The 1,153,433-nt window shown below is 45.1% G+C and overlaps 2 protein-coding genes across 4 annotated transcripts; both read right to left on the reverse strand.

The window, feature by feature from the left end:
• Window positions 1-137,470: 137,470 nt before the first annotated feature.
• Window positions 137,471-625,998, reverse strand: RHBDF1 (rhomboid 5 homolog 1). 3 transcript variants are annotated; one of them, XM_078663071.1, is made up of 19 exons: window positions 625,764-625,998; window positions 625,321-625,719; window positions 438,971-439,103; window positions 390,623-390,753; window positions 288,424-288,637; window positions 281,377-281,583; window positions 278,031-278,153; window positions 249,274-249,434; window positions 230,875-231,126; window positions 225,903-226,014; window positions 177,687-177,761; window positions 175,757-175,918; window positions 174,498-174,601; window positions 172,925-172,988; window positions 164,730-164,824; window positions 158,546-158,621; window positions 153,421-153,521; window positions 141,663-141,816; window positions 137,471-138,671 (listed from the first exon to the last, which is right to left on the reverse strand). In XM_078663071.1, the coding sequence occupies exons 3-19, from the start codon at window positions 439,079-439,081 to the stop codon at window positions 138,252-138,254; spliced, it is 2,562 nt and encodes an 853-aa protein (XP_078519197.1). In that variant the 5' UTR covers window positions 439,082-439,103; window positions 625,321-625,719; window positions 625,764-625,998; the 3' UTR covers window positions 137,471-138,251. The 3 variants fall into 3 exon arrangements, with proteins under 3 accessions (XP_078519197.1, XP_078519198.1, XP_078519199.1); XM_078663072.1 differs by lacking the exons at window positions 625,321-625,719; window positions 625,764-625,998 and adding an exon at window positions 535,062-535,168; XM_078663073.1 differs by lacking the exons at window positions 390,623-390,753; window positions 438,971-439,103; window positions 625,321-625,719; window positions 625,764-625,998 and adding an exon at window positions 353,948-354,051.
• On the reverse strand, window positions 498,990-499,536 carry LOC144784052 (small ribosomal subunit protein uS5). The gene is made up of 2 exons (XM_078662747.1): window positions 499,528-499,536; window positions 498,990-499,445 (listed from the first exon to the last, which is right to left on the reverse strand). Exons 1-2 carry the CDS (start codon window positions 499,534-499,536, stop codon window positions 498,990-498,992), a joined length of 465 nt encoding a protein of 154 aa, XP_078518873.1.
• Window positions 625,999-1,153,433: the final 527,435 nt, after the last annotated feature.

Consider the following 1,153,433-nt stretch of genomic DNA (forward strand, 5'->3'; position numbering starts at 1 on the left):
TGCTTCGCCCCCAGCTACGCGAATTTATTCGTGGGTTGGTGGGAGGAGCAGGTAGCCTGGGCGACAGAAAACAGCACATGGACCGCGAAAGTAATTTCGTGGTACAGATACATTGATGATCTGTTTATAGTGTGGGATGGCACAGTGCAGGAAGGAGAACAATTTATTCAACATTTGAATCTTAATAAGAACAATCTGAGATTCACGGGTCAGGTCAGTAGGGTGTCAGCCAACTATTTAGATCTCCAAGTAAAAATCCAGGATGATAAAGTAACATGTTGCCTTTATAGAAAACCAACAGCGGCCAACAGCACGTTGCACGCATCCAGCAGCCATTCTCCCAGATTAATAAACAGCATACCCTACGGAGAGTTCCTCCGGCTGAAAAGAAACTGCTCCATGCAAGCAGATTTCGATGAGGCGGCCAAAGAGAGCCTCAATAGGTTCCTAGTAAGGGGCTATGATGAGAAATTACTTACCAGCACTCTTCGGAAAGTATCCAACATCCCTAGAGTTGATCTTTTTAAGAAGAAGGATAGAAAGATCGATGATGGTAGATTTCGCATAATAACCACCTTCTCACAGGATGCGAATTGGTTCAGGGGTATGGTGAAGAAACATTGGAACATCTTAAGAGCAGATCATATCATTGGCAAAGATGTTCCGCCCAATCCTCTGATTACCTTTAGAAGGGCATGGTCGTTGAGGGACAATTTAATCCACAGTCACTTAGATCCAGTGATAAAAAAGAAACAAGGGACACTCCGTGATGCCAAAGGGTTCTTTCCATGTGGAAGGTGCAAAGCTTGCTCTGCAAGCAAACGCACTCTGTCCTACGAAGTTAAGGGTCTTGAACATGGCAAGAAGATTAAGAAGTTCATGTCTTGCCAAACCACCTTCGCAGTTTATTGTTTAAAATGTCCCTGTGGGATGAGATATGTGGGTAGCACCATTAATTGTGTAAAACTGAGGGTTTTGGAGCACATGCGTGCTATCGCAAACAGGGATTTCACCTATCCAGTGGCTCGCCACTTTTACATAAAGCACAAGAGCGACAGGAATCTGCTACAATATTTCTGTCTTGACTATGTACCAGAAAATGCGAGAGGAGGGGATAGACTGCTTAAACTCCGCAGGCTTGAGTCTAGATATATAGTAGACCTCCAGACCAAGAGCCCGGAAGGCCTCAATGGGGGAGAGGAGCTGTCAGTACATCTGGGTATATGATCAGATGAGGAGGCAATGATAATGAAATGTGGAAAATGTACTTTGGTAGAATCTGTATGGCCTACTAGTTAAGGTTCTGATCTTCCAGCAGTGTTTAGCTGCACCGTAGCTCCATTGAAAAAATCAGGGTTATAATGTAATGCTATATCAGCATTTGATTTTTCGTTGGTTGATGTTTGAGCAATTTGTTTAATTATGTTATTCGAATACCAGATAGGAAACTATTGTAACAGGAACATAGGGCAACCGGATGGTTGCCATTGCCGATCCACGGCAAGATTTGATATACCGATATGGGTTTTCAGAAAATGTTTTGAACACTAAGATTGTGTTAAATCGATATTGTGTAGAAACTGTTGGACAAACAAAACAATGTTCCAAGATGGCGCCCATAATCTTGAGGGTCGCATTAGTCCTGTTTTTGTTTCCATGAGTAAGAGTTACAAATGACGCCCCGCTGCGATGCACGGGTTGACACAGAGGAAGGGAATTACCGAAACGCGTCTGTTTTTGTTGTTTAAATAAAGCATACTGCTTACTGGAAGCATCCCGTGAGTGCTGTCGTTTGTGTCCCTGTAACGGGGAAAAACTGGAGCAAGAGATATTGCGCGTCTGCACTAACGCGTGACAGCACCCGTCTTGAGAGTGACTCGGTATCTGGTGCGTGTGGAGCAGTAATATATATATATATATATATATATATTTGTGGAAAGGAATAATGTCTTGTACTTTAGTTGTGGGTAATTCTGTTTAAGATTGTGTGTACTTTTAAATGTTGGTAATGTATTGTTAATGTTCGTTTTGTCTATGATTATTGCAGCCCTGATGAAGTTCCCTTTTGGCACAACGGGGAACGAAATGCGTTGGCTGTGTGCCGGTTTTTAAGGATTGACTTAATAAAAGAAGTACTTTTGGAACTACTGCTTACGTGTCTAACGTTCTTGGTACATGTCCTGGGAACCAGCTGAACATCCGGAAGAATCAATGGACAACTGAAAATTGTATACGTTGTTGTTGGTAAAGTTTGCAACTATGGGTGGGAAATAAAGCTTGGGAGAACAAATTAATGGGCAGGAACTTAAAACAATGAATTAAAGAAAATTATTAAAACTTAGCATGGTGTGATGATCATCCCCTTGGTTTGTCCAATCAGAAGTAGGGGTTTCCTAAAGTTTAGACATTTAGGGGTGGTACATGCCATTAGGAACGTAAAATTGAGGTAGTTTAGATAGACCGGTGTTGGCAATCGTATCAAGAATGCTGAGATACCGAGATGCTGTCCGAATGCTGATCGAATACCTGAAGAAGTAGACTTAGAATTTTAGTGCAAAACAATTAGAAGAAGATCTTGGAAGACTCGAGGAGGTGATAGAATTAGTAGAAGATCGCGGAAGAATCGAGGAAGAAGTTAGTGTCAGAGAGGGGTGAGACGCAGGCGTCGAATCCAGAAGAGGTCATCTAGCCTGTCCTGAATCCTGTCCTGAAGTCCCTGTCACCTGTTCTTTCCCAGAGGACTCATTTAACTCTTTGTCAGAGGGGTCTGATTTTCACACCATACTAGGTAAATATATCTCCGTGTATTGTGTCAATGTACTTCTCTCTCTATCCTCTTTTTCCTGAGGTTCTGTTGTTCAGATGATTTCATTGAAATAGAATACAAAATTTCGGTAAAGACCTTTCATCCTCTGAAAGATGGAGTTAACACTGTGATTTGTTTTGCTCATATGGATTTAGATAAACATTTAAAACTTTACAGAGTCTGTGGTTATTTTAATAAGCTAAAGATAAAACAACTTATGTCATGCCATCAGTTACTATTCAACTAAATAGGTCCATTGACTCAATGAAAAGCTTTATGATCAGTGGAGATTAGAGAAATGATAGGTAACTGATCTAAATTAAAGCATTTATAACATTTATTTCCTCCCCCCAGTGGTGTTAGCCAGCCTATGAGTGAATGTGTATATGGGCCCAGATGAATGTATGGTGATAGGTTTACGCAGGTAGGTAGCCTGCTGGATCAGCGGTCACTGGGCATTTTCCCAGTGGGCCTAAAGGATAGGGGCTGGTTTTGGACCGGTGTGGGCCTGTTTTGGTACAGGGGGCCGCTTTTGCAGCAATGCTGTAATATCGGCCCCTTGTACCAAAAACAGCAGCAGTGTTTCCCACCAGCACCCCCTCCCTTCGTTAAAAAGTTACATTTTCTTGTCACATATGGAGGTTCATACACGTACTGCAAAACATATATTTGTTATGACAGAGATTGAGAGTAATAAGAGGAAATTAGTATAGTACTAGCCCTCTCTCTATTTCATCACTCTTTGACTTTTGGGTAAGTAGACGTATAATCAATAAAATTCAGGGCAGCACCCCGATATTTCTTATCTTTCTAGTCACTAAAGCAAGCAAGCATTGCGTGTTTGTGTTTTCTATTCATAATGAGTGAAGCAGGTTAAAAACCAGGGGCATAATTATAGGATTAGTGACGCAGTGCAGCAAGCCACCTTACTGCGCTGCACTGCATGATAGGGAAAGGCAGGAATGCACCGTCTTTAAAAGAATATAGCGCATTCCTGACTTTTCCATATGCTGGTGCCGTTTTGACTGGCTAGCACCAACGCAGGCACCATTGCACCACAGTGCAAGGGTGCCTGTGTTGCATGCAGGATTGCTTTTGTGCCTTCCTGCACAAAAATAATCCTGAGAAGCATTTTTCTCTATCTATGTGTGCTGCAGAATGCATCACAGATAGAAAGAGGGGGTAAGAAAGAGAAATAAAGATATTTGTCCTTGTTATGCCTCTCCTGGGAAGGCGTATCTTTTTGGACACATTATCAGGTTTGCTACTTCTGGTAAATCTGGGAATGTGTCAAAAACCATGGCAGTTGCGTGGGAACACCCACGCAACGCCCAGGGAATGCCTCCCTAGCATAGAGTAATGCAATGCAGTGATTTGGAGCCCTCAGGGCCAAGCAAAGTGGCCTTGCTTGGCTTCATAAATCTTATTTTTCTTTTGCATCGCGCATGTACCATGTTGCTTGGTGCAAGTGCAACGCAACTGGGTCATAAATATGGCTCCCAAAGTCTCCTTAGTCATAGCTCTAGATATGAAAAATAGCTTTGAATATTACCCCACTCAAATGTACACACTTTTCATCTTTGAAATAATAGAGACTAAATTGGCCCTCCAGGACTGAAATCTGTGATCTTAGCTGGACACACACATCTCGGCGTAAATGGCAAATCTCAACCGTCTGAGCTATATAATGAGGTTTAACTTGTAACTTGCAATTTGGGCAGTTCTCTGCAACATATTTTCAGCTTCTTGACGTCTTACCAGTTGTTCTTTTTACTCTCAAGAATGGGGTTATTAGTTCATGGTGTAAATGGAGTAACGGAATTTAAGCTCCACCCTTACCCATCACAATAGTGCAATATAGACGTGCACTTAGCACCATATAGTCTGTGTGTCGTAACATTATTAATGTGAAGTGAAGCATTCAACATATTACTGAAGTGCATTCACTGAAGAAACTAGAGATTCATAAAACGTGTGCACATTAATGTTTAGCTTAACCATGAAGACATGCATTTCTCATACCTATTTACACTTATATCTCAAGTTATGTTGCATTTATTTGAAAGCACATTGCATACGTAACCATGGATTCATTTATTCACGTTTTTCATTTTATCCAAGGTACACCTGCACATATAATCACATATTCGAAGTGCACATTGAAAAGCTTAACACAAGTTAACTTGACCAGGTCTTAATTTTGAAATACATTTTGCTTGTTGTGCATATTCTCTCCTCTGCATAGGCGTTCTCAGTGTTTCATAGCTAGAGAAAAAGTATGGTTGCATTAGTGATAGGGAGTGCTGGGAGAGAAAATCTTGGCAGAGACGTGAAGAGCTTATGAGCAGAAGAAGCCTCCTATATATTGCGTATCAGGAATGGAGGGAGCCAAGGCTGTCTGAGTTTGTGGAATTGGAAAGTCTAGGTATGTTGCAATTGCACCTGTGATGTTGAACAATATTGGTGACTGGAGGGGTGGTGTGAGATATGGCTGATGATGAAGTATTGGGTGTGTTTTAATTAGTGTACACACTGTTAGTAGTTAGAGCAGATCCCTTTTGACTTTGAGAGGTACAGACCTCTTGGCATGCTCTTATTCTTGCATGTAGCTATATGCTAGACATCTGTTCCCAATGTAGAAGACTTGTACTGGCGTTTTCAATACACTGACACAGCTTCCTACAATTTTAAATGCTCAGTTGACCTTTCCTATGACCAATTCTTAGCTTATATTCAAGACAGGTTAAATGACTTTAGTATCTATTCATGCTTAGGAAGGAGAATTATAGTTGTTGTAAGGAACACCAATTTCCTTTTCACAGTATCTATATTGATGTGCCTGTGTTCATTGCATGTCTTATGTAATCAAGCCTAAACCTATTTCAATGTTTCAGCTTGCCATTTTAATTCTGTATCTCTATAGTATGGTTTTGATCTGCATACAGATTGGATTGACTTTTAATTTGTAATAAACCCACTTAACTTTATCCATTGTTTCCTGGTCCCGATTGTATGGCCAAATGGGTTACACAAGAGTTTAAATTGTTTTTGTAAATGTTAACTCCTTTTGCCTCTCAGTCAAATAAAAAGATTCATGGTTGGAGAAATGGTAACCTCTTTCCAGCGCACCTGCAGATGGTAACATGGTTGGATGGTTAGTTACTGAAGCTAGAGGATTTAGGGTCTCCCATTCTGAATTTGCCCAAACCCAGTCCAAGCCCCTAAAGCCCTTGGTTCTATTTGGAATATCGGCAGAGTTCCAACACTTTGTGAGAGAGTGGCAACAGTGGAGTAGGAGTGTTAATAGGTTCACGCATTGCAATTGCTTATGCCTAGTTTGCAGTGTTTTGCAGAGATTGTGTGGTGTGATGCAGCAATGTTTTAAGTTGTTGTGCGAGTGTAGCACTTAATGTAAAGAAGTTGAAGTTGTTAGCAGGCCGGATGTAGCCTAAGATACCAGGATGACTAAGTTACCAATGTAGAAAACACTGTGTTTTAATTGTTTGCTAAAGTTTTGTGGTGCTTTTTGTGAGTTGTCCACGGCACAATTGAGATAGGGACATTTATCTTAGTGTGAGCGTAAGGTGTGGTTAGTGCTCTATATTTCTGCCACCTTTGACACTGTGGCTGCAGCGCTGCCTGGATGCCTTAAAGCTATGGCAGCTGTAGGTGTCAGCATAGAAAGGTGTGAGAGTGTTGTGATGGGTCATTCCCTTACTGTGTTTGTGCCCCATTCAGTTGAAATATGGTTGACCCCTACCCAACATTTACCTGAAGATGCCTGACCAGATATGAACAGATCATACTGGCAGCAGAAAAGATTAATTTGAAAAGATGTGCAGTGTTGAACCCTGCTACACTTTTACCCCTACCTGAAGTTGAGGGTGAGGAGGGGAAAGTAGAGTATCACTGTCTCGATGTCACTGAACTGTGCACCAAGCCAAAACCAAATATTCAAAATGGGCTACTGCCGGAGTCCGATTTTGTGCTGTTTGTTGACTGATCTTGCCTATGAGACAATGAAGGAAACTTGAAAGCTGCTTATACCGTTTGTACAGTCTCAGGTGTAATCGATGCTTCCTGGCTTCAAGGAGTAACATCTGCACAAGTGGCTGAATTGATTGCTCTTACTAGGGCACGCAGTGTTTCTGCACAGCTGAAAGTAAGGATTTTCACTGATATCCAGTATGGCTTCAGTGTTGTTCATGACTTCGGACAGTTATGTCCACAAAGGGGATTTATAACTTCTTCAGGTTCCCCTATTCGGAATGGTGAGGATGTAAGGCTGCTTCTTGAGGAAATACAGCTGCTGGCTCGGATTGTGATTGTGAAATGTTCTACACACCGCAGTGGAGATGATTATGTGGCGTAGGTAACAGATATGCTGACCACGTTGCATGATACTGTGCTCATGGTGCTTGCACATATAATGGTAAATATTGTAACAAATGTAAAGATGAGACCAATCACAACCTTTTGTTAACCACAGCTGATATGTGAGAAGAGGTTAAGATGTTACAGAAAGTAGTGTGATTGCGCGGGGACTACCAGCTCAATTTACCATACTCACCTGGGCCCATAAGCATTCATACTTTGAACTGGAAGTCCTGCTTTCTACTTCCAGCCTATCAGTACTTTGATTCCTTTTAGGACTTATGCCTGTAAACCATGACTTACCAATCCTTTGTCACCTATGCTATAAGTCCTAGGGATCGAAAGGGTGTTAGCATAATGGGTAGCATTTAATAATTTACTTTTCCTGTAAAAACCACAGACTCTTTATCTATGCATAATTCTATGAGTCAGGGGCCACAACAGAGTGACTAGAAATTTTACAAGTAAGAATATGATTAATACAACATAAAGTTTGCAAGAAACAACAGTAACACCTTTAGACATTGGTATCTGGGAAGAGTGAGAAAATGAAATAGCTCAAGGACATACCACATGGATTATATTTACCTAGAATGCTGTGAGGACCAACCCTGGCCACGGGCTGGGGCAAAGATAGGGCTCCCGACTAATCAGGTGCCAACAGGACAGGACAGGTGCAGAACAGGACAGGTGACCTCCGCTAAGTGCAACGCCAGCGTCACACCCTTCTCTAAGTCAAATAAGTTACCACGATTGGGTAATCGATAATTCTTCTCCAGCAACACCCCGATTCTTCTGACACAGTGCTCCACCAGCATCTCTACCCTCTATCTCCTATAGCATGCGTTGGGTCAGTGACAGGTCAGCTACTCGGACAAGTCGGACAATTTTCTTTAACTAAGCCTATCTTAGTTATACTATTCCCAGGGCAATGTACCACCCATAAATGTTGCAAATCTATGTGTTCCCCTTTCAGAAGATGAGATAATTTTCATTGACTTATATTGATCAAGTTACTGCCCATAATTTATTTTCTCACAAAATTATTCCACCCAGCAATTTTAATATACAAAGTTTAATAAAGTAACAAGTCTTCTTCCTTTCCCAGGTTTATAGGTTGTGGTTTGCAGGCTAATTGCCGGAAAGACGATTCACTGGCATTGGTTCAATGCCATTGCTTGAGGTCTCTCAAAGTTTTTGGCACCTGCGCAATGCTGATTCAATATGGAGATGCAAGGCTCTCTTGGGCCCAAATACGAGCTATTAATGAAGTCAAAGAAGGACACATTAGAATACAAAAACAAATGAATACACTGTATACCACTTATCTCTATTCTAACTCCATTACTTTATTTATACTATGGCATTAATAGTTAAGCAGAACAAACAAAGTTTAGTACAGGCAGCAGCATATGCGTTAGTATGAATAAGTATGAAGCGGCCATCTTGGCACTAGTGCGCAGAAGCAAGAAATTCCCACCAAGCGAAAGATACGTCACACCACATAGATGTGGCAAACGCATGCGCAGAAGAGTTCTCGCGTTTTCGGCGGCCTTTTTAGGACACTCGGGTTACTGTTAGTAAAAGCACATAGCAAAGCTTCCCCTAGATACTCAATATGTTGTGTACTGCAAATATTAGTAAACAACACATGTTGATTTAATTAATTATATGTTATTTCGAGAGGACTGAGTCAAAGCAAGTTTCAGTACATATGAAACCTTGCTCCATCAATCCCCACTTTGATGATATTTTATATCATCACTAATTACGGAACCAAATGCCAACTTTAGCACTCTCCCAGTTCAATTTCTTCAATTACTATGGGAGTTCTTTTTCCATTCTTACTTTGGAAAACTTTCATTCTTTTATACATATCCCCTTTTAACTCTTCCATTTGAATTTCATCTATGTTTCGTTTCTTACTTTTCTCATTTACAGTGTACCTTTTTCTGTATCTGCAGCAATTGCACCAACTCATTTTCACCAAAATTAATAGTGATATTCCCATTATTGGCTGCTGTACTTTACATACAATGCTTCTACCAATATTAGAAAGCCAACTACCTAAGAGGAGAGACCATCAGTTAGTCTCTTCAATGTACTATCAACCTCCAGTGGTTTCATTTCTTCTTCCAAATGAGTAATATTTCTTACATACCTTCCAATTTCAACACTTTTATCAGGTATGTAACTGCAACAATGTTATGCCTTCAACATTATACAGACTCCGTCCTCTTTCGCCAATAATATATCAAGAGCAAGTCAATTTTCTAAAACCATTGATATGATCGCAAACAATTCAGTATTGATCAATAAGAATCCTCCAGCAGTGTCAGTCGATAAGCGATCCACCACTGTAGATAATTTACAAATTCTGTGAGTGTTCAGAATTACTCCCACTGACGGTATCAATGCACTAAATATATCACCTACAATTTCTGAAAAACTAGCTCTTTTATATTAGTGATTCTCTTTACATGGTACACCTTTGGGAATACTATTCCGAAACAGCAACTCCCATACCGATGATCAGGCTGCTTAAAATAAGCTTTGTTTCCACAAATATAATAGATTCCAGGAAATACTGGATCAGTTCCCCCTATTAGTCCCCAACCCCCAATTATGAGGAAATTGTGTTCACATTCACTGGAACCAATGAATACATTGTTATACTCAGTTTTCTCTCTATAGAGACAGATTTTCCCTTTCTTTTCAAAATCCAGAGACATAGCAGCATGAGTCTTGCCAGTTGCCATAAATTCTTCCCTTTCAGCCCATTTGGGTATCTGGGGTTTCGGTTGAGTGGCTTTTCTATGGAAATCCTGTCTCCTTTTCTCTACTAAATTCAAAAATATTTTCTCTTCTTCATATAATCTACAAGTTAAGTTGCTTAGATGTGCTTCAGCTATACCTATTGTTTTCATTGTTAGAAATAATTCACCAAAGTACTGGGCAGATTTTGCACTAAGGACAGGGTTACTTTTTACACGTATAGGAATTTCAGGAAAAATGACATCTAGGATAGAATAATAATACTGTAACCTTCCTGTTCTATAAAACAAACTAGTTAATATACTACAGGTAATACCATAAGTCAGTGGTAAATGATGGTAAGTAACTCCCTCAGCTACTGATGTCGGTAATTTCATACAGACATAGCAATCACTAACTTGCATTGTCTCTACATAATGTACTAACAGGTTAGCAAATATATTCAAATCTGTTTAATTTCTATTTCTAAAGTGATGGAATTCTATCTCATCTGGTGCTTCTAAGTCTACTCTATCTTGTTTGTGGTGCGCTATCTTTCCGTGTATACTAGTGTCATTATGTTTAGCAGCCATTAAATAAGGTATTGCTATTGGCAGTCCTAACCATACCATAAGCACTATTAATACACTACATATGCATATTCTACAGCATGTCTTTATACAATTTCTTTTCGAGTTTCCAGTAACTCTGGTATCAGCCATTTTGACTAAGGAGGCTTAGCCCCTCTTTGAAAACTTTACACAGAATATAACTGTGAATTTATCTCAAGTTGGTCTCACTTCTTAGACAGAGTGATCAGCAATCAATTCTTCATCACTATCATCACTGATTTCTAGATTCTCGAATTCTTCGAGAATGACGTAAGTCCATTCAGGGCCTTTGAATTTATTGTTTATCTTTTTCAGGCGTGGACTTCACAGTCTTTGATTACTTGTTGATGGTTCAGTTTGACTGGTTACTTAATCCACTTGTTCGGGTTCTTCATCTATTGTGACTATGCGATATTTCAGTCTTTTAACCCCTTGCATGCGGCCGCGATTCTGCGCCTGTGCGGCAAAATCGCAAGTGGGCGGGTTGATGACGGCCCCCAGCCGTCATCAGCACACGAGCGCCGTAGTGCATGAAGGCTGGGGGCCGTCATCAGCGTGCAACGGGTTAAAAAAGCAGGCAATTTATCGCCTTTTCTGAGTCTTTTAGCTGGCACTGTGCTTTCAGTTTCTTCAGATGCTCTTTTGTTTTCTTTGAGTTGTGGCACAATTTGATTTTCGTTGTCTTCAGGTATCCTCTCTATCTGACCTTGTCCAGGGCTTATTATCATTGACGTTTATGCCTTGATGGGTTCTTCTACACTTGTCTGACTTCGTTCAGGATATTGCTCTGCTGGGCCTGGAATTTTTTCTTCATCCTGAACCCGTTTTGCTAATCCTGTGTGGTCCTGCACAGGTCTTGCAATTTCTTGATTTTCTTCAGCCTGTGCGTTTTTTCTTGTACCTATCTGTCCCTCCTCAGACAGAGGTGTTTTGGTGGGTGTGTCGTTGGTCTGAGTATATTGCTATTTCCTTATCTGGTCCTCCTCAAGATTACAATTAGCTTTGATTTCTGTAATCTGAGTATGTTCTTCTATTACAGTCTTGTCCTCACTATCACTCTGACTATCTAGATACATTTGCCATCTGGTTCTTATTCTTATTTCAGGTATATCGACCACTGGAATCCATTCATCCTGACTGGTGCTCGGTTGTTCTTCGTCAACTACTTCAGGATCAACTTCTTGAGACCCTTCAGCTGTGCAACCGTCAGCCTCAACTTCTTCAGATTCTGTTACTCTTTTTGTGTGGCTGGCGTGGATCCAATGTGGGATTCCCTTGCACTTTACAGCTGTGGTGGTAACCAGTATCACTTAACTTGGCTCTCCCACCTTGGTGCAAGGCAAGATTCCCGGGTGTGATTTTTTTATCACTTCTGAATCTCCAGGGTTCAAATCATGTGCTGGAGTTGATTGTCTGGCTAAAGCGTTTCCCCCAACCTGGTGAGAGATAGAACGCACTTGGTCAGCCAACTCTTTGCAGTACTCCAACACTAAATCATCAGATATAGTTAACAGCTTGTGCCCTGGCACATATGCTTGCCTCATTGCCCTTCCCATGAGTTTTTCATGGGGACTCAAGCCTGTTTTCTTGTCTGGAATTCTTCTGAGTCCAATCAGGACAAGAGGTAAAGCATCAGGCCATTCCAATTGGATACATTCACACAACTTTCCCAATCTTGCTTTTATCGTGCCATTCAATTGTTCTACAACTCCAGAAGCCTCTGGGCGGTATGCACAGTGCAGCTTTTGCTCAATTTTGAATGCTTCACAAATCAGCCCAATTATTTTATTATTAAAATGAGACCCTCGGTCTGATTCAATCGTTACCGGAAAACCGAACCGAGGAATGAGCTCTCTTAAAAAGAGCTTGGCTACAGTTAAGCTGTCATTCCTCCTAGTTGGGTATGCTTCTACCCATTTGGAAAATAAGCAAACGGTGACTAAAACATATTTTAATCCTCGACAAACAGGTAGCTGAATGAAATCAAGTTGTAGTCTGATAAGTGGGCCTTCTGCCTTCCCAATTTTCCTGGGACAAACCACAGTTTTCTTACTAGGGTTCATTCGCTGACAAATTAAGCATCTCTGGCAAAGACTCTCTGCTATGTTTCTGAACCGTACATTAAACCAATCCTGTCTAAACAATCTGATCATAGCATCTCTACCTATGTGTGTGTGTCCATGGTACATCCTGGCCATTGGTGCAAGCATACAATCAGGTAATACTGGTCCCCCATAAACTATGACACCATCTTCAGGTCTTGTCTGACACCCTATTCTCTCCCAGTCTTCCTTTTTTCTTTTGGTTCTGCTTCATTTTGCAAATCTTTCACTTCCTCCCATGTATTCACTCCTCTCAACAGCATAAGTTGGCAGCTGATTCCACATGCATCGATTTTCTTGTTTACTACCATTCTGTATAAGGCACAATGTGGGCCACTTGGTCAGCATAACGATTATCAGCTGTCACTTTGTCATTTCCAGATTGGTGAGCAGCACATTTGACCACAGCCAATTCTTTAGGCAATTGAATTGCTTCAAGTAATTCTTTTACAAACTGTCCATTTTTAATAGGCGTTCCTGAAGAAGCCATGAACTCCCTTTGCATCCATAACTGGCCAAAGTCATGCCCAACCCTGTAACCATACTATCAGTGTAAATGGTTACTCTACAATTTGTCCCAATTTTGCATGCTTTTATTAAAGCAATTAATTCGACTACTTGTGCAGACTTGACTCCTGGTAAATAGCCAGATAATGTGCACACAGCATAAGCAGCACTTAATCCTCCTTCCTCATGGCGCATACACGAGCCATCTACAAATAGCTCATGTTCTGGGTCTTTTAAAGGTTCTTCTTGTATGTCTAAGCGTGGTTTAGTACTGAATTCAGTGTGGTCGATACAATCATGTACAACTCCCTCTCTTACTTCCTCAAAGTGGGAATCCAGCAACAGGGTTGCTGGATTTAGAATAGTACACCTGACTATTGTCACGTTTTCTGAACCAATCATAATTCTTTCATAATTAGTCATCTGACTAGTAGTTAAATATTGGGATCGTGTTCGAGTTAACAGAATCAGGACTGCATGTGGGACATACACAGTTACAGGGTGTCCCATGACATTGGATTCACTATGTTCAAGACTCATGCAAGTCGCACCTACTGATTTCAGACAACCTGGCAGTGCAGATGCAACTGGGTCCAATGTGGCAGAAAAATATGTTACAGGATGTCGCATTAACCCATGGGTCTGGGTTAGGACTGAAAGAGCACTATTGTCTCTTGTGTCACAAAATAGTGCAAATTCTTTTGAATAGTCAGGCATTCCTAAGGCTGGTGCTTCACACAGGCAGTTTAGGAAAGCAGTCATGCTTTCATCATCCCATTCAACTGGATCTTTTGCTCATTTCTTTGTTAGCTGAATCAATGGTTTGGCTAGCACTGCAAATTGCACAAACCACTGCCTGCAGTAACCTATAACCCAGAGAAACATCCTGATTTCTTTCTGAGTTTGGGGTAGCTTCATGTTCTGAATTATTTTGATTCTTTCGGATGTCACTCTCCTGACCCCTCTTTCTATCTGGTGTCCCAGATACTTAACTGAGGTTGTACAGTATTGCAATTACTCAGGAGGCACTTTGTGTCAGGATCAGCACTCTGCAGGATTCGTTCGCAGCAATAAGCTCCACCTCCGGACCTCCCAAACACCCTGACTGTACATACACAGGGTGTTCGAGCGATACGGTGAGGGAAAAACCCTGAAAACGGGGAAAACCCAAGGAAGGAAAGGAGGGGACAGCAGGGAAAGGAAGCTGCAAAACAAAAGAACAGATTAGCACACTTCCTATGGCTACTCTCAGTAAGGTCTCACTAAAACGGATTATCACCTGCATTAAGTAAGAATCATTCTCCGCACGACGGCCTTCATCCCTTTTCCTCCTATACCTACATAACACAAGGGACACAGTTAACATACATGGTTATGATAACACCCTGCACATTCATCTGTATAGGTTAGGTTGACTTCACATACCCCCAGAGTGGTAACACTCCTTCAAACGTAAATCCTACTGCCAATGAAGTCTTGCACAGTGTACTGCTCCTACTATCCAGCAGGTCAGGAATGTATGTAAAGAACGCAAAACTCTGCAGAGGCTTAATCCATTTCCAATGATAACAATTACAGCATTGAAATCCACGAATGGCATCTAAACCTCCACAAACCAAGACCAACCAAATACGGTGAGGTGTAGCCACAAAGCCACTGCCACCCGCTTTGTGAATTGTAATCCAAAACAAAAGGACAAACACTTGTCATGCATTCATGACGGTAATGAGGAGGTTGCCTTCCCCCTTCATTCCGCCACTTGTAGGAACAAGCCAAGTAAATGGTGAAGCAAACAAACACCAGTCCCGCCCTAGCCAGGGACGTTAAGAATACGAAGCACCACAGTAATAGTTTGAGTCAAAAGCGACTCGCATTGAATCCAAAAGGTGAGCGCTCGGCGCTCCTAAGAATCGGAAAGCACATCATGAAAATAAACGTTCCCAGTACAATACCAGTCAGGATGACTAGCGCGGGCGATTTCCCCAACCGCACTAATTCCTTGGAATATGCACTGGATCGAGAGCAGCCGCTCCCGCGGGGACAACAAGAATCACTAGCCCGAGCAACCCGCCCATCAGCGCTATATCGCGATGGCCGCAAGGGTTCATGGGAGTTGTAGTTCCCGGCCCGTGATAGATGGGGATTGTAGTTCGTTGAGCAGGCGCGAGGGCTAAGTCCTGACACTTTGGGCCAGATGTAGGTAGGCGAATACCGGTCGGTAACGGCCCAAAATCGGTAAAATCGGCCGTTACCGACCGGTATTTAGAAAATGAGATGTAGGTGTCAAAAATGTACCGAATCGGAAAATAAGAATCTGTAAAATACCGAATCTGTATTTACGATTAGATATTTTCCGAATCGGTATTTACCGATACCTTATTTACCGAGTTCTTATTTACCGAATCGGTAAATAAGAAATCGGAAAAAATGCCCATCGAGATGTAGGAAAGGAAAAAAATACCGAATTCAATGAAATTCGGTATTTAAGAGTCGGTATTTACCATGGACTGAAAGCAGGTGGTAACCAGGTGCAGGCTATAAAAAAGGGCCCAAAATGCAGCAGTGTTGCAAGAATGGCGGCATTCTATGTGATTGCGAGGAGGCAAAGGCTACAGGCTGCAGGTGAGAGGGTATGGAGAAGGGAGGAGCAGGTGTACAGGCAGAGGATCACCCTGTTCCAATTGACTGAGCCTGAGATACTTCAGAGGTACAGGCTACACCCCAGACCCATCATGGACTTAATAACGGACCTCCACCCATACCTGGATCACCCAACACCCAGGGCCCACGCCATCCCACCCCATGTGCAGGTGCTGTGTAGCTTACACCTGCTTGCCTCTGGGAGCTACCAGAGTGTGATAGCTGCAGTAGGTGGTGTATCCCAGAGCTGTCTGTCCCGTTTTTTCAGGAAGTTTCTGGATGCCATGACGCAGAGAATGGAACATTACATCCGGTTCCCTGACACACCTGCGGAACTTGTCAAAACAAAAACTGACTTCTATGGACTGGCACACTTCCCACATGTGATAGGCTGCATAGATGGCACCCACATTCCACTATGCCCACCTGCAGCCACTGAACACATCTACAGAAATCGTAAGTCAACGCACTCCATCAATGTGCAGGTGATATGCAATGCTGGCAACATCATCACAGACATAGTGGCCAAATTTCCTGGGAGCACGCACGACTCCTACATTTTCCAGAACAGCAGAATATACACACGGCTTGTTGCTGGACATTTTGGTGATGGATATCTGCTAGGTAAATAAGTGTAACACACCCTGAAATGAATGGCAGATGAATGTGTCATGTGAATGTAACTCATGTACCTCTCATTCCCTCCTAGGCGATAGTGCATATGCCCTGCATTCCTTTGTGCTCACACCGTACCTCAACCCAACTAACAGAGGCGAAAGGCGAAACAATGTGGCACACAGGTCAACTCGCAACGTAGTGGAGCGAACATTTTGACGCCTCAAGAGCAGGTTTCGCTGCCTCCACAAGAGTGGAGGTGCTCGACAGTACACCCCCATCCTGTGTTGCAAGATAATAGTGACCTGTGCCATTTTGCACAATCTTGCCACCAAAGAAGGCACAGAGGTGGAGGTGACACATCACGAAGACATTGATGATGACCAAGAACATGCAGACCCCCAAGCAACAGGACCAGCAGCAACAGATGGAAGATTGAGACGGACAGAAATTACACGTCGATATTTCTAGGTAATGTATGACACATAGACAGGTATAGTGTTTGACAAGTGTAGTTTAATAGTCACTACATCATCATCACATAGGAAAAGCCATTGTCCATCAAAGCCTATGTCCATGACTGCTTGTGCTCAGTTGCCGTCACTGTGTACAGTCGTGTGGCTCTGCGGCATTGGTCAGTGTTTACGTCCACGCACTACATTGCGCGATTGATGTGGCTGGGTATCAATATCTCGGCCGGGGCCTGACTCAGCATGGCTGCGCCTGCCGCTCCTCTGGTACAGGTGTACTGGAGCCACTCCTGCCGGTTGACTCCTCTGTCTCCTCCACACCCGTGTCACCAGCATTGCCTGTAATAGTGGTTAGCATCTGCTCCATCGCAGAGGTCACTCTTCCCATGCCCCGTGTCAAGTCTGTGCAGCAGTGCACAATTGCATCCTGCATGGATATAGAGCGTCGGCACAGTAGTGACGTAGCTGACGCAAATCTGTTCATTGCCTTTGTCTGCTGCCGCATATACTGCCGCTCCCTGCCACGCTGTAGTTGATCCCTGTCCAACTTATCCGACAGTACACCCATGTATGTGGAGATGTCTGTTATCCCCTTTGATATTGCCTCCAAACTACATGCTATGTGGCCTATTCCCTTGTCCATGTTGGTCATTTTATTGTTCATGCAGCGAACCTGCCTATGCACGGCTAACAGTGCTTTGGCCTGCACACGCTGTACTTTGACCATTGTGGCCACCAGGCCACAGAAGACGCTCTCTCCTTCCTGCCCCTCGCCACCCTCACGTGCCCTCCTGCCAAGGACACTGGTGCGCGCAGCGCCTGCTGTAATCTGTGGTCTAGCCTTGTCAGCCACAGGTGCAATTGTTTGAGGTACAACATCCTCATCCTCCGAATCAGAGGTTTGCAGGATCCTCTGAAAGGGCACATCAGGCCTACTTGCCCTTCGCTGCATGGCCAACCTGGACTTTGCTATGGTTGTAGGCGGTGTGCGTAACAATTCAGGAGATCCAAACAACAACGGTGATAGCGGGACAGGTGTTGTGGCTCGCTCTGGTGATGAGGCTTCCTGGGTGGTGTTGTTGCCTCCTTCTACAGCGCTGTGACCTGTTTTTTTCTTCTCTTTTTCCCTTCTCTTAGTTGCTGGTGCCCTCTCCTCCCTTGCTGGTGCTGGAGTGCGTGAGGACTCTCCTGTGGAATCAAATTGACATAGGGTCAATGTTGTTGTTCACCTGTGTGTATTTCTTGATTAAATCGTTAACACACCTTTGCACAGTGTACATTGTGTGTTTGGTGATGTGTGTGGCATGCCTTGCTGATTCTTTTGGTGTATGCATTGCATGTATGTACTCATGACTACGTCTGCCATGATGCATTGCTGGCACCAAGTATGAGCTGTTCTGCAGTGTAATGAATCTACACAGTGGGGTACGGGTTCAGGTTAATGGTTGTGGATTAGGGTACATGCCTCTTACCTTGTTTCTTTGTTGCTTTTGCTGTACTGTCCAGGTCTCCAATCCCATGGATGCATTCTGGCTCCATGGTGGTTTCAACAAGCTCCTCCATCTCAGTCAGCTTTGGTGCTTTGCCCCTGCCACCTCCTGTCAGTCCAGCATCCTTTTTTTGCGCAGCAATCTTCTCTTGGTTATTATGCGCAGGTCATACCATCGCTTTTTGATGTCCTCGATGTCCCGGTGGGTCACACCAATGGCATTCACTTTGCCCTGTATGCCAAGCCATATGTTCCTCTTCACAGTCTCTGCAACATGCAGAGACTGTCTCCCGAATATTTGGTTGTAGTGACTTACTATTTCTTCTACTGCCACCTGAAGTTCTTCTTGGCTGAACTTTATCTTTCTTTTGCGCTCCCCACCATCCTTTTGCCCTTCATGAGACTCCATTCTGTAGCACTGCTTGGCTGTGGATGCTCAGCTCCTCTCACCTCAGCTCAATTGTTTGTTCAGTTGGTGTGCACCTGCATGGGTGTGGCCACTCACAGGTACTGGGGAGGGGTGCTTCATTCTGATTGGTTGGATTCTCTGGGCCTTGGTTGTTGGGTGTGTAGGGTGTCCCTGATTGGTTGGCAGGCTCACATGTCGTTTTTTAAAGTTTCCGAATCGGTATTTACTGAATCGGTAAATTCCGATTAGGTAAATTCCGATTCGGTAAAACCCATTCATTCCTATGGGCCAGGAGGCCCATAGGAATGCATGGGTTTCACCGATTCAGCATTTACCGATTCGGAATTTACCGATTCAGTAAATACCGAAATGAAATACCGAGTCATTCCGAATCGGTAAGTTTTAACACATTTTTACCTACATACCATTTTCCGATTCTGAAATACCGATTCGGTATGAGTCGGTATTTAAGAATCGGTAAATGGAAATTACCTACATCTGGCCCTTTATGTCCACCCTTTGCTAAGTGGTCCAAAAATGCAATGGAATCAATCATGCAGTCATTTCTGGTTCTCAATGCTAATAATAGATCATCGATATACTGCACCAGAACAGATTGTCAAGGCAGTACCAGTGATTCAAGACATCTTTTCAAAATCTGATTAAAGATGGATGGGCTTTCCGTGTACCCTTATGGAACACGATTCCAAACGTAAACATGCTCATCAAATTAAAATTAAAATAAAAATTTGCTATCTGGATGCAATGGAATGAAAAAGAAAGCATGGCATAAATCAATTACAGTGAACCATCCTGCTCTCCATGGTATCTGATACAGGATCACAGCTGGGTTCCGTACTACTGGACAACATGGGGCGACAATTTTATTAATTTTACGGAGGTCTTGGACCACCCTGTACTTTCCATTCGGTTTCTTTATGCCAATTATAGGTGAATTGCAAGGACTGATAATTATTTCTTCTAGAATGCCTTGTTCAAACAGACGCTTTATTTCTTTTGCGACACCTGCTTTTATTTCTGGACTCATTTTGTACTGTTGAATATTTGGATAAACTGCATCTTCTTTTACTGTCACTTTTATGGGATCGACATCTGCCATCAAACCTATTTCTTTTCCAGAAAAATCCCACAAATCAGGATTCACAAAGGTTTTTAATTCTTCTGCTAAATCTTCTAGGCGCATCTTTTTAACTTCTGTTTCTTGTTTGGCTAACATAATTTTGTACACTCTGTCTTCATCTGGAGTCTGAATTTCAACACCATTGGGTGTGCAAAAGATTGTGCAATTCATTTTGCACAGTAGATCCCTCCCTAGTAAGTTTACAGGGCTAGAGTCGCACACTACAAACTTGTGCATCTCTCTAAAATTACCGATACAAACTTCCATTGGTTCTGTGACAGGGGTCCTAATTTGTTTATTAGAAATGCCCACTATTTGGTTCGCTTCTCCCGAGAGGGGTAGGTTTGGGATGTCTGCTGTTCTCACAGTAGTACCGGTAGAACCAGTGTCCAACAAAAAAGTAACATCATTGACCTCCACTTTTCCCTCAATGTAAGGACTTGACTGATCTACCGGTAAGGATGCGCCAAGTCCGCATTCCTCTTCCCCCCTTTCAGGCACCGTCAATAATCTTCTGTTTCAAAAAATGTGTCCTGCAAAAGAAACTGTGGTGTTGCCATATTTTTCTTACCACTTCCCTCTCGAAATCTGGTGTCCACTCTGTATTTGGCTTGACTCACTGAGGGGCCTATTACGATGGCGGATTTCCCGCATCCACCGGGCCGGCGGAAGCCACCGCCGGCCCGGAGGATGCGGGAAATCCGCCGCGGAGCCTTGAAAGACCCACCGCCATATTAGGATGGCTGGTGGGTCTTACAATCTGTCCTCCGCTTTTCTGCCGTGGGCGGATTCCGCCTGCAGCGGAAAAGCATTAACATGGCTGGCGGTGTCTATCAGACACCGCCATCCATATTATGATGGAGTACAAAGTATGCTTTTCCGCGGCGGCTTTTCCGCCGTGGAAAAGCATACGGAGCTTCACTTCGGGGGCCCGTTGCGGGCCCCCTGGGTGAAGGGGGGTGGGGGGTGCACATGGGGGGTACCTATGGTACCCCCCTGCATTTGCGTGGACAAAGCGGCAGGCACTGCGCGGTGCCTGCTGCTTTGTGCACGCAAATGCCGTGCATGCACTTTTAACATTGCGGCGGGTGCAGCTTGAAGCTGCACCCGCCACAATGTTAAAGATTGAGGATGTGACCGCCAGGGTGGCGGTCACATCCTAATTGCACAGGAGGGAACTCCGCAGGCAATGCGGAGGTTCCCTCCTACGCTATGGTGGCGGACGGACTCAGGTCCGTCCGCTCATAATATGCATGCACAGATTCATCTTTATTTTGAGTGATTCTCTCTATTTCAGCCCAGTCTGTTTCTTTTGGGGGAATCTTTCCCTTTAAATAGGTTATAACTTGATTATATGTCATGTTGTTGTTATGTTAGAAACATTTATAATGCACTCAGTTACTCGTGAGTGTCCCGGCGCAGAACCAAGAGGGATACCAGAGGGCTTCACATGAACAAATGTGTCTTCAACTTTTTCTTAAATATACCAACGTCCTGGATGGAATGCAAACGCAGAGGAAGGGCATTCCAAGCAACTGCCACTTTAACTGAGAAGGAAGAGCCCCCTATCCTCTGACGCTTTAAACGGGGGACCTGGGCCAGAAATAAAGATGAGGAGCGCAGAGAGCGCGTAAGCGTGTAAAAAGAAACGTGCTTCTGAAGATAGATAGAGCCATGCCCGTGAAGCTCACGGCTAAGCATGGGCGGATTTTGCGAATTGGCAATCCGCGAACTTGCGTATTTACGGATTCGCAATACGCAAAATCCGCAAACTCTCGCGAATTTGCGGATTTTTTTTTGTGTTCGCAAGGATTTCTGCCAGTTCGCGAGGGTTCTGTACCAGTTCGCAATTGCGAACTTACTTGTTGGCTCGCAACGGCCGCGACTATGTTGTTTCTACATCTGGTTCATCCTCACAGGTTCACAGCACCCTCTGTTTCACCACTGCCACCCTCTGGTACACCCATGCCACCCTCAGGTACATCACTGCCACCCTCTGGTTGGTTTATCACTGTAGAATATGGGGGTGAAAAAAAGCAAGCACACCTGCCCTGCTTCAACTGACATGAATTAATTTGGGGTTGATTAATGTGTCACTGAATTTAAACTTCCAGTCTGGCTGGCACCTGCTTCCTTATCTGTAATTTGCTTTCTGTTGCAGTGCACTTTTTTTTCACAGGACCTTTGTGGCCTATAGTTGCAAGTAGGCAACTGACCTCTGAAGGGGCCCCTCAGGAAGCACTACAGGGAATGGTTACTAATGATAAGATTGAACGTTTGCACCTGCTGAGTGCTTTCAGTTTGGTCTGTAATTGCTTTCTGTTGCAGTGTAATTTTTTTTACAGGACCTTTGTTGTATACTTGTAGCTATTCTCTGAGCCTGCTGTGAGGGTCAGAGCAGGGTCATAGAATAGTTGCAAGTAGGCAAATGACCTCTGAAGGGGCCCCTCAGGAAGCACTACAGGGAATGGTTACTAATGATAAGATTGAACTTTTGCACCTGCTGAGTGCTTTCATTTTTGCAAAAATCCAAATATCCAGCAGCATCCACAAAAAGTAGTCCTTCCAGGTCAAGATCCAAATCAAAGTGACCAGCACATGAAGAAAGCACTGGGAGGAGCCTGGTGGACAGGAACAGGAAGTTGGAGACTGTGGGGCACTTCCTTCCTCCCACCCCACCCCCCAAAATGGACTCCTTGCAAAGAAAAAGTGCAGGAAAATGTCAACCTGAGGAGTTATTCTGATAAAAATCATAATTTTCAAGGTTTATGCTGCCTGCTGGTGGATTTCTTGTGCGAAATTGCGAGATTGTCGCTGCCCGCCGCATCTACGTGTTCGCAAGTGTTTACTTCCGCGAAATTGTATAGTATTCTAGTTGGCAAGTGCGACCAAGCAAAAAAACCGCTTCGCACGGATTTTACGAATTTTCGGCAAGTTCGTGAGAGTTCGCCGATTGCGAATTTACTGAAAATCTGCAAAATCCGCGAGCGGAACGGATTTTACGTCCATGCTTACTCACGGCGTGCCATGACCGATATCTTGAATTTTACCCTGACAGCCAGGGGCAGCCAATGATACAATCGCAACTGAAGATGGACACTATCCCTGGATGACAGGCCCGATAGAAGTCTGGCAGCAGTATTCTGCACCACCTGAAGCCTCCTCAACCGATAGCCATGAATACCGGCGAAAAGGGAATTCGCGTAATCCAGCCGTGACAGGATCAAGGCGCAAGTAATTGTTTGCCTTGCTACTAGAGGCAGGAGGGGAAAAACACATCTAAAAGATTTCAGTAGGGCAAAGCAGCCGCCAGCCAACTTCTTGATGTGGTCCGCGAAAGAAAGATCTTCGTCGCACCAGACCCCGAGATTTTTAGTTGGCTGCCATGTAGAAGTGGGACATGAGAACTCAAGGGGCCAAAGCTGTTCTCTAAAATTTAGAGGAAATGTGCCGAAGAGTAAGATCTCTGATTTCCCCTCATTACATTTGAGCTGTGCCTCTGCCATCCATTTAAAAATAGATGACAGGCAAAGTTGGGCCCGGAGCACAGAATCTTCCCCCTTTGCCCAGGTGAAAAGCAGCTGGGTGTCGTCCGCATAGGCCAACACCTTAGCCCCCATCGCCTCTGCTAAATATAGCAGGGGAATCATGTAGATATTAAATAAAAGGGGACTTAGGGAGGAGCCCTGCGGGACACCTGTTATGACTGACTGTGGAGCGGAGGAGCAAGGAGGAATCCATACCTGCTCTGACCGCCCCCTCAAAAAATAGCGAAGCCATCCCTGCACAGCACCCGATAGCCCTATACTGGCCAAGCGTGACAAGAGCAAAAAGTGAGGGTTCTTATCGAATGCAGCAGAGAGGTCAAGCAAAATGAGTGCCGCCCTCCCGCCTGCGTCCAAACAGTCCCGTATGGCCTCTGCCACCTCGACCAGTACTGTTTCTGTGCTGTGCGACTGCCGGAACCCAGATTGTGCTGGGTGAAGCAGACCCTCCTTTTCCACATAGTCAGTAAGCTGTTTGTTAGCAACCTTCTCACAAACCTTAGCCAGAGCAGGGAGAAGAAAAATAAGCTGATAGTTCACTGGGCAGCGAGGGTCAAGAGACTGCTTTTTCAAAAGAGGCAAGATCTTTGCCTTCTTCCATGCCTCAGGGACCACCGCTGTCTGAAGGGAAAGATTAATAATGATGTTCACTTCCTCAATGACAACCTCAGTCGAGGATGCCAATAACCTCGCCGGACAGGGATCAACAGGTGATCCTGATTTTAAACTTTTCAGCACTTTCAGGCAATCTGAACACTCAAGGGCCTTAAATTCTGACAATGAGTGTCCCCCATCAGCCACTGGACCATCCACAGGGGTGTCCAGATGGCTACTACAAGATGTAAAAGTAGATTGAATGGCCAAGATCTTATCTCTGAAGAAGCCGGAAAGTGTATTGCAACAGGAGGGCGACATAAAACTCTGGACAATTGCATAGATTTCTCGAGAGTTATTATTGGCCGCTTCAATATGGGCTGAATAGAATTGCCCTTTAGCAAGCTTAATAGGGGCATAATATATATTTTACTTATGCCTAAGCTTACACTTAGCAGCTAGACAATAGCCACTTTTCCTCCATGCCCGCTCCAGAGTTTTGCAGTCATGCTTCAGGGCTTTAAGGGACACGTTAAACCAGGGCTTAGATGGCGAATCTCTAGCCCGTCTAACAGAGCGGGGAAGAGCCACCGGCGCAGCAGTAGTGGCGATCCAGCTAGAGAGCCCAGCGACCTGGTCCTCGAGCTCTCCAACTAGCCTGGGTCTGGAAGCAGCCAAAGCCGTGTTGAACTCTACAGGATCAATCCTGCCAAAGCCTGAATCATGGCTCGAGAGGGGTAAAGGCTCCGCCTTGGAAACCTCCCGGGAAAAATAGGTAATAAAGTGATCCGACCAAGTAACTGGATGGGGATCATCTACCTGTATAGGAAAATTAGTGCAGATAGGATCAAGAACATGCCCTGCATGATGAGTGGGTAGGCTAACCTGCTTCTCAAGAAGAGCCAGTTGTAAACCTTCAAGCAAGTCCTGTGTATCCTTGTTACCAGCCTGGTCCAAATGTATGTTCAGGTCTCCTAGGACCATATAATTGTATTGTATTGTATTGTAATTGCATTTATATAGCGCTTACTACCCCTGACGAGGCGTCGAAGCGCTTTTTCGGCGGGTAGCACGCTACTCCGGGACCCACAGAGGATTAGTGTTGAATTAGTATAGTGAAACATGCAAGTACATTTTAAGTGGTGGATAGGTTAGTCAGTTATTTGGATTTGGAATTATAGCAGAAGGATAGATGAAATATGAGGTAATTTCAGTGGTGTATATTAGTCTGTTACTTGGAGTGAGAAGGATAGCGGATGGATAAAAGGAGAAGAAAGATTTGCATTCATATAGCACTTGTTACCCCTGATGGGTGTTGAAGCGCTTTTTGGCGAGTAGCACGCCACTCCGGAACCCATAAAGGATTAGTGTTGAAAATTAGTATAGTATAAATATGAAGTAATTTGAGTAGTAGATATGTTATTCAGTTATTTGGGCAGTATATTAGTATAGTTGAACATGGAACATGGAATTTGAGAAGTGAACATGTTAGGCTGTTAATGTTTATAGAAAAAAGGATAGTGGAGGGATGAAAGAGTGAAGGGTTTTTTTTTTTTATGAGAAAAAGGGCAGCATTTCTGTCCCTAGTCCCGATCAGTCTCGAACAGGCCCAAACAGGCAACTACCCTTGTCCTCTCCACCCTTAACAGGCCCAAACAGGCAACTACCCTTGTCCTCTCCACCCTTAACAGGCCCAAACAGGCAACTACCCTTGTCCTCTCCACCCTTAGCCTCGACGCCCGGGCTAAGACACCCTAAGCCTGGCCTTTTTTGTAGCCCTAGTAATCAGGTGACCCCTTCAGCCAATGGGAACCCTAGCCCTAACATTATCCAATCACAACATTAGCCCTAACTTCTAGAACCAATAGGAGACCAGGACCTTGCAGCCAATCTTAACCCTAGTCCAAGCACCCAATCAGTTCAAAAACCCTGATCTCTACGTCCAGTAAAGGCCCTAGCCCTACCACTAGTCCCAATCCAAGTCCAAGCAGCCAATGGTACAGGTAGCCCTAGTCCCTACTTCCAATAGCAAGCCTAACCCTACTCTTAGTCCCACACCTGGTCCAACAACCAATCACACCAGAAGCACTAAATAGCTACTTCCAATTGAAGTTCTAACCCTAGCCCTAGTCCCACCCTACTCTCAACAACCAATAACATAGGAAGCCCTAGTCCCTACTTCCCAATAGAAATCTGAACCCTAGCCCTAGTCCCAACCCTGCAATGATTAAATCACAGACCGAGAAACCAGTCAGAACCCTCAAATACCCAACCAATGAGGATACACCAGATACAACCACCAATCAGTGAACACATGTGCCAACCACCAGCGCACCATATAAGGTCCCAGCAACCTCAGACAAGGTTTGCTGGCCAGGGAGTTGGAAGCTGCTTGCTCCTGTTCAGAATCTCCTAGGAGACAGACAGGCTCAATCCACAACTTTGGACTTCAGCAGGTAAAGGCTTCACTAACCCGAAATCTAACAATACTGTTTGAATAAAGCTTTACTCCCCCTGCTGGCCAAAAAACGAAGTGCACAGGCCCCAGTAAATACAGCTCACAGAAGCACCCTCTGATGTAGAAAATCCCTGTTGCTAGGGGGGGGGCAGGGGGGCTGGCCTCACTGGCTTGTGAACACAAAATGGTGGCTGGGGGTGCACTGCTTGAGCACACAGGTCTAAGCACAGAGCAAAGGAGAAATTTGGAGGGAAAACAGATTTGTCACCAAGGAATTAGAGGGACAAACTACAGAGGTTGGACTGCAAATCCCACAATTCAACACACTAAATGAAGGCAATCATGGGCAGGGAAAACCACACATTTAAAACAAAACACAGGTGATAAAATATGCAAATTACAGGCAGGCTAAAACTACAATTTTTAACTGTAACAACCACAGGCATAGACAGTAAACACAGAAAGTGAAAATCGTTTTTTAAACAACTTTTTGTCTTGGGAAGAGACAGCACTAGTCTGTCTCCTTACCACTTCCTGGACTCTGCTCAAAGCAATCTGGGGCACATGTGGGCTGCAACTCACAAGATGGAGGAGAATGATTTGGGATGCACCCAGCAAGGCCTTCAGGGGCCTGGGCAGGTGTGAGAGGAGGGCTCAGACTTGCCTGGTAGCTGAATAGCCAATGGTCTGCTGGCCTGGGGGTGGGGTTTGGGCAGCTGCTTGCTCCTGTTCAGAATCTCCTAGGAGACAGACAGGCTCAATCCACAACTTTGGACTTCAGCAGGTAAAGGCTTCACTAACTCGAAATCTAACAATACGGTTTGAATAAAGCTTTACTCCCCCTGCTGGCCAAAAAACGAAGTGCACAGGCCCCAGTAAATACAGCTCACAGAAGCACCCTCTGATGTAGAAAATCCCTGTTGCTAAGGGGGGGGGGGGGCAGGGGGGCTGGCCTCACTGGCTTGTGAACACAAAATGGTGGCTGGGGGTGCACTGTTTGAGCACACAGGTCTAAGCACAGAGCAAAGGAGAAATTTGGAGGGAAAACAGATTTGTCACCAAGGAATTAGAGGGACAAACTACAGAGGTTGGACTGCAAATCCCACAATTCAACACACTAAATGAAGGCAATCATGGGCAGGGAAAACCACACATTTAAAACACAACACAGGTGATAAAATATGCAAATTACAGGCAGGCTAAAACTAAAATTTTTAACTGTAACAACCACAGGCATAGACAGTAAACACAGAAAGTGAAAATCGTTTTTTAAACAACTTTTTGTCTTGGGAAGAGACAGCACTAGTCTGTCTCCTTACCACTTCCTGGACTCTGCTCAAAGCAATCTGGGGCACATGTGGGCTGCAACTCACAAGATGGAGGAGAATCTGGCAATGGGCAAATCTGACCGCTTTAGTGGTGACTGCATCCCCTCAGGCCTGAAGAAACGGCCCTGCCGGACCAGGGGGCCTATAAATCAATGAACCACCCAAGGTAGGGAAACATCCTTTACAACAAAACTTTTACAACGCAGTGCTTTTACAACGCAGGTTTTACAACGAAAACCATTACAACGCATTGCGCTGGGGGGCGCTCTAGGATAGGGAATAGATTTAATTTACTATCCAACACCTTCCCTAGTGTCCACGGGGACTGGAGTTGGAATAGTAAATTAAACTATTCACTATCCAGCACCCCAAAGTGCTATGCGTTGTAAAGGTTTGCGTTGTAATACTTGCGTTGTAACAGCATGCGTGGTAAAAGCATGCGTTGTAAAGTCATACATTCCCCAAGGTAAAATGTGCTGAGAGCCGGACACTAAAATCTATGGCTTCGCAGCCACCCCAGGAAGTGACCTCTTCCATCCTAAGTGCCCACCTTTTCCTATAAACAATTGCGACTCTGCCCCCCCGCCCCTTCAAGATTTTATAGTTCGTCGGTATAGCCAGAGTGACAATCGGGTCTGCTGATGGGCAGAGCCAGGTTTCAGTCAAAAACAATGAATCCAGAACGTGGTCCTCTAGGAGCTCGAAAAACTTCAGCATGATGTTTCTTAAGCGAGCGCACATTAATCAAAGCAGCCCGGATTAGGAGGGCCTGTGACCGTGGCTCAAAAGGTGGGCCGGGCTCAGCTGAGGTGCCCAAATTCAGAGAAAGCCTGAAACCACATGCGTGACAAACATTTTTAGGTACCCTAGCTAAATTCCAACAACCAGCATGACAATAGAAACAAGGATCTAAAGCCCACAAAACAGCCGCCGTATATCTCCTATCCTACCAAACCCTGGAAGCTTCCAGGCAGAGTGGCTGGTGCTGGCCACTTCCGGGACGCTGACCGGCGCAGACGGGCTTGCCTTAGGCGCGCCCGTGGGGCGCATCCACTGCGCGCCCGAGCCACACGCATAGAAATAGTGCTAAAGGCCTGAGGGACTAAATCGCCAACTCTCCAAGATGGCAGTTCCTCGTGGCACCAGGGGGAAAGGCAGGAAGAGTACTTGGCTGAAACGCTCGAGTGCAAATGTATTAATTCAATTTTAAGGTGCAAGTATGTGACGAACAGCTAAAAACACATTCTCTATTTAAAAAATATCAGGGGTCAAAAGCAGCGTTGTGCAGCAATTATTAAAGTGCAAACAATTAGAAATATCCGGAGTCAAAAGCAGCGTCATGCAGCAAGTGCCCAACACATCTGCCCCCTATAGCTCTCCGCTCCGACTCCCAAGCGATTAAAATAACCCCGGGTGCGCGAGGAACTAGACCGCCAACTCTCCAAGATGGCGGTTCCTCGTGGCACCAGGGGGAAAGGCAGGAAGACTACTCGGCTGAAACGCTCGAGTGCAAATGTATTAATTCAATTTTAAGGTGCAAGTATGTGGCGAACAGCTGAAAACACATTCTCTATTTAAAAAAATATCAGGGGTCAAAATCAGCGTCGTGCAGCAATTATTAAAGTGCACGTAATTAGAAATATCCGGAGTCAAAAGCAGCGTCATGCAGCAAGTGCCCAACACTCCTGTTCTAGGATCTCTAGGATATTCATCATTTGGCCAATCTACTGTAATTTTACACTTGGTCCACAAGGCAGCTGGAACAACAATGTCAAATAAACCATCTAAATCTTTTAATAGTACCTTTGACACTTTCACAAACCTTTCAACTTGCCGGTACCATTCAACAGGTTTTTCTCTAAACTTTGGGAAGTCATTAGTAAATGATAAAATATCCTGTCAGGATCATGGGCATGTACATAACCTCATCCTGGCACTTCTCTCATTGGACACAACCTTTCGTCTTTCTCTGTTTCTTTTAGTAAATACTCAGATGTAGTTTTATTTGCCTGTGCCTCTTCCGTTTTCTTTGCCCATCTAGGTTTCCATTTGTCTAAATCTCCCCATTTTTGCAACAACGACAATAATTCCTTTATCTGTAATTTACGTCCTGACACATTCATGTTTTCCAAATCTTTGTCAGAAAATTCAGCTCTATATGGTTTCTGTAATACCTTTGATTTGCCAATGTCAATCCCCATTTCAGAAGCCAAATTCATTAACTTTTCATGGTTTATTTTCGTATTTCGAGTAATACTTCTGCATATAAACAACAATTCATCTTCATTGAAAGAATTTTGTCTTTCCAATCCCACATTTCCAGCTACCATTTCTTCCAATTCTACTCTTAATTTGAATATATCCAATACATTTGGCTATGATTTTGGCTTTTCTAAATCTCTGGTCCACCTTTCTAATTCATCTGGGCTTACTACAGTTGCAGTTCTCGTTCCTGAGGATGTTTCAATCTGTACTTCCTTTGAACATCGGGGAGTAATTTTCCTGATCGAGTTACCCACTGGTTCTCGTATAGGTAAATCCATCAAGGAAATTACTGACTCGCATTCACTTGCTTGATCATCAACTATTAGGGTTTCTTTCAAAGGCTGTACTATGGGTGTAGTCTGAACGGGAGTTTTAGGACTAGGTTGCTTATCTCCATATAGAGGAACTACGGGACCTATAGTTACTGGTATTGTCAAGGCTTCAGGACTAGTTACTGGTATTGTCAAGGCTTCAGGACTAGTTACTGGTATTGTCAAGGCTTCAGGACTTGTATTTAATTGGGTGATCTTCTGAATTAACTCACTACGCTGTTTGTTTAATGCTTCTTTCTCTCTTTCTTGTAGTACCTTTTCTAATGAGGTTTCATGTATAATGTGCGGAACCAAAGGTGGGTGTAGAAATGGAGCACTAGGAATAACTTTATTAGTTTCTTCTTGATAAGGTGGCGGATTTTTCATTACTAAATCATCTAAATAATCATCATCTGAATCACCACCACTAGTCATTAAACATTTTGTTTTCTCTGTACTTTTACTTCCAGTCGGTTCTTCTGTGGTAAAAACAGGATATAATCCTTCCACTAGCATAGACTGTCTCCATTGTTTCATGTTTTTCTCTCTAGTGTCTTTTGGAAATCTAGGATAAAATCTGCTAAAACTTCTATCACCTCGAGATCTATCTCGCTAATAAGCTTCTGTCTCCCATTCTTCTAAAGCTTCATACTGTCAGAACCCCACAAGGCTTTTCAGGGATGCTTGTGGGGCTATCTCGCAGGGATGACGCGAACAACCTCCACCCTCCCCCTCCTTACCCTATCAAGATGGATATACTGACCAACGCAAGGATGGGACCAGGGGAAGAAATCAAAAGGTGGTGGGAAGGGACCTCATCCGTGAAGACCTGGTGAAGAGTCCCACTAGACTGAGGGCACTTGTCTCGGTATCGCCAGCTATATAAGAGAGGAAGCAATCGGTTAGTGCATCTGTCCACCCTTCTAGCTTGGTCATACACACAGCACTCAAACCATTACAAGGAACGTTGAGTAATGGTCAGTATAGTCACCTGAAACAAAGGCTTGAGAAGGAGCAACTCGAGGGCAGGCACGATATACCCCAGTTCCAGAAGCACTGTAAGAAGATGGCACCAGCGATCCCAATGTCAGTGAAGGGAGAGGGAAGGGCGGTCACGCTCACCTGCGTGGTAGCAGGGTGGAAATGTAAAGAAAAACAAGGAAGACTCCTGGGTGGTGAGGAGAACAAAGGAAACCACAATCACGTGTTCCCTGTGCGTGACACGGTTCATCAAAGGACAAGGCGCTCCTGCGTCGTGAAAACAACAAGTGGTACGATCACGCATTCCCTGTGCGTGTTGCGGTGTCACTAAGCAAGGTGCTCCTGCGCCGCAAAGGCAAACAATATGTGGCAGATAAAGGCGCTCCTGCGCCGCAAAGAAAAACAATATGTGGCAGATAAAGGCGCTCCTGCGCCGCAAAGGCAAATAATGTAATTGTGAACATGCGTTCCCTGTGCGTGTCACAATGTAAAAGTACAAGGCGCTCCTGCTCCATGGTGAATCAAACCAGAAGCAGCTACCACGCGCTCTCTGAGAGTGTCACGGGGCGCTAGTAAAACAAGGCGCTCCTGCCCTGCTGGGAAAAGTAAAAAAAACGTGACCACACGTTTCAGTGTGTGTCACGTTCCAAGTGCCTGAGAACCTGCGTCGGCAAGGGCAGCGGTCTCGGGCAGGTCGGGATCTCCAGGGCTTCCGTAGGCGGGTTGTGGGTCGCAGTGGCAGGCTCATGCAAGGTACAGTACTGAAAGCACCGAAGAGTTAGAGTACCGCAGCTTTATGCGGTCTCACCCGGTAGTGCATCCCACCAGACTGGTTGGAGCACTGGACCACTGACCTGCCCTGACATCCTGCGCACCAACCAGAGACCAGAAATTACCAAACATACCACCACACGCACTGCTACTCTCCTTGGCTGGAACCATGACACATAATGCGTTAAACTTGGTCTAGGGTCTAATTCATTCACGCGGGTACGTAAATTGTGCAGTATTCTACCATTAAATGTACCATGTTCTGGAACTGCTAATATGCCATCATCATGGTGTATTGCATCCAATTTTCTAACCACACACAAGTGTGATAGCCTCTTTCTATCATCATGTATGATGTGAGCGTTTTTGGGGGTGGAATAATAACTCCTTCTCTCGTTTTTACTGGTTTATCTTCTTTAAAGTAATTCTTGATTTTCTGCATAAAGAACATTTTCCTTTTCTCTCTGTACATGTTATATGGTCTTCCTCTAATACTCTGATCTCGGGCAAAACCTAAATAGCTTCTATCTGGATGATTTCCTACGATTGCTGGATCTAAATGCCACAAATACCGCTCTACAAAAATTTAATTTATTCAATTATTTATTTTGTTTAATTTGCAGAAATATTTTCTCAAATACCAGCGTGTCTCTTATTTTTAATGACCAATGAGCTTTTAACTTACAAGCAGTGTTAACCAATGCTTGCGCAGCTTTTCTGTGACGCGAATCTCGCTCTCCTGCACTCACCCCTCCTTTACAATTTTCTCACGGCTACAAACCAGCTGTTTCTACTAATCCCAGCGCGACTCTCTATGACGTCAGTGCAGCATCCGCGACTACTCCTCCTTTGCAAGGTAATACAACATTTCTTTTCACTTTTCAATTACACATTTCATTAATCAACAACATAAAAACATTCGCTACTGTGCCTGATTGACTACATTCAAAAGAAAAGACAATTTTTTTCTTTCACAGCGAGTAAACCCAGTTCCGTCTACTCTTCATGCACTGCAAGTAAAAACAACCTTCCGTTTACTCTTCATTTAAGCAAAAAGAACCTGTTACTCCTTCAGAATTACCCTTCTAGGTGATATAAAACCAATATTTCACCAGGGAATTCCTTTGATACTAATCAGTCTCACTTTGATACTAGAAAAAAAATCCCTAACTTGTGCTTCAAGCCTTACCTGACTTTCTGCACTTACTTCATCAAGGCAAGTAATCTCACTGTAGTGTGGCTTCCATTTACCACCCACTTATTCAATATCCCAGGATTTCCAAACAACAAATAACAATACAAACGGTTTTTGGTTAGTTCATAAAATCAATAATCAATAAAAATCAATACTCAATACACAAACTACCTATCTCTAACTAAACCCTAACCGTCGCTTTGCTACCAGAAAAGTATACGGATGGCGCGCAGGACTACCAGCTCAGTTTACCATACTCACCTGGGCCTATAATCATTCATACTTTGAACTAACGGTCCTTCTTTCTACTTCCAGCCTATCAGTACTTTGATTCCCTTTAGGACTTATGCCTGTAAACCATGACTTACCAATCCTTTGTCACCTATGCTATAAGTCCTAGGGATCGAAAGGGTGTTAGCATAATGGGTAGCATTTAATAAGTTACTCTTCTTGGAATAACCCCAGACTCGGGTGAAGTTTTAAACACTTTATCTATGCAAAATTCTATGAGTCAGGGGCCACAACAGAGTGACCAGAAATTTTACCAGTAAGAATATGATTAATACAGCATAAAGTTTGCAAGAAATCACAGTAACACCTTTAGACATTGGTACCTGGGAAGGGTGAGAAAGGGAAATAGCTCAAGGACATACCACATGGATTATATTTACCTAGAATGATGTGAGGACCAACCCTGGCCACGGGCTGGGGCAAAGATAGGGCTCCCGACTAATCAGGTGCCAACAGGACAGGACAGGTGCAGAACAGGACAGGTGACCTGCGCTAAGTGCAACACCAGTGTCACACCCCTCTCTTAGCCAAATTAGTTACCCCAATTGGGTAATTGATAATTCTTCTCCAGCAACACCCCGATTCTTCTGACAGGGTGCTCCGCCAGCACCTCTACTCTCGATCTCAATGCATGCATTGGGTCAGTGACAGGCCAGCTACTTGGACAAGTCGGACAATTTTTTTCTAACTAAGCCTATATTAGTTATACTATTCCCAGGGCAATGTACCACCCCTGAATATTGCAAATCTATGTGTTCCCCTTTCAGTGATTGGTCAGAAAGATGAGGAGAGGTCATCACACCATACTAAGATGAGATCATTTTATTGACTTATATTGATCAGGTTCCCGCCCATAATTTATTTTCTCACGAATTTATTCCACCCAGCAATTTTGATATACAAAGTTTAATAAAGTAACAAGTCTTGTCCTTTCCCAGGTTTATAGGTTGTGGTTCACAGGCTTTTTGCCGGAAAGACAGTTCACTGCCATTGGTTCAATGCCATTGCTTGAGGTCTCTCAAAGTTCTTGGTGCCTGCGCAATGCTGTTTCAATATGGAGATGCAAGTCCCTCTTGGGCCCAAATACGAGCTATTAATGAAGTCAAAGAAAGACACATTAGAATACAAAAACAAATGAATACACTGTATATCACTTATCTCTATCCTAACCCCATTACTTTATTTATACTATAGCATTAATAGTTAAGCAGAACGAACAAAGTTTAGTACAGACAGCAGCATGTGCATTAGTATGAATAAGCATGAAGCGGCCGATGGCACTAGTGCACAGAAGCAAGAAATTCCCACCAAGCGAAAGATACGTCACACCGCTTAGATGTGGCAGACGCATGCGCAGAAGAGTTATGGCGTTTTCAACGGCCATTTTAGGACACTCGGGTTACTGTTAGTAAAAGCACATAGAAGAGGTTCCCCTCGATACTAAATATGTAGTTTAATGCAAATATTAGTACACAAAACATGTTGATTAATTAATGATATGTTATTTCGAGTCTGAGTCCAAGCTAGTTTCTGTACATATGAAACCTTGCTCCATCAAGTGTCAGAGGCAGAACAGCGATTCTGGGTCAGAGAAGGCTGTGTCAAAAGAAATGATGACATTTGGGTTTTGGCAGATTGAAGACCTGTATTTACTAAATAGTTTGTTACCCCCAGTGGCTAGACATTATCATGGTCTGGCTCATGTAGGGAGGGATGCTATGATACGATTGTTCTGGTGGACATGGTTTAACCCTAGATTCAGACTGATGGCTGAAGGATTGTGTCATAGATGTGTTGTGTGTCAACAAATGAACATAGGGAAGAGAACTGCAGTGATATTACGCCACATTGGAAGATCAGGTGGTCCATTCAACAGGATGGTATAAAAGTATACTAGCAAGTAGGGGAGCAAAAAAAAGAAAGCGGATGTAGAAATAGAGGAGAGTCAGTGTAGATACTAAGATGAAATGAGACATCTGAAGGAGTCCAGTCAAAAATCTATGAACCCATGAGGTTTTGACTGGTCCATCCGATAAGATCTATATCTTGATTGTGATGGCTATATTTGCCATCAGAGGGGGATTGGAGTAGTGTAATTTAAGCTTCACCTTTACTCGTCCCAATAGCATAATATATACATGCACTTAGCACTATATACCCTTTGTGTCTTAACTTTATTAATGTAAAGTGAAGCATTCAACATATTACTGAAGTGCATTCACTGAAGAAACTTGAGTATTTTTCCTACCTATTTACACTTATGTCTCGAGTTATGCTGCATTTATTTGAAAGCACATTGCATTTATAACCATGAATGCATTTATTCATGTTTTGTATTTTTTCCCAATTTTTATGTGCATGTATAATCATTTATTCAAAGTGCACATTGAAATGCTGCGCTAAAGTTAACTTGACTAGGCCTTAATTTTGAAATGCATCATGCTTGTCTTGCCTGTTCTCTCCTCTGCTGGGGCATTCTCAAGGTTTCACAGCTAGAGAAAGAGTACTGTATTAGTGATAGGGAGTCCTGAGAGAGAAAATGTTCACAGAGATGTGCAGAGCGAATGAGCTGAAGAGCCCTCCTATTCATTGAGTATCAGGAACGGAGGGAAACCCACGGTTGCAGAGGCTTTCCGAGTCTGTGGGAAGGGAAAGTCTGGAGATGTTGAAATTGCACCTGTGGTGTTGAACACTATTGGTCCCTGGAGGGGTGGTGTGAGATACGGCTGATGATGAGGTATTGGTGTGTTTAAATTAGAAGTTAGAACAGAGTCCCTTTTACTTTGAGAGGTACATACATCTCGGCTTCCTCTTTTTTTTTTTGTAGAGTATTATATAGCGCGAACTAGACCCGAACCGAATCAGGTATCAGAGCGCTTTACATAGCACCAGTTACGTTACATGAGGGCACACATTACTTCAGGATGCACACAATTCATTCTATCAGATTTGGTACAATACACTGCTGTATCAAGGAGATTAAGGCTTTTGGCCAATGGCAAAAGTACCAGCCTACCATCACATGGCCTAAGGAACTCGAAGCCCCCCCAGCAACACCAAGAGAAGTAAGAAACCTAGAAGTAACCATGGACGCAGACCTATCCTTGAAACCGCATGTTAACATTACTCTTATTCTTGCAAGTGTGTGGCTATATGTTAGAGTCCTATTACCAATTTAGAAGACTTCTACTGGAGCTTTGACTATGCTGACACACCTTCCTGCAATTCGAAATTCTCACCTGACCTTTCTAATGACCCATTCACAGCTTAGATTCAAGTGTTAGGGTAAATGACCAGAATCTATTCATGTTTAGGAAGGAGGATTAGAATTTCTTTAAGGAACACCAATTTTCTTTTCACAGTATCTGTATTGCTGTGCCTGTGTTCATAGCATGTCTTATGTTATCAAGCCTGGGCCTATTTTTACGTTTCAGCTTGCCATTTGTGATTCTATATCTCTACAGTATGGTTTTGATCTGCATACGGTTGGATTGTTTATTAAACTGTAATAAACCCACTTAACTTTAGCCACCGAATCCTGGTCCTTATTGTGTGGCAAAATGGGTTACACAAGGGTGTACTTTTTTTTGTTAATGTTAACTCCTTTTGCCTTTCAGTCAACAAAAAAGATTATTCAAATGGAAAATTGGTATCCTTTTTCCAGCGTGCCCGCACAAATCAAGGTATAACAGACTTCAGTACCCATCAAAATGTCTCACTACTTGCACAAAAGGCACAACAGTACATGTACTCAGTACACCTATCAGTGCTTCAGTACGGGGATGTCACTGCATGGCTTAGGTCAGAAGAGCAGTACATTGGGTGAGCTGTTGGTTTCTCAAACGTGGATAGATATGTAGGTTTCAGACCAGAATGTCTGTGCATTATGAGAGGTCTGTGAATTTCTCAAATTTGGAGTGACAGTGTATATACAAGAGAATAAAGAGTGGCTTTGTGAATACCCTTTGAATATCTCCATAGTGGAATAGTAGTGCAAGACACTACCTGAATGGAGCTGCTTCTTGGGGACCATGCAAAGGTCCCCATAATGAGACATCAGTGCATTGAGCTTGTCAGTTTCGAGGGATATTGCAAGAGATGTGTGAATAGTTTGGTATAATTGTGCAAACAAATGTGCATTTGAAAGTTCAGTAGATGTTTCATTACTTCAAGAGCAGTGCATACATTCGACCAGTTCACAAAGGGCCTCTAGACTCGTGGCAGAGGCCCGCAGTTGTGGGGGGGACCCAACACTCGAGGCGGAATCTCAGCAATGAGCATTCTCGAAGGCAAGAGTGCATAGGCCCAGTGGATGTTTCAGTCTAGACATTCTAAGAAGAGTTGCAGAGATCACTCTCATTCAACGAGTTGGGATTTTCACCATAAAGGTACTGGGGGAGATTCTTCTTCTCCTATTCCGCCTTCAAATACTGGGAGGAACACCCAATTGAGACCACAGTCCATCTGTGTCTGATGCCAGATTGTCAGCTCCTTCGCCTTCTGCTCCTGAAAATCCTCCTCCTTTGCCCTCTCTTCCCAAGGTGTTGCCACTGCAGTAGTTTTGTTAGAAATAAAATAACAAGCATGAACATTGCCAGCGCCATCTTGCCTAACAAGAGCCTCTGCGTGCGCGTAAGCGGCAACCATTTTTGACATCACGGCCATATTATACTCTGCTGGTCACCTATGTTTCACTCTGACCTCGCTATCATCCCCCAGTGCTCTGACTAAGCCTGGCCAATGTACTGGGGTCATAAAACATTGTAATCATGACAAAACCTTGGAGCCACTTCCCACCCTAAACCCGTTTGTCCTTTCATCCTCCATGCACAGGCAAGCCCCTTTGATAACCTCCTTCCCTGCACCTGGCCACTCAGTCTGGTCCCAGGCACTAACCGACCCCTGTGGACATTGTTTATTGCCTACACACGGCAGGGCTTGTTTCACTAACAAAGGGGCCTGACTTAATCAATAACCCAAAACCCTTAGATCTGACCGATCCCACATGTTTTTAGATCCTGTCGGAATGTCCAGCTGCGAGATAGCGATCATCTGTTACATCTGGGTGGGGGACGATTGCTGCTGGGTCTGTGTGGGAACTAGCTTGAGGCGGGGATTCCAAGGATGTTTGACTATGCAATAAACTGATGCCAGGAATGTTTGACTATGTAATAAACTGACGAAAAAGCATATAAAAGGCCAGGCCACAGAGATGCAATAAGAGCACCTCCTGATGATAGCCCCGGTGTCTGATGTGATGTGTTCTCCTCCTGGAGTAATAAACCTGTTCTTCGCTTTCCAGTGCCAGCGCCTGCCTCGTTATTTTGATATCTAATATTAAGGTGAATTAGAGGTGGTTTGCACCAAGCGGCATCGAAAGTCTTGGGAGTCACGCTGCTTTTCATCAGTTTGTGCCATAATAATGGTAAGAACTTTCTAATGTTCAACCAGAAGCAGACAATGATGACACTGTGGGCAAATAGCTGAAGCAGGAAGTCATGGTTGAGGTTTTGTTACATGTTAGGAGGAATTTTGATCCCCATGGAATTCCTACACCTGCAAACTCTTCTATTACACCAGCGGTTGAAGATGCTTTCAGTGCCAGCCGGTATCCGACCTGATTGGCATCCAGAAGTCCAATGATGAAAGTTATACTGCACTTAACAGCCCCCCTAATAACCAGTAGAATGAAAATGGACCACATGAAACCACCCTTACTAAGAATCTTTACTTGCTTTCCCAAAAGGCTTGGATCTACTTGATCACGTGCTGCTCAACGTATAACACTTGGTATCTTTGGAAACAAACTATTAATTGGGGGGATGTTCTCCTAAATTAGCAGCAAGTCCTCCACTGATAGAAGCAGAGTAACCCCAACACTTGTCAGTTCAGCTTCACTAACGCGTAGAGGGTTGATATCCTCTTCATACCTATTGGACAGGATTATGTTTCCCTGTTTTAATCTTTTATGAACAAAATTAATCCTGGATAGGTCCAATATTTGAAAGCCTCCAGCTCAATTTTTCGTTTAGCTTGTGTTTTGATCACATAGCCCATTGGCACCTGGCAGCAAAAAGTCCAAAAAGGTGTGTAGATGAGCCCTGCTTTGTGATGGCACAAAGTTGTGCAAGCAGATCAATGCGATATTAAGGAAGAATGGCCGCTGCCGCACAACTGCATGGATATCATAGGTTGTGAAATTATCACAGATCAGTCCCTGGTATTATACATAATAAAAACTTGATCCTTGAAAATAAGGCAATTGTGCACTTTTTTTTTTTTTTTTTTTTTTTTTAAAAGACCTTTAATGCACACTCAAATCAAGACACAGTTGAATGCCTACAACCTCTGGGGCCGGCCTCAAACATTTCAGCGATAATGGTGGAAAGTGGAAATTTACACAGCCGTTTAGCCGGCATCCCTGAGGCCCGGCGGCAACCATTCCCATGCGTGCATCTTTACGTTGGCAATTTTGTCGGAAGTCACAAAGGTCTGCATTTTAACCGTAGAACCAAACAATACCAAACAACAAGAGCACAGCCATCAAATACAACCACAAAGTGTACCCAGAGGGTAGACAGATCCAAAGGCGTCATCAAATCATCTGAACATTAGTGACGTAGTCCATGACCCCTCCCGGCTCCCCCCTTTCAAGCAACAGCAGGCGTCCACCAAGGCTAGCGAACTCATCAGCACACACTCCCTCGTTAAAATTCTAAAACTCAATCCGACAAACCCTCATCCAAATCATCTCCCGGAGGTTCGCAGATGTCTCCCCTGTACTTGTTCCACGCCCCCCAGATCAGACCCCATTTCCTGGGGCAACCTCTCCGGACAAACACCGCCTTCTCCGCCACCATTGCGTCATCCATATCGCTGCACCAATCTCTCAGCCTGGGCACCACAGGTGATCCCCACAATTTAGCCACATTACGCTTCGCAACCATCAGGCCCAACACCACCCAGTCCCGCTGCTGATGGGTCAAGTCCGTGGCCTCCCAAATGTTCAGCAAGCAGCAGCGCGGGTCTAACCGCAGGGAAACATTCACAGTCTGGGAAATAGTGCGGAACACTGCTGTCCAATACCCTGCCAGCCTCCCGCAATCCCAAATGGTGTGGAAGAATGTCCCCCGTTCTCCGCATCCGCGGAGGCAGTACTCCTGATCAGCCCTTCCTATTTTGTACAGAACCGTCCGGGTATAGTACGTACGGTGCAGGACTTTCAACTGCACCAGCTTAAGCCTGGACGGAATCGCCGATTCGCAAGGTGATGAGAGAGCCTCCTGCCACTCCGAGTCATCAAGGTCCCCTATGTCCGCTACCCAACTGGAGCGCAATTTGTACAACAAGTCAGGGAGATTGTTAACTAGTTTCCTGTACGTGTATGAAGTGGCTTTTTGGGGCATGTGCTCGGTCAGCAGGCGGTCCTCAAGAGGGGTAGATTCCTGCAGAGTCGCATCTGCCGGAATGGCCGCCCTCAGTGCGTGCCGTATCTGCATGAATCTGTATCGTTCGGACTCTCCCATACCATATTTGGCCTGCAAGAACCCAAAATCCACGATTCTGTGATTTTTCCAGAGGTCCCCCACCACTGAAATTCCAATGTCGTCCCATGCCTTAAACCCTTTGGTATTGCCCATGTAACCCAACCTGTGTGAGTCCCATAGGGGCGTCATCTGTGTAACAGTGTGTGCGCAGTGCAGGTGCCTGTGTGCTTTATACCAGAGTTGGATCGTGTGACGTGTCGGGCCCTGTAGCCCTGATGGGACGTTGCGGCTATAGAGGTTCCTCAGCAGACCTCTGGGTTCGATATTCTGCCTGTCCGCCATGTAGGCTGGGTCTGTGTGTGGGACATGTAACCAGTAGTTGATCTGTTTAAGGTGGGCAGCCCAGTAATACAGTTCAATACTAGGGAGCGCTATCCCCCCATCGTACCAGTCCCGCACCAGCTTGCTCTGCGCAATGCGGCCGGCTTTCCATCCCAGAGCAGATTAGAAATTGCCGCCGAGATGGCCTTAAAGTAGGCGGGGGGCACCGGAAACGGCGTATTCTCCAGGATGTACAAAAAACGAGGCAGAGCCATCATTTTAAACAGGGCAGCTTTGCCCAAAAGAGTAAGTGGAAGGGAGCGCCGCACCCTGACATCCCGAACAAACCGCTCCAGGGGGGGTCTCAGGTTCAAAGTGTGGAATACGTCCGGACTAGGAGTAATGTAGACCCCCAGATATTTAAAGGGGGCAGCAGTGTACGCTAACGGACAGCCCCTCGGAAGTGGGGGGGGGTGGCCAGCAAGAACGAACAGCACCGACTTCGCCCAGTTAATCCTATAGCCGGATACCCTCCCGAACTTCTCGCAGACATTGAGCAGTTCCGGGACAGATTTCCGCGGGGCGGTGAGGTAGAGCAGGACATCGTCGGCGTATAGCGATATCCGATCTTCCCACGTTGGTGACCACTGGATACCCTTAATTGAGGGTTCCCATCTCACCCAAATCGCCAACGGCTCAAGGACTAACGTAAACAATAGAGGAGACAACGGACAACCTTGTCTCGTCCCACGCCCAAGCGGGAAGGTCCTAGAGATGTGGCCATTTGCCACAACCTGCGCGAGGGGGCTAGTATACAGAAGGCGGACCCACGCACAAAAGCGGGGCCCAAAGCCCATGCGTCGGAGCACCGCGAAGAGATAAGGCCACTCCACCGTATCGAACGCCATAGTGGCGTCCAGGGAGAGCAGTACTGCTGGTTCCCGTATACTCTCCCTGCGAGCCAGGACCGCCTGTAAACGCCGCAAATTATGCGAGGTATTGCGATTCTGCATGAAGCCGGACTGGTCCGGGTGAATTAGAGTGGCAAGGTGGGGGGTCAATCGCAACGCCAATAACTTGGCGAGTATCTTTGACTGCGCGTTGAGCAGGGAAATGGGGCGGTAGGAAGTACATTCCTCCGCCGTCTTACCGGGTTTATGGATCGGGATGATAGCGGCCAGGCGCTGTTCACTCGGCAGCATTCCCAATTCTAGGCTGTCCTCGAGCATGGTAAGAAGATGGGGGGCAGTCGTCTGGGACGTTTGTTTGTACAATTCCACCGGGATGCCGTTGGGTCCCAGGGCTTTCCCAGACGCCAACGCCTCAGTCGCGTCCCTCACTTCCTGCACGGTAACATCGGCCTCCAACAAGAGTGCCTCTTCCGGCGAGAGACAGGGGATCGTCAGATCCTTGATGTAGTCATAGGCCTCCTCCGTCGTGAACCCCGCCTGAGGAGCGTAGATAGCTTCGTAATGATCCGCCAGCAGGTCGACAATAACCCCGGGGTCAGAGGTCGCCCGTCCGTCAGGCAGTGTCAGTTGAGCAATAACCCTGCCAGCCCTCTCCTTTTTATCGAGCCAGGCCAACATCTTTCCCGCTTTATCGCCCAGTTCGTACACTCTATGGCGGGTGGCCTGGAGTGACGTCCTAACCGATTCCCGCTGGTACGCCATCCATTCTACTCGGCACAGCCGGACCGCTTGGGCAGCTCCCAGAGATGGATTGGATTCCTGTCTAGAGATGGCCACTGTGAGGGCCTCCTCCAGGGCGCTGAGTTCTTGCTGTTGTGTTCTCCTGTGTGCCGTCACCGACGCAATCGCTTGCCCCCGCAGCACTGTTTTAAACGCTTCCCACAGAGTACTCTGGGAGGCCACTGAGCCCACATTCTCCCGAAAATAGTGCTCGGCAGTAGTGGTGAGTGATTTTTTTAAAGGGGCATGTTGTAAATAACTTGCATGGATCGGGAACGTACGGCACCTGTGCGCGCGGCGACTCGTGTACGTGAGCAGGAGAGGGGAGTGGTCGGAGATACCTCTGGGGCAGATGGCCACTTCTTCGACCCCACCAAGCCCTTCACCGGACATGAGCACATGGTCAATCCGTGAGAGGCAATTATGTGTTGCCGAGTAGTATGTGTAATTTCTGTCGAGGGGGTGTTTGTAGCGCCAGCAGTCCGTCAGTCCCAAGGCGTCCAACAGGCCGGAGAGTCGCCCGCCTCCCCGCACCGTCGCAGCCTGTGGGTGTCTGTCAAGGGTATGGTCCACCACGTCATTGAAATCTCCCCCTACAACCAGTGTCGCTGTCGGTAATGCGAGGAGGAAGGAGGCTAGAGCAGTGTGAGCTTCGGTGTGTAAATTAGGCGGGATGTATACTGACACGAAATTAAAGAGCTGGCCTTCCCACTGTACTGTTACCGCTGCGAAGCGGCCCTGAGTGTCCACCCTCGTGTGTGTGCATACCAATGGGAAATTTTTCCGTATAAGGATTCCAGTCCCTCTAGAACCGGACGAGAAGTCCGCATGGGTGACGAATTTGTATCCCCACCTGTCCATCGCTCTAGAGGCCGTGCCCACTAAATGGGTCTCCTGCAGCATAACTATCGCCGGTTTACAGCGTTTCAAATATTGTAACACTAGGCCTCGCTTCACCTTATCACCCAATCCCCGAACATTCCATGTGAGTGCCGTCAGTGTCATAGAGCGGGAGGGGCTTGTCATGTGGAACTCAGGTGTATCCTGTGAGTGTGTCGCCATCTGTCAGGGTGAGGTATGAGTCCAAGAGGAATGAACGTAGTGGAGCAACGTCACCTATGACCAGGTCACCCTCATTCAGTGCAGTGAAGCTTGTGCTGTGCCAAACATAACAACAAATAAACCAAACAATACAACAGGTAAACAAAAAATCTAGAGCCAAAACAATCAACCATCCCCCCCCACCCCCCTCCCTGCCTCCCTGCTGTACGGGTCTGAAACCACCCGCCTCCCCCAACTTAGCAGAGCGCTTTGCCCCATCCCAACCCATTGTACTTGCTTGTCGGGGGTGTGAAGCTCCTCAACCCGACGGCAGCTCCATACGATCTCAGCTGCTCGGCCCTGTACAGGGCCCAAGTGACCACAAGCAATACATGACACACGATCGTCAGTCCTCACTCCTCGGAACTTTCTCTCTCCTCCAGACCCGGCTCCGCAAACAGGTCTTGGCTATGGCCCTGGGAAGGCTCCTGGTCCGACTGTTGCTGGGAGCCTCTGTCGCGTTGAGTTCGTCTATCTCGCCTCGGCGCCTCTACTCGCCTCCATCCGTCCAGCCATTCCCTCGCCGCATCCGGTGTGTCGAAGAACCATGCCCTGTGATTGTCCACGACCCTCAACCGTGCCGGAAATAACATAGAGTATGGTATGTCCTTGTCCCGCAGGCTTTTCTTGACGTCCATAAAAGTCTTACGTCTTCGGGCCACCTCAGCTGTATAGTCAGGGAAGAACGCTACAGTGGAGTTCAGCACCTTGATTGGGGCGGAATTCCTGGCCGATTGGAGTATGGCATCCCTATCCCTGAAGTTGAAGAGTCTGGCCAGCACCGGCCGCGGAGCCGCCCCAGGTTTCGGTGTCTCCCCCGGGACTCGATGCGCCCTCTCGACAGAGAAGAACCGGGAGAGGCCCTTCGGCTGTAGTTTTGTCGTGATGAGCTCCTCCACATACAAATCCATCGAGCATTTGCCTTCAGATTCTGGAATGCCCAGGATGCGAACGTTGTTTCTTCGCGACCTCCCCTCCTGATCATCCAGGCGGTCTTGTAGTTTCTTGGCAATCGCTTCTAAGCGCTCAGTGGCCAGCTGTAGTTCAGAGGTGTCCTCCACCAGCGATTTAGTGACCACTTCCACCTGGGCCACCCGCTCCGTCATTTTGTGGAAGTCCGCCCTCAGCAGCCCACCGTCACTAGAGATTGCTCCCACTGTCGCCTGCACGCTCGTGAGCATCTTCATCAAGTCCTCCAAAGTCACTTTCTTAGTGCCCTCACCTTCCGGACTCTTGCCCCCCGGGGGACGACTCTCTGAGAGATTTGCGGCGCTTTTTTCAAAGGCATATTTTTCTAGCTTCGCCTGTGCAGCTGCACTTCTGTGACTTCTGTTCGCCATGACTGCAGGCCGTCAGCACGTGAGGGGCCGCTTCAAAGGACTTTCGTGACTGAAAAATGGCGCCAAACGTGGAAGCTCCCCCACTCCTCCGGGTGTGTTGCTCAAGAGTGGCGTTGGGCAGGGGGCAGCGGTCAGAGTGAACTTTTCCGGCGTGCGAGGGTCTCCGGTGGATCTCGAAACCCAGGGTCCTGTGTCTCTCCAGTCGACTGCTGTCGTTACCGCCTCCTCCCTCCCACGGCCAGAAACAGAGCCGGGCAGCTGCAGGCGCGGAGGCGCCAAAGAGGGACCAAGTCCTGTGGCTCAGGCCAGGGGGGGTGCTGTTCTCGCGCCCAAAAGTCCGGGACTCTGGCTCAGTGCCAGGAATTGTCGTCACTCTCAGCCCTGTTGGTCAGAGGCACCACACGCTCCCCCGCACTGCCAATCTATTGCGCCCTCCGTCTATGGACGCTCTACCTGCTGCTCTGCCATCCGGTATGTAGGCGCTGTACTGCCACCAATGTCCGCCGAGTACTCAGCCCCACAACTCCTACACGCAATGGCGCACTCCGCGCTCCCGTTCTCCCGGCCCCGTACCTTCCGCCGGGCTGGTTACAGTGTACTCACGGAGCCTCCACGCGCCTGGGCAATCCGGACTGTGAGGGGGGTCACTCCGTTGGGGAATCCCCGTTCGCTATGGCCCAGCACCGGTGGGGGAGCAGCAGTCACTTCTGGGGAGGGTCGTCGTCTTGATGACCTCCTTCCGGTATAGCTGCCCGTCTCGCGGCCACTTCCGGGCGGGGGGCAGTGTTACGGCAGGCCGGTGCTTTCTCTCCCGGCAGGGCCGCCACCAAGCCACACTCGCCCCACCGGCAAACCGAGTCCAATTTCAGCCGGGGAAACGCCAGCCGGCGTCGCAGGATTGCCTCACTCCGAATCCGTCGACAGTGGTACGCTGGAGGCGGATTCTGTATCGGATTACTGTCGCAGGAGCTGCCTCGGTGCTAGAGCTCTCTCGCTACACAGCCATCGCGGTCGGCTCGACGCAATTGTGCACTTTTGGTGTAGCATTAAATTAAACAGTGTGGTAAGAATTCTCCACAAAATAGCTTTTTTGGTTGCTGATATACAGCACTTGTTTAAACAGAGATAAATTCAGCTTTAGCAGTAAAGTTCTTCAGACCAGGACATCGTGTTTTCTTTTCACAGGGTGGCATTTTAATAACCACCATGATCCTGTCCTTCAGTTTTTCTTGATAAGACCTCAGGCAGTCTTTTCGAAAATGCTTTGCATAATGTTGATGAAAGCAAAGTTCAATTTTTCTCCAACTACACTCAAGAATTCAGTAAGTCGTCTCAGAAGTTACATATGGAGGTAGCCTTCCATGGAAAAAGCCTGCCAATCCCTGTAACCTCAGTGAATCAATGATGTAAAATAAAAAATAAAACCCCAATTGTGTCGGGAGGAGCTTGGCGGGCATCCGAGATGGCCGCTTGAGCACAGCGCTCTCCGGACCCTCGCCGCTCCCGACATTTTATCCTGGCTGAATCCTGATTTCTTGCAAGAATTCGTGTAGGGGACGTTTGGCTGATTACCCTAGCACTTTTCAGAAATCGATTTGGATCTCGTATTCCTGAGATATGGTGCTCTGAACTTTTGGGCTCCGCCCTCGAGGTGCGCCCGGGACGGGGTGCGGTACTGTAGCCGTCCTGCAATTGAACAACAACGGCAGGAGATCTGGCCTTGTGGGTCCCCCCTTCCTAAGTTTCGGTTTCGATTCCGTTCCGACTTGGGCCACGGCTGTGGATGTCGTGTTGCGACTGAGACTTGGAGGCAGATCGGCTGTTGGGCTTTCATGTGACCTATTTGCTGGTTTGGCGACCTCTACCCGAGTTGTGCCCCCTTTTTCTGTACTTTTGATCCTGTACTTTGGGTGTCGGGCCCGTCGGACCTGGTGGCTTGTCCTGTGACGCATCTTCAAAATGGCGGGCAGAGGGGACAGAGAGACGCGCAAGACAAAAACACCTCTGCGCGGAGCTCCAGTTCAATCAAATGTCATGGACCGTTATACCCATTCTAAGGGGTCCCCCGGAGCTGCCCTGCCTGGTTCTAGTATTGCGTCTGAACGAATTTTGGAAGAGTCGGCGGAGCCCTCCTTACAGGATATCATGGGCGCCATCTCGGGTGTGAGGGAATCCATCGGCCTACAGTACGAGGCCTTGGCCCACAAACTTGACACCGTGGCTATCGAGGTGAATCTGATTCGTGCTGACCTCGGCAAGACGAATGAGAGGGTACAATCACTGGATATTAAATCCTCTAGCCTTACGAATGACGTCTCGGAGCTCCAAACAGAGATTGGAAATCTCCGTCGGGGGAACGACTTCATGACCCGTCGCCTGGAGGACTTTGAAAACAGGGCGCGTCGCTGCAATGTTCGCCTGGTTGGTGTACCGGAAAACCCTGAACCCCACTCGGTGGATCTCCTGGTTGAGGATCTGGTCTTGAACCATTTGGCCCCTTCTGGTCTCACAAAATTTTTCACGGTGGAACGTGCACATCGTGTTCCAGGGGGCAAAGTCAAGCCGGGAGCCCCGCCGAGACCCATTGTAGCGAAGCTTTTTCATTATAGAGACCGGGACGCTATCCTGCAGGCCTCGCGGGCGAAGGGCCCGGTGGCCTTTGAGAATGCTACGGTGAACTTTTACCCGGACTTTTCCCAACAGGTTCAGAGACAACGTATGGAGTTTCGTGGTGCCAAGAAACGTCTCCGGGATCGGGGCCTACGTTACGCCATGCTCTTTCCCACTAGACTCCGGGTTGAATACAATGAACGTACCCTTTTCTTTGATCGGCCAGATGCTGTTAATGACTGGCTGGACTCATTGCCTGACTGTCCTCCTGAGACAGACTCCGCCGCCCACCCTGGCGGTGCCGAAGGTGGTGTGGAGATCTAACTGTTCGGCTCTTATGTCTTGTTTTGAATACATTCTCAGGAGTGTTGGCCGGCGTCCCTCTACATTGTGGTCATTCTGTCTTTTCGTTTGTTATTTTTGTTCTTGCTGAGGTCGGGGGGTGGATGGAACGGAGACCTTTCCTCCTCCGGGGTCTTTGTGTAGAATAGGGGTTCTTGGGCGACAGGCACACTGCAGGTTGGGGTGGCTCTTTAGCTTTTTGCAGGGGTGCAGGGTGGGGGGTGTTTCTCTTCAGTTTGGGGGAGGGGGGTTGGGAAGTTTTTTCTTTTCTGTGTGTTGTTTTCAAGGCGAGTTGCTCCTGTGTTTGCTGCTGTTCCTGATGTCTAGCTCATGGACGAGGGGTCTTGGCTCGGGTGGTTGGGATGGGGGGTAGAGGGTTGAAATTTCTTTCCTGGAACGTTAATGGCCTGGGAGATCGTATTAAGCGCAGTGTGGTCTTAAAATGTATACGACGTTTGTCACCGGACATTGTTTTCATGCAAGAAACCCATTTGATTGGTAATGTTTGTTATGCGATGAATAGATGGGGCTACCGCCTTGTGGCGCACTCAGGGTTTACCTCCGGATCTAGGGGTGTGGGTATTCTTGTTCGAACCTCCCTCCCCCTGGCTATCGATGAGGTGATTCATGATGACCGTGGGAGATATACTGTCCTGGTGGGTAGATATGAAGGCCGCACCCTATCTCTCTTCAATGTTTATGTTCCCCCGGGTTTGCAGGCCTCTACTTTTACTGACTTGGGCCGTGTTCTGTTGGATCTCCCTGATAGCACTCTTTTTCTTGCCGGTGATTTTAATTCGGTGCTTTCCGGCCTTCACGATCGCCATCCCCCTAGAGATACCCCGCAGGCTCAGCAGTGGTTGGGTGGGTTTTTAGATACCTTTGGCCTTGTGGACTGCTGGCGACTGTTGCATCCTACTCAGCTCCAATACACCTTTCATTCTGGGGCCCATGGCAGTCTGTCCCGGCTAGATTATTTCCTGATGCCCGCAGCCCAATCATCGGCGGTTCGTGAGATTCTACACTTGCCGAGGGGTATTTCTGATCACTCGCCGCTCTGGCTCCGTTTCGAGGTTGGGGTAGAGGCGGCGGGCCGAGTGGCTCCCATTAACCCTTGGTATCTTTCCTCCCCTGAGACTCGTACCCTCTTGCTCAAGTCCATGGATGCATATTTCCTGGAAAATGAGGGGTCGGTCTCTTCGGCTGTGTCCCTGTGGGAAGCTTTTAAAACTGTGATTCGTGGACAGGCCCTTTCCTTGATTGTTGAAGCTAAGAGGGCAGGGAGGAAGGAGGTGGTGGACCTTGAGGGGGAGATCTCTGCTTTGGAGGACGAGTTGGAATCTGGTGTCACGCCTGACAAACTCCATGCCCTGGGTCTAAAACAGTTTGCATATAAATCTCTGGTCACTGACGCTGCAAAGGTGATGTTTCGTGAGCAGCAGGGCAGATTGTACGATGTGGGTGACAAGGCGGGCAAACTCCTAGCGTGGTTGGACAAGAAAGAAAGAGTTAATCGTGTGGTGCCCGTGATTCAGTCTGCGAGTGGTGAGAATGTGATTGATCCGACCGCCATTGTTGATCGTTTTGCAGAATATTTCCGTGTGGTATATGCTCCCGTGTCTGTGAGGGATGTTGCCGACTCCCGCCTTCTTCTGCGTGATATCACTTTGCCCTGTGTCACCGACTTGGACCGTATTGCTTTGGACTCCCCTTTTACGAATGATGAGATAGCCAATGCAGTTCGATCGCTCCGTTCGGGCAAAGCACTGGGCCCGAACGGTTTGCCTATTGAGTTGTACAAATTATGCCCCGATAAGGTGGCGCCGTATCTCCGCGCCATGTTTCTAGAATCTCGTGAGCGGAACATGCTTCCCTATGATCAGCGTCTGGTGACAATCGTCGTCATTCCCAAAGAGGGTAAACCGCGTGACCTCTGTTCCTCGTATAGGCCCATATCCCTATTAAATGTTGAACCTAAGGTGTTGGCTAAACTTTTGGCGACCCGTCTCCTTTCGGTTCTTGGGGAGTTGGTCCATCCGGATCAGTCTGGCTTTATCCCGCATCGCAACACTGCTCTGAATTTACGTCGCCTCCACGGCGCGCTGGCGAGGGCGGGGCTTTTGACTGAACCGGCCATTTTGGCGTCCCTGGATGCCTCCATGGCCTTTGATACTGTGGAGTGGCCCTATTTATGGGCGACACTTGAGAAATTTGGATTCGGGTGCGAGTTTATTAGCTGGGTTAGACTGTTGTACGCGGAACCTCTGGCGCAAGTTGTAGTGAACGGTAGAGTGTCGACCCCCTTCTCCTTGGGCAGGGGTACCCGTCAGGGTTGCCCCTTGTCCCCTCTGTTGTTCGCGCTCGCTCTTGAACCGTTGGCGGCCTGGCTCCGTTGGGAACCGTCCCTTAAAGGTATTCGATGGGCCCCGGACTTCGAAGACCGCGTCTCGCTTTATGCGGACGACATCCTCTTGTATCTTACTTCCCCTCGCAAGTCTTTATCTGTTTTATTTGACGTTCTTGCGTCCTTTGGTGCTAACTCAGGCCTCGTCATCAACTGGTCTAAATCCTGTGTATACGTTTTATCTGGTATCTTGCCTCCGTTGCCGAGTAGACTTCCTCTTCAGGTGGTCCGGGATGGTTTCAAATACTTGGGGGTTTTCGTTACCTTGGATCCGTCCCTTCGTTTTGATCGTAATCTCCTTCCCCCGTTGCTTAGGCTCCGTTTGGACGTTGCCCGCTGGCGCAAACTTCCCCTGTCTCCACTGGGTCGGGCGGCCCTGTTTAAGATGATGTCACTACCGCGGTTTCTCTACGCTCTCCAGAATTATTATGATCCTATCCCCAAGACCTATTTTCGGGAGATTGAGAGCCTTCAGAGGCAACTTATTTGGGATGGGCGACCGCGCATTGCTCTCGCGAAACTTTCTATCCCGTGGTACGATGGGGGCATGGCGCTCCCCGATATTAAGAGATACTACTGGGCTTCCCATCTGTCCGCTATTAATCACGCTATGTTCTCTCCGGGTCGTAATCCGGCGTTTGAGATGGATAAACTTCAGCTTCCGGGAGGTGACTTTAATAGAGTACTCTATTCTCGCTCCGCTGGGCGCCATCTTGTGGGACCTACTTTGACTGCTTTGACAGTGTGGCGTGCTGCGAATGTGAGCCTGGGCTGGGAGGATCGCTTGACGTTGGCGACGCCTCTTTATGCTTCGGAACGTCTGGGCGGTCTTTGGTCTTCCAAGGGTTTTGACCGTTGGGACTTGATTGGGATCTCTAAAGTGGGGGATGTATATTCTAAGGGTTCTGTGCGCCCGTTTCAGGCCCTCCAGGCTGACTATGGCCTGAGTAGTCGGGAATTCTTTCGTTATTTACAGATCAGGCACGCTTTGGTTTCGGTGTTTGCTCCTGGTGAGATTCCGCCTGACTCTTCCCCACTTGAAGACCGTATCCTTGACGGACATCTTCCTGATAGCACTATCTCCCTGATCTATAAAAAGTTGATCAACAATCGGACTGACTTATTGGCCCGACTTCGGGAACAGTGGATGGGAGATGGGTTGGAACTTGATGATGAGGATTGGCAATCGGCCCTCTCCTCTCCGAAGGAGGTGGCTATACCGGCTCGACTCCGTCTGGTCCAATTGAAGATCCTTCATCGGGTGTACGTGACGGGACCGCGACTGATGGTGATGGGCTTTTCCTCTGATGGACTGTGTAAGCGTGGATGTGGTTTGCGTGCTACTTTCCTGCATATTCTTTGGGAGTGCCCGATGGTGGCTGCTTATTGGGTGGCCGTGCTTGATCTGATGACTGTGGTGACGGGGATATCCTTGCGACCGGAACCTCGTCGCTGTCTTTTGAATGTTTGGGAGCCCACGGACTATTCGGTGGCACAGACTAGATGGGCCACCCTGGGCTATATGATTGCGAAGCGAGATATTGCGCAACTCTGGGGGGCCTCCAGGCCCCCTGCCCTCGCGCAATGGGAGGATAATATGGACTGGTCCATGTTCCGTGAGAAAACTGTTTATGTGGCCAGGGGTAGACCCAGGGCATGGGTGAAGGTGTGGGGTCAATGGAACGAATACCGTGGCGACATTTGTACTCCTCCCCTTGTGGACACTATCGGGATTACCCTATCTCCCTAGGCTAGCGTTCCCGGAATCTTCATATGGGGTCTGAGCTGGTGTCACCGGCTCTTCCCCCCCTTCTCCTTCCTGATATCTGCCCCCCTCGCCCCCCCCCCCCGCTCCATACTCCCTAGTGCTTAGGATATTATTACTGCACCTCCGCTGCTGTCCCCCCCTTGCGTCCCTTGGGCTGACCTTCAGTGATACACTCTCGCCTTTTTGTATGTTTGTTCTTTCATATATATAAAACCTGTTTTGGTCCTGTATTTAATGTGGAGTATTGCATTGTTGATTGACGGTTACCTCTGCGGGCTTATGTGATATGTGTCTACTCCTTTTTAGCGGCTGGCCCGTGTGGTTGTAGGCCCATCCTTGTACGTTTCTGCTTGCTCAAATAAAGGTTTTTAAAAAAAAAAAAAAAAAAAAAAAAAAAAACCCCAATTGTGACATTACAACAAACAAAATGGTTGTGGACTTGCAACATTATAAAAAAAAATGTTTTATGAAGCTATGGTTAGGTGTGTGCTGAGACCTCCCTTGTTTCAGCAAATCCATTTATGAAAAACAAAAGGCGCGTCCAGATCCACCCAGATAAATGTTTGTTCCACCGTACAAGCAGCGCTTGATTCCTCATGCCAACACATAAAAAAGCCCATCAGCACTGGAGCCCAAGGTGATCTTGCATTTTGGGGGCTTCTGAGCAGTGAGTGCCCTGATCATCTGTCGGCTAATACCTCAGTAAGATAATTGGGGACCACTTTAGTGATGGGGTTTTGGGGATATAAAGCTGCTCTCCACTTTGGTAGAACTCCTTCTCCTTGCGGCTAGGCTCACCCTGGTATTCCTTTGTTGCCTAGTATCAGCACCTTGATTTTGCAGGAGTCAGAAGTACCTGTTAACCTCACGCTACAAAGTTATTGGCAGAACTTGTACCCTTTCCCCGGAATCTCAGAAAAGTTCCCTAGAATGGATAAGATTGATTCTCCTCTCCCCAGTACAATGAGCGATAAAACATGCTGAGGATGCAGAACTATCAGAGAAGAACACTAGAGATTGCTTCAAAAGAGTCCATTGTGCAACAATCTCTGGTCTGAGATCTGAGGTTCATGCGTTATATACAGCACAGCCCCTTCTGTGTGATTATCAAGCTTTGATGATTGCCCTGGAGGAACAAGAGTACTGCAGGCCACTAAAAGAGTTCATTGAAAAGCTTACAGTTGGCTTCAGACATCAAAGCAGATGGATTAAGTCATGCAGTGTAAACTAAGGACAAAATAGAGTTTATTAGCTGTCTAGAGGGCATCAGCTGCTCTCTCCATCCCCTCTTCGATGGCCTCTTGTTTCCGCCCCACAGTTGACCAGTCTGTATGTAACAGCTTGGAAGTTGACAAGTTAGGGCTAGAACGTCTGGGTGTAGTTTTACTTATGGCTTTGATTTTATAATGGTCTAGTCGTGGTTCCATTTATCTCTGCCATTTCCAAACAATGGATATCTGTTTGTACGTGAAGTGATCTATATGTACTGACTAGTGATCCTTTGTGCATCCTAGATTTTTTAAAGGATGGCTTTAGTTTAGGTTTGGTTACTTATTTATGAGCCCCACTCGCTGTTCTTTGCATATTGTACAAACCTTGGGGTAGCTTATACTCTATCCAAGGTTTCATATCTCATTGCCATATCACAACCTGAGTTTGGGCTGTACGCCTTCATGGCCCTTACCTTTTATTCTGAAGGCTTAATGCACTTCACCATTTGAACCCTTAAACTTTTGACTGTTAAGGTGGAATTTTTAGTCACTGGAACTCCTGTAAGGAGACTTCGAGAAATGAAGATCTTTCTGTGCAGATCCATATGTACTGTCAAAGTAAACTTTATTGTGCTTTTGATTAATTAAAATCATTACATCACTGTGATGACCTGCAAATTCTGCATCTGTAGACTAGTTGATAATTTTGTCTCACCGGCGTTAGAGCTTGCACAAGGGGCTTAGAGCCCGCCAATTGGTTCTCATTCGCGAGCTTCATTGTCACTTTCATTTGCTGCCTTCTAATTGGGCAGTGCGAGTTGGCTTCACTTACTCCTCTTTCGGCTGGAGCACAGACTAAGTACTGATTGTTTCATCTGGGGCTGAATCTTCTTCTCCTGTTGTCCTTTCCCATGTTGCTTCTTCCCCTCCCACCCCATGTGTGTTGCTTCTTCCCTCCCACCCATTTATGTTGCTTCTTCCCACTTTCGCTCCCACTCCCTTTGTCCATGTTCCTTATTCCCCTCCTATTTCCCTTCATGTTGCTTCATCCCCTCCCACACCGTACGTGTTGCATCTTCACCCTTCCACCCCCTCTGCCCGTGATGCTTATCCCCCTTCCTCCCTCCCTCCCCTGTCTTGCTTATTCTCCTCCAACTTCCACCGCAAGATCGCCGACACCCACACAGCTTCAATGTTACGACCGCCTGACTACCACTGAGACATCCGCCACCACGACCACCACTCGCACCAACCACCTGCTCTCCTGGACCTGCATCAACGATGAGGACACCAGCAAGACCATGAACACCATTCACTCCGGATCACCGTTAGACCCATGCCCACACCACGTCTTCAACAAAGCCAGCACAGCCATCGCACCCCATCTCCGGAAAGTAATCAACATCTCCTCTGAGACAGCAACCTTCCCGGAAAGCTGGAAACACGCCAAGATCAACGCCTTACTCAAGAAGCCCACGGCGGACCCCAAGGACCTCAAGAACTTCCGGCCCATCTCCCTGCTCCCGTTCCTGGCAAAGGTCAGAGAGAAAACCGTCAACAAACAACTGACCCGCTACCTCGAGGAGAACAGCATCCCGGACCCGTCCCAGTCCGGGTTTGGCAGCAACCATTGCACCGCAACCGCCCTCATTGCCGCCACCGACGACATCAGGACCCTGCTAGACAACGGAGAAACAGCGGCCCTCATCCCCCTGGACCTGTCAGCCGCCTTCGACACGGTCTGCCACCGCACACTACGAACATGCCTACACGACGCTGGGATCCAAGAGAAGGTTCTGGACTGGACCACCTCCTTCCTCTCCGGCAGAACACAGAGCGTCCGCCTCTCCCCCTTCTGCTCCAATGCCACGAGATCATCTGCGGCATACCCCAGGGCTCATCCCTCAGCCCAACGCTGTTCAACATCTACATGGCACCCCTCGCCCACGTTGCCTGACAGCACGACCTCAACATCATCTCCCACGCCGACGACACCCAGCTTATCCTCTCCCTCACCAAAGACCCTCACACCCTCACACCACCAAAACCAACCTCCACGAAGCAATGAAGGCCGTCGACGAATGGATGAGGAACAGCCGACTGAAGCTGAACTCAGAAAAGACGGAGGTCCTCATCCTAGGCTATACACCTTCAGCTTGGGACAACTCCTGGTGACCGACAACACTAGGAACAGCCCTGACACCCACCGACCATGCACGCAACCTACGGGTCATCCTCGACTCCACCCTCTCCATGACTAAGCAGGTCAACGCCATCTCCTCATCCTGCTTCAACACCCTCCGAATGCTCCGCAGGATCTTCAAGTGGATCCCAACCGAAACTAGAAAAACAGTCACCCAGGCCCTCGTCACCAGCAGGCTGGACTACGGAAACACCCTCTACGCAGGAACGTCGGCCAAGCTCCTGAGATGACTGCAACGCATCCAGAACGCCTCAGCACGTCTGATCCTTGATATCCTCCTCTGCAGCCACATCACACTCCACTTGAGAGATCTGTACTGGCTTCCTGTCAACAAGAGGATAACCTTCAAGCTCCTCATCCACACACACAAAGCTCTCCACAACTCCGGCCCAGCATACCTCAACAGACGACTCAGCTTCTACACCCCCACCCGCCAGCTCCGCTCCGCCGGCCTCGCCCTCGCCACAGTCCCCCGCATCCGAAGAACGACAGCCGGCGGCAGATCCTCCTCCCACCTCGCCGCCAAGACCGGGGACACCCTCCCCACCAACCTACGGCAGACTCCTCAAGACCTGGCTCCTCGATCAGTAGCAGCGCCCCCGCCAGCGCCTTGAGACCCTCACGGGTATGTAGTGCGCTTTACAAGTGTCCTGATTGATTGATCGATTGATCTGTGTTGCTTATTTTCATCCCACCCTCCCATCATTGCTTCCCACCTGCCAAACTCCTCCTGGCTGTGTTGCTTATTATCCTCGCACCCTCTTTGTGCATCATGCTTATTTCACTCACAGGCAACTGCCATAAGCAAAAAAAGTGTTCTTAGGAGACCAGCACTGGCTGATTAATGGCACTTTTTTTTACCTTCCGATTCCCTCCTCTCACCCGCCCTCTGGTTGTCGACTCTTACCCAATTGACAAAGCCAATACTTCGCCCATAGGCGAGACCTATTGGCTCTGCCGAAGCTTGTTTTTCAATGAGTAGTTTGTTTTATGACATTGAATTGTTTTACCTTATGCAGCACTTTGATGCTGTGCAGACTCTTTGTGATTATGAAACTTTTGCCTGTAAATATTTCCATTTTAATACTCTGTGTATTATCAAATTGAAAATGCGCAAAAAATATACACATTTTCTACTTTAAAAAACACAAATTCCAAAATATATATACTAAAAGCTCATATTATGCTTAAAATGTCCTTTCTTTTTGTACTGTCCCTGATTACTGAATGTGAAATAAATGTTAGTCATTGAATTTTGCCCGACCCTTTTTTATTTTCTTGATTTACAGATACATTTGTATATTGATCAAATTAAACAATATAAACCTTGAAACTATTTCTGTTTTACTGAAAGTAAAGCATGTCAGTCGTGTTCTGCTAACATACCTACATGTTTCTCATGAAAGCTTAATTCTATGCCAATCTTAATTTTTCATCCTTTGGATATTGGGAGAGCAGTAAAGATTCACCAGTTTCATTCTCTTCGTTTTCGTCTACTGGAATATTTGTTTGTTTTATTTGGTCATGGTCATTTAGGTTTCTTAATTTGTGTGCCCATCTCCTTGACTAACATTTTTTCTTGGGTTCCTCTTCCCAAGAGATCAAGGAGAAAATAGGGTTGCATCTTGGACTGTGAGCAAAGCGGTATTTACTTTAGATATTGGTAGAACTTCTACATAGGTTTTCCCTGACACCTTGAAATTAATTTTTCTTCAGCCTTATTTGGCACTGCAATCCTGAATCCACTGAGCTCTGTCTCTTCTGTTACTACTTATCCATTTTACTGCTCTGCTTTTATGTACATTACTTTGATGATTTTTGTATGTGAAGTACAACATGCATGAAATCTTACATTTCTGCATAGTACTTGGTTGGTGTACGTCGTTGTATTAATTTGTGCGCCCTCTATTTCTTGCTATACTGTCAAGTGTTAAGGAGTATGCTGAGAAACAGGTATAAGGAGGTAAAACCAAATTACTTACCAGTACGAATCAGTACTCCAAGTACTACTCTTCCTTTTCAGAATCCTTACTCCCACCCACCCAGACACTTTTAGGTCGGTGTGCGTGGATTTTGGTTACATCTTACTAACTGGGAGTGCAAAAGGTGAATCTGCCTTTTATAGCCAGGGTTTATGTAGGGGTTATAGATTTATATAGCGCAGCTTCTCACCCATAAGGGTGTCCATGCGTTGTCCACAGGCACGGAGAGATTACGTGATTTGCCCAGAATCACAGGATGTTGCGCTCAAACCCGGATCCCCAGCTTCCAAGTCAGCAGCTCTGGCTGCTGTTCCACATCCTCATGGATAACTTAAGGAACAGGAAGCTTGCCAGATGCCTTTCAGGAGTGAGATGAACCTCAAGAGTTAAGGACTGTGATTAGGAAGAACAGGATCTGGAGCGATGGGGATTATGGGAATTTGTCTCAAAAGTAGGGTATAGGGGCATGTTTCAAGTCAATTTAGAGGGACATTGTGAAACTATTCTACAGATTTAAAATGCAAAAGGATAACTGTGTGTAATCCAAATTCAGGTGTATTCTAACATTTTAAATTCCAAATACTTTGTTTTAAGAGTACAATAAATTAGTAGAACATCCGATTTTCCAAACTACAGACCCCACATTTACCTCTTCAGCTGCTTCTCCTCGCTTTCCCATGCACTTGTTTGTCACAGTATCCTTTTTGGGTTGTATGACATTACAACGCAGGCTTTTAAACCGCGTGCCATTACGATGCTGTTTTTACAACGCAAGTCATTACAATGACTTGCGCTGTAAGCGCTGGATAGTGGAATAGTTTAATTTTCTATTCCAACTCCAGCCCACGTTACAGTAGGGAAGGTGTTGGAATAGAAAATTAAACTATTCCTTTTCCAACAGCGCCCTCCAGCGCAAGTCGTTGAAACGACTTGCGTTGTAAAAGCAGCATCGTAATGGCAGCGCGTGGTAATGCCCGCGTTGTGATGGCTGCTCACCCCTTTTTGTTGGGTGCACCTCTGGGGACGCATCTTCAAGCTGGGACTCTTCAGGACTGAGCATTGTCTCTGCATGGGCTGCATATCAAAGCCTGACAACTTTTCTTGGCTTCCCTTAGCAGAAAAGAACTCCTCTCCCAGAACATTCACTCATCAGACAAGTCACAGCCCTACAAGCACTCGACCAATCTCTTACTTAGCTTCAGGTGCTGTCACTTACACAAGACTCGGCTCCTGCACACTGCCCGCAGAACCTTCTGGCAAACCCTGAGGTCACTGAACTCCCACAGCTACATTCATACACTCTCAAATCCATTGTGAAGATGCCCCTACATAATAGTGAACAAGAACCCAATTTTTACCGCTCAGCGACTCTGACTTTGTTAAATGCAAGGACTGCAACAGGACTATATACTGTGTCCTTGGAAAGGTTGAAGGTGAGCAGTGGATACACAAAGGCCATTTTGGAAACTTATAGCTCTGTTATAAATCGGATATTGCCCAGAGGTGGTCTCTGTCTAAGTTCTAGGCTCCTCTGCTTCTCAGGATAATCCCTTTGAGTGACAAGGAATATCTGTGAAAGGTGTAATCCTGATTTGGAGTGTAGTGAGTGTAGTCGAGAGAGAAGAGCGCTGTTTCAGATTTTAGAAATGTGTCCATGTTGGATTTAACTGGTGCAAGTGATCTTGGAAATTAGACGAGGACAGGACATGTAATACAATGAAGGGGATATGAAAAGAGTGCCTATCAGAATGCTAAAGGTATTGCACCACGCTCACTGACAATGACACTTGGTAGACCTTTTAAAAATCTGCACTCAAAACGTTTGGCCTTTAGACTCAGATTAGAACTAAAAGGAGGAGGAAGATTCCTCTCTACAAAGCCTAGTACTTGTTTGAGGGACAGTGGCAGAACATTCCTCTAAACAGGCTTACACCATACTGGGAACAGAAATTACCTTCCTGGGGGAACTTCACTCAGGAGAAAGTAGAAGTTCTTTGGAGAATCAGAAGGTTCAGAACCGGAGGTATCTGCTGGGCCTAGAGAGTTTTTTTCCCCCAGAGTTTTATATAGCGCAAACTTGACCCGAAGGTATTGGGTATCGGAGCGCTTTACATGACCACCAGTTACATTGCACAAGGACACATTACTTTTTGTTAGGCACAGGGAGATTAAGTGATTTGCCCAGAATCACAGGATGTTGAGCTGCATTGCCGAGACTTGGACCAGGTTCCCCAGATTTGAGATTGACCGCCCAAGCTCGTTCGGCTTGTGGATTTGGTTCTTGTGGAAAGAACAATCTCTTTAAGTTTATTCAAGAACACTGAAATGTTTGTGGCTTGTCTGGAAGCAACCTGCAAACTTAAGAATGAAGTGCCAGGCTGAATATCACAATGCCTTCAAGTTCTTGAAAGACAGAAAGCCTGAACCACTGAGATACCGGTTTTGCCCTAGCTCTCCCGTCCTCTAGAAACACTCTTTGGCTGATGTTTTCTATTGACATTTAGTGTATTGCTAAACTAATATGCACACCATTGTTACAAGACACGTTTTGAGTTATTGCTAGTGTGTCTCGCTATTTTTTACTCCATCTTATTTTCTATTGTAGCTTTATATTTGTTCCTTCTATTTCTCTTTTTGCTTTACTTGGTGTGGATTTAAATTCTGTATTTCAAGGCCAAATGTTTAACTGTAGCGACATACGGGGCAGGTGTGTGGGGCTATGAAAATACAGAAGCCCTACAAATGATCGAAAACAGATTTTTGAGGTATCTTCTCGCAGTTCCTCGGGGCACTGCGACGTATTCATGCCACCTGGAATTGGGCCTCTCTTATCTGGCTGATATCATTAAAATACAACCACTTCTTCTATGGCATCCTATATGGACATCAGACAGAACCACTTTTTCCCATGGGTTTATTATGGATTGTATCTCTCTAGAAAACGCTAATAGGATTGGGTGGTTACGTTACATTAAAGCCTTTTTGTACGATATAGGCTTGGGAAAATATTTCCATTTACCCACCTTAATTCGTGAGATACCCAGAAAAGCATTCCAGGCGCGGTGCTTAACACACCTAGACGAATTGCGAATGGCCAAAGAGATCAGCAAACCATCAACTGTGCATAGTTTGTCCATAAAGACCACATTTTCTATTCAACCCTATCTAACTTTTAACACCACTAGTTATGAGAGATTTTTGTTGACCCAGTTTAGATTAAACTTTTTCCATCGACTGGTTACCTTCCCGAAAAGAAATGACTGGTCAACAGCCTTACCACCTTGTCCATGTGACGACCTCTCTACTCAGGCCACCATTCACACAATTCTATTCTGTAAGTTCTATTGTGAACCTAGAAAGTCATGGCTTATTCCGGTATTAAAACACATGGGAATTAGGAGATGCCGTCCCGCAATGTTATCCTTACAGTTTTTGGAGGAGGAATGGTTAATAAAGATCGTAATTAAATTTTTAAAGTTCATTGTTCGCCATAGATCAAATTTGGAATAGAGTACCATCCTCCTGCCTAGGATCCCAAGTATTTTTATGTAAATATGAAGTAATGCTTCTTCTTTTTACATTTTATTATATAACAGGTTTTAACTTATGGAATCTTTTTTACGAGATGTTAAGCGGAAAAAAAAATTTAAACTGTACTTTTATGGTTTTGTAAATAATGAAAACCGAATAAAGTTATTTTTGATTGATTGACTGTAATTATTATTTGGTTGTTACACACAGAGCTAAGCACATTTTCAGAAAATTGTCTTATTGCTCATTTAAACCTGTTAGACTATCAAGGCTGCTCTATTGTAGTGTGGGTGCTCAGTCATGGTTCACATCAAGACTGTGGTCTCTGTCTACCACATAGTTTTTAAAAACAATTTCATAAATAGATTGTAATGCGCTAAGTGTCAAATACAATGCAGAGCTCTGTAACCCAGAAACTATCTGCTACAGTCTAAAATACAAAAAGTTGGCATTGACATTTAAAATATACCTTTTCGACAATAAAGCCATGCCATGAATGAATGAGAACACTATAAAATGTGTGCTTTGTCTTAATGAGTTTAAAAGACAAACTGATTTTTAGAATTGTTAAATGACCGAAATACAATATTCTTTGTACCAAAATTAATTTAAAGTATTTTTTGATATTGAATAAATATATGTGTCAATAATTATGGTTGCTTCTAGCACAATTTATGACCATTAACATTACTGTGTATATATCATGCTGATTGTTTGGGTCCAGTTTTTATTCCCTGATTCCTAAATGCTTTTTTCAAACTGATTGAGTTACCCCGATTTAGGATTCATAGTTGGGGGTTCCTCTATTTCTTTACACACACAATCTCCATATTACTACTTGTATTAATTGTTTATAGCTTTATTACCATGTGAACTATGAAGCCTATTTGCTGAGGAAAAATACACATGAGGAAATCTACATGTGTGAGTTTACTCTTTTTACTCTTACACGTTCGAGTCACTTTACTATTTTTGGATAATCACCACCATTTAGTAAAGATAATCAAAAGTGTAGACTTACATGACTCCACCTCCTGAAACAGGGGGAGGAGCCAAATGTACAAGTGTAAAGTTAATACAGTCAAAAAGCAGCTGTGAAGGGTCCAGGACCGCATGTGGCAAATTACTGATACTGTAGCATTCTTCTATAGAAAATGTGTTCCATTTGTAGGGCAAGCACCTTAACACTTTATTACCATCATCTATGAGCACATACAGTTGTATCTGTGCCACATTCTCAATCAGAGGCTTTATCTACCTGCCTCATATTGTTCATTGCTTGCCCTGGCATTGCATATTCACAAATAAATGCTATCTTAAAACCAATATTACGCACACTTCTTAATTAACCATCACTTCTCGCTTACTTCATATTAAAGTTATTTGCGAAGTTGAAGTCTTGCAAAATAGGGCTCACCTTGAGTATTCTGCATCAATGATCAGGAAACATTCAGCAACTTATTTAAAGCTATTATATAAGATTTTGTGTTTTTTGATCCTATTGATAGATAAACAGTACTCTGGCGCTGCCTGAATGGGCAAGGTCTATTTCCCTTCAGCTGGTTTTTAGTTGCTCATGTAGGTTTTCTTTGGTGGACATTCCTAATGGTGAGGCATCTATATCAGACAGGTTGCAGAAACATGGCATTCGGGATCTAAGAGGAGTGATACTAATATCCTCACTTCCCCGTACCCACTAATGGCCATGCAAAGGATTTGTATGCCGATTACTAATAGCATGGGGGAAAAGGGGAATGGAACAAGTGAGAGGGAGAGAAGCATAGACACCGTACATCTTCACCTGGCTTACTCTTCCTGGTGAGCAGAAGGTATCTAAAACAAAATAATACTCTTTAGGGTTTTGAGCAGTATTACAGGTCAATGATTTTACTGTGTTATATCCTATACCTTGTTATAATCTATGCATAACTGACTCGCTGAGATTGATGACAACTCTCTAAGAGCTGAAAGAAAAGAATAAACAGTAGACATAAATAAAGAACCACCTGCAATCTAATACACATTGTAGTGCATCTACTACCTTCAGTAGGTTGGAGTTAAATCTGTGGTTTGAATAATCTGTATCACACATAGTTGATCATCTGAAACATAAGAAGTATGAATTAATATTATGTTTTCTCTTCTGACAATAGGCATTGCCTACTTCACCGTGGGCAAATTCTTAATATCATACGTGAATCAAATGAAGTCGTAAAGGCTGTAGAGTAGAGTCATGAGCCTGAAAGGATAACTCCAGTATACAGTTCATAATAATAAACAAGATGACACAAGTCTTTAGTTTGCCTTCTCAACAATAGTCTCCAGTGTTGAGTTTGTAATTATAAAAAAGATCACACTAGTAGTTATGTTCATAATCCCAAGCACAAAGAGTTCATGAAGACAAGATCTCTCTAGTATAGCATTCATCATACCAGATAATATGGATCCAACATACATGTCATATAATAATTGAAATCCCTAGTCTATATATTAACTAGCATGCTTTTATGCATATAAAATCATGAATCACAATAAAATCTAACATTTCACAACATGAGTTCCAACGGCAGCAATTGCATAATTGATCGTCTAGTAAGGAACGCTGTGAAACAGTAGAATTTTACAACCAATTGATCAAGATGGCCTCTGCCTCTTCAAATGTCAAGCCCCAAAAAGGCAAAGCACGAATTGGAGGAACAACTTGTTTATAAATAAGCTTATACTCTTGAATATATCTCTTTCCCAAAACCCTTCCAGATACCTACAGTTCCATAGCATGTGCTCCCATGTACCTTTTGATTTTTGTCCGTAGAGTCATGAATTGCTACTAAAATTACATAGTACGCTTTATTGCAGAAAGGTTTCTAATCCACAGTGTGGAGAGAGCACCCGGCTTTTTATCCCAAAGTGTCTCTACTGCCCTTTTTTTTGTGTCTTACTATAAACAATATCTTGTAAATTCTCCATTGTTTAGCAATATTCGCTTGATCAGTGCTATCACAATGATTCTCCATGCCCTCTTTCAAAAAGCCACATATCTGCAGTTAGTTAAAAAGACTATCTCCGTGAGAGGCCAAACTCATGATGTACTAAAGATCAGGCTAATTCACACCAGAGTTTGACCCCAGTGTTGCTTCCTGCACTATTTCACCAGTCTTGAAAATTAATTCTAGTAGCGTTGGGAGCTCCACAGTAACTTTCTAGTATGCAAGGATGAAGAGCTAAAGGAATTGTACTATAAATGTAGGTTAAGTTGTGGTTGTCAACATTCATTCAGAAACCCTTTCGCTGGGTTGAGTGAATTTCTTTTTTGAATTTTGAGTTACGAAACGCCTTCTCAGTTTCCAGACCCAATTATCTCTTCAAATATAAAACGCGGGGGGGGTGTAATGTATAGTCAACTTAGATAAGACTCAACTACCATCTCATCTCTCAGACAGGTAAATTTCTTATAGCCTAAATCGATCTCATTTCCCTGCGCAGAAAAATATACACAATACATTGGTTTACATGTGTGAAGAATCGTCTCGATGGAAGACAGGATATTTTGAAACAAATCATTACTGAGGTAGCATAACCATTTCCATTAAATGTATAGACCATTCTAGTTGGGGGCAGCAGCCTCAAACCATGTAGATGCTTGGCTACCTTTTGCAGTACATGTTTAACTTTAGATTACATAGATATATCCAGTTCTTTGAGGTACTAACTACAAAATATGGCAAGGAATTGTGACTTTAAATTATGGGGATTTGTGAGCTATGACCCAACTCCCAAATAATCCTTCTGAGAGAAAAGACACCATGACTAGATTTCTTAGCCCAAGAGAATGGTAGGTAATTGACAACCATTTGAATAATGAGAAAAGTAAACCCCACAGGTGTATATTTTCATACTTTCGTTTACTGTTGAACAAGCCATTTTTACCTGCATAGAGCTCACTAGTTTTTACGCAAGTAACCGCAAATACGGTGACTTTGAAAATAGGTGCACACAGCAGCAGGTTAAAAAAACTTTCCATGGTTGGTTTTTATCTTAAAACACTAAAGCCCTCATCAAACTAGACTATATCCCAGTTATGTGTTAGTAATATCACTTGTCCAAGGCAAACAAATACCATGATGCAGAGGACTCTCAGTCTAGATCTTCCCACAAGGGACACAATATTACTCTTCTGAGATGTGCTGCTAAGTTTTCTGGCTCTAGCTTTAAGCACCCTGGCAAGCTGAAAGATGCAGGAATGCAGAATTCTGTGGTGTCCTGTGGGCTTTGGTCCAGCAGCATCCTTTATCTGCTTCAAGGTGTCTCTTCCAGCTTCCAAAAGCAAGGAATTGTGTTGGAGATTTGCCATACCATTAACGATGAAGGCATAACCTCCAGGTGTGTCAGTGGTCTGTTACAAGTATGATGATCTCACAGTCACATCTGACTACATTAGAAATTGAATCAAATCACCTCTTGCATCTGCATAGGTCTTTACATTTCTTCTTGACTGATAGAAACCTCTGTGTGCGAAGGTCCAGTTAAAATAAGAAAATATAACCAAGTGTTATCTTCTTTGTTCATCGTTACCTTTGTGGTTCTGGTGGTAAAGCCTCTTACCCGTGTTATATCAACACGTGCAATAAATCCCAGAATCATAAGATGCTCTTTGTACATAAAGATGCTTCTAGCTTGCTCTGGACATTGGGAGCCATTCAATACCCTTGGATGGGAGAGTAGCATCAAGCAAGCTCAGTAAGGAGTAAGGATGCTGCAAGGGATAAGCACAGAATAAAAATTTACCTCTGAATCATTTTCGTTCTTAAAACTGAAAACCATTAATATTGTAATGATAATAGTAAAACTACACCATTTTGTCTTATATGTGAATACATAATGGACTGATATAAAGAAATATTGCCCCAGAGGACTGAGGCAGATCCTGATGTATTGGGATGTCTCATTAGTCAACTTATGGACTACTTGCTAATGTATAGCTGTTAGGTGATATATTCAGAAGTTGCGCTGTCTTTATATTTTGTCAAGTTTTCTTAATGGGTGGGCATTCTCGGCTCCTTAATTCCCTGCGAAAAAATACCAAGACCAGCCTCACTTAGATGCCAGTGTCGTCCAAAATATGGCTGATATGATTTTTTTTTCCTAGCACTACTTTTGGTTACCAGTCCGGTGCTGCTATGATGGGAGAAAGAAATAAACCCAATATGTCTCAGAAAAACACATCCTAAAGTCCTAAATGATGACTGAAGGAGGGTCAAATTTATTTAAATGTAGAAGTGAGAGTTTAACTTCATTCACTTGCAACAAATGTAATTAGCTATAAGGAATAAACAATTTACTGGTATGTGATTGTCAAGTTGTTTTATTATATTTAATTAATATTTAGGATGTTGTGTTTAAAACAATCTCTCTATCTTTGACGGCCAGTTGAAGGAACACTTCTGGCTACTAGCTTAGAAAAGTAATTGTGGTTCTGAAATAGTCAGAATCTTAAGTTGACCAGGTATTGCACGTAAGATTATATGCACAGTCTTTAAACATCTCGAGAGAAGACCGTAACTCCTATATATGCCAGCATTATTTTCTCGTTCTTTGTTATTGGTTGTAAAATTCCTGAAGTTGTTTGCAACAATTTTAAAAGTGTATTTTGCAGGTTTTCAAATTGTGGTTGCTCCTAGACTACAGTTTTGTGATAGATTACTTAAAAATCCAGATGATCATTGTTTGAGTCCGAACAATAGCTCAAATATTTTCAAATTTGAATCAGGCGGCATTCTTGGTCCTTTATATTGGTTCAAATAAATGTGTTAGTTTCCCCAATGAATTCAGCAATACTTTTAGTATCTAAACAGATCTTCATAAGCATTTTATAATATGCTATGACTGTTTTTGAAGGGTTACCAATAGCAAGTGGTAGGAATTAACGCTGAGACCTCTTAGCATATTTAGATATGGTAGGATGACCACTATCAGCTTTCCTGCATGATTTAGGTCCTCCTGTGCCAGCCGTGCCAGTAATGTGGTTCCATGCTGCATCGGTCAAAGTGAAAATGCCTGATTGCTCATGTGCTTTTCCGACATTGGCTATAGGTTAAATCCGGGGCCGGCCAAGAAGGACTGTAAAAGTGTCAGAGATTGGCCCACATCCTGATATTTTAGTGAATTGTGATCAACGCCTACCATACAGTAGCTCTTAGTTTCCATAGGAGTGGATTGAAAACATTATGACAGAGGTGAAAGCTCACCTAAAGCTTCTTGAGAGAGATTTTCCGAAGGAAGTCCAGCCTTTTTTCCCAGATCAAGAACACCCCTTACTCTGGGTGTTTTATGAGCCCCTCTGACTGGGAACCTCATGAGGTGTGAGCAAAATTTGATGTGCCTGAAACTTTGAGATTTGAGGAGGGAGTTTTAGCACTGAAAGACCTGAGAAGTTCTAAGAATCATGCAAAAAGCCAATAATCACATTGGAGGATCTGCCACCCATCTGGAAACGCATAGCGAGGAATCTTCAGAAGGGTTTGAGATGCTGATCTGAAGAGCCCCACTGAAATATGTCACACAAATCTATGATTATAATAAATAGGTCTCTCAATATTCAGGGCATAATGCAAATACTGAGAGATTTGGACCCTGTCCATCTGAGAAAGCGTGTCAAACATCCAAAAGGATCCAACTGTGGTGCTTTGTGATGCAGTCTTGTATCCATTAACATAAGCCGCTTCCCAATTCCTTTCCCCATAAAAATGTATCAAGGCTTCATTTGCGGAGATTTGGGTTCTAGGGTGGAACTTGTTGTTAAGGCACTTCTGAAAATTACAAAACTAAAAAAAATTGACTGCTTCAGATTGCTAATATATGTGCTACTTCCAATAGTTTTAGTTCAGATAATCTTTACTTTACTTTTGAAACTTTATTTGATCTTTACATTTAAGATCATAAAAGTACATAACAACAATTTAATCAAAGCCATTAAAATAGACAACAAATTATTCTCAAATTCATCCTCGATCAGATATCAGAACAGTAGACATTTTAAAATAGACAGTTAGGAATACATTGAAACATAACATTTTGATTAAATGCAGCTTACTTAAAATATATAAATTAATTATCTAAGATAATCACTTTTCATTACCCTTATCTAAGTCTGTTCATTTGTAAGTCCCAATCAACAACCTTTCTTTGCATGCCCTTTGCATGACTCTTTGCATGACACCTACTAAGCAAATGAGCAAATACCCATCTCTATGTTTGCCGTCTTTCACATTTTCTTCAGTGTTTCCTGCTTAGAGTCTCACACAGGAAAATCCTCCCTCCTCAGGCCCAGCCCATGGCCAACAGCCTGTATCTCCCATAGGTTTTTCATAATTCTGGCCACTTGTCTCTCCCAGCTTCCCCTTCGCCCAGCTCCCAAAGACCTGTTCTAATATCCCTGGCAGACTCTTCCCTCTGAGCCTCAAATATTCACTAAAACACAGTGGGAACTGACTGTCCAGCCACCCTTGGTAACCCTGTAATGAAACAAGGGCCTGCAATGTGGGTCTTTCAGGTTCTTTCCGCCTGAATATACTTTCCAATTGTTCTCTTTGAATTGCCAGAGTCCCCAGCATCTGAACGGGCCATCTTCCTGTTCACAGGCTGCCACACAGTCCTGTGGGAGCCGCGAGTGTGAAAGAAGATAATACAGCATGCTGGGTGCAGAAAGTGGATGAATAAACTGCTGCTGCAAGAATATCGCGGTGTCAGGAGGACCACTGTGCAACACAACCAATAGGGTGATCATGTTTTGGGTGGAATCAGGAAGCAGTGTTTATGGTACACTTGGACTATATTGGTGCATAGTTATCATGATAACAGCTTTAGTCACTTTAACTACAGCTGTTGGTGACAATTCTTGGTTGTTTTGCTCTGGAGATGTTAGTTACTCATCTATTACCACTTTTTATTCTAGCTATTTTGTAAATCATTTTGCAGCTACAGATCATACTGCGGTGGATATCTTAACCCACCAATGGGTGCCTTCATATCAAGAATAACATTTTCCCAATCTGCGCATGTTAGATGTGAAAATCACTGTGTCGGACGTCACACAAGCACTGCAGGCGCTGGCTACATGCAAAGCGCCCGGCCTGGACGACTTCCCGCTGGAGTTTTTCGTACCTTCTCTATACAATTGGTACCGCAGCTGGTAAACCTATAACAGTCGGCTTTAGATGAGGGAGAGGTACCACAATCCATGTGTGAATCGGCAATAGTTTATTTTCCTAAACCGGACAGGGACCCCCACCTTGTTGGGTCATACCGCCTATAGCCCTGTTGCCAGCAGACTATAAAATATTTGGGAAAATACTGGCGGAGAGATACTCTACAATACTCCCAACCCTGATACACCCGGATCAGTGCGGGTTTGTGCCAGGAAGAAACACCTCCTACAACATTAGACACATTTTTCATGTCCAGGATCAGGTTCCCAATAATTTCCCTCGCCTGGTCTTGGACCTTGAGAAGGCCTTTGATACCCTGCGTTGGCCCTACCTCCTCCAGGTCCTACAGCAGATGGGAGTGGGATCCCGCCTGATCGCATACACTCAGCTCATATACACTAGACCGACTTCCAGAATAAAACTGGGGCCCTACCTGTCGTCATCATTCCCAATACTCAGGGGCACGAGGCAGGGCAGCCCGCTCTCCCCCCTGCTTTTTGCGATGGCGATGGAGCCACTCGCGATCCACCTCCGCGGGGAGGGAGAAAAGTGGGGCATATCAATTGTGGGCACGGTCCATAAGGTGTCACTATATTCAGATGATGTGCTTATCTACATCGGTGACATCACATCAGACCTCAACCCTATACTTGATACCCTGCGAGACTTCGAAATGGTGGCAGGTCTACGGGTCAACTGGACTAAGTCCACAATATACCCACTCTCAGGTGACCTCCCTCCCCAGCAACTGCTAATAGGCAGGCACCACATATCATGGAGCGCCCAAGCAGTTCGATACCTAGAAGTACGGCTATACCACACGCCACAAGATGTGTATGAGGGAAACCATTGTAGGGCACTGGCCGGGGTTCGGTCCTCTGTGAATTTCTGGAAGGAACACACACTGGCTCCCATAGGAAAAAATGGTGGTGGCCAAGATGATACTGTTCCCACGGCTGATATATTACTTTACCAATCTCTCCGTGGTCCTCCCGCCCCTTCTTCAGAGAGCTGGGTGCCCTACTTGTTACCCTCATTTGGGGAACAGGAGGAAGACGAATAGCCCTCGCCAAACTACAGCTGCCTATGGATCAGGGAGGACTGGGTGCTCAACCCTTCGAGGCATAATTCCTGGCGGCCCGCCTGCTGTGGGTATCACTGTGGACCACAGGCCCATCAATGATAGAAACGCACACAAGTGTGGGACCGGTTACAGTCCCAACCATACATCGTATGCTGCTACCAGGTGCCGGGTGTATTCAAGACTGTCTCACAAAGTGCAAAAACCGCAGACACGCTGGCTGCAGGACGCGGTCTGGACACGGCTCCATCGCTACATCACTTCAAATACGGGAAATCGTTTTTTGCACTTTGTGAGAATCCTTCTCCACCACAAGAACTTCTCATACTCATATCAGAACGGCTAATTCTCTCCGTTCTAGAAATTACTTATGAAGAACTTACCTTTCACTATAAACATTTTGCCCCGAAGAAGCCCTGTTTGGGTGAAACGCGTTGGCTGGTCTCATCATTTGCATACTAAGCACAACTGGAAATAAAAGACCAATAACGGTACTAAAAATTATGTCGTCTCATTGAATGTTTATACTTATTTTGTATTTATATGTTGCCTCTTATCTACCTAGCTCTTGCAATTATTTCTGTGGTCTACGGGCAGCAGACCACTTGAGGTGGGCAATACACTGCACTAATATTGTGACTAGTTCTGGTAGTGAAGTCTCCGAAAACCCAGCTGCTTAGTTCTGTACAAGTATGTTTTTAGTATTATAAAACATTTGCTGCACTTTTATTTCTTTGTGAGACATGCTCCCCTCTTAGTTCAACAAACCAAAAAGTTTCTCTTTCGCCTGCTTACTTCTTTCCAGATGCACCAATCTTGAGGTTTTCTTGGCATCAACCCTTACTTTTACTTTTCTTTCTATTTCTGTCTGCAAGTAACTCACTACACATTTCTTTTTTCCTTCCAGTGGTGGACTGGGAGCTCAAAGAAGCCCTGGAAAGATGCATGTATTTCACCCCAGGTTGTACTGAGTTAACTTAGAGTGTGAATTGGACTTTGTATAGGAGAATTTGGGTGCAGAGGGCAAGTTATATCAATGTCCAGAAACAAACCTTGTCTGTGCCCTCAGGGCTGTTTGCCACCATACCTAGTTGATGCCCTCTCAATGTGTCAACCTCTAAAAGCAGCCCCCCGGTCCTCAGGCTTTGGGGGATTTTTCTCTATCTCCCAGTCCAATCCTGCACCCTTCAAGTTCAACTCAGGCCCACTCCTGAATTCAATTTTCTACCTCTCAGTACCTAAAAAGGCACCAACTCCGTGTTAGCTTGTGGAGGTAGGTTGTAGTCTTCGCCCGCTCACACAACTTCCAATGGCAATCCCTTCCACTCGTTACCCCAATCTTCATCCTTCCCTCGAGGCCCTATTAGATCTCTCCGCTAACCCATTCGTTTCTAATATTGTGAAAGTGGTTTGGTTCCTGAATTCAGAGTTCAGCCCAATCTGATGATAACGTTAACAGGACCAGAGAAGTAAACACGTCAGCATTTTCAAAAATTCTATTGTTACTACAGTTTTGGAGATAGTGTGCTTGTTCTCAACCATGCTATTGTTTTCAATTGTGAGAAACTACTTCCAAAATGTTCTCCTTTTAAGGCCACCCATGGACCCTTTTGAGAACCCACTCTAGTCTTTCCTCTTCTAGCATCCAATACTGGCCAAGGTGTATTTAGTACCTAAACAGACAAAGGACAAACACTAAAACATACATGCTGCCATTCATATCTGTGTGCCTGCAGAGCCCCTTGTCAATTATGTGCCCATTCCAGCAAATTAGGGCTCACAAACTGGATGCTGTTAACTAACACTGAGCTTCACCTCCTGGCTCTATGCACCATTGGATCCCCAAACTCTGTCCTACTCAACCACAACTGACCAAAGAGGGCTGACCCTGCCAGCTGACAGCTCCATGTGTCCAAAAACCATGAGGAAAGCCCTGGTTTCCTTTCCTGTCTTGAACAGCATAGGAACTGTGAAATCCACTACTGTAATTTCAGTATTATTATATATACACACTCAATCCCTCAGTCCCATCAGGGATACCAGGCTCTTTAATTGTTCTTTAAAGTCAGCTGAGGCTCCAGCTTGCTGGAAGAGGGCTTAAGTTATCCCTCTTCTAAAAAAGCGTCTGCGGATCCTTCTTTTTTTGTCCAACTATCGTCCCACTTCTCTATTGCCTGTGGTTTCTTAATGCTCAGCTTTTCAATTATTCAAAGACAAATAACTATGTAATGGTACTCATTCAGGCTTTCACCCGCAGTACAGTACTGAAACCGCCCTCCTTGATGTCAGAGGGAACGATTACATTCATTTTGGATGAGGGTAAAAGTGCGGCTCTGATTTTGCTTGATCTGTCTCTGCCCTTATTACTACCTGAATTATTACTGATTGTATGAATTTTTATTGTCTAATCTATCACTGATTGTATAAACTGTACTGTTTATTGATTGAATTCTTATTTTATTGTTCAATGTATTAGTGATTGTATAATTTTATTATTTATTGACTGTATTCTATATCTGATTTTACTAATTGAAATTCAAATTATGATTGGAATGTATTATGTTTTCTGTTTTTAATTAGCAATGTATTAAAAATATGACATTTATTTTTATAAACATTTCCTATTGTCTTTGATTTTTGTGATAAAGTCTGCTCATATATTTGTATCCACTAGGATTGCCTAGGAATTGTTTTTTCACATATGTTATTCCCTGTCCTAGGAATCGCACGATTAGAGTTCAGGGGGCCCTTGTTTATTCCCTACATGTCTGCCCTTTGACATACATACAGTTCTTTTACAGTGGATGGCTCAGCTGGATATTGGTGGCTCGGCATGACATTGGTTTAAATCCTTCCTAGAAGGAAGAGAACACGAGATATGGCCTGCTCCCGATTGAGGTTGTGCATGGAGTGCTAGAGGGTTTTTCTTTGAGTCCTACTTTATTCAACATCTATATTTTTTATTTATTTTATTTTATTTTGAAGGTTTTGTATCGCGCGAACATGACCCTTGTGGGTATCAGAGTGCTTTATACAGGGAAACATGGGGCAAAGTATGATGTATACCATTATCTTGATATAGATATATACAAAAGTGTATGCATAAAGACTGAAGATACAAAAACATCAAAAACAGTGATGGCCAACATCCACTTGGCGGGTCCCATTGTTGTTCATGTAAGTTTACTTATGAGTAGAGACTTTACTTCTTTCTTGAAAGAGGCAGTAGAGGGATTCAGTCTGGTTTCTGGGGGCAATGCATTCCAGATCCTTGGGGCGACTCCAGAGAAGGCTTGGTTGTATTTTTTCTTTTTGGAAAATCTTTGTGGTTTCAGAAGAAGAGTGCTGGAACACCTGGAGGATCTATCACCACCCAAGAGCAACAATTTCTGAGCCAGATATCTCGAGGTCTTGTAGTAAAGGGCTTTGTGAGCTATGCAAGCAATTTTTAGTTGAATTCTTGCTTCACATGGGAGCCAATTGAGAGTTCTAAGGTCAGAGGAAATGTGGCAGCATATTTTAGAACCCATGACGAGCATGGCAGCCGAATTGAGGGAGGCTTTCAGAGGGGCCATTGTAGACCTGGGAAGTCCGCAAAGAGTTGCACTCCCATAATCTCATCTGGGAATTACTAGAGCTTGTACTGCCAATTTGAAGTCATTAGAGGGAAGGAAGGGTTTTAATTTTCTCAGAATGCTCATCTGTATGGTTGCTCCTTTTGTGGTGGCACTCATATGTTTATGCATATTTAGATTCCTGTTGAGTGGTATTCCAAGAGATCTCACTGATAACTTGAGACTGGCAGTTGAGCGATGTAAGTTGTTCAAGCCATTCCGCTATGATGGATGTTTGATTGGGAGGAGGGATTAGAAGGAATTAAGGGTGTTTAGTTTAAGATAGTTTTCAGCAAGCCAAAGCTGCGTTTTTTGTAGAGTTTAGTTAAGGGAACTGATGTCCTCCGGAGAAGAGACCTTCAGGTACAGTTGTGTATCGTCCACCTACATGTGATAATGGATGTTGGAAGAACTAAGAATTTCGGTAAGAGGTTCGATGAACAGGTTAAAAAGAGTAGGTGAAAGGGAAGAGCCCTGCGGGACTCCCAATATGACTGGGATGGACTTAGATAGAGATTGATCGACCTTGAATGTTTGGAATCTGTTTTGGAAAAAAGAGGTGAACAAATTTAGGATGGATCCTGATAGACCCATTCTATGTCTCAGGAGGTCTAGAAGATTGGTGTGTTTAACGGTGTCGAAGGCCAAAGGTATGTTGAGCAGGATTAAAAGGCATGCTTAGTTTTGGTGTAGGATTTTTAGCGCATCATCCACTATGTGTGTCAGAGCTGATTCAGTACTGTGCCCCGCGCGGAAACCGGATTGGCACTAGTCCAGCAGGTCTAATTGTTCGATGTGGTTGCAAAGTTGGATGTGTACACATTTTTCCAGGAGTTTAGCCAGAGTTGGAATGTTAGAGATTAGGCAGTAATTGTTTAAGTCTGTGTGGTCCACAGATTTGTTTTTTAGGATGGGGGACACCTTCCCTGATTTAAGCTTTTCTGGTATAATGCCTTGAAGCAGAGAGGCATTGATAATTATGGTCCATAGTAGCAATATCAAAGATTTTATCTCATTTAAGAAGTTAGAGGGTAGAGGATTGACAAAGTGGCTAGAGGGATTCAATGTTGTGAGAATTTTTTAAGATTGCGCCTCCATGGAAAGGTTTGAAGGAGGACTATGCAGCATTGTTTTTGAGGGTGAGTCTTGATGGGTAAATGGTAAAAGTTGCTGGAGAGGGGGAAAGAGCCTCGTTGGTATAGAAAGAATGATGCTCTAAAGCCGTCTGAATGTCAATCTTCATGTTTTCGATCTTCTCACTAAAGAAGGAGGCAATTCCTCGCAACTAGGTAATGAGCTCGGTCCAGTTTGGAGGGGGGGGGGGGGCGTTGGTAGGCCATTTGGCTGTGCTTTAGCTAATTCAAATAGGTTTTTAGGTCGGTTTTTAGCTTGGTCTAACTGTTTCCCAAAAAAGTTTGCTTTAGACCTTCTGATATTTTTGTAGTAGAAGTTCCTGGTAGCTCTTAGATACTGAAGGTGGTCGAGGGATAGGGAGACTGCCTTCATACATTGGTTTGGAATCTTTGGTAGAAAGTCTTTTCAGTTGTAGCTGTGCAACTGAATCTAGTACCGTAGTCATGGAACTGAAGTAGTGGTTTGTAAGACCATGTACATCTGATAAGTCATCAGGGGGAGGCAAGAGGTTGCTGATGAGAGATGTTAGTAAATTGATGTTAGCATTTTTTAGGATCCTTTTCCATATTTTAGGTTTCATAGGTTGGGCTGAGTTTAGTCTCACAGATTTATTAATGAGGAATATATTGAAGTGTTTCAATGATATACACACTCAGATGGTAAAATATGCACTTGTAAGAAAATATGTACATTTTAGTATCAAAGTTGTGCAAATCTATTGCTGTTTAGGGCCCTTTACTAAAATCCCTATATTTTTGTAATTCCATTGTCTGTCAATCTGCACAGCTATTGGTCTGGCAGTCATGATTGACAGCATTTAGAATTACTCAAAAACAACCCAATTTCCGTTTTTAGCCACATTTAAAAATAAATACAGACAGGAAAATAAATAGTTTCTGTCTGTATTAATCTGTAAAAAAAATCAGTAAAAACGGAAAAAAGGGAGCCTTAATCATAATCCTTCCAGAACTCTGCTCACGGCTGTGGTGCTGCATGTAGAGGCACCTAGATTCTGTCTGTCTAGGGCCGATGGACGTTCCTTCTCTGTACTTGCCAGTAAAGCTTGGAATCAGCATCCGCTATCTCTCTGCGCCATTTCACGAGAATCGCTTTTCAGGAAAGGGCTTAAAACTCATCTTTTCTACCTTAGTTTGTAGCTTGGCTTCTGAGCATGCCTGTACTGATGTAGCACCAAAACACTCTTTGGAGTAGCTGTGCGCTTTAGAAATTGCCTCATTCATTCATTCATGCTTCTGGTGGGGCCGGATTTAGTAATTTTTCAAGCAATGCAGTGCAGCAACCAGGTTTGCGGAACTGCATTGCTTAACCCCATGGAAGCTCATCATATTCTGCTGCTGCGCTGGGATTTACAAAAACCCATTATTCATGACGAGCTGGGCTCGTCATGAGCGTGCGAGGAGGCTACTTCATGACGAGCCCAGCTCGTCATGAGCGTCGAAGGGGTTAAGGATGAAACACAGTGCAGAGTCATATCTACTAATATTAAGCAGCTGCTGCTGTCATTCCCTATCCTGTTGCAGTAATTAGCCTTCCTTGGGCTATGGAACGACACTCACCATGGTGCAGATATGAGTGTGCTAATCACAAGAGAGGGTTTTCTGTAATAGGAGATAGTAGCGCTCAGCTAAATTTGCGTGTGTGTATATTTAAGTAGAACACCTCTAAAGGTGAATATGGTGCTAACCAGGTAGGGGAGACCCCTGTAACCCCTATATCTGTGTGTGATAATCCCACGACAATAAAGTACAAGATATGAGTGTGCGCTAGCTAGCATAGGATGTATACTGAACATACATCCTTCCAGTACAGACTTCTTATGCCTATCCAAACTTTGAAGGATCGCATGCATTGGATGTGTGCTGTGCAGGTCAGCACATATGCAATGCTTCGGTTTTTCAGAAAAATTGTAATGTCTAGAGCGGACTTGACCGTCCTTCATGAGAGACGGTGGGGGAGGATCAGGATGGGGAAAAGGAAAGGAAAAAGAAGGAAAATTGAAATATATTGGAAATATGGGGTGATTTCATGAAATGAAGCTTATGGATGGTTTTGGTCAAAACAGTTACAATGGAATAAAGTGTGAAATGAAATATAAGGTTTTGGTTTAAAGTTAAAAATTGTACGGTTTCGAAGAAAGTATAAAAACATGAGTTTATATTTATGATATTAGAAAAATTGCCTGATCTTATTAATGAAAGTGGCCTTTTATGCTATCAGTGATGTTGTTTTGGTTTGTTGTGGTCTGGATTATTTTGAGCGACACACAATGATGCCGCCCCCTGCAGAATGGACTCAATAGGGGGGGCCTTAACAGTTGGCCCCCCCTACACTGCAGGAGCCTGCTCGGTAAGGCAGAGTGACTTTCACAAGTTTTTAACTATTTCTTATTCCATGCCATGGCACGCCTTCTGGGAGGCATGCAATGGCATGGTTTGAGGGTGAGGGCCCCCTCCAAAACAAGAACCAGCCCTCTTAAACCCCCTTCCAAGTAATGCCTCTTGACACAAAGGAACGCAAAGCAACATAAAACAGACCAGTTAGCACCTTCCGCGCTGGAAGTACCCAAGTGTTGTGCTACTTTGAGTCACTTTTATGTCACATTGCGAAGTACAAAGCCTTATAGTAAATCTCGGACACTATAGTGTGATTGCACACGTGTTGCTAACGATAAAAGCAGGAGGCAAATGTGCACCTAAACAGGCTTGTAATAGGAAATCACAACAGGAAAAACTGCACCCTGTGATTCTGCGCCCCACACTTAATTCTCCTTTCAAGGCTCAACAACTGGGCAATGGCTGTTGATTGGTGTGGGTGGGGATACTGCCTGGAATTAGAATCGTCGACCTGGCTCGACCTCTATTTCCAGTCAGACTCGGAAACAGAGCCAGGGTGAATTCTTAAGCAATATCTGTCTGTTTTTATGCCCAAAACATCCGTGGGTAGCTACTGTTCTTGTGAATGTCAGGATGATTCAGCACAATTCTTCTCAGATCTGAGAATGATGCTAGGCAGAACAGTGCCAGCGCTGTAATAAGAAAGCACCCGTGACCCGTGAAATCTTAACCGAGAGTCCCGAGGGGGGTACTGTGACCTGAGGAGGCCTAGCAGGGCAGCTTGGGACAGAGGAAGGGGCGGCAGCAGCTGGGCACGAGGTTAGATGAAAGGATAACCGTAGTTATATGTTCAAGTTCGAATATCGGTCAAGTGGAAAAACAAAAAAACAAACAAATCGAGCTGTGAGTTGTGGTTCCCTCTTTATGCAATTGTACAGTTTTCCCAAAATAACGAACACATGGAAAATAAACCTTGTCAGGGTGCAACGGGAATTGACATATTTTGATGGCAACAATGAAACCATGACATGACAAAGCCAATAGGTGTCACCTATGAAAGAGCTAGAGGTTTTGCTAAAGTTTTTTGCCATGAGGAGGGCCTCGTTTACAAGATTTTGCCGTAGGGCCAGCGCCGCAAGCCTTCTTCCAGTGCTGCCTTACGGCAAAAGAAAAGGGCAGGAATGCGTTGTATCCAACAGATAAGATGCATTCCTGTCCTTTACCTCTGCGCTGGAGCCCAATGGGCTGCTGTGCACCAATGCAGGCTCCTTTCAACATCGTGAAAGAGCTCTCCAACCCCAACGCCGGAAACAACGACATCACCCCATCGCAAGACCTCTGCAACTCCCTCGCCTCCTACTTCCACAACAAGATCGCGGACATACACAACAGCTTCAGCATCCAACCGACGCACGCCATGACCGCAGCAACGCCACCCACCACCACCCTCCGCGCCTGGACTCCGATCAGCACCGAAGACACCGTACGCACGATGAACTCCGTCCACTCCGGATCTCCGACCGACCCCTGCCCTCACCACGTCTTCAACAAGGCCGACGCTGTCATCGCACCCCACCTGCGGGACATTATCAACACCTCCTTCGACACCGCCACCTTCCCTGAGAGCTGGAAGCACGCCGAACTCAGCGCTCTACTCAAGAAACCTACAGCGGACCCCACCGAACGCAAGAATTACCGTCCCATCTCGCTCCTCCCCTTCCCGGCCAAAGTCATCGAGAAGACCGTCAACAAACAGCTGGCCGCCTTCCTCGAGACAAATGGATCCCTCGACCCCTCACAGTCTGGCTTCCGAGCCAACCACAGCACCGAGACCGCCCTCATCCCTGCCACCGATGACATCCGAGCCCTGATGGACAACGGAGAAACAGCGGCCCTCATCCTCCTGGACCTCTCCGCGGCATTCGACACTGTCTGCCACCGCACCCTAGTGCAGCGCCTCGGCAACGTCGGAATCCAGGAGAAGGCACTGGAATGGATCACCTCCTTCCTCGACGGAAGAACACAGAGAGTCCGCCTACCACCGTACAAGTCAGAGGCCACCGAAGTCATCTGCGGCGTCCCTCAAGGATCCTCGCTGAGTCCCACCCTCTTCAACGTCTACATGAGCCCCCTCGCGGCCATCGCACGCCAACACAACCTCAACATAATCTCCTACACCGACGACACCCAGCTGATCCTCTCCCTGACCAACGACCCCGCCGCCGCCAGAGCCAACCTGCACGAAGGGATGAAAGATGTAGCCGAGTGGATGACGACCAGCCGCCTGAAACTGAACTCAGACAAGACGGAGGTCCTCATCCTGGGCTCCTCGCCCTCCGCCTGGGATGACTCCTGGTGGCCCCCCGCCCTGGGCACCGCACCCAAACCGACGGACCACGCACGCAACCTGGGCTTCATCCTGGACTCCTCCCTCTCCATGACCAGACAAGTCAACGCCGTCTCCTCGTCATGCTTCAACATCCTGCGCATGCTACGGAAGATCTTCTGGTGGATCCCCACAGAGACCAGGAAGACTGTCACCCAGGCCCTCGTCACCAGCCGACTGGACTATGGCAACACCCTCTACGCCGGAACCACCGCCAAGCTCCAGAAGAGACTCCAGCGGATCCAGAACGCCTCAGCCAGACTCATCCTCGACATCCCACGAAACAGCCACATCTCCGGACATCTGAGAGACCTGCACTGGCTCCCCGTCAACAAAAGAATCACCTTCCGTCTCCTCACCCACGCACACAAAGCCCTACACGATCAAGGCCCGAGCTACCTCAACAACCGAATCAACTTCTACGCTCCCAAGCGCCACCTCCGATCAACCAGCCACGCCCTCGCCGCCGTCCCCCGCATCCGAAGAGCGACAACAGGAGGAAGGTCCTTCTCCTACCTGGCCGCCAAGACCTGGAACTCCCTCCCGACCGACCTGCGCCTGACCCAAGACCACCTCTCCTTCAGGAAGAAGCTCAAGACCTGGCTGTTCGAGCAGTAACGGCACCCCCCCCCCCCCCTAGCGCCTTGAGACCCTACGGGTGAGCAGTGCGCTCTATAAATGTCTTTGATTGATTGATTGATTGATTTGCACCATGGTGCAAGGGTGTCTGCATTGCAGGGATGATTGTTTTTGTGCACCTTCTTACAAAAAAACAGTCACAAGAGGCTTTTCACTTCCTTTACTTCTTGGTCCTCAAAAAGGATGAATGTCTGAGACCCATTCTGAACCTTCACCTCATATCTTTTCATTTGGCAGGACAAATTCAAAATGCCATCCCAGAGCTATTTTTTGGGGCATTTAATGCAGGGGATTGGCTGGCATCCCTAGATCTCAGGATGCCCACCATCCTCAAAGAATCCTCCACCACAATCCTCTGACACTATGGCTGCACACTTGGAGATTGAGCAGTACCAGTTAAAAACCCTTTCTGCTTGCCAATGGCTACGTTAAGAGGCTATTTGACTGCCTTATTTGCCCACATGCATCTCCAGACCAGCATTATTTAATTACAAGAGTAAGTCAATTGCATTACTTTGGGGGTGGTGACATGTGACTTATACTTTTTTAGTAGGTTTACACTTTGGGGCACATTTACTATTATTTCATGCAATGCAGTAGAGCAAGTGAATTCCTGCACTGTGTTGCACAAAAGGGAGAGAGCAAAAATACTCCTCTTCTTGCACTGGCACACAGTGTGCTGCCTAGTGCCAAAGCAGGCACTCTTGCACCACTGTGCAAGGGTGCATGTGTTATGGGCAGGATTATTTTTGTGCAGGAAGGTACACTTTCCTGAACAAAAACAATCCTTAGAGGCATATTCTTCTTTCTGTGTGTGCTGCAGAATGCAATACACCTGGAAAGAGGAAGTGAAGGGGAGACTATTATTTTTCTTCGTTTCGTCTCTGTTGGTTAGGTGCACCATTTTGGCGAAGCCCAATGTAACAAGTCTTTGCAAATCTGGGTTTGCAACAAAATACATGCGTCGATACATGGGAATGCCCTTGCTCCACCCATATAACGCCTAAGCAACACAAAGTAATGCCAGGCAGTGCTATGTGCTGCCTGTGTTATTTTGTATCTACTAAACCACGCAGAGCTGCACAAAGTGCGTTTGCATCGCTTAGTAAATGCCAAAAATTGTTTTGCATTTGGCTACACCACAAAAGTGACACAACATGATGCAAAATCATTGTAAATCCGGGCCTTGGAGTTTGGGAATACCGAAAGACGTAAACTTACTACAAAGTGTAACTTAACTTTGAGAATTCATTTGTAAGTGTTAAGGAGGCAAGCTGTGAGGTTGAGGTTTGAAGGCTCTAGTTGGTAACCTGGACCCCTGCATTATTAACAAGTCATGCTGAAGTAGCAACCTCATGAGCCTGAATGTGCCATCTCCACCATATTTGAAAACCATGGGGCATATTTATGAGCAGGTTTGCACCTTTCTTGCATCACACAAAGCTGTGCAAGAGCAACGCAAACCTTAAGTCTGATATGTGGAGCCATGCAAGGCCACTTTGCGTGGCCCTTAGTGGCTCCATAATTCTGGAGTAAGGTGACGCAGCACAAATCGGTGCCCTGTCTTACTCTGCCCTGGGAAGGTGTTTCCTCGGTGTTGCGTGGGTGTTCCCATGCAACTCGCTTGGTTTTTTATACAATCCCAGATCTGGTAAACTTGGGAATGTGCTCAAAAGAAAAGCCTTCTGAAGAGCGGTGTAATGAAGAGAAATATGTTTATTTATCCTCATTACTCCCTGTTTCTGAGTGTGTTGCATTCTGGAATATGCCTCTCAGGATTGTTTTTGTGCAGGAAGGCGTGCACAAAAGCAATCCTGCATGCAACACAGGCACTCTTGCACCATGGTGCAAGGGTGCATTTGTAGGCGCCAGGCTGCCAAAAGGGCACCAGTGCAGAGGAAAAGGAAGGAATGCTCAGCATTGCCTTAAAGATGGCACATTCCTGCCCTCTCCCTGTCAGGCAATGTAAAATTGTAAATTGATACTTGTATAGCGCACTACTCACCCGCAAGTGTCTCAAGGCGCTTGTACGAATACCGCTGTGGAACCCATCCTGTCTTTCCCTGTGAGGTGTCCACTCCTGGGCACCCCCAAGGTGGAGGCCAGGCATCCTTAGCGTTGTGGGGGCCGTTGTGGAGATTAAGCAAGCTATTGCCCAGAGTTGCAGAGTGGGACTCCATGATTGGAATAGGCACAGAGGCGAGACTTATCAGGTCCATGGAATTTTGAGCCCAAGACCCGCCGAGGCGGGGAATTGAATCCTGGTCCCGGGCTAGACCTCTGCATCAGGGTCTGCCGCTCTAACCATTGAGCCACACTTCTCCACTCCAATGTAGTGCAGGAAGGTGACTTTCTGCACTGCACTGCATGACTTTTTCATAAATAGGCCCCATGTCTCTTTGGCCCACTGAGATTCAATTAGGGTTAACGTCATGGACACTTGACTGCATCTGTTTAGCACCAGATGCATCAGTGGGGCTGTGGAAAATGCATTTGCAAGCATCACTGACCAGTCTATTTTATTTCCCCTCTGAATATCCCTGACCAAATTAACAGGGCAGTCTCCTATGAGTATTTGTGGTGTTAGTACCTGGACTCACAGTCTTTGCACTTTTTGTTCCTTTGGGTCTGTGTTACGAATAGGTCTTCTTGTGGTTTTCCCATTTGTAAAAGACACCTTCTAACAGTTGTTGTATTAGCTCACACTTGCTTGAGGAATTTGTTTTTCACTTAACCTTTCTGCTATGTTTTTGTCTCCTGGTAGGTGGATGGCTACTAATGTTATCCTTGTCTAGATTCCCCATCTCCTTATGTCCTGTGCTAACTAGGACAGTGTGTGTGACCTTTAACCCCCGTTAGTTGTGGCTTCATAGGCCCCTGAAATTCAGTTTCCCTGTGTAAGTCACCAACCCCATGTGGGATGCATCTGTTGTGATCGTCGCTGAGGGGGCTGGGTATTGGAAAGTGTCGCCCCACTGCTCCACCGCCTGTTGCCTGTGACCATTGGCACTACAGCCATTCCTGCAGCAGCCTCATATGTAACCTTGCATGTGGTATTAGAGGTATGCACAAAGCCACCGTGGTCTCTGAGCAGTGTAAAAGGAAAAATAAAATGATAATAAAACAAAGTTAATAATGTTAAGTTATTATAATTGTAATTTTAGTATGGAGCCAGGTTAGGGTGAGGCGGGGCTGGGCTATGTGATGGGGCAGGGAGAAGGAGTGGTGGTAGGCACCATAAGTGTGCATGACGGTTTTTCTCCCCGTCTTTGGCTGGCCAAAAGATCATGTGCGCTCAGCATTTCGCCATCTGACTATGTTGCACAGCTGGGTGGAGAACAGTCCCAGGCACTTTCTGAGCATCCAAACAGGCCGCTCAGACCAATCACGATGCTGCTGTCGTGATTGGCTTAAGGAAGTCTCTGAGCCTGTGTGATGCTGGGACCCAGGAACAGAGGGAAGACGGAGAAGAGGTGGCGGCCGTACTCAGGGAAGTGAGCTTTTACTTTTTTTCTAACCCCATGCCCACCCACTATTTCTCCCTATCAGCCGCCACTGTGTGTGAATGACTTCCCCTTTACAAGCAAGGCATCTAAGTAAGTATAGACATGTATCCCCGGTGTGAAGTTGTTGAGCTGCATTGCATGAATTAATGATACTGTTTTTTACAAAGCAACGCAAATAGCCACTTGGTTAATACCACAGTATTTTGCCGCGGGTCGGCATGAAAAAAATAATGCTAACGTAGCACAAAATCTTTGAAAATCTGTCCGTTTGTGACCTCCCTTGGGGCAGGCTTTATTCCAAACGGCAGGACCCTGAACTGGTTGTGCACCTTCTCCATACAAACCTCAGGAACTTCTAGTATCTGCTGCTCATCAGCACGTTCAGTTTGGCGTCCTTGAGGTTGATGGTTACTATGTATTCTCCCTTGTGCAGGGATGGGATAACCTCCTACAGTGGCATAGTTTTGAACGTTTCTATCTGTATGAATCTGTTCAAGTGTCGCGGGTCAAGAATGGGCCTGGGGGTTTGTCTGGTTTTGGTATCAGTAAACAGATAGATTGGACCCCCTGATTTTCCTGTCCTTTCAGACCATTTTCTTTTGTGTGTTTGCTTAAGTTCTTGACCTCTTCCTGCAGCTGCAGCATCTCCTCCTTGTTCCATGACCTTATTTTTGGTCTCATGCTTGGTAGAGTTTTTAACAATTCTATGTGACAGCCATGATAAATGATGTTTAAAATCCACTTGCTGGGTGTGATTGTTTTCTATTAATGGAGGAGGCCTCCAATTTTGCCTCAAAAGGTGTTGTGAGCAGGATGGGAACTGGTGGCAAGTCACTTGCTTCGATGAGTCGCTCACAACAGACGGGCATCTCCCCCTACCTCGATCTTGAAAGGGCTGTCTTGGTGTCCTGTGGTATTGCCGTTGAGAAGTTGCACTTGGAAGAGGTGGTTTGTCGCACAAAATGAGTTTGAGGTGTGATTGGTTGTCATTCTCTCCTTCTTGAAGATCTTTTCTTTGTAAAGATCCTCCAACGACAGTACCCCTGAATTGGAGGACTTCCATGGTTTTGGTGGTTCCGCTGTACCTTTTCATCTTCTTCAGTGAGTAGTGAACTGTTCTTTCCTGTTAACAACATGTTTAAGATCACTTCTAGCAACTCCTGTTTGAATCCTGAGACTCTAAGCCGTGCATGCCTCCTTAAGGTGGTGCCCTCACACAGTCGTCTGTAAGCTGTGTCTGCTGCGTCTAGTGCCAACTTCAGGCACTTCTTGGAAATTGTTTTTCTTTTTTCTCTTGGATAAGTCTATTTGCCCAGCTTTGATACTGTTCTGGGGTAGGGGTGCTTCGTAAGCCCCTCCTTTCTTCCCATTGCTGGTGCCCATTTCAGTACAGGAGAACATCAGAGTTGCCGATCTGCCTTTGGGTGGCCACCAATCTCTCCGTCTTTCGCCCCACCATCTCCATATTCTTGCTCTCTCGGTAAGGCAGTGGGCCAATGGTGGAGGGAGCATTGACCATTTTGCCCGCAGTGGCCACAATAATTGAGTCTATCCCCATATTGCCTTTGATACTGGGTCGATCTTTAAATGAGTGTTTTTTTCTATACCCTGTGTGTCACAGCTTTTGAGGCTGCTGGTTCCCTGAAGGCCTCACATCCCAGATCTAGGACACTCAGAAGCTGTGGGAGGAACTCATTCTTCATCTGCCTCATAAGAAGGTTTCCAGGAGGAAATAGGACTCAGTTTGTTCCTCCTCTGCTTGCACCCCACACATTTCTGCTGCGATGTTAACCAGGTTAACACACAGGTGAAACCGGATGACATTTACAGTCTGAAATCGGCAGGAGCAACACCGCTGCGAAAGAACTTAGCAGAAACAAGTAAGTTGATATTGTGGTTGCCTTCCTTTTGAAGGGATTTTTGAATCACACGAGAGCCCGTAAATATTTAAATGCCTCACATGTTAACTGGGCTGACCACCAGTTTAAACCTGGTTCGGGATCATTTATGCATACCGTTTCTCGTATTTCTTCCATTATTAAACCTATCTCTTAACATTTAACATTTAAATGCCTCACACGCAAACCCGGTTAACTACCAATTTAAACCTTGTCCGGGACCAGCCATGCACAACGTTTTTTGTGTCTCTTTTCTTAACGAGTCCATCTTGTATGGATAAGCTTGCCTATGGAGCATTAAAAACGTCCGGGACCAGTCATGCACGACGTTGTTCGTGCCTCTCCCACTTAACTGCTGACCTGGTTCTCAGTCAGTGTCAGTCAGTCGGTGTCAGTCAGTCAGTGTCAGTCAGTGTCAGTCAGTCAGTGTCAGTCAGTCAGTGTCAATCAGTATCAGTCAGTTAGTCTGTGTCAGTCAGTGTCAGTCAGTCAGTATCAGTCAGTCAGTGTCAGTCAGTCATTGTCAGTCAGTGTCAGTCAGTCAGTGTCAGTCAGTCAGTCGGTGTCAGTCAGTGTCAGTCAGTCAGTCAGTGTCAGTCAGTCAGTGTCAGCTAGAGCATCTCTGCTGCCCTGGTTCTCTGGCTCTAAAGCAGCTCTGTTGATCTGGTTCTCTCCATCTAAAGAGCTCTGCTGACCTGGTTTTCCTGGCGGCTCTACAGCAGCTCTGCTGACCTGGTTCTCTGGCTCTACAGCAGCTCTGCTGATCTGGTTCGCTGCCTCTAGAGCAGCTCTGCTGACCTGGTTCTCTGCCTCTAGAGCAGCTCTGCTGACCTAGTTCTTAGGCTCTAGAGCAGCTCTGCTGTCCTGGTTCTTAGGCTCTAGAGCAGATCTGCTGACCTGGTTTCTCTAGCTCTACAGCAGCTCTGCTGACCTGGTTTCTCTGTCTCTACAGCAGCTCTGCTGATCTGGTTCGCTTCCTCTAGAGCAGCTCTGCTGACCTGGTTCTCTGGCTCTAGAGCAGCTCTGCCGACCTGGTTCTCTGCCTCTAGAGCAGCTCTGCTGACCTAGTTCTTAGGCTCTATAGCAGCTCTGCTGACCTGGTTCTCTGGTTCTAAAGCAGCTCTGCTGACCTGGTTCTCTGCCTCTAGAGCAGCTCTGCTGACCTAGTTCTTAGGCTCTATAGCAGCTCTGCTGACCTAGTTCGTAGGTTCTATAACAGCTCTGCTGACCTGGTTCTCTGGCTCTAAAGCAACTCTGCTGACCTAGTTCTCTGGCTCTAAAGCAGCTCTGCTGACCTGGTTCTCTCCCTCTAAAGCAGCTCTGCTGACCTGGTTTCTCTGGCTCTACAGCAGCTCTGCTGATCTGGTTCGCTGCCTCTAGAGCAGCTCTGCTGACCTGGTTCTCTGGCTCTAGAGCAGCTCTGCTGACCTGGTTCTCTGCCTCTAGAGCAGCTCTGCTGACCTAGTTCTTAGGCTCTATAGCAGCTCTGCTGACCTGGTTCTCTGGTTCTAAAGCAGCTCTGCTGACCTGGTTCTCTGCCTCTAGAGCAGCTCTGCTAACCTAGTTCTTAGGCTCTATAGCAGCTCTGCTGACCTAGTTCGTAGGTTCTATAACAGCTCTGCTGACCTGGTTCTCTGGCTCTAAAGCAACTCTGCTGACCTGGTTCTCTGGCTCTAGAGCAGCTCTGCTGACCTGGTTCTTAGGCTCTAGAGCAGCTCTGCTGACCTGGTTCCCTGGCTCTAAAGCAGCTCTGCGGGCCTTGTTCTATGGATCTAAAGCAGCTCTGCTGACCTGGTTCTCGCCCTCTAAAGCAGCTCTGCTGACCTGGTTTCTCTGACTTTACAGCAGCTCTGCTGACCTGGTTCTCTGTCTCTAGAGCAGCTCTGCTGACCTGGTTCTTAGGCTCTAGAGCAGCTCTGCTGACCTGGTTCTCTGGCTCTAAAGCAGCTCTGCTGACCTGGTTCTCTGGCTCTAAAGCAGCTCTGCGGACCTGGTTCTCTGGCTCGAAAGCAGCTCTGCTGACCTGGTTCTCTGTCTCTAGGGCAGCTCTGCTGACCAGGTTCTTAGGCTCTAGAGCAGCTCTGCTGACCTGGTTCTCTGGCTCTAAAGCAGCTCTGCTGCCCTGGTTCTCTGGCTCTAGAGCAGCTCTGCTGACCCGGTTCTCTCCCTCTGAAGCAGCTCTGCTGATCTGCTTTCTCTGGCTCTACAGCAGCTCAGCTGACCTGGTTCTCTGGCTCTAGAGCAGCTCTGCTGACCTGGTTCTCTGGCTCTACAGCAGCTCGGCTGACCTGATTCTCTGGTTCTAGAGCAACTCAGCTGACCTGGTTCTCTCCCTCTAAAGCAGCTCTGCTGACCTGGTTTCTCCGGGTCTTCCGCAGCTCTGCTGACCTGGTTCTCTGCCCCTTGATGCACAGTGAGTGTGTGTGTACATCAGGGGGGTCTCATCTCCTCCAATCGTTAAATACAGCACTCAGCTGCTGCCCGACAGTGGGTCACTATAATGTACACAAAGGCCGAGTACCCTCCAGGCGCCTCTGTTCCCGCAGCCCTGCTTCCCGCGGCCCTGCTTTTGTGTGCACAGCACCAGGGCACAAGCACGTAGTCACAACAGACGCACATGCGGGGTGCACAAAAAGCACTTGTTTAATTCTGTGGTGTATCTGCATCACCTCTTAGCGGTGAGTGTCCCACTGAGGCTCATTGCATCCTTGCCGTGCAAGATCCAAGAGGACGCTGCACTCCCTGTGCGACGAGAGCCCACGTTTCTTCCAAGGTCTGGCTAACTACCCTGAAGACCACTGGGTTCATGTCCGCAAACCAGAACATGTATTATAAATATGCATTGTATCCTTAACTAGGACCATTCAAACATACCTTTGTAGTCCAACCCCGCCTCACACGAAATATACTTGTCAGCTCATCAGAATGCGCAGATGAATGCATGAATAGATTGCTTTAAAAAGCTAAACAACAGAGAGATAAGGTGTGTTGATGATGCAGCAGAATTCCACATTTTGCAAGGGTGGGGGGCTGAAGCAGGAGAGGCTGTCAGCGGCCATTACAAGCGTGTGGACGGTGCTGCAAATCAGAAAAAAAAGTACTTTGAGTCCTTCAAAGGAAAGAGTGTCAATCTGCCCGTAAACAATCTAATCCCAGTGGGCATGTCTAAAATGAGACAGGGTGGCAACAAGGAATGATTGGCATGCCTTCAGTGCAATCATTGCACTGCCTTTGGCATAATTTGTGATGCCAAACGACACGCACCAATAAAAGCTGAAGGCAGTGCTGGGACGAGGCTTCTGGAATCGCATTGATTCCAAGAAGTCTCGTATGACGAGAGCAGCGCATGCGCTGCTGATGTCAGGCCGAGACCTAAAAGGGCAACCTTTCATGCTATACTTGATGTGAAAGGGGTGGGCAATGGGTGTTGCGATGGCCATTTCACCACAACCCTCATTGATTTTGACGCTGCCCCATATTTCCAAGGGTGGCTTAAATATGTCGCGGGTAATGAGGGTGTAATTTATGCGCCTCCTGGCACTCCTACGCGGTGTGCGGCTTCCGGCCGCGATGCTCTCTGGGACCCGTAGTCCCCACCAGCCCAAGCTCTCCCACAACACTGCAGCAGCCTCACAGGGCTCGGCGGCGGGAGGTGGGAGGCGAGCGCAGTCAGAGCCGCGGGTCCAGCGGTGAGAAGGGGAAGCAGGCAAAAGTTCACGGAGCCCCCTCAGGTGAGCTGCTAGCTCCAGAGATGGTCCCGCGCTCCTCACAGTTTTCGGGAGGTGCGGCGGCGGGCGGCAAATGCAGGCAAGCCGCAGGTCCAACTACAAAGGGGAAGTAGGCACAAGGTCACAATGCCCCCACAGGAGCACCACTAGCTCCAAAGACAGTCCCCAAAGCCAAAAGAAGTGCTATGACCGCATTCAATCGTTTGTGAGGTTTAATGTCCTTACCGTATTTCAGGAGAACATTTGCGGTGATATGCAACATTTATCAATCCTGACATTGCATTTGTAAATGTAAATGTGCTGGATTTGTAGAGCGCACGGCTGCCCGTAAGCGTCCCGGCGCTTGCTTAGGGAACCCGTCCTGGTATTCCCCTGTGAGAAACCCCGGCAGGGTGTCCACAAGGTGAAAGCCAGGCATCCCGCCGCGAGGGGCCGTAGTGGAGATTAAGCAAGCTATTGCCCAGAGTCGCAGAGTGTGAACCCCGTGAGTTGAGTAGGCACCAGAACGAGAATTGTTGAGTCCGTGGAATTTTTGAGCCCGAGACCCGCCGAGGCGGGGAATCGAACCCTGGTCCACGGTCGATCTCAGCTTCCGGGTCTACCGCCTCTAACCACTGAGCCACGCTTCTCCAGAAGGCAAAGACCATTTTCCTGAATGTCGCCCCCCCCACGGACACAGTCACCCAGGTGTTGGTCTTATTGCAGAGACATCTGTGGCATCTGGCATTCTCTGTTAACCCAATCTCTCTTATTCCAGTTGGGGATTAATAACATTGTTGAATAAACTTGAGGTGAAGGAGTCTATGTCTACTGTTCAGGAAGGATCCCTTTATTTGTGAACAGATAGTCCACTGTTCTTCTGATATGGTGATCCAGAGGGTCCTCTCAGTAGCTTATGGCCCATGTGGGCCCGAATGATATGTAGCCAATGCCTCAAGGTGACTACGAACAATTTGATTGTGAGTTGCCACCTCCATAATAATAAAAGCGAGTGCTGGGAGTGGCTTTGGCTCCAATTGCCTAATACAGCCTTCTCCAACAAGCAGCTCGTAAGCTACTGGTAGCTCTCCAGCTACCTGGAAGTAGTTCTCCAGTGTGCAGCTCAGCCTTTGAAAAGGGTGTATTCAAAATGAAAATGTGTGGAGAAAGATGTTTGGAGAAAAATAGATTTCCATAATGTATCTCATTTACATCAATGTCCCTGCTGCTCTGAGGTGATCACTGTTGGCATTCTTGCATGTGGGGGCCACTAATGTAATCCTATCTAGCGTGATCATCATTACAACACTAATATTAGTAGTCCGGTACAATTTTTATTGAAAAAAAGGAGCTCTTCTTACCGAAAAGTTTGGAGACCCCTGGCCTAATACAACCAACAGTACATAATCAATTTCTTAAGAACAAACTCCTTCCAATATGTGCTTACATGAACAATGAGACAACTATTCTAAACACAGCGACAAGTGTCATTGACTTCTCATTTGATCATATGAAATATGATTTTCAAAGACTTGAAACACTGTACTATTGCAAAAAACATGGAAAAATAAATAGTTTTTTGGGAGTAACAGCAGAGATGAGTCACCAATCTACATTTTCAGACTGCTGAAGAAACAAGGGAAGCATTTTGAAGGTGTCTCGTCCTACCTCATGCCTCTCGGTGCTGGTACTGAGAGGAGACAAGGCATAAGTAATATGTGCGCTTTTGTACGTACAAAAAGGTGTGCCTCAGCTTGTGGCTAGGAATCTCCCTGGTGGACATGGATCAGCTAGGAGCCAAAGAAAATGCAGGATTGTGGTATTGTACACCTGATTTACAATGCAGTGCAAATCACAACGTTTGGTAATGCTTTTCACTTATCGGTACATGCCTCATAGTTCCTGCTATTTTATACCAAGCTTACTTGTAATTAATTAGATGGATTTGCTATTTCTTTCTGGGGAGAGGTTTGGTCCTGGATACAGCAATGAAAGGAGATTAGGAATGCACTGAAACACCAGGCCAAATTGATCAGCACGTTGCACTTTTGGGATTTACTTTCTGTTGGACTTGGCCTTTTCCCCCCAAATTTTTCGCTTTTGCCCCCCCAATTTGAAATGTCTCCCCCATGGGATTAAACCTGTGTAGGCCATGAGTGGTGTGAGACACCTTGTTAAAAATGTAATGTCATGTAATGGTGTGAGCACTTGTAAATTTCCCCATTTTAAAAATGCACCTGACTAAAATGTACTGTGTTTAAAATGGATGCCATGGCCATGGGTTTTGCCACTGTACTGCCATAGGTCAGCAGTCTAGCTATTATTACCCAGCTACCCCTAGCATTTGGAGGGAAAGCCTGGCACCCAGGGTGCTCACCCCCTCCCCTTGAGCCAGTTTAGGCTAGTTTTGCCAACATTCTAGAAGGTTCTGCCACTGCCTGGGAGGAGGGTATAAGTAAGGGGGATGTGCCACCAGAGAGTCAGTCAGAGCTGGGACAAGAAAGAGAGGGGATCTGCTGCGTGAAGCTACCGCCACATGGGCCTGTGAGCTGGGCCCTGCACCCCTAAAACCCCCCTACTCTGCTGTCCCCTGGGCCCCTGAATTATGAGGGCCCACCCAGGTCCCTGTCACTATTAAGGGACCGTGAATTACGCCAGCACAGCGCGAAAGGAGCACACAGGAGGTGAGGAAGGGGCCCCTGAGGATCTGTACTGGGACTGTCCGCCCCCCTTGGGAAGTTGTGGCCCCTGTGGAAGCGCTGGAATGGGAGGAGCTGCCCGGGGAGGATTGTGCCCCCGAGGAACTGTGTCTCTTAATCTGCCCCTGGACTGCCTACCAAGCGCTGTGGGGAGAGTAGCGCTGGGGCTGGTGTGGCCCCCGGAGTGCTGTTGGCCCTGGAAGTTGTGTGGGCCGAGGGAGGAGCGGAGCGCTGTGAATAGCGCCGTTTTCTGAGGAGACTGTGGCAGCCTGTGAATAGCGCCGTTTGTGGAGGCGCGCTTCTGCCGATATAAGTAAATAAATAGAAGGGAGCCTACCCCTTATTGTTGCCATCGTCATCGCCGCGGCCCGGCGCCACCAAGGAAACCCCCGCCGTGTTTGGCATCGTTGCGGCGGCCCCCGGTACCAGGAGAGGGCCGCCGAAGTGAAGAAGGGGCCGCGTGACGGGGGCGCCCGGCCGCATCATCGGCCCGCCCCGCCAACACCGCGCAGGGATTGGCTACCGGCCCGGGCGGCCGGGAAGGCAGGAAGAAGCCGAGTGGGTCCCCGTGAGGTAGGAGGGGGACCCGGGTGAAGCTTCGGTGCGGGGCTCCCGTGGTCGTGAGGGAGCCCCGTGAAGAACGACCGGAGCGGGAGTTCACCCCGCCGGTCGGTGGCCCGGATCGAGGAGGCCGCGAGGAGAGACGCAAAGCCCTGGGTCCCCGTGAGGGAGGGGGGACCCAGGTGAAGCACCGTTGCGTGCCAAGAAGGGAGCCCCGAGAGAAGCGACCGGAGCGGGAGGCCACCCCGCCGGTCTGTGCCCCCACGCGAGGGGCCGGTGAGGTAGGCGGGGCTGGGGCACACTGTCGGTGCCAGCCCCGCCTCCCGACCTGAGGCGGCCAGAGCAGAGTGCCGGCGGGGCTCCCGTGAAGACGAGGGAGCCCCACTTGGACCGCCCAGAGGTGTAGTGATCCCCCCCCCGGGACCCCGAGAGGAGGAGGGGCCCGAGTGACGCCACGGGAAGGGAGGGGCCTCGAGGTACATTGCCAGTACCTGCCCCCTACCCCGGAAAGGAGCCCTGCGTCCTACGGTGGAGAGCCCCGGGACCCTGAGAAAGGAAGGAGTCTAGAGTTGTGTAGCTGGGCCCCCATAGTGAAGAGGGAGCCCCGGTTGCAACGCTGAGGCCTGAGTGAGGCCTTGTGGGCCCGAGTGACCACGAGTGATCACACAGATCACCGGAGAGTCCCGCGACTCGAGGCACATTGTCGGTGCCTGGTCCCCCCCTGCAGAGGAGACCCCAGAGGACGCCTGCAGAACCTACTGAGCCCCCGCAGGAGCCATCGAGGAGAGCCCAGTGAGTGGGGCCTACGCTTAACTGTGTGGGGGACGGAGAGGGCAACGGGGTACATTGCCGGTGCCCGCCCCGGGGACTGTGTTGCCTTATCAGGTGCCCGTATGGCAGAGGGCACCTGTGACGTGGGCTCCAGATTTGTTGAACTGTCCTGACTTTCCTGCAACTATCTGCCCTACTAGACAACTCGGGAGCAGGCCGGTTGCCCTTGTTGCATATTTTGGGGTAGAGAGTCTTATTCCCCCTTATTGCAAATATGGGTCCCTACTGTATGGATTGCCCTGAGGTCCCCAGTTATTAAGGAAGTCTGAGGAAGGAAATGTCCAAGGGAGCCTAGAAGTAAAGAGGGTTGGCTGCTGTGTACACCCTGATGTTTGATACCCCTAGTTTGATGGTAGAGGGAGCCTAGCTGTTTCCTTACAGGTGTTCCTGGTCTATGAGGAGGGCCCCTACCTGATATTACTGCTGGGTGAGGTATGTTCTGCCTAATGTTGGTCACTAGGTTGGCCTGACGTGTTATTCCAGGCCCTTGGTTATGCCCCAGGTTAATGGGCCAGCCGTGCTGATTTATTACAGGTGCTCCTATTTATGATGTACTGTGAAGCCCTGATGTTTTTCCCTTACAGGGGTTGGGTTGGCGTTATTGTGCATGAAGTATATCTATGCTAATGTGGTATTTTGCAATTACAGCCCTCCCCTAAGGATGAGAGTCTGAGTTGGCCCCACCAGATTGGCCCCAGATCTAATGTCATTTTGATCCCATCCTTTTTCCTTTCAGCATGGACTTATAGACTCAGCCCTTACTTCCCATGTAAATAATCCCCCCCTTTATACACTTGGCTCTGGCGCCAATTGGCGCCCTGTTGTGACACTACTGTTTTGCATTTTATTTTGCCTTGCAGGTTGGAAACACTACTAAACTACTTATCTTTTTCCAACTCAAACTGGTGTCCTGCCTCTTTTGTGGTGTGCCTGGTGTGTCGTCCGTGGGTACTGCGTGAGTGCTTCACATGTCCTCGAAGTTTGGCCTGCCCGCTTGGCCCCTTGGAGATTTGGGTAACCCCATTTCTTACATTGGTGGCGAGCGGTGGGATAGGACTTGTGTTTGCGCAGTACCACAGCGGCCACAGGTTACACCACAAGTAGAGCTTTGAGAGAATTCAGAGCCTTGTTGTGGGGATTATTGTTGGCTGAATATTGATTTTCAGATTATCACTTCCTCCTGAAAGTGTTTTTGTGGAATTGTGTCCCCTTGTTCCACTGTGGTTGTGTCCCGAGAAACCTCACCACGATGGGGTTGGTTTATGAGGAGGTGGAACTGAGGGAGTACACCGAACAGGAGGTGATAGGCTTCCTCCTAGAGAGAGGGATACCCCCAGTAGGGAACATTAGGAGAAAGCTGTTTCGTTATGAGGCCCTCAAAAGGGGGGAGCCCTTAAAGATCGGTGGGGACCTGTCTGATTACCCCCCCGAGTATTTGAAGGGTGGATTCGGTAGAAGCCAGTGGGAGGGCTCCCAATCTGCAACCCTGGAGGGTAATTACCTGGATGGAGAGGAGGAAGAGTTTAACAGGGCAGAGACGCCAGTAGCTGATGAGGACACCGTAGATAGGGAGTCTCGCACTGCGTCCTGTCCCGGGGGCACTGCCCCATCCCTTTCCCTGCCCCCAGAAGAGTGGGTAGATAGGAGGGAAGAAAGGGAGCATCAGCTAGTGCTGGAGAAGCTCAGATTTGAGCAGGCCATGGAGTTAGCGCAGCTGACGATTCAACAGCAGAGGCTAGAGACAGACATGGTCCTAGCCCAGGAGAGGATGGCAGAGGCGGAGAGGGCCTTTGCCAGGGAGAGAGATGCTCAGGTGGGTAGGTTGTCCCCTGAGAGTGGTTTTAAGAGCCTGGATACACCGGAGAGGGTGGGATCCAGTGGTGGCAGCGAGTGTAGGTCCAGTGCAAGGAGTCCCATTCCTGAAGCCCAGGAGACCGTGCCTGATTCCCAGGAAGAGGGGGACGGGTTAGTGTTCAGGGGCAGGGGAAAACTGTCCCACCAGTCCTGGGGAGAGTTTGAGGAGGAGTGTTGGACTGCATTGGAGGATTGGGTGGTGAGGAGAGCAGTAGAGGATTGGGAAGGGCTGTGCCATGCCGTTATTCGGGAGCACATGCTGAGGAGTTGTGTCCCAAGTCTGCGTCACCATCTGTTGCAGTACGGGTTCTCAGACCCCAGGGAACTTGCACGGGAGGCAGACCTCTGGGTAAGTGCCAGAGCGTCTGGGAAGACATTGGGGAGTGATCCAGAAAGGAGTGGTGCAGGGATCTTCCGACCCAGCGTGGCGGGAGAGGTGAGAAGCCCAGCTAGGTCCCAGGATAGTGGGCGGGTTGTAGGGCCTCACATCCCATCTATAGGAGGGAGTGAGACGGGGAGGTGTCCCGAGGTGCCCCAACTGCAGTCACAGGGCCTGGAGAGTTCTTTTAGGGAACCCCAGGTTGGGAGCCTAGGCTGTCCCGATGTGCCTTCTCATGAAGGGGATCCCCTAGTGTCAGGAGAACCCGGAGTATCAGTAACCAGAGCTCCAGTGGTTCGGGGGTCTGACCAGTCACAGGGTTTAGATCCTGGACTGGGGTTCCAGGTTCAGGGGTTGCCTGACCTGGAGGGTGGGGTACCTGTAACCAAGGTCCCTACCAGTTTGACTCCCAGGGGTACTTCTCCCGGTGGAAGGGTGCGGAACTCTGGGAGGGGGTGCAGAGGGAGCAAGGTCTCTCCTCTGTCACCGGCTCAGCCAAAGGGCGCAGATCCGGGGTTGGGAGGCCAGGTTGAGGGTTTTACGGACCTGGCGGGTGGGACATCTGTGTTCAGAGTCCCCCCAAAGTTGACTCTCAGGGGTACTACTCAAGTTAGGAGGGTGCGGAACTCTGGGAGAGGGAGGACTCGCGCCTGTCACCGGTGCAACCTGAGGGTTTCGACTCCAGGTTGGGGAGAGAGTGGTTGTGTGAGGGTGTCCCCAGGAGAAGGAGATGGAGGAACCCTAGGAGGAGAAGTAGGGGGAGGAAAGCCTCGCCCCTGAGAGCTGGTCAGCTTGAGGGTGTAGACCTCAGGTGGGTGGACCAGTGGCAATTTGGAAGGAAGAGAGTGGTCCAAGAGCATTACAAGCCTGAGGCTAGAGCCTCCCACTCTAGGAAGGAACAAGGGCCAGAGATTTCTGGATGGCCTAGAGGCCAGTCCTGGCCACATCCCTCTAGGGAACACCAGTGGGGTGGTTTGGTTGGAGAAGGGAGGGTTGCGAGAGAGAACCATTAGGTTCCAGAGTGGAAAAGAGACTGCAGGTGCTCCTGTAGTTGCAGGCCTGCGTCCACCTTTTTCCGCCCCAAGCAGGGAAGCCCATCAAGGTATTGATCGGTCTACCCTGGCTTTTGGCTGGGGGGGAGCTGTGTTGGACTTGGCCTTTCCCCCCTCAAATTTTTCGCTTTTGCCCCCCAATTTGAAATGTCTCCCCCATGGGATTAAACCTGTGTAGGCCATGAGTGGTGTGAGACACCTTGTTAAAAATGTAATGTCATGTAATGGTGTGAGCACTTGTAAATTTCCCCATTTTAAAAATGCACCTGACTAAAATGTACTGTGTTTAAAATGGATGCCATGGCCATGGGTTTTGCCACTGTACTGCCATAGGTCAGCAGTCTAGCTATTATTACCCAGCTACCCCTAGCATTTGGAGGGAAAGCCTGGCACCCAGGGTGCTCACCCCCTCCCCTTGAGCCAGTTTAGGCTAGTTTTGCCAACATTCTAGAAGGTTCTGCCACTGCCTGGGAGGAGGGTATAAGTAAGGGGGATGTGCCACCAGAGAGTCAGTCAGAGCTGGGACAAGAAAGAGAGGGGACCTGCTGCGTGAAGCTACCGCCACATGGGCCTGTGAGCTGGGCCCTGCACCCCTAAAACCCCCCTACTCTGCTGTCCCCTGGGCCCCTGAATTATGAGGGCCCACCCAGGTCCCTGTCACTATTAAGAGACCGTGAATTACGCCAGCACAGCGCGAAAGGAGCACCCAGGAGGTGAGGAAGGGGCCCCTGAGGATCTGTACTGGGACTGTCCGCCCCCTTGGGAAGTTGTGGCCCCTGTGGAAGCGCTGGACTTGGAGGAGCTGCCCGGGGAGGATTGTGCCCCCGAGGAACTGTGTCTCTTAATCTGCCCCTGGACTGCCTACCAAGCGCTGTGGGGAGAGAAATGCTGGGGCTGGTGTGGCCCCCGGAGTGCTGTTGGCCCTGGAAGTTGTGTGGGCCGAGGGAGGAGCGGAGCGCTGTGAATAGCGCCGTTTTCTGAGGAGACTGTAGCAGCCTGTGAATAGCGCCGTTTGTGGAGGCGCGCTTCTGCCGATATAAGTAATTAAATAGAAGGGAGCCTACCCCTTATTGTTACCATCGTCAACGCCGCGGCCCGGCGCCGCCAAGGAAACCCCAGCCGTGTTCGGCATCGTTGCGGCGGCCCCCGGTACCAGGAGAGGGCCACCGAAGTGAAGAAGGGGCCGCGCTAGGCCCTGAGGCCGCGGCACTCGCGTCACGTGACGGGAAGGCAGGAAGAAGCCGAGTGGGTCCCCGTGAGGTAGGAGGGGGACCCGGGGGAAGCTTCTATGCGGGGCTCCCGTGGTCGTGAGGGAGCCCCGTGAAGAACGACCGGAGCGGGAGTCCACCCCGCCGGTCGGTGGCCCGGATCGAGGAGGCCGCGAGGAGAGACGCAAAGCCCTGGGTCCCCATGAGGGAGGGGGAACCCAGGTGAAGCACCGTTGCGGGGCCCCAGTGCCAAGAAGGGAGCCCCGAGAGAAGCGACCGGAGCGGGAGGCCACCCTGCCGGTCTGTGCCCCCACGCGAGGGGCCGGTGAGGTAGGCGGGGCCGGGGCACACTGTCGGTGCCAGCCCCGCCTCCCAACCTGAGGCGGCCAGAGCAGAGTGCCGGCGGGGCTCCCGTGAAGACGAGGGAGCCCCACTTGGACAGCCCAGAGGTGTAGTGATCCCCCCCACCGGGCCCCCGAGAGGAGGAGGGGCCCGAGTGACGCCGCGGGAAGGGAGGGGCCTCGAGGTACATTGCCAGTACCTGCCCCCTCCCCCGGAAAGGAGCCCTGCGTCCTACGGTGGAGAGCCCCGGGACCCTGAGAAAGGGAAGGAGTCTAGAGGAGGCCCGAAGCCATCAGGAGTTGTGTAGCGGGGCCCCCATAGTGAAGAGGGAGCCCTGGTTGCGACGCTGAGGCCTGAGTGAGGCCTTGTGGGCCCAAGTGACCACGAGTGACCACACAGATCACCGGAGATTCCCGCGACTCGAGGCACATTGTCGGTGCCTGGTCCCCCCCTGCAGAGGAGACCCCAGAGGACGCCTGCAGAACCTACTGAGCCCCCGCAGGAGCCATCGAGGAGAGCCCGGTGAGTGGGGCCTACGCTTAACTGTGTGGGGGACGGAGAGGGCAACGGGGTACATTGCCGGTGCCCGCCCCGGGGACTGTGTTGCCTTATCAGGTGCCCGTATGGCAGAGGGCACCTGTGACGTGGGCTCCAGATTTGTTGAACTGTCCTGACTTTCCTGCAACTAACTGCCCTACTAGACAACTCGGGAGCAGGCCGGTTGCCCTTGTTGCATATTTTGGGGTAGAGAGTCTTATTCCCCCTCATTGCAAATATGGGTCCCTACTGTATGGATTGCCCTGAGGTCCCCAGTTATTAAGGAAGTCTGAGGAAGGAAATGTCCAAGGGAGCCTAGAAGTAAAGAGGGTTGGCTGCTGTGCACACCCTGATGTTTGATACCCCTAGTTTGATGGTAGAGGGAGCCTAGCTGTTTCCTTACAGGTGTTCCTGGTCTATGAGGAGGGCCCTACCTGATATTACTGCTGGGTGAGGTATGTTCTGCCTAATGTTGGTCACTAGGTTGGCCTGACGTGTTATTCCAGGCCCTTGGTTATGCCCCAGGTTAATGGGCCAGGCGTGCTGATTTATTACAGGTGCTCCTATTTATGATGTACTGTGAAGCCCTGATGTTTTTCCCTTACAGGGGTTGGGTTGGCGTTATTGTGCATGATGTATATCTATGCTAATGTGGTATTTTGCAATTACAGCCCTCCCCTAAGGATGAGAGTCTGAGTTGGCCCCACCAGATTGGCCCCAGATCTAATGTCATTTTTATCCCATCCTTTTTACTTTCAGCATGGACTTATAGACTCAGCCCTTACTTCCCATGTAAATAATCCCCCCCTTTATACACTTGGCTCTGGCGCCAATTGGCGCCCTGTTGTGACACTACTGTTTTGCATTTTATTTTGCCTTGCAGGTTGGAAACACTACTAAACTACTTATCTTTTTCCAACTCAAACTGGTGTCCTGCCTCTTTTGTGGTGTGCCTGGTGTGTCGTCCGTGGGTACTGCGTGAGTGCTTCACATGTCCTCGAAGTTTGGCCTGCCCGCTTGGCTCCATGCTACCCCCTTGGAGATTTGGGTAACCCCATTTCTTACACTTTCCAAGACTGGAAAGTAGTCATAAAGGGGAAAATGCTAAATATTATGCTCTTCTTTGCTTTCCGGGGGATACTACTCTGGGTGGTACATGGGCATTCCCATTCAACCACTCATAGACTTTGAGACAAATCCTTATCTATGACATTGGTAGACAGAAATGTACTCCTCCTTGAGGTAAGAGTAATGTTAGTTTTATTGTCTCAAAACCTTTCTAACTTTGCATGTATCCTATATTGTACAACAAATATAAAAGTTATAAAAATTTTAAACTATGTTAAAGCCTAGTATTTTGTGCTAGAATGGTGTCTCCTTGCACTATGGTGCAACGATGTGTGCATTGACACAAGACAGCCTAAAGTACGTCAGTGCAGCGAGGGAGAAAACAGCACAATTTCTTAGAGGATATGATGTTCTGCTCTTTCCTTTTCATGCAATGCAGTTTGGTTTCTACGCTGCGTTGTATGAAAAGATTATGTTACTTACCCTGTAAGCATCTGTTTGTGGCATGTAGTGCTGTAGATTCACATGCTCTGCATACTCCTGCCATCTAGTGTTGAATCCGGAGTTGTGCAAGTTGTTTTTCTTCAAAGAAGTCTTTTGAGCCACAAGATCAAGTGACTCCTCCTCTCTAAGATAATGCACATGGACTCGACTCCATGGCTGGATTGTTTTCTCGCAGTTGGATGGGAAAGGAGTGTAAAGTATGTGTAAGTAATGCGATGACCATCCTAAATGTATAATAACTACAACGATCAAAGGCGTCCGGGGAGGAGGAGGGTGTATGTGAATCTACAGAACTACATGCCACAAACAGATGCTTACAGGGTAAGTGACATAATCTGTTCAATGGCATGTGTGGCTGTAGATACACATGCTCTGCATAAACTGTGAAGAAGTCCCTTCTTAGAAGCTGTGGCTAGCCTGTGGGTGTTGCAGTGGTTTGAAAAAGGGTACGTAGCATTGCCTGTCCTACATTGGCTTATTGGCATGCTAGAACATCCACACAGTAGTGTTTGGTGAAGGTGTGTGGTGTGGACCATGAAGCTGCCATGCAAATGTCAGCTATGGGGATGTTTCCTAGGAAGTCCATGGTTGTGTGCTTTGGGAGAAACTGGTAAAGGTATTTTGGGTTTAATGTAACAAGTTTGAATACATTTGACTGATTTGGATATTGGGTTGCCCTGAAGAGTTGTTTAGATTTTCTGAAAGTTTTAGTTCTATCTATGTAGAACACAAATGCTATCTTGACATCTAGTGTATGAAGAGATCTTTCCGCAACTGAATTAGTTTGAGGGAAAACAACTGGCAACTCAATGGACTGGTTGAGGTGGAATTGAGAGACTACTTTAGGTAGGAATTTAGGGTTGGTGTGAAGAACCCAGATGTCTCTATGCATTTGAAAGAATGATTCTGGAGCTTAATAATATGCCTGAGTGACGTAATGGCAACTAAGAATGCCATTTTCCATGAGAGAAATTGAAGGGGGCATGAGTGTAGAACTTCAAATGGGGGACCCATGATTCTAGTGAGCACAATGTTAAGGTTCCAAGAAGATGCTGGAGTAACCCTTGGTGGACTAACTTGTTTGAGACCTTCCTTGAAGTCTTTGATGACCGGAATTTTGAAAAGTGACAGATGCAGTCTATTTTGGAGATAGGCAGCAATTGCAGCTAGATGTAACCATATGGAAGTGTATACTAAATTTGCCTTTTGTAAATGAAGCAGGTAGCAGACAATGTCTTATACTGAGGCTTTTAGAGGATCAATTTGTTTAGGATGGCAGTAGCGTACAATGCGCTTCAATTTTGCTGCATAACAGGACCTAGTGGTTGGTCTATGTGCTTCCTTGAAAACATCCATACATTCTGTTGGTTAGTGAAGGTAACCAAACTCAGGAGCCAAATTGCTAGGTTGAGAGTTTTCGGGTCTGGGTGTCCGATTTGTCCTTGATTTTGAGTAAGTATGGCCGGCCTTCTGTTGAGCTTCTCATGTGGAACTACAGAGAGGTCCAGGGGGGTTGTGACCCAAGGTTGATGTTCCCATGTTCGAGCTACCAGGATCATAGTAAGAGAAGTCTGCCTGAACTTCCGCACTAGGAAGGGAAGAAGTGAGGGAGGCAGAAAAGCGTAGGCAAATATCGCTGACCAACTCATTCATAGTGCTTTGCCCTTGGGTAGTGGGGGTGGGTAGCTGAAAGAGAAGTTTGGGCATTTTGCAATTTCTGCTGTGGCGAATAAGTTGATCTGTGGAAAGCCCCACTTTTGGACTTGTGGGTGGAGTTCCCATTTGAGGACTTGTTGCGGCATCCTGCTGAGGGTCTGCAAAGCCGTCTATTCCCGGTAGTTTTTCCGTCAGCAGGTGAATGTTGTGATGGTGAGCCAGTTTCCAAATTGTTTGAGATAGCTGTGATAGTTGTGAGGACCGTCTCCCCCCGCCCCCTTTTATGTAAATAATGCATGGCTGTCATATTGTCCGTTCATACTAAGACAACCTTGTGTGACAGGTATGGAAGAAAAGCCTTCAGTGCTAAGTAGTTTGTTTGAAGCTCTAGGTAATTGATGTGTAGGGACTGATGTTCAGCATACCAAAGACCTTGTACTGTTAGGTCCTATAGATGAACACCCCACCCCACATGTGATGTGTCTGTGTTGAGAGTGATGTGGGGAACAGGGTCCAAAATAGGCTTATTGGTGTTTCACCATTGCAGAGCAGGATGAGTGTGGTGGTCTGTCAACACTAGATCCTCCAGGTGCCCCTGTGACTGAGACATATGGCGAGCTAGACATTGCTGCAGAGGACGCATACGTAACCTTGGATGAGGAACAATGGCAATGCAGGAAGCCATCATTTCCAGCAGATGCATACTTGTCCTCACTGTGAGTATCTGGTTTGCTGGAATTGAGTCAAGATTGTCTGAAAGTGTGATCCTAAGTAAGTTATAGAGGCTGGAGGTGAGACTTGGGAATATTGATAGTGAAAACTAAGCTGTGAAGTAAATTTATCGGTATCTGAGTGTGTTGTTGGCACTGCTGATGTGTTGTGGCTTTGATATTCCAATTGTTCAGGTAGGGAAATATGTGAACCGTTTGTCTTCGTAGATGTGCAGCAACAACTGCTAAGCATTTTGTGAACACTTGAGGTGCAGTAGTCACTCCGAATGGAAGAACTTTGAACTAGAAGTGTTTTCTTGCTACCACAAATCTCTAGTATTTGCGGTGAGCAGGATGTATTGGTATGTGGAAGTAGGTGTCCTTTAGGTCTGAAGTTGCCATACAGCCACCCCGTTGAAGAAGGGGAATGACATCCGGTAAGGTGACCATATGGAAGTGTTCTGAAAGGCTGTAGTGGTTTAAAGGTCAGAGAACTAACATGGGCCTTAGAAATATGTCTTTTTTGGGTATTAGGAAGTATAGAGAGTATACTCCTGATCCTTGATGTTGATGGGGAACAGGTTCTAGAGCCCCTTTGAGAATGGCTTGGACTTCCTGCTCTAAAAGTGTCTGATTTTCCTGAGATAACCCCTGAGAGCGGGTGGAATATTGGGCGCTGTGGCAATGAGCTCCAGATAATAGCTATGTTGGATAATGGCTAGCACCCATTAGTCTGTGTTGATGGTATCCCAGACTGGGTGAAAAAACTGTAGTCTGCCCCCGACAGGTGTAGTGTGGTCTGGGGGAGAGGATAGGGTATTCACTTGTTTTGCAGTGTGTGTTGCTCCATGAGTGGAGGCACCTCTGCCTCTACCCTTTTTTTTATTTTCCCTGAAGGAACCTCTACAGAACCATTTGGTATAAAAGGTTTGGGGCTGTTTTTGTTGGGAGGTAGATGCCTCTGTGGACATGGACTCGTATGTACCCCTGCAGCTTGGGCGCTGAAAGAAGCCCCTAGGAGTGACACTTTGTAATGCTCCCATTGCTTTGGCTGTGTCAGTGTCTGACTTCATTGTCTGTAACATAGAATTTACCTTTAGACAAAAGAGGTGTTTTTTATTAAAAGGGCATTTTTAAAACTGCCTATTGAACTTCCTGTCTGAGCACTTCAACCAGGCGTGCCACCTACGTAGGACACTGGTATTAATTCCTCTAGCTGCCTTATCTGCAGCATCAAGAGTGCAGCAAATTGAAGTGTTAGTGATGGTCTGCCCCTCTGTAACAATCTGTTGGCCTATATTCAGCAGGGAGGTGCTGGAGAAGCTGCTCTACCTTGTCCCAATGTACTCTATCATAATGAACCAATAGGGCTTGAGAATTGGCAAACGCCAATGATTAGCAGCCTGTGCTGCAATCCTCTTTCATGCAGGGTCTGTATGCTTACTTTCTTTTTCTGGGCGAGGGATATCCCCAGTAGCTTGGGAATTTGCCATTTTACGTGCAGTAGTGGTCACGATGGAGTCTGGTGGTACTTGACTCAGAATAAATAAAGGATCTGATGGTGCTGCCTTGTATTTTTTATCTACACTAGGGGTGATAATTCAGGCCCTAACAGAGTCCTTAAAATTTTTATTTGCATGTCTGATCATGCCAGGTAAATTTGGCAGCTACTGGGTATGTCTGTGAGTTGAAGTTAAAGTATCAAAAAGAAAAACCTGCTCTAGGGGTTCCTTATGGAGCTGTATGTTTTAGAAAGCTTCTGCTCTCGCAATGAATTACTGATAGGAGGCTGTACCCTCAGGAGGGGAAGGATGATCTGGGTACAGGTCGGAATAATTTGGTGTAGTGGGATCCATGTTACACATATCCCATGGGTCAGGATCCCCTAATGGGCCCTCAAATCAACCAGAGTCTGATTGTGGTGACCCCTGAGGGGAAATGTCCAGCATATCATGTTGTGGCAACAATGACTGAGGAGAATGAGGAGAAGTTGGAGGAGGTGGTGAAGGGGAGAGGGTAGGAGGTGGCTGATGAGTGGGACTAGTGGCCTTGTCCTTTGTTTTTTTCCTGGGAGGAAGAGAAATATCTAGTGCCTGCTCAAATGACTATTTTCTTTTTGAAGGTGAAGAAACAAGGATCTGACCAGATCCCACTTGTATTTGAAATTTTCTCTGACGAATGTCCATTTTTTCCAGAATGGGTTCAACAGGAGATGTGGAAGCCGATTATGTGTTTCAGTGTTTTGACTTTAAAGGTTTCGGAATCAAGATTTCTGGCTTGGAAGTGTGGTGCTTTGTCAGTGCAGAGGGAGATGTGGACGGCTGCCGAATCAGTTCCCGAAGGTTGGGCCAGTACTGAAGTATATTCTCGGTCTGCAGAGGTCGATGCCGAAGGCTTGGCTTTGGTAGGAATTTTCAGCATTGGGCCCGAAGGCAGGGCGTCAGTGAAAGAACGCCGATGGTAAAAGTGAAAACGATAAACAATATTGTCAAAGACAACAAGAACCGAAAGATCATACTGAACGGAATCGAATCACAGACCCAAGGCACACATGTCCGAACCCAACGGCAGAGAGAAAACAATCTAACAATGGAGTTGATGCCCATACACATAATCACAGAGAAGAGGAGTCACTCGAACTAGTGACTCGAAAGACTCCTTCGAAGAAAAACAACTTGCACAACTACCGACCCAACACTAGATGGCAGGAGTATGCAGAGCATGTGTATCTACAGCCACACATGCCATCAAACATTAGTATATTTGTTCCACTATTTTCAACCAAATGTTATCGTGGGAACTAAGAGAATGTGAACAACCAGTTCTGGGCCCTTCAGTTCAACTACTGAACAATGCACCTCTGCCGGTGTGAAGCGAAAAATCTGTCTCAGACAGTGGAGCCTTACAACTCGATGTAGACAGCTCCGGAGAAGCACAATGCATAATCCAATGAACTGTAGTTACTGTCCAGGAAACAAACACAAGGACCTTTCACCTGTTTAACAATAACTTACTTTTTTGTTAGGTAAAGAGTGTTGCTCAGTGCTAAAAAATGGCTCAAAGGAAAGTGACTGAATAGGACAGTAAACAAACTGGGGGCATATTTATCAAGGCAATTTATCTGAGGCAAGGAGGCATCCCATGGGTGGGGCGTAGGTGTTTCCACACAGCTACCCAAGAATTCTGACACAATCTCAGATTTAGCAACACAGACAAGCCACCCTGGGTCAGACTAATAACAGCGAAGTGCAAGGGGGTCCCTTTTTAAAGGCCGAATTAGCAGGCTTACCACACACTTCCTTGAGGCAAGACATGATGCCAATGATTTTAAATGGGTCATTTTAGAAAAAATCCAACATCACCCAGCCCATCGCCAACAGGACTCAGATCCTATTCAGAAGGGAACAACAATGGGATTTTAGACTGCGCACTGATGCAAATGGCTTGAATGATGAGATCCCCTGGTTCAATCTTACACACACATGATTGGCTCAATGTGTCTGGTTCTGCACTAGCTACCTATATTTCTGGACGCCACAAATTCTGGTGTGAACATGGGCTTCTATTGGAATTCTCCAGGGCATAATGTCAAGCCCATTATCGCCGCTTTAGCTGCAGTTTTCTGCCACTAAACCGGCGATAATTTTAACGCCGTTCTTGATAATATGCCCCTATGTTTTTTGAACAACGACTTTATGATCATATGGATTGACCGCTCGCCAGCACACCATCCCCACGACCCAGCATCACCTCCTAGGTTTACCTATGACATGCTGTGACTCCACCAGGTGTAGCACTGCAGGAGTAGCTGGCTATTCCTATCCAACTTGACCCAAGGCGCACTGCCTAGCCATTCTTTTTCCTCTGTGTTTCTGTTACTGTCCACTCCCTCCCACCATGTGGGCGGAGATGTTACATGGGCCCTCTGCTGCTCAATCTCCATTCCATTTTGTACACCAGGGACTACCTTGCAGTTGCTGAGTACCTTTCCATCACCTGGGGAAATGCGTATAATCCCTGATATTTTCTAGCTTATTGTGGAGTGGTGTGGCTAACTGGTTAGAGGCGGCAGACCCGGGAGCAGAGGATTGCCCGGACCAGGGTTCAATTCCCGACGCGGCAGGGTCTTGGACCAGGGTCAACGGACTCGATAATTCTCGCCTCGGTGCCTACTCTAACTAGGGATCACACTCGGCAACTCTGGGCATTAGCTTGCCTCATCTCCACAACGGCCCCCCACCTACGCCGGGGATGCCTGGTTTCACCTTGGAGATACCCAGTAGGGACCATCTCACGGGGAAAGCTAGGACGGGTTCCCCAGCGGTCTACAGCGCAGAGATACTCCTTCGGGAGTCGATTCTAGCGCTTTAGAAACTCACAATCAATCAATCAATCATTGTAAATGCTTTTTCACTCATCACCTGAGAGAGTCCAAGTTTTAGGACACTATAACATTCTCTGTCCTTGGGTATTCCCATACCTCTAGAAAATATGTCCACATGGTATTTTTGGACAGCTATCCATGCACCTGATTACTGCTTTTGCGTACGGCCAACTATGCAGACTTGACTTTGTGGTCATGCGCATTATGCATACTAGCAATCTACTGTGAGAAGTTGGCCTGATATATGATGCTCACTAGTTCTAGTGATCACCTTGTATCAGTCCAAACAACCCTTATGGTGATTGGTTGTAAGTCAACCTTATAGACCAGCTATCCTAATGGTAGCATGGACAAAGCAGTCTTAGGCTAAACTCTTTTGGCATGTGAAGCCAGCTGTTTTACCACAATATAACCCCTTGAATACCAAGTGAAAGGACACCACACAGGTTGTTATGAAAATAAACAGTCTATTTATTAATACCAACACCTCTGAACTCTTTATGAGGTCAGAGGGCTAAGCACATGACAATCTCTTACGAAAAATACTACAAGTTGCACAAAATGACAATGGTGCCCTAGGGGCACGACAAACCATATACTAAGTAAGTGGAAAGTGAAAGTCGATAAAGGAAATGGAGCTGTCCAGAGGCTGTAGGATCGATGGGACCACGCTACACTAACTTCAGGTAAGTAATAGGAGGCCCACGGAACGCGTGTGCAGAGTGTGAACTCACACGCGAGATGCGTAACAACGTCTATGGACAGTACAGTTCAAGTTAAAGGTGAGTACGGACAATCATGACTAGGTAGGACTAAAACGACTGTGGAACTGGACACTAGGACAGTTAAACTACCCTGGAGCACCGAAGTGCCCTTGTTACCTCACCCACGGGCCGCGGGTGCATAGGGTTCAAAGTGCGTCAGGTTCTCGCGTTGAAGTCAGTGGAGCCTGAAAGAAAAGATGCTGCAGGCGACCAGGAGGAAGATGTCCGGTGCAATCCAAGGGTGGATTGTTGAAGAAGGAGACCTGAAAGCATAAGGGACAATGTTCACAGTCACTAGCCAGTGACTGGAGTGGAACCAGGAAGGAATCAGATGTCATCGTCGTGATCAGGTGAAGAGTGGACGCTTGACTCTGCAGCCACGTGGACCAGGAGGTGTCTTCGACAACCAGGATGGAGGCACGAGCTGCCCCACGCAGGCTCTCGCTGTCGGCGGTGTCGGATCCGGGCTGGGACTCAACAGGCCTTGGCAAAGGCATCCCACGCGGTGAGTGGAAAAGACGTCTGGTGCGGATTAGGAGAGTCCGGGGTGCCCCTCTTTTGGAAGGGAGCAAGGGCCAGTCTGGAGCAACCAGACCAGCAGTGAAGATTCAAAGGTTCGTCGTCTAGGAGGCCACTAGCCAGCCGGCAAGTGACCAGACAACGCGTCGAGCAGCAACAAAGCAGAAGGGCCCCACGCAGATCTCATGGATGCTGGAGGGCTGATCTTCGGTGCAGGGGCTGCTCGGGGATGGGGCTTCTCAGTCCCCAAAGCACTTGGTCGAGTTTACCTCGGGAGTCGTGCTGGAAGCGAAGTGCAGGTTCGTTCAAGATGGCCGGTCGACGTGTCTCGTCGCACCCACGGGTCTCAGCTTTGCTGCAGATGTGAGTTGAGGTCGGAGAGGTCTGGGAATCCGGGTCTCGTCGGGCTCTGAAGTCTGGATCCTCGAGGGAAGACGACAAAGTGAAGCCGCTGGACGCTTGATGGTGCCTGCAGTTGCAGGGTGGACACTCCTTGCCCACAAGGGAGATTCTTCAGTCTTCTGTGGAGCATAACGTCGAAGGCCAGAGTTTCTTCTTGTTGAATAGTTCAGGATAATCTAATTTGGAATGGGACCAGCTCCTACCTTTATTCTCCTAAAGGGGGCTGCACTACTGACTAGGTCCCTCCCCTGGGTGGGACCAGGAAGGGGCGTGGTTACACCCCCTATCCTTTGTCCGGTTTCCCGCCAGCGCTGGGGCAGGGATGCCCCAGCAGCTGGTTTGAACCGGTGTATGCACAGGGCACCTTATGTGCCCCAGGCATGTCTCATTCCTTTCAGGCCTCCCTACCTCAATACACAAAGTCCTGTCTGGGGTGGTGCTAGCACCTCCCAAGGCAGGAAACCCTTTGTCCAAGCCATCCTCGCTGGAAGGACTCCCAGCAGCAGAAGGTCAGACTTGTGTCTGTGGTGGCAGCATCCATTTTGTGATGCTGAGGCTCGAGTTAACTTTAACCGGGGTTCACAGTTACATACATGTCGTGTCCCTCTAGAAGGGTGGAATGCTACCCCCGTCGCCAGAATTGACGAGAGGGTAGTATTCCAAATCGTATGACACCTTACTCGACATGTTTTGATAATGCTATACCAGAGTTAGCATTTAACCGCGAGGTTGATAATGCACTTAAGAGTATATGGTATAGCTTTATCATGGAACAGCTATTAGGACTTGGTTCCGCAAGCTGCAAACGGGCTCAGCTCATGCCAGAGCACCATCTCACATAATTCCTAGCACTCTGCCTTCAGGATTGATAAGGCCTGCCATAGGAGTAACTGATAGGAATATATGTGTCCATTTTAGGGTTAGATATACGTATACTATATCTACAGCAAAGGGTGTTTACACCACCTTGCCCCAGCTGTCATGCAGCCAGTTGTGTCAGATTTAGATGGCCAGCCAGGGGTGGCATAATACATGCTTCAGCCCCTGGTAGGCCCTGGGTACACCTATGCCCTGGATACAGGGACTAATAAGGTGGCCCAGTACCAATTGGTAAATGCACCTAAAGTACATGGTTGTCAATTTAGAGAGAGAACAGCTAGGCTGTGGGTCTGATTAGCAGGCCCACAGCCAGGGAAAGTCATAAACCAGTGAAGCAAAAAGCAAAAATCTGGGGTGACCATAGGATTGCAGACCCCACTCTCCTACATAACCCCCCCCCAAACTTAGGGACATTAAACTAACCTTGACCAGGTGAGTCTTCCTGTTCTAAGTGGAAATACCTGGAGAGACCATCTGCATTGCCATGGTCAGTCCCTGGTCTGTGCTCCACTGTAAAGTCCATCCCCTGTAGGGAAATGGACCACCTAAGAAGTTTGGGGTTTTCACCCTTCATCTGATTTAGCCATAAGAGGGGCTTATGGTCGGTCTGAATCTTGAAGTGAGTTCCAAACAAGTATGGCCTCAACTTCTTCAGGGCCCAAACCACAGCAAAGGCCTCCCTCTCTATAGCTGGCCAACGTTTCTCTCTAGGGGTCAGCCTTCTGCTTATAAAAGCAATGGGCTGGTCATGACCATCAATATTCAGTTGAGAAAGAACAGCTCCCACACCCAACTCAGATGCATCTGTTTGGACAATGAAGGTTTTGGAGTAGTCAGGACTCTTGAGAATAGGTGCAGTACACATGGCCTGCTTTAGGTCATCAAATGCCTTCTGACAGCTTACTGTCCACTGAACTTTCTTTGGCATTTTCTTGCTTGTCAAGTCATTAAGTGGTGTCACAATGGACCCATAATTTTTGACAAACTTCCTATAGTAACCAGACAGGCCCAAGAAAGCTCTGATCTGTGTCTGGGTGGTTGGAGGAGCCCAGTCCTTTATGGCCTGTATCTTGCTCTCCAATGGTTGAACCTGGCCTCCACCCACAAGGTGGCCCAGGTACACAACCTGACTCTGCCCTATCTGGCACTTAGTAGCCTTGATAGTGAGGCCTGCCTTTTGCAGGGCCTCCAAAACTTTCCTCAGGTGGATCAGGTGATCCTCCCAGGTGGAGCTAAAGACAGCAATATCATCTAGATATGCTGCACAGAAGTCATCCAACCCAGTGAGAACTTGGTTCACCAACCTTTGAAAAGTGGCAGGTGCATTTTTCAAACCAAAGGGCATCACCACATATTGGTAATGACCTCCTGGGGTAGAAAATGCTGTTTTGGCCTTGGCATCCTCAGCTAACCTGATCTGCCAATAACCAGCTGTTAGGTCAAATGTACTTAAGAAAGTTGCAGAAGCCAACTTATCTATCAGTTCATCTGCCCTAGGTATTGGATGGGCATCTGTCTTAGTGACAGCATTGAGACCCCTGTAGTCTACACAAAACCTCATCTCTCGCTTACCATCCTGGGTGTGAGGTTTAGGCACTAGAACTACAGGACTAGCCCAAGGGCTCTCTGAGGGTTCAATGACTCCCAATTCCAACATCTTTTGGACTTCTTTCTTTATGCAGTCCCTGACGTGGTCAGGTTGCCTGTAGATTTTACTCTTGACAGGCAGACTGTCACCAGTGTCCACCTCATGGGTGCACCAGTTTGTCTGACTGGGGGTCAGTGAAAACATTTGCCTGAAGGATTGAAGAACCTGTTTACAATCCTCTTGTTGATGGGCAGAGAGGCTGTCAGAAAAGACTACACCATCTACTGACCCATCATCAGGGTTCTGAGTGAGCAGGTCTGGGAGAGGGTCACTCTCTTCCTCCTGCCCCTCATCTGTGGCCATGAGCAAGTCCATGTCCTCCCTGTTGACAAATGCTTTGAGCCTGTTTACATGAAGCACCATGTGGGGGCTCCTGGGAGTTCCAATGTCCACCAAGTAGGTGACTTCTCCCTTTTCCTCAATGATGGTATGGGGTCCAGACCATTTGTCTTGGAGAGCTGCTGGGGCCACTGGCTCCAACACCCACACCTTCTGTCCTGCATGATACACAGTTAGGACAGCCTTTTGGTCATGCCAAGCTTTTTGAAGTTCCTGGCTGGCCTCAAGGTTTTTAGATGCCTTCTCCATGTACTCTGCCATCCTGGAGCGGAGACCAAGTACATAGTCCACTATGTCAAGTTTAGGCTTTTTGAGAGGTAACTCCCATCCTTCCTTCACGAGACATAGGGGTCCTCTTACAGGATGCCCAAACAGAAGCTCAAAAGGGCTGTAACCAACCCCCTTCTGTGGGACCTCTCTGTAAGCAAACAGGAGGCAGGGTAAAAGCATATCCCATCTTCGCCTGAGCTTCTCCGTTAATCCTTTTATCATCCCTTTGAGGGTCTTGTTGAATCTCTCAACAAGCCCATTGCATTGTGGGTGATAGGGTGTGGTGAATGTATAATTGACACCACATTCCTTCCACATAGCAGTCAAGTATCCTGATATGAAGTTTGCACCTCTATCAGAGACAACCTCCTTAGGAAACCCCACTCTGGAGAAAACTCCAAGTAGGGCCCTGGCCACAACAGGAGCTGTAGTGGTCCTAAGGGGAATAGCTTCTTGATACCTGGTGGCATGATCCATTACCACCAGTATAAATCTGTGCCCAGATGCTGTTGGGGGGTCCATTGGTCCAACAATGTCAATCCCCACTCTTTCAAAGGGAACCCTCACCACAGGTAGTGGTATAAGGGGGGCCTTTGTTGTGCCACCTGATTTGCCACTGGCTTGACAGGTGACACATGAGCGACAAAACTCTTTAGTGTCTTCAGACATATGAGGCCAGTGAAAGTGTGGGGCAAGCCTGTCCCAAGTCTTGTTCTGGCCTAAGTGACCTGCAAGGGGAATCTCATGGGCTAAGGTGAGGAGGAAACCTCTCAGAGACAAGGGGATGACCAGCCTCCTGGTAGCACCAGGCTTGGGGTCTCTTGCCTCAGAGTATAGGAGTCCATCTTCCCAATAAACTTTATGGGCACCTGTAGCATTCCCTGCAGCCTCAGCAGCAGCCTGCTGTCTGAGGGGTTCAAGAGAGGAACAGTCTAATTGGGCCTGCCTCAAGTCTGCCCTGGAAGGTCCCCCTGTCCCAAGAAACTCAACCTGTTCAGGTTCAAGCTCTTCTAGGACAGTTCCTTCTGGGGTCTTGGGGTCAGCCTCCTGAGAGAGCTGATCCTCAACCTGAGGCAGGGGGGAAGGCTCAGCCTTACCTCTACTGCTCTTTCTCTTGGATAGTGTCTGGTCCATTCTTCCAGGATCCAGCACTTGTTCAGCTGGGCATTTCTTGGCCTGTGACCTAGTCACAGCAAGGACATGTGAGGAGAGACCTAGCATTTCTACATGAGTCCTGTACTCCACATCTGACCACAGCGAGGATTCCAAATCATTGCCCAAAAGACAATCTACTGGGAGGTCTGAACTAACTACAACCCTTTTGAGGCCAGTTACCCCTCCCCAGGAGAAATTAACAACTGCCATACTGTGATTGGTAGTGACATTGCTAGCATTGGTCACTAGGTAGTCTAAACCTAGCATGATCTGGTCAGGGTCCACAAATGTTGGTGTCACCATAGTGACACTGGCACATGTGTCCCTGTAGGCCTGAGCCATCTTTCCATTTATTAAAGGCGTTTGTCTGTATTTGCCTAGAGTACTAGGACTTACAGTAGGGGTCATATCCATGTCCCCAGTACAAACAAGAACTGCCTGAGTAGGAATTCTAACTAAGTCACAACCCACCTCAGTTCCCAGGGTTAACCCAACTATAGCCTTGGGAGGTACACTACCACTACTAACTGTACTAGGGGGTGCAGGTGTCTTAGGGACAGTAGTGGTAGGAGTTTGGCCTTTCTTGGTGCACTCACTAAACCAGTGAGTCTTACTTTTACAGTATTGGAACCATGGTTTCTTAGGACCATCATTCTTCTTCTTTTGGGAAGTTTGGGACCCACCCTCCTTAGGTTGTTGGGGCCCTGTTGAAGACTTCTGGTCATTTTGCTTATTCTCATTACCCTTCTGGTCTGCTTTCTTCTGGCCACCACCTTGGTTCTGGTTCTGCTGCTTGACCCTTGTCCTGACCCATCTGTCTGCCTTCTTTCCCAATTCTTGGGGAGAGGTCAGATCTGAGTCAATCAAGTGCTGATGCAACAACTGGTTCTGACAATTATTTAAGATTTGTTCTCTCATAATTAGATTATACAATCCTGTGTAATCAGTAACTTTACTTCCCAGTAACCAGCCCTCCAGAGCCTTAGTGGCACAATCAACAAAGTCAGTCCAATCTTGAGCCTGAGTTTTCTGGGTATCCCTGAACATCAACCTGTACTGTTCAGTGGTTAAGCCAAACCCATCAATCAGAGCAGTTTTCAAGACTTGGTAATCATTTGCATCCTCATCTCTAACAGTGAGGAGCTTGTCTCTACCTTTACCTTCAAAGGAGAGCCACAATATAGCTGCCCACTGACTCTGGGGTACCTGCTGTACTTTGCAGGCTCTCTCCAAAGCAGTTATCCACTTGTGGATATCATCTCCTGTCTTATAGGAGGGCACTATTTTACTCAGGTGTCTATTATCAAAACTCCTGTCTCTATCCCTAGGGATATTGCTGCCACCAGTGGGGACTACCCCATTTAACTGTTGCTCTCTAGCAAAGGCAAGCTTCTCTTTGGCAAAGGCAAGTTCTTCCCTCTGGATCCTCAGATTAGCCTGTCTCATCCTTGCTTCATGCTCTCTCCTCTGAGGGGAAGTCATTCTCCTCTGGGGAGGAGTCATTCTCCTCTGAGCAGAGGCATGAGAGTGCACAGATCTATTGGAGTCCCTAGAATGAGACCTATCTCTTCTAGCTCCAGGGTTAGGCCTGCTCAGGGTCAGTACTGGGGGTCCCCCAGATCCTTCCCTATGTAGGTCTAAGTTGGCCCTTGTGAGTCTGCTGACTATCACAGAACCATTGTCTGCCTCATCCCCAGATGGTTCTTCTTCTTCCTCCTCCTCTTCTACATTCTCTGTTTCAGGGAGGTCTGGATCTCCAAGAGTACCTTCTAAGGCTGGCATGCTCCCATCTGTGTTAGAAGCCTTTCTAGCATCATATGTCTCTAAGAGACCTAACAGAAAAGGAGTGGTAGGGTTAGAACCCTGTTTCAATTTCCTGGAGGTACACAATTGTCTCATCTCCTGGAAACTGAGAGCTGCATATCTGGAAAGGACCTGTGGAGGGTCACTAACCACTAGGGGAGTCTCTGAAGACTCTCCATGGGTAGACATGCTTTCTAGTGAGGTGCAAGTGATGCACTTACCTACACTATGGGTTTTCCTACTGATCCCTTGCTAAGAGTTGTAGTCAGGGTGTGCTAGGCCCTTTCTACTACAACAGCTGGTTCAGTAGAACTCAGAGTATTTCTAAGCTTGTTATATGTACCTAGGTACCTTATGTGATCTTTCAAATGATATTTCAAGATTATATGTGGCAAAAACAACAGCAAGCTCAAATCCCAACCGCTGCACACCAATGTGAGAAGTTGGCCTGATATAGGATGCTCACTAGTTCTAGTGATCACCTTGTATCAGTCCAAACAACCCTTATGGTGATTGGTTGTAAGTCAACCTTATAGACCAGCTATCCTAATGGTAGCATGGACAAAGCAGTCTTAGGCTAAACTCTTTTGGCATGTGAAGCCAGCTGTTTTACCACAATATAACCCCTTGAATACCAAGTGAAAGGACACAACACAGGTTGTTATGAAAATAAACAGTCTATTTATTAATAACAACACCTCTGAACTCTTTATGAGGTCAAAGGGCTAAGCACATGACAATCTCTTACGAAAAATACTACAAGTTGCACAAAATTACAATGGTGCCCTAGGAGCACGACAAACCATATACTAAGTAAGTGGAATGTCAAAGTCGATAAAGGAAATGGAGCTGTCCAGAGGCTGTAGGATCGATGGGACCACGCTACACTAACGTCAGGTAAGTAATAGGAGGCCCACGGAACGCGTGTGCAGAGTGTGAACTCACACGCGAGATGCGTAACAACGTCTATGGACAGTACAGTTGAAGTTAAAGGTGAGTACGGACAATCCTGACTAGGTAGGACTAAAACGACTGTGGAACTGGACACTAGGACAGTTAAACTACCCTGGAGCACCGAAGTGCCCTTGTTACCTCACCCACGGGCCGCGGGTGCATAGGGTTCAAAGTGCGTCGGGTTCTCGCGTTGAAGTCAATGGAGCCTGAAAGAAAAGATGCTGCAGGCGACCAGGAGGAAGATGTCCGGTGCAATCCAAGGGTGGATTGTTGAAGAAGGAGACCTGAAAGCAGAGGGGACAATGTTCACAGTCACTAGCAAGTGACTGGAGTGGAACCAGATGTCGTTGTCGCGATCAGGTGAAGAGTGGACGCTTGACTCAGCAGCCACGTGGACCAGGAGGTGTCTTCGACAACCAGGATGGAGGCACGAGCTGTCCCACACAGGCTCTCGCTGTCGGCGGTGTCGGATCCGGGCTGGGACTCAACAGGCCTTGGCAAAGGCAACCCACGCGGTGAGTGGAAAAGACGTCTGGTGCGGACTAGGAGAGTCCAGGGTGCCCCTCTTTTGGAAGGGAGCAAGGGCCAGTCTGGAGGAACCAGACCAATAGTGAAGATTTAAAGGTTCTTCGTCTAGGAGGCCACTAGCCAGCCGGCAAGTGACCAGACAACGCGTCGAGCAGCAACAAAGCAGAAGAGCCCCACGCAGATCTCGTGGATGCTGGAGGGCTGATCTTCGGTGCAGGGGCTGCTCGGGGATGGGGCTTCTCAGTCCCCAAAGCACTTGGTCGAGTTTACCTCGGGAGTCGTGCTGGAAGCGAAGTGCAGGTTCGTTCAAGATGGCCGGTCCCAAGTGTCTCGTCACACCCACGGGTCTCAGCTTTGCTGCAGATGTGAGTTGAGGTCGGAGAGGTCTGGGAATCCGGGTCTCGTCGGGCTCTGAAGTCTGGATCCTTGAGGGAAGACGACAAAGTGAAGCCGCTGGACGCTTGATGGTGCCTGCAGTTGCAGGGTGGACACTCCTTGCCCACAAGGGAGATTCTTCAGTCTTCTGTGGAGCAGAACGTCGAAGGCCAGAGTTTCTTCTTGTTGAATAGTTCAGGATAATCTAATTTGGAATGGGACCAGCTCCTACATTTATTCTCCTAAAGGGGGCTGCACTACTGACTAGGTCCCTCCCCTGGGTGGGACCAGGAAGGGGGGTGGTTATACCCCCTATCCTTTGTCCGGTTTCCCTCCAAAGCTGGGGCAGGGATGCCCCAGCAACTGGTTTGAACCGGTGTATGCACAGGGCACCTTGTGTGCCCCAGGCATGTCTCATTCCTTTCAGGCCTCCCTACCTCAATACACAAAGTCCTGTCTGGGGTGGTGCTAGCACCTCCCAAGGCAGGAAACCCTTTGTCCAAGCCATCCTCGCTGGAAGGACTCCCAGCAGCAGGAGGTCAGACTTGTGTCTGTGGTGGCAGCATCCATTTTGTGATGCTGAGGCTCGAGTTAACTTTAACCGGGGTTCACAGTTACATACATGTCGTGTCCCTCTAGAAGGGTGGAATGCTACCCCCGTCGCCAGAATTGGCGAGGGGGTAGTATTCCAAATCGTATGACACCTTACTCGACATGTTTTGATAATGCTATACCAGAGTTAGCATTTAACCGCGAGGTTGATAATGCACTTAAGAGTATATGGTATAGCGTTATCATGGAACAGCTATTAGGACTTGGTTCCGCAAGCTGCAAACGGGCTCAGCTCATGCCAGAGCACCATCTCACATAATTCCAAGTACTCTGCCTTCAGGATTGATAAGGCCTGCCATAGGAGTGACTGATAGGAATATATGTGTCCATTTTAGGGTTAGATATAGGCATACTATATCTACAGCAAAGGGTGTTTACACCACCTTGCCCCAGCTGTCATGCAGCCAGTTGTGCCAGATTTAGATGGCCAGCCAGGGGTGGCATAATACATGCTTCAGCCCCTGGTAGGCCCTGGGTACACCTATGCCCTGGGTACAGGGACTAATAAGGTGGCCCAGTACCAATTGGTAAATGCACCTAAAGTACATGGTTGTCAATGTAGAGAGAGAACAGCTAGGCTGTGGGTCTGATTAGCAGGCCCACAGCCAGGGAAAGTCGTAAACCAGTGAAGCAAAAAGCAAAAATCTGGGGTGACCATAGGATTGCAGACCCCACTCTCCTACATCTACCACCACCATTTCGTAACTGGTACCTGTTTACATACATCACAGTAATGGATACAAGTAATCCACCTTTAAACATTTTAAGTCAACTGTTTGATATATTTCCATATGACTGTACATCATAGTCTACTTCCCCCTTCTCTGATCCCTTTTTTCTTGGGTTTTGGAAACAACCTCGAGTGCGTGCGCCGCGGGTGATTTTGCAATTTGCGCTCCCGGCAATACGGGTAAGCACCTAAATAACAATTTGTCTGTCAATCTATGTAGCCACACCACAGAGTTATAATACTACAATTATATGTGGCACAATTTCAAAGGAGTGCATGTAGATAAGTGTATTAAACCTTTATGTATAACACTGGGCTCTTTACAGGGACGATGCTGAACAGCAATATTCTTCGATTGATGCACCAACCCACCAGTTGGTTGTATCCTTTTTCCCACCACCACACTCTGTATGGTGGCAAAATTCCTACACTCGTACTAATCTAACATCTCACCTGGTCCTAAGGAAAGCCACGGCATCTCTTCGGAGGGCATTTAGGCTGAAACATGTCTACCAATTGACCACTTTGAGACCATGATAGGTTGAGGGACGCGCTTGTTATTTCCTGGCTCACCTGACTATTGGAAGAGGCTCCGACACCGCCATAATCGCGCCGTGAGGGGAATGGCATTCAGCATTCTTGACGAACGCTGTGAGGGGAAAGGCCATCACTCTCACTAACTCTGGGCAAGAACTACATTACCCAGAGGCCCTATCCCAGGCGCCTGGCAGCAGCGTCGTCAGGCGGCGCCTGGGCTATTAAAGAGCAGCCGGTGCCCCGCAGCGCGGGACGCGCTTGTTATTTCCTGGCTCACCTGACTATTGGAAGAGGCTCCGACACCGCCATAATCGCGCCGTGAGGGGAACGGCATTCAGCATTCTTGATGAACCACATGAGGGGAACGGCCATCACTCTCACTAACTCTGGGCAAGAACTACATTACCCAGAGGCCCTATCCCAGGCGCCTGGCAGCAGCGTCATCAGGCGGCGCCTGGGCTATTAAAGAGCAGCCGGTGCCCCGCAGCGCGGGACGCGCTTGTTATTTCCTGGCTCACCTGACTATTGGAAGAGGCTCCGACACCGTCATAATCGCGCCGTGAGGGGAACGGCATTCAGCATTCTTGACGAACGCCGTGAGGGGAACGGCCATCACTCTCACTAACTCTGGGCAAGAACTACATTACCCAGAGGCCCTATCCCAGGCGCCTGGCAGCAGCGTCATCAGGCGGCGCCTGGGCTATTAAAGAGCAGCCGGTGCCCAGCAGCGCGGGACGCGCTTGTTATTTCCTGCCTCACCTGACTATTGGAAGAGGCTCCGACACCGCCATAATCGCGCCGTGAGGGGAAAGGCATTCAGCATTCTTGATAAACGCCGTGAGGGGAACGGCCATCACTCTCACTAACTCTGGGCAAGAACTACATTACCCAGAGGCCCTATCCCAGGCGCCTGGCAGCAGCGTCATCAGGCGGCGCCTGGGCTATTAAAGAGCAGCCGGTGCCCCGCAGCGCGGGACGTGCGCGGGCGAGCGCCGGGCTAAGCCCGGGCAAAGGGCGGGCCCTCAGAGGCCAGAGGAGGCTGGGCTGGGCTTACATTCTAACACGTTATCAAGGACCTTTCGTTTGTATTTTTTCCTAGCCTATCATGGCCTTGAACCTTGAAAAACTTGTACCCGTGAAGGCAGGGGGAATTAGTAAAGGTATATTAGATAGCTACTTTACAAAGGTTGCTCCAGATATAGAAAGGGAGAGTACATTGGCTGAGCGCCGGGCTGAGCGACGTCGCTCTGTTGAATGTATGAAAAATAGACCTCCCTTGGACCTTTTGAAACAAACCACTCCACTTGATGTAAGCTCCCATATTGAAAATGAGGATCCTCGATCTATAGATAGCGTTCCTATGCTCTTGCGAGATATATCCCCTCCACTTGATATGTCCAACGATCTGTATACGAATGTTATATCTCTTCCTAGTAATGCTACCATAGGAGCAGATGTGGCAGTTGAGCCACCTTTACTAGTAGGTGAGACTATTAAAAAGAAGGCCAAGAGACTAGTGATGCCCAAAGTTCATGGTCCACCACCAAGAAAAAGAAGAAAGAGGGGTGGTGATCCGCAAAGAAGCAAGATTAGTCATTCCGACTTTGGTAAAACTACAAAGGCTATTGTAACAACTGTGCCAATATTAACGGCCCCTATAGCAACTGTACCAACTCCAGAAGACCCTATAATAACTGTACTAACTTCACCAGGTTTAGTCACTCCTTTACATTGCCCGCCAAAGGAAGCACTGTCTGCTGCTCCTTTGGAAAGTATGGAACATTTAATTAGGTCATTCATACTACCTATAATAGAGAGGCTGAAGAGGGTCGAACAACGGCTAGGGAACTTAGAGCTGGCTATTGGTAATAATGCTGGGTTAATTAAGGACCTTGTGAAGCCGGCACTGCCCCCCGCAGCCACAGTGTCATCTTCCACTATTGTTGCCCATAAGGGTGCAAACCAAACTAATAAGCCTATAAACTCTAAACAACACAGGGCAATACCCCCCAAATTAGTTCAACAATCGGCACCGCTTGTTGCTGGTGAAGTTCAGAAGGGAGAAAAAAAATCTTACATAGGACATATGCAAGATGAGAGGGGAAGTACTGGCCCCGTTAGGGCAGTGAACCATAGGGGGCGTCAAGTCGAATTACCTCCAGAAGCGGTTCCTCTTGTGGTTGTCCTTACGGTAGTCCCTACATTAGCGGATGGCAAGAGGGAAGGGTTCTCTCAGTTAAAAAACAAAACCATTCACTGGCTCAGTCAAAACCGACCACTTCCTTATAATATTAATGGCGATATCCTGCATGTCCGGCGACTCCCCTGGTTGGGAAGCAGAGCAAAAGACATAAAGGGGGACCTCATTGTTATCAATTTCAGAGACCCTAGAGCTGTTAGATACATTCTAGATTGGTCTCCAGGGAATGTCGGCAACTCCATCGTTCCCTGTGAATTGACTTATTTTTATCCGAGATCTCTAGTGACCCCTATAACGTACCATGGAGCTTTACTTTGCCCCCAGACTAACCCTTCTATACCTTTTAATAATCGGTATATGACGCATGCATCTAACTCTATGACTTTTGAAAATGTACCTGGGTGGGACACTGTACCATTTAGGAGTTATAGAAACAGAAACAGGAGGATGGATCACTTGTTACCGTTTACCCAGCTGGAAGTTGCAAATAGCTTTGATGCCTACTTGGGCTTCGATGATTGCCATTGACAGACGGGGCCCCCTATCAATACGCTACCCACTACTGACAACCTAGTTGCAAATGCAAAACTAAGCCCTTTAGTAAAAATCTTGGTAACTGAACTAACCACTCAGTCTGCAACTGTCTCCTCTCCCGATGATCGACACCCATTGAATTGTGAGTTTGAGCAAGGTGTAGAAGCCAGTTCTTCTGCTACTATTGATTTTCCCGGTTCCTTGGAATGCGAACCAATCAAGCAAGATCTGGTCGTTCCCCAAGTTAAAATCTTATCCTGGAACGTCGTGGGACTTAAGAGTAAATTGCCTATTCCAGAGTGGGGCTCTTTTATGGCTTCGCATGATATTTGTATGTTGCAGGAAACCTGGGCGTTAGAAGAAAGTATAGCCCAGGGATTTGCAACATACGATATCCTGGCGAGCATGGGTGTTAGGGGCAGGTCCTCGGGCGGGTTGTCTATATGGGTTGGCACGCACCTGGGAGTAAAGGCATCACCAATCTTAACTAACTCATTGGATGTCCAGTGTGTTTTGTTGACCCTACCTAATGGGCCAAATATTGCTTTGATTAATGTATACTCAAGGCCAGTTAGGCGGGGCCTTGAGTCAGAGGCTGTTGAAACTCTGTTAACCCTCATACAGTCGATTGATCCCTCCACCGTGTTAATTTTGGGTGGAGACTTCAATTGTCATTTTGAGCCCCTCATGGACCCGAATTTTGGTGACCCGGATGATGTTGATTTGCTTTGGGCCATCCCAGAGCCATTGACTCCTCAGTTCAAGGTATGGACCCCTCTTGTTTTGCAATTGCAGTCATTTGCGTTAGCTACATCATTACGAGCATGCAATGGGAGGGTGGAGCCTGATAGACCAGGGAGAGCCACGTTTAATCGATTAAATCAGACCTCAGTAATCGATTATATCTTTATTGAGGCTAGGCACTGGGACAGGCTGTATGAATTTAGGGTCATTGAAAGGTTTGACAGTGACCATAATGCCCTAGTTCTGTCCCTTACACCGGGGAGTTTTGGGTTGAAAGGCTCAACCCCGGCTGAACACTGCGCTACTGTGCCATTAATAATAACAAACTGTAGGCGAAGGGTTAAATGGCCAGACTTACAAGCGTCCACTAGTAAACTTGCTGAATTATATGACACTATTATTCCGCTCATTGAAGAGATGGGGAAATCTGGCCATTTGGGCAGGGCAACTGAAATACATAAACAATTGGTTGCCATATTAAAAGATAGTCTGTACCCTGTGAGAAGGGCAAATCAGCACCGGACCATGATCCTTTGATGGTTTAATACCTCCTGTCGGAAGGCCAAAAAGGCCTTGCTTACAGTAATAAAAACCAATGATAGTGAGGCCATCAGGGTGCATCGCACTATATATAAAAAGGCAATCTGTGATGCTAAGAAGGAATGGGAGGCCACAATGTGGGAGGAGTTGGGATCTGCACTTAGGTGTAAGGATTCCAAATTATTCGGGTCCATTGTTGCAACTGGACTTAGTGGGCATACCCAGGCGCTTGCCCCCAATATTGCCCCTTCAATCTGGGAAAGCCACTTTGGTGCTCTATATGGCACCTCTGAGCTTGATGGCTCGCCTGTTAGTACTCTTGAACCTCAGCAATTCCAAAGCGTCAACGGGGCTGAAGAGCGTGGATGGTTGACTGTAGTCCCTACATGCCTCGCCCCAGTTGAACTCTTTACCTTGATTGAAGTTGAGACAGCCATAGGTAAATTGCTCCCCAATAAGGCTCCAGGATTGGATAAATTGCCGGGGGACTTGTTTAGGGCACAACCTAAAATCTGGGCCCCTTACTTGGTCGTTCTATTTAATGGCATTTTGCAGGGAGACGACCTGCCCCCTACTTGGCTAGGAGCAGAAATTGTCCCTATTTTAAAAAAGGGCTGCCCACTAACCCCCTCTAATTATAGACCCATCAGCTTAATTGATACATCACAAAAGCTGATGGGGAGGGTTATCCTTGACAGGATTCTTGGGTGGATTGATGAGAATGGGATCTTGTCTATACTCCAGGCAGGCTTTAGGCCAGGCACATCTACCCTCGATCAGATATTTCGCCTGCAGGTCCTGTATTGGAAAACAGCAAAGGTAGAGGGTGGCAGCCTGCGTGCGGCATTTGATCTGGTTCCGCGTAAAAAATTGTGGAAGGTGCTAGCAGACCTGGGACTCCCGCCATATTTATTAGCCGTTCTATCTAGGCTCCACGTAATTAACTTTGCCCAGGTCAGGTGTGGTAGGCATGGCAAACTCACAGATCAATTTCCTGTCCAAAAAGGAGTTCGCCAAGGGTGTGTGTTGGCAACCACACTATTCAGCCTCTACATTAACGGCCTTGTGGAACATTTGAATGGTGTGGTAAACAATGATGCCCCTAAATTGGTTACGGGCAGAGTGCCCGCTCTGATGTTCGCAGACGACACTCTGTTGTTGTCTAGAACATCATCGGGCATTCAAAAAACACTTGATGGATTCGTGGAGTTCTGTGAGCTTTGGGGATTAGAAATCAATCTGGGAAAAACAAAGTTTATGATTTTTAACCCCCCTAAGCGGGTACGCCCAAACCCGGTTTTACATGGTACCCCCCTTGAAAGGGTTAAAACATTTGTATATCTGGGTGTTACTCTGACTGAGAACTTTGACTGGAACACGCAGATTGCTAAGTCCACACTTAAGTTATCTCAGCTTGCTGGGGGTATAAGCAAAGTTTTTAGGGAGTCAACTTTTAGGCCGGTGTCCCCAGCTCCGGAGATATATTGTCGCCAGGCTAGAACGGCAGCAATTTACGGGGCTGAACTTTTGGGCCACAAGCAGATAATGAACCTCAAAAAGGTAGAGCAGTCTTTTGTGAGAAACTTAGTTGGGTTACCGCCTAGTACGCCTTTGATCTCTCTCAGACTTGATCTTGGTATGGTCCCAATAGAGGAGATCATAAGTGCAAGACCAATTATGTACTGGAAGAGGCTGTGGTCAGTCCCTGAACTGGCCGCTTATAGAGCGGAATTTTCTGAGATTTGGTCTCTTCTTATATACAAAAAGATCCCTTGGCTTCAGTATATTCGTACTGCCAGTACCCGGTTAGGTCTTTTGGAATTGTGGGAAACTCCTGAGACGTATTGCCTAGGGATATCAAAGAATGAAATTCTTTCTCATATACGTATACAGAACGTTCAAACGCTATCGAGCTCTGCAACATTGGGTAGGTTGACATCTGAGTTCCTCCTAGTTAAATTAGAATCCAAAACTGAGGAATTCTTGGATTTAATTGAACCCCCGCTTGCTCGAGAGCTATATCTCCAGTTAAGGTATGGTACTCTACCTATTAGGTCTTTTACATCTAAATGGCTAAAACCTAACAACGAAGTCTGCCCTGCATGTAGTTATAAAAAAGAGAATGTAACTCATGTACTGTTTTTTTGCCCTGCCTACTCTGCAATTAGAAAATGTTGGCTGATTCCTATTTGTAAGAATTTGGGATTCTTGCATTTTACACAGGCCTGCAGGATACTGACCTACGATACCCATCCTCCCATTGTGTTTGCTGTTCTCGTTATTTATTCAGTATGTGGCGTAGGAGGCAAACCTTTTTAACCTAATTGTTGCACTTATTGCTTTTATTTCTCGTACCCAGATAACTTGTAGTTTAATTCTCTTTTAACCTTTTATGATTATTTATTGTTTTATTGTGCTGATGTATTTTATGTGCACTTTTATGGTCATTTGACCGAAATAAAGTTATCAATGAATGAATTATATAGTTTTTAATCCTGACCCTTGGGTGCTCCATGAAAACTAATCTTTAACACACCAGGTAGTCAGTTTTATTTGCACTGTCACTCTCTTCACACACTCCCTCCTCGCCCAGCTCATCTGAAGGTTTTAGTATACTGCCTTATCATCACAAACAAAACATCCCCTGAGCTCCTCCCTCACAGTGAGGGGGTTGTAGCCCACACTTCAACCAGGTTCACAGTGCGAGGAGATTCCCGATGATGAAGCATGCCACCTGCGGGTGGGTGAGGGAATTCGTCCTTTCAAAAGGGTCCCACTTGCACTCCGCTGTTATTAGTCCGACCCTACGGTGGCTTGTCTGTGTTGCCACATTTGATACGAGGGAAGTCACCCCCTACAGGTCGTTAAACCTCCTCAGGTCTTTTTGGTGTGTTACAGTCTCAGATTTACCAACATTGGAAGACCTGGGAATTCGTCAGCATTGTACACCTCCCCACCAGAGGAGCAACGAGGAGAAATATTTGTATTCCTCCTCGAAGTTTCCTCTAGGTCTGTGATATTTCTCCTCAATGTTTCCTCTAAGTGTGCTGCATTCTACTGCACACTTAGAAAGAGGAAAATGCCTCTGCGGATTGTTTTTGTGCATAAAGGTGTCCCTTCATTCACAAAAAAAATCCTGCCTGCAACTCAGGCACCCTTGCAATATGATACAAGGGTGCTTCTGTTGGGGCTATGTTGCCAAAAGTGTGCCAGGAAAGGACAGGAATGTGCCATATATTGGTAAGTACGGCACATTCCTTCCCTTTACCTTTCACGCAGCACAGCGCAGTAAGGTGGCTTGCTGCACTGCATGAATTTTTTTATAAATCTGGCCCTGGACGTTAAAAGAAACTAATGACTTTAAGATAGCCAGCTACTGTCTGCGACAAAAAGAAAATTAGACAGCTGCTGTGCTGGAGCACACAATCTTGTCTATTTCAGTGTGGTATTTAAACTTATTTGATCAGCTCAGTTAAATGTATGCTGCCAGAACTTTTTCATGGCGATGTTCATTTTAATAGATACCCTGAACCGTACAAAATGTATATCAATTCTATAGCCATATCACTTGTATTTTTTTTCATTTGTAACGTCTCTTACAATTTTATTGTTCACACATGGGCTCTTTCTTTTTTTAAATATTTTTAATGGCATATTTAAATAGCCATTTTACATATGATGTGCTTTTGAGTTTAATGTTGTAATGACTGTGTATTGTATGACAGAAAGGTGACAAAACATTATTGTTCTGTGTTATATATACTAAACACTATGGGGTATATTCACAAGAACGTGTGATAACTACCGCAAGAGTAGCGTAACGCAACTTTCAACATCGCAGCCTATCACGGGAAAACAACTTTGTGACAACATGGAATTTACAACACCGCGGTAGCATGCGACAGTGTGCCGAAACCGTGCCCAATGCTCGAGACACAACCACCTCGACGGAGATAAAAACATAAACCCCAAAGCGAAAAAAACCTGCAATGGGATAAAGCACGATAAGAAAACATGACAACCAGCGCGAGGGCAGCAACACTCACGGGCAATGTGGGGAAAAGCACAAGAACAGCATATACGGAAAATGCCACAGAACAAAATTAATCAACAGCGGAGTACCACAGATGCACCCTGGCCAACAGCAGAGGACAACATGTACACCACAACATCCAAGCACCGTGGAAGAACAGAACCGACAGGCACACTGCATGAAAGAGACCAGTGGCAGATAAATCAGAGCCGCTGGAGCGACACACCCACCGTGCAGCATACGCACATAAACAGGAGTGCACCTCTACATTGACAATGTCCCGGTACAAACAGCAACCCCTCCACAATTGAACACAGGACACAAATGGTTCCGCAAATGTGCACAACCTGGCAAATCACATCTGAAACTGCATGGAAATGTAACATGACAATGTACAGGTACAACCTGTAAACGCGAATATGTTTTAATCACACATGCAGTGCAGTTGGACATCTTCTACTGTCGCATGATTGCCATGGACGGTCACAATGTGACGTGCTCATGAGAAGTAAGTGTCAATTATGGTATTCCTACCGGCCATTCCTGCCGCTGCTGCATCACCACGATCATCGTCCGGTACCTCTGGAACTGGGATCCATGGGTCCCTAGTGCAAACACAGATGTTGTGCAACACACAACATGCAACGATCATCTTGCACAAGATGGGCTGTACAGGACCTTCCCACCTGTGGCGTCCAGGCACCTGAAACGTGATTTCAACACGTCAAATGTGCGTTCAACGATGCCCCTGGTGCATATGTGGACTGCATTGTACTGCCTCTGGGCGGGTGTGGCCGGGTCTCGGCGGGGTGTCATCATCCAATGGCAGAGTGCATATCCTTGATCACCTGTGACAGTGCAGGGAGAAAAGAGTCAATACTTGGTTCAGCAGGATGTGATGGCAGGTCCACCAATCCAGTGACGTCTGTGCTGGCTGTGTGAGGGGTGAGTGTAAGCCAGCCCTCAGGGAGTAACTGATGCTGGCAACTACAGTCATCAGGCACTGAGAAATGCAATGTCTGAACTACAAGGGGGATGACTCGAGTCACACAGGGCTAGTGACCCCGGATGCACAGCGGCCGCCACGGGCCCACCGCCACGGGATGCTGACATCGGGAGATTGGGGTAGGGTCATGTGGGCAGAGCTGCATTCCGCATCGCCACACGTTCAGCTGGTGTGTGGCTGTGGTGCCATGAAATGTCTGTATTGGGTGCAGGGGTAGCCCAGGATGACCATGGAGTGGTGTAGTCCTGTCTGGTAGGTGGTCGTGTAGTTTGACATGTTGAACGTGGTTTGGTCATGTGTGCATCCCCACAGTTGTGCCTTGTGAGTTGGAGGCTTTGGGATGTGTGGTGTGTTGATTAGGTACTTACCAACAAGCAGTCCCGTTCCATATGTTCCATCCTGGAAGCGCTGGTTGATGATGGAATGTCGGAAGATGACGGAATCATGCACACTGCCTAGGTAATTAGCAACGACATTGGTGATTAGTCTCCGGTGGTCCACTATTGCCTGCACATTGATGGAATGTGTGTGCTTTCTGTTGCGAAAGTGGTGTGCAGTATCTGCAGGGGGCACAAGATGGACATGTGTGCAGTCGATTGCCCCCAACACGGCCGGGAATCCGGCTATGGTGTAGAAGCCTTACTTTGTCTCCAGCTGTTCCTGCGCAGTGTTGGGGAAGTTAAGGTACTGGGGTATGAAGCTGAAGATGGCATCCAGGACAGGTGTGATGAACCTTGCTAGGGCTGGCTGCGAGACCCCTGCGACTCTGGTAGTTGTTGGTTGGAAGGTACCAGAGGCCAACAGGTGCAGCACAGCCAGCAGCTTTGTCTGCGGACGGATGTTGGTTCTCCACTGTGTTGGGACCATCAGCCAGTGGGCGATGTGGGTCATGATGCGGTGAATTGTTGTTCTCTTGAGCCTGTTGTGGGCAATGACTTCCTCTGGCGTTAGGTCTGTGAGAGTGGTGCGTTTTTGGTAGGTCCGCTGTCTCACTCTGCGCTGCCTCTCTGGTGGTCCGGGGGGGCAGGTCTGGGTCCTGGGGATGGTGGCGGTCCTGAGGGTGGTAGCAGTGGGTGTTGTGGCCCTGTTGGTGCTACGAGCTGCATGACGAGTAGCTCCATGGCGTCGTTTGTTCTTCAGTTGTGTGGCTGTGTGCGGGGCTCCGTTGCCTGCTGCAGGTAGTCGTCCATCTTTACACATGCTTGAGGCAGGTGTTAAATACCTGCGGCTACCGCGGGTTATCGCCTATTTTTGGTGTGCTTCGCGGATCTGTCAGTTCGTTGTGAATGTGGTGTTGTTGTTTTTTCGTGTGATTCTGCAAGGGAACGCCTACTCTGCATTAGGGTTAGTTGGTGGAGTCTGCCGTGGTGTTAGGATTTGGGGCAGTTATAGCGGGAATACTGACAATGTCTGCTGTTAACACCAGCTTGTGAATGGGTAGGTAAATTTATCACGACTTTGGCTGCGATAAAGTGCTGTTAATTCGGAGATAGCTCCTTCTGAATATGCCCCTCAGTTTTGCTCATTTCCCCTTAAGTAGTGCCACGCTGATTTATTTAAAGTTACAAATGTTTTTTAACTTTTTGAGGAAGTCCATTTTCAATGGGCACTGAGGTTGTGGAGGTTTGAAAGTCTGGATGTGCATTTTATTGTTTTGCTGAATTATATATGCCTATGCAGCTGTCATGAAAATATTGTACCACACAGCAATGTAGTTGAAATTACTCACAGTATGACTCCTCTGTATCTTTTATCTTTCTAGCAAAGAAGACACAGTTTAATAGGAATCTGAAGTAGTTTCCCTTTAAGTTTGCTCTCCAGTGTCTGTAATACTATGATGTCATTGTCATGACAATGGAATGCTGTTATTTGAATCCCAGGAGGGTCAGTTCCTGGAAGCTGTGGAGACGAACAGTCAATAAAGTATGTGCTCTTACTCCTACCTTGTCTGGCATAATCACTACAAATTTGGCGACGAGTTTGACTAATCCTCTCTCCACCCATGTGTGCAGCAACGGTTTCCTGCATTTCCAGTCTTCCTAACTCATCTTTGCCGTCTCCCGTGTGGGTATCCTTCTTGTTGAGACGTTGAGGAAGAGGTTGTCCTTCATGCCTGTTTGGCGTATGCCCATGAATTTATTTTACCCTTACGGTCTGTGTTACGGTGCTGGTGAGCCATCTTCAGCATTGTATTTCCATCTTCAACTGTGCTGTTAGCCTTCAACCAGCGTTTGGGGAAATTTCTTTTGGTGGCATTAGCAGGCGTAGCTGTTAAAACTATAACAGATTAAAAAAGAATTAAACAATATATCCATTTTGTCGCTACTAGACACTCATAAAATGTCATTGTTAAAATTCAATAGCCATAGGTTTGTCCATTTTTCTTTTACCAGAATTCTGGCCCTTTTAACAAAGCTCTGAAAAAACTTTGAGGAATTTGATCAGTCTACCGTTCAATTGTGGGTCTGAAGGATTTAGACACGCAATGATAGCAGCTCTACAGGACCTAATGCCTCTCACATTAAAACTTTTTTTGAGCAGAATGGCTCGTTCATTGTAAAGTTTATTGCAAGTGCAAATTATGTGGATAAAGTCTTCTTTGTAGTGATCACAGAGCCGGCAGGATTTAGGACCAGAATGCTCCCAGGTCGGCTGGTCTGCTATGGATGGTAATTTTCCAAAACGTAATGTCATTAGTTGTTTTTTAACGTCAATTGAAAATGTAAAATTCAAGTATGACGCCGGTGCAAGAGACTTGTAATTGTTTATTACCATCCGAGCATGCAACCTTAACCTGAAGATGTTTTTGTCAGTTTGTGCTGAATGGGTTTTAGCTACTTTGTTTATAGCTTGTTTGAAAGACTGGTACGGCAGATTTTTGTTCCATAAATCAGTTGTACAGGTTATTGAGAGAGATTTACACAGGTATTGATTAAAAGGAGAGTTTCTGTCCTCGTTTACTTCGGTCCATAGGGCCTCATTGATTTGTGATGTGGCTGCATTTTGTTTCAGCCGGTACCAGGTTTTTACTGTAGCATACATTCTCCCTATGTATTCATTCATTAAGCCGAATTCAAGCTGGACCTGTGCCGGCGAGGCCGACCTTTGTTTCTGAAATACTTTTTTATAAATGGATGCCATTAGTTGGTTTAAAACCTCTCCGTCTTCTCCATGAAAAGCAGCACTGGCATACGTTATCGATGGAAGGATTCTGAGGATTGTGTTGATCCTATAGTGGATGTGTTGGTCGATGATAAGTGTTTGCAATTGTTGGTGGATTCAGGAGCACAAATGACCATGATCACAGAGGAGTTATTTGAGAGTACCTGGGAAGACAGACCTCTCAATCCCCCTGACAGAAGTCCTGTTTCATATGAAGGGAGGAGAATTAACTTAACTGAGTTTTGTGTTACCTCCCTCGTCTTCAAAGATAAGCACATCCAAGGAAAGGTATATGTGGCCAAAAAAGGGCTTAATATTCTCGGTTGGTATCACCAGGGGCTGTTCGGAAAGACTCTTAAGCCTGGCACGTCTGAACAAGTTTCTGTTGTAGGTGAACAATCCGAAGGTGAGAATCTTGTTTACTGGTCAGGTAAATTCCCTAAGGTCTTTGGAGACAAGCTGGGCTGTATTAAAGGATTCAAGCACTCCATCAAGGTCAAGGAAGGGGCTCTCCCAGTTAAACATAAATTGAGCAATGTGCCATTCAGTATTAGGGATGATTTATCGTTGGAACTCAAGAGAATGTGTGAGTCAGTAGTCTTACCCCCAGATTCATCAATGTCCCGATTTGCGAGTCCTTAATAACCGATTATTAAGGAATCGCTATTAAAGACTCGCAAAACGGGATTCATGTAGAAATCGCACAATTAAATGCGATTTCTACTGCTTCCTTATTTGCGATTCGCTAATTGCTAATCGCAAATAAGGAATGACTCCCCATTCATTCCTATGGGCCTGTGGGCCAAAGGCCCATAGGAATGAATGGGGAGTAATTCCTTATTTGCGATTAGCAATTAGCGAATCGCAAATAAGGAAGCGATTTCAAGGATGCCAACCCTGTAGCACCCCTGAAATGCAAATGTACACAGGTGTTGCGCACACACATGTCCAAAGGACATGTGTGTGTGTAACATACAACTTAGAAAAATGCACTAACGTGCATTTTTCTAAGTTTTCGCTATTTACCACGAAGTTACACTTCGCGGTAAATAGCGGCCCCATATTGCGAATTCGCAATTTTATAAAGGTTCATGAATAGCATTTAAGGAATCTCTAATTGAGATTCCTTGAATGCGATTCTTCGCAATTAAGCGATTTCTGTCATTGCGATTTTTGCATTTGGGATGATGAATCCCAAATGCAAAAATAGCGCTCGCAAAGGGCCGGATTCTCAGAATCTGGACCTTTGCGAGCCGATTTTACATTGATGAATCTGGCCGTTAGAGCCTATCGAATCCTCACTTTGGTTATCTCCCTAGGGGGTGGCACACAAAAAGAATGGTACTCTTAGGGTATGCATTGACTTGCGCAGCCTGAATAAGGAGATCTGGATAGACTCACATCCTCTTCCCCGTATTGATGAAATTCTTTCAAGGTTTGCTGGTGCAAGGTACTTCTCCAAGATTGATCTTGCATCGGCATACCATCAAGTTGAGCTGGATCCGAGTTGCAAGCACTTGACTGATTTTGTCTCACCTGTTGACACTTTTCAGTTTAGGAGGATGCCGTTCGTGTTAGCCTCGGCGGCCTCAGTCTTCCAGCGGGTCATGGAGAAGGTCTTGGAGGGTGTCACAGATACTGTTGTTTTTCAAGACAACATTTTGGTGGCTGGGAAGAACAAGGAGTCACATGACAAAAATATTGCGAAAGTTTTGGAGAAATTAGAAGGCAAGGGGATAGTGGCGAACAACCTCAAATGTGGTTTTCGTGTTGAGTAAATTGAATACCTTGGAAGTCGTATTTCTGGTGATGGTATCGTTCCGATAGAGGGTCTCATTGAGGCAATTTTCTATGCGCCATATCCCATATCCAAAGAACAAGTCTCTTCATTCTTAGGTTTGTGTGAATTCTACACTAAGATTATATCCAATTTCGCTGCCAAGACTGCTCACATGAGAGATCTTCTCAAGAGAAAATCTACATTTCTTTGGGATGATTCCTGTCAAGAGGAGTTTGTGCAAATTAAAAACATTCTCACCCCTTTTGACCCCCTCTTCCCATGTACAGTGTCTGTGGATTCTAGTCTAGATGGTCTAGGGGGAATGATTTCACAAGTCAAGGAAGGGAAAGAGTTTACAGTAGGGTTCGCCTTCAGAGCGTTACACCAGAGTGAAAAGAACTACTTGGTTATTGAGCAAGAATTGCTGGCGTGTTGCTGGGCTGTTGAACGTTTTAAGAGTTTTTTGTTGTGGGGAAAGACGTTTACACTTCTTACAGATCACAAGCCACTCATTCCTATACTTGAGGGTCGGATTTTCCATACTCCCAGAATTGCCAGGCTGAGTTATAAGTTGCTGCAGTATAACTTTAGTGTCGCATATATCCCTGGTGGGCGCAACACACAAGCTGATTACCTGTCAAGATCTCCTCTTCCTCTAAACAAACATGATAGTGATGGTGATGCAGATGAGGAGTGTCTGATTGCTGCAGTTGATGTTTGTGGTGTGGGGTTTTTCACGGAACATGACTGGTTTTCTGGAATGGAATATGATCTTGTACTTAAAAAGGTGAAACAATTCATTGTGTCTGGTTGGCCAAAGGAGAAGCACTTAGACAGTGACTTACATCCCTTTGCCAAAGTCGCTGATGAACTTACCTTAGAGGGGGGAGAGATGATAATGCGTGGGGATAAGTTTGTCCCTCCTGAATTGCTCAGAAGTTGCATCATTGATTTTGGTCACAAAGGTTATATCGGTCAGACAAACACAAAAAAAGGATTCGTTCTGCTTATTGGTGGCCTTCCCTGGACCGCCAAAACAATGATGTTGTGGAGGGTTGTATAACTTGTTGTTCTAGCGATAAGGTTATAAAAATTGTCTCACCTTCAATACAACAGGTGGAGGTACCGAATGGTCCTTTGTTGAAGTTGGCCATTGATGTTGTGGGACCTTTTAATGTGCTGCCCAATAAATATAAGTTTGTGCTGGTTGTTGCCGACTATTTCAGCAAGTGGTGGGAGGTCCATTTTATGGCAGACCCTAACTCTCATGAAGTCATCAAGTTCCTTCAAAGTCTATTTGCCAGGGAGGGTTTTCCCAAGGAGATGGTGTCTGACAATGGGGTACAGTTTACCTCCAAAGAAATGTCTGAGTTCCTATTCCAGTGCGGCATCACCCACCGGCGTGTGGCCTTATATCACCCACAAGTCAACGCTTTTATTGAGCGTGTGAACCGTATTCTTGTTGAATGTGTTCAGTGGGCTGTTTCATCCAAAGTTGACATCAAGGAAGCGGTCCAAAGTATGTTGGGGGTACATCGCACCACACCGAGTGCTGTCACAGGTTCCAGTCCTTTTGCTCAACTTAGAGGTAGACAAGCTTCCTTTCACATGGGTCCTGCTTGAATGAAAAAGTGGGCTTTGCAGTTAAGATGTTGGGAGACACAAGTGACACTATGTCATTACCTGCTGTTCCTACACAAGGAGGTCATGGTCCTCGTTTACAACCTGTTGCCCTAGAAGGGAGTGATTTTAAGTCACCTGTTTCAGTGGGGGATTGGGTGAGGATCAAGTCTCCTCTCAATGATCCCAAGGGTCTGTCAAAATTTGGTCCTCCAGTTAAGGTAGATGCTACCTCGCGCTTTGCTGTAAGGGTCAATGGCAAAAATGGGTGGAACCTGTCCAGAATCTATTACATTTCTACGAAGGTGTTGATGCACCTGGGTCTGGATTCAGAATACACTGTTAATAAAAGTACTCTAAAGTCCTTCCAGCCTTCCCAGGTTGGGAGATCTTTTTGAAATATGTCCCTCCACGGAGGAGTGGAAGGACAAGTGTCCCACCAAATCGCTTAAATCTTTAGCCTGTTTCTGCTTTTCTAGACCAAGTCTATTTTCCTTTTATTGCTTCTCTATCTTTTGATTGCTAGCAAGTACGCCTTCTCCTCTTCTCTCTTTATTGTTTTTGGCTTTATCTCCCTTTCCCATTCTCTTCTGTTTTAGTACATTCCTTTTTTCTTGTTGTAATAATGGAAAGAGAGGAGATGTTGAAGTAGTTTCCCTTTAGGTTTGCTCTCCAGTGTCTGTTATTTGAATCCCAGGAGGGTCAGTTCCTGGAAGCTGTAGAGATGAACAGTCAATAAAGTATGTGCTCTTACTCCTACCTTGTCTGGCGTCATCACTACAGAATCACTGAGAGTTTAATGTCAGATTACATGCTGTGTCACATTTTACTTCCACACAACTACCCATTTCGTGAGTTTATTTTCCACAACTGTACAATAACTTAGCATGTTTACATTGACTGTGTGAAAGAGGCAAGCTCTATTCCTGTTTACCAACTGCACCATTTCCTACACCCACCTTTGGGCATAGCAGCTAGTGAAAAGCTTGTTCTAGGTAACAGTGTGACACCAAAGGCAAATGTATTTGCCTTTGGTGTCAAACAGACACATTCTTCAGACTTCATCCATACAATAATTGGAAGATTGTAAAGCTGTGTTGAACACATAGAATAAGCTTACATTTCTGCTCACTAGCAGCTGGGCTTTACTAACAGGCAAAAACAATCCAGAGATGAAATAAGAAAGGCATGTGACCTTGGATTTATGGTTGTCTTTTGATACAATCAATCTAAGAACAAAACATGGCTAGTTACGTTGTGCATAACACATTCTTTTTACATATGCACAGCATAATTAAACAAACACTAATAAAGTTAATAGGTTTGTCACTGGCTGACAGCCTCTTGGCTTTTTCAGTGCTTTGTTTTGCCATGGTGTTGAAAATGTTATAGTTGTGAAGCTGCTAGCTCCTTGTCAATGTAGAAAAAAATTATGGCTAAAAGCAAAAATATTTTTTGGTCGCAAAAAGCACACATTGCTATAGCAGTCCCTAGCACCATAGGCAACCTCTATGTGTGTACATATGCTCTGGTGAAAGAGCAGAATAACATCACTCACAGAAAAGTTGGCTAAAGGCTGCAGTGGCTGGGCTCTTTGGCCCATGCTCTAGTGGGTGGAAGAACATTTTAAATGACACAATCACAGACCAATGGATGAAGAGGGCTGGCTGAAAGCTCTTATGAATAGGTATATTATACATATCAGTTTAGTAAAACCAAAAGGTCTCCGCTACCGACAGACCCAAAAAACCATGAATGTGTGTTTTTAATTTCAGAATCCTCAGCTCCAGTTAAAGTTTTGTAATTGGCAAACATTTTTGGGAAAAAAACATACATCTTTTCACAGCATATTTATCAAAATGTAAAATGTGCAAACTGCAGCATCATATACACTGACTCTATGTCTGTTCTGATTTAATAGTCTTAGTCACATGATGCCATGGCTACTTTTGTATGTATAATCAACAGCATTAGGTACTTCAGATCACATTCTAACATTTGAACAGACCTTTGGTTATGCTGATGAGCAAGTACATATTTAACATGCAGATTGGTCTTGTGATCAATTAATTATCAATGCAAAGTCGAGTGAAGGAAGCACTTTGAAGCTTGTCCTTGTATACTTTGTGATGTCATTTATGTGATGAGCTAAATAGCGCCTGAAAACATTTGGGCATCAAGGTGTTACTTGACGTTTTCAGTCTACTGCTTATAATCTCCAGAAGTATATCACTAAAGAAAATTAATTAGGCTGGCGATCCCTTCGTTTTCAAGTATGCCTTCCTTTTGCGATAAAGCTTTCCAAATTCTGGCAGAAACATTTCACAGGTGTGGTCATCAATAGTATCACAAATATTTTAAAACAAAGGGGACACACTTGTAAAAATGTTATTTCTTTAATAACCTGGAACCTTATTGTTTCTGGAAATGTACAGAATATTAAACAACCATATTGCAAGTTCTTCAATTACAAGACATTGTAGGATGAAATAATTATTGTTTTAAAAGAAACCTGTATGCAATAGAATTTGTTGTGGTAGCTGTCGGTGCTCAATTTTCATTCCTTCAGCTGATTATAGAACCAGCACTGACAGTGGCAAAGTACACATTGTTCACTTTTGACCAGGCAAAGAAGGATGACAGACCTAAGTTAGGAATGGTATATTTTTGTAACTGCTGACCCCCAAAAAAATACTAAGATCAAAAATGGCCAAGACTGGTAATTCTACTGTTTCCAGAACAGTTTAAGGAATCACAAAAGAAATATTCCTTGGGTGAAAATAAATAAGACAAACAGTCGTACACTTTTCTTTTTTGTTTTGCATCAGTTAGTGGTAGCTAAAACGCTACTTCGTAAATTTAATCACCACCATAGCAGTAGTAAACACAACTGGTTACAGAGTACTGAAATTAGTATTACAAAAATATGGCAACACAAAATGGTTCAATAAAGTGAACTACAGTAAGGCACAATTGTTCTGTATTCAGAAAAGTCAGGTGTCTTAAGACAAGGCACAAATGGCTTTGTCAAGTGCTAAATATTGCATTTTAATTAAATGTCAGAGTTGATGATCAAACTTTTCAGATAATTAAAAACTGTTCCGGGATTTATAATATCATAAAAATTTCACTTTCCAGCATAGAAAAGCAGGTCCATTTTTTTAATGAAGCTGAGCGTCAAGATCATATTTCTCACAAAATTTATCGGTAAATGGAATACAAGTGAGGTACTCGCACCATTCACACTTGATTGGGTAAAAATAGAACAAAACCACTAATCCTGAGAACAGTCCAAAAAATATAAGCAGGAATATGATAATCTGGCAGCGTTTCCGATACAGGTCAAACCTGCCAAAACTAATATATGGTAAGAAGGCAAAAGATAAAAAAAATCCACTGATGAAGCCTGAAATGTGTGCAAAGTTGTCGATCCAAGGAAGAAGGCCAAATGCAAACAAGAAAAGTACAACTGCCAGCAGTTTGAAGAATGCACGCCAAGGACTTGCCAGAATCTGCCAACTCTGAAAGAGTTCCACAAAGAGACACGCCAGAATTCCAAACTGAGATCCTGCTGGGCCAACCTACCAAGGGACAACAGATTAATAAACTAAACAGATGGCACATTTAAGCAGTTCATCATTATCATTCATTTAACAACAAACATAAAAAAGGCATACACTTGGTCTTTCAGCCTGCATCCACAAGTCTCATATTAAAACATCTGCAGTGAAATGAGCTACATTTTCTTTTGTTGAGCACTTTTGCAAGATCAAAACATCGACTTTACATAAACTTTGAGAGCTTACTAGCACATTTCATTTCAAAGATATACTATGAAAGCTTAGTAAACAATTCTCAAATCGTGAAATTTACACAGGTACCAGGTCATAAAGATTGCTCGGTTTTACATTTTCACATCCACTTTTCTATCCTTTTTAAAGCCATCATCTTGTTTGGTTATCTTTGAATATGTGATATAGCATGTTTTTTTCTATTTAATGGAAGACCCGAGCACCTCCCATAATCCCTTATCCTGTTCTTTTTAGGTCTCGCCTAGGCCGCGCTTGAGCTGTCTCTTCGAGACATGCTGTATTCAGGTATGGACTTGAAAATCCGCCCATGTTCCGCACATCTTTTCAATTGGCTCCTGTTGCTGTCCTTTCTAAATGGTTGCTTTTCATTCGTGAATAGGCTTAGTAGTCCCTCCTTAGTACCTCCTGTTCTCCTTTTATAACCTCCCATAAGGACTGGCCCTTTTACGTGTTGTTACTCAATGTGTTTTATTTACAGTCTGTGAGCAATTTTTTTTTTAAATGACATTCTACTATTGCACATAGTAGATACTTTCCTGCAGGGGACCAATTTTCAACTCTCTGCTCCTCATCGCCCGGGAAACAGCTTTTCAACTCTCTGCTCCTCATTGCCCGGGGACCGCTTTTAAACTTTCTGCTCCGCTGCTCCTCATTACTGGGGCACGGTGCTTAATGTTTCAGAAAAGCACAGTGCAATACAAACAATGGCGGACGCCACTTTTATTTTCACCGCAGGCTCCCGCTTTTGTAATGCACAGCACGCCACAACTAGCATGGGCGCAATATAAACAATGTCAGCCACAGCTTTTTTTCCTCACAGTAGGCTTGTTTGGAAATTAACTTTGTAATCATTTAGCACCGCACGCCACTCCTAACACAGGCATATTACAAACAATAGCGGCTGCTGCTTTTTTTCTTCACAGCAGGCCCTTGCTGCTTTTTTATCTCACAGCAGGCACCGGAAGCGGGGGCCGCTTTTTCCCCTCACAGCAGGCTCCCTTGGATTTTAATTAATCTTGTTTTTTCCAACTAGCTCCGCACTTGCACTTCAGCAAAGACGCCGCTGCTCAAGCAATGGCGGTCACTTCTAGGGGTCACTAATAAGTGGCGCATCCCTGCATATCAGCAGGGATGCGCCACTTATTGTGCGCCATGCCTACGCCAACATGGTTGCGCTGCATTTATAATGCGGCGCACCATGGGGAAAAAAACGGCACAGATACTTCACGCATCTGTGCTGTAAAAGTGTTGCATTACTGGAGTTGCGTCGAAAGCACGACGCAGCTCCAGCAATGCTGGGGGGCCCTATTATTCTAATGCTGCGTCAATCCTTACGCCTGCTTCAAGCAGGCGCAGGGTTTTGACGCAGCATGGGCACCAAAATGACTGAGTGAAATCTTGTAGATTTCACTCAGCCACTTTCAAGAGGCGTTCCTGCGCCGGAACGCCCCCCCCCCCCGCGCAGGAATGCCTCCTTCTGGCGCAGAGCTTTACAACGTGACACATCTCCCAGATGCGTCACGTTGTAAATACCCCACACCTTGGCGCTTCTTTTGCGCCGTTGATGCGTCACAAAAGTGACGCAACGCCGGCGCAAAAGAAGTGAAAGGGGCTTGTAAATATGCCCCCTTGTGTTTATTTTCAGTGCGCTTTAAGTTTCACAAAGGCAGCACTCGCCTTTCTTTCCACACAGCTTGCTTTTTTTTTACAACGCGGGACAAGGAGTAGAGACAACGTCGGCTCCCTCCTTTGGGAGGAGGCAAAGCGGGGCGCACGCAGTTTTCTTGGCTCCCATACTGCTCTCAGGACCCCACCACTGCTGTTTTGCTTGTTATTAAAAATGACGGATTTGCGGTATTTTATGTATTTACGAATCTCGCTTAAATTCACTTATAAATCATTCTTTTTCTATTTTCCAACAGCACGCCATGCCACACATTAGCGAATCTCGCATAAATTACCTGTTTAATCATTATCATTTTTTATTCTTTCAACAGCGCGCCATGCCGCTCATTAACTACACAAAGATTTAAACTGTAACAAATGAAAGTACTGCAAGCAAAACAAAACAAAAACATTTGCAATGCAATTGGTCTCGTATTTGCGAGAGTTTGAGCTTTTGGGATTGTAAATATTAATGCCTTTTATTTATGTGTTTACAAAGCCTGCAAGCAGTGTTTAGGCACATAACTGCAAGACCTACTGCATTGCAAATGCTTGTTTTAAGGTTTTACCAGGTAGATTTTGTTTTTCAACTACACCTATTCCTTATTCCATGGTTGTCCCAAAAGAGCTGAGTCAAAGAACGATTTTGAAGATATCCACATGAAATAAATGCACATACAGTGAATCAAAATTTAACTGTTGTGCATAATCAGTGGTTATTCTGAAAACTTGCCTAGATTTGACACCTTTTTTCTTATGTTGGCACCCCTGCCTCAAGCAATACCTGTCACCCACCCTAACCTTATGTATGTCTCCTTTTCCTTCACCCTATGACTATCACTACGTTTCCCTTATTTTTTTATTCAAACTCTAACTTTAACCCTTAACACTATACTTATATTTTTCTGTCCCAATTTTTCCCTACTACGATGCTGTAACCTGAGATTTTTAAGTTCCAAACCTTTTCTTCAGTAAAAAAAGACGAGTCAACGGTGAAAACATCTATTTAATTGAGAACATATTTTTCATTCTTGACATTGCTTTTAACTTCGTAAGGAAATGTCCCATGTTATATGAAGTTCAATAGATATTTACCTCCGCTCTGTAGGGCAGGAATATAGAACTGGTGAGATTCCCGGTGATCCCGCTGAGAAGGTAGATGATGGAGATGCGGTGCCAGCCTGCTAATTTTTCTAAGTCTCGTAAAATAGTTAACTGGAAACACACGGACACTAAACAGTGAAGGATTCTGCAATGGAAGAATGCAAAGACAATAACACAATTAATCAAATAAGGTAAAATATTTAAGGCCACTGCTCCTCATTAGCTATTTAATATTTGCTTCTTTAGATTTACATGTGAGCCAGGATACAGTCAAGGGTGAGACGCGTGCTTTACAAATAATCATAAGAAAACATAACTCCTTATTTTGGTGAAAGGGAATCCAAATCTGCCAAAGAGATGTAGAAAATCAAAAAACACTCAGAGGCTGCGGTCTGGGCCAAGAGCTATAGGGAGGGGTATTAACATTTGGAATGCCAGCACGTGCATATATAGAATATCGCCATACATACAGGCAAATAATTCCTTTCTGTCTCAGCAGTGCCCCACAACAGACTACAGCTTTTTTTTTTTTTTAGAAGAGAAACTGCTGACCCATAAGGATTTGTGAAGATGATGCCTTGACGGCTTATGTGCGTAGAAGGAGCTCACTGCCGGAGTCCATGTTTGGTTAGGATTTCTATATGTATTCTGACTGGTGAAGACCAAGACCAGGGGTGTTGTCCTTCTACCTTTCCGGGGTGCTTTCTACCTCCTCTTGGGGTATTGCATCAGTTGGCGTGCCAGGCGGAGCTACATGTGTATGGGGTTGAGGTTTTCACCGTGTTTGTCTTCTTTGCCATGCTACTCTACTTAGTGGAGAACTGGACACACTCTACAAGGTATTACTTAGTCTAGAATTGTACCATCAATATGTATTAAGGACAGAGGTGTGTAGGCTCCTTCTGCAGGGTTAGTAGCGTCTTTCCTGGTCCTTGGGTATATATACCCTGTCAAGTCCTTTAGGCTCTGGGCCAGACCCTGCTTCAATATAATTGACGAAGAGCATGTTTTAAGTATGTGCAGTGTGAAAGTTGGGTCTTGTCGAATTTCACTGACAAACTGTGCATTTCTAGCTTTCTTCCTTCTTGATTCAGAGATGAGTGACTAAGTTCCCTTTATCTTTTTCATGAGTATGCATCATTTCAAGATAAATCACGGATGGATGTTCTTGGTGTGATTAACCTTAGAGTGTACTTTTTAAATTGACGTGTATTAGTCCTGTTTTTTGTTTACTGAAAATCCACGCTATAGCATGGATTTTTTTTAGTTTACTGGGAGACAATAGTATGGAATGGGCATTGATGCTGGCGCCTGTACTTTTATACTGGTTGTGTGTGATTTGTGTGCACATCTTCCATTACAGTAAATATGATGCCACAGCTGTCTTTTAGCAGAGAATACTCATTTGATGTGTGCACTTTTTTGCTTGCAATGTTCGTTTGTTGTATTGTATTGCTATCTGCATTTGCTTTGCTCTTAACAAAGGTTATGTCTTAAGCAACCTGCCTGTAATTGCTGTTTGTTCACCATTGTAAATCACATTGTAGGTGTTTGAATATTGGATGTGACTGACCTGCTTTTACTATCAATTAAATAATGCAGGATAGTCCTATTGTGAGAATCAGTGATTCAAGTGATAGTGCATTGTTTCTCCCAACTGCTGTGATCGCTTTGTTTCTGTAGGTATGATCACTGAAATATGTAGGTAATTGTGGAACATGGTCTCCCATTCATTATGGGGAAGATGGTTCAACAGCTACAGGCTAGTGTGTTTGCCTGAAGTGTTCAACACTTTGGACCTGATTACAACTTTTAGAGGAGTGGGAGTGGGCAGTATGCAACCGATGCGCTCCCGCTGCACAAAAGCTGTGGTCAGGCCACTCGCAAGATTAGGAGTTTTCTCCTGTCTGGCAGGCTTTTTTTTTAGTTCCCACAGCGGTGCCTCTAAAAATAGGCACTTCAATGGGAACGCCAAAAATTGTTTGTAGAAACTGGTGTGCATGCACACAGGGGGACATATGTTGTGTGCATCCACATGGTGTGAGGCACCAGGGGGCCCTGTAGGTCCCCTTTTGTTTACTCTCTGCCACGGTTATGATTGCAGTTGAAACTCGTAACTTGTAATATGTGTGGTGGTACCCTGGTGGTCCCACCAAGAATATTGCAGCCTCAGGACCATGGCGCCACCGCCAGGGGACTGCGGTTTCCTGGTGCGTTTGCGTCTCATGGTGGTCTGAGGACTGCCAGACTCTTAATTAGGCTCTTTATGTTGTAGAATATGGAGAGTGTCATACCTTTACCCAGGATCCCAGCTCCATCTTTACTATTTCTGACGATTTAACCTTTGCTAAACCACTCCAACACCTCATGGCCAATCTCAAACAGCACCTTCTATGGCCCAAGGGTTGCCATTCCCATGAGTGAAAAAGCATGTATTCATTTTTTGGGAATTTATAGTTTTGGCCCCTTTTTACTCATGTCCAGTATATTCCAGCAATAGCAACTCTTAACCCTTGGGTTTGCTCCCATGTCTTAATACCGCTTCGGGTTAGCCTAAGGCTCCAGCTTTACTGAAAGAAATATTTTTGGAATTCTTGGACTACTGCTTAAATGGCTAACATGTATGCTTGAGAGAATGGCTGACAAATTAAAACTTGGTTCGCCGCAAGGGGCTCTCAACTATTTCTCCTTCTAAAACAATCCTTTGCGAAGTGCACCACAGCCCTCTTACAACAAATCAGCATTTGCATTTGAATACCGATGTATTCTCTTATCTTCAAATTCAATTCACTACTCTCCTTTGCACCTGATCAATACCGCCCATCAACACCACTGACAGCACTTTATTAAAGCGCCAAAACCAAGGGCAGTGTTTAGCTTTCCTAAGGGAACATGCTGGAAAAAGATGACAAACTTTGCAGAAAACTTCTCATCCAGCTCTGTGCTGCCTAATGAACCCTTGCTCCATGTACAAACATGAGGAAGACAGTGGGAGTTAACCGCCCTATGCCTGGGCCTCCAATGAAGCCAACAGTAAATGTGGACTGGAAGACAGAAACGTGTGTTGCCTTATATGTCCGATGATGCTACAAATGCTCAACATAAGCAAAACAGGTATTGAGAATATTTAATTCAGCCGCAGGAGTTCACTCTCATTGCCTTATTCCTCTCTGAGGCCTCCATTATCATTTAGGTCAATTAGTTGGTCGAAATACTCCATCTTTAAAGTGAATACATGCAAGGCCACCCCAGTACATGAGAGCCCAGATTGTACAAAGTGAAAAGAAACCTGGACAGGGAAAGGAAACTGAGGGCTTACAATTAGATTCTGTCAATGGTCTCTAGACTCTTGTGATGTCTGCACCCCTACTAGTACTTCTACAAAAAGGCGACTATTTACTACTTTTGCGAATCCCCAAACCTTCCCAGTAGTAGATGGGGAAGCTCCCTAGAAATGTGATGGGGCACATTTCCGCGCTCTTTCATTTCTGCATATAATGTACATTAGGCACCGGAGAAGTGTAACCCAGTGATAAATGTACACTGTGCATTTTCAGTTTTTCTAGTCTAAAGGTGATCTGTTCTCCATTTCTGTAGTAGTGAGTGCTGCGTTGATGTTTCAGTCACCCAGTGGGACTTGTGGAACCATTGTGTTGTCTCACTCCTTGTTGGAATGTTTAAGCATTACCTTTGTCAGTTGCTGCAGAGTCGTTGACTCATTAACACTGCTGCGCAGTACCTGTATCATCTGTACATTGATTTAACTGTATTTGTAGCTACTAACTATTTTATTTATTTTGAGAGTTTTATACAGCGCGAACAAGATCTTTGCAGATATCAGAGCGCTTTACAAGTAAAAAATACAAAGTAGAATATACAAAGTAAAAATACAAAGTAAAGAAGCGAATATACAAAGTAATATATGAGGTAGTTAGGTACAAGGTGCTAGTTACATAGGTAGGTCAAAGGACATGAGGTAGGTCATAGGTGTGGTAATGTAGGTACACTGAGTATAGACAAACAGTTGTGTCAATAGCATAAAGTGCAATAGCAAGGAGCATATACTTGCTTAAGCGTCTTTAGAGTATCTAGAGTTTAAAGGTGGGCCTAGTTGAGGTGGGTGTGTGCAGGATGTAAAGACCCACAGGTGCGAGTAGAAGGGAAGTAAGGATCGTTGAGGTGGAGAGGGTAAAGTGTGCAAAGTCAACCAGGTGCGTCAACAATATAACAGTAAACATAATCAACCAGGTGCATCCAACATTATAACAGAATACAAGGAGTGAGCGTATACAATACGTAATTCGTTAATACAGGGTACAATAGGCCATGGACGGGCAGGACTTACAGCGCAGATTCATGAGTGATACGTAGAAATAGGTCATGTGTATTTTGCCATGAGGATCGCTTTAACTTCCTTCTTAAAGATAGTGTTGGAGGTGATGAGCCTTGTTTCAGGAGGGAGTGAGTTCCAGATCCTGGGCGCCATTCCTGAAAAGGAGCGTTTATACGTTTTTTCCTTCCGAAATCTTCGGGGTTTCAGCAACAGATTGCTTGTGCTCCTAGTAGTTCGGGAGCCACCCGAAATTGTCAACTTTTGAGTGAGGTAGGCGGGTGAATTCAGATGCACAGCCTTGTGTGTCATGCATGTGATTTTCAGTTGGATTCTGGCTTCAAAAGGTAGCCAGTTCAGTGATTTAAAGTCCGGGGAGATATGTGAGTGTTTTTTTGAGCCTGTGACGAGTCTCGCTGCGGCGTTAAGGGACGCTCTTAGGGGTGCCGTCGTAGTTAGGGGGAGCCCGCAGAGGGCGGTGCAACCGTATTCTATGTGCGGGATGACTATAGATTGTACTGCAGTTTGGAAGTCTTTGGCAGGAAGGAATGGTTTAAGTTTTCTCAGGGTATTGATTTGGAAGTTCGCTCCTTTGGTTGCCTTGCTGATGTGCTGCTGCATGTTGAGATTGGTGTCAAGTGTTATGCCTAAAGATTTTGCAGAGTCTACTACGATGGGCTGTACATTTAGAGCCGTTAATTGCTTAAGCCATGTTTGAGCCGTTGATATTTTAGCGGGAGGTGAGATCAGGAGAAACTCGGTCTTCAGAGCATTGAGTTTGAGGTGATTCTCTGCAAGCCAGGATTGGGTGTTACTGATCGTGGTGTTCAGCAGCAAGATGTCCTTGGGAGATTGTATTTTAAGATAAAGTTGGGTGTCGTCGGCATACATGTGAAAGTGCACATTAGAAGCCTGTAGCAACGTGGTGAGAGGTTCCATAACTAGGTTGAACAGTGTTGGGGAGAGGGAGGATCCTTGAGGGACGCCTAGCGATACTGGAACCGGAGATGACAGCAGGTTGTTGCTTTTGATTCTTTGTGTCCGGTTGTGTAGAAATGAGGTGAACCACTTTAGCACAGTCCCTGATATGCCCATTCTTGTGTTTAACAGTTCGAGTAAGTTCTCATGTTTAACTGTATCGAATGCTGAGGAGAGATCCAGAAGGATGAGGAGACAGGTATCGTTTTGGTCTAGGATTTGGAGGGCATCGTCCACTATGTGAGTCATGGCAGTTTCGGTGCTGTGCCCTGCTCGGAAGCCTGACTGATGAGCGTTTAGGAGATTAAACTTATCTATGTGTTTAGTCAGTTGTAGTTGAACGCATTTTTCCAACAGTTTAGCGAGAGTGGGAATGTTTGTAATAGGGCGGTAGTTGTTTAGATCAGTGGGGTCTGCTGTTGGTTTTTTTAGTAGCGGTGTGACTTGGCCTACTTTGAGGGCGTTGGGGATGGATCCTTGTTGAAGAGAGCTATTGATAATCTTAGACCAGAGTGGGAGAAGCCAAGGGGAGAAGTCTTTTACAGTGCTAGCAGGAAGGGGGTCAGAGAGGTGATTGGAAGGTTTCAAGGCGCTGAGCAGTCTGCCAATTTCTTCTACGGAGTAAGTGTCAAAGGAAGACCAAGTAGCATTGTTCTTTGGTTGAGGTATTGCTGAGTGTCGGGGGTTGGAGTACAGGATAGCGTCATTGAGGAGATCGCTTCTTAGTCTCTCAGTTTTTTGGGTAAAGAAGGCAGAGAAGTCTTCGCAGGAAGGAGTAACGTCCATGGAGCTGATTGTCTGGGGATGCTCTTTGGATTGAGTTCTGACTAACTCAAACAGTTTTCTTGGACGGTTTTTAGCTTGGGCGAGCTGGAGGCTGAAGAAGTCTCTTTTTGAGCGTTTTATTTTCCTGAAATAGGCGTTTCTCTGTTTCTTTAGATTTTTTAGGTGTACTGCAGAAGGGGCTGACCTCCAGGTGCGCTCTGCCATTCGCATCGCCCGTCTATCCTCATTGAGGCTTCCGTCATACCATGGGTTGGAAGTCTTTTTGGACGAGACTCTTTTCAGTTGCATGGGCGCCACCTCATCGATTATTGTGGACATAGTATTGAGATAGTGGTCAGTCAGAAGTTGAACGTCTGTAACGCCAGGAGGGGGAAGTAGCCGATTGCAGCTATTAGGTGGTAGGGAGTTTGGGTTGAGTTTCTTCAAGTCTCTTTTCCACACTTTGTGCTTAGGGGGTTGAACTGAATTAAGTCTGGTTTTTTCCTTGATGATGAAGGAGACAATATGGTGATCTGACCAGTCACAAGGTTGGATTGACTCCAGTTGAATAGCGCCCTCTTTGGAGATGATGAGGTCAAGGGTAGAACCTCTCTTATGGGTCGGGCTGTTGCATATTTGGTTGAGATCAAGTGCGTTGAGAAAGCTTTTGAGGCTGTTTACCACTGTGTCACTGTTGTCATTCCAGTGGAGATTGAAGTCACCAAGGAAAATTTGGGTGTGCTGACGTCCTGAGTTGGCTGTAATTGTGTCCATGAGTTGTTGGAAGAAGGAGAGATTGTCCCCAGGAGGGTGGTATATAATGTGTAGTGAACATACCGGTTTGCTTTCGCTGATGATATCAAGGCAGAGGTATTCACAGGAAGTAAGAGAGGAGACGGTCACTTTGGAGACTGAGAGGTTGCTTCTGTGAATGCAGGCAATTCCACCGCCTATCTTTTTGTCCCTGTCAAGTCTAATGATACAGTAATTGGGGGGGACTAGGATATCCAGTATAGGTGTGGAGGTGTCAGACAGCCATGTTTCAGTCAGGATGGCTAGGTCCAATTCCAGGGACATGATGAGTTCGGCGACCTCCGTGGAATGTCTTTGGGCCGATCTGCAGTTGAGAAGTATGCATTTAAGGCTAGGGGTGCATAGGGTGGAGGAAGATTCCAAAACGAGGGGTACATTAGTGAGGTTGTTGGGGACAGCGCCTCTGTTGTTATCCTTTAGGTGCCTGAGGTCGTTAGATATAATCGTTGGGATGGACATGTTGTTGGTAGCTAGTGGCTTTTGGGGAGCCGGGTCGTAAGAGTGGAGAAGGGTGTGTACGTCAAGGTCAGAGATCGTGTTGGTGGTGCGTCTGGGGCGATTGGTGGTATTGCAAAAAGGGGTAGAAGTCCAAGTTGGGGAAGGATGTGTGATGAGGCGAGAAGGAGGTGTGGAGGAAGTGTTGTTAGGTGTAGAGGAAGGAGGAATATTGCGCTTGGTAGTAAAGAGATTGCAATTGTTATTGCGATTGTTGGTGTTGCGAGGGGGGATAGAAGTCCGGTGTGTGGAGAGTTGTGTGGTAGGGCGAGAAGGCGGTGAGGGGGACGTGGTGTTAGGTGTGGGACGGGTGGTGATGGGGAGGGGGTGTCTGATGGGGTGTGTGATGAGCAACTCTTTAATGGAGTGAAATTCCTCTTTCAGTTGGAGGAGGGTGGACATGATAATGTCCAAGGTGATGATGGGCGCGGTGTTGGGGGAGGGTACTGGTGCTGAATCGGCGAATACGTTGACAGGGGGCAGTCCGGGTGGAGAGGCGGGGCTGGTGTGGGTGTTGGGGGCGTTAGCGAGAGGATAGGTGTTGTTGGGAGGCGCATCCGCGCTAGGGGGGAAGGGAATAAGGGGGCGATGTGAAGGCTGGCTGTTGTGGGGGAGGAGGTGGAATATTGAGGAGTGAGCGAGGGGGGTGGGAGGTTGAGGGAGGGATACAGGCTAGGCGTGGCGGGAGTGCTAAGTGTGGGGGGGGCGGAAGTCGGAGAGAGAGTCATGATGTGTGGGGTGCCATTGGGGGAGGAGGGGTGCTCTGATAAAAAATGTGCGGGGGAAGGTACGGGAGTGCAGAGTGTGGGGGGGGAGACAGGAGGATGAGCGGAGGTAGGGAGGTTAGTAGGGGGGCTGGGAAAGAGAGTGGTGTGTGGAGGGACCAGGTCTAAGTCTGTGTATGAGGGGCGGGGAGGGGTAGCTGGGACGGGCAGGTGATTGATTGTGGAGCAGGGTGTGAAGGTGAGGTGCGTGTCTTCTTGCTGCTGCACTGGGTTAGGAGTGTTGAGGGTGGGAGCTGTGACGTTAGGAGAGGTAGGACAGGGGGTGATATGCGTGCAAGTCCGAGGATTGGAAAGGTGCTCTTTGAGAGAGGGGAACATGTTGTCAAGTAGTTCCAGGTTTCTGTCTGTCGCTTGAATTAAGACAATCCCGTTGTTGTATATAGTGACTGTGGTTCTGCCTGGGAGGAGTTGGGACGATGTGATGGAAAGTGTTACGCCATGTGCGGATTTCCGGGAGATAGAGACGGTGAATAGGGTGAGGAACACTTTTTTCCATTGCGCTCTGCGTGTGGTGTGGAAAATGATGTCGGTGTTCAAGGGTCCATTGACCGATGAGAAGTAGGTGTCGGCAAAGGGTATTTCTGGGTGAGACCTAAGGAAGTCGTGTTTAAAGCGTTTAGTAGCTTTTTTGGTGAGCACGGGAGGGTAGTTTATTTTATATGTGTGTTTGCCGCTGAGCTCCATGTTGGTATGGTGGCAGTATAGCGCAGGGGTTAGTGGGCCCTAGTGATATGCCGGAGCAAGATGCACATGCAAATACCGCCGGCTATCAGGATCAGGGATGGCACAGCACTAGCGGGCAGAAAGATACACTAGTGAGACGACAGGCATATGTGCAGTCGGTGCATTACATGAAGGATAGGTAAAGTGAATACTTGTGGTAGTGCAGTGCGGTTGCAGAGTTGTGTAAAGTGGTAGTGCAGAGTACAATTGGAGGAATAGTTCAGGGACACTATAGACCACCAATGGGTGCAGGTTGCAGCATTATGTAAGGTAGAGCAGGGTATACTTGGGGGAGTAGTTTTGATAAAAAATATAAACCTACATTATATGAGGTAGCAGTAGTGTAAAGTAGTGCAGAGTACAGTTGGAGGAATAGTTCTGATAAAATGCAAATCTATGGATAAAATATACAGATATAAAAATAAACAGCAGAATACACATGCAAGCAGTCGGTTACAAGACACAGATGGGCGTGCGCCAGAGTAAAGTAGTTGGGCTTAGTCTGAGGTGGTAAGTTCTTAGTGACAGTTTATAAGGTGAAGTGAAGTGAATCAGTTAATAGCCCAGCGATATTGACTAGTCCAAGATGGCGGCCCGAGAGGAAGAGAATCGTCAAAATGGCCGCCACATAGAGGGGGGAAGAAACCTTAGTCCTCTGTTTATTGTGGTTGCTTTGTGAGCCGGGAGGGCAGTTTCACTTTCCTGCTCGAGGGAGCCTTATCTCGAGGAGCCTCGTGACCACAGGCGGTGATTTATTGCCTTAGCTTTTTGAAACTTGGAAGCCCGCCATTTTAAGCAATGGGTTTTTAAATAGGACTGATGGCAAAAGCACAAAAACAAAGTACCTTTTCGCTGCTCCTCGTTCAGGCGGAGCTTAGCTCACTCAGGTCCGCTGCCAGAAACTGTGTCACCCCTTGTTGTACTTCCTCAGCTCCATTTGTCACACTACACCCCTGCGTGTCGGGTGGGGCGTCCACAGCCTCCCGTGACCTTCCGCTAGGTCCGTAGGGCTCCCGGTGCATCAACCCGCGGCCCCTCTCAGCCCTCCACACCGCCAGGACTCCTCTGCTGCAGGGGCGGCGGGAGTCGGGCGGGAGTCGATTCCATCCGTCACCAACACTGTCCGCCTCCTCCGGCGTCGCTGTGAGGCGCAGGGCTCAGCTCGCAGTGAGCAGTCAGGCGTAGAGCACACTTATAAACTGGTGGTGATATGGGCTCTTAGTCCTTCCTGTCCTTGGGTACAGGCTCCCCGGCTGCCAGCATGCCCTCGCGTGCACCCCTAACCACACGCAATATCATGGGGGGGGGGCACGCAACCAGTGTCTGCTGTGCCATGAGAGCACGGGGGTCCCGCACCGCCAGGCGTCTTATACTGCTGATTGTTGCCAGGCGTCTCAGTGGTGGCTCACACCGGGTGTCTCACGGTGCCTGCTCCCGATGCTGCCCATGCAGCCCTGCTGATCCACGCAGCGCCTGATGCCAGGCGTCTCAGGGAGGCTCACCCCGGGTCTCTCACGGTGCTTGCTTCCGCTGCTCCTTTTGCAGCCCTGCAACCGCGCCTCTAATCAGCGCAGCGCCCGAAGGTCCGGATCTCCGTCCCGAGGGGAAACGTGGCAGCACAGTGAAGCGGGGCAGGCTCTAGCCGCGGTCGACCAGGCTTGTGAGAGTCCCCCAGCAGCTCCACAGGCTCCAGCCAGCTCCGACCCTCCGCACCGACCCGCCGAGCAATTCTCCGTCCCCGAGCACCAGCCTCCCAGTCCCGGCGAGGTGATGGGGGTGTCTGCAGGCGAGCGCCCAGGAGGAATCCACAGAATTGAATCGATCCCAAGGCGTCCAGGAGCAGTCCGGCGAGGATGAGGGGAGATCACAGATCCTCGCAGGCTCCCGACTACGTCAAGCAGGTAAGCGTCAGAACCAGTTTCTTTTTTTTTTTTTTTCATCCAGTTACTCGGCAATCCAGTTACTTTTGGGTAGTAGATCTCCCTGACTGGTGGGTACTTAAGAGGGATAAAGCCCAGAATTGGGATCCCTAGTACCGGGAGCTCTCACAGGAGCTCCTACCAGGCGGCCATCTTGGTTCTTGGTCATACCTTCTCATCTTGGGAGAGAAGCCTTGGCTGAAGTAAAACTATGACTATTTCCTGAATGGGAAAAGGGCGGTGGGGTCGAATCGGAGTTGATGAATGTCAACAAACTCAGGAGTTGATAGGTGCTCACAAATGTTCACAGCAAGTATGTCTTGATCCACCCACTCCCACACTTTGGGATCCACTGCTGCAGATGGTTGTATGACAGTACAACGTGGGCTATTACCACGCGTGCCATTACAACGCTGTATTTACAACGCAAGTCGTTACAACGACTTGCGCTGTAAGTGCTGGATAGTGGAATAGTTTAATTTTCTATTCCAACTCCAGCCCACGTTACAGTAGGGAAGGTGTTGGAATAGAAAATTAAACTCTTCCTTGTCCAACAGAGCCCTCCAGCGCAAGTCGTTGAAACGATTTGCGTTGTAAAAGCAGTGTAGTAATGGCAGCGCGTGGTAATGCCAGCGTTGTAAAGGCAGTTCCCTGCTGCAGATTCTCGGCCTCCGCTTCGGGGGCAAACCATTCATGCCCGTCAGCCCTGGATTCTTCTGTCAATTACTGCCTGGGCGAAACTAAGCCAATCTACGAGGTAAACATATGTGTCACGGCTGAAAAATGGCTCTGAGAATCAGGCTCTGAGGTGCAACAATTTGTGCTGTGAAGTATGGCTGTACTTAAAGGTCAGCATTAACACCCGCAGGGCGCTAAACAACTCTTGTCAGAAGCTACTGGCTGTTTGTGGAAAAGTACTCGTGTCAATGGTCAATACTTGCCCTGCATGGAGAAACAAGGACAGCCAAAGCCTGTAGAACTGATCGGGAATCTCAGGATTCAGGAAGGGAAGGAGTCCGCATACGTCATCCATACAGTGCACCTGAAACATACAATGTAGACAAAAAAATGAATCGCGTTTTAAAAAGTCACATGGCGTGCTTGATACCTTGGGGATAATTTAGCATGTTTGGTTCCATGCAGAGGTTACACCAATCGTGCAGCTCCGTTAGGCGATTACTTCTAAAAGTGAAAGTGGAAAATAACTTCTCTGATTTTTAGAAAAAAACTGTTCCCACACTTGTATAGTAAGAATCATATTTGTTTATTTTTATTTTCTGCGATATAGCACAGAATCCATGTATGTCACCTTTGTTAGGCTTTGCGATACATACTTGAAACACTCAACAGGCTGGGGTGAGCTTAACTGGTTACTGAAGGCAAGACAGATGGAAATAAAGACCAGTGGGAATGGTAGTAAAGATTTTTTCTGCCTCACTTACTCTTAGCCAGTCACTGGCCTGCACCATAATTTCCTGTCGACCCCCTCAACCCCACACACCCTCTGTAACTACATCCTCCCTTGGTGCATGGCTTGACCATCTGCCTTCCTCTCTCATGTATTATTTTCCATTTCTTCACTCTCAGCGCAGACACTCCCCACTAGCCCACCTTCCTCTTTAGAGACCTATATCTAAGTCATCATATGGCTGCATCAGACATCCATCTAGTTACAATCCATTAATGAATATCTGTCAAATTGACATTCTCTTTGGCACCAATTACCAGGCTGCAAGTAAACAATGATGAAAATCCATGTGCCTTTGGGGCAAGTGTCAAAAACCATATGCTAGGGAGAGAAATGACAGCCTGACTGATGACCACTGTGAATCACTCACTTTAAATGAATGGTGCAAGAGAACTGGAAAATAGTGGAGGTCAGTGCTTAATTTAAGCCAGTGGTGTCCGGTGCTCAGCACTGGCACTTAATCATCAACACCAGTGCTTTTCATGAGCACCAGTTGAGTACACATTCATTTATGGTAGGCACGGGGAAAATAAGTGATTTGTTCAGAATCATAGGATGTTGAGCCGATGCTGCGACTTGAACTTGGTTCCCCAGCTCCAAAGTCGGCAGGTCAGGCCATTACGCCACATACTCTCCACACTTTCATGGTTAATTGTTGGTTCTGTTTTAGGCGGATCTAACAGGAAAAATGGGTTAGTGCAAGCTGACTCTGCCTACAGATCTTAGGCTGTGCCAGCACTCAGGCCTAACTATACAATGTCAACCAGTTGAAGGACGGCTGTGTTTATTTTACATTCTTATTTTCATGCTGGACATATCAGGGCCTGATAGTGAGTAGTGCTGGAGTAAGATTTAGGACCCAGGGCACAGAGGTGAAGAACTGAAGCACTGAGGTATTTAGCTCATAAATAAGTACTGATCAGCTCAATATTGGAGTTTGTTTCTGAACACTTATAAATGGTAGAAGATTGAAATGAAAAGTTACCTTAATGATTAATATTTAAATGTTCTCCCATTTGAAAGCGTTGCATTTACAAACAACAGGGCTCTTGCTCCCAGAAGCCAGTAGATACTGTGCCATATTTATACCTGAAAAATATAGTCCTCTTTTTTAAATGGGAAACATTTGAAGTGAAGAAAAATATTTCTATGAAACATTAAGCCTGAATGTTTTTCCCCACTTTCAATTAAGCCAATTGCATCTTAGGGGGTCATTACGATGTCTGGCGGATTGCCTCCGCCAGGCTGGCGGTAGCCACCGCCGGCCTGGCGGAGGCAATCCGCCCAACATCCACACTAGTTTCCCCCCCCACCATATTAGTATGGCGGGGGGGGACCTTAGCGGACGGAGAGACCGTCCGCCGCTTTTTCGCCCCGGTCACCTTGCGGCCGGGGCAGAAAAGGAATAATATGGTGGCGGTGTCTATCAGACACTGCCAGCCATATTATGATGTGTGTATTTAGGTGCCTTTCCGCGGCGGCGATGCCGCCACGGAAAGGCATGCGGTCTTCACTCTGGGGGCCCCCTGCTGGCCCCCAGAGTGAAGTATAGATGGGGGTGCACATGGGGGTACCTGTGGTACCCCCCTTCATTTGCATTTACAAAGCGGCAGGCACCGCGCTGTGCCTGCCGCTTTGTAAATGCAAATGCTGAAATGCATTTTTAGCATTGTGGCGGGCAGTGCAGAGAGCACCGCCCGCCACAATGCTAAAAATACAGGATGTGCCCGCCACTGTGGCGGGCACATCCTAATACCCCCCACGGGACCCCCGCCCTTATGGCGGGCGGTCCCTATTACCACGAGGATGGCGGGCGGGCAAAGTCCGCCCGCTGTCCTAATGACCCCCTTGGTGTTTTATGAAGCATGTTTCTTCACTTTAAATTCTTCCTATTTAAATAAATGGCTGTACTTTTCTGTTATAGACATGACAGCTTGTCAACAGGCCACTGGCAGCAAGATGCCTGGGGTTTGTGAATGTGACAATGGGAAAAGGGATTATTTAAATGAAGAGTTTTATGGAATCCTTATAAACATAAAGTTAACTCTTCAGGTTAATTTTCTTCCATTTCAAAGTGTAGCTTTTACACACAGCAGGCATCTTGCTCCCAGTGGCTGGTAGACACAGTGTTCTATTTATAACTCAAAAATACAGCAATTATTTTAAGTGGGAGAAATTTTAAGTGGCGAAAAATTTTCAAATCATGAAAAAAATGTCAGAACGTTTTTTAGGCTTGAACTTTTTCCCATGTAAAAAAATGGTTATTTGTTTGTATTAACATGTAACGGTACCACATATGACGAAAGGTATTCCAATGCCACAAGTGCATACGACATAGGCTCTCAGTCACCCATACACATTTATCCCAATCACAAGCACACACGTTCATACACCCCCAAAGGCAACACTGTCACTGACACAAATGGCAGTCCTTTCACAGTACCCCTAGCCCAAGTATTTTGTTCCAACCCTAGTCTTAGGCTGTAAGGACATTAGGCTTACATTCAAATAAACTGGACGTGGGGGTGTCTGGTAACATTGCACGAGTGGCTTGGCCTTCAGTTGCTCACAATGATTTTCAGTGACCAGATGTAGCTCTCACTACAGAAAAGGTTGGAGACCCTTGCCAAGACAAAGTTACATTAGAGCCTCGGAGCTGGAGCAGAATCTGTAACACACATCAGCATGATAGTTCTGGCGGATGACAAAGGGAGGCATTGAGACTCCCACAGGCTGTGTTATTTGCTAAAGATATGCTTTCATCAGTTTTTACCTTAAAAAGAGGGGGCCTGATTCACCAACTGCACTTTATTTTGTGGTTCCGTGGTACTACTACAAAACATACTACAAAGTGCTATTCACAAACTGCACTTTGCAGTAACTTACACTTTTGAGTAAGTTTATTACCTTTCGGTATTCACAACTGCACTTTCATAGTAACTTACAATTTTTGCAGTATGTCTCTACCACCATTATTTTCTTTGGCAAGATGTTGCAGTAACAGTGGTTGGCTATGTGTAGTGCTGCACTTACTACAAAAATGTAAGTTGTAAGCTGCTGGAAAAGTGCAGTTTGTGAATACTGGAAAGTAGTAAAATTACTAAAAAGTGTAAACATACTTAAAAGTGGAGTTTACCTTTGTGAATCAGGCCTGCAGTGCGTGGACATGGCTTGAGAGTTCTTGTAATCATTCTGTAGGTAAGTGGATCACAACAATAAGTTCCAATTTTATTTCTTAGAGCACTTGAATTGGAAATGTTCATTTACTGCCACCTACTGGCCAAATTTTAGTTGTGCGGTAACATGTTTATATAAATGTAAAATTGGTAACAATGAAATGCAAAAAGTGGATAAAGACTTTATTTATCATAAAGTGAACTGGTGTAATTTGTATTGAGTATAGTGCTGTTAAGGGCAGTGCTGCAGTGTATTTACAAAACTTATGATAATAAAAGAAATTAGGAAAGGCGATATAGGGGGACAGAATGTGGCTAGAGGAGTGGCAGGAATTCACTTGAGTGATAGTGCAAATAAGAAACTTCATATTATTTTCTTGGAATTGTACACCTATTTTAAAGATGACGTGTATTGTGGTAAAAGTTGTTTTGAATACACTTTTTTCATATACTGCAAAAACCAAGTTTGTGTGAATGGAATCGAGTGCTATATTTTGGGATAAATACTATCACTATTATATCCATAATATACATGGAATAATTATCTTTCTTGAAGGGACACCAACGAGTGCACATCCTCTTTTACAAGACATCAAACATTATTTAGAGTCCCCGTGATTTCAATATATTTCTTCATTGTCACTGACCACGTAATGTCGTGATCCCCCTCCGGTCTCACTTCCGCTCTCAGGCTATGTCCTGCCTGGAAGTGACACAGTCCCTTTAAGTGGACCATTCCTAGCGTGCATGGCGGAACAGTAGACTGTCAAAGGATGCATGGTTGAACCATGGCAAACAACTGATGAGGCACATTGCATCGGATCTCATATTAAAGAAGACCGAGTAATACTAAACATGGATTGATCTCATACGTAGTGACGTAAGGAGTGTATTCAAATATTTCTCATCTTTAAACATGATTAAAAAAAACGACTTTTACATAGAAAATCGTAACACATTGTTAGAAGAAATTCACTTAGAATCCAAAATATTTTTACAGCACATCATTAATTCCATTGTTTTTACAAAAACATACATAGTTCAATTTTCCATTTTAATTTTTTTTAGCTCAGAAGATGGACATCAACCCAACTTGCTAAAGATTTGTCCTGCGGCCACTAAGATTCACATATTAAAACTGTAAGTGCCAGCTGAGCTGCCTTGCAGGAGTGGGGAAGAGGAATGCTATATAGGGACTATTTTCATACATGATCCGTGCAGCCGCTGTGCCTAAGTGAGGTACATGGGTATAGGTCTCTCATGGCATACGAGCAACTGCTAGATCAAAGTTAATATATCTTGCTATTCAGCGATATCTGAATGGTTTAAATGAGGCTCCAGGATTTGCATTGAATGTGCTGCACAGCTGTGATTTGGAAACATTGAAATCAGTGACTGAACCAAAAACATACAAAAGTTTACCTGGGAACAGAGCGTTGCCTCTTCGTGGAAATATCCTCTCATAAAATCACAGTATTCTCTGGATGTAATTTCGCACCTTTAAAAGAATCATATTTGTTTAAATGTACCATACATTATAAATCCTCATTTTAGGAAAACATTAAAAGCTGAAAACAAGCTGTCTGTATTTGCAGTATTTACACCATGCATTCTATAAGTACAAGCAGGTATCACTGCCGCATGCACGTTGCATCAGAGGTGTTGGTTAGAGGTGGGCGAGCCACTGAAAGCTCGAGCTGGGCTCCAGTCAGACGCCGGGCTCTGGCTCAGCTCGAGGTCCTCTTGGAACATCGAGCCCAAAATGAGCTCAGTTTTCATGTGTCTTCTGCCTGCACCTCATGCACCACGAATTAAAGACCGAGCATTAACATCGCATGTGAGAAAGAGAAAGACCGAGATACCCATTTTAAGTGGCTGAGTTGCACAAACTGAAACTAGAAAAAGAAGCTCAAACCCAGCTTTTCCACTTAACCAAATGATGTGATCCTAGACAAAAACTTTAGTTAACGGAGTCTCCTTATTCATTCATGATCACATATGAGAGCACCGTGAACACAGGATGCACTATGCAAAAAAATCTTGTGTTTTGGTTTAATACACTGTAATATTGCCATGTATGATAAGAATCTAGCCCGGATACAGGGAACTTAGGATAAATAATGCCACTTAGTTCACTAATGACACTGTAGTTCGTCTGAGAGCAGGGTACTTCTAAGTTCATGTTTAAAAACGATCACTTTCAATACAGTGATCTAATCCGATGTACTAAGGTGAAACACTGCCACATGTTCAAGAAATACACGTTTGTACTCTGAAGAGACGTTCTCATACTTTACATGATGTTTGTTGCAAGATTTAGGTGCCAAATATTTTCAAGGCTCTGCTCGTGCGTGGACTGTGAGAGCCAAGCCAAGCTCTTGGCGTGGCTCTCGCTCCCCCATCCCTTGGAAATGTGTTGGTTTGCCCACCCCTAGTGTTGCTAATGATTTGCACTAACATGTACACACCAAACCTGATACTTTTGCACATTTCACGCCAAACCCCAGAATGCACCAGTGCCTGACGTAACACTGCACACATTGCTATAGTACTGCTGGATCAATCTTTTGATATACTATGGCTGTAAGGAACAATGGCTATGCTGCAGCGGGGCGTACAAGCAATGGGGTGTGCAGGGTAATGAGGCTCGTGCTCTGCAGTTCCACAGCAGCCTTGGAGACTCGTGAGAATCAATGCTCACAAAGGTCCATTTCACTAAATGGATAATAGCTCCCCGACGTTCTTGGCGTGTCAGAAATTGGGGTTGCGGTTATCGTTCTGTTCAAATTGGGCACATACACTTAAGCATTGAAGCGAAAAACCTTTTCTTATAATATTGAAAAGGGTCATCCTCTCTATAAACTAGATTACTCTAATGAGTTGACTGCATCCTTTAAATCTTGTTATATGTTTGAGAAACCCATGTGTTTGCCCTGATAACGCAACAAATGATTTACGAGGTCGCGAAACACATGTTGGCTTGGCTTCAGTTTTTTGTTACGTTCCTAAGTATTAACTAACAAAATATCTGAAGTTTGAGCATCACGTCTCTTAGATGCAAACTTCGGAATTCTGTCTAAGACAGATAAGATCCTGGTTAGCTCTGTCTGCAAGGATATGGTCTCCTTCCAAATGTACAGGAACACTACTGGACTCTACAGCAGATTATGTACCACAACAAAGGTCTATAGTTGGCAGTGTGCCTCAGGATGAGGATGACTGGTAGAAGTATAACAGATGCTGGGTGGAATCACGCTTATGGGACCATGGGCTGGCCTATCAATTGAGACCGACCCTATGAATTCCTGTGATTGCAGAAACTAAGTCATGCAGCTGAGATATCATGCAGGAAGAGAGAATATTGGTCTGGTTCCCTATCACTGCATTTGAAAAAGCTACATTCCACCGAATGCATTTAAGAAAATCTCCTAATATCTCCAGCGATATCCCATTATCTTTGCTTCAGGAAGACGCGGAACACTTTGATTTTTGATTGCTAAACTGAGTTTGCTCTCGGGCCTTCCTTCTTTGTGCCGAGAGGCTCTAGAGTGAACAAGAGCTGATAAAACTTTATTGAAATAGCATGGTGTACCCCTCAAACCTCAAGCACTAGCTGTTACGAAAATGATCAAATAAGCTCTCGGTTCAGTGCTCTTATCTGAGCTTTTAACAAATAATTCACAATGAAATGGCTCAGTAGGTTCAATGCGGTACTTTCATAGTTAATTCACCCCCCCCCCACTTCTTTAAGAGGTTCTGTGCGAGTCCCAAAGCACAAAGAGCTCTATTATCAGTTTGGTCGGAGGAGGCCGCTTCTGGGAACCCACACTAAACTCATGGGGGAATCTCTGGCTATGGGATGCCACTCAAACACCAGGTGAAGACCAGAGCCTTCTACTTTCTGTTCAATTCTAATGATGGTGCAGTTGTCATTGGTCGTTTGTGCCACCCTCCTCAGACTTCATAAACTCCTAGGAGTTCCATCTATGTAGAGCCAGAGAGAGAGGGACAGTGGATACCAGGATTCATGGGCAATCGCATGCTTTCCCTGTCCTAGAAATCCATAGGAGGCCTTGCAAATCTCACAGTTCCCTCATGGTGAGAAGGTGCTCGTGCAAACGCAGGAGTGTGATCATCTTTATAAACCATGGCCAAAGGACTGAAGGAATTTTTTTAATTTTTCAAACACCTTTATTGAAAAAGAATTGCACTTCAATGTTACAGAATATGCAGGCGGAGAGTCCCCAATCAACGAGGAGAACCATAGTCGTTGCATACATCAAGTGACACATCATGAACAAATGGCTCATTGCAAAACACAGAGAGAGAGAGGTACTGAGGCAAAGCTGAGAGAGCGGGTGAGAGCGTCTGGGAAAACCCTGACGCAAATTGAGGAGGACTTGGGGGGCAAGAGGAGCGCGTGGGCAGGGAGGTAGTGCCTTACTGGCCAACTCCGGCGGCCGACACGCAGTGCCAGCAGGGAGCGCGGGAGAGGTCGCAGAGTGCAGGGAGTTCAGGCACAGGAGGTGAGAGACAAGTGGACCCCCAACATCAATTGGGTGGGAAGTGGCCGGTATCAGGTCCCCGAATTCGGACAGAAGAGTCTGACAGCCCAAAGCATCCTCAAGCCAATCGCTAACCTTGGGCACAAACCTTCGGCCCCAGCACATCGAAACCATGCGCCGCGCGAGAACAAGAAGCATCGCAGTCAGCCGACGTGTAGCGTCTGGGCAGAATTTCACAAAGCCTAGGAGGCAAAGCAGAGAATCCGGCTGGCCAGCGTTGAGGTGATCTCAGTGATGGTAGCACATACTTCGCACCAGTATGCTGAGACTTTGGGGCACAGCCAGGCAAGGTGGGAGAAGTCTGCCACGGGGGCAGAGCATAGTAAACATCTGTCGCTGGGGATGAGGCCTTTTTTGTGCAGCTGAGCGGGGGAGCGATACAATATATGCAAATATTTAAAGTGAATGAGGCGCAGGCAGTAGTTTGGGGATAAACGTTTGGTCTGTTTCAGCAGTAGAGCCAGACCTCTTGAGAGAGGTCAGTGCCCAAATCTTCACTGCATGCCGCACGTGCGGGGTCAGAGGAGATGGGGGACTCCGCTGGTGCAAAGGCGTAGATCTTGGAGACCAGCTTGTGGGGGGAGGGGGATGTGTAGAGAAAATTGAGGGCAGCCATCGAGGGGGGGCTGAGGAAACAAGGGAAGAAGCTACCTACCAAGAGCCCTGAGTTGATAATAAAGCAGAGTGTCCATGGGGCCGGACTCGGCAGCGAGAGTAAAGAAAGTGTTGCTGGGGTAAAGGTCTGACACCGTGGAGAGCCCCAAGCGGGCCCCGTGTTTGGCCATTCCGGACATCTGTAGAGGGGGGAATGTCGTGTAGTGTGCAATGGGCATGGTGTTTGCAGAGAGCATACTAGAGGCGGAATATCTCCGGAGCCCGTCCCAGGCCCATCGCAAAGTCTCCACTGTGTCGATCTCGCCGTGCGGAGGCTTCGCCAGGGCGAAAGGAGCGGTCAGGAGCGGCCAGGGGGCAGCGAGGTCAGCCTCCACCATGACGTGTGGTTGAAAAGGTGTCAGGTGGAGCCAGAAGTGGAGGAAGCTGACTTGGGTGCTGAGGGCGTATAGTTTGAAATCTGGGGCAACTGACTGAAGGAATTTCTGGGAAGAGTTCACGGCAAAGCAGGACAGGGGCCAAGGTGGAATCCTAGGCATTACCTAGGCTGTGATGTGCCACTTACTGCAAGCCCTTTCAAAATTATTTGCAAGACATCAGCACGGTGGCAGCCCTACCAACAAGCTGTTGTTTGCCAATTGTCGAGTGCCATTGAAATCGAGAAGTAGGGTCACTGATAGCACTGGAAGTACAGTGGGTGGGTGGTGACATTGGCGAGCCAATACCTACACTCAAGTCAAAACAGGGCGTTAATCAACTGTGACTTTATGTGCCTGAAAGCACAGCTATCCCGTTTCCAACAGCAAAACCTTACCAGCAAGCAAAGTCTATCTCATATCCATAATGCAAAGGAAAATCCAGACGGGAAGGTGTTTTTATCTGAGATGTATGCCTTTTATCTTGTTAAACAATCTTCCTGGCCAAATGAACAGCTATCTATCATTCTGCAGAGTTTAGAAGTGATGATAGTTATTTGCATTTTAAATGTTAAGCATAAAAGGAATCAGACTTTCAAAAAATGGAATGACATGAAACCTTTTATACGTGGAATGTTCTGACTTTCCATCTAAAAGAGTAATTTGAAGGGAAGGGGCTTTTCACATAATACTGCTAAACACTGACAGTCATTTCAAGGTCACACTACTGCTGAGTTGTAATAATTCTTTCCTGGCCCATGGCTAGCTTTAATGTCTCTCCAAGAGAAACAACTGACCCACTTACAAACAAACATTCAGATAATTTAGGTTGAACCATGTTGTATCATAGAAGGTCTCCTATGGCCAGTGTCTGGGAATTCTCTTGAAAGCACAAATAACGTGTTTGAAGAATGTGGAGAGATAACATTGAACCCATTTTCACCTTGATGCTTTTTATGCTCGGCCCGCTCGTTTGCTAATCATCATATGGCGAAAGCACCTTAAAACGGAGGATATCTTTTTTGTTTAAGCATCTGTACAAAATATGTATATGTAAAAAGCAGGCCCATTTTAGACACAGAAACTGTCTTGGTCCATAGCTGACTTGGTTCTACAATAGCGAGTAGGACAAACAGAGTTACTGTGAGCGTTTACTGGGCGAGGGGCGGGCAGTAACATTACTAAAGCCGTTAAAGGCTCAGATATTATAAACCACTGTCTTAATCATGATTCACAAACTAAGGGGGTCATTACGATGGCGGAGAGACCTCCACCGACAGGCTGTCGTTGGCTGTCTCCCCGCCATCTGAAGGCCGTTCCCCACCCGTCACATTAGGATGGCAGGCGGTTCCGCAGCATTGAGAAACTCCGACTGCCCCGCATCCGACGGGCTCCTTAAGCCCACTGGTGCGTAGACGGGCCTCCCAATTCCTAAAATGGTTGCGGTGCCTACCAGGCACTGCCGTAGGGATTATTGTGTACCTTTCTTCCTGCCTGTTCATGGCAGTTAACCCGCAATGAACAGGCAGGTGGAAAGGGACTTTTGGGGACCCTGAGCTGGCCCCCTTTATCCACTGGCCCCCAAACGCAGGACCTGGGGCCACCTATGGTGCCCCCATACATATGCCTGCGCCATGTGGCAGGCACCGCATGTTGCCTGCCACAAAGTGCCTGGGAAATGTAATTTGTCCCTTTTTTGCATTGTGGCAGGTGCTGCAGTCAGCAGCACCTGCCACAATGCAAAACATCGGAAATGCGACCGCCTAGGCGGCGGTCGTATTGTAATTCGTACTGTGGGACTGCCACATTGTAGGCGGGTTTTCACATATACGATACAATGGCGGACGGACGGCTTCAGTCCGTCATTCTAATGACCCCCAAAGTTTTGATGTCAAGGGCAGTAATATAGTTTGGATTGCTTGCAAGGAACAAACAGGAACAACTTTACGTTTAACTTCATGCACCCACGATTGAGATTCATTGAAGGGTTCTACCGCAACAGACATATGTTACCTTCCTTTTGTGCCAATACAACAGGGCCTGCCTGTGATGACACAGTCCATGTGCAGATGATTCGGGTACTTTCCGTAAGTGGTTTTGGTGCAAATCTGAAAAAAAGCCAAAAAGAAATTCCATTTTTAATGCCTCATTTTCAGTCCAAAAATTATATTTCTATGTTAGAAGCATTGTAGTCTTGAACTACGTGTTGTGACCGCTGATAAACTAAATTTGGCGGTATACTACTAAGTAAATTATCAAATAATACCCTGTTCACATGGACCCATTTCAGTAAGCAATTCTTTGTGCTAAAACTACTCCCCTCCTATTTTACCTATTTATTCAATCAACACATTTCTGACCAGTAATGGTGCCCTAGAACTACAGCACACTTCAAGAATCCACAAAACCTTTACCTAGAGGAATAGGTATTTAACCTTTTTCTAAATCGCAAGATGCCCGGTTCTAAGTCCATTTCAATGGGGTGGTCATTACTGAACATGCATCCCAGCATGGTGAAAGACCGTCACCTGTTGCAGTTTGCTTTAATTTTGTGTTAGCAGTTAACCTTTGGTAGGTGATGGAGAGCTCCTGCTGTGGTCTAGGCCTTAAACTCCTGTGAGCAAGATGTGCAATTTTGAACGATATCTCTCCGGTGCTACTTTTGCAACTGCTGTTGCCACAGATTTTAGAAGTCCCAACAATAAATTTTTAGATTTTTCATAATAAAAAAAATATATATATATTATACAACCAAGATGAGAAGCTGTGCGCCATGTGCGACAGAGGTTCAAAGTAAAATACCACATTTAGCACAACAACAAAGCAGTGTGACGACAAACTCATAAACAATTCCTGAACACCAATCAATATTATAAGAGGGCCTGGACCGATCCTCCTGTGTATGCTTCGAAAGTGAACAAATGGCCACGACAGACGGCCCCCCCATTAGACCATGGCCTGTCCGTACAAGGCTCCATCAGTATACCTCTGTACTCTGCCCAATCCTTCCAAATCTTTCGTGTTTCTGGAAGAAACCCCTTGCCAGATATATCAGGCATTCCAATTCCATACAGTGATCCATGCCTTTGGCCCATGTTTCCACGGGGGAGGGAGGGGCTGCTGACTCTTTCCAGGCCCTAGCAATGTCTCGTTTGGATACAATCAAACCCAAGCAGAGAGGCGCCCTATGGTATTGTGTTCCCCCAGATCATGGTTTTTTAGATATTTTGGCAAGCCTGCATATAATGCACTGCTGATATCTAGTCTAGTTTCTATAATGTATAGGTAGGTGCAATTGTCTGTGGCGTTATTGACTTGCTGCTTTTATGAACACCAAATAGTCTAGGATCATCCGCAAAAAGCAACTCAGAGAAATGTTCGTAATGAACAACCTTTAATACAGAAGGTTTTATAATGTATGGTGGTAGGTTTGATTTTTTGGATCGGATATCATCGTTTGAATTTGTTGTCATTAGGATCAAGCCAGTTCTCACCCATCCATTATTTGGTGGGTACTTAAAGGTTATACAGTGTTTTGAGATGTTTCTTATAACTACCAGAGCAGTGCCAAGATAAGTGATTGTCACGATAATTGTTATGCAATGCTATGAGTCTACATAAGAACAGCTTCTGCAAGAGAAGCATGTAGATAGACAGTGAATAAATGAGGAGAGGGGGGATCCCTGTGGGCCCCCAGAACTTGCCCTGTACCTGGAGCTTCAAAAGCCTCACTCCAGAATTGTGAACTACTAATTCACAAAGTAGGCAAGAACCAGCCAATGGCTTCCTCCATAGCCTGTGCAACTGATCTGACCCTGTTCAGCAGGATCCTATGATCAATAGTAGTGAAGGTGCAAAACATGAAAATAATAACCATTAATCTTGATGGACTTAGTCCACTCTCATCAATAACTGCTTTTTAACAGCAATCATGGCTCACACTGTACCCTACCTCAGCAAACAGTGGATTCTGATTCCCCCAGTGAGCGTTCTGTTTCAATGTAAATTCAATATTGGGCTGTACCAACTGTCTCCAAAACCCTCAGCGGCCAGTGTTCCTTTCCTATTGGTCTGAAGCTAGCCACACTTTCAGGATCATGTGGCTCGTTGGGGAAAATTTACTTTCAATGCTTGGTTTAATATTTCTTAGGACTCTTTAAATGAAGTAATAGTGATTTGGATTTTAAAAGGGGTAAATGTCACATCATTTTCGATGGCAAACGTACATTGCCTACACACTAAGGGGCATATTAGCAAGAACCTCGTTAAAATTATCGCCATTTTAGCGGCAGGAAACTGCCGCTAAAACGGCAATAATGGGCTTGCTAATATGCGTTATAGAATTCCAATAGAAGCCCAGGTTATATGTCCTGCACATCTAACCTGGGCTTCTATTGGAATTCTATAACACATATTAGCAAGCTCATTATCGCCGTTTTAGTGACAGTTTCCTGCTTCTAAAACGTCGATAATTTTAACGAGGTTCTTGCTAATATCCCCCTGTGAACTTACAAACACAGATGAGACGAGCTCTGCAACTGGGTTCACCTTTAACAGAGTCTTTGTGGGGTTCCATATAGGGGTATTGGCCCTACCATACCTGTTGATGTAGAACTCTTTTAAGGGAGACTGCTGTCAGAAACCAGTGAAACAGAGGGTGGCAGATCTGCAATCCAAACTTCACCCTTGAAGAGATTGAGGGGATGGTCGTACGAGAAGGCCAAAGCAAAACAATATTCATGAAAGACCCTACCTGCCTTTCCCAGACACCATGGATCTCATTTTGAGTTACCCGATTTTTAGATGTAGGAGATGTGCCAGAATTACCGATTATGGCTGTTATCCCTATCCCCCCCAAACTCTGGGCTTTCCAAGTTTTAGTGCCTGGAATGGGGAAGGAACATGTGAATGTGGGATAACCAGGTCTTATTCTGCAGGTTAACCTTGATTCCAAGCTTTGTTCTGCTCAGATTCACCACCTGCTGAGAAACAGTGGCAAGGTTAAGAGATCTGGCCATGGTGGAACATGTGGGCAGCCAAGACATGCTCTGCAGTAGTGGGGGAGAGTTGGATGATCAACCATCCTGTGGCAAGTGTTCACGTGGGGTTCAAATATGGTCAATCTTTCTGCATGGCCTGGAGATCCAGGAGTTTTCCCAGTTGCATTTCTGCACCTGATAAATCCAGCTCCAGTATTCGTACTCCAGCTAATCCTGAGTCATGAACTCTGGTCCATTCGAAGTTAGACTAGGGATGCCGATCCGTCTGACTCCGAATAAGGGCCTCAAACTGCCAAAAAGAAAAGACCAAGAAGCAAGGGGGCTACGGCAACCGGGAACATCTTTTCAAGCACAAAAGCTCTACTGCACAAAACTGTGGAAAAATCAAAATGAAAATAGATTTCAACTAATGAAAAAATCAAAACAAAAGATGTTCATCTTACTTAGGTCAAAAAAATATTTGCTTAAAATAAAGAAAACTAAAATTACCTAATTACATTTCAATTGACTGTGGATTTACCATCTGACGGACATTTATAAATATCATTAGGGAACATCATTCATTGTAGGGCCAATTCTCTAGGGTGCTCCATAATGATTTTGTGCAATCATTCAATATTTGTAACAATCTCATTTCACTGCTATTACCTTAATAGACCTGGGGCCTGATTACTAAATGAGATGTTATAGCCCCTGATAAATAAAGATACCACGGGGTACATTATTTATCGGGTGGAATATGTAACACCTATTTTTAGTATACGGGGAATAACATGCACATTTTTTAGTTTAATGCACCAAAATCTGCATGATACAGTAAGTAGGGTGTTTTCACCTTTTACATTTCGGCGAATGTTGGGTTATTTAATGCATCTGATAATTATTAAATACGTTAAATAAAAACAAACTAGTAATTTCGACCCGTGAGTAAACAAGGGTTTACGCACAGCACAGAATTTAACAAGCCACTCATAATTAGGCCATTACTGTCCACTGAAACGTTTAAAGTTAAATGGTTGTTTGGCAAAACAGTGTGCCACTCTAGATATAGTCATGTTGCCTCTCAATTTTACAAATGATAGAAATGCACCTGGCTGTGGATTGCTAGTCAGGAGGGGCAGGATGTTTTAATTTTGGGCAGATGCGGCCGGCACAGGTAACAGCGGTGGGGTGGGGTGGGAGGGTTGGAGTGGAAAGAAGACGGGATAGGTATAGAAAAATAAATAAAACCACTTACCTTGCTCCCGAGTCGGCCTTGGGGCGTGGAGCGCAAGGTAAGTGTTTTATCAATTCTTGTACTTAATTTTACCTATCCCGATGCCTGTTGACTTCCCCCCACCGACCCCGCCTCACCGCTCTTACTTGTGCCAGCCGCGCCTGATTTCAGTACTCTATTGTCATCTACTGTTAACAAGCATTGAAAATGCAATAGGTCTCGCAATAGAAGAGTTTAACTTTTTTCGTTTTGCAAATGGATGAGTGGCGTTGCGTGGATGAGTGGCGTTGCGTGGATGAGTGGCGTTGCGTGGATGAGTGGCGTTGCGTGTGTGAGTGGCGTTGCGTGTGTGAGTGGCGTTGCGTGTGTGAGTGGCGTTGCGTGTGTGAGTGGCGTTGCGTGTGTGAGTGGCGTTGCGTGTGTGAGTGGCATTGCGTGTGTGAGTGGCGTTGCGTGTGTGAGTGGCGTTGCGTGTGTGAGTGGCGTTGCGTGTGTGAGTGGCGTTGCGTGTGTGAGTGGCGTTGCGTCGATGAGTGGCGTTGCGTGTGTGAGTGGCGTTGCGTCGATGAGTGGCGTTGCGTGTGTGAGTGGCGTTGCGTGTGTGAGTGGCGTTGCGTGTGTGAGTGGCGTTGCGTGTGTGAGTGGCGTTGCGTGTGTGAGTGGCGTTGCGTGTGTGAGTGGCGTTGCGTGTGTGAGTGGCGTTGCGTGTGTGAGTGGCGTTGCGTGTGTGAGTGGCGTTGCGTGTGTGAGTGGCGTTGCGTGTGTGAGTGGCGTTGCGTGTGTGAGTGGCGTTGCATGTGTGAGTGGCGTTGCGTCGATGAGTGGCGTTGCGTGGATGAGTGGCGTTGCGTGGATGAGTGGCGTTGCGTGGATGAGTGGCGTTGCGTGTGTGAGTGGCGTTGCGTGTGTGAGTGGCGTTGCGTGGATGAGTGGCGTTGCGTGTGTGAGTGGCGTTGCGTGTGTGAGTGGCGTTGCGTGTGTGAGTGGCGTTGCGTGTGTGAGTGGCGTTGCGTGTGTGAGTGGCGTTGCGTGTGTGAGTGGCGTTGCGTGGATGAGTGGGGTTGCGTGGATGAGTGGGGTTGCGTGGATGAGTGGGGATGAGTTGCGTGTGTGAGTGGCGTTGCGTGTGTGAGTGGCGTTGCGTGTGTGAGTGGCGTTGCGTGTGTGAGTGGCATTGGGTGTGTGACTGTGCTGCCTGTGGCGAGTGCAAACTACAATCAATTGGCACAGAATAAAATAATATTTTTAAAACATGATTTTATTATGCCAAATCACCTATCCACAGCAATGTGGCCGTGCAACAAAATCTGCAATGCAGAAACTGTGATGGATGAATCACAGCTGCAGACTGGGGTTTGAACAGAGCGCCAAGACGGCAAGGAATTGGTGATCCCGCTGTATAAATATATAACAACATAATATAACACTACAGCAAACACTACACGAAACCATGGAAGGTGTCTGTCAAATCCAGGCATTTCTAGCACAAAAGTGAAGTGTATAAAAAGAGTGTGAAGATTTCCTTTGTACCCCTAACAACTCGCTGCTGATTTGTGAAATATCTTTTGGGGGAGAAAAAAAAACTGACGTTAAGTCGTCATTGACCTAAATCAGCAATGTCATGAATTAGACGAAGTGGCTTGATTGAAGAGATTACATTAAAATGCTTAACTTCCCTCAAATTGTCATCTTGTTATTTGTTTTCCAAGACAAGTCTTTCTATGAATGATGTGATGAATGATGTGACGCAACTGTGAATTGAACTGGCACTAGGGAGTTATTGCCTGATGACAGGACCCTTTGTTAGGTGTTGTGTATACTTCCCAGCAAGCGGGAGGGCCGCCCCGACCCGTTCGTAAATGCGCTTTATAATGTAAACATATTTACTGCTCCTGAGGCGCCAGCGCATTTGACAAACAGAAGTTCTGGGCGTCTTTAATGTGAATTTGGACCCGGTCCACCGGGGCGGGGAGGCGGGGGGAGGGATGTTAGTAGCAGCTGAACTTTCAAAAATGCAAAACGTGTCTTTCTGCGTATGGCATGCGCCTGGAAACGGGCGTCGCGGCGTGTATTTAGGCGCAGGGGTCGTGTCAGTGTCCTGAGAGGGGCTGAAATGAACTGGGCTATCTATGTCCACATTGGGAGACCACGGAGCCGGATGGTCCCTAATCCCGCCTTCAGCGCCTAGAGGCTGGCCTAAAATAACAACAAGCGCTATACAACCACCAAAATAATGATTTAAAAAAAAAAAAAAAAAAGCTAACCTCTGGAAGTCTGTGCCATGGCAGGCGAGGGTCCCTGTGAATTATTTTCATGCTGCAAAACAGGCCTACTATTCTGGTGACAGGATGACGCAATGTCCCCCGGACAGGCACGGGTTGCACAAGTGCGCGTGCAGCGGAAGTTGTGTTGTTTCTGTGGTTGTGCAGGGATCCTCTGCCCGCGAGGTTACCAGGAAGGACGTATTTATTCATTCACATTTTTGGAAAGGAAGTGCTGCGCCCCAGGGGGTGTGAGTGGAGGTCACAAACGCCACGGGTTGTTCGACCACAGGCTACAAAAGTTTTTTTTCTTTCTCTAAATAGCGTTTGCTTCCAAAGTGTATTTTTGCTTTATTGAACTGTAAAAGCCAAACTATTTGAACTTAAAAAAGAACTGTAAATACCACGTTAATATTACCTGCCTGTGTGCCTCACATCTATCTCAGAAGGATGGATGAAAGGCGGAGCAGGCCCTACTGATGGTACACATCTGTGACCAGCAAGTTTAACGCAAGTCTTAATAAATGTTGCATCAATCAATCCTATTAAACTTGGAAGCTCTTTGCTTTATGATGACGTCACCGCGAGGCTTTTCAGACTTGCTTATGGCTGATTCCCACATTTTAAGTTTTACTGAAAAGCAGAATGTGTTTACGAGTCCGGACCACAAGATGGTTAAATAATGGACAACAAATGAAGCCACAACAGTTAAATCAGCAAAACTACTAGAACATGTAAATGAAGGGTTTCCAACTTTAAATGCATTACTTTGCTTTTACAGTATGAATAAAATATGTTTTCAAGTTTTTTGAATATTTTCACATGCAACGAACGAGTGTGAAAGCGGGATGTAATTAGGGGGAGGAGAAGTCTGGGCAGGCAGGATGACTCAGGGGAGGGGGCTGAGCGGGGCAGAGCGGCATGTGGGTGTGAAGAAGCCGGGCCTTTGAAGTGAAGCTAAGCTTCACTTCAAAGGTGTCGGAGGAATGCGGGCGGCTGTGCACGCGCTTTTAAGCTCAATGCACATGCGCATTGAGCTTAAAAGTCACGGGCACTGCAAGGAATCGCCACGATTCCTTGCAGTGTGGATAAAGAGTGGATAACTCGCAATACTCTCGCCTTGCTCGATGCGCATGCGCATCGACAGGCGAGACCTAAAAAGCAACAATGAATGTATACAAAATGCTTTTTTATGCATGATACACAGTTTAGGGCTGGAAAGGGTTACAAAGGTGGTAATGACGTCCGAAAAAACAGTGCTGTATAATAAATTCCATGGTTCCTCAACAAAATTACAAATATTAAAATAATATGTGGGTGATGTGAAGGAGGTTTGTCCTCCCTTTTATTTTTAAATGCTAGGAAAGAATTGTACAACATTCACCCCCCTTCATTACTTTTTTCATGCTTTATTCTGCCCAAATTAAAGAGTAGCCTATAATTTCCTTGCTCTTTTTATATGTTTTATTTCAGCTGTCTGAACTTTTGGCTCAAAGTTACTCTCCTTGTGCCAGCAGAAAATATGTTATGCACTTTACCACCCAGCTACAGCATTATTACCTGTAAAGCAAAATGTTGTTTGTAGTACATCATTTTCTGATATTTTATTTGATTGTCACGTTCTGTATTATTTTGGTAAATAAGCCTTGTTTAAAACTGCAACTAGAAAATGATGTACTATGGCATTTTTTACTATCATATTTTAATGCAAATTTTTACATATCACCTTACCGGCCACTTTGTGATATCGTCAGGCCACTCATGGAGGGCATTTGAGGCAGGCTCATCACAGAATCTGAAAGAGAAAAAGGAATATTTTGTGTCTTCCTATCTTTTTATAAGATGACTAAGGTTTTTTAAAGCTGATCAATACAAATTAAATTTTCAGATTTGAATAAATTGTCTTGAATTGTGTAACTGAAGTGGTGTGGTGTACTGTTTGGAATGATGTCACTCAGGTAGTGCGGTGCAACACAAGAGTGTATTACAAGCTCCTGGATTTGACTGCAACAAGATACTTGTCCTAGCACATGCTCCATCATGCAAATGCCCACTGCAAGGGAATGGACAACTAGCTTGGCTGTTCTTTGACCGGAAGAGTCAATCCACATTAAATGTCAGTACTCTGAGCAATAAAGCCGCCATCAGGATGGCTTCTTTAACTTTTTTTTGTTGTTAAAAAATATCTTGATGAAGTGAATGAATCCTAGGATTGCCATAGTTGGAAACAATGACACTGTCATTCTTCCTGTTTTACTTTATCACACTTCTTTTATTAAGGAATCCAAACTTAGGGGTCCATTAGGATGGCGGACGGATAAAGTCCGTCCGCCATCCTATCGGGGGCAGGTACCATCCGCCACACGGGCGGAGGAACCGTGCCCCCAATTAGGATGCACCCGCCACAGTGGCGGGTGCATCCCGCATTTCTAACATTGCGGCGGACGGTGCTTAAAGCACCGGCCGCTGCAATGTGAAAAATGCTTGTTGTGCGTTTCACAGCACAACATGGCAGGAGTGCCTGCCATGTTGTGCTGTGAAACGCAGGGGGGTACCATAGGTATCCCCCATGTGCACCCCCCACACCCCCCTTCACTCTGGGGGCCCGAACGGGCTCCCAAAGCAGGAACCGTATGCCTTTTCGTGGCGGCAATGCCGCCACGGAAAGGCATTCCTCCCAGACCATCCTAATATGGCTGGCGGTGTCTGATAGACACCGCCACCATATCAGGCCTTTTCCGCCGCGGACGGTCATCCACTCCGCCACGGTCCCCCCCCGCCATTGTAATATGGCAGGGGGAAGAAAGGTGGCGGACGGGCAAGGATGGCGGACTGATCGCCACCGCCTGCATGGTGGTGGCGATCCGTCCGCCATCCTAATGGACCCCTAAGTGATAAGGGATTGATTAATCAGTTTTGAATTATTTGTGCTTGCAGAGGGGTGCCTCAAATAAAAAGAGACAATGCACAACACAGTAGCACCAAAAAGCCCTAAAAACATGTAAATCTTCAACCATCAGAGGATGACAGTTTTACTTGTGCTCACTTTGTACCTGTACATTTTCAATACCACAGGCATTGAAACATCATCACGTGGGTCCTGGGCTCACTGTACCCAGGAGCATCAATTCAGGAGTACAGAAACTTTTTAACCCAGACCATTATTTTCCTGCGCTCTGAACTCGCAAGGGAAGAAGTACCTGGGTCTAGGCACAAGGACCCAGAAGGAGCAGCCTCCTGCCACTATTCCTTGTTGCCACGCAATAAACATTGGCAGCACACTTCTTTTTAGAAACCAACATACCTTGGGTCTTGGTGACAAACGGATCCAAACTGTCTTTTGCTTCTGTTTGAAAACAGCGGTGTGCTGTTGTGGTACGGCCACTTCACCCACACGGCAAGAGTAGACTGAAAACACAGACAAGGAGAGTTATGAAAAAATAACCAATGGCGGCATAGGACTCACAAAATGCCTTTTTTAAATTTATTTTTACATAATATTCTTTTAGGTTTCTTGACCGAAATCATTGCTGCAGTTGCCACTGGATGCTATATAAAAGCAATAAAGGCATTAGATAATCCCACATACAGCTGATCATAAATCTGAATATTAAAAGGTATAGGCAAGTTTTGACTTTTTCCATGTTTACCTCTATGGATATCTGACTCCAGCACGTATGTCTTTCTCTCCCCAGGAGAATAACTGACCACTTTATAACAGGCAATGCGCTTGCATGTGCGCCTGGTGCATGCTAGGGCTCCCCTAGACAATCTACTTTGGCAGATTGTCAGACTCCATCTTTTAGGTTTTGGTGAATATATTTATGGGGAGGGTAAGCCGGGATCATGCGCCACAGTATTAGTTTGTGAAAAGGATCAAACTACCAGCACCACGTTTTTTACATCCATGAACGTTACAGCTCATATTTTCTGAAATGATGAGTGAAATATTGTTAGATTAGAATGAGCTAAAATGAAAAGCTGGTTCATGATGGTGGTGCTACAGTTCGGTTTGGCCAAGTTCGTTGTTCATACTGAATTTGCATCAGCAAGGTGCAATTTATGTTTGTTGGCAATCCAGTGGGGTTGCACTTGTAAGGTTGGCAAATTGGCAAATGGAAAGTAGCACATTTGTGAGCATTCACTCATGTTTTGAATGTAGTATGCACCATAAATATGCTTTAAAATGCACTTGAGGATGGGAATGGGGAGTTAAGCCCCTCCCCATAATTTACGGCGGTGCAGGGGAGCTGGTTTGTTAATGGGCAATGTTTTTCCCTAAAGAATCCAGTAGAAAATGTAAACAGTGCAAGTGAATATTGATATACCATTTCTTCATGTGGTAATGTAAACCTGTACATTTCCAAGTAAACAGACACATGAGCACCCCTGTGAATCTGCAATAGTCAGAAAACTCCTGGAATTGCTTTAGAATTCTATAAAGCAATGCATTTAATGAAAATAGAAGCTTACGCCTATGTGGCAAGTATCCAAAAGAAATGAATAATTCCAAAACAAATAATATTCTAAATAACTGTACTTTACAGCTGATAAAAGACTTACTGAACATTCTTCCTCCGAGGTTTGCAAACAGCCTGACTTGTCATTCCTCACACAGCAAGCAGACTGCCTCTCTTTTCCTCTTGCAGCAATAATGAAGTTATGAACCTGCTGATCTTGTCTCATACAGGGTGAAAATTTTGCGCCAAGGTGGATTAGTGCTTCCTGTAAAAACAATGCATTTGGTAAGGTTAAGTAAAGATGTACGGGGGAAGGTTACTGGCAATTACAACCCTGTTTGCCTAGCTATTATTACTGTAATTAAAATGTAAAGAAAAATGACTGTGAGTTACTGCCTTTGCCAAACCCATCAGCGATTCTGGCAACATACACTGGAATGTGAAGAGGGGATGGAAAGTACGAAAATAATGGGTAAAACAAATTGGACCTGGGCATTTAAATCTTTTTTTGTTACTGACCGGTATTTTGGATTTGGCATGTAGGGGGCATCTTATTTACAGAATCGGTATATTTACCGATTCGGTAAATATACAGAATCGGTAAAATACCGAATCGGTATATTTACCGATTCTGTAAATCAAGATGTAGGTGGCACTTCAAAGAGTGCCACAGGCCCTTTAGGAGTCGGTATTTACCACCCAATCCTATTGGGTGGTAAAATACCGATTTCCAGTGTACATGCACATCTGTGCATGTACACCTATGCCATGTGACACACAGACATGCCCTTAGGGCATGTGGGCATGTCTGTGTGCCACATGGCACACAAGCCTGCACTTGGGGTGCTACAGGGTGTCAAAGTGACACCCCGTTCCCCCTGCCAGGATTCGGTATTTACTGATTCGGTAAATACCAAATCGGTTTTTCCCATTGATTCCTATGGGCTTCAAAGCCCATAGGAATCAATGGGAAATACCGATTCGGTATTTACCGAATCAGTAAATACCGAATCTTACAGATTCGGTAATTGTAAATTAAGAATTACCTACATCTGCCTCCTTCTAATTTACCGATTCATAAATACCGAATCGGTAAAATTCGGTATTTATGAGTCGGTAAATTAGATTTACCTACATCTGGGCCTTGAAATATCCGGCATGTGAAGCATTCCAGAGGCATCTCACTGGGCAGCAAAGCAGGTGATCAATTCTTTGAACCAGAGAATTTGTGTCTGAGACTTGCTGAAGTTGGAAAGGCTGGTAGCACCAGCACCTTCAAGTTCTCTGGGTGAGGTGGGTAGGAGGTTGAGACTGCAGGATGCAGATGATGTTAGGGAGGTATGGCTGATAGAAAGAAACAGGAAACATCCACAGCTGGATTTCATAACTAAAATGAAGACCTTGTCAAGAGGCTACTTGTAAACCAGCGAATCCAATACAATGGTAAGCATAACAAGAACATTTTGTAATGACGAATCTGAGAACCACTATGCTGACATGTGAGATACGATGTTCACATATTGTAGGCGAATGCCACCAGTGATGTAACTGATGATGCCGCTGGCACAGGCATATATATTTTTATCATTGATGCCTGCAATAATGCCATTTTTTTGTTAAATGTGTTGTCAAGTATAACTTTATAAGCTGGGCTTTGGGCTTCACAATCATTAACCTGGCAAATAGAGACTTTTGATGTTTTGTATGCTAACCTCAACCTCATTTCAACTCACGTCTTTATTGGAATTTCTAAGGCTTTTCAGCTAGGCAGGCAGCATTCGTTTCTGATTAACTAATGCAATATCAGGAGAATCAAGGCTTCTCCTCACTGCACCTGATTCAGACTAAATATCTAAGAGGTTTCCCTGATCCAGCCTAATGACAGTCAAGATAGAGGAACGCATAATCGGGAAAGCACCATGACGCTAATAACTAAGTCCAGGTAAGTACATCCTCCTGGAATGTTGTAATTTTATCAAACAAAATTAAGTCAGTCACTACGTATTGAAAGGAAATAAAAGAATATGACTTACAGAACTTGGTCCAATCCAAAAGTTTTCTTGTTGCACGTATTTTACACTTTCGTACACACCTCTGTTTCTGAGGACCTTGAAGAGAAAAAAGTAACTTTTTACAGGATTCTATACAGTACTGTTTCACCACTTGCGTTGCAGTCAAAATATTTAAGTAAAACTGGCACTATCCTTCCAGAGTCCAGCTATTTGCTAACAACCAAACCTGATACCGAACATTTTAAGATTTGATGTTTCACTCAGATACCAGAAGCTCCATAATGGCACTGGGTTGGCCACAGAAAACATGTTGTAACCCATTTAAGGACAGAAGCTCTTTTAGGAAATATGGATAAGTTAATTATTTGGAGGTTGGCAAATCAAAGTTTGAGTGGAGAAAGTGGGTTGATCAATAAAAAACCTGGGAGTGGGCTGCCAGCCTACAAGGAAGCGGTCCCACACGGGGTATTAGAATGTGACCACCACGTGGAGGGCGCACTCACCATATTTTGCATTGCAGAGGGTGCTGCAGCAAGCAGTGCAAAAAAGGCACTGTTTACATTTCCCTGCACCACGAGGCAGGCACCATGCAAAGCCTGCCACATGGGGAAGGGAAATGTATGCCCCCCAACCCCGAAATGAAAGGGCCTGTGATGAAGGGGTACCCGCTACAGCCCCCAAAGTCCAACCCCGCCAGCCTTTCCATGGCAGGTGAACCGCCATGGAAAGGCTGGCAGGGATGGACCAGGGATGGACCAAGATAATCTCAACGGCGGTGCCTGGTAGGCACCGCCGCCATGTATGTATGGGATTGTGAGAACCTCCACATCACCGGCAGGCTCAAGGAGCCCATCGGATGCATGTCGGTCAGAGTTTCTGACCGCCACGGACCCACCCGCCATTATAATATGGCAGGCGGGAAATGGTCTCACAATGATCGTAATCACCCCTTACGTTCTTATGCATAGAAAGTAAGCTTAGAAAAAGAGATTGGTAATTCCTTGGGCTGTTCTTTACCATGTGCCGACAATCGACATCCAGTTCCAGTGTACGTAAAATCTTTTTTAAGCTATTGGCATTGTAAATGAGAATGCCTTTTATTTATGTGTTTTAAAACCCAAAACACATAAAAGGCATTGTTATTTAAAATGCCAATTGCTCAAACTCTCGCAAATGCGAGGCCACTTTAATGGTGGCCGCGCCCCTGTCTTTAGACGCTGCTCGCAGTATTCTGGTTACAGTGAGCAGCGTCTAAAGAAAGGGGTGCGGCCAACATTAAAGTGGAAGCGCGGTATGGGATGCTTTCACCCCCCCCAAAAAAAGGTTCTGTAGCGCTGTAAAGTTAGGGAACTGCACTGAAAATTAAATAAATTAATAAGTGCAACTGCTATAGTAAAAGCAGACTGTGCTCAAATTAAATACATAAATAAGCTCCACCGCTATAGTTAAAGCGGACCCCCAGCTATTACTAATAAAAATATAAAAGCGGATGGCGTGTTGCCTTGTAGGAAAGCACGTCATGGGTGGAATACTGGAAGATCATTGAAGAACATAGTGCTCACAGAGTAGATAAAGCAGACAATGTAACAATACAAGTAAAAAGTCCATGCCTTATGGGAGGTTACAAATGCAGACAAGCCGGTACCAAGGAGGGACCACCAAGTTTTTTTATCAATCAAGAGCAATGATTTTGAAAGGACAGTAACGAGAGCCAATCGAAAAGATGGGCCGGGAAATGGGCAGAGCTTCTATTCCATACCTCAATACAGCATGCCTCACAGAGCTGCGAATGCGCTGCCCATTTTCGACCCAAAGATACATCTACCAAGATGGTTTCCGTTGCTCGTGTATTTTTCATTCATTGTATACTATCTGAAGAACTTTTAAGTGATACATTAAACTGTGAATGCTGATTAGATAGCATTACATTGGCTAAAAGAATCAGCCAGCGAGAATACAGAGACACGTTCATTGGAAATTCCAACACAACATTCTCACTGAAACAATGTCATGTCTGTACCAGAGCATAGTGAAAACAATCTGTATTACAATTGGAGTTACCGATTAATACAGAACGCCACATAAACAAGCAGGATAATAAGAAACAATGGCTTCTGCTTAGATTAGAAGAAGATCTCAAGGACCAGAAAGGTATTCATTAATTACAGTTTGAAAACTAATTAAGTAACTAATTCAAAATAAAGACTGACCACTTGCTTTCTAGATACAAGTTTAAGGACCGGCTGTTTCTTAAGATGGCCCAAAGTCTTTTATGCATGTAGAAGCGGCTACATTTGCCCATAACCGCGGCACTAAGTATAAAGTATTTGAACGTAAAGGGAAAATAGTCCATTACAACGTTTAATAACTCCACTAGCGTTTACATCACTTCCACAGAAACAAGTTAAGCTATTGAAATTTGTATAGCGTAACATCTGCCATTGACGTGCCACTGCAGAACCTTTGTAACAGCAGCAACGATTTTTCAAATCATGCCAGTATGCCTTGATTTAGTTAGGCAGTGCTGTGGAATGCTTAAAGCGAGGGTCGCTGGTAATTTCAGGACCAGCAAAAATAACTGTCCATTACACCCATAGACTATCCACTACAACACCTCTGTGCCTCAGCCAGCTCTTTTGCATGTTGCAGGGTGACACTGAGTTAGTGAGTATCTTAAGAAAGGCAACTTAGTCAAACATCTGATGATTCCTTTATGCACGAAACCACACTGACCTATCAATCAAGAGGAAATACGACACTGTCATAATGAATTTTTATGAATATATTCGGATCTAAATTTGATAATGTGTTTAGAGATGTGACCATGTCTTTTAGTCCATTGCTATGGTGATGTATTGGTCATTGTTTTCATCCTGTAATGTTTCCTAACAGTAGGCTAGCATATTTTTCAACCAATGGTGAACTAAGTCACACAGTTAGAAGACTATTGTTACGGAGTACTTAAATCAAATGGATAAAGGACATTTTGACTATTTTGTTATTTTCTTTTTTCACTAGTCTCTACCAGTTAATATAGCCTAGATTGAATGGTGAAAGGTGGTGAATTAACTATTTGTTATGCATTAAATGGAGTAATCACTCCATAGATATTAAATTTATGTCGCAATAAATTTATCATATTAATAAAACATATAAAGTTGAGTACCACGCAGCCAGTCCGTGACTCAGTGCTCTTCCAAGTAAAACCCACCACTATAATGAAGATGTAAGGTATGTTTATTTTAGGTTCACATATCTAAAACCCTACAGGAAGTTGGAAAAGCAATAAGTGAATTTAAAAAAACAAGTTGTATGAATGGACTAGGAGCAGCAACAATGGTTCATTGCATCCTAGGGCCGTCCTGCTTCCCAGTCAGAAATATCTGTCTGAAAAGGAAAACACTACTGAAGCATGTTTCATTTTGCACAAGTTTTGTACAAAGGGACTGGTTTGTGGAGAGGTAGGCCTTCCGGTGGCCTGGAGTCCAGCTGACAACTATGCAAAGCATCTTCTAGGTTATTTCTGTGAAGGTTTCTACAAAGGGTCCACGTTCACAAAATTCATACACAGGGTAACGCTTACGAAGGACCTTGCTGGGCTATCGGAACAGCCTGATTCCCAATCTGCCAATCTTGCGGTCTGACCAAAGTCCCTGCAATTTGCTTCAGTATCTGCCAATAGTCCTACTAATCTTTTCCTGGCCCTTGGTTAAAATCAGCGACTGGGCTAATCTGAGGTCAACACATATTTCCTAGTTCTCTGAAGATATAGGACGCTTTTCAAATTTCCAAAAGATTCTTTCGCATTTTGGAGATTACCTACAGAATTCCCATCTCTTTATTCTCTCTAAGAGAGAGAGCATGTAAAAGAATTAGAAAGGAAGGAGGAACGGCTGGAGCAAATAAGGCAGGGCCACATTGGCAACTACTGGATTAATCATAGGAACCCACAGGCAATGACTAAGAAATGTTTTAACTTTAATAGACGTTCAGCTGAGTTCTAGCAGTGGGCTGGCCATCAGCAGAGAGAGTCTTTAGATATAAGCCACTCAGCCCAAGTCACTTATTAAAGGTTTTCTCTTTCCTCTGATAACTGCAGGCATCAAGCATGGTTGTGCTGTTAGGTTTCCCAACATGCAAAGATGAGCTTGAGAAAAGGTATGTAAATGTGGAGTTAGTTATAGGAGATCATGGTACCTAAAATTAATCACAAATTGTAAAGTACTATCATACACATATTCCTGCATTGTGAAGACATCAATCGTAAAACTGCTTGAAACATAAGAATTATTTTCTTTTTGTTCTTCTTATTTCACTTTGTGGTGTAATTTCTGTACAGATTTTCTTGGCATTGTTTTAACTAAGCCAACATGTCTATAACCAGGCTGATCTGATATGCCTGTCGCTTTCTAAAAGCTAAAAAGTAAATAGTAATGCTAACACGAGAACATACTGTAATAGTACCAATCATGGTTAAACCTTTCTACTGAAACTTAGCAATGTACACAGGTGAGGCACGGCGAATTGGAAGCACACAATTAATAAAGAAAAAGTGAAAAAATGCTTAAAGTATAAACAATGCAAATACAATTTTAGTTACGTTTGGTATTCATCCATATACAAATTTAAACCGGCTGACTGGTAACTATGTATATAAAGTAATTTTCAATGCCATAGAGGTTGTACAAAATTCAAAACCCTAAACTAAGGATTATTCTTCAATTGTAGAAGGCTGGAACTACCTTAGCCAGCCCTGTAAAAAGATAACATATATTCTGATGTGGGATATAAGTCTTGTTCTAGCACTAGTCTTTGTGAAAGGAGGGAAGAGGGTGTGGTGAGATCCATGTCCCATCAGCTCCATCAATAAGCCAGGAGCCTACCAGGATAAGATTTTGTGTATGCACTTTATTTGGAGAAGGCATTGTTGGAAGAAGGGAAAATGACTAATACAAAAACTTAGAGCGAACAATGGATGGGCCACGACGCTAGGTACGAGGAGAAAGTAGTTACCTGTAATTGGATGTACACAGTGCAACCTTTTCATTTAGCCAGATAAAAATGCAAGTCTGCCACAAAAAGAGTAAACAAACAGATTGGTGTGGAAATTGCAGTCTCATATATTCCGGCAGGTATTATAAAAATACATGGCCCAGTCTCTTACCTTGCAAGATGAAATCAAGGTATAGGGCGGCACAAGCATCCGTGTTGGGAAACAGTCAGGGCAATAGTGCTCTAGTAACGGCCGCCATGGCCCACGTTCGCGAGCAGAATGGACTAAGTCTGGGAAAGTAAGAGCCATCTGTTAGAAGCATGGCTTTCGAAAACCAAACGTTAGAAATAATAAAGGGAGTCTCTTCCCTAACATACACTGCTATTAGTCTCATGTGGCCTCTGCATCGGAATCGGCCACATGGTGCAACCATAGTGGTCTGAGAGAGGCACATGTGGGTGTGGCAACTGATGCCATGCCCATATCGAGAACGGGCTAGTTTGCAAGTATGTTATGCCCTAGACGGAAGTGACGTGACAGATTTGCTATCACGTTACATGCTGTGTTGCAAAGGCGTCGGCTATACTGGAAGGGAAAACATACTGTAATCAATATAACTAGTTGGTATGCGGTACTGGAAATTCCTGCAGAAATATGTTAAACTTGTGCGGTGTCATCCTAGAATATAAGGATTGTTTTTTAACATGAATAAGTAAAGTGTGAATGTATATATCTCTGTAAATCCTGTCCCTGTAGGTAAAAGCATAAGGGGCTGCCATCTTGTAAAGATCTAAAGCTATTTGTGAAGGTATGTGGTCTGGTAGCTACATAGGGTGTGGGGTGCACCACCCCAATATTTTTTGTTAGTTCTGATAGAGTGAATGGTAAGAACTATTGCATTAGGTGTGCCCCCCTCCTCCAAGGTCGTGGCAAGGGCTCTCAAACATCAGAAGAACAGGAGCCCCACCACATATACCAAATGGATCAGTATTGAAAGATGTTCCTTAAAATTAATTCAAGTTTTAATTCAGTGTACCTGGTAGTTCAATTGCAAGGTGTGTGGTGACAAAGTTTACCTTACATCATACCAAACACAACATCCCCAAATACTAAAACAGAGGTTCACAGTAATAAAAACAGTCTGGGAATCCAGACTTCTCAGTCCAAATGCTATAATGCCAACCAAACGCCCATGTGGACAAAGCTCACCCATTTGTTTGCAGCCCAACCAAATTAAACGAATGAAATATCCACAGATTATACTCATGTTTTAGGTTGGTCACCACCATTATGGTCTGCCAACTGAAATGTACTAGCGTGTTTGTGCCTGTTGCTGTGGTCAGTCAACTGACATGTGCTAGTGTAATTGTCACCTGATATGGGCTAGTGTATTTGTGCCTGCTTTTTAATTTGTCAACTGATATGTGCCAATGTGTTTGTGCCTGTTGTTACGGTCTGCCAACGTATATGTGCTAGTATATTTGTGCCTGTTGTTATGGTCTGTCAACTGATAAGTGCTAGTTAGTACATTTGTGTCTGCTGTTATGTTCTGTCAACTGATATGTGCTAATATGTTTGTGTCATTTGTTATGTTCAGTCAACTGCTATTTGGTAGTATATTTGTGCCTGTTGTTATATGGTTTGTCAACTGTTATGTGCTAACGTGTCTGTGCCTGATGTTCGTGTCTGTCAACTGGTTTGTGCCTGTTGTTACAGTCTGTGTCAACTGATATGTGCTAATTTGTTTATACCTGTTGTTATGGATTGCCAACTGATATGTGCTTCTGTGTTTGTGCCCGTTGCTTTGAATTGACAGCTGATATATGCTACTATTTCTGTGCCTGTTGTTATGGCCTGCCAACTAACCTGTGCCAGTGTGTTTGTGTCTGTTTGGTAGCGGCGGGTCTTTTCACCAGGCACTTTGTGCGGGGAATAAGTCTGGGTCCAAAAAATCTTGTTAATATCCTACTAGCTTGAAGGCAAAAACTCTGGCGATGGGTAAACATCGAACTGGACAATTTGATATATGCTTTTATCTCCAATCTCCGCTCCTAGCAGTCCTGGCTACTCTCTGACATTTCCTTTTTTGCGAGATCAGAGTGGAGGAGCGCTGGTCAAGAGGGGGCCTGGGTCAGGGGAGGGAGTGCCACTGATCCCATTCTCGTCTGGTTTTTGTTGCAGTCCAGTGTTTGGATTAAAAAATGTGAATGGCAAATATGGGCGGAGAGTGGGCGGGGCTTCTATTCCATACTCCACTACAACAGGTCTTGCAGGACAGCACATGCTCGCGGGCTCTAGGCTCAACCTAACAAACAGATGTAGGTGTTGCATGCTTTTAGTTTGAATCGGGTATTCCTAATTCGAGTCTGAATACTTGAATCAGACGTTCTCGCAGCGAGTCAATCACTGATCCCTGCACTATGTGACAGCAGGCGATGGGCCTGTGGGGTGCTGCCAGGTTTGTGGTAATCTCAGCACAGGGTACACGATTATGATCCCTCTTAGATAAAATAACCCGTTTAGCCAGAAGACGACATATAAATGATTATGTTTTCATAATAACGATTCATCATAGCTGCCAAATTTCTGTGCCAGGCCTGCTACATGCCACAGGGTTATTGTGGAGTGCTATAAATAATGGCAGTTACTGGTCCTGAATAACGTGGATGGTCAATGTTGGTTACCAGATTTTGAATATCAAAAACTGGGAAGTTCCACCACTACAGAAGGAGGGATACAATTTTGTATTGGGCGATGTGCACAGAATGCCTGTACTGATACTCCTCACCAGCACAGAAACCACAGAAAAAGAGTGAAGATATCTTTTACATCCAGTGTTATAAATGCTTCTTTGCCCTCTAAAAAGGGATGCTAACTAACTATACACTGGAAGACAAGAAACTGTGCCACCTTCTGTGTTCATTCGAACCTTTCTCCAAAAAGTCACATATTAAATTTACTGAAATCTGCCGGGACAGATGGTGAAGAACTGGGTCTCTCAAGGCAAATGCAGGACCCTAGATCAGTGGTCAGCAAATTTTGAAAATTGTGCACCCCCTCATGTAAAACAAAATATTTTTAAGAAATGGGGAGGAGGGACTTTAAAGGTTATTTATAGCTCCCCATCCCCTTTGACATGGACTAACAGCCACAATATATATATTTTTCCACTAAAAACACAGCACTGCCTTTCAGCATTATGTTTCTCTTAAGCGGTGCCATGTCTCACTCTGAGATCAATTCATGCCCCCCATCCCGCCCCTAAAAGAGGGCCTGTACCTCGATTGTATCCATCTGTCTTAGATTAATGCACATGCTGGTTTCTCTTCTTTGTGCAATCTCTGGTCACTCAAAGGTTAGCATCTTCATACAATATCTTAGAGGGTTAATGTACCAGTTTGGGAGTATTATCACTAGGGCACAGACGTGTTTTCTAATAAAGTAACTCAGTACATTATTGCCTTTATTCCAAAGACCTTGTGCAACCCGTGAGTCACCAGTGAGAAACCCGGTAAAGTAGCTCAGTCATTGAGGTGTGCACAAACTGCAAACTACAAAATCGAACACGCAAGGCTTTAATTTGGATCCTTGCAGGCCTAAGTTCAATATTTCATTGTTCTAAGTTTTATAAAATTGGTTCAGTCTAGAGTTTGGCAGCTGGTTTACTCTGCCACAAACTCCACATATATCCTTCTGCCTCATTATAAATGTCATAGGATATAATGCACTTATAATAAGGTGGAGAGGATATCTGTAACATTTGTGATGAAGTAAACCTCAACCAAACTCTAAATAAGGCCCCAGGTATCTAAAAATGCATTATTATTATTATTATTGGTTATTATTAGTGTAATAGAACTCTGGAGAGCTTGGGTGGGCTCTTTTCCCAGGTTGCCTCCACAATTTGTGTGTGATGCCTCGGTTTTCCTGTGTCTGGTCTAAGCATGGGTGGGGAGAGTCATATCACACTGTCATTGGATTGAGACAAACCTGCCTCATTTTCAACATTTTATTTTATTGGATTTGGGGTGAGTGGTGTAGTTCTCCTGTATGAGCTGCAGAGTGAATAAGACCCAAGTTCTTATTGATAACTTCTGCATCCACTTACCCCACCCATCGTTTCTACCTGAGGGTCCCTAATCATGTACAGCAAAGGGGGCAGGTTGGCGGGTCTATTGACTTGGATTCAGCATCTACCATCTTTCAGTCACTTTTACCCTTCTTCCTGTTATCTTATGAATAGGATTTAAGGATCCCATTGCATACCTGCTCCACTGCCTGCTGGTCAGGACCTGAATTATAACTATTCCAGTATAGTTTGTTTGGGTATGTCTGTGGGAGAGAATGTCAGGTGTAAAGAAACAAGTAGGTAGGCAGGTGAGTGTGTCTACTGGCTGGCTTCTGTATACATATATACACACACTTGCCAGCATCCTGGATTCAAAGGTATTGGGTGGCCTTCAGAAGGTTATTTGTCAATTCTCTTTCCTCTCAGGTGGTTGGGTGTATCCTTTGAGAATGTTAATTTGCAGTTTTCTGAAAACAGAAGGATATCTCCCAAAAATTCATAGTTTTCCAGATAGGAAGCAGTACCCTTCAGTATGGTTGCATTATCTGTGTGCATTGACAAAGTAACATTCTATGATTAATTAACAAGGATGGGACTAAATGAGCTGTAATAATGAAACCAACTCTTGAATTTCAATATACCCTATCACTCGATTGCAATGTTTGGATTGCCTCTCCTAGTGTTTCGATAGTGAAGATGGTCAACAAAGGATTGAAAGTCTGAGGTGGGAGTGTGATGTTCATGGCACTCTTCAGTTAGATGTTTCCTAGATCATACTGGGTTTTGGTGGGCTACTGCCATGAGAGGGACTTGCTAATTGGTTTGGAGTAACACTCTTTCAAAGCTGTTAAGACAAACTTTCTACTTTCTACATCTGCTACTTTTTGAATCTTCGACCTCCCTTGAAGATTACCAGCCCTGCTTGGGGCATGGGGAGGGATGAGGAGTTATGAAGCAGCTGTTGGCAGATCGGTCCTGCAGGTCGGGTTTCCATGTTTTGAATGAACAACAATTAAAAGTAGGCCATCCAATTTCAGGTTATATATTTAATCAATGTTTGCTAATGTTTTAATCCACCCAAGTGACTGATGTGGGAACTATGCATCTTAGAACACAGAGTTTGTATTTTCCCTCCTATTGCTTCTCTCCGAAAGGTCAGCTCAACAGCTAGCTGATCTTTGTAAGCCAAACACCTGCACCATACTGAAAGTACACTTTTCATGTGAACACAAACTGCTCCAACCCATCCAACAAACTAAGAATTCCCACTTTAGCAACACATGAAGATCAAGCTCAACTCACACATTATCAAACAACAATTCACATTAGACACAGCTGCGGGGTCCCACATGCGAATGTCACAGCTCCGAGTCATCTAGTTGCCTTGTTGACCTGTGTGGTGGCTTACGTCTCTATGTATCTATTAAAACTACCAAGAGATTAAGAGTATGGACTGGTGTATGTTCAGGGAAAAGACAGTGTATACTACCCGAGGCTGTCCTAGAAAGTGGCCCCGCATATGGACACAAAGAAAATCGTATTGTGGAGACATTTGCCCCCCCCCACAGAGTATTGAATTGGATGACCTGCTACCACCCTGAAAAGTCCTCACTGTGTATAATGAGAATGATTGTTGTCTCAAATTGTTATGCCTCGATTGACATTGAGTAGATTTTGGAATTGCTTCTATGTCGATGGTTGTTAAATAAAAAGATTTATTAAAAAAAACTACCAAGACAGTCATTTTCCAAATATTTATCGCCTCTATCCCAACCAGTTACTTGTGGTACACTGTTGGGAAAACTCGAATTCACACCCCCCAAAATTATTGACTAAGATACACCCCTGTAGATACAATACATATGTATACATATATAGTGATAACACAATGGATCAAGAAGCCATTGGAGTGATACATATATAAGGATACTAATATGTGTCCCCTAATCAGTTTCCATTTGTTCCTGAGTATACATGTAAACCATATCAAGTTTTTCAGCTGAGTGTGGCTCAAGCTAAGCGCATTCCCTGAGGCATTTCGAGATCGGAGGTTGCAAGAGAAAGATAGAACGGGGGTATTATACCACCCACACCATGACCGTTCCTCATGAAGATATTGGATCAGGGAGAAGACTACACAGCAATCAGAAATTTGACACTGATGCAAAACACAACCCTGATGAAGTCTTTAGGGACAAAACACGTCTGCTAGGCTAAATGGAAGAACCTCATACACAAGACTCCTGAATGTTTGAAAGACATTGACTTATCGATATTGGATATGCTGTGGACAACACTATGTTTAAACTATGTTGAATAATCAAGCAAAAATGTATATATAATATTTTACGCTCCTTTTCAATTTTTGAAATCCATTTGTTCTTGAGTAAACATTTAAACCATATCATATTTTTCAGCAGAGTGTGGCTCAAGCTAGAACCAATCATAATATGTAATTTACAATGATGCTGTACTTTCTGCAACAGCAGTGGTGATAAAAATGATTATGGCTTTATATTAAACATAAGTTACAAAGCAAATATGCACATTTATTGAGTTAACATTATGGTATCGCGGGAGAAAGTAATTGTACCATTATTTTGAGGCACGTTAATTCTACTGAGGTGCCATAAGCAGTTATATATGTAACCAATAACTGTGTGATCGCTTCAGAGTTGGAAGGGCTCTTCACTACCACAAATGTGATGTTTCCTATCTATAATGCATTTTTTAGTGAATGGTCTAAAGCTGTTCTTTATGTAAATTATGCATATATATTTGGGTGAATGATGTGGAGTAGTTTTCTGGTGCATTTCTGCCAACCTACTAAGGCCATGTCTGGCTGTGTCTAGACATAGTATCTACTCGCTTCCCTTTCTCTGGAGTTGTAGCCTTTAAACCAGGGAATTTCCATATGACCAATGCCATAGATTGAAACACTTCTTGTGTTCAGGCTTACTTAGGAAATGTTCTGTTAGGAGCATTTTTTGGTCCATTTTGAAAACATTTTAGTAGTATTCATGGATTTTGTTTTTGAGGGGAACATTGTGCTCTGTATGTGTATCATATTGCATGTGCATTCTATCAGATAAGACTTCAAAGCTGATACTGCAGTATATCCAATGCCATATTCTGTTACACATTGAAAGAAAAATTATGTCCTTGTTTTCTTACCCAATTTGCATTTATTGTAGTCGTGGCAGGTGTAAAATCCCTGAGGTTTGCTAAAGAATGTCGTTATCAGTTTCCTGTGGTCAGTATATTCAGATCGATAACGTTGCATACATTTTTTTATGTCTGAATCCCAACTGGATGTTGGTGACAAACAGCCAAAATTATTGGATAGGATTGAAGGAGGTACCAATTATTTTTCAATGCCTTACATATGTGACAATGTCCTAGGAAACTGGTGATAACTTTATTAGTTCTTTATAATTGGTATTTAGGTATTGTTGAGTAATTCAATCCTTTTTGCTCTGCTTATGCTTTTGGAAATATTTACTTTTTCTTCTCTTTTGCTTTATTTGGATGGTCTTCTTTTGATTCTTCCTATCATTTCTTATGAATTCTCCACATACTGTTTGTCTTTGCTGCTGTTTCTCCTTAATTTCAATCATCTCCCATTTATATTTTTCCACACTTGACAGATCTGCTCATAAGTTGATCTGACCAAAATAAAGGGTCCTGGGGAATCAGTGAGGCGATCCACACGTGCGTGAGGGCGAGTAAAGGAAGCCCATAAGCCAAGCGAGGAACATTTAACCATATCCAATGTGTGAAGGAAGCATCTATAGTTATGGTTTAAAATTACAATACTGTCAAATATTTGAAACAAAGTAAAAAAGTAATAGAACAAAACATCTGTTGGTTAGTCAATGTTTTCCTTTGCTTTTCTACAGTTTCTTTAAAGTCTTCATCCAAGTCAGCTTTTTTACGTATGATTAGATGGCCATTTTAAAATCAGTATGATTCTGCACGCACAAGGAAACACGTACACTATATTTACTTGTTGGCTCTTTTCTGCTATGACTAAAAAGACTGCCTTCTCCAACTCCTATGCGATGTCTGTACTGCAAAATATTTTGGGATGGCTAAATACATCTACAACAAAAGAAAAGATTGGTAGAATGGCTACTCTCATTGATCAGAGTTCAAGCTACAAATCATGGGGGGGGGTGATAACCTCATGGGTCAACAGCTGTTTTGAAAACTGGAGATGTGACTTTAAGTGCCCCTTTTCACCATTACAGTACGTTGCCTCTTCGTATTATAAGGCGTAGCTAGAGCTTGTGGCGCCCGGGGCTATCCCTCAGATTGCCGCCCCTTGGGGGGCGGGGCGTGGAGGAGTGATGGGTGTAATTTCTGGAATTCATATGACTTTCCTTCATCTTTATTGAGTGATTTTAATTTTTGCCCGTGAGAAAGTGTGACTCCTAGACGTTGAAATGTCACTCATAATTACAATGACATTCTGAAAGTGCCACACATAGCAATCTGAAACCTTGGCAGCTATGGATGAGCCACAGACTCAGCCACCCACCCCTCTGAACTTGCTGCTGCTCTCCTCTTACCTCACTCGCTCCAGGCAGGGTCTCTATGGCAGGCAGGGGTGGTTCTGTTCGAACTTTGATCCCCTAATAACTTCTGCTGTACTGAGTTTGCAGTGCAGCAGCCAGACTCTCAGTCCAGAGAGCCAGCAAAACGATGCCCAAAGCTGCAAGCACCAGGCCGGAATGGACTCCTCACAAGAGCGTAGTGGTGAAGCGCATAACAGGTCACTGCTACATAATCAAAATGTCACTACAAGGCCGTCATAGCTGCCAAGGTTTCAGATTGCTATGCGTGACATTTTTTTAATTTCAGTGCTATTATATGAATGACATTTCAATGATTATGAGTGACAATTTCTCAAGCAAAACCAAGCAATGAAGTCCATGGGAACGGATACATATTACAAATTATACTTTTTTGAGCTGTGAGAAACTCTAAAAAGATCTTGAAACTGCTGCAGAGCACCTGAAATTAAAGTTTCCTATTGATCACCAAATGTCTGCTTTTTATACCTAGGTGTTCTTTGTATTCTGGGGTTTGTATGCCCATGCATTATTATAGGAAAGGAGAAAACTATTAATCTCAGATTCCAAAGTATGTAGGATTAACAAGTCAGGATTCCCACTGTTACAATTCACATGAAGCACAACAGGAAGCAGCTATGGATATGTCACATTATAGTACTTGGTGTCAGGTGACACAGAGAGCCAGCCACCCTTTGACACAAATGTAACCTGATAAGTAATGTAAACCCTTCTCCCCACCATAATAACAAAAAGATACAACCAGGCCTGGACTGGCCCAAAAGCAGCAGCAAATGCTTCTCAGTGTGCCCATTTACCCTCCTGCCAATAACAAGGATTACTGCCTTCACTATTGCTATCTGGTACAGTAGGAACTACATGTGATCTGCTGCAGAATAGTCACTTACTTTCAGGATTACCATCAGTCTCTGTTTTACTGGCATGACCAGTATTTAATTGTCCTGGCTGTTACAAAAATTCTGAGAAGCCATGAAAGTCGATTTTTTCCCCTCATAAGCGCATATTTTAAACAGTAAAAATAAAAACTCTTTGCAGTGTTCTGGAGCTGCGATGTTAATAACTGGCTCATAAATAAAGTGAAGACAGAAAGTAAAGTCCCTATATACACTTTACAAATACATTTTTTTTATAATACGCTCATGCTTGAGCCTTAAATCGACATGGTCTGTGGTGCAGAGCAGAGTGAAGTAGCGCAATGCTGTCTTTTAAAGCCAACTCGTGGAACCTAGTCACAGCGTGACCGGACAGGTGTGCCCCAGGCCCAGCAGAGCGGACCGGCAGACCATTAAGTAACCTTCCCCGCTTTAGCCAGCCTTTGCCAACTGGGCCCCTCTGGGTACTCCCTGGCAATCAATCAAATGCAGAGCAAATGTGCCCTGCAGGCCACTCTGTCCCACGTTGGACCTCGCCAAAATAGGATGCGAGGCCCCAACAACATGGATCTTCTTCGTCAGATGAAGTAATTAAAAAGAAATAGTCAACAGTCTGCTGACTATCGGACTCGACAGCCGAGCATCGAAGCCTCAGGCTGAAGCGCAAAACATACATAGGTCACAACCAAGGTGCACGCTATGCTATCTCAATCTTTATTTAAATAATGACTCGACCCTAAATCATTCACCCCGAGACCTGCGATCGTCCAAGTCAGCGCGCAGCCACCAGTATGGTACAGATGATGACGCAGCTGAAAATGAAGTACTCGCACTTAGTCTTCAGCTGTAAACACAGGGCAGGCAGGCAAAGATAACCCACATGATATAATATAATTGAAACCACATTTTAGAGGAGAGAGGATATCTCCCTCTACTTACTTTCTGAGGTGAGCTTCAGCAGCTGAAAACTGGTACGGGCTCGGCCTCCTCGTGAACACAACCACTCCAGCTGCATGAAAATTCAGCAGCCCGGGCCGAGTGTGTTCTGGGATGTAGAAGTCACCGCGCCGTTCCTGTGCTTGTTGGGGTCAGGTCGGGTTAGCTACCGATCGTGTGGATGTCGTCGTTGGTCACATTTAAAAAAAATATTATTTCTGCGGGGTGTCGGAATTATTTGGGCAGCAGTCAGTGGCTTGTTATGTTTTGGGCTCATAATCCGCCCCTGGCGTAAGGGGCGTGTAGTGTGGAAGTCATGTGACCGCCTATAATAAAGAAAGGCTCCGCACGCACGTACGCCATTCTGAGACGGGCGCACGGAGAGCCAGCAAGTTATTTCCCGTGTCTGCATCCTTTATTCCTAGGGCCACGTGTCAGGCCTAGTGCCGATTAGCTAAGTTGGTCCAACCTGTCTGAAGGACACAATAATTGGCGACGAGGGTGGCTGCTGGATCCTCGCTGGGTGAGAGTACCTGCCTCCTGCCCCGTGTGGCGGCCGCGAGCCTGTCCCTCGGCTCGTGGTGCTCGTGCCGTGCGGCGTACTCCACCTCCGCGCAAGCGCGCCTGGGAGGATGGCGACGATTCCGCCCATCGAACCCTTTGTGGTGGAGGGTGCGCCCTCAGCGCTCGCTCCCAAATGGAAGGAGTGGGTGGATAGACTACTAGTGTTCTTTGAAGCTACGAAGACGCACAAGGAACAGAAACGGGCCATGGTGTTACATCTCGGCGGTAAGGACATACACTCCATTGCTCGGACCCTCCCGGAGGCGACCCCCAGAACTCATCACACGCTGATTAATGCCCTCAATGCCCATTTTGAGCCCATGGCCAATCAAGATTATGAACGATTTGTGTTTAGACAAGCGCGCCAGCTGCCCGAGGAATCGCTGGACACATATCACACCAGGCTCAAAAGGTTGGCGCTCACGTGTGGGTTTCAAGATACCACTGAGGAGATTCGGGGGCAAATCATACAGGGATGTGCGTCGGCCAAATTAAGGGAACGGATTCTGGAGGAGTCTGGCAAGCCGCTGTCGGACATCCTAACTCTTGGCCGCACGAAAGAACTCTCCAAAGCTAGGGCTGCGCACATGGAAGCTGCGTTGCAGGCATCGGTCAAAGTGGAACCGGTCAACAAGATACAGACACACACGCCCACCAAGTGGCCCAAGAGACCGCCCATTCAGGGTGGAGCGTCGGGACAGTCATGTGGGTATTGTGGAGGTCCGCGACACCAGATGGCAGAATGCCCAGCACGGGGCAAGCGGTGTTCGGGATGTGGCCGGCAGAATCACTTTGAAAAGGTGTGCCGATCGAAGAACTTCCGTAAACCACGCCCCGCTGTGCAGGCCATAGTGGAGGGGGAACAGAGTCACAGTGACATGGATGACGACGAAGAAGAAGAACGGTCGGTGCACAAGGTGCACATGATTGGCACCGCTGCCCGCCGCACCAGGCCCCTGCCCCAATGCGCCATACAGGTAGCGGACCAAGATCTTATAGCCGTGGTGGACACGGGCGCATCCATAAACTTGATGAGTGTTTCCCTCTACAGGACCATGACCACGCCTCCAGCACTGCGTCCCACCCCCATCACTGTCTTCGCGTATGGGCAAGACACCCCTCTCGAGATTAGAGGAAAGTTCAAAGCGGTAATCCGCCATGGGAACAAGACGATCAAAACCAATGTCTTCGTGTCAGAAGAAGGCCAAGGCATGCTGCTGAGTTGCAGAGCGGCTGAAGACCTGGGAGTGGTGACATTCGCCTTCGGGGTCCATGAGGAATCTGTCCAACATCTCCTCATGGAGTACCCGGACCTTTTCGAGGGCATTGGCAAGTTCAAAGGCCGAGAAATTCATCTGCACATTGACCCAACGGTGCAGCCGGTGGCTCTGCGACACCGCCGCATTGCGTTCCATCTACGGCCGCTGGTGGAAGACGAACTGCACAAACTGGAAGCGGCAGGCATAATCGAAAAAGTTTCGGGTCCCACCCCATGGGTTTCGCCCATCGTGGTCACCCGGAAACCGAAGCAACCCGGAGCGGTCAGGATATGCGTGGACATGCGCCTCCCGCATGCTGCCATAAAACGGGAGCGCCACATCACACCCACCATAGATGACCTCATCGGAGAGATGGCAGGTGCCCGTTGGTTTTCCAAGCTGGACTTGCGGTCAGGGTACCACCAGTTGGTGTTGGACATGGAGTCGCGCAACATCACTACTTTCTCCACTCACATCGGCCTTCGAAGATACACTCGCCTCAGCTTCGGAATCTCCAGTGCAGCGGAGGTGTTCCAGAATGTCATCCAGGAGCTAATCGCTGGAATACCTGGAGTGATAAATGTCAGTGATGACATAATGATACATGCCCGCACCATCCCGGAGCACAATCAAAGGCTGGCCCAAGTGTTTCGGAGACTCAAAGACGCAGGACTAACGCTCCACCGAGAAAAGTGTGAATTCCTGCGGGACCGGCTAGGGTTTTTTGGTTACGTCTTCTCAGCCGAGGGTGTCAACCCGGACCCGGATAAGGTGAAGGACATTAAAGATGCGCCACCCCCGCAGACCGTTACTGAAGTCCGGAGTTTCCTGGGCATGGTCAACTATTGTGGCCGGTTCATCAGAGACTTGGCTAACCTCACGCTCCCCCTGCGGGACCTCACCAAAGACTCCACTCCCTGGCACTGGGGACCTGAGCAAGAGAAAGCTTTCCGAGACATCAAAGAGTCTCTGTCCAACAACACCACTCTCGCTTTCTTTGATCCCCGCAACTTCACGCTTATTGCTGTGGATGCGGGGCCTGCTGGACTGGGAGCGGTTCTCCTGCAAAGGAAGAGAGACGACATCGACTGGACGCCTGTTGCTTTTGCGAGCAGATCTCTCACGGACACGGAACAGAGGTACTCGCAGATTGAGAAGGAAGCGATTGCCATTCATTGGGGGTGCCGACATTTTCACCTCTACATATATGGCAAGCCATTCACTGTGGTGACCGATCACAAACCCCTGCTGTCCCTGTTTGCGGGAACCTCATCCAAACCCCCGCCTCGCATAGAAAAGTGGCTGCTTCAACTGCAGGAGTACAACTGTACAATCGAGTATCAGCCCGGAGCCAAGAACCCGGCAGATTATCTGTCCCGACATCCCAGACCAGCCACGGCTGAGGAGATGGAGGAAGCTGAAGAAACAGAGGCCTATGTCAGGTGGGTGGTGGCGCGATCGTGCCCTCGTCCCATCTCTCTCAGCGACATTGTGAGTGTCACAGCGCAGGACGCATGCCTCCAGAGGGCCAAAGAACTTGTTCACACGACTAACTGGAATCGGGCCAAGGAGGGGTGGAAGATGCTCACGCCCGAAGCTCAGAAAATAATGGAGAGTCTGTACCATGTCCGAGAGGAGCTCAATGAAGATGAGGCCGGATGCCTTCTGCGGGGGCATCGCTTGGTGATACCCTCAGCCCTCACTGATCAAGTCATACAGTTAGCGCACGTAGGTCACCAAGGCATGGTTAAAACCAAGGCACGCTTACGGACAAAGGTGTGGTTTCCTCTGATGGATGACATGGTGGAGCAGGTGGTGAGGGCATGCGCTGCGTGTCAGGTGACGGGGGAAGCTCCTCGGGAAGCCCCGATTGCCGTGGAACCTCGTCCACAACAGCCATGGGACAAGGTCAGCATGGACTTTGGCAGCCTCCCGGATGGGAACTACACGCTGGTCATGATTGATGACCATTCCAAGTATCCGGAAGTGGAAATAATAGCCAGCACCAGCGCAGAGTGTGTGATCCCGAAGGTAGAGAAGATTATTGCCACCCATGGAGCTATGTGCGAAATCCGCACAGACAATGGACCCCCATTTCAAGGACAGGAACTGGCCACCTATCTGTCATCTCTGGGCATTCGGCATCGACGCATCACTCCCCGATGGCCACAAGCGAATGGGGAAGCGGAACGCTTCATGAGGACCCTTAATAAAGTGATTCGCATTGCTCATGACAAAGGACAGTCCGTGGAAATGGCCATTTTCACGTTTCTTCGCAGCTACCGACAAACCCCCCATTCAACTACCGGGATAGCCCCGGCGCATCTCCTGATGGGACGGATTGTACCTGATTCCATTCCTCACCACCCTCAATGGGCCCCTGCCCCCGTGAATGAAGAAATAATTGCCCGCAAGCGAGAGACTGCATTTGCTAAAATCAGTCACAAGAGAAGAGCCATGGTGACACAATTCAGCAGAGGAGATGTGGTGCTTCTCCGTAACCGGGTGACGAGCGGAAAGTTTCGTTTGAATTATGAGAGAAGACCCTGGCGAGTGGTTGGTGTTAAAGGAACACGCATCACTGTGGTCCGCGGAAGGGAGACTGTAACCAGGAATGTGTCGCACTTTAAACATTTCCATGGGGGTTTGAGCGCCTCGGATTCACCACCTCTGGTAACAGAAACTGAAACTGCCCAGGACTTGCCAGGCAGGGAGCCGACGCCCAGTCTCGAGATCACACAGAGTAGCACTCCGAGGGCGGTGATCAAGGAAACAGAAGGCGGTGCGGAGGCCCAGGAAGGGGTGTCAGATCCGGAGGAGCCCGACATGGAGGCGCCTGAGACCGGCTCCGCCCCAGAGACAGACTGTTCAAGCCAGAGGGGCGTGGATCAAAGGCTGAGACGTAACCCGACGCCTTCCTGTCGACTGCGCGATTATCTCACGTAAGACTGTTCTATGTATCTGAGTTAAATACAATGTTCCGTAATGTGTACTACGGGTTGGGAGCAGTTTTTGAAAGTGAACTTGAAGTCTATGAAGATTAGTACAATAGACTACCCCTCAAGACGGAAGGGTGCAGCTGTCTGCGAATTATTGTTTTGAGTTTTTCTTGTTTTAGGAGGAATGTTATGTTTTGGGCTCATAATCCGCCCCTGGCGTAAGGGGCGTGTAGTGTGGAAGTCATGTGACCGCCTATAATAAAGAAAGGCTCCGCACGCACGTACGCCATTCTGAGACGGGCGCACGGAGAGCCAGCAAGTTATTTCCCGTGTCTGCATCCTTTATTCCTAGGGCCACGTGTCAGGACTAGTGCCGATTAGCTAAGTTGGTCCAACCTGTCTGAAGGACACAACATGGCTCAATGTGAATGACACTAGCCGCGCAGCCGGCGGGAATTTCGCAGGGAGCAGGGCAAATAATGTAACATTGTAGGACTAGAGTCAGAGCAGATCTTTAACTGTTGAGCTGCTGCTGCTCGCAAGTGAAGTCTTCTGCGGCCCGGGGTGCACACAGGTGGCGCCGGAGCGTGCTAGCAACTGGCGTAGGCGCGGCCGCCTTTATAATTTATTTGGGGACACTGTGTTCATTCCCAAATAAATTATAAAGGCGGCCGCAACGGGCCTCTGGTGCCGTGCGGCCCCGGCCGCCTCAAAAATAGTGCCCCCCCCCACCCACCTACGCGGGTGAAGACATTTACAAATTCAATGTTCCTGTTACCATATTTTTAACATGAGGGCTACATTACAAAAAAGGGAACTAGTTTTGCATCAGGAATATTTGGAAATACAACTCAAGTGCAGGCAGTTGTAAGTGCCCTCTGCGGAGTGGAGTCTGAGATCTACTTGAGACCACTGTCACAGGGCCAAAAGACTCTACTTGACACATTGACTGCTGATATGATATTTAGATGCAGTCAGAGATATTGTATCGACAGGAGAGGGAATTACCCATTTGCTGCCCAAAGTCAGAAAGACATTGCTGATGCCTAGAACTACAGCAGCAGTGACTAGTGCAAAAACACAAAATGTAGATGTTGGTAATGGAATGCTATGGTTAATACTGAAATCACTATAGGCACAGGAACGTATACAAAGATAAAACACATGATTTGGAAAGTAACTGTAACCACTTCTGAAGGAGGTATTTTATAGCCTGTATGGATGAATTCATCTCACAATGTACATTTATTTCCTTTATGTTTTAGGCAATGAGGTAGCAATATCTTTCCATAAAAAACTGAAAACGGTGCTTTCTACGTCAACAAGGATATCAGCAGAAGGTAACCAGAATTTGTGGAAAATAAATTATTTCATTGCTCATTTGCAGTATAAACAACTTGCTAAGGTTATGAAACTAAGACTAAGTTAATGGCTTTTAATGCTCGTAAGGCCCATATGGAGGGCTTCAGAATGAAGGATGGTCCGCTAGAAACAGTTAAGGAGTTCACCTATTTAGGGGTGAACTTCCAAGAAAACATGAAGTGGGATCACCAGATCGAACTAGCCTCCCTTAAACACAGGCAGATCTCAGGGATTCTTCTACAGGAACATAATCTCTCCCACTCCAAGCCCATTAGTCCAGCTTTAGAAAACTATAATCTGAAGGCTGTTAGCTCAGCTCTATATGGCTCGGAACTCTGGGGGTGTGAGAACCTTGTAGCTCTTTCCTCCTCAGAAAATAGGTTCCTAAGAAAAATCACTAAGGGGCAGATGTATCAACATCCTGATTTGTGAATCCCAAATAGCGATTTTTTAGAAATCGCAATTTGAGATTAGCAAATAGGGATGTATGTAGAAAATCACATTTTGTTTGCGATTTTTTTAAAATTCCTTAATTGCGATTAGCAAATTGCGAATCGCAATTAAGGGTTATTTTCCCATTCATGTCTATGGGCCAGGAAGCCCATAGGAAGGAATGGGAAGTTATTCTCAATTTGCGATTCGCAATTTGCTAATCGCGAATTGAGAATAATTTCAAAGGTGCAAGGGTGTCTTAAGGACACCCTGCTGCACCCCTGAAACTTACATGTGTGCGCATATGGCGCACATAAATGCCCCAAGGGCATGTATGAGAGCCACATGGCACCTTTACAAATGCCAAAAAGTGCATTTGTAAAAGGAATCGCAAATTACCACCAACTACAAGTTGGTGGTAATTTGCGATTTCTTAATGTGAAATCGCAAAACTTGATTGCTTCTTACATAGCATTTAAGGAATCGCTTTTTGTGATTCCTTAAATGCTTGCGCAAAATTAAGGAATCGCAAATTTTGCGATTCCTTAATTTTGCGATGCGATTTTCTTCATACATCACATTTGACGATTTTTCTGTCGCAAACGCTGCTTTTTTGCAAATCACAGCGTTTGCGACAAAAAAAACGGATGATACATCTGCCCCTAGATTACCCCAGAGTACCCCAATGTGCCCATTATTAATTGATCTAGGTATAAAAACGATTGCAGCGGTAGCCAAACTTCGAACCCTCCTGTATTGGAGGAGACTTTGGACCACACCAGAACTTGCAGGCTACACGAAATGTTTCCTAGACATAATAAGGGCCGATAAGTCAAATCGTATCAAATGGCTATGGGCGGTCAGAGATCTATTGGCGGATATAGGCATGATCTCGATTTGGGCAGACCCTGAAAACTCTCACTTTCTGTCAAAAGAGGCATTGAAGGCGAAGTACTGGGATTGGTTCCAGGTTAACAACATCAGGAAAAGGGAGGCATCTACCCTCACTGGCCTTTTCCTGGATCATAAAGCCACACCGAAGCTGGAATCTTACTCGGACATAATAACTAAACTATTGGACCGTAAGTTGTACTTCCAGTTCAGGGTGGGAACGCTCCCGGTGAGATCATTTACTGCAAAATGGTCAGCCCAGTAAGTATCTTCATGCCGGGGTGTAGAACCTGTAACTAATCCCTGGCTTATATCCTTTTTGTCTGTGCTGCTTATGCTGTCCAGCGACGGGCATGGTTGCTCCCAATTTGCAGGCTCTTGGGCTCGAGGCGTACAGCAGAAGCAGAACGCATCCTGCGGACTGACACCTCATTGCCCATTTTAATAGCAATGGCAACATTTCTAGGGTGGTCATGGGTTTTGAGGGCTCACCTGATAACTCAGAGCGAGGGTAAACACTGAGACACTCTAAATTAATGATCATACCACTGAGTAGGTTAAGGTGGAATATAGCGAGTGATCTTCTGTGCCTTATATAGTTGCATATTGCAGAAATAAATTAATTTATAATGGTACAGTATCTAGCGATGAGTTTTGTACATATCTTAATTGTTTTAAGTTGTTCTCTAATGAGATTTTAATAATTAGGTTAAGAGAACTCGCTATACTAGATACACGACCAGCCCCTAAAGGAGGTTTGCTTAAGAGCGTGATCTACTTTTTTAATTAACGAATCATAAAAACTTGGTATATGAAGCAGTTTTATTGGGGAACATCCTTTACAACGGAACTTTTACAACAAACTACCGTTACGGCACAGGTTTAACAACGAAAGTCATTACAACGACTTTCGCTGGAGGGTGCTCTAGGATAGGTAATAGTTTAATTTACTATCCAACACCTTCCCTACTATCCACGGGGACTGGAGTTGGAATAATAAATTAAACTATTCACTATCCAGCGCCCCCCAACGCAAGTCGTTGTAACGACCGCGTTGTAAAACCTGCGTCGTAACGGTACGCGTTGTAAAAGCACGCGTTGTACCGTCATACATCCGTTTTATCCATGTGTTTTAATGCATGTCTTTCTATGACTCATGTTTTTATATATAATTAATTGCATTTGTATTTTTTGTGAAATGCTTTTATGTCTGTAAATTGACGAATAAAGCTGTTGAAATGAAATGAAGCTAATACATTACTAATAACAATGACAAAGACTGCACTAAAAGCATTTCACTGCATGAAAAATGTATAATAAAGCACACGGTACCATTAACTATTTTTTGAGGTTTATCAATACCCCTGTAAAATGTATCTTAAAGTATCATTTGCAGAAAAATTAAGGCAACATTTATTATATATATTTCTTTTGAATGCAGGGCTATGACTGGTACGGTGTTCCCCTGATAGGAAAAAAACTTTACTTTTTTACTTCATTTTTATGTCAACGTGAAGAGAATTTTTTTTTGTGGGGGTCAGTACATTATAATTTTCATTTGTCCATTTTTATGATTAGTTTAGGTTGACGCTCATCATCGGAGCTTCCTTACCTGACTAAAACTTTTTTCCTGAATGGAATCGTATTAGAATGTGTGTGCTCTTTTGTTTAAATTATTGTTCTTTGCATAATTCAGTGGAGATCTCAAGCTGCCATGTCAGGTGTAAGGAATTAAACTAGTTAGGTAGGTACTTTTAGTTTTCTTTTCCCGTCATAAATTCAGATCAACAAATGATGGAATGCAAAGAAAAAAATAACTTACTCAGTTAAACAGCTGGCATGGAACAACTTGTGATCTCAGTATCCAGGGAAGGAAAAGTAGGCTTTTAAAGTATACTAGGGCTGAGGTTCAGCACACTTCCTTTGGCAGGTTCCTTCAAGAAAGTTGCAAATTGTGCATTTTGTTAATGACTCTTGTTAGCATAGGGAGCATCAGAAGGAAACTAAAGTTTATAAACGCTGTGTCTTCTGATAGATTTAAAAAACTTACCTCCAGCATACAATAGTGTCCCTTAAAACAAGTTGTCGATTTTTAATTTTTATGATTGTGGATGCTCCTCACTGAACATTCTGGATGATAAGTAGTAGGATGAGGGTTGCATGACACTATTATGAAGGTCAATTATGTTGGCCTACATTTATATTGTGTCTGCCCCTGCAGAATTGCAAATATATTATTAGTGTTTTTACCTCTACATTGTCTTACTAATGCTCTTAGCTATTGTAATTATCTATAATACTTACCAAAACGTACCTTGCGATGTAGTGGTTAGGTTAAAGCAGTGATGCAATACAAATGTCATGCAATATAATGCTTGGGCTAAAGTGGGGTGTACCAGTATAAGGAGAGGTTATATGGTCATAGAGACTAACTAATCTATGGTCACTTGACTTTTCTACTTATATCTTTTAGTTTTCTGATTGACTTTTTTCTTTTGAACTATATTTCTTATATCCTTCATACACTCTACTGTAAAGAAAAAATGGTCAAATTAGCACAAGTCTTTAACTTGTGAGCAGTAACGCCACGTCACGGCTTTGACCTTGTTACTGTCCATTCATACCTTACAACATCTTCAGTCACTTCATTCTTTCTGTGAGTGGTCATGAGTAACACATACTGGATAGACTTCTTGTTGAACATGTTCAGTGACTGAAATCTGGATAGGGAATGTTAGGCGAGAGGTCTAGAAAAATATTTATAAAATGAGGGAGGGCACTGTAAAGAACAGGCATAAAGTAGAACATGAACTTACAGAGATCTCAAATTGTCCCATGTCAGGCATGAAGAGTTCATAAAGTTCTGTTTTATTTAGTCTTTCTTCTGGTACAAACTGAAAAACCAACTCTGCAAGTACCAACATGGAGCTTCTATTCCTTGACCTATGGCAACCTGAGATTGCTGAAATGTATAAACTTTCTACGGATGCCTAAATTAAGAGTTTTAAAAAATGTTTCCTAATTGCTGGTGCAAGGGAAGTTTTATGGCACTATATCGAAGCAAATGATACTGACCTGCAATTAAAGTTACAGCCAGTACGTTGCCTACCACTACATCGCCATGGTAAGTATATTATTATTATAAATAATGTTTACATCATCTACCTAACTCTTTTAACTATTTCGTTAATTTATTATACTTTCCTACACTTACCTTATGATGTAGTGGTTAAGTTGAAATAGTGCATGCGATAAAATTGTCATACATTTCTATCAATATATAAGGGATAAACCATACAAAGTAAAAATAAATAACGTTTTTTAAACCAAAGGCAACAATTATGAGATCGATAAATGAAAACAAAAATAACCCCTCATACATGTCAAAAAACAGTGGTTATTTAGTTACGAGTAGTGTGCCGGTGATTCAAAATGTAAAATGAAATATACCTTTCATAGCGTGTAGTCTGTCACATTCTCATATCTATATAAGACTGATGCACAGCTTTATCACTTTGTATCCCAGAAATCATGGTAAACTTCCAAACTATTCCTATCAAAACTCCAAATAAGTTTATAAATTAAGTGCATGAAACTAGGTGAATATAAAATTATGCTACAGTAGAAAACAAGTTTTTTTTTTTATTTAGACCACTGTGAATATGACTTGCAGGAGTGTTTAGTGCGCAAGAGATGTGTTTGGAGACCAGTGGAATCTGAAATCCTTTGAAAGAATGTTTTTATTTTTGTGTGTAAACCTGAGATCCATTAAAACAAAGTTAGATTAAATCAGCAAATCGGAAGATTATCAAGTTCTCACCTCCCATTTACATGTACAAGTATGCACAATGAATAATTTTGGCGATAAGCACATGTAGCACACATTTTAATTGTTCATTAAGAAGTAATAAGTAAACTCTGCCACAAGCACCTTCCAGTGTAGTGGAGAGGAAATTAGCAAAACGGCAAACGAAGTGCTTTGAAATGGAAAACGTGGTCCTCGCCAGATACATAATTATGGCTGTGCATGCAATCACACCAAAAGACAATAAACAAAGTTTCACTGCAAATCGCATTGAACTCAAGTGAAGTGTTGGAAATATTGTGCGAATTATCTTTTGCAACTAATCGGGTCGGGCACAAATATAAAATAATTCACAAGGTTGTGAAGCCCCCTATCATGCTTACATTCGGTATGCGTGTGTGTAATTTATAAATGTATTTGCATTTTTAGAAAAAGAATTGCAAAAAAACAATTTCCGTGTTTATCAACATTTCAAAATAAATACAGACAAGAAAAGAAATGATTTTCTGTCTGTATTTACCCGAAAAAATCAGTAAACATTGAGAACAGAGAGCTTTAGTTCTAAGCTTCACAGAAAGAAAAAAGCATTGGCAAACACACCAGGTCTGTCGTTATTTGCCCTTTTTGCTTTCTCAATGCCTTTTTTGTTTTATCATGGTTTTTGCAAAACTTTGTTTTGATCTCAGAAAGCACATATTACTATGGTAGTCTCTGGCCCTGAAAGGAACCAATTTTTGTGTGAATGTGCTTTAGCTAAAGAGCAGAACGCAACCTCTCACAGTAAAGTAAGCCAATGGCTAACGTGGGCTGACCCACTGCGCCGTGTTTTATGCTGTAGTGGGTAGAAGAAAAATGTGAACAATAGTAGAACAGATCAATGGATGATGGGGTCAGGGTAAAAACTCCTATAAGAATATTATATATGTCATTTTAGGAAAAACAAAAGGCGTTGGCTAACGCAAGATATAATAAACACCCTTGAAGTATATACATATATGTATATCATATTCCTATAATGTGAACCTAGTCAAAAAGAAGGAGAGCTGTACATTGTCAACAACATGCATAAAGTCAAAAGGCAGGGAGAGGAAGCTGGGTTGTGGGTGGTTAATGCATTGTGATTTGTTCTTTAAAGAGACGAGTCTTCAACTCTTTCCTAAATTGGAGCAGCATTGAGGCAGTCCTGAAGGATACTAGGATATTGGTCCAGATTCTGTGTGCATACATAGAAAAAACCTGCTGTCTTATTCTTTCTTTTACACAATTCTTAGTCTACAGTTTGATAGTGTCTTGGCTGCAGGGGTGCAGAGAAATGGTGAACTTGCCTGCAAGATAGCAGGAGTGCTGGTCATGATGACTTTGTAAATGATACAGCTGGTTTTGAGGATGCTGCATACTGGCATTTGGAGACAATGGAGATTCATAGGGCTGGATGAGATGTGCTGCGGGGTGTAGGAAGCCCCATAATGGTGCCATTGTGGAGTCAGGGAGAACATGGAGTACAACAAAACCACCATCCAGATGTGAGAGTACAAGAGCTTGAACAGCAGTTCTGAATTCATTTTCTTGAATAAACTATTTTAGTTTATTTGAAGAAGACTACTAGCATCAGACTATCTCTGTGTTTTTCACATTGTATTTACTGAGGGTGAGAGTGGTGTCCAAGGTGAATCTAAGTGACTTGGCATATAGTGGTTGGTAGTCCGGGTTTGAAGCCCTCGAGGTTCATGTCATTCAGCCAGGTTTGTACTGTTTCTTGTTTGTTGTTCCGGGCAAATAGCAGGAATTCTGTCTTGGCTGGGGTGAGCTTCAAGTAGGTGTTGGATATCTAGGTCTGGATGATGTACAAGCAGTGTTTGAGTTGTTGAATGTGTAACAAAGAGGAGACTTTTAAGGAGAGTTGTGTATAGTCAGTGTATTGATCAATCGTGAAGCTGTTATCTATGTGTGGAGCACCAAGCGGCTGCATCTTAAGGCTGAAGATTGCACAAGACACTATGGAACCCCGGGGAACTCCACAGGTGATAGGAATCGTTTGTAAACAGAAGGTGCCCATGTGAACAAACTTGTTTTGGACGGAAAGATAGGAGGAGAACCAGTGAAGGACATTGATAGTGAAACCCATTCAAGACTTAAGGGTGCGTCTGAGGATGGGATGGTAGACACTTTAAAGCATCCGAGAGGTCCAGCAATATCAGTATGTGGGTCAGCTTCATCTATGTTCAAGAAGGCATTGTCTACGATCAAGCTTTCCTGTTTTCAGTTTCTATATTATTCTGGTGGAGTTTTTTCAGTTCTTTCAATACCTTGAAAAAATAGTGGTTATCAGTTGTTACACATTTTCACGCAATTAAAAACAATAGAAACTGTGTTTTTCTGGAATGTTATGCTTTAAATTATTGCTTGCTTTCTGCACTGATAGTACATGTTCATAGACAGCATGTGTACAGGGTATATGAGGTCCACATACATTTTTACAAATCAAACTTATTAGAGTACACCGTACAATACTTCTTTAGTGAGTCTTTCAATCAATCAATCTTTCAGGGTTTTATATATGTAGCATGCTACTCACCAGTGAGGGTCTCAAGGCACTGGAGGTGGGGGGCAGCTCCGGATCAGTTGAACAGCCAGGTCTGAGGTCCTTCCTGAATGTGTGCAGGGTCGGAGAGGGTCTGATGTTCACAGGGAGCTCGTTCCAGGTCTTGGCTGCGATTTGGGAGAAGGCTCCCCCGCCTGTTCTGTTTCTGTAGATGCGGGGCACCTCTCCCAGGGCGAGGCCGGCGGATCGGAGGTTCCTCTTGGGTGCGTGGAAGGATAATCTCTCGTTGAGGTCTTTGGGTCCAATGTTGTTGAGTGATTTGTAGGCGTGGGTGAAGAGTTTGAAGGTGACCCTCTTCTCAATGGGGGGCCAGTGGAGGTCTCGTAGGTGTTGGGTCATGTGTTTGTGACATGGTGTCCCGAGGATGAGTCTGGCTGTAGCGTTCTGGATGTTTTGGCGTTTGTGTAGAAGAGTTCTGTTGATACCGGTGTATAGGGCGTTGCCATAGTCCAGTCTGCTGGTTATGAGTATGTGGGTGACGGTTCTTCTGCAGTCGGGAGAGATCCATTTGAAAATCTTGCGGAGGATACGTAGGCAGTTGAAACCGGTGGAGGCGATGGCGTTGATCTGGTGGTTCATGGAGAGGGAGGAGTCGAGGATGACGCTGAGGTTTTGTGCGTGGTCTGAGCGGGTTGGCGGGCTCCCAGACGGAGGTGCAGGGTCCGAGGATGAGGACCTTGGTCATTTCAGAGTCTTTGGTCATGCATGCTCGCTCTTTCCTTCCTATGTCAACCTTTATCTGTGAAAAGGCCCTCTCAACATTGGCACTTGGGGCGGGCAACACCAAAACAACCAGCTTACAATTTGCTAACTTTGGCCAATGACATAGCGTTCCATGCCAATACTTATACACTTGAAGATTGTGATTCTCTAGGACATGGTCTGCAACATATGCCTTGAATTGGTCACGTATGCCTTCAATTATTGAAGTGGTAAAAAATGAAGTAGTACTTTTCAAATTCTGAAAAAAATTCAGAAGGTATTTAGAAGTTGTGCAGAATACCTCAGTGAGGCTTTATTAACTTCAAATGCCTTGGTTGGTGAAGGGACGTTTCTATGCATCATTGCAAGCCATTTCCCAAAGACTGTAAAATAAATTTTCCTGAATTTCGCCCCAACATTTCTTTGCTTACCAAGTGGCAAAAATTCTAACAAGGAGCATGTTGCAGTGCCAAGGTCACTAAAAGTGTCGCCCAGTCTACTCTCAAGGAGATGTTTCACATCTACACCAATTACGCTGAACACTTGGTAGACAAGTGTGTATTCAGCCTCTAGTATTTTGATTATGCCCACTACATCAGTCATGTTTTCCTGTAAAACCCTAAGCATGCAGTACACTGCACCTATTCACATCACTATCAATACATGACCAAAGATCATCACATTTCTTGCCTTTGGCATCATCACTATGCAAACATTTTGTAAGCAGTCGCCACATGGATAATATAGCATTCACAGCTTCTAGGACTGGGAAATACCGCCTAAATGACACAGTTAGGATGACTCTTTCTTTGATGCCACACAAAGCACAAAATGAGAAATATTTGAATTTTAGTTCCCAGACATAACGAAATGTTGCACCAGAATGGACTACAAAGCCAATAGCTTCATTAACTGAAGATTGTAAAGATGGCGTGCTCTCTGAGCAAGACACAAAGGTGTGGCGAGCAAGACTGGGACCCAGACCATATCCGCAGCAAGAGTGGAAGTGGCAAGGAAGTCGGCAGCAGCAGGGAGGGGGGGGTACTGTTAGACTGTTAATATTGTCGAGAATCCAATGTGGCAACCATCGCCAAATGTGATAGTCAGTCGAAGGATAAGTGGAAGCTGGGAAGGGCAGCACCTGAACACATTGCGACTAATCCTGCGGTAGAATTTTGGATGTTTACTGCCCGAGAGGATAATGTAATTGTATTGTGCTGAATGATAAATGCCAATAAAATCTGTTTTTAAAAAAACCAAAAACTGAAGATTGTAAAGATGCTTTAAGCATACCATCTAGCAAGTAATAAGGATCTCTTACAGGGAAGCACTTCAGATCAGGAATCGATTTTGACGGACCATCATTCAACTTTTTCATATGTGTAGCTGAATTACTGCAAATACAAACAATGTCACCCCAATCATTATTGAACTTGGTAGAACTTTTTGCAGCGGCATTCTAAGTGACACTGCGTTCTATGTTTACCAAACGTCTGGTTTCATATTTTCACCACTATCTCAGGTATATGTGAAAAGAATGTTGTCACCAAGCATCTGTCACTGCACCTTACATTGAATGTCTATCGCCTGGGGTGTTTGGCAATTTGCCAACAATCAACACTGACTGCGTAGAAAAGGGGGCTGATGTATCAAAGGATTTCACCCATTCTCTGTCTGTGGGTAAATATATGATGGTACACATTGGGAATGATTCGTATGAAACCAGCAATTTTACCTATCAGTGAAAACTAATGTAGCCAAAATATCAATTATGATTTTGATATTTCCTGATTCTCTACTGTTTAGAAAATTGCAAAATAAGACCTAAAACATGCTTCTAAACACTACATCTTTAGAACAAAGGCCACAAACCTGATAAAAGCAGAAGGGAGAAGAGACAATATTTTAGTGACATTCGTAAACAAAAAAACTCAAGTAGAATAATGTTAGCCCAGTCTTTCGTGCTGATGTCCTGTATAACAAAGTTACATTGTATTGGCCCCTTCGGGAAGAAATAAAAATTACTCTTTCACTCATCTTTTCCTTTCTTTGAATGACACTTAGTTTGTGGTTGCGGAGGTGTTTTTTCAGTGTTTATATGTTTACACTGGTGATAGCTATTTTCGGTGGAGTTTTATTATTATAGGTTTAAACCTAAAACCAGTTAGCCTATCTACGATGTATAAGGTAGTGGTCTGCAGCATGATCTGAAGCTCGACTAGTAGTCATGCAGGAGATGGTTAGCATTGATGTGATTGTAAAATTAAACACGGGCTGCTTTTCAATCATCTTGCTGATCAATGGTAGGTGAGTGATGGTCCAGTAGTTAGTGAAGTCATCGGTAGCTAGTGTAAAATTATTTAGGAGCAGAAGGATCTGACTTGTTTTGAGCAGCAGCGGTGCGTCCATTGGGGCGTAGGGGCGTAGCCCCTCCAGCCCATGGACCCGCGGCTGCAAGTATACTGTGGTATTTATAAAATATATTTATCAGGCAGGAAATACATTTTACATTTACAGGATTCAATATTGACCGGCGGGAATCCGGGCAGCACCCGACTGTAACGGGAGTTCGCTGCGCAGGGGAATGGGCTGGGCCGGGCGGCGGGGCTGGTGTGTGAGTGACAGTCGAGTCCACGTCACGAGACACTGTCTGCAGGATGAGGCAGTAGGCACGCATACCAACCTATTGCGCAAGTGATGCTCGGGGCTGCAACTAGCCCGAGCATGCGCATAATAGTTCCCTCAATATGTACACTAGTGACAGGGGGGGTGCAGGAGCCCCGGCGTTAACATGGGCGACAGGGCGAGCAGGTAATGTGCCCCCCCAAGCCACAGGATTGGCTGTTCACCTTGCAGCAGGGCAGGGAAATCCATTATTGGATGCCGCCAGCCGCACTGCACAATGGCCAATCACTGTCTGACTTCATGTAGTCACTCATGCAGTGATTGGCGATTTGCGGCGCTGCTGACGTAGGATCCGGTTCTTGGCTGGGCCCTGTCGGGACTTGCTTCGTGGTGTGCTGAAGTCTTCTTTTAGTGAGTATTGTTTGTTGCTTAGGAGGTTAAAAAAATAAATTTCATGAGTCAGGCGCGTTATGTGTCCAGCAGAGGGGCAGTGCTTATCCAGCGCAGCCATGTGAGTATTAATTTGGTCGGGTAGAGTTTTTACCCGAAATTCATTTCCGACATACTGTAGCCGATTTTTCTGGATTTATATCTATATTTAGCACATATCCTCTCAATGAGCACGGATTGCACCCCCCTGCTGCCTCCAGCGAAGGCTCTCTTGTTTTGAGTGGGTTTCGGGTGGGAGAGGTAGGCTTTACAAAGTATCAGAGGCCCTCAGCCAAGGGTTTCCTTAAGAAGTAGCTTTACTCCTTTCCTTTGGAGGTTTTTATGCCCGTGTATCTTCTGTCTTTTACCATGCTTGCTTTTTTCGACGAGTGTCCCTCATTTAGTGGCAGGATGGCTGTGGAGGGTGGGCACAGTGTGTGCAAGGTTTGCCTCCCTCACTCTCACTCTATCACGGAGTGTGGCAAAGGTCAAATGATGTGTCATAGAGGAAGCTGATGGAAAGACATGGAGGACTGTCAAACACAGAGAAGTCACTCCTACTTGTAGCTCAGCTCAAGAGTAAAGCTGCCCAGTTTCCTCTCCCTTCCCTCTTGAAAACACCAGATCGGACCCTTTCCCACCTAGTCGAGGTAAGTGTGCAAGCCCATGTGGAGGCACTTGATGGGGTATCATTTGAATATCATGGCGTTACAGGGATCGGAATACCTTCGGACACTCGAGAGAAAAAGTGAAAGCAGCTATTTTTTTCCGGCACCGAGAGAAGGCAGGCGTTAAACAGTGCGCATGAAGGGATGCGAGCCACCTGTCCCCAAGACGAATGATTGTTTGAACTTACCATAGTTACTTCTGAAACACAAACCTTTCGGTCATCAATCAGTCAAAAGTGGTAGGCAGTGACCATTAGGCGCTTTCATTACCACCCTGCAGCTCCCTGGTACAGGGTGACCCACATCTGTCTTCATTAGAAGTTCTCTAGCTGTAGGTAGCGAACAGATGGGTCATTATTGCATACACTGCCCTCTGGGCCAACCTGGAGGACAGGCAAAGTCATCCTGTGCAGGACGCGCGTGTGTGCCTTACTTCAGAGCGTGCCGAATGTTGGGAGCAGCAGTGATTTATTAAAGCCTCTGTTATTTTTACCTCATCCTAGAGGGACTGTATGTGTAATTAAGCAAGAAACCGTGCCCATGCCAGGATTTAAGAGACAAGCTGGGTTTGCAGAGATGGTAAGGGGTAGCAGTGAGGACTTGAGGGTTGCAGAGAAAGCACAATGCTCAAGGGGGTTGCGAGCATACTGGTTTGGGGGAAAGAGAAAGCATGGGGGACAGCCCAGATAGCAAGGATGCTGCTCCCATGATAACATCATGGTTTTCAGTGTAAGGCAAGCTTGGATTTTTTAGGCGATTGTGTGTATAAAATATGCAGGCAACCGAAGGGCTGAAGTACGTAATCTGCAAGTGAAACGGCCGGGCTGGCGCGTGGTTGCATTATACAAATCTGAACAAACGTTTTTGCTGTAGTCTTCACCTGGAGAAGTCAAGTTTAAATTATGTCAAGCTGATTAATATTCAGATAGCATTGCCTTCCCTCATCTTGAGTTTAGTACTTCTAGTGTAGTAATTTAGTAACCCATGGTTGTATGTGTTTGCCTCCCAACCCTTTGTTATTTGGTTGGTTTGAAAAAAGATGTAATTGTCTCGTTGCTGTTTCCTGAAGATGCTTTTATCACCCTATTCGTGGCAGTATATCCAGTGGTATCGATCCGAAGTATATGATTATAATTACTGTGTATTTTTTCATATTTGCAGTTCCCCTGAAGAAGAGATATTTATCTCGAAATGCATTGGGATTTATAGCAATTTGAATGCAACCATAATCTGGCTATGTATTTGTATATTTTTGTGTTTAAAAGTTAAATGCTTACAATAATGTAATTTATGCGAAAAGTACAACAAGGTACAGACATTTGTGTTATACAAATAAATGTGATGAATAATTGAACAACTTATTAAAAAGCGAGTGTAGAAGATTATTATTATTTTTTTAAACTGTTTACAAGCAGCCAACCATTGAGGTTAGCACCAGCAGTGCAGAAAGGGTTAGTAATAATTTTGTCACTTCTTTAGATTTTCCTCATTAATTGGAGGTTAGCGCCCTCCTCCCGCCCTAGCACGCCCAGTCTAAAACATATTAAAAATTGAGAATACTAGAAATAAAATAGAGTGTGCAGTACAACCAACCATTTTCAGTATATCCAGCTGGGCATATCCTGGAAGTGCTCCCAGGTTGACCGCCCTCTGCCTCCCATGGCCCCTTCACCCACAAACAGGTTGCAGTTGAGGGGCATTGTAATGTTTACGCAGACACATCCGTCTAGTGTAGGGAGTGTTGTGGAGTGGAAGTGCAGCTCGAAAGGAGCGCCACCCAGGGCCTGGGGCTGTGTCAGAGGGGAACAGCGCGTACGGAATCACGATATTTATTTTCCTTTCTCAGGCAATCGAAGTAGGCATTTTATTTCTTGTCTCACAGCTTGATGCCTGTGCTGTGAAAGAAGATATTGTAATGTTTACTGGGTCTGCTTACATTAAATAATGTAAGCAAAGCTATGCCACTGTTGATAAACGAGGTCTATAATCAGAGCCGTCTCCTTTTTCACCCTTTCCGTTTGAGGGATTATTAGACTGCATGGGGAATGTGGCAGACTTTGTCTTCATTTCTCGCTCCGGTACAAGCTGTCAATTTTTCTCCCTTAGTAAAGCTGCTTGTGGAATGACCTGCCCTCCGCAAGCATGTGCTCATATTAGCTTGCCACCGTCCTTCTTCTGGCAAAGCCTCGTCTGTCAGTCCTTCAGGGCTCCCTTTCATTTCGCTCCTGCTTTTGCTTTTTGGGATTAAATGGGGTTATTTCCTTCTGTCGACTTTGGCCATTTTGCGGGATATGTTCCAATGTGTAATAATGGTTGCGTCTGGGCAGCAGGGTCTTAGTGGGGTAGAAAATAGGCCTGGGCAACAAAATAAAGTGGGCCATATTTATGAATTGGTGGTAAAAAAAAAAATGTGGCCCACATTTTCAATACGAGCACCTTTCGACTGTTTAAGGCATAATGTCTGGGTGGGGGGTGGGGAACCACATGTTTTTGTGATTGCTGCAGGCAATGTGGGTGATAATATTCAAGAAATGTGACAGTCAAATCCTTCTCTACCTAAAGGATAATTTCATTGTCACATCCCTGCCCTTCTACCCTCAAAGTGTGACTGGTCTATCCAATCATGCCACGAGATAACAGCAACCACAGCTGCACACTACTACCTATTACTGCCTTCTTGTCCTGATTTCAAGATGTTTACAATCCCAGCCCAGTGAGCCCACACACAGCCACAAAACTGGCCCACACACTGACCTCACTCTAGGCCGTCTTGAAAACCCAGCCCTTTAAATGGCGAAGCTGTATTTGACTTATACTAAAGAATTTTGTTAGTTTTTAAAGACTGTTAGGTTTCACGTTTCAATCGAGAATATTTATTGTTTCAAGTTACATCCATGCAAACTCTTGGATGTTGATATTTATTTGTAAATTGCATTTTCGGTGCACAAAATAGATGTGGGGTGTACGCAAGCGAGTCTATCTCTGCATAATACTACAAACTCTGTTTTATGCATGTATACGTTTATACGTGTTATAGTAATTTTTAAAATGTGTTTGACATCAGCTCCAGTAGGTCGCTCTGTACGTCTTTGTATAAATCAATGCCTCGTGCATCGGGCCCCAGATACACTCTCTTTGGCACTGGAGTGCGCTTCAGTTTTCTGCAGCCGATAGAGCGCACTTGAGGCTGAGTGCAAGGTCTTATGGGGCGATAGAAGCTCATGGTGACATGAATTCCTCCCAAGAGCAACTCTCCACTCAATATGTCCACAAAGTCAAAACTTGAAGAGTATATACATTTTTTATGTCTTTTTATTAAACGTATAATAAAGCATCACAGCAAATTTCGCATCTGAGTAGCCATGTATATACAATATGTCAAGACAGCGGAGCTCTACAGTTATTCCTCCCTTGACCTCATATCTCATTTCAGATGTAACTATCCAACCCCTCATGGTCATGGTCGGGCATTCTTGGGTTCCCCTCCCCTAACATGGAAGATTGAGGCACGCATATGTTTCCCCTGTAGGTGTTCCATTTTCCCGAGGTCTTCTCCCATTTCTTAGGGCGCACTCTGCCTTCGTAAATGACTTTCTCAGACATCATGCACCAATCCATGTCTTTCTTCCATTCTGCTAGCGTTGGTGGTATAGATGCCCCCCCATCTCCGGGCCACATTCCATTTAGCGATTATTGTCCCCAAAGTTGCCCAGTTGGGCCTGCTCAAAACTATTCATTACATTCCCGCCACCCCTCCCTCCTTTTCGCATCCGCTCGCTTCCAAAAAGTAAACAATCTGTGAGGCTTTAAAATCACCTTGCATGCTTGCAGCGTGTCTCTTTTCGCCGACCAAAAACCAATTAACAAAACAAGATGCTGACACACTCCCTTTCCAAGCTACATAAACCATTCAACCCTAAGAAACATAAGGCACGCTCCCTTTCAAATATGTGTAAAGCATACAATAAATAAACACCTATAACTAAGACATGCAGCCGTTCATCTCGTATATCCCCACATTTATTGTCCTTTAAATATAAAATTCTCTACAACATGGCTTAAAAACATTAAAAACATTGGCTGTGCAACTTCTTCTACTCCTAGAGCTGAGATTTCTATGAAAGTCTTACAGTCTGAATTCAGCACCTGAGCATAATAGGACGGAATGTATGAAGCTCTGTGGTTATACTGAATCAGAAGCTACCTATGTTATACCATCTATTAATGTAATAACTGCACTTTCACAATTGCTTTATTAACCTTCCTGCTTTCTCAAATTTGCTTGAAAATGCACGATTTTTCTTCTTTTTTTTCAAAATTTTCTTGGTGGGGGTTATCCCCCCAAACCCCCCTTTTGGGGTTCGGGCTCGCTCGCTGCGCTCGCTCGCTACCGTGCTGTTTGCAAATCAGTTGGCGCCCCACCGCTTTAAAATCTCACCCACCGCCCCTGGTTTTGAGAGCTTCTTGGAAGATGCCTTGAGTGAGGAAGCCATTGACAATAGTAAGCAGGTATAAGAGAGCATCCTTAGAGGGAGATTGGATGAATGGTGCTGGTGAGACATCATCTTTACAGGAGGATGCATTTTAATACTAAATTATGCATAAAAAGCCCGTCAGATGGAAGGTCAGCAGAGGGTGAAGTCTACTGATGTCATTTTCATTCAAAATTCTGTAGTTTTATGCACATACTTATTGTGTACTTCGTCTCTATCCTTTCTAAGAGTGTAGTTTGTGACTGAATGAAAGCTGCCTTAATCAGCATGAAAACCCTCATTTATGTACAGCTGCCTGAAAAGAAGTCTATGGAAATTAATCCTTCATCAGGTAGGACAAGCACTGGTACATCCATGAACCATTTGTTAGGAGCGGTCTTGTATTCCCGATCCTGCCAGTAAAAGACGTTACCAGCCAAACCAAGAATCAAAAGTGATGCAGGAATACCACACCTGGTATTCCCAAGTGGGTTAATCTCAATTTTTTTTCCAATGGGGTAAATACTCTTGGTCATACTTGGAGGACTTTGTCTGTGGTAAAATACCTGGGATTAGCGGTTTACATGTGCGGAAACACCAATGCCCACGTTATTCACAATGCACAGGAGACTATGGGGAATCAAACTGTGAAACCCCCAGTAATATATCCCAATATTGGTAGCACTGGGCGCAGATATTACCACCCATTAACATCAGGTTACTTTTAATGGGTGACTTAGTGTTGATAATCACACATACACACACACATGCGGTGTTATTTAGGGCCCTATGGGTATTTTTCTTAATTGCTCTCTACTCCTCAGCCAGTGGGTAATAATCAAGGTCTCATTCAAATCCATCATTTTTGTGCCCACTGGTCCACTTCAGACAGAGATCAGGCATGTGCAAATCAGACATGACTCTGCTTCAAAGGGAACAGTCCAACTGAACTACCACGCCATGTTCTCTTTAGGTAGGAAAATAACCAACTAACTTTTATGCAGAAGACATGACTAGCTGAGTACTAGACCTAGGCGATATTTTAATTACTCTGGCATAAACCACATACTTTTGGAAATTGTGCATTACCCTTGTTACGCAAAATTCCTGATAACGCACCATTATACTACACTGCATAATTATGCCACATTCCCTGCAATATTGTACAGCAGGAGAGTGGGAAAATGTGAACTGCCAGAACACGAGTGGCTTTTGATCACAGTATACGTTTTTGGTGCTATTCTTTTTTCATGAAAAACAAGTCACAGGACGCATTTTATGCTAAAATACAGAACTTAGGGGCAGATGTATCAAAATACCTATTTGCGATTCTCAAATAGCAATTTTTTGAGAATCGCTATTTGAGAATTGCAAAATGGTATGTATCTAAAAAAATCGCATTTTTTTGGCGATTTCTTATTATTCCTTATTTGCGAATAGCAAATTGCGAATTCGCAATTAAGGAATAATTTCCCATTCATTTCTATGGGCCAGGAGGCCCGTAGGAATGAATGGGAAGTTATTCTCAATTTGTGATTCGCAATTTGAGAATCGAAAATTGAGAATAATTTCAAGGGTGCAAGGGTGTCATAAGGACACCCTGCGGCACCCCTGAAATTCACATGTGTGCACATATGGCGCACATACATGCCCTAAGGGTATGTATGTGCGCCACATGGCACCTTCACAAATGCAAAAAAGTGCATTTGTGAAAGAAACCGCAAATTACCACCAACTTCAAGTTGGTGGTAATTTGCGATTTCTTAATGAGAAATCGCAAAAATAGAATGCTTGATGCATAGCATTTAAGGAATCGCAATTTTCGATTCCTTAAATGCTAACGCAAAATTAAGGAATCGCAAATTTTTGCATCATACATTCCATTTTGCAGATTTTTAGTCGTAAACACTGCTTTTTTGAGAATCGCAGCGTTTGCGACTAAAGATTCCTTTGATACATCTGCCCCTAAGAGACATATTTGCTATTTGCGTAATTAGATGTAATTTCCCCAAAACTCTGCATAATTAACCAGAAGCAAATTACACGAATTTCACACACCCTTATTTAATACACGTTGAATTTTAGAACGGCTGCGCAGTTTCTGATTATGACCCTGTCAAAAAGACATTCAATTGTCTTCTCACAGGAGACAGGAAATACGCATCGGATGCTCAAATGTTAATCAGCTACAAGCATAACCATTAATACTGTCTTTGTCAACATAAAAGGCTGCCAGAAGGCCAGAAAGCGATTCATGATTACTTCTTTGGAAAACAGAAGCGCACGGTTTCCTTTTCTTTTCTAACAATTGGCTTCCTATGAAAAAACTTGTTGGAATTTCCTTCTAAGTCTTCAGTATAGCCAAAACATGTCCCTTCCACGGAGTTTGCATTATGTGAACAAAACTCATAAGTTGAATAGAACGAAAAAGATCAGCTTTCCTTTAAAAATGCATGTGCATAACAAAAATGTCAGAATTGCAGTGTTTCGCTGATTTTGTACACACAATTGTTCAAAACATGCGGCGCTGCCACATGATTAATTGTAAAAGATGTTAATACGTTTTACTGCTTTTTTCAGGAGAGTGGTATTGTGAGATAAGACTACAATCACCTAGTGGGATGTCTCAGCGAGGTGAACGCTTGTTTCTGAAATACGTACTGATCCACAGGCAGACGTTTGAAGAATGACTCAGCCTTCCATCGTTCCAAGGTTGGTAAAGTATATATATTGAATTGAATAATAATAACCATTATTTACAACACCTATAAATGGCAGAATACGAAGTAATATGTAAAAACAAGGGATTTGCTTGAGCTAATGATAACAGGTCGTAGTAAAGTAAAATTCAAAAAGCTTTATTCGACAGTAAGTCATAAAAGGTAGTAAATATTAGCTTAATACAGATCCTAGACGTAGGTGCACTGCAGACACAGTTAAAGCATGGACCTATCCTATTCGTTGTCATTTGAGCCTTGCGATCAAAGGCCATTTTGACCACATTTGTCCGGTCCAAAATGCCTTTCAGCCCGCTCTAACGTCCTCAGATAGGACAAGCCTTCATATTCCTAAACAGTGGCGGCCACTTTTTAGAGCGGAGGAGTGCCGCTCCCCCTGCCACCACCAGTAAATAAAACGATAATAAAATGGGTTTTAAACCCATTTTTTTGTTTTATTTTAATCCCCTGGACTTGCGGCCAGGACTATGACAAGTCTAGGGGGTGGCTCCAGGGGATGACACTGCTGGTGGGGGAGTGGTGGGCACTCCCTTCACTGCGCATCAGGGTTTGGCCGGCCGTCTCAGGCCCCCTAAACCCCTCATGCGCAGTGAAGCTTGCTCAAGTCTCAGCTGTGTTGCTGGGGCTTGAGAGTGCAGGCACAGACTCCCAGTCTGCCTGGGAGCCTGTGCCCCAGAGCCAGGAGCAAGAAGAGCTGGTGTGCAGGAGAAGGTGGTGGTGGCAGCATTAAGGTAAGTTTAGGTTTATTTTTATTATTTTTATTTTATTTTCTGAACTCAAATCCTCCCCACCTCCCTCTTCCCCACCTCCCGCCTACCCCCTCGGCTTCAGCCCAGCCCCCTCTCTTTGGCACGGGATGGGCCGCTACTGTACTTGAAACATTCTAGGCCCTGTTGTACATTGCCTCGTAAAAGGTATAAATAAGTGAACAAAACCTATGTTAAAATAAATGTATGTGACTGACTAAAAGAAAAATTGTAATTGTATTTGAGGCTGATGGAGCAAGGATTCACATATTCCGAAACTTGCTTGTATTCAGCCCTCTCTAAATACCTTATAAAATATTAACCAACATGTTTTGTTTACTAATATTTACATATCACGACATTTCTAGCATCTAGGGGAAGCTTGCCTATGTGCTTTTACTAACAGTAACTCTAATGCATTAAAATGGCAGCCGCAAACGCGGGAAACCTTCTGCGCATGCGTCTGTCACATCTACGTGGCATGACGTACCTCTCTGCTTGGTGGGAAAACTTTGCTTCTGCGCACTAGTGCCAGAAATGGCTGCTTTAAACCTCAAATGCTAATGCTTATGCTGCAGCTTGTACTAAACTTGTTTGTTCTGCTTAATCATTAAAATAAAGTAATGGGAATAGAGTAGAGATAAGTGGTATACAGTGCATTCATTTATTTCTGTTTTGTACCATGTTTCTTTTTGAGTTTGCTACTAGCTCGTACTTTGGGCCTGACCCCTGATACATCTTCCATCTTGGATGACTCTGCACATGCGCACCCTGACTCTGAATTTGCTGAAGCACTGGCAATGAACCCCTGCCAGCCCACTTCTTACCCACGATGAGCCTGGGAACCTGCTCATCTGATCTCTAGAAAGAAAGCTACCAATTACAATGTATTCAAAATGTGTACCAATATTGTTGTTATTGGAATAAAATCATGGGAAAAGTAAATTGTGGGTGGGGATTCAATATGAATCAAATTGAAATTACATCATCTTAGTATGGTGTGATGACCTCTCCTCGTCATTCCAACCAATCACTGAATAATACTGTGGTATGTCCTTGTGCTATTTCCCTAACTTACCCTTCCCAGGTACCAATGTCTAAAGGTGATACTGTGATTACTTACAAACTTTATGTCCTGTTGTTATATTCTTGCTTGTAAAATTTATGGTCACGAGATTGTGGCCCTTTTCCATTTGACTCAGAAAATCTCTCATAGATAAAGGTTTTAAAACTTTCCCCGAGTCTGTGGTTATTATAAGAAAAGTAAATGTATTAAAATATTACCTGTTTATGCTAACTCCCTGATCCACAGGATTTATAGTAAGGTGACAAGGATTGGTAAGTCAAGGTTTCAGGTATAAGTCCTAAATCGGACCTTTGGGCAAACTGATAGAGTGATTAAATTAGTAATTTGGTTAGGCAGGACTACTAGTTCAATATGTGAATGTTATATGGGCCCAAGGTGAGTATGGTAAAATTGAGTTAGTTGGTCCCTGCGCGCTCTATCAAGTCGGTTTGGTGTATTTAACATACTACACAATGCAAAAAATGATTCCAACCAATGGTCGTACAATAATGACTTTCTCATAAATCCTTGCTTATTCTCTTCCAGTCGTCACTTTCCGTAATATGGGCACACTATCACCTAACTCCCAAATGCCCCACAGCTTCACCCACCCGTCACACATTTTGTTCATCTTATGCTCTAGTTTTCAGATGAGATATTTGTCTTTGTTCCCTCGGCCAGTGATCTCAGGGCCCAAGCCTCGTTTCTCTAAATTCCAATTTTACACACCACCACCTCAGACAAGCCTATGGGGCACATTTGTAACACCTGAGGCAATTGGAGGGTTGAACGTGGTTTCGGGAATGTATGGCTGTGTATGGCTTGGGCGTGAATGTGCCACAAAATTCAAATTCAGATTTGTAGTTACAACTCAAAAAGTCTAAACATGCTGCTGCCTATTTTAGTCTACACCCAGGTAGAGCAAAATATGCACTTCTACTTGTAATCTTTACACTACAAAAGTACTTTAATTAAAACAAGCATTAGCTAAGCCAATAGATCCAGTGAAACCGTCAGCCATTTGGTTTTGCCAGAAATTGTTTTAGCCTAGCCATGATTTTTTGCAAAGCAATACCAAAGGGGATGATGGACGGAGCGTTTGAGCAAATCAAACACTCACCCCCAGTCAACTGATCTGGGTTTAATCCATCATTATTCTTTAGCTCACTCCACCACCCCAGTTCAGACATGGTCATATGCAAATCAGTCTGACCCTGTGCCTCTTGGGAACAGTCCAGCCCGAACTGCCAAGCAATGTCTTCCCTGGACCGGAAACAAGTGTTTGATTTGCTCAAACGCTCCGTCCATGATACCCTTTGGTATCGCTATGATTTTTTGCAAAACTGTTCTGTGGGGGTGCTGCAGGGGCCTCATCATTATAAAAGTAATAAACAGTGGCTAAAGACAAAAATATTTTTTGATCTTAAAAAGCACATATTGCCATAGTAGACCGTGGCACTAAAGAAAACTACTTTGTTTGTGGACGTTCTCCTTGAGGAAGGACAGAAAGCCATCACTCACAGTGGTTAGCCAATGGCTGAAGTGGGCTCACAGTGGTTAGCCAATGGCTGAAGTGGGCTGACCCATTGTGCCAAGTTGAATGTTGTAGTCAGCTGAAGAAAAATGTGAATGACAAAGCAAGATGAAAAGGGCTTGCTGAAAACCCCTATACGTATATTACACATATCATTTTAGTAAAATCAAAAGCCCAGACCTAAACCACATAATTTAGCAATACTTATAAACATTCAATTTTATGGACGTAATACTGCTTATAATGAGCATTACTTTTCAATGAGGTAGCTCAGGGCTGAGATGCTTTTCGATACAACTGTCCTTATAAAATGTTTGCTTTATCCTTCTTTTATGTATGTATTTGTTCCCAGTTGTGCAAAATCACAATGAAGTCAGACAAGCATTAGTAATCTGAGGGGATTTTAAAGTACAACTCTGCCATTTCCACATCAGCCTACCCTGGATTTGAGAGAGGGAGTAATGTAGGTGAAATGCCCTGCAAGCAGTGCTTAATTTGAGATTGTGGTTTCCGATGCTCAGCACCAGCACTTAATCAACACCGACGCTTTACATGAGCACTTGTTAAGGACACATTGATTTATGGGGAGAATACATGATTTGCCCAGAATCACAGGATGCTGAACCAATGCTGATACTCGAACCAAGTTCCCCAGCTTCAAAGTCAGCAGCTCTATGCCATTTTGCCACAACCTCCCCCCACGTTCGTGGTTAGTAGTTGGTTATGTTTTAGGTGGCTATAACAGGAGACATGGGCTGTTGCAGGCTGCCTCCTGACTCCAGCCCCGGCACTTATGTTTTTTTTTTTTACAAATTAACCACTGCCTGCAAGTAGGAATTCCACATTTCATGCATTGAGGAATTCACGAAGGCGGATTTGTGTGCTGTTCTGCACTGGTGGTAACATCACTAGAAGGAATGTACTTAATGACAGAGGATACCACCAGCAAAGGTAGCAGTACAAAGGTACTTGAAGCAGAGCACTTAATTCAGTTTTAGCCTGATTAAAATAATATTTCAGGACTGTACTGAATTAGATTCTCTATATAATTTCGAGAACCAACAACAAAAGGAAAGGAAAGAAAAAAAGAAAGCAAAAGAAAATTTGAAAAGTCGTTATCATGGTAAATGAAAAGCTCAGTCTTCACATAGGTGCCACACTTCCTTTAGCAACCGCAACCCTTGATGCCATATTTGCCATGCTGAGTACACTGAAGGTGTATGAAAACACATGCCATGTACAACATTGTCAACTTGATGCTTTGGCAAACTTTTCTTTCCACAAAAACCTACCCTGTGTATTTTAGGCTTAAAAGCCATCTCTAAATATTAACTGCATACATTTACTACCAGATTAGGAACTAGTTATGTTCAAGAATGTAAAAACAAATTATGATAAAATTGCTACTTTCACTAACATTTAATTGTTATAAATATTGGTGGAAGAAAAGTGCGTGCTCAAGTTCGTATTTCGCGATTATTTGAACTTTTGTATTTATGAGGTCGCTGGACGGCAGTTTTCAAAGGCACTGTTGTTCTCTTGCCAATATGGGCATACACATGTGTGACACCTTCAAGCACGAAGACACTGCTCATATTTTCACCTGGAATCCACCAAGCTGCATACACATTGTCATGAAACCGTGTGCCTTTAACTTGTAAATATGCACAGAGGCAAAAATACATGTATTGTTTTTTTTAGTTATTTAATTGAAAATACTTGGAGAAACCCTTGGCGTTCAGTGCAATCGAATGCAGGCATGAAGGTCAGATGTCCCCCTCGGTCCTCCTAGCCTTCATCGCAGCCACTTGCAGCGCTGCACACAGATTCCTGCCTAAGAAATATCAATGAGGCTGGATTGTTTGTGAATCCCTGGGAAAGGGGATTTTATTTGCGCTGTGAATGGTGAGCGCATCAAATGCAGGCAGTTTAGGACTGGCCTACAGTACAGGGCAGTCAAATGCAAATGTAAAAGTTCTCTGCTATGAAATATTTGGTATATTTAAACAAGTAGTGGGTCAAAAATGAGGATGTTCAGTATTGTATTAGAAATAACAAATCAATATTTCGAATACAACACTGAGCATTCTCATTTTTGTGGATTCTTTCTTCTTGGAAATCGACCTATTACTTTTTCAAATATATCAAATAATTTCTGGCAGAACACTTTTACATTCGCATTTTATGACCCTTGTTCTTGGGAATGCAGGGTGCCCTAGTTGTTGATACTACAGGGAAATCAGGCAGGGCCTGACAGGCTGGTCTGACAGGTCAGTGTGTGCGTCTGTTTTTTGATTGTGGGCCTGTATTAAGGCCCTTTTACTGTTGATTTCCCTGATATTAAAACAAACATTGCCTTCAGAAAGCACAAATGCACGCAGTCTCTGCTGCCATACAAAAAAAATACACAGCGTGCTTCACAAGTTCAAAACTACTCCGATCTGCAAATGTGGGTTACTTTTTTAGATTTGATTCACTAATGGGGACCACTTTTATGATGGTGCCTGGACCTATTTTGTCTCCCTGTCCGACCTAAATTGCAGACAGCACAAAATGAAGGTGAGGTCGCCATCCAGACGGTGTGCACAAAACACCACCTGGTTAGTGACCTCGTCTTACTGCATCCGACCTTTAGTCTATCGTGTCCAGGCTTGTTAAATAAAGGAAGACAGGCCAAGGTACTGCTCAAGTTCAAACAAGACAACAGTGGTGATGCCATACTCCTCTGATGGAGCTATCAAAATTCGTACCAAAGATTTCATTTGAAAGTAATGTTGGGAGATGATCATTCACACCACTGGAGTGCCCACGAGAAAAAATACAAGAACAATGAAGTTTTGATTCAGGAAATAATCAGCTCGAGTAACTATTGGAGAGTTTCTAAACTTCAACGACAGAAGGGATTGTGAGAACGAGAACGCGGCATATATCACAGAATTAAGGTGAGTTTTTAAGGCTGCACTACCAAATTCTGACAGATACTGTTTGATGAATTTAATTTTTTGTCAGTAAGTAAGGGCCCTGCTCAGTTTAAATGTATGCCACAGCGGAGACTGCCTAAGACAACAGAAAATAGAAAGGATCTTTGCTACTTGCAAAAAAAGTACCCCAAGTCAGCCCCAATAATGGAGAAAAGTTTACAGTTTGCTTCTCTTTTCTTCCAACTCTTCTGAAACTAAGACTTTTTTTCCTTCTCTCTCATGAACTCTATCTTTCAGGCACCTGTCCAACTAATTTCTGCCACTAACAACCTTTTCTTCCGATCCACTCACAAGCCTGCAGTTTTAGTTAAGTCTTACACATTCTCCCTCAAAATTTCCCACGTTACTTGCATTTTCTGTCACCAACTACCTAATCGCTGCTCCATTTTTGCAATTTCTGAGTTTTGGATTCTGCCATGATTCTCTCTGCCACTCACGCCTTCCACAACTATTCTTTCAGTGCCTAATTTATGCAGTGGTTGCAGGTGGTGCCCTCATTTTTGGCAAACAGGATTTTTTTTTTATCGGTCTTTAAACCAGATGTTAGAGAGTGAAAGGGGAAAAGGGAGAAAGAAGGAGACATAGAAAGAAAGGAAACAATGACTGAAAGCAGGGATTAAAAAGCAGAACTAGCAAAAGTGACATTAAGAGACAGGAAGCATAGGATGTGGAAGATAGAAGCATAATGTGGAATCAAAAGTAGGCACCCTTGGTATTCGTCAACTCTGGCAGTCTGCAAAAAGAGCTGCAGACAGACCCCCAAGAAAAACTAAAGACCCATGCGCCTATTTTCTTACAAATTACACTGGCTATCCTAATCTATTTTGACTGTTCTTAAATGTGCTCAGAAACATTAACAAATGCTTTAAAGGCTAATGACTAAAGAGAATTTTGGTCAAATTGTTCATTTAACAACATTACGAAATATACTGTGTTTAAAAAATGTAAATTACTCACAGATTCTACAGTTTCGTGTTGGGAAAATCCAACAGGCGCGATCCCAAAGATGCACACAGCCAGGATTGTGATGAGTGAATGCACAAAGATGATCCAGTATGTGAAAAAAGGCCTGGTGCAAAACAAAAGGGTTTTGTGAAAATTGATTCATAAAACCTGCAACTGCAAAAAAAAATTCTAAAGATCAGCTTTCCAATGTAAAAGTCAGGCCTTGTATCAAAACATGTTCAGTGTCATCGATGACGCACACCTTGACATAACACTTCTATGCTTGTTGGAGTCAGGGCAGTGAAATGGGAGTAGAGGAGATCTTTCACATGTTAATTGAGGGAAACTGCATTTACAGTGTGGGCTGAGCCACGCGTTCCGTTCAACACAAGTGGTACATTGCTTGCCTGAAACACGCATATGCTTTAAACATGCATAGGCCTTATCCACACATATGGTTGGTTAGGGCAGTCAGCGGTCTAGAGGCAGAGCGGATGGGTGGGGAGAGGAACAGGAAAGATCAGGAGAGGAAGGACCAGGACGTGGCTTGTGAGACAGAAAGTCAAAAACTCCTTGATTCAATGCATTGACACAGGTTGAGTGTAGGCATGGACTGTGTGATTTAAAGGAGGTAGTGGAAGGGATTTGTACTGTACCAAGCAATTTAAATGGGGAGGGATTGGGAACGCTTTGCATGATACCAGAGGGTAGAGAATGGGATTGTGCTTCTTCAGTATTGCAAGGGATGAAAATATAAATGGGATTGCAGCTTCTCAAAAATAAGATATCACAGAGATCCCACAAAATCTGAAAAGTGATAATGAGAGAGAGAGAGAGAGAGAGAGAGAGAGAGAGAGACGGAAAGAGAGAGAGAGAGAGACAGATAGATAATTGTATGGGTCACATAAGCTACCACAAGAGGATGTGGACTGTACTCTACTAAGAAGAAGAGGAAGGGGTGTAGATTCCACACTTTCAAAAGATCAAAATGCAACTGATGCAGGGGGCTATGGTACCAGAAGAAAGAGGATAAGATGATTAATATATGCTTCAGCAAGGGAAGGGTGATGGAACCGTGACTGTACAAATAAGGAGGATAGAATGGTGAGTCGAGACTAGTGGAATGATGGGGACCAAGACCGTTTCTATGAGTGGACAAGCATGGGATAAGTACCAGGGAAGGACACTGCCGGCTATATTCCATCTATCTAAAAAACATCCTACCAACAAATCCTAGGGTAGCAGATGTACCAACTTTTTCAACTTCCTTTGGAATAATTACAACGTTCATTATTAATTTCTTTACTTTGGTAATCAAACAATTCAGTCAGTATTAGTGGCTTAGTAAAGAAAAGCATTTGATTTGCTTTGTGGTTTCATAATTTTGTAAAATATACTTTTGAGTTATCCATATGAAGGAATGTCTCTGAACATTGTCAGCTACTCTCAGCCTGGCAGTCCGAGTTTTGGTTAACACAGTACCGTTGTTTGCTAATAATCCTGCTGAGTTGTATATGTCCACAGTACCTGATGCAAGCCTTTTGTTGTTGTTTGTGAAAAGCCAACATTGATCTGTTTCCAACTTTGTATGACCATGTTATTTCTGGGTTGACAACGTAACATTGCTTTTGATGTTTAATAAAAATAAGTTCATTTTATCAAGCAGCCTGGACTTGAAGCTCCACAGTGATGGAATTGATAATGTTACAGGTGAAACCACATAAAAAGATGTCATTCATGTCATCAACAATATCACTGTTAAATCATGATGCTACATATGAGGATATCATTACTGTCATTGACAGTGGTGAGCTGATGAGGCCACATTACAAGAACATTACTAATGTCATTGTCAACATTACTGGTGAATTGGTGAGGCCAGATACAAGGATATAATTGACGTCATCGACTATACCACTGGTGAAATAACAATGCCATATTCTAGTGCATCATTGATGTCATTGAAAATATCATTGGTGAATTGTTGGTCGCATATTACGAGGAAATTATTCTCATCATTGAAAATATCATTGGTGATGCCACATTGCAAAGTCATCAGTGAAGTCATCAATAATATAATTGGCGATACTACATTATGAGGACATCACTGATGTCATCGACAACATCACTGGCTAATTGGTGACACCATAGAGTGAGGACATCATTGATGTAATCAAAAATATCACTTGTGAATTGGTGATACCACTTACACAAATATAATAGATCGATAATATCTGTGATAAATTAGTTATGCCACATTATGAGAACATTGTTGGAGTCACCAGTGATGAGGGCTTCATTGATGTCATCAACAATATCGCTGGTGGTGCCACGTAGGAGTACATCAGTGATACCATTGACAGTCCTCACTAATAATTTGGTGGTGCTGCATTACGAATACACTGTTGATGTCATCCATGATGTCAATGATGATGCCATATTATGCAGCATATAACTGATGTCATAGACAATGTCATTAGTGACGTTTATGTTCAGGAACAGAGAGAGCCTGTACAATTTCAGAATACCAGGGGACGGTAATTATGTTGTAGTATAACTTAGTATCAGTCGACAAACACATCGAACTTTATAACTCTAATATTGAATGTAATACATTCGGCAGAAACTTCGACTAGAATGCTTGTTGTTGGTGATGGTTAGCAATGCTGGACTCTGTAAAGAGAATAGTGTTTTTTTCTCTACCCAGGATAGTCCCTTTAAGACTGGCATTTAATTATGCTTGACGTTGTAACCTTAACATCCTGTCACATACAAAAATGTAATCACATTTTGAAAGTTTAATAATAATTATAATTCTTTGATTCAGCAAGCAAATGCCATTTTCTCTTAATGCATTATTTTCAGTACTTATAACTTATAATAATATAAATATAATTAAAGCAAGTACTAATCTAGGCCACCAGGAGAAGACTTGTCGTTTAAGAAGTACCTTACCTCATCCTTATCTCAGACGAGGCTGCCTACCATGATGCACTAGGTTCCACTAGGACACGTTTCTGAAAAATATGGACAGTCAACAATGGCATGTACAGAAGGACAGGGCCACTGGTGATTTTCAATAGGTTGTGGTGATCCTATAAAAAAGTGAGTTTCAGTGCACCATGGTCGGAACATTCCAGATGTGAACTGTTGAGTGCTAAAAACCAATGCCATAGCCAAGCCGAGAAAAGCCTCAAAGTGATCCAGAGCAAAAGATACAAGATGTATAGTCAAAGGCAGACAGTGAAGGGGCCAACGGAGACATTTGTGTTGAGAAACCAACAAATAGGCAGGCTCCATGAAGATTTTCAGTCAGAATGATACTAGGGGTTTATTATTCCAGGCCATGTTACATGATGTTCCGCTAGGACAGGAGTTTTTTCTCTACAAATTTGGTGATCCCAAGTTCTACAAGAAGGTCCGACTTAAGATCTTGGGAGCAGCACTAAATAATTGGATTTACATCAGAAGGGTTCTGAAAATTGCGTACTACACAGCATAGACCCCAATCTGGGGTTCCCCCGGCACCCCTGAATGTCTTCAGGACCAACTCTGCCAACCACTTAAACTAGCTGGTATCAGATTTTGGGGAGATCTTCAGAAGTATTCGCAACTGATTAGCTGGGAGTCAATCTGCAGTCTGACTTGCGGGACACTGACAAGATTTAACTTTTACCAGCTATCCGCATGGTGGGCAACGCAGTCATGGGGCAATGATTATGTAAATCTGAAATTCGATTCAGTCTCCAGAACGGGTTCCTGGAAACGTGAAGTCTCATTCTGGTACTGGGCCCTTCTGGAAGCTGGGGATTGTGTGAAACTGGAAGTTGGGAAACTCTGGGGCAGTGTTTTTGGAGGGGATGTGGAGGGAATGTGGAAACTCTGGTGTGACTCCTTCATTATGTTACAGGCAGTAGTGAAACCAGCTACACTTAGGAGGAATCATCTTTATACTGCCTACAGAGCTTACTGGACTCCTAGGAAACTATCTAAAGTAACCGGGAGGGTTTATAACTGCCCCAGATGTAAGTATCCAGCAGCAGACGATTTGCACGTTTGCGGACTGCCCAAGAATCAAGCTTTTCTGCAGTGAGGTATGCGGTTTTTTAGAGGATGTGCTGCTCCAGCAGATTGAAGTCAGCCCAAGGTTAACCATTTTTGGTCTTATCTTGGATTATCGTACGAACGCTCCAGCTTCGAAACTTGTGTTCTATGTGATAATCCTCGCTCAAAGGAAAATTGTAGAGCTTGGAAATCTGAAACTCCCCCCTCCCCTTTGCGGACTGTTTGAAGCATATTATTTTGACTAGTCAATTCGATATGGCCTGCGATAAAACCAGCATACGTAAAATCTGGGCGGCTTTAGTGGCTTGGCGGGAGAAGTAAAATCGGTCCTATGATTATGCCAGGGTACTGTTGGTCCGGTCCTCCCTAGTAACATACGGTCTCCCAGGTGCTGTGAACGGGAGCGGGACTAGGAAACAGTTTTATCTTGAGGGAGAACTCTGTTCCCCTTTCCATAGGCATCATACAGGGGTGGATATCGAAGTTGCCTGTTTGGAAGGTGTGGAGGAATCCCATCTTGAGCGTTCCTGAAGGCATGTATGAGGACAAAAAAAAAGAATGATACTAGGGCATGTAGAAGAAGATGTTGAGAAACCATTTTTCAAATGAGAAACGTGCCTTTGGACTAAAGGTTCAACTTGAAGAAATATTTGATTTCAGAAAACCCAAGATGCAAATCAGACGACAATGCGCTTTCACATTTTAGGTTACATATGTTTCTTAAAGTCAACTAAGCTCATATTTTTTGGTTTTCACCTACAACTATCTTCATATCATGATGCCTGGAAATGTGAAGTAAAACCTGAGCTCCAACTAGTTGATCAAGACAAGGACAACTTTGTCTGCAGACTAAATGCAAACTAAAATAGGAACTTGACTTTATAGCTGATAGCGCTTATATATTTGAGGTTATATTTACCTGTGATCATCCATGTCTTCTATTTGCCTCTTCACGTAGCTGTCGATACGCTTGCGGTATGTCCTATTTGTCAACTTTCCCACCATTCCCAGTCCATACGGTCGTTTTTCCTTAGCGAATAGCTTCTTGACTGGTATAGCAATCCGCTGTCCTCTTTTTTGCGTATTTACACTAACTACTTCTTGTCTTAATCGGACCTTTGGTTGTGTAAATGCCCCTTCTTTTGTTTTTCTCCACCCTCGCTCCAAAGGGCTAAAACAGAAATTGAAGTCATTGATTTTTTGCAATATCAACTGTTTTTAAACATTAAGACATGTCTTGTAATTTAAGATTAAAAACCAAAAAGTTCTAAGGTAGGCAGAAAATGAACTCTCTGGCACAGAATGATGCATTATGGGGTAATTAAGAGAATAACAACTAACAAGCAGTGTAGAACGTCAAAGATCACACCAGTGTGTGTAGTTTACATATACATTCAAACTAATGCGCTCAACTTCAGGTAACCATACTGCTTAGCAATCACTAAATCATACATATTTTACACAAAATGAAAAGTAGCACTAATAATCACAATTCGTTTATCTTAATCCAGTGATCAATGTTCAAAGAGAAGAAAGTCTTTTTTTTTCTTTCATCAAGAAGTTGTAGACAGCATCCATTCACTTGAATTCAGTCCAACAGGAGTCGTGTGTTTATAATCAAATCGAGTATTATTGATTCTTCTATCAACAAGTTATTCAGCCCAGCCATTAGGACGTAAGCAGGGTTGGTATCTCCATGTGCCTGGCATCACAGTGTAGCATGTAATTCGTCCTATTACATGAATTATGAGGGAAGCTGTCCTAATATTAGGTGGTTTGGTCTCCCCATGGGACCTTTACAGTTTCAGATGCAGCACCAAACGCAGGAAATCCATCATAACTAAGAGATTGGCTAAAATGAGGTATTGGGCAAAAATTGGCAGAGCCCATTTTATTAAGCACTTACTGACTTCTCCTGCCTTATTTAGATGTAGAGGCATCACTATGTTTTAGATGTTAGCGAAGCCTCTGGCAGCAGAAAGTCTAAGGAAGAAAAAATGATCTATGTCCCCTACAAGCTGGATGAAAACTCCTAATGCATCAGAGAATTTTTGATTTAAGGAAACAACTTGTTTTGGGAGTTTGCTTTAGAAAACAAAAAAGAATGTTAAAGGTCAGCCAGGCTAACATGATTTTGAGGTCGGGTTGGCAGTCTGAAGATTCACTGAAATAGCTCCCTCTGTGTTAGAAGGACTATCGGCAAAAAAACAAAAAAATAAATCACTGCTTAACGGGTTGAGAATTTGTCATGTGGTGAGAGTGCCACCTCTGCTGCCCATGCTGCCTGAGGGTCCACCTATCGACCTTTAAATGAGGGCCAATCACTGTAAGTTAAATACAGAATGTCAGATGTAATGTATAGTGATGTCTCTCTCCCCCTCAGTGCCTGTCCCTACCTCTTTTTTCACCACTTACCTTTCTCTCCTTCCCACCTTGGAACTCCCCTTCTTACTAGTGAGTTGCTAATCCTATTTTGCGATTTCTAAAGACAGAGGTTCCTAGACAAATTCAGATCAAGTGTGTAGTAAATATAGACTAAATAGATTCTATATTCTTTGTCCAGCTGGACAGAATTTAATATTCAATAAGCAAAATAGAAGCAAGTTATTACAGAAAATTCAAGTGGGACACAACCTTCGTCCTACTAACACATTTAAACAAACAACATGTAAGAAAAAGTTCAGGCAAGGAAAACGGGTCTGCGAACCATACTATATAGCAGACTTATCTAACGAGAGTATACCATTGCTGAAGAGTATATACAGTGTATTTACAAGCATATAGTGTATATATTGTCGACGGTGTTTCGATCCCTACGGAGGAATAGAGGAATCATCTTCAGGATGTTATATTCATGTCTGTATACATCACATTTAGGACAGTACAGAGATTTCTGTCTAAGACCATTTTGGCAACAAGTGCTAGTGAGCATCTAGTTATGGCCATTCACGGTGGTGGGGCTTGGTTAATTAACCTGCTGGGATAACGGACGTGTCATCCGGTGAAAGGTCCGTATTGGAGTTTAAAATAGGACTCCAAATGAGTCAGTTGCAAGGCTCGATTAGTGAACGGCGGCTGTATTCACTATGGGGAACCGAGTGAAATTCGGGCAGGAGCCAAAGATGGGGTCCTGGCAACGGGGCGAGACGCTGCTCGTGGTGTCCTATTTTGCGAGTCGCAATTTGATTTGCAACTTGTAAAATAGGAATAGTACATGGCCACACAGTTTTTGCAGTCGCAAACGGGTCTGAAACCCATTTGCGCCCGCAAAAAAACGTTAGTACATTTGGCCCTAAGTGTGGTGGTCCAGATTACCCCAGTAAATCATCATTTTTGAAGGTACACCCGAGGAACTCTTCATCAATGCACAGGACTGATCCAGGAGAATACCAGGACAAACATCCTAGGCAGCTGTGATCATGCCCTTGCTCTTATAACAGCAGAGCTGAACAGTTTTTTCTTTATTTATCTTTGTCTTGTTGTCTTGGTAGAAGGTTCAGTGGTTTTAATCAATTGTATGCAGTACCCCTGAGACTGTGTGTCTAACACCTACCCGTGTGATGTTATCTTTAGTTAGACATGTGAAAAGTACTGTAACTGTCCATGAATTAGGGTGCTGTGATCAGGGCAGATGTTTGCAAGCCATTGTTTTTGGCTCTTAGTGTCTCTTCTGGGTCCTCTCCTGCCCCTGCTTTTTTCAGCGTATCCCTTTATCCTCCACTAAGGGGTGGTTGAATTGTTGGCCATTGCAAAGCAGTCTGTTGCTGGTGGATGCACCTCTGCTGCTGAAAGACTTGTCTTTTTTGAGAGAGAAACAAAACATAAATGGTTGCATCTCTTTGGAGAACCCTATAGGTAAAGATACTATTGAGCGTTACAATTTATTTTCTTATTTGCCTCATCAGCTTCACTCTCAAGTATGAGCCACTAAATGGAAAATGTTAGATCTCTAATTGAAACTCAGGTGTAGCTGTAGAGTCTCAGATATGCTTGGAATCTTAGTACTGCACAAGTAGAAATCCACTAACTGCTTTATGCGATTTTTCCAGAGATCTCGTGATAATGCTGTAAGCCAATTTTGCTTTGTCTTTCTGTGACACTATGCAACATTGTTCAGTTCACTGCACTGTGGCCTCTCATAATGCGAGCTGCATGGGTACATTAGTTAATGCCATGCTGTAGGAGGTGGAATCAATCTTATGCCATTCTGTCACAAGCATGCTGTTCTTCTTTTTCATGCCCCCTTGCTGCATATTGCACTCTCTTGGAGCTCACACCTTTTACAGTGATACCTGGACCTCACATCGATAGACTGCTCTCAATACATTCCTGTTGTTGGAGGGAGAGAGATGACTCAAAAACAAATAACTCCTTAAACTGCAGGTTTCCAGACCCACTGAATGCCAGAAGCTTTTAAGGGCACTGGTGTCTGTGTCTGCTTTGGAGGGTAGACATTGCATTAGTGCCTCCAGCACATCAGTGAAGATCATCTTAGAGCAACTTGATGCGAAGCATAACTTTATGTCCACAAAAAAGGGCAGAAAAATAATTAATACCAGTTATATGTCTAAAAATTGGCAAGTTCAGGAAGTCGACAAAAAGTGTATTTAAAAACTGATAAATTCTAGTGAGCACTTGCTGACCATGTACGATACTGGAGACCAGACCAGTGAGTAGTTTTTGTGCTGAACTGGTACCTGAAGTGTACAGCCCTCCTTGCTGGGGATCTCTGAGACCCCATATGTATGCTGTCTTGAATGTGTGCTGACTCTGTCTCTCAAGGCTTTGATACCTGTCTGGTCCACCTGCTCTACCCTGACATATACTGCAGGTTGGGAGATGTATATGAATGTACTTAATGAGCTATGCTGCATTGTTATCTGCCTTTATGTTAACATAAACCTGAATAAACAAATGTACACTACAAAAAACTAGATACATTCCCCAAATTTGTGTTTCACAGGAGAAAAAATAGGAACATTCTTGCATTGTGTGAGAAATAGTATGGGAAAATGTGTAAGGGTTAAAACACTCCTACAAATGTTAGTTGTAAATATTACCTACAAGCTATTATTTTTGTGAGAGTGAGAAACTGTGCAACTTCTTAAAAAGTTTGTCACATACACACATTTTCTCCGGTAGAACTATTATTGTGCACACATATATGCACTGCCAGTGTGCAAGAGTATGCAGCTACAGAAGCATGCCCCGCCTATCCCAGAGAACATGTGAACGCGGAACGGAACATACATGCATTCGTCTTATGTATAGCGTAATACCGTTTGTTAGCGGTCCGAGTCCAGCTTCTGCCTCTTTTTTGGGCTGGGAGGCATGTGGGGGAAACAGCCTTTACAACTGCTTCGTTACATTGCATGTCATTACAACGCATGTTATTACAATGCAAAAGGCTTGATACAGGTCGTTAACTCCAACACCTTCCCTACTGTTGCACACACTGGAGTTGGAATAGTAAATTTTACTATTCCAACTTCCAGCGCACCCCTGACAGCAAGTCGGGGTAAAGGTATGCGTTGTAATGGCATGAGTTGTAATGTCATACAACCGCATGTGGTGTTAAAACGAATTCTGACCTTAACTAATACCAAGCCAAGCCTACATTTCCAAGGAAAACTTTACTGTCTGTCAAATAAAGTTTGCCTGTCGGGAACTTTTTTTATCTGGCTTCTTAAGGTTTATGAAATGCATGCTTGACTCTTGCTTTCATGAAAAGGAGAACCTCTGAGGACCCTGCAAAGTCAAGGCTTATAAATGAATTCAAGAGAATATTGAAAATAGGCAGTTCATTGTGTTCTGGGTTACTGGGTTTCAAACATCACTTGCAGAAAGGGAGACCTCTTGAAATGGTGCTTAACTTGAGTGTAGAACTCTCCCACCCATTGTACTGCCCCACCCACAGCAGAGCATTATTATTGTTTGCATGTTCCTTTCCGTGATCACTTAATCGTCTTCGGTGACAGAATGATTGGTAATTAAGGTGGTAACTGATCACTGACAACACTAGCTTTTACTTCCAACGATGTAGCAGAAGGACCCCCGTTACCCACCACTTTTTTGCTCTGCTGCACTTGCAGTCTCTTTGACTGAAGGCCTGTGCACTCAAAAAAACATCAAATGTCTCATATCCAGGGCACAAGTCGTGTACAAAAGCAGTGGGGGGACTGACAATATGCAAATGATTTCATGACGTCACGTGCTGAACGCGTCCCACTGTCTGAAAATTACACAGGCTTATTTCTGTGGGGCCCAGCTTCTTGGCAAGGGGGACGGCGTCCACCCTGTGAAAAGAGTGGGGGGACACCATGTACCTGCGTGCACCCCCTACTCGAGCTCTGCTCATATCTGTTTAATTCATGATCTAAAGCCAGGCATTTGCACGTATTTAGAATATCAAATATTTTAATTAATTAGAACCATCGACATTGGTATAGATAGCATTACATTTCACTGTTTGTTGCTCAAGTTGTAATCATAACAAGGGACCAACCATGTGTGTCTTTACAGAAAATTGCTGCCGGACTTCCACAAAAGGACTTTCACACACTTTAAATGTATTTTTTTATTGGCTGATCTAAGTGGTGCCCGGTATCTTAAATCAGTCAATCAGAAATAAAAGAAAAGGTCACTTTTTTATTCTGTAAGTGCATGCATGATGTATGATGACACACATGCATGCCTAGGAAACTGGGAAACCCCCAATAGCGGGTGTAATTTTACCTTTTTCCTGATATTTAAAGAAATTGCCAAAAACCATTGTGCTTTTAAAGATGCCAGAAACCGGTCCTCGGAAGCTTGTTTCCGGTCCAGGGAAGGCATGGCTTGGCAGTTCGGGCTGGACTGTTCCCATGAGGCACAGGGTCAGACTGATTTGCATATAGCCCTGTCTGAACTGGGGTGGCAGAGTGGGCTAAAGAACGGTGATGGATTAAACCCAGATCTTTTGACTGGGTGTGAGTTTTTGATTGATTCAGATGCTCCGTCCATCACCACCCCCTTTTGTACCGCTTTTGGCCACCATAAGTGTGGCAGGGTATGCTCAGACGTGAGTCCCTTGCTCACTTTGCCACTGGATTCAAGCAAGCCGGGCTGAAGACGGCTGGAATGCCAGAAACCGGTCCTCGGAAGCTTGTTTCTGGTCCAGGGAAGGCATGGCTTGGCAGTTCGGGCTGGACTGTTCCCATGAGGCACAGGGTCAGACTGATTTGCATATAGCCATGTCTAAACTGGGGTGGCAGAGTGGGCTAAAGAACGGTGATGGATTAAACCCAGATCTTTTGACTGGGTGTGAGTGTTTGATTGATTCAGATGCTCCGTCCATCACCACCCCCTTTTGTGCCGCTTTTAAAGATGCTGACAGCATCCCCAAAATGCAATGGCAAAGTCAGCTGTTCCCAAACACTACACCTGTTGGCTTTGCCAATGCTTATTTAACATGCCTCAAGTGTAATTTTTAACACCCTATCAGCCCCCTGCCTTCCCTTCTCTTCATCACACCCCTCCCGCACAACAAATTACTTAGTACCAGTCTTAAGGAGCTAACCTGTTGATTCAGTGGGTTGGGATAGTTGCGGAGATGCCTGTGTTTAGTAGTCCTGGGCGGTAAATTCCGATTCGCTTGCGGAATTTGGGTAATTTCGCATTCCGCTGAGAAGGCAGAATTGCCAAAAATTCGGCGATCCGTGACTTCGCAGAATTTTTAGCGTGTTTGCGCTTTCAAAATGCGTGTTTGTGAGATAATTCCCCCCAAGCACGCAACAGCGTTTGGGAACAGGCAAAAAGCATCACGAACAGGTGGAACAAGCAATTCGGCGTGTTCCCGGGACTCTTAGCGTACTCGCGGAGATTTTTTACTGTTTCGCGGAGCTTTGCGTAGCGCGACTACGCAAATTCCGCTCACCCCTAGCCGAGGCCAATTCCTGCACTGATGTAATCATCCATGCCAGGGGCTGACATGTGAACACAATTTTTTGCAAGACAATTCTAATGCAAATATTTATAAGGGAAATTTCACCTGCAGGGTTATTGTCCACATACACTTACACTCTTGGTCCGCTTCCTTTTACACTCATCCTAATGCTTTCAAGTTTTCTGTGGACCTTTATTAACGACATTTCAAACTTCTCTTAATCTGTTTGATTCACTTAAATCACATTTGACCCAAACTACTCAATGACTAGATCACAAAATGAAGTAAACGCACAAGAGTTTTTGGGAGAACACGAGAATTAGAAGGGCCTTCTTTTATTCTTAAAACAGCCATTCCACTTTCAGCCATAGGGTGTCAGACAATGCAAGCAAGAGACTGAATTAAAGATCCTTGCTGCAGAAGAACACCTATCTTCGACGTTATTCTCCCCACTTCCATTTAACCCCTTCCGTGCTCATGACGGAGCGGTTCCCTCATGAGCGCCGGTTGGGCTGTGCTCATGACGGAACCGTTCCGTCATGACCACACCCGTTTTTAAGAACGTTCAGCACAGCGCGAAAATTCACGCCACGCTGAACGGGTTAAAAAGTAAATGCGTACTTACACGGTGCTCGTACAAGTGATTGGAGAGAATGCGGGGCATTATCATCAAGGGGCTGCTATGTAATTATCGCTTCTTTAGCGTCCGTTTTCGGGCGAAAAGCGGCGATAATTATATCGCATTATCAGCAAGGTCACGCTATCGCGTGAATCCTTGCCTTAGCACCCTTTTCCTAAACGCCCAGCTTTGCAAATCTAATGACATGCAAAGTGGGCGTACCATGCCAAACTTACATGGAGAATGTCGCTAAATGACATTTCTCCAATTAACAAGGAAATCGCTAACCTGCTCAGCGATTAATAAAGAAGCGCTAACCGCGCTTAACGCAGGTTCCTGTACGCCTGCTTTCAATCTGATTTAGCAATGCAATCTAATGGGAGGTGGATTACATGGCTAAGTCCACCCTGCCCTATCAGCAAGGTATCGCCTGTCGCAGTGCGATTATCACTGGATTTCCATGTATAATCTTAAAGAGAGTCAAACCACGCCGATATATTTTATATTGTTGGGAGATTTTAATGTACATTTATGTCAACAAAACTGTCAGTTAAAAGATACTCTGAATTTAGATATGTTTCAACCCCCACATTTTGAACATTCTGGTAAAGGGACAGCTTTAGAAGATCTTCTCCTTCAGAACGATCTTTATGAACCAGAGTTCTTTGATAGCAATGAAAGGGTCCCAAACCTACAGAGCTAGGGATTGTAACACTATCATTGATTACATATTTATCTCACCGGTTATGTTGCAGAATGTTATTTTTTATAATGCTATACACACCACACACAGTGATCACAACCCAGTTGTGTTGAACATGGAGGATAATATTTTATTTTTATTTAATAAAAACTCTGAAGTAGACATCGCCGTAGATATAACCTTAAAGGATCAAGGGAGACGTGTGAAATGGAGTAAAATTATTCCTGAGGATTTCCTTTACTCCCTTAATGAGAAAGTGGGCAGTGACATTAATGTCTGCAGGGAGCCACTGAAGTTCAAAGGGAATATTATTGGGTCCTTTGAAGCCATCTGTCGTCAGGTGGCAGATGACCTAAAATGTAAATCTACAAAGAGAGAGAAAAAGGTAGAGGGGTGGTTTAACAACGCATGCTCCAAATCACATCGAGAATTACATAAAGCACTGAAAAAGGTACCCCGTGATAGATTGGAGGTGGCTAGGCTTAGGAAACAGTATAATTTGGATATTCTAATGAGGAAAAGGGAAATTAAGAAACAGGCCTGGGAGGATCTGTATGAGAAAGCAACCCTGAGGGATAGCGCAAAATTCTGGACCATTGTTAATACCCCTCTGTTCAATGGGAAAGATAACGCACCACTGGAGGTAAATATCCCTGAGAAGGAATGGCTGGACCATTTTCAAAAAATCTATGGCAGCAACCTCGATTTAGGACAATCAGACCTAACATCGATTGACACACAAGACCCCCTCCCAAGTTTTACCATTAAAGAAGTACAGAGTGCAATTGAGGATATGTCATCACAGAAGGCTCCCGGTCCAGATGGCGTAAACAAACTCAGAAATGTGGTCAGTTGTACTTACTAACGTTTTCAATGTAGTTGGTATAGACAAGATAAGACCTCCAACTACCTGGTCACAGTCAGTCATCATCCCCATATTTAAGAAGGGTCAAAGGGGGGACCCTAGATGCTACAGACCCATATCTCTGCTAGATTCCTCATTTAAAATCCTTGGTAAAATAATACTAGAAAGAATCTCAGCCTGGGCTACTAATAAAAACATCTCGTGTGAAGCTCAGTATGGCTTCAGATCTGCCAGAGGTACAGAAGATCAATGCCTTAATTTACACCTTATACTGAGCAAATATACTGTAGCATCAAGGGGGATGATGTATTTGGCCTTCATGGACTTGTCCACAGCTTTTGACCTAGTCAATAGGTCAAAGCTGTGGACAATACTCCTTGAAAAGGGACTGGACCGTGCACTTGTGGATTTTTTGGCGCGTCTCCACAGTGATTTAAGGGCAACTATCCGCATGTCTCAAGAAGGGAACTGCACCGCTTTTTTTAAATCGGGAAGGGGAGTGCGCCAAGGGTGCATTTTGGCACCTATGCTCTTCTCCCTTTATATTAACTCACTGGGTGAGTCCCTAAAAATTGCCTCTACAGATGTGCCTCGCATGGGTGGTTCCGTGATGCCGGTACTTTTATATGCCGACGACACGGTACTGATGTCAAGGACCCCTAGGGGTCTTCAACATCTATTAAACACATTTGGGGCTTTCATGCAAGATCTGGAATTAGTGATTAATGCAGGGAAATCACATGTTATGGCTGTGGGTAATTGCAAGAGTAATTCCAGAACCCTGTCCTGTAATGGTTCCGCACTTACCAAAGTTAAAGCCTTTACATACCTGGGAGTGGTGTTCGACGAGAAAGGGACATGGGCACCACAAATCCAGAACAAGACCGCTGCAGTAAAACGATCGTCTACTGCTATACTGGGGTTCGCAAAACGCCTTGGCGGCAAACCTCCAGAGGCTATACTATCCATATATAAAGCTAAAACCCTGGCAATAGCCAGATATGGAGCCTCTATTTGGGGTTATAAGAACACAACCCACATTCAAAGAGCAGAGAATATATTCCTGCGATCCGTTCTGGGCTTATCAAAATCCACACCTGCTTTTTCAATCCATATGGAACTAGGGATGGGTTATATTGAAGATATGTTGTCCCTGGCACCATTAAGGGCATGGATTAAAACTTGGCTTAATCCCAACTTAACACTTAATCACAAGATTATCAAAGACTGCATGGGGCGGGATCGTGTGGCAGAGATTGAGTGGCTTTCATACATTAAAAAAATAGCAGGATATCTGGGCCGCCCTGATCTATATACTAACCCTGAAGGCCTAAAAAAAGATGACATTAGTTGGGTAAAATTGGAATATACAAAGAAAAGAGAAGCTGAAAGAGAATCATGCGAAATTACGAAGCCAACCGTGAGATCACATTTCCTGACAATTACATCTTTAGCTATCGAACCATATTTGGCGATAGTAAATAAACCTTTCCACCGGTGGCTTCTCACTAAATTTCGCTTCAATCAGGCTCACCTTTTGCTGGGTGAATATAGTAAATGGTGTAAGCCCCATGAGAACGTCCCGTGCAAGTGTGACGACTTCTCAGACCAGGATTCTGTGCATTTTTTCTTTTTTTGTCCATTATTCAGAAATGCTAGAGAGAAATATATTAAGCCTATACTAAAAGATCAAATGTTTACCCAAGTCAAACCGGCTTTTCTGTTCTTACAGCTAATGGAAACACCTTTAATTATGTATGGGGTGGGGGGCGGAGCTAGCCGGCGTCAATGGTGGACGCTTAAGAGCGGAGCTCCGAGCCAGCGCCGACAACTATCCGGCATAGATCCTCTCACAGCGGTGCAATCTACGCAAAATCAGCGGATATCGCCGCCCCTACCCCTAACGGATCTCCGGCTGCAGTTTGGGCGGAAAACGGGCTGGGGAAACCTTACTTTGCCCGACTACCCTACGGACGCCGGACCAGGCCCCAATCCCCGGTCTTTCCTAGCTGGCGACGCCGGGCGACGTCACCCGACGTGCGGCAACGACGAGCGGTCAACTAGGGGTCTGACGAAGCCCGGCGGAGGCTGACCCCCCAGCTGCCCCACGCTGCGGAATCACGCACCGGAGGTGCTACACGACACCTGAGAGCTGAAGAGGGCGGCGGGGGAGGCACCGGTGCAATAACAGAGCCGGTTGCGGACCACGTGGCGATGGCGGAGCACCCCCGAAGGTAGGATCGGCCTGAGCGCCAGATAGACGGGCATACCCACGTCTGAGGAGAGAGGGGCTTTGGCGTGGGGGCGAGTGGCATCCGGAGGGCGGAGGATCCTCCCCACGAGAACGGACCTTCGTCACCGTCCTAGGCCATTCCGGGGGTCTGGAGGGCGATTTACCGATCATACCTAAAGGGGCCTACGGACATAGGTGGCGTCGACGGGCCCTAGCAGGACACACGCACTACGCTGCCCTGTCTACGGCACCCCTGAGGCCACTTGCAGCCAGAGTGGGTGCACGCACAGTGCTTCGGTCTCCAGTGGGGCCTCCGCCGGAGTGGGACACAGCCTCCCACCGAAAAAACATTCACAATGGGCAAGGGAGACCGCACGCAGACGAAGCTGACGTTTGATCAGCGAAGGCATAAGGACTCAGAACAACCGGCTGCCCAGTCTTCAAGCACGGCTACTGACCCGGGTCCCTCACTGTGTGCCGAAATAAAAGAGATGCTTACCACCATGGAGAAAGGCCTACAGGAGGGCATGTCGGCCATTGGAAACAAGATTGATGCGTTGTCATATCGGATGGACCGTATGTCAGAAAGAGTAGACAAGCACTCGGAAAGGCTGGACATGGCGGAACGCAGACTGACAGAGGCAGAGGAGGCGCAAACTGAATGGGACACTGACCGTAAACAATTTGGTAGATTGCTTCAGGTAATCCAGGAGAAGTCGGAGGACTTGGAGGCGCGGTCCCGGCGATCCAACATCCGCGTCACGGGTGTGGCCGAGTCAACCCAAACGGGCAAGATGGAACTGTTTATTGAGAAGCTCCTGAGGACGATGCTAGGGGACGACACCTTCTTGCCAATGTTTATAGTGGAACGCGCTCATCGCACCCTCGGACCAAGGCCTCCCCCGGGCGCCAACCCTAGACCGATTATAGCGAAATTGTTAAATTACAGGGATAGGGACGCAGCCCTCCGAGCAGCCCGTGAGAAGTCCAGGAGGAGAGACGAAGATTTGCCCCGTACAAACAGCAACTTAGAGAACTGGGCCTGGACTACGCCATGTTATACCCAGCGAGGCTGCGCATCAACAGGCAGGGTCACTCGCATTTCTTCACTGATCCCAAAGAACTGCAAAAATCCCTAAAGGTTTGGATGAAAGATTCCCGGGGGAGTCCAGCACCACACACGGCGGAGCGGACCAGCAATGGGGACCTAGAGGAACAAGACTGAGGAGTAGAGGGCGGAATGCAGTACACTAAGGACCTCCGTTCGCTTCAGCACCACCGAATCCCCTCATTGGACTGATGGGGAATGGCCTCTCGGAGTAACCTGAAACAGGCCCTAGACTATTGCAAGCTGAACTGTGAGTGAGATCTGTATGTTTTGAATTGGGGCCGCTGGGGGGTTGCGTTTACACTCCTGGAAATCCCATAGGCGAGACTTGGCTCCCAAATGCACGATATGGGAGAGAACTAAGGACATTGAGAGCGGGGGAGTGGAGGGGTGAGACCTTACACACAACGGGGAACTATTGTGCTTAGCGGACACCGCTGCATTTTATTAACGGGGCGCTGGCGAAGGGGCAAGCTGAAGGACACTGTCTGGTAGTCCCGGAAGGGAAGTGGTCGGCTAAAGGATTACACAGGCTACCTCTGCCCCAGCGCTCACTGCGGCTACGGCTCGGATAGAGCTGGTATGGGGAATTGTTGCATGGGTTTGAATGTGGGTGGGAGGGAGGGACACGGGGGCTTCGGTCATACCAGGTTGGGGTTGGTTGACTGTGGGAGGCGGGGGGAAGCGGGAGTTTGGGGTTCAGATATGTTTGAGGGGGGGTTCTTAGCGTGCTCCGCAATGTTACTACTCACTGTGATGTTTGGCAGTTGCTGTCTGCGACGAAAGGCAGTAAATACACTTGCGACGCATATGCTATGTTGCTGCACTACATATGGCAGACACACCACATGAAGATTTACTGAGTGACACAGAGACACTGAAGGCCCTGACGTGGAATGTGAGGGGATTAAACGACTATCGGAAACTCCGTAAGGTGTTACACTATCTCCAAAGGCATCATATAGACCTAGCCCTGCTGCAAGAAACTCACTTACCCAACAACAGCAGGATGCTCACGCATAGGGGCCTTCAGGGTAATTCTACTTATGCTGGCTTCACCTCACATGCAAGGGGGGTACTCACTTGGGTCAATCCAAAGTCTAAATTGTCCCTCACACTGTTGATAGCTGATCCGGAAGGGAGGTTTGTACTCAGCAAGTGTACGGGTAAGGGACATACTCTGCTGGTCATGAATGTGTACGGCCCGAATTACGACTCCCCGGACTTCTACGCAGCAATCGCGGGACACTGTGCTGAGTGGCCCTCAGATAGAATGCTGTGGGGGGGAGACTTTAACTTTGTTTTTAGCCCGGAGCTGGATAGGTCGGCGGGGTCGCCTCGTCGCCCGGCCGCAGCTGCGCAGCAAATGCAAGCTGAAATGGTGAGACTGGGGCTGGTGGATGTCTGGAGGGATAGACACCGAGATAGAGGGGGATACACACATTACTCTGCGTACCATGACATACACACCAGAATAGACTATTGGTTGTCCACTCCCCCGCTGCTGGCGCAGGTGAAGGGTTGTAAGGTGCTCCCCCGTACGCTATCGGACCACTCCCCTATATTGTTGGTGTTTAACACTCCCAGGCGGAGGATACCCCCGTTCACGTGGCGCTTCCCACCATATTCCCTGCTGGATGAAACGTTCAGGGCCGAGCTAGGGGAGGAAATAGATGTGTTTTTCGATACTAACCTAGGCACGGTCGACAGCTTCGGGATGATATGGGAGACTTTTAAGGTGTATATCAGGGGGATAGTCATGGCTAAGCATTCCAGGGTCCTGAAGGACATCAGACGCAGGCTGACACATCTAGAGGGGCAATTAGCAGAGCGCGAGCGACAACAACTGACGGGTCAGACCCCCACAGGGGATGGGACACTGCAGGAACTCCTGAAAGAGTACCACGAGGAGGCGGACAGAGAAGTTAAGCACCTAGGAAAGTATGCGGCGGCGCGCGCTTATGGTGAGGGAGATCGACCGGGCTCGCTGTTAGCCAGAATAATGAAGGGCGCCAGGCGTAAGCAGGTGGTTACAGAGTTACAATCGGCGGAGGGTACGCTGCTAACGGCGGAGGAGGACATTCTAGCGGAATTCAGGGGCTTTTACGAGGAGCTCTACACTAACAAGGTTTCCGGGGTAGAGGATCAAATTGACAACTATTTAAGCTATATTAAAATGCCGTTTCTCGAGAACTGGCAGCGAGACTTCTTGATGTCTCCCATCCTCCGGGAGGAGATATCGGACGCCCTGGATGACATGAGGTCTGAGAGCGCCCCCGGGACAGATGGGTTAACTGTGACCTTCTACAAGGCATACAAAGATAAGTTATTGCCCTACCTCTCCAGCCTCTTTGATGAAATTTGTGAGACAGGCGCCATGCCGCCTTCTCTGAGAGAGGCCCTCATCGTTACGATATTGAAGCCGGGCAAACCACATGATCTTCCGGGCTCATACCGCCCTCTGTCCCTTCTCAATGTGGACGGCAAGCTATATGCTAAGGTGCTGGCGACCAGGTTGGCACTCGTGGCCCCTGAATTGGTGGCCCCAGAGCAAGCGGGATTTATTCCTGCTCGGAACCTCACGTACAACATTCGCACAGTGATGGGAGCCATCCAGCACACTAAACATGACACCAAGGCCATAGCAGTCTTTCTAGACATGGAAAAGGCGTTCGACTCTGTGGAGTGGGCATTCATGCGTAGGGTGCTTGCGAAGATGGGACTAGGAGATCTCTTTCTCCAGCTCCTGAGTGCGCTTTACCACAAACCCACTGCACGAGTCAGGCTGGGCGATGCAGTTTCGGAGCCGTTTTTCATCAGCAGAGGCACGAGACAGGGATGCCCCCTCTCGCCGCTACTCTACGCTCTGGTTGCGGAGCCTCTGGCGTGCGCGATCCGGGAGTATCACTCTTATGAGGCCATCAACTATCCCACATACAAGATCGGCATCTCCACATATGCAGACGACACTCTGCTGTATGTCAGGAATCCCGGGAACAATCTTGCGTCGGTACTGAGGGAGGTTGTATGTTTTGGAGCGCTCTCGGGGTTGAAAGTCAACTGGTCCAAATCAGTGGCCTTTCCCCTGACCCCTGTTACCGAACCCTTCGAGATGGAGTATCCGCTTCAATGGTCCACGGAGCCGATACGGTATCTGGGCATTTGGATACATACGGATCCCGAAATTATGCTGAGGGAAAATTACGGTACTGCCTATAGCAAACTCGCAGATGACGTGGAACTCTGGATTAAGCTCCCGCTGTCATTGATGGGACGAATTGCTTTGATAAAAATGGTGGTTCTGCCGAGGTTTTTGTTCCTCTTTAATAATATCCCGATTGTCCTCTCCAGAACCTTCTTTAAAACCTTAGACAAGCTTCTAGTGCGTCTGGCCTGGGCCGGGAAGCAACCTAGAGTGCAGTGGAAGGTCCTCCAGCTGCCATACGAGCAAGCGGGGCTGGCGGCGCCTGATATGGAGCGCTATTACAGGATAGCGCAGGCCTCGCACCTCCACACTTGGATTCATGGAAAACAGGACATACCGCATGTGATTCTGGAGAGGTTATTTGCAGACCCCACCCCGCTCCCAGCGACGATCTGCGGCCCTAGGGACCGTAGGGTGGGAACACTGGACTCCCTACTGTCTACTAACCATGCCTGGCACTCCATAATGCAGAGGCAAGATAAAGAGCTGATGTACGCACCTAATATGCCGATACATTGGGCGCTATGGCTCCCCACGCTGACGGAACCGGGCGTTCACAGGGCCCTTAGTGAACTAGGCGCACACACTCTGGGAGACCTCTTCAAGGATGGCGCGGTTAAGACATGGGATCAACTGTCACAAGGGAGGGAGAGTCCCTCGTTACTACAGCGCTTTCAGTATCATAGGGTTCGTAGTGCCTTTCTAGACCTTCTAGGCCCCGACATGGCGGAACCCCCTGAGATCCCAGAACTGGTTTATGTCATCGCCACCGAGGCGCCGCAGAAAATGATCTCTAAACTTTATAAGATAGGGCATGGACACACGGCGCTACAGTACACGAGGGCACGCTTGGCCTGGCAAACCGACCTGGATGCCCACATAGATGACGGTATGTGGGCATACTGCTGTGCGGCCTCAAGGCGGATATCGCTGAACGGGCGACACCGCCTGGTCCACTTTAAATTTTTACAGCGAGTGTATTATACGCCGGAAAGGCTACACAGGTACGGTCTTCGAGACACGCCGGGCTGCGAAAGGTGCCGCGCCCCAGTGGCTGACTTCTTACATTTAGCGTGGTTGTGCCCGGGCATTCAAAGATTTTGGTCCGGGATCTTTGCGGAAATGAGCACTATTGTGGAAGTGAACCTAACCATGGACCCGGCACTCGCCCTGCTAGGATACACAAAGAAGGTGCCGGTGTCAGTGAGGAAAATGGTCAGCATGGGCATGTTACTTGCCAAACGTGTCATAGCATGTTGCTGGATGAGGGGCCCCCTCCCGACATTGAAACGTTGGGTACATAGCATGACGTTCTGCAACACACAAGCAGAGATTTACAGTGAGCTGCTACCGCCCCGGAGTCGACCCAAGAACTTCTGGGGACTGTACCAAGTTTACTTGACTTCTAGGACGGACGAAGATGACCCGGCAGCAGAGGAGGGGGAGGGGCAGGGGCGCGACCCGCACCTGGACCCGGGGTGAGACAATCAGGGTAGTCACTTACACAGCAGCGCGACTCAGTTAGGTGGGAGGAGCGGCACCCCCGGGTGCGTGGGGACCTGGGAGGGATCACTTGGAGCCATGAAAGGTAGCGCGCAACGTAAGCCACAACACATCCTTAGCCTATACACTACCACACTTGAGGAGCACTGATTGGGGAATTGTTGGGGAGGAGTGGGGGTTTTCGGGATGGGGGGAAGGTTGGGAGAAAAAGTTAAAATTGGTTAGAATTGTCCATGTATCAGCAACGCACAACACACTATCGAAAGTATTGGCTAGCTGGAGAGGGCCTGACCCTGGCTGAACGCTTGGTTGATATGATGTCGGCTTTATTCTGTTGATCTAGGCCAGGAATCGCTGATAAGATAATTTGAACTACTGCCGGCCCGAGAAGGGATGTAGGCGAATGGCTGTTTACGATATGTACTTTGCTGTTTTGTGGTAAATAAAATAAAAAAAATAAAAAAAATAAAAAAATAAAAAAAATTATGTATGGGGTAGCAAATTTTCTTACAACGTCTATTAGGTCCAGACGAAAAAGACTTCAATCACCGACTACCTGATTTAGTTTTTGTAAAAAACCGTACGCCCTGTCAGGGTAGCACTATAAAATGATTGTATTATAGGCTTGTAAATATTACTATAAATAGATCATCCAGCAAACCCCTTAGTACAACCTGTGTAAATGAAGTGAAATTTTGTAGGAAAATATAGACAGTGTAAATATGATGTAAATTCTTTGTAAAATCCTTGTAAATATATCTTGGTACTATTGGAAATTTGCACATAATGTCTCTTGTTTTAACGTTGTTTATATAAAAATTCTTTTGTATATCCCAGTGATCAACTTTGAATGTATAGCATACTTTTATGATTTTAATTTAATCGAATAAAGTGTTTTTGACTCTGACTCTGACTCCCACTGGATTTCCAGCGATAATCTCACAGTTTTGTAGCTAACGCTTGGATTTCTATCGCTTTGGAGATAAGCGTTGCTGATAGCACGCTATCTCCGCGATAGAATCCAGCGATAATTATCCTAGCGCTAAGTGCGATTAGCGATAATTATTGCCGGTTGTTGCTGATATGCCCCATGGTATTTAAACAAACTTAATGCAAAAGGTACATATTGTGGCATGCCACCACTGTAAACAGACTTACAGCATTAAGTGACTTTTTTCAAGTTCACTTTTTTCCAAGGCACTTCCAGTCAGTTCAATCTGATCCTTTATTGTTAACTCGGATTCCTTGATGGCGGCCTCAGACGGAGATTCAAACACCTCGTCCGGGTAAGTCGACAGCTCCTCGTGTAAGACGCCTTCCTAGTGAGATACAGAAAGAGACGCTGAGTAACAAAGGATTCGACCCAGTGCACTGGGCTGTAAAGAAATTAACCTGAAAGTGAAGTTTTTTTGAGACCTGGAATATGTTCTACCAGCAAATAAAACTAACAGTCATTTGAAGAAATGGATCTGTCAAAGCCAAAAGGGCAGCCTTTTGTGTAATGAAAGCAGACAAGAAACACACAGTACAGAGGAACACCTTACTGAATAAGAAGCAACATGCCTACAGACATCCGTGCACAGATCAACAGACACCTTGCACAGCAACATAGATTTATACCCCCTAGCACCAGTCATTAAGGAAGGAGAGGGTCGCCCGACCCTTTTGCAAAGCTAAAAGAGTGCCTCTCAGGCTGAGAAAGGTCATGCGCTAAATGCGCAGGCGCCTGTCTGTCTGACCCAAACTTTGCTGGGCTGAAGATTTCACGGCCCTGGGGGCATGCCACATTCAGCTCTGCAAAGCCCCTTACTACGAGTGGGCGCATCACCATAGACTCAGACTTGGGAGCTTCAGTTTTAAGCTATGAAATGCCCCCAGCCGAGTGTCAATCAGTGACGCCCTGTCACAGTATGGGGTGGGGTCACCAACTCTCACTGATCCCATCAAATTCAGTGATGAGGTAGGGAAGGCCTTCTCCTCATTGGCTGACCCATGACAAGGTCAGTCATTGACAGGAGGAGGCTGGATCTTCCGGCAGTCCCTTTCTTCCCTGAAGTCTGAAGGAACCACTAAGGCTTCTGCTTCTTCTCCCACCACCCGATGTCAAAACCATGGCAGGTAAGTTCCTATTGAATGTTGGATGCATGTGTGTGTATCTGGATGTATGTATATGTACGTGCTGTGAATGGATGTGAGCATGTGTATGTGTTTGTGAATGGTGGGTGTATGTGTGCATGCTAGTATATTGTGGGTGTGAGTGTGCATGTGGATGGGTGAGACCATGTGTGTGTGCTTTTGTGTAAGACTTTGCGAGTGCCCGCCCCTACTACACGTTACAAGGCACCACATCTAAGCACCTAGACTAATAGGCATATTGGCATGCACATAGGGCACAACACAAAGGCACACAAACATACAGAGAGGCCACATATGCAGGGAGACAATCACAGACAGCACACATAGGTGGATGCACAGATGTGTGGAAACATACGTTTGGTTTTAAATATGTTGACAATATGAATTATTGTTTTAACTAGTGGTTAAAACAATAACCACGTTACAAAGTTCGGGCACCCACGTCTCAGCACTTTTCACAAAATCTGTTAAAGAAAATGGAGCAATATGTTAATTAAGGTGTTAGAATCCCCAGCAACAAAAAGAAGATTGCACATGTTTCAATGTGTCAGACGTCAGAACATCCAATCGGAAGCAGTCATTGGTAAACACAATGGGTCTCTTATTAGCCAGCAGCCTTTTGACTCTGTCAGGGATTGTTTTGTCATGTTTTTTAGCAAAGTTGTTTTGCTATTGCTGGAGAAGCTTCCAGGTCCTTGTAAATGTAAAAAAAAGACCCCCACTGTCGTGTTTTGGCAGCTCCTGAGTTAGCGTTTAGCGCAGCTACACGGTCTTTTCTGTTAACTTGACCAAAACGAACGGGGGCCATTTTGAATCCTTCTGCCTTCCGTTTCCTATGAACATGCTGCCTCGTGGTCAGTGTGCCCTTTCGTCCTTTCTCGATACCCATGGTCACTAGTTTGCTCGGCAACAGGCTATTTTTAGTACTGGTCAAGCGCACATGCGCATTTCGCACCAATTGGTCACTCTTCAGGAATGTTCACGCTAACTGACCAGTGCTGTTGAAACTCCTCCCACATGTTGGCTGTGTTCCAAAAATGACCTTATATGTACCTAAAATGTGTAACTTGTAACCGCCTATCTTTTTATTGCTATTAAACCATATAAAAGAGGTCGCGCACCGATGTTCGGTGTGCTACTTCTTACATTACCGAAGGGTGCTGTAGGAATGTATCACCACCCCATGGGGTCTTAATAAAATTGTCTTTTACCTTTTCCAGTGTCCGTGCCAACTTCTATACTAAGGTGTTCGAGAGTTTAGCAGAGTATGTAGGCCTGATTTGAACCCAACACCAGAATTGGCGACCACGAAGGGACTCATCGGCGACTCGGAGGCCCGAAGGAGAGGTCGTGACGAAGGTTAGGAAACTCGCCATGGACGCGATCGCTGCCATTGAGTGACCCGAGTCTCGGCACCCACGGTGTGTTTTCCCTTCCTTCCGATCTGACCTTCCAGGTGGCGCCGGTCTTCGACTGAGATTCTGATCTTGGATTGTCGTGATGTGCCGTTTTGGCTGATTCGACCACAGAACTTGGCAGTTGGACTTTGGACGTTTGAAAAGAAAATTGGTAAGCTTTTGAGTGGTGAGGTAGTCTACTGACACTTACTGTGTTTTTTGAGACTTTGAATTTTGAATTTGAATCTGTTAGCTAACGTTTTGAATCTTTGAATTTTGAATTTGAATATGTGAAGTGCACCTCACATAGGCAGGCATGTAGGGATATTTCTCTGATTTATTTGATTTGAATAGTGCACCGTATTAGGTGTCATTTTGTAGTATCGCGGTTTCGTGGTACTTTTTGAAACATGCCTGTTTTTAGCACACTCCGTAGGATGTGCTGTTCTGAAAATGGTACCAATTATCGATTGAGTGAAAAACAGCCGGCTCCCCCAGAGGGGACTCCAAATCGTGAAATGTATGTTAAATACGGTATTCCACCTATAATGTATAGTACATTATGGCATAAGTATACTAAGACTGATCGTGAATTACAGTGGCCACTATATGGGTCGTTTGACCTTCGAAAGGTACAGTATGTCGAGCAGTGTTTGTTTCAGCGAAGGTCTAGACAAGATATGTTTGATTGTGTGCGTACGTGAAAGAAAGAGGTGCGTGAACGAGCGAAGCGTGAGGAAGCCTTGGCGGAGAAAGTGCAGCGGAAGGCTGCACATGACAAAGCTTTACAGCTACAGGAGAAGGAGTTACAGGAAAAGAAAGAGAGGGAGAGACGAGAACGTAATCTACAGGTTAATGGTCAATTCCCTATCAGGCGTCCTCTCTATCCAGTCCTTACTAATGAAACAGATGATTTTTCATTACTAGATCGTTGTCCGCCCCCGTACGTCGCACCTACGGCTCCGAACGAGGACTCGGACGAGGATAGTGATCGAACACAGCGTACCAGGTTATATACGGAACGAGCTACGGAATTGCGCTCGATTGCGCGAAAGCTAAATAGTAATACTGTTACTGTTTCTGATGTTACTAAACAAATGGAACAGTGGTCTGATAAGGAACGACTGTATTTTTTAGATCATTTTGGAGATGAAGTTGTTGAGCGATATAGAAAATATTCTCTCGAGTTAGAACCTAAGGAGATATCTAAGGCTCGTGAGAATTTTCGTAAAGGTCTTTTTGTTCTTTCAGATGCGGACGACTTCTTCAAGCGTTTGCTTGAACTGCGTAGTGAGACGACACGGCTACGGGAGTTGGACAAATCGAAGAATTCGTCTACGTCCGGAGCGACGGGGATATCCAAAGAATGCCCTATCTTTGAAACAGATAAGATCGCTGCGATTAATGTTAGACCTATGCGAGAAGCTGCGCCTTTATATGTCCCTCATAAAGGGGATGGCACAGATGATGATAAAAGCTCCAAAGACGCGAAAGGGTATTTTGTATATAATTGGGTTTATACGCCTTGGAATAGAGCAGATGTTATGGCGCTTAAGAATGCGTTACCTGATCCCCGTAAAAACCCTGCGGCTTTTTATGAAAATGTTGAAAGTGCAATTTCTTCATGTATCATGACGTTAGTTGATATTGATCTATTTTTCGGGTTGATATTGCCCCCTGATATGTGGAGAGTAATTTGTAGGTTTGATGACCAGACGACTCTCGGGGCCACTTGGAAAGATATTGTTCAGGCTGATTTAGATAGAGAACCAGCATGTAAACCGTGTCAATTAATATTAGATCTTCCAGGTGCCATACTAACAAAACTAAAGACTCTTGCTCCCGCTAAAAAGATTGATTGGACTATATTAGCCTCGTGTAAGCAGAAAGCGGATGAATCAGTTTCTGATTTTTTCTCTCGCTTCGAGGAAGCGTTCCATGATTACAGTGGTCAATTATTGACAGAAGATACTGGCAGGCATCTATTCGTTGATAAGTATGTAGCTAATCTCCTACCGGAGATTGCGAAACGATTAAAAGCGAGTGAAAGTTCATGGACCACAGCAACCCCTGCTTCTTTATTGACTATGGCTCAATATTATGAAAGACAGGAATTAGAGGCGAAAGAAAGTAGTGATAAGAAGGCGAAGGATTTGAAGACGAAGGTAATGTTAGCTCAGGTTCAGGCTACGAGAGGGAACAATAGAGGAGGGCGAGGATCATACAGTAATGCTCCTCCCCCTCGTTCTGACATTTCTGTGAATCAATGTGCATACTGCAAACAGTTTGGGCATTGGATTGCAGACTGTCCGGTGTTTCGAGAGCAGCGTAATTTGAGGGGACGAGGAAGTGGGAGATCTAGGAATTATTATGGAGGGTCAAGAGGAGGTTATGGCACGAATGATCGAGGAGGTTATGGCACGAATGATCGTGGAGGATATGGAGCAAGGGGTCGTGGTCAGTCAGATTATAATACGTTTGATAATCGCAATCAATATCAGATAAATGAGGGTGGTCCTGCTGAACTACAGGATGAGCATTACGCATAGGATTGCGTAGGATGGGGTGTGGAATCGGTTGAGGTACCAGTTGATCAGAGGGGTCCATACATAGAAGCACATGTTTTGGGTTCTACTGACCAATTTCTGGTCGATACAGGAGCTACTCGTAGCGCTTTGTCCAAATACTTGGTTCCAAGGGCTCCCCTGTCTGGCGAGGTAATTACAGCAATAGGGTTCGATGGAACACCTACTTCTAGCCCACTGTCTCAACCAGTAGCCTTTCATGTTGATAAATTTGCTGCCCCTTGTCCCTTTTTGTTGTCTCCAAATACACCCGATAATATTATTGGACTCGATATGTTAAAACACTTTCGAGCTACCATTCGCTGTGCCCCAGAAGGAGTGCGAGTTGTGCTGAATGAGAATTACCCAGATTTTGAGCGAGTGTGTTTTGTCCATGAATCTGAAGTTCTGGCCTCCTTACCAAAAACATTGTGGGCCACTTCTGACACGGATGTAGGACGAATGATAATTCCCCCAGTGCGTATTACTGTAAAGGAGGGAGTATCTCTGCCACGTGTCCCGCAATATAAGATTTCTAGAGAAGGTGAACTTGCTTTAATACACATTGTAAATGATTTGATTTCGGCAGGAGTAGTCGAGGAAGTTCCTTACAATGTTTGCAATAGTCCAATTTTACCGATTCTTAAAAGAGATACAGATGCCAAGGTTTACCGTTTCATTATTGATTTGAGGGAAATAAACAAGATAGTAGTGCCTCAGTACCCAGTGGTGTCTGACATCACCACGTTGCTTACGTTGGTTCCATCGACGGCAACTACTTTTACAGTTATCGATTTGAAGAATGCCTTCTTTTCGATCCCTGTACATCCTGACAGTCGATATCTATTCGGCTTTACATTAAATAATAAATCGTACAGATTCTGTCGAATTCCTCAAGGCTATACTGAAAGTCCTAGCATTTATAGTCAGGCATTAAAAAGACAGCTTGATTCTTTTGACTTACAAGAGGGAGTGGTTCTCATTCAATATGTAGACGATATTTTACTAGCTGCAGACACGCCAGAACAATGTGAGAAGAGTACCTTTTCTTTGCTTTCCTTCCTGGCCAAACATAATCATAAAGTTTCGAAGAAAAAGCTGCAATATTGTAGACCAAAGGTGACCTACCTCGGTCATCTTTTGTCTAAGGAGGGCCGTGCATTGACACCAGATCGAATTCAAGCAATCCTAGATACTCCAGTCCCTCGCACTCAGAAGGATGTTCGCGCCTTTATAGGTTTGACGTCTTTTTGTAGGCAATGGATATTGGGTTTTTCACATACCGTTAAACCATTGTTGGCATTGTTGTCTAAAGATACACCGATTCCCATTGAATGGACGGATGAATGTCAGAATGCTTTTGAACAATTGAGACAAGCTCTTTGTTCTGCACCAGTGTTGGGTACACCTGATTACACGAAGATCTTTACATTATATGTACACGAGAAGGATGGGTGCGCATTGTCAATGTTAGTGCAGACACACGGAGACAAACAGAGGCCTTGTGCATACTTCTCGGCGGTACTCGACCCTGTGGCTCGAGGATTGCCTGGATGTTTTCGAGCAGTTGCAGCAACAGCAGTTGCGATACGACAAAGTGAGGGAATAGTTTTGTCACACAAATTGTTGGTGCTAGTTCCCCATGCGGTAGATGCGTTACTGAATCAAACGAAAACACAGCATCTAACCAGTGCCCGTCTGACAGGATATGAGCTAACATTGTTGGCGCCGCACATCACACTAAAGCGATGTGCAGCACTAAATCCTGCTACTTTATTGCCGGATCCTGTTGCTGAGACCCAGAAGGAAGAACAACATGATTGTGTTTTTCTGACTGAGGAACAGACAAAGGGTCGTATCGATTTACAGGATACGCCATTTCCAGATGTGGATGGGGAACTGTGGGTTGATGGGTCATGTGTGAGGCTACCAGATGGTACGACTTCCGCAGCTTATGCGATCACGACACTTAAGACTGTGGTAGAAGCAGCACGGATACCCCAAAAATCAGCTCAAGCGGCTGAGTTGATAGCCTTAACGAAGGCATGTGAGTTAAGTGCTGGACTATGTGTGAACATTTACACGGATAGTCGTTACGCTTTTGGAGTAGTGCATGATTTTGGCCTACTTTGGAAGGAACGAGGATTCCTGACTTCACACGGAGTACACATCATGCATGGAGAGTTGGTGCGCGATCTCCTGAATGCACTGTTATGCCCAAAGAAAGTTGCAATAGTCAAGTGCAGTGCACATAAAAAGGTGACGGACAAAATAGGGCAAGGCAATGCTTTTGCAGACCGCATTGCGAGAGAGACCGCTATGCTGCAAAATAATTTCCCCATGTATGTGGTGAAGTCACAAGCTGAGCGGTGGCATGATGCTAGAGAAGAAATATTCGATATACAGAAGTCAGCATCAGAAGCAGAACTTGTGAAATGGGCCACCGAGGGAGTATTGGATGATGAGGGTTGCTGGCGTAGTAAAGATATGGAGAGATGGAAACTACCCATGGCCTATTTACAAACAATGGTGCAAATGACACATGGACTGGCACACATTGGAGCTCTCGCAATTACTAAATTGCTTACACGAGTTTGGGAAAATGCTGATATTGCTAGCACGGCTAAGAGAGTAGTGCAGACCTGTCTGATATGTTTGCAGCACAATCCTGGACAAGGGACTCATACTCCTAAAGGAGGGTTTGTTCCACCTACTGCACCATTCGAAGTACTACAAATGGATTACATCCAGCTGGAACGCTGTAATAATCTCAAGTATGTCCTAGTAGTGGTGTGTGCCTTCAGCAAATGGATTGAGGCTTACCCTACGAAAGACAATACAGCATTGACAACAGCTAAGATGCTACTCAAGGAGTACTTCCCGCGCTATGGTGTTTGTAAACTTATGTGGAGTGATAATGGCCCTCATTTCATTGGAAAAGTAGTGGAATATGTCCTGAAAGGTTTGGGAATCAAACAACGATTCCATGCTGTCTTTCATCCGCAATCAGCAGGTTTAGTGGAGAGATATAATGCAACTCTGAAGCTGAAGCTAGCAAAAATAGTGGCATCGACATCTCTGAAATGGCCGGACGCTTTGCCTCTGGCATTGCTGTCCATTCGATCAGTGCCCCATTCTCGGTCTGGCCTCACACCCTATGAAGTAGTGTTTGGAAGGCCTATGAATATCTGGGGAGTTCCAAAACCTCGTTTGATACATGATATGCCTTGTATAATGATGAACGATTATCTGGCACGATTAACAAATGATTTGCTTTCTATTCATCAACAGGTTCGAGAGGCGCTCCCTGATAACTCCGCTGGTGAGGCTCACGATCTCCGTCCTGGGGACCACGTGATGGTCAAAATATTTGAGCGATCCAGCAGTTTGGAACCGAGATGGCATGGCCCTGAGCAAGTGCTGCTGGCCACGCGAACTGCTGTGAGAGTCACCAACAAGAAGCGGTGGATTCATTCAACGCACTGCCGACGTGTCTCTCCGGATCTGGTGAGCCCTGTGGTGCTATCTGACTACAGAAAGATTTTGGATACAGAAAAGAGCCCAGCTGTCACGCCTGATGAATTGGAGGGAGCCTTCCCGGACCACGTTGTTTCTGATAAAGTGAAATATAATCTACGCCCCAGGAAATAAGATTTCTTTTGTGTTCTTTTTGAAACTGGTTGGTAACCGTTCTGAGGTTTGTGAAACGGAAGCCGGGAATATCAAGGGGGGGGGATCAGTTCTGCCCAGTGTAGCGACACCCGTCTTGAATCCCGGAGAACAAATCAACGGCAGCCTCGGTTCAGAACCATCGTTTTTTTCCCGCTTAGTGTAGTTTTCTTGAAGAGTATTGTTTTGTGAATTATGGCATCTCCTTCGACACGAAGAGGGAGAATCCTTGGTGCTATTTTGTTTGTCTTGACCGTAGTGGTGATCGCAGTATTAGCTTGGACTATAGAACTGTTGTTTCCTGTACGAGAACATTTACTGCCCACCACTCCGAGTCCATCTGAACATTTTCATTTTACTCTGCCTTTCCACGAAGAAAGACATAGGCAGACTTATTTGAACAACAGTTTTATTAAGATTTTGCATCATACTCATAACATGACCAATACGTCCAATTGTTGGGTATGTGGAATGTTGCCCGGACATCAGAAGAAGGGAGGAACACCACTCATTCCTCTCCCGTTTTCTCATAATGGTTCTTGTCATGCTTGGTACACTCTTCTTTTTACTTTGCGATGGCCAACGAAAGGTGGATTACTTTTTCGGTTGAATAAAATATGCTATAACGATAAAGATGGCTATCCACATGCTGAAGGAACTAAATTTGAATGGGAAGAATATCGTCCGGACAATGTTTCTACACCTCGTGTGTATACGAATCAAAGATTTATAAATGTTACGAACATGCATATAATAACCGTCATCGATACAAAAGCAGATTTGTGTATTAGAAATAAAGGTACAATCCCCGTAGGTCGCAGTGAATGTAATATTACACTTACCTTTGATACACCAACTGGAATTGCATTTGTAGCTTCGCATAACACATATTTTATTTGTGGAAATAAGGGATATCACCGTCTACCTTTGGGATGGTTAGGAACGTGTTATGTAGCATTTGTATTACCACCTGTGTTTATTGCTCCTCCCATGTATCACAATGATTATGTTTTGTACCATGATTTCATATTGAATAGAGCGAAACGGTCAATAGATCTTGATGAAATAGACCAGACTGATACCACTTTACAACAGTATGTAGATTTCAATTTGGGGTTATTTTCATTCGTAGGAGCTGCATTGAATAGCAGAAAGATAAGGCGGCTTACACGTGTGGTGGAAGCTGTTGCCAACGAAACTGCCTCTGCTTTAGGGAATATTACTGAGGAATTGCAAATTACCAGAATTGTGGCGCTCCAGAATAGAATGGTTCTAGATGTGATACTAGCTGATAGAGGTGGAGCATGCCGCGTCATCGGAAGTAGTTGTTGCGTGTACGTACCAGATAACTCACCTTCTGTATATGATTCGATTACAAAATTACACAAGATAGCTGCTGAGATCCACCCAGAGAATGGAACATGGACCTTTTCTGGTTGGTTCTGGACCCTGCTTAGTACTTGGGGCTGGAAATTGCTAACGATTCTCTGTGTTTTTATTGGAGTACTATTTTTCCTTTGTCTATGTATTCAATGTGGCCCTACATTATGTTCTGTATGTATCACAGCCTGCATTCCGTCCAAACGAACTATTGTCAAGCAAGAGAAACTGAGCAATGATGAAGTATTAAAAATTATGGCTATTAACATTGAGGATGAACGTTCTGACTATGTCCACTATGAGGTAGCTTTTGCTAAACGCTAAAAGGGCCGTCTGTCGTGTTTTGGCAGCTCCTGAGTTAGCGTTTAGCGCAGCTACACGGTCTTTTCTGTTAACTTGACCAAAACGAACGGGGGCCATTTTGAATCCTTCTGCCTTCCGTTTCCTATGAACATGCTGCCTCGTGGTCAGTGTGCCCTTTCGTCCTTTCTCGATACCCATGGTCACTAGTTTGCTCGGCAACAGGCTATTTTTAGTACTGGTCAAGCGCACATGCGCATTTCGCACCAATTGGTCACTCTTCAGGAATGTTCACGCTAACTGACCAGTGCTGTTGAAACTCCTCCCACATGTTGGCTGTGTTCCAAAAATGACCTTATATGTACCTAAAATGTGTAACTTGTAACCGCCTATCTTTTTATTGCTATTAAACCATATAAAAGAGGTCGCGCACCGATGTTCGGTGTGCTACTTCTTACATTACCGAAGGGTGCTGTAGGAATGTATCACCACCCCATGGGGTCTTAATAAAATTGTCTTTTACCTTTTCCAGTGTCCGTGCCAACTTCTATACTAAGGTGTTCGAGAGTTTAGCAGAGTATGTAGGCCTGATTTGAACCCAACACCAGACCACCCCCCAAAAACAATTGACTAAATATATAAAAAAAAATCCTTTCCGGCAATTAAAGGAACTAATTAGTGTGTGGATGTGCTCCTTGTGAAACAGCATAAGCCTGTCACTGTCAATGACGTTAGCCAATGGCTGATGTGGGCTGCCCATGCCATATGCTGCAGTGGGTGGTAGAAAAATGTGACACAATAACAGATTAATGGATGAAGAAGACTGGTTGAAAGCCTCCTATAAGTAAGTTAGTATATTACCAAATCTAAAAGCACAGCCAATATGTCTCGCCTAGGCTAAAAGGAATAACCTTTAAAAAAAAAAAGTGATATGACATTAGAGCCACTTCCCTTTGTAGGCGGGCGCATCATACAGGGGAGAGCCGGAGTTGGGAAGCAAGCAACACAAAGGACCAGGCTGGGCACGGGGAGCAACAAAGCAGAGGGTATGGGGGAAGCAACGTCAGTGGGACAGAGGCAAAACACGTAAGGGTGAAGGGGAGGAGAAGCAATGGGCGAGGAAGCAGAAACGGGCGAGTTAGAAGCAAGGCACAGTTGGGGGAAAGCAACATGGAGACTCTGCGGGGGGAGAAACGAGTAGCGAGAGAGCAATATGAAGTGGGCATGGGAGAAGTACACGGTGAGAGAGACCAACACAGAGCACTGGGATAGGAAGAGAAGAGTACACTAGGTAGACAGGTAGAAAATACATGCACTCTCATGGGGTGCTTAAGACAAAAGGAAAGAAGTAGGTCCCTAAAAGAGAGCTGCAGAATGATACAAGTAAATTGGAAATGCTCCAAGGGCAGGACAGACACGGATGTATGACGTTATAACGCATGCTTTTACAACGCATGCCTTTACAACTCAGTTTTTACAACGCATACTTTTACAACGCATAATGCTTTTAGGCGCTGGATAGTGAATAGTTTAATTTACTATTCCAACTCCAGTCCCCGTGGATAGTAGGGAAGGTTATTGGATAGTAAATTAACCTATTCCCTATCCTAGAGCGCCCCCCAGAGCAATGCGTTGTTATAGTTTGCGTTGTAAAAGTTGCGTTGTAATGGTATGTCGTTGTAAAAGTTTCATTGTAAAGGCTGTATACCGACAGACACAAGATGCACAAGGCAAGACATGGCAAAAGAAGCAAGCACATAAGAGTGCCAGGAAAGCCAACAAATGGTAAGCAATGGGTGGTCTCAATCCCCTATATGTTCTTGATCAGCTCACAATATGCCTCAAAACAGTCTAGATATGCGTTGTTTAGAAGGCTTGACCTAATTAGTGGAATTGTGAGAAAAACAGCCGTTGGGAACAAAAACAAATGCCACACACTTTCAGCCATCCCTTTTCTGAAAAGCACTCCGTCAATTACTGGTATCACCTTGCAAAGACTGTGGATCACAGGTTTGAAGCTACTTGGTCTAGTAACATAATATACCAAAACAGAGACTAGTGCCACGTGTAAACTGCATGTGTAGAAGGCCAAGGGGCGTGGTTTCGGCGCCGACCGGGATGGCGGCGTGAGCGAGTTGCTCCGCGCCGAGTCCCGTCCTTACTCCTGAATTACCTTGCCCCATGCTACCTGGCAGCTACAAATAAGGTCTTGGCGGGTCGCTGACCTGGTGGCGACCGTCTAACCCCCGTCGGGACCCTGGAAGCCGTGTGGACCGGACCTGGCGATCGGCCCGGCTCGGCAGGACAAAGGAATCAAGATGGCGGCGCCGTCGGAGTGAAGCTCCGGAACCTGTGTGAGGAGCGGTGCGGGGCCGTTTGGAGGCGCCTGGAGGTCCGTCGCGTGGCGGAGAACCAAGGAACAGACAGCGGGTGCGGGCCCAGTGCGGCGGCGGAGAACAGTGCGGAGGACTGACGGTAGCGGCGCCCCCTCCCCCACCGGCTCCTCCGGCCGACTGGAGCGCTAGAGCTGGGCTCGGGCAGTGCGGCCGGAGATCCCACAAGTGAGAAGGGCCGCCCGGCTGCTGTGTGTGCCGCAGGGGGGGCCGCCGAACTACCGCAGTGAGCGGAGACTCATCAGGGCGCTGGTGGAGCAGCAGACCACGGCGCTTGAACGCCCCGGAGGGTGAGCGGGCTGAGTAGCGGCTGGAGGGTCGGTCGCCGGGGGGGCCCCGCTTGGTGACCAGCGTGGGTACACAGGATTGGAACTGTGGGGTGCACTGTGACCGGGGTGGCCGGCGCATTCCGGCCCACTTAGGAGCGTCTCAGGGCACTGCAAGGAGGGCTGCGTCTGGGCTTGGGGTGCTGGACGTGATTGCTGGCAATCCCTTTGGAGATGGGCAAGAGCACCATGGAGAGACTGCAGTTTCTGCCCGGTACATTGCCAGTGGAGTGACCTGCTTGCTGGCGGAGGCGGCTGCCGGTCCCTGCCTGGTGCATCGCTTCGGGCGCCTCCCGCAGCTCTGGCTTGATCCTCTCCGCACCAGGGGCCGTGTGTTGCCCGCTTGCTACTGGCTGAGACAGCGGGGTACCGTGGGGCCCGACCGCACACGGCGGAGAGGCTTGGTCGCCCTGGCTGCGACGCACGGAGTCAGGGGCTACTAGGGGCAGAGGGCTTGATCAGCCACGGGACAACGGACTCACGGCTGCCCGCCTGCTCGGTGGGGCTTACGACTTCTGGACCAGAGGCTGGCGGCTGGGCGAGGGCGTGGGACAGCTGGCTCCACATGACCACGCTAGCCCTGGGGATAAGAGATCTGCGCCTGCTTGGCTGTCTCGTCGTTGGTGCTGGGCGGGCCCGGGATCAGTACGTTCGGAGGAGCTGTCGCCACCGGCCACCTTTGGTGGAGGCTGCACGCGAGGCGGGCGTCCCGCGCTCGAGATGGCCGCGCAGGGGACTGGAGCCGCCGCGACACCGGCGCACAGGGAAGGGAGGTCGGAGGAAGCTGAGGACGGTTTCACGACGGAGCCCTCGTCGCAGGAGCAAAGGCTGAATCTCCGCCTCGATGCGATATTGGCCGCGATCACTGCCACGAAGGACGAGCTGCACCAGGACATAGCGCAGGTGGCGACGGGGCTCGGCCTGCTGAGAGAGGACCACGCCAAGCTCTCTGACAAAGTGAAATCCAACAAACAATTGCTCCAGGAGCTGAAACCGGCCGTGGTCACCGCGGAGCATAAACTTGAGGACGTGGTTCGTCGCCTGGCACTCCTGGAGCGTAGGGCAGAGGATGCGGAAGGACGCAACCGCCGGAACAATGTGCGGGTGGTGGGGCTCCCGGAGAAAATCGAGAAGGGTGACGCAGTGGCCTACATGGAGGACTGGTTTCGGACGGTAGTGGCGCCGGAAGGTCTGTCACCCTTCTTCTCGCTGGAACGAGCGCACAGGGTGCCCGCCAAACCGCCCCTGGAGGGTAGGCCGCCCCGACCGATGGTGGTCAAACTGCTGCACTACAAAGACCGGGATCTGCTGATCCAAAGGGCGAGATCCCAAGGGCCCTTCCAGGTGGACAACAGCAAGGTGACGCTTTTTCCGGACTACACGCAGGAAGTGCAGCGGGGCAGGGCTTCTTTTCTGTCGGTGAAGAAAGAACTGAGAGGAAGGGATTCAATACTCCCTGCTCTTTCCAGCCAAACTGCGGATTATCGTTGATGACAGAACTCACTTTTTCCAAACACCGGATGAAGCATGGTCCTGGCTGGAGCTGTATCGTGCGGGGATGGATCGTGCACACAGGCCCGCCAGGGATCGTGTGCAGCCGGTCAGGGTCAGGAAGTCGCAGCGCATCCGCTCCCGGAATAGGCGCCAACGGGCCGAGCGAGAGGCGCAAATGCTGGCCGATAGACAGAGTGCGTTGGAAGCCACGGCGAACATTACGGGCTCGCAGCGAGATGACGCCTCCAGAGGTTCGGCTTCGGAAAGGGAAGGGGAGAAGACCGGGGATGAAGACTCGGAGGTGGGGGGAGCGCAGGGGCCGGAGGTTACCCCACAAACGTCAGATGGTATATTTAATGAGTGAAGCTCGTGGCCGCTGAACTGTTTGTACGGCCTGGACGTTCATGACTTCTACTGGACTGCCAGGTATGGGGCTGCATTAGCAGTATGGGGCTGTGGGCGCGGGGTGGTTGCTCTGCCGTCCTGGTTTGGGGCTCCATTGTCCTCACCAGACCCTTAAGGTCTTCTGTGGTGTCGACTACAGACTAGTGTGATGTGTTGGGTGTTTGAGGTTTGGAACGGGGCTGAAGCTGGGTTACTAGGCCCTGTCCTGGGGAGGGGGTGGAGGGGAGTTGAGGGGTGTGTTTTGGAGGGGTTGTACGATTGCTGTGATGCGGGTCACATTTATTGGCGTGGGCCACTGTTGGGATTGATGCTCTATGGGGACGTTGCCTAATTTGAAATGTGTCACATGGAATGTCAGGGGTATTCGAACTATGGTTAAGCGCCACAAGGTACATGCATACTTGGTGAGGCGGGGCATTCAGATAGCGATGCTTCAGGAGACTCACTTGACTCAGCAGGAATGTGGGGCGTTACAGAGGAGGTGGCGGGGTCAGGTGTTTGGCACGACTTACTCCGCATTTGCTAGAGGGTTGTTAATATGGATCAGAGCGGGCACGCCATTTCAAGCCACGAGTCAGAGAATTGATCCGGAAGGTCGTTATGTGGTGGTGGAAGGACGGCTGTGTGGTAGGGAGGTGGTGCTGTGTAACGTTTATGCCCCCAACACTGATCAAGCGCATTTCTTTGAGGGTTTGTCGCGCTCACTGGCGTATTATTTAGCGGGCCCTATACTGCTGGCGGGGGATTTTAACTCCATCTCAGATGTGCTGTTGGACAGGTCACACCCGCCTTTGGTGGACTCCCCAGTGCGCAGACTTGCGACCCATAGGCGGGACTGGCAGGAGAGGTGGGGCTTGGTGGATGTGTGGAGGGCGCAGCACCCCGAAACTCGAGATTACTCCTACTTCTCAGCACTGCATGATCTGCATGTTAGATTGGATTCGGTGCTGTGTTGCGAATCTCTGGCGAATGTGGTGATTCACTCTGAGTATTTGGCTAGGACCATCTCGGACCATAACCCACTGCTGATTTCTGTGGAATGGCAGCGGGCGAGATCGGCGGTCCCCACGTGGAGACTCCGTCCGGAGACGCTGGATGACCCGGCGTTCTGTGACACGGTCCGACAGGGCATAGACGACTACTTCACGGTCAATGCTGGATCAACAGCGACTAGAGCGAATGAATGGGATGCGATGAAAGTGGTGGTGAGGGGGGTATGTATGGGACGGTTTCTGTCTGTGAGAGGGACGGTGCTGAATGACCTCGCAAAGGCGGAGGAAGTGCTGAGAGAGGTGGAACAGCAGCGACCCGAGAAGCCGGAGCTGCAAGACCGCTTGTTGCGTGCTAAGGAGGCGGTAGCGACTGAGACGGAGAGATTGCGGTGCTATGATTATAAGTTGTATGCGGTGAAAGTGCATGAGGAGCGAGATAAAGTGGGCACGCTCCTTGCGAAGTTGGCTGATCCGAACCCTAGAGGATGTCCGGTTATGAGTGTGCGACAGGAAGATGGGGAGGTGGTTTATTCGCAGACAGCGGTCCTGGGGCGCTTTCAGTCCTACTACACGAGCCTGTATGCCAGCCACCTCGAGGTGGAGGCCGCGGACATTGGTAATTACTTAGATCGGATCCCTTTGCCGGTATTGGATGAGGAGGAAGCCCGGGACCTGGGGGGCCCCGTCACCTCAGCAGAAATAAGAGGGGCGATCAATCATATGGCGCGGAACAAAACCCCGGGGGTGGATGGATTGGCGATTGAATTTTACGCTAAATTTATGGACGTGTTGGCGCCCAGACTGCAGGTTGTGTATGCGGAGGCGAAGCAGTTGGGGCGGTTGCCTGACTCTATGACGGAGGCGCTGGTTGTGCCCCTGCTGAAGCCGGGCAAGGATGCTTTGGATGTCTCTTCTTTTCGTCCGTTGTCTATGCTAACTGTAGATTACAAGATTTTGAGCCGAATCCTAGCCACCAGGCTCCTACCACTGATGACCTCTTTAGTGCATAGGGATCAAGCGGGATTCATCCCCTCTAGGAGCACTTCGATGAATATCCGTCGGCTGATTGGGGTCATCGATAGTGCTGCCATGGCGGAACCTGGCCCGGTAGTGCTGACGGTTGATATTGAAAAAGCGTTTGATAGCTTAGAATGGGATTTCCTAGATGGCGTGCTATTGAAGTTCGGGGTTGGGGAGGGGTTCCGGGGCTGGACGAGAGTGCTCTATGCTTCGGCTAAGGCGCGGGTGCGGCTGGGGACCTTGGTCTCCTCGGTTTATCCGGTTTGTAGGGGCACGAGGCAAGGCTGCTCGCTGTCCCCTCTGCTCTTTGCCCTCGCAATGTTACCGCTGGCGGCGCAGGCGAGAACGGGAGTTGTTTTCAACGGGATTGCACAGGGACTTGACTCGCATTATATTTCGCTGTATGCCGACGACTTGTTACTATACCTAGCGGACTCTGGAAGGGCTCTGGAAGGCGCGGTGGACATGTTGGGCAGGTTCGGGAGGCTTTCGGGTCTCAGAGTGAACTGGACTAAGACTTGTGTGTTTCCGTTGCGGAAGACCACGCCCTGCCCGCAGCTCACGAGGCCGGTAGTGTGGGAACCCTCTTGTTTTGTCTACCTAGGAGTGCGCATCTACCACGACGCGGCAGACCTCCTTGAGGGGAATGTGGGGCGCTGTATTCGAGCGCTGAGAGGCAGTATGGACTTCTGGGCTTCTCTCCCGCTATCGGTACTGGGCCGTGTGGCACTGTTGAAAATGGTGCCACTCCCGAGGCTCCTTTATTACTTTAGAACGTTGCCGGTGTGGATCCCGCAGGGTATCTTTCGAGAGCTGAGGACGTTGGTGACAAGCTTTCTCTGGGGCCTCGGTCGCAGACGGGTGGCATTGGCCACCTTGATGCGACCCAAATGTGAGGGAGGGATGGCTGTCCCCGACTATGAGTTATACTATCTGGCGGCGCAGCTCCAGGTCCTGACGCAGAACGTGGCCAGAGAATTCAGGGGGCCTGAAGGTGGCCGGGGGATCGGCATTCAGAGGCATGTCTTGTCGTCTATCGTGATGCAACAGAGACTGGCTAGTAGGGATCTCACGATGGAGGAGAAGACATTTAGATTGTGTTGGAACAGGAGTCTGAGGAGGGCCGGGAAGCGCCGGCCTTATGCACCGGAGATTCCGCTGGGGATGCTCACCGCCTTACCGCACGGTGGTGATTGTTCCCAATTGCTAGAGTGGGAGGATCTGGGTTTGCAGATGGTGGGAGACCTCTATGTGGACGGGACAATGGCCCCGTTCCGGACTTTACAGGAGCAATTCGGCCTGCCGAGCGGTACCTTCCTGTTGCATGCGGCGGTTGTCGCGGCTATGCAGAGGCATTGGGGGGGTGGATTGGCCGAACCGGAGGTGACAATGGTGTGCCAATATGTGGTGATGGCTGCGGGCACCATCAAGGCGGTGACCTGTCTTCACAATAGGCTGTTGAATGAAGGTCTGGCCCCTTTAGCTGAGTTGAAGTCGCGTTGGGAGACCAGCGTCGGTAAACAAATCCCGGACTCCGTATGGGGTCAGGTGCTACTCAGGGCCTGGAAAGGGACGAGGAATGCGAGATTCCAGCAGGTGCATTTCTTTGTGCTCCATAGGGCATATTTGACCCCGGAGAGGTTGCGCCGACACTTCCAGGTGCTTGATGCCATGTGCCCACGATGTCTTGAACCTGAGGTGGATCTGGACCACATGCTGTGGGGGTGTTCGAAATTGGGGGACTACTGGTCTGAGGTAGGGGACCTCTTGAATGCTGTTACGGATCGGGAGGTAGATTTTGACATGGCCGCTTGCCTGCTTCTATGGTTCCCGCACACCAAAAAGACCAAGGTAACTAGCAAATTCATAGGGCTGGGATTGATACTGGCACAGCGTGAAATCACTTGGCATTGGAAGTCCAAAGAGGGGCCGTCTGTACGGAGGTGGAGGAATGAACTGGTGAAGTGGTCGGGCTGTGAGAGTGTGTTACGAATGCGCCAGGCGACTAGAACTGGTAACGAGAAGAGTTTGGAACTGGCACGGTCCTGGGAGCTGGTGGTGCAGGCGTTAAGGGACTACCTGACTGAAGGCGAAGAAACTGATCAGTTATAGGCTGGGATTCCCTGTGACTACTTGCTTGTCGAAATTTCCTGATAGTTGTCACCTTAGAGCAGGAAGGGGATGGTGGGACCCGCATTAGCAGCAGTTGTGGGGGAGGGAACTGGGAGGAATTTGTGGGAGGGGGTGGTTTGCCGGCTAGCGGCAATCTCCCGAAACCGGGTGGCCCAGGAAGGTAATCGTGATGTTTCAGTGACCTGATATTGGAGTGGCCTAGGACTCGATGGTGAGGGTGGGTTGGTTGTTTTGGGGTAAAAGCAGAAACGAGGTGCTACACCTGACCCGTGCCCCGGATGGGGCACGCACCGAGGTACCTCCAGTGCACGGACTCATTGAAGCGCCGCCCAGCCTCCGGGATGTGGGCTAACCGGCTGTGTATTGTGTTACTATCGCATTGTGCGCTGGGTGCCGTCGGTGTATAGGTCGGCCTGTTGAAAATGTTTATTCCTGATTCTGCAATAAAAATATATTTTAAAAAAAAAATGTGTAGAAGGCCAATATAAACCCTGAATACTTTATTTGATTTTCATAGAGGAACCATTTTATGCAATCCTCGCAAGTTGCAGGTGGCAGGAATGCTCTACCCGGAAGACCAGAAGACGGATGCAACATGGAGAACACTTCAGATGGGAACAAATTATTTGTGGCCGAAAAGATGAATAACACTTCGATTTGGTTTCACACTCTTTTTTTTATCAAAAGATGTAAAACCTGGGACCTTGGTGAGAAACGCAGAGAAGTCCCAAGCCAAGTGAAAGTATGGGATATAACTTCTGATATAACTTCTGGTGTGCGCAGGAGAGAATTCTCCTTTGGTACAAATTTACCTATGCAGGTATTTTACCAAAACTCAGCGGCGTCACTAGGGGTGGTGTCACGGTGCGGGTAACTCATGGTGTCACCCCCTCATGACTTACCCCATGAATCCATGATGGACCTCCTCCGAGTCCGCCAGTGTCAAATAACGGGACCATACAGAATGGTTTCAGTGCTAACTCCCACATTGCCCCATCCCTTGTCACCCCCAGTCCCCACCTCTCATTTGCCACTATTCCCTCCAAGTCCGGGACCTGACAGCTTCATTACAGTAATGCTCTGCAGTCTGCGCATAAACCCCCTTCCCTCATCTGATAAACAGCCTCGAAAGTCGCAAAGCTCTGACCAGCCTATGGCTCGCGTTCTGATCTCTGCACTTCCTTTAACCCCTTCCATGCTGGTGACGAACCCCAGCCGTCACGCTCCGCGTCGCTCGTGTGCGGATGACGGCTAGGGTTCGTCACGGCCCCGCCCTGTTCGTTTGTTTACCGCACAGCGGCGGAAACGGGCCAGCATCGAAGGGGTTAATGAAATGTGTTTCCATTATTCTCCTTGTGCCTAAAAAAAATAAATGGATGGAACCATGTGTTTTGGAACTGGTGCTCATGTATAGCGCTCCAATACCTTTGTGTCGAGTTTGCTCTATATAAAACTACAAACAAAAAAATAAAGCGCCTTATATCTTTTTAAATGACCTATAAACAATGATCAACCTAATTTGTAGAAAAAGCTATTGAGTCATGTCTAAAGGTCAGCAACTGACAAACGGTGGCTCTACACTCTGCATCACTCTGGATTATAAGCCATACAATACCTTCATCTAGAAAACAATACCCGTTCTACAGTACCGCGTAGTGATAGGGCTTCAAAGCTGAATGATCAAAAACACAGCCTATCACCCCTCCGAGCCTTGCTTCGAAGAGTTCAATGTGCCTCCTTTCTGTTTCACTGGACTCCACTGCGATTTTCTTCATCAGAGACCCTTTGGCGCTAAAAAATGTTTTGTTTTCAATTCTGTTTTGCAAACTATCTAATATGCTAACCAGTCCATAAGAAAGTAGCCAAAGGGGCACAATGGGAAGAGAACCATCTCTTACGCAGCGAAAATGGGATAGATCAGGCGGTTGAGGACCTGCTGAAAAGGTCTTAGAATAGCTTGGGGGGGTCAAGGTTCAACAATCAGCTGAGTCTTCCGTCCTTACGAGATAAGCAGACATGACTCCTGTACACTGCTGACGACCTACCTGGAGGGTGCTCACCACCTAGCACGGCCGCCGTGGGGGGAAACTACAGCTCCCAGCGAGCTCGACACTTAGCACCGCCCACTTCCTGGTCAGTCGCGCCCGGAGGCGCATAAACAGAGAGAGCTCGCTCCGCGTCGCGGACGCGCGCGGGCGGCGCCGGGCTAAGCCCGGGCAAAGGGCGGGCCCTCTGTGGCCCTCAGAGGACCTGAGGAGGACGGGGCGGGCCACCCCACTTGGTCCTATCATAAGAGGTACAGAGACATTATACCTTATACATAATTATGTTCAATTGCCCAGTGTCGTAATCGGGCCTTACGTAGTCCACCCATGATGACTATTTGGGAAGACCTTAATGCCGTGTGCGGCACAAACTATGTCCCTGATATACTAACCCCCCCCAGAGTGGGGAAAGACACTGATCTCATAAACTGTACCACCCAGGCTGTACCCGTATCCACCGATTTAATCCTGTTTAACAACGAAGAGAATCCATTAAATGTCGATCTGATGTGTTGTAGCTCCTCATCCTTCCCTGCCAATCCAATTGTATTAACGCCATCTAAAGCAGGGACTACATTAAATAATCCTGTTCCCCCCTTCAATCGACCCTATTGGCCCAATTTGAGCGATTGCTGAATGTAGCTCTGTTACCCCTGGTTACTAAAATTAAGGAGTTGGGAGACAGGTTGACCAGTGTTGAACAAATAGTAAAAAGGATTTACCCACCGACTGTAAATTCTGCTGTTTCCCCACGTTCCACGCTCTCTACAAACCCTGACAAGCCTACTTCCACTGAACACAGGAAAGCACGAACAATTGACTCTTCCTTGAGCATACCCTTTCCAAGGGGCCGTAATAACACTCCTAAGCCTACTAGTGCCCCTTTCAAAGCCTCTAGGTATCCTCAAGTAAAAAGGCATCGAATAAATTTACCCCCTGAAGCTGCCCCCTACGTGTCCGTTCTTTCCGGGGTGCCTGAACTTGGTCAGGGCAATCACGAAACAAGCGAGGATCTGCTAAATAAGACCATCTTTTGGCTTAACAACAACAGACCGCTGCCGCCCGCCTTAGATGGCGGGATTTTGAGCGTCAGGAGGGTGGGGTGGTTAGGCAGATTGCCTAAAGACATTTCGGGAGACCTGATATTAATCAGATTTAAACACAGGAACATTGTCCCCTATTTAAGACTTTCTCAACCAAAACCTGGAGATGGCCTTATTTCTACTTGGGATTTGTTTGATTTTTACCCGGGCCCCAGAGTACTGAACAATAACACTTGGTGAAAGGGGACTCTGTTGACCACGTGGTATTACTCTGCACCACATTAGTTAGTTTTTAAACAACTGTTGAGTCTTATACACAGGCATGTAAAATGGAAAAAGCCCAATATGTTCTTAATAATTGTATTTCTCTATGTATCAAGGCCCTAATCGATTGCTTCTTTTTTTTATTAACTTTTAATCATGCTAAGATTGGTTCTCTTGATCTTGCTTTTTGAATGGTAATGATTTCTCCGATACATTTTTCCATTTCTATTTACTTATTTTAATGAATTGATCAGACTGTTTGTTTTAAATTATTTTCTGTATTTGTATGCTTGTATGATATTTTAGGAAATATCGAATAAAGCTTATTTGAATTTGACTCCTGTACAGCTAAAATCGATAATAATTTTGCCATTTAATTAAGAGAATAAGCGCCAACACATGATTTTTTGCAGTTTTATATAGTGCAAATTTTGCCCGGGAGCATTAGAACGCTTTACACGGAACTAGAACAAGTTATACTTTTTTTTTCAGATTTAGCGTGCGATGTGGCTATGCTGTACAACAAGTCAATTTTATATAGCATTGCCAAAAGCAATACAAACTCCAATGGGACGCGGGTCCGTAAAATTAGAAAGCGCTGCGCCTGACTCTGAGCTCGCAGGGCCCAGTCTGATTACAGCGCTTGTCTTTCCGCAGGCCCCAGACTGACAAGCCTAAGGCAAGAGACTGCAGCTTTCATACGCCAAGAGCAGTGGGCCAGCTATCCGACAGTTGCACAGAAAAGTGCAGGCTAGCAGGCAGGATAGGGCACTGCTGGGACGCAATGTGCCCACTCGCTCTATCTCTCTCTCTCTGCCGTTGGCTACAGCCACAGAGGAGTCGTGCTCCGCCCTGTTCCCACCCCACTCCACTTTTCCTTACCTGCTGGTGATGATGAATGAAGAAACAGCAGTGGCAGTGCTTACATTTTAAGCACGTGTAGTGGTGGGCATGGGCTGATGAAAACGGCGGGTCTCACCCCATGTGATGGTGTCACCCGGTGCGGTCTGCACCCCCCACACCCTCCTAGTGATGCCACTGCCAAAACTCATCTTTAAGGGAAATTTGGCTGAGTAGAATCGCCTGCTGACTTCAGCACCAGATTTAAGACAAAAAACAAGGACGTAGAAAGGGTGCTTCTCGCAGGCTGATCATTTACTCCACCTTGCCACATATCTGATTTCCTTAGTGAAAGTAACATTTCAAAGCCTGTTTGTCTGTCGCAAAAGGAACGTGAAAGTAGCCCAACTGATTTCAGGTAACTCCATGTCATGAGGCTGGATGGGAATTCAAAATCAGCCCGGGTGTTTTGTACAAAATATCCACACGCAGCAAGAGGGCTCAACAGAGGGGCAGAACAGGAGCATGATTGAGTTAAAGCAGTCTATCCTGCTCTGAATGCAGTACCCTGCCCTGCAGACCACCCATAAAATGCCAGAGTAGCAGAATGGCCTGTCTGGCGAGGCATACAAGATACAAGTGGAACAAGCATTTGCAATGCAATAGTTCTCGCATTAGGAAAGTTTGAGCTATTGGTATTATAAATGACAAATATTTTATTTATGTGTTGGTTTGAAACTAGCGATATTAATAGCTTTGTCATTTACAATGCCAATAGTTTTAACTTTCGCAAACGTGACACCTATAGCATTTGTAATGCAATATGTGTTGTATTTACATGACTTAGATGTATTAATATTACAAATAACAATGGCTCTTATTTTTTTAAATAATTAATACTTTAACAAAAGTTATTGTAATTTATAATGGCAATAGCTTAAACTTTTGTAAATAACTTTTGGGAAGATTATGTTCAGTGTATTTTATTGTGATGAAAATCCAAGAACAGAAGTGAAATATTAACATCATTTAGTGACATTTGTAATAAAGCTTGAAACATTGAGAGAACATATTAGAACCAGTTGTTGTTGAATGGTTGCACAGAGTGATGCTGTGACGTTCAGTGATGCTGTGACGTTGAGTGATGCAGTGGCGTTGAGTGATGCTGTAGCGTTGAGTGATGCTGTGGCGTTGAGTGGTGCTGTGGCGTTGAGTGGTGCTGTTGCGTTGAGGGGTGCTGAGTGATTCTGTGGTGCTGAGTGATGCTGTGGTGATGAGTGGTGCTGTGGCATTGAGTGGTGCTGTGGCGTTGAGTGGTGCTGTGGCATTGAGATCGAGCCAACAGGGGAAAAGGAGTTCAGGAGGTTATTATGAGAAGTTAACCAACACCTCTTACACCCAGACCATCAAGTCATCTTTGATCTGTAAGGTGATTAGACATTAGTGTGTTTATTCCAGTATGGCTGCATTTTTTTAGTGCGTTTGTTAGCATGTGAGCCCTTCGGTGTTGTCCGTGGGTGCTAGCCGAGCCTCGTCGAGCAAGTATGACACCGCAGAGTCGCATCACTAAGGGTTATTCCAACCTGGACCAAACAGGCAGGCCCCTAAGACCACAGCACCTTGTGACGTGGATTATTAAATATTAAAGAGGAGAACGTATAACAGGAAAGGTCAGAGGGAGACTTCCGGGAGGTGCCTAGTACAACGAAACTGACCAGAAGTAACTTGTACACTCGGCTGGCTCACACGAGATCTCAGTGGGTTCTTCATTTGAGAATCTCAGTTTTACATGATTCTTGTTTTTCTAGTCTCATACACACAACTCGCTCCCCTCTACCAACGCATGCAAACCTTACTGTTACATAGATGGGGTACACGTGTAGTCTAGATAGTGCGAATGTACTTCCACGTGCTCCTACAGCCCACACGAACAACACCATCAACTAGCTGACGTTTTGGGCTCTGTTTGTACAAGGAGAATAAGTAGGTTACAACCACGCTATGTATTCCGTCTCAACCTTGATGAGCAGACGTGACCTCTTCCCCCTCAGCATCTGACGGACCTTCCTACGGAATGAACACTCAAGGCCACCCCTATAAACCGTGTGCCCGGAGTAAGTGTATTTTGGCCTGTGACCCTCCATAAAAAAGCATGTAATATAATATTCCCTTTGTTGTAAGGCGAGGTACCGGGAATCATACAATGAAGTATGTTCTGAACATAGCAGAAGTTGTCTCTGTTATTATGGTATTCATTTTCAAGGGCCTAACTATAACGAAACCACGCAATCTGCAGTGAGGTCGTGTGTTGATTGTGATTTCGACTGTGAGACCACGTTTGGCGATGCTGTGACCAAGGAATGATGTTCAGTGATGTCATGAGCAGGGAGATAGTATATTGTGAAATGTTGTCTACAACGTGCTGTCATCTGCATTGCAACATTGGGATCGGTGACATCACCAACACCGGAGCAGCGGCCAATGGCGTGCTTGCAGGGCGGAGCCCTTTAGGCGGCCGAAGGGCAGGGGCTACGAATCCTGCGCAGCCGCCGTCCTGCTCCGCCTGTGCACCGCAGCCGCCGTTCCTGCAGCACACCGCAGGTCCCGTCGGAGCAGCAGAAAGTTAGCAGGCTGGAAGTTGTCAGCCTGTCCCTGGTCTGGAGTCCCTGGCCGCGTCGCCCCGCCCGCCCATCCATCGGGAGCTGAGGACCTGGCGCTCCCTGAAGGATTGTCCCCAACAGCAGCGGTGAGAAGCGTGTGTGTGTGCCTGCGCTTGTGTGTGTGTGCCTGTGCACGTGTGTGTGTGTGTGCATGCATGTGTGAGTGTGGCTGTTGCGTGCGTGTGTGTGTGTATGCGTGAGTGTGGCTGTGTGTGTGTATGTGTTATTCACTTGCTGAGAATGTGGGATAGGAGATGTGCACGGCACCGGGCTGGCAGTGCGCGCCCATGAGGTGAAATCACCGAGGGCTTGCGCGTGCACATCCCCTGTCTCAGATTCCCAGAAAGTGGCCAACAATAGATACTTCGCTGGACGCAATGCTTCGCATTGCTACACCAGCTCGACCTAAAAAGCACTGACTCAACCTAGCATGGTAACCCCTAGAGAATACTGTTTTTTGGTAGCTGTGTAATGGATTTGGTTATCAGCCATTTTTGTTGTACCCATTTTACTGCATAAGGATGAAAGACCTAGGTTTTAGCCTGCGCCTGGGAGACACTTCGCCTGTGGCTGTTCATTTTACCAACACAAAGTTATACGTTTTGGTTCACTTTCAAGGGGTACAAGGGATCATAAGTTAAATTCTTCAGGTTTATTCTTGAAAACCAGAGACAGAAACTTGCAGAGAAACTGAGAGGAACTCACAGCAAACAGCCGTTCTTCATAGGTGAGGAAACTAGACTGTTGCTTTGCCACTTCTGCCCCCTTCCACCATTCTTTTTAGATTCTTCTGCAGCTGGTGCGCAGATGCTAATCAACCTCTGGCAGTTTCAGGACGCTCGGTATGACTTCTTCTCTGTGCATCCTAACTTGTAGTACAATTCCAGATTGTAATTGTTTCCAGAGTTGCCTTTTTTCTGCATATACAACTCAAGGTTGTATCTATTTCTGGAAGCATGGCCCCTTCAACTGAGTCTCCCTGCAGTACAGTGAAATATCCAATTATATACTTTCCTAAAATATAGACATCTTTCAGAAGAGTGCTTCTCTAGTGCAATGGAACCCTCTCTCTGATTCCCATGATTAGAGTGCTGCTTCCATATGAGAATATGATTGCTTAGTTACTACATAGCACCCAGTCACGGTTCGATCCCCAGCTCCGGGGGCAGCTCAGCTCAGCACCGTGTGACTCTGGGCAATAGCTCACTTAATTTTCACGACAGCCCCCAGCGCCTTGAGACCCATAAGGGTGAGTAGTTTGCGCTTTACAAATACGGATTTTACTGTCAGTAGGCACAGGAACCAAATACTTCCAAATGGCACTTTCTAGAGCATAGTACCTCCATTTACTTGACAGCCTCATGCTCTTGACAAAGACCTCCACTCAGACCCCATGTGGTGCTCCCTGACCAGTCAAGGACTCATGCTAAATTGCTATGCTGATGACACCAACAACACAGACCACTATCAAGGTAAAAATAAAAGAGGAGTCAGAGGAGCTACAAGTCTATTTATAGGCCAATCGCCTTCCCTCCCTACACAAACTCAATAACCCAAAAAAGGATGCAAGACCAAAAGTCATATGTCACAGCAGATAGGCCACGGTAGTGTATTTTTTGTCACTTAAGACTTTTGGCCTTGCATCCTTTTGGTGCATTTACTGACACATTCAGTCATGATTCTCAGATATCAACCTGGGAGGATTCACATGCTATATCTCTTAGTATAAATACCAACCTGTCTCACGAGAGACATGCCACGAAAAAGAACCAGATAGCAGGTTATGATCTTTTTCTGCTCTGCAAACTGAAGCGATACGTACCACAATCAGACGTCATACCCATCTCTCCAACCCTTTCTTCTCACACATAGATGACACGAGTGCCCTTCATATTTCACACTACCGAGAACCCTTGGATAATATCCTACATGCACAAACTTACATCCTGCAGGGAAAATGGGATTTTGATCACATCACTCCTGTTTAGATTTACCTAGTAGAGCTAACCTTGCAAATCCATACACTATCAAGACATACAAAGCTGTAAAGCAGTCTTAACAGAAAACTTTGAAGAGAAAGTGGCCATCTCTTGTATGGAATGTAACTCAGGAATCCAAGGTATCACTTGACTATTTAAAAATGCAAGAAGGAAAAAAAACACAAAACCAAACTTTCTCAAATCGTGCTCTGAGGCCACAGAACAATAATCCTCCTCCTCCCAGATGTGTCACTTTTCCTTTGAAATTCACAAAGGAGACTAAACTCCATCCCATTGAGGATGATTTCTAATGTGGCTCTTAACAACATTCTCCTTAGACCCTATCAATTAGCATAACTAAGCAGGGTCCCTTTGTCTCCTTTTGAGAACAGTCCTCCTCCCTATATTCTGCCTTTCAACATGTTCTCTCATTTGTTACCCTACATCCTCTGACCCACAAGCAATACCACTACTGTGGCACTACTCAGCTCTTGTAGCTAGGTTTGTGCGAGAAGGCACAGAGGCAGCAAGGATTTACAATAGCAACTAAAATAGTATTCCAAGTTTTCTGCAATGGATGTGTTAATCTATTGATTTGTCTTACCCACTCATTAAGTATACATTAAAAGACTCTAAAGCTCTATAGTGGATACTAAATCATGTGTGCATGATAAGCATGTGGTAGCGATGCAGAGATAAGCAGCAAAGTTATTTTGCAAACATATAGTGGGAATTTCACTTGATTAACATTTGGCCAAACACATCGGGATTCTTAAGGTATGTGCAATGCTAAGCAGGCACTAATACACTGAAGTGTTAGAAGGCGTGCAGGTCAAAAGGCAGATGGTGGTTCTCCTATTTTTTAGATTTCTCACCCTTGCGAAAAATGAGGTGTCTAGCTCATCCTGGAAATCAACGGTATCTTCCTCCATGAAACTGGCTGGTGTAAAACTCCGTCGCTGCGCCCTTCTCAGAGTACCTTCCTTTAAAGGACGACCCTGAAAATAAAATGGGGCAAATAAAGTATTCAGCAAAGTACATCTAAAAATAGTAGTCTAAGGTGAGACATCAAATCTGAAGGCGATTGTACATTTTCATAAATATGAATACATTTTGAAATGTTCAATCTCCTACATATGTTTTTGAAATGCTTCACAATCTATGAAGCAAATCACACCAAAACAAACCTAGAAAGCAAACATACAACGCTACTGATGGGGATAGGGCTTATTAAAAAAAGTGTGTATTCTTTTTATTGTAAAAGGTGCGCCATATCCTTTTAGCACAACAGTAGAGCGAGAGACGGGGGGGGGGGGGGGGGTGTACCAGCTGCTATTACCTCATTATTGCCCTGTCAAAGGGACCAGTGGTTTTTCCACCCAGTTTAAAAAGCAGCTGGGTCATGGTGGGCAGAACGAAAGGCAGTGGTGGATACCAGTTTGGGGTAGTGCTACTGCCATGCTGATATCTCGTTCATCCAGCTTCAAATCGGTCTTCATGGTCTTCCACAGTGGTACCAGTTGCATCCCTCGTGTATAAGCAGTGGTACGGAAGGAGGAGAGATGCTTCTAGGTTTTACCTAGGGCATAGGCAAAAGGGATTATCTTCCTCTGGGTGCCCCTCTGCCAGTCTGCTATGATTTCAATGAGACCCTCTGTTTCTTAAGTTGTAAATCTTTATAGTAGGATGATATTTGAGTGTTACTCTTCTATTTATCAAATATAGATCTAATAAATTCAAAACTATCTTAATAAGTAACATTTAGCTGACACGTTTCGTTCTTCTGCATTTTAGGACAGGTGAGCTTTTTCAAAGCGTATTAATATTTTCATGTATCATCATTCAAACATTTTATCTGTAAAACCATTTGTCTTTGTCTCCAATTTCTGGACAAGTCAGTCCACAGACAGCAGTCTTGGTCATTTCAGAGTGTTTGTCCATCCTGTGCCTTTTCTGATAGAGCTGAGGACACAAAGACAAATGGTTTTTCAGAGATGTCCTTTAATGGATGTCAAATGAAAATATGAATTACAAGCACAGCATAAGCAAAGAATCAAAGATAGTAGCTAGCAATTGTGTAAGTTGCAAACAGTGGAGGATAGCTGCTAGCAAATCTAAAAATATTGGCCTACACCAAGAAAGAACAACAACATTGTTTAAAGACGTGTGCCTTGTTCAGCTTGGCACCAAAACTGCCCTATATTACACTTAGGAGGCTGATGAAAACCTCCACAAAATGAAAAGGTGCACCCTAAAAAGTGATGCCCTGGGCCAGACCAAGGTGGCAGCTAGAGACAGCCCTGTCAACAAGCTTTCTGCCTATCAATATTAGACTAGGAATAAATTACCAACAGTATGCAGCAGCATGGTAGGTGTGTACTAGCAGACTTCATGCTCCTTGTGTGTACTGCCCTTCACTCTTAACACCAATAATGTCACCAATTCCATGTGCAACACATTTAAATCTGTATTTAAACATAGATGAAGTATTAGGATGTTTGCTGCTGTAAGAAAGTGGGACACGTTCTACAGCCTCGTTCTTGTTAAGTGTGAGGAACTACAGACTAACAGAAGGGAATGTCTTGAGTGCGTGTCAGCCATCACCGCAAGAATAAATCCCTAAAATGATTACAATGCAATCAAATACATTTGGTTGATTTTAATGATTGTTCCACTGTTTGTGCAGTAGACACAATAAACATTGCCTTTTCTACCATTTTCATACGACTGCATTATAAACAAGCGCAGTTCACACTGCACCTGCAACTCCAGATCCTTTCCTGTCCATCACCCTGGTTTCCTTTCCTAACCTTGAGCTGTCCCGATATTTTGCAAATGTTTTCAAGTGGAAGACATTGTGAGAATCCCCATATACTAAGATGGCTTCACACTCTTTATTTTAAAGTTTCTAGTCTGCCCTCTCTCCAGTAGGGACTTGTTCCAGTCTGTGAAAGTCCTGTTCGTATTTCATTACTTCCCTTTTCCTAATTATTGGTTTGGCCAACCCCAAGAGTAAAAAGAGGTAAAAGAGCCCAGGCCCCATCCCACAAACCACTGGTGAGTGAGAACCAAGACTTGGCAAGGCGCTCGCCCCGCCTCACATGGAGAACCTCTAAAGAGGCCTATACCCCCTAGCATCATCCCAGTGATGGCGGTTTGATCCATATGCTTTTTCCTAACTTAGATCAGGATATGGATGCATGTACAAGGGCAGCAGCAGTTTTCGTTGTTTTTCTTCTTATTTATAGTCATACATTTCTTGTGCAATGGAACAGCATCTAGGGTTTTCAGTTGAGGTTCAGGGAGTTACTTTGCTGGCTCACCATGACCTCGACAGAAAGATACAGGCACTTTTAGTCATTTCTCATTTAAGAATTGAGATCCCCATCTGTGTAGCAGCCCATACATTTCATCTACTCAGGAAGGTCCCTTCTAGCACAGGACCCCCTCAACTCCTGTGCCAACAAGTAAAGCCAGGTCATAAAATGGAATGGATGTAGTTCTTGCTAATATAGCTTCAGATGGTCTATCAATCTAAGCTGCAAATTATATCTGGATTCTTTGGCAGACATTATATAAGCAACTGAGTGCTCAATAGATATTCTACCAGATAATCAGGGCTCAATTAACACTATTTATATTTATCAGGGTTCAACACGCGGTCCATAGTAGGGAATCCGTTTTCAAGTTCCATTGATTCTCTCTCATAATTTCGACTTAGTGAAAAGTCTATCTGGAACAAAGGGTTCCTCGAATATTACATCAAACAAACTAACGCTTAACACATATTGTATCATTAATTCAATAAAACAAATACTCGTGTTAGAATATAACAAGGGTATTTCATCACTGATGCACTGTAAACTGACTGGCAAACCAGATATAGAAGCAAATAGGAAGAATAAAGCAAAGTATAGTAGAAATATTTGTCAAATTCTTGCTTTAATGGTACCAGTTTGCACGGTGGCATTATTCATTATAACTCATCTTACTACTCATTTGTGACAAGCCTAGTTTCATATTTTATCTACCATTTAAGATGGTACGGTTCACAAGGTAGGTCCAAAGCCGCCATAAGCTATCTACTCTCATGGTGGAAACTCTTGAGCTGCAAAATGTTAAATTGAATATTCATTCAAAAGCACAGATTTTTTTAATCAAATTACGATTTTATATTACACCATTTTATATTTTCTATAAGTGACAAAAGAAACCGTTTACCTTGACAAGTGCTGCTGCGGCTCTGAAGCTCATTTTTGCAACGGACTCCCTTTTTCGTCTTCTTGGTAGGCGGTTGAACCCAGAGCGAGAGCTGGTGAAGGAGCAGAGGGATGCTGCACCAGGAGTGATCGGAGTGTGTGGCATGTTGTACCCATCGTAATCTTCCACCATGCGGAATGCTCGGCCTCGTGCTAAAGGATCTATAATCTGCATTCAAGGAGAGAAACAAGCAAAACCACGTCAGATGCAATGGTGAGTTAACAAACTATTGTAATAATCAGACAACATAAAAGGTTTATTTCTCCTGAACAATAATCAAAACGTGATTTTTCCTGTAATTGACTTTGAGTGAAATAAATCAGAAACCGTATCTAGTGGCAATTCAGGTCTCTGTGTGGCCATTGTGAGAGTCATCAGTCTTAGTTTGGTACCTCAGGTTTCCTACAGCATCAATAGCATTGCTATACATTTTTAGATGACCATCTCAAAATGCTGAATTTCTTTGCCCAAATTCGAGTCCACGGGTCAAGGGCTATGTAAAGTGCACAGCTGTACAACCAAGTGCTGCTCAGACTATAACACTGCTTAAAACTAGCATCACCCAAACTCAGCTGATTCACACAGTTCTCCCTAATAAGCAAGTACACTGCATCTTCTGGGGGGGAGGGGGGTGGGGGTAAAGAAACACTGCTGCTCTTGTTACCTGTAGTAAGGCAATGCAGTGCTAATCGCTGCACTGCCTTACTCTGCTCACGGGAGGTGTCCCTGCGCAACTCACATGGTTTTTGATGCCTTGTCAGATTTACAAGAAACTTGTAAAACTGGGAATGCGCCACAATCGTACGCCTTCCCAGGTAAGGCGTAATAAGGAAAAATATATGTATTTCTCGTTTCTTCCTCTTTCTACGAGGGTTGCATTCTGGAGCACACACAGAAAGAGGAAAAAGCCTCTCAGGATTGTTTTTGTGCAGGATATTGCCCCTTCCTGCACAAAAACAATCCTGCATGCAACAGAGGCACCCTTGCACTATGGTGCCAGAGTACCTGCGTTGGTGCTATGCTGCCAAAACGGCTTCGGCGCACGGGGAAAGTACAGGAATATGTCTTATTGAATAAATAGGGCGCATTCCTGACCTCTCCCAGTGACGCAGAGTAGTGCAGTGAGGAGACTTCCTGCACTGCCCTGCGCTACTAATTTCATAAATATACCCCTCTGTTGCACATCCAATTCTACATCACAACTGTGACATTTGCATCTACAAAACCTGAAATTTTGTACAATGCAAGCTGTGCAACTGCAAAAACACAATGAGTGTACAAGGCACTTGCTCCACGACTAAACAATCTCCAGTGCTGAAACCATTTGAAATGATATTCTTTACTGAAAAATCCCTCATCTAAAAACAATTAAAAAGGATAATATCCATAATTTTCTAAACCCATCAATATGAAATGTCCCATTTGTAATGAAAGGTATGGCAAAATGTATTTGTATTTCAGGATCTCTCCAGATAAATATTCATGTTGTCTAGTTGCGCCCTCCTTATGAAACCAACTTCCCACAGTTTTAAGGCTGTGCCCAGACCATCTGAAATTCAGGAAGGCTCTGAAAACTGCCCTTTTTTAGATCGGTCTCATTGTGACAGCTTCCTTTTGTAAGTCTGCGAGCGCTGAGAGACCCCTCTGCGGTTAATTCAAGCTATATACATATACATACACAAATCAAATCAAATCAAACAAGTGACTTTTTCCCTAATAAGGGAATATGCACGATATTCCCACAGGATGACAGGTCTGTAAAAGGCAAAGGATAGTCATATACTAACATTTAATTTTATAAACAATTTTCTAGGAATAGCACTAAAATATTTAGTTTTAAGATCACAGCAAAATGTAGCAAAATAAGAGGTGCTTGCCTGATGTAAAATTGCTGAGACCTGATCTCCTGATATAATAGAAATCCCGAAAATATAAATGAGTACTGGGATACAGTCATCGACCTTTGAGCGTTATAAGTTATGTGTTTGATAGAAGATTTGAGTAGGTTTCCATTCTAAGCTATTAGATGCTTGGGGGGGGGGGGGCAGGTTTCTTGTAGCTAGTATTTGAATATCAGATAAGATTTGAGAAGACTGATTTCAGCAGGAGTGTCATTCTCGGCCTTTAAAGCTGCTTGTGTAGTGGAACTTACCCACAGCTGCACTATATTAAACACCGCGCACTGTACTGCCATGTAACTCCTCAAACCGATGTAATGTTTCTGTCGGATATGCCTATTAGTAAATATTAGAAAATAATTTGAATGAATGGCACTGTCCGATAACACACAGCAGGAAAATAATTAAATCAAAGAACCCCCTCTTTGACTTTGTGAAATAGTAATTTAATTGACTAAACGGTTGATAATCACGAATGTGGTCAACAGGTTCCATTCATCCCCTTCAGTCTACCCATGAATTCACTAGTACAGCAAACATTTGACAAGGTGTCCAACACAAGCCCTATAACAATATGTTGGAAGCATTTTCTCCACAATAAGCAAGAATAGATAACGATTTGTCTTAGTCTCTCACTATGTGAATCATGATTGCTACTTTGTTGGTAAACTGAAAAAGCTGCATCCCCAGAGGACATATGGACAAGTTCAGAATCACACTGAGCAGTGTGATTAATAGCAGTGTGTGGAAGTTGTGGCTGTAGGCCAGCGCTCTAGAATCTCTCATTCCATAAAAAAGTATTAAATGTGTCTAGTAGTATTTCACTCAACGCCCGAGTTTCTTTTTTTTTATAGATAATGTCTCCAAGGCGGTCTTGCCTTGGAGCGTTTCCTTTTCCCAGGTAGTTAATCGCAGATTTAACTCCCTAAATTGTCAAGTGTCAGCTGTTCTGTCGCCGTGGTGTCTGACAGGATCACTGGTTTTAGGAAATGGAACAGCAGCTCTGTAATCATATTCCTGCTTCGAGGAAAACATTTCACCATAGAAGTTGTAAAAATGTTTTGTTTATTAGATCTCGCTAGAACATTGCATTAAATATAAATGCAATCTTGTCTGGATTCTTTTAGGCAAGCCTGAAAAAGTGCCAGTGTAATTCCTTTTTTCCTACAGATACACTGGTGTGGGCCTGGTTGCCACTATCAATACCCATCTCAGCTATTTTACCTTTCTGTGGTGGATTTCCTAGAAAGAACTGTCACAACACATGCACCGCACTGCAAAGAGAATAGACATGTGAGAAGTCTCATGCTGATAGCCCTGGGTTGTATGGGTCTGGTCTAAAGGTGATGCATTCTACATGCCTTTCCAAAGATAATGCATTTCCTATTGCAGGAACATATCTGAAGCTGCAGCCCTTTAAACATTTTCACAAACACATTACTCCATATAAACTACCAAAGATGCTATTTTTCAAACTATCACTCCACAAAGAAGCAAAGTGCCACATGCAATTGAGTTCCACTCTGAAGACATGCTTGCTGCAAACACAAAGACACTATCTGCTTACCAACCAAATACCGGCCATCTCAGCACTGGTAAAATTCGGACGTATGGGAAGTAATCAACACAACTCATTAAGGGCCCAATGTAGGAAGCCTACAACCGGTCGGTAACAGCCGAAATTACTGAATTTCGGCCGTTCCCGACCGGTATTAGGCGTTTCTGATTTAGTGGCCTAATCTAAGGATTCGGTAATTTAAGGAATCGGTAAATTATCAAATTCTTAAATACCGATTTGGTAAATTACCGAATTCCTAATGGAGGGAGCACTTAAATGAGTGCTTTTGCCATTTTAGGATTCGTTATTTACCACCAACTACAAGTTGGTGGTAAATAACAAAAAAAAACAAAAAAGCAATTTCATGCAAAGTATTTCAGTGCCATGTGGCAGACATACATGCCCATAGGGCATGTATGTGTGCCGCATGTGCACCCATACACAATTGAGGGGTGCAACAGGGTGTCAAAGTGACACCCTGCCACCCTTGAATGTTTTCCCCCTTTTACCGAATCGGTAATTCCCATTCATTACTATGGGCCTCCATAATCTTAACGATTCGGTAATACTTACCAAATTTTTCCCTACATAGCATTTACCGATTCTAAAATACCGAATCAGTAAAATTTGGTATTTTAGAATTAATAAATGTCCCTCACCTACATCTGGCCCCAAGTACCGTACTTCCACACCCGCAGTTCTTCATTCCCAAAGGGTCTGCTTCTGTTTTTTATTACTTTGTTAACTTAGCAGCTTGTGCCCCAGCCTCAAAAGGAGGGGTAAGAAACGAGTAAGGGGGACTTGGACTAAAAATAGAAAACCTCCCAACTCCATTTTGGTTTTACATATGCAAAAGTGCACCAATGATGATTTAATCCAAATATAAACTATGTCGTTCTCAAATAAGACTCAAAGAGAAATATGCACCACAAAAGCTCTCTTTAGGTGCACATCAGAATCACTTACAACAAAGATCTCAAACTGCTCTCTTAGCCGAATAAAGTAAAAAATAAACATCACTTGATAGGGACCAAAAACCTTCAAGCAACGACAAGCTGTGCAGGGAGAAATATCACTTAAAACTCTAATAATAAAAGATACCCCTGCAGTTTCAGCCTCTTGTTTAAAGGAGCACAGACCTAGTTTCAAGTGCAAGCGCTTAAATACCAACAGATCGTACCATGGAAAAGGCTCACTACAGGCTTTTACCTTTAAGTGTTTTGAAATCTGGTGGTGTTTTCAGATACTAAAGATACAGCTCCAAAAAGAGCGACTGCAACAACTTGTTTTACTATAACCATTATTAGTGGTTTCTCGGACATACCTTCAGACAGTGCCCTAAACCAAAGCAGCCATTCATGCCATAAGATCATCATATTTAGCACTTTCCCTGTTGCATTGCCCAGATATGTCTAAGAAACAGCTGTACCAAGTTTAAAGTCATCCATTCTCCATTCAAACTTAGTGCACTTTTTTCTTAAGACCTTAATTTGCTATTTCATAGTGTTGATGATGAGCTTACTTCTATTACAGTACACATTCAAGCCTGATGCCTGACTCTGCAGTCTGATCCGGGTTCATTCCTGTATGAAAAGATAGCCAGCATTCACCAGCTTATTAAAGGCTTATATGTCAATATACCATATCCAAAATACCATTTGTCTGTAACATCTGGTGCAATACCCATTCATATATTGCCCACTGAGTTTAAGGGGAAAACTAAATATGTATGATTGGCAGGTTTGCCGCTGGTAAAGTGGCCCTTCCCTGAATATAAGTATATTTGGCAGAGTCACTTGCCCAATATTACACCTGTTAGGCATGGACCATATTCGAAAAGAAGACATCAGGGAAGCAAAATATTTGCCAGTGTGGGCACTCCTGTTCAACCTCCCAATTAGATTCTAATATTCTAGAGTTAAAATCTCCTGCCATCTCTATTTGTATGTGCCATAAACAAGTCAACTGTACTGTAATTCGTTCTTTAAGCTCCTGTTGGCATTCCCTAATCCAAGCTAAATTGTAAGTTTTTAAAGTAAATGTTACTAATTGTGAAAGCATGAACGTCTTCCTGATTCCTTAGTTTTACAATGACAACCACACCAGAACAAGATTTAAATGTAATTTATAAGCATGAAGTGTTCCATGTTAGGTTGACAAACATGGCCAATCCACCAATGGAGCAAACTTTAGGGAAAGTCTCAGCTCCTAGGTTGATAACTGGAATCCACTTAAATACAGTGGGATGATTAGCAGTGCCTCCTGCAACAGAAGAACCGAAATGGCCCCTACAGCGAGCCAACATACTGATCCAAAAACATCCCAGATTACACAATAGCTCCCTCAGACCCCCATCGTTTCTCAGGAGAAAGTTAAAGATGGCCAACCAATTTAGCAGCCCCAAACAGAAATCACTGATGCTGTGATCTGCTCTTTGGGCAATGTTAAGAAAGGCTGCAGGACACAACAATCTTGATCTTTTTGCCGTCTGCATGGCCTACAGCTCAGATGTCTCTTTATTAGATAGAAATTGCGATCATTCTGCTCCTGTGTAAGGCCCTCCAAGTGGGCATTCCAACATTTACATTCAGGGTGGTCTTGTATTAATCAACACTTCCACAGCATGTAGCTCTTATCAGACATTAGGTCTCTTTATTCTACGTCTATTCTACCAAAGCGCTTATAAGACCTGCCTCCTCACACCTCTTCTGCCCAGGGAACAAAAACCTCTCCATGGAGTGGACAATACGCATAATATGGATGTTTTGAAGACAGCAGACATGGCCGGCTTAAAGCACCTCACTGAAGCCTTGGAGACTGTGGTGTGGGTATACCAGCAGGTGATGACAGATGTTGATAGGAATGAGCAGGGGAGTCACTCTTCACTGGTTCTAGTGTTGGAAACTGCCTGATCCACGATTTTCTTGAGTTGAAACATGGGTGATTTTTCTGAAGGAATTCTAGCAAGTAGTGTTTCTGTTTCACATTAAATGTGAGACTTTTCGGTTTGTGCTTGTGGTCATTATATAAAATGTCCTAGAAAAAAGTTGCTGGTAGTGGCAGTGATTACTACGGTAGGTTCCCTTTAATCACACAGTATATGACGCTATCTAACATGCAGTTCATATTTTCCTTGGGACACGCAACAACCCAAAAACCCGGTACCAATATATTGTGAAAAATCCACATGCGTTAGGTTAGGTTAAATGCGAAATTCTAGCAGATTGTCCGAAAGAATGTCATAATTCCAAACCTCTTCACATACTTCAAGCTCCATTTCCAATGGTCTCAAGTTTTGAAGTGTATTTATGTGCCGGGAAAGCATTTTAATTATATTTGAAAACCCACAAAGTAGGCCTTTGAGGGACTTCCTGCCACCTGTAGGATCCACTACTCTACTTCCAAACCTCATGGTGTCCTTTCCGATGCCAGAAAATTCCACCCACCCTGTAGATTTTCGGCAGTCGTGAGTGATGCCTGTTCTATCACACTCGCTTTCCCTCTCTCATCACAGCCAACATTCTAAAATGGCCACTTCATGAACGTGCTTACCTTCTGCATGCCAAGCTGTGCCGATCCCACGTAGAGAGGAGGCGGCGTCTCAGTGCTGGTCAAAGAAATATTATCCTGGCTTGGGAGATCCATTTCTCGGATGACCTGAGGTTTTAATTTTCCATACCGCTGGCTGCAGTGACGTAGGCTTTTTCTTTGCCATTTCTGAGTAGCATCACTGTCCTTGCTTACACCAAACCAGTCCGCCGTCCCCCTGGAATAGGCCGCAATGTCAACATTTTCATTATTTGGAAAAGAACAGATCAGAGAAAATTTGCAGAAAATCAACACAAACACTGTGCAAAAATCTTCGTTTTAGTAAATTCGAAAAACATTCACATACAGTTGTTTCCCACACCGAGTTAATAAGAGACAGTAAACGGAGAGGCATGAGCTCAAAAGAGCATAGGTAAACAAGAAAACATTTCGATTTGTCTTTCCCTGGTACCTGTTGCGACTTGAAGTCTATTAACATTGTTTAATATCACACATTTTTAAAAATGTTATTCTGTCCATATGTATAACTACTGAAATAGGAATACATTTACTTTTTGTATGCTCATTTTACTGATGGCCTGCTTAGCTTACTGCCTTGTTAATAATTGGCAGAGATTGAGGAGACCAAAAATAACCACCAGTAAGAGAAAGGTATGAGACACCTAGAACCAGTGCTTATTTTGAGCCGATGGTGACAGGTGGAGCCCACCAGCACATAATTTTCACAAACTTTGATCCAGAGCAAGATGGAAAAACATACAAGGTAGAAAGAAGGAGGAAGAGAAAGATAGAAAAGCAGTAACAGGGGAGAAGATAGGGATGGAAAAGAGCCTGTAAGAGTGAGATGAAGAGGCAGGGAGTGTCTGGTGCAAGATTCAAGTGGCATCAGTTTGAGAAAAGACTACGCATCTTTGGTATTCGGCACCCCAAACTTTGATAAAGCCGGCTGCAGCATTTGGGTAAAACGTTGGGCCCGGGCACTAATTCTTTTACAAATTAAGCACTGCCTGGCACAGTTAACTTTTCATGCATTGACAATGGGTTTAAGAAAAACAAAGACACTCCAGCAGTCAGCTGATAATCTGTATGAAAAGCTGAATGGAGTACATGTCTTATGAAAACAAAATCTCTGTCATCATGTTCCAAAACCTTTTTAAGATTAAACAATTAAAAAAAAATGTGTAAGTCTGAAATATGGTTTACAAAGAAAAAACGGCACTGTTTCTCAAAATGTTTATTTTATTTTATATATTGGTACTTAATGTTGGAAGTTGCATTTATTTTTACACTGCTGCTTGCTTTTAAGGGATTTATTTTGCTTCCTATGTTTACATTTTGCTACAGTGCATTTTACAAGCTGCTAATGAAATGACACTTTTGGAAAATGTATACATTTTTCTGTAGGGTATGTTCGCTACATAAACATCTTCAATTGTATTCTTTACATTTACCAAATGATATGAATTTTCCCATACAACAAATAATTTAAAAGTGGCATCCTGATGGTCAGTAGGCCCTATTCTTTAAAATTCTTTACACACACACTCACACACACACACACACACACACACGCACACACACACACACAGACACATACAAACACACATACACACAAAGACGCACACACACACACACATGCACGCACGTGCACACACACCAATTAAGCGAGGTAAACATATAGAAATGCTATAATGCAACAAGGAAATATTTCATACATCATGAATGACGTGCATTCCTGTGCAGTTCTTGGCAGCCCAGGAAGAAAAGGCTATTGGCCTCGAAAGGCGTTAGCAACATGAATGCTGTATAGATATAAAAAGCAGACTGAATTACAGAGCCGGAGGGCGGAATGTTGTTGTGTGCCCTCTCGCTGCTTCAGGGCGATTTGTTGAATATATATGTATAGAGTGCGTCTCCAACAGGTGGGAACCTTGGAGCTTTGATTTATACGCGGCCTCCCAGCCGCGGGAGATGCACCACCCGGAAATTTGGGGCCACGGAGCTCCGAATCACAGAGTCTCAATGTGGAGGCATCCATGGAGGATTGACAAGCTGAATATGCGAGTGGAGGCCCATTGGTGGGCTTGAAACATCTCAGACAGCGGCACATAACTGAAGCACACACTACAAGACCCACAAACCAACGCGGACTCATTTGAGTCGCCCATTGGAGGGCTCATATTTTAAGTGGGAGGTGTGGCCTCTATGCCAAAATGACTGTCGGGCCGCTGAAGAGTGCAATGAGCACAAAACGCGTCTGGCGTGAATCGACAGGCATGCTGTAAACTGGATCCGCCCGCCAATCCGGCTTTTACCTCATGAAGGTTGCTGCAGTGGATGTCAGAGTGCGTCTCCAACAGGTGGGAACCTTGAAGCGTTGATATATATATATATATACAGTTTCACGTACTTCCAAAGTACCACGCACTCCGCACAGGAAATAAAGATTAGTACTCCGTCTGTGTAGTCAAATTCAAGGTTTATTCATAAACCATAAGCCTTCAAAACCCTACGCGTTTCGGCGGATAACCGCCTTGCTCACGGGTATATATATATATATATATATATATATATATATATTGGGGTGGACTACCCCTGTAAACTTGTCAGTCACCAAAAAGATAACGTTGCACTCGCCATACAATACAGCTAGTAACTTCATTGAGTTAAGCAGTAACTCAGCCCAACTCTCAACCTACGCGTTTCGACCACACTGATCTTGATCACGGTACATGGCTAGTCCATCAACACTTTCACCTTTTATACCTTTTTCCCACTTGGTCCATTATGCGGCTTTGTGGGAATGGTAGTTCTCACACATTTAAAATTCAAAAGCAAAGAAAAGAAAAAATATTTTTATACACAAATGAGTAAATCATATTGTATGATGTTACACATTATTCCTCCAACTTAATCAAGTATTGTTATAATTTACAATTGTGACATGCAAAGCGAGTTAGGACCTGGGTATGTTTGTGCTAAAGTCTGTAACTTATGAATGTTCACAGTGGTAATCGAGCTATTATGTGAAGTTTTATTACCATATTTGTGTGCTTGAGCCTGTGTTATTGACTCCACTATAGATACATGTCTCGACTAAGTGTCTATGAGATAAACCCTCAGAATTGTTGAGGATCATAGTGATCCTTGCCTTATTAAAAATTCTGAGTATACATGATCGATTTGATTTATATGTTGTATTGGTCTACATCGACTAAGTGTATATGTATATACCACATTCCAGTGCTTCAAGTGAATGATAGAAGTGTGTGATGCACAATTTACTGGGCATAAAATACACAACGTATATAGAGTATTGTACAAAATGTCATATACGTGTGAGTTGTTTGGACGCACACGCTTACTTACTCCATATTAACAATGTCACAAAACGTATTTTAAAAATGTAAGTCCTAATCTTGTTTACAATTTCCTTATTTGGGTAAAATGTAATAAAATTGAAAGTACGTTTCTTCCTGGAACACTGCTAAAATAGCTTACCAGTCTTTAGGTATTTTCATCAATGTTTGGCCTAAATAGCTAGACTCTTCCTTGAATCCACATTAGGTGATCCTGTCAAACACAAGGCTTAATGTGAACTTATGTTTCTTCCTATTCATTATGAAATCTTACATCAATTGAAAAGCCTCGGATATTCACAAGAATAAGACGGTACAAATCCAAGTGTAATAGTGTCATATTAAGAGGTTTCTGGACGTCTCTCCACTTAATTCACTCTGCCAGGGGGCAAACTATGAATATGCGGTTTTTAGGTTTAAATCTTTTTATTGAATTCAGTGCATATAAAACAAAACATTCACCACCTATGCTATGTGGTCCGATATTGGTATGATACATCATACAGGCAAATAAGGCCCAGGAGAGGGCGTGCGTAGCACACAGAAACCAACCAGACCATAATAAATTGCATAAATATACAAAGATGTAGCAAAACGACCCCCCAAAAAGGAACCCCTCCCCCCAACCGTCCGTCCCCTCTCCCCCCCTCGCTCCCCTGTCCAGTGCTCAAGTCCACCCCTAATTGCCCCGCCTCTCTAGCCTGTGATGGACTCTCCGTCCGAAACCTCCTCAGGGGTCCGAATCTTTTGGCTCTGTGAGCCGCAACAGCCAGAGGTATCTCGGGCAGGTGAGTTCTCTAAATTCGGTGATCAATAGTGATCGAAATGGCAGCCAAAATTCCTCATATTGTTCCACATCGCCGGCCAAGGTGAGTGACAGCTTTTCCATTCCTAACACATGCTACATCCTATGTAACCAGCCCGTAGTGGAGGGAACCGTAGTAGTGCGCCAGTGTGTAAGGATGTTTTGTACTACAGAATCTAGTGTGATGGCCATTTGGCGTCCCCTGCGGGAACGTAAGGGGTACGTTAGTGGGTTAGGGAGCCCCAGCAGGACATATGCAGGAAAGCGGGGCAGCTCTGTTTGGAAATGTTTGTCTACGTCGTCAATTACCTGCGTCCAATATGAGTGGAGATGAGGCCATTCCCATAATTGGTGTAGTAGGGTGCCAGTTTGACCACAACCTCGCCAGCAATTTTTGTCTCTATTGAATATGCCAAGGAAAAGACTGCTACAATAACAAGCATTGGCATAGCCAATAGGTCTCGCCTTTGGGACCTTTTAAGTGTTTAGCCATGCAACAGTTGAGGTTGTTGCACCAAGTATTGTGCTGGATAACTAAACCCTTATAAGGTCCCAAAAGCGAGACCTACTGGCAATACCATTTAATTAGGTATCAATAACTCCTGTTATGTAACGCGCATAGACAAGGCTGTCCAGTGAGCGCTAAGAGCTATGCTAGGAGCGGCAGTTTGCAGAGGACACCTTTGTACTCGCACACATATTTTGATGTTTGCTCTTTAGAACTGTGCTCGGGTGTGTACTCACAATATTCAAGTGGCCTCCTACCGGAAGCAGAGTGAGCTCGGCACCTAGAGAATTAGAAGCGGCAGAGCCGAGGTTGAGGCTTCTTAAAACGTTTTTATTTTTGCACATTTTCTATGACGCTTTATTCAGCTTCATAAACTGAAGAGAGGTGGAATTAGTAATCTTCTGTTGAAGCAGACTTTGTGTTCAAAGAGACTAATGAGTATTAACGAAGGGTTCCTTAGACATTGTAGTATCTGAGAACGAAATTAAGGATAGTATCAACTTTTGTCAAAATGTAAAACCTGCGACCAGAGTGCCACACGTTCAAACTAGTGAGTGTGCTTCGGCACAATGCGTAACTACCTTACCTCAGCTTCTCAAATATTCCGATGCTGTTACACCTCCCAAACAACCTCACACGTACTTGCATTCTTACTTCAGCCAGTAAAATACAGTAGCTACAATTATTAAGCACCAATATAAACGCTGGCAAGTGGGCTATGCAAAGGAAACTCATCTCTGCGATCTACAATAATAATGCAAACAAAAAATCATTTATAAGTACACCTTGACCTCCAGTGATAATTAACGGCAAGGTCAAACATAATAATCACAATTAGAATGTAGCTTTGGTCGATACTGCTCTTTTTGCTGCCTGCTGCTGTTCAGAGTCAGGATGAGCCATTGGGTTTATTTGCGCAGCATAAGATGTGCAAGTCTGCCATCAACTGACGCCCAAAGCCAAGTAGCATTTTCCTTTTTGAAGTTCAGAACACGGGAGCCATGTAGTGCTCACTTAAAGAATTGCATTGTTCCGCTCTCAAATATACATGTCAATACAACATCTCTTCAACACATAATATGGAATGGAAAAAAGTAGTTTAGCTTTTCCGAATGCACCGCACTTTAGTTGATCACACAATGGCAGTCTAAGTGGAACTATATCTGGGTCTAAACGTAAATATATATGTATTGTTACAATAAATCACTGAACGCCGACGCGACGTTCAATCTCGGTGCGATGTGTTCACATATATAACATAGACGAAGCATGGAAACTGGTTTTCCGGGAAAAACTATTTAGTGAAAGGAGACAGCGGTGTTACGACTTAAGAGACAACATTTATTTTTCACATCGCTCAGTAATTTACTCTGTCAAGCTTGACAGAAATGAATACTGATCCCTTCGCCTAGCCGGCGAAGGGATCAGTACACCTACTTGGTTTACTACAGCATCAGTCTTTTTGCGCCGCGCTGACGTATGGCTCCCACAAGAAGCCGCGGGCGACAACTTCAAATCATCCCTCACTCCTAACTCTGAAGTGACAGTTCATGACAACGCCATGGATGTGTGGCGCGACAAAGCCCCTGAGAGACAGCCCTGAAGGTAAGTCTAGGACATCGACTCACCTCACTGCCGACTCTGACCTCTGCTGTCACCACCTCATCAAGCCGTCCGCCAGAATTCCACCGGGAGTGGGTCACCTCGCGTAATGTGCTGGAGTGACATGAAGCTTGTGACCAGCCAATGAAAACAAATTTTCATAGTAGCTTGAAACAAGAGCTGAAAGAGCAGCGCGGCCCCGCAGCCACAAAAGTTACAACCGCGACTGCTATTTAAAAACAAGCGCTGAAACACAATCGCGAAAGTGAAAAAGTACTTGTGCATGTAGTGGGGGGAGTACGACCAAGAGCACACACAGCGTTTCCCTTGCGGGAGCGAGCAGGGAAATAATCTGCTTGCAAGTTAATTACAAACAGATGTTGTCAAAGCTCGCTTCCACAAGGGCATCGCCAAACGCGCATGCGTTGCCATTGAAAGCAATGCAATGTGTGCACGTTTTTGGCCTAAAAACTGAATCAATTTCAAAAGGTCTCCTTCTATGCAGCACATGTGCGCTGTGTAGGCAAGACCTAAAAAGGCCTGTAGTAAAGTGGATGCTGTGTCAGCTTAATGTTACTTCAGGTAACCAAATACATATCAGAGGAAACACAACAAACACCGTACATATCTCCATCTAAACATTTGTTCAAGGAAGCAGTCTTTGGTAAAATAGGATGTGAAAATGAGTTTAGCCATCTTTTTGGAACTGGAATCTTTCAATTTAATTTAAGTAACGTTACCAACAACCATTGCTTAATACCATATCTGGGTTTTTTTCAATTTAGAGAACCTGGACACTGGACAATGAGGTGATATATTGAAGTACTGGGTAATTGCTTATATTACACTTGTTAATTAAAGTTTGTCATTATTATTAGTAATTGACCTTAGCTGGCAAAACTTAGTGGTTATTCAAGATTTGATTTTTGGGGTAAGGGCAGGTGAAGTGTAGAGGAATAATGAATGAGAAATGGAGGACGGCGGGGAAAAAAAAGAACAAGCAAATCAGAGACAGTCGGAAGAGAGTCAGATATGGACTGCAAGAGAGAGGAGAGAGAGGGAGAGAGTAAGGAGCAGTGTTTTAAGTAAGGCAAAAGGTCGGATGTCTTTCAAAGGAATGTGGACAAAGAATCATAAATAACAAGGAATCTTTGAAAAGAGGCGTGACCTAAAACATCACAAGTAGAATTCTGAGCACGACACAGCTTGCCAAGTGATCAGTATTTCATTGCATCGCTATGAGTTTTTTGAGTGCATCCAAACAACAACACACACATACACCTAAAACAAGTGAGACCTACGGGCTCAACCAATGTTGTTAGAACCGAATTGTATTCAATAGCAGATAAATGAGTAATAACTCCCTTTCTTCCCTTTAGATAACTTTCCACTGAACTCCCCTCCCCTGCATTCATTGTGCCGGTTTTCTTCAAATACATCTCTTTGTCATCTTGAGGTAACAAATATTATCACCTTCCTCTCCAGCGCAGCCTTTTCACATGTTCCTACTGCTGGTAGTTCCTTTCGTCTCCTCCACTTCACCATTCCCACAGATATATTCACACACCCACACAAGCTCAAGCGCTGTATTTTCTTTCCCTCTTGCGCTGTCAATATTCGACAGCTGTGTACCTCGTTCACGCACTCTTTCAGAGAATGGCAATTACACCTGCCACAATGTGACCATTGCTTTGTGCACTATGCAGAGAGGCCAATGACTGGATGAGCTAGCAGTCACTCATGACACAGTGGCAGGCACTGTCACAAACTCTCACTGTCTTCAGCCTCAACCCAGAGCTCCTCATCATGGCCCTTCATGAACACTCATTCATCTGCTGCATTAACTCAGGCAATATACGTGACCCAGTTTGCAATATGCCCTACACGACCCATATGCTGCATGAAAAATAAAAGTTTAGAAACGTATCTGGTAACAAATACTCCTAGGAAATAGGGACACAAATACCAAACAACATGAAGTAAAACGTGTGCAATCTAACTGGGACTCCAAAGCTGACTTGGACTCTCTAAAGGGGGTTCTTGCACTTATTATCGAGACATTAGACGCTGTTTTTGCTTGCAAACTTATGGTCACGAATATCATGTCCTGTAGGGACTAGTTTCAATTTCTGGGTTTTGATAGGGCGACTGTCAAACAGACCCTTTGCTTACAATATAACCAGAAGGGGCTTTGGGTCAGTACCTTTAAATCACTGGCTTTCTTTGACCAGCCCCATTCAAGCCCAGAGGAGTATCCATCACTCATCTACTGCTGCTTGCTGTTTAGGTGCACCCTTCAGCCTCCACCTGAGTGCTTGCATTGATCTGCATGCGGGACTACTTTACAACTATAGCTTCTCTGTCCAACCCTACTGGCTGGAATGCACTTATACGGCATGCGTTAGCACATTAAAACCAGACCTAACGATTTTGCCAATGCTTGTTTGGAAAACTGTTGGTGCAGAGCACTGGCTGAACCCACCCCACTTAAGGCCTTGGTGAAAGATAGGGACAGAGTGAGAGGGTGTGGCGAGGCAGAGAGAATGATCGAGGGATCAAGAGACAGTTCAATAGACCCCTGCCATAATCTCGCCCAGCCATATCTCGTCTAGCCATATTACCCCCAGGTCCCTTATGTCCTCGGCCCATTCATTACTCATGGAGATAACCATCTCCCGACAGAAATTAAAACAAGAGGAATGCTGGGATATCCCTACTGCCCCTCCCCCCGGGAGTACAAAGGTAGGACTTACCCAGCAGCCCTCCTGTTCTTTTTTTCTGTCTTCGACAGAATGACTGTTGGATGCTGTTGGTGTTGAGGGGCTGCACCGGCGCCTGCTGGGCTTGCGTGGCGTGCAGACTCTTCTGGCTCCTCCTGCCCGGCTGCCTGGCTTCGCGGGCAGGGGTGGGATTTCCTGATGTGTCTCCCCCCCCGGCCTGCCGGGCTTGCTGGGGGGTATGACTTCTTCGCGGCCGTTTTTCCGGGTTTCCGGCCCTTTGCGGCTGGTGCGCCGCCTCCCGGTTGCTTCCGGGTCGCTGTGCGAGTCTCCCCGAGCCTGGCCGGGTGGGAGACGCGCTGCGCTGGATGTTGCTTCCCGGTTCCGGCTGCTGGTGTGGGGGCCTTCCTCATGCTGCTCGGGCCCCCGCTCAGGGTGAGTCCCGCTTTTGCGGTATTTATGTTCCCCTGTCTGGCTGTGCTGTTCTCTGTATCTTTGCAGGTTTTGCTGGGTTTCCTGGTGCTGCTGCTTGGCTCTCCTGCCCCGGATGTCTCGAGGCTGCCGCTGCTGCTGTGGCCTGCTTCGGTGCGAGAATGCTCGGTCTCGGGCTGCATTTACTGGCTGTCCCCCCCGGGGGGTGCTCAGTTGCGGCATCTCTTCGTGCGGAGTGTTCATGAAGTCATACGGTGCAGTCTGATTTATGCTGCTTGTGATTACTGTGAAGTCAGCGTTTGGATGCCTACTGTTGTTAGCCATATGTTGTCCAGTTGCTGATTTTTTATGTCTGTACTGGCTTTCTGGTCTGCCCTCTTGGCTTCAGGCTCTGGTCCCGGAGGTTTTGCTGGTGTCCGGTGCTCCTTTCGTATGGGTGATGCGATGCGTGCTGCCCTGCGCCCCCTCTGCTCTCCTCGTCTTGGGAGTTCGTGGTTGGGGGTGTGCGACGGTGGGTTATTATGGCACCTACGTGACTGCTGGGCCGCGCTATGTCCCGTGCTCTCTTGGGCCCGGGTCTGGGGGGGGGGGGGGTGCTACCTGCCGCTGTGGTGGGGGCTGCTCTGTCCCTGGCGCTCTGTCGGTCATGCCCTCTTGTCTTGGGCTCTGCCGACTTTGGTTCTGCCTCCCTTGGTTCGGGCCTCCTGTCCGCTCGCCACGCTTGCGTTTGCGGCACGGGAGTTTGGGTCACAGTTTCTGGTGTGCTTCTTGGGCCCGGGTCTGGATGGGTGTGTGGGCTGCTGCCTGCCGTGGTGGCTCATTGGCAGTTCTTTGGCGTCTGTTTTGTTCTGGGTCTGGTGGCTCTGTGGCCCTCTTCCCTTCTGGGTGTGAGGTTTCCTTTGGCCTTGCTGTACGCTTGTTGTGCAGGGGTCTGGGTGAGTCACTGTGCGGGGTACGTTCCTTGTTCTTGTTGACTGGCTGTTTGGCTGCGGCTGGGTGTGGGTGCCTTTGTCCTTGTTGTGGGCTCCTCGCTGCCGTGCTGTTGCTTGTCCGTGTGCCTCCTGGGTTACCTTGGCCGGCTCTTCCTTTTGCTGTGTTGGTTGGCGCTTTGCCCTCTGTCGGTCCTCCGGTCCCCTGTGCGGCGTTTGGTTGCGCCTCTGTTTGGTGTCGGGGCTTGCTTGCGCTCTGTGCTGCCTTCCCTTTTGGGGTTTCCTGCTGCTGCTGTTTCGGGGGTCCGCGCTGCCTTCGGCTGGACCGGGTTCTCCGGTGGTGGGCGTTCCGTGTGTCTGTTCCCTTGGTTCTCTTCTTCGGGGTGTTCCACTGCTCTTGGCGCCTCTGGGGGTGTTTGCCCTTTCTGTTTCTAGCCTGCCTCGGGTTGGCTTGGGTTCCGGTCGCCTCTGTGGTGGCTGGTTCTTTTCGCTGCTCCTGCCTTTGCTTGCTCGTGGGTTCCCTGTGTGGTTGGGGTTTTCCTGCCTGCTTGCCTGAGCCTTGCCCTCTGGTGCTCTGGTGTCGGTGTCGCTTCTTTTTCTGCTGCGGCGGCCTGATTGGGTTGCCTTCTGCTTCCGGCTCTCTGCCCCGTCTGGTGGTGGGTCATTGTTCCTGCTTCTTGGGCCGCTGCGCGGTGGGGGGGGGGGTTCCTGTGGGCTCCCCTTGTTCAGGTGGGCCTGACGTGCTGTTCTTCCTCGGTGGCCTTGCCTCCGCTGCGGGCTGGATGTTGTGGCCTCTGCCCTGCTTGGGGGTCCTGGTTCTTCCCTTCCTGGCCTCTGTCTTGTTGGCCGTCTTTTGGGGCGACTGGTTCCTGGTCCTGTTCCTCCTTTTCCTTGGCTGCGCCTGGTTCCTCTCGTGGGTACCGATGGTTCTTTGGGGTGCTCTCTCCCCTCTGCCTCTGCTTGGGTGGCTTGTGCTGCCTTGGGTCCGGCTGTTCTGTTCCTCCCGGCCTGCGCCTGTTGTCGGGCGTGGTGCGTGGTGGGGGCCTGCTTCAGTCCTTCTGGTGCTGTGGCCTTCCCTCTGCTGGGTTCTGCTGTTTCCTGGCATCCCCTCCTGTGTCTGCTGTGTTGCCTGACTGTGGCCTCCTGGCGGCTGCCGGGTCCTGTCATGCCTCCTGTTCTCGGGGTTGGTGTGTTGTTCCCGCGCTCCGTTTTCTGCTCGGTGGTTGTGCTTGGTCTGGCCTGGTTGGTTTCTGCCTGGCCGCCTGAGGCTGCGGGGTGCGATTGGCTTCTTCCTTCGGTTTTCTTCCCTGCCTCTTCTGGTTTTGGTGGTGGTGCGGGGTGGCCGTTGTTGTTGCCTCTCCTGGGCCTGTGGGTTTTTCTCTCCCCGGGTGTCTGCTGGGTCTGCCTCCCGGCCTGCCGGGCTTGCTGGGCGGCATGGCTTCCTCATGGCTGGTGTTCCGGTTTCTCAGCCCTTTGTGGCGGGCGCACCGCCTCCCCGTTTCTTCCGGGTCGCTGTGCGCGTCTCCCCGTTGCTTGGCCATGTGGGAGGCGTGCTGCGCTGGTTGCTGTGGCCTGCGTTTGCTTCTGCTTGTCCTTCGGCTGTGGCTTTCTGTGGTGGCCTGTTGCCTTGGGCTTCCTCCCTGTTGGCTCCTGTTCTGGGCTGGTCTGCTTTTCTGTTTATGCGTCCTGCTCTGGGTTGCCTGGTTGTGCTCTTACTGCGGTCCTGGACTGCCTGGTTGAGTCTCTTCTGGGAGTTTCTTGGGTGGCTTGGTGCTTCTTTGCGGGTGCCCTGTCTGCCTTTGGGGTGGCTGGTCCCTGTGTCGTGGGGTTCCGGTTACTTGTGGGTATGGTGTGTTCCGGTCTTCTTCTTGTTTCTGGCCGTCACGCTGTTGCCTTCTTGTTTTCCCTTCTTGCCTCTTCTGGGGTTCGTTGGGGCGTCAGCGGGGCTGTTGGCTCTCGGGCCTGTGCTTTGTTGGGGTCTTTCCTTCTTTGGCCTTCCCTTGTTTTGGGTTGGTTCTGCGGGTTGCCTTTGGCTTCGGCTTTGGCTTCCTGTCTGTGTCCTCGGTTGCGGCTTCGCCGTGCGGGGTTCGTCCCCTGTGCGTGCCCTGCCTTGGGTCTTGCCGGGCTGTGGGGGTGGTTTGCTTGTGCTTTCCTCCCTGGCTGCGGTTGTTTCTGTGGGGTCCTCTGGGGTGGTTTTGCCTCGGTCTTTCTGGCCTCTGGGTTTCTACCCCGGTCCTTCCTTGGGCTGTTTGGGGTCTTTGTGCCTGGCCTGTCTCTGGTTTGGCTTGGCTGTGGTTGTGTCCTTCGTGGTTCCCTTGCTGTCGTCTTGGGTCCTCCGGGTGCTTGGCTCGTCCGGTTGCTCTCCTGCTTTGGTGTTCGGGTTTGCCTTCTTCGGGCTGTTGCTTCCTGCTCCCGTTTCCTCCGCTTTGGCTGGTGTTCTGTTTCGGGGTTCCTGGGGTTCCTTCGGTTCCCTTTTCCTCTTTTTCCGGGTCTCTTTGTCCTGGTTGGTTGCCCTTGTTGGTTATTCCTGCTCGGGTTTCCTGGAGGTGCTGGTTCCCTTTGCCTTGTGTCCTCGTTTTGCGGGTCCTGGTGGCTTGGCTTCCTGGGGTTTGATCTTCGTTCCCTAGTGTCTGGGTTTTCTCTCTTTCCCTGGCCTTGGGCTCGGTCTTGACTTCCGGGTTGGGTTCTGGTGGGCTTCCGCTGTTCTTCTTTTGTTGGGCCTTTGGTTCCTCTGTCCGCTTGTCTCCTGCCTGTTCTTGCCTGGGTTGTCTTCTTCTGCCCGTTTCTGGCTTGTTGGCCTGGTGGGTCTTGGCCTTTCTCTTTGTTTGGCCTCTCTTCTGCTGTTTGTCCTCTTGCCTGTGGTGGCTTGGGTGTCTGTGCTCCCCCTGTCGCTGGTTGGCTGTGGGGTGTTCCTGCGGTGGTCTGGTTGGCCTATCTGGTGGCCGGTCTGGTCATCTGGCTGTGCGCCCTTGCTCTTGTTGGGTGTGTGCTGGTCTGGTGGGGTTTTTCTTGTCGGGGGCTCTGCCTGGGGTTTCCCCGGTTCTTCCTTTTTCCTTCTGCGGTTGCTGCCTTGGTGTGGTTTCCTGGGTTGGCTTCTGTTTGGTTTGGGAAGGCCGGCTTTTTCTGCTTTGGTATTTCTCCATGAGTAATGAATGGGCCGAGGACATAAGGGACCTGGGGGTAATGCTCTATTACTTACCGGTAATCTTCATTACTCCTGGTCCCGTTGTCCTCGGCCCATTCATGCGCCCCTCCCTCCCTCCCGGGCGGCCGGCCTTCCTGTCTGGGCTTGGTTGTACAGGAGGGCTGCTGGGTAAGTCCTACCTTTGTACTCCCGGGGGGAGGGGCAGTAGGGATATCCCAGCATTCCTCTTGTTTTAATTTCTGTCGGGAGATGGTTATCTCCATGAGTAATGAATGGGCCGAGGACAACGGGACCAGGAGTAATGAAGATTACCGGTAAGTAATAGAGCATTATGTTTGATTATCAATGGCGGTGCAGTTGGGGCCCAGATGAGACCCATGCCCAGCTATATTTGTTCTGCCAACTCCCCTTGTGCCTCAAAATCGAAGCTGATGAATGTGCCAATCGGAAACACAGAAACAAAACGACACTGCACCTTTCCATGCACGTGTCCATGTACATTTCACTGCAAAGCAGTGTTTGAGACAACACACGAGCCCGCATGTTTGCCTTAAATGATCAAATATGACTTTGTGTATGTGTGGACATAGAGAGAGATAAAGACACGCATTAATACAGTCAGAATTAAACGTTTTAGGCAAACGTTCACATATAAGTATATATTTGTGTACACAAACACCTGAGCATCCACTCCTTACAATGACCCTTTACAAGTGGCCGCAGCAGTTTAATTTGAGTCACCGTGTGTGCGGCCCTCTCCTTAAAATAATTTCTAGAGAGACTAATGTTGTTCATAATTAACACATGTGTTAGAAAATTGTGCCTGAATCACCATTCTGTGTGTAGACTACGTTCTGGTGTGTAATAAAAAATACTTCTCTTTTTCTCAAAAGAAATACAGAGGCCAGTGAGGGAGAATGGAATGTTTGATTGATTCCTTGAACTTGACACCTTTACTGGAATCTACGGACCCTGACTGAGTAAATATTGAAAGCCAGGGGCCTGGGCGTAAGCATTTCCCATGATTTAAACTGTAAACAATACATACAAAATTCAAAAACAAACATTCATCAAAGTCGCAAACGTTAAAATATTTTTCTATTTTATTTAATTCACAAATATAACAAAAATAATCAATGGGAAAGTTGGAGCGTTTCTAAATTCAGTTGAGGCCACTCATCGTCCATACTATATTCTGTTTGATGCCCTACACTGTTCCCACAAATCATTCTGATGCCATTGCATGCATTCCTGGAGGGGCAGTCTGCATCCCAGATTACAAAAGCTTTCAATGTGGCTCCCAGCTACTACCTCAGCTAGCATCAAGTAACTAACTCAATAAGTAAGCCAATGTAGGACCCATGAAGACCTGCAGACCAACTGACTAGTACGCAGAAACAAAGTGTAGTAATGTTGTAGTGTTTAAAGTGCTTTTGCTGTACATAGCCTATTCTCTATGATGTCACCTGTAGAATCTCTATGGCACCTAGGCACTGAATGCTTGTTGTCAGCTGGTTCTTTTTGCTGAGCCTGGTGGAGCTGTTTTCCATGTACTTTATATAAATACTCTTAGGTATTTATATCTGTTTCCTCCTCAATTACTACAAATTGATTGGCGACGATTCTTTCAACTACATGGTCACCCTATCCTGCGTGAAGGAACAATGCTTGTTTTTCCACTTGGACGAGAAAAGAAGAATCAAGCAAGTCAACATATTTCAAGCTTAAGAAAATATCGACTTTTCTCATCGGCCGTTTGGGAGTCAAGGATTTTGTGGCCAGTGCATTTCAAGTGGAGCTCCACCCGGAATCCAGACATCTCACTGCTTTCGTCTCTCCTTTAGGGACTTTCCAGTACCGTTGCATGCCCTTTGGGTTAGCCTCTGCGGTTTCGTCTTCCAGAGTCATGAATAACATCCTTAGAGAGTTGGACTCTGTTCTGGTGTTTCAGGATGATGTTCTTGTCACTGGGCAAGAATCCCATGCTCATGACGTTGTTCTTCACAAAGTTGTATCTTTATTCAAAGAGCATAGTGTTGTTTTGAAATTGGAAAAATGTGAATTAATTGTGACAAAGTGGAATACCTAGGACATGTTGTGTCCCAAGAAGGTGTCAGTCCCAAACCAGGTGTATTGGAAGCCATCACAAGTGCTCCTCCTCCATCAGACAAGACTGGTGTTAAGTCATTGTTAGGGCTTTGTGAATATTACTCAAAATTCATTCCTGACTTCACCACCATTGTTCGCCCAATAAGTGCCCTGTTAAAAAAAAGGTGTACACTTTGAGTGAAGTGAAGAGTGTGTTCTTGCATTGGAACGTGTGAGATCGTTGTTGTCTAATTGCAAAGCTCTTAAACCTTTTGATCCCAATCATGATTGTTGTGTCACTGTTGACCTAGCCAAGTTGGTCTAGGACCTATGTTAACTCAAATTGTTGAAGTTGTTGAACAAACTATTGGATTCGCCTCTAGAGTTTTGAGAGCAGCTGAACACCAATATTCAGACATTGAAAAGGAGTTGTTGACTTGTTGTTGGGCCATAGAAAAGTTTCGCCCATATGTGTGGGGTAAGCATTTTTTACTCCTTACCGATCATAAACCCCTTGTGAATTTTCTGGGTGACAATATGAGTAAGTGTTGCACGCCCAGGATTCTCAGAATGGTCACCAGACTGTTACAATAACAGTTTGATGTCAAACACATTGCGGGTGGTAAAAACTTTCAGGGCAGACTTCCTTTCTAGGTTTCCTGTTAGCAACAATGAACAAGACAACATTAAATATAAAGATCTTGTTGACGAAGATTGCGAAGATTGTTTTGTTGCAACTCTTGACATCCCTGAACTTAAAGTAGGTTCAGAAGAGGAACGGAGATCCGCTTTTCTAGCCGATTCCATTCTTCGTGATCTCTGTGATTTAGTTAAGAATGGTTGGCCATGTGAAAAGGTTCTCTCTCCATCATTACAACCTTTTTACAAGATTGAAAGTGAATTATCCTTGGAGGATGGTTTATTAATAAGAGGTGAGAAATTGGTTCCTCCTTCTTCTCTCAGGCTTAACATTTTGAAAAGGGCTCACAATGGGTGATGGCCATTTAGGTTCCACACTCAGCAAACATCGTATTCGAGATGCCTTTTGGTGGCCGTCAATGGATACTGCCGTAGAGGACATGGTTCGAGAGTGCTGTGTTTGCAAGACTTCAGATAAGTCTCTGAAGGTGTTTAACCCTCCTTTATTATCCATTGAATGTCCGGAAGGACCATGGGTTAAAGAAGGGATTGATATCTAGAGGCCTTATGATGTTTTATGTGGGCAGAATAAGTACATTCTTGTCCTTATGGATTATGCATCAAAGTGGCCTGAGATTAAACTTGTCAAAGAAGCTAATGCCAAAACTATCATTGATTTTCTCACTGAAGTATTTTTGAGGGAAGGTTTTCCTGAGTTAGTGGTGTCTGACAAAGAAAGCAATTTGTCAGCAGGAACGTTCAGCTATTTCTGCAGTCTTCAAGTACCAAACATGTTAAGAGCTCACTTTATCATCCCCAGAGTAATGGTCTGGTAGAGAGAATAAATTGTGTTGTTGGTGATTGTGTCAAATGGGCCACAGTGGGACATCACAATGTTGTACATGCTCTTAATGACATGATTTAGTTTTATAGGAACACACCGCATTCTTCAACTAAAGTTGCACCTTTGGTTCTCATCAGAGGTAGAAAAGCCAATAGTCTGTTTAGACCAGGGTGGATGTCGAAATGGGTTAAATCTGACACTAGTGTTGATAATCTCATGTCTCTTGTCAAAGAAAATGTGTCGGACACACAGTCTAAACAGAAAAATTGGTTTGATTCCAAGAGAGGTGTCAAATTGTCTTATCTTAACGTTGGTGACTCTGTCAAAATTAAGTCTCCTATTTATGCCAAGAAAGGGGAATACAAATTTGGGAAGCCTCTTTGTGTCGTTAAGATTTATGGCAATGCAGTTAAAGTCGAAGGTGGGCACTGGTGGAACTTGTCAAAGGTTTCTAAATTTGTTAAGTGCTCTAGTTCTTCCAAATCTCACAATCCTGATGAGGTGTCAGATGCTTGTATTGAAACTCAGAGAAAATGTATTAAATCTGATTCTGAGGTTCAGCAAGTTCCCATGCCTACCCATTCTGTGAGAAGGAGTTCAAAACTTCATACACTACCTGCTCATTTTCGATAAGTTTTCTTTCCTATTGTTTTTTTTTGTTTTTGGGACAAGGGAAGGTATGTAGTAATTTTGTAGTGTTTAAAGTGCTATTGCTGTACATAGCCTATTCTCTATGATGTCACCTGTAGAATCTCTATGTCGCCTAGGCACTGAATGCTTGTTGTCAGTTTGTTCTTTCTGCTGAGCCTGATGGAGCTGTTTTCTACTGCCTCCACGACCATGTAGTTTTAATAAATTCTCTAAAGTATTTATATCTGTTTCCGCCTCAATTACTACACAAATACAAAAGACTCACAAGTGAACAGTGACTCTGCCTTGCAAGCTTTACTTCATGTCTCTTCCCATTGAAAGGTCTGCACACTTTTAGTAATGATCCTGGGGGACTCACAATGTGTTAAGTATCAAACTCCTAAACTCCCCCCTTTTCTCGGGCACCTGTTTCACCAATTCCTGAGCCCGAGAAGACTACTATATTCTCTACCTTCCCCCAAGTACTTCGGGTCCCTTTCTTTCACTGTGTGGATCTGGACATGTTAAACACCGACCATCACTTCTGTATACATATTTCCAGAGTCAACATGGCTAACAGCTTTACTGTTCCCTTAACCCTTAATCAGGACATGATGCTGCCCCTGTCCAAGTTGGTGATACTTTCACCCATGGACGCCCCTGTATATCAGGGTTATCCTAACATAAAAGAATCCTGATTGTGACCAAATGTTTTTGACAAACAGTCCCCTTTAAGTTTTTGCCAAAGCAGTTGAGTGTCAACCACTGGCCCTATCCCATCTCTCAGCACTTTTACCAAACTGGACACTAATTTTGAACAATTCCAACAACAAGAAGACATGTTTGAAGACTCCTGGGTGCCAGTCCCTACCAGGAGTCAAGTGTTTGTTCACTGACCAACCTCTCTGAAATTATTTTGAAGGACTGCATTGCTAGCTAGTGCACTCCCATTGGGAGATTAGATCAATTTCTATTGTGGAGGGTGGAAAATACTACCGCTGGGCAAAATCTGCTGAGCGTTTTGCTGTGATCTGCTTCTAAAGCATGCGGTGGGGGAGAAAGTATGCAAGTGGAGACACATTGTTGCATGTCTATGATGTTCAATGCAATCTTCCCTGAGTGCTCCTGTCTTTGGTAAAGACATCACAACAACCAGTCAGGTTTATTTTCAAGGGTTGTACAAGTGATGAGTGTATAGCATAACCAAGGGTTGCGCGCAAGATCACCAATAAAGACATGGACAGTGACATTAAGTTGAAGTGCATGCTACATCAGACATTGTTCTCATCCTTCAACGCCAACCTGATGGTTGTTCCCAAACTTAACCAATTTCAGTTTGGTGGAAGAAAGATGTCTACACAAGGTCTCTTTTTGTTGGCTCTTTTACTGAAAAACATGCAGGGAGAAGTCATCTTAAAACCTAGAAACTCCAAAAAACACTGCTGGTCCTGACAGCAGACCAGTCCAAATTCTCAACCCTTGCTACGGTCAGTCTCTCTTGTGTCCCTTCGGCTTACTTCCACTAGTCTTGCTCCCTGGCCACTCCTCTCTCTCTGTACCTACCAAGCACAAAGTGCGAAGCCACCTCACCCCAGCATCAGCATCTAAAAAGCACAATATTATAATATATAATATTATATTAATATCAACAAAAACACATCTCTCGTTTTCATTTAATTATATGCAGGTTCAATTGAACTGGCATCAAAATAACACACAACTGTACACGACTGGCTAACCAAACACCTTTTAAATACAGTGTAAGGTCGAGGTGATGACAGAGTACCCATGTTACAGCATTCAATTACCCTAAAAACATAAAACTGATTTACACAAGCTCTTTAATGATCAGTAAAAAGTTGACGTCAAAAACAGATTTTAGAACATATTGCATCGGTATGCCCGAGCAAGCACTACTTAGGAGCTTTTCTATTTACTGTCAAAATGGCTTGTCTCAAATTAGTGGAAATAATACACGATACAGGAACACAATGGCCCGACCGCTGATTTAATGTAAGCAATTTAATATGGCCAGGACAAATCCTAAATTGCCTTTTGGGCACTTCCCCCTCCATTGTAATAAAACAATATGTTGGGCTGTTTCTTGCAAGGTGGGGCCTTCATATGTTCCATGAAGAAATGGGCTACAGCTGCACAAATGGTTGTTTCATGGAATGTTGAGCCCAAGCACAGTGCTATCAAGAATATCAACTACGTTCTGAAGATAGCGCTTTCCTCTACTTTCCTCAGCTCCATTAACTATCATTAGTCACACAAGGGCATCTATACAGCTTCTTTTTTTAAGTTTCACTTTCTCTTTCAGTTTGATATATCTGTTATTTAAAAGGTTAAAAACCTAACATAAAATACACATGCAAAGATTCAAAAGTACTTTATTCGGTTAAAAAGGGAAAATAACCATAAAAGTAGCATGTAAGGTGCAATTTACAAAAGGTCGAGTAAGTATTTTTCCTTTAAAATCACAAAATAAGAAAAACAACAAAATTAAATCCATATCAACAATATTAAATTCATATACACAATAAAAAAGATCAATCCATTTGCATTGATTTACGACATTTAAAAGCCAATTTTAAAAATTCTGCAATAGAGGCAACCATAAAAACAGTATCCATTTTCTGGCACTCTGTAAACGCTAGGCGGCATCTGTAAACATTTAGATCTTTAAGAATAGGAATGATAAGTTTCTTTCGGAGGAAGGTATAAAATTTACAAAAAAATAAAATATGTATATCCGATTGTTGGGAAACATCATCGCATGGACAGAAACATAAGTCCTTCAACCAACAATTCATCACGGGGAATGATAATGTCCTAAAAACTATATTCAATCTAAATCGGGTCAAAAGGTACCGTTCATGATTAGACATATACAGTGAAAGATATGGCTGCAAATTCTCTCCACATATAATATCCTGGTGGGCAGAGACAGTCTTTTTTCTTGCCTCCGTTATACTTCTCTTTTCCTTGAGGTAGGTCATACACAAGTATTTCAAATCGCTTCTGGATATACATTCCATTAATTGTGGATCCTCAAAGTATTGGGGGCAATTTATTTTTTCAAGAAAGTCTCTGACATAGCCTATCCATTTGTAATCCCTGATATTGTCCAATACCATGATGTCCTTAAGAATGGCACGATTAACCACACATTCTTCATTTGTCCAGACCCTATGCCAAAGAAGAACTGGCTGAATTCTAATAATGTCGGTGACATAAGATATTCCCAATTCAACATGGCATATCATTGTTGCAGTACTTTGGGGTACAGACAATATGTGACATAAAAACTTATTTTCCAGGATTTGAATTGGGGTGATATTTGAATAACCCCATAATCCTGCCCCGTAGATGGCTACAGATATACAAGTTGCATTATAAACGGTTAAAATCTCTTTTATGGGTTTTTTACCTAATTTCTTCATAAAACATTTTAGGGCCATAATGGTCTTAGAGAATAACAGAGATCTGGCATGAATTGCTGTGGTCCATGAGCCGCTTTCATGAAACAGTATCCCTAGATAAGGGAAGGTGGGGGTCCTTTCTAAGGGATTGGAGTTCACAAAGATTTGCTTCACATGCTTGTTTGTTCTGGACCCGCAGTACATAGATAAAGTTTTGGAACAATTGATTCTCAAATCTAAATCAAGCATAAAGGTGTTAAAGGCTGTAACCAAACCTTGTAAAGCCATTGGGGTTCGCGCCATTAGGACAGCATCATCGGCGTACATCAGTGCAGGGACAGGCCTACCTCTCACCATAGGCATGTCCCTGCCCTCCTACACGAGATGCTTTTCCATTCCATTTATGTACAACAGAAATAGGAAGGGGGCTAAGACGCACCCTTGGCGCACACCCCGACCAATCCCAAATTGTCTACTGCACTCACCATTTTTCCCAAATCTGACACTGGCAGTGGCCCCAGAATACAGCTCTCTCAGAAAACATATAATGGCATTGTCTACTCCCAAGTCAGCCATAATTGACCATAACTTAATGTGTGACACACAGTCAAAGGCTGATGATAAGTCAACAAATGTGAGGTATAGACGTTGTTTTTTGACCATTATATACTTCTGCTGCAAGGTAAAGAGATTCAAGCCTTGCTCTATAGTCCCTAGGCCCTTTTGGAACCCAAATTGAAAGTCACTTAACACCCCAGTTTCATTGGCCCAGCTTTGTAGTTTAGCTAAAATCACTCTTCCCAAAATTTTTATAGAAGAGTCCAATAGGGAAATTGGCCTATAGCATGTACAATTAAGCCTGTCCCCTTTCTTAAATATTGGGACGATTGTTGATGTAAACCAGGTGGGTATTGGGCTGTTTGCCAAGACGGCATTAAAGAGCTGAACTAACAGTGGCCCCCATAATTCGATGTTAGCCTTATAGAGGTCAGCTGGTATACCGTCTGGTCCCGCTGCTTTGCCCCCCTTGGTCGCCTTTAAGCTTGCTATAACTTCGGGAAGGGTTACAGTCAGGGTTCTAGACGTGTCTAGATTTGGCAGCCCCATCTCCTGGCCTGCTTCCGAGGTTAGTTCCACAGCCATATAAAGGGAGGAAAAATGGGCCACCCACTCATCTTCTGAGATGGCAATTTCCATGCGTGCTTTTTGTTCATATAGGAGGGGGGTGTTAATAACCCTCCAAAAAGCAGCCGGGTCCTTCGATTTTGATGCATCGCATAGGTTGTCCCATGCCTCCCTTTTTATCGAGGTCTTCCTCTCCCTTAATGCTAGGTTATAGTCCTTTCTTGCAATTCTAATTTGATTTACGTCCTTTGGTCTATTATGAATTGCATATCTAAGCTTTGTTAAGGCTCTAGTGCACTTCCTATCAAACCATTTCCTATTGGGCTTTAGGGAATTTTTCCTATTAACCCACAGTGCTTCCTTAATTTTACTAGAAATAATGCTAAAATGGGTTATTATTTCACATTTCTCTGCATGTTCATCTAAACAGATGGAGAAGCTACTCATGCAGTTAGTCAGTATTTTTTGCAGAAAATCATCTGGGACCAATCTGCTCCATTTAAGATTGTAACCATTTTGAGCACCCACCCTTACATCCTGGACCATTTGGTTCTGACATTCTCTAATGTCAGCTACGGTAAATAGATTTTCCATTTTTAATACCTGTGGCAGATGATCACTCAATGGTAAATCCATGATGTTTGCTCTAATCAATCTGTTTGCAGAGCTAAATGTGCATAAGCTAAAATCAATAATGGATGAGGCCCCCCGCCCAACAAAGGTTGGGGCAAACATCGTTGTGTGGTGTGCTAATTCATTTACAAAGCCGAGGTTAAAATTAAAAATCATTTCATTCAGTAAGTCGCCTAGTAGGGTGTGTTCAAAATGCGTCAAATTGACGTCTTGTTCCAGCATTAGACCACAAATACCCTTTTGGCCCTTTTTGCAGAGAGTACAATTAAAATCACCCCGCCATAATAACATAACTTCCGCCCTCTTACTCTTATCAAATTCATTTTGCATTTCTAGGGCTAGTGTATCAAGTACAACCTTAATCATGCTATCTGAACAGTTATTATAGAAATTAAAAAGAACCATCTTTAGACCCTTCCTTGTGTATATCACAATTTTTTGGTAATAGCTGGATCCAGGGGAAAAAACTATTTTATCATATACTAAAAGATTAGATATGTATACAATCAACCCCCCCTTGGGTCTTCCGTATACTCCGCCCACCGCAGGGGTAAAATATGTCTTGTAGCCATTAAGGTGTATCGGCGTGGTAGCCCAAGTTTCTTGAAGGGCTAATATTCCCACGTCGGAAATAGCCTCATCCCAGCTTGGATTTGTAATCTTTTGTTTTAACCCAGCCACATTCCAAAATAATACCGTACAGGAATCTTTATCCACAGAGGACACATCTACAGTATCCCCTAGACTGTTGGCCTGGCTCTCTTTTATGAGCTCATTCCCCCCCTGTATTTCTATGGATTCCTCATCCCCCAGACAGCTTGTGGGATCTAAGACTGCGAGATTAATAGGTAACCGATCATCTACCTTAATCTTGGGGAGTCAGTCCACTGCATCCAAGCAGTCAAACCGATTATAACATGGGAAAAACGGGGGAATTTGGGCATTGCCTATCCATCTTGGATCGTAACCCTGTGGGTGAAAATAAGGAGGCCTGCCTTTGTGTTTAACAATATTCCAGCCATCATCCTGCCTCCCATTCTGCAGTGTATTGTGGTAGTTATTATCAGGGAGCTGGCCAGTATTACCACCATGGCGTCGATTTTCCCTGGTCCAGCTCCACCTATTATCCGGCTGTTCACCCTCCGGGTAAAAATAGGATAATGGCCTGGCCACAACTGACAAACCGTAATTTCTTGGGGGCCTTGATGTAATAAATTCTGCGGTGCGGGGATTCTCAAAAGTTATTACCACACAGTCACCTTGTGACCTTTTTTTATTATTATTGTACCCCACCCAGGGAGCCCTTTCAACCATAAGGATATTGCTTTTGAAGGCCGGGGGGAGAGGATAGTTATCATTTAACCAATGTATTGTTTTATTTACTAGTCCCCCATTATTTTCATATGATTTATCAGCAGGTTGGGGTACTCCAGTAAGAACCACAATATATGTTGAGGCTTCTGGTGGTAAATGTATATTTCTACGTGTCTCCCTCTTTTCTTCATTAACTTTCTCCTTAGAAGTTTGCATGGGTGGCGCTGTTTGGTCAATTACGGAGAGATTTTTAGGTGTTGGTATAACTTTTGGAGGTGGGTTAGTAGTGAGTTTTGGAGGTGGAGTAGAGGTAGTTATTAAAGATAGATTGGTATTACCATCGCTTTTAGCGGCTGTGGGTGGTCTATTTGTAGTTGATTTCTTTTCAGGAACTTTATTGTTCAGATTAAAGCTAGGGGCGCTAATATCTTTATGAATGTTAGACAAAATTCTTTCCAGACAGCGTAGCCTCACCTCGATAGGTTCTAAAAGAGTTTTTAGCATAGCATAGATGTTATTATTATCCATGCTTAGGCTACTAATGTCCTCATCCCCTTCAGCTTGATTATCAACTACCCCGCTTTGTTCCAGGATCTCCTCCAAGCTACTATCCAAAATGGTTTCATCTGGCAGACTTAGGGTTATACCCACACTTACACGTGGCCCACCTACGGTGTCATTAATAATGGGGTGAGCATCTAAATTGGTGCTCACATTCAAAGGAGTTGGAGGCAACTGAATAGGGGCATGAATTTTGCTAGGCTGGGCTTTTTTCCCATTTCGGGTAGTCATTTTAATGGGCTGTTGTTTAGTAATCTTTTGTTTAGGGATAGCCCCCTCCTTCCTCCCCCTTTCATTTAGGGTACTAACTGTCTGTTCATTCTCTGTTACGGTCAGCCCGTTTTCCAGCAACAAGGAAAGATTTGGGGTTGCCTCCAAGCCTTCCTGCGATGCTGGTAAGTCACAACCCTGGTCCTTATGTACCATTACAACTGTTTTTAGATCGGATGCGCTGTTAGGTGTCCGAGCATGTGCAATGTGACCCAGAGAAGAACGCTTTGCCCTGGCTAAATCTTGGGACACCCTTCTGTCCATCAGAACGATCCCTTCATCAATAAGCGCATTTGTGCGTACTATAAAATCGTCCAAGGTCCCAGTTAGTTTCTTTGCCCCCGCGGCTGCCATGCTTCTGGTCTCTGGATGGTTCATGACAAGACCGCTAAATGAACCACTATACAAGAGATAATATTAGCGCCCAATACCCAGGACTAATCGCTGTGCAAGGAGGGACTCAAGGACTCACAGGGATATACAATAACAAATTTAGCCAACTTACGCTTTTACAGTCTCGATGTCCTTTGGCTAATAACAAACGGACAGGGTATCTGGCCCAGGCCAGGCTCCTCGGGCCTCTGAGGGCCTAAGAGGGCCCGCCCTTTGCCCGGGCGTCCCGCTCGCGTCCCGCGTAGCTGGTCCTGCCCGCTTTAATCGTCCTCCTCTGGCGCCCTCGCGGTGTCACAGCGCGCGCCGCCGCGTAGGCTGCCGGGATTCGTAGTCCCGGAGCGGCGGCGCGTCCCAAATGGTGGAAAGATGACTCTTGGCGGTGGCGGCGTGGACAGGGGCACCGGTCAAGCTGCGGCGTCGTTTCAGGTAAGTTTTATGGCGTTCCCAATGCTCCGCCGGTCCTGCCCGCTTTAATCGTCCTCCTCTGGCGCCCTCGCGGTGTCACAGCGCGCGCCGCCGCGTAGGCTGCCGGGATTCGTAGTCCCGGAGCGGCGGCGCGTCCCAAATGGTGGAAAGATGACTCTTGGCGGTGGCGGCGTGGACAGGGGCACCGGTCAAGCTGCGGCGTCGTTTCAGGTAAGTTTTATGGCGTTCCCAATGCTCCGCCGGTCCTGCCCGCTTTAATCGTCCTCCTCTGGCGCCCTCGCGGTGTCACAGCGCGCGCCGCCGCGTAGGCTGCCGGGATTCGTAGTCCCGGAGCGGCGGCGCGTCCCAAATGGTGGAAAGATGACTCTTGGCGGTGGCGGCGTGGACAGGGGCACCGGTCAAGCTGCGGCGTCGTTTCAGGTACGTTTTATGGCGTTCCCCAGCAAAGAAAGAATTCCTCATCAGGGCAAACATAACCAGCCCTAGTTAACCAGCCACAAGCATCTTACTCTACTTTACTTGATTCAAAGACCTGCATTTATATCATTTAGCATTCTCAACACTGGTTGCAACTCACATAAGCCCAATCTCACTCACATAGTACTGCTTAGATAGATGCTAGGTCGCTCACACTGGAGCGCAAAGGCAACAGTTTCACCAATCACCTCCACCCTTGCCAAGAGAAATAACATAGCAAGCAGTGTTGGATCCACCATGCTGAAACATGGCTCAAATGCAAGGTTTCCCAATGACCCACAATGTTCCTATCTTCTTTATTACTAATTCAAGCCCTGGCAAATTTCAACAAAAGTCGTGATACAGGGAGCCACACATGTATTTTTCCAAAATGCAAATGTTGCTCTGCTCTACCAGTTGTGAAGGAATGCTTCTTCCAGGTCAAAAAGCATATCCAAGAGAAAGTGTCCAGTATAATGGGAAATAAACCTGAGATCCTGCTCATGCACCTGCCAAACACAGCCTCTCTGATTTTGACTGATCCTCCATCTTGACTGCAGACAGGCGTGACAAGTGAAGAGAATCAGAAATGTGTGGTGCTTCTTAATTTTCTCTTTCTACACCTCTTCTAATTGAAAGTTTCTTCAATTCTAGGCAAACACAAAAGTACTCACGTGTCTGATAGTCTTTAGTAGAAATTTTATACATATCACAAAATAATCCATAAGAATTCTTGTTACACAGAGTGGGTCTACACAATTGCTTCCAATACAAGTGCAAATCAGCAGTAGTGCACCATGTTGAACTGGAAGTAATGTGGTGGGATCTTAAGCTCAACTTCTTAATTCAGCAGAAAAAGTGTTTAGCCAAAAATTTCAACTAGCATGTTTACCATTTACACATTGTGTTCTGCAATATGTATTGTGACCATGAATGCAGACAGTGGATGGTAGGCAGACGTAACTCAGAACTGTCATAAAGACTCTCCACATTAAAACTGACTACCAAATGTCCTTGTCCTTAGAACTTGAGTTTGAAATCAAAGCTTCCCACTCAAACTCTGTGGAAATTAGCATAATTTCTATTCACATTCACAGAGTAGCACTTCCATTATATCTCCACGTAAATCAATGATTTAGAGGAACAGATCATATCTGGGAATAGCATTCTCTACTGGGGTGAAATCTTCTCACTACTAGAATCCAACTTCGTACGAGCCATTCCTGAGGGACAATGACTTAGCTTAACACTGCAAAATTCCCACATCTGACGCCTTAACCTCATCATCTCCCAAATGTTCTGCCTCTTGTTGAGAATCCAAATCGTGTTGATGTTGATCACTTATAAATGCTTGACACTCTAAATATTGATATGAATTGAACCTAGGCTCTCACTAAAGTCTGAAAATCTGTTTTCGAAATCTAGAACACATAGATTTATCCAAAATATACATTCTAGCCACCCTGAGTGGACAAAGATAGGGATGTGAATTCCCTTATATAAGAGTACCATAACACAGGGACATGAATTATGGAAGAGATGGCTCCAGTAAATCAGAAGAGAAGAAAAAACAAACAATCTTATCCTGGTACTTGAATACTATAAACTGCAAATGAAAATCCCTGCAAACAAAAGAAGGGCATTGGCATCAAAGTCCTGGTCTGGTACACCCAATCACCACATTCATAAAAAGCAAAATGTATATAAAAATATTAGAAATTGTAAAGTCTGTTTTTTTAAGTCAAACCAGATACAGGAACCACCTTACCAAACATGCTGGTTGTGATTGTTAGACAGATATCAAACCCACTCACACCCTCAGTGATCTTCCTCTCAGCTGAGAATGGTTGGAGTTTTCTGAATCTCTTGCAGATAAAATAAAACAAGGAATTTGCACTCCACAGTGCACTAATGTAACATGTTCGCTCCTGCAAGAGTGTGAAGCATGTTGACAGGTTTCTTCGTTCTCCATGTAGCTGGCCAATATATTACAATAAATGCTCTAAACCGATCTTGCTATCTATAGCCTGTATCTGCTTCTCTAGTAGAAAAAATAATAACATTTAATCATTTCGTTTTTTGTGAAGAGTTAGTTTACCAGGAATCAGGCGGAACGTGGCCACCTAGCAGTCTGCAAGTAGGCAAAATGTACATCAAAAAGTTAGAAAAGGACCATAGTGCATTTAAATGATCTACAGTAATGGATGGCGAGAGACCAAAAGTAGCATGGACGGACAGTGTGAAGTGTTGAAGGACCTGTTATCTGGTGACTCTGTATGAAGTCTGGGTAAGATACACTTTCAGAACCATAGAACTTTGGAGCCTTTGGGCTTGTATTACTTAAATCTCTTAATGACATCCTCTACTGTAAACGGCACATATTAAAATGAAGAATATTCAGGGGGTCGAGCAATCTGTGTCAACAGGGAGGCGTGAACCAATAGCAGTGGACCAATATAGCAAAAAGAATGAAATGGTGTCAGGGGCACATAGAGCCAGTTGTAAGCATTTGTTGAAGACATAATTTTAGGTGTAAGAGCAATAAAGGGCATATAATTGATTGTTGCTGAGCGGACTTTCAGACCAGGTACCAAATGAAAGACACATAGCAAGCAAAAGTTTAAGTCAATCAGAAATCAGCTGAATATGTGGAACAAATGAAGGTTGGCTTTGAGACATTCTACTGTTAGGGAAGAAGGCATTGGGGAGATGGAAACACGAAGGTGGAGACTGTTCTCAGAAGTGACATGATCATATACATGGTCATATCTTTAAATATGAGATGTTTTCTTTTTAAAAGAAGGTATCCGAGTTCTTTCTAGAAAGGAATGAACTGAGGTTTTGAATGAGGACAAGGCAGAAGATTAAAATATCTCCAAGGGACTATGATGGACTGATAACGAGTTTGCAATATTTATTTTTAAAAGTACAATAATAGAGCGTGGTTTCCTCTTCCAATGCTACGCACAAGTGTCCTACGCAGTCAACGTTTATCAGCCAATCAAGCAAATTGAAGTGCAGGGTTTTCAAGTCAGATGAGCCAAAATAAAAATGAAGCCATTACAATGGGAATCCAATATATGGAATTGAATACTGTGCAATATGAAAATCATGGGCCAGAAGTGTGGATCCGCCTAACAGCAGTCATTGAAAACATTTTGTGTGGCAGCACTTCAAAACAGATTTTTTATGCACTCTGGACATAGGTACTGTTACACCCACAGCACAAATTTGTTTTCCAGAATATAGTCATTAATCATTCCTGGTGTAGCTGTCTTACTTTCTTCTTGTATTTCATTATGTGCAGATCCAGGTAATGTCTGCTGTCAACAATATAAACTAAGAATGTATCACTGGTTGCTAACTTTGTGGCGGTTGCTTCTGTTGCCAGCAAACAGTTCCAGTTCTTTATAGTGAATTGGGATGCAGATGAGTCTTGGAGTAAAAAGTCAACTTTGTGGATTCATGAAGTATTACCTACCAGACAGCGCAAGCTGACTGGCTGCGGCAGACCTTTGGTGAAATTACAGTGGGCCTACCGTCTGCCAATTGTTTACCATTGGTTGGCTTAATTGTTACTCTCATTTTTCTGCTACTATTAATTTTTTTTATTTACTGATCTAAGTGGCATCTTGGAACTGTAAAGAAAAAAAAGGAAAATGCTCATGCATCATTTTGCACGGTGCTGCACAGGAGCGTCTACAGAATGACATGACTAGCAACAGTGATTGCGTCATCGCTCCACTTTTCTTCTGTTTTTTTAGGTCGAGGACCGAAGGCTGGCTTGCCAGCTTCCGGGAGGAGATTTAATGTTTTTTAGATGGGGCTTGAACCCGCTTCTCTCCTCCATCTCTCCTCCATTGGCTGGCTTCCTAAACGGAGGCCAGCCATTGGAGGAGAGAGGCGTCACTCCAAACAAGCCCCGTCTCTTTCGGATTCGGGGGCGTGTTTTTGGCGTTCTTTCGCCCTGTGACGTCACCCGTCACTCAGAACGCCAAAACATGCCCCCGAATCCGAAAATGCTTGGAGCTTTGCGGCCGCCATTTTCCTGCTCCTTAAGATGAGGTAGGCCGCTGCTGTCCTCGTTCCCCGCCGTGTCTTTTTCCTGCCCCCCGCTGGAAGTGGAGTCCGGGGAGCAAGCACTGTTCAGTCCGGTCACTTGCATGCAGCGGTCTAACTGGGGTTTCGAATAGTTTTGCAACACTTGTTTGTGTCTCCCTTCCTTTGTTTGCATATTCCGTCTGGGGGAGCCAGGTGCGGACAGGAGCTCGGAGGTATCTTTCAGGTGAAACCAGCGAGCCGCCGAAACTCTTGCCAAAAATCTTTGAGGATGAAAACCGATTTGAATGAAGTTCCAAGGCTGCAGCTTATCTGAAGGAGTATGCAAGTAAAATAATGCCCACTCTGTAGACACAATCTGCACGCTTCCTTCGATGACGCAAGAGGCCACGAACCCCTCATTTGTTTCCACTCGGAACAAAATAAACGCTGCGAGATACGCGATTGATTCTTGCAACACTGGGATCAGAGCGCCGTGCCCTCCTCAGTCCCGCTCTCGACCCCCCCCCCCACTTCCCTCCGCCCGCAGCTGTACATCAACATAATGCCCGCAATCTGTCTCTGATCGAAGCCATGCAACATATGGAAGATTCAAAATCTCGCCTGCCCACTCGGAAAAAAATAGACGCTGCGAGATACGCGATTGATTCTTGCAGCACTGGGATCAGAGCGCCGTGCCCTCCTCAGTCCCGCTCTCGCCCCCCCCCCCTCCGCCCGCAGTTCTACATCAACATAATGCCCGCAGTCTGTCTCTGATCGAAGCCATATATTCCCCATTATGCTTGGGAAGCAATTTAAAAATCGGTGAATAACTGTATGGTCTGCAGGCACTTCAGCAGTTAAGCTTCGCATGCAACATATGGAAGAATCAAAATCTCGCCTGCCCACTCGGAACAAAATAAACGCTGCGAGATAAGCGATTGATTCCTCCCCGTAGCCCATTCACATTGGCAAACGTCGACACAAAAGGGATATTCAAGTACTTGCAGCCTTTCCTCTCGCTCATATTAAAAAAACGACCTCCCACAGAATCAGAGGTTAAGTGCTGTGCCGGGATAAGACATTCTGTTTGGCTAATGAGGTGAGAGTGATGTTATGTTTGTACTGTAAGGTTCTGCTTCTAAATCCCACTACTATTACCTGTGGTGAATGCTGAAATAAAATCTTGTTAATGTATGGAAGTACAGTTCTCTGGTTTTTGAGCACTAATTACAGGTAAAAGAAGTTAACGGTGAGGTAATAAGAAAGGCAAATCTCCCTGTAGAATGATATATTGGGTGCACATATTTTGCAAATAAAGGCATTTTCCAATTGGCCTAATCCAAAAAAGTAATTCTTTGCACAATTTGTGTTGCGTGTCTAACTGAGTTTGAACTGACAAAAGCGTACATGTGCAAAGCTGGCTCTAGAAGGCATTCCAATGACTGTGATGGGCGCGAAGACAGGCACAGTGCTGATTCACTAGGTGTGTGCCTGCTTCTTCTCTCGTCTTTCCACTGACTACTGTCTACCTCAGAGTCTTTCACAAGGGCATGGGGATTGACATCTAGGCCTCAGTGGCATTGATATTATCACATAATGTAACATCACAGAAAGTGACACCACTCACACTTTAACACAGTGACTTTACAGAAAGTAAAATCCTATGACCCTGTGACTGTGAAAGGAAGTGGGCAGCCTTCAAAGGATTGGTGCTAATTCTCAACCTGATTAGACATTACCCTAAAATATCATGGCACAACGTGAAGTGAGACAGTTAAAGCACTTATAAATACAGATAACTCTTCTTCTAATTTCAGCACTAACACTACTTACATACATGACTCAATGGCTCATGACATTTATTTACTGGGAAAAGGGATTTTTTTTTATTGACAATGTTTCAATCAAACTTAGCCCCAGGTTGCTTGTGAATTTTATTAATGAATCATTCCAAACCCTACTTAGTTATCACTGGAAGAGGGAACACAGTGTCTTCAGATGAATAACTTCCAACAGTTCTTTCCAATTGTTCATCCGGTATCAAAACCAACTGCTACACACCCAAACTGCACCTCCTTGTTCTCCTTACCCAGCTCCACATCCTTTTCTGTTCACAGGACCAGAACTTTCTGAGGCTCAGGCAGGACAGAGCGTCTCTAGCCTTGTGCTTGCTTGGGCTGGCCAGCTCCCCTCATGGTCCATCACACACCTGGCTGTGCTTGCTCCCCTGCCCCCTGGCTGTGCTTGCTCCCCTGTCCCCTAGTTCCCCTGCCCCCTGGCTGTGCTTGCTTCCTGCCCCCTGGCTGTGCTTGCTTCCCTGCCCCATGGCTGTGCTTGCTTCCCTGCATCCTCGCTGTGCTTGCTTCCCTGCCCCCTGGCTGTGCTTGCTCCCCTGGCTGTGCTTGCTCCCCTGTCCCCTGGCTGTGCTTGCTTCCCTGCCCCCTGGCTGTGCTTGCTTCCCTGTCCCCTGGCTGTGCTTGCTTCCCTGCCCCCTGGCTGTGCTTGCTCCCCTGCCCCCTGGCTGTGTGTGTGTGTGTTTGTGTGGGGCTCTGTGTGTGTGTGTGTGTGGGGGGGGGCTCTGTGTGTTGGTGGGGCTCTGTGTGTGTGGGTGGCTCTGTATGTGTGTATGGGTGGCTTTGTGTGTGTGGCTCTGTGTGGGTGTAAATGGAATAGGTCATGCATTTGCGAGCGATTAACCTATTGGCATTGTAAATGACAATGCCATTTATTTAACGATTAAGCTATTGGCAATGTAAATGACAATGCCATTTATTTAAGATGTAAAAAAAAAAAAAAAGATCATGTGCAATGCCAATAGCTCTACCTTTAATAATGCCGAGACCATTGCATTGTAAATGCTTGTTGTTGATGCAGTGCCGCTTCGGTAAAAAGCATTTTGCATCTTGCTGATGTCAAGCGCTCTTTTCAAAGAGACTTTGTCCGTTTAGAAATTCCCTTATCCAGATCACTCAGCACCAAACTACTATAAGCAGGCTTCATTTAAAGCTATTTGAACGTTTCTATGTTTGCTAAAATGAATTTTATGTCCCACTATTATATTTTTCGCTGAGACTTCTAAAAAAAATGTTATCCTTAATTTCAACTACCAACATACGGTCAACGTAAGTAGACATAATAAAGTACAGATTTACAATACTAAATATATGTTCTTACCTTGACGACAAGTGGGTACTCAATACTGTGGATGCAATATATTTGTTGATATAAAGACAGGCTATAGAGGTATAACACCCTAGATTCAGTTACTTGGCCTGGAGTCCTTGGGTAAGGGATTGACAACTTAACAACTCTCTTTACACACAAGTGCTGTAATCCTACCTTTTTTCTCCATTGCCGACAGGCGGGCTTTCCTATTACTGATATCAAACTATTGTCTGTAATTCAGACAGAGGTTTGCTTCTTGCATTCAAACAAGTCATCTGGAGAGGGAAGTTAGTATTTCGATATAATGTAATCAGTAGCTGGAATATGTTCTGGGTTGTTTTGCCACTGTCAATTCACCTAAATCTAACACCAAGAGGCGATTTCTGTCACATAAAAATAGACAGGACAAATAAAGTAGTCCTTTGACAACATAAGGTAAAAGAAACATCGCAATCTGTATTTTAATGAACCTGTGAAAGTGGATCTGACGGTTCAACACTACTGTATGACCGTTCTACCACTTAGGTCCCATAAGGGCAGGGCTCATGGAAGTTTAGTATAATACATTTGATACATTGGTGTGGGGAACATTTAGATATGATTACTTTTAATGAGGATTGTAAGCTTGTCTGCCATTTTTTAAATCTGGCAAGAATTTACTATTCAAAGTCCCAACCAACCAAGTCCTGGCTTTCAACCAAACAAAACCATTACGGCTCACAACACGTAAAGTTAGTATTATAAGTGATTAGATGACTGTGAATTTAGCACTTAAAACGGCTTTGAGGACAGAATGATGACATTTGCATTAGAGGTGAACGCCTTTCAAATACCACAGTGTGTCAGGTACAAATACTTTAAGCTGATTGACTGGCAGGTTATGGAAGACTCCGGCCTTGCTATTCACAATGAAAGTTTTGTGCACCATCTTCCGGGGAAAATTCTAAGACAACCTCAAATAGAAGGATTTGTTCTTCCATACAAAAACTACACTTCAGAGCACTTGGATACTAAAACATGTGCCAGAGATGACTGAGTTAAATCTGCTGCATAAGTTGGAACACATGGGACCGGTATTTCAGAAGAGGCCCGGCTTTATGCCGTTAAAACCAAGCACAGCTACAGAAGGAGCAATCTAGCCTGAAGTGCTAGGGGCTGCTCCACCCCTCAGAACAGGGGCGGCCTTAGGCATGTGCAAGCTGTGTACCTGCACAGGGCCACCAACCCCCAGTGGCCGCCACGCCAATATATATATATCCTTAATATAATAATCCTCTGAGGATGGATACATATTTGCGTGGCGGCCCCTGGCAGGGATTTGGCGGCCTCCGGCTCTGTTCCACTTCCAAACACCCTGAACCCCCCCCCCCCCTCTTCACTGGCATCCGCGCCTGTGTTCCTACTGGTTCCTGATTGGCTTCTTTTTTTCCCTACCCACTGCTGGCCACGTCGTGTGTCACAATACCCTCCTCCACCTAAATTTTATCATTCTGAGACAAATTCGGAAGGGTAGGAGCAGCTGCAGGTACTGGTCATCAAACGCATTTTCTGGACGTTTTATTAAAACACCTTCCTGAGCTCCGGGGGGCTCTGCCCCGCCCGGACCCCCTCTTCCGGGGCCCCCTACCTACGCTCCCTGCCCAGGGCTGCCATGAGCCTAGAGCTGACCCTGCTCAGAATTAATCAAGTGTACATTTCTTAGGACCACACTACCCCAGATTAGGTTTTTGGGAAAAGGCTAATTGGGGAGGGGAGTCTAGAATAAGTAGGATTTTAGTGCCGGATTAAAGTTGGATAAAGTGGGAAGTCTGTGAGCTGTTGGGGAGTGGGTTCCTGTTACTCAGAATGCTATACCGACCCTGAATTTAAGTTTGTACTTTGTGAGTACAGTGAACAGTAAAGGCTGGTGAGTAGGGCAAAAATGTGCCAGTTGGTAACTGATATCCAATTTGGTGGAAACCCCCAAACATTCAACAAGCCAATTAAAATATGATCCTTTCAGCCACTGGAGGCCTGTCTAGCTTGGCCCACATCACGCATCTGACTAAGACCTACTGTGGCTTGTGCTGCTGCTGTTTGGGCCTTTTGGTAGCCCAATGACAGCAGAGATTCTAATTGAGACACACAGACAATTACAATAATCAACCATAGAATTGACCACTGCAGCCTCTAGCAGATCTCTGTGCTGCAGGGACATTAATGGATGAACGTATTTTACCTTACCCAGAGAAAAGAAGAAATTACCTTCCAACTTTTATATTTGCAGATCACAAGCCATCCCACTATCAAAGGTGAAGTCTAAATACTTTACTGAAGTTGATAGGCTGAAAGATTGGTTCAGGAAAATAGGAAAGTATAGGGTGGTTTAATACTTGTTTAAGGGAACCTTGTGCATGTTTTAACTATTTATCCTAATGTGTTGTAATGGACTCATTCTATTGTTGGATTGTCTTTTATGATTATATAATCGAAATAAAGACTCTATGAATTGGAAAGTATAGGGCTTTGGGATCTTCCAACTGTTTCCTTTTTAAGAAAATAAATTCAGTTTTGTTGATGCTTAACTCAAGTTAACCTCGCTGCATCCAAATATGGATCTTAGAAGGTTTTACAGAAGATACAAGGCATCGGGAGTATTACCGAAAGCTCTAATGTATACGTGCATGGCACTTGCATAGGACTGAACTTTACATTAAGAGTCCATTATGAAAGCAGACATAAAGGTCATGCAGATGTTAAACAAGACAGTGGAAAAGGGGAGAGCTCTGCAGAATGCCACACTCCGGTGAGACAGGAGAGAACAGAAAGGTCGTAGCCAAACCCTCTGTAATCTGTTACATAGGAAGGAAAGTTGCTCTGTCAAAACCCACCACAGTTTTGACACAGAGCATTTTAGTGAACAAATCGAGGCTCACAATAGAAATAGAGTACATGTGGAGGGAGCTGCTTATTTCCACATTTGTGGTTAATTATGATAAAAACAGTCTTTTTCATACTCATTTGTTCTACCTTTTTTCAAGTAAGCCCCTATTGGGCTCATTTACTCATTGCTTTGGGTGAATGAGGAAAAATCTGAAAACCAGGTTTTTCCCTTGAACCTCACAACTCTTTTCAGTACTACTTGTGTGGTTTACAACTCTCTACGGTACTGCTTTTATGGTTGATTACCACATGCTCTTTTAAAATGTGGCTATTATGTAGGTAATGATCAAACAGGATCAATACAAGAGGCGATTTTTGGGATCTTTCCAAATGTGATCAAATATTATTGGTAGGGTGTAACCTGACGCTCCTGCGGCATGTGGGGTTCCACCGTTCAGGAGCAGGAGGGAAGAAGTCCAGATCAAGGCCTATGTAGGTGTGTGTGCTTGCATGCCGAGGCGTGGCTTTCCACTCCCGGCTGAAGGGGGTATAATTGAAGAGCACGAGTCTCAGGATGGTACTACACTAAGGCAAATGCACGTTGATGCACAGAGGCCGATTCACAAATATATTGAGGGAGTATGGAAGGTGCAATATAATACAGAAAGCAGGTGTGGTAAGTGAGCTTCTACCTGTCGGTGAATACCCCTAACAGTTATTACTTTGTGAGTTGTAACCTAATCTACGATTTTATCTGGCCATTGCCCTGACACTATTCTGGGATATAAGCATTATTCTAACGAGTAAAAACATGAGTGCGTGTCATATTTACATGTGTTGTCTACATGATGAGGCTTACAAATAAATGACTCGAAAATGCACTAATAAGAATGTCATGTAATTTACACTTATGTGTTTTGCCTGAAAAAATATATTTTCTAATCGGCAACTATTGAGTTCTGCAGGTTTCCCGCTCAGCCGCGAGCTGTGATCTTTATCGAGCTACGGGCAGGGAATGCGGGCAGAATTCCACACCCTCACAACAATACGCAATTGTTTTGTGGCCGAGATCAGCTTGCCCTCTGTAACCTGAGCTCATTGTAGCTCCATCCTTGGTGTGTTGAACCGGAGGGGCCTGGTGATAACTCAGCTGTAGCTGACAGGGCCTCTCAAGCGTGCCGTGGGCACTGACGCCCTGTGCGTCTCCTCACTAGTCTGTGCTGAAGTAGGTTCTGCGTCATGGAGCACCTCCCACCCAACAGCTGCAAGATAGGGCTTTCTTGAGACCTGATGCCCACTAATAGCTATACGTTTGCCTTTATTAAGTGCTGTTCCTATAATCTAATGGAACTCAGCCCGCTAACCTTGGATAACAAGCATGTGCAATGCAATAGGTCTCGCATTTGCGAGAGTTTAAGCTATTGGCATTGTAAATGGTAATTCTTTTTATATATCTGTTTTGCTAATTAACACATAAATAAAAGGCACTGTCATTTACACTGCCAATAGCTCAAACTCCTGTAAATGTGAGACCTATTTCATTTCAAAGAAGCGGCCGCCATTGTCTAGGGTTGCTTTGAAAGTGAAAGCACGCATGGTGTGCTGAATGTTGCAGCAAAGTATGTCGTGCCTGCAGTTGGAAAAACTTATTAAAGAAAATAGTGCTTACAGACTAAAAAAGACGTACCGTGAAACAACCAAAGTAAAAGGGCCAGATCTCATGGGAGGTTACAGATTAAGACAAGGCAGTACAAAGGAGGAACTAACAAGCATATTAACCGAATGCGCGCTAGCGGTTTTCCCGCTGCGCGTTGCGTTTTTAAAAAAAACGCGTTACATGACGAGCTCAGCTCGTCATGAGCGTACGAGCGTCGTCACTCATGACGAGCTGAGCTCATCATGAGCGGGGAAGGGGTTAAGGGATCAAAAGGCCAGCATTTACAAAGTACACTGACACAAGCCAATGACAAATATGGGCGGAGAGTGGGCGGGGCTTCTATGCCATACTCCAATACAGCATGCCGCAGAGCAGGGCATGCGCTGCCCAGGCGCGACCAAAAAGTGGGACATCCTAGACACATCTCTTCGACAAGATGTGCATTAGCCCACCAAGCCGAGGGAGCACTAATCTTAAAAAGTACATTCAAGAGAGAAAGTGGTGGATCACAAAACATGTTTATGACTTAAGCTGTTACAAGTGTTTGGTGGGAAACAGCCTGGGATTTTACCTCAATATTATGGAAGTGTAATGGATGCTGCGCTGCTGTGTGCACACAGCGTTCATGCAAGGTAGACTGCTGTTGTACAACAAACAGTACACCACAATACAACAATAACACAGCCAACTTTACAACAGAGCCCTGCAGACCACAGCACAATAAACCAACAAAGTACAGCAAAACTTGAATACAACAAAAACACCAACACAATTTGGACATAGGAACTAAACCACAACACAACACATCAACACAAACATAAAACAACATACCAGACTAAAACAATTGAGCACAACACAGCCAGACAACAACAAAACAGAAACACAAGACAAACCCAATAAAAAAACATAGCAGTACAATATAGTTGTGTTAGACCATGTTATGTTGCGTTTTTGAATTGTGCATTTGTGTTGTTAAGGTCTGCTATTTTTGTCTTGAGTTTTGTTGAGTTATTTTGTGGCAGTGTTTTGGCATGTTGCTGTTTGCTGTGCTGTATTATCTTGCAGGAGTGCAGTCTGCTGTTACACTGTTGTATTATTGGTTTATATTGCTGCATTATGTTATTATGTTGTGCTACTGTTTTTTGGTATTGTTATGTAAAATGTTATTACTTTTCATGCCAAAAGGCAGGAAATTTATAACACGCATTGGTAAATGCATTAGGTTTCGCCTATGTGATTAATAATAAGCTGTTTTTTGTTGTAAATTGCAGCTTGCTGAGTAGTTGTACAATAAAAGTTACAGAATGTCTGTTAAAGGTTTATGACTTGTTTATGTACAAAAAGGCAATATATTATGCTGTTACTGGTGGTATAGTGCGGGTACATAAAAGCAGAATTTTAAAAATGAAATGAAAGAGGGAAATAATACAATGAATTGATGTAATAACAATAAAGTGTTTAGAGGAGTTCTGACAACTTTTGGGCCTGGTGCCACAGCATCTGCTGCACCATTTAAATCAAGCCCCTTTTAAATGCAAAATAACTGCAATTGTGTCTGCCTGTATAGTAATAAAATATAGCAATATTAGGTGTTTATAGGAGTTCTGGCAACTTTTGGGCCCAGTGCCACTGCACCTGCTGCACCATTTAATTTGTGACCTTGTTGTCTGCAAGGTAACTGCACTTGTGACTGACTGTTTAGTACTAAAATATAGCAATTTTAAGTGTGTAGTGGGGTGCATAGCGCTTTTGGTCCTGGTGTCATTGCACCTGTTACCCCATTGAAATCATGACCCTGTTGTCTGCAAGGTAACAGCACTTGTGGGCAGCCTGTTTATTTTTAAATGTTAGCAATTTTTTTATTTTAGCAATAAGCAAGGGCTCAGTGGGGTCCCTAGAGCTTTTGGCCCCTGTGCTATTGCACCTGCTATGCCATTCAAGTCCCTTTTAACTGCAATGTAACTGCAATAGGCCCTGCCTGTTTAGTAGTCAAATATAGCAATTTTATGTGTTTAGATGAGTTCTGACAACTTTTGGCCCAGTGCTCCTGCACCTGCTGCACCATTCAAATTATGACCCTGTTGTCTGCAAGGTAACTGCACTTGTGACTGCCTGTTTAGTAGCAAAGGGTAGCATAGCTCTCCTATATTAACTTTATTTTTAATGTGCAATGTTTATTACATTTAGAATTTGATCACAATGATCAAATATGTTAAGATGAAAAAATCAATCCAATAATGTCTACAAAGCGCAAAGAAAGGTGCTGAGGCTTGATAAGGAAATGCCACAAACGTTCTAAGGGTAAAGCATCTGCTTAACACAACTAAGTAATAAAAAGCAAGCATTCCAGCACACTTTTAGAAGCTGTCTGTCTTGTATGTGGGAGGAGAGCTTATCTTGACAGTGTATGGGGGTTTAACAGTCTGAACAGCTTTAGTAGAAGTATTGTAAATGCATGCAGCCAGGGGAAGTTAACAAAAACAAAGTTCCACACAAAAGCGAATGAACACAGTAATTTGGCTTGGGAACTGATAAGAGCCTCCTTTTAAGATATATTAAATACAAGAGATTTCGCAAGCACAGCGAAGGCCCTGTGGAGGCAAAACCTAAAACAGACAATCACCACTGCCAATTATTATTATTAGGTGAGCTTGTATAGCGCAATAGCTGCCTCAGCAAAAGAGGCGTCCCGGCGCTTGCAGCCATGTCAGAAGAGCGCAGAAGCTAGACCGTAGGAAATAGAAAAGTTTTGATAGCTTTACGGAATGACAAAAGGCCATCTAGCCGGCGAATCTGCACCGGGAGGGAATTCCATTGTTTGGTGGAAAGTACCGAAAGGACCGACCACCAGCGCTGGTGCGCTTCACCCGGGGGACCGTGGCCAGGAGTTGCTTGGCCAAGCGCAACTGGATTGTGTGGGTACATAGGGGATCAACAGATTACACAAGATCACAGGGGAAGACCATTTTAAGATTTTGAAGGTCAGGCAGAGTGCCTTGAATTGAATCCTTTGAGGCATAGGCAGCCAGTGCAAGTGCAGCAATGCGCCCGCCGCAGAGCACGTTCTAGGGAGCTGCAATAGGACACGGGCAGCTGCGTTCTGAACCCCGTGACAGGCGCATAACTTCTGCCTTGTTGGCTCCTAACAACAGTGAGTTAGCATAGTTTAACCTAGACAGAATAGTGGCTTGTACTATCAGCTGGCGGGTGGGTGGGTCAAAGAAGCCTAGCATAGGTCTCAGACCCCTGAGGAGACGAAAGGAGGTGCCAGCAATCTTCTTGGTGTGCTCCTGAAACCCAAGTTTAGAGTCGAACCACACCCCTACGTTTTTTTTACAGCCGAGTTAGGGGTTGGGGCACTGCTCAAAGATGCCGGCCAGGAATGCTTACTCCAGAGCCCCTTGTCTTTTCCCACAGCAGCACTTATGACTTGCTGGCATTGAGTTAAAGACAGTTGGTGGTCATCCAGCGTGCGACCGCTGCAAGGCCAGCCTGAAAATGTGCAGCGCCCCGGGTATGATCTTCAGAGAGGGCCACCACCAACTGCGTATCATCAGCGTATGATATCATGGTCAAACCAGAGTCCCTTGCCACCGCGGCCAGGGGTTGGACATAGAGGTTGAACAGGACAGGGCCTAATGCCGAGCCCTGAGGAACTCCGTGCTTGATGACATGAGTGTGTGAGAGGAAAGGGGGGCCGACACCTGAAATGACCTGTCAGAAAGGAACGAGCGGAACTACTCCAAGGCCGGGCCGACCACCCCCACCTACTCTAGGTGGCGCACGAGGATCTTATGGGAGACCGTGTCGAACGCGGCGCTGAGGTCGAGCAGAATGAGGGCCGCAGTCTGTCCCTCATCCAGGATGGTCCGTAGATGTTCACTCACTGCTAAAAGCGTGGTCTCAGTGCTATGACCCGGGCGGAAACCATTCTGGGAGCGATCTAAGGCGCCAATGTTGCTCAGATGGCCCGAAAGAATGTTATTAGCGTGGGCCTCCGCAATTTTTGCTACCCAGAGCAAAAGAGATATGGGACGAACGTTTTCCGGTTTAGTTGGGTCCAGTGTAGGTTTTTTCAGCAAGGGAACCACCCTAGCTTGTTTTCATGGCGGGGGCACCACCGCCGTAGTGAAAGAGGCATTTATGATACAGCATAATGGTGTCAATAGAACAGGTAGAGCGTCTCTAAATTGGGCAGGCCTTATGGGATCAGTGGGGGAACCAGATTTAACCCTCTTACTTAAAGTAAGGAATTTGTCATGGGAGATAGGAGGGATAGCAGCCAGGCTGATAGTAGGCCGAAGAACTGTCTGAAATTAAACGGGGAGAAGACAGAGGTGGTGATATTGGGCAAGAATAAAAATGTATGGGGCCCCCAACATTGGCCTAGTGATATGGGACCACTTCCACAACCAGCCACAGTGGTTCGCAACCTTGGTTTCCTTGTTGACGACAAGTTATCTATGAGGCAGTAGGCTACAAAGGTTGCTGCGATCTGCTTTTCCACCTTAAGATGGCTCCAGAAAATGTTATCTAAGCTGCCCCTATGCACTCAGAGAACTGTTGTCCAGGTGTTGGTTGTTTCCCGCCTGGACTACGGTAATGTTCTCTATTTGGGAGCTGATGCTGCAACCATTAAGATTCTTCAGGTAGTCCACAATGCGGCTGCCCGCCTGCTTCGGAAGGTTCCTAGGAGAACTTCAGCATCTTCTGCTCTGCGTGACTTACACTGGCTTACAATCTCAAGCCGGATTAAATTTAAAGCCTTATGTTATCTGTTCAAGATAGGCAGGGCACCGCCCCTAAATACCTACAGAACTTAGTTCAACCATACAAGACTCATCGAACCCTTAGATCTTCTGGGAATGGAGACTTTATTATCCCAAGATTTAAACTTGCCAGAATGCGTGGGCGGTCTTTCGCTCATCTAGGTCCCAAGCTCTGGAACGCTTTACCAGTTGCTCTAAAATTGGAGAATAACTTGCTGCGGTTCCGGAAGGGACTTAATACCTTGCTTTTTGAGTGATCTGCCCGTTGTCCTGGTCTGCTTGATATTACCTGATACTTCTTTCTTCTTGAGTCTATCCCTAACGCCGGGAAACCCACTGCGGGTAGCTGTTGCGCGTTACAAGTTAAATAAATAAATAAATAAATAAATAGGCCAAAGAACAACAGTGGTTGCAGAGTCCGTAGCGCCAGTGACAAAGGATTTATAAATAGTTTCAACTTTTTGGACAAAGAAAATGGCTAGGTCCTCACATTGTTGTTCCGATGTGATCCACGGAGTGGAAGGATCTTTCCTGGTTTTAAAATCATTAAGTATTTTAAAGATGCTTTTGACAGGGTTTTTGCTGGACTTAATCTCATTGGTAAGGAAGGCCGTACGTGATTGATGTATGGCCGTATGATAGCGTTTAATTGCATCCTGGTACATCTTTTTTTGCCCCAGGGTCGTAGGCCCTTCTCCAGGCTCGTTCTAGCTTCTTACAAAAACTACGCAAAAATGCCAGGGCGTCATCAAACTAGGGGTTAGACTTCGAGCACCAACCCTTTGACCATTTGCCTGGAATCAAAGAGTCTAAAGCATGGAGTATCCAGTCACAGAGTGCTTTATAAGCTTGCTCGGGATCCGTGACTAAAGTAGGAGGGGAGGATGCCAGGGTGGAACACAGATCGTTTATATTCAGTTTATGCCAGCAACGTCTCAATGTAGCTTTGAGGTTAGTTCTAGGTATGGCCTTGGAAAGCAGGATGAAGAAAGTAACTAAAAAGTGGTCAGTCCAACTCATCGGGCTAGGTGTCTTAACCAAAAGTGATGGGATGTTGAAAAAGACCGGATCAAGCAAGTGTCTGGCCAAGTGGGTAGGACCCACACCAACTGTTTTAATTGGCAAGCAGCGAAATCAGCAAGCAAGCTGCTGATTTCGGGGTCATTGGAGTGGTCAAAATGAAGGTTAAGGTCCCAGATGAGGCAAAAATGTGACGCCTTAAGCGCCAGGGAGCTAACGGCATTGATAATAGCTGGCTTAAAATCAGAAGTGGATCCTGGGGGGCGATAGACTAGTAGGCCAGAGATGGAGGAGTGTGCATTAAAGGAGATAGAGAGAGAGGGGCGTGGCTTGGGCGCCGATGGCGATGGTCGCCTGAGAGCTCGGCTCCGGGACTGAGCCCGGGATTATTCTGTTAATCGGAGGCCGCGGGGCACCCTAGCCCCCGCAAATCGTTGTTCAGCCCAACTGGACCCTGCTGGGACGCCTGGCACAGCCTGGACGGGTGGTGATCCGCCCGAAACTTGAAGTTTGTGGTCCCGCGGAGAGCGACCCAATATGGCGCCCGGACCCCTTGGTCCCCTTAGACGGGACCATTAGCCTGAGAGAACGTCGTTGGTCATGGCGTGCCCTCCGCTCTTGTGTTTTCCTGGAGAGTGAGGAGCTGGACTTTGCACTGCTGAGACTCTGATATTGGTAACTGCGCCCGGGCGGTCGGAGGCCCCTACCATAGTGGACCCCGGCACACGGACGCCTGGAGGGCCTGACGGGGGTGCCGACCCCCGACGCGGCGCTTGGCTACATCCCCCGTTTGGCCCGATCCCATGGGAAGCACAACCCCCTGGCGTCAAACAGACTCTGGTGGTGTGGGTGGCCCTCGTTCCAGATCCTCGTCAGCCGGATGGGCCTACCCGGCCTGGCGCCGAGTGTCTCCGCCTCCTCCTCGGCGCCCTCAGACGACACGGGGGTGGCGCGAGCCGAAACTGAGGAGACCCGCCTGGCCCTGGAGAGGAGGAACACCGGCCCTCACCCCGAGGGCCTGCATTCTGGGGAGTTATAATCGGCGCCCGCACTGGGTGGCACCCTCCTCTGAGTCCACACTGTGCACTTCCAGCGGCATGGGGAAGCCGAGAGGGGCCAAGGGGGCCACCCCGGCGGCCTCTGACTCGGAGACTACGGACAAGGAAGGCCATGGAAATCCGGGGAGTGCTGATGGCGCGCCGCTGCAGCAACAGTTTGATCGCGTCCTGGAGGCGATTGCGACCACACGCTCGGCCCTGCAGCAGGACATTGCCCAGGTGGCGACGAGCCTGGGCCTCCTCAGGGCGGATCATGGCAAGCTGTCGGACAGGGTCAAAGAAGTGGAGGGCTCGGTGAAGACCTTGGAGCCGGCGCAGCGCACCTTGGCCGCGGCAATGAAAGATGCCCTGACCCGGATTTCTGCCCTGGAGCAGCGAGCGGAGGATGCGGAGGGCCGTAACAGGCGCAACAACATCCGTGTGGTGGGCCTGCCGGAGAAGATCGAGGATGGCGACATGGTGGCCTACTTGGAGGCCTGGCTCCGAGACACGGTGGCCCCGGAGGGCCTATCCTCTTTCTACACCCTTGAACGAGCTCATAGAGTCCCAGCGAGGCCACCGCAACAAGGCCGTGCGCCGCGCCCGGTGGTGGCGCGCCTCCTCCATTTTCGCGACAGGGACCTCATTCTCAATGCCGCTAGACATAATGGCCCCTTCAAGGTGGAAAACAGCCAGGTGAACATCTTCCCGGACTACACTTATGAAACCCAACGCAGGCGGTTTTCATTCTTGGCGGTCAAGCGCGAGCTTCGGAGCGAGGGCATCCAATACTCGCTCTTATTTCCTGCACGGCTCCGCGTCGTTGTCGATGACAAGTCTCAATTTTTCGATACCCCGGAAGATGCCTGTAATTGGCTTGAACTTTATAGAGCTGGGAAAGATGGCTTTGCCTCCGCATCTCAGCCAACGGCGGAGCCAGGACAGCGACGGCGTTCCACGAGGGTGCGGGGTCGACGGGGCCGGTCGGGCGGCCCTTCTACTGCGGAGACATCGACGGAGCGGAAGGGGGTACTGGAGGTGCTGTCTGCGTTGTCTGGTTCACGAGATGATACCATCGCGGAAGAGGAGAACCCTGGTGGCGAGGGGGCATCGACGGACTCGGAGGACTCGGTGGCAGATAGCACCGGCACACCGGAGGTCACGCCAAAATCGGCTGAGGACCTTCTTGATGGACAAGGTTGACGGGGTGAGCTGCATCCTTTTGGGTGGGGGCCCGTAGCGGGGGTGGCGGGAGCCGATGGTTCAGCATGATCCTCGAAGAAGCGGGGGGTGGGGTGCCTTGCCTTTGCCCCGAGGGTTTCCGTTGCTGTTTGGGGCTTGCATTAGTCCTGGTAGCCAGGGCGTCGAGGGCCCACTGCCACCACCCAGCCCGCACCCGGCCCTTAAGGCCTTCCTACGGTGGCGACCGTAGGATTAGTTTGGGACGAAGGGTTTTTTGAGGGCTTGGTTTGGATGGGAACTAGATGGAATTATTTGGGTCCTGTTCTGGGGAGGGTGGGCAGGGGTTTGGTTAATGTAAGAGTTGTTGAGTTCTGGTTGGGGGGAAAAGACCGCCATCAGTGCTGGGGGGATCGTTGTATGCTTTTTGTTGAGACCCAGATGGGGAGACTTTGCACGAACAGTATGGGACAATGGCTGACGTTGCTAATGTGAAGTGTATTACTTGGAACGTGCGGGGGCTTCATACCATGTCTAGGCGGCACAAAGTCCACGCTTATTTAGTGCGTAGGGGAATACAAATGGCGCTGCTGCAGGAGACCCATTTGACCAAGGCGGAAGGGGCGGCGCTACAGCGCAGATGGAGGGGGCAGGTCTTTCATACGTCGTACTCAGCGTATGCCAGGGGGGCGCTAATCTGGATTAGGGCTGGGGTTCCCTTCCAGGTCACAAACTCAGTGGTAGATCCAGAGGGGCGCTATGTGGCCATCTCGGGTACTCTGGGGGGGAGGGCCCTGAACGTTTGCTGTGTTTACGCACCTAACATGGACCAGATTGCCTTCCTTTCTAGGTTATCGGGCTCGCTGGCCCACTTTTTCACGGGGCCCCTCCTGCTCGGTGGGGACTTCAATTCGGTAGTGGATGTGGAGACCGATCGTTCACACCCGCCCCTTCCTGATTCTCCGGTCCGACGTGTGGCCAAGGGCCGTAGGGACTGGCAGGCACGGTGGGGTCTGACGGATATTTGGAGAGCGCAACACCCTGAGGCTAGAGATTACTCCTATTTTTCGGGTCTTCACGAGTTGCACGTTCGGCTGGACGGGTTTCTTGGCTCGACTGAACTGGTTTCAGCGGCCGTCCGTTCCGAATACTTGACTAGGACCGTTTCGGACCATAATCCCCTCCTGCTGGCCCTTCGCTGGTTTCCAGGGACGCCGGCGGTGCCCACCTGGAAGTTACGCCCTGAGACCCTCGAGGACACTGTATTCAGAGCAGACTTAGGTGATAAGATCGAGGAGTATTTCGCGTCCAATGGGGGCTCTGCGAGCTCGAGGGCACTGGAATGGGACGCTTTTAAGGTGGTGGTAAGGGGTTATTGCATCTCCAAGAAGGTAGGGGTGAGGCGGGTTATCCTTGAGGACTTGGACGTGGCTGATCGGAGGCTCCGTGAGTTGGAACTCCGCCGCCCCGGGCACCCTGAACTCCAGGGACGCACGGCGGAGGCAAGGGAGGCGGTGGCGGCTGAGGTTGAGCGGCTGCGCTGCTTCGACTACAAGGCCTATGCGGTTCGGTCCCTTGCAGAAGGGGATAGGTCGAGCGCATTGCTGGCATGGCTGGCTAGCCCTACGCGCCAGACCTCACTGACGACGTCCATGCGCATGGCGAATGGGACCATGGTGCACACTCAACCGGAGATTTTAGGCTGCTACCGGCACTACTATAACCAGTTGTATCGCAGTCGTGCTGCCAAAGACCCTGACCTTCTCGAGGACTATCTGAGGCCCCTGGAGCTCCCAGTAGTGGAGCCCGACGTGGCGAAAGCCCTGGGGTCCGATATTGAACTAGGGGAGGTCCGCAGCGCCATTAAGGAGATGGCGCGGAATAAGACCCCAGGCCTGGATGGTCTTCCTGTGGAATTTTACGCGGCCTATGCCGACCTTTTGGCTCCAAGACTGGTGACTGTTTATAGAGAGGCGAAGAGGCTTGGCCGACTGCCTGGCTCGATGCGCGAGGCCCTGGTGGTTCCCCTCCTCAAGCCGGGGCGGGACTCGACCGATCCGGCGTCCTACCGTCCTTTATCGATGCTGACGGTCGATTATAAGATTCTGAGCAGCATCTTGGCCTCGAGACTGCTGGGCCATATGACCTCCCTGGTGCATGAGGACCAGGCTGGGTTCATCCCCAAGCGCAACACAACAATGAACATCCGTAGGTTGTTCCGCTTGCTGGGGGACCCGCTGGTGGATGCCCCGTGCCCGGTGGTCCTATCGGTGGACTTAGAGAAGGCGTTTGATAGCCTGGAATGGGACTACCTACACGCTGTGTTGCGGCGATTCGGTCTCGGCGAGGGCTTCATCAGGTGGACCGCGGTCTTATATACCTCCGCATCGGCCAGGGTTCGGGCGGGTCCGTTAATCTCCTCGGAGTACCCAGTAGAAAGGGGTACGAGACAGGGCTGTTCGTTATCCCCACTTCTCTTCGCGCTAGCGGTGGAGCCCCTCGCATTGCTACTCCGATCGGGGGCGCATTACAATGGGTTCTGGACACCTTCGGGCCCGCACCACGTTTCGTTATATGCCGACGACCTGTTGCTCTTCCTTGAGGACCCAGTCGGGGCCTTACATGGAGCTGAGACGGCGCTCACGGCGTTTGGGGTGGTCTCGGGCCTACGAGTGAATTGGGCCAAGACATGCCTTTTCCCGGTTCGCAGAGGCACCCCTAGTCCGGTCCTCAATAGAGAGCTTAGATGGGAACCTGACTGCTTCAGGTACCTGGGAGTGTACATCTATCATGATCCATCTGACCTCCTAGACGGAAACATTACCAGATGCAGTCGAGCTTTACGGGGGAATATGGACTTCTGGGCTACGCTTCCGCTCTCGTTGGCGGGGCGGGTCGCTCTCCTCAAAATGGTGGCCCTTCCTCGGCTGCTGTACTATTTCCGGGCGCTACCGGTTTGGATCCCGCCAGCCACCTTTAGGCTCCTCCGGTCGATGATAGTCGGCTTCCTCTGGGGCTCGGGCCGCCGTAGAGTGGCCCTTAAGACCCTGATGAGGCCAAAAGCCGAGGGGGAACTCGCGGTGCCGGATCTTGAGAAATACTATCTGGCGGCGCAGCTCCAGACCCTCACCCAGGAGATTGCCAGGGAATTCCGTGGCCCGGAGGACAGGAGGGGTATGGGGATAGCCAGGCATGTCCTATCCTTCATAGCTCTACGCCAACGCTTGGCCTTGCGGGATCTGACGTTGGAGGAAAAGACCCTTCGCCTATGTTGGAACCGGGCTCACGCCAGGGGACAATTGCGGATACCGTATGCGCCTGAAATACCGTTGGGGATGTTGACGGCCTTGCCCCATGGCGGCGATTGGTCGCGTTTGGCGGACTGGGAAGACGCGGGGTTGCAGTTGGTGGGGGATCTTTATGAGACTGGGGTACTTTTGCCCTTTCAGGAGCTCATTGACCGCTTCGGGATTCCCCACGGTGACTTCCTGTTGCACTCGGCCCTGGTCCGTGCGATCCAGGCACATTGGAAAGGCGGACGGGAGGAACCTCCTACGTCTCCGGTGTGCCAATACGTCATGATGTCTGCGGGCACGGTGAAGGCGGTCACCTGCCTTTACGGTAGGTTGATCAATGAAGGGCTGACCCCCCTTACGACACTGAAGGCCCGGTGGGAGGCAGACATAGGCAAGGAAATCCCGGAAGTGACCTGGTCTCAGCTCGTACGACGGGCCTGGAAGGGGACGCGCCACGCCCGTTTTCAGTTGGTCCACTATTACATACTCCATCGGGCATATCTGACCCCGGCGAAAATCCAACAGTACTTCGCCACGGGCTCAGCAACCTGCCCCAGATGCCCGGCGCCGGAGGCGGACCTCCTACATATGTTGTGGGCCTGCCCGGGTTTGTCCTCCTACTGGGTGGAAGTGGAGAGGACCCTGACGGAGGTGACGGGGAGACCACTGTCGGTCGATGCGGCGGTGGGTCTCTTGCATTGGTTTCCACATACCCCCAAAAACAAAATTTCCAGTAAATTTATTGATTTAGGGCTTTTATTGGCCAAACGAGAGGTGACCAGGAACTGGAAGGCACGTGCTGGTCCGACTGGGAACAGGTGGCATAGCGAACTTTTGAAGTGGGCGGCGGGAGAAAGCACGTTGAGATACCAACTGGCTGGGAGACAGCGTAACGAAAAAGCACAGGAGGCAGCGCTAGAATGGGAGACGCTAGTACAGGCCCTCAGAGACTATTGCGCCCCTGGCGACTCTGATGGTGAGATTGCAGCGCGCCCTGAGTCCCGATAGGCGAGTGCGTTTTCTGTTTCTGATACGCTCATCTTGGGTCTCTCACGAATCCCTTTGCGGCTGCTACCATACACTGATGGCGGGGGTGGGTTGGGGAGGGAATTTTCCTTTTTTTGTACTGTAGTGTTTTATGGGTGGGACTTTCTTTTGGATTTTGGGGCTTGTTTAGAAAAGCAGATGACGGACAGTGGATCATCCGGACCAGCCTTGCGCTCCTGCTGAGCTCCCGCTGGATTTTATCGCCCAGCCTTTGGACTGTGGGCTGAATGATTATGTATGAAAATGTGCTGCGGAGGGTGAGCGGGATGTGGTTAGTTGATTTCAGTGGAATTTTGGTGATGGTCATATATGTAACAGTTTGCTGATTCCTGCAATAAAAATATATTTAAAAAAAAAAAAAAAAATAAAGGAGATAGAGAAGCGGGCACATTCGCACCCGGCCACCTCCTCCTTAATGAGTGAGCAGCTGTAACACGTTTTAAAGATCACAGCTATGCCCCTGCCTCTGGACTCCCTATTGAGAGTTAAAATACTATACCCCAGGGGAAGAGCGAGGCCAGGTTCAGCCACTGAGGCATCAGTCAACCAGGTTTCGGTGCTAAAAAACACGTCAGGGGACTCGTCCTCAATGAGGTCATGGATCTCCATATAGTGTTTTACCATGGAACAGACATTCAGATGAGATACTGCCATCTCAGAGATACATCTCTGTGTAGCTGTATGACATCAGTCACTCTAAAACCATGGACCGCCATTGCCTTGGGAATGACAAAGCTAGAAGGCAGGGGTTGAGATCGGTATGTGCAGAGCTCTGTACCTGCTTGGAAGGCTGCATAGCGGGCGGAGCAACAGTGTGCTGGTCTTTGCAGTTATTCCTCTGCTGAGGCTGGTCTCAAACCTGGGTCTGTGTCGTCTGCCAACACTGGGGAAAGCAAGAACAGCAGTAGCGCCTGCCCACATTCAGAAGGCGCTGTTCCGTGCTGCTGAGCAGCAGGAAGGGAGGGGTTTCATCCCCACCAGAGTGCCAAGCTCCAAAGGCCTCACTTCAAGGATTCTTTTTGTACGACTTGCGTCCTGGCTGACAGCAGGTGGCAACTGTCAGACACTGCAGCAGGGCACTGCCACGCCTTGCAAGTTTGCCAAGTGAACATTTGAGCTCTGAAATCATTTTACTTTCTTAAACCTCAGAAAGTATATAAAGTATGCGTCTAATTACATTGATAATAATCGCTTAAATAATTGTGAGCTGTTAATTTCACCACGAAACTCATTGGCATTATCACATTTGACAATACTATGAGAAGGAAAGATTGAGTTAACATATGCAACTATTCAAACTCATTTTTCTAAAGGATGCGTGCAAATGTATACAAAAAAGTGATGGATGGAATGCTTCAATTAATCTCAGTCGCTGGTAATTACTCAGGGCTACTTTAGTAGTACTGAAACCTTTTTCCTGCAAATTACACAAGGATCTCTGGAGAAAGATCATTAACACACGGAGCAAATTTTCTTGTTAACCTATGACCTGAATGTTGCATGCAATGGTCTTAAGAAGGGGCACTGAAACTCCAATTAATTTTAACGATTTTTCTTAAACTGTTAAATCAAAATATTCAGGATGACTGACAACTACCATTTGGTGTAAACTAAAGTACAGAATGTCTATTTTTGCGTTTGGCATGCTTTTTCACATATGCAAATGGCAATGATCATGAAAATAATTTTTCGCTGTTGATTTTTTCTACAATGGTTGCATCAATATTTTTTTCTCTTCAACATGCTTACCTTGGGTCTGGTTAGACAGCACAGAGCTGTGTGCAGACCAGTGGCGGCTGGCATGTCTTGCCGGTGGGGAGGAGGAGGGGAGGTGTTTAAGTAAAATTAAAAATAACCTACCTTCTCGGGTACCGCGCCGCCTCGGCTCCTGGCCGGGTCCCTTGTTTTCCTGCTGCTCGCCTGCTGAACAGGTAGCAGCCACAGGAAGCCTCCCTCCCCTCCCCATAGCCAATCACAATGCTGCAATGGCAGCGTTGTGATTGGTGCGGACGGCGCCCAGCCGGGCGCCTGTGGGGACGCCATTTTTTCTATGTAGGCTGCATGCAGCCTACATAGTGAAAAGGCAGAGTGTGCATGACTGGTTTGGTCGGCCCCAGAGGGCTAACCAAACAGTTAGAGCCCAAAACAATGGGCAAGCCACTCCTCCACGACCCACCCACCCCCAACCATGCATACCCTTCTGCTTTCTCACAGTGCGAGAAGCTGAAACATAAAGTGGGATTTAAAATACCATTTTGTGTTTATGCTTCTCGCACTGCGAGAAAGCAGTGGGGCGACGTTCCTCCGCCCTAATGGAGAAGCCACCCCTGCTGCAGACCTGTTGTTACCAATGCTTTAATATATAATGTAGAATGGGCTTTGGCCCTTCTACAGTGAGTATTTCTCTCTCAATTCATACCATTGGCTGGTTAGTGTATCATCTCACCTTTAATGGATTGATTGCATTAGAAAGGATGAGGGAATTTTTAGATCTCTAAGGTACACTGAATCATCAGGGGCTACATCATTATCTCATAGATGCATTGCATGCAAGAAGACAATTGTAATTTGATTTGTTGTTTCACTGCAGCATGTTTTTAAGCGTTTTAGCTTAGACTTAAAATGCAAGCCAGGCCGATTGGCCGTGCCAATGCTTGCTTTGAATTGCAGTTTCAAGGGTTACTCCCCATTGACCCTTTTCCTCTTCAGACTTACACTTTTTATGCACACTTAATCTTTCACATCCTCTTTCCTCCCTCACTCTCACTCTTTTCTTAGGGACCTCTTCAACCTTTCTCCATCATTTTTAAATGTATTTTCCCACTCCCCATTCTTCTCTTTTTCCCACGATTTCTTCAGAGCGCCCTTGTACCATCATTCACCCTCTTAACTCTGTGATACTATGCCTTCTCAGGTTTTTGTGCTTTAAACTGTGTTCTCTAACTGTGATTGGCTATAGGGTTCACATTTTTTTGTTTCTTCTAAAAACAAGGGTTTTATACTTCCTTTTTAGTAAATAAATATCACTTTTCACTGTCCTTGGGATTTACTTGTTAATTTGCAGCCAAACTGTGTTTTCATTGATTTGCTTTTCCACTGAATACATTTGCATTATTTGGGGGTGCCAAAATAGAATTCTAGAATGTTGCTCTTCTGTGAATTTACATACAAAGTTTGAGCGGATATGATACGGACATTTGGCGCTATATACCTGATCTGTAGTGAGGAAGGGTCTCTTACTGTGGAAGTGGTAGAGTGGATGCCAGGCGCAGAACACCATGACACTCTGCCTTCCCCCTTCACAGTCTTTGTGTGACTCCTCGGCTTGTGATATTGTCTAATGGTCCTCCATGAATATACTTAAGCAATGCCCTATGCGAGTCGGCTTGAAAAATAGGAGAGACCCGATGAAAGATGTTCCAAAAAAAGCTAGAAGCAGAGAGATGATGAATAACTTTGGGAAATTATGAAGTTGATCTTTGGATATTTTTTTGCTTTTTCCCTTGCTCAGGGATGTGGAATTCCAGTAGCCCGACGCCCAGGACATATTGTTTGGGGTCAAGGGCAACAAGTTTAAATGTGTATTTTGTCCTTAGGACAAGTAGGCCCAACCCCCTGCAGCACAAACCCTTTGGCTGCCAGTTTGCAGTACCACATTAAAGGTCAGGGAATGGCACTGCCTGCAGTTATGTTAATATTTGTGTGCATATGTTAATGCTGTTCACATTTGTATTTATGGTTCATTAATTTAAAGCCTTTATTATTAGGGTGAACACTCTAAATGAATGTAAATTCTGACTGCACTAGTGACTGGTTCCAGTATAAAAATGTATACACACGGTTTCAAAGTTTAGCAATATGAGGCTATGCATAATGCTCCCAGAATGCTCCATGATTAGATGCAAATATTTGCAGAAGCTTGAAAGCAAGATTAATGATTCTTAGCTTTCAATATAAAATGTTCCTAAATGAAAGTAGGGAAAAACAACATTTTGCTAAACTACTGTAAAATTTCAGGTACCATTTATTTGCAGCATCATTTAGTAAAATGTGTTGATGCATGCTAGTATTTCCCAAAGATATTCATATTGGAAAATCAGAGTAACCAGTATCAATAAGATTATGGAAAACATAAAAATAAACAAGCATTGGCAAAGCCAGTAGGTCTGAAATTGCTGGTCAGTGTTTTAGTTTTAGAAATACGTGACTTGTTTTGCCATTGTTTTTGTAAAACCTTATTGATGTGAGAGCTGCCGGGCCCTCACCATTACAACAAACATTGCCAAAAGCAAAAATTGTTTTTTGTCTCAAAAAGCACACACTGCCAAATTAGTTATTGGCACTGAACAAAACTATGTTGTGTGCCGATATGCTCCTTGTCAAAGAGCAGAATGCTGTCACTCATAGTGAAGTCAGCCAATACAGAGAGAGGGAGAATTTCAATAAACCCAAAAGGTCATGGTTAAGGCCATACAAAATTAGGGGCCCAATTATTAGAGAAAGTCTCAAAAGTGCACCCTTGGTATATGTACTTAAGTTTAGCTATATGGTTTTCGTGAATTCACAATAATTTACAGAAGTAGGACAAGAAATTGTAGTCCTAAAAAATATTTGTGAACTGCATTTTAGCATGAGCAATATGTGCATATGTAGATTTGCTCATGCGAAAACCTGAATGTTTGCAAGTTCATTTTCCCTCCAACCACTTTTGAAGGTTTGTGTCTGCCATTATCTGGAGTACATTTCCAACATTTCTCAGTATGGAACAAGATTAGAGAAGAGTTGTTGAAAACCCTTAAACATGCAGGTTAGTAGGTGTGCACAGACTCAAAAGGGCATTCCAACCCTGAAACTGTTGCTTACCACTACCTTCAGGCCCAGTATGTAGATCTGCCGAAACATGGCAATATAAAGGGATTGCTAGTATTCAAACACTACCATGGTATGAGCCCTGGAATAATCAGAGAGGCTATATAAAAGCTCTTATATAATAAGATCGCTGCCATAATTTGTCGCCGCACTACATGGCACCAAAGGGACAAGTGGATTTTGAATGTACAGGTAGTGGCTCTTGCTGGCTTACCCTATCTGCTACGTAAGTTGACTTTGGAGGATTCATTCACTAGCTATGAAGCATGTAGGGGTACTCCAAGGCCAAAGACCTACAAACCTGTGAGCAAATGTCAACAATTAGGTTGCATTGTGCTGTGAATAATAAAAATTTACCTATTCAAATTTCGGTCCAGCATGAGGTCTAAGTATAAATGCTACATATATGACTTTTACTTGATAATCTAAGTTGGGCCTTATGTAAAGAAAGCCACTGTTTATGAGAGTTTGTCAAGTTTAGAAGTCTAATGTTCATATATTAGGCCACACCCTTGCCACATCCTTTGCTTCGCAGGCCACACTTAAAGCGTTCTTAGTTATTCTTCTCAGATCACACTCTCTCTGTAGAGACCCTTTTATATTCAGTTAAAACATTGACCACAGCACAGACATTGTCTTAAATCTTCACTTTCCATATTTGCTTTTCTTTTATCCACCCTAAATATCTGTAAGCGAATGTCAAGATTCCTCAGGCACTCACTATTCACCAGTGAATGCAGCATTTGGAATCGAGGCAGGTTAGAATTTGGACTTTAGCATGGGGTGTTTTCCATTCAGCAAGTTACAGATTTTCATGAATGAAAATGATGGATGCACATGTTCATGTCTAACCCTTTTGTTGGGTTCAATACTCGGTAAACACGTTTGCATGTGATGTCTTTGAGAAGCTTTTTCTACGATATTTTTGTTGATTGAATAATGGGACAGCTTTCATTTCAGACATGTTGGATACTCTGCCCTAGCTGAGATGTTATAAGATTCTAAGGCCCTCATTACAAGTCGGTCAGAATATTTCAACTTCTCCCTATATCTATCTTTGTGTGGGGATGGAATTCTGAGTTGAGTGGCATTTACCATATCTTTTGATTACTGGGTACATGAAATATCTTATCCTTTGTTAAATTTCAGCAGATCAATCCTGCCGGAGGGGAACATGTGCGATATTTACTGCACCAAATGGGTTTTAGTGTGATAAGCACCACAATCGGTATGCCATTGCCCAAAAACGTGAAGATGGAGCTATTTTTACACTGCTAAATATTTATTTATTTTATTTATTTATTTAAAGAGTTTTATTTAGCGATTGCTAGAGCCGGGGGTATCAGAGCACTTTACAAGAGAATCAACAATGTAACAGAAAAAGTTAAACAATTACACAATAAACCCCCCCCCCCCCCCCCCAACAAAAAAAAATAGGCAATACAATTAGGAGAGGGGAGAAAGGAGAGAGAGAGGTAGTGGAGGGGGCAGGGGAGGTGAGAAAGGGAGGATAGGGGAAGAGACAATATGGAGAGACAAAAAGAGATCTGTCTAAGGACCGACAGGGTAAGGTGAAGACCAAGGAGAGAATCCACGACCCATCGCACTTGTACCCAATAGTATCATTATTCATCAGGTGTCATAAATTCTATCTTCATTGTGACAAACCCTAAATCGGGGCCTAAAATGAAAGCTATGTACGCTAATATTCCTTTAATATGTGAAGAAACAAACTGAACCTACCTCATGGCTTATGTTACAGTCAACTCAAGACGTATTTACCGTCTGTTCACAGTGCTTAAGGTGTGAGTGAAGCTGGTGGGGAAAGGGAGGCACTTAGCAGTTTTCTTAAAACAGTATTTGTTTCACCTTTGATCAGACTCTAAAATTCTTGTGATTACTTTGGACAAGTTAATATCCTTAAAATTCAACTTTAACTCCAAGGCGGAAATTAAACTGAGCGTTTCAAAATTAGCATTCTTTCTAGGATAGACAGGGACACCCTTGCAAACTTGTAATGAGAAAGTCTTGAGATCAATGATATAGCAGTTTTGTTCTCTACAAGGACCTGTGATTAAACCTTTCAGTGCAGTCCTAATCAGCAGGCATACCTATCTGGAAAGAGGTTTAGCAAAAATACACTCTAGTCAATCACAGTAACAACTGTGTATAAACTAGTGCATTACCTTCTCTAATGCAATATATTTCTTACACTTTTCACAACACAATAGCACAGAAGCCACAGACCTACCAATGAGCTTGTTGTTGGAAAATAACTATTGTGGGCTTACCAAGAACTTACAGAGCTTACAGCCCATTCATTGCTAACCACTGGTTGGCTTCATTGTCACTCTCATTTGCCTTCCTATTTGATGGCGTTCCTTGTCCTAGCTTGTCAATCGTGTGTTTGTCCCTCCCCTAGAGCATATCCACGTTACCATATCTCTGACTGGTTGGCTTCCATCCTTCCACTGCTCACTTTTAGGGAACTGTACTTTTTCTTTTTGCTCAAGTACTGCATGAGATTGCACATGTTTTCCAGCTGTCTCCCTCATGTGTCCCCCCCCCCACCTAATATTATTCACCCTGTGCTTTGTGTCGCTGTCTCCCTTGGGTTGCAAGCTCTATATTGTGTGCTTCTCCCCTTGCCCATCTCCTTTCCTCTCCACTGCTCCAAGTTGCTTTCTCAATTGTGTGCTTCTCCCCGCCTTCTGTGTTACTTTCCCTTGTGTGCTGCTCTTCCTTTCCCATGCCAACTCACTGTTGCTTTCAATCTACCAGCTTGTCCATTATCCTCCTGCCTACTATCTTTCTTTTATATTGTATTTATTATTTTTGGAAGAGCATGTGCAGCTAATTGCTGTCAGCCTCTCCAAAAAGCTTTGGAAAAAGCAATAAGAATCAAAGGGGCAAACTACTGGCTTTGCCAATGGTTATAATGATGAAGCTGGCTGACTACAGTACCTCCTAAATAATGAAATCCCAAACCAGCAGGACATACCAGAGAGAACACAAGTATCTAAAACCCTCTGCCAGTCTCTGCATGGTCACTAAAACAATGGCAAAACTGTGTCATCTATTGCTACCGCCTAAGTCCACCATAGAAATCTCCAAAGAAACTTTAACCTAATTTTGTTACAAGAAAAAACACTGTTGCCATGGTTGAGGATTTCTTTGTAACATTAGTATTAGCTGTCAAACTGCGGAGCACCAGCAGCACAAAAATACTTTTCAGTTTGTCGGTAAATCGATTCCAACACCCTAATTAATATCCAAAACACATTATTCAAAATGTAACAGGTAATCAGATTTCAGGCATACTGATGTAACAAGACTTTTCTTACTCAGCACTTTCAATTTCTCTTGATCATACAGAAAATGTTCTGCAGTCTGATTACCCAGTTTCTTGGGGGAATATTGGGCTGCCCTTGTGTGGTTATAGATTGCTTATGAAAGGTGCGATAATCAAATACATTTCCACAGTAGCCCTTCCAAGAATTCAGCCCCTCAACTCATTGTCAACCTGGCGCATTCTGGAAATTCCCATCTTTGGGCTCACTGCCTGAGTTTTTCTCAATGTTTAGACACACGTTATAGGCAGAACAAATATTCAGAGTAATCTTCATGGAAGGTAAGATTTTGGTCTGTTTCCCAGAGGAATTCTCCAGAAAATGAAGATTGTATGAAATAATACTAGAGTAGTCTTGCTAACACATCAAAAATTCTGGATAATTGCCACAGTAGGCCTTGCAACGTTTTTACAATCAAGGCAATTTATTGAGGCAGCTACCTGTAGTTTAGAGCATCAAGCTAACTGAAAAGAAGAGCTTTGGAATGCCACAGCCTTCTGAGATAAGATTCGTAGCCAGAGGAAACCTTTCAAAATGTCAGATCTTAACGCAAAATGAGTCCCTGTGAAATATCAAACTTTTAGACTCACTGTCAGAATTTGAAAAGAAATTCAGTCTCATTGATAGAAGTCTCGATGATAACAAAACCTATGACCAACTGCCAGAAGAGCAAAGGTTCAGCCATTCACTACACTTGACACAATATGATATTTTATACCTCAGAGCTTCCCGTGAATCAGAAGAGGGAGTTTATACATTCAAATTTGTTGCCAAATGAATCAGCCTAAAAAGTAATTTGTGTGTTTAATGTCAGAGGAGGCCATCAGAAAATTGTAAACTTATCAACTCATTCTTGGAGGTGGCCTTCTGAAAATGCATACATTCTTAGCTCATTGCCAAAGGATGCTGTGTGAAATATCAGACCAAATATTCATTTTGATATAATGCCTTCTGAAAATCTGCACAGTGGTAATCATTGGCTGATAAGTACTTTTCTAAATTCAGACCTTCAGACAAATGTTGAGCAGGGCCTTTTTTAGGTCTTGCCTAGGCAGACAAACTGTATTCAGGGTATGGGCATAACGCTCCGCCCACTTTCCGCCCATCTTTTTAGCTGGCTCCTGTCCCTGTCAGTGGTGAAGCTAGCCCTATGGCCGCCTGTGGTGGCCCCTGCAGTAGCCGCCCAGTGACGGCCGCATTAAAAAGTGGTAGGGTTTTGCTGGCGAGGTTCGGCACTGATTGCCGCCCCCGCGACGTCTCCAATTTAAAGCAGGGGAGGGCGACTGCCACCCCGTAGACGGCTGGTATGAAGGGAGCAGGCCACCTCCCCCAAAGCTCCTGCCGCCCGGGGCAGACTGTGCCCCGCACCACCTTGCTATGCCACTGGTCCCTGTCCTTTGTAAATGGTGGCTTTTCATTGGTCAATAGGTTTAGAAGTACCTCCTTAGTACCACCTTGTCTCTTCTTGTAACTTCCCATGAGGGCACCCCTGTTACATGTGTTGTTACTCCCTAGGTTTTAATTTCAGCCTCAATGCACTATTTTCTTAAAAGAGTTCAGGCAGGACACACACTTGGGGTTTTAATTACAGCCTCAATGCACTATTTTCTCAAAAGGTTTCAGGCAGGACAAAGACGTGGTCCTAAGTTAGGCTGGCAGTGGTTACTTCACTCACTAGAACATCTCACATTTATATGAGACCGTCTATAAATTTCCCTTCATCGGCTCCACACAGAGTACAACCTAATCAGAAATTAATGCAATTATTATTTTGTCTCATTTCAAAGCTACTAATTGTATATATGGACATAGCTATTTGAATGTACTCGTAGTACCGTCTTGCATGCAATGCATTATAGGTAGGGTGGATTTACCATATCTTCTGCAGGGTGCAGTACCATATGTGACCAACGAGGTCCCCTTTTGGCCAAAAGGTACTGCACCCTGCAACATGGCTAGGTAAATAAAAAACATTGCCATTTATAATGCCAATAACTCCAACTTTGTAGACATACAGTGCTGGTGCCTTGCTCACTAGGGACCTCTAGGAGCAGCCTGCGGTACTGCACCTAGACATGCAGTGCTTGTGCCTTGCTCACTAGGGACCTCTAGCAGCAGCTTGCGGTACTGCACTGTGACATACAATGCTGGTTCCTGGCTCACTATGCAAGAACTTGCAATGCACTGGGTCTCACATTACTGAAAGTATGAGTTATTGGCGTTGCATTATTATTTGCCACACCAATACCTCAAACTATCAGTAATGAGAGACCTGTTGCATTGCAAATGCTTGTTTAAATTGAATCCATTGGACATATTTCCAAACTAGTTATCCTGAAAATACATTTGAACATTCAGTCTGTTATCATGAGAACGCCTTTTTCAACTCCGATTGCAGTACAGGTCATCAGCCTTATTGCCAGAGAGATTCTTCTGAAAGTTCAGACATTCTCTGAAGGAAAACTTGTGCAAATTCAGATCTTTATTCGCGCTTCCAAATTAGACATTTACAAATTTCATACCATCACACCAATCTCAAGGAATATTTTTGAGTATTCGGATCTTCAAGATTATTGACAGAGCAGCCCTTCCCAAAAAAACTTCATACTTTCAGTATTATGGATTAAGTAAGCTTTATGACAATTCGGACTAGAAAACCAAAAACCAAAGGTGGATTTCTGCAAATCTATGCTTTCAGTCATGCTACCAATAAAGTTATTTTGCATGTTAAACATTTAGACACATTACCAGAAAGAGTCAGATTGATAGTTGGAGAAGTCTTTTTTTTAAACAGACTTCCAAAGCTCTTTGCTGGGTGAGGGAATTTTAAAGCTGAGCGCGTCAGACTCATTAGGAGAGGGGTACTCCTGGAAGAAAGACTTTTAGAATCATTGAAAAGCAGACCCTCTGATCATTCAGAACGTCAGACATGCTGCCAGAGTAGCCCTTTGAAAGATAATAATACCTTTAACTCACTGCCAGAGGTATTCCTTTGAAAATATATATATATTCAGACTTATTGTCACATTAGCCCATTTGAAAATACAAAAAATTAGACTCTTTGCCAGTTTGGTTCTTCAGCTTTCCTAGACTTTCAAAATACTTGCCAATGGGATTATTATGAAAGTTCCGACTTTTGCACTCGTGAACAGCGGGTGCAATCATTTTGAAAGGGCATAACTTGTGACTCATTATCAAAGTTCTGAAATGTAAGACCTTGCGAGTGATTGTTGGAGGTCTTCTATCTCGTTTGCAAAGGAAAATGTATGCCATTAAGTAAATGGATGATGGTTGGTGATACTTGAATTAACCAATAATGAGTGAGAATTCAATTGGGAAATCTATGATTTTTAACTTGCTTGGACCTTTTACTGAAGGGGACCAACTATATGCAGCTCACTCCCTATCCCACACCCACTCACTTAGAGGGAGGAATGTAGCAAATACAAAAGAGGTGGAAGGTGGTGCTTTAATTATAACCACTGGGAATTTCCACTGGTATTACATCGCTCTAAATCACGTTTAATATAGCAGTGCATTACAGAAAGGAACCAAACAATTGCAAATCAGCCATACTCCCACTCAAAACAGGTAGTGTAGTCTGAACTATCAGCCTTCAGGAAGCTGAGACTTTCAGCCTCACGGCTAGACGAGGTCTTCAGAAAGTTCTGATCTGTTGATTTGTATCCAGAGACCATCTACTAGAACTCATACCAGCAATAGCAACATTAGAGGAGTCCTGAGTGTTCCGGGCTTCAGCCTTATGGCCAGACTATATCCGAAGAAAGTTAAGCCCTTAGAATCATTGCCTAAGGAGTGCTCCAGGAACATCAGACCTTCAGATTCATTGGCCAAGGGGTTCTTCTAAAAGTTAGGACATTCAGATCCATTGCCCAAGGAGGTAGTCTAAAAGTTCTTGAAAAACACAAAGTGACTGCGGGTCTAAATAGGAAAGTTATCGAGAGGGTCTGACCACCAACCTTATCCCAACTAAACCGTAATCCCAAATAATTAATGATACTTCCAGGGTGTAAGAGCACCCATCAGTTATCGTTCGGTGCCGCCCTTGTCATCACTTAGGACTCCTTACACCGAGGAGGATGTTGCTGCATCCAACATAAGTATTGAGAAATTGAGCGGATGCCTCAGTGTAACTAAGGGTGTATGAAAGGTAACCTCACAAAGATAACTGAAAAGCAGTGCGTTGTAGGGTGAGTGAAAAAACATTTGTGAATAATATAAAATTGGAGAGTGGAGAGGAAAAAAGATTTATTAGATACCTCTCATACTTCCAAGAATTAAAAGCCAGTGCGGGAACATAGTAGTTTTCAAGAAATAGCTACTATTTAGTTAGAAAATGTCGACATGTTTCAGCAGTATGAGGACCTTGTGTCCACTGCTCTCTTCAGGACCATAATTTCGCTACTGCATTATAGTGAATAAATCAAAAATCACCAGTGTGTATAAAATCCATAAGTGTCACCTGGACGTCTTGGATCTGTGACAGTCCTCAAGATTCGGAAAAAGGTAACGTCCAAATGGAATAGGTCAGCGTGTCAGACAAACACAACGACACTACTCGGTAGGACGTAGGTGCTGCGCCTCACCTGGCTGCGGCTCAGGTAGGTAGAGCACCGCTCTGCCCGTCGGTACTCCGGGCCTCCCTCTGGGCCGTCTCGGGAGGTGGGTACTCGCACATGATGTACTGAGCCCAACATCAAAGCCGTCGTCCACTTACCTACTCGGTAGGATGTAGGTGCTGCGCCTCACCTGGCTCCGGCTCAGGTAGGTAGAGCACCGCTCTAGTAAAAATAAACAGGAGTAAGTCATGGACAATTCGTATATATTATTGTCACCTGGTCTACATTATTCAAATAGGGAGTGCATCTAGGTAGAAATATTACGGGCTTGCATCACCATTTGTAGTACAAGTGTGCTTGCCCTGCGTGTCTCGGTTGTAGTTCGAAAAGTTCTGACATGTTGATTTATATTTACAGACAGCCTTGTAGAATTCCTGCCTTCAGCTTCATTACCAGTGGAGGTCCACAGAAAATTCAGACCATCAGACTCATTGCCCAATGAGTTCTTCAGTAAGTTAAAAAATTGAGACTCTTCACCGGAGAGAGCTATGAAGATTCGGACCGTCACACTTGCATATTGAGGATTCGTGAGCTTGTACTAGTCCTGGTCAAACTAAAATCCTTTACCGAATCTAATATGAACCTACAACGGTCTGCTTCCTCTCTTGTTGGCTACATTAAAGTGTGAGAGACAGCGACCCTAAACATACCTGCACTATCCTATTATGCTGCTGCTGTTCATGTAAATGTGTATGTGAGGTTGTATAGTTCTGCCACAACTATTCAAGCGTAAGCCACAATGACTGTGAGCATACCTGCACTGTCACGTTAGACTGCTGCTGTTTACGTGAAGTTGGAAGCGCTCTTGTAACTCATACAGCTGCAAATAAGCTGACTTTAAATGTGTATTTAAATATCTTTAATATCGTTATCAAGGAGGAAATGTTCACGGCAGAGAGTTCAGAAAGAATCATGTTTAAAAGTGGCGTTAGATTGTAATATCTTAGAGGATACAAATTACATTCAGAATTCTTTCTTCTTAATATGAATATTTACTGTATATTTTATCATTCTGTTAAAATATTATTTTATATAATTTTTTATGAATTCATATTTTAATATTGCACGACTGTCATGATGCTTTTATGGTTTTAATATAATATAAACCGAATAAAGTTTATTGAACCGAATCGACATTCAGAGTATTTGAAGCGATGTGTTTATATCTTTCTATAGGTCTTTCAAAACTACATTTCTTATTTTCAGCTAAGCTTGAATACAATTTGCCCAAAATTAAAAGTTCATTTGACACAATTGTTGACATGTCGAGTATCTAAATATAAACATATGTTCATTTTTTTCAACCATGTATTACAAATGTATCTTTTTTTTTTCAACCTCCCTTCTATCCTGAGATAACCTTTGTAACAGTTTCTGGACACGTGTGTTACGCGGTAACAGCCCCCGCATGCTTCCTTCCAATGTGGGCCTAATAGAGCACCTTTAAATTCGGTTTCAATAACACCTATTATTCACAACAGCTAGAGGCTACAGAACTAAGATCCGCAGCGCTATGTGATAAAACGCGTTATTATCTTAAACGCTTAGTTCTTTGTAAAATCTTGAATGCCAAAAAGTGTGCTTTTTGGAAAAAATATAATAGTATTTCAGACATGGAAATTCTTTTTATATGTGTGTCATTCATGCGGAAAACAACATGAAATCGAGACACATTCTATCGCAGATGGTGATGCATGAGACGCTGTAAGTGACACCAAATAAGGGTCATGACCTCGAATCTGCCTTCAGTCCAAGGCGTGCAATCTGCTAGGCCATGCCCAAGTGCACTCCACCCTCACCTGCACTAACTCTGGAATATTCCTTGCCACCCTTCCTACCTTTTAGGACCGGGTGTGGACTTCTAAACAAGTGCCTCAACTTCACTGTCTGTCACCTGCGCTGTCACAAAATATCCGAATTGGTGCAACTAAGAGCACCGAAGCAGCCACACAGAGGCATATGCAAAGCAGCCGAAATAAATACGCAAAAATAAATGAATGTATAACTAACGGAATGTGTGCGTAAACTAATAAAAGTGCATGTTACTATTATAGCTTATCAAACGCAGAGCGCACTCCTCGTTTACACCTGCAGTACAGCCCTGCACTCTAGAGAAAAGTCATTCCAAACGCAGCTGTGCACTTCCTAAAATCGTTCAAACTGTATAACTCCACAGCACAACTCTCATGAACCAAAAGTGGAATGCGTGGCGCTGTACATACAGCTGCCATTATATAATAACCAAGCCGAGGTTTCTCGTCTACAAACGCGAGAGTGTGAGGGCAGCGAGGTACCTGTCCAGCTCTTCCCAGGTGGATAAGTAAGTCATCCCTCCTCCGGCACAGCCTGCTCCACGGCTCCGGCTGCAGCCCGCTCACCGCACCCCCCTGTCCTTCATGCCTTGGTCTCTTCCTGCTGACAGGGTTTGTAAGAGCACGCACGCGGCTTTGTTGCACGCACGCGGCCGGGGGGCAGGCGAGGAGCCGCTCACTAACCTTTAGTTGGCGGGCCAGCATGTGGGGCCGCGAGCCCGGTGCAGCCAGCCGGTCACCTGACCCCCCGCGCGCTGCATTCCTGGCATGGCTGGGGCGGGTCTGGGGGGTCAGGGGACGAGTCCCTGCGTGCCAACGCCGCACGCGGGGGTCCCACGAGCCTCTGTTGTCACGTTTCCGGAGCAGGCGAAAGTGTGCGTGGAGGAGCGCGAGCGCGGGCTGCGGATCCCTTCCTCGCAGTGAGGGGGCTATTTAAAGGAGGTGTGCGTGATGTGCTCGGCTCAGATGCCTGGCGTGCATGTTCGAACATGTACCGCGAGATTTGTTGGTGCGCTGCTCTTTGAACACACAGAAACTCGCCCCCGTGCACAAATTATGACACTTCTGAACCGTAAACATGACTTTTTTTTTTTTTTTTTACATTATACACATCTGTATATCCATTGTCGGTTGCGTTGGAACTTCACTTTTTTTGGTTTCTAATTCAAAGTTTTTGGAGAAGTACTCTTCTATTTTTTAATTTCTAAATTTAATTATTGGGAGTAAAAACCTTCACTTATTGAACGGCAATATTGCGGGCCATTTGTCACAGTCTGTGGCAGCAACTTACATTAATGGCATCCTAAATCACACCTCTTCGTTTTAAATCCCGCTGTAGCCATATTTTAGGTTATTTTACCCAACGTGAAATTCTAGAGTCTGTTCATTGTAACACAATATATCAACAGGCTATCCTATCCTACATCTGCGGTGCACCGGAATTCTGTTATCACTCGCACAGATGTGGGTGCGCGCAAATGTGCCCACATCTTCCGACTTCTAGAGGCAATGTGATCCCCTCCAACTCCCTTCCCCCTCCCCAGCATGTAGAGCTGATTTCCACAATTTGGGTGGGAAAAAGGAAGTACAGTAATACAAACATGTCTATTGCACTAACCCTTAATTACAAACCATAAAGCACAATTAAGAATAAACAACAGTGCTGGCATCACATTAGTGTGACCATCTTTTGAGAAGCAAAAACAGGGATAGGATATATATATATATTTTTTTCTCAGCCCCCACTTCACGAATCCCCCCGAAACTTTCAGGGAAGGAGCAGAGGGGAGCTGGCCTAAATTTTGGAAAATTACACGCAAATTCCTCAACCGGCGCCAAAGTTATTCCCAATAGAATGTTGCGGATTTCCTATGGTAGCTAGGTCCTAACTATATATACCTACTGGCTATCGCCAGTAGGTAATATATCAACAACACTTCCCATCCATAACATGCAGAGACAAGAAGGCAGACCCAAGGATAGTGCAGATGACTGGTTTATTCAAAGATCGCCCACACCACCGCCATAACGCGTTTCAGCCTCCTCCGAGGCCTTGATCATATATATATAGATATATAGTTAGATAGAAAGAAATATATGTATATTTTTGTTTTTTTTCACTGAAATAACGAAAGGTTAAAGTAATGTTATATAAGGTGAATTCGTCAGTGCCAACATTCATGCTTGAACTAAAAAAACCACAGAAATTCACCAGTTATAGTCAGCAGCGCTAACCATAACTTGCGCCCCTCCATTCACTGCTCCTGATCTCAAATATGACTTCACTCATAACATGTTCTATGACATCATTTATGACATCAGTGATGACATCTGAAATGACAGCATTGATTAGATCACTAAAGACATAATTGATGACATCATTCAAGCTTCGTTTTCCCGCATATTGCTGTATATATTACTATGGCATTATAGGTCTGACTGTAAGTACAAAATAGCTCAGGAGAAGATCAGATATCATTACTACCAAGACAGAAAAACAACTCCCTTAGGTGTCAAAAACAAGCATAATGTACATCATTAACCTTACAGAATACACTTTATAGGTAGCATAGTTCACATTAACAATCAACCATAGATAAATGGGTGACCCTCATTGAGTGTGCTGTTCAATCTGTTCAGAGAAAACCAAATAGTGAATGACAGTGGGTTGGTAACAGTGGTACGCAACGGCACCTCTTCATACAGGTATATGTGGATAGCATCTTTAGAAACACATGATAATTTCGGGTTGGTGCTATGCTGATACTCAACACCCTACTACCTGGGGTGCCAACACACACTGGACCAAAGGATCCCCTGGGTATATAGCATAAAATGAAGATGTCATAGCGCTCAAGTAGGCGCCCAAAACGTATAGTCAGTCCATAAATAAAGGATTTGCGTAGATATTTAAATTCCATAGTTTACTGCAGAAAAAACAGGTTCTGAGATCTTCTATACATTGCTATTGAAAGACAGCGAATAACAGCTGACATGTGCTTCGTCACGCAGTGAATTCCTCAAAGCTAGCACTGGTAAGATAAACTCGTAGTCATGAAATTCTCCCAAAGGGGTGGTCTCATGTTGAAATTATATATAGAAGAAGCACCCCACAGAAAGGTAAGTTGATGGTAATTAGATCTGGAAGGATATCATCATAATGATAGTGTTGCATGTAATGTCTGATGCAGTGGACCTATCTACATTGGGGTACCTACATTGATGACTTACTCTTTTTCCTTCAAAGACAGTCCATTTTACACAAGAGTTCATTTTATGGTTCATAAAAACTTAAGTTACAGTCAATAGGCTGTTTTTGGTGATATTAAAAGGTTACTAAATACCTCACCATTAACTGCAGACTACAGTAGGTAGTTATGGTTACTATCAAAGTTTCCATAGGAAAAGCGTTTTTTGTTTTGCCAATAACTTGAGAGCCGCTTGGCGAACCTCTGCAAACTCTATCTATCTATCTATCTATCTATCTATCTATCTATCTATCTATCTATCTATCTATCTATCTATCTATCTATCTATCTATCTATCTATCTATCTATCTATCTATCTATCTATCTATCTATCTATCTATCTATCTATCTATCTATGGTAAAAAATGGTAATTCTTTGCTTACCCGTAGAGACTCACCATCACAATAAGCTGGTAGCAAAGGGATGATCATTCTGCAGAAATGCTGTTGTGCTCCCTAAGACATCACTGTGAGAAGGTGGCCTGGTATATGCTGTCCGCTAATTAAAATGGGCACCCTGTACCAGTCCACACGACCCTCATGATGTATGAGGTCATCCTACGAGCAGGGTTCGCGCCGGCTGCCCGGCCCTGCGCCTCAGGTGTTCTCCACTTGCCTGCCATTCTCCACTTGCCTGCCGTTTCTTTTAATTTGAACTTTAATTTCCACTTTTAATCACCACCTTATTGCCTTGTGTTATTGTATTTTTGTGTTTCCCCGCTGTGTTGCTGGTCACTCGTTCCCACCTCTGCCGACACAGCCCCGCTTCTGCCTCTCTACCGCTGCTCCCACGCCCTCCCATACTTAATGGAGAAGCAGCGGACACACACAGCGGGCGCGCCTAAGGCAAGCCCGTCTGCACCCGTCCGCGTCCAGACTGTGGCCAGCGCCAGGAACCCTGGTTCTCCTGGGCTCCACCCCTGCGATTCCGCCACCCTCCACGCACTCAATCCAGGAAGACACACCGCCTGCGGAAGATCCTCGCCGACCACCACCCACGGACAGTTCTTGTGCAGACCCTTCTGCAGATCCTTCACCATCCACAAATCCCCTACAACAGCCGATGGCCCGCCTGAGGCACGCTCCGCCGAAACCCTGACATGCATCCACCTCAACGTACACTCCCTGAACTGACATACCATAGAGATCTGGGACCTAATCAACACCCTTTTGCCCGACGTCGCCTTCCTCATGGAAACCTGGACCAACGCCACCTCCGGCCCGACATCGCCACTGTCAACCCAAACAGCTATAAGATCCAGAGAAAGGACCGCCTCCACCGCCCAGGGGGAGGACCCGCCATCGCACACAAGCCCCCCTTCAACTCTCCACATCCATCACGAGTGACCCCCACTCCAACACAGAACACCTCCACTTCCAGATCCAGACCTGCCCCAGGACCGTGGTTCTCACCAACCTCATCTACAGACCGCTGGAACCTCGCACCCAGTCCGCATCTACCATCACTAAGCTTGCCGCTCCCCACGACATCACCTCCATGGACTACATTCTACTCGGGTACCTGAACTTCCACCTCGACAACTGCAGTGACCCCGACTCCACCACTCTACTCGACAATCTAGCTAACCTCTGACTGAAGCAGCTGGTCAACATGCCCACTCACAGAGCTGGACACACACTCTACCCTATCTTCGCGGGAGGGACAAACATCCGCTTCAGCCACACCACCCAGCCCCTCTGGACGGACCGCCACTGCATCCACTTCACCTTCAACTCCACCCCCGCACCCAAGCCAGCCATGCGCTCACCATGAAGGAACTGAATCAAGATCACAGAGGACCACCTCAACACCACCCTCCTCCAAGACCGCCCCACCACTACTACCGACACCAACTCCGCAGCCATGGAATTTCACCGCTGGATCTCCGCTGTGCCGACAAGCTACCACCCCTCCGCCACCCCGCCAAACAATGCCCTCTGAAGGCCGCGTGGTTTACCATGGAATTGCAAGAGGCCTGACAGTCCTGCAGATGCCTAAAGAAAACCTGGTGAAACCAGAAAACGTCGGCAGCACGGAACAACCACAGGAATGCCCTGAAGGAATACCAACAGTGCATAAGAGACACCAAACGGCCCTTAATAAGAGACAAGACAAAGTCCATACCAATGCGACCAATGCCAAGGAATTGTGCAACGTCATACAGCAGTTTGCAAAACCCCCAGGGAAGCCACGGACGTCACACCTTCCCAGGAACTCTGCGACAAGCTCAGCACCTACTTTCATCAGAAGCTCAAGGTCCTCTACAATAACTTCAGTGAACAGAGGCCGGACCCCCCCAAAACCGTTGATAAGTCAACCATCATGACCTGGAATCCCGCCACCGTCGAAAACATCACCGCGACCATGAAGAAAACCCACTCAGGAGCCCCAACATACCCTGCCTACCGCACATATTCCATAGGGCCGCCACTGCCATTGCATGAACTAGGACAAACCATCAACTCCTCCTTCATATCCGGCATCTTCCCAGATGACTGGAAACGGGCGGAGGTGAAACCTCTCCTCAAGAAACCAACAGCCGACCCAAAAGACCTGAAAAACTACTGGCCCATCTCTCTCCTCCCCTTCGCGGCCAAAGTCACTGGGAGACTCTTAAACGCCCAGCTGACCACCTTCATCGAAGAGAACTCCATCCTAGACACCTCCGAGTCTGGATTCCGCCGCCACCAATGACATCCGCATGCTACTCGACCAGGGACACACTGCGGCCCTCATCCTTCTAGACCTCTCCACATCCTTCGAGACCATTTCACATCACACTGTTGCAATCAGACTGCACGATACAGGGATAAAAGGAGCTGCCCTCGACTGGATCCAATCCTTTCTCTCCGGCAGAACCCAGAGGATCAGACTCCCTCCCTTCCTCTCCGAACCCACCAATATCTACTGCGGAGTACCCCAAAGATCATTGATCAGCCCCACGCTCTTCAACATCTACATGGCCCCCCCTCGCCGCCAACGTCAGACAGCATGGGCTCAGTATCGTGTCCTATGCCGACGACACCAATCTTATCCTCTCACTCACGAAGAATCCTGAAGACACCAGACTCTGCTTCCAGGAAGGAATGAAGAATGTGGCATCCTGGAAAAATGACAGCTATTTGAAGCTCAACTCAGAGTAGACCGAGGTCCTCATCCTCGGACCCTGCACCTCTGCCTGGGACAACACCTGGTGGTCCTCCACCCTCGGGAACCCACCCACCCCTACAGACCATGCACAAAACCTCGGCATCATCCTCGACTCCTCCCTCTCCATGAACCTACAGATCAACGCCGCCACATCCACTAGCTTCAACTGCCTGCGCATCCTCCGCGAGACCTTCAAATGGATCCCCCCGACTGCAGAAGGACCGGCACCCATGCACTGATAACCAGCAGACTGTACTACGGCAAAGCCCTCTACGCCGGAATCAACAGGACTCTCCTACACAGGTTCCAGACATCCAGAACGCCGCAGCCAGACTCGTCCTCAGGACACTGCGTCACGTACACATGACCCAACACCTTCAAGACCTCCACTGGCTCCCCATCGAGAAGAGGGTCCCCTTCAAACTCCTCACCCACGCCAACAAATCCCTCAACAACATCAGACCCAAGTACCTCAACAAGAGAGTATCCTTCCACGTACCCAAGAGGAACAACCGTTCGACCGACCTCGCCCTGGCAGAGGTCCCCAGCATCCGCGGGAACAGAACAGGTGGGAGAGCCCTCGCCTACATTGCGGCCAAGACCTGGAACGAGTTCCCGGTGAACATCAGATGCTCCCCAACCCTGCACGCGTTCAGGAAGGACCTCAAGACCTGGCTCTTCGACTGATACGGAGCTGCCCCCCCCCCCCCGCCCCCCCAGCGCCTTGAGACCCTTGCTGGTTATTAGAGCGCTTTACAAACCCCTGATTGATTGATTGATATAAATCCTTACTCAAAATGCATGTTACCGGACTGCAATCAAATACACTTCACTCAGTTATGCAACCATGTCAACCAGCTCATGCACTAAAGCTGTAATATCTAAGGGTGTATTAAATTTGCAATCATTTTATAAAACTACAGCTGATTTTTGAAAAAAATGGGTACTATGCAAAAACACATTCCAGTAGTAACTTGAGTGACATTCTCTGCGAGGGTGTACTTAACTCCGCACAAAAACGTCAACTTGAATTATTTTATCTATGGATATTCTGTGCACAATATTCTTTTACATCGACATTCTTGGGTCAGTATTTAGCAGTTCAACCGTTTTTCAGCCAAAAATGTTCTACTAAAAGAAAGGCTTTCACAGGCCTAATTCACATAACATTTTGCATTACCTGAAGTGGTAAAAAATGCTCATATTTGAACTCATGCGAAATTCTCAAGATTACATCTGTGCACCAAAAATGTAGAACAACCCTAGTGATCTACAGAGCGTTTTTGTTTTTTCACTGCAGTTCAAACTCAAATTTGTTACCATATCAAAGCAAACACATGCATGTACACGCACATCACGCATACACACATGCACTGTGCATGCATCTACACTCGGATGCGTCTGGTACCTGCAGAAAAACTGGGACAAAGACTGATGCTTTCTCAGAGGTACTGGTCTCCTGCCAGCTCGTGGCCCCTTTATGGGCATGGTGCTGATTCTCTCGAACCGCACCCGTCTGCTGCGAAACAAGCCCAAAAGACAAAGGAAACATGTGAAAAACAAGCGCAATGTGCGTACGGCGTATGCATAATTACAGCTCTTCGATTCATGCGGCCATTCATTGGGTGAATGCTTGGATGAATGAAACACCAATTAAGTACCATTCTTCTACACACCTTTACTGAAAACAAAAGGTGCTAGTCAGTACAGCCGGATGCTTATTAATTTCATATTGCACAATAACCGGATGTATCAATGTTACTACCCTGTGAGGTCTTCAAATATTTATTTGTGTATTTATTTATTTTGTGTGGCAGCAGCATGTTGCCTTTCGGCCATGGCCGATTGTGCTGAAACCATAGAGTAGTGGTGAGGAAAGTGTAGTGGCGTGCACTAGTCTATGCACGTCACGTAGCCACGTGACCTGCGGCGGCCATTTTGGGGATGAATGCGCGCGCATCTCATTAGGAGTCGCGGCAGCCGACGGAGAGCAGCGCCGGCTCGGCGCTCTTTAGGAAAGCATTCAATTTGAATAAATAGCTATTAATTAATAAATCTGGGTCAGCGGTTTCATTGGAAACAGTAACGTTACAGTGGCGACGAGGTCGGGATTCGACCAACACATCGAAAAAAAAAAAAAGAAAATTGACTGGCAGCACACCCACCACGTGGCAGAGGGGGACACAGCAGAACCCCATCCACGCAGGCACAGGGAGCCAACAGAACCCCAAGCCACCAATCCACGGCCAGGCAGAAGTGGCCCAGCACAGCTGAGTGACCCAGAGCAGTGCACGCCGGAACACCCAGACTGCGTGCACCACAGGAGGTACTGTAACCTAAAGAGGGCGGCAGAGCCATTACCACACACGACAGAAAGAGGGCATAGTGTTCCTAGGACTACCAGACAGCGCGTCACACCCAGTCCACGCTATCCACAAGGAGGTCCGCACTGGCTACCTTAAAGGAGGGTGAGGGGACTGACACGGAGAGTCCCCAAGCACAACCCAAGAAAGAAGAAACGGATAGCACCCCAGGGAGCCCCACAGGAAAAGGGGACAGAGCGATGACGGTCAAGGAAGAGAAAATGAGTGCACCGGCGGGATACGCTATAGCACCAGTCCAGTTCCTACCGAAACCAGGAGAACCACTGATGAAGTGGGAGGACTGGCGTGAATACATAAACAATTTCATAGAGGTCCTAGAGGACGAAAATGAAGAGACCTTCAAACCCAACAGGAAAAAACGCATACTATTACTCAATCTGGGGCCAGAAGGACTCAGAATATACAAAAGCCTGGTGCCCAAACAGAGAGGAGATTCAGACGATGATGTATACGCCCATGCGATCGACGACCTGAACGAACATTATCGGCCCACGGTATGTGTGTCAGTCGACAGATTCAACTTCCAGCAGAGGAAACAACGGGTCGGAGAGTCGATTGAGGAATACGTAGCGGCCCTGAAGAAGCTAGCGGCCACGTGCAGGTATGGTCTGTGGGAGGAAGAGTTTATCAAAGACCAAATAGTGATGCACACCTCCAGTACGAACGTCCAGGACAAGTTATGGGCAAGCGGAGACACCACACTCAAAGATGTAATGGTCATCGTCAAGAGGGCAGAACTCGCACGAAGGTGCGCTGACGCAACCAAGAAGGAACCGCCCACCGCAGCCATGGTGAACAGGATACAGGAAGAAGAACCTCGCAAGGATCAGAGGTACAGAGGCCTGCCGCCAAAAGGATCCAACAAATGGCAGGGCAACACTGGATTGCAAAGGAAACAGGAGGGTAGTGGCAACAGGAAAACGTGCTACAGGTGCGGAAGCTGGTCCCACGAGGCACACGACAGAAGGTGTCCCGCGTTCAGGGCCAAGTGTTTGCACTGCGGCATCATCGGCCATTACGAGAAAGTGTGCAGGAAAAAAATGTCCAAGAGCGTGGTGAAATACGTTGACCAGGAAGAAGATAACCAGGAAGAGACAGCGGAGGAAGAAGTCATCACCGTCTTATGCATATACGACCAGATAATGTGTATAGACGGGAAAAGAACAAACAAGCCCGTGTTGGAAATGAAGATTGGTGGAGTAACCATCAGTGTAGTGGCGGATACAGGCTCCCCCTACACGATAATACAAAGAGCAGTGTGGGAGGAAACATTCAGACCAAAGATAGGACCAGAGCTGGAGAAATTGGACATCCATCCAGTCACATATAACAGCGATCGCATCCCAATGGTGGGATATAGACTCTTGAAGTTTGAGTTCAGAGGCAGGTCAGCGTTATGCAAGCTGTACATCTCGGAGAGAGGACCGTCCGTCTTGGGGTGGCTGGACCAGGGTGACCTGGGAATCAAGCTAGACCCGGGAGGTAAAGAACAGATTTTGCTCACGGAATCAGAAACATGGCCCAATCTTACCAAATGGAACAGAAGACTACCCAAAAGTATTTGGAGGCACGGTGGGGAAACTTGAACGATTCCAACACAAGATCGTGCTCAAGGAGGACGCCATTCCAGTGGCCCACAAAGTGAGAAATGTACCCATAGCGGTAAGAGAGGCAGTCCAAAAGGAGCTTCAAGAATTGGAGAGTAAGGGGATAATTGAACCCATCACCTGCGCAGAGTGGCTTGCACCATTGGTGGTAGTCATGAAGCCGAACGGGAAGGTCAGGCTCTGCGTTGACCTGAGAGAGTTAAATAAGAACATTGTCGTAGAGAAATTTCCCCTCCCAAGGATCGACGAAATGTTAGCAAAGACCAGGGGGGTCAAATGGTACTCCACCAGCGATTTGACCTCCGCGTACCACCAAATAGTATTACACCCGGACAGCAGGAAACTTACGTCTTTCATCACCCCATTCGGATGCTACCAGTTCTGCCGCATGCCGTTCGGACTGGCCTCGGCAGCTGCAGTGTTCCAGAGGTTAATGCACCAGCTGTTCAGGAACATAACAGGCATTCAGTATTTCCAGGATGACATTCTGGTAATGGGGCGAGTAGAATGGACCACGATCTGAAGCTCGGAAAGGTGCTGAAAACTCTGGAAAGTAAAGGCCTCACAGCAGAATGGACAAAATGCCGTTTGGGCCTGGAGTCGGTGACCTACCTAGGTCATGAAATCAGAGGGCAGGGCATCACACCAAAAGCAGAAAACGTAAAGACTATCGCTGAAGCTCCGCCACCCACCAATAAGGAAGAAGTGAGGTCATTTTTGGGTATGGCGGAGTATTACAGTAAGTTTGTGGTGCACTTTGCTTCCAAAACACACTATATGAGGATGCTGACCAGGGAAAGCACCTGTTTTGAATGGACACCAGAGGCACAAAGTGAGTTCGAAACAATCAAAAAGGATATCACGGGAGCAGTGCCATTGAAAGGATACGACCCACAGGGCTCTACCGTGCTCACAACCGATGCCAGCGACAAGGGCCTGGGAGCAGTGCTCATGCAAGAGAGCGGACAAGGACAGATGGAGACGATCAGTTTTGCGTCCAGGGCACTGACAGCCACCGAAAGCAAGTACAGCGTGATCGAGAAGGAGATGCTGGCCGTGGTGTGGGCCACAGCGAGATTTCGGCAGTTCTTATGGGGGACCCGATTCCTGCTCAGAACGGATCATAAGCCGTTGGTAAAGGTACTGACATCAAGTGGACATGCCAACGCCACTCCCAGAATATCTAAGATGTCTCTGAAACTACTCGAATTCAGATATGATGTGGAGTACATCCCAGGGAATCGCAATCGAGTGGCAGACTATCTGAGCAGGGCAGCAGCAATGGAGCCTGGAGAAGAAGACCCCACAGACCAAAAGGAATTGGTGGCCCTGGTGGAGGATCAGGAGAAAATCATCAGCTACCAGGAGTGGACCGAGGAATACGAGGAGGACAGCGTCATGACGGAAGTGAAGAAGTACATCGTAAAGGGGTGGCCTGACAAAAGACATGTGAGCGAAAATATCAAGCCCTACTATGAAGTAAGGGAAGAATTGTCGGTAGGAGACAAAGGAGTATTCACATACAGAGGGGACAAAGTGATCCCTCCGAGAAATCTCATAACTAAGTTACTGGACTTGTTGCATGAAGGCCATCTAGGCATTGGGAAATTGAAGTTAAGGGCTAAACAAAACTACTGGTGGCCAGGAATGGACATAAGAGCGGAGAGACACGTCAGAGAATGTCCGCAGTGCCAAGGAGCGGACAAAACGCTCAAGCCCCTGCGTCCTGCACTAAGAAAGTTCGAAGCCCCGCAGAACCCGTGGGAAGAATTGTCGATAGACATATTGGGACCCATCCTCGATGACCAGGGCACTCAGAAGTATGTATGTGTCCTCATGGATCGATACTCCAAATGGCCGGAGTTGAAGGTGGATGAGACCATGGACACTGAGAACATTCTAAAATTTCTGTCGGACACTTTTGTGCGAGAGGGTATCCCTAAGTCTATCTTGAGCGATAATGGCCCCCAATTCACGTCAGAAAAATGGAACAAGTTCATGCAGAGAAACGGCATAGCCATCAAACACACAGCGATCTACCATCCTGCTGGGAACGGCTTGGTGGAACGGTTTAACCGAGTCGTGATGGGTGCCGTACAAGCGGCGATTTCCTGCAACAAAGATTGGGAGAAGGCCATAGAGAACATGGTATGGGCCTACAGGATCACTCCAACTGGGACGGGATACAGCCCTTTCCAGATTCTAAGAGGACGAGAACCTTTCACACATGACAATCGGATTTGGAAGGAGAAGGTTATCACCAGCGAATGGTCCCCTGCGGTGGTGCGTGCCAACCTAGAAAAAGCACAGTCCATATATACAAACCACTACAACAAACGGAAGAATGTAAAGGGGACAAGCTTGGAAAAGAATGATTGGGTAAGAGTAAAGTTGGCAACGTTACAGAAAAAGGGAGACAGTAAATACAGCAGGCCCATGCAAGTCAAGGAGGTGTACGACCGGGCGGCCTTGCTGAGTGATGGCAACATGTGGTCCCAAGATCGCATGGCCAGGTGTAACAAAGTCCTACAATGGGAACAAACCGGAGCTGAATGGGACGACAGAGAAGAACCGAATGTAGAGCGGGAACAAAGCACTGGCGAGCAACAAGGAGAAGGAAGTGCCAGAGATGAACTAACAGAGGACAGGAGAAGTACGGAGGAGGACGCGGCTGCGCAGAGAGAGGAAAGAAGTGACGAGGTGCAGAATCAAGGGACCCGGGAGACCTTGACCAAGGTGACCAGGAGCGGAAGGGCTGTGGTGAGACCATCAAGGTTTCGTGATTTTGGAATGAACAGTGAACTGTAAGTGACTCTTGAACTGTTTGGAAAAAAGGGAGATATGTAGTGGCGCGCACTAGTCTATGCACGTCACGTAGCCACGTGACGTGCGGCGGCCATTTTGGGGATGAATGCGCGCGCATCTCATTAGGAGTCGCGGCAGCCGACGGAGAGCAGCGCCGGCTCGGCGCTCTTTAGGAAAGCATTCAATTTGAATAAATAGCTATTAATTAATAAATCTGGGTCAGCGGTTTCATTGGAAACAGTAACGTTACAGAAAGGGAGACAGTATCTTTTTCATAAGGATATTTTGCACGTTGTTTAGGTTACACATACAAACAGCTTGATTCATGACTGCAAATTGAGGTCCAGAATTCAGAAAACAAGAGTCTAGAAAGGTACATTTGACAATGCTTAATTTGAGCCGGTGGTTTCCAGTACTCGGTATTGGCGCTTAATTATCAACACAACTGAATATAAATTAAAATGACCAATACCTACTGCCCAAGCCATTCTTATAACTTTGGGTATTGTCATTAGCAGCACTGGTAGTGGCAATTGGTGGTACAATGTCAGTGCCCTCCTGAGAATTGAGATTCTTCAAATTAAGCAGTGGGCATATCCATTTACTCAGACGTAACATTAAACCGCTATAATGGAATGTTACATGGATTTACATCTGTTTTTTTTTTAGGTCGGGAGTGTATAGCCATGGCATGGGTTACTCTGGAAAGTTTATGCTCATCCATAACCTTATGAGTTTCTCCGTATTTTCAAAAAAAAATTCTCAGCCTGTTCCAACTCTTAAAGTTTAATGTCCATACTGGGAAATTATTTTCCTCCAGGAGAAAAATCGATCAAACGTGCTTTGGCAAGGACACGCAGGTGCGTAATCGTAATATATGTACAATAATAAAAGTACTGAAGATGGTGGGTACTCCTGAAAAGTAATTATCCAGCTTCCAAGGCCACACCTAAAATTCTTTGACAATTACTTAAATATAAAAACCCGCACACAAACGTAGGTGTAAAAAAAAGCAGTGTAGAGTTTCGGATGTTTCTGTGAATGATCGGACAGAGAGCTGAGGCTTGGGAATGGATTAGCAGCATCAAAATAAGTATGCTAGGTTTTCCGATGACTGACGTGCTGTGCACATCATCTCACTAAAATGAGTGGTTTTGCCAACACGCCTCCCGTCATGGCTCAAACAAGTGCTAATTGGGCGCCATGTTTTTGGAACGTTGCAAGGATGGACTCGGATTGCAGATGTGATTTCTGGTAACCCTAAACGATACCCCATCCCCCCAAAAGTTACTGTACAAACAAGACTTGTAGGAATTTGAGTCCCTGCCCGGAGTAAACAGATTTGTGACCGTATTTTTTGCTTTTCTGTCCGAACCTGTCTGATTTTACACAGAGGCAGTGGTTATTTTTTAAATAAATAAGTACTGGGGCTCTCCTCAGCAGGGAACCGCACCAGTCCAAAAATAGAACCAACTGCTAACTATTAAAGTAGGGAGAGGATGTGGAGGAACCGCACAATTTGACTGGGCCATAGCTTCCTGCCAGCATCTCGGTGCTTAATTTGTAAAAAAAAAATAAAAAAAAATAAAATAAGTGCCAGGGGTCTGTCAAGAGACCACAGCAGCTTTAACCACACATTGCCCCTGCCAGCGCTGCCAACCATGGTAACAACACAACCACTAACCATCACACTCCTTACAAGTGTGACAATTCAGACTATTCTAGGCCCTCAAAGCTATAAGAATGGCTTGGGCGGCAGGTTATAGTAATTTTTGATGTATATTGAATTAATAATTACCTGTTTTTGTGGTTATCTCTATATTAGCCAGACTTTGTGGCAGACTGTCACAAGCACCGTCAGCGCCGGATTGAGAATCAAAACCGCCCCTGGCAAAGTGCTCGGCCGGCACACTGGGGGTGCGACCGAGCTCTTTGCCGGGGTCGGTTTTTGGACGATTTTGTTACAGGGCCGATTTTGCAGCTATGCTGCAAAAACGGTCCTGTAACAAAAACGCCCCCCCAGGGCCCAAAACCGGCCCCCACCCTTGCGGCGCACCGGGGGTTTGCCCGGTGCCCGCAACGACCAGTCCGGGCCTGAGCACCGTGTCGAATAGTTTTCTAACCTGTCGGTGTAGTTTTGCAGCTTGAAGATCTTTCTGGATTCACTATGCTGTGCATTATTCCGCGGTCTTGTGGTTGGGTCCGGATTCGTAGTCTTTTCTTTTTTTTTTTTTTTTGTAGCCCAGGTGGGCGTCGGCGTCACACCTCCTTGGGTGCATTTCCGGTGACGTCGGCATGCTTCCTGCGGAAGCCCCCACTCTTGGGCGCCATCTTCGGGTTCTTTTTTTCCGTGTTACTTTTGTTTCCGAAGTAATGGCAATGTTCTACTTTGGTGATATTTTACCGCTTTGTACTTATAACTCCTTTTTTTTTTTTTTTTTTTTCAACCACCTCTTCTCTTTCCAGCCTCATCTTTCTGGCGGAGGTGGGTGGGTTCGCTGGTGAATCCAGAAAGATCTTCAAGCTTCAAAACTACACCGACAGGTAAGAAAACTATTAGTTTTGCAGCGTGAATCTTTCTGGATTCACTATGCTGTGCATAGATTTTGTAGCGGTTTCTCATCTCTGTGGCGGCTGGGTGGAAGATGAGCGTGGTTATTGAATATGTGCTGGAGCACCTTTTGTCCTACTTGTGCTTCCTTGTTCATCTGTATATCCACACAGTAGTGCTTCGTGAACGTGTGCACCGAAGCCCATGTTGCCGCCAGGCATATGTCCTGTATGGGTGTGTTAGCCAGGAAAGCTATTGTAGCACCCTTTTTCCTAGTGGAGTGGGCACGTGTCCCCTCTGCTAGCTCTTGTCCTGCACGTTTGTGGCAGAGTTGAATTGTCTGTTCGATCTATCATGCAATAGTCCTTTTGGTTACTGTCTTTCCCATGAAACTGTTGGCGAATGACACGAAGAACTGTTTTGTTTTCCTGTGTCCCTTCGTCCTCTCAATGTAGTGCATGACTGCCCTTCTGGCGTCCAGGGTGTGCAGAGCTCGCTCTACGCTAGTTGTTGGTTTTTGGAAAAAACTCGGTATCTGTATAGACTGGTTCATGTGAAATTTGGATACCACCTTCGGCATGAAGTGTGGGTCAGTCCTCATCACAACCCTATCATTGTGTATTTGTATGTAGGGTTCTTGTAGCGTCAGCGCCTGAAGCTCGCTTACTCTGCGTAAGGACGTTATTGCCACCAGGAAAGCTGTTTTCATAGTTAGCATCTTTAGGGAGGCCTTGTGAAGTGGTTCAAAGGGCTCTTTCATGAGTTCCGTTAGGACTATGTTCAAGTTCCATGCAGATGGCGGCACCCGCTTGGGTGGTGCGATCCTTTTCGCTCCTTCTAGGAATCTCTTCACCACCTGTGATGTGAAGAAACTCCTGCACGTTTCTCCCCTTGTGTAGGCGACTATCGCTGCCAAGTGAACTCTTAAAGAGGATGAGCTAAGGTTCTTCTCCAGCAAGTGCGTCAGGTACTTTAGCACTGTGGAGTCCTTCTTCATTTTAGTGTGAAGTCTTTCCTTTCTGCACCACATTGTGAATCTTTTCCATTTCGCAACGTAGCACTTCCGAGTGCTGGGCCTCCGTGCCTCCCGAAGGACCCTCAGGGTGCTTTCTGGCAGTCTCAAATGTGCGAACTCTATGTCCTCAGGAGCCACGCTACTAGGCTCGGGCTCTCTGGCTCTGGGTGTAGCACCTCTCCGTTCTGCATGGAGAGTAGGTCTTTCCTCTTGCCGAATCTGTGGGGTGCACACTGTGTCATCTCCATGATCTGCGAGTACCATGTCTGTCTGGCCCACTGTGGAGCGACCAGTATCAGGGTCATGTTGCTCGCTCTGCACTTGCTCAGCACTCTGTGCATCAGTGGTATCGGGGGAAAGGCGTAAGCAAATGTCCTTGACCAATCTATCCATAGGGCATTCCCCAGGGACCCCTCCTCGGGCTGTCTGGATGCGAAGTTTTGGTATTTCGCATTCCGGCGTGTGGCAAACAGGTCCACTGATGGTGTTCCCCATCTGTCGAACAGCCACCTTGTCTCTTGAGCATTGAGCTCCCACTCGTGGGATGCCGATGTCTATCTGCTGAGCCAATCTGCTTGTATGTTGTCCTTCCCTGGTAGGTGTATGGCTAGCAGGTCTATCTTGAGAGGAATGGCCCATCTCCATATCTCCTGCGCCAGCGTTGAAAGCGGGGCTGACTGTGTGCCACCCTGCTTGTTGATGTAGAACATCGCAGTGGTGTTGTCTGTTTGTAGCAACACCTTGTGCTTGTACAGTCTTGTTTGGAAAGCTTTCAGTGCAAGGAAGATTGTCTTCAATTCTAGGTAATTGATGTGCTTTGTCGCATCTGCTGGCGTCCACAGTCCCCTCACCTTGAGCTCCTCCATGTGAGCGCCCCATCCCTTCAGGGATGCGTCTGTGGTGATGGTCACTGTTGGCGTTGGGGGCGTTAGAGGCTTTCCCCTTGTTATGTTCTCCATGGTCCACCATGTCATCTCCTTCTGCACTGCGTGCGTCACAACCACTAGATCCTCCCAACTGCCTGTAGCTTGTGACCATTGCTCCTGTAGCCATTCTTGAATGGGTCTCATGTGGAGACGTACATTCGGTACCAGGTGGATGCATGATGCCATCATCCCCAAGATCTTGCTCGCAGTCCTCACTGTCCGAGCTTGTCCCTTCCGGTAGAGGCGAGTTTCCTTCACCAGCGCCCTCTTCTCGCTGGGGAACACCTTGCCCTGTAAGGTGTTGATCTGTGCTCCCAGGAAGATCTTCACTTGTTCCGGCTCCATTGATGATTTCTTCCAATGGATGGAGAACCCCAGGCTTATGAGCGTGCTCGTCACTGTGTGTGCGTGCTGCTTGCATTTCTGGTATGAGTTTGCTTTCACCAGCCAGTCGTCCATGTAGGGGTATACGTGTATTTCCTGCCTTCGTAGGTGCGCTGCGACTGCTGCGAGGCACTTTGTGAAGACCCTTGGTGCTGATTTTAGCCCGAAGGCTAGTGTCGTGAACTGGTAGTGGCTTTCTCCGATGGTGAACCTGAGCATATGCTTGTGCTTTCTGTTAATTGGGATGTGCAGGTAGGCGTCCTTGAGGTCTATCGTGACCATGAAGTCCCCGATCTGCAATTGCGGGAGCACCTCTTGCAGGGAGGTCATTTTGAATTTTTGTGTTCTTATGAATTTGTTCAGGAACCTTAGGTCCAGAATGGGTCTCATTGTTTCATCTACTTTTGGTACCAGGAAGTACGTTGAGTATATTCCTTTGTTTCTTTCCTTGAAGGGTACCCGTTCTATGGCCTGCTTCCGCAGGAGTTCCTTTGCTTCTTCCTGAAGACACTCTAGCTGCTTGCTTGCTAGTGGTTTTCTTTTTTGTTTTCTGCTTGTTGGCCTCCCCTCTAACTCTTTGCAGTATCCGAATTGGATGATGTTGAGGATCCATTTGTCTGATGTGATGTCTCTCCATTCTTGGAGGTAAAATCTTAATCTTCCTCCCACTGGTGTTATGTGGTCGTAGATGTCTAGCTTGTCTTGACCCCTCCCTACGTGCTGCCGCCTGGGATCTTTTCTGTGGGTAGGCACACGGAGTTTTTTTAAGTCACTTAGAGGCGGGCTGTTGTCCCCCTCTTCTATTCTGTCCACGTCCATTTCCTCTCCCTCGAAAGGACTGGCCTCTTTGTTGGTATTGCCAGGACTGCTTCTGCTGACCCTGCTGAGCCTGCAAGTCTGCCTGGTGCGTTTGTTGGAAAGCCTGGTGTGATGTACCTGGCTGGTTTCCACCTCTCCCGCCAGGCCTCCGTGACGGGGTGCCCCTTTTGTTGCCTCTGAACTGCAATGCTCCCATGGACCTTGCTGTTTCGTTATCCTTTTTTAGTTGACTGAGCTTCTCATCAACTGTTGTTCCGAAAAGCGTCTCGCCGTTGAACGGTGTGTTCAGGATGCTGTGTTGCTCCTCTGGTTTGAAACCTGAAATCCTGAGCCAGGCGTGTCTTCTTTCAGTCAACCTATCTTAAGTGCCTGTGACGTTTTCTACGATGTTTTTTTGACACCTTGTACATATTGCTGTTTTGTTTTCTGTCTCATTTATGACTGAAACAATAACCCATACACACTATTCATTTCACAGGCCCCTGAGGAAGAGCTCTATTGAGTTCGAAATGCATTGGGCACCAAAGACAAAGTCATCTATTGCTAAAGTTTAAAATTGTAACAATGTAAATTTTATTTCATTGTATAATTATGTATTGATTGTTAATATTTTGTGACTGAGGAAAGTTACTGAATATTCATCATCTTTTGATCATTTTTTGATAAACTTTATATCTTGCAAACTAATTACTGTGTCTAATTGAGTATAAACCAAGGCGGAGTGTTTGTACTACAACCGCGCAGAGCGACAGTGCGCTGAGGTTAAGTGTCACAGGCACTTAAGATAGGTTGTCAGTTAGTAGGCACGGATAAGACAAACGTGCTACCTTAGCAGCACGCTGAGAAGAAAAATATAAAAAACACCACACCAGAAAATTCAGTATAATTTGTTGAATCGCGAGTGCTCCTCCTACCCACCATTCATTTTGAGATTGTGTCTTCTTTCAGTGACACCCATCATCATGAGCCTGCTGGAGGTGTCTGCTCCATCCAGGGCCGTCTTAAGGCAAGAATTTGCCGCGTTCTTCCCTTCTTCAACCAGCTTTTCGGCCTTCTGTCTGGCATCCTGGGGCAGGTCCTTCACCAACTGCCCCAGCTCCTCCATGATCTGGTACATGTGTCTGTTTATCAGGGCGTTGGAATTAGCCATGCGCCAGTGGGTCGCGGCATTCCGTTCGATCCTTCTGCCCACCAGATCCATCCTCTTGCTCTCCTTATCCGGTGGTGGTCCAGAAGTAGTGGGTACGTTAGCCCTCTTCCTTGCTGTGGCCGTGATAATGGAGTCTGCAGAGACCGTGCCCTGAATGTAGGGTGGGTCTTTTGAGGAATGTTTGTATTTCTTCTCTGTTCTGGGAGTTACTACCTTGCATGTTGCGGGCTCCCTGAATGCTTCCTTCCCTTGAGCCAAGACGCTGTCGAGCATTGGCAGGTACTGGCTCCTTGTTTGTGTGGGAAGCAATGTCTCTAGAAGGAAGTCTGCTTTCTGCTTCTCTTCGTCGAGCTTGAGTTTGAATGCCGCTGCGGCAGACTTTATCACCGAGTTGTAGGCCCCGATGTCGTCCGGCGGCGAGGGCCGCGAGGGATATGTGTCGACCGCCTCCTCCGGGCTGTCGGTGTCGACATCTAGGTAATCCACCTCCTGTAAGTCAGAGGGGGCCGACTCTGCGTCCGTCCTGCTGTCCTCTTCCTCCCCATAGTTGTAACTATCGTAGGGATTCTCGTCCTCTTCCTGGTCGTCGACCACCTCGACGTCTGGGTCTTGTTCCTCGGCGACCTCGTCTTCCTCCTCGACCACCTCCACCACTGGTGGCTTGGTCTTGTGTGGGATCGTGAAGGTTTTCATCTTTGCGTCGAATTCTTTCTTCCGCTGCAAGATGTTTTCCATTTCAGCCTCGAGGCGCCTTCTCTTTTTCTCCATCTCGGCCGCGTGTTCCCGTCGGATGGTTCGGCCGCTCTTTTCGGCGGTTGGGTCGGCGCCGTGCTTTTCGGTGCCGAAGTTTTCGACGTCGACGTCGATTTCGGGTCTCTGGTCGGCGTCGGTAGCTTAGGGTCCTTCTCCCTCGGCGTCGATCGATCCTTTTTGGGGACGATTTTCGATGACTTCTGCTGTTCAACAGCTCTCGGCGCCGGGGACTCCTTCTCAGCGGATCCGCTGGGCCTGTGAGTACTCGCGGACGCCAGGTGTTTTGGCGTCGGCGCTTTCGGGGCCTTGCCCTCGTTTTTTCGAGACTCAGAGTCTCTCGGGTTCTTGGGGGCCGGAGAGTCTCCTACCTTATCAGAAGTCGTCGTGTAATCGGTCTCTACGACCGTGTAGCTGTCGTCTTCGGCGGCATCGTTGTCCTCTTCCTCGGAAGACATCCCCAGATCGTAGAGGGACGGAGTCGGGGCCTTCCCCTGCAGGGTGGCTTGCGCTACCCTCTGTCTCTCTCTCACACGAAGGGTCTTCGGGGCGAAGGTGGAGCAGGCGTTGCAGTCCTCGCTTTCGTGATTTACCGGTAGGCAAAGGTTGCATACCGGGTGCTGGTCCTTCTGCGCGTACTTGTGGTGGCAGTTACGGCAGAACTTGAACGGCGTGTTGTCCATCATCGAGCGCTCAGGGCCTCCCTGGTCGCGTGTTCGTCGACGTTCGTCGAAGATCTCGATGAATTCTCTTTCTCCTTTGCTGACTCCTCGTCGATAAGGTCTCCTGGAGTCTTCAGATGACTTTTCTTTGTAATTTCTGTATTTTTCTTTCTTCTTTCTCCAAAAATGTCTGGAGCCCAAACGGGAACGATCCAGACCCGACCGCGGAAAAAAAGAATCTGAAGATGGCGCCCAAGAGTGGGAGCTTCCGCAGGAAGCATGCCGACGTCACCGGAAATGCACCCAAGGAGGTGTGACGCCGACGCCCACCTGGGCTACAAAAAAAAAACACAAAAAAAAAACAAAGAAAAGACTACGAATCCGGACCTAACCACAAGACCACGGAATAATGCACAGCATAGTGAATCCAGAAAGATTCACGCTGCAAAATGACAATTAAGTGCCGAACACCGGAAAGCACCGGCTCAAATTAAGCACTGCAGCATCTCCATATTTAGGTAGCTGCTGGCTGCTGGAGGAAGAATTTTTCATCAAGTTGGATTTCAAGAAGCAGTTTGGTGGCTGTGCCTACCTCTTAGACTAAACAACAAGGCAATGGCTGCTCCTTCATATTCAGACAGTGAGCAGCTTATCTGTCTTAAGATAAGAGGACCTGTACTGACCAAGAACATGAAAAATGTAGGCCTAGCCGAGGAAGCCTGCATCAATGGCCCATTCAAGGACTAAACTTCCAAGGGGGGAGGAGGTGGCACAGCGGCCAGAGCGGCCATCTCTCGACCTGGGGATCCGGATCCAGGTTTGAGTCTCTGCGTCAGGTCAACATCCTGTGATTCTGGGCAAATCACTTAGTCTCCCTGTGCCCATGGACAGTGCCTGGATACCCTCACAGGTGCTAAGCTGTGCTATATAAATCTACAAAAACAAACAACAAAATATCTCTCTCTCTCTCTCTCTCTCTCTCTCTCTCTCTCTCTCTATATATATATATATATATATATATATATATATATATATATATATATATATATATATCTTCCCCAGAAACAACAAGGGCCTGCAGCACAGCTAACTTGAAGTGAAACAGATGCCCAGTTACCTCACACGAGGGCGGAGGACATGTCAGAGACAACAGAGTCCTGGGTATCTTGATGGGTCCACACTGCCCAGTCAATCTGCTCCCTGATTTGGTCGCACGCTGCCACTAGTGGATGTCTGTGCATGTTGTGCATTGGACATGAGTGCAGTGTGAAAAGGACATTTTAATCAGTTTTACATCCTGGAGGCCGTGGATGTCCTGGTTCTTAGGTTATGCGGAGCCTTGCATTTTCCATCCAACACTAGGCCTGGTTGAGCTGAACTTGTGACCATTTAGACAACATTTGTGTTACCTACCAATCATTCGAAAGTTATCAGGGGGAACATTTTTTGTGTCACACTAACCGAGGATGCTATAGCTCCCAACTATCTGGTGTGTTCCCAATTCTGGAAAATCTTGACCATGATTAGCTGTTTGGGATTAAAAAGGCTAATCTAATTTTGCAATAATCCTGGGAAGTCAAGCATCAGTGCTTTGCCAATTCCCAGCACCAAAGACAATATGAACAAATGGCTGTGGCCGTTTGCAATACAGTGGACACTACTGAAAATCCCAGGATTTACAACAACTGGTATGCAACCATTACCAGTTTACTGGATAAACCTCACATAAATAATTTTACAGGGTCTTTGGCTAGTCGGGTGGGTGAGTTTTTTGGTCTGGTGTTTGAGACAGCATATAACTGAGCATGTCACTGCAATCTCCAGCCTGGACTCCCACACCCTGCAGGACATGGACCGCCTAGCAGCCGTGTACATAATGGGGTCACCTACAAAGCTTGAGAGAGGTATTTAATTATCACCAATTATATGATACTGTGGACCATTTCCTCTGTAATTCCCAGGACATTCCTCACTCATATAGGCTCTTCAAATGTGATGGCCAGTATATACATTTTCGCTTTTATGATTTTGAGGCAGCATGACTTACCATTCGGTCCTGAAGAATGCCCCTGAACCCCTGCTGGGTCACTAGAAGTCAGAAACATGTTGACCTATTGTAGGGGTATATTTGCTGATAACCCCTAGTCCTACCTCTTTCTTTAATCCTGTCCTAGGAGACCACAGAATAAAAGACATTTGGCCTCCCAGAAACAGTTTTAACCTTCTCTCTTTGCACTCTGCCCCTCACCATCCTCATCGTTGGTCCCTTCCGTAAAACACCCCAGCTCCTCTTCTAGCCCAGGAGAGTTGTAGCTCACACTAGTCACCTTGCAGCCCTGGTGTGAGGAGGGAATCCTATGATGAAGCATATCTCCCTTTGGTGAGTAAGAACTTGTCCTGACAGAGGTCTCCTCCCATGCAATAGGGCACTTTCTGAGCCGGGACCAGTAACTTCATTACACTATAACCGGGGAGCTTTTCTTCCTCTTCTCCACCTCCCCTTTTCTTTGCGACTTGTAAGACGTACTTCTAGTGAGTTCACATTCAGACAGGGAATAGTGCGGTCTCCCACACAGACTCCAACAGGAGGGTTTGCGACACTATTCGCACCTTTTGAGGTTCTACAATGGACTACATTCAGTTTGAGAGCTGTAACAATCTTAAATATGTCTTAGTAATAGGTTGCCCCTTCACTAAATGGGTGGAGGCATATGCTACAAAAGGACAGTACAGCCCTTACGACTGCGAAAATACTCCTAAAGGAGTTCTTTCCTCGATTCGGTGTTTGCCGAATATTATGGAGTGATAACGGGCCAGGATGTAGATTGGACAGGTTGTAGATTATGTCATGAAAGGGCTAGGGGTCAAGCAGAAGTTCCATGCTGCTTTTCACCCACAGTCAGCAGGCCTGGTGGAATGCTACAACTCCACACTGAAAACGAAATCGGCAAAAATACAGGCTTCCACCTACTTCTCTGAAATGGCCTGATGCATTGCCTTTGTCACTGCTTTCCATCAGATCAATACCTCATACACGCTCTGGGCTTACCCCCGTATAAGATCGTGATTGGCAGGCCCATGAATATTTGGGGGGGCCCCTAAGCGTCGCTCTATACATGATGTGCCTCACGCATTTATGAGTGATTATATGTCTCAGTCGACTGACAGCTTACTTTCTATTCATCAGCAGGTTTGAAAAGCTCTCCTGAACAGGTCGCAAGGTGACGGGCATTACCTGCGTCCGGGAGATTTTGTAATGTGAAGGCCTTCCAGCTGACAAATTGCCTGGAACCTCGCTGAAGGGCAGATCCTCCTCGCCACCCGAACTGCGGTCCGAGTGACCAACAGGAAGAATTGGACCAACGCCAGTCACTGCAAGAAAGTTCCATTCGCCTTGGTGGATCCTACTGCGCTGAAGATCATCGTGACATCTTGGTCACAGAGACAGGATGAGCAGCGTCACTTGAAACAACTGAGGAAGTTTTCCCGGACCACCGGATCCCCAGTGCATTCAGGTATCTATTCCGACCCAGGAAGAAAAGCGCTCCAGGGCAAAACAAGACAGGTGAAGCCATTGTCCTGAGTGGTTAAGTCTGACTACAAAGGCGGGTAACCTATTAGTAGTACTCATCTCAATGTCAGTGAAGAAACCAACGTCCGCTCAGGACTCTTAGGGAGCTACATGTCTTGTTGTTTGCTGATGAAAATGAGTTCGCCTAAGAAGAAGGAGATCGCTGCGACAATGTGTAACGGCTGTTCAATCTGTATCCTTGGTTCGACTTTGACTGCTGCCATCATCGCTACAGTAATGTGGGTAGTGGAGGAAGCAATGCCTGGAGCCTCCTTGCCTAACATTACTGTTACATTGCCTGCTACAAAAGAACACCATCATTTTGATTTGCTGCAACATGAACAGGTATACCGGCAACATTTGAGAAACAATTCATTTCTTCAAATGTTGCATCAGACACAACAGCTAAGCAATGCTACTAACTGTAGGGTTTGTGGCAAGATTCCTCCTCAGCAGAACATAAAAGGAATCCCGTTGTCCCCATTGCCATTTTCTCACAATGGTTCATGCCAAGTTTGGTTTAAACTTCTATATGCTTCTTACAAATGTAACCTCTCAGAAACATGGGATGTGGGCGACCTCAACGCCAAACTGAATAAAGCCTGCTATCCCAATGAAGATGGGGATCCACAAGCAAAATGAACTGCCTTGGAAATGGAAGAATACAGCAGAGGAAGTGCAGCAATGAACTATGTGTATCCAAACTCTAGGTCGGCTAAAGGAAATGGGCCACCTGTTATCTCTGTTGCTCTGACTACTGGCCCCCTTTGTGTACAGAGTGCAGGCGATGCACCAGTGGGCCACAGTAACTGTACTACAGTGTTGCAGATGTCTACAAGATGCCGAAGCAGCTTCCTTGCATCACGTCATACTTATTTTATTTGTGGAGCTAAGGCATACTACTTCCTGCCTCCAGGCTGGTCTGGTACCTGTAACTTAGCCTTTCTCTTACCACCTGTGTTTCTAATTCCCCCAACATACCGCCAAGATTTGCAATTGTTTGATCACCACGCTGGTAGTAGGGGAAAACGTGTAATCAATGTCTCTGTAGTCGACCAGACAGAGACCATATGGGAACAATATACAGACTTTAATAAAGGATTCTTCTTCTTCGTTGGCCCAGTACAGAACAGTAAGCTGGTCTGTCACCTCACCCGTACAATGGAAGCAGTGATCAATCAAACAACTGCCGCCTTAGGAAATGTGACAGAAGAACAAGCATCGATCCGTATGGTTGCTTTACAGAATAGACTTTTTTTAGATGTTGTTCTAGCTGATCGAGGTGGAGCATGCTGCATCATCGGATTCAGCTGCTGTGTCTTCATTCCCGACAATTCACCTTCTGTCTATGCGACCATCTCCAAACTGCACAAATTAGCCACCGAAATACATCAAGATCCAGGAACATGGACTTGGACTGGGTGGTTTTGGAACTTACTTTCAGCTTGGGGGTTTAAAAGCACTATCAGTCCTGTTTACATTAATAGCTATTATCTTCTCTTGTTGCTTGTGTATTCATTGTGGCCCAATGCTCTGTTCCCTCTGTATTTCTGCCTGTACAGCGTTAATACCAACTAAAGTGAATGTCCAAAACGTAAATGCCTGTTTAGCAATGGAACAAGAAATATATAGATTTATGGCAATAGACGTTGAGGACGTATGAAATGCCCCATATGAAGGAACACAACTGTCTTAGCTTATGCTAAAAGGGTCGTCTGTGGAAAAGTGTAAATTTTACGTTAACATAAGCGGCAGCCATTTTGACTGTCACATCCATTTAATTTCTGTTGTGTTCTGACCATGTCTCTGCTGTTCGTCTTTTCACCCAGCCTGTGTCCTCTAACTTTAGCTGACCTCTCTGACATGGTCAATCTGGTGTACGTGCCGAGAGGTTGCAGCTGCTGGTGCACCTAGTCTCAGAGGTTATCGATTGATAGCTTATTACTGCCATAAACATTCCTTCTTCCTTTCCTCATCTTCTGACCATCTGGTCAGGCTTTGTTCTTGTTTGCCTATAGCTATTTCCGTGCTTAAACCTGTTCCCTCCAGTTTTCCTTCTCATGAGATTGCATTATAACAAACAGTATACAAGGACAATAGTTTTTGCATTAGGTGTACTTGATCCCACAACACTTGGGTTTTTCGAAAGCAGTCCTGCTCATGAGCATTTAATAAACTTGGTTTGTTTTACTTCACTCCAATGCCGATCTCTCTTTTGTTAGTCTTTGGACCCGTGGATGAGAGAGTGACCCTGCACCAGTGTGCCCTCACGTGGTACATTTCCACATCGGTACACAGAAATCTCTTTACCAGAGGGTGGGATGGGTTAGGTGGGAAAAGGGTGATGCATGAAAGGTAAAACAGCTGAGCACACATTTGTTTGAAGCCCTGACAGGCCTTTTAATTGACTTATAGTAATAATTATTAGACATTTCCAAGTATTTTGTATCTAAATGCTATAAATCCACAGTTCTAACCTCAGCTCCAAGAAGTACTTTGTGGTTCATCTTTTTGATAGCCTACATTTTTTTTAAAGCTTCTCAGATTGGATACTGGCTTTCATTCATTGTGTGTGATTGCTGGGGCGTCCTGTATCTGAGTTTGAAACCCTTCCCACCTCATGTAACCTGGACTGAATCAATTAATTAATTTATTTTATTTGAAAAGTTTTATACAGCGCGAACATGAACAGAAAAGGGCATCAGAGCGCTGTACATCAGAAAAAGGATACTATTAGTCACTATGCAAGTAAACATCCTAAGCATTTGTAGTGAACCAACCCCAATACAATAAGAGCGAAACCAAGCATGAGAAGCATGTAGCGAGAACATAAGTTGCATCCCAAAAATGTCTCAAACTAATGAGATAGCCATGTTTCCTCTAGAATATAAAAAGATTTGTTATATTGTCTTTAGGACAGTTGTTGCAGCTGGTTATTCAGGAGAAGTCCTGTGACTTGTATTTTGAATGAGGAGGTCGAAGAATTGGAACGGATATCGGGTGGAGAAGCGTTCCAAATTCTAGGGGCCAGACCCAAGAAGGCGCAGTTGTATGTTCTTTTCTTTTTGAATGTGTGCAATTTCAGCAGGAGAGTGCTGGAGCTTCTTAGGGACCGAGACATACCAGAGAGTTCGAGGTTGTTTGCCAAGTAAGTGGGAGTATTATAGTGGAGCGCTTTGTGCGTCAGGCAGGCAATCTTGAATGAATCCAGCATTTATACAGCGCATGTGTGTGTCACTCCCAGGGGAGCATCCTGGCACTAGGCCGTAGAGAAAAATCAAAAGTCATAACATTTAGTAAGAAGAATCTAGAACTTATATCAGCGAGACAGGCCTACAGCGGAATCATTGAACTAATGAATGAATGGGGCAAGGAGTCAGAGACTGCTCTGCCTTGGCACCCATGCCTATTCTAGTGCACAAGGGTAGTTTGGGTTAGCCGTAGCCACTGCAATAGTTCTATGGATCGGGCACACTAGTGGTATAGATGATGCCCACTGACTATATTGCTTATAACCCAGTAGCTTCCCTGGGACCCAGATTAAAGGCATGTAATGGATCGTGTACAAACGAGCCTATATGTCCCCTCCCTCTGGTGCTAGTGAGAATGAAAGCACATATGAAAATAGAATCCTAGTGGGCACCTGCAGTGCCTTATTTGCAAAAATAAATAAGCACAAGGGCACAAAGTTATTCTGAGGAGCTCCCCACTGGCATTGCCGGCTGCTGTGGTTGCTGAATAACAGGGATGCTTAGTATTCATTCCCCAGATGCCTTTCTCTTTCAACCACCCACACTTCCTGCCACTTTATGTCTCTCTCGCAGGTTGTTTTCACGCCCGCGTTCTCTCTTCGTCGCCGTTTATCAAATTTTCTATTTCTTTTATCTTCTATTCTGCCTTTCTAGCTCTTGATCTTTGTCAAAGTTTGAAAAGTGTGTTCCGGTCCCAGGAATGACTGTCAGGGCCCACCACTTGCAACCACCGGCACAAATTAAGCAATGGCTTGCTAGGAATGCTGTAAGGAACAGTTGTGAGAGCACAAGGGTTCCATGTACGGTTGTCTCCCCCTTTTCACCCATGCACAGATCTAGTGTAATGTATTCCACAGAGAAATGAGGCGTGGTATGAAACAGCCGCAGAGGGAGGGTGAACAGTAAACCATTCTACAGCACACTAACATTCCAATGATTCTCCGGCCACCCACTACATTCACAAATGTTTTCCTAGATTTGGACTGTGCACACACCCAACTCAATCAGCTGCATGAACCGCTCCACCCACGAAGAGTGAGAGGTGAAACGACAAACTCTGCAAAGTACCCTGGGAGTGTGCTGGGCCTAGAACGCAGCCCAACATGGAAGAGGACGAGCACTAGGCTGCCAAAAATAAATGGGGTGGATTTTGTGAAAGCAGAAGGAGAGCACAAAGCAAGGAAGCGAGTCTGGAAGAGACATAGAAAGGAAGTAAAAACAATAGATAACATATTCTGCGTTCACTTGTTTTACAACGGGGCAAAATGCATATAATCCAACCAACATATTTCATTATATACACAGATTAAGCAAAGAAAATAAAAAATTTAGCTGCATGCATCAAAAGATGTACATTTTATAGTGTACCAGGAACAGCGTGTAAAACAACATTAAGGATTCATGCTGGTTCAATTTTGCATTAATAGTTGACCCGACCTCAGAACCAGCAAAACGATACAAATTGTCGTTTCCATAATTGCAACAGTTAGTTTAGCACTTGTCAAAGGGATGTAAATGTTGGTGCAAAATTGCACCAGCACAAATGCAATCTATCCAGTCTGGAACTGTTAGTAGCACATGTCTCCAGTACTAGTGTGATCTATGTAATCCACAAATGACAGTGACACATTGCACCAGTACTGGTGCAATCCATATAGTCTGAAACAACTCAAAAATACAAGAGAATCACCCTTCTTTAGAAAAAAGGGACAGGTCCGTGTAAATTCTAACACAAAACAACTTCCCCTTTTCCTCCTACTTATATAAAAATATATATATTTGTACATAAGTGTTTTTCTAAATGGGGCAAAAGAATCAAAACAACTGGTGGCTAAATATATCCCAAAGTTTACAGATAACAAAAAGATTTACAAAATGTTGACGCAGCGTTTCGGTGAAACGAAGGATTGACTCCTCACCTTCTTCAGGACAAACAATGCATGCACAGAATGTAAATTCCAGTGTCACGCTGCACCAGCACTAGTTCAATGTATGTAAATAGGAAATATCAGTGCACATTGCTCAAGCACCCGTTTAACCCCTTGCATGCTGGTGACGAACCCCAGCCGTCACGCTCCGCGTTGCTCGTGTGCTGATAACGGCTGGGGTTCGTCACGGCCCCGCCCTGTTCGTTTGTTTACCGCACAGCGGCGGAAACGGGCCAGCAGCGAAGGGGTTAATCTATGTAATTAGGAAATGTTAATGCCTCATGGTACCCGAACTGGTGCAGTCCATGCAATACATAAATGAGTTTCACACTGCACCAGCACTTGTGCAATCCATGTAGTCAGTAAATGACGGTGACACATTGCACCAGCATTGGTACAATCTAAGTAGTTCATAAATTACATTGACACATTACATAGATGAAGTCAATTTAATCAGAAAATCCCAGTGTGCATTGAACCAGCATGGGTGCAAACCATGTAATCCGGAAATGTCAGTAGGCATTTGTGCAACCTGGAAATGTCACTGCCCCACCACCAGTGTAATATATATAACCTTTTAAATGTCAAGGACACAATGTGCAAGCACTGCTGAAATCCATGTAATCTGGAAAGGTCAGTGCCAGATTGCACCAGACCCGTTTCAAAATTTGTAAGCCCAACACACAGGTGCATTTAACCTATACAGCCAAATTATATACAGTGAGCTGGGAACACAAATTAGAGCAATACAATAAAATGATGGATGGAATGCTGAATATTGTCAAATATTCACCCCCATTTGCAGATCTGGGTTACAACCATAGTTTTTGTGCTCACTATGCCCCCCCAGTTTGGACCCAGCCATATGCAAATGAGTCTTGACCCTCCTACCCGTGGGAACAGTCCGAACTGCCAACCCAGGCCCCCCTGGACCGGAAACAAGCACCCCCGGACTGGTTTCAGGGTATCAACTCTCATCAGCCAAACTAGCTTAAATCCAGTGGCACATAGGGCATGGGACCCACGTCTGGGCATACCCTTCCCACTTAGGGCAACTATAACAACACAAAACAATGACAGATGGAATGCTAAACATTGTCAAACATTCATGCCCAGTCACAGATGCAGGTTAAATCCATAGTTTTTTGCTCACTATGCCACCCCAGTTTGGGCCCAGTCATTTGCAAATCCGTCTTGATCCTGCTACCCATGGGAACAGTTCAGCCTGAACTGCCAAGCCAGGTCCTCCCTGGACTGGAAACAAGCATCCTGGGACCGGTTTCAGGTATCACCCCTCATCAGTCAGGCTAGCTTGAGTCAAGTGGCACAGTGAGCACGGGACTCATGTCTGGGTAAACCCTCCCCACTTAGGAGAACTATAGAAACAAAAAAAGATGATGGAACGAATCCTGAACATTGCCAAACATTCACCCCCAGTCACAGACCTGGGTTAAATCCATCGTTTTTTTGCTCAGTATGTCTCCCCACTTTGGACCCAGCCATATGCAAATCGGTCTTGACCCTTCTCCCATGGGAACAGTCCAGCCCGAACTATCAAGCCAGGTCCTCTCTGGACCTCAAACAAGCATCCTGGGACCGGTTTCAGGGTATCAACCCTCATTAGCCAGGCTAGCTGGAATCCAGTGGCACAGTAAGCACTGGACCCACGTCTGGGCATACCTTCCCATGTAGGGCAACTATAGCAACACAAAAAGATGAAGGACGGAATGCTGAACATTGTCAAATATTTATCCCCAGTCATAGATCTGGGTTAAATCCATTGTTCTTTGCTCACTATGCCACACCTGTTTGGACCGAGCCATAAGCAAATTAGTCTTGACCCTGTTCCCCGTGGGAGCAGTCCAGCCCAAACTGCCAAGCCAGGTCCAGCTTGTCCCAGAAGCAAGCATCCCAGGACCAGTTTCGGGGTATCATCCCTCATCAGCCAGGCTAGCTTGAATCCAGTGGCACAGTGAGAATGGACCCACATCTGGGTATACAATTCCCACTTAGGGCAACTATAGCAACACAAAAATGTGATGGACGGAATGTTAAACATTGTCAAACATTCACCCCCAGCCACAGATCTGGGTTAAATCCATTGTTTTTTGCTTACTATGCCACCCCAGTTGGGACCCAGCGATATACAAATTAGTCTTGACCCTGTTCCCCATGGAAACAGTCCAACCCGAACTGCCAGGCCAGGTCCTCCCTGGACCAGAAACAAGCATTCACCAGGAAATTGTGGCTTTGGTATTGATGGATTTCATGAATGCCACTTCTAACCACCTGGACTTCACGTCAACCACTGTGTATCTCTCATGCTCAGGAAGGCACCCAAATGGGCCAATAAAATCGAAGTACAGTTTCTCCCACTCATGATCTGCCTAAACAACATGCTGATTGTGTTCAGTCTCTCCCAACACAACTCTAAATCTTTTTTCCAAATTTTTACACACTGCACACATTTCCACCCATTCTTTCACCTGAGTGTCCATTTTTGCAACCAAACCCTCTCTTTCATACTCTTAATGATGAAGGTTTGGCCCAAATGTCCTTCATGGGCTAATTTTATATGCTTTTCTCTCATCGCTGCTGGTGGCACACATTTTTCCCTTCCACATAATCAGACCATTGCCCACAAGGGATAATTCTCCTAAAACCTTATGAAACTGTCTAACTGCCTCAGGAACAGTGCTTTCCCTTCTCAATTCACCCTTGAGCATTTTGTTGAGTGCTTCAAGAACTTCATCTTTATCCATAGCTAACTTCCTCTGGGTCATGGCCACACAACCATGTAATCCTTCAATAGCATCCTATATATCAGCCACCACTTCTTCTGAATCAAAAGTGTACTCATACGCAGCCTTATCAGGCAAAAGTAACAAATAATCCGCCACTTTGCTTCTCCATCCCCGCCGATATTCAACTTCACAATCATACTCTTGCAGTCTAACTACGAACCTTGCCAAGAGACCAGATCCTCTGGTTGTGCTATTCGGCCCCAGTACTTATACAAAGGTATATGGTCAGTCCTCAATAAAAACGTCCCGCCCCAAATAAAGACTGAAAAATTATTTGTGGCCCAGGCTGCTGCCAACTTAATCACAGAATAGATTTTCTCTGCATCAGTTAATAAGCGAGAGACAAAAGCCACAGTTTATTTCTGTTCTTCCATGTACTTGAGACAGTAACGCTCCAATGCCATTAGCACTTGCATCAATTGTTTTTAGACTGAATCTGAACGGAACTAAAATGTTAGCATGTGAAATGTCCATTTTAAGTTGAGCAAAAGAAATTTGTTGAAAATTTCTATATTCAATTTATTTCCTTTTCTTTAACAAGGCCCCCACTGTAGTTGACTTACCTGCAAAATCCTTCACAAACATTGAGTAGTAAACTAGGAGACCCATAAACTCTCTACTTGTCTTTGTCATTTTGAGAGAAGACCAAATTACTTATTCCAGACAATAAATGTGCTAACAGTCTAAAACACATTGGAGGGCTAACGAGAAATCAAATGGTAACCTGTTAAATTGAAAAACGCCCTCAGTGTAAAGAATACCGTCAAATGTTTTGAGTCTTGATGCAATATTTCCTGGTACAAAAGGGGGTGGTGATGGACGGAGCATCTGAACCAATCAAACACTCCCAGTCAAAAGATCTGGGTTTGATCCATCACCGTTCTTTAGCCCACTCGGGCACTCGAAAGGTCCAATTTAGAAAAGTACTTGCAATTGGACAATTGAAAAATTAACTCATTCATGTTCGGCAATGGGATAAAGTCCATGACGAAAGCTTGGTTCAGGCTCTGCAAATCTACACAGAACCACAGAGAGGAGACTACTCCAATAATGTGCAGGTCACACTAGTGAGACAGCCCAATATTAGGGGACCATCGGCTGCTACATACACTCTACCCTTAGTGATGCTTTTTTACATTCAATTTCTACCGAGTATCCTATCACACCAATGTCAGCTCCCTGATATCCTTTCAAGATCACATCAGAAACATGTGCTTTGGAATAATCGTGTACAAGGAACCTGAGTCGACAATTAAAACATTTTCTTTTTACTATAACGCTGATCCCACCCACTTCGCCAGAAAGTGTTGTATTGACAACACAACACTTATTGAGGTAATCTTCTTCAAGTTTAATGACAAAGCAACAAGGTTAAGGGTCAGGAAATGCTCATCAATAAGTACAATCCTTAGGTCAGCTTGTGTCATAATGAACAGCCATGGGCGGTTGAGGCCTGCATCTTTATTTATAGACTCTGGCAACTGCACAAGAAGAGAGAAAGTTGCAGAAGTCTTATGGAGGATAACTGGTCAAAGCTTAGAAGAAACTGGAGTCACTCTTCCGATTTAATGCACAATACAAATTCAGGCACGGAAAACAGACATTGTTCCTTTTTACCTGATAGGGTCACAGTGCCCTGTTCTGTGCTCTTCAGCTTACATTTAAACTATACTTCTTAGTTGACAGTTTAAATTTACAGAATGGCGTCTTTGCAGTGCTGATATTAACCTGTTGTCAAGCCATTTTAGGTCTCGACTCCAGACTTCCTTAGCTGTTTGCTGTTGAAAGGCCTATTGTATACAATACTAATACTACTAATGAGTTTGGGTCAGCTCTTTGCTTATTTTTGGTTGGCTTTCTGTAAATCTCGTTTGCTTGCTTCTTTCTCGATGGCTTTCATTCACCTTTGTGTGTTTGTCCCTTCCCTGGAGCATAGCTTCTTCACTATCCTTTTAATTTTGGCAGCTTGTATCCTTTAACAGCTGACAACAGAGAAGTACTTTATTCTGTTTCTTTCAGCACTCCACTGGAGTACATGTGTTTTCTTGCTTCTGCTCCTCAGTGCTGATTCACCTTAACATCCCTGCCCTCTTGCTCACCGTGTTACTCATCCTAACGTCTCTGTTGCCTTCTTCCCTCTCCCTTTCCATCCCACTCGAGCTTTGTTTTCAAAGCCCCCCTCCCCTGCAGCTCTTCCATTGAGCCCCTACCACTTCCAGGTGACTGTTGCTCCCTGACATTTAGGAGGGCCTGAAGCTGTAATTTGATTCCAGGCTACACCTTTCTGTTTAACACACTTTTTTAATAGATTTTTGATATACCAAAATGGGTGCCTGCATTTAAGAATGGTAGATTAAAAGTGAAAAAAATCATAATGCCGCGCAGCATCACGACACATACGTTAGCATGTGTGGTGATGCATGTGGGCATCTACATCGTCACAGTAGTTTTTTCCTCAATGCTGTTCAGCATTCTCAACAAACATTTTTTTTATCAATGCTGTTTAGGACATCCCCCCCCAAAAAATCCACAGCAGCATCATGACACATATGTGAGCATGCGTGGTACCCATGCAGGTATATAAATCATTACGCTGAGACCTGCCCTTGTAGGTCATTTTAGTTTAACCTATGTTGTTCAAAATTGGCTATAGACAATTCTTTCTTCTCACAAGCCTTGGCAAAGCCAAAGGGTCATCAAATGCCTTTCAAAGGTAAGACCCACTGGCTGCACAATTGTTTGATTTATATTGTTTTTCTCAAAAACGATGATATACTGTTACTTCTTGGTTTGGTTCAGTTCATTTTTTATTTCCTTTTGTCTTCAAAATAAATTGTAATTTCTACATGCTTTGTCAACCATTAGTACTGTTGATATTATCCTTATTTTACACTTACATAGTGCACAGCCGGCCATTATTCTGGCATTGCAGTGCATTTGCTAGTCCAAGGATATCTTTTCAAAACATTTACAGGTTACATTCTCAGTCCTGAGGCTGAATACCTTTGGGGAGATGTGCTTTCTGTAGGGTAAGGAATGTGCCTTTGTTGAGTTAGTGTACCAGCCTTAGGGGCTCATTTAGAGCCTGGCAGATATTTAGATTCAGAGAAGGACCAGGATTCTTATGGCACACCTGGTGCAGGCTCCAAGAGCAAAAACCTTTTTTTTTCATTTCTCTTAGTTTTATATAGCGCAAACTTGAGCCGAATGTATCAGAGCGCTTTACATGAGCATCAGTTGCATTACAGACGGACACATTCATTTTTGTTAGGCACAAGGAGATTATGTGATTTGTCCCGAATCACAGAATGTTGAGCGTTGCTGCCAAGACTCAAACCCGGGTCCCCAGATTTAAAGTCGACTGTTCTAGCCGTTAGGCCACATCCTCTCCTTTAATGGATGGGCGACATCAGACCTCCTGCCCTGTCTAGGGTGAATGCACATTTTTTTCTAATTAGGAATGCCAGGGAAATCCTTGCTGCCCTGAGCAGGAACCCAAAGAAATGACCCTCACACGTTGGGAGAAATTACCAGCGCATCAGTGCCATTTGTTTTTTAAATGCATAAGTGGTACAAAAGGGGGTGGTGATGGACGGAGCGCCTGAACCAATCAAACACTCACACCCAGTCAACAGATCTGGGTTTAATCCATCACGGTTCTATAGCCCACTCTGCCACCCCAGTTCAGACATGGCCATATGCAAATCAGTCTGACCCTGTGCCCATTGGGAACAGTCCAGCCCGAACTGCCAAGCCATGCCTTCCCTGGACCGGAAACAAGCTTCCGAGGACCGGTTTCTGGCATTTCAGCCGTCTTCAGCCCGGCTTGCTTGAATCCAGTGGCAAAGTGAGCAAGGGACTCACGTCTGAGCAAACCCTGCTTGGCAAAACATCAGTGCACTCAAGTCATAGCTGCAACCACTCAGCTCAGGGCACAGAGAACCCTACCTTCCTGGCAGAGATCTGTGAACCCTGCTTTATCAATTGGCTTCGAAGAAGTATTAAAAAATAACCAACAAGTAATTGTACATAAATGTATGTGCAATGCGATTAAGAGTAATACAAATCATTTGTGGCATGGATACCTTTGGAGATACATTATTTTGACAATAGACACACCGATATGGAAGTTAAAGATAAAACTTGGATTACCTTTTGATAGTTTGAGTAATTGAGGTCTGTCGTTGTAACACTGCTCTTCTTGGTTCATTTTGAGGTGAGGGAATTCTAATATTTTCTACAGGCATACTAACACTTCTTAAATACGTTTGTCGTCTGATAGGCTGAAAAATATGAAAAATCATAATGCATGAATAAAAATGTACTGTGAGACTAAATTTCGACATTGCAAATACAAATATCTTACGGATGTATGTCAATACATTGAGCATAACCACACTGGGAATCACAACTTCGCGACCACCAAAATGGCCGTCAGTACATCAGGAGACTGACCCATAATCATATACGCAGGCTCATAAAAGACACAAACAGGCCCATGGAGCTTGCCTTGGGTTCCCGTCTGATGACAAAGAACTTGTAGCGGGTTTGCGGTCCATGTAAACAAAAAAGAAACAGGGCCTGGCCGAAGGGGATTGACCATTGAAAACTGTTGGCGTGTTATATGTTAAAAATTTCACATAAAAAGGCAAATGTTAAAGTGAAGTTATGGTTAGCTTTGGTTATAACACCTTAATGAAGATGAAAAAAAACCTCAGATATTCACTGAAAAAAATAAAGTTAAATCACTGTTATGGTTGTGAATTAAAATAAAAAAAAAACACTTAAATCCGCAAATTATGGTTAGGAACGCAATTCATAACTTGCAAACAGCCATGGAAGCCACAACTCGCACATCATATTTATAACAATCAATGACTACCTAAAAGCACAATATAATTACTCAACAACCCTTCCTTACATCACTGAACATTACTAGGTCTGTAATGTAGTTGTTGCTAAAGTAGAGGATGTATGCCAAACATAATCTGCCTTTACAAGCTGATAGGGGTATTTTACAAATGATATCTGTACCTTTATTACTGCTAACGTGAGAGAAACAACTGGTTGTGCTGTGGTTGGTTTCAAATCCTATGGACAACCTGTCACCCAGAACTAGCTTTGTTGCTAGACATATGGGAGTGCCCAAATTGCTAAATATCCTTCAACTTGGGGTCCCGAGAATCCTTGCACAGAGCTGCTTAACAAGCTTTGGGTCTCCTTATAGTGGATCAGGGCCGGACTGGCCGTAGGGGGCACCGGGCTTTTCCCCCGTGGGCCGCTAGGGTGTGTGCCGATTTTGTTACCGGGGGTCGGCAATATCGCCCCCCTGTAACAAAATCAGCCGAAACTGGCCCTTGCAAACTACTCGGCTGCACCCCCCCCTTACCCCAGGGGGTGCCAGCCGAGCAGTTTACCAGGGCCAGTTTCGGTTCCCAGTCCGGCCCTTTACTGGATACGCAGTACCGTTGGTATTATTCTCCAAACACGGTGTCCCAGCTATGGAGGGATATGTGGGTGAGAACGTGGGAGGCTCAGGAAGTGCAGGACTGGAGATGCAGAGGCCTAGGTCTTTGCTCAAAATCTCCACTACGGCATTATTTGAGGCTTCAGCACTGACAGAATAGACGAGGTGCACATCACTCCGAAGATAGACAAGAACATACCACCTTCTGCAGTGCTTAATTTGTGCTGATGGAAGCCCGTGCACATTGATGTTGGCTTCTTCAAAGTGTGCTTCTACTTTCCGTACAATTCTGATTTCTGGGCATACCAATGTGGGAAAAATTACTTTCGCCACAGTACGAATCGAAAGGCGCAACTGGGGCAGCTTTCCAGAGGTACTAGCAAGGATGTGTGTGACCTACAAAAAAGTGCAAAATTATGTTCAAATGGAGAAGAAATCTTGAAATGTACTTTTGCGCTTTTTTTGTGAATCGAGTCTTATGCAGTGGCAGCTGCTACTTAACGGCAGTGGCGGGGGTTGTGGGGCGGGAATGAAAGAAAAATTCCTTACTTGCCTGCCAGCCGCTGCCTCTTTATCCTCTTGGCCCCCTTCTGGGACTTCAGGGGCAGGAACAGGAAGTATCCAGGCTTCCAAACTCCCCTAGCGATTCATGGTGCTGCTGATAGCAGCGTTGTGATTGGTCTGAGTGTTGTGGTTCGGCGCTCAGAGAGGGACTGGGAGGCTGTGGATGTTCTCCACCCAGGCTGTACAATACAACCTGGTGGAGAACATGCAAAGTGCACATGACTGCTTGGCTGGCCCAAGACGGTTTACTAAACCGTCATGTGCACTTAAGCGAGTGCTCACCATTCCTCCCCCTCCTCCTCCGTGACAGCCTAACCCCGCCCTGCCCTTAAACTCTTACCCAGCTAAGCAACGACGGAAAAGTGAAATGATAATAACAATGCATTATTATCATGTTATTTTTTCCTTTTTGGCCTGCTCTGAGAGCAATGGGGCGACGCTCCTTTGCCTTAGCGGAGGAGCCGCCCCTGCCCTGGCCTTTTGAGTTTGAATCCTGCAGTAGGTAGTTCAGACTTCCATTTTTCAATGGTCTGTAAGTATCATATATTTTGGATTAGTAACACCTGTTATTTATAGTGTTTAGAAAAGAGAGAAATCCAAGACAATGCAGTGTATAAAAAAACATCATCAGGTCCTTCCATGGGTGCATACTCAAGTGGTACTCGTTCCTTCCTCTTAATTTTGTTATTAATTGTTCTAAGACAGGTACACTTGTGGTTGTCCACAATCGTATTGAGTCCCACCACAGCTTTCCTAATCCACCATTGATGTATTCCTATTGTGCTGATTACCACTGTGAGATGCTCTGTATACGCATTGTGGAATTGACTCTGAAACCATGTTGTGTTTTAGTTCATTATGAAACTTTAATAACATATATTTAGCAAAAAAGAATGCTATCAGTATTACGAAACTGTGTACACTTTGTATGTCATACTCTAAAGAAACTGCGTAACCTAATTGCGATTTCTTTAGGCCAGGTAAACGTTAAACAGTGGTGGGCTGGATTCTGTCGTTGGACAACACAAGAAAATTCATCCTGTGGTTATCAGTGTGAATAGTAGTATTAACTAACAAAGGGCGAGTAACGCGTGCATGCTTTTCTCATCCAATCAACTGTTCCAATTGCCTTATCCAGGAATTTAAGTACAGCCTGCCCGGAGCAGAAGGGGGACTGTAGTAGGTCCAAAAGGTTCTAGTTGAGCAGAGAGGTTTGCTAATGGAGCACAAAACATCTGCAGGATTGTGTATCTGGTGGTAATGTCAGAGCTGGGATTGCCTGTAGTGCCTAAAGACTGTTTGAGTTGAGTCATAGCAACACCAAGCTGGATCTGTGAAGTGTGTGATGGATATGACTAAGATGTCTGAACACTCTTTAAGGTCATCCAAGGGTATGTGATGCCTGTAGGTGTTTCTGCTGTAATCTGAGAATGGCCTGATTGAGAATCAAGAGTTTGCTTCTGTCTATGTCTGTTAGCCTGGGCCATTCTTATTCTGAGACAAAGTTTTTAAACACATATCTCTTACAATCATGTGAGTTTAATAATTCCACTATTTGCTGTTCTTAGAATGAACATCTCTCTATTATACATTGTTTATCAAAATATTATATATGCTTTTATACATAAATACATTAATAAATTCTCTCTGTTATTTGTGTCAGTACCAGAAACTCGATTCTGATGAATGTATTTGCTGATTTGGCTGAAAGAAAGGTTGCACTAATTTCAACCAATCTCGTTATATGTGAAAGTCAAGGATAGACTGTGTAGCCTGATGACTTACGGCTGACGATAAATCACTGACGAGACAATCGTCCAATAGTGGGTATGACTTCCCAAAGTAGGTTCCTAACTGTAATGATGAGACACTCGGGGCAGATTTATGCTTCCTGGCGCATCCCTGCAAATCAGCAGGGATGTGCCAGGAAAGATGCGTGACGCAAGTTTACCCTTGCGCCACCACTGATGCGCCACATTTACAATGCGGCACATCATGGTGCAAGGATAAACAGATGTGTGTCGCATCTGCCGGCGTAAGGTTAGCGCAGTGCTGGAGTTGTGTCGCGGGCGCGTTGCAACTCCAGCACTGTTCGAACACTGCCTATGTACAACATGGTGCGTCAAGCCTTATGCCTGCTTCACAGTGGCGTCGGCAACGTGACTGAGTGAAATCTTGTAGATTTCACTCACGCACTTTTCGGAGGCATTCCTGCGACGGAACGCCAACATGAAACCTGACGCAGGTTTCATGTGGCACAGAGCTTTACAACGTGACGCATCTCCCTAGATACGTCACGTTGTAAATAGGGTGCAATGTAGCGCATGGTTTACGCCGCCGCTGCGTCACAGAAGTGACGTAACTGCAGCGTAAATGAGGCGCAAGGGGCTTGTAAATCTGCCCCATGGTGTTCCCCCTGAACACCAAACACAGAATATTGTGGTTTAGCAATATCATGAGCAAAATTTCGAAACCAAATTCGAAAGGTAAGTATCGATTTTCTATACTTAACTCAGCTTAAACATACCTTGATAATATATATATATATATATATATATATACAAGGTCCGAAGATGTAGTGCTAGGAATAGTAGACCTACACTTCCTCTATATGCACATATCATTCGATATTTTGGTCTTCATTATTTTGTCCACAATATCCTTGTATCGCGGTATTCCTATCATCGAAGTTCAGTGACACAATCAATACTTTCTGCAGAAATCCAAGGTAAGTATTAAATGGCAAGCAGTATGGTACACGCTTGAACTGGTAATGGAGTCCCACTGCCATCAGCTGGAGGAGTGCTCTGTGGTGAGGATGAACATGATGCAGGGGTGCAGGTTGTGCATTTGTGAACGATTGCCGTAAAACAAATACCAATCCAGAGAGGATGCAATCTATTGCAGAGCAAGCATCCCAAAATTCAGTTTAGATATACAACTGTAGGAACAGTAAAGATTCAAGGTCAGACACAAACTTTGGCAACCAAAATGAAATGTGTTGGAAAATCTTCTATTGGGCAGGAGCATGGCTATTAATGATAAGAAGGAATCTTTGCTAATGCTTATTATTTTGATATAGGAGCCATTCTCTGAAAAAGAGAAGTGAATTTAAACTGGAGGAAAACTAGAGTGTGAGAATTCAAAGAAACAGCATCTCCTTATAATGTATCTAACAGTCCCTACTAAATAACTTCTAACCTCTGAAAACATCCATAATCATTATCATGACTTCATCATTTTAATTAGGTCCAGAACTTGCCCTTCCAAATTGATCTTCTCTGGATAATATTTATTTCAAATTATTTTATTGTTCATTTCTGCTTTAGTAGAATTTGTCCGCTATGGTAGCAACATTGTTCGAATAAAAGGGGAGCTGATAAGATTGTTGGGTTTGAATCCATTATTTGAAGTAGCAACTGTAACATCTTAAGTCATATCAATACCAGTGGACTCTCCCCCCACCGTACCCCAATAGTAACAAACACTGTAAAAAGCAAAGATGGATTGAAATGAAAAGTTGTGCCCCTCTACGTACCCTACCCAAAACTCAGATATCTCGTAATCCGGCACTTCGTGTGTTGTTCATAAACAAAAGATTGTTCGGATTGCCACTGTGTCCCTGAAGCTTGAACAGCGTGTAAATGATTGCTCAGTGGGTCTGTGTCACAGTTGTGGTCCAGCTGGTTTTCCTAATTCAGTGTTGGTGCGTTGAACTAAGTCCTTGCATTAGAGGGTTAGAAAACCAACCTCTACAGCTCAGGGGGGACCTCCCAGATTTCTAACACCCTGACACCCCCAATGTTCCTGCTGCAGTAAACCCAGGGGAGCTGGAGAATGTGATAAATGCCTTCAAAAAACGCCCTCTAGTGTCTCAAGCCGTTCCCCCGGGAGTATGACTGAATGATGAATCAACATTCAGGACCATATGTATCAAGGCCAAATGGGTTCGCAAATGCCGGAATTCACAGAATTTCGGCGTTTGCAAACTCATTTTCGCAAAATGGTATGTATGAAAGAATTTGGGTGCAAAATAAGGAATCGCAAAAATTCCCATTCCTTCCTATGCCCTGGCCCATTGAAATGAATGGGAAAGTATTCCTTAATTGCGAACTCGCAATTTGCAAATTCGCAATTAAGGAATATCAAGAAATCGCAAAAAAATTGCGTTTTTCTTGATACATACCATTTTGCGATTCTGAAATAGCGATTTCTTAAAAATCGCTATTACAGAATCGAAAATTGGTTCCTTGATACATAGCCCCTCTGAGTCAACCTGTTGTTAATGGATTCAGAATCTCTCTTCCTAGTGGTCTGTTCTCTAACTTTAGAGTTCACATAACAATAATACTTCAATCATTTAAAAATATTGATAAAATCAGAAGCAAGAGCGTTCACCTGTAAAGGCGAGCCATGTAGTGGTTCCCTGGCCTTGAGCTTTGGCGTGAGGCTGGCAAATAATAGGGCTACTGCTCTTGCCAATGTGGTAGCTGTTACGACGAATGGATACAATTTTGGAATATTCGATTCGTTTTGCCAGTCAACCTTGTTAAACATGGATCTTCTTTAGTGACCATCTCTTTAGTAACATGCCTTGCTGCCTCGAAGTCTCATCCTTCATTCAGATGAAAACTGAAAAAGGAAGTTCACCAGTATGTCAGGCTCCCTAAATGAAATGTCATCCATCCCTAAATGAAATGTCATGCAGACAGAAATCCAGTGGGCAGCTTTTTATAGGATTTTTTTAGCTCCCCAAGGTTACCTTAACTGCGCCCTTAAACCACTAATGAAAGAGGCATTCAGCGTCTGAAAAAGCCTGAAAACTGTATATAAGCATTCCACTAGAATTCAGGGGCATATTATCAAGCACAGGCGATAAAACATCAGAACCTGGGCTGCTATGGGAATTCACAAGGACATATTATCAAGCCCATTATCGCCGCTTTAGCGGCAGTTTCCTGCCGATAAAGCGGCGATAATTTTATCACCTGTGCTTGAATATATGCCCCTCTGTTCGTGCAACTTTTTCATTACCTGGGTAATAGCAGAAGCTTTTTTTAAACTGTTCCAATATCAACCAGTAGATGGCACTAAATGCACACACTGGAATCTATGAAAGTTGGCTTGCCGGAGAACTGTTAAAATAAAAGCACGAGCTTTTTTGCATGCTTGCTTGTATGTCGTGTCAAAACTATTAACAACCTCCCACCGAAACACTCTCTAGCTGAGACACTGTTTTTCTTTTCTAAGCAGGGCAGGTTTCAGGTTTGGCACGTAGCCCAGTCCCACGTCTCCCACCTCTTCTCGGCACATAATACTCATAAATGAAAGTACGTTGACCACATCAGAAGGTTGCATGAAACATCTTCCTGAGGCAACAAGTTTGTGAGGGCTTCTAACCGACAATAACAACGTTGATCTGGGCGCATTTTATGGCTGATTCCCTAACCATAGAGTTTGCACTAAATTCTCCTAGGGCTGGCACCTCCAATAGATTTTCTGTTAACATAGTTTTCTTTTATTTTGTTTGAAAATGAAATACATAAATAAAGGAATGGGAGCTTAAGAGAAAGAACATTTTCAATTTTTATGGTACTTTTTTATGATTTGAATGTAGGTTACAAAATACACTAATTCCGTCCAGTAATAAAAATTTAAAAAACAAGTCTGTTCAATACGCAAAGTGCACCCATAAGTATGTATGGTGGTTGAATATGTTGTTCTTCATTTTTAATGTATACGGAGCTATCACCTAAAGTTGCTGAAAATAAAGATCTTGGCATGTGAACGCTGCACGATGACAGGAAAAGAAACAGTTTATCATATGATATCACATAGTCAATTTCAGGTAATCTAAATGTGAGAATTGAGCTGATTTAAATCTTGGTGGTAGAGATATTCGGAGTACCTATACCACAAAGACTGTGGTCCGTCTGCCAAATATAAATGCAGGCGGAGCTTAGGTTTAATCACGGTGGAAGCTACTCCGTCTTCAGTGTGAATAACCCCTTCCCTGCGGGGCATATTCCCTCGCTGTGCTGGGGGGAGGCGGGGCGCGCGCAGCGCCCCGGTGGAGCCACGGTTCTCGTGTGGCTCGTCATGACCAGACCCATTTGTGTAAAACGCTCGCACAGCAGGGAATTAGCCCAGCATGCAAGCGTTCCAACGGTCATGACGAGGAGCACACGAGCACCGTGGCTCATGACGGGCTCAGCTCGTCATGAGCATGCAAGGTGTTAAACCCCTCTGATGGCCCTGCGGATTAAGGGCCACTGGAGAGAGACCACTAATTCCACCAAACAAATTTAGATGGGTGGAATTAGAGGTCAGTTTTCACTATTCACCACCAGGAAAAACCCCTGTAGTAAGGGGCCGTGGAAACGGCTAAATGTTCTACTCGCTTTTGGGAGCGGACTCCCATGGCGAGGGGAGCATTTCATTTTTTTATTTGCCAAAAAGAAAATCCCGGTTTGGGATTATATTTTAGAAAAAGAAATAAAGAAAACAGTTTGGTGTACAGATCCATCATGTTAACGGAGCTGTGCATCAAACTGTATGCACTGACAGGAACCGCTGGGATGGACGCTCCTGCCAATGATTTAGAAATAAGCGCCAGCTTGGCGGTCATTTATAAATTTGGTGCCAAAACATAAATCAGGCCCTATGGTACTTGTGAGAGTCTTGTGTGTCTTTACTTAAAGCCTAGAAAAATCTCTTGCGGCGGTATAGTGAACTCTGTTCCAGAATGATTATTGACCGTTTATTGAAGTGAGAATAAAACAAGCATTTGAAGTCTGACATATATGGATCTAAATGTGCACTATAAAACAGTGCAAAGATTGTGTTGAAAATGCAATATAAGAAAATCTATGGCTGTATACCATCGTTAATTTCTGTTGCATAAGAAGTGAAAAACAACTGCTAAATTATCCTAGCCAACAGCTATGGCCGGTTGAAATAAATATAAATCCATACTTGTAAAGCGTGAACTTATCACCCCTTAAGGTTTCAAGGAGCTGGGGACATTCAGGGAGCTGTTGCCCAGAGTCACATGATGCTGAGCTGAGCTGCTGCCGTGACCCACACACTCCGGAGTCAGCCGCTCTGGCCACTGCGCTGCTGCACCATACCTCTCCCTAATGTCTAATTATACATTGTAACCCGCGCCAATAATTTGTTTTACGAGGCTAAATGCTGCAGTTTCCATGCTATTATGAACGGAGTGGGTCGTATATTTTGCGTGTGCTACACACCAAGTTACACACACAACTGTTTTTAAGGGTCAGTATTTATCTTAAAACAAACTTTTAATGCACTGTTTATTTAAAAGTTGCAGCTTGCCAAACATTTGTCAGTGGCAATGTTTTAAAAAATTTAGGGGTCCATTAGGATGTCGGGCGGGATGCCCCCGCCAGGCTGGCGGAGGCTACCGCCAGCTTGGCGGGGGCAATCCGCCCGGCATCCTTCCCTGAATTCCCCCGCCATATTACAATGGCGAGGGGGACCGCAGTGGAGCGAAACACCGCCCGCCACTTTTCGGGGCGGAAAATGTTTAACATGGTGGCGGTGTCTATTAGACACCGCCAGCCATATTACAATGGGCTTTGTGAGATGCCTTTCCGCGGCGGCACTGCTGCCATGGAAAGGCATGCGGGCCCCCAGAGTGAAGTACAGATGGGGGTGCACCCTACATTTTCATTTGCAAAGCGGCAGGCACCGCGCGGTGCCTGCCGCTTTGCAAATGAAAATGTGAAAGTGCATTTTCAGCATTGTGGCGGGCGGTGCAGAGAGCACCGCCCGCCACAATGCTGAAAATACAGGATGTGCCCGCCACTATGGCAGGCACATCCTAATGGCACCCCCGGGACCCCCGCCCTTATGGCGGGCGGTCTCGATTCACGATGGGATGACGGGCGGGCAAAGTCCGCCCGTCATCCTAATGGACCCCTAAGTATCAACTAAAGCTGGAAAAAAAAGTAGGCCTTAACTGCTACTTTTCTTTGCAAACTTCATAACATCAGCAACATGTAACATATAAATGCAGAACTTTATGCTGGGATATAGTTAGAACCTGCAAGTTATGTACCTTTGATAAAACAGTACAAACTGCAACATTATCACCACCCAGCACAAGTTATGGAAATTCACCCAAGAGTTACAAGAAAAAGACACATGAATGTTCAGAGGTGTGGGGTCAAAGGGTTTGATTAAAGCTAAAAGAAGTCAACGCTGCTGCTTCCTGAGGTCTATTCCATCCTTAAACATGTTCAATTGAGAGAGGGTCTGACCTGGCTATGGGGCTTTCACAGCTCCCATATGTTTGTTGTAGCGGGTATTCCAGAGACAGCCAGCGGGGGTGTGACCATTTACACAGTTCTTTCAAATAGTTGAAAAAGTGAGGTATCTTGGCGCTCTCTGATGTCTTCTGTTTCACAAATTACTCACAGTTTCAGTGATAGTGGATTAGACATCCATATTTAATCCCCTGATGATGCATAACTCTATAACCACAGCAGACACGTTTCGCTCCAGCCATTTCCATGGTACTGATCAGAACATTGATGTATCGCTCTCCCAAATGCAATGGATATTTTTACTGGCCTGGGTTCCACACTTCATTCCTTCTAGTACCCTCAAAGAACAAGCATCACACAGAAAGAGACTTTTGCCTGTTGCGTGGGAACAGTGGGAGGTAAAAATCACTCAGGTTGTGGTTTTTCCCCTGAGCAGTTTTTCATCCTTCCACGTTTTTGGACTAAAGGATAACATCTGGGTTTCATTTTATCACATGGTGCAACTGCACATTTTCCTTTGTCCCATGCTGCAAAACTGGGATTTTGACCATTTGACCCGCAGGCAAAGCTCGGACGGAGAAAAATCTAAGCCGTATTTGTGAAAACTGAGAATGTCAAATTAGGCACAACACCTGATTTGACATTTACTGGTCACTTAAGAATGAATTGCTTCACCAAATAAAACCACTTTTCAAACACAAAGGTACATTCTGAAATGCACACCTAAGGGCCAGATTGCAAAATTTTACGCTAGTGCATAAATGGACCAAACTGCTATTTGCACTGTTTTTCTTGACTGCAATTATGGGTGAAATGAAGCAAGTACATTTTGTTCTATCACGGCTGGCTTTAGCGCTGGTGGCGCCCGGTGCAACAATCTTTTTGGCACCCCCATCCCATATGACCTCCTTCTCAGATTCCCTCACTACCACCCGGCAGAAGTGCCCTTCATCTCTCCATAGCCCCTCTCTCAAATACATTTAATTTGTTTTAACCCCTTGGGCGTGGCCGCGATTCTGCGCCTGTGCGGCAGAATCGCGAGTGGGCGGGTTTATGACGGCCCCCAGCCGTCATTAGCACACGAGCCCCGTGATGCATGACGGCTGGGGGCCGTCATCAGCATCGAAGGGGTTAAAGCACTGGTAAAGGCTGGCTTTACTCATCGACTCAGCTATCCACATAAATTACAGATCTGTTCTTTGCAGGCATATTAACCCTGAAAGCTGACTGCACAAGGAACTCTGCAGCAGGTACTTTTAAATCCTTTGTTATTGATAAACACAGCGTCCCCCCTAAGATGAGTGCCCCCCCCCAGGTCAGCGCTCAGTGCGGCCTCACCGGCCCACAGCCCTAAAGTCGGCTCTGTATTCTAGTCCGTACTTGTGAGGAAAGCGACTTATTAGAAGTTGTGCGAATTCCCCATTAAATAAACTCACAAATTCCTCTTGGATCCAGTCAGGCTCATTTGGCTTCGAGCAGTCAGGCTTTAACAAAGGAGCAAGTGCAAAGCATTCAGAGACACCAAAACAGTTGAATAAGAAAGAAACACAACACAAAGGAAATCCATCACTAATTTATAACGATAGATCATATTTTTAATGATTTTTTAGACACCAAAATTAACAAAATCCACCAGAGGGTTGTGCAGATATAAATTATTAAGCAATTAGAAAATCATTGTTTTTCACTCAAAACGTGGACAAGCATTGGCAACTGTTGTGGTTCACAGTTACTCAAGCAGGGAGCGAGTCTCATGGGTCAATAAGGCTTGGTAGGACAGTTACCTTACTGTCAAAGCCGTCTCTAAGTTCAGTTCAAGTTTCTCTGGGCGAACAGCTGAAGACTTCAATGGAGTGGCCCTGATGCTAGGGATATTGGATGCTGAAGATGATAGAGGATACTGAGGGTGCTGATCCGGTAACAAGTCTTCCTGGGTGCCTCTGGCCACAGAAGTCAATGTCCCTCGAAGTCCAGCTGATGTCCAGCCAAAAAACAGTTGCCACTCTTCCAATGGTTTTCAATTTACAGTGAAACCAGAAGTTCCCTTTAACTAGTGTCCATCTTGGGTGACCAAAATGCACTCTGATAACTGCTTCACTTCCAGCAGACTCAGTGCAACTTTTGAGGGTTGGTACTCGTTCTTGCAGGCTGCGCTTCAGCAGTGGTTAAGCGATTGTGGCTACCAACTCACCAAGGTGGGCTTCTTTAGCCTTTGTTATCCCGTAGATGTAACAGGAACTGACTCTAGGGGTTCCTTCTTCTGTTTGGGGTGTGGGATGACTTTTCATTGAGCAGGGAACCACAGGCACAGCCCTCTCTTTGCTAGCCCAAAGTCCAGCACGTTCAGTCCTGTCTTTGGTCCAGCCTCTCTTTGCCGGGTCCAGGGCACTGCAGGGCAGTCCCCTTTTGGTGCCAGTGTCCAGTACAGAGATGATCTTAGGTCTAGGGCCCAGAAACCTCCCTCAGGGACACCGTGACTACTAGCCAATGGGCTAACAGTTCCCCTCCCTACAGATGATGGATCACTGCAAAATGTGGCATCTAGCTATCCCAGAATTCAATATTGTGCCCACTACCAAGATGGCCGAACCCTCCACTCGGTGTATGGAGCTTTGCAGCCCTACCTGAGGACTACATGCTCATGAAAAAAATTGGTTTCACAACTGTTTTCCCCTCTCTGTCCCCAACCCCAACCTGTCTATCAGAACTAAAGAGCAGCCACTCTTGTTTTGAATTCACCATTTGCCCTTCTAAGGGGGCTTCCCCTTTGAAGCTCACCTATTGGGCTCAGAAACTATCTGGCCCTTCCTGTCGGAGAGAGGTAACACCTCTTCCAACAGCAGGTCCTTTGGGCTCCTTCATCAAAGTTGTTCACCCTTCCCCGCAGGAGGGAAGAAGGCTGTCTTGTAGCCAGCAACTGTAAACAGTCACTGGAAAAATGTGAGCAACAGGGTGGCAGTGTCTAGAGTTGCCTTTTACTTAAAAGTAGCATGAAATGTCACTTAGGCATCAAGTCGGGATTCATGCAAAAATTCCTTTAATACCTTAAAGTACCAATTTTAGTAATCCCATTCAGAACTTAGTATAGCTGAGTTGTCAGACTGTAACCCTGTACTAGCCAATGGAGCTATTAGCCTTTCTACAGCAAAAACAATAATTTGGGAATTTTGCTGTTAGAACATGTACACACAAATGTTCAGCATTGTTATTATATGGTATCCTGCCTTAGGGCTCAATAGGCCTGAAGGTTTGAGCAGTTGCAGGCTGGGAGTCTTACTTTGCTTTGTCACACTTTTGGTGGCACAATAAGTGCTGCAGTCTACAAGGGATACTTTTACTTAAAAGTCATGGGTACCATATACTAGGGGCCTATAAGTAAGTCAACTTATGAAGACATACACATTTTAAGGGTCAGAGCACTGGCACTGAGGCCAGGTTTGAAGGACTTAGTGCACTCTCAGAGCTGTAAAACCAGCAGCACCAGTCCAAAACTTTGGGGTGATCATGAAAAAGGGACATTTCCTTACAGAACTGCCTAAACATTTTTGCACCAGGCCCAGCATGAAGAAAAGTGATTGTAAATTATTTCTATGGAAATATCAGACATATTATTTGCTCATTCATTATTTGATGTTTATAATAATGATATTTAACAAAGAAAAAATTGATAAGAGAGTAAAAAAAATATGCGGGAAAACTGATTTTGCACTATTTATGCTACAACGGTCACAAACTGAGTAGATTGAATTGCCACTTAAATTAGTTCAGTTTTCCGCACTTTAAAAGAAGAGAAAACTGCAGTCATTCACTGTTAGATATAAAACATAAACAAAAAGAAAATACATCTTGCTTTTTATTTATTTTCTCGGGACGACATGTGTATATAATATTGACCTGGGCAAACCCTGTTTGCTCAATTCCCTGCCATGCATTCAGAACTTTTCACAAATCATGTTTGGTATTAGTAAAAAAAAATAATTGCCCTGAAATATATGTGAATTGAAAAAGTATGCCAAAACGAATATATATATATTTTTTTACATGAATTCCTCCATGGGCGTTGATTCACCAAGAGACCGGCAGTACAGGAAGTGACATCATGCACCATTTGATCCCAATGACGTTACATGTTTGACCCCTTTACTACTTCCTTGGCTCCAAAACAGCCGCCCATTTGCTGCTTAAAGTATCGAGAAGGGTAAGCAGGGGAAACTACAGAAAGTAACCATGTCTCTTAAGAGTCCTCTTTGCCACTGTCTCTAGGGTTCAGGATACCAGGAGAGCAAGGGCATGTCAGGGGTACCCAATGGCACATCAAGGGGTAGCAGTTGCTGCCCTCGGCTACCCCTCAGTGATGTCTTTGGATCTGGTGTTCTGAGTGAGGGGAGTACTGCAGTTTTGTTTGCAGTCCTACCACATTTACTAGTATTGAAGCTCATCCATAGTATATTGCAGATGGCTTCAGTTCTAAGTAAAGAGGGACCATGAAAGTGGAATACAATGAGCACCAGATGTGCTTGTTAGCTCTGTTGAAATGCCTTAAGGTATTGGGTAACAATCATGCATTTACGCTTACTCGCCGTGCACTCCTTGCCGCAGGGGTTTATGTGAACCTTTCATCATATACTTAGGAGTTTTTGTAAAATGCCACATGACAGGTGAAACCAGCACAGCACCAGTTGGATAGGAAGTAATCTACATAAAAGTCCTAATCCACAGCAGGGCAAGGTGGGCCAAGTGCCAAGCGACCATAACAGAAGCAGCTTGGGGAAAAGGTAAAAGAGTGCAGTTGTACCACCAGGAAGGGACAATAGTCAAGTTTGGTAGCTTATAATGACCGCTTTCCAAAGACGTTTAGTGGTTTTCAAATGAATATCAGGGAATTTACTGACAAATTGTGCATTTGTAAGAACAAAAGTGTTGTGTGTATTAAAAAAAGATCATTTTCTATTGGGGACAGAGTTCTTCTGATTTAGCTTTTTTTGCAGATGTGTCATACAGGGTGGAACATATCTATAAAGTCCTGGCACTTTTCAAGGAGCCTGGATCCAGATTTATTATAAGTCATGCAGCACCAAATTTCCAGATGATGTAACTGGCTGTACTAACACAAAAAAATGCTCATTTTAATGTGACGCCAAGGGATGGGCCACGGAGCAAAGGCGAGCCAGCGGGGTCTTGCATGACGTGCATGCGAGGCACACCCAACAGAAGAATTTCTATCCAACCAAAGCCACCCACGGGTAAACAGCATCAAATATGTAATTTCATAAAAAAATATCTTTTATCCTTGGGATTATCACATAAGATTCTGATTGCCTGTTGTTTGTGACTGGTTTCATTCCACACAGCCATGCTGCTTTTCCCGCCTCGTCGTCCAGACTGTGCAATTTGATGGGTTCCGAAAGGTCTTTTGTGGTCTTACACAGAGTTGACAGTCTGGTCATTGCTTACCACTGGTTGGCTTGAATGTCACTCTTATTTCTCTTGCTTCTAATTGGATGGTTTACCATAGTTTAAACTGGCTGATTTGTATCATTCCACTGCGCAACTTTAGGGAAGTATGTTTTTTCTTTCAGATGAAGTACTCCATGAGAGTGCATAGGTTTTCCAGCTCTCTCTTGTGTGCTTCTCCCACCCTGTGCAAGAGTTGCTCCCTACCTCCTGTGCTGATCGTTCTCTCTTGTGCATGCTTCTCTCTCTGCTAACTCACCCGCCCATGTTGCTCTCTTCCTTGGATGCTTCCCCCAAACCCTCTGTGTTGCTCTCACCCTTGTGTGCTGCTTTTATTCTTCTCATATTCTTCTTTATTTTTATTTTATTACCCCACCAGCTCGCCCTTTGCCTCCCCAACACTGCAGTCCTTTCTTGTTATTATATGGATTTTTTTTGGCAGGGCTAGGCATCAATTTGCTTCTGATGTAAAAAGACGCTTTCATGCTAGACAGATTTTGTTTTATTTAGTGTCCCATCTTGGGTCAGTGAATAAAATAAAATGACACCTGCGTCATTTTATAGGCACGTACATGCATTTTGAGGAACACCCACACATGTCATCACGCATGCGCATGCCTATGAACTGAAGCACCCAGACCCTTTTTTTATTTTTTGCAAAACTTTTGTCTGATACTGTATAGCATTTGGAAAAAATGCTTTTTGCTGATGCTGTACCACTTATGCAAATAGTATTGGCAAAGCCACAAGGTCCAAAATTAAAGACAAATGGCTCTGCCAATGCTTGTTTAAATCTGCCTTTGCATGAAAGTCTAGGGGTACTTGTACTGTTCCCACCCCGTTACGCCACCTTTGCATTTATAATATTAGGTTTGGCATCACACAAAGCATATTCCATCTTTTTGCAAAACTTATACTGGTCACATATGCTTCCATTTGCACCTCCTTGAGGCTTGCAATCGCCTATGCGAACACATAAGGTTCTCACAAAAGGATTATTAACGGTTACTTTTAAAACCACTCAGAAGTTGGCACAAGTGCATATACAAAATAATTACCACAGCACATAATAAACTGTACGTGAACAGAAACAATGAGCTCACTGTGTAAGATATTCAGTTTTTAGAACGTTACACACTTGACATGCCAACATTAAACTTTCAAGTACTATATACCTGAGCTGAAAATGTGAGTCTCTATGAGGAGCCATTATAACATTTGTTGCATGCTTTCTAAAGCAGTACTTATTAACCTGCGTTCCGGGGACCCCTGGGGGTTTGCAACGCCTACTCAGGGGGTCCGCAACTATTTAGAAATGTAAATAATATTACCATATTAATAAAGTGTGCTTGTGTTTATTAATCTGGTAGTATTACTTACCTTTCAACATTTTTAATTTTGTATATATATATATATATATATATATATATATATATACAGGCTCAATCCCCGCCGTCCCGGGTGAGAAAATAAAGACTGCACACACGGGGATCTTCAATTCCAAACAGCAACTTTTACTCGCACAGACGCGTTTCGGTAGCCACGCTTCCTTCCTCAATGTTGTTACATTGCAACGCGCGCCAGGGCGTTATTTTATTTCAAAAGGCACACACGGGTTTGAGTATGGGACATAGAGAGAGGACAGGCGCGCGAGCGCCATCTTACTAGTACATATAAACCATAACATAGCAATGAGTTAATATCATTACCACATTGTCTTAATGGCGGTTCTAAAATTAGAACAAACATTTAAAACGAAATGATGAAAAACTTTGTTCTCAATTAGCGCCGTGAATCGGCAATTAACCTCTCGTATGTTCTTACGTGTGGGCAGGGAGTAAAATCTTGCCGTGGATCGGCCTGTGGCAACCAACCAGGTTGCCTTTTCAATTACCAAAGCCCAATACATTAAGCTGTCCCAAAGATACCCCGTGTCATTCATTGCATGTATATAAAAAATTACTGTATAGTTAACAAAATCTTACAAAATCCAGAAGTACACATAGATCAAGCATTATATTCATTTGATCAATTGATCTCGTCAATTTATCCGATAATGATACCTCATCAATTGCAGAAAGAAAAGCAAAGCAAATAACAAATAAAAAATTCATTTTCAGTTTTTCTGTGTATATATGTGTGGCCTCAGCCAGATTGAACGCTGCCCTCCATTACTTTTTCCGTGTTGTTTAACTGCCTAAATGTACTGCTAATTCTTCTCCACAGTTAAGTCCCTCAGGGGTCTTAGTCTGACAATCTATAATATGTCGAGATTCTAATCTGCGGAGTTTCTGTAGCTTGTCTCCTCCCCTGATATTTTCAGAAATTGCGTCCAAGCAATAGTACTGCAAGAGACTTCTGTCGCTGTTGTGTTTGATGGAAAAATGTCTTGCGACAGGATATGAGAAGTCCCTACTGTATAGTTAACAAAATCTTATAAAATCCAGAAGTACACATAGATCAAGCATTATATTCATTTGATCAATTGATCTCGTCAATTTATCCGATAATGATACCTCATCAATTGCAGAAAGAAAAGCAAAGCAAATAACAAATAAAAAATTCATTTTCAGTTTTTCTGTGTATATATGTGTGGCCTCAGCCAGATTGAACGCTGCCCTCCATTACTTTTTCCGTGTTGTTTAACTGCCTAAATGTACTGCTAATTCTTCTCCACAGTTAAGTCCCTCAGGGGTCTTAGTCTGACAATCTATAATATGTCGAGATTCTAATCTGCGGAGTTTCTGTAGCTTGTCTCCTCCCCTGATATTTTCAGAAATTGCGTCCAAGCAATAGTACTGCAAGAGACTTCTGTCGCTGTTGTGTTTGATGGAAAAATGTCTTGCGACAGGATATGAGAAGTCCCTATTGACTATGGCCCTCATGTGTTCCAAAATACGCAATTTTACGGGATTGATGGTACTCCCTATGTACTTGAGCCCACATGGGCATTTCAGGCAGTAAACTGCAAACGGCGTGCTGCAAGTTAGGAACTGATTGATTTTCTTTTTCTGCCTATACCCTGTAATGTCATATGTATAAACCCTTTTGCTGTTGGCACAGGCCTTGCAGCGTCCGCAAGGGAAAAAGCCCTTCACATCTTTTAGTTTTCCTGTCTTCGTTGGAATTGGTGACAGGTGGCTCTGTACCAAGATGTCTCTCAGAGAACGAGCTCTCTTAAAAGTAATTAGAGGGTTGTCAGGCACGTCATTCCCTATGATATTGTTATTTTTCAGAATATGCCAATGTCTCTTCAGAATTGTTCTGAGTTGTTGGCAGTCTTGGGAATAGGGAGTGATCATTCAGAATTTCTCTGTGTCAGTCATGGGTTTATTCTTTTTGAAAAATAGGGTGCTTCTCGATGGTATCCTAACCCTGTCTAAGGTATTTTGCAACAATTTCGTACTGTACCCCCTAGCTTCAAATCTCTCAATGCTCTCCTTAGCAGCAAGCTCGAAATCCTCATTGGTTGAGCAATTGCGCTTCAACCGCAATAGCTCGCCATAGGGTATACTTTTGATACGTTTTTGGGTGTGATTCCTAGACGCATGTAGCGTGCTATTTCCTGCCGTTGGCTTTCTGTATAGTGAAGTTTTAATCTTATTGTCCGTCACCTCCACTTTAAGATCTAAATACACTGCCGCACTAGTGCTGACCTGGCCAGTAAAGATCAGGTTACAATCATTATCGTTCAGCACTGCAATATATTGCTGAGCTGTCTCGGTTGAGCCATTCCATACTATAAAAAGATCGTCTATGTAACGATACCATGAGACGATACAGTTAGACCATTGCTCTTTCTCAGGAGCCCAGGCCTCCTGCTCCTCCCACCAGCCCACGAATAAATTCGCGTAGCTGGGGGCGAAGCAGGAACCCATGGCTGTACCGGAGAGCTGTCTAAATAAGGCATCCTGAAACAAAAAAGTTTTATTATGAAGACAGAATGCAATTAACTCCATCAGCATGATGTTATGTTGGGCGTATTTCAAGGGTCTCTTTCCTAAAAAATAATCAATCGCCTTCATCCCTTGTACATGCTCAATGCTCGTATAGAGGCTGGTGATATCAAGTGTCAATATACAATAACCTGGATGCCAGTCAATAGATTCAATTTTTTCAATAAAATCAGCAGTGTCACGAATGTATGATTTCAAACCCAAAACAATTTCAAATAGAAAATGGTCTAGAAACTTCGAGAGATTCTCGGTGAGGCTGCCCATAGATGAAATGATAGGGCGCCCTGGTGGCTTGTCCATCCTCTTATGTACCTTAGGTAAATAATAAAAGGTGGGGGTAACCGGATGTATTGTCTTGAGGAAAAGATATTCATCGGTCTCAAGCATTTGTTTGTCACACCATTTTTTGAGTAAATCATGCAGCTCATCGATACTTGATTGGTATCGTTGTTTAGTGGTTGATTCATAGCAGGTCTCGTCTTGCAATTGGCGCATGGCTTCCTGGACATATTCCTCCCGTGATAATATGACCACGTTGCCACCCTTATCTGAGGGTTTGCAGACTATGGAAGTGTCTGCGGCCAATATTTTCAATGCCTCTGGGTCAGAGTTTCTGTTGGTGTTGGCATTGCCATTGCTGCGCTTTCGTGTCGTAGTTCTTCCAGCAGTTCCAGGGATGTCAAATCATTGACCTTTAAAAGATCAGTGTCTTTGAAGCGTGACCGGATCAATTTGGCTTCATCTATAGTTGGTTTAGTTTTGAAGTATTTATGCAAACGGAGCCTTCTAATGAATTGAAATAGGTCGATTCTGGTCTGAGTATACTCAAGATTGTTGTCCGGGCAGAAGGTTAATCCCAGTTTAAGTACTGATTCTTCTTCAGATGAGAGGGTTCTTGCAGATAGGTTGATGATTGTGAGGTGATCTGTGTGTCCTTCAGATCCTACCATCTTGCTCCTCTTTTGCCCCTTGCCTTGCGCACTGGAGCCTCCGCATTCCCCGCTTTGCCTCTTCCCCTTGCTTTTCCGACCACCCCTTCTGATTTTCCTCCGTTTTCTGGGGGTTTGTTCTTCCCTCCTCTTAGCCAGTTCATTCGGATTACTTGAAACTCTTGCTGAAAAGGGGTGTCCTTGGTCTGTTTCGGGGTATATCTTATTTCCTCTTCTGATTGCTCTCCCTCTGTGACCTCAGACTCAGATGTTTCCACATGTGCTGGTGCAGCCGCACCAGCCGCTTTGTTATTGCTGATCAGATCTTTCCGCGTTTGATCATCCTTTTTTGAAAACGTAAGGACTCGCCCCATGGCATAGTCCCTTTCGTCCCTGTCAAATTTTTCTTGCTTCCGTGTACGGATTTTCACCTCGTATTTCTCCAGTCGTTTCTTCATCTGAGCTCTTAGTTGATCCTGCTGGTCTTTATCATCATTGAGTGCTAGTTCCGTTTCCATAGTTTCAATTTCCTTGAGGACCTTATCCCTGTCACTCCAAGCGAATTGCACCAGGATTTCTAGCATCCCTTCACAGGATTTGGCAATGTGTGCAGCCCATGTATCCAGGAGCAGAGGGTCCGGGTTCTCATAAGCGGGGATTGTAAATATCCGCAGACCCCTCGGCACTCTTTTGACTTCTATATATCCTTGAAGTGATGTACCTTCCCACCACTTGCGGAGCTCACGCTCATATAGTTTTTCAAGTTTCCCATATTGCGTGGCTAATGGGCTGGGAGCTTCAGTTGGTTTTGTCACGGCTGGAGTGGTGATATCAGGATTCTTGTTTTTAAACTTTCCAGTCGCCAGATCGCGGCGTTGCGAGATGTTAAACATAGTTCTGATTTGTTGTCGAGCCCCCCGCTCCCGGGTTGCCCTTGACGTTTCTGTATTTGGAAATAATTCTTGATCCCCTCGTCAAAGCCAGCCGCCCGTTTAGTGAGGAGCCCAGTTGCAGGTTCAATCGACAAATGCGAGCAGAGTATATCACAGATTACCCTGTTTCAGTCGGGGTGCGCCGGGTACTTCTCTGTCCGTAATGCGGTTGCGGGAACCTCAGGTTATGTGCTCCTCCCAGGATTTCTCCCCACGGGTAGTGGCGGTGCTCAGCGTAAATTCAATCCTCGCTCTCTGCCCCAAGATACGTGGCACTCTTGTTGACGGGTGCGGTCCAAGCGCGTCGGAGCCTCGCGCTCTATATATACAGGCTCAACCCCTCCCGGTCCCGGGTGAGAAAATAAAGACTGCACACACGGGGATCTTCAATTCCAAACAGCAACTTTTACTCGCACAGATGCGTTTCGGAAGCCACGCTTCCTTCCTCAATGTTGTTACATTGCAACGCGCGCCAGGGCGCCATTTTATATCAGGGGAGGAGACAAGCTACAGAAACTCCGCAGATTAGAATCTCAACATATTATAGATTGTCAGACTAAGACCCCTGAGGCACTTAACTGTGGAGAAGAATTAGCAGTACATTTAGGCAGTTAAACAACACGGAAAAAGTAATGGAGGGCAGCGTTCAATCTGGCTGAGGCCACACATATATACACAGAAAACTGAAAATGAATTTGTTATTTGTTATTTGCTTTGCTTTTCTTTCTGCAATTGATGAGGTATCATTATCGGATAAATTGACGAGATCAATTGATCAAATGAATATAATGCTTGATCTATGTGTACTTCTGGATTTTGTAAGATTTTGTTAACTATACAGTAATTTTTTATATACATGCAATGAATGACACGGGGTATCTTTGGGACAGCTTAATGTATTGGGCTTTGGTAATTGAAAAGGCAACCTGGTTGGTTGCCACAGGCCGATCCACGGTAAGATTTTACTCCCTGCCCACACGTAAGAACATACGAGAGGTTAATTGCCGATTCACGGCGCTAATTGAGAACAAAGTTTTTCATCATTTCGTTTTAAATGTTTGTTCTAATTCTAGAACCGCCATTAAGACAATGTGGTAATGATATCAACTCAGTGCTATGTTATGGTTTATATGTACTAGTAAGATGGCGCTCACGCACCTGTCCTCTCTCTATGTCCCATACTCAAACCCGTGTGTGCCTTTTGAAATAAAATGGCGCCCTGGCGCGCGTTGCAATGTAACAACATTGAGGAAGGAAGCGTGGCTTCCGAAACGCATCTGTGCGAGTAAAAGTTGCTGTTTGGAATTGAAGATCCCCGTGTGTGCAGTCTTTATTTTCTCACCCGGGACCGGGAGGGATTGAGCCTGTATATATAGAGCGCGAGGCTCCGACGCGCTTGGACCGCACCCGTCAACAAGAGTGCCACGTATCTTGGGGCAGAGAGCGAGGATATATATATATATAAATATATATATAAATATATATATATATATATATATACACACACACACACCAAGTTTCTCCTTTCTGAGGGGCCTCCGACCCTACCAGGGGGGTCTCGGTTTCGGCAGGAATGGAGCTACCTGCTTAATGTACACCAGCACAACAAACAGCCAAGACTCGAGCATAGGAGACAGAGCGCGCTTTAATGGACATGAAGCGGCAGGTCAGAATCATTTTCATTTCAGACCCGTTTCGGCTAATAAGCCTTAATCATTGTGGGCGGGTTACTGTGGCCAAGTGGTCTTGATTAAAGGTGCATACCTCGAATTAATACATGTAACGGTCCTTCATTGCCCATAATGCACCAAAATGAAAAGTTCAAATATGTTCAGGGTGCCGTGCTTTCTCCTGTGAAATACTTTTACAAATGTTCAAAATACGTGCTCCTGAGGTGCCCCTGATTCAGCGTTGCCACAAAAGTGAAAGTCACCACGAGCTCCAGTCTATATATATCTTCAGGTATTTCCTAAAAGGCAGGTCCTTAAAATTCTCACAACATAATGAAATGCTGATTGAATTCTTGGTCTTTTCCCTAACTAATAACATCTTTACTTTCCAAAGACAGCTCTACAGACAGACCAAAGGCACAGAGATGGGCACTTGCTTTGCCCCCAGCTACACAAACTTGTTCGTAGGCTGGTGAGAGAAGCAGGTGGCCTGGGCTGAGGGTAACAGCTGCTGGGTCTCGTTTGTAGTAGGCTGGTGTCGTTATATCGATGATTTATGTATTCTTGGGAAAGGATCGTATTCAGAAGCAGAAGCATGCATCAGAGAACTCAACACCAACACAGTGAACCTTCACTTCAGCAGTCACATAAGTGCATCTGAAGTAGATTTTCTTGGCCTTAAAGTTTTTATAAATGAAGGGTCAATTTGCACTAAACTCTTTAGAAAAACCATGGCAGGCAACTCGATCTTGGAAGCCCATAGCAACCCTCCCAAATCTCTCAAAAAAAGCATACCTTACGGGGAGTTCCGTAGGCTTAAGAGAAATTGCACGAACGAAATTGATTTCCTGCAGGCAGCCAAGGAATCAATTGAGAGATTTGTAGTAAGAGGATATGCCCCTACTCTACTGAATGACACCTTAAGTAGGGTATAGAAAATTTCTCTGCATACCCTTCTTAATGACAAATCACCTCAAGTGAATACAGCAGAAAACACACTGAGATTCATAACTACATTCTCGAGTGACTCCAATGACATTAGAACTATTCTGTCATGCAATTGGAAGATTCTTAAATCAGATGTTATAATAGAAAAGAATCTAGCTGAACGCCCCAAATAACATTTAGGTGTAGTCGATCGCTGAAAGACTCTCTAGTCCATAGTCATTTTGAAGGGATCACCCAGAACCCAAGATTAGGTAATTTGACAGGATTCTGTCCAAGTTCCAAATGCAAAGCCTGCAAGAATAGTCCAAAAACCCTCACTTATGAAATTCCAGGCAGGAGAGAAAAGAGGACTATTAACAAATGTTTAACTTGCACTACCCCATTTTGTGTATACTGTCTACATTGGAAGTACAATTCACCCCACCAAAACGAAGGGTTTTAGAACACGCTAGGGCCATTGGAAAACGTGATTTTACCTATCCTGTCGCAAGACATTTTGATCAGTTTCATCAGAGCGATAGGAAGTTGTTGAGATTTTTCTGTATCAATCATGTAGGAGCACACGAGAGAGGAGGGAATAGAGAGCTCAAGTTACGCAGGTTAGAGTCTAGGTATATAGTGAATCTACAGACCAAAGCTCCTGATGGATCAAACACTGAAGAAGAGCTAGCAATCCACTTGTGAAAGCTGTAACTTATAAAGTCAGGCTAAATACATTTAAGTGATGGTCCGTAATTAACCAGTTTTTTTGACCGTAGTCACTATATTTGCTGTATGTGATATGAAGGATACGACTGAAGGTTAAAATGAGTAGAAATGTAAAAAAAAACTATGGTGACTGAAGTTCTTGGGATGAAGATTCCCAATACCTATGTAAATAGACCCTAGAACATGAATTTCAGAATAATATGATTGCCCATACAGGGCACCATTGTACAGATACTCCGATTACTGTCGCACATTCAGGGATTAATGATGTAAGACCACGCAATATTGTCTGCCGAATTTCAGGTCTCCATGGTCATGAGTTTCCGTTCCTTTTTTTGTTGATCATGTGTATATAATTACTAGTACCTATGAATTCTGGAAACTCTGTAAAAATGTGTTTCTAATTTGATGATCACCACATGCCATTATGAAATTAATATGGCCTTAGGCATCTGCCTCAAAAGATAATGAATTGTTTTTTTGAACCTGAAATGTAAATATTTGTACATTTATCTGATTCGTCTTATAGTCCATTCAGGACTCTAACAAATTGCCAACAAATATGAACGCGTAATAATATGTATTGGATCGTAACCTGAGAGCTTTATTGAAATGACAATTTCATTTGGCACAGAAAGATGGCGTATAGCATAATGTCCTTCTCTTATGTTAACGAAATGCACCAGGAGAGAATACGCGGTCCTCTTTCGTTGTTCATGTTTTGTTTTGTTTAAAAAAAGCACCCTTCTCCATTTCCACCAACAGTGGAAAAAGGCACGATGTCAAAACGCGTCCTGTCCCGCTTCATGATTTTCAGTTTTGAATAAAAGAACTGAACTTTCCACTGCAAGTTGTGTGCGGTCATCCTTGTTTTCGTGAGACGAGGTGGGAGCTGATATATATACCCGTGACCAAGGAGCTGGGCTCCGAAACGCGTCAGGCAGGACTGCCGATTTATGACTTAATAAATCTAATTCACACGCAAAAACGGAGTTTGGGCTCGGTTCTTTCGTTCTTTGTTCACAAAGGAATTCACGAAGGAAGTTGGTGTCACAATATATATATATATATATATATATATATATATATGTATATATATATTGCCTACTGGCGGTCGCCAGTAGATAGTTATAGTTAGGACCTAGTTTCCATAGGAAAAGCGTTTTTGGATTCGCCAATATCTTTGGCGCCGTTTGACGAATCTTCGCAAAGTTTTCAAAACTAATGGGGCGCTCCGGTCAGCTCCTGCCTTGAAAGTTTCGGGTGATTCGTCAAGCAGAGGCCGAGAAAAAAGGGGGGTCTCAAAAAACGTTTTCCTCATGTTAATTTTCATAGGAATTTTGGAACAGGCTAGAGCCTGAACTGCTGAACGAAATTACACCAAATTTGGCAAAAAGTCAGGTCTTGGTCTAGAAAGTGTGCTTTTTTAAAAATGGTATAAATACGTTCAATAGTTGCTGAGAAATAAAAAAAATAAAAATATCGATATCTGAGCACCGAGGAGGGTTTGCGAACCCTCCGGGCAGTAGCTTCATTCTGATCGGCTGCCAACACTCTAAACTAGAATGTGTTGGCAGCCATCTTGTGACTCAGTAACCGAGGCACATGAAAAAGGTAAAGAAAAAAGAAAAAGGGGCAGGGTAGAAACACCACCTAGACCTGCTCAGGGGGGTCCCACACGGACCCCCCGCCCAGAAATAGAATTTGTTTTTTTTAAACGGCTGAATTTGCGCTGGGTGCGCGAATCCGGCTGAGAAATAAAGAAAACGAAGCGCAGGCTCCCGCACTTCCTTGTACTTAAGCCCCTGGGCGGGCCAGGTCCCGGGGGCAATCACTAATTAATTTGCGGGGGCCCGCAGGGGCCCCCACAGCCATGGGGACCATCACCTCCCCGGGGCTTAGTTAATTGTAAGTGGGTGGCACGCGGCGTCTCCACAGCCCTGGGGACTGCCACCTCCCCGGGGCTTGAAAAATAAATGTGTGGGGGGGTCCCAACCCCCCACGCTGCCCGGGGACCGCTACCTTATTATGGAGGCGGGGGGCCTCACAGGCCTCCACAAGCCTCAGGGTCCTCCACCTCCCGGGGCTTCCTTGATTAATGACGGGGGCCTCGCGGGTCCCCCAAGCCAGGGGGACCACCACCTCCTTAGGGGTTCTGTTATTGATGAGGGGGACCTCACGGGCCCCCCAAGCCCCTGGGACCACCATCTCCCCGGGGCTTAGTTAACTGTATGCAGGGGCACGCGTCCCCTCCGCAGCCCCAGGGACTGCCACTTCCCAGGGGCTTGAAAAATAAATGCATGGGGGGTCCCAACGCCCCACGCTGCCCCACGCTGCCCCGGGGTCCGCCCCCTCCCCAGGGCTTTATCATTATGGAGGCGGGGGCCTCGTGGGCATTCCCAAGTCCCGGTGATCTCCACCTCCCCGGGGCTTCGTTGATTAATGAGGGGGGCCTTGCAGGCCCCCCCATGCCCTGGGGCCCCAAGCCCTAGGGACCACCACTGCACCGGGGTTTCCTTCATTAATGAGTGGGGGCTTCGCAGGCCCCCCCAAGCCGTGGGCACCACCACCCCCCAGGGCTATGTTAAATGTTGGAAGGAGAGCCGCGTGGCCCCCCTCCTGGAGCCCTCGATGGCCCTGGGGACCTCCAACCCCCAGGGCCTGCTCCTGCAATGTCCTGGGGTGCTCAGCCCCGGGACAATGCAGTTTGCAATGACAGGGCGGGAGCCGTGCGGCTCCTGCCCTGTCATTGCAAACACTGCTTTGCCTCTTGGAAGCGAGAGCAGGAAACCTGCTCTCACTTCCAAGAAGCAAAGCAGTATTGCTTTTGGGCAACGGGAGCTGCACGTTAGCAGTTCTCCTTGTCCAAAAGCAATGCCGGCTTCCACAGGAGGCGGGGAGCCGGCAGGGACTGTGGGGGCATTGGGGCTCCCCCCACGGTCCCCATCAAAGAGGCCAGGCCTCGGGGGATGGGTACCCCGGGACCAGGTGTGACCTGTGAGGGGGGCCACGCAGCCCCCTGTTTAAAAACAAATCCAGGCTGGCCATGCCCCGGAGGATGGGGTTCCTCTCCTTATTTCTTTTTTTTTAATGGTGGCAGGCTCCAGGGGATGGGGTCCCCGGGCGAATACTAAATAATTGCAGTGGATTAGTGGTTTGTTTTTCAAGTTTGGAGTCGCGACTCCAACGCAGCTCTCAGCGCTGCCCCCCTGTGTAACGTCGCATTGGATTCACAAATTCATCTTAAATAAATAGTTAAGTAGTATATAATGTAGATGGTAGTGTCTTATTTGTGAAGGTGGAGGCTAAAATTTAAGTTGGTATACTCAGCTTGAAATGTGGGAGCAGTCAAGTCCCTCAAACAATACAGTATGGGCAACAGATGGCTTCAGTTGAATTTAAAAAAAACTCCAATCTTCCCCCATTAAAAATAAAAGAGTGATGTTTTATATTTGTGAACTAAATACATTATTTTATAAATGTGTTTGAAGAATTTCGTTTCTATATTTTTGTGTATTGTTTTCGGTTTTAAAGCATTGAAATTGCTAAGGCCGGGATCTTCGGCTTCCAGGATTGATTCAGTGGGGGTCCCCAGATTCCGATAATGATTCGGTGGAGGTCCTTGGATTCCAATATTGATTAAGTGGGGGTGCACAGACATCAAAAGGGAAACTCTTGTAACTGCGAGACCTATTTCATTTCAAACATGCAGTCGCCATTGTCCTGGACTGCTTGGAAAGTGAAAGTGCGCACGGCACGCTGAATGTTGCAGGAAAGCATGTCGTGCCTGCAGTAGGAGAAACTCATTAAAGAAAATAGTGCTTACAGACTAAATAAGACATACCATGTAACAACAAAAGTTAAAGGGCCAGTCCTCATGGGAGGTTACAAATGAAGACAATGGGGTACTAACGAGGGACTAACAAGCATATTAACGAATCAGAAGGCAGCATTTACAAAGGACAATGACACAAACCAATGAAAAATATGAGTAGAAAGTGGGTGGAGTCTCAACTCCATACTCGAATACAGCATGCCTCGCAGAGCAGCGTAAGTGCTGCACAGGCTCGACCTAAAAAGCTATTTCACACTTTACATTGCCTGTCCTTCCAGATGGAGAAATGAGCTCTCGATGAAGGTTAACCATATGATGTAATATTCACAAAGGCAAGTAGTGCTCAGTAATGCCTAATAATATTCCAGTGTTGCACGGTTCTGATAATGTGGTTATCAAGAGGGGTCTTAAATTATATTCTCAAGTTTCGCTCTTTACAAGCAAATTCTGAAGTTGAAATCCTCAAATGGTTGAATGATAATCCACTTTTTAGAAACATGCTCAGCAGCATTCAGAGGACAATACTGAGCCATGCATCAGAGGTTTTTATAATAACATGTTTTATTTATGCGACACTTAATTGTGCACTTTTGGCATTTCTAAGCACTGTAAATAACAGTTATTACTCCTACCTCATTTAGTGATACTCAATTTACTGACTCAGAAGCATGAAAGGTTGAACCGGTCTTGCCAGGATTCCAACCCATGACCTGCAGATCACAGCAGATGCCAACTTTCAGTTCACTGAGCCATCCTGCCAATTGGCAGTAACTGGACTTGAACAAAAGAAGGAGGTTACACAAGAAGGGATATTCTGTTTAGTTAGGCAGGCAGCCTGTCAGTATTCTTATCCTGCCCCACTTGCTCAATTTCTAACAAAATGTGCTGTTGCCCAAAGCTGTGCTCAGAAGCCCACTGCCCTTGCAATTAAATGGCAGTGTCCCAAATACCAAGGCTGTCTAGTCTTCCATCCACCTCATGCCTCTTTAATCCACCACCAGACATTCCCTACCACTTGATCTAACTCTTGTGGGTTCTTTCTTTATAATTTCGAGACTTTTTTTCCATTTTTCTCTTTCTCCTTTTTTCCCCTTTGTGTATTATTCCCTCTCTTGTACTCTGGAGATGTCTGGTGAGGGGGAAAAAGTGCTGGTCCACAGAAATGAGTGCCGGTGGACCCTACCGGCAACTAGATGTGCAAATTAAGCACTTCTGCTCCAAGAAAGGATGCACCTGTATGGCGGGTAGGATAAGCAAAAACAGTAGTAAATTAACAACGCAAGTGCATGCTCTAAGGCTTGGGATGACAATTCTCCAGGCCTTACCATTGGGATACTCCCTCTGACTGTGGGTAACTACAAAAGATTAACTAGTGACCTTTCAGCTACTGATTGCTGTATTCAGATGTTAAACTGGTGCTAATGAGGCGAGGCTGTTGCCCAGACAAAATTAATGTGTGTTAGAAATAGACAGTGAAAAAATACTGCTACTGAAGGTGCCACGTTCTGCCATATAATGTGGTCCCGATTTGCCACATAATTTAGAAGGCCCTAATTACAATCCGAGTTGATGCCAGCTATATTCCCTTATCTGGTATTTCTCAGAAGCTGCTCTAAGTCTACGATCATTGGCCAGCATGAAGAGTTCAGTTTCCAGGAGTCTCTTTAAGCAAAGGTAGTTCAGTTTTGCACTCAGGTTCTACAGTACTCTCCCCTGAACTCCCAGCGACCTGCCTTTACATCAACGGGCTCATTGCTTTTTTAAACAACATTAAAGATGCGGATGCACCGAAACTGGCCACTGGGAAAATACCTGCGTTGATGTTCGCAGGCGATACTTTGCTATTGTCTAAGTCACCACTAGGCATACAACTCATCCTGGATGGGTTTGCCCAGTTCTGCAATATGAGAGGTTTGGAGATAAATGTATCCAAGACCAAATTTATGGTCTTTAACCCTCCAAAGAGCACGCGCCCTAACCCCTACCTAAATGGCATTCTCCTTGATAAAGTAAGGACATTTGATTATCTGGGCATAAAATTGTCCGAACAATTCGGGTGGGGCCCCCAGAGTACTAAAGCACGGCTTAGGCTCACCCAGACATCAGGGGGGATAATGAAAATGCTTAGATCATCCACCTTCAAGCCAGCTGCCCCTGTGGTAGAGATATATAAGGCTCAAGCCAGAGGGGGCAGAGCTTTGGGGGCATAGTTCTACTACAGAACTTATGAAGCTAGAAAATAACTTCATGAGACAGCTCATAGGTCTGCCACGCAGCACCCCACTTGTGCCCCTCCGCATGGACTTGGGTATGAGGCCAATTGATCAAGAGATCGCCCTCAGGCCCTTGACATTTTGGAGGAGGCTATGGGTAACCCCCGAGCTGAGTGTATTTAACCCCTTGCATGCACAGTGAATTTTTCGCTCTGTGCTGGCGTATTTAAAAGTGGGCGGGATTATGACGGCCCCCGGCCGTCATCCGCACACACCAACTGTGACGCATGACTGCCGGGGGCCGACATGAGCATGCAAGAGGTTAAAGAAGAGCTGAAAGAGCTCCTCCCCACACTCAATCCCAGCAAAACCCCATGGTTGGCCCACATTAGAAGCCTTGCCAATAGGATTGGGACACCGGATCTTTGGCTATCTCCTGAGATATTCTGTCCCACGATATCCAGGGTGGATCTCGTGAAACAGGTCAGGCAATCCAGTCTGCGGCTATTACAGGAGAGCACCAAAGAGGGCAGGTTGACCAAGGAGTTTTTACAAGTAAAGGAGATGTAGATAAAGGAATCCTTCCTGGACGCAATCCAGCCACTGATGGCGAGGAAATTGTATGCGCAATTTAGATGGGGGAACCTACCTCTGGCAGAGTACACTAGTTCATGGGCTCCGGAGAATTCGAGTATGTGCCCTAGTTGCAAATCAACGGTTGAAACTGAGTTTCATGTCCTATTTTTCTGCCCGGCATACGTGCTACCCCGCAAACGCTGGGTAACCCAATTATGTAAAAATGTTGTGTTTACCCGCTGTGCTGAGGCCTTTAGAGTTTTAAAATATGATAGCGAACCCCCAATTGTATTCACAGTATCACGGTTTTTAAATGCCATGTGGCACATTAGGAGACGTCTTTTAAAACTTGCGTAGGGTAGGATTAACTTGAGATACCCCATTTTCTGGGTTTTTTGGTGTTTTTTTTATTATGTCATAGTGTATTTTAATGATTGTCCGGGTCATTTCTTCTTTTTTAGAAAATTGTATTGCGTAGCAAGTGCTTTTTAACCATGTGTATATTATGAAAATGTATTTATTGCATAATTTGTGTACATACGCTGGAACTGTTTATATTACACTTTTATGGTGTAATTGGCCGAAATAAAGTTTTTACAACAACAAAGAAGGCCCTATTTACAATCCAAGAGGATGCCAGCTATATTCCTGTATCTGGTATTTCCCAGTAGCTGCTCTAAGTCCACGATTATTGGCCAGCAGGAAGAGTTCAGTTTCCAGGAGTCTCTTTAAGCAAAGGTAGTTCAGTTTTGCACTCAGGTTCTACAGTACTCTCCCCTGAACTCCCAGCGACCTGCCTCCATGTTTCTGATGTTTCATTGATATCTCATGGTTCAATCCTGAGGTGGGTGAACACCTGTGGGCCAATTCTGAAGTCTCACAAACTTAAATAAATAATAATTTAAAGTATAATAATACTGGGGGAACAAATATATTGTAAACAAAAAACGGGGGCTATTGTGTTCTCCTTTCATAAAATTAAAAAAAGGAAAGTCCAGGTGTTACATCTGATTAATTGAAGAAAGAAAAATGAATAAAAGGCAATTTAAAAGATGAATTCCAAGATGAATTACTCCAAGATTAAATCCCCATGATGAATCTCAAAGTGAGTTTTGAACCAGTGAATAACAGGTACAACCTCATATAACAGTGATACAGGTATAGCTGTCATTGGAGCCAGTTGGACCCTGAAACCACTCAGTTCAGGGTCGTCACGGCCAACTGCCCCCCCTCCAATCATCACCTCCTTATACTATCCAGAAAGGCCTGTTTAATTTCCTTGTATTAGGTCCCAGGGTATCCTTTACATGTCACTGGATAAATAACCTAATAACTTTTTAGGTCTTCCAAAGGCAGCGCTTGTGCTGTCGCTTCTAGACATGCTGTATTTAGGATATGGGCATGAAGCTCCGCCCACTTTCCGCCTATCTTTTTAATTTGTTCCTGTCACTGTCCAATGTAAATGGTGGCTTTTCACTGGGCAAAAGGCTGAGTAATCCCGCCTTAGTACCACCTTTTCTCTTATTGTAACCTCCCATAAGGATACCCCCATTATATGTGTTGCTATTCCTTACCTTTTAATTATAGCCTTGAGCACTATTTTCTTAAATGCCTTTTTCCTGCCTACTGTTGCAGGCAGGACACGTTCTCCCGCTACGTTTTTTCTTTCAAGTTAACCAGCGCGGCACGCCTTGGCGGAATAATGGCGGCTGCTCCTTTCTTTTTTATGTAATTGCGATCACTGAAGCGGCCGCATGCCTTTTTTTCTGTTTTTTTACTTTTGTGACAATGGCAGCCCCAGACATCTTAAGCTAAAGCGCTGTGCTGTGATTGCTTCAAAAGTAAAGCATTAGAAAAAAAAAATGTTTTCTATTTCTTTACTTTTGGAGCAATCATGGCACCCGCGCTTTAGCTTAAGATGTTTAAAGCTACAGCGCGAGTGCCACGGTCCACGCATTTCTGGATGTTTGAGCTATTGGCATTGCATTATTATTAGCAACGCCAATAGGCCAAACTTTCAGTAAAGCGAGACCTATTTATTTATTTATTTATTTAGGCTATTTGTTAAGCGCTCAATTACCCTTAGGTATCTCGGCGCTGAGTGAAACGAATTAGCTCATGAGGAGATTATTGCTTAAACAGCCAGGTTTTTATCTGTCTGCGAAAGGAGAGCAGAGAAGTGGAGATTTTGATGTAGGAGGGTAGACTATTCCAAAGTTTAGTGGTAGTATTTACTATTGCATTGTAAAGGCTTGTTTTCTCTGGTATTGAAGTTCCACCCTGAAACTAACTAGAGAGAAATGTCAGCACGTGTTAGTTCTCTCTTCCGTTGCTTCATGCCTTTCTCTTGCTTCATCTTTTCCTGGTTGGCAAGATTCAATCGCATAACATAATCTGGCTCTCGTAAAGCATTCTCCAAATACCTCCGGTGGCGCATATGTGGCAAGGCTACATTCCCGTAACATACAAGGAAGTCGACGAGTTCATGTTACAAACTCTTTATTTGTTGTTTTTGTAATCCCTTTTTTAATATTTGTTTGAGAATTTGGACCAAACAGTGTAATACTATACGATTGGCAAAACTAAAAGTCAGACAAAGCAGAGAAGATTCAGTGGGCCATGCAAGCCAAAACATGAGAGATCAGGCAGTTACCTCATTAGGAAGTCTTAGGAAAGCATAATGGACCTCAGTACAAGTCCCCTGTGTGTGGGTACTAATTCTGCACTCTGAAAATTAACAATATTGGGTGTCCTGTTAAATCCACATGTGTGAATTAACTGGGATTCTGGGTTGAAACCTACGAATCCCTGAGAAATGAGGAATTAACTGGGCGAACTGCTAATTACAGATCCATTTAACCTGGTAATTGTAAATGTAAATGTAAATGTATTGCGACTTATATAGCGCACGTATCACCCGAAGGCATCAAGGCGCTTGCTTGGAAACCCGTCCTGGCTTTTCCCTGTGAGATAGCCCCTACTGGGTATCCCCAGGGTGAAAGCCAGGCATCCTGCAGCGGGTGGGCCGCCGTTGTGGAGATTAAGCAACTATTGCCCAGAGTTGCAGCGTGGGACCCCATGATTAGAATAGGCACCGAGGCGAGAATTATCGAGTCCGTGGACATTTTGGGCTCAGGACCCTGCTGCGTCGGGAATTGAACCCTGGTCCCGGGCCAGACCTCTGCATCAGGGTCTGCCGCTCTAATCAGTGAGCCACACTCCTCATTCTCCACCACAGTCTACCCGAGATTTCATTTGCTGAAAACTCTGAGAGAAACATGGCAGGTCTGTGGTGTCATTGTAGATTTAGGAATACCAGATAGGACCGGAAACTCTTCTATTGGTCCCATGTGGGATTCCGAGGCATTCCTAATGACATCCCATGAGGTGGCACCAAATGATAATGATGAAACACTAACGTTGCCTTTTAATCAATCTTTGGGGAGCACTTAAGAACAAAATGCAGTTTAGTCTAGTGTGCTTAAAATACATGCACCAATCCCGAATACAGAGTGAAGGCATTTTAGGCACTGTGCTTAATTTGTGCCACTGTTTGCCAGTGCTCAGCACTGGCACTTATTTCTACACACCAGCACTTATTTGTCAGAGTACACCACGTGGTGGAGCTCTCTGTCTATTTTTGAGAAGAGTACATCAGTAGAGCTTAAAAAGTAACAAAACTAGTATTTCCAGGTCATCCAAAATAGCTTGAGGTGACCTAGCATAGTTCAACATGACATACTTTGTTTAAGAGTGATAGTTAGTAAGCAATGCTGGCATTTGTATTTGACAGCCGGGGCAGGAGCTGTGGGTGTTGCCAGTTGCAGTGGAATACCTTGAGCCTTGCCATTTATAAATATTTTTTTATGAATTAAGCACAGTCCAGGCAGCCGTGTTCCCTAAGATTTCTAGTAGGAAGAGGAAGCATAGTAAGACCAGGAAAGGCACTGCTGATGCTATATGTATATGTCCAGACAGAGTTGTGTTTGATTAGTTGGTTAAGTTGTGCCTTTGATGCAGTCTGGGGTGGTACTGTGGATAAGGGCTACTATTTATGGGAAGGTGGTAACCCAGGCACCTGGGGGAAATGCAGTGAAGAAGCTACATACAAAGGCAGGAATTCTAAACTGCAGCCTGACAGAAGAAGGAATTGCTGGCACCTTCACAAAATGACATTTTTGTACCAATGCTATTGAATCACGTTCAGCCAAGTTAGTCTATTGGAGTTTCAAGGACTACAAAATGGCTGCTTGGTGTTTACGTTTGACTTAGCATGGATGGCGTTTTTCATGTGCTATGAGCTCTTAAACTATTCCATGAACAACTGAACAACTAACAGGTTAAACCAGTAGCGGCTGTTACCGATCAGGGGTGGTAGGGCAGGGGGGCATGAGAGAGGGGGAAATAATAAAAACAAAATTGCACGTACCTGTGTACCACCTACTGCCGCTTCTTCTTTCTACCTCTCAGCAGGAAGCACACAGCCTCCCAGAATCCCCTGACCAATCACAAGACTGCCTTTGCAGCGTTGTGATTGGTCTGAGCGCCGTGGTTCGGTGCTCAGAAATGGGCTGGCAGGCTGTGCATGTTCTCCATCCAGGCTGTAATACAGCCTGCGTGGAGGACAAGCAGAATGCGCATGACACTTTGGACAGCTCGAGATGGCCGGCCAAAGCGTCATGCTCACTCTAGGTGCTGCCACCACTCCTACCCCTGTGACGCGTGTAGCCTAGCCCAGTGCCACCCGCCTTCAGATGCAAGCTGAATACAAAACACGAAATTATAATAACAAACGTTATTATCATTTTATTCTTTGTATTCAGCTTGCAGCTGAAGCAGCGAGGCGACACTCCTCTGCCACGGGTTAGCTACATACAGGGAAGAGCTGTTGAGTAACTCCATCTTGTAATGTGGAAACTTGCTTCTTGTTGACCCGGTTCCGGTTATTCCTTGGCCGTGGTTTGCTGGGCGCAATGTTGCTGTTAACTGATTCAACATTTCTAATGGAAGAAGACTTGCTACACTAAAGTACTTTAAAGGCACTGTGGCATCATCCTGCTTTCATGTATCTAGGTTTCATGTATATGAGATCACGTATCCACAATGGTATTATGTGATCATGGATACTTCGAACAGCCCTAATCGTATTTTCTTGAGCATGAGTTGCATTTTATTGCTTGTTAATTTAGGCCATTGAAGTAATACTGAGTTTTTTGTTTCGCAGGAGGAGCTCCGGGGTGATCAGGGTTCCAGTATCCGTGTATTGTAAGTACTCATCCAACCAGTATAATCAACGTGGAGTTGGAACCGAGCTATCTTGTTGGGTTAGCCATCATCTTCTGGGTGTCCCATGTGAAAGAAACCTACAGTCCACTACATCCTGGTTGAATCCACAAAATGTATCCATTAATAAAGTATGATCACAAAAATCTGGCAGTAGCCCCCCTCCCCTGTCAAGCAGAGCATTACAGAGGGTTTTCAGAATTAGGTTACATAGCGAAAGTATTGCTACTAAGCTGTAGGTACCTCATTCATGAGTAGGAGAAGCAGTGAAACTGGCATGAAGCGCTCTCGAGTTGTATCTAAACACAAAGCTCTTGGTTCCAGCATTTCTTCATCCACAGCAACTTAGAAACTCAGGTCTTAAGCGTCATGTAAATAAATAGCCATCTCTCGGTGGAGCAGTGGGTTCTTGTTATTACATTAATTGTCCTAAGACAGGATGGATGCTGAAGTTTACAGAGTTAAACGTTAGCTCAGCTAAAATGTTGTCACCTTGAGTTTGAAAGGAGCAACATTTAACATATTGTCAACTAGTGGGCAACAGGGTCTCACTGTTGCTTTTGTCTTTTTTTTTTCTTCATATATCTTTATTGGCATTTTATACACCAAAAAAGACATTATCTAGTTTGTAAATAAACTTAGAACCACACTGACGTCTTACTATACGTATTCTCTAAGGTGGCACCTAAAGATTTACCCCTTTGCACCACTTTCTAGTCTTCCAACAAGGAAAATGCTCCTAGTGTGGCTCTCAACTCCTGCCTTATACCATGCTGACACAGTAGAAGAACAGGTATTGGCTAATTTGTGAGAACATCTACTGAACTTAGGGAAGACTGAAAGATGCACTGGTCTTCTTCAATGAAGATGTAGCTCACTCTTACCCTGTACCATATGATAAACGTAGGTTCAGAGGCAAAGGTGCTCCCATGGATGCACTAGCTTAGTGCCGCAAAGAGACAGCCCACAGTCAACACACCCCAAGGGCACTCCTTGGAATGGGAAAAGGGAGTCATATGAACACCCTAGACACCCCTTTAAGTTGTGAGCAATCACTCACTGCATCTGTTTGCAGGGCTATGTCTTTGCCTGCCTTTCAAATGCAAGCCAGTTTCCTCCGGCAAGAAAAGACAGAGCAGCAGCTTCAAGCAGTTGGTCTGCTCTTCACTAATGCACTGCTCCAGAACAGGCATGCTTTCAAAGTTAAAATTGAAAGTGCAATCATTGAGCTAGGCCGCACTGACCAGGTTTGTGACAGCACAGTGAGTTAAAAGCACGCCTTGGAGCAGATCAGGGCAGTGCACCCTATTTATCTAATAGCCCAATTGTTTGGGGATGCTAATGCCCTCTTTGCCTTGGGAGTACTTTTTAGTGGGAATCAGGTTTACATGTGCTGGCACACTACAGCCAGATCTTTTGTGTTGGACCTGGCCCTTTTGGCAGGTTCACCCCGAAACTTTTTGCTTTTTCCTAGCCTGTTTCTAGAACCTGGTGTTGGTGATTTTAGGCCTCTGCGCACTTTTTCACTGTGGTACAGTGTAAAGTGCGTGAGCTCTCTGTGTATGTATGGTGAGTGACCTGCCCTCCCATAGGAATGAATGGGGAATATGTATGCCCATGGTAGTCCCTGATGTGTGGGGAGTGCAGGGTCGAGTTTGATATGTGTGAACTCGTGAGATTGAATGCTGCGTAATGGTGTATGCGGCATGATTGTGTCTAGTCTAGAAGTGCCACTTTTAGAAGTTGGCATATTTGTGTAGTCTGTGGCTGGCGTGTGATTGGCTGGTGAGCCTGGCCCAGGAGTGCCTGGGCCTGCTTGTGGATTGACTGTCTGGTTTGAGGATGACAGGGGCTGGGGAGCCCCCAGGAGGTTGTCTGAGTCAGCCCGTGGATGAAAGGCTGCATCTGCTGCCAGGGAAGTGGGAGGAGATAGCACCTGGGAGTGAATGAGGCTGTGCCTGCCTGCCACAATGCTGGCTCCACCTCCCCGCTGGGCGACTGTCACCTCTGTCCCTGATACTGAAAGGAATTCCCTATAACCAGTTCTAGCTGGTTCTCACACTGCCTGCACCCTTTAGACTTCAAAGACTTTTCTCTGTATAAGAAGAGGCTGTGTCCCCTTCCAAAATGTTCTTGTTTTCTAACTTGAATCTGCCAGGGGCGTGCTGCTGCTTGGGCCCAGGGGAATCCCTGGGCCCTGCCCAGCCCCTGGACACCTGATGGACTTTCCTGGATGCCTGGAGGACTTCTGGGGGACCCCTCTGCCTTGACTGGGCTGATTGGGGGGACTTTGCTTAGCCCCTTGGAATCTCTGGGATCATTGGCAGCATGGAGAAGCTGTATTTTCCTTCAAGAGGCCTTTTTCCTGCTTATAGCACTTGAGAGCGCTGCATTTCATTTATAGCGCTGAGTGCGCTTTATTTTTGCCCCCAAGCGCTAGTAGCGCTTTTATTGTTGTTATCGAGGGTGCCCACCCCTCATGTTGTGCCTCGAGTGGAAATCACCGCCGACGGCCCGGAGATCGTGTGAGGGGGCGCTGTGCCCGCCTCCCTGCCCAGGGCCGCACTGCCATTGGCGGCCCTGCGAGACAGGAAGCCAGGCAGGTTCTGTGGTGACGTGGGCGGGCCTGAAGAAAGCAACTTCCGCTTCCCCCTGCCCGGGGGAAGCCGGTGTCTCATTGCCGGTCTCCCATGCGATGGGGGGAGACCGGAGATATGCCCCTGTGAAGCGGAGGTCGGCGTGAGTTTGCGCGGGGCTCCCATATGGAAGGGAGAGCCCCGCAGTGATTGCGGCAATGTGGCAGCGGTAGAGGCAGGCGGGGCTCCGGTGTCGTGGAGAGCCCCGCGCTGCCCAAAGGAGAGGTGCCGCCGCTGGAGGAATCGTCCATCAAACCCTGGAGCGCCGCGTGATTGCCCGCCTGCACCGAGGAGCCCCCAGTGAGTGACGCCCGTAGCTGAGCATCGGTGAAGAGGGCGTCGGGGCACATTGCCGGTGCCATCCCTCCTCTACAGTGTGGAGAGCCTGTTGAGGCTCAGGGGGCAGTTTGGTGATCGAGCTCCGAGAGGCTCAGGGCCCAGATTGTGTTTAGAGCCACGGAGGCTCTAGGGGGCACATCGTTATTTAGAGCCCAGTGAGGCTCTTGAGGGCAGTTGTATTTACGAGCTGGTGAGAGGCTCGTGGGGGCATTTCTTTGTATAGAGCCCTGAGAAGCTCCATGGGGGCGCAGGTCGGTGCCCGTGTAGGCACAGCGTCTGGGGGCACGTTTGTTTAAGAGAGCCCCACGGTGGCACAGCTGTTTCAGAGCCTGAGGGCTCCATAGAGCATAATTGTTTAAGAGCCTGTGTGGCTCAAACAGTTGGGGCATGTGATATGCCCAGAGCCTGTGTGGCTCCAACAGTGGGCGCAGTTTGCGCCTAAGGGTCAGTGAGGGCCCTGTCGCAGTTTTTTGATGATTCCCAGATGCCCAGCAATTAGAGGGCAGCTGCACCGTTTAGGTCTTGGGATGTCCTCAGGTGCCCAGCAAGTAGTGGGCACCTGCAACGTTTAGGTTTGGCGCCAGTGGCGCACCCCTGACTGGCGCTGCATGGCAGCGCGCCCTGACATTCTGGACACAGGGCTCTTTAGTCCCTTTATTAGATGGGGGCTGGTATGCGATTTTATTTAGGCGCAATGTGATTATCTATGTGATGGTAATTGCCTAATGTGAGTTTTGTGCAATGTGATATGGTGCTAGGAAATGTAATGCATTTAATATGATTATGCACCTTGATCTTACACCTCTGAATGTTTTAGGCATCATGTGTTTTTGCGCTATTGAGTTGTGTTCTGGCACCTCTGAATGTTTTTATGCATCATGTGTCTTCCTTGTTCTGGCACCTCTGAATGTTTTTGATGCATCATGTGTCTTGTTATTACACCGCTGAATGTTTTAGGCATCATGTGTCTTCTTTGATTTTACACCTCTGAATGTGTTGGTTGATGCATCATGTGTTTTTCTTTCCCTGCACCTCTGAATGCTTTTAATGCATCATGTGTCCTCCTTATTATTACACCGCTGAATGTGTTTTTATACATCATGTGTTTACCTTTTTCCCTACACCTCTGAATGTTTGATGCATCATGTGTAATGTGTTCTTGCTTCTACCCCTAAATGTATTTTATTCTTAAGTGGTTGTGTTTTGCCTAGTATAGTTTATACTAGAGAGGTTATGTGTCCATGCGTGATCTAGGCCTATGGTTATTAGTATTGCGTAGTGTGTACCTACCTTTACCAGTAGTTACTGGTTGTGATTTATAACTGTTATTTTGTGCTACAGTGATTTTATACCCTTTTATTCTAATTTCTGACAGTATTTCTATTTCTAAAAGTGTTGATTCTGACAGTGGCCTATGTGGCCCTGTCTTGTAAATAATACCTTATGAATATTGCCCGTGCCAGTTGGCACAATGTACATGTGTGATTTTTATCTGATGTGTTTTGACAATACAGAAGTTATTTTTATAAAACTTTGTGTGGAGTTCCTTTTGTGGTGTGCCTAGGATGTTGTTGCTGTTGTGTGCTGGCGCAAATGCTTTACACATTGCCTCCGAGTTTAGCCTTACTGCTCGTGCCAAGCTACCAAGGGGGTGAGCAGGGGTTATCTTGGCGTGTGACTCCTTTGCCCTGACTAGAATGGTGGTTTCTGCATGGCTTTGGCGTCAGCCTTAGCCTACCAGAAATAGCCAGTTCTAACATTTTGTTTTTGCCAATGTTTGTTCCAATTGTCACAGAGATGCGTTTGAGCCACTCGAAGAATACCCCAGTGCTGTATTTCAAACAATGGGCAGTAAAGAAGGAAGCAGCTGGAACCTATGGAAGCCTTACATGTCCTAGCTTTGGTAGAGATGGTTTTTCATTGTCTGCTGAAGTATCCATAAGGTAAAGTGATTCCTTTTGTACACCTAGATGCATCGCCGTCTTAACACAGGAGCCATTCTAGCCCCCAGCATGTGAGATTATTTTAACAACTACGAGATTTGTAATGCCCTTTCGGGAAGTGCACCCCGAGAAGACACATTGAGAAGTTGTATTCAGAGAAAACAGACTGGGAATCTGAACCGTGAGAAGACAGACTCAGAATGTGCACCCTGAGAAGAAAGATTACGAAGGTGTACCTTGAGAAGACAGACTGGGAAGGGTCTTGCCCTATAATCACAGGAACCCACCATGTGCCCTAATTGACTTGCGATACAGCTGAGAACTCAGCCTTTTGGGCAAGCCAGGAACATTGCTCCTGACACTTGAGCATTTAATATCCTCTAATGCTTTTGCCTGTATTGGGGAAATTTGATGGTAGCCCAGCCCCCTGCGACCATAATAAGCAGGGTATACCCTACTGTTCTTACATTCTTTGGCACAATTGCACAACTTTTGATATCCAACTCTGCTTCAGGGGAGCGCTCAATTACTTGAAAATGCACCTGCCAATTAATTGAGGATGTAGCTGTCCAAGGACCGACTTCGATGGCTCAGTTTTACGCCGGCTGCCACCTGCACGTCTACACCTTTCTTTGTTGCCTTTCCAGATCCACCTGCCTGGACATATTTGTGTCCTGATAAACTTCAAAACAGAATTTTTTTTCCACCTCTTAGGTACATATCCAGCCATTAGTTGCAAGTATACCCATTTATTTCTTATTGTTAAAGCATGTTTGCAAGCATCCCTATACTTGGTGCATAAAGAAGTAGTGACACATACAGATAGTTATTTGCTTAGGATCCCACAATTGGATATGTGGGATGAGAAACAAGGTTTCTAGTGGTGAAAAGAAATGCCACTTTGTTGAGCTCTTTCACCATGGAAAGTCCAATTCTGCAATACAGGACAGATCTGCATCAACAAGTGCATTACATAGGCCTCCCACAGCTATACAAAACTGCTACCCTTCAAGCATCATAATGCCTTGCATGACAGCAAAATGAAGCAAGTTACTTCACATCACTTTTCTTGCTTAACTGCCAGTCCGACCGAGCTCATACAAGTAAGTGCACCTCCTGTAGGTGCGCAAAGTAACCCCATGACCAGAGCCGCTGCAGTAGCTGAAACCTTGTGTACAAACAGTACAACCTGCTGCAGGATCCAGAAACCTTGTGGCTCGCCGAAACAAATCACCCATTTCGCCTTAAACACACTTAATGGCTGGCCCTGCTTCTTGCTGAAAAGCTATCATGCATGGTGATGCTTAAGATCATTGTGGCTGCTGTGGGTAGGGTGAACTACAGGGGAGGGAGGGGGGACAATTGATGGGAGGCAGGGAACCTGCTCCTGCCACTATATGTTATTTTTATGAAACACCATTGCCACTAGGAGGAACAGGACAGGAAGTAATGTTGCTGAAGCATGTAGCTGGTTCCTGTGGGATGCAGCAATCTAGCCTCCAAGGCATCTGAGTTCATGGAATATGGACCAAATGGAAGAACAACATGGTGAGCCATAGTAATTAAAGGGCGCATTGCGCTGCCACCCAACCAGCAATTTACTGCTAGGGATATAGGAAAAGCAACTAGGTTGAAGGAGCTTTATTCTGAGCTGCTGAGGAATGCTGTGGGAGGTAGGAAGGAAGTTACAGAGACCACCATTCATAAGTTAGTGACGACATATGGCAACTACCTCATCTACAGCAGCGGCTGTTGTGGTACCTCTGAGTGACACATCAAACCAAAGACCAGGCTACAACACTATAGGTTTTTCCATTATGAGTCTCTTGGTGAAGAATGTTACTGGATTTTAAGAAACCACTGCTGAAGAAAATACTGAGGCAGTAATAGTCTCTGTTGCAAATCCTAAATTTAGAGAGAGTCTAAAAGATAACAAGATATTGAAACTGTTGCAAAGAAGAGATACGAGGTAGCCCTTAGTGGTGGGTGGAGGAGCTAGTTGTATCATTTGTTGGCCTGCAATGTTAATGTCTGGGTGCGAGGTTGAGATGGTAAGATTCAGCACAGAGCCAGTATTTCCTAGGTCTGCAGCAGAGTCTTCCCGTTCTCTACACCTGTAACTAACCAAGACACAGAACAGGCCTATTCTCAGGTGACTTCCTGTGATGTGGTACCCTCAGCTGGGCCGGAGACGGCAATGCAAACTGTAGCGATACCTGTAAGTGACCTGCCTTGACTTTGGCGTGGTTGGTACAATGGCTCTAGATGCACCTATGGGTCAACTGGCCTCTTATTTACTAAACCCAGGCAGAGTTGCCAAGAACTACAGTTAGCAATTTACCTCTGATAAACAAGCTAGGGAGGGAATAAGACCTGGGAAGGAGTCTGTACAGTTAAAGACCAGGGAGACAGGAAGTGAAATGTATGGAGAAGCCCTTCCAAAGACCTCTTCGTAGACATGAGGACACACAGGGCCCTATTTATCAAGGAGTTGAGTTGCTTTTGAACCACGCAACGTGGTGCATGTGCGATGCAACCTCAAAATAAGATTTATCAAGCCACGCAAGGCCACTTTGCTTGGCCCGAGTGGTTAGATAAATCAGGAGTAGCGCAACGCAGCGCAAATCACTGTGTTGCGTTACTCTGCCCTGGGAAGGCATTTCATGGGCGTTGCGTGGGTGTTCCCATGCAACATCCATGGATTTTGGCGCATTGCCAGATATACCATGGGAGGTGTAATGAGGAGAAATATCTTCCTCTTTCCATGGATGCTGCATTGTGCAGCACACATTGATAGAGGAAAATGCCTCAGGAGATTGTTTTTGTGCGGGAAGCTGCCCCTTCATGCCCAAAAATGATCCTTTATGCAAAGCAGGCACCTTTGCACAAGGGTGACTGCATTGGTGCTATGCAGACCACTGCGCGCAAGCACTGGGGATAAGGCTGGAATGCGTCGTATTGTGTTAAATACGCAACATTCCTACCCTTTCCCTGTAATGCAGCCCAGCAGGGTGACTTGCTGCGCTGTGATGCGCTATTTGTACATAAATATGGACCAAAGATTGTAGAGGTTGGGTGGCCAACCCAACTCTAGCTCCTGCTTTCGGTACTAGCAGGAGTAGAGATTACGAATCATAGTAAGAGGAAAACCAAGATCTTGAATTATCTTCAGAACAGCTTTCGTCAATTAAGTGCGCGTACTGAGGGAGGGTGGTGTCGTACTGTGGCAGGGTGGTGTTGTACTGGGGCATGGTGGTGTTGTACTGGGGGAGGGTGGTGTCGTACTGGGGCATGGTGGTGTTGTACTGGGGCATGGTGGTGTTGTACTGGGGAGGGTGGTGTCGTACTGGGGCAGGGTGGTGTTGTATTGGGGGAGGGTGGTTCGAACTGGGGCAGGGTGGTGTACTGGGGAAGGGTGGTGGTCTACTGGGGGAGGGTGGTGTTGTACCGGGGCAGGGTGGGATCCTGGGGGAGGGTGGTGTCGGATAAAGAAAGTGCAAGGACAACAGCTGACAACAGAACAGTGGAGCAGTGCAAACAGGCCTACAGATCACTGAACCAAATCATGTTGACACTGGTCTTAAATGCACAGCTGCAGTTGCATTGTGGATCATGCTCAAAATTTGGGCTGTACACTTGGCATCATTTAACTGGATGCACAGGAGGCTGCTGGTGTGTGATGGGGAGTTTTTAATGATGACAGATGAATAGAACGGATATTGCCTCTTTAATTGATTTGATCTGCTGTGACTTAGCTGCTCTGTATATACTTGTTATCTATGTTGCAATTCCAGTCCAGATTCCCCAGCAACTTCTCATTTCCCCCAGAATTTCATCCGAAATTTTGGCTGCTTCAGCAGCTGTAGTCTCCGGGTGGAAGGGAGCGAGTCTGCAGATTTCCTGTTGCCCTTAATTATAATGGGACCAGTAACCTCATTTACTGGCCCTATTGGAATGAACGGGGAACTTTTAAATGTGGCTGAATTGTTACCCAAAGTCCAAGTAATACATGTTTAACTCCAAAAATGATGTGCACCCTGGATATTGAAAAGAAAATATTAAAAAAGAATATATCGAGTGGTAAGTTAAGATTTTCTATACCTAACTCCACGTATATATACCAGCACTGTACATATAGATTAAAAGTATGCAGATGTGGGGTTAGTAATAGAACATCTGTACTTTCCTACATCCACTTACCTCTCAATATTTTGTCTCTAGATATTCTGTCCCCAATATTCTTTTACCACGATATTGTTGGTGTAGATATTTAGTAATACAACCTCCCCAAAATGTTCACTTTCCTCGATGGAACGCTTCAGAGAAAGTGACAATATTAGCTCCATTTTCCCATCGGCTTGACAATATCTACAATGTGGAGGAAATTTTTTATGCTGTTCCTTACTTGCCACTTGTTCATGAAAACATGTGACTTTTATCAAGTTCTGTTTAGGTCGAGACTGGGCAGCTCATGCGTTGCTCTGCGGCATACTCTATTGGAATATGGAATAGAAGCCCGCGCACTCTCCGCCCATATATTTGTCATTGGCTTGTGTCACTGCCCTTCGTAAATGCTGGCTTCTGGTTTGTTAATAGGCTTGTTAGTCCCTCCTTAGTACAGTCTTGCCTTCATTTGTAACCTCCCATAAGGTCTGGCCCTTTTACTTCGGTTGTTACACAGTACGTCTTTTTTAGTATGTAAGCTCTATTTTCTTTAATTAGTTTCTCCTACTGCAGACACAACATGCTTTCCTGCAACATTTAGCGTGCCATGGGGGGTTTCACTTTCCGAGCAGTCATGGGAAATGGTGGCCGCTTCTTTGAATATATTTCGCATTTACAAGAGTTTGAGCTATTGGCATTGTGAATGACAATGCCTTTTATGTATGTGTTAATTAGATAAATAAAAGGATTTGTCATTTACAATGCCAATAGCTTAAACTCTCGCAAATGCGAGACCTATTGCATTGCAAATGCTTGTTATTACACTATTGCTCAGTAAACAAGAAGCATGAATAAATATTACATCCAACGAAATGACCGCATTTTGAAACAAAACATCATAGATATGACTTTGTCACCGTGGAACATGATGAAACATTGTGCATAGAGGATCACACCTACAAATAGAAATGGAATTGTTGAGTCTCAAAATCTCCAGGAATGAAATCCTGGCTCCCCCCCCGTCCAATCCCTCAACCGCCTCTCTATATCTGCACCAATTGTCACATTCTTTCTCCCACTTCTTTGGGCAGCCCCTACTATGGTAGACCACCTGTCCAATTCTTTGGCACCAACCTACATCTGCCTCCCAGTCTACGACCCGCGGTGTTTCCTCTGGCCCCCATGCTCGGGCTATGTTTCTTTAAGCGGTCCCAGATGCTAACTTAAGCCATATCTTCTAGTATTTAGACCACTCCACGTCTCAATTCTTCATTTTTTTTGCTGATATACATTAGATCAAAAAGGACACATACATCTGCAGAGCTTCATGCTCCAGTTATCTAAGCTGCCAACCGTGTGTCACACATTATCTCTGCAGTAGAAAAAGTGCATTCCCCATGACAATTTAACAATGACTTGGGGAATGCGGTATTTCTCCAGCACATTCCAGCGGATAGCTTTCCTCGTTTTTGCATACCACAGCATGGACGTCAGGGGGTGCTTGTTAACACTGATATCAACTCAAAATTAGATTTAACACAGAGCTGCAGAGCTTATCACGCGTTCCGGCATTCATTTTCAATGATGCAAATGCCACCTGTGGTTAATAAACAAATCAAATTGTGGACAGTCTCCACTACATAAACGCTGCCGCCTGATTCACAAATGAATCAGCGAAAAGTCAAAAATATATGTTTCCCGCTACAATTTGCTTTGGACAAATTTCCAATATTTAGGGAAATCATTAAAATCCCAGAGAGTATTGTGACCAGGAGCATTTGCACATTTACGTTTTTTTATTTTCTTTCTCTAAATAAAAAATAATTGTCCTTCCGTCCTCTAGGCCTCCTGAAAATACAGGGGTCTTAGGTGAACTTTCCACCAAGTTTGCATACTTACACAAATAAGTTTTAGGAAACAAAATCGTACTTGGATGTAGACAGACTTTGTAAATGTTTCTGATTCACCACAAATCTCTGATTCAGTAGGCGCATGAATATTTAGGTCCGACCCCGGGGCAAAATGACATTTTACCATTTTGGCCCTCCCCATTCCCTACCTGCAGGCCCTGTTTGATATCTTTAGTTCCAATTGTAAGTCCTGTATGGTGGGAAGATCAGGCCGCTTCCTACAATCCCCTCAGTATGCATCTCTTACTGTGTGAGACCTTGGGTTCCAATTGTAAGTCCTGTATGGTGGGGCTATTCATCAAGGCACTTATGAATCTTTGAAATAGTGCAGACAAATATAATCAAAGTATTTCATGTGTGCCAAAAGAGTGATCGGAAAAACGGGAGCCAGCAGCCCCAAAACATTAATTTAAGTTTTCCTTAAAGATTATGGGGCAAATAAAAAAGAAACTGGGTATGTGAAATAGTCCTACAGGGGTACTACTTCACATATTCATTTTATGAATTGGCACCTTTGTCTTTCAAGTTGAAAAAGTTATTTCACACTAGAACTTGCCTTCTATAATGCCTATTTTAAACAGAACCCCCCAAAAACAATAGTCTAAAATGTATTATCAAAGAATCAAAAGAAAAGGCAAACTAGAGATTCAGAGGCTGGTAAATGATAAAATGTGAATACCGGGACAAAGATGGGCTCTTCGGGTGGGGGCACCACCGCTGGGATGTCCAACTTCAGCCACGGGGGCTTCTTCCTCTGTAAAGAGGTGCTGTCTCGCCGCGCTTCAGTCATCTTTTCTCGTTTTACTTAAAATCTGCAATAAAAGGGAGACGATGAAATATGATTTGGTTGTAATATGAATGTTGATTATGATAATAATAATACAGTTGACGTTAGTTGTACTTGACACTGTAGCAAACATTCTATTAGCAGTGCTAACAACATTAGCAAAGCATTTGCAATGAAATAGGTCTCGCATTTGCGAGAGTTTAAGCTATTGGCATTGTAAATGACAATGCCTTTTATTTATCTGTTTTGATAATTAACACATAAATAAAAGGCATTGTCATTTTCAATGCCAATAGCTGACACTCTTGTAAATGCGAGACCTATTTAAAGAAGCGGCCGCCATTGTCCCAGTATGCTTGGAAAGTGAAAGCGCACATGGTGCACTGAATGTAGCTGGAAAGCACGTTGTGCCTGCAGTAGAAAAAACTTATTAAAGAAAATAGTGCTTACTAACTAAATAAGACTTAGCATGTAACAACCGAAGTAAAAGGGCCAGTCCTCATGGGAGGTTACAAATGAAGACAAGGCGGTACTAAGGAGGGACTAACAAGCCTATTAACGAATCAGAAGCCAGCATTTACAAAGGACAATGACACAAGGCAATGAAAGATATGGGCGCAGAGTGGGTGGAGCTTCAAGTCTATACTCGAATACAGCATGCCTCGCAGAGCAGTGCATTTGCTGCCCAGCCTCGACCTAATAATATATATTTAAATAACTCAGTGATGTAAAAATATCTGTTAACCATAAATAATAAAGTCGTAAACTGCATTTATTTATTTTTTATTTATTTTGAGAGTTTTATATAGCGCGAACCAGATCTTTACAGATATCAGAGCGCTTTACAGTGCATACAAAACAGGCCATTAGATATGGCGAAATTGTAGGTAATAAGTGGGGTGGGGAAGGCATAGGAGTGAGCATAGTAAAAACAGTTACATCAATAACGCAAGGGGTACAAATAAGTGAAAGCATAGATCGTCAGGTAAATCAAAAACACAAGTACCACAAATAATCGACAGGATCTATCAGACAATACCGCCTGGTGCAGCGACTTTGCAAACCGACGTAAATGGCTCAGGTGTATTTAGCCATGAGGATAGCTTTTACTTCTTTCTTAAATAGTGTGATGGATGATATGAGCCTGGTTTCAGGAGGGAGTGAGTTCCAAATCCTGGGTGCCATTCCTGAGAAGGAGCGTTTATAAGTTTTTTCCTTCCGGAATCTTCGAGGTTTTAGCAGAAGATTGTTTGTGCCTCTAGTGTTTCTAGTGCAGGCAGAGATTGTCAGCTTCTGGGTGAGGTATCCGGGTGAGCTTAGGTGTACAGCCTTGTGTGTCATGCAGGCGATTTTCAGATGTATTCTGGCTTCAAAAAGCAGCCAGTTCAGGGATTTCAAGTCAGGGGAGATATGCAAGTGTTTTTTTGACCCAGTGATGAGCCTCGCTGCAGCGTTTAGAGAAGCTCTTAGGGGTGCAGTGGAAGTTAGAGGGAGACCGCAGAGAGCGATGCTGCCGTATTCTATTCGGGGAATGACTAGTGCTTGTACTGCAGTTTGGAAGTCTTTGGCATGGAGGAAGGGTTTAAGTCTCCTCAAAGAATTGATTTGGTAGTTCGCTCCCTTAGTTGCCATGCCGATATGTTGCTGCATGTTGAGATTGTTGTCGAGTGTTATGCCTAAAGATTTTGCTGAGTCCACGATGGTGGGTTGGACATTGAGTGCAGTTAGGTGTTTAAGCCAAAGTTGAGTGGAAGAGATCTTCGCGGGAGGTGAGATCAGAAGGAACTCTGTTTTCAGAGCATTGAGTTTGAGATGATTATCGGCAAGCCAAGATTATGTGCTTCTGATCGTTGAGTTCAGGAGTACAATGTCTTTGGGGGATTGTAATTTGAGATATAGTTGGGTGTCATCGGCGTACATGTGAAAGAGTACATTGGATGCTTGTAGCAAGGTGGTGAGAGGTTCCATAACTAGGTTGAACAAAGTTGGGGATAGGGAGGATCCTTGGGGGACGCCTAACGATACCGGTATTGGCGCGGACATCAGGTTGTTGCTCTTGAATTTCTGCGACCTGTTGTGAAGGAAGGAAGTGAACCACTTGAGAACAGTCCCAGATAGACCCATTCTTGTGTTTAAAAGTTCGAGTAAATTCTCATGTTTGACGGTGTCGAATGCTGAAGAGAGATCAAGAAGGATGAGGAGGCAGGTATCATTCTGATCTAGGATTTGAAGGGCATCGTCTATTATGTGAGTCATAGCAGTTTCTGTACTGTGTCCTGCTCGGAAGCCTGATTGATGAGGGTTGAGGAGATCAAACTGATCAATGTGTTTGGTCAATTGTAGTTGTGCACATTTTTCCAGGAGTTTGGCGAGAGTGGGAATATTGGTAATAGGACGGTAATTGTTTAGATCCGATGGGTCGGCTGTAGGTTTCTTTAGTAAGGGTGTGACTTGTCCAACTTTGAGGGAGTCAGGGATGATTCCTTGTTGGAGTGAGCTGTTGATAATTTTAGTCCAGAGTGGAAGGAGCAAAGGGGTGAAGTCTTTGACAGCGTTAGCAGGGAGGGGGTCCGTGAGGTGATTGGAGGGTTTCAAGGTGCTGAGCAGCTTGCCAATTTCCTCTTCAGAGTAGGTGTCAAAGGATGACCATGTAGCATTGTTTTTTAATTCAGTGGGTGCTATGCAGTGGGGTTTGGAGTAGAGGTTTGCGTCAGTGAGGAGATCACTCTTTATGTTGTCAGTTTTTTGGATAAAGAAAGCAGCAAAATCTTCACAGGAGGGTGCTTCGCGCCTAGTGCTGAGAGGTTGGGGTTGTTCCTTGGATTGAGTTCTGATTAGCTCAAACAGTTTTCTCGGGCGGTTTTTTGCTTGATCGAGCTGGAGGCTGAAGAAGTCTGATTTTGAGTGCTTTATTTTCCTGAAGTAGGCGTTTCTCTTTTCCTTCAGGGTTTTTAGGTGCAGTGCCGAGGGAGATGATCTCCAGGTGCGCTCTGCCATTCGCATGGCTCGTCTATCCTCATTGAGACTCCCATCGTACCATGGATTGGAGATTTTAGCAGAGGCTCTTTTTAGCTGCAAGGGTGCGACCTCATTAATTATTGAAGTCATGGTGTTGAGATAGTGGTCCGTCAAGGATTGGGCGTCCGTGGCGCCGGTAGGAGGGCGTAGGAGGTCGCAGCTGCTGGGGGGTAGGGAGTCTGGGTTGAGTTTTTTCAGGTCTCTTTTCCATACTTTAGGCTTGGAGGAATGCACCGTGTTGAATTTGACCTTTTCATTGATGAAGAAAGTGACAATATGATGATCTGACCAGTCACAGGGTTGGATAGACTCAAGTTGGATAGCGTCCTCTTTTGAGATGATAAGGTCGAGGATAGAGCCTTTCTCGTGGGTCGGGCTGTTGCATAATTGTTTGAGGTCAAGGGCGTTGAGGAAGTTTTTAAGACTGTTTACAACCGCATCATTGTGATCGTTCCAGTGGAGGTTGAAGTCACCAAGGTATATTTGGGTGAGCTGTCGTCCGGAATTGGTTGAGATCATATCCATGATTTGTTGGGCGAAGGTGAGGTTGTCCCTGGGTGGGTGGTAGATGCCGTGAAGAGAGCATATCGGTTTGCCCTCACTGATAATATCGAGGCAGATGTATTCACAGGAGGTTGGGGAGGGTAGGGAAGGTGCGGTGACTTTCAGAACAGAGAGGTTGTTCCTGTATATGCATGCGATTCCACCACCTATCTTGCCAGACCTGTCAAGTCTGATGATGTGGTAGTTGGGGGGAACCAGAATGTCCATTATAGGAGTAGAAGATTCGGTTAGCCAGGTTTCAGTTAAAATGATTAGGTCAAGGTCCAATGTTAAGATGAGATCAGCGATGGCGGAGGAGTGTCTAGAGGCCGATCTGCAGTTGAGGAGAGTGCATTTGAGACGGGGTGTGTCAAGGGTAGTAGAGGGTACTAGTGAGAGGGGGACTTTCCTAAGGTTATCAGGGACGGAGATTCTGTTGTTTAGTGTGGGGGGTCTGCGGGGATTTGAATGTATCGTGGGAATGGATAGGTGAGTGGCGGTTGTGTTGTTTATGGGGGCTGTGTTGTAGGAGCGGAGGAGGGTGATTGTGTCGAGGTCTGAAAGAGGGTTGCGTGATCGGCGGGGGCGGTTGTTAGAATCCTTAAAATATTATATGCATTATTATATGTCTTAATCTTTTGATTTTATGTTGTAATTTTTGTGTCAAGCACCAGTCCCAGATTTATTAATATTAAATGGTTCTCATGCTGAAAGCAGGGTGCCCTGTGCAGTATCGGGGTGCATGGGTGTTTGTTACCCTCCCCTCAGTGATGCTGATTCTTAATACTAACAATCTCCCACGCGGTTCCATGTCCCAGATGGTGAAGATCCCTTTTCAGGGTTAACTTGATATGATTGGATTAAATTGTTCCATATGGAGTTTAGCAGTAAGGATCAAGGATACAGAGACATCTGTTTTTGTGGGAGACGGATGTCCCCCTCATTGTGTGCCAGGGACGTGATGTACAGCTGGCACCATTAGACGCTGCATTTAAAATTTTAACACAATTGGTTTAGACTCAAGCACAGTCACTCACTAAACAATACTTCTCAAAGTTAATCTTAAAAATTAACACTCTGAGCTGAACCGGCTTGATTTCTCATCAGACTGCAGCATAATAGGTAAGATCTGCCTACTTCTTATTTTACACAAAAGTGGACCTGATCTTTCATTGCTAAACATGTTTTGAAAGGAAACATTATTTAGAGGCAAAATGTATGTCACATATTCACAAGAGGCTTCATAATTTTGTTGCCAAATTGGTACCTTGGTGCAATACTATTCATATAAGGGGTAGATAAAAAACTGTTTGGTCCAATCCATATTATGATGCTGGCAGAAACTGCACAAATGGCGAAAAGTCACCTGCCCATGTTTGTGTAATGCAGAGTTTATGTATCCTGTCCCTATGTCTGTCAAATTAGCAACACCGCTAAACACAAACAGAGACTAAGGGGCTCATTAGGATGACGGTCCTGTCGGAATTCGGGACTGCCCGCCATAAGGTCGGGGGTCCCGTGGGGGGTATTAGGATGTGCCAGCCACAGTGGCGGGCACATCCAGCATTTTTAGCATTGTGGCGGGCGGTGCTCTCTGCATCGCCCGCCACAATGCTAAAAATGCATTTCAGCATTTGCATTAACAAAGCGGCAGGCACCGCGCGGTGCCTGCCGCTTTGTTAATGCAAATGAAGGGGGTTACCACAGGTACCCCCCGTGTGCACCCCCCACCTAAACTTCACTCTGGGAGCCCGCAGGGGGCCCCCAGAGTGAAGACCGCATGCCTTTCCGTGGCGGCATCGCGGGGGGGAAAACGAGTGTGGATGACTGGCGGGGGAAATCCGCTCGACATCATAATGGGCCCCTAAGAATCTAAAGTATGTAATGTTTGAACACATTAGGAACGTGTCAACGGTATAGCATATTATTCCAGTAACCTTGCATTTGCATGCATATAAAAATAAATGCCATCCCTGGGTGTGGAGCGTTCTTCTTATATTCACATAGTGTTCATTCAGGCTTCCCCAATTATCTTTGAATGATAATCTATTTTTTAGGTTTTGGATCCAAAGTTATGTTTTGGGTGATGCTTGTAAGATTTATAAACTGACTGCATTTGACAAATGTCTGTAGTTTCCATAAACAGATCGGTTGGAAACCTTTGTTCCACAATAAGTACTGCATGAAAGTATTGTACACTTACTTGTATTTTTAAAAATTTTAAATTTGATTTCGAGACTAAATTGCATTAAATTATGAAATGAGTTAAAGAATTACTCAAATTATATAATGATTACAAGTGTCATTTTCAGTATTCCTAATGTAGTAGCGATGGGCCAGTAGCACAATATGGTAATTCCATATTTTATTCCGTAAAATGTTACCTAATTCATATTACAATGTAAAAATATTTGCATATGATGGGTCCACGTGGGGCCCCATAGTTATACCTTAAAGTTTTTTAATGGATTGCTATTTGTATTTGATATATTTGTCATTTAAAAAAAGTATTAGGGCTTAGGCTAATTAAACACTGTCCTGGAATGGTTCAACTCTTACCTTGCCAACTGTGACAATCTCATTCGGATAGGAACTGTAAGATCTCAGAAACTCACCATCTCCTGTCGAATACCAAAGGGTTCTATTCTATCTTCCTTTCTTCATCTTAAATCTCCATCCGGAGCCCTCTGGATCTATACTCACTGCCAACAGCATCAAGATCCATCAACATGCTGATGACATTTAAGTCCACCACAAACCTGACACAACCAATAACATTCAGTGACCCAGATCCTGCCTCTAACTCATCCAGAATTGGGTGTCAAGTACATAGTTGAAGCTCAGCTTCTCAATTACAAAAATACTCATTTATTTTGTTCACTAACATTTCCAACTATCCACTTATTCAAGTCTGGCTCTCCGACTTGCCTCTATACGCTTCACTGATAGTTGCCGGACAATGCAAAATCGCTTGGATTCATCATCAAAATAGGCCTGACATTCAAAGGACAAATCACCAGGAAAAGTATGACAGCACAGTACCAGCACCCATGGTGAAGAAAGTGAAACCATTTCTTACAGAAACCAATTTCTGAACAATAATGAACGCCCTCACCCTCCTGCATCTGGTGGAGGCAGTGTCCCCCTTAAGGCTCTCCTAGACACCAATTTGGGCCCCCAGGATGCTATCATGCACATATGTGGCATGTTTTATCAAGGGACTGAAGACAATCAACCTCACTGCCCCAATTCTGACATAATTACACTGGCTTTACTTCCAGGTCAATATCATATTCAAGACTAGCTGTATCACCTACTAGGCCACCACTAAGGATACCGTAGTATACCTTGCCAAGAACTTGGAAGTTTCTGACTTTATTCTGATTCAGCAGCTAGATCTGCTTTTTGTGACAGATACATGGGCAGATGACCGCTCAGCCACTTGCACAGAAGGGGGCCCCTGAAATGACATGTAGACAGGGGGAACAGGGGAAACTGAGAAATACAATCAGGAGGAGATCCCTCTGCCTACAGGATATAAAACATACTTATCGTCACTGATAGATATACACATGGACATGAAGCTGGCCTTCACAAAAGAAAAACACAAACGTATTGGATACAAAATGTATTTAATATATTACAGAAAATACAAATTGTTTGAGGATTGATATCTAATAAGCAATAAATACCCAAGCGCAACCAACAAAAAACACACACTAACGTTCATTAGATCAGTGCATATGCACACAAACACATACGTCCTAAAAAATGAGGGTTCAAAACATTTTGAATTCAAATATATACAAAAAGCCAACAACACCCCCTCTGATCATCACAGTTAATGACACTGTGGAATCCACAATGGTCGAGTACAGGGAAAGATGGTCAATTCAGCAAAATCAATTTCTGAAGGCCAGCTTCATGTCCATGTGTATATATACAAGTGCCGCTAAGCATGTTTTATATCCTGTAGGCAGAGGGATCTCCTCCTGATTGTATTTCTCAGATGACCGCTCAGGCCTTGAAATCATTGCAGCGATGCCTGCTAGATATTCCTTGTTCCATCTAGATAGGCCTACTAACAGGGGCGGAGGCTGGTGATATTTTATAAAGACCATTTGCAAACCCTGTCCACTCCAGTTATCATTGAAGGTATACAGGCATTAAGCTTTAATATCTAAGTCTCAAAGACCCAATCACTTAATGGTCTGCTTATTTATAGCCCGCCTGGGGCAAAAGCATTATTTATAGAAAAAATCTTTCACAAATTGGAAACACTTTTGTTAAAAACTGATTTCACAATTTTGGGGGATTTTAACTTTCATCTGGAAAATCGGTCCGACACTGTTACTGAACATCTTGTAGACACATTGGAGGGATTTGGCCCAGCCCAGATAGTGGAAGGGCCCACTCATATTGCGGGCAACCTACTGGATGGTATTGCTACTAATAATCCCAACAAAATTTTTACTCATACTTTGCCTTTAATCTGGACAGATCATTATGCCGTAATGTGGAATTTAAAACTACAGAATATCCCTCTTCCCAGGGCCTGGAAATCTTACCAGGTGAATCGCACATGGCAGAAAATCCAAATCCCCGACCTTGATGTTCTTCCCTCTCAATCATCTATCATCAAGGGGAGCAGAAGACTACCATAACTGGCTCAGCTCAGCCCTTAACAATGTTGCTCCGGTTAGGGGTTCGAAAATGAATAACACAAAGATCTCTCAGCCCTAGTTTAACAAATCTCTTAGATTAACCAAACAGGAATGCCATAGACAAGAGCGCAGATGGCGGTCTGAGTATAACAAAGAGGAGAGAGATAAGTATAAATCCTGTCTAAGCAGTTACAAAAAATCGATACAGGTGGCTAAAACTAAATATTATACATCAAAAATAAATGCAGCCAACAATTGTTCTAAAATTCTCTTTCAGACAATAAAAAAACTGACTACCCCAATGGGATTAGATAATCAATACAGCAATTTTTAATCAAATTTCTACAACTCCTTAGCCATTACCTTCCAGGAAAAAGTCATGAATATCCTGAAAGTTTTTAACGAGAATAGCTTGTCACACAGATTCACAAATCCAAGCACTAAGCTAGCTAGCTTTGAACACTTTACTATTCCCTCAGGGGCAGAGATTGTTGAATTTATCCCAAAGATCCAGGCAGGATCCCCTGACAACCCTTGCCCCCTAGGATTGTCCACCTGGTCCCAGACGTCATATCTCATCATCTTTCCACTATCTTTTCCATCATGTTCAACACTGGCATTTTCCACACCACGTGGAAAACAGCGTCAGTGCTCCCTCTTATAAAGAAATCTACTCTTAACAATTTAGACCCCAACAATTACCGACCCATAGCAAGACTTTCCTGCCCAGCCAAACTAAGAGAAAAATGTATGAATCTCCAACTCTCCTCCTTTATTGAGGCGAATCATCTGTTAGATGATACGTAGTTTGGCTTCAGAAAAAAAATCACAGAACCGAAACTGCTCTTCTCACATCCACGGCGGAAATTAGACTATCTATTGACAGTGGGGGCAAGGCAGTTTTGATCCTGCTGGATCTCTCAGCGGCTTTTAATACCATCAATCATGAACTACTGGTTGACCGTCTGCAGGATTTATGGATTGACAAGGCTGCACTGGTGCTAATTTAACCTTTTCTTTCAGGGTGCCAACAAGCAGTAGTTCTGGGTACTTTCAACCCAGAGCCTTATTGTCTGCCTTGTTGGGTTCCACAGGGGTCCTCATTGTCCCTCACCCTGTTTAACCTCTATGTCATGCCTCTAGCCGCTCTCATCAAATCTTTTGGTCTCTCCCTGACGTGTTATGCCGATGACACACTAATAATTGTCTTACTGTCAAAAAATGAAATTACTCCGGCAATACGGTTAACACCTGCATGAGTGCTGTGAGTAGTTGGATAACCAACAATTGCCTGATGCTTAACTTCTCAAAAACAGAGGTTATTCAGTTTGGTGATAATCCAGCCATCTGGTCTCCTAGCTGGTGGCCTTCTGACTTGGGTACAGCGCCTATGCCCACATACAAAGTGAAAAACCTGGGATTTCTGTTGGAAAGTGTGCTAAAATATAGCGAACAAGTTAACCTGATCATGTCATCCTCCTTTTACTGGCTTAAAATAGTTTTAAAAATTCAAATATTTCTTCTGGCTGATCTTGTGAAGGCGGTGGTGATCGCCGTGGTTCTATTGTGACTAAACTATTGTATTTATTTATTTATAAAGTTTTATACAGCGCGAACAAGATCCCGAATGATATCAGAAAATAGCCTTTACACCAGCCTTCTGAAAGGGTCACAGAAGAAATGGAAGACCATTCAAAATGCGGCTGCACGTTTTCTGTTAGGGATCCCTAAATTTCAGTCAGTCAGGGCCGCCATCGGACAATTGCATTGGCTACTGGTCAACCACCGCATCACCTTCAAGGCTCTTTGTTTAGCATATAAAACACTCCATAGAAAAGCCCCAGTCTACCTCAAGAAGAATTTTATGCGGTATATTCGAGGCAGAACATTGCAGTCATGTTCAGCCAATCTTGAGAGTTGCTCCCTTCAGACGCGTCACCTGGAGGGAAATACGTTTTATCAGAATTACGGCTCTTCATTGGAACCTTCTGAGACTTGAACTGAAAGCAGCTCCTTCATTCGGGGTCTTTAGGGAGAGCCTTAAAACCTGGTTATTTAATCAAAGATCTTTATTGACACTACTCAGCTTGTTCTGCTCCTTTTTGATCAGTATAGCACCAAGACGCCTCCGTGTATTCGTGCGCTTTATAAGTTGCATCATACTTTCATTCAAGAAACTGACCACCTCTTGTGGGCAGCACCACACCAGCAGCAAGGACTTTGCCAAACTGGAGACAAAAAAGTGAAAGAAAAAAAATAGAACACAGGCCTTCTGCATCTGCACACAGAGCATCTGGAACAACATACCTCCATGCCTTCAGAACTGCTCCGTGCCTCAAGCAATTCAGGAACTGAAGACATATCTCTTCAAGGAGCACTGCTCTCCAGCATAGTACAACCTATCTACTGCCTGTCTCGTGTACACAATTCCTCGTGCTCATAGCCGTGTTCAGTGCTCCCTGCAACCCAGCTAGGCTGGCTCTTTGTAAGTATTACTAAATACATACATACATATGGAGTTAGAAATGCACACTTACAGCCGCATGCATCAAGCTAAAAACCGGTCGCAAACGGGCAGATTCTCAGAATCTGCCCCTTTGCGACCGGTATTTTTGCATTTGGGATGCATCATCCCAAATGCAAAAGTCGCAATTTAAGGAATCTCTAAATTGAGATTCCTTAAATTGCGCTTGCATTTAAGGAATCCCAAATTGAGATTCCTTAAATGCAATGTATCAAAGTCAAAAAATTAGCGATTTCGCTAATAGGAGTAGCAAATTACCATGAAGTTGAACTTCATGGTAATTTGCAAAAACTTTGAAAAATGCACTTTTGTGCATTTCTCAAAGTTTTATGTTGCGCACACACATGCCGTATGCACAACATATGTGCACAGATCAATTTCAGGGGTGCAACGGGGTGTCCTTTTGACACCCTGGCACCCTTGAAATTGCATTCTCAATTTGCGATTCTCTAATTGAGAATCGCAAATTGAGAATGTCTTCCTATTCATTCCTATGGGCCTCTAGGCCCATAGGAATGAATGGGGAGGTATTCCTTAATTGCGATTCGCAATTTGCGAGTCGCAATTAAGGAATGTTTAGAAATTGCTATTTTTAAGCGATTTCTACATGCATAGGCTTTTCCGATTCCTTAAAAATCACAATTAAGGAATCGCAAAAGCCAACATTGATGCATGTGCATGTTATATTTCACTATTTAGTCATTTCGGCTCTTTAGGCCACATTCTTTCAGCATAAGAGAAATTCAGTCACGTTTGAGAGCTGTTATAAAAATAATCACCAGTTTTCATCAAATGCCTTGCAGTCTTTACAAATTCATATAGAAAAAATCCTAAATATTCTAGAGAAGCTGACATGGGCCACTAGTCAAATTACTCATAGGGTGCTATCCAGAATTGCGCAAAGTGTAGTGCACATTCAGGAATAGTTATAACATGCAAATCGTTTGATATTTCTGAAGCAAAATCAACTTTCCATGTCTATTAATCCAAAGTTTCTTTGCAGAATCTTTTATCCCCAAGACTAAGCCCCGATATTCACTGGCAGGTGCCACTCTGAAATCTCAAATAGTTTGTTTTACGCTCTCATGCAAATTGATCCCGGTCCTTTAAGAACATGTGGCCCCTTCATCATCAGCCATTTCACTATGCCTGTTCGTGCATGGAGTTATTTAATTAATTTAAGTTTGTTACTTGTCGGATAACCATTTTTCTTGAATAATTTTGACGATTTTCTATATTTCAGCTAGTAGAGAATATTCTACTTCTAGATGTCGGATCTATAAATTTATAAAAACTTTTCCCACAGGATTTTTTTGTATTCACAAAAAACTACACTTGTTGTCACCATTTCAGTAGCCTCTTTCTTTGAATATATATTTTTAATTTTGGGGTATTTTTAAATCTATACCAACCTTAAAGGAAAATAATTAAACTAGTTTACTAGCTTCAATTGTTGTAAAACCCTCTCAATTGTTTAAAATGTCTTTACTTAAGAAACGTTAGAAATCAGTGAGATATTACCTTTGTATGCTTTCCTCTGCCCTTATTCCTGATTTTCAGAATGTTTTTGGAGCGCTTGCCCTGTAAGCATGAGGGACTACTTTACATGAGTATAACACTCAGTCATCTCACATTCGTTCCTTTTTGTCATGCTTGCATAAGATACAGAAATAAATCTTTTGCTGTATTTTTATTTATAGCAGCGAGTTTTTTTAACATGTTCTGTCGCGTCTGACTTACACGCCATTATCACACCACCTTTTTTACCACCATCACCACCACTCCAGCCACCGCCATTAATGCAACCGTTACAGCAAAGTCACCATTACATCCATTGTAACCATCCTTACCAACACCACCATTATTACTCCCACAGCATTTGTGCATTCCTGTGTTTACAAGCTTTAAGACATAAGGGCCGGGCCTAAAGGATTTGCCAGTGCTTGTTACTTCAGCACAAGCAGGAAAATACTTGGTTAACACAACTGCATTTTAATGGCATTCTTCTTCATTATGCCACACACTCCTTTTCAGTATTGGTAGGCGCAGCCGCAACATCTGAAAGGAAGTTGTTTTATTGTTGTCAACTGTATGTCCTCTTCAAACAGGGCCGGCATTAGCGCTTTTGGTGCCCAGTGCAACAGTCATTTTTGCCCCCCCCCCCCCATGGTTGTATGTCAATACAACGCGGGCTTTTACCCCGCATGCCATTACAACGCGGGGATTACAACGAAAGTCGTTACAACGACTTTCGCTGGAGGGCGCTGGATAGTGGAATAGTTTAATTTTCTATTCCAACTCCAGCCCACGTTGACAGTAGGGAAGGTGTTGGATAGAAAATTAAACTATTACCTATCCAACAGCGCCCTCCAGTGAAAGTCGTTGTAACGACTTTCGTTGTAATCCCCGCGTTGTAATGGCAGTGCGGGGTAATCCCTGCGTTGTAATGGCAATGAGGGGTAATCCCCGCGTTGTTATGGCTGTTCTCCCTCCCCATTGCCCTCCTCCTCGGATTCCCTCACTACCACCCGCAAAAGTGCCCCTCATCTCTCCATAGCCCCTCTCTCAAATACATTTCATTTGCTTTAAAGCGCAGGTAAAGGCTGGCTTTACTAATCCACTCAACTATCCACATAAAATACAGATCTATTCTTTGCAACAGGCATATTAACGGTAAAGGCTGGCTTTACTAATCCACTCAACTATCCACATAAAATACATATCTATTCTTTGCAGCAGGCATATTAACCCTCTGCACTACTTTATGGCGAGTCAAAACTGCCACTGCTAATCACTCTCTCTCAGGAACATTAATAGCAAAAGCATCATCTTGACATTTTTACTGCTGCCCGAAAGCTTGACACACAGGGAACTCTGCAGCAGGTACTTTTAAATCTTAAATTGTAGTTATTGCTAAACACAGCGCTCCCCTGAGGTCAGCACCCAGTGCAGCCGCACCAGTCCCACTGCCCTAAAGCCGGGCCTGTCCTCAAAGATATGATACATACATCCAATTAATGTGGCATATCTGAGGGTATAGTGTCAGTTTTCCAATCTGCCTGTTACAATGCGAACTCCCAGTGCTCAGCCTTTCACCCTTTCAGTGACAACGGAACTAGCATCATTGCCTTGTGAAATAGTAACACCTGTTACATACAGCACTAACGCAAACATACAGCTGGCACGGGTGCTGTATACAAAACAGGTTGTTAAAGTTCCGGCTGCTTTGTGACACTGTAATACATATGTGCACATTAAAGAGGTGAAAGGAAACGCCACTGAAGCCCTCCACTGCTTATCTCTCAGCAGCTGCAGGCTGATTTATTGGGACCAGCCTTACAAGGACAGCATGATCCGAACTAAGACCTTGTCCACAGCATTCCTGAATTATTGCACTGGGTCCAGAAAAATAGGATGATCAAGTAACTGGCTGTTGACAAGTACTGCAGTCTAAGGGGCTCATTTACGAGCCCTTGCGTCACTTTTACGCCGCTGGTGCGTCACTTTTAGTGACGCACCAGTGGAGTAAAAAATGTGCCTTGTTGCACCACATTTACAAAGTGACGCATCTAGGTAGATGCGTCACTTTGTAAATCCATGCGCCACATTATACCTGCACCAGGTATAATGTATGCAAGGGGGGCGTTTTGTCGCAAGAAAGAGTCACAGAAGTGACGCAATGAAATCTATAAGATTTCACTGCGCCATTTCTTGGACGCTACTGCGTCAAAATCTAACGCCTGCCTCATGGCAGGCGTAAGACTAATGCAGGCCCTTTCACATGGGGCTTGCCCCATGTGAAAGTACACATTGCTGGAGTTGCGTCACTTTTGTGACAAACTCCAGCAATGCGTTACTTTTGCGCCTACAGATACGTCAGAAATACTGACGTATCTGTAACTCCTTGCGACATGATGCGTCATACTGTAAATATGATGCATCATTAGTGTCGCAGGGAGAGCGCAGTGAAAAGTGACGCATCGCTGTTTTCACGCAGCGATGCGTCACTTTTCATAAATGAGGCCCTAAGAGCTTAGGGTAAGAATCTGTCCTCCGGCACATGCGCAAGATGGGGCAAATATAAAAACTAAAAAGTCTCGCCCTATTAAAAGATTTGGGATTGTGTATCCAATTTGCATGGCCTTGTCCCTACTTAAAGCAGCCTAGGGGTGCTGTATCTGATGAATCTGGCCAGGGATTGTTGTCGATTGTAAACTCATTGCGGCCTGTATCACTGTGTAGGGGCTGTGTGGCGCTGAATATCTTCAGTGATGATTTCTGTTGATACACCAATAAAAAACATTGTGGTCCTTACTGAATTCTTGGCGGTCTGTCTTTGAGTCAGAGTGAGACACTGTAGGACTCTCTTGTATCACACTCGCATGGGGGAGCGGATGCCTAATCCTAGGCCTAAGGACCTGATTTAAGGTCTGTCGAGTGGCTGTCATTCGTTAGGGTGGTCGAAAACATTACATTGGCCACCCTGACAGACAACTGTCCACCACATCTAAAGATCGCCGCTGGCTAAGCAATGATCTCTGTGCCTTCAGCAGAGCTACCGTCACCGTGGCGCCTCTGAAGGCACTGCAAGTCAAGCGTGTGGCCACAGTCGTTCAGGAGGCTGGTCATCAAGATTTCAAAAAAGAAACAGAAACACAAATTAATGACCCCCAAACCCTGGAAGGAATAGAACTCGTTACAACACATGCGTTTTCTACGCATGCCATTACAACACAAGTCGTTACAACGACACGTTGTTACATCGCATGCCATTACAACACAAGTCTTTACAACGACTTGCTGTAGGGGGGCGCTGGAGTTTGGAATAGTATAATTTAGTATTCCAACTCCAGTGTGTGCAACAGTAGGGAAGGGGTTGGACTGAAAATCCAACAAATCCAACACCTTCTGCCCCCTACAGCAAGTCGTTGTAACAACTGGCGCTGTAATGGCATGTGATGTAACAACGCGTCGTTGTAATGACTTGCGTTGTAAATTATGTTTTCCCCTGGAAGCTTTCAAGTAGAGAGAGTAATTTTTAATTTGTGTATGTTAGAGGCCACCAGCCTTTTACTGCCAGTGACAGACAGAATAAAATGCACCAGACTGTCCGCTCTAAATAGGGTGGGTGGTCGGATGTTCTTACTCTGACTGCCCCAACTATGTCAGCCCCTCAGAGTAAGCTTTCCCATGGCAGAGCCAATGGGGGCACCGCCATCAGAAAGATTTTGGTTTGCAGGACTCATAACAAAGCGGGCGGACTGAGGGTCTGACAGACAGGGTACTCTGCCACATGTGGTATCAGAATGTGCTTACCTTTAGCACCACATTATGGGGCACATGCATCATTGAGACATTTTGCACTTCTTAATTTGCGAAAAATACAGAATTGCAAATTAAGAATTGCAAAATGCTATGCATCATTTTTTTCGGTATTTATTTGTGATTCGGTAAAAATCGCAATTTTTACCGTATCCCAAATAAATACCGAATTCTTAAGTGCATTTTCGCAATTCCCATTGATTCCTATGGGCCAAAAGGCCCATAGGAGTCAATGGGAAGGCATTTACAAATTCGCAATTTGTTGATGCATTCCAAGGGTGCAGGGGGGGGTCCAAATGCACTTGAAAGTGCATGTTTCACACACACATGTCCTAAGGACATGTGTGTCTGTAACATGACAGTTTAAAAAATGCATTTTTTTGCTTTTTGACAGATTTTCGCAAATTACCACGAGGGTCAACCTCGTGGTAATTTGCACTTCCAATTTCAAAATGCGCATTTTTTTTTTAAATTGATGCATTGCATTTAAGGAATCGCATAAATGCGATTCCTTAAATGCATTCGCATTTTTAAGAAATGCAAAAAAATGCGAATTCTGGAAAAGTGTTTGATACATCCCAAAAACGTATTTAGGAAGTGCAAATGGCCGAATTTACCGATTCGCACCGTTTGCACTTCCTAAATAGGTCGATGCATGTGCCCCTATGATCCCTTTCAACCATTTTCAAGCATTTTTCCCTGGATACATTTTTTCTTGTAACATACCTCTGGGGAGCAGTGTTGATGTGTAGTTATTGTAACAAAATCAAAAAACCCTCCTTTGGTGCAACTCCTGTTTGTGCCCAAACTGGCTTTTACATGTGGGGTCAAGAAGCAGACTTTATCTTATTTATTGTGTGAGGACACACCTCCCCCGTAGAATAATCACTAAAACACTGAAACATTTACAGTTCGAATTTCAGGAATAATACACATTTTATTTCCGGTATAAAAGGTCTGGAGACATCTGTAAAATGTTTGGTCCAAAAAATGGGTAATTCTTTGGAAGTATTTTATGGTCACATTTGAGCCAATAAAAATGAAGTGGCATTGATATTCATAAAGAAAAATAGAAGATATGATTCAAAGGAAAATATTTGGCCCGTAACTGTGCTCCAATACTTAGTCGGTGGTGAGGGATTTAAAAAAATCCACAAAGTCTTATTTTGAGAAAGATGTTTACTAAATTAAGGCATGATAATCTCGGATTGATATCCAAAGAGTGATGCTAGAAGGACTCCAAATGGATCTAAATACCCTGCAGATGTTGTTAATAGAGAACACCAGTTTCCTTTTCATAAGCCCACGATACGGAGATCGGAGAGAAAAATTGAAGTAAGCCTTCTCATATGATCTCAGGGGAATTTGTTAAAGGAAGCATTATACTTCAACACCATAGAAACATTTGAACTATTGAACCTCCATTAAAGGCTCCCATAGACATGGACCAGAAATAATCAATTTCATATTGTTCTATTCATATCAACTGGAGGTTGTATGTCACTATATCCAGGTTGTTAACACTGACCTACAAAAATTCACATGCGCTATACTGACAAGGTAAATGTATTCGAGGAATTATACATTTTCATTCTTAACTCTTTATCTTCTCACCCTGGTGACATTACATCGCTTATATTGCTTTAATACGCGCTTTAATGGGTGGTGTACCGTGCAGTACACCACCTAAATGACAAGGTTAAACAAGCATTTACAATGCAATAGGCCTCACATTTACGAGAGTTTGAGCTATTGGCATTGGAAACGACAATGCCTTTTATTTATGTGTTGTTTTTTAAATATATAAATAAAAATAAAAGGCATTGTCATTTACAATGCCAATAACTCAAACTCTCGAAAATGCGAGACCTACCGCATTGCAAATACGTTCGGCGACTGTGCTATAAAGATTCTTTTGTTAAACGTTAGGAGAGAACGTGTCCTGCCTGCAACAACATGCAGGACAAAGCTATTTCAGAAAATAGTGCTCAGAGGCTGTAATTAAAGCCTACCAAGTAAATACACACGTAACAGGGAGTGTCCTCATGGGAGGTTACAAAATAAGACAAGCCGGTACTAACAAGGGACTGCTTAGCCTATTGACCAATGAAAAGCCACAGCTTCCAAAGGACAATGATACAAGCCAATGAAAAATATGGGCGGAGAAAGGGCAGAGCTTCAAGTCCATACCTGAATGAAGCATGCCTCGCGGAGCAGCGCATGCGCTGCCCAGGCTCAACCTAAAAACGCTGACAGTGTTTATTGTTGAAAAAGGCAATGGTTTGCATTGATATATCAATGTGGTAACCCCTTGACAAAGCCAAAGGGCTTGTTTTGTATATTTATGTGGTTAGCCTTTAACAAACCCAATAGGCTTGTTTACTAAAATAATGTGATGATCCCTTGACAAAGCCAATAAGTGTGCCTTGTATGTTAATATGGTTACCTTTTAACAAAGTCAATAAGCTTGCTATTTATATAGTTATGTGGCAACCCCTTTGGAAACCAGCATTATTTATAATGGCACCCATTTGCACTGTGATGAGTGTTCTAATTGACTAATCATGGGTTGCGGAGGTTGGGGGCCTGCAGGGGTTGGCCGCAGAATATCTTAGGTTAGGTTATGTAAATTATGCGTGTTTTTCTCTCTCTTGCTCTCGGTCTAAGTCTGATGAGTGCCCGTCCCCAAAAATAAGTGCAGATAGGCCCCACGTGCAACCAACAACTTCAATTAAACACTGTGCAATTATGGTAAATCCATAATCATGTGTGAAAAAACGTAGTCACAGAATTACATAACTCCACTCTCACCTCTGTCCACCGTTTTATCAACATCGTAGTGATGAAAAGTAAACAAAACCTAACCATTCTAATTATACAGTTACCTGAAACACAATGTGGCAATAAAGTACCATATTATACATGGATCTCGTTTTGTATTTTTTATATTACCTGATTATTTTAAGCCAACTAGCTTGAAAAACGCTTTTTTCCAAAGTTCAGCTATCAATAGGCACTAACTGGAATTACAAATGTTTAGGATTTGTTTAACTTTCATTAATAAATTGTGACTAAAGCAATGGGCAGTGGTGAGGCTGATGGATTTAGGCATTTCTGTGGCTGCAGCATCTATTTAATAGTTATGAATTTATTTCAATTGTCATATAATTTGCCACATAATATGTAAAATTCACAGATTCCACCAAATTTGTTGTTTCTATCACAAAGGGATCAATATAAAAAATAATACTGACACAGAAAGTTTGCATAATTTCATTTTTTTGCCACATAAGGTTATGTTCCATGACACATAATCCTAGTAGCCCCAACCACGTTAAAGCTCTGCAGAGTGGGTTGAGTGAGGGCTCTCACTATGATGATGAAATCCATTTTTTCACAAGCAACAGTAAAATATGTCTTGATGGCCCCGTGAAATATTGGATTTTATGCCACTGGACTGTGTGCAAATAAAGCACTAACACATGATATATCTTTAAATCCTATTCTACATCTATCAACAAAATAGTGTTGTGCACTTTCATGAATGTAATCTATATTAATAGTTAAAAGGCACATTTCTGATTGCAATCAGACAGAGGCTTGTTGAGTGATTATGTGTCCCAACCTTGACATTTCTACAAAGAGTAATGCCAAACTGAAAGGAAGGAAAACACAGACAATCCTTTAACACATTTAACACTGTCCTGCAGATTCTCACTTATTATGCTTTTTAATTAAAAATTCATTAGCAATATTACATAAAATGCAATTTATATGGTCTCCTTGTCTTTTCAGTAAGGAACACAATGATAGTTGTTCTCCAAATACTCTATAGTACGAAAAATCACGGTTCTATTTCTCCTGATGGGGTATCTTCAAATACAGGTCAGTTTATGTATCGCAGAACTTAAGATGATGGGGCATATTATCAAGACAGGCGATAAAATTATCGCCGCTTTAGCGGCAGAACACTGCCGCTCAAACGGCAATAATGGGCTTGATAATATGCTCAATGGATTTCCAATTGAAGCCCATCTTAGATGTGAAGGGCATCTAACCCGAGCTTCAATAGAGCATATTATCAAGCCCATTATCGCCGTTTTAGCTGCAGTTTTCTGCCGCTAAAGCGGCGATCATTTTAATCGCCTGTCTTTTATTACCTAATGGAGATTTGTCACATTCAAGTTACTTATCCCATATCCTCTTTCAATATAAAGATTTGAGTGGTTTGTGTCTTGGGCATAATGAAGGAACCCAGCTAAATGTTGTAATATTGCTTTTTTAAAGATGTATTTTTTCAAACAAAATTGTTTTATTCTAACAATGTTCTTCTTTTTTTGTAGCAGTAATCCCATAACATACAAAGATGAAGGTGAAAGTTGCCTTTATGAAACACACTGGGGCAGGTCACCTAGAGGGCAGCATCTTCCTGGCAAACCCAAGCCCTGCAGGAGCTACCAACCTTTTATGGGAGATCGAGTGGTACAGGCAAAAGAGCTGCCTTTGTAAAAACTACCCCCTATCTTCATTGATATAGGTAGACCGATAGGTGGCAGCAAGAAATGAAGTTATATTTTTTATGTGGAAATCTGACTCATTTGCAAGAGGCCATTTCCTGTGGAAATGAGGGAACTTCTCTTTGCTGATGTTTTGATTGGAAGGCTGAAGTGGGTGGGCACACTGCATTTTTTCACACTGCATTTTTCTAAAGCTAAATGGGAGTAGTCTTGTGAGGCTATGCCTCTCAGGTGATGTTTCTATATCTATGAAGTAAAATAAATTCTCCCCCCCCCCTTTGCAAGCTATATTTGGCAACCTATATTTGATCAGCTTTGGGGCAACTATGGGGTAGATACTGTGACACACAGTGCCTCGATGAGTTGCATACCCTATGATGCCTGGTGGCAGCGCACCGTACCCACCGCAGCTGTTCCGAGGATGGCAAAGAGGGCATCTCATCCTCACCCATTGGACAAGAACTCACCAGTCGATGATATTAACAAGCGTACAAAGCAGCCATATCATAAGGAGCTAGTAAAGTCCATTCTCCATTGTCCCTGCTGACCTACCTGCAGTGGTATCCAAGGATGGTTGGTTAGAGGAATAGTGAAGTACACAAGAATAAGAGTACATGTGCGGTGGGCTGGGTAAGCCATGCTTCACTCTTGAATACTCACTGTGGCGATTTGCAGGTATATTTATTTGTTTGGTTTTTATTTGGTATTTACTCTCAGAGCTCAAGCAAAATTAGAAATTGCTGGAAGAGGTGTCTGCAGTCTGCAGAGTCAAATACACTGGTGCCCTGTCCTAATGCAAATACATTCATGATGCAAGATTCCTACACTAAATATTTAGATTCTGCCAAAGCTCTCTCTCTCTCTCTCTCTCTCTCTCTCTATATATATATATATATATATATATATATATTCACTGAAAAAAACATAGGTTTCAGGCGTGTTATAGTTAGGAATTAGCCTTTAAAAAAACCTTAGAAATTCACTGAAAAAAACGTAGGTTTTAGGGGTGTTATAGTTAGCGGGACATTTCACTCGTACAATACCATTGAAATTCCTCCGATATAGTTAGCTGTACTAACTATATCTCGCGCACCCGCAATCCACTGCTGATGATGTCACATATTACATCATTCATGACGTGGTCAGTGACATCACTGATGACATCTCAAATGACATCACTGATGACATCATCCATGTGACAATCAGATACACTTCATCATACACTAGCATAACCTTTAATCACTCTCGCAAGATTTACAGCGCATCCATTCCTGCAAAGACCGAACGCTGCTGATGAAGAGATTTTACATCCAGAAACGTGTCCAGCATCTTAAGACTTTGATGTGGTTTCCTGAGTGAGGGGATTGTCTGCAGGCTGCCGAGCAATAAAGCATAAGTTGAAATTAAACTTCCTGGGCCTGTCTCGAATTGGGTTCCTGTTACGTTGAAAAAAAAAAAAAATATATATATATATATATATATATATATATATATATATATATATATATATTTCACATTAACCTATGCTTTGTTTCAGGGTATATTTATATATATATAAATATTCCCTGAAACGAAGCATAGGTTAATGTGACATTATAGTAAGGTGAAAACTTCAGTGACAACATAAAGTTTTAAACTAAAAAAAACACTGAAATTCATCAGTTATAATTATCTCTAGTATCTATAGCTTGTGCCCTAAGGTACCTATAATTTGTCCCCACCATGCAGGCTTGTTATTAATGATGTTATTTCAAATGTTGCAGTGATGTTATCAATGACGTCATAGAACAATGAGTGATGTAATATGTGGGATAATTAGCTATGCATGGCAAGGGTGCGAGTTATATACCTTAGGGCCCCCTCCAAGCGGCATCCGTACCCAAACCACTTTCAACCCTATGGAACCCTGGGGCCTTTCTTATTTTTATAGGGAAGGGGTGTGCAGCCCCCTTGAGCCAATATTGGCCCTAGGGACCCTATCCCCAAGGCCCTTTGTTATTTTTTAAAGGTACGTGGGCTCTCACCTCGCTCTCCAAGCCACTTTGGGCCCCAATGACCCCATCCTCTGGGACATTTCTTTTTTTATGGGGAGGGGGCGCACATTCACCCACCCTGAGCAAGCAGTAACACAGGGGACCCATCCCCATTATTTTTATAGGGAAGGGGTGTTCAGCCCCCTTGAGCCAATATTGGCTCTGGGGACCCTATCCCCAAGGCCCTTTGTTATTTTTTAAGGGACGTAGGCTCTTGTCCTGCTCTCCAAGCCACTTTGGGCCCCAATAACCCCATCCTCTGGGACATTTCTTTTTGATGGGGAGAGGGGCGCACATTCACCCACCCTGAGCAAGCAGTGACACAGGGGACCCATCCCTCGGGGGCCTCAGGTGGGTGCCTCGGTGCCCATCCTGGACACCTGCAAAACACTATGGGTTTAATTACGATGTCGTTAGGAAACTGTCCGGAACTAATCGGTTCCGCACTAGTTTCCAAATGAATCAGGTCCTGCGAGTCCGGACGACCAATTACGATGCTTCCCAACATCATTCGGTCGGACTCGCATTTAAGCAGCATCATAATGTGGCAGAAGGTGCCTGCTAGGCACCCTCACCTTTCTATGCATGGTGGGGGGTCGCCAGGCAATCGGAACAATTGGCTGTGGCGGACCCGTGTTGGGCGGTCTTTGCGTCTGCCAGCACACTGCCCGCCATCTTGATATGGCGGGCGGAGAAGTGCTTGGTGATGGCAGTGAAACCACCACCGGCAGCCTGCGGTGGCGGTTTTACCCCCATCGTAATCGGCCCCTAAGTCCCTGAGTCCTGTAATGGCTGTCTGGAATATTTTTCCTCATATTGCAGCTCATCCTCACCCATTGGACAAGAACTCACCAGTCGATGATATTAACAAGCGTACAAAGCAGCCATATCATAAGGAGCTAGTAAAGTCCATTCTCCATTGTCCCTGCTGACCTACCTGCAGTGGTATCCAAGGATGGTTGGTTAGAGGAATAGTGAAGTACACAAGAATAAGAGTACATGTGCGGTGGGCTGGGTAAGCCATGCTTCACTCTTGAATACTCACTGTGGCGATTTGCGGCTATATTTATTTGTTTGGTTTTTATTTGGTATTTACTCTCAGAGCTCAAGCAAAATTAGAAATTGCTGGAAGAGGTGTCTGCAGTCTGCAGAGTCAAATACACTGGTGCCCTGTCCTAATGCAAATACATTCATGATGCAAGATTCCTACACTAAATATTTAGATTCTGCCAAAGCTCTCTCTCTCTCTCTCTCTCTCTCTCTCTATATATATATATATATATATATATATATATATATATATATATATATATATATATATATATTCACTGAAAAAAACATAGGTTTCAGGCGTGTTATAGTTAGGAATTAGCCTTTAAAAAAACCTTAGAAATTCACTGAAAAAAAACGTAGGTTTTAGGGGTGTTATAGTTAGCGGGACATTTCACTCGTACAATACCATTGAAATTCCTCCGATATAGTTAGCTGTACTAACTATATCTCGCGCACCCGCAATCCACTGCTGATGATGTCACATATTACATCATTCATGACGTGGTCAGTGACATCACTGATGACATCTCAAATGACATCACTGATGACATCATCCATGTGACAATCAGATACACTTCATCATACACTAGCATAACCTTTAATCACTCTCGCAAGATTTACAGCGCATCCATTCCTGCAAAGACCGAACGCTGCTGATGAAGAGATTTTACATCCAGAAACGTGTCCAGCATCTTAAGACTTTTTTTTTTTTATTTCTGAAATTCTTTATTGTATATAGAAAAATATAATTTTACATACATGGAAGAGGCTTATACATGAGTGGAAAGAAGAAAAGAGAGAAAAGAAGAGAGCAGCATCTTAAGACTTTGATGTGGTTTCCTGAGTGAGGGGATTGTCTGCAGGCTGCCGAGCAATAAAGCATAAGTTGAATTTAAACTTCCTGGGCCTGTCTCGAATTGGGTTCCTGTTACGTTGAAAAAAAAAAATATATATATAGATATATATATATATATATTTCACATTAACCTATGCTTTGTTTCAGGGTATATTTATATATATATAAATATTCCCTGAAACGAAGCATAGGTTAATGTGACATTATAGTAAGGTGAAAACTTCAGTGACAACATAAAGTTTTAAACTAAAAAAAACACTGAAATTCATCAGTTATAATTATCTCTAGTATCTATAGCTTGTGCCCTAAGGTACCTATAATTTGTCCCCACCATGCAGGCTTGTTATTAATGATGTTATTTCAAATGTTGCAGTGATGTTATCAATGACGTCATAGAACAATGAGTGATGTAATATGTGGGATAATTAGCTATGCATGGCAAGGGTGCGAGTTATATACCTTAGGGCCCCCTCCAAGCGGCATCCGTACCCAAACCACTTTCAACCCTATGGAACCCTGGGGCCTTTCTTATTTTTATAGGGAAGGGGTGTGCAGCCCCCTTGAGCCAATATTGGCCCTAGGGACCCTATCCCCAAGGCCCTTTGTTATTTTTTAAAGGTACGTGGGCTCTGACCTCGCTCTCCAAGCCACTTTGGGCCCCAATGACCCCATCCTCTGGGACATTTCTTTTTTTATGGGGAGGGGGCGCACATTCACCCACCCTGAGCAAGCAGTAACACAGGGGACCCATCCCCATTATTTTTATAGGGAAGGGGTGTTCAGCCCCCTTGAGCCAATATTGGCTCTGGGGACCCTATCCCCAAGGCCCTTTGTTATTTTTTAAGGGACGTAGGCTCTTGTCCTGCTCTCCAAGCCACTTTGGGCCCCAATAACCCCATCCTCTGGGACATTTCTTTTTGATGGGGAGAGGGGCGCACATTCACCCACCCTGAGCAAGCAGTGACACAGGGGACCCATCCCTCGGGGGCCTCAGGTGGGTGCCTCGGTGCCCATCCTGGACACCTGCAAAATACTATGGGTTTAATTACGATGTCGTTAGGAAACTGTCCGGAACTAATCGGTTCCGCACTAGTTTCCAAATGAATCAGGTCCTGCGAGTCCGGACGACCAATTACGATGCTTCCCAACATCATTCGGTCGGACTCGCATTTAAGCAGCATCATAATGTGGCAGAAGGTGCCTGCTAGGCACCCTCACCTTTCTATGCATGGTGGGGGGTCGCCAGGCAATCGGAACAATTGGCTGTGGCGGACCCGTGTTGGGCGGTCTTTTTTTTTTTTTTTTTTTTTTTTTTTAAAAACCTTTATTGGAGTAAGCAAGAAAATACAAGGATGGGCCTACAACCACACGGGCTGGCCGCTAAAGAGGAGTCGAAACACAAGATACCTGCCCGCAGAGGCAACAATCGACCAACAATGCAATACTCCCCACGAAATACAGGACAATACAGATTTTATTTTATATGAAAGAACAAGCACACAACAAGGCGAAAGTATAGTACTGTCAGTCAGCCCAAAGGACGTAAAGGGGGTATAGCAGCAGGAGAACATAAACGGAGCTCCAAGCTCCAAGGAGATCGGGGGGGGGGGGGGGAGGGGCGAGGAGATCAGAGGGGAGAACCGGAAACACCAGCACAACCCCTGTATAAAGGGTTCCAGGAACGCTCGCCTAGGGAGACAGGGTAATCTCAGCAGTGCCTACAAGGGGAGGAGTACAGATGTCGCCACGGTAGTCATTCCATTGACCCCAAACCTTCGTCCACGCCCCGGGTCTGCCCCTGGCCACATAGACAGTCTTCTCACGGAACATGGACCAGTCCATATTATCCTCCCATTTCGAGACGTCAGGGGGCCTAGAGGCCCCCCAGAGTTGCGCGATATCCCGCTTCGCAACCATATAACCCAGGGTGGCCCATCTGGTCTGGGCCACCGAATAGTCGGTGGGTTCCCAAACATTCAAAAGACAGCGACGAGGTTCCGGACGCAAGGACACACCTGTCACCACAGCCATCACTTCAAGCACAGCCGTCCAATAAGCAGCCACCATCGGGCACTCCCAAAGAATATGCAAAAAAGTTGCACTCAAACCACAGCCACGCTTGCATAACCCGTCGGAGGAAAAGCCCATCACCACCAGACGCGGTCCCGTAACGTACACCCGATGAAGGATCTTAAGTTGAACCAGACGGAGACGAGCCGGAATAGCCACCTCCTTCGGGGAGGAGAGGGCCGATTGCCAGTCCTCATCATCAAGTTCCAACCCATCGCCCACCCACGCTTCCCGAAGTCGGACCAGTAGGTCGGCCCGATTATTAATCAACTTTTTATAGATCAGGGAGATAGTGCTATCAGGAAGATGCCCGTCAAGGATACGGTCTTCAAGGGGGGAAGAATCAGGCGGAATCTCACCAGGAGCAAATACCGAAGCAAGGGCGTGTCTGACCTGTAGATAACGAAAGAACTCCCGACCATTCAGGCCATAGTCAGCCTGGAGGGCCTAAAACGACCGCACAGAACCCTTAGAGTACACATCCCCCACCTTACTAATCCCAATCACATCCCAACGGTCGAAACCCTTGGTAGACCAGAGACCGCCCAGACGTTCCGAAGCATAAAGCGGTGTCGCCAACGTCAAGCGATCTTCCCAGCCCAAGCTCACATTCGCAGCGCGCCACACAGTCAAAGCAGTCAATGTAGGTCCCACAAGATGGCGCCCAGCGGAGCGAGAGTAAAGCACTCTGTTAAAATCACCTCCCGGGAGCTGAAGTTTATCCATCTCGAACGCCGGATTACGACCCGGCGAAAACATAACGTGATTGATAGCAGACAGGTGGGAGGCCCAATAATATCTCTTAATGTCGGGGAGCGCCATGCCCCCGTCATACCACGGGATGGAAAGTTTCGCGAGAGCAATGCGCGGACGCCCATCCCAAATAAGCTGTCTCTGAAGACTCTCAATCTCCCGAAAATAGGTCTTAGGGATAGGATCATAAAAGTTCTGGAGAGCGTAGAGAAATCGCGGCAATGACATCATTTTAAACAGGGCCGCCCGACCCAGAGGAGATAAGGGAAGTTTACGCCAGCGGGCAACGTCCAAACGTAGTCTAAGCAACGGGGGAAGGAGATTACGATCAAAGCGAAGGGACGAGTCCAAAGTAACAAAAATCCCCAAGTATTTGAAGCCATCCTGGGCCACCTGAATGGGAAGTCTACTCGGCAACGGAGGCAAGACACCAGATAAAACATATACACAGGACTTGGTCCAGTTAATTACAAGGCCCGAGTTAGCATCAAAGGACGCGAGAACGTCAAATAAAACGGATAAAGACTTACGAGGGGAGGTAAGATACAAGAGGATATCGTCCGCATAAAGCGAAACACGGTCTTCAAAGTCCGGGGCCCAACGAATCCCTTTAAGGGACGGTTCCCACCGAAGCCAGGCCGCCAATGGTTCAAGAGCGAGTGCAAACAGCAGCGGAGACAAGGGGCAACCCTGGCGGGTGCCCCTGCCCAAGGAGAAGGGAGCCGACACCCTACCATTCACCACAACTTGCGCCAGAGGTTCCGCGTACAACAATTGAATCCAGCTAATAAACTCGCACCCGAATCCGAATTTCTCAAGAGTCGCCCATAAATAGGGCCACTCCACAGTATCGAAGGCCATAGAGGCATCCAAAGACGCCAAAATGGCCGGTTCCGTCAACAGCCCCGCCCTCGCTATCACGCCGTGAAGGCGACGTAGATTCAAAGCAGTGTTGCGATGCGGGATAAAGCCAGATTGATCCGGATGGACCAGGTCACCAAGAACCGACAGAAGACGGGACGCCAAAAGTTTCGCCAAAACCTTGGGTTCAACATTTAACAGGGATATAGGCCTATATGAGGAACAAAGGTCCCGCGGTTTACCATCTTTGGGGATGACGACTATCGTCGCCAGACGCTGATCGTAGGGAAGGATGTTCCGCTCTCGGGATTCTAAAAACATATCGCGGAGATACGGCGCCATCTTATCGGGGCGTAACTTGTACAACTCAATAGGCAACCCGTTCGGGCCCAATGCTTTGCCCGAGCGGAGCGAACGGATAGCAGTAGCTATCTCATCAGCCGTAAAAGGGGAGTCCAAAGCAATTCGGTCCAAGTCGGAGACACAGGGCAGAGTTATATCACGCAACAGAAGACGAGAATCAGCCACATCCCTCACAGACACGGGAGCATACACAACACGGAAGTATTCGGCAAAACGGTCAACAATAGCAGTCGGGTCAGTCACATTCTCACCACTCGCAGACTGAATCACGGGCACCACACGATTAACTCTTTCTTTCTTGTCCAACCACGCTAGGAGTTTACCCGCTTTATCACCCACATCATATAACCTGCCTTGTTGTTCTCGAAACATCACCTTTGCAGCGTCCGTGACCAGGGATTTATAGGCAAATTGTTTCAAACCCAGGGCGTGAAGTTTCTCAGGTGTGACACCAGAGTCCAGTTCGTCCTCCAAAGCCGAAATCTCCCCCTCAAGGTCTACCACCTCCCTCTTCCCGGCTTTCTTAGCTTCAACAATCAAGGAAAGGGCCTGTCCACGAATCACCGTTTTAAAAGCTTCCCACAGGGACACAGCCGAAGAGACCGACCCCTCGTTGTCCAGGAAATACGCATCCATGGACTTGAGCAAGAGGCTACGGGTCTCAGGGGAGGAAAGGTACCATGGGTTAATGGGAGCTACTCGGCCCGCTGCCTCCACCCCAACCTCAAAACGAAGCCAGAGCGGCGAGTGGTCAGAGATACCCCTCGGCAAATGCAAAATCTCACTGACCGCCGACGACTGGGCCGCGGGCATCAGGAAATAATCCAGCCGAGACAAACTGCCATGTGCCCCAGAGTGGAATGTGTATTGAAGCTGAGTGGGATGCAACAGTCGCCAGCAGTCCACAAGGCCAAAGGTATCTAGAAACCCACCCAACCACTGCTGAGCAGCCGGAGTATCCCTAGGGGGATGGCGATCGTGAAGGCCGGAAAGCACCGAATTAAAATCACCGGCCAGGAAGAGAGTACTATTAGGGAGATCTAACAAGACGCGGCCCAAATCAGTGAAAGTAGAAGTCTGCAAACCCGGGGGGACATATACATTGAAGAGAGATAGGGTGCGGCCCTCATATCTACCCACCAAGACCGCATACCTCCCTCGGTCATCTTGAATCAACTCATCAATTGCCAGGGGGAGGGAGGTTCGAACAAGGATACCCACACCCCTGGAACCAGAGGTAAACCCCGAGTGTGCCACAAGGCGGTAGCCCCACCTATTCATTGCATAACAAACATTTCCAATCAAATGAGTTTCTTGCAGGAAAACAATGTCCGGTGATAAACGTCGTATACATTTCAAAACCACACTGCGCTTAATACGATCTCCCAGACCGTTAACGTTCCAGGAAACGAATTTTAACCCTCTATCCCCCATCCCATCCACCCGATCCAAGACCCCACGTCCATGAGCACGACATCAGAAACAGCAGCAAACACAGGAGCAATCCGCCTTGAAAACAACACACAGAAAAGAAAGAACTTCCCAACCCCCCTCCCCCAAACTGAAAAGGAACACCCCCCACCCTGCACCCCTGCAAAAAGCTAAAGAGCCACCCCAACCTGCAGTGTGCCTGTCGCCCTAGGACCCCTATTCTACACAAAGACCCCGGAGGAGGAAAGGCCCCGTTCCACCCGCCCCCCGACCACACCAAGAACTAAAAGGAACAAACTAAAGACAAAATAATTATGCTGTAGAGGAACGCCGGCCAACACTCCTGAAAACGTGTTCAAAGTAAGACATGAGAGCCGAACAGTCAGATCTCCGCACCACCTTCGGCACCACCAGGGTGAGCGGCGGGCTCGGTCTCAGGAGGACGGTCAGGCAAGGAGTCCAGCCAGTCATTAACAACATCTGGTCGATCAAAGAAAAGGGTACGCTCGTTATACTCGACCCGAAGCCTGGTGGGAAAGAGCATAGCATAGCGTAGGCCCCGGTCCCGAAGACGTTTCTTGGCACCACGAAATTCCATCCGTTGTCTCTGAACTTGTTGGGAAAAGTCCGGGTAAAAGTTCACCGTGGCATTTTCAAAGGCCACCGGGCCCTTCACCCGCGAAGCCTGCAGGATAGCGTCCCGGTCTCTATAGTGGAAAAGCTTCGCCACAATAGGTCTCGGCGGGGCTCCCGGCTTACCTTTGCCCCCCGGAACACGATGTGCACGTTCCACTGTGAAAAACTTAGTAAGACCAGAAGGGGCAAGATGGTTCAAGACCAGATCTTCAACCAGGAGATCCACCGAGTGGGGTTCTGGGTTCTCCGGTACACCAACCAGACGGACATTGCAGCGACGTGCCCTATTTTCAAAATCCTCCAGGCGTCGGGTCATGAAGTCGTTCACCCGACGGAGATTCCCAACCTCCGTCTGGAGCTCCGATACGTCCTTCGTGAGGCTGGATGATTTAATATCCAATGATTGTACCCTTTCATTCGTCTTGCCGAGATCAGCACGAATCAGATTCACTTCAATAGCCACAGTGTCAAGTTTATGGGCCAAGGCCTCGTACTGTAGGCCGATGGATTCCCTCACGCCCGAAATGGCGCCCATAATGTCCTGCAGGGAGGGCTCCGCCGACTCCTCCAAAACTCGATCGGACGCTGTAATAGGACCAGGCAGGGCAGCTCCGGGGGACCCCTTAGAATGGGTGTAGCGGTCCATAACATTTGATTGAACCGGAGCTCCGCGCAGAGGTGTTTTCGTCTTGCGCGTCTCCCTGTCCCCTCTGCCCGCCATCTTGAAGACGCGTCACAAGGCGAGCCACCAGGGTCAACGGGCCCGACACCAAATCGCAGGACCAAAGGCTCAAAAAAGGGCACCACACGGGTAGAGGTCGCCAAACCAGTAAATAGTCCACAGGAAGGCCCAACAGCCGATCTGCCTCCAAGTATCAGTCCCTGCACGACACGCACACTATCGGCCCAAGTCGAAACAGAATCGAAACCGAAACTTAGGAGGGGGACCCACAAGGCTCGTTCTCCTGCCGCTGTTGTTCAATTCCAGGACGGCCACAGAACCGCACCCCGTCCCGGGCGCACCTCAAGGGCGGAGCCCAAAAGTTCAGATTACCATATCTCAGGAATCCAATGTCTAAATCGATTTCTGAAAAGTGCCAGGGTCATCAGCCAAACGTCCTCCACATGAATTCTTGCAGGAAATCAGGATTCAGTCAGGATAAAATGCCGGGAGCGGCGAGGGTCCGGAGAGCGCTGTGCTCAAGCGGCCATCTCGGATGCCCGCCAAGCTCCTCCTCCGTGTTGGGCGGTCTTTGCGTCTGCCAGCACACTGCCCGCCATCTTGATATGGCGGGCGGAGAAGTGCTTGGTGATGGCAGTGAAACCACCACCGGCAGCCTGCGGTGGCGGTTTTACCCCCATCGTAATCGGCCCCTAAGTCCCTGAGTCCTGTAATGGCTGTCTGGAATATTTTTCCTCATATTGCAGGTAGCTAATCAGACCGCTTGCTCCTGCAGGAACCCGACTCCTGCAGGAGCAAATTGGCCCAAGGAAAAAAAGGCCGCCTGGGCCAATCAGAATGGTATGTTTTTTAAAATCACCAAAAACACACCTCCAAGATCTAGATAATTTTGTTCAGCATTTTTTACGGTAGCGCTGTTCAATAAAGTCAATGGAAAATGCATGCAGATCATGCATTTTAGGACCCCTCCTTTTTCTCGGCCTGCTTGATGAATCACCCCGAAACTTTCAGCCAATAAATTATGTAAAAGAGGGCACCTTTTTTTGGAAAGTTTTGTGAAGATTCCGCAAACTGCAGCAAAGTTATTAGTAGGTAGTTAAAGTTAGGACCTTGTTTCTATCAAAAAGGTGATTTTCAGTTGTCTATTCCTTTGGCGCTGGTTGGATTGATGGATCTTCATGAAATTTCCCAAAGCAAACTGTCCGTTACTTCAGATGCTGTCTGGAAAGTTTCGGGGTGTTTCGTGCAGCCGGGCCGAGAAAAAGAGTGCAAGACTTCAGCCCGAACCGCTGGACAGAATTACAACAAATTTGGCAGAAAGCTAGCTGTTGGTCCACGGATCGGGCTTTTTTGATTTGGTGTAAATCCATTCAGAAGTTTTGGAAATATTAAGCAAAATCCAAATTTGGCTACATAGGGATGCGGATCTTCCGCAGATTCAGCGGTCAACGTGTTGTTATCTGATTGGCTGCCAACACTTCAACCAGGAAGTGTTGACAGCCATCTTGGGACTCGGCTTAAGCTAAGTCTCACAAAAAACATACAACATTTTTTCAAGGGGAAAAGGGGAGGAATACCCTCACCTCCTAAGAATGGTAGAGAGGGTGTAACAGGGTCCCCACTGGGGGATAAAAAAAATTGGGAGCGTCAATTTTGCTGCGAACACGTGGTTAGTGATGTCACTGACCACGTCATGAGTGAAGTAATATGTACGGTCATAAGCAATGCATTGCGGGGCACAAGTTATAGTTAGCTCAGCTAACTATAGCTGCTGAATTTTTCTGGGTTTATACAAGTGAAATCTGAGCACAACTATAATGTCCCTGTAACCTTTGTTTTTTTCAGTGGAAAGATAAATATTTATATATAGCTTTCTGCAGACGTAGCCGCTACTGGCTCCGTTGATAGAATGGTTCATCCGATGGCATAAGGGTCATCAGAGGAAGGCCCTGTTTACAGTGGATGGTTTAATGTCTTTTTTCTGTCCATCACTGCCAAGAATAAACCGGCAGCACCAGTGAGGGACAGAAAAAACAATAATGACCCCCACTCACTGGGGGGAAACTCCAGTGTGGGGGTCATTAGGCTTTATTTTTCAGACACAAGCGCCTGTTTGGGAGTTTGTGTCTGAAAAATAGAGGGCTTGGAAAGGTTTGGCGAATAGCTGCCTGATTTGATAGCGACCATGCACCAACATTTTTTAATATTTAAAGAAACAATCATAACAATGATTCCTACAGAGATGGCTGTGTGGCCAGCAGTCGTCTCTAAATTTGACGAACAGTAGTCCATCAGGGTGGCGGTAATGTCCTCCTAACTTTAATGTCTGCAGTACCAACTATTAAAATAGAAATCAGAATCTCAGTGTCCATTATGGATAAGAAACAAGTGAATCTGGGTGTGAGCTGCTCAGCTCTTCAATGGATTACAGCATGACCCTATGAATCAAGTTCATTTGGCTGTTTTTAAAAATAAGTAGTCACCAAGGCCTTGATGGGTTGCCCTTCCAAGCAGGGGCAAAACACCAAACAAACAAGAGCACCAATGTCTGAAAATGACTGCCTCAAGCCCACTTTCCATCTGTATATTTTCTATTCCAATTTGAAGAATTGAGGATACAGTCTCCCTCAGACGGCTGAAAACTAAAAATGAGTGTAGAGTCATGCGAAAACCATGAGACGGCTGTATTAAATTGCTGTGCACCATGCTAAAATAGGCCATTTAAAAATCATATTTCAAAGACATATCCGGTTGCTTTAGACAAAAGTGCTTCACGTGATGGAGTGGCACACGTGAGTGAGAGTCAGCTGTGCATTGCACAGGGATGGTTGAAATGATTACTAGAGCCTTAAAGCTATCCAAGGGTTGCACCTATGTTGCGCATTTACAGCGGGTGACTTGTTTACATGAAAACTCAAGTTATAAAATGGTGTCAAATTTGATATAAAACAATAGGGAGGCAGTGAGCAAAGGCAATGATATTGAGACTAGATTCCTTTTTATATTTATTTTCTCATCAAAATCCCTACAATAGGTCACCATTTTATCTTTTAGCACATAGGCCACACTGAAAGTCATGTCCTTGTCAAGTCCTTTTTGGAAAACAGCATGTAGTAGAATTTGTCCTGAGCGACAGGAACAACTCTCCATGTGCAGCAGCAGGTTTTTCTCCAAAACATCCTCTACGAGGGAATAGGTTTCTGAATAATTTTATTTTTTTGTGCCATATATTCAGTTAACTGAAAAGCTACAGAACCAAACAGAAGAACATTAGATGTTCCAGACTCTGCGACCTGCATGTCATTTAAAGCTGTAAGCCTTTTAATTTAAAATTCGATGGGGGTGTGGTCAAAAGGGTCCTCTATATTAAAGTGATCCCTCTGCATAGGAGCCAAGGCGAAATGATCTGCAAGTACAAGGCACAGTAAGAATTATTTTATTCTGGAAGGAAGAGAGCAAACCCAGGTCACCTTAAAAAATAGATATGCTAAAAAGGAATCAGATATTGGTATAATAACCCAATATTTATGAGATCTTATTCATGAGCGCTCATTACAAACATCACAGGACTCTGTGGTCGGAGTTGACTAGCAGGTAGTTATGCATATTTCAAAATTAGATATTCAAAAAACATTGCAATGTATTCCAACATTTACCAATTTTTCAAAATTGCTAACTATCAGTCAAGGTCAAGGAAGGCAAGAGGATGGGAAAGTCAAATCCCCTCTGCATCGAATGTGAAGCATACACTTTTCAAGGTTGGGGCAACGTTGTTGACAGTTTGGACAATTCAGGGGGATGCGCCTTATGCAGAAAGGGTAGTGAAACACATACATAGTTGGACACTGGAAAATAAAGTAGAATTCCCCCTCCCAATCAGAAAGGACAGACTCTTGATTTCCCCCAGATCACAGTAAAGTATTATGTCATTTTGCATGATTGGAACTTTGGGCCATATGTACATAAGTCTTTTTGGGGTCGGCAACAGCCCGATTTGCAGATTACACACTTGTAAAAAGAAACAGGAAGTAGGCAGGAAAAGTTACTTATTCAGGAACATGTTACCAGTATAGAAAACTCACCAAGAGCACCAATGTAACTAGCTCTGCCTCGAGCTGTTGACTGAAACTTCAACGGGCACTCCAGGGATAAACCCTGAGACTAATGACGTCACGCGTTCAACCTGACTCACAACATTCCACACCGGGCTAGAGCAGTACTGGTTTATACATAGGTTAGGCCCAGAGTTTTCTAAATCTCCCTCTTTTCTGTTGCCAAATATTGACATGTATGATCTTCAAGCAGACCCGCGGAGCAAACGCCCCTTCTGTTATTTTTGCACTGCCGCTGTGTTACTTTTTGTGACGCAGCGGCGGCATATTAATGCGGCACATTTACAACGTGACGCATCTAGGGAGATGAGTGACATTGTAAAGCCCTGCATCACATTATACCTATGTCAGGTATAATGTATGCAGGGGGGGCGTTCCCAAGCAAAAAAAGCCTCGTAGAAGTGATGCAGTGAAATCTACAAGATTTCACTATGCCCCTTCTAGGACGCCACTGCGTCAAAACCTTACACCTGCTTGGAGCAGGCGTAAGAAGTGACGCAGCACAATGAGGATAGGCCTCCCCATGCATTTCTGGAGTTGTGTTGTGCTTGTGACACGACTCCAACAATGCGTGACTTTCGCGCCAACAGATGCGTTAGAATTTCTGATGCATCTGTCAATCCTTGTGCCACGGTGCGCCGTATTGTAAACACAGGTGACATTCACTCTTTGATCTCTGGACATCCTTCATAGTGGTAAGCGGAGGTGCTTCTGGGTGTTGTAGTGCCCGTTAGATTCTCTCTTTTTTAAACAAATGTATACATAGTGTTTCTCTTTTCTTTTTTCTCAGAGCAACCTGGCCCTGATGAGAATCCCCTCCAACCCCTAGGGATTCGAAACGCGTAGGCCCTTCCACGCTTAGCGTCTGCTTGCCTTGGTTTTGCCCTAGTGTGAACAAATTGTCACACCAGCCGCTTTGAATTTTCTATTGACTCCCACTTATTGTCTATTTAAATTGTTATGATGGTTTTGATTTAAACCAAAAAAGAATAAGTTTACCTTACAATTCATTGTAAATATTTTTGCATTTATTCAGCAGACCGAATACCTAGCCCGCTTGTTTATTTGTACTCAATTGGGCTAAGTATTGTGACATGTATGTGAGAGAGCGCAAACTGACCTAAATGTATGAGTGCATCACACTTACCTGTAGTAAGCATAAATCATGAGGAGAAATGCCATGAGTGCTAGTAGTATCTGAAATTATATTCTGAATGTATAGCTAATGTAGAGATTTAAGTAGAAGTGGAACTAATACAGAAATGTGTGACACTATATGATTTTATTAGATGTGATTATTCCTGAATTCATGTCGTGTAGCTGCTAAAATGTAAGATGGCATGTGGTAAAGCGCAGAATGTGGTAGGCCTCAGGGCCAAAGCTAGAAAGTGTTTCTTTTCACGACATAGATTGAAATAATGTTTTGGCCATTGCATTAATGGGCCATGATTTATAGATGTGTTTACTGAATAATAGAATAAGAGTATTAACATGCTTTAATTAATGAAGAAGTTGAATGCTATAATCATTATGAGAAATGCTGTGGGCCTGAATTATTTTAAACATTGATTTATACGTACATGTCTGGGCTGAGAAATGTTGCAAGCCTTTTTGGAAGTCTATGAGAGTTGGGTTCTTGGCTGCAGATATCTGTCTGCAAAGGAAAAGGGGGGATCCAATTATAAATGAATGAATAGAGGTCTGTTCAGTAGACGGCCCAGACATGGAGGAGGGTTCCGGAATGTTTAAGGGGTATCAGCGGGCCGGAGAAGAGTCTGAGAAGCAAGGTCAACTCCAACGTACGAGGCCCAATACAAAGCAGCATGGAAAAAGCCAGAAGCTACACCACGTGAGAGGCGTCTCACGAGGGGCGTCTCAAATGTTGTTGACTGTTTTGTATTAGGGACAGCACCCCTGGGTGGAGTTAGAGCAGATACCTGAGGACCCTTTAGAGAGCGGATGGGTAGGCAGAGAGGGGTCATGACTGGAGAACTATAGGTTTTCACCAAGAGACTTAGAGTGAGTGACTTCCCTTGGGGGTCATTCACTGCTGACACCTTCGTTAGGTTGGGATTTGGTTAAGTAGGGATACCATCTAGAGCAGGGTAGGGACAGCCTAACCTGTGCGTTTTCCTCCAACTTAAATGAAGGAGAGATATGCGTCAATGCTGATAGCTTTATTATTCTTAGAACTTGTGTTAGTGATTTCCGTTGCTCGTCTGAGGGCTTTCAGAGAGCACATGTATGTAGTTGGACCTGTGTATCTCGTGAATCTCATTCTGAGATGCCTGTATTTGCAGCTTATCATATCTTTACAATAAACTTTTGAAAGCTAGAAGTTGTTTGTGATCTTTGGGAACAGAGTCCTTTATTGGGTGAACTAACTTGCAGAGAGGTGCACTTTCTTCCTCAAAGACAGGCAATAAAGGTTCAGTCGACCAGATCGAGGTTTGGATCAATAGTGATAAGGTATCGATCAAAATCTCGCCCTTCCAGTTGGTAGCAGAGGATGGTTGCCTTCTTGAGGACGGTGACCTAGGCCAGGTTAGCTTACCCCAAGGCCCCTAGCAATCGATGATCGGAAGAACCGCCCGCCGAAGAAGATCCGGATGACGTGAGACAGAAAAAGCAGCAGTATCAGTCGAGAGTGAGTATAAAGGGTCATGCGTGTTAGATTGCGGTGTTTTTGTATTGTATCTATGTTGTAATGTCTGGCGGAGTTGAATGTCTGTAGAGTGACTGTGGAACAGGTTGTGAGCGCGCGCAACCGGTGGAAATCTTAAGTTCAAGGAGAGCTTAAGTGGTTCGGGTGTATCGGACACCCAGAGTAATTGTCAAATAGTGTGAAGGGGGTCATGAGGTACCATTGATCACCCGAAAGACCGAGATAGGGGGAACGTAAGAGTGAGTGCGTGAGTAACGGACGCTGGTCGGAGGTTACTGTGTGTGTAAGCAACCTATCAGAGAGACGATAGACATTTCGTCAGTTGTGTTGACAATTACATATAGACTGTGGACGTACAGTCGAGGGAAGTGACCGCTTGGTCGGAAGTAGTCATTTTTCGGTGTATGAATGGGACGCATGCATGACCGGGAGACGAGTTGAGAAAGGAGGGGTGCTGCTGCGAAGCGGAGAAAAGTGACGTCAGGTAGTGTCGCGCAGTGATTGGCTGACCGAAGAAAGACCGCGCCGTGATAGGCCAGCTAGAAAAGACGTCAGAAAGTGTCGCGACGTGATTGGCCGACCGGAGAAAGACCGCGCTGCGATAGGCCAAGCTAGCAAAGCCGCGACAGGATTGGTGGATTGTCATCAGGAAGTAAACAGAGTAGCGAGGCTGGATATTGTGCGCATAATTATGAAGTGTTTTAAATGGCTGAGAGCGGTGTTTAAAAAAGAGAAGCGGGGATCGTATGAGGGGGAAGAAGCCCCGCCGGAGGGTACGCCAGCTCGTTACATGGCAGTGAATGTTGGGCTGCATACGATCCTTTGGATATCAGAGTGGAGTAAGATTACTGAAGGAAATGAGGAACTGACGTTCCCGAAGTACGGGACGTTCAGATTAGAGGTGTTACATCGATTAAAATCAGTCATGACCTCAATGAGACCCTTGCCTAGACCGACCCAGTTTGAAGCTCTTGAAGCATGGATTAGGGCAGCGCATGAAAAGAATATGAACAGACGACAAGAAAGGGTGAAACGATCGGTAAGGGCAGTGCAGGATGCCAGGTGGGATGCGGATGCTAAAAGATGGAGAGTGCATAACATGGAAGTAAATAAACTGTACCCAGTGTTAGAGGTGCCCGTAAATAAAAGCCCCCTAGAAGAAGATGATGAGAGCGAAACAGAGGACAGCCTGATAAACAGATTATTGACAGACAGGCCACCCCCGTATAATAGAGCAGGGGGAGAGGTCGAGCATACTGAAGGAGAAAAGGGGGGCAATGCAGGAGAGCATAGACCGCTTCCCAGTTCAGAGTGGGATCCTGAGGCAAAGAAAGAGCTGTCCCAGCCTAGTCAGGTGCAACAGGTAGTCGGGAGGTTTGTGGTACAAAGAGCGCCGGAAACGGAGTGCGCCACATCCTACGGATTACCAGATGCACTACAGGTACCTGTTACCATAGGTCCTATAATATCGATATATGACCAAGAAAGAGCAAGAGGGGAAGAACGGGTACGGAAGGACAGAGAAAGAGCAGAGAAGGCAAGGAGGAACGATACGATCAATTCCCCAAGTCAGATGCCGATACCGAGAGAGTGGAGCACCCCGATGCACACAGCAGGGGACCCAGGAGGGGATCCTGGGGGCCCTAGATGGCCAGTGGATCTGAGGGGATCCGGACGAAAATCCTTTCAAGAGCTAAACGAGTACATGAAGAAGTGGGATGAGGCAGTGGAGGCTCACAAGAGCATCATAGCTGCAGAAGCTGAAAGGGAAAGTCAGGACAGCAGAGCTCGGACTCACTGCGGGGCTGGGGAGAGCAGCCCGGAGTGGGACTGTAGAGAGAGGGATAGTAGGGGAGTCACCCATTGGGCCCGGAGTGGGAATAGAACAGATCTGGAAAACGGGGGCCCCGGGAGTGGAGGGGTGGCGTGCCCAATACTCAGTGAAGGGGAGAGGAGAGCGCAAGAGTACAGAAACAGCTTTAAGTGTCCACACTGTGTGCCCGGCAATAGAGAACAGAATGGGAGTTGTGAGAGGTCGCACCATAGTCCCTGTGATGACGGAAATGAGCGCAGCCCAGGGAATATGGGGAACCAGGAAGGATCGTATCGGATACTGAGCGATACTAGGCAAAGGGAGAGTAGCGACCAGAGGGAAAATAACAGAGAGGCGTACGGTGAAAGGAGAGAAGCAGAAGAGAGTGGGCAGAGTAAGAGTGGGGGTAACAGGCCCGTGTTCCATCACCTTCCAAGATCGGATGGCCGAGCATGGGACCTGGAGAGATGGGAGCAAGGGAGAGTACTCATTAACTCTCCCGAGCCCAAACGTAGAGCTCGAAGTTGGGATGGTAGGGAGACCAGTGAGCCCCCTTCGAAAGACATATTGCGAGCTGAGATAAAAGCTAAGAGACTCGATGTCGCCAGCTTAAGGTCAGACCTGGATGACATGATAGATGGTACCCTGCCTTTAGAAAGAATGGAAATGTATGAGCAGGATGAAATACTGTATATGGCAAAGGATATCACTCGAAAGGCGAGAGCAATCCATGAGAAGTTAGTCGAACTAGCAGGCAAATATATGGTGGATCTGTCAAGAACCAAAGCATTACAGGGTAACCACAGGCTACATTACACAGATCGAGACCTAGATGAGAGGAGAACGATTGGGCTGAAAACGCATATAAGGGAACTGATCACTGGAATAAGGACATGGAGGGCACTAGATAAGTGGGAAGAAAGGTGGTCCAAGAAAGGGACCGGTAGGAGAAGCACGCTTGGGACGACACCAGGAAGGCTGCAGGGAATAGAAGCATACCCTTTGCGTGAAGTCGCCAATGGGAACTATGTGCATGTCCCTTGGAGTAGGGGAGATTTAGCTGCTTTTACCACCTCCTTCCCCAAATTGCGGGAAAACCCGGTGGAGTGGTACAAGCAAGTTGAGAGATTTGTAAAAATCTCAAAGGTCCTATGGATAGATCTGAACACGCTGTTCGACATTGTAGTACCGGGAGATCTGTGGACAGCATGCAAGGTTAGCGCTGAGTGGCCCACAACGGAGCCAGAGAGAGATGCTAAGACTAATGGGCCGTCCGAGATTGTGATGGCAAAATTCGAGAGAGTGATGAATTGGCTGAAAGAGAAAGTGCCAATGCAAGACATAGATTGGGTCAGAATAGACCGAACCAGACAGGAACCCAAAGAGACCGTCCACGAATATTACGAGAGATTACTGAAGGCGTTTAAACAGTATAGCGGCCTGGATGTAATGGATCCAAAAGACATAGGGCAATTCGTGTCCAAGTTCGTCCTGGGACTGAGACCGGATATTAGTTTAATGATTCAGCAACACTCGATTTGTTGGCAAAGTAAACCCCTAGACGAAATACTGAGGTATGCCAGGTACTGCTGTGATGAGATAGACTCCAAGGCTAAGAAACTAAAAGAAAAGTTGATGGTGGTACAGATGCAGGCAGCAGGAAAGGGGGGACAGCAGCAACAGCAGCAAGGAACAGGTACGGGAGGAAAGAAGCAGTACAGTCAGAACAAGGGCAATGAGGAGAGTTCCACCTTTAGACCCAGATTAGACATAGCTGCCTTGAAGAAAACGACAAGGTGCCACCAGTGTAACGAGGTGGGGCATTGGAAACGCGAGTGTCCCTACAATGTAGAGATAGGAGAACAAGAGGAAGAGGAGGAAGAGGTCCAGAGAGCGCCTACGAAAGGGGTGACGCCATACCAAGGAAAGGTGCTCAAAGGGGGGGGGGCTCCTCCCCGAGCCCAGTTCCCGCAACCTCCTCGAGTAGGGACCATGGGTAAGACCTATAGACAGATGCCCCTGTTTGTAGAAGGAGAAGAGTGCTATTATGTGGACCCATTAACCGGACAGAGAGTGGAAAGAGAAGACTGCACCCTCGGGGCAGCCTTGGAAGTGGATCAGAGGGGACCCTATGTAGAAGCAGAAGTAGCAGGGTGCCCCACGACATTTCTGGTGGACACAGGAGCCACTAGATCCACGATCAGATCAGCTGCAGTTCCAGACCTGCCCATGTCTGGAGAGACCATACAAGTGGTAGGGGTCGCAAACAGGAGAATAACCAGCCAATTGACAGAACCGGTACAGGTGAAAATAGGGAAGTACAGCGATGAGCACCAGTTTGTGGTTTGCGATTCAAGTCCTGTGTGTCTGCTAGGAAGAGACCTGTTGTGTAAATTGAATTGTACTATATACTGTACACCTCAGGGAGTGGAGGTATTGACCAATGATGATGATGCAGACTTCAAAGTTGCAAACTCAAGAATATGCGTGGAGCTGTACCCTACTTTAACAGTAGATGAGCTCCCCTGGGACTTGAGAGAGACAGTGGCACCAGAAGTATGGGATTTCACTGGGGAAGAGATAGGATTGGTCAAAGGGGTGGACCCAGTGAAAATTGTAGTGAAACCGCATGCTGAGTTCCCAAGAACACCCCAATATAAATTGACTCCAGAAACGATTGCAGGCATAAAGCCCGTGATCGAGTCCATGATTAAACAGGGAATACTGAAAGAAATCGTGGGTAGTCCATGCAACTCCCCGATTATGGGTCTGCAGAAACCAAATGGGAAATTTCGGATAGTACAGGACCTTCGAAAGATTAATAACATAGTCGTTTCATGTTGTCCAGTGGTACCGAATCCATCAGTGATACTGTTTCAGATTCCATTCCAAGCTGAGTGGTTCACTGTGATTGATCTTTGTCAGGCTTTCTTTTCGATCCCTCTGGACGAAGAAAGCCATTTTCTTTTCGCATTTAAGCTGGAAAATCGCGTCCTAACATGGTGTCGTATCCCTCAGGGGTATACAGAGAGCCCATCGATCTTTAACCAGCTTTTGAAGAAAAATCTTGAAAGTCTAGTGCTGCCCCAGAAGTCAGTTCTGGTCCAGTACATAGACGACCTCCTTGTGGCGTCAGAAACAGAAGAAGCTTGCAGGGAGGACTCCATTGCTTTGTTAAATCACCTAGCTGCCAATGGGCACAAGGTGTCCCCGGGAAAGTTGCAGTACTGTCTGACAGAGGTGCAGTACTTGGGACACAGAATAGAGAAAGGCAAACGAAAGGTGTCACCAGACAGGATAGAGGCGATCATGAAAATGAATGCGCCTAAGACACAGAGAGAGGTCAGGATGTTCCTAGGGATGGTGGGTTATTGCCGACAGTGGATCGCGAACTTTTCACTGAAAGCAAAGCCCTTGCAAAAACTGACGCACAAGGAGGTGAGCGATCCGGTACCATGGGACAAAGACTGTTTGATGGCATTCCTACAGCTGCGAGAGGACCTGTGTCGTGCTCCGGCATTGGGAATGCCTGATTACAATAAACCATTTTTTCTTTACTGTTGTGAGAGAGAAGGTTGCGCGTTGTCTGTGTTAGTCCAAATCCATGGGAATGCCCGTAGACCAGTTGCTTATTTCTCGGCTACTTTAGACCCAGTAGCCGCAGCGTTGCCCGGATGTCTCAAATCCGTTGCTGCAACGGGTGTCAGCATTGAGAGATGTGAAAATATCGTCATGGGGCACCCGTTAGAGGTGTGCGTGCCCCATTCTGTTGAATTGTTGATGACCAGGACCAAAACACAGCATCTGACCAACAGCAGGCTCACGCGCTATGAGCAAGTTATTCTTGCTGCAGAGAATGTGACCCTCAAGAGATGCTCTGTTTTGAACCCTGCCACCTTGATGCCACTCCCAAATGATATCGAGGATGATGATGAATGTACAGACCATGACTGCCTCGATGTGACTGAACTATGCACCAAACCCAGACCCGACATCGTAGATGAGCCACTGACTGACCCAGATGAAATTTTCTTTGTCGATGGCTCATGTGTAAGAGACGAAGTTGGGCAGTTGAGAGCAGCTTATGCTGTTTGTACAATTACTGGAGTTGTGGAAGCTGGGTGCCTGGAAGGAGTACACTCCGCTCAGGTAGCCGAGATTATTGCCTTGACACGTGCTTGCTTGGCAAGCAATCAAATTCGAGTCACCATATACACCGACAGCCAATATGGTTATGGGGTGGTTCATGATTACGGGCAGTTATGGTCTCAAAGAGGGTTCATGACCTCTTCAGGCTCTCCCATTCGCAATGGAGAGTTTGTGCGCCTGTTGTTAGAGGCGTTGCAATGCCCAGCAGGTATCGCAGTTGTAAAGTGCACCGCACATACCAGAAATGAGGACTTCGTTTCGAAAGGCAATAGATATGCTGATGAAGTTGCGCGGTATTGCGCAGAACAAGGGTACTCTTTCACAGAGGTGGAAGTGGGTGGAATAAATGTAAGAACTGAATTAGCCATGATATTGGAAACTGTTGATACTTGGGATGAACTGTCAAACATGCAAGAAAATGCTCCTGATTTTGAAAAAGAAACATGGGAAAAGGCAGGATGTGTAATGGGTGAGTCCCATTTTTGGGTCTCAGCAGACGGCAGAGCAGTGTTGCCCAATGAGATGGTGAGTCCAATGGCCAGACTCATACATGGTCCCGTACACTTAGGGAGAGATGCTATGCTGAGAGTGTTTAGACAGACTTGGTACAATCCTAAGTTTCGAATAGCAGCAGAAGCAGTGTGTCAGCGTTGTGTGACCTGTCAGCAGCTGAACGTAGGGAAAAGAACACCAGTTGCACTGAGTCACATAGGAAGGTCTGGAGGTCCATTCAATCGAATGCAGATAGATTTCATTGAAATGCCGAGATGCAACCGCCTCCGCTATGTCCTGGTGGTTGTTTGTGTGTTCTCCAGATGGGTTGAGGCATACCCTACACGTAGGTGCGACACCCTCACAGTGGCCAAGTTACTGCTTAGGGAACTCATTCCGCGCTTCGGGGTGCCGGCCTCTTTGGAATCAGATAGGGGAACGCATTTCAATAGCGAGCTTGTGAAGATGATTTGTGCAGCTTTAAATATCGATCAGAAGTTGCATTGTAGTTACCGACCAGAAGCCTCAGGAATTGTGGAGCAGATCAATGGCACGATCAAAGCCCGAATTGCCAAGGTGTGCTCCTCAACGACCCTGAGTTGGCCTGACGCCCTGCCATTGGTTCTCATGAGCCTTCGTAGTACCCCAGACAGAAGAACGGGGTTGTCACCCCATGAGGTGTTAATGGGGAGAGCAATGAGGCTGCCATCTGTCCCAACTACTGCACTGTTAAATATCACAGATGATATGATCCTGGACTATTGTAAGGGGCTGTCTGACGCCATTCGTTCTGTGTCCCTTCAGGTGCAGGCTGCCGAGGTTCCATCGTGCCAGGGCCCGTGCCATGACCTGTATCCTGGGGACTGGGTCCTGGTGAAAAAACATGTGAGAAGAAGCTGCTTGGATGTTCGTTGGCGTGGGCCCTTCCAGATCATCTTGATTGCGAATACGGCTGTGAAGGTGGGAGGCCTGCCCAATTGGATCCACGCGTCACATACGCGAAGGGTTCCAGCACCTCGGGAAGAAACAGCTCCTCTCTCGGATAGACGTCCAGCAGAGGACCGAGAAGCCATAGAGGGGGCTAGCCAAGCTGAAGAGGTGCCAGCGGAAGCAGGGAACGAGTCTGACCAAGCTGAGGACGGTCAGTACAACAGCGAAACAGACGACGCTACAGAAGGAGAAAGTAGCTGGGAGTACGAGTCAGACACTGACAGGTCTGACAGAGAGCGAGAGCAGACAAGAAGGAGAAGGAGTAGAAGGGCACGTGGAGAAGCTAATTGGCCGCAAAGAAGGAGTTCTAGCCTGAGGTCAACTCCAGAGGTAACCCTTCCTCCGATATCAGAAGACTCAGACCCGGAAGAAGGTGCTCAGGGCGCTGAAGCACCGGACCGAAGAAGGTCGAGAAGAGTGCGTGTGCCTAACAGAAGATACTCCACTCCTGAGTGGACATATCTGGCGACAAATGTCTGTGAAACAGGAGACAGGGAGGATTCGAGCGGTGGTGGTGTCCAGTTCTGAGCCCATCGTCACCGTGGAAATACGACTGTTGGTACCCGGAGTCGAACAAGAAGGGTCACTAACATTCATGCTCCCCAGACCTCCCCGCCTCAGCAAGTTAAAACACATGTTTCTTTCAGAATTGCAATTCCCCGACTTTGGTACAACGATAACAGCACATGAAGAGCACAATCTTCGTTTGGAAATACTGAACTTTGCTATCGAAGCTGCAGGCACAGGCTTGATAGTAGACTGTTAAAGGACTTTGTAAATAAAGTGAACAGAAAAAAGAAGATTACCTAGCGCCCAGGAAGCAGAGAATTTTAGGGAACTTCCCTTGAGTTGATGGAGAAGGGCTAGGGTTGTCTTTATTGAACTGTTAAAGGACTTTTGCGAAAAAGGTTGTCAGCTTCCAGTTGTGTGGATTCTAAAGACAAAAAGGGAAAAAAAGAGACTGTAAAGGAACGAGAGGAAAAGAACTTTTTGCTAAGATAAGAGAGAGCCATATTGTCTGACGAAATGGAAGCCGGCACCCAGAACCGCAGAGCTAAATGTATAATAGGTACACTAATAGTAGGAGTGATAATATTAATAGCTTTAGTGGTAACAATTTCTTATGTAAAGGGACATGAGGAAGAGGCGAAGGTAACTGATGTGAAATCTGTAGAAACGCTTACACCCACTGTTGCTGGTGAGAAAAGGGAAAACATTCAAGAGAAAGCGTTATTAGCTGCAGAAGCCCGCAGGTTACACGTAGATGAGTCCCAAGGAGACTTTAGGTCAAATGCTTATGCTAAACTCTTATATGAATACGTGGATGCCATGGAGGTTAAGGACTGTTATGTCTGCATGCAGTTGCCGGCGTCTGTAGATGAAGGCATTAGATACCATCACCTCCCGCTGACATATGGCATTACATGTAGCTTATTGCTTAGTATATTTTATGAGAGAGATAGTTTTGAATACTATTTCTCCAACTATGATTCAGTGTTGCCAGAAGTCCCAAATTATAAGCAGATGAACAAATGGGACTACTGGAAGAGTGAAGACAGATTGGCCAAATTCTTCATTCCTTGGATTACCTTAGATACTTCACATGCCCGTAGAAATAACCTGACATGCAAGGTGTCAGAAGTCGAGAAGAAGTTCATAGGGCAGGTGGATGATCGTTACCGGAGACAAAAGATTTTGAAAAAATCAGGACAATGGAAAACAGATTGGACCGAGGAAGAGAAGGCACACAAGAGAAAGGGTAGTAGTGGTCCAATAGCTTTAGATAAGACGCAGAGAGGAAAGCTATGTCTTCACCGAGCCAAAACGTATTATGAAAATGTATACGTGGGAGAAGTCGACTGTGAACATGCTTTCAATATAGAGTACTATACTAAGGATTTCCTGAAGGGAATGCAAGTGATTCCAAATGTGTATTTTGTATGTGGAAGAAATGCTTACGTGCGACTACCTGACAACTGGTATGGATCATGTTACCTAGCAATTGTCTTCCCCAAAATATATCATGCACAAGACTTAGTGATCATCGAGGGCAAGACATCATCAAGGGGAAAGAGAGATGTAGGAGATGCAGAAATGGTTGGAGATGTCTTTTGAGCTATGTTCCCTCTTTTGGGAGTAATCCTTAATGATGTTAAAATTAGACGACTGGCAACAGTTGTCGACAGGTTGTCTGCCAGCACTGCTCAGTCCTTAATGCTGGTAGAAGGAGAGATGCAATCGATAAGGGCTATGGTTCTTCAGAACCGTCTTGCGTTAGATGTCCTACTAGCAAAAGAGGGCGGAGTCTGTAAGGCTTTGAAGGTCCAGGAATGTTGTACTTACATTCCAGACAATTCAAAGCCCCTTGAGAAAGTTATTAGGAACATAACTAATATTCACAAGGAGATCGAAGACTTGAGTAGAGAAAATGTCTGGGAAAAGGTGGGCCACGGAATGAGTGAAGTTGGAGGGTGGATTTCCACCATAGGCAAAAGCTTTGTGTGGTATATACTAAAACCTATCATCATAATATTGATCTGTGGGATTATATTGTGGGGATTGGTGAGGGTATTCAAATGGTACAGAGCAAGAAGGTCAGAAAGGGCCCAAAGAGAACAGCTGCAGAGATTGGCTGCCATACAAGATAATCAGTACAGGAGTCTGAGGGCTCTGGAAGCGCAGAGACAAATTATGCCAGCAATAACTGCAGTTTAAATGTTAGTGATGACCCCGAGAGGTCATCAAAGGGGGGAACTGAGAGAGCGCAAACTGACCTAAATGTATGAGTGCATCACACTTACCTGTAGTAAGCATAAATCATGAGGAGAAATGCCATGAGTGCTAGTAGTATCTGAAATTATATTCTGAATGTATAGCTAATGTAGAGATTTAAGTAGAAGTGGAACTAATACAGAAATGTGTGACACTATATGATTTTATTAGATGTGATTATTCCTGAATTCATGTCGTGTAGCTGCTAAAATGTAAGATGGCATGTGGTAAAGCGCAGAATGTGGTAGGCCTCAGGGCCAAAGCTAGAAAGTGTTTCTTTTCACGACATAGATTGAAATAATGTTTTGGCCATTGCATTAATGGGCCATGATTTATAGATGTGTTTACTGAATAATAGAATAAGAGTATTAACATGCTTTAATTAATGAAGAAGTTGAATGCTATAATCATTATGAGAAATGCTGTGGGCCTGAATTATTTTAAACATTGATTTATACGTACATGTCTGGGCTGAGAAATGTTGCAAGCCTTTTTGGAAGTCTATGAGAGTTGGGTTCTTGGCTGCAGATATCTGTCTGCAAAGGAAAAGGGGGGATCCAATTATAAATGAATGAATAGAGGTCTGTTCAGTAGACGGCCCAGACATGGAGGAGGGTTCCGGAATGTTTAAGGGGTATCAGCGGGCCGGAGAAGAGTCTGAGAAGCAAGGTCAACTCCAACGTACGAGGCCCAATACAAAGCAGCATGGAAAAAGCCAGAAGCTACACCACGTGAGAGGCGTCTCACGAGGGGCGTCTCAAATGTTGTTGACTGTTTTGTATTAGGGACAGCACCCCTGGGTGGAGTTAGAGCAGATACCTGAGGACCCTTTAGAGAGCGGATGGGTAGGCAGAGAGGGGTCATGACTGGAGAACTATAGGTTTTCACCAAGAGACTTAGAGTGAGTGACTTCCCTTGGGGGTCATTCACTGCTGACACCTTCGTTAGGTTGGGATTTGGTTAAGTAGGGATACCATCTAGAGCAGGGTAGGGACAGCCTAACCTGTGCGTTTTCCTCCAACTTAAATGAAGGAGAGATATGCGTCAATGCTGATAGCTTTATTATTCTTAGAACTTGTGTTAGTGATTTCCGTTGCTCGTCTGAGGGCTTTCAGAGAGCACATGTATGTAGTTGGACCTGTGTATCTCGTGAATCTCATTCTGAGATGCCTGTATTTGCAGCTTATCATATCTTTACAATAAACTTTTGAAAGCTAGAAGTTGTTTGTGATCTTTGGGAACAGAGTCCTTTATTGGGTGAACTAACTTGCAGAGAGGTGCACTTTCTTCCTCAAAGACAGGCAATAAAGGTTCAGTCGACCAGATCGAGGTTTGGATCAATAGTGATAAGGTATCGATCAAAATCTCGCCCTTCCATATGTATGTATGAATGATTGAGGTACGACTGTGATATAATTGAAGTTAGAATGCTTGATTGATTTTATTGTTTTCTTTTTGTGTCCGATTTTTCGATTTTGCACTGAAATGTTCTGTCCTTTAAACAATGTATGTTGATATTTGACCTATATGCATTTTGAAATGATTATGTAAAATAAAAAGAGTTATTGAATAGCTTGCCCCATCTTTGATAAGATTTCCTTGTTTTGGGTGTTAGAATGAGAAGATAAATAGAGGATCAGTATTGGCACCTCTCCTTGTTGTTTAGTTACTCCGGCTCAGCCTTACTGATTAGAGCCAACCCCAGTTGTTTTGTATTGTAAATACGGCGCATCCATGGTGGCGCAAGGGCTTCTCAGGGTGGTGCAGGGAAAGTGACGCATCTCTACAGATGCATCACTTTTTTGTAAATCTGCCCCTATAAGTCCAAAGGGCAGAAGAGGGAAAGGATGTGGCGCAACAGTTAGAGCAGCTAACTTTGGAGCTGGAGAACTAAGTTCAAGTCTCAGCGTTGTCTCAGCTTCCTGTGATTCTGGGCAAATCACTAAATCTCCCTGTGCCTACTAAAAATGGATGCGTCCCTAGGTAACGTAACTGGTGTTCATGTAAAGCAGTACAATACCTTCGAGTCAAGTTTGCACTATAGGAAAATTGTTTTACAGCCAATGCACCCAAAAGGAGGAGCCTCCCCAAAAAGAGGCTGTAGCGGTGAGCAGCCTTGTCTGGGTGCCATTTCTAGTAATATCAAGCAAAAGCTGTCAGCATGCATGTGGTAAAAAGTAAGCCATATTATATAAGCATAATAAGTCTCCCTTTCATGCTTCTCTTCTCCTCATGCTCCATGTTGCTCTCTGTTGCCCGTGTACTTTTCCCCACCGCCAATAATCTGTATTGCGCACTCTCTCATGTGTTTCTCTCCTCGCCCTGTGTTCTCTCGCCCATGTGTATTTGAACCAGTCATCCATGTTGCTCCCTTCCTAGTGTACTTCTTGTACTCTCTCCCCTGCCCGCCTTTAGTTTTATTTAATTTCCCTCACTCCCTGCCCACTACCCATCGCTACACCCACCGGGCCCTCTGTGGCACCAGAACCCTTTGCGGATGGATTGCCTTTCTTTTATATTTAGAGGTCCCGGCAACTGCTCTTTGCTACTGGTCCGCTTCACAGTGCCTTTTAGCACTTTCCATCTTGGATCAGTAGATTAAAGACCCCAAAGAAAATGGCTCCAGCGTCTCCATAAAAGAGTTTAGTTCAAACTCTTATTGACAACTTTTAGAGCCCATCGTCATCTAAGGTCCAGGATATCTTTCAGCAAGATTTAGGCCTCATACCACTGTAAGAACACTAAGGTCTACCACTGCAAATTTTCTCAGTGTTCCAGCATTCAAATTAGCCACTAGAGGCGGAAGATCAGCAACTGTCTTGGGAGCAAAAGCCTGGAACAGTATGCCTATGGAGATCAGAGCTATTGAACAGGAGGGGCAGTTTAGAAAACTGTTAAAGATGTGGATATTTGGACTATCAGATGCTTGCTGTCAAAAGCTAATTTAGGTTTATGTCATCCATTTGATCTGTTGTTGCCTATAGCACCAGGAGACTCCGTCAGGAGTGGCAGTTCGCGCTCTACAAAACTACTTTTCATTTCATTTCATGGTGCTAGCATGCATATGCATTGAAACATAGGCACACATACACCACCACGCATGGACTTGCCGGCGTCATGATGCAACTTCATTATTTTTTTCCCCCATGGTGCTGCACAGCATCGGCGAAACCACTTCTCTTTTTCTTCAGCTATGCAGCATTCAGGGAAAAGCTTGGCAAACCCTATATATAGGTCAACTAGGTGATACCTATAGGCTGGGGTTAAAGTGGGATGAAAGAACTGGGGGGTCTCTCAAAGGTGCGTGGTCGATGTAATTAAGTGTTTGGCTTAAAAACACCTGCATAAAAATCTGTGCTTAGTATAGTATACTGCCCAACTAGTATTTTGCTGCTTCTGTCATTCCATCCAGAAAGGGTCGGATTGGTAAGGCGGGCACTCGTGCAATGGCTGAGGGGCCAGTTTCCGAGTTCCCGCTGTGGGCTGCTTTTTTGGGCAGCCTGGGGCCGATTTGGGCGATGTCTGTGTTGTTCGGATGTCGTCAGCGGCCCAGTGGGTGCCTGAGTGGCCTTTCTGAAGGCAGATGGGCGTCCATTACTTCCCTTTTATCAAAGGGCAGAGGTGTCACTTTCTTTCTCTCGCTGGGCCGGCCTATTAATGTATGCATATTGAGCGGAGGAAGGGGCCTGAGCAGAAGTGGCTTTACTTGTTTTCAGATGTGTTTCATCAGTGTGAACTAATCTGTGCATTTTTTTTATCTAAGTAAAGTTAAGAAAATATACCTCTGTTAGAGACGCCCCCCCCCCCCTTCTTTTTATAAAACTTCACCGCAGAAGTGTTTTGCGGAGAGGCAATATGCAAATGAGGGCCACTTTTTTTTGCGTGCCCGGGGCCGATTTTTAATCCCAATCCAACCCTGATGATCCAGATATATAATCCAACAGGTAACATTACACCTACAACAAGCCATGACTATTCACTTTGTCGATGGTTGTTAGTTGCATAAGATAAAAGCAACAACTATGGCTTCGTTGTATATAACACTGAAAATGATTCAGTTCTGAAATAATGAGACTGTGCAAGACCTATAATGTGTCTCTTTGAAGTTACGTCAGAGGCAGTGAAGGGTGGTGCTGATGCAAAGTTAGGATTTTTTTCACCCTGCCAGTGAGGGCAAAGTTGGAGAGCCTGATAAGGACCCGTCTCAGCACCTGCTTTTTAGAACTGCCGTTGCTGAGGACCGGCAGGATCCGGCCCACTTAACCACTTCCGTGCTGATGACGGAACCGCTCCGTCATCAGCCGCGGTAGCGCTGTGCTGATGACGAAGCGGTTCCATCATGGCCCGCCCGACGCGCCTGCGCGGCGCTGATTTCGCGCCTGCGCGGCGCGTTCTATTGAGCGGGCGGGGCCATGACAGAACCGCTCTGTCATCAGCACAGCTCAACCGAGGCTGGTGACGGAGCGGTTCCGTCACCAGCATGGGCGCGCCGCGCGGGCCCCCCGCCCCCTTAGCGCTGCGGCGGAATAGCCGCCGCAGCGAAGGTGTTAAAGCCCTGCCTCTAGGCTTTGCCAATACTTGTTTAAGGGTGGTGTTCCCCTTTAAGGTATTAAATATTAAGCATGTTTACTCCTGCTCGAACATCTCGGCAAGATGCGTTTGAATTTAAGCCACGCTGAACTGAAACAAATGTAACACTGTGTACACCCATTTATGCAAAGCTTCCTGTGGGACTTTTCTTGAGAAACCTTTAAGTGGCCGTCTTGAAAGTAATTAATGTAAACAGAAGAACCGGCTCTGCGGGTTTCAGGGAAAGCAAGGCCGCGCGCAGAGGCTCTGCCAGCCTCCTGTGATCTCCAGCAAACACCAGGTTATTAAGAAGCAAGAAAAAAACACATACTGAGCCGGTTCTGTGAGAGACGTGTGCGCTGAGAGGACTTGTAGACATGCGTAGGTTTGTTTTTATTAAAAAAATGCAAATGTGGCGATTTAGAACTTGAACAACGATGAATATGCCTAATTCATTCATCTTCTCCTGAATACATCTGGCGTTTTCCTTGTTTCCTGGGGAAAGGTGACGGGATTCGTGCACCAATGACATTACGAGGGCTCGCCTACTTGTCTTTTATGATATATCACCCCTCCCCCGCCCAAACTTAAGAGGAACTGTTTAATAAAAATGTTATTGTCCCGATCTAGAGAATAAGACTCTGGAATTTGGCCGGGTTATGCCTGAGATCATCACCCATAGGCTCCTCACCTTCTGGGGGCAGTGAGGGGGCCTTTCTTGTGGCATTTTTTAGCCCCCCCCCTCAAATTAAAAAATATGAGTTCGCTTTCGCATTACTGGGGTGCCACTGGGCCTGTCTCCTCACATAAAGGCAAATAGATAATAGGTGTTTAATTTTTGGGGTTGTTCACCTACAGCTCTCTGGGAAATGGAAGGAGTTACTGAGGGACATAGACTGTGGCAATAGCAAGGAAGTAGCAAACAGACAAGATGATGGACGGAGTGCTGAAACTTTTCAACCACCCACCACCAGTCACAGATCTGGGTCTATTGCTCACTATGCCTCCGCACTTTGGACCCAGCAATGTTCAAATCAGTCTGGACCCTGCTACTCATGGGAACAGTCCAGCTCGAGTTGCTAAGCCAAGCCATCCCTGGACCAGAAACAAGCATCCTGGGACTGGTTCAGGGGTATCACCCCTCATCAGCCAGGCTAGCTTGAAAGTGTTATATGTACCGATGCTTAAGTTATATGTATCAGAAAAGATAAAATGCAATAAAGATATTTAAAAAAAAAAATAATCAACCAGGCTAGCTTGAATCCAGTGGCACACGAGCAAGGGACCCACACCTGGGCATGCCACTTACGGCAAACTTAGCAAACACAACAAAATGATGGACTGAGTGATGAAACTTTTCAACCACTCATCCCCAGTAACAGATGTGGATTCAGTCCATCATTATTTTGCTCACTATGCCTCCTCAGTTCAGTTGCAGCCATATGCATATCAGTCTTGACCCTGCTCGTCATGGGAACAGTCGAGCCTGAACTGTAAAGCCAGGCCCTCCTTGGACCGGAAACAAGCATGCTGGGACTGGTTTCAGGGTATTACCCCTTATAAGCCAGGCTAGCTTGGATCAAGTGGAACAGTGAGCAAGGGACCCATCTCTGGGCATAGCAAGCAAGTTGCAGGCTGTGCTCTGCAAAGTTTATTTTCTCTACCTCAGGGTCTGATTTGGTATAGGTGCCATTTTGTTTAGGGAACTTGCTGGTAGAAAAACATATTTGCGGGTACCCATTTACATTCTTTTAGATTACAGTGGGCTTAGAGCCTGCCCATTTCTTGCCATTGCATGGTTTCCTTGTCGCTCTCATTTGCTTGCTTCTAATTCATCCAGTGGCGTAGCAAGGTCAGGTGGTACCCTGTGCGGAAATTTCTTGTCGCCCCCGGCTTGACAAAATGGCAAACATATGTCTATATTTTTGCCATGTTGTCCCCCCCCCCTCCCCCCCCCCCTCAGTGATGACACTTGTCACCCCTGGCTTGACAAAATGGCAAAACTGTGTTTAAAAACACTTATTTTTACCATTTTGTCACCCACTCAGCGATGACACCTGGGGCGGCCTGAACTCACCGCACCCCCTTCCTATGCCACTGAATTCATAAGCTTTCCTAGGCTTCCTTTCCCCTTCTCTGGAGAATGGATACATTACTGTGATCGCACACTGCTTGTTTTTCAGGTGCTACTTTTTTTTGTTGATTTAAGCACTCTACAAGAGTGTGTGTTTCTGCCTCGTGTATCCACTACAAGTTTTTCCCCATTTCCTTTGTGCCAACCCTATGTTGTATGTGTGCTTCTCCAGGCCTTTTGACGGCTCCGTTGTCCGCGTGCTTATCCCTTTGCTTGCCCAAGCACCTTTCGTCTACCCTCACATACCCGTGATCTTGCCTCAGTTCCTCCTGCCCACCCTCTGCTGTCTACACGCCTGCTCCAGCCCCTGCTGCCCACCCTCTGTTGTCCGTGTTCTCCCCATCCCCTCTCACCAGTCTTTTCCCTCCACCCATGCTCTTCTCTTCCGTACTCCCTCCGTGTTGACACGTTCCCCAGTCCACACCTCCTTTGTTTGGGGAATGGGTATGGGTATGAAGCATGGGTGGCAAGGACGGACGAGAGGGGAAAGGGAGCACATGGCTAAAAAATGTTTTAAAAATACGCTATTACCCACCCAGCGCATTAGAGCACTTTTTTGTTATCTTTAGCCATGCTGCACAGCAACCACACTGCTGAGCTGCATGGCTACACATCATTGCTAAAGTCGGCAATGCCCATGCTGTACAGGCTTTGGCAAAACAAGTAGGTCTCAATGGCAAGACCTTTTCTCTTTGCCCAGGACTTTAAGTGGGATGAAAAAACTGGGGGGGGAGTCTCTCATAGGGGCATGGCCGACGTCATTAAGGACGTTGCTTAAAACACAAGCTAAAAATCTGTTCTTAGCATTGTGTGCTGCCCCACTGGTATTTTGCTGTTTCTGTCACTGCATCCAGATATATAACACAACAAGTAACATTACACCTACAACAAGCCAGGACTATTGGCTTTGTCAATGGTTGTATATTGCATAAGATAAATCAGCAACAACTATGACTTTTGCATATAATATTGAAAATGCCTCCGATCTTGTGAGTGAGGATGTGGCATAAGTCTAGATCTGCCGACTTTAAAGCTGAGAAAGCAGGCTCGAGCCTGACGGACGTCGGCTCAACATCCAGTGATTCAAAACATGAAAATATCCTTGTGTAATATAACTTGTGCTCAGGTGAAGTGTTCCAAGTTTGCGCTATATAAAACTGAAAAATGAGTCTATTTGAAATTACATCAAAAGCAGTGATGGCTGGTACTATTCCAGAGCTGTTTTTTTTCCACCCTGAGAGTAAACATGGAAAGCCCAATAGGGACCCATTTCGGCACCTGCTTTTAAGAACTGCCGGTGCTGAGCACCGGCAGGACCCGGCCCACTTAAAGCCCTGGCTTTGCCAAACTTTCTCTTTATTTACCCACCCCCACTTCGCCCCTCAACACATTCATTTCTACAGCCTTGCTATTACTATCATGCCTTCCCATAGTCATTACACATCTGCTAGTTTTATAACACTGAACACAGGCTAGGTTAAGACAGTGCTAAGCCCATGGTTTATCGAGCTGCTCAAATACGTAGCCTGGTCCTGCGTGCCTTTCTGTCATCACTTCCACATCCGGGATTTTCTGACAGCGGTTGGGCGCACTTTTTCACACGTGGAATCATTTTAAATACATCACGAGCGCCAGCCAAATACCTTGCATTTGCCTACCCTTTGAACGGCCGCCCAGGCAAATATGCCATCCAAGCGATTCGGTCGGAGCCTTAATGTCTGGCCATTTCTTGGAGACAGAGCGCTGTGGAATCACACGCTTGCTTTTCATCACCTTGGCACAGAAATGAGAGGCAGAGGTCATCCGATTTTGTCCTTGGCACACTGGTATCCCAGATCCATGGTCAAAAGTATATCTTGTGTTGAATGCAGGGCATTTTAGTTTCAGAAATGTGCATTTCTGCCTAAAATTCCATGACCAATAATAGTATACATGACATTTTAGAACCGGAAAATGGGAGATTTCGAAAAAGAAATTGTTGAAATGTCGTTTCTCCATTGACGCTCATTGAACTAGAGAACATTTTAGGCGGGATCCAGAAAAAATGAAGCAATTTTTGGCTTCAAAATGGCGAGCCTCCTGTCCGAATTTGGGGCCAGATGTATGACCAATTTTAGCATGCGCAAACGTGTTAGCGACTCGTTTGAGCACGCTAAAATTGTTATGGCCATGTACTAACACAATTTTACGGGTTGCAAATGAATTGCAACTCGCTAAAAAGTGTTTAGAGACTCGCTATTTAGAAGGGGCGTTCCCTTCCAAATAGCGACTCTCTAACCCATGTACGAATGATTTGCCACCACAATTGCACTCACAAAACACTTGCAAATTACCATTCTCTTCAAGAGGGCATTTTGCGATGCAGTGCGCGCTACGAAATTCGTTTTATTAATTAAATTGTGTACTTACCTGCAATTATCCATAAGCTGGTTTTTAGCACCCTCCGCCCTGCCCCTCCCCGCCTCCCTGCCTCACCGTAACTCCCTCCACGGGCCGCGGCTGCATAGAGTAATGGGCCATCCCACTTCGGCCATTGGCTAACTTCATAGTGAGTGACAGCATTCTGCCCGTTTTTAAGCCGCGCATTCACACATAAAGTAGTTCCTTTCAGTACCTAGGATCACCACAACATTGTTTGCTTTTTGATATCAAACACATATTTTAGCTTTTAGCCAATGTTTTCTTAAGATTGATGAGGGCCTGGCAGCTCCTCCAAAAATAATGTTTTACAAAAAGATGATAAACCCAAAAGGTTGGTAGCGAACACCAGATCTATTGGCTAATCCAAAGCTTCTTTAATAGTTATTTTTAGAGCCTTCACTAGCAACAAAATGAATAGTAAAACATACAAGCAATCGAGGGTAAAGCCAAAAATAACAGAGTGAGTTGATCAAACTGTAGAAGAACTCCATCATTTCAAATTACTGCAACGTAAACACAGCTGTATAAACTGAGAACATACAGGAATACATAAGATGCATCAGACAATATAAATGACGCATCGCAGTATAAACAATCATTTAGTAAACATCTATGACTTTGCTTCTAGGATGCTGAGGCTCAAACAAACCACAGTTGCTGGTTGCTGGATTTACCATATCAGGCTGACATATGTATACTTTTAGAGTAGACGCAAGAGTCCCAGTTTACCCTCAGTCACAGCCCTAACAAGCCGCTTTTAAATAGCTGCTAATGTTTTTAAGTAATGAGACATCAATAGATGCCAGTGGAGAGGAAGGGATGAAAGCTTTTAGGTCTCACCACTCATACTCTGAGCCGCAATGCTGTATTCAGTGTACTACACAAACCAGTTCCATCTCCTTTACTTTCCTTTTAAGGTCTCATCTACAGACAGCTTCGAGCTGTCTGTCATGGAAGACCTATAGTACACACTACTATTACTTTTAGGGGGTGTTCTGGCAGCCCACTGCTTACAAGTGGTAGGCTTTATTGTTACTCTCATTTCCTTGATTCGTATTCAATCAGTTTCCTTCCTCTCCTTGAGTTTATTCTTCCATCATCTGTTCTTTTGACTTTTGTCGCCCAACGTTGCCAGGGTATGCCCAGACGTGAGTCCCGTGCTCACTGTGCCACTGGATTCAAACTAGCCTGGCTGATGAGGAGTAATACCCAAAACCTGGTCACACAATGCTTTTTCCGGTCCAGGGAGGACCTGGCGTGGCAGTTTCAGGCTGGACTGTTCCCACGAGGAAAAGAGTAAAGACTGATTTCCATATGGGTGGGTCTAAACGGGGGTGGCGTGGTGAGCATAAAACAATGGATTAAGCCCAGATCTGTGACTGGGGGTAAATATTTGCATTGTTCAGCATTCCATCCATCATCTGTTCTTTTTGCTTTTATCCCTCCCCGGGAGCATTACTTCTTTACCATCCTTCTGACTGTACGGTGTATATCCTTCCTCTGCTCACATTGAGGGAACTTCTTTTTTCTTTGCCTTTTACCGCTTCAAGGGAGTGCAAGTGTTTTCTTTGTTTCTCCCTCATGTGCTGCTTCTAAACTCAAATCTCAGCGCTCTTCATGTTGCCCCCTCCCAGTCCAGCTTGTACTTTGCCTTCACCACCCCTTCCTGTCCTGCTTGTTTTTTTATTTTTTCATTTTTACTTTTCCTACACAGCTCCTCTGTTGGTCTGCTGCTACTCCACTGCTCAATGGCACTTTACCTCTCTACCCCACTGACTATACCTGTGCTCCTCCCCTCCCTCCTCATCTTGTTCTTTTTTTAAAACATCTTTAATGGGCCCGCAGCACCAACTTGTTTGCGATATGCTGCTAAATGTACTTTTCACATTTTTCCATTTTTTTTAACTTAAAGCTCCATGATGGATGTCAACCATCTTGGAACGGTAAATTGAAACAAAAGACAAAACAGCTGCCACGTTATGGTGCATGTACATGCATGTGTGATGATGCATGTGAATGAATGCACAATAGCGCTCCCGCTATTGATGAAGAATATACGCATATGCATCATCACACGTTTTTAATTTGTTTGATATTTTTTGCCATTATTTTTCTGCATTAGTAATAAACATTTTTTTTCTTTTTGTCGATACTCAACATCATGAACAAAAAAAACATTGGCAAAGCCAATAGGTCTCCATTGCCAAAACCAATGGTTGTCCTGCAATGGCAGAGTGAAAACTCAGACTATTAAAGAGACAAAATCATTAAAATTAAGGCTTTCTCATATATGTTTCCAGGGCCACAGGTATTATGGGATTCTGTGGCTGTTGTGTTTTGGCATGATTATGGATTTACCACACTTGGCACATACCTGATTCAACACAAAAACTGTTTCTTTCTCAAAGGATACTTTTTTTTTTTTTTTTTTTAACAGTTCCAACTACTTTATTTTACAGCATAACATGTTATGTGGGGGTTGCGCCAGGAACAGCTGCTGCTTGGGTGTTCTGCACAGACACTCTGGTGTGCGTCTTGGCCAAGTGATTGGTGTATTCCTGGTATGGAGACTTGGTAAAGACAGTCTCCTTCCAGAGATCTGGGGTCAAGTAGCTGTAGGTCTTTGAGATAGCATCAAAGGTGGCCTTTGCAAAGTTGCCTAGCGTGGCTGTGCAGCCCCTAGCTGAGGTGTAACAGTCATCGATACCAGCCATCATCAGCAGTTTCTTGGGGACCGGCGCAGACACAATGCCAGTACCGCGGGGTGCAGGAATCAGACGCACAAAAACAGAACCACAGCGTCCAGTCACCTTACAAGGCACTGTATGGGGTTTGCCAATCTTATTACCCCAGTAACCTCGTCGCACAGGTACAATGGACAACTTGGCGAGAATGATCGCTCCACGAATAGCAGTAGCGACCTCCTTGGTTCAAAGGATACTTTTAAAAAGAGCACTGTAGGGGATGTGGTGCCGCCTCAACCCTTTGCAAATATTAACTGATTACCTTGTTCATTGTTCTTGTTAAACACGATAATAATGTGTTAAAATGGTAAATGAGCAAAATAATGCTGCCTCAGAAAGTGACAACAATAAGTGCTTAATTTGCATTTTCCAATTGCATAATTTAGTCACCGCTGCCATATAATTTGGTTCTCCGTTGCTAAATAATTCCTGTGGCCCTGTGTATCAGACCTCTTGATCAATCTAACACAGGTTAAGGGAAGACAGTGCTAAAAAGTCACATGATTTACTTAAGGATGCCAACAAACTGCCCAAATATTTGCTGGCAAATACTACTTTGTGCTCGCAGGGTTATCTGTAATTTTTTTTAACAACATAAAAAACATGAAAAGCCTACTGAGCATCAGATCTATGTTAGAAGTCTTTCATAAACATTTTCAATTTTACGAATAACACTTTTTTCCTCCTTCAAGTCTGGAAACCAGGGAGCTGGAGGCATAAAGTTGACAGACCATCTGTAACTATTGCTAATTTTGTGATCAAAGCGAAAAGAGAATGAAACATGTTTGGATCTAAAAATGCACTGGCATAAACTTAGATTCATGTTCATAAAACGGCTACAATTTTGAGTTACTCAATTTAGAGACTATAGGCCTTATTTATTAAAAGAGTTGCATCGCTGGGTGAAAACAGCAATGAGACACTTTTCATAGCGCTATCCTTGCGACACCATTAATGCTCTGTATTTACTGTATGGCTCTCTATATCACAAGGATTTACAAACACAACAGTATTGCTGACATACCTGTAGGTGCAAAATTGGCATATTGCTGGAGTGTGTCTGAAAACAGACGCAACTCCCATGTGAAAAGCCCTGCATCACTCCTTCTGCCTTCTTCAAGCAGGGGTAAGGATTTGACATACTGATGCCTTAGAAGTGTTGCAGTGAAATCTCATCCATTTCACTGCGTCACTTCTACGTGGCTTTCCTTCGTCGGAACGGCCACCCTGCATACATTATACCTGTCACAGGTGTAATGTAGCACAGGGGGTTTACTAAGTGGCGCATCTGGCTAGATGCGTCCATTTGTAAATACGGGCCTCATAAATGAGGACCTTTGTGTTTAAAATGCCTCTCTAATAACTCTATAACTTAGATAGTGTTAGATGCAGGGTAAAAGGTTGGAGTTTTACAAAAAAAGCTAAATCAAATGAAAATTGTAGCTGTTGAGAAATGTTCTTACAAAAGACATGAAGTGTGTGGTGGTGGAAGAAAGAGGCATGCGACAGAATCATGACTAGGCAGCCTTAGTAATTGGTAACCTGGCATTTGGCAGCACAAACAACGCGCTCCTAATACAAACAGTGGCCACTCCACTTTTTAGGTCTCATGGCGTCTACTGCACACATGCGCAGTCTCGCTTGCGAGATTTTATGATTTAAAGGGAGATTCACAAGCGGGCTTTAAGCCCTGCCCCTCTTTCCCATTGGCCGGCGTCACCCTTTTTTCGTAAATGGTGGCCGGCCATTGGGAAAGAGCTTGTGGTGACGTACAGTTTTACAGGTCCAAACAGATGGCCCCATAAAGAAGATAATAAACCTTTTATGCCAGCAGGAAGTCCGTCCAAGTGGGACGGCAGAAAAAGAGAAATGTCTACACGAGCGGTCGCATGGCAACATCTTTCCGAATCTAGAGGGAGGCTACAAAATGTGGCCCTCGAGTTAAATCATCCTGAAATCCGACTGCACATCTTCTCTGCCGACTCAAGTTAACTTTGTGCGGAAGAGAACAGGTAATGGGAAAGTCTGGCTCTGTACCCAGATGACATCATGAAAATAAAACACACGAGTATCTGAGTTACCGCTGAGCATCTGACCAACTTTAACCTCTGTATCGTTTCTTCACCAGTGACGAGAGCAGTGCAGCTGTCGACAGGAATGCATTGGGCGGTACCATGCGCCTTTCGAGGGGTCATGGTGCTTCTGTTCAGGGAGGTGGATATTTACTCAAAACAGGAAAAAACACAGCAAAACAACCCACTGTCAAAAGCAACAGGATGACTAAGAAATCTGTGGGCAGTTGCCCACCGTTCTAAATCTGTATGAGTCAAGTGTGACACCCACACTCGCCGCTGCACAGCCCGGCACCTCCTACACGCACAATATGCCACGACAGCCTCGTGCATCACGTGACACTCTCTCCGCATGCCCTTGCTCTGCCCTGGGCAGCCTGGGTGCATGTACACCGGTCCCCGGCACAGTTCGAGGCAGGTCCGAGCAGTCTGCCCATCCTTTGAGCACACAGGCCTGCCCCACCCATCTGCTCGCCCCTGAATGGCGCGTGGGCGCCGCCTGCGAGGGGGCAGAAGCCTCTGGGCTCTCCCTCCCCATGAGCTTCCATTGTATGAGCCATCACGCGCAGGCCTGCAACAGGAGAGGCGATCACGGCCCGAGCGCGGAAGGAACTGGATGCAGTGATGGGCAGTGAAGACCCCACTCACCTCGTCAGCCGGTTACCAGCCCCATGAGTGCAGAGTCGACTGTCAGTGCTGGACTCAATCCTCAGGAATCTCGTCTTCAGCAACACACAGTCTACAAATCATGCATTCCTCCATATTAAGGGCTGCCTCTGCAAAGGGTTTAAAACAATGCTGACTGGCTTGCTGAACTCCTGCAGAGACCATCTCCAGCATAGGGTTCTATTGTGGTCTTTAATTCATAATAGGAAAAACTGGGCTGAGACTCCTCACCAGAATACAACAGGTAATTCTATCCACACTAAAAGTTAAATAACGAATGTGTGACCACATGTGTACCTCCCTCCCACCACCCCTGAGCTTCAGGTCCAGGCCAAAGCAAATTAAATTCAACTCTCGCCTCCCTACGACCCTCACACCTTCCAGAAGTTCTGCTTGTTCTGAGGAGCAACAGGACTCATACAAGCCTAATCAATCAATCAATCAACCAAATTTGTAAAGCGCGCTACTTACCCGTAAGGGTTTCAAGGCGCTGGGGGGGGGGGGGGGGGGGGCTGCTACTGCTCGAAGAGCCAGGTCTTGAGGAGTCTTCTGAAGGCGAGTAGGTCTTGGGTCTGTCGCAGGTAGGTGGGTAGGGTGTTCCAAGTCTTGGATTGATTGATTGATTGACCAGTTGCAGTTCACAGCCAGTGCTGGTGTCAGTGGTGGTCTCAGGAAGCATTCTTGGTTAAAGCTATACACCAGAAAAGCCAGGCACAAGTGCACTGTGACAGGACAAAAGGATGCAACATAAGCAAGAGCGCCTGGTATTAAAGCCAGCTGGCAAAGATGAGAAAGGGAGATGCAAATTTGATTAGGCTTCGAAGGAGGCCACCTGCTATCCAATGGAGAATGTTCTTCACATTCGTGGTAAAAAGCCTTTCTCCTAACACAAATGCACACCTTTCTGCCAGTCACTCTTTGGTCATGACAGTGTAAAGCTTGTGTTCCTTCAAAATAAATGTAAAACAGATACTCTGTTTATAATTTACTTACAGTGGGTTTTGGATATGCCTGCTTCAATTTATTTTCTTTTTTCAGCCGTAAGCTTCAGACTTAATCAATCACATCTTGTCTCAGCTCTGTTGAATATTTCTTTCTGACATTAATGCTTTTTGGGTATATCCTTCTGCCTATAGCCGACTCATTGCTTTGCACAGCAAGGGTTATTACCTTACAAAAAAAGTATATTTTCTTTCTCCAATTTCCCTATATGCTGTTTCTTGTTGGTCCGCCCCACTCCTCCCTTCCACTTTCTCCTTTCTGTTGTACCTTCTGCTCCTCCCTCTCAGAGACTTCTCAACAGCCTCTGAAAAGAAACCTGGTCTAAAATGAAGGCTCTCTTCTTGCCTCCATTATAGTAGTGTTTTTCTTTCTGTTCGGGTTGGAGGTCGGATGGCAATGTAGCCTTTATTGTCCTTCAATTCTTCCAGTGTCATAAAAACGAAAGGAGAACTAGAATGACGGCTCCATTGCCATTAGACTTTCACTTCACACTGAAATAAAAAGGGGATGAGAAAAAGGCAAGGGAGCCTTCAACATAGTCCAGTTTTAATTTCTTAGATTAGTGGGGGTTTAATGTGCTAACACTGTTTCTCCATGCATTCGCATATTACAGCCAGACCTACAGGCTTTGAAAATGCTTGTTTTAGTTTAGTCAAAGTACAAAAGTCCACCCATCAACCTTTTGAAAAAACATTTGCATTTTTTATGGTACGGATGTACCAGTCAAAGGGTACATTATGGCCAGTTTGTTCTCGAGACAATGAAGAGCTGGAAGGTTGCCCTTTCTTCTAAGCCTTTCTCGTAGATAAAGTGAAACAAAAGGGGGTGGTTATGGACGGAGCATCTGAATCAATCAAACACTCACACCCAGTCAAAAGATCTGGGTTTAATCCATCACCGTTCTTTAGCCCACTCTGCCACCCCAGTTCAGACATGGCTATATGCAAATCAGTCTGACCCTGTGCCTCATGGGAACAGTCCAGCCCGAACTGGCAAGCCATGTCTTCCCAGGACCGGAAACAAGCTTCCGAGGACCGGTTTCTGGCATTCCAGCCGTCTTCAGCCCGGCTTGCTTGAATCAAGTGGCAAAGTGAGCAAGGGACTCACGTCTGAGCATACCCTGCCACACTTATGGCAGCCAAAAGCGGTACAAAAGGGGGTGGTTATGGACGGAGCATCTGAATCAATCAAACACTCACACCCAGTCAAAAGATCTGGGTTTAATCCATCACCGTTCTTTAGCCCACTCTGCCACCCCAGTTCAGACATGGCTATATGCAAATCAGTCTGACCCTGTGCCTCATGAGAACAGTCCAGCCCGAACTGCCAAGCCATGTCTTCCCTGGACCGGAAACAAGCTTCCGAGGACCGGTTTCTGGCATTCCAGCCATCTTCAGCCCGGCTTGCTTGAATCCAGTGGCAAAGTTAGCAAGGGACTCACGTCTGAGCATACCCTGCCACATTTATGGCGGCCAAAAGCGGTACAAAAGGGGGTGGTGATGGACGGAGCATCAGAACCAATCAAACACTCACACCCAGTCAAAAGATCCAGCAGTTCGGGCTGGACTGTTCCCATGAGGCACAGGGTCAGACTGATTTGCATATAGCCATGTCTGAACTGGGGTGGCTGAGTGGGCTAAAGAACGGTGATGGATCAAACCCAGATCTTTTGACTGGGTGTGAGTGTTTGATTGGTTCTGATGCTCCGTCCATCACCACCCGCTTTTGTACCGCTTTTGGCTGCCATAAGTGTGGCAGGGTATGCTCAGACGTGAGTCCCTTGCTCACTTTGCCACTGGATTCAAGCAAGCCGGGCTGAAGACGGCTGGAATGCCAGAAACCGTTCCTCGGAGGCTTGTTTCCGGTCCAGGGAGGGCATGGCTTGGCAGTTCGGGCTGGACTGTTCCCATGAGGCACATGGTCAGACTGATTTGCATATAGCCATGTCTGAACTGGGGTGGCAGAGTGGGCTAAAGAACGGTGATGGATCAAACCCAGATCTTTTGACTGGGTGTGAGTGTTTGATTGGTTCTGATGCTCCGTCCATCACCACCCCCTTTTGTACCGCTTTTGGCCGCCATAAGTGTGGCAGGGTATGCTCAGACGTGAGTCCCTTGCTCACTTTGCCACTGGATTCAAGCAAGCTGGGTTGAATACGGCTGGAATGCCAGAAACCGTTCCTCGGAGGCTTGTTTCCGGTCCAGGGAGGGCATGGCTTGGCAGTTCGGGCTGGACTGTTCCCCTGAGGCACAGGGTCAGACTGATTTGCATATAGCCATGTCTGAACTGGGGTGGCAGAGTGGGCTAAAGAACGGTGATGGATCAAACCCAGATCTTTTGACTGGGTGTGAGTGTTTGATTGGTTCTGATGCTCCGTCCATCACCACCCCCTTTTGTATCGTAGATAAAGTGAATGCTACAGGGGGAGGGGGGAGAAGGGGTAAAAGGGAACCTGTGAGGCCACTTTGGAAGTGTATGCAATAACATTACAGTGATTACACGGGAGACAAACATTCAAAGTATTACAAGATAGTGACTGGAAAATAATAAAACACGGTTGATCTTGCAGCTGGAAAAGTGCTGGGAGGGTCTCACCAAAAATACATCACTGTCAATAGTTGTATGTCACAACATTGAGTGAAAAAATATCATCCTTACAGAATTTCATGCCCAAAATAACAACAACCATAATATCGTGAAGGTAAGCATCTACAGGGAAATAGAAATGTATTATTCTTAACACCACATGTATGTACACTTAGGATATACATCCATTGTCAAGGTGCATGCATGCAGATTTAAGTAATCAATACTTACCAGCCTATACTTAATTTTACAATGTTATGGTAGCCAATATTTTTACCACAATATTCTGGGAGGACAACATTTTGAAAACAAGTAGTCCCACAGGCAATGCCTTTTATTTACGTGTTGGTTTTTAAAACATAAATGAAAGGCATTGTCATTTACAATGCCAATAGCTTAAACTCTCGCAAATGCAAGACCTATTGCATTGCAAATGCTTGTTTTTGTATGTGTTTTGTTTTTTGCAATTCAAGTAATGAAAATGCTAATTTATACTTTCCAGTGTAGCTTAAATTATGCATTGATCCATCTATGTTATTGTATCTTGTCCAGTTTAATTCCCAGGATTGCAAGATCCCTAGTATTCTCATGGTTGATATGACGACAGGGAAGCAAACTAACCAGGAAATAAATGACGGATAATACCAAACTGCCAATCCCCTGCTCGGTTTATCAATCTGATCTGCTGCCAGTGGTGCACATCGCTGTGCCTAAATTAAATTAAGTTAATTAATTTGTGGCTAATTTACAAAATGTAGTAACCATCACTTGGATGCTTTCCATGGCAATGTTCCACCTGTTCAAAACACCACTGGTTTATGAAATAGACTGAAGGAACTGAGATCTGGACCCAAGCCATGTTGGTATTTAGCTCCTCCTCCCTTGTTCTTCAAAGCCACCATCCCTATCAGTTGGGATTCTATTTGTTTTGCTTTACTCACAACTTCTGCTGGCTGAATAGTCATTGGTTCTCTTGATGGAAGGGTTGTGGAATGTTCAGGGAAGCTGACCCATTTTAGATGATCCCAAAGTTCAGGGTAGCACTAAGGTGTGCTAGATTCACTGTGCAACCAGAGATCCCAGTGAAGATGCCAAATTAATAATTATGCGCAGTTTGGCGGAAGCTTCAGGACTCTCAAAATCAAACAGGTTCACCAAAAGCTGGCCGCCCTGTTGCAAACTTGCAGGAAGGTGGTTTCGGGGACTGCTGACGCAGCAATACTCTTTGGAGTCCTTCTCCACCTTTAACAACCTCACTTAAATACCTCAATACAGCTTGTAGCAACACAGAAAAAACTGCATTTTAATATTTGTCCCCAATTAGAAGAGATGCAGCGTGAGTCCCAAAACTAATATTAGTGAATTTAAGTGGGATTTAAAAAATATATATTATCATTAGTTAAGACATTCTACACTGCCCCAAGTGGTTTGCTAAGTCTGAGTCTATATCACTCAGTACTGCCATGTGACAAGAGAAAATTCTTGAATTTCTTGTTTCAACTTTAAGAAAAAAAATGTTTTCCATAAATACGGAGGTTACGTCCCGAGTGGGACAAAGAAGCCAGACCTTGGCCATTAAAGAAGAATTTGAGACAGTTTTGTGACAGATACAACATTAACAGACCAATCAGTTGCAGTGTGCTCTGTCTGTACCTTTGACAACTCAATATTCATAGAAATGCACACATACACATTTAAAATAACATTTACAAACAACAACCCATCTAACTCACAACCCACAAAAAAACAACCAGACAACAGGCCTTTTTGATCTATGCATCCAGGATCACAATCACCCCAAAGCTGCTCCTATTTAGAAAGGAGTTGAACACTTACCTATTTAAAGAACACTACACCACAAAGCATTAACCATTCACAATCCACCTTCCTCTCCTCTTACTCTTTGACTTGTCTTTGACCATGTACAGTGCTCCCCTGCCTTTTAGGTAGGTTTGTGCTATATAAATACCATAAATATACATACATACACACTTCCATAACTGAGTCCTAGCAAGTTTGTGCATGTATTTCCTAATCACAAATAGATACCTTCCAGTTGAGTTACCAGAATACCTGTGGTCACAGAAAGGATTTCAGGCACTCTTGGGTCCCCTGTGATGTCACAGGGTTGAGTCCTTGTTTCAAACTTTGGCTCTCAATGTCTTCTATTTATTGCCCCAGGCATCCATGACAAATACCCCCAAAATGTCATATAAGCTACTCTAGTATGAACGTCTGCACTGTTTGAAAGTGTAAAATGATTCCCCTGTTATGAATTTGTTATTTAAAGCCCCTGGAAGGTTTGAAGACTTTTTCCATTGTACATTTTGGGTGTGGTACCAGAATATCATAGAATAAAGTCTGACAAAAATATTGTATCCTGAATAGTTTCTACAGAAATGTCACCACTTGGAAATTAAAAGGGCTACCCAGAGTAGGGAAAAAACAATTCTCTTTACTCAGCGCTGCACAGCTAACAACCACCAGCAATACACATTCAAGAATGCTCCTTTGTTTGATGATGTCAGCTTGAGGCTTGTAATATAATTCATTGGCTATTTTGCTACACAACCCAATCCTGTAATCTTGCGTTCAAGCTATACGATAGCAACTGGTTAACAGAAGATGGTAGGCAATAAAGAAACCAATAAATGCATTAAAAGGGGCAAGACAGTAAGTGCAGTTAAGGTGGTCAGCCAACTGTGGTCTAGTTCAAAGCTGGACTTGCCATGGCCGACTGATCCATGCCATATTTTCAACAGATCTAGATTCAACCTATTTGTTTTCAATGATTTTGAATGGGAAACAGCTACATAGCTGGTGGAAATCCTGAAAATCAGGCAAAGACCCTCACTGGACAACTATGTGGACTTGAACTTTCCAAAAATAAACAAATCCTCATGTTCCCCTTTGCTTTTCTCCTTAATATGATTCCATTGTGATAGTGGTAGACAGTTGATGAAAACTAATAGGAATATAGGTATATAAACAAACTGTCAACATTGCTTTGGAATCTTTTGTAAATATACAATAGATTGGTCTGTAGAATCTGGAGTGAAGATATAAGAACAACAATATGGTACATTTTGTCCTCAATACCTTAGGTCCTAGTTGATATGGGGAGCAGTTAAGAAAATTTTTGTTTCAGATTAAACTAGACACCATTAAAGATGAAGACGTTGGAATTTTTTTGATTATATGTTATGCTTTAATTATGAGAAAAGGGTATGAGGAAAAAACATGATATTTGCGAGCGTCAACAATTTACACTTCTAGAAATAGGTCATGAAAAGTGTTACTCTCATAGAGGGTGAAACTATATGTGTTAATGAAAAGTTTTCTTTTGTAAATTATGTCTGAAAGATTTCTCCACAGAATCCTATATGAAGATTATGGAGCCAAAAGGCTAGTATGACCTGGAAGAAGCTGAATCTGAAAGGACACCCATTATGCTTACATTTATGACTGGATTAATGAGCTTTTCAAAAGAGCTATACTTGAAAAGGTAACTAATTTGACTGGAAATAGGGAATATGAAATTTAAAAAAAAACTTTTTATGCTTATGGGAATTCAGGAATGCATCAGCATGTGAGAAATGGGGAATGCAATATATTGCCTCGTCTCTGTTACCTTTTTTCCAAATTTCAATCACGTCTGAAGCAATGCTTCAATGCAATTGATTGCGTGTGATAATACACTGTAGTTCACGGTATAATGGTATTTACTGTTTTAGTGCCATGATTGGTAAAAAGTTAGATTTAATTGTAAATTAGTTTTACAATCTATTACAAGATGATAATTAACAGTATGTTTGGATGGGTAGTGGAATACTGCATTACCCTCTTTTTCATATACTTTGACTAGGAACGGGAAACCATCCTTCAAATTCTTTGGCTACTGGTTTCAATAGCACCCAGGCACTAAACAAGGAAACCAAGCACAGCAAAAGGGCAAAATCAAGATTAGCTGTCTTCCCACCCCAAAACATAGTTTAAAGTAAGATGGCAATGTTGAAATACAAAAGTTCAAGAGCAAAGGTTGAAACAAGATGTGACTTAAGTGCACTGCATTCAGGCAGTGCTTTGTGATTATCCACAAATGTGTTTTAGTGATGGTGTAGACTGGTTCTACGTTTGGAAGCATGATTGGATCAGAAGATTTGTCACACCATAAATAGATTATGTGCAACAAAACTTAAAAAGGTTTCACTAAAGTAGTTTTTATTAAACCTGAATTCTGAACATTACAAAAATGTAAATGTGTGTGCATCGGTGTATGCATAGGTGCAAGCTTGAGCGTTACAGAACAACTGAAGAAGCTAACAAAATGCAAGCTTATCTCAAATATATTTTTCCAAATTCTTGGTGAAAAGAGTACCAATATCAAGAGATATTACGATAAGAGATTGCCATAATTGTTTATTGCCTACCCTGCAAATCATTAACTTAATTGCCTCTCTGTGTGGAGCTAATTACCTTCAACACTGTCCATCAGTTTTTAGAGATGATAGCAAATGGAGGGGGGGCACGTTAAGCGGTTTTTAGGCCCAAAAATATTCAATATATATAATATAAAATACGATGTTCATTTTTCCTCTTCTTATATCCAATTTCAACAACATCCAGTCAATGTGTTTCATTCCAGTTACATTTAGAACTTCATCAGGTCTTAATATTGTAGAGCGCTAATACATCTGTTTGTATAAATATCGGATGTCTAAAATTCCATCCAAATCATAAAGTTTTTTAGTGAACTGGTGTATAATATTCAGTTGGATAACTTGGTAAGTATCCGTTCTCCCATATAATATTGTGACTGTAATGGTACCAGTTCCTTTGAATGGTTTCCCCTGACTTTTTGCCTTCTGGCCCCCTGTTTTGCTGACTTCATTTTTGTTGGCTTTGGGATCCTGGGCACTTTACCACTGCTAACCAGTGCTAAAGTGAATATACTCTGTACTCTAAACAAGGTAACATTGGATTAGCCACCATTGGCATTTTTTATTTACTTATAAGTCCTTAGTAAAGTGCACTATATGTACCCAGGGCCTGTAAATTAAACGCTACTAGTGGGCCTGCAGCACTGATTGTGCCACCCACTCAGTAGGCCTTTAAACATGGCTCAGGCTGGCCACTGCAGAGCCTGTGTGTGCAGTTTTAAACTGCCATTTTGACCTGGTAAGTTAATCTACTTGCCAGGCACAAACCTTCATTTGTATTACAAGTAAATCAACCCTAAAATAGGTCCAAGGTAGCCCAAAGGGCAGGGTGCAGTGTAGTAAAAACAAGGACATGTACTTTCAAGTTTTACATGTCCTGGTAGTGAAATACTCTTAAATTCGTTTTTTTCTACAGCGTGGCTTATCTCTCCTGTAGGTTAACATTGAGATTGCCTTAAAAACCTTTTCAGTGTCATTTTCAATTGGAAGCAGAATGAAATTTGGAGTTTGGTGTCTCTGGACTCACAATTTAAAATCAACATTTATAGGGAAGTCGGATTTTAAATTGTAAGTCAGAAAATGTCACTTTCAGCCATTTGGAATTTTCTTACTATAACCATCTGTGTCTCTGCCTGTCTCAGAATACATGTCTGGGTTGGGAGACAGCTAGGCTTTGTGCATTCCGTCTAGACAGTCACACAAAGGGATAAAGGGTGTGACATTTGCATTCTGATGGTCCATCACCAGGCTGATGGACATTTTCAAGGTAGATTGGGAGGGAGGAACTCACACGTGCACCTGAATAGGGCTGTGCCTGTTCCCACACAAAGAGCTGCATACCCCCTGTAGTGAGTTTGGAGCCAGGGTAGAAAAGGCAGGAAAGGCAGGGACCTTGTGATCTAAAAAGGCCTCTTTGATGTCTCCCCCACTTCAAAGGCACATTTGCGTATAATTATGCCACCAGTGGCGGTGCGTCCATTAAGGGCGCTGGGGCGTTGCCCCACCAGCCGTCCGGACCGTGCCCTCAGCTCCCTCCCTCGGCTTTTGTGAACTTAAGTAAACTGAACTCTCAGTCAGTTTACTTAAGTTCGGTCGGAGATGCCCTGCCTATGTAGAAGAACTGAAAATGCCTGTCAGTTAGCATGACGTCGGGCCGCCCACCCCCTTCAGAGGGGGCGGGCGGCCCGACGTCATGCTAACTGACAGGCATTCACATTGTCAGACATGGGGCACAAGTGCACATGAGTGGGGACGGAGGGCGATTTTTTTCCGTGCCCACGCATGCGCACTAGTGCCTGCTGTGGCTGGTGCATGTTGAGCAAAGGCTCAAGCCTCCGTCTTCTAATGGGCTGGGCGGGCAGAGAGTAACTGTGCCCTAAAGGCGTCAGGATTGGCTGTGAGGGATCGTCGGTCGGCGGAAGTTCCTGTAGGCGGCTAGGCGCCAACAGCAATGGGACCTGGACCCCGGAGCACAGAGGGCGCGGTCACGGACTGGTAAGTTTTACAACTTAAAATGTTTTATTTGTTAACCCCGGCCCAGCGCGACATGACCCATTTTGTTTGCAAAGGGAGAAGGCTGCGGCGTGCATTTAAACTGCTCAGGTTATTGTGCGATTTTATAAAGCTTAATCTGATAAAAGTAATTGGGTGGCAGTGGGTGGGGGGTGGTGCCTGACTGAGGTGGTCCACGCGGGGCTCCGCCTGATCTTTGAAAAGCAGAGCTTTCTATTTGGATGGCATCCACTACCCCTGGCGAGCCTCTAGCGCTCTAAATCTGGTATTAATTTATCCACATGGGAAGGGAAGGCCTAGTCGGCCTCACTGGAATCATGAAACCTGGTGGCACCTATGCACACGTGTCAGCTGCAGATGCATTAACCTGTCCAGCTGTATCATACCTTGGCAGCTGATCTCTCTCGCGTGCGCGTGCAGTCTCCGTGCCCCTACCTGGTGCTCTGGGCAGCCTTTGGTGATTAGGGGAGTCAGTGTAAGCGCGCAGCTGGGCCTGCACCCTGCCAGCTGGCTCACCCAAGCAGACGGGAAACTGTGAATTGGTAGCGAGTCTCTGGGCTTCGCTAATCCACTGGGCGATGCCTGAGGGAGGGGGAGGAGGGGGAAGGGCACCCCGTTAGACCGGTGAACCATCTGCTGGACGAGTATTTGCCTTCTGAGGGCAGCAGCCAGACCACCACCTGACCCCCCCCCCCCCTTATTCAAAGACCACCCTTTACCCGCTGTGCCCCAATTGGGGCCTGGCACAGAAGGGATTGTGACTTTTGAGGAAAGTGTACCGCAAGTCTCCCGCTATTGTTTTGATGTCTTTCTAGCTGCCCGGGCTACATAGGCTCGTGTAAAGTTTGCATAGAGCATGTTACTAACTTCCGCTCCTCCTCCATGTGGGTTACGTGCAATTTTGACTTTCCATTAGCTGTGAAGGGTGCTCTGTGTCGCGACGCATAGGATTCAGCGCATGTGCGTCAGATGTAAATTGAATGCGCACACTCGAGCCTACAGCAGTTCATGCTGAGGTGAGTCACAGCCAGGTGCCCCGCGGGTGCCCAAGGCGCTGTAACAAAGCCCGGAACGCAGCACAGAATTACTTCAAAAGTTTAGAATCTGGATTTGTGGCAGGTGAGATGAGGCAGACAAAGGGTACTTTGAATGAAGATTCTGAAAGTGTCAGTTTGTCACACTGAGTACTATTGTGCCTCAAAACAGCTCAGATACGTGAGACACGTCAGTTTAGATGTTATGCCCATTCATTTTTTGGCCCCTCTGCTGAGATTGCCCATAATAACGTCGTTTTGTTGGTAACCTACTGGTCAAATAAAATAGCCGTATCCCTTTTAATAAAATATACAATGTTGCCATGACCCCCACGGCACGACCGCGAGTATTGCAAGAGGCTGAGCATTGTGCCTGTGTGAGTCCAGGGTGAGTGATGTCTGTGAGTGCAGGGTGAGCAGTGTGCCTGTGTGAGTGCAGGGTGAGTGATGTGTGTGTGAGTGCAGTGTGCCTGTGTGAGTCCAGGGTGAGTGATGTCTGTGTGAGTGCATGGTGAGCAGTGTGCCTGTGTGAGTCCAGGGTGAGTGATGTCTGTGTGAGTGCAGGTTGAGCAGTGTACCTGTGTGAGTCCAGAGTGAGTGATGTGGATGGGTGAATGCTGGCTTAGTGATGTGTCAGGGAAGGGCGTGTAATGGGTCTATGAGTGCAGGGTGACTGTGCCTATGTGAATGCAGGGAGAGAGATGTATCTGTGCAAGTGCAAAGAGACTTGTCTGGCTACTCCCAGAGATGTATTCGCAAAGCCACCTCTTTCTCAAATGTGCTTCAGAATGCACCATTTGCCCACTCTTTTTTTCAAAATGTTCTCGTGGGAGAACCCCCCGAACCCCCCAAACCTCCCATAGGTGGTTCGGCCTCGCTTGCTGCACTCGCTCACCACAGTTCAGTATTTACGCCCAACTACTTTCAAATGTCACCAGCCGCCACTGTATGCCACTAAATCAGAACTCTACTTGAACCAAGGTCATCCTGCCTTGAAAAAGAGCTGCTGTGCTGTAGGAGGGACTGCTTCTTAGCTGTCTGCATTGCTGGGTTGTGCATTAGCCTGCTGCTTCTTGCCTGGTTGGCCTACTCTCTACATCCTTGAACCCAAGATTCTCCAAGGGCTTGCTGACTTGCCTTATGAAGCCCCAGGGACACAAAGACTTCTTGCAACTCTGCTTGTGCTGCTGGACTCCGCAATCTGTGAGCCCTACCCTTGCCACAGGTGCCCCCTCCAATCCTAGGTATCAGAAGTGGGCTGTGCAGCTGTTTTCTTAACAAATCGAAGAAGTGGCCCCTTTGCGCTGATTTGAACAGCAGCAGTGTCCTCCGACGCTGTACCGCTTCGATCACAAAGTGGGTCCCGACTGCGAGGTTTGACAACGACACAGCACAGATCCATCAACACCGTCTGTGAGGCTCAACAATGATTCAGAGTTGATCCTTCACCGTCTGCGAGTCTCGACACCAATGCATAGACCTGACTGCGTGGAAAAGGCTGGTGCCTTGTGCTCTGTACGTCGATGCTTTGCTCCATACAAGGTACTTTTTCAGCAGACCCTGCATGGGTTCTGTAGCTGGCCTACCACTATTCCAGTCAGCCTGAACTTTGGATTTGTACCAGTCCCTCGCGACCTAAAGGAACCTTTTGACTGCTAGCGACTTCTAAGCACTGTTTTACCATTTAATCTTTAAATATTCATATCTCAAGTTCTACTTATTGGATTTAATGGTTGTTTTGGTCTTGTTTTACACAGATACATATCCTCTATATTTCTAACCTGGAGTCTATTTGTGGCGGTTTCACTGTGTTACTATAATTTGAGTGTGCACAAATATTTTACACAAAGCCTCTTAAGTTAAGCCTGATTGCTCTGGGCCAAGCTACCAGAGGGTGAACACAATTAATTTAGGTTGTGTATATGACTTATCTTAACTAGGATTGTGGATCCTGCGTTAACAGGGTGTATACTATGCCAACCAGAAACCTCAATTTCAAACATTTGCATAATCCAGAATGCCTTTGAGAATAGGCACCAAAGTGTGTGGAGATGGAAGAAGGAGGCATACGTTGGAATCAAGACTAAGCAGTCGTGCTATTCAGCAACCAATCCCGGACAATGCCAGCGAAAGGCTCCTAAGAAGAACTTTGGTCCCATGACATCTACAAAGTAAGATTTACATTTTACACCCTTACCCTTAACTTTTGGCTCAATCTATAATCTATATAAAGCCCTTGCTTGATATTGTGCTTGGAGTGAGAATTATTTTATGAATCTGAAGCACTTATAGGACAGGTCGATTAACAGGCCCAAACTGAGCGTAGTAGCTAAAGGATTAAGCTGGACATCAGTAGGTATATTTGAGAATTGTTCTTATGCTTTGGTGCAGCGGTTCTTTAATCTGAGCTCCATGGACACCATGGGGTCCACAACAGCTACTTAGCGAGTCTTTGACTGTTTAGAATATTAAATAATATTAGCTGATTAATAAAAGTATAAATACATAAAAAGCAATATTTCAAGTTTTAAAACTGCAAATGTGAAAGGATTTGAAATTGGAGGATAAAATTAAGTTAGTATCTTTAACCTGAATAGGGGGAGCGCACAAGTTCAATAAACATATATTAAGGCCCAAATTTACTAAACGTTCATACAACGCAGGAAGGGATCTTGCTGGACAGCATTGCATGGAAGGGAAAAAGCAGAAATGTGCCATATTTACTAGGATAGTGTGCACTTCTTCTCTCTCCTTCCGCTGGAGCACTTGTGGCAGCCTAGCGCCAATGCATGCACCCTGGCATCATGCTGCAAGGGAGCCTGCTTTGTGGGAAGAACAGTTTTTGTGCAGGAAGGAATACTTTCATTAGAGGCAAGTTCCTCTTTATATGTGTGCTGCAGATATTTCTCCTTGTTGGTTGAAGGACGTTAAGTGCACCATTTTGGCACAAACCTAGGTTTACTGACTTTAGCAAATCTGGATCTGCTTTAAAATACATCAATGGACGTACGTAATCGGCCATACTCCACCGATGTAAAGCCTCCCCGAAGCAGGGTAATGCAAGGCAGCGTGAGGGGCTGCATTGCGTTACTTTTGGGGTTCTCAGTGACACAACCCTAATTAAATATCGATTTGAGTGGCTTTGTGAATGTCACTTAAGCACTTGCATATCCTTGTGTTGCCTTATGGACAACAACGCAAGCGTTTAATACATTTGGCCCCTAGTATGGACAATTGGTGGCCTCAACTGAAGTACTGTTATGTGTCAGCTAAAAAACATTTATTAGGAGCAAAAAAGTCAAAGTAACATTCTCGAGTCTAGCATATTGTTTACTCTTTTAGAAATTAAACCAAAGTTTTCAAAAGGGAGGGATGTGGCCTAACGGCTAGGGTGGTCGACCTCAAATCTGGGGAACAGGGTTCGAGTCTTGGCAACAATGCTCAACATCCTGTGATTCTGGGCAAATCACGTAATCTCCCTGTGCCTAATGAAATATGAATGTGTCCGTCTGTAACAAAACTGGTGCTCATGTAAAGCGCTCTGATACTTTCGGGTCAAGTTCGCGCTATATAAAATTCTGGAAAATAAAATAATAAAAAACGTGAAAAACTCAATTTCTACTCAAATTTAAATGACTGTATTTGTATATTTTTTACTTTGAGAATTCAATACAGCATTTCATAATTTGTGAATTAGTCTGATGTGTACTTGTTTCCACATTTTTGTGAGCTATTTTGAGGTTGGTTCATATTGTAGAAACTGCTGAGGCCAGGGTCTCTGTCTTCTAGAAGTGAGTCACAGGGATTCCACAAAAGTCAAAAGGTTAAGAACGGCTACTCCAGAGTGTCAATGTAGATCTGTCTCACAGATCATACAAGAAACTCACAATGAGGTTAGAGAAGCAAGAGGAAAACACAGACTCTTATGTTATATTGTAGTTTAAAGACCGCAGGAGGAATCAGGCAAGGTCCAAGAAATGGGCTGGTTTCTGAGAGTCCAGTAGATGCTTCCTAACTTCATGCATTTCTATAGGTCCATCTCCAGGGGATGTATGACATTACAACGCATGCTTTTACATCGCATGCCTTTACAATGCGATTTTTACAACGCAAACCTTTACAACGCATAGCGCTTTGGGGTGCTGGATAGTGAATAGTTTAATTTACTATTCCAACTCCAGTCCCCGTGGACACTAGGGAAGGTGTTGGATAGTAAATTAAACTTATTCCCTATCCTAGAGCGCCCCCCAGCGCAATGCGTTGTAATGGTTTGCGTCGTAAAGGCACTGCATGGTAAAAGTTGCGTTGTAAAGGATGTTTCCCATCTTCAGGTCCTCACGATGCCAGTTTATATTCCAGGAGGCAGCTGGCAATGGTCTTTATTTAAGGGGCTGAGAAATGCACTGCCGAAGACACCACTACCTGGAATACCACAGGAATAATGTGCAATTTGACTCTTTGAGACCTCAGAGCATGCTTAGGGGAGTCGTTATGTCTCTTATGCTCTTGCACAGGGTTCTCCAACTCCGGTCCTGGAGGGCTGGATCCTTGCCAGATTTTCATGGTAATTAAATTTATCTAAATGTGGATATGCAAAAGATCTGGCATGGATCCGGCCCTCCAGGACCGACATTGGAGAACCTTGCTCTTGCATAAATAAACACTTCCAAATGAAAGCCTCTCAGTAGTGGCAGAAATGGGAACTAAAGCACAAGGCTATAAAGAAATGTGTCTGGGAGCACACCATTTGGTAAAATGAAGAAGCAAGGACATTAGAAACCTAGTATTCTATTTACAACCTAACCGATTCCCATAACGTACATACACTTGATGTGGTGAGAGCCCACTTTCTGCCGAAAGTCCTCTGACAGCAGGATGGAAATTAAAATGTAAAACAGGGTACATTTAAATATGGTTGAAAGACTCTGGGGCATATTAGCAAGAACCTTGTTAAAATTATCGCCGTTTTAGCCCATTATCTTATTGGTTCTGCTGCTTAAAGTTCAAAGTGGAACAAGCGATTGTGAGTTAAGATTAGCTTCTATTGCAGGCTTGACATTGCAGGACTTCAAAACTGTAAGTGAATTTGCTTAGTCATAAAATTATAAATATGGGCACCAGGACGGGGAGATAACGCCTCTAATATGGCCCTGTCCATCTCTCCAATTATTCTGGCAACAAGTGATTTCCACTATGGGCTCTTTCAATGCCTTAACTTTGCAGGCTTCCCCAGAAGCAATTGTCCTACACAACACTATTGACGTCCTTGATCTGAACCGACTCTCCAAGAGATGGATTGATACAGCCCTGGTGGTTGCCAAAATGACTATTCTCCATCAGTGGAGGCAACATGACCCCTCTTCACGAAAGACTGCATGAAGGAGATGACAATGACAGCACCCCACGAAATAGTCCAATGTCGCCTGCTGGATCAGACTCCTGTTTTTAATCACATGTGGAGTCCTTATGTGTCTATTAGAACCTCGGCCTGAGATCAGCCTTAAAGATTTCCCAGTTGCAAATCCCGCCTGAATACGTTTTCCTATATTCTAAGTATTAGATTTGATTGTCTGCCTGACGTCAAACCTCTGTCTCTCCGCCCTGTGTCATTGTCGGCTGACTTATGGTGATTTGGTAATCTCTTTGATTTCTCCCAAAGTTCTGAGTGTGTATTTATAGTGTATTTTAAAATTTTGCTGACTGTTAAACAGATATTCCTCAGTTGTGATTTCAGAGACTTTCAAAAAGCAAATCTGAATATAGTCGACATTTACACATGGTACAGTTGTACATATTCTGATGTGCTTAAAATTGAAATAAATAAATTTGGAGAAAAAAAAGAAAGTGTATTAAAGACCGCTTTTTCAGAAGGAAAGGCAGAAAACGGACCAACCAAAAATGAACTGAAGAATACAGGTCAAAAAAATGTTTTTTGAGAACGGATATAACAGGGGAGATAGCATGAAATAAAGAGAGAAAAATTGAAATAGAAGGTGTAAGATAAGGAAGGAGAATAGGAAAGATCCCTTGTCAAAGGAACAGTAGGACTTGCACAGTGAAGACAGATAAAAAGGGAAAGTTCAGAGGTGTGGATCACACCAGAGATTGCAAAAGAAGTAGTACTGGAGGAAGCAGAGACAGTAGGAGGAAGGTGTCAAAAGAAGCCAGAAACATGTAAACTATATTATTATAGAAACAGAAAATAATATGAAAGGTAGTGGTGAGGGGAGTGGGAAACACAGTATCAGGAGAGCAGGGAGTGAGAGAATCTTGAGCAGCAGAGAGAAAGAGAGATGTCAGGCGCAGCCGGTACAGGTAAGAGTGGTGAGGCAGGCGGGAAGAAGTCAACATATGACGGACTAGGGAAAATAAATAAATAAATAAATAAAACCACTTACCTTGCGCTCGCCGTATCTCTGAGTCGGCGATGCAGCGAGCACAAGGTAAGTGGTTTTATTTATTTTATTTTTCCCGTCCTGTCATATGTCAACTCCCCCCACCCTATCCACCCCGCCTCACCGCTCCTACCTGCACCAGCCACGCCTGGGATGGGGCGAGAGCTTAGTAAAGAGTTAACAATAATACCGTTGTTTGGTAGACAGAAAGTATGGTTGCAGTGGAAGACCAAGCATGTTTTGTCATCAGGCCCAAGTTGTTGGTAGAGAGCCTGAGAATATTATTTATTGTCAGTATGAGTTGCATGAATTACCTTTTGTTTGCCAGCTCCACCTTTCACTTTAAAATAAAACATGTTGACATTATCTAATGATGCCTGGGTTTAATTACAATACATAATAATGTCTTGCATGTTAACTGTTATATCGAATGTAATCTGTTTTGGGGCAAACACTCACCTTGCAGGCAAGGTGTGACTCTTCTTCTTTAAACCACTTGTGCTTTTAATTGAAAAAATTTATCTTGTGGAAACACACTCACACACTAGCTGTGGAATCTTGCCAACACAGAGAGAATCAACAGCTTCTTAAGACCTGCAGTGTGGGATTGTGCTGATCACCCTGAAATATATGGAGCCTGATTCACAAAGGTAAATTTACACATGCATTTACTCACATTTTAATCTGCCATGGCACCAACATGTGAAGCTATACTTTCTTGCCATCCAACATTTAATACAAGTGTAGATTTACTCTGAAGTGTAGACTTACATGCCTCAACCCCCTGGTAGAGCCTCCTACGATAGGATTTATGAGTATAAAGTTACTACCATTAACTTTTCACATGTAGGAGAAAGTATATCTAATATATTAAAGTTTATTATTATTATTTTTAAAATTCAAATATTTTGATAAGAACTATAAATCTAAAATAATAAAAATAACTAATTAAATTAAATATATGTATTTCATTTATAAACATTTCTCAGAGAATAAATAAACGAAATAAAATTCCCATCGACACTCATTAAAAAATTATTGCTCACAACTTTGTGGTTAAACAGATTATGCAAAGTATGATTGTTTTAAATCCTCGAGTCACAAACGATTATTCAACTTGGGATGTAAACTTGGTGTTGAGTGTCACTGAGAGTTGGAGCGACACTGACTATCTAAGTTTTTCGAAACATTTCATAGAAATGACTATGTTGCTTTTTTGTCATTTAGAAGGACTTCTGATGTGAGAGCTTTAGCTGCCAAAAGTAGAGCTTTTCAGCCTAACAGCGTATTTTTATATTAAAAGAAGAACAAAAACTGTATAGAATGATATTTTATCCTTTTTGTGAAATTAATGAATGATTGTGAGTAGTGAGTTGACTGAAGGAGTATGAGAGGAAGAAAGCTAATTTAAGATGTTGCAGGGTGGGGCAATTTTTGATCTCATAAAGAATGTAAACCAGTTTCGGCAGCAACGTTGGCAAGATAAGTAAAGAAAGTAAAGAGAGCGGCAGGTACGGATGTCAGTAGATTAAGAGTGCCCTTACTATGGGGACCTCCTGTCACAAAGGCTTTTGTAATGCTTGGAGCTTTGGAGGATATTTTGACAACCGCAGATTAGTAGAATGAAAATATGCTAGTAAACAGTATTTTTTATCTGTGGTGAGCATGTTAGATAATGTGTGAGAAGGACTTTGAACTTGCGTAATGTAAGTCTCTATTGCTTGACATAAAATGTAGATTTTCCACAGCATGGCGGGCAGAAAATCTGGATAGACACAGAGGGCAAGATTTTCCCACCCCTGTTAAATAACCCATCCAGATATAAAATGGGTTTGAATTACAGAATTAATTTCCGCTTTTTGATGGAAGCCGTCTGGAAGGCAAAAAGGAAAACATATGGTTTAAAACCATGAAAAGACTCATTAAGTTAACAAAGTTTTATCTTGTTCTTACCATTTAAAAGAAGGAAGAGAGCTGAGAGTTCTTCGATTTTATAGCTACAGAGTGCTAAAAAAGTTCTCAATTCTTTGTATTGTTGCTGCTGTGAGTGGGGCAATAAAAGGATAGTCCTCCTCAACACCCGCTCCGCTCGCAAACACGGCATCGAACTCTGGGACCTCCTCAACTCAACCGCCCCCGACAACGCCTTCATGACGGAGACCTGGCTGAACACCACCTCAGCACCAGACATCGCCATCGCCATCCCAGAAGGCTACAAGATCTCCCGCAGAGACCGCACCAACGGAGTGGGAGGGGGAATCACCATCGTCCACAAGAACACCATCAGAGTCTCGACCAACACCGACGACACCCTCAACACCGCCGAGCACCTGCACTTCCAGATACACACCGACCTCAACACCACCCTCAGAGGAATCCTCGTCTACAGACCACCCGGACCCCGACCACAGTTCAGCGGCTCCATTGCTGACCTCATCAGCACCCACGCCCTCGCCTCTACGGACTACATCCTCCTCGGGGACCTGAACTTCCACCTCGAGGACAACAACAATGCCAACACCACCACCCTAATCGACAACCTCGCCAACCTCGGACTCAGACAGCTCGTAACAACACCCACCCATGCCACCGGACACACGCTTGACCCCTTCTTCTCCGCAAGTCCCCACGTCTCCTTCAACCACACCACCGAACCCCACTGGACTTACCACAGATGCGTCCACTTCACCTTCAGGAGACCCACCATGCACCACCGGACCCAACAGATGCCACACCGCTGCTGGGGCAAGATCACCGAAGACCAACTGACCACCACCCTCGCCCTGAGACCAACCCCTGACCCCACCGACCCTGACACCGCCGCCCTCAACCTCAAACAGTGGATCAACGACTGCGCCAACACCCTCGCTCCACTCAGGACCCCCGCCGCCAACCACCCTAGCAAGAAAGCTACATGGTTCACCGAAAACCTCCAAGCCTCCAAGCGCACCTGTCGAAAACTGGAAAAGAACTGGCTCCGCGAACTAACACCAAACAGCTACACGGCCCACAAGAACGCCACCCGCAGACTCCACCAACTCATCAGGACCGCCAAGAGGACAGCTTTCAAGGACCGCATAGACAACAACGCACACAACAGCAAAGAACTCTTCAACATCGTGAAAGAACTCTCAAACCCCAGCTCCAACACTAACAGCATTCCCCCCTCTCAAGACCTGTGCAACTCGCTGGCCAACTTCTTCCACTGCAAAATCGCCGACATCCACAACAGCTTCAACGCCACGACCCCCACATCGACTGCCGAGCCCACCACCCCTGCGACCACCATGCGCACCAGCCGCCTGACCGCCTGGGGCAACGTCAGCGACAAAGACACCATCAAGACCATGAACTCCATCCACTCCGGATCCCCGTCTGACCCATGCCCACACCACATTTTCAACAAAGCCAGCACAGCCATCGCCCCCCATCTCTGGAAAATGATCAACATCTCCTTCGCGACAGCAACCTTCCCGGAAAGCTGGAAGCACCCCGAGACCAACGCCTTACTGAAGAGACCCAAGGCGGACCCCAAGGACCTCAAGAATTTCCGGCCCATCTTCCTGCTTCCGTTCCCGGCGAAAGTCATAGAGAAAATGGTCAACAGACAACTGACCCGATACCTCGAAGACAACAACATCCTGGACTCATCCCAGTCTGGCTTCCGCAGCAATCACAGCACCGAAACCGCCCTCATCGCCGCCACCGACGACATCAGGACCCTAATGGACAAAGGAGAAACAGCCGCCCTCATCCTTCTGGACCTTTCAGCCGCCTTCGACATGGTCTGCTACCGCACCCTAACAGCGTGACTCCACGACGCCGGAATCCAAGAGGAGGCCCTGGCCTGGACCACATCCTTCCTCTCCGGCAGAACCCAGAGCGTCCGCCTCCCACCCTTCCGCTCCAAGACCACCGAGATCATCTGCGGCGTTCCACAGGGTTCCTCTCTCAGCCCAACACTGTTCAATATCTACATGGCTCCACTCGCCCACGTCGCCCGCCAGCACAGCCTCAACATCATCTCCTAATCCCGACGACACCCAGCTGATCATCTCCCTCTCCGAAGACCCTCTCACCGCCAAAGCCAACCTCTACAGGGGAATGAAGGCCGTCGCCGAATGGATGAAGGACAGCAGGCTGAAGCTGAATTCTGACAAGACGGAGGTCCTCATCCTCGGCTCCACCCCCTCAGCCTGGGACGACTCCTGGTGGCCCACCTTGCTGGGAACAGCCCCAGCACCCACTAACCACGCACGCAACCTAGGGGTCATCCTCGACTCCACCCTCTCCATGACCAAGCAGGTAAATGCCATCTCCGCATCCTGCTTCAACACCCTCCGAATGCTCTGCAGGATCTTCAAGTGGATCCCCTCAGAAACGAGAAAAATCGTCACTCAGGCCCTCGTCACCAGCAGGCTGGACTACGGAAACCCCCTCTAAGCAGGAACAACAACCAAGCTCCTGAGACGGCTGCAACGCATCCAGAACGCCTCGGCACGACTGGTCCTCGACATCCCCCGACGCAGCCACATCACCCCCCACCTGAGTGACCTACACTGGCTCCCCATCAACAAGAGGATAACCTTAAAACTCCTCATCCACGCACACAAAGCCCTACACAAAGCGGGACCAGCATACCTCAACGAACAACTCAGCTTCTACACAGACACCCGCAGCCTCCGCTCAGCCAGCCACGGTCCCACGCATCCGGAAAACGACCGCCGGTGGCAGATCCTTCTCCCACCTCACCGCCAAGACCTGGAACACCCTCACCACCAACCTTCGACAGACCCAAGACCTGCTGACCTTCAGAAGACTCCTCAAGACCTGACTCTTCGATCAGTAGCGGCTCCCCTCCACCCCCCAGCGTCTTGAGACCCTCACGGGTATGTAGTGTGCATTAAAAATTCCTTGATTGATTGATAGTATAGTCATTGTTGGAGCAGTGGCCTCTCAGTCATCTGGGTGTCCGAGGTCTGGTGTACCTTGAGTAGTTCTGAGGTTCCCAAATATCACAAAACATCATAGGAAGCCTACGCTGTGGGCTCTGAGTCCCACTCACCTGGCGCTGCCTTTTCTCGTGCTCCTTGTCTTTTGTATGGCAAACAACTAGGTCAGAGATTTCCACTGCCTTTTAAAGCTAATCTGCAGCTAGCTAAGTACCGTTTTTTGTTCCTTTTTCTTTTCCTTTTCCATCATGGCTATCTTTTCCTTTGTTTCTTCCTGATCTTCTCAGACCATTATGGTTCCTGTCCTGTGATGTTGGATGTTGTTTTCCTCTTTCTGTTGTTTTGATATATAAGGGCTTGAGTTTGGTTGGTGGGTGTGGCTCAAATAAAGTTGTGTACCTTTGATTGTCTACTTACTCTCTTCACTTGCTAATCATGACTCTTTGCTCTGTCTTCACCAAGCAAAAGTTTTTTTTATGCCTGTGGCTTTTTCCTTCTGAGAAGGTGGCAGCCTCTCGAGGATACTTCCCTACCCACATTTCAGTGTATGTTGACATCGTGGCTTCAGGAAATGGTCACCATTAACTAGGTAGTTGAAGAACCAGATCGGTTTGCAAGTGTCGAGCCCAGAACCGAAATGTTTTCAAATCTTATTTAATATGCAGTACTTTTTGTAGTATGTTATGTGTACAATTAATTAAAATGATGTTTAGTTTTTTAAAGAAGGTTAAAACTTGAATACATTTTTACTTTTAAGTTTTTTATTGACTTTTAAAATAATGAAATAAATATCCAATTAAAAAATATATATATTTATATATATATATATATATATATATATAGGCAGCTGTGGAATGATACAAAAATATGCACGGAAGCACCTTCTGTGAGTGCAGCTAACATTCTGGGGGAAGAGTAAAAGTTGGGTGCGTGTGTCATCTCCCTGGGGCTAAATTCATTGAAAGCGGGGGGCCACGCGGCCCCCGCAGCTCCCGGGACCACCACCTCCCCGGGACTATCTTTAAAAAATCAAGCGTGGGGGGGGGGCTCGAGCCATCCACACTGCCCCGGGGACCACTGCCTCCTCAGGGCACAAATTAAGTAAATGAGGGGGTCCGCTGATGCCCCCCCAGCCCAGGGAACCACCACCTCTTTAGGGCTACATAGAAGATGGGAGGGGGGCTGTGTGGCCCCCCTCCAGGAGCCCTCCATGGCCCTGCGGAATGCCAGCCCCCAGGGCCGGCTACAGCAAAGTCCCAGGGTGCCAACCCGCGGGACATTGCAGTTTGCTATGGCTTGGCAGGAGCACTGCTCCCATCATGCCATAGTAAACAGTGCTTCGCTTCATGGAAGCAAGAGCATGGAAAATGCTCTCACTTCCTTGAAGCGAAGCAGAATTGCTTTTGGGCAGAGAGAGCTGCATGTTAGCAATACAATATGCAGTCCCTGCTGGCAGGGAGCCAGCAGGGACTGCGGGGGGCCTTGAGGCTCCCCCCACAGTCCCCAGCGAGAGGTCAAGCCCCAGGGGATGGGGTCCCCGGGGCTGAAAATGGCCCAGGAGTGGGGCCACTCAGCCCCCTCCCTTTTAAAAAAACATGTTTTAAATGGCCAGGCACCGGGGGATAGGATCCCCGGGCCGAATTCGACCTGGTGAGGGGGGCAGCAAAAAATGAAAAGAAATGACCAAGCACCAGGAGTTGAGATCCCTGGGGCTAAAAATGTCCTGGGGGGAGGGTGGGGGGGGGGCGGGGTGGAGATCGGCCTCCCTCCCTTAAAAAGATGGGTCAGGCCCTGGGGGATGGGGTGCCTGGGGCCCAAAAGCACCAAGAGAAGGGGGCCACACAGCCCCCTTTCGTAAATAAAAAAATATATAGGAACCAGCAACTCGCTGGAGGCCCTGCCCCCTTTCTGCACTACTCTACAGACGCGCCTCCTGGCGCGCTCTTGGTTGGGGGTTGAAGTCCCCACTGCTGCTGTGGGCCCTTAGGGGCCAACTAGCCCACCAGGTACCTCCACTAATCCCCACATAGAGGGATTGCTGAAAGGTGCTGTTGGGGGGGATGAGGTCCCCTTGTGTCCTGAGGACCTCAGGACTAAAGTGGACTTCATCCCCCAAGCAGAAGTGCGCCAGGAGGCTCGTTTGCAGTGGTGGAGAAATGGGGCATGGCCTCGGACGACCTCTCAGCAATCCAGCTGTGTGGGGCTTACTGGGGCTAACAGGAGAGCTAGTTGGCCCCCATGGACACTTAAGAGGCATGGGGACTTCCTCCCCCAATCAAGAGCACGCCAGGAAGTGCGTTTGCAGAGTAGTGGACAAAGGGGGCATGGCCTGCTATCAGAACTCAGTAATCCTGCTGTGTGGGACTTCCTGGAGGGTAATAGGAGGGGTAGTTGGCCCCCAAGGATGTCCTTGGGGCCAACTACCCCTCTTTGGAAAAGTAAAGAAACTAACGGAAATGAGTGTAATGGATTGAAAAAACAAAGAATAAGAAGAATAATAATGGTTAAAATTGTGGAATAAATTAATGGTTGAATACGAATTTAATTAATTAAATTCATTTATAATAAGCTGTGGAGCCTGAAGGGGACCAGAACGCGGTTCCCTTTGTGTTCTTAATAAGTAGATTTATGTCATGACAGTGCAAATAAATGTGGTCAAAAAAGGGAAAGTTTTCTAATAAGCACACAATCACACTTTTATTTGTACAGTGCAAAGGTCAAATGTCATGCTTTTACCCTAGTACATAGTATCTTATGTGAGAAAAAATTGCTTACTGGAAAATAGTTTACCTGCTAAAATCTGTGTTCAACTGTAACCATAATTATAATTTGCAGTGATCACTTTAGCTCACTGCAAGAAAATAACCTCTTTTGCTGTGAATTATGGTTTGATACTTCAGTTTAAAATGACTGCACATGAAAAAACAGCACTGTGAAAACTGTGTGCATACTGGTGTGCTATTTATTACTACTGTTGAGGAGAGGACCATGATGACCCATTTGAGACTTCATCTCTTGTGCGTAATGTCCCCACACCAAAATTAACAATGAAAATACTTTGCATATTATACACTGCACATCTGGTTATGCACTATTCACAGAAATGTGTAGCCTGACACATCCTAACTGGTTCAACATTTAAATAATGCAATTAAGTCATGTCTATAAACATTACATTGATTCTTAGTGTGGCTATGCAGTAGTATGAGATGTACTGTAGCAACAAAAACAGGGCAGACTCATTTTAACCCATTTGCTCCCTATCTCATAGAACATGTGTGTAGAATTTGATAGAATATCTACTTTCCCAAAAAACAAGATACTTCAGAAATGTAATTGTTGTGTGAAAAAACCCTTATCCTATTTTGGTGGCATGCAGTTAGGTAAAACATGATGGCAGGGTTCTCATAGTATCAGAGGCATGAAAAAAGCCTCTCTGGTAATGCCAGGGCTCAAATTAGGTCGGCTTTACATTTTAGTAAGGATTGTACACTGTCTGATCACACCAGCTCTGAACATACCAGCACTCTATTTATCTCAAATCTTTAATATTCACAGGATCTACACATATAGACGCTCTGTTTATGAGTGGGATAGCATTTTTATAACGCAACATTTCAGATTACAGCAGTTTAGGATACATCATTGCTACCTTTCTTCCCTAAATTTCTGTTGAAGTATCTTGTAAATTGCTCAGACAAATTAACTTTTAAAACTCAATTTCACAAAATATTATTGTAAATAAACTTGGATTCTACTTTCAGCCCAGTGCCTTAGGTTGCCAACTGAAGATCAAGGACATTGCCACCAGTGTCTCATTCTCCAATTAATGACTTTGTGTAATTCTTGGACAGATCTTTTCGCCTCATTGTGCCACACTTCCCTTGTTTGCCATTATTCTGAGCACATATTAAGTGGTCTATTATTTACTGGACTTTTACATGTCATAACTAGATAAACTCTGCAAAGTCTTGTCAGGTGCACTTTTTTTGGGTATATACACATGTAAGTTTGGCTACCCATGTAAACTTTGGTCTTTACTCATAAAATGATGTACTAGTATGAAGTATGAAACCAATATACACTCACTAAAGCTGGAAGTAGGAGGGAAGTATCCGTTCCGAGGCTGGAATGCCTGTGAGTTTGTGAACACCCATACATTTACAAGATATTAAATACCTCTTTCCAACCCCTTCTTACCCTGGAAAATGCCTACTTGGCTTTAAACAGATTCTCCATTTTTTCTTTAAATATTGGCATGCATCAACTAAATCGAATTAACTAATGCTTTAAAAGATGGTATTTAAACCTGTTTTTAAAAAAAAATAAACTGCAGTTTGGTCCCTTTCCAGTTGCAAACATTTTTTGGGGAAATTTTATTTTGAAAGTCAACAAATTACAAATTAGTAGGCCAAACATTGTGTGACACCCTTGTCTCTTTTTCATGTTGCAAATAGTTTTTAGTACATTCATATCAAAGTAAATCACCAATCTTTTTACACTTTTCCGCATTATTTTAATAAAATAAAGGAACATTCTGGAAGTATTATGAATAGACAGAAATGGTAAAATTTTCCAAATGTATGTGCACGTTTTTAAATTGGAATCACTGCCATTAATGCAAGCTGAGCTTACAACTCAGTGTAGTTCTTACAGCGCTCATCCTACCAGCAAAGGCTTTTTGTTAATGAACTTTGTGTATACATTTTGAACCTCTTATACATATGGATGCATTTGCAGCCTTTGCAGCAGACAAATCCCTTCCCCAGACATACTGCGGCTTTCTTAAATGGCCCAAAGAGTTTATGTTGCAGTGGGTTGACCTAAAGCAACAAGCAAAACTTTATTCCCTAACCACAAAAAAGGTGTCCTCGGGCAATGGGAATTCCACATCTTTGCAGGAAACAGGACAAACGAATTTGCTCCAAACTAACATTTTTGTATTAGGATAAAACATTAAGCAAATTGATTTCACTCTGCTTTGTCTGAGTTTCCATACTCAAAGATAAAGAAAATACACGTTGTCCACATTTTAAGTGTTAAGCATGGGATATTTTTTAGGGGAAACCAGATTGTTTCATTTTTTAAACCCATGAGTAGGAAACATAGTGTAGAATCTGTGTCCCCTATTTTTAAAGAAACGGATTCATTGGTTTAGATGTTAAAATCTATGGTCATCATTTACAGTTTGCAGACAGGATGCTCCGTCAAAATGTGACATATATCCCTTCCGTCATATTACAAGTGCCACCTGCTAAAATGTACTTCCAATATGGCGGACAGGGTAGCTGGCACGTTCACAACCAGTGTCCTGTCTACCCTACTCTAAATAAGGCTCTAAATTACAGACACAGAATGATTAGTAGGCAGTCTGTGGTACCACCCATTATTTCCTCAGTTTTATCCATTTCTGCAATAATGAAAGTAGCCAAATCCCTTTCTCAATTCCCTTTTTCAGAAAAGGCACAATAATAATTAGTGTGTTTGTTCTCTTTTTTTACACCAGTACAGGTTATCCGTAAAAATGGCTAAGTGCCACTTCACATCTTGTTTTTTTTTTCAAAAAAGGAACACATCTAATTAAACAGTTTTTAACTGTCTGTTTAGTGATTAATCATCAGTCCTGTTGGACAATCTGTGATATTTTAAATTTGGTATCTGCTGAATGCTAGCAGCTTGTTCGGCCACTTTTCTACCGTCCCGCAGATTAAGAGCGGTGAACGGCAATCTTGTTTTTTAATTCGACCCCACCCCGCCCTCCCGACTCCTCCCCCACCGCGTCACTGCCTTCTTAGGCGCTGCCCAGTTTCCTCGCGCGCTGTCTAAGCCCTGTGGCAGAGGGCGGAGGGCTTCGCGCTGAGCGCTTTAACTACACTTTGGCAACTTTTTAAATTTGGTATCTGCTGAATGCTAGCAGCTTGTTCGGCCACTCTTCTACCGTCCCGCTGATCAAGAGCGGTGAACGGCAATCTTGTTTTTTAATTCGACCCCACCCCGCCCTCCCGACTCCTCCCCCACCGCGTCACTGCCTATATAGACGCTCTTCATGCGTCAGCGCAGCGGACGAGCGCAGCGGGCGCGACGTAGGCGCGCCGGAGTCGCGCCAGAGTTAAGCCCGTCTGCGCCCGTCCGCGCCAGCACGGGCCCAGGGACCAGTTCTCCTGCCCGTACTTTTATTTCATATTCTCGCACTGCCTTACTTCAGTTGCGGGGAGTATCCTGTCCCTCGGACATTTCTCTGAACTGCCAATACGCGCCCATTATATGTCCTCACTGTTCCCTTGCCTTGGACTCTTCCAATTCAAGTATTGATTGTATCTCCTCTACCTTTTGGAATATTCCCGCCACCAAGCTTATCTCCCCTACTACTTTGCACAATCCCTGCACCCCTCTGAGCTTCATCAGTATAAACTGCCGCTCTCTCTCGAAACATAAGAGAGATATTTTTGATCTTCTAGAGACAGCTGGTCCAGCTGCCATGTTTGTCACGGAAACTTGGTTAAATGACAGCTCTGGCCCTGACATCGCCATGGCTCTCCCTAATGATTACACCTATGTAGGGCGTAACCGAGTTCTTAAAGATGGCGGGGGAATTGCCATTATTTTCAAGAGAGAATTCTCTTGCAAATGGGAAGACCTTGACTTTCCTAACTGCGAAGCCGGTTTATTTAAATTGACCCTCTCTCCTCATTTTACCTTGACCGGTTTTTTGATTTATCGTCCACCGGGATCTGCTAGTAGCTGGGCTGCCTCATTTCTTGAATTTATTGCCCCGTTTTTAGTGCAATCAACTAACTTCATTATTGTTGGTGATTTAAATATTCATTTCAATTCTGCTTCTTGTGCGATTTCTAAGCGTCTTTTACAGGATCTTGAAGCGCTCGACCTACACCTCCATAATTCTGACCCTACTCATAAGGCTGGCAACCTTCTTGATCCCATTATATCTAACCTTACAGACATCTCCTATCAATCTGCAATTCCTGTCCTCTGGTCTGACCATTTTATCGTCAACTTTTCCATTAAAATGATGGAATCTAACTCCTCGAGTTCTGTTCTTCCCCGTAAAGCCAGTAGGAACTGGAAACGTCTAGACATAGACAAATTAAATTCTCTTCTTGCCAACTCAAAACCCACGGTTTCCGGCATGACCATTAAAGAGCTACCTGCTGTTAGATCATGGTTGACAACTGCCCTGGACTCATGCCTCCCCACTCAAAAAAATAAAGCACAAATTCATCATCCACCGGCACCTTGGTTTACTGACTCCCTTCGCTTAGAAAAATCCAACTGCAAAAAGCTGGAACGTATATGGCGCTCCAACTACAACCCAGATCACAAAGTAAAATATAAGTCTGCCCTTAAAGCCTATCACTCGGCCTGTGATATCGCCAGAGCCAATTTTGCTAATAGCACCATACTTACAGCACAAAATAGACCTAGGGCCCTGTTTAAAATAGTCAAAGAGCTGTCGGGTGCGTCCTCGGTACCTAAGGACCCCTGCTTGGACACGGCCCAGTGCAATGCTTTAGCCAATTTTTTCCTTGAGAAAATTGATAGGATTTATGACACTCTCAATTCCATGCCCGCAGCCTCCACTCATTCTGCTCAAGTCCTGTGCAACTTTCCCCTTATTCCCATCCCCTGTTCTGAGCCCGTGACTCCCCTACTCCAAGCGTGGGATCCCATTTCCTTTGTGCTCCTAAAAAAGTATCTTCAAGACATCAAATCTGGTTCCCCCCTCGACCCAATGCCCCCTCAAGTTCTGAGTTCTTTGGACTCAGCCTCACTCCATATTATTTTGGATGTCTTGAACGCTTCGTTAACAGAAGCTATTGTTCCAAACGAATGGAAGCACGCTATGGTGGTCCCACTACTAAAAAAGGCTAATGCAGATCCCAACAACCTATCTAATTTACGCCCCATTTCTTTGCTTTCATGTTTTTCCAAGATCTTGAAGAAACATGTCAACTCCCTGCTTAATTCATATGTTGAAACCTCCAATTTTTTACATGGTTCTCAATCCGGGTTCAGGGCTGGTTTTTCTACGGAAACCACTTTGCTTGGTGTGTCAGAGACCATCAGACGTCAGGTGGACAATGGGGAGACGGTGGCACTCATCTTGCTTGACTTGAGTGCCGCATTTGACACCGTCTCCCACTCCATCTTGTTGTCCACCTTGAAGGATGTTGGCGTTGGAGGTTCCGCCCTGGCCTGGATTGCTAATTTTCTTTCTGATCGCACGTTCCAAGTTTTCTCTTCCACATCTGTTTCATCCATACTCCCCTCCACTCACGGTGTTCCCCAAGGGTCTATCCTTAGTCCCCTTTTCTTTAACCTGTATGTGAGACCTCTTGCTTTTTTGGCAGAACAGGCTGGTCTCACAATTTACTCCTATGCTGATGACACTCAAGTCATCTACTCACTGTCTACCAATAAAAACCTCCCCTCTTCTTCTCTTCAATCCGGGCTGAAACAAATATCAGACTGGATGTTGAAGCACAAATTAAAATTAAACGGGGACAAAACAGAACTGCTCCTGTTTGGCTCAGACACCTCGCTCTGGGGCCCACAACATTGGCCACCAGAGATGGGCCCTTTACCTACTCCCACCATGTCAGCTCGGAATTTAGGGGTTATCTTTGATAACCAACTATTATTTAAACAACACGTGGTGAAAGTCTCCGCCACCTGTACCACCATCATCAGGTGGCTGAGGAAAATCACGTGGATGCTGCCTGCCGACACCCTGAGAACTGTAGTCCAGGCTCTTGTCACCTCACGCCTGGACTATGGGAACATCCTACTCCTGGGTGCCTGCAAGGAAGTGACCAGGAAGTTTCAGGTGGTACAGAATATGGCAGTCCGCCTTATCTGTCACCTCCCTGCTAGATCCTCGGTCTCACAGCATAGGCGTAAACTGCACTGGTTATGTATCGAGAGTAGAATTAAATTCAAAGCACTTTGCTATATGCACAAGATTATGACAGGAAGAGCCCCTCATTACCTTTCTGCTTTGGTTCAGCTATACATTCCCCCCCGTACACTCAGGTCTTCCACTCAGAACAAATTCAGGACTCCCCGTGTCAACAGAGTCAAAATGGGAGGACGCTCGTTTTCCCTGTTGGCACCCTCTTTATGGAACTCCCTACCCCAATCTTTGCGCTCTGAACTGTGCTTTCTGAAATTCCGTAATGGAATTAAAACTTGGCTTTTTGATACCTAATCTCCTGGTCTGACATTCCTCGTATTCTTTATATTGTTCAGCTTGCTTTAGCGCCGGGAAACCTCCGGGTAGCTGCGCGCTTAATAAATGTAATTATAATAATATGGTTGTTGTTTTTCTCTTGTGTGTGCCAAACAGCAGAGATAATGTAAATACATGAATCATCTCTGATTTGTAAATTAGTTGACAGTCAAGATGTTCAGAGTAAATGGAATCAATCTATAAACATTCTAGAGGACTCCCTTTACTTAACAGTCAACACAGTAACATGGCCATATTAGTTGGCTTAACACTGCCAAACCAACAGCAGTGTCATGCCTCACAGTAACAACCACCACATAACCACTCCGATTAGTCTACCATAAACACACCACAACATCCTATGTGCAACATCACATCACAATTCACAATTATTTATGTGGACTGTGATGCATAGGCAGACAATACTTTAATCAAGTTGAGCAATGGACAATTTGACACGCCCATCAAGAAAAAATGTTTGAGTCCTTTGGTTCACACACACACACAGAAAATTCAGCAAAGATCTTTCAAGATCAAAGTCAATTTATCTACACAGTAATTTACACAAACCAATTATAAAATGCCCTAAACTCACAGGGCATATTAAAGTATGGCCAGGCAGGCCTCCTGCAATTCAGGGCAGTGCCCCATGCATTCATTTATTTCCGTATATAAAGATAACTAATCTAGGTATTAGTATGCTTCAGTGACATGAAGCTATCTGATCAATTTGACATTTACCATTGCCTTTGCTATACGCTTTGATGGCGCCATTTCCTGATGTAATTAGGAGATGAATGGTCATGCAATATCATGTAATTTCCTATGTCAATTATGTTCCCAAGACAGGGGGTTGGGTGGATACTTAAGATGACTAGCTGAGCAAGAAAAACAAAACACTGTGAACAAGGAGAGGCATCTTCCTAACAAGGAAAGAATGAATGCTGCAGGGATTCTCAAACCCCGCCTTAGCTGAATACATTTGTCTTGAGTAATACATGCTTCTAACCAGGTTAGTGAAAGGCCAGTGTTTCATGTGAGTCATCAGGGACCTGGTTTAACTCCAGAGAACTGAGTCAGGCTGCCATACCATGTGACCTCAGGATCTCCTGGCTGCATCTTTCAATGGTATGAACAACCTCCAACTGGCTTTGCTTTTTGCTTTGCATTGAGGGTATTTTACATAATTCCTAACCAGATGATAGCAAGTGTAGAATGCTGTTTATTACCAATGTTGAGTGTGAGCAGTGGGGATGCCTCATAAGAGAAACAGCCTTGAGTGGGTCTTTATGTCCAACTTCTCCCTCAACAATGGTAATACATGGCATATTACTCAGAGTCTATAGGAATCAATCAACCAATCAGGTTCCTGTAGAGTGTGTCTACTCACCCGTTAGGGTCTCAAGGTGCTGCCTTGGGTGGGGGAGGTGGATCCCTGTTGTGCCTGATTTGCTGTGCTGTCGTGTTGTAGTTATAAACATATGCATTTATCCATATCTAGGATACAAAGAATCAAATCCATGCAGTGAGAAAAAATAATAATAAACAGGCCACGATTAGAAGGGTTGTTTGTCTCTGTCACTTTAGTGTAATGTGCATTCTGTGAGGCAGTAAACCGCGTTTGCTCGCGTCCATTACTTTGTACAGTGTTGATTGATAGCTTTAGTCCGGGAAACATCCTTTACAACGCAACTTTTACCACGCAGTGCTTTTACATCGCAACTTTTACAATGCAAACCATTACAACGCATTGCGCTGGGGGGCGCTCTAGGATAGGGAATAGATTTAATTTACTATCCAACACCTTCCCTAGTGTCCACGGGGACTGGAGTTGGAATAGTAAATTAAACTATTCACTATCCAGCACCCAAAAGCGCTATGCGTTGTAATGGTATGCGTTGTAAAAACCGCTATGTAAAAGCATGCGTGGTAAAAGCATGTGTTGTAATGTCATACATCCCTTTAGTCCACCATTTAAAAACAATCATAAAAGTGAACAAGGAATACAAGCTTAAATATAAACAGTGGTTAAATCCATGAATTACACAGATATTAAGTTTAAAAATCATGAATCATCCAAAAAATAAAACTTACAAGCGGATCAGTAACAACACTTTTGACCTGAGACAAAGACCAGACTTTAAAAAAGAACTGACACAGGAGCACACATGGGATGAGCTGAGTTGCTGGAGAAATAACAGAGCAGGCCTAAAAGTAACAAAGCCAAGACTTCTCAAAATGGATATTAAAAATCATTTAGGATATGTTACATAAAATTTACACAAAGAAGTAAAATGCAGTAGGCTTTGGGTGGAGGACTCATCACATGAACAAGTCACAATAGACGACAGATCAAACTGCCCAAGGAAAACCATAAATAACATAGAATAATGCCAAATCGGAATTTGTAAAGGAGGATCCAATCTCAGCTATTAGTAACCATATCCAGATGTGGTTCTGCTCCCATAGCAGTGCAGATCATAAGGTGCTTTAAGTTTGTGCCATTGGCTAGTTCTGCAGTTTCCCTCTCTTCCCTCCTAGTGGTACATAAATGTGCTTTTAGCCGGATTTTGTCTTTGGAAGATAAACTTCGAAGATTTGAAATAAAATGAGTCTCAGCCCAGTTTCTTAGCAACTAATTAGCAGGCAAGCCCAAGAGACGTCTGCAGACCCTATTTACAGCATTTTTTCTAACTTGTCCTTTTGTCCTGGATATACATATTTATGGAAAAGTTCCACCTCTTCAGGGCATTTTGAAAGGATATTGGTTGTCACCACCTAATGCAGGGCTCTCACATCCTTATAGCCCCACACCCCAGGACCATATGTTAAAACAGGAAAACACTTCGCAGGGGGGCCAATTGGTTTACTATTGATAGAGAAAGCCACGTTAAATCGAAACCCAACAGAGTACATTGCCCGTTTAGATAGCCGGCCTTGAAAAATCATAAATATTTCACTAGACCTTCAGGTCTGGTGACTTAAATAATCAACCTAATTGTAAGGCTCTCAACCCATAAACTGGTTTCAAATGAAGTGATCCTGGGCAAATATTTTAATTCCCTGAGCCGCCATTTTCTTCATTATCACATATGAGGGCACCTTCAAATATGCTAGTTGAGCATGTCTGCTGTACCAAAAACTATTTTGTTTGATTTGATATACTAAATGTTTGCTCCATATATAATACAAATCTAGCCATATAAAGGAAATACATGACCCCCGGCTTGTGTCTTAATTCATTAACACCTTGTCATCAGTGCGGGGGTAGGCATGCTTCTCACATCATGTTTAAAACCTATCACTTTTAATAAATACATAACTAAAGCATGAAGTTGCAGCACACAGTCATTTACAATCAGTAGATTTTAAATTGAAATGGTCCCAAAATGTCCCACTGACATGCAGTTTTACTGATAAAATGATATAGGGCCCGATGTAGGTCGGTCGGTAACGGCCGAAAATCGGTATTTTCGGCCGTTTCCGACCGGTATTCAGTAATCGGTATGTAGGGACACATTATTTTACAGATTCGGTAAATTTACCGATCGGTAAATTTACCGAATCTGTAAAATACCGAATCGGTATTTATACCTATTCGGTATTTTTGATATGTAGGTGGGACTCTTCTGAGTCCCACAAGCCTTACAGAATCGGTATTTTACCATGAAATCCAACTTCATGGTAAAAAACCGATTCCGGTGTGCATGCACACCTGTGCCATATGACAGGCAGACCTGCCCTTAGGGCAGGTATGCCTGCCACATGGCCCCCGAATCTTTTTTGGGGGTGCTAGAGGGTGTCAAAGTGATACCCCCTGCACCCTTGTCAAAATCGGTATTTACCGATTCGGTAAATACCGACCGGTAATGCCCCATTCATTCCTATGGGCTTCAATACAGTAGAACAAGTCGAGACTTTTGTGGTGTGGGCAAGGGAGGCCGGCAAATCACACTCCTGGGTGTGTGGCCACTTGGCAGCAATAAAGCATGATACTCAATTGAATGGCGGACAGGATCCCACATGCTCATTCCAGATCAGGGCAGCACTGAAGGGGTGGGCCAGGGACGAGGTGAGGATTCCCGACAAAAGGTCCGGAATAGAATTCCCAGCCCTCCAACGCATGTTGGACGCAGTACCGGCCGTCACGAATTCGAGTTTCGAGGCCCAGCTTTTCTCGACAGCCTTTTGCTTGGCATTCTTTGGGGCCTTTAGGGCCAGCGAACTGGTGGCCAAATCCAAAACTGACATATCAGGGAGGGCTTTAGCAATGATCGACGTCTGCGCCAGGGATCCTTTAGTACTGTGGCTTCGAAAGTCCAAAACAGATCAGGCAGGGAAGGGCGTGTCAATTACCTTACATGCATTCGAGGACCCCAGGTACTGCCCGGTCTCCTTGGTTAGGGAGTACCTGAAAATAAGGCCTTTGCTAGCAGGCACCTTTTTAATTCATGCAGACGGCTCGCCATTGACCAAATTTCAGTTAGAGCGAGTGATGGCCTCAGTAATGGCCAGAGCAGGTTTGTCAGCCTCCAGCACAGGGCAGAAATTTTCAAGCCACTCCTTTAGGATAGGGGCGGCCACTGCTGCTTACAGGGCTGGGTTGGGCGAGGAAGGGGTCAAGAGGGTGGGAAGGTGGTCATCCTCTTGCTACCGGCGTTATGTCCGCCTTTGAGTCCGGTGGCCACAAATGGCCGCACTTTCATGAGTAAGGGAAGAGGGTCTGTAGCGACGCAAATACAGTCACAAAGCGTTGGAAGTACAGCAATTAGAGTAGTGTCAGTATCACCGACAATCCTGGCTGAAGTGCACGTTTAATTTGTAGATGTGAGAACCAGGTTTGCAGTCAAGTGCTCGTTTAAATTGTAGATGTGAGAACAATGTTTGCAGTGCAGTGATGATTGTAGAATGGTAATAAACTTTTTGGAGTGCAGTGTCTGTAGATATGGTAATAAACTTTTGGAGTGCAGTGTCAAACTATGATTAAAAACAGGGAATGCCAATAGTGTTGCAATGGTTTGCAGTGCAGTGGTTGATCGTATGTGTAAATAAACTTGGAATACAGTGTCAAACTATGAATAAAAACAGGTAATACCAATGGTGTCTTTCCTTGCAGCTGATTGTCGCGTGTGGGTGATGGGCCATTCCTACGTCACAAGGTTGGAGCAGTGGGCGAGGCTTAAGAGATGGGATCTGAACTTAGCGAGGACGCAAATTCTATGGCTGGGTTTCCCGGGAATGAGATGGGGCCAGCTGAAGGGCAGACTGCCGCAATATATAGCAGAACGGGGCGGTCCTCCCAGCATCCTGATTATCCATCTAGGGGGAAATGACCTGGTAAAGGTGGGGAGGAAAGCCTTATTGGAGGCCATGCAGAAAGATGTAACGGCAATTACTAACGAATTGGGAACCACGGAAATTATTTGGTCTGAGATTGTGCCCCGCAGGGCCTGGAGGGGAGCACGATCAGGAGTGGCGATAGAGCAGGGCCGGAAGAGGGTTAACAGGTCAATGCAGAAATTCCAGGAAAAAAGGGGCCTGGGTTGCATTAGGCATGCGCTGATACAGGACAGGACTGAGGGGTATTATGAAAGCGACGGAGTACATTTGTCTGAGCTGGGAATGGATGTCTTTCTACTGGACTTACATGAAGCCCTGTCGGCGGCAGGGTGTCGGTAACTGGGTAGGTGGGGGGGCTCTGTCATCGACGGGGGCCTCCTTCAGAGCTGTGGCGGATTACAGGGCGATCTGGAAGCAGATGGACAGTAGGGGTACCTCTGCGGCAGAAGGATACAGTCTAAATACCTCTGCCTGGCACAGTAGGGTGCCCGAGCCAAGAACCTGGAGCCGAGGGGGTTCCAGGAAACAGCGTCGGCGCCCCGTTAGTCCTTCGGGCGGTCGGGGGGCCTGAACCGACCGGGGGTGTGCCTCATCTTCCGCCCTGACAGGGGGGGCGGGAGTCTAACAAAATAAAGTGAATGTACTGCACCGTCTGAGCATCGACTCGCCGTGCAAGATGGCTCCTTGGGCATGCGGGTCAGCGAGAGGCTGCCGCTTTGGATCGCCTGTAAGATGACCCACCTACCAGTACCTGTGTTGTACGAAATAAACCTGCACCACTGCTTTCCCACAAATATGTCTCATAGTTTCTTTGGTATGTAAGTTATGCACGCAGGGCGAAGTAAGCCTGATGGTGTGGGCACTATGCCGCTGGCACCACGACACGAAGGGGAGTATGGGGGGACAGCGCCCTAGTACCACACATCTGGTGAGCGCAGCCTGCAGCGCGCCCCCGGTGCCCCCCCCCCCCGGACAACAGCCAATGGGGAGGGCTTGTTGTGGACGGGGGAGGGCGCTTCCTAAGTATATCCTTGGCCAGCAGCGTGGCTCGGCCTTTCTCTCCCGCGCCGTGGCTGCTCTGCGCTGTAACCCACCCTGAACCCTGACCCAGCTGCAGAGCGGTTGGCACAGTTTGGATATTTTAATGATCATGTTTTATGTTGCAGGCGGAGTCACAGGGCGATCTGGAAGCAGATGGACAGTAGGGGTACCTCTGCGGCAGAAGGATACAGTCTAAATACCTCTGCCTGGCACAGTAGGGTGCCCGAGCCAAGAACCTGGAGCCGAGGGGGTTCCAGGAAACAGCGTCGGCGCCCCGTTAGTCCTTCGGGCGGTCGGGGGGCCTGAACCGACCGGGGGTGTGCCTCATCTTCCGCCCTGACAGGGGGGGCGGGAGTCTAACAAAATAAAGTGAATGTACTGCACCGTCTGAGCATCGACTCGCCATGCAAGATGGCTCCTTGGGCATGCGGGTCAGCGAGAGGCTGCCGCTTTGGATCGCCTGTAAGATGACCCACCTACCAGTACCTGTGTTGTACGAAATAAACCTGCACCACTGCTTTCCCACAAATATGTCTCATGGTTTCTTTGGTATGTAAGTTATGCACGCAGGGCGAAGTAAGCCTGATGGTGTGGGCACTATGAAGTCTTCACATTGAAACAATGGCCTTAAAATATCAAAAACAAGCGGGAGACTTAACTAATGAATTTAGAACATCTCTGACAAAACCAGTAAGTCCTGCACTACAGATCTACAACTCAAAGGTGGTGAGTTCAGTTTTGTATGGGTCGGAGCTATGGGGGTTTGAAAAACTGGCAAAGCTAGCATCTGCAGAAAATAGGTTCCTACAAGCACTCACTAGTCTCCCCAAAAGCACTCCCACTCTCCCATTGCTAAATAACCTAGGAAAGAACTCACTGGTTGATTTAGCCAGGCTTCGTTTCATATTATACTGGCGCAGATTAGGGAACACCCCATAATTGATCACTTATGCAAGTGATCTTAGAGATGTTATTGAGGCCGACCGCTTTCATAAAATAGGCTGGCTTAGAGACAACAAAGGGGCATTAATGGGCATGCACTTGTCTAACCTGTGGGATAAACCATTAATCATACAGTCTTTATGCAAAGAAGCTATTGGGGCAAAGTAATATTCGATCGAGTGATAGTGCTACATTGACAGGAAGCTTTATTTCAACAAAATCCTGTCCTTGCTTTGAACCCTATTGGGATATTATAACAAAATCCCTTGATCGCAAACTCTACTTCCAATTTAGAGTGGGTACCCTGCCCTTAAAAATCTTTACAGCTAAATGGTCACCACTGGGAGATAACAAGTGCCCCATCTGCATTGTGCACCCAGAAACTTACCTTCATATTCTGTTTGTCTGTCCTGCTCATGCAGCTCCCCGCAAGGTCTGGTTACTACAGATTTGCAAGAATCTGGGTACCAGACAAAGTAGTGCGGCCTTAAGAATGCTGTCATCGGAATGTTGTCAACCTGCTATGCAATCCCTCTTGCTAAATTTCTATAGTGGTTGTGTGTAAAGGGGTAGCAAGAGGTTCATCCTCGAGTGACTGGTGAGTCGCTGATACTGCCTCCCCTCCTTCCCTTCAGAAGGAATGGGCTGCCTGCCCTCTACTCCTCGACGTCGAGGAAAAGGAGGAAGGCACCTTTAACTGGGCGTTTGAGGATAGCGAGACCACGCCCCCATATGACGTCCGAGGAGCCGGAGAGGTGAAGAACCAGAAAATCCTCTACACAGCGTGTGACGTCACCCCGGTGGAAGGAGAGTGGAGAGAGGAGGTCGGGAGAGAAAGTAGAGAGAGCGGAAGACGGAGAGAGGAGGTCGGGAGAGAAGGCGAGGAGTACGGAGAATCGAGAGGAACCGGAGGAGTCCTGCCAGGGGAGGCCAACGACCCTGTGGAGCGCCGTGCCACACTCCCGAGGGAGGAGTGTGGCTTAAACAGGTACAGCGGCGTTTGTCGACCTGGGTTGGGAGAAGGGGAGACGGCCCTCCCGTGTAATTATCTGTACATATCCGATCCCTATTTTCCCAAGTCCTTCCCAAACCCCCGCTTCCTACACCCGTCCCTCACGTTAAACCCCTGCACTGTAAATACTTGTACAGCACTCTTCAGCGGTGTCCCCTGCACCCCGGTTTCCTCACGGGTCTCACTTATTCAGATTGTGCAACCGACGGCATTCCCTCTGTTGGTTTTCTTTTGGGGCTGAACGACGCCGGGAGCCAGAGGGTCATCTCCGGACAGATAGCAGCCGGAAGAGAAGAGGAACCACTACGGACACGGAAGTCCAAAACCGCAGCCACGGATCAATCAGACTTTGCTAGAGAGAGACTGACCTCCCGTAGCAGGAGAGCACTGTTAAAAATAAAACCTTGCCTACCAAAGAAAAGTCTCCGGTCTGTCCCTACACCCACGCTACATTGTGGTGCATAAGATCAAAATTTGTTGCAAATAAGACCAATCAAGCATTTAAAGCCAACGGCTTAAACTGACAACTGACAACATCTTTTGTACCACATCTGCCTCTCTGGGAAGCCAGTTGACTGTCTCCTTTGAGTCCAGGTCCTGAACACCCATTGCAATTTGCACATTAACTAATTCTCGCACAGTGTCATTTTACCAACAATAGGATGTGACCTCTCCATAGTCTCTGGATGTGTTGAAACCGGATGTATGACATTACAACGCATGCTTTTACATCGTATGCCTTTACAACGCGGTTTTTACAACGCAAACCTTTACAACGCATAGCGCTTTGGGATGCTGGATAGTGAATAGTTTAATTTACTATTCCAACTCCAGTCCCCGTGGACACTAGGGAAGGTGTTGGATAGTAAATTAAACGTATTCCCTTTCCTAGAGCGCCCCCCCAGCGCAATGCGTTGTAATGTTTGCGTTGTAAAAGTTGCGTCGTAAAGGCACTGCGTGGTAAAAGTTGCGTTGTAAAGGATGTTTCCCGTTGAAACCTTATAAACCATGACTTTTTTTTGCTTCCTTATGGGGCGCTATTTATACGCTTTCTCTTTTATCAAGCTCCGGTGCTGTTCATCTATTCGAAACGTTTATATTACTTACTTCTGCTGGTGTTTTAACTTATTAGACCCGGTTTTAATTAATTGCCCCTGCTAAATTGTTATTGACATCTGTATGACTATTGGCTGTCTCCCTCTGACTTGTAGTCTCTTACTTTAATGTTTTTATTTCCTACACTTACTGTTTCCCGGTGTTTTACCCTATGACTTAACTTTTAGACCGCGTTTTTTGATGAATTGACAATTTTAGAATGAATGTTCAAGCCTATAGTGAAAACATTTTTATTGTTAAACATTGTATTTTATGCTGCAATGCTTTTTATGACAAAAACTATTGAAGTAAAGCTATTTTGAATTTTGCAAATTTGGCTAACTGTAGAAGGAGAAAGAAAAATAAACTCTGTTTACCAAGCATCAGTTAGTAAAAATAAAAACAGACATTTGACCTCTTTCCTTGAACATACAGCAAATGTGTCAAGATACAACCAAGATTTAAAGACATCTTTATTGCTAATTCACATTCTGAAATGAACAGAACACCTGTTCCTTTCGAGATCATGTTCACTCACCAGATGGGACCAGTCAGTGCTAAAAATAGGAAAATATGATAAAATCTGAGTCGCCATTGTGAGTGGGCAAGTAGATTTTTCAAAGCCTGGACAGGCACAGACCGCCAACTGCCTTTAGAATCAAAAGTGACATCTAGGTAAGTGAATTTGTGCGCTCTGATATTGGGTTTTCCCTGTGGGGCCAAACTACAGCACTTGAGGTTCTTGGAACCACAGGCCACGGCAATAGTCTTAGTTGGATTCGTTTCAATTTGGACATTAAAAAAACAAAGGCATCCAGCAACATTTTAAGAACTTTGGAGTTTCTTTCCATTAAGATGTCATCATCAGCTTACAGTAGGACTGGAACCGCCTTTTTCTTAACCTTTGGCATGTCCCTACCCTCTTGACTCTAAGCAGCTTCTGGCCCATTAATTTATAATAAAAAAAGTACCGGGGCGAGCACGTAACCCTGTCTCACTCCCCGAGATATGCTAAAGGGATATGTGCTTACACCATCAATGTCTAATCTAACAAAGGCTTCCAAGTCAAAGTGCAGTAACTGTAAAAAAAAAAAGTGGCAATGCTTTGGTCGACCCCCAGGCCTTCTAGGATTCCCCAAAGTTTAGATCTAACAATGCAATTAAAGGCGTAGGAGAGGTCCAAGAAGGCCAGGTAGATGGAGTCACACTTAATGATGGCACAGGCACTAATCAGTAGGTGGAGATTAAGACACTGCTCCATCGTATCAAGGCCTTACAGAATCCATACTGCACCCAAGAGAGGATTTGATTTTTGTCCATCCATTAAATCAAATGGTTAAGCACCGACTCACCCATGACCTTCACAACCAAGTCCAATAACACATTTGAAGGGTAACAACTAGGGCTGGTACAATTGCCTTTCTTGAAAATGGGAAAGATAATGGCACAGTGCCAAGAATTCATAACCCCAGAAACACATGCAGCATACATATAGTTGGTACGTAGAAGAGCCCCCGGATCTGGGTTGGTCTTGCAGAGATCCAAGGGGACGCCATCTGGCCCCAGGCCTTGTTGGCAGGGCTTTTAGAAATAGCCTCATGGACCTCCGATAAGGCAAAAACTATGTCAGTGGAATATGAAGATCCGACCACTGGCTTGAACTAATATTAGTGCACTTACTAGGCTTGTTGCCGGCCAACAAGTTATTGTCGTTAATAATTCACCTCAGCATGCCAGTGTTTCTACTTTTAAATGCAGACACCAAGTTATGCCAAGTATCGGGTTGAATGTCTAGCTTTGTCTCACGCAGGGCCTGTTTATTAAACCTGCGACAGTCAGCAATGAAATCCTTGGGCCTCATTTATGAAAAGTGACGCATCGCTGCGTGAAAACAGCGATGCGTCACTTTTCACTGCGCCCTCCTTGCGACACCAATGATGCGTCATATTTACAGTATGACGCATCATGGCGTAAGGAGTTACAGATACGTCAGTATTTCTGACGTATCTGTATGGCGCAAAAGTGACGCATTGTTGGAGTGTGTCACAAAAGTGACGCAACTCCAGCAATTTGTCCTTTCACATGGGGCAAGCCCCATGTGAAAGGGCCTGCGTCAGTCTTACGCCTGCTGTGAGGCAGGTGTAAGAAATTGACGCATTTGTGTCCTAGAGGTGGCGCAGTGAAATCTCATAGATTTCACTGCGTCACTTCTATGACCCTGTCTTGCATCAGAACGCCCCCCCCTGCATACATTATACCTGGCATAGGTATAATGTAGCGCAGGGGTTTACAAAGTGACGCATCTACCTAGATGCGTCACTTTGTAAATATGGTGCAACAAGGCACACTTTTTACGCTGCTGGTGCGTCACAAAAAGCGATGCACCGGCGGCGTAAAAGTGACGCACGGCCTCATAAATGAGGCCCCTTGTGTTTTGGGACGGAGTGTAGGGCCTCCCTAAGTTGTTTATTTGCTTACCCACAGATTCCATCAAACCAAGAGGGTTGTGTATCATGCTGGGCCTAGTTAGTTTAGTAAGTGCTTCCTTGATTACGGAATTCAGCCCAACATAATCCTGTACACCTTTCTGGGACTTCTGAGCAGACTAGAGACAGCTAAAAATCAAGGCCAGGTGTTCTTTGCACAATTTCTTTGCAAATGTGTTTATGTTAACAGAGTGCCAGGCTACTCTTCTCCCCTGATCATGTGTAGAGTAAGGCCCAGAAAGGACTGTCCCCAAACCCCTCTAGGGAGATGGTCACAGCATTGTGATCACTAAAAATGTAATGTTCGGGTGGTGATGGCTGCGTACAGTTTTGGTTTACACTTTTGTTATATATACCAAATGTCCATACTTGGTAAATTGTCACTATCCTGTTTCAAAGTGGTATATATTGGGCAATTGCCCATATGGTATTATGAAAACTCAATAAAATATGTTAAAAAAAATGTAATGTTCAACGAATCCATCAGTAACATAATTCAAAAGGAATCTCATAATACAAATATACTCAATAGTGGTGGTATGCCCCGCTCCCATGTAAGTTACAGCAGTAAGATGGGGTGGGCCAGCTACCACCATGGCATGACAGAGATCAAAAGCAGCCAAATAAGAGTAGAGCTCACGCCCCCTTCAATCTTGATTTAGGGATACCCCTTCAACCCAAGAGGGCTCAAACAAATACATCTAATTGTCCAGAGGGGAGTTCCCCAGTTTGGGATTTAAACCCCCAGCCAAAAATAGATCAAACCTGAAGCCAGCCTCTTCATGTCTGCTGATGAGTTTTTTTTATAAAAGCGAACAAAGTGGTGTAGTTGGGGTTGTTTGTGTGGTTCAAATTATCATTATAAAAATTGATAATAAAAACACTGAATTTTTGAGGCCACCCTAAATGAAAGGCTTGGATCAGACTACAATCAAAATGGATAGGGTGAATACTACAAGGAAGACTTGTCTTGAACCAGGCAGCAAAGCCTGCTTTGGCACGACCAGAGGCACCAGGCTAGCAGCAACAAAAAAGCTAGATAAACCATCACAAAAAAATGTGGTTGTAACCCAAGTTTCCTGCAAAAAGACAATGTCATATACCTGAATAAACTCCACCCATTTGTCCATGACTAGTTTGGCTTGGATGCCAGCTATGTTGTAACTCAATAGTATGACTTTGTCTGGAGTCTCAGGAGTGACCAAAAACAGAAGCCTCCTTTAAAATGGCAGACCCAGAATGGTTACTTAAGTCACAGGAACCGATGGGGGCAAAAGATTTAGACTGATGGTGGCGCTGCTGATTCTCTGCATCAGAGGGCCAGTCCTCCTGGAGTTAGTCAGTGCCTGGTAAGTCAAGCAACACTAAACACCTATTAGTGGTAAGTAAAATACAGCTTTGAGGGACATGTGAATGTGCAGCCATTGGTCAACTTAGCTCAAATGAGAGACCCAGTGGCATGACCTTAATCCCAGAAGCTGCCAGAGGGTCAAGGCGTGGAGCCTGTAGGATGTTGGCCACGTAGCAGGATTTTTGAAGTTAACCATAATGCAATGCCAAGCACTTTTGTTGGTCAGAGGGCCCACCCAATCCACTTTACGGCAAAAAAATGTGGTTAAACAACCTGTCCTTACATATAAGGAGGGTGTGAGACCAGTGTGTGACTTTCTCAATCAGCTGGCCTGTTGTCCCTGTGTCATGTTGGCACAAGCTCGGAACATTGGTCAAAATTACTATTACTTTTACTATTATTATTGGGGTCAACAGCACAGAATATCCATGAGGGGGGCTAGCCACCTACGGACTCTGACAGGTGCTGATGGGCCCGCTCTTGGCCCGGTAAAAGCCCTGGTGTGTCCCAATCAGAGGGAATCTTCGGTGTCCTAAATGCGCCCACCCGCCGAGTGATTTCCGCACCTCCTGGTGGCTTCGCTGTTACTTGGGACACGAAGTTCCTGACACGGCGTCCCCCATATACAGTGGTGATAATATGGAGTTTAAACTTCACATTGTAGTAATATATGTGTTCTTTAGTACATATGCTCTAAATCATTGATACTCAAAGTACGGCTCGGGGGCCACCTGCGTCTTCCTGACCTTCATATGCGGCCCCCGGGTTCACAGCAGCTCTGGGCTGCTGTTTACTTCAGTGAGTACTAACATTCAGCAAGATGTGAAATACATGGGGATGGTTATATTTACAAGCTAACTGAACTCAAGCAAAATATTCTAACGAAGTATCCTGCAACATTTAACCACCCACAATGCCCCACTCCCATCCGGCTACCATCAATGCGGCCCTCGGGCTGCCCACAGAACACATATTGCGGTCCCTTGGACAACATTTGAGAGTATCTATTCTCTGAATAATGTGATATGGGCCACATTTGTTTTCACTAGCATGGCATAAATGTATATGTTTACAGAAGCATGTGTAGCAACTACGACAACTTCATATGCGTTAGGACAGGACACTATGTACAGTGATTACAAACTAAGGGGCATATTACCAAGGGCCTTATCGCCGCTTTAGCGGGAATTTTTCCCGCTAAAGCGGCGATAATTTAATCGCCCTATTACCTAGCTGTCGCTAACAACAGTTAGCGATAGCTAGTAGGAGATAGCGAGCTTCTGGGGGCCCACTTTGCATGTCAGCGATATATATCACTAATGACATGCAAAGTGGGCGTGCCAAGATGTTAGCGACTGGAAACAGTCGCTAACATCGCTAACTCCTATTACCAACTTTTGGAAATAATCGCGCTAAGCGCGATTATCTCCAAAAGCTAACGCCTGCCCAGAGCAGTTCTTAGCCATGTTATCCAATGGTAGGTGGATAACATGGCTAAGAGCATTTGCTCGGTAATGCATGAATATCGCTGACTTTTCAGCGATATTCATGCATTTCGGCCGATTTTTATCGCTTAGGAGATAAACCTTGATAATAGCAAGGCTCCTAAGCGATAAAAATGAGCGAAGCACGGCGATACTAATATAGCCGCTAACCAAGCATAGCGATATTTTTCACTTATGCTTGGTAATATGCCCCTAAGTTTTGGAAAAGAATTGAAACTAGCCGCAACTTATAGAGCAAAATAAAAAATAAATAAAGTACAGCTGCCGTGGAATCCCTCCCTGTCACTGTGTGAAGCAGTACTACCAGTGTGGCTTCTGCCTCCAACCCTATCTATGCCTCTATCCCCCAGCCAGAGCACATTATGGGACTCATTTTGGTTGACTAGTATCTCTCCACCTACCCTTGTTCGGATTCTTATTGGTATTGTGATCAGGATACCTAAAATGAGGATCAATGAGATGCTGTTAAGAAGAAATGCCTTTCACTTAATGTTTTTTAAATTGTGTAACTGATGTTATAAATACTGAAGTTGTTATTGTGTGTAAGATTTTAAATTACCAGTGCTATTGATTATTATGCATTATGAATATTAACCCCTTCGGTGCTGATGACGGCTCCCGGTCGTCATCAGTTACGGTGGGCGTGTGCTGATGACGGCCGGGAGCCGTCATGACCACGCCCGCAATCGGAATGTGCCGCACTGGCGCAGAATTCCGGCTGCAGCCAGGGGGTTAATGAAAGAACAAAACAATAAACAAAAAGAAAAAGTCAGCTTCGAAGAGTCGCTATGGGATGTAAGAGAGCAGAGGTACAGAGTAGTATCTTTGATCCAGGGGCCCCAAAGTTATGGAGATGCCAATACACGGTCCACTTTTTTACCCCTACTTTTGAGAAGAAAAAGGAACTGCATTCCGCCTACAAATGGGGAAGGGCGGGCCTTGGAATTCCCAACTGGCCTATCTCATATTGATAACAACAAAAGTAAGGGTACATGTTGGACCGAATTTTGAACAAGGATCTTATTTTTAAGGGATAGAGAAATGCAGCATGTGAAAATCTATAACCCTAAATTTCATTCGACTGATATGACAGAAGTGACACACAGTCCAAGAGGACAGGAAAGGGGGCCTAAAGAAAATGGAGGTGCTTATGGGGAAACTATGATACAGATTGCTTAAGGTTTATTATTATTTTGAGACCTAGAGGATTAATCAGAATTTTAGATGCAGGAGTCCTAAATGCGCCCATCAAAAGTGAGAGGTCTGGTATAAGAGACAGTCACCGGTAGGCCACATTTCCAACAGGAAACTGGTCAGCCTGTAGAAACTGGCATAGTGTAGTGGTTTTAACTGGAAACTGGGTGCCAGCTGTCAAACAGTGAAATGTCAGTCAGGTCGGGGGGCTTAGTGGAGTAATTCGTCCACTGTGGGGGAATGTGTTTGATCTCACTATCACAGGTTCAAATCCCACTGGGTCCACTCAGCCTTTTGTCTTTCTGTGAGCGATAAAATGACCTATTGAGTTGGGTTACAATAAATATCTGTTATTCAGCGCCAAGATGCCCTCATGGGTGAAGGTGCTCTTTACAAATATACATGTTATGTTAAAGCAACGGGTGAGGGCACTGACAATGCAGCTACATGGTTTGCTGGGCTGGATAACTGAAGAAGAGGAAGCAAGTGACATAAGTGGGAGAGGATGTAGCCTTACGGCTAGAGTGGTCGACCTCGAAGCTGGGCAACGGGTTCGCGTCTTGGCCACGACGCACAACAACCTGTGATTCTGGGCAAATCATTTCATCTCCAAGTGCCTAACAAAAATGAATGTGTCCTTCTGTAACAAAACGGGTGCTCGTGTAAAGAGCACTGATACCCGATGTTTCGGGTCTAGTTTGGGCTATATAAAACTAAAAAAAAAAATAGTGTTTGCAAAATATGAAATATTATATATATCACGCCATCTCTTTATGTACATGGCTGTATTATGAATATATACGACCTATTCCATAATGTTTAACTAATTTTACGTGTTTCACAAATTATTAATTGAACTGTAGAACTTTAAGGATGCGTTTCCAAGAAAACCTATAAAGAAATTATGAATCCTGGCTGCTAAGCACAATTATATACAGCATATGTGTACCTTCAGTAGCTCACGCCGCGAAAGGAATGTACAATCCGCACATCTGGGATCCTGTAAGGTTCCATTTCATGGCACGAGCTCAAAAACCTTTTCCCTTCAATAAGCTTTTCATTGGAAAGTTTAAACCGCCTTTACTACTTCTCTTCCTTCCCAAAGTAGCTGTTTAAAAAAAAAGACCAACTAGCAAATTAATAAAAGTCAGGAAAATGTTATGGATGTTGGGCATAACGGAAGGAAAGTAGAGCCTCCAATCAAAACAGGCCTTTCACACATAATTTAGAGCAGCTCACATGCACTGTTCTTATGGTAAGCTGGGATCACTGGAAATATTGAGTTTGCTCCCGCCATGGTCTCAGCAACCGAAGGAGGTTCACAGCCATGCCAGAATCCACATCCAGAGTTAAAGGGACATAAAGCTGCCAGAAATGCCGCAACGGTTTAAAGACACTGAAATCATGCGGAAATTAAACACAAAAAAATAATGTTTCGGCCATCTTGGTTCCAGAAGAAGGCCAACAGAGACACCTCTCAGCCAATGGAATGCAGTCTAAGCTGTAAAGAGAAGCTGACAGGTCACTTGGGAGGCACTGGCATGCCATTTAGCCAAGAGTCTTCAATCTGGCAGCAGAGACAGAGTAAAACAAGCACTCGGTCAATGGATTGCAGACCAGTGATAAGAAGAAGGGACCATGTCCCCCTGCCAAGGAACTGCTGCTTAGCAGCAAGGAGAAGCTGAAATACGATTTGGCCAAAGGACATGAAATCCAGCAGTAGGACCAGTCTGCCAAAGCACTTAGCCAAGGGAATGCATATTCTAGCAGTAGAGAGAAGCTGAAATATAAACCAAGAAAGGCTCATATATAGATCACCCAGATATGGGAATGTTACCTTAGAAAGAGAAGCTGACATGTCAGTCAAGAGAAATTGACATACTACTGTCCCAAAGAGCCTGCAACCTAGCAGTAAGAAAATGATGACGTATCACAAAGCCGTGCTGGCAACGCCACCGGATTCATGCTAGCCTGGCTAATGAGGGATAAAACTCTGAAACCGGTCCCAGGATGCTTATTTTGGGACCAGGGAGGACCTGGCCTGGCAGTTCGGGCTGGAACGTTCCCATGGGGAGCAAAACTCAGATCTGGGACAGGGGGTGAACTCCAGATCTGGGACAGGGGATGACCTTTTGATTGATTCAGCATTCCATCCATCATCTGTTCTTTTTGCATGTGTCACAAAGCCACAGCACTGCACTCTGGCAGTTGGGGGGATCTAACATGTCACCTAGGTAATGCTGACATGCCATTTTTGCCAAGGGCGTGCAGCCTAGCAGCCAGGAGAGACTGACATTCTGATAAAACGGAGAGGATCATATGTCATTCAGGAGAAGCTCATCCTAATTATCCAAAGATTTACTATTTAGTAGTAACAAGAGGATCACATTTTTTTTCAGTCTAGGCCTTTACTCCAGCAGTAAGGAGAATCTAAAATTTCACTTGCCTGCATCCATGGGGTGGACAGAGTCTGTGAAAGATATATATGATTATATCCCAATGGGTAGGGAGCTATGAAATAATAAGAACTGTTTCTTACTCTAATATGAAAAGAGAGCGGTAAAATCTCTTTTTTTAACTTGTTTTTATTCGTTTTTTTACAGTACAGGTGCATTCGTGTTCGCATTTGTTAGACTTGTACAGTGTTTATTGCATCATCATATACCCATTTCTACATTGTTCTTGGTTTGGGTCTAGAATCAATACATTATCTCATGCAGTTCTTTTTTTTAGGTCGAAGCCTGTCAGACACTGTAACTGCCGAGTTGCAAAAGACTTATTGGGGACCTGTCGGTAGCTGACCTGGAAAGCAACTCTGCACATTGCTTGCCATTGTTTATTTTTTTGTTTTATCATTCTTATTTTCTTGCTTTCCATTTGTTTTATTCATATTAACATGTCCATCTAGTCTTTGTCCCTCCTGTGGATATAGCCTCTTTCCCATCTCTCTGACTGGCTCCTTGTATTTTTCCAGGAGTGTCTGCTTTTTGGGAACTTTTTTTCTTTTTCCAAAAGCACTCCTTGAGAGTGTATGTGTCTCCCCTGTTCTCCGTGTTTCCCACTTCTCTCAACACATTTCTTTTCATAACATTATAAAAATGTAATTTACCACTACCTTATATGTTGAGCTGCTCTTACAAAAGTGTTCCCTTTTATACAGCTTCACCCTTCGTGACACTCTCCTGTGTGCTTTAACTCCACATTGCACTCTCGCCAGTTCGTTTACTTCTACCCACCCTCCCCCTTGTACTGTCTTCAGTTGCGTGCTTCCCCATGTCCTTCTTGTTGCTTCTCCCGGCCCGTGCTCTCTGAGCTGCTCCCTGTCAGGGGCGGCTCTAGGCGGCCCTGGGCAGGGAGCGTAGGTAGGGGGCCCCGGAAGAGGGGGTCTGGGTGGGGCGGAGCCCCCCAGAGCACAGGAAGGTGTTTGGAAGTGGAACAGAGCTGAAGGCCGCCAACTCCCTGCCAGGGGCCACCACGCAAATATGTATCCATCCTCAGAGGATTAGTATATTAAGGATATATATTGCAGTGGTGGCCCCTGGGGTTTGGTGGCCCTGTGCAGGTGCACAGCTTGCACATGCCTAAGGCCGCCCCTGTCCCTGTGCACACATTGGTTGTTTCCCCACCCTCCATGATTATGCCCTCCGTATTGCTTCCCCCACATGTTTTCTTTCCGCCAACGTGCAACCTTTCTTCTACCTGTTTGCATAACTTTATTTATTGTTTACCAGTCCAACTCGGACTGGCTACAAAAAATGAAGAAGAAGCATTGGCATAGCCAATAGGTCTCGCCTTTGGGGCATTTAAGTGTTTAGCCATGCAGCAGATTTACCACACTATATCTACCACCCAGTGAAGTGATTATGTACTGACACCTGTACCTCCTCTGAGCAGAAGTCAATGCTCAGAGCATCTTCAACAGAAACGCAAAACAGAGGGTGCCTACAGCAGCACGTACTTCAGGTAAATAATGAATAGCAAACGGATAAGAGCACGCCCATAAGGAAAATGCATATGACTGGCAGTTTTGTGGTATGTCAGCCGAGCCTCCTCATTTTAAAGACATCCTTAGGCCCAAAAAGAATTGACATTGGCTAGCGTTTTCTCTTTTGATAAAAATTAAATGTTGCACCATTAAAATCAGAGGAAACTATGATAAGTTCAATCCATTACTGAGAGACTTGAGCCACATGGGGGTACTTCCTCCCCCCTCTACCATGCCCCTTTTATCCTGAGGCGTGTATGAGGAGCAAAGGGAAGAAAGCCATCTCAGCAACATGGGACCCGGCTGCTTAACCTACTATTGCTGCTGGCGCCAATTGTTTACATTAAAGGTATATTCAAGGTAGTATAAGGGGGCAATACACCGCGGTAAGGAAAGGGGGGGTGCATTTCAGAAGTGGTTGTTCAAAATAAGTGTGCATTGAGACCAAAGGGGAATACGATTACTTTAGTGCTGAGCCTCCCTCGTTGTAAGAATTTTCAATGGTGCGTAGTTTGAGCTTTTTCATACAAATTGTTCAGAACTTTCAGCCAAGCGAAATAGAAACAATTGAGATATTGTAATGTAGAAAGTCGTTGTGGTGCATTTCATACATATTATTTCTTGTTCATATACATGTTTGTTATTTTTCACCTTTACTTCTCGGCGGCAGTGGGGTTAGCTCAGCCCACTCCAAAACCGTGCGGAAACATAAAAGCTGCGCATCCTCCAAAATCACACACGCTACCTCAACAATTACAGTCCTATTTGCATAAATGAAAGTCAGACCTCAGAGTGCCAAAAAAACTCCAGGGCTGTGTCCAATGATGTTGTCCAAAGGAACAATCTGTGTGGCAAGGACAGGAGTGACTCGCTGTGAGCAACTCTTTAAATTGAAGTAATGGCAGAGCAGAGTCCTGAGCAGAGCACTGGAAATGCAGTCTATTTGTGTAGTGAATAGATAGCTCATGACCCGTTTTCGCCAGAGGGCGGTGTGTGTTTGTGTCAGGGTGTAGTAGGCAGCGCTGAGAGCTTGGAGTTCTAGGTTATTCAATAAACAAGCACAGCAAACCTTTTATCAAGCCAGCAAAAACAAGAGCAGAGGAGTGATGCATGCGTGTGATGTGAGCCTTCGAGTGGTGCGTGGCCGCGCTTGGGAGAGCAGGCTGCTCAATTTCCAAGCACTGCACTTGTGCTTTGGCATGCCCCTGCGCGCTCCCGCAAGGTGGATGCTGCCTCAAGCACGAGTATGTGCTTGGTAAAAGAGCAGAACGACAGCTTAGGGTCCTCCTATGCTCCGCATGCGCGCTGTGTAGGCGAGACCTAAAGAATCAAATGAAAAATGAGAGCCAATTCAGAAAGGCAAGAAGGGGAGCCCAGGATGTGGCATTTTGGTTAAAAGCAGCAAAGTGGTAAGCCAATTTTCAGGAGACAGAAATCCTGAGAACGCCAACAATAATGTTCTTAGGGTTCATATGTCTGATGTGACAAAAGCAGCTAAAGAATTACACAAAACCATAATGGGGACAAGACAAATTTTGGGTAAGCACAAAAACAGATAATTCCAAAACAAGCATTGACAGTGGCAATAGGTCAGGCTTTTTGTAGGGGAAGAATTTTGTAATAGTTGGACAACTTTGTGAGTGTAGCCACTAGAGGTCATAGAAAGAAATTTTCATAACAAAGCAGTGCCGCAGGCTACAACTATATGGAAGCTGTTAGTAGGGCCACTCTGCTGAACAGACTGCATTACCGAGTGAAGTCCTACCTTCACAGAAGAAAGTTATAAAATAAAGAGTAGAAAAAGGAAGTTTGTGTTGTAAGTGGTGAACCAAAAAGGCATACACAGGTAAATATTGCATGAAGACACGTTTGACAACTGCCAGAATGTATGTTACATTTCTATTAAAGCATATGAGTGCCCAAATCTTTACTTTGTGATAAAAAAACTTGTAAATGCAACATGTAATCATGACAGTAAGGTAAAAAAATGAACACCCAAAGGCAGTTAGTGAAAACACTGTGTATTTATGGCAGCGTAAGGCCTCCAAACATCACACACTTCCTAAACAAAAACGCCATAGCACAGCATATACATTGTTGGTATTTCATCAAAGTAAATCAAATAAAGGACACACACTAGCTCTCACAGATGCACTACAGGTCATCTTGCATCAGCATTCACAAAAGAAGTAGTCACGCCATTAAACCTAACATAAACACATATTGGGCAATCTAGCCAATTTATGAAATCCCCTGGCCTTAATGGACATCCCATTCAACAAATGGCAAGCCATAAAAAATCTGAAAGGGAAAAGCTTATGGTGGTTAACCCTAAGCACACTTTCTCTCTGCACTTTGTACTTTTTTTGAAGAATTCAAGACATGAGGTCGTTCATACAGCTAAAGTTGTCTGTGGCTAGACCTGCCTGTTTCACAGTTAAAACCTCTTATGGAACATTAGATCCAGAGCTGGATAAACAAATAATGAACTATTTTTATCTAGGCTAAATAGTGAAAAGCTAAACTTAATGAGCTAAGCTCATCAATTTGAATATTGAGAGCCTGAATAACAATAAATACAGAGGGCCTGCTTGAAAATGTTTAGTTAAAAGACAGAAATCTACACATTGTAGATTTACTGTCTCACATGGTGTTATATGTTTTAAAGGGCTAACTGAGCACGTTTGAGTGGGTGGCATATAAGTCAATTAAATTCAGATTTATAAAGCGCATGGCCACCCCAACTGAGTTTCCCAGCGCTAGCAGAGAAAAGAAATACTGGACCAGATCACAAGAAGGGCCATCTCTTAAGCATCTTCTTATACATCATGTAGGAGCTACAAGAAGGGGATAGAGAGAAAAGCAGAGAATTCCATACTTTTGGTCCTAAAAATGAAAAGAACCCCCTGCCCTTCCTTGCCAGTCTAACTTTTCGAATAGTGGCTAGATTGGATTTTCTTGACTGGAGCACCTGCTTGGGAACATAAGGGTAAATCGTGGAGGGAATACGTCCTGGCCGGGCCCAGCTTTGTGCAAAGCTTTATAGGCCAAGCATAAAGATGTAAACTTCATGCATTTTGCTATAGGAAGCCAATGGAAATGATGAAGGTGTTAAGAAACTGAGGCCCTGCGAAGAATATGGCAAAGTAATCATGCTAGAGCATACTGAACAATTTGCCGGCCAGCTGTTTGCCAAGGCCGGTTTCGTCTGATTTTGTTACAGGAGCCGATATTGTAGCAATGCTGCAAAACCGGCCCGGTAAAAAAAATGGCCCGCTAGGGGCCCAAAACCGGCCCCCACCCTGGTGGCCCACCGGGGAAATGCCCGGTGCCTGCTACGGAAAAGACACACAATTGATGGACGGAATGCAGAACAAATCAAAACATTCACCCCCAGTCAAGAGATCTGGGTTAAATCCATCATTCTTTTTCTCACCATGCCACCCCAGTTTAGACCTGGCCATATGCAAATCAGTCTTGACCCTGTGCCTCATGGGAACAGTCCAGCCCGAACTGCCAAGCCAGGTCCTCCATGGACCAGAAACAAGCATCCTAGGACCGGTTTCGGGGTTTCACCCCTCATCAGCCAGGATAGCTTGAATCCAGTGGCACAGTGAGCCCGGGACCCTCGCTGCGGCCAGTCCTGCCCTGATCCAACGTGGCACTTAAATCCAACAGAATAATAGCCGCAATACCTCCTCTGTCCAACTCCTACCTCAGATGTTCCGTCAAACCTAGCAGTGCGGAGTACCACGCTTTATTTGGTACTTCGCTGCAATCCTGTGTAAGTAGCATTTAAGCATCATTGAAGGAAAGCAATATTCCTCTCGGAAGATTGGCAAGAAGCCCGAAACACATGTTGGACAATTTCCATCAAACAACAAAACACACTGAATTATCAGTAAACTGAAATAATTCTACCATAATGCATTGCAGGAGGACTGGGGCAACAAGGATGTAAGCAACCACGCGCTATGAGATGTTTGGATGGTCTTCATTTGAGCAGGAAAAATATATTGCTATCAGCTGTCTGAGTTGGTCCACGCAGCACGCTTTGTTGGTATTTCACTTCAGTAATACATAAGCAGCATATAAGCACTCCCTCATGGAATATTCTCCTCTGAAGACTGGGGAAAAAACCTGAAATATATTTCTAGCATGATACAGCACGTTTGAGACTGCAAAAAGAACTCACATGTGGGGAAAGTTAAATGGAAATACGTAATATATCACAGGAAGACAATGCACAGGAAGTACACCTCATGGAAAAATACACTAGCATTTTATTTTTGTTTTACCTTTTTCTCCAGAAAAAATACTTTCCTTTGACACCTGTACAGGGCCGGACTGGGAACCAAAACCGGCCCTGGCATAGTGCTCGCCCCCCACCCACAAGGGGTTGGGGGTGCCGCCCAGCTCTTTGCCAAGGCCGGTTTTGCTACAAAAACGGCCCTGTAACAAAAACCGCCCCCCACCCATGCGGCCCACCAGGGGATTGCCCAGTGCCTGCTAGGGCCAGTCCGGCCCTGCACCTGTAAATGCACTTCTCATTTTTTCAGAAGTCGTTTTCCATGCATTTTCAGAGTGGAAAAGATCTGGAAAATCTTTGTGCATCTTTGTGAACACTCAGACCCTTATTTACAAATTTTTAGCATAGGGCAGCGCCGCAAGCCTTTCTGCTCGCTGCCCTGCATTAAAAGAACAAGCATTTACAATGCAACGGTTTCGCCTTTGCAAAAGTTTAAGCTATTGGCATTGTAAATGACAAACTTTTTATTTATGTGTTGGTTTTGAAAACAGATAAATAAAAGGCATTGTCATTTACAATGCCAATAGCTTAATCTCTCGCAAATGCGAGACCTATTGCATTTCTTAAAACACAGCACGAAGAGAAACAGAGCTATCCGGAGTAGCACTGGATAGAAAGATAGGTTTCAATGGAGCCTTGGTTGAGGCAGCCCCTTGAAGGTTTCACTCACGCGATGGTCCACTGATGGAACTGGGCCTTGCTGGGGTGGAAGAGAGAAACAGCTCCTGGACGCTAGGTCCAGGGATGTCTTGTGTGTGTCCAAGGACCACCCAGACCTTTAGTCAAGATTGGGGGTCTAGAAACACAACAAAAATCTACTGGTCACAGTAGAGATTCTGCTAGTGCCCTGAGGATCCAGAGCTCGTGGCCCCTCGTGGTTAGAGTTTGGAGCCCGTGACAAGTAAGAAAGGCACGTATCTCCAAGTCTGTTAGTGGCATAAAAAGAACTCTGTCCACCCTGATCTCGGCTGGCAGGAGGAGACACCGGGATGGTCCATGTTACTGTAGTGACCTGATGGTCACTGTTCTAGTTGTTGTTGTGCCACCCACTCCCAGAGGCTGCCTTACACCTCATCCCACACCCATGGACTTGTGACCCTGCGACCCATGTGTCCTGGGCCAGTTCTACCCACTAACTTCCTGTGTCTGTGTCATGATTATATATGCCTGTCCTAGGGCCCCAATACATTCCAGTTACCACCGGCAGGCTCTGTTTCAAGCAGGTCCTCGCGCTAGAGAGAGCAGCCCCGGTGTGGTGGGTGGTGGTGTGGATTTGGACTCCGGGTAGCTCCCAACTGGACTTTTTCAACTGTTCGGATTGTTTATGTCCTGGCTACACTGGCGGAGAGCTTCCTAGCAAGTTCCCACCGGGCAAACTTGGAGAGACTGTCAGAGCTGCAGGGGTGGGGCGGGCACAGGGTTCAAGTGGGAGAGCACCGGAGTTATCAACCCAGCAGCAGTCGAGGTCTCTGCTATGGAACTCTGGCGGCATCTAGTGGCCAAAGAACACAGTGTGGGAGTGCTGACGTATTACAGCCACTTGAAGGCTGGATCCACGTCTGGCAGAAGGGCACGTGGAACCACTGGCATTCTAGAACATTCGCCACCCCTGTACAAGGCAGGTGCAGGGTAGTGCCACTGTGGGCAGTCGCTATAAAACGTGTACAGTTCTGCTGTACTGAGGTTGGAGGGGTAGTGCAGGTTGATGGCATCGCTCTCCCTCGTACCCCCGCGGCATTGCCACTATGCAGTAATCACGTAGGGAGGTGCAAATTGAGGACTTTGCCCCTAGGAGGCAGTCCTTGCATCGGGAACAGGTACAGTTCTCACCAAAGGAACCAAAGGGCTCTCGCCAGCCACGAGGTGAAGAAGACGCAGACACTGCGGGCAGAGCAGACAGCGAGCGGGGGCTCGAGTCAAACTACAAGGCTTTGAGTTCAAGTCACGGCTCTTCTCCCCGATGTTGTGTAAGTCTGGGCAGGCCATTCGCATTGCTCTTCGTTGACTCACTCCCACATACATGTAAGGGGGGCTGCAAAAGAGAGGGGGTTGGTGCGATGGGCGTATTAACATAAATAACCAAGTCACCCAGAATGTGCAGTGCAAACGAGTCGAAAGGGTTTGGGAGTAGCATTATAAAATTAATCTAGCACCCACTTCTGTCGCACTGCACCTCAAAGCACTTTTAAAACATGCTGCTTTGTCAGCTGGCTTGCTAGCTTAACCAGGAAAACATGCAAATAGGGTGTGGGGGCGAGAGCGTTAAATCTACGCAGCATAGAAGGAAAATGAAATTCCACCATGGTGTTTTTTTTCGAATATATCACCTCGCCTTAACTCGCATATAGCAATGTAACTTGAACAGCATTTGAGCTTATAAATAACTCCATCTGGCAAACGCCTCTTTCGGAGACTCCTCGGTTTTTCATCCCACTTAAAGCCCTGCCTAAATCTATAGGAATCAAAGCTGCAATATTTAAAATAATACAAACCGCTAAATAAATAAACGTTCAAGCCCATGTCTTTTCTTTAGGAACCAACATTTACTTGCATGATTTAATTTAAGATACAAAGAAAAACTCAAGCAATTCTGCCCTTGATATTGCAACTTCATCTGCGAGAGTCATCATGTTTGGCACCACTGGGTAAAACAAGACTGCAAATTATAACCCACTGAATGCTTGACCTATGCTCAGATGGATATTAATTGCAGATAAAAGTGTTTTCACTGCTTTTAAGACTCTGGCCATTGCAAAGAGGCTCAGTCAGAACAAACATCATTAAAGCGTTAAGGTACAGTGAGCATGTAATTTACAGGTCAGCAATCTTCACGCCTGCGTTCCCAAAACATACTAGCAGAAGACCTCGGAAAGTTGTTGTCGTCGTCTGCGCCATCGCAGTCAGTAGTTGCAAGGCAACAGTGCCCGGCATATCCGATCTATAATGGTGAAGGGGGTCGTGTTAATATATGAATGAAGAAGCAGGGGGCTGTGTTAAAAACATTTCTATCATTGATGGAAAGACACAAGAGGCAAGCGGGTGCTATCCAATGTATGCAATGATTATATTACATAGTTTGCAAATCCTCCTCCTGTGCAGAGACACCCGAGACCTAATTGTAGATCAGAAGAATGCAATGCTATAATGGGTGTAATCCCAGACCTAACAAGCAACGGAGAGTGAAAGGGGAGGGGGCGGTAACGGGGAGGGGGGCGGAACGGACACACGGGGAGGGGGGCGGAACGGACAGCGGGAGGGGGCGGGAACGGGGCACAGGACAGCGAGGGGGGGGGGCGGGAACGGGGCACAGGACAGCGAGGGGGGGGAGGGCGGGAACGGGGCACAGGACAGCGAGGGGGGGAGGGCGGGAACGGGGCACAGGACAGCGAGGGGGGGGAGGGCGGGAACGGGGCACAGGACAGCGAGGGGGGGAGGGCGGGAACGGGGCACAGGACAGCGAGGGGGGGCGGGAACAGCACACGGTCAAAAACAAGCACTCACCCACCTGGACTTCCTCCAACGTCGGTCGGCCGCAGAATGAGAGCAACATGGCGCCGAAAAAAACAAAAACAACTCCGCCCACCGCCGCATGACTCCACAGAGGGAACGCCCAGGGAAAAAATCGAGGGAACGCCCACGAATCTGGTCCGTGAATGACGGACAGATCTCTGTTCCAATGGCTAGCCTCCATTTACGGAGCTAGCCAATGGGACAGGGGGGCGTATTCCATTTTCCTTACTGAAATCAAGAGATTTCTCTGGAGGCGGAGCTAAGAGCTCCGCCCTCCAGCGAAACCTAAAAAGGCAAGCATGCACCGTATCTATGAGATACGAATCATTCCTGTCCTCTTCTGCTGCGCTGGCGCAGAAGTAGCTGCCTGGCGCCAACACAGGCACCCTTACACCATGGTGCAAGGGTGTCTGCATTGAAATCAGGTTGCTTTTGTGACCCTTACGTCAGTCCCCCCTGGGGAGGTGTAGACTTTTAACGCATTCCCAGATTTACAGCATGTTGTAAGTCTGGGAATGTGTCAAATGTCATGGATGTTACATGGGAACACCCACCATAACAACTATGCCACGCCTCCTCATCACGGACGTCAATTCACCGAAATGCCAGGGGTAGTGGAAGTGACATCACATGCCCTTTGACATCCACTTTCACTCTCACACATACTTACACATACACACAAATTCACACATATACACTCTCTCACACATAAACACACTCTCACCCACAATCACACACACAACATACATATAAAAGCATGTTTTACTTACCTCAGTGGGCATGGAAGGGCTTATTCCAGCTTATTGTACTTCATTTTTTATTAAACTATTAGTGAATAATATATTGTATTTACTCATTATTAGTGTAATAAACAATTGACAGAAAATAAAGAGAAAGTTTAAAGTTTGTAGATTTATATAGCGCAGCTTATCACCCGTGAGGTTACTTAGGCACTGTCCATGGGCATGGGGAGAATAAGTGATTTGCACAGAATCTGTGCTGACTTCAAGACTCAACCCGAATCCCCAGCTCTTGAGTTGGCAGCTCTGGCCACTGTGCCAGAGTGGAGCCCCAGCTGCCCCAGTGTTTCTGGCACTGAATTTGCCACCTCTGAGGCCAGGGGTCGTAAAGACAGTGCTTGGGGTAGCAAAGAGCAAGCCAGGTTTTGCAGCTACGACCCCTAGAGACCCCTAAATGGCATCTATGCTCCCCTTCGCAGTGTGAAGCAATGCAGCGACTTGTGCTGCATAGTCTCACATCAAATCTACGAGGCCATGAAAAGCTATGCATGGTGGTTTTACGTGGCCTCGTAGATATGGCTGTACAGTGTGCACCACCACGTGGCCTCATAGATATGGCTGTACAGTGTGCACCACCACGTGGCCTCGTAGATATGGCTGTACAGTGTGCACCACCACGTGGCCTCGTAGATATGGCTGTACAGTGTGCACCACCAGAACGTCATTAAAAATGATGCTCCGGCGGTGCATAGGGCTCGTAAATGAGCCTCTTAGTGCTTAATGTGAGCCGGTGGTTGCTGGTGGCGCCCACAGGCACTCATTTTTGGGGACTGGCACATATTTTTTCTAAGCAGACTTCAACCCAGAGGAAAAGAGAAAAACTTACAAAGGGGGGAGTAAGAGAGAGATGGAAAAACAGTGACAAAGGAAGAAAGCACTGATGGAAAAAAAAAGAACCTGGAGAAGTGAGATAAAGAGGCAAGGAGACTATGGCGGTGTATTAAAGAGGCATATTGTGGAAAAGTAAATTTTGCCATGTTCTGTGTCCCTACGTGTTCCCCATCTTATGTTATGTGTGCATGATTAATATGCATATGTATTCCCCATGTTCGATTAAAGACGCAATTACAGTTGTGTCCATCTCTAGTATGCCAGTTTCCAGTTCTCGTGAATACTACGAATGTTGGGCCTATGTAAAGCTACGTTGCCACGTTTCCCAGTGTGCACGTTATTCCATTGTAAAGTCCCCGTTTCTAGGCCTCAAAAGGGCCTGGACACCAGATTCAGCTCCTGTCTCCTGAGCCCTCGCTGAGGAGCGATACAGCCCCCACCTGTATTCCTGACCCTTCACTTACTTCCTGCCTCACAGTGCCCGGTTCAGCCTGGCTCTGCCTGTTAGTCTGCCAAGAGTATGTTATGATTCTAGTTATCAGTCCAGTCCTCCTTCTCTGCATTCCTAAGCTACTGAATCGCATCAATAGTTTCCGTCATTGTCTAGCCTTTACGTCTCCATGTAAGGGAAATACTGTATTTATGGTCATTCAATACTCTTCAACACGCACTACATGTAGAATAATGCATACACCAGTCTTAGAGTCTGTTAGCCTCTCCCCTCCTGACTCTTAGTTTATATCAACATGTTCTCTAAACATCAGATACTAGATAGGGTTTAGGTACATGTCGCCCTGACTCTCCAGACTTCAGTCTCTGCTCCTAGCACAGAGTTCATAGCCCCCAGCTTCTCCTAGTAACACGTCATTGTCAGTTTGCGCGCACCATTAGGTTAGAGGTCCCGGCTCCTCAGGTAGCCCCCTCCATGTTTCCGCCCCATTTATGACATATTCTGTTACGTTTACATCACATGTCTATGTACACGCCTCTTGTTACACCCACTTTCACCCTTATCTTTCGCGACTGCTATTGACCACACCCACTGCTCCGCCTACTGTATTCATTGTAATGCAACTGTTTTAGTATATATGCTTGTGTACTGTTATTAAATGTTAGCGGACTCATCCCATATCCAGCCCCGGCAGCTGCCGGGCCCTGCCATCCTATTCCTATGCAGGTTGTCCTGTTCCTGTCCTTTATGCTGTATTAAACCTGCAACTACCTCGAATCTTGACTCTTATTTATTGAGCTATCTGTTATTACTATGTCCAGTAAAACCTAGATCCGGTATTATTTATTTATATACCACATAATGGCGCCCGAATAGGGACTTGCCCTTTCCCCACGCGCCGGTGAAGCCACGTATGCCCCCTGACCCTCTGCAGCCGTGACGGAACTCTTCTGCGCACCGGCAGATATTTCTGCTTCAAGTATCCCTCAGGCCCACGGAGGAGACGGAGGTTGCGGTCCAGCATCCAGACGAGGCGGTGGAGGAACGCGGCGAGTCCCGACCAGAGCCCAAGCCGAGAGTCCAAGGTCCGAGGTATCCGGAGGCCCACCCGTAACAGAAGTCCGAAGTTCGTCCGTCCGGCGTCGAAGCAGTCCAGTCCAGTCCGAGGCCTTCCGTTCTTGCTGCCCGGTGAGTACCGTTGCTGGGGTAGTATCTAGACAGGGTCAATCTAATTGTCCCTGGTCCGTGGGGTTTGGTGGTACACAGATCCCAAAACGAAGTGTCCACTTCGGTGGATGCGGGTCCTGACGTGTCTCTTTATGAGACCGGTGAGTTTCGTACTGTTTTAGCAGTGCATCTAGTTTCTGTTCTAGTCAGTTCTGTTCTCGAGAAAATTCATGTATTCTGTTTTCCGTATTCCAGGTAATATTCTGTTCGAACTGTTATTTTTAAATGTTCTTCATGTGTTTTAATGTCGTGGTATGAATGTGGAGTAATTATCGTGTTCATTGTGTATTGTAATTACGTATTGTGTCTAGGTTACAGTTCAGTCATGCCCTTATTTTCTAAACTACGTCAGTTAAAAACCAGAAAAGGTCTGCTAGAAGCAGCAGTTCCTGTCCCGCCTAGGGACAGTCCAGGTCATTTTATGTATCAGAAGCATGGCATAAGTGCCATATTATATCTAGATTTATGGGTAGAGTATACCAAACAGTTAGAGGAAAAGTATAGATGGCCCGTATCAGGTACGTGGGATGCCGAGTGCATCATGCGAGTAGAAGAAGCATTATGGAAAAAGAAAGCCAGACAGTCACAGAAAGATGCCATCGAGTTATGGCGCAAAGAATCTCATAAACGAACCGAAAAAGAAATCAGAAAGTCAGAATTAAGTAAAGAATCCTTAGAACGAGCCCAAGAAAGGGAATTAATCGAGATAGGTGAACGAGTCAAAACCGAACAGTCAGATAGACAGAGGCATGCCCTTATTAAGGGTATGTATCCTCTTCTTGCCGAGGGCTTGCCAAAAGCAACCCCGGAGGCATCCAGTAATTTTCCGCCACCCTTAGTTCCGACCAAGCTACGTCACAAACCGACCGCAGCTGATATTTTCATCTCGTCCTACTTGGACGACACAAATCCAGAATATGCAAATCCTGTTCCGCCAGTCCCTGTAAATCATGTAATTCCTGCTCCTCCAGACACCGGAGTACCTGTTACGGTACCCCCGGTCCAGCCTACATTACAACTTCCCGCTGCGCCAGCACGAAGAGTATCAGTCGACGATTCCAGTTTAGGGGCCGCAGGAGGAGGTCCTCCTGGTACCCCGCCACCACACCAACGTAGAACGTTAGTCGAGTTACATGAATGTGCGTTACAGCGTACGCCCAAATATAAGTCCGTTGCAGATATCCGACGAGCTCTTACTGAATGCCGCTATGATCCAGTCGCAGGTGATGATAGTACAGTTATATATTCCATCCGTGTAAGACGGGTGACCGGGTATTTGGACACCCTACCAGATATGAAAGAAGATCTAGACAGAATATATCGTTTCATCCGTACAGGGAATGATCCAGAAAGTATTAGCGAAGCCATGTCTCAAAGAAAAGCTGAAATCCAGCTCATGCTATTAAAGTTTCTGATTAATTGTTTAATAAGAGAACAAGATTATCCGACCAAAGATCCGGCCGAAATGAGAATCCTGACAAGGTGGAGTGATAATATAGCCGAGGGTAAACACAGAACTATCAGTAGTATAGAGAGTATGTACAAGAAAATTCGTAAGGAAATAATAAGGTTACACGAACAACGTAAAGCAGCACAAGTGAGCGAGAAAGAGAATGACTCTCCTACGGAAGAGGTAGAGGACGAGAATCCCGCCAGAATAGCGTATGTAGGAAAATCTAGATTTCCAGACCGCCATTTACGCCTAGAACGCAAGTCAGTTTTTCATCATCCAGCACCAGAACAAGGTTCTCTAGAACAAGTATTTCAAGCTACCGATCACATTCTGAAATCACGAATCGGTTATAGTGAGTTAAGTACTATGCATGAACAAGAACTAGTCCGATCAGCAGTCCGATGGATTACTGATTCTACCACTTTTCCAGATGAAATAGTGGCACAAATGTTTCTGAAATTGCCCCCAACCGAGCAGCGACTGGTGGGTATGTACATGATCCAGTACCTCATTACATTGTATGAGGGTCAACATTCTGATCCAGGTCCGTTACACGATGTCCTGAACGAGTTACTCCAGTATAAATGGAAAGGTTTAGGTACCGATTTAATTAGTGTCATTCTAGAACAGCGCCACAAATATAGTATGTTTTTGAACCCGCATTTTGTTCATGTCTCACCCCCAGAAAATAAACCGTTTTACATAGATAGACAGAACCCGTTACGAGAAGTACACCCAGTCAGGAAAACAGATGGTGAAATGCAACGAGTGTTTGTTTACACCCCGATTACAAAGATGGAACTCCTAGAAATGAAGAAATTAATTCCTTGTCATGACAAAGATCCAGCAGGGTTCCACCGAGAATTAAAAGACATGCTCCGTATGGGAGAATACACGTATCCAGATATTATTAAAATGCTAAAGGTCCTGTTGCCCGCAGGGGTATACGAGAAACTCAAGGAAAAAGATTGGGAGGTGGGAGAGAAAAAGATCGATTGGGCAGTTCTAGAAGCTGAAGATAAGATACGCGTACCAGGTACCGGTCTTGGAGATAAATGTAAAGAATTACCAGAACTGTTGATACAAGTTTTGCCCAGATTATTAACCACTAAAAAGGAAGACTGGGATGCAATCTCAGCCTGTAAACAGAAACAAGATGAAGACACTAGTGATTTTTATTCTAGATTTGAGAAATGCTTTCTTATAAACAGTGGCCTCAAGACAAGTAGTGAGTCATACCCTCATCTTTTTGTTACTAAATTAGTCGAGAATTCAAGTCCACAAGTTAAGAATCGAGTTTTGAAAGTCGAAAGTACGTGGCAAGCTAGTACTCCGTCCCAGATGTTACAGATGCTCCAGTACCACCAGAATAGAATCAGAGAAGAGCAAGAACACGAGAGAAAACGTATGAAAGACACGAAAATGAAAGTACTAGTTGCACAATCTGTTCCACAAGACAGTCAGAAGAGGGGTCCGATTCAAGCAAGTCATCCTGCAGCTCCCGTTAAAGGGACATGCAATTATTGTAAACAGCCAGGTCATTTTATAAACGAGTGTGCAGTTCTGAAACATAATATAGCTACTGGTAAGACTAAAGAAAGACCACGTCCGCCTAGACAAGAACAGGTTTCACAGACTTCTCAGCCACAGAATGCACAACAGACAGTTACAGCACCGCAGCCTATTGCTGCAACACAGCATGTTACACAGCAGATGTACCAGTATGCACAGTCCGAGTATCCAGAATATCAGCCATATTCATGAAACAGCCTAGAGAGGGAGGTAGGCTTGCCTCTCATCGAGATTCCTGTAGATCAAGAAGGTCCCTATGTTCATAGTCAAGTACTAGGGAAAGACAGAAAGTTTCTGATTGATACAGGGGCAAGTAGGACGACCATCAGTCACGCCGAAGTTCCAGGGGCTCCGCTCTCAGGCTCTAGAAATGTTTCCCTTGGATTTTCAGGAAAGCCTATTGTAAACGAGATATCTAAGCCAGTTACTCTAGAAGTAGGTCCATTGTCCCGCACTACTGATTTGTTACTTACAAAGTCATGCCCAGAAAATGTGTTAGGTATTAAGACACTGAAAGAATTAGGTGCAGTTATTTGCTGCTCCCCAGAGGGAATACGATTGTTCCTACGTGACTTCAAGGGTCACTATGTATTACGAGATTTTGATCCGAGATTGTCCAATGTTCCGCAGCATCTATGGGCGCAAGGTCCGACTGATGTTGGTTATATGCAAATCACACCCCATCGTGTGACCCTCAAGCAAGGAGTAGTCCTGCCACGAATCAGACAGTACAGACTGCCACCCAAGGCTGTAGCAGCCTTATCCAAAATTATTGACGAGCTCATGGCTCAAGGAGTAGTTGTAGAAACTGACTCCAATGTATGTAATTCTCCAATCATTCCAGTCATGAAACGTACTGATCCAAATGCACCCCCAGTATATCGATTAGTGATTGACCTTCGAGAACTCAATAAATGTATTATTCCCCAGTACCCAGTTGTCCCAGATATTTCTTCCCTATTGACAGCCATTGATTCCGAAGCCTCATTTTTTACAGTCATAGACCTCAAGAACGCGTTTTTCAGTGTCCCCATTCATCCAGACAGCCAGTTTCTTTTCGGATTTTGTTTAAATGGAAGAAGCTATATGTTCACACGAGCTCCTCAAGGTTTCACAGAAAGTCCTAGTATTTACAGTCAAGCACTTAAAAGACAACTAGACAACATTAGCATGCCAACTGACACTGCCCTGCTCCAGTATGTCGATGATCTACTGATCACAGCCCGTTCTGAACGTGCTTGCGAGCGAGCATCACTTACAGTCTTGTATTTCCTTGCCGAGATGGGGCACAAGGTGTCCCCTTCGAAGCTTCAATTCTGTGTACAGCAAGTGATCTACTTAGGCCACTTACTGTCCAAGTGGGGTAGGCAGTTGACACCAGACCGTATCCAGTTAATAGCGAGTCTTCCTCAGCCCAAGACACAGAAGGAGGTACGTGCTTTTATCGGCCTTACTTCTTATTGCAGACAATGGATTCCTCAGTATGCATTTCTAGCTAAACCACTGATACAGTTAATGACACAGGAGGCAGCCGTATCGACTGTCCTCCCTTGGACATCTGAACATACACTTAGTTTCAATGAGTTAAAGAAAGCTTTATGCCAAGCTCCAGTTCTAGCTACACCGAACTACAGTAAGCCTTTTACACTTTTCGTCACAGAACGTGAAGGTACAGCATTATCTGTTCTCACACAAGATCAAGCAGGACAATACAAGCCTTGTGCTTACTTCTCAAGCACATTAGATCCTGTAGCCCAGGCTCTGCCTGCGTGCCTCAAGTCAGTTGCAGCCACAGCACTAGCTATCAGACAAAGTGATTCCATAGTATTAGGACACTCCCTGACAGTACAAGTTCCACACTCCGTGGAAGTTCTTTTAAATCGAACACAAACTCAGCACTTGACAATTGCACGTTTAACAGGTTATGAATTGACACTGTTCCAGCCACACATAGAAATCAGACGCTGCAACGTTCTAAATCCTGCTACACTGTTACCATCAGTTAATTCGAATCCTGCCACACACGACTGTGTGGAAGTAGTTAACATTATGACTAAGCCAAGACAAGATCTGACAGATATTCCATTACCAGATCCCGACCTGACACTTTATGTGGATGGTTCATGTATGAGAACAAGTACAGGAGAACTAGTAGCCGCGTATGCAGTGACTACTGACACTGAAGTTATTGAAACACACCGTATTGACACCCTGTCTGCTCAAGCAGCAGAGCTAGTTGCTCTGACACAAGCCTGCATACACGCTAAGAACCTGAAAGTTAATGTTTACACAGATTCACGCTACGCATTTGGAGTTGTACACGACTTCGGAGTGCTCTGGCAGGAGAGAGGTTTCATGACTTCTCATGGAACCAAGATTCGGCATGGTCTCCTTATTCAAGCTCTGTTAGATGCCATACATTTACCGACATCTATTGCTATCATGAAGTGCAAAGCACATACGAAAGTTACAGACATTATTTCTCAAGGTAATGATCTAGCAGATCGCACAGCCAAGCTTACAGCACAGACTCCAGACATGCCAGTTAATCCGACACAGACACATACTCCAGATCCGACTACATGTATGACAGTTAAGGACCCTACTCAAGATGTCATAGATATCCAGTTACATGCTACTCCCGATGAAATCAAGAAATGGTCCGAACAAGGAGGGGTCCAGACAGATCAGGGATGGGTAACGAAGGGTAGAGCCACATGGTTTCTCCCCGACTCTATGGTTCAAGTCATTATCAATACCGCACATAGTCCAGCACATTTAGGAGAAAAAGCTATGTTAGACAGTATCCAGAACATTTGGTTCAACAAGAATTTACGAGCTGCAGCCAAGCAGAAAGTCCGTACCTGTATGATATGTTGCCAGTTTAATCCAGGTAAAAGTGTCCCGGTGGAACAAGGTGGATTCCAGCCCCCTGACCACCCTTTTGAAGTCCTCCAGATGGATTATATTCAGATGGAGCGATGTCGAGGTTTCAAGTATGTCCTTGTAGTTGTATGCGCTTTGTCCAGGTGGACAGAGGCATATCCAGTCCCAGATTACACAGCCGCGACCACTGCCAAGCAGTTGGTTCGTGAGTTCTTCCCCCGTTATGGACTCCCTAGAGTCGTATATTCTGATAACGGCCAGCCATTCTCATCTGAGCTTATGAAACACATTTCCCTTTTGTTAGGGTACCAGTGGAAGTTCCATTGTGTACGCCATCCAGAAGCAGCCGGTCTCGTAGAGAGACATAATCAGACCCTGAAAATCCGCATTGCCAAGATTTGTAAAGAGAAAGGTGTGGACTGGCTAGTAGCTCTGCCAGTTGCTTTATTTTATATGCGCATGGTCGCACATTCCAGATCAGGTCTGTCCCCGTACGAGGTCGTATTCGGCCGCCCCCCTAATATGTGGGGTACACCTAGACCCCGAAGTATTACCGATGTTTCAAGTAATATGCTGACAGATTACCTAGCTTCCTTGATGTCTGCCCTACATTCTTGTCGTTCACAGGTTGCCGCCGCATTTCCAGACAATACCGAGGTGGCACCGCATGAAATCGTTCCCGGATGCATGGTTCTCGTGAGGAACTTTGATCGTTCAAGTCCGCTGGAGCCTCGCTGGAAGGAACCCAGACAGGTCCTCCTGGCCACCCGTACTGCCGTCAAGCTGGAAGGCAGGAAGGGCTGGGTCCATTTGTCTCATGTGAAGAAATTTTACGGACTAAAGCCTGTTTCTAAGAACATTTCCGAGGATTTTAAGGATTGCCAAAGTACTATTCTTAAGGACTGTCCCGCAAAAGACAATGATACTAAACCCTCCCTGTTAGAGAAAACTCCGCAACAGGAGTATAAGAAGAAATTAAGGTCTAGTAAAATAAGTCAGCCAGTTTGATTGTCTAAGTCCTCCCCTAGGTGAAACGGTTAGACCGGTTTCTGACATGTATAAAATAGACCCCCATAGTGAGAGAGTTAGTCAAAACTCAATCCGATGTATCGTTTTTCTAAGTTTCATATTGTTTTTCAGCCTTATGACTACCTGCACAGGTTATGCTTTTTATTTGTATTTTCCTATTTCACATGTAAATAAGTCTTCTATTGTTACAGTAGAGCACACGTTTAGTGATCTGCCTCCTCATGAACTATCTTATCGTCTTGCTATGCGTAATAATTCCTTTATCCGCATGTTACATTATTCACACCAGACCAGCAATGCCACTAATTGTTGGGTGTGTGGTCGACTCCCCCCTTTCCAGACACCGAAGGGAGTTCTGCCACTCTTTCCTTATCCATTTTCACATAATGGTTCGTGTGGAGCATGGTCCACGTTAACGTCATCCTCAACAGATATGTCTTTTCTTAACAGTACATGTTTTCCAGACAAGCAAGGTCTTCCCCACAGAATAGGGTTAGATCTAGAAAATGAAGTTTATAATTTAGGTAATTATTCTTCGAATTTTATGGTCCTGAATGTTCAGTCTGATACTACTCCAGACTTACCTGCTATTTCAGTACTACCAGTTAAAGGCGAATTATGTGTCCGAAATAATGGTTCCATACACGTAGGACATAGTGATTGTACTACTATTGTCAAGTATAGTGACAGTAGGAAATCTATTTTCAAAGCTTCAGGTCATTCTTATTTTGTTTGTGGTCAGACCGCATATGTTCGTCTGCCCCTCGATTGGGAGGGAACCTGTTACATTGCCTTCCTACTGCCACCAGTTTTCCTAGCCCCATCTGATTATCACAGAAACACACATCTAGTACACATTAGACATAGAAGGGAGATCGAGTCCCCAATTGTCGATTATACTGAAACTGCTCTAGAACAGTATACAGATTTCAATAAAGGTTTCTTCTTCTTTATAGGACCTGTCCAGAATAGTAAGTTAATACGTAGATTGACCAGAACCCTCGAAGCAGTAGTGAATGAGACTGCCTCTGCTCTAGGTAACTTAACCGAAGAACAATCTGCTATGAGATTTGTCGTGCTCCAGAATCGTCTCGTCCTTGACGTCATACTGGCCGATAGGGGCGGGGCATGTAGAGTCATCGGATCTAGTTGCTGCATTTTCATTCCTAATAACGCGCCGTCTGTTTATTCAGCTATAACCAGACTCCATAAAATTGCCCATATGTTACACCAAGATCCAGGCACCTGGACATGGTCCGGTTGGTTCTGGAATATAATTTCCGCCTGGGGATGGAAAATCTTGTCTTTTCTAGGTATTGCAGTAGCGATCATATTCAGTTGCTGCCTCTGTATACAATGTGGCCCTGCGATTTGTGGCATTTGTGCTACCTCTTGTATTCCTAGTCCCAAGTCCCGTTCTAAATCCAGTTCCAAGAAAATCCGAGACGAGCAAATGATACTGTATGAAATGATAGATGGTATCATGAATATTGATGTTTCCTGATGGAAACGTAGTGACAAGGAGGGAATGTGGAAAAGTAAATTTTGCCATGTTCTGTGTCCCTACGTGTTCCCGATCTTATGTTATGTGTGCATGATTAATATGCATATGTATTCCCCATGTTCGATTAAAGACGCAATTACAGTTGTGTCCATCTCTAGTATGCCAGTTTCCAGTTCTCGTGAATACTACGAATGTTGGGCCTATGTAAAGCTACGTTGCCACGTTTCCCAGTGTGCACGTTATTCCATTGTAAAGTCCCCATTTCTAGGCCTCAAAAGGGCCTGGACACCAGATTCAGCTCCTGTCTCCTGAGCCCTCGCTGAGGAGCGATACAGCCCCCACCTGTATTCCTGACCCTTCACTTACTTCCTGCCTCACAGTGCCCGGTTCAGCCTGGCTCTGCCTGTTAGTCTGCCAAGAGTATGTTATGATTCTAGTTATCAGTCCAGTCCTCCTTCTCTGCATTCCTAAGCTACTGAATCGCATCAATAGTTTCCGTCATCGTCTAGCCTTTACGTCTCCATGTAAGGGAAATACTGTATTTATGGTCATTCAATACTCTTCAACACGCACTACATGTAGAATAATGCATACACCAGTCTTAGAGTCTGTTAGCCTCTCCCCTCCTGACTCTTAGTTTATATCAACATGTTCTCTAAACATCAGATACTAGATAGGGTTTAGGTACATGTCGCCCTGACTCTCCAGACTTCAGTCTCTGCTCCTAGCACAGAGTTCATAGCCCCCAGCTTCTCCTAGTAACACGTCATTGTCAGTTTGCGCGCACCATTAGGTTAGAGGTCCCGGCTCCTCAGGTAGCCCCCTCCATGTTTCCGCCCCATTTATGACATATTCTGTTACGTTTACATCACATGTCTATGTACACGCCTCTTGTTACACCCACTTTCACCCTTATCTTTCGCGACTGCTATTGACCACACCCACTGCTCCGCCTACTGTATTCATTGTAATGCAACTGTTTTAGTATATATGCTTGTGTACTGTTATTAAATGTTAGCGCGCTCATCCCATATCCAGCCCCGGCAGCTGCCGGGCCCTGCCATCCTATTCCTATGCAGGTTGTCCTGTTCCTGTCCTTTATGCTGTATTAAACCTGCAAACTCCTACTACCTCGAATCTTGACTCTTATTTATTGAGCTATCTGTTATTACTATGTCCAGTAAAACCTAGATCCGGTATTATTTATTTATATACCACAATATGGACCACACAACCCTGGTATCTGTTACCCCGACCTTCACTGGCTGAGGGCTTCTGAGCAAAACTTTGGGCCTTGGCACTTATTTTACAAATTAGGCGCCATATGAGCTGCAGTTCCGGCAGGAGAAGAGTCCATGGGTGCGCTTCAGGGTGATCCGGCAGCAGGTGTGAGATTGGCCGGTGTTGAGTGCGTGGAGGGTGCTGGCATCGTAGTGGTGTCGGGCTTCGTGGCGTTTGTGGGGGATAGGGGGTCTGGGGCTGGGCGCGATCCAGGCGCAGACGGGCTTGCCTTAGGTGCGCCTTCGATGCGCCAGCGGCGCGGCCGCGCGGTGGCCGCCATTAAGAAGGGGAGGTGGGAGGGAGGTGAAGCTTGGAGGCCCGTGGGCTGGAAAATGGGCGAGCAAGGGGGGCGGGCCGCAGGGGACGCAGCGGCAGGAAAACGGAGTGGAAGCAGGGAAACAAGTGGAATTACAGAGAACAAGGGGAATAATCAGACAAAACAAGTGGAAATTCAGAGAAACCAGGGAGAAATAAGCAGAGAAAAAACGAGTGGAATCACAGAGAACAGTGTTTAGGACTTTTTTGCGCACTTCCTGATCACTGAGGGGGCCAAGTTTTATTAATCCAGCCCCTACGTGTGTCACTCAAGGGAAAGAGGGGAGTGTGGAAGTGGCATGATAGAGGTGCTCGTATCCCTTGTGGAGAAAAAAAATGTGAAGTACCAAGAATTGTTTGTTGTTTCATTTCAGTCAGTGAGAACTGAAACTGGTGGCAGGTGCTCACAATGTGAAACGAGCGGCAGGGGTTAGTTGGTGGCAAACTTACAAAGAACTATTTTTCATCGGGTGTAGCTCACACTTTCAACAGTCTCTCATCAGAGATAGTGATGAAAACCAATTAGATGAGTTTCTGTGTCCTCGAATAGAACTAGGACATCAGTTGTCTCAAAAATGTAAGTCTGGATACCGGGTAGGGTGTGTGCGTAGAGAGTAGGAGAATGACCTGGCATTTGTCGTCTGCAGTCAGATTTTTGTATTTTTAGGTTGTTTTTTTTGTTGCAGTTTTATATAGCGCAAACTCGACCCAAAGATATTGGAGTGTTTTACATAAGTGCCCGTTACATTACACAAGAACACATTTATTTTTGGTAGGCACAAGGAGATTAGTGATTTGCCCAGAGTCACAGGATATTAATCAGATGCCCGAGACTCGAATCTGGCTCCCTAGCTTCAAAGTAGGCAGCTCTGGCAATTATGTTTTGATTATTTTGATGTTATGATTCTATGCAGTGTTCGAAGTTGAGCTTCAAGACCCATGACATTGGCAGAAAGTCAGCCGCGGCCCATGCAGGAAACAGTGGTGAGGCAGTGGGGCCATGTTGGGGGAGGAGGGATTTCGACAGACGATAATCGTCCCTCGAAATCCCCCCTTACCAGGGGCGGACTGGGAACGAAAACCGGCCTTGGCAAACTGCTCGCCCCCCCCCCCCCTGCTGCAAAAACGATCCTGTAACAAAAACGGTACCCAGGGGCCCAAAACCGGCCCCCACCCTTGCGGCGCACCGGGGAATTGCCCGGTGCCCGCAACGGCCACTCCGGCCCTGCCCCTTACCCTGCCCCACCGCTCTTACCGGCAGGGACCACGGCTGAGAAAGTTTAGCACCCAGGACCAACGCCCACAAAGGGAGAAAAGTTAATTGAAAGAAAATCCTACCTCGAGAGCCCTTAGAGAACCTCTTCCTAACACCATCCACACTTCCTGTCTCTTTCTCTCACCCGTTGTATTTCATCCCTGCTGTCTCCCCCTGTCTCTGTTTTCCTATGTTTCTCGTCCTCCCTCTTTATCCTTAGCCTGCCTCTTTCTCTATCTTGCACTAGGTCCAATATGGATGATAAAAAGTCATGTCGCGCCGTCGCGGTCACCAAAAACGAATGCCAGTGCCCACCCCCACAAATTCAGCACCATCACCAGACCCGACTGAGCGGTTTCGCAGTTCTAAAGTCAGCAGCTCTGACCGTTTGGCCACACGTCCTCCCTCAAAGACCAATTCAAAGTTGTGGAATTTAGTGAAAGGAGATTAAATAGAAATTAAAAGTAAAGTTGTATAAAATAATCAGAATATATTCAGAAAATGATCTGAGCTTCTGTGAACAGTTAGAGATCCTTCAGGTTCAGGGTCTCTTCTTCTATCGGGAATACAGCTAGATTCCGAGATTGCAACTAGAAGTGGCATTCAAAGGCAGACATTAATGCTTGTAAAAAGTTTGTTGAATGGATGGATGAATGAGTGGAAGGATGGAAACAAGAATGGATGAGTGTGAGGATGGATGGATTGATGAGTGAAAGGGAGGGTAGACAGATGGCGGGATAAAAGGGTGGATGGATGGGGAGTGAAAGGGTGGATGGATTGGCAGATGAATGAAAGGGTGGATGTGTGGATGAGTGAGTGAAAGTATGGCTAAATGAGTGAAAGGGTGGATGAATGGATACATGGATGAATGTGTCAAAGGGTGGATGGATGAGTTAAAGAATGTTTGGATTGCTGAGTGAAAGGGTGGATGGATGGATAAATGGATAAGTGAAAGGGAGGATGGATGGGTGAATGGATGGACGGATGGATGGATGAGCGAAAAGGTGGGTGGATGGATGACTTTAAGGATGGATGGATGATTGAATGGACTAAAGGGGATGCATAAGAGAAAAGATGGATGACTGAGTGAAAGGATGGATAGATAGGTTTGAAGCTGGATGGATCCGTTTCGATATGGATGGTCAGATGGATGGATGGATGGATGAAAGGACTGATGGGCGGATGGAAAGTTGACAGACTAAATGATGGATGAAAGAGTGAATAGATGGCAGAATATTAAAATGAAATAGTGGATATCAGCGAGTGGCTAGAAGGATGAATGGACGGATGCTTCGATGGAAGAGGCAAGCAAGCCGTGCAGAGGCCGCTAGGAGTAGGTCAGACTCTGTCCTTCCCGCCAAGCAACTAATATGTTGCTTTTATGGCAATGAACCTACGCCCTGCCCGCTGAAGCTCCATAGAGCCCATAATTGAGTCTCTTTTTTCACTTCTTCACATGCTCACTTATTTTATTGAGCATTAAATACCACTGGCCATTTTGCCAGGAGGTACACAGGGGATCAGGGTAGGGTGTGCTTTTTAGGGAGCACACACCTTCTGTCCACCTGTTTTTTGGTCCTGAAGAATACCGGGCAAACGCCCTATTGGTAGAAACATGTTGACCAACCAACATAAACACATATAGAGATCCCTTGGTCGTAACTCCCCTACCAGGATCTCGCTCACTTAATTTTAATATTGTTCAGTTGCTCCATAATAAAAATTATATTTTTGAGTACAACCAGGACAATTTTTAACATTTAATTTTTCACACCCACAGTCACAACCCGCTCCACTGTAGTACAGGTGTCGTAGCACACCCCGGTGGCGCTAGGCCGCCAGGGTGGACCCCGATGATGAAGCATGTCACCACTAGGTTGGTGAGTGATGGGGTTTTAAACAAAAGGATGAATATTCTCCTTCTTGCCAAAAAACCTGCCCTCCAGACACGTCTGTTCTTTATCTTCAAGGGGGATACTCCTTTCTTTGTTCTGATATAATTCCTCCCAGGGGAATAGGAGTGATCTCAGGTTCACATTTGAGTGAACAAACTCCCTTACTCTCTCCTTTGATTGTAGCAGTGTTTACATTTTCTGCCTACTCACTTGCCTGCCGGGATCAAATATATAATCCTGCCTTAGTTACAGTATTTATAGTGGCCCCTGTCTGACCATTTGAAACAAGCTTTTAAAATTTCTGAAACTGGGAGAGAAAAGAAAAGGGGGTGAAACAATTCTTTGACAGTGTTGGTGAACAAAAGATCCCAGCACCAATGTCTTCAGCTAACAGGACCAATTGCACAAAACCAGGTCACCCAGGGTCTAGGCGGCCTTACAACCAGTCTGAATGAACGCATGCATCAAGTGTGGCCTAAAAACAGGACCCCTAACTTTAGTCAGAAGCCTCCTTGTTCACTGTCTCTGACCTCTCACCGCATTTCAAGGTCATTTGGCTCAGTTGGTAAGGTAGTGGAGTGCAAGGCGTGGGATAAGTGTTTATGTTTGAAGAACTGGAAGAGTGTGTGCTTAGTTATTTAACAATGAGCACGAACTCTGTCTTCCTCACGGGTACTAGACATTGGAATGCTGGGAGCTCCACTGAAGACAACAGAGTAGCAGTGGGTCAATAGGGCCTGGCTTAGGCCTGCTCTTAGGTCGTATGTCAAAACATCCAGAAACAAAATTACTGTCTGACATAAATATCATGTACTAAATACTGTTCACAAACATACTGCTCCTGTATGCGCAGACCTTCTATTATCAAGTCCAACAGGGGTGTATTTATGATATATGGTTGTAAAATATATCACGGCCAGGACATTCTGGTACAACAACTTCTGATCTAACATTCCAATATTTGCAATATTGTTTCCCCTGTTTTATTTAGATCATTTTACCCTGAGCGGGTGAAATGCTTTACAGCTTTACAACCCTTTTGCGCCAGGCTATACCAACCATTAAAGGCCCTCTCCCTTGTGGTCCTGGTCTGCGACTCAGCCTATAACTTGAGGGGAGGGCCTTTACCCAGCAGGGGAGCCCGAATCAGTTGCGCAGTCGCGGTCACCAAAAACGAATGCCAGTGCCCACCACCACAAATTCAGCACCATCACTAGACCCGACTGAGCGGTTTCGCAATTCTAAAGTAGGCAGCTCTGACCGTTAGGCCACACCTCCTCCCTCAAAGACAAATTCACAGTTGTATAATTTAGTGAAAGGAGATTAAATAGATATTAAAAGTAAAGTTGTACAAAATAATCAGAATAAATTCATAAAATGATATGAGCTTCTGTGAGCAGTTAGAGATCCTTCCGGTTCAGGGCCTCTTCTTCTGTCGGGAATACAGCTACATTGCGAAATCACAACGAGAAGTGGAATTCAAAGAGCAGACATTAACGCGTGTGAAAAGTTTGTTGAAGTGGAAGGATGGAAACAAGGATGGATGAGTGTGAGGATGGATGGATTGATGAGTGAAAGAATGGACTGTATATTAGAAGTGGCCTGGGGCAGTGCTTAATTTGTATTCAGTGCTATGTCCGAAAAACAGAGCTCAGAAAAACAGAAAAAAAGCCTATGATAAGAAAAGCCATGTTTTAACGATTTCTGGAATCGAATAGGAAGGCTGCGTATTTGCTGCTTCTTTAATCCACCACCAGAAACCCACTGCCCCTTTGCCCCTCCATTTAAGACCCCTGCTTCCCCCCCTTTGTAACGGTTTTTTAGTCTTTTAGATTTCACTTTGTGTGTCTTCCTTCTCTTGCTCTATATAAAAGTCTCTGAAGAAAAATAAGTGCTGATCCCTAAAAATAAGTGCTGGTGGACCCCACTGGCTCAAATGAAGCAGCTGACTACAGCAGCTTTAACCTACGTGCCCCTGGTAAATTGGTGGGGCTGTCAATTAAATTCCAGATTTGTAAAGCGCAACTTATCACCCCTAAGGGTATCCAGGCGCGGTGGACCCTCAGGGAAATTAAGTGAGCCATTGCCCAGAGTCACATGATGCTGGTCTGCCACAGGGAATCCAATTGTGAGCCCCACGCGCTGTAGTTATCCACTCTGGCCGCTGCGCCACACCTCTCCCTAAGCTGTACATAGAACATTACCTCCCGTCCCTCCCTCGCCTTCCTTCAGCACAATTGAGGCCCCGCCTCCCACCCAGACCCACCCCCAGCATAAAAACTCTGCCCGCCCCCACCTCCACCTGTTTTTTTCTGTCTCCCTAGTGTGACTTACCTTTCAGCTCCTCTCTGTGGCGGTGCCGGGGAGTCTTCGGTCTGGTTCTCTGCTACGGCGGTGCCCTCTGCAGCGTTCTCCTGGCTGTGCCTCCTCTCCTCGTCTCCCTCGTGGTATGGGGGCGGAGCGGTGGTTCAGGAATCCTCGGCGGTGTCCGGCGGTCCTCCTGTGGCTGGGGCTGCGTTTCCGGGTCGGGCTGTGTGGCTGCCTCCTCCCGGTATGCTGTCTTCCCGGAGGCCAGGTAGGGCGGGTTTCTGCCCGTTTTCTGTTGTTTTTCCCCTTCCATTCGTTGGCGCTGATGCGTTTTCCTGGAGGCCGGGGTTTGTATCCTGCCTGTGCTCCTGATGCTTTGGCCTGTCTGCCGCTGGGTCGCTTGGGGTTGGTGGGGGCATGCTGTTGTCCTCTTCCTCTGCGGCTGGGACTCCGGTCCCCCTTTGGGCGCCCTGGTCGCCTGGGCTCCGTGGGGGTTGTTCTGCCTCTCTTGTCTGGCTGGTGCTCTCCTGGATTGAGGCTGCTCGGCAGGGCTCGTGTCGGGGTACCACGTGGGTGGTCGCCGTCCCCCCGCTTTTTTCTCTGGGGGCTCGTTTACTGGAACGCCTGGAGCCGCACATTCACTCTTTGGCCTCTCTGGCGCGAGTTCGGGGCTCATTCGGACCGCTGCTCGCGTGCTGGCTTCTCTGATGCAATCGGCGTCCCCCCTCTTCCTTCTTTAGGACTTGTGCCCTGCTGCTGTCCTGTGTTCTGGTGTGTGGAGGTTCTGTTGGTGCCTTCTATCCCCTCTTCGTCCATCGGTTCCTGTGGGCGGCTGTTTCCCGTCTGGGTGCTTGGATGCTGTGGATCCTTCTCCCGCCTCTGGCTCTGTCTGTGGCTCCAGGGTGGTGGGCGTGCAGGACGTGGGTCTCTGGGCTCCTGTGCTGGTCGGCTGGGTTTTCCTCTTTCCTGCTGGGCTGGGTCTCTGGGTTTCTTTCCTTGGTGTTCCCGGCCCTCCCGGTTGGCCTTGCCCTTTGGTCCCGGGGTGGGGGCTGGTGCGATGTGTGTGGCGTGCGTTGCTCGTACTGGTTGTATGTGCTTTCTGCTTGTGGCTTTGTCCACTGTGGTACTGGCCTGCTGACAGTTGCTTGTTGGTTGCCTATGGGCCTGCCGTATGGGGTCTCTCCTCTGCCCTCCGTGTTCCTTCTGCGCTGTGTTGCTCCTGGAGGGTTTTCAGGTTTCTTTACACGCTCGGTTGGTGTCTGGGGTTTCGCTTCTGTGCTGCTCATCCCTCTCTTCCTCCAGTGGCTTTGCTTCTTGGTGGGGGTCGCCCCTTTCCTCCCGTTGTGCTGCCGGACTCTGTCCTGGCCGTGCTGCTTGGTGGGTCTGCTGTTCTGCTTGGCTGCTGCTGTTGCGCTGGGTGGCCTGTTCTCTGCTTCTTCTGTGCCCTCCTTGATGTGGGGTTTCCTGGATGGGGCGTCCTGCCTTTCCCGCGTGCCTTTCACTGGGGCCTCCCCGTTCTCCCCGCTGTGGGTGTCTCCTCTGGCTTTCGGGTGTTCGTGGTTTTGGCCATTTGTTCGCCCTGGCTTGCTGCCTCCTTTTCTGGGTGCCGTGCCCTGTTGGGTTCCTGTCACTGCTGTCTGGTCGATTCTCTGTCTGTGGGTGGTCGTCTTTGGCATTTCCTCCTCTGTGGCTGCGGGACGTTTCTGTTGACGGGGTCCTGTGTGCGGTGGTTCATGGGTGCTGGGTCGGCTTGGTGCCGGTTCCTCCGGTTCGTTGCGGGTTCCTCTGCCGGTGCCCGTCTCCGGTTCCTGCTGGGTGGCTCTCCTGGACTGGGTGTCCTGTTTGCTTGCCTTTTGTTCCCTCTGCTGGGTTCCTGTCGGTGGGGCTCGGGTTTTGGGCCCGCACCGTTATGTTGCTGGGGCTGTGGTGTCCGGTGGCTTTGTGCCTGTTCCGGTTCTCCTGGGGGTCTGCTCCTGGCTTCGGCCAGTTCCCTTCCGTGTGTTGGCCTTTCGGGTGGCTTTTCCGCAGGCTCTGCCTGGTGGTTTTTGGCGTGCCCTGGGTTTTGGGGGGGGGCGCTTCTCTCCGCTGACGCTGCTTCTTTTCTGCGTTTCCTGTGGTTCTCTGTGTGGTACCCTGGGTGTGCGTCCTTGCCCTTCGGCCTCGGGCCTTCGACTGGGTCTTCCGGCATGTCCGGTTGCTCTCGTGGCTCTCCTTCATGCGGCAGGGGTGTTCCCTCTTCCTTCTCTAGTCGGCCTCTTGCGACTTACGGCTGGGGTGTCTTTTTGCTCGGTCTGTTCGGGAGATCCTTTGTGGTTCTTCTGGTGGTCGGGTTTTTGGTGGCCCGGGGTGTGTCTTCGCTGATCCCCTCTCTGGGCCTGGGGTTTGTCGGGGGCCGTATTCGGACTGTGCTCTGCCCCGTTCCCTTGTCCGGGGGGCCTGGTCTCTCTTCCTTCGTGGGTTTGGGCCTTTTTGTCCCGGGCTCCTCGGGCGGTCCTGTGGCTGGGGGTGCTGGGGCACCTGGCTTCTGTGGTGTTCTGGTTCTCTGGGCTCGTTTTCTTCTTCTCTGCCTGTTTGTCTGGCTCCTGTTGGGTTGGTCTCCGGGGTCTGTTGTCCCTGTTGCCCTTGTCGGTCCGTCCCCGGGGGTGCTCTCCTGGTGGCTCGGCCTCTGTTGCCTTCTGGTTGGGTGTTCGCTGGCTCTTCCGGCTCCGCTTGTGGTGGCTTCGGTCGCCGGCCTGTTCTGGGCTTGGCTGGGGTCGGTTCGGGTTCCGGTTCTGGTTCCTGCTGCTCTCCTGGGGGTCCTCTTGCTGGCGGCTGTTGTGTCGTTGGGGCTTGCCCTGGTGCCCTTTCGGGGGTCTCTGCGGTTCTGAGGACGTTCCGGTGGCTTGGTCCTCTGCCTCGGTTGGATGGGTCCTGTTTCTGGTCCTTGTCCTTGGTTGCCTGGGTCCTGTTTCTGTGGGCTGGGGTCTGGGTGCTGGGTTTGTCAGCTCTCTGCCTTGGTGGGTGACCTGTGTGCTGGCTGTTTTGCTTTGCTGGTTTCTTGCTTCGTCCTGGGTTTTCTCACGATTTCCCTTCCCGGCTTTTCCGCTGCTCTGGCCTTTCCTGTGCGGGCTCCCTGGGTCTGTGCTCGGGGGTTGCTGCTGCTCCCCGTTGGCCTTAGGCTCTTTGTTTTTCTCTCCTGTCCGGGCTGTGTTGCGCTCGGTGGAGGTTCCTTCCGGTGGCTCTGTGCCCGTTGGGGTTTCAGGCTCTTCCCCTGGGTTCTCTGCGGGCTTTGTGCCTGCTGCCTGGTGGTTGTGCGCCTGGATTCGACTGATTTGGGGGTTCCAGTCTGGTTGGCGGTGGCTTGCGGGCTTCCCGTCGGTCCTCCTCTTGGCTGACCTGTGCTTGGTGTTTGTGGGCCTTTTGGGCCTGGTGTTCTGCTCCGGGTGTTGTTCCCGTGATGCTGGCCTCCTTTTGGTGGGGCGGTTCCCTCCTGCTGGGGCTCTTCTGGGGTTGTCGGTGGCCCCTCTGCGAGTGCGGTGGGCGTCTTTCCGGCTTCTTGGTGCTCCTGTCTTCCTTGTCTGTTGCCTGGTTGTTTTTCCGGGTCTGCTGTGTTTGTTTCCCTGCCTTGTCCGGTCCTTCCCTTCGGGGTCTTTGCTCCTGGGGTTGGTTGTCCTGTCCGGTCCTCCCTCTGGGCCCCTTGCGGGTCTTGGGTTTCGGCTCTTGCCTTTTGGGTTGCCTCCCGCGTGGGCCTGGTCGGGGGGCTGCCTGTCCTGCTGTGCGCACTGTGGCGGCCTGTGTTCCGTTTCTTGGTCCCGGGTTCGTGTCCTCTTGGCCTTTCCTCCTTGGGGTGTCGGCGTGGTCAGCGACTCTGCTTTGGACTGTCGTCGCCCCTATGGGGTCTTGTGGGCCCTGTCTGGGCCGTTTCCCTTCTGTCTGGGCTGTTCGGATCTGTTGGTTTTGGGTCTGGTTCCGTCCTTTGTCCCTCCGGTGACTCGCCGTTTTGGCTCTGTCTCGGGTTGGTTTTGCCTGTGTTCGGTCCTGCTCCTTCCTTGGCTGTGGCTCCTTTGGTTGGTTTGTCTGTCAGGCCTCTTTTTCTGTGGTGCCTGCTGGTTGTGGTGGCCTTCCAGGTGGAGGTCTCTGTTTGTTCGCTTTGGTCCGGCTCGGGTGTTTGCCTTCCCCGCTCCGTGGGGTTGTTGGTTTCGGTCCCCTGTCTTGGTGGCTTTTCCTCTGGTGGGGGTTCGGGCTTCGGGGTCTTGTCCTCTTTGCGAGGCCAGGGATGTTGATCTGCTGGGTTTGGGGCACTGTTTGTGTTCTTTGTCACTCAGTTGTCCGTCTCTGTGTTTTTCTGCTTGCTATGTCCTCAATTGTGCTGAAGGAAGGCGAGGGAGGGACGGGAGGTAATGCGTCCATTTCTTACGATAATGGCATTACTCCTAGTCCTACTCCCTCGCCTTCCTTCAAGGACCCTCCCTCCCTCCCGGTGCGGTTCAACTGAGTGCTAGCTCGGCTTGTTTGTGTACAGGTGGAGGTGGGGGCGGGCAGAGTTTTTATGCTGGGGGTGGGTCTGGGTGGGAGGCGGGGCCTCAATTGTGCTGAAGGAAGGCGAGGGAGTAGGACTAGGAGTAATGCCATTATCGTAAGAAATGGACGCAGTATTGATTATGGGTCAAGTTGAGAGGTCTAAATTCGCTTGTGATGGCAGGGTGGGCACTGAAGTATGAAAAGCCTAAAAAACTGTTTTTCTCCCATCACACATACTAAAACATTTACATTACAGTACACACGTCTGCTTTTTTTGTGGCACAGGGAAGTAACATGACTTGTCCAGGATCACACGGTTTTCGGTAAAGTGAGGAAGCCGAGATTAAAGGCTGAGACTTCAGAATGAGGGAAGTAATTAAGCCACGAGATCTAATCACATGGGACGCATTGCGGTCGCTCTTCTTTTAGAACCCCCCCCCCCCCCCCCCCCGAAGTCCTTTGCATACAGTTTATTTTCCTGCCAATGAGCTCAGCGTCTTGCAAACCCTGAGACCGAGAAACAAACAAAAATAGGACAGCTGTGGATGTATCTTCTAGGACAGAGGTCATCACGAAGCACTTCTCATCACACACTAACTCTTCTGGAAAGACCTATTCTAAGAGGCAGCAATGTTGGCTCTCAGGATGCGACTGTGATAAAAAGAGCTTCACACAATGTTCCCCGAGCATCCATCATCCGCTCTTTAGAGCTGTTACTGATTATATCTAAGCGGAAGGATGAAAGACAAGAGTCGTCCTTGCTGAGAATGTGACATTATGACCCGGAAGTATGTGCAAAAGTTTTTTTTTTATGGCAGCGTTTACGTGTCCACCAGATGACATTATACAAGGTCAGATTTTTTTTTTAGGGACAGGGAGATCGCCCATAATCCCAGGAAGAGAGCCCAAACCAGGACTCGAGTCTGGTTTCAACAATTCCAAGGTCGGCATCCCTGGCTGTGAGGCCACCCCTCCTCTCAGATGAGATTCTGTACCTGACGTTTTAATGGGATCCCAAATCAAGTTTTTTAGGGGGAGCCTGCGCTGCTCTGTGAGGCGTGCTGGATTCGCGTATAGTCTTGAAGCTCCGCCCACTCTCCTCCCATATTTGTCATTGGCTTGTGTCAATGTTCTTTGTAAATGCTGGCTTCTGATTCGTTAATAGGCTTGTCAATCCTTCCTTAGAACCGCCTTGTCTTCATTTGTAACCTCCCATGAGGACTGGCCTCTTTTACTTCTGTTGTTATCCGGTACATCTTATTTAGTCTGTAAGCACTTGTTTCCTTAATGAGTTTCTCCTGGATGCATGACGTTAGAACGCATACATTTACAACGCGTACCTTTACAACGCGTTCGTAACAACGAAAGTTGTTACCACGCATTGCGCTGGGGGGCGCAAAATTGATTAATTTAATTTACTATTCCAACACCAGTCCCCGTGGATAGTAGGGAAGGTGTTGGGATAGTAAATTAAATCATTTACTATCCTTGAGCGCCCCCCAGTGCAATGCGTGGTAACAACTTTTGTTGTTACGACCGCGTTGTAAAGGTATTGCGTGGTAATGCTTGCTTTCTAAACGCTGCATACCGTTTCTCCTACTGCAGATACAACATGCTTTCCTGCAACATTCAGCGTGCCACGTGCGCTTTCACTTTCCAAGCAGGTGGGACCATGGCGGCCGCTTCTTTGAAGTGAAATAGGTCTCGCATTTTCAAGAGTTTAAGCTATTGGTATTGTAAATGACAATGCCTTTTTTATATGTTAATTATCAAATCAGATAAATAAAAGGCATTGTCATTTACAATGCCAATAGCTTAAACTCTCACAAATGCGAGACCTATTTCATTGCAAATGCTTGTTGTGATTAGTGGTCAGGCTCCACATCACTCTCACAGGGCATTTTATTGTTTGAAGCCCAATTTATTCACACAAGTGAAAATATCCTGCAGGAGGACATGAATGTTAAGTCATTTGGAGTTTTCTGTGCTTGTGAGGTTCATATATTGCTGAACTTCAGGATCGGACCGGCCTATATGGCAATCTGGTGATGCCAAAAGGACTGGTCTGACGCGTCAGTGCGTGGGCAGCTTCTTTTCCTGTTTGAGGGCATGTTTTGTGTCTGTGGGCCGTTTTTTCCTGCTGATTATTTCAGATATTACCACAAACATTGCCTGCAGCAAGAACACATACACGCAGTCTCCCATAGCTGAAAATCACTAATACAGAGTGCCTTTACAAGTTCCCCAGTTTTCAAATGTGGGATTTTATTCGCTAATAGGGGCCACTTTTACTGCCTATTTTCTGTCCTAGTGTGATCTTCTGAACCCAGCAAAGTAGTATGCCACTGGAGGTAGACGGGCTGCCTCAAAGTGCAGCTGTATCATTTAACTCACGGCCGTCCTGCTTTCATACCATGGAATCCGTATTCTCTTATTTTAAGCTTGTTTGTGACTTTAGAAAAGATGACCAGTCGCATACATACTATGCATATCCATAACTTCCACACTATGCTTACTCCGCCCAGAATTACAGGTACCCCGGTTACAGGTTTCTCCTTCATTGTGCTTCATACCTGACGTGACGTCTATACCAATAGGGTAGAGTTTATCGCTGATGTTGAGGAGAATTAAGGAAGTTGCCTTCCACCTAGTGGTGGCACCAAATTACTGCAAAAGATCGCAAAAATTGCCTTTTTCAGCACTGGGCTGAGTTCACAAGCAGGGTGAGGCCTTAAGAGTGACATATGGTTAGCCGATTGTCTCTTGAATATACCAAGTGCTTTGTCTCTTACTCTGGCATGTGCAAGATGGCAGTCTGACTAGGGTCTGAGGCATGCAATGACTAGGGTTCACCTGGCTGGTGGGCACCCACCTTTAGGAGCTTCTGGACCATGAGAAGGGCTTAGGGTCCTCAAAAATGTGGTCTCGCCTAGCTTAGCAAAAGTAGGCCTTTTAAAGATCTGTAGTCTCTGCTCACAGTGCAAACCTTGATTGCTCTTCCACTTCCTTCTTGCTCAAGAGATGTATTTGTACAGCGGCTGGCAGTATCCCTTCCTTTCAAATGCATGGCTACCGCTCACGTCACCGCTCCTAATCTTGCTTGTCTGGCATTATTTAACTAATCTGACAGCATCTCTACCTTGGATTACTTGCCCATCACTCATTATCCCATTTTTTGGTGCACACGTAGGCAGCCCTCCACTGCCTCTCTGTCTCGGTTGGTGCTGTGTAGCTGCTGATATAATTTAACCTCATGGCTGCTGGAGCGATTCCCCTGCAGTGCTGGGCCGTAATAAAACCGGGTGTGGTCGAGTACCTGAGAGGTATATGCCATGACGAGCTGAGCTCGTCATGAGCACCGAAGGGGTTAATCTCCACCCAGATCCCTCATCCGACCCCAATTGGACAATCTGTAAAGCAGACTATCCTGGCAGATTCTTCCCTCTTTCCCCGGCCTCTAGCATAATAGAAGCTTTAAACATAACAGGGGCCCTGCAGAGTTAATTATAACCGTTCATCTCATTATAATAATATTTTGCACGCCTGTCTCTCACACCTCTTCCTCCATCACACTCCCAGGACCTTTGCCCCAAGAAAGGATCAGAGCTCTCTGATCCCTCATGCATGACACATAACCGCTTCACACATAGGATCACAACAAATACAACACTCTATGCACTCCCTCAAAGTGGTGTGAGCTGTATGAACATGGTACAGGTACAATACAAGTATGAAAAGTAACCACCTAGGCAATTGTATTGTTGTATCTGTACAATGACAACTAAGGGAGGCAACACATGAACAACTAGGGTAACACAAGGAAAGCTAAGGTTCTGTTTGTTTATTCACAAATTTACATAAAAAACAAGATAATTAATAGAAAGAATTGTTGTATATCAGTTGGGAGAGCAATATATCGTAGTCTCTAGATAGTAAAAAGACGGCATCATAACATTTTCCGTCCAGGTACAACGTGGCAATTCCTGAAGAAGGCGCTGGTCGCCGAAACGCGCGTCGAATTTGAATTATTTATTCTGCCACTTGCTATGTGTTTTTAATTGTGTAATTTTGTGAATTTGTTTTTACAATTGTCTGAATTGATCTACATTATGTAGAGAAACAATTCTTTCTATTAATTATGTTGTTTTTTATGTAAATTTGTGAATAAACAAACAGAACCTTAGCTTTCCTTGTGTTACCCTAGTTGTTCATGTGTTGCCTCCCTTAGTTGTCATTATACAGATAAGACAATACAATTGCCTAGGTGGTTACTTTTCATACATGTTTGTCCCTGACCTAGGAATTGAAGGAATTTTGCATTCAGGGGGTCCTTGTTACATACATTACAGGTACAATACAATGCACACCTGTGTCCGGTCTCCTTTCACCTCCTCATAACTTGACAAGCTGCCCTTCAACTACTACTACCTCTGCTCTTGAGCTACAATCCCATGGAGGCTGCGAGTAGTAGCCCTATGCCAAACAGACAGAATTTTTGTGCTCCCAGTATGATTAATTGTCTAGATTAAATTGAATCCCAGTGCTCCCTTTGGGGATCATACTTTTTGCTCTGGACCCATTGTGGCCAAAATTGAACCATTGTCTTTCCTAAACATACGAACAGACAGAGTTAGCATAGTTAAGCTGTACCCTCAAAGAAGAGTGTTATGAATGGAGTCAAAAGATGAAGTGTCTCTTGTTAGCGGTGGGCTTAAAAGGAATACACCGCTAAATATTGCATGGCAGAAACTTTTGACAAAGCCAAGTGTTTCCTTGCAGCTTTAGTAAAGTCTATGTGTGCACATGTCTTGAGTACATGTTATCATGGCAGGAAAGTATGACAAATGAGCACGGTTTAGTGACTAGCACAGTGCCTTTATGACAGGTTAGGGCATCCAAACAGTATGCACTGAAGAAACGAATACACATAAATGAGCAATAAATGACTCTCATGTCACACGCCATAAATGAATTGCTCATCACCAAAACCTATTAGGACTATATAACCATCATCAAGAGGCCATGTGCTTCATAGACCATCCATTGAAGCACCAGCAAAGCATGAAAAGCACATGAAAAGTAGTGATTGAAAGGGGTTGACCGAAGGCCCACTCTCTTTGTATTTCATATCGTACTTTTCTAAAAAATAAATTAAAAAAAAATAAATGAGGTTACGTCTGTAGTCAGACTGAATGCCAATGACACCTACCCTCCTTAAATAAACCCCAAATGCATACAAAAAGTATGGGGTTACACGATTTTTACTACTTACATACATTTTGCTATGAAATGTTGTCCAAGTCTATGCCGCACATTCTGCATTGTAATTATTCTGCAAGTGTTGCAAATTCATATCGATGCTGAAAAAGCAGTGGGTGCACAATCAGATTTTTTCAGTAGCCCAGTACTTGATATAATAACAGCCCCACACACTCAAACACCTCTCCTAACGGGAAGCAACCTTTACAACGCAACTTTTACAACGCACTACCATTACAACAAAACTTTTACAACGCAACATCCATTACATCGCATGCCATTACAACGCAACCATTACAACACATGACACTACAACGCATGTCATTACAAAGCATGGCATTACAACGCATACCATTAAAACGCATGACATTACAACGCATAGTACCCTTACACTATCCAACACTTACCCTACTGTTGCACCCCCTGGAGTTAGAATAGTCATTTTTACCCCTACACTATCCAACACTTCCCCTACTGTTGCACCCTCCTGGAGTTAGAATAGTAATTTTTACCCCTACACTATCCAACACTTACCCTACTGTTGCACCCCCCTGGAGTTAGAATAGTAATTTTTACCCCTGCACTATCCAGTACTTACCATACATGCAATGTAATGTTATGCGTTGTAATGGTATGCGTTGTAAAGGTAGTATGTGTTGTAATGGAATGCGTGGTAAAGGTAGTTTTTAAAAATTCGTTGTAATGGCATGCGTTGTAATGGAATGCGTTGTAATGGATGTTGCGTTGTAAAAAATGCGTTGTAACGGTATGCGTTGTAAAAGTATGCGTTGTAACATCATACATCCCTCCTAACATATCCAAGAAAAATACTTATAATAATTCATATTTGTAAAGCGCAAACATATCACCCCCTTAAGGGTGTCAAGGCGTTGGGGCGGTCGGAGATTAAGTGAGCTATTGCCCAGAGTCACACAATACTGGTTGTGCTCCAGAATCAGCCGCTCTGGCCGCTGCGCCACACCTCATGATTGCACACTGTGGCTTGATTTTGGGGTGAGACGCTTAGACAGTTAGAAACTGGCCTGCTGAGGAAGTGAGGGGACGTGTGCCCTTTATAGTGAGTTCTTATTTCCTTTCTGTAGGTGTAGGAGAGATTACTCAGTCTTTTCTTTGAACACAGCCCACTGCTTCTGTTGCATAAACACTATGAATTACATTCTTTATACCTGCTCCTGCCACAGAGGCATTCTTTGTAATGTGTTGGTTACAAAATGGAAAGCTTTTCAGACACTGTGGTTTTTCCACTGACTCACTGACATGAGCAGATTGCGGTAGGTTCAGGCGAACTTGTCTTCCCTCCCTTCCTATGACCCACCCCATGAGGAAAATGTCACCCAATGGGTGAGGCGAGAGGATGTGGGGGTGGGGGAATGGGAGTACTTGGTGATACTCAGACAGACATCTGTTTTGTTATGATCGAAGAGGTGATCAAATGAACCACGCAACTCCCTCAGTGGAAAAAAAACTAACTAGAAGTTGTTTGCACAGTTTCACTATCCTGGTCACTTTAATACTGCAGACACCTCACTGCTGTGTGTGAGTCTCACACCTTTGTGCATATATACTCTCATGGTTACTGCAGTAGCGTTAATGGTTAATTCACTTTAATGGAAAGGGGGCATCTTACATATAGGCAGAAGTGTCCCGTCAACGCCACAGTACAACGCCGGGTGTATGTGCGTGGTGCAGGCAGGGACACTGCAATCAATTATATGGAAAAATGTGCTAGTCTCAGCACAGGCACAAAAAAGTATGTGGTATGAAACTGCAGCCCTGTGATTCACTGCCAGTGTCCTCGTCTGCCTTTTGAATAGCGGACGGGGATCCTACCACAGGCTGGCAGGAGGATTCCTTGAGGTTCCCTGGGACCTCCATGTCTCTGTCCCAAAGGAGTTGCCTTGGTGGTCAAGCATGACTGTGCACCACTATGAATGTGTCAATCAGACAGATTCACAATAGCTTCTTTGCCTCTGCACCAGCATCTGTAATATGTTATGAGTGCAAATCCTATGTGCCCTTGGATCCCACTTAGAATAGATCCACACTTTTTCTTCAACAAATAAAGTCCATGTTGGCCTTCTTTCTGAGTTATTTGGAATTCTGGATATGGGCAGAAATTAGAGTTTCTGCCTGATTTATGACTTCTGAGTAATGCTGCAATCTTGCACACTGCAGTACCTCATTCATAATCACTTTGTGGTTAGGGGGACATATTCACCAGGAATTTGTTCACAGAACATTTCCCAGTTATAAAGAAGTGTCAATAAAAATTGTTGTGTTATCAATGATTTTCACTGTGACTCCCAATTCCCCTGTGGACAATTGAAAATTCTGACGTAACTTTGTACCCCGAAATTACAGATAACACAGCTTTTAGAGAAGGGGTCTCCAACCTTTTCTGTAGAAAGAGCTACTCATGTACAAAAAAAATCATAACGAACAACGAATATTATCAGTGTGCTAATAGTGACCACATCACGCAAGATTACATTAGTGGCCATGCCATGCAAAATTGCCACCAGCGATCACATACGTCATCAGGAGGGGTTGCCAACAGTAAAGTGAAGAAGGCTTTATCAATCTGAAATGCCGCCTCTACATGGTTAACACCTGACAGCCTTGGCGGTGATGCCCGTAGCACGGAGGTTATAATTTCATTGATAGGTTTCCACATGCCCTCATGATTTATCTCTCAAATATCACCTTCATTATATATTTTAGAAGTCCATCCCTTATTCATTAAACATCAGCTTATGAGTTCTGAAAATACGCACAGTCATGAATACACACTTTTCAAGTTTGCAATACATAGGTTAATTCATCCAAGCAAAAGCTTCTTATTTAGTCGGCTCGGGTGCACACAGGCGAGCTACTTACAGGTAGCTGGAGAGCTAACAGTAGCTCACGAGTTACTCCTTGGAGAACCCTTTTTTAGTGCAATTTCCAATGCACAACAATGACACCTAAATTCACATCATGGAATGGCCTGGTAAGCCAGGCGACAGTACTAAGGGCCCGATTTACAGTTTGGCAGATTTGTGTTACTCAGTCACAAATCACGGATATCCCATTCGCGGTATGACAAGTGCATTATTGCCTATGGCACTGTTATGACGCAGTACCTGTCCGCCATAGTCTAAATCAGGCTATAAGTGTCTAGACTATGACAGGCCAAAATTGAGATGCTGGATTGTGAGAGCAGAGGAAAGCACACCCAGTAGGTGGCATTTTAAAAGCTCCACTAATGAACCACACTGAAGAAAGCAAGACAAAAGTAAATTATATTTGGGGCAGATATTATAACTCAGATAGCTGCAAGTGGCCTACCAAAAGTGCAAATTTACATCTTCGGGCTCTGGACGTCCCCTCAATCCTTCGATCATGGGGTGGAGCTGAGGAGAGCCATGCGATGGTGCACTCAGATTACTGCTCTGTAATCTACACTAGGGCCTCAAAAAGACATCATGCACTACAAAGACCTCAAAAACAGACAGTCAGAGTTTGTTTTGAACTAATCAAATGGGATCATGTGGAACTAGAGTTGAAGGAAGTTCACTGTCTCCGGAGGGAGTCTAAGGACAATGTTAAAGCACCCTTGACTATGTGTAAGGACTACTGGGGTAAAGGCACTGGGTGATTGGAAATATGCAGAAACTGACAGTGTTTTACAGAAATATTGAGGGTTTTTTTCCAATTGACCTGCGCTTACATTGACTGCACAATATCACCTATCTATATATATAGTCAAATAATGTAGATGTGGATTTAACAATAGTAAGTCTATATTTCCCGATGTATGCTCATCTTGATGACACATTGGGAGTCAATATTCTGGGTTCAATGTACGTACGTGGTGGTTGATAATACTGACCTAGATATTTTGACCTACAACCAAACGTACTCCACATTACAAGGTAGCAATGAATCTGCACTTACTCACCTCATCCCTGCCTCTCCAACAAACTTTCAAGACTCAAAAACAAGGCAGAATGAATGAATGAATTAAAGCATTTATAAAACGAATTGTTCACTGCGAGGAGCATCTGGGTGCTGTCGGAAAAGGTGAAGTCTGAGGTGAGAAGATTAGTGAGTCCTGAAGGGTGTAGGGGTCAGATAAAGTATAGTACTTTGTGATCTAGGGCAGCACAAATCCAGGTTTTTAGGAGTTTCCTGAATATAGGTTCAGACTGCGCCAGTCTCAGCTGGGTGGGCAAGCTATTCCAGGCTTTTGTTCCTAGGACTGCCATTGACTTTCCCCCTCTGGATGTCAGGTGAAAGGGGCTTGCTAGAAGGTTTTCCGACGATGATCGCATGAGCCGTTGAGTGATATATGGTTTAATTCTGGACCTTAGGTATTTGGGTTCCATTGCCCTGATAGCCTTGAAGATGTTTACTAAGATTTTAAAAAGAATCCTTTAATGCATGGGCAACCAGTGGAGTGTTCCAAGTGCTTCTATGGACGAGGACCCCCTAGGTAGTTTTAATACCAGCCGGGCTGCCGCTTTTTGGACTGTCTGCATTCTTTTCAGAACTGCCTTTTTTGCACCTGCGTAAAGGCTGTTGCAGTAATCCAAACATGAGAGGATTAATGCTACTGCAACTGTTTTCCTAGCAGTGACAGGGAGGAGATCAAGAAATTGTTTGAGGGTTTTTATCATGTGGAAGCACGTGCCCGCCACAGTGAGGGCTTGTTGGTGGAAGGATAGTGCAGAATCGAATCTAATCCCTAAGTTCCTCAAAGTGTCTACTATATTAGGAGGTGGAGCCGTATCAGTCGGCCACAATTTTTTGAGGGTTTTTATCATGTGGAAGCAGGTGCCCGCCGCAGTGAGGGCTTGTTGATGGAAAGGTAGTGCAGAATCTAATCTAATCCCTAAATTCCCCACAGTGTCTACTGTATTAGGAGGTGGAGCCGTACCAGTCAGCCACCACTGTTTGGGGATAAAGAGGTTAGATTTCCCAAGCAGCATGATTTCCGTTTTTTGTCTATTACAATTGAGATAGTTTGGTTTCATCCAATTCATGACTGCAGATAGACAGCGCTGGAATTTTTCTTCAGCTGCTGTAGAATTTTTGTCAAGAGTGAAGATGAACTGGGTGTTGTCCTCGCATGAGATAGACTCGATGGCAAAGGATGCAATCAGGTTAATTAGCGGTACCATATAGAGATTAAAAAGAGTTGGACTCAGGGCCAAGCCCTGTGGGACTCCAGATGGCAAATGTTTTTCTGTTGATTTGTGGCTAAAGTTACTATTTGTCACCTGTTTTCCAGAAAAGGTGTTATCCAGGCCAGCGCCTTGTGAGTAATGCCACTATCCGCTAGCTTGTCTCCCAAGATGTCATGGGAGACTGTATCGAATGCGGCCGATAAGTCCAACAAAACCAGTACTTCATCTTTTTCCTGAACTAGGTCAAATTTGAAGGTTTCAGTTGTATGAAGCAGCACCGATTCTGTTGAGAGACCAGGTCTAGAAGAGCTCTCTGCAAGTTCAAGATCTCGGAGTTTCCTTTCCTTGACAAATGCACTGTGTGTACATATATATATTATACTGAAAGGATGTACATCTCCTTTTTAGGTCTGGCCTGGATCATAGTTATCGGTCCTCAATTCTCATTCGTTTTTTTTTATCTAAATAAAATTTTAATTTAGAGAAAATTCTGACCTTTTATGCAAATTACGAGTCCTAAAGAGCAGGTTATGAAGATGAACAATAAGTGGAATTGGCAAAACGATTCTAAGAAGTGTTTTATGGAAGTTATTAAAGAAAACATAAAAAGAAATGTATATAGGAATAAAACAAAAGAGTTCGAGTTATTTTTGTGTATTTTTATGATTACTGAAGTATTATTTTTCCGCTTTTATGGATTGCTCGTTGTGATGCTGTGAAAGCTTGGATTCAATAAATAAAAAGAAAAAAGAAAAATATAAAACAGGAAAAATATAATGTATAGATTACTATTACAAAGCATGGCGTTGCCTGGCATAATATAAAAGAACCTCGACCCTTGCTCTGTGTGATAACTTCAACGTGTGCGTCGGGAAGAGTTGTGTGAAAACTGCCCATAATGCAGAAAATGAATAAAAACGCTTGCCCATTGGCTCGCGGATTCGTTGGACTTGAGCAGTGTATATTCATGCATGCCAGCAGTTCATCTCGGTGCACGACGACACGCACTTCCTGTCCCCCCACAGCCATAAGACACAGCCATCCATTTTAAAAGCCACGTCTCGGGTTACACAAGGGAAGGAAGGCACGCTTCTAAATTTAGCAAGGGATTTCAAAAGGGGGATTTTTTTTCTATCAGCCCTTCTCAGTTTGGGATGAGAAACCACAGACACCAATCAGCAAGCACGCGCCCTGCACGTACGAGGGACCTGAGCGAACCGGAAGTGCACTGAGCCCTATTGTTATGCATCCTTCAAGAATGCTGGCCGTGTTTAGACTACCTCGCAGGGGCTTAATTAACCATGTTAGCTTTCTGTCTCAACGCTTCGTGCTGCGTGTTTACAGGGCAGTAACGCTGCCGTTTAGTGGAATGGTTCATCTCTGGGTAGGGGTGGTCCCCCCCCCCCCCCCGAAAGTTGCTATCGCTTTGATTTATTTATTTATTTGTTGCGATTTTCTATAGCGCGAACATTACCCGAAAGTGTCAGAGCGCTTTACAAAAGAACCAGTTGCGATACATAAGGATTTAGGATTACATGAGTTACATAAAAGATATAAACAGGAAAAAAAATAGCAAATGTACAAGTTGTAAAGTCACACAGGGATGAGATACAAATAGAAAAAATTGCAAATGTACAAGTTGTAAAGTCACTCAAGGAAGAGAAACAAATGGATAAACTCTAAGAATCACATTGGAATGGTAGTGAGTACAAAGGTCTACAACATATACTAGTGGCTTTAACTTAATAAAAGGTGAGACCTATTGCATTTTTAATGCTTGTTTGTATTGTTGTTTGTCTCTGACACCGGAGTTAGTCACAACTTAACCACCAAGCACTCTCATCAGAGGCAGCTATAATAATGTTGAAATGACAATTAAACACTTTAAAACAGTGACTTAAAAAGGAGACAAAATAAATACCAGCCTAACTGGACAGTCAACATTCAAGGAAAATAAATAGCCGAAATGTAATGCTAAAATGAAAAATAAATAAATAACAGGTTTTGAACAAGCTTTGTCACTGAGGAGATAGGAACTATTTTTTGGAGGATGTGAACAATATGTGCAGGCGTTGTGCAGTCTCTCAAAGTGAACGAAGCCAATGAGTAAAGTAAGCTGGCACGTTGCTTTGTTAGGACAAGGCAAAATGGGAATGACAGTTTGACTGAAGGCTCTTGATCTCAGAGGGGATAAACAAAACAGAGAAAACACTATAAAGCTCCTAGCAATATGATGTTTAATTCCCGTCTGCATTTATCCATACCCGTTGTTCTCATATCATCCATATGTAAGTGTGTTGAATAAAAAATTATGTTGCAAATGGTATAATCCATATTTAACTGATAAATTTGCTCTCACTCTTTGATGTGTGTTTGTTTTCAGTGCGCCAAACACAAATTCGTAGTAAAGCAGTATAATTGCGTAAAGACATTATAAAGCTATTTAAAACTCATTTGAAAATATCGCCTTTCTGTTTTAAGCCTCTCCTACCAGATAGCAAAAGTAGTCTGTTTTCTAAACCTCTATTGTGGGCTTGCCATATATCTACGGTGGGTGGGCTTAAACCCTGCCCATTGCTTTCTATTGCTTGGCTTTATGGTTACTGTCAATTGCTTGCTTCGTATTTGATAGCTTGCCTTGTCAATTGTACATTTCTCCCCTCCCCCTGGAGCATTACCTCTTTACCATCCTGTTGATTGGTTCACATGTATTCTTCTACTGCTTGTTTTTAGGGAACTTCTTCTTTCTTTTTCTTTCCGCACTCCATGAGAGTGCAAGTGTTTTCTACCCCTCTCCTTCATCTGCTGCTTCTCTTCAAATACCCCGACAGCCCCAAGAGGTATACACCCGTTACAACGGATCTTTTACTCCGCACTACCATTACAACGCGACCATTACTCCGCATACCATTACAACGCATTGCGCTGGGGGGCGCTCTAGGATAGGGAATAAGTATAATTTACTATCCAACACCTTCCCTAGGGTCCACGGGGACTGGAGTTAGAATAGTAAATTATACTTACCACTATCCAGCGCCCCAAGGCGCTATGCGTTGTAACGGTATGCGGAGTAAAAGTCGCGTTGTAATGGTCTGCGGAGTAAAAGTATGCGTTATAACGTCATACATCCGCCCCAAGAGGTCTGTGTTGTTCTCTCCCTCATATGCACTGTGCTCTCTCTCCCTCTCTCTCATGTGCTTCCACCTGTGCTTGTGTGCTCAGTGTCAGTAGCCGCTGATGTCACGGCAGAGTGGCAGGGCGGCAGGGGGGGACTTAACGATGACGATGAAAATACATTTTAAAAAATAACGTACCTGTCACCAGCCGCATTGCCGCTCTTCTGCTCCTCTCTGGTTCCACACAGGCGTCCAGGCTCCCCTACGGCCAATCCCGAGGCTGCTCTTAGGATGAGAGCAGCCTCAGGATTGGCCTGAACGGCCTGGATGTAAGCTTCCAAACAGACTGGGAGCTGTGCCTGCTGTCTTCAACCCGGCAAAGCCGCTCAGGTTGGAGACAGCTCAGTGCCCATGTTGGTTTGACTGTCCTAAGACGGCCGGCCAAACCTACATGCGCACTGACAGCAGTGAAACCACGCCCCCTCTGTGACTGTCATCCCCATGCCCGGACCCCATGTCTCAGCCCATAGAACTTGAAAAAATAAAACAATAATAATCCCATTTCATTATCGTTTTATTTTTCACCTTTCAAGGCTGCCGACGGGGGAGGGTGATGTTCCTCTGCCATAGCGGATGAGCTGCCCCTGCTAGATGTGCTCCGTGTTACTCTCTCCATCATGTGCTGCTGACTCTCATATGTGCTTCTCCCCCAGGGCCCGTACTCCATGTTGATCTCTACTTCATGTGTTGCTTTTCCCCTCCTCCCCATCCAGCTTTATTTTTATTTTCTCCTGCCTTCCCTGTTCCTTCATCCCATCCATTCCTTTGTTGTTCCCCCACCCCTTACAGGAATTATTTTTCTATTTTTGTAGGGCCTTGCAGCTGCCATTTTCTGCTGGGCTTCAGCTACACAAGAAACCCTTTGTGCATGTAACATTTCTTTATTTTTAAAGTTCCACTCTAAGTGCCATCTATCATCTTAGAATGGTCAATAAAAAAAGAAATTAGCTCCCTCATCAGTCTGTTGGCATCTGCATGTGTGGTGACACATGCGCCCGCCTACAGAGTGATGCAAGCAGTAGCAGCAGTTGCGTTATCACATCTTTGGTATTTATGTTTTTTTTTCTGATGCTGCTGAACTTCCAAACAGCATTGGAAAAGCCAATTGATCCAAAACACAAGGCCTACTTGCTTTGCCAATGCTTGTTTTACTCAATGCTATCAATAGGCACAGTTATTGACCAGAGGTTATGCTTTACTGTATGGAGGGATACTGAAATGAAGTCCTAGTGTAAGCAGATTTTTGATTTTAAAATATGAATGCAGAAGGGAAAAAGACTGTTTTGTGTTTGGATTTCAATTTAAAAATCGGTAACAGAGGAAATGAATGGGACATTTAAACATAATAAACAGAAACCTGCGAACACAGTAGAAAAACATATTTAGCAACAAAATGTACTTCAAAAATACATTGAAAATGAGAAAGCACAGAGACGATGCCCTTGCAGGGGAGGCTGATGACCCTGAGATGCTGCTAAGATAGCAGGGGGTGACGTCACTGACACCCCTCGAGCCCTGCCGGCCTATCAGAGACCAAGCACCCAATTAGGGGGTCAGAGGTTCTAAAGACTAAGTCACCCCAAGTAAAAGATTTTTTGTGAAAAGGCCCCAGGCTTTTTAGGAAACCTCGAACTGTGCTTCCGAGGGTCGTCACGTGCAGTGTCTGACTAAAACGAAAGGTGAATATACAGCATTGTACTTTGCCAATTACTATTAGGACTCCCGGTTTTATGTTATTTATATTTTTGTCATTTCCGTCTGTATTTATCCATATTTATTTTTTGCTAATTTTACCTGTTTTGGGTTTGTGAAAAAATGAAGCTGAAATGGGTATATTTCGGCTTTTATTTAACCAGTTAATGTGCACTTGTGCCTGAACGCCTGACAGGTTTCAATGTTATATACACACTCCGATGTTAACATACGCACTTGTAAGAAAATATGTACATTTTAGTATCAAGGTTGTGCACATCTACTGCTGCTTAAGGCACTTTGCTAAAATCCCTATATTTTTTATAATCCCCTTGCCTGTCAATCCGCACCGCTATTGGCCTGGCAGTCATGATTGACAGTATTTAGAATCACTCAAAAACAACCCAATTTCCGTTTTTATCCACGTTTAAAAATAATTACAGACAGGCAAATAAATGGATTTCTGACTGTATTTATCTGTAAAAATCAGTAGAAACGGAAAACAGGGAGCCTTAATTACAATCAAGATAATTAACATGCAAAGCTTACATTCCAGATGGGCATCACAGACCACCATACGGGGGGGGGTTACTGGCCAGGTGCGGCATGTGTTTTTTTGTGACACTGGACAATGTGGCCAAAAATAAATTCACTGGTAACTACTGTAATACGGCTAGTATTAATACAACAGCACTCCAGTAATGCTACCTACTAGTATAGCATTACTACATTAGCATTACAGTTGTACTACTATGTAGTATTAATACATTACTACTGTTACTATGTTAGTACTTCATTACTACTAGTATTACAGTACATTTATTACTACCACTACTGGTAGCTTTACCAAATTAGCGCTAAAATGCTACTACTGCTACTGTTTTATTTATTTTTATTTATATATTTCTTCTATAGCGCAGGAATTCGATCTCCAAGGAGATATCTCCGCGCTGCGTTGTTCCAAAGGTAGGCAAAGACAGAAAGCTTGTGTGACATATTTATGATTGCTGGATAGGAAACAGGTGCGTCTTCAGACATTTTCTAAAAGTAACAAGATTAGAATTTTGTCTTAGAAAGAGGGGTAATGAATTCCATAAAGTAGGACCTCTGAATGAAAGGGCTCGGCCTCCTTGTCTTTCTTTTTTGATCCTAGGGATCTGAAGCAAAGCTTGATTTCCAGATCTTAAAGTTCTTCCTGGTTGATAAAGTCGAAAGATTTCCGTCAGATACCTAGGACCAGTCCCGTACAAGCATTTGTGAATTGTACAACATATTTTAAATTGTACTCTCTGACCCACAGGGAGCCAGTGCAGCCTATTCAGTAAGGGATATGAAGGGGATCTAGCAGGAACATTAAGGATCAACCTAGCGGCGGTGTTTTGAACAACCTGTAGCCTCTTCAGTTGTTCTACATTAGCAGATATTAGCAATCCATTGCAGTAGTCAAGCCTACTCATGACTAAAGTCTGCACTAATGTTCTCCGGTGATAATCTGCTAAATAAGGAAATACCCTTCTGAGTAAGCCAATGACTCTCATGCAGGTTCCTGTAACCTGTGTGGCATGGTCTTTTAGCACCAGTGATCGATCTAGCTTGACACCCAGATTTTTCACACTTTCCTTAGGGGAAGGAGCTGCACCCAGTTCTGGAGGCCACCACTCAGGGGACCAAAGAAGTGGGGCGTTTCCAAAGAGCATGACCTCCGTCTTGCCCACATTGCATTGTAGGCAATTGGAGGTCATCCATCCAGCTATTGCTCTCATTCCAGCAGCAAAGGAGTTCCTTACTGCAGGGGTCATATTTTGGAAAGGGAACAGCAGCTGGGTGTCGTCAGCATAGGATATTGGTGTGAACCCATATTTCCTTGCCACTGTCGCCAGGGGGGCCACATACACATTAAATAATGTGGGGCTTAGGCACGAGCCCTGTGGCACCCCCTTGGTGAGCTCCCTGAAGGTGGAATAGTGGGAGCCCAAGCGAACATTTTGGGATCGGTTGGAAATAAAGCTTTTTAGCCATGATAGAACAGTTCCCCGCACTCCTATTCCCTCCAGACGACTGATCAAGGTGTCATGAGACACCGTGTCGAAGGCGGCGGACAAATCTAATAGCACCAGAATCATAGAGCCTCCTCTATCCTGTGCCATTCGGATGGTATTGGTCACGGAGAGGAGAGCTGATTCTGTGCTATGATTTGGCCTGAACCCAGATTGAGAAGGGTCCAGACCGTCCGCCGCCTCGATGAATTTAGAGAGATGAGTATTAACGTGTCTCTCCGTCATCTTACTGATGAAAGGTAGGAGGGATATGGGACGCAGGTTATTGAGGTCTGACCATGGTAACGCGGTGTTTTTGCGTATTGGGTTCACAACTGCTCTTTTCCAGTTGTTAGAGATCCTTCCTTCTCTGAGCGAAAGATTGATTAGTGCTCTAAGGCTAGGGGCCAGGATGCTGCCCAATGGAGCAATCATTTTAGCTGGTATTAAATCAGTCGGTGATCCAGATTTAATTAGATTAAGAAGCGTATCTACTTCAGTAAGACTGATCTCTGGAATCGAAGTCAAAGTAGGTCTGCTTGTTCCATTATTGGTAGATTCGTATCTGGGACTATCTATCATATCTCTATTATATGGTGTTTTGGTGATTTTCTCATAGATTAGGTCTATCTTTTCCTCAAAAAACATCGAGATCTCGTCACACAAGTTTTGATTAAAATCATCTGGACTCTCACATGCTATGGGTCTAACAAAGGATTGTAGAACTTTAAAAAGTTCCCTAGTGGAGTTTCCAGCCTCTGTAATTTGCGAGTCAAGTTTATGCCTCCGAGCTTTTTTTATATTTTTAAGGTAGTTGGAGTGGGCTTCTAAATAAAGAGTTTTACTCATAGGAGTGTGAGTTTTTCTCCATTTTTTCTCCAAGCTTCTACATTTTTGTTTTTCAGTTCTTAGGTCCTCTGTGTACCATATTTCTGTTTTTGTCTTAGCACGTTGTTTATGTAATTCTAATGGAGCAAGTTGATCGATGGTCTCTAATAGTGCTTTATTAAACTTGGCTAATCCTACTTCAATATTATCCTCATCAAGAAAGATAGGTTCTTTCCATATTTGCTGGAACGCTTCTGCAGTGATTTTGTGCCATTTCCTTTTCCAAATAGGTGGGATAGGTTTTTGGGATCGTGAGTGTGAGCCAAGTAGTTGAAAAGATAATAAATAGTGATCTGACCAATGAATGAAAGTGGGTGGGCAACATATTATTTTAGGACAGTTGGTTAGAATTAAATCCAATGTATGGCCTCCCATATGTGTTGGGCCATTATTCTGAATTTTGAGCCCTAAACTGGATAGATCACCAAGTAGGGATATGGTATCGGGATTATTTAATACATCTACATGAATATTAAAATCTCCAAGGAGAATAAAATCTTCATTGACTCTGAAATGTGGGGCCAGTAGTTCCATAAGATTTAAAGAGAAGTCAAGACAAGAACCAGGGGGACGATATAATAATGCCCCTTTCCACCGTGATTTGGGGGAGGAGGAGAATCTGAAAATCATTATTTCCATCTGGTCATTGCTATATTGATCAAGTACTGAAACCTTTAAGTTATCTTTATAGACAACAGCCACACCACCTCCAGTTTTAATCAGGCGATCTAGATGTAAGATCTTATATCCAGTAGGAATCGCTAGCATGATTGTGGGGATGGTATGAGGTTTTAACCACGTTTCTGTGAAGAAACAAATATCTGGTAGATCAGAGTTAATAAGGTCCCACAGTTGTTGGTGATGTTTGGGTAGCGAACGTGTATTCAATAGAAAGCATTTAAGTCCTGGAGGTCCTTTCCTGTCAGCATAATTAGTATTGTCTGCCCTAACAAACCCAGGTGAGGGAGGGGTCCGAGCAACATGTTTCGTTACAGATATAGGGCCCCTATCAGCAGGGATATCTCTAATTAGGCAAGTGTTTGTGGCCTGGAACTGGCAATTAGCACAGGAGAAAGGGCCTTCAAAGTTAGGCCACGTATCTCGTAAGCATGTCTCGCCAGAAGTCGTGTTTAGGCTGAGAAGCGTTTCTCTGGAATAGCATACAGTGGGGCTAACCTGTGTATTCAGTGATCCAGAGACCCGCGCCATGTCCCTTGTCCCGGTCTGTCGCGGACGGGCGCAGACGGGCTTTTCTTCGGCGCTTCTTAGGCGCGCTCGAAGGCGCCCCCTGCGCGCAACCGCTGCGCGCTTGTAGGAAGGGCGTTACTAAATAGCCCTGAGGGCGGAGACAGCTAGAGCGCTGACCTCCGCTCTAGCGGAAGTGTAGACAGTGGGAATAGTTATGCCTGGTTCTTACCTGGCCGCCCTCCGCTCAACGGCAATAATTGCCGAGTCGGACCGGGGCGGACAGGCTTCACTATCGAGCCAGACAAAGCGGGGGAGAGTATTAGGAACTTAAGGCAATTGGAATAGCAAATGTGGTATTTTTAAAATCAATGCCACCGAATATTAAAATTTGACATTAATACACGATAAAACAGTTAAAATGCCTCGCATATCGTTCTCTTTCCTAACTCCTCGCAGCCCTCGCAGTCAGGACAAGCAAGCAGTCAGTAGGCTTTACCTTTGTTGCAACAGCGGATCGGGGGACGCTGCCACCACCTCCCTACCGCAGCGGCTCCAAGTTCTGACCAATCTAAATAGCCCTGAGGGCGGAGACAGCTAGAGCGCTGACCTCCGCTCTAGCGGAAGTGTAGACAGTGGGAATAGTTATGCCTGGTTCTTACCTGGCCGCCCTCCGCTCAACGGCAATAATTGCCGAGTCGGACCGGGGCGGACAGGCTTCACTATCGAGCCAGACAAAGCGGGGGAGAGTATTAGGAACTAATACTGTTAGTATTACTACAATAGTACTTCAGTGCTACTATTGCTATCAACTACTTTTACACTGCTAGAACTACTTCGGCTACTGTAGCATGGTAGTAGTACTACTGCTACCTAGCACTATTACACTACTAGTACTATTAATATTACCGCAACAGTAGTATAGTACTACTACTAGTATGGTCTATTACTATTACACTACTATACTAATGCTACTACTGCTGCTACTAATAGAGTGTTATTGCTACTACTTCATAACTACACTGTTACCGCAGTTCTACTACTAGTGCTGATACTAAACCATCTAGAAATTGAGAGAGCGCAAACTGATATAAATATATGAGTACATCATACTTACCTATAGAGAGCATAATACATGAAGAGAAATGCCATGAGTGCTAATAGTATTTGAAATTATATTCTAAATGTATAGCTAATATAGAGATTTAAGTAGAAGTGGAATTAATACAGAAATGTGTGACATTATATGATTTTATTAGACGTGATTATTTTGAATCTATGTCGTGTAGCTGTTAACATATAAGATGGTCTGTGGTAAAACGCAGAACGTGGTAGGCCTCAGGGCCAGAGCTGGAGCTAAAAGGGAAGGTGTTTCTTTTCACGACACAGATTGTTTAACGTTTTGGTCATTGCATTAATGGGCCATGATTTAGAGTAATGTTTTCTAAATAATAGAATAAGAGTTTTAACATGCTTTAATTAAATGAAGAAATTGAATGCTATAATCATAATGTGAAATATTGTAGGCCTGAAATGTTTTAGCATTGATTTACACGTACATGTCTGGGCTGAGAAATGTTGCAAGCCTTTTTAGAAGTCTATGAGAGTTGGGTTCTTGGCGGCAGATATCTGTCTGCAACAGGAAAGGGGGGATCCAATTATAAGTGAATGAATAGAGGCCTGTTCAGTAGACGGCCCAGACATGGAGGAGGGTTCTGGAATGTTTAAGGGGTATCAGCGGGCCGGAGAAGAGACTGAGAAGCAAGGTCAACTCTAACGTCTGAGGCCCAATACAAAGCATCATGGAAAAAGCCTGAAGTTGCACCACGTGAGAGGCGTTTCGCAAGGGGCGTCTCAAATGTTGTTGACTGTTTTGTATTAGGGACAGCACCCCTGGGTGGAGTTAGAGCAGAGACCTGAGGACCCTTTAGAGAGCGGATGGGTAGGCAGTGAGGGGTCATGACTGGAGAATTTTAGGTTTTCACCAAGAGACTTAGAGTGGGTGACTTCCCTTGGGGGTCATTCATTGCTGACACCTTTGTTAGGTTGGGATTTGGTTAAGTAGGGATACCATCTAGAACAGGGTAGGGACGCCTAACCTGTGTTTGCTTTCCTCCAACCTAAATGAAGGAGAGATATGCGTCTATGCTGATAGCTTTGCTATTTTTAGAACTTGTGTTAGTGATTTCTGTTGCTCGTCTGAGGGCTTTTCGAGAGCACATGTATGTAATTGGACCTGTGTATCTCGTGAATCTCATTCTGAGATGCTTGTATTTGCAGCTCATTATATCTTTACAATAAACTTTTGAAACCTAGAAGTTGTCCGTGATCTTTGAGAGTAGAGTCCTTTCTTGGGTGAACTAACTTGCAGATAGGTGTACTGTTTCCTTCCAAGACAGGCAATAAAGGTTCAGTCGACCAGAACGAGGTTTGGATCAATAGATATAAGGTATCGATCAAAATCTCGCCCTTTCAGTTGGTAGCTATAGAGGATGGTTGCCTTCTTGAGGACGGTGACCTAGGCCAGGTTAGCTTACCCCAAGGCCCCTAGAAATCGATGATCGGAAGAACAGCCCGCAGATGAAGATCCGGATGACGTGAGACAGAAAAAGCAGCAGTATCGGTCGAGAGTGAGTATAAAGGGTTATGCGTGTTAGATTGCGGTGTTTTTGTATTGTATCTATGTTGTAATGTCTGGCGGAGTTGAATGTTTGTAGAGTGACTGTGGAACAGGTTGTGAGCGCGCGCAACCGGTGGAAATCTTAAGTTCAAGGAGAGCTTAAGTGGTTCGGGTGTATCGGACACCCAGAGTAATTGTCAACTAGTGTGAAGGGGGTCATGAGGTACCATTGATCACCCGAGAGACCGAGATAGGGGGAACGTAAGAGTGAGTGCGTGAGTAACGGACGCTGGTCGGAAGTTACTGTGTGTGTAAGTAACCTATCAGAGAGACGATAGACATCTCGTCAGTTGTGTTGACAATTACAGATAGACTGTGGACGTACAGTCGAGAGAAGTGACCGCTTGGTCGGAAGTAGTCATTTTTCAGTGTATGAATGGGACGCATGCATAACCGGGAGACGAGTTGAGAAAAGGGGTGCTGCTGCGAAGCGGAGAAAAGAGACGTCAGGTGGTGTCGCGCAGTGATTGGCTGACCGGAGAAAGACCGCGCTGTGATAGGCCAGCTAGCGAACACGTCATACAGGGTCGCGACGTGATTGGCCAACAGGAGAAAGACCGCGCTGTGATAGGCCAAGCTAGCAAAGCCGCGACAGGATTGGTGGATTGTCATCAGGAAGTAAACAGAGTAGCGAGGCTGGATTTTGTGCGCATAATTATGAAGTGTTTTAAATGGTTGAAAGCGCTGTTTAAGAAAGAGAGGCGAGGATCGTATGAAGGGGAAGAAGCCCCGCCGGAGGGTACGCCAGCTCGTTATATGGCAGTAAATGTTGGGTTGCATACGATCCTTTGGATATCAGAGTGGAGTAAGATTACTGAAGGAAACGAGGAACTGACGTTCCCGAAGTACGGGACGTTCAGATTAGAGGTGTTACATCGATTGAAATCAATCATGACCTCAAAGAGACCCTTGCCTAGACCAACCCAGTTTGAAGCCCTTGAAGCATGGCTTAGGGCAGCGCATGAAAGGAATATGAACAGACGACAAGAAAGGGTGAAACGCTCGGTAAGGGCAGTACAGGATGCCAGGTGGGATGCGGATGCTAAAAGATGGAGAGTGCATAATTTGGAAATAAATAAACTGTACCCAGTGTTAGAGGCGCCAGTAAATAAAAGCCCCCTAGAAGAAGATGATGAGAGCGAAACAGAGGACAGCCTGATAAACAGATTACTGACAGACAGGCCACCCCCGTATAATAGAGCAGGGGGAGAGGTCGAGAATACTGAAGGAGAAAAGGGGGGCAATGCAGGAGAGCATAGACCGCTTCCCAGTTCAGAGTGGGATCCTGAGCCAAAGAAAGAGTTGCTCCAGCCTAGTCAGGTGCAACAGGTGGTCGGTAGGTTTGTGGTACAAAGAGCGCCGGAAACGGAAAGCGCCACATCCTACCCATTACCAGATGCACTACAGGTACCTGTTACCATAGGTCCTATAATATCGATATATGACCAAGAGAGAGCAAAAGGGGAAGAACGGAAGCGGAAAGACAGAGAAAGAGCAGAGCAGGCAAGGAGGAACGATACCACTAATTCCCCAAGTCAGATGCCGATACCCAGAGAGTGGAGCACCCCGATGCACACAGCAGGGGACCCAGGAGGAGATCCTGGGGGCCCCAGATGGCCAATGGATCTGAGGGGATCTGGACGAAGATCCTTTCAAGAACTAAATGAGTACATGAAGCAGTGGGATGAGGCAGTGAAGGCTCAAAAGTGCATCAATGCTGCAGAAGCAGAAAGGGAAAGTCAGGACAGCAGAGCACGGACTCACTGCGGGGCTGGGGAGAGTAGCCCGGAGTGGGACTGTAGAGGGAGTAGGGGAGTCACCCATTGGGCCCGGAATGGAGGTAGAACAGACCTGGAAAACGGGGGCCCCGGGAGTGGAGGGGTGGCGTGCCCATTACTCAGTGAAGGGGAGAAGAGAGCGCAAGAGTACAGGAACAGCTTTAAGTGTCCACACTGTGTGCCTGGCACCAGAGAACAGAATGGGAGTTGTGAGAGGTCGCACCATAGTCCCTGTGATGACAGAAATGAGCGCAGCCCAGGGAATATGGGGAACCAGGAAGGATCGTATCGGATACTGAGCGATACGAGGCAAAGGGAGTGTAGCGACCAGAGGGAAAATAACAGAGAGATGTGCGGTGAGAGGAGAGAAGAAGAAGAGAGTGGGCAGAGAGAGAGTAGGGATAAAAGGCCCGTGTTCCATCACCTTCCAAGATCGGATGGCCGAGCATGGGACCTGGAGAGATGGGAGCAAGGGAGGCCACCCATTAATTCTCCTGAGCCCAAACGCAGAGCTCGAAGTTGGGATGGGAGGGAGACCAGTGAGCCTCCTTCAAAAGACATATTGCGAGCTGAGATAAAAGCCAAGAGACTTGATGTCTCCAGCTTAAGGTCAGATCTGGATGACATGGTAGATGGTACCCTGCCTTTGGAAAGAATGGAAATGTATGAACAGGATGAAATACTGTATATGGCAAAGGACATCACACGAAAGGCGAGAGCAGTCCATGAGAAGTTAGTCGAACTAGCAGGCAAATATATGGTGGACTTGTCAAGAACCAAAGCATTACAGGGTAACCACAGGCTACATTACTCAGATCGAGATCTAGATGAGAGGAGAACGATTGGGCTGAAAACACACATAAGGGAACTGATTACTGGAATAAGGACATGGAGGGCACTAGATAAATGGGAAGAGAGGTGGTCCAAGAAAGGGACCGGCAGAAGAAGCATGATTGGTATAACACCAGGACAGCAGGGAATAGAAGCTTACCCTTTGCGTGAAGTTGCCAATGGAAGCTATGTACATGTCCCTTGGAGTAGGGGAGATTTAGCTGCTTTTACCACATCTTTCCCCAAGTTACGAGAGAGCCCCGTGGAGTGGTACAAGCAAGTCGAGAGGTTTGTAAAGATCTCAAAAGTCCTATGGATAGATCTGAACACGCTGTTTGACATTGTAGTACCAGGAGATCTGTGGACAGCATGCAAGGTTAGCGCTGAGTGGCCCACAACGGAGCCAGAGAGAGATGCTAGGACTAATGGGCCGTCCGAGATCGTGATGGCAAAATTCGAGAGAGTGATGACTTGGCTGAAAGAAAAAGTGCCTATGCAAGACATAGATTGGGTCAGAATAGACAGAACGAGACAGGAACCCAAAGAGACAGTCCATGAATATTACGAGAGATTGCTGAAGGCGTTTAAACAGTATAGCGGCTTGGATGTAATGGATCCAAAGGACATAGGGCAATTCGTGTCCAAGTTCGTCCTGGGACTGAGACCGGATATTAGTTTAATGATTCAGCAACACTCGATTTGTTGGCAAAGTAGACCCCTAGATGAAATACTGAGATATGCTAGGTACTGCTGTGATGAGGTAGACTCCAAGGCTAAGAAACTAAAAGAGAAGCTGATGGTGGTACAATTGCAGGCAGCAGGAAAGGGGGGACCGCAACAACAGCAACAAGGGACAGGTACAGGAGGTAAGAAGCAGTACAGTCAGAACAAGGGTAATGAGGAGAGTACTACCTTTAGACCCAGAGTAGACATAGCTACCTTGAAGAAAACGACTAGGTGCCACCAGTGCAACGAGTTGGGGCATTGGAAACGCGAGTGCCCTTACAATGTAGAGATCGGAGAGCAAGAGATAGAGGAGGAAGAGGTCCAGAGCGCACCTATGAGAGGGGCGACGCCATACCAAGGAAAGGTGCTCAAAGGGGGGGGGGCTCCTCCCCGAGCCCAGTTCCCGCAACCTCCTCGAGTAGGGAGTATGGGTAAGACCTATAGACAAATGCCCCTGTTTGTGGAAGGTGAAGAATGCTATTATGTGGACCCATTAACCGGACAGAGAGTGGAAAGAGAAGACTGCACCCTTGGGGCAGCCTTAGAGGTAGATCAGAGGGGACCCTATGTGGAAGCAGAAGTAGCAGGGTGCCCTACGACATTTCTGGTGGACACAGGAGCCACTAGATCCACGATCAGATCAGCTGCAGTTCCAGACCTGCCCATGTCTGGAGAGACCATACAGGTGGTAGGGGTCGCAAACAGGAGAATAACCAGCCAATTGACAGAACCGGTACAGGTGAAAATAGGGAAGTACAGCGATGAGCACCAATTTGTGGTTTGCGATTCAAGCCCTGTGTGTCTGCTAGGAAGAGACCTGTTGTGCAAATTGAATTGTACTATATATTGTACACCCCAGGGAGTGGAGGTATTGACTAATGATGATGATGCAGATTTCAAAGTTGCAAACTCAAGAATATGTGTGGAGCTGTACCCTACTTTGACAGTAGACGAGCTTCCCTGGGATTTGAGAGAGACAGTGGCATCAGAGGTATGGGATTTCACTGGGGAAGAGATTGGATTAGTCAAAGGGGTGGACCCAGTGAAAATTGTAGTGAAACCGCATGCTGAGTTCCCAAGAACACCCCAGTATAAACTGACTCCAGAAACGATTGCAGGCATAAAACCCGTGATCGAGTCCATGATTAAACAGGGAATACTGAAAGAAATCGTGGGTAGTCCATGTAACTCCCCGATTATGGGTCTGCAGAAACCAAATGGGAAATTCCGGATAGTGCAGGACCTTCGAAAGATTAATAACATAGTCGTTTCATGTTGTCCAGTGGTACCGAATCCATCAGTGATACTGTTTCAGATTCCATTCCAAGCTGAGTGGTTCACTGTGATAGATCTTTGTCAGGCTTTCTTTTCGATCCCTTTGGACGAAGATAGCCATTTTCTTTTCGCATTTAAGCTGGAAAATCGCGTCCTAACATGGTGTCGTATCCCTCAGGGGTATACAGAGAGTCCATCGATCTTTAACCAGCTTCTGAAGAAAAATCTTGAAAGTCTAGTGCTGCCCCAGAAGTCAGTTCTGGTCCAGTACATAGACGACCTCCTTGTGGCGTCAGAAACAGAAGAAGCTTGCAGGGAAGACTCCATTGCTTTGTTAAATCACCTAGCTGCCAATGGGCACAAGGTATCCCCGGGAAAATTGCAGTACTGCCTGACAGAAGTGCAGTACTTGGGACACAGAATTGAGAAAGGCAAACGAAAAGTGTCACCAGACAGGATAGAGGCGATCATGAAAATGAACGCGCCTCAGACCCAGAGAGAGGTCAGGATGTTCCTAGGGATGGTGGGTTATTGCCGACAGTGGATCGTGAACTTTTCACTGAAAGCAAAGCCCTTGCAAAAACTGACGCACAAAGAGGTGAGTGATCCGGTACCATGGGACAAAGACTGTTTGATGGCATTCTTACAGCTGAGAGAGGACCTGTGTCGTGCTCCGGCATTGGGAATGCCTGATTACAATAAACAATTCTTTCTTTACTGTTGTGAGAGAGAAGGTTGTGCGTTGTCTGTGTTGGTCCAAATCCATGGGAATGCCCGTAGACCAGTTGCTTATTTCTCAGCTACTTTAGACCCAGTAGCCGCAGCGTTGCCCGGATGTCTCAAATCCGTTGCTGCAACGGGTGTCAGCATTGAGAGATGTGAAAATATTGTTATGGGGCACCCGTTAGAGGTGTGCGTGCCACATTCTGTTGAACTGTTGATGACCAGGACCAAAACACAGCATCTGACCAATAGCAGGCTCACGCGCTATGAGCAAGTTATTCTTGCTGCAGAGAACGTGACCCTCAAGAGATGCTCTGTTTTGAACCCTGCTACCTTAATGCCACTTCCAAATGATATTGATGATGATGATGAATATACAGACCATGACTGTCTCGATGTGACTGAACTATGCACCAAACCCAGACCCGACATCGTAGATGAGCCACTGACCGACCCAGACGAAGTTTTCTTTGTCGATGGCTCATGTGTAAGAGACGAAGTTGGGCAGTTGAGAGCAGCTTATGCTGTTTGTACAATTGAAGGAGTTGTGGAAGCTGGGTGCCTGGAAGGAGTACACTCCGCTCAGGTAGCCGAGATTATTGCCCTAACACGTGCTTGCTTAGCAGGCAATCAAATTCGAGTCACCATCTACACCGACAGCCAATACGGGTTTGGGGTAGTTCATGATTACGGGCAGTTATGGTCTCAAAGAGGGTTCATGACTTCTTCAGGCTCTCCCATTCGCAATGGAGAGTTTGTGCGCTTGTTGTTAGAAGCATTGCAATGTCCAGCAAGTATCGCAGTTGTAAAGTGCATCGCACATACCAAAAATGAGGACTTTGTTTCGAAAGGCAATAGATATGCTGATGAAGTTGCGCGGTATTGCGCAGAACAAGGTTACTCTTTCACAGAGGTGGATGTGGGTGGAATAAATGTGAGAACTGAATTAGCCATGATACTGGAAACTGTTGATACTTGGGATGAACTGTCAACCATGCAAGAAAATGCTCCTGATTCAGAAAAGGAAACATGGGAAAAGGCAGGATGTGTAATGGGTGAGACTCATTTTTGGGTCTCAGCAGACGGCAGAGCAGTGTTGCCCAATGAGATGGTGAGTCCAATGGCTAGACTCATACATGGTCCCGTACACTTAGGGAGAGATGCTATGCTGAGAGTGTTTAGACAGACTTGGTACAATCCTAAGTTTAGAATAGCAGCAGAAGCAGTGTGCCAGCGTTGTGTGACCTGCCAGCAGCTGAATGTAGGGAAAAGAACACCAGTTGCACTAAGTCACATAGGAAGGTCTGGAGGTCCATTCAACAGAATGCAGATAGATTTCATTGAAATGCCAAGATGCAACCGCCTCCGCTATGTTCTGGTGGTTGTTTGTGTGTTCTCCAGATGGGTTGAGGCATACCCTACACGTAGGTGCGACACCCTCACAGTGGCTAAGTTACTGCTTAGAGAACTTATCCCTCGGTTCGGGGTGCCGGCCTTTTTGGAATCAGATAGGGGAACACATTTTAACAGCGAGCTTGTGAAGATGATTTGTGTTGCACTGAATATAGACCAGAAGCTCCATTGCAGTTACCGACCAGAAGCCTCAGGAATTGTGGAACAAATTAATGGCACGATCAAGTCCAGAATAGCGAAAGTTTGCTCCTCAACGACCCTGAATTGGCCTGACGCCCTGCCATTGGTACTCATGAGCCTTCGTAGTACCCCAGACAGAAGAACAGGGTTGTCACCACATGAGGTGTTAATGGGGAGAGCAATGAGACTGCCATCTATTCCAGCTACTGCACTGTTAAATATCACAGATGATATGATCCTGGACTATTGTAAGGGACTGTCTGACGCCATGCGTTCTGTGTCCCTTCAGGTGCAGGCTGCAGAGGTTCCAGCGTGCCAGGGCCCTTGCCATGACCTGTATCCTGGGGACTGGGTCCTGGTGAAGAAACATGTGAGAAGAAGCTGCTTGGATATTCGTTGGCGTGGGCCCTACCAGGTCATCCTGATCACAAGTACAGCTGTAAAGGTGGGAGGCCTGCCCAACTGGATACACGCGTCGCATACGAAAAGGGTTCCAGCACCTCTGGAAACAGCTCCTCTCTCGGATGGACGTCCAGCTGAGGACCAAGAAGCCATAGAGGGGGCTAGCCAAGCTGTAGAGGTGCCAGTGGAAGCAGGGAACGAGTCTGACCAAGCTGAGGACGGTCAGTACAACAGCGAAACAGAAGACGCTACAGAAGGAGAAGACAGCTGGGAGTACGAGTCTGACCCTGACAGGTCTGAAAGAGAGCGAGAACAGACCAGAAGGAGAAGGAGTAGAAGGGCACGTGGAGAAGCAAGTTGGCCACAAAGAAGAAGTTCTAGCCTGAGGTCAACTCCAGAAGCAACCCTTCCTCCGATATCAGAAGACTCAGACCCAGAAGAAGGTGCTCAGGGCGCTGAAGCACCAGACCGAAGAAGGTCAAGAAGAGTGCGTGTGCCTAACAGAAGATACTCCACACCTGAGTGGACATATCTGGCGACAAATGTCTGTGAAACCGGAGACAGGGAGGATCCGAGCGGTGGTGGTGTCCAGTTCTGAGCCCATTATCACCGTGGAAATACAACTGTTGGTACCCGGTGTCGAACAAGAAGGGTCACTAACATTCGTGCTCCCCAGACCTCCCCGCCTCAGCAAGTTAAAACACATGTTTCTTACAGAATTGAAATTCCCCGACTTTGGTACCACGATAACAGCACATGAAGAGCATACTCTTCGCATGGAAATATTGAACTATGCTATTGAAGCTGCAACCACAAATCTAATAGTCGATTGTTAAAGGACTTTGTAAATAAAGTAAGCAGAAGAAAAGAAGATTACCTAGCGCCCAGGAAGCAGAGAATTTTAGGGAACCCCTTGAGTGGATGGAGAAGGGCTAGGGTTGTCTTTTTGAACTGTGAAAGGACTTTTTGCGAAAAAGGCTGTCAGTCTCCAGCTGTGTGGATTCTAAAGACAAAAAAGGATTGAAAGAGACTGTAAAGGAACGAGAGGAAAAGAACTTTTTTTTGCAAAGAGAAAGGGAAAAGCTAGATTGTCTGACGAAATGGAGGCCGGCACCCCGAACCGCAGAGCTAAATGTATAATAGGTACACTAATAGTAGGAGTGATAATATTAATAGCTTTAGTGGTAACAATTTCTTATGTAAAGGGACATGAGGAAGAGGTAAAGGTAACTGATGCGAATTCTGTAGTAACACTTACACCCACTGTTGCAGGTGAGAAAAGGGAAAACACTCAAGAGAAAGCGTTATTGGCTGCAGAAGCCCGCAGGTTACATGTAGACGAGTCCCAAGGAGACTTTAGGTCAAATGCTTATGCTAAACTTTTGTATGAATACGTGGATGCCATGGAGGTTAAGGATTGCTACGTCTGCATGCAGTTGCCTGCGTCTGTAGATGAAGGAATTCGATATCATCACCTCCCGCTGACATATGGCATTACATGTAGCTTATTGCTTAGTATATTTTATGAGAGAGATAGTTTTGAATACTATTTCTCCAATTATGATTCTGTGTTGCCAGAAGTCCCGAATTATAAGCAGATGAATAAATGGGATTACTGGAAGAGTGAAGACAGATTGGCCAAGTTCTTCATTCCTTGGATTACCTTAGATACTTCACATGCCCGTAGAAATAATCTGACATGCAAGGTGTCAGAAGTCGAGAAAAAGTTCATAGGGCAGGTGGATGATCGTTACAGGAGACAAAAGATTTTGAAAAAATCAGGACAAGGGAAATTAGATTGGACCGAGGAAGAGAAGTCACACAAGAGAAAGGGTAGTAGTGGTCCAATAGCTTTAGATAAGGCGCAGAAAGGAAAGTTATGTCTTCACCGAGCCAAAACGTATTATGAAAATGTATACGTGGGTGAAGTTGAATGTGAACATGCTTTTAATTTAGAGTACTACACTAAGGATTTCCTGAAGGGAATGCAAGTAATTCCAAATGTGTATTTTGTATGTGGAAGAAATGCTTACGTGAGACTACCTGACAACTGGTATGGATCATGTTACTTGGCAATTGTCTTCCCCAAAATATATCATGCACAAGACTTATTGATCATTGAGGGCCAGACATCATCGAGGGGAAGGAGAGATTTAGGCGATGCAGAAATGGTTGGAGATGTCTTTGGAGCTATGTTCCCTCTTTTGGGAATAATCCTTAATGATGTTAAAATTAGACGACTGGCAACAGTTGTCGACAGGTTGTCTGCCAGCACTGCTCAGTCCTTAATGCTGGTAGAAGGAGAGATGCAATCGATAAGGGCTATGGTTCTTCAAAATCGGCTTGCATTGGATGTCTTATTAGCAAAAGAGGGCGGAGTCTGTAAGGCTTTGAAGGTTCAGGAATGTTGCACTTACATTCCAGACCTTTCAAAACCCCTTGAGAAAGTTATTAAGAACATAACTAATATACACAAAGAGATCGAAGACTTGAGTAGAGAAAATGTCTGGGAAAAGGTGGGCCACGGAATGAGTACAGTTGGAGGGTGGTTTTCCACCTTAGGCAAAAGCGTTATTTGGTATATCCTAAAGCCTATCATCATAATATTGATCTGTGGGATAATATTGTGGGGATTGGTGAGGGTATTCAAATGGTACAGAGCAAGAAGGTCAGAAAGGGCCCAAAGAGAACAGTTGCAGAGATTGGCTGCCATACAAGATAATCAGTACAGGAGCCTGAGAGCTCTGGAAGCGCAGAGAATGCCAGCAATAACTGCAGTTTAAATGTTAGTGATGACCCCGAGAGGTCATCAAAGGGGGGAACTGAGAGAGCGCAAACTGATATAAATATATGAGTACATCATACTTACCTATAGAGAGCATAATACATGAAGAGAAATGCCATGAGTGCTAATAGTATTTGAAATTATATTCTAAATGTATAGCTAATATAGAGATTTAAGTAGAAGTGGAATTAATACAGAAATGTGTGACATTATATGATTTTATTAGACGTGATTATTTTGAATCTATGTCGTGTAGCTGTTAACATATAAGATGGTCTGTGGTAAAACGCAGAACGTGGTAGGCCTCAGGGCCAGAGCTGGAGCTAAAAGGGAAGGTGTTTCTTTTCACGACACAGATTGTTTAACGTTTTGGTCATTGCATTAATGGGCCATGATTTAGAGTAATGTTTTCTAAATAATAGAATAAGAGTTTTAACATGCTTTAATTAAATGAAGAAATTGAATGCTATAATCATAATGTGAAATATTGTAGGCCTGAAATGTTTTAGCATTGATTTACACGTACATGTCTGGGCTGAGAAATGTTGCAAGCCTTTTTAGAAGTCTATGAGAGTTGGGTTCTTGGCGGCAGATATCTGTCTGCAACAGGAAAGGGGGGATCCAATTATAAGTGAATGAATAGAGGCCTGTTCAGTAGACGGCCCAGACATGGAGGAGGGTTCTGGAATGTTTAAGGGGTATCAGCGGGCCGGAGAAGAGACTGAGAAGCAAGGTCAACTCTAACGTCTGAGGCCCAATACAAAGCATCATGGAAAAAGCCTGAAGTTGCACCACGTGAGAGGCGTTTCGCAAGGGGCGTCTCAAATGTTGTTGACTGTTTTGTATTAGGGACAGCACCCCTGGGTGGAGTTAGAGCAGAGACCTGAGGACCCTTTAGAGAGCGGATGGGTAGGCAGTGAGGGGTCATGACTGGAGAATTTTAGGTTTTCACCAAGAGACTTAGAGTGGGTGACTTCCCTTGGGGGTCATTCATTGCTGACACCTTTGTTAGGTTGGGATTTGGTTAAGTAGGGATACCATCTAGAACAGGGTAGGGACGCCTAACCTGTGTTTGCTTTCCTCCAACCTAAATGAAGGAGAGATATGCGTCTATGCTGATAGCTTTGCTATTTTTAGAACTTGTGTTAGTGATTTCTGTTGCTCGTCTGAGGGCTTTTCGAGAGCACATGTATGTAATTGGACCTGTGTATCTCGTGAATCTCATTCTGAGATGCTTGTATTTGCAGCTCATTATATCTTTACAATAAACTTTTGAAACCTAGAAGTTGTCCGTGATCTTTGAGAGTAGAGTCCTTTCTTGGGTGAACTAACTTGCAGATAGGTGTACTGTTTCCTTCCAAGACAGGCAATAAAGGTTCAGTCGACCAGAACGAGGTTTGGATCAATAGATATAAGGTATCGATCAAAATCTCGCCCTTTCAAAATAATAGCAATCAAAATATCAATATTATTGGACCAGGCGGTCCTTCTCAGGGCAATATCCGTTGTTAACAGCACGCCAAGACCTTCCCAAACCGAGGTCAGCGGTTTAAATATCATTCTGGAGATGGTTTGTACACACCAGACTTGGGAAAAGGCCTACTCCATTTTTAGTTAGACACTGATGTATAAACTGCACTTGGGACAACCTATGCTAACCCTGTAACAGAATTGCCAATGTGTTCTTGTATAAAACATAAATGAAACATGTTGAAATTGGGACTAGAACATCTTCTAAATTAGGGTTTTTTACGAAAACCATGCATTTTTTCTTTATGAAGTGCTCTGGATAAAGCTCCTTTTGAACTCGGTTGCCTCTTGGCGCTAGCAGTGGCGTGTGAAGGTGTCTTCTGGTGTCATGGGGTATGTTTTCATTAGCAGCACCATAATTCTTGTTGAACACAGAGTCTAGTGCCCACAACACTTTAGCGACAACTGCCACCCCGATCCACCTATGCCTGTTGAACTGGAATTTCAGCATATTTCAAATACTTAAGTCAGGGTTGGCGCGCTTTGTGAACTAGCTCAGTGGGTTAATGCGTCTCTTGCAACAAGAAGGGTCAAGGGTTCGCGCCTTCGCCAGAGAAAGCGCGGTGAAACGGGCTCATTGCAGCGGAATACTTTGTGAGGTAGTTCACCGGGTTAATATGTCTCCAACAGCCTACAAGCTGAAGGTCACGGGTCACACCCTCCGCCTTTCATCCCTCGCAGGTCGATGCAATAAATGCCATGGAGCTGAATGATAGCGACACCTGCGCCTTTTGGGTCCACATATGCTTTAAGGCCTCACAAGATCAAACAGTCATCGCTGTTTCCTTTTTTTGCCCTTTGAAACTTTCATCCTCCATTGATGTCCAAACGTCGAAAAGGCGTTACACAATCTGTGACCAAGCTGCATTTTTCGAAAGTTAATGACTGTTTTGATGACTCTGTGTACAAAGTTACCGTTTACTTTACTCGCTCGAGTTTCCAAAATAGCTGCTTCCTCTTGGAAACCCATCCTGCCGCCTCCCACGGGACACCGAGCCCACGGACCCGTGGAAGAGAGTGACGCGTCCGATGACGTCATCTCTGTTTTCGCCATTCGTTTCTATATCTACAAGGCTAAAGCCTACCCCGCCATACATAGCAACGTTTTCTGCATCACAGATCTGGTGTTAAAGTTCCTTTACACCCACGTCCTATCTTCAAAGGAAGAAAGTGCCTTATATAAACCTGTATAACATGACATAACATACTAAAATATAGCATAATATATGGGATAAAGTAGCCCCTGGCTGTACATTATAAAACAACTTCAAATCACAGAAGAATTTCATGACCATATAGAGGAAATAAGAGAAAGGCCGAGTTCCTATATAAGGTTATGTAACTCCAAGGTGACTTGTAATCCTTATAATGTATAGCGGGGTACTTTATTTCTTACAATACAAGGTAACAGCATCTATCTTCCCACAAACTGTTTAAATCCATAGGGGCTTATTTACAAGCCCCTTGCGGTACTGGTGTGTCACTTTTTATGTGATAAAAAGGGACCACAGTGCAAGGGCCTTGTAAATGAGCACATTAGGCCCTGATTACGAGTTTTTGGCGGGGCGGTGGAACAGCGGTGCAAAACGCCACACCACAGCTCCACCAAAGGTGGCGCTGCCTGCCAGATTACGACTTTTTAGTAGTTTGACAGGCGGGCGGCGTGGCGATCACATGGTGGTGCCTCTTCTAAAGGAGGCTGTAGCATTTAAAAAGGCACCGCAATGGGACCGCACTACAAGGTTCCTGCATGGCATGGATACGAAAGTCCATGCCCAGGGCCGGACTGGCCGTAGCGGGCACCGGGCAATCCCCCGGTGCGCCGCACGGGTGGGGGGCCGTTTTTGTTACAGGGCCGTTTTTGCAGCATAGCTGCAAAATCAGCCCGGTAACAAATTCGGCCGAAAACCGGCCCTCGCATAGAGCACGGCGGCACCCACAACCCTCCCCAACACCCCGCCCCCCCAGGGGAGGGGCCGGCCGAGCACTTTGCCAGGGACGGTTTTATTTCCCAGTCCGGCCCTGTACAGGGGAGCACATGTTATGCCCCCCTGTGTGCATCCACATATGTTTGAAGCACAGGGGACCCCTGTAGGGCTCCCTTTGTTTCCTCTTTGCTAGGGTTTCATGGCGATTGAACCGCCATGAAAAGCCTGGCTGAAAGGAAACACGTAATATGCTTTGCGGGACCGTGGCAGTCCCGCCGAGGATATTGGGGCCTCTGACCACTGCTCTTACGGCAGGAACAGCAGTTCCTTTGCGAAGTCGGCGGTCCCAGGGCAGTCCGACTGCCCGAGTCGTAATCGGGCGATCAGACCGCCAGTGCGGCGATGGCTGGATCCGCCACTTCTGTGTCACCATAAGTCTGTTGGTCCTTGGACTGCCGGACTCATAATAGGGCTCTTAGTGTTTTGTTCTTTCATATGAAAAAGATAGGATGTTTGCATGTATAAAGCATCTTTAGGCAAATTAAACACAGCAAAAAGCAGTTCAATATTTCTTGCAAAAAGATATGAGAATCAGTTTAATCTAAGTCAGATTTTAATAATGCTTTAAGTTAGAATGTGTAGAACCCTACACAGAGATGCTCTCCTTCCTACAATTACCTAAAGCGTGCAAAAAAGAAAAAACTTGCCACAAATATCTCCTTTCTTCTCATCACTATTTATTTCGAAGAAAAAAAAAGAGCATATGACGGTAAAGACAGGTTTCATTTTTGTGGTTTGAATGGTAGCTTTAGTCAAGGTTCATGCCCTCGTGGCTGCTGGGTTTGGAAGCAGGCACTATGACGTCAGAACTCAACTGAAAGTTTTTTTGCATTTGAGCACGTCCATAATTTTTTTGTTAGATGTCAAAAGTCGCTATAATGCGCTATTACCAAAGGTAGGGCTGGGAGGGGCATCATTTCACAGGCTCCACCTCTCTTCCCACATTAAACAAGCGTTAGCAATGCCAATAGGTCTGGAGTTTGCTGCCAGCCTTTGGGCATTGGCAGAGCTACTTTTGCTATCTCATTTTTCGTAAAATTGCATTGTTAGGGGAGCTGCTAGGTCTCCACCAACGTAAAATAAACACATTAGTTCAAAGCAATATTTTTTGTTCTTAAAAACACACACATTGCCATAGTAGTCCCTGGCACTGAAGGGAATGATTTTGTGTGCAACTGTGCTCTTGTGAAAGGGCAGAATGCTGTCACTCGCAGTGAAGTTAGCCAATGGCTGAAATGGGCTGACCCATTGTCCCAGACTGCATGATGCACTGGGTAACAAAAAATGTGAACATAGAAACTGACCAATAGATGAAATGGCATGACTGCAACCGGTCCTAGGAAGCTTGTTTACGGTCCAGGGAAGGCATGGCTTGGCAATACGGGCTGGACTGATCCCATGAGGCACAGGGTCAGACTGATTTGCATATGGCCATGTCTGAACTGGGGTGGCAGAGTGGGCTAAAGAACGGTGATGGATTAAACCCAGATCTGTTGACTGGGTGTGAGTGTTTGATTGGTTCAGATGCTCCGTCCATCACCACCCCCTTTTGTACCGAAAGCCCCTAAAAGCATTATGGGGAGAGGATGTTGGCCTAATGGCTAGGGTGGTCAACCTTGCATCTGGGGAACCGGGTTCGAGTCTCGGCAATGACGCTGAACATCCTGTGATTCTGGGCAAATCACTTAATTTCCCTGTGCCTAACAAAAATGAATATGTTCTCATGTAACACAACTGGTGCTCTGTAAAGCGCTCTGATTCCTTCGGGTCAAGTTGGCGCTATATAAAACTCTGTAAAAAAAATATATATATATATAAATATATATATATATATATATATATATATATATATATATATATATACATATAATTTTAGTAAAATCAAAAGGTCTTGACTAATACCGCACCTAAAAATTGTGCAAAATAGCATGTTACAACTTACAACAACGTTTCAACCGTTCCCAAAAAACGTAGGAGGCTCTTATGTGAAAAAGGTAAGTGTATTTAAACACAACTCTAGAACTCTGAAATCTTGCTGCCTCACTTCATTCTGAAGCACAGGCATAGGTCTCCTGCGACAACACTAGAACACATCTGCAGACCTCATGCACGACACATCCCAAATCTATCCACATGTGCCAAACAATAAACCCACACAACCAACCACGTACAACAAACGGATTAGCCTCTTATAGGACCACCCTGAAGCGCTTCTGGGGCTCAAAAGGGGAAAGAGGCACTATACAAATGCCTCAAAGCATATATATTACAGAGTTTCGCGGGAGCAGCTAAGTAGTTTTGATTACATCAACCTCCCCTACACACACAATAACTAGAACGTTGCTAAAAATAGTTGTGAGAAGCTAAACATGCTGCATTTCTGCCGAGACATCTAAGCACTATAGAAAAGGTGCTGCTATTTGTGGCCTGTTGCAGTGTAAAGTGAGGTGATGACAGGAGTCAAACCAATGTGTCACGGTTTTTAAAACTGCAGCATTCATTGGCAGGGCCAAACAACCAAGCTGTGTTTGTTCTGGCTCTGCCCACTTCTTTTTTTTTTTATCTCACCGAGTCAAGGCCTGTTCTCGTTTTTTTTCTCTAAATCCGGTTTCACTTGCTGTGTGTACAAATGAGTCAGCGACAACACAAGCGACCCTTGTACTGTTCATGGGGCGGAGTCCGTGGAATCCCCCTCTCAAGTCAAGGCACAGGTGTTTGTGACTCATTCATATTTTAGGTGTTTCTGGCACATGCTAAGGGGACGGGTGCGTGATACTGGCCAGTGTGAGTAAATACACGAACACAAACCACCTCCCCCATTCGTCAGTAGAAAGCAAACAGGTAAGCCAGCATTGTGGGTTAACGCCCCTGCTGCTGAGACTTGTGAGAGGCCTGCCTGCGAATGGTCTGAATTTGTGCCAGGGCCCTACATGGCTTTCATTCTTTTTCTGAGATTGATAAACTAGACTTTCGGGCTGTTCAATGACACCTGCTACATTTCGCAGATATGTTGCCTTCTGATTAAGTGCACCTGGTCAAGGGCAGCTGAGAAGCTAACATCAGTCTTTGAATATGTGCTCACAACAGCCCCATCTTGCATTGAGTCAATGTGGCAAGTTATTCCAGCCATCTCCAAGTGGATAGGGGGGCACATTTTACAAGTTTCTTGCAGAAAAAACGGTGTGTTCCCTGAGGGCAGTTTGTCGGACTGGACTAAAAGCAGCTCTCGGGCCCTCTGCAGGGGGTTTCCCATGCGCCCTGGAGCAAGAGTCCAGACTGGCACCTGGGGCACCAGTCCAGACTGGCACCTGGGGCACATAGCCGTAGTCACGTACTTGACTGACGAGGCACCGCTCAGAAGTTTACCAACATTTTACAGGCACTGTCTGGTGCCCACGGTCCGGATTGCTAGGTCCTTCCACAGGGGACCGAACTTTGTCCTCGGAGGCACGTTTTGCTGACGCACTGAAATGCGCATTATTCCTGCCCCCTGCACCACGGCAGAGAACCCCTTCAGCGGGCAGGTTCCTCCCGGCTGCTCTGCTGCACAAGAGCTCAATGGAGAGAGAGGCTGCTCAGCCGGAAGTAAATCAAACCCACTCAGAGTGATTGTGTGTACGCGCCTGTGCGTGTGGGCTTCGGTGTCTGAAAGAGAGTTGGTGTGTGTGGGGGCGCGCGCGCGCGTTTGTGGGTGTGTCTGAGTGTGGGCTTAGGTGTCTACACACATTTTGTGAGCGTGTGGTTTGCATAGGTGTGTCGTGTGTGTTTGGATATCTATAGGTAGTTCGCGTTTGTGTGTCTGAATGCGTGGGTTTGGGTATCTATATAGGGAGCGTGGGTGTGTGTGCCTAAGTTTCTATATAGCGAGTTAATGGTGTTTGTATACATAGTCCTGTGTACGTTGTGTGCGCGTGTGAGACTACTTGTGTGAAAAATCTGTGACTGTGGGTAGATAGGTGCTGGCATGTGTCTGTGTGCGGAACAGGATGCGCCTAGGTGTATAGGTTGTCGGCGGGAGTTTATTGTGTGTGTGTGTAGTGTTTCTTTTATGTCGAGGGGCATGTGGGTACGCGTGCTTGTATGTGTGGAAGGCTGCTTGCGTGCATATATATGTGCGTGAACATGGGCGAAGGTTGTGTGTACGGGGCATTTGTGTGAGAAGGGTGGGTGTATCTGTTGGAGATGCGTGTTTCAGGAGACGAGTGTTTGTGTGGGATTGCTCGGGGGTGTAATGTGGCGCTTCTGTGTGTTTTTCTCAAGCCGGTTATGAGTTTGTGTAGTGAAAGAAATACATTTAAAGAAGAGGCTGTGGCGGGGGGATATCTCGAGGTTGGAGTGGGCAGCTCTCCTTCCAAAGAGAGCTTCATCGAAAAACACTTTCTAAGAAACTATTTTGAATCTATACTAAATCGGCGGTACAGGCATGGGAAAGCAAAAGCGGAATTCAACGTGCAGCTCTTACAGATGCGAGGGGCTGCGTTCCTGCGGAGGAAAAATGCACACCTTACTTTCCTTGAACGAGCCCGTCAGAAGCCTGATATTCCGGACAGAACAGAGGGACAGACTCTGCCCCCCCCCCCCCCCCGAATACTAGCACAGGACATATACATACATTGCAGAAAGAAGTGGCGTAAAAAAGTTCTCCTGTCAAAGTTTGCCTTCCTATAGGGCTGTATGGAATGAGAGGGGGCGCTGAATGAGAACATCACCGCCTCAAATGCAACCCCCCCCCCACACACATACACAGACACACTTGTGAACCATGCTCAGAAACAATATCGTAACATATAGTTCCCCAGATAGAAACATATTAAATAATACAGCTCAGTAAACTTACCCCGGGGACGCCTGGGGCGGACAGAGGTTCCACGAGCGGTCAGCTGGTATATTCCATTGGGGGCTGCGGCCCGCGGGTAAAGTCCGAGTGCATGAAGAGGCGCCCGCATCCAGTTCCGTCAAAAAGTCACCCAAGTGCCGCTGCCGGGAAAGTGCAGCCGGTGACAAGTTTCGACAGTGCACGCATGGGCTGGTCCCGGAGCCGAGGGCCGGCCCCTCCCGGAGCCTGGTTAGTGCCAGGGAACTGTACAAACAGAGGGCGGGGCGCGCTGCGTGCCGGAGAGGCGGGGAGGAGCCGGAGGGGCCGGGAGCCGGGCGGAGGGGCCCAGAGACAGGCGGAGGGCCCCAGGCGTCCCGGGAGCTCCCCTCTCAGTCCTGACTCACGCGTGAAGAGTGCAGGCTGGAATGTGGGGTCCGCGGCTCTGTAAATGTGGGGTCCGCGGCTCTGTAAATGTGGGTCCGCGGCTCTGTCAGGCTCACAGCCACGGAAGCGATGCACGCACACATGTCCACAAGCACGCCGCCTGCGAGCTGCAGCAGGCAGGAAGAAGGCGAGCAGCAGGCAGAAGGAAATAGGCGTTATTCGTAACCGGAGCCTCGTAAAGTCACTCACTCACCTGCAGTTTTCTCAGACAGAGCCCAAAGTATAGGCGGAGCTCTTAACAGTGCAGCAGGTGCACTGGCACCGGTGCAAAAACAACAGGTGATGGACAGAATGCAGAACAATGTCATACATTCACCCAGTACAGAGATCTGGGCCTAAATCCATCGTTTTTTTTGCTCACCATGCCATTCCAGTTTGAACCCAGCCATATGCAAATCAGTCTTGACCCTGTGCCCCATGGGAACAGTCCAGCCCGATCTGCCAAGCCAGGTCCTCCCTGGACTGGAAACAAGCATCCAAGGACCGGTTTCGGGCTTTCAGCACTGGCACCGGTGCCACGGGGAGCGAGGGGTGCCCTCGGCCCCCGACTGGCCACTGTGCCACTCTGGCATTTCTCCGGTAGGCTGCGGCCAAGGGAGGTGCGTTCAGAGTCGGACGGGCTGGCACCCTGGCATGGCCCAACAATGAACCCATGGCTGATGGCTTCATCCCTGCCACATCCCCCTGCAGACTGAGTGGAGGTAGATTGAACATTGTTGCGAGGGTGGATTTTCGATTGGAGGCAAATAATGCCTGCCCGCTTGAGTGCGAGATAATTTGGGCATTGCTAGTGTAAATGTAAAAAAATACTTTTATTTGATCTGTTAAAATCATAAAAAGAGTGGAACATACCACCATGATGAAAACGTCACAAAACATGTACAGATAAAAAATGACATTAAAACATTTTTAGTTATCGTAACCCTTGTGTGGAATGGAACCAAAGAGCAGCGGATTATCATAACAGCAATGAAAACATGTCCATGGTTTCTGGTGAAATTAAAATGTTGATGCCAACGGAAAATCGAGAGGGAGCAAAGTTCGAAACTGATAATAATTTTCTGTCCAGTTTCTTAAGTCACTATGTTTCCGTTTCCCGGAACATTTACTGGGCATTGCCAGTGTAACACTTGCACTAAAAACTGGCACATGCACCAAAATGAAAGTGACCCCATTAGCGCATCAGTTAGTCACATTTGCATTTTCCAAATGAACGGTAAATGCTGCATGAACAGACTATGAAGCAGACCCACAAATACACAAGCATCTGGCCCACTAATTAGCCTTTCAGAAGAGAGCTTCTGGCACTCATAGACTGGCCTGTAGGTCAGCATGGTAAGGACACTGCGAAGTTATGTTTTTCAAATGAGAAACCTGATAAACAAAGACCTTGAATGACAAACGCTCCTCCCAGGGAACCTGTTCCCTCCTAGAGTCTTTTTCCAAAGGTTGGAGCAAATATTTTAGGAATTCACACAGAATTCCTGTGATATTCTTTGGAATCTGCAAAAGTCGCAGGTCCCCAAGAGAACTGACATTCCTACCAGTCCATAAGTATCTGCAGGGAAAATATTCTTCCTTGTTCAGAATCCCCTTCTCCTACCTTCAAAATAGCCTTGAAGGGGTTTCCTCCATATTCTCACCACCCAACCACTTTTACTCCTGATTTTGACATGAGTACATTTTCAAGTTTTTAGGAGTGGTAAACGACCAGTAAATGCTGCTGAGTTTTTGCAAACCTTTGAGTTTGTTCAGAAACATTTGCTGGTGGGCCCACTGAGGCGCACAAATAAACCTGCTCTGGCAAAGGAATTTAATCGCAAGGTAATTTCATAAAACTGGAAGGATTTCTGTGTGAACAAATTCCATTTGCAAGGGTAAATTCCTACCATTCCTACTTCTGGGAATCAAGAATGAGATTTTGTAATTGCACTTTGATGCACAAAGAGCCCTGTGAACTTGATACATGGAACAAAAACTCAGGGAAGAAACAATTCAGAGTCAAATTTCAACAGTGGCCAGCTCAGGAAAAAAATGCACTTCTTTCAAGTGCACTACATCGCTATGCAGTAACAGTGCACTTATGCTCACAGATTCCAACTACAGCTCCTGTCACTCATTGACTATGCTTGCCTTTGACCCTGTACAACGCTCTGCTGCCTTGTGGCTAAGTTCCTGCTGTTCAAATACCTTCTGTAATCTATTTGTTTCCAGGAGTGCACTACAACCCACACCCAGATGGCACTCTTCTTTGTGGGTCTGGTTGGTGTTGACATGTACAAAAGTGTGCACAGTTCTTAGTCTATGTATTTAGCATGTTATTGACTCATGGCATAGCTTATGTAAATCCAAGGGCTTCTATTTAGGTGTAAAGTACACAAAAAGTGATGGATGGACTGCTTGACTTAATGTAAGCCGCTGGTAATTACTCCCAATCCATTGTTATTTTGCACACCAGGTCACCTCAGTTTAAACCTCGCTGTGTGCAAATAAGTCTTGACCCTGCTCCAATTGGAACAGTCCAGCCCTAACTGCCAAGCCAAGCACTCCCTGAACCGGCACACAAGCAACCCAGAACCGGTTGTGCCCTAGTAATGGGCTCATCAGTTGGGTACAGCTTGGTTCCTGCAACACAGCGTGTAGTGGACCCACACCTGGGCATACCCGCCCCACTTAGGGCGACACATAAAGTACACAAAAATAGTGATGGGTGGAATGTATTAATTAATCTCAGCCACTGGTAATTACTCGGGCCGCATCCCAATCCACCGCTATTTTGCACACAAAGTCGTCATCACGATCATCATCATAAATCTTTATTCGGTTATAAGTACAGCCATAAAAAAGAGCATAATAACATAATACATACTTATCAGAAGGATAAGACAATAAACATGCAATATCAATAAAAAACATAAAAATGACAAAGACAGCTAATAAAAAGCCCCATAAAAAGAAAGAAGAGAGACAATCTTAATATTACTTTGAGGACCCTCATAGCAGCCAGCACTTTCACTTTTGCCCAATCCCTGGGAGAGGCGTGCCCAGAACCAGGACCGTTTGTGCAGGAGCGCTACATTAACAGCAGAGCCATCCCGCAGCGTAGGACACGTGCGGGGCGTGCCCAGGCTCGGCCCAGGTAAAGACCGGGCTAATACGGGCCCGTCTGAGCCTGTCAGAGTCCGGAGGAGGCTGGGCTGAGCCTCCCCTCTTGGCTATTTGATCTTTGGGGCATCTCGCAGACTTGGCTTTATTTGCGTGAAGAGACTGTGGGCACATGGATATTAGAGGCGAATCACTGACAGAATATCGACGTCGAAAATATCGGAGGCGGAATATCGACGTCAAGAATATCGAAGTCCTATCTACATTAAGGTGAGTACAAAAATATCGAAATAAATATATAGTTGTAAAAATATCGTTTTTATATGTTTGAAAATAATATAAAATTAAATAAATAATACATATAATTAAAATAAACATAGTCTAAAATATATTAAACATTATAAGTAATACATATAATGTAAAACTATTTTTAACATATACATATAAGATATAATATATACTTACTTTATAATATTTACAATTAATTACTCTAATAACTGTTAAAATGCATTTAATAAATTATAAATACATACATACACATAAACAACAATATAAATAAAAATATCAAAACTATATATAACCAATTAAAAAAATATTTTTAAATAAATTGAACACTACATTAAATAAAACGGTAAATATTGGATAGCGTAGGGGTAAAAATTACTGGTCCAACTCCAGAGAGTGGAACAGTAGGGAAAGTTTTGGATAGCGTAGAGGTAAAAATTACTATTCCAACTCCAGAGGGTGCAACTGTAGGGAAAGTGTTGGATAGCATAGGGGTAAAAATTACTTATCCAACTCCAGAGGGTGCAACAGTAAGGAAAGTGTTGGATAGCGTAAGTATAAAAATTACTATTCCAACTCCAGAGGGTGCAACAGTAGGGAAAGTGTTGGATAGCGTAAGAGTAAACATTACTATTCCAACTCCAGAAGGTGCAACAGTAGGGAAAGTGTTGGATAGCGTAGGGGTAAAAATTACTATTCCAACTCCAGAGGGTGCAACAGTAGGGAAAGTGTTGGATTGTGTAGGGGTAAAAATTATTATTCCAACTCCAGAGGGTGCAACAGTGGGGCAAGTGTTGGATAACGTAGGGGCAAAAATTACTATTCCAACTCCAGAGGGTGCAACAGTAGGGAAAGTGTTGGATAGCGTAGGGGTTAAAATTAGTGTTCCAACTCCAGAGGGTGCAACAGTAGGGAAAGTGTTGGACAGCGTAGGGGTTAAAATTACTATTCCGGGGGCGTGGTCTAGCTGGCAATGCAGTAGGACGCACGCCGAAGGAGCTCCGGCCAGCCGCTGCCAGTTAAAGCAATTTTAGCGGAGCTGGGGTCCACTGACACCGACCCTGGGGGTGTCACAATAGCAGACGGCGAGGGGCATCTATCGAGGAGCGGAGGACCGATCGGAGGTGGCGGCAGAGGTGTAAATGCCGCCGCACATCAGCCTGCAATTAGGGGCGCCTGACATTTTACGGCGCCTGGATCGGGGGTCTCCCGGTGTGCAGTAGGGCCTGCTCCTGATCCCTCAGGGACCCCCTGGACATATACCGCTCCTGAGTAGACGGCGGAACAGCAGGGGCATCTGCCCCAGAGAGAAGGGCACGTGCAATCTGCCCAGAGCGCACAAATGGCCTTGCAGTGAGTTCTGAGCCACCATTTTATAAGCCGCGCCGGAGACGTCCCCCGGACCGAGACACCTCAGGCTGCCTCTTCAGGCCTGGGGGGGCTCTCCTCGGAGTTATCGGAGCCAGCGGCATTCGGACCCAGGAGGGGGACGACGAAGAAGTGGCGGTTGGCAGGTGGCACCTCTGGAGAGCGGGGGTCCGATAAGAAGTGGTGGCAGAGGTGAGGACGCCGCAGCGCATTGGCATGCCGGTGGGAGCACCCGCCGTCTTACGGCAACCAGACCGGGGGTGTCCCTGTGCGTTCAGGGACTCTCTGATCATACATAGCTTCGGAGAGGATGGCGGAGCAGTGGGGGCATCTGCCCTGGAAAGTGGAACACATGCGACTGGTCCAGAGAGGGCGCCTGGCCTGGTAGCTGACTCTGAGGCGCCATTTTCTGCACATTGCCCCGGGGACGGCTCCCGGCGTGGGACAATACAGGCCGTCTACCCTGGCTCAGCGGGGCTCTCATCAGAGCTAGCAGGTGATGGAGGCCCTCGGATACCGGCGGGAGTCAATGTGGAGGAACTCATCAGTGAGTGCGGGACCCATCCCTCCGGGAGTCTGCCGTGGTGGTGACCGCCATTATGCCTGGAACGATCAGGAAGACCCTGCGAGTAGCTAACGTGGGGTGAGGCACGCAGCCCTTGGGAAATACTGTGGGCTCTGTGGGGGTTCCCGGGAGCATGCACCCACACTGCCCTGTATAGCGCTACGCCCCCGCGTGATTGGGACCATCACCTTGGGCCTTACTGGCCTCTCTGGAACTGGCGTGGGGCGGGTGGAGTGTGTGAAGGCGCTGGCGACACAGTGGCTTAGAATGGCATCTTCCCTGACTGACCTGCTGCTGGGCGCCTGTAACGCGGACATACAACGTGGGGGGAGTGTGGAGGACGGGGGCTCTTGCTGTTGGCTTGCCCATCCGCGCCCCCACTCTTGGATTCCGCATCCTGCTGCACCATAAGGCACATACGCTCTGCACCTGCCACGGGCCTGGGCTGATGTATTGAAGATACGAATGAGCGGACATTGGGGGGGCCGATGACTGGCAGTCCTGCCGTTGGTGTTTCCCCGGGGGGCCTTGGTGGAGCTGGCAGCCTGCTATCTCACCTGAGACATTTACGTATCCATCTGCTCGTGGGCTGCAGGGGGCAGATGCAATGCATGCATAATCTTACCCTGGGAGCGAGGACACGGAATATACACGCTCTAGGACCCTTATTGTACGATCCCCACTGCGACACCCCATCTACTTGACCATTGTGGTCTCTGGATGCCCTGACCAGACAACATCTTGACAGTGCACTGCATACTGTACGGGGACGTGTGATGGGCTAGAGGGGGCAACTGTGAGCTGTTAGCCTTGGGTGGGAACGGGCTGATACATATGGCCCCTGACCCCTGAGACTTACGCCTCCCACCTGAGCACTGGAGTAGCTGCATACGACCCCACACCAATCCTGACTCTGACCTTCTTGGTCTCCACCGCCCTGCATGACAGAGCGCCTCTCGAAAGGGTGGGGAGCGCCGACGAGACTACACAAGCTAGAAGTGATCTGACTCACCTCGTCGGACAGACACCGCAGTGTTGCTGCTGACCCTGAGGCGGCTCACCCTGATTCCCGACCACTGCTGCGAGGCAAGTACACTTGTCACCCAGGCACACTCTCGTGCAACCTTACGATCATCCATTGGCTCCTACAGTTGTCACTGTTGACGGACAGACCTCATTAGGAGTTGACATGCACCAAAGTGGGAAAAGACTCGACTGCGGCCCCCAAAGACATCCCTGTAACTGCTATGTGGGGCAAGGCGGGCGCATCGGCCCCTACGGAGGTGGCTTCGCAGACTGGAGGGGACTCGCCACCTGTCACACAAGCTTTTATGGCCGCATTCATGTCAGAGCTCAAAACTGAGATAGGCTCTTGCGCACTGAGGTCCACTCCGGAGTCCTGGAGCTTAGGAAGGAGGTCACAGACCTTGGAGAACGTGTAGACGGGTTGGAAAAGACCGTAGATGCTCGAACTGAGGACCAGGAACAACTCTGGCAGCGCCTGTCCACCATGGAAGAGCAGCACATAGAGTTAAAACTGAAGCAGGAGGACCTGGAAAATCGGAGCCGCCGGAATAACCTCCGCATCAGGGGGGTTCCTCTCGGGGCGGAGGGGAAAGACATTATGACCTACGTGGCACAGCTTCTGCATGAGGTCTGGAGAGACGATGATGCATCTCTGCCAGCCCTGGACAGGGCTCACCGGGTCTCTGGCCCCCCAGGCAGGCCGGGCGTCCTCCCGGACATCTTAACTTGGGTCCATTTCTTTACGGAAATGGAGGCTATTCTCAGGGCGGCGCGCGCCAAGCTGGACCTCATTTATGGCGGAAACAAGATACAGATTTTTCAAGATCTCGCACCCAACACCTTACGAAGACGTCGAGATTTTAAACCTGTGACAGACAAATTGCGAAGCATGGACATCTCCTACCAGTTGGGCCACCCTTTCGCCCTCATCTTAAAGTGGGACTCCAAGCGTCGGGGGCTACGGTCCTATAAAGAGTGGGCTAAAGAACGGTGATGGATCAAACCCAGATCTTTTGACTGGGTGTGAGTGTTTGATTGGTTCAGATGCTCCGTCCATCACCACCCCCTTTTGTACCGCTTTGGCCGCCATATATGTGGCAGGGTATGCTCAGACGTGAGTTCCTTGCTCACTTTGCCACTGGATTCAAGCAAGCCGGGCTGAAGACGGCTGTAATGCCAGAAACCGGTCCTCGGAAGCTTGTTTCCGGTCCAGGGAAGGCATGGCTTGGCAGTTCGGGCTGGACTGTTCCCATGAGGCACAGGGTCAGACTGATTTGCATATAGCCATGTCTGAACTGGGGTGGCAGAGTGGGCTAAAGAACGGTGATGGATCAAACCCAGATCTTTTGACTGGGTGTGAGTGTTTGATTGCTTCAGATGCTCCATCCATCACCACCCCCTTTTGTACCGCTTTGGCTGCCATAAGTGTGGCAGGTATGCTCAGACGTGAGTCTCTTGCTAACTTTGCCACTGGATTCAAGCAAGCCGGGCTGAAGACGGCTGTAATGCCAGAAACCGGTCCTCGGAAGCTTGTTTCCGGTCCAGGGAAGGCATGGCTTGGCAGTTCGGGCTGGACTGTTCCCATGAGGCACAGGGTCAGACTGATTTGCATATAGCCATGTCTGAACTGGGATGGCAGAGTGGGCTAAAGAACGGTGATGGATCAAACCCAGATCTTTTGACTGGGTGTGAGTGTTTGATTGGTTCAGATGCTCCGTCCATCACCACCCCCTTTTGTAACGGTCCTATAAAGAAGCAGCGCAACTACTTCACTTCTCCCCAACGCTGCCTGTCAGCCCCACACGTCTCCCGCCTCTCACACGGGTGCCTGCCAAACTATCCTGGTCTACTGTGCGCCGTCACAGATGCTCACCGCCTCTCGATGACCAATCAACCTCACAAGCCAAGCATGATATCATACAACACAGCAGATCCTTGGAAGGGGAACAGTTGGCAGCAAGCTCACAATCTACAACTCCTTGATGGATTGACCCCCACATTTGCAACTGACTGAAAGTGCTGTTCTCGTAATATGTCCCTGGCCCGTCGGGGCCGGTGATCACCCCAAGGTTTTGTTCGCACCCCAGCTCCCTACATGCAGGATTGATGGAGCCAGATCTTCCATTCGGACGACTTTGGGAGCAGCTGACAACCCACCCCCTATCTGTTCTTTAGAGAGTGACATCTCTGGGATCACCCGGGCACTGTGGTGTAGGCTGACCCGTGACTGGAACAGAACACTTTGGCCCAGTCGGCCAATGTTGAATATTTGTTTTTTGCCTATACATATCTCTGCCTATCTGTCCTTCTTTTCCTACTTTTTTTCTTCCTCTGACTCTGGCGGATGGTGAACCCCCACTCGACGGTGTCCGTACTTAGGGGCCGATTATAATGGCGGACGGACCTGAGTCCGTCCGCCACCATAGAGTAGGAGGGAACCTCCGCATTGCCTGCGGAGTTCCCTCCTGTGCAATTAGGATGTGACCGCCACCCTGGCGGTCACATCCTCTATTTTTACCATTGCGGCGGGTGCGGCTTCAAGCTGCATCCGCCGCAATGGTAAAAATGAAAGCTGTGCATTTGCATGCACAAAGCGGCAGGCACCGTGCGGTGCCTGCCGCTCTGTGCACGCAAATGCAGGGGGGTACCATAGGTACCCCCCATGTGCACCCCCACCCCCCTTCACTCCTGGGGGCCCGCAACGGGCCCCCAAACAAGAATCCGTATGCCTTTGCACGGCGGACATGCCGCCGTGTAAAGGCATTGAAATTCAGACATCCTAATATGGCTGGCGGTGTCTGAGAGACACCGCCACCATATTAGGCCTTTTCCTCCGCGTTTGTAAGCCAACCGCGGCGGAAAAGCAGCGGACTTAAACCAGGACCCACCAGCCATCCTAATGTGGCGGTGGGTCTTTGGTGGGTCCGCAGAGGATTTTCCGTATCCGCCGGGCCGGCGGTGGCTTCCGCCGGCCCGGAGGATGCAGAAAATCCTCCATCATAATGTGCCCCTTAGACGGGAGCGGCAAGCCCCTGCACCTCCTTCCCCTTACCCCAGCTTGCTCTCTATGGTGGCATGATGGACTAATCTGGGTCTGGATACAAATATGGCTGTTCCCTGCCCCTTAAAGATTATGGGCCATATGTAGGTAATTGCCAAATACCGAATTCTTAATACCGAATTTTAACGATTCGGTATTAAGAATTTGTTATTTGTGATGTAGGTAAATATTCGGTAAAAAATACAGAATCGTTAATATTCCTTATTACCGATTCGGTAATACCGATTCGGTAATAAGGAATACCTAGCCATTCATTCCTATGGGCTTGGAGGCCCATAGGAATGAATGTGAAGACATTCGGTGTTACCGATTCGGTATTACCGAATTGGTAATACCGGGAGGTATTTCAAGGATGCCAGGGTGTCCAAAGGACACCCTGTTGCACCCCTGAAATGTGCATGTGTGCACATGTGGCACACATCCATGCCCTAAGGGCATGGATGTGTGCCACATGGCACTTTAAAAAAAGCAAAAATGTGCTTTTTTAAAGGAATTCGGTCATTTCCACCAACTTGAAGTTGGCGGTAATTAACAAATTCCTAAGGCCCAAAAGCACTCTTAAAAGTGCTTCCTACATTGCATTCAAGGATTCGGTATTACAGATTCCTTAAATGCTAGGCCAATTAGGAATCGGTATTAAGGAATCGGTATTTACCGATTCCTTAATACTGAATCCTTCCCTACATCACGAATGCTTAAATACCAGTCGGTAACGGTGAAATTTACCGAATTTCACCCTTACCAACCGGTATTTGGGCCACCTACATCGGGCCCTATATCCCTTAATGTTAAGGGGCTTAACTCTCCCAACAAACGGCAACAAACATGGTGTTCTCCTTCAAGAAACCAACTTTTTAAAAGCAAATACTCCCCGCATGGCGCACCATAAATATCCTCTCCAATTCTGGGTTACGGCACCCACTAAAACGGCCGGAGTAGCTATCCTTTCCAGAGCTGGTATCAGGCAGGGGGAATCCAGGGTATTCCGTAGCTCGGATGGTCGCTTCATCAGGGTAGGGGTACGGATTGGACAACGCTTCTTGACACTGTGTAATGTGTATGAACCTAACCAGATGCAGGACTCCTACCTCTGGATGACTTTGTGGGAACATGTGCCACAGGATGGCTCCTCGCTGATCTTGGGGGGGATTTTAACTTGGCGTGGGACCCTAAGATGGACCGCAGTGAAGCTTCCTCACACGGGACGGGGGCTATGTCCTCTATACTCAGGAGACAAATAGCGAACCTTGGTCTGCTGGACTCCTGGCGTTACCATTCCCATGAGGAGTGGGATTTTTCCCATTATTCTCACGTCCATCATTCGTACTAGCGCATTGACTACATTTTTATCTCTCACGCCCTGATAAAGGATACGTGGCAGTCTCTATGTCCGCCATATCGCTCTCCGACCGTGCCCATGTTGAACTTCTGCAGGATCTAGGCAAGGCGGGCGCATCGGCCCCTACGGAGGTGGCTTCGCAGACTGGAGGGGACTCGCCACCTGTCACACAAGCTTTTATGGCCGCATTCATGTCAGAGCTCAAAACTGAGATAGGCTCTTGCGCACTGAGGTCCACTCCGGAGTCCTGGAGCTTAGGAAGGAGGTCACAGACCTTGGAGAACGTGTAGACGGGTTGGAAAAGACCGTAGATGCTCGAACTGAGGACCAGGAACAACTCTGGCAGCGCCTGTCCACCATGGAAGAGCAGCACATAGAGTTAAAACTGAAGCAGGAGGACCTGGAAAATCGGAGCCGCCGGAATAACCTCCGCATCAGGGGGGTTCCTCTCGGGGCGGAGGGGAAAGACATTATGACCTACGTGGCACAGCTTCTGCATGAGGTCTGGAGAGACGATGATGCATCTCTGCCAGCCCTGGACAGGGCTCACCGGGTCTCTGGCCCCCCAGGCAGGCCGGGCGTCCTCCCGGACATCTTAACTTGGGTCCATTTCTTTACGGAAATGGAGGCTATTCTCAGGGCGGCGCGCGCCAAGCTGGACCTCATTTATGGCGGAAACAAGATACAGATTTTTCAAGATCTCGCACCCAACACCTTACGAAGACGTCGAGATTTTAAACCTGTGACAGACAAATTGCGAAGCATGGACATCTCCTACCAGTTGGGCCACCCTTTCGCCCTCATCTTAAAGTGGGACTCCAAGCGTCGGGGGCTACGGTCCTATAAAGAGTGGGCTAAAGAACGGTGATGGATCAAACCCAGATCTTTTGACTGGGTGTGAGTGTTTGATTGGTTCAGATGCTCCGTCCATCACCACCCCCTTTTGTACCGCTTTGGCCGCCATATATGTGGCAGGGTATGCTCAGACGTGAGTTCCTTGCTCACTTTGCCACTGGATTCAAGCAAGCCGGGCTGAAGACGGCTGTAATGCCAGAAACCGGTCCTCGGAAGCTTGTTTCCGGTCCAGGGAAGGCATGGCTTGGCAGTTCGGGCTGGACTGTTCCCATGAGGCACAGGGTCAGACTGATTTGCATATAGCCATGTCTGAACTGGGGTGGCAGAGTGGGCTAAAGAACGGTGATGGATCAAACCCAGATCTTTTGACTGGGTGTGAGTGTTTGATTGCTTCAGATGCTCCATCCATCACCACCCCCTTTTGTACCGCTTTGGCTGCCATAAGTGTGGCAGGTATGCTCAGACGTGAGTCTCTTGCTAACTTTGCCACTGGATTCAAGCAAGCCGGGCTGAAGACGGCTGTAATGCCAGAAACCGGTCCTCGGAAGCTTGTTTCCGGTCCAGGGAAGGCATGGCTTGGCAGTTCGGGCTGGACTGTTCCCATGAGGCACAGGGTCAGACTGATTTGCATATAGCCATGTCTGAACTGGGATGGCAGAGTGGGCTAAAGAACGGTGATGGATCAAACCCAGATCTTTTGACTGGGTGTGAGTGTTTGATTGGTTCAGATGCTCCGTCCATCACCACCCCCTTTTGTAACGGTCCTATAAAGAAGCAGCGCAACTACTTCACTTCTCCCCAACGCTGCCTGTCAGCCCCACACGTCTCCCGCCTCTCACACGGGTGCCTGCCAAACTATCCTGGTCTACTGTGCGCCGTCACAGATGCTCACCGCCTCTCGATGACCAATCAACCTCACAAGCCAAGCATGATATCATACAACACAGCAGATCCTTGGAAGGGGAACAGTTGGCAGCAAGCTCACAATCTACAACTCCTTGATGGATTGACCCCCACATTTGCAACTGACTGAAAGTGCTGTTCTCGTAATATGTCCCTGGCCCGTCGGGGCCGGTGATCACCCCAAGGTTTTGTTCGCACCCCAGCTCCCTACATGCAGGATTGATGGAGCCAGATCTTCCATTCGGACGACTTTGGGAGCAGCTGACAACCCACCCCCTATCTGTTCTTGAGAGAGTGACATCTCTGGGATCACCCGGGCACTGTGGTGTAGGCTGACCCGTGACTGGAACAGAACACTTTGGCCCAGTCGGCCAATGTTGAATATTTGTTTTTTGCCTATACATATCTCTGCCTATCTGTCCTTCTTTTCCTACTTTTTTTCTTCCTCTGACTCTGGCGGATGGTGAACCCCCACTCGACGGTGTCCGTACTTAGGGGCCGATTATAATGGCGGACGGACCTGAGTCCGTCCGCCACCATAGAGTAGGAGGGAACCTCCGCATTGCCTGCGGAGTTCCCTCCTGTGCAATTAGGATGTGACCGCCACCCTGGCGGTCACATCCTCTATTTTTACCATTGCGGCGGGTGCGGCTTCAAGCTGCATCCGCCGCAATGGTAAAAATGAAAGCTGTGCATTTGCATGCACAAAGCGGCAGGCACCGTGCGGTGCCTGCCGCTCTGTGCACGCAAATGCAGGGGGGTACCATAGGTACCCCCCATGTGCACCCCCACCCCCCTTCACTCCTGGGGGCCCGCAACGGGCCCCCAAACAAGAATCCGTATGCCTTTGCACGGCGGACATGCCGCCGTGTAAAGGCATTGAAATTCAGACATCCTAATATGGCTGGCGGTGTCTGAGAGACACCGCCACCATATTAGGCCTTTTCCTCCGCGTTTGTAAGCCAACCGCGGCGGAAAAGCAGCGGACTTAAACCAGGACCCACCAGCCATCCTAATGTGGCGGTGGGTCTTTGGTGGGTCCGCAGAGGATTTTCCGTATCCGCCGGGCCGGCGGTGGCTTCCGCCGGCCCGGAGGATGCAGAAAATCCTCCATCATAATGTGCCCCTTAGACGGGAGCGGCAAGCCCCTGCACCTCCTTCCCCTTACCCCAGCTTGCTCTCTATGGTGGCATGATGGACTAATCTGGGTCTGGATACAAATATGGCTGTTCCCTGCCCCTTAAAGATTATGGGCCATATGTAGGTAATTGCCAAATACCGAATTCTTAATACCGAATTTTAACGATTCGGTATTAAGAATTTGTTATTTGTGATGTAGGTAAATATTCGGTAAAAAATACAGAATCGTTAATATTCCTTATTACCGATTCGGTAATACCGATTCGGTAATAAGGAATACCTAGCCATTCATTCCTATGGGCTTGGAGGCCCATAGGAATGAATGTGAAGACATTCGGTGTTACCGATTCGGTATTACCGAATTGGTAATACCGGGAGGTATTTCAAGGATGCCAGGGTGTCCAAAGGACACCCTGTTGCACCCCTGAAATGTGCATGTGTGCACATGTGGCACACATCCATGCCCTAAGGGCATGGATGTGTGCCACATGGCACTTTAAAAAAAGCAAAAATGTGCTTTTTTAAAGGAATTCGGTCATTTCCACCAACTTGAAGTTGGCGGTAATTAACAAATTCCTAAGGCCCAAAAGCACTCTTAAAAGTGCTTCCTACATTGCATTCAAGGATTCGGTATTACAGATTCCTTAAATGCTAGGCCAATTAGGAATCGGTATTAAGGAATCGGTATTTACCGATTCCTTAATACTGAATCCTTCCCTACATCACGAATGCTTAAATACCAGTCGGTAACGGTGAAATTTACCGAATTTCACCCTTACCAACCGGTATTTGGGCCACCTACATCGGGCCCTATATCCCTTAATGTTAAGGGGCTTAACTCTCCCAACAAACGGCAACAAACATGGTGTTCTCCTTCAAGAAACCAACTTTTTAAAAGCAAATACTCCCCGCATGGCGCACCATAAATATCCTCTCCAATTCTGGGTTACGGCACCCACTAAAACGGCCGGAGTAGCTATCCTTTCCAGAGCTGGTATCAGGCAGGGGGAATCCAGGGTATTCCGTAGCTCGGATGGTCGCTTCATCAGGGTAGGGGTACGGATTGGACAACGCTTCTTGACACTGTGTAATGTGTATGAACCTAACCAGATGCAGGACTCCTACCTCTGGATGACTTTGTGGGAACATGTGCCACAGGATGGCTCCTCGCTGATCTTGGGGGGGATTTTAACTTGGCGTGGGACCCTAAGATGGACCGCAGTGAAGCTTCCTCACACGGGACGGGGGCTATGTCCTCTATACTCAGGAGACAAATAGCGAACCTTGGTCTGCTGGACTCCTGGCGTTACCATTCCCATGAGGAGTGGGATTTTTCCCATTATTCTCACGTCCATCATTCGTACTAGCGCATTGACTACATTTTTATCTCTCACGCCCTGATAAAGGATACGTGGCAGTCTCTATGTCCGCCATATCGCTCTCCGACCGTGCCCATGTTGAACTTCTGCAGGATCTAGCCGCTTGCCCCACCCGCACTCCGCGGTGGAGCCTGCCGCCGCACGTCCTGCGCGATCCAGTATGTGTGGAAAGCATATGGACTACCATTGACTCTTACTTCGCGAGTAACGATATCCCCGAAACACCCTTCCCCTAGTGTGGGATGCCTTTAAGGCTACAATCCGCTGTCACATCACATCCCTGTCGATTGCACGGGCGCAAGGCCCCTTTTTTTGAGGATAATCTCACCAAAGATATTAAAAACTCGGAGAGGCAGGATCAGGAACGCCCCATGCTCGTATCTAAACGACTTCTTCCGAATCTTAGGGGACAACTCTGCTCCCTCCGCACCAATAAGGCAGAGAGAACCCGGTTAGTGCTAAAACAACCGCATTTTGAGGAGGGGGGACAAGGTGGGCAGACTGTTGGCGAAATGCCTACGAGCTCGCACTGCAAAAGCCCACATAGCCAACATGCAGCTCCCCGACGGGCAGAGGGCCACCACAGAAAGGGCCAAGCGCAAGGCTTTCCGGGCCTATTATTCAGCTCTCTACACGGCAGACGAGCCATTCCAAGACCAGATCAATTATATTCTAGGCCAATGCCCCTGGATCCCACTACACCCCCATCACGCCAAAGAACTGTAAGAACCCCTCACTGCGGAAGAGCTGGCGACAGCGCTAAAGGACCTTCCCCTTGGGAAAACGCCAGGACCAGACAGCCTTCTGCTGGTCTTTTATCCCCTGTTTCTGGTGCAGCTTCAACCTCCTGAGGTTGTACAACTCTTTCTCCGACATGGAAGGGCCAACGCCCTCCATGGGCATGGCCGAAATAGCCCTTATACCCAAGCCGGGGAAAGACCCCACGTTGTGCCCATCCTATCGCCCCCATAGCTCTGTTAAATACGGACCTTCAAAGCTACACTAAAATGCTGGCCAAATGCCTGGACACCCACATGCCTGGCCTTGTAGAGCCGGACCAGGTCAGCTTTATTCAAGGCCGGCAAGGAGCGGACAATGTACGTAGAATTGCACACCTTGTGGGGAAGGCACAGCACTGGAAGATACCAGCGTGCCTTCTCTCGCTCGACGTGGAGAAGGCGTTTGACCGGGTGGACTGGTCATTCCTCTGGGCAATGCAGCAGAAAATCGGATTGGGCCGGAACATGATAGCTATGATCTTGGCCCCCTATCTCTCTCCGTAGGCCAGGGTACGGGTCAACGCACAGCTTACGGACCCTTTCCCCATTTACAGGGGTACACGGCAGGGCTGTCCCCTGTCCCCCCTGCTGTTTGCCCTCGTAGTAAAGCCTTTAGCAGTGCTAATTAGGCAAGCGGAGGATGTACATGGCCTTTCCCTGGGGGGCTGCAGAGTAAGGTGGCGCTTTTTGCGGATAACCTCATCCTTACACTGTCACATCCACATATATCTCTCCCAGTGGTCCACTGTCTTGGGCTTTGAATCTTACAATTCCTGAAGAAGAGATACCAGTTCTTAAAACACTTGCGCCTTGTCAGTGGGCCGCTTATCATATTCAATATCTAGGACTTCAGCTGACTCCCTCCCTCGACACGTGGACCCAAATAAATTGGCGGGAATGCAGAAGGACAGTTTTGGAGGATCTGAGGGGATGGAAATTTCTGACTCTTTCCTGGCTGGGTCGCCTCAATGCTATAAAAATGTCGATACTTCCAAAAGTACTGTATTCGTTTCAATGTCTTTCCACCCCTATCCCGCAACATCAGATTCAGAGCCTATAACGAGATCTCACAAGCTTCATATGGGGCGGGCGTAGACCATGCTTCTTCCAAAAAGACCTCGTGCTCCCGCGGGACAGAGAAGGACTAGCATGCCCCAACCTCCTGAAGTACTATTGGGTCGCCCATCTCCGTGTTGTCTCGGAGTGGACAATGACTGAGAGTGAAAAGCTCTGGTTCCATATGGATAGGACGATAACAGGACGAACCATTTGGGATCTTGCTTGACTGCACCAGACTGCGCGCTCTCGCAGCGCCTATATTGCAGTGCCCACAAAGACAGTGCTAGATATTTGGGACAAAGTGGCCGTGCACAAGGGACTCACGACCTTTCCATCCCCCCACACTCCCACTGCGGGTAACCCGCTATTTCCCCCGGCATACAACTCCCAGGCATTTTCAAAATGGCTGAAAGGTAGATGCAGAACGATCAGCGACCTCTACGAAGGGGGTACGTTCAAAACGTTTACTCACTGCAGAGAGGAGTTCCAACTTCAGGCAGAAGCAGAGCTCCAATATGCACAGCTGGGACATTGGTTATCTTGCAGCAGGCGGCCACTCGCCCGTTCAACCCCTTTGAACGATTGGTTTGTTCCTTTGATGAATCAAAGAGCCTTATCTCCCGGACGTACCAGATTTTGCAGCACCCCCGCTAGTAACCACTCATCCATATCAGCGCCAATGGCAGTTGACGCCCCCCACTGAAATAACACCTGCGCAGTGGAGTTGCCTGTGGCAAGACATTCCAAAGGTCTATCGCAGTTTATCGCAACGAGAAACTGCGTACAAGATCATGACGCAGTGGTACTACATGCCCTCTCGATTGCATAAAATGTTCCCTGCAACCTCTCCATTGTGCTGGAGATGTTCCAATGTGTCTGGAGACTCTATTCACATTTGGTGGGCATGTCCTACTCTGACCCTGCTCTGGAAGGAAGTTCTTAGTCACATAAAGGAGGTGCTTGGCTTCCCTCTGCCTGAATCCACAGCCACAGTCCTTTTAGTCCTTAAGCCCGACAACTTAAAAGCACTTACCCGTAGCGATTGGTACATAGCCCTTGACATGCTCCGAGCTGCTAAGCAACTCATAGCATTATATTGGAAGAAAGCTGAGACTCCCCCAATTGCCGCCTGGTTTGTGCACTTATGGCATGTAGTGACTATGGAACTCTTCACAGCACGACTGCAGTCTCGCGACACTCGCTTCACCACAATCTGGAAGCCACTAGTCACATATCTTTGTTAAGTAGAACATGCATGCCAACTCCACTCGAAACTTAGGGCCTAGGCTTATTTGAAGATGTGTTAATCCCGGCTGATCCGAACAGATTAATTACGCAATCACATTAACGCTGCCCAACACCCCACATGACACACACTCAGACTCCTTGTCTAGCTAGCATATAGCATTGGTTCTTCTGGCCTTCCCCCGTCGTTCGCCCGCACACCCCCTGCATTGTTGCTGCTGCATAGCTTCTCTGGACGCAGGGGCCCTCCTTCTCCTTACCTCCTCCTCTCTTTCTAGACATCTACTAATCACTACTATCTTCCTGTAGGCCTCTTGCCTACACCCTCTGTTCCTCTCTCTACTATGGTTTAATGTTTGTTTCTTAAGGGTCTTGAATTCACCCACAATCATGTTCCACTGCTATGCTTCATGTGTCACACGACCGGCCCAATAAGGGTTGTAGGCTACATGCTGTGTCTCAAATGTTCAATCAAGCCTCCCCGAATCCCCTTGAGGATCTCTAGAACTACGCGGCCGGCCCTGTGTAGGGTTCTGGTCCTGCCGCTGTGTACACTTATAACCTTCCTTTGTTCTTTATATAGAAAATAAAAACAGATTTACACACACAAAAAAAATTACTATTCCAACTCCAGAGGGTGCAACAGTAGGGAAAGTGTTGGATAGCATAGGGGTTAAAATTACTATTCCAACACCAAAGAGTGCAGCAGTAGGGAAAGTGTTGGATAGCATATGAGTCAAAATAACTTACTAATAATTAAAATAATTTTTTTCTCAAAAATTACAATTTAATTACTAAATTACAACAATGTAATTAACAATACCAATAAATAATGATTTTAAAATAATTACAGATGATGTATTAACAAATAATAATAAAATGCAAAATAAAAAAATGTAAATACCAAAAAACATTAATTATTAAAAAACATTTAACAATTAATAATTAATTAACAATACATTACTGATAAATACCAATACATTATAAAGAATCAAATTTAATCATCAATTAATAATTAATGAACAATTATTTAATTTTTTTTTTAAATGTATTGCCAATTAATAATTGATTAACAATAATTTAATTAACAACACTCAACAGTGAAAAAAAACAGTGAATTATAATTAAATTACTTCCCACCCTATTATCCTATTATCCTATAACCTCACAACACACTTTCATAATAAATTAATACACTTAAAATAATGACTAATTAATCAATTAATACAAATGACTAATTAATAAAATTCGATTACCAATTAATAATTAATTAACATAACAATATTTATCAATACCAATACTTTTTTTTTACTTAATTACAATTAAATTACTTACCACCCTATTACCCTATAACCTCACAACACACTTCAATAATAAAATAATACACTTAATATAATTACCAATTAATAAATCAATAACAATTCATTACCAGTTAATAAAAATTAATTACCAATTAATAATTAATTAACATAAAAATTCTTATCAATACCAATAAATTAAATTTAAATATTTACTTAATTACAATTAAATTACTTCCCACCCTATTCCTCTATAAACCCACAACCCACTACAGAACTAAATTGCAAAATGTATTTAAAAATATTTAATAATTCCTAAAAAATATTTAATTATTTTACTATAATTAAATTACTTCCCACCCTATTCCCCTATAAACCAACAACCCACTACGGTACTAAAACACATAATTTACTTAAACTTATTATTACTAACTTCTAAAAATGTAATACATATATTTAAAAACTAGTACAATAATTAACAAAAATTATAAAAACAAACGTATAAAATATATAATAAAATACATAACACTAATATTAATATCGATATTAGTAACATCAATATTTTTGCTATAGATATTACTAACTTCGATATTAACAAAAACGATATTTCTTACCTTCAGGTCGATATTCTGGTCGTCAATATTCTTGATTTCGATATTTTGTCCCTCTGAAATTTTGAACTCGATATTCTTGTCTGTCGAAATAAAAATATCGATATTTAGACTGTTTACCATTAGAGGCCACAAATAAATAAAGACATTACCAAGTCGAGGTGTTTGAGGATCTGTAAGTGGGGCGTTTCTTAAGCTCCCCCTTAAACAGAGTCATAAGACACACCCCAGTTGTTAATGGGCTAACAGACTACTGCGCAAGCAAAAAAGTGACTCCTTCGAGGGTGGAGGCATTTTACTGATGGGGACGCCTGGGTACTCCATTCCCCACAGCCCCTAGTGACCAGAGCCAAAACTGTCACTGGGTCTGCGCCAGGTGGCGCATTTAAAGCAGCTCGGAGCAGAGTAGAGTGGCCCTGTCTCTTGGTCTGGTGATACAGTCTCGTCCTATGGTGGGCTATCTGTTACTACAGAGAGGAGGGGGCAGCTGACATACCGGCCAGGCCTACAAGCCCCAGCAGTCTTTGTGGCCGTCGCCGCATTCTTCCTGCCCCAGGAAGAGGCAGAGTAGGGCCACCCCCTTTTGCGTTTGATTTCAACGGCTCCAGGTTTCAGGGACTTAACATCGCTACACAAGGTACTGGAACTTTTTCTTGTTCATTTAGTTAGACTTGATATAGGCTTGGCTTCATAACCTTGCTGCCCAAAATGTTCTCCACTTTCTTGCCGCCCTTTGCTTTCATATCTTGATACTGTGTGAGACTCATTGTTTGCTTTTTTCTGGTTATCATAATTCTGTGGCATGTTTTGTGATTGTCTAGCCATTTCGGTATTGTAACTCACAATTGGGTGAGGTAAATTGCTGTGGTTTTGCTACTGTGGGCTAATTACAATCTGGTTGCTGACCAGGTTTAGACCTGTTGTTTTCTGCTGGTTGCACACTAGTACTCCAGCAAGCTCAAGCGTAGCAATGGGTAAAAGAAAATCCAACAAGCTTGGGTGTGGAAATGAGAGCATGGGGGTTCAGTCAAAAACTACCAAGGCAAAGCAAGGCCGTAAGCCTAGAGTGAACCACTGTGTTTTAGATCGTATTGATGATTGTCCAATTGAATGTGAAGAAATTCTTGTACCTTCGGATCACCCAGTTGCACAAAAATCCCCCATGCCTACTACTTTGCCCAACCCCGGACCTACTGCTAAGGCTAATATGCAAAAACGTATCCCCTAGATGTTTAATGAACCTGCAACATGGAGCTCACTTAGCACCACTCATCCACATGGTGGATTTCCATCATCATCCCCCACTGTTGATGAAACTGAGTCAAGTACCAGTTCAGGGCCTATCAGGGTTCTAGGTCAGGACCCTGCTGTCATTGCCAGCTCGGACCATGTTCTTGCCTTATCCAATCGATTCCTACCACTCCAGAATCTGAGTTGTGTCCCTGCAAGAGTAGGGGGGGATGGGGAGGAAGGAGGATGATTTTGTGGAGGTTGTGGTGGGTGAGGTAGAACCAAAGGAAGGGGAGGTGGAAGTGGCAGGAGGTGTAACTGGGACAGAGAGTCCTTTAGGGGGGCTATCAGTGAATGAAAGTGAGATTCTTAGGACCATGAACGACTTAAGGAAGGAAGTAATCCTATTAAAGTTGGTTGTTCGCAACCACACTGAGCAGGTCAACCTTCTAACAGCTGGAGGAGTCTCATTAGCCCAGTCCCCCAAAATTGCAGCTGATAAGAATCCAAACCAATCAAGAGTTGCTACTTGCCCAACGACTCCCACCCAGTACACTGCCAACAGCCCCCTAATATGGTCTCAAGGCAATGCCCTCTGCCATCGGTCACTAGCATAGACGCGAGGAGTATGCAAAAAGGTGGGTGGCAAGTTGTAAGTCAACATCATAACCAGCGTGGCCGGTGTTTGAGCCATGAATCTTTCCCCCAACCTTCTAACTTAACTACCCCCAAACCCCCACAGGCAATTGTATGGGCAGACTCAACTACCCCCTAAGTCCATATTTATGATAAGTGTTCCTAGAGCCACTTCTCATACTAAATATGAAGGCGATGACGCTCTGATCAACAAGGCTATCCACTGGATTTGACATGTGAGGGGTTGTCGCTCAGTAATAAGGGATGACATCAGGGGTTCCAAAAGGATAACTAGCCCTAATTCTCAGCTAGGCTCCATAGAACTTTACTTTGCAAATGGGAACATGGCACACAACTTGATAGCACTCGAAGCTAGAACCAGTTTTTCCACCCTTACGGGTATCCAACTCAAATATAGACTTCCCCAGCATCCTTGTCTAATTACCCCCCTGTATCGGGGTTCTCACCTGGTCCAAGATTCATCCCTTGCAGATATTGATTGCCTCGAACCCCTGTCTTTCTGGGTGCTATGAACATACATATGGCAAGTCCAACCAGGCAGCATTGTACTGAAGCGTCAAGGGACTTCACTGGTGTAGTAAAGTCTATAGTGCCCGTTATGCTGGCTGATTCTGGGAAGACCATTACACGTGAGCCAAATTGCTGGATCCAAGTAGGGACCTTACTCTATGATAACATCTCACCCATCAGTAGATGGGGATCATAATGTATTGGATACCTTTTTATCACCAACTCTTAGCCGTAAAACATCCGATAGACTTAAGTTGGTTTAATGGATTGTGGCAGGGCTAAGATAAAAAATGGCTCTTTTGCATTGGGTACACTACATTGAGTCCTTTGACATATGTATTCTCCAGGAAACCTGGAGTACAACTCCCATTCATCTACCTGGCTATCTTACTTTTCATCGCCCAGCTTCTTCTAATAAACCTGGCAGACAAGCAGGGGGACTGATGATCTGGATAAGAATTGCGTTAACATGCACAGCTCTGAACTTCACTCTAATAGTCCCGAAATCCTTGCAGTTCAAATTAGAGGCAGAAAGGGAACATTGCTAGATATTTATAATGTTTATGCCCGAGGAGCCATTGAAGGTAGATGTTCACCAACTATACAAGAGCAGGAAAATCTACTTGACAGTAGAGTTACTGGGGCTCTATTAATTGTTTCAGGCGATTTCAATGTCACCTTTGAGCCATTAGCTAGGGAGGACATATGTGGTACAAGGGAGGAGGATGAGTTATGACATGTGCCCCCCCTCGATCTACTTCCCATCAAGAAATGGTCACAAGCAGCTTTACAGCTTAATGCTTTAACCCTTGAGTACGGATTGAGGGCTGCCAATGGCCGCACTAGGTCAGATGTAAGGGGGCAAATACATTTAACAGAACCATCAAGTTAAGCCGCATTAATTAATTTTTGTTAGGTATGAAACTGTGGCCGTTGATGAATGATATGGTGGTTGGGACTATCACAGATAGTGATCATAGCCCACTAGATCTCTCCCTTGTATCACCCTGGGATATGGGTCCGAATTCAACTAGTCCTGTTGTTATGACTAGGGAGGTATGTCCTTCTAATTACAACAGACAACTCAATAGGGCTCTGGTTTCTCTTGATGAAGATAAACTTGAAGTAATTAAATCAAATGTTCTCGGTAGCACTACTTTGATATCTAGATGTCACCAAGGGAAGCTGGATGAAGTCACAAGATGCCATAACCATCTTTTTAGTCTATTGGACTCTCTCTTTAGGGAACCGCCACGTCACAAGGATAATACCAGGAAGAATAGGTCTCAGTTTGCCTGGTATAACAAAGAATGCAGGACCCTTAGGCATAGACTAGAAGTTTCTATTAGGGTAAATAACGTGATTGAGCTGAGAGAACTAAGAAGTGCTTGTAAGTCTGCCTGCCCAGGTCAGAGCAAAAAGGGAATGGGAGTAGAATCGATTGTTGTTACTCAGCGACGCCTGCAATAGACATGATTCTAAACAATTTTGGCTGTCCGTTACCAGGGGTGATGCCGCTAGGCCATTTGTCCCTGACCAACAACAACTCAATTGCAGCCTGGCAAGATCATTTTTCTACATTATATTCTGAGCCTGATAATTTAGATAGTACAGCTTACATTGTCGACCACTCCCATTTATATTCTACTGACCTTTTTATAGAAGCTGAAATTAGGTTCAGTATAAATTCCATCAGAAGGGCCAGGGCTGAGGGACCTGATGGCATTCTAGGAGACGTTTTCATAAATGACGTTGAGAGCTGGACTGCCTATATTCTAGCCCTTGCAAATGGTATTGAGGCAGGTGCCCCTATTCCACCTCACTGGAAGGGAGCTGAAGAAATCCCAATCTATAAGTAGGGCAATCGATCTTCGCCTTCTAACTACAGAGCTATCAGTTTGATAGACTGCGTTCAGAAGGTGATTGCCCGTGCTCTTCTTATGAAAATACAGGCCTGGTGTAGTGACTTCAACTTTCTCTCTCTCCCTATCAGGCAGGGTTTAGGCAAAAGATCAGCACTACCGACCAGGTATTTCGGTTCCTTTTATTGGTATGGAAAACTGTTGTCATAGGCCAAGGAAGCCTATATGTTGCTTTTATTGACCTAAGGTCTGCCTTTGACCTGATTCCCAGGCATAAGCTTTGGTCAGTTATAAAAGAGATGGGACTTCCATCTGACATTTTGTCCTTAGTTATCCGTTTCCATGAGACCAATTATGCAAGAGTTGGTTGGGGAAGCCAAGGGCAGCTAACAGACCCGATTCACGTTAAGAAAGGGGTTCGACAGGGCTGTGTACTCTCCCCCACACTTTTTTCATTTTTCATCAATGGTGTGGTCCACTATCTGTCTGAAATTCCTGCAGATGCTCCTACTTTGGGGGGCTCGAAACTAGTCACACTTTTATTTGCTGATGACACGTTGTTGGTGTCTAAAACCCATAGTGGTCTAAAGACACTTTAGACCGTTGCTAATGATTAATCCCCACAAAACATTTAACGGCAAGCCCATATTGGGTGGGGCACCCCTAGAAAGAGTGAACGCTTTTGAGTACTTGGGGATCACCCTTTCTGATGATCTCCGATGGAACCCCAATATAGTAAAGCGAACATTGCAACACCAACAGATAACAGGGGCTTTGATCAAGGAGCATAGGTCTTCACTAGACCCATTGCAGCTCCACTTCACATCTATGATCATAAGGCAGTGAGCTCAGCACTCTATGGTGCTGAACTCTGGGGGTTTGAAACTTTGGATGGGCCCCAGAACTCAGAGAACACTTTTTGAGAGCCCTGGTCTCACTCCCACAGAGTACTCTCTTGCATTCGCTTAGGCTGGATATGGGCAGAACCACTATTGCTGAGAAGGGTATGCTCCGACCCCTTTTGTTCTGGTTGCGCCTTAGGAGTACTCCTGAGTTGCTCCCATATACCGCTGCTCTATCTGAGGTAATTGTCCTTGACCGTTTTAAGAAAATTGGTTGGCCTCATAAATTGAAAAGCTTGCTGCCCTCAATAGGGCACAAGGGTCTATGGGATGTTAGGGATCCTGCATTACTCCCAAGCAAGGCCCAAATTAAGAAATATTACTGGGATTGGGTGGACCAGTCTTCTATAAGTCATCACCAATGGGGCTGTCTTACATCGGATTTTCTTGAGTTCAAATTGATACGGAAATATGAACAATAGCTAAAGGCCATTACAGTTCCATTGGACAGAAAGTTGTACATGCAATTTAGATTTGGCTCTATTCCAGTGAATTCATTCACAGCATCCTGGGGGAAGTCCCCCACTCGATTGGGGTCTTTTCCAGGATGTCTTTTAGGTCCGGAGACAATAGCACACATACTATTTGCAAGTCCACTTTACAGTGCTCCAAGGTTGAGATGGTTAGTCGCTCTTTGCAAGAGCCTTGTAACCCGTCGCCATCAAGTAGTACTGTGCATCTTAAAATCTGATACCAGCTTGCTGGTAGTATGCGCAATTGCCAAGTTTTTAGGCAAGATGTGGGCTATTCGAAGATCGTTTCCTGTAACTACTATTTGAATATCCTCGGAGGAGGCTCCTAGAGCTTATTGACCTTAATTTTTACCTGTGGGTTTTATCTTACATAGTTCATTTATTTAGAAAAAGTTATTGTTTTTTTAACTGATACTGTAAGCACCTTAACTTTATTGTACTGTATGCATTCGCACTTTATATGTCTGGAGGCCAGGGGGATCCTTGACGGGGCCAATGTAATTTTGACTTGGATACTTCTCTTACAGCACCTTCATAAAGTAATGGACAATAGAGTTATGCCATTTCAAGAGACTTTAACAAGCACCAGGTAGGAATGGCCTAATTAGGACATCTCTCGCTACCTGGTCTTGTTGGTATTTATATGTTGAACTTTTAGTAGCAATATTGGTGTTCATTGGTACCCTTGCCATTTGCACACTAGTTTTTAAAGAGGTATGTCGTTATCTATCAACTGCTCACCTTTTTACTTTTATATACTGGACACTGGATCATAATTGTGAATGTGGAAAACTTTTATGGCATTTCAGCCGAAATAAAGTATGATGATGATGATGATATTACATTGATTTTAAAATCCCCCAATAGCAGCAACAAATTAATCAGGTCTAGAATGCCTCAGTCTCAACGCCACTCTTAAAAAGCGGGAAACAGCAAATTTAACATGTTCTTTAGATAGGAGTTGCAAAAACATAAGAGCCAGACGAGCTTGCTTAAAATTTAGGGGTTTCAGAAACGGGATCATAAAAAAGTTTCTAGGCACAATAAAATATTTACAAAACATCATAAAATATAGAGTGTCCTATGGAGACATATTGTCGCAGCTGCAGGGCACCAAGGTGCCAGGTCGCCTCCACCAACTGGGGGAAGCCAGAAGATGATGAAGCAGGCTAAACCTAAATCTGATTAGAACAAATCTACCCCTCTCATTGATAACAATTGATAAATATGGCCCCATAACCTAAACTGGTTTTAAGACCATTTGCCCCCGCACCATAGGTTTCATCATCTTTGTCTGTTCTATTTGTAAGGAAATGTGCTCTAAAAAGGATTCTTCACCCTTTTCAACTCCAGGGGTCATAGGGATTGGGGGTTATGAAATATATCCCCCTTTCCCAAAATGATAAAAGCTGCCTTCACATATACATTTCAAGGAATTTTATGCACATGATCAACGGACAATCAATCAGAAAGGATCTGCCTACTCAGCTGAGCTCCATCTGCAGTCCAGATCCTAATCCAGCATAGCAATGGTGTAAGCGCAATTTTGTCTCCTATATATTTTATTCCAAGCTCGTCATACACAGAGCAAGCCGGTGTGTACTTCTGGGGACCTGCAACATGCATCTTAGAAACATATTTTGAGCAGTCTGAATGTTACCAACTATCATGTATCCCCATATCTCACTGCCATATAAGCCTTAGAGACATATTTGGCCTGGTAAATCTTGGTTTATGTGCTGGGGGGCCTAGAGTCCAACCTCTGGGCAAAACTAGCCACTCCACCTGTGACCTTCACAAGCTCACACGTCCTCCCCTCAGTCAAGGGCTTCCAATTATCGTTCACATCAAACAGCACCCTGATGGTTGAGAAAACCGAGACTTTGGCCAAGATATTTTTTCCCACCTTGAAAGTTTTTTGAGCTGGTGGACCATAGCCCAACTACCATGACTAATGATTTTGTGAAATTTACTGTAAGGTCCAAAATATCCTTAAAGAGAACACGCTTATTCAAAAATGACTTCAGTCCGACGGCAGTTCATGCCATGAAAACCGCGTCATCGGAATGCAATAAAACCGGAAAGATCTAGTTCCCACCCTCTTGCAATCTGCCTGCATTGAGAGAAGGGCTTATTCTAGACCAATAATATAAAGGGTGAACAAGAAAGGGGCAAGAATATACCCCATGCTGACTCTCCAGCTGGTTCTAAAGGATTGGGTGCAATCCATGCCCTAGGAGTACCACACTGAGGCTCAGGTGTAGACATGTATATCTGATAAAACAAACATGATATCTGAGTCCACCCCATCGCAAGAAGCAAACCCCACAAATGCCTGTGGTTGACCCTGTCAAAGGTGGGCATGAGGTCCATGCATGCCAGGTGAAGTGATGCAGGCAGGGCAGTGGTATACTTATTTACAGTTAGGTTTAGATTCAGACATTAATCTGATGTTGATCTGCCCAGCCTGAAGCCATATTATCCCTCAGAAAATATATCGTTCTCATCTGTCCATAACAGCAGCCTGTTTTAAAGTGCCCCAGGACCTTTACAGCTGAATCAATGAAAGATACCTGCCGATAGCACTGGGGATTGTCCTTGTCCCCCTTCTTGAAAACCAGGACAATTACAACGATGCACCATGAGGGGGGTGCACTTTTCCTTATCGCAGCATTGAAGAGCAATGTCAGGGCTGGATCCCTGATCTCAACGCTTTCCAAAAAATGATACGGGTTATCCCATCAGATCCTGGGGCCTTACTATGAGATAAGGCCCGAATGCCCTGGGATAAGCCATCTTAGTTGGAAACCACTTTGGCTCTACCCCCGCTAGTCCACCCCATCCTCCTTGTCTCCGCTAAACCCACTATTACATACTCATTCAAAATGTTCCTTCCACTGTTGCTCAGAGATGTGACGGCACCTAGCAGGGCAGGTTACATTAGCAAAGCAAGGCTTGTTCATCACCGTCCAAAACAGAGAACTATCTCTGGTCTCACAAGCTTGCACTAATTCATCCCACTCCCTCTTGCATAAGATAAGTTTACAGTTTGCTGGAACATTCTTGTATTCCCTCCGATAGGAGGGAATATAAGAATCCCTATCTCTGGGTTCCTGTTTTAGAGCAATCTTCAGTTGACGGAGGGCTTTAGAACAATTGTGGTCAAACCATTTTGGTTCCTGCAAACTGATATCTGTCCCCTGAACATGCAGTAGTGCTGACACCTTCTGTGCGATAGTAGCAAATGCCGACAAAATAACCCCGCGAGAAGAGCATTAATCCAGACATGTGGCAATCTCTTGTCAGCAACCAGTAAAAAGAGACCCTTTGAATTGCATAGGCTCCACCTGAGACCACCTAGGCCTCCTACCTTGGTTAGACAGAGAAAACTCACCTTGTACCTCAGCCAAAGATCTAACACCACCAATTAGTCCACCAAGGGCTAGGGATGGGAGTTGTGATCACTAAAAGGACTGTGAACTATATTTAAATTGGAGATAAGCAAAAACAAAGGAGCTGACACAAAAATGAAGTCTCTAATGGAAGCACAGCCCCTCCCTCTAAATGTAGGCAAAATACATAGGTTGGCAGACTTCACTAGCTTCTCCGTGGCAAAAATGAGATTATAAGTATTTAAAATTATATTTAGCTCCAAACCCTCCCTGATGTGAGCCATGTGAAGCCCTTCTACCAGCATACATTTAGGCTTGATATTAACGGGATCTAAAGGACAAACACACAAATAGTTGAAATCACCCAATAATATTACCCCCCGAGGTTTCAATGGCAGATCGTAAGCTGGAGAAGTTAGATGCCTCCTCCGTCCAAGCTTTCACATTATAAAAGGTAATTAATGCAAGTGATGTAGAGCCAGGGAAAGAAAACTTCAAATCCTGCAAAAGATGTTAGCCACATGGAAGATTCATGACGGTCCCACATAGTTCCACTGATACAAAGATGATCAGTTCCCCTTTAGCCCTCCCTCCCACCGAAGCCACTGCAGGGGGAAAATGGGTTTTACATCCTTCTAAAAAAAGAGATTTGTCGTTTCCCAAGTTTCTTGTAGACAGATAACCTGTTATGTCCTAATGAACTGCATCCAATTACAATCACTAAACTTATATTCCAAGATAATATAATCAAATCATCATGGTTGCTAGTCAAATTATCCCTAGGAAAAGTTGGACACAAGGTAGAGTAGAGGGATAAATCAGGAATGGTAAGTCAATCGCAGGAATCAATGTTACCCAGGGGCGCAAATCCATTCATTAGACACAAAGCTGTCACCTCAGTTTGGACCCAGTTCTATGCAAATCACTCTTGACCCTGCTCCAGTCGGAACAGTCCAGCCGAACTGCAAGCCAGCTCCTCACTGAATCGGAACACAAGCAACCCAGGGCCGGTTTTGTCATAGTTATAGGCTCATCAGCCGGGTACAGCTTGGTTTAAAAGACACAGTGTGCACAGGACCCATGTCTGGGCATTCCTGTCCCACTTGGGGTGACACATAACGAACAGGAAAAAATTCTGGCGTGGCCTCAAAAAACCCTCCAACATTCATCCTTCCAAAGAGAAACACACGCTGTCTGGGTGCCTTACACAGAAATATTTATTTACTTTCCCTGTCGCAGTATGGTGGATGGAAACTGAAGGCAATCACTGCTATCTGGAATGTCAGGTGCAGCCATACATTGCAAGTATGTATGCACTCATTCTGTCCCTTTTTCTCTCACCTGAATGAAGCTGTTCTACCAATCAGATTGTTGTTAAAGTATGTTAAATGGAATTGTCACTATGAATAGTTTGCCATTATGGGTTCATCGTTGTTGTTTTTTTCATTATTTAATTCTTCATTTTTTCCATAGATTTCTACCTCTCAATAGTATGTACTTGCATGTAGGTGAGAGGCAACTCCTGCCAATGTGATTATGTTGTGAGGTACAACAGGGCCCGCACACAAGTCTCCATTTTAGCTACACGTTTTAAACTTGACATCTTTTTCTAAAGGTGACTTTTTACATGCTTAGTGCTTACACAATAACATGCTTAGAAATTATTCTTCATGCAGTACATTCCTTATTAGGCATTTCATCATGTTGTTGTACACTCTCTCCAAGGCTAGGAACATTGAATGTGATGGCTTTGCATTTGGTTACCCGGTTGGAGACAGGTCTGAGTCTCAAGACAAACAATCACACACATCAGCTCTGCATCACCTCTGCGCCTTTGACATGGTGCAATTGGAACAGTACTTTTATTATATAAATTACATTCTTAAGAGGATGCTGTGAACTGTGACTGAGATGCAGCCCTGCTGACTCTAACCTTCATCCTGCAAAGGACATAGCCTTCTCTACACCAGATCGGCTTCCTGATGCACAGGTATGAGGGGTTGGATTGTCCCAAGAGATCTGGCAAAAGGTACTCCCATTATGCTCTCGCTAGTATAGGTAGCATTAGATAGGAGTATAAGTATACTCATAATGATATAATCACACAATAATGTTATAATGGTTGAATTCTTTATTTTGTTTACCATTCTTGTAATGCTGACTACAATGCTTTGTTTCATCCTGCTAATAATTGCAGCTCACACTTTTTACACAAGAAAAAAATTGTTTCAATAAATGTTAGAAAATACAATTTGTATTTTACTTGTGTCTTCCTTGGCCATGTCTGAGTAACAACTAAAGGGTAGATCTGTTTCCACGATTTCCTTGGGGAATTAGAGTCGTCATGTTCTGAGGTTGCAGGTACCAACTCGTACCCTGGTAAGGTTAGGGGTCCAGATAGGGCACTGTGAGCTGTCTGGGAATTAGGCCAACATACTCTGATGATATGTGTGGACTCAGTCCCCATATTTCGACAGATATGTTGTCCAGACACACAGTCCTACTCAATTCGTAGAACACCGTATGACATGGCGCCACCAATGTTCTAGCTCAGGTACTTATTTAATAGGTTTCCTGAGTCATTCTTGAGTGTGCCCAATACCCCTATTCACCTCATACAGAGACATCTGTGGTATTAGGGATTAATCCTCCTCAGCTAATTAGGAATCCCTATTTCTGTCTGTAGGTTGTTCAAGATTGCACCTTTTAAAAAGCTCACCCCACTATAGTTTTTCCCTTCTTTGAATACCATTAATTAAATATGGCGCAAGAAGCAATTATTCCAATTAAATGCAGACATATTGTAACAGCAATGTTTCAACAACAAATACTCCTTCTTACAGGGGGATGTGATACCTTCGTGGTAGAGGCTTACATAGCGTATAAACCAGAGGTATTCTATTCATGGGTCACTTTTCCTGATGCTGATGCCAATACACAAACATTTCAGACATGTACTCCAGCAGTAATACCAGCCAAATATAGGGTTTACAAAGATTTAGAAATTCCATTAACATTTCAGAAACATCGGAATTGGTTCAAAGGTGCCCTACCACATCCACTACACAATGTAAGACTAGGTCCCCTCCGCATTGAAGGAGCAACATAGCCAGTCCAGGCTGGCTATACACCATATCCACTCAACAAAATTGGGGACTCTGTGGCTTTTTATAGAGGTCCAACATAAATGCCCAGTCAGATCATGCTATCTAAAGGTATGTAGTTCCTCTCATAGTCATGCCTGGGAAAAAGGATAAGCCAAGCTTTTCTTGGTTTGTAGATTACAAACTCGATGGGGTTCGGTGCAGGAAAGAGAGTGTGGGAATTCCTTTTTTCGGAACTAGGGTCCTCACACACCCATCAAGCTAGGTTTCATGCTTCATCATATGGACCTGCTCCTCGTTGGGTCGGCGCTGCAATACCCAACGGGCACCCATGAAGGGGCTCTTTATGGAAGATCTTTTGTTCCTTGCCGTATGATGCAGTGTGAGTGTGTGGGCTGAGATGTGTAGATATTGTGCAAGAGTGATTTAAAAGAAGTGTGATAGTCCAAATAAGTCTTTTATTCTGGCTGGCTATCCACCTCGTTAAAATATATCGAGTGGCAGCCTATCTAACTCAAAGGTTTAGTTTAGGCTATGCTCAACTCTACAAGTCAACATGTTTCATGCCTGTTGGTCAGATTAATCTGTGGCAATTCTTCAGGACCTACTTAGTGAGCCTATCTACACAGCACGGTGGGGTCTAAGTACTACCTACCGCGTGTTCATACTACGAGTCAGGTAATCTGTAGTATCTTCCAATAACCTCTCTATAGTGAGGGAGGCACTCCAGCCAGTGTCCGGCAGAGTAAGAAGACACCTGAAACATGGTGTCCATTTCGTAGTTCATGCGGACCAGAGTCACCTACCCTCTCTCACTGGCACCAGAGAAAAGTTTTTCTCCGGTGCCGGCGAGAAAGGGTAGGTGACTATAGAGAGGTTATTGGAAGATACCACTGCATGTTTTGATAATTGTCAACATTTTGCAAAATTCACAGAAGAACAGCTCAACAACATGATCCCTTGACCCAGTCCTGAGGCGGAAAGCCGGGAGCTGGAGGTACTCGTTTTTAAAAAAATACTGTGGTTAAATTGTATTCTTGTTTTGTGTCACTATTTTCGTGTTTTTAATACAAAGCACACCTTAGCGCTTGCATTTCACTCTTGCGCACAGCTGATTCTAATAGCTGTTCGCGCATTTCCTCGCTCTTTGCCAGCAGCCGCCATCACCACCGGCGTGCGCGCTGACTCCGCCCCCTTTCGAGGCCACGCCCCCTGCCTCCATTTAAAATGTGCATGCATAGGACGCGCAGCGGACGAGCGCCGTTTGCGCGCCGAAGGCGCGCCTAAGGCAAGCCCGTCTGCGCTCGTCCGCGCCAAGACCGCGCCAGGCGCAGGAAACCCTGCCCTAATCCCCCCACATGTCAGGTATACTCCTATCGACCTCCTCCGACTCCGAGGTACTCCCTGCTGCTCCTACAAACTTGACCTTTCAAAGGTAGTCGGTTCTGCCAGCTGCCCCAAATGCTGCTGGACACCTACCATCGACCTCGGCCAGCCAATTCCCCCCAAGAACCAGCTACCATTCTTCAAAGGTGGCCTGATAAATGCCAGGTCTATGTGCAAACATAGCCAAGATATTCATGACCTCATCATAGACCATGACCTTGATTGTCTCATGATCACTGAAACTTGGCTCACAGAAGATAGCAACCCTGACATAGCTGTAGCTCTCCCCCAGGGTTACTCCTTCTACAGACAGGACAGACTGAAAGGAAGAGGAGGAGGTGTTGCTATTATTCTGAAGAATACTTTCAACTGCCACACCTTCTGCCTTGACCCACTTACCGACTCAGAGGGAATGGGCTTTTCCATCAAACTCAGCCATTCCCTCTCCCTCTCAGGTGGCCTGATTTATCGCCCTCCCGGCAACGCCTCTAAATTTCTCGACTCCCTCAACGATGCTCTGGGAAACTTCTTACTTCGTTACCCACATTTCACCCTTCTGGGTGACTTTAATCTGCATCTTGAGTCCTCTTCCGATCTTCAAACGAGAAATTTTCTCCAAACACTTGAAATTTTCCAACTACAATAAAGTGTCACGTTGCCCACCCACTCACAAGGTCACACCTTAGATGGTGTTTGCACTAATTTCCCTTCTCTCACCATCCTGCCCCCCCTGCCCCAGATATGGACTGATCATAGCCTGATCTCATTCCACATCTCCAGCAGCTGCCCTCTATCTATCAATAAATTCAATTCTCATCGTGGTCACTCTGCCAACTGGAAAGCCGTCCAAAAAAATCTCATTATTAATCCCGTTTCCCAAGCCCACTCCCCCTCTCTATCCGGAAACATCGAAAGAGATGCCGACCTCTTCCATAACTGGCTCTCACAAGAAATTATTAAACGGAGCCCCACTAATCGTCATGACAGAATCCAGAAAAGAACTAAAAACAACGCTCCCTGGTTCACACCTGACTTAGCCTCCGCACATCTAATCTGCAGGAAAGCCGAGCGTAAATGGCGTCGAACCTATGACAACGACGACCGCCGCGAATATATCCTCCAGAGGAAAAACTATCTCTCCACCATCAAATCGGCCAAGAGGGCGTTCTACGTAAAAGCCATCAAAGAGGCCAGCCAAAAACAAAAAACACTATTCACGATAGTAAAGACCTTCACCCATCCCAAAACTCTCCAACCTGAAATCCCCCCATCCCAAGAGCTATGCGACAAGATCTCTGAATACTTTGACGAAAAAATTACCTCCATCCAAAAGGACTTCCCCCCTCCTCAAACGCCCTATGGACTTCCCAATCCCGATCAACCTTGCTCGACAGCTGGCAGTCTTAAAAACTTCACCCCGGTCACCCTGGCCCAAACTAGAGATGCCATTCTCTCTTGCAAATCTGGCTCCCCTTCCGACCCCTGCCCCCCCAAGATTCTCCATCAAATCATTGATGAGATAAACCCTATCGTCAATGACATTATCAACCTGTCTCTCAATTCTGGATCTGTTCCTCGCTTATGGAAAAAGGGTGTTGTCAAACCGCTTATGAAAAAAGCTAATAAATCCCCAGTGGACTTGACCAATCTTCGTCCTATCACCCTTCTCCCCGCTCTGGGAAAAATAACAGAACAGTTAGTCCATAAAGAACTTAAATCCTTTCTGGAAACTCACAACTTACTTCACCCTCAACAATCCGGGTTTCGGCCCAAACACTCAACCGAAACTGCCTTAATTGAACTGACCGACACCATCAAAACGCTGCAAGATCAAAGGAAGAAGGCCATTCTGATCCTTCTTGACCTCACGGCAGCGTTCAACACCATATCCCATTCTATTCTGATTAACAGACTAATGGACATTGGAATCTCCGACTCAGCCCTATCATGGATCAGATCTTTTCTCAGCGACAGGTCCCAAATTGTTGCCCTGGGCCCCTTTCAATCTAAAGAGAAAACAGTCTCCTCCGGAGTTCCCCAAGGGTCCATCCTAAGTCCCCTCTTTTTTAACATTTACCTCATCCCTCTCCTCACCCTGATTGAATCATTCAGCATAACTGTCACCTCGTACGCCGATGATACGCAGTTGATCATCCCCCTAGACGACAACTCCAACAATGCAGAGCTCAATCTTAAACACTGCCTAACTGCTGTATTCCAATGGATGGACTCCAACCATCTCCGTTGTAACTCAAATAAAACAGAGATCCTCCCCATCGGAAAGAACGCCTCTTTCTGTCCTGCTCTCTGGTGGCCCGATAATTCTGCTGCCCCCCCCCCCAGACCGTCTCTACCGCTAGAAACCTCGGGGTACTTTTCGACTCTGATCTTTCATTTGACCATCATGCCACAACCGTGGCCGGCAGATGCTTCGGCATAATCAAATCCCTCAGAAAGTTTTTTGACTTTCTTCCCCTAGATTCCAGAAAAACGGTAACAGTAGCCCTCATTCTTTCGCGCGTGGACTACTGCAACGGCCTCCTGGCAGGGACCAAGAAGTCCACCCTCTCCAAACTCCAAAGTGTTCTACACACTGCTGCCCGTCTCGTCTTAAAATTACCTCGCAAATCCTCAATCTCTGCAGCCCTAAAGACCTTACATTGGCTTCCCCTGCACAAGAGAATACTTTTTAAGATTCTCATCGTTGCCTTTCGGGCCTTCAACAAAACAGGCCCTGTGTACCTCACTAGACGCTTCCCACACTACAACCCTAGTCGTTCCCTCCGCTCTGCCCAAGAAAATTTCATGGCCTCTACCAGGTTTAATTTGAAGTCTAAAGGAGGTAAAACCCTAAGCTCCCTGGCTATCAAAGCCTGGAACAGCATGCCCAGACACCTAAGACATCAGACTCTTGAGAAACCTTTTAGAAAACTTCTCAAAACATGGATTTTCAATCTCCCTGACGGTACACAGACAAAATATCGAAAATAAAATATCGGAAAGACAAAATATCGAAGTTAAAATATCGAAGGTAAAAAATATTGGGAAGCAAATATATCGGATACAAAAATATCGTAATAGGTAAGTAAGTAGAAATATCGAAAAAAATAATATCGTATGACAAAATATCGACAATACAAAATATCGTGTAGTAATGGAAAAAATAAATAGTGTAGGAAAAAATATAATAATTGTAAATAAAAATTTGATAAAAAGGTCTATATTAAAAAATTACAATATATTTAATATAAAAATATTTTTAAAAAACATATATAGTTTTAGGAGCGGGTTATTGGGTTTATAGAGGATAAGGGTGGGAAGTAATTTAAAAATAAATAATAAATTAATATATATTTGTAAAAAACTTTTTATTAATAATTAATTGGTAAATAATTAATATTAATTAGTTAATTAATTAATATAATTTAGTACATTATTTTATATAATAATTAATTGGTAATTAATGAATATTAATTAGTTAATTAATTAATATAATATCGTACATAATAGTACAAAATTAATAATTGGTAATTAATTATTATTAATTAGTAAATTAATTAATATAATTTTTGACATAATTTTAAATAATAAATAATTGGTAATTACATAATAATAATTAATTGGTAATTAATTAATATTAACTAGTTAATTAATTAATATAAATTTGTATATATTTTTAAATAATAAATATGTGTTAATTAATTATTATTATTTAGTTAATTAATTAATATAATTTTTTTCATATTTTTAAATAATAATTAATTGGTAATTAATTAATATAAATTAGTTAATTACATTAATTAGCTTCATTTAGTTTAATATATATTTTTTACTTATTGTAAATTAATTTGGAAAAAATAATAATAATTAAATTTATTTCTTTACAGCTAATGTGCTAATATATTAACTTTATTGTTATTGTTAATTAATAATTATTTTGTAATTACACAATAATAATTATTTTTGGGTAAAGGAGTATTGTTAGAGTTCAGGGTCAGTTTTCAGTTCTTGGTTAAAGGGGTATTTTTAGGGTTCATGGTCAGTTTTCAGTTTTTGGGTAAAGGGGTATTTCTTGGGTTCAGGGTTAGTTTACAGTTTTTGGGTAAAGGTGTAGTTTTTGGGTTCAGGGTCAGTTTTCAGTTTTTGGGTAAAGGGGTATTTCTTGGGTTCAGGGTCAGTTTTCAGTTTTTGGGTAAAGGGGTATTTCTTGGGTTCAGGGTCAGTTTTCAGTTTTTGGGTAAAGGGGTATTTTTAGGGTTCAGGGTCAGTTTTCAGTTTTTGGGTAAAGGGGTATTTTTTGGGTTCTGGGTCAGTTTTTAGTTTTTGGGTAAAGGGGTATTTTTAGGGGTCAGGGTCCGTTTTCAGTTTTTGGGTAAAGGGGTATTTTTAGGGTTCAGGGTCAGTTTTGGGTTTTTGGGTAAAGGGGTATTTTTTGGGTTCAGGGTCAGTTTTCAGTTTTTGGGTAAAGGGGTATTTTTAGGGTTCAGGGTCAGTTTTGGGTTTTTGGGTAAAGGGGTATTTTGAGGGTTCAGGGTCAGTTTTGGGTTTTTGGGTAAAGGGGTATTTTTAGGGTTCAGGGTCAGTTTTCAGTTTTTGGGTAAAGGGGTATTTTTAGGGTTCAGGGTCAGTTTTGGGTTTTTGGGTAAAGGGGTATTTTTTGGGTTCTGGGTCAGTTTTTAGTTTTTGGGTAAAGGGGTATTTTTAGGGGTAAGGGTCCGTTTTAAGTTTTTGGGTAAAGGGGTATTTTTTGGGTTCAGGGTCAGTTTTCAGTTTTTGGGTTAAGGGGTATTTTTAGGGTTCAGGGTCAGTTTTGGGTTTTTGGGTAAAGGGGTATTTTTTGGGTTCAGGGTCAGTTTTCAGTTTTTGGGTAAAGGGGTATTTTTAGGGTTCAGGGTTAGTTTTGGGTTTTTGGGTAAAGGGGTATTTTTAGGGTTCAGGGTCAGTTTTGGGTTTTTGGGTAAAGGGGTATTTTTAGGGTTCAGGGTCAGTTTTCAGTTTTTGGGTAAAGGGGTATTTTTAGGGTTCAGGGTCAGTTTTGGGTTTTTGGGTAAAGGGGTATTTTTTGGGTTCAGGTTCAGTTTTAATTTAATGTACGCTGGATTTGGTATAGTAATAATTAAATTATTAGAGACCAACATATACTCACATTTAATATACAGTGCAAAATTTCTGATAAGATTGTTACATTATAGTAAGATAATGATACAAATAGTTCAACATGATTGTAGAAACATTATTTTTATTTATGTTTCACAAATAAAATGTTATTTCATTACAAAATTCTTTTTATTACATCTGGTTTTATAAACATATTTTATAAACACAATGATAAGCAACTATACAGAAGCATTATTATTTTCATACTTTTTGTACAAAAATGAATATTATTTATTATCTCTTTTACATATTGTAATTTCATAAAGAAATGTAGAAATAACAAAAGTATTTTTTACACTTTATTTCAATACATAAAATATTTATTATGTAAGTCACATATTTTTAACACATTTTTCTATTATTATAATTTTTGACAATGTAGTTATATTTCTAGACATTGTTAATATAAATATTATTCTTTTCATAATATTTATTTATTACATTCATTTACATATTTGTTAATCAAATCATTGTAGGGTTAAAGTAAATATTTCTTTACAATAATAGAAACTTAATGTTCATTTTTGCATATTTAGTGAAGTATATATATTATATTTTATACTTGGGACTATTTTATTGCATTTGGGTGCTTTATTTTGTAACCGGGTTAGGTCGTTTTGGGTTATTTGGAAGAAGGGCTGATCGCGGTTGGGAGACACTTCACGTCGCTTCAGGTAAGGTTTATTTTATATGTTTTATGTGTATTTTAATGATGTTTTGAGATTAGTGACCTTATATTTTGTGTTGTTGAATGTGAGGGAGGTATGTTTTAGATTTCGAAAACAGATAATTACTTATGGTATATACACGTAGTGTTAGTTAGTTAACTCATTATATATAGAGTGAATTTTAGTCTTTTACGGTATATCTACAAGTGAAATAATCTATTTTAATATGTTTGTACCTAATTACTAGCTAATTAATGTGGGTGGGAATGTCTGTTTTCTATGTTTTTGTCATAGGTGTACGCTACATCGGAAGTTCCGTTTTTTTTTAAAGGAAGTGTTTGTTTGTTTAATTCAACACTGCTTTACAAACACTTCTTTACATTTTTCGGTTTTGCTGGAGCGATTCTTTCTATTTTTCAATTTTTTCGGGTTTTTTATGCTTATTCGATGGCTCTGGATAACGTGGATGTCTTAATTTTGGAACAGTTGTATTTTTACATTTTTTTTGGGTTAATTTGGCACTACCTGGATTACTTTGGTGGACAAGGAGGTTATTGGATTGACAACATGATTGGTAAGTCCTTGCTTTCTTATTTTGTGTGGGTGGGTAATGTTATTTTTATTATGGAATAGTTTTTTACTTGTTATTTAGTTTTAATGTGTGCATATATTATAATAATATCTCTATATATTGCATACATTAAATACTTTAGAAGCTCACGTTACATATTTTTCCATACTTAGGTGATACTTTTAGTGTTTTATAACATTTTGGGAATTAATTAGAGTAGTGTTTTGGCAATGATATTTAGGTATTCTATGCCTTTTGTACTAGGGTAAAGTTTAACTTGTTCTTCCAGGTACTTGTGCATTTGTTTATTTTGCTTTGATGTTTTAGGGACAAGTTCAGTTACAGATTGGTCCATTCTAAATTCCTGGTAGCTCTGTTCTTTCTGTAGGCATTTAATGAAATGTTCTAGAGTAGGTTTGGTTCTGCCAGTTGATTGTACAAATGCATTGTGCCAACCTTCCACTGCATTGTTAGTTTTTGAATCTCCGTTAAGGGTACTTCTGTAAACGTTCCACCAGGGTATGAGGAATTTGGGATTTCGTCTGTGGCCAGATCTGTGGAGTCTGCCTACCCAGGTGTCTTCAAAGTAGTCGAGAAATGGACTTAATTTAGCTTCATTTTGTTTGTAGAAGGGGCTGTCTATAAGAATGTTGTAGTGTTCAGCTACGTCTGTTTCAGGTACATAAGCAAGTGCAATGAGTTTTTTAATTTGGAAAGCAAAAGATGAGTTTGTAGCATATTCGACACTTAGGGTAGTTTTTTGAAGGTGTCTCCATAAACACTGGTTTAAATGATAATAGCAGCCTTGAATGCAGGTATGGGGGTGGATTTTTATGATAGTTGAGAGCATTGCTTGCTCAAAATCAAGAATGATACTTTCAGGAGAAAAATCATTAGTTTTTTGTTTAATTATATTTATTAACTCCATATATGTGGAATTATTTTTGTTTGGTAATAGTGCATATAGCAAAGGTATGTTGCAGTTGTGGTAGAGGCCATGTATTGTGTATAATTGGAAAAATGGTTTGGGACAGATGTTAAATGTTCCATCCATCATCCAATATTGGCTTTGCTGCAGTTTAACTAAATTCATACTGGTACCAAAAATTATAAGCCTTTTGTCATTGTTTTCGTTGTTGTAAACTATAAATGGTTGTTTATTTAAAGTTATTATTTGGTTAGCAGTTACATTTATATCCTGATATGTTCTGGGAGATGGTGTTGTAGAAGTAGTAGCTTTTTTAGTTCGTGCTATAGTTCTTTTTAAGGAGAGGATATTTGGTATTTGAGTTGTGGCAGTTTTTGGGATTTTAGGAATGGCTTCTTTTAAAATGACATTTGTTTGCTTTTGGGAACCTGTACTAGCTTCTTTTATATTTTCCAAAGCTGTTCTAACTTCTATTTCAGTAACATTAGGTGGATGATTGTGTTCCCTAGTATACAGTACTGTAGCTTCTTTAGTTGTTGCTCTGCCATAGCACTTGTTAGAATAATATTTACAAATAATCAGAAGGGAGGGATCACTTGTCCTGCGTGAACCAGGGTATGCAGGAGGTCGAACAACGGTGTCTCCAAAATAAACCCTCATGCACGTGTAGGGTAGCGTGGTAAGCGGTATATCTTGATTCTCCGCTCTTCAGACACGTGTGTGCATAATCATCGGGTTTGCGGTATGCAGCCTCCACCAGGAGGATCTTACCCTCGGTAAAAACAGTAGTGACCCAGTGATGTGGAGGGAGTGTGGGACAGTAAAAATCCCCCGGAGACCCAGTTATCGGAATTTTATTAAGTCTGGGTTCGGGTGGATCCCATTAGGGGAATGCTCCAGTGGCGTGCGCTCTATTGAAAATGTAAAGTTCTCAGGACGCACTAGCATTCAAAATAATTAAAATGGCCAACATGTTTCAGCCCTCTATGCCGTGGATCGGACTTTAGGGCTTTCTTCAGGACCCGTGGTGAAAGGTGAAAGTGAAGCTAAGTTACTATATTTATAGCAAGCAGGTGTGTAGAAAGAGGGAAATTATCAACCTGTTTCTTTTTCTTGAGGTCACGATGTACCTATAGTTCGAACATAATGATAAAAGACATACACAAAGGGAAAACAAGGGTAAGGGAGACACATAATGTAGTGAAGTCACTACTAGACAATGCAAATTGTAGCAACATAAAATAGCAATACTTCATAACCCCCAGTAATTGGCAGTGTCAACTCTCTCTTTCTCCAACAGGCTAATTCATGCAAAAAGTGGTTCATAGACAATGAATCATACTTATATGCAAAAGTGTGGGGTTCAGGTAATACCCCACCACTCAGATGACTATCGTGGAAGTCGAATAGGTGGCAATCGTTTGACACGTGACATGCACAGAAAGACTCATTCATAAATATGTGCAGTTGACTGTCTTGAGCATGGTGATGGTTGCCCCGCGTAGTGAAAATCTTTCATACCGATGTGCATTGTGCGCCAAAATCATACCTGAAATGTACAATAGTTACATCTCCTGCGAGTGTGACAAAAGCATATATACTTATATGCAGATGTGTAGGGTTCAGATAATACCCCACAACGCAGATGCGTCACATATATGGCAATCGTTTTCACATTACATGCAAGAAAACTCATTCATAGATATGTGCAGTTTCTACTGGTTTGAGCATAATAATGGTTGCCCCGCGTAGTGAAAATCTTTCATACCGATGTGCTCTGTGCGCCCTGCGCGCCAAAATCATACCTGAAATGTACATTAGTTACACCTCCTTCGGGTGTGACAAGGGCTTCGAGGGGGCTGGATAAAAGGAATAACTAAGTATTAGCGTGAGGCAGGTCTCTGTATACTTGCGGTTTTGGTAGCAGAAGGGTCTCGTGGCAGTACCTAACGCTCCTGTCCTCGCGCTTCGCGTTGCGCTTCTGCTGCCTCTTGCGACCCGGAAGTAACAGGACTGTGCTTCCGGGTCGGTATTTGGAGGTTTTTCGATCGTGAAAATAGAAATAGAAAGGGGACTGGGCCGTCCTTCGAGTGTACACTGTTCTAAAGTGTAGAACTCGGGCAAATTCGTATTTTTGATGCTTCTTTAAGAAGCGCACTCATTATTCTTAGATTATTGGTGATGTTGGAGAAAAATAAAAATAAAAATAAATAATAGTACAAAAAATATATAAAAGTCGAGATTGTCCAAAGTGTGGTGATCATTGGCCAAGCTATGCAAAATAATTAGTTAATCCGATGGTAGGCGGTTAGGCACTTAGTTAATCCCTGGTGCTTTTCACAATGCAACTTGGGGATGTCTTTCTTTAGGTCTTTGGGAGTGCGCCTCATTCGCCTCTGCTGATGTTGGTTATGGAGGGCAGTCTCATTTCAACACGCTCAACCACGGAATATTATCATTCAGCCCCCTGGTGTCTGTACCCAGACGGTGGACCCAACATTGCTCTTTTTCAAAGAGGATTCTCTCTGCGTTGCTGTCCTTTATGTCCAGAGTTTCAAGGATGACCCAACTAAGGTCATCCACTGTATGGTTTTTCTCCAGAAAATGACTGGCCATCTTGGTTGTGATTTTTTTACATTTAACGTTGCTCCTGTGCTCAAAGATCCTTTGTTTGGCTTTTCTGCAGGTCATGCCAATGTAGTGCAGTTGGCAGGGGCAGGTGATCATGTAAACTACATGGCTCGTGTTACAGTTGGTATGTCTGAGCATTCTCCATTTGAGATTTGGAAGTAGTTGTAACTCTTTTGTTGGTCGAGTCAATTTGCAAACTGAGCAGGAGCCACAGGGATAGTGTCCCGTAATGGGGGGATTCCCCCACAAATTGCTTTGTTGTCCTCGTTTAGTTACAGGTGGTCTCGTGTGCACCAGGATGTCTTTTAAGTTCCTGCAACGCCTGTTGGCAAATCTCGGTTTGGGCCAAGAAAGTGCGCCAGATGTGAGGATCCTCCAATTCTTATTCACAATTTTTTTGACTTTGTCAGTTACCGGACTGAAGGTAGTGACACAGGTAGTGAGATCTTCAGGTTCTGTTTTCGTGAAGGTCTCTAGAAGGCCTTCTCTGTTTTGATGTTGTGCTCTTTTTTTACATTTGTTTATCACTCGTCTTGGGTAGTCTCGATGTTGGAGTTTGGTGCAAAGGTCTTGTGCTTGTGCCCGGTACTCGGTGTTCTTGCTGCAGTTCCTCCGCAGCCTGAGGAACTGGCTGTAGGGAAGATTTTCCCTCAAAGGGCGAGGATGAAAGCTCTTGAAAGAGAGGAGACTGTTCTTTGCCGTTTCTTTGAAGAAAGTGCGTGTTTGTAGACGCCCGTCTTCTGCATATATGGTAATATCCAGGAAGTCTAAGCTCATTCTATTTGCACTGTAAGTAAACTTCAGACAGTTGTCTTTTGTGTTTAGCCATGCGTGGAAATCTTTTAGATACTCCTCGTTGCCCGCCCAGATTAGCAGGATGTCGTCAATATACCGCTTCCAAAGCAGTATATGACGAATATAGGGGTTGGTTTCTGTGTGTATATGGATGCCCTCAAAGGTGCTCACATATAACCCGGCCACACTCGGGGCAAAGGTACTGCCCATCGAGGTCCCATGGCATTGTAAGTATAGTGTTTCTTTGTATAGAAAATGATTCTCTGTCAAGGCCATGCGGCAACATTCCAAATCGAAGTGTCTGGGGGTTTTGTATGTCCAGTCCTTCTCAAAAAGAATATGTTCAAGCATATCCAGGGTCTCTTGTTGGGGTAGGCTCGTGTAGAGACTTTCCACATCGAGTCCTACAAGCATCATGGTGTCCGGTGAATATTCAACATCTTTGAGTAAGTTCAAAAGGTGTCGCGTATCTTTTAAGTAAGTCGGTGTGCTCTGGACCAATGGTTTGAGGTAATGATCAGCAAACTAAGAGAGAGGCTCTAAGACTGACCCGATGCCTGACACTATCGGTCGTCCTGGAGGTGGTATTCGGGCCTTGTGAATTTTAGGCAGAGAGTAGAAATATGGAGTTTTGGGGTTCTTTGCTACTAGGAAGTCAGCTTCTTTTTTGGAAAGCCAGTTATGAGCTTCCGCCTCTTCAATCATCATTTGTATTTCTCTCTGTAACCTCATGGTGGGATCAATGGGTAGTTTTTTGTAGAACTTTTCATCAGAAAGGAGATCAAGGCACTGCTTGTCATAGCCCTCTGCAGACAAGATAACTACCCCGCCTCCTTTGTCGGCTGGTTTTATAATAATTTGGCCGTCGTTCTTCAATTCATCCAACGCTGTCTGTTCAGCTCTCGTTACATTGTGAAACTGTTTCTGTTGGCCAGATGATAGTTCGTCTACTTCTCTCATGATAGCTTGCTCAAAGGTTGCGATTTCAATCGGAATTTGAGAGGGCAAAGGGCAAAAAGTGGACTTGTTCCTCAATGAGGTGTCTCCCTCTGGGATGTATTTCGGTTGGTCCTTAAAAAAGGCTTTTAGTTTTAGGGTTCGGCAGAATTCCGCCAGTTCACATTTTGTTCTGAAAACATCTGTTTTGGGGGTAGGGACGAATCCCAGGCCTTTATTGAGGACATCCTCTTGTTCCTTGGTTAGGACCTTATCGGTCAGATTCACGATGAGGGAACAGTATTGGCTTTTGTCACGCTCCTCGTTTGGACCTGTCGGGTTTGGTCTGACCAGGTTACTCCTCGATTCTTTCCTCGTTGTTGAGGTTGGCCCCTTCCTAAAAAAGGAACCCTGGGTGGGAAGTTTTGTCCTTGTTGGGGTCCTTGGTGGTTCATGGGCGGGGGTCCCGAGAAGAAGGGGTTCATCCAGCCTTGAAAATGTGGGTTGAAGGGTTGAAATGGAATTCCTTGGTGGTCTACCTGGAAGAATGGAGGCCGCCATGTGCTCCTGCCTCGTCGGTTGTTCCTCCTGTTTTGTGGTCTTCCTCTATTATAATTAGGGAATTCATCTCCACTTTGGTCCGATCCATCAACTGAGGACCCACTGGTTGACCCATAGTTTGATGCATTGTCATTGAATTTGTGGTCCTTATTGCTATAAGGGTGTATACGCTCAAGTGAAAACCTCTTCAGTTCTTTTGCTAGTTTTTGTAACTTAGTCTGGGTGAGATATTCTTGAGTGTCGTCCATTTCCTTATTGATCTCTTCTAACCTTTTCTTATAAATGGTTACATTCACCGTATTGTTCAGTTTTGTTTCAAGGATTTGAATTTTAATAGTAAGTTCGTCTGTTAGTCTTGATGCTGTCTTTATTATTAGGACTAAGTAGTCCCTTGTACACTTCCAGGATATGGCCGACCAATCTTTTCTAAAGGCCAGGTCTTTCAGAAAGATGCGTGGGGCATTTGTAACCCAGAGGCCTCTGGGAGCTGCATTTACCCTCAAGTATTCCGTCATGATAATCCCGTGGACGGCAGTTCTTACTTGTTCCTTTTTTATTTCAGTCAATTCATCCCAGTCTGTGGTGCTTGCTAGAGTCTGAGTGAGGTCACTGTCCAAAAAGCGCGGAGGTTTTGCAAGTATGGCATCAATTTCCTTGGTTGTATAGCTTAGTCCGAAGTTTTCAGCCATGGTTGGTTCGTGCCAAGGCAAAAAGGCTCAATCTGGTAAGTTTACCGGAGAGTTTAGATCTTAGAATTCTCCCACAGCTGTGCGCTGCTTAGAATATGCTAATCAAATGGGTGGGGGAGAAGGAAAATACTGATCCCTCAGTTTCCTTAGGTAATTACAAATAATCAGAAGGGAGGGATCACTTGTCCTGCGTGAACCAGGGTATGCAGGAGGTCGAACAACGGTGTCTCCAAAATAAACCCTCATGCACGTGTAGGGTAGCGTGGTAAGCGGTATATCTTGATTCTCCGCTCTTCAGACACGTGTGTGCATAATCATCGGGTTTGCGGTATGCAGCCTCCACCAGGAGGATCTTACCCTCGGTAAAAACAGTAGTGACCCAGTGATGTGGAGGGAGTGTGGGACAGTAAAAATCCCCCGGAGACCCAGTTATCGGAATTTTATTAAGTCTGGGTTCAGGTGGATCCCATTAGGGGAATGCTCCAGTGGCGTGCGCTCTATTGAAAATGTAAAGTTCTCAGGACGCACTAGCATTCAAAATAATTAAAATGGCCAACATGTTTCAGCCCTCTATGCCGTGGATCGGACTTTAGGGCTTTCTTCAGGACCCGTGGTGAAAGGTGAAAGTGAAGCTAGATTACTATATTTATAGCAAGCAGGTGTGTAGAAAGAGGGAAATTATCAACCTGTTTCTTTTTCTTGAGGTCACGATGTACCTATAGTTCGAACATAATGATAAAAGACATACACAAAGGGAAAACAAGGGTAAGGGAGACACATAATGTAGTGAAGTCACTACTAGACAATGCAAATTGTAGCAACATAAAATAGCAATACTTCATAACACCCAGTAATTGGCAGTGTCAACTCTCTCTTTCTCCAACAGGCTAATTCATGCAAAAAGTGGTTCATAGACAATGAATCATACTTATATGCAAAAGTGTGGGGTTCAGGTAATACCCCACCACTCAGATGACTATCGTGGTAAGTCGAATAGGTGGCAATCGTTTGACACGTGACATGCACAGAAAGACTCATTCATAAATATGTGCAGTTGACTGTCTTGAGCATGGTGATGGTTGCCCCGCGTAGTGAAAATCTTTCATACCGATGTGCATTGTGCGCCAAAATCATACCTGAAATGTACAATAGTTACATCTCCTGCGAGTGTGACAAAAGCATATATACTTATATGCAGATGTGTAGGGTTCAGATAATACCCCACAACGCAGATGCGTCACATATATGGCAATCGTTTTCACATTACATGCAAGAAAACTCATTCATAGATATGTGCAGTTTCTACTGGTTTGAGCATAATAATGGTTGCCCCGCGTAGTGAAAATCTTTCATACCGATGTGCTCTGTGCGCCCTGCGCGCCAAAATCATACCTGAAATGTACATTAGTTACACCTCCTTCGGGTGTGACAAGGGCTTCGAGGGGGCTGGATAAAAGGAATAACTAAGTATTAGCGTGAGGCAGGTCTCTGTATACTTGCGGTTTTGGTAGCAGAAGGGTCTCGTGGCAGTACCTAACGCTCCTGTTGTGGTAAATAAATAAATAATACCTCTCTTTTTGACTAGACGTATATCATAACAGATAGCTCAATAAATAAGAGTCAAGATTCGAGGTAGTAGGAGTTCTGCAGGTTTATTACAGCATAAGGACAGGAACAGGACAACCTGCATAGGAATAGGATGACAGGGCCCAGCAGCTGCTGGGGCTGGATCTGGGATGAGCGCGCTGGTTTTTAATAACAATACATGAGCATATATACATAACGCAAACACATAGCATTACATTGCAGTAGGCGTAGCAGTGGGTGGAGCAGAAGGCGTGACGCGTAGCAGTCGCGAAAGATAAGGGCGAAAGTAGGTGTAACTGGGCGTATACATAGACATGTGATGCAAACGTAACAGGATATGTCATGAATGGGGCGGAAACCATGGAGGGGGCTACCTGAGGAGCCGGGACCTCTAACCTGATGGTGCGCGCAAACTAGCAATGACGTATCACTAGGAGAAACTGGGGGCTATGAACTCTGTGCTAGGAGCAGAGACTGAAGTCTGGAGAGTCAGGGCGACATGTACCTAAACAGTATCTAGTATCTGATGTTTAGAGAACATGTTGATATAAACTATAAGTCAGGAGAGGAAAGGCTAACTTGATTCTAAGACTGGACCATGTATTATTCTACATGTAGTGCGTGATGAAGAATATTAAATGACCATTAAATGCAGTATTTCTCTAACGTGGAGACGTGAAGGCTAGACAATGACGGAAACTATTGATGCAGTTCAGTAGCTTAGGAATGCAGAGAAGGAGGACTGAACTGATAACTGGAACTATAACATATTCTTGGCAGACTCAGAGACTGAGCCAGGCTGGACCGGGCACTGCGAGGCAGGAAGTAAGTGAAGGGTCGAGGATACAGGTGGGGGCTGTATCGCTCCTCAGCGAGGCTTCAGGAGACAGGAGCTGAATCTGGTGTCCAGGCCCTTTTGAGGCCTAGAAATGGAGACTTTATAATAGAATAACGTGCACACTGAGAAACGTGGCAACGTATCTTTACATAGGCCTGATATTCGTAGTATTCACGAGGACTAGTAACTGGCATACTAGAGGTGGACACAACTGTAATTGCGTCATTAATCGGACATGGGGAATGCATATGCATATTTAATCATGCACACATAACATATTATGGATGACACGTAGGGACACAGAACATGGCAAAATTTACTTTTCCACATTCCCTCCTTGTCACTACGTTTCCATCAGGAAACATCAATTTTCATGATACCGTCTATCATTTCATACAGTATCATTTGCTCGTCTCGAATTATCCTGGAACGGGATTTAGAACGGGGCTTGGGACTAGGAATACAAGAGGTAGCACAAATGCCGCAAATCGCAGGGCCACATTGTATACAGAGGCAGCAGCTAAATATGATCGCTACTGCAATACCTACAAAGGACAATATTTTCCATCCCCATGCGGAAATTATATTCCAGAACCAACCGGACCATGTCCAGGTTCCTGGGTCTTGGTGTATCAGATGGGCAATTTTATGGAGTCTGGTTATAGCTGAATAAACAGACGGCGCGTTATTTGGAATGAAAATGCAGCAACTAGATCCGATGACTCTACAGGCCCCGCCCCTATCGGCCAGTATGACGTCAAGGACGAGACGATTCTGTAAAACGACAAATCTCATAGCAGATTGCTCTTCAGTTAAGTTACCTAGAGCAGAGGCAGTCTCATTTACTACAGCTTCAAGGGTTCTGGTTAATCTACGGATTAACTTACTATTCTGGATAGGTCCTATAAAGAAGAAGAAACCTCTATTGAAATCTGTATACTGTTCTAGAGTAGTTTCAGTATAATCGACAATTGGGGACTCCCTTCTATGTCTAATGTGTACTAGATGTGTATTTCTATGATAATCAGGTGGGGCTAGGAAAACTGGTGGCAGTAGGAAGGCAATGTAACAGGTTCCCTCCCAATCGAGGGGCAGACGAACATATGCAGTTTGACCACAAATAAAATAAGAATGACGTGAAGCTTTGAAAATAGATTTCCCACTGTCACTATACTTGACAATAGTAGTACAATCACTATGTCCTACATGTACGGAACCATTATTTCGGACACATAATTCGCCTTTGACTGGTAGTACTGAAATAGCAGGTAAGTCTGGAGTAGTATCAGACTGAACATTCAAGACCATGAAATTCGACGAATAATTACCTAAATTATACACTTCATTTTCTAGATCTAAACCTGTTCGGTGAGGGAGACCTTGCTTGTCTGGGAAACATGTACTGTTAAGGAAAAACATATCTGTTGAGGATGACGTTAACGTGGACCATGCTCCACACGAACCATTATGTGAAAAAGGATAAGGAAAGAGTGGCAGAACTCCCTTCGGTGTCTGGAAAGGGGGGAGTCGACCACACACCCAACAATTAGTGGCATTGCTGGTCTGGTGTGAGTAATGTAACATGCGGCTAAATGAGTTATTTCGCATAGTGAGGCGGTAAGAGAGTTCATGAGGGGGCAGATCACTAAACGTGTGCTCTACTGTAGCATTAGCAGACTTATTTACATGTGAAACTGAGAAACATAGGTAAAATGCATAACTGGTGCAGGAAATCATAAGGCTGGAAAACAATATGAAACATAGAAAAACGATACATCGGATTGAGTTTTGACTAACTCTCTCACTATGGGGGTCTATTTTATACATGTCAGAAACAGTCTAACCGTTTCACCTAGGGGAGGACTTAGACAATCAAACTGACTGACTCATTTTACTAGACCTTAATTTCTGTTTATACTCCTGCTGCGGAGTTTTCTCTAACAGGGGAGGGGTTGTAGCAATGTCTTTTGCGGGACAGTCCTTGAGAACAATATTCTGGCAATCCTTTGAATCCAGGGAAATGTTCTTTAAGACGGGTTTCAGTCCATTAAAAAGTTTGACATGAGAAAGGTGTACCCAGCCTTTGCGTCCTTCCAACTTCACGGCTGTACGGGTAGTGAGGAGGACCTGTCGGGGCTCTTTCCATCGAGGCTCCAGCGGACTTGATCTGTCAAAGTTGCGGACCATCACCATGGATCCTGGAACGATTTCATGCGGTGCCACCTCGGTATTGTCTGGAAATGCGGCGGCAACCTGTGAACGACATGAGTTGAGGGCAGACATCAAGGAAGCTAGGTAATCTGTCAGCATATTACTTGAAACATCGGTAATACTTCGGGGTCTAGGAGTACCCCACATGTTAGGGGGGCGGCCGAAAACGACCTCATACGGGGACAGACCTGATCTGGAATGTGCAACCATGCGCATATAAAATAAAGCGACTGGCAGAGCTACTAGCCAGTCCACACCCTTCTCTTTACACACTTTTGCAATACGGATTTTCAGGGTCTGGTTATGTCTCTCAACGAGACCGGCTGCTTCAGGATGGCGTACACAATGGAACTTCCACTGGTACCCTAGCAAAAGGGAAACATGCTTCATAAGTTCAGATGAGAATGGCTGGCCGTTATCAGAATATACGACTCTAGGGAGTCCATAACGGGGGAAGAACTCACGAACCAACTGCTTGGCAGTGGTCGCGGCTGTGTAATCTGGGACTGGATATGCTTCTGTCCACCTGGACAAAGCGCATACAACTACAAGGACATACTTGAAACCTCGACATCGCTCCATCTGAATATAATCCATCTGGAGGACTTCAAAAGGGTGGTCAGGGGGCTGGAATCCACCTTGTTCCACCGGGACACTTTTACCTGGATTAAACTGACAACATATCATACAGGTACGGACTTTCTGCTTAGCTGCAGCTCGTAAATGCTTGTTGAACCAAATGTTCTGGATACTGTCTAACATAGCTTTTTCTCCTAAATGTGCTGGACTATGTGCGGTATTAATAATGACTTGAACCATAGAGTCGGGGAGAAACCATGTGGCTCTACCCTTCGTTAACCATCCTTGATCTGTCTGGACCCCTCCTTGTTCGGACCATTTCTTGATTTCTTCGGGAGTAGCATGTAACTGGATATCTACGACATCTTGTGTAGGGTCCTTAACTGTCATACATGTAATCGGATCTGGAGTGTGTGTCATGTTAACTGGAATGTCTAGAGTCTGTGCTGTAAGCTTGGCTGTGCGATCTGCTAGATCGTTACCCTGGGAAATAATGTCAGTGACCTTCGTATGTGCTTTGCATTTCATGATAGCAATGGATGTCGGTAAATGTATGGCATCTAACAGAGCTTGAATAAGGAGACCATGCTGAATCTTGGTTCCATGAGAAGTCATGAAACCTCTCTCCTGCCAGAGCACTCCGAAGTCGTGTACAACTCCAAATGCGTAGCGTGAATCTGTGTAAACATTAACTTTCAGGTTCTTGGCGTGTATACAGGCTTGTGTCAGAGCAACTAGCTCTGCTGCTTGAGCGGACAGGGTATCAATACGGTGTGTTTCAATAACTTCAGTGTCAGTAGTCACTGCATACGCGGCGACTAGTTCTCCTGTACTTGTTCTTAGGCATGAACCATCCACATAAAGTGTCAGGTCGGGGTCTAGTAACGGAGTATCTGTCAGATCTTGTCTTGGCTTTGTCATAATGTTAACTACTTCCACACAGTCATGTGGGTCAGGATTCGAAGTAACTGATGGTAACAGTGTAGCAGGATTTAAAATGTTGCAGCGTCTGATTTCTATGTGTGGCTGGAACAGTGTCAATTCATAACCTGTTAAACGTGCAATTGTCAAGTGCTGAGTTTGTGTTCGGTTCAGAAGAACTTCCACAGAATGTGGAACTTGTACTGTCAAGGCATGTCCTAAGACTATGGAATCACTTTGTCTGATAGCTAGGGCTGTGGCTGCAACTGACTTGAGGCACGCAGGCAGAGCCTGGGCTACAGGATCTAATGTGCTCGAAAAATAAGCACAGGGCTTGTATTGTCCTGCTTGATCTTGTGTGAGAACAGATAATGCTGTACCTTCACGTTCTGTGACGAAAAGTGTAAAAGGCTTACTGTAGTTCGGTGTGGCTAGAACTGGAGCTTGACATAAAGCTTTCTTTAACTCATTGAAACTAAGTGTATGTTCAGATGTCCAAGGGAGGACAGTCGATACGGCTGCCTCCTGTGTCGTTAACTGTATCAGTGGCTTGGCTAGAAATGCATACTGGGGAATCCATTGTCTGCAGTAAGAAGTGAGGCCGATAAAAGCACGTACCTCCTTCTGGGTCTTGGGCTGAGGAAGACTCACTATTAACTGGATACGGTCTGGTGTCAACTGCCTACCCCTCTTGGACAGTAAGTGTCCTAAGTAGACCACTTGCTGGACACAGAATTGAAGCTTAGAAGGGGACACCTTGTGCCCCATCTCGGCTAGGAAATACAAGACTGTAAGGGATGCCCGCTCGCAAGCACGTTCAGAACGGGCTGTGACCAGTAGATCATCGACATACTGGAGCAGGGCAGTGTCAGTTGGCATGTGAATGTTGTCTAGTTGTCTCTTAAGTGCTTGACTGTAAATACTAGGACTTTCTGTGAAACCTTGAGGAGCTCGTGTGAACATATAGCTCCTTCCATTTAAACAAAATCCGAAAAGGAACTGGCTGTCTGGATGAATAGGGACACTGAAAAATGCGTTCTTGAGGTCTATGACAGTGAAGAACGTGGCTTCGGAATCAATGGCGGTTAATAGGGAAGAGATGTCTGGGACAACTGGGTACTGCGGAATAATACATTTATTAAGCTCTCGTAGGTCAATCACTAATCGATATACTGGGGGTGCATTTGGATCAGTACGTTTCATGACTGGAATGATCGGAGAATTACATACATTGGAGTCAGTTTCTACAACCACTCCTTGAGCCATGAGCTCGTCAATAATTTTGGATAAGGCTGCTACAGCCTCAGGTGGCAATCTGTACTGTCTGATTCGTGGTAACACTACACCTGGCTTGAGAGTCACACGATAGGGTGTGATTTGCATGTAACCTACATCAGTTGGACCTTGCGCCCATAGATGCTGTGGAACATTAGACAGTCTCGAATCAAAATCTCGTAATACATAGTGACCCTTGAAGTCACGTAGGAACAATCGTATTCCCTCTGGGGAACAGCATATAACTGCACCCAACTCTTTCAGTGTCTTAATGCCTAATAGGTTTTCTGGACATGACTTAGTAAGTAACAGATCAGTAGTGCGGGACAATGGACCTACTTCTAGAGTAACTGGCTTTGAAATCTCATTTACGATAGGTTTTCCTGAAAATCCAAGGGAAACATTTCTTGAGCCTGAGAGCGGAGCCCCTGGAACTTCGGCGTGACTAATTGTGGTCCTACTTGCCCCTGTATCAATCAAAAACTTTCTGTCTTTCCCTAATACTTGACTGTGAACATAGGGACCTTCTTGATCTACAGGTATCTCGATGAGAGGCAAGCCTACCTCCCTCTCTAGGCTGTTTCATGAATACTGCTGGTACTCTGGATACTCAGACTGTGCATACTGGTACATCTGCGATGTAACATGCTGTGTTGCAGCGATAGGCTGCGGTGCGGTAACTGTCTGTTGTGCATTCTGTGGCTGAGGAGTCTGTGAAACTTGCTCTTGTCTAGGCGGACGTGGTCTTTCCTTAGTCTTACCAGTAGCTATGTTGTGTTTCAGAACTGCACACTCATTTATAAAATGACCTGGCTGTTTACAATAATTGCAGTTCCCTTTAACGGGAGCTGCAGGATGACTGGCTTGATTCGGACCCCTCTTCTGACTGTCTTGAGGAACAGATTGTGCAACTAGTACTTTCATTTTCGTGTCTTTCATACGTTTTCTCTCGTGTTCTTGCTCTTCCCTGATTCTATTCTGGTGGTACTGGAGCATCTGGAGCATCTGGGACGGAGTATTAGCTTGCCAGGTGCTTTCGACTTTCAAAACTCGATTTTTAACTTGTGGGCTTGAATTCTCGACTAATTTAGTAACAAAAAGGTGAGGGTATGACTCACTACTTGTCTTGAGGCCACTATTGATGCTAAAACATTTTTCAAACCTAGAATAGAAATCACTAATATCTTCCTCTTGTTTCTGTTTACAGGCTGAGATTGCATCCCAGTCTTCTTTTCTAGTTGTCAATAATCTGGGTAAAACTTGAATCAATAATTCTGGTAATTCTTTGCATTTCTCTCCTAGACCGGTACCTGGTACTCGTGCCTTGTCTTCAGCTTCTAGAACTGCCCAATCGATCTTTTTCTCTCCTACCTCCCATTCTTTTTCCTTTAGCTTTTCATACACCCCTGCGGGCAACAGGACCTTTAACATTTTAATGATATCTGGGTAAGTGTATTCTCCCATACGGAGCATGTCTTTTAATTCTCTATGGAACCCTGCTGGATCTTTGTCATGACAGGGAATTAATTTCTTCATTTCGAGGAGTTCCATCTTTGTAATCGGGGTGTAAACAAACACTCGTTGCATTTCACCGTCCTCTGTCTTAACTGGATGCACTTCTCGTAACGGGTTCTGTCTTTCCATGTAAAATGGTTTACTTTCTGGGGGTGAGACATGAACAAAATGCGGGTTCAGAAACGTTCTATATTTGTGGCGCTGTTCTAGAATGACACTAATTAAGTCGGTACCTAGACCTCTCCATCTATACTGGAGTAACTCGTTCAGGACATCGTGTAACGGACCTGGATCAGAGTGCTGACCCTCATACAGAGTAATGAGGTGCTGGATCATATACATACCCACCAGTCGTTGTTCGGCTGGGGGCATTTTCAGAAACATTTGTGCCACTATTTCGTCTGGAAAAGTGGTAGAATCAGTAATCCATCGGACTGCTGATCGGGCTAGTTCTTGTTCATGCATGGTACTTAACTCACTGTAACCGATTCGTGATTTCAGAATGTGATCGGTAGCTTGGAACACTTGTTCTAGGGAACCTTGTTCTGGTGCTGAATGATGGAAAATTGGCTTGTGTTCTAGGCGTAAATGGCGATCTGGAAATCTAGATTTTCCTACATACGCTATTCTGGCGGGATTCTCGTCCTCTACCTCTTCAGTATCAGAGTTACTTTCTTTCTCGCTTACTTGTGCTGCTTTACGTTGTTCGTGTATCTTTATTATTTCTCTACGGATTTTCTTGTACATACTCTCCATGGCACTAATGGTATTGTGCTTACCCTCGGCTATATTATCACTCCACTTTGTCAGGGTTTTCATTTCGGCCGGATCTTTAGACGGGTAATCTTGTTCTCTTATTAGACAGTTAATTAAAAACTTTAATATCATACGCTGGATCTCAGCTTTCCTTTGAGACATGGCATCACTAATACTTTCTGGATCATCCCCTGTACGGATGAAACGATATATTCTGTCTAGATCTTCTTTCATATTGGGTAGGGTGACTAGATACTCGGTCACCCTCCTTACGCGTACTGAATATAAAACCATATTATTCTCGCCTGGGACTGGGTCATAGGCACATTCGCCAAGGGCTTGCCTGATTTCTGCAACAGACTTATTACTCTTGGGAGTACGCTGTGATGCTTGAGCATGTAATTCGAGTGCTGATAAACGCTTGCGTGGCGGCGGGGTTTGAGGAGGACCTCCTCCTGCGGCCCCTAGACTAGAATCGTCGACTGATATTCTTCGTGGTGGAGCGGGAAATTGAAATGCTGGCTGGACCGGGGGTACCGTAGCAGGTACTGCATGGGGTGCCCCGGTGTCTGGAGGAGCAGGATGTGCCTGATTTACAGGGACTGGCGGAGCGCGAACAGGATCTGCATATTCAGGGACTGTGTCGTCCAGATAGGACGAAATAAAAATATCAGCTGCGGTCGGTTTGTGACGTAGCTTGGTCGGAACTAGTGGTGGCGGGAAATTACTGGATGCCTCCGGGGTCGCTTTTGGCAAGCCCTCGGCAAGAAGAGGATACATACCCTTAATAAGGGCATGCCTCTGTCTGTCTGACTGTTCGGCTTTGACTTGTTCACCTATCTCGATTAATTCTTTTTCTTGGGCTCGCTCTAAGGATTCTCTACTTAATTCTGACTTTCTGATTTCTTTTTCAGTTCTTTTATGAGCTTCTTTACGCCATAACTCGATGGCATCTTTCTGTGACTGTCTGGCTTTCTTTTTCCATAATGCTTCTTCTACTCGCATGATGCATTCGGCATCCCATGTACCCGATACGGGCCATCTATACTTTTCTTCTAACTGTTTGGTATACTCCACCCATAAGTCTAGATACAATATGGCACTTATGCCATGTTTCTGATACATAAAGTGACCTGGACTGTCCCTGGGCGGGACGGGAACTGCTGCTTCCAGCAGACCCTTTCTAGTTTTTAACTGACGTAACTTGGAAAATATGGGCATGACTGAACTGTAATCTAGACACAATACAATACACAATGAACACGATACTTATTCCCCATTCATACCACGACATTAAAATACATGAAAAACATTTAAAAATAACAGTTCGAACAGAATACTACCTGGAAATACTGAGAACAGAACACATAAATTTTCTCGAGAACAGAAACTGACTAGAACAGAAACTAGATGCACTGCTGAAACAGTACGAAACTTACCGGTCTCATAAAGAGACACGTCAGGACCCGCATCCACCGAAGTGGGCACTTCGTTTGTGGGACTATGTACCACCAACCCACAGACCAGAGTCAATTTAAATTGACCCTGTCTAGATACCACCCCAGTAACGGTACTCACCGGGCAGCAAGAACGGAAGGCCTCAGACTGGACTGGACTGCTACGACGACGGACGACGAACTTCGGACTTCGGACTTCAGTTACGGGTGGACCTCCGGATACCTCGGACCTTGGACTCTTGGCTTGGGCTCTGGTCGGGACTCGCCGCGTTCCTCCACCGTCTCGTCTGGATGCTGGACCGCCTCCTTCGTCTCCTCCGTGGGCCTGAGGGATACTTGAGCAGAAATATCTGCCACTGCGCAGAAGAGTTCCGTCACGACTGCAGAGGGTCAGGGGGTCGGCGTGGCTTCACCGACGCGTGGGGAAAGGGCAAGTCCCTGTTCGGGCGCCATTATGTGGTAAATAAATAAATAATACCTCTCTTTTTGACTAGACGTATATCATAACAGATAGCTCAATAAATAAGAGTCAAGATTCGAGGTAGTAGGAGTTCTGCAGGTTTATTACAGCATAAGGACAGGAACAGGACAACCTGCATAGGAATAGGATGACAGGGCCCAGCAGCTGCTGGGGCTGGATCTGGGATGAGCGCGCTGGTTTTTAATAACAATACATGAGCATATATACATAACGCAAACACATAGCATTACATTGCAGTAGGCGTAGCAGTGGGTGGAGCAGAAGGCGTGACGCGTAGCAGTCGCGAAAGATAAGGGCGAAAGTAGGTGTAACTGGGCGTATACATAGACATGTGATGCAAACGTAACAGGATATGTCATGAATGGGGCGGAAACCATGGAGGGGGCTACCTGAGGAGCCGGGACCTCTAACCTGATGGTGCGCGCAAACTAGCAATGACGTATCACTAGGAGAAACTGGGGGCTATGAACTCTGTGCTAGGAGCAGAGACTGAAGTCTGGAGAGTCAGGGCGACATGTACCTAAACAGTATCTAGTATCTGATGTTTAGAGAACATGTTGATATAAACTATAAGTCAGGAGAGGAAAGGCTAACTTGATTCTAAGACTGGACCATGTATTATTCTACATGTAGTGCGTGATGAAGAATATTAAATGACCATTAAATGCAGTATTTCTCTAACGTGGAGACGTGAAGTCTAGACAATGACGGAAACTATTGATGCAGTTCAGTAGCTTAGGAATGCAGAGAAGGAGGACTGAACTGATAACTGGAACTATAACATATTCTTGGCAGACTCAGAGACTGAGCCAGGCTGGACCGGGCACTGCGAGGCAGGAAGTAAGTGAAGGGTCGAGGATACAGGTGGGGGCTGTATCGCTCCTCAGCGAGGCTTCAGGAGACAGGAGCTGAATCTGGTGTCCAGGCCCTTTTGAGGCCTAGAAACGGAGACTTTATAATAGAATAACGTGCACACTGAGAAACGTGGCAACGTATCTTTACATAGGCCTGATATTCGTAGTATTCACGAGGACTAGTAACTGGCATACTAGAGGTGGACACAACTGTAATTGCGTCATTAATCGGACATGGGGAATGCATATGCATATTTAATCATGCACACATAACATATTATGGATGACACGTAGGGACACAGAACATGGCAAAATTTACTTTTCCACACTGTCCTCGCGCTTCGCGTTGCGCTTCTGCTGCCTCTTGCGACCCGGAAGTAACAGGACTGTGCTTCCGGGTCGGTATTTGGAGGTTTTTCGATCGTGAAAATAGAAATAGAAAGGGGACTGGGCCGTCCTTCGAGTGTACACTGTTCTAAAGTGTAGAACTCGGGCAAATTCGTATTTTTGATGCTTCTTTAAGAAGCGCACTCATTATTCTTAGATTATTGGTGATGTTGGAGAAAAATAAAAATAAAAATAAATAATAGTACAAAAAATATATAAAAGTCGAGATTGTCCAAAGTGTGGTGATCATTGGCCAAGCTATGCAAAATAATTAGTTAATCCGATGGTAGGCGGTTAGGCACTTAGTTAATCCCTGGTGCTTTTCACAATGCAACTTGGGGATGTCTTTCTTTAGGTCTTTGGGAGTGCGCCTCATTCGCCTCTGCTGATGTTGGTTATGGAGGGCAGTCTCATTTCAACACGCTCAACTGACAGAGAATCATTTTCTATACAAAGAGACACTATACTTACAATGCCATGGGACCTCGATGGGCAGTACCTTTGCCCCGAGTGTGGCCGGGTTATATGTGAGCACCTTTGAGGGCATCCATATACACACAGAAACCAACCCCTATATTCGTCATATACTGCTTTGGAAGCGGTATATTGACGACATCCTGCTAATCTGGGCGGGTCTAAAAGATTTCCACGCATGGCTAAACACAAAAGACAACTGTCTGAAGTTTACTTACAGTGCAAATAGAATGAGCTTAGACTTCCTGGATATTACCATATATGCAGAAGACGGGCGTCTACAAACACGCACTTTCTTCAAAGAAACGGCAAAGAACAGTCTCCTCTCTTTCAAGAGCTTTCATCCTCGCCCTTTGAGGGAAAATCTTCCCTACAGCCAGTACCTCAGGCTGCGGAGGAACTGCAGCAAGAACACCGAGTACCGGGCACAAGCACAAGACCTTTGCACCAAACTCCAACATCGAGACTACCCAAGACGAGTGATAAACAAATGTAAAAAAAGAGCACAACATCAAAACAGAGAAGGCCTTCTAGAGACCTTCACGAAAACAGAACCTGAAGATCTCACTACCTGTGTCACTACCTTCAGTCCGGTAACTGACAAAGTCAAAAAAATTGTGAATAAGAATTGGAGGATCCTCACATCTGGCGCACTTTCTTGGCCCAAACCGAGATTTGCCAACAGGCGTTGCAGGAACTTAAAAGACATCCTGGTGCACACGAGACCACCTGTAACTAAACGAGGACAACAAAGCAATTTGTGGGGGAATCCCCCCATTACGGGACACTATCCCTGTGGCTCCTGCTCAGTTTGCAAATTGACTCGACCAACAAAAGAGTTACAACTACTTCCAAATCTCAAATGGAGAATGCTCAGACATACCAACTGTAACACGAGCCATGTAGTTTACATGATCACCTGCCCCTGCCAACTGCACTACATTGGCATGACCTGCAGAAAAGCCAAACAAAGGATCGTTGAGCACAGGAGCAACGTTAAATGTAAAAAAATCACAACCAAGATGGCCAGTCATTTTCTGGAGAAAAACCATACAGTGGATGACCTTAGTTGGGTCATCCTTGAAACTCTGGACATAAAGGACAGCAACGCAGAGAGAATCCTCTTTGAAAAAGAGCAACGTTGGGTCCACCATCTGGGGACAGACACCAGGGGGCTGAATGATAATATTCCGTGGTTGAGCGTGTTGAAATGAGACTGCCCTCCATAACCAACATCAGCAGAGGCGAATGAGGCGCACTCCCAAAGACCTAAAGAAAGACATCCCCAAGTTGCATTGTGAAAAGCACCAGGGATTAACTAAGTGCCTAACCGCCTACCATCGGATTAACTAATTATTTTGCATAGCTTGGCCAATGATCACCACACTTTGGACAATCTCGACTTTTATATATTTTTTGTACTATTATTTATTTTTATTTTTATTTTTCTCCAACATCACCAATAATCTAAGAATAATGAGTGCGCTTCTTAAAGAAGCATCAAAAATACGAATTTGCCCGAGTTCTACACTTTAGAACAGTGTACACTCGAAGGACGGCCCAGTCCCCTTTCTATTTCTATTTTCACGATCGAAAAACCTCCAAATACCGACCCGGAAGCACAGTCCTGTTACTTCCGGGTCGCAAGAGGCAGCAGAAGCGCAACGCGAAGCGCGAGGACAGGAGCGTTAGGTACTGCCACGAGACCCTTCTGCTACCAAAACCGCAAGTATACAGAGACCTGCCTCACGCTAATACTTAGTTATTCCTTTTATCCAGCCCCCTCGAAGCCCTTGTCACACCCGAAGGAGGTGTAACTAATGTACATTTCAGGTATGATTTTGGCGCGCAGGGCGCACAGAGCACATCGGTATGAAAGATTTTCACTACGCGGGGCAACCATTATTATGCTCAAACCAGTAGAAACTGCACATATCTATGAATGAGTTTTCTTGCATGTAATGTGAAAACGATTGCCATATATGTGACGCATCTGCGTTGTGGGGTATTATCTGAACCCTACACATCTGCATATAAGTATATATGCTTTTGTCACACTCGCAGGAGATGTAACTATTGTACATTTCAGGTATGATTTTGGCGCACAATGCACATCGGTATGAAAGATTTTCACTACGCGGGGCAACCATCACCATGCTCAAGACAGTCAACTGCACATATTTATGAATGAGTCTTTCTGTGCATGTCACGTGTCAAACGATTGCCACCTATTCGACTTACCACGATAGTCATCTGAGTGGTGGGGTATTACCTGAACCCCACACTTTTGCATATAAGTATGATTCATTGTCTATGAACCACTTTTTGCATGAATTAGCCTGTTGGAGAAAGAGAGAGTTGACACTGCCAATTACTGGGTGTTATGAAGTATTGCTATTTTATGTTGCTACAATTTGCATTGTCTAGTAGTGACTTCACTACATTATGTGTCTCCCTTACCCTTGTTTTCCCTTTGTGTATGTCTTTTATCATTATGTTCGAACTATAGGTACATCGTGACCTCAAGAAAAAGAAACAGGTTGATAATTTCCCTCTTTCTACACACCTGCTTGCTATAAATATAGTAATCTAGCTTCACTTTCACCTTTCACCACGGGTCCTGAAGAAAGCCCTAAAGTCCGATCCACGGCATAGAGGGCTGAAACATGTTGGCCATTTTAATTATTTTGAATGCTAGTGCGTCCTGAGAACTTTACATTTTCAATAGAGCGCACGCCACTGGAGCATTCCCCTAATGGGATCCACCCGAACCCAGACTTAATAAAATTCCGATAACTGGGTCTCCGGGGGATTTTTACTGTCCCACACTCCCTCCACATCACTGGGTCACTACTGTTTTTACCGAGGGTAAGATCCTCCTGGTGGAGGCTGCATACCGCAAACCCGATGATTATGCACACACGTGTCTGAAGAGCGGAGAATCAAGATATACCGCTTACCACGCTACCCTACACGTGCATGAGGGTTTATTTTGGAGACACCGTTGTTCGACCTCCTGCATACCCTGGTTCACGCAGGACAAGTGATCCCTCCCTTCTGATTATTTGTAATTACCTAAGGAAACTGAGGGATCAGTATTTTCCTTCTCCCCCACCCATTTGATTAGCATAGAATAATATTTACAACATTTCCAATTAACTTGCATGCCATATTGCTTTTCTTGTGTATAAGTGTAACCCATGTAGCATAGTAATAGTTTTCCTTTCTGGCTGGTCACAAATTCGGCTCCTTCGGTCATTTTGTACTTTGTATATCTATAAAATGTATATATAATAGTTAATGTCAAATTAAATGTGATAAATAATCTATGTTAGTGATAAGTAGGAATGTTTATACTTACGTGTTGTTGAATTTACAGCAAAATTAGGAGCTGCTTGCTTCTTTAGTTGGGGATAATTGTTTGTGATGTTGTTGTAGCTGTTATGAAAAACATGAAAGTAGTATATTATTAATTAATGTTTTGGTACATTTGCAATGTTAGAGCTCATTTCTACTACAAAAGTGTATCTTCATGATTCACATTGTGAAGATACTTACATATTTTTTTAGGTTGGTCTTTGCCAGTATAGTTGTTTCTTCAGCTTCTGGAGAGTAGTTTGTAGTGTTATCTTAAATAAAAAAGGAACATATGTATTAGAATAATCACCATGTTGGTATGTTTTTTAATAGATTATCTGGTAATTATGTTCTTTAATATACTTACTTTGTGATTATTATCTGTATTATTCAGAATGTGGAGTTCTGTATTATGTCTGTATATCTATTCGTTGTGTTTGCTCTGTAAATAAACAATATATAATAGAACATAATTAGAACAGTTCTAAATGTTAGTATTGTTTTTCCACATTTATTTCAGTTGCATAATACTTTCGTAGTAAAATGTATTGGAGAAATAGTACTGATGTCCTTAGTTCATTAGTAGTGCAGTTTTCAGTAGTAGAATCTACAGAAAAAAAGAAATATGTGGGGCAAAAGTCATTATTTCTGTGTGTTTAGATTTATGTGCACATAATGAATCAATGTGAAATTACTTACATAGTTATTAGAATCTGTATTCCTAGGGTTTGTTCACAGTTATTTTGAGTAGAATATTCAGTACTCGTTGTATCTAAAAAAAATAGTTTCATATAATTATTTAGCATGTTAAGTAGTATGAATAGCAAAGGGGCACTGGGTATTTAGCAGGTAAGTAAGTAGTATTAGCAAATAATGCACTTTCTATTTTATTTACTTACTTGGAAGATGTGATAGTAGGTTGATAGTCTGGTTCTTCTAGTTGTTGTGCAGCAATTCGGATAGAGATGAATCTCCTTCAGTGACTTTTGGCAAGTAGTTTGTGCTTAGATTTTAATTGTTTATATAGGGGAGTGTCAGTAGTAATTACTTTGCTATTGGTTTATTTAAAAAATTAGGTTTGTGATTGGTTAGTTAGTATATTTGAATTTCAGTTGTGATTACTTTGTAATAGAAGTGAAAAACAAAAACAAATTATAAAATTATACAAAGTAGTATAGAATATTTTTATATGTGTAGGTGATATAATTATACCAATAGGATATTTTTGACAAATTAATAGTGTGTCTATAGTATTAATTTAAGTATTGTGTGTTTATTTAGATGTGAACACATATAAAACGTTAATTAATTATGCAAACAGATGCATATAAAAAGTCGATATAGCTGATAATCCGATATTGAAGTGCACGATATTTTTGATGTCGATATTATAGTTAATGTCATTATTTTTTGTAGATAGCGATATTTTTGTTTTCCGATGTTAATGTAGTCGATATAAAAGTAAACGATGTTTTTGTATATCGATATTAAAAAATCGATATTTGTGTATATATCTAGTTAAGTATAGGAACCCGATATTTTTGATTTCGATATTTTTGCTCCGATATTTTTGTACGTCGATATTGTGAATCTCGATATTTTGTCAGACATTCCTCCCTGACGAGTGGTCCAGAGCTTCCATTTAGCCTCCCCCCTACCACCCTGTGACCTGGCCTCAAGGACTACTCAGCGCCATGATGCTCCTTTCGGAGCGAACGCCGCGCTTTATAAATACCCCTCCAAATATCCAAATGATACAGAAAGGTACAGATAATTCTTCGCTTTCGGGTTCATATGGGGGGTGGGAGGGTGGCCTGTGGGAACTAATGGTTGCCTTGCATGTTTTTTAAACATCACAACTGGTTTTAAAGCAAGCAGACCAGACCCCCAATATGTGCAGACACAACATTCAGGAGTGCATACTACCTATAGAGTAAGAAAGTTACACCAGCAATGGTTACAACATTCTACTTTATCTGCTGTTAAGGAACATTCCTTTCTGATGGCATAGATTTACAAGATTTATTGCTCTGTTCTAGGTCACCACATTCTAAGCGCTTCATATACGCAATATACTATGAGCTCTGGAAAGTTTCTCAGCAGGAAGCAGCTGAACTCATGAGAGAGCTTGTTGGGCAAATTTGGAAAAAGAATAGGCAGTTGTGGATAATGGCATGATCACACTGTCAACTCGCCTTTATTCTTTGAACACCTTTGTATCATCTTCATTGGATATAATGCAGAATGACATGGCACTTCTCCAGCATGGACAAAGTCAGCTGAGATAGATCAAGCAATTGAGTTGGACATTACAGGTTTTAAAATCAAACCATTTGCCCTGGAGATATCTGAGTACAACAGAATTGTTATTGCCTTATAATTTAATATGCACAAAAAAATAATGGCGAAAAAAGATGCAACTTACACAATGCTAAACATAAAACATCTGGAAAAGCTGTCCTTTACAGTAACTGAAACACCATCAGCCGTATGTCTGATCCATTGATTATTTTGTTGTCCATTTCTACATTTCACTTTACATCATGTTTGAAACACTTTCAAGGGGGCAGATATGAAGCTTTAGTGGAGAGTTTTTTTACACAAAACTTGGGTTTTACCTTTCGATTGCATGTGTCTGAGTGGAGAAACTGAAGTCTTTCTCAGAGGAAATTAATATGAAACTCGTTTGGTTATATATTAGTCTGCAAAGAGGTAAAGCTTAATGGCGTGTGCAATGTGTCCATGGCCAATTTGGCATGTAATCTGAGGGTGTCCCTGCCGCTTAAATTCGGCCTGTATTCAGATTACTTTCAAATGGAATTTTTTTGATTCTGAATGACCAAGGTTGTTGTTTAATGAAACGGGGGTGCCACATGTGGTGACTGTTTCCAGGGTCATGACTTGTTGTAATAACGTGTTATTTCCACTGACACACACAACTAGAGACGCTACCATGTGGCCTTCTATTCCTATTTTTAACATTAACTTTGATAAGTTAAGCCAACTGAAAACCTTATGGTTTCAAAAGGACTTGGCTACAACATCTGCTACAGAGGTGTTTGATCTCCAAGTTGCAAGTTCTTCTTCTGAAACCAATCGCTACTGCACACAAATCTGCCACTACATTTTGGTGAACTTGTGCACCGCATATTTAATGCTTCAAATACCGAGGAGTGGTACACTTTTTTAAAGTGTCTGGTTCTGGCTTTGTCAGGACGTTCCAGCCTGTCTTTGGAGTGACCCCCTCCTTTATACACTCTTTGGTTTCCAGTGTATTTGGCGGCATACTATAGGAAAGTGGGATCTGCTTTTATGGTTACCCCCACTTTTTGCCTGGTACTATGCTGTTTCTAACTAGTCTGACTTGGATCCTGCTAATCAAGACCCCAGTCCCAGTGCTTTCTCCCCTAAATTGGTGTGGTAAGTACTTAGATACATACCAGACTGGACATTGGTGTACCCTTATCAGTCCCTAGTATATGGTACTGAGATACCCAGGGCATAGGTACACCAGGGATCCCCCAAGGGCTGAAGCATGTATTATGCCACCCTTGAGGTACCATTCGAACTGTAACTATAGCCCTGCAATTGCAGCCTGTGTAAGCTGGTGCTAGTACCACTTACAAAAGATACAGCTTTCCGTATATCTAAGGGCACTGTACTTAAAACCTATAAGTCATCCCTAAAACAAACCTTTCAATCCTGAAGGCAGGATGCTCGGTTCTAAAGGTGAGGGTGCACCTGCGTAAGCAGGACACCCCTACAGCTTTCGGAGTCCATTCTCCCCGGCTGTAAGTGCATCAGCCGTTACGATACATAGAGTGGCCATGCGTCATTACCCAATGACCATCTCTGAAATGGCTGTAACGCCGTAAATGGTGTGGGAGGTATGAGTCTATGCACTGTAAAGTTCCTCCAGGAGGCACTAGATGCTCCCGGTACCAGTCTTCTAGACACGGACAGCACAACATGGCTGCTGTCAACCAGAAACACGAATCTGCTGCTGAGCCAAGCTCAAGCAGGGGATGGCAGAACAATAGGTATCCTGTCACAGGGAGGTGTGACCACCTCCCAGACAGGGTTTAGTGTATTTGGGCTGGGTGGGAGCGCTTGCCAGCGCCACTCGGTCTGCTTGAAGGGCACACTGGGTGCCCTCCTTGTATAGACCATTTCAAACCAGCTAAGGGAGCTGTTGACACCCACTCTGGCTCAAAACTGGACAAAAGACATGCGAGTATCCTCTCCACTGTCCGACCCCTTCCCTGGACACGAACCCTGAATCTCGCCAACTATTTCCTTAGGGTATTTAAGAGCTTACCTGAGGGTGGAGCCTTAGATTCATCGTGGGGCAAGATTAATTTCAAGACACCACTTCTTCTACAACCGTCTGGGCACTCTGGACTTCGCTGGACTTCGCTCTGGGCACCAGGGCTGCAACAGGGAAGACTCCTGCTGCTCTTGCTTGTCTGCTGCAACGTCCCCCTGGTGACTACAGTATAACGGTGCTACTTACCTGTTTCTATTGAAAAGTATTATGCGGATTGTGTATATCTCCAGCTAGGAGATATCTGTATGTGTTAGTGAGTGTCTTATAATGAATACATATTTTTATAAATACAATGTGTGGGTCTTTTTCATGTAATCTATACCTATAAGATTATGTTCTGGTAAAACAAGCTACTTTACACTTCCACTGGACTAAGCCTGAAGGCTGATCTCCACAGCTACCACTTAGAGAGCTTTCTAAGGTTGTATAAGACCACTAAAGTCACCATAAGGGTTGTCTGGATTAGTGCAGGGCGCCCGCTTAAATAATTAAGCAGCATATACTAAGCCAGCTTCTCACACATACCTTTAGTGTTATTCCTAAATGTTGGAATTTTGGTCCTATTTGTGTTGCTCCGCAATGGATGTTCGACCTCGAGGCCATATGCTGATGGAATTACAAAATGTCCTGCTGCCTCGAGAATGCATGATAAAGTACTTTGGAATGTCTTTACTTCAGGAACTGAATGACAACTGGGTCTTGTCCTTCAGACCTCTATGTTTACACTGCATATAGCCTGTGTTCCCCTGTCTATTATGCCCTTTTGAGTGTGCACTGGATCTATGTCTTGCAATGCAACTGGTTCAATCTACGGATATGGATCTGCAGGTGTGTCTGATAAGGGCTCATCTTCAGTGATGTTCTATGAGACTGCTGTTGCTGCAGGATTTCTTACTATGAACCATTCCTGGATTCTGGCTCCTTCACTGAGGTTACACTGCCGGCTGGTACACCATCAGTGTCTGCTGACTAGGCTGGATATGACTATGTTTGTTCTATAGTACTTGCGGTGCAGGCTTATTGTGGAAACATCGTCTGCAGATGCAGGTTCCTTCCTTGATCCTATTGACTTTCTAAACCTCCTAGATTCTCAATTCGGCCTCTTGTTTATATTTCAAATTAAATTCTTTATTCGTTTTTATTAATTGCGTGCTTTTAATTGCCATTATTACTTTCATTAGCTTCTAGTCTAGTACATTTTATATTAATTTTATAGTTATTAGGCTTATAGTTAAAGTTTGACATTTTAGATTGGCTTTTAAGCTTTTAGGTTGAAGCATAGTCTCCCTCCAGTCAAGGAGTGGGTGTTGTGAGGTCACTTACAGCAGAGGTCTACAAATCTTTTGATGCCGAGACCCCTTGTCAAAGTTTTTTATAGGCGTAAGGACCCCCTCCTGACAAAAATGTCTAGAACTTGGTAATCCTCATCATCGACAACCATAAACGCCCAATTCCCACAGCAAATCATTTTTACAGTGGGGGAGTAATATTAAAAAGTTTTTGCCAACCAAAGGTCAGTGAGCGTGGTTGCGTAGTCAGAGGTGTAGCTAAAAACAAAGGGTCTCAGCACAGCAAGTCTTCTTGCTGCGCTGCCCTATGGCAATGTGAAAGGGCAGGAATGCACCATATTTATGAAATACAGTGCTTTCTTGTCCTTTCCCCTTGAGTTTGTGCACAATATATGCAGGATTGTTTTTGTGCAGGAAGGGGCACCTTCCTTCACAAAAACAATCCCAAGAGGTATTTTCCTCTTTCTATGTGAGTTGCAGAATGCAGCACACATGGAAAGAGGAAAGAAACAAAGAGAAATTAAAACATTTTTCATTACTTCTCCGCCGGGGAGGAGTACCTATTTGGTGCTGCCCCAGGCTTATGTGATTTTGTAAATAAGGGGAAGCATCAAAATCCATGGGCGTTGGGTGGGAACCCCCATGCAGCACTTATGGAACACCTCCTTGACGCTGAGTAAGGCATTGCAGTGACTTGCATTGCTTTGTTTTACTCCATATCTATGAGGCCATGCAAAGCCATGCAGGGTGACTTTAGGCATCCTCAAAGGTCTGGTTGAGACACTTGCGCCGTCGGAGTATCAAAAAAGTGATGCTCTTCTGGCGCGAGCCTCTCTTAACTAAGTTCCAAAATATTCTGTACATTTTTTACGTTTTTCACCATCAGGTACTTACATATAAAATAATGAGCAGCGTAAATGGAAAATAAATTTTAAAAAGTTATTAGAGGGAAATGCATTGTTGTACATTACAAAATCTCTCTTAGTTAATGCACTGCAAAAGTCTGTGTGTAACCAGGGAGCCACAAAATTAAATCTTGGTTGGTGCGGTGGAGAATGATGTCTTGTGTATTTTTAGTGCTATAACATCGCAACCTGTGACAGAAAGCACTGTGAATATGTAAGTCAATATTTTTATACTTGCATTGCATTACACACAGTATAAGATAGACTGATACAAAAAGTGTAAATAGCTGTACCATAAAGGGCCTTCCAAAAGGTAGATTTTAGTAATACCAGGGCATATGTAACGTAATATATTTTTTTACATAAATGTCCCTTCAACACCTCCTTAGGGGTACTAAGGGCTGTGTAAATACAGTTAGGATTAAAAGCAAGCACTTCACAGCCCAGTTGTTAACTCTTTGCACTACCACTTAGAAAACAAAAAACAAATCTTTGTCATCACAAAGCTTGGAGTGATCCATGGAGTCCCAAGCACCCTTTTAACTTGCATTCCATTTCTTCCAGGTGACCAGTCACCCTGGCATGAAAGCTTTTCACAGCACGGGACACTCAGCTGAAGCATTTTAACGAGCGAAATTAGCCGTCCCAGGAGGGCTGTCTTTTTCCAAAACAAAAACAAAGTTTTATAATCTAGGCACAAGTGAGGCTGGGGAATGCGTGACCCCCTTCCCAGTACTCCACAGCTCACCTGGGGGTCACACCACACAGATTGAAGACCTCTGACTTCCAGGGTTGTATGAGAAAGTGGATTATTAATTGGGGTGAGTCCACCAGAAGTAATAGTGTGACTATCCTGTTAAGTCTAGTAAAGGTTTCAGTCATTTAAACCTGAGATCAACCCCTAGTCAGTATGACACAAAGCAGACAGGCTTTACTTAAGAAAATGTGTAAAGCATTTTAGAAATATTATTAACAATTGAGATGGAAGTAGTTTATTATATGGTGTGATTGTGCAGTCTCACTGTGTAATAAAGTCAAAATTCCGTATTGGTTCCATTCAGATATGTTTGTAAAACCTTAGCTCAGTCCGGGGTAACTGTGGCTTAGGGCAGCAAGTCTTTATCATAGAAACAAGTGTAAAGTATTAGGAAGGACCAAACAGTTGAAAAAGAAGAAAATGCACACAATAGAAATCTTACACCAATTTATAAAAATGGGCTGTATTTTTATCTTTGAATAGACACCGCAACAACAAAAACCTAACAAAAGTTCTGGAGATATGAATTTTTAAAGAAACAATAAATCACAGCTTTTCACCAAGTGCAATAAATAATTAAAATCTACTGCGGCTCGCAGTTTAGAGTTTGCCACAGCAAGTAACTTGTAAACAGCTATAAAGACACTTTTATAGGTCTCATCTCGATAGGAAGCCAGTCACAGGGTCCAGTAAGGACCAGTTAGCTCAGAGTTGAACCTGTCTCCATCCAGTTCAGGTCCTCTGGTGTGAAAAGCAGCGAATCTTTTAGACCCTCAATGCTGCCTGGTGCAGGGTTTCACCTCTAATTCACTTTGGGTTCGCTATCAAAATAATGAGGCAAGCGCTGGCAATTGGAAGACAAAAAAAAGGTTTATTTCTCATGAGGAGATCACGTGAACTGAAGAGACCGGGATATCTGAGGGAGGTGTTCTGCTGATAACTCCTTTGGCTCTTCCTTTTATACAGGTTTTACACAATGCATTTGTTTAATCAACATGATTACACAAGCTTGGAGTCCCCGCCCCGGGCAGGTTGCCACACAAGCCCAACAGTAATTCTCTTCCCACCCAGGTCAAACAGACAATCTTATCTTGCAGCTGGACCTTGCTTCAGGGTCTAAAACATGTGAGACCGGCCAGATCTAAGAGTCCATTCTGTTGATAAAAACAGGTCCCATTGTTGGTAGAAACAAGTCTTGCTGTTTGCTGCAGTGCAATAAATCATGTTCAAGGGTCTTTTGGGTATTTGGAACCTGTTTGTGTAACTAGGTGCAGTGAGAGGTAGAGTGTCCAAGGGTTTGCCTGTAAACAGAGATGAGAGGAAAAACGAGTTTGTGGTGGCAAGTGGCGCTGAGGTTTGTCGTGGCAATAGACAGCACACATACCAGGTCGGTCAGAGGGATTCTAGTAAGGGCAGGGTAAAACAAAGGTGACCAACAGAGTACAAAAAGGCTGCGATAGATTAAAATGACTGCAGCTTATTTGCACATAGAAATTTCCACCTGACAAGATGGCACAGGTAATGTTCACGATTGTCATTTCACTTTTAACACTGAGTGAACATCTTTAGAAATCAATACAGTGGTCCCGATGCAAGTGATGTAGAATGATGAAGATGCTAAAGGATGGTAAGGATGCTGAGACGGTGTTGGGTTTCTTCCTGCAGCTACCCCTTGGCCCATTGTGTTGTATTGTATATAGCATTTATAAAGTGCAGCAAACACCCTACGGGTACCCTGGTACTGTCCATGAACATAGAAGTATGCCGTTGGCCTCAGGGGTTGATGTCCTATGAAGTCCAGGCATAGTACAGTACAAAACCATCTGCCACTAGTCTACTGGTCTCTGGTTACAGCGAAACCAGCGGTTCCCTTTAACTGCAACTTCCAACCAAATTGCACTCAGACAACTCTCCCAGGTTCAGCAGACTCGGACACAACTTTTAAGGGTGAGGACTAAATCTCCCAGAGTGCACCTCAGCATCCAGCGGCGGTAAGGCTTTCTTGGCACTGGGATTTCAAGGGAGTAGTCTTCTCAGCTTTTGTGGCCCTGTGACTGTAACAGGAAGTCAGCCAACCGACTGCTAGATACGCCCTCTCTATCTTGGGCCCTGGGGCAATTTTACCTCGAGGGTAACACCACAGGCACAGTCCTTTGTTTGCTAGCACAAGATGCAGCAAGTGCAGTCCAGTGTTAACTGGGTAGCCCTTCTTCGGTCTTCTCTCTAACCCAGATATTATCTGAGATCTGGGTGTCAGGGGTGCCACTTGTATGCCCAGGACAAGCCTAGGGGGGTGTGGCAGCTAACTAGCCAATAGGCTATCGGGTCCTCTCCTGCCTGATAATGACTGCCTGCACATTGTGGCATCTAGCTAGCACAAAATTCACTGTTTTGCCCACTCCCAGCATGGCAGAACCCTTCTCTTGGTGGGTGTAGCTCCTTAACCCACCCTAGAGCAGTGGCTATTTAGGGGCTACACACCCTAGGAAAAAATGGTTTAAATAGTTGAAGTTTGTCTTTTGTGCTCACACCGATACTGGCCATCCTGTCAGGAGGAGGTCACAACTCTACTCTTGGCAGATCCTTCGTTTCTGTTCTAGAGAGTCATTCACACCTCTCTCTAGGAGGACAGAATGCTGTATCGAGGACAGCAAGTCGTGTGCAACTGTAAACGGTTACTGGAAACTTTGGTACAACAAAATGGCAACTTTCTAAAGTTGCCATTTGTGCAAAAGTTACGTTCAGTTCGACTTGAGCAACAAGTCTTGTTTAATGCAACAATTTGTTTGATATGGACCATATTTGGTAGTCCCATTTAGAATGTAGCACTTCGGAGTTACCTGCATTGAACTTCGTCCTAGCCAATGGGGCTACTAGCCTTTCCACAATAAAAGCAACTGTGCAGGGCTTTATTTACAGCACATTTAAACCTTATTAAAACCCATGTCCTTTTTAATTTAGTGCACCCTGCCTTTAGAGCTCAGTAGGCTTGCCCTATGGGTGACTTATAAATATTAAAAAAGGATGGCTTGAGCTTTGCTGGTGGTTTAAATGGCAATGTTTAGTTAGCAATTTAAAACTGCTCTGCCAGCCTGCAGTGGTGGACCTGGGAGTCATGCTTTGGTTTGTCATATTCATGGTGGCAGAATAAGTGCTGAAATCCACGAGGAACACTTAACTCACAGGCTCTAGGTGCCTTTGGTACCATATACTAGGAACTTATAAGTAAATTAATGCATCCAAATTGTGAGTTAACCAATTAGACATACACTTTCTTTATTGTGTTTTGAAAAGCAGGCATGAATATATTGACAGTGGAGTACATAGTGGAAACCATGAGTATACATACAAAGAGCTATTAAAACACAGAGTTTCAGCGATAGATTGGTTCCTCTAATGTGATCAAACATACAGCATACACTATCTGCAGCAATAAAGCCAGAAAGTTTATTTGCCTAACTCAAACCCCCTCCCCCCATAAACCCCAAACCAATTGACATGAGGGTAGTTGTTGTTGAAGTGAATGTCGCAGAAGGAACCTAAAGCTTTGGCAGTGGAAGGGCAGCCTGGCCCGGGACTGTTGCTGCCAGAGGAACTCATTAATTCCCCCAACCTTTAAACTGGAAGAGATGGCGCAATCTAGTACGCGTGGGTAAGTGTGAGGCCAGTCATGAGGAGTTTAACTGATGGGCCCCAACTATACTCAATGCTCTTGTAGTTTTCTTGAAGTATATCAGCCATGTGCTCTATAGTTATAGCTTGCCAGAGTCCTGCATGCCACTGGGGTACCGAAGTTGCCTCAGGCGTCTTTCATGAGGCAGCCAGAGCTGTCTTGGCTGCTCCTAAACATAACCATATAATGGAACGATGCCCCGGAAGTTTGATGCTTGAGGGTGCCATCGCGTATCGCCAAAATGGTGAACTCAAGGGTATTGAGTCGTGGATATCACAGAATATTTTTTATCTGGGTTAAAATTTCAGACCAGAAGGGTTGAATGACAGGGCAGTCCTACCATATATGCTTAAAGTATCCATGAAGCCCACAACCCCTCCAACATCAATCTGATGTGGTCGGATACATCTTATTACGTTAAGCAGGATACAGATACTAGTCAAAAAGCACTTTGTACTGCGCCTCCCTCATGCCGATTAAGTGATTACACCTGGGGATATTTGTCCAGATCTTATGCCATTGTTCCTCTGTAAACCTCTCCCCAAGAGTCGGCTCCTCAAAAGTCAACTGACGAGGTTTGGTCGTGTGAGCGGTACATATCAGTAGTAAATATAGATAGGAAACAATACCTCGTGGTCCATCTGCTTCCATACAAACGTTTCTAGGGGACATAGGTCTCTAGTGGTTGCCAATTGCATCTCCCGCTGGAGTACCCAGTATTTTAAGTGTGTATATAAATAGTGCTAGGTATCTGGGCTTGCAAAGTCTTGTTGGCATTGTTCAAAAGTGACGATGTCCCAGGCATGGAATACGTCAGATATGATAAGGGCTCCCTCCTCCTGCCATAAATCAAAGGTCCCAGGCTGAAGTGCTGGGGTGAATAAGGGTATAGGGTGAAGGAAAAGTTGCCCATCCATCAATCTATTCATGTCATCCTACACCTTAAGGGTGGGTCTGGTCTGTGTATTAAGGTAAGCGTTTAGTGGTCTATCAGTTTTTGACTTCCACAAACCATCCCAGATCTATCTACCCACTACAGCTTTGTTCATGTTCCATGTGTAGTCAGTGTTAGCCTGATATTCTTAGTCATTACTCAGAGATCACCCGCAGCTGCACTGCTTTATAGTATAGTGTAAAAATCTGGTCGCGCCAAACCACCAGTATCACTGGGTAATGTCAGTAGTTTATAGGGGAGCCGAGCCCTTCGACCTTGCCAGACAAATCGTATGATCAAGGACCGAAGGGTAGAGAAGACGACGCTTTCAATCTCAATGGGGAGACACTGAAAAGATATCATCTTGGCAATACAAACATTTTGATTGCAATAATTCCAGAAACCAAGAAAGATATAAGAGCGCCCAGCGTTTGAGATCTGATTTAAGTTATTGTGAGGGTGGAGGAAAGTTTGCACTGTAGAAATCGAACACCTTAGTGGTGATCAGAATCCCTAAGTAAGTGAGGTCGTTCTTGGCCCAATGAAAAGGAGTACACAAGCACCTCCATCTCGTTAGTAGAGAGAGCCCCATTCTGAAGAAAGGATTTATGAAGATTAATGTGAAAACCTGCCACTGCCTCATAATGTGCAAGGCAATCAGGGACATCTGGGAAGAAGTAAGGGAGAGCAGGACATCATCAGCGAACATGGATATTTTGTGCTCCACTGAGCCAAACAAGAAGCCTCAAATTAGGTTGAGCGTCGTCACCTTTGCAGCTGATGGCTCAATGCAAGGTTAAATAAGATCAGGGATAAGGAACACCCCTGTCTTGTACCATTCTCCAAATCAGAGAGATCAGAATGTGCCCCATTTACTATTCCTCTGGATTGTGGATTTGCGTTATTGGCCTGAATCATGGCAATAAACCGTTCTCCAAAGCAAACATACATCGTATGAAAGAGGAAGGTACAGTCCAGCCAGTTGAAAGCTTTTTTGGCATCAAGTGCCAAGAGACTGACAGAAAGCACTGTTTTAAGCATTTTCATCTAGGTGGACCACCCTTCGTAAGTTTTCATAAGTTTGGCGCTCTTTAATAAAACCGAACTGATGTAGGTGGGTCAAGTCTGGAATGATGTCTTCTATCCTAGTGGCCAGAAGTTTTGTATAGAGTTTGGCATCCAAATTCAACAGTGCAATGGGGTGGGAGGATGCATAAGATTGTGGGTCCTTCCCCTGTTTTGGTATGCCCGAGGTCAAAGCTTCACCAATCGTGGGCATCATTCTGCGGTATTCAGCTATGTGGTTAAATGGAGTATCAAATAAGAGCTAAAAGTTTTGTAAAATTGGGTAATTAACCCATCAAGCCCAGCAGATTTGTGGACCTTAGGAGAATCATTGGCTGCTTGGACTTTTTCCGTCGGAATGGGAGCCTTCTGACCATTCTGTGGGTCGTCACCCGGGGGAGGTCCAACCCGTCTAGGTAGTTCAGCTCAGCTGGCTCATCTGAAGGTTCAGAGGTGTAAAGTTGTGTATAAAAGTCCCAAAAAGCCCGGACCTTGACCTCCTCAGTTGTAACATCCTCCCCAGAGTTTAGGTGAAGTTGGCCAAAGTATTCTTTCTAATGATTTGCCCGAAGCTGTTGCACGAGATGTGAACCCACCTTATTCCCCTGCTCATTTGTTGTTTTTTGAGGCATGAGGGTGGCAGTTCGGCTCAATTTGTGTAGATAGCATTGAGCTTACCTTTGTTTGCAATGGGAGGGTGGGGGAGTCTTTTGTTCAGTTGACTACAGTTCAGCCTCAAGACCCTGATGATCCCGAGCCTTCTGGTAGGTCATCGTGGACATCCTTGAATTACCACCTTAAAGACATCCCAGGTTGTGGAGAAATTAGTGTCACGAGGGTCATAATGAAATGGGATTTAAAGAAATCTTTGATGGCCTTACGGAGCTCGTCTCGATAGAGTTGATCCCTTGTGTGAGGCCACGCTAAGAATGACCTGTGGGACTTGGGCCTGGATGTAGTGCACTCCTGGGTAATCTAAACTGGAGCATGGTCTGGGAGTTTAACAGGGTTGGATCCGGCCTCTTTAATGGATGATGCAAGGTTTGACTTACAGAGTATGTATGATGAAAGTGGGACAAGAAAGTACAATCAAGGGTTGTGGGGTGAGCAGCTCTCCAGACATCAATAAAACCCAAGTCAAGGATGGTCCGTTTCAGGGACTTAGAGAAGATTCCCGTGTGGGTTCTGTATGAGTGTGAGCTATTCATAGCTGGGTCCCACATGAGATTAAAGTCTCCCAGCAGGATGATTTCCCCTTCCGCAAATCCCCCCATAAGAGATAGGAGTGAGTGAATGAAGGGGGCCTGATCCGTTTTAGTCGCATAAATCAAGACCACTGTACACATCCGGCCCCTAAGTGTGCCCTTAATCATCAGGATGGTTCCCTCTTTATCCATCTTGGTCCCTGCCAGCTGGAACTTTAACAAGGAGTGGAACAGTAAAGAAACCCCATTGTGCTTATTGGATGTGGAAGACTTTTATATCAAGGGGAATTCTTTGTATTGTAATATCTGCTCTTCACTGGGCTTAAGGTGTGTTTCCTGTAGTGCTTCTATTTCATATCTCTGGTCCAGGAGATATTTCCAGAGTGTGTGCCGCATGGTCGAAGAGCTTAGGCCTTTGACATTGATAGATATTGTAGTTAACACCATTTAGGTACTGTTTGAACCTTATCTATTATCAACATAACCCTTACGTAAATTGTAGCCCCCCAAAGGAGCTGTGTAAATGTTGAAAGTCCTCCCTGATCCCAATCTGCATCCCCCCCACAGGTCTCCCTTCATCAAATGCATTGTGTCCACTCATGTAACTTAAACAAAACTAATCAAACAATAAAACTTGGGAACCTGGTTCCCCAATAACAAATAAGAATCAAATTTGACATCATGATATCAGGAGTTGAGGTCATAAACCGCTAAAGTATTCTAGAAGATGAACATTAAGATCAGAGCAGACTGGTGATATGGACTCCTGTAGGAGATCCCTGGAGTGTCTATCGATGAAGATATTAGTAGACTGTATACAGAATGCCAGCTGGCCAAAGGGGAGGTTCAATCTTTATATTTATCAGTATTGGCAAAGTTCATCTGGCAGAGGTTGAAACTGTAGGGGGCATGACAGTGTGGCAGGAGCAATGTCCTGAAATAGGGAGCCCGTCGCCCCCTGAAAAGAGACGGGGCAGCTTACACGATCAAGTACTTCACCTTAAATGAGTGGAGTTTTGCAAAAACATCACAGGGGCGTATTCCCCATCCTGAGCTTAATGGGCCAATTCTATGCACTCGATCTTTAACAACAGCAGAGCTCTCTCCCAAGATCTCCAGAACATGCAGACCACGAAATCCTCCAGGTCTGGGCCCTCCACCCTCTTCCCCAGATTACTAATCCGGATGTTATCTCGCTGTGAGAGATGTCCTCACTTTTCAAACAGGCTGCGTGCAGCTGATCCAGCAGTTGATCCGCGGAGTCCTCCACCTGACCAAAGCTCTGTTCTAGGCCTTGGAACTTGGAGTAGAAGTCCAGTGTTCGGAAGTCCACCGAGTCAACATCTTCCTGAAGGGAGGTTAGTCTAGAGTTATTGTCAGATTATAGGGCATCTAAGGAAGTGGTGAGGACCGCTTTCAGTTTTTACCTCAGTTCCTTCTTGAAGTCTTAAAGGGAGGACAGGAGGTCCTCCTTAGTTAATGCCACCATCTCGCCAGAGTTGGTGTTGGGACGGGAGTCTTGCGGTTCAACTAAAGTAGCTAGCCACCCTGTTGGCCTGCGCCTTCTTTGGAGGCATAGAGGCTGAAGGCAAGCACAAGACCAGAAGCCCAGGGGGCTAAGAGCCGAAGGTCACGCCCAATGAGCAGTAGACAAATACACCAAATGGCACTCCTCCTCATAGGTAACAGGTCATCATAATGGACAGTGTCGAAGGTCGGTGAGGCCTGTATGGCAGAGTACAGAGCTAAAGAAATGGCCCCCCCGAAGCATCTGATCGCAACTCCAACCATGGCTTTAGAGGCAGCAATATCTGGGAACTGCAATCAGGGCAGTCAGGTAGTGTGGCAGTGACATGTTCCCCTCTCTCTTATACTTTATAGAAACACAAGTTGGCTGCTATTGGCCAGATCTGAAAATGAAAAGTCTCTGCAATGGGGTGGGGGTCTCTGACATAGCAGATCTGTGTCGGCGTGAGCAGGGCGTGGTAATGCAGACTCGGAACAGGGAGCAAGACTACTCAAAATGGGGGCAGTTCCTGGTTGCAGCGGGTGTGCAAGGAAAATAGCCAGCCTCTCCCTTTGGCCTCGCGGGTCACTGTTAGCTGTCGCCACCATCTTGAATTCAGGAATGAGGGCTGCAGCAGATTTCCGGCCACTGCCAACATTTCTATACCCTTCGCGCAGTCACAGTCACCGCAACAGGTGAGCCTGGCTCCAGGCCCTAAGAGTGGGACAATTATCCCCATGATGGTGCCAGGTAGCAGCGCAGCGCCACGGCCACCCCAAGCAGAATGCAGTCAACTGTCAGCTGCCACATTGGGGTTAGGCCAGTGAATCTCCATAGTGTTGTTATCTCTCACCTCAGTCATCAGCACCTCATTGGAGGGGGCCCGCCTGAGCCCCAGGAGCCAGAGAATGGGCACAGTGATGAAGCCAGGTAACAGCATTGTTCTCCTGGTTGCCACGTGACCTGCAGCCATCCTCTGATGACTCAGGCTCTCATACTCCCTGAGCCCCTCCGCAAAAAATGGCATCCACTGCAGCACTTCCATCATCTACACCATACCTGCATGCTGTGGATCCGACAAGATTGTGAAAAGTGTTCCAATCGCCTTAAAGTGTCACTGGATTACAGCAGAGCTAAAGCGGATCAGGTCCACATGGCCATAGTGGTTGGCCATGCCCCTTCCACATACACATTTTAAGGGTCAGAGCACTGACCCTGGGGCCTCTTTGGCAGGACTCAGTCCACCTTCAGTGTAAAAAAAAAAACAGCATCAGTCTAAAAACTTGGGGTGATCATGCAAAAAGAGGCATTTCCTTACAACAACAACAAAAACCATTCCAATTTATACAAATTGAGAATAATCTAATGAACAAAATGGCAACAAAACAACAAAAATCAAACAAGGGGACCCAAGAATTTTGAAAGTTTTAAATAAAAATAGCGGCAAAAAGCTTTCAGAGTCAAACACAGACCAACTGGTTGACCTAGACACGATTTGAGACTGACCGCAATGGAACATGACGTGGTAACACCAACCAGGTACGACCTGTTCAAGGTTTTACATTGGGACTTAATCTTTTTTCCTGTAAGATAAAGTTATTCAGCAGGGTAAGGTAGCAGGCTGTATCTGAGACGGGTTCCACGACGTTGGATAAGCCTTGGATGAGGTGCTGGCAAAGCCAATTGTCTAGTTAAGAGTGGGGAAATTTGAAATTAGAGCCCAGGGAAGTCCTCTTGCCAGCCGGATACTTTTGTCCCCTCGATCGGTCAGGTTGCCATGTTCAGACTTACTCACTCTTTTTGAAAGATCAGATTCCTCCAGCAGGGCAAGGCTGCAGGCTGTAGCTGAAGAGAGCTCCACATGGCCAGATAGCTTCTCAGCGAGGTTCCAGTGAAATAGATTTGCTGCTACAGAAAAGCTGTGAATGGGAGAATTCTGAATTTCCAGCACACAAGCAGTGCACCTTGGCTGGATCAACTTGGCAAGTGTGTTTCAGTCCACAGGGGATCTTTGGAGGCAAAGTGTTTCAGAGTGATAGCGTTTTCAGTATGTTAGAAGGCGTACACTTTGACATAGCCAAGGGTCATAGGACCTCAAGAACAGCACTTAGGGGTCAAGACTAATTTCAGCAAAAGTAATCAGTAGGGTCCAGGGCAGGCTGATTCGGTTCTGGTCAGCAACAGGAGGTAAGCCCAATGACCCTTGTAGTCAACTTCTTTGTCCTGGATACAAGTGAGAGCAGGCTAAGACCTTTAGGTCTCCTCAAGGGCCTCCAACAACTGGTGCAGTCTTTCTTCTGTTCTTCCACAGGTCCTGAGTGTTCTGAAGAGGTTTCCCAGGGGAGCCAAATGTATGCCGGGCACTAGCCTGTGGGTAGGGTGAATCGCGGTCCCCAAATCATTAGGGAAAATGTTCCCAGGGGTAATTTACTTATATTTGCAGCAGTTCATGTGTACCCTACTGCAGACAATTCCATAGTGCCCCCTCTGCCGAAATCCAATATGTTGAAAACCTTCTTCCCTTTGTGCCAGGCTTGTGTACCCACACCAGAGGCATGGCCAGGGAAAACAAGTTCCGGGGGCAGCTTCCTCCACATGATCATTGGAGTCTGTCTAACTGGGGGAACAAAGGAAGGGAGGGTCCAATTGGAAGCTAACATTTGCCAGTGACAGTGGAGGCCTCTTTAAAGTTACTCAAGGTCCTGGTCATTACCAAATGGTCATTCTGGCAGAGAAACAGAAACACCTTCCCACACCCAAGTCTTTGTTTCCTGCTCTGAGAGCATTTTTCGCACCTCATTCAGGGCTGAAGACTCAAGAGAGCAGCTGGAGGCAGGGAAAAGGTAACTTTCTAAAAGTGCTTTTTCCTTAATATTTAGTCAAAATCGGACCACCACTAAATTGGGCTTTTAATAAATATTACAAAGATTCCAAAATTGGAAGTTCTGGCATTTCCTACCTGGAGATATCATTGTTAAATGTAACAGTGAATCCCACTGTTTTCCTATGAAGCAACCAGTTTTGCTACAGTGAAAATAGCTTTTGGGGCTTTTTCACTGTGAAGATATGTGCCAATTCTTGCATGCTGTGACATTACCACAGTGGTATGTGCAGTACAAAAAAGCAAAATAAATAAAAAGTAGTTTACATATGACTAAATATGCTACACAGTGTATTACCAAAAGAAGGTTGGGACAAGGCCAACATACACTACAGTTCAACCTTATTTGGTATCCTCTAGACTCGTTAGTTTGTTTGCTGTGAGATTTAGCAATAAGAGTTCATGAGCCATGATTCCAAAACAACGTAGTCAGAATAGTGTCTGACTTAAACATCTCATCCTAAATATCATTTAAACGAAACCTGCCCCATTGGAGTTAATACATCTACATTTCAATACTTGTGTCTATGTCGAGAATTACCTTCAGTGGTTTGAAAAGTAAATCTTTGCTTTGAATGCTTCTTAATATAACAAGTATATCAGCAATAACAAAAGGAGTGAACATTAGGAATGAATCTTCCATGTAACAGCACACAATCACTTGACAACACCTTTATGCCAAATTGTGACCAAGGAAAACAAAAACTAGTCTGTACAAATGAGGGTCCTTCTTGCTACTCTTTTTGAGCAAACAGGGCAGATTACAGTTTAAAACTTAGGAAAAGGATGGCTAAAAAAAGCAATGTTCAATATATTAAAGTCAAAATACTTGAATGTAATGCTGTCCCAGAATAAATCTCAGAATATGAAAGACTTTGATAACTCCAGACGTAGAACTTGTATTCAATTTTTGGATAGAAATCCAGCTGCAGCAACTAATTATCTTGATTTCCTAATAAAGAATGCTCTAAAACATGCAGAACGTATAACCCACGAATCCAAGATAGCTGCCACCAGTGTACTGAGAGTTCTGTGGTGTCCACTAAATCTAATGACTTAAGGAATATGGGAATGCTTCTAGAGACAATAATATTTATGAGGCCCTCTATGGAGGAAACAAATACAATTTACAAAAATTGATAGCTAGTCAGTACTGAATAGGGTGGACACTCTAAATATCGATTCCTAAATATCGACCTACAGTAATATCGAGTTGGAAATATCGAAGGTGAAGAATATCGAGGTCAAGAATATCGTTGGACAGAATATCGACCCTAAGGTAAGTAATATCGATTTTTTTATATCGATGTAAGTAATATCGAAGTTAGTAATATCGATATCAAATATATTGATGTTACTAATTTCAATGTTACTAATATCGATATTTGTTTGTTGTTATGTATTTTATTATATATTTTATATGTATGTGTTATATGTTTTTGTTAAGTATTTAATTTGTTTTAAATTATATGTTGACTATTTTCATATATGAATTATTATTATAATTTTTTTTTAAAGACCTTTATTGTACATTCTCAAAAAAAAACACGGCTTAAGGCCTACAACCCCGAGGGGGCCGGCCGCGACATCTGTAGGTGTCTATTAAGGCTTGCGGATGAAACACAGCCCTTGAGCCGACAACCCTGGGGTCCGACAGCGTAATGTTATCAAGCGTATGTATTAGCGATCACTTCACATTTCGTATAGATCATAGGTCTAACAATTATAAATTTGTTTGTGTATTAAACAACCGATAACTACGTGCAAAAAGTCAAACATCCACGTCGGTTGTCACCATGTCCATGGTGACACACAGTTTGGATACGTCTATGTGGAGAGACAGGGATATGAAGTATTCCGAATAAAGTGGTAAATCACAACGTGTCCCACGTATTTTGGTCTAGTGGTAGAATGTCTGGTACTGCATCTTCGTTATAACAGTATTAGATAAACACATTAACACATCTATATTACAGAAAATATGTGTCTCTTCCAAGTGTGTCCGCCAGTAGTATCAGAGGTGCTAGTCAGCAGTGTTCCTGAGTTCTAGGGCACATCTCTCAGTGTGTTCCCACCCATCTCCAAGGGGAGTCCCAGCTGCGTGCTCGGAGTTCCCTCACAGGCAGTAGATAAGAACTCAGAACGGTCTGCGGATCGGTCACTATTCAGTATCATGTGTGCACAACAATAAAAAAAAAGAAAAAACTTGATAGCCCAGGAATCAGAATCAAACTTCCGATATCAAAACAGGAGGGAAGGAGCACAGACAAGGGGGGTATGTGCGGCATGGCGCCAGTGGCAAAAGTCAGCTGAAGCGGCAGGTGGTGTGCGGGGGGGCAGGGGCGTAGTGCAGCGGTGATTCTCGCCCGGAAGAGGCATGGTGGAGAGGGTCGTTTGCGGAGGGGGGGGAGTGGGAGTCGAGGTGTTACACATCTGGGGAGGTGCCTAGACAATGCCCTCCTGCAGGCATGCCTGGTGAAAAGTAGTCAGGGTGTCGTCCCATGCTTGGGCAATGGGATACATGCGGAGCCCTGTTGTTTCCTCCCTGTGTAAGGCCACACTTTCCGCCCGCGCCCAGTTATCAAAAGAAGTGCGCCAGTACGTAGCCTGGGGGGGTTCGCTGTTTTTCCAGTGCTTGGTAATGAGCCTCTTTGCAGTTATAAGACCTAGGTCCCAAAACCTAGCCGGGACTTTCGTTTGCTTCGTGCGCTTGTAGAGGCCCAGCAAGCAGACCTCCCACGTGCGCGGCAGTCCGTTCCCTGTACCCGCCGCCAATGTGGCTGAGACAATCTGCCAATAGTTGTGGAGAAAGGGGCACGACCATAGCATATGCAGGAAGTTTGCATCCACCAGTTTGCACCTGGGGCATGCTGTCGTGTTGAGGTCAAAGTAGCGGTTTATTTTGTCGGGGGATAGATACGCGCGGTGCATAATGTAATATTGAAGTACTTTGAAGCGGGAGTTACGTGGGACATTGAGTGCTCCAGCTAGTACCATCGCCCATTCCTTATCGGTCCAGTCACGTCCCCTGTCGCCGGCCCATTTGTCTCGCAAGCGCTGGGAGGAAAATTGCGTATGCATGTGTAGAGCTTGCGCAAGCCAGTGTATTATATGGGAGCCGTTCCCCATCACATGGAGGTATTGTATCATCCGGTGTGTTGGTGGTTCCTCAGCTAGAGCCCCCCAGGCCTGTGTGAATAGATGGATGATTTTTGCGTGCGTTAGGAATTGCCCGGCAGATAGTCCCGTACTTGCAGTTAGGGTCTCAAACGGTAATAAGGTGCCCTCTGAAAATAGGTCTCCCAAGCTCTATAGGTCGGCTAGCGTCCAGCTGTGCAATATCGTTTCCGTGAGTGTGCCACCTTCCCAGGGGGTCCCCAGTAACGGTAGGTTCGGTGCATACGGTGTGATGGAGCCCGTAAGCTTCAGGCTCCTCATGTAGCATTTTCGTGCCACCGCGAAGTGTAGTTGTTTGGGGCAGCGAGTCTTGGCCAGCAGATGAAACAGTGCATGGATTTACGCCGTCGTCAGAATGGAGGCGTCTGTGGCGGTGTCCCCCAGATTTTTCCCACTCAACCAATAAGCCACCCACTGCAGTTGTGCCGCGATATAGTAGAGCTCCTGGTTAGGGACAGCAAGCCCTCCGTTTTCTGTCCAGGCATAAAGCGTCCTCAGCGCCACCTTGGGCCACCCAGCACCTTATATCAATCGTCTGGTTAGGGTTTCCAGCTCTCTGAATATCCGGGTCGGAACATAGACCGGCAGGTTGGCATAAAAATAGAGCAATTTGGGCAATACGATCATTTTCGCCAACGTTATTCAGCTTGGGACATTGAGCGGGAGACAGCTCCAGAAGGCAACCTGGGCCTTGATGGACGAGATTGCTCTAAGTAGATTGCCGTCAAGCAAATCAGTGGGGTTCCGGTAAATATATATACCTAAATAGTGGAAAGTGGTTGGGTGCCAAGTAAGCCGTTCGCCCAATACCACAATATCGCTTTCCGACGTATCTGCATCAAAAGAATAGACACCTGATTTTGCCCAGTTAACTGTGAGTCCCGACACCTCCCCGAAGGCGCGGAATATGCCAGCAATCACCTGCGGGAAGCGGGTCAGGTCTGCGATGTAGAGGAGGAGATCATCCGCGTAAAGTGACACCGCGTGGACACCGTCAGCTAGGGGGATGCCCCAGTCCTCGCCGGAGGCGCGCCGCCAAGGGCTCCATCATTAGGGTGAAGATCAAGGGGGAAATGGGGCACCCCTGTTTGGTGCCCCTGCGCACTTTTATTGGATCTGAGAAGAGCCTGCCCGTGCAAACACGTACAAGGGGCTCCTGATAGAGGAGCTCCACCATCTGGAGGAAGGCGTCGCCCAAGTCGAATTTCTCCAGTACTAGCATCAGATAGGACCATTCTACGGAATCGAACGCCTTCTCGAGATCGAGTATCAGGCACCCTGAGTGGGGCCATCGGGGGTGGCTAAACTCTGAATGCAGAAGAGGCGTCTAATGTTGTAGGACGTGCTGCGGGATGGGACAAAGCCGTTCTGGTCGGCGTGCACCAACGCAGGTACCAGGGGCGCAAGACGATGGGCCAATGCGGACGCTAGGATTTTGTAATCTGTGTTAAGGAGGGCCAGCGGCCTGTACAAGCCCATACTAAGTGCGTCCCTACCTGGTTTCAGTAGGGATATTAAGTTTGCCTCATTTAATGTAGGGGGGAGAGCTGAGTCCGCGATAGCCGCCCTAAACATGTGCAGGAGTTCAGGAATTAGGATGACTGATTAGGCCTTGTAAAATTCTGCAGGGAGCCATTGTTAAGCGAGAATATGACAGTCTGGAGCTCCTCTGACAGAAGGGGCGCTCCCAGTTCCCCACGTTGCACATTAGTGGCCACTGGGAGGGGTAATGCTGATAAATATGTGGAGATATCAGCTGCGGAGGTCCGCAGATGAGAGCGATAAAGGCTCTCATAATGTGCCGTGAAGGCCCAGTGGATGTCCTTTTGTGTGTATACCACGGTGTTGTGGGTGTCACGGATAGATGTCACCGGCGCAGTGCGATCATCGCGTCTGATCAGCCATGACAGCAGTTTGCCGGGCTTATCCCCAAGGTGATGTGTGCGTGCCGAATGCGCAGCAAAGTTTAGGTTTTTTAGCCTTTCTAATAGGTGTGTATGTCGCTCCCGGGTGGCCACCAGAGCCCCATCGTCTCCTTCAGCCGCTTCTTGTTCTCCAGCTAGTAAGTCAGACTCGGCCCGAGTCAGTCCCTCTTCAATCTGCTTCCGCATCCCCGCCTGAATGCCTAGGCAGTGGCCCCTCGTTACGACTTTGAATGCATCCCGATCCAACTGTGGAGCGGAGGCAGTGTCGTTGTTTTCATCAAAAGTATTGCAACAGGCGGATCGAGAGTACCTCCCTATATGTGGTGTCTAAAAGTACGTCCGGCTGGAGTCTCCAGGTGGGCACCGGTGGATGGGGACGTTCCCAGGAGAAGTCCAGGACGTTTGGATTGTGATCAGAGTGAGTGCGGCCCAGATAACCGGCATCGGCGACATGGGGGAGTAGGTCACTGGTCAGCATGTATCTGTCCAGCCTAACATGTAGGTCATGAGCCCCCGAATAATACAAGTACACTCGCTCATGGGAGTTGCGGGCACGCCAGGCGTCATGCAAATGCCATTGTGTCGCCCAGTCCGCAAGTGCTTTCGCCGCGCCCCGTACCGGTGCACTAGTTGAGGGAGGGAATGAGCGGTCCAGGGCAACATCGAGGACGCAGTTGTAATCGCCCCCAAGCAATAGGGGGATACCATGCCATGGCGCCAGCATTGTCGATAACTGTGTAAAAAAGTGGCCCTGCTCAATGTTTGGTGCATAAATGGAAGCTATTACAATCGGTTGCCCGTCTAATCGACCGTGAAGTGCTACATATCTACCCTCCATGTCTACCCTACTGTGGGTGAGTGCAAAAGGAACACCAGGGCGTATCCAGATTAGCGCCCCTCGGGCGAATGCCGAGAACCCAGTGGCGTACAGCTGTCCCCTCCATCTACGGTGTAGTGTAAGTGCATCCGGGCCAGTCAAATGGGTCTCCTGCAATAACGCCACGTGTGCATGATGTCGCTTGAGATATGAGAAAATCTGGTAACGGTGCGAAGGTGTATGCATTCCGCGCACGTTCCAGGTGCAAAATTTAACCGTGGTCATCACACACCCATTCTGTCACGTTACCCCTCCACCATTCGCCACCAGCCACCAGTACGACAATACATCGGGACCAGGTCATAATTACAGCAGCTATATATCCTTGCACATACCCTTGCGTCTGAATGAAGATAGGAGGGGAACAGGGGGAGTCAAATAACCCTATAAACATGGGAAACAATAACACAATGCCAAAAGGTCGACAGCAGAACATGTTGTCGTCCAAACGCTCTAGTGACTGAAAAATCCGTGAGTTCGAGGGGGGGGTTCGCTGAGCGCTTGGCTCTGGTATTTACAGGAGTATTATGCAGTCAGGTAAGGGAGCATCCCCTCCACAGGCAAACACTGTCATTCGGCCCAATTTCTGAAGCAAGCTCTGGTGAGCGGGGCGCCAGTTCCCTTGGGTCCAGAGTACAGTCATTTAAGAGTGTCCCGGGTTGGGCCCCGGTATATCACTCACCTCTAGGGGTCCAACCACCCCTGCAACAGCAGCCCATGACTCACGGGCAGCGCAGATATTTGGCCCGCCCCCGAACCAGTAGGGCCCGGCAGTGCAGTCGCACACAGTCCACAGCTGGGCAGCGTCACGCGAGAGTGGCCACTCCGCCGGTACCGCAGCGATGACTCATTGGAACCAATCCCAGAAGACCATCAGGGGTCCCAGTGGCAAACAAAAGGAGGCGGGTGGTCCGGGTCACAAATTACGAGATAATGTCAGCAGTTTGCGGGGTTACATCCGGTAGTCCCTCTGATATTTGCGAGTCGGGTATGCCATATATGCATTCGTCATCGCTTGTGATTACGCGGGGGCTGCCTCTAGGTCAAGATCCACTGCCGGCGATCCGCTAATTTCCGCCACCATCCGTAGAGCTTCTCGTTGCTCGCTGAGTATGAGTTCAGGTGCGGGGGCCACTTCCGTGTCCGCGCGTGCCAGGGTCGTCGGCGAGGGTTTCCGCCGGCGGCGTCTTCGAGCTCCACGGCCATGTCTCATTGTCGAGGACGCCCCACCGGGCTCCGTGTCAACGCCCGAGTCCAGCCAGGCCTACACCACCTCGGGAGTGTCGAAGAAGTGAGTTTTGTCCCGAGCCACCACACGCAGGCGGGCCGGGAAGAGGAGAGAATATTTCAGAGCTAGGCGGCGGAGTCGCTGCTTCACTGCCAGGAAAGAGTGGCGCTGGCGCTGAACTTGAAGAGTATAGTCGGGGAATAACATAACCTTAGTGTTCTCAACCCTAATGTCCGGCAATTTCCTTGCCTCTCGCAGGATAGCATCGCGGTCGCGGTAGTTCAGGACTCGCATGAGTATGGGCCGCGGGTTGGAGCCTGCAGGAGGTGGACGTGTTGGTACGCGATGGGCTCGTTCCACCACAAAATGCCGAGAGAGGGTGCCCTCCGGCAGGAGGTCCAATAGCCATTTCTCCATGTGTTCTGCCGGTTCTCTCCCCTCCCAGCATTCCGGCAGATCTACAAAGCGGATGTTGTTCCTCCACGCTCTCCCTTCTGCGTACTCTGCGCGGTTCTCCAGGAATTCCACCCTATTTAGGAGATCTCGGACGTGTCTGTCCATCTGCGCTATCTTGGGCGTGACATCAGCCATGGTGGTTTCCAATGTGGTGGTGCGTTCCGACAATTTTTTATGATCAGCACAGAGATGCGTGAGATCTATGGCGACACTGTTGATTTTTGTCTCCAGGGAAGTGCGGGTCGACTGTATCGATTCTTCCAGGCGCTCCATCGCCGCAAGCATTGCGTCCAGTTTAGAGGCCGTCTGGTCCGCGTCAGCCGCTTTCGCCATCTTTACCTTCACCTTTGTACTGCTTGCACCGCCTGTACCAGCCCTCGTCTTAGGTCCCCCAGACATTAGCAGCGAGGCGCAGATGAAGTGCCGGCCCGGCCAGAAAGTGCCCCCAATGGTTTCAGGGAGGGCACATCCCACTCAGAAACAACAAGAGAGAGTCCAGCTACCAGGGGACGCTAGAGCAGTCATATCACCAATCCATGTAGCCGTCCCAGTTGTGGGTCAGGACGTGTGATCGTAGCCGGGGAGGCCCGCGTCTGCCGGCGTGTGCAAGGGACCTCAGTCCTCCACGCAGTGGTTCATGCAGACGTCCCAATCCGTGCCACCCCCAACAGTCCCTCCAGGGTGGAGCAGTGTAATAGGTAGAAGGCGGCCTGTGCCAGAGGTCCGAGGGGGTGGGCGGTGGTGCTGCGGCACACTCCCTCGGCGTGGCGTTATGAGGGCAATCGGTGGGCGCTCAGAGTCCTCCTTCATCACAAAGAGGGCAGGGAGCAGGGCAAGATGGGCCAAGCCTTAACTCCGCTACCGCAGGCGGTCCGCCGACCGTGGCTTTGATGCGAGACTGGCTCTGGCCGCAATCTCTTAGACTCAACAATCGGATGGGGGGCAGTCACAACACACTACCCGTCTCACCTCTCCTCGCACAAACTGCAAGCCTTGCCGCCGCTCAGCCGCATCAAAGGGTACAAAGTCCGCTTCGACGTGGGCACAGGATGTGTCGGGGCCCCAGCAGCAGCGCACGCACAGCAATAGCGTCCCATCGCACTTCACCTCCACAGGGCCCAGCAAGCGAGTCACATCCCGAGCCTCGGGTGGCGGCAGGTGCCGGCCAGAAGTGCCGACAGCCACTGCCTCTCCAGCGGGACCGTCCGGATCCAGCGGCCAGCCCCAACCCGCGCCAGGCAACGAAGGAGCGCGGCGGGCCCCTCCGCCGGTGGTCTCAGGAGGAGCGGCTGTGGTCAGAGGGGTGATCCACCGCAGCGAGTCTCCAGCCGGAAGATCGCTCGCGCATGAGCCGGAGGGGGCCAGGTGTCTCAGGCGCCCATCGCCTTCTTCCACAGCTCTGACCGCCGGTCTCGGCACCTCCGTAGCAGTGGAGGTAATATGCTCGTCGCTATAAGCGCAGCAGATGACAGGATCCCGCCGAGAGTGCCAAAGCATCGAGGGCCACCCTCGCAGTCCACCACAGTCCGCCGCAGCAGGGCCCATCAAGCAGAGTTCATCCCCGGCCTCAGGTAAGCGCTGTCGCCGGCCGGAAGTGCCCGCGGCCGGGCCGTGCAGTCTGTCACCCCGGCGGGATGGTCCAGAACAAGCGATCCGCCCCAGACTCCGCCAGCCTATGGAGCGATGCTGCGGGCCACCTCGTTGTTAATTGCAGGCAAAGTCCGGTATTATTGACGGAGAAATGGCCTGTGGTAGGGGAGCTTCTCGCGGAGCTCTACCCAGGCACGTCTGCCGCCATCGCGTGTTCAGCCACGCCCCGACTTTTTTCATATATCAATTAATGTTATTTTTAATTTGATTTTATGTTTTAGTACTGGAGCGGGTTGTAGGTTTATAGGGGAATAGGATGGGAAGTAATTTAATTATAGTAAATTAATTATTAATTTTTAGTAAATTAATTTTAATACATTTTTGTGTTTAAGTTCTGTAGCGAGTTGTGGGTTTATAGGGGAATTGGGTGGGAAGTAATTTAATTGTAATTAAGTAATGATTTTCTTTTTATTGGTAATGACAATTATTTTATGTTTAATTAATTATTAATTGGTAATTAATTATTTTAATTGGTAATACAATTTTTTAATTGGCAATTACTGTTTGTAATTGGAAATTACATGTTTTAATTGGCAATTAATTTTTTTAATTGGTAATTACTTTTTTTAACTGGTAATTCATATTTGTAATTGTTAATATCTTTTTATTAATTGGAAATTATATGTTATTAATTGGTAATTATTTTTTCATAAAAAATATTTTTTGATTTAAAGATAAATGTATTGTTTACCATTTTTTATTGTTAATCAATTTTTAATTATTAATATGTTTTTTGTTTTGAAAAATAGTTTAGTGTTCAATATTTATTATTTGTTCATTAATGTTTATTAATTAATATTTATTGGTAATTTATTGTTAATCATTCAATTGTAATTATGTCTTAGTAATTATTAATGGGTATTTGCAAATGATGTAGTTATTTAAAAATTCAATTATTAATTATTTTATTTACAACAATTATTTATAAGTATGTTATATTTAACTTCTACGCTATCCAACGCTTTCCCTACTGTTGCACTCTCTGGAGTTGGAATAGTAATTTTTACCCCTACGCTATCCAACGCTTTCCCTACTGATGCACTCTCTGGAGTAGGAATATTAATTTTTACCCCTACGCCATCCAATGCTTTCCCTACTGTTGCACTTTCTGGAGTTGGAATAGTAATTTTTACCCCTACGCTATCCAACGCTTTCCCTACTGTTGCACTCTCTGGAGTTGGAATAGTAATTTTTACCCCTACGCTATCCAACGCTTTTCCTACTGTTGCACTCTCTGGAGTTAGAATAGTAATTTTTACCCCTACGCTATCCAACGCTTTCCCTACTGTTGCACTCTCTGGAGTTAGAATAGTATTTTTTACCCGTACGCTATCCAAAGCTTTCCCTACTGTTGCACTCTCTGGAGTTGGAATATTAATTTTTACCCCTACGCTATCCAACGCTTTCCCTACTGTTGCACTGTTTGGAGTTGGAATAGTAATTTTTACCCCTACGCTATCCGACGCTTTCCCTACTGTTGCACTCTCTGGAGTTGGAATAGTAATTTTTTCCCCTACGCTATCAACGCTTTCCATACTGTTGCACTCTCTAGAGTGGGAATAGTAATTTTTACCCCTACGCTATCCAACGCTTTCCCTACTGTTGCACTCTCTGGAGTTAGAATAGTACATTTTTACCCGTACGCTATCCAACGCTTTCCCTACTGTTGCACTCTCTGGAGTTGGAATATTAATTTTTACCCCTACGCTATCCAACGCTTTCCCTACTGTTGCACTGTTTGGAGTTGGAATAGTAATTTTTACCCCTACGCTATCCAACGCTTTCCCTACTGTTGCACTCTCTGGAGTTGGAATAGTAATTTTTTCCCCTACACTATCCAACGCTTTTCCTACTGTTGCACTCTCTGGAGTGGGAATAGTAATTTTTACCCCTACGCTATCCAACGCTTTCCCTACTGTTGCACTCTCTGGAGTTGGAATAGTAATTTTTTCCCCTACGCTATCCAACGCTTTCCCTACTGTTGCACTCTCTGGAGTGGGAATAGTAATTTTTACCCCTACGCTATCCAACGCTTTCCCTACTGATGCACTCTCTGGAGTAGGAATATTAATTTTTACCCCTACGCCATCCAATGCTTTCCCTACTGTTGCACTCTCTGGAGTTGGAATAGTAATTTTTACCCCTACGCTATCCAACGCTTTCCCTACTGTTGCACTCTCTGGAGTTGGAATAGTAATTTTTACCCCTACGCTATCCAACGCTTTTCCTACTGTTGCACTCTCTGGAGTTAGAATAGTAATTTTTACCCCTACGCTATCCAACGCTTTCCCTACTGTTGCACTCTCTGGAGTTAGAATAGTATTTTTTACCCGTACGCTATCCAAAGCTTTCCCTACTGTTGCACTCTCTGGAGTTGGAATATTAATTTTTACCCCTACGCTATCCAACGCTTTCCCTACTGTTGCACTGTTTGGAGTTGGAATAGTAATTTTTACCCCTACGCTATCCGACGCTTTCCCTACTGTTGCACTCTCTGGAGTTGGAATAGTAATTTTTTCCCCTACGCTATCAACGCTTTCCATACTGTTGCACTCTCTAGAGTGGGAATAGTAATTTTTACCCCTATGCTATCCAACGCTTTCCCTACTGTTGCACTCTCTGGAGTTAGAATAGTACATTTTTACCCGTACGCTATCCAACGCTTTCCCTACTGTTGCACTCTCTGGAGTTGGAATATTAATTTTTACCCCTACGCTATCCAACGCTTTCCCTACTGTTGCACTGTTTGGAGTTGGAATAGTAATTTTTACCCCTACGCTATCCAACGCTTTCCCTACTGTTGCACTCTCTGGAGTTGGAATAGTAATTTTTTCCCCTACGCTATCCAACGCTTTCCCTACTGTTGCACTCTCTGGAGTGGGAATAGTAATTTTTACCCCTACGCTATCCAACGCTTTCCCTACTGTTGCACTCTCTGGAGTGGGAATAGTAATTTTTACCCCTACGCTATCCAACGCTTTCCCTACTGTTGCACTCTCTGGAGTGTGAATAGTAATTTTTATCCCTACACTATCCAACGCTTTCCCTACTGTTGCACTCTCTGGAGTGGGAATAGTAATTTTTACCCCTACGCTATCCAACGCTTTCCCTACCGTTGCACTCTCTGGAGTTGGAATGGTAATTTTTACCCCTACGCTATCCAATGGTTTCTCTACTGTTGCGCTCTCTAGAATGGGAATGGTAATTTTAAGTTCTATGCTATCCAAAATTTGTATTACCATATTTCTTTTATTTATGGATTTTGAATAGTATTTTTTATTTATTTAGCTATTTACTATTTTCTGTATAATTTTAGATAATGTAGTATATATTTATTTAAAAAAATATTAAAAGTATATATATTTTTTTTAATTTATTAAACATAATTATTTACTTTTTATTTATGTTTTTGTTTTATGTTTGTAAATGTATTTGTAATTTATAATATTTTTTATTAATTTATAAATTATTAAAATAAATATTAAAGCGTATTAAGTACGTATATATTATATATTTTCTGTATATGTTTAATTAACGTATTATTATTATATATGTATTATTTATTAATGTTAAACCTTATTAGATATTTTAAACTATGTTTATTTTATTTATTAACGTTATTTACTTTATTTTACATTTATACTTTTACAGAAAAAAACCAATATTTTTAACATCGATATGTTTAATATCTATATTTTTGTACTTACCATGTTGTAGATAGGGTGTCGATATTCTTACCTTCGATATTTCAGCATCGATATTTCTGTAGGTCGATATTTTCTAGGTCGATATTTTGTCAGTGATTCACTGAATAGGATAGTGGGTAAAATTGTATAACAAGTAGTAACACAGAAGACATTATTGGAATAGCATCAAAGTTGGAATCTTTAAGATAAATTGCTAAAAAATAAACAGAAGCTCTTGAAACAGCAATCAGAGGAATGATATTCAAATCTATGTAATCCTAGAAAATTTTTAAGGAATGATGCTGTTATATTCCTAAAACACTTTCTTCTTAACATTTTGGGACTTGGTAGTTTAGTTAGTCTTAAAATCAAAAGATCAAAAATGTTGGGTACATATGCATATGCATGGTTGTTCTCTTCCTGGCCTATACGGATCTCTTGAAAGCACTCTTATCTTCAAAGGAGGAGACAATTTTGATTTGCTCTGGTCAAATAATCTTTATTACCTAGGATAGTGGCACATATATGGCAGACAGGCAGGAACAATTTCTAGATTTGAGGCCTTCTTTGAAATAAAATGCTAGATATGGCTAGGTTCATCATATAATAGAATTTTTAACAAAGGAAGGAGAGAGAGAGTATGTGGATTCGTTCTCCCTAGGTAACGTTAACAAAACAAGAGGAATCCATAAAGTTATGGGTTGACGATGTCCCTACTGTGGTTGGGAGCACGTCTGGTGTTTTTAGGTACCCCTCACACACCAACAGGCCCCTTGGTGTCATGCTTCATCATCGGGGTCATCGTATCCCTCTACGGGATACGGCGTGCTGCGACCAGCGAGTACGCGGGAGCACTCTTATGGCTATGTGTGGTGTATAGTGAGGGTTGTTTTATCATATAGTGAGTGAGTGTGGTGGTGGGGTCGGGATAGTGAGTGGAAATTAAAAAGGACCTGACTCGTGGGTAGGCTAAAAAAACTTTAATGGTTCCCCGAGTTGGTACTGTTAAAAGGTATAAGAGGAAGAGCGTAGTATTATGTGCGCTGCCTCTGGGTGTGTGTCAACATGTTTCGATGTAAGAACATCTTCTTCAGGACAGGGTTACACAAAATCCCCACCTTACTCACGTTTTTCTAATTTGTGTATATACAAAAAAGTGATATTTATTAGTGAAGGTCTATTATTGTACCTAAACTTTAGCCGCTATTTTGCAGACCTGTAGAGAGAAAGGATAAAAAAAAATTCTGGTAGTCCTTGCTTTCAAAAAAGACCATGGGTTAAATACATCCGTGGTATTGGTCATGCAGAAAAAGTGCGGTCTTTAAAATGTTGAAAAATAATCATGGCACGAAGTGTTTACTCTACACAACTATTTTTAACGTGCCTATTGTGAAAAAATACTATTTCCAAAATATTCGAAAAATATTCGAAAAAAGAGGACACATACAAAACGAACACACATACAACATAAAGCACACACTCTAGATTCGGGCCATGTTTGGTGCCACCTGTACTTTCCAATGGTGGTACGGTAACTGTGCTGTAAACAGTAAAACCGCTGAAACGTACTGTAAAAATGGGAGTTCAATGCTCCATGAGACCGTGTCTAACGTAGGGGTTACCCGGGCTTCCTTGCTGCCTGTGAACAGGAAAAATGGACAAGATATATACATCCTGCTGTTTATATTGTTTGGTACTTACAATGCCGTCTGGAAATGTCCGTTTCATTCAATTACTCACGGGTCTATGAGGAGAGTCCCTCTTCGCTGCCCCTTACGCCGGCTCCGCTGTGTCTAAGAGTGTGTTTTAGACGAGCCCTTTTATATGCTGGGTACACGCCCAGGTCTTTCTTAATTAGCCTCCGGTGCGCAGGTATTTAGTCAATTAGCCGCCGGGGAGCCCATATTTGGTCTACCGGTGATCTGCCTGTTAATTGGTGAGAGGCCGCGCGGTTGTCTTACGCGCATGCGCATAGAAGTGGCCTTCCCCGTGTATAACGTGAGGGTGCGTCTCTGTTTATGCGCATGCGCATTGCATCAAACGGGATGCGTTGTTGTTTCTGATGCTCAGTGAAACTGGGTGTGTATAACGTGAGAGTCCGTCTCCGTTTCGCGCATGCGCATCGCACAAAAACGGGATGAATTGTTTTTTGAAACATTGTCATGACTTCAAACCACTCGTTTCACTAATTTATCTTAATGGGGCAGAATCCCGGCCCCTGTTATTCATGCCGCTCTGTGCATGCTCGTCTCATCGAGCTCATGTTCCTTCTTTCCTATGTGTCAGGCGAGCAAGGTGTCGGTAACCTTTTACAGCACGGTCCCAAGGTGGATATAACACTGGGTGTGTATATTTAGAGGTGTCTTAATGTCAACTCAGTTTCTTAATTGCCCCCATGGTATGTCATCGTTGAGGCCTGATATATGGGTCCCCAAACGGAACACCCAACGTTGCTCCTTCTCAAAAAGGCCATGTTCTGAAGGCAACTGTTCAATGATGGTCCAATGGATGTCATTGACACAGTGTCCCATCTCCAGGAAGTGGTTGGCCATTTTGGTGGTGCTTTTCTTGCACCGTATATTGCTCTTATGTTCATTGAGTCTTGTTTTATTGCTCTTGTTGTCATGCCAATGTATTCCAGACGGCAGGGGCACGTAATCATGTAGACAACGTTTTTGCTGTTGCAGTTTGTCAACCTTCTCTGGTCCCATTTCGTGCCATTGGTGAAGGTAAGTTGTTTGCTCCTTTTTGTCAGGTGACAGCTGGCACAGTTGCCACATGGGAAATGACCCTGTGTCCCATGTACAGAAGGTTGGTGTTGTGGAGAAGATTTGGGGCGTGTATGTACAAGGATGTCCTTAAGGTTCTTCCCGCGTCTGTGGGAGAACATTGGTTTTTCTATCTCCAAATCACCGCAATTCAGGATGCGCCAATGCTTGTTCACTATTTTTGACACCTCATTTGAATGGGTGTTATATGTGGTGATACATATTGGCCTGGTTTGTTTCTCACTGGTTACCACCTTGTTTTCAAGGAGAGCCTCTCTGTTGTTGTTCTTGGCTCTCTTCATTGCTGTGTTGATTACTCTGTCCGGGTACTTCCTAGCTTGCAGTTTCATTTTTAGGTCCTTGGCCTGTGATTTGTAGCTGTCCATCTGTGTGCAGTTCCTCCTGAGCCTCAGGAACTGACCATAGGGGAGGTTCATCCGGAGGTGTCGCGGATGAAAACTGTCATACTGTAGTAGACAATTCCTGGCCGTGGGTTTAAAATGTGTAGTAGTTTCCAAACCTCCATTCCGATGGTAAATGTTGAGGTCAAGAAAAACCAGTTCCTCTTTAGAAACTGAATGGGTGAATTTCAGGAAGCGATCTTGGGTGTTTAGCCATTCCATGAAACTGGTCACTGTCTCTATGTCGCCTTCCCAGATGATGAAAATGTCATCGATGTATCGCTTCCAGGTGAGTATATTGTCTCTGTAGGGGTTCCGTGGAGTCAGGATTTTGTTGGTTTCCATATGGTGCACATACAGCCCCGCCAGGCTCGGCGCAAATGTGCTCCCCATGCTCGTGCCATGGCTTTGGAGGTATATGGTGCCATTAAACTCAAAAAAGTTTTTAGTCAGAGCTAGTGCAATGCACTCCATTACCACTCCTCTTGGGGTGTGGTACCGCCAGCTTGCACTGTACAGAACTTCCTCAATTATGGCCAGGGTTTCGTCATGGGGGAGGCTGGTGTACAAGCTCTCCACATCCAGGCTGAGTAGTAGTTGGTGGTTTGGATCAAATGGTAGGTCTTGGAGTAATTGTAAGACAGCTTTTGTATCTTTCAGATAGGTGTCTGTGGCCTGAATTAGAGGTCGTAAGAATGCGTCTGAGAATTTCGAGAGTGGTTCGAGGATTGAACCGATACCCGAGACAATGGGTCTCCCGGGTGGGTTGTCTATGTTTTTGTGGATTTTGGGTATGCAGTAAAACTGGGGTGTCCGTGGATGGCTCTGTATTAAGAATTCAGATTCTTTTTTGGACAGCCAGTCATGTGTCACAGCCTCTTCAATCATTCCACCAATGGTTCTCCTGAGGGATTCGGTAGGGTCTTGGGCAAGTACAGTGTAATTGCGTCTGTCCGATAGGAGTCTCAGGCATTCCTGGTTGTATGCCTCTGTTGTTTGCATGACAATCGCTCCGCCCTTATCAGCGGGTTTTATGGTTATGGCCTAGGTTCATCATATTCCTTCAAGGTTATTCATCATAATAAGGCAATGACATATGATGATTTAGGAAAACTTTAAATGTACTATAAAGAGTGTGGTTGTGATGTAATGGAAATTTAGTTTTATTGCTTTAGAAAACGTGCTTTGAAATATTTGCTGGATTACTGCATTGAAATCATAAGTTTATTTGTTACATTTTCATTTCGTAGTTGCTATTAATTGTCATTCAATTTTAGTTTTATTGTAGTTTAACATTGAGTTTTTTTCAATATGTTGATTTTTAACTGGTTACTCTTTGTCTTCTTTTGTTTTCTGGTGTGTTTGCTTTATTGATATCTTTCAGTGATGTCCCCTTCATTGTCTCTTGCAGATCACTGCTTGGAAAAGAGGTGTGTTGTCTTTCAGTGGTCCTAATCATTCCTCCCAATTTAATGCCATTTAAGGCGATATAGGCAGTCTTGGCCTATGATTGCTCGCCAAATGTTGATATTCTGTACAGTTCTAATTTTCAATTCTCGAGTTATATCTTCTCATCTTCATTTTACCTATTCTTTAGTGGTGTCTTGTAACTGTATATAGCTTATGTCATACGTTGTGTATATTTTTGATGTTCAGTCAATCGTGTTTCAAATGTGTTATGGTTAGACAGCCAATTTAGATGGTTTCTTGCATTGTATAGAGCCTAGCATGGTTAGAATAATCTCATGGCATGCGAATGGTCCTGGGAATCCAGTAAAGAGACAGAAGGCACTTTCACATCTTACTAACCTTGTTGACAAAATGTACTCTAATTCAGGCTTCTACTTCATCTATTGAAAATTCTGCAAAAAAATGAAACAACAATGGGCGAGTCATGTTTTTGCTTCTGCATCAATTGGGGAAAGGAATTTTGTATTAATTTTGTTACATACATCACTGAATGTAGAATTGTTATCTCAAAAACTGACTTAAAAGTTAGATGGTTATTATTCAATATTAAACTAAGGGGATTTCTCCTGTCTTCGTTCAATGTTGATTGGACAATAGGATTTAAAATATCTTTACGGCAAAATATAAATATTATGATTGCTAATATCACCGTCAATATATTAGGGGCTAGATGTAGGTAATTTCATTTTACCACTTCTTAAATACCGAATTTTACCTATTCGGTATTTAAGAAGTGGTAAAATGGAGGGGGGGGGGTGATGTAGGTAACACAGAATCGGTAAATACCGAATCGTTAAGATTCGGTATTTACCGATTCTGTAAATACCGATTCGGTAATGCCCATTGATTCCTATGGGCATTGAAGCCCATAGGAATCAATGGGCATTACCGAATCGGTATTTACCGATTCGGTAAATACCGATTCCAGCAAGGGTGCAGGGGGTGTCACTTTGACACCCTCTAGCACCCCAAAAACAGGCATGTGCGCCATGTGGCACACAGACATGCCCTAAGGGCATGTCTGTCTGTCACATGGCATAGGTGTGCATGCACATATGTGCATGCACACCTGAATTCGGTATTTTACCACATAATAGATTGTGTGGTAAAATACAGAATTCTGAAGGCCTGTAGCACTGTAAACAGTGCTACCTACATCTTGGTTTTACCGAATCGGTAAAATGACCGATTCGGTATTTTACAGATTCCGTAAATTTACCGATTCTGTAAATTTACCGAATCTGTAAAAAGATGCCCCTACATCCCAAAAACCCATTTACCGGTCGGTAACGGCCGAAATCGGCCGTTACCGGCCAGTAAATGGCCTCCTACATCTGGCCCCTAGTTACAATTGGGGGTGGGGTCGCACACTACTTACACACCAGCGGTATCGCCCCTAAGGACTGTGGTCAATGTAGTTACGTGTTCCGCGATGCATCTTCTTTCGATTATCTGCTATCTTCGCTATCTTCGCCATCCCTGGACACGTGTTTCGGGGTATCACCCCTCGTCAGCAGGGATAGGCCATATTCTGGGGATGGCGGTGGCTGCCAAATATCTGCCAGGTTTAGTACCACTCAGGCACGCAGGTGCGGGTTCCCAGGCTCGTCAGCCAACTGCTCGAGGGAGCTTTAACATTACAATTGGGGGTGGGGTCGCACACTACTCACACATCAGCGGTATCGCCCCTAAGGACTGTGGTCAATGTAGTTACGTGTTCCGCGATGCATCTTCTTTCGATTATCTGCTATCTTCGCTATCTTTGCCATCACTGGACACGTGTTTCGGGGTATCACCCCTCGTCAGCAGGCATAGGCCGTATTCTGGGGTTGCCGGTGGCTGCCAAATATCTGCCAGGTTTAGTACCACTCAGGCACGCAGGTGCGGGTTCCCAGGCTCGTCAGCCAACTGTTCGAGGGAGCTTTAACATTACAATTGGGGGTGGGGTCGCACACTACTCACACACTAGCGGTATCGCCCCTAAGGACTGTGGTCAATGTAGTTACGTGTTCCGCGATGCATCTTCTTGCGATTATCTGCTATCTTTGCTGTCTTCGCCATCCCTGGACACGTGTTTCGGGGTATCACCCCTCGTCAGCAGGGATAGGCCGTATTCTGGGGTTGCCGGTGGCTGCCAAATATCTGCCAGGTTTAGTACCACTCAGGCGCGCAGGTGCGGGGTCCCAGGCTCGTCAGCCAACTGCTCGAGGGAGCTTTAACATTACAATTGGGGGTGGGGTCGCACACTACTCACACACCAGCGGTATCACCCCTAAGGACTGCGGTCAATGTAGTTACGTGTTCCGCAATGCATCTTCTTTCGATTATCTGCTATCTTCGCCATCCCTGGACACGTGTTTCGGGGTATCACCCCTCGTCAGCAGGGATAGGCCATATTCTGGGGTTGCCGGTGGCTGCCAAATATCTGCCAGGTTTAGTACCACTCAGGCGCGCAGGTGCGGGGTCCCAGGCTCGTCAGCCAACCGCTCGAGGGAGCTTTAACATTACAATTGGGGATGGGGTCGCACACTACTCACACACCAGCGGTATCGCCCCTAAGGACTGTGGTCAATGTAGTTACGTGTTCCGCGATGCATCTTCTTTCGATTATCTGCTATCTTTGCCATCCCTGGACACGTGCTTCGGGGTATCACCCCTCGTCAGCAGGGATAGGCCGTATTCTGGGGTTGCCGGTGGCTGCCAAATATCTGCCAGGTTTAGTACCACTCAGGCGCGCAGGTGCGGGGTCCCAGGCTCGTCAGCCAACTGCTCGAGGGAGCTTTAACATTACAAACAGCACCTGGGTGACCATCAATGGGAGAAGGCTATAGGCTCTCAGGGATACTGGAGCCAGTGTGATCTCAGTCCGGTGGCACCAGTTCTCTGAAGAGCAGGCAGACTCCCGGAATCCGACACCCTTCCAACACTGAGTCAGTCGAAGGCTTTCCGACCGACTTCGTAAAGAGGCCCTTTGTGGTATGTTTAGTAGTGCTACAATATTACTATGTCTGTACTACAAAATGCTAGTTACAAACTACTGGCAGTGTCTTCTGCCTCTGCTATCTTTTCGATTGTTGAGATTTCCGCTATGTGTGCTGAGGTCTTCACATTTATAGGTATATGCGTTAGCAGTAAATGTGGGAGGAACCTAGAGGATTGGCTGGAAATGAAAAATACTATGTAATGGGGATAAAGAGGATTAACGAGGGGCTTAGTGGGGAGGAAGGAGTGGTTTAGAGAGGGACAGGCTACTACCACACCCACTGCAAAAGAGTAAGTCCACTGCTATTCATAAACTACACTTCTACTGCACCCCAGCTGTGGAGCAAATTTGAGACCACACATGGCCAGTTATAGGTACTTCAACACACTTCAATAGAAAAATATTGAGGCAGGTGTAGTGTTGTGTGAGTTAGCAATGATGGAACCCTTTTGGCTCCTGATGGACTCCGTAGAACATTGATGTAAGTGTTCGAGCATAGTGAAGTGAATGCAGATTTAGAGTGTTGAATTCGCAGTTACAATCAGACGAATAAAGACATGTAATATTAAGCTCTGTGTGTGGTGTAGGCATTAGCGGGTACCCAGGCTGGGGAGGACCCTACCACTTTTGGCAAGATAGGGGATAAGTAGACCGAAGATCAACAGCGCTCTCCCAGAGAGCTTGCCGTGGTCCAGCAAACTGATCGTGTGTGCTTCAATCGAAGTGCAGAATTGTCGTTTGGCATATGTGGAGTCAAAGCGCAACTCCAGCCCATGTGAAGTATTTGAAGATAGCGAAAGCTTCCCTGAGAAGTCGCAACATCTTTGGCCAATAACCTGCTGGAAGGTCTGCAAAGAGAGGTATTGCACTACTATACAACCTAAAGCTTTACATCATAAGGAGTGAAAACATTAATGGTGGAAACAACCAGGTTTTGACAGAGCAGCAAATAGTGACGCAAATTGCATGTATTGTAAGGCCATTGATTTTGATGAGATTTGTATAAATTGATGAGTATTGATGAAAATAATGTTTTACAAAATAATTTGAAAATTGAAAAATATTGTCTGAATAAATTTAAAGGATCATAGTAATTAGAGTGTGTTATCTTTAAGATGAATGGGTGATTGAAGGATTATCAGTATTGGCATTTGTCTTGTAGATTAATGAAGCAAATTACACGATAGCATTGCGATCAGAAGTGCTACGAGGCAGAGATCAACCAGGTGTCAGACAATACGAAGAGACGCCTAAAAGCAAAGTGATTCAGAAACAAGAAATGGTCATATGCTTACCAGAACCGATTAAAGAGAGTATCATACCACAGTGTTGGGTGAGGTGGCCCAGTAGGAAGTTCCCGGGGTTGTTCTTGTGGAGGCGTCCATACACGAAGCGGCACACAATACTGCCAAGTGGGTCTCAGAAATACTCCATAGGTCTTTGAAGATTGAGAAGACGAGAGCAGTGATCGGAATAGTAAAAGGCTGTTTTTCCAATGGAGACCAAGAAAAAGGCCACATTTCACGTAATTATCAAAGATGACCCACAGGCCAGCATGTGGCAAGCCCTCAGAGATGGTTTGCGTAAGAAAGATCACCACGCATTGTTGGAAAGAACACTACTTTCCACATCAGTAAGTTTCACAAACAGTTATAATAATAAATATTGTTATATGATAATTAAACCACCATTAGCATTCAATACCACCAAAAAGCAGAAAATTGGCTACAGATGGACTGCTTGGATAGAGACATTTGATGATTTCATTGTTGTTTTAGATTAAACAGATAACAAAAAGATTATCAAATACCTTTAGAATCTTGCTGGTGAAGGTGTAAAATAAGTCATAAAGAAAATGCTGCAACCTGATGAATTTACATACTGTCAAATCAAAGAAACCTTGAATTTCAAGTTCAATCCAATGCCACGAGTAGATTACAAAAAGTACATCTTCAATCAAGGACGACAGAAAGTTGGTGAAACCATTGATGAATGAGTTGAAAGACTGGATACGCTAATCAAACACTAAGTTCAATTAATTTAATGCTTTAAGTCTCAGAGCTATTCACGGATGCCTGTCAGATTCATTCAGACGACAAGTGCTGAGAGAAATTCTTAGTCTGGAGCAAGTTCCCATGACTGCCAGTGCTAAAGAGTGTGCTGATTGACAAGCTGATGACATGGAGGCCGGAGGTGCACAGGGTGAATCAGTCATGAACATGAAATGTAAGCAAAAGCACAAGTTTGAAGGATGAACAGTGATGTCTCCATGGAAAAAGAAGTTGTGCTTCAGGTGTGAATTTATGTTTCTACATAAAGACACATGTCCCAGATTTGCAAAGGCTGTGGGAAGGAGAACCATTGTGTAATAGATTGCAAGGCAAAGGAAAATGTAATTCATCACAGCCCAAAGACAAAATGGCCATGCAAACATTCCAGAAGCGAAGTTCGACACACGCCCATGAGGCTAAGCAACAAAACCAGTTGAAGCAAATTGACATCAAATGAAGTTGATCGTCATCTAAATCATTGTCAAAAAGTTCTTCACTATCAATTTCAAGTGAAAGTGAAGAAGATGGTTGTGTAATGTCAATGTTTACCTAAGAACAACGTGAGCATGTGAAGAAAAATACAGATAAAAGAAAAGTCGACATGTAAAAGCACCAATGTCTTTCAACATTGTCCAAAGATTACATTAAAGTAAATGGTTACTCAATACCTTTTATTATCGACAATGGTGGGTTAATAAACATTATGTTCAAGGAGAAATACAATAAACTATCTCCATTGTCAAGACTTACACCATTGAAAACTAAAGAATATTAATTGCTGCAGCAACGTCATTAAAAAGTCAAGATTTACTGATAACAATGACAAAACACAAGAAAACAAAAGCACAAGCACCCATTCATGTACTTCAAGGAACGGCGTCTAGTGCCAGTTTACTCAGCTTCACCACACCTATTGAAATGGGACTGATACCCGTGAACTATAACATGAATGCTCATCACAAAATAGTAAGTCAGCTCCCTTCTTTGTTTAATGGGTTAGAAAAACTAAAGACTATGAAAATACAATTACACATTAATGAGGACACCCATCCTTTTGCTCAAAGACACAGACAAATTGCATTTAATTTACAGGAAGTTGTTTAAAAAGAACTTGAATCATTACTCAAACATGATTTCATGGAACGGTCCTCTGGTCCAACACCATGGGTTTCTCCCATGGTGGTAGTACCCTAAAAGGACTGTGAAGGAGCTGTACTCATCTTTGTTGATATGCGTCAAGAGAGCAAGGCAATTGAAAGGGAACTATATCCAGGTCCGCACACTGACGACATGATAGCACAATTTAATGATGTGATCTTCTTTCGCCTAGATTTTAATAAAGGATGTCATCAGTTGGAACTCGAAGAGATTTGCAGGTACATTACAGCCTTTTCTACACATATTGGTCTGTTCCTATATAAAGTATTAAGTTTCAGTGTGCCTTCAGCTGCGCTGCAGAACTTTTTCAAGATGTAATTCGACATATCCTACTGCCTGCCATGAATGCTTTCAATTATAGCAACGGCATGTTGGTTTTTAGAGCTACAGAGAAGGAGCAAGATAAAGCTCTCACGCAAATGTGTCTTTTACTTGTTGATGCAGGTTTAACTTTGAATTATGAGAAATGAGTTCCATAAGATAAGCTAAAATTATTTGGCCATATCTTTTCTGATGGGGGGTATGACACTTCACCCATCTAAACTGCAAGTTCCTGTCCCCCACAAGATGTTTCCATTTTATTTTCATTCCTTGGCATGGCCTGTTACTGTTCTAGATACATACAAGATTATGTCATCGAAAGGGCTCTATTGAGAGACTTGAAGAAATATAATGTTTCATTTCATTGTGTCACATGAATGCGAGCAAAGCTTCAAGAAAATCAAAGAAGCTATTGAGAACACTATTGAAATGGCATATTTCATCCAAAGCTTCATACCGAGGTTGTTGTTTATGCTAGCCCAGTTAAGTTAGGTGCAATTCTTGCACAGCGGACACCCAAATGCTTGAGAACATATTGTGGCATATGCAAGCAGAAATGTGTCCCAAACTTAACATGCTTATTCAAAAACTGAGAAAGAATGTTTAGCAGTGGTGTGGGCTTGTGAACATTTTCATGTATTCCTATATGGAAAGCCTTTTACGCTTGTGATAGATCATCAAGATACAATAACCAAGGCTCTCCTGTGGCAATCACAAAAATTGGAGCTTCAGATTGTGCTAATACAGTCGATTGCCGTGAGCCTAGTGGACCTTGTAACTAGTCTAACACTGCTCGAACACAAACTAGGTCAGATAGAAGTAGGCCAATTTTGCTCCTGTACTCAACTACTTGACAAGCTAACCTCGCTGCCAAAACTTTTATGGGCATTGCTAGACAACTTAACGAATTCTACACCCAGGCAAACAGACAACCAAGCAAATTCATTCAGCGACCCACCACAACAGCAGACTTATCACTGAACTCTGCACCTTCCGGGAAACCTAGCTCCAGAAAAAAATCCTATTTAGGTCTCTCTGATAATACATAACATCCGTCACAAATCTTTTGCCAGATATAAATGCTCCACTGAGCACGGCCTCAATCTACCTCCTTCAGAAACTGTCAGTCTTTCACGAAGACCCAAAAAGAAACTGAAAAACTTTTAAAAAACAGTGCTTACAAAAAGGCACCTGGAGACAATAGGTCCACATACCACAGTATGCCCACACAGAGAACAAGGACAGTCAGTCAAATCCTTCCCAATTTTTAAACAAGGGAGCAGGCCCACTGTAAACAGCCTTTCCTTAGAAGGCACAGGGGTGCCTTGCCTGTCAATAATGCAACAGACCTCTGAGCGGAGGGTAGTGAAGGGAGCACAATTGCCTTCAGCCACAAAAAATCTAGAATCGTCAAACAGACGCTCTCCATCGATCATCCCCCTTTATGCGAAGAATATAACTCGGCCCACCTCAGAAAATGAAGCTACACCATGGCTTAACTGCGAGACTACCACAACTAAGCAGGAAGAACAGGGTAACACTATTTTGTGCCAGAGCATATCTAGAACCATGGTCCCTTGTCCTTCCTCTAATACAACAGGACCTGCCCAACAAAATGGAGAATACACCACCGTGGTCCCCCATACAGCTGGTATTCTCAGACATATGCCTCACAATCAAACAGCCCCACAACTGGCAAACTATAATAATGGCATTTCCATCTTCGGGGAGCACAGCAGCAAGGCTCAAGATAACTGGAACACTGACACAAGAGAACCCACAAGAAGGATGTTATATGCACAATCCCCGAGGATGAGCCAGCCACTATCATGCCTCTTCAACACCAAATTCCAATGGAGGAAAAGGAACATGGGGAAAATAGCAGAAGACCGTTGCAACACAATCACCCCAGGGACAGTCATAATCAACTGTGCATGAACAAACAGGACTGCCCAGCAAATGGGCTTGCCAGGTAGAGATAATATCGAACCTCATACTCTGCACAAACGGGCTCCCACACAATCCTTTTCCAACGGCTCCGCACGAAAGGGGGAGGATAATCTCGATGCGGGCCTAGCATTTATTCCCCATTTTATCCCAAATGGACCTATGGATACTCTAAATAGAGGGAACTTGACACAACTATTTCAACATATACCATCTCTGAAAAATCTCAACTTGGTTATATTTGCCAATATACTGGCAAAGGGATTGTAGAGTCCTCAATCCCCAACTGGGGTCCAAAATGAATAAGAGATGCATCCTGAGAGAAGCCCTCACATTCAAGGTCCACCCAGCATGATACCACACAAGATCCTGAATTGGCTTCCACTAATTAGTCAGAATGGCTCCACAACACATTCAGTGCTTTAGTACCACTTAAAACCGCTTCCAAAAACAGGAATGCCCCCTCCGCCCCTTGGTTCTCAGAGGCACTGAGACTCGAGAAAGAACTATGCAGGAATCAAGAAAGATGCTGGCGTCGAGATTATGACAAAGCAGAAAAAATCTGCTACAAGGAGGCAATGACCAAGTACAAACATCTCATAATCTCAGTAAGTACTATCTTAGACAAATCGAAACTGCCTAAGATTCTGTTAAGCAGTTGTTTCAGGTAGTGGCCAAGCTATCAGGGCCGGGGACAAATTCCTCCAAAGACACCACCCAAACTCTCTGCAACTCATTGGGCAGTTACTTTCAAGAAAAGGTTAGCCATATCTACGCCAACCTCTCAGCCCAAACGAAGGTTGGCAATCAGACTGATGACCCCAGTGACGATGAAATCACTCCTAATTTCGTTGAATTTAGCCAGGTCTCACAGAAACAGATCACAGACCTAATGTCCATTGTCAAACAATTGTCAAATAACGACCCTTGCCTGCCATCTATTTTAAAATAGATCCCTTACTTGATAGGCCCCAACCTAGCAAACATCTGCAACTCGATGTTCCGCACAGGCACTTATGCTTCCATTTGGAAAAAGGCCATCATCAAGCCTCTACTAAACAAGAATAATTTTGACCCTACAGAGACCAAAAACTATAGGCCAATTGCATGTCTCCCACTTCTAGCAAACAAATTTGAAAAAATCATGAACACGCAGCTGTCCTAGTTCATTGATGATAACAAGCTACTGGATGACACACAATTTGGCTTCAGAAAGGGCCATGGTATGGAGACAGCCCTCATCAAAGCATCTGATGAAATTAGGATGGTACTAGATCACGGTGGTGCCATGGTCCTCGTACAGTTAGATTTATCGGCAGCCTTTGACACGGTTGATCATGCCACTTTGATCGACCGTGTCTCAGCCATCGGCATCAGACATAGGGTCAAAGCCCTCCTGTCCTCTTTCCTATCCAATCGGACTCAGCTAGTAAGTCTTGGCGATTTCAACTCCCCACCATTTGCTCTCCCGTGTGGTGTGCCACAAAGATCATCACTGAGTCCAACCTTATTTAACATATATGTGTCGGACCTGGCGAGGGTTATCAAATCCTACGTGATGGGTCTAACATCGTACCCCGATGATACGCAATTGGTGCTAGCAGTACACAAGGATGGAGGGGCAGTTGCGGCAAGCTTTCACGGAGGAATGTTGGCCATCAGTACATGGATGGCTAACAATTGCCTCAAATTAAACTCATACAAGACGGAGGTGATGATCTTTGGTAATCTCTCCCCTGGCTGGTCCCCCACATGGTGGCCAGCCAAGCTGGGATCACATCCGTCCGCCGTCACAAAGGTCAGAAACCTGGGTGTTATGTTTGACGACAAGCTGTCTTTCACACACCACTCCAATGCAGTTGTCTCCCCATCCTTCTACGTCCTCAGGATGATAAAAAAACTCCTACCGTTTCTCCCAATCAGTGCTGGTAGAACTCTTATCAGCACACTGGTAATGTCAAAAGTTGACTACTGTAACGGTCTCCTAATCAATGCCCAGGAAAAGGTCCTGAGTAAGCTACAACTGGTGCAGAATGCAGCCGCCAGTATTCTGTCAGGCACCCCCAAGTTTAATCTGATATCCAAGGTGGTGTGACAGCTCCACTGGCTGCTCATAAGAAGCAGAACCAAATTCAAGGTGTTCTGCATCGCATACAAGGCAACCCACAACACAGGATCTGAGTTTCTGAAGAAAGCTCTCTGCTCATATACACCCAGTAGACCCTTGCGCTCATCAGTCGCCAACCTTCTGACTGTCCCTCGAACCAAGAAAGCCTCATGGGGCGATAGAAGATTCACAGTCGCCACTGCCAGATTGTGGATAACTCTCCCCCTTCATATTAAGACCAGTCCTACCCTGCTAGCCTTCAGGAAACAAGTAAAAACCTGGCTCTTCAACCAATAAGTCACCTGCTCCATGGACTTTCCTTTCCTTTTAGTACGCAGTTCCGAGACACCCAAGGGTATTTGGGCGCTTTACAAGTAGCTTAAATAAATAAAATAAATAAGGAATAGGGCCTTGAGCTTCAAATCATACTTCCCCCCAAAATAACCACACGTGCTACTTATGGAGAACTCAGCTGTCCCATTGAGGAAGTGTGCTAAAGGGTGTAACTCACGACTGGCTATTAGGTTCCACTATAGCCTCAATCTCCTTTGTAATTCATTGCGGAATTAAGGAAAGAAATGTTAGATGTCAAACACCATCCCACAATCATATAGACAAGACGAGCCAGCTGCCAAGACATCAGAACCGTAATTGTCGTTGCTCTACCTAGCAAAATGCAACACTGTGTTCCATTTCCTCCGAACTGGTCAACAGGCAACAAAACAAACAGCTCTCTATCATCTCATGGAATGTGGCAGGTCTGACTTCAACTCTACGATCGAATCCTGGGCGGGAATTTTTGCTAAGTAATGACATCTTATGCCTGCTGGAAACATGGGCACTAAATCCCATGATCATATATGGATTCTATGAATTCTTTCAATCAGCCACACGAACAAGCCTATTTGGCCTGCCCTCAGGTGGTCTCTCGATTTTCATAAAGCAATCTGCAAAAATGTTAGCGTCTGCATTCACCCAAACCCAAGAGGGTCTGCGAGTTATATCTGTAAAAGGCATGAGACTTGGTCAGAAGGCTGTCCCTTCCTCCTAATTAACTGCTACTTTAACCCTTGAAAAACCTCGAGAGCATGAGCCATAGATTCTTGGTGCTCAAGCATAAAAGAAATTATTGAATCCCACCCCTTTCATGAAGCGTGACAGGAGACTTGGGGGCAAATTATCAAGGACCGGTGTTAAAATGATCGCCATTTTATCGGCAGGAAACTGCCGATAAAACGGCGATAATGGGCTTGATAATATGCCCTTGTTAATTCCCATAGAAGCCCATGTTTTGATGTTAACATGGCCTTCTATGGGAATTAACAAGGCCGTATTATCAAGCCCCTTATCACCGTTTTATCGTCAGTTTCCTGCCGATAAAACGGCGATAATTGTAACACCGGTCCTTGATAATAAGCCCCTTGAACACCAAGCTCTTTGGCATACATCTTACAGTCGAACAAACTAGCAAGGAACGAGAACAGTTCAACAAGCTACTTTCCTCATTCTGCTTAAAATCTGCAGACCAGGCCCTGACATGCTCCAGGAACACGACTTGCCCCACATTAAAAAATATTTCAGTCATCGATTACATCCCCCTGGCAAATCATCTACAGAGCTTTGAAATAACAAACCTGGATGGGAGTGACCACAATCCCTTAGTCATAAACCTGAACTTAAACTATCAGTCAGCAGACAAAGACCAGGGGTTAGGCATTTCAACCAGAGCCGAAATAATGACATTAGTCAGAAGAATCAAAAGGCAACCCTTTTACTCGTCTCTGGTGGTCTAATGGCTCAGCAATGGAAAGAGCAGGCATAAGATCCAACCAGGGGAACAACTCCTAACACAATGGGACACTATGACCAAAGACCTGCTAGATTCTGTCTCGGGTGCTATGGTCGCTCAAATCACACACAGCATTTTCAAAAACAATTACTGAAACAGCACACCAACCCTTCAAGCAAGAACTTAAGGAGGACTACTCATATGTATGAACTGAACCCAACGTGCAGAAATCTAAAGGGATCAAAAGTCGCAAGGAAAGCTCACAAAAAGCGATCTGAGACCTTAAACTCGCACTTCAAGAGGGGAAGTGGATACAAATATTCTAGATGCGTCAGGAAAGATCTCTAGCACGTTCCTGGAGGTATGTGAACAACCTAAAATCTCCTCGATCTTCAAGGGAAAAAGCAGTCCCAACAACAGACTGTGAGAACGATGTTATGCAACCTTTTTTTTGTACACAACTACTTAAATTAAATGGAGCTAAGATCACAACAAGCGGAAGAACAACAAGAACTAACCTCATCTTCTCTAATCGTAACACTATTAAAGGGCATGAAAGGCGACGGAGCCTCAGGCCCAAATGGTCTCCAAGCTGGAATTTTCAAACGTACCCCAGAAGATTGGACTGCTCATTTAACACCGCTTTTTAACTCGGCCTACTCAATGGGCCAAATCTCGAAGCTTGTAGAGGCTCAATATTATGCCCGATTTTGAAAAAGGGCGACCCCCGAAGGCCAAGTTATTATCGCCTAATAGCTCTGCTAGATTTAGAGGCAAAGGCATAAGCCAAAATGTTACTGAAAGATCTGAAAAGTTGGGCAGAAGAAAAAGAGCTTCTACCCTTCCTTCAAACAGGCTTTCAGAGGGTGAAGCCGCCAACTACAACATCAAAGCATTATCCGCACTCTGCCACTTAGCAGAGCAACCAAGTGCCACTTTTCTGTTGTTTTATTGACTACACAGTGGCATTTGATAAAGATAACATTCAGACCTGGTGGAAGTAATTAGCAAGCTGGAGTATTCCATCTTTACTTTTAAATGCCATAGTTTTCCTCTAATCTGAAACATTGGTCAGAGTGAAAACAGGCCTGATGTAATTATCAGCTAAAATATGGACCACTGGGGGTCTGAAACAAGGCTGAGTGGTGTCACCCCTACTTTTCAACCTATATACAGCTGACCTGGGAAAAGACCTGACCACTAGTTGCCTTGTTCCACCCCGTCTAGGCCCCAGACCCCTTCATATTCTCCAATACACAGAGGATATAGTCATTATGGACCATACTAAAGTGGGGATCCAGTGAGCATTGATCGAACTACAGGACTACAGTGTTACAAATTATCTTACCATCAATCCAGACAAAACGAAAATACTTGTAGTCGGCCGCTATAAAAATAAAAAACAAATCTCATGCACTATGGGCCCCACGACTAGCACAGCAGCCCCAAATATAAATATCTGGGGGTGTGGTTCACAGATTCTGCTCAACCATCTGCTCACTAAAATGCTTTGAAAAATAAATTAAATGCAATCAATGATAGCTTAATTAGGCTTAATAGCACCTGAAATGACTGTCAGCATAAGGAATAAAGAAAGTAATTCAAGCAGCCCTCCTCCCAGCACTCAAATATGGGCACCAAGCTTTTCCCGGAGCATGCTCTGAAGTCCTGGAGCAGGCTCAGTGTGTGGGCTACAAACAAATCTTTCAATTACCGAAATATCTACTCAGGGCAAAAATCAGACTGGAATTTGGGGTGATAAAACAAGCTAATAACACAGAGGCTGACTTTCTTAAATATATTACATCTGATTTTTAAAGGCTCTGTAAAGTTCCCTAAAGGCATGCCTTAGACATATTTTTGAAAAAAATGGGTTCCCCATGGAACAACCAGCTTAAGAGAGCTCTAGCTACCAGAGTGATAAATCCATCAACATTAGCACTGACTTCCATTTCCCTACACAACATGGAAAAAAGACTATAAACAGACAAGTGCAACTGGCTTCATTTCAGCAAGATCAGGCCTCTTTAAAATCATCCTCTATCATGGCTCTGTTAAATTCTTCGAATCTGGGATCCAAACCTCAACCTTATATTTCTGCCTCCCTTGACTGTAAAACTCAAAGAGAGATATTGTGCATGTAAATGCTGGCTTTACAAATACCGGATTTCAAACGAGCCTGGGCTAACCGGGTAAACGGAGGAGCTTGCAGACTATCCGCCTGATTCATCAAGCTAAATTGCACTCGCAAAGGGCAAGATTCTCAGAATCTTGCCTTTTGCGAGTGCAATTTTTGCATTTGGGATTCATCATCCCAAATGCAAAATTCGCTATTTAAGAATTCGCACATTTGCGAAGAATTGAATTTAAGGAATTTCTATTTGAGATTCCTTAAATGCAATTCATGAAGCATTTTAAAATTGCGAAATTGCAATTTTGGGCCGCTATTTACCGAGAGGTCAGACCTCTCGGTAAATAGCAAAAACTTAGAAAAATGCATTTAAATGCATTTTTCTAAGTTGCATGTTACACACACACATGTCCTTGGGACATGTGTGTGCGCAACACCAATGTAGATTGCATTTCAGGGGTGCTACAGGGTGTCCTTTGGACACCCCTGCACCCTTGAAATCGCTTCCTTATTTGCGATTAGCTAATTGCTAATCGCAAATAAGGAATAACTCCCCATGCATTCCTATGGGCCTGTAGGCCCATAGGAATGCACGGGGAGTAATTCCTTATTAGCGATTAGCAATTAGCTAATCGCAAATAAGGAACATGTAGGAATCGCAAAATGTATTGCAATTCCTATATGAATCCCGTTTTGCAAGTCCTTAATAGCGATTCGTTATGAATCGCTATTAGGGGCTCGCAAAACGGGAGAATGATGAATCAGGCTGTATGCAACTAAAATATGAATCATGGTTGTACCTCCTGTGCAGTTGCCCCACCATCGCCGGTGAAAGGAGTATTTTACTCAGGGAGTTTTACTGAGAATCGGAGCACGCACTTGCTTAGAGGCTTCCGCTATATGCAGGGCCGGCTTTAGCGCTGGTGGCACCCGGTGCGACAATCATTTTTGGCACCCCCGTACCTCATGACCGCCTCCTCGGTTTCTCTCACTACCACCGTGCAAAAGTGCTCCTCATCTCTCAAATCATAAGCAATTGCTAAACATAGCGTCCCCCCTGAGTTTGGCGCCCCCTCCACAGGTCAGGGCCCAGTGCAGCCGCACCAGTCGCACTGCCCTAAAGCTGACCCTGGCTATATGTTTTTCAGGCACGGTTGCCTCCACCTTGGCCCGTTGTGGGAGATTTGTACAAAGACTCAGAGGGCAGGCGCGCTTCATCCTCGCCCTGGACCCTCCCACAAAACGCAGAAGCTGATAATGGACTTTACAAAGACACAGGGAGATAAATAAACTTCGCGACAGCTTTGGTCTTCATAAGGCACTCAGTAATATAAAAGTGAGCTCGCGTCAGGAGCCTACAGCAATTCCACATGATTGGTACCCGTAGTGACAGAGCCACCCGGCCCGCACTATACATTGTTGCTCGAACAGTCACGCCCAATGGTATAAATAAAAGGGCGCATGACCGCTCGGGGTCTTGGCCCACACTATATGAGTGCATGTCCATCATTATAAGCATATATACCTGTATTCACGAGTAGCGGCCCAGTCGCACGCCGGCCACTACAGTACCTATTCCAGAGCTAAGAACAGCACAGGGCTCCCCCTACCACATGTCATTTAGTTTCGCTCTTAAAGACTCTGGGGCAGATTTACAAGCCCCTTGCGCCACTTTTGCGTCATTTTAACATGGGAAAAATTACGCAAAAGTGGCGCAAGGGGCATGTAAATCTGCCCCTCTATGTGGCGCTTGCACTTGTTCCTATTTTTAAGCGTTCTCAGAAAATCATAAGCTGCCGCTTCTTTAAATGTCTACACACGCTAGCTATAGTGCGTAGGTCGTAGGACTTTACAAAGCACAAACTGCACAAATCACCCGCACTTTAACAGTAAAACTAAAACCTTTAACGGATCCCAGAGCACTTGCTTTTGAAATGTGATTGTAGTTTTAAGCATCTGACTTGGCTCGGTGTCATGATTTTATTGTATGCAACGGTTTTAATTAACTTATGCAAATAAACTATTAAATGACAAAAAAAATTACGAGTTTGGGTAAGTTTGCATCGACAGTATGTGCAGAAAAAACTGTCCCCAGATATTGCAGAGGGAAATTAATAGGCCTGCTTCTTTAATACGTGTAAGTGTTTCCACCAGATTTAAATTAATTACATGTTCCTGGCAGCATTTCAAGACTTCCTCCATTAGAATGTGCTTTTAATGCTCTGCCAAAAAATAAATAAAATACACACTGAACAGTGCCTGATGTGGCAGAGCTTTTATAGAGAAACTAGACACAAACAACGCCCACAAAGTTCTGCTTCAGAAACCCAGTCTGACCAGGAATTGTACTCCTGGAACGGAGTACTGCTGACTTCAGATCCATTTCTGCCCCTGGCGAAAGCACATGCTCAAGCTCTCTGACATTTCCGGGTCCATTCTCCAATTGTGCAACACTATATTGCGTGGGCTTCCCCCACATCTGGTAAAGTGAACCTCAGAGCGGGCGCCAGCAGAAAAGAAACTAAAACGTCAAGTGATGAGGAAATAAGTGGGATATTTTGCCCAATAAATTTGTAAAAAAAAACACACCATGAATGCTGAAATTGAACGTTTTAAGTTGATTAAATGTGAATGATTCTATGGGATGTGCATGGATATGTTGGTAAGGGTGCAGACTGAATGGTATTTAGTGAGCAGAAACCCTTTCATGCCCTTGCGATGTCCCTGCCTGGCATGGAATAGTCTATATGAGTCCTCCAGATGGGGATGGTGGGACGGAAGGTGGGCAACATTCACGAGCCCTTGGCAGTTCTTAGTACTCCCACTCCACTGCTGAGTGCACACAATTTGAAGCTATGTGTGTTCCTTAATCGGAATGAGCTGTTCTTAACACACACACACACACACACATATATATATATATAAATAATATTTAAATAAATATATATATATTTATATATATATTATATTTTATATATATGTGTGTGTTAAGAACAGCATATTCTGAAAAAATATATATATATTCACTGAAAAACAAATGGTAAAGTAACTTTATAGTTAGGTGAAATGTTCAGTAACAACCAAATGTTTTAACACCCTAAAAACCACTGAAAATCACTAGGTATAGTTATATTAAGTAACTATAACTGGTGTACTAAGGTAACTATAACTTGCGCCCGCCATGCATAGTGATATTATCAATGATGTCAAAGAAGATGTCATGAGTGATGTAATATGCAGGGTAATAAGCAGTGCATAGCGAGGCCAAAAAGGCAACAAGAAGTCTCATGAATGTGTGCTCCATTATTTATTTTCTCTCACTTATTTTTGCCCGCGAAGCATGTGTAATTAATGCCACAAAAATTAAATTTTGATGGTGGTATGCTCAATTGTAATATGCCCAGCATTTGTGGTGCATAAGACATGAAGTTAGGCTATTCCCTGTGCATATGTCATACTTGGCCAAGTCCACATAGGGCAAGGCCGCATGACCTCTATAAACTGCGTCCAGGGCATGGTTTTTGACAGTAGCTTTCGTGGGACACACACCGAGGGAGTGCTTTTGTATGGGCTTGTGTGGATAAGTGCAATGCTTCATCAGGAAGAAGGATATTAACATGCAGGCACACTGTAGGAAAGTAGAATCTGCTCTTATGGTTACCCCCACTTTTTGCTTGATGTGATACTGTTTTTGACTAGTCTGACTGGGATCTTGCTAATCAGGACCCCAGTCTATCTGCTTTCTCCTAAAACTGCTGTGTATGTACTTAGGTACACCCCAGATTGGATACTGGGGCACCCTTGTCAGTCCCTTGTGTATGGTACCCATGTACCCAGGGCATAGGTACCCCAGAGGTCTCCAATGGGCTGTAGCATGTATTATGCCACCCACGAGAGACCATTCAAAATGGAACTACAGGACTGCCATTGCAGCATGTGTAAGTTGGTGCATGCACCATTTTTGAAAGATGTAGGTTTACTATATCTAAGAGTCACTGCACTTAAAACCTATAAGTCACCCCTCTAGCAGGCCTTTACAATCCTGAGGGCAGGGTGCCTGGGTCTAAGTGAGAGGGTGCCCCTGCATGAGCAGGACACCGCTGCAGTCTACGGAGTCCATTCTCCTGAGTTGTCAGTGAAGCAGCCATAGGTGCATTACGTGTCCGCGCGATGAACATCTCGAAAACGGCTGCAACGAACCCTATCATGTTTGGTGTTAAACATGTTGAAATCATACCCCCACACTGTTACAGGTGTGGGAGGGATGATTCCACCCACCGGGAAATCCCTCCGTTAGGCTCTCAGTGTTCCGGTATCAGCCTTCTAGTCCCAGACAGCACAAAATGGTTGCTACTGACCAGAGACACATTTCTGCCCTCCTGCTGCTGAGACAATCTCGAGCAGGGGAAGGCAGAACAATAGGCATCCTGTCACAGGGAGGTGGTCGGATTTAGTGTATTAGAGCTGGGTGGGTGCGCTCGCCAGCACCTGAAAGTCTGCATGAGGGGCACATTTGGTGTCCCTTTGCATAGTCCAGTTCAAACCAGTCCTGGGAGCCGTTGGCTCCCGCTCTGGCGCAAAAATGGACAAAAGTGCAGGAGTAACCTCCCCCTGTCCAGACCCTCCACTGGGAGGGTCCCCTGAATCTTCCCAACCCTCTCCTTAGGGTATTTAAGGGCTTACCTGGGTGTAGGTCCCTAATTCGTTGTGGACAAGATTCCGAACTGAAACCACTGCACTTCTACTGTCTGGCACTCTGGACTCCACTGGACTTAATTTTGGCCTTACTTCGTCTTCCTTTCAGTCTGCTACCTTGTCTGTGCCTGTGCACCATACAGGATCCGTGCAGAACCTGTGGAGCATCCAAGATCCTTGAAGATAATCTCCCTTGAAGTGAAGGAGTCACTCCCCTGCATTCACAGGCGCTGCAACACTGCTGACCGGTTTGCTGATCCCGATCTCGTACATACTCCGAAGGGTTCAACAACACAGGAGGTGGGTTTCTACGTCCCTCGAGGCCAGAGCTGCCCTCTCACTCAGTTTGAGGCCAGAATCCCTTGTGGGGGCTGCAATACTCAAACCCATGTGCATTGCTTACTTTTGCAAGTGCAAATGCTTGTTGGCAATTCTGCAGCAAGTGCTTTGGGCTCCAAGTAGCCCCAACCTCTGGCAACTTCTCCTGCAAAGATCTTCATCCACATCGCACCGTGTGCTCCGTGGCCTGTTGTTTTGTAAAGCTGCATGAGGTCCTCCCACAGCTCCAGTGTCTTTGACCTGTGGGTCCTGTGGAGGGTCAACTGCGTCTTCTTTCGGCTCTCCTAATTGGTCTGGGCTTGCCCTGATCCCCTGCTTGTGGTGAGTCTCCTGGACCTTGCTGGTCCTCTTCATGCAACTTCTTGACTTCCTGCGTGGGCTGCTTTTACCAAGACTTGTTGGTGCCCCCACCGTACACCGACCCCTCAATACTCGACAACCTTCGTGGGACAACTGGTGTACGGCTCCTGGTTGTACTCAGCATTGCCTGGTCCCCACAGCTGCAGATTCAAGGTCATCAACATCTATTCTGAAGCACCCAACATCGGTGGGCTTTCGTCTACCGAGCCCTTTGTCACTCTCAAGCGACCCAGACTCTGTCCCCTCTGCTTTCAGGTACTCTTCTTCAAGAATCCACATGTGGATTCCCAAGGACACTTACTCCTCTTCCATCAGTGGCACTTTCCTGAAGTCCTCCATTGGGTTCGGAGGCGTTTACCGACCACCACTTCACACCTATGCACCCTGCTCCCCTGGGATAGGTAACTTGGGTACCACGGTATCCACGGGTGGGGTGGCTCTCCAACCTTCTGTCTTCCATGGGGTTTCCTCGGGGTCCACTGGGAAGGGTCCCTAATCTTTAAAAATCCAACTGCAACTTACACATAGAGTTGTACAGAGCCCACAGTCATGTTCTCACACTGCACGCACCCTCTGTGGGGTCCCTGTCTACTCTCCTTGGGTGGTTCCTTGGGTCCCCAGTGATTCTACAACCTCTCGATATTGTCCTGACACGAGTTGTGGTTCTTATACCACTTTCTTAGTATATGGTTTGGTCCCCCCTGGGGCCCACTGTGTATAAGTGCTATTTACTGTGATTTCTTTGCTATAGTATTGTGTGCTTTGTGTATATCTCGGTGTGGGAGATACTGGGACGTACTAGAGAGTATTATATAATAAATACATATTTTTTTATAAATACCTAGTATGGTTCTTTTTCATTTAATCTATACTATAAGATTGCATTCTGGTAAAACAAGCTGCTTTGTAATAATAATAATAATGTCATTTATAAAGCGCCTGGCTACGCCGACTGCTGTGTCCCCACGTCACAGAAACAGCTACGTGCAAAGTCAGGCAGGGCGGCGAGGCTTCTGTCTAGTAAAGCCAGGTTTTCAGGCATCTACGGAAGACATTTTCAGATTCTTCTGTGTGCAGCGAAGGCGGAAGTTTCAATTTTTGGCTGCCAAGTAGCCAAACGAGCGCCAACCCATCCTTGCCCTTTTGATTTTTGGGACACTCCTTCAAGACTAAGCCTGAAGGCTGCTCTCCACAGCTACCACTTGGATAGCTTTCTAAGGTTGTCTGAGACCTCTTAAATCACCATAAGGGTTGTCTGGACTGGTGCAAGGTGACCACTCACATTAGTGGACATCATATACCAGGCCAGTCTCACACATACACATAAGCAACCACTCACCCAAAAACACGGTTGTATGACGTTACAACGCATACTTTTACAACGTATACCTTTACAACACATTTTTTACAACGCAACATCCATTATAACGATTCCATTACAACGCATACCATTACAACGAATTTTTAAAAACTACCTTTACAACGCATTCCATTACAACGCATACTACCTTTACAACGCATACCATTACAACGCATAACATTACATTGCATGTATGGTAAGTATTGGATAGTGTAGGGATAAACATTACTATTCTAACTCCAGGGGGTGCAACAATAGGGTAAGTGTTGTATAGTGTAGGGGTAAAAATTACTATTCTAACTCCAGGGGGTGCAACAGTAGGGTAAGTGTTGGATGGTAATGGTATGCGTTGTAATGGTATGCATTGTAATGACTGCGTTGTAATGACATGCGTTGTAGTGGTATGCGTTGTAGTGTCATGCGTTGTAATGGTGGCGTTGTAATGGCATGCGATGTAATGAATGTTGCGTTGTAAAAGTTTCATTGTAATGGTAGTGCGTTGCAAAAGTTGTGTTGTAAAGGTTGTTTCCCCAAAAGGACATGCACTGACAAACTCTAATGTTCCTCTTACACACACTCTCTCCTGTGGTGTGTGCGCCTGCCAGTTCACTCACATAAATGTGTGCTTACTGGGTGAGTAAGTGTACATGTGTGACAGTGAGTTAATATATACAAGTATGTGTGTGTGTTTTGGTATTCGAGTGTGTTAGCAGGTGAGTGTGTATGCCTGTGAGAGGTTGTGAGTATGTGACCTTATGTAAATGTGTGTTTATGTGTGTGTACATGCATGCCTGTGTTTTTGAGTGTGTCTTTGTGTGTACAGATGGTATTGTCGGATGACACTCCGAAGTTCCCTTTGAATAATTATTCATAGGCTGGATTGTGGGATCCTTTGCACAGACGGGGTTCTCTAGATGGCTTCAGGACTCCCCTTTGCATATTAATGTAAATAGGAGCTTCGATTACTCTCCTCTGCATTATTGCTCCACATGTAGTTCTGGGTGTTTTCTGTGTTGAACGGTGCATGTGGTGGTGTGTATGAATACCCGTGTGCAATAGCCTACACGTACACTTCTGTGTATTTGTGTGTGTGTGGAAAGAATCTGTGGAAAGGAAAGTCACATTGATTGGGTAAGGAGGAGATGCCATAGGGATTTAGCAGGACACCTAGGCATCTGCTGGTGCATTGTTTCCCAACTGAAGGATAAGGCCATGACCAGGTTTTTACCCAAGAGCCTTTGGGCAGTCCAGGAGGACTAAGGCGCTTTAACCGTTCCCTCCCTAACTATAATGCCTCCAATAGTCCTCCTTTGGCTGTGCAAGCCAGGGTGGTGATAAAAGCATTGGGCATGTCTGATGGTCCCTCATCTGCGAAATGCAAAGTGGATCCCATTTCTTTACTTCATTCAAAATATTTTTTTCTTTTTCCAAATGTGCACGCGTTCACTTACATTTTCTTTTTAATGAACAGCATTCTGCATCTTTTTTTCTTAATCTTGATGGTTGTTTGTAAAGATTTTGTTAACAAAATTATTGTTTGACATAAATATTGTGGCCTATGTATGATTTACAAAAGTATTGCTCCACTGGGTGTAGATTTTCTATTATTAACTCCATTTCAGCCTCTATTCTGATAAACAATATTTAGCACATTATTTGCCACAAGGAAAGTTGGAGGGAAGCAGAGGTTCTTCAAAGGTCCGACACACTGACCTCAAAGTTGTTTACAGAACAAATCCCTCCAATCCTGTAAAAAAGTTATACAAAAAAGAGACAGAGTTTTGAGGTCTTCAGATTCAACCAATAGTTCTCCACAATGGGATGATGAAAGATTTCAAAATAAGATTTGTATTCTTTGTTTAAGTATCAAGTGGACATCATAGGCCAACAGGCGTTTCATGACAACAGGTTGCTTCATCAGGGCAAAAATCTACACATAATGGGAGGCGTGGATTGGCGCCAGCCAAGATGGCCGCATAGCCTGAAAGCTCTGTAGCGGCCTGTCTCTTTTCCTTCTAATATCCGTACTAAATCCACCTGACCCTGAAGAATGGGGCATACCGGGGTGTCCTGTATCGTCGGAAACTTCTTCTGAGGCGGACACAAACTCGGATACTGAGATCCAGTGCAGCTGGCAGTGCTAGGGCCTTAGCTGCAGCATCATGAGAGGGGCATGCCCGAGAGTCAAGTTACGTGCGCAGCCAGAAGCAGAATAGGACATGTTACATCGCACACAATTACAATGCGTACCATTACAACAGATTTTTTCCAGCGCGAAATCCATTACAACGCATCTCATTACACCGCATGTCATTACAACGCACAATCCATTATAACGCAAATTACTATTCCAACTCCACGGGGGCGTTACTTTGGGTAATGCGTTGTAATGGCATGCATTCTAATGGATTTCGCATTGTAAAAAACTTCATTGTAATGACACATGTTGTAACGCATGCATTGTAAATGATGTTTCCCCAGGAGCTGCTATCGAGCACTGGCTAGGCCTGGGATGGGCCGGGCCCTTTGGGTAGAAGCACGATCAAGGTCGGAAGTCCTGTTCCTGCTCCCCTCTGAGCACACCAGAAGAAACTCCCAGGTACAGAGCAGAGACAAGGAGCTCTGGTCTCCTGATATTGATCAAGAAGAGTGGAGCCCAGCGGGAGGTGGCAGCAGTGCCCGGGGAGGGCCCCGAAAAACCCTGCCTTGAAATGACCCGTGAATCAAGCACCAAGTCAGGTGCTGAGCCCTGACGGACCATGGTGATCAATTGAGGCGGTGCTTGGACCAGCTCGTGGCTGGGCCATTCTACGCACACTGGGCTGCGGAGGGGATGGACCCACACTGCCTCCCATCTGCAGGGATCAGTGTTCTCGGGGGGAACTGAATTGAGCTCCCCCCGAGCAAGGCCCATGGGACTTGCCTGGCGCTGACGACCGGAGTGGCCGAAGTGAGGTAGACAGAGGTCCGATATAAGCAAAGGAACCAGCGCTCCCACTTCATTGATTGGGAAAGGACTCTATTGTCCCAAGCAGGGCTTTAAGTGGGAAATAAAACTGGGGGTGCTCTGAAAGGGGCATGGCAAATTTCTTAAAGGCGTGCGGCCTATCCGAGTAGGGGCGTGGTCTAAATCAAGATAACTAGCATTGTGTGCTTAAGAAAATCATGAAGTCGCATCCAGCAAAGGATAATAAAATAGGCAAAAAGGTATATTTATTAAGTATAAGCCATAAAATACCAAACACATTAAAAAACATGTAAAAATTGTTTACATTACTTAGAAATCTATTGTAGGATTTTCCAAAACCCTTGAAAATATTCACTGTGTCTATTTTGCTGGGGTTTCTCACAACAATTTTCTCCAGCAGACCTTCTACCTTTTGCCAGCCAACTCTTTACATACAGCTTTGCGTTAAATGTTTCAAATGGAGGACCATTGAGTTTTACCCATAAGCATGAAGAAATGGTCTCTACAATAAAAGAGGCCCTTGTTGGACAAGCAATTAACTTAATTGCACTGAAACCTCTCTCGTAATCCGCATTATCTGCTGGCAGGTTTCCATGCAAACTACTAACTTTTTTAATGCTTCAGGGGTTTTCTTTCCACCAAAATCTTTGAAAAGTCTAAAAGCTTGCATAGTATCTCTTGCTGGCAGCTGAAACTCTGAACACAGTTTCTGGATATCTGTTTCACCAGAAAGAATGCATTCATCACCAGAAGGCAAGATTCCTGTATCTAGCACACTGAAGCTGGCTATAAGTTCTTTCTCAAAATCCAGGGCACATTGTTTTTTTTTTGTTTTTTTTTGAGTTCAACACTGCTTTATTGCATCACTCGAAAGGGAGTACACAGCTGTGCATGTCCACAACCCGGAGGCCGACAGCATATCGCAACTATCATAACACAGCCTGTAAACCGGCATCCCGGGGGCCCGGTGGCAGATTGTACACCTGTGGGTCGTGGAACACCTGAGGGAAGAGCAGCAGCAGAACAGTGTTTTCGAGATTCATATATAGTAACATAACATCAAACATAACTCCCCAACTTCAAAAAAGAACCAAGAGGCAATTCATTCTTCATCAGAGAAAAACAAAAATAAAAATAAAATAAGAGTTGTCTGGTCGGTAAGGCAGCTTAGGTAGGGATGGTCACACAAGTCACCGTATTCGCAGCTCCGTTTAACCATTAGGGAGCCCACATGTCCACTGGCCTCTGCATGTGTGGTGCTGTGCTTTGTGGCGAGGTAAGGATAATGCATGTGTGTGCGGCAGGTGCGATGGACAGTAGTTAGGACCATACAGGTCTGGGAAACAGCAATCTCTGAACGGGGGGGACCCCAACAGCAGGCCTAGTGTGGAAGATGGTTGTAAGGACGCTAGCCCTGCGCCCCTGAAACATTATGTCGTGATGGGTGCGGGACATATCTGTATGTGGAGGTAGGAGCGAAACTAACCGCCCCTGTCAGGGTCGCAAGGAAGGTCCTTAGGGAGCATCCCGGCCGCCCTACGACGTGTCCGCATCATCAGTGTGTGTTAGCAGGTAGGACACTAGCGGACCCCATATGTCCTTGGGTCGACTGGAGATGGGTAGCAATTCAGCAAATGTAGTGTGTTGGTCTTGACAGTAGGTCAAGTCCTCTAACCAGTTCTTGAATTTAGGTGCCCTGCCTCGACCCCATCGACAAGCCACGCGTCTCTTAGCCAATAGGAGCGCAGTGTCTACAAATCTCCGGGAAGTGCTAGGAATCAGTTGAGTGTATCCAAGGAGCGTCACCAAGGGGTCAACGGGCACAGCTGCGTTCGTCATTTCCGCAAGAGCAGCCGTCACCTGTTGCCAATATTGTGCCACTTGGGGGCACTCCCATGCCAAGTGTAAAAAATCTGCATGTTCCGCTCGGCATCGCAGACATCGGTCGTTATCTGCTAAGCCAAATCTATGTTTTCGCACCGGCGTATAGTACAGTCGCTGTAGGTATTTGTAATGAATAATTTTCAATCTGCTACTGGCAGATATACGGGAGGTGAGCGCACTACAATAGAGCCATTGGTCGTCAGTGATGTCGATGGCAAGTTCAGAGGCCCAGTGTGCTCGAGCATTGGAATCCAGCCTCGGAACCGTGGTCCGGAGGTGGCGGTAAAGGCCAGAAACCAGGTGAGTCCCGTCCTGAGAGCATAACAGGAAATGTAGTGGGGGTAGTGTATCCGGTTCATCAGGGAAATCAGGAAGGACGTCCCTCATTCCCGCACGTAATCGGATGTAGTAGAAAAGCTCTAGAGGGGTATAGTTGTGCGCCGCAAAGAAAAATTCAGCTGATTTGAACTTGCCATTCGAGAACAAATCACCCCAGTTCGCGATATGAACCTTCGCACAGAGGTTGCGAAATCCCTGTTCCCTCAGTAAGGTGAGGTCAGGGTGGTAGGCAAGTGGCAGCCTCGGTGAATATGGCAGGAGGCAGGCCAATCTCTTAGCGATACGGCGCCATGCATCCATGGTGCATGATACCGAGGTATTCGGAGTGGTGATGGATGCCTCTGGACAGTGGAGCAGACCATTCAGCGGTATGGGGTGTACGATCCAGTCTTCCACCGCTATATGGGGCATGAATGGCGTGGGAGCCATCCAGTGGTATGCGAATTGCGCCTGCGCGCATAAATAGTACTCCTCGAAGTCGGGGACATCAAAACCGCCTTTGTCATAGGGGAGGGTGAGCGTAGACCATTTGAGCCGCGGGTTCTTGCCACCCCAAAACAGTCTGCGTAGTTCCCGTTTCAGGGTCCGGAAGAAGAAAGCGCCCTGGAAATAAGGAATGTTAAGAAAGAAATAAAGAAATTTAGGGAGGATAACCATTTTGATGAGGGATGCTCTCCCAGCCATAGAAAGCGGTAAGGTAAGCCATCTGTCCACAGATGCAGTCAGTTTGGTAACCGCGACCCCATAATTGGATCGTAGAGTCTCCTCCCTATCACGGGAGACGCGAACCCCCAAGTATCGGAGATCCGCCCGGCACCACTCCAACGGATAATCAAGGGGGAATTCATCCATCGCCTCCGTTAAGGGAAAAATTTGCGATTTAGACCAATTAATATGCACTCCCGATTGTCCTCCAAACGCTAGAAACTCCCTGAGTAAGGGGTTGAGGTGCGTCTCGGGGTGTTTAACATATAATGTGATATCGTCCGCATAAAGGGACACATCTATTTGCCTCTGTAGGCACTGAATCGCCCCGTCGCGGTGTAGCTGACGGATGCGACATGCGAGGGGCTCCACAGCTATAGCAAACAATAAGGGTGAGAGTGGACAGCCCTGTCGCGTGCCTCTAGTAATATCAATTGGTTGGGAGAGTCGGGAGTTGACCAAAACTCGCGCCGTAGGTCGAGTATACAGTAAACGGACCCATGATATAAACAGGGGCGGGAAACCCATAGCTGTCAGAACGGCAAACAAGTATGGCCATTCGACAGAATCGAAAGCTTTGGTAGCATCCAGAAAGACGGCCGCGATCGGTATGTCTGGATGAACAGTGCGGAGGAGAGAAAAGAGGGTGCGGAGGTTATGTGACGTGGAGCGGCCTGCGACAAATCCCGATTGGTCGGGTAGTACAATGCGAGTCATCAGTAGAGATAGTCTAGTAGCCAGAATCTTAGCCAGTATTTTAACGTCGCAGTTGAGGAGAGAAAGTGGCCGGTAAGAATTTCAGGAAGTCGGGTCCTTGTCAGGCTTCAGGAGAGACGTGATTACCACTTCCCGCATGGAACCCGGGAGGACGCCATCGTTGAGGGATTCTATATAAACCTCGCGGAGGACAGGTGCCATTATATCGATGTAAGTCTTGTAGAACTCAGCGGGAATGCCATCAAGGCCTGGTGCTTTACCATTCTGGAGGGACATGATGGCATCTCGGATCTCATCGAGTTCGAAAGGTGCCCCCAGGAATGCCCTATCCCCATCGCTGAGCCAACATAAGGCGACGTCCACCAAATAGTCAGAATAGGAAGTGTCCGACCCTGCGCTGGTAGTGTAAAGCGAGCGGTAGTGTGTTGTGAATGCACTGAGAACCTCGTCCGCATTTCTGAGTACAGCGCCGTTGGCGTCCGCAACCTCGAAGACTACATTGCGATCACGTGGAGTTCGCGTAAGTGCGGCAAGGACCCTCCCAGGACGATCTCCCTCACAATATCTACGGGCTATCCAGTGTTTCCCACGAAACTTAGATTCCCTGGTAGCCTCTTCCTCATACTTCGATAATGTTTCCCTGAAAACTGCACACAATTCGGGACTAGAGTCTCCTACCATGCGGACTTCCAGAGCTTTCAATTCCTTTTCAAGTTTGGTAAGGGTACGGAGGATGTCGCGCAAAACCCCAAAGCTTTTGGAGATGCAATAACCCCTGACAGTTACCTTGAAGGCCTCCCAGATGTGTTCCACCGAGTCTACCGAGTCTTTATTTCTGGGAAAAAAGGCGGCTATCTCCTCCCCCAGCTCAGTGCAAAACAGAGTATCCAGCAAGATGTCAGGGCATAATCTCTAATGGGGCCTCTGGCTATTCCACCCAGGGGTGTGAAATCTAAGCAGAATGGGACTGTGATCAGAATATGTCCTCGGTAGATGTTCCACCTCGTCCAACTCAGTGGCTAACCCCTTGGTGATCAGGAAATAGTCTAGTCGCGCCCACGTTCCCGTGTGTGAGGTAAAGTGTGTGCCCTCCTTCCTACATGGGTGTAAGTGTCTCCAGGCATCCAGCAACTCTCCCTCCTCGATCACACCCTCCATCGTCTCCCGCGCCCTGGGTTTATAGGAGCAAACCCCGTCTGCCCTGTCCAATGGAGGAAACAATGCTAGGTTGAAATCACCACCCCAAATAATATGACGCGAGCCTGCAGCTAGTATCTTGCCCCACAGTGTGGTGAAAAAAGCAGGTGTGTCCACATTCAGTGCATACTCCACCACAAACGTGTATGTGTCTCGGCCAATTCTACCCCACAGTAAGGCATAGCGTCCCTCACCATCAACTAGTTCCCCAACCTTCTGAAACGGTACAGTGCGTGCTATTAGGATAGCAACTCCCCTCGCATAATTTGAGTATGAGGAAAAAATGCGGTCCCCAGCCCATCTGCTTGCAAAGGTGGTCCTATCTCGCGGCGGCAGGTGGGTTTCCTGCAGCATGGCAACCTGAACATGATGTCTATCCAGGTAGGCAATGACATTACGACATTTTTGAGCATTATTCAAACCCCGGATATTCCATGATAGGCACGTTAATTTAGCGTTCGCATTTAGAGGAGCCATGGACAAATCAACAATATCAGCAGCAATGTCAACTTGGGCAGCGAGTCCAGGCTTGACCCATCCCATCCACACAGACCCCCATACCAGTACATATTCTGCAACTGTAATCCAAGCAATAACTGCCTCTTCATCCAGCATCCCAACCCCCCTCTCACTACGGCCTCCCAACCACGCCCACATCTATCGTTCCTCTCCCAACTACCCTCCTTTCGCCCACCCTCCAACACCCCCATCATCAATTGCACCAATATTAGTAGTCTTTGCCTCTTCATAGAACAACCCCCCCCTCCCACCCCAGCATCCCAATCATGCCAGTAGCCATTGTACCCCACCCAGCATCCCTCCCCCCTCCCCAGCTTCCAGAACACCCTCAAAAACATTAGCAGTCTTAAGGGGAATGCCCTGTAGGGGTATAACATAGAGTTCGCACAGCCACTTCCCGGCCTATAGCTCCAGTTCTGTACCGCCCTCGATGGAGACTATGGCGAGGAGAGTGGTCCTCGGGTACGTTACCACAGGAGCGTTGAGTCTGCGTAGGTCCATGACGTGCAGTCAGTCCAGCGTCCGCACTCCGAGTGACAGCGAGAATTCAAACAATGCAGGAGATGCATTCTATGCAGTTGACGTCAGCAGTCAGTGACCGCTCAGCGCCGGAGAAATGCGTCCATCCTCTCGTTCCTCTGCGGCGTCGCGATCTTCCCTGCGCGCTCTTCGGAGCGATTTCAAAAAATCTTCTGCTTTCTGTGGATTGGTGAAAAAACGTTGCGTGCCTTGGTGTGTTATCCGCAGCTTTGCTGGGTAGAGGAGCGCATAATCGATTTGGGCGTCCCGCAGCTTTTTCTTCACCGGGAGAAATTTACGCCTTTCCTCCTGCACCAGTGGCGTGAAATCCGGGTAGATGGAGAAAGCGACGCCATTGTATTGTAAAGTCCGTTGGGTTCGGGCTGCCCTCAGCGCAGTGTCACGGTCTCGATAGTTCAATAGTTTGGCAATAATCGGCCTCGGTGGCAACCCGGGATTGGGCACCGGCGCTAAGGAACGGTGTGCTCTTTCCACGATGAATTGAGGAGAGAAGGCGTCCTCTCCGATCGAGCCTTTGAGCAGTTTCTCGATAAACAGCTCCATCCTACCCGTATCCGTCGACTCCGGTACATTGACGACGCGTATGTTGTTCCGTCGGCTACGTGCTTCCAAGTCCTCGTTTTTAGCCGCTATTACCCGGAGCAGGTTGTCCATCCTAGCCAGTTGTGTTGTATGAGTCGAGGTGGCATCCGAGTTGTCAGGAATGCGTTGCTCCGCAGCCGTCAGCCTCTCCTCATGGCGGTCTACCTTATGAACCAGGGCGTCCAATCGAGCAGTAACGCCGTCGACCTTCTCGACAACCGTGGCAAACCCCTGCCGCATCTCTTGAAACAGGCTGTGCATGTCAATGTCCTTAGCGGGGGACTCGATGGCCTTCGGAGCCGCGGCGCTGGGTCCAGGATCCGTCGGGAGTGATTTCGCGCCCTTTTTGGCGCCATCAAAACTGAGCTTCGTTTGGCGATTTTCTGGCCGTACCATGGTGGCAGCGGGACGTAGCACCAGCACACCGCGTGTCGTATAAGCGCACTAGGTCCAGTAGTCCAGTGAGTGGGGGCAAAGGTGGTGCGTATGTTATGGCACAGGTGAGGTGCTATGTAGCCGTCCTCAGGCAGGGGGGGCCCCGCGGCGAGTTTGCCGTTGTCTGGTGGGATAGGTGTAGGCGCTCAGCCCCGTTCCCGCTCCCTCTAGGTGCCTTGGCGATGAAAGGTGGCAAAGCGCGGACAGCAGTGATGTTCCAGCGTCCCCCTCCGGGGATGGTTGGTCGCAGTGACGGCCCCGCTATCCAGCAGCAGGCCGGAGGATCCTAAGTATCGGGCCCAAGAGGAAGGCAAAGTTCAGCACACGTCAGGCACTTCTGAAGATGCCGCCCTCCCAGCCCACCTGCATGGGAAACTGAAGAGCTGGCAGCACACCACCACGTCCCCAACGGTACTCAGTATGTCCTCACTGTAAAAGGCAGAGTGTAGCTCAGCGTCCGGTATAAGATCATGTGTCCCAGAGGCATATCCAGCTGTGCAGGGCGAGCTCTCCCACGGCGGGGGATCCACAGCGCCGCGATCACCCTCTGGCCCGGGACCCTCCCGCCACAGTCCCTCACCGCAGATCTCTCTGGGCGCGCAGGAGGCCGACCCGCGACCCAGCGCGCCTCTGGGTCCCTGAGCCGGCTCGTCAGACGAGCTGGTCAACAGCAGCAGGGGGGGACCCAATTGTCGGAGGGCACATCGGCCTCCCACCTCTGTCGCAGATGGACGCGTAGCGGTCGCCTCACCTCCGGGTGGCCGTCCAAGCTAGCGGCCCTCCCCCTCGTGGCGATCCCCGGCGTCGCGTACTCCTCCACAGCCGGCCGTCCTCGTCCGCCGAGTTCAGAGCAATCCTCGGCGGGCAGAGAAATGATGATAACACCGGCTCTGGTTGGCGTAGCGGCTCCAGTCTCGGGCCGAGTGTTCCTCCCGGGTATCCGCTGCAGATGTAATTAAAATGCCATATGTGGGCAGTCTGTGGTAGAGGATAGATGTAGGATGATTGTCCGAGGAGCGGGAGCCGCTTATCTAAGCAGCCATTCCGCGTGTGCGCCCTCTAGCGCCCCCAATCCAGGGCACATTGTTTATTGATATTTACAGACAGACTTTGGTAAAACTGATTTTGATTAAGGGCAACAGTGTTACTTCTACCATGGAAAAGAGGAACATTCTTGAATTTGCCCTCGTCAACTACTCTCTGAGCTGCAGAAGCAAACTCCCCTGGTGAGTCCTTCATTGCTCTAAATATACGTACTTGGGCATTAACAATTATAATGTCCCTCCTCTGTAAGGTACTAATATGCCATTACTAATATTGTAGCCAACTACAAATGCACTAATATTATAGAACACAGGTGCGGGTAATGCTGCAAGAAGGACGTAAAATACTTACATATACCACAATAAAATACAGCAGCAAATTATAATGGCGCAGCGTCCTTTGAGTGCGCACATACATTCTGCTGCATATACATTACTGCAGCGCACCTCGCACCCGAACCCTGTAGAGGGCGCTTCTTTTTCACGAATGATATTTTCACCAAACGCGACACCACTGCCAACATCTACAGGGTCCTTTCATTTCCCTACCACGCCCGGGCATCGCTCGTAGTCGGGATTTAAAAGCAACCACTCTCCTCATATCCGCTTATACCAGTTGTCTAGGGCCATTAAAATACTCATGTTGCAGGCTTAGAGGGCAAGTCTTGTGTGGCTTCAGAAGGATCCTGGCTGAGGCAGCTCTGATGTGGAGGCAGGGTCCCGACGGTGCTGATAGGGCTGGGGAGGCGTCACAAAGGTAAGTTTCCTTTTCACTGCTGCTGGATTCTGTTGTAGACCCTCGTCCCTCACTTGTTTTAAGGCAGAGCAGGGTCACACTGGCTGCTGGAGAAATCTTGCTGCAGGCCATAAAAGCAGGGTCGTGCCGGTTCTAACCAGCTGTTGTTGTGCCGATGGCTGTCACGATGACGTAGGTGGCGCTGCGTGTTCAAAGAGAAGGGAAATCCCGAGAGAAAGTGTCTCTCTTCAAAGGATTTCCCTTCCTGCTACAATGACATCACACCTTAAGCAGTGCCCGTGCATGCTCACTCGAAACACCAAACAAAAACCGGGACGTCTGGTCACCCTACCTTTGACCTTTGAGGCCCAAAAATAGAGCCCCCTAGAGACCCCTATCGAAGCCCCCCCCGAAAAAAACTGGGGTGCTCAGACCCCCACAGACCTTCCCCCACTTAAAGCCCTGGTCCCAAGTGACACCCTGTGGTGGGTGGCATGCAGCAGGGCACAGCGACGCTACAAATCTAAGGTGAGGAGTGTGGGCCCAACGAGGAGAAGGCCTGCGGAGACCTAGGCCAGGAAAAGTGGCCTGGGGACAGGGACCTATGGAATCAGCCTAGGAACCAGGGAAGTTGTTAGATGGTGAAGTGAGACATCACTATCACTGTCAAGTTGCCCGCCCCCCCATACGCCACAGTATGAAACCAGCTGCGGGGCCTCTGGGAGATCACAAACTTGAGTCTACCGCACAACTGGGTGTGAAGCGGGGAGCGACCCCCCTGGAAAGATACAATGCACCCCAAGGGAGTGCCCCCACCCCAGACAAACAAACTAGACAAATATTCAGTTCCCAGGTTAACGATGGAGGAAGGTGCAGCGGTGTCGGGGGACAGAAAACAATAGAGCCCTCGCTGGGGGCCATAATGGCAGCCATCCACAAGCTGGGAGAGACCCTTGAGTCTAAAATAGACAAGGTTACTAAGGAGGTGAACCTTTTGAAGGCAGATAGGAATGAAACATCATAAAAAGTTGCTGTGGCAGAGATTCGAGTAAAGCGACTCTCCCATCAACACAAACTAATAACCCCAAAACTTGAAGACCAGGAAAATAGGGCCCACAGAAATAACATCAGAGTGGTGGGGGTCCCTAAGTGGTCGGAGGGCCCCTCGAGGGATTTTTTTTTGAAAGATTTCATCATCAACTATTTGAAGCCTAAACGACTCTCAACATTTTTTTCAGTCAAAAGGGCACACAGAGCACCAATACCATTGCCTAAGCCTTCCCCCAATGAAATATGATTGCCAGAATCCTTAACTACTTCGATGCCATCTTGCAGGCCGCAAGCACTCAGGGGGACCTACCATACGAGAATGCATCGGTTATTTCCCGGACTTTAATCTCATGGTACAATGCCAACAGCGCACTTTTGATGAGGTTAAGAGAGCGCTGTGGGCTGAAATCCTCAAATACATGATGTTATTCCCGGCTAAACTCTGAGTTTTGGACAAGGGCAAATCATGGTACTTTACAGCGCCAGAGGAGGTATGGGACTGGTTGGAGGGTGGAAGTGCACCCAGGCAACAGCAGTGGCGGGAGCAGGACCAGACTCGATGCAGGGGCGAGAGCGATGGCTCTACTAAGGGGCCACACAACAAGGTTGCAGATGGGAGATCCATTTTGGAAGAGAGTCCTTTGAGTCCGTTTAAGTCAATATGTGGGACAGGGAGGGCTATAGATTCTACTTGAATGTGATGGAAGTCAGATTAGGGATACCTGAAATGCTCTGCAGGGCTGGGCCCCAAACATAGCGAGCCTGGTACTGAACTAAGGACCTATTAATTGTGAAATGATATGTAAGTGCCAGGAACTTGTTCTGATACGCATAAGGACACAATTTAAATGCTGAATTTCTGGGAGGAGAGGGAGGGCTGCCTTTGGGTTGGAGGTGACGGTGCTAGCCTACCCTAGTATATTGTAATAGTTAAAAGTGGACATCAGGCACTCTACAAATTGGGGATGTGGGTAATTGTAGACCTAAGATGCAGAGTAGCAGGGTGGGGGAAAGTTTGACAGGTATTTGCCTATGCATTAATAAGTTGGGCTTGTTTAATGGTTTTTCTGTTTTTGCTCTACATACACCACTACACAGGTTATACAGCATCCTAACTTGGAACGGCGGGGAGGAGGGGAGGGCGGTGGGAGGTTGGGTAGCAATTTCCCATGTTGAGCTATTATAACACAATCTACGGCTGTTTTGATGGTCTGGACATGGAAAGTTAACCCCTTCCATGCTTATGACAGAACGGTTCCGTCATGAGCGACGGTTGAGCTGTGCTCATGACAGAACCGTTCCGTCATCGTTCCATTGGCTCAATGGAACGTTCAGCACAGCGCAGGAATCTGCGCCGCGCTGAAGCGGTTAATGGCCTCTGGGACAAAATCAAACGTACCATGGTTTTACAATATTTGTGCGCACAATCTCCCGACTTGGTCTTTTTGCAGGAGACACACCTATGCACAATAGATTTGAGTACATACTTGTGGCCCATGCAGGATTCACCTCAGGCTCTAGAGGGGTGGCGATCCTAGTGAAAAATATGTTACCCTTCCTACCGGGTCGTATTTGGCAAGCCTCTCGGGCAGGTATGTGGCACCGCCTGGAATGTGTGAGGATCGGGCCCTTAACCTGTGCTTCACATACAAACTTAATTTCTAAACTCTCCCGGCACTAAGCCGATAAATGCTCGACATGCCCCAGGCATCTTAATATTGGGAGGGGATTTGAATGCCATAATGTCTCTGAATCTTGATAGGACGGCGGTTAGCCACCGGGCTTCTGGCACAGAGCCACTGAGAGTTTTCGCAGAGGCGTTGGGGTTAACAGATTTGTGGAGGGTGCAGAATCCGACAACCAGGCATTACACGCATGTCTCAGCTGCGCACGGTAAAGGGTCTAGATTGGACTATCTTTTCACACAGCGCATGCATGAAGGTCAATTTCATGGTGTATGCCACAAAGTGAGGGGAATATCGGACCACTCCCCCAGTGGAGTTAAGTCTCTGAGGTACTACCCGGGATTTTCCTCTCCTTCCTCACATTGATCCATGGCACTTTAAGGACCAAGAGTTCCAAGAAAAGTTCAGGCAGTGATCGAAAAAATACTTTGAAGAAAACTCTGGCTCGGTTAAATCGCAATGCATACTGTGGGAGGCTTATAATGTGGTGGCACAAGGTTACGTACAGGCAGTGATCGGGGGTAAGAGAAAGGAACGTTTTTCCCGTTGCACCGAACTAGAACAACAAATTACAGGCCCAGAGGTACAGATGGGGCGAGAGGGTACACTGTATCTTGATCTGGGGCATAAGCTGCGCCTCAAACAGAGGGAACGCAGAGACCCCTATATGGCCTTGGCGATAAGGCCAATAAATTGATAGCATGGCTATAAAGGAGGAACAGGGACCAGAGTTGGGTGCTGGAACTCCATGCACCAGACGGCACCCCAGGCTCGTCTGGAATGCCCATAGCCGAGGCCTTTGCAGCATACTATGAGGAAATATATTAGTCCGCCTCCGAGAGGATGGGTGAAGGCTGTGCTGATTTGCTTAAAGATATCTCTTTATCAGAACTCTCAGTAGAAGATAGGGAAGCCAAAGACTGTGACCTATAACAAAGGAGGAGATTGCAGGGGTCATTAGAGACCTACAATCTGGGATGGCACCAGGTCCAAACAGAGTGCCCTCAGAACTATATAAATGTGTATCAGACACAGCAGCTCAACCAATGTTAGACATGTTTCAGGCAGCAAAGGAGGAGGGGCGGCTGCCAGAGGATTTGAGAATGGCCAGCATAGGGGTTATAGCAAAGAACGGTAGACCCCCTGAGCTCTATAGCCCACGTAGACCTATCTCCCGCCTTAACTTTGATGCAAAGGTGCTGGCAAAGCTACTGGATAATCAGTTGCATCCTGCTATCTCCACGATAATCCACCCGGACCAATTTGGGTGAATATGTGACATTACAACGACTGCAGTACATTACATCGCAGTTATTACAACGCAAATCGTTAGTGCTGGAGGGCGCTGGACTTAGGAATAGTATGATTTACTATTCCAACTCCAGCCTACGTAACCGTAGGGAAGGTGTTGGAATAGTAAATCATACTATTCCTTGGTGTATAGCGCCATCCAGCACAAGTCGTTGTAACGACTTGCAGTGTAATGACAGCTATGTAAACATACCACGGTGTAACGACCGTGTTGTAAAGGTTGTTCGCCAATTCAGGTTCATGCCACATAGGAGCACCAGGTTGAACCTCCAACGCCTGTACGGATTCATAAGTGTAACTACGTCCCGACCGGCTGAGGTCGCAGCAGTACTTTCATTGGATGGCTGTATGGCATTCGATAGTATCGAATGGCCATACCTGTTCGCGGTATTGTCCAGACTCGGCTTTGGTCCAAAGTTCCTTGACTGGGTTTGTCTGCTGTTCTCGTACCTGCTAGCAAGAGCCCTTGTAAACGGGACGGTATCCAGGCCTTTGGCACTGTACAGAGGCATGCAACAGGGGTACCCACTCTCCCCAATGATTTTCACAATGGCACTCGAACAGCTCGCAAGGTGCGTGAGTAGAGACCCTTTCGTCCACGGTATTGACATCAGGGGTGACTGGGAGGAATGAATCTCCCTGTACATGGATGATATTCTGCTTTATGCACATAAACCTCGCCAGACATTTCATAGACTCATACATATTTTCCGAACATTTGGCAGCTATTCGGGCCACCAGATAAATTGGGACAAGTTGTTAATTTTTCCCCTGGCAGGAGAGATACCACCCCACACATCAGCCTGTGGAGCGTTGGCTTAGGGATTTTAATAACCAAGTTGGAAGAGAACTTCTAGGTCCTGAATCTATACTCCCAATCGGAGAGACTACAAGTGGATGTGAGTACCTAGAGACAGGCCCTGGTCACCATTATGAGCTGAACAGTCATGTTCATGAGGATGGCCCTTCCACGCCTACTGTAGGCATTTCAGAATACCGCTTATATGATTCTGAGTACATTCTTTTGAGTGATTGAAGGGGAGTTACGAACATTGCTATGGGAAGGGGCGAATTGCGTTGCACAAGTTACAGCAGGGAGTATATGAGGGGGACTGGCCGTCCCAGACGTCAGGAATTATTATTTGCATCCCAGCTCATCAATATCAATTATTGGGTTTTTACATCCTACACTGAACTGACGTACCGGTTGAACTGCCATGCCATGGGAAATGGAGGGTATCCGGCTGCACTGTATCGTAGAGACCGCGAGAAAACACTTCCCATACACAGATGGTGATACAGGCATAGCCAGCTGCCTCAAACTAGTGGGATGGGAGGAACAAACCCCACTCTGGAACTGTGATCTGTTGGGCGAAGTGGGGCACCTACAGGGCTTTCGCAAGTGGGGCCTCATTGGAATAGATCACCTAGGAGATGTTTGGCAGAAACGTACAATGGTTAAATTCGAAGATCTGCAGGCAGAATTTCAGATTGCAGAAGGAGAACGGTTCCGATATCGGCAGCTGAGACATACCCTGTGGTGCCATATACCGGAGGGAGAACTATTGCTTGATTGGGGCCCGTTAGAAGTCAGATTGCTACTTGACCCACTAGCAGGCAAGGCCATCTCTTTTACATATCGGAAGATAATGAATAATTTGCCGGATCCTTTGGGCCCCATGAAGGAGGCATGGGAGACGGATGTGGGTTTACTAGAGGACGACAACTGGGCTGAGATCCTACAGAGTCCTAGGGAAAGTGCCATACGAACTCGGTTTCGACTGATTCAACACTGAATCTTACACCAGTCGTACACTTCCTGGACGCTCCAGTACAAACTAGGCCGATGTGACTCGGACCTGTGCGCTAGGGGATGCGGGGTAGTAGGCTCCTATTTCCATATTCTCTGGGCATGCTCCAAAATTCAAAGATACTGGATTGGAGTGGCCCAGATAATGACTACGGTAATGGGTCTGCAAGTTTTAGCAAAAGCAAGGTGGCACCTCATGGGAGTAATTGGAGAGACAACATGGCCTAAACACGCCAAGGTCTGGCTGAGGTTGGTAGCTGGGGTGGCAAAGAGGAACATTGCTAGAACATGGGTGGCGGCCGATCCCCCAAAGATTAGAGACTAGAAATAAGATCTAGACTTTTGAGCGAGCAGAGGAAGTAGTTTATCAGAGCAGAGAATGTCCAAAGAATTGGGAGAAGATCTGGAGCCCAAGGGTGAAATATAGAACTTATGGGTGCAGGGTTGGAGGGGGAGGGTTGATGCAGATGATGCCTACACCAAGGGGGCCTGGGGATTGATAAGGTCAATTAGTTGTTGATTAAAACTGCATTGTTCACTCTGTCTACTATATATATATATTGTTTGTGAAGGTGTATGATGCAGCTTTTTAATGTTAATGTTAATGTTAATGTTATGGGGAATTTGTATAGCGCACGGCTACTCCGAGGAGTGTCCCGGCGCTGGAGAAAACAAAAAGGCCCCATGTGAGAAGAGAAATGAAAGAAGGCTGCTTTAAAAATCTGCATTTATTGATCGAACAGCCAGGTCTTTAATTGGCGCCTAAAACTAAAAAGCTCCTGTTCCTGTCTAAGAGCAAGGAGAAGGGAATTCCATATCCTGCCGACTATCACCTGAAAGGATCTGCCAACTTTTCTGGTCTGAGAGAATTTAGGTACCACCAGCAGATGCTGTGTTGATGATCTTAGCATCCTAGCCGGCATATAGGGTATGATCCTCTTCTGAATGTACTGGGCCCCACTATTATGAAGGGCCTTAAAGGCCAGTACAAGAGACTTAAAGTGAATCCTGTTTTTCACTGAACGGCAGTGGAGAGTTCTAAGATGGCTCGTCATGTGAGTCCTAGGCCCTACCATCATAATAGCTCTGGCAGCCGTGTGTTGGAACATTTGCAGGCAGCCTAGTAGGTTTTTTGGGATTCCTAAATAGAGAGCATTTGCGTAGTGCACCCTAGACAAAATAAGGGCTTGGACCACAATTTGTCTGTGAGACTGATGAAGCAGAGGGAGAAAATCTTTCATCATCTTCAAGAGTCCGAAGCACGTGCCTGCCACGGATTGCACCTGTGATTTCATTGACAGAGCTGAGTCAAGCTTAAATCCCAGGTGTTTAACCATGGTAACTAGACATGCAGGTGGTGGCTGGGTCTGAGGCCACCACTTTCGCCATTTATCTTCAGGTGTGTGTCCAAAGAACATTATTTCAGTTTTAGCTGAATTACAAGATAATTGGTTATGGCGGAACCAGTCAAATACCTTGGTCAGGCACAGATGAATCGAGTGTTCATTTAACTGCTCATCTTTCTCAGCCGTGAACAACAACTGAGAATCGTCGGCATAGGTTATAACTTTTGCTCCATATTCCTCCGCCAGGGGTGCCAAAGGGGCCATGTAGATATTAAAAAGAGTTGGACTCAATACTGATCCCTGAGGCACCCCTTCATTCATTGAAGGAATATCCACCGAAAAGGAAGGAGACCACACCGTTTGCCGACGATCCTCCAGAAAGGAAGGGAACCATCTAAAAAACATTCCCCCAATACCGCACTCTCTCAATCTCTGTAAGAGCCGGTCATGGGGTACGTTATCGAAAGCCGCAGAGAGATCAAGCAGTATCAAGACTGCCTTACCGCCTCTGTCTTAGGTGGCTCTGATGGTTTCTGTTATCTCCAATAAGGCCGCTTCCGTGCTATAGTTAGCTCTAAAACCCGATTGACTGGGATGAAGTGCCTTAGAAGATTGAATAAAATTGGTAAGGACCGTGTTCACATATTTTTCAAGAGCTTTAGCAAAGAACGGGAGCAGTGTTATGGGCCTGTAGTTACTTGCTACTGTGGGATCCGCTGAAGGTTTTTTTAAAAGAAGGAGGATTTTACCCTGTTTCCAACTCTCAGGAACCCTACCCTCTAACAAAGACAAATTCAAGCCTTGGTTCACTGCAGGGTTCAAAACCTCAGTGACTGAAGCCACTACTTTCGCCGGACATGGGTCTGATGGCGACCCAGATTTGAGCGCTTTCATAATAGCAAGAGAGGTCTCCATAGGTAGTGGGGGAAAATCTACAAGTGTTTCTTCACTTGAGTCTACTGTCAAGGCTGGCATCATATCATGGTTTACATCGACTTGATTCGCAAAGGAATCTTGTGTCAACTTTATTTTCTTGAAGAACAATTTGCTACCTGGCAAGTCCATTCAAGCGAGGGGGTGAAAGGGCTTTTAGTGACATTAGGGGAGACAAAGTCATTCACAATTTTAAATAGTTCGCGACTTCTGTTTCTGGCAGAATCGATTTTATTAGCCAAAAAGCTCTTGTTCTCATTCCGAACTTCAGCATAGTGTTCTTTCAGTGCCAACTTATATATTTTTTTCTTTATGGGATCAAAATCTCTCCTCCAGGATCGTTTGAGACATTTACACGCCTTTTTGCTATCTCTCAATAGCCCAGAGAACCATGGGCCACGGTTTTCCCCTTCGCGGAAATACGCGACCTAGGGTGGGGGGCAAGATGAAGAGCCCATTCTCGGAGTCAACTTTCCAGAGTGAACGTCCCCTCGACCAGTGAGTCCTTCACATGGATAGGGTAATGTGTCAATATTTCAGTCAAGGAATCCAGCGTTATCTGTTTAAAGGATCTATATTCCATAGCCAGTGGTATAGGCTTCGACTGAACCCTCAAGTCTTTAGTTAATTTAAAAGTGAGCATAAAAGGGTCAGACCATACCATAGGAATGGGGTCATCAAGTTCAATATTGCAGGTAGCAAAAATCTGATCCAAGGTGTGGCCCTTGTCATGGGTGGGGGATGTCACATAAGGGGTCATATTACAAATTTCAAGTGACTCATACAACTTCAAAGTTTCCGAGTCATCTTCTTGCTCTAAGTGTATGTTAAAGTCTCCTAGAACTAGACATTGACTAAACCTAGTCGCAATAGGTGCTAAAGCATGGCTAATGGACTCCAAAAAGCGACCAGTAGGCCCCGGCGGTCGATAAATAATCACTCCCGCTACAGACTGGTTGGCAGAGATCTCTAGGTGGAAGCCCAGTGACTCAGTGTCCTCAATACGTATAATCGAAATAGATGAGCAAGGGAGGCACTTTTTATGAACAACTGCAACCCCCCCCCCCCCACCTCTTGGCCCCAATCTATCTTTCCTGACTATTTTATAGTCAGGAGGGATGGCGTAGGCCAGTGTAGGGTTGGATCTCTCATGCAGCCAAGTTTCTGTAACTGAACTTTAAAAAAAAATCTAAACACAAAGTAATAATTGAAAATCACTTTTCTGAAAGCAAAACTATAAATGTACAATAGAAATCTTGATTCCATAAGACATATAATGGGTCAACCTAATGGTATGTATGGGATCAGACACTTTGGATAGTGGATCAACAGTCATATACAGACCCCTTTTGAACTCGGCACTATGGCTATCATGCCGTGATTGTTTGAATTGATGTTCAGCATTAAAAACTTGATCCACAAACCAAAGTCACTTAACTTTGAAGAAATTTGAGAAACAGTACAGTACCATGAGCCCCTGGCATGCATTGATGCGGTTCACAAATGTAAGATGTATGTCTGGGGCAGGTGGTTTGAGCTTCTTATGGATCACAAACCCTTTTTTTTATTTTTACAGGGGGCACTCATAACAATGTGTCAGCAGATTAACAAGATTTATGTCAAACCTACACAAGTACATTTTCACAGCTTGTCTTGTGTCTGGTGGTAGGAACTTTAGAGCAGATTGTCTTTCCCGATGCGTTTACCAGAGTTTGATGAGGAAAATGACAATGACACAAAATGTGTTGCCTTCATTGATGCCACACATGCAGAAGAGTGGCTGAAAGCTTGTCAGGAAGATGAGGTGCTGGAACAACTTGGTTCATACATTTTTAAAGGCTGGCCTGTTGTTGAATGCTTACAGGGTGATTTAAAAACATATGCACAAGTTGTGAGCGAGCTTTCAATTGTTAAGGGTTTGATTTTGAGAGGTGATTTACATATTCCTCCTTTCAAAATCGACATTCCATCAATTTCAAAGCTCATCTTGGGCATCTAGGTACCACTAAGACATACATGTGCATCAAAGAACATTACTGGTGGCCTGCCAAGTTAGCCATGTGAGGCTGACTGTATACAGATGTCCAGAGTGCTTACTTTCCGATAAACATTTGAAATTAAATGAAGCACCTTTGCATTGTGTTCCATTTCCAAAGTCACCATGGGACAAATTAGGTCTTGACTTTTCACCACCATACATTTCCTGGCCAGGGGGCATGAGATATGCCGTCTTATTGGTTGACTCTTTTCTAAGTGGCTATCTTTTTCATTTGTAAGTTCTTCTTCTACCAACACAACACATTCTTGGAGCAGGTATTTGGCATAGAGGGATCACCTAGGACGTCAGTTACAGACAATGGATCTCATTTTGAGTCAGAGCAAATGCTTGCATTTTTGACTAAACAGGACTTCAAACATTTATGCATTTCCCTCTAGTCACCATAATACAGTGTGGTGGAGAGAGGGAACAAGGTTATAAAGAAAGAAAGCAAGGTGTGCAAACGGTCATTGTGGCTGGGTTGGATGTGGAACAGTTTCTCAAGCAGAAAGTCTAGGTGTATAACACAACACCAGACTGCACCACAGGAGTCCCATTCATGTTGTTCAGAGGAAGAGAAGTTCACTCTATGTTGTTTCCAACCTGGTTAAAAGATCAACTTGCTACCAAGGACACTGATGTTTGTTTGCTGGTTAACATAAAGGTTATTCCTCAGGTTGAGGTGAAAGAGGGTAAAATGACACAGTTTGGGAGCCACACTCACACCCGGGACATTTATCCTAAGGTTGGAGATTACCTTCTGATTAAGAAACCTGGCATGGTGAGAAAATAGGAGTCAATTTTCTCTTACCCAACTAAAGTACCCAGAGTGAGCAAGCATTCAGTTTTAGTAGAAGACAAAGGCTGATGGAACGTTCAAAGTCTAGTGAGGCTGTCTCCTCATCAGCAAACCAAAATCATTAATCACACAAAAGGTTCTGCCTCAGATTTGGATTGGGCGCAATGGCAACACCCTGCAAAGGGTTGTGAGGTGTATGCTCCTTGTCATAATTCAGCCACCAGAGTAAGTAAGGGTACACACAACTATACTGGTGAGCTCCCCCCAGTAGCAGGCACTAGGTCCCGTGAGGTTAAGAATCCTGGAAAATTCAAGGACTATGTGATGAACTATTTTTTTTCCTTTCTGTTTTCTGTCATTTCCCTTTCTTTGGCATTCATTTTGTTGTACTTATTTTTTGTTTTTTTGAGGCGTAAGGTGATGTATTGTATAGCGTTTAGAGGTGTGATTTGTGTCACATCCCATGCTTGTGTGCTTGTGTGCCCGAGTCACACCGGTGTGTGTTTCAGGGGTCGAGTCAGGGTACCACGCGGGTGGACGGCATCCCCCCACTTATTTTATCGGGGGAACGCCATCCCCCCTGCCAAACAGCTGGACTTCACTCTTTGGCCTCTCAGGGACGAGGAGCTCGGCACCTTTCACGACGTCACTTCCGGCCGTGACGTCACTTCCGGTGACAGCGTCCCCTCACTTCTTTTTTTACGACTTGTGCCCTGGTGTGTTTCTTTTCAATGTATGTTGTTAGTTGAACTTAGCATTGTAATAGTAAGGCCCATGCTGGCAGGGAATGGTAGGCGAAGATTCCACTGCCTGTGTCAGTTTCTTCTGGAGTCTGAGCCAGGCAGTCGCTGCCCATCGTTGGTGAAGTTGGATTTGGAATAAATTTGCCTACCTTTCCGGCTCCTGCAGCACTTACCACAAATGCGTGGAGGCTCATTAAGAAAAGAGACTCATAATGAATGCAAGGATGAATTAAAATAATTATTGTTCATATCGGACTAACGTTTAATCATTTGGTTATAATGCACATTGGCAGCATCATTTGCCAGTGCACCTGGGAATCGCACTCTTCGGATACAGTGAGTAGTTGACTAAATTCAAAGAGGGGAATAAAGAGAGACAGGGACGGCTGCTGGTGCCCGATGCAACAATCTTTTTGGCACCCCACATCATATGACCTCCTCCTCAGATTCCCTCACTGCCACCCGTCAAAAGTGCCCTTTATCTCTCCATAGTACTTCTCTCAAATGCATTTAATTTGTTTTAAAGCGCAGGTAAAGGCTGGCTTGAATAATTCACTCATCTATTCATATAAAATACAGATCTGTTCTTTGCAGCAGGCACATTAACCATTTGCTCTACTTTATGGCGAGTCAAAACAGCCCTAAAGAAAACTCTGATCTCTCTTTCTAGCAGGAACATTAGTCACAAAATGTATCTTAAATTTTTTTTTGCTGCCTGAAATATGGACGCAGAAGGAATTCTGCAGTAGGTGATTTTAAACCCTACATTATTGCTAAACACAGCACCTCCTGAGGTCAGTGCCCCCCTCCAGGTCAGCACCCAGTGCTGCTGCACCGGTTGCACAGCCCTAAAGCCAGCCCTGAGGAGAGGTGTATTCAGCAGAGTCATTTATTGGAATTCTCCATTTGGGGTTTCTTGTGCGTTTTTAGAAAAGTGTTGATCGAAAAATAAATCTTCCTTAGTTGAACACCAGGAACCCAGAGGGAATATTTTACCTAATCCCAGCTCATTATTTGATTTTTGGTATTTGTAGGTTTGCCTTTGCTATACAAATGCAGGCACGACTGGTCCATTTGGGCGGAAAGGCCCGCCCCCTTTTCCCCGTACGAACAGTGTTTGTCAGGCTGAACAAAAGTCAGCCTGACCGACAGCACTCACTTTCAGGTTAAGCAGCCAGGAGACACACATGCGCATTTAGCGCTGGCTCCTGGCTGCCTGACTGCCTGAACTGAACTTTGCTGGGCTGAAAAAGTTGATGAGGCCCTCCCCTCAGTGACAAGGGATGGCGTCACTGATTGCCTCGCACCTGGGAGCTTCAGATTTAAGCCCTGAAGCGACCAAGGTCGAGTGTCATTCAGTGACACTACATCACGGACTGGGGTGGAGTCAGTAGTCTCCCTGACCCCATTCCACTCTGTGATGATGATAGGACTGCTGCCTTTCCTCATTGGCTGACCTTAGGTCGGCCAATAAGGGAAGGCAGCAGTCCCAAGCCTCCTAGAACGCCCGAGGCACAGCAGAGCTGGCTGAAGGTAAGTGTGATTTATTTTCTTTTTACATTGTTTGGTGCGTGCGTGCATGTATGAATGTTTGGAAAAGAGTGTTGTGAATGAATGTTTGTGTGTGTATGTGTGCGCCTGGTTGTGAGTGTTATGTGTTTTGAGGGAGTGTGTGTGTCCTGTCCGCCCCCCAAAACTTACCGGCCGCCACTGTACAAATGGAAGATGCCAAATCCCAGAGGCGGGTGAGCTCCTGACACCTAACATGGGACAACTTAACATCTCTGCAGTACTTTAGAAGAACATGTCATACACAAAGAATGCTGGTAATTTGACATTGTACAGCTGTGAGAGCCGCTCACTGTGAGAGCCAGATGTTCTGGGATGTGCTGGTCTTCTGCTCTCTGAATCACACTCTTGCTTTGTCTAATCTCCTGGGCTCTGCTCTGCTTCCTGCTGATCCTAAGCCATAGCTATTCTTTTTGCTAGCCGCGGCCAGTGCAGGTAAGAGCGGCGGGGCAGGGTTGGGGAGGTGATTGACAGACGACCATGAGGAAAAATGAAATAAATATTTATTTTCCCTATTGTCGTCTGTCGAAATCCACCCAGCACTCGGCCAAAGCGCCCCACTGCTCTTACCTGCACAGGCCGCGGCTGCTTTTAGCTAGGTTGCAGACTGGTGATCTCTGTACACGCCTTTTAAGCAGTTACTATGAGTTTGCAGAGGCCATCTCCACCTACCTTTCTATACCATGAATATTTGTTGTATGTTCTATGTGAGCAGCTATCTTGTCATCACCATTATAAATTACTTTCCAAGATGTTTTTGGTGAGTACCAGTTGTGTGTTTGACTTTAGCTGTAACTGTGGTCAGGCGACACCGAATATTATGAAGTAATTCTGACTTAAAGATCTCTTTGTGTAGGTCAGCCTATTAGAGGGCTTCAGTGAAAGGACAATGAGGACCTGTTCAAGTTGTGTGGTCGAGAGAGAATGGATCACAATCTAATTGGTAGGCAAGAGTCTGGCCCTGATTCACAAAGATCCTTCGCAGTCAGGGGGCATTTCTGTATGGAGTCTATTTGTGAACCAGGCCCCTCTGTTTACTCTGGATAGCAACATGATCTTTTCCAAGCCTAGATCTCCTAGTACTGAGTAGGAAACACACACATTAAATCTTGCCCAGGAATACTTATATATGGTTGCAAAAAAAACAAGCATTGGAAATGCAATAGGTCTCGCATTAGGAAAGTTTGAGCGATTGGTATTGTAAATGACACTTTTTTTTATTTATGTGTTGGTTTTGAAAATAGCAAAATTAATAGCTTTGTCAGTTACAAGGTCAATAGTTTTAACTTTCGCAAATGTGACACCTATAGCATTTGTAATGCAATGTGTGTTGTATTTACGTGACTTAGATGTATCGATATTACAAATAACAATGGCTTTTAATTTTGTAAATAATTAATACTTAAATAAAAGTTATTGTAATTTATAATGGCAATAGCTTAAACGTTTGTAAATAACTTTTGTGAAGATTATGTTCAGTGTATTTTATTGTGACGAAAATCCAAGAACATTGCATTTGCACCTACACACACACAGAGCCACACACACACACACACATATAGATGTGGTGGATCTGGGGGATATGATGGTGGTGGAGTGGTGGTGGATGTGGTGGTGGTGGTGATGGTGGATGTGGTGGTGATGGTGGTGGATGTGGGGGTGGATGTGGTGGTGGTGGATGTGGTGGTTGTGGAGGTGGTGGATGTGGAGGTGGATGTGGTGGAGGTGGTGGATGTGGTAGTGGTGGATGTGGTGGAGGTGGATGTGGTGGAGGTGGTGGATGTTGTGGATGTTGTGGTGGTGGATGTGGTGAAAGTGGTGGTGGATGTGGTGGTGGATGTGGTGGTGGTGGTTGCGGTGGTGGGTGTGGTGGTGGTGGTGGATGTGGTGGTGGTGGATGCAGTGGTGATGGTGGATGTGGTGGTGATGGTGGTGGATGTGGGGGTGGATGTGGTGGTGGTGGTGGTGGATGTGGTGGTTGTGGAGGTGGTGGATGTGGTGGAGGTGGTGGATGTGGTGGTGGTGGATGTGGTGGAGGTGGTGGATGTTGTGGTGGTGGATGTGGTGGTAAATGTGGTGGTGGTGGATGCGGTGGTGGATGTGGTGGTGGTGGATGCGGTGGTGGATGTGGTGGTGGTGGATGCGGTGTGGTGGAAGTGGTGGTGGATGTGTTGGATGTGGTGGTGGATGTGGTGGTGGATCGGTGGTGGTCGGTGTTTTGGTGGAAGTGGTGGTGGTGGTGGATGTGGTGGTGGTGGATGCGGTGGATGTGGATGTGGTGGTGGATGTGGTGGTGGATGTGGCGGTGGATGTCATGGTGGATGTGGAGGTGATGGTGGATGTGGTGGTGGATGTGGATGTGGTGGTGATGGTGGATGTGGGGGTGGATGCGGTGGAAGTGGTGGTGGTGGATGTGGTGGTTGTGGAGGTGGTGGATGTGGTGGAGGTGGTGGATGTGGTGGTGGTGGATGTGTTGGAGGTGGTGGATGTGGTGGTGGTGGATGTGAAAGTGGTGGTGGATGTGGTGGTGGATGTGGTGGTGGATGTGGTGGTGGTGGATGCGGTGGTGGATGTGATGGTGGTGGATGTGGTGGTGGTGGATGCGGTGGTGGATGTGGTGGTGGTGGATGCGGTGGTGGTGGAAGTGGTGGTGGATGTGTTGGATGTGGTGGTGGATGTGGTGGTGGATGTGGTGGTGGTGGGTGTGGTGGTGGATGTGGTGGTGGTGGTGGTGGTGGTGGATGTGGTGGTGGTGGTGGTGGTGGTGGATGCGGTGGATGTGGATGTGGTGGTGGATGTGGTGGTGGATGTGGCGGTGGATGTCATTGTGGATGTGGAGGTGATGGTGGATGTGGTGGTGGATGTGGTGGTGATGGTGGATGTGGTGGTGGATGCGGTGGATGTGGTGGTGGTGGATGCGGTGGTGGTGGTGGATGCAGTGGTGGTGGTGGATGGGGTGGGGGTGGTGGTGGATGGGGTGGTGGATGTAGTGGTGGTGGGTGTGGTGGATGTGGTGGATGTGGTGGTGGATGTGGCTGTGGATGTGGATGTGGATGTGGCTGTGGATGTGGCGGTGGATGTGGCGGTGGATGTGATGGTGGATGTGGTGGTGCATGTGGAGGTGGATTTGGAGGTGATGATGGATGTGGTGGTGGATGTGGTGGTGTTGGTGGATGTGGTGGTGGATGCGGTGGATGTGGTGGTGGTGGATGCGGTGGATGTGGTGATGGTGGATGCGGTGGTGGTGGTGGATACAGTGGTGGTGGTGGATGGGGTGGTGGATGTAGTGGTGGTGGGTGTGGTGGATGTGGTGGTGGTGGGTGAATGCCACAAATCACACCCAGGAGTTTCACAGGCAGCTCTGGGTTTACGGACTAAATAGGTCATACTTGATTTATGTGTAATTGTGCAGCACCTTTGCCAAGATGTGCTTCAGGACTGCAAAAAAGGATACAACCAAACAAATGTAAATACCTTATTTTTTAGGATAAAAATGTGTGTGCATTAATAAACTTAACAGTATTCATTTCAAAGCAATTAAAGAAAATGTACAAACGGCGTTACCATGGCACACACAAAGGCCATGGTAGAATTTGGATATGTGAACAAATAATGCACGCTCAATGTACCAATTACTTTTTGTATGCCACACTCTTTAAGCTTCTAAGCGCTGTAATAGCATATTTTATTATTAATAAAAGTCAGTTTACCCAGAATCGAATTCCTGACCTACCAACGTTACTTAGGTTATAGAACAGAACGGTCACCCCGCTGAGCCATCCTGCAGCAATCAGAACGCTTTCTTTTCTGTCATGTTTCAAACACCTCTCTTATAACCCTTCTGGTTTGTCCTCCTATGTCGATGAAAGGGAAAGTTTATGAAAGTCGGGACAAAGATAAAATGCCAGCACTTCCGTGTAGCCCGCTGATACCTGCTCCGGGCATTTTGTGGTTGGTGTTGGGACTGAATTCTCCGCAGCGCCAGAAAGCCTTTAAAGCGTGCGCTGATCCTGTATAAAAAACAGGGAGGTGGGGGTTTGCTCGGCCTTGTCTGGGCGGCTGGGGTGTAAGTAAGGAAACAGGCCGACTGCAGAGAGACAGACACCAGACAGGGAGGGACAACAGACAGACAGACAGACACACGCACCGCACTGACACCATCATGATGCAAAGACACACATACACACAAGACAGCTGGATTTCATAGAGAGACCGAGACAGGGGGACACCCTGTGCACTGCTAGACCTGCAACACTAAACAAAGTTTAAAGGCAAAGGCAGGGACTGGCACAGGCAGAGGCAAGCCAGTCCAGTGACAGTCTTGCGTGGAGTACGGATTAAGGGGCTGTACTGCACAGTAATTATTTATTTCCTCTCCCCGTGCCACGTCCATCAGACACTATGTAGATACCAGACTTCAGACACCAGCAGAGCAAGAGAGAAAGTGGTACGAGGCACGGAGGGGGGAAAGGAGGGGTCAGGTTGTAAGGTATGGGCCATAGAATCTGGCATTAAGAACCCAGGGGAAACAAGGAGAAACACGCGAGACGGCCTGCGGCCGTCAAAGTGAAAGTACGGCCGTCGGAGGGCATTGCTGTGGGGAGGGGGGAGGAGAAATGCGACACGGCGGGCAGGGGAGGGGGCGGAGCGGGGAGAGCGGCATGAGGGTGTGAAGCAGCAGGGGCCTTTGAAGTGAAGCTAAGCTTCACTTCAAAGGTGTGGGAGGAGTGCTGCTGGTGATTGACTGGCGATTTGATGATGTGCACGCGCATTTTAGGTCAATGCGCTTGCGCATTGACCTAAAAGCGCACGGGCACAGCATCAAATCGCCAGTGGAATCGCCAGTTAGGTACACTCTCGATAAGCCCCTATATATCTCGCTCCCGCTCAATGCACATGCGCATTGAGATAGGTCGCTCGACCTAAAAAAGGTATACTTATATAAAGGAGACAAAAACATTAAGAGATTGTCACATTCTATTTGGTGGGCAACAATCTGTTTACACAGCAACAATATTGTTTCTTAGTCTAAAACTCGTAGAAATGAGAAGGGAACCCACAAACTGGATCGTGTCAAAGATTACTTATCTGAAAGGGCCCAAGATATTAGAATTAATCCGACAAAAAGTGCGAGAATATTGGTATTTGATAGGCAAGAGGTATGTTGTTACCTGATATCTGCAGTAGCATTGCGGCTTGTCAAGAAGATGTATGTATCACTACATAGTTCTATTAATCCTTTACTACACTGTCAAGACAAACTGCAGTGTGCTGCTACTAGAAACATACATACATATATAGGTGTGACACTATACAAGACATTTTAATTATAAAAAAATATATTATACTTTAGTCTTGATTGTGAGTGGGCCAGAGATTTCTGAACCCTGTGTAAACCCCTGTTTTCACTGCTGTCGAATTTCTGAATTGTGAGGTGTTTCCTGCACCCGGTATATACCAGGTGTGGTAAAGTCTGCACCCTTTATTACATTTTGGCTTTAACAGTGGACAAGATACAGTAGTTAACATGAAATGCACATTTTGGTCCGATGTGGAGCAAAATCAAGGTATTAATCCCCCAAAAAACTCAGCATAAGTGTAATTTATCCCATCCGATAAATTCCGAGTCCCTGGGAGTCAAATTTTATGGGTACAATAAATTACACCTTCATCCAGGCCACTCTAAATCAAGGTCTATGTGTAGCAGAAACATTATATACATCTATCTTACATGGAAACCAACAATAATTGTGTACAAATCAGTTTCTTTTTCACTTATTGAAGTCTAATTGTAACATCCTGAACAGCTTGTAAAAAGAAAATGGCATCACTACTTCACTGTAATAATGTCTTACGGTTGGGCTTTGACGTCATTATTCCTTCTGAAAGAGACAGCAAACAGTGAGAAAGGCAAGTTACTAGCAGAATTCCTTAAACATGCAGAAGGATAACTGGCTTTTCAGCTCTATTTTTTCTTATAAGCTATATTTCCTGGAAAATTCAGTCATTAGCTAACAAGTTGACATTAATGGCAGAATGTGTTGCACTCCCGGAGGTCATTACACAAAAGCAGGAATCTATCAGCATGTCACCACAGGCTCTGAAATATATCCGGTTTTGAAAGTGGCTCACACGAAAATGCGTACACCATATTTTACAATAAAAATTCCAAACGCTCTGCGTCTTTAATTTCAGGGCACAGAACCAATACTTATTTAACTCATCTTAAACCACGAATTGTCTCGCGTAATAAAGAGTAAAACACCAAGGGCTTCTTTGTTTCCAATTGTGTAGCATAGGAGTCAATTTCTGAAAGAGGCATTACATTTGATGAACTATCCGTCAGCAGAATTCTCCCCACCATTCAGATACTCTGGGGATAGGAAATCCACAGTGTTACCCTTCACTGGGTTTGCACTACCCCCAGAATTTGGAGGATTGTTCTTTGCCATAGAATACCAAACCAGGACCTTGCATTAAAAAATAAGTTTGTGGTAGAGTGATGGTGATACTGTGTAATAAGAGACACGATAGAGCTATTTTGTATGTAAGTATGCAGGGGCATGTGTATTAATCTTTCACGCAACGCAGGGCAGCACGCAAAGTTGCTGCATGGCGTTGCTAAAAGAGAGAGAGAGCAGACAGGCTCCATATTTGCCAGATTATGGACCATTTCTGTCCTCTCCTTGCACTGGTGCATTGTGTGTTGCCTAGCGCCACCTTGGATCATAGTGCAAGGGTGCTTGCGTTACAGGAAGGGTTCATTTTGTGCAGGAAGGGACATATTCTTGCAGAAAAACAATCGTTAGAAGCAATTTCCTCTTTTTATGTGTGCTGCAGAATGCAACACACGTGGACAAAGGTAATAATGAGGAGAAATAAAGATATTTCTCCTTTTTACTCCTCACTGGAGAAGACGTCGCATTTTGACACAGTCCCAGGTTTACTATCTTTAATGTATCTGGTAATGTGGCAAACTCCATGGATGGACGCATGGGAGAGCCTATGCTCCGCCCATGGACACCTCCCAAGTTGAAATGTAACTGATGTTACCATGTGGAGGGAGATCAGACCCCTCGGCAGTCATCTTAGGAGACTGGTCAGACTGGGCTTCGCTGCAGCGTATTGCCAATTAACTAACTGGTTTGTGTTCTCTACTGTCTGACCGACTCTTCATTTATTGGGAAGGCATGTAGGTGGTCGTGAGTGACCCGGGTGACTCGATTTTGGCCACTTCCTTCATTGTGCCCCTGCATTACTGTTTTGTTCCCTATGGCCACACTCAGAAGGTTTTAGTAAACACAAAAGGGGAATCCCTATGTATGTATGTCCCAACAGGAGGACTGTTCAACACACCCACCATCTTCTAACTCCCCTAGGGCTCAGGATCTGTAAGTGTTTGCTCTTTTGGGGGGCAGTGGTGTTCCTCTGGAGGGCACTGAGTTAATGCTTAGCAGGTTCTGGCCTGCTGGAACATGGGGTTGAGGTCCTTCCCTTCCTTTGGCATCACACAGACACTGAGCACTGCCCACTAACATTCACCGCCAGAGGCTACACCACTCTGGGTCATTTGTAAGTGAAGAAAGGGATCTATGCCCTACACTCTGGCTCTCATTGGATAGAGAGGAAAGGGAAGGTACAGGAGGCTACACTGCAATGAATGTTCCTCGAATTGCATTGGAACAAATGCATTTTTGGGAGGAAGGACACCAATGTATATTTTAGTTCAATGAGTTCTAAATAAGAGTTTTGAACTTTGACACAGGACAATTTCCCCTCAGTGGGGAATATACTTGCATGGCTGTAAACCCATTGTGTGACTGCATTGCCTGCAGATCTTCTTTTAAAAAACACATTTTTCCTACACATTTGCCCAACAGGATAGAGACTAGATTTAGAAATTAAATGGATGAGTGATGAAACAGTCAAGACTCTGATAAATGTATAGAAAGAGGGGCACATTTGCTCTTTAAAAATGTCAAAATAACCTTTAAAAGCCCACAAACGACTTTTGATTTGACCCCATAAATGGCAACAATTAATGCAACGCCCAAGTAACACATCACAATCCATAATATATTTCTATAACTCCACCAGTCTTGAAATGCTCTTCTAAATAACAATCAACTATGTTTTAAAAAAATAACTTTAAATAGTGTGGAGCAGGTCCATGTGGACTTCCAAACCATACTGTCATCCGTTTGATAGTCGTAATAATACAGTTTTACTGCAAAACACTTTCAGAGTGTGCGTGGATCTTACTGACATAATACAGCTTTATTGCTGCAGTTTTGTGGAGGATGTAGGACCAAACAAGCCTGTTCTTACCACCTATGTACAGAAGGCTTTTAGAAGCATGGAGAGGATCTAGCCTGGGAAAAGAACCAGGGCCTTTGGAGTTTGATTTTTGGAGATATCTCTGCAGGATATCATGAGGAGAGATACATGTTGAAGTCAACTCCTGTTGTGAGATCCTCAACGAGTAGAAAATGGGATTCTGTGGTGTCTTGATCAGTGAGTGAGCACATCACACTGTGTGTAGAGCTTTCTTGCGGGTGTTGGAGCAACACAGAAAGGGAGCTGGCATAGTGAAGGCCACTCAATGCAAGGTGTTCTGAAGTAAAATCCCTGGCAGGGAAGGCATCAGCATTTGAGGTGACAAATTTGTTTGATGGAAGGAGAAGTCCAAACTCCTCAGATGTTGTAGGCAATCACAGAAGAAGGTATTTGCAAGGGATGAGCAGGAAAGGATGGGAGCAAGACAGAGACATTTAAAAGAAGAAAGGAGGCAGTGAGGCGTTGATTGGGAAAGACAATGAGCAGGACAGCCTCTGGCGTAACGACTGTAGAGGACAGACGCAAGTCAATTAGAGGTGTGCATAAGAAGTGGGTGCAAAGTGTATACTGTGGCAAAGGGGTGGCCCATGGGATGCTAGCAGTGACCCCCTACCCCCACCTCGTTTCAGGGGCAATTATTAGATAAGAAGACAATGTGGAGAAGGAAGCAAAAAAGTGGGGATGCCAGCAGTAAATGTTAGTGTAATTGGTACAGTGGAGGTAACCAAGCAGATGAAATATCAGTGTAAGAGGGAAATGGTATCTAGGTAAGCATTTTGGCAGAGAATGGACTGTGCAGACAATAGCAGTTAAGTCACATGTGGGTTTTGGCAAGAGGGTAGGGCAGAGACGAGTACAAATAGGGCATGGAATTGAGACCTGGCATCTATAGGAGTTCTAAAAAGTAGCGAAGGAGGTATTGGAAGCAGTCTCCCAATGGATGGTGCGTCATTTTTTTAAACTAAATGGCGAAAAGACCGAAATTATGGTCTTTGGAGGGAGCCAAGATCTTTGGTCAAAGGATTGGTGGCCACCGTCCCTGGGAGAATGCCCTCGCCCTACTCTTACTGCCAGGAATCTTGGTGTCCTAATTGACCCTGCCTTATCTTTTGATTCTCAGGTAAACAGGACGGTGTCAACCTGTTGCGGCATTGTTAGAATCCTTAGGAAAATTGCCCCCTTCCTGTCCCCGGTAGCTCGGAAACAAGCAACAGTTGCCTTAGTATTATCGAGGCTAGACTATTGCAATGCCCTTTATGGGGGCATTAGCAAAGCCTCCATCTACCGTCTCCAAATGGTACAGAATGCCGCGGCCAGAATGGTCTTAAGTCTCCCTAGGCGAGCTTCTGTAACAATGGCCAGAAGGAACCTCCATTGGCTTCCAATTCCTTTCAGGATTTCTTTTAAACTTCTCTGTCTGGCCCACGGTGCTATTCACGGCTCAGGATCAGAAGGTATTAGGTCTCTTCTATGTGTGTACGTCCCCAGTAGAACCCTCCGGTCATCATCGAAGAACATGCTTGTGGTTCCTAGGTTTACGAAGGCAAGGTGGGGAGGCAGAACCTTTTCTGTTTTGGCTCCTAAACTTTGGAACTCCCTCCCTTTGGAGCTCACTAGTCAATCTTCCTTGGTGGTCTTCAGGAAACACCTGAAGTCCTGGCTTTTTTCTCAGGCATATTAGGGGCTGTACTACTAGTGGCTTCTTGGTTCAGTTATCTGGTAGTTTTTGGACTTCTATGTTTGTTTGTTCTGCGTCTTGATGCCCTTTGGGGCTAAGTTTGCGCGGTATAAAAATGCTATTCATTCATTCATTCATTGGAGGAGAGCATTGGAGTCTAAGCCTGGGGTGACTTTCCACTGACATTTCAATAGGAGTAATCTCCATTGATTGGCAGTGAGGCAAACTGTGTACGGTCTTATGAGTGAGGTGGTGTTTGAATGGCAATACTTTGAGAATTTTCAGGAATATAATGAGAGAAAAGGGGCAATACTCCTCTTAACAAACTCATTTGCTGATCTCAGTAGTGCCACCAGAAACAGATCCTTTCAGGATCTGTTGCTTTTCATGTTTAATGATCTCAGGTGAATGGTCTTTTCTGCAAAGAGCTCTGCCTGCTCCCTCCATTGCTAGCTGGTCATCCACATATTTGGACCATTAATACAATCCATTCAATGACATTGTATCATGATATGTTGTCAGTAAATACATGTCCCTGTAAAATATAGTCTGTTCATAATATTCACCTTGGGCCAGATGTATCAAAGGTTTCCACCCATTCCGTATCTATGGGAAAATGTGTTCATACATATGGCCTCTTGTGAGGTGAGCGGCCAGGAAATGCCCACTTAATATGCCATCAGTCATGAAATATCCCCATACTAATAGTCATGCCATGATGTTATGCAACTATTGTCAGCCGTTGAGTGCATCATTGCTGTCATTAACTGTCCTCTATGGTGCTCAGGTTTTTACATCTGGAGCCCCTTAGCAAGTACAGCTAGCTGGGTTGATGGAGGCTGTGACCTGAATTCTGCTCTTTCTCGATTCTCCTGGTTCTGTTGTCTGGATATTTTCCGTCTGGAACTTTTGAACAGCACTGTCCTGAATTGTCCCGACCTGGATGCAAAAAGGTGTCCATACAGTGCTAGGGTCCTTATTTTCTTAAGGGCTGGAACTTGTTTTTTGAAGTAAGCTTTTTTTAATTATTTGTTACAAACAAAGGTCTTTGGTTGAACTATGTTACAAGCATTAAATCGTTACCCAATAGTAAAAAGTCCCTTTCTTTTGTACACCAGTTATGATCAGGTAAAAAGTTCACCATACATAACCTGTTTATCAGTAGAGAGCTACTAATAAATCATGGGTAGGCCATGGAATAACCTTATGAGTTTAAAACTAATTAATGCTAAGATCAAGCTTTGCCACACATGGTGTCCTCTTGCAGAGCTGAAAAGATATAGCTTTTTTTCTGCAAGGCACAGCCCCAATCTATTGGTTACCTCTCACTGTAACTTTATTTGTAAATTGTGTTCTAATTCAGAGGTAAATAACCCTGCAGTTACCATAGAGTTTTGTGTCCAAATCACTGTTTCTTGGTGAAAACTGCTAGTTCAGCAGCACCTTCTCTGAGGTTCAGTAGTACTCTCGCATCATGGTTCGTGTATTGGTCACTCCTTTGTCCACTGGGCTTGTGAGTATGTGAGATTATGCCTCTGTGCGCGACTTTGTAAAGAAATGTATGCAACGCAGCTGCTTGCACCGTGTTGCATTACATTTCTTCATGGTACGCCCTCCATGGGTGGACCATGGGTATTCCTGCGCATCCACACATGGAAATTGATGCAAACTCCGATTCATTAAAGTCAGTAAACTTGGGACTGCGCCAAAATGGTTCACCTAACCGAGACGGTATAACCAGGGACATATCTTTATTTCTCATTGTAACTTCCCCTCTCCACATGCGCTGCATTCTGCACCACACATAGAAAGAGGAATATTCCTCTAAAGATAATTTTTGTGCAGGAAAGTATCCCGTCCTGTGTAAAAACAATCCTGCCTGTAATACTGGCACACTTGGAACATGATGCAAGGGTGACTGCTTGGGCACTAGGCAGCAGACAGAGCACTGGCACTATGAGAGAGCTGAAGTGTGCCATATCTTAGTAGAAATTATGCATTTCTGCACTCCTTTTCATGCGAAACAGTGCAGCACGTTGCCTATGCGAAAGGTTAGTAAATCCAGTGGCGTAACTATAGCCCCAGCAGTGGATTGAGGGTCACAACTCCAGGGAACCCCCTCTGGCACTACTGCAGCAGGCCCCTGACATGAGAACTCCTGACTGGGTTCAGAAAATGGGGTGCCCCCTCCATGTACTTTGCAGGTTTACCTGAACCTAGAAAGCTGCAACAAACAAGCTAAATCTAAAAAAAATCCTTTTCCTGGGTATTTTCTGAATGCCTTCAGATAACAAGGACGGCTTTGTGAGGTGTTTGTTGCAAATACTGTCATGACTCTGTCACTACATCACAATGATGAGGGTTTTAGTCTTCAGGCTTTTGTTTCTTCTTGCTTGATTTGTATTGTACTGTTTGTCCGTTGTCAGCTTTTAGCCTCCTATGTGATACACATTCTCTTGAGTGTTACGATTCCGAGCATTCAAATAATTACCATAATAATTACTCTGTTATCACAATATTGCAGTATGTAACATTCAGTTATCAAAAACAAACTTCACAAAATCACCTGAAGGGATTAACATTTTGAGATGTGTATATTGTCACCCGACACCACTGCAATAACATTTGGCAGACTCTCCACTGTTGAGGGTTAAACACACCACAAGTGATTCAGAAGTTTAAAGACACAAAGAGTACAGCTGCCTGAGAATTTAGAAAATAGAAATTCCAGAAGAGGATATACCTTAGAGAAGCTACCGGTGAAGCACTAGAAGAAGTTGAAGAGACTACAGTCAAAAGTGCCTTTTACACATAGACTATTGAAAATGTGAAAGCAATGAAGACATGGCCTTTCTAAAGTGTGACTGAGTAGGTATTCAGTGGTTGGTCCTGGGGATTTGTATCACAATGCCTTTTCACAGAGAATGTTTTCTCTATGAATGACCTTGTGGAAACATGTCCCACATATATCAAATGGTATTCAAATAATTAACCACTGGCAGGATTGGACTAGCCTATAGGTCAGTAAGGCAGTGCCCGATGCGCTGGTCTGACAGATCAGTGTGTGCGCCATTTTATTGGGTTGTTTGTGGGCCTGTTTTATGGTCTGGTGGGACGATTTTTGCTGTTGATTTCCCAGATATTACCACAAACATTGCCTGCAGCAGACACAAACCCATATAATCTACCATACCTTGAGAATAACCACACAGCATGTCTTTACAAGTTCAAACCTAGCCTGATTTGCAAATGTTGGCAATTTTCCTTTTTGCTCTCTGTGGCTCAATAACAGGGCACCTTTATTTTGATGCCCAGGCCTAATTTCTGCCCCACTCCGACCCTGACTACTGGCCACCATTAAAAAATGCTTATGGCGCAGTTCTTCCAACTCTCAAATGGGAAAGGGGGTTTCTACTCCCGTTTGTCAGTAGCTTTGGAAGTTATTACTCCCTTATGAGTTAATTTAGCCAACACCACTGTCCCGCAACCCATTCTGAAAATCATTCCGAAACCACTGGCCACGAATCATTTCTAATTCCAATAAAAAAAGGATGAATGGATCCTCTCCACCGTACTGTTTCACTCATTCATGAGTTCAGCCATTTTAGTATGGTGGACTGCCCCCCTTGAATACCTCAAATGAAATAAAGACTTATTATGAGATCATAGATCCATGCTTCCTGTCCAATGTTTACAGAGCTCTCTGCCACCTAATTTGAGGCTAATGAAGGATTTGTTGGCTACTTTTAATTAAACATGGTAATATGCTGAGTAGCAGATAGAGGACATTTGAAAAACTCACACCCTTATCATATCTTAACAACTCAACTAGAGATTGCCAGGTGATCAGCAAGCATAAAGTCTTCCTCGTAGTATACTGGCATGATAAATCGTCAAATCTTCATGAAAACATGGGATCAAGAGATTAATCAGATCAAATATCACCCATTAGACTGTCATTCTAACATGAACCTGGAGACATGAGAGAGGAGTCATTCATAATATTGGGGAATTACTCTCAAAGCACAGGCTTGAGGCCTTGGCTCATTGACTTATGTGTGACAAAGTTTGAATATGGAAATGAACTTTCCTCCAACTCGCACACCCACACCAAAAGTACAACACCCAGTCTCCAGACAAGCTGCCAGGTGAACTCAAAAGTAACAGTTTTTTATATTACCTGTGCCTTAAAGGCAAACATGACCTTGAGAGAGACAAATATCAAAAACAACATCCTCACTAAACTTAGACATAGAAGCCCTTGCTACAGAGCACCATCTTCTATCACTTGATGTTTACTCCAAAAGAGGCCTCTTTTTTCATACAAAACCTCCAGATGTTGCCTGGTCAAAAAACATGAATCCCCCAAAGCCATCACCTGAGTCATACCCAATGGCGCGGCTTTCGTTGATGCTTCAGGGCCCAAGTCATGCACAAGCTGGCCAAGCATGTATTAAGAACTATTCCAAGAATGTATCCGGGGGGGTCACAAATTAACTTAGAGGCTTTCAACCTAACCCAGCATTCAACAATCACAAGACCATTGCACAACTGTCCCACTGGAAACTCCTGGCACCCAACCCCCATCTGCCACTGAATCGAGGCATTGCTCGTCCACAGCAGAGAGTTACATATGCTCCCTCTGCCCAGTGAAATTACCTCAACCAATTGTAAGCTCCCACACCCTGTCCAATTCATTCCTCCCACGACCCTCCTCTGTCCCTAAAGTTAATCCAAAATCCAATCCGAACATCCTGCCCACAGCCAGTCTGCTCACTGATTGCACGCTAGATTTCATGACTCTGTTAAAGCCAGAATGGCATGGAGTCCCACCTCTTCTGTCGGAAGGTGTAGGCATACTTAAATGTACAGAAAATGTTGCCAAGTGTTTTAAATGCAAGTTTTTTTTGGGTTGTGTGATAAAGGCACGACTGGATGAGCCACGCATGCCTTTAACACGCACCCCTTTACCACGCACCCTAAACCATGAATGCGTCTTAACTATGCATTCCTTTACCACGTCATTTTGTGGTAAAGACATGAATGGTAGAGGGGTATGCGTGGCTAAGGTCATGACCCCCCGCCCTAAGCTACAAACTGCCCCCCACCTCCCTTCCCGCTCTGAGGTTCAAATACCCCTACCCCCTCCCAACCCCCATGGTGTCCCTAACCCTTAACCACTACCTCAACCCCCTCCTATCCCTTTGTGCTGTCCCTACAACTTCCCCAACCCCTTCCGCTGCCCTTAACCCCTTCGCTGCTTCTGTCGGCCAACTGCCGTCGCAAGCACTACTGATCCAGCGGCCTATAGGAAATATGTCATAAGCAACGCTACCCAACTTCACAATACTCACCAAAATTTATTCACAAGCCCATAAACTAAAATGACATATTTTGACCAACTGAATCATGTGACCTAATTAACCTATTCACAAATATATACATTTATATACAACTGCAGTAAAACGAATTCATTACTCCTTAACGAACCCTATGATTAATTAAGCCACTGTGGCGAAAAGATCTGCTATTAGTAACCTAAACTCATGGAAAAACAAGACCAGCTTGATTTTCAAAGAATGTTTATTTAATTAATATTTAGAAATTGAATACAGTAGGCGTAACAAGTGACAAACGAAAGATAAGAACATATGGGCGTAACAAGAAGGCGTGTACGGGGCGTGTACAGAGACATGTGATGTAAACATCACAGAAGTGTCATAAGTGGGTGGACACATGGAGGGGGCTACCTGGGCAGCTGGAACCTTTAACCTACTGGTGCGCGCAAACGAGTCATGACGTGTAACCGGGGAGAGCTGGGGGCTCTGACTTCTGGCACTAGAAGAGGAGACTAAAGTCTGGGATGTCAGGACGACATGTACCTATAGCATATCTGATATCTCGTGTTTGGAGAACATGTTGATAGAATCTAAAAGTCATCAGAGCAAAGGCTACTTGTCACTAAGGCTAGTGCATGCTTATATTTCCTACTGTATTGCGTGTGCTATGAATCTTCTATGGATATTAATTCAGTAATTCTCTTGCATGGAGACAGAAAGACTAGACTATAGATGAAGATGTTTATGCGGTTCGTTAGCTAGGAATGTGAAGCCGGGGAGCTGAACTGATAACTAGAGGCATAACATATTCTTGGCAGACAGGCAGGCAGGCCAGGCCGGGCACCGCGCTGCTTGGCAGAAAGTAAGTGAAGGGTCAGGGATGCGGGAGGGGCTGCATCGCTCCTCGGAGTGGTTTCAGGAGGCTTGATGCTTGAATCTGGTGTCCGGGCCCTGTGAGGCCTAGAAACGGGGACAACTCAATGATTTAACGTGCACAATGTAAAGACGTTGGCAACATAGGCCTAAAAGCCTAATTCACGTTGCTTTTACGGGGAACTGGATAACTGGCATACTAACGTTGGACACAACTATAATTGCGTCTTTATTCGGGCAAGGGATAAATATGCATATTGATCATGCACATATAACATACGATGGGGAACACGTAGGGACACATGACAGGGCAAAATTCGATTTTCCTCATTCCCTCCTTGTTCCCTACGTTTCCTTCAGGAAACACCAATATTCATGATACCATCTATCTGTTCATACAGCATCATTTGCTCGTTTCTTATCTTCTGGGAATGGGACTTAGGACTTGGAATACAAGAGGTAGCGCACAAGCCGCAAATCGCAGGGCCACATTGTAAACAGAGACAACAACTGAATATAAACATTACTACTATTCCTAGGAATGACAGTACTTTCCATCCCAAGGCAGATATTATATTCCAGAACCAACCGGACCATGTCCAGGTACCTGGATTCTGGTGTAACTGATGGGCTATTTTATGAAGTCTAGTTATTGCTGAATAAACAGACGGTGCGTTATTAGGAATGAAAACGCAACAACTAGATCCGATGACTCTACAAGCTCCGCCCCTATCGGCCAGTATGACGTCAAGAACAAGGCGGTTCTGAAGAACGACAAATCTCATAGCAGATTGCTCTTCTGTTAAGTTACCTAGAGCGGAAGTAGTCTCATTCACTACTGCTTCAAGGGTTCTGGTTAACCTACGTATTAGCTTACTATTCTGGATAGGTCCTATGAAGAAAAAGAAACCTTTATTGAAATCTGTATACTGTTCTAATGCAGTTTCAGTTTGATCGACAATTGGGGGCTCGATCTCCCTTCTATGTCTGATGTGTACTAGATGTGTATTTCTATGATAATCGGATGGGGCTAGGAAAACTGGTGGCAGTAGGAAGGCAATGTAACATGTTCCATCCCAATCTAGGGGCAGACGTACATATGCGGTCTGACCACATACAAAATATGAATGACGTGAGGCTTTGAAAGAAGATTTCCCACTGTCACTATACTCGACCACAGTATTACAATCACTGTGTCCTAGATGTACTGAACCATTCCTTCTAACACATAATTCGCCTTTCACTGGTAGAACTGTAATAGCAGGCAAATCTGGAGTAGTCTCGGACTGAACATTCAGAATCATGAAATTGGAGGAGAAATTACCTAGATCGTATACTTCATTTTCTAGATCTAACCCTGTCCTATGGGGAAGACCTTCCTTGTCTGGGAAACATGTTCTATTCAAAAGGGACTTATCGTCTAAGGATGATGTTAACGTAAACCATGCTCCACACGAACCATTGTGTGAAAACGGATAGGGAAAGAGTGGCAGAACTCCCTTCGGTGTCTGGAAAGGGGGGAGTCGACCACACACCCAACAATTAGTGGCATTGCTGGTCTGGTGTGAATAGTGTAACATTCGAATAAAAGTATTGTTGCGCATGGCAAGTCGATAGGACAACTCGTGAGGGGGTAGTTCACTAAAAGTGTGCTCTACTGTATCATTAGAGGAAAGATGTACATAGGAATCAAGAGGAGGAAAAAATACATGTAAAACATAACTTATGCATGTGATCGTAAGACTCAGAAATAACATAAACAATAAAGTAATCACGCATCTGCTGCGCATATTCTTAAAATAACGTATTTTCTTGGAGTTTTGTCTAACTCTCTCACTATGGGGGTCTATCTCATACATGTCAGGAATCTGTCTAACCGCTTCACCCGAGAGGGACTTAAACAATTAAACTGTCTGACTTGCTAGACCTCAATTTCATTTTATACTCCTGCTGCGGAGTTTTCTCTAACAGGGGAAGTTTAGAGTCAGTATCGGGGCAGTCCTTGAGAAAAGTCTTTGGACGGAGTCCATGAAAACGCTTGATGTGGCTGGAGTGAAGCCACCCCTTCCGGCCCTCCAATTTCACTGCGGTCCTTGTGGTCATCAGAACAAGTTTCGGCTCTTTCCAGCGGGGCTCCAGCGGACTTGAACGATCAAAGTTCCTCACTAGAACGAGGTCGCCTGGAATGACCTCGTGCGGTTTCACTTGGGTGTTGTCTGGAAAGGCAGCCGCGACCTGTGAACGACAAGAGAGTAGTGCAGACATCAAGGAAGCTAGGTAATCTGTCAGCATATTACTGTCAACATCGGTAATTTTACGTGGCATAGGTGTACCCCACATGTTCGGGGGACGACCGAATACAACCTCGAAAGGTGACAGACCTGAACGGGAGTGAGCGACCATTCTCATATAAAAAAGGGCGACTGGCAGGGCTACCATCCAATCTACGCCTTTCCCGGCACAGACCTTCGCTATACGTATTTTCAGAGTCTGATTGTGTCTCTCGACGAGGCCAGCTGCCTCGGGGTGTCGTACACAGTGGAACTTCCACTGGTACCCTAACAGAAGAGATACTTGTTTCATGAGTTCGGATGAGAATGGCTGGCCGTTGTCTGAATACACGACCCTGGGCAAACCATAGCGGGGGAAAAACTCACGAACCAACTGCCTGGCAGTGGTCGCGGCAGTGTAATCTGGAACTGGATATGCTTCTGTCCATCTGGACAAAGCGCATACAACTACGAGGACATACTTGTAACCTCGACCTCGATCCATCTGAATATAATCCATCTGGAGGACTTCAAAAGGGTGGTCAGGAGGATGGAATCCACCTTGTTCCACCGGAACACCTTTACCTGGATTGAACTGACAACAGATCATGCAGGTACGTACTTTCTGCTTAGCCGCTGCTCGTAAATGCTTGTTAAACCAAATGTTCTGGATGCTGTCTAACATGGCTTTTTCTCCTAAATGTGCTGGACTATGTGCTGTATTAATAATGACTTGAACCATAGAGTCGGGGAGAAACCATGTGGCTTTTCCCTTCGTCGACCATCCCTGATCTGTCTGGACCCCTCCTTGTTCAGACCATTTCTTGATTTCGTCTGGGGTAGCATGTGACTGTATATCTAGTACGTCTTGTGTAGGGTCCTTCACTGTCATACAAGTCGTCTGGACTGGAACGTCTGTCTTTGTCGTGTCAACTGGAATGTCTGGAGTCTGAGCTGTAAGCTTGGCTGTTCGATCTGCTAGATCGTTACCTTGGGAAATGATGTCAGTGACTTTCGTATGTGCTTTGCACTTCATAATGGCAATAGCTGTCGGTAAATGTATTGCTTCTAACAGAGCTTGAATGAGGGGGCCATGCTGAATCTTGGCTCCATGAGAGGTCATGAAACCTCTTCTTGCCAGAGTACTCCAAAGTCGTGAACGACTCCGAATGCATAACGCAAATCTGTATATATGTTTACTTTCAGGTTCTTAGCTCGTATGCAGGCTTGGGTCAGAGCAATGAGCTCTGCTGCTTGAGCAGACAGGGTGTCAATACGATTTGTTTCTATAACTTCAGTTTCAGTAGTCACTGCATACGCGGCTACTAACTCTCCTGTACTTGTTCTCATACATGAACCATCCACGTAAAGTGTCAGGTCTGGGTCAGGTAATGCAATGTCTGTCAAGTCTTGTCTTGGCTTTGTCATGGTGTTAATAACTTCCACACAGTCATGTGTGGCAGGGTTTGATGTAATCGAGGGTAACAGTGTAGCAGGATTTAAAATGTTGCAGCGTCTGATTTCTATGTGTGGCTGAAACAGTGTCAGTTCATATCCTGTCAAACGTGCAATTGTCAAGTGCTGAGACTGTGTTCGGTTTAAAAGAACTTCCACGGAGTGTGGAACTTGTACTGTCAGGGAGTGTCCTAACACTATGGAATCACTTTGTCTGAAAGCGAGAGCTGTGGCTGCAACTGACTTGAGGCACGCAGGCAGAGCCTGGGCTACTGGATCTAATGTGCTAGAAAAATAAGCACAAGGCTTGTGTTGTCCTGCTTGATCTTGCGTGAGAACAGATAATGCTGTACCATCACGTTCAGTAACAAAAAGTGTAAAAGGCTTACTGTAGTTTGGTGTCGCTAAAACAGGTGCATTACATAAAGCTTTCTTTAACTCATTGAAAACAAGTGTATGTTCCTGGGTCCAAGGGAGGACAGTCGATGTGGCTGCCTCCTGTGTTGTTAACTGTATCAGTGGTTTGGCTAGATATGCGTACTGAGGAATCCATTGTCTGTAGTAAGAAGTGAGGCCGATAAAAGCTCGTACCTCCTTCTGTGTCTTGGGCTGTGGAAGATGTGCTATTAACTGGATACGGTCAGGTGTCAACTGTCTACCCCTCTTGGACAGCAAGTGTCCTAGGTATACCACTTGCTGGACACAGAATTGCAGTTTCGAAGGGGACACCTTGTGCCCCATCTCCGCCAGGAAATACAAGACTGTCAGTGATGCACATTCGCAGTCACGTTCTGTACGGGCTGTGATCAATAAGTCATCGACATACTGGAGCAGGGCAGTGTCAGTTGGCATGTGAATACTGTCTAGTTGTCTTTTAAGTGCTTGACTGTAAATACTAGGACTTTCTGTGAAACCTTGAGGAGCACGTGTGAATTTATAGCTTCTTCCATTTAAACAGAATCCGAAAAGAAACTGGCTGTCTGGATGAATGGGGACACTAAAGAATGTGTTCTTGAGATCAATAACAGTAAAGAACGTAGCTTCAGAATCAATGGCAGTCAATAGGGAAGAGATATCTGGGACCACTGGGTACTGGGGTATGATACATTTATTAAGTTCTCGAAGGTCAATCACTAATCGATAAACTGGAGGTGCATTTGGGTCAGTACGTTTAAGAATCGGAATGATAGGAGAATTACATACATTGGAGTCAGTTTCTACAACTACTCCTTGAGCAATGAGCTCGTCAATAATTTTCGATAAGGCTGCTACAGCCTCAGGCGGTAACTTGTACTGTCGGATTCGTGGTAATACAACACCTTGTTTCAGAGTAACACGATATGGTGTAATGTGCATACAACCTACATCAGTTGGACCTTGCGCCCATAAATGCTGTGGTACATTCAGTAATCTTGGATCAAAATCACGTAACACATAATGACCTTTAAAATCACGTAAAAACAATCTCACTCCTTCCGGAGAACAGCAGATTACTGCTCCTAATTCTTTCAATGTTTTAATACCAAGTAAATTTTCAGGACATGATTTCGTAAGTAACAAGTCTGTAGTTCGGGACAATGGACCAACTTCTAGGGAAACTGGTTTCGATATTTCATTAACATTAGGCTTTCCTGAAAATCCCAGGGAAACATTTCTTGAGCCTGAGAGTGGAGCCCCTGGAACCTCGTCATGACTGATGGTAGTCCTACTTGCCCCTGTATCAATCAGAAACTTTCTGTCTTTCCCTAATACTTGACTGTGTACATAGGGACCCTCTTGATCTACAGGAAACTCGATGAGAGGCAAGCCAATCTCCCTGTCTCGGCTGTTTCATGAATACTGCTGATATTCTGGATAATCTGACTGTGCGTACTGGTACATCTGTTGTGTAACGTGTTGTGTGGCAGCTATAGGCTGTGGTACTGTAACTGTCTGTTGTGCGTTCTGTGGTGGTTGCGTGTTTTGCGGAACATGTTCCTGTCTAGGAGGACGCGGTCTCTCTTTTCCTCGTTAGTATAGTGGTCAGTATCCCCGCCTGTCACGCGGGAGACCGGGGTTTCTTTTTCGTCTTACCTGTAGCTATGTTGTGTTTCAGAACTGCACATTCGTTTATATAATGACCTGGCTGTTTACAGTAATTGCATGTCCCTTTAACGGGAGCTGCAGAATGACTAGTTTGATTCGTACCCCTCTTCTGACTATCTGCTGGAACAGACTGTGCAACTAGTACTTTCATTTTCGTATCTTTCATACGTCTCCTTTCGTGTTCTTGCTCTTCCCTGATACGGTTCTGGTGATACTGTAACATCTGTAGCATTTGGGACGGGGTATTAGCTTGCCATGTACTCTCGACTTTCAATACTCGATTTTTAACTTGTGGTAAAGAATTCTCAACTAGTTTAGTAACAAAAAGATGTGGATACGACTCACTACTTGTTTTCAAGCCGCTATTAATAATGAAACATTTCTCAAATCTGGAATAAAAATCACTAGTGTCTTCGTCTTGTTTCTGTTTACAGGCTGAGATGGCATCCCAATCTTCCTTTTTCGTGGCTAGTAATCTTGGCAAGACTTGTATTAACAACTCGGGCAACTCTTTGGCTTTATCCCCAAGACCAGTACCTGGGACTCGTGTGTTATCTTCGTTCTCTAACGCGGTCCAATCTATCTTTTTCTCTCCCACCTCCCATTCTTTTTCTTTGAGTTTTTCATATATGCCCGCAGGCAACAGGACCTTTAACATTTTGATGATATCAGGATACGTGTATTCTCCCATACGGAGCATGTCTTTTAACTCTCGGTGGAACCCTGCTGGATCTTTATCGTGACAGGGCACTAACTTTTTCATTTCTAGTAGCTCTATTTTCGTTATAGGGGTGTAAACAAATACTCGTTCGAGCTCACCCCCCGTTCCCTTAACAGGATGCACTTCTCGCAACGGATTCTGTCTATCTATGAAGAATGGGGGTGAAACAGGAACAAAATGCGGAGTCAGGAACGTTCTGTGTTTGTGGCGTTGTTCTAAAATGACACTAATTAAATCGGTACCTAAACCTTTCCATCGGTTTAGTAGTAACTCGTTCAATACATTGTATAAGGGACCTGGATCAGAATGCTGACTCTCGTACAGTGTAATGAGGTGCTGGATCATGTACATACCCACCAGTCGCTGCTCGGCCGGCGGAAGCTTCAGAAACATTTGAGCCACTACTTCGTCTGAAAACGTGGTAGAATCACTAGTCCATCGGACTGCTGATCGGGCTAGTTCTTGGTCATGCATGGTACTAAGCTCACTGTAACCTATTCGTAGTTTCAGAACTTTATCGGTAGCCTGGAATAATTGTTCAAGAGAACACTGTTCTGGCACGGGAGGAGGAAAAGCTTTCTTGTAGTCCAGGCATGTGTGTCTATCAGAAGGTCTCGTCCTACCTACATACGCTATTCTGGTGGGATTCTCGTTGTCTATATCTTCGTCTGAAGAGTCATTCTCTTTCTCTGCTATTATTCTTGCTTCCTCCTTTTGGTGTATACTTATAATTTCTTTACGGATCTTTCTGTACATGGTTTCTATACTATTTTGTGTCTTGTGTTTTCCGTCTGCTATATTGTCACTCCATCTTATCAGGACTTTCATCTCTTCTGGATTTTTATCAGGACGATCCTGTTCTCTTATTAAACAATTTATTAGAAATTGCAAAATCATGCCTTGAGTCTCGACTTTCCTGTGTGCCATGGCTTCGTGAATACTTTCTGGTTTCTCCCCTGTTCGGATAAAATGATATATTCTGTCTAAATGTTCTTTCATATCTGATATGGTGATCAAGAAGTTTGCAACTCGTCGTAAACGTACGGAGTATAATATCATTTGATCTTCGCCTGGCACTGGATCATATCTACAATCAGTAAGGTACTTTTACTTTTTGAGGGCTTCGTACGTGGCCACTTTTGGCGTATGCTGTAACGCTGCATCTCTCAACGTCAGGCGTTTTGTTTGAGGCGGGGTGATAGGAATACCTCCCCCTGCTCCTCCGGAACTAGAATCGTCAATTAATACTGAGTGTGCGGCTGCTGGTAACGTGACTGGTAAAACAGGCGTACGTAATGTGGGTTGGTCCTGGGATACTGGCACATTAACAGGACCAACGACGGGAGGCACATTAATTACGTTATTAACGGGAGGTGGAAGTTGAACAGGCGGAGTAGGATTCGTATTTGCATATTCTGGGACAGTTTCATCTAAATAGGAAGAAAGAAAAATTTCAGCTGCAGTCGGTTTATGACGTAGCTTAGTCGGGACCAAGGGTGGCGGTAAATTACAGAGTGTTTCCGGGGTCGCTTTAGGCAAACCCTTGGCGAGAAGAGGATACATACCTTTAATAAGGGCATTTCTCTGTCTGTCTGATTGTTCTGCTCTAACTCGTTCACCTTCTTCTAGTAAGTCCCTTTCTTGGGCTTTTTCGGCGGATTCTCTACTTAAATTGGCTTTTCTGAATTCTTTCTCTGTTCTTTTATGCGATTCTTTACGCCACAATTCTATGGCATCTTTCTGGGATTGTCTGGCTTTCTTTTTCCATAATGCTTCTTCTACTCTCATGATGCACTCGGCATCCCATGTTCCTGAAACAGGCCATCTATATTTCTCTTCGAGATCTTTGGTGTAGTCCACCCATAAATCTAGATACAGTATGGCATCTAAGCCATGCTTATGATACATGAAATGTCCAGGACTGTCCCTGGGAGGGACAGGAACTGATTCTTCGAGTAACCCTTTTCTTGTTTTTATCTGACGTAATTTCGAAAACAAAGGCATATTTGAACCGTACTTGGACTTGAACACAATACACAATGAACACAGTAATGAATAGCAAAACAATCACTCATACCACGACATCAAAAACACATTAATAACAGTTCGAACAGATAGGTAGTATCTTCGAAAACATAATACTGGAACTTCCTCAAGGAACTATACCAGAGAACAGACTTACTAGAATTACTGGATGCACTGCTAAAACAGTACAGAACATACCGGTCTCCTGAAGAGACACGTCATACCGTATCCACCTAGGTGAACACGTCGGACCGGATCTGTGTACCCAAACCCGTCGGACCGGGGACAAATTAATGAACCCGTCTAGATACGTCCCAGCAACAGTACTCACCGGGAAGCAAAACTGAAGGCCTCGGACTGGACTGGACAGCTATGACGTCTGGTTACTGCTACGCACTACGCATGCGCCTCGGGCTTCGGGCTTTGGAAACAGGTGGGCCTCCGGATACCTCGGACCTTGCTCTCTCGGCTTGGGCTCTGGTCGGGACGATCCGCCTTCCTCACCGCCTCGTCTGGACGCCGGACCGCAGTCTCCGTCTCCTCCGTGGGCCTGAGGGAGACTTGAAGCAGAAATATCTGCACCTGCACAGTAGGGGTCCGTCACGGCTGTAGAAGGGTCAGGGGGCCTGCGTTACATCGCCGGCGCGTGGGGAAGGGGCTCGTCCCTGTTCGGGCGCCATTATGTGGTAAATAAATAAATAATTACCGGTACTATTTTTCTATGCATTAACTGAAAAGGATAGCTCAATAAATAAGAGGCAGAATCCGTGGTATCTGAGTCAAACGGGGTTTAATCAGATGGCTCGAGCCAATGGACCATAGGGTTCCATCACCTATAAAGGTTCAGGAAGGGACAGACACAAGGAAAAGGGGAATGACAGCTGCAGCAACAGGAACGGGACAGCTAGCATCTCATTAACATCATACAGTATATATAGTAAAACAGTACAATTGCATTGAATACAGTAGGCGTAACAAGTGACAAACGAAAGATAAGAACATATGGGCGTAACAAGAAGGCGTGTACGGGGCGTGTACAGAGACATGTGATGTAAACATCACAGAAGTGTCATAAGTGGGTGGACACATGGAGGGGGCTACCTGGGCAGCTGGAACCTTCAACCTACTGGTGCGCGCAAACGAGTCATGACGTGTAACCGGGGAGAGCTGGGGGCTCTGACTTCTGGCACTAGAAGAGGAGACTAAAGTCTGGGATGTCAGGACGACATGTACCTATAGCATATCTGATATCTCGTGTTTGGAGAACATGTTGATAGAATCTAAAAGTCATCAGAGCAAAGGCTACTTGTCACTAAGGCTAGTGCATGCTTATATTTCCTACTGTATTGCGTGTGCTATGAATCTTCTATGGATATTAATTCAGTAATTCTCTTGCATGGAGACAGAAAGACTAGACTATAGATGAAGATGTTTATGCGGTTCGTTAGCTAGGAATGTGAAGCCGGGGAGCTGAACTGATAACTAGAGGCATAACATATTCTTGGCAGACAGGCAGGCAGGCCAGGCCGGGCACCGCGCTGCTTGGCAGAAAGTAAGTGAAGGGTCAGGGATGCGGGAGGGGCTGCATCGCTCCTCGGAGTGGTTTCAGGAGGCTTGATGCTTGAACTGGTGTCCGGGCCCTGTGAGGCCTAGAAACGGGGACAACTCAATGATTTAACGTGCACAATGTAAAGACGTTGGCAACATAGGCCTAAAAGCCTAATTCACGTTGCTTTTACGGGGAACTGGATAACTGGCATACTAACGTTGGACACAACTATAATTGCGTCTTTATTCGGGCAAGGGATAAATATGCATATTGATCATGCACATATAACATACGATGGGGAACACGTAGGGACACATGACAGGGCAAAATTCGATTTTCCTCAATAGTTTCAAGTAAATTATAGAAGCATAATTCAAATAGAAAATAGCAATTTGGCATTATTAAAATTCTAAGTTCCTGACTACTCTTGCTATATAAAAGGATAAAGGGTAAAAATCTTTAGGGCCTAAAGAGTCTCTTACGTGCCCCAAGAGAAGTCCATCAGCACAACACTCCCATCTAATGGTCAGCAAGAAGCAGCAGCCTCTTTCCCGGGAGAAGGGTTTTTATACCTTTCTACGATAAACTAATCTATGAAAACTTATATTTTTCTGCTCAAGTCGGAGTCCGATTGGCTGTCAAGTGACAGGCCATCATGTCATTGCAATTTTCAGAACCTTAGTTCCGTCTCTTTCTTAGAGTCCATTATCCTTTGCTTTTCGAATAGCGAGACTTCCTCCAGTTTGCAACATTATAATAACAGAGTTCATAGCTTCCTCAGCTTGTCATACTCCTCTGCCGGTTCCTGGCCTTGGCCTTGCTTGACTAAAGAACAGTCAACTCATCACGTTTCATTTTTCATCACGTCAATGACTTTGGCAGGGGATTCGACCACATTTGGACTCTTGCTTTTCTCCGAGCAGAATTTTTTCTCAAACACGAATGCACTAGGCCTCAAAAACCCCTTCATGTTAACTAGTGTATAAACAAACATAAAAGAATAATTAATGCAAGAAATGAAATTCGTTCTGTTACCCACCCATCATTGCTAATGATTAACCCATTTAGTTTATATTACCTAGCAGAAGCAAACAAATAAAGCAGCATTTATATCTACCATTCTTCACTTAGTCCAGCAGGATTCTCCGCATACCTGTATAAAATAAAAGACACCACATAGACAAAAGCATACATAAAATAGGCACATGCCATTAATTAAATAGCCGCAATTAATAAGACAAATAAACAAACAAACAAGGTTAGTTAATTAGTTTCCAAAAACGTACTTGCTGCAACATAAAGCACATAATGTTTTACCCATGTGTTCGTGAATGCAACTTTAGTCTAGGTTGAATTAATAAACACACAACACACTTTAATATTAATATTATTAATTATTTATTGAAGTGTAACTTCACGAACTGAAATGATTGCATTTCTGAAACTCGCTCCATCAACTCCCTCATCTGGTGATTTCCAAATCACCACACCACACCCAAAATTTAGTAAATTTTATCTAGAATGAACATGATTTGATTCCATTATGTTAGTATTTCTAAAGACTTGTTTCAGCTGTGTCTTTACAACTATCATATTGAGCTCTACGAAACTCCTCCAGCTCTATCTCTCTCTCCTGTTCCTTTCTGATTTTGTAAATTCTTCTCTTTTCTTTCATGTACTTCTTTCTCTTGTGTAACATGCAACTGATCTTCAACAAAACTATCACAAAAATTATTACAAACAAAGGTGTTAGAATCTTGCCAAGAACTGAACCACCAATCTCTTGAAACCAGGTTTTGATAGCCTGAAATCTTTTAGAAAGACGTTCTGAAAAATCATCTTCTTCTAAGGGAACTATTTCCGAATGCATCTCTGTGGTGTTCTTAATGTATATTTCAATGTTTCTACTTTCGTCTGGGATATATGTACAGCAATGCTGAACATGTAAAATGCCACAGACTCCTCCCTCTTTTGCTAGGAGTATGTCTAGAGCAAGGCGATTCTGCATCACCATCGATCTGATTGCAATACCCTCGGTATCCACTAATTGGAAACCACCAGCTGTATCAGTTGATAATCTATCAACAATTGTGGACAATTTTCTGATTCTTCCTGCATTCAGGGTTATACCTACTAAAGGTATCACTGCTTCAAAAATGTCTCCCAAAATTTCTGAGAAACTTTCTCTTTTGTATCTGTTTACATGATTATTAATTTCAAATGAACCTTCTGCATTTCTGTCAACGTGAAAAATCTTTGGAAATACAAGACCAACAAAACACGTCCCATACCAATGGTCTGGTAGGTTATAATAGGCTTTGTCTCCGCAAAATTCCAGGAAAAATTGGGTCTTTACCACCTTTGAATCGCCAACCCCCCATAATTTCACATGTGTCTTCACAATTGCTAGCTCCTACAAAATAATTATCAAAAAGTGTGTTATCTCTTCTAATGCAAAGCTTGCCACTAATTGGTTTGTCTATGTGAATTGCAACATTTACAAAAGATTTGCAATTAAACTGTTCATCCTCTTTCTGCCAGAAACTGGATTTAGTCTGTTTGACCATCTCGTTTCTTTTATAAATTGCCCTTCTCTCCTCAACAAGATTCAGGAAAGACTTTTCCTCAGCTCTCAATTTGCAAGTTAGATTATTTCTGTAAGCATACTCATAGGTAAGTTTATTAGTCACTAAAAAGAATACCCTCATCTGTTTAGCTTGCTTGTGTTTATTTAAAGCCTTTTCAATTTTCAGATTAGCAAAAATCTCATCGTAATTGGAATAGTAATACTCCAAACGACCAGTCTGATAAAATAAGCTAGCTATCACACTGCAGGTCATGCCATAAGTAAGAGGAAGCATATTGTATGTCACTCCCTCAGAAACAGAAGCAGGCAACTTTACACAAATATAGCAATCTTTGACACCCATAACCTTAACATATTCACCCAAAAGTCTTGAAAAAGTATTGCTAGAAAAATCACCAACAGACCTATCTTGATGAGCCTCTGGTCTGTGATCAATAACCTTGTTAGCTTTGTCTGTTGCACTATGTTTATCTTGTCTAACAAAAGCTTTGCTTGTCATATTGACCTTGTACATCTCCTTATCGATCCTGAAAGGAAAGATGACAGCTAAAACTAACCAGAGCAGAATTAACATGAACATACATATCAGAGTCATCTTACAGCAATTTTTAAGAATGGAACATTTCGAAGTACTACGCTTCAGAACAACAGGCATTTTCACTAACCTTATCACAGAAAAAGAAAACAACAATTTTAAATATGTCTAAATGTAAAACCTAAAATTTTAAACACCCCCCTTTTTAATTTTTTTTTTTTAACCCTCTAACAACTTTTCTTCGACCTTGCGTCACAAGTTATTTTCCAGCTAAACACAATTTCTTCGACCTTGTGTCTTCTAACACAATTTCTTCAGCCTTATCCCAAAAACAGAAACCTAAATTCTAACAAATCAGTACTTCAATCATTGTCACTATTGTCCTCAATTTCTTCCTGACTGCTACTATGTATCTCAACTACAGGTGGAATGATAATGTAAGCCCACTCAGGAGACTTATATTTTTGATTTGGCCTCAAAATTCTCTTTGTTTTCTAGAAACAATTTCTATTTTCTTTCCCACCTCTGCTTTCTTTTCACGGTCTCCCTGACTACTTATCTCATTCACCTGTTCTTTTGATCTGTTTATCAATCTGTATCTCAGACTTCCATTTTCACCTGGCCAGTTATCACCTTTTCTCGGTAATTTCTTCTTTGGCTCAGTCACATTCAATTCAGTTCTCCAAGACCTTTTTCTTAATCTCCCTGTTTGAGAATTGTCGTCACTCTCTCCAGAATCACTGTCAGAAACTTCAATTCTTGACTCAGGTACTTCTCTACTCGGCAGCCTCACTCCGTTAGGAACTCTACTTTCACAACTGGTACTTGGCAATTCATTTTCTTCTTCAATTAACTTCAACTTCCCAGCTTCAGATTTCTTGTTCCTGCTTTCAGAGCTTCTTTTCTGCTTTTCAATACACTCCTGGTCTTGTTTCTGAACTTGATCAGACTCTTCTGCTTCTTCCGCTTCTTTTTCTGATCCTTCTACTATTTCACCTACTAGTATATCTTCATCATCTTCAGAGTCCACAACAATGACTTCTAAATCTTTTTCAGTCAAATCTCCATTCACAGATGTATTCTCCAGATGTCGACCTTCTTGTCGATCTCCAGAATCTGGATTTTCTTCAGCTTCTTCTTCAGAATCTGAATCATCCGTTGTATCACTTTCTTCATCAGAGTTTTCAGGTGTAGGTATAGGAATAGTATGACTAGGATGAATCCACCTTTTTATTCCTCTACACTTTACTGCATTTCTTGTCACTAGTATCACCTGTCTCGGTTTTTGCCACCTCGGCACTAGACAGTTCCTTCTTCTGTGAACTTTTGTTCTCACCCAATCTCCAGGTCTCCGATCATGCGTTTGCACTTTGTCTTTTGACTGTACTTCAGTTCCCACCTGATTGGACACAGAAGTCACGACGTCAGACAGCTTCTTACAGTATTCCAAAATTGCACTGTCATGAATGCTCAACAGTTTTGCCAATGGTATAAATGCTTGTCTCATAACTCTGCCCATGAGAATTTCATGAGGACTTAAACCTGTCTTCTTATCTGGAGTACTCCTTAAGGTCATCAAAACAAGTGGAAGAGCATCTGTCCACTTTATACCTGTAGCTAGACACATTTTCCTTATTCTGTTTTTGATTGTTCCATTTATTTGCTCTACAACTCCAGATGCCTCTGGTCTGTATGCACAGTGCAACTTCTGCTCAATGTGCAAGGCTTCACAAATTAATTTCAACAATCTGTTATCAAAATGACCTCCTCTATCACTCTCAATAGTCACAGGGAATCCGTATCTTGGTATAATCTCTCTCAAAAGTAACTTTGCTACAGTAATTGAATCACTGTGACGTGTGGGGAATGCTTCTACCCATCTTGAAAACAAACAGACAATTACCAAAACATATTGTAGCCTGTTGTGTTTAGGCATCTCAATGAAATCCATCTGCAATCTGGTGAAAGGACCACCCTCCCGTCCTATGGTTCCCGTTCCCACAACCGTCTTTCTGTTTGGGTTCATTTGTTGGCAAGTCAAACATCTCTGACAGAGAGATTCTGCAATCGTTCTGAATTTGGTATTAAACCACGTTTCTTTGAAAAGCCTAATCATCGAATCTCTTCCAATATGACCTGGACCATGGTACATTCTGGCCATGTCAGCAATCATACAATTTGGTAAAACTATCCTGTCATCTTTATAAGTTCAAACTCCATCTTCATCCCGCTGTCTACATTCTGCTTTCAACCATGTGTTTTTCTCCTCATCATCAGCTTCATCTTGCAAATCCTGGACTTCCTGCCATGTCTCAACTACTGATGTTAGCATTAATGAATTTGAAGCATGTTCATTGATCTTTTCTCGATTAAGTGCAAAATTGTTTCTTGCACAATATTTTGCAATTTCATCTGCATAAGCATTTCCTTTGGTGATAAAATCTTAACCTTTCTGATGAGCAGCACATTTTACTACTGCAATTTCCTTTGGCAACTGTATGCCATCAATCAATCTTTTGATAAATTTAGCATTTCTGATTGGTGAACCTGCTGATGTCATGTAGCCTCTTTGAGACCAGAGCTATCCATAATCATGCACAACTCCATACCCATATTGGCTATCAGTTATTATTGTTATTCTCAAGCCTTTTGCTATTTCACATGCACAAATTAAAGCAATCAATTCAGCTACTTGTGCTGAACGAATTCCTTCAAGACATGATGCTTCCACAACCTCTGCAACCATGCAGAGTGAGTAAGCTGCTCTTAAAACGCCTCCTTCTGATCTCAGACAGGAACCATCTACAAAGTAGACATGATCTGAAACAGGCAAAGGTACATCTTTAATATCCTGCCTTGGCTTAGTACAGTATTCTAGAACATCCAAGCACTCATGATCCGCATCATTTTCATCTCCAATTTCTGTTACATTACCATCAGGCAACAATGTGGAAGGATTTAAATTCACACATCTTGCTATTGAAACATTATCTGATCCCAGAATAGTTTTTTCATACTTCGTGAGTCTATTGCTAGTCAAGTGTTGAGTTTTACTCCTTGTAAGGAGAATTTCAACTGAATGGGGAACATATACTTTTACAGGAAATCCCATTATAATTCCCTCACTCTGCTCAAGACTCACACTTGTTGCTGCAACTGCTTTTAAGCAGCCTGGTAATGTTTTTGCAACTGGATCAAGGACTGCTGAGAAATAGGCAATAGGTTTTCTCAAATTTCCATGTCTCTGTATTAACACAGACAATGCACATCCTTCCCTTTCACTGCAATATAGCTCAAAGTGTTTCTCATAATCTGGCATACCCAGAGCTGGAGCTTCACACAAGCTTCTTTTTAATGTTTCAAAAGCCTCCAACTCAGTTTCAGTAAGGAAAATTGGATCTTTTATGTCTGATTTTGTCAGTCTCTGCAGTGGTTTCGCAATTACTGAAAATCCACTAATCCATTGACTACAGTAACCCACCATTCCCAGAAACATTCTGATCTGTCTTTGCGTTTTTGGAGGTTGCATTCCCTGAATCATTTTAATTCTCTCAGTTGTCACCTGTCTGACTCCTTTTGCAATTCTATGACCAAGGTATTTTACTTCCTGTTTACAAAACTGCAATTTTGCAGGAGACACTTTATGTCCCTCATCTGCCAAATGATTCAAAAGAGTAATTGTATCTGTAACACAGTTTTCTTTTGTTTTTGCTGCCACTAAAAGGTCGTCAATGTACTGTACCAGGGTTGATCGACCTGGTAAATCCAGATCTTCCAAAGATTTCTTTAACAACTCATTAAAGATAGAAGGACTCTCTGTATACTCTTGAGGAATTCTACACCATGCGAGGGTCCTACTCTGGAATCTGAGCGCAAAGATTTCCTGGCTTTCTGGATGCAATGGAACAGTAAAGAACGCATTGCAAAGATCAATGACAGTATACCATTCTGCATCATGTGGAATCTGATAAAGAATGACTGCAGGATTTGGAACAACTGGACAACAAGGAACAACCATTTGATAAATTTTTCTCAAATCCTGAACAATCCTGTACGTTCCATTTGGCTTTTTGATCCCCATAATCGGTGAGTTACAAGGACTGCTCTCAATTTCTTTTAAAACACCTTGCTTAATGAATTTTTCAATTACAGGAATGACACCCTCAATTGTTTCTGCTTTCATTTTGTACTGTGGAATGTTTGGAAAATCTATTCCCTGTTTCACTGTAATTTTGACTGGATCCACATGTTTCATCAGACCCATTTCGTTTCCTGTTAAATCCCAAATGTCAGCTTTGACTGTCTCTTTTAATTCATCAGGTACATTTTCTTTATCAAATACAGGAAATAGTCCTGCTTCTTCTGCTTCAACCATTAACATTGTTAATCTGTACAGCCCATCTTCCTCCATTGTTTGTAATTCTATTCCTTCTGGTGAGCAATATATTCTGCAATTCATCTTGCACAATATATCTCTCCCCAACAAGTTTACTGGACTGCTGTTGCAAACTACAAACCTGTGTTTGTCCTTAAAATTGCCAATTTCTACCTTCACAGGTTCTGTCAGATCTGTTTTAATTTTCTGATTACTTACACCGACTACTTGGATGGAATCCCCAGAGAGAGGTAGGTTTTCAATTTCCACTGATCTAACAGTAGAACGGGTAGCACCAGTGTCCACAAGAAAAGTGATTTCTACATCATTCACTTTTCCATTTACATATGGACCAGACTGGTCAACCTCAAGCGTGGCTCCAATTACACACTCTTCCCCCTCTCTCGGGCACCGTCAGAAGAAGTCATCAGAATCAATTTCTTGATTTCCTGTTATCAAAAATTGTTCCGTTGCATTTTGCACGTTTGGTCTTTGAGCTCTTATTACCTGATCACCTCCGCTGAATCCAGTGTTTGAATTAAACCTCTGACCACCCCCGCAGTTTGGAAAAGGAGGCTGTGGAATCTGACTCTGCTGTTGCACTAACTGTCGCTGAAGCTGTTGCTGAAGACTCAAATCGTTTAACTGTCGTTGTAGCTGTTGTTGCAGATCCACATCACTCTGAATCTGTGGATTTAATGATGCATTTTTAAAATTTCTGGGCGGGTTTTTACACTCGCGCTTCCAGTGTCCAATTTCCCCGCAATTAAAGCAAGGTAATTTCTGTTTTAACTCCTTAATGTTATCATTAAATTTTGGCTTGTTAAAATTATTTTTAAACTTTCCCTGACCCTGATTTTGATTCTGATTCTGAACAAAATTCACATTTTTATTCTCAAGACTTGCAATTTGATGTTCAGCCACCTTCACTTGTGCCCACATTGCCTTTCTTTTAATTTCTTTTGTTTTGCTTCCAATTCATCACTGCAGTATTTTGCCTTTCTTAAAATATCATCAACTGAATTTGACTGCCATCCAACAATATTATTCCTAATCATTTCTCCAATTTCTGGTCTAAGACCATAAACAAATCTGTAAATAAAATGGCTCATATCTTTTTCATCTAATTTTTCATAGCCACCGTACTGTTTAAAAACCAGTAGTAACCTTTCATAGAATAAATGAACTGACTCCTTTGGTTCCTGGTTCGTTCTGCCTATTTTTACCCAATCAACTTCTTTTGGGGCAATTTTCTTTTTCAACCAGTAAATCACTTTGTCATAAAGATCCATGACCTCAGATGCTGGAGCACCTGTTTCTTTAATTCGCTCCGGTTCCACTTTTGGCCAACTCACAGCAATTTTACATTCTGTCCAAAGATCTGATGGGACAACTATGTCAAAGAATCCATCTAAATCAATCCACAGAACTTTCGAAACTTTGATAAATCTGTCTACCTGCCGATACCATTCCACAGGCTTCTCCCTCAGCCGAGGAAAATCATTTGTAAAAAGCAGAATATCCTGTCTTGACCATGGGACATGAACATATCCACCACCAGCAATTTCTCTCATTGGAAGCTGTCTAGATAGTTTTCCTAACCTTTCATCTTCCTTCTTTTTGGTCCATTTCACTCTCCATTTACTCAGATCACCTAACCTTTTGATGTACACAATCAGCTCTTTTATGTGCATAATTCTTCCCATTGTATTGAAATTCCCGATGTCCTTCTCAGTAAAATCTAATCTGTAATGTTTTCCAAATTTTTTTGGTTTTTTTGTTTACTCAAATCAAAATCCAACTCCGCAGCTAATTCTTCCAACTGATCATATTTATTTTTTGTTTTCCATTGAATGCTTTTGCAGATGAACAGGAGTTCATCATCTCGATAATACTTCAAACTGTCAGGAACAATTGGACCAATTATTAACTCCTCTAAATCTGCTTTTAGTTTTGCTACATCAAGTTTTGAATTAGACTCTGCTTTTTCTCAAGTTTCAGCATCAGATTCTGCACCCATTGGCGTTCCGTTTAAAGAACCTTGATTAAAAGTTAAATCAGGCATTTTTGTTTTCTCACGATGTATTTCAGTTAATTCCGAATAAAAATTTTCAGCTACTTTCTGAATTTCTGCATTTAATGGAATTATCAGACCTGATTGTTTAATTTCTCCTTTATCAAAAACAGGATGGACAGGACCAATCGTTACTTTAACTGTCACCGCTTCCATGCCCTTTGATGACTGTCGAATTAATTCCTCTTTTGATCGTAAATAATTTGATGCATTTGCAACTTCCTCATCTCTCCCAGTTCCCATTGAATTTCTAGGAGCTTCTCTTCTCATTGGGGTTTCAGAAAAATTTCTACTCTCATCATAGACACTAGAAGGAGTTTCAAAAGATTCAGAATTATTCGGGTACAATCTGGGTAATTCTTCATTTAAAGGAGGTGCACTCGGTGTGGTCCCTGGAGAAACCATCGGAGTAGACCATGAACAAGCTGGTTTTAGTGGGGTCTGTTTTTTTTTTGTAGTATAAATTTCTTCTAAAACTGCATCTTCCGATTCACTTTCTACAACAGCATTATTTTTCTTTTGAGTACTCTTTTCACCTGGTATTCCAGAAACCATTTCTCTTATTACATAAAGACCCTCACACATGTCTGCCTGTCTCCATACCCGCATCCTATCCTCATGTGTTTCTCGTTTGTAAATCGATGTTTTAGGAGGTCTAATTAAGCCATTTGCTTCCTTCTGAAGTTGAAACATCTCATCCTCCCATTCAACTAATGCCTCAAATTGTGTTGGTCTAGGCTTTGGAACAAGAGCTGTCATTTTTTCTCTTAAGTTTCTCAAAATCCTCATGTTAAAGGAACCATTTTCTGGCCAAGCTAAAACTCCGTCATCTTTAGTGTAATTTTTCCAAACATCAAACCATAGGCAGGTGTGATAACCACATTCACCTTCTATATACGCTGCAGGTGTTTTGTATTTATGAAGTCATTTTCCACCTCACGTTTCAATTTTCTTATCGGGTGAAATAAAAATTTTAAATCTTTGAAACAACGTAGGCTTTTTCTCTACCTTTTTGTAGAAATAACTCATTTTTAAATCAAATCCGCTTAATTGAAATGTTCGTAAACACTTCCTGTATGTTGCGCGAAACTAGCCAATCCGTGCGCGAAACACACCAACAGACCAATGAGGTTCGAGCTACGTCACCACCTTGCTCAACCATTAAGAACGGAGCTTTCCACAAAAGCCAATCAGTGTCTAACTCGTCTAAATCACGTGAGCCAATCAGAGTACTAGCTGTGACGTATGATACCCAATCACAGCGCGGACGTGTGACGTACACAGCCGCTGCAGTTTCTCGCGTCTCACTCTCAGCGCTCACCGCTCCTTCACAAAAACTTTTCACAGCGCCATTTTAAAACACCTTTTTCAATGTAACTCAATTAATAACGACAAAAAGAACAAACCATTTGTCTGTTTCTCTAGATTAAAGTGACAGAATTTACAGACATACAAGCATTCCTTTGCGTGGAATAGACGACGCTACTCTCACAGAATATACATTCGTCGATAAAGTAAACTTTTACTCTACCCCTCAAGCAAGTAATAACAAACTCGTTTCCCTCTGAATGCACATAAAGTAGCAATTCAAAGTTTGACTCGAACGGAATTACGGAATTATTTACGCACTTTCAAACGGAAAATTACCCTAAACTACACATACGTGAAATCCTGGCAGGACTTTAACCAGCCATAGAAATCCAGAACCGCCAGCAAAAGAAACGATGTTATCCTACCCTTCACACAAGCTCGAATATATTCTATTACTCTTTTCACAGTGAGTTTTAGAACGGGCTCTCTGTCCCTATACTCAGAGCTAAAATTTCATAGATAATCCTCACTATACATACACTCAATCTGACACACCTAAATCCCTAACACGTGTTGTACCACCACAACACTTGTGATATAAAATAATACCACTATTCTGAAACAGATCAAATGCACTGTGTAACTTCACTCTATGTTACACCACTCTGTACCGGTACAACTAGGATTTTTCACACTGCAGGAAAAACCCTTTCGACTACATGTAACACAAGTGAACAAATTCAACATATGTTAGACATTGATCCTATGTAACTACCATATAGCATGTTGGTAACCATAGCAACCATATCTCTGCTACCAGGAAATTGATCCAGCGGCCTATAGGAAATATGTCATAAGCAACGCTACCCAACTTCACAATACTCACCAAAATTTATTCACAAGCCCATAAACTAAAATGACATATTTTGACCAACTGAATCATGTGACCTAATTAACCTATTCACAAATATATACATTTATATACAACTGCAGTAAAACGAATTCATTACTCCTTAACAAACCCTATGATTAATTAAGCCACTGCGGCGAAAAGATCTGCTATTAGTAACCTAAACTCATGGAAAAACAAGACCAGCTTGATTTTCAAAGAATGTTTATTTAATTAATATTTAGAAAGTGCGCTAAATTATTTTATTAAAGCAATTTTATTAAAGTCTTTGCAAAAGATAATGATAGTTTCAAGTAAATTATAGAAGCATAATTCAAATAGAAAATAGCAATTTGGCATTATTAAAATTCTAAGTTCCTGACTACTCTTGCTATATAAAAGGATAAAGGGTAAAAATCTTTAGGGCCTAAAGAGTCTCTTACGTGCTCCAAGAGAAGTCCATCAGCACGACACTCCCATCTAATGGTCAGCAAGAAGCAGCAGCCTCTTTCCCGGGAGAAGGGTTTTTATACCTTTCTACGCTACACTAATCTATGAAAACTTATATTTTTCTGCTCAAGTCGGAGTCCGATTGGCTGTCAAGTGACAGGCCATCATGTCATTGCAATTTTCAGAACCTTAGTTCCCTCTCTTTCTTAGAGTCCATTGTCCTTTGCTTTTCAAATAGCGAGACTTCTTCCAGTTTGCAACATTATAATAACAGAGTTCATAGCTTCCTCAGCTTGTCATACTCCTCTGCCGGTTCCTGGCCTTGGCCTTGCTTGACTAAAGAACAGTCAACTCATCACGTTTCATTTTTCATCACGTCAATGACTTTGGCAGGGGATTCGACCACATTTGGACTCTTGCTTTTCTCCGAGCAGAATTTTTCTCAAACACGAATGCACTAGGCCTCAAAAACGCCTTCACGTTAACTAGTGTATAAACAAACATAAAAGAATAATTAATGCAAGAAATGAAATTCGTTCTGTTACCCACCCATCATTGCTAATGATTAACCCATTTAGTTTATATTACCTAGCAGAAGCAAACAAATAAAGCAGCATTTATATCTACCATTCTTCACTTAGTCCAGCAGGATTCTCCGCATACCTGTATGAAATAAAAGACACCACATAGACAAAAGCATACATAAAATAGGCACATGCCATTAATTAAATAGCCGCAATTAATAAGACAAATAAACAAACAAACAAGGTTAGTTAATTAGTTTTCAAAAACGTACTTGCTGCAACATAAAGCACATAATGTTTTACCCATGTGTTCGTGAATGCAACTTTAGTCTCGGTTGAAGTAATAAACACACAACACACATCATTATTAATATTATTAATTATTTATGGAAGTGTAACTTCACGAGCTGAAATGATTGCATTTCTGAAACTCGCTTCATCACTACCACCGCAGTGCTGCGCAAGTCTATTGGCCCGACGCGGCCCCGCCCACTTAATTAAACTGCCGCACCGCTGCTGAATTTGTGCAGCGGTTAAGCAGTTAAGCCTAAAACCCATACCCCTATTTTAAAAAATCACCCCCCTAAAAACTACCGGGACCCCCAGTCCAGAAAACAACCCCCTACACAGCCCAGAAAAGTAGCCCAACCCCACCAGCCCAGAAAACTACCCCGAATCTCCAAGCCCAGGAAACTACACTCAACCCCCAAGCCCAGAAAAATACCCCGACCCTCTACCCAGCCCAGAAAACTAGCCTGACCCACCCCTCATCCCAGAAAACTACCCGACCCTTCAGCACAGAGAACAACACTTACCTCACCAAGGCTCTCTTCCAGGTGAGCTCTTCCTGCTTCCGTCCCCAGCAGTCATCAGCTAGACTGCATACTGCCTTAACCACGTGGTTAAGGTCTATGCATGGTTAAGGGAAGCGTGGTTTAGCTTGCGTGGTCGGAACACTCGTGGTTAAGACCGCAATATTCTGAATGTTCCCCATTTTGCGCAACATTGCTCAGTATTAAAACACGTCATTTACAGTTACCTATTTTTTTATTTGATCACTTCTGATCTTGCATAGTTTTGTGTAGAAAATATGCCCTAAATGTATGCTCAGTTTTAAAACCGTATGAAAAAAGAGTGTCAGAATCAAGGAGTGAGGGTCAATGAAAGGCAACTGAATTGGGCACTTAGATCGGCCAATACATATTTAAATGGTATTTGGGGATCTTTCTCGAAAATGCTGTGGCTCTTTAACATCATTTAATCGCTATTTTCAACGAGTAACTCTAAAAACCGAAGGCCATTAAATCACAAAGGACAGACCACCACATATGCATTTAGTGTAAATCTAACTCTGTTTTTTGAGGACTGATAAGCCTGTAGGTAGTGGCCTATCTCAAGAAGACTCAAGTGGCGCTTATAACTTGGTGATACATCTCTCTCATTACTGAATTTAGCCCTCGATCCCTCTCTCCGTCAGGAGCACACAACTCAACATCAGAACGAAAGAAATCCGTGTAACTCGCTGAAAAAGCGTTCCGATGCCTCGTCAGGGGTAGTAAGCGCTATATAAATGCAATTACAACACAATACAATGCTATCAAGAACCTTAATCCTAACCCAGACCTTTTTCCCTTACCACATTGCCATCAATCAAACTTGATGCATTAATTGATTGTTTCCTCGGCTCCAAAATCTCTTCACGATTGTGTACAAATTCTCCTATGCTGCCTATGAAATGCAACACTGGATCTGCAGTATCCCAAAAGGATTGGATGTAAGAGAATTCCTTTTAAAATGTGAACTTCTACTTTCAAAGTCGAGTTGAAGTTGGTGTGACCTATGATAATTTCAAAAATGTTGAATCTTAAAAGTAATTTTTATTACATGCATACTTTCATTTACTTAAGTGTACTCTAATAGCCCCTTTGTAGACGTTAACACATCCAGTTTCTGAACTCTTAAAACCCTGACCTAACCCCTTAATGGTGCACCTCCCTGAATGTTTAAAACGCCTTACTACTCCATAATGTTGAGCCTCCCTGAGCCCTAAAAACTCCTTTCAAACCCCTAATGCTACCCTTTCCTCAACACTAAAAGCCCCTTACTATCTCCTTTACTAGAAGCACTGTAAATGCTCCTCTGTACTTTAACAGTGGGGTGCCACCTTACCCCTTATCCCTCATACCAGTACACTTACCCTCCTCTCAAAGCCCATCAGTTCTCGATTGTTTTGTAGCCACAATATTTTTTCATTCTATTGTTTCAATAGACAATTTTGTTGACATTCTTTCTTATACTTTTTCCTTACAATATTTTTTAAAGCAAACCCCAAAAGAATGGGTGACAACTTTCTGAAAGACCTCTTAGATATGGCCCAACGCTTGTTGACTGTCTGAAAATGCTCCATAATCTTAGGTGATTTGAACATCTGTGTGGATAATGTACCAAAATAAATAGGCTCACAGTGTTTTTTTTGCATGGGCAACTCAAACTTCTCTGAAGGGAGGGCCCATCACCCTTCTCAATCAGCTGGTCACAGCTTCAATGACAAACCTGGTGATAAAGGACTACCTCCTCGACACCTCATCTAATCATCTGCTCATCAGCTTTTCATCATGGATAAATGCAACTTTGCCAGACAATGATATCCCGGAAACTGCTCTCCATCAAAAGAGATAGTGTTTGCCTTGACCAATCCTCATCCTGCTCCAAACCCAAAGCCACATTAATAAAGGCTTGAAAATCAAATGGTTCTCTGAATAATTTTTCCTCCTTATCTGGCAAGTATGAGCACTCAAAAGACAGTACAGGATGTCAAATTGCCCCACCAATGGTTATTTTCAAATGATTTTTTAATGAAGAAAATTAACCTTCTTTAAACTGGCATAGTCGAGGCAGGCACTTTAGCTAAAAACACTTCTGGGCACTGCACGAACTGAAAGGTATTCCACTACAACCATCCAAAGTGCTCCAAGTTCCACAAAACAGATGGAGTGGTTTAGTTATTTTGAGGCTTCAAGCAGGTTCTCAAGACAGCTCAATCCATGTTCAATCCATATTGTTTATCAAGGGTCTTTTGACTCTTCCACCTTTGCATGATTGGACCAAGGACTATCCAAAGCCCCTCACTTTGACAGAATCTTTCTTCCACTGCTTCTGGACAGGTGTTGAGGGAAATGTACTCCCCCCACCAGCTTGGTGTAATTGTAGCATCTTTTATTAGATTTTGTGGTGATGTGTGGACAAAGGCTGATCCAATATAAAACTCTGATGCAATCATCAGAGGTGCTTCCCTCTTTCCTTGCTCTTTGTGACTGTTTTTGGCACAGCAGTCAATATATGCATGTCTGTACCCTTTGCTTGGAAAACCATGCCCCTGGAATGTGCTTTACATGTGTGCTACTAACATGCTGCTCCTTGACCAGCTGTAGCTCACTAGAAAGATACAACTCAGCCATTGCACTTGCTTTTTCTTTACTTGTGCCATCTGACTGTTCACTTCTTAATACAGTGGCTGAGGTAGGCTTGCTTCTGACACTACTGCCATAGATACTACTGTTCACATTGGGAGAACAAACTGACCCTTTAATGAAATCCCAAAAGGTGGATCCAGGCACCTCTTGCTGCAGTTCCCTGTCACGTGAGCTGATGTATCGCCATGACTGAATTATGCCGCTTCTACTATCCTGGATCTGTGATAATTGGACCATTGTCTACTCAGAGAACTTGGCTCCAATTTCTGAAGCGGATCTCTTCGGGACCATGTCCTTTCTACTTAAAATGTTTAGATGAGAGAAGAAAGCACAGAAGCATCCTTGAACACTCCAATGAAATAATCTACCCTGCCTCTGCCTCTAATAATATCCTATAGATTAGATGCAACAAAGTGGCAGTCTTCCAACTGAAACCCACACAGAGAACAATTGACCTTATCTTATCAGTATTCTGTTCTAATCTCAGGTTAAACTCCTCTGTTGATCAAAACACACATTTAGGAACACCTTTCAAGAATTATATTTTAGGTTCCTTACAAGGTGGCCATCCTCCTCCATATATTAGGCATACGTAATATTTGATACATTTTGTACCAATAGAAATTACACATTTACCTAACACTCAATAATTTCCAGTACAAGGCAGACCTATTTTGTCTTTGGCCCTTTAATTTCCCCAGTAAGAACGAGTTTTTAATGCCACCTGTTGAAATCTTGTCCTCCCCCTTGTGACTAGCTGTGGTAATGCTTTAATACCGCTGCCTTAATTTGGACTTTATATATCAGTGGCCCTGCACCAAGTGAAATAAGTGAATGTAAACTTTTGAAAAAGTTGAATAAGAAAAAAAGACTATATTGGATCCTAAATTGAAAGTCCTAATCGTGTTTTACCCTATGACATTGCTATTACGAATTAGCAATGTCCATTCCGATGAAGTACTTGAAGTATGTTTGGTCTATTAAATCCCTCTTATGCTTTTTTAAATTTGTAATAAATATGTATTTTATTCCTAAGAACTTACTAATTGTCACAAGGTTTTATTGTGACAACGTAGGATTTTATATGTAGTTTATACAATATTTTAATTTGTGTCTCTTCCTTCATCATTCACATCTCAGGTGATATCCGCTGAATATTTTCCTCTCAGAGTTTCTTAACCAAAAGAAGTGCATGAGTCATGGCCTTCTCTTTAGGCCTTCTCTCTAACTCCCCTACCTAGCATTGAAAAGAGGTTTAAAGAGAGGCGTATATCACAAGCTCCAGGTGCATTTATTGCTACCCACTGAAAAATACCTTAGCTTCCTGTCTTTGTTTCAACAAGATTTTCCCCTTGATGTGTCTTTCCAGTGATTGGCAGCATTGAATTGGAATCCATCTGGTGGATCTGTGCCCAAGTGTCTGCCTCATCTGAAATCTCATGTAAGCATTATGTTTATTCAGAAAACAGCCTACTCCATTTTGCCAGAAGCTGTATATGTCAGTGCGGCAATTTCAGCAGTATAACAAGGTCACTGGGAGAGTCTACAATTAGAGATCAAATGTACCTTCCACCAACAAACATGCATTGGCAAAACCACCAGGTTATGCTTTTTTAAACATGCAATGGCAGAGCAAATTGATGTGTATATGAGGAGCTTCCTTGGGTTTTACAAAATACGTACAAAGTACTTACAAAAAAAAAAAACAGGGTGCAAGAAAACTGGGCGGACATGCCAGGGAGCAGTCTCGCACAGAGCAGCGAAAGGAAAACCCCACATAAAGAAGCAAAAGTGAGCCCGGCATTTCACCTAAAAAACAAAGCAAGTGAACACGCCCCAGCCCGCAAAAAAGATCCTGAGATATAAGTGGGGAAAGAAAAGAGAAGACTATAAGGAGTAGAGTAACAGTGATGCAGGGGGGAAACGAAAGCTGGGTTGAAGGAAAAGCAGGAGGGGAAAGAGGAAAGAGAGGGGGTGGGGAAGGGGAAGGGAGGAAGGGGAGGGAATGAGGGTCAGAAGAGAAAAAGACAAAAAGGGGGGGTGCAAAGCTGAAGAAGGTGATGGGGGAGAGGGATGTGGATCCATAGAACAAGCAAATAGGAGGAACAGAAAGGCAGAAAACAGTAAAAAACAGGAGAAACAAGACTACCAAAAGGCTAATTGCCTACTGCGTGTCCCAAGGCACTTGAAGAAAAAGAACCAAGAACACTTATCATCAGGTTCAAAGCTCACCATGCTGACCCCCTCTGCCCACCCTCTGTCCTAACACTTATCATCAGATTCAAAGCATGTCGTGCTTATCCCCCTGCCCCCGCTCTGTCCTAACACTTATCATCAGGTTCAAAGCTCGCCGCGCTTATCCGCCTGCCCCGTTCTGTCCTAATACTTATCATCGGGTTCAAAGCTCGCCGTGCTTACCCCCCTGTCCCCGCTCTGTCCTAACACTTATCATCAGGTTTAAAGCATGCCGAGCTTGCCCTCCGCTCTGTCCTAACACTTATTATCAGGTTCAAGGATCGCTGTGCTTGCCCCCCGCTCTGTTCTAACACTTATCATCAGGTTCAAAACTCGCCATGCTTACCCCCCTGCCCCCGCTCTGTCTTAACACTTATAATCAGGTTCAAAGCTCGCCGTGCTTATCCCCCTGTCCCCAGGTCTGTCCTAATACTTATCATCAGTTTCAAAGCTTGCCGTACTTATTCCCCTGCCCCACGCTCTGTCCTAACACTCATCATCATGTTCAAAGCTTGCCGTGCTTACCCCCCTGCCCCCTGCTCTGTCCTAACACTTATCATCAGGTTCAAAGCTGGCCGTGCTTACCCCTCTGTCCCACGCACTCTCCTAACACTTATCAGGTTCACAGCTCGCCGTTATGCAGCACAATATCCTTGGTGCAACAACATCAACTGCTGCATGGCTAAACACTTATAAGGTCCCAAAAGCGGGACCTATTGGCTATGCGAATGTTTGTTAATGCTTATCATAAGTGGACAGGCCATTGCCATACATCCAGGGATACAATAGAGAGGGAGGAGGGTCACTTTGTGGTGGTAAAGGAGCGGTCAGGCCCGGGTGATGGGGGGGTCGAGTGCAGTCAGAGGCGCAACTAGAGTGAAATTTCGGGGGATGGGGCTAATACAAATTTGAGGGGGCGCTAATTCTTCCAGCAAGCGGCAGAGTGAAGATGTAGGGGCTCTAAGAAGGGTTGAAAAAACAACAAAACCTTATTAATAAGTAAATGCTCTTTTAAAGACCTGTGAGGTACTCGGGTGCGGCTGTGTGTGTGCCTGCGAAGCGGACTCAGCCCGGGTTGACACACACGACGGGGAGGGGGCTGAAGCCCTTTGAACTCAATGAGCTTTGCGCGCCTGGGTGCAGTGCAGGTGCACAGTCTAAATATTGAGTTTTATATATCGACCTACAAAAATATCGAGTTGGAAATATCGAAGGTATAGAATATCGAGGTCAAGAATATCGTTGGACAGAATATCGACCCTAAGGTAAGTAATATCAATTTTTTTAATATCGAAGTTAGTAATATCGATACCATATATATCGATGTAACTAATCTCGATGTTACTAATATCAATATTTGTATTATTGTTATGCATTTTAATATGTATGTGTAATATGTTTTTGTTAAGTATGTTAAATGTTTTAAATTATATGTGTACTATTGGTATATATTAATAATGTTATTTTTAAGTAAATGTTATGTTTTAGTGCCGGAGAGGGTTGTGGGTTTATAGGGGAATAGGGTGGGAAGTAATTTAAATATACTAAATTAATTATTAATTTTTAGGAATTATAAATTAATTTTAATTAATTTTTGTTTTTATTTCTGTAGTGGGTTGTGGGTGTATAGGGGAATTGGGTGGGAAGTAATTTAATTGTAATTAATTAATGATTAATACTTATTTATTGGTATGGATAATTAGGTTATTTATAATTAATTATCAATTGGCAATTAATTATTATAATTGATAATTAATTTTGAATAGGTAATTAATGTTTTTAATTGGCAATGCATTTTTTAATTGGTAATTACATTTTTTTAATTGGTAATTAATTTTTTAATTGGAAAATAATTTTGTTACTTGGCAATTAATTTTTTTTATTGGTAAATATTTTTTATTAATTGGAAATTATTTTTAATTAATTCATAATCAATGTTTCATAAAAAGTATTATTTGGTATGAAAAGTAATGTTATTTTTTAACAATTTTTAATTGTGAATTTATTTTAATTAATTAATATTTTTTGTATTGAAAAATATTGTATTGTTTAATATTTACTATTTGGTGACTAATATTTATGAATGAATAATTATTGGTATTTATTGTTAATTAATTATTCAATTGTAATTGCTTTTAATAATTATTAATTCTTTGTAAATTATGTAGATTTATTAGAAAATTAGATTATTTATTATTTTAAATACAAAAATTATTTATAAGTATGTTATATTTAAATTCTATGCTATCCAACGCTTTCCCTACTTTTGCCCCCTCTGGAGTTGGAATACTAATTTTTACCTCTACGCTATCCAACGCTTTCAGAGCCGGTAAAAAATTACATATAAATCCCAGCATATCAGTGGCATCTAACTTCTCCAGGACCCCGAGAAGTGAAGGTTGTCGCAGCAATATCGGTCCTCCAACTCCACGATCTATTTCTGGAGGTGCCAGCGGTCCTTCTCCCAGTCTATAGCCAAGGACAGCTGGTGGTCAGTGTGGTCTAGGTGCAACCCTGCCTCGGTGAGGGGGGCGTTGAAGGAGGCCAAATATTGGCTGATGGACTATACATCTGTTGAGGTCTTGGAAGTATTATCAGTCACCTCTTTCATAGTGGTTTTGAGTGTGACAGCTACTGTAAAATAGTGTCCAGGGCCGTGTCATGCCGAGAATCTGCGTCCTTTCCATCCCTCTGTTTACTGGCCACTGCTTTATCAACAAGCATTGACAAAGCCAATAGCTCTTGTCTTTTTGCTTTGCCAAATGTTTTCGCTGACTTTGTTCAGCATTTAAACACAAACAGTGTCGTGCCTTACCTCATGGGACCCTGCAAGTGAAGGGGCGTGGGTGAGAGCAGTAGAATTGGTGCCTCCTCCGAGAAGGTTGTGGCACCTGTGGACCACCCGCTTGCGACCGGCACTCCGTGGGCTATGATTGACGATGCAGCAGGGAGACCAGCAGAAAAAGTACAACCAAAAGTACAGCGTGTTGGGGGGGGAGAAAAGAAACATGGACATCCGGGAGGGGGCGGTAGCATGATGAACACAGACAACGGAAGGGGGGCGGGAACAAAAGTAGTAAAGTGTGACAGAAAAAGTACAACCAAAGTACGGCGTGAGGGGGGGGGAGAAAAACAACATGGACAACCGGAGGGTCAGAACCACATAATCGGACATGTGATGTCAATTACTAAAATTCCAAAGAAACACACCAATATTCAATTACATTAACAGTTGTAAAAATGTAAAAATAGCAGTTTAAAGGGTTCATTGAACATAGGTTGGGTTGTGTAATACTGACCTGAACGAGGCGGGTTTGCTCTTTCATCTACATGGACCAGGAGTACAAAAATGACATTTGCACTGGCAGAAATTAGCAAAAATGCAACTGGTCAATGTAATTGTTATGTCTATACCAGTTTACTTATGCAAAAATAAGTTTTGCAATTGTTCTTCAGGGTAGTTTTAGTGAAATTACCCCAAATCCTGTTCCTAAATAAAAAGTATGCAGACATGTTTTTAAACTTGCGTAATACCCCAAATGAAATATCAGAGACTAATTACTCGGTTAGCTTCTCATTTTAGTTCTAGGATATTGTTTACCATTTGTACAAAGGGCAACGTATGTACAAGGTGCACTAATTCGACACGGGGACACCATTCATCTAGGGTGGCATTTGTTGTGGAACAGAAGCCGTAATTTTAAACCCAAAGGTTCAGATGGCCCGTGCAGACTTTAAGTTTCTCGCCAGATGAGGGTCATGGCTTGGGGCTGAGGCGCATACTCTAAATCTTTCCCGTAATGGACTTACCGCCTTTCAGGTCGTAGCAGTGCTCATTTTGTGCAGTCTGATGAAATGCAGCTGTTATGAGTGAATTGACCTGCTGACCGAGGCTAAAGCCGAGGCTGGACAGCATGCAGGGGGTCAGCAGCAGCATGAAGTTGTGTTATGGAAGGAGGGTGGACGTGTATATACTCTCCTCCGGGTTTGAGTGGCAGCGAGCAAACATCTGCTTTGCTGATAATGCTGTGATTCACCCTAAAAAGGCTGCAGCCCAGCATAACGTGTAAAAGAGGGCGCGAGGCACACTGCGTGCATGTCACCCTCCCATCAAATAAGGAGAGTGCCATTGTAAACAGAGAGCGACGTTCACGTGTCCCTGAGCGATCAGGTTTCCTATACACTCTTTTGATGAGCTGAGGATTAGACTGATCAATGGCAGGAAACCAGGGGATCAATGGTAATAAATCAGAAACAGATCTCCCCTGAGACCCTCCTCCGTGGAGGCAAATGTAGTTATTGAAATCTAAAAGAGTTGGAGTTTGTGATAAGCACCGATGTAGAAGAACAGAGGGACAAACACCTTTAGGACAAATTTCTACACACTCTGGCAAGATTGGCTACCAGAAAACATATACGTGTGGTGGCTCCAGGAACTCACGGGGCGCCATGATAAAAAAAAGAAAGCCCACGAGTGGTGTGCACGCGTGCTGCAAGGAATGTAAGGAATGCAGCTGCCACCCTGAGCACCTGCTCGCTTCCGCAAGCAAAATGGTGGGGGAGAGAACATGTGCAAAAGAGGAGGGACATGCGCCCGCCTTTAGCCATATGCAGCCTCCCATTTCAAATTGACACAGCCAACAGCCAACCAAATGCGTGGGGGGAGTCAGATCCACACACAAAAGTTTAGAGTGATTACATGAAGCTTCCCATAGAACAGCGCAAGCGCGCTGCACTAGGCTCGACCTAAAAAGCAGTTGCCTGGAAGGCTTTGACATCATTGGCTGTTCGGGGGGGGGGGAGAGAACAAACATATGAGCGAATTGATGAGCAGATCCACGACCTCTGCAGGCCCAGAATCAAGGGGCAAAAGCCAAAACGCCAGCGGACAGATAAAAAAAAGTAGTGCAGAGCACCAAGGTTGGAGGTGCCCGCCTCCCAAGGACCAAGGTAAATAAGAGCAGAGTGGTCCCGAGGGAAAGCAAGAGGAACAGCGACTAACGCCAGGACCGCCTCGAGGAGCAGTGAAAGCTGCACTAAACTGCAGCCAATGGTAGATGCTAGGCCTGGGTGCGAATGGGAAGTTTCTCACTGGAGATCCAGAAGGCTCAGATAGCAGGCCCCACCGCATGCCAGGCCCTCAGGGTGCAGGGAATCGGCACAGGTGTTGGGGCAACGGTGGAGAGCAGCCTCCAGGCTGCTACAGGGTGCAGTTAGGAGGATAAGGGTGGTAGAGGTGTGCGTCGACCTGGCTGGGGGCCAAATGTTCGACAGAGGGCAAATTGCCGCCACAACAGGGCAGGAAAGCACAAAACAGACCCCAAGTTCCAGGTTATACGCATATAATCGTGGCCAGTGTCCAAAACTGGCCGCAAGCCACATTGGTGCCGCCTTCTCCCACACTAGTAACAGGGAAACCGAAGCCCCGCGCAAGAGGGCATAAGCACAAAGAGCCACTTCTGTGACAGCCGCTAAAAGGCAGTCCAAGCGGCCCTACAGAGGTATCAGGCAGTCCACCCCTGATGCCCAAGCCAGAAAAGTTGCCCCCAGTGTCACAGTTCGAAGGGGGCCCATAGTGCAGGTGGGGGTCCCTAGTAGTGGGCTGATGCAAGGCAAAGTAAGGCCCCGTGGTTCGATGTGCAGGAGCTGGGGCAGCGAAGCCTGGTCCCTCGAGACCCAAGTGGAGAAAGAATAGCCTACAGTGCTCCCCCAGACCCCCATACCCCCAGTGCGGGGTCTGACACCTGAGGGAGCCGAGAATGAAGGGGCCTAAGGAGAGGGGGGGCTGACTCCACCAGGGAGCAGCACTGGCATCACCGCTGAGTCCTGGGGAGTCACTCCCACCTCCAGTGCCTCCTCCGACTCCATGTCGGGAACCAAGACCACATACCGGCGCTGCCGGGTTGGGAGCTCCATCAAGGAGCCGCCATCTTTCCTGAGCATCAGGCTCCACCAGCAATTTGATTTGATTGTTTGTTAGGGAAGTATTTGGTATTACTAGGATGACATTATGCATGCTGCTCTCATCAACCAAGAAAGAAAATACCAGAATGAATCACCTTCTTGGGCAACAACAATATAAAAGCTGACAGTAGGGCCCCTTTGTTTAACTGACTTCAGTAACATAGCTTTAGATGTTCCCTCCAAGAGGAATGTTCTACAAAAAAAAAAAGATCAGAAGAAGACATTTGTATTGTAAGTGGAGAACTTAATAGACTTATAGAGCAAAATATTGTACAGCAGATATTTATTAAAATATGCCATTATATTCATGCATCTGTAAGAAGGCTTGTGCACATGCACATTATTACAAAAAAACTCATTCCATCAACCTTTTATCATAGCAGCAAAGAGAATAAACGAGCATGTGAGGGTCATTACTGATTGGCCGTGTCGTAAAGGCAAACAGGATGCACTTCCTAAACAAACAATGCAATAAACCAGCAATTAAATGTAATTACGTCTCTAAATGTATAAGCAAAAGGGACTTCAGGAGCCCATCGCCAAAACCCAATGGGAACACCAATGGGGCAGTGTAACCGTGCACAAAATGCTGTGGCCTTGATGGAAAGCCCTTCCAGGCAATGGCAAACCATGGAAACCAGCAGCGGAAGTGGGCTGATACCAAAGCCTGATCTGTATGTACTACTACTCATATGTAGTTTTTTAAAGTAATGGTCGCGTGAGGTCTTCATAGAAGACGTTAAGAGAAGTCTTTTGCGGTTGTATGAAGGTACAACGCATGCCTAAACAACGCATGACTTTACCATACAGTCTTTATCACGACTGCATCTTTACCACGCAATATAGTGGTAAAGACATGATGGGTAAAGGGACATGCGTGCTAAAGATCATACCCCTGAAACTTGCCCTGTAAACTGTCCATTTTCCCCCTAAACTGAGGCCTTGAAATTAACCCCATGTCCCAAATACTATCCTGGCCCCAGCTTCCCCTGCACTGAGCCCTAAAACTGCTCCCAGCTCTACATACAACCCGACCCCCCTCCTGAGTCATAAAACATCCTCCCACCTCGACACACTGCCATCCCATCCCCCAAGACCCGGCCCCCAACCCCACTTACCTCACCGAGTCCTCTCCCGATTCTCAATCGCCCTTCCTCTTCCTCCCCCCCCCATCCGCTCGGCATCAGACCACGCATTGCCTTAACTACACATATGCGTTGTTAAGGCATATGTGTGGGCAAGGCAAGCGTGGTTCGGCTTGCGGGGAAACGACACATGTGGCTGAGCCCGCATTGTTAAGGTGATTAAGGAAATCCAGACACCTCTATTGCTATGCAATACACTATGCTCTTTTTTTTTTTTACCGAATTTTATATAGCACGAACTTGACCCGGTATCAGGTATCAGAGCGCTTTACATGAGCACCAGTTGCATTACATGAGGACACATTCATTTTTGTAAGGCACGGGGAGATTAAGTGATTTGCCCAGAATCACAGAATGTTCAGCGTCATTGCCAAGACTTGAACTCGGTTCCCCAGATTCGAGGTCGACGACCCTAGCCATTAGACCAACTCCTCTCCCTCTTCAAATCAAAAATCCCTAACATTCATTTGTAAGGCAATTAATGAGAAACTATTGTTCTGCTTTTAAAAAGTAAATTGTGCCCAAACTCCACTTTGGTGGGTAGGGGCACTTAAAATGGATAACCTACACGGTTTTGGCATATTAGGGACCCCCAGGGTCTCCCCTAGGTATCCCAGGGGTGGGTGGGGGCTCACATATGTATAAGGTACGTGGGCTTAGGCCGGTGTTGAAATTTTTTGATGCCTCAACTCGCCAATTGATTATTCAGGCAGTCATACTGTCCAGGCTCGACTATGCGAGTTCATTGCTGCTTGGAGCCAATCAGGTCGAAATTCTGAGATTGCAGCGTGTTCAGAACGCTGCAGCTAGGGCCTTAGTTGGTCTTCCTAGATTCTGTTCCGCTAGAAGTACTATTGCCAAGCTCCATTGGCTGCCTGTGCTTCAGAGGATAGAATTTAAGACTTTATGTCTTTCTTTTAAGATTCTAAAACTTGCCTCCCCTCAGATTTTGGAGCATCTCGTCCTCCCTTACACCCCCTCCCGCCAGTTGAGATCCTGCGGACAAAATCTAGCTGTAGTCCCTCGTTTTCTGAGAAGCAGGTCGGGCGGTCGCTCCTTCAGAGTGCTTGCCCCTAAATTATGGAATTCCCTTCCTGCCCATATTCGTGTCATTGATGACCTTTTTCTATTTAGGAAAGCTGTAAAAACTTTTATCTTTCCTAATAGCTGCTAATTTTCCCTTACTCCGTTGATTTTTCTCTTTTCTGTTTGTGTTGTGTTCCTTTCCAGGTGCAGCGCCGGGACGCCCCTTAGCTGTGGGCAGCTGTGCGCTTAAAAAATGGAGTTAAAAAAATAAATAAATTATAAAAATGAGTTTGTATATGCCTGGGTAAAGTGAAATTTCACATTTCACTCCCCACATTGTGGTAAAGTGCTGCTCAAATTCGACTTTGATGCTAAGAGCACTGTGGAAAGAGGATCTGCAATATTTCTGCAGATTCAGAACCCCTAAAGTCTCCCCTAGATGCACAGGGGGTGGGGGTCCTGTAGAAATTAGGGAAAGACTTATAAAATATGTTTTTATAAGCCCTGGTGCTAGAAAACTGGCCCCAGTCATTTTCCCCATTGCAAATCCCAGGCCCTATAGGTTAACATTGCAGGACGTTATTAAATAATAACTCCTGAAAGGAAGGAGCTGGAGCTACCGTTCAAAGACTTCTCAGAATAGTATTGCTAAATTCAACAGTATCATATTATTGAATTTCTCCTAAAGTGTACATACAAGAAGTTATAAGACTTTCTTGTTTGGAAGTCCAAATTCAGCCTTCCGGTGATCTGCCCTGATTGGTCAGAGTTAAGTGGATTAGCCAGGCTGCTTTGAAGATGTGATAAAGAGCCGCTGGAGTTACCAGCTCTGCTGGGAGGGCAGTGTGCTCTTCCATAGGAATGCCAGGCCAGGGGGTGGAGTCATAAACCATGCTCTTCAAAGGCAGAGGGGAGGCCTGGGTGTCAGTTAAACTTTTACACTTTTGACTCAGATGGTAGTGGGAGAGTCTAGGGAAATAAGCCATCCTTGGGAGGGTGTTTAGCCAGGTCTTGATTGTCTGCTGGAAAATCAGCCTTTATGGATTTGGAAGATTTGATGCACTCTGGGACAAAATAATGCTACACTTTACAGGATGAGGTCATCGCCGTGAGGAGTTATCCTGCTCCCATTGGTCAGGAGTGACCTGCTGCTTGACCCAGAAAATTCTGAATAAGTATCTGAGAGGAGCAGAGCCCTCCAGACCTGCTGCTTGAAACTTATTGAAGCAAGAAGTGTCCTGCTGAGAATATTTTGCTGTGCAAAGAATTCTAATGCTTGACCTCTGAAGACTGCACCATCTGAAACTACAGCCCTGTGGATTATCTTGTTGGAAAAGAACTAAAGAGTGGACTTCCTGAAAGCTACAGGTTAAACGAGCTCAACTGGAACATCACCAACAAAATCTACACATTGGAGACCCATCAGTGGATGTGTAAGGGTTTTGTACCAGTGGATTGTGGAACCGTCGTCCTCAACTTTCATGGACCATCTTGGAGCTTCCAGACCCTTGAAGTGAGTTTGAGACACTTTGGGACCCCTTGAGGAACTTCAGCAAGAAGTTCAAGAAGTTTGGAGAACTTTGGACCAACTTTGAAAAAAAATCTCCAGAGAGGGACCGATTCAACCTGGCCAGCCAGGCCGCCTGCCTGCAACCGCGAACCGGCCAAGCCAACCAGGTTCGTCCCGCTAATAGTTCGATAGCTCCAACTTCTAGAGATTGACCGGGACTAGTGAAAATGTAAAGCCAGCAAACCCTCACCGGATCCGGCTACCTGAGGAGCATCAAGAGACCCCGCGAGAAAAAGCTGCAGAAAAGTTTCTAAGTCCGCTCGTAGAAAAGGTGACCGAGAGCCAAGCCGCCTGCCTTCCATTGCATGTCGGCCTGGATTCCTGGGTTGTCCCACTGAAGTAATCTTGAAATATTTTCGAAGTCTGCTACAGAGAAGTTGACCGGGACCTCGTCACAAGTCAAGCCGGTGAACCCTCACCTAATCCGGACTGGCTGGGAACTTCGAGGGGCCTCGGGAAGAAAAGGTCCAGAAAAGTTTCTTAGGGCATCATTAGGATGGCGGGCGGACTTTGTCCGCCCGCCATCCTGATGGAAAATGGGGCTGCCCGCCATATGTGCGGGGGTCCCGTGGGGGAGATTAGGATGCACCCGCCACACTGGCGGGCGCATCCCGCATTTTCAACATTGCGGCGGGCGGTGCTTTTAGCAGCACCCACCGCAATGGAGAAAATGCATGTTGTGCATTTGCATGCACAAAGTGGCAGGCACCGCGCGGTGCCTGCCGCTTTGTGCCTGCAAATGCAGGGGGGTACCATAGATACCCCCCATGTGCACCCCCCCAACTACCCGGGGGCCCGCAACGTGCCCCCAATTGAGAATTCTACATGACTTTCCGTGGCGGCAATGCTGCCACGGAAAGGCTGCTCTCCTCCTGCATGATAATATGGATGGCCCTGTCTAGCAGACACTGCCACCATATTAAACCCTTTTCCACCAGGTTGACTCATCGACCGGGCGGAAAAGCGGAGGACGGTCTTCCCGTCTGCCGCGGTACCGCCCCGCCATACTGATATGGCGGGGGGTAATTGGCATGCGGGCAGTGTTGTATGGCGGGCGGATTGCCACCGCAGTTTGGGCGGTGGCGATCCACCTGCTATACTAATGGACCCCTAAGTGTGAAGGTAGAAACTGAGACCAGGACCTGCTGGGGGCTGTAGCAGCTTAGGGCTCCATCGCACCCGGCCTGAAACTTTGACTTTGCCCCGGTCTATCGCGAGCAGGTATCATAATATGGTGCTATGATCTTCTAAGTGGTATATTTTATTTAATCTTTGAAAATTCATATCTCCGGTTCCCTACATTGGATTTTTGTCATTTCAGTGGCATTTTAAAGATACAAATATGCCCTATTTATATAAATTGGTGTTGGATTTTTATTGTGTTGTGTCTTAATTATTTACTGAAATTGTGTTTTTGAGTTAAGCCTGTCTGCTCGCAGCCACGTTACCCAGGGTTGAGCATAGGAAGGAATAATTTTCTAAGACCTATGCGGAGTCCTACCATGTGTTCGTGGCCTTATTGCCAGTGGCAGACCTACATTTGCCCCTACCAATAACCCACTTTCCAACGGGTAGTTTCAGACAAAAATGGAGGGTGAGCTTGATGTATTATTAATGTTTATGTCCCAAACACAAATGGGTGGGTTATTTTTTTCATTAATGTTCCCACAAAATTTTAGAAACTGGTGATTTGAAAGCTATAACTATTGAAGGAAACTTTAACATAGTGCAGGCCCCCTTTCTACATAAATCAAGATTTCGGAAATGGGTTGCAAAAAAAAGAATGAGTGAAGTTAATAGGCCTCACCTTTGGCACCTACTGTGTTTGCCAAAGACAGTTGTTGGTGCTGTACTGCATTGGAGATGTTGTGCAGCATAGCCAAACGGAAAAAATAAATAAATAGAATACCCAATGACAGGACTGCTACTGATGGCCATGTCATTTTGTATGCATAGACATGCATGCTGACATATGCGTGACATGAGTCACTGTGCATACACACCTAGAAAATGAAACGTGCCTTTTTTTTTTTACTGATGCAACGCGGATCGGTAAATTAGAAAAAATAAAACTGCAGTAGAGCAAATGCGCTGTTCTTAAGCCGGGGCAGCAGCAATTTGCTGAGTCGCCCCCCCAAAAAATACACTATTTTAAAAAATGGATTGCAGGAGTGGGAGGGCAATGGAAGAATGAGTAAGAAGACACAAGGTTGAAATAAAAAAAATGGAAGGAGGGGAAAATGAGCACATGAGGGAGAGAGCAACACCGTACGTGGGAGATGCTGGGGGAGAGGAACATATGAGAAAGAGCAACACAAAGTGTGGAGAAGGGAGTGGTGAAGCACACCTGGATAGAGCTGGATAATACATGCACTCTCTTGGAATGCTTAACCAAAAAGAAAAGTAGTTCTCTGATAGTGAGCAATGGAAGAGTACAAGTAAGCCAATCAGGGCCGGACTGGCCATAGCAGGCACCGGGTGTTTCCCCGGTAGGCCACTAGGGTGGGGGTTGGATTTGGGCCCCTGGGGGCCGTTTTTGTCACCGGGGGTCGCAATATCGGCCCCCTACAACAAAATCGGCTGAAACCAGCCCTCGCAAACTGCTCAGCTGCACTCCCCCTCATCCCAGTGGGGGCAGCTGAAGAGTTTGCCAGGGCCGGTTTCTGTTCCCAGTCCGAACCTGCAGCCAATCAAAAGGATTGTTCAGACGGGATGCTCCTGGGGAGGAACAACCACAAGAACGCAAGCCTTTGAATAAGAAGCAAGCAGAAGAAAGTGACAATAAAACCAACACATGGTAAGCAATGGGTGGACTCCAAGCCCACTGTAAGTTCAAATTGCTCTTTCGCAACCAGTCAGCTCAAGAAGTCTGGTAGGTGAGACCTAAAAACAGGAAGCCTCAGGAAGAGAAGAAAACTGGTTTGCAAGTAATTTTCATTTGGCAAATTCTAAATTAAACAGCATATGAGCTTCCCTTATTCTTCTCATTCCATTCTACGTATTCACAGATAGAGGTTTTTTGGGGTTCACATGGTGTTGCAAGTAACACGGTTGATTCTGAACACACACTTGTAAATTCCTCAGATTTCTATGTAACTTTAAATACTGAAGATGAACGAACAAAATTGGACAATAGGAACTGAATGCAAGGTTACTTAATGAAACATAATGCAAAGAATTCATGTCCAGGGGACTTTATTGAAATAAATATCACTAGTTTCTCAAGTACTGGTCGATGCTAAGATATCCATAAAGCTCGGCTACAGGCTCATATCATTATGTGTGGAAAAAGGAGGAAGGAAAGACATTTAAGAAGGAATTGGATACAAAATTTGAAAAGTTAGAACATTTGTATTTGGACAAATACAAAGAGGAGGAACTGAATTACTTATTGCGAATGAAATATTTCTATAATTCGATGTTTTTATGCAATATAGACTATGCAATGCATAGGTTAGATCAGCACTGAATGAGGTTTTTTATTTTATGTCTGTAGAAAAATCTACTTTAATATTTCTTCAGGAGCAATTATGACATGATTAGTTAAAGAAAATATACAGACTTCACTTAATAGAAAAGGAGGTTAATTAATGAATTGTTAAAATGCAACAACAATGAGACTAGTAGCCATTGAAATTAGTACTGAAGGTGTGGATCACCCTGGTAAATTGACAGGGAGGAATGTTTTAAGAATGTTCATCACACAGGGAGAGTGAGAGAAGATCAACCTAGATGCATTCTCCCGAATTATTATGCATACACAAAAGGGCAACCAGGCTATTAGAAATTCAAATGAAACCACTTAGAGATCCTACGGGAAAATCAAAAGATTTTGGAATAGACATCTCACCCACTAGATAGTGGCATGCTTCATCATCAGCACACATCCACACCCTGGTAGGAAAGTACCACAAGGCTGTACTCAACCACGAGTTGGAGCTCTTATATAAAATATAGTTCTGGATAAAGCAGGGATCCAGTTGAGAAAGAGTTTTTTTTTTAAACTCATGGTACACCCTATCAGAGTTACTATTTATTAATATGGCACTGTGGGCTTATTACAATATAAGTACAAGGTTCAAATTGAGCATTATTTTCTCAATCACCCCTGATTCTTAGTAAAATGTTCCGACCCTCGAATAGAGCCCATGTGGGTCTGGGGCCTTCTTTACAGCTATACGTATGTATGTATCCCTGCCTTCCTTTACATGCATTCCATGCACCTTAATAAGGCATAAATCTTTCATCTGAGTATGAGTCTTTCTGTTTCATGGGTACATACATATATAAAAAAACATAATATTTTAAAAAAATCAATACAGTGGAATGGTGTCTAATGTGCATTTCCTGTTGGATCCCAAATATGTAAATCACATGGGGGACTTTATAGTACCTGCTGGTAATCGTATTATTGATTGCCCAGCAGAGACAGCATCACCTTATTTTAACTCCATTGTTACTGTTGCAACCACCTCAGTCAAATCACCATTCACTGTGTAAAGTCATAATTTAACAAACCAGATGCATGCATGTGTCCATTCCACAATAGTTGTGACTTGTATCATCCTGAGAAATCATAGTTCTTACTGTATTTGGTCTTGTTTCAGGGATCATGTTGTCTGGTAGGGTGAGCCATTCTATAGTCACACACTTGTGAGAAAAATATATAGTGGTCAGTTTAAAATAGGACAGGCAATGTTGGTGTCTATTTTACCCAACAGGGCAAATTCTGCTATTATTCTAGGCATTGTTCAGTTCCCATTCTTAGAACTCTCCTGGGAAGTCCACCAGGACTGGGTCAGGTCTGAAAACATGGTCTTGGTCAGAGAAGGGGAGGGGGGCGTACACACTCGCTATTGACCACGGCTTCCATTTTAGTTGGCCCATTATCATGACATATTGGCCCATGACGTCCGTTGGCACTTACTGCACTGAGATGGGAAATGTTTTACGTAACAATTCAATTCAAAAAATCTTTATTTCGGTAACAGTTTTTACCATAAAAGACATTTAAAACATCCATTAAAACTTGTTTAAAAATAGAAATTTGTACAATATGGGGTCAAACATTGTCATTTAAAAACAAAGTTCCATATTACACTATCAAGTCCTTGGTGCTTTAGGGTCAGTTGCCAGCCCTGATGCATTTCCTTCTCAAACACCAGATAGCACTCAAATATTTAGCCACTGCAAACACAATTTGGTCAGACGGATTGGATTTCAGTACTCTATAAGCAACCAAACACTCCACAAATCCCAGATTTCTGCACAGGGGAACTATCCATTTCTTGCGAACCTCTCGGTAAACCGGACAAAAAAAGAGTATGTGGAGTTCAGATTCATCAGACATTCTACACGCTGGGCAGATACTGGTTGATTGTTCGCTCCATTTGCTTGTGAATGATCGAATGGGAAGAGACCCATATCTCCACTGCAAATATAATTTCCTGAGCAAAGGAGGGTGCAATTTATCTAGAGTTGGTTCAAAGTTGTAAGTGTCCTTAAAGCATACAAACGAGTCAGTCAATGAACCAGCTTTTTGGTGGTTACAAAGATCCATTAATTTACTGTCGTGATATGCCTTAGCCAATTCCTTTTTGGGGATAAGTGGACAGGTAGCCAGGGGATCGGACCACATCTTCGAAAATCCCAGACTCTCCAATTCGGATTTAACAAATTTGATCCACTTAATTTTCCCCGCATTGGGCATGGCAAGCACCTCCTGTAATCCCCGACCAGCTACTAAACAGGAAGTATGGTTTTCTGATCACTTAAGAACTTTAAAACTTTCTGCGAGGAAGTTGGAGAAGAGATGGAGAACCACCCATTTGGTAGAAGATAAAAAAAGATACTGGGATTCACTTTCTATCTACCATAAGGCAATTCGGACAGCTCGAAAGTCACACATAACAGCGCAAATTGCCGAGGCTGGAAACTCCCCTAGAGTTCTCTATCAGATTCTGCAATCTTTTGTTAAACCCACAGCTTGCGAATCTGTAGAAATAGCATCCCAGCAGTTGTGTGATGAGATATCCAATTTCTTCACCACAAAAATTTATAAGATCTATGAAAAAATAATTAATGCTGGTAATGATAAGGTTTCCTCAATAACAGCACTCTCTCAGGCTGATACAGAGTGGAAACAGGATATACATTCTCTGGAATCTTTCCCCCCCATTTCTGGGGAGGAAACTCTGACATTGATGACCAGTATAAAAAGTGGGAGCCCGGAGGACATTATTCCACCCAGGATTATACCTGCTCTAGCAGGGCAGCTCTGCCCTGCTTTTGAGCAACTTGTGAATCTTTCTCTCACCTCCGGCCATGTCCCTAAAGATTGGAAACGAGCCCTTGTCAGGCCCATTAGGAAGAACACCGCCATTCCTTGGACGGAATTGTCCAATTTAAGGCCAATCTCACTGCTACCTTTTCTTGGGAAAATATCTGAAAAGCATGTTAATTTCCATCTATCCAGGTATATCGAACTGGCAGACGTTCTTGACTATTCCCAGTCTGGGTTTAGGCCAAGACATAGCACGGAATCCACCTTGGTATCCGTGACTGACGACCTGCACATGTACCAAGACAGGGGCTTTTCAGTGATCCTGGTTTTGCTAGATCTATCAGCGGCGTTCGACACCGTGTCACATTCCATCTTGACAGAACGGTTGTCGAACGCCGGGATCAAAAATAAAGCCCTTGCTTGGCTAAAAAGCTTCCTATCCGACCGCACCCAGAGTGTCACCATGGGTGCATATCGGTCAGCGGAGGTAGAGATCTCCAAAGGGGTGCCACAGGGCTCTTGTTTGAGCCCTACTCTTTTTAACATCTATGTGGCACCCCTGGCTAGAGTGATGCGTAAGTACGGTTTCATCCCCGTGTCATATGCTGATGACACGCAGCTCCTCTTCCCGTTCAAAACCATCTCCGCTGAAGTGAAGAGCTCCTTTTCAGCTGGTATGAAGGCAGTGGCACAATGGATGTCGGCCAACTGCCTTCAGTGCAACGTCAGTAAAACTGAGGTTATGTTGTTTGGGGAAGCTAAACTGCTTTGGTCTCCAGACTGGTGGCCCAGCGACTTGGGTGTTGTTCCCGAACCCAAGTCGATTGTAAAGAACCTAGGGGTCCGTCTGGATCAAGATCTGACTCTCAAGCAACATGTGAATTATATCTCAGGTATATGCTTTCATACCATCAGCCTATTGCGCAAGGTCTTTCCTCTTCTGCCTGATTCGGTGAGGAGAACTTTAGTCCAGGCACTTGTTCTAAGCAGGATTGACTATTGTAATGGTCTACTGCTTGCTGCCAATGAAGGGGTATTGAATAGACTACAAGTCATCCAGAATACGGCGGCCCACTTAGTTGTTAATGCCCCTCCTAGAACTGCCTCCAAACCCCTTCTGGACCAATTACACTGGCTTTCTGTCCGGCAGAGAACAAAATTCAAAACATGCTGTTTGATTCACAAGTGCATAAATGGTCAAGGACCTGCCTATCTGAAAAAGAAATTTGTCCCTTACGCCCCCACTCGATCTCTTAGGTCCAGTAATGATTTTCTTCTGCAGGTACCACGGGCTAAGAAAGCCAGACACGGGAGTAAGGCACTTTCCATAGCAGGACCTACTCTCTGGAACAAACTTCCTCTATCACTCAAACAATGCACAGATTATCTAAAATTCCGGAAACAATTGAAAACAATACTGTTTAAAAATGAAATTTAGCTTCTTCCCACATTTATTTCTTGGTGTTCTACAGGTGTCAAAGCGCAGAGATACTCCACTGAGAGTTGATTCCAGCGCTATACAAACCAATAAATAAATAAATAAATCCCTGTCTGTAGGTGGCCAATTCTGGGGTTGCCCACAGCCTGCGCCAGTAAGCCAGAGGGCGAAAAGCCAGTTCTTCATCTAGCGGTCGTAACCCCAGATCCAGCCTGAGAGGGAGAAGGGGCGTGCTAGGAGGGAGTCCTACAACCCTTCGAATACATTTGTTCTCCTCTTTCTGTAGATCTAGTGTACCTACATGGCCCCAGAGTTCACACCCATACATGGCAGCCCCCCTTGCCTGTATCTTGTAGATCTGTATTGGAGGACCTATGGGCCTGATCGATGATTTGTTATTCGCCAGAAGATTCATAATGCCCCCCGAGTGTTGGGTCAATTTGAGGAGAGCTTTCTCCTGATGCGTGTTCCAGGACGTAACAGGCTTGCCACACCTCTGGACCTCTTGATGAAGCCTGCATGGTACACACGGGTAGAACCATGTCTGCCCAAGAACCCGCACTTTGTGCCCAGCGGGTGTATCTCTTGGAGCAGTAGGACGTCGGGGTGGTGATGTTTCACATACAGCATGACTGCCCCTGTTTAATTTTATTGTTTAGTATATTCACATTCCAAGACATTAGCAGTACCTGCCCCTGTGCGACATCATGTGCCCTTCAGGTGTCATATTTTCTACTTGCTCGAATACTTGTAGGAATTTCTATCTGGTGCAGAACAAAAAAAAAAAAGAGTGAAGTGTTACCGTAACCAAATTCCCCCCCCCAACTCCCTCCCGCCCAATACTTCTTCCCCAGAAGCATCCGTCGCCCTGAAAAAACTAAACCATTTCCCAAGGCAGAACTGTGAATTGGATGGTGGTTCCTTTGGACAGTGGACGGCGGGCAAAGCCAGACCACATGTATGAAGGCACCTGCTTCCATCTGATGCATCTCACAATTAATGTACAGGCACAGCAGAAATGAATCACTCTAAATATCAGACCATGTTCTCTAGGTGTGAGTGTAGGCCTCTTCAAGCCTCCACCTGTAACCTCTGAATTAACTATAACTTCACATCTTGTGTGATATGGCAGTGAGGTATACCAGTCCACAACCCCACGCAGCACACAGGTGGATGAGTCCGGACATTGATGTCTGAAGGGGAGCAGTTGCAGCCGTACAAGGGGCAACCGGGCCAGCTACTGGCATATTTTGGTCCTGCCACTTGTCGTCTGATATAACATCTTGACTGATGTACTTTGAGCACCCCAATTGATTCATTAGTCTCTGTGTCGTTTGTGTGTAGACATATCTTCCTAGGTTTTCTGGGGCATGAGCTGCGCCGCGTCAGCCTGTATTGCTCCTTTGGGTTGCCCACTCCCCTGCGGTCAGGGCAATGGGCAGCAGTCACCATCGAGCTTCGGATGCTTCTCCACCCATGCCCATGCCCATGCGTGCATCTGTGCGACAAAGAAGAGGGCCTTCTCATTGAACAGAACTTTTTATTCCACTGGGAACAATAGCATATACTGCAGGCCCATGGCCCTAAGCTTTTGATTTGCCTGAACAAAGAAGCATTGTTACTGCTGCACTAGTTGGGTATAGTCAGGAAAGGTCTGGATAATAGACGCTTCATGTGTTAAATGACTTACTGCCCTCGTCGACTGCAGCATCGTGTTGTGTTAGTTAAGAAACCCAACAATGATCATGGGTAATGGCGCCCCAGGCAGCGGCCGGTGGCTCAGCACCCAATGGGCCCTCTCCATAAGGAAGTAGGAGGAAAACAGGGCCGCATGTAAACAATTTGGGCTTTATGAATGAAACAATGTATTTGTGCATCAAGCTAATTTGGAAGGAGGTAATGATATTTTTTGACAAACGAAAAAATAAGTATTGTTGACCTGAAATATCACCTGTCCATATACAAGCTTTCGAGGAATAAGATGGACAATGTAAAAACAGCAATCCAACAGCTCACATAGGAATTGATGGGTGATCAAAATAGTGGATTCAGGTAAGATCATTCGCAAAACTAATTAAATGTATTTACCAATTCCTTCAATATCTGGAATGTGGTGCTATGTGTAAAATTAAAAGTACACAGAAAAAATGAGGTGTTATTAAGCCATCCTGTAGCTTATCATTTGTGCCAGTTAGATGTATGCCTGTGTTTTTTTACGCAAGGCATGCAATTGGATTATCGAAATTGGATTACTGTAGTGGTCTTTACCTTAATATACAGCAACGGCATCCACAAAAACGTCAAATGTTGCAAAACGCAGCGGCCAGACTGTTACTAGGAATACCCGAATTCAAGTCAGTCTCAGCTGAAATTTGGAAATGAAACTGGATCCCGGTGAGGCATCCCATTACATTTAAAGGGTTGTGCACAGCCTTTAAGGCCCTTCTATTGACCCTTACCATCTTAGGCAGAGCCTTAAATGCTATTCTCCTAAGAGAACACTTTGTTCCCTAAAAGCTAAAACCCTAGTGGTTCCTGGGGTCAAGACAATGAACTGGGAAGGCAACAGTTTCATCTTGGGCACGTTAAAGGAAAGGACTTCATTGCCTTTCCAAATCAGATCCTCCCCCAAGCTTCTCACCTCCAGAAAGAAACTGAAAACATGGCTATTTAACATCTAGGGCCCGTTCATGGATCGTTTTGCTTTGAATTTGAGCTGTCACTGTGCCACCTTCAGTTAGCCGAGCGCTTTACAAATTTATTTAACATAACAATTCTAGAATTAGTTCTATAAACAAAAATACATGCTATTTTTATGTTTTATTTCACACCTTTAGCCCATACCTCACCACACGTCACCCCCTTCCTCAACATGTCCTCTGAGTCCTGATAGATGTAATTTATTGTCTGCATTTCTGCCTCACTAATGCCTACCTCATTTGAATGTAAGGCATGTGTGCAAATAAGTGTGGCACATGTTTTTCGGATGTGTTGTGCATATTTTCCAAGTTACTACCTTATGGGTGATTTTCCGTTGTCTGACCCTGGTCTCACCAGGGGCACTCCATTTAGAAAGGCCTCTTTGAACATGCACGTGGAGTGCATCAGTTTCAAATTTGTAATTTGGAGTCATTCTCTCTCTCTCCTATCATATCCTGGATATGGATTTACTCCTGCCCTTGACAGTAGTAAATTAATAAAAAATCCTTGATATGATCGCTGGCATTGGACTGGGATCAGTAAATACGTTTATTGTTCAGTTAATTAAAACTACAACAATAGCAACATTGAAACAAATATCCATAAAAAAACGAGGTGTATCACTTTTTGTGTTGTCTAAAGATAAAACTATTTCTGATCATGATATTTACACAACTTCCTGTATAATGTAGACAAAACATTTGATAAAATGACCTAATATTAAAAACAATATCTCAAGTGTTACATCAAACAACCATTAGACTGATTTTCCCTTTCATACCCCCCCGAGTTATTCTTAAGACTAATTCCCTTGTCGAGCCTTCCCCATATAGAGCTCAAGTTCTATCAAGAGTTCCTGATTAATGTCCATTTAGACTGTTGTGAGCTCCTATAAGTACCAGACTATTTTTGCGCCCTGTCTTAATTTAAGCATATAACTGTTGTCTACACTTTACAATCGGGTGTCTAAGGGTTGGTCATCTTGGTAATATGTCAGAGTCCTCAGGACGGTGCAATGTCCTGTTGACCCATGGGACTAACACATCAGCGATTGCTCCACGTTGGCTTTGTAATTCTCCACAGTGCCTCCTTCATCACAGAGATGAAGGCCTGGACGGACACTCCAATTCTGGTTTAGTGGTTGTTTCACTGAACAATGGCGTTTGCATAACCGTGTAATATATCAATCATTTATTTATTTATAAAGTTTTATATAGCGCGAACATGACCCACGAGAGTATCGGAGCGCTTTAGAGTTCACTATTATCAAACATTAGATGATTGGGGTAATATATATACATTCGAAATTCGACATTCAATACAAAATCATGCAGCAGATATCAGGGAGTTCGGTTTGTACTGACCTTAGGTGCATATACCAGAGTTTGATGAGGTTCCAACACCTTCCTCAAAAATAGAGGAGGCAAAACAAAACAAGCATTGGCTAATCCAAAACTCTGGTGGCCAACGCCAGACTGATTAGTTTTGTCAATGCCTGTTTTTTTTAATGTTTCATGGCCGGGTCATTTGCACTTCCCAGAAGTCCAGACTCAGAGCACTATTTTTAGAACAAACGTTTAACAGTGTCGGACAAAGGCACGATTTTCCGCGTGGCTGCCACAACGGTATGTCGCCAGCTTTGCAAAAACTTCTTGTCACGTGTGGGTGGCGGAGTAACGCATCACATTGTACATGTGCGTTTTGTTTGAAAGACAATGTGGTATAAAGTTCAAAAGAATATTTGAAGACGAGTCCTTTCAGCTGGGCCTCAGGACACCTTTGAAAGCATGTGACGCTTTCTAATGAATTCAATAGTTTTATTAAACGAGGAGTCATATTTAACACCGGAGCCGCTCGTGTTACACACCCACGCGCCGGGTGGGTGGCGCGAAACACATGGATTGTGTTTAATCTCCTCAGACTGCCATGCGCCCACTCCAAGCACGCCTCACCACCGACCGGAATTCAGGTCCCAGAAGGTAATAAATGCTGACAGAAAAAAGAACTTATATTCAAGCCTGACAATACCTCTGCCCACCTTTCCCAAAGATCTGAAGGACTTTATTATTTTCAAATGAATTCTAAAAGAATGAAAATGGAACTGCGAGAAACTAAATCCTCTAATGGAGTCTAATTTGTATTTGTTTGCAAGATGAAACGTTTCAAAACATGTTAAACTCCACTTTCTAAGCATGTGAATGTACCGTACCATGAAATTATTGTCATAAACTGTTTTTAAAAAACAGACATTTAAGAGAAAACGTAAATCTTCTCAATGTGCAGTAGGTTTGAGGGACAGATGCTGTAAGCAATCTTATTTGGAAAGATTGAACTTGTATTGAGATTTGATTGTGTTCAAAATAATTTGTGTGAACATATCTAGGATAAAGGAAACTAACTGCATGATTGAATATTTTTGGGGAAAAATGGCAGCATTAAAATATTAATGTTGGTATTTGAGAATGAAAAAATTATTTCAGACATGTTTTCAAATTGCTAGGGATCAAACCGTGTAGTGTTCACTTGCCACTTGTACAAAGAGTTAATTAAAATATACAATAAAAGCATAAGTATAAAATAATGTTTCCCTTCTATTAAATATTTCTACCAGCTACAGTGCTTCAGTAACAATTTTAAATTTTCAGTGATGCAAATATCCACCCAGTGAACATTTCCTACATTGTAAAAAGCAATGTATAATTTTAGTAGAAGTGGGGCCTTATTTGCCAAGAACTCGTCTTTCAGTGCTTTCTAAGAAGATTAAAAGCGATTAAAGAATTGCACTATGGATTACATATGGATTACATATTTACAAGTCAGTCCTGCCACAATGAACCATTCACATTTGCAGAAGGAAACAGCAATTGTAAATATAGCTTGCTTGGATTACAGCAGGCAGACCACGAGCCACTCTGGAGGTGGTAGGATTCTTTCCTATAGTCCTTTTAATAACAACTCAGCCATACTTTTATTTGTGGCTTTGTCAAAGATTTGTAGCTCACAAGGCATTGACCTCTGCCAACCTATCCCTTTCTTTTTATTAAACTGATTTATTACTAAAATGTATGTTTGAAAGAGTGATTCTTCCTTAAGCACAAAAGCACATTAGATTAAAGCTAACTGCATTGAACCCAAACAACAAACAAATCAACATTACATTCAAATTTGTGTTTCAAAACAAAAAGTCTCTTTAAGGGTTTGACAGAATAGGAGACTCCTCAAACTGGAGAGACTTTAGCATGACCGGAATCAAGTGCCCTTACCTCACTTAGAGGTGGAGGAACTGCTTATGATTCTGACAGCTTATGATTCTGAACTGCTTATGATTCTGACAGCAAAGCCTCAGCTAGTTCCTCCATCGTAAACCCTTCACCTGGTGCCCAGTCGGCATGCAGATGCAGTCTGACACCTAGGGGCATATGTACAAGGAGATAACGCAGCGTTAGCGGCACTTTTCCGCTCCAAAATCAGCGATATTTTAATCGCTGTATTAACAAGCTGTCGCTAACAGCCATTAGCGTCAGTATTCAGGCGAAATCACCCCTGATGTTAGTGATAACTATCGCTAATGATATGTAAGATAGGCGTTTCCGTGCAAAAACGACAGCTAACCCACTTCGCGATATTAACAAGGGGATTCTTGAAGTTTGCAGTACCAAAAAAACTGCATCTAACTGCAGTTAGAGGCAGTTTTTTAAGACCAGAAAATAGCAGGTCTTAAAAATTGAGATAACCCTTGGGGCCTCATTTCAGGTTTTGGTGCAGGACAGGGCTGCAAGCAATGCTGATGCGCTGCCATGCGACAAAACTACAGGGCAGGACTGCGCACCATCAATAAGATGAAATGTGTTGCAGCGCTGCGACAAGACAGCAATGCAACACTTTTCACTACCCCCTTCTTGTGACACCACAGATACCCTGTATTCACTGTACAGCACTCCATGACGCAAGTAATGACAGATACGTCTGGAATCCTGACGTATTTGTCTGCGCTGAAGTCACGCATTGCGACTGTCGTGTCACAACCATGAAGCAACTCCAGCAATGCATGGGGCCAGCATATCCCTGTGGTTCTGCGTCACCCATATGCCTGCAATCAGGCAGGCGTAAGGTGCTGATTGTGAGAAGTTGGCCTGATGTATGATTGTTACCTCAACCACAGGAAGTGGGTGCATAGGTGCCAAAGTGTGTCGGGTTTCGTCGTGGAGATCTATGGAGCCTGGAGATGAAGATGCTGCAGGCGGCCAGGAGAGAAGAGTCTGGTTGGATCCAAGGGTGGATCGAAGATGTAGAGTCCCTGAAAGCAGAGGGGACAGAGTCTGGGTCACTAGCCAGTGACCAGGATGGAACCAGGAAGGAACCAGGCGATGTCGGGCGCAATATTGCTGCCACCAGTGAAATCTAATTCACTCAATTTTTGTTCCCTTGCTAAAGCAAGTTTAGCTTGGGCCAGGGCTACCTCCTCCCTCTCTATCTGGAGTTTGACAGCTCTCATCCTGGCCTTATGCTCTTTTCTCTGAGGGGAAGTCATTCCCCTTTGAGAAGCCCTTGAGGCATTAGAAAGGTTAGATTCCCTGGAAAGGGATCTCCCTCTTCTATTGCCAGGGAGTATTCTGCTATTGGGTCTGGGCAGGTGGTTCCCCTCTCCATTCCCATGTAGGTTCAAGTTAGCTTGGCTAAGCCTCCTAACTAGGACCTGGATATCCCCCTGGTCATCTGACTCATTCCCATCCTCCTCTTCCTCTGGGGTGATGTTCTCATCATCTGGGGGATTCACTCCATCTCCTGAATTACCTGAGGGGCCTGCACTAGACTTCTCAATATCATCCCTTTCTAGGACTCCTATCAGGATAGGAATGGTAGGGTTGTGACTCTTTTTCAGCCCCCTTGTAGTGCACAAGGCACTCAAGCCTCTGAAGCTGAGGTTGTCATAGCTGGAAGGTGCCTTGGTAAGGTCACCTGCCACAGGTAGAGAACTGGGTTGCTCACCTGTGCCAGACATGACTCTAGTGAGGTGTAAGTGGTGCACTTACCTACACTATGTGTTTTCCTACTAGAACCTAGCTAGTGAGTTGAAGTCAGGGCGTGCTAAGCCCTTCGGTCTACAACTACTAAGTTCAGTAGAACTTAAGTATGTAAGCTTTGTTTATATGTACCTATGGTACTCAATGTGATCTTTCAAATGATATAAAGATTACAATGGTAAAACAACAGAAAGCTCAAATCCCAACCGCTGCACTCCAATGTGAGAAGTTGGCCTGATGTATGATCGTTACCTCACCCACAGGAAGCGGGGGCATAGGTGCCAAAGTGTGTCGGGTTTCGTCGTGGAGATCTTTGGAGCCTGGAAATGAAGATGCTGCAGGCGGCCAGGAGAGAAGAGTCCGGTTGGATCCAAGGGTGGATCGAAGATGTAGAGTACCTGAAAGCAGAGGGAACAGAGTTTGGGTCACTAGCCGGTGACCAGGATGGAACCAGGAAGGAACCAGGCGATGTCGGGTGCAATCAGGTGGTTGTCAAGAAGCTTGTCTCCACTGCCACGTGGACTCTGGGGCATCGAGGATGACCAGGAGTGGATCACGAGCTGTCCCACAAAGGCTCTCACTGTCGGCGGTGTTGGCTTCCGGATCGGAGTCAACAGGCCTTGGCAAATGCAACCCACGCAGGATTTAAAGATCGCTTCTTACTCGGACCAGCAAGGTCAGAGAGGTTGCTCTTTTTCAGGGGAGTGAGGGCCAGTCTGGAGCAACCAGACTAGCAGAGTAGTTTTAAAGATTCGTCATCGTAGAGGCCACTAGCCAATGGGCAAGTGACCGGACAGACGTGTCAAGCAGGAAAATACAAAAGAGCCCCACACAGCACTCGGTGAGTGTGGAGGGGTGATCTTCGGTGCACGAGCTGCTCTGCGCTGGGACTTCTCAAACCCCAATGCACAGCATTGAGAGTGCCTCGGGAGCTGCACTGTCAGCACTTTGCAGTCTTTTCAAGATGGCCGGTCCCACGTCTCACGTCACGTCCACGGGTCTCAGCTTTGCTGTGGCTGTGGATAGGGCTATTGATTGTCTGGGAATCTGGTTCTTATTGATCTCTGTTGCTCGAGCTCCGGCGGGAGCTGAAACAAAGCAAACCATTGGGCACTGGATGGTGCCTGTTTGCACAGGGTGGTCACTCCTTGACCACAAGAGAGATTCTTCAGTCTTCCACATCGAGTGGGATGACGAAGGGTCCAGAGTTTCATTTCAAAGTTTCAGTCAGGATTATCTAAAGTCTATGGACACTGCTCCTACCTTTATTCCAAATCAAGGGGCTGGATTACCTGCTAGGTCCCTCCTATGGGTGGGACCCAGGAAGGGGGTGGTTACACCCCTTTCCCTTTGTCCAGTTTTGTGCCAGAGCTGGGGCTGGAGTGCCCCAGCACCGGTTTGAACTGGGCTATGCATGGGGAGCCTTGTGCGCCCCAGGCAGTGTCTAGTTTCACTCGCCCTGCCTGCCTCAATCCACTATCTCCTGTCTGGGGTGGTGTAACACCTCCCTGTGACAGGAAACCTTTTGTCCAAGCCTCCCCTGCTAAGTTTCGGTCAGCAGCAGGAGGCCAGACTTGTGTCTGTGGCAGCAGCATCCATTTTGTGATGCTGAGGCTCTGGTTAGTTTTAACCGCATTTACTGTTACCCACATGTATTAGCCCTCTAGAAGGGTGGAATGCTACCCCCGTCGCCAGAACTGGCGAGTGGGTAGTATTCCAAACTGTATGACACCTTACACGACATGTTTTGATAAAGCCAAACCAAAGTTAGCAATAACCGCGAGGATTATAATGCACTTAAGAGTGTATGGTATGGCAATATCCCAGAAAAGCTATAAGGACATGGTTCCGAAAGCTGCAGACAGGCTCAGCTCATGCTAGAGCACCATCTCACATAAAACGAAGCACTCTGCCTCCAGGATTGTCAAGGCCTGCCATAGGAGTGACTTATAGGTATATATGTGTCCAGATATAGGTTTAGATATAGGTATACTATATCTAAGCAAGGGGTGATTACACGACCTTGCCCCAGCTGAGTGATCAGCCAGTTGTGTCAGTTTGGATGGCCAGCCAGGGGTGGCAAAAGATATGCTGTAGCCCCTGGTAGGCCTTGGCTGCACCTATGCCCTGGGTACCTATAGTACACTGTACAGGGGCTCATAAGGTGACCCAATCCAATTAGGTATGCACCTAGGGTACATGGAGTCCATTTTACAGAGAGAGCAGATAGCTTGGGGCCCTGATTAGCAGGGTCTCAGGCCAACTAAGTCGAAAACCAGCTAAACACAAGGCAAAAGAATCTGGGGTAACCATAGTCAGGTATCCACCCTCCTATACTGATGCAACGCCATCCTTGAGGTTTGCCCGGGTGTCGGCACAGTTGGATATCCAATGGTTGTGGTTGGGCGCTACGGTGTCATCATCTGTAAGCCTTGACGGAGTGATGGTGCTGAGGGAGTTGGCGAGACATACTTCGGTCGCCTTGATCCAGCTGCGAGGGGGGGTGATGATGACGGTGGTGTACGGTAGGCATGGTGAAGACGTGATGTATACAATGATGGTTGGTCCAGGAGAGTCCGGTGGTGTGGCTGTAGTTGAAGGTCCTGCTGGCAGAGGAGACATGCTCGACCGTAGATCCTGCTATGTGGCTTGATGCGGTGACTAGCTGCTTAAGTCTGATATTGGAGAGCTTTCCCAGGGTGGGGTGGTGTTCTGGTCACGGGGTTTGTCCTGGTGGAACTTGAGTTTGCCGAGTAGGATGAAGTAGGATGAAGAGCCTGGCGTGCAATGAGGTCTACAATGGTATCGGAGAATGGGGGTCCGTGGCCCGGGTTGCCTGCAGATGAGGGTGCCGCATAGGATGGGGTTGGCGTTGGCCCGGATCTGGAAGTTGAGGTGTTCCATGGTCACTGTTGGGTCATTAGAGTGCGTGGTCAGTCGGAGTATGCTTCTGTAGGTGATCGCAATGCCTCCTCCAGGATGGTCAGGGTGGTCCTTGTGGGTGATTTAGTAGCCGTCAGTGATGGTGATGTCCGGTCCGGATCAGAGGTTGGTCCTGGCAGGCGGTGTGGCATCCAGGGTTAATGGCGAGGAGGGTGCTGGCGTCGTAGCGGTGGATTGTCTTGAGAGGAAGGGTGCTTGGCTGAGCGCATTCCAGGGGCAGACAGGCCGAGATGTGCTTGCCTATGGCTTGCCTTTTGCACGGGAGACATCCATAACAACGGAGGCATTACATCATAATGCCTTTACAATGCAACATCAACGACGCAGGTGCCTTTACATCGAAGTCCATTACAAGCTTTGTGAGGTCAGTAATGATCTTTTTAGGATAGTTTTACGTTTTAGGCTGGGTATGGGTTTTGGGTGTCGGAGATGAAATGTAGGCAGTATTATGGGCTAAATTTTGAAATTTGGGTAGTATTATGGGGTAAAATTTGGGGTGTATTATGGGGTAAAAATAGAAAGTTGGGGTGTATTTTGGGGCAAATTAGGAAAATTGGAGTGTGCATTTGGGTTGGTTTTGAGTTTTAGGGTCTGTTTTTGGGGCTCAAAGAATAATTTTAGGGTTCAGGGTCTGCTTTGGGGTGCAAGGGTTAGTTTCAGTGTTGCACTCACTGAGGTGTTAATAGTAATACTTACATCTCCGCTATCTAACACCTTCCCTACTGCTGCAATATGCCTAGTATTAGAATGCATTGTAATGGAATGCAACCTAATGGTACGCATCGTAACTTCCTATATACCTTTGGCTCACCAGGGGTACAAACGCTGCGCATGGCCGCACAGCGGCCGCCATTGAGAAGTGCTGCTGGGGGGACTGGATAGCTAGGAGGGAGGTAACACCGGAAAGGACGCTGGATGCGGCGTGGATGCGGGTGTGTGTGTAGGAGCGGGTGTTATAAATATTTAAATGAGATAAATCTTACTTCGAGGCTGGGTCCTGTGTCTTCGTTGCTCCTGCTCTCCTGAGTCTGCTTCCAGGAACAGGAAGTAGCAGCTAGGCTCCATCCCCTAAGCCAATCACAATGCTGCAATGAGGCGTTGGGATTGGTCATTGGCGCCGGGTCAAGGCGTTCCTCCAGGGGCTGGAGTGGAGGGCATGTTCTCCATGCAGGCTGTAAGGCAACCTGCATTGCAAACAGGACAGTGCGCATGACTGCTTTAGGCGGCCTGAGTGGACCGACCAAACAATCATTGCTCACTTGAGTGGGCATGCCACTCTGCCCCTGCCCTGCTCTGTGAGTGGAGCAGACCTAAAGCAAAGAAAACATAGCATGATTACATCAGGAAGTTGTCATCATGTGATGATTTTTCCTCTTCCTGCACTGCTTAAAAGCAGCGGGGCTGCGCTCTTCCGCTAGGGCACCACAGTGCAGTGGTAGATCATAGTGTGCGATGCAGACCTCCCTACGTTGGTGCACAGGAGCGCCTCTACCATTCACAGCTCCAAGGGGCTCAAGGCGATCATCTCACACAGGTCATCAACGTGTCTCCATGCAACCTGCCAGACTTCACCACCAGGTAAGGGCGATCGCCACGCCTCAATGGCTATCGCCACGGCTCATCGACATCCCACTCCAGGCTCCAGACGCAGGTCCAGCGAGGCATCTAGGCTCCAGATGCAGGTCCTGTGAGGCATCCAGCTCCAGGCACAGAGCCAGCAAGGCATCCAGGCTCCAGGTGCAGGTCCAGCAAGGCATTCAGGCTCCAGGCACAGGTCCAGTGAGGCATCCAGGTTCCAGACGCAGGTCCAGCGAGGCATCCAGGCTCCAGACGCAGGTCCAGCGAGGCATCCAGGCACCAGATGCAGGTCCAGCGAGGCATCCAGGCTCTCATCCTGGTCATCCTGGATGTTGGGTGTCTTGAGGAGGTTGTTGATGTGAGCTGCACTTGGCCCTGGCTGCTCCATCCTGCATTTGATTGTTTTTTTGTGCCTATTTTCTATTGGTGGTTGACTGATAGGCTATTTTCATCATTAGGGACAAAAAAAGTCACGTAGGGCTGACTAACGTGCATTTTTTTCCGCTAATGGGCCTTTCATTTGTTTTTGTCTGCTAACGCGGGAATTCCTATCGCCATCACGCTATTGTTAGTGGCAGTTTTCACCGCCGATCTATCAAGCTATCGCCATTTAGTGACATCCTGTAAATACGTCGCTAACATGGGGAAAGTTTTCCCTGGTAATCGGCGATAAAAAAACTGCGTTAGCGAAAGTTATCGCCAGTCTTTGTACATATCCCCCTAGTCGCATGAGACCAGGTCGAAGTAAAAACATATGGCCGACGGCGATGGGGAGCGAATCGGATACAAGAAGTGGATTGGGCCTGGTCAGCGTTTACCTTCAAACATACAAAAAATTCTGAGAAAAATATTCTGAGAGGGTAAAGTTGAGGGGGAAAGGCTGTAGGCGGTGTCCAAAGAGGAAGCATCGTCGTCAGGGAGGCACTGAATGAAGTAGCAGTGAAGGTTTCTTTGTGCGACTTAGTCTCTTTTTTGGAAGTCGAAGTGGGATGAAGCTGGCGACTGTAGCCAACGAGAGTTCCAGGAGGCAGGATACCACTTTGCTGAAGAAGCGCTGAACAGGACTTGCTTCTGCTCAAGGAGGAGAACGTAGGGATAGCTGCCACGAAGTCAGGCCAACCGGCGATGCACCTTGGGTGGAGAGACAAGCAGATTGGTCTCTGTCTCCTCTTGATTCTCAGTGCAGTTTTTAGCCAACACATTTTTAAGTCCCAAGTTTTGGATTGTGGCTATTTCAGCACCTTTAACACCACAATCCAGTGGCGGCTGCTGAACTCTGAAAACGGTGAGGTGGTACTACATGACTCATGTTGAAACAAGTAAGAGAAGCAAGAAAACTTAACCTCTTGCAGTACACACCCTTATAAAAACACCCAAAGTAGGATAACCTGTTGGATGTGGGATTGTTAACATGCATAGACTAGTCGCAGTTTATCACTCACATCAGACATATTCTCTCTAAAAGCAAGGCTGAGCTGGGAGTAGGAGAGGGGCCCCTTGGCAGGGCAGTAAATGATACGGTTGAATGGAGTCTGATATTTGGACATATACAAAGGCTTGTGGGTCTGCATAGGGTCGTAGGTCAAAAGAGTGCATATTTTATGTTGGCAGAACAGCAGCACATAGAAAGTGCATTGAGAATGAACAACAAGATGATGACATCATCTCAAGATGGGTACACAGTATAATAAACCAAGAGAAAAAAAGCTGACAGCCAAAAGCAAATCCTGTTAAGTTTCCTGTGTGTTGATCAGCCATCTCTGATTACAACTACATTATAGATGATGTGCGCAGGAGACAACACTCATTGTTGACTCAGACTAAAAATTAAACTAATATTATTTTCACCCTGAAATGCTGTTTATCAGTGCAGATAGTAAAACCATTTCGGGCGAAATAGAGCAGAGATGACACTCTAGAAAAGTAGTCCTGCTAGAATGAATCATTAGGGATACAAAAGGGGATGATGGACGGAGCGCTTGAGCAAATCAAGCACTCACCCCCAGTCAACTGATCTGGGTTTAATCCATCACCATTCTTTAGCCCACTCAGCCACCCCATTTCAGACATGGCTATATGCAAATCAGTCTGACCCTGTGCCTCATGGGAACAGTTCAGCCCGAACTGCCAAGCCATGTCTTCCATGGACCGGAAACAAGCATCCTGGGACCGGTTTCGGATTCATAATCCTCATCAGCCAGGCTATCTTGAATCCAGTGGCCAAGTGAGCAAGGGACTCGCGTCTGAGCATACCCTGCCACACTTAGGGCGAACAAAGCGATACAAAAGGGTCCATCATCCCCCTTTTGTATCAGAATGAATCATTAGGCAAAAATGTTTCTGGCAATTCGAGCATGCTCTGTCTGACTTGCACAAGAACTGATTTCGTACCGTTGATATGATTTAATGTAGCACTGGCTCTGACACCTGTTTTCTTTTCAATTTGATCAAGGAGTGCTGTCTGTCCCTGCCTGGACAATAACTTATTCTCTGAATTGTTGGCTGTGAGTACTAATGCACCCAGCAGCCCCGTGACACGCTTCTTTAACAATGGCAAAGGATGTCTGTTTTTCAGTCAAGTCAACAAGCAATAACGGGGGCTTAAAAAGACACAGTATCCTTTGCACGCACACACATGACACACAGTTCAGTTACTGGCCTGCGAGGTGTTTATTTCAACCCTCTGTATGGCCTGGTAGCAGTCACTTTGAGGCCCTGGCTAAGTCACACCCACTGCCTCCTTCTCTGGCAATCAGCTCTCGCTCTGAGGCCACCCCAGGCTTCCTCCTCACTATTTGTGTCCGTGCCAGGGACATCTTAACCCCTTGGCTGCGGCGGTAATTCCGCCACAGCGCTAGGAGGGAGGGGGGCTGCGCGGCGCTCCCATGCTCGTGCCGGAACCGCTCCGTCACGAGCCTCGGGTGCGCTGTGTTTGTGACGGAGTGGTTCCGTCACGGCCCCGCCCGCTCAATAGAACGCGCCGCGCAGGCACGGCGGCCGGGCCGTGACGGAACCACTCCGTCACCAGCACAGCGCGTCTGAGGCTGGTGACGGAGTGGTTCCGTCACCAGCATGGAAGGTTTTAAGGATTTTGGTGGCCCTGGGCCAAATGCTTTTTGTGTGCCCCTGTTCGGAACAGCTTTGAATTTATGATACAGTTTCAGCTCTTTCATACCTTCTTTGGCCAGATCACTGACAGTGCACAGGCACACTGGGCCACATTCCAAATGTCTTTTTCAGGGATAATTATGTGTGTTGTTAATATTGTAACACAGCATTAGCAGCTCATCAATATGACTGCAAATAATCTCTGTGACACCCTCCTATTTCTAAGGCACATTTTTGCTCTAAAAGAAACTTTTTATGGATGTTGTATGAAACATACACACAACATTTCCCTGCAGAATGTCTGTACTGGACTCTCACACATCACCCACATTGAAAGTAAATCAAAGGAAAACAGTATTTAAAACAATCTATTTAAGAAATATTCAAGGTCATTAGGGCATGTCTCTCTCCAGAACAGAGCTGGCTCTATCAGGGGGCCCTCTGAAAGGCTGGGGCCTTGGGCCCGAGCCCACTTTGCCCATGCATTAAAACGTCTCTGGTCCGTGATGCCTTTTAACCCCTTGGCCGCGGCGGTAATTCCGCCGCGGCGCTAGGGGTTAGGGGGGCCGTGCGGCACCGCCATGCCCGTGACGGAACCACTCCGTCATGAGTCGCCGTGGCGCTGTACTTGTGACGGAATGGTTCCGTCACGGCCCCGCCCGCCTAATAGAACGCTCAGCGCAGGTGCAAAATCAGCGCCGCGCAGGCGCGGTGGCCGGGCCACGACGGAACCATACCGTCACCAGCACATCACCACCGTGGCTCGTGACGGAATGGTTCCGTCACAAGCATGCAAAGGGTTAATATCTAATCAATGGCCTACATTCTCTCCGCAATGTAATTGCTTAATCCACATTTTCACAGATGTCCCTCTAGCCACCATGCACTTTGCAGCAAAAGGCAAAGCGCGACCATCACATAAATCCTGCCGGAGCCCGAAGTTCAGGTGGGAGGTTAGATGAGGAGGCCAGTGTCCGCTCTGCATTGTTATCTCTGGTATTGGCTGTTCTCCGTGGGGCATTTTCCGAATACTCTTGTGGGAGGATGGTGGAACATTTGACATTTTTTCCGTAACTTCCTGGGAAGTATTGATGATTTGGACCTAGACTACATTGCCAGAGTGAAGGGGCGAGGAGAAGCGAAGCAAGAAGCATTGCCACAAAGGACATTTTTAAAAATGTATTATACTGATGCAATAGTTTTGAATCTCATGCACACTCACATACACATACACTGGTGCAGACTCACAGACACACACATAATGTAGACATGCTCTCAGTCATACAAACAATGTGAAATGTACCTGAGGTAGTCTTCAACACGCACAGCACGAATCACTATACCAAACTGTCCAAGTGCCCAGATTCAACAAACAGGGCGCTAGAGCGAGGCTCATAACCTTATGCCCAATCAGAAGCTCACATAGGACGGGAGGCTGTCCTTTTCAATTACTGTGGCTTCAGATGGGGCATAAGGGCACATTACTGACAAGCCACAATTCACCATTATCTCACATGCTGCATTGGCTGATGCTAGTGCAGCATGTCAGATATGTATTGCTTCTGTGAAATGAGGGCTTGTCACAGTCCACCCCTGACACATGCACAATACAGTCCTGGTGCAGGGAGCTATTTCAGCTTTTACATGTAAGCAAATGATTGGTGAGATAGTTTCTTTCATGTAAAAGTTGTAATATCATAGCAATTAGAGATGCAGTAATGCAGAGTGAGGCGTGATGGTTTGGGGGGTCACCACCCTTTTGCCCCCTATGGAGGAGCCACCACTGCTACAACCAAGGGTCCACGATTGGAAGGGTACCTCTTGTGGGTGCAGGACTCACGTAGGCTGGGTCCAGGTGAGGATTCAAGATGGTTGGAGCCCTTTCTGTCCCTGAGGATCTGATCAGGATGCCAGCCAACTAGCCATTGGAGTCATTTTGGTAGCCCTAGGTTCAAGTGATGAAACAGGGCTCAATGTCAAAGCCCAGCTCACCTGAGTTTCTGTTCAGTTCTGATGGAGGTTGAAGACAGTCCGACCCCACCCTGAAACTGCTTGTTCCAGCCCACTATTTTTAAACAGTGCACTACGAACCAGAAGCTCAAGGGAACAGGGGAAGTGGATAAAATAAAAAAAGAGAGACAACACCATTCTTGCGTTTCCACTGTAGAAGTGCTGCTAAAATCTGCGGCCCTCTCTGACTTCTTGTAGAAACTAGTGCCTAATGAAGCATAAACAAAGAACAGATAAGTGCAACCTATCCCTAAAAGAGTTCCTGACTAACCCTTAATCTATTTAGAAATTCTCTTCTAAAAGTACCTCTTGGATCCTGGTCTTTAGCTTCCAGGTTTGGAATGTGTTACTGTTCTGGGATGTGCTTTCTATTACTGTAAACCTTCTGTAAAATCAAACAAATATCATTATCAGAATTACCAACATCTAACATTCACCTTAATATAACTAAAGTCTAAATTCTTAATAGCAAACTCACTTTTCACACATTTCCAGACTACTTATAAAACAAACACTGTACTTTTATATCAAATTACAGCAGGTAATTTGTGCAAGTCCTTGATTTGCTGTTTGCCTTGCTGTCAATGGTTTCTTCTGTTAGATTCTTAAAAAAGTTCCATGTAAAACAATGTTTATTTCAAAAAGTTCCACAAAGTAGTCTTGTAAAAAAGGGGTTTGAACAACAAAGTTCGTGGGAGATATCTTGTTCCAAATTGTCTTTACATGAATCCAGAAATCGCCGACAAAGTTCTTTCAGGTAATAAAAAGTTTTGCACTTACTTGTTGCTGAAAAGGGATACTGATCAGTCTAACCTTGTCCTCTTTCTCTTTGCAGGTCGATTGCAGTGGACAGAAGAGGGGCTGAGGCAAGAAGGAGCCGGAAACCGGAAGAGGGAAGAGCCAGCAGCCGCGCCCGTTGAAGCCAATGAAGGTCTGGAGAGAGCAGGAGTGCCAGCGCCAAAGGATCTGTTCTCAGGTAAGTGGGAGGTAGACGAGCACAAGCACTGGGTGAGGCTCAGGGGCTGCCTTTTATAGACAGGGCTGGGTGTGGTTCGAAGAGCTGGGTGTGGTTCGAAGAACTGGGTGTGGTTCTCACAAGCAGGTGTGCAGAGCTTCAGGTATTATGCTAATGAGTTGAAGTAGCACATGGCCTAGGGAGGAGTGTTCTAAATAAACCTTGGTAAAAGCAAGGTCCAATGTGCAAACAAGACAGCAATGTCCAAACTTGTGAATACATTGAGCAACATACACAGAAGTCTTAAGGAGGGGCTGCGATAACAAGAAAGGCTTTCAATAGTATGTTTAAAGAGAGCTATTACAGAAACCACTAGTGCAATGAGAGGGGACATGCTCTTTGCTGTGCACAAACCCTAACAGTTGTCCCCCTCAAAGGCCCTCCTACTGGACGGGGTTTCCCTGGATTTTTTAGATAAAACTGTCTAATCAACCGTGGGTCATGTACATAGGACGCTGGTTCCCATGAATTCTCAGTTTCGTCATATCCTTTCCATTCTACTAAATAAAACAGACGTCCATGAATTCTTTTTGCGTCTTTTATGCTTTTCACTTCATATTCTAGATTTCCCTTAATTGGTATGGGTGGAGGTGGTGGTTCGGGTCGGGTATTTGGGTTGTACGGCTTAAGCAAGGACACATGGATTGTAGCATGTACTGGGTATTCTTTTGGTAAGTCCAATTTTACTGTTACCGGGTTTACTATGGCAGTTATACTAAAGGGTCCAATGAAACATGGTTGCAGCTTTTGGGATCCCTGTATATTTAGGTTCTTTGTGGAGAGCCATACTTTGTCACCGATTTTATACATTGGGGTCTCAGATCTGTGTTTGTCTGCCTGTCTTTTCATGCTTTCTTTGTACTTTAATAAATGTTTCCTGGCCTTGTCTTGTATGTCACCTAATCTCGTTAGTCTATCTTTTACTGTAGGCAACAGGGAATCTTCTAATAAAATGGGTATAGCTCTGGGATGATACCCCTGCATGAAATAGAATGGTGAACAAAGTAGAGCTGCATGCTCAGTATTATTATAAACAAACTCCGCTACAGGGAGAGCTTCCAACCATTCACTAGAAAAATCAGCCAATAAACAACGTAGTGTTTGAAGTAAGGTTTGGTTCAGTCGTTCAGTTTGTCCATCTGTTTCTGGAGGGAAAGCAGTAGATAATGCCACATCTATTTTCAGTTTTTCGCGTAATTTTTTCCAAAATCTAGAGTTGATTTGGCTACCTCGGTCTGACACCACTTTACTTGGCAAACCATGTAAACGCACAATTTCTCTTATGAAAATATCGGCAAATTCTGCCGCAGTTGGTAATTTCCGTAATGGTACAAAATGTGCCATTTTAGACAAAAAATCCACCATCACTAACACTGTTGTGAAGGATTTTACTGGTGGTAAACCTACATTAAAGTCTACACTCACAGTGTGCCAAGGTTGTTTGGGTGATGGCATTGGTATTAACAAACCGTCAGGGGCCTTATGAGAAGATTTATGTCTTGCACAACCTGGACAGCTAGTGACAAATTGCTTAATGTCCTTACTCATATGCGGAGGCGCTCCATTTCTCCCTTGTGCATAACTCACACTTCACCTTAGGAGGTACACTGGTGTATCAGCCTCTGGGATATGTTGGGAACTTTGTGGGGGCACTGGAAGAGGTCATAATTCCGCGGGCCTTGAGATTCTCAAGGTACCTCCTTCTGGGGGACTTTAACATCCATGTTGATGTCGCAAACTCCATTGAGGCCACTCGGTTAGGTGAAGCCTTATCTATGGCCCACCTCAAACAATGGGTTGACTCTCCAACCCAAGGGCGGGGCCACCTCCTAGACCTGGTCTGCTCTAATTTCGATATTGTCATGGCCCGCCCTGAGAGCGTGACATGGTCGGATCACGAGTTGATCAGGTTCTCCTGGTCTCTGGATAGAGCCATGGAGACGGAGAGTACCCCTCCACTTGCTCATTTACAGAGAATCAATTTAGTCACCTTGACTGAATCTCTGTCTCGAACCCGTCCGATATTGACCTCGGAGGTGGAAGTGGCGGTCAGTACTTTTAACTCATGGGTGGAAAACATGGGTCTGCTGCCTCCACCAATAAAGGTTGTATCCGTAGGATGCGGTCTACCCCCTCACAACCATGGTTTACCCACACCCTACGGGAATTGAAACTGGGTTGCAAGAAACTCGAACGGGTGTGGAGACAAGCCTACCTGCCCGAGGCAAAGAGGGATCTGCGCGCAGCCCAAAAAGACTACTATGCCGCTATCAGAACCGCCTAGGGCATTTACTATGCAGGGAGTATTGAAAAAGCAAACAATAACAGCAAGGAAATCTTTTCTATTGTTAAAAGCTTTCTTTCACCATGTGCTGCGCAACCTATGCCGCCCTCATCCGTTCTCTGGTGCGAAGAACTCTCCTCTTTTTTCGTAGATAAAATTGCCAAGGTCCAAGAAGACTTGCGTACCGCTTGTGAAGGTTCTCTGTCCTTCTCAGTACTACCTCCCTTCCCTGTGCCTAAGTCAGCTGAGCAGTTTGTTACCTTTGCTCCATCTACTGAGTCTGATATTTCTGCAGTACTTGAGGCCTTGAAGTCAGGGTCTCCCTCTGACCCCTGCCCAGCCAGGGTTCTTGGAGGGGTGGCTGAAATAGTTGGCAAAGAGGTTACCCAGATTGTTAATCTTTCCTTTTCCTCTGCAACCGTCCCGCTCAGTTGGAAGCAAGCCAAATTGCTGCCGCTTCTTAAAAAGACCGGGCTGGATCCGGCTGTGCCTTCCAACTACCGGCCCATCTCATTACTGCCGGCCTTGGCAAAGGTCTGTGAGAAGATTGCTTTTAGACAGCTGGACTGTTTCATTGAATCTTCTCATGCTCTGCATCCAGCTCAGTCAGGGTTTCGGGCTGCCTACAGCACCGAAACGGCGCTAGTCGAGATGTCGGAAGCTATCCGGGAGTGCCTTGATGGAGGTGGCACAGCGGTTCTGATTTTACTAGACCTCTCTGCCGCCTTCGATACGGTGCCCCATACTCTACTTCTTACTAGACTAGCTGCCGTTGGCATCTCCGGACTTGCACTTGACTGGCTGACGTCTTTTTTGGACAACAGGACGCAACAGGTCTGGATGCCGCCACACGCCTCTCTACCAAAAAAACTCACCACGTGAGTTCCTCAGGGGTCTACTTTGAGCCCCCTGCTTTTTTTTTTTTTTGGTCCTCATATATGCCACCAGTAGATGTTAGCTCTAAGCAGACGTCCTTCAGGCCACTAACACAAACCTTCCTTGACCGCCCTTGTGTTTGTGGATAGCCATTGAAGATTGCCCAGAGGTAAGGTTAGTTCCAGTCCAACTCCCTTTCCCGATGTTACTTGCTGCTTAGGGAGGACGAGACCACTTAACCTCTGGCATAATCATTGGACTTATTGTTGTTATTTTTCACACCACACTTTTAAGGCAGACCACACCTTAGCCCCGCCACATAATAAGTCCAAACTACTCACCGCCATGATGTTCCTAAGGCAGTCCGCAAATTTTTGGGGGAGTTCTGATTTCCATTCTTTGCAGATCTCTCTTCTCGCGATGACAATTACATAGAAGATAAACTGTGATATACAGCTATTTATGCTATAGTCAGATAAAAAACCAAAAAGAGCAAGTTTGGGAGACAATATTATAGGGATTAGCAATACCTCTTCCAATAAACCACATACCTGCCTCCAAAAATCATCTAATTCAGGGCATTCAGCAAACATGTGGATATCATCTGCTGCTAATAGCTTACACCTTGGACAGAAATACTGTACTGCTGATATTTTGGAGAGTTTAGCCGGTGTCCAATAGGCCCTGTACATTGTGAATAGATGATTTCTTCTCAGGTTTGATGGTTTAATAACTTTCTGAGATATTGTAAAGGAGTCTGACCAGATTTTTCTTATGTCATCTGAGATCTGTATTGCAGGGGTATCCCATAGTTTAGTTATTTCAGCCTCTAGATTTTCCTTGTCTTTACTTCCCGTTCTCATTTTATACCATTCAGCAGTCTCACCCTTCCATCCCTTCTGCCTAGTTATTAAGTCAAGTAGGTGGCTCTCCTCTTCCGTATTCCAATTCTGGCTTCCCCACCATGCAGACAATTGATAAAATTTAAACCTTGTAATGGTGCCCTCTGTTAAGCGTGATAGTGTTTCCCAACTTAATAAGCTTGAGACGTCACAGAGGTCCCCCCACTTTTTAAGGCCAGCTTTCTTCAGAGGAAGAGCTAGTTGGTCCAATAGGCATTCTGGAGTACCAGGGGAGTCCCAAATTGGGGCTTGAGCGTGATAATAAGGGATACCTGTGATTTTCCGTATCCCTCGCCAATTATCTAAGGCAGTTCGTAGAAGCTTTAATCGTATTTTTAAAAAAAAATTTTGGTCACCAAACTTAAACAAGAAAAAATCTGCTCTATATGGGAGGTCTGCTAACATAGCTTGAAACAGTTTGCCGTGTGAAGTAGAATCCAACTTATTGGCTAAAAGTCTAAAGTTCTTGAATTGGAAGGCGTAGCAATAAGAAAGTAAATCTGGAAGTGCCAATCCACCCAGTTTCAGTCCTCTTCTGAGCTTCTTCCAAGCTATTCTAGGGGATTTTGTAGCCCAAATAAATGTACCAATTCTTCCTTGTAGATTGGAAATGTCTTTTTTATTGAAGATTAAAGGAATAGAATTAAACAAAAAAGTAACTTTTGGGAGAATTATCATTTTGACTAAGTTCACTCTGCCAAATATGTTTAAAGGAAGAGCGTTCCATCTGGTTAAGAGTTTTCTAATCTCTTTTACAACTGTTACCCAGCTGGTCTTAGGAGTATCGTCCAGATTTTGTGTGAGATAAACCCCCAAATATCTAATTTTAGATTTTGCTTCAGTAACTGGGACAGGGTTGTTCCAGCTCATTATTTCAGTTTTGTCCCTGTTAATGCTGTACCCGGATATTGATCCAAAATCTTCAGCCAATCTAAATAGTCTTGGTATTGCTACCTCTGGGTTTGAGGTGTACAGGAGTAAGTCATCAGCATACAGAGCTGTCTTTAGTTCCAGATTTCCTATTTTGAATGGTTTAATTTCTAGATCTTGCCTTAACGAACATATGAAGGGTTCAATATAAATGTCAAAAAGGAGGGGGGATAGAGGGCAGCCCTGCCTTGTCCCTCTAGAAATACTCAACCAATCTGTGAGACTGTTGTTAACCAAGATCTTGGCTCTTGGACTTCTGTATAGCGTTTCGATTCCCTTGATGAATACTTCTGGGAAGCCAAAGTTAATCATTGATTTCCAGAGAAAAAGCCAATTCACCTGGTCAAAAGCTTTGGCCGCGTCTATAGCTACAATGGTAAGAGGTGCTTTCGTTTCAGTAGCGATATCAATTGCTCCAATCACCTGAAAAGTCAATTCGTTCAGTTGATGACCTGGTATAAATCCCCGTTGGTCTGGGTGAATTATTGACTTGATTATTTTTGCCAACCTCGACGCCAGGATACCAGAGTAAACTTTTAGGTCAGAGTTTAAAAGTGAAATAGGCCTGTATGACTCAATCCTTTCCGGGTCTTTATTTGGTTTGGCTATTAATGAGATTGTAGCATCTGACCAGGAAGAAGGAATTTGCTCTCCATGAATAAAGATTTTATTAAAAAAGTCTCTGTAATGGGGCCAAGATTTCTTCCACATTATCCTTATAAACCTCTGTCAGGAGTCCGTCAGGGCCCGGGGCCTTATTTCTTGCCATCTTCTTCAATTGTGATCTTATCTCACCCTCCGTTATCTCAGTAGCTAAAAAGACTTTATCCAGATCATTTATCTGAGGCAGTTCTATTGAGGCCCACCAATCATCCCGTTCACTCTGTAGCCCCTTGTTCTTCTCCAAATATAATTCTTCATAAAACATTCTGGCTTCTCTTTTTATCTCACTATCTTCTGTTAAAGCCCCCTGCTTTTTAACATTTATTTAACTCCTTTGATTTAATTGGCGGAACATTTGGGAGTAAAAATAATGGCCTACGCCGACGATACCCAACTTTTGTTCACCTGGCCAAAGGACAAATTGGATACGTCGGCGGTCCAACTCTGCCTCTCATCGGTCTTTCGCTGGCAAGCATTTGCCCAGCTAAAGTGTAATGAAGACAAGTCCGAGGTTCTTTTTAATGGCTCCTTTCCTGATAAATTCAGCGACCTCTTATGGCCACGCGATCTGCCTTGTCCCAAATCCATGGGTGGCCCAGCAAAAAACCTTGGGGTTTGGTTTGGGAAAGACCTCAAGTTTGAGGACCATATTAAAAAACTCACGGGGGTATGTTTTGCCACTCTTAAAGCCTTACGTAGGTTCTTTCCTCTCCTTCCGAGAGAGACTAAAGAGACGGTGTCGCGTGCTCTTATACTCTCCAGGCTTGACTACGCGAACGGTCTGTTTAGCGGCCTACCGGCTTATCTGATCCAACGTCTTCAGGTCATCCAAAACGCGGCCGCAAGACTTCTGTTGAATCTGCCCAGGAGATCTAGTGTCCGCTCTTTTCTGCGCAGCCTCCATTGGCTCCCGGTTGCCCACCGGATTCTGTTCAAAACACTTGTTCTCTCCTTCCGCGCGCTCCATCAGATTGGCCCTGCTTACTTGAGGAAAAGGTTTGCCCTGTACATTCCTAATCGCTGCCTCCGCTCGGCTAATCAGCTTCAAATGATGGTGCCCACATTTAATTACTCCCGACTAGGAGGACAGTCCATTTCGGTTAGGGCCGCTATAGCCTGGAATGCTCTCCCCCTCCAGCTTAGGGCAGCCCCGACCATTACGGACTTTAAGAAAGGGCTGAAAACTCACCTATTCAGCATTACTCTCTTATTGCTAAACTTTCCCTCGCATTCTGAACTCCTTCACCTTTCACGCCAGGATACTTTTTTAGTAGCAGAGCGCGCTATAAAAGCCTTTATATCATATCATATCATATCATATCATATCATATCATATTATCCCACAAAAAGTGTTTTTGCACATTATCCAGGGTTTTTACCCAGCCAGGATGACCTGCCAATGGTGAGGCGTGATGCCAAATTATCACCTGTGTTTGTAATTCTGTGGTGGGCACTAACAGCATGTTGTCGTGATACAATAAACCTCGTTGTATTGAGTTATGGGAATCCTTTAACCAATCTTGAGGTGCTATTTGCATGTGGCATTATATAGATCTGTGATGAAATCCTTCTGTTGTACTGGTGCCAAAAGTTTTTGGGGAGGAATAATGGGTTCTGTCTATTTTGTCTTGTTTCATGTCTGAGGTATGTCCGTATCTAGATAACACATCAGATTGAATTTGTTGTGCACCTGGTCTATATGGTATAACGAAGTCAAATGTACTAAAACAATTTAACCAGCGCATCTGACGTGGAGTTAATGCTTTTAGTGATCCAAAAAACTGTAGGTTCTTATGGTCAGAAAAGATGGTAACAGGGTACTTGGCTCCCATTAAATGGTGCCTCCATTCAGAAAAGGCTACTTTGATAGCTAATAGTTCTCTTTCAGCCACAGTGTAATTTTGTTCAGCTGGTAATAACTTTTTGGAATAAAAGGCTATAGGATGTAATTGGCCATCTACTGCATCTCGTTGAGAGAGAACTCCTCCTAAAGCTACTTGTGAAGCATCCGCTTCAACAAAAAATGGCAAGTCAGGATCAGGATGTTTCAGAATTGGGGCTGAAGTGAACTTTTGTTTCAGAAGTTGAAAGGCGTGTGCCGCCTCATCAGACCAAAGAAATCATTGCCCTTTCCGCAACAAGGTGGTTATTGGGGCTGCAATGTCTGCAAAATGAGAAATAAACCTCCTATAAAAATTGGCGAAACCCAGAAATTTCTGAACATCCTTCACAGATGATGGTTCTGGCAAATCAGTTATAGCACTAATTTTCTTTTCATCCATAATTATTCCTTGAGGTGACAGGCAGTATCCTAAAAAGTCCACTTTGCTGACATTAAAAGGACATTTTTCTAGTTTAGCAAAGAGATGATTTTCTTTTAACTTTGATAATACTACACAAACATGTTGGGTATGTTCTTCGGGGTTCTTAGAGTAAATGAGGATGTCATCTATGTATACTATGACACAACGTCCAGGAATTCGTGTAGGACCTAATTTATAAAGAATTGAAAGGCCACAGGGGCATTACACAACCCAAAGGGCATTACTGTGTACTCAAATAAACCAAACTTTGTCATGAAAGCTGTCTTCCACTCATCCCCCTCTTTTATTCGAACCAGGTGGTAAGCTCCCCGCAGATCTAGTTTAGTGTATACAGTAGAATATCTTAATTGATCCAACAACACAGGTATTAGAGGAAGAGGATATTTCTTTTTTATTGTAGCCTTATTTAGTCCTCTATAGTCGATACACACGCGCATAGAGATTTATCCGGCTTCGGGATAAAAAAAAGTGGAGATGACACCGGAGATATGGAATGTCGGATGAACCCAGACTGTAGTAGGTCGTCTAGGTAGGTTCTTAAATATTTGGTCTCTTCGTCAGTCAAAGCATATACTCTGTTATTAGGTAACGGGCCCCTGGGATAAGATCTATACGGCAGTCATATGACCGATGTGGGGGCAACACACTAGCCTTCACTGGATCAAAAACGTCTTTAAAGTCAGAATATTCAGGAGGGAGACTTGGTTCGTCTTGTGTAACACTAGCACAGTGTATTACTGTGCTCTGTTCTGTACCTGCTTCTTGATAGCAATTGGTTCTACAGAATGAGGAATCCAAAGTAACTGTTCTGTTCATCCAATCAATTTTTGGGTTATGAGTTGTTAACCAGGGTACCCCGAGAATCAAGCCAAAATTAGGGGTATCTATCAGATCAAAGCTAATCATCTCTGTGTGCCCGTTTTGACAGACCATGACAAGGGGACTTGTTTGTTTTGTGATTAATCCAGAGGTCAATTCTGACCCATCCACTGCACATACTGCTTCTGGACAAGGCTTTAGGCAAATAGGAAGACCTAATATGTTAGCTAACTTATTATCCACAAAATTTCCTGTTGCTCCTGAATCCAGTAGGACAGGGAGAGAATGTCTAACTTGGGTAGTAACAATTAAAAAGATCTGAATTATGAAATGTCTAGGTATATGCGGTACCATGAAGGCTGCAGAATTAGAGGTTTGATTAGGATGTTTTCTCGAACAAGTAACCTCCCCCCTTGTCGAGCTTAATCGTTTCCGGACTCAGTTGAGGAGATAGAGGAAACAGTACCCTTCGTGAAGTTTTAGGTTTTACTGGACATTCTCTGGCAAAATGTCCTGCCTTGCCACAATATAAACATAATTGAAGTTTTCTCCTTCTTTCTTTTTCCTCTGACGTGAGTGGACCTCTGAGTGTTCCTATTTTCATAGGCTCAGGTTGAGGGAGTTTATTATCTGTGTCTTTCTTCTCATGTCTAATAAAAGTTAACCGCGATTCCAGTTTGGATTTATCTTCCTTTCTTTCTCCTAGTCTGTGTTCCAATTTCACGACTAAATCTACAAAGTCAGAATAGTCTTCTGGCAAAGCAACGATATGAGCCAGCGCGTCTTTTAACTCGTCTCTCAAACCTTTATAAATAAGGGAGACACGCTTTTCTTCTGGCCAACGTGTCACGGTGAGTAAACGATTGAAACTAGTGAGATAGGTCAATAAATCCTTGTTACCTTGTTTAAGATTTAAAAGCTCATTATCACTTGCCTGCAGAAAAGTGTGTTTTGCAAAAAGGCTGGTCATAGTACGTTTAAATTGATTCCAATTATGGAGGATGGGGTCATCTCTATCCACGAAAGGAATTGACCAATTGGCTGCTGTACCGCCCAAATAAGACAAGACGAATGCCACCTCCGAGGCATCAGTAGGGAACTGTTGTGGTTTACAAACGAAGTGTAATTGACATTGATTGATAAAACATGGAATGTGTTACTATCTCCATGAAAACGTTCAGGTGCTGCTAAAGGCACAGCATTAGGAACATTAACAGTAACCTCAACTGAGGGAGGGAAAGTTGTATGTTTTGCTCGCGCCCCTGTCTCTGAGGAGGTTTTACACAAAGGCGTAAAAGCTGTGTTCCACTGGGATTCCCTAGGTTTATACCTGCTTAAATCCTGTTTTAAAAAGGTGTTTCCCAACTTTAATTTCTCTATTTCCTCTTGCATATGTTGCAAGATGCCAGACACTGATTCATTATGGGCCAAGTCCTCGTTTAGGGCCTGCGCCATATCCATGGCGTCAATGCCCTCTGTTTCTTCCCCGGCATTCATCGTCCAACAGAACTGAATATTGTAAAGTCTTGTGCTTCTGTCAAAGCCCAGCTCACCTGAGTTTCTGTTCAGTTCTGATGGAGGTTGAAGACAGTCCGACCCCACCCTGAAACTGCTTGTTCCAGCACACTAGTTTTAAACAGTGCACTAAGAACCAGAAGCTCAAGGGAAGGGGGGAAGTGGATAAAATAAAAAAGAGAGACAACACCGTTGTTGCGTTTCCACTGTAGAAGTGCTTCTAAAATCTGGGGCCCTCTCTGACTTCTTGTAGAAATTGGTGCCTAATGAAACATAAACAAGGAACAGATAAGTGCAACCTATCCCTAAAAGAGTTCCTGACTAACCCTTAATCTATTTAGAAATTCTCTTCTAAAAGTACCTCTTGGTTCCTGGTCTTTAGCTTCCAGGTTTGGAATGTGTTACTGTTCTGGGATGTGCCTTCTATTACTGTAAAACATCTGTAAAATCAAACGAATATCAATATCAGAATTACCAACATCTAACATTCACCTTAATATAACTAAAGTCTAAATTCTTAATAGCAAACACACTTTTCACACATTTCCAGACTTCTTATAAAACAAACACTGTACTTTTATATCAAAATACAGCAGGTAATTTGTGCAAGTCCTTGATTTGCTGTTTGCCTTGCTGTCAATGGTTTCTTCTGTTCGATTCTTAAAAAAGTTCCATGTAAAACAATGTTTATTTCACAAAGTTCCACAAAGTAGTCTTGTAACAAAGGGGTTTGAACAACAAAGTTCGTGGGAGATATCTTGTTCCAAATTGTCTTTACATGAATCCAGAAATCGCCGACAAAGTTCTTTCAGGTAATAAAAAGTTTTGCACTTACTTGTTGCTGAAAAGGAATACTGATCAGTCTAACCTTGTCCTCTTTCTCTTTGCAGGTCGATTGCAGTGGACAGAAGGGGGGCTGAGGCAAGAAGGAGCCGGACACCGGAAGAAGGAAGAGGCAGCAGCCGCGCCCGTTGAAGCCAATGAAGGTCTGGAGAGAGCAGGAGTACCAGCGCCGAAGGATCTGTTCTCAGGTAAGTGGGAGGTAGAGGAGCACAAGCACTGGGTGAGGCTCAGGGGCTGCCTTTTATAGACAGGGCTGGGTGTGGTTCGAAGAATTGGGTGTGGTTTGAAGAACTGGGTGTGGTTCTCACAAGCAGGTGTGCAGAGCTTCAGTTATTATGCTAATGAGTTGAAGTAGCACATGGCCTAGGGAGGAGTGTTCTAAATAAGCCTTGGTAAAAGCAAGGTTCAATGTGCAAACAAGACAGCAATGTCCAAACTTGTGAATACATTGAGCAACATACACAGACGTCTTAAGGAGGGGCTGCGATAACAAGAAAGGCTTTCAATAGTATGTTTAAAGAGAGCTATTACAGAAACCACTAGTGCAATGAGAGGGGACATGCTCTTTGCTGTGCACAAACCCTAACACTCAAGCAGCAGGGCAGGCGTCTGATGGTTCAAGGCAGTCTTTTGGCAGCAAAGCAGTCCTTCCAGGTGCAGCAAAGCAGTCTTATGGAGTACACAGCAGGCCACAGCAGCAGGCAGTCTTCTGAGAGTCATTCCGCAGATCCAGAAAGTGAACTGATAAATGGGTCAGAGAGTCCCCTACTTATAAATGGCCCAGTCTTTGAAGTAGAAGAAGATTCTAGATAATTTCCTTTAAAGGGCTTGAAGTTTCCTGCTTATCCTGCCCTGGCTCCAAGGTGGCTGCAATAACAATGCAGGGGTGACAAGTGCTTTATGTGGTGGCAGAGCACATCCTATTCAGTTGGAAATGAGACTGTGCCCAGCTCCACCCCATCCTGCCTTTGATGACCCATCCAGGCACAACTAATCCCTCTCTTCTGTGGCTGTCTGGGAGGAATAAATAAAGGTCAACTACACCAAGGAATGTTACATAGGACAGGCGGCATGCACCAAATAAGTGGGGCAGGAAAATGGCAACTTTTTAAAAGTGGCACTTTAAAAATTGTAACTTAAAATCCGTCTTTATCTTTAGAGAGGATTTTTAATTACAACTTCTCAGACACCCACCATGAAATATTCACCTGTTTCTTACCAAAACGTAGCACTTATTATATGTAATAAGGCAATCCAATAGTATCCTATTGGAGATATAGCCCTCGCAGTAGTGAAAATGAATTGAGGAGTTTTTCACTACCATAACATGTAAACTTGCAAACACATGCCCAACATCTTAATTATAATAATGCACAATTCTGTTTGTGCTACCTAGGGCGTACCTTGTGGTGACTTATATGTAATAATAGGTGAGTTTAGGGCTTGGCCAGGGAGTTATGTTGCCAAGCTGAATTGGTAGTTTAAAAATATATTAATGCAACCTGGGACATATTTTGATGGCTCCTTAAGTGGGTAGCACTTTTAAGTGCTGCAGGCCTACTAGTAGCATTTAATTTACAGACCCTGTGAATATGGTATACCACTCTACAAGGTACTTAAAAGTAAATTAAATATGGCAAACATGTGTAAGGCAATTGTACTATGCTTAAAGGAGAGAGTACAAGCACTTTAGCACTGGCTAGCAGTGGTAATGTGCACAGATTTCTAGAGACAACAAAAACGAATTCTGGTAAAATAGGAGGAGTGAAGCAAAATGTTTGGGGGAATACCTCCCTAAGTCTGACAGAGCTGACAAGCTATATGCTATATGGGGGCAGATCTTTACACTCACAAGGTGCCATCCTTTTTACGCCCCTACATTATAAAACAGACCACTGAAGAAACTGTATACTGAACCCCCTGTCACCGTATCCACATTTCGCCGTCTGGATTCCATCTGTTTGAATCCATGCTTTACAAATCCATTAAGCAAAATATAATAAATAATTAAATGATAGTTTACAATATTTCCTTGCTGGGCTGATTCCTCTGAAAATTACCTCTTTGTGTGTGCTCTGTTTTTCTGTGATGAGCCAAAAACATAGCTATGATACTGTCTGCTCTAGACCAACATATACTCTCAACACCCAACCAATGCAAACTGAAATCTCAGTAGTTACTGCCTAGTGCCCATAATCTTTCCACCAGAGCAGTCTCCGGGCACTTCTTTAAGTGTGTTGTGTCTTGATCTGTTGGGCCCTGGAGGGGTAAGAGAAATACACACAGCGAAACAATATGGGTACTTTCTGAGGCAAAATGGCAGCTGATTATTTATGGATTCGCTGATCATGGGCACATGAGTATTGTTCGCACAGAGAGTATGAGCAATACATTGAAGAACAACTTGACCATGTGTTAATGAGAGTCACTGACTTAGATCTCCTAAAAAAGAAGAAATATTGTAATCCTTACAATATTTGGAGCACCTCTTTCCTTAGATGATTATGCTATTGCTTCAGAATGCTATGCTGCTTTTTACCCTAGATTTGAAATTGTTCATTACTTTGAATTCGAAGATGAGTGCCTCGTGTGATAAACAATCAAGGGGGCACTGAAGTAATGCGCCTTTACTCCAATATGTAAATACTGATTAGGGTTCTGAGAAACATTCTAAATCATGAGGAAAGTGCTCCCCATCTATGAAATATTGATTATCCCAAATACACTAGCAAAGTGACTTTCAGTCTGATTTTATCACTGTTGTGACAATTTCACTTTCTGGTTTTTTTTAAATTCTCATCTGCCAGCAATGCAGGTGAAACTACTTTACTCCTGTTTTCCATCTTTGACTGTCTGATACTAGACCCGGTACATTTAAAATATGAAATAATAATCAAGTAAAAGTTGGATAAATGTTATGAGATTATCATTGCCTTACTACATGGAACCGTACAGAGTACCGAGAAGTGCAACATCTGAAGTAATTAACACTACCCCACTACTGTGTGTTTTATATTTGTCAAACTTGTATTTTTTTGGGTTTCAATCAAAGGGTAAATTTTTTATGCAGAAAATTGCCATATGTCAATTAGTCGCCGGCCAGAGCATTAAGGTGGTAATCGGGATAGGCTCATACAGAAATAAGTTCAATGCGGATCCCCTCCAGAACCCCCTCTAATCCCTGCCCTCACCGCATCTTCAACAGAGCCAGCACCTCCAGCGCACCGAACTCTGCCACACCATCAATTGCTCCATCGTGTCCATTGCCTTCCCTGATGATGGAAACATGCAGAGATCAACCCCCGCTGAAGAAACCCTCTGCCGACCCGGCGGACCTCAAGAACTACAGACCCATCTCTCTGCTCCCGTTCCCAGCCAAAGAAACTGAGAAAGTCATCAAACCCCAACTCTCCAAGTTCATCGAAACAAACCACATCCTGTGCCTCTCCCAATCAGGCTTCTGAAGGAACCACAGCACAGAGACCGCTCTCATCGCTGATACAGATGACATCCGCATCATCCTCGACTCAGGTGAGACTGCTGCCCGTATTTTCTTGGACCTCTCAGGCGCCTTCGACACCATCTCCCATCACACCCTCTGCTCAAGACTCCATGACGCCGGCATCTGTGCCAAAGCCCTAGAAGCGATTCGCTCCTTCCTCACAGGCAGAGCACAGAGAGTCAGACTCCCACCGTTCAACTCAGAACCCACTGAGATCAGCTGTGGAGTGCCTTAGGAATTCTCCCTTAGCCCCACCCTCTTCAACATCTACATAGCCCCACTTGCAGCCATTGTCAAAAGCCATGGACTCAACATCGTCTCCTACACTGAATACACCCATCTGATTCTGTCCCTTACAGATGAACCCACAACCACTAACACAACAGGATGAAGGCAGCCGCTACCTGGATGAAGGACAGTTGCCTCAAGCTCAACTCAGACAAGACCAAAGTCCTCAAATTAGGCTACATATCCTGGGAGGACTCCTGGTGGCCCACAGCGCTTGGAACCTTCCCCACACCCACAGGCCATGCATGAAACCTCAGCATAATCCTGGACTCCTCGCTCTCAATGAACCACCAAATCAACGTCATCTTGTCCACCTGCTTCCACACGCTCCACTTGCTTCATAAGATCTTCCGGTGGATCCCTACTGAATCCTGGAAAACGGTCACCCATGCGATCGTCTGCAGCAGACTCGACCACAGCAACGTACTCTATGCTGGCACCGCCCAGAAACTCCTAAAGAAACTGCAGAATGCCTCTGCCAGACTCAATTTGAACATTCCACACTACAGCCACATCTTCTGAGAGACCTTCACAGGCTTCCTACCAACAAAAGAATTACTTTCAAGCTCCTCACACACGCCTACAAAGCCCTCTAAAACAACGAACCCACATACCTCAGTCACCACCTCTCCTTCTACACTCCTACCAGACCTTGTCGCTCCACGCAAATGGCCCTGGCCACTATCCCATGGATCAGTTGGGGGAAGATCCTTCTTCTACCTCGCGGCAGAGACCTGCCGCAATTCAGGAAGGACCTCAAGATTTGGCTGTTCGTCTGAACCGCAGACCCTCCTCCCCCCACACTCAGCTCCTTGAGACCCTAACAGGTGATTAGTCGTGCTTTACAAGCAACCTAATTGATTGATTGATTGGATGGTGTTGCTTGGGTCAGGGATATATTTCCAGGAGGCAGGCCTCAATCTGGTCCATTGTTGGGTTAGCCATCACCACTGATAGCATCTCCAAGGCGCCCTTCCAGAAAGGTCAAAGAGAATCACACTGCACACCGTGTGGAGAAAGTCTGCTTGGGACATTTTTGTATCTGGGACAAATATCTGCAACTGAATAATAGATCTAGTGCAGCTTTGATGGGGTAAGGTAGGCCCTGTGCAGAATTTTAATTGGTTAAATTTGAAAAGTGCATTACGGGAGACCTTCTGTGGATACTCTGGTGTCCTCCTTTCTTTCTAATTATACTGCTGCCGCGAGGTCTCCTACCACTCGTCTAGAAGCATTTATAGGGATACCCTAGTGTGATCTAATACTGATTTATAAAACATGGTAATCAGACTATGCCTGTGTTCTATGTTATGCAGGGTTTAAATTCACAGTTTGACTTTTATATTTTACTCCACACACAAATTAAAGGCTACACTGTCAACAGATTCTTCTTGAATGCTGAGATTTGTCAACCCCATTTCTATCTTGGTTAGGGAAGCTGGACAACTGGGAGAGAACAAATTGGTGATGGAGGTGTGTCTGGGACAAAAGATTGGTAAGATGGGTCAAGTATGACCACATAGTGATACCAAGACACACATGAGTCGTTAACACCTACTATGGGCTATTTAGTGTTAAAACAATTATACCAATAACAATACAATAAATAATGCAATCTTTGCAGCAGGACTGATGCTTGACGATAGAGGATCAGTGTATCTGGGTGGGAATGAAGGAGGTACAGATTATATAATAGCCAAAAATGAGTTGATCTGGTGGTAAGCAAGATCGATCATCTTTGTCGTGGTTAGTCAGCATTACATTATCAATGGGAAAGTTCTATTTATCTGTATGTTAGTAAAAGGAAGAGAGATTTTATTTTCTATATGTCTTCTAATATTCCTCCTGTACGACTCATGGTTAAACCTTTTCTGTTTTTACTTTGCTTTTCTTCCAGGTGTCTGCAGGTGAAACTGTTTTTAAACATTCTCAATTAAGGAGTAAACTGCACAGATCATTTAGGCTGTCTAAATTATTTTGGGTGTTAAAGAAATACTAGACTTGGAGATAGCTTAAAATATTCAAAGTAGATTCTTGGAACAAAAATATTCTCTCTTTGCTTTCCTTGGTACCACATATGCTCAAACTAGAGTCTATAGACAATAGAATGGATCAATGACCCCCTGGAAGAGTTTACAGTTATCCTAGTAAATTGCTCCAGTGTTTGCTCTTTTGAATAAATGGTCAATATTTACTTTAGGTCATCACAATGCTAGATTAGTATGGTGCATTGGGAGTTGAGTATTTTTTCCTAAAATTGTTGTTGACCCCAGCTGTTGTAAGGAAGTTGCCATGTTTTAAGAGCTATTGACCATACCATACTTTGGACGTTGTTGTGTTGGATGGAACACAAACAAATAACACAGGCACCAACAATGCCCTTTAGTGTTACTACATCTTTTTGATTTGATAGTAAAAGGATAAAATGAGAAAAATTGTAACTGGCACCACCATAAAATGCCAATATTTGAGTTTTTCTTGAAGGGTGGGAGTGACTTTTATGTAGCTGTGTTTGAAGCTTGTACGTGGGTACAGCATAATTCCGGTGGTGTTTATATCATCCATTTATAAAAAGTATTTAGAAACTAGGCGTAGATTTTGTGTTGACTTATCGTCAAAAGGACCATGTGGAATTTCAATACCACCAACAACCAACAAGCTGATGATTTGGCTAAATGGAAACGTTCACATTTGTGTCACTGGTGTGAGGCCAACAAATGTTGGCAATGACAATAAATGCAGGATTTATCATTAAGTCTGTGTGTAGGTGTACTTTCTTTATATACATTGTTTCAAGTCGGTAAAGTATGTGCCAATAGTTTGCTACTGTAATTCTCATCGCAAACCATTGATCAGGTACTGACTTCCAAGTCCAGGCGGTAAATGATTCACAAAGTGGAAGCAGTCCCCTTTGGATTCCTGGTATTGAGGCTTCAGGGAAAAGTGATCCCTGGGACCATTGCCTCAGTGGCGGGTCCTACGCTAAGGCAGAGGAGTGTCGCAGGTCGAAAACAGAAAAAATAAAAAGATAATAACTCATTGTTACTATCATTTTATTTTTCCCTGTGTTCAGCTGGGTAGGGGCGGCGCAGCTCTGCTCACAGAGAATGGCAGGGGAGGAGGGATTTGCCCACTCCAAGGGTGCATGAGGCTTTGGTCGGCTGTCTTGGGCTCAGCTGAACCGTCATGCACATTTTGCATGTTCTCCATGCAGGCTGCATCACAGCCTGCATGGAGAACATGCCCAGTCTCCCATTCTCTGACTGAGCACTGAACCATGGCGCTCAGACCAATCACAACGCTGCATTGCAACGTTGTGATTGACTATTGGGAGGCTAGGAACTGGGTGCAACCTGCTTCCTGCCCTTGAAGCGGGAAATTGGACCGAGAGGAGGAGGAGGAGGTGGCGACGGCGGGTGGCAGCGGTCGGCAGACAGGTAAGTGTGAATTTAATTTTTTTCATTCCCTCCTCCCCCCTGCGACCCACGCCCCCTACCGCCTTCAAATACAAGCCACCACTGCATTGCCTCCTCTCACTGGTGTTTTGCAAAATGGAGAAAAAAAAAATCTTCAAAAAGCAGCCCAGGTTCTTTCTTCTTTTAAAAAACTTGGGCTGCTTTAAAAAAGTTAAACTGATGATTCCCCAAGGTAAACATACACTTTTGAGTATGTTTATGATTGTCGGCTATTCACAAAGATATTTACAAGTAGTATCTTTCTGAGTGTGGAGTTTCTGCACATAAAAAGATAGAACACTCCTATCTTTTTATGTGCATTGACTCAGCACTCGTAAAGTTACTACTGGTAAATCCATGTGTGAATAGCCAACAATCGTAAACTTACCCAGAAGTGTAAGTTTACCTTTGTGAATCGTTTTGGAAAGCAATTGCAGGAGAACGGTGGTCTGCTGTCCCTTGCAGGCCTCCATCCCTGGGTTTGTACCAGTCACCAGGGGCTCGCAAATTGCGACCTGCGTAAAAATAAAAAATTAGGCAGGTTGTTGTACGATCCCATGTGATTCTGTATTTTGATAACCAACCTATTTGCACGTAGGTCAGTTTCAAAATAAGATTGCATTTGCAAAAAATCAGTGTGCAATTTCCAAGCACTTTTTATGAATGTAACCTTGGTACATCAGGCCCCCAATATGTATTCCAAGCATAGCAGCAAAGCCTTGGGCTGGTTTCCGACTTCAGGGATCATGCCAACTACTTGGAAGTTCTGCCCCCGTGCAAAACAACAGGGTAACTTTTCCTGTTTTCCCCGCAGAATATGCTTACACTGCTTTCAAAGCATTCCATGCAAAACACACACTGGTGAAACAATATGCACGCTGTGCCTCTCGCATTGTCCACTGAACAGAGCACGGAGGGAACCGGCGGAGATCATTTTATTTCTTCGAGCAGGGCATAAATGGGCACATTCTTGTTTTCGACGCATTGCCCCCGTTAGTGCCAAGCTTAATCACAAAAGGGCATTCACTGGTTTCCTTCCTACACATTTGAGAGCCGTTTGGTATAAATTCGACATAATGACTTATTCAGCGCGCGGCCTGCCAATCCCCCATTGACAAAGGCGCTGTATCCTTATTTTGTATGAAGTGGAGCTGCCCACAAGAGCCCCCTCTCACCCCCGCGCCCTCCGCCTTGACTCACTCAGAGAAGCTAATTCACCAGAGGTTTCCAGGGGGGGAGAGAGGGACGCACACCTGAAAGACGAGCACTGTCATGCTGCGCGCGGGGAGGTTTCACAGTCATGACTAATGTCATCACTGGAACAAAAACTGTTTCAGGAGGACAGTGCCGTGGTGTCCTGGTCTTTGTGTGCTGTCATTTTAAAATCAAAAGTAGGCACATTGTGCCAGGTGAGCTGTGGAATTCAGTGTTCAGTTCAAGCTCATGGTTCATTGGTCTGTACACGCAGGGGGCTTATTTACGGATGTACGTTGTTACAACGCATGCTTTTACTACGCATGCCTTTACAACGCAGGATTCACAATGCAAGTCGTTACAACGACTTGCGTTGGGGGGTGCTGGATAGTGAATAGTTTAATTTACTATTCCAACTCCAGTCCCCGTGGATAGTAGGGAAGGTGTTGGATAGTAAATTAAACTATTACCTATTCTAGAGCGCCCCCAGCGCAATTCGTTGTAATGACTTGCGTTGAAAAACCTGTGTTGTAAAGGCACTGCGTGGTAAAAGTTGCGTCGTAAAGGATGTTTCCCCTTATTTACAAGCCCAGTGCAATGGGCTTCCCCATACCAACAAGGCCACATAAAGTCACCCTGCGTGACTTTTCATGACCTCGTAAATATGTTTCCCTTACACTCATAACTCTGCATGAACGGGGCGTTCCATGGGTGTGCTGTGGGTGTTCAGAGCAACATCCATGGAACGTGACACCGTCCCAGATTTACAACATTTTGAAAAACTGGGAATGTGTCAGAATCCTATTTCTCCCCAGAGGAGGCGTAAGGAGGCACAACCAGGAGAAATACTTTTATTTCTCCTCATTTTTTCTTCTTTCTATGCGCTCTGCATTCACCAGCACGCATAAAAAGAAAAAAGTGCCTTTAACGATTGTTTTTGTGCAGGAAGGGGTTTCTTCCTGCCCAAAAACAATCATCCCCTCAGCACAGGCACCCTTGCAAAATGCTGCATGGGTGTCTGCGCTGCCGCACAACTGCTTTTTGTGCGCCGGCGCATGGGAGAAGGCCAGGAATGATCCGTATCTTGTAGATACAGCGTATTCCTTCCCATTTATTTTGACATACGGCGACGCAGCAGGACTAACTAACTTAATAAATAATTAAAATTCCATAAAATCCATAACATAAGTGCAGGCATCCAAAGGTTTCTTGCAAGCCTGCAGCCGATGGTTTCCGGATACCAGGAGCGCCTAGACTTGTTTCCATCTAATGCCTCTTTCTTCCACTACTGTATACTTCCTGTTTCTTTATCTCAATTTTGCACAATGCTTTTCATCTCTGCTTTCTCTCCTTTTCAGTGGTTTCCAACCTTCCCCTTACTTGTTTCCCCTTTTTCTCCCTTTCCCTACCCTGCTTTGGGTCAAAGTCTGATGATGAAAAGCAAGCCCCGTGTAGGAAAGTAGGATGTGCTGTTATGGTTATCCCCACTCTTTGCCTGGTTCTAAGCTGTTATTGACTAGTCTGACTGGGATCCTGCTAATCAGGACCCCAGTCTATCTGCTTTCTCCCTTAAATTGTTATGCTCAGTACTTAGGGACATCCCAGATTGGATAAGGGGTACCCTTATCGGTCCCTAGTATGTGCTACTAAGGTACCCAGGGTATAGCTACCCCAGAGGTCCCCCATGGGCTGAATCATGTATTATGCAACCCATGGGAGACCATTCATACTGTAACTACAGGCCTGCTATTGCAGCCTGTCTAAGCTGGTGCTACCACCTTTTACGAAAGATATAGGTTTCCTAAATCTAGGGTCACTGCACTTAAAACCTATAAGTCACCCCTATAGAAGGCCTTATCAATCCTGAAGGCAGGGTGCTAGGTTCTAAGTGTGAGGGTGCCCCTGCATGAGCAGATCACCCCTACAGCCTACAGAGTCCCTTCTCCTGGGTTGTAAGTGAAGCAGCCATATACGATACAGAGTGGCACCGCGTAATAAAGCGATGATCAGCTCAAAATCGGCCGTAAGAAATCCTATCATGTTTGGTATTAAACATGTTGGAATCATACCCCCACACCATAAATGGTGTGGGATATATGATTCTGAGCACTGGAAGAGCCCTCCATTAGGCTCTCAGTGCTCCTGGTACCAGTCTTCTGGACCCGGACAGCGCACAACATGGCTGCTGCCAAACAGAGACATGATTCTGGTTCAAGCAAGGGAAGGAACAATAGGTATCCTCTCACAGGGAGGTGTGACCACCTCCCAGACAGGATTTAGTGTATTGTGGCCAGGTGGGTGTGCTTGCCAGCAGCATTCAGTCTGCATGAGGGGCACATTTGGTGTCCCCGTGCATAGTGCAGTTCAAACCAGCTCTAGGAGCCGTTGGCTCCCATTTTGGCGTGAAACTGGACAAAGGACATGGGAGTAACACCCCCCACTGTCCAGACCCTCCCCTGGTAGGGTCTCCTGAATCGTCTCAACCCTTTCCTTAGGGTACTTAAGGGCTTACCTGAGGGTGAGTCCCTAGATTCATCGTGGGACAAGATTCAATTCAAACACCACTTCTACTTCTACCTTCTGGGCACTCTGGACTTCGCTGGACTTCGTTTGGGCTCGACTTCATCCCCCTCTCAGTCTGCTGCATCGTCTGTGCCTGTGCACCATACAGGAACATTCCAAGGCCTTTGGACATCCAAGACACCTGAAGGAATCTCCCTTGAAGTGAAGGAGTCACTTCCCTGCATTCGCAGGCACCCCAACTAAGCTGACGGGTCTGCTGATCCTGAGCTCCTACAGACTCCGAAAGGTTCTGCAATACAAGTGGTAGTTCTTCACAGCTCTTGAGGCCTGCCCTGCCCTCTCACCAAGTTTGAGGCCAGTATCCCTTGTGGGAGCAGCAGGAATCGAACCCCTGTGCACCACATTGACTTGCAGTTGCAAAGGCTTGTTGACTTTCTTCCACCAAGATCTTCGGGCTCCAAGTAGCCCCAACCTCAAGCATCTCCAGTGACCAGAATCTTTATCCACACCACATTGCTTGCATCGTGGTCTGCATCTTTTGGTGAGCTGCTAGAGGTCCTCTTGTGACTCCAGTGCCTCCGGCCTGTGAGTCCTGTTGAGGGTAACCTTTGTTTCTTTTGGCCTCCCCTGATTTCTTGGGGTCTGCCTTTACTTCCCTGCTTGCGGTGAGTCCCCTGGACCTTGCTGATCCCGACATTGCACCTTTTTCAACTTCTGCATTGGATGCATTTGCCAAGGCTTGTTGGTGACCCCATAGCACTCGACATCCGACGTGGGCCAGCTCATGCATGACTCCTGGTATTACTCAGCATCGCCTGGTCCTCACAGCTGCAAAGTCAAGATCACAGTCAACTCTCCTGCAACACCCGATATTGGTGGGCATTCGTCTTCCAGATCTCTTGGTCGTTCCTGTATGACATAGACTCTGGCTCCTCTGCTTGCAGGTACTTCTCATCCTGAATCCACCTTCGGATGCCACCGGACACTTTCTCATTCTCCAGCACCGGCACTTTCCTGAAGTCATCCATTGGGTTAGACAGCGGTTTTGACACTACTTAACACCTATGCACCCGGCTTCCCTGGTGTAGGTAACATACTAGGGTATCCACGGGTGGGGTGGCTCTCCAACCTTCTGTCTTCCACGGGGTTTCTTCAGGGTCCACTGGGAAGAGTCCTTAATCTTTAAAATTTAAACAGCGACTTACACGTGGATTTTTACAGAGAACACAGTCGTGTTCCCACACTGAACACGATCTCCTTAGGGTCCCTATCTACTCACCTTGGGAGGTTCCTTGGGTCCCCAGCACTTCTATGTCCACTCAACACTGTCCTGACCCGCATTGTGGTTCTAAAAACACTTTCTTAGTGTATGGTTTGGTCCTCAATGGGGTCCACTGTGCATTTTGTGCTATTTACATCATTTCTATGCAAAGTATTGTGTGCATTGTACATATCTCTGGGTAGGAGATATTTATATGTGTTAGAGAGTATTATATAATAAATATTTATTTTTATAAATACCTGGTGTGGTTCTTTTTCACTTAATCTATACATATAAGATTGCATTCTGGTAAAACAAGCTGCTTTATACAGCTTCTGGACTGAAGGCTGCTCTCCACAACTACCACTTAGAGAGCTTTCTAAGGTTGTATAAGACCTCTTAAATCACCCCAAGAATTGTCTGGACTGGTGCAGGGTGCCCACTTACATTATGGACATCATATACCAGGCCAACCTCTCAAACCCAGTCTGGCACAAATCAGGTACTGAGGACATATCCGACTTTTTTGCAATTCTTAAACATCCCTAAGAGAAGCAAATTCAACAGTAGCTAGGTATCACTGGTACACGCTTATACTATCAAACAAATAATATGTGTTATACACTTATATCTCTGTTGTTGTGAGCCAAAGTAAGGGTGGTCACCTAACACCCTTATTAAAACAAAAGGTCCTTAAACAAATAGAAACATCCTCGAGCACATGAAATTAAGAAGTCCACTGAAATTATTTCGCTAGTCCAGTTTTTAGTTTTCATATTTTCAGTCTTTATTGCGTCTCTGCCAACACATGTCTCGCCCACGACTTCATCAGGGCTAGAAAGTGAACAATATCTCTATTTCCACAGGCTGTCCTTAGTCTTACGTTACCACTGATATCCCACACCTTGTGGCAACATCATACATACTAGTGATCATAAAATCCAAGATCAACCAAAAATCAAATGGATGCCATATCAATCATATTGAAGTGCCCATTGTGGAAACCCCAAGAGAAAATGTGTGTTTCCAAATCCATCACAACACCCTAAACACCAAATGTGTGGAGAAATCTTTGCTAATTATCAATATCACAGAAAACAGAAGTCCAACTATACATGCTCACCCCATTGTGACACATGCAGGTTGCCTCTCCATCACGATGTATAAACGTATACTGAGAATTATGATTAACCCAGCCTACCCAAATCCACCCAAACACATACTTTAATATCACTAATTGCTTGGTGTTAAGAAAAAGACGGTGTCTAATAATTCAACCAATTCAATATACCTAAAAAAGCTGTATAGTGAGAACCACATGTCCACTCACCGATTAAAAAAGTATTCCTTCAAAACACACATGGTATCACAAAATCCCGAAATCTGAAAATGACAATGCCATGTAAATAACTGCTAAGTTTAGATTTGCGAAAATAACCCTTTGTGTAGAGGCTGCAGGCGTCGTTGTAGAGTCCAGGAGAGGTCACTCTGGAGTGGACTTGAGCTCAGGACCGCTGGTAAACTTACTTGGGACTGGTGGGCCACTTCGACTTGGGCCGGAGGCGTCGGGTGCAGAGGAAGGTCCGGGTCTGGCTGGGCAGTGCAGCAGGGTACTGGAGCTCTTCTTGTTGGTTTCTTTGTGGACAGGGCTGCTGTCCTCTGGAGTTCCTGGTCTTTAAGGAAGGCAGGCAGTCCTCTTAGGGTTGTGGAGGTTGCTGGGCCTGCAGGACGAGTCGCTTTTTGGCACAGGTTTCTTAGAGGGCTTCAGACAGGTCCATAAGGCTGGGGCCAAGTCAGTTGTCATCTAGAGTCTTCACTACGCACGGCTCTTTGGTCCCTCTTCTTCTTTAGGTCACCAGGAAACTGAGAATCAAGGTTCAGGGTGCCCCTAAACACTCACTTTAGGGGCATTACATGGGTCAATGAGCTCCTTACTTTTAGGGTGACAACACACTTTGTATGTCCACTCCCTTTGGGGAGGAGGCATACCCCTAATCCTCACAACCAATTTGGAGGATTTTCAAAGGAGGGGATCACTTCAGCTCAGGATACCTTAGGGGTAGTAATGGCTGAGAGAGGACACACCTCTCCTGATTACTAATTTTCCCACCGACCTTGCTGCTAAAAGTGGGGTTTGGTCAGGGAGGCGGACATCTCCACTAGCTGGAGAGGCCCTGGCTAGCATAACAAAGGGCAAGAAGGCTTTGAGGCTCACTGCCATTGAATGCTGTTCCTGCTTCTCCACCCAGAGCAGGCTTTGTTTCTGACCCAAAAGAGCACAAGGCTCCCACCTCAGGGAGTCAAAAACATGCCTGGAAGTGGCAGGCTGATGCAGACCAGTCAACTGCACACTAGCGGTTGGTTAGCTTTTCAGGGGCACCTCTGAGGTGCCCTCTGACTGCATTTATTTACCACTATAAGCCCATAACTATATTGATTTTCCGTCATATCATGAGAATAGAATTATAATGAGTATGCCGCTCGCAGCTGCATTTGAAATCCGTGACTTTGGTTTTCTCTCCTTGCCTGCTGTTCCCTGAAGAAAGAGGGCGAAATATTGCTTTTGACCGTGAGTGAGGCTGTTCTAACAGGGGCCGGGACTGCGAGACCCAGGGTTCCGCGCAGGATCACCGAAGCGCACCTGGAGTCTCTTCCCGCCTCTGCTCCTCCCTGATTGCCTGCCTGCCCATTTAACAGCTCGCGGACCCCGCTTCGCGGGGGCCGCTCGCAGCTGCATTTGAAATCCATGACTTTGGTTTTCTCTCCTTGCCTGCTGTTCCCTGAAGAAAGAGGGCGAAATATTGCTTTTGACCGTGAGTGAGGCTGTTCTAACAGGGGCCGGGACTGCGAGACCCAGGGTTCCGCGCAGGATCACCGAAGCGCACCTGGAGTCTCTTCCCGCCCCCTGCTCCTCCTACAAAGACACACCCCTGACGCTACGCGGGACGCGTGCGGGACGCCGGACGAAGCCCGGACAAAGGGCGGACAGTCGTAGACAGTCCGAGACAGGCTGAGACTGGACTGGGCTAGTCACTTTGCTTTGGTCTGGCTCGAGACATCATCTTTCAGGCGTAAGACTGTTATTATTCTGGTCATTTACACATATAACTACACTGTTGCAATTTGAAATAGGAGAGTTGTTGCAGAACGTCATTTTGATTGTTTCCTTTCTATCTTTATTTTGGTACCTCTTGTCCATTAATCCGGGGTTTTTATATTGTTTTATACCCTACGGTGTGGCGCAAAGTAGCTATTGTATAAAATGCCGAAAAAACTAGCCCCAATTGCGTCAAATACGATCGATAACTATATGGTTCAAGTAGTTTCTAAAATAAATAACGAAAGACGTCAGTCCCTTGGACTTAGTCAATCACCAATTCTTTTACCTTTAAGTCCATCCCAGCAACCAACTGTGTTGAATGTATCTTTGGAGGCCATTGATAGCGACGTCTTTGACGCTGATCCTCATCCTAGTGGTGTACTTGACCATAGTATACCCCTAGTGGTTGAACTTGAAAATGATATAGAGGTTAATCTGGAGAGTGATGATGGTCCTGAGGCAGAGGTACATGTTCAGGGTTCGGAAGGAGATGTTTCGACCGTAGAGCAGGATACCAGGGCAGGTAGAAAATGTAAAAAGTCACTACCAAAGCGGGGTGGGTTACGCTCAGGAATGAGAAAGAAAAGGGTCTCACCTCCGTGTAAAACTAAGGATAAGAATATGGATTCTATGGAGGTTAGTCCCAAACGAAATAACATTGATGAAGAGCTTTTTCTCAGGATAGCAGACATGATAGAGATCAAAATAAAAACTATCATAAAACCAATGGTGGCAAAAATAGATAAACTTACAGCGGAGGTGAAAAAACTCAGTGGTATCCAGACTAATGTACATAGAGAGGTGGGCAATGTAGTAACTTTGGTCTCAAACATTACAGCTTTACCGGGGGTGAATGGTCCTATCATGGTAGAAGTAGAGAAAAATTTGACAGCAACCATTCTACCCGGACAGGTACCAGAGAACGCAGATACCCACACACTAGTTAGAGAAGAGGCGCTGCCATCTATCGTTCAAACTGCTCCCAATCAAGAAACTGATTGTCCACAGTTTATGGTAGAAGCTTCCCCGTTGGTATTGGTGCTGGCAAATGTTCCACCCCTGACACCGGGACAGTTAGAATCTCCTACTTCCCTTTCTAGTAAGGCGCTGCACTGGTTGTCAGGCAATATGCAGTTGGCACCTGGAGGAAAAGAGCAATTGGCAGGGGAGATTACTTCGGCCAGAAGAACAGCCTGGATAGGGAATAAACAAAAAAAATTCAAAGGGGATTGTGTGGTGGTGAATTTTTCCCATTCGGCAGTCCTCCCTAATCTTTTGCCAAATATTTTACCCCCGCAGCGTAGGAATGGCACCATTGTTCCCCTTACCTTAAAATTTTTTTACGGGGAGCGACAAAATGTAACATACCCCAAGACCCCAGGGTTAAGGTGGGATATCCCGTGGAACAGGTGGGGTGCAGGTGCCCCAAGCAATGAATGGGGGATTAGTCTAGGAAATAGGTATGGCATTTTGTCAGGCCTTAATGACTGCGACTGACTTAGGGGGGATTCCATTTCCATTTCTGCATCTATAAAATTGAATTCGGCCAAAGCAAATGAAGATTCTGCACCTCTTAGTCCAGCCTACATCAGTGATACTAGTGTGCCCCGGTCCATTACACAGGGCATAGATAATACTGTAGAGTTCCCCGAAGGGATTAAGGGCAAAAATCAATATAATGACTCTATGGTACTAAATACTGCCCATATCACCAAAAACGCTTTTATACAGGAGGTACTGGTCTCCAGCCTAGACGGGGGTCTACCACTACCCTGCCAAGCTGGGGGTGGAAACGCTCCTAATTCTAGAACCGATGGTACTGATTTACCAGCATTCACTACATTGCTTTCATGGAATGTGGCCGGGTTGAGGAGTAAGGTTACATCTTCGGATTGGCAAGCCTTCTGGGAAAACAAAGATATAATACTTTTACAAGAAACTTGGCAGGTTAATCCGGAATATAAGCAAGGATATCTAAACTTCTTTACCCCTGCAATTCCCAGCCTAAGGGGAAGATCAAAGGGTGGTCTGCTGACATGGGTCAAGCAGGACAGCAGATATTCTGTTACCCAGCTGAACACAAACAGTCCGGATATTTTGTTAGTTAAACTTAAATGTTTAAATTATAAGGATTTACTTATTTTTAACGTTTACTCAAGGGGACTTCCTGGTGGTAAATCAACAGAAGCAATTGAACAGTTAGATATTCTCCTTGACCAATATGGTTCATTAGAATACAATATCATCGTTGCAGGAGATTTCAACTGCTGTTTTGAACCACTAGATAACTATGATGTGGATCTCACAGTGGAAGAGGACTTCATCTGGAATATCCCTCAGTTGGTAATACCACCTATTAAAAAATGGTCAGAGGCAGCATTACAGCTCAAAGTCCTCAATGTGGAGCATGGGTTACGTGCCACTAACGGAAGAATGGGTTCGGATAAGCAGGGCGCATCCACCTTTAATAATGGCATATCACATAGTCGAATCGATTATATCCTGACGAATAAGGAACATTGGTCTACTATGGTCGATATGCGAATAGAAGAACGTGCGGAGAGCGACCATAATCCATTAGTCCTTGCATTCAGGTTGTTTAATCTACCGAAATCTGAGGGCACTGGTGATTGCGTGGAAATAGCCCTCACAAACAACCAGAGACGGATTAGATGGGCAAACTGTGCTGCTAATGAAGAGGGTTTAGCTGCCATAAGGGATTTAACAGTCCAAGCCATAGCAGATTTAAGGAATAATTCCACTGTTGAGTCGATAGTACTGAACACAAGTCGGATTCATGACTCACTCTTTACTAAATTAGGATCTTTTTTTGTAAAAAGGGCGCCTAAAAACAATGTAGACCAGCTAGGAAAGAGGATCAATGGTATGATAAATCCTGTAGAGTTGCATATAAGGCCCTATTAGATGCAGTAAAGACTAAAGAGATAGCCAAGATTAAGGTTGCCCGGGTCATGTACAAAAAAGCTCAACATAAGGCGAAAAGAGACTGGGACAATGAATATTGGAAGGAGCTCCTTAGTGCCTCTAAAGAAAGATCTATGTGCTCCTTTTGGGATATGGTAAAATGGGGCAGAGGGGCAAAAAGGGGCGACCCTACTAATTATGTATCGCCAAATGCCTGGGTTGCTCATTTTGCGTCTCAGTTCACTGCTCTTGATACGTCGGGGGCAGTGAGTGAGGCCCCCCTAAAAATAAAAGAGGGTATTCACCACCTATCCTTTACTAAAGTGGATACCATAAAAATCTTGGATATAATACCCAAAGCTAGGGCACCAGGCATGGATTCTGTCCCAGCCGATCTTTTTATGTATGACAAGGATCTCTGGGCCACTTATATTTCTTTGGTAGCTAATGGCATTGCAATGGGCTCGCCAATACCCGACTCCTGGAAGGGAGCCGAGATCATTCCCATCTTTAAAAAGGGGGAATGTTCGGACCCAGGAAACTACAGGCCAATCAGTTTGATTGCGTGTATACAAAAGGTAGTTGCAAGGCTTTTACTGCAGCGTATTCAGGCCTGGATAGACGAAATGGACATCTTATCGCCTCTACAGGCAGGCTTTCACAGCCAAACAAGTACCATTGATCACATTTTTAGATTTGTTTTAATATATTGGCGTGTAGTGTTACTGGGGGGGGCATGCTTTTTGCAGTCTTCGTTGATCTTAAATCAGCGTTTGACCTGGTGCCACGCACCAAGTTGTGGGCAACCCTCCAAGAGCAGGGCATCCCACTTGAGATCTTGTCATTCCTAATTAGACTGCACAAGAATAACTATGCCCGGGTTCGCTGGAACCAACAGGGAAGCACAACTGAAAATTTCCCAATTGATAGGGGGGTGCGCCAAGGGTGCGTGCTAGCACCTACCCTCTTCTCGTTATATATCAACAGGGTGATCAGCTATTTTGAGCGGCAACCAACCGATGCTCCCAAACTAAATGGTAAGCTGATCCCCCTGTTGATGTTTGCTGACGACACATTATTGATATCGCGAACACAGCAGGGACTCCAAAAAGCTGTTAGGGTTTTTGAGGTCTTTTGCAGGGATCATGGCCTTGTCATCAACACGTCTAAGACTAAGTTTATGATCCTGCATAAGAGCAAAACCGTCAGAGGGAAGGTGGTTATGGATGGGGTCCAACTAGAACAGACCCAGGTATTTAATTATCTGGGCATAACCCTATCAACCAAACTAGATTGGAAACAGCATACCAACCAGCTACTCACAAAACACGCACAATTGACAGGAGCTCTCACCAAGGAGTTTTACCTATCCAACACTAGGCCCATTACCCCGGTTCTGAAGATTTATGACGCCAAAGTAGGAGCGTCAGTACTTTACGGGGCAGAACTTTGGGGATTTAGCAATTTGAGAAAACTGGCGGGGGCGAAAAACAAATTTATTCGTAATATTACAGGCCTACCGCCTTCCACTCCATTAATCCCTCTCCATTATGATTTAGGATCTCATGGCCTCGATGATATGGCCAGATATAGATCGGTCGCCTACTGGAGGAGATTATGGGTTACACCCGAACTCACCCAGTATGCGCAGGTCTTCATTGAGGTAAGAGATCTTGATAAAGCTAGGAAAATAACATGGATGAGAGAGGTTAAGGCTATTTACAAGGCCATGGGGCTATCTGCACTGTGGGATGATCCTGTAGGCAATCCCTTCCCACCCAAAAAGACTTTTCAAGGTCTGTACTGGAGTATGCTTGAAACAACGAGACTCGGCCGCTGTATCGAGCCGTCGCTTACGGCTGATTTCTTAGTTCTCAAGCATTCCCCGGTTTTTGAGGCATATTGGGATTGGATCACCATTCCAGGGGATAGGAAGAAGTACCATCAATTTAGGGTGGGGACACTGCCCTTAAATGCCTTCACTGCCAAATGGCGAGGAGGTCAGGGATTTGCCTGTCCCTTCTGCCCTGGTCAACGGGAGGGTATTGGGCATGTCCTTTTTGCCTGTCCTGAGTATAAGGTTCCCAGGAGATCCTGGTTAAAACCTATCTGTCTTCAGTTAGGACTCAAAACAGGTACTGAAGCAGTCAGGATACTGAGTACTGATAACTCCCAAGCCGTAGTAATAGCAATAGCTAAATTTTTTCACTGGATGTGGATAATTCGGGCCCGTAAAATGAGCCTACAGTAATTGGCTTGTTTAAAACAAAAATATGAAATTGGTAAATGTATATGTATATGATTAATGTTCCTGGTGATGAATTTCCTTCCATATTTTAATAATATTTATATATAACTAATGATTTTATCTCTATTTTCTTTTTATTGCAACTATTTATTGTTTTTATTGAATTGATTTTATGATCCTTAGCTGGCCATTTTTTATTGTACAGGGATGATTTATGGATCCTACTAGTTATAAATGGTGTATTCTCCCCAAATTTTCTCATTGGATTTTATAGACTTGCAAAATTGTCTTCTTTTTAAAAAAAAAAATGTCTTATGTAATGTCTTTCATGATTGAAATATATCGAAATAAAGACTTTTTGACTTTGACTTTGACTTTGTATGCCCACAACCACAAACACCCAAACAAGCACACTTGTGCTCATTCACACTCTATCGCTCTCACTCATATTTACTCCCACCCTCCAACACTATAACTCCCAGTCTCACCTGCTCATACTCACTGCCACTCACTGTTATTCACACCCAAACAAACTCATATTCTCTTTTCCTACTCTCACAAACACACATTTACACACCCTCACACTTTCACTAACTCTCTGCACTGGTGAAACTGCACCTGATGCACCATTCATAGTTGGACTCCTGACTCTTATCACAATCTCCAGTCACTCATTCCTTCTAACACACTCACATTCCTTTACCCACTCATACTCAGTTTCACTTACACACTCAGATTCTCATTTTCACTCTCAGTGACACTCTTCAACACACTCACACACAATGTCACTCAGTCTCACTATCAATCACTCACATACACATGCTCACAAATACACAGAGAAACAATTTTTTTTTACTTACCTTGCTTCCTTAGCTGGCCTCTTGGAGGCTTCATGACAGCAGCAGAGCAGGAATCTGGTACTGGACATTTGAACCTGCAAGACATAATTTTCAATGGAGTCAAACAGAGCAGCAAGGCCAGGTTTGAAAAGGGGAAGACCCACTGCGATCGATCTCCCAGCTTCTTGATAGGACTGGAATCGCGGTCCTATAATAAACTGAGAAAGTGCTGGGGATCCTGCACCTGCTGCACTGTGTGGCCTCTCACTGACCTCAGGGATGCACTGACATGCTCCCTGGCAGCTGCATTTCAGCAGATATGCTGTGCTGCCTGAGGCATGCGCAGTATGTCTGCTAAATAAAAATGGATTGTGTCTGTGTGAGATGTAGTTGAACTACACCCCTCATATGTGCAATCCAGGTATTTGCCGAAAGAGTGGGGTGTTTTCAAACAACATTCTGCAGCTGGATCGTACCTCAGCCTTCTCATCCCCCCAGAGCCAGACTGGGAACCAAAACCGGCCCTGGCAAAGTGCTCGACCAGCCCCCCTGGGGGGTTGGAGTTGCGGCCGAGCTAATTGCCAGGGCCAGTTTCGGCCGATTTTGTTATAGGGGCCGATATTGCAGACCTGTAACAAAAACAGCCCCCCTGTGGGTCCGAAACCGGCCCACCAGGGAAATGCCCAGTGCCCGCTACAGCCAGTCCAGCCCTGCATCCCCCTACTCCTCTTCCTGTCACAAGGAGCCTGGAGATGAGGCCGAGAGGAGTGAACTGCGCACTGGCAGTTTTCATGAAAACACAAAACTTGTCTTATCATGAACATTGCTCATTTTAATCATTAGCAGCTCAGGGAAGGGGTGGTACGCGGTGCCCCACAGGGTGAGGGCTGTGCCCTGATAAGGAGCCATAGCTGTTGTAGACTTTGTTGATGACATTCAAGCTACTCCTGCCCTTATATTGGGAGGTCTCTACGTTTTGGGCTCCAAATCCTAGTCGTTGGAATGTGGCAACTGACTTGTTTATACCTACAGGGCCCTGTTGCCCTCATATCCGAGCTGAGGCAATCGCAGTTTATAGGACTGGGATCTCGGCACGTTGGTCCTGCATGCTGTCTTTCCTTGTAGCAAGGGTTGTACAGACAAGAGGATGGTACCATGTGCCATCATATTTAAATTTAATATACTAGGCCTTGGCATAAGCTCCTGGCTGCCCCATCTACATATGATGGGTTATTGCTGTTCGTCCCTGGTTTCCCGGCTTCTCGTGGAGTCTGATATTCTGAACATCTGTATCCAGTGGTCTAACATAGGCCTCTGCCGCCCCTGTAGTGTGTGGTGGCCCCAAGCTCCAGGGGCCCCCTCAACACAGTAACCTGACCTGAGAACTTCTGATTGAGTCCATGGGGAGGGGTGTCCTTCTATGCACCTTGCAAGGAGGCCACCCCAAGACTGTCTGCATCATCCCAAGAGTATTCATTGGACAGGACAAAGTCTTTAGCAAATCATGCTCGGTTCAGGCCGGCTGTTTCATCCCTTTCAACTGCCCATTGATGTGTTGTGGCTATACAACCTTTATTGAGACGTTACTTAACATAATACATGTACACAGCAACTCTGATTCCGACAATATCTAGTTTTTGGTTGTATAAACCACCTAAACAATAGACTCACCACATGTCCTTCCCAACACTGTGTTATAGAGAGTAATTAAACACACACGCCCAACACATGTCTGATTTTCCATAATCTGTGTCCATTTAATATTCAGTAACACTGTCAACTCAATGTTATCATTACATGCAATCAGTCCAGATGCAGTTTCAAATGGTCATATTCAAAAAGCACACTAGGCAGAGCTCTTTAACCTTCATGCACACAACACAGTACCAACGCCATACAGTAGGGAAGAACTCTTCCAGACCAACAGCGCGTTCATGCACCAGAGTAACAACAGTGGCGGCTGGTATTTGAAGGCGATTTCGCGGGGGCGGGGGGGGAAGAGGGAATAAACATTTTTTAATTCACAATTACTTTTCTGCCACTGCCTCCCGCCGTTGCCACCGCCTCCTCCTCTGGGCCCTCTTCCCTGCTTCCAGGGCAGGAAGCAGAATGCACCCGGCTCCCAGCCTCCTCATAGCCAATCACAACGCTGAGCGCTGTGGTTCTGCACCTAGCAAGAGAATGGGAGGTTGGGCAGGTCCTCCATGCAGGCTGTAATGCAGCCTGCATGGAGAGCATGCAAAGTGCACATGACTGTTTGGCCGGCCCGAGATGGCTGGCCAAAGCCTCATGCGCACTTGGAGTGGGCTAACCACTCCCCCCCTGCCCTGCGAGCAGAGCAGCTCCGCCCCAACCCAGCTGGGCAAGGGGAAAAATAAAATGATAATAACAATGAGTTTTTCGACCTGCTCAGTGGGGCGATGCTCCTCCGCCTTAGCGGAGGAGCCGCCACTGAGTAACACAACTTGGAAACACTCCAGTGCATTGAGCATCGATACTCCGGCCCCACATGCTGGTAACACTGCATCAGAATTAGGAATTGTGGTGCTTGGGTAGAGAACATCCATTCAGGCACATACAACTTAACAAAGACCTCCCAAGATCCAGTGCACTTTACCTTCATACAAATGTGCAAAAATCACATCTAAACTAAGCACTGAGCACGCTCTCTAATAATGTTACACAATCATGTGTCAGCTAAGATAAAAGATGACGGATGGCTGTTGTGACAGAAAAGGTCAACTGCATGACTCAGGAGAGTGTGCGAAACTAGCCCGAGAGTGGAATGTTGGGAAACACAAGGGCTGTCTGCAAGTTTAGTGTAAAAATAGGACAGAAACTTCCAGCGAGTGTGCCAAGATTTCTCTACCACAATACGGGGTCCCACACCAGTGGTGGCTGAGAAGCTGTTTGGTGCTGCGGAGTTGGGGTACCACCGCCAACTTCCCTTTGCCAGTCTGGGGAGCAGTAACCTCAGGAGTTTACCAGACTGTCACGAGAAGCTTTCTTAGGGCCTGACTTGAATGGAGGAGCTGAGCGACTCCTTAGATGAGGCATTGAACTCAGGGGCGTAACACAGGCCCCCGCAGCCCACGCGGTGCGGGGGGGGGGGGGGGGGCCGAGCTCCAAGGGGCCCCCTCGGCACTGCACTCTGGCCGGAGAGCTCCTGATTGAGCCCGGAGGGGGTCCCCATAAGTACCGTGCAGGGAGGCCCCCTCACTTTTCGTTACGCCAGTGACTGAACTGCCTGGAAGAGGCGCGCAGCGCGCTGTGAAGGCGCTGAGGTGGTGACAAACTGATAAGGCTGCTGCATCTCAGGGAAGATCTGCACTGTCTGCTCAAGCTGGAGGGGGAGCTCTGGGGGCCCAGGGCTTTAAGTGTGATGAAAAAACGGAGGTGTCTCGCATAGGGGTGTGGCCGATGTCATTAAGGGCTTGGCTTAAAACACATAAGCTAAAAATCTGTGCTTAGCATAGTGTGCCGCCCGACTTGTTTTTTGCTGTTTTTGTCATTGTTTCCAGATAAATGATACAACATGAAACATCATATCTACAACAAGACAGGACTATTGGCTTTGTCAATGGTTGTTAGTTTCATAAGATAAATAAGCAGCAACTATGGCATGTATATAATATTGAAAAAGCTTACACTTAAAGCCCTGGCGACACCACGACTATGTTGCTGCTCCTGAGTTTCAAAAAGAGAAGGGATATCCAGAGAGAAAATTACTCTCTTTAAAGCATTTCCCTTCCCCGACAACACTCATCTGCCATGATGTCCTGCTGTAACTTCTCCACTAGTAAGAAGTGAGCAGTGTGAGCAGCGCACAGAGTTGTTCCTGCTGCCACTGCAGTCCAGACAAAAACAGACCGACTGGGCCAGAACACAAAACTGAGCCCGATAGAGACCCGTTTCGAGGCCTCCTTTAAAAAACTGCCGGTGCTCACCGGCCCACTTAAACCCCTAGGGGGACCTGAGTGTACCTGCAGCATGCGCTGAACTCAGTGCTCAATTTGAGCCGGTGGTTTCCGTAGCTTGGCGGTGACACTTAATTGTCAACACTGGCGCTTGTGACAGTTTGCCCCAAGGTGGCTCTGTCTGGTTAATTTAGAGATAACCACACATACAGTTAATTATAAATTCATTCTACATTACCTGCCACCCAAGTTTTAGGGACCTGAAATAGTCTGAACTGTCACACTTGTAGGAGTGTGATGGCAAGCAGTTGTGCTGTTACTATCATTGGCAGCGCTGGGAGTGGTAATGTGTGGTGTAAACTGCAGTGGTCTCCTGAGGAGAGCCCTGGCACTTTTTTTTGGTAGCAAATTAATCACTTGCTGAACTGTCATGGCGCCCATAACATGGGGACCTTCCTGAAGATTAACAGCGTGCTTCGTGGGCTGTTCTGGTGAGAGAAGGTAGCACATAAAACTATGAGTCACTGACTGGCTCACAGCTGCCTTTGGCGATCTCATCAAACTGACCTGTGCGAAGATCACCGGAAGCGGACATCGATCGATGCCCGGAAGTCACCACTGCAACTCCAGGCCGGCTCCTAGCCTTGTGTGGTTTGGGTGAGGGGACTCCAGGAGACCACTGGAGCAGTGCAGTTTGTGCACAGTCACTCCGCCACCGGCACTGGCACTGCAGAGGCTCACCTGACAGGGTGTGTGCAGTGCATGCACACCAAGGACTTTGATCACCTTCTCTAGACCCTGCAAGGAGCACCCTGCCATCAGTGACACTCTCTGATGATTAGTGACACATGCCGGTCCAACCTGCAGCTCAGGAGCTCCACCAGCTACATACTGTTTAGATGCGGCTTAGGGGCTAGAGCGGCCAACCTTAGAGCTGCGGAACTAGGTTTGAGTCTGCCCTGAGGGTCAAACATCCTGTGATTCTGGTCAAAGCACTTAGGGCCTCATTTATGAAAAGTGACGCATCGCTGCGTGAAAACAGCGATGCGTCACTTTTCATTGCGCCCCCCTTACAACATGCTGGATGCATCATGTCGCCAGGAGTTAAAGATACGTCAGCATTTCTGACCTATCTGTAGGCGCAAAAATGACGCATTGCTGAGTGTGTCACAAAAGTGACACAACTTCAGCAATGGGTCATTTAACATGGGGAAGTCACATTTCAATGTGCCTGCATCAGTCTTACGTCTACTGTGAGGCAGGTGTAAGATATTGACGCATTTGCTTCCTAGAAGTGACGCAGTGAAATCTCATAGATTTCACTGCGTCATTTCTACGAGGTTTACTTGCATCTGAACGCCCACCCTGCATACATTATACCTGGCGCAGGTATAATGTGGCGCAGGGGTTTACAAAGTGACGCACCTACCTAGATGTGTCACTTTGTAAATATGACGCAACATGGTGCATTTTTTTTGCCGCTGGTGCGTCACAAAAAGTGACGCACCGGCGGCGCAATAGTGACGCACAGACTCATAAATAAGTCCCTTAAACTACCCCTCTCAGAAATAAATAAATAAATGTGTCCGTCTGTAATGTAACTGGTGCTCATTTAAAGCGCTCTGATACCTTCGGGTCGAGTTTGCGCTATACAAAACTGCAATAACAACAAAAAAAAACAACTGTGCTACTCTGATTCCTGAAGGGAGGGAAGTTGTTATCTCACTCAGACTTTGCACGAAGGAACCGGCTTTTCTCTTTCCCTACTACACATAAGTTAAACGTCCACGACTTTATCGAGGATCATAAACCTGCGCTTATCTCTCTGATTGAGACCTGGCTAAATGCCACTTCCTCTCCTGGCTCTATTCTTCATTAAATTCGATCGGAAAGACAGGTCTGGTAGTGGCAATTGCCTATCAATTTTTTTTTCCTGTGTCACTGTCCTGGCCACTACATTTCATAAGGTAGAGAGTTTACTTTTTACACTAACTCTAACTTTTCATTTTATTTTTTGCAGCGCACTGATTTACAGAGTTCCAGCGATGATTCGAATTTGAAGATGCGGATCCCATATGCCATCAAAGCTGCCAACTTTACCATTTTAGGGGATTTCGAATAGTATGTCGATATTAAGGCAGATAAAACAGCACAGCTTTTTTTTGGACGAGCTCTCAGCATTCAGGCTCACTCAGTTAGTCAACTAGGTTACTCATAGGGCTGCACATAGATTGGATCTTATTTTTACTGATTATGAGTATCTGTCCTGTGACCAGCCATTTTTAGGTCGAGCCTGGGCAAAGCATGCGCAGCTCTGCGAGGCAGGCTATTTTCGAGTATGAATTTGAAGCTCCACCCACTCTCTTTTTTCTTTGGCTTGTGTCATTGTCATTTGTAAATACTGGCTTATGATTCGTGAAAAGGCTTGTTAGTCCCTCCTTAGTACCGCCTTGTCTTCATTTGTAACCTCCCATGAGGACTGGCCCTTTTACTTCGGGTGTTACAGTTTAGTATGTAAGCACTATTTTCTTTAATGAGCTTCTCCTACTGCAGGCACGACATGCTTTCCTGCTACATTCAGCATGCCATGCACGCTTTCACTTTCCAAGCAGCCAGGGACAACGTCGGCTGCTTCTTTGAAGTGAAATAGTTCTCACATTTACAATAGTTTCAGCTATTGGCATTGTAAATGACAATGCCTTTTGTTTATGTGTTAATTATCGTGAACGTGAGGAGACCTATTGCATTGCAAATGCTTGTCTATTCCCTGGAGGGATCATCTGGCGATCCCTTTCTCGATTAAGGTGACGTATAGGGGTAGTCCCACGTCAGAACTAGACCCTGGTATAAGATTAAAGAAAAAAACTTTAATTCTCTCTTGGCATCGACTTCTCCTTCTTTATCTGGTGATTACTGATAACATTTTGTTTCAGTCGTGGATTACTTGAACGGTAGACATTTCAGCTCCCATGAAATCGAATCTTACTAGTAGGCGAGCTCATAGGGCTCTTTGGTATACCCTAGCCTACTATCTTTAAAATGTAGGAGGAACATCGTCTGCGGAAAATTGGTATCTGGAGCATTGCCCTGGATAGGCTCGCAAATTTCATGACTAATCGCTATCAGGTTAACAAACTTTCTTCCTAGTCTTCCTCTTCGGTAAATATTGATCGGGGTATACCTCAGGGATCTGCACTGAGTAGGACCGTCTATAATATCTATATGATCCCTCCTTTCCAGACTTTTAAAGGGACATGGTTTTGAAGACTTTTCTTGTGCAGACAACACTCAATTAACTGTGCCACTAATGTCAGACTAAGTTCACTGAATGTATGACATCAGTTGCTAAGTGGAGGTCCCAAAATCATCTAATCATCCAATAAAATTGAGTTAATATTATGTAGCGCAAATTCCCAACTCTTGACGAGTAATTGGTGGCCAACAATACTAGATTCACAACCATGCCCATGCCGGTTGTTTCTGTACATAATCTGGGAGTCAAATTTGATTCCCAGTTATCTTTGTCTTAAAAGGTTCAGGCTGTCCCCAATACTTGTTTTGGTGTCCTACAAAACCCTTCATAAGGTGTTCCCATTCCTACCATTTCCTACCACGAAAACAGCTCAGGCACTGATTACATCTAGGCTAGATTAATCCAAAGCCTTATATTTGGGTATCTCTAAACAATTTATTGACAGACTTCAAATTGTTAAAAATGCTAGACTATTACTTAACATCAAGAAGCACAGCTCGGTGTTCCTGAAACATAAGTACCTCCACAGGTTACAAATCTCTAAGCGCATCCAGTTTAAAATGTTACTACATTAACCATCATGCAGTGCACAGGGTTGGTCGATTAGGTCTTAAGAACTTTTTTCCCTTCTATACCACTGCCAGACCTCGATGAACGCATTTTTCTTGCACATCTACAGAATCCGGTTAGCGAGATCTGGTGCCAGGTCCCCTAACTTTCTGGGAGCGAGATTATGAAATGGTTTGCCCTCCACTCGATTACGGAGTGATCCATCTTCCGTAAAGGCTCAAAACCTGGTTCTTCAAGAAGTCTTTTAATGAATAGTTTTATCTCTTTTTTCCTGTCTGTTCACTTCATGCCATCTGTTTTGATCTTGTAGGGAATTTATTCAAGCAATTAGCGCCTAGAACACCTCTCCGGAGCAGTATGATGCTTTAAACATTTGATTTTCGTGAACTTGACCACCCAACTCTTGGACGAAGGGGTCAACAAGATCACGAGAAGAAGAAACAGCTGAAGGACGTTCCCCTGAATTTCACTCAAGGGAGCCAACGGTAAATGTATGCATTCCTTATTAAACTTTGCCGTAGTGCAATGGATCAGACTGTTTCCCCAGCTACACCAGGACCCATATATGAGATACAGGTCGAAACATGTGAAGTGCAATCCGAATTTGTCATGCAGTACTATGTTGTGTGTAAAGTTAAAGTACTCTTCCTTTATATAATCAAGACCACGGGCTGGACATTGATTTTTGATTGTTGAATAAATGGTCTGCTGAGCCTTAACTCTATTACCCACACTGCCTCCCTCAGTAAACCTTAGACTGCTCAACTTTGCTACCCAAAAAACAAAGTGCTAAAGGGTTTTACTTAGGGAATATTTACAAGGGGATAGCACCACCAGAATGTCACTTTTAGTGACGTCCTGGTGGCGCTATGCCTTTCTCCATATTTACAAAGCGTCTTTAGGCCACTTTTTGTGGCTTAACACTGCCTTGTAAATATGGCCCATTACACTCTTCACTTTGAGTGAAAGGGGCTTGACGTGGGTTTTGATGTGGGTGTTCCACTGCAACACTCATTGCTTTTTGACACTGCCCCAGATTTACAAGTATGTGCAAATCTGAGGCAGCGCCAAAATCTAATGCCATGCAACAGCAGGTGTCAGAATGGCGAAACGAGGAGAATTACTTTTATTTCTCCTTATTTTTGCTTTTTTTTATGTGTGCTGCATTCTGCAGCGCACATAGAAAGAGCAGAAATGGATAAATGTTTTTTTATGTGCAGGAAGGTGTCCCTTCCTGCACACAAACAATCATTAAATATTGACGAATTGTTGCTTCTATCTGTGCTGCAGCACACATAGAGGTAACAAATCGCCATTAGGGAATGTTTATGTGAAGGAAGGGACACCTTTCTGCACATAAACAATCATTCACTGCAACACAGGCACTGCTAGGGTGCCTGCGTTGGCGCTAGGCAGCTAATTTTAGCACCAGCGCTATGGAAAAAACACAGGGGTGCACAATATTGTTGTAAATACGGCACATCCCAAAGTTTTGGAAATGTTGGAGCACAGTGCTGCCAAATTTAGCGCAGCTCCACGCTCTGACATTTTGTTGTAAATATGCCCCTTGGCTTTCAGTTTTGTGTTCAGTCGTGATGGTTAGCCTCCAGGACATTAGTGGTAACTGTCTCTGGTTGTCACAATCTGAGCCCAGTAAGACTTTGTCTGTCCTGATACACTTAGAAAAAGTTCCTACCACGGTTTTCCCAGTGTCTCAAGATTGCGTGCCCATTTACAGTAGCCATTTAAAATGGTGGTGGGTGTAATACAAATGTGTATAACATAACATAATTGGCCTAAGAACAAATTGGAGCTGCTTGAAAGACAAGCAGATCCTCCTCATAAACTAATGATGAAACTTGCAGGAATCCAGATTATCTGGAGTATCTGGGGTCTGTGATGGCAGAATCATTCACATTTATCTATGAAAACAGCTAAGAGTATTTCTATCAGAAATACCTTACATAGCAAATGCTGACACATAGACCAATATTGCATAATGCATGGAAATATTAAACGGACAGGGTGAGGGGATGCTAGAGGGTGAGTCATATTGTGCATATTAACCTAGGGGTTTTGGAGGATGGACAGGCTTTCATGGAGGCTGAGAGCTGGATATGAAATGGCGCTCAGTTGTGGGGTTCCAGTAGAGTTGATCATCAGTTGGGAAGAGGTGGGTTTTTCGCAGGAGTCTTGAGCCATTCATTCACTTTAGAGGGCCCACGGTTTATTAAGTGATCTTAATTGGTGGGTGTGCAGTGAGGTTTGTGAACTGTGAGGAGTACATGGTTAGATCAAACTGCCACTCCATGTCAGAACCAGCCCCGACGATAATAAATTTAGGCAAGCACTAAAAATGGCGCTATTTTAACCCTACTTTAATCTACCATACTGACCGATGTGCAGAGATACCTCTGTTGGTGGAGATTCGTGCACGGTATCAAATAACTCATTCATTCATTCAGAGGTGAACAGACAATTTTAAGCGGTGTACAATGGAAGGCCTTGTAAACCAGTGTAAGAGAATTGCATTGGCCTCTGTTTAGTGAAGGCAACCAACAGCCCTGATGCCTCATTTTTCGTTAGGAGCTCACTGGGAGATATTGGAAAAAGTCCCTTCTCAACCTCCCAGTCCCCACCCCTCTATTTAGCAGCTAACCTAATATGATTTTAATGATGGCAAAGGGGCTGCCAGCTGCACTGTAGGGAAAACCATTGCCGGCAGAAGTGATACCACCCTATCTGAGGCACTGTCTACTAGCATTTTTTCTGGCCAAGACTGCTATGTAAACTAGTGCACACAGAAAAAGTGCCTAAATGTTCTCTCCCCCTCACTGGGAGAAGACTTGCAATGTATGAGAGCATTGATTATGCCTTTTCGAAAGAAAGGTCGCTGCTTTGGGGTTCTGTCTTTGGAAATGGTATGAGGGACGGCAGGTCCACCTTGATGGACCTGCCATCGCTTTTTATCTTTTCCTTGGAAACATATCTCAACATGGAGGAGGTGAGAGCTGCTGTGTGGGAAGTAAGCCTCCAGCTGAATGGAGAACTCCAAATTCAGGACAAGGCTGCGGTGGTGGAGGCAGTGCGGCTGAACTTAAAATGACCGCGCCGCTGCGGCTAGGATGATGTGGGAGTGTATTTTGAGAGGCTAAATAGTGTCAAGTGGCAAGGGTGAATTCGGAGCTCTGCTATGGCCAAGGGGGGCTTTCCAGCAAAAGCAGGAGCTGCTGAGGGTTAATCATATCTGCAGGAGGTGGACTTGGAATGGATCTTGCCCACCACAGTCACTTCGGCTTGGGTGAGCTGAGATCCGTTCTTTGGCGGGAATCCTCTTGTCTCCTCTAGTCTGGAATGTGGTCTGCCGTTCTCAGCAGCAGGCAGACGACAACATATCTTGCATGTTTTGAAATCCCTCCAACTTTTGTGTTGCTTTAGAGCTCAGTTTAGAACCCTCCCCAGACGTGGAATGCGGTCGGGGCATTGGTCCAAGACACGTAAAGGAAGTAAGGCAATTCTCTGCTGTCAGTGCAGATTCCCAGGCACTCTCTGAGCTCTGTGTGTGTTTGACCTCTCTGTGTATCACACAGAAAGTTCAACATTATGTTCCCACCCAAAGACATTTAGAGTAAATGTTGGTCTGATGAATTGCCTTAATGCTTTCTCCACAGATGCTTTTAGAGCTTGATCAAGGTATGCGCTATGAACACTTTTAATTATTCATTCACTCAGTAGTTGAAACAAAGATATACACCTTTTAGTTGCTATTTTTCCATCAGGGGCCTGATGTATGAATTTTCCATTTGCAAAAAGTGGTCGCAATTATTGTACTAACATTTTGTGTATTGAAAGGAAGTTTGTGAACCGACCTATGTACTACTAGGTCGGTTCACAAAACTCTGATCCACAGTTGGTTGCAATTTGACCTACCTCATTAATATGCATGAAGCGGTTGCTAATTGCGAGCCACTACGATTGGCAGGAGTCACAGGCATGGTGACCTGCTCAAGCCTTTAGACCACCATGTCTGTGATTCCATTCAAATAAAGCAAATCTTTTTATTTTAAATGCAGTTCATTTCCCCTAAAATAAGATCGGACGTATTTTTTTTAAAAAAAAGGAAAAGTTAAAGAAACCTTTTCAGGAGTTGGCTGTGGTACTTGGACCACTGCAGACTTTAAAAAAAGTTTCTGTCAACATTCTCAAAGGGGAAGGGATCCCGAGGCCCCTTCCCTTTTGCAGATGGCTTACCATCAAGTTGAAATTTGTGGTAAAATATTATTCTTTTACTACCGATTTTTGGTAGCAAGCCATTAATGCATACCTTAAAAATATGGAATTGGGAAGGGACTCCCTTAACATATCCCTTCCGAACAGCCATTCCATTATGTTTACTCTACCCATTCAATGATTTGGAAAACCTTTTCCCAAACATTGGGGCCGATTAGGATGGCGGACGGACTTGCGTCCGTCCGCCACCCCTGAGTAGGAGGGACCGTCCGCATGGGCAGCGGCGGTCCCTCCATGGCAATTAGGATGTGACCGCCAGGGTGGCGGTCACATCCTCTATTTATAACATTGCGGCGGGTGCAGCTTCAAGCTGCACCCGCCGCAATGTTAAAAATGCATGTGTTGCATTTACATGCACAAAGCGGCAGGCACCGCACGGTGCCTGCTGCTTTGTGTACGCAAATGCAGGGGGGTACCATAGGTACCCCCCATGTGCCCCCCCCACCCCCATTCACCCAGGGGGCCCGCAACGGGCCCCCAAAGTGAATGTCCGTATGCTTTTCCATGGCGGAAAAGCCGCCGTGGAAAAGCATATTTACACCAACATCATAATATGGCGGACGGTGTCTCATAGACACCGCCTGCCATGTTATAGCTTTTCCGCCGCGATCGGAAGCCGACCGCGGCGGAAAAGCGGCGGACGGAATTCCAGACCCACCAGCCATCCTAATTTGGCGGTGGGTCTTTGGAGTCTCCGCCGCGGTTTTTCCGCATCCTCCAGGCCGGCGGACACTTCCGCCGGCCCGGAGGATGCGGAAAAACCGCCATCATAATCGGCCCCATTGTTTTTGAGTTTAGTACATTACAAAAAGCGTTTTAGTGGTTGCAACACCTCAGATTTACCAAATATAAGGGGTTCAGACTGTTAAATCACTTTGCATTTTAGGCCCCTATATTCCTAAAGAAAAATCCGTACATTTGATAGAAAACAATCATTGAACCTCTAAATGCTTTTATAATCAAAACAATGGTAGCCCCAATATTTAAAAAAATCAACTCTCATTGTTGTTAAGTGGGAAACATCCTTTACAACGCAACTTTTACCACACAGTGCTATTACAACGCAGGTTTTACAACGAAAACCATTACAACGCATTGCGCTGGGGGGCGCTCTAGGATAGGAAATAGATTTAATTTACTATCCAACACCTTCCCTAGTGTCCACGGGGACTGGAGTTGGAATAGTAAATTAAACTATTCACTATCCAGCACCCCAAAGCGCTATGCGTTGTAATGGTATGCGTTGTAAAAACTGCGTTGTAACAGCATGCGTGGTAAAAGCATGCGCTGTAACGTCATACATCCTTTTTAAGTTAAAGGCAAGGCAAAGTCTAGGTGTTATGTTTTAGAGATCCATGTTTGGTATTTAATCTGCTGATTGAATGGCACCAGAACCCTTTGCGTTCCTTTTCTCATACTTTCTCATTCAATGATATATTTGCTAATCAAACAGGAGCTCACCTTTAAATTCAGGGTTTCTGTTACAGAGTGTAAAACATAAAGCTGCAGCTCATTAATTATTGTGAACCCGATTTGTTGCAAAAAGTGACTGTGAGTATGTTTGTCAAGTGATAGAGCTAAACTCAAGAAAATGTTCGTGTTAACACAGATTTACTTGGATAAGGTGTAAAGTATCTGGAATCGAAAAATATTTACATCGAATCAAAGGAGCCTGCATTACATTTATATATTATGAGTCATTTTGCCTACATATTACCTATATTGTTAGAACTGTGTAGAAACATTGTTGACGTGTTTTGGCCCTTGGTTCAAGATATTTGAGCCCTCAAGAAATGACATTCTTGTTGCATGAAAACAGCTGCTTGACTTCCATCCCATGAGTCAAATAAGGTCCTACAGTGTTTCGAATTGAAAACATGACTTTGTTCTGGAGTAATCCAACCCTCAGACTAAGCTGCCATTCTTCCAGGGGCATTTATTTCGGGTTTTTTTGAGGACCTTGAAAGAGACGCATTCCTTTAAAAACACACTGTTGGCTCTAATAGATGTACTTATGTGGAACTTCCTTTCAAAAGGCTGGATTTACTTTCCCGACATAGAAACTGTTTCTTTGTCCTACCCCAGATGTGAACAATATTTTCCTTTAACCCCTCCCCTGCTGGTGACGGAACCACTCCGTCATCAGCTGCGGTCGCGCTGTGCTGATGACGGAGCGGTTCCGTCACGGCCCCCTCGGCACGCCTGCGCGGCGCGGATTCCGCGCCTGCGCTGAGCGTTCCTTTGAGCGGGCGGGGCCGTGACGGAACCGCTCCGTCATGAGCACAGCGCAACCGCGGCTGGTGACGGAGCGGTTCCGTCACCAGCATGCGCCCGCCGCGTGGCCGCTCCGCCCCCTTAGCACTGCGGCGGAATAGTCGCCGCAGTGAAGGGGTTAAAACATTTTTCCAAATCATTAATATTCCTTTTAAAAGCGTTGTGCCCATTTAGATACAGCCCTTGCCCACCCTATCTCTTTAGCTACGAAGAGATTACACCTCTGGTCTCCTCTCACGCATTTTCTGAATACAACAGCAGTGAACACTTCTTCACCAGTTCCTTCAATGCAACAAGTTACCGAGCCTCCCTGACTTCCTACTGTTTGTTTTCACATAATTGTGCTCAATTTATCACTTCCTATTACACCCTTTCAATTGTATATTTTTTGACTTGTACTACTATTTACAATATCTATAAACCTTTGAATGTATTCCTATCATTCCTTAAGTCATATTATTATTACCTTGAAGATTTTTGTATATTAAGAGTTTTCTTAAATATCCTTTTCTGTTTAATATGCATCGGTAAATGATTGCCTGCATGAAGTATTGTTTTTTGCAATAACTTTAATTTCTAAATAAACCTTTACTTGAACTTAAAAAAGCGTTGTGCCCAATGCTGAACATGTTTGGTCTTTGCGAAAGGTTGCTGAGCATGGTGGAAAGGCCAGAGTCAGAATAGTATTAGTTCTCAGGCCCTCATTTCGAGTACTCTTTTAGTGGGTCAGGTAGTTTCAGCCCCGGAAATACTCCGACCATCAGAAGTTATCTCTGGGCAGGGCAGAACAAATTACCCTTAACGAGCTGTACCCTGAGGGATCGTTTAGGAATTGAGGACAACTGGGTGAATCTGTTTTGATATATCTGATTCCCATAGTTATTCCTTATGCTAAGCCAGATTTTTAAAACCAGTGATTTTGACTGCTTTGAGCAGTCAGAGTCCTAGTAGGAAACTATGCAGGCCTGCAGTGTTTCCTGGTTACTCGTAATTCCGGCCGGCCTGGCATGCCACTTTTAGAACTCAGCTGACACAATGTGACCCACCAAACTTTTTATAAATGTATTTTTCTGCACCTCATGTTAAACCTTCCCTATGTGCTGATGCCTTTATTTGATTCCTCAGTACTCTAATATTGTACATGGGTGCGTACAGTTTTAAATAGTGCACCTTAGGAATTGTTTCTGTGCATGACAAAGCTCATGCCAAGCATGGTGTTACTTTTAAAGTGAAAATAGAAAGAAATGTTCCTTTTCTATCGATGAGGATTTTCCCTCTATAATATATAATTAAATATATTTGTCAAGAATTCCTTTGTAACAGTAATACAATGCCTTTATTTTGGTAAGTTATATTTAATATCCTATTGAACCCTTAACCCTAAACGTTTGGTTACAAATTGATTCTACTTATGTTTTAACCAGAGGATACAAAATTATAATTTAATTGAGCCAACCCAACACACCTAATATTCCCCTAAATAAAGGTACTCAAATGCAAATAAACCTTCCATATCAATCCAGGCATGGGGCCACCCTTTGCATAATCATCCACAAATTCACTTCCTATGCTCTAGCGATGTGTAGCAGGCCACCGCGCTACCTCCTGAGGGGTGGGGGGCTGTCACAGTATAGCCCCCTGTATGTATTTGTAACTGTTCACATTGCAATCAATGACTCTGAATTCACACCGCCCATACATTCGCCCCAAGTCAAGAGATCTGGGTGAAATCCATCGTTCTTTTGTTTGTTTGCTCACCATGCCACCCCAGTTTAGGCCCAGCAACATGCAAATCAGTCTTGACCCTGTGTCTCATGGGAACAGGCCAGACCAAACTGCCAAGTCAGGTCCTCCCTGGACATGAAACAAGCATCCTGGGACTGGTTTCTTGGTATTACCCTTCATCAGCCAGGCTAGTTTGAATCCAGTTGCACAGTGAGCAAGGGACCCACGTCTGGGTATACCCATCCCACTTAGGGTGAAAAGTGCTACGCAAACAAATGATGGATGGAATGCTGAAAAAATCATACATTCGCCCCCAGTCAAGAGATCTGGGTTAAATCCATTGTTCTTTTGCTCACCATGCCACCACAGTTTAGACCCAGTCATATGCAAATCAGTCTTGACCCTGTGCCTCATGGGAACAGTCCAGACGGAACTGCCAAGCCAGATCCTCCCTGGACCGGAAACAAGCATCCTGGACCGGTTTCTGGGTATTCCCCTTCATCAGCCAGGCTATCTTGAATCCAGTGGCACAGTCAGCAAGGGACCCACGTATGGGGATACCCATCCCACTTAGGGTGAAAAGTGCTATGCAGACAAATGATGGATGGAATGCTGAAAAAATCATACATTCGCCCCCAGTCAAGAGATCTTGGTTAAATTCATTGTTCTTTTGTTCACCATGCCACCACAGTTTAGACCCAGCCATATGCAAATTAGTCTTGACCCTGTGCCTCATGAGAGCAGTCCAGACCGAACTGCTAAGTCAGGTCCTCCCTGGACCGCAAACAAGCATCCTAGGACCGGTTTCTGGGTATTACCCTTCATCAGCCAGGCTAGCTTTAATCCAGTGGATCAGTGAGCAAGGGACCCACGTCTGGGCATACCCATCCCACTTAGGGTGAAAAGTGCTATGCAAACAAATGATGGATGGAATGCTGATAAAATTGGGTATATCCAGACGTGGGTCCCCTGCTCTCCAAGCCACTGGAGCCAAGCTATCCTGGCTGAAAAGGGATGAAACCCCGAAACTGGTCCTAGGATGCTTGTTTCCAGTCCAGGGAGGACCTGGCCTGGCAGTTCTGGCTGGACTGTTCGCATTGGGGGCAGGGTCAAGACTGATTTGCATATGGCTGGGTCCAAACTGGGATGGCATGGTGAGCAAAAAAATGATGGATTTAGGCCCAGATCTTTGTACTGGCAACCTGGTGCAGCCTGGCAGCCTGGTGCCTGCACATTTAGCGCATGTCTGGCTCCTGCCTGCCTGACCTGAAAATGAACAGTGCCTGTCAGGCTGCCCTTTGTTCAGCCTGACAGACACTGTTCGTGAGGGGCAAAAGGTGGAGGGGCGTGCCCCCTCCGCCCTAGTGGACCGGCTGCGGCTGGTATTTTTCACCATGGAATCTCACAATTTACTGAATTAGACAAGGATATCAGAGGTGATTACTACTACTGACAAGCTGTGGGGATAGGAGATTTTCACTGTTGTAATCCGTGTTAGGTCCTCTTACGAAAAATAGGATTTTGCTTTGACAACTGTAATGTTGTTTACATTTCTAATTTTGTGACTGTATGCTAATGGCTGCTTTGTTCGAAAGCTTACCCTCAAAACAGTAGGCCATAGTTGATTATGGTGAGAAACCAATGTTAAAGGGTACAGGTCTGATTGTTTCACTGGTAGAAATTATGTCTGAAGCCATATGTCTTATCTCTTTATTATAACAAGTTACAACAAAGGCAGTGGAGATGTCTTATTTATTGTGAAGAGAATTTGTTTGAGTCAATGGGCCTTAAACCGAGGGTTATTACTGCGCAGTGTTACAGGCTCTGGTATTTTGTTACGTGAAATCTAATAGCTTACCATAGGTTTTGGTGTTCGCTGACCCCTATGCCAAAAAATGGGGGTAGAAGATTTCCATTGAGTTAATCCTTATTAGGCCCTTTTGAAAGTGGTTGTATACTGTTTTTCCAACTGTAATTTTGTACATATTGATAATTTTAGAACTGAATGCATGAAGGTTTCTAGCATACCTGCACTGTGGACGGCATGTGTTGGTTATGATCAGGGTTGCTGGAATTATGTAATGCTGCAGCCACTGTGTGTTCCTAATGATAGTGGATTTGACAAAATTGTCACATGATCCATCAACTGCTGCATAATCTGCAGATTTTAATTAAAAACATTGTTTCTTGATCAAATAGATCAAAAGTTACGAAAAACGTAGTGACTTGTGTTGCTATACAGTCGAAAGTCCTATGCAAATGTTGACTGGTCACCTTTCTGTTTCTTATTGCTATATTTGGATTTTACACTGGTAATAATGAGATGAAAGCTATGCCCGGATAGTATTAGGAAGTGAAGAAATGAAAAAATAAGTAAGTATTACTATCACAAAATGTGCTGCATTAGGCCGCATAATTTTCCCCTTCTTGTCAAATAATTTAGTCAACATTGCTGCATAATTTGGCACTCCCCTCCCCTGGTACTCCCCTGCCAGCTCCAGTGGCCCTGGTTATGAGATAAAGCCAGTGGTAAAGGATTATTGGGTCATTGGGAAATGTTATGTCAAATTTCATACATTTGACCCTAAGGAGTAGAAGATGTGCAAGTTACACTGTAATAATTCTTGTTGAAATCTCTTGCGAAGTTGTAACAGATTTACTTGTCTGCCTTGATCTTGAATTAAAAAACATTCAAAATACTTCAGACATTGACTCTATTGCCCCATTGGTGATGACATTTTTCTGATCATGTGCACAACCATGTGAAAATGAATGCGCTTCAGTGCCAGGACTGGTGTGCTAGTCCTTTAGTTTCCTATTTTTTTTCTTTCATGTCTTTCCTTTGAATCTTTTTACTTTCATTATTTTAGAGAATACCACAGCTCCAATACAGCTTGTTTGGCATTCATTTTTTTCTACACTGCACCACATTCCGCAAGGCCACAGCCCTTTAGACCAGGCCATTACCATTGTCCATTGTTTCATTGTTTTACCATTCCAAGATGGCCAACAAGTTAGTTCTAAATGTAGCAGCCCTGCTGGAGCTTCAAAGGAAATCTACAATATATTTGAAAGACATTCACCTGCTGCTATGTTTAATTTTAGTTGTTATTGCAAGCATAGGTCTGCAATATTTGGGCTATAGTATGTTTTTCTATTTTAAGTCTTTTAATTTATCTTGCATAGGTTGTTGAGTTTGTGTTCACTGTTGTTTTATAAATGGATGATTGCAGGAATGGGTCAGTGGATGGATGAATGGACGCATGAGTCCTGGGATGAGTGACAGAGTGCATGCATGATGGCTTATTGAATGCCTAAACCCAATATTGACCAGGGAGGCACATTGATTTAAAAGCTAGACCTAGTGGAATTCTCAATGCATTTTTGTAATTAACTTTAAGTTTTCACATGGGGTGGGAGTACACTATAGACTCGGTATCAGTAACATTTATAATGGGCCACATTTATGTAGCTATTTTGCATTCGCAAACAGGCCGATTTGCAGAATCAGCCCATTTGCAAATGCAAAAAAGGCTTTTCCCTTATATCAAATCCTATTTCGCGATTTGGTAACCTGTTTCCGAATCGCAAAATGAGTTTGTAATTGAGTATTTGGAAGGGGCGTGTTTAGGGCGTCTCTTCCAAATACCGAATCGTAGCGGTATGTAGGAAGGTTTTGTGACCGTGAATGTGGTTGCAAAACGTTGGCATGTTACCACCAACTTCAAGCTGGTGATAACCCATTTGCAACCGGAAAGAGGTTCCCAAACGAGTTCTACCCATTTGGGAATGGTAACATTTTTAAAGAGCAGGCAGTTGTCCCACGGACCACTGCCTGCCCTTAAAAAATTAAAAGAAAACATTTCATTTTTTTCTTTTAAACACAACCCGTTTTCCGTTAAGGAAAACACACTGCTTTTTAAAAGAAACAATTGTTTTATTGGAACCAATCACGGACATGGTCGTCTGCTGACCCTAGCTGGCCACCATATTCATGATTTTAGCGATTCCTAGGAGGTCGCAAATTGCAATCTACCTCATTAACATTAATGAAGTGGGTCGATTTGTGACCCCCTAGGAATCGCTAAATGAAAGTCTATGAGTTTCATACATTTGGAATAGCAATTACCTAATTGGGATTCACAGAAAATTGCAATTAGTTAGTCGCTATTCCAAATGTTGATTCATGTGGCCCAATGAGTCTTTTAAGTAAACTGTCCATGGAAAAGATGCCTCGGTCAAGGTGTGCAGACAAAATATTAAGTTTTAAATGTTGACCTACAGAAATATCGAGTCCTAAATATCTTGAGTGAGAAATATCAACAGCAAGAATACCGTGGTCAAGAAAAGTTTATAAATAAATAAATAAATAAACATCGATTTAAGGAAAGAAATATTGTTTGCAAAAATATAGTTGTTTCAAATATCGATTGGTTAATTAGTGTTATGTATTTTAGTATATATTTTAAATGTATGTTATGTTTTTTTGTATATGAATTGTTTACATTTTTTAATATGTGTTACATTTTAGTAGGTATTCATTTTATTTTAATTGAATGTTGAGTATTTTAGTTTCGTAGCAGGTTGTGAGTTTATAGGGGAATAGAGTGGGGAGTAATTTAATTATATTAAATTAATGATTGTTTTTATTAATTAATATTTATTTAATTGAGATTTTATAGTGCTGTGTGAAGCAATTTATTATTAATTATTAATAATCAGTTGTTAATTAATATTAATTAATTAATTGGTAATTACTTATGGGAATTCTGTAATAAATGTTTGCACATTTTGGGGGCTATAGGGGTAAAGGGAGGGCACTCATTTAATTGTGGTTAGTTAATAACTAGTTGTCAATTGATATTAATTAATTTATTGACAATTAATTTTGGGAATTGTGTAATTAATTTTAGGTGCAGTTTGTGAGGTTTGTAGGGGTACAGGATGGGAAGCAATTTATGTTTAATTGATTAATAATTAGATGTTAATTAACATTCATGAATTAATTTTATATTAAATATAGAAATTGTTTTTAGGTGTTTGTTGTGGGTAAAGTTTGGGAAGTAATTCATGTTTAATTAATAAATAATTATTTGTTAATTCATATTAATTAATTAATTAATTAATTGATATTTAATTAGGGTAATTGTTTTTTTTGTGTGGCTTTTACTTTTAAAGGGGTAAAGGGTCGGGATTAAATACATTGTACCTACTTTATAATTAGTTGTTTAATAGTAATAGTTTTTTATTTGAAAATATGTTTTCATTGTGTCATGAATTTTTTAATTTTAGCTGTGCATTGTGGGGATTATAGGGTTAAAATGTGGGAAGTTAATTCATTTTTATAATCTATGACTAAATATATGTGTGTGTATATATATATATATATATATATATATATATATATATATATATATATATATATATATATATATATATATATATATATATATATTGTCAACACGTTGCCTCCCACGAAGCCCTGGGAGGCGAGTTCGCACACAAACATTTGGCAAAATCCTTTTATTTTCTGGATGCACGGACCAAAAAGCACTTCCCTACGCGTTTCAGCATGAGCCTTGTTCACGGGAATCCGTTGCTTTAAATCGGCACTGTGGTATGTCCCACCAAGCTTTAATTACACCACCCTCATTCGGCCCGCCCATATTGAAGCGGAGCATGGTGGTACCAGTAGTCCCGAACAAAAATCAGTCCTTGAATAGGTTACATGGTCCGTGTTATAACATCATTACTGAGGGCCAATGTTCCCTGCAAGGCGCCTATTGACATCAAGAAGGGCCCAGGAACGCAGTGTATCTGCGATGGCACAGGCAGCCCGTGTGAGATCCTCTAGACTGCTCTGTGCCGTTTTGCCCTCAGTAATGATGTTATATATATATATATATAACCACAGACTCCTTCCAAAGATCGAGCAGAGGCCATGTAGAGGGAACTTAAAAGCATCTTTATTTATTTAGTGGCAAATGCATTTCGGCCTGTCCGGCCTTCATCAGCGTCTAAATGTTCAGGATGCTTCACTTAAACATCAAATGCCTCCTGCTACGTCACAATAGGTGAACGTTCGCTCCGCCCCTCAAGTGTTGGCTCACCTAACTCAGTCCACGAGGTTGTGGAGGACTGCAGTTCCCAGGATGCATCTGCATGTCCTTCCCAGGTAAGTGGTGCAGGGCGTTGATTAACTTTTATCCCAATGGAATTGCGGACTGCAGGGCTAAATGTTCATGCTGCCAGTGTCCTGAAGAGTAGAATGCAAATTGCCTCCTCGGGTCCCCAAAACCGCTTCAGCCGCCAAGCTCAGGGTTTAGTAAAGCGGGGGCAGGTATGGCAATGCATCCCGCCCAGCTTGAAGTGGAATTCTTCACTGCGACCGCCATATGTAGTTCCAAGTTTGAGGGCGGGCGCAGACCGATCCAATCTCTTGGAAGATAAACAAACCTGCCGAAGCAGCTGCCAGCGGGGGTTGGGACAACTTATGAAGCGGGGGCCTCTGTAGCGCGATTCTGGCTTGCGCGTTTCATATCACCACAGACTCCTTCCAAAGAACGAGCAGAGGCCACGTAGGGGGAACTTGGAAGCATCTTTATTTATTTAGTGGCGATATATATATATATTTTGTTAGACCTGGCATCATTGGCGTGAGTCTCCCTTTCAATTTTATTGATTGTCTCCTCTGTTTTGATATGTTTTTGCTGGTTATATGCTTTTGGGTACTGTGCCACAGCTATTCAGTGCCACAGCGCAAGTGCTCCCTATGTTAAATTGATGTATTGATTAGTGATTCCATGATTGGGTTATTTGATTTACTTGTCAGACCCTAGTACAGTGCACCATGTGTGCCCAGGGCTTGTAAATCAAATGCTGCTGGTGGGCTTGCAGCACTGGTTGTGACACTCACAGAAGCAGCTTCTTAAGTGTGTTTCAGGCCTGCCATTGAAAGGCCAGTGTGCAGTCTGTGACTGCCATGTCGATTTGGCAAGTGCACCCCCTTGCCTGTCCCTAAATATTCCCTTTGCTTCATATCAGACACCCTTATGGTAGGCCCAAGGGCAGGGTGCATTGTAAGTATAAGATAGGACATGCCCTGGTGTGTATAGCATGTCCTAATAGTGAATTACAGCCATTTTTGTTTTTCACTACTGCAAGGCTACCTCTACTCCATAGGCCAGAATCGGCAGTTAGATTATTACATTTTATATTCCTAACTGACTCAGGGAACATGGTAGAAATTCAAATTTAGTATGCCGAACTCAGAGTGATAAAATACATATTTTAGTAAAGTTGGTTTTAATATTCTGAGTTTGAAAATACCACTTTTAGAAAGTAGGTATTTTCTTGCCTAACTGTCCAGGCCTGCCTCTGCTAGGTTGTGTATTCCTTGTCTGGAGTTTTGAGTGACAGGGCTGTTGGATACCAGGAGACAGGCTGGGGCAGCCCAGTGGTGAATAGAGAGATCTGCATTTAGATGGGAAGGAAGAGTTGCACCTGGGACCTGAATAGGGCTGGGCCTTCCCTCTACAATGCTGGCTCCGCCTCCTGTGGTGTGTCTGATGTCTCTGCCCTGTACTGTGAAAGGAGAGGAGGAATCTTGTCAACAAAGGGCCCCAGAGCTGCACTGGCGTAGCTAGGGGGGGGCGAGGGGGGCGGTCCGCCCCAGGCGGCACTATTTTGGAGGCGGCAGCCTAACGGGCCCCGTCAGGTTGTGTGCTATTAAGTACGTGCCAGCACTACGTGGACCGTCGTCACATCCTGTCTGGTTTTTGAGCGGGTAGTTCAGTTTGTTGCAGACGGCTGGTTGGTGAGTTTGCCGCGCCGCCTGCAAAGCATTTTTGGGTCTCGTAGCTTCCATCTGCAGCTCGCACCGGCTCCTAGCAAGCCTGGCCCGGGCGAAGTGTGCTGTCAGCTGCTGCACCATGGCAAATTAAAGTCTTGCCACAGCCGAGGCACACAGGAAGGAGAAAGTGACCTGCGGGGCACCCGCCGGCAGCCAGGACACTAGTCCGTCAGGAAACAGCCCCGCGCTCGGGACTCACTCAACAGCTTGGACGACTCCAATCTCTATTAGGGAACGTGAGTGACAAAAAAATATACTTTTGCATTTACTTTCATTTGCGATAACTGAACATGGAATGAGTAGACTGCACCACGTGTTAGGCGTTTTTTTTTGCTAAATGTCAACACAGAGGAATTTAACATTTACCGGCTGTGATTTAGAAAATAAAAGCGGAGAATTAGAATACATTGCTCTGCCTACTTTTATCTGTAATTTAATGCTGGTGAGTGCGGCAATTAAGTAAAGGCCTCTTGTGGACGCAATCACAAGTATAACACAGGCCGCAAAACGCTGGGCGGGATGGCATTCAGCAGAGCAATGTGTTTTAATTCTCCGCTTTTATTTTCGAAATCACAGCCGGTAAATGTTAATATCTTAAATAATCGTTCATTGTCGGGGCAGGCTCCTTTCAATGTAATCATGCCTCCACAACGTGGCTGGCTCTTTCAAGGGATGGCACATAACTAACTCCTGACTGGATGGATCAGGTGTGTTTTTTTCATAGACAAAATGAAGTACTCGACTGCACTGGTTTCATTATGGTGAGCGCTTCTTTTTAAAAGACACCCACCGCGCACTGCAATGTAAGTTATTTCTGCTGCTGAGAGCATTTGCCCTTTTCTGCCCACGTCAGAGCACTGTGGTGTATCGATTGCCTACGGACTCGAGCATAGCACTGTCTGTGAGCAGCTCTGAGCAGAGCAGCTGTCAGCAGTGAGTTTCACATTGCAGCTTAGACACTACATCCCTAGGCAGGATTTTCCCGTTGGTAAATGGCCTGTTACACTAAGGGGCAAGCGCTAGAATCAGTGATGTTTGTGTTTAGGGACATGTGGTAAATAAATAAATAATACCCTATTTTTGACTAGACTTATAGCATAACAGATAGCTCAATAAATAAGAGTCAAGATTCGAGGTAGTAGGAGTTTCTGCAGGTTTATTACAGCATAAGGACAGGATCAGGACAACCTGCATGGGAATAGGACAATAAGGCCCAGCAGGACAACTGGGGCCCAGCAGCTGCCGGGGCTTGGTCTGGGATGAGCGCGCTAACATTTAATAACAAAACATTGACTTATATACATAGCGCAAACACATAGCATTACATTGCAGTAGGCGTAACAGTAGGTGGAGTAGGAGGCGTGACGCGTAGCAGTCGCGAGAGATAAGAGAAATAAGAGGTGTAACTAGGAGTTTACTTAGACATGTGATGCAAAACGTAACAGAATATGTCATGAATGGGCGGAAACATTGGAGGGGGCTACCTAAGGAGCCGGGACCTCTAACCTAATGGTGCGCGAAAACTGGCAATGACGTGTTACTAGGAGAAGCTGGGGGCTACGAACTCTGTGCTAGGAGCAGAGACTAGAGTCTGGAGGGTCGGAGCGACATGTACCTAAACCCTATCTGGTATCTAATGTTTAGGGAACATGTTGATATAAACTAGAAGTCATGAGGGGAGAAGCTAACTTGATTCTAAGACTGGACCATGCATTATTCTACATGTAGTGCGTGATGAAGAATACTAAATGACCATTAAATACAGTATTTCTCTAACGTGGAGACGAGAAGGCTAGACAATGACGGAAACTATTGATGCAGTTCAGTAGCTTAGGAATGCAGAAGAGGAGGACTGAACTGATAGCAGGAACTATAACATACTTTTGGCAGACTCAGAGGCAGAGCCGGGGTGCACCGGGCACTGCAAGGCAGGAAGTAAGTGAAGGGTCGAGGATACAGGTGGGGGCTGTATCGCTCCTCAGCGAGGCTTTCAGGAGACAGGAGCTGAATCTGTGGTCCGGGCCCTTGTGAGGCCTGGAAACGGGGACTTTATAATTGAATAACGTGCACACTGAGAAACGTGGCAACATTACTTACATAGGCCTGATATTCGTAGTATTCACGGGGACTGGAAAATAGCATACTAGGGGTGGACACAACTGTAATTGCGTCATTAATCAGGCATGGGGAATAACATATGCATATTGGTCATGCACACATAACATATGATGGATGAAGCGTAGGGACACAGAACATGGCAAAATTTACTTTTCCACATTCCCTCCTTGTCACTACGTTTCCATCAGGAAACATCAATTTTCATGATACCATCTATCATTTCATACAGTACCATTTGCTCGTCTCGAATTGTCTTGGAACGGGATTTAGAACGGGGCTTGGGACTAGGAATACAAGAGGTAGCACACATGCCGCAAATCGCAGGGCCACATTGTATACAGAGGCAGCAGCTAAATATGATCGCTACTGCAATACCTAAAAAGGACAGGACTTTCCAACCCCATGCGGAAATTATATTCCAGAACCAACCGGACCATGTCCAGGTGCCTGGATCTTGGTGTAACAGATGGGCAATTTTATGGAGTCTGGTTATAGCTGAATAAACAGACGGCGCGTTATTTGGAATGAAAATACAACAACTGGATCCGAGAACTCTACAGGCCCCGCCCCTATCGGCCAGTATGACGTCAAGGACGAGACGATTCTGTAAAACGACAATTCTCATAAAGGATTGTTCTTCGGTTAAGTTACCTAGAGCGGAGGCAGTCTCATCTACTACTGCTTCAAGGGTTCTTGTTAACCTACGGATTAGCTTACTATTTACAACTGTACCTAAATAAGGGAAAACACCTTTATCAATATCAATGAATTGCTCTGCGGCGGTTTCAGTATAATCGACAATCGGGAGATTTCTCTTGTGTCTGGTATGTACTAGGAAGGAATTCCTATGATAGTCAGGTGGGGCTAGGAAAACAGGTGGCAGTAGGAAGGCAATGTAACAGGTTCCCTCCCAATCGAGGGGCAGACGGACATATGCAGTTTGACCACAAATAAAATAAGAATGACGTGAAGCTTTGAAAATAGATTTCCCACTGTCACTATACTGGATAACAGTAGTACATTCACTATGACCTATATGTACAGAACCATAACTACGGACACATAATTCGCCTTTGACTGGTAGTACTGAAATAGCGGGTGAGTCTGGAGTAGTATCAGACTGAACGTTCAGAACCATGAAATTCGACGAATAATTTCCTAAATTATATACTTCATTTTCTAAATCTAAACCTGTTCTGTGGGGGAGACCTTGCTTGTCTGGAAAACATGTACTGTTAAGAAAAGACATATCTGTTGAGGATGACGTTAACGTGGACCATGCTCCACACGAACCATTGTGTGAGAATGGATAAGGAAAAAGTGGCAGAACTCCCTTCGGTGTCTGGAAAGGGGGGAGTCGACCACACACCCAACAATTAGTGGCATTGCTGGTCTGGTGTGAATAATGTAACATACGGATAAATGTGTTGTTACGCATAGCGAGGCGGTATGAATATTCGTGAGGAGGCAGATCACTAAACGTGTGCTCTACTGTAGAATGAGCAGACATATTTACATGAGGAACTGGAAAACACAGATAGAAAGCATAGCTGGTGCAGGAAATCATTATGCTGAGAAATAATACGAAACTCAGAAAAACGATACATTTGATTGAGCTTTGACTGACTCTCTCACTATGGGGGTCTATTTTATACATGTCAGAAACAGTCTAACCGTTTCACCTAGGGGAGGACTTATACAATCAAACTGGCTGACTTATTAGACCTGAGCTTTAACTTATACTCCTGTTGCGGAGTTTTCTCTAACAAGGGAGGGGTTGTAATAATGTCTTGTGCGGGACAGTCCTTTAAAACAATGTTCTGGCAATCCTTCGAATCCTGGGAAATGTTCTTGGAAATGTTTTTGAAGACTGGTTTCGATCCTTTGAAAAGTTTTACATGAGAAAGGTGGACCCACCCCTTCCTGCCTTCCAACTTGACGGCAGTTCGGGTGGTCAAGAGGACCTGACGTGGCTCCTTCCAACGTGGTTCCAGCGGACTTGATCTGTCGAAATTTCTGATCATCACAAGGGAGCCTGGAACGACCTCGTGCGGTGCCACCTCGGTATTGTCTGGAAATGCGGCGGCAACCTGTGAACGACATGAGTTGAGGGCAGACATCAAGGAAGCTAGGTAATCTGTCAGCATATTACATGAAACATCGGTAATACTTCGGGGTCTAGGAGTACCCCACATATTAGGGGGGCGGCCGAAAACGACCTCATACGGGGACAGACCTGATCTGGAATGTGCGACCATACGCATGTAAAACAGAGCGACTGGCAAAGCTACTAACCAATCCACACCCTTGTCTTTACATACTTTTGCTATACGGATTTTCAGAGTCTGATTATGCCTTTCGACTAGTCCAGCTGCTTCTGGATGGCGTACACAATGGAACTTCCACTGGTACCCTAACAACAGGGAAACGTGTTTCATGAGTTCAGATGAGAATGGCTGGCCGTTATCAGAATATACGACTCTAGGGAGTCCATATCTAGGGAAGAATTCACGAACCAACTGCTTGGCAGTGGTCGCGGCTGTGTAATCTGGGACTGGATATGCTTCTGTCCACCTGGACAAGGCGCATACAACTACAAGGACATACTTGAAACCTCGACATCGCTCCATTTGAATATAATCCATCTGGAGGACCTCAAAAGGGTGGTCAGGGGGCTGGAAACCACCTTGTTCCACCGGGACACTTTTACCTGGATTAAACTGGCAACATATCATACAGGTACGGACTTTCTGCTTGGCTGCAGCTCGTAAATGCTTGTTGAACCAAATGTTCTGGATACTGTCTAACATAGCTTTTTCTCCTAAATGTGCTGGACTATGTGCGGTATTGATAATGACTTGAACCATAGAATCGGGGAGAAACCATGTGGCTCTACCCTTCGTTACCCATCCCTGATCTGTCTGGACCCCTCCTTGTACAGACCATTTCTTGATTTCATCGGGAGTAGCATGTGACTGGATATCTATGACATCTTGAGTAGGGTCCTTAACTGTCATGCATGTAATCGGATCTGGAGTATGTGTCATATTAACTGGAATGTCTGGAGTCTGTGCTGTAAGCTTGGCTGTGCGGTCTGCTAAATCATTACCTTGGGAAATAATGTCAGTGACTTTCGTATGTGCTTTGCACTTCATGATAGCAATAGATGTCGGTAAATGTATGGCATCTAACAGGGCTTGAATAAGGAGACCATGCTGAATCTTGGTTCCATGAGAAGTCATAAAACCTCTCTCCTGCCAGAGCACTCCGAAGTCGTGTACAACTCCGAATGCGTAACGTGAATCTGTGTAAACATTAACCTTCAGGTTCTTAGCATGTATACAGGCTTGTGTCAGAGCGACTAGCTCTGCTGCTTGAGCGGACAGAGTATCAATACGGTGTGTTTCAATAACTTCAGTGTCAGTAGTCACTGCATACGCGGCGACTAGTTCTCCTGTACTAGTTCTCATACATGAACCATCCACATAAAGTGTCAGGTCGGGATCTGGTAACGGAATGTCTGTCAGGTCTTGTCTTGGCTTTGTCGTAATGTTAACTACTTCCACACAATCATGTGTGTCTGGATTTGAACTAACTGATGGTAACAGTGTAGCAGGATTCAGGACGTTGCAGCGTCTAATTTCTATGTGTGGCTGGAACAGTGTCAATTCATAACCTGTTAAACGTGCAATTGTCAAGTGCTGAGTTTGTGTTCGGTTTAAAAGAACTTCTACTGAATGTGGAACTTGTACTGTCAGGGAATGTCCTAAAACTATAGAATCACTTTGTCTGATAGCTAGTGCTGTGGCTGCAACTGACTTGAGGCACGCAGGCAACGCCTGGGCGACTGGATCTAATGTGCTCGAAAAATAAGCACAGGGCTTGTATTGACCTGCTTGATCTTGTGTGAGGACAGATAATGCTGTACCTTCGCGTTCTGTAACGAAAAGTGTAAAAGGCTTACTGTAGTTCGGTGTAGCTAGAACTGGAGCTTGACATAGGGCTTTCTTTAACTCGTTAAAACTAAGTGTATGGTCAGATGTCCAAGGGAGGACAGTCGATACGGCTGCCTCCTGTGTCGTTAACTGTATCAGTGGCTTGGCTAGAAATGCATACTGGGGAATCCATTGTCTACAATAAGAAGTAAGGCCGATAAAGGCACGTACCTCCTTCTGGGTTCTGGGCTGGGGAAGACTCGCTATTAACTGGATACGGTCGGGTGTCAACTGCCTACCCCTCTTGGACAGCAAGTGTCCTAAGTATACCACTTGCTGGACACAGAATTGAAGCTTCGAAGGTGACACCTTGTGCCCCATCTCGGCCAGAAAATACAGAACTGTAAGTGATGCTCGCTCGCAAGCACGTTCAGAACGGGCTGTGATCAGTAGATCATCGACATACTGGAGCAGGGCAGTGTCAGTTGGCATGTGAATGTTGTCTAGTTGTCTCTTGAGTGCTTGACTGTAAATACTAGGACTTTCTGTGAAACCTTGAGGAGCGCGTGTAAACATATAGCTCCTTCCATTTAAACAAAATCCGAAAAGAAACTGGCTGTCTGGATGAATTGGAACACTAAAAAATGCATTCTTGAGGTCTATGACAGTGAAAAACATGGCTTCGGAATCAATGGCTGTTAACAGGGAAGAAATGTCTGGAACAACTGGGTACTGAGGAATAATACATTTATTAAGCTCTCGTAAATCAATCACTAATCGATATACTGGGGGTGCATTTGGATCAGTACGTTTCATGACTGGAATGATCGGAGAATTACATACATTGGAGTCAGTTTCTACAACTACTCCTTGAGCCATGAGCTCGTCAATAATTTTGGATAAGGCTGCTACAGCCTCAGGTGGCAATCTGTACTGCCTGATTCGTGGTAACACTACACCTGGTTTGAGAGTCACACGATAGGGTGTGATTTGCATGTAACCTACATCAGTTGGACCTTGCGCCCATAAATGCTGCGGAACTTTAGACAATCTTGAATCAAAATCTCGTAACACATAGTGACCCTTAAAGTCACGTAGGAACAGACGTATTCCCTCTGGGGAACAGCAAATAACTGCACCTAATTCTTTCAATGTCTTAATGCCTAATAGATTTTCTGGACATGACTTAGTAAGTAACAGATCAGTAGTACGGGACAATGGACCTACTTCTAGAGTAACTGGCTTAGATATTTCATTAACTATGGGTTTTCCTGAAAATCCAAGGGAAACATTTCTTGAGCCTGAGAGCGGAGCCCCTGGAACTTCGGCATGACTAATTGTGGTCCTACTTGCCCCTGTATCGATCAAAAACTTTCTGTCTTTCCCTAATACTTGACTATGAACATAGGGACCTTCTTGGTCTACAGGTATCTCGATGAGAGGCAAGCCTACCTCCCTCTCTAGGCTGTTTCATGAGTATGGCTGATATTCTGGATACTCAGACTGTGCATACTGGTACATCTGCGATGTAACGTGCTGTGTTGCAGCAATAGGCTGCGGAACTGTAACTGTCTGTGGTGCATTCTGTGACTGAGGAGTCTGTGAAACTTGTTCTTGTCTAGGCGGACGTGGTCTTTCTTTAGTCTTACCAGTAGCTATGTTGTGTTTCAGAACTGCACACTCGTTTATAAAATGACCTGGCTGTTTACAATAATTGCAGTTCCCTTTAACGGGAGCTGCAGGATGACTGGCTTGATTCGGACCTCTCTTCTGACTGTCTTGAGGAATAGATTGTGCAACTAGCACTTTCATTTTCGTGTCTTTCATACGTTTTCTCTCGTGTTCTTGCTCTTCCCTGATTCTATTCTGGTGGTACTGGAGCATCTGGAGCATCTGGGACGGAGTATTAGCTTGCCAGGTGCTTTCGACTTTCAAAACTCGGTTTTTAATTTGTGGACTTGAATTCTCGACTAATTTGGTAACGAAAAGATGAGGGTATGACTCACTACTTGTCTTGAGACCACTGTTAATACTGAAACATTTCTCAAATCTAGAATAAAAATCACTAATATCCTCATCTTGTTTCTGTTTACAGGCTGAGATTGCATCCCAGTCTTCTTTCCTAGTTGTCAATAATCTGGGTAAAACTTGAATCAATAATTCTGGTAATTCTTTACATTTATCTCCGAGACCGGTACCTGGTACTCGTGCCTTGTCTTCAGCTTCTAGAGCTGTCCAATCGATCTTTTTCTCTCCCACCTCCCATTCTTTTTCCTTTAATTTTTCATACACCCCTGCGGGTAGCAGGACCTTTAACATTTTAATGATATCTGGGTAAGTGTATTCTCCCATACGGAGCATGTCTTTTAATTCTCTATGGAACCCTGCTGGATCTTTGTCGTGACAGGGGATTAATTTCTTCATTTCAAGAAGTTCCATCTTTGAAATCGGAGTGTATACAAACACTCGTTGCATTACGCCACCCGCCCCTTGGACTGGGTGGACTTCTCGTAACGGATTCTGTCTGTCTATGTAAAATGGTTTACTTTCTGGGGGTGAGACATGAACAAAGTGCGGGTTCAGAAACGTTCTATATTTGTGACGCTGTTCTAGAATGACACTTATTAAATCGGTACCTAGACCTCTCCATCTATACTGGAGTAACTCGTTCAGGATATCGTGCAACGGGCCTGGATCAGAATGTTGACCCTCATACAGAGTAATGAGGTGCTGGATCATATACATACCCACCAGTCGTTGCTCGGCTGGGGGCAATTTCAGAAACATTTGTGCCACTATTTCGTCTGGAAAAGTGGTAGAATCAGTAATCCATCGGACTGCTGATCGGGCTAGTTCTTGTTCATGCATGGTACTTAATTCACTGTAACCGATTCGTGATTTCAGAATGTGATCGGTAGCTTGAAATACTTGTTCTAGAGAACCTTGTTCTGGTGCTAGATGTTGAAAAATAGACTTGGGTTCTAGACGTAAATGGCGATCTGGAAATCTAGATTTTCCTACATACGCTATTCTGGCGGGATTCTCGTTCTCTTCCTCTTCAGGATCAGAGATACTTTCTTTCTCGCTTACTTGTGCTGCTTTACGTTGTTCGTGTAACCTTATTATTTCTTTACGAATTTTCTTGTACATACTCTCCATGGCACTGACGGTCTTGTGCTTACCCTCGGCTATATTATCACTCCACCTTGTCAGGATTCTCATTTCGGCGGGATCTTTAGACGGGTAATCTTGTTCTCTTATTAAACAATTGATCAGGAACTTTAATACCATGAGCTGAATCTCGGCTTTCCTTTGAGACATAATTTCGCCAATACTTTCTGGATCATCCCCTGTACGGATGAAACGATATATTCTGTCTAGATCTTCTTTCATATTCGGTAAGGTGACTAGATACTCGGTCACCCTTCTTACGCGTACGGAATATAAAACCATATTATACTCGCCTGGGACTGGATCATAGACACATTCGTTAAGGGCTTGTCTGATTTCTGTAACAGACTTATTACTTTTAGGAGTACGCTGTGATGCTTGAGCATGTAATTCGAGTGCTGATAAACGCTTGTGTGGCGGCGGGGTTTGAGGAGTAGCTCCTCCTGCGGCCCCTAGACTGGAGTCGTCTACTGAGGCTCTACGTCCTGACAGAGTGGGAAATGGAACTATAGGCTGGACCGGGGGTACCGTAACAGGTACTCCGGTGTCTGGAGGAGCATGAAGTGCCTGATTTACAGGGACTGGCGGAGCGCGAACAGGATTTGCATATTCGGGGACTGTGTCGTCCAAATAGGACGAAATAAAAATATCAGCTGCGGTCGGTTTGTGACGTAGCTCGGTCGGAACTAATGGCGGCGGGAAATTACTGGATGCCTCTGGGGTCGCTTTTGGCAGGCCCTCGGCAAGAAGAGGATACATACCCTTAATAAGGGCATGCCTCTGTCTGTCTGACTGTTCGGCTTTGACTTGTTCACCTATCTCGATTAATTCTCTTTCTTGGGCTCGTTCTTGGGATTCTCTACTTAACTCTGACTTTCTGACTTCCTTTTCCGTTCTTCTATGCGCTTCCTTACGCCATAACTCGATGGCATCTTTCTGTGACTGTCTGGCTTTCTTTTTCCATAATGCTTCTTCTACTCGCATGATACATTCGGCATCCCATGTACCCGATACGGGCCATCTATACTTTTCTTCTAACTGTTTGGTATACTCTACCCATAAATCTAGATACAATATGGCGCTTATGCCATGTTTCTGATACATAAAGTGACCTGGACTGTCCCTAGGCGGAACAGGAACTGCTGCTTCCAGCAGACCCTTTCTAGTTTTTAACTGACGTAACTTGGAAAAGAGCGGCATTCTAAACTTGAATCGGAACACAATACAATACACGAAAAACAATAACAATTGAGAAAACAATTCAGGCATACCACGACGTTGAAAATACATTAAACAACATTATAAATAACAGTTCGAACAGAATACTACCTGAAAATACTGAAAACAGAAACAGAACAGAATTCTCGAGAACGGAACAGACTAGAGTTACTGGATGCACTGCTGTAACAGTACGGAACATACCGGTCCCATAAAGGAACGCATCAAGACCCGTATCCACCTAGGTGAACACTTCGTTTGTGGGCTTGGGTACCACCAACCCACGGACCAGGAGTCAATTTAGACTGACCCTGTCTAGACACTACCCCAGCAATGGTACTCACCGGGCAGCACGGAACGGAAGGCCTCGGACGGGACTGGACTACGACGACGAACTTCGGACTTCGGACTTCAGTTACGGGTGGGCCTCCGGATACCTCGGACCTTGGACTCTCGGCTTGGGCTCTGGTCGGGACTCGCCGCGTTCCTCCACCGTCTCGTTCGGATGCTGGACCGCCTCCTCCGTCTCCTCCGTGGGCCTGAGGGATACTTGGAGCAGAAATATCTGCCAGTGCACGGTATGGTTCCGTCACGACTGCAGAGGGTCAGGGGGTCGGCGTGGCTTCACCGACGCGTGGGGAAAGGGCAAGTCCCTATTCGGGCGCCATTATGTGGTAAATAAATAAATAATACCCTATTTTTGACTAGACTTATAGCATAACAGATAGCTCAATAAATAAGAGTCAAGATTCGAGGTAGTAGGAGTTTCTGCAGGTTTATTACAGCATAAGGACAGGATCAGGACAACCTGCATGGGAATAGGACAATAAGGCCCAGCAGGACAACTGGGGCCCAGCAGCTGCCGGGGCTTGGTCTGGGATGAGCGCGCTAACATTTAATAACAAAACATTGACTTATATACATAGCGCAAACACATAGCATTACATTGCAGTAGGCGTAACAGTAGGTGGAGTAGGAGGCGTGACGCGTAGCAGTCGCGAGAGATAAGAGAAATAAGAGGTGTAACTAGGAGTTTACTTAGACATGTGATGCAAAACGTAACAGAATATGTCATGAATGGGCGGAAACATTGGAGGGGGCTACCTAAGGAGCCGGGACCTCTAACCTAATGGTGCGCGAAAACTGGCAATGACGTGTTACTAGGAGAAGCTGGGGGCTACGAACTCTGTGCTAGGAGCAGAGACTAGAGTCTGGAGGGTCGGAGCGACATGTACCTAAACCCTATCTGGTATCTAATGTTTAGGGAACATGTTGATATAAACTAGAAGTCATGAGGGGAGAAGCTAACTTGATTCTAAGACTGGACCATGCATTATTCTACATGTAGTGCGTGATGAAGAATACTAAATGACCATTAAATACAGTATTTCTCTAACGTGGAGACGAGAAGGCTAGACAATGACGGAAACTATTGATGCAGTTCAGTAGCTTAGGAATGCAGAAGAGGAGGACTGAACTGATAGCAGGAACTATAACATACTTTTGGCAGACTCAGAGGCAGAGCCGGGGTGCACCGGGCACTGCAAGGCAGGAAGTAAGTGAAGGGTCGAGGATACAGGTGGGGGCTGTATCGCTCCTCAGCGAGGCTTTCAGGAGACAGGAGCTGAATCTGTGGTCCGGGCCCTTGTGAGGCCTGGAAACGGGGACTTTATAATTGAATAACGTGCACACTGAGAAACGTGGCAACATTACTTACATAGGCCTGATATTCGTAGTATTCACGGGGACTGGAAAATAGCATACTAGGGGTGGACACAACTGTAATTGCGTCATTAATCAGGCATGGGGAATAACATATGCATATTGGTCATGCACACATAACATATGATGGATGAAGCGTAGGGACACAGAACATGGCAAAATTTACTTTTCCACAGACAGAGTATGCAATAAGGTTCAGATTACAAAAAGAAAAGGAGTTGGATTGCTGAACAAAGTGCCATAAGGTGCTCCGTGGCCAAACATGATCTAGCAATTTTACACTGGCAAATGCAATTTCTGTGGCTCTGCAAGAATCAATAATGATCACAAGTGTGAAATCACTAGAGTAGATTGTGGGTATACAATCGTTTTACGGTGGGATCAGGTGTTTTGCAGCAGTTTCAAGTTCTTTCTTGTCCTTGGTCAACTTAATGTAATTTATTATGTTTATCTGTTTCCATGTACTCAATTTGTTGATTTTGCTTGTAAAAAAGTGTCACTCTTAGTGTCATACATTTAGTAGCTGAATGCCCTTCATAGGTACCCTAAAACCTTGAAAATGTCACACATAAGCACTCTTAAAACGTGGCAGCTACGCAGTCTGTGTTTCTTGTCAGATAGTGCCCTTCCATTTCTGGTGGTTTGTATTAGTTTTAAGATCTTCGTAGTGTTTCTCGTTGCTGAAATGGCTGTAATTTCTGATATATATGTTTCCCTCATCTTAATTGTTTGATTTTTGCTCGCCAGAAAGTGTCACTCGTAGTTGTTGAATGTCACTCATAATTACACTCAAATTACGAAAATGTCACACATAAGCAATCTGAAACCTTGGCAGCTATGGGCCTTTATAATTTATTTGGGGACACTCACTGTCTGGCTGCAGTCAGTGTCCTCAAATAAATTATAAAGGCCGCCCCCAGTGCAGCGCGACCCCTGTGTTAAGAGCAAGGCAAGCGCACCTGCTTGTAAAAGCTGCCTGCCGTGCAGCATGCGCTATGTACCCCGTTTGTGGTTGCTTGTGGGTCCCGTACCAGGGCCGTCAATCTTGTAGCTCGCGAAAGCGCTACCAATGATGGCCCTGGGCATAACTTGTTTGGCCAGCCCTCGCTGAAAAGAAGTGCAGCAGTGAGTGATAAGTGATGAGTCGCGCTCCATCACCACGCAGCACGCTTGCCTCTCGTGAGCAGCCGCCACTGCAGCACGACTATCACTGTAGGCGGGCCGGACCCAGGCGGCAAATGTGAGAAATATTTGTACCCAAAATTTGACAGTGAGGTGAGATTTAAATCCGAGACTTAAGCTCACACAATTACAGGGCTGCGGATGCCATGGGCGGCAATCTGAGGGATAGCCCCGGGCGCCACAAGCTCTAGCTACGCCCCTGCAGAGCTGTACCTTCCCTCCCCTGTGCTGGCTCCAACTCCTATGGGGCGGCTGATGTCTCTGCCCTGTGAAAGGAAGTAAGGAGTAATGTAAACAAATGCTCAGGAACTGGTTTGGACTAGGCAGAGGCCCCTCTGCCTTCAGAGAACAAAGAGAAAAGTAGTATAAATATTGGGACTCAGACCCAAGAACTTTAGATCACTTCTGGAAACCAGGTACCTTTTGCCACGGAGAAGAACCAAGGAAGCTGCAGGAGTTGGACTGTCCCTCTGCCAGTGTGCTGTTTGCTGGGTTGGCCTGCAGTGGTTTCTTTATTGCCAAGGGAAAAGAGAAGGAACGTTTTAAGGACTGTCATCATCTACAGAATATTCTCCAAGGGCTTGAACTTGTGCTTGCCTCCTGCTGAAGTCTCAGGGACAAAAGACTTCATCTCCAGCTCCGCTCAGAGTTTCCTTGCCTGGAATTCTGTTTGCCAAAACCTGTGTGTCGCTGGGAGCTGGAAGTGCAACGCATCGAGAAGAAGCGTGATGCCGCCACAGCTGAAATCATCGCATCGCCAGAGAAGCGAGCCTTCGCCACATCTCCCAGGAAGCGTGTCTTCGTCAAAGCTGCCTGCTGTCGCATCACTGGAGAAGCATGACGCCATCGAGAGAGTCGCCATCGCATCACCGGAGGAGCATGTCGCAGGGCCTGTTGCGGCTCCAAAGTAGAGAGTCGTCGCAAGGCTGCCAGGGCGTCTACGCATCGTCATCGCATCGTCGCATCAAGGGTGCCATCTTCTCACATCACGCCAGGATCATTGTGGCGCAATCTTGCGCATCGCAACCGGATCACAAGCCAAGAATCTACATATCAACCCCGCACCGGTAAGGATCACGATGCATCCCCTACTCTGTGCAAGCATTGAGGCACGCGCATCATTTCCCCCATATCACTGAACCGCATCTCCCCTTTTGCAAGCCTTTTGTTCACTTTGCGTTACGCGTCTAGGTACTTTGTTAAGAACTTTGTTACATTAATCATCAATTTGAACTAAGCAACATTTATCATCTTTAAGTCAACTATAAGCATAGTATTGTGGATTTTTGCCGTTTGTGGTCTTTTGTCAAGTCTATATAAAGAATACTTATTTTTATAAAACCTGTGTTGTGTCTATCTGCAGTGTTTTCACTGTATTACTGTGTATATTCACAAATGCTTAACACACTGCCTCTGAGATAAGCCTGTCTGCTCTTGCCAAGCTACCAAGGGGGTGAGCAGGGGTTATTTAGGAGTGTAATCCCCTTATCCTGACTTAGAAGTAAGGGTCCCTATTTGGACAAAGGTGAATACCATTGCCAACTAGAGACCCCTAGATCTAACACACCCACACACACACACACATATATATATATATATATATATATATATATATATATATATATATATATATATATATATATATATATATATATATAAATGTACGCTCCAATTTCCTCTATCTGAAGAAATACAGCACTCACGGGGTTTTCTAAGCAATCAGCAAAAAGTTTTATTGCAAAACAAACGCGTTTCGGGACCAAATCCCTTCGTCAGTGTTCACATTGAAGAACGAGATGCAACACCCTTATCTATGGTTGTTTGAATCATTGACACAAACAAAGGACTTAATGTTTAAGGACTTAAACATGTATGCATTATTGCGCGCCATCTTTGAATGTGTTTAGACATAACAAATCCTTGCTGCAAATTACAAGTTTAACAACAAGGCTGTGTGGACACTACATGCCGTGTATCGGCATATACAAATTAAGGCAGACAGATGTCTCAAATTATGATTCATCTTTCGGAAACTCTATCGTGTGGTTCATTTGCAGGTCAATTTCCCTGAGACAATAACGCTATGATACCACAGCGTCCCTCAAAATACGTGTATCGTAGATTTACAATTGACAATTATTTACAAAAATCTTGCCGTGGATCGGCATAGGCAGCCAAATGGCTGCTGGCAATCTCAGAAAAAAGGATCATAAACGTGCAAATGAAAACAAGCCTCAAACATGTCTAATGTCCAACAATATTCACAAATAGGTGCATCATCAATAATAAAACTCATATTTCCACTGATGTGATATTTCATTCACAAATCATTTAAACATTTACAAGTACAATCATTGCTCCCATTAGCCGAGGTGGGATGCCAATTCCTCTCCCATATTAAGACCCCCCGGAGCCCTGCTTTCCAAATCGATAATATAACGAGATTCTAACCTCCTGAGTGTCTGTAATTTGTTGCCAACCCTAGGGTTGTCAACAACATAGTCCAAACAGAAGTATCTCAGAAGGTCCCTATTGCTATTGTGCTTGATAGCAAAATGCCGGGCCACCGGATAAGAGAAGTCTTTATTCACGATGGCTCGCATGTGCTCCAACACCCTCAGTTTTACCGGGTTGATGGTACTGCCAACGTACCTCAATTGGCAGTGAGTGCTGTATTTCTTCAGATAGAGGAAATTGGAGCGTACATTTGTTACGCGGGACACCACCGCGTTACAGCACCCGCTGTCAAGAGTGACCCGGAATATTGGTGTAAAGGAGCTTTGATATAGATATAGATATATATATATATATATATATATATATATATATGTATATATATATATATTACCTACTGGCAGTCACCAGTAGTAGTTAGGACCTATTATCCATAAAAAATCCGCAACATTCTATTGGCAATAAAGGACCCGTAGGGACAAAAAAGTAAGATAGCATTTTTCTTTTTTTTTAAAAGTCACGCAATGCACGTAGGATCCGCGTATTTCGGAGCCGAAAAAAAAGAATCATGTATTTTTGAGATATACATCAAGCTTATGTGTACAGATGTTGGGTGGCTCTACAAAGAGCCCTTGTGTTTATTGAGAGATTTTAGTACTTACACGTAAGTACCGATGCAGAGTCTAAAGTTCATGAGAAAGTCTCTGTTCCCTTCATCTGTAAAATATACAGCATCTCTCCTATAGATGCCATGCATACTGAAACACAGATTTTTGTGGTAAATGGACACCATTCTATAGTCTCGGAGAAAAGTAGAAACAGATTTATTCACATTTTTTCCTGGTTTCCTCAATCTGAGGACAAAATAGATTGGAGTAGTTCCATTTCTGCCTTTGGCATATGTTAGAATAGACAAAGGGAGTTTGGGGAAAAAGTGAAATTAAAACAGAAAAGAAATGATTGGTTATTTGACAACATTCTACACAGAAAACTAGGGTGCATGTTTCTGTTTTTTAAAAGCATGATTCTTATTGGTTATCAGAACGTGATTGAAAATAACATTACGTTGGATAAGGTAGTATATAGAGAAGTGGAGCACACTTGCTGTTTTTTTTAGCAACATTGTGTGATAAACTTTTGCGTTCTTCGGGAGCCAGTATTGCTTTTTTGCATTGGTAGATGCTAATTTGTATATGGAAATGCAATCTGCTTTGGATTTTGAAAGTGAGAATAGATTTCACTGCTCTGTCTTTCAAAATGAAAACTATGTTTGCTATGGAAGGGCGGGAGTCGTGAGACTCCCGCTCCATCAAAGCAAATAGCAGTATGCCAGGGGTAGGCACCCCGGGGGCACTGCAGGAGCCAGTCGTAGTAGTTTCCAGTGCCCTCGAGGGCACCAGGCGGAGGGCCACGCAGTCTGCCTTCCGTAATACACAAATTCCCAGGGGTGGTGATTCCCGGAGCTTGAGGGTGGTCGTTGAGGCCCACATACTAGTAATTTTGTTGGGGGGTTGGATGCGAAAGTGGTGCAAGGGGGTTGTAAATCTGGTACACAGTGTTTTGTTTTACTTTGCTTTCCTTTCTGTCATGTAGAGGATCCAGGGTAAATATAACAATTTCTGTACAGCCAGTAACTTTTAACCCTACCCCCAAACGGCTTTCTGCCTGTTACTATAGTAACAGTTCATGGAACACTTACGTGAGCACAGAGGTTATAAGTTCACCACACTATGTTGCTAATGGCGTTGTACTTTTTATTCTTTTGAATTGGTACCGTAAGTTGTAGCTATACACTCTGGTAAAGATCTGGTGAATTGCTAGCCTCAGAATTATACTTCAAATTATAAAAATCATTTCTATTGTGGACTGCTACCCCCACAAAAAATAAAGACGTATGTATTTTTTTATTAACTTTTATTAAAACAATAAATAACTGGAAATATAACTAAATTATAACAATACAATAAATAACTAGAACCATAACTTTAACAAAACAATATAACAAACAACATATAATATGGAGTCCAATAGAAGTACTGTAGTTAATCTGCAAAACAAAAAAGAAAGTGTTTAAAATTAGATCGATGTGACTAAATGAGGTCACACATTACAAGTCAAAGTAACACTTGACGATATTTTCTATTTTTTTAATGTGTGCAGTGTACCTGATAGATTTCACTTATCCTATAAGCTTGCATTTAAACGGTGTCTGTATAGAAGTGCCTACTGCGCCATATCATATTTATATTACAGATGAACAGGTCTTTAAAATGATTTACAGATGAGATAGATTTAGGTGAGTGATTAAGTCCTTATGCAGGACAATATTTTTTAGGGCTTATTTATAAAACTCTTGTGCCACTTTTGTGTTACTTTTCTCATGTTGAAAGTGGCGCAGGGGGTTTGTAAATAAGCTCTTTTATTTCTAATGCATTTAATTGGAGGTATTGTATATCTAGGCCGCTCTGCTTACCTTGTGTAAACACTGTGGCCAACAGAGTTCACAACTTGAACTCCGCTTTGGTTGTTTGCTTGCCGTATATGCAAGACTGCTTTCAAGAGGAGACCCCAATAAAGAGTAATGGTGTTGAACTGCAAGTATGCGGAAGGAATTGCAGACTAAGAATCCGGCCAACTTTAGAAGGGAAGAGTTAAGGATATTGAGAGAGGTTCCTTCTGTTTCATGAGAAGGCCCAAGTACAAGTGGAGCAACACCGTCAACCTCTACTGCACAGCCTAATATTTGTCCCCAATTTGGAACCCTTTAAGAGAAAAACTAAGAAGGTTGGGAGCTTTGTATGCCATCCTAAAACCTAATCATGCATTAGTTATACATAGATCCACCCTGTATCAGACTCATTCGTAGAAGTGTGAATTGGACATTATCTGACACCAAAAACCCCTCAAGTACTTAGATCTGAAACTTTTTACCTTCGTCGACTACTCATATTGAGAGTATTTACCTTAAGTAAAAACTTTGTGAATGTGCATGGCTTCGGACAACTAGTAAATGCCATATTTGAGACATCGGTGTAATCAGCTGGAAAAGGAGGATATAGTTTTCTTCAACCTCGGCAACAAACATTCTGCAAACAGAAAAAAGAGTTAAAAATTTACATGTTGTACATATGTCCAAGATTAATTCAAATGTACATCAAAACATTTGTTCTCAATAGGATTGGGGATGAAAAACAATTATCAGAGGTTATATTTGGCAGGAAAAATAGGAAATAGCATTGCATTATACAAATGTTAGGCCGAGATTGGTCACTCACTTTATTTACAAAGTCCTGGCTTTGATCTGATAGAACCCTTTTTGGTCTTCCATGATCTAGAAATTGGGAAATAAACATCAAGAAAAATTGAAAGACACGTCTTCAAATAAAAAAATTTCAAAACAACATTTTCACTTTGTATCTCAAGTGCAGGCTGGAAACGTGTAACGAACATTTAAATGAGAAACATATGGGTTTCAGAAACAAACGTCTATAAGGCTATCACAATTTAGATTTACATTTTATAAAAATTATTTATAGACGAAAGAAAAAGTATAACACACATTGTTCAATTTCAAATCACATATTTGGCAAATAAAATCGTGAGGACATGTTTTTTTTTCTTTTTCTTGCTACCAGAATGCCCACTAATTCTACCAAAACATGAGAACAGCACAGTTATCTGTCTGCAAACACATGAAATACACAAATGCTTATCTCAGAATGCTTTTCAATCATGAAATGTTAAAGTCAAACCTGATAACTCCATTAGGTCCATTGCAATTTTCGGCTGATAGCATATGGAGAGCAGTCAGAGGATCTGGTATGTCGAGTAGTTGTCTACCATCTGCTATAGTGCATGGGCAGGAATAAACAGCTTGTGGCGAACACTACGTCCCATGGTTGAGATATCTTTATAATGAGAAAGAACAGGGGACAAATCAAGTTTAAGGGGTATTAAAAAAATCGGAGAGCGTGGTAAAATCCAACATTGGCTAATCGATTACATGTGCAGTGCATGGGGAGGAAGCAGTACGTGGGGCACTACTTTCAAAAATTGAAGGCAGCAGGTTTAAGTGATTTGTTCAGAAACGTCGCCTACCAAGGTAACATATTGGTGGTAAAAGAGCTGGAAACCATGCTAAAATACAGCATTGCCGAAAACATTACTTTTGCAATGCATGGGGCACGTGACACACTACATACATGAAAAAAACTACATCGCATTAAGTTGAACAGCACGTAGCACACTGCAAATTAAAGAAACATGGCAGGATTAAGTGATTTGCACAGAACAAAGGATAAGAAATCAAGTTTAACGTTATTATAAAACATGGAGAGCGTGCTAAAATACAACATTGTCCAATCGATTACATGTGCACTGCATGGGGAGGAAGCAGCACGTGGCGCACTACTTACAAAATTGAAGGCGGCAGGATTAAGTGATTTGCTCAGAAACAAAAGTTACAAAGTCAATTTTAACAGTATAAAAAAGTAGGAAAGCGTGCTTAAAAACAACATTGTCAAATCGAACAAAAATTTGTATTTACGCGGTATTTAAAGATCATTCACATTAATTAATTTAATTATTCTTAAAAAAAAGTGCTCACCCACGAAGGAGAGGATACGAACACTATCAATGGCTGTGACTGCGGAATAGGAAAATTTTGCGAAGGTTGACAGGTTATAAATACTTTGCAGAAGAAAGATTGGTTGAGCATAATGTCACTGGGTGTGAGAGCTATGATTGGGCATGTAATTGAGCATGCGCAAATAAAATGAAATACGATAGGGGTACATAGCCAGACGTTGGGACGTATTGGGCGCATATGTAATATTAACACGCATGCTCTACCAGAAACGTGCATGCGCAAAGTGAAGGCAACTCCTAGGTGGTACATACAGAGATGGACTTCGGATGTCGATAGAACATCGGCTTCCGCAGGAGGCGGGGAGCTGGCGGGACAGTGGGGGAATTGAAGACCCTCGCACAGTTCCCAACGGTGACGATCATAATAAATTTTAAAAAAAGGCCGTCTCAGGGGAATGGGGTCCCTTGGCCTTGAAGTGGCTTCAGTAGGGGGGCTATGCATCCCTTTTCCATAAAATAATAATATATAATTAGCCATGCCCCGGGGGTGGGGACCTTGGTGCCTGGAATTGACCATGAGAGGGGGGCCCCTTTCCATAAAAACATTATACTCCGCTTGTCATCGTAGCATAAGCGCAGCCTTCCGATCACGCGCTGAATGCTAATTGGCTGTCAAGTGCTTGTCAACATTTGAAACTTGAAACTATTGACAGCCATTTTATGCCTCGGTAGAAGGGAGGGTTAAGAAGCCTGTGAAATGTGAGTTTAAAACGTGAAAAGGGGGAGGATAGACACACCCTGACCCTCTAGGTCTGCTCAGGTGGTTCCACAAGGACCCCCTGGGCCCCAATTAATTATTTTTTTGGGTAAAATCGCGGGGTGCGCGTATGATCTGCGCATTCTAGCGATATAAAAAAAAAAGAGACGTGGGCTTCTGCACGTCTTTGGTAATTTGCATTCTTTCAACTGTTTAGAGGTGATGCAGCAGTGCTGGATCCAGGATCCACCCCTGAGTAAGAAAAAGTAATAGTAACACTATTTACCTGCTAAGTGAATTTCTTTTCATAGGCTGACATTGACTGGTTTCAGTTGCAAATTCTTCTAAGTGTGCAGTTTTCGAACTTTAAAATATTCACCTTAAGTCATCCGAACAACAAGTTCCGATTTCTTCATTTGTTATCAGGAGAGAAACCAGTGCTGCATCTTTTAGCCCAGCACTGACCATGAAAAGTAGTTCCAAGCATACTTACAAGTAACTTATATTTCCTTCCATAGGATCCCATTCCTATAAAAAAATTTATACATTTAGATTTGCGGGTCAGGCTCTAGAGGATGGGGTCCAGGGCCCAAAAAAAAATAAAAAGAAGGGGGGGGGGGCACACAATGTAATGTCATTTAAAAAATAAAATATCTAAAAATAAATAGTTAAAAAAAATAGTAAATCAGTATCAAAAAAATAAATATAAGAATAAATATATTTAAAAATTGTCATTTACAAAACCTTTGAAATTCACTGAAAAAACCATAGGCATCAGACATGTTATAATTAGGAATTAGCATTTAAAAAACCTTTGAAATTCACTGAAAAAACTATAGGTTTCCGAGATGTTATAGTTAGGAATTAATAAACATATGCGATTGCCAATGCCGCTGTCTATTCCACTAATTCATCCGAAAGACGGAAACAAAACCAATCCTTCTTGACCACTTTTCGGTTTGAATTTATCTATTTATTTCAAAAGTATTTTCATTCACCTTAATTTCAATTTTTTCGAACAACTTTGTTTTCACATAAAAATTACTATACAAAACCCCACAAAAATACATCACATATAAATTACCAAATCTTCACACCTCATTCTCTCCTCAAACTTCCAAGTGTAGTGACATTCCTACTAGGGAATCAACACATTCATACATTCAATCATACCATTTCTTATATTCATTAGAAACCCACCTAGGGGTAACAATCTCAGCATCAATCTAGTATTAAAAAAAAGCTACATTACATAGATTCAATAAACACAATTTATATCATTTATAATAGGCCATCTGAAAATGTAAAACTCAAAACTTTCTTGTCCAAATGACTTGACTTGATTAGCCTATACAAAACGTGGTAGACGCGTTTCGAATTCCTGTAGCAAAGGAATTCTCCTCAGGACCATGTGTCTCTTTGTCAACTCTCCGCAAATTCTCACAGGATTATTCACATTTATTCTTTGTGGTCTTTCAGTCGATGTCCCCCAGGAACATGATGCTATTTCTTATCCTACCAAATCTATTCTTTGTTGGTATCCCTATGAATCTTTCATGCACTTGATGCTTGTAACAGTGGGGCAAATCCGATTTCTTCTTTACTCGGAGCCGCTAGTCACTCCTCCATTCCGTGTTGGTAAAGTTTAACCTGGAAGTGCTGCCGGCTCGCGTCTTGCGGTTTATGATCATAAACCGCAAGACGCTAGCCGGCAGCACTTCCGGGTCACAGGCCTCCTCCAAATCCATTTTAATTTTGCACACCTTGCCACCTTAGATTGGACCCAGGCATATCCATATCTGTCATGAACAAGCTCTAATGGTAACAGCCAGCCCGAACTGCTAGGCCAAGTCCTCTCTCAACTGGAATACAAGCAACCCTGAATCATTTTGCTCTAGTTAGGCCTCATCAGCCAGGTATGCCTTGATTCAAGTTACACAGTGTTCAAGGGACCCATGTCTGGGCATCCCCGTCCCACCTAGGGTGACACAGTAAAATATGCAAACAAGCATTGGAAATGCAATAGGTCTCGCAATAACGCGAGTCTGCACTATTAGCATTGTAAATGATAATGCCCTTTATTTTTGCGTTCTGGTTTTTGGAACATAAATAAAAGGCTTTGTCATTTACAAGGCCTATAGCTTAAATTTGCGTTAAAACGAGACCTATTGCATTGCAATGGTGGTGGTGCTGCTGAGTTTTCTCTGAATCTGCACTCTGAATCTGCACCCACAATCTGCACTCTGAATCTGCACTCTGAATCTGCACTCTGAATCTGCACTCTGAATCTGCACTCTGCACTCTGAATCTGCACTCTGAATCTGCACTCTGAATCTGCACTCTGAATCTGCACCCACAATCTGCACTCTGAATCTGCACCCACAATCTGCACACTGAATCTGCACCCACAATCTGCACTCTGAATCTGCACCCACAATCTGCACTCACAATCTGCACCAACAATCTGCACTCACAATCTGCACCCACAATCTGCACCCACAATCTGCACCCACAATCTGCACCCACAATCTGCACTCTGAATCTGCACCCACAATCTGCACCCACAATCTGCACCCACAATCTGCACCCTGAATCTGCACTCTGAATCTGCACTCTGAATCTGCACCCACAATCTGCACTCTGAATCTGCACCCACAATCTGCACTCTGAATCTGCACCCACAATCTGCACTCTGAATCTGCACCCACAATCTGCACCCACAATCTGCACCCACAATCTGCACCCACAATCTGCACCCAAAATCTGCACTCTGAATCTGCACTCTGAATCTGCCCTCTGAATCTACACTCTGAATCTGCACTTTGAATCTGCACTCTGAATCTGCACTCTGAATCTGCACTCTGAATCTGCACTCTGAATCTGCACCCACAATCTGCACCCACAATCTGCACTCTGAATCTGCACCCACAATCTGCACTCTGAATCTGCACCCACAATCTGCACCCACAATCTGCACCCACAATCTGCACCCACAATCTGCACCCTGAATCTGCACTCTGAATCTGCACTCTGAATCTGCACCCACAATCTGCACCCACAATCTGCACCCACAATCTGCACTCTGAATCTGCACCCACAATCTGCACTCTGAATCTGCACCCACAATCTGCACTCTGAATCTGCACCCACAATCTGCACTCTGAATCTGCACCCACAATCTGCACCCACAATCTGCACCCACAATCTGCCCCCCCCCAATCTGCACTCTGAATCTGCACTCACAATCTGCACCCACAATCTGCACTCTGAATCTGCACCTACAATCTGCACTCTGAATCTGCACCCACAATCTGCACTCTGAATCTGCACCCACAATCTGCACTCTGAATCTGCACCCACAATCTGCACCCACAATCTGCACCCACAATCTGCACCCACAATCTGCACCCACAATCTGCACTCTGAATCTGCACTCTGAATCTGCACTCACAATCTGCACCCACAATCTGCACCCACAATCTGCACCCACAATCTGCACTCTGAATCTGCACCCACAATCTGCACTCTGAATCTGCACCCACAATCTGCATTCTTAATCTGCACCCACAATCTGCACCCAGAATCTGCACTCTGAATCTGCACTCTGAATCTGCACTCTGAATCTGCACTCTGAATCTGCACCCACAATCTGCACCCACAATCTGCACCCACAATCTGCACCCACAATCTGCACCCACAATCTGCACCCTGAATCTGCACCCTGAATCTGCACCCTGAATCTGCACTCTGATTCTGCACTCTGAATCTGCACTCTGAATCTGCACCCACAATCTGCACCCACAATCTGCACCCACAATCTGCACCCACAATCTGCACCCACAATCTGCACCCTGAATCTGCACTCTGAATCTGCACTCTGAATCTGGGCTCTGAATCTGCACCCACAATCTGCACCCACAATCTGCACCCACAATGTGTGAGTGGCGTTGCGTGTGTGAGTGGCATTGCGTGTGTGAGTGGCGTTGCATGTGTGAGTGGCGTTGCGTGTGTGAGTGGCGTTGTGTGTGTGAGTGGTGTTGCGTGTGTGAGTGGCGTTGCGTGTGTGAGTGGCGTTGCGTGTGTGAGTGGCGTTGCGTGTGTGAGTGGCGTTGCGTGTGTGAGTGCGTGTGTGAGTGGCGTTGCATGTGTGAGTGGCGTTGCATGTGTGAGTGGCGTTGCGTGTGTGAGTGGCGTTGCGTGTGTGAGTTGTGTTGCGTGGGTGAGTGGTGTTGCTTGGGTGAGTGGCGTTGCATGGATGAGTGGCGTTGCGTGGATGAGTGGCGTTGCGTGGATGAGTGGCATTGCGTGGATGAGTGGGGTTGCGTGGATGAGTGGGGTTGCGTGGATGAGTTGCGTTGCGTGTGTGAGTGGTGTTGCTTGGGTGAGTGGCGTTGCGTGGGTGAGTGTGGTGTTGCGTGGATGATAGTGGGCTAGAGTGGGTGTGAGTGGCGTTGCGTGTCTGTAAGTGTTGCTGTGTGGGTGAAAGTGGCACAGAGCCTTTGATGTGGCCTGGCGCAGGAGAAATGCTGCTGCTGCTAATTAAATACAAGAGTGGCCGGGAAGCGGCCGGGAAACACAAGTACGGCCGGCCACATAATTAGGGGAGGAGAAGCCGCACAGCACACGCTGGGAGAAGCCCTTTGATGTGCTGTGCGGCCGCGATGCGCGCTCTGTGCTGGGGGAGGGCCATTAGCCTGAACTCGCGGCAAGATCAAACGAAGGGTGGGAGGGACATTGAGGAACAGATGGCCATGAAAGTGTATGGGCCAAAAGCGCGTGCCTGTGGCCACATGCACTCGAAGAAAACGCCACGAAAAAATGCGGTGGTTTGACAATCAGTTCGAGCACTTGAATTCTCGCCATTTCCCATTCCTTCGGAATGGTAAAGGACGAGACCTAAAAAGGTAATGGATGGAATGCTTGAATCAATTTAGCACCTGGTAATTACTTGTGCCGCATTCCAGTCCATTATTGCACACCATGCTAACTCAGTTTGGACCCAGCCGTTTGCAATCTGTCTTGACCCAGCGCCAATGTTATGTTATGTTACGTTAAGTGACATTTTTAAAGCGCGCTGACACCGGAGGTTTCCTGGCGCCAATAAGAACAGTCCAGCACGAACTGACAGGTCAGGTTCACCCTGAACTGGAACCCAAGCAACCTCAGACCAATTTCGTCCTTCTTAGGGCTCATCAGCCAGGTACAGCTTGGTTCCAGTTCTAGGCGCATTTCTGGTCTTATGGTTTAATATATGTTATACCAGTACCAGCCATACTGAACTAGAACTGCTATCATAATGAGCAAAAAAAAATATTTTGTATTTCTTCTGTTTTTTGGATGTTTGTTATATGATTACTGTTATGTATATTTTTTAATGTTTTTTTAGTTTTCATTGTATTGTTATTGGTCATGTGTTTAGTCTTTTGCGCTGTATTTAGATTGAATAATTGTATGATCTGCTCTATTTTGTGGTGCTCACTAATCGTGTATATATAATTATGTCTAGTCCATATGTGCTATGACTCTTGATTTTTTTTAAAAAGGAATTACAAATATTTTTGTTCTTAAAATGAATAAATTATAAAAATTCACTGGTCTGATCTATGTCTTTTTGTACATCATAAACATATTGTTTTTTTAATGAAAAATTGGAGAAGTTCTTGTTTTTGCTTGCTTTGTGGATTTTTCCCTGCCCTCTTCCCAAATATATCTAGTCAGTCAGGGACCCTCTATGTATTTTTGTAGCTTGGTTCCAGTGACACAGTGTGTGCGGTACCCATTTCTAGGCATACCTGTCCCACTTAGGGTAACACACTGAAGTATACAAAAGTGATGGATGCAATGCTTCAATCAGTCGCAGCCACTGGTAATTACTTGGGACCGTATTCCAGTCCATCGCTATTGTGCACACCATGCCTATCAGTTTGGAACCAGCCATATGCAAATCAGTTTTGACCCTGCTCCAGTTTGAACATCCAGTCTAAACTACACAAGCAACCTGGGACCAGTTTGGCTCTACTTAGGGCTCATCAGCCAGGTGTAGCTTTGTTCCAGTGACACAATGTGCACAAGCCCCACACCTGGCCATAACCATCCCACTTAGGGCAACACATTGAAGTATATAAAAAGTGATGGATGGAATGCTTGAATTAATCTCTGCCACTGGCAATTATTCAGTCCGCATTGCACTCCATTGTTTTTTTTGCATTTCACACCACCTCAGTTTGAACCCAACCATATGAAAATCAGTCAAGACCCTGGACCTGTTGCAACAGTCCAGCCTAAACTGGCAGGCCAGGTCCTCCCTAAACCAGAAAGCAAACAACCTAGGGCGTATTTCACTCTACTTAGTGCTCATCAGCCAGGTAAAGCCTGGTTCCAGTGACACAATGTGTGTTGTAAAATATATATGAATATCCATATAAATTCATGTGTATGCACTTCAAAAGATATCATGCTTAGATAAGGTCACATTAACATGAGGCCTGGAGCTCAAAAGGGCTTCCTATCTGACCTTGACTGGACAAACTTCAACAAGATATTCTGTACCCCCTTAGAGATCACCTTGCTTGTCCTGACTATATGATAGTTCCTATTCTGGTTGTGCAAGTTGCTTACACAGTGCAGAGCCAGCTTTTCTGGTCTGTCAATACATGGCTGTTTATAATTTGCATGGTGCAGACATTGCACATCCATGTCAGCCATATTTGGCTTGGTGCCTTATTCTAGTTCCGCTGACATAGCATTTCATGCAGTATATAACACCTAGAAACTTGTCACTCTGGGAAGAAGCGGTCTGAGAGCCCCTAAGGTGGCAGATCTGACTTCTTCCTTGCTAATTAGCAATGATGCATGCTTTTGGTACCAATAAATACATGTTACTCTGTTTCTGAGCAAACCTGCTATGTCTGGTGAGTTTCATTCATTTGCTCCTGGGAGGGCGCCAGTATTTGCCCATCAATGTGCACACGAACCACGTCTGGGCATTCCCGTCCCACTTACAGCAATGCACTTAAGTATGCAAAAAGTGACTGCATTCAAGGCCATCGTTATTTTGCACACCATGTCACTTCAGTTTGGACCCAGTCATATGCGAATCAGTTTTGCCCTAACTCTAACGGGAATAGTCCAGCCCGTACAGCCAAGGCAGGTTCTCTCTACTCTACTTAGGGCTCATCACCCAGGTATAGCTTGGTTGCAGTGAAAGTGTGCATGAGATCCGCGCCTGGGCATGCCCGTCCCACTTATGGCAACACACTAAAGTATACAAAAAGTGTTCACTTCAATTGATATCGGCCTCTGCAAACATGGTCCACCTCCAAGTTCATTTTTATTTTGCACACAATACCACCTCTGTTTGGACCCAGCCCATATGCAAATCAGTCTTGACCCTGCTCCAATTGGAAGAGTCCGGCCCAACATGCCTGGTCAGGTATTCCATGAACCGGAAAACAAGCAACCTAGTACCAGATTGCGCTACTTAGGACTAATCAGCCAGGTATACCTTGATTCAAGTGGCACAGTATGCACGGGACTCAAGACAAGTCATAACTGTCCCATTAAGGGTAACACACTGAAATATCAATCAATCAATCAAATCATTTGTATAGCGCACTACTCACCCGGGAGGGTCTCAAGGCGCTTGGGGGAGGGGGTATGCTACTGCTCGAACAGCCAGGTCTTGAGTTGTTTCCTGAAGGCGAGATGGTCCTGGGTCAGCCGAAGGTGGATGGGGAGGGAGTTCCACGTCTTAGCAGCCAGGTAAGAGAAGGATCTTCCTCCGGCGGTTGCTCTTCGGATGCGTGGTACGGCTGCGAGGGCGAGGCTGGTGGACCGTAGCTGGCGGGTGGGCGTGTAGAAAGTCAGGCGGTCGTTGAGGTACTTGGGGCCCAGGTCGTGGAGAGACTTGTGTGCGTGGGTGAGGAGCCGGAACGTGATCCTCTTGTCGACGGGGAGCCAGTGCAGGTTCCTCAGGTGGCTGGAGATGTGGCTGCTTCGGGGGACATCCAGGATGAGTCGGGCGGAGGCGTTCTGGATGCGCTGGAGTCTTTTCTGTAGCTTGGCTGTGGTTCCGGCATAGAGGGCGTTTCCGTAGTCCAGTCGGCTGGTGACGAGTGCATGGGTGACAGTCTTCCTGGTCTCGGTCGGGATCCAGCGGAAGATTTTGCGAAGCATACGCAGGGTGTTGAAACACGATGAGGAGACGGCGTTGACTTGTCTGGTCATCGAGAGGGAGGAGTCCAGAATGAAGCCCAGGTTGCGTGCGTGGTCGGTTGGCTTGGGTGCGGTGCCCAGGGCTGGGGGCCACCAGGAGTCGTCCCAGGCGGAGGGCGAAGATCCCAGGATGAGGACTTCCATCTTGTCCGAGTTCAGTTTCAGGCGGCTGTCCTTCATCCACTCGGCGACGTCTCTCATCCCTTTGTGTAGGCAGGTTCTGGCGGTGTCGGGGTCTCTGGTGAGGGAGAGGATCAGCTGAGTGTCGTCGGCGTAAGAGATGATGTTGAGGTTGTGCTGGCGTGCGATGGCTGAAAGCGGTCTCATGTAGACGTTGAAGAGAGTGGGGCTGAGTGAAGATCCTTGCGGGACGCCGCAGATGACTTCGGTGGCCTCGGAGCGAAACAGGGCGAGGCGGACTCTTTGTGTTCTTCCGGCGAGGAACGAGATGATCCATTCCAGTGCCTTCTCTTGGATACCGATGCTGCTGAGGCGCTGGACTAGGGTGCGGTGACAGACAGTGTCGAACGCCGCAGATAGGTCCAGGAGGATGAGGGCCACTGTTTCCCCTTTGTCGAGCAGGGTCCGGATGTTGTCGGTGGCTGCGATGAGGGCGGTCTCGGTGCTGTGGTTGGCTCTGAATCCGGACTGCGAGGGGTCGAGAGATCCGTTCGTCTCGAGGAAGGCGGTCAGCTGTCTGTTGACGATCTTCTCGATGACTTTAGCAGGAAAAGGGAGGAGCGAGATGGGGCGGAAGTTCTTGAGGTCGGTGGGGTCCGCTGTAGGTTTCTTCAGGAGGGCGCTGAGCTCGGCGTGCTTCCAGCTCTCCGGGAAGGTTTCGGTGTTGAATGAGGTGTTGATGATGTTCCGGAGTTGGGGTGCGATGGTGGAGTCGGCCTTGTTGAAGACGTGGTGTGGGCAGGGGTCGGTCGGTGATCCGGAGTGGATGGTGTTCATCGTGCGGGCTGTGTCTTCGGTGGTCACCGCGGTCCAGGTGCAGAGGGTGGCGGTGGGGGGCGTTGGTTCGACGGTTGGGTGCGTGGGTGGTGCGCCGAAGCTGTTGTGGATGTCGGCGATCTTGCGGTGGAAGAACGAGGCGAGGGAGTTGCAGAGGTCTTGTGACGGAGTGATGTCGTTGGTGCCGGTGCTGGGGTTGGAGAACTCCTTGACGATGGTGAAGAGCTCTTTGCTGTCATGGGCGTTGTTGTCCAGTCGTTCCTTCAGTGATTGTATTCAGTGAAATACACAGAGGAGATGAATGGAATGCTTGAATTAATCTCAGCCACTGGTAATTACTAGGGCCACATTCCAGTCCACTTTTATTTTGCCCACCATGACACCTCCGTTTGACGCAGCCATATGCAAATCAGTCGTGACCCTGCTCCAACGGGAACAGTCAAGCTGGAACTACAGCCAGGCTAGGCCCTCCGTGAACTGGAATAGAAGCAACCTAGGACTGGCTTCGCCCTACTTAGGGTTTATCAGCCAGGTATTTTTGATTCCAGTGACAGTGTGGACGTGGCCATTTTCAAAGGCTGGCCACTGATGTGCTTGAATGACACTGACTATAGGGGAAGAGCTATAGTGTCGGGGATTCTGCACACGCACTTTTCGTCCTGGTTTCGGTAAGTGACCCAGACCACCCCAAAAGTACACAGTTTTCAATGACCCTCTTCCGCTTAAGTGGTAACCTGAAGGGTCCTACTCAAGGGTCTGAGGACCACCTTAAGAGAACCACAGTGAGACAGGTTAACCATCACTTCCTTTTTTTTCTACAATCGGATATACAACCCCAATATGTACCAGGGACACCCAATGAGGGGGTGCACAGGCAATCTCTGTTCCTACTAATAAATTTAACAGTACTCATTGGATCGATCCTGGAAAAATTATAAACTACAAAAGCCATGCTGGGATTTAAACGTGTCACCTTCAGGCCAAGTACATGTACCTGCAGCGAGCTTTGCACTCAATTCTACTTGGAAAATGTGTCTTAACTGGTTGTAAAGATAACGTTGGTAGAGTAATGCACACTTTAGGGCAGCAGTGGTCCTGTCGCCCTGCAGGGACCTGAACACAGTGGCAAATGGGGTCTCTAACAACCTTACACCAGTTGCGATTCTTTGTATCTCTAATTTTAATTAACTAGTGCTCTGGTAAACAGAAGCTCTTAAATGCTCAAAGTCTCTGAAGGTCTTTAATAAGAAGAGTCCTTCCCAGACTCACAATATTTGCTCAGTTCCGCCAGGGCTTTCTAGGATCCTTGACGCCATTTTCTATGGTTGTTTTTGTTTACAAAGAAAACAGCTGAGTGTAGATCCGGTCCCCCGCCGCTTCCATCAATCACCAGGCTCTGACGTTTCGAGGAAGGGCGGGCAGAGGGTCAACCCTCTCAGAGTCTCGTGCACAGGAATTCCTCATTTGATGCTTTACACCATCCAGACAGCCACAAATCATTGGTGCTTAACTGAGTTACCAGGCGCAGGGCTGCTGAAGGGTGAAAACAGGAGACTGATCTCCAGCAGAACGCACAGCAGCAGTAGGAGTATGAAAACAGGGCTGTCACCCCTTCCTCCGTTGTTGAAAGGCGAGCCCTCCCGCCCTGTTTCACATTTCTTTAAAGATTTGTCAACTTCATCACTTCAAAAGACGTCCTTGCCCTAGAGAGTTCAACTAGCAGATTCACGCAGCCTCTCCCTCCCTCAACACATTTTACATTTTTGAATTTTCAAATGGGAAAAAAAGTTGCAAAGAACTTTGTAAAAATAAACTGCCAACATAAATTGGTGCCACGAGTTTTATGAAGAAGAAATTCTTTATTGTTGATTAATCAAAATCATTACAAACAGAAATAAAAATATATTACGTTGTGTCAGGACCTTGATTATACCAGTTGGATCTGTATATCTTTAAATGTCAAAACACATATAATACATTGGGTTGATAATAATATCAAGATACATTGGGATTCGGTTCTGTAATTCACTCCAGTCACATAAAATATCACTTTAAATTGATGATAAAGTGTTCTCAATGAAACAACCTACAATTCCCCAAATGTTTAAATTCATACTTAAAAATACCATAATTAAAGTGCAACAGTTAAAGTGCACTTGTACAGTGTCCCACATGTAGCAGCAATAGTTAAAGTACACTTGATTATACCAATTCCATCTATCTAATATCACATCTTTCAATGACAACTACCTAACTACACGACCCCGGAATTTAAGGTTCAGACTTAAAAAATACCATAAAGTGCAATAGTTAAAACGTACCTGTGCAATGTCTTACATCTAGCAGCAATTATTAAAGTGCACTTGGGCAATGTCTTACATTCAGCATCAATAGTTAAAGTGCACTTGTGCAATATCTTACATCTAGTAACATTCTTTATAATTAATATGAAAGAATGATTTCTACCGGTTAAAAGCAGGCCCACACTAAGCGAATAATTTATTTGATATTGTGATTTTACCCGATTACTGCGGGCAATTAAAATCTTTTAACCTTTACGATGCTCATGACAAAGTGAGCTCGTCATGAGGCACAGTGCTCCGGTGCTCATGACAAGCTCAGCTCGTCATGAGCCGTGGAACGCTCAGGTGCGGGGAGAATTTCCCTGCTGTGCTGAGAGTTCCACGGGAGCCGGTGCACCTGTGACGAGCTGAGCTCGTCATGAGCACAGGAGCGCGTGCCTCATGACGAGCTGAGCTCGTCATGAGCATGCGGGCACTGTGCGCGCCCCCCCCCCCGGCACAGCGGGGGAATTACCCCCGCAGCAAAGGGGTTAAAACTTCTGTTTCGGAGCCATGCACTTCAAGAACAATTTATGGGATTACAATTTTCGTTTAGCGTTTTTTAGACTAACACCATTATCCAATAAAACCAATCATTACAATTTACGTTTAGCATTTTTAAGATTAACAGCATTGTCCAGTAAAGCCAATCAATAATTATCTAGGCATGCACCTAATGTCCGGTATCACAGTTTGATAATAGCTTTTTTTCTGCGATAAGGTTGAACTTTACAAACTGTGTAGTCAGGGAGGCGAGTTCCCAGACAGACTAGTTATGATAGCTTGACGGCATTATCTCACCCCTAATTCAATAAAGAGGTATTTTAATAAAGTTTTCCTCTCTCTAACAGTTGAGGACAAGTGGATAAAATACGCATAAACGGTTCATTATAAAAATCACATAACCTACAACTGTTTATAGGCCAATCTAATTCCCATGTAGGGATTCCATCCTTTGCGGGGTATCTCCCAAATCGTAGCAACATAAATCTGTCTCTTAAGATGATTTTAAACGAGTTACTTATGAGGTACGATTGTGGTTTTAATTTAGTAAATGAGTTAATAACAGACCAGGAGTGTCTCTTTTTAGTGAACTCGTCCTTACCCAGAAGAATCAATGGAAAATTAGCGGTACGATTTAATGTCTGTTTAAGCACCACTTTACTTCTGGTTACATCTTCAAAGGACGGGGACTTAAAATTGTTTAAACTGTCAGTTAAGTAAGCTCTCCTGCCCTTAGCGTACTCAAACCAGATTATCTCCTGCCAACATTGGTTCGCGAGAGAGCCCTGGTCTGAACAGAAAAAAGAATATAACGATTAAAAAAAAGCAGATTGTCTTATCAGAGTTTGTCTTTTCAGACCAAATTCCAATCTGACATTGGCATGCCTGATATACCTTGGAACCCTAAAAGCAGATTAAAAAACGTTTTATTTGTAGGTTATGAAGAGTTTTCTAATCTTTACCTCAGTAAATCACTGAACCATGGGCCAGTGGGGGAATCAGCTTTGCTTTCATCATCTTAAGTAAATGCTCATGGTTTGGACATGCCAACGTATCTCTCAACTTTCTAAAGGCAAAGGACAAGGCTGTAGCTTTTGCTTTTTGGTTAATAAAATGCTGTCTAAGAGTCAATCTATCATCAAATGTGATACCCAAGTATTTATAAAATTTCACAGTTTACATGTATAATCCATTATTCTTCCATACGCTCTTGACTAATTTTGTACTACCAATCGTCATTATTTTTGTCTTCTTGGTATTCATTTGTAAACCATTAACAGATATATTGGCTTGTTTTTTTTACAGTTTTATATAGCGCGAACTAGACCTGAATCGGGTATCAGAGCGCTTTACATGAGCGCCAGTTTCGTTACAGAAGGACACATTCATTTTTGTTAGGCACAGGGAGATTAAGTTATTTGCCCAGAATCACAGGATGTTGAGCGTCGCTGCCGAGACTCGAACCTTGTTTCCCAGCTTCGAGATCAACGGCTCTAGCCGTAATGCTACATCCTCTCTCCATAGTTATTAAATTAATCAACTAATCTTCTAAGCCCTATAGCAGTGTGACTTAACAGTATGGTATTATCTGCATACTGTAAGTATTTAATATCTTGTCCTGAGAAGGTAGGTGAGTGGACATTGATATTTTAAAAATGTGACAGTAAGTCAGCCATAAAAAGATTTTAAAAGCATGGTGCTAAGATACAACCTTGTTTAAGACCACTTTTAGTTTCATATTGACGAGTTGTTCATCTACCATCTCCGACTTTAACCTGGACCCACGTATTAGCATATAACAATTTAATCATGTTGAGCAGTTGTTTCGGAATACCCCATGCAGATAACTTAGCCCAGAGTAAATTGAAGGAGACGGAATCGAAAGCGACCTTAAGGTCGACGAAACAAATGTATAACTTTTGCTTTTTATGCTTTGCTCTTTCGGCCTATAAAGTCAGTAAGGTCAAGTTCGTGGATGTTGACTCCCCCCTTTGAAAACCAGTTTGGAATGTTGGAATAAGATCTTCTTTTGTGGCCCATTCTTCCAAGTCTTTAAGCAAACAGCTTGAGAAGACTTTTGCCTCCACAAGTTTTATGGAAAAGAAAAGAACAATTACAGAAAAAGCGAAAGCGCAAATTAAGTTTTATTCAAATTAGGATATGTATTAATATGTCTGTAATATACAATAGGCATTGGAAAAGCCAATGGGTGTCGCCTATGAGACCCATTGGCTTTGGCAATGATAATGTAACAAGAAAAAAGGGCTATGACGTGACTGTATTGTCATTTTGTAGGCAAGCACTGTTTTTCATTTTATTTGCCAATTCGAGATGAATTAGTGAATAAAAAGTTGCTAAAAATGCGCTTCTTTGATATGGTGTTAATGCACTTAAAAATAAAATAGATCGGGGTGGGTTGGGGGGAAGTGGGTGGGGGACTGGGCACCACGGAGGACGGGAGAGCAGAAGAGAAGGATGCGGATGGGGAGAGAAGAACAAGCGTAAGGCGGCAATAGGGAAGCAAACGGATGGCGGGCTGGTAAGCACACAGATATCTGAGGAGTGGCAGCTGCTGCAATACTGAAGTGACGGGCGGGACATGGGTGATAATAATTAAATAACAAAACATTCCTAAGTATGCGGCGGCCACCTCAGTTCTCCTCTCCAGCTCTCCTTGAGTCCGAGCATGCACTGGGTCACAGGCTCCCCACCCAAATCCGGCACTGATCTCATCAATCAATCAATCAAACAATTTGTATAGCGCGCTACTCACCCGGGAGGGTCTCAAGGCGCTGGGAGGGAGGGGTCCGTTACTGCTCGAAGAGCCAGGTCTTGAGTTGCTTCCTGAAGGAGAGATGGTTGTGGGTCATCCGTAGGTGGATGGGGAGGGAGTTCCATGTCTTGGCCGCCAGGTAGGAGAAGGATCTTCCTCCGGCGGTGGCTCTGCGAATGCGTGGTACTCTCATGCTATGAAAGCGGCGACAGGATTGGTCTGAGCAGCATGGTTTGCAGCTCAGACAGTGTCTAAGTTCATGTGATGTTTCTCCAACCCGGCTATGTAACACAGCTGGGTTGGAGAACCGTAAGTTTGCATGTCTGTTTGGCCAGCCTAAAGATGGCTAGATAAAAAGACATGCACACTTACAGTGCACCTACCACTCCTCTCCCCTATGTAGGGCCGCTCCCCTCCCTACACTGTTGGCATGGCTCAATTAGTCAGTGGTCATTTCATTTTTCGCTTAGCAGCTGACTGACTGACTGGTAGATGCAAAAAAACAGCTGATGGACAGAATGCAGAACAATGTCATACATTCACCCCAGTACAGAGATCTGGGCCTAAATCCATCGCTTTTTTGCTCACCACACCACAACAGTCCAGCCCGAACTGTCAAGCCATGTCTTCCCTGGACCGGAATCAAGCATCCTAGGAACGGTTTCTGGCTATCAGCCGTCTTCAGCCAGGATAGATTGACTCCAGTGGCGTGGAGAGCACGGAACTCACGTCTGAGCATACCCGTCCCACTCGGGGTGACAAATTCAAAAACAACAGCTGATGGACAGAATGCAGAACAATGTCATACATTCACCCCAGTACAGAGATCTGGGCCTAAATCCATCGTTTTTCTGCTCACCACACCACCCCAGTTCAGACATGGCCATATGGAAATCAGCCTTGACCCTGTGCCTCATGGGAACAGTCCAGCCCGAACTGCCAAGCCATGTCTTCCCTGGACCGGAATCAAGCCGGTCCTAGGATGCTTGATTCCGGTCAAGGGAAGACCTGGCCATGTCTGAACTGGGGTGGCATGTTGAGCAAAATAACAATGGATTAAACCCAGATCTGTGACTGGGGGTGAATGTTTTGCCATTGTGCAACATTCCGTTCATCATATTGTGTGTTTTGACTGACCGGTAGGGCGACGTTCCTCCCCCATTATGGAGGAGCCACCCCTGCATCTGAGAGCAGGTGGACAAGTACATGGTCAACAAAGGGCAAACAGGAAAGCACACAGACAATTGGGCGGGCTGGGTAGCACACGGACAATGTCAGGCAGGCTAGGAAGCACACAGACAACTAAGGGTGGGCAGGCTGGGATGGGCAAGCATACAGTTAGTATAGGGTGGGTAGGCAGGGATGGAGAAGCAAACAAACAACAGAGGGTGGGGACAGTGATGGGGAATCACACGCACAATGGAGGGTGGGCGATAAAGCAAGAACAGCAACTCAAGGTGGGTAGGTGGAGTGGAAGCAAGAACTGAGTGAGGTAGGGTGAAGGGAGGGGAGAAACACACATGTGTGAAAGAGGAACACAAAATACTCAAGGGGGATCTGCTGGAAAACACATGCACTCTTGTAGAGTACTTAAAGAAATAAAAATAGCACCTGAAAAGGGAGTAGTGGAAGGACACAAGTAATGGGTCCATGCTCCAGGGAGGGACAAACACCAGAAGAGGAAGGAAAGCTCATGAAAGCGGCTGGCTCCTACACCCTCCCCCCTGAATAGCTCCCCTTGCCTGCTTTTTCCCTTACGCATTTGCTTTTATTGTTTGTCTCAACTGGACATGTAACTATGTAGCTATGCTCTAATAACTGTGTAACCTTCGTAACAATGTAACCTGCAACTATGGTCTGATACTCATGTAAAACGCTCTGATACCTCCGGGTCTAGCCAGCGCTATATAAAACTTTTCAAATTAATAAATAAATAAATGAATAAGAAGCAAGCTAGTGAGAGTGACAATGAATCTGAACAATAGTAAGCAATGGGGGGCTCTAAGCCCACTGTAAGCTAACAATATGTCTCACAACAGACCGACATAAAATATGGAAATAATTATGAACATTGGGGGCCAGATGTAACAAGCATTTACAATGCAACGGTTTCGCCTTTGGAAAAGTTAGAGCTATTGGCATTGTAAATGACAAAATTTGTATTTATGTGTTGCACCAGATGACAACGGTCATAGTATTTTATGCCTGGTCAATAAAATGCATTGACAGCCATCCGAGCCCTGTGTAGATTTAGCTGAGCTTTGCAGAGATGTTCTAATCTTAGGGAAGGTAGGCGCAGGCCCCCGCCCGGCTCCTCTTCCCCCTCACGTAAAATGAGGTTACAATCCGGAGTTGGCGCTGGGCTGGGCCCAAAAGGAAGGTCTCCATGATGGACTAGGTTAATGAGGTGTTAAATCCTCACCTGCAGAGAGCGGGAGGGGCTCTGTCCTCGGAATGATTTTTAAAAAAAAATTTATTATCACACTCCGCATTGTGAAGTGGCTGCTCAAGTGGGATATGGGAAGTGTTGGAAAAACAAACCCTGTTCGGGGTCATAAAGAGTGAGCGCTTCCTGCCCCCTCTCCCTGGGGGGGGGTGACAGCTCTTTGCAGCTCCCATTGCGGGGCCAGCGGGGAGCTGTGTGCAGGGAACGGGCCGCAGACCTCCGACCCCCGCCCCGTCACATCGAGGCCCCTAACCCTGCATTTAAGACCCGTCTGTAGCAAGAGCTCTGTTACTTGGCGATCTGCTCAGTAACTGTATAAAGGGCCCGCCGCTTACACAAAGGAGATAGATACAATTATAAAGCACTGCTCATTCACAAAAGCCATTGAACTGAGTTTATCCACCAACCCTGGGCTGCCTGTGTACACTTGCGTTTTCAGAACTGCCTTCTCTTCCACGAAGGAGCTGGGATGTGTGCTCACAGCGGGTGCTGCTTTATCCGTAGACCCTGTGTTAACACCCAGAAGGGCCGGGACGCTTGCTCGATACCCGCCACGCTGCAGAGTGGAGTCCCTTCTATGGATTCTGGAGCACAAGGGCAGCTCCGCCTCCAACTGCACAAAGTGCAGCTCATCAGCACTGCTTGCCACCGAGGGCAAGTACAAACCACTCTGGAGCCAGCACAATGCTTTGCAACGCTCCACAGAGATCGGGAACTCGTACTAATACTATGTACGGAGTTACAAATGTAGTGGAGAAAAAATGCACTCATTTACAGAATTAGAACATTCTCAGCTCTAAATATTCACAGGGATATATGACGGTACCACGCGTACTTTTACAACGTGTACCGTTACAACGCTACTTTTACCACGCAAGTCGTTACAATGACTTGCGTGGAGGGGCGCTGGATAGTAAATTTTTTAATTTACTATTCCAACTCCAGTCCCCGTGGACTCTAGGGAAAAGAGTTGGATAGTAAATTAATATATTTACTATCCTGGAGCGCCCCCCAGCGCAAGTCGTTGTATCGACTTGCGTGGTAAAAGTAGCGTGGTAACGGTACCGCGTTGTAAAAAATGCGTGGTTACCGTTGTATACCTATTCACAGCAATAGCATTGCTGCAGTAACTAATTTATCTGATGCCACTGACCAGCAGTGGCAAAGACAAATGTTGTGGCTTGTTTTAGGCGACTGTCACCCAACGCAAAGCTCGTCATTTGGAGGAATGCCCCCTCCCCTCCCCCTTCACACACAGACACTCACAGACACACACGCACACACGCACACTCTCTCACACACACTCACACGCACACACACACACATGCACACACTATCTCTCTCAAACACACACCTGGAACGTCCCCCGTATTTCCACTGGTCCCGGGTCCGAGGCTGGTGTTTCCCGCGGGTCAAGCTGAGTCCAGTAGCGTTACTGTCCTTTCACCAGCAGGGGCAAGGGAAGGGAGCCCCGTGAGTGCCAGCCAGCACCATGCTGCTGTGACCTCAGGGGGGTCCAGGGCACGGGGTGCGGGACCAGCCTAGTTCTGTGTCCTCGGGTGCGGGACCAGCCTAGTTCTGTGTCCTCGGGTGCGGCGACCATCTGAACGCACTCAGATGAACCGGGGTTTCGCAGCAAAGTAGGGCGGGGTGAACACGACCCCACGGAACCCCCACTCAGTCTGTCCCCTGAAACGCCGACATGAGATAGCCACACAATCCACTTTCCCAGAGACTCGAGGCTAGTAGGAACGAGGGGCGCCCTTCGGGCTGAGGGCAGACACAAGGGGGAGGGGGCAACGAGGTGGCTGCAAGGGGCGTTCAGAGGGAGGTATGGCCAACACTACCGGTGGTCTCTGCTGTCCAGGAGAGCCTCTTTTATAGAGTAAAACTCGCGACCAAAGCTCCCTCAGAGAGGGCAATTTGACCAGGGAGTCCGGCGTCGTTCTGACAGTGCTGGGGGTGAGAAGGAGTTGTGCTTCAAAGCTTCGATCACGCAGTTTTTTTGATGGGGTGCCTCCCTCAACAGGCATCCAGCTGCTGCTGGCCTCTACTACCGCCCCGCAGCTGATGAAAGTGAAAGCAGAGTTTAAAGGGCTCCAACCTGCCCAGATACCGGTGACGCAGCCGTGACAAGTGGGGGTGCACCAGCGCTCAATCGTGGGGGCCCGCCCGTCCAGGGGGCGCCTGGTAGTGGGTGCAGACTCCCAGCCTCTGCGTACAGCGCCCGACGATTAATGCCCCCGGCCGCGAGCTTGGAAGCAGAGCTTCGAGGCCCCTCACTTACTTTCACAAACAAAGGAAGCACTAGATAACTGATCGGCACCCTCACTTACTTTCACAAATTAAGCACCACATAACTGATCACATCAATCATCATACTTATTTAATTTATTTAGTGCATTTTTAGAAAGCGCGGGCATTGCCCGAAGGTATCAGAGCGCTGTACAATAGAGCCAGTTACGTTACAAGAGAAAAGTGGTACATAATAGAGCAAAAGATAAACAGGAGACTTAAAAGGAAGGTGTACACAAACTGTCCTTACACTGTACGGGGCGCGGTGCATTTCACGCTGTACCTAGATAAATGATTGCATCATTAGACTATTGCGGCACTGTAAGCTTACCACTGATGACATCATCACACCTTCAATCACTCGGCGCTATGACCTTACCACTGATGACAAAGGCCACACCTCTTGGAAAGGATTCCTACTTACGCTTCTAAAGCCCTGCCCCTTTTAGATATCCCCCACGCCCAATAAAGCCCTGTGTACAATATAATTAATTTAGTGCACTTTGCCGACTGAAACACACACACGATGTATATCTGCAGTTTTTAGTATGCACAGCGCTTTATATCGCAGGAAGTATTTCCAATGTATTAACGTATTTAGGGACTGAGACTCAGGGAGGAAAGTGAATTTACTAGGATCACACATTTTGTCAATTCAGCTATCAGACCAAATCAAACCCCACTACAGCATCCCCGCCCCCCCCACACACACACTATTGCTGCGTGGAATGTCATTACCAATCTGTACACCTTGTTATTTTTGTTCTGAGTGTGTGTGAACGATGTTTCTGAGTAGTGCTCGGGAGAACGGAGCGTAATGGCGGTGTGGCAGCTCGCCGTCAAGTCTAGGGTTAATAGGATGAGAAAGAAACCTCCCCCGCCAAAGATGTTAATCCTTTACTCGTGCAACCCACAGAGCAAATTTTATTTCTGTAGACACAGCAGAGCTACAGCCCATACTTATCTCCCCACCGGCCAGTCTGCCACAAAGGGATCACAATTCCACTCGGGTGATGTAATAAAAACAAGATTTGCAGTGCTGAAGGTCGGGCGGATCAGGTTACGCTGCTCTCTGGAGGCCGTGGCTTGCCTGCGTGGAAACGGACATCCCGGCGGCCTTTGAACGCACCAGCACGTACATATCGTTTGCTTTCACTTGTAACACTCCGTCCTATTAGCGTTTGTAGAAAGTACTCTTACCATCAATCTTTATTAACAAGCATCGTTGAACAGATGCAAGTTACAGTGCGATTTCTGGACGATTTCTTCCGGCGGGCGGCGGTCGGGGGAAATGGGTAAAAGCCTACCTCCGAATGACGCAGAGAAAAGGGGCGGGACTTAAAAAAAGACCCAGAAACGCCCCCGAATCGCGTCGTGACGGGGAAAAGAGTAACGGACACCCATCACTTCCAATGGCTAGCCTCCATTTATGGAGCTAGCCAATGAAAGAGAAGGCGGGACCAGAGCCCCACACTGTAGGATCATAAGATTTTGCCCTGCGCGAGCACTGCTGCGCAGTGCTACGGCCAGGGCGAAACCTAAAAAGGAGTCTGGTCAAAGCACAGTCCTATGAAAGTGCTGTACAGCGCGCTAAACAGCCTTGCTCATCATGCACTGTCAGCTGCCCTACTTCCTGGCAGCAGAAATAAGCAGTGCTCTGAGACGTAGACTAGAACAGACTCATTTCGAATGCAAATCTTTTGTGTATTTGGGGCATGATGTAAGATTACATAAGCAAAAAGTGGCCATAAATTGGACACTGACTTTTTTAGATTGAAATCTGATTATACAAACAAACCTACATGCTGTTAGGTTAGTTTGCAAAATGGCTGTATGCAGGAGGTCGCAGAAGGGCCTGTCTAATTAATATTGATCGGGCAGGCTCCATTTCTGTCTCTTGTGATGGGCTGCAAACAAAGAGATAGTGGTGTGCAATGGACAGATGACCCCCCATCCCTGTGTTTGCATTATCAAACAGGATTTGCTAGGTCTCGCACCTGGCGATTACAGCGCGAAAGCACTGTCTCGCCTGCGAGATCTATAGTCACCTGCTCTGCTTCCCAGGAGACAGGAGATGGGCACGCGCAGCCTCAGGAATCGGATCAGGTCACGCGCCCATTGCTCCTGGGAAGAGCATGCCGTAATCGTATCAGAACATGTGCACAGACACGCGCGCACGCACACACACACAGACACGCACACACACACCCTCCCCCCCACTCCCCCCCCACTCCCCGGGTTCTTTCCGCTGCTACAGGCTCCGCCGCATCACCTCTCACGCTGCTCTTCCTGGAAAGTAAAGGTTGTTACGTCAGCCCGCTCCCGGGAGGCGCCTCCTCCTGCCCCCTCCCGCTGATGGTGTTGGAGCTGGCGGTGCCGGCTAGTTGCTGTGCAGGAATCACCTTCTTTCGGCACGAGAGATTAAAACATAGGTATAAGACTTGAGCGTGTTGTTCTTAACAGACGTCTTTTGTCTTCCTTGTGTTCCCACCACAAAGAATGTCTTTTCTCTCCCAAGCGACCTTGGTCGTGGACCTGCTCCAGCTGCAGGGAAAGCCATCTCTGCTTCTCTGCTCTGCGTCCCTAGAGCAGCGCACTGAGTGACAGTCCTTGTTCTATTAATGTCATGCCAGGTAGTAGAATTCGCCATCCTGCTATGGTACGTGCGACCACCCAATGAGCCAAAGATACCCCAGAGCCCCCGAGTACTCACTCACACCACTACGCATCATATATATTCTGCTCTTGGGTTTTCGTTTCATGAATTACCCTTGTCAGGTATGTTAGTCAGTCCGCTTGAACTGAACTATGACTGACGCGCCCAGAATGCATTAGTTTGGTAGGCAATAGCCCAGGACTAGAATTTGCGGTCTGTGGTCATCTGGTAACACGTTGGCCAACTTTATTCAGTAGACATTACCTCCTCTTTAAAGCGCACAGAAACATCTCCGTGTATGGTGTGTGTTATGAACCTCAGCTGCATCAAGACCCCGGGTGTCACATTGACTAAGTCCTCAACTTTTAAGGAAAGCACTCCATAACAGGGGTTTGAATTTTCAGCGACCCCTTAATTGTCATTCTAATTGCATGTTTACAGTGCTTCATACACACAAGGGGGTGCCACAGCGCACGAGCGGGTAGGTGACGCACTATCGCAAGCTTGGTATGAAGAGTGACTAACGGCTCCCCTCGCTCAGGCACCTGGCCTCAACCTCATTAGCGTGCTAACAGGTGGCATGTGTGCCGCCCGGCCAGGTGCAAAGAAGCCTCACGGATAGAGTGCATGGGTGAGCGCGCGCGGTGCTCCCTTGCAGCAGGTGGAGCCGGGACTCTCCGGCCTGCTGCACTAGTGGCCTCTTTCGAGACGGTGCCTTACTACCAAGCACCGACCTTCCGTCCATCTGTTTTGTGGGTCCGCTCAGAATGCCTAGAGAGAGCTGTTTTAAACATTTTCTTCCAACGGTTGAAGTCAGCGGGAAAGTGAGTACTATTTTTCCAAATCTATCAGTTGGCTCTTAAACGAATGTGAAGTCCTGTGTTTATCGGGTTATCTCATGAAAGCAAATGGAGAATAGACTAATTTAGGGGAGTGATGCAGGTTTGCCTAGGGAGTAGAGACGAGCTAATGTTTTGGACGGTGACTATCTTGACACCCTCCAAATGCGGGCGAGTTAACGTAAATAAAGTTGGCTGAGCTCTCTCGAGTCCTTCTCTGGGCCACCAGATAGGCCTGTCTTGTGCAGGATACAATCTCTAGAGACGAGCCAAGAACTTTGTTGACATACCCTTTGAGTAAAGGCAGGCAGGGAGAATCTGCGTGTGCCCAGTATATGTGACGACTATGTGGAGACTTTAAAACAATGATATATGATGTACAATACCATTCCAAGATGACTGTGCACTGCTATGTTTAATTATTTACTTACTTTTATTGCTAACATATTCCCAACACATTTAGGAAGCAGCATTTATTTCTTTTAATTCTTTTATTCGTTCAGTTTGTATTACATGTGCTTGTTGAGTTTGTGTGTGTTTTATTGTGAACGAGTGAGTGTGTGCATAGACAACTGAGTGATTAGGTGACTGAATGGATGCATGAGTGCAAGGATGAGTGTCAGAGTAGCTGGGTGGTGAGTTAGTAAGTGCTTACATTCTAGTGTTATTTAAGAGGCACTTTCAGTTTTAAGCCAGATTTATCGTAATTACCGCTGTTTGTTTCAAGATCATGTAGGCATGTTCCACCAGTAAGAAGGACCATCAGTTTATGGAGCAGACCAAACCACGGCTTTTCTTCTCTGGGCTGCCAACTCAGGCCTGATTGGACATGTCAGAGATTCCCAACAAAACCTGTGAATACTGACATTATCTAAAGGTGAGGCATCCCAAAAGGGGTGTTGTCAGCCTAAGATGGCATCTTTCAGAAGTTCCTTCAAGACTCACATTGTGCTTCTTCTTGATTTTGGTACACTAGTGTGATGTTTCCAAGGATTTCGAGAGAAAACAAGCTGTGTGAGGGCTTTTACAAAAGGGTTGCTGTTTCTCAGAAGTACTTAAATGGCGTGAATGAGTTTATTTTAAAAGAAATGGTCTACATGTTTATTAGTGGACATTTTAAATAGTCAAAGCCTTCGCCGATAAAGCTGCACGACTGTACCCTTATAATGACAGAGAAGACCCTTTCAGTTCTGACCTGATATCTCTATGAATACCCAAATGCCTGAGAGGTGTCTTATATTATAGGTACATTTCAATAGGTCTTCATGACAGTGATGATCCACAGACGAGCACTAATGTTTGGCAGGGCTTTGGATGGAAGAGAATCTCTGTCTCTCATGTAACCAGTATAGGATGGGTTTTCGACGGCATGCCTGAGACCAGAGTTATGCTGTTTTGTTTTTTCGCCGCACTTGAAGTTGGAACAAGTGGATGGTACACTGAAGCATTAGAACAAGTATATGGCTGGATAGACTGCAGTGAGGCCTATGTGGGAAGTGTTTGATTGTTGGGCAAGTGTGGCACAGTCTGCTCAAACTATGTTGCTCCATGGGTGTGTCTTCCCGTGTGCATGCATTTAGGAAAAGTGTGACAATAGACACGATCATGCATGCATGCAGGTGCTCCACTTTAGAATTGTCCATTGTCGTACCTCTTCATAGAAAGGGGGCATTCCACCAGGAACTGTACCATGAATTGTGTTGCTCACTGGAGGGCAGATATTTTTTGCTTCACGGAGAGGGCATCCCACCAGATGGTGCCACGTGGAGTCCTAGACATAGAAATGTCACTGCCCCTATCACTGAAGGAGGGCATCTCACCAGCCCTCTGCCAGAAAGGGTGGTCATTCGATCAGGACTGCCCTCTGAAGTCTGATCACTCTCCAGAGTGCAGAGACCACATTGCCCCAGAAAGTGACCATGCAAGTCTAACCTGACACGAGTTAGACTCTGCCTCGGTCTCATCGGCCTTCAAGAAGCATTGGCCTGCTTGGAATTCTCTCCGTTCCTCTGTTGACCATTCCTCCTTCTGACTCTGCCTGCTTTTCTACTCTTAAACACATGACTACTTTTAACATCCCATTCAAAGGATCACAATCTGCAAAGTAATCCTGGATGGAAGAGATACTGAGAGCTTCGTTTGAGGATAACTTAAATCCAAGTACCTAGCAAATTAGAGAGAGATAGCCCCCCTTTCAAGTAATATCCACCCTCCTTAGAGATCTGTGTGTAACCTGCAGTTGCAGCGTTGAACCCGTGTGAGAGAGCTTCTTGGGTTAATACATCTACTGGAGAGATTTTTTTGTAGCTTTCATGTTCCATTTTCATATCGTGGTAAGGGACTGAACAAGCTAATGCATCTGCTGGTTAGATCAGTATGCAGATGGTTTCTGTCCTAGTAAATAGCTTTTGTGTTGCTGTGCTCACAGAAGAGGTCTGTTTATAACCTGCAATCTGGTAGTAAAACTCATCTAAGGTAGCTCTGTAAGAAAATGTCTGCATTGCAGATATTTATGTGTTATCTGTGAGTCACAGGTTGGATTTGTGGTCAGATAACTCTGTGTTAGTGCATTTGATGTGCATATGTGGCTATTATCTGTACGTCACTGGTTCAGATCCTGGTAAAATAGGACTGAAGATGGATTCCAGTGTAACCTTCACTTCATGTGTTCCAATCTTATCACCTAGGGAAGCCTTTCTCCCAAGTAGAGGAGTACAGTGGAGTTTTCATATTTGTCATGTTATGTTACTGGGCATTGCTTGGCCTCTTGGTGCTTAGTGTAGACATCGTCTTGCAGAGGGGAGTCATTAAGTGGAGGTTCTGCACAAGGGATTCCTACCTATCCCAAAATGCATTGGTTTTGGTGCTTTAAAAGGTGTGGATTATCCTCCAGGAGGTGGTCTGTAAGTGGGCTCTTGTAACCTACCAACCTGGCTCATGTGAATACAGAGTGTAGTGGGTTGTACCTCCCTGGTGGCTTGCAGTACATGTTCAGTTCATGAGGCCCTGTACCTTGTTTTTTTTTTTTTAAAGTAGTCGAGTTCCGTAAGGGAAAAAAAGTTTCCCTTATGGGAAAACTTCAGAGGGAGCAGGTATTGGTCACTGGACAACTGCCCACTTCTGTTGAAGCTGCCAAACCAATTCATGAAGGGGAATGGATTTACTTGGCAACCCTTCCCCTTTGGGAATTAGTTACTACCGGCTTTGAAGAGTCAATAAGTGACCAATGTATGCCAAATAAATTGCTATCTGAAACCACTGACACATAGATAACTGAATCACAATTTCGAAGGAACACCCATTTCAAACCCTTTTCAATTTGCAATTTTACAAGTTGGAAACACTTTTCCTGCTCACAAAATGGGTTTTGCACATAACAAATAGAGATTTTACAGTAGCAAATCCAGTGATGTTGTGAATCCCAGGTTTTGGGATTGCTGAATCCTTTAGTACATGAGGAACTGGCCACTGGCTGCGTATTTGTGCTGATCAGGAAATAGACTTCTATAGCTGAGATGAAGCTTTCTGACTCATAACATGGCATATAAAAATGCCTAGGGTCTGCTTTGTCAATGGCTGAGTTACTGATATTTAAAGCAATTAACACAAATTGTGCCAATGGTTCTCATGATACAACACACATGATTCCGGTCCTTAAAAGTAAAAAAAAGAAGCTAATTTGTAGATATATATAAAGCTGCCCATGAATCTGCTAAGTTTTACTTTGTCCTTTGGTTCCATTACAGAATGATTGAACCGCCCCCTGTTCGACGATTAGTGCTTATTTTGAGCAGGTAATTCAGGTCGGGAGAGAGAGAAAAACACAAAAGGGGGAAAGGATGAGAAAGAAAAGTATGGAAATACACTGACAAAAGGAGAAAGCAGAAATGAAAAAGAACCTGCAAGAATGAGATAACGAGGCAAGGAGTGACTGGTAGTGGATTGAAGAGGTATGCGATGGAATCAAGACTATGCAGCATTGGTATTTGGCACCCTTGACCTTCGATAGCGCTGGCCGCAGGCTTATGGGCAAATCTTTGTGTTCTTCTTCTCTTACAAATTAAGCACTGTCGAGCTATTCCTCCATTTCCAGGGCTCAGGTCGGCAAAGAAGTTTGATCTATTTCACCTGAACTCAATGGAGAAAAAACACATCACCCAGTTTTAATATTATCAACTGAGTATATCTTGCTTTCACCAACTAATAAAGCAACATTTGCCTCTGATTGCTGATTTTCCCAGAGTTTTAAAATTAGGATAATTCTATGAAACTTCTAGCCTATACCAAGTGTTAACAAGCATTGGCATAGCCAAAAGATCTCGCATTTGGGACCTTATAAGTGTTGAGCCATGCAACAGTTGGTGTTGTTGCACAATGATATTCTGCAGCTTAACTAAATACTTATAGGGTCCAAAAAGCGAGACCTATTGGCTATGCCAATGCTCTTTTGTTTTTGTCTTTGTTTTGTTTAAGTTGCCAGATCTACAATAGCTGGACCTGGTTTTTGTTGACAGTTCTTTGCATCAAGTGAACTTGTTTTTATTCCTCTGAATACTGTTTCCATTCTGGGTGTAGGAAACAGTCATTCCCGGGGCGGAGGAGGGGTGGGGGCTGCCTAGCTGTGCGCATGCGCCAAACTTTGCAAATGAGAAAAACCCTGGTGCAGGCGCAATTTACAAGTGTGGCGTGAGTGAGCCCCAGGCAGCATGACTCACTCACACAGGAGTTCATGCACTGCACCTGCATACTCAGCATGGTTTAAGGACCTCCACCAACTCCCTCCCAGGCATCGAACACATATTTACCAAGAAACTCTGAGAAGAGCCTGCCTGCTGCACTGACGGCTGGTGGTGTATGTGTCTGGTGAAAGCGTGCACTGACGGCTGGTGGTGTGTGTGACTGGTGAAAGTGTGCACTGACGGCTGGTAGTGTGTGTGCCTGGTGGAAGCGTGCACTGACGACTGGTGGTGTGTGTGCCTGGTGGGGTCATGCATTGACGGCTGGTGGTGTGTGTGCCCGTTGAAAGCGTGCACTGAAGGCTGTTGGTGTGTGTGCCTGGTGGAAGCGTGCACTGACGCCTGGTGGTGTGTGTGCTCGGTGGAAGCGTGCACTGATGGCTGATGGTGTGTGTGCCTGGTGGAAGTGTGCACTGACGGCTGGTGGTGTGTGTGACTGGTGGAAGCGTGCACTGACAGCTGGTGGTGTGTGTGCCTGGTGGAAGTGTGCACTGATGGCTGGTGGTGTGTGTGCCTGGTGGAAGCGTGCACTGACGGCTGGTGGTGTGTGTGCCTGGTGGAAGCGTGCACTGACGACTGGTGGTGTGTGTGCCTGGTGGAAGCGTGCACTTACGGCTGGTGGTGTGTGTGCCTGGTGGAAGCGTGCACTGATGGCTGGTGGTGTGTGTGTCTGGTGGAAGCGTGCACTGATGTCTGGTGGTGTGTGTGCCTGGTGGAAGCGTGCACTGACAGCTGGTGGTGTGTGTGCCTGATGGAAGCGTGCACTGACGGCTGGTAGTGTGTGTGCCTGGTGGAAGCATGCACTGATGGCTGGTGGTGTGTGTGTGCCCGGTGAAAGCGTGCACTGACGGCTGGTGGTGTGTGTGCCTAGTGGAAGTGTGCACTGATGACTGGTGGTGTGTGTGTCTGGTGGAAGCGTGCACTGACGGCTGGTGGTGTGTGTGCCTGGTGGAAGCGTGCACTGACAGCTGGTGGTGTGTGTGCCTGGTGGAAGCGTGCACTGACGGCTGGTGGTGCATGTGCCCAGTGAAAGCGTGCACCGATGGCTGGTGGTGCGTGTGCACAGTGAAAGCCCGCACTGACGGCTGGTGGTGGGTGCCTGGTGGAAGCGTGCACTGACGGCTGGTGGTGTGTGTGCCCGGTGAAAGTGTGCACTGATGGCTGGTGGTGTGTGTGCCTGGTGGAAGCGTGCACTGATGGCTGGTGGTATGTGTGCCTGGTGGAAGCGTGCACTGACGGCTGGTGGTGTGTGTGCCTGGTGGAAGCATGCACTAATGACTGATGGTGTTTGTGCCCGGTGAAAGCGTGCAATGACGGCTGGTGGTGTGTGTGCCTGGTGGAATCGTGCACTGACGGCTGGTGGTGTGTGTGCCTGGTGGAAGCATGCACTGACAGTTGGTGGTGTGCCTGGTGGACGCATTAACTGACGGCTGGTGGTGTGTGTGCCTGGTGGAGACATGCACTGATGACTGGTGGTGTGTGTGCCTGGTGCAGGCGTGTACTGACGGCTGGTGGTGTGTGTGCCCGGTGAAAGCGTGCACTGACGGCTGGTGGTGTGTGTGCCTGGTGGAAGTGTGTACTGACAGCTGGTGGTGTGTGTGCCCAGTGGAAAAATGCACTGATGGCTGGTGCTGTGTGTGCCTGGTGGAAGCATGCACTGACAGCTGGTGGTGTGTGTGCCCGGTGGAAGTGTGCACTGATGGCAGGTGGTGTGTGTGCCTGGTGGAAGCGTGCACTTATGGCTGCTGGTGTGTGTGCCTGTTGGAAGTGTGCACTGACGGCTGGTGGTGTGTGTGCCTGGTGGAAGCATGCATGGACGGCTTGTGGTGTGTATGCCTGGTGGAAGCGTGCTCTGATGGCTGGTAGTGTGTGTGCCTGGTGGAAGCGTGCACTGACGGCTGGTGGTGTGTGTGCCTGGTGAAAGCGTGCACTGATGGCTGGTGGTGTGTGTGCCCAGTGAAAGTGTGCACTGATGGCTGGCGGTGTGTGTGCCTGGTGGAAGCGTGCACTGACGGCTGGTGCTGTGTGTGCCCGGTGAAAGCGTGCACTGACAGCTTGTGGTGTCTGTGCCCAGTGAAAGCGTGCATCACTGACGGCTGGTGGTGTGTGTGCCTGGTGGAAGCGTGCACTGATGGCCGGTGGTGTGTGTGCCTGGTGGAAGCGTGCACTGATGGCTGGTGGTGTGTGTGTGCCTGGTGGAAGCATGCACTGACCGTTGGTGGTGTTTGTGCCCGGGAAAGCATGCACCGATGACTGGTGGTGCGTGTGCCGGGTGAAAGCGTGCACCGACGGCTGGTGGTGTGCCTGGTGGAAGGGTGCACCGACGGCTGGTAGTGTGTGACGGCTGGTATTGTGTGTGCCTGGTGGAAGCGTGCACTGACTGCTGGTGGTGTGTGTAGCTGGTGGAAGTGTGCACTGATGGCTGTTGGTGTGTGTGCCTGGTGGAAACGCGCACTGATAGCTGGTAGTGTGTTTGCCTGGTGGAAGCGTGCACCAACGGCTGGTGGTGTGTGCCTGATGGAAGCGTGCACCGATGGCTGGTAGAGTGTGAAGGCTGGTAGTGTGTGTGCCTGGTGAAAGTGTGCACTGACGGCTGGTGGTGTGTGCCTGGTGGAAACGTGCACTGAAGGCTGGTGGTGTGTGTGTGTGCCTGGTGGAAGCGCGCACTGACGGCTGGTGGTGTGTGTGCCTGGTGGAAGCGTGCACTGACAGCTGGTGGTGTGTGTGCCTGGTGGAAGCGTGCACTGGTGGCTTGTGGTTTATGTGCCTGGTGGAAGCGTGCACTGATGTCTGGTAGTATATGTGCCAGGTGAAAGTGTGCACTGACGGCTGGTGGTGTGTGCCTGGTGGAAACATGCACTGACGGCTGGTGGTGTGTATGCCTGGTGGAAGCACGCACTGACGGCTGGTGGTATGTGTGCCTGGTGGAAGCATGCACTGACGGCTGGTGGTGTGTGTGCCTTGTGGAAGCGTACACTGACAGCTGGTGGTGTGTGTGCCTGGTGGAAGCGTGCACTGATGGCTAGTGGTGTGTGTGCCTGGTGGAAGCATGCACTGACGGCTGGTGGTGTGTGTGCCTGGTGGGAGCGTGCACTGACGGCTGGTGGTGTGTGTTCCTGGTGGAAGCAGGAGCATTCACAGTGATAGAAGACACAAATGAAACTGGCGAAGAGGGGGGCAGAAGGGAGGGGGAGTGCGAGCGGAGGAGCATGATTCACAGCTAGAAGACACAAATGAAGGTGACCAGGAGGAAGGGGGAAAAGCGAGGGGAGTAGTGCAAGCAGTGGAGCCTGATTACAGCAATAAAAACACAGATGGCAGCTGTGCACATGCACGAGCTCGTGAATGCAAGCTGTAGGCCAGCAAAAAGTGCACAAGCTCGTGAACGCAAGTTGTAGGTCAGCAAAACCATCTGGTGGCACTTTTAAAAGCCACTTACTAAATGTCTCGAAGAGACAGCGCATGCACTGTCTCAGGCGAGACCTAAAAATGAGGTCACAGTCCTGGGATGTGAGAAGGGTGTCTTGTTCCAGCAGAGAAATCCCAAATGCTGCTTCAAATAAATTATTGTATTCAAGTTTTTATTAAACCCACATTTGGTCAGTTGACACTCTGATGTTATGTGGAGCTCAGTCACTGGAGTTAAGGGTTCTTCTTCCATGTTTAGTCATTGGAACTTGCGTGGCCCCGTCAAGCAGCATGCTTGGCACTCAGGTTCCTCATGGTATATCAAGGGAGGCCTGGTAGTGTAGGCAGAGAGGATATCTTGTCCAGACATTTTCTGAAGGGTACATAAGAACTTCACCTACACCCTCTGATGTGCTGGGAGCAAGTGATGTAAATGTCCAGTATTTGTAAAGCGCGAACAATTACCCAAAGGTGTCAAGGCGCTGGAGGCCGTCGAGAAGATTAAGCAAGCTATTGCCCAGAGTCACATGGTGCTGGGTTGTTCTGCCGCCGGTGCCAGGGATAGAATTTCATTTTTTCTTTTTTACATATATCCTGTAGATAAATAAAAGAGACAGAGCCCTGATGAGAACCCATAAAGTGACAGGAATGGGTTCGAAACGCGTCGGCTTTTGAATCAGGAATGCATTAATTTGCAGCACATTTAATGACTTTGACAAATTTAATATGCATTAATTTGCTACTTGTTTAATAATAGTATCTAAATGTTCACTTTGTCCTTTGTTTAGTTAGATATCATTTATGTGAGTCTAATTGTTGATCCAAATGAATATGGTGTTTATATATGTAATGTAATTTATGTGGTGTTTATATATGCAATGTGGAATGTAATTTGCTTTGAAAATTTATGTTGGAATTGTTGAATGTATTTAAGTGTCTTTTTTGTACCTAAACATTTTTGAATATAATGAAATAAAAAGCAAAAGGTATTAAGTAAATATACCAAACAGACCATATAGTAATACTGGTTTGTTTTCCTCAATTGGGAGGTGTCAAGTAAGGTGAAGTTGGCAATTTTTTTGTACACATTTAATTGATGGTCCAGTTGACTTCATGGTTAAGGACCTAACGCCTTAGTGTCAGAAAAAAAAAAATAATAATAATATGAAGCAGAACTACCCCGGATAATAACTACTTGTTTAAAGCTCATCTCAGATGTAATTGTCTCTGTATTCAAATATTACTGGCTAAAACAATAGCCATATGCAAGAAATGTGTGCAATAATGCACAGGATGGCACATGATTCGAGTAACACAACACTTTATTTATCACATCTATAGCTGATGGAGTTGCCAAAGATTGTTCCTACAACAGTGCTTGTCCACAGCCAACTGTCACACATCTTCAAATGGTAATATTCTATTATCTTTAATGTCATATCTTTAGACATAGAACACTATATTTTCCTTAAAAAAATAAAATAACAAAAAAACAATCACAATAAAACAAAAAAGCCAAAAATAAAGTAAAAATCCTAGCAACCAAACCTCTACCCATAAATTAAACAAAACATCACAATAGCAATTAAAAATAAAACAGACACATATAAATTTTCATGGAAAGCATTTCACCCATGTGCTCTGGCATATCGGCACAGGACTGATGCCTTGGTTAGATTGGAAATCAGACAAACGAGATCCTTTGGTAACAATGTGAGGACAACTCCCTCACCACACTTTGAGTATTCCATCAATTACTACCTTTGACACATACCGCACTATCACACACTTTGTTAATAACAACAGGTTCTCCAAACGTCTCCTTACCTTTTTCACATAACCCTTTTCTTGAAGCTAGCTACATCATCAACCTTGAACACACATGCTTGTACATTCTATTTTTTGCCAAAATGTATATTTTGAATATTTTGAGCTCTGATCACATTGTTTCTAACAGTGGCATCCATATGTTCCAGAATTTCTCCCAACTTCACACATCTAAACATCCAGCTATGGCAAACATTGGTGACTGGTTTGTGATCTCTTAATAATTCAAATGGAGAGCCTTAGTTGTTGATTTTGGGTTGTCTGATAAACCACAACATAGAACACCCAACATCCATTACCCCAAACCTGTTAGAAATAGACCATTGCACACATTGAACCAAAACACAATTCATCCATTCAACCATTGTTTTGTGGATGATGAAGAGAACTCCTAAAATGTTTGACAATCACCAGACCATAGAAAACCTTTAACCTCATCACTCAAAAATTGGACCCTGTTGTCAACAACCAAAATCTGTGGAAATCCTTCACGTAAGAAACTATCTTTAAGGAAATCCTCCATATAAAATATCAACTAAAACCAACACAAAGCGTAAATGTGCGGTTAACATATTAATTGGGTCCATCAAATCAAGGAGCCAATCCATAGGAGTATCAGGGTTAAAATAAGGTAAGGCCGCCCCCCACTCAACCAAATAACAACAATATAGAGCCTTACCTATTATTTACACCTACATAGATAGATCCACATTGAGGATTTGATACCAGATAATTTTTCTAAATCCCCTGGGTGTGTTAATTAACACTAATCTCTTAGGTCAAGGTGTATTTTCTACCTGTAAAAAACGTCACCACAGGTTAACTCTCACTCAAACGAAAGGAAAGTGAGCAAAGAGAGAGTACCTCACGGTAACACCACCCGAGGGGGTCCCTGGCTGACAATTACCAGTTTACCCACTTCTCATCATCGGCTACTCTATCTTGCGTATAGAAGGTAAAAGAAAAAGTTGTGCCCTTTTTCCAAATAATAATTGTGAAGTGAAGAAATAGTGAACGTAGCCAATGTGTCCAGTATTCACAAACTGTGTGTGTGTGTGCACCAAGAACCCCCGTGAGAACCAGTGCAATTAGTTCCCAATGTTAAAAATCTGGTAAGGCTTGCTGGCTATCCAACTTTATTCCACTGCTGCAAGACCTCCCAATTAAAAATGGTTACCAATATACCATACTCATTTTCTTATTGCCAACGTGTTTTGTTGCTCAACATTCCAGCAACTTCATCACGGTAGTATGGGATTCTGTATTCTCAATCTTCACACTCATTCATTCAGAAGACCTGATGGTTGCCAAGTTACTGCATACCTGCAACCGTCACAACGCTGGACCCCGTGTCACATGATCACGTGTCCTCCAGAGGCTCGTTCAGTCTCTAGCCCCTGGTGCCGAGTCCCTCCGGCGCTTCTGGAGCTCCAGGGTGGTAGCAGCAGGGAGAGTGGTGGAGCAGTGGTTGATGATAGTATCATTGGCAGGGAGTGTGGAGATCAGGATATTGTATGACACATTGTTCCTTGCACTGTTCCTCCATCAATAAATGTTAGTCTTAAACCACTGTCTGCGTTTGTGTCTCTCCAGTCCCTTGAGCATTGTCTGAGTCAGGAGTTTCCAATAATGGGGACTATATTTGAGTATTAGTTTCCATTCTGTCTTGCAGCCAGTATATAAAGTATTGTGCATTTCTTGCACATAGTCTTGTAAATTTCACTCAACCATTCTATATGAGTCAGCGTCTGGGGGGGACGCCAACAGCGCATAATGCAGATTTTATGAATATTAGAGTGCTTTCCAAAAGGCACCGTACTGGATTGGTGAGCATGGGCAAATCAATTGTGTGATATACCTTGACCCAGAAAGGGGTGTGTGCATGTCCAGGACATCAGTCAGGGTTGTGCAGAGTTCGGATCACTAGGACCGCAGATTGGGACAGAGATATAGAATGTGGAGTGTGTCGCAGTTTGGATGGCGGCACCACCAGCAGTCTGTATCGTGTAGGAGAACTGCGGGGCGTAGTTTCTTGGGCGCCCAGTACCAACCCCGAAGAGTCTTAAAAAGTGGGAGCTTCATGCTAGATTCCCTAACTCCTTTGTCAAGATCCTCTAGGGGGTCTTCACAGTCCTCCTCTGACTAGTCCATTTGAAGTAGATCCTGCCATTTGTTACGTATGTGATTTAGAAGGGTCTAGGAGTGTAAATGATGTACCAGTAGGTTGTAGAAGCCAAAATCCACACCTTTGAAAAGCAGCCGCGGCCGCTGCAGCTAAGAGGGATGGGACAGCTGGGGGGGATTTTGCGATAGACGACCACAAGGGAAAACTAAATAAATAATTAATTTCCCCTTGTGGTCGTCTCTCGAAATCTCCCCCAGCCGGCCCCACCACCCCACCGCTCTTACCTGCAGATCCCAGTGTTTCAAGTACTGCACTAGAGGGGATGAGGGAGCTACCATGGTGGAGCCTCCCTCACAGTATATAGAGAATGTCATAATTGGAGATTACTCCATTCTTGAGATTTTGGAAGATGAAATTCATCCTGCATGCAGTGGAAAGGATACAGAGTCTTCGCTTCAAGGAGGTTGTGGTAAATAAATAAATAATACCTCTCTTTTTGACTAGACATATATCATAACAGATAGCTCAATAAATAAGAGTCAAGATTCGAGGTAGTAGGAGTTTTGCAGGTTTAATACAGCATAAGGACAGGAACAGGACAACCTGCATAGGAATAGGATGACAGGGCCCAGCAGCTGCTGGGGCTGGGTCTGGGATGAGCGCGCTGACTTTTAATAACAATACATGAGCATATATACATAACGCAAACACATAGCATTACATTGCAGTAGGCGTAGCAGTGGGTGGAACAGAAGGCGTGACGCGTAGCAGTCGCGAAAGATAAGGGCGAAAAGAGGTGTAACGGGGCGTATACATAGACATGTGATGCAAACGTAACAGAATATGTCATGAATGGGGCGGAAACCATGGAGGGGGCTACCTAAGGAGCCGGGACCTCTAACCTGGTGGTGCGCGCAAACTAGCAATGACGTATCACTAGGAGAAGCTGGGGGCTATGAACTCTGTGCTAGGAGCAGAGACTGAAGTCTGGAGAGTCAGGGCGACATGTACCTAAACAGTATCTAGTATCTGATGTTTAGAGAACATGTTGATATAAACTAGAAGTTAGGAGGGGAAAGGCTAACTTGATTCTAAGACTGGACCATGCATTATTCTACATGTAGTGCGTGATGAAGAATATTAAATGACCATTAAATGCAGTATTTCTCTAACGTGGAGACGTGAAGGCTAGACAATGACGGAAACTATTGATGCAGTTCAGTAGCTTAGGAATGCAGAGAAGGAGGACTGAACTGATAACTGGAACTATAACATATTCTTGGCAGACTCAGAGACTGAGCCAGGCTGGGCCGGGCACTGCGAGGCAGGAAGTAAGTGAAGGGTCGAGGATACAGGTGGGGGCTGTATCGCTCCTCAGCGAGGCTTCAGGAGACAGGAGCTGAATCTGGTGTCCAGGCCCTTTTGAGGCCTAGAAACGGGGACTTTACAATGGAATAACGTGTACACTGAGAAACGTGGCAACGTAGCTTTACATAGGCCTGATATTCGTAGTATTCACGAGAACTGGAAACTGGCATACTAGAGGTGGACACAACTGTAATTGCGTCATTAATCGAACATGGGGAATGCATATGCATATTTAATCATGCACACATAACATATGATGGATGACACGTAGGGACACAGAACATGGCAAAATTTACTTTTCCACATTCCCTCCTTGTCACTACGTTTCCATCAGGAAACATCAATTTTCATGATACCGTCTATCATTTCATACAGTATCATTTGCTCGTCTCGAATTATCCTGGAACGGGATTTAGAACGGGGCTTGGGACTAGGAATACAAGAGGTAGCACAAATGCCGCAAATCGCAGGGCCACATTGTATACAGAGACAGCAGCTGAATATGATCGCTACTGCAATACCTAGAAAGGACAATATTTTCCATCCCCAGGTGGAAATTATATTCCAGAACCAACCGGACCATGTCCAGGTGCCTGGATCTTGGTGTATCAGATGGGCAATTTTATGGAGTCTGGTTATAGCTGAATAAACAGACGGCGCGTTATTTGGAATGAAAATGCAGCAACTAGATCCGATGACTCTACAAGCCCCGCCCCTATCGGCCAGTATGACGTCAAGGACGAGACGATTCTGTAAAACGACAAATCTCATAGCAGATTGCTCTTCGGTTAAGTTACCTAGAGCAGAGGCAGTCTCATTTACTACAGCTTCGAGGGTTCTGGTTAACCTACGGATCAGTTTACTATTCTGGATAGGTCCTATAAAGAAAAAGAAACCTCTGTTGAAATCTGTATACTGTTCTAGAGCAGTTTCAGTATAATCGACAATTGGGGACTCCCTTCTATGTCTAATGTGTACTAGATGTGTATTTCTATGATAATCAGGTGGGGCTAGGAAAACTGGTGGCAGTAGGAAGGCAATGTAACAGGTTCCCTCCCAATCGAGGGGCAGACGAACATATGCGGTTTGACCACAAATAAAATAAGAATGACGTGAAGCTTTGAAGATAGATTTCCCACTGTCACTATACTTGACAATAGTAGTACAATCACTATGTCCTACATGTACGGAACCATTATTTCGGACACATAATTCGCCTTTGACTGGTAGTACTGAAATAGCAGGTAAGTCTGGAGTAGTATCAGACTGAACATTCAAGACCATGAAATTCGAAGAATAATTACCTAGATTATATACTTCATTTTCTAGATCTAAACCTGTTCTGTGGGGAAGACCTTGCTTGTCTGGAAAACATGTACTGTTAAGAAAAAACATATCTGTTGAGGATGACGTTAACGTGGACCATGCTCCACACGAACCATTATGTGAAAATGGATAAGGAAAAAGTGGCAGAACTCCCTTCGGTGTCTGGAAAGGGGGGAGTCGACCACACACCCAACAATTAGTGGCATTGCTGGTCTGGTGTGAGTAATGTAACATGCGGATAAATGAGTTATTTCGCATAGCGAGGCGGTAAGAGAGTTCATGAGGAGGCAGATCACTAAACGTGTGCTCTACTGTGGCATTAGCAGACTTATTTACATGAAGAACTGGGAAGTATAAGAAAAATGCATAACTGGTGCAGGAAATCATAAGGCTGAGAAACAATATGAAACATAGAAAAACGATACATCGGATTGAGTTTTGACTAACTCTCTCACTATGGGGGTCTATTTTATACATGTCAGAAACAGTCTAACCGTTTCACCTAGGGGAGGACTTAGACAATCAAACTGACTGACTCATTTTACTAGACCGAAGTTTTAGCTTGTACTCCTGTTGCGGAGTTTTCTCTAACAGGGGAGGGGTTGTAGCAATGTCTTTTGCGGGACAGTCCTTGAGAACAATATTTTGGCAATCCTTCAAATCCTGGGAAATGTTCTTTAAGACGGGTTTCAGTCCATTAAAAAGTTTGACATGAGAAAGGTGTACCCAGCCTTTGCGTCCTTCCAACTTCACGGCTGTACGGGTGGTGAGGAGGACCTGTCGGGGCTCTTTCCAACGAGGCTCCAGCGGACTTGATCTGTCAAAGTTGCGGACCATCACCATGGATCCTGGAACGATTTCATGCGGTGCCACCTCGGTATTGTCTGGAAATGCGGCAGCAACCTGTGAACGACATGAGTTGAGGGCAGACATCAAGGAAGCTAGGTAATCTGTCAGCATATTACTTGAAACATCGGTAATACTTCGGGGTCTAGGAGTACCCCACATATTAGGGGGGCGGCCGAAAACGACCTCATACGGGGACAGACCTGATCTGGAATGTGCGACCATGCGCATATAAAACAAAGCGACTGGTAGAGCTACTAGCCAGTCCACACCTTTTTCTTTACACACTTTTGCAATACGGATTTTCAGAGTCTGGTTATGTCTTTCTACGAGACCGGCTGCTTCAGGATGGCGTACACAATGGAACTTCCACTGGTACCCTAGCAAAAGGGAAACATGCTTCATGAGTTCAGATGAGAATGGCTGGCCGTTGTCAGAATATACGACTCTAGGGAGTCCATAACAGGGGAAGAACTCACGAACCAACTGCTTGGCAGTGGTCGCGGCTGTGTAATCTGGGACTGGATATGCTTCTGTCCACCTGGACAAAGCGCATACAACTACAAGGACATACTTGAAACCTCGACATCGCTCCATCTGAATATAATCCATCTGGAGGACTTCAAAAGGGTGGTCAGGGGGCTGGAATCCACCTTGTTCCACCGGGACACTTTTACCTGGATTAAACTGACAACATATCATACAGGTACGGACTTTCTGCTTGGCTGCAGCTCGTAAATGCTTGTTGAACCAAATGTTCTGGATACTGTCTAACATAGCTTTTTCTCCTAAATGTGCTGGACTATGTGCGGTATTAATAATGACTTGAACCATAGAGTCGGGGAGAAACCATGTGGCTCTACCCTTTGTTAACCATCCTTGATCTGTCTGGACCCCTCCTTGTTCGGACCATTTCTTGATTTCTTCAGGAGTAGCATGTAACTGGATATCTATGACATCTTGTGTAGGGTCCTTAACTGTCATACATGTAGTCGGATCTGGAGCATGTGTCTGTGTCGGATTAACTTGAATGTCTGGAGTCTGTGCTGTAAGCTTGGCTGTGCGATCTGCTAGATCATTACCTTGGGAAATAGTGTCAGTAACTTTCGTATGTGCTTTGCACTTCATGATAGCAATAGATGTCGGCAAGTGTATGGCATCTAACAGAGCTTGAATAAGGAGACCATGCTGAATCTTGGTTCCATGAGAAGTCATGAAACCTCTCTCCTGCCAGAGCACTCCGAAGTCGTGTACAACTCCAAATGCGTAACGTGAATCTGTGTAAACATTAACTTTCAAGTTCTTGGCGTGTATGCAGGCTTGTGTCAGAGCAACTAGCTCTGCTGCTTGAGCGGACAGGGTATCAATACGGTGTGTTTCAATAACTTTAGTGTCAGTAGTCACTGCATACGCGGCGACTAGTTCTCCTGTACTAGTTCTTAGGCATGAACCATCCACATAAAGTGTCAGGTCGGGATCTGGTAACGGAATATCTGTCAGATCTTGTCTTGGCTTTGTCGTAATGTTAACTACTTCCACGCAATCATGTGTGGCTGGATTTGAATTAACTGATGGTAACAGTGTAGCAGGATTTAAAATGTTGCAGCGTCTGATTTCTATGTGTGGCTGGAACAGTGTCAATTCATAACCTGTTAAACGTGCAATTGTCAAGTGCTGAGTTTGTGTTCGGTTTAAAAGAACTTCCACAGAGTGTGGAACTTGTACTGTCAAGGTATGTCCTAAGACTATGGAATCACTTTGTCTGATAGCTAGGGCTGTGGCTGCAACTGACTTGAGGCACGCAGGCAGAGCCTGGGCTACATGATCTAATGTGCTCGAAAAATAAGCACAGGGCTTGTATTGTCCTGCTTGATCTTGTGTGAGAACAGATAATGCTGTACCTTCACGTTCAGTGACGAAAAGTGTAAAAGGTTTACTGTAGTTCGGTGTCGCTAGAACTGGAGCTTGGCATAGGGCTTTCTTTAACTCATTGAAACTAAGTGTATGTTCAGATGTCCAAGGGAGGACAGTCGATACGGCTGCCTCCTGTGTCGTTAACTGTATCAGTGGTTTGGCTAGAAATGCATACTGAGGAATCCATTGTCTGCAGTAAGAAGTGAGGCCGATAAAAGCACGTACCTCCTTCTGGGTCTTGGGCTGAGGAAGACTCGCTATCAACTGGATACGGTCTGGTGTCAACTGCCTACCCCTCTTGGACAGCAAGTGTCCTAAGTTTACCACTTGCTGGACACAGAATTGAAGCTTAGAAGGGGACACCTTGTGCCCCATCTCGGCTAGGAAATACAAGACTGTAAGGGATGCTTGCTCGCAAGCACGTTCAGAACGGGCTGTGATCAGTAGATCATCGACATACTGGAGCAGGGCAGTGTCAGTTGGCATGTGAATGTTGTCTAGTTGTCTCTTGAGTGCTTGACTGTAAATACTAGGACTTTCTGTGAAACCTTGAGGAGCTCGTGTAAACATATAGCTCCTTCCATTTAAACAAAATCCGAAAAGGAACTGGCTGTCTGGATGAATAGGAACACTGAAAAATGCGTTCTTGAGGTCTATGACAGTGAAGAACGTGGCTTCGGAATCAATGGCGGTTAATAGGGAAGAGATGTCTGGGACAACTGGGTACTGCGGAATAATACATTTATTAAGCTCTCGTAGGTCAATCACTAATCGATATACTGGGGGTGCATTTGGATCAGTACGTTTCATGACTGGAATGATCGGAGAATTACATACATTGGAGTCAGTTTCTACAACCACTCCTTGAGCCATGAGCTCGTCAATAATTTTGGATAAGGCTGCTACAGCCTCAGGTGGCAATCTGTACTGTCTGATTCGTGGTAACACTACACCTGGCTTGAGAGTCACACGATAGGGTGTGATTTGCATGTAACCTACATCAGTTGGACCTTGCGCCCATAAGTGCTGCGGAACATTAGACAATCTTGAATCAAAATCTCGTAATACATAGTGACCCTTGAAGTCACGTAGGAACAATCGTATTCCCTCTGGGCAACAGCATATAACTGCACCTAACTCTTTCAGTGTCTTAATGCCTAATAGATTTTCTGGACATGACTTAGTAAGTAACAGATCAGTAGTGCGGGACAATGGACCTACTTCTAGAGTAACTGGCTTTGAAATCTCATTTACGATAGGCTTTCCTGAAAATCCAAGGGAAACATTTCTTGAGCCTGAGAGCGGAGCCCCTGGAACTTCGGCGTGACTAATTGTGGTCCTACTTGCCCCTGTATCAATCAAAAACTTTCTGTCTTTCCCTAATACTTGACTATGAACATAGGGACCTTCTTGATCTACAGGTATCTCGATGAGAGGCAAGCCTACCTCCCTCTCTAGGCTGTTTCATGAATACTGCTGGTACTCTGGATACTCAGACTGTGCATACTGGTACATCTGCGATGTAACGTGCTGTGTCGCAGCGATAGGCTGCGGAGCTGGAACTGTCTGTTGTGCATTCTGTGGCTGAGGAATCTGTGAAACTTGTTCTTGTCTAGGCGGACGTGGTCTTTCTTTAGTCTTACCAGTAGCTATGTTGTGTTTCAGAACTGCACACTCATTTATGAAATGACCTGGCTGTTTACAATAATTGCAGTTCCCTTTAACGGGAGCTGCAGGATGACTGGCTTGATTCGGACCCCTCTTCTGACTGTCTTGAGGAACAGATTGTGCAACTAGTACTTTCATTTTCGTATCTTTCATACGTTTTCTCTCGTGTTCTTGTTCTTCTCTGATTCTATTCTGGTGGTATTGAAGCATCTGCAACATCTGGGACGGGGTATTAGCTTGCCAGGTACTTTCGACTTTCAAAACTCGATTTTTAATTTGTGGACTTGAATTCTCGACTAATTTAGTAACAAAAAGGTGAGGGTATGACTCACTACTTGTCTTGAGGCCACTGTTGATGCTAAAACAGTTTTCAAATCTAGAATAAAAATCACTAATATCCTCATCTTGCTTCTGTTTACAGGCTGAGATTGCATCCCAGTCTTCTTTTCTAGTTGTCAATAATCTGGGTAGAACTTGTATTAATAATTCTGGTAATTCTTTACATTTATCTCCAAGACCGGTACCTGGTACTCGTGCCTTGTCTTCAGCTTCTAGAACTGCCCAATCGATCTTTTTCTCTCCCACCTCCCATTCTTTTTCCTTGAGCTTTTCATACACCCCTGCGGGCAGCAGAACCTTTAACATTTTAATTATATCTGGGTATGTGTATTCTCCCATACGGAGCATGTCTTTTAATTCTCTATGGAACCCTGCTGGATCTTTGTCATGACAGGGAATTAATTTCTTCATCTCGAGGAGTTCCATCTTTGTAATCGGAGTGTATACAAACACTCGCTGCATTTCGCCACCCGTTCCTTTAACTGGGTGGACTTCTCGTAACGGATTCTGTCTCTCCATGTAAAATGGTTTACCTTCTGGAGGCGAGACATGAACAAAATGTGGGTTCAGAAACGTTCTATATTTGTGGCGCTGTTCTAGAATGACACTAATTAAATCGGTACCTAGACCTTTCCATCTATACTGGAGTAACTCGTTCAGGACATCATGTAACGGACCTGGATCAGAGTGTTGACCCTCATACAAAGTAATGAGGTGCTGAATCATATACATACCCGCCAGTCGTTGTTCGGCTGGGGGCATTTTCAGAAACATTTGTGCCACTATTTCGTCTGGAAAAGTGGTAGAATCAGTAATCCATCGGACTGCTGATCGGGCTAGTTCTTGTTCATGCATGGTACTTAACTCACTGTAACTGATTCGTGATTTCAGAATGTGATCGGTAGCTTGAAACACTTGTTCTAGAGAACCTTGTTCTGGTGCTGGAGAATGAAAAATAGACTTGTGTTCTAGGCGTAAATGGCGATCTGGAAATCTAGATTTTCCTACATACGCTATTCTGGCGGGATTCTCGTCCTCTACCTCTTCAGTATCAGAGTTACTTTCTTTCTCGCTTACTTGTGCTGCTTTACGTTGTTCGTGTATCTTTATTATTTCTCTACGGATTTTCTTGTACATACTCTCCATAGCACCGACGGTCTTGTGTTTACCCTCGGCTATATTATCACTCCACCTTGTCAGGGTTTTCATTTCGGCCGGATCTTTAGACGGGTAATCTTGTTCTCTTATTAGACAATTGATCAGAAACTTTAATATCATGAGCTGGATCTCGGCTTTCCTTTGAGACATGGCCTCGCTGATACTTTCTGGATCATCCCCTGTACGGATGAAACGATATATTCTGTCTAGATCTTCTTTCATATTCGGTAAGGTGACTAGATACTCGGCCACCTTTCTTACGCGGAATGAATATAAAACCATATTATCCTCGCCTGGGACTGGATCATAGCCGCATTCGGCAAGGGATTTTCTTATTTCTGCTACAGTCTGATGTCTAGGCGTACGCTGTGACGCTTGTGCATGTAATTCGGCTGTCGTTAAACGCTTGTGTGGCGGCGGGGTTTGAGGAGGACCTCCCCCTGCGGCCCCTAAACTGGAGTCGTCTACTGAGGCTCTTCGCCCTGGCAGAGTGGGAAATGGAAATGTAGGCTGGACTTGTATGACGGACTGGACCAGGGGTACCGTAACAGGTACTCCGGTGTCTGGAGGAGCGGGAAGTGCCTGATTTACAGGGACTGGTGGAGCGCGAACAGGATTTGCATATTCTGGGACTGTGTCGTCCAAATAGGACGAAATAAAAATATCAGCTGCGGTCTGTTTGTGACGTAGCTTGGTCGGAACTAATGGTGGCGGGAAATTACTGGATGCCTCTGGGGTCGCTTTTGGCAAGCCCTCGGCAAGGAGAGGATACATACCCCTAATAAGGGCATGCCTCTGTCTGTCTGACTGTTCGACTTTGACTTGTTCACCTATCTCGATTAGTTCTTTTTCTTGTGCTCGTTCTAAGGATTCTCTACTTAATTCTGACTTTCTGATTTCCTTTTCAGTTCTTTTATGAGATTCTTTACGCCATAACTCGATGGCATCTTTCTGTGACTGTCTGGCTTTCTTTTTCCATAATGCCTCTTCTACTCGCATGATGCACTCGGCATCCCATGTACCCGATACGGGCCATCTATACTTTTCTTCTAACTGTTTGGTATACTCTACCCATAAATCTAGATACAATATGGCGCTTATGCCATGCTTCTGATACATAAAGTGACCTGGACTGTCCCTCGGCGGAACAGGAACTGCTTCTTCTAACAAACCCTTTCTAGTTTTTAACTGACGTAATCTCGAAAAGAGAGACATTGTAAACTTGAATCGGAACACAATACAATACACGAGAAACAATAACAATTTGGAGAACAATTCAGGCATACCACGACATTGGAAATGCATTGAACAACATCATAACATAAAAGTTCGGACAGAATATTACCTGGAATACTGAGAACAGAAACACAAGAATTTCTCGAGAACGGAACAGACTAGAGTTACTGGATGCACTGCTGAAACAGTACGGAACATACCGGTCCCGTAAAGGGACGCATCAAGACCCGTATCCACCTAGGTGAACACTTCGTTTGTGAGTCTGTGTACCACCAACCCACGGACCAGAGTCAATTTAGATTGACCCTGTCTAGATACTACCCCAGTAATGGTACTCACCGGGCAGCAAGAACGGAAAACCTCGGACTGGACTGGACTGCTACGACGACGGACGACGAACTTCGGACTTCAGTTACGGGTGGGCCTCCGGATACCTCGGACCTTGGACTCTTGGCTTGGGCTCTGGTCGGGACTCGCCGCGTTCCTCCACCGTCTCGTTTGGATGCTGGACCGCCTCCTCCGTCTCCTCCGTGGGCCTGAGGGATACTTGAAGCAGAAATATCTGCCGGTGCACAGAAGAGTTCCGTCACGACTGCAGAGGGTCAGGGGGTCGGCGTGGCTTCACCGACGCGTGGGGAAAGGGCAAGTCCCTATTCGGGCGCCATTATGTGGTAAATAAATAAATAATACCTCTCTTTTTGACTAGACATATATCATAACAGATAGCTCAATAAATAAGAGTCAAGATTCGAGGTAGTAGGAGTTTTGCAGGTTTAATACAGCATAAGGACAGGAACAGGACAACCTGCATAGGAATAGGATGACAGGGCCCAGCAGCTGCTGGGGCTGGGTCTGGGATGAGCGCGCTGACTTTTAATAACAATACATGAGCATATATACATAACGCAAACACATAGCATTACATTGCAGTAGGCGTAGCAGTGGGTGGAACAGAAGGCGTGACGCGTAGCAGTCGCGAAAGATAAGGGCGAAAAGAGGTGTAACGGGGCGTATACATAGACATGTGATGCAAACGTAACAGAATATGTCATGAATGGGGCGGAAACCATGGAGGGGGCTACCTAAGGAGCCGGGACCTCTAACCTGGTGGTGCGCGCAAACTAGCAATGACGTATCACTAGGAGAAGCTGGGGGCTATGAACTCTGTGCTAGGAGCAGAGACTGAAGTCTGGAGAGTCAGGGCGACATGTACCTAAACAGTATCTAGTATCTGATGTTTAGAGAACATGTTGATATAAACTAGAAGTTAGGAGGGGAAAGGCTAACTTGATTCTAAGACTGGACCATGCATTATTCTACATGTAGTGCGTGATGAAGAATATTAAATGACCATTAAATGCAGTATTTCTCTAACGTGGAGACGTGAAGGCTAGACAATGACGGAAACTATTGATGCAGTTCAGTAGCTTAGGAATGCAGAGAAGGAGGACTGAACTGATAACTGGAACTATAACATATTCTTGGCAGACTCAGAGACTGAGCCAGGCTGGGCCGGGCACTGCGAGGCAGGAAGTAAGTGAAGGGTCGAGGATACAGGTGGGGGCTGTATCGCTCCTCAGCGAGGCTTCAGGAGACAGGAGCTGAATCTGGTGTCCAGGCCCTTTTGAGGCCTAGAAACGGGGACTTTACAATGGAATAACGTGTACACTGAGAAACGTGGCAACGTAGCTTTACATAGGCCTGATATTCGTAGTATTCACGAGAACTGGAAACTGGCATACTAGAGGTGGACACAACTGTAATTGCGTCATTAATCGAACATGGGGAATGCATATGCATATTTAATCATGCACACATAACATATGATGGATGACACGTAGGGACACAGAACATGGCAAAATTTACTTTTCCACAAGGTGGCTGTTGGTCACTATCCCTCGTGAGCGCCACACCTCCCAGGTTATAGATTGTTTGTCAATGAGTAACCTGCTGTTATGCCAGATTGGGGCGCTATTGTGTATATAGACATTTTCTTTGAAAGCTGCACCTAACGCAGTGGATCAGTGTAACTTGATAAGCAAAAGGTCAGCTAAGTGTTGGGCTGTGGCATAGTATTCACACAGCGTCTCCGGGCTATCAAGCACAACATCCTAAGAAAGGATTTCAGTGAGCCCCATTTAAACAGTTTGATCCTGCTGTCTAGGTCTCTTAATACTGAAGTCCAGACCATGATCAGAGCATCTCCAAGATGTAAGTGAAATCAGGTACCACTACCATCCTTTTTTTTTATATCTTGATTGGCATTTTTCTTTAATTCAACACTGATACAGTTTGTATTTTCAAGCAATTGAAGCAAGGTCATGATAACATTTCATTCAGAGGAATTGGCAAGTGCAGCATTGATACATAGGCCAGTATTATATACTTATCTAATCCCCCGTGTCTCAGTCCCGTCCCGTACCACTACCATCTTGACCACTTGGATCCTACCCCATAATGATAAATTCAGCTTGGATCATTTGACGTAATTAATGGTATCTTTGGTTATTAGCGGGTCCAGATTCACTGAAGTAACTTGGTCTAGATCTTTGGTAATGTATATCCCTAGCTACTTCTGTCAGTCCAGGCACCATCGAAACTGATGAGTTGTAACCGCCGCTCTCATCCTGAGCTGGGTCAGGGACAGTGTGTTGCTCTTCTTCCAGTTGATTTTGTATCCCAAGAAGGCAGAAAAGGTAACAATAACTGACATCAATTGAGGGAGCGGGTTCTCCAGCTCAGATAAGTTGAGGAGGACATCGTCCGCATAGAGAAGTATTTTTGAAAGGCCCGCTCGGGTGGTAAAGCCAGTAATATGCGCGTTTTGGCAGATGGAGGCCTCTAGTGCAAATAAGAAAAGGAGGGAGGCAACATGGTACATCCTTGGCACGTGCCGTATAGCACCAGGAGGAAGCATGACAGAGAACCCCAACAGTTAACCTGTATCGTAGTGTCTGAGAATAGCCATCTGACTCTCGAAATGAAGTCATCACCAAGACTGAATCTGCGGAGGCTGTGGAACAGTCAATCCTGTCAAGCGGCTTCTCTGCATCTAATGAGAGTGCACCCAATTTACCTAGGCATCTCAAGAGAGCCACAGGATTTGGGCTAGCATTCTGAGATTTTCCCCAGATGATCTGGCTGATATGAACCCACGCTGAGAAGAATGGATTGGGTGGGAATCATTTTTAGGCTGGTAGCCAGAATTCCTGCAAGGATCTAGATATCTACATTGAGGAAAGATAGAAAGCAGTAGCTGGTGCACAGAAGAGGGTCTATACCCACTTTAGTTAAGACTGTGGCCCACCCCTGTAGGAAAAGGTGTATAGTGTCACAAGGACAATCCTCTAACTAGGGTCAGAGTACGTTATATGAACAAAATCCACTGTGGGGCTCTTTGTGCATATAACCTGTTGGAAGAGGGGAAAAAGTGTCCTACCACCTATGCCTCTTCATAGGCATTGTATGGAGGGTCCAGCGCTTTCTCTTTAGTCGATTTGTAGAATCCCCCAGGAAAGCCATCTTCTCCAGGGGGTTTGTTTTAAGGTAGGTTGACAATGGTCTAGGAGATCTTTTCTTTGGCAAGCTCTCTGCCCAGGAGCACCAATCCCTCATCCCTCATCATTGAGATGGGTAAAGTTGAGGCTCTGAAAAAAGTGTTCCCTCGATGTCTGTGGGTTGCCATGTGCCCGGACAATAGAGTCTTGTATACAATATTGCAAATGCAGCCGCTTTATCCTGCAGCTCCATTATGGTGGTGCTGGAAGCATCTCTGATGACTGGGATGGCCATCGCCGCTTCATGTTGCTGCAGCTGGACGGCCAACAGTTGGCCCACTTTCTCACCTTGTTCATGATGTCCAGTCTTGAGTCGATATATCATGTATTCCACCATGGCGGTGCAAAGGGAATTAAATTCCATTTTTGGCCGTAGGCGCTCTTTGTTGGAGATCTTTTGTTCCAGCCAATGGTTTGAGTGCGTGTAAAGGGTCTGGTGAAGGTGTAGTCGTGAGGGAATGGTGAGATTAAAAGAAGGTGAGCCAGTCCACAAGGGACTTTATTCACATGGCTGACTCCCTTAGTTAAAATGGTGGGAGGGGAGAAAGGAACCGTGTGGTGCACAGTGGACTAACTCAACCCTCTAGATAGGTCGACATGTTTCTTGCCTAACTGGCAATTCTTCAGGACCTCGGGTGCTAGGTACTACACAGTGAAAAATTATTATATACACAAAAAAATATATAATAATAAAGGAGATAGATACAACCTCACTGGGTCAATCAGGGAGCAGGCCAAGTGGTCCTGCTCTAGAGGGGAGACCCTAAGAGCAACCCTAAAAGGGCCCCGCAGTCTGTTCCCGTGGGGCTGCTCGTTAAGGTAAGGTACCTGACACACGAACAGCCCGGGTGTGTAACCTACCCCCAACGCCAGGCGCCCCAATTGGTGGCGCGGAACAGCTGGTTATTATTAGTCAGAAGTGTCCTGTCCCTGAAGTGTGCTATGTCAGCGGGAATGTCCAATCAAGGATCATATTAGGAGCAGGTTCCTGGTGCCCCATCAGGACAATACATGCAGATTCTAGTTCTGTTAGGACTTGATTGAGCCGTAATAGGAAAGGATCCTGGGATCAGTTTGGGGGTACACAGAGCCTACACTGAGGATTGTCCGCCTGACCTTGAGGTTCATCAGGATGTATTGCCCATCACTGTCCAACCATGAGTACAAGATCAGGAGGGATTTCTGTATCCCAAAGACAACCCCACATTTCATGGAACTCCCAGGGCTCGACATATGTCCAGCCAAAGGGATGGATGGGCTGTAGCTGTAGAGGACCTATCCCACCCAGTCTCACTGAAGTTTGGAGGCTCCAACAGTTGTGAGATGCGTTTCTTGGAGGAGGGCAATGTTAGTCCATTTGGAGGCCAGGTAGGAGAGGATGCTCTGGCATTTGACATAGCGGGTCAACCCATTAATTTTGAGGCACATGATATGGAGTGGATGGGATATGGTAGGGACTGTGGGGGGCATAATACAGTGGATACCCATGGTACCACTCCTGGACTGTAGAGTAATCCTGTAGGAGATGAACTGCATCTGGGGGAGAAAGCACCCTAGTAGTCCACAGACATCATTCCCGTGTTCCATTTTCTCTAGAATGCCATAGAATCTGACATTATCCCTTCGGGCCCGGTCCTCCAAATCCACCATTTTTTGCTTAAGATGCCAGAAGACTTAATCCCAGAAATCTGGCAAGTCCAGTCATTCCTCAATATGGGACGCACGTTTTACCAAATCCTCTAGTTTGGAATGTACAGAGCCCAGGTCCACTCTGAGCATTTGCACTTCAATCGTGAGGTCTGAAATCTATATATCCATGAGGCCCAATCTTTCACTAACCACTGTGATCTCATTTAGGATAAGATCATGAAGATCCAATGAGGTTTTTTGCTCTGGGGGGTGGATGGAGGAGTCCCCTCACCACCACCTCTGTGAAGAGAAGTTGCCACGTCACTTTGCCACTGACCATTCTCTCACATTAGGTCTGGATGTGGCTTCACCAGGTCAATTGTGGTCAAGATAGATGCTCCACATGCAGCTTATATGGCCCCCCTTGAGGATGTGGTGGCCCCGTTTGGGATAAAAATTGTCAGCTATGCTGTCGATACTCAGCTGGTGGTCGCATTGTCCCAAGTGGTGAAGAACCCGGACTCGCTGCGCCTATGAATGGCCAAAGTGCACACCTGGATGTGCGAATCGGCGCTTAAATTAAACGGTTCTAAGACCGAAATAATGCTGGTAGGGCACAAGACTCCCTCACTCCCTTCGACCATCTGGCCTAGCTGCCTGGGCGAGCTCCCCAGCCCTAAGCAGGAGATCAAGAGCTTGGGGGTTTGGCTGGAGCAAGACCTCTCTTTTAAGACCCAGGCTAAGAAAACGGCAGGGGTCTGTTTTGGGCTCCTCCGTTCAGCTCGTAAAGTCTTGCCTCTCCTCCCTTTGACATAGAGGAAGCTACTTATTCAGGGGCTGATTATTTCAAGGCTCAACTATTGCAATGCTATTTTCCTTGGCGCCCCTGAAGCAACGTTCAGTAAGCTGCAGCGGGTCCAAAATGCCGCGGCTAGGATGCTGACGAACGTGCCAAGGAGGCAGTCAGCTAAACCCGCCCTGAAGACACTGCACTGGCTTCCAGTGCGGGAGAGGGTTAAATTCAAAGCTCTCTGCACAGCACATAGAATCCTCCAGGGGAAGGGACCTTCCATCCTAAGGAATTTAGTGGTGCCTTATAAAGCTAACAGAGCTTTGCGCTCCGACCAGAAACATCTGCTTCAGGTTCCTAGGGTTAATAAGGCCCGTACTGGTGGTAGAAGATTTTCGGTTCACACAGCCACTCTCTGGAACGCGCTTCCGCTGAGGATGCGCTTAGAGACTTGCACTCTTCGTTTTCGGAAGCTTCTGAAAACACATCTATTTCCTATGTGATGTGACTGATCTGGTTCTGTGGTTATTGTTGCTGCCTGGATAAGCGCTGGGATGCCCGAGGGTAACTACGCGCTATATAAAATTCCAAATAATAATAATAAATAATAACCTTTTTTTGTCCCTTCCTAGTCAACCCAGGGTCACCACGGTCAACAGGCTGAGCATAGGGGAGAATGCCGTAGGTGAGGGGTGTTTGTGACCAGGTCAAGGCTTAAGCAGCACCCTGGATGTTGGATTTAGTCCTTTTTGCAGGGTTATCCGCAAACATTTTGCTGTCCTCCTCCTATTTTTGTGACCATCTTTTTGTTGGTTTTGGCACTTTACCACTGCTAATCAGTGCTAAAGTGCATGTGCTCTCTCCTCTAAACATGGTATGATCGGTTTACACCTGTATGGCTTATTTAATTTACTTGTAAGTCCCTTGAACAGTGGTATCCCATATACCCAGGGAGCGTTAATTAAATGCTACTAGTGAGCCTGCATCACTGCTTGTGCCGCCCTCAGACATAGACTTTCAAATCTGTCTCAGACCTGCCACTGCAGGGCCTACATGTGCAGTTTACAGCCACTTTGATCTGGTATTTAAAACTACTTGCCACTCCTTGAACTCCACTTTTAATACATATAGTCACCCCTAAGGAAGGCCCTAGGTAGCCCTATGGTCAGGGTGTTGTGTAAGTAAAAGGTGGGACATGTGCCTTTATATGTGGCATGTCCTGGTAGTGAGAAACAGCCTATTTTGTTTCTCACTGCTGTGAGGCCTATGCCTCTAGAATCACTGACAGAATATCGAGCGTCAGATTATCAACCTAAACAAATATAGACGCAAGAATATCGAAGTCAAGAACATCACATCCTGTCTACATTATGGTACGTACAAAAATATAGAGAAACAAATATTGATGTTATAAATATCGTTGTTACAAATATCGTTTTTTGAAGGTAAAAAACATAATGTAAAATAAAGTAAATAATACATATAATTAAAATGAATACAGTTAAAAATACTTTCAAATGTTTACAAATTCTAAGTAATATATAATAATGAAAAAATAAATTAAACATATTCATATAGGTGTCGATTCCGATTCGGGAAACTAATCCGTACGACGATTCAAATTCGTAGCCCTTTCCGTACAAATCGTACAAATCCGTCCGAATCGCGTAGTACGATCCGTAGGAAAAAAATACGTCCGAATCTTTGTGAACCGTACGAATAGCAAGGGAAAATCCGTACGATACGGACCCTCACGGTGAACTGTACGAATCTTAAACTTGCTGTACGACCTGACAAGTACGATCCTGGGAACGAGAACGCGATTCGTACGGAAAACGTCGTATGAGCAATTCGTATGGAGAGCCACACAATCACATACGCACCGTACCCCTGCAATCATGGTGGTCCGCACCGTACCCCTATGCACCGTACACCTATGCACTGTACCCCTACGCACCGTACCCCTACGCACCGTACCCCTGCAATCATGCTCTGTACTCGTGTACCCGGGGGGTCCGTTTCGTACGCTGTTCGAGTCGAAATCTGCTTTTACGGACGTTTTGAGCTCTCGTAGAACATGAGTCGTACGGAGTGTTGAAGTGACGAATCGTACTTGCTGGGTCGGAAAAAGCTGCTTCGATCCGTACGAACGTCGCGTACTGCGTGTTCCGAATGCGATTTGTGTGGATTATTAAGTCGTATGGCCTTTCGTACGATTCTTACGGAGATCTGCTTTGGATTCGGATCGTATTTCATTGTACGTACGGGGACGTTTAAGGTGTACGATTCGTACAGGAAATATGCTCCGTGCGGCTATTCGTAGGGGGTTTTACCGTATCGGCATCGGCCCCATAATATATAATATGTATACTTACTTATTATTATTTTTTTATAATTATTTTAATAACTTATACATTGTTAAGACATTTATTATAAATTATAAATACATCTATACACATAAAACATCAATATAAATACAAATTAAATAAATATATAACAAATTTAAAAAAGTTAAATAATTTTTTATCTTTTTATAATTAATTATATACTACATTAACTAAAAAAATACAAAAATGATTAGTTAGCGGAGGGAATAGAATTACTATTACAACTCCAAGCAATGCAACAGTAAGGAAAGTGTTGAATAGAGTTGGGGTAAAAATTAGTATTCCCACTGCAGTAATTGCAACAGTATGGCAAGTGTTGGATAGCGTAGGGATAAAAATTACTATTCCAACTCCAAACAGTGGAACAGTAGGAAAAGTGTTGGATAGCGTAAGGATAAAAATTACTATTCGCACTCCAGAGAGTGCAACAGTAGGGAAAGTGTTGGATAGCCTAGGGGTTAAAATTACTATTCACACTCCAGGGAGTGCAACAGTAGGGGAAAGTGTTGGGTAGCGTAATAGTTAAAATTACTATTCCCACTCCAGAGAGTGCAACAGGAGGGAAAGTGTTGGATAGTGTAAGGGTTAAAATTACTATTCCCACTCGAGTTAGTGCAATAATAGGGAAAATATTGGATAGAGGAGGAGTACAAATTACTATTCCAACTCCAGAGAGTGGAACAATAGGGAAAGTGTTGGATAGCGTAAGGGTAAAAATTACTATTCCCACTCCAGTGAGTGCAACAGTAGGGAAAGTGTTGGTTAGCGTAATAGTTAAAATTACCATTCCCACTCCAGAGAGTGCAACAGTAGGGAAAGTGTCGGATAGCATAGGGGTTCAAATTACTATTCCCACTCCAGTGAGTGCAACAGTAGGAAAAGTTTTGGATAGCGTAAGGTTTAAAATGACTATTCCCACTCCAGTTAGTGCAACAGTAGGGAAAGTATTGGATAGAGAAGGGGTAAAAATTACTATTCTAACTCTAGAGAGTGCAACAGGAGGGAAAGTGTTGGATAGGGTACGGGTTAAAATGACTATTCCCACTCCAGTTAGTGCAATAATAGGGAAAATATTGGATAGAGAAGTAGTACAAATTACTATTCCAACTCCAGAGAGTGGAACAGTAGGGAAAGTGTTGGATAGCGTAAGGGTAAAAATTACTATTCCCACTCCAGTGAGTGCAACAGTAGGGAAAGTGTTGGTTAGCGTAATAGTTAAAATTACCATTCCCACTCCAGAGAGTGCAACAGTAGGGAGAGTGTCGGATAGCATAGGGGTTCAAATTACTATTCCCACTCCAGTGAGTGCAACAGTAGGAAAAGTTTTGGATAGCGTAAGGTTTAAAATGACTATTCCCACTCCAGTTAGTGCAACAGTAGGGAAAGTATTGGATAGATGAGGGGTAAAAATTACTATTCTAACTCTAGAGAGTGCAACAGGAGGGAAAGTGTTGGATAGTGTAAGGGTTAAAATTACTATTCCCACTCCAGTTAGTGCAATAATAGGGAAAATATTGGATAGAGAAGGAGTACAAATTACTATTCCAACTCCAGAGAGTGTCACAGTAGGGAAAGTGTTGCATAGCGTAGGGATAAAAATTACTATTCCCACTCCAGTGAGTGTAACAGTAGGGAAAGTGTTGGATAGCAGGGCGTTTAAATTAAAATACTTATTAATTATGTTTTTGTTTTAAATTAAGTAAAAAATGTATAATTAATTACCCATAAAAAACACAAACCAATAAAAAATAAAAATTAATTACTTAACTAACAATAAATTACTTCCCACCCTATTCCCCTATAAACACATAATGCACTCATAAAATAATTTAACACAATTAACATAATATATAAATTAATAAATTATTAAAAAAGAATAACCAATTCATAAAATAAATAATACAATAAAATAAAAAATAATATTACATTAATTATAATAAATTACTTCCCACCCTATTCCCCTATAAAAACACCACCCACCCCGTAATTTCTTTACACAATTAATGTAATTCTCAATTAATAAACTAATAATAATTAATTACCAATTATTAATTAATTAAAAATAAATTGATTATTAATACCAATAAATAAAAAATAATAATGAATTAATTATAATAAATCACTTACCACCCTATTCCCCTATAAACCTACAACCTGCTCCGTAAACATATTTACACAATTAATGTAACTATCAATTAATAATAATTAATTACCAATTGATAATTAATTAAAAATAAATTAAGTATCAATAACAATAAATACAAAATAATAATACATTAATTATAATAAATGATTTCCCACCCTATTCCCCTATGAACCCACAACCCACTCTGTAAAAATATTTACACTATTAATATAATTATGTATTAATCAATTAATAATAATTACCAATTAATAATTAATAAAAATACATTTATTATCAATACCAATAAAAAAATATTAATTACTTAATTATAATTAAATTACTTCCCACACTATTCCCCAATCAACCCACAACCCTCTATGGAACTAAAACGCAACATTTTATTTAAAATAATTAATAATGTAAAAATAAATACTCATTAATTTACTATAATTAAATGACTTCCCAGGCTCTAGAAAAAACGTGGGTCATTGGCAATATTGACTTGGGGCATTCTATTAACCTACTGCTGTGCTGCACGAGTCCTCCCGCTGCCGCTTCTGCCATCTTCGCGGCCGCCGAGCGGAGGACTCGGCTTTCCATCGACCCCTGCGGCGGCGCAGACCGCATTCGTCATCCCAGCGCCAGGAGGCGCTACAAAGGCTGCGAGCCCCCGGTGGAGCGGGTGAGGCTCTAGAAAAAACGTGGGTCATTGCCAATATTGACTTGGGGCATTTTATTAACCTACTGCTGTGCTGCACGAGTCCTCCCGCTGCCGCTTCTGCCATCTTCGCGGCCCCCGAGCGGAGGACTCGGCTTCCATCGACCCCTGCGGCGGCGCAGACCGCAATCGTCATCCCAGCGCCAGGAGGCGCTACAAAGGCTGCGAGCCCCCGCGTCACGGGACGCGAGCGGGATGCCGGGCTAAGGCCGGGCAAAGGGCGGGCCGTCTGTGGCCGTCCGGGGCCGTCTGTGGCCGTCCGGGGCCGACGAGGCAGGGCCGGGCCTACCCTCTTCCATTGTGCCCAGGTCTCATTGGACTCTGCTATAGTAAGCCGCTTCCAGTTTTCTTTCAACCTTATTTGTGACTTTATTGACTGTTATTGCTAAGTGATTATCTCATTTCCCTGTCATTTAACTTAGTGGCCCAGAGTGGCTTAGCATATTTCTATCTGTAGTGTCACCTGCTCACAATATGACCTTGCGCATATCAAAAGTAAACCCCTCTATTACAGGGGGACAACAATAGGACCCCTAGATAAATATATCAGTAGGGCCACTTTAGAAATAGACAGAGAAATCGTGCTGGCTGAGCGGCGCGCCGAGCGACGGGTATCTGTCGAACTCCTCAAACATAAGTCTCCATCTTTGGGCCCAATACAACTATCTACTTCACCACATAACAGCATACAAACTGAACATGTGGAGCTTGAGCTATCTAGCATTGAAAGTATTCCTTTAATCTTCCAGGATAGATCTCTCACAACTCCTACTAATGTTATAAATAGTGATATAAATATAAATGTTCCACCTTCCCTATCTAAATCATTAGTAGAGATGGAAGTAACTTCAGTTAAGCACTCCCCGACAGTAGCTATTGTCCAGAAAGTAAATAAACGCAGTAAAAGGCATCAAGGAGCCCAAGGGTCTCCACCAAAAAAAAGAAGGAGGAAGGTTGGGGACAGACAAGTGGGTAATAGTCCAAAAATACCCATACCGTCAACTGATCTTACGCGGGATGCACCAAAAGACCCAGTGAGTGATGTACCATCTGGTCCCATAAAAAGCTTTTTCCCAGAAGGTTCGCCCTTAAAAGGTCTGATGGAGGCTATGGAACATCTCTTGAAATCCCTCTTGCTACCGCTCACAGAGAGCTGGGTGACCAAATGAATCGTTTATTGGAAGCTTCCAAATCCAACGAGGAGGCACCAAAGCAATCTACTTCCCAGGTAAACCGTCCGCTACTAAATGTCCTACACAAAGACCAACCAGGCCCCAAGCGAAGTCCCCCACACCCAAACAAGGGATTACCCGGACCGCTCCTTCTAGATCGGAGCTGCCTAAACAGCAATACAGAGAGAAAACCCAATTAGGTTCTTCTAAATTCCCTACTGCCAAAAGTATAGTTCCACCTAAGACATCCACAACTTACACGGTACAACACAATAGCAGACATTATGTAGACTTACCCCCTGAGGCATCAAATTACATCATTATTCTGACTGGAGTCCCAGTTTTGGCTGAAGGAAGTATAGAACCCGATGCTAACCTAAAAAACAAAGCCATTTATTGGCTACGCACTAACAGACCTCTACCACCACACTTAAACGGAGATATAGCCTCTGTTAGACGATGTAACTGGGTGGGTCCCCACCCAAAAGATATCGATGGGGACGTTGTGATAGTTAACTTTAGGGATCATAGAGTTATCACGCATATTAGCGACTGGTTTCCAGGGAGAGGTGATGGAAGTATTTCAGCCCGCAATCTGAGCTATTTTTATCCTGAAGCTCTGATGACCCCTCTAAATTCTCAATCAACCCTGAATAGATTCAACCCTTCGCAAACCCCTTATCGCAATTCCGAAATCATAACATCAAGATCCGGCGTCACTAACTTCCCCCCATTTTTCCAACCCCAACGTCCCAAGAGGCCCTTTTTCCCTCCTGTTAGCAGGTACCATCAGACAAACTCAAACTGGCGTTGGAATATTCCCTTACACAACCCATTCGATCCCCTCTCTGGCCTAGATGAAAACGAATGACTGGTGCTATCTGATTCCCAAATAGGATGTAGGCATGATCAATCAATTAATCGTATAATAATCCACGAAGTTACTACTGCTACACCTATCCCTATTACTAGGACATTTGAGCGCCCCCAATTAACATCGGGGGTTAACACTTTACCACAACCAGATCTGTCTTCTAGTATTGGGTACCATCTTGATTGTGGGTTTCTAAATCGCTAGAATCGACTCCCGAAGGAGTATCTCTGCGCTGTAGACCGCTAGGGAACCCGTCCTGGCTTTCCCTGTGAGATGGTCCCTACTGGGTATCTCCAAGGTGAAACCAGGCATCCCCGGCGTATGTAGGGGGCCGTTGTGGAGATGAGGCAAGCTAATGCCCAGAGTTGCCGAGTGTGATCCCTAGTTAGAGTAGGCACCGAGGCGAGAATTATCGAGTCCGTTGACCCTGGTCCAAGACCCTGCTGCGTCGGGGATTGAACCCTGGTCCCGGGCCGTCCTCTGCTCCTGGGTCTGCCGCCTCTAACCAGTGAGCCACACCACTCCACTTGTGTCTTCGCACCCTGCTACAATGGGAAAAACTGTGGGTGTTCCCACGGTTAATGGGGCTATAGGAAGTACTATTGATAATAGGGACATGGGAGGCTCCAATCAAATTAATATCCACTTAAGAATGATATTCTGGAACGTGGCAGGATTACGTTCAAAGATTGACCTACCGTCGTGGCTCTCTGAAATACAGCAATATAATATTCTCTGCTTCCAAGAAACTTGGTTGACCACCTCTCTTCACCTTCAAGGCTATAAAACGTATAACTCCTTTGCACAACCTTCCACCTTTGGCAGAGCAAAAGGTGGCCTAGTAATCTATATTTCTAATGATTTTCCAAGTGTGGGTATAAAGAACCTAAGCCATGCCCCCAACTTCCAAGTTCTTAAAATAACACCTAACAAAAAAATTGTGTACTATATAGTTAACTTCTATAATAACCTAACACCTCAAGCCGTCCTCCCTGTCCTGGAAGAAATTTTCCTGCTCCTACTGGCTGAACGGGAAAACCTTATAAGTAAACCCTTTAACTTGATCTGGGGTGGGGACTTCAATGTTAGCTTATGTAAGGATAATGGCTTAAAAACATGTGGAATTGTGGATGAGGGTGGGTCTAACTTAACCCACTTTCCACATACTAGTACTGGGAACCGTCTCACAGAGATCCTACTCAACCTGGAACTTGGATTCGCAAATGAGCTTGTAGCTCCTCCAGTAGCTTTTCCCCCAACATTCAATGGTAGAGGTCTCTCTAGCATAATTGACTTTATCTTAGTCTCTCAAACTCTGAAAGAGCAAATGCATTATTTTTGTACTGGAACTAATTCCATTAGCGACCATTTTCCTAATACAATGTCTATCATAGTACCCGATTCGCGCACACGGGGCAATCGACCAACCCTATTAACACAAGAAGCATTGAGGGTGGACAAACTGAATGGTTATACTATTAAATGGGAAAATATCGATCCTGTTGAAACTACAGCTAGAGTGCTTAGAAGTACACTCCCACAGGTGGAAATATGTCTTAATCCTGATTCCGCTCCGAAACAAATGTTAGCTAGTTTTCTTGTTATCACTAACACAATTAAAAATGAACTTCTACGTAAGTCTAAGGGTAACAAGAAACCTAAAAAGGGCTGGTTTAACCCTGCAACCAGGAGGGCCTACTCTCTTCTAAAGAAGGCACTCCGTAGGGATGTCAGAGTTATCCCAGAAATTACTAAATTGAGAAGGGAGTACAACCAGGCATTAAAAAACTACAAACTAGAGATTAAAAAAGGCTTATGGGATAAACTGCACCAGAGCTGTATCTTGAAGGATTCTACTACATTTTGGCAAATTGTTAAAAATCCCTTTTTAACTGATTCAAGCTCAATCCCCCGGATTGAGATGGCAGTGGATGAAAGCGCCTGGGTCTCCCAGTTTTCAAAGATTTTTGGGCTCAGGGATGGTTCCATATTGGAACGCACTGATCCTCCAGTCAGAAGTAACCTTAGCTTTGCCCATTAGGAGGTACTTACGGCCCTGTTGGCATCTAAATGCGGGAAAGCTCCAGGCCCTGATGGGGTTCCAGTCGACATCTTTAAACACAACCTAGATCTATGGTCCCCAATCCTCACCAGGGTCTTTGAAGCAGCAACTAAAATAGGCCCAATTAACACATGGAAAACTTCAATTCTGCTCCCCATATTCAAAAAAGGGGATCGTAACAATCCCTCCTGCTATAGACCCATTTCTTTACTGGACGCAACCGGAAAGGTTGCAGGGCGTCTAGTCCTCCAAAGACTTCAAAGCTGGGCTGCAAACAATCAAATACTGTCAGATCTACAGTATGGATTTCGTGAGGGCTTAGGGACTGTAGAACAGGCCCTAAACCTTTCCCTATTAATGGGTAAATATGTGAGGGCAAAAAAGGGAAAGCTGCATCTGGGATATGTTGATCTGTCGGCAGCGTTCGACTGTGTCTCTCATAGTAAGCTGTGGCAAACTCTCCTTAAAATAGACGTAGACCCCCCATTAGTTTATTTCATGCAAGACCTTTATTCAGACGCTTCAGCTAAAGTACGATATGGTCCTGGTGGGGAGCTTACCAAACCATTTGCTGTGGTGAAGGGAGTCAGACAGGGTTGTGTCCTTCCTTTTCAATCTCTACAGAAATGGTCTGGAGGTGTCGTGTTAGAAGGAAGTCAGGACCTTCACTCCCTCAACTATCACTACCGGATAAATCCCTCAATAACCCCCTGTCCTTCACTTCTTTTCCGGCTCTAGATTCCTCTTCTCTGGCGGAACTAGCCACTCGTGTAAAATCCGGCTCCCCAAATGACTGCTGCCCACCGTCTGTTTCGCGGAGCATATGTCTCAATTTACCTGACAGTATCCTACATCTACTTAATAGCTCCCTCAGCAGCGGCATCTGCCCCACTTCCTTTAAGGAAGCTATTCTGGTACCCTTACTAAAAAAACCTGGCGCCGATATGACGGAGCCATCGAACTACCGCCCCATTTCCCTTCTCCCTTATTTTTCCAAACGTATTGAGGCTCACGTCACTCGCTGCCTGTCCAGGTTTATAGAATCCTCCGGCTACCTTGTACCAACCCAGGCCGGCTTCAGACCCGCCCATTCCACAGAAGCCGTTATCCTGGCAGTCCTTGACACACTCAGAGGCAACGCGGATGCGGGAAACCCCCAAGCCCTCGTCTTACTGGATCTGTCGGCCGCGTTCGACACGGTGGATCATGACATCCTTCTCCACCGCGTCGGGCAGGCGGGCATCCAGGGCGTTGCTTTTGAGTGGGTCAGGTCCTTCCTTACGGGGAGAACACAGGCGGTTCGCCTTGGCCCCTACACTGCAAAAAAAACTCTCACATCCTGTGGTGTTCCCCAAGGCTCTTCCCTCTCCCCGCTCCTCTTTAATCTTTACCTCCGGCCACTCATTCAATCACTCCTGAAATGGGACATCGTCATTTATAACTACGCTGATGATCTCCAGATCATCTTTCCCCTCAAGTCACCAAACGCCATCAAAACTTTTCAAGGAGCCATGACTCATATCCAACTCTGGATGAACCAGAACCAATTGAAGTTGAACCCCGGTAAAACTGAGCTCCTACTTCCTGGACTCAGCTCCACCTACTGGGGTCCACAGTTCTGGCCTCCAGAGTTTGACTCCCCCCCTGTCCCAGCAAAAACAGTAAAAAGTCTAAGTGTCATTATTGACACCGAGCTTTCTCTCAGGGCTCAGGTGGGAGCGGTGGTTTCCTCCTGTATGTTTCAACTTCGGAGGATCCGGAAAATCCGCCATTTTCTTCCCCCGGCAGCACTCACTCAAACTGTTATTTCGCTGGTACTTTCCCGTCTGGACTTTTCCAACGCCATCTATCACGGTCTACCACAATACCTGACTCAACGCCTTCAAATCGTCCAGAATCAGGCTGCCCGCCTGATCCATGGAACACCTAGATGGCAATCAGCTAAACCTTTGCTTATGAATTTGCATTGGCTCCCGGTTGAGCGAAGGGCTGCCTTCAAGGTAGCTTGTCTTACCTTCAAGGCACTTCATTGCCCTTCCCCTGCTTTTCTGAAATCTATCATCCACCCTTACTATCCTACACGTAATCTTCGATCCGCCCACCTTGACTTGCTGATCACCCCCAGGAGCAAAACTAAGAGATTCGGCGGACGCCGGTTCTCCCAGCTGGCCCCTGGGCTCTGGAACCTCCTCCCTCTCTCTATCAAATCTTGCTCCTCTTTTCTCAATTTCAGGAAAATGCTAAAAACTTACCTCTTCCCTACCCCCACGTAGACTCTGTTACCTTTACCCTCCCCTCTGTTTATCAGCGCCAGGAAGCTCCGGTGTCAGTGCGCTTTATAAGCAACACTTTACATAACATAACATAACCTCCCTTTGATCAACCGTCGTCCAATTCCCGCGTTGCTTTACGCGGACGACGCGGTCATCATGGCGCGGACACCCCGTCAGCTGCAATCCCTTCTTAACAGATACTGCCTCTTTATGGCTAGTTTAGATCTCAAGGTCAACATTAAGAAAACATTTGTTATGCATGTGGGAAAAAGTACAAGGCATCCAAAAAGTATTTTTATCACTAACACTAAGCTCGATTGTACAAACACATACCCCTATCTGGGAATCCTGATTGACAACAAATTAAATTGGCGACCGGCTATACAAACAAGAAAATTGTCTTTCCTCAAGACAACCACCGCTCTGGTAGCATTTGCGCAAGATCTGGGACATCGCCCTCCACGGGAGATGCTCCAGATATACCAGGCAAAATGCTGCTCTGTGGCACTATATGGAGCAGGGGTATGGGGTTTTGTTCCACTGATAGTATTCAAAAGGTAGAAAATCAATATATAAGATACCTTCTGGCTGTCCCCAAAAGTTTCCCGATTTACAGTTGCCATTTGGGATTAGGCTTGGATTATTTATCTGATATCATTGCTATCCAACCAATCCTACTATGGCAGCGTATCTGGCAAACTAATGAATGCAAATTGACCCGCTCCCTGATCACTGACTGCTTAGCTTTAGAAAACTGGAAGAGTATAACATGGTTGACCTATGTCTGTAACTTTCTTATAGATATGAATCTTGAATCCTATTTTTTACATCCAGAAACTATTGTGGATATATCTCGACCAAATCTGAAATCTCTATGTCTATCTCATCTGCGTGAGCTTCGACTGACTAAGGAGATCTCTAAGACCTCAAATGTTCATCTCTTAGCAGTTCAGAGTTCTCTTGGGATTCAGCCTTATCTCCTACTCTCTTTTACAGACTACGAGAAATATTTACTGACACGGTTCCGTTTCAGTATTTTTCACCGACTAGTAACATTCCCAAAGACGAATGATTGGTCTGCCAACCTGTCTCCCTGTCCTTGTGATGAGCAGTCTGAGCAATCACTTTTGCATGTAACCTTTTTTTGTAGTCTTTACGAGCATCCACAGAGACAATGGATTATTCCTTTAATCAAATATATGGGATTGCGCCGTTGTCGCCCGGCAATCCTAGCCTTACAATGCCTAGATACTGAATTTTCCATCAAACCTATAGCCTGTTTTTTAAAATCCTGTATTAAATATCGTAAAGACTATGATTAATCACATACATAAGTATTTGTGGTGTTCCAACCTAATATTATCAGAGACTAAAATGTGTATGGATTCCTCACATCAGTATTTACCCACTATGCTCCCAGTAACCTGTCTTTTAAGATTTCCTCTTTTTTAAACGTATAAAATTGGCCTTGCCATATAGCACTTTTATGTACTTATCATGTAATATTTTAAATGGTTTTTTATTGTGTACAATATACTTGATATCTTTGTACTTTTATGGATATGTTTTCTCTATCCGAATAAAGTTTTAATTGATTGATTGATCGATTGACTTCCCACCCTATTCCCAATAAATCCACAACCCGCTACAATACTAAAACGCAAAATATAAAACAACAACAAATGTTAAACACACACATAAAAAATACATACTAAAATACACTAATGTAAATGTTGATATTATTGACATCTATATTATTGCAAACGATATAACTTACTTTGATATTAATAAAAACGATATTACTTACTTTGAGGTTGATATTCTGGTCACCGATATTCTTGCTGTCGATATTCTGTCCCTCTGATATTTAAAACTTGATAAAAATGTAGGTCGATATAAAACAAATCGATATTTTGACTGCGCACCACACCTCTCATAGGTTAGCATTGGGAATCCCCTTATATATATTTAGGTAGTAATTCCTAATCTGAAAAGAGTGGCATTGCCATGTTTGGCATGTTTAGAATGGTAGTGATACATCCTGCTTACTGCTTACTGATGTAGTTGGATTTAACATTACTATGTTAGAAATGCCACTTTTAGAAAGTGGGGATTTCTCTGAGCTTATGACTTTTTGTGCTTTGCAGCCTGACTCCAATCCACATCTAGGCATGGCTGACACCTACACCTGTGCATACTTTCCAGACAGCCATTACACAGGAAGGGCCTGGTGTGACATGAATTACATCTGCATTCATCTGCATTCCGATGGTCTTCATGGGCTGGTAGAGGGCATTTACACTTTACATTTGTATAGGTTGTGTCCTGGTCTCTCAGAAAGGGCTGATCTGCTTCCTACTGATGTCTGCAGCCAGGGCTGCAACCAGACGCTGGTAGCTTTACATACTGCACCAGAGGACCACTGTGCTGCCAGGAAAAAACACCATTAGGACTACCTGCTTATGGCGCTGGTCTGCTGCCTGTAAGGTTGCTGGAGGAACTGCCACTTTGCCAAGGACCTTGATGTGCTGGCTTGCCGGCCTGCCACTCCCTGGACGCCCCCAAAGTATTTTGCAAGGAATCTCAGTGTGTGGTGAACACTATTTACTGCATTCCTTGAATGTTACAGTCAGCGCATGGTGTGCGCTGTTATAGCACGGGGTTGAGAGCTTTCCTTTCCAGCCAGTTTATGGCTGGGATCGCTCCTCACTTGCCCCAGCATGTGGTGAGCATGTCTGCACTCCCCCGTGGACAGGTGTGTCTCTTGTGATTAGCGCTGAACCAACCGTGTGAGCCCCGATCCTTTTGTGGTGTGCAAGTGCTTCCTCTGCATTCCTCGATTTCCCCAGACCACCTCTCCATTGGGAGAGAGCCAAAAGTGGATGCGAGGGATAACCCAGGAGGAGAGCAAGAGGAACTTTGTTGTCGTCAGGTGGTGGGCGGGGCCCGTCTGCCCAACAAAGATACTGCTAGCCCTGTACAGAAGGCCACCACCGACTTCTTCTGAGCTCCTCTTTGCTACGGAGAGGAGAGACCTCAGTGGCGCCTAGCAGGTACAGAGCTTGGCAGTTGCACCGCATGTTAGTGGACAGTTGCAGTTGTGAGTTGAAAGCGGGGACCAAATTAGGTCTTCCGAGTGGTCTCAAAGTGACCCCCACCTTTTTGCCACATACCTGGGGGCTCTTGATTTGTGGGGCACTCGACATGTGACCAAACATTATGGGGAGACCACAACGGAGGCCCCCGCTTGACTGGTTTGGAGATTAAACTGCCTGAATTACCATATAATATTTAGTAGGTGCAGGGGTGTCCCTGTGTCCTATGTTTCATGCATAAATACCCTTGTTTCTTCTGAGAGGAGGAGCTTGGCGGGCATCCGTGATGGCCGCGTGAGCACAGCGCTCTCCGGACCCCCGCCACTCCCGACATGATATCCTGAACATATCCTGATTCCTTACAAGGGTTAATGAAGAGGAACCTGGGCTGATCCTAATATTGTTTTTGGATTTCGTATTGGACCAGGGGCACCGAAGATACGTCGACTCAAACTTTCAGGGCCCACCTTGGTGGCGCGCCCGGGTCTTGGTGAGGCTCTGTTGCCGTGTCTGAGTTGAACAACAGCGGCAGGGGGACTTGTCCCATGGGCCCCCCTCTTAACTTTCGGTTTCGATTCTGACTCAGACTGCGTCTTCCAGCGGAGGTGTCTGGCCGGTGCTGAGTACGGCGGCGTGAGGCTACAGTGGCACCTTTTGCCTGCTCCGTATCCTTCTGGGACGGTTCCCACCTCGACTTGCCCTCGCTGCTGACTTTTTTGGCTCCGGCGCCCTGTCTCCCTGCGGCCATTTTCACCAGGTCGTGTGGGTCCCTTGGGGACGCGGTCTCCACTATGACGGGCAGAGGGGACCAGGAGAGGCGAAAGACTAAGACGCCCCTTCGCGGAGGCCCGGTCCAGTCGAATAGCATGGACCGGTACACGCAATCGAAGGTGTCCCCCAGTGCCTCCTTTCCTGGCCCGAGTGCAGTGGGGCCCCCTTTGGAGGCTTCGGCGGAGCCGTCCCTGCAAGACATCATGGGCGCCATCTCTGGCATGAGAGAAACCATTGGCCAACAGTATGAAGCTCTGGCCCACAAAATCGATACTGTGGCTATCGATGTGAACCTTATTCAGGACGATTTATCTAAAACCAATGAGAAGGTGAAGTCATTGGACCTCAAGTCATCTAGCCTCACGGCCGACGTCTCGGAGATACAGATGGAAATCGGCAACCTCAGAAAGGTAAACGATTTCATGACTCAGCGCCTGGAGGATTTTGAAAACAGGGCACGGCGTTGTAACGTGCGTGTGATCGGTGTTCCAGAAAATCCTGATCCGCATTCTGTTGATCTACTGGTTGAGGACTTGATACAAAACTACCTTTCTCCATCCGGATTGAGCAAATTCTTTGCGGTGGAACGTGCCCATCGTGTTCCGGGTGGCCAGGGTAAGCCGGGCGCCCCGCCGAGGCCCATTGTCGCTAAACTTTTTCATTATAGGGACCGAGACGCTATCCTGCAGGCCTCGAGAGTTAAGGGCCCGGTGACCTTCAAAAATGCTACGGTGAACTTTTACCCGGACTTCTCACAGCTTGTGCAGAGACAGCGAATGGGTTTCCGTGGAGTTAAGAAGCGTCTTCGGGACCTGGGTCTGAGATACGCCATGCTTTTTCCTACCAGGCTACGAGTGGAGTACAATGAACGGACCCTTTTCTTTGACCGACCTGATTCGGTAAATGACTGGCTGGACTCTCTGCCGGACCGGCCTAAATTGACTGATCCCACCGAGTACCCGGGTGGTGCCGAGGGTGGCGTGGAGAGCTGAACTTGTTATCTGGGCCCCTGATTCCGTATCATGTTATTTCTTCCTGGGTTCTGTACCTGAGCGCATCTTTTTCTATGTGTTCTCCTCTCCCCTTCTTTCTGTCGGGGTGGCGGGTGGGACAGAGCCTTTTCCTCCTCTGGGGTCTTTTTGTAGAACGGGGTTTTTTGGGCGACAGGCACACTGCATGTTGGGGTGGCTTCTTTGTCTACTGCAGGGGTGCAGGGTGAGGGGTGTTTCCTTGGGTGTTGGGGGGTGGGTTGTGTGGGGGTTTGTAGTTTGTGTTTTGTTTTTTCAAGGCGATTCTATTTTGATGATTGTATTTTCAGTGTCATGCTCATTGGGGGAGGGTTCCTGCATTACTTCGTGGGATGGGGGTAGCGGGTTGAGGTTTATTTCATGGAATGTCAATGGTCTAGGGGATCGTATAAAGCGGGGGGTGGTGTTGCGATGCCTGCGACGTTTGTCTCCCGATATTGTCTTTCTGCAGGAGACGCACCTAGTGGGCAATACTTGTCGCGCAATGAATAGGTGGGGCTATCGTCTTGTTGCGCACTCAGGATTTACAACGGGTTCCAGGGGGGTGGGCATCCTAGTCCGGGCTTCCCTTCCCCTTGCGATAGATGATGTGATCCTTGATGATCGGGGGCGCTATGCCGTCCTCGTGGGTCGATATGAGGGCAAACCCCTTTCCCTGTTTACCGTCTATGTGCCCCCCGGCTTGCAGACCTCTACCTTCTCTGATTTGGGCCGAGTTCTGTTGGGCCTCCCTGATGGTGCTCTCTTCATGGCGGGTGACTTTAATTCTGTGCTCTCTGGTCTCAGTGATCGTTACCCCCCTAGGGATACTCCTTCGACCCAATTATGGCTGGGTGGCTTTTTGGATACTTTTGGTTTGGTTGACTGCTGGAGACTTCTGCACCCCACTCAACTTCAATATACTTTCCACTCTGGGGCCCATGGGAGCTTGTCTAGACTAGATTACTTCCTCATGCCAGCTGAACAGTCATCGGCTGTCCGCGAGATTAGGCACCTCCCCCGGGGCATCTCAGACCATTCTCCGCTCTGGCTCTGGTTTGATGTGGGGGTGGAGGCGGCGGGCCGGGTGGCTCCTATCAACCCTTGGTACCTGACCTCCCCTGAGACCCGTGGTCAATTGATTGCGTCCTTGGACAACTACTTTCTGGAGAACGAGGGGTCTGTCTCTTCTGCGGTGTCCCTATGGGAGGCTTTTAAGACTGTGATTCGTGGGCAGGCCCTGTCTCTCATTGCTGAAACCAAAAAGGCAAGGAATCGGGAGGTGGTGGAGCTTGAGAGGGAAATACTTGAGATGGAGGCTGATCTGGAATCGAGTGTCACTCGTGACAAACTCCATGCCCTGGGCCTGAAGCAATTGGCCTATAAGTCTCTGGTCACAGATGCGGCCAAAATGATGTTTAGAGAACAACAGGGTCGTCTGTATGATGTGGGTGACAAAGCGGGGAAATTGCTTGCCTGGTTGGACAGGAAGGAGAGGGCGAATCGAGTGGTGCCTGTGATTCAGACTTTGAATGGTGTGAGAGTGACGGACCCGGTTGAAATAGTGGAATGTTTTGCGGACTATTTTCGTGCGGTTTACTCCCCAGTGTCGGAAAGGGATGAAGACGACTCTCGCCTCTTGCTGCGTGACATTGCTTTGCCCTGCCTCTCCGATTTGGAGCGGTCCTCTATGGAGGCCCCGTTCTCTACGGACGAAATCGCAACTGCAATTCGCTCTCTCCGTTTGGGCAAGGCTTTGGGCCCGAACGGTTTGCCAATCGAGTTATACAAACTGCGTCCTGATAAGATTGCGCCCTATTTTCGGTCAATGTTTTCGGAGTCCCGGGAGCGGGGTGCTCTCCCTTATGACCAGCGCCTGGCTACGATTGTGGTAATTCCTAAAGATGGTAAGCCCCGGGATCTTTGTTCGTCTTATAGACCCATCACCCTGTTAAATGTCGAGCCTAAGGTTCTTGCCAAACTTTTGGCTACTCGCCTCCTCACGGTTGTTAGTGACCTGATTCATCCGGACCAATCCGGATTTATCCCGCATCGCAACACAGCCCTTAATCTACGTCGCCTTCATGGAGCCATCGCGAGGGCGGGGCTTCTGACGGAGCCGGCCATTTTGGCCTCGTTGGACGCCTCGATGGCCTTCGACACGATAGAGTGGCCCTACCTTTGGGCGGCTCTTGAGAAGTTTGGTTTTGGCCTGGGGTTCATTGGATGGGTGAAGCTACTGTATACCGACCCCCTTGCACAGGTCGTGGTTAATGGTCGAGTGTTGGCTCCCTTTCCCCTTGGTAGGGGGTCCAGACAGGGGTGCCCCTTGTCTCCACTACTTTTTGCTCTTGCATTAGAGCCGCTAGCTGCGTGGATTCGCTGGGAGCCTTTCCTCAAGGGTATACGTTGGTCCCCAGATTTTGAGGACCGTGTTTCGCTTTATGCGGACGACATACTTCTTTATCTTACTTCCCCGCGTAAATCTTTGAATGTCTTATTTGACGTTCTCGCCTCGTTTGGTAAGAATTCTGGTTTGACTATAAACTGGTCTAAATCCTGTGTCTATGTTATTTCGGGTGACCTGCCCCCATTGCCGAATAGATTTCCCATCCAGGTTGTTCAGTCCGGTTTCAAATATTTGTTTTTTTTTATTACATTGGATTCGTCGCTCCGGTTTGAACGTAATCTCCTTCCCCCGCTTCATAGATTGCGGCTGGACGTGGCTCGCTGGCGTAAATTACCCTTGTCGCCGCTGGGCAGGGCTGCCCTTTTCAAGATGATGTCCTTACTGCGATTCCTTTACGCACTCCAGAATTCCTATGATGATATCCCCGCTACTTATTTCCGAGAGGTCGAGAGTCTACAAAGGCAATTGATTTGGGACGGGCGCCCACGTATCGCACTTGCGAAGCTCACCATTCCTTGGTATGACGGGGGTATAGCACTTCCTGATATCAGGAGATATTATTGGGCTACGCAGCTGTCTGCCATTAACCACTCGATGTACTCCCCGGGTCCGGTTCCGGCCTTTGCGATGGATAGACTCCAACTGCCGGGTGGTAACTTTCACAGAGCGCTTTACTCTAGGTCGGCTGGGCTCCGCCTTACGGGACCAACTAGGATTGCTGTTAGTGTGTGGCGCGCTGCGAATGTGAGCTTGGGGTGGAGTGACCGAGTGACGCTGGCTACTCCGCTTTTTGCATCTGAGCGTCTAGGATGTCTTTGGACTACGAAAGGGTTTGACCGTTGGGACATGATTGGAATCTGTAGAGTGGGTGACGTATGTGCGAATGGGGCAGTAAAGTCCTTCGATGCCCTTCGAAATGATTATGACCTGAGTGATAGGGAATTTTTTAGATATTTACAAGTCCGTCATGCCCTCACTTCGGTTCTGGCCTCCGGTGTTGCCGTCCCTGAGTCCTCCCCCCTCGAGGATCGTATCCTAGATGGCTATCTCCCTGATAGCACCATCTCCTTGATTTATAAGAAGCTGATTTACAATCGCGCTGACTTGCTCGTTCGACTTAGAGAAGCGTGGGTCGGCGACGGGCTGGAATTAGATGATGAGGATTGGCAATCGGCGTTATCTTCTCCGAAAGAGGTTGCCATTCCTGCCCGTCTCCGTCTGGTTCAGCTCAAGATCCTCCACCGGGTGTATGTTACTGGTCCTCGTTTGGTTGCGATGGGTTTTTCCCCGGATGGCCTATGCAAGCGTGGGTGTGGGATGAGTGCTACGTTCCTTCACATTATTTGGGAGTGTCCTAGGGTGGCTGCCTATTGGACTGCGGTGCTTGCGGTGATGGCTGACGTGACTGGAATTGCACTGGTCCCGGAGGCCCGGAGATGCTTGTTGAATGTGTGGGAACCTACCGACTGTTCGAGGGCCCAATCCAGATGGGCGACCCTGGGGTATATGGTTGCGAAGCGAGACATAGCGCAACTTTGGGGCTCCCACAGGCCCCCCACTGTTTCTGTGTGGGAAGAAAACATGGACTGGTCTATGTTCCGTGAAAAAACCGTCTACACAGCTAGGGGCAGACCTAGGGCATGGACGAAGATCTGGTGTCAGTGGAACGCCTATCGCGGAGACATTTGTGCTCCTCCCCTGGTGGAAGCCCCTGATGTTCTCTTATCACCCTAGGTCGATGTTCCTGAAATTTCACGTACTGTTCTTTGGCTTGATTGACCTCCCCGCTGTCCCCCCGCCTTAACTGGTCCTACTGATTGTGCCTTCATGTTCCTGATTAGTGAGTTTCCCACCCCTCCAGGGCTGACTCTCGGTGTATTACTCCTTCGCCTTGGTGTTTATGTTTGTCGTTTTGGTGTTCTTTAAAATAAGAAAATTGTCTTATCCTGTTCCATAATGTGGGCGACATTTTGTGTTCAGTTTGTGCCGGACAGCCGGAGTGGCGACCACTGTTTTCTCTCATATTATGCTCTGATCCTAGCGGCCGGCCCGTGCGGTTGTGGGCCCATCTCTGTACACATGTTTTTGTTGCTCAATAAAAGTTTTTAACAAAAAAAAAAAAAAAAAAAAAAAAAAAAATACCCTTGTTCTAATGGGGTTTGCAAATCTACCGTAATACTGGTAGGAGCGTGGAGGTGCTGAAGTCTATGTTTTGTGGTTACTTGTAGATTTCAAGTGATTGCCTCTAAACAAGACTGCATTGCTTGCAAAGTATTTATGTTTTATGGTGAAATATGGTGATTTATGTGTTTTCTCTTTGCCTAACCTAGCCTGGCTTTACATGCACTAATGTTAAGGAAGTCATTTTTATTCTTGAATTGCCAGGATAATGAGTAATATTTCAGTATTTGCATTGCATTTGCGTGCCACTACCAGAGAAGACAACCAAAGTGATAACTCAATTTACACAATTATCCCTTTGTCACACAGAATACATGTTTCTTTCTCCAATTCCTCCCTAACACAAAAAGGCACTTTACAAAACTTGTGTCCAATGAGCACCCTGTGTAACCTTAGTCCTGTGCAGAAAACCTTTAAGAATTATTTGTGTATTTGAAAAAACCTCGGTATAATTCTTAATCACCTTTTACATTGTAATATCCATCATGAAAAAAATGTGTCCTTGATGCTAGGCCTCAAAACCCTGTGGAACAAACCCTGATGGAACCAGCCTAATATACAAAGTCCTTTAATTGTAACATAAATCTTGCAAACATTTTCCTTCCCCTAAAAATCAAAACAACTTCAAAAAACCCTGACAACTCTATTCTCATTCTCTGATATGAAACAGGTAGTGAGATTGCCATGAAAAGCTTCTTGGGACTGAGTCAACACAGTTGTGCATTAGTTCGGAAAGGGTATATTGTGAAGAGATTATATATTTTAGTTTAATTCATTGTCAACATAGATTTAAAGCAGAGTACAGGTAAAATCTGCATTTTTGTCTTAGGCCTGTAGAAATGGCATACTAGATGTGATCCAGGATTCTTATCTGCTATGAAATGATATGGCTCAAATTCTAAATTAAAAATAGTTTGGGTTGGAGGCATGGCTATGGTAGATGTCCATGCACCTTTAGACTGAAATCCAAAGGTGCTACCTTTCCAAACAGTCACAAGTCACTGAACCCAGCCACAACTGGTTCTGCTCAGTCCTGGAGCACTTTGTTTGCAAGGCTGCCATCAGACACACAGTGGGAGGTGGAGTCAGCATTCACCTTGCCAGGCACAGCCCTATTCAGGTCAAGAAGCCACCCCTTACCTACTCCAAATGCAGATCTCTCTATTCAATCCAGGTCTGACTCAGCCTGCCCTGTCCCTCCAAAACCAGACAGCCAAAACACATAACAGCAGAGCACCCTGGAAGGCTTAGGCAAGAAAATGCCTACTTTCTAAAAGTAGTATTTTCAAACACAGAATGTTAAAACCAACTTCACTAAAAGATGTATTTTATCATTCTGAGTTCAGGCATACTAAACTCGAATTTCTACCATGTTCCCTCAGTCAGTTAGGATTATAAGGTGTACCAATCAAACTCCCCATTCTGGCCTATGGAGAACAGATAGCCTTGCAATAGTGAAACACTAAAATGGCGGTAATTCACTATTAGGACATGCTACACATATCAAGACATGTCCTACCTTTCACATACAATGCACTCTGCCATAGGGGTGACTCACATGATGACAAGGGAAGGTTTAGGGACTGGGAAGTGGGTTCACTTCACAGTCAACATGGCAGTCCTGGACTGCACGCAGACTCTGCAATGACAGGTCTGAGACACACTTTACAAGCTGCTTCTGTGGGTGGCCCAATCAGTGCTGCAGGCCCACCAGCAGCATTTGCTCTACCAGCCCTGGGCACGCACGGTGCACTCTACTAGGGACTAACAGGTAAATCAATTGAGCCAATTATGGTAATATTCATATAGTCAATTTACCCAAGGGAGCATTCACGCTGGGGCACTGGATGGCAGTGGCACAGCCCCCAGAACGTCTAATACCAGCAAAAACAGAAGAGACAGCAGCGAAAAATGGAAGGGAGACCCACGCCAATGGTGCCAGGTCTTACAGTATCTAATATCAAAAGCTAAACAAAGCACAAAAGTATTTCTCAATATGCAATATTCCTGAGAAGTACACTTGTTTTGGTTGTTCATACCCTTATTTAAGGTTCCTAGAGTTTTGCATATGCTACGCAGGTGATGGGCCACTAAATATAGTTAAATTGCCTGGTAATCAGTTCAAATATAGTGCTAGACCAGATTATTTACAACTGAGGCATTGTTCAGTATATAGTTTGAATGTATGTGGGCATCATTTATGAAAAGTGTTGCATCACTGCAGTAAAACAGCGATGGAACAATTTTCAGTGCGCCCTCCTTGAGACACCATGGATGCACCATATTTACTGTACTTTGCTCCGTGTCGCAAGGATAGACAGATACGTCAGTGTTCCTGACATATCTGTAGGCCAAAAGTGGCTCATTGCTGGAGTGTGTCTGAAAACAGACACAAATCCAGCAATGTGCCTTTTCAAATGGTGCAAGCCCTATGTGAAAAGTCCTGCATCACTCCTTACGCCTGCTTTATGCAGGCGTAAGGATTTGACGTAGTGACGCCCTAGAAGTGGGGCAGTGAAATCTTAGATTTCACAGCGTTACTTCTACATGGCTTTCCTGCATAGTAACGCCCACCCTGCATACAGAATACCTGACCCATGTGTAATGTAGCGCAGGGGTTTAATAAGTGATGCATCTGCCAAGAGGCATCACTTTGTAAATATTGCACAGTGTGACACATTTTTAACACGCTGCATCGTCACAAAAAGTGGCACAACGGCAGCATAAGGGCCTCATAAATAAGGCCCATGGTGCTTAAGGGAGTACACATATGTGCTCCCATGTTCAATTGCTTTGCCCCTTCGAACTCCTGCACACGACAGTCACATTTGCACCACAACTCCTAAGGGCCATATATGCTTTCAATATACTAAGAAGATTGTTCCTCTGGTGGTCAAACTAATTCAAAATGACTTCTTGTCAATGCACAAGCCTCCATGTTATTATTAGAAATCCAGCCGCGGCCCGTGGAGGGAGTTCCATGGGGCAGGCAGGTGGGGCGGGGGAGGGGCAGGGTAGGGGGTGGTAAACACCGTAATATGGATGACTGCAGGTAAGTAAACAATTAAATTTAAAAAACGAATTTAGTTAATTGTTTACTTACCTGCAATCTTCCATATTCCGGTGTTTACCACCCCCCACCATGCCCCTCCCCCACCCCGCCTGCCTGCCCCACGGAACTCCCTCCACGGGCCGAGGCAGTAGAAATCTTTCATACTGCCGAACTACCAACATGGGGTTTCCCAGCGCTTTAGCAACAGGTAGGGTCCCTACCCCTTTTAGGTTCCAGATCTCCTTCTGCACCAGCTGCTGCTTACCACACTCCGGTGAGCCTACAGGAGGATTGAGTTGCTTGGTCCTGTAGTGGGGCCAAAGATAACCCAGCCTCTTGGCTTCACCACATAAGTGCGTCTACATATTATCTGCACTCCCGAACACTTGTGGATATGAGCACTGACAATTGCTGATAGGACTGCTTCAGAGAATTCATGTGCGGGTGGCTTCTGGACAAAGACTTTTGGGGTATAAATATCTGTTCTGAAACCCCTACAATTTGTATTACTTCTGGATGTCAAGATGAACCTCTGTCCGTGTAACCAAGGAATCTGCAGGAGTCGGACTGCCCCTGTGCTAGTGTGCTGTTTCTAGGGTTGACCCGCAGTGGTCATCAGTGGATGTGGAAGAAGAGGGGAAAGGACTTGGAGAGAACTTTCACAGGTCTTGCTGTAGCAATCACCCAAGGGATTGAGTTGAGCTTGCCTACTGTTGAAGTCTCAGGCCCATTAGACTTCACCATCAGCCTTCTGAAGCCTCCCAGCGAGGTCTTCTATTTGCAGGTGAGGCTCCTGTTGAGAATTCCAGGGCCTCTAGTTCTACTGCAGAGAACGTGGGCTGAAATCACCGCTAACGCACGTTTGCGAGCCGCTGCAGCCGAAAGCGCCATTTTGGGAATCGCGCTGCTGTCGCCGAGTGCTCGCAACCTGAAAGCATCGCACTGGATGTTTGCGGGTTGCTGCAGCTGAGAGCGTCATCGAGAATCACCGCGCTGCTGCCCCTGAGTGCTCGCAACATCAATATCATCGCATCAAGAGCGTCGCATCCCAGCGATCGGCGCATCACGACATTGCAGCACGGACGTATCGCGGCCGCCATTTTTATTGCACCACACCAGGATCATTGCTCCCGAGCGGAGTGCCATTTCTTTGCATCGCAACCTGCTCGCAGCACGCGTCAGCAGACCCTCGCATCGTCTTCTCCCTCGCAGCAAAGATTCATCGTATCAACAGCCTCGAGTGCAGAAGTTCATCGCATCGCGTTCCCTCGCATCAGCAGATTGCCGCATCACCTCCTCCCTCGCAGAAAGGAATCAACGCATCACCGGCCTCGCGTGGAAAGAATCGACGCTACAGCTTCATTGCGACATTTTGCTTATTTACACTGCCAATCCAGGTACTTTGAAAGTAAAAGGGCCGCAGAGACCACTGCTTTCAACTGAACTCTTTCTGCACACTTTGAACTATTTTTGCAGGATTCTAAGAGTATTTCCATTTTACCGTATTGTGGCTTTGTGTCGTTTTGGGTCTTGGATAAGTCTATATAATGATACTTATTTTTATAACTACTAGTGTGGTGTTCTTTTGTAGTGTTCTTCACGGTGTTACTGTGTATGGTCATAAATGCTTCACACACTGCCTCTGGGATAGGCCTGTCTGCTCGTGCTACGTTATCACAGTGTTGAGCAGGGGTTATCAAAGGGTGTAGCCCCCTTACTCTGACTTAGGAAGAAGGGTCCCTACTTGGACAGTGGTGTGCCATTGCCAACTAGAGACCGCCATTTCTAACAGATACAAACCCTCTTTAAATGAGGGCAAGCACCAAACCTTGGAGTTTAAGTTCAAAGGTCTATGCAGTTGAAGCATCAAAAAAGTATTGAGACCACCTGACCCACAAAATGAATCAAATACTAACAAGCATTGAGAAACCCTCACTCTATTGCTCTCAACCTTGTTATCTGGTTTAGAGTTCAGTTAAAATGTATGCCTGATTTGGTGAAATTGTATATTTCATTGTTTGGCAGGACTTTCTATTTTCACTGTGTTCTATTCTGGTAACTTTACTTTTTCATTAGAAAAAAAGAAGACGAGCTGGCTGTGTGTCAAGGAAGGAACTACTTTGCTGCATTACCAAAGTCATAGCGGCATATTCTCAAGAACGTGTGATAACCATTGCAAAAGTTACTTAACGCAACTTCCAACATCGCAGTCTATCGCTGGAAAATAACGCCATGTTAACAAAGCATTACCAACACGGCGGCACCATGCGATAGTCCCCAGATAACTCCTCAACTGACCGCGTTAAAATCAACGCCATGCCGCAAAAATGCAAAACTCGAATGCAAAAAAAGCTGCGATAAGGCCATTCGCGATACTAAAATCAGCAAAAACCAGCTACAGGCCTGCAATTCACACGCGTCAGGCAGGAAAAATCACCATTAAAGTAGAAAAAAAGTTGACAAACAAATGCCAAACAACAGTGAAGCACAATGGATGTTGCCGGAGCAAGCACGGAGGAGAACCACAACCCCACAAGCCCCCCGGAGGACCTTCTTGGGACCTCGGGGTCAGGGAAGGCCAAGGAGACAAAGACTAGGAAGAAGCACTTCAGTCTGCAGGAAACCAGGATCCTGATAACGGAGGTCGTCAAAAATCATCAACAACTGTTCGTCACCTCCACTGTGTCATTGGCAACAAAAAATGGACTAATGCAGTCCAGTATGGATAAGGTGAATGCAGTCGGAGTGCTGGAGAGGACAATGGAAGAGGTCCAGAGGCGCTGGAATGACGTCAAGCGCAAAACCAAGCTGAAACTAGCCAACAACTGGAAGGCAGCAATGCAGACTGGAGGTGGGAGTTCTGCACCACAAGAGGAGCTGGACGACATGGAGGAAATGGTGTCCACAGTTATCAGTGGGGAGATGGTGACTGGAGTCGAGGGACCGGACACTGCTCAACATGACCGGACACAAAAGCAACAGGGTGAGTAACGACCAGGGACTGGTGGGACACGGAGAGTTGGCCACAATGGTACAGATGCACAATTGAGCTGAGCACATCTGCGGACAAACCATGCCCCAGCCCCCAACTCCCACCAAGAGACCAATATACTCAAGTATGCAACATCTCTGCACTGTATAAGCACAGAAGACAAAGTCACATCGCAGGAAAAGGATATGGGGGAGCAAAATCAGAGCAGCAGGGGCCACTCTCCCAAAATGCAGTACACACACATTACATGCAGAGCACATCAACACTGATAACAATGTGGCACACACCGTAACACGTCCACAACAGAACACAGGACACAACTGGTGCCGACTGGGTGTAGACACTGGCCAACCACAATAAAAAAGACACAAACGAACATTTGAACTTACTGGAAGGTTTATTTCTGCTCACATTTGGACCTCATGTCCCATCATGCACCAAATAGACAATGCACTGAGCACACGCCCATTGGGGGCTGATATCTTATTACAATAAAACGGAAACAAAAAAAAGAAATGTGAGCTTCTGAAGTCGTTTGTACCAGCCCAGGAAGAAGGGGTTTTCGGACCTTGAAACGCGTTGGCAACTTAATGGCGAAGTGGAGTTGGGGGGCATGCTGCATTTTCAAGCTGGAAAGCAGAGCGCTGTCAAGTGCGCTCCCGATGCTTCAGGGCAATTTGTTGAGTAAAATATTGCACATGGTAGCCTGGCCGTGGGGAGCAGCAACATCCCCAGCTGGGTAAGAAGTGTGTAACCTGCTGGGGAGCCTATGGATTTGAACTTTCGAGACCTGATCAGCACAACACTCTATATGCGGATTAAACATGCCTCATTGCTCCACATCCTACTATAGGAAATAATGGAGAAATAAAGACACAAACGAACATTTGAACTTACTGGAAGGTTGTTTTCTGCTCACATTTGGACTTCTTGTCCCATCTTGCACCAAATAGACATTGCACTGAGCACACGCCCATTGGGGGCAGATATCTTATTAAAATAAACCAGAAACGGAAAAAAGATATGTGAGCTTCGGAAGACGTTTGTACCAGCCCAGGAAGAAGGGGTTTTCGGACCTTGAAACGAGTTGGCAACTTAATGGCGAAGTGGAGTTGGGGGGCATGCTGCATTTTCAAGCTGGAAAGCAGAGCGCTGTCGAGTGCGCTCCCGATGCTTCAGGGCAATTTGTTGAGTAAAATATATATATATATATATATATATATATATATATATATATATATATATATATATATATATATATATATAAAGTCACACAAAAGTAGCACATTGTGGAAGAGCCGCACAGCAGGTTGATGCTTTGGTTTTATTAATGGCGGTTGTGCAAATTACAGGAAAACACTCGTGCTGCGAGAATTCACCTTTCCATCCGACGCGTTTCATGCTGATGACAGCATTTCATCAGGGACTCAGGTTTTGCAGCAAGCTGTCGGCATTTACTTTTGAACACACGATAATTGTTCAAGTACGCCCCAATGGGCGTCGCCACTCTCGTGGCATCCTGGTACTTGTAGTGTTCTTCTGCTTCTCCAGTGAGCCGAGTGCCGTGTTTGCTTAGGATTTGCAAATGTCTTACCCCAGTGGGTTGCAGCTAAAGTCTATTGCTGATATTTGCGCATTATAAACCACCAATACCGCTTCTGCTCCTTATCACGGTTCCGTAGTTTGTGGCTCCGCAGGTCCGTCTGATAACGGCGGGACTCTTCCGCGACCCAGGCTTGGCCGCTAAATATAAAGTCACACAAAAGTAGACCATTGTGGAAGAGCCGCACAGCAGGTTGATGCTTTGGTTTTATTAATGGCGGTTGTGCAAATTACAGGAAAACACTTGTGCTGCGAGAATTCACCTTTCCATCCGACGCGTTTCATGCTGATGACAGCATTTCATCAGGGACTCAGGTTTTGCAGCAAGCTGTCGGCATTTACTTTTGAACACACGATAATTGTTCAAGTACGCCCCAATGGGCGTCGCCACTCTCGTGGCATCCTGGTACTTGTAGTGTTCTTCTGCTTCTCCAGTGAGCCGAGTGCCGTGTTTGCTTAGGATTTGCAAATGTCTTACCCCAGTGGGTTGCAGCTAAAGTCTATTGCTGATATTTGCGCATTATAAACCACCAATACCGCTTCTGCTCCTTATCACGGTTCCGTAGTTTGTGGCTCCGCAGGTCCGTCTGATAACGGCGGGACTCTTCCGCGACCCAGGCTTGGCCGCTAAATATAAAGTCACACAAAAGTAGCCCATTGTGGAAGAGCCGCACAGCAGGTTGATGCTTTGGTTTTATTAATGGCGGTTGTGCAAATTACAGGAAAACACTCGTGCTGCGAGAATTCACCTTTCCATCCGACGCGTTTCATGCTGATGACAGCATTTCATCAGGGACTCAGGTTTTGCAGCAAGCTGTCGGCATTTACTTTTGAACACACGATAATTGTTCAAGTACGCCCCAATGGGCGTCGCCACTCTCGTGGCATCCTGGTACTTGTAGTGTTCTTCTGCTTCTCCAGTGAGCCGAGTGCCGTGTTTGCTTAGGATTTGCAAATGTCTTACCCCAGTGGGTTGCAGCTAAAGTCTATTGCTGATATTTGCGCATTATAAACCACCAATACCGCTTCTGCTCCTTATCACGGTTCCGTAGTTTGTGGCTCCGCAGGTCCGTCTGATAACGGCGGGACTCTTCCGCGACCCAGGCTTGGCCGCTAAATATAAAGTCACACAAAAGTAGCCCATTGTGGAAGAGCCGCACAGCAGGTTGATGCTTTGGTTTTATTAATGGCGGTTGTGCAAATTACAGGAAAACACTCGTGCTGCGAGAATTCACCTTTCCATCCGACGCGTTTCATGCTGATGACAGCATTTCATCAGGGACTCAGGTTTTGCAGCAAGCTGTCGGCATTTACTTTTGAACACACGATAATTGTTCAAGTACGCCCCAATGGGCGTCGCCACTCTCGTGGCATCCTGGTACTTGTAGTGTTCTTCTGCTTCTCCAGTGAGCCGAGTGCCGTGTTTGCTTAGGATTTGCAAATGTCTTACCCCAGTGGGTTGCAGCTAAAGTCTATTGCTGATATTTGCGCATTATAAACCACCAATACCGCTTCTGCTCCTTATCACGGTTCCGTAGTTTGTGGCTCCGCAGGTCCGTCTGATAACGGCGGGACTCTTCCGCGACCCAGGCTTGGCCGCTAAATATAAAGTCACACAAAAGTAGCCCATTGTGGAAGAGCCGCACAGCAGGTTGATGCTTTGGTTTTATTAATGGCGGTTGTGCAAATTACAGGAAAACACTCGTGCTGCGAGAATTCACCTTTCCATCCGACGCGTTTCATGCTGATGACAGCATTTCATCAGGGACTCAGGTTTTGCAGCAAGCTGTCGGCATTTACTTTTGAACACACGATAATTGTTCAAGTACGCCCCAATGGGCGTCGCCACTCTCGTGGCATCCTGGTACTTGTAGTGTTCTTCTGCTTCTCCAGTGAGCCGAGTGCCGTGTTTGCTTAGGATTTGCAAATGTCTTACCCCAGTGGGTTGCAGCTAAAGTTTATTGCTGATATTTGCGCATTATAAACCACCAATACCGCTTCTGCTCCTTATCACGGTTCCGTAGTTTGTGGCTCCGCAGATCCGTCTGATAACGGCGGGACTCTTCCGCGACCCAGGCTTGGCCGCTAAATATAAAGTCACACAAAAGTAGCCCATTGTGGAAGAGCCGCACAGCAGGTTGATGCTTTGGTTTTATTAATGGCGGTTGTGCAAATTACAGGAAAACCCTCGTGCTGCGAGAATTCACCTTTCCATCCGACGCGTTTCATGCTGATGACAGCATTTCATCAGGGACTCAGGTTTTGCAGCAAGCTGTCGGCATTTACTTTTGAACACACGATAATTGTTCAAGTACGCCCCAATGGGCGTCGCCACTCTCGTGGCATCCTGGTACTTGTAGTGTTCTTCTGCTTCTCCAGTGAGCCGAGTGCCGTGTTTGCTTAGGATTTGCAAATGTCTTACCCCAGTGGGTTGCAGCTAAAGTCTATTGCTGATATTTGCGCATTATAAACCACCAATACCGCTTCTGCTCCTTATCACGGTTCCGTAGTTTGTGGCTCCGCAGGTCCGTCTGATAACGGCGGGACTCTTCCGCGACCCAGGCTTGGCCGCTAAATATAAAGTCACACAAAAGTAGCCCATTGTGGAAGAGCCGCACAGCAGGTTGATGCTTTGGTTTTATTAATGGCGGTTGTGCAAATTACAGGAAAACACTCGTGCTGCGAGAATTCACCTTTCCATCCGACGCGTTTCATGCTGATGACAGCATTTCATCAGGGACTCAGGTTTTGCAGCAAGCTGTCGGCATTTACTTTTGAACACACGATAATTGTTCAAGTACGCCCCAATGGGCGTCGCCACTCTCGTGGCATCCTGGTACTTGTAGTGTTCTTCTGCTTCTCCAGTGAGCCGAGTGCCGTGTTTGCTTAGGATTTGCAAATGTCTTACCCCAGTGGGTTGCAGCTAAAGTCTATTGCTGATATTTGCGCATTATAAACCACCAATACCGCTTCTGCTCCTTATCACGGTTCCGTAGTTTGTGGCTCCGCAGGTCCGTCTGATAACGGCGGGACTCTTCCGCGACCCAGGCTTGGCCGCTAAATATAAAGTCACACAAAAGTAGCCCATTGTGGAAGAGCCGCACAGCAGGTTGATGCTTTGGTTTTATTAATGGCGGTTGTGCAAATTACAGGAAAACACTCGTGCTGCGAGAATTCACCTTTCCATCCGACGCGTTTCATGCTGATGACAGCATTTCATCAGGGACTCAGGTTTTGCAGCAAGCTGTCGGCATTTACTTTTGAACACACGATAATTGTTCAAGTACGCCCCAATGGGCGTCGCCACTCTCGTGGCATCCTGGTACTTGTAGTGTTCTTCTGCTTCTCCAGTGAGCCGAGTGCCGTGTTTGCTTAGGATTTGCAAATGTCTTACCCCAGTGGGTTGCAGCTAAAGTCTATTGCTGATATTTGCGCATTATAAACCACCAATACCGCTTCTGCTCCTTATCACGGTTCCGTAGTTTGTGGCTCCGCAGGTCCGTCTGATAACGGCGGGACTCTTCCGCGACCCAGGCTTGGCCGCTAAATATAAAGTCACACAAAAGTAGCCCATTGTGGAAGAGCCGCACAGCAGGTTGATGCTTTGGTTTTATTAATGGCGGTTGTGCAAATTACAGGAAAACACTCGTGCTGCGAGAATTCACCTTTCCATCCGAGCGGAGCCACAAACTACGGAACCGTGATAAGGAGCAGAAGCGGTATTGGTGGTTTATAATGCGCAAATATCAGCAATAGACTTTAGCTGCAACCCACTGGGGTAAGACATTTGCAAATCCTAAGCAAACACGGCACTCGGCTCACTGGAGAAGCAGAAGAACACTACAAGTACCAGGATGCCACGAGAGTGGCGACGCCCATTGGGGCGTACTTGAACAATTATCGTGTGTTCAAAAGTAAATGCCGACAGCTTGCTGCAAAACCTGAGTCCCTGATGAAATGCTGTCATCAGCATGAAACGCGTCGGATGGAAAGGTGAATTCTCGCAGCACGAGTGTTTTCCTGAATTTGCACAACCGCCATTAATAAAACCAAAGCATCAACCTGCTGTGCGGCTCTTCCACAATGGGCTACTTTTGTGTGACTTTATATTTAGCGGCCAAGCCTGGGTCGCGGAAGAGTCCCGCCGTTATCAGACGGACCTGCGGAGCCACAAACTACGGAACCGTGACAAGGAGCAGAAGCGGTATTGGTGGTTTATAATGCGCAAATATCAGCAATAGACTTTAGCTGCAACCCACTGGGGTAAGACATTTGCAAATCCTAAGCAAACACGGCACTCGGCTCACTGGAGAAGCAGAAGAACACTACAAGTACCAGGATGCCACGAGAGTGGCGACGCCCATTGGGGCGTACTTGAACAATTATCGTGTGTTCAAAAGTAAATGCCGACAGCTTGCTGCAAAACCTGAGTCCCTGATGAAATGCTGTCATCAGCATGAAACGCGTCGGATGGAAAGGTGAATTCTCGCAGCACGAGTGTTTTCCTGAATTTGCACAACCGCCATTAATAAAACCAAAGCATCAACCTGCTGTGCGGCTCTTCCACAATGGGCTACTTTTGTGTGACTTTATATTTAGCGGCCAAGCCTGGGTCGCGGAAGAGTCCCGCCGTTATCAGACGGACCTGCGGAGCCACAAACTACGGAACCGTGATAAGGAGCAGAAGCGGTATTGGTGGTTTATAATGCGCAAATATCAGCAATAGACTTTAGCTGCAACCGACTGGGGTAAGACATTTGCAAATCCTAAGCAAACACGGCACTCGGCTCACTGGAGAAGCAGAAGAACACTACAAGTACCAGGATGCCACGAGAGTGGTGACGCCCATTGGGGCGTACTTGAACAATTATCGTGTGTTCAAAAGTAAATGCGGACAGCTTGCTGCAAAACCTGAGTCCCTGATGAAATGCTGTCATCAGCATGAAACGCGTCGGATGGAAAGGTGAATTCTCGCAGCACGAGTGTTTTCCTGAATTTGCACAACCGCCATTAATAAAACCAAAGCATCAACCTGCTGTGCGGCTCTTCCACAATGGGCTACTTTTGTGTGACTTTATATTTAGCGGCCAAGCCTGGGTCGCGGAAGAGTCCCGCCGTTATCAGACGGACCTGCGGAGCCACAAACTACGGAACCGTGATAAGGAGCAGAAGCGGTATTGGTGGTTTATAATGCGCAAATATCAGCAATAGACTTTAGCTGCAACCCACTGGGGTAAGACATTTGCAAATCCTAAGCAAACACGGCACTCGGCTCACTGGAGAAGCAGAAGAACACTACAAGTACCAGGATGCCACGAGAGTGGCGACGCCCATTGGGGCGTACTTGAACAATTATCGTGTGTTCAAAAGTAAATGCCGACAGCTTGCTGCAAAACCTGAGTCCCTGATGAAATGCTGTCATCAGCATGAAACGCGTCGGATGGAAAGGTGAATTCTCGCAGCACGAGTGTTTTCCTGAATTTGCACAACCGCCATTAATAAAACCAAAGCATCAACCTGCTGTGCGGCTCTTCCACAATGGGCTACTTTTGTGTGACTTTATATTTAGCGGCCAAGCCTGGGTCGCGGAAGAGTCCCGCCGTTATCAGACAGACCTGCGGAGCCACAAACTACGGAACCGTGATAAGGAGCAGAAGCGGTATTGGTGGTTTATAATGCGCAAATATCAGCAATAGACTTTAGCTGCAACCCACTGGGGTAAGACATTTGCAAATCCTAAGCAAACACGGCACTCGGCTCACTGGAGAAGCAGAAGAACACTACAAGTACCAGGATGCCACGAGAGTGGCGACGCCCATTGGGGCGTACTTGAACAATTATTGTGTGTTCAAAAGTAAATGCCGACAGCTTGCTGCAAAACCTGAGTCCCTGGTGAAATGCTGTCATCAGCATGAAACGCGTCGGATGGAAGGTGAATTCTCGCAGCACGAGTGTTTTCCTGAATTTGCACAACCGCCATTAATAAAACCAAAGCATCAACCTGCTGTGCGTCTCTTCCAAAATGGGCTACTTTTGTGTGACTTTATATTTAGCGGCCAAGCCTGGGTCGCGGAAGAGTCCCGCCGTTATCAGACGGACCTGCGGAGCCACAAACTACGGAACCGTGATAAGGAGCAGAAGCGGTATTGGTGGTTTATAATGCGCAAATATCAGCAATAGACTTTAGCTGCAACCCACTGGGGTAAGACATTTGCAAATCCTAAGCAAACACGGCACTCGGCTCACTGGAGAAGCAGAAGAACACTACAAGTACCAGGATGCCACGAGAGTGGCGACGCCCATTGGGGCGTACTTGAACAATTATCGTGTGTTCAAAAGTAAATGCCGACAGCTTGCTGCAAAACCTGAGTCCCTGATGAAATGCTGTCATCAGCATGAAACGCGTCGGATGGAAAGGTGAATTCTCGCAGCACGAGTGTTTTCCTGAATTTGCACAACCGCCATTAATAAAACCAAAGCATCAACCTGCTGTGCGGCTCTTCCACAATGGGCTACTTTTGTGTGACTTTATATTTAGCGGCCAAGCCTGGGTCGCGGAAGAGTCCCGCCGTTATCAGACGGACCTGCGGAGCCACAAACTACGGAACCGTGATAAGGAGCTGAAGCGGTATTGGTGGTTTATAATGCGCAAATATCAGCAATAGACTTTAGCTGCAACCCACTGGGGTAAGACATTTGCAAATCCTAAGCAAACACGGCACTCGGCTCACTGGAGAAGCAGAAGAACACTACAAGTACCAGGATGCCACGAGAGTGGCGACGCCCATTGGGGCGTACTTGAACAATTATTGTGTGTTCAAAAGTAAATGCCGACAGCTTGCTGCAAAACCTGAGTCCCTGGTGAAATGCTGTCATCAGCATGAAACGCGTCGGATGGAAGGTGAATTCTCGCAGCACGAGTGTTTTCCTGAATTTGCACAACCGCCATTAATAAAACCAAAGCATCAACCTGCTGTGCGTCTCTTCCAAAATGGGCTACTTTTGTGTGACTTTATATTTAGCGGCCAAGCCTGGGTCGCGGAAGAGTCCCGCCGTTATCAGACGGACCTGCGGAGCCACAAACTACGGAACCGTGATAAGGAGCAGAAGCGGTATTGGTGGTTTATAATGCGCAAATATCAGCAATAGACTTTAGCTGCAACCCACTGGGGTAAGACATTTGCAAATCCTAAGCAAACACGGCACTCGGCTCACTGGAGAAGCAGAAGAACACTACAAGTACCAGGATGCCACGAGAGTGGCGACGCCCATTGGGGCGTACTTGAACAATTATCGTGTGTTCAAAAGTAAATGCCGACAGCTTGCTGCAAAACCTGAGTCCCTGATGAAATGCTGTCATCAGCATGAAACGCGTCGGATGGAAAGGTGAATTCTCGCAGCACGAGTGTTTTCCTGAATTTGCACAACCGCCATTAATAAAACCAAAGCATCAACCTGCTGTGCGGCTCTTCCACAATGGGCTACTTTTGTGTGACTTTATATTTAGCGGCCAAGCCTGGGTCGCGGAAGAGTCCCGCCGTTATCAGACGGACCTGCGGAGCCACAAACTACGGAACCGTGATAAGGAGCAGAAGCGGTATTGGTGGTTTATAATGCGCAAATATCAGCAATAGACTTTAGCTGCAACCCACTGGGGTAAGACATTTGCAAATCCTAAGCAAACACGGCACTCGGCTCACTGGAGAAGCAGAAGAACACTACAAGTACCAGGATGCCACGAGAGTGGCGACGCCCATTGGGGCGTACTTGAACAATTATCGTGTGTTCAAAAGTAAATGCCGACAGCTTGCTGCAAAACCTGAGTCCCTGATGAAATGCTGTCATCAGCATGAAACGCGTCGGATGGAAAGGTGAATTCTCGCAGCACGAGTGTTTTCCTGAATTTGCACAACCGCCATTAATAAAACCAAAGCATCAACCTGCTGTGCGGCTCTTCCACAATGGGCTACTTTTGTGTGACTTTATATTTAGCGGCCAAGCCTGGGTCGCGGAAGAGTCCCGCCGTTATCAGACGGACCTGCGGAGCCACAAACTACGGAACCGTGATAAGGAGCAGAAGCGGTATTGGTGGTTTATAATGCGCAAATATCAGCAATAGACTTTAGCTGCAACCGACTGGGGTAAGACATTTGCAAATCCTAAGCAAACACGGCACTCGGCTCACTGGAGAAGCAGAAGAACACTACAAGTACCAGGATGCCACGAGAGTGGCGACGCCCATTGGGGCGTACTTGAACAATTATCGTGTGTTCAAAAGTAAATGCCGACAGCTTGCTGCAAAACCTGAGTCCCTGATGAAATGCTGTCATCAGCATGAAACGCGTCGGATGGAAAGGTGAATTCTCGCAGCACGAGTGTTTTCCTGAATTTGCACAACCGCCATTAATAAAACCAAAGCATCAACCTGCTGTGCGTCTCTTCCACAATGGGCTACTTTTGTGTGACTTTATATTTAGCGGCCAAGCCTGGGTCGCGGAAGAGTCCCGCCGTTATCAGACGGACCTGCGGAGCCACAAACTACGGAACCGTGATAAGGAGCAGAAGCGGTATTGGTGGTTTATAATGCGCAAATATCAGCAATAGACTTTAGCTGCAACCCACTGGGGTAAGACATTTGCAAATCCTAAGCAAACACGGCACTCGGCTCACTGGAGAAGCAGAAGAACACTACAAGTACCAGGATGCCACGAGAGTGGCGACGCCCATTGGGGCGTACTTGAACAATTATCGTGTGTTCAAAAGTAAATGCCGACAGCTTGCTGCAAAACCTGAGTCCCTGATGAAATGCTGTCATCAGCATGAAACGCGTCGGATGGAAAGGTGAATTCTCGCAGCACGAGTGTTTTCCTGAATTTGCACAACCGCCATTAATAAAACCAAAGCATCAACCTGCTGTGCGGCTCTTCCACAATGGGCTACTTTTGTGTGACTTTATATTTAGCGGCCAAGCCTGGGTCGCGGAAGAGTCCCGCCGATATCAGACGGACCTGCGGAGCCACAAACTACGGAACCGTGATAAGGAGCAGAAGCGGTATTGGTGGTTTATAATGCGCAAATATCAGCAATAGACTTTAGCTGCAACCCACTGGGGTAAGACATTTGCAAATCCTAAGCAAACACGGCACTCGGCTCACTGGAGAAGCAGAAGAACACTACAAGTACCAGGATGCCACGAGAGTGGCGACGCCCATTGGGGCGTACTTGAACAATTATCGTGTGTTCAAAAGTAAATGCCGACAGCTTGCTGCAAAACCTGAGTCCCTGATGAAATGCTGTCATCAGCATGAAACGCGTCGGATGGAAAGGTGAATTCTCGCAGCACGAGTGTTTTCCTGAATTTGCACAACCGCCATTAATAAAACCAAAGCATCAACCTGCTGTGCGGCTCTTCCACAATGGGCTACTTTTGTGTGACTTTATATTTAGCGGCCAAGCCTGGGTCGCGGAAGAGTCCCGCCGTTATCAGACGGACCTGCGGAGCCACAAACTACGGAACCGTGATAAGGAGCAGAAGCGGTATTGGTGGTTTATAATGCGCAAATATCAGCAATAGACTTTAGCTGCAACCGACTGGGGTAAGACATTTGCAAATCCTAAGCAAACACGGCACTCGGCTCACTGGAGAAGCAGAAGAACACTACAAGTACCAGGATGCCACGAGAGTGGCGACGCCCATTGGGGCGTACTTGAACAATTATCGTGTGTTCAAAAGTAAATGCGGACAGCTTGCTGCAAAACCTGAGTCCCTGATGACATGCTGTCATCAGCATGAAACGCGTCGAATGGAAAGGTGAATTCTCGCAGCACGAGTGTTTTCCTGAATTTGCACAACCGCCATTAATAAAACCAAAGCATCAACCTGCTGTGCGGCTCTTCCACAATGGGCTACTTTTGTGTGACTTTATATTTAGCGGCCAAGCCTGGGTCGCGGAAGAGTCCCGCCGTTATCAGACGGACCTGCGGAGCCACAAACTACGGAACCGTGATAAGGAGCAGAAGCGGTATTGGTGGTTTATAATGCGCAAATATCAACAATAGACTTTAGCTGCAACCCACTGGGGTAAGACATTTGCAAATCCTAAGCAAACACGGCACTCGGCTCACTGGAGAAGCAGAAGAACACTACAAGTACCAGGATGCCACGAGAGTGGCGACGCCCATTGGGGCGTACTTGAACAATTATCGTGTGTTCAAAAGTAAATGCCGACAGCTTGCTGCAAAACCTGAGTCCCTGATGAAATGCTGTCATCAGCATGAAACGCGTCGGATGGAAAGGTGAATTCTCGCAGCACGAGTGTTTTCCTGAATTTGCACAACCGCCATTAATAAAACCAAAGCATCAACCTGCTGTGCGGCTCTTCCACAATGGGCTACTTTTGTGTGACTTTATATTTAGCGGCCAAGCCTGGGTCGCGGAAGAGTCCCGCCGTTATCAGACGGACCTGCGGAGCCACAAACTACGGAACCGTGATAAGGAGCAGAAGCGGTATTGGTGGTTTATAATGCGCAAATATCAGCAATAGACTTTAGCTGCAACCCACTGGGGTAAGACATTTGCAAATCCTAAGCAAACACGGCACTCGGCTCACTGGAGAAGCAGAAGAACACTACAAGTACCAGGATGCCACGAGAGTGGCGACGCCCATTGGGGCGTACTTGAACAATTATCGTGTGTTCAAAAGTAAATGCCGACAGCTTGCTGCAAAACCTGAGTCCCTGATGAAATGCTGTCATCAGCATGAAACGCGTCGGATGGAAAGGTGAATTCTCGCAGCACGAGTGTTTTCCTGAATTTGCACAACCGCCATTAATAAAACCAAAGCATCAACCTGCTGTGCGTCTCTTCCACAATGGGCTACTTTTGTGTGACTTTATATTTAGCGGCCAAGCCTGGGTCGCGGAAGAGTCCCGCCGTTATCAGACGGACCTGCGGAGCCACAAACTACGGAACCGTGATAAGGAGCAGAAGCGGTATTGGTGGTTTATAATGCGCAAATATCAGCAATAGACTTTAGCTGCAACCCACTGGGGTAAGACATTTGCAAATCCTAAGCAAACACGGCACTCGGCTCACTGGAGAAGCAGAAGAACACTACAAGTACCAGGATGCCACGAGAGTGGCGACGCCCATTGGGGCGTACTTGAACAATTATCGTGTGTTCAAAAGTAAATGCCGACAGCTTGCTGCAAAACCTGAGTCCCTGATGAAATGCTGTCATCAGCATGAAACGCGTCGGATGGAAAGGTGAATTCTCGCAGCACGAGTGTTTTCCTGAATTTGCACAACCGCCATTAATAAAACCAAAGCATCAACCTGCTGTGCGGCTCTTCCACAATGGGCTACTTTTGTGTGACTTTATATTTAGCGGCCAAGCCTGGGTCGCGGAAGAGTCCCGCCGTTATCAGACGGACCTGCGGAGCCACAAACTACGGAACCGTGATAAGGAGCAGAAGCGGTATTGGTGGTTTATAATGCGCAAATATCAGCAATAGACTTTAGCTGCAACCCACTGGGGTAAGACATTTGCAAATCCTAAGCAAACACGGCACTCGGCTCACTGGAGAAGCAGAAGAACACTACAAGTACCAGGATGCCACGAGAGTGGCGACGCCCATTGGGGCGTACTTGAACAATTATCGTGTGTTCAAAAGTAAATGCCGACAGCTTGCTGCAAAACCTGAGTCCCTGATGAAATGCTGTCATCAGCATGAAACGCGTCGGATGGAAAGGTGAATTCTCGCAGCACGAGTGTTTTCCTGAATTAGCACAACCGCCATTAATAAAACCAAAGCATCAACCTGCTGTGCGGCTCTTCCACAATGGGCTACTTTTGTGTGACTTTATATTTAGCGGCCAAGCCTGGGTCGCGGAAGAGTCCCGCCGTTATCAGACGGACCTCCGGAGCCACAAACTACGGAACCGTGATAAGGAGCAGAAGCGGTATTGGTGGTTTATAATGCGCAAATATCAGCAATAGACTTTAGCTGCAACCGACTGGGGTAAGACTTTGCAAATCCTAAGCAAACACGGCACTCGGCTCACTGGAGAAGCAGAAGAACACTACAAGTACCAGGATGCCACGAGAGTGGCGACGCCCATTGGGGCGTACTTGAACAATTATCGTGTGTTCAAAAGTAAATGCGGACAGCTTGCTGCAAAACCTGAGTCCCTGATGAAATGCTGTCATCAGCATGAAACGCGTCGGATGGAAAGGTGAATTCTCACAGCACGAGTGTTTTCCTGAATTTGCACAACCGCCATTAATAAAACAAAAGCATCAACCTGCTGTGCGGCTCTTCCACAATGGGCTACTTTTGTGTGACTTTATATTTAGCGGCCAAGCCTGGGTCGCGGAAGAGTCCCGCCGTTATCAGACGGACCTGCGGAGCCACAAACTACGGAACCGTGATAAGGAGCAGAAGCGGTATTGGTGGTTTATAATGCGCAAATATCAGAAATAGACTTTAGCTGCAACCCACTGGGGTAAGACATTTGCAAATCCTAAGCAAACACGGCACTCGGCTCACTGGAGAAGCAGAAGAACACTACAAGTACCAGGATGCCACGAGAGTGGCGACGCCCATTGGGGCGTACTTGAACAATTATCGTGTGTTCAAAAGTAAATGCCGACAGCTTGCTGCAAAACCTGAGTCCCTGATGAAATGCTGTCATCAGCATGAAACGCATCGGATGGAAAGGTGAATTCTCGCAGCACGAGTGTTTTCCTGAATTTGCACAACCGCCATTAATAAAACCAAAGCATCAACCTGCTGTGCGGCTCTTCCACAATGGGCTACTTTTGTGTGACTTTATATTTAGCGGCCAAGCCTGGGTCGCGGAAGAGTCCCGCCGTTATCAGACGGACCTGCGGAGCCACAAACTACGGAACCGTGATAAGGAGCAGAAGCGGTATTGGTGGTTTATAATGCGCAAATATCAGCAATAGACTTTAGCTGCAACCCACTGGGGTAAGACATTTGCAAATCCTAAGCAAACACGGCACTCGGCTCACTGGAGAAGCAGAAGAACACTACAAGTACCAGGATGCCACGAGAGTGGCGACGCCCATTGGGGCGTACTTGAACAATTATCGTGTGTTCAAAAGTAAATGCCGACAGCTTGCTGCAAAACCTGAGTCCCTGATGAAATGCTGTCATCAGCATGAAACGCGTCGGATGGAAAGGTGAATTCTCGCAGCACGAGTGTTTTCCTGAATTTGCACAACCGCCATTAATAAAACCAAAGCATCAACCTGCTGTGCGGCTCTTCCACAATGGGCTACTTTTGTGTGACTTTATATATATATATATATATATATGTATGTATATATATATACATGTATGTATATAACTGCTCCTGGAACACCACAAGCGAGTCACTCTTGGGGCGGGTGCTGCAGCGCGGTGGTGTACCGCGATATTTATAAAAGCTCCACAATCTTTTCCAATTTTCGAAAAGAAAAAGCAGCACTCCCGGGATTTCAGCAAAAGCGAGTTTATTTTCTCCTCAAGACAGACGCGTTTTGGGAAACCTCCCTTCCTCGGTGTCAAACATTTACGCGCTGCGCGGCGCCACTTTTTAAGGCAAACGATCAGCCACAGATGGTGAACACAAACGAGGGGTACTAACGTAAAACACACAATGGTAAGCGCCATTTGTAAATGGAATATTTACAACAGAGTGAGCATGTTCAAACAACAGTGCAATTCATTAGCTATCTGTGGTTAAATTTATGCACAACTAGACGATGTCGTCTTTGTTAAGTATCTTGCCGTGGATCGGCTATTGCAACCCAGCCGGGTTGCTGTATCCCTCCTATAAAACAATTACATGATTCGATGCATTATTTCATTTCAATTTTTCACCAGATTTAAAAAAAATAAAAACTTCAACAAGACAAGCTTTTTCTGTGTTGATCTAAAGCGGGACATTTGCCTCCTCTAAACTCTATTAAAAATGACATCATGCTGATTCTGACTCTTCCTTACACCCTACCACCTTTCCCCGGTGGCAAAGGTAAAAAACACACATGGCTCTTTCAATACAGAAACTTATCCTTAAATATGGCATCCTAAATATTTCAATGCATGCATCTATTAGAATAGATGCATGCATTGAAATATTTAGGATGCCATATTTAAGGATAAGTTTCGAGGAAGGGAGGTTTCCCGAAACGCGTCTGTCTTGAGGAGAAAATAAACTCGCTTTTGCTGAAATCCCGGGAGTATTAGAATAGATGCATGCATTGAAATATTTAGGATGCCATATTTAAGGATAAGTTTCTGTATTGAAAGAGCCATGTGTGTTTTTTATCTTTGCCACCAGGGAAAGGTGGTAGGGTGTGTGGAAGAGTCAGAATCAGCATGATGTAATTTTGAATGGAGTTTAGAGGAGGCAAATGTCCCGCTTTAGATCAACACAGAAAAAGCTTGTCTTGTTGAAGTTTTTTTTTTTTTTTTTTTTTTTTTAAATCTGGTGAAAAATGTAAATGAAATAATGCATTGAATGATGGAATTGTTTTATAGGAGGGATACAGCAACCCGGCTGGGTTGCAATAGCCGCTCCACGGCAAGATACTTAACAAAGACGATATTGTCTAGTTGTGCATAAATTTAACCACAGATAGCTAATGAATTGCACTGTTGTTTGAAAATGCTCACTCTGTTGTAAATATTCCATTTACAAATGGCGCTCACCATTGTGTGTTTTGCGTTAGTACCTCTCGTTTGTGTTCACCATCTGTTGCTGATCGTTTGCCTTAAAAAATGGCGCCACGCAGCGCGTAAACGTTTGACACCAAGGAAGGGAGGTTTCCCGAAACGCGTCTGTCTTGAGGAGAAAATAAACTCGCTTTTGCTGAAATCCCGGGAGTGCTGCTTTTTCTTTTCGAAAAATGGAAAAGATTGTGGAGCTTTTACATATATGTATATATATCTCGTCAAGGAACATATATATGGAGTTAAGTATGGGAAAACTTAGTTTACACATAGAAAGTTACCTTCACAATACTATTGTCCTTGATTTTCTTGACACGATATTTTGTTCACTAAATAGATTTTCTATGACTATTTGTTCAACCACTGGTGAAATGACTAAAAACAGATCACACCACAACATCATCAGTATCAGAAGAGACCCATCTGCTCTTTGAATGAAAATCAGGCTGCATGTGATTGAGATCTCTTCAGGCATATCCTACACAACCCCATCAATTGCTACATAGGAATTGAGCGCATGATCATGTGTAACGATTGTACTAGCAAAATAAATCATTACCACCTGATATGGCCACCATGGTACATTGCTTCAGAATAATAAACCCTGTCATGCAGAAAATTCCTAAAAAACTCCAAATAATTTTCCAGATTTCAATCTAACACTAAATCAAGATCCAGCACAATCCAATTTAGCTGAAAGGAGAGAAACGCAAGATATTACAGCTTATTTACAAGAGAAAAAAACCAATCACATGGCGTTTCTATATCACCAAATTTCACATTTAATTCTGAGAATCTAGCTCCATAACTGAAGGTAAAAGCAGCAAAAAGATAGGGCATTGCAGGTGCAGATGAAAGAGATACAAGTCAAACCATCTCTAGATGCTCTTGCTGGTCTAATTATTCCTGTTGGGCTTGAAAAGAGAGTGGCACTATGAAACGACTAACTTATTTGGATACAGATGTGGCCTATGGTGGCTCCCAGGTAACCACAGACAGTGAGGCACCAACATATTCGAGCACAATCCAAACTCATCAATATCATTTTGAGGAGAATTAGATCAAATTTATTAGTTTCAGTTAGTCTTTATTCGGTTTGAACAATCATAAAAGACACATATAATAACAGAATTAAAAATCAAGAAATATCTTTAAAACATCATAAAATCACAAAAATCCCATATAAAACATATCAAGTAAAAAAGATATAATACGCAGGGTTTATTACTATATGCTTGTCCGTACGTTTGGTAGGTTTTCTAGAAACAATATTAGTTACCATGTCAGTGGCCCAATAAAAATATGCACATTCATGTAGCACTTATAGTACTGTAGAGGACTCCAAGGTGAGCTACAGTGAATTACTTGTGTTCTTCATGCATGAGACTGGGCTGGTTTCCCCTGTGTGAAATGAGCAGCAGCATCAAGGATGTACTAGTTTACATTTCCCAAGCCTAGAGCCATGGGTTTGAATCTTTACAACTGGAACTGGGAAGGTGAGTGAGGTGAACAGCCTTTACAACAAAACTTTTACAACGCACTACCATTACGACACAACTTTTACAACGCAAACCATTACAACGCATTGCGCTGGGGGGCGCTCTAGGATATAGAATAGGTTTAATGTACTATCCAACACCTTCCCTACTATCCACGGGGACTGGAGTTGGAATAGTAAATTAAACTATTCACTATCCAGCGCCCAAAAGCACTATGCGTTGTAATGGTATGCGTTGTAAAACTTGCGATGTAAAGGTAGGCGTTGTAAAAGTAGGCGTTGTAACATCATACATCTGATGAGTGACATTGGTTCAGCCGATAAGGTCAAGCATGGAGGCATTGAAGGACACTTACATACGAGGAGAGAAAAATGAGATAATATGATGTTGTGCATCCATGATTCGATGTTAGATATTATTGTGAATCTAAAGTATTTCCTGCAACTGAATAATCGAACATGCAATGTGCTGACTGTAGAATCGGTGCTTTAATAGCGAGAGTGTAATTTACAATGCAATGCTTCTAAATGTAATACAGGGCAATGGTTAGACTTGATCAGACAGGATCAAAGTGGATTACCACATATGTCTTTCTTTCTTGATTTCCAAGATAAATGTGATTGATGTTTGGTTTAATCCCAGAGCTGATTTCCAGAAGAAAGAAAATAGTGTAAGTACCAGATAGAAGATTTGTGGTAGGTTGCATGCATGTGTCATTCATTGGCTCTTAATTTAATTTGCTAATAACGTGAAGGAGATGTTTTGGAAGGAAATGCCTCTTTTACTATGATCACTCACAAGTTTTTCGACTGATGCTGCTGTGGCCAATAAGGCACAGTGCCAGTGCTCGTGCTCGTTCACCTTAAAATGAGTTTATGTCTAATTGGCACCCCCACAATTAGCATAAGTTAACTTACTTATAAGTCCCCATTACATGGTTACAGGGGTACCAAGGGTTTGTAGGTTAAAGTGACCCGTGGGGACTGCAGCACTTATTGTGCCACCACAAGTGCGACATGACAAAACATGACTTCCCACCCAACATTGCCGGCTGGCAGAGCAGTCTCATACTGCTAATTCAACTTTGCCTTTTAATGGCAAAGCCAAATCCTTCCATTTTATTTGTTCGAGCCTGGGCAGTGCATGCGCTGCTTTGTTACGCATTCTGGATTCAGGTAGGGGCTTGAAACTCCGAAAACTCTCCGCCCATATTTTTCATTTGCTTGTGTCATTTTCCACTGTAAACAGTGGCTGTTCATTGGTCAATAGGCTTAGCAGTCCCTTCTTTGTACCGCCATGTCTCATTTTGTAACCTCCCATGGCTACACCCCCTGTTACGTGTGTTGTTACTCAGTAGGCTTTATTTACAGCCTTAGAGCACTATTTTCTCAGCTGGCAGGACTCGCTCTCTCCAAACGCATTTTAGGAAACATCTTTATAGAACGGGCACCGAACGCATTTGCAATGCAATAGATCTCGCATTTGGGAGAGTTTAAGCTATTGGCATTATAATGACAATGCCTTTTATTTATCTGTTTAAAAAACAACACATGGCATTGACATTTGCAATGCCAACAGCTCAAACTCTCTCAAATGTGAGACCTTTTGCATTTCAAATACTTGTTAATATAGATGTCACCCATAAGGCAGGCCTAATTAGACATAGGGCAGGTGCTGTGTATGAAGAAGTAGGTCATGTGTTTATACGGTAACTGGACATAATATCGACTACATAATATCGAATGGACAAAATATCGACGAAAAAATATCGACATTCACAAAATATCGACTATAGGAATATCGTTGAAAAAAATATCGACTGCAAAAATGACCCAAAAATATCGAATACAAAAATATCGACTTAAAAATATCGACTAGACAAAATATCGAAATATAGTGAAAGTAAAAAATATCGAGAAAATGTTAGAAAATATTGATTTTATAAAATAATATATACATAATATATAAATAAATAGTACCAAATGTTTAGGAGCGGGTTGTGGGTTTATAGGGGAATAGGGTGGGAAGTAATTTAATAATAATTAATTAGTTAATATATGTGTGGTAATTGTTTTAATTAGATTGTAATTGGTAATTAATTAATATTAATTAGTTAATTGTTTAATTGATTAATTAGCATATAATTTAATTGATTAATTGATTAATTGATTATTAATAATTAATATTGTAAAAAAAAAATTGTATATGATTTTCATTGATACATTGGTTATTAATTAATAATAATTAGTGATTCATTGTATTAATGTTTAGGAGCGGGTTGTGGGTTTATAGGGGAATAGGGTGGGAAGTAATTTAATAATAAATAATTAGTTAATATATGTGTGGTAATTGTTTTAATTAGATTGTAATTGGTAATTAATTAATATTAATTAGTTAATTGTTTAATTGATTAATTAGCATATTATTTAATTGATTAATTGATTAATTGATTATTATTAATTAATATTTTAACAAATATTTTGTATATGATTTTCATTGATACATTGGTTATTAATTAATAATAATTAGTGATTTATTGTATTAAGAATTAGTATATTATTTACATTTATTAATTGCTAACACATTAATTATAATTAGTTAATGATGTCATTAATATATTGCATATCATTTAAATAAATTAATTGGTAATTAATTTATAATAATGACTTAATTACATTAATTGTATACATTTAAATGTAATGTGTTAATTAATGTTGATGTTAATTAATTAATTGGAATTAAACAATATTAATTAATCTAAATTATTATTATAGGTAATGTGATAATATATTTTATAATCGTTTTTTGAAATATATTTGTTTTTTTATATATTTATGTTTAATGTTGTGTTCATTATTATTTATAGTGTTCTGGCTTAGTTTCATATTTTTTGTTATAGGTTAATTGTTTAGGGTTCAGGGTAATTTTGGTAGTCGTGAGTGAAGGTGTATTTAGTGGGATTTGGGAAATTTTTAAGTTTGTGGGTAAATGGGTATTTTTGAGGTTGAGGGTCAGTTTTCTGTTCTTGTGTAAAGGGCTATTTGTAGAGTTCAGGGTCAGTTTTCAGTTTGTGGGAAAAGGAGTATTTGTAGGGTTCAGGGTCAGTTTTCAGTTTGTGGGTGAAGGGCTATTTGTAGGGTTCAGGGTCAGTTTTCAGTTTGTGGGTCAAGGGGTATTTGTAGGGTTCAGGGTTAGTTTTCAGTTTGTGGGTGTAGGGGTATTTGTAGGGTTCAGGGTCAGTTTTCAGTTTGTTGGGAAAGGAGTATTTGTAGGGTTCAGGGTCAGTTTTCAGTTTGTGGTTGTAGGGGTATTTGTAGGGTTCAGGGTCAGTTTTCAGTTTGTGGGTAAAGGGGTATTTGTAGAGTTCAGGGTCAGTTTTCAGTTTGTGGTTGTAGGGGTATTTGTAGGGTTCTGGGTCAGTTTTCAGTTTGTGGGTAAAGGGGTATTTGTAGAGTTCAGGGTCAGTTTTCAGTTTGTTGGGAAAGGAGTATTTGTAGGGTTCAGGGTCAGTTTTCAGTTTGTTGGGAAAGGAGTATTTGTAGGGTTCAGGGTCAGTTTTTAGTTTGTGGGTAAAGGGGTATTTGTAGGGTTCAGGGTCAGTTTTCAGTTTGTGGGTAAAGGGGTATTTGTAGAGTTCAGGGTCAGTTTTCAGTTTGTTGGGAAAGGAGTATTTGTAGGGTTCAGGGTCAGTTTTCAGTTTGTTGGGAAAGGAGTATTTGTAGGGTTCAGGGTCAGTTTTTAGTTTGTGGGTAAAGGGGTATTTGTAGGGTTCAGGGTCAGTTTTCAGTTTGTGGGTAAAGGAGTATTTGTAGGGTTCTGGGTCAGTTTTTAGTTTGTGGGTAAAGGGGTATTTGTAGGGTTCAGGGTCAGTTTTCAGTTTGTGGGTAAAGGGGTATTTGTAGGGTTCAGGGTCAGTTTTCAGTTTGTTGATAAAGGGGTATTTGTAGTGTTCTGGGTCAGTTTTGGTCTTTAGGGTCAAGGGGTCTTTTTAGTGTTTTGGGACAGTTTTGGGTATTTTAGAGTGCTGATGTATAGTTTAACTTAACAGTGATACATAAAATTTATCACACGAAAATAGATATTATTATAACTTTACATTAGTACACTTTATTTAGATAAAAACTATTTATGTATTAGCATGTTTCCAGACAGTAGCTAGAGTGGAGTTGGAATTCTAATTATTAATTGGTTGGTGTCCAGCACCATCAGTAATATTACCAACACTGGAGTTGGATTAATAAAAATACATTGGTTAGTCTCCACCACATTTTATGGTATTACCTTGAGTGTAGTAGGAATAGTAAAATAATTTTTGCTAATGTCCTGCAGCTTCTATGATTTTAGATTGACTGGAGTAGTAACAATACATATAAAATTGGTCAGTGTGCAGCACATTTGTATACATTTGTTCATTACTGTATTTTAATAATAAAAAATTATGCAACATAGATGTTTTCAAATTAGTTTATTAAACAATTTTTAATTTTTTTATTGTGTACTACAATAAAATCAATAACAAATATAACATCACATTTTTTTTTACTTTTATTATTCACACAATAACATCTTTACATTTATATACATGTGGTCAATGTAAACAATAATTTGGATTACTAGATTCTTTCAGTAAATTTTACATATTCCCATCAGTCATTTACAATTTAAAGTATTTATATAGAAATATATTAAACAATGATTTGTTATATATTTCTTACATTAATATTTAATAATGTTAATATTAAATATTAATATAATAAAATATATAATACATATTTCTTTGTAACAAGTAACATGACTATTATTACATTTCTTAGGATAAATTGAAATACCAAAATAAATTTTCTTGGTGTATATTTCACACAATGTTGTTTTTACATAAAACATATAAATCGCTTTGGTTGTAAAGTTTATAATTGTATAGGGAAACAATATGTTTAATTATAATATCTGGTATTTATCAAATATTAGTTAAGCAATTATATAATTTTGTTATAATTATAAATAATTATATAATCTTTTTTTAATAATTAATAAAAATAATAATTATTTTAATTATTATTATTATTAATTAATAAACATAAACATTCATTGATTATTAACAAAAATATATATATTCACAGATAAAATAGAGACTTTTTTCAGGGCATTCTTTATATACTAAATGGTTCTACTTGTTATATTAATAACAATAAATAAGTTATATTATTTATCATTATTAATTATTCCCATAAACATTTATAATGTTTTATAAAAATTATACACAAAATTATTCTTATAAATATACAGAATAACTAAATATTTACATCTTTTATTCAAAGTTTTACATAATTATGTTATATTATTAATATATAATACATATTATATATTAATTAATATTAAATATATTATTTTTTGTTAATAAAGGAAATTTGTCATGAGTATAGTGTATTAATTTGTTACATTATACATGTGTATGTATTATATATTTTTTATTTCACATTGTTTATTCTATTATCCTTTTACACAAATGGGTTAAGGGGACTACTTTTTTACCGCGTAAGGTTATTGCGCTCCATTCAGGACTGGAGAAGCTCGCGGTTGGGAGTTGCTTCGCTTGGAGAGAGGTAAGGTTATTTTGTAATACTAATTATAAGTAAGTGGTCATGTTTGAGGGTGTAATCAAACTCTGTAGTGTTTTTTGGTGTATGTATTATTAGTTTAAGTAGCGTTTGGGTGAAAAGTCTGCGTTATAGATGTGTCGTGCTTTTTTTCCTTCAAGTCTAATTTTAATTGTTCGGAAATGTCTTCTTACATGGTTAATGTTAATTGTTAGTATATTTACAAATGTGAAGGGGGTATTTGTGGGTGGCTTTCGTTATGTATGTTATTTTACAGGTTTCGGTTCCTCGCATGAAAACTACATGGAAGGAAGCGTGTTTTTTAACGGAGAAACAAATGTTTAAGTTATTATGCTTATATTTTGACTTTTATCTCCTATTTTTCGTGTTTGCCTGGAGCGGTTTTTTCACTTTTTAAACCTTTTTCGGGTTTTTTGGAGGGTTTCGAATCGGATTGATACTTTGATATGCGTGACCGTTTTTTTTAAATTGTGTGTATATAACTTTAAATCCTAACGTGTACACACTACTGTTTTCGGGATTTCCTGGAGCGTTTTTTTACGTTTTACAATTTATTTTCGGGTTTTTGAGGGTTTCCCATATTGGAATAGTAAGATATTGGATTGGATTGTATGGATTGATTTTTCCTTGATTGCGTCTCTTAATTCTAAAAATTTTTTGTATTTATTTTACAATTTTGATTGGGTGGGAAATGTCGATTTCTAATGTTATGTGTATGTTATAAAAAATTATAAACATTGCATATTTGTTACGAATTTTTTTACATATTTTTTAAAAGTTTGTCAAACAAATATGTTTTATTTATAATTCATTATATATGTTTATGACATGTGATTTTTATTAGTATTGTAAGAAGACATTCGTATATTTACTTGACATTTTTATAGAAGACTTTTTGCTATTATTGCCAGGTATTCTAAACCTCTAGTTGTAGGGTATAATGTGACTTGACTTTGAAGTAGTCGGAACATTTGTTGGGTTTGTTTAGTGAGTTTGGGCCCTATTTGTGACACTGATTGTTCCATTCTTAGTTCCTGATAGCTTTGTTCTTTTTTCAAAGCTTCAAGAAGGTTGTGGAATGTGGGTTTGCCTCTGTTTGTTGTTGCTTGGAAAGCATTATGCCACCCTTCAACACTGTTGTTGGTTTTCGCCTCTTGGTTTAAAGTACTGAGATAGACATTCCACCAAGGGATTTGGAATTTGGGCTGGCGTCGATGTCCTGATCTGTGCAACCTTCCCACCCAAGTGTCTTCAAAATAGTCTAGCAATGGTGTTAGCTTATCCTCATTCCTCTTATAATATGCGCTGTCAATTAATAAATTGTAATGTTCAGCAACATCTGTAACAGGGACGTAGGCCAGGGCTATTAACTTTTTAACTTGATAGGCAAAGGTGCTATCTGTAGAGTATAGTACACTTAAAGTAGATTTTTGGAGATGCCTCCATATACTCTGATTAAAATGATAATAGCAACCCTGGATTGCTGTGTGGGGAAATGTTCTCAAAATGCTATTTATCATAGCTAATTCGAAATCAATAATTATTTTTTCGGGAAAATAATTATTGATTTCCGTTTTGAGAACATTTAAAATTTCGGTGTAGGTTGTTTGCTGTTTGTTGGGTAGCAAACAGTAAATGAAAGGTATGTTAGAATGATGGTATAAACCGTGGATGGAATACAGTTGGTAAAAAGGTTTTGGGCAGGGTTTAAATGTTCCATCCATCATCCATTGGGGACACTGTTGGATTTTTCGTAAATTACTTGCAGTTGCAAACATAATTATTCTGTTTGTACTGCTTTCATTATCAAAAAGAATAAATTTATCTTTATTGTGTGTGATGGCCATTTCGGGTGAAATAATAATTTCTTCAAAACAAGTTGGGTTGGGTTGGGTTGTGCTAGTGAGTCGTTTGGTGCGTGCAATTGTGCGTTTCAGGGAATCAATAGAGGGTAGTTGCCCTGAAGCATGGTTAGGGATTTTTACCAGTTCTTCTTTAAGTATTTGGGTGGTGGGTTTGTCACTTTGTGTGCTAGCACTTTTAATACTTTCTAAGGCATCTCTAATTTCAATTTCGGTGACATTTGGGGGATGATTATGTTCTCTAGTAAATAGCACATTAGTTTCCTTGGTAGTGGCCCTCCCATAACATTTGTTGGAGTAATATTGTGTACACTTCCAAAAAACCTTTCTACCACTTTGTCTCTCCTGATTATACACATAACCCATGTAGCATAATAGCAATTTATTTTTCTGAGACATGACAAATTCTGCACCTTCAGTCATTTTGATTTACTTGTTCTAGGAAAGAGTAGAAAGAAACAAAATCAGTACACATTTTTTTACTTATGTGGTGCTAACATCATTAGTGATGCATTTATACTTACAGTTAATCAAAGTAGTAGTCACAGAAGCAGAAATGTCTTTTGAATGATGTTCTTGTATGTATGTCTTTATTTGCTGTTGGTATGAAAATATAGAAAAACAACGTTAATGTTTATATATAACAAATGTATTTCCTACTCAAAAGCAGTTGTCATTTTTGTCTACTAGTGCATTTGATGTAAACATTACATATACTTACTTGTTTAAATAGTAGAATAGTAGTAATTGCTGGAGTTCATCAATTTAGTACAGGTATGATCTGTAGAGTAGATAGAAGAAATAAAAGCAAAATATTATAATTTTAATACTGAACCGTTTGGAAATGTAACAGATTTAAACGTATACTAACTTCTAAATATGTCGTTTTCTTTGTTGTAGGTAGAATAGCTGTATGATGTATTCAGAATATCTGTAGAGGAAATATAAAATAGATAAGATGTTGTTAAGAACATAGACTGTGTTATTTTAGGCAGTTTTAGAGAAATGATAAATATACTTACATTTTTTACAAGGCGATTCTTCTATATTGGTATATTTTGTGTAGGATGTTTTCATATGATATGTAGAATAGATGTATGATGTTTTCAGAATATCTGTAGAGGCAATTTAAAATAAATAACATGGTGTTAAGAATATAGTTAGCGTTTTTTGTGCCAACATTTTAGCAAATAACAATTATACTTACTTTTTTCTGAAGGGTATTTTTGTGTTTTGCTATAGTTGATCTTGGATTTTTCAAATGATCTATAGGGAAGATGTAAAAAGCAAGATATGTTGTTTAAAAATGTGCATTAATGAAATTGGCCGTTTTATAACAAACACATCTATACTTACATGTGTAATTAGGTTAGTTTTATCGTTTTTGCTGTAGAAATAGCACCATTTCTGTATATCTGTAAATATAATGTCAATGAAAAATAAATACTCTTGTAAATTAGTGTTTAAACAAAGCAGTTGGTGTGTAACAGAGAATTATTATATACTTACTATCTGATTTTGCACATGAAGAAATATGACCATGTAATAGGAATTGTGTTGGAGTAGTTTCTATCAGAAAAGTAGGAAGACATGAAAATAAAATAAGTCTAAGAGTTAGGAGATGTAAGGAAAATAGTGCACTTCTAATGTAGTTTTCTACTAAAATGCTGTGTTACTTACTTGATTAATTAGCTAGTAAGCTGGATCTTTAAAGATGTTTATTCTGCAACAAAATCTTCAAAGTGTTGGCATCTACTTTCCAGTTAGGTAGCAGCAACAAATGGTAGAATGCATGTAGCCCTTTTATAGTATATGTGTTATGTGTGCTTTGATTTGATTGGTTGTAGGATGTAAGGAAGCATAGTATAGGCTAGTTTGAATTTTTTTAAGTTAATTGGAGTGTTTGTTGATGTGAGAATGGTGGTATGTGGTTGTTCCCGCATTAAAGCAGGTTCGTGTTTAAATGAAATATATTTATATGTGAAAATAAGTAATGAAAATGTTAGTTAAATGCAAAGAATAATAGAAAATGATAAAATGCATGTAATAGAATGTATAGTAAATGTGGATTAATAGTAATTTTATGTAAGAAACAGGTATTATATGTGAAAAGTTTTTTTTACAGAGAAATGACTTTTATTGATGATAAAGATGGTATTTTAGAAAGAAAAGTGTGCAAACATGAACTCGATATTATTTTTTTTACGATATTGTGGTAGTCTATATTTTTGTAGTCGATATTTTTGTAGTGTTAGGGCTAATTTCATGTCCAACGATATAATTGTAGTCGATATTTTTTTAAGCGATATTTATGTTTTCGATATAGTTAGTACTCGATATTTTTTAGTCGATATTTTTGTAGTTTGTGTAATAAGTATAGTAAGTCGATATTTTTGTTCTCGATAATTTGTCAACGATATTTTGGTAAGTCGATAATGTGTCCGTTGATAATATTTCAGTGATCCGTTTATACATGGCCTAACAGTAAAACATCTCCATTATTATTTTTACTGTAGAAAAGCTTGTAGCCCCATTGGCGATCACAGGGTTACTTGTTGACAACTCAGCACTGCTAACTTCTGAATGAGACAACGAAACATGGTACTCCAGGGTATCAAAACAATCATTACATTAAACCGCACTTGTTGCTCACGTGGAATTTAATGTAACTTTGATACAAATGTCAACTTTAGAGAGCTACCACTTTGTTGTCCAACGTTTTCCAGTGCCTGTTTACGTTTGCACGAAAGCGGTTGTCCTCAAGACTGCCTTCTGCCCTCCAGGAGGGAGGGGTGTGAAGGGCTCTCAGGGAGGAACATGAAGGATCTGCCATTGGAAGAGGTGTGACTTCTTCCTGACAGGATGGCCAAACTGGGTTTGTGCCCAAAAGGAGAGTTTCAAAGGAAAAGCCGCATTTGAAGAGCAAATGGCTTCATGCACAAGAGGGGCTTCTCTTTTGTTTTAGCAGACAGGCTGGCATCCTGAAAAGGTAGAAAGCCATTGCCAACCCGTTTTTTTCATGACCATGTAACCCTCAGGTAGCCAGATGTGGTTCCCATGCACACTGTGCCAAAGAAACCCAGCTGTGCCTGTCTGATGAGCCCTAATAAGGACAAAACCAGTCCTGGGTTGCTTCTGTTTTGCTTCAGGGAGTACCTGTTCTGGCAGTTCGGGATGGGCTGTTCCCATTGGAGCAGAATCAAGACTGATTTACATAATGCTTGTGTCCAATTTGAGGTGGCATGGTATTCAAAATAACGAAGGACTAGGGATACGGCCTAAGTGGTTACCAGTAGCCAAGATTAATTCAAGCATTCCATCCATCACTTTTTTGTTCATACTTTGGCTAGTTGATAGCCAAGAACGTCTGATCACCGTTGGCTACCAAAGTGGAACCTGGGAGACCGAGTCCTGATGCCCAAAAGTTACACCCAAGTCTGCTGGACCCGAGAGAGTTGTTGGGTGCAGGTTGGTCGCTCAGCAAGTAAGTTACTGTCAATTAAAGGGAATTACTGGTTTCACTGTAACAGTAGAACAGTGGCAACCATTTTTTTGACGGACATCAACCCATGCGGCCAAAGTCACAGCTCCATGTTCGTGGGCCGAGGGGTGGTCCTGGGAAGATCCATGACCCTGACTCAGAATCCTCAGTATCCTTGAGCATTTCACCATCCTGCATCCTTGGCATTAGGACCACTCCATTGATATCTATGGCAGTTCACCCATTGGGCCTGGAACTGGACTAAAGAGACTGCTTTGACTACAATGTACTTGTTCAACTGGAGCTTATTAGTCCCCCATGACTGGCTGCCCCACGAGTGCCTTTGTAGCTTGTCATGGCTAACCCTAAATCGTGAGTCACTGTAGATTGCAATGATTTATTGCGCTAAGTAAAACTCTGTAATGTATTGTTTCTTCAAACATTCTTATCTACAGAACACTCCAGTGGATTTTTGTCATTGCGTTGTCTATTTAAAGATAGAAATACATCCGGTTTATATCAATTGGCGTTGGATTTTTATTGTGTTGGTACTTCTTAATGCTTTGTTTGCTCCTTTCATAAAGCCTGACTGCTCTGAGGCACAGCAGTCCAGGACAAAACCACGGTTTATCAAACGAACCTGACTGACCTGATATGGAATTGTATCCTTATTACAACGTGAGGTTGCACAACCACACCATATAATAAACCGCTTTTCTCACATGTATTAGGGATGTTTTTCTCCAAGATACTAGCCTTGTGCAGCCCAAACCATACATGCAGTACAGATTGAAACAGCTAGCTCACAACAAGCACCTAAAGACATTGTTACATATTGGTTCTGTCTTTACTCAACAAATGGAGACATCGTTAGACAGGAAAAAAGGATTTCACAGTCTATGTGAATTGGTATCCTATCACATTTGTAGGACAGGACTAGAGATGTTAGAGATGTGTAATTAATCAATAAACAAAATAATACACAATACTACATCAAGGGGCTTTGGTTAACCCCCTTTAGTCATTCACATTTTAGATCAACCCTAAAGACAGCGTGTATAGAGTGGGCAATGGGTCAGGCCCCATTTTGCCTTGGTGTGAAGGCAACATCGATTACTTTCTGCATCGGCCCAGAGGACACCGATTGGTTGTTTGGCTCTCAAACAACTTGAATGACAGCATTTTGCCACATCATGATCCAGATTTACTAAGCCTTTGAATTGTCCTTGCATCACCCAAGACGATGCAAGGACAACGCAAAGGGTTAGGTAAGAATCAAAAAGCCGGTCAAGAGGTATTTTGTGCCACCTTGCGTGGCTTTCTAGAGAAATGTAACACAAAGCAGTGACTTGCACTCTTTCATCTTACATTTCGGCTGGTAGCCATTCCATGGGTGAAGCATCGGTGTTCCTGCGCAACCACCCCTGGATTTGACACATTTCTAGATTTACAAAGGCTAATAAACCTGGAATTGCATCAAATCAGTACTCCTGCCAGAAGATGCCATAATGAGAAGAAAAATATCTATTCCTCCTTGTTATTTACTCTTTATATGCATGAAGTATTTGGCATCACACATTGTAAGTGGAGGATGCCATTTTCGATTGAAAAAATCCTGCCCGTAACGCAAGCAACCTTGCAGCATGGAAAGAGGCGAGGACAGATCGTAGGAGCACCACAAGGGATGCACCTTGAGGTATGTGTGACTACAGCGGTCCCTCAATTCCTCCCTTCCCATGGAACATCCCAACCCCTAACTTGGGGTTACTAAATCTCAAAGTGGAGTTTGACAAAGGTCAACCTACCAGGGTGGATTTATCTTAGCGGATTTATCTTAGTCTGTTAGAGACTAGATAGGAGCCCTCTTTTCACATCATGATGAATGCCATGGACCCTCCTGACCACGACAGCAGAAAAATGTTGACGACACTGATGGGATGGGGTACTAAACCCCCGTGCCCCACCCTTAGTTTTAATATTAAGCAAATCCCACTTAAATAAAATTTCATGTGGAATTTGCATTCATTTTTAAATCACTCACTCACCCCCCTGCACAGACCCACACTTAGTTGTAGTAGTGCCTCCCTGTCTCCAGGTGAAGTCCCGCTCTCTATCAAATGCGGTTTTTAGAGAGCGAGGACTGCAGATGATGAAGCATGACACCTGGTGGTGTGTGAGGACAGTCCTTACATTTTATTGATATGCCCAACACCACAAAAAAGAAGCCATAGTGCGCCTTCTTTTTTGTTAGAATCAGACACTCATTCAGGGTAGCTTCTTGTTGTATGTGCCTATATTACTTGGAGGCCAGCTCACCCTGATTACCCCGTAGCCTCTTCTTCCCTCCCCTAGTGAACATTAGGGGCTTTGTGTGTATATATGGTGCAAGGATATACCTGCGTTGGAGCTAGGCAGTACACAGTGCACCAGCACTAGAAGGGAGCAGAAGTGTTCCATATCTTAAAAGAAATTACATATTTGTGCTTTCTCCATTTCAGGTGATTCAGTGCAGTGCAGCAACTTGCTGCCCATGCGTTGTGTGAAAACATTAGTAAATATGTCCCCACATCTCCATGCAGTGCGCTGAGAGATGCTGGAAGTTGCATTTTTTCTCGCATGGACTGTAACTCCACAAGTGGTTGCTATTCTTATAGCATTGCTGCCACACTACGTTTCAAACTGCCTTACAATAATAAAAACATATCGTCCATATTTACATAGATTTTGCATTGGGGTAGCGTCATTTTTGAGGCACAGCCTAGAAGTAAACTTCTTATTGATGCTTATCAAGCCGGGTATAGTAAATTTGCGTGGTGTTAAGACGGAAGAGTCCTCTCCATGGTAAAAGACTGAACCCCTGCCCGAGTGCCCAACTGTACTGTTGTCTGGATCCCTAAAGCAGATCTTTGTTGTCATTAGCAAACACGGATCATGCATGTGCACCATGACAAAGGGATGCCTCATGAATTGTGGTCTTGTTGGACCGGGGGGGCCCTTATAGTGGTGGAAGGCTACCGCCTAGAACAGGAGTTAAGTAGCATTAGTAAGATGGTAGCAGCATACTGTAGTGATCAGAAGTAGCAAACAAGTCCTTTTTACCCAGTGTCACTGGAGTGAGGACTGCAGTTTCATTCACCTTCTTAAAGTTCTGCTACTGTGTGCTTAACTCACCGTAGGCCTAAGTCAGTTATATGTACTGTGCTGCACAGCACAGGAGTGACGATTCTGACCTGCATGTATGTGTGCCTGGAAAAGGTACAGCACAGAGATAGTGCAGTGCTGTGCAGTACCTGCATGGTGAGTGCACGTAGTCAAAGTATGTAGGCCTGCGAGGAATACATCACATGAGAGATGTAGTGCCGTGCAGTACGTGTGCAGTGGAAGCATGTGCTGGGTGTATGTGTGCTTGTGAAAAGTACAATAAATAAAAGGGTAAGTGTTGTGCAGTGCTTTGCATGATGAATGTGTGTACTGGCAGAGTGTGTGTTTGAAAGTAACACACCATGGCACAACACACAAAGGCTACAGTACAAAATGGTGCGCAGAGCGAATGTGTATGCTGAATGTATGTCTGTGAGGGCTCAATCCATGGAGGCGTTAGTACAAAAAAAAGTGTGCTCTGTGTCCATACACTCATAGCAAGTGTGCCAGCTATGGAACATTACATGGAGGACTCTGGGTTACAAGCCTAAGCCTACCTGGTGAAGACATGAAGAGTAGAGAAGTCCCCCAGATGTGGATGGCTGCATTCCTGTGAGCTGGGTGGGACACACGGGAGAAGAGCGAGAGAGGCTTCCCCTACACACTTCTAAGGGTGCTCTTTGATTCAGTGATAGGTCACAAGGAAAGTGCATGGACACATTTCAGGAAGGAAATGGTGCTGATAAGGGAATCATGAAGAGGAGGGCAGGGGGCCAGAGTTTACCCTTTTGCTGAACATATCTCTGTAGCTGACATCTTTGTGTGAACTCTAATCACTCCCATGGCCTGTGTTGTGTGCCTATCAGCTTCGAAGTCACTCCTGCTGTGACAGACAGCCTTTCAAGGAGAAAAATAGGGTACAAAGTGTGAACTCCAAAAGAAGCAGAATTCCAACATAAAACGTCAGGGACCCCAAACCTAAATCCGATGTGGTGTCTTAAAATGTACTATAAGAAGGGTATGCTGAGACCTCGAAATTTGTCATCTGCCAAACAGCCAAATGGGCTGTGTGAGGAGGTGAAGCTCTGCAAGCAATCTGCCTGTGACCAGGAATGGAGACCAATGCCGGTTAGTCTCCCTGCTGGGTGAGGGTACATCACCCAGGCATCCCAAAACCACCTGCCCTGGAGCCTGGGCCACCAGCGCCTGCCTGCTTGCCAAGACTAGTGTGCCATGTGAGGAAGATGAGAGTGCATGAAGGAGAAGGGTCCAGTGGGGAGCACTGCTGAGAGGAGTCTCTAGTGTGAAGTCTGAGGACACAGCTGTGCACTGTGTGAGTTGTTGTCCATGTGTTGGATTGAACGGGCAACCCCTATATGCCAAGAAAAGGTTGCTGTGGACTGAGCCATGAATCGCGTGCTGTGTTGAGAGTGTGAAGCCTGTACTGCCTCATTGCGGGGACCCCACATGCCAGAATGAGCCATCGTAATAGTGACTGTGTCAACAAAGCACTAAGACTTGTGAGGACCTTAACAGTGACCCAAAATGCCAGGCGGGCTGCTGTACCAAGTATTGTAAAGTTCAGACCCTGGCCTGTGAAAACTGAAGCTGCAACCTATGGGTTGGAACTGAACGCCAAGACCTGCCCCCGATCTGCCCTATGGGCTCTGGAGAACATCGAAAGAACTTTGCTCCATCGCTGGGACCTGGTCGGAAATGCAAAGTTCAACATTCTGCCCCCATATGGGGAAAAACTGAACTTACTGCACAACAGAAGCCTGAAGCACCTCCAATTACCGTTGAGGCTTGCTGCGCCGCTCATTAGAGATTTATGCCTGCTGGGTGCTTCCAGCACATTCTGGGTGCAGACCGGCTAGAATGAGCAGGACTGGAGCATTACAAGTGCCCACGATCGGGACACCCACTAAATAGTAGAACGCTTGCTTGCTGCTGGAGCGGGTAAGACTTGATACAGGCCTGTTAGGGCCTGGGTGACTTGCTGCTAAAGGTGCTGTTGCACCATAGACACTTTGACTATTTCCTAAGAGTCAGAGTGGACTCTTGAGTAAGGCCTGCTACCGAGCATTCCCTGGATGAGGTGATCAGTGAATGCAGAATTACCTGCACCACATTTCAAGGAAGAGGATGGAACAGGGATTTGCCAGATAAACACTAGAGTCCCGACCTCAAGGGGATTGTGATATTGCTTATGAATGTCGTAATACCTTTGAAGGCATGTGGTTAAACATAAAATACTTCCTTTTAAGATAAAAACAAGTATTTGACTGGACATTGATTTATTGATATTGCTGAGTGCACTTTGAGTTATGAGTCTCGTTCACCAACCTGTATCTACACGTAACCCCGAGGGTGCCTTTGACTGCTCGTCCACAGCTATCACTCAGAGTTGAGTGCAGAAGGGGTTCTTGGCACTGCTGCTCAGGATCCATAGTAGTTCGGGTCCTGGGACATCAGGGGGAAAAGGCCTCAAACACCCCGTTGGGCCCAGTATTCCCTGCTTGCCTTATGGCCCTTTGAAAGGGGTTCTGACCTGTGGCTTTGCATGCTTTAGCAAATACAAAGTAATGCAATACAGAGCCTGGTGCTGTGTTACATGTGTGAAACATAGTCGTTTTCATGCATCTACCCATGTATTTTCACGCAAATGCAGATTGACAAAGACTTGTAAATCTGGGTTTGCACCAAAATTGTGTTCCTATCCGACAGAAGCTTAACAAGGAAAAATATTGTTCTCCTCATTACCTCCTCTTTCCAATTGTGCTGCATTCTGTAACATACACATAAATAGGATATGCCTCTAAGGATTGTTTTTGTGCAGGAAAGCACCCTTTCTGCACAAAAATGATCCTGCCTGTAATGCAGGCATCATTACACCATGGTGCAAGGGTGCCTGCATTGACGCTAGGCAACACACAGCGCATCAGTGCTGAGGGAGAGCAGAAGTGCACCATATCTTATAGCCTTATAGCCCGCCGTAGAGGGCTATACCGGCTATTAAAGGCCCTCTCCAGTGGGGAGAGGGACTTTAATAGCGGTATAGCCCATCTACGAAGGGCTATAAGGCTATTAGAACATTCTGCTACTAGAGGGCAGAATGTTCTAACAAAAAAGAACAAAGACTTATGGGAGCGCAAGGGGATTGGAATCCCCTCAGGCTCCCTGAACCCTTTGTTCACAGCCAGAGCTGTAAACAAAGAAACATTGGAATGTTGGAGCTCCAGGCTTATACCAGCCATTATAAGCCCGGAGCACTCCATTGTTTTCAATGGAGCTCCCAACATTCCAATGTTCTAATACTAGTTATAGTTCATTTCTGTTCTCTCTCTTTCACGCAACTGCGTTATATGAAAGAAAAGTTCATCTGACCCTTTGTGTCTGCAGGATTCTACTTACAATGATTATAAGTGGATCGAAATCTTTCAAGACGATACTGCTGCAAACTTGCCTTACTACCAGTTATCACCAACAGAATTTGAGTTCTGAGTTTTAATAATCAGCCGTGCCTAGTGCCACCCATCTCAGGTTAATCTGACGCATATAGGTGATACCCCGCAATGATGGGATATTATCACACACATGTGTGGCGGGGTTAAACTGAGCAAATAAACAGGTGCCCGCCTCATCCCCAGCTGCTTGCAAGGGCCAGGGGCTGAGATATTTTTGTTAATTAATCACACAGATTCTTTTCCACACCATAAACATTAAAATTCCCTCGTCCAGGCCCATGCAATAATAGCAAGTACTTCTACACACCCAGGGCAGGAGAAAGACTTTTTCCAAGTGATTTAGCGCTCCAGAGCTACTCTCTCATCCCAGTCAGCTCGGCTCACCACAGCACAGTCATCATAAATGGAGTGCACTGTAAGACATCTGCACCCCACTCTGTTGCTCCACTTTCCAATGAGTTTTTAAAATATTATTATTTTTTAAGTCTTTTCCCTGGAAATATCTGTAGGAAAACATGCAGCACCTATTGGTATGGATGCATCAAAGGAAAAAACGGTCGCAAAGGGGCGGATTCTCAGAATCAGATCAGTATTTTTGCATTTGGGATGCATCATCCCAAATGCAGAAATCGCAATTTAAGAAATCTCTAAATTGCGATTACTTAAATTGTGATTGCATTTAAGGAATCTCAAATTGAGATTCCTTAAATGCAATGCATCAAAGTAAAAAAATTAGCGATTTCGCTAATAGGGGGAGCAAATTACCATGAAGTTGAACTTCATGGTAATTTGTAAAAACTTTCAAAAATGCATTAAAGTGCATTTTTCAAAGTTCCATTTTACACACACACATGCCCTTGGGGCATGTGTGTCTGCAAGATGTTCTCATATGCAGATTTCAGGGGTGCAATTGGGTGTCCTTTTAACACCCTGGCACCCTTGAAATTGCATTCTCAATTTGCGATTCTCTAATTGAGAATCGCAAATTGAGAATGTATTCCCATTCATTCCTATGGGCCTCTAGGCCCATAGGAATGAATGGGGAGGTATTCCTTAATTGCGACTCGCAATTTGCGAGTCGCAATTAAGGAATGTTTAGAAATCGCTATTTTTTTTCGATTTCTACATGCATAGCCTTTTGCTATTCCTTATTAGCGAATCCTTATTTTTCGCTAATAAAGAATCGCAAATGGCATTGTTGATGCATCTATACCATAATCTTTAATAGTAAGTAATGCACTTTTTAATAAGTGAAATACCATATACAAACATGGTGGTTAAAACGATGCAGTGACCAGAATAATCTAGATAATCTCGTGCTCTCAAGTGCATATCATGTTGTCATTGTTCACTTCCAGCTCCAGTCAGAATTTAAAAAGAACTAAGGAGCATATGTAGGAAATAGTAGAATAGCAATTACCTATTTGCAAGTTTTTGTTATTCGCAAATAGGTAATCACAATATTGAATGTTAGAAATTGGTTGGGGTCGTATCAACGATTTGTTATTTACTGGGATCAATATTTAGGGAATCGCAAATAGCGAATACCTAAATAGCAAATCGGGTCGCAAATAGCAAATGCTACGGTAGTGAGACAAAATATCAAAATTACAATATCGATATACAATAATATGGTATAGAATATCGATGTCCAAAATATCGACAGACAGAATATCGTTTTTTTTAAGGTATGTATGTTACTAATATCGAAAATATCGAAATTTACTAATATTGAATTTTTTTTTAGTGTTATGTATTTTATTATTTTGTTTATATGTTTGTTAAATATGTTTTGTAATGTATGTTTGAAAATTAGTAAATTTGTTTACATTTTGCGTTTTAGTATCAGAGCGGGTTGTGGGTTTATAGGGGAATAGGGTGGGAAGTAATTTAATAATAATTAATTAATTAATATATTTTTGTAAATATTTTTAATTAATAATTAATTGGTAATTAATTTATATTAATTAGTTAATTCCATTAATTAGAGTTAATGTTTTAATATATATAAATGTGTGTTATTGTTAATTAATTAATTGGTAATTAAATAATATTAATTAGTAAATTAAATTAATTAGAGTTAATGTGCTAATATATTTAATTGATTGTTATTGTTAATTAATAATAAATAAATAAGTGGTAATTAAATATTATTAATTATTTAAATAAATTAATTAGAGTTAATGTGCTAATATATTAAATGTTTTTGTTATTGTTAATTAATAATTAATTGGTAATTAATAATTATTAAGTGATTAAATGATGTGATTTATTTATGTGTAGTGGGTTGTGTGTTTATAGGGGGATAGGGTGTGATATAATTAAATTTAATTAATTAAAGAGATTGTATTTATTTGTTTGTATTTATTGTTAATTAATTAGTCATTAATATCTGTTAATTAGTTAATTTATAATTACATCAATTTAGTAATATTAATTGTTATTAATTGATTAATAGAAATTTATATTGATTTTGTTTTTTTGCATGTGTAGTGCGTTGTGTGTTAAAGGGGGAGTAGTGTGGGAAGTACTTTTTACCCCCATGCTATCCAACTCTTTCCCTACTGTTGCACCCTCTGGAGTGGGAATAGTAATTTTAACCCCTACGCTATCCAACGCTTTCCCTACTGTTGCACCCTCTGGAGTGGGAATAGTAATTTTTACCCCTACGCTATCCAACGCTTTCCCTACTGTTGCACCCTCTGGAGTGGGAATAGTAATTTAAACCCCTACGCTATCCAACGCTTTCCCTACTGTTGCACCCTCTGGAGTGGGAATAGTAAATTTTACCCCTACGCTTTCCAACGATTTTCCTACTGTTGCAATATGTGGAGTATGTATATATATTAATTTATATGTAGTTTTTAATTTATTTTAAATGTATATGTATTAGTTATAATTTTTTTAATATGTTTTAATGTTTTTATTTAATATTTGTAAAATTATATGTATTTTTAAACTATTTTTACAGTATTATTAATACTTTTAAAAAAACGATATTTTTACTTTCGATATTTTTGTACTACGATATTAAATGTTCGATATTTTTGTACTTACCTTTATGAAGATATAACTCCGATATTTTTGACTTCGATATTTTTGTATCGATATTTTTGTAGGTAGATATTCTGTCTGTCGATATTATGTCATAGATTCAAATGCTACATATGATTCACTTTAATGGCATCACATTCAGGAAGAAATTTACCAGTGAACATTGCAAACCATTGCTTTTTGGAAGACTGGCTGAGAATCCACTCGAAATCTCCCTGAGGGTTTGCCATCCACCACTAAAGAAGCTAAACATGTCACATAAGCACACCAACAAGGAGGATGGGGCCTGAAAAAGGAAATTCAAGTTTTCAGCAAAGAAATAGGAGATCCTGATAGAGGAGTGGGTGACCGACCATAATGAACTGTTAGGGAAAACCTCTCTTGCTGTGCCTGATTCCCAAGAAACAAAAATATGGAAGGCAATGCAGGAAAAAACTGAAGGTGGTGTGAGTCACACAGAGGTCCATTGATGAGATTTTTATTAAGTGGTACAACCTAATATCCAGGATAAAGGCGAAGGTTGCAACCTAAGTGTGCGGTTGTAAGTGTGCTACAAGATTCTAATCACCAAACCAAATACATATTAAGCACTGACCTTTAGCACATGATAGTGAAAATGTGTGTATACCAAACACCAAATTCATATGATTTGTGGTCCACACAGAAATGCCACTGTGATTAAAATATCAACACATAAAAATTAAACTCATACAACACAGCCATAATACAGTAACTAATACTTATTCCATTTTGAAACAGATATCCATTCCCTTGAGACTGAGGTGCCTGAAGGTGAGGCCATTGAATATATTCCAATGCAAGAGGAAGAGCGACTTGATGATAGTGGAAGACACAATTCGACAATTGACACCAATCAGCACCACAGTTCAAGTACAGTCACACTCATCCAATGTACTTGGTTTAGGAAGCACTCTGAGTCTGTGCCAGGAAACTGTAGTCCGGCCACAAGAACACTGGGGCAGACGTAGACATCGCACTCGCCATGTGTCTACCAATACATCTCTCATAAACCTTGAAAGTGGTGATGTTGCACCAAATGTTATGATGTTTGGTGGTTTGGAGGTATTGATGCTGAAAGTTCAGCGACTACAACAAAGGGAGATAAAGCAGATTAATAACAAAGTTAATAATATTGAGAATAGCATGGCAGCAGGATTGGAGAACATTGCAGCAACCCTAGCTGATAATCAACAGCACATGAATGCTAAAAGTGATGGGTCTGAAAGAAGCTGTGAAGACCCTATATCTAGATATAAATGCAGACCAAGCCCAACATAGGCATAGGGAACGTCAGCAGTCTGCCCTCATGGATAGCTTAATAAGAGCAATAAACAAACTTGCACATGCAACATCTCTCTTATCAAGACAAACTGGCAACCTCCAGCTTCTAATGGGACGCGGGGATGTGGCTCGTGGACCGGCACAGATCACAAATGCTTTTGAGACTTTGCAAACCACTCAAATAGCAGGTGTCAGTCAGGTAGTAGGTCCTGAGAGCAAGGACCACTCTCAGGTGAGTAGTAGTATGTCTGTCAGCTACACCATGAGTGTGTGTGAAACCAGGTGTCATACAACTGGAGGTGAAAACCTGGGTGCCAGCCCTTCTGGTCGTACCAAGTGGAAGTCATAGTCGGATATCCTTGTGCTTATGTTGATTGTTCTGTTTGTCATAACCCATATGTCAAATTATGTTTCTATACTACTGGTGACATGACGTAATGTCATCTTCTATGCTTACAGTCCTAGAAAAAAGTAGGATTAAAGTTTTTTTTTTAACTTGCACAAAATGCCTTTGAGTTTTATTTAGTTTTAGTATGTCAAGATTTCATTCACCCAGAAAAATTATTCTCAGTAATGTTGGCACAGCGCCTTCGACCGTCTGCTGCTCCCAATTCGTCATGATGCAGAGTTAGATACAGTAACAGTTAAACCTCTGCGTGAATCCACATTGTAAAAAATTGCACATGTTGCAACAATCTTGCAGCAGATGTTGGGAGAGTACTGTAGGGCGCCACAACGCCTGTGCAGGCATCTGAATCTAATTTTAAGATTCCAAATATTTGCTCAATCACATTTCTGGTTTTCCTATGTGCCACATTGTAGCGACGCTCACTGCATGTGGATGGATTCCTATATGGAGTGATTATCCAGGGGTGTATGGCATATGCACTATCACCTGAAATATTAATCTATAGGGTTATTACACGCAATGTATGCAACAGCAAACTCTTGTAGCCCTGCATGGATGCCACTGTGAATGACACGCGAGTGCTCCCAGGAAAATTTGCTACTATGTCTGTGATCACGTTTTGCATCACCCAGATCTTGTGTATTCATAGAATGAGCATTTTACTCTATGTTGGAGGATGGGCAGATTGACATGTGTATGAAACGAAATGAAAAAGTTTCTTGTAAAGTGCATGACTACCCGGGAGTGTCCCAGCTCTGATCAAACATAGAGAAAGGACCCAAAGATTAGGGGAAGAGCCAAGTCTTCAGATGCCTACAGAAAATAAGATGGTTAGGTTCTCTGGGGAGGTGGAGTGGGAGGGAGTTCCAGAACTTGGGGCCGTTATACGAGAAAAGCCTGGCCCCACTTCTCGCTTTTTTGATTCTGGGGACTACAGCTAAATGAATTGAGTCTGAGCGAAGATTTCTGGAGGCTTTATGCGGGCGAAGCAATGCTTTGATGATAGGGGGGGGCATTCCCCTCTAGGGACTTATGGGCAACACATAAGGCCTTTAAGTAGACTCTTTCCTAAACTGGAAGCCAGTGCAGGGCGTGGAGTGTGGGCTTTGCAGAGCAGCAATGGCTAGTGCCAGTAAGCGGTCTTGCCGCCGCGTTCTGAACAATCTGGAGTCTTTTAATCACCGCATTGGGTGCCCCCAGATAGAGGGCATTGCCAAAGTCAATCCTAGATAGGATCAAGGCCTGTATCATCTACAAATCCAATGACATTGAGAATTTTGCTAACCTGTAAAAATAAGGCTTGGTTGTATGCAGTTCAAGGTCATTTCAAGGCAAATATATGTGGCTATTGATTCCCATTAACATAGAATCAAGGAATGCACTGGGAAATCTTGACAGTGAACCCTGAGACACGCCACCAGCGGCTGCAATCACACCTTGATAGCTACCAGATGCCAATAGATGCAAACTACATAACACCTGCACATCGGTGGGGATGGCCTTACTACATAAAGTGTGTCTCACAAGCTGAGGCTTTAATTCAGCAATTAGATCTAGGAATACTCCACCACGTAGCCGATACTTGGTGCACGTCGCTTCCTCTGTTTGTTCAAACAGTGCGACCATCAGTCAGAAAATCCTCTCCTGTCTTCTTTGCCTTCGCTGCAGTCCAGCCAAAATCCTCATTCTCCGTGCCATTACATTCAAAACAGCCATTTTGAAAAAACTCTGATGCATTCTGGGGCACTTTAATTAGTTTGCACATGATTACCACTTGGGTCGAGGTGGTGGTAAATTGCATGTGCAATTTGCTGTTTTTGCTATTATTTGCTATTTGAGACTGGGATTATCGGCCACATGCATCATTGCACCCGTTTGCGATTCCTAAATTGCGAAAATTAAGGAATCGCAATTTAGAAATCGCCAACTGCAATGCATGAAAAATTCGCATTAATTTTTACGATTCGGTATTTTTCCTTAATTGCGATTCCCAATTTGCGAATCGCAATTAAGGAAAACCCTTCCCATTGATTCCTATGGGCCAAAAGGCCCATAGGAATGAATGGGAAGGCATTCACATTTTGCGAATTTCAAATTGCGATTCGCAAAATGTGAATGCAATTTCAAGGGTGCAGGGGGGTCCAAAGAACCCCTCCCTGCACCCCTGAAATGTAACTTTAAATGCAATTTACACACACACATGCCCTTAGGGCATGTGTGTGTGTAAATTAAAACTTTCAAAAAGGCAATTTGTGCATATTTGAAAGTTTTCGGTAAATTAGCATGAAGTTCAACTTCATGCTATTTTACCACTTCCAAATTGCGAATTCGCAATTAAAAAATGATCATGGATTGCATTTAAGAAATCTGAAATTGCAATTTCTTAAATGCAATCGCAATTTTAGAAATCGCAACATGGTTGCGATTCCTAAAATTGCGAAATGCATGATGCATTCCAAATTAGTCAATTGCATTCGCAAACGGCCGAAAATTGCGATTCGCACCGTTTGCGAATTCAGTTGACTTTGATGCATGTGGGCATTAATGAATAAGGAACCGCAAATAACAATTTCACATTTGCGATTCGCTATTTGGATTTGCTAAATTATCGAAACAGAAACCATTTGCAACGCTAACTTGAGGATTGTGAATGGATTCCATAAATTCCATTTCTACGATTTAGCTTCTGGTATTAAAGTCCACATTTGTAAAGCGCACAATCACCCGTAAGGGTCTCTAGGCGCTGGGGGGCCGTCGGGAAGATTAAGCGAGCTATTGCCCAGAGTCACATGGTGCTGGGCTAACCTGCCGCCGGAGCCGGGGATCGAACCGTGATCCCCAGATTCCAGCGTCAGTCGCCCTGGCCGCGGCGCCACACCTCTCCCCTATATGTTTGCGACTGAATACCGATCTGATAATGTTCTGTAGATATGGCCCTAAAATATGTGGGAGAACAAAAGGGGGCTTGGGGGACTGTATCCCATCAGTCAGTGCATGTAGTGGGCAAGAATGTGGAAGCCATAAGTCCAAGACATAACTGACATATTTAACCAACGCTGGCTTTTAACCAAATCACCTTGCAAAACGTTTCATGGGTGGTTTGTTTCTTTTATGCCATTTCTAGGCCAGTAGACAGCAACAAAGTGGTAATGTCTGACTTTCCTACTTTGTTTTGCCTGCATGAAGTGTCACACATAATGCCTTGACATGTCACATAAGCCCACTAAAGACCCGGAAATGTCACTCCTAAAATAAAATCATGGCAGCTATGAGAAAGCATCTTTCTTTGTTACGCATTTTTCAGTTTTTTTAGTTATTGCATGTTATCACTTACAAACTCTTCATCACACTTTCATCAATCATAAAGGGAACAGTTGGACTGTAATCCGGAACAATTGTCATTATAATTTTGCAGCACTCATAGCACAATTCTGTAAAACAGAGAGGGGCAAAAGGCCATCCTCCCACCCCCTCTCAAATAGCGTGTAGTTGGTGCCAGTTACATAGTGCCAACGGACTTTCCCCAGTAATTTCTTCAATTAACTTAATAGTTACGTAGTATGGGATTTGCAGTGACCAGCTTTGGGAGTGTCTGTTTGTTTTACGGGGCCTACTGTAAATACACTACCATTCCAAAATGGCCGCCGAGTGAACATATCACGGGCTCGAGGTTGTGTGAGATGTGCACACAAACATTTCATTAGTACTGTGGACAAACGCGTCTGCTTAGCAGTGCCTCCATTGCAATGTATGAATGAACAGGCATCCGTAGCATCTCTGGAAAACAGTCTAGATGGCACCTCTATACCCTTAGTAAATCCAGTTTTGGTCACGGATTTATGGACTGGCGTAGAAAAAAATACAACCAGCTCCCTATACTTTTCTGTTTTTGCAACTTATTGTAGCACCCAGGGACCCTTGCTTAGTGTCGTATTTTACCCTGTCCATCTTCCACCTCATAGTGTTTTTGTGATTAGTCTTTTTTTCCATGTTGCTCACATTGTTTTCAAGGGATTAGTGGCTTTCTTCACCTACCCAGCCAGACATCAGACATTGTGTTCCTCCTCTCCCCGTTGTGTATTCCACCTGCATTCTTTACCCCTATTTACCATTCCCCCTCTACCTTTCACTCCTCAAAAGAAGTGAGTATGTGCTATTAACTCATATTATTGCTTAATCTCATGTTTTTCTCCTTTGTCTATACTTGGCTATGTAACCTGTAACTCGCTGAACCTCATGTAAAGCGCTCTGATACCTCCGGGTCTAGCCAGTGCTACATAAAACTTTGCAAATAAATAAATTCCAATATATAGCAACCATTTTCCATCTTCCATAGAGTAATTGCAACAAAAAACAAACTCCCCTGAGTTAGCCGAGACCCATTGGCTTGCTCAGTGTTAGTGTTAAAGACCTGATCCATGGTCTCGGGTTCAGGGAAGGGCAGGCTGACTGTCTAGCTCACTCGTTGGCTTGCCTCAGTAAAATTATCATGTGGAAATGTTCAGCCATCATTCAGAAATGTGGCCTATGTGGCACCCAGAGGGCCGCATTCAGTGTCTGCTACTCCTATCAGTGATAATGAGGTGAACCTGGCTTCCTTGGCCGATTCCACAGACAGGTCGTCTGGTAGCAAGTCGCCCTGTCATCGGACATCAACGCTTCACCCACAGCAAAATCCAGTCAACTCTTCAAGAGATCCAAAATAAATACGCACAAGAAAAATGCACACTTAATTGGCTTCCTAGCTATCACCTGTCTAAGGAGTGATGAGAGTGACTTGCGGCCAGGCCTGACTTTTCAGTTAACAGTTTTCAGCATGCAAGGCACTTCCCATTAATACTGTATTGTATTGTAATTGCATTTATATAGTGCTTATTACCCCCTGACGAGGTGTTGAAGCGCTTTTTCGGCGAGTAGCACGCCACTCTGGAACCCATAAAGGATTAGTGGTGAATTAGTATAGTGAAATACGAAAGTAATTTGAGTGGTGGATATTAGTCAGTTACTTGGAGTGAGAAGGATAGTGGGAGGATAGAACAAGGAAAAAGATTTGCATTTATATAGCGCTTGCTACCCTTGATGGGGTGTTGAAGTGATTTTTCGGCAAGTAGCACGCTACTTCGGAACTCATAAAGGATTAGTGGTGAGTTAGTATAGTGAAAATATGAAAGTAATGTGAGTGGTGGATGTTAGTCGCTTATTTGGATTGAGAAGGATAGCGAAGGGGTATATATATTCGAAGGAAGAAAGACTACTCCAAAAACAGAAATGGTAGGTGCCCCCATTCCAGGCCAGGTCTGCTCATACTTTTCTGTAACACCTCATGCTGATGAGCAGCTATCAGTTGACCGCGCCATCCTTTGAACACATTCACCGATCCTCAGGCACTACACCCGACACCTTCAAAATAAGGCAGGGCCACTGGATTTATTCTGCAGTGAAGAACCTAGTAATTATGTGGCATGGCTGACTAAATAATTTAACAAGAAATGGGAAATTATGCGGCTTAAAGCGGCACGTTTAGTGGCAATATTATTTTACTTTGTTGTCATTTTTACATACAATAATACTGTCTGTTTCACAATATTTCACCTGGGTAGTACAAGTTAAACACTTGAATAGCACAGGCAGAAACTGAAAGGTGGCTAATTAACTCCTGAAAGGAGTCTCTCCCTGCGCTGTGCCATGTGTGGCATTTTATTTAAGTTTTGATGCATTTCAGATTCCATTTTTTGTTGAAAAATGCAAATTATGCAGCAGATGGTAGATTATGCAGGAAGTACACTAAATCTATATTTGTATCCACTTTTTTATTGGGTTAGTCCACATGCATTAGATTTAAAACACAATGAGCATTTGTGCTGTCTTTTATTGCAACATACACAATAATTTCTGTACAACCACTATAAATACCGCACACTTAGATTAGTGGTAAACACTAGAATAGTGTGCCCCATTACATGGGAATAATATTCTGCTAAGGGTTCCTTTACTGTTATGGTTAGGTGGCCTTGTAATATCTGTTCAACAGAATATGACGAAAAAGAAATCAAAACTATCAACCAAACGTTTCCCTAACTTTATGTGTTGTGGAAAGCAATATAGGATATATTGCGTCATCGTTTTATTTATGGTAACACTTGCATAGCTACATGCCATGTGAGCATATTACCCTTCATTACTCTATGTGCAATCAGGAGGCCATTCATGTCCTACTGCCTAGTAGAGGTAAGTTGTCCATATAAAAGTAGCCATGCTATTATGAATCTGAGCACAATGAGCGTTTATGGGGGCTTTTCATCATTTTGATGAGAGACGTAACCTGCTCAACCATGACATCCCAATGGCTTGAGATTGTTTATCTTCTTCAAGCCCTTCACCTCCTCTTTTTAGAGCAGCAGGGCCTCTGCTTCCAACTATTTCTTTAGCTCCTGCAGCCATTTTTTTATTGATGGCTCTATGGTAGATTTTCAAACCATGGTTATCCTTCGCTTGGTCACTAATAATGCCAGATCCAGAAATCTTTAAGTCGCTTTATTGTTATGTGGGTGAAAAAACAGCCCTACTAGACAAACGACTGCACTCATCAATTTTTGCCCAACCCTAATTAGTATTATAACCATAGTAAATTGTTGTCAGTACATGTCAATGGAGACGCATACCTATAATATGCCAAAACCTGCCATTTTCTGATCCCCAGTGGGGTAGTTTGATGGAGCTGTATTGTAAATTCTATTCACCATTTTTGGTGAATTATATGTCCTATGTATAATATTAAACTGGGTGTGTTTTAACCTAATGTTTATTGATATCAGCTATATAATTCTCCCTTTCTTTGTCATTGAGTGGCCTGTGGAGGTTATCTTTCTAAACCTACCTGAATCTGGCCAGGATTTCCCTGGTGGCCTCCTGAAGAGTCTTATAAATGTAATTAAGTTCCTGCCTACCATTTCCTATTGTGTGACTGTTCTGCATAGATTTCAAGGGTGGGGGTTCACAGTCTTATGCTTATTAGCACTGCTCTATTGCCATTACAAGACATTTATATATCTGGAATTGTCCTACCTATATTCTGAAGTCATCAACAAAAGTTTCAAAGAGCACTAATTGCCCATTTTTAAATAAATCCCCTATCGTAAATATACTCACTTCATCCCCTTGCGCTAAATCATTTGGCATAATCACCTGATTTATTTCTTTGGGAGACATTTCAGTGAAATTGCTGGGGTGTAGGGTGCATTACTTTTAGTTTTTTGCTATACTACTTGTCAACAGTATATTGCCAATAGCAGAAGTCTAAGTGATCACCCAGTTGAGGTCTTGGATCGTAGCAACATAATAAAAAGCCATCCATGCTGAACACTGGCCATTGTCAGCTCTGTCTCCTGAACATGATGACCACACAATTGATTGTGCCACCGTAGCTCCACTGCCAAGTAATATGTTTTCATATTTGGAGTGGTGAGGTTGCGGTCATTCTACCTGATCTAAGTGCAGCTTTTGACATGGTTTCCGATTCGCTACTACGCAGACGCCTTCAGCGCTGTGGGATAAGACAGATGGCTCTTTGCTGGTTGCTGATGGCATGTTGTGCCCCCTAGTGTGCATACACAGGGCGCAGAGACTCCCTCTGTATCTTCTCTGCCAGGGTTTTCAGGGTTCTAGAACCACCATGAAAATCCTAATGGAGAGGAAACTCGTAATAATCTTGGCCAGACCACTGCAGTCCCACCAAGTATATTGTGGTCTCTGACCACAACGCCACCACAAGGGAACGGCGATCCCTTGGAACCATCAGCGGTCCCAGGGCAGTCAGACCGCCTGAGTCGCAATGAGGTGGTGGGACTGCCGGTGCAGCGGTGGCTGGACCGCCACTGCTGTGCCACCACAGGTCTGGCGGTCCTTGGACCCCCAGACTCATAATGAGGCCCTTAATGTTCCTGGTGCCTAAAAAAACTACAGGTAAAGTGCAATGTAACGGGTGCTGATATAAATTGCTCCAATACCTTTGGGTCGAGTTTGTGCTATATAAATCTGCAAAAAAAACTAGGGCATAGGTTAGCTGATCACATCTGGGTTTAAGCAAGGGAGAAAGCCTGTCTACAAACCTCCACTGATTTCAGTGTAAGCACCATGGAGTATTCATGGCAGAACTTACCTACAAGCAGCCGTGGCCTGTGCATGTAAGTGCGGTGGGGCCGGTTGGGGGGGAGTCGGCAGACGATGACAAGGGAAAATGAATTATTTATTTAATTTTCCTCATGGTCCTCTGTCAAATTCCTGCCCACCCGGTCCCACCACCCACCGCTCTTACCTGCACGGGCCGCTCCTGCCTACGAGGCCTTACAGTCCAAGCGTTTTACTGCTGGCTAGGTTTTAGATGGCAGATCTCAAACCTTGTTCCTTAAAGGTTGGTCTACTTTAAACTTTCCCTTTGCCCTGCGTTTAATATCGGGGGTGTAATCTCTACACTGGACCTTGTTAGATCATAGGTCCTGATTTTTATAAAATGAGTAGTAATATTCATAAAAGGCATGTTTAACGTCTATCTGGGACGGGAGGATTACTCCCACACACTTGCTAATGTAGGTAAATGGTGGGTACCTGTTTCCGGTTCTAAGCAGTCTAGCAAGCAGCCTGCTGAGAGTGTCCGCTTCAGCCTGTGTGTAACTCGTATTCAGTGTAATCTAGGCAACGTAAACTCTTCTGCAATGTCCTCTTTTCTATATTGTGTCAAGTTGGACAATTTATCCAGGGACTTGTCTGCGGAAAAATACTGCAAAGAATTCCAGTCACCCGGAATATAGGTCAACTACCACCCACAGCCAATCATCCTCATGTTCAGAAAGGGCACCCACAATCCTATTCGAAGCACTTCCAAGCCTCCTAGGGGTTATGAAGCACTGCATACATTTTACAATACATTTCAATATAATACAAAGAATTACAGGACCATACATAACATAAGACAAATCAAAATACAAATGCCATCATACTTAAAGCTCTTATCTTGAAAATGAAACTTGTTGAAGGCACCCTTGAGCACTGGAACTACCAGTCATCAAACAGATTCCACTGGCTATATTTTCATGTTTTTGCACTTTTTTTGGTCTCTCTCATCACCTAACTGGATTTGGCTTTGGAGTGGCTCAATTTTACCAGCCGTACAACAAAGCATGCATAAGACAGTGCTAAACAGTGAGTGAGTAGGGGAAAGTTCAACTTTTGAGGGGTGCGTTTATCGCATGTAAAAACTGCAAAACAAAATCTAATTTATATTTGTGAATAATAATACATCTTGTACATAAAGTATATGAACATTATACCATTAACTGGCAATAGAGAAAACCTTGTATGTGGGATTTGCACACATTTTTAGGTCTGGTCTGCAATCTTGCTTGAAAGGGGCATTATTTACAAAAAAGGGCTTGAAGCCCGTCTTTCCCTTACCTTTCTTTGGCTTCATTGTCACTTTTGTTTGTTGCCTCCTAATTGGTCAGCGCATGCCAGGCGTCAATTTCTTTTCATTCTGTGGAGCATGGACCAAGCACAGATTGATTCAGCTTAAATAATGTCAGTCCCCCGCTCCCGCTGGTATTGAGTTACTATTTCTTTCACTGCTGCACTTTTTATATACATCTTTTAAATATTTTTACATTACTTATTGCAGCGCATGTACGCATTTCAGGACACTTCCTTTGGTTCCAGTTCTCATGCTGCTTTCTCCATGCGCATAAATATATTTTCAAACATATTTTTAGACATTGTTTATCTATGCCTGCTTCTTTTAGCTTACTTGTATAAGATAAATGCCACACTAAGAACACATTTACACCTTATTTTAACGCTTGCTGTAACACGCCGATTTTCGTTGCCTTTCAGCTATTCACCCCTTTTATGCTTCATAGCTTTGCATTTATTTTAAGTTTGGTTCCTTGTTTAAGTTACTTACATTAATAACTGTACTACTCTAAGTAACTCTACTCTATGCTGAGCCACTTTACTCCACTCTATGTCACTCTACAGCACTTCACTCTAACCCATTCCACTCTACACCACTCCACTCTACCCCACTCCACTCTACACCACTGCCCTTCACTACACTTTACTCCATGCCACTCTATGCCACTCTATGCCACTCCACTCCACTCTACTCCACACCCTCGGCAGCACTCTACTCAACGTCACTCCACACCACTCCACTTTATGCCACTGCACTCTATGTCATTTCATGCCATGCCACTCTACTTTATTCCAATTTACTTTATGCCACTCCACACAATACCACTCTACACCACTCTACGTCACTCTACTCTAGGCAACTCCACTCTATGCATATCTATCTACACCATGCCATTCCACAACACTCTGCTCCACTTTACACCAATGTAACCCACTCTACCCCACTTCACTCTATGCCACTCTACTCTATGTCACTCCAGTCTACACCACACCACTCTATGCCACTCCATTCAATGCCACTATATGCCATGGCACTCTATTCTATGCCACTCCACTCTATGCCGCTTAATATCACTCCACTCTACTCTATGACACTATGCACCCCTCCACTCCATGCCACTCCACTCTACTCTACGCCACTCCACTCTATGCCACTTTACTCTATGCCAGTCTACCCCTATCTGCTCTATGTGACTATACTCTATGCCACCCTATGCCACTCCACTCTACGCCACTTCACTCCATTGTACACCGCTATACTCTAAGCCACTCCACTTCACTCTCCACCACTCTACGCTGCTCTACTCTACACAACTTTTTGCCATTCTTTGCCACTCTGCTCTGCACCGCTCTACGCCACACACACTCCAATCTATGCACTATACGCTATGCACTCTACCCTATGCCACACTACTCTATGCCATTCCACTCTACGCTCTCTACTCTACTCCTTTCAATGTCACTCCACTCTACTCTACTGTAAGCCACAGCACTTAACTCTCCACCACTCTACTCTTCAACACTGTACACCACTCTACTGCAGTCAACACTGTGCCACTCCACTCCACTCTACTTTATGCAACCCCATTCTATGCCACTCTTTACCACTTCACTTTTTGCCACTCCACTCTGTGCCGCTCTACTCTACGCCACTCTAAGCCACTACACTTTACTCTATGTCACTCCACTCCACTCCACTCTACATCACTTCACTCTACACCATGCCACTCTACTCTATGCCACTCTATGCCATTTTACCCCACAATACTCTACTCCACTGAACTCTATGCACTTGACTCCATTCTACGCCATTCTACTCCATGCCACTCCACTATTCTCCATGCCACTCTACACCACTTCAGACTTCTCTACTCTACGATACTGCACTTCACTCTATGCCACTCTACTCATCTCCACTCTACCTATGCCACTGCACTCTGATCACCATCACTTCCCTCTACACCACTCTACGTCAATCCACTCTACTCTACACTACGCCACTTCACTCTGTGCCTTTCGCTCTATGCCACTCGACTTTATGCCACTCTGTCACTCTGCTCTATGCCACTCTACACTACTCCATTCCCCATTCCACTCTTCGCCATTTCACTCTATGCCACTCCTCTCCACTATAAGCCACTGTACTGTACACCACTCCACTCAACTCTACCCTACTCTCCTCTGGGTCTCCCTGCTCTACATCACTCTATGCCACTCCACTATACACACTCTTTTCTATGCCACTCTACTATACACCACTTCATTCTACCCACTCTACTTTATGCAACTCTACTCTATGCCATTGTAGTCTACCCCACTCCGCTCCACTCAATGCCACTGCACTTCACTCCATGCGTTCAATTCATTGCCACTCTACACCACTCAACTCCTCTGTACTCTGCACCACTGCACTCCACCCTACTGCACTCTACTCTATGCTACTCTACTCTGCACCACTCCACTCTGCTGCACGCCACTCCAGCCTACTCTATACCACTCCACTCTATGCCATTCTACTTTATGTCACTCCTCCCTACTCTACTCCGAACTCCTCTACACAACTGTTTACCACTAAACTCTGCTCTCCGACACTCTCCTCTACGGCGCTCTCCTCTACTCTGTGCCACCCTCCTCTACACCACACCACTGTACACCACGCTATGCCTCACCACTCTATGCCACATCACTCTATGCCATGCAACTAACTTCTAGTCATGCTGAACAGCAGCCACATTGACAAAGCTAATAGCTCTCGCATAGACGAGCCCTCTTGGCTTTGCCAGAGATTTTTGAAAATTGTCTTTCTGATTTGCAAAACTGCTTAATTATTTTTAATGCAGAATTTGGTGGGTTTTGGCTATAGGCAACCGATTATAACATTAGAATAGTCAAAGTACGGTGCGACAAGCTAAGAAATACACAAGAGGCAACCTCTCTCTGGGCCTCTCACACTGTACCAAAAGTCAAAAGTAAAATATGCCAATTCAACCAACCCCCTTCGCCCATCTTTTTTTTGCAGTTTTATATAGCGCTAATTCGGCCCAATGGCATTGGAGCGCTTTACATGATCCCCAGTTACATCACATGATTCGCACTTCAGATGTAGTAACTCTTCACCTGCAACTTAGGAATGCGCTTTGTGGCTGACAAGAGGTGGGAAAGCGCTATAGAAATGCCACAACACATTACAACTATATATCCATGGAAACAGCTCCGAAACCAGCTACCAGACAACTGTCTAACGTCACAACAACTGAAACCTGCCCTGCAGTCATTCAAGCGCCTTATCTCGGCCGCGTAATCACAGCCTTGAGTGGGAGGGTGTGGGCGGGAAGCCCGATTATCTCCGGGACGGACCCGTGGGGGCAAGCGTGGCTGTTTCCAATCTCTGTCATGGAAAGGGAGTGCCCCGCCATAAACTAAACCAACATCCAGTTACTATACAAACACGAGGGGGAGGCTGGAGTTCAAAAGGGCACCGCCTTCAGACCTGGCATTTACAAAGCAAGCTTCCTGGGAAAGTGGCCGTTCACCGCAGCGCCCCCAGTGCACGCGCTGAAGGAGCCGACGGTTATTTCCAGATTTCCTTGTCTCCCCTCCCTCCCCCAAATTTACAACTCAGATGCACCCAGCAGCTAAGTGACTTTGAACACACCCAGTGCCCCATGTCATGATCTGGCCCAAGGCGAGAGGCAAATTAGTTCTCCACCCAAAACACCATCCCTTTGATCATACTGTTATGCAAGGCTAATCAATATGGCCGCTAGACACTGGGGGAAAATGCTGGCACGTGGTAAAAGAGTTAAGGCAATTCAGTTTTCCTGTCTGTAACGTGGACCAGATTTACCATTATATAGTCACAGATCAGCTCTTTGTACAGTGCGTATTTTATAATAATAAAAAAAACCCATAAATGCAAGATTTCTCCCCATAGATATTCCTAGGAGCCCCTCACAAGTGCTTCCAAATGCTAGGATTGTCACATACCAAGTCTGCCTAGTCTTCATTCCACCTCATGCCTCTTTCTCTCATGATAACCCTCACTTTCTCGCCTCTTTACCTCACACTTGCATGTTCTTTTTCATCCCGGCGTTCTCACTTTCTCACTCTTTTCCTATCTTTCTCTGTCTCCTTCTTTCTCCTTTTCCCGCCTTTGACTCTCTTGCTTTGTGTCACAGTCTGGTAGTGAATAATGAGTCCTTCCTCACAAAATTGGGGAGATGATGTGGCTTAACGGTTAGAGCGGCCGACTTTGAAGCTGGGGAACCAGGTTCTTCTATCTAGTCCGACCGAGGATCACAATTCCAGTCTGGACAAATTACTTAGGGCCAGATGTATCAAGATTACATTGTGCGAGTCTATAATAGCAAATTTTACTGATTCGCTATTATAGACTCGCAAAATGCAATGTATTTAGGTTTCGCAAATAAAATTGTGATTTCTACGCATTCCTTATTTGCAGCTCGCATATTGTGAGTCGCAAATAGGAAATGGCTTCCCATTCATTCCTATGGGCCTAGAGCCCAATAGGAATGAATGGAATTGCATGCGCAATTTGCGAGTACGCAATAGGTACTGGCAAATTGAGCATGCACTTTTAAGGGGGCAAGGGTGCCAAATGGACACCCTGTTGCACCCCTGAAATATGCATGTGTGCACATGTGGTGCACATATATGCCCTAAGGGATGGTCAGCAGCTGTGCCAAGCTTCCACACAGGAGCTGGAAACCCACTGCAGGGGTTTCCAGCTCACCTTGTCTCACACTGTGTGATATCAGATCTTAACCAGGTGACCATGTGAAAAGAGCCCATATCTTGTGGCACTCAGCGGTACAGTATGAGTTGGCAGGTCTGTCTTAGTAATGTTAGTCAGCCAGACATAACATGGCAGCCGTGCACGTCAGTCATGTGATATTGGGACTAGGCTATTTGAATGTTACCAAGTACTGGGTAGTCCGTTCTGCCTAGCCCAGCCATTATAGTGGTACAAAAGGGGGTGGTCGCCATAAGTTGGCAGGGTATGCTCAGACGTGAGTCCCTTGCTCACTTTGCCACTGGATTCAAGCAAGCCTGGCTGAAGAAGGCTGAAATGCCAGAAACCGGTCCTAGGAAGCTTGTTTCCGATCCAGGGAAGGCATGGCTTGCCAGTTCGGGCTGGACTGTTCCCATGAGGCACAGGGTCAGACTGATTTGCATATGGCTATGTCTGAACTGGGGTGGCAGAGTGGGCTAAAGAACAGTGATGGATTAAACCCATATCTTTTGACTGGGTGTGAGTGTTTGATTCGTTCAGATGCTCAGTCCATCACCACCCCCTTTTGTACTGCTTTGTTCGCCATAAGATGGCAGGGTATGCTCAGACGTGAGTCCCTTGCTCACTGTGCCACTCGATTCAAGCAAGCCTGGCTGAAGACGGCTGAAATGCCAGAAACCGGTCCTAGGAAGCTTGTTTCCAGTCCAGGGAAGGCATGGCTTGGCAGTTCGGGCTGGACTGTTCCCATGAGGCACAGGGTAAGACTGATTTGCATATGGCCATGTCTGAACTGGGGTGGCAGAGTGGGCTAAAGAACGGTGATGGATTAAGCCCAGATCTTTTGACTGGGTGTGAGTGTTTGATTTGTTCACATGCTCAGTCCATCACCACCCCCTTTTGTACCGTGCAGCCATTATAGTGGCCTGAAGCAGTAAAGCTTTCCTTACCCTGCCAGACACAATATTGTTCTTCAACAATGTAATTGTGGTCCAACAAATCTAGACTACTGTGTTAGAGGGTGATCCTGTGTAGGACTGTGTTTATAGGCCATTGGTTTCCTTGGTGCAGGTGCCCTGACAAGTTATTAACCCACCATCTTGCACCCAAAGACTCCTTTCACAAACATCAATTCCCAGTGTGGGGAATCTGTACATTCTCTCTTGTAAGCATTAATCATCACCCTTTCTACTTCACCTCAACCCTTGATGAGCTTCCCTTACTGGGACAGGCATCCCACGAGAGAAGGGCAAAATGGACCACCTGTCTTCATCTTTTTTTTCTGACTTGTGCTGAAAACCCAGCAACACAATCATTATTATATTTCAGGGTATTGTTAAAAGGCCATACTTGTTAGGTCTGGCTTTAGGCAAGTCCCAGTGGCGTAACAAGTGGGGGTGGGGGAGTTAAGGGGGGGGCGGTGGTCCGTTTTGGGCAGCACCAGTTTTAGGGGCGGTGGCCTCCCCCTGCTCTTACCCTTGGCCGTCATTGGGCAGCAAACGTGGGATCGCCAGCACTCCCCCCCCCCGGCTCTTAGCTGCGCCCGTCGCAAAGTGGCAAACACAGGGCCAGCTACCGGCGGCCAAAGGTCTAGCTACGCCAAAATACTAAAATTATATATTTTATTCAGCTCTCTTCATGCACTGACCTATTGTTGTGTCAGTCACATTTTCTTCCACCCACTACAGCATGGGGCACTTAGTCATCCCACTTCAGCTATTGCCCAGCTTAACTATGAGTGACACCATTCTGCTCTTTCACAAGGACACAAAGTAGGTGTGATGTGTTTCAGGGGTTACCATGGCAACGTGTGCTATTTTAGGCTGAAAAAAGATTTTTGAATTCAGGATATTTTTTCGATACTGGCAAAGGCCTGGCAGTTTCATATTACCCATTGCCAGGATTGTTTCACATATTTTAGGTGCCCCACCAGATTATTACCTTGCCATTTTTCACCCTAAGACGTTTGAGCTCCAAGATAGCAGCCAAAGCAAGGCCTATTGGCTTTGCCAATGCTTGTTTTAATAGGCGGATCTTGGAAGTGGGCCTTGCAGTCCTTCTGCCTTTGATACTCAGAAGTGATCATAGCTCCTAATAACCCTTTTCAGTGATCTCAATTTTACCTTAGTTTGTTGAGGAACAGTTAATTGTGTGGTTTGTCTGAAGCTGAAAGCAGAGACTGTTACTATACAATATTTTACTTGTACCTATTAACATTAATTCAATACTGCTTATTTTATCAACTGCTTTACTAACTGCTGAGGGATGAAAGACAGTGTCAGCCCTGCCAAGAAACAAACCTGTAAATCAGGGGTACTCACTAACTAACTGTGGACCGGTGGGGGTGTAGCATATAATTTTATGTTTGGCAAAGACAAAATGGCCACTGATGCATGTTTAAACTGGATTTACGTGCGGCCACCTTCCAAAAATGTAGAGGGGTTTAAAGCACTTTGTAGCTCTGCTTGGGAATTTCTATCCTAATACCTTTGTAAAACAGAGAGCTGAACTGTAAGGGGGCCACTTTTGCGCCACCGGTGCACACTTTTTGTGACGCACCAGTGGCGTAAAACATGCGCCATGTTGCGCCATATTTATGAAGTGATGCATCTAGGTAGGTGCGTCACTTTGTAAATCGCTGCGCTACATTATACCCGTGCCATGGATAATGTATGCAGGGTGGGCGTACCCCGGCGAGAAAGGGTCGTAGGAGTGGCACAGCGAAATCTATGAGATTTTGCTGCGCCACTTCTAGGACACTAATGTGTCAAAACCTTACGCCTGCCTCATGGCAGGTGTAAGGGTGACGCAGGCTTCCGACACAATTCCAGCAATGTGCCACTTTTTGCACCGACAGATACGTCAGTTATACTGTATCTTGCGACATGATGTCGCAAGGAGGGTGCACTGAGAAGTGGCGCATCGCTGCTTTCACGCAGCGATGCACCCCTACTCGTAAATGAGGCCCTTAGGGCCTTATTTATGAGGCCTTGCAACAGTTTTGCGCTTCTGTTGCTTCACTTTTTGTGATGCATCAGCGGCGTAAAATATGCCTCCTGTTGTGGCCTATTTAGAAAGTGACGCATCTAAGCAGATGCGTTAAATTGGAAACCCCTGCACTACATTATACCTGCATCAGGTATAATGTATGCAGGGTGGGCATTCCCAAGTAAGTAAGCCTCGTAGAAGAGACGCAGTGAAATCTACCAGATTTCATTGCGCCACTTCTAGAGTGCAAATGCGTCAATATTTTACGCCTGCCTCACAGCAGGCGTAAGACTGATGCAGGCCTGTTCACATGGGGCTTGCCCCATGTGAAAGGACACATTGCTGGAGTTGCGTCACTTTTGTGACACACTCCAGCAATACATCACTTTTGCACCATACAGACACGTCAGAAATACTGACGTATCAGTAACTCCTTGCGACATGATGCGTCATACAGTAAATATGCTTTCACGCAGAAAAGCGTCACTTCTCATAAATGAGGCCCTAAAACATAGTTAAAGAACACTGGGCCGCTAAGACTAGTGCAACATGAGAATTTGATAGCCCTGGTTCTCCATCGATGATGATTTAGGACAGTGTATTTGAAAGCATTTGGGCCAGTAACTTCAGAAGACTAAGCCTGGGCAGCAATTTCATTATTCCAGCATAACTGGCATAATATTGGCAATTTTGTGTAACTAAATTCATGCAAAATGTCTAAGATTATGTCATTATGCCAAATTGCGTCTTTTCGGGGAGATGTACCATACTGGAAATCTTTGAATGCTGTGGAATTCCATGTAGGTTTTTCACTCAAATCGACCATTCAGGAACATTTTGAGCACAAAACTACAAATCTGAAGGACGGCGCTAGTGTTATGGACACGAGCTGCTGTTTCTTAAACAGGGCCAGTCAACAAACAATTCAAGTGGATTTTCTCTCAATTTTGCAATCATTTCCAGTATTTACACTACAGCAAACTACAGAAGTTTCGCACAAAAGTATAATCACAGCGCGAGCAGCGGAAGGACACTAATCATGATGAAGCAATCAGTACTTGGTTATTCCTTCACACGAAAGAAGAGCAAGTGGAGGAGGCATGCGCTGGCCAATTAGGAGGCAGCACATACAGAGTGACAATGAAGCCAATGTATGGTAAGCAATGGACGGGCTCTAAGCCCCTTGTAACATACAATATTTCCGGAAAGCGAGACATAAAACGTACAGCTTAATTTGTGCCGGTGCTTTCCGGTGCTTAGCACCGGCACTTATTTCACAGGGCCGGGTCTACGTCGCATCTGCTGCACAAGTCACATTTATTTTCCAATTTTAAGTTACTGCTGTACTCTCGTGCAGCCGCTGCGTGTTTTAAACATCTCCCGCAGCGCCGGCGGTTAAAAGTGTTGCTGTGGGACTTAGACTGCTGCCCTAAGCAAATTCATTATTCCTAAATACAGGAGTTTAAATATATAACTGTTTTCAATGGCGGCACCGCAATGCGTGCCCCGGCGGTCTTAGCCACTGACTTTCCAGGCTGTGGGCGGGCCGCAGGCAGGAGGACACTGAATTGCCTGCTTTTATTTTGGTTATACTGGGGTAGGGGCTGTGGGCACGGCAATATGCGCAGATTTTTTTCACATCATTGCCGCCCACGCCCAAGCATAACCACCGCAGCGTGCAGCAGCTCAGCTCACCAAGAGTCAGTCATCACGTTCAAGTCGGTTGACCCCACCGACCGTGGAGTTGCGTTGAGGAGGGCAAGGGCATCGATCATCAGCCAGTAAGTAGCAGTACTGTAATGTGTCTGGTTATAGTTGTATGCAGTTGAAGGCCTAATATCAGTTATTAAAGAAAGGCCGTGCGTGCAGCCAGTGTGGGCCGCGGCCTGCCTAGTCCCTGACGGCCGGCCAGGCCCACCACACAGCAGGTAACGCAGTGTAAGTTATTAGTACTGACTAACTTAGTTAGGTACACTGTGTACCGTACACACACACTTTCGACCTCTTTGACCGTTACCTAAGCAATGATCATGTGATTTCTCGATAGGGCCTGCACTGCCCTGCAGCCTGTCGAAGTATGGGCCTGGCAAGATTTACACTACTGTTAGTAGTAAGTAAGTTAAAAAAAAAAGCCAAGGCCCGCCCTGCCCGGCGTCGGTGTGTCCGACGACACCGAGTCTGCACAGCCGCTTTTTTAGTCCAAACATGGCACACGGCCGGGCACAAATTAGGTTCACTTTCACAGTGTACTGTGACTGAAATGCATAATAAACAAACTGTCTAGTACTCCAAACCAGAAAATATCCCTACCTTTCAAAAGATAACTATCCATCTGTGAGAGACGAATATACCAAGGTGCACTGCCAACATGCGTGACTTGCGGCGTGCTTTCAGCTGGTTAAGGTGTCAGACCGCTTTGCCCCGGTATGTGCCCGCACGTTTTCAAGAGCTTCAAGTTTACCAGTTGCACCCTGGGCACTGTGGGTGCTGAGCAGATTTCAACTCTGCCATGTTGATCGTAGCACTGCCAGAGTAGGATTTGGATCACAATTTGGCCCGGACTGGGTAGTGGTGGTGCTGGGGAGCGAGCAGCAGTGCTAACAGGTCCGCTCTGCCCTCCTCTTTACAGTGGAGGGCAACTAGGAGAGAATGGGCCCGTTTAGGGTTGTAAGTGTCGTTTTCAATACTCTGTGGGCCCTCAGAAGCCCGCCCGATGCTGGCAATTCTGCGCAGGTGTAGGACATGCACGGCCTCACCTCTCACCACCACCGAGTCATCATCGCCATCCAAGTTCAAGGGTTCAAGAACCTATCAACAGCGTCGGTTCGTTCACTAACAACGTAGGTAAAGTGGGGATTTGGATCCACCCCTTTGAACCATCGGCTTTGTTTTTTTACCAGACTTTTTTCATGTATTGTGTCAATCAAGTCTTGCTTCAGCCCAGTGCGTAATCAACTCTCTGCTTAGCTATTGGCTGTTTGGGTGTGTCTTTCTGTCTCCACTTTAGTGCTTGCATTGAACTGCAGGCTACTTTACAAATATAGCCAAGGTCACTGGAATTATGCTGCAATGGAGGACTAAATTATGCAGTAAGGTTAACTAAATTATATAGCAAGACAAGGGAAACTGTGCTGCATAATGTAGCGTATTATCTGACAGTATTCTGGTATTTTAACATTTTAACACACGTTAATTCTGTCTGGGCAAAGGTTACATCTCTTAGCTGCCAGTTTAACACCTGAACAGAGTAGCAATTGAAAAGTAACAAATTAACCATCGCAGAGGGTTTCCTAGTGCGAAGCATCACATGCATGTGGACTTTATCGTAACTTTTGATCCGTTCGAGCTAGAAAAACAAAATCTTGTCAAAATATGCAAACCATCAGCAGACAATGGATTATGTGACAAATGTGGTAAATCTATAATGTTGTGGGCAATTCCAGACCTGCAGGATTGTATAATTCCAGTGACCATGACTATTGGACCTGTGCTTCCTCACTCCCATATGACTTGCTCTAATGTGCTGATGCTGCACTTAATAGCACTTTAAACCCAGACCTATTGGCTTTGCCAATGCATTTGTCTGCTTTCATTCTGTGTTTGTCAAATTCCCAGATATCAGCTTCCATTTGGGGCCCATCAGACTTCAGTCTTCTTCGTCTGTTTTAATTCTGCATTTCTCAGCTTCAGTTCTAAATGTGTGCACTTCCATTCTGTGGTGTTCGGTATTTACTTGCAATATCGTTCGTTCATTAAGTCCAAGTAAGTCTGTCTAAGTGAAAGTAAGGCAGCACCAGGCGCGAACGGCCAGGCCGGACAACGTTGTTCAGTTGTTGGCGACTTGTCCTTGAGTACGCTAATCATAACTTTTGTACATCTCTAGCCCTTATTCCCAGCTTGTGCTGAAGATGCAAACTGAGATCCCCAAAGAATCCCAATTTCCCCGCAGCCCCCCAAAATAGTGCAGTAGAGAAAAACATGCCATTTCTCGAGCTGCTAACTAAACGGTTGGCATTAATAGGGGGCAGGGAAATCCTATCAGGGGTCTGTGACTGAAACGGCAGGAAGGAGGAATCTTTGTGCCCTGTCCTAAATTGTGTTTCTAGTGGGCGTCCTAACTGTGCAACACTTCCCACATGGCACACAGTTGTACACTCTACTCTTGTACATACATTGCTAAATGTTCTCGGCCACAAAGGCTTTCCATCATTTCCATGTAGCCACTCACCATACAAATGAGGAAACACCCTACAACTTTGAGTCTGTAATACCCTATGTAATACAGAACTGCCACAAGAGTGGGTGGGTTTCAAAATGTGGCACAATGCCTTCTGTACCCGGTGAAATAAGGAGAAGGTTCATTAAAAACAAAGATGTTCACACCCCTTATCTCCCTAAGAACCTGAGACTCATGATCCCTTTGTGGACTAATGTTATGTACTGTAGATGGTGATCCACAAGGAGACAATGCCATACTGAGTTATTAAAAAAACTAAAAAAAAACGGTACCAGACCAAAGCACTGGAGGAGGCAACAAAATGTACAGGGTCACATTTAAACAATAGATCTGAAGCTCTCATGTATTATGTAAAAATGCGTTGCCAAAGTATGTCACCAAACTATTTATCAGTAGTTAAAGAGCAATGCATGTCCCTGGTGCGCCCTTTGCAATGCTAAGGCCTTCTATTGACTTCCTGGCCTCATAGACTCTGTTAAAAATGGTATACCCTACCCCAGTATTGTCCTTTCCCAAAATCAGCACATACAGCACTGAAATTGTCCCTTTTCAATGCATTAGTGATTCTAGCTAATTTATTCCAAAATTGTGCTTTAAGTGCACTTTTTTCACAGGGCAGGGGAACCTCCTATCAAAACCTTACTATGAGGAAGGCTCCCTTGCAGAAATTCAGACCAGGTATATATTACATCTGAGTTTTAGCAGTGCCCGTTGAAGATGTGGGTGGATTTAATATAGTAAGTGGGTGGAGCCAGGAGAGGAAGTGGGTGGAGCCAGAAAAAAGTAGGTGTGGCCTCTGACAAACATTTGAGCACCTGTACTTCATATTTTACAAATTAAGTCAGCGAGAGGCAATGCAAACCTACACATGTTTATGAACAGTTAACTCAAGTCTCGACCTGATCCACAATAAGCATGACCATGCTCAACAGGCCCCCAAGCAGGTCCAGCACTCGAGGTGGGATACGTTGGGTTGCCTAGCACACCTGAAGGCTGAGAAATACATAAAAACAAGCACTGGCAAAACCAGTAGGTCTAGCCTTGGTAAGCATGCATTTTTGTTTTGGAACAATATGCAAAAAGTTGGCAAAAAATATAACAATAAAGGAATGGCCCTGCAGGCCAGGCACACTAGCTTGGTTCTTAGCTGCACTCTTTTTCAGGCAGCTAGGGACCTGTTATTAGGTAAAATACCATCACTCAAAATGCAAGATAGCCAGTGGAGGAAGTGAGCCGACACATTAGTCCATGCTGCTGTATGCCATGGTGGTCAAAAGAAGAATGTCAAATACACTCAACAGACCAATGAACAAGGAGGGCTTACTAAATTCACATTTATGTATGCATATATGTTTGCATTTCTATTAAAAATGATTTGGTAAACATTAGTCTGGCAGCTGAATTTATGCCAGACTTACCGCTATATGTATCAAGCTATTTAGCATCCGCAAAGGCCGAAATTCTGCGAATTTCGGCCTTTGCGAATGCTAATTAGACAAATGGTATGTATCAAACAAGTTTGATGCAAAATAAGGAATAGCAAAATTTGCTAATCCTTATTTTGCGATTGCACTTAAGGAATTGCAAATTTTGCGATTCCTTAAATGCAATGTATCAAACAAATAATATGCAAAAAATGCCATTAAGGATTAGCAAATTACCACCAACTTCTAGTTGGTGGTAATTTGCGAATTCTTATTAAAAAGCTTTTTTGAAAAAAACCAAAGGTGCCATATGACGCCCATACATGCCCTTAGGGCATGTATGTGCGCCATATGCCCCCAAATGTCTTTTTCAGGGGTGCAGCAGGGTGTTCTTGAGACACCCCTGCACCCTTGGAAAAATCCCTAATTTGCGATCAGCAAATTGCTAATTGCACTTTCATTCCTATGGGCCTCCTGGCCCATGGAAATGAAGGGGTAATTTGCGATTAACAATTTGCTAATCTCAAATTAGGAATGCTAAGGAATCGCTATTGGAAAGCGATTTTGTACATACATACCGTTTTGCATTTCCTAAATAGCGATTCCTTAAAATTCGCTATTTAGGAAATGCAAAATGGTTTGTTGATACATATAGCGGTTAATGAAGAGTGAAAAGCTTGAATAATTAATCTCGCCACTGGTTATTTTGTAAGGAACAGTGAGATAAATTCAAGCATTTCACCCATGTTTTTTTCTCATAGAAGTGCCCCATGTGCGATGGGTAGGCCCAGATACCCAGACATGGGTCATGTGTACACTGTGCCACATGAATCAAGTTGGACTTGACTGTTGAGGCCCAAAAAGGGCAAAATTGATCTGGGGTTGATTTTTTACCCTTTTTCTGAAAATTCACCATCTGACAGTTCAGCCAGATCTCTGCCTTATGGAGCAGGATGAAGACTGATTCACATAAATTTGCTCCCTTTCAGTAAAGGCACAGTGGGCACAAAAATGAGCATGAAATGCTGCTCATTGGAATTGCTATGGGTTGAAATTAATATAAGCATTCCACACATCCATAAATGTTTTCTTGGTGAGACACCCTAAATCCGAAGCAAAGACTCAGACTCGAGTCCGTGCCTCCTCCATCATAGGTTTCAAGGTGCAACTCACTGACGAAGCCCATCTGGGCTAAAAACAATCTGTTGCTGCTTTTGCAGAGTGGATTGGAAATTCAAGACATATTCCTGTTGAATTAGGATCCAGACTGATTTACACTAGATTGTTCTCTATCTGTAGTGGCAGAGTAACCATAAAGACAAGCATTGAAAATGCAATAGGTCTCGCAATAGAATAGTTACACATTTTTCGTTTTGCAAATGGATGAGTGGTGTTGCGTGGATGAGTGGCGTTGCGTGGATGAGTGGCGTTGCGTGGATGAGTGGCGTGTGTGAGTGGCGTTGCGTGTGTGAGTGGCGTTGCGTGTGTGAGTGGCGTTGCGTGTGTGAGTGGCGTAGCGTGTGTGAGTGGCGTTGCGTGTGTGAGTGGCGTTGCGTGTGTGAGTGGCGTTGCGTGTGTGAGTGGCGTTGCGTGGATAAGTGGGGTTGGAATGCAATAGGTCTCGCATTAGAAAAGTTCTAGTTATTGGTCTTGTAAATGACATAATTTATTTATTTTTGCGTTGTTAAAATAGCTATATTGATGGCTTTGCCATTTACAAAGCCAATAGTTATAACATTTGCAAATGTGACACCTATAGCATTTGGAATGCAACATGTTTTGTATTTATGTGACTTATATGGCAGCTCTTGTCGTTATGCTACATCTCTAGATAGTTTTATCTTCCGCAAATGTGACACCTATTGTAACACAATATGTGTTGTGAGGGTGAGTGAGGGTGAAGGGTTGAGGGTGAGGTGTTGAGGGTGAGGGGTTGAGGGTGAGTGAGGGTGAGGGTGAGTGAGGGTGAGGGTGAGTGAGGGTGAGGGGTTGAGGGTGAGGGGTTGAGGGTGAGTGAGGGTGAGGCTGAGGTGTTGAGGGTGAGTGAGGGTGAGGAGTTGAGGGTGAGTGAGGGTGAGGGTGAGTGAGTGTGAGGGGTTGAGGGTGAGTGAGGGTGAGGGTGAGTGAGGGTGAGGGGTTGAGGGTGAGTGAGGGTGAGGGTGAGGCTGAGGGGTTGAGGGTAAGTGAGGGTGAGTGAGAGTGAGGGTGAGTGAGGTGTTGAGGGTGAACGGTTGAGGGTGAGTGAGGGTGAGGGTGAGGTGTTGAGGGTGAGTGAGGGTGAGGCGTTGAGAGTGAGTGAGGGTGAGGCGTTGAGGGTGAGTGAGGGTGAGGGTGAGTGTGGGTGAGGGTGAGTGAGGGTGAGTGAGGGTGAGGGTGAGTGAGGGTGAGTGAGGGTGAGGCTGAGTGAGGGTGAGTGAGGGTGAGGGGTTGAGGGTGAGTGAGGGTGAGGGGTTGAGGGTGAGTGAGGGTGAGGGGTTGAGGGTGAGTGAGGGTGAGGGGTTGAGGCTGAGTGAGGGTGAGGGTGATTGAGGGTAAGGGGTTGAGGCTGAGTGAGGGTGAGGGTGAGGGTGAGGGGTTGAGGGTGAGTGAGGGTGAGGTGTTGAGGGTGAGTGAGGGTGAGGGTGAGTGTGGGTGAGGGAGGGTGAGTGTGAGTGAGGGTGGGGGTGAGTGAGGGTGAGTGTGAGTGAGGGTGAGTGAGGGTGAGGGGTTGAGGGTGGTTGAGGGGTTTAGGGTGAGTGAGGGTGAAGGGTTGAGGGTGAGAGGGTGAAGGTGAGGGTGAGTGAGGCTGAGGGTGAGGGGTTGAGGGTGAGTGAGGGTGAGGGTGATTGAGGGTGAGGGGTTGAGGGTGAGTGAGGGTGAGGGTGAGTGAGGGTGAGGGTCATTGAGGGCGAGTGAGGTTGAGGGGTTGAGGGTGAGGGTGAGTGAGAGTGAGGGTGAGGGAGAGTGAGGGTGAGTGAGGTGTTGAGGGTGAGGGGTTGAGGGTGAGTGAGGGGGAGGCTGAGGGGATGAGGGTGAGTGAGGGTGAGGGGTTGAGGGAGGGTGAGGCTGAGTGAGGGTGAGGGTGAGTGAGGGTGAGGGGTTGAGGGTGAGTGAGGGTGAGGGTGAGTGAGGGTGAGTGAGGGTGAGTGAGGGTGAGGGTGAGTGAGGGTTAGGGTGAGGGGTTGAGGGTGAGTGAGGGTGAGGGTGATTGAGGGTGAGGGGTTGAGGGTGAGTGAGGGTGAGTGAGGGTGAGGGTGATTGAGGGCGAGTGAGGGTGAGGGGTTGAGGGTGAGTGAGGGTGACTGAGAGTGAGTGAGGGTGAGTGAGTGTGAGTGAGGGTGGGGGTGAGTGAGGGTGAGTGAGTGTGAGTGAGGGTGAGTGAGGGTGAGGTGTTGAGGGTGGTTGAGGGGTTGAGGGTGAGTGAGGGTGAGGGGTTGAGGCTGAGTGAGGGTGAGGGGTTGAGGGTGAGTGATGGTGAGGGTGAGTGAGGGTGAGTGAGGGTGAGGGTGAGTGAGGGTGAGTGAGGGTGAGTGAGGGTGAGGGTGATTGAGGGTGAGTGAGGGTGGGTGAGGGTGAGTGAGGGTGAGGGTGAGTGAGGGTTAGGGTGAGGGGTTGAGGGTGAGTGAGGGTGAGGGTGATTGAGGGTGAGGGGTTGAGGGTGAGTGAGGGTGAGGGTGAGTGAGGGTGAGGGTGATTGAGGGCGAGTGAGGGTGAGGGTGAGGGGTTGAGGGTGAGTGAGGGTGACTGAGGGTGAGTGAGTGTGAGTGAGGGTGAGTGAGTGTGAGTGAGGGTGAGGGTGAGGTGTTGAGGGTGGTTGAGGGGTTGAGGGTGAGTGAGGGTGAGGGGTTGAGGCTGAGTGAGGGTGAGGGGTTGAGGGTGAGTGATGGTGAGGGTGAGTGAGGGTGAGTGAGGGTGAGGGTGAGTGAGGGTGAGTGAGGGTGAGGGTGATTGAGGGTGAGTGAGGGTGAGGGTGGGTGAGGGTGAGTGAGGGTGAGTGAGGGTGAGGGTGAGTGAGGGTGAGTGAGGGGTTGAGGGTGGGTGAGGGTGAGTGAGGGTGAGGGTGAGTGAGGGTGAGGGTGAGTGAGTGTGAGTGAGGGTGGGGGTGAGTGAGGGTGAGTGAGTGTGAGTGAGGGTGAGTGAGGGTGAGGTGTTGAGGGTGGTTGAGGGTGAGTGAGGGTGAGGGGTTGAGGCTGAGTGAGGGTGAGGGGTTGAGGGTGAGTGATGGTGAGGGTGAGTGAGGGTGAGTGAGGGTGAGGGTGAGTGAGGGTGAGTGAGGGTGAGTGAGGGTGAGGGTGATTGAGGGTGAGTGAGGGTGAGGGTGAGTGAGGGTGAGTGAGGGTGAGTGAGGGTGAGTGAGGGTGAGGGGGTGAGGGTGAGTGAGGGTGAGGGAGGGGGAGGGTGAGGGAGGGGGAGGGTGAGGGAGGGTGAGGGTGAGGGAGGGTGAGTGAGGGCAAGGGTGAGTGAGGGAGGGTGTGATGCGAAAGCACAACATCTGAATCCCTGAGCTTGTGTTTGAATAGAAGATTGGAATACATTCTGAGTGGCGTGCACTGTTAAAGCTTACCAACGGCCGGTGCCATGCTCTGCTAATAAGAATTAAGCTGCAAAAGCGCCTCACTCATGAGCCTGCACACTTCATTTCAAAGCAATATAAAGATGACTTGTTCCCGAGAATGTTTTATGGCTGCCTCGTTGTCGCTCTTGTACTCATCCGACCTTATTAATGTGTCTGGTATTAACAAAATAATTTTCTTTTTGCCGATCTTGCTTTATTGCTTTCCAAATTTAGAAAAAAAAAGAAACAATAACGAGCTGGCAAACAGGCTAACACACTCGTCAAGCCAAGTTGTTTTTATTGCTCATCACAAAGGAATCAAAATGCGCTCCGAGCACTTTCAATGCAGGTTTCCGTGATTGCCCGAGACAGCGTTTGCCCAACAATGTCACAGAGGTCAGCCGAGAAATAAAATATGATATGCTTTTTTCAAGAAAGCACAACATCTGAATGCAGTGTCCGCGGTGTAAGAAGAGCCCTGGGGGAGGGAGCGAAAGGGATGCACTTGCAGAACAAAGGCAGACCTTCTGCTAATTGACTGAAAAATTAGCCCGGCCCCCTGTGGGAAGCACGCAGGCCAGCAGCAGATGGAGACACTTCGGACACTGTTGCAAGCCAGGCTCCCCACAACCTGCTGTGAAGCTGCCCGCAATTAAGGGTCACAACACTTTCTTGTTTAACAGAACACAAGCAAGATGAGAAAAATAACAAGCATTGACCGCCAGTACCACTCATTTTTAGCCAGCAGCCCTTTTGTCATCAGACTTTCACCTTGAGCAGGAAAGAGGAAATCATTAAATAGAACAAGGGAGGAGAGAAGGAAAGGTGACAGAGAACTGCTGGAGGAGCAAAGAGGAGAAAAGAAATGCACACGGCGGGCAGGGGAGGGGGCGGAGCGGGGAGAGCGGCATGTGGGTGTGAAGAAGCCGGGGCCTTTGAAGTGAAGCTAAGCTTCACTTCAAAAGGTGTCGGAGGAATGCGGCTGAGGGAACAGACGGCAATTGCGGCTGAGGGAACTGATGTGCACGCGCTTTTAAGCTCAATGCACATGCGCATTGAGCTTAAAAGTCACGGGCACTGCAAGGAATCGCCACGATTCCTTGCAACTTGGTTAAAGACTGTTTAAGCCGCAATAGGCTCGCAAGCTCTATGCGCATGCGCATCGACAGGCGAGACCTAAAAATGGAATGGAATGCTGCCCAGCGAAATTACCAGTGGCTGAGATTTACTCAAGCATTTCACACATCATTGTTTTTTGGATGAGATATCAATAGGTGCAACAGATATGCCCAGGCCAAAGGCCTATGCTTGCTGTGCCTCAGTACTGAATTTTAACACTCTCTGACGGCCACATAAAGCCAATAACTGAGTGTAGTTCCTTTTATTCCCGTTCCTAGGGTACATGGCCTGGCAGTTCTGGCATCAGCGTTCCCACTGCAGCAGGACCAGGGCCAATTTGTATAATGTTGGCTTCAGTCTGTACTGGCATAGAGATCAAAGAGCGATGGACTTCAATGAGTCACACAGATGACAGTGTAAGCTTTCGTCCCGTCACTTGTTCATTTTTCTCAGTGAGACACCTTAAGTGTGATGGGTATACCTGGGTGTATTGTCACGTGGCTAGGTTAGGCCCAGGAGGAAACACTGCCATTTTACATGTAGACATTTCTTAAGTTGCCTTCTATCAGCTCAATGACTTTTGACACACATTTGCTTACGTGACAGTGCAGGATTAGTTTCTTTGAAGCCATATTGCTTACAATTCCATTTCATAAGCAGACTATCATGACACCAGGTCCGTAGTTTTGAACACGGCGAGCCGGGAACCTTAGGAGGAGGGATCCATAATACAAATACTGCCGGATATTCACAGCGCACACGCGTGTTACGGCTATTACAAAAATCCCCTCCCGGCTGCGGCTGCAAGCGCTCAATAAACAAGCGCTGCAACCTTCTCTCAAAGACCTTACAACATACTCTGACTCTTGCTCATGAAATATACCTGTTTTGAAGACACACATCTCGCTAAATTTTTGGAACTGACTTTACGGATCTTTCCTACCCGAAGCCACTGTATACTTCGACAGCATCTTGAACTTCAACACGTACCCGGCTGGAACGTGTAGGACCATTAACTTTACGCTGTCTGACTTTGATGTCATACAACATACAGACCTATAAAAGTTTAGGTCTTTAAACAGCCCTGAGGAGTCACAGTGATTTTGTTCCCACGCGACGAAACACGTGTCGGCTGGTTGTGGAACCAATAAACCACTACAATTTCCCCACTACAATTTCCTGTATAATAGGACATAATTGCAATTGTCTTACTTATTGGCTCGGTGCACGGATTGTAATTACTATTGAAACTACAATTGATTTACTGTAACTGTTGTGTGCAAAGGCATTGTTGCTTTTATTTGTTCCATAGGTTGGTTTACTAACCTATTTTGAGCGGTTAAGGGGGTCTTTCCCGATTGCCTTTTTGCACCACATTAAACCTGTCAAGTAATACACACTAGCATCCACACTAGGCAGAGCGCCCTTCATCACTCTGAAAATCTAAAAACCCCATGTTTGTATTTATCATGACACCTTGAACATTCAGTACAATGCCTGAACACAGATTGTGCAAATGTTGTTGTTTATTATTCATCCATGAGGCGACAGGGCTGTCACAGAGTCAATAAACAATGTCAGCCTGGCTGAAGCCTCGACACAGATGCATGGATACTGTTATTATAAAAACACACGTATTTCCGTGCTCAAAGTAGAAGAGTGCTGTGCTGTCATTGTGAGGTTGGAGCCTCAGCCCAGCTGATTCCTGTTTACCTTCTGCGAGTAGGGAAACCCAACGTGTGACCATGACTTGGACCTACATATCTTGCCTTCAGGTAATGGGGACTTCAACCACCCTGTAGGGGATTCTTGGCAGAACCCGAGCCCTAGGCAAAATGGTTAGGGAGCGCACAGTATGTATACACTATAACCAGTACTTATATGCCAGCATATATACACTGTTTTAGCATGATGGTGTAGTCGTTTATTCTTTTTACTGCCCTTGTACTGCTAATCACTTTTATCGGCTTATGTCTATTAATCATTGTGGCGCATACATTTTATAAAGGAATCACAAATGATTCAATAAATATAGAAAACGCTCCTTCATGTATTTTTTCTGTATCTCTCTGAATGAGCATGAGTGACTGGGTGAACAGGTTCTCAATCTGTTACCACGATTTCCTGGGGAGTCAGGGTTTTCAGCTAGCAGGTCTATAGGCCAACATATCCTGAGGGGGTGCATGAAATCAGTCTGGCACCATCCCAACGTTTATGTTGCCCAATAAACAAACAGTTCCTACTGAAAAGTGGAAACCGTACAACAGTATTACTGTGCTGTCTATACCATATGATTAAAACTGCACCTTGATGGTGAGGCCCAACAAGGCCAAAGTCTTTCTAGGGGATGTGGCTAGTCAAGTAGTCAAGGATGCGGCCTCTTCACATTGGAGCGGAACCAAGGTTGATTTGCATAAATGTTGTCCTTTTCTGTCGGAACACCGTAACCAAAAAGTGATACACTGAATATGCCTGCAGTAAATATCAGTGACTAAAGTTAGTTCAAGCTTTCTTCCATTTTTTGTTTTTCTTAGTGAGATACCTTAAGAGTGACAGGTATGCTCAGATGTGTATTCTATTTATTTATTTACTTAATTATTTCTTTATTTCAGGCATACTAGGCTCTAGAGCATCATAGAGCTTTACATTTCAAAGTGCACAAAACATACAGGTTTCAGTCAAACAGGCTGCGTAAATAGAAACTAGGAAGTGACAAGACAGTAATAGAACTATAGAAAAACTCATGAGCTAAAAATAACAAGCAGGTAAGTAATACTGGTCATCCAAACAGTAGACCCATCTACTGTTTGGACATAATGCCGAAACATAAAACTGGGTAAGCAGGACCACATCATCTAGCTTGCAGTCCACAAATGCAATTAGAAAACATAACTAAACAGTTCACAATTGGAGAGCAAGGCTGATAAGGCTAAAGGTCGCCCTACCTATTACATTTGTCAGGAAGCAATCATGGAATAACATAGCAAGAGTTCTAGTCACTAGGATAGCAAGTGGAACCCTACAATCCCTGTAATGGTGAAAATACAGATTAGTCATCATGTACATACAGTTTGTCAGGATCCTCAGCTTCAGTCACTGTCATGCTGGGATGAAGTTAGGCAAAATGTAATAAGGAGAAACTCTCTCAATTGTATTTTGACGACTGAGAGCCCTGTCAGAGCTTCAGTTTTGAGCTGGTAGTGAGATTGTTCAGAGAATTAAGGAGGGTGCTTTGAACATTGTTCTCCTTTTAATAGGTAGCCAGCTTAAGGAATTCAAGCTAGGGGAGATGTGGTTAAAGCAGTCAGTCCTTGAGGCCAGGCAAGTTGCAGCATGTAATGAAGTGTAATTGGGGTTTGATGGGTTTTGGGAATACCAGCTAGGATAGCATTCCCATATTCAAGTCTACAATGGAGCACTACTTCAAGTCTACAATGGAGCACTACTTGAGTGACACCTTTTAGCTCTTGTTCATGTAAGAAGGGTTTTTATTCCCTGGGCGAGTTGGTTTAAATTGGAAGTTTGCATTTCTTGCCATCATATTATTATGGTTGAATAAATTTAGACTACTGTCTAAGATGAAACCTAAGGATTTAGTGCTGTTGATAATAGAGGGGGAGCAACCAAGAATGTTCATTTAATCCAGCCACATGTAAACAGGTAAATCTGATGCTGACGGCGCAAAGAGAAGGAACTCTGTTTTTGAGAATTGAATTTAAGATGGTGTATTGTAATTCAGGATTGTATTTTATCCAGCACTGAAGCCAGTTGGTAAACATCAGTGGAGGGCAACACTTTCAAATACAACTGGGTGTCATCCACAGACTAGTGGTAAGAAATGCCAGAATCTTTTACGAAATCACCCAAAGATTCAAGTAAAGATTTAATACGGCGAGAGCTAGAACTGAGCCTTTATGGACCCCTTGCGAGACAGCTACTGAGTGTGGCAGTGCATGGTCCACTTTAATCTATTGTGAGTACTTCTCTAGGCAAGATTTAACCCACTTCAGGACTTTCCATTAAAGCCCATGCAATGTTTTAGGGTGAAAATGAGGATTTTATGGCTGACAGTGTAAAAAAAAACACCAATAGGTCAAGTAGGATTAGAAGGAACAAATTGCACTAATTCATGAATTGGGGAACACCACCAGTTATGTGCAAGTTAGCTATCTACGTTGTCTGACCATCTCTAATCCCAGATCCCATAATCCCAAACCTGTGCTCACTATCGCTTATGATTCAAGATGTGTCTTGCTGATGAGGCCCAAGTCGACCCAATTTGGTCTGGGGTTGTGTTAGTGCCCATTCGTAGGGGACTGTAAGAACCACAGATGCAGATTAAGTCCAGAATCAGGTTTATTGCAGAAGAACAGGCAGGTACAACCACACACCAGCTCCACTAACGATAACTGATTCTGCACCCCAACAATCTAGAACTGGTGGCATCCAGTCACTTTGGAATGGGGAACTAGGATTCCACAGGAACATTGCCTGGCAGTGCACTCAGGAGTGTTCCCAATGGGGCAGAAAAAAGCTGATTTGTATACAGTTAGATGAACCATTCAAGTTCCATTGGCCATCATCACCAACTATGACATCATTCTGACTAGGGAAAGAACAATGCTGAATTCTTCTTTCTCTCCATCAAATCCCAAGTCTCAGTGTTTAACAGGGCACTGCTAAACTGGATCCCAATGATCTGAACATTGGAGAGTCCATCTTATTACGACGGGAGAAAGAGAAGTTGAGAGAGATGCTACTGTAGGTAGCTGATGTCTTATTCATCTCTGAGCGGGATGGAAGATGTTCAAGTAGGTGACAACGAGGCTTTGTATTTTTTAAGGTAAAATCGGCTTTAATGTAAGTTTCTGATAACAGGCTGTGCTCCAACACTCCTGCCTTGGCAACCGCCAGCCTTCGAATGACGGGAGAACCTGGAACGGATATAGTTCCATAGATGACCCGTCAAACTCTCGTGCAGGCAACAGAGGAAAGAGCAAGGAACATCCTAACATATCTTCTTTTCTTACAGAAAACAAAAGTAAACAATAACAAAATATGAATACATAGCATATAAGATATTGTGGAAAAACACAGCAACCAAAGAAAACAGAGCAGTACATTAAATGTGAAAGGTGAACATACTATATCAAGGAAACCATACTATACCAATGAAACAGAGATTTTAAAACATGAAAGAATCACATATGAAATGAATATGTAAATATGTGAATCATATTCTTCCCCAAAAACTAAAAGAAAATCAGTACATAACAAAATTATCATATCTTCTTGGAAAATGACACTGTCGTACTGGTTTTGCTTGTTTACCCTCAAGAAAGTTTTTGCAAGGAATAGATCGTTGCCCAGGAGCCTCTTCAAAACCTGTACCACTATCCTTCTTAGAATAAAGGGCAATCCTCCTAAAGTTCCAACATTGACCGTTTTCTAAAACCACATGCCAATTGTGAACCTCTTTAACTCTAAAGGGATGAGAAAATGTATTCAACCCATGCGCTCTTCTGCCTAATTTGACCTTGATCAGATTGCCTACTACCACTCTCCCCGTTTTACTAGAAAGAGCGCCAGTAGAGAAGGAAGTGTTCTCTTCATGCAACAAATGAGAAATTAACTTGGTTTTGGGTACTCTACCTCGCATCATCTCAAAAGGAATGACATTGCTAACACTATGGACAGTGGTATTGTAAGACCATAACATATCCTCCACAGCTTTTTGAATACCACATCCACCTTGAACAGCTAATTGAATGGTACCTTTTACCATTCTATTAATTCGTTCCACCATGCCATTCTCTTGTAGTTTGACAAAGCTACGTAGAGAAGGCTTTACCTCACCTTCACGCTTCCAACCAAGACGTACAGCATTAACTAATTCAAAAAATTCCGGATCTACACTAACTGCCTGATGCCACTCTTCTCTAGAAATGGACTTCAATTCATCTGAGCACATATCTTCTATACTTGCTACCAAAAAAACATTTTCTTCCACAAAATCACAAGAATTCTCAGACTGGATGGGTAGGCGAGATAAGCAATCTGCTTGAATGTTTTTCCATCCAGAAATATGTTCCAAATTAAATGTTGAATTCTTGCAATTTAGCAGCAAATCTCATCAGTCAAGGGGAACCATTGTTCGCACCACATGGAGATAAAATTCTTTATGAGAGGCTTGTGATCAGTCTTTAAAGAAAACTGTGAGCCTCACACATACGAGCAAAAGTGCAACACATCCCACACAGCAGCTAAAGCTTCACGCTCAATAATAGCATAGTTGCGTTCAGAGCTACTGAGCGTACAAGAAGCAAAAGCAACAGTTTTTTCTACGCCATTTCTCATTTGTGAAAGGATACCACCAATACCATGAGCACCTGCATCGACTGTAATATAAGTGTCTCTACCTGGTTCAAAAGGAGCTAGAATACCTGCATTAACAATTTCATTTTTTATCTTTTCAAATGCCTCATTTTGTTGAGCTTCCCAAGCAAACTGTACTCCTTTTCTAAGTAATAAGCGTAACGCTTCAGTTTTATGTGCAAAATTAGAAACAAACTTGTAGTAGTATTTAACTAACCCCAAAAATGATTTAAGTTGATCCTTGTTCGAAGGAACAGGTGCAAATCTAATAGCCTTCAATAAATCCTCTTTAGGTTTAACTCCAGATTGGGAGATAGTATATCCAAGATAATCTATCTCGGTCAGCAGAAACTTGCACTTATCCTTTCTCAAGGTAAGACCTGCATTAAGTAGAATCTGTAACACTTTAGCTAAATTAGCATTATGCTCACATTCATCATCACCAGTAATGAGAATGTCATCTTGAAAATAGTGTACATGTTTCAAACCCTTCAACAAAGAATGCATCATGCGTTTGAAAACACTGGCCGCAGAGGCCAGCCCAAAAGGTAACCTTTTAAATTGAAAGACCCCCTCAATTATAAAAAATGCGGTCAACTTCCTTGAATCAGGGTGTAGTACTGCTTGATGATAGGCTGACCTGAGGTCAAGTTTGCTGAAAAATGTAGCCTTATCCATCAAGAGTACAATTTCCGAGATGTTAGGGAGAGGTAATTTATCAACAATGATGTTCTGACTGAGAGACCTGAGGTCGACACAAAAACTAAGCTTACCATCCTTTTTTTGGGTAACGACCACCGGAGAAAGCTATTCTGAAGCTTCAACCGGTTCTATGATGTCTTGCTTTTGCATGTCCTCAAGCATTTCCCTAACTTCAGACTTCAGCCACCTGCTTTGCCATATTAAAATGGCTAAAAAAGATCTGTTGGATGCTGCCTGAAAACACCAAGAAAACAGTTGTCAATGCCCTAATAACATCTAGGCTAGATTATGGCAACGTTTTGTACCTGGGGGCGAATAAGGCTACTGTCCGCAGGTTGCAATCAGTGCAAAATGCAGCAGCCAGACTACTCTGTAAAATTCCCATCTCTACTCCAACTACTAAATACATCAGGAAGTTACACTGGCTAAAAATTGAAAACCGAGTTAAATTCAAATCTCTATGTTTTATGCACAGGATCTCCACCAACACCGCTCCTAAATATCTGCAAAACCTGGTGCGCCCCTATCGTCCTTCCAGATCTCTTCGGTCTTCCACGGCAAATCATTTTGAAATTCCAAGGACCAGGCTGTCACGCATGGGTGGCAAGTCCTTCTCATTCCTAGGACCTTCTCTCTGGAACTCAATGCCACATACATTGCGGTCTGAGTCGAATTACATCAAATTCAGAAAAGCCCTAAAAACATGGCTCTTTAACATCTAGTTTTCTGTAACCGCATTGCTATTGGGATCTGCCGCGCCGGGAAACCCTTTGTTGGGTAGCTGTGCGCATTACAAATGTAAACAAATAAAAAAAAATAAAAAAAACTTCTTTCCTTATATCATTGGGAATTCTCCTAAGAGCATGTTTGACAGGGATAGCACTGTCCTTCAGTTAAATTTTATGAACATACCCCATAAGCTTACCCAGATCATAAAGAAAAACCTCATTATATTTTGAGAGTACAGAATCAATATTTGGAAAATCATCAACAACTAAAACTTTGTCAACGGATCTAGAATCTAAAATAATGTGTAGGTCATGCTGTTGTATCCAACGTAAAATTGCTTGACCGTCTTCAGAAATATATACTTTTCCTAAAGCAGACCTTCCCTTAAATTCAAAAGAAGTTTTCATGACACCTCTAATATTAATAACTTCAGCCCCATACCCTTTCGGCATGATGTCACTCTCAGAGAGTGAAACATTGGGCCAATAATCTTTAAACATGCGAAAGGGAATTATGGTGAACATTGAACCTGGATCGACTAAGAGTGTCACTGAAACTCCATTCAAAACAAAGGTAGCTTTAGGTCTTTGTAAAACCCCAGGAAATTATCTTCAACACAAAGAGAAATGACAGGGGAAACAATGGCATCATCAACAAAAGCAACTCTATTCTTAGAGGGATTTCTACAGGCTTTGCTGATGTGACCCCATTTCCCGTACTTCTTACACAATTTATCACGAGCAAAACAACCATAGAAATCTGCAGCGTGAGTCATACTTCCACAACAATAACAACCAACAAATTTGTTTTTGCTGTCAGAGAAAGTTCCTTTAGACTTTGTTTTAAAATTGGGAAACTGAGGTCTAACGTCAGTAGACTTTGCATCAATATCTGAAGAAGGATCTTTATCATTCTGTTAAACCTGAGTCGGGTCGGGGACAATCGGTATTTGCCCGGCGGTATTGCCTCTGTGACCCTCTAGTTATTTAATCAATGAAGAGGCAGGCGCTGGAGACTGGAAGGCAGAAAACAAGGGTTTTATTCTCTCCGGAGGAGAACACAACAAAACGGGCAGAAAGTATCGTTCTGAGGTGCTCTAACTTATGTTTGAGGCCTGGCCCCTTATATACAGTGTTTGCGGCTTTTATTACAGTTTACATACATATGATAAAGCTTTGATGTACGGAAAGACATTCCCGGAACCCTCCCCTTCGGGCCCGTTCCCACACACATTTACAGTTGAAGTCCCCACCCTAGTCACAACAGGTGATGAGTATCGCGCAGCTGGATATTCCGCCGATTCATGGAATGTGGGGGTCGATCGGATCTCATGGGGAGGGGGCTTTGATCAACCCGGGGATCCTTTGATGGGGGAAGCCTTCTATTGCGCGGGGAGGGGCAAGGAATAGTATCGACAGAGCTGGGTGTCGGCCTGGGAACGGGAAGACAAACGGGCACACGGGGAAAAGGGGTTCGCATCTAAGGGCCGGGGATCATGAAAGGGAAGAAGGGAGGTGTCGCGCTGGGAACAGGATGAGGGCCTGGGGCAGAGCAGCGCCGAAGAGGAGTTTATGACTCGAGGCAGGTGCAAGCAGGGGGTTTGGTCAGCGTGCAGGCTTAGTGAAGGCGAAGGGCTATGTCAGGGGCCAGCAGCATGAAAAAGGGTTCGTTCTGATCAGGGCATTCTAAAATGGCGGGTGCACACGAAAAAGTGTGGCATCAGGGGAAGAGGCAAGATGGCGCAGATAATGTTCACCAAACCGTACTAATTTTCAACAGTCCTCCCTTTAACATATTCAAGACATCTTGCTGGTTCATTTTCTACTCTATTCTATTGTGGCGGGCATGAGAAAGAAAACGGTAGGAACCCTAGATGAAGGAGTTGTAAACAATGCATTTTACCATTCCTAGTATTAGGAGGCGGACCTATTGATAAACTTTGATAAACTTGCGTAGCAGGAAAGTCATAGTAGTGCGATGCAAAAGTGATTCAAAGTGAGAGCAGTGAGTACATTTCATAATGTGAACTGATAAGTTACTACATATATCATATCCGAATTGGAGCATAATCAATACAATGGCGGCTGGGAGAGGAATGAGGTGTAGCAGAAACGGTGATTGAGGATGTCAAATGTTCGAGTTCTTAGCAATTTTCGTCTTCCGTTGGCACTGTGGAGCACCGGCGGTGGAGCTACGGGTCCAGCTCTACTCTAAGTTCCGTGTTGCAGGGCACGACCTTTTCCTTGCTCTTTAGGTCAGAAAGGTCCTTTCGCCCTGTGTCCTTTGGAGTCGATAGTCAAAAAGTTCAGGTGGAAGAAAAAAGTGTGCAAATAGTCCATAGGGTATGTCGGAGAAAAAAGGGGGATGGAGCAGGGCCAGATCGGGAACAGACCAGAGGGGGCGGAGAATACCAGGCAGGCGGGCTCATGACTGAATTCGGAGAGCGGGGACTTTTCGGCACACATTTGAACATCGAGCAGGGGCGTCAGGTCAGCCCTTTCCTCTCACTTTGTCGGAAATAGTGCCTCGTCCTGCGGCTCTTCTCTGTCGCGGTTTCGCCTTGGCCAGTGTCGCAGATGTTCCATAGTCTGTAGTCAGGCCACGTGCTCCCACATCCGGTCCTTCCTTCCTCCGACGGCAGTACCCTTAAACAAGTTTGAAAAGACAGTCTTTAGAGAATTTGCAGATGAAGATAATCAAAAAAGTCTATTTCTCTCCCAGCTCCAGGCAAAGAATGAAAATGTCCGTTATATTAGTGTTCACAACTGGCATATGAATGACCGGTGACGGGCCTGTTGGATTTACTATGACTTTCCTTCACAATTATTTATTACAGTCACGACAGTTCATCTGATGGTGACCCACCTTCGTGAGACGAGCCTGGCAAAGATATGCCGTTCTCTAGAGTTTTACATTTACAAAGGGTACTGTGAGTTGTCAACATGGTACTAAACAGGCATTTTGCTGAGAGACGAACATGGCTAAACATTTCTTTTCTATCGATGCATCCTGTTTTTCAACTACTACGGGTTCATTTCGATGATTTCTTCACCTTGGACTAGTCTGTTAACCTTGTAAAACATCATTCTGGATCCTACGTAACCTCTTACGGCCTGATTACTTAATTAGAAAGGACAGGGGTTTTATGGGAAACAACCAGGGACATAGGAAACTTGTGGTAAGGGCATAAAATCGACCCATCTCTTACCACCGGGGATGAGGGGCAGTTTCATAACTCCCGTTTGGAGCGGCTGGTACGGGGACAGGGGTGTTCATGGAACATGAGGATGTTTCGATCATTTTTACTATATGGACATTGCGACAATTCGGGGCGGGGAAGGTCGAGTATTCTGAGGGCTTTATTATAACACAGGAGCCGGTGACATGCAGTTCCCTTATTATGGGTCAGATTAGGGAACCTCGGTCGTCTTACCTGTCCTTTCCCTTACGGCCCAACCTTGGTTCATTGACTTCCAGCGGAAAAGGAGAGGTAATGACACGGTCTCAGGGTGATTGTATTAAAGACAAGTTTTTGTGCAAATACTGACGGTATTTGAAGCCAATTAGGTGGTGTGCTAGGGGTGGCAGTCTGCCAATTTCGGGGCTAGTCGCTCGGAAGAGTGGGAGTGCAAAAGTAGAGGGAGAGAGAGAGAGAGAGAGAGAGAGAGAGAGAGAGAGAGAGAGAGAGAGAGAGAGAGAGAGAGAGAGTGCAACGGCAGGCTAAATAGTACACGTGCAACAGAGAGGGTGGCAGTGTATTCACGAAAGGCTATTTAGTGCATTACACAGTAAAGGACATTCACGGGTCTGCGTTAGAATCTCGTAATCATGCAGTTTGAGCATTAGACAGGGTAGGGGGGACGTGCCTTGAGAAAAAGGAAAGAAGAAAGGAGGTACCATTTTGTCGCACTTTCTCGCATTCTCGGTCCTTCGACCAGTTGGGTCAGCGCCTCAGTCACACACACACATTCTCTCATAGCTTCGCATCATACGTGACATGGGTTCATTCGTGTGGTCTGGTTTAAGGGTGATCACTTGTTATCAGGTCATACTAATTTTACGGGTTTGTTCGATACGTGAGTAGTTAGTAGGCGTGCTTAGGCACCACCTTGCAGCGCTAGTCTGCTTCGTACATTAGACACGGCAAGGCTTCAGGTCTTCGCCACACCTCGGCTGTAATCTCTGATGTAACCTGCAGAGGGAGGGAAAAAGGGGGGGGGTGGGGGGAGACAGCATTCGCGCATATTCAAATACATGGATTCTTAAATCCTTTACTTACCTCTTACTCGTCTTTCCTCCTCGGGGCAAAGTCCCGGGGGTTTGGTTTCTGGGGTCGGGAGGGGAGAGGGGCAGTGTGCCCTTGTAGGTCAGGTGTAGGAAAACCTTAAGAAGAAAACCACAGATACCTAGTGTAAGGTATCCAGTTGGTAGGTGCATCTAGCTATCGGGGTCTTTAAATCTCCTTCAACGCTGTGACATTCTGCGGTTCATTAGTTCTTTGGTCAACTCTGTTCCCTAGTACCTTCGAGCGTTGTACTTCATAATATTTACATCATTTCATTTCACCCTTCCTTTACATTCCCTCATTTACACCGTTCGTTTTACCCATCCTTGGAAGTCGAGGTCTCCCTCCATGCGAGAGTTCATGACTCAGTCGCGTACTTTGAAGGCAGAGTGTCGTGTTGTCGATCCGATTCGACCTCCAGGGCTGGGCAACCATCTTCTTTCAACCTTAAAGAGAGAGCAGAGTAGGGTGCACAGAAAAGAACTTTCCCACCGATCCCACATTTTTAAAATAAAGCATGTAATACCCGTCCATAGTTTCGAAAACCTTTATTTTTCAGAATCATTTCAGTACGTGGATGATGAGGGTGCAGTCGTATTTGGTCGGACACGGCAATGGCTAAAGCGCGTACAGTGGGAGTGTCGTCTTGCGGCAATAAATACATTGGAAAGTTTTATTCATTCATTTGTAAGAAACTAAAACGTCTATTAATTGGCTGGAGGTTCGGGGGCATTTATTTTCATAATTTAGAAGCATAATCATAATAGTTGCAATCAGATTTCCTATATGTATACCGTATGTGTGCGTCGTAGATGAGGTTATACATCAGCTATAAAAAAATATAATATCGTACATTTGCAATCAACATTTTTAACGGGATCCTTTTACAATGTTCGTCGAGTGAGCTCTCCTTGTCTTTTCTAGCCAAGTGTACAAAGGATCATATAAGTCTCAGAACATCAAGTTTGTATTAGTGCGAAGGAACACCACGAGGTGTTCGTAAGTTCCGATTGATACCAGCGCCATTTTGGGCGGGGCCGGCTCAGTCCGGAAGTAGCATCAGGGGGAAATGTTTCCCATAACTGGCAGTTGGACCAGAGTCCTTTTCGGCAGTTCAAGAATTCATGCTAACAGAAGGGGTGGCAATGTCATGCTTGTTTCGTTAGTGATCAAGGCAGCCGTCCCTTACCGGAAACCTGCAGGGGCCGAAGGCTCCTGCCGGGGATCTTTGTACAATCTTCAAGGCTGCGGAGATGCTGGCGAAGGTGGGGGCTCGTGCTCCGGTTGGCGAGCGAACGAGTTACATTGCTGTTCAAAGTTACTCTAGCGGCCGAGACCCGCCTTCCAGCAGGCCCAGACGCCATTTCGAGGTCCTGCAGCAGTCACCCTTCGCCGGGTCTGTAAGAGTGGAAGAGACCCTTCGGAGTGAAAGAAAAAGGGCTCTGTTTTGTGAGAGCGGGACGTTCTGCTGGGGTGCAGCTGTGATGCCCCCACCGGGGGGGGGGGGGGGGGGCGAGGGAGACTCGTTCGCGCCGTCTCCCTCTCCTAGTGCATTCCATGCCGCCCTCTTTCATGGCCCTGCACGACGGTCCCTCCGCGCCCTGTGCTCCACGAGGCCCCTGCCCAGGGCTACGGAGGTACAGCCACCTGCGGTGCACATTCGGTGCTGCACGAGTACCGGTGCAGCCATTGCATATTCGGTGCTCCGAAAATATGGGCACCGTTGCACGTTCGGTGCTGCGCAAGTACTGGGGTGCCACCATGGTGTGTTCGGTGCTGTGCAAGTATTGGCACCAACGCCTGACTGGGGGTGTTCGGCGTTGGGCCGGGGGCTGGGAGACCTCCTATCGGTGGAGGTGGGAGAGGCTCGTCCGCGTCGCCTCTCCCTCCCAGCCCGGCCTGGACGCATTCCTGCAGAGGTATGGACAGGGCATACGCCGCCCAGAGCTGCTGCGGCTGTCGCGGAGGAGAAAAGGAAGAGGTGCCTCGTTCTTCTCTGGACATGTGGCGGGACTACTTAAGTCTATCCAGGCCCGTTGCGGCTGGGCCGAGGAGGCATGCGGCGGGACTACCGGCAACTACCTAGGGCCGTTGCGGCTGGACTCCGCTGGCCCCTGCCTCTCCTCCGGCTTCCCCATATGTTAAGATTTCCTGACCAAGAGTTGGCAGCGGGGCCCGCCTTATATGGGTTGCCGCTGGTTGGGCGTAGCCGTAACCCTGCCCTACTTTGGAAGGTTCCAGAATGGGGGGGGGGCGAATGTTCTGTTTGACTTTCATTTTCTACAGTTTACCGTTATTATTTCTTGTTTGTTGTGTTAAATTAAAAGTTCAAGTTCATCAATGGTCTACGGATTTTGTTTTACCATTTCTTTCTTTCCAGGTTGCTTTTATGCTAAGTTTCTGCTAACAGAGGTTGAGCAACACGGAAACACGTGTAGAGGGATGACGCAGATTCGTATATTACATACACACAAACTCAGACGGGGGACAGTACAAGTACGACATACAAAGACCCAAGACGAATATAAAACAGTTATTGGTCATAATTATCTCTTTCCGTCTGTGAATTTAAAACGAGGCTGGGTTCCCGTCTTGACGTTGCCCGACCTAGGAGAACTTGAGCATGCCGCTGAAATTGTCCTGGCGAAATCTGTGCCATCGGGCATAATCAAACGTGGTGGTTCTATCTGGTCTGTCTATGTAAGTCGGGTTCTTCTTTGTCTCGCGCTTTTTCTCGTACTGCCGGTCTGTCGTTCCTGTCGGCCCTTTGCCTTTACTCACGCTCAGTAGAGTCGGGCATTGGGCTTTCCAGTGTCCGACATATCTACAAAAAGCGCATTGGTCTGGCCCTAAGTCTGGTCGTCTTTTGCGTAGTGTCGGGGGATAACTTTTGGGTAGCGGTGTCCCGGGGTTGTCCTGTCGGTATATTTCTCTACTTGGTTTGTCCTCGTCTTTTCTCTGTCGTTGCATAGCCTCTCTGCGCCACATACCGAGACTGTCGAGCATAATAGGCGTTGTCTTATTATTTCGAAGGGCTATTTCTAACGTTTCTATTTTATCAAGGTCAAAGGATCCTGCCAGTGGCCACTGTTTGTCTTGACTTTCTTTGGTATACCTGTGCCACAATTTATTATAGGCTATGGTAACTAATCCATAGTTTATGAACATGTCCTTATTAGGGGTGCCTTCTAGTGGAGCTATATGGTCCACCTCTAATACACGGTCCGGGCTGAACCAATTATCAATCAATGGGGAGAAGACAGACATGACGGCTCGTAACGAGGGACTAATAAGTCAGCAGTGCCTATCTTATCACTAGGTGCAAAGACTAGACAGAATATTCCTATTCTACGTTGTTTGCAGGCAGTGAATACCTCATGAACAAAAATAAAAAAAAGAGTAACCAAGAACGCGGAACAATCAAGCAATTAATAAATAAATAAATAAGATAGAGAAAGGACAATGGGGAGAGTAAGTAGGGCGCAAAAGTCTGCGTCCTCTACCCTTTCACTAACCGCAAAGAGGAAGCTGTTGTTTCCGGTTTGCAGACAGAGAATCTCCAGAAGACAATCTGTGAACAGTAGTTCGGGGTTAAAGAACCCAGTTAATCAGTGAGGGAGAGGGGAGTCTCCCAAAAACCGTTAAGAAATAATAGAGTCAGTGGGGGAGAAAGATAGGCGCGACGGTTACGTTACCTATCCTTCACCGTTTGCAAAAGAGAAGGAGCCTACTGTTTCTCCGTGTGCAGACAGTGAATCTCCAAATAGGTCAAACAAAGAGTAATACTAGTATTTTATAAATAATCAAGCAATCAAGCAATCAAGCAATAATTTCGCAACTTGTCGTGATTACACGACCTTACCCGGACCGTGTGGACAGTTTCTTGTCTTCCGAATCCAGCGCCCGTTCGTCCTCTTTTTCTCGTATTTCTCACGGCACTCCTAATGGTTCCCAGTCAGGACCGTAGATCACTCGAGAGAGGTCTGTTCGGAACTAGTGAAGTTCGGATGATCAGCTGCCAGACGAGGGTCTATTGGGCAAGAGCTCTCCCGATCGTTGCAGCCGTTCACTCTGTCGTCGGGACCTCTCCCACTGGATCCACGAGTCGCTGATGGGCCCCACGCTTGGGACGCCAATTGTTAAACCTGAGTCGGGTCGGGGACAATCGGTATTTGCCCGGCGGTATTGCCTCTGTGACCCTCTAGTTATTTAATCAATGAAGAGGCAGGCGCTGGAGACTGGAAGGCAGGAAACAAGGGTTTTATTCTCTCCGGAGGAGAACACAACAAAACGGGCAGAAAGTATCGTTCTGAGGTGCTCTAACTTATGTTTGAGGCCTGGCCCCTTATATACAGTGTTTGCGGCTTTTATTACAGTTTACATACATATGATAAAGCTTTGATGTACGGAAAGACATTCCCGGAACCCTCCCCTTCGGGCCCGTTCCCACACACATTTACAGTTGAAGTCCCCACCCTAGTCACAACAGGTGATGAGTATCGCGCAGCTGGATATTCCGCCGATTCATGGAATGTGGGGGTCGATCGAATCTCATGGGGAGGGGGCTTTGATCAACCCGGGGATCCTTTGATGGGGGAAGCCTTCTATTGCGCGGGGAGGGGCAAGGAATAGTATCGACAGAGCTGGGTGTCGGCCTGGGAACGGGAAGACAAACGGGCACACGGGGAAAAGGGGTTCGCATCTAAGGGCCGGGGATCATGAAAGGGAAGAAGGGAGGTGTCGCGCTGGGAACCGGATGAGGGCCTGGGGCAGAGCAGCGCCGAAGAGGAGTTTATGACTCGAGGCAGGTGCAAGCAGGGGGTTTGGTCAGCGTGCAGGCTTAGTGAAGGCGAAGGGCTATGTCAGGGGCCAGCGGCATGAAAAAGGGTTCGTTCTGATCAGGGCATTCTAAAATGGCGGGTGCGCACAAAAAAGTGTGGCATCAGGGGAAGAGGCAAGATGGCGCAGATAATGTTCACCAAACCGTACTAATTTTCAACAATTCTTGTCATTTTTGTTTACTACATTAACTGTGTCTTCTTTCTTTGACTCAAGTGCATGCATCTCTTGCATGCATTTATCCGATTCTTCGACAACTTTAGCGATGGCAATTGCTTCCATTAAAGTTGGATTTTTAGCTGCCCAAAGTTTCTCTTGCATCCTTTTATTCTTACATTGTATAATCAATTGGTCTCTGATAAGTTGGTCAGCCATCGGGCCAAAATCACATTTGACTGACAATTCTCTTAAGCGAGTTACCATTTGATCAACAGATTCTTTCTCCTTTTGAGGAACTGTATAAAATTTGTGTCTTTGCATAACAATATTAACTTGCGTTCCAAAGTATTTCGAAAGTCTTTGTTTCGCCTCATTGTATGGATTGTCAATAGATTGACCATCTGCGCCTATAATGTCTGGCAAAAACTTAAAAACATGTTGACCAGCTTTTCCAAGTGAGTTCAAAAGAATGACCTTTTTCCTAGAAGCTTAAAATCTGAGTCCATCAATAGCCGCCAGATAGTTTTCAGAAATACTAATCCACTCTTCCCATTCAATTGAAGGAGTGTCACCTTCAATAAGGAAAGGTGGGGGAGGAGCTATTGTTTGACTTGCAGCCATGAGTGAGATACACAACTGGAAACAACAATATGCAAATATGAAATAATAAAATAATTGTTAATGCGGATTTAAGCTGAAGCAGGAGCAGAAAAACTGAATAATACAGAGTGGTACTGGTAGAAAAGAAATGGGCTAAAAAATCTCTAAAATGGCTTGTATTATGGAGCAAGGATGGTTGGTAATAATGCATGAGCCGAAATTAATGAGATGAAGTAGAATATAGCACTCGTGGTCACAAGACGTACGTTTACAATACAATAGAGGCATGTGGTTGGCAATCCGTGGTTGGCAATGGAAATAGAGGTTAAGTGCAAAGAAAATGGCCGCACGTTGCGTCCTTTGCGTGCAGAGCGCGATGAGCACAACCATAACGTTACGGTGAAGAAGGAGAGTCTCACTGGTTGCTCAGCAACGTGGCTTATGAAGTGTGCGCACAACCAAATACAGTGGCAGTAGAGAGAGTAACGCTGGTTGCCTAGCAATGCGCTTATTGAAATGCACACACAACCAATTTTGCCATAAACGGGAAAAGCCAAAAAGTACAGTATCTCTGTGGACGGAAGAACAGTAACTTAGAAGGTCGATTTTTCAAGAGCAAAAAAGTCCAACATCGAAATAACCTCACAACTGCTAGATGGATGAGGCGTTGAGGCGTTGAGTTTGTGTTGATCGGGTCGGGTCTAGTCACCATAAGATCGTCGCCAAAATGTTCAAGTAGGTGACAATGAGGCTTCGTATTTTTCAAGGTAAAATCGGCTTTAATATAAGTTTCTGGTAACAAGCTGTGCTCCGACACTCCTGCCTCGGCAACCGCCAGCCTTCGAATGACGGGAGAACCTGGAACGGATATAGTTCCATGGATGACCTGTCAAACTCTTGTGCAGGCAACAGAGGAAAGAGCAAGGAACATCATAACAGAAGCCCAAGCAGGCACCTGTGCATCTTTCTGTAGCCTGCCATTCCAAGAGCCATTCTAAAGATTGGCATTCACTGATGATGTACAAGAGCACACAGCTGGTTTAATGTCAGCTAGAATAATCAGAGAAGCAAGAAGTTTACACATCCCCCAGATTGTTGTTTTCAGGTATCCAATAATACGGTGTCTATCACCAACATAAGAGTAGAAATGTGAGCAGCCAGTACACATCACCCAGGGGAAACTGATACCTTAGATTGTCTAACCATCACCTGATGATACAGTGGTTATTATTGGATCAAATGAACAAACAAAACAAAGGAAAAACTGTTTTCATATGACCAATTCGACTAATTTAACAATATTACAAAAGAATACTCCATGCCACAGTTATCTTACAGTGAGTAATGAAAAACACTTTAATATCTATGAGGTAGACATTAACAACTACAAATAATTAATGTGCATTGATAAAATAATTGTATTCGGTAGACAAGGGTACACAACTGAATTCTGGTAGTTTTGTAAATATTGAAGGCATGAGGGCTCAAACTTTCATTGGGCAAACAGAAAAGTGCCAGCTCTGCAGGAGCAGGTTGAAACCCGTTGAGCCCATCACACTAGTAAAAGGCGCTGCTGTCGATCCTTCGTAAAAGCAAGCCATTGAAAATAGGTCAAGGCCAAACACCTTGAAAGAGCTGCACCTTTTTCTGGGATTTGGTGGGTACTGGCACAGATTTCTTCATGGATTTCCCACGATCTGTACAACCACAGGCTGAACTCGCCAAAGGGCACATGCCAACAGGGAAAGATTTCAAATCTGAAAAGAAGCCAGAGACATGGTCAAACACATCACCTGCTTCCTGCTTGAGATCAGATGGAAAGTTAAAGCATTTAGCTTTGACCTGCTCTAGAAGAAACTCACAAATGCCTAAGTGCTTGCCAATGGGTACCTGCAGTTACCTTCAGAATTATATGTTGATTCCAGTCAAACGGTCAAGGTAAGTCAAAGACAAAGAAACACAGTCTGGGGCTATTGACAACTGAGGATTGTCTGTCTATGAAAAGAGCTATCCAACCCACAAACCTGAGTGTGTGACACTGAAACTGGCAATTACAGAAAAGCTCCAAGGCTGCCAATGTGGATCCAAATTAAGGTACAAACGAACTAAAACCGATTGACCTATATGACGAAAAAGGCAAAAAGGCAAGAATGGCTTGTGCCGAACAAAAATCAATGTGTCCATCTGTAAAGAAATTGGTGCTCATGTAAAGCGCTCTGATACCTGATTTCTCGGGTCTAGTTTGCGCTATATAAAACTCTAAAACAAACAAAGTTGGCCGCTTTCGGTAGTGGAATATTGACCAAAAGGTGTTGGACTGCAGTGAACCCGACAGTAATTATCAGTGGTTGAATGTAATCATTCTTCTCATCAATTTTTCGTTTTTCTCAATGAGACATGCTAAAAGTGATGGGTATAACCTGAAGTGCATCTGAGCTACTATGCCAGCTGATTCAAGCTTCGCCTTCCTGATGACAAGGCTGACATTGGTCTGGGTTGCTTTAGTTCCTTGTCACAGGGGACATGGCCGCAGTTCAGGCTAGACTGTTGGAGCAGGGCCACTGCTCATTTAAATACAGTTGTTGCCTGTCTGTAATGGCACAGTGAAAACATAAACAACAGACTGGAATGCAGCCCGGAGTAATTACCAGAGATTGAAAATAATTCAAGCATTCTACCCATCACTTATTCGTCTCATTGACATGTCCTTAGTTTACGCCCACAAGTGGATCCAGTTCAAAGTGCATGAGGCCAGGCCGTTTGGGCTTGACTCTTACTACTGGAGAAGCACAAATACATATTTATTACTACAGTGCATAGGTCAAATTCAGGATTATTACTACACTACTGCAATATTGATCTGAGAAAAACACTTTTTTGTCTCATGGATTACACCAGGGAAATAACACTCCCAATACTGAAGAAGTCACTCCAATGTGAATTTACTATACTGCACAAATCTAATCCCCAGCATCCTGGGTTTGGTTAAATATATTTTGCTAAAACAAATACACATGATAAAATGTAACTGCGTAAACCATATATGCACATATGCAGAATGTAATATGCTATTTGTTACCATTGTTGAGTGAGGGTAGATGCATCATGACCCAATCAAGGCTTTGCCTGTCATGAGCCATGGCCTCCTCCCCTTCTAATTGTAGGTGGAAAAGACAAAAATCTTGCCAAACTGGTAAGTTCCTGACAGTGGCAATCACAGACACATTTATCATTAAGTTTGGCAGCTTCGATCAATGAAATGCATGCTCGTCAGTGACAAATCCGGCGCACAGGAGGCCACAAGTTCAAATTCCTGCAAGAGAGACTCAGCCTTCCATCTTTACAAGGCAGTAAATGCCATACTGACATTACAGCGCATGCTTTTACCACACATGCTTTTACATCGCAGTTTTTACAACGCATACCATTACAATGCATAGCGCTTTGGGGTGCTGGATAGTGAATAGTTTAATTTACTATTCCAACTCCAGTCCCAGTGGAGAGTAGGGAAGGTGTTGGATAGTAAATTAAATCTATTCCCTATCCTAGAGCGCCCCCCAGCGCAATGCGTTGTAATGGTTTGCGTTGTAAAAGTTGCGATGTAAAAGCACTGCGTGGTAAAAGTTGCGTTGTAAAGAATGTTTCCCTCATATATTTGGTAACTGTAACCTCTGTCATTTAAAGAGCATAGATAAGCTAGAAGTGCAGTGCAAATTACTACATAAATTCAAGGGTCGAGATGTTTCAATATTTCACACAATGCAGCAATGTTTCTGTGCTGCATGAAAGGAAGAGGGCAGGAATGTAGCATATTTACCAACACCCACACTCCAGCCATGGAACACCTTCTCAGGGCACAGTAACGCATGGCAGCAACTTGTGTTACACCAGGTTTACCACGTAACGCAGGGCCATGCAAGGTGGCCTTGCGCTGCTTGATAAACCTGACGTATTACGTTGTCCTTGCAATTCCATTCGTTACGCAATGGCATTGCAATACAATGATAATTATAGCCCAATGTTTTTAATTATATTAAAGAAAAATCACAAGGGAAATGTAGGACAGCCTAATGAAGAAAGATGTGATCCCTTCATATTTCGTTCGGCATGTGCGACGCACATGTCACTGAAAATTGCAGCACACGGCCAATTAGCCCACAACCCGGAGGTCGGGTGGCATGGGTCAGGAAAGTGGTGTCCCCCCATATGCCATATAAATACAATTGTGATCAATCAACAAGAATTCCTTGTATCCACTTTTCTTTTTCTCCCCACCCCCAACCTACAAACTTTAATCAAACCCTGGAAACAATACTAATTTAGCTCTACAACTACTACCCGGTTTCTACATCCCTATTATTCTATTGCCCTATCCTACTTCCTGTAAAGCTTACCTTATTAATTCAATGCAATCATCATACAATCAAAGAAACCGACATCATAGCTATTTTTTGTTGTTGTTGTAATTATTCTCTCTTTTTTGGAAGCACTGTGATAGTTTGTATAAGTACATTTGTTGGCTACATCACATAGTATTCAATAATTACATAGTTCCCATAGTAGTGATTGTTCTGCGACGGGACCCAGAGCAGAGGCATTATTTCCTTATCTACTTCCAGTCCACAGTCGAGGTTTGATTAGGACTCGCAGATAAATATCACCAATATTGCAAATGCATTTAAGATTCTAAAAGTGAAATTGAATAGAATCACATAATTTGCAAAATATATTGGACTAGTACTAACGTGCATAAGGCAGGACTAGGACACTTGGATAATTGAGCGATAAGCATGACGTATCTTGGGTCATGAAAGAAAATTAAACTGAGAATCTGGAGATCACACGTCAGTAGGCTGTGGTTTGTGATTCGTAATCAATAATAGGTGATGGAGCCTCCATTCTGAAGTTGGATCTATATCTCTTAATTAAATGTTATTTATTCGTGTGATTTTTAGGTCTGGATAGCGCAGCTGTCCAAAGGCTTATTGTGATTACCAATTCTTTCGAATATACAGGGCTCCATAAAGAGGAGTATTACTATCTGACCATATGCTATTGGCTATTCGGTTTATCATTCCACCTTCTTTGGAGTACGACTAATGCCATGCCTGAAGGAGTATATTACATCTCAAAAGTACTCTAAATTATCACACACAAATGTATTTATGTCATAGATCAATTGTATACAGACAACAATAACTTTGTGTTTTCCTTTCAAAGCCGCAGATTTTATATGTGTTTGAGCCAGCACTCAAAATGCAAGCCATGCCTAGTGGATTTTTCAATGATACAATGCTATCAAATAACTGTGAGTCCGTACTAACTCTAATCACTTTGAGTGTGGTTGTGATTATGCTACAGTAAAAACATCAAACAGACAATGTATATATATATTTAAACCAATGAGAGGTATTCAGTCCTGTTTAAAAGATGCCTCACACAGTGTTTTGCACTAGTCTCTATATGGACTTGCTGTACTACACCACTAGTAATTAAGAGTGATATTCTTTACCTAATCTCCGCTGTGGCATTGAGTGGTGCTGTGGCATTGAGTGATGCTGTAGCATTGAGTGATGCTGTTGCATTGAGTAATGCTGTGACGTTGAGTGATGCTGTGGCGTTGAGTGATGCTGTGGCATTGAGGGCTGCTGTGCGCTGAGTGGTGCTGTGGCATTGAGTGGTGCTGTGGCATTAAGTGGTGCTGTGGCGTTGAGGGGTGCTTTGGCATTCAGTGGTGCTGAGTGATTCTCTGGTGCTGAGTGATGCTGTGGCGTTGAGTGATGCTGTGGCGTTGAGTGGTGCTGTGGTGTTGAGGGATGCTGTGGCATTGAGGGATGCTGTGGCATTGAGGGATGCTGTGGCATTGAGGGATGCTGTGGTGTTGAGGGATGCTGTGGCGTTGAGGGGTGCTGTGGCGTTGAGGGGTGCTGTGGTGTTGAGGGGTGCTGTGGCATTCAGTGGTGCTGAGTGATTCTGTGGCACTGAGTGATGCTGTGGCATTGAGTAATGCTGTGGCGTTGAGTGATGCTGTGGCGTTGAGTGATGCTGTGGTGTTGAGTGATGCTGTGGTATTGAGGGATGCTGTGGCGTTGAGGGATGCTGTGGCATTGAGGGATTCTGTGCGCTGAGTGGTGCTGTGGCGTTGAGGGGTGCTGTGGTGTTGAGGGGTGCTGTAGCATTGAGGGGTGCTGTGGCGTTTAGGGGTGCTGTGGCATTCAGTGGTGCTGAGTGATTCTGTGGCGCTGAGTGATGCTGTGGTGTTGTGTGATGCTGTGGCGTTGAGTGGTGCTGTGGTGTTGAGTGGTGCTGTGGTGTTGAGTGATGCTGTGGTGTTAAGTGGTTCTGTGGCGTTGAGTGGTGCTGTGGCATTGAGTGGTGCTGAGTGATGCTGTGGCATTGAGTGATGCTGTGGCATTGAGTAATGCTGTGGCATTGAGGGGTTCTGTGGCATTGAGGGGTGCTGAGTGATTTTGTGGCTCTGAGTGATTCTGTTGCGTTGAGTGATGCTGTGGCGTTGAGTGATGCTGTGGTGTTGAGTGACGCTGTTGCGTTGAGTGGTGCTGTGGTGTTGAGTGATGCTGTGGTGTTGAGTGACGCTGTTGCGTTGAGTGGTGCTGTGGTGTTGAGTGGTGCTGTGGTGTTGAGTGGTGCTGTGGCATTGAGTGGTGCTGTTGCGTTGAGTGGTGCTGTGGTGTTGAGTGGTACTGAGTGATGCTGTGGCGTTGAGTGATGCAGTGGCATTGAGTGATACTGTGGCGTTGTGTGGCCGTATTGAGTGCTAACAGCTGTGGGGACTATGGGCAGTCACGGGAAGCACGAGGGGAGGAGAACCTGGCAGGGAAGGGTGGTTTAAATTTACAGATGTAGCAGTGCGGTGAGGTGCTCTTGGATGCAGCTCAAACACCAATACATTTTTGTGAAAAGCTGGCTCCACTAAACAAGCAATGCGTGCAACTAAATAAATAATTAAAAGCGGGCGCCATGCTAAATATTAAGGGTGGGCGTAGTTCGCGAAGTAGCGCTACGCGAAGCTACGCGAAGTGCACTTCGCACTACGCGAACTTCACGTAGCACTACGCGAGCTGCGTAGTAGCATGTTCGCACTGTGCAAGATGCGTTTTCAATGATTGCACAGTGCGGACAAGCATCCGGCACTGTGCAAGCATTGAAAACGGCATCTTGCACAGTGCGAGCTGTCGTTTTCTGCTGCTCGAGTAGATTATTACTCGAGCGGCAGCTTTCTCAACGTGAACAGGTAGTTTCTCATTGAGAGCGGTCGCGAGCATGCGCAACCACTCAAAAATGAGAAACCTGACCTCCTCGCGTTGAGAATCTCGCCGGGATGTCATTTTGCTTGCTCGCGGTCGCGAACATGACGTTCAGGACCGCGAACAAGCAAAAAATGACCGCTGCACTACGCTACGCTGCACTACGCATGTTCGCACTGTGCTACGTGCAGCTCGCGTAGTGCGAAGTTGCGGAAACTTCGCAAACTCCGCGAGCGTAGCGTAGTATTTCGCCCAGGGTTACTAAATATAAAACGTGCACAACTAAATAAATAATTAAAAGTGGGCAGAAGTGAAAGGGGAGAAGAACCTGGCAGGGAAGTGGGGGTTTGAATTTACAGAAGCAGCAGTGCGGAGAGGGGATCTTGGGTGGCGCCAGAACAAAAGTGGGGTGAGAAATTGTGACGGAATGGGGCGGAGAGGAGGGATAGGAAAGGTTGGGGGGGCGGGGAAGCTGACGAGGAAGTGGGGAGGGGCAGCGAGGCACTTGGGAGAGCGCTGTGCTTTGAGGCATGACGGCCTGAAGGAAGGCGAAACATTGTGGAAAGAGGTTCAGGGGGAGAGTGTAACAAGAGCTAACATCTGGCCATTGACGCCGGTGGAACTGGGTGCGGCGCCACCAGCTCTGGATCACCAGGGCCGCCTTGTTCTTCTTGTGGGACTGGCAGTGAGGCTGCAGCGAGCTGGGAGAGACGTGGAGAGAGGACTGGGGTGAGGGTGAAGGGAGAGGTAGGCAAGAGAGAGGGAGACCGCGTGGAACAGAGAGAAGAGAACGGGGGAGACAAAGTGGAAAAAGAATGAGAAGGAAAAAAGAGTGATTTAGCAATAAAATTAAACAAACAAAAAACACAGGTAAGAGAAGCAAAAGGCAGAGACACCGCGAGAAACAAATGGCGAAAGGCAGATGAGAGTCCCAAGTTAGAAGGGAAAGTGTTGGTAGGAAGGGAAATATGGAAAACATGGAAAGGCAAAGATGGAGAAATGAAGGGCAGAAGTTACAGGGGCAGGAGAAAGAAAGGTAAAATGTATAATGAGGTGATGTGATACAGGCAAGAGGTAACCATAAGAGCGAAACAAGAGATAACCATAAGAGCAAAACAAGTCGGATGGGGTGGGGGGGCGGGGGAGCAGGGGAGTGAGCGAGTGGGAGGGAACGAGCATATGGTGTGTGAGTGAGGCCAAGCACGCGCTGGCGAAGCGTCACGCTTCAATACCTCACATGCATTGGGAGGAATCCGCTTGTTCAAGAGTGTTGTTTCCCCTACAATATGTCAGAGCTATATATTAGCTCGACCTAAAAATACAGAATCACTAGAAGATTTCCGAAATGACGTATAAAATTGATCCTTAATAACAGAAAGCAAACGAGTAATTCAGTAGCTGCTATACAAAGAATGAGAAATAAAGTCTGATGAGTAGATTGAAAGATTCAATACCCTTGCCTATACATGAGGTTGTCTAAGAGGATCTACTAAACCCTATTCTAACTAGGAATTAGGGAAACGTATTCAGTCAGGGAAGCAGAGAAAGGTGTCAGCACAGCAGAACTTCTGAGGAAGTACTCAATGGTAAAGTATATTGTATAACATAAAGCCACACAACAGAGATGTTGTAAAGAGGCCTGCATCTCTTAGAGTCTAAATGGGAATCTGAACAAAGCTAAAGTACAATGCCCAATTTTCCTCGCTAAAAGAGCCTTCAAGAATTCAAGGTCATATGTCCAATAAATTCCCATCTTCAAACAACAAACTTGGCAACTACACTTGAGAGTTCTTTCCTTTGGTCTACACAGTAGAACGTCCTTGGATTTGTCAAATCTACTTCTTCTGTTCGGACAGTAATCCTCCCTCCCTTTGTTGAATCTTCTTTGCCTTGCCAAGATATAGTATTTTCGAGCCTCACTATCTCTTTCACACAATGTGCCTTTCTTTAACCATGAGCTAATGCAACTGCACCCGCAGAGGAGAGAAAAATATTGCATCCAAAGCAAGTATTCACATAAAAAGTTAAACATTGCAAAATCCTAAAGCTTTAGGCCTTTGGTCAATTTTAGTATGGCAAGCATTTCACTACATGTTTTTAAATGCATTACAGATAGATATACAGTTACAATATAGATGTAGAGCACTATTCAAATAGATACATTTTCACTTATAAAATAAATGGTGAGTATTAGTTAAAGAAATACGTGAACATATATGGAATACAACGTTACTGAAACTGCACAAAGATAAGCATATGTGAGAACTGCAACTTGTTATTGTAAAGAAAACATTAATATACACAGATAAAAATGCCAAGATCACACAGTGGATGCACTTTCTGTAACGGTTAAGTGCACTGCATTGCATTAATAATTTTACGTCACACAAGTACATGAGGGCATATGTACACATATATTTGGCCTACGTAAACATGAAAAGATGGAGCCAAAATGTACACTTCTCCACTATATTCTGCAAACCAGGAATTAGTACAGTGAACTGTGACTGCATACAATCTCTTTAACTGTATGCATTGGAAACTAAGCAAATTGCAGGCTCTTAATTAAGATACATGTCCAAGCTCTAAAGACAATAATTTAATATGACTGATGGTCATTCACTCTGTTTAATCGTTTGAAGCACCCAAACACACACAATGAAATATAAAGTTTGTTTATCGTTCCGTTCTTTTCTAAAATTTAGCCTTGAAAAAGCCCAGTTTGCTACTGGACAAAACGTGTTGCCCACAGTTGTCAAGATTGCCTTCTGAGTCTAATAAATTTGTGTTTGAATTTGTACTTGTTGTCATTTTCCCCTTTAAAATAGTCTGAACATTGGCAGCAAAGTGCCTGATTTAGAGTTTGGTAGACGGGATACTCAGTTACAAACGTGAGGGATATTCTGTCCGCTGGATTACAAGTGCATTATATCCTATGACACTTGTAATATGGTGGGCGAGATATCCGCCATGTTTGTGGTGGAGTATTCCAAGTGCCAAATTCTAAATAAAACCAAAAGGTATCTCCCTTGATCGGTGCACCTGGGTCGACAGGATACAAAACAGCACTGCATGCTGCAATACCTAAACTCTCAACTAGAGAGCTTTAATGAAAACTCGATGCATGTACCAATGCTAATTTGGATGTGTTTCCGAAGAAGAGACTACTGTTGTCATTTTAACCCTTTTCAGGAATGTTGTGTTGACTTTTCTGAAGGAGATTATCAAAGGAAGATATTTTATGGATGAGTGTGTATGTGATTCCACATTTTTGAGCTTGAAAAAAGATTGAACTTTTCCACATACATATACATTTGGATGCAAAGGTGGTGCTTTTCATGAGTTTGTTAGCCTGAATGACAGGTTTGCAATGTAAGGGAGGGCCGTGTTACATATGTAGTATTCTGTTACAGTAGAATGGTTGATATCATGTGTAAAATATGGGGAACATCCTTTACAACGCAACTTTTACAACGCACTACCATTACGATGCAACTTTTACAACGCAAGGTATTACAACGCATTGCGCTGGGGGGCACTCTAGGATAGCGAATAGTTTAATTTACAATCCAACACCTTCCCTACTATCCACGGGGATGGAGTTGGAATAGTAAATTAAACTATTCACTATCCAGCGCCCCCCAACGCAAGTCGTTGTAACGACTTGCGTTGTAAAACCTGCGTTGTAAAGGCATGCGTGGTAAAAGCATGCGTTGAAACGTCATACATCCGTAAAATATGTGTAGAGAATGTACTGCAAGTTTCTTTTTCATTTTCTTTAAGAATGATATATCTGACCTAAATTGAGATCATGCTGTTTATTTTATGTGTGAGCCTATAGCTGTGCTGTATATTCACAACATGGAGGTATGCCTGCTACATTGGTTATCTAACCAGATTCTTAAACATCCCAGGTCTGTGCATGAATAACTCATTCAGACCAGAATTTTGCTTTGCATTCTAGGACTTCTAGTCCTAGAATGCTTACTACAAACCTGGAATTATTATTAGATACTTACGCCTGGACCTGTAAAATTTGGAACAAGGGATGTGGTGACCAGTGTGATTGTGTGCATCATCAGGAGAGAGCAGTGATTGGTTAGAATGATGAGGCAGAGGGATTATAAAATTTGTTCTTACAATTTTCAGGTCATTTAATACTATATTACCCATCATGTAAAAGATACCCAGTAGTTATCATTTCTACATTATTCAAGTTAAGAAATGTAATCTATTTTTAACAGTTCTTTTTTGTTTTCTAAAACTGTTGAATAGAGCAGACAATTCTCTTCATTGTCTAGGACAATCCCTCATTTTAGGATAAAATAAATGTATTTTGGCTTCCTTTGCTTGAAAGATGGAATATACTGTCTAAAATGTCGGATATTGACAGTATCTCTGCACTTTGCCCACCTGGGCCACTCACAGACATCTAGTTGGTCAGGAGAGAGATAAAGACATATTCTGTGTCGGGTGGTGGTATTCACCAATTAAGGACTTCCACAGCGCCGGTCCCAAGAAAAGTTTGGGCCCCTAAACTTTTTGGGTGACAAATTAAGCACGCTACTCTTCTATGAAAACAGTCGGCGTCATCCAGGTGATTCAAATGGCCAAATGAAAAATAAAATAGCACTAAAAAAAACAGCAGATGGCTCGTGCCAGCGTGACAGAAAGCAGGCAGGCGATAACGAACTAAGGAGCTGACAAACAACTGTTTAAAAGTTGATATGATTGACACCAGCTGGGACTAATCCCCATCAATTGTGCCATTCACAGGGCTTGAAACTGAGCTCTGTGGAGAACGTGGGCCAGGAAACAGGAAGTGAAACCAGCGTGGAGCATAAATAGTTGTTTCTAAAGACCCGCATGTGTCACCGTGAATGAGGCTCGCAGCGTGAGTGGAAAGTTGTCCAGCACCAAATTCATTTGGATGCCATTCGGTATCTCCAGCAGTCTTTCACGTTTTATCTGCTCTACCCCAAGAATTTGAAAAAGATGAAGTTGTGTATCATGTATTCTCCCTTAACAGCAACACACTCTACTCTCCAGAGAAAACTAATGCCAAGGTGCTCCATAAAAAAAGAAAAATGCATTTAGTGCCTTGTTTGAAAAAAATCCCAAAACGTAGTCACAGCTTTAAGGTCTCTGTAACACCGAGACAGGATAGGAATTGCATCTTATATCCTGAGTTTTCATATTAATACCTTAATTTTTTTCTATCTCACATCCTGAGCTTCCATATAATTAACTTCTTTTTTATATATCACGACACATGATGACATTTAGTGCCTTGTGTGAAAAATAAAAACGTAGTCATGGTGTTAAGGTCGCTGTAACACTGGGAGAGGATAGGAATTCTATCTCACATCCTGAGCTTCCATATTAAAAACGTATTTTCTTTTATAGCGCTACACCACACTTCTGCCTTTTCTACTGCCTGGACTGTTTCGATGAGGATCAGGTTCAAGACTGATTTGCATATGGCGGGGTCCAAACTGGGGTGGCTTGGTGAGCAAAATAACGATGGATTAAACCCAGATCTGTGTGACTGGGCTTGAATGTCTGCATTCTTCAGCATTCCGTCCATCAATTGTTCCTTTTGATCAGAAGTGGGGCATTAAATTCTGATATGTGCGGTAGCTTCCGTTACCACCAATTGTGGTAACGGAATCGTCCATCAATTGTTCCTTTTGATCAGAAGTGGGGCATTAAATTCTGATATGTGCGGTAGCTTCCGTTACCACGCTGTAACGTTCAATCACAACCACGGCTGATGTGGCTGTGTAATCTTGTGGGAGCAAGACATGCCACCAGGATCACGTAACTACCTGAAGGGTAAGGCATCTTCCAGGTGAGAACAGGATCCCTGGGGAGCAGAGAAAACAAAAGATGACGTCCTTGGGATCCCTCAAGATGACCGCATGAGTCCTCCGGGCTGCAGATACCCTCAGTGTTCAGTGGTCGCGATGTATCTAATGAATACACAGTACATATTATTGAGTACTCATCGTATCACGAAGGCTTCCCCAAATCTGGGAAGCAGGGAATATGGCGGCAAACCGTGGCCTGGCCATAGGGGCATGAGGAAAGCTGCCGCAGGCCTGGGGTAGGGTTGTGACCGGATTGGCTGTTGGGGAAGGCTATAGAAGCGGTTGAACACTTCTGGGATTGTGGAGGAGTACCGTTGCCCCCCCCCCCCATAAAAGATGGCACGAAGCAGAGAGCGCGTCTTTTTCCAACTTTCCGCCTTGCAAAAGGGTGTATGGACCCTTGCTGCCCCCCCCCCCCCCCAGGATTCGAGTTTTCCCCACCCACAATTTCCAGAGCAAGGGCACCAGATGGAGGAGTGTTTGTGTGTGTTTGGGGAGTTCTGGAAAAGTCTTCAGTTGTTGCCATGTGACAATATTCGGCGATGTTAGAAGCGATCTTGTGGAGTGCATGTTAATGGTTTTATTCTATCTTACTAGGCTTTCTCCAACAGGTATGGCTAATGTGATGCATTCGTAATCGTTTGGGTCTGTTTAAGTACGTTTCTATTATTGTATTGTATTGTAGTGCAATTGTATTTATATAGTGCTTACTACCCCTGATGAGGCATCAAAGTGCTTTTTGGCAAGTAGCATGCTACTCCGGAACCCAAAAAGGATTAGTGGTGATTACTATAGTGAAATGTGAGTTGATTTGAGTGGTGGATATGTGACTCTGTTGGTTAGATTGAAAAGGATAATGGGGAATAGAAGAGGGAAGAGTCAAGAAAGTGTTTATTGGGAGATCATAGTGATTTGGAATGAGTGTAAGAAAATGAGGAGGGAAAAATCTCTACAAATGGATTAGGGAGATCATCGTAGTAAAATGAGTTTTTGGATGAGTCAAAGGAGGGATAGGTGAGGGAAGAATTTAGAAGGGTTGTTTGGGAGATCATCTTGGTAAAATGAGGTTTGGGGTGATCCAAGGAGGGGTAGAGGAGGAAAGAGTCAAGAAAGGGTTATTTTGGGGATGGCAGTAGAAGAATGAGGTTTGGGGTGAGTCAAAGAATGGTGGTAGAGAATATATTGATAGAGGTATAGGGTAAAATATTGGGTAGTACATCGGAGAGAGTCTACGTTTGTTTTTTTACAATAGGAGTAATGTAATAAATACATAGATACAAAGTACATATTTATATCGTGAAATACACATATTCAGATACATACATATAATCAAATTAAATGTTTATATACACAGGGATATGCTGTACATTTGTGTTTGAGTATGGTGGTTATGTAGCAAAGAGCCAACTCTTGAGTGCTTTACATCCAAACTAGACAACCACCCAGTAAAGGAAATGTTGACAGTATATAAGGTGCAATGTGTCACTACTGCCCTATATGGTGCAGGGTTATGGGGTTATAGCAGTTGCCCATCCCTATTACAAGAAGAAAATGCCTTTTTGAAAAGCCTCTTAAGTCTGCCACCTTTAGCCTCTACAGAACTAATACATCAGGGAGGTGTATTTGACATACCATACTAACTTAATTGCTATGCAGCCACTGCTGGTTTGGAAATCGATTTGGGCTAAATATGAGACTGTTTTTACCAAATCTATTATTGAAGACTGTTTACTCCTTGAGAAAAAATCCCAGATCCGAGGGTTAAAATATTTTAATGATATATACAGTAAACTATTTAATATACAGATTTTTGTTAATCCGAGACAGGTGTCTTCCCTGAGCAAAATGGGAGATTAAGGATTTATTCCTGGCATACAAAAGAGAAACCTGTGGGGAAGTTATTGAGAAACAATCAAGTTTTATTTTTTATCAAACAATTGAATCTAACAGTGGAATCCAAGATTATTTAATTACTGTGACTAAATCTTCGCACCATTGCGTACTGACTAGATTGAGATTAGGTATAGTGCATCATTTAGTCGCCTTCCCGATCGTGAAAAAGTGTCCCCTAGATTCAACAACATGTCCCTGCGATGAGCTTACTAAACAAAGCACAGTGCACTTTATGCTCTTTTGTAAGTTTTATCTGTACTTTAGGCAATTTTACCTGAAACCACTTTTGATAAAATATAAAGTGAGATCGTATCATGCTGCTATAAATTTGCTCATTGCACTGAATGACCCTAGAATATGTTTTTACGTTGCGTCATACATTTTAAAAGCGATTAGTGTAAGGAAAGGTATTGTTCACGTACGTTGATTTTTAAAGAATATTATTCATTCTGGAATATGTTCTTATGATGAATTATACAATCTTAAAGCAATTATTGTAAGGAAGGTACTGTCTCTGTGAACTTATTTTTTTAATTGTTATTTATAAGAGAGTGTTATTTACTATGCAATCACTTTTATTGGTTGTTTCACAACCCAAATAAAGTTTATTGAACTGAACTGAGTGGTTTCTGAAAATAAGGTGGTTGTCGTGAATCTTATGTTTGGGAGTAATGAATTTCAAAGTATGGCTGCTTGAACAGAGAAAGATGTGCCACCTATGTTTTTTCTCTTGTGTGGTGGGATTTTGAGTCGAGGTGGCAATCTGGAGCGGAGGTTCCTTTGTTGATATGTATTTGGTTATTTTTTTACTGATGAATTTGAGTAAGATATCTGATGTATTTGATCACTACAGGAGCTGACTGTTGTGTCACTAAGCGGTACAAAAGGGAGTGGTGATGGACGGAGCATCTAAACCAATCAAACACTCACACCCAGTCAACAGATCTGGGTTTAATCCATCACCGTTCTTTAGCCCACTCTGCCATCCCAGTTCAGACATGGCCATATGAAAATCAGTCTGACCCTGTGCCTCATGGGAACAGTCCAGCCCGAACTGCCAAGCCATGCCTTCCTGGACCGGATTCAAGCTTCCTAGGACCGGTTTCTGGCATTACAGCCGTCTTCAGCCAGGCTTGCTTGAAACCAGTGGCAAAGTGAGCAAGGGACTCACGTCTGTGCATACCCTGCCAACTTATGGCGAACAAAGCGGTAGAAAAGGGAGTGGTGATGGACGGAGCATCTGAACCAATCAAACACTCACACCCAGTCAACAGATCTGGGTTTAATCCATCACCGTTCTTTAGCCCACTATGCCACCCCAGTTCAGACATGGCCATATGCAAATCAGTCTGACCCTGTGCCTCATGGGAACAGTCCAGCCCGAACTGCCAAGCCATGCCATCCCTGGACCGGATTCAAGCTTCGTAGGACCGGTTTCTGGCATTACAGCCGTCTTCAGCCAGGCTTGCTTGAATCCAGTGGCAAAGTGAGCAAGGGACTCACGTCTGAGCATACCCTGCCAACTTATGGCGAACAAAGCGGTACAAAAGTGAGCAGTGATGGACGGAGCATCTGAACCAATCAAACACTCACACCCAGTCAACAGATCTGGGTTTAATCCACCACCGTTCTTTAGCCCACTCTGCCACCCCAGTTCAGACATGGCCATATGCAAATCAGTCTGACCCTGTGCCTCATGGGAACAGTCCAGCCAGAACTGCCAAGCCATGCCTTTCCTGGACCGGAATCAAGCATCCTAGGACCGGTTTCTGTCTATCAGCCATCTTCAGCCAGGATAGCTTGACTCCAGTGGTGTGGAGAGCATGGGACTCACGTCCGAGCATACCCATCCCACTCGGGGTGACAAATGCAAATGCAACAGTTGATGGACAGAATGCAGAACAAAGTAAACATTTAAATAAATAAAACGAATTTCGTTGCGCGCACTGCATGTTTTATTTATTTAAATGTTTACTTACCTGTAAAACTCCGTAATCCATACATTACTACCCCCCACCCTGCCCCTCCCCCTGCCCACGTCACCGCCCTACAGAAACACCTATGCCAACCGCTACTGATCCCACTTCTGATGTCAGACTTTGCACAATTTTCTCACCTTGCTCATCATTCCTCTATCTTTTCCCTTCTCTCCCTTGACCCAGAAACCTCTTGCTCCCCACATCTTATTGTTAAAAAAAACGTTTTTGTTACTTTTTCAGTCTGCTGCACTATTGGTGGGAGGCCATCTTAAATTGATTTATTGGCTATTTCAAGATGGCCACCTGCAAATGCAGATGGGTGGCAGGCACATACACATAGGGTGGTTTTATTTCAACAAATGTTAGGTTGCTGGCAGCAAGCCTGCTGGCCAGTCTCAAGACACACAGTTTCAAGTAGCGCTGGATAAACTGGCTAGAGACCAAGTTGTTACACAAATTTAGTTTTTTTGAAAAACTTAAATTTGTGTAAAAACTTGGTCTTTAGCCAGTTTATTCAGTGCTAAACGGATTGTGCCCAAAGGGCTACTTGAGACTCTGCGCCTTGGGACTGGCCAGCAGGCTTCCTGCCAGCAACCTAACATTAGTATTCATGCTCATTTGGACAGAGAATAACCAAGACAGCATGTTGTGTATATTGCTGCATCTTTGGAGTTTAACTTTATGTGCATTTGATTGAGTGCATCTACTGGTCGTTTAATTCATTTATTTGGACAAATCCTATGCAGCCTTCCTTTTACTTTCTGTTGTTTACTCTCCGGTTTGACATGACTATTGGGAGGTAAAGGAATATTCAGGAATGAAGTACTCTTTTATTTTCTTGTTTTTGGTGCAGAATCAGGTCCGGTGTCAATCTTATTCTGTCTATCTATCTATCTATCTATCTATCTATCTATCTATCTATCTATCTATATATATATATATATATATATATATATATATATATATATATATATATATATCAGCTTCAAAAGTCCCTCCCCGTCAATAACGGGAGTCAGGTAGCAGCACTCAAGGGTAAATCCACGGTTCAGTTTTTATTAAATCACAACGCGCTTCCGGCACTCGGCCTTCGTCAGTGTTCTAACAGATACAATGTCGCAAAGCCTCATTGCATTTGAAGTCATCACGTGTCCATTTTACATGACATAGAGATAGGACCACTAGGTGAAAACGCGGTCGCCATCTTTGAATGGGTAAAGGATGTTATGTTATGCATTGCAATCCGCTCTACAATCAGAGCAATGTTAAACTATACATAAATAAATAAATGGCAATACTCATCATAAATCGGAATCGATCATGCAATTTAGCCATCGCCACGCCCGTAAGTTGTTTATATAGATCTTTGCCAAAGAGAAAGATGTTATTATTTAGGCAGAATCCTAGGAAATCGAGCAACATTTTATTGTGTTCAAAGTATTTCACCGGTCTATTTTCCAGAAACCAGGAAATGGCCAAAAGCCCCTCCTCATGCCCAATGCACGTGTACAAACTGGTGATATCTATCACCAGCATAGTATAGCCATCACACCAATGAACATCTTCTATAAGATTCAAAAAATGTTTGGTGTCCTTCAGATAGGATTTCAGACCAATGACATGTGGGAAGAGAAAAGAATCAACATACATCGATAAATGTTGAACAATTGTAATGCCTTTTGTAATTCTTATCATCACGTAATTCATATTAGAATTTGTTTGGGCCCATCCAGGGCGGAATAATTGTGTTATATGAGTGGGCAATTTATGAGTATAAAATATACATAGCCCATTTGTGGGGATTATAATAATGGCTAAATTGCATGATCGATTCTGATTTATGATGAGTATTGCCAGTTATTTATTTATGTATAGTTTAACATTGCTTTGATTGTAGAGCGGATTGCAATGCATAACATAACATCCTTTACCCATTCAAAGATGGCGACCGCGTTTTCACCTAGTGGTCCTATCTCTATGTCATGTAAAATGGACACGTGATGACTTCAAATGCAATGAGGCTTTGCGACATTGTATCTGTTAGAACACTGACGAAGGCCGAGTGCCGGAAGCGCGTTGTGATTTAATAAAAACTGAACCGTGGATTTACCCTTGAGTGCTGCTACCTGACTCCCGTTATTGACGGGGAGGGACTTTTGAAGCTGATATTGTGGTCGGGTGCACCCCCGGCGAGCAGGCACCAGCCAAGGAGTGCGACAGGCAGGTGCAAATGGAGCGTCTATATATATATATATATATATATATATATATATATACTAGCAGCCCGTCCCGACGTTGTCCGGGTATGAATTACTGCCGGCCAGTAGTATATTGTTTTGTAGGATTTCGTTTTGATAGCATTTCTTATCTGTGACAGGCCTGTGAAACGCTCCGATTCACAGTGCAGTGCTGATGCACTTAAGAGTACGCGTTCAGTAGTGTGTGAACTCGAGTTTCTCTACTTTATTTTTCCTTGCAATATTATATAGCGCGAACTCCACAACATGGCATGAGCACAATTTACATTACAGAAGAACACATTCATTTGTGGTAGGCACGGGGAGACAAAGCGATTTGTCTGGAAACACAGGATGTTGAGCTGATGCCGAGATTCGAACGTAGCTCCCCAGCTCTAAAGTTCGCAATTTTAGAACTTGTGGCGGGAGGTGTGTCTAAAAGTGTATGTCGGTGCTTGCCATCAATGAGAGAGACCTGTGCATTTTTCAAATCGGTGGTGAAAAAATATGAGTATGTTGCTGGAGATGTGGGCCGCCGTGCCACCAATGTACTTACCGGGGGAGAGTAAACACCCATGATTCCGCAACTTTCTTTCCGAATACCATCACTCCGCATACTTTCATTACGAAAGTACCATGACTCCGCAATGCCATTATAACGCATGGCATTACATTTTATATGCTTTTACCACGCATACATTTACAATGAAATTAGTTGTAAATGCATGAATGGTAAAAGCATGTTTTTTTTTATGTTTGGATAAGGTAAGTATGGGTATAGGGGTATATGTTTTGGGGTACTGAGGTATATGTTTTGGGGTGTTTGGGTATTTTAAGGGTTCAGATATAGTTTTGGGGTACAGGGGTAGTTTTAAGGTTTAGGGATAGGTATGGGTTTTGGGGTACAGGGGAATTTTTAGGGTTCGGGGCTAGGTTTGGATTTTGGGGAATAGGGGTATTTTTAGGGTTCAGGGGTAGGTTTGGGTTTTGGGGTACAGGGGTATTTTAAGGGTTCAGGGCTAGGTTTGGGTTTTGGGGTACAGGGGTATTTTTAGGGTTCAGGGCTAGGTTTGGGTTTTGGGGTACAGGGGTATTTTAGGGTTCAGGGGTAGGTTTGGGTTTTGGGGTACAGGGTTATTTTTATGGTTCAGGGCTAGGTTTGGGTTTTGGGGTACAGGGGTATTTTTAGGGTTATGGGGTAGGTTTGGGTTTTGGGGTACAGGGGTATTTTAAGGGTTCAGGGCTAGCTTTGGGTTTTGGGGTATAGGGGTATTTTAGGGTTCAGGGGTAGGTTTGGGTTTTGGGGTACAGGCGTATTTTTAGGGTTCAGGGCTAGGTTTGGGTTTAGGGTACAGGGGTATTTTTAGTGTTCAGGGCTAGGTTTGGGTTTTGGGGTACAGGGGTATTTTTAGGGTTTAGGGATAGGTTTGGGGGTACAAGGTATATTTATAGGCTTAAGATGGGTTAGTGTTTAAGGGTGTTGTGGTATTTTAAGGATTAAGGGTGGGTTATGATTATGGGGTGCAGGGGTATTTAAAGGGAGCAGGGTGGACACCCCGGAGCTGGAATGTACAGAACGAGGGAAGAAAAAACAATGAAATATTGGGCACAACGCTCGCTTTCCGTAATCCCGCGCCCCGCACACGCCCACGCCCCCAGCACACGCCCACAGCACACGATATGAGACATGGCATGAAGGGCGGAACGTACCACACGCCCCCAGCATTTGTCACGCCCCCAGCACACGCCCACAGCACAACACAGACACGCCCACAAGCGACTACTTTGCTGGCACGGTTCTTTTACCTTTTAAATGTATATGGTGGGCGTCTGCATAGCCTATGTCCTTCTGCTGCAACTGCCCTTTCCAACGCTGTATTGGGTGTTGTGATTGGTGCTGTGGTTCCTGAGATTACCCGCCTCAAAGGTTTGGGCTCTCTCTTTATTATATTAGTATAGATATATATATATATATATGCGGCCGAAATGTGTTATGGCGGACAGTCAGAAAACACAAATTATCAGCACATTATCTTTTACGGTTTGAGGAACTGTATGAAAGAGAAGTGCTATATATATATATATATTTATAGAAAATCCAAAAGGAGTGAACCATACCGGACTCAATGCCAGAGTCTCACAATTGTTATTTATTTATAAGTTTTGTATAGCGCTAGCTAGACCAGAAGGTATCAGAACGCTTTACCTATACTACGAAGTCATATGAAAGAAGTACATGCATACATTCAGACAAAGACAGTCGTTAGGCAGCCATGGTAGTTAAAGAATGCCGACATGGGAAACAGCATGAGCTAAAAAAGTACAAGACATAGTGGACCGCTGAAACAATAAACTTACCACTGGATCTGGTCATGTCTGAAGGTATGTGAGGTTAGCAGGCAGCATCTCAGTTAGGGTGTGAGTTCAAGTATTTGTTGTGCAATAGATGTTTAAGGTCCCGTTTGAAGCTGGATAAGGAGGGGTTGCAGCGCAGGTCTCTCGGGAGAGAGCTCCAGTTCATGGGGGCATTTCCAGAAAAAGAGCGAGTCTGGGTGGATTTCTTTTTCAGTTTGGGAGGTATGAGAAGAAGTACATTGGAGCTCCTTTGTGATATGGCTCTTCCAGCTTTCGAAAGTTTGTTCTCCAGATAGTTGGCCTTATGTGTATGAAGGGTGTTATGGGTGATGCAAGCGGTCTTGTAGAAACATCTTCCTTCGATTGGGAGCCATTTGAGGCTCTTGAGGGCCGGTGTGATGTGCTCAAACCGTTTGCAACCTGTTAGTAGGCGGGCTGCCATGTTGAGAACTAAACTCAAGGGGGCAAAGCAAGTTTTCGGAGTTCCTATGATGATAGCGTTGCCATAATCTAGTTTTGAGAGGACTAGTGATTGCACTACCGTCTTGAAATCTTCAGGAGGAATGAAAGGTTGGACTTTTTTTAGGTGCTTGAGCGTATAGAGTGCTCCTTTGTTGTTGTGGTCCTTCAAAGACATGTTTTGGTCCAGGGTGAAGCCCAATGATTTGACAGAGTTGGACAGAATTAGAGAACACTTTAGGGCGTCCAAATTCTTGAGCCAGGCTTGGATTGGTAGAGGGTTGTTTTTTGGGGGGCAAAGAAGTAGTTCAGTTTTGTTGGGGTTCAGCTGTAAGTGGTTGATATTAAGCCAAGCTTGTATCTTGATTAGTGTGGCGTTTAGATGTAGGATGTCACTGGGTGACTTAATTTTGAGTTGGGTGTCATTGGGGTATGGATGATATTTGACCCCTGCTTGGTTCAGCATAACAGTAAGGGGTTTCATGAAGAGATTGAAAAGGGATTGGGACAGAGTTGAGCCTTGGGGTACACCCTGATGAACTAGTGTAGGTTTCGAGAGGCAGTTGTTGATTTTTATTTGTTGCGAGCGTTATCTTGGAAACTGTCAACCATTAATTGCCGCCAGCAGTGTATATCTGTGTATATCATCTCAACTGGGGCGATGTAGTGGGCGGCGTCCTCATCGGGTTCTGCACCTGGGTACTTGCTTCTTCTGGTGAGTAACTCCTCCATCAGGAGGGAGTCGAATTAAAGATATGGGAGGGATCTGTCCAATTATAAAAGTACCTCCTATACCCAAAAAGAGATACTTTAAAATAGAGAGAAGGGACGGGGGTTAGATTAAAAACAAGGTGTGATATTGTGTGGACGCATTATTAATTCCATTTTGGTTATATAAGCACGCTCCCTGGGAGACGGGTGAACACCTCTTACGCTTCTGCCTCCCCCCCTATTGATTGATGTTTTATATAATCAGTTAAAAAATTGAATTCAATTATTTTAAAGAAACACATTTTCAGGCCCAGTCGTCACTTTCTTGCTTCCCTTATGGCAGATTGTATTACGGAATACAGACACCAGCAGTATCAAAATACGCTGTAAATTTTAAATATAGCAGGCGTTGAAGCTCGATTTTTCACGTTTTGTAATCGGCAAATTACTTGTTTCACTAAGGATTCTGGTTAAATAGTTGTTTTTTTGAACCTCTCACAATACCTCCATCTACTGAGCAGGTACTTAAAAAAGTTTGTAATAGAACTACTATTGGTCAACAGATTTCCAATCCATGTTAGTGGCCCCAGAAGAATGAATTTCTGAATGGGCCCTGCTGGAATTCAGACCTATCTTCCTTCTGTATTAGGGACCTTAACTCATACGCAGGGACACTGCAATTATGCTGCAAGGGAGGGCCAAATTTTGTCAATTAAGTGGCAAGAAAAGACAAATTATGCAGCTTAAAGCGCCACTGTTTGTGATAGTATTACTTCATTAGTTTGTCATTGTTAAACTTGCTAGCACTGTCTTGGGCATTGGTTGCACCTCATTAGTACCAGTTTAACACCCAAATATCGCAATTAGGAACAGAAAGTTGACCAGTCAACCTTTGCAAAGGGCCTTCCACTCTGCAGCAATACCTCACTGCAGTTTTAGTAACTTTTGAACAGTTTGATTTAAAAAAAAAAAAAAAAAGATTCTGTTAATAACTGAAGATTATGCCAATGATGATGAGGTATGTGGCAAATGCGTCAATGCTATAACTATGTGAAAAATGCCACGGATGCACAATCGCAAAATTTCAGTGGCCCTACTCATATGGCTATCTTACCGGTTTGCTTTCTATTGATGAAACCTGGAGAAATGTTTACTATTTCTTGAAAATCTTCCCATGGATTTACTCACATCGCCTGGTACCACAGATGGCAGATCAATCTATTCTGGTATTTTCCTAAAATAAGAAAAGTAAAATGCCTCAGCAATTACTCCAAGTCAGGTGGATTCCACAGCCACCTCTCTTACAAGAGCATCTCCTCAGTGGTGGCTAGCATCTAAGGGCATGGGGGGTGCCCAAAATAATGTTTTAAATTTTTTTACAGAATGTCATGTCCTCCACCCTAGTCTTCTTCTTTCCAAAGGAGCTGGATGCAGCAACTCCCTTGACCAATCCTGGCACTGCTCTGATTGGAGGAAGCGGCCTCACTCGGTGCTCCACAAAGCTCTGTAGGCCTGCACTTGCTCTTATCCGGTTGTCTTCAAATAGCTGGGTTAGAGATGTTGGATGTGTGGCTGGCTGTCGAAAGAAGGCTGGTCAAAAGACATGCAGACTTTAAACAGTGCACAGACAGCCCACCTTCCTCCCTCCTTCTCTCACTCTGCAGAGTGCTCTGTTTGGGGCGGGGGATGAAAAATAAAATGGTAATAAATTACTATTTTATTTTTAATCTCTAGGGTTTTAGGGGAATTTTAAGTGGGTCGACACCACTCTGCTCCTGCGTCTCCTGCTATTGCTGACTCATTTGTACATAAGGTATATGAAACCGGAATTAAAAGAAGGCTGGAATTGGACCTGGCTTGAGAAAGAGCACTGGAGAGTCGACCAGAGCCAGGACAAACACAACGTCATCGTTTGATCTTTGGACGTAGTGTGCAATTTTAAATACGTGACACTTAGGTTCAACTATAGTCACTGCCCTGAACAATGCAGCCCACAAATAGAAACAACGCTTATCATCAGCATTTAGATGTCTGAACAGAAATACAGCGCCTTCTAGGCTCAAGTTATTCTTCTGATTAATTTTATTTTAGTCAAATGTATTATGCATATGTTAAGCCATGTAAATATGGAGCAGGACACAGCGCTACAGGAGCATTGCAAAAAGTGACTCTCCAGTGGAGTAGGGGCCTTGTAAACGAGGATCTTACTGTCCTTTTAGGGCTTTAGTGCTGAATTTGATGTCAAATCAATTGAGGGCCGTTTTTATGGTACCCTTGATAGGCTATACAAAGGGCCTTAACCCGTTCCATGCTGATGACGGAACCGCTCCGTCATCAGCTACGGGTGCGTTGTGCTGATGACGGAGCGGTTCCGTCATGGCCCGCCCAGCTCGATAGAACGCTCATGCGCGGCGCGAATTCCGCGCCTGCGCTGAGGGTTCTATTGAGCGGGCGGGCCGTGACGGAACCGCTCCGTCACGAGCACAGCTCAACCGACGCTGGTGATGGAGCGGTTCCGTCACCAGCATGCGGCCGCCGTGCGGCCGCCCCGCCCCCTTAGCACTGCGGCGGAATAGCCGCCGCAGTAAAGGGGTTAAATTGCATACTTTGTTTTATGGGTAGGCAATGCAAAGAGGATAAAAAGCAGGAAAATTAATGATGTTTTGGGATCTTTAGCAGAAGCCGGGCTGCAGCATTCTGCACTACCTGCAAACTCTTTTCCACACATAGTGGGCAACCAAGATAGATGGATTTTCCATTGTCAAGGTGTGATAAAATAAGCACCTGGACAATGGAACTCTGAGCCGGAAAAGGGAGCAGAGCTAATATCTTCCTAAGCATTCTTAGCATGCAATAACAGCTAGTTGCTACCTTCCTGACCTGTGTCTAGACTGTGAGTTTATTATATATCTTGATGCCTAGGCTCTTCACTATAGATTTAGGGGTGGAAAGTATTCTTAGTGAATCTGGCCAACTAATCGGAGACCAATGGTCGGCCTCATTGCCGACTACCATCACTTCGGTTTTATCTCCATTAAGTTTCAGGCAACAATTAGTCATCCAGTCAGTGACTTGTAGAGTCGCCGCTCTAGTTGTTCACGCTACGTGACGACGTAGCGTGAACGGCAGCCATTTTGGATCGCGCTTCCCGAGCGCGATCATTCGGGTGCCGGAGCTGTGTGAAGTGAACACGCTCGGCGCTCTGTGTGCAAGCTATCTGAATATAAATATATACCCTGCTTCCTACCAATAAGGTGTCTGCCTCCTATGTACAAGGTACATCTTTACAATGGCGACGAGGTGACCTGGAACACGAAGAGGACCCACTGTAGAGCCACACTGGACCCTGGATACATCCCCACAGCACTCCTACAAGCCAGAGAGGCCGGGGAACAGGCTGAATCACTGCAGAGGTCGGGGAGCACGCAGGGAGCACACAGAGCGTGGCAGAAGCGGTTCATACGGTGAGACCACATACCGGACGTCCCACAGGGGCTAGGAGGGGCACCACTGCGACGGACACGTGACGAAGACAGCTAGGTATCCCAGGCGTCCCACCCTGCGGGACCACCCGGCCGGTCAGTAGCGCTGGCGGATCCAGGGGCCACAGACACCGGTGAGAAGGACGAGACCCAGCCCCGACCGGGCGTAGACAAAGAGAACGGCGCGCCGGGCAGCCCCAAATCTCAGAACGTTGCGCCAAAAGGGCGGGAAACCATGTGCGCCCAATCCTCCTCGGCGACGGCGCCAATTCCATTCCTACTGAAACCAGGTGAACCCCTGATGAAGTGGGAGGATTAGAAAGAATACATCACTAACTACATTGAGGTCCTGGAGGATGAGAATGAAGAACTGTTCACGAGCGTCAGAAAAAGGAGAATTTTGCTACATAACTTGGGCCCGGAGGGGATCAGAGTATTCAAGAATTTAGTACCTAAGCAGCGGCTATCGAGTGACGATGACGTGTATGCACACGCCCTAGAGGAACTCGACGAACATTACCGACCAGCGGTCTGCGTATCCATAGACCGGTACAACTTCCAACAGTGGAAGCAAGAACCGGGCGAGTCTATCGACGATTATGTAGCAGCACTGAAGAAGTTGGCATCCACGTGTCAGTTTGGCGGACTCCATGATGACTTCATCAGGGACCAAATAGTGATGCACACCACAATGAAAGCGGTGCAGGACAAACTATGGTCATGTGGTGACACCACGTTGAAAGAGGCGATTGCAATGGTGAAGAAGGCAGAATTGGCACGCAGGTGTGCGTAGGCGACGAAAAGGGAAATGGCGGCAAAGCCTATGGTCAACAGAATAGAGGACGAAGAACCGAAAGTTGGGAACAGGAACACAAGCTCGAACTACAAAGGACCCAACAAGTGGCAAGGGAGGCCAGGTCCGCCAGGAAGGCAGTCAAAGGGGAGCAAGTCATCATGCTATCGATGTGGCAGCTGGAACCACGAGACGAATGACAAACGATGCCCGGCCTTCCGGGCTAAGTGTATGTTCTGCGGAGTAATGGGACATTATGAGAAGGTTTGTCGAAAGAAAATGGCCTGCAACACGGTGAAATTTGTTGACATGGACCAGGAAGCCGGTGAAGGAAGAGACCAAGAGGAGGAAGATGAGATACTGTGCATTGAGGACCAGGTTTTGAGTGTGGGCGGTAGGAGATCGGACAAACCGGTGCTGGACATGACGATAGGTGGCGTGGCAATAAGTATCATAGCGGACTCAGGCTCACCATATACGTTGGTACTAAGGGCAGTATGGACTGAGAAATTCCTGCCCTGCCTAGGCCCACATCTTGAACCACCGGACATCAGACCGGTCACATACCTAGGAAACCGCATCCCCATAGCAGGCTACCGGCCTTTGACATTCGAATCCAGGGGACGCAGCGCCGACTGCAAACTGTACGTGACGGAGAAAGGTCCATCGGTACTGGGCTGGATGGACCAGGGAGTTTTAGGCATCAAACTGGACCCCGGAGGAGCAATGCAGGTACTGTTGACGGAACCAGAACAGTGGCCAGACCTGGAGCAGTGGAAAAGAGACTTTCCCAAAGTGTTCGGTGGTAAAGTGGGGAAACTGGAGAAGTTTTCACACAAAATCATCCTCAAGACAGATGCCACACCAGTATCGCATAAAGTGCGGAATGTACCAATAGCCGTGAGGGAGGCGGTGCAACAGGAACTGCGCGATTTGTAAGGAAACGGAATCATTGAACCCATCACGTGTGCGGAGTGGCTGGCCCCCCTGGTGGTGGTGATGAAACCAAACGGCAAGGTCCGGCTGTGTGTGGACCTCCGCAAGCTAAACAAAAACATCGTAGTAGAGAAGTTTCCGTTGCCCCGCATCGAGGAAATGCTGGCGAAGACAGAGGGAAAGAAATGGTACTCCACCATCGACTTGAGGTCAGCGTACCACCAGATAGCATTACACCCGGAGAGCAGGAGGTTGACATCGTTCATCACTCCTTTCGGATGTTACCAGTTCTGCAGAATGCCATTTGGGTTAGCGTCGGCAGCAGCGGTCTTCCAAAAGCTGATGCACCGTCTCTTCAAAGACGTGGAAGGGGTCCAATACTTCCAAGACGACATCTTGGTCATGGGAAGCGACCAAAGGGACCATGATGCCAAATTGACCAAGGTACTGAGAGTGCTGGAAGAAAAAGGGCTGACAGCAGAATGGGAGAAATGCCACTTAGGCATGGCATCCGTCACCTACCTAGGACACGAAATTGGAGAACGAGGGGTCACTCCGAAGAAGGAGAATGTCAAGGCAATTTGTGACGCTCCGCCGCCAGCCAGCAAAGAGGAAGTCAGGTCTTTCCTAGGCATGGCCGAGTACTATAGCAAGTTCATACAGCATTTCGCATCAAAAAACCCACCACATGCGGATGCTGACGAGAGAAAAGACGGCGTTTACATGGTCAGAAGAAACTCAGAGAGAGTTCGAAGGCGTCAAGAAGGATGTGACTCAAGCCATACCCCTCAGAGGGTATGACCCACAGGGACGGACAATAGTAACAACAGACGCCAGTGACAAGGGACTCGGCGCAGTCCTTATGCAAGACAGAGAGGGAGGTGTGATGGAGACCCTCAGTTTTGCATCCAGGGCCCTGACGGACATCGAGAAGAAGTTCAGTGTTATTGAGAAGGAGATGCTGGCCGTAGTCTGGGCTTTGGGAAGATTTCGCCAGTTCCTATGGGGCACAAGATTTCGATTGAGAACAGACCACAAGCTTTTGGTACGAGTCCTCACGTCCAGTGGGCATGCGAGTGCCACCCCGAGAATAGCAAAAATGACTCTGAAACTGCTAGAATATCGATATGATGTTGAATACATCCCAGGTAGCAGGAACAAAGTTGCTGACTATTTGAGCAGGGCATCAGCAATGGAATTGGCGGAAGGAGGCAACGAAGAAGAGGATGAAATGGTGGCATTGATGGAGGACCCAGAGAAGGTAATCAGCAGCCAAGAATGGAAGGAAGCATATCTAGCGGATAAGAGCCTCCAAGAAGTGAAGGGGTACATCACAGGTGGATGGCCGAAAAAGAAACATTTGAGCGGAGATATGAGAAAGTACTTTGAAGTGAGACAAGAGCTCTCACTTGACGACAAGGGAATCTTCATGTACCGGGGGGACAAAGTGGTACCCCCAGAAGGACTCGTCCCCAGACTGTTGGCCATACTGCACGAAGGCCACTTAGGGATAGGAAAGACAAAATTGAGGACCAAACAAGGCTACTGGTGGCCGGGAATGGACACGCAAACGGAACGACATGGGCCCAGAGAATATATTCGGAGCACTACAATAAGAGGAGAAATGTAAAGGACACAAAATTGGAAGAAGGTGAATGGGTGAGAGTCAAATTGGCCACACTTCAACGGAAAGGGGACAGCAAATATAGAAAGCCGCTGCAAGTTAGAGAAGTACTAGGCCGAGCGGCCAGGCTGATTGATGGGAATGTGTGGTCCCAGGATCGCATGGCTCGATGTAATAAAATAGTGCAATGGGCCCCGGATGCACGAGAGCCCGAAGTGTTGGACCAAGGAACATCGGGACATGACACAGACAAACAGGAAAGAGAAGAGGACAGCACAGAAACAGGATGGGGATCAGAAGGTGAAAGTACCCCACATACGAACATTGCTAGACAAAGAGAGGGAGAACCAGCGGACAAGGGGAGAGTGTCGGTCCACAAAGATAAGGAAGCGGAGTCGACGATTCCGGCTGAGAAGGAAGCTACATCCACTCCAGTAAGGTGCACCAGAGGCGGGCGCATGGTGGTGAGACCCTCCAGATTCCGGGACTATGAAATGGGCGATGGGCTCTAACACCCCCATAGACTGCACTACTTGTTTGGACAAAAAGGGGGAGATATGTAGAGTCGCCGCTCTAGTTGTTCACGCTACGTGAACGGCGGCCATTTTGGATCACGCTTCCCAAGCGCGATCATTCGGGTGCCGGAGCTGTGTGAAGTGAACAGGCTCGGCGCTCTGTGTGCAAGCTATCTAGATAGCTAAATATAAATAAATACCCTGCTTCCTACCAATAAGGTGTCTGCCTCCTATGTACAAGGTACATCTTTACATGACTTCCTTCAGACAAGGTCCGAGTTGGTGTGTTTGTGATCAATTGTTCGGAGCAAGAGAGATAACGATTTGTGTATTGTCTGTATACAATAGTTATGACAGAAAGTGAGATTGCACAATCTCTGCCAATAGACTTACATAAAGATTAAATAATGTTGGCCTTAATGAAGAGCCCAGGAGAACTCAACACTTCAGGACGCATACATCAGAGTAGCATGGTTTGTCAAACGCCTGAAAGGAAGGATGAGCCACTGTAGTGCTAGGTTGGTTGTTCCTGCACTTTTAAGTCTGTAAGAGTGGGTGGGCTACAGTATCGAAGGCCATGCTGTATTCCCATAGAATAACTGCAGCTGAAACCCCTTTGTCAAGAATCTGCTTAAGTTCCTCTGTCACTGCAGCTAGCACGGTTTCAGTAATGTGTTCTGCCCTAAATCCCTTTTGCGTGGGGTGCAGAATATCAATAATTTCTAAGAATGTTGATTAAAGTGTTTCTCAAGCACTTTCCAAATACCAAATAACAGGGATATTGGTCCATAATTTTCAGCTAGTTGCGAGTCTAAGGAAAGTCTCTTTAGCAGTGGCTTTGTCACTGCATGGTTCCAAGATGATGGAACTTCTCCACCGGGTACAGAGAGATTTAACACCTCTAGTAGCACTTGTAGGAAGCTGGATCTGTATATACTATACCAAAGTGAGGTTTAGTGTGAACAGAGTCCAGTGTAACCCCAAAGGTAGGCAGAATAGATAGAACCTTACTCACTATTTATGGTAGTGTGGCCGAGCAGTAAGGCAGTATCATAGGACAGTGTTAAGCATTTGTTGTACACAGCAAATAAATTCAAACACTCAAAGACTGAACTTCAGACCAATTGTTTTTGTATAAAAATATTCTTTTAGTTATTTTATTTCTAGAACCAAGCAAGCCTGGCACAGGTAAGCAATAAATACTTTCCAGTAGTAAATGTTGATTGTAAAACAGTTCAATTGCAATTGTAAATATACTATGGTTTGACTTACAGTATTGTTTCAAAGAAAAGCAATCACTTGTAAATACAGCACATACACTTGAATGGGATTTTCAGTAACGTAGCAGGTATGTTACTTTTGGATTACTATTCTTACTCAGTGCTGTATGCCTGGATGCAGCACTGGGACATTTCCTGTAAACAGGTGAGTAAAAGCGTTTTTGTTAAATCGTACAATTTTAAAGAATTTCTTTAGGTTTCAAAACTCCACACTTCGAAACTTTTTCAAGAAAAAGTGTCAATGTTATCCTAAACAGGAAAATATGGTTATCGGTTTTTAGGTAAGTGTTCGGCAGTGGGAGTTGAGGTTCTGGGGGTAGACTCAGGGGTCCCTCAGGGTCAGTGAAGCACACTTGTTACACCCTCAGCGGCACTAGGGCAGCCGGGTGCAGAGTGTTGAGGCCAAATGTTATCCAATGGGGGTTAGGAGGCCTCCGGTTGGTGGCTGCTGGCAAGCAGCCATTGGTTTGTGGGAGCAAAGCTCGTGGACTTTAGCTCAGGGCAAATGGGGAACCAAATTAGCACCAAAGATGCAACCTCAGAGGCACTAGGGCGGTCGAATGCCCTGTTGTTTCCAATGGAGAAATTCCGGTTTGCAAAAGCACTGCAGGCAGAAAGACAAAGGACTTTTGGGTGCGACCTCCACTTCGAGAGGTAAGTTGGGAAGTTAGGGGTTGGTTAGGCACCGCTGGTTTGGGCACACAAGGCCCTAGGGCGTCTGGGGCAGGCGTACGTTTTGGGGTTGGATCTTCTTACCAGCTCCTGGTACAGGTTAGGTGGGCCTTCTGGATGTAGACTGCAGGCATTGGCTGGAAGTTTGAGTCAGGTCAGAAGTCACTGGATCTCAGATCAGGATCACTGGGGAGACCTCCTCGTGGGCATTGCCCACTCGAGCCCTGGCCGTGGACGGCGGGTGCAGAGTGGGGCGGATTCGCGGTTTTCGGCTGCTGCCAGAGGTTGCAGTTGAACAAATCCGGTGTTCACAGAAGAAGCAGTCTTTGGAAGTGAAGGCAGGCGAGTCCTCCTTGGTTTTTGAGGTTGCTGGCTTCAAGACACACCAGGATTTTGCAGGAAAAGGTTCAAGGGGGAGACAGCCCGGTGGGGCCAAGTCAGTGGGCATCTTCCTCTTGTTAGCTGCTGCACGGCTGTTCAGTCCTACTTATTTTCTTGTTTCTTGTCTGAATCTGAGGAAGCAAGGTTCAGGGGTACCCCTTCCTACTAGATTTAGGGGCGTTACAGGTAGGTAAAGGGCAGGGACCAATGGATCTCCTCCCTGGGGTGAGTACACCCCCTATTATGCAACCCTCCAGTGGGAGGGGGCATGAGCTTGTCCCTGGTTGGCTGAGTCCTCCCATCTTTAAGATGGTGTGGACTAAGAGTTGTGCTTCACCTCGCATCCCCCACCTGAGGGGTGGAGTTGGCAGAGGTGGGCACACCTCTCATTCTCACTTGTTTTTCCCGCCGGTTCTCCAACCCAAGGTGGGGGTCAGAAACAGCGGGACCATTTGCTTTAAGCAGCAATTGGGCAGGGGATGCTCACAAAGACGGCAAGCCTTTAAAGCTTCCCCTTCGTGAACCCTGCCCATCCTGGGGGAGGAGGCTTGGCACCTCTTCCCAGGATGTGCATTGTTTCAGGCCCCAGAGAGCAGCATGCTCTCGGCCAAGGGGTTCAGAAACATGTCTGGTGGTGGCAGCTGAAAGCATACACAAACTAAGAAAGGTGACCAGGTCACTCACCCTTGACACTAGTGGTGGGTTCGTTTTCAGGGGTCATCTCTAAGATGCCCTTTTTCATTAAACCCCACACTGGTATCAGTGTGGGTTTAATGTGCTGAGATGTTTGATACCAAACTTCTCAGATTCCAGTGTAGCCATTATGGTGCTGTGGAGTTTTTAATGACAAACTACCAGCACAATATACTCTTAATGGCAGCACTGCACTTACAATGTCTAAGAATGGACTTAGACACTGTAGGGGTACGGGGCTAATGCACCTGTACCCTCACCACTGATAAAGTGCACCCAGCCAGAGGGGTGCCTGACCTATGCCAGGGCAGTGGATTGAAGGCAGGGAACACAGAGATGTGTGCCATGTCGACTCTTCACTTTGTTTTGCACCAAAACACGCAGCCTGCAAAGGCAGCGTGTGAGTGTAGTGGTACAGGACCTCTAAGGGTGGCACAATAAGTGCTGCAACCCTTAGAGGCCTTCTCTGGTCACAATGCCCGAGGTACCTGTGGTATAATTTACCAGGGACTGATCTGTGGCCAGGGGTGCCAATTGGGTTAATTTTAGGGAAAAAACACAGGCCCTGGTAACCTGATTGGCAGGGACCCAGGGCACACCAAGTAAAAGTGCATCAGTAGTCTGGCAAAAAGGGGGGGTTACTGCAACAGAAACCCACTTTCCTACAGCACTGGGTAGGTGGTATTGGCCCCTTTCTTCAGAATAAACAGCAGAACAGGATAAAGCGGTCTGCAGGTCTTTCTCCCTGGTCAAAGGGAAGGACAAGACTACTTCTTTAAGAGAATTTGGTTGCCAGGAAGAAATAGATCATTGTTTTAGTTTTACTGCATCAGGAAATGATTCATATATATTCAAAATTTTCTTTTGAAATAAATTGGCCAGAAAGTTGCTTCGCATTACATAGGGAGAGGGTCCAGATGAACAACGGAAAGGGTCTATATAATAATTGACTATTTGAATGATTTCTCCGGATTAATTTGATGCGTCCTCTATTTTGGAAGTATAATAGGATGGCTGTACTCTTCTAATTTCAGATTGGTACTTTTCTTTAGCATTCCTATAGCATAATTTACTCCTTGAATCATAGTTTTTTCTCCACTTCCTTTGAAATGTTTTACACTCCCTTTTAAGCTCCACTAAATGAGAGTCAAACCAAGGAGATCTTTTGACCTGATGTACTAATTTGTGGTTCCTAAATAGAATAGTCTGGTAAAGGGAAATCCATCCAGTAAATATTGACGTTGCTTCAACAATGTTTATTTCCTAGGTCTGGTCGAGAGTTACCCAAAACGCTCCCATTCTATAAAATCTAGTTTGCCCAATATCGATTTATCCCAGAGATCGTTGAGAAGGAATATTGTTGGCTTGAACTGGCAGGATGATAGGTATCAAATAACGATCAGACCAAGTAACTGGGAGTGATTACTTTACAAGTATATTAGGAAAGTTGCTAAATACTGGATCATGAAGATGTCCGTTTTTATGTGTAGAGGCCTCAACGAGTTGCGTCAGTTATAATCATGCTAAATCCTGAATTAGGTTAGTGGCTATTACATTGTTGGGGTCCTCCAGATGGATATTGAGATCCCCAAAAAGGGAAAAGTTAGCATTATCTAATGCCAATCAGGCAATCACACAGGATGAGCCTATACAATCTCTGAACTTGAACCAGGAGGCTTATAAACCTTGGCCTCTGAGATGGTAAAAGTAGGAGTAAATTCTATAGAAATAAGGCACTTTCACAATCCGGTAAACTTAATGGGGTCAAGATACATTTCAGTGTGTGTTTATAAATTAGAGCAATCCCACTACTCATCCTGTCCCGTTAATCATTCCTGACAAGAAAATAAACCGGTGGACCTACCTGCATAATATCCAACATAGAGCCATCATAAAGTCAACTTTCCGCAAGAAATAGCCAGTGCCTAATTTGAGCCGGTGTTTTCTGGTGCTCAGCACGGAACTTTATTGCAATACCAGCACTTATGACAGTCTATTAATTCAATATAAATTACAAATTACTAATACCGGTCACCACAACCTTTTTTTTTTTAAAGCTGTGGAGGCCTTCAATAGTCTGAATTGTCATACTTGTAGGAGTGTGATAGTAGTTGTGTAGGTACTGGGGATAGCAGTGGTGGCAGGGGCAAAGGGAGGTGCAAATTGCAGTGGCCTCCCGACGAGTGTCCAGACCAATGTTGTTTTACAAATTAAGCACTGGAAATAGCACATCTAACTGCTCCTCACTAATAAGTGAAAACAAGTTCAGTTTGTGCAATGATAATGATCTGCAATTGAACAAGAATAATCACAACATTTACTCTTAAGGATAGGAACATAAGAGAAATAGCCATTGCCTAATTTAAAGTTTCATCTAATGCAACACGAAATGTTGTCATTGGGATTAATAGAAAGCAAGCAGCTACCCTTAATACAGGCCTCGAAAAATCAGAAAAATTTTACCAGACCTGCAGGTCTAGTGACTTGGATAATCTACTCAACTTAACTCTAATGCTGTGGACCTATAAACTAGTCTTAAATTGTGTGACCATAGGCTAATATTTTATTTCACTGAGTTGCCTTTTTCTTTATTACCACATACAGGAGCACCATTAAATATTCAAGTTCAGCATGTCCGCTATACAAGAAACTATTTTCTTAGATTTGATAGACTAAAGTTTTTTCCATGTGTAATAAAAATCAAGCCCACAGATAGGGTATACATGAGATTACCAACAACAATGGCCTTCCCTAGAATACTGTGGGATGTATAACCCTGTTAGATTTTTACTATTGCTAATATCAGACAGAGGGTCTAAGTCACCCTTCTAGCCCGGTGCGCTACCTGTAGTCACTTAACTTCGCTACCATATTTCTAAAAAACGTGTATGTGTGTGTGTATGTCTCACAGTTGGTACTGTCTCCTTCCTCCACACTTCTACTGTGAAAAAAGGGAAGGGAAGGTTGACAGAGCCTCACGGGAGCAACACCCAGGGGAGGATCTGACAGGCTGGTAGTCGCCTGAATCCCCACTTATCATCATCAGCGTCTGTCAACCCAAAAAGAAAAGTGGATAAACTGTGTGCAAAGAAACCAAAAACCATATGTGTAACAAAGTGTTGGATGACCCACAATTAAAAAGAGCTGTGCTAAACTGGCAACTATATCTTTATTCTGTGCTGTTTGCTCGCTCTATTAAAAACCACAGACGCTGATGATAAGTGGGGATTCAGGCGAGTACCAGCCTGTCAGATCCTCCCCTGGGTGTTGCTCCCGTGAGGCTCTGTCAACCTTCCCTTCCCTTTTTTCACAGTAGAAGTGTGGAGGAAGGAGACAGTACCAACTGTTAGACATACACACACACATACACGTTTTTTTAGAAATATGGTAGCGAAGTTAAGTGACTACAGGTAGCGCACCGGGCTAGAAGGGTGACTTAGACCCTCTGTCTGATATTAGCAATAGTAAAAATCTAACAGGGGTATACATCCCACAGTATTCTAGGGAAGGCCATTGTTGTTGGTAATGTTGTGAGTGGGGGGCGGCCTGTCTCTTTCGCATTTTCCCTCTGAGGCGCCTGTGTTGATTGAGGGTATACATGAGCCCTGTCTTGCCTTTTAGTTCAGTAATGGCAGTTTCATCAAGGCAGGGGCAGTAATGTTTTCCGTTTATATTTAAAAACTCTCACTTTTCATGAATATAGTACTACAGAATGATGCGAGTAGTGCACTGTCATAACAGTCAGACATCTGCCATTTACTGACAGAACTATATAGGTACAAACAATAATGTGTTGAAATCAGCTTTGAGCAAATATTTATCATTTACACATAACAAAGTAATGCATTCAGATTTGTTTTGATCCTGCTGAAGAGAAAAAAGTAAACACCAATCTCCAAGATAAAATAAGTAGCTATTTGTAAGAAGACATAAGCTAACATTTGACCTCTGTCGTTAAATGCTCACGGAATGTGATAAGATAAAAGCAAGATTTAAAGGAATGTGTATTGGTCTTTCATTTTCTAAATGAACAGAACACCTGTTCTGTGCCAACTCGCCAGGTGGGGTAAGTCAGCTCTAAAAACAGCTTGACCTGCCATAGCGAATGGGTGAGTATATTTCTCAATGCCTGTAGTATTTGCCTTCAGTGGATGTAACTGTTCAGAGAAGAAGGACAAAACCACTTGGTTGAAAAGACCAAGGTTATTATATTATATTACATTAATTATATTATATTATATTATATTATATTATATTATTGCCACTACTACTACTAATGATAATAATAATAATGGCAGATTGTGCCTAGAAGGCGCTGCATCTCTGCTGGAACATGTAAATGCTCAAGAGAAGGGGTGCTCCTATTTATGTACTGCTGCATTGGACAGCGAGGTGGCTATGGTCATGACAATGTGTTTAATAACACAGCAATGCTTGGTGGGGGTCAAACAATTATATAGTGTTTGTTCTGATTCTGCTTAGTTTTGTGGTCTCTCCTGCTGACAGCACATGCACGGTCCGTGCAAGGGGCATTGTTTACTATAAACAGCTTGAATTCTGCCTAGTGCTTACCATTCATTGGTGTCTTTGCCACTTCTCTTTGCAGCCTCCTAATTGGCCAGTGCATGCTTGCTGTCACTTCCTTTTCTGTCGTTGGAGCATGGAACAATCACAGATTGATTCATCTTAATTATTGTCCATCCACTGCATGTGCTGTGATTGAAGTACCATTTCTTTTTCCCTCCCACCTCTTTTGTCCATTGTTCTTCTACCCCTCCTACTTACCCCTTCTCCGTGTTCACATAGGTGGTAGGTGGAACAAATTGGTAACATATTGTATTATAACTGCATTGATATAGCTCAAGGCTTTTAAGTGCTACAGGTCAATTCAGTGGCAACACAGGCAAATTTCTATACCACACAATGCATCTCTTTAGAAGCCTTGAAAGGTCACCCTGCATGGCCCTGCGTAGCTTTGTAAATCTGGAGTAATGCAGCACAGCGGAAATCGCTGCATTACTCTGCCGCAGGGAGGCATTCCATGGGTGGAGCATGGGTGTTCCCACGCATCTATCCATGGATCTTTGCGCATTCCCAGATTCAATAATATACACACAGAGAAAAAGGGGGTCCTAGGGAACTATTTTGAGACCAAGCGTGGATACAATCCCCAATTCAAATAGATACAAACAACAAGGATATCCACGGGTCTAATGCTAACGCTGGCTAAGTAGAACACAACAGTGTGAAAAAGGCATACCTATTAATAGGACGGATTCCCATCACTCACCGAGGTGACATGCTTCATCATCTGAGTCTCCTCCTAGCGTCACTTTAGTGACGCCAAGGGCTACAACCCTTCCACTGTGAAGGGGAGCTCACGGATGTTTTCCAAGTTAATTAGAAAATGTGCGATAGCGCACTACTAGGGGGGACCGCTAGATGTGAATAAGGTGTTATTGAAGAGTGATGGGCGCAGTGCATGTGGGTAAACAAGTGATGTAAAATGCACACCAGGAGAAAAAAACTTGATTAAATATCTCCTGATGTCCAGGTTAAAAACAGTGCAACAACAGTTTTGACCTAATAACTGTCAGTGTCAAAAAGGAAGAACAATGGTCAACATTCCCAGATTTAACATGAGTTGTGGTCCTGGGAAGGCGTCAAAATTCTACGCCTCTCCAGGTGAGGTGTAACGAGGAGAAATATGTCTATTTCTCATTGTTTTTTCCTCTTTGTACATGTGCTCCATTCTGTTGCACACATGGAAAGAGGAAAAAGCCTCAGAGGATTGTTTCTGTGCAGAAAGGTGACCCCCTGCCTGCACACAAAACAATCCCGCCTGGAACACTGGTGCTAGGCAGCCAAAAGTGCGCCAGACCAAAGACAGATCAGGAATCTTGATAGATATAGAGCATTCCTGCCCTCTCCCTTTCACGCAGCACAGTGTCTTGCTGCGTTGCGTTTCGTACCATGAAAACATTATAAATATGGCGCTACTGGTTGGCTGAGAGTCCCAGAGCCTTCTTTCAACAGTAGGTGTCAGGTTCTAAGCAAGGGAACCTGTAATGTCCGGCAGTGGCATAACGAAATGTGAGGGTACCCTCCCTGCAAAGTGCAGGTAGCCCCCCTGGAACCAGTCAGGAGCACTCAGGCCAGGGGTTCACCACCCATGCACAGTCCAGGAGGGGCCCCCAGGAGCTTGCTGGGCTCCCACACTGCAGGAACTGCAGGGGCAAATGTGAAGCCATTGAGGTCTGGTTAATCATGTCAAAATCATAGCTCTGTTCCCAATTGACTTTATAAATGCACTATAACAACTAGTGCTCATTGGCAGTCAGAAAAAAGGCCATATTTTGAATGCAGTCTAAACCATTATCTTAACCACTTTGCAGCAGTGTTGGCCGCCGCAAAGCGAAAGAAAGCGGGGTGGGGGGGGGTGTTGGGGGGTCATGGGGAGATTGAGGGTAAAAATAAAATATTTTTTAAAAACTTACCTCTTCCTGCCCAATGATGGCGGCTGCCTCTGCAGTTCATTCCCGGCAGTCTCTGGGAAGGTCCAGGCTGCCCAGCCAATCCAGAAGTTGCTCTCATGCTATGAGAGTGCTGCCAGGATTGGTTGAAGCAATCTAGTCTGCCGCTCAGACACTGCCTCGGAGCGTGCAGCTGTGAACACAGTTGGGTTGGCCAAACTTACACGCACACTTCTAAGTGTCCACGACTCCTGCCTGTCATGGCCCGGCCACACACGCATCGTCAGCCACAGCCCCTCACAAGAAAAGAAAATATTAAAATATTATTGTTTTAATATTATTTTATTTTTCTGTGACAGACTCTGACCAGTGGGGCGATGGTTCTCTGCCATTATGGAGGAGCCGCCCCTGCTTCGCATATAGTTTCAGTCAAGAGTAGGGGTTGATATTCCTGTGTTCTCAATATGGCACTTTCATGAGCAGTCACTCTGAGTTCAGTTTCCCAGCAGGAGTAATCTGAGTTCCATTTCCCAGCATGTGCTATAAAAATCTCTATTTTTAGCCGCTTTGGTTCTAGGCAGCATTGGTTCTGTTCTGTACGCAGAAATCAGTTCTGTGGAGAACTCTCTGAGGGGTCTCCAAAAAGTATTTAATTTTTATAGGACACAGCAGTCACTGCTGTAGGTGTCTAGTAAAAAAAGAATCACCCTCAATGGTGTTCTACCACAATCAGGGCCGGCTTTAGGCCGGTGTGACAGGTGCGGCCACACTGGGCGCTGACCTGGAAGGGGGGGGGGGGGGGGGGTGGCACTGACCTCCGGGAGGAGCGATGTGTTTAGCAATAACTTACTATTTAAAAGCACCTGCTGCAGATTTGTTGTGGGTTAAGCTTTCAGGCAGCAATAAAAATGTCAAGATAACTCTTGTGATTAATGTTCCTGAGCGAGAGAGATGAGTAGTGGCAGGTTTGACTCGCTATAAAGTAGTGCAGAGGGTTAATATGTCACCTGCAAAGAACAGATCTGTATTTTATGTGGATGGCTGAGTGGATTAGTAAAACCAGCTTTTACCAGGGCTTTCAAACAAATGAAATGTATATGAGAGAGGGGCTGGAGAGAAATGAGGGGTACTATTGTCGAGTGGTAGTGAGGGAAGACGAGGAGGAGGTCATGGGAGGGGGGGGGGCAAAAAAGATTGTTGCACTGGGCACCACCAGCACTAAAGCCGGCCCTGACCACAATATAGGAGTTTAAAGAACCTACTTTTCTATCAACTCCACAATAATGACTACTCACATATTACGAAGGAAAGTGGACATAAACCTATATATGTCCCCATGCTTTCTTTCCTTGAGCTTATGAAGGAAGTCGATATTATGGAATCAGAATAAGTTCTGATCGATATTCTTGAGCCTGGTGTTGTGACTTACATCCCTTTAAATGATCCTGCTTGCCACGTGCAGCCAGGTGAATCATGAAAAGCATAACAGGGGGTTTCTTTGCTTTCCGGGTCGTTTTGGTTCAGACATTATCACTCAAATGCAAACTTCAGTGAGCGTCAGTTTCAGCAGAGACTTCTAACACCGGAGGCCGAATTCAAAAGCTATGCATTCCCAGTGCTTTAAATGGGCCGGTACTCAGTGCATGCAGTTCTTTTATTTGAGAGGGAGAGTGCCAGCACTTCTCAGCACTGCTGCAATACATTTAATAGGAGAGTACCAGCACTTCTCAGGAGCAAGGAGGTACTCTAAGTAGTGAGTACCTGCACTTCTAGATTTCCATCTAAAACACTGTGGGTACCAGTATGTTTATCCTACTCTAACATAATGCTTTGTTAGAAATGCTGTGTAACCAGAGGTGTAGCTTCTAAACTCCTCCCAAGAGGCGAGTCACCTTCCCCTCCCTCAGACATTTCCAACGGCGTCCATCTTAACCTTCAAAACACACCAGTGACATCGTGCTCGGTGCCTCAAAAGGTCGCAGTTTGTTATAACATAACATTTATACATATTGCACATTTCATGTTCATGCATAACATTCTGTTGACACATTTATTGTCTTCATAATTATAGTTCTATTCTTGTTCATTATCTGCCTTCAGACCGACCAATCTCTGGAGAGGGGCCCAAATGCCTGGGCCACTGTTTCAACGGTGTTTGGCTTCAACTTGCTACCGACTTGGCGGGTGTCCGTCCGGACCTGCCAGGGCTACATTTGCTGTCCTGCTTGCCTTCGAACCCCTTCTTGGCCCATCCCTGCTCCTCCAGGTCCCTGCCGGGTGGCATTTCAAGGACCCAGTGTGAGCACTTCATCTATCAAGCCTGAGGCTGAGTTCTGACATCTTGCTCCTTTGGTACCCCTGCCATGAGGCATCCCAAGGGCCCAGCGGGAGCATCCCATCTACTCTGTCCGTGGCTGATTGCCACTATTGGCTCCCTCAGTGCCCCTGCCGTGAAGCATCCCAAGGACCCTGTGTGAGCCTTCCATTTACCCTAGTAATTCATCTCCTTTTTCTATCTTTCTAGGGTTTCTTCCGCCACGCTACCTATTGTTTTCCGATCGGAGGAGGCTTCCTCCTTGCTCCACACCCGATGCCCTTGATTTGTTCGCTGCCCAGGCCCAGGCCTGCAGCCGTGGTGGCAACCCCGATCCTGAATGAGTGGTACCCGAACGCCCTAACTGGGAGCCCCACCGCCTCCAATGCCTTTCTCATTACAGCTACATATTGGAAACTGCTCAGGACTGACCCATCCCTATGTCTGTAAAGAGCCCCGTGTTTGGGTTCCTCAGCTGCCAAGCATCTCTGGAATAGGTACATTGGGTAGCAGGATTCGTCCTTGATGCAATTTATTCTGGTCCACCTCCACCTGACCACCTGGTCTGTCTTTGATGGCCTCAGCAGGACATACATATGCCCTTCCATGAGCTCTACATCAGTCCCGTGAATGCATACTGTCTCCGGGTCCCCCACCGCTGGGGCCAACGACTCGCTGACTCTAAATGCCCCAAAAATTGCCAGCACGAACGCTGCCCGGAAGAGTATGGCTTTCCTCTCTAAGGTGCACTTTCCCCCAAGCGCCCCTATCATATGCCGTAGTATGTTGAAGTGGATGGGCCTTTTTGTGTCCTTTCTTGTCTGTTGGATCCTACCCCAACCCTTATTGCCATTCTACATTGGAAACCCCTAGTCGGGTCCTCACCTGCCGCCATCTTTGTGCCATATGCCGAGGCATTCAGGTGGGCCTGGGCCCAGGATTTTGTCTTCCCCACTACGAAAGCCCATTCTATGAAGTTCAGGACCTTTCTTTGCCCTGCCGGCTGTCCCCCTGCTAGCCCTTTCACAGCAGTAAATGTTGCCCAGCACTTATGATAACAGTTCTTTGTTTTTGGGGTCAGTGTGTTGTCCAGCATCTCCTCTAACCAAGGTCCACCCATGCCCATGCATCTTTCGGCACCGGGGTCATTGCTTGGTCTGTGTCCGGGGCAAGTTCTCAGAATCTTGCCCACTGAAAACGAGAAATGGCATCCGCAATTGTGTTGTCTACCCCTGGGATGTGGCTGCCCTAAGCACGATGGTGGCCCTCAGCTGGCAGTCAACTAGTCTGTGCAACAAGCTGACCATCGCCGCACATTTTGCTGGCCCCGGATTGATCCCCTGCATCACTTCATGGTTGTCAGACCATAGCATTATCTGTCTGTTCGCCAGCTGTTTCTGCCCAAATATGAAATGCCATTACGATGGGGAACAATTCCAGCAGTGAGATGTTTGCATTGGCCCCTGCCTTTTTCCAGGTCTTGAGCCATGTCCCCGCTGTCCATGCCCTCCCTAGGATGACCCTGAAGCTGAAGCCCCCAGCTGAGTCTGTGTAAATCTCTAGCTGGTTTGCCGGCACCCATGCCTTGCACCACATGAGAGTGCCATTGAATTCAGACAGGAAGGTTTCCCACTGCCCCAGGTCCTCCTTCACCCCCTGCATCAGGAGGACCTTGTGGTGCCTCTGTGTCATGCCCCTTGTTAGCCAAACCAATCTTCTTGCAAAGGCATGTCCCGCAGGGATTACCCGTGTGGCGAAATTAAATTTTCCCAGCAGCTGCTGTACCTCACCTAGCGTTGCCTTTTTTTGCTGCCTCAGTCTACTAATAATTTCTCTTAGCTCCACCAACTTCTCGGGTGGCAATTTGCATGTCCCTGCCACCAAGTCCAAGGCTATCCCGAGCCCTCTGTCTTGGGCTAGGGGGATGCCCAATTCCCGGGCCAGTTCTATGAAGATCTGCAGGAGGTTGGCACAGTCCCCTGCACCCACCCTGCTGATAAAGAGAAAATCATCTAACTAATGAACCTGACCTCCCATTGGGCGCGTGTTCCTAGTTCCCATTCAGGAAACCGCTAAAAGCCTCAAAGTATGCGCAGGATACTGAGCAACCCATTGGTAGGCATTTATCATAGTATTATTGCCCGTCTAGCTGGAAACCTAGCAAATGGTAGCTGTCTGGGTGCACTGGCAGGAGGCGGAATGCTGATTCTATGTCTGTCTTTGCCAGGAGGGCCCTCAACCCTGCCTGCCTTATCAGCTCCGCCGCGTTGTCCACCGATGCGTAGGCTACTGATCAACTCCCCTGTTCGGGCCAGTCATTGATGGAATCGCCATGTGGATGTGACAGGGGTGATGTATTAGCCTGAACTTGCCTGCCTCCTTCTTGGGTACCACACCCAAAGGGGATATCACCAGGTCCTCTAGGGGGAGAGCGACAGGGCCGGCCACTCGTCCCAGCTGGACTCCCTTCTCTACCATCTGGCGTGCTGTGCCACCCCAGGGTGGTCCCTTATGAATTTTAAGTTCCAGCTTTCTGGGACCCTTTTTGGGGATTGGAAAACCTTATGTGAAATCTTCAGCTAACTTCTGTTTGTCCGTTGTCTTGGGATAATGACCTAGTAGGTATAGTAGCCTGCTTGCGTCTATGGGGATTGGTAGCGGCATCCCCTGCCCACAACCCAGGTTCCCCCACTTGTGGGGATCTGCTCCTTTCTTCTTAATGGCTGTCTTGTCTTTGCCAGTCCTGATTCCCTGGGCCTTCCTGCAGCGTATTGTGGGATGGCTCCCCCCGCATGACCCGCATGCGTGCTCAAACCCGCACGCTCACCCCATTTACACTCATCCTTGTTGAACTTCTAGCATGGTTTCCCTGTTTTGTTACTTCCCTGGTTCTTTCCTTTGAACCCCTGTCCTTGCTCTTCGCATTTGCCTTTAATCCCGAAGGGACGAAAATTGTGATCTTTAGTGCTGACTTGCTCTCTGCCAGCTACCATTTGTGTCGTGAAACCCTCCATGTCCTGGCAGTGAATATATGACGAGATCCCGCAAACTAAAAGCCCGCTTACCATCACTCTGCATTTTTTTACGACACGGGTGCAATTACTCCACAAACCCATCATTGCGCAAACTTTTACCCCGCAAATTACTTCATCGCGCATGCCATTTCAACGCAAATGCATGTGTGGTGAAGTCATATACTTTGTGAAAGTAATTTTATGGCAAGACCGGAGGCTAATATTATGCAATCCTCTTTATTGCGCCACCCCCAGCAGCATCTTCAAAGAACATAGAACACGACAAAAGTTCTTAAGAACATTGACAAAGAGCCAGAACCTCCTTTACTCTTCCTTCTTTTTTGCTGCTGCCCAGCAGATAAGTGTTGTTTTTTTAAGTGCTCTTCAATGACAGTTTGAATGATCCTGTTTGTATCATGTTTAAAAATGTTAATATGGTTGTTAATTTATATTTAAGCTTATACATAAGAAGGGAAATTGTTTTAAGAAAATTCGAGAATTATTTTAAAGACAGTTAAGTTTTGGTTTTACTTAAAATGACTTGGTGTTGCTGTGTAGTGGAAAAGCGAAATCGGATTTGCACGAACGAGATGAATGAGAAATTCAAGAGCGCTTTTATTTTGAAATGAATGTCCGAGTTCTAAAGAAATTCTTTTTTGCTAGAAATATGAGGATCGATGTCGTGTTAGGAACACAGTTTAGGTAGTTTTAAAATAGAAATGCGGAGATCGGGTGTTATTGCAGTTTTGAAGAGGAAAAGAGTTGCATCTATTGAAATTTTAACAAGCATTTACAATGCAACGGTCTAGCCTTTGCCAAAGTTAGAGCTATTGGCATTGTAAATGACAACATTTTTATTTATGTGTTGGTTTTGAAAACAGATAAATAAATGGCATTGTCATTTACAATGTCAATAGCTTAATCTCTCGCAAATGCGAGACCTATTGCATTTGCACACACACCCACAGAGAGCCACACACACAGATCCACACACACACACACACACAGAGCCCCCCACACATGCACAGAGCCCCCCCACACAGAGCCCCCCACACACAGAGCCCCCCACACACACAGAGCCCCACACACACAGAGCCCCACACTCACAGAGGCCCACACACACAGAGCCCCACACACACAGAGCCACACACACACAGAGCTGCCCCACACACATACAGAGCCGCCCCACACACATACAGAGCCGCCCCACACACATACAGAGCCCCACACACACACACAGAGCCCCCCACACACACACACAGGCACACACACACACAGAGCCCCCCCACACACACATAGCCCCCCCACACACAGAGCCCCACACACACAGAGCCCCCAACACACACACAGAGCCCCCAACACACACACACAGAGCCCCACACACACACACAGAGCCCCCCCACACACACAGAGCCCCCCCACACACACACAGTCCCCACACACACACAGAGCCCCACACACACACACAGAGCCCCACACACTCAGAGCCTCACACACACACAGAGCCTCACACACACACAGAGCCTCACACACATACACAGAGCCCGCCCACACACACACACAGAGCCCCCCCCACATACACACAGCCCCCCCACACACACAGAGCCCCCCCCACACACACACAGTCCCACACACACACACACAGCCCCCCCCACACACACAGAGCCCCACACACACAGAGCCTCACACACACACAGAGCCTCACACACACACAGAGCCTCACACACACACACAGAGCCTCACACACACACACAGAGCCCCCCCCCACACACACACACAGAGCCCCCCCCCCCACAAACACACACACACACATAGCCTGTAAGATCTGGAGAGCTAGCACTGTTGCCTACGGTGAGATAGCCTGTACGAGCAGAAAGGACAGAGCTGTTAGCGATGGTGGAAGCCTGTAAGAGTTGGTGCGCTTTGACTGCTGTATGATCTGGAGGGATAGTGTTTGTTCTCCACAGTGAGAGAGCCTGTAAGAGCAGAGACGGTAGCTCTGCTGTCTGTAGTGAGAGCCCGTAAGGACTGGAGTGATTTCACTGCTATTTCAAGAGCCTGTGAGACCCGGAGGGATAGCACGGTTGTATTTGGTTATAGCCTGTAAGAGCAGGAAAGATGGATCTACTACTGTTAGGAGCCTGTAAGATCTGTTAGTGTGAGGTTGCTGGCTGTGATGAGACCCTGTGAGAACACCAATGCCATTAACTGCGAGAGCCCATGAGATCTAGAGAGATATGTGTGCTGTCTGGGATCAGGAGGGATATCACTGCTGTTCACGGAGAGAGCCTGTAAGATCTGCAGCTATGGGGCTGCTGTGTGATCCGAGCCTGTAAGGATAGCAGTGCTATCTTCGAGAGCTTGTACGACCGGGAGAGGTTTCCCAGCCGAGAGCCTGCGTGACCGGAAGTGACAACCCTGATGCCTATAGTGAGCATGTAGCATCTTGCGGGACAACAAGGGAGGGCATGGGATGAAGGAGGCTTTCGTTTTAATGTGGATAAATGTAAACAAGGAAGGAGAGGGTGGTGTTGCAGCGACCTGCTTGGGCTTTGAGTAATCTGGCTACAGTAGCTGCACAACTTTTTTACAGGCTACAAATAGCTGCCACTTCTTTTATGAAGATTTCTGGCTCCCGTTTTTAGAACTATGGCCAATTGCAGTGCGTTCCTATTAGTAATGAGACGGCACATATATATTCTAGAACAGGAGCAGATGCTGGGATGCAAGCATCAGCCCTCTTTCCCGCAGACACGGATTAATTAATGGACAAAACATTTGATAAGCTACAAGCTCTGCTCCTAACGTAATAATGAATGGTCGGGTTATGTTATGCTTCACATATGCCACTGGATCGGTGTGCTACACATTTTCACTCAGGACATTCTCAAGAAACATGTAGCCCAACGGAATGAGTGGGGGGTTTGAGTGGTGCTGGAGAGACGCTTTGATGTGAGATAAGTTGCTCTGAATATTTAATCACATTACGCACTAGGGACAAAAAGGCAAATTCCGTCTGCGGGAGCGTTGGAGCCATGGTAATAAAACAGAAGCTGTGCGTGCTGATGAAACAAAATCCACGTGGACTACAAAAGCTTTTTATTTTGAAATGTATAATTACACACCCATACATGTAAGGATGAGACGTTGATTCATTAGAATTTGATTCCGGTATTTATTGTAACCCCAACCCGAGCCAGGAAAAGGACAATCCTACACAAGCTCCACTCCTTCCAGCCATCATCCCGCTCACCTAAGTTCCACAGTAATGATGCAGAGAACGACATCTTGTTGTAAAATGCTAATGCCACCAGCTGAGTGTGTTTTGCCCGCAAAGCACAGAATGTTGTAAAATGCTAATGCCACCAGCTGAGTATGTTTGCCCACAAAGCACAGAAACACTACATTCCTACCTCATAAGTGGAGCGGTTGAGTCCCCGAGTCAAGCGTGGGCTGGGATTTCAAGAAGCGGCGGGAGGAGGGGAAAGGAACACAACAGTAGGGAGAGCGAGCTAGAGGAAGGCGGAAAGAGCAACAAGGAACTGAACCAGCAGAGGAGGGACAATGAAGAGGGAATGAGAAGAATAGGAGCCGCGGACGGAATGAAAGGGAGAACGAACTACGACAAAGGGGAGCTAATGCCACCGGCTGAGGGTGTTTTGCCCGCAAAGCACATAATGTTGTAAACTGCTAATGCCACCAGCTGAGGGTGTTTTGCCCGCAAAGCACAGAATTTTGTAAAATGCTAATGCCACCAGCTGAGTATGTTTTGCCCGCAAAGCACAGAAACACTACATTCCTACCTCATAAGTGGAGCGGTTGAGTCCCCGAGTCAAGCGTGGGCTGGGATTTCAAGAAGCGGCGGGAGGAGGGGAAAGGAACACAACAGTAGGGAGAGCGAGCTAGAGGAAGGCGGAAAGAGCAACAAGGAACCGAACCAGCAGAGGAGGGGCAATGAAGAGGGAATGAGAAGAATAGGAGCCGCGGACGGAATGAAAGGGAGAACGAACGACGACAAAGGGGAGCTAATGCCACCAGCTGAGACATGAGACGGGGTAGACGTACAAAGGGAAAAGAAATTGCATGCACAAAAAACAGAGATGATAGCACCGAGACACGCAAAGACTAACAACAAACAGGGAGACGACATGAGACGTAGTAGACGTACAAACTGAAAAGATAATTATAAGAAAATGCTGCTTACCTGATCGCAAATACACTTCCTGGCAACTTAATTCTCGCAGCTCACTCCGGCAAAAGATACTTCGAAAAAGACCAAAACATGACGAAAAAAAAAAAAAAACATCCGCCCACCGCCGCAATGACGTTGTTAAAGGGGCAGAGAGCGAAAAAATCACCGGAACGCCCACGAATCTGCTCGGACAATGACTGACGCATCTCTGTTCCAATGGCTAGCCTCCATTTATGGAGCTAGCCAATGGAACAGAGAGGCGGGTTAAAGCCCCATACTGAAACTAAAAAGATTTCGCCTGCGCGAACACTGCTGCGCAGTGGACGCCAGGCGAAACCTAAAAACGAGTAACGTAGAGGATTGTTTAAAGATCGATGAAGTCTAACGTTCGTGAAGTATATTTTAAGAGTAAATAGTTTGAAAGATTGGTAGGATTATTTTGGAGGCATATTTAAGTATTTAGACGGTTTTAAATATGTACAAATCAATTCAGCGATAACGGTAGCTTACCGTTATTAAGGTTGGGCCGAAAATCCGTTCCGCTCACGGAATTTGCGGATTTTCGGCAATTTCGCGATCTGCGAATCTCGGGAAATTGCAGAAAAATCCGCAAATCTGCTCGCAGGCTGATTTGTACATGCCCGAGAGTTGAAACTATGGACAAAACGTGAACGAATACGCCCCAGCCCCCCTCATCCAAAGATGGCACAACACAGCTGCAGGTCCAGGTGTCTGCCTAGCGTGGATGATAGTTTGAATATTTGAAAAGATTCTCGTGAAACAAACTCTCCTCCCTTTCGTGTGCTGCTTGAAGCCAGGAGTAAGTTATCCACCCTAACTGGACTCATGACACCACCACTCGCCTCTGAAAATTCTCATCCCCCGCTCTCTGCCCCCACCCTGCACAAAGTTAACCACATCTGCAGCCTTGGCTCGCTCATACATGATAACCCTAGTAATTCTCATTAGAGCTCTGAGGGAGCAAAACAGGTGGGCAAACAAACACAGTGTTGCGGACTGTGAAGGAATACAGGGTATCCCCAGGCAAAGTGCAGCCTTTAGCAGGTGGCTGAGGCAGGCTTCGGGTCTGGAGGTGGAGGTTACTGGAGGCAAATCTTCTGTCCCTTTACGCGGTTGCAGTGTACGAAAAGCACTATACATTTACCCAACGAGCTAGCACTTATTGATTAGCCAGAAACAGTCTATTTGTGCAAATCCGCGAGTTTACAAATTTTTTCGCGAACTCGCGGATTGTTTTGCGATTTTGCTCAAATTTGCAGACCACAAATCCACAAAATTCGCCCATACTTAACCGTTATGTGCCTACGTATTGAGGTTCCATTCTCTCGAAGCAGCCTTGACTGGATCACAAGGGTGCCTGCGTGTTGACGTATGTGCAGAGGGTTACGTCTTCACGTGGGCGCTCGTAGTGACGTGTGCGTCAAGCTTTGATTGCTCACTGAATTTGATGAGAATTTCGCTCGGAGGGAGTCGGAAGAGTTTGGACAGCTGAAAGTTCTTTTATAGCGATCACAAGCGGTGTTATAAGTGCACGAATAAGAGCTTGTTTGCAAGAGGATTCAGGAATTTCAACTATAACTATCAGCAACAGTCTGGATATCAGCCTGGAGGGTTCTATCCTCAGAAGGAGAGAGGAAGTTATAGGGGAAATAGAAGATCGAGAAGGCCATGTAAGGGAAGACCCTATTGTTATCCATGTAAAATTGGGCAGCAGACTTGCCCAATTTTACAAGAATTGGTGTGTGTTAACAAGAGATCCTTGGGTGTTGCAGACAGTTTTGGGTTATCGAATAGATTTCATAGAAGAACCAAAACAGAATTATTGTCCTCCAATGATAAAGTTCAGCGCAGAGCTGACATAATTGGTGGAGAAAGAAGTAATGGAGTTGTTAATGAAAGGAGCGATTGTAGAGGAGTTGGAAAAGTGTGCGGGGTATATAAGCAACATTTTCTTAGTAGAAAAGAAAGGAAAGGGTATGAGACCAGTAATGAATTTAAAGAGTCTGAACGATTGGGTAGAGTACCATAATTTCAAGATGGAAGGTTTACATATGTTGAGAGATTTTCTTCCGACAGGGGATTGGATGACTCGTATGGATTTAAAGGACGCTTATCTCACAATTCCGATATGGTTAGAACATCAAAAATTTCTGAGGTTCTGATGGGGAGGAAAGTTATGGAAGTTTGTTTGTCCCCCATTCGGTCTTTCGTTGGCCCCTTGGGGTTTTACAAAGATGCTTCGTCCAGTTGTAGCGTTCTTGAGAGTAAGTGGTATTCGTGTGATAATTTATTTAGACGACATTTTGATTATGGATCAGGAGAAGAGGAGAGTGGAAGAATACACAAAGTTGGCTGTGAATCTTTTGGAGAATCTAGGATTTATTGTAAACAGAGAAAAGTCTTGTTTAGCTCCAAGTCAGGAAACTCAGTTTTTAGGTTTCATGATAGACACTATTCGGGGTCAGTTGAGGTTACCTTTAGACAAAATAAAGAAAATAAGGAAGGAGATTCGGAAAGTATTGTCCATGAATGTGATATCTTTGAGGATGTTGGCAAGGATTGTAGGTCTTTTATCTTCAACGATAAAAGCTATTTTTCCAGGACTTTGAACTATCGTGCTCTCTAGAGATTGAAGGGCAGTCATTTAAGGCATGGTATGAAATATTCTCAGGAAATTACTCTTTCTGGAGAGGCGAGATCAGAGTTAAATTGGTGGCTGAAGAATATGGAGGCATGGAATGGGAAAGCAATTTTCGGAGTAAATCCGGAATTAATAATAGAGTCAGATGCAAGTTTAACTGGTTGGGGAGCACGTTGTGGTGCAAATTTGACAGGAGGAATGTGGACAGAAAAGGAGAGTCATATGCACATGAATTGTTTGGAACTGTTGGCAGGTTCATTTTCAATCAAGAGTTTTACGAAGAACAAGGCCAAATGTTCAGTCTTGCTGAGGATGGACAATGTGTCTGCAGTGAGATATGAGAACAAGTTTGGGGGTCCCAAATCCAGAGATCTAGCGGATCTAGCAAGAGTTTTGGGGGTTTATTGTCTGGAGCAGACCATTGCGGTTCAGGCAGAGTATTTGCCAGGTCAGAAGAATGTGCAAGCAGATTGGTATTCAAAAAATTAAACAGATTCCAGTGATTGGATGTTAGAGAGATCAGTGTTTTGGAGGTTAATGGAGATTTGGGGTCCTTGTCATGTGGATCTGTTTGCAAACAGATGGAACACTCAGTTGGAGAAGTTTTTCAGTTGGCGTCCAGATCCGGAATAGACTGGGATAGATGCTTTGAGGCAGGATTGGAAGGGTCTTCGTCCATATACTTTTCCTCCTGTTGTGTTGATAACCAGGGTAACTTTGATGGTACGCAGGTGGAAGGAGACAGTGGTGCTTATAACTCCAATATGGAAATCTCAGGTTTGGTATCCCATCCTATTAGAAATGTCGGTAGACTATCCAGTCCTTCTTCCAAGTTTTCCGAGCATTCTGAGAGGAGCTTTAGGAGAGTTCCACGAGTTGGTAACTTCAGGTCAGTTGAGTTTGATGGAATGGAGAATTTCAGGAGAGTCTGGGAAATGCCAGGACTTTCGAATGAGGCTTCACAACTTATTATAGACTCCTGGGCTCAGGGAACTAGAAGAATTTATAGATTAGCATGGCAGAAATGGTTACGCTGGTGTGTGGAGAGGGATTACGATCCCGTTTCAGTGGATGTAGTTTATGTGGTAAATTATTTGACATCTTTGTTTAGTTAAGGGTTAGTTTATAGAACTATTAATTTGCATAGATCAGCTATTGCAGCTGGTCATGAATTGATTGATGGTATTTCTGTTGGACAAAATCATTTAGTAAGAAGAATGATGAAGAGTGTGAGGGTGTTAAGACCATCCGTGGAGAGGTATTCTTCAGTGTGGGATGTTTCAAGAGTTCTTGAATACTTAGAGAGTTTGGGGAGTAATAGTACTTTAGATTTGAGAATTTTGAGTAGAAAATTGACTATGTTACTGTGCCTATTGTCTTTTAGAAGGGTGTCTGATGTTAGAGCTTTGGATGTGGGAGCAACGATTTTTAATCCTGAAGGTGTTTGTTTTTATCTGTGTAGAAGAACAAAGACTAATTCAGATAGCATTTTTTATCCTTATTTCGGCGGACATGAGCGATTGTGTGTAGTGCTTTGTTTAAAGGAGTATGAGGAAAGGACTGTGGGTATTCGTCCTACAAATGAGAATCACTTGTTAATTTCATATAGGAAACCTCACAAATCTGTTTCTAACCCTACTTTAGCAAGATGGGTGAAGGAAGTGATGAGGAATGTTGTTGTGGATGTGAGTAGGTTTGGTGCACATTCTGTGAGAGGTGCATTGGCTTCAAATGCTTTTATGCTTGGAGGTACTTTGAATGATATTTTGAGGTGTGCAGATTGGTTGAATGATTCAGTTTTCAGGAAGTTTTATTTTAAGCCAGTGGTTAATGCAAGTTCGATTTTGTTAGAGGGGCTTTGAACTTGCATAATAAAAGCCTCCGGTCTTGCCATAAAATATAGATTTTCACGGCCTTGATGGACAGAAAATCTGGATTTTATTAAAGACACGGAGGCTAATATTATCCCTCCACTCCCTACCCTTCTTGGTAACAGATTTATTTTCTTTTTCAGCTCGTAGACAGCAATGAAAAAAGAAAAAGGAGTTCATGCTATTTCGGATTATTTGTTCACTGGTTTTAATTTGGACTCATTAAGACTTTGTTTATTGTTATGCAGCACAAAAAGAAGGAAGAGTAAAGGAGGTTCAGGCTCTTTGTTAACGTTCTTAAGAGCATTTTGTGGTGTTCTATGTTCTTTGAAGATGGGTGGCGCAATAATGAGGATTGCATAATATTAGCCTCCGTGTCTTTAATAAAATCCAGATTTTCTGTCTATCAAGGCTGATGAAAATCTACATTTCCCTATATATATATATTCACTGAAAAAACATAGGTTTAGGGGTGTAATTGTTAGTTGGACATTTCACTCGTACAAAACCATTGAAATTCCCCCGTTATAGTTAGTAACTATAACTCACGCGCCCGCAATCCACTGCTGATGAAATCACACATTACATCATTCATGACATGGTCAGTGACATCACTGATGACATCACTGATGACATCTCAAATGACATCACTGATGACATCATCCAGTGAATGTGGTTTGGTTCAATATTTAAATAAGTATTATCTACTGGCGGTCACCAGTATGTAGTTATAGTTAAGACCTATTATCCATAGGAATTCCGCAACATTCTATTGGCAATAATTTTCGCGTTGATTGATGAATCTTGTTGAAATTTTCTAAACTTTTGGCCAGCTCAGTTCCGCGCCGTCCCAGAAAGTTTGGGGTGATTGGTCAAGCGGGGGCTGAGAAAAAGGGGGTCCCAAAACGTGTTTTCCCCATGCAATTTCCTATAGGACCTTTAGCCACGGCTACAGCTCGAACGGCTGAACCGAATACACCAAATTTGGCAGAGAGGTAGTCCTAAATTCCGACTTGTGCCTTTGGCATATCTGGTGTCAATCTGATCAGTAGTTTCTTTGAAAATTACGGTTAAAGTCATTTATATATCTATGGGTGCGGAGGATCCGCGGATTGTGCAAGGATTGGCCTCGTGGGATAAGCGCACAGTCCCGATCACGCGCTCAATTCTAATTGGCTGTCAAGTGGTTGTAAACATTCGAAATCAGGAACTGTTGGCAGCCATTTTGTGCCTCAGTAGAAGCGAGGCTGAGGAAGCCATTGAAATATGTGTGGAATGTTTGAAAAGGGAGCAGGGTAGACACACCCTGAGCCCCTAGGCCTGCTCAGGGGGTCCCACAAGGACCCCCAGGGCCCAAGAAAATATATTTTTTGGTAAATAAAAGACACAATAGTGCCTAAGCCCCGCCCCCTCCTTGCACCACTCTGCAAACGCGCCCCCTGGCGCGTTTGCAGAGGGGGAACAAACTCCCGTTGAATACTGGGGGTCCCTGGGGGCCAACTAGCCCAATAGGAACCTCCAGTAAGCGCCACAGGGCGGTGTTGCAGAGTGGTGTTTTGAGGCCACGCCCCTTTTTACACCTCTCTGCAACACAGCTCTGTGGCGCTTACAGGAGGTACCTGGTGGGCTAGTTGGCCGCCAGGGGACCTCAGGATTCAAGGGAACTTAATCCCCCAACTTAAAACACGCCATGGGGCGCGTTTGCACAGTGGTGAAGGTAGGGGGCGGGGCCAGAGGTGATATGTTTGCAAACACGCCCTGTGGCGTGTTTTAAGTTGGGGAATAAATTCCTCTTCAATCCAGAGGTCCCCTAAGGTCAACTAGCCCACCAGGTACCTCCAGTAAGCGCCACAGAGTTGTGTTGCAGAGTGTTGTAAAAAGGGGTGTGGCCTCTGAATACCTCTCTGCAACGCAGCTCCCTGGCGCATACTGGAGGTACCTGGTGGGCTAGTTGGGCCCCAGAAGACCGCAGCATTGAAGAGGAATTAATTCCCCAACTTAAAACGTGCCACAGGGTGTGTTTGCACACATGTCACCGCAGACCCCCCCTTCCTTCACCATTATACAAATATTCCTCTAAAATCAGCCGAACTACGAATTCCGATTTACTCAACTGTTATCAGGAGAGAAGCCAGTGCTGCATCTTTTAGCCCAGCACTGACCCTGAAAGGTAATTCTAAGCGAACTTACCAGTAACTTGTATTTCCTTCCAAAGGAATCCATTGTGTGATTTTCACCAGAGAAGTTTCTAAGTGTCGATTTTTGAAACGTACAAATATTCCTCTAAAATCAGCCGAACTACGAATTCCTATTTACTCACCTGTTATCAGGAGAGAACCACGGGCCATATTATCAAGGTGAAGTATCGCCGCTTTTTCGGCGAATTGTGCCGAGAAAGCGGCGATACGTCTAGCACCCTATCAACAAGGGCATGCTAACGCCTGCCTCAAGCCTCATACCGCCCCACTTTGCATGTCAATGATAAACATCGCTAATGACATGCAAAGTTGGCGTTCCCACGTCCAACTACATGTAAAATGTCGGTGCCGCAGCGTTCGGAGGTGCTGTTTGTTTGCCGTCCGTTGTCCACACGGAGTTGCACGGGATAAAAAGGAACTTGCCTGTACCTCATAGCATCTCAAGGAGGTGGAAACCGGGGACTGGCCGCGAAATAGACGGGCCTTTCATTTAGTCAGGACTCGAAGTACCAGGAGTCCCCTTGGCCGCCCACACCTGCATCAGGGCTTGAGCACCGCCCCCTGCTGACGTTATTTAACTCTCCGCCTCTTGCTCTGCGCGGGAGCGCGTGGGAGCGTCCCGGGAGAAGCCCGGGACAAGGGCGGGACCGTCTAAGGCCGTCCGAGGCCAGACGAGGCTGGGCTGGGCCTCCTCCCTGATAGTTTGGTTAGTGGGCTTTCTATTTAATGGTTAGTTGGTTTTGGTGTGATGCAGAGACCTCTTGAACTATTGCTTGCCTTTACCTGGCGTCAGAGCCTATTTGGAGCTGCGGGACCGTGTTTGTAGCGGGAGGAACTTGCTGCTGCCTATGTAGCGTTTAATGTCTTCTGCACTTCAATAAGGCGTACTGGGCTCGCACAGTTACCTGACATTGTGACAGACTAAATAAGCAAACTAAAATTGTGGGCTATTGTTAAGCCTTTAAGAATTGATTGGTATATTATAATTGTTCTAAATAAGGCTCATTTAAGTGCTCCCCAGCTAGCCATTTTCTTGTTAATTGTAGGATAAAATTCCCCCATCACACCTGGGCACTTGGATACTACATAAGGTGTGTAAAACAAGTCGGGGGCTATGACCTCTAAACAAAATGGGGTGGGCCAGAAAATGGGGGTCGGGGGAAGTTTTGTTGGTACTATGGATGCCTTTCTGGTTAGAGCTGGGAACATGCTCCAGAATGAAATAACGCTAACGAGAAAAGGCTCTCACTAGGAGTTTATGCTGCCCAAAAAAGATCCTCCATGGGCAATATCCAACTTGCTAAATCTCCTGAGATAAAGGCTCAACCTCTAATAAATACCATAGATCACTCGCAGGGAAATTTGGGGGTTATAGCTTTAAACCCAATTATAGAAGTGAGGATTGGGCATTATCCTTTACCCCACGAATGTACTACTGATGTGGTTGGTACTGTGTCTGAGGCTGTCCAAGATGGGAGTATGGTAACCCCTAACCTGCACAATGTGGCCTGTTGTCCTGACCAGACACCAACTAATGTTAAAACTCACGCCAATACTAATAAAAGGGAAATTTGTGTTACCCAATCGACCAGGTCGAAAAGGTCGGCCGGGGAATGCACCGGAGCAAGTAGTGGGTTGGGAGAGCCCTTGGCAAAACGTACAAGGGGTGGCCTAGCAACACGGTCACAAAATAAGCCCAAAGGGAAAAGTAAGGCCCCTAAGGGTAAAACGACAGGTATTTTGGATCCCGGGGAAGATTATGATGAGGTTGGAATACCTGATGTAAGTGACACATGTGACCCAGGGGGCTCTCAGGCTTTTTGGGTTTGCATGGAGTCATTGATATCATCCACTCTTGCCCCCTTTTGGTCTAAGCTGGAGGTCATCGAGGAAAGGGTTACTAGTTTGGTGAAGATTATGGAAGAAGGAAATGGTATAAATCAATCAAATGTCAGGGGAGGAAACATACTCACTACTGTTGTGGGGAACTCAGAGACAGGTGAGATTTTAGGCAAGCAGGGAACCACTATGGCCACTAATCATTTGAATATTAGGAAAGCTGTCCCAAAACAATCAGTGCAAGTTGGGAGTATGATCTCTAGCACCCAGACACTGTCAGTCGGCCAATTGCAGCAAGAATCAGTCCAACAATGTTACCCACACCCCTCTGGGGCAGATCATCCGCAAGTTTTGAACAACCCACCTGGGATGGTAAATATGCCTAAAATAGGGCAAGCTTGCGGCCAGGATAGTAAAGCCAACAGTAGTGGGCTGAAACCAGCACAAGATGTGATTGATTTGCCACCAGCTGCGAGCCCCCTGGTGGTAGTCTTGGCTGGTGTCCCCCCACTGAGATCAGATCAAACTGAAACATGGTCCCAGTTAAAAAACAAAACGGTGGACTGGCTTACCAGGCACAAAGGTTTCAGACCCTTTCTTTCAAACAGCATATTGATGGTGTGTAGAGTGGCATGGCTCGGCAACTCGTCTAAAAAGATAACGGGTAACTGTGTCATCGTTAATTTTAGTAGATGTGATTTTGTCCAAACGACCTTGGAAGCGCAAGATTATTCTTCTGTTACTACTTGCATCACTGCCCTCCCATTAGGTTATTTTTATACACCCCAAGTGAGATCACAAGGGGGGATTAATTTATTAATCCCGGTCTCAAACAGCTTTGAGGCTTTGTCTGGCTTAGACGAACAAGGCTGACTGCAGGACAGGGTTGAGTCCGCAATGCTACAGGCAGTTACCGGACAGATGATAGAGGGGAGACTACCGCCCATGACGGTTGACTATGAAATAGAGTCCATACACCAGTCTGCCCAACCAAATCCAGTTAGTATAATGGCTTTGGATAAGAATGTAACAGGGCAGCCCGCACCCACGAATAAAGTAGAGATTCTTTCATGGAATATCGCTGGGTTACGGTCAAAAAGAGGGGACACAAACTGGGAGGCTTTTCTGTCAACACGTCACATTATTGCATTGCAGGAAACTTGGGAGGCTAGAGACCCTTATCACCTGGACGGCTATCTCTCTTTTAGTAAGTTGCTGAACCATCAATAATGGGGAGACCGAGGGGGGGTCTCTTGTTATTATTTAGCCTGAAACTACTGTATAGGCTTGAGCCGGTTGTGACAAATTCCCAGAACATTTTAGCTGTCAAGATGGTGGGGAAAAACCTTCCAGCCTTACTGATGGTAAATTTTTATAATTCCTTCACTAGGATAGATGAATTAGATCATTTAAACGCGCTGTCTTCATTTTTGGATGATTTTGAATTAAATAATGACACACCTCACCATTTTTGAATTCTTGGAGATTTTAACATTCATGTTTGTCACCTAAACTGTTTACAAAGCATTGAGTATGAATTTGCCCCGCAGGGGGTTACCCATTTTGAGCACATGAGGAGTGGGACGTATTTAGAGAGTCTTTTAGCCGCCCATTACCTGTTTTGCCCAGCACAATCAGATATTGCATGCCCGATCCCAACCTACATAGGCCAAGGGCATGGTAGTATTATCGATTACATCTTAATATCATGCCCTTTGATGGACCGTATTGGTTCTTTTGGAGTCACTCAAAATGGGCTGAGTGACCATAATCCCCTTATGATGGACATTAGAATTAAGGCCCTTAAATGTGAGATACCTCTGACCCTTATTTCAAACTCTAACATAGCTGCTAATTGCCAGGGTCGAAGGCTGAGATGGGAGGTAATTACT

Source organism: Lissotriton helveticus, chromosome 10 (assembly GCF_964261635.1).
Source record: "Lissotriton helveticus chromosome 10, aLisHel1.1, whole genome shotgun sequence".
Classification (NCBI taxonomy): Eukaryota; Metazoa; Chordata; class Amphibia; order Caudata; family Salamandridae; genus Lissotriton; species Lissotriton helveticus.

Bases quoted from the DNA above. Each gene is read 5' to 3' on its own strand.
- RHBDF1 (XM_078663071.1), bottom strand. From the start codon at position 439,081: ATGACTGAAGCGCGGCGAGACAGCACCTCTTTACAGAGGAAGAAGCCC. The intron at 288,638-390,622 runs GTAATCCAAGTT...GGCCTATTCCAG, and splicing joins ATTACTCAAACTATCAAAAG to GGGGACGGCGGACTGGTTTG. The intron at 281,584-288,423 runs GTAAGCACGTTC...CCTTGAATGCAG, and splicing joins CACAGCTTGGCATGCAGAAG to ATTATAGATCCTTTAGCACG.